Source organism: Phocoena phocoena, chromosome 20 (assembly GCF_963924675.1).
Source record: "Phocoena phocoena chromosome 20, mPhoPho1.1, whole genome shotgun sequence".
Lineage (NCBI taxonomy): Eukaryota > Metazoa > Chordata > Mammalia > Artiodactyla > Phocoenidae > Phocoena > Phocoena phocoena.
The window spans coordinates 33,269,667-34,423,099 of NC_089238.1; the positions used below are offsets into that span (position 1 = coordinate 33,269,667).

A 1,153,433-nucleotide genomic window follows, 5' to 3' on the forward strand; every position below is an offset into this window, starting at 1 on the left:
TCCGTGGCATGTGGGATCTTCCTGGACCAGGGCTTGAACCCGTGTCCCCTGCATTGGCAGGCGGATTCTTAACCACTGCGCCACCAGGGAAGTCCCAAAATACCTTTTCTTTTAGCTTCTGGAAAGCTCTCTTTGGGCATGTTTTTAAAATATATCTCCCAGAAAAGCACAATATTATTTCTCATGTTGGAGTAGGCATATCTGTGGTTCTGCTCTCAGCACAGTCAAGAGAAGGTTGAGCTTAAATCACCGTGTGTGAGGAAGTGTTTGAGAAACAGTGTGATTGCATTCAGATCCAGCTCCCTCACCAGCCAGTTCTGGGAGACTTTAGGGACGGTACATGGCCTTCCTCAGATGGTGCTGGTGGCTGCCTAAAACAGATGTTTGGTATTAAATAGAATAATGTATGCAAAGTGTTTTTGCTCAGTGTTAATAAGCTCTCTATAAATGTTAGTTTAAATTTTTGATCAAAGATAGCAAGACAGAGTGAAAAGAGCACGACGGGAAACTGGGTCTAAAATTCATGTACAGGCAGACCTCGGAGAGACTGTGGGTTTGGTTCCAGACCACTGCAATAAAGCAAACATCACAGTAAAATGAGTCCCACGAATTTTTTGGTTTCCCAGTGCATATAAAAGCTGTGTTTACACTATACTGTAGTCCATGAAGTGTGCAATAGCATTATATCTTAAAAAACACAATGTACATACCTTATTTAAAAAATACTTTATGGTTAAAAAATGCTAACCATCATCTGAGCCTTCAGTGAATAGTGATATCTTTTTGTAATAGTGACATCAAAGATCACTGATCACAGATCACTGTAACAAATATAATAATAATGAAAGTTTGAAGTATTGTGAGAATTCCCAAAATGTGACACGGAGACACGAGGTGAGCAAATGATGTTGGAAAAATGGCGCCAATAGAGTTGCTAGAAGCAGGGTTGCCACAAACCTTCAATCTGTAAAAAACATAATCTCTGCAAAGCACAATAAAACAAGGTATGCCTGTAATTTCTTGTTAGTCCACAGTTTTCTTATCAATGCCAAGAAGAGTTTGAATTCATTGGTTTCTAAGAGCTGTTGCAATCATGGAACCTTAGGAGTCTATTAAAAGGACCTCAGACCTATTTTGAGAAGAGAGAGATGTGGAACTAGCTAGCTACCCTTCTCTCCCTTACCTTCATTTTTTTTACCCCCACTCCCCCTCTTTATACTCATGTTAAATGTCTCTGCTTATCTCCTTAACATATCACCCCAACATTTGCCATGTAGAGAGAAGGGTCAATTGAGAAAATGGACTTTCTTCCTAAGAGAACTTATTCAGCAGCCCCTTGTTACCAAGGCACATATCTCCATATTGTGCCTGGAACCCCTTCACTGACAGCCTTTAGGAAGGCGGCAGCCACATGGTTCTGTGAAGTCAAGTCTGGACATCCGGGTTTGCGTGAGGGCTGAATGATAAGGGAACGGTTGATTCGGTTTGGAAATTCAAGTGGGGTTCCAAGTCAGTTTTGGCTGCCTTGCAAAGGATAAACGTTAGATCTCCACCATCATGAGAACATGGACAAAACTTCTCTGTCATTCAATCGTATCTCAATATTAAGCTATTGACTGGAGTATCATGTCTGAGTGAGTGATTTGTAAACAAAATACATGAACAACCACAGATGGTTCGCTAAATCAACTACCAGATTTGTGGAACTATTAAAAAATAGGCAGTAGAAAGAAAATTAACTGGCTTTGAAAGATGATTATGTTGTATCACTTGATGGTAGCAAGTTAAATAGTATGTGCCACTTTGTCAGTAAGAATGTGTCTGAATGTGAGACTGCAAGCCGAAAAGTTATTAGGTGTTATCTCTAACTGTTGAGACTTTGAACAGATTCGTTGCTATTCTTTTAGTATATAAGCTTCTAACTTTAAAAAGATGTTAACAGTTTTGACAAAGACAAAATCAGAGGCTGTTAGTTTGCAACCTTGGGAGTTATTTGGGTGTCCCTAGACGAAGGGCAGGGAGAGACCAAAGAAAGAGGCAGGCCACTCCAGGTTGGTAGGTGGCAGGTTTGTTAAGAAGGGGAACCTACATACGGCTTGTCTTAGGCAGCTGCAGACAAGCAGATCTTTGCACCTGCCTGCTAAAATCTTAAAGTTTACATAGAGGCCTTAATGGGGATCCGTTACATATACCATACAGGGGGTCTCAATCCCACCTTACTATCTCAAGGCTGTGTCCTTGGGCAGCTTCCAGTGTGGGGAAGGCAAGCAGAGCTCTCAATCCAAGGACAGGGGAGGGGGTAAGAGCCTCTGATTGCCTGGGTCCAGCTTGTGGGTCAGCTGGCAGTCACGTCCTCTCAATGACCCCCTCCAACACTTTACCCCTCCTTATGGGCTCTTATAATCTCACGTGTCCCCCTCGTCTGCAATGTGCCCTGACCAGCAAGAGGTTTCACTAGCATGGAGGTGGCTTGTTTGGCAGCTGTCTGGCTGCATTGGAGGCAGATGTAGCAACAATATAGGCACATGTAAGAGAAAACACTGATTAAGACAAGGATTCCCAAAATCAGTGACGATTTTTTTTTGTTTTATCAAGAGCCCCATAATCCAAGTCACTGATTTATTAAGTCCCCTAGGCTGGGGGTTAGGTCACTCAGGGCATTTATTTGTGTTTTTATGTGATTTAATAAAGGTGGTATATATATTAGCAGACTCATCAGGTATGAGCACACAATATTCTGTTTGGATAATTGCATAGGTGCCCCCTTGTGAGGCAGTAATAATGTCTAAGGCCATCCTCTTTTGGAGGACAGCATTTCTCGTTAGAGACATTTCAGTGTTCAGTAAGGACAGGCTTTGTTGGCTATCGTTTAAGGCTTCCTGAGTGAATTTTGTAAGGGCTTCTGTGTGTGCTATAACATCCTCCAGGTCAATGGAGGGAATAAAGAGGGAAGCCAAATGATCATACCAGTGAAAAACAAAATGTGCCCCTCTGGCCTTGAGGAGAGGGAAGTTGGCAGTTTATGCTGTGGGTAGATTTTCTCCCGTGCCCGGGGAAAACCCTGGGTGCAGCAGCCCAACCACCCAGGTGGAAGCCACGGCCAAAGATGTGTGCTGCGTGACATTGAGTCCCATTCAGGGTTACCTGGTAAATACCTGGGAGGTGTGACCAGTCACTATCAGTCATTATCCTTTAATATGATGGAATGACTACACAGCTCCAGTGATACCCATCTCATATTCTTGGTACAATTGAGTTGGTTCTCTTTAGAGTGATTTCTCTGTTTCTAACATAGGGCTGCCTGGGTGTTCAAATGTCCATATCCTGTGGTAAACCCATAAATCCATTCCAAATCTGAGCATAGCCACCCATAGCTCTAATGGTGGTATTTCTGGGACCTTTCTGGTCAGTAGTCTGATGGGCTGCCTGTTGTAGTTTGATTGGCAGAAAAAGAGTACCGTGCCCCATGTTACTGATGATGTGTGCCACAGGCCAGGTTTCTGAATCAGTTGAATTAAGCGTCCTAGTTGTAGCTTGTTCTTCCTTAACGTACTGCTTTAGGGCTTTCCAGTCCCCTTCCTGGAGCGGTGATCCCTACCATGGCAATCCTGATGAGCTAGAGAGGGGAGGCTGCCCACATACCCAACAATTGGATTGATTTCTTTGCTGGGCATTCTTTGCAGGCCCACCGTAGAAAGGAAAGGTCCATCCTGTGACCGGACACCATAAGAAAAGCAGAAGTCTAAGGTCAAAAAAGACATTATTTAGTAGGAACTTGTATGGGGAGGTCTTCCCTTCTATGAGAATTACACTTGTGGCCTAATCCTTAGATGTTAATGTGGCTGCAGCTTTAGGAACCTGACCTGGTTGTGCAAACCATACATGTTGGCCGGCCTGGGAGGGAGGGGGGAGGCAGCACTGTCAGGTATGAAGAGGTGGAGTGGGGGCAGGGTATTCCAGACCAGGTCCTTTACTTTCTCTCCTCTTTAAATGGCATACATTCCATTCCAGGTAGAGTGTATTTCAGCAGGCTTATCTTGCAGCAGGACAATGGGATCCCACCGGGTGTGAAGTAACTCATTGGTTTTGTGGGATGTCCCATTGCAAATTCCAGTAGGTAACTCCTTTCCCAGATGTCAAAGGGCTTGGTATTCTCAGCAGCATAGCTCATTGATCCATGGTGAAAGTTGGGGCAATGGCTGTTTCCTGTGATTTCTGTACTTTTATGATATTGGGCGCCTTGGTAGGGGTCCCCACTCTGGCCTATGGGGCACTAGGCCCTACTGGTTGGTCATTCAAATGTATTAAAGCCTGGGACAGTACTTTAGCTCACCCGGCCAAGGTGGTTTTGCCTGTTAGTAATTTAATGTGCTGTTTTAATATTCCATTTTTCCTTTCTACCAAGCTTGCTGCTTGTGGGTTAGAGGGGCGATGGAACCTACATTCAATATCGTGTTCTTTGCCCAGTCTTGGACCTTTGAAATGTGACCCCAATCACTGTCTATTCAATGAGGGTGTCCATACATGGTACTCAGTTTCCCTAATTCCCTAATGGTGGCAGCCTGGTTTGCATGGGGAAAGGTTGGGTTAGGCCAGAGGCAGTGACCACATAAACCAAGGCATATTTAGAACCCTCACTTGCAGGGAGGGGGCCAATGTAATCAATTTGCCCATCCCTCACCTGTTGGGAACTCCAGTGGATGGCCCCAGATTCCTTCGGCAATTATTGAGAATGCACAGAACATGCTGTTACTGCATTAATCAAGTCACTGTATTCAAGGGCAATCTGGCATCCTTGGTAATACATCATTCCATCGAGGCACTGTGGTGGCCTCCTTTCTATGCACTTCTTCTGCTGTATCTACTGAAGGGTCAGTTGCTAGGGCTCATATCTGGGCTAAGGCATCAGCTTCCTGATTTCCAGGAGGTGTCAGTGCCTTATGAGCTGGGATGTGGAAGACAGTGAGGACTACCTCAGGCTCTTGCAGGTGAGCCCAAATGTCTTTCCATGAATCCTGACCCATAAGGGCTTATTCATGACCATCCAACCCCCAACCTCCCACTGTCCAAGCCACAGGGTTCATCCTTTAGAACAGCCCAACTGTCAATGCAAAGGATTGACAACCAGGGCTTATATGTGGTCATCAGCCAAACCACTATGAGCTCAGCACACTGGCTGTTGCTCTTTGTTGCTGTTTCCATCTAGATGCTGTCATTATTGGGCCGAATAGTGACTGAAGTCCATGTGGACAGATGCCTTGGCTAGATCCATGTATATACCAGGCATCAATGGGATTTCCCCCCATCTTCTCTTTGCAGGCTGCAGGGCCTGTCATAGGAGCAGAAGTGGAAACATCTGGAGGACGATGTATTCTACACGCCTAACAGCACCAGCATTTTTAGAGGCAGTAGGCTGGTGGACAGGGTGCTCCTCTTCTGCGGATAGCATATCATTTAATCACAGTGGGGTTTTGAGCCATGGCAGAAGTGGGTCGATGGATAGGAAGGGAAGTTCTTACCATGACATGCTGCTCCTTCATGAGAGGCTCTACCTGGAGGAGTGCTGTGTACCCTGTAGGAGCTGTTGTTCTATGGGGGTGTATCATGTTCCTGCCCCCTTCCAGAGCTGGGACCAAAACCCTAGGGGTACTCTCTCCTTTTTGTTTTCTGTGCCATAGTGCCCAATGCATATCTTCCGGAGTCACAGACACATCTAACTCAAATGGTATCCTTGCTTCGGAGATGCCCACAACTTTAATCTGCTTTACTAGTATTTTTGCCTCTCAAAGGTGGCTTGCTGCTCTGATCTCCAGGCTGTTATGCGCTTTTCTTTACCAGGTAGTATAAGGGATGGAGGCACTGTGCCAGGTGGGGAATAAAAGTCCTCCAAGACCTCAAAATCCCTACAAAGACTTGTATATCTTTCATGTTCCTAGGGATTGGATAGGCTTTCAACTTAGCAGTCACAGGTTCTGGGACAACACATGTCTTAATCTGACTAAACGATTCCCCAAAACTTCACTGCAGTGCTTGGGCCTTGAATTTTCTGTGGGTTCACTGCCCATCCTCTCCCTCACAGTTGTTCCAGAAAAGCCTGCAGTGTCCTACAGTAGAGGCAAGTGTTCATGTTTTAACATTGTATCATCAGTGTAAGTGCTCATTTTATTGAGTTGAGGAAGGAGAACAGGAGCAGTTCTCAAGTTACAGTCCCATGACATAAAAGGGGGCTGTGCAGGTAACCTTGGGGAAGCACTCGAAAGGTCCGTTCTTGTACTTCTCACATGAAGACAAATTGGTCTGTGACTCAGCAGCCAGGGATTTGCTGAAAAAAGCATTTGCTAAGCCCAGCACAGCATGGTACACTCCTAGGACCAAGGCCAAGGTGTCTAAGATGGTGACAGTGATGGGCACAGCCACATGGATGGGGGACAGTACCTTGTTGAACTCTCAGTGGCCCACTCTCACGATGGGCTGAGCCATCTGGCTTTTTTATTGGCCATACTGGGCCAATAGTTAACTTGGGATTTCCCCCACATATGCCTTTGGCCCAAAGCCCGTTTCTTCAGTTTTCTGGCCAGCTTGCCAATTACTAGTTTGCAGACTTAGGAGCTTCCTGGCTGTAATCTGAAACTGGCCCCCATACTTGGAGGGCAGGGAGAGATGGAAGAAAGAGGCAAACCACTTTAGATTGGTGGCAGGTTTAATAAGCAAGGGAACTTACATAGGAGGCTTGTTTTGGGCGGTGCAAGGCGTGTAGATCTCTGTACCTGCCTGACAGAATCTTAAACTTTATAAAGAGGCCTTAACGGGGCTCAACAATACATTACTATCTCAAGCTGTGTCCTAGCGCAGCTTCCAGCACGCGGAAGGCAAGTGGAGGACACATTCCAGGGGCAGGGGAGGGGTGAGGAGCCCAGGTCCAGCTTGCGGGTCCACTTGCCGTCACATCCTCTCAATAACCTCTGCTAACAGAGGCCCTGAACCTATACTAGTCAAGGAAATGATTCTGTGGACAAGTCTGCACCAGGTAAAAGGATGGAGAGGGTAGTTGTGTTTTTCAGCCAGAAGTTGCCCTGTGATTGAGCTGACTCTCTTTCCCAGTTCCTTTACCCTGGGCGCCTTGCTCAGCCGCCTGACCCCACTTTTATTCCACTTGGTTGTAACTGAGTTACCGAGTGGTCGACTCGGCTTTAAACTTTGAAAGTGAGTCAAGGAGAGAATTAAGTAGCAATTCTAAGAGATAAAAACATTAAGAAATATTGCCTCAGACTAAAAAATTGCCCCCAGATTTTTCTCAAGTGCAGCGGAAATGAAAGCAGAAAATTGCTGTGTGCCATTTCTGGGGCCTACTGCTATTAGAGACAGATGATAAACCTCACCAAATTGGCCCACCACGCAACGAGCTGGAGCAGATAGATGTAGCTTGCCCTTTTTAAACAGAGCTAACATGGCAACAAGCTGATTGCAGCTAAATCAAACCCTGTCACCGAGCTCTCTTTCTGGAGGCCACCAGTTGAAAGGAGTAAATATAAATATGTATGTGCATGCTGCTCATGAATGCCGCCTTTACTTAGATCCCTCCAAAAAGGGGCAAAAAAGAACTAAGCAGCTTAAACTTCCTCCCTCCTGCTTCATCGATTGGCATGTGGTCTCAAATTAACCCTGATTTTTAGACAGATTTGGGGTTTCAGAATCTCCCTGTAAGGTCCATTGTGCCCTCGGAATCAAACCTGAGTTTTAACCTTAGCTCCAGTGTTTATTAGCTGAGTAATCTGTTACCTTTCCCTGCTTCTTAGCTTGAGGGATAAGATTTATTATATTTTTTTGTGTTACTTCCCCTCCCATTCCTGCAAACGGAATGAGCTTTTTGCTTGTTTTATTTTGTTTTTGGCAGTTGGATCGCCATTGCTAAATGTGAGAAATAGATTGAGAGAGTGAGAACGAAGGAGACTTGAGAGAGAAAATGGGAGAGCATAATAAAAAGCCTAAGTAAAGTGGAATAATAAAGAGATGAAAGAAAAGGAGAAAGAGGAGAATTACAGGGACTGGTGAGTTTGGGAAAGTCCCATGAAGAGAGGCTGGAGTGGGCACAAAATCCCTGAGAATAGAAGATTGGTGGTGGGAATTTTGAGAGGTGACTGTAAATTAGGAATTTGATCCCTTTAAATATATTATTTAGAAGATGCATGTAAAGAATGGATTCCCTTTGTAATTCCCGAGTTTAGTTTTATGGCTAGATGGCACAGACGCTGGACCACAGAGACCATAGTTTATATTCAGCTTATACAAACACTAATTTATTTTGATTTCATAGTGTTAAAAAATAGGTCTAGGTATTTCAATTTTATATTTGATAACTCTGAGCGTTATATATAAATTATTAGATGAGATTATTAGGTAAGGGAATCAGGTTTCAAATCCAGGTCTGTCTAAATACCAGTCCCTACTCTCTTCCATATCATGCTTCCAAGCCACCTGAATTCCAAACCAAGGTATATGGCAGAAATAAATGACTGTTTTTGGTTTTTTTTGTGGTATGCGGGCCTCTCACTGTTGTGGCCTCTCCCGTTGCGAAGCACAGGCTCTGGACGCGCAGGCTCAGCGACCACGGCTCACGGGCCCAGCCGCTCCGCGGCATGTGGGATCTTCCCGGACCGGGGCACGAACCCGCATCCCCTGCATCGGCAGGCGGACTCTCAACCACTGCGCCACCAGGGAAGCCCCATAAATGACTGTTTTAAGTAACAGGAATTGTTTCATGAGGAAGCTTTTTGCCTTGTTAAGTAGTGGAGGGCAAATGTTCAGCTGTTGGCCATAACTGGGTCAGCTATTGATCACTACACACGTTCATTCAATCAGCAAATATTTGTTGTATGTGACACACACTGTAAGGAGCTGGGAAACAAATATAAATAAAAAAGAGATGTGATCTCTGTTCTCATGGAGCTTACGGCCCTAATGGGGAGACAGGCATTCATCTACTAATAAATTCATAAGTACATGTAGACCAAGTTATTTGAAAGAAAGGAATACGGTTTTCTGAGAGCCTGTACTGAAGTAACCTGAGATTGGGGGTCAGAGAAAGACATGAGGATGTGCATGCAAACTTTTTCAATCTGTAATGCTGCTGTGTCTCTTTTGTTCAAAATACCTATTGACTCTCTACTTTGTTTACTGTATTCAGTGCCTAGAATAATGCCTGGTAAAGTCTCTGCATTGTATAACTTGCATTCTGATAGAGGAGATGGACAATAAACAGAGAAAACCAATATATGATGTATTTTCAGCTGGTGATAAGGGAGATGAAGGAAAATAAGGTGGAGTGAGGAGGAAGAGTAACCAACACTGTTATTTTCAATAGGATGTGGGATAACACATCTGAAGGAGAGACATGAATGAAGGCTGGGACTGAACCATGCAACACAGGGGAGAACAACATTTCACATCAAAGGAACATAAAGGAAAGCACCCAAGACGGGTATATTCTTAGTGTGCACAAGTAACAAAGGAAGCAAGGAAGAAGGGGCAGTTTGAAAGAAAGCTATAGAAAACACAGCAGGAGAGATGATCAAGGGCCCTTTTGCAGACCTTGGTAAAGGTTTTGGATCTTAATATGATGGGAAATATTTGGATGCTTTTGAGCAAGGGAGTTACTTGGTCTAATACACATACATATATGTGTATGTGTCTATATATGTCTATACACACACATCTATATGCGTGTCTATATATATCAGTACATGCACATATCTTAGATGTATCTCCTAGGAATAAAGGTGACTGTTTCCATCACTGGGCACACTCCATCAATAGGCATAAATCAAAATGTCTTAGATCAAATTAGTACCCCTATGGCATAATGTAAATGATAAAGAGAAGGGATCTCATTTTGTCACTTTCCTTTCAAATATCAAGTTGTGTATCAAGTTGTGTTAAAAAAACATTTTTGTCAATCACAGGTGCAGATGGGAAGAGTGAGTGACTATATACCAATAAATATGTGAAAAAGATACTCAAAATTACCAATCATCAGGGAAATGCAAATCAAAACCACAACGAGGCATCACCTCACACCTGTCAGGATGACCACCATAAAAAGACCATAAATAACAAGTGTTGGTGAGGATATGGAGAAATTAGAACCCTGTGCACTGTTGGTGGGAATGCAAAATGGTGCAGCCACCATGTAAAACAGTATAGAGACCGTCCCCCAAAAATGAGTTTTTTAAGGAACCTCCACACTGTTCTCCACAGTGGCTGCATCAATCCACATTCCCACCAACAGTGTAAGAGTGTTCCCCCTCCTCCACACCCTCTCCAGCATTTATTGTTTCTAGATTTTTTGATGATGGCCATTCTGATGATGGCGTGAGATGACGTCTCATCGTAGCCCTGATCTGCATTTCCCTAACGATCAATGATCCTGAGCATTCCTTCATGTGTTTGTTGGCAATCTGTATATCTTCTTTGGAGAAATGTCTGTTTAGGTCTTCTGCCCATTTTTGGATTGGGTTGTTTGTTTTTTTGTTATTGAGCTTCATGAGCTGCTTGTAAATTTTGGAGATTAATCCTTTGTCAGTTGCTTCATTTGCAAATATTTTCTCCCATTCTGAGGGTTGTCTTTTGGTCTTGTTTATGGTTTCCTTTGCTGTGCAAAAGCTTTTAAGTTTCATTAGGTCCCATTTGTTTATTTTTGTTTTTATTTCCATTTCTCTAGGAGGCGGGTCAAAAAGGATCTTGCTGTGATTTATGTCATAGAGCGTTCTGCCTATGTTTTCCTCTAAGAGTTTGATAGTGTCTGGCCTTACATTTAGGTCTTTAATCCATTTTGAGTTTATTTTTGTGTATGGTGTTAGGGAGTGTTCTAATTTCATACTTTTATAGGTACCTGTCCATTTTTCCCAGCACCACTTATTGAAGAGGCTGTCTTTTCTCCACTGTATATTCTTGCCTCCTTTATCAAAGATAAGGTGACCATATGTGTGTGGGTTTATCTCTGGGCTTTCTATCCTGTTCCATTGATCTCTATTTCTGTTTTTGTGTCAGTACCATACTGTCTTGATTACTGTAGCTTTGTAGTATAGTCTGAAGTCAGGGAGCCTGATTCCTTCAGCTCCATTTTTTGTTCTCAAGATTGCTTTGAATATTACTCAGCCATAAAAAGAAACGAAATTGAGTTATTTGTAGTGAGGTGGATGGACCTAGAGTCTGTCATACAGAGTGAAGTAAGTCAGAAAGAGAAAGACAAATACCATATGCTAACACATATATATGGAATCTAAGAAAAAAAATGTCACGAAGAACCTAGGGGTAAGACAGCAATAAAGACACAGACATACTAGAGAATGGACTTGAGGATATGGGGAGGGGGAAGGGTAAGCTGTGACAAAGCCAGAGAGTGGCATGGATATATATACACTACCAAACATAAAATAGATAGCTAGTGGGAAGCAGCCGCATAGCACAGGGAGATCAACTCGGTGCTTTGTGACCACCTAGAGGGGTGGGATAGGGAGGGTGGGAGGGAGGGAGATGCAAGAGGGAAGAGATATGGGAACATATGTGTATGTATAACTGATTCACTTTGTTATAAAGCAGAAACTAACACACCATTGTAAAGCAATTATACTCCAATAAAGATGTTAAAAAAAAAAAAAGTCTCTTGCCTTTTCGGCAGGTCCAGACTTTTTCCCGGACTCCCTCCCGGCTAGCCGTGGTGCACTAACCCCTTCAGGCTGTGTTCACGCTGCCAACCCCAGTCCTCTCCCTGGGATCCGACTGAAGCCCAAGCCCGAGCCTCAGCTCCCAGCCCCCGCCCGCCCAGCAGGTGAGCAGACAAGCCTCTCGGGCTGGTGAGTGCTGGTTGGCACCGATCCTCTGTGCGGGAATCTCTCCGCTTTGCCCTCTGCACCCCTGTTGCTGCGCTCTCCTCCATGGCTCTGAGGCTTCCCCACTCCGCCACCCGCAGTCTCCGCCCACGATGGGGCTTCCTAGTGTGTGGAAACCTTTCGTCCTTCACAGCTCCCTCCCACTGGTGCAGGTCCCGTCCCTATCCTTTTGTCTGTTTTTTCTTTTTCTTTTGCCCTACCCATGTACGTGGGGAGTTTCTTGCCTTTTGGGAGGTCTGAGGTCTTCTGCCAGCGTTCAGTGGGTGTTCTGTAGGAGCAGTTCCACGTGTAGATGTATTTCTGATGTATCTGTGGGAAGGAAGGTGATCTCCGTGTCTTACTCTTCCACCATCTTCCTCAACTCCGAGCAGGTTGTATTAAGTTATCCTTCAAGATTCCTTCCACAGATTCTCTAGTTATCCCTATAGCTGTTCATCGTCTAGAATATACAATTGCCTAGAATCATAAAATCCTTATGGGCCAACCTACCTCTGGAAGTTCTCCAGCGCCAATATTTCAGATGTCTCTCCTTTATTTCTAACAACATTTTCCAGACTTTTCTGGTTGCATCCAGACCTTGTTTGAATTATTCTGCAATGCCTTGTCCTCCCCTTCCTCCCTCAGCCATGTCCACTTATATAGCGATGGGCTCAGAATCCAGACTGCAGCTCAGAGAATTGGGCTGTACTTGCTTTGGCATCACTTTGCATCACCTCACCTTGGAATCTGCTCTTGTGCCTGCTCAGGGCATTTTGTGAAAATTGCCAATAATATGGCTTCTGCGTCTGCTGGTGTCACTTACCCTTTAACATGATGTAATAAAAATGTTGGAAGTACTGGAGATGCTTGTTACTCTACATTTGGAGCTGTCTGTGGATGTGGCCCTTGACCTGCAGCTTCTCCGTAGAGATGCTTTCTGCTTCTGCTAAAAGTACCGGCTTTCTAAAGCAGTCTCACATCATTGCTAACTCCCCCCTCCTTCTTCAGGGTCAGACTTCCTTTGTCCACTGACAATGGGGACAGGGAAAGGAACTCACAATTATTGGACACTGTTTTGGTGTTTTATATCAGTTATCAAATTCTGAGCTCACACCCACTCCATCTGGGAATCTCTGTGATTCCCATTTTATAGAAGAGAAAGCTGAGTGTCCAAGGAGTTGAGTAAGTTGCCAAAGACACAGACATAGTCAACAGTGGAGATGAATGCATGAATTTTATGATTAAACTTACAAGAGTCAGTTTTGCTTGCCACTAAGAACCCCGATACAGGAATCAAGTCCTCTTTAAACCAAAGTTTATATCCAATCATCAGCTCAAATTCATCACCTGTCTTTGAGATGAACTGTAGTAGATGAGTTGGCCTGCTTAAAAAGTTCTGAAGAGAGATACCCTTGTTCCCTAGGGCTCTGGTGAGTTGTCATTTGTAGGGGAGGTGAAAGTGTGTGTGTGTATGTGTGTGCGCGTGTGTGTATGATTTCAAATCCAGTCTTCATTAACTGTTTGAGGCTCGGGGAAGTTAAGCAGCATGACCCAGGTCAGTTTTCTCATGTGAATGATGGATATAATATGCATCTCATCCAGATTATGAAATGAGCCATTTGTTTAAAGCACTTCTCACATAGTAGATGTTTAAAAATACGCATTAACATTCCTTTTTGTAACAGCCTTTAAGAACCTATTTTCCGGGAGTTCCCTGGAGGTCCAGTGGTTAGGACTTGGCACGTTCACTGCTGGCACCCAGGTCGGGGAGCTAAGATCCTGCAAGCCGCTTGGCACAGCCAAAAAAAGAAAAAAAAAGACAAAACACCTATGTTTTTCTGATGTAACATTACAAAGTCAACCAAACTAGGGAATCAAAGCCAACTGAAGTAGATACCTTTAGTTTCGTTGATCGAAAGTAGGTGGAAATCTTCAGCCGGTGGAAATCTGGCCACCCATTTGCAGAGTACGGGCAGGACTGACAGAAAGTTAAATCCCTCAGGCATGTTGGAGAGAGAGTTAAGCGCTGGCAACAGTTATGTCCCAAATCAGTGATTTTCAAAGTGCTCTGGAGAGCCTTAGTGTTCTCTGGAGAGCTTCAGGGGGTGTCAGTGAGAGGAGGCGACGGGGGTGCAAGCCTGACTCTTGCTCCATGTGAACTCTTCATTATCTTTTAAACTTTTGCTTGAGTCATGGCATCCAAACAACATGGTGGGAATTAGATCAATGGACTCACTGATCACAGTTGATTTCTTTTCCTCCTCATTTGTAGAAAACCAGGGCTTCTACTTTCCTAGGTGCTCATGTCTGTTGTGTGTCCCTTGCAAGGGACTGCGACTAGCCATTGGTGCCCCTCATGATGAGGCTCAGGCCTGTATGGATTTACTAAGTCATAGACAGACTGGCACCCTGTCCTTAGTTCTGGCCTTGGGTTCATTCACAAGGGCATCTGCTCCATTTTCCTGCTTTGATGTTGACTCCCCCTCTCCACAGACTTGGATGCTGGTGTCTCACTGGAGCTCAGCATGTGATTTTAAATTCAGATGGTCAGATAGCTAAGAAAGTGCTGATAGCTTATGCTGTGGTGAAATATGCTTTTTTTGTTTTTGTTTTCTGTACATAATTGCTTTTGTATTTTGAGCCCTTTATCCCCAGCTGACAATATTTTAATTAAAAGTTGAGGTGAGAGAACATGGGGAAGTTTGTGGAGAAACGTGCTTGCTTTTTGTTTAATCCTACCACTCCAAAAAATGCTTTAAGCCCTTTGGTAAGCAAATAGAGAATTGAAAAGTGAGAAAAAGCCAGACAATGTGTTTTTCAAAAATATCTTATTTTGTTTATTCTTGTCTTTTAAGAAAAGACTCAGAATTCAAATGCATTTGCTCTCCCAACTCTATATTATTGCTTCAAGAAATGATCAAGATCACTGAATCCTTTCATTCCTAAAGCATATAAAAATAGAAAAATCATATCTATGTATATATGTCTATTTATGATTTTTAAATGGCAAATTCAGCACAGGACCTAATCTAAATCAAATATGAATTCCAAGCCTGAATGTAATTGATTAAATTAAAATCAAGAATTGTTTCTAGGGCTTCCCTGGTGGCGCAGTGGTTGAGAGTCCGCCTGCCGATGCGGGGGACACCGGTTTGTGCCCCGGTCCGGGAAGATCCCACATGCCGCGGAACGGCTGGGCCCGTGAGCCATGGCCGCTGAGCCTGCGCGTCCGGAGACTGTGCTCTGCAACGGGAGAGGCCACAACAGTGGGAGGCCCGCGTACTGCAAAAAAAAAAAAAAAAAAAAAAAAAAAAGGTTTCTAAAAGGGATGCTCCTATATATTACTACTCATAAGGTTACAGTGGGAAGAGTGCATTATTTTATTTCTTCCATCAGATGGTTTTCTCTCTTCACTTCTGCAGAAAAATAGAAGTTGCAGGTAACAAGAAAATAAATTTATTTCTGTTCTCACTGTTATAGCCTTACTCAATTTTAGCTGCTCCCTCCCAGTTACATGTAGTCTCTCTCTAGTGTGATCTTTTTCCTGACATTTTTCCTGAGCCTCGTTTCCAAGGGAAGAAGCAAACATACTTGTAAGCTTCTCCTAGAAGCATAGTTGGTTGACTTTTGCCACCTTTTCTTTTTCATGATATAGTATCAGTAAAGCCGCCTTTAGCCTGGTTTATTTTCCCAGAGTTGGGCCAGTCCACAAATGGTCTTTGTAAACAAGCTGATAAGAGGTGCCAGGAAAAAAAAAAAGCTATTTTGAGGATTTCTCCTTTCTTTAGATACAGATATTGCTGAAGGCTTCACTGGGTTTTGCCGTCTTCTATTTTGGAGACCCTGTAATTTACACAGGAATAGTTCTTTTAGCATCAACCCTGCCAAAGACTGAATGTTTTTGTCTCCCCCAAATTCATATACTGAAACCTAATTCCCAGTGAAATGGAAGTTGGAGGTGGGGTCTTTGGGAGGTGATTAGATCATGAGAGCAGAACCCTCATAAATGGGATTAGTGTCCTTATACATCTCGGAGAATTCCCTTGCCCCTTCTACCATGTGAGGACACAGTGAGATGACAGCTGTCTATGAACCAGGAAGCAGGTCCTCACCACACACCAAATCCGATGGTGCCTTGATCTTGGATTTCCCAGCCTCTAGAATCTGGGGTGGGGAGTGGGGAGGTGGGGGAAACAGGTGAAGGTGGTCAAAGGGTGCAAACTTCCAGCTATAAGAGGGTTAAGTTCTAGAGATCTAATGTACAGCATGGTGACTATAGTTAACAATATTGTTTTATATACTTGAAAATTGTTAAGAGAGTAGATCTTAAATGTTCTCACCAAAAAAAAAAAAAAAAATAACTATGTAAGGTGATGGATGTGTTAACTAACTGTATTGTGTTAATCATTTCACAATATATACATATATCAAATCATCACAGTGTACACCTTAAACTTACATAATGTTATATGTCAGTTATATCTCAATAAAGCTGAAGAAGTTATTTTAAAAAGGGACCAAAAATATACATTTGTAAAAAATTTTACAGTTATGATTTCTGGACTTAGATGTAGGGGCTACATGTGACTTTTATAATAGTGCTTCTCATATTATATTGACATACTTGGTATAATAATAAATATTTGTTTTATTCATTTATCCATCCATCAATGCATTTGTCACAGGTCTGCATCAAAACAGATCCCAAGGCAAGGATTAATTCTGATGCAATCAGCCCGCATTCACTTGGTAGTTAAAAGGATAGGGAAAAAGAAAATTAGTTGAGGAGAGATGAGAGGCATTCAAAGAAAAGTGGCTACTGCTTTATAATAAGTCACAACAGACATAGCTGATTGCTCAGTAGATCCAATACTTAAGATCACAGGATGCTTTGGACAGAGAAGCTGTTCCTTGGAATGGTACCTTGGAGGGATAAAGGATAAGAGAATTTGTCTTCTGGTTCCTTCTTCTCTTCCATCTTCTGTCTCTCATTGGTTAATGTTTGTCTTATTGGGAGTTAATGCCTCCAAACTTCTGGGTTGCTTTTTAAATCTCTGTTGGCAAGCATTATAGAAGCCATTTGATGTGGCACTTTGGGTCCAAACTGATATGATAGGCAGAAGCTACTTTTATGATTAGCAATTTTGCATCCCATTTGCAATATTTTTACTTACTCCAAGGTCATGAAGATATTTTCTTATTTTTTTTTCTAGGAGCATACTGTTTTATTATTCATTTTTAGATCTACAGTTCATATAAAATTGATTTTTATGTATGGTGTGAGGTAGGAGGCCAAATTTTCAATTTGCATTTTCAATTGGCCCAGCATCAATTATTATAAAGGCTATCTTTTTCTCATTTTATTGCAATTTTACTTCTGGACTTAAAAAAAATTTATTTTTCATTGGTCTTTTAGTCTTTCCTTGTACCAATATCCAACAGTCTAAATTGTTATAATTTCGTAATTAACTTTTAATGTCTAGTAGTGTAAGTGCACAGCTTTGATCTTCAAAACAAAGTTTCGACTATTCTTTGCATTCCTGTAAAATGTTAGTATTGACATCAGTTTGCACGCACAAACATCCTTGAAATTTTTATTGGAATTGCATAAGATCTACAGATCAATTTAGGGAAAATTGATAACTTTAAATCATTGAGTTTTGCATCTTTAAACATGACTTTTCTTTCCATCTTTTTATCCATTTTTTCTTTTGTTCCATCTTTTTGTTCTTAAAATTTTCTTTTCTCAATAATAGTTTTTAATTTTCAGTACAAAAGTCTTACACATTATTCTTAGATATATTTCTGGGTAATAGATTTTTTTGGATGATATTTTGATAAATTTTTTTTTGAAAATGATTTTGTTTTTGTTTCTGGTGTTTATTAATACAATTGGTTTTTGTATATCAACCTTGTCATTAGGAATTCTTGCTAAATGCACTTATTATATCTAATATATTGTCCATAGAGTATTGAATTTTCTATGTACACAACCATGTATTAAATAGTTTGTAAATAATCACTCTTTTAGTTTTTCTTTTCAAAATTTATATATATATATTTTTAATCCTAAAGCCTTGACTAGGCACTTTTTCATTATTAAATGTTGAATGAAATTGGTAAGCAATGACATTGTTTTATCATTCCTGATCTTGGGGAAATCTTTTAATATTTCACCTTGAAGTTTTTTACATGAAAATGTATGAAGTACGATTTTTTTTTTTTTTTTGCGGTACACGGGCCTCTCACTGCCACAGCCTCTCCCGCCGCGGAGCACAGGCTCCGGACGCACAGGCCCAGCAGCCATGGCCCACGGAACCAGCCGCTCCGCGGCACGTAGGATCCTCCCGGACCGGGGCACGAACCTACATCCCCTGCATCGGCAGGCGGACCCCCAGCCACTGCGCCACCAGGGAAGCCTGAAGTATGATTTTTTAAAAGATGTGATTTATCAGATTAAGTTCCCTGCTATTTCTAATTTGCTGAGAGTTTCATTTTGAAATCATGAAAGAGTTTATTAAATGCCTTTCTTGCATCTGTAAATATGATGGTAGATTTTCCCAGTCATTTTATTTTCTTAATTGGTGCATTACATTGAATTTTCAATACTAAACCAATCTTGTTTAGAAGAAGCACAGGGCTTCCCTGGTGGTGCAGTGGTTGAGAGTCCGCCTGCCGATGCAGGGGACACGGGTTCGTGCCCCAGTCCGGGAAGATCCCACATGCCGCACAGTGGCTGGGCCCGTGAGCCATGGCCGCTAAGCCTGTGCGTTCGGAGCCTGTGCTCCGCAATGGGAGAGGCCACAACAGTGAGAGGCCCATGTATTGCAAAAAAAAAAAAGAACAAGAAGCACAAATTGGTTGTAATATATTTTCCTATATATTGGTGAGTATTATTCTGTTCAGGAATGTGTGTCTGTATTCATTAAAAAATAGGTCTGTCTCATCAGATTTTGATGTTAGCTTATTCTGGTATTATAAGATGAGTTGGGGTTTTTCTCCATTTTTTCTTCTGTGGAAGAGTTTAATATACTCTTGGGGTTCTTTCTTTCTTAAATATTTAGAAGAATATACTAGGCAAGTAATCTGATTTGAAATTTTATTTGTGGGAAAATTTAATAATGGATTTAATTTCTTTAAATTTGAGTATAAAACTATTCAGAATCCTTATTTTTTCCTGTATTCCTTTTAGTTTAAGTTGTATTTATCTAGAAAAATGTTCATTTCATCTAATTTTTAAATTTAGTAGCACAAAGATGTTGATAATCACATCTTATTATCTTGTTAACATCTGTAGAATCTGTAGAGTTGTCCCTTTGTTCTTGACTGAAATTGATGGTTTGTGCATTCTTTTTCTGTTTTTATGAATCATTTTTGTTAGGAAGCTGTTAATTTTATTATATTTTCAAAGAAACAGTTTTTGTATTTGTGGACTTATTATTTGATGTTTGTCTTCTATATTATTTTCTGCTCTTGTTTTTGTTACATCTTTCCCCCTGTTTTCCTGTGGTTTTATTTTCTATTCTTTATTTTTAAAGACTTTCTCTTTGAAATGGATTCTTATTCATTTTTCTTTTCTAACACATGTATTTAAGAGTAGTTTTAGCTGCATTCAAGTTTTGATAGGTACATTGCTCTGTTGTTGGATGTGCGTGTGTGTGCATGGGTGCATGTGCAGAGTTTCTAATCCATTTACGTTTACTCTTATATTAACTGGCTTAACAATTTGTTCTCTATTTATCACATTGGTCATATTCTTTTTTCTCTCACATTTCTTGTCTTTTATTGATTAATCATTAAAATGTTATTATTCCATTTACATCACTTATTAAATTGTTATTTTACTATTCCTTTTGTGGTTCCTCTAAGTATTAAGACATTCATCCTTAATTTATTCCAGTGCAATATAATTTAGTACTTTTACTACTTCAATAAAAATTCCAGGGCTGTAGAACACTTTATTTCTATTGATTTACCTCACGCCTGTGCTGTTATTATCCTACACTTTTCTACGTATATTAAGTACCATAATGTATTACTATTGTTTTATGTAATAAATATTTATGTAGATCCATCCACTTTTTTTTTTTAACACCTTTCTCTGCTCTTTATTTCATCTTTTATTCTCATGTTTCCATCTGGGATCATTTTCTTTTTGGCCAACCAACACACTTTAAAAGGATGCCTACTATATCTTTTGCTATTATTTCTGATTGTTTTTAGCAGATTGTTTTAGGATAACTAACCAAGTTCCAGAAATATAGAAATCAGTTGGTTCTTTTCAGTGGACTCACTTTTTCTGCTATAGAATTCTCAAATTAAACTGAATGAGCCTGCAGATCTTTTTTTAGTTTGTATCCTGATATTACTTTCAATAAAAATTTAGTAATTTAGTAAAATTAATTATTTTGAACTAATAAGCTCAATTAGACTTCATTTATTTTCTTTAGCTAGATTGGCATGTGGTGTTAATGCTTAAATATGCAGGGAATTAATTTCTTTTAAAATTGTTGAAAACACATGGTTGATTGAGGCTTGCTAAAACAGAAATATTCTGTATATATCTGTAATACTATTTTTATGTCTTTATCAAATATCACATCTACATTTTTCTATAGTTATGTAGTCCTTTCCTCCTTGTATCCTTATAACTGCTTTGGATTTTAACATACTGTGCTACTTCCTTTCATTATATTTACTTTTGTATTTGGTTAATTTTGTCCCCTGAGACATCATATGCTTTTGTGTCTGGCAACTTGGTAATAATAGTAGTAGTTGTTGTTATTATTATTCTCTGTTCTTTGAGGGGACAAAGGAGAGCCTGGTATATATTGCCTGATAAAACCCTGTTTTGAGTCTATGATAACATCTACCTTGTTTTTTTCCTGAGATAATACACATAACGTCATGGTATCAGAAATATCCTTGATGTTAAACATCTCTATTAGCGAAAATCTCTTCCGCAACCATAATATACTAACTTGGAAAATTGTTATGATGTTTCTCCCCCACAGACTTCCGGGATGTGAAATTTATAAACATTACCTTTGTCTCAGATGTAAATGTTAGAAAACTAAATGTCTTCAAAGAATCTGACAGACACACCAAAGCCAAATTTTATTTCCGTTACAAAGCAAGTATTGCCTCTTTGGATTTATTATATATATAATTAGGAGCTTACTAGAGTCTAATGAAGGCTATCTGTATATCACCACTGTTGCAAAAGTGTACCTTTGACAATTGATATTTTGCGTGTAGAATAGAATTTAACTTTGTGTGCTACACATATTTTGATATTCAGGGATTGTCAGACTTTTGGTTTAAGGAAGTTTGATGGGGTTACTGTGGACTTCATTGTTCAAATGAAAAGTTCAGAAAAGAGAGTATAATGGAATTTGGAATCTATTCTATCTGCTTTTGAATACAGTCCAGCTATTATATTAATACCAAGATGGATAGAACAGAGCTGGCCCTATGTGCAATTTTTCTTACTTTGAAGCAGCCTACATGAAGAATTTTTATGTTTTGTTTTTGAAAAGTAGGTAGATTATATTCTTTGTTCATCTTTGTTTTGCAGAGGTAAAATTAGAGGCCTCAGCCTCCTGCTGGCAGAACAAGCTCTCAATTTCTCACTGTCGAAATTCAATCTGATTTCTATCTTTCTCACTAAAAAGCTGTCAACAGCAAATAAGCATTCCCCATCAAAGAGCCACATTCATTTCTGAGGTATACAAATTCCTCTCATGGGAGAGGATTCAAGTAATTTAAATTGTTTCTGACTTTTAATTTCTTTTCTGGGAAACAGGAAATGATATTAGCATGGACTTTTAACTGCAGTCCAAAATGAAAGAAGAAAAGACATGCACGGACACTCTTCAGGGTGACATTCCCAGTGCCTTTATGTCTCAGAGTACAGCATGTTTACAGCACATAAAACAGTGTTTCCATCTGCATTCTTGTTTGCAGCTAGTCATCTAATCTGAGCTGTAGCTTCATGCTTTTAAGATGCATTAATACAAACTCATCTGTTTTAGAAGCAGACTTGCTGTTGGAATGTATATTGCCAGCATAAAAATAGGAAATGCCTCTGAAATAAAAATATTTTTCTTTCTTAGAATTTAGTTTGGGAAGTGGCCTTTTCTTTAGAAAGAGATGAAATTCTGGGTATTGTCCCCTTATTTTTACTTTTTTTGGGCTTATTTTATTTATTGAAGATGAGGGTTTGATAGAGTACATTGGTTTGTAGCTAAACATTTATGCTGAGCATATGCATTACTTTCTTTGCAGAACTTCGTTAAAGAGACTTGTAAAAATGCGAGCTTTTGGTTTTAAACCGTAAATTTCATTATCTGTCATTCTCCCCGGCCAGTTCATGCAAACATTCACAATCTCAAAATCTTATGATTGGGATAAAAGTGGTAGGCATGGTATACACATACAAATAAGTAAGCTACCTATCACAGTTAAAAGCAAAACTCCCTTTATGTGCAAATGCATTTGACAGTATTTAGAAAAGAAGAGGAATTTAATAAGTAGATTTAGAGTGAGCTAGAAATCTACCACAAAGGTTATCAGATGACTTCCAGGACTTTAAAAGTCCTCCCACTTTTCGTAGGAGTATTCTGATTAGTGAAGGTCTCCTTAAAATGAAGACACGTAGAATCAAACTCGATTGCAAACGGTGTCTCATTGGCACAGGATGAAAATGTAATCTAACTATATTTTCTGATCTAGCATCCATATATATGTGTCTGTGTATCTATATCTATATCTTTATCTATATCATCTATCTATCTAAATCCTGGGCTCATTCTTTTCTTTATTCAGTATAATTTTTTTTTAATTTAATTTTATTTATTTTTTTATACAGCAGGTTCTTATTAGTTATTCAGTATAATTTTTGAAGATCTACCTTGGAGGTTCCCAACAGTGAGCTAAGAACTATACAGTCTTGATGGAGGATGAATAAGGCTGAACCTTACAATATGGGGCTAGGGAAGATGCATGCTAATTACATTATTACATGTGTGACATATTTTAACGATGGAGAAGTAAAGGACATTAAAGCAGCACATAACAAGTATCCCTGGTCCCCAGCTGGGTTTAGAAGTTTGAACAGCCTGTTAATGTAGAGCACCCCCTGCCCCCAGATGGATAATTGTGAGAGCATTTGTTCAACAGGTACTTGCAGGAGAGGCTGAATAGAGAAACAGTGGTGGCAGTGCTGAGACTCTCCTTTCGTGTCTTGAGTGATTCAGCACTGGCCCTAAGTTCAGCATAATAGAAGCCCTGCTGTTAACCAAGCCCACCCTCGTACAAGGAAGTTTAGCTACTGCGGGTTTTAGTTGATCAGCCCCTCTGGATTTCACCCTCACCAACAGTTCCACATTATGCACTAGAGAGAACTTTGGTAGATTCAGTTTGACTTCATCTCATTTCATTTCGAGTGATGTTTCTGCACCCTTTATAGATTAGGACTCTGAAATGTTGGGTCTCCTGAAGTCTCCCTGAGAAATGGTGTTTAAGGGGCCTCCAAGGAGGAGGAAAAGCTATGCATATGAAGAGGGACTGGGAGAAGGAGTCTGAGAAAGAAGGAGCAGTATGTGCAGAAGCTCTGAGGAGAAAAGAGTGGCTGCTGAGAAGGCCGCTTAGCGGCTTTCTCTGAGGAGAAAAGAGCGGCTGCTGGGAAGGTCAGTGGAGGGGAGAGAGAGAGGGGCCAGTAGGTCAGGAGAGGGATACAGAAATAAGGGAGAGGTTGGCTTGAGACGAGGCTAGAAGGATGGGTGAACTTTATCCCTTTTATTCATTTGTAACCCCAATTCTATTCTTTTCCCTTTTTGCACTGTTCTGTGCTCTGCAAAGTTGACCCTTGCAGATTGCATCACCCAGACTCCCTGGCTTGCTAATTGTTGGATTTGACCAATGAGATTCAATGACAGTATACGGAAATGTGGAGGAGAGATAGGTCGAGGTATATCTCTTCCAACGTTCTTCCTGCTTTGGTTCCCTGTCTCAGGCAAGAACTGCATCCCTCCAGTTCCTCTGGAGACCTCTCCTCCATGGCTCCAGCTCTCATTGGATTCCTGGAGCATCCTAGCATTGGCTTTAGGGATATTAGTGTCTTCACATTATTTCTTACTGCCCTATCATCTTTGCCCCATCATAATTCCCTAAATTACGCCTGTACTCCTGTGAACAGTCCCTAAGTTAAAATATCTTCATCTGAATGATGTAGGATCAATTCTGTTTCCTGCAGGGAGCCTGACTCATTTAGGTGGGTTCTAAGGCTGTGCAAATATCTTGTAAATCCACTAAAAATACCACTTTTCTTACCTCACCCAACATGTTTGATTCCCACGTCCTGGAGACAATAAAAAGATGGAGCCTTGGTGAATCTTAGTAACTGCTATCATGCCCCTTTCTGGTATGAACCGTGTATGAGGCTGGTTGAAGTCATATCTGTAAGGTTGGAAGAGGGTTTTCCATGCCTCCTGATTCCCTCTTCTCCCTGCCTATTTGAAAGGCCATTTCTGACCTCTCACCTGATTGGTATTGTGTGCTAAGCTGAGGAATTAAAAAACAAAAAAGTCCTGAAAGCTACATGCATTTTCATACCCGCAGCTAACACGTAGGCTGTATAGACCCATGATAAAATGCATATGGTTTATGATGATTTAATAAGTTACTGCTTTCTCCAGGACAGGAATCCTGGTGATAACTTGGCCCAGAATATAGTATCTCAATATCTACCTCGCTTGTGAGGTGGGTCACAAGTAATTTGTTACCATTCATAATTAAGTACTGAAGTTTGCAAATAATTATCTATGGATTCATAGTTACCCTACAATAACAGAGTACTTTCTTGCATTCTGCTGTACTTCCTTGAGAAAAGAGAAAACAATTAAGATACAGCTAACATGCAGGGAATTGTATAGAAAACCCCGCCCCTTTGTCTATGTCATAGTCGTGAATGGAGTGGTGATGCTGGTATTTAACTAGCACCTTGGAATAAAAAGACCAAGAACCACTGCCTTCACATTTAACTATGACTAGAGGTATAATTTCTCATTTTGTGACCTGTGTATAAGGAGATTTTATTTTCTTTTTGTGGGAAGAGTACATGGCAAGGAATAATAATTGTTCGTAAGCCAAGAGTGTTTGCATTTAGGATGTCAGCTTCAGGACGGTGGAGCCTGTGTTTTTTCACTGCTTTGGCCCCAGTGAGTAGACTAATATCTTGCCTATAACAGATGCTCAACACATATTTGTGGAAAAAATGGAGAATTGGATAGTCTACTTTCTGGACACAGACAGGTACTTCCTTCTCAACCTCTCTGCCTGAGAAGCATTATATGTGGGTGGTAAGAGAACAGGTTTTAGATACCAGTTAAACTGCTTGCACTCAGAGCTGTCCTTTATTTGGTGTGCCATCTCGTGGGATTTAACTAATTTTGTGTTCTTCAATTTCTTCATCTATTCTTTTGTAAAGTAAGCTACCAGTATTTACTTCGCTGTGTTGTAAGAGTTCGTAACATAAAGTGTGTGGAAATACAGGGTAAGAAACCTTAAATACATAATTTATCATTATTAATCTTTCACCATATGATATTATTTATGAGCAAACTGTTTTTGTAATTTCTGTATCAGGAGAAACAGATAGATGTTTCCCAATGTTGATATAATCTTTGGGATGGAATATAACAAACTGTTGGGACTAACCACGATTTATGCCAAGACCAGGGCCTTACTCCACCTAAATTTTACTAAATATGGGTTAAAGTTGGCTCTGATGAAAGGAAACAGTCATTTTGCTCAGTTTGGTTCAAATTACTCTTCATGTCAGGGGAAGAACAGACAACTGGTTTTTGTGAGAAGAAGTACAATAGGCTGGCTAGAGCCCACAACACTAGGAAACTGAATCAGTTTTCTCATCTGTAAAATGGGCATGAAAATCCCTGCCTTTTCTCTATCACAGGGCTTCTGGGAGGACCATATCAGAGAATGGACTGGAAATGTCCTATGTTAACTTTGGGACCTGTACATATCTTGGAGGTTACAATCCCCCCCTGAATTTTATCTGTTAAATTAGTGAATCAGAATGGCCAATCTTGGTAAAGACTAAGGCATGATGGCAGGTGAGAGTGTGAAAGCTTGGTAAACACGCGACATACTGCTTTTTTGTCATATGGCCTTTCAGCTCATGAAGGGTGCTTCCTGTTGCAGATCTAAGAAACCAGGGAAACAAAGATCCCCAGTCCAAGGAAAAGAGGGATGCTACTTTCTTCCAGGAAAAATTCCTGAAGCTTTCAGGACCCCCTAGACTGAAAGCACAAGAGTTAAATACTGTTGCTGAGAGAGAAATCAATACGGATTTCAAGAATAAGATAGCTCTGTTCCAACTGGAGTGGGATGTGTGAAGCATACGATAGCCTATTTCGGGTCTAGCCTGGCCAGCAATTTTTAAGGAAGGAACTTGATAACCCCAGGTGACTGTGACAGTGTAACCCACTGGGGACTTGAAAATGAGAATGTCAGTGCATTGCTTCTATTTATCTATTTCTTAAAGACAGAAGTGGAAAAGGTTGAAACCAAATATTGTCTTGAAATGATGGAATATATTGAAACTCTTTTGCTGTTAAACTAGCCCAAGATCTGGGTCTGCCTTATACACAGTGGCTTCAAACACTTTTTGACTATGGGATCATTTGTTGTTCAGAGAAACCCAGTAAGTGATACAGGTAAAAATGGACCTGTTCCAGTTGAAGGGAAATGGGGCCTCTGGATGGGTCTCTGACTACATTATTTGCCCAGTGATCGTCATCCCTAAGATGGAATTCTCCTGGCTCTGACCACTCTGCTCAGGTTGTCCAGCCCATCTGTCAGGTCACTCAAATGATGCCTCTTCCTGCTGGGCCTCTCGGGTAGAATCATCAGGGACCACATGGATGCTTCAGACTAGGACTGTATCATCTCGTATCTCTACAGGGTATAGCGTAGTACCTGGCACCTAGGGAGGTCAGTGTGTGCTTGCTAAGTTTACCTGGATTTTCCATTTTGTCCCCCTTTCCATTACCACCTGTACCTGGGTTCTTCCCGCTTCTTCCATTCATCTCTGCAATGTGTCTGTTCTCTGAATTCTTGGCTTCTTCAGGTCTGGGCTATCCTACTAATATTGAGCCTTTCATTAAAACACTAAGATGTAATATTTGGGTGGAGACTTTGAATTCTTTGGAGATAGATGGGGGCCTTGAATGACAAGAGGAATGACTATGTATTAAGCAAGACCTCTTTCTACAACTTATCATTTACACATGAGTATATCTACTTAATGAACACTTAGTATGAGCACTTACTATGTGTCTGACACTGTTTCCGATGACAGAAATACAGCAAAGAATAACAAACAGAATCCCTGCCCTTAAGGAGCCTACTTTCTAGTGGAAGGAAACAAATATAAACAACATGAAAAAAGAAACAAAAAAATAATAGATACCACAATGATAATTAATATAGGATGATGTAACAGGGTGGCTGGGTGCTTTTGAATGTGTAGTCAGGAAAAGCCTCCCTGAGAAGGTAACAGGTTGGGAACTAATCCTGCAGAGATTAGAGGTAGAACATTTCAATAAAAGGAGACAATTAATGCCAAGGCCTTGTGGATCCTTTCAGAAGCCGGGTGGGAACATGGCAATAGAGGAGATGGTAGAGAGCAGAAGGGGCCAGGTTGGATAGGGCTCTGTAAGCCAGGACAGGTAATACAATGTTATTCTTTTTTTTTTTTTTTAACTTAACTTTAAAAAACTTTTTAAAACTTACCTTTGGCACTTCCCTGGTGGTCCAGTGGGTAAGACTCCATGCTCCCAATGCAGGGGGCCCGGGTTCGATCCCTGGTCGGGGAACTAGATCCCATGTGCATGCTGCAACTAAAGATCCTGCATGCCGCAATGAAGATCCCGCCTACCGCAACTAAGACCTGGTGTAGCCAAAATAAATAAATATTTTTTAAAAATTTAAAAAAATTAAAAGAAAAAACTTAAGACCTCTTTTAACATGTTTGCAGTTTGTTGACTTTCTCTGAAAAAATCAAGTTGTAAACTTTCATTGCAAATTAAAAATGAGCTTCTTAAAAATCTCAACTTGACCAGATATGAAACAATTTAAAAACCTTTAAAGGTGTATCGAGAATAACCAAGATTAAAAAAAAAAAACCACGTTTGTCATGACCCAAAAGAGGTATCTTTAGGTAAAAATTATAAAATCCCGGGCTTCCCTGGTGGCGCAGTGGTTGGGATTCCGCCTGCTGATGCAGGGGACACGGGTTCGTGCCCTGGTGCGGGAGGATCCCGCGTGTCGCAGAGCGGCTGGGCCCGTGGGCCATGGCCGCTGGGCCTGCGCATCTGGAGCCTGTGCTCTGCAGCGGGAGAGGCCACGGCAGTGAGAGGCCCGCGTACCACAAAAAAAAAAAAAAATTATAAAAACCCCATGCAGCATAAACAATGCAGATAGTTCTAGTCATCTGGTCAACAGGCAAAGAGCAAGCAGTTAAGGTCTTCAGCTCCAATCTTTGTTCATTTCTTATTGCAGTAATTTCATGTTCATTTCTTCTTGTTGGATGGCTAAACCGATGACTGCAGAGATGGTAAGCCAGGCATTTACTCGGCACCACCCTGCTCAGTCGTGGGAGTGGATGAATTCTCAGCAGGTGGATAGACTGCATCTGTCTCTTTGCCACCTTGTGGTTGAGGGTTTTCTGGGTGTCTGCATCAGTAGTTGAAGTTGCAGCGGTACCCATGTTCAGGTGGCTATTGACCTCTAGGTCTCCTCTCCTAGATTTTCCTTATCTTCTTCATTGCCTTCCTCTCTAGGCTGTCTGGCTAGGAGGGCCCCTGCGGAATCGTGGTCTCTAACCTGATGCATATTCTGTCTCATGGGTCTACCTTGCTCTGCACCCTGGTTGTAAGCACCCTCCATCCCCGCTCTGTGCACAGGAGGGTTGGAATACTGTGGTTCACTCCCGAAGGGTCTCCGCATGTGCAATGGTGGGCCCCGGTAGCGCTCTCCCACCCCACATTCTCCTCCTACCCTCACTATTTTGGTAATTATGCTGCTAACAGCATGGAGGACCCTGCAATGTGGAGCGTATCTATCACACAATCTGCAGCAATATTGACCATCACCAGGGCCTGTAACACATGCTGCCTCTGCCTTCTCTTCTCTTTTCAACAATGTCAAACTCCACCCTTTCTCCATCTCCTACACTGCAAAGGTACTTCCGGGGTTATTCTTATGGCAGTCTGGTGTACAAATACATCTTCCTTGGTGTCATTCCTGTTGATGAAACCACATATGTTTCTTTCTTTCATTTTTTAAAATTTTTTGGCTGTGCCACATGGCATGTGGGATCTTAGTTCCCTGACCAGGGATCGAACCCCTGCCCCCTGCAGTGCAAGTGCGGAGTCTTAACCACTGGACCGCCAGGGAAGTCCCAACACATCTGTTTCTTAGGTTGAACCATTTGGCTATTCGCAAGCCCTTGGGTGCAATGATCTTCTCATCCCTGAAGGCAGGCGGGGGCTGCTCACTGTTGCAGTGATGGTGACTGGGACCCACTGTGGCAGCTGAGGCTCCTCCCAAGGTGTGATGGTAACTAGGCCAGGATGGTGATGGGGCTGCTCAGGGCTCTCTGGGGTCAGGTCTCCATTCCCACTACTGATCTGCAATGTTATTCTTAATAGGATGGGAAAGCATCGAGTGGTTTTTAGAAAAATCGAACGTTTTACTTTGAGATAGTTGTAAATTCACATGTAGTGGTAAGAAATGGTGCCAGAGATCCTGAGTGCGCTATACTCAGTTTCCCCCAAGGTTAACGTCTTGCAACATTGTAATGCAATATCACAGCCAGCATATTGACACTGATATAATCCACTGATTTTATTGAGATCGCCACAGTTTTATTTGTACTCCTTTGTGTGTTTTATCATACACTGCGTAGTTCCATTCAGTTTTATCACTTGTGTAGAGTCATGTATCCATCTCCCCAGTCAAGATACAGAACAGTTCCATCACCACAAGGAGGCTTTGTGTTGCCCTTTTATGGTCACATCCATGTCCCTCCTACCTCCATCCCCAGCCCTAATCCCTGGCACTCACTAATCTGTTCTCCATTTCTATAATTCTGTCATTTCAAAAATGTTATATGTATGAAATTTACAGTATATCACCTTTCGGGATTGACTTTTTTTCAACATCAATCTGTGTCAATATGCATGTATCAGTAGGTTGTTTCTTCTCATTGCTGAGTAATATGACATGTTTTGGATATACCACAGTTTATTTAAGTATCACCCACTGAGTTGGTTCTGGTTTTTGGCTGTTATGAATAAAGCTGCTATGAGGACTTGCATACAGGTGTGAACATTAGTTCTCATTTCTCTTGGATAAATGCCTAAGAGCGTGATTGCTGGGTCATATAGTAGTTGCATATTTAGTTTTTTAAGAAACTGCCAACATATATTCCAGAGCCACTGGGTAATTTTAAGTAGGGGATGATCTGATTTATTATTTTGTTTTTGTTTTTGTTAAGACCATCCTAGATACTATTTGGGACATAGATTTTTCAGGTTGCCAGACACCAGCTCCAAGGTCAAGAGGACAAAGATGATGGCTTGGTCTAGGAAGGCACTGATGGAGAAGGAGAGCAGTGGATTTGACCTCAGGCAAAGGACAGAAATTAGGAGTTATCATTTTTGAGTTTGGCTTCTATTTTAATATGCGTAGGTTCCTCACTGCCCTCCCTCCCTTCCTTCCTTCCTTCCCACTTTATGCTTCCTGAATTGTTCGGGATTTCCTTGTTTGTTTGTTTTCGGACTAAATTCTAAAAAACAGACCAAATCTATGCCTCCATTAACAGATGTGTGCCTTTATAAAGCTCTCCAGAGAATGAGACTAGACACAGGATTTCTTTTTTTCCATCTTACTGTGCTTCCAACTGCCTGAGCTATGTCTCTGCTGCAGAAACCCACCCTCACCCCATTTAAAAAACACGCTGATGAAAGGATTCTGGGTTTTATGGAGAACTAAACAATAACTGCAGTGGGTTGGAAATAGTGATCTGGTTAGTCACGCTGCAGTGCAACTCAAGTGAATGAAAAACTGAACCTGGAACTTGGTATGTGAGCTGATAGCCTCAAGGGCACAATCAGTGAGAACTTGTCCAATTCCCTCTCATCTCTGGATTTCTAGGAGATAATCAGGAATGTAGGACGAAGTGTATAGAGTGCATACAATGTGCTACACTCTTAACATATTTCATTTTATTTAATTCTCTATGTCACTCCACGTGGTAGTTAGCTGTCTCTCCATTTTACCTGTGCAAAGACAAGGCTCGGAAAGATCAAGTAATTTGCTTGACACTAGTTAGAACACTAGTAGTAGAGTCAAGATTTAAATGAATTCTGTGTGTAACTTTTGTTCTTTCTTTTTCCATGCACAGGCTGAAAGACATGCAGTGGCAGAGCTGACGTATTTGAACTTCTTTCCTGCTTTCTGTAATCGTGTTAATCAGGATTCTTTTAGTCTCAGTGATAGAAACCCAGCTCTAAACTGGCTTTGAATAAAAAGGGAAATTTGTAGGCTGACAATTTTAACTATAGCTTCAGGTATAGCTAGATCCAGGTGCTCAAACAATATCATTAGGAGTGAGTTCTCTACATCTCTAGATTCTGCAGTTCCACTTTGTTTCCCATTTTCAGGCAGGCTCTCAAGTCAGGATGGTTCCGAGACAGTGCTGACTCACTTTTTCACTTTCCAAGTCTGTGGAGAAAGCCCCTTGTCCAGTTGCTTTGGAAAAGTCCTGAAAGTTGCTTTGGATTGATGTGGGCCTATTTCAATTCTGAAATAATCACTGTGTCCAAAAAATGGAACTAAATGAATTGGTGAGAACTGTGATATGGTTCCACCTCTAGAACTAGGGGATGTGTCAAGCCACATAAACACAAAGTGGAAAAAAGATAGCTCCTTGAGAAAAATATTGGGCTGCTATTATAAAAAAAAATGGCAGAAAGACATTAGGTAAGACTAAATAATGAAAGGGCACTGTGATACTCTATTAATACCATCTTATCAAAGCTTTTCCTTTTTCCCTCCCTCCCTCTCTTTCTCCCTTCCTCCTTCTTTCCTTCCCCTTTCCTTTATTTCTATAATGCTTATTAAGTACATTTATATGCATTATTTTCTTAGATACTTTGGACATTACAAGATACATAATAAGGATCTATTATTATTATTCTCATTTTATTGAGTAGAACATTGAGACCCAGAGGTTGAAATGACCCTCTTTTCTCTATAAGAATTTGGAGAAAAATTCTTATTTTTCGTGGAGAAAAAATAGTCCAAGCTGGCAAGGTTCAGTGATATTTATATGTCTAAACATGAGAGGGATAATCATCTGTGCCCATGAAGAATCAAACCTGGGACCTTGCCCTCATTAGCACTGAGCTACTAGCTCTTTGGAAATATAAGGCAGTGAATGGTATGAGAGAATTAATGCACATCACAAATGTCTAATGTGTTACTAGCCTGAGAAGGCCCAGGGGCAAATACAGCTCATTCTATGACTACAGTATGAGCTATATGTCATTGGGAGCCCTGGGAGAGGATTTATAAAGAAACACATTTTATGTACTTAGAAGCAAACCCACTTTTTAATTCATTGTTGACTGTTTTTTTAACATTGAGGGAATTGATGCTTAGTCTAAAGAAGCTATAAATGTGTTCAAGACACAGTAGAATGGGATCTGTGGTTCTTCTGGAAGGGTGATAAATCATAGGCACCATTAGCCTGGCTCTCCTTGATTAAAAGGTGTGTCAAGGTGAGCTTAGGAAATGAACCACCATTGCCTACTGTGATTATGAATCTGAGGTTTAACCGGCTTTCCTGAATCATCTACAGCTTTAAGAGATATCTCTGTCTGAGGCCTGTGCTATCAAAAAATGTCAAAAAGTGAATTGCATAAAAATATCAGGAATATTAACTAATCTTTCTCCACTTTCTACTGGAGTTAATCTGGCAAAAGGAGGCAGCACACTCCTGTGAACAATTATTCATTTAAGACATATTTCATAAATATTTATTGTGTACCTTGTGTCAGTCAAGCACTTGGGTTAAATGGACACATGTGGTCCTTTTCCTCAAAACTCTTACAATCTGTATTGGAGTGGGTAACATAATAAATAGTACAAGAAGACAGGCAGACATTAGGTTGAATCCTCTCTTCTGCAAATGTTAAAGTTTACACTCTTAGTTTCCTTATCTTTAAATAGGTAAATATTACCTCCTATAGAAATAAAGTTAAAGAGACCATGTCTCTAGGGTGCCTATCATGTGGCAAAAATTAAGATGTCAGGAATTTTAGCACTTTTCCTGTTTTCTACCATTTTTTCTTGACAAATTACCCTTCTCTTCTTTCTCCCTCCTAACTGATCAAGAACTGAAGGCAAAACTTACTTTATTAGGGGAGAGTCCACCCTGCCTAGATTCTCCTGTATTCTCCCCGTACTAGGACTCATTGACTGAGGCGGGATGCTGGGATTGAGCATAGACTCGTCCATCTTGGAGGAAATAAACATTTTTCCCTCAAAGGAAAAGAATCACCTTAAATCTAGGGAACATTAATGCATATGCTTTTTATTTATTTATTTCCTATTACGGTTGATTACAGGATGTTGAATACAGTTCCCTGTGCTATACAATAGGACCTTGCTGTTTATGCATTCTATATATATTAGTCTCCATCTGCTAGTCCCAAACTCCCAATCCAACCCTCCCCCGGCCCCCTCCCCCTTGGCAACCACAAATCTATTCTCTCTATGTCTGTGAGTCTGTTTCTCTTTCATAGATAAGTTCAACTGTGTCATATTTTAGATTCCACATATAAGTGATATCATATGGAATTTGTCTCTTTCTGGCTTAACTTCACTTGGTATGATAATCTCTAGGTCCATCCATGTAGCTGCAAATGGCATTATTTCATTCTTCTTTATGGCAGAGTAATATTCCACTGTGTGTGTGTGTATGTGTGTGTGTGTGTGTGTGTGTGTGTGTGTGTGTATGTGTGTATCTTCTTTACCCATTCATCTGTTGATGTACATTTAGGTTGTCTCCGTGTCTTGGCTATTGTAAATAGTGCTGCTATGAACATAGGGGTGCATGTATCTTTTCGAATTATAGTTTTGTCTGGATATAATGCATACGCTTTTTAAATCCAGGAGAAAATATTTACCATTATCTAGCCCAGGTGTGCATCAGAATCACCTTGAGGACCTGGTGAAAATATGTGTAAAAACTCTGATGCAGTAAATCTTAGTTGGGCTTTTCTGTTTAAAAATGTTCACCATTGTGAACAGTGGATTCAGTGCTAAAAACAAATAGGATATCAAGCCATGAAAAGATATGGAGGGACCTTAAGTGCATATTACTAAGTGAAAGAAGCCAATCTGAAAAGGCTACAAACTATGTGGTTCAACTGTATGACATTATGGAAAAGGCAAAACAATGGAGACAGTAAAAAGATCACATGTTGACAGGATTGAGTGAGGGGAGAGGGATGAACAGGCAGAGCACAGAGGATTTTTAGGGCACCGAAACTATTCTATATGATACTCTAATGGTGGACGCATGTCATTATGTTATGTGTGATATATACATACTAAGGTTGCATATATTATATTATAAGGTTGCAGATAGAGTAGGTGACAGAGCTCAGACTTGAACCCAGATCTTTCTGACTCCAAAGCCCATGGTCTTTTCTCTGAACCAGGTTTTTGCAAAAGGGGTTATAAACACAGCAGATCTCACTACTGCTGTTTGCTGTTGGGCTCTGGGAGATACATCCTCCGGAAGAGGAAAGCTGACCTTTTCTCAGTATACCTAAAAGGACTACACTGTGGTCCACAGGAGGTACTTTATACTTCTCAAAATTCATAATGAGAACAAGAAGTTAGCCTGGAGTCCATTTGGTAATTTATTTCAGGATGTCTGGCCCTGGCAGCTCGTGGGATGCATATCAAACAGGAAGTGAGGCCCTTGGACTGAGTAAACAGCTGAAGGTAAAGTGGTAGATCAGTGTCAGACAGGGCAGCAGTGACTTGGCATCAAACCAGCCACACAGCTCCTTTCATTCCTGTTCATTTGGATGATTATTAAATGTATTGCATTTTCATTTTGATTTTTTTCCTTTTGGCACACAAGAAGGATATTTATCTCATGATAAGATTTTGAAGCCGAGTCAGGTTTTGGGTCTCTAAATGCCACTCCAGCATTAACATCACAAAACACATTATCTTTCAATGTATGCGCAAGAAAAGCAAAGCATACCAGCGACCCAGAGTTGTGAATAAAGTGGTTGGGGGCTTCCCTGGTGGCGCAGTGGTTGAGAGTCCGCCTGCCGATGCAGAGGACGCGGGTTCGTGCCCCGGTCCAGGAAGATCCCCCATGCCGCGGAGCGGCTGGGCCCGTGAGCCATGGCCGCTGAGCCTGCACGTCCAGAGCCTGTGCTCTGCAATGGGAGAGGCCACAACAGTGAGAGGCCCGCATACCGCAAAAAAGAAAATAAATAAAAAATAATAAATAAATAAAGTGGTTGGGAGCTATTTGCTTTCTAGTGTGATTCCCTAGTGCACTTCATGCCTATGGTGGACCAGAGTGACATTGAGCAAGGGCAGAAATATCTAGGGGATGGAGGACATTGTGGAGAGATGATTCATATTGCACCATCAAAGCACAATTTGTAAATTAGGATCTGTTAAAAATGGAGTTTGGAGTCAGAATGACCAATGTCTAAATCCCAGCTCTTCCATCTACCAGCTTTGTTACTTTAAGGAACTTCAGTTTCCCCAGCTGTAAAATTGGAACATAATGAGGATTCAGCGGGATAAGTCCTGTCAAGTATTTAAGTGCCAGGCACTTAGATGGTGCTCAAAAAATGTAGGTTCCCTTTCTTTCCAGTTCCACTGTTCAGAGCTGATGTACATGGTGGAGGAGGACGAGGAGGAGGCTGTTCCGTGTTTATATTTCCTTTTAGGTCTCTTGATCGGCAGAGATATGTATGGGATACATAACCGAGGAGAGGAATAGATGAAATTTGTAGTCAGGTAGAGTGATCAAGGCAGAGAAAGGAGAAACTGAATGGTTTAGGTACCTATTATGGGGGATGTGGAAATATAAATGGAGAGTTGAGGAGATGAGAGGGTAAAGGGAAGTGTGAGGCAGGTAAGGATAAAATGCAGGCTATCTATTGGGGCAATCTTTTATAGGCTTTTGTATAATTTTCTTGGACAGGAATCATAAAAAATTAATAAACAGAAACCTCAATTAGAGTTGGGAGACGAGTAGGGGGAGCGCTCACCCTGAGAGGTGAGCCAAGCCCAGTAGGAAGGAGAACAACTCCTTTTCTTTCCTGTCAAGGACTCAGCTAATGAAAAGCCATGGACTCTGTTTACTACAGGCCCCCCAACTTCCTTTTCCCCTCTATAAAAATGTTATCCTCTTGCTGTGGGGGGACTTGCATGAGGCTCCCATGATTGCAGACCCCGAATTGCAATCCTCTGCTGACACAAATAAACTCATCCTTGGAGAAGTATCAGGCAGTCTGTTTATTTCAGGTCAACAAAATCAAAAAGTCACACTCAGGATGAGAAGAAAAGGAGCTGGCCTTATCTACCACAGTTTGTGTTGTAATATTATTTTCAGATATTTTACCATCATCCCTGAAGAGGGTACTTTATATATTTATTTAAAATTTAATTTTTATTTTATATTGGGATGTAGTTAATTTACAATGTTGTCTTAGTTTCAGGTGTACAACAAAGTAGTTCACTTACACGTATACATATATCTATTCTTTTTCAGATTCTTTGCCCAATATAAGCTATTACAGAATATTGAGTAGAGTTCTCTGTGCTATACAGTAGGTCCTTGTTGATTATCTATTTTATATGTAGTGGTGTATATATGTTAATCCCAACCTCTTAATTTAACCCTCCCCCCAACGTTTCCCCTTTGGTAACCGTAAGTTTTTTTTTAAATACCTTTTCTTTTTTCTTTGTACGGGTCAACAAACTTTATTTTTAGTATTTCTGCCTCTCCTTTCAGATTCCTTCTCAAATCCTTGCTCCTCAACAATTACCCCAAGTCTTCTTTTTTTTTTTTTAACATCTTTATCGGAGTGTAATTGCTTTACAGTGTTGTGTTAGTTCCTACTGTACAAAGAAGTGAATCAGCTATATGCATACATATACCCCTATATCTCCTCCCTCTTGAGCCTCCCTCCCACCCTCCCTATCCCACCCCTCTACGATGTCACAAAGCACCGAGCTGATCTCTCTGTACTATGCAAAAGCTTCCCACTAGCTATCTATTTTACATTTGGTTCTGTATATATGTCAGTGCTATTCTTTCACTGTGTCCCAGCCTCCCCTTCCCACCCTGTGTCCTCAACCCCGTTCTCAACATCTGCATCTTTATTCCTGCCCTACCACTAGGTTCATCAGTATTATTTTTCAAGATCCCATATATATGCGTTAGCAGACGATATTTGTTTTTCTCTTTCTGACTTACTTCACTCTGTATGACAGACTCTAGGTCCATCCACCTCACTACAAATAACTCAATTTCGTTTCTTTTTATGGCTGAATAATATTCCATTGTATATACGTGCCACATCTTCTTTATCCATTCATCTGTCGATAGACACTTAGGTTGTTTCCATCTCTGGGCTATTGTAAATAGAGCTGCAATGAACATTGTGGTACATGACTCTTTTTGAATTATGGTTTTCTCAGGGTATATGCCCAGTAGTGGGATTGCTGGGTCATACGGTAGTTCTGTTTTTAGTCTTTTAAGGAAGCTCCATACTGTTCTCCATAGTGGCTGTATCAATTTACATTCCCACCAACAGTGCAGGAGGGTTCCCTTTTCTCCACACCCTCTCCAGCATTTATTTTTTGTAGATTTTTTGATGATGGCCATTCTGACCGGTGTGAGGTGATACCTCATTGTGGTTTTGATTTGCATTTTTCTAATGATTAGTGATGTTAAGCAACTTTTCATGTTTCTTGGCCATCTGTATGTCTTCTTTGGAGAAATGTCTGTTTAGGTCTTTTGCCCATTTTTTGATTGGGTTGTTTGTTTTTTTGATATTGAGCTGCATGAGCTTTTTTTTTTTTTTTTTTTTTTTTTTTGTGGTACGCAGGCCTCTCACTGTTGTGGCCTCTCCAATTGCGGAGCACAGGCTCTGGACGCACAGGTCCAGTGGCCATGGCTCACAGGCCCAGCTGCTCCGTGGCATGTGGGATCTTCCCGGACCAGGGCACGAACCCGTGTCCCCTGCATCGGCAGGCAGACTCTCAACCACTGCACCACCAGGGAAGCCCTGTATGAGCTTTTTGTATGTTTTGGAGATTAATCCTTTGTCAGTTGCTTTGTTTGTGGATATTTTCTGCCATTCTGATGGTTGTCTTTTCGTCTTGTTTATGGTTTCCTTTGCTGTGCAAAAGCTTTTAAGTTTCATTAGATCCCATTTGTTTATTTTTGTTTTTATTTCCATTTCTGTAGGAGGTGGGTCAAAAAGGATCTTGCTGTGATTTATGTCATAGAGTGTTCTGCCTATGTTTTCCTCTAAGAGTTTGATAGTGTCTGGCCTTACATTTAGGTCTTTAATCCATTTTGAGTTTATTTTTGTGTATGGTGTTAGGGAGTATTCTAATTTCCTTCTTTTACATGTAGTTGTCCAGTTTTCCCAGCACCACTTATTGAAGGCACTGTCTTTTCTCCACTGTATATTCTTGCCTCCTTATCAAAGATAAGGTGACCAGGGCCAACCCTAGTGGCACAGTGGTTGAGAGTCCGCTTGCCGATGCAGGGGACATAGGTTCGTGTCCCGGTCCAGGAAGATCCCACATGCCGTGGAGCGGCTAGGCCCGTGAGCCATGGCTGCTAAGCCTGTGCGTCTGGAGCCTGTGCTCCGTAACAGGAGAGGCCACAACAGTGAGGTGCCCGCGTACCACAAAAAAAAAAAAAGATAAGGTAACCATATATGCGTGGGTTTATGTCTGGGCTTTCTATACTGTTCCGTTGATCTATATTTCTGGTTTTGTGCCATTATCATACTGTCTTGATTACTGTAGCTTTGTAGTATAGTCTGAAGTCTGGGAGCCTGATTCCTCCAGCTCTGTTTTTCTTTCTCAGGATTGCTTTGGCTATTTGGGGTCTTTTGTATTTCCATACAAATTGTAAAATTCTTTGTTCTAGTTCTGTGAAAAATGCCATTGGTAGTTTGATAGGGCGTGCATTGACTCTGTAGATTGTTTTGGGGAGTAGAGTCATTTTCACAATGCTGATTCTTCCAATCCAAGAACATGGTATATCTCACCACCTGTTTGTATCGTCTTTGATTTGTTTCATCAGTGTCTTATAGTTTTCTGAGTACAGGTCTTTTGCCTCCTTAGGTAGGTTTATTCTTAGGTGTTTTATTCTTCTTGTTGCAGTGGTAAATGGGAGTATTTCTTTAATTTCTCTTTCTGATTTTTTGTTGTTAGTGTATAGGAATGCCAGAGATTTCTGTGCATTAATTTTGTATTCTGCAACTTTACCAAATTCATTGATTAGCTTTAGTAGTTTTCTGGTAGCATCTTTAGGATTTTCTATGTATAGTGTCATGTCATCTTGCAAACAGCAACAGTTTTACTTCTTCTTTTCCAATTTGGATTCCTTTTATTTCTTTTTCCTCTCTGTTTGCCATGGCTAAAACTTTCAAAACTATGTTGAATAATAGTGGTGAGAGTGAGCAACCTTGTCTTGTTTTTGATCTTAGATGAAATACTTTTCAGTTTTTCACCATTGAGAATGAGGTTGGCTGTGGGTTTGTCATTTATGGCCTTTATTACGTTGAGGTACGTTCCCTCTATGCCCAGTTTCTGGAGAGTTTTTAATTATAAATGGGTGTTGAATTTTGTTGAAAGTTTTTTCTGCATCTATTGAGATTATCATATGGTTTTTATCCTTAAATTTGTTAATATGGTGTATCACATTGATTGATTTGCGTATGTTGAAGAATCCTTGCATTCCTGGGATAAACCTCACTTGATCATGGTATATGATCCTTTTAATGTGCTGTTGGATTCTGTTTGCTAGTATTTTGTTGAGGATTTTTGCATCTATGTTCATCCATAAGTTTGTTTTTGAAGTGTGTGGGTTTGTTTCTGTTTCATAGATAAGTTCATTTGTGTCATGTTTTAGATTCCACATATAAGTGATATCATACGATTTTTGTCTTTCTCTGTCTGACTTCACTTAGTATAGTAATCTCTAGGTCTGTCCATGTTGCTGCAAATGGCATTATTTCATCCTTTTTTATGGCTGAGTAATATTCCATTGTATATATGTACCACATCGTCTTTAGCCATTCATCTGTCAGTGGACACTTAGGTTGCTTCCATGTCTTGGTTATTGTAAATAGTGTTGCTATGAATATAGGGGTGCATGTATCTTTTTGAATTATGTTTTTCTCCAGATATATGCCCAGAAGTGGGATCAGATATTTGACCATCATCTCCGAAGTGGGTACTTTAAATACTCCTGCCCCTTGCTCACAGTTTATGGCCTAAACCCTCTCCATTTGTTTTTATGTTTACCAAATTCCAGAGTATTGGTTCCCTTTCTTTTCTCATTCTAATGCATTTCCATGAATAAGGCAACTGCTTTCTCTTCTCTGGCCATTGTTCTCTTTCCTGGATTTGACCTGACACCTACCCTTTGATCCCACATGCTGTGGCTGCTGCCCTAGGTAACCCCTCAATTGAAGGAGCCCTGTGTTCTGGAACCAACCAAGTCTTGGTTCACTTGACTGAGATCCCTTGCTGAAATTAACTCAGCTCCCTGTAAGGGGGAATCTGAAAGTCTTTGTCTTCACCAGCCAAAGAATTTTGATATGGTCATTGAACTTTACAATCAAAACAAATTTTAAGGGCCTGAGCTTGCTTCCAGTGGTAATATGTTTGAAAAGGCATATTGAATTACAAATTTGGGGGCTTCCCTGGTGGCGCAGTGGTTGAGGGTCCGCCTGCCGATGCAGGGGACGCGGGTTCGTGCCCCCGTCCGGGAGGATCCCACATGCTGCGGAGCAGCTGGGCCCGTGAGCCATGGCCGCTGGGCCTGCACGTCCGGAGCCTGTGCTCCACGGCGGGAGAGACCACAGCAGTGAGAGGCCCGCATACCGCAAAAAAAAAAAAATTACAAATTTGTTTTCATCTCTTTATCCAAGTATCAATGCAGAAGAGAAACAACCTAATGTAGAGAAATAAAATGAAATAATTAAAAAGTTGCAGAATGTGATCTGCCTAAGATAAAACAAAGCAGGCCTATTGGAGATAATGGTTATCTGTTTGCAGTAAACATGAAGTGAGAACAATTCATGACTTGTGATAACATTCAACTGAAAGGAAGTAAATTAGATGTAGACAAGGCCAGGAGAGGATTACAAACACATGCAGGGCCAAGGCATACAAAAGGAAGATGGGGGCATGGGGCAGAAATTTTATCTTTATCAGGTAATTGAAATAATGCTTTATATTAACAGTATGAGTTTAAAGCGGTATGAGTCAGGAGGACTGGAAAAAAAAGAAAAAAGAAGGAGAAGGAGAGAGAGAATGCAAAGACCACTAGAAACTATTTGAGTTGAGAAACTAAAGAATAACTGAAGGCCTACTGTGGGCCAAATGCTTGTACATATATAATTTCATTTAAGCCTTGTGACAGCCCTGTAAAGTGTGATTAGCAGTCCCATTTTTGATGGTGATGGGGAGTGAGGCTCAAGTATAATAACTTGCCCAAGTCTTTTTAGCAAGTAAGTAATAGAGTTGAGATAAAAGCTGAGGTGTGCCCGACTTGAAAGCTTTGTTCTCTCCTATACACCACACTATCTCATAACTGCTGAGTGATATTGTACCATTGAGACCCGAAAGACTGTTACAAGTACTAGATATGGCTGGGCCAGTAATGGACATGAGCTACTCTGTTTCTGTGTTACTCATGTACGCACAGACACACACACACACACACAACCTTAGCCCCACATAGAGCTCCTAGCTTTACATAACCCTTTGAATAACCCACAAACAGGTCAGATTCAACTTATCTAGAAATCACTAATGCATCCTGCTCTGATTGTCATATTTTGCCTGCTCTGCCCATTTGCTTAAGTCAGAAATTTGAGGTTTCCCTTGATCCCTTCCTTTCTGTTAACCTCATGTTCAATGAATCTCCAAGTCTTATTAATTCTACCTCCAAAATGTCTCTGTTTTCTTTTTTTTTTTTCATTCACTCTATCCCAACTTTGGTTCAGGCTAACATCCTCTCCTGCCAAGAATACTAGAGCAGCCTCTTGACTGGTCCTCCTAGCTTTTGTTCCCCTCCCCTGAGTCCACTTTCCTTGTTGCAGACACAGAGATATTTATGAAATACAAATGTGCACAGATCTTCCATGCCTCTCCATTTCTTTAATATAAATTTCAAAGTCTGCATATAATAAGTCATTTTAATAGTCTTTGCATGGGATATTGCCTCTCCCCTACCTCCGATTCTGTAAGTAGGTGAAAAAAATTGCATTCTCTACACTGTCATCATGCTTTCATTATCATTCATCTTGTTGAACATGCTATTCTTTCTACATGGTTCTACATGGTCTACCTTTCTGCCTTTCTTTTGTTTTTTCCTGGACTAATTAGTTCCTACTTGTCCTCCAGAAGCCAGTACAGATATCTCTTCCTCCATAAATCCCTTCTTAACTGTCCAGAGATTCAGTTTGGAATAACTCATGGCCCTCCTAAATGTTTACCCATGATAGCTCTTATTATGCTGCATTTTAATGGAGGCATTTCTGCCCCCTAAACTGTAAGCTTCCTGTGAGCAAAGACCATATTGTATTTACCAGTGCTGATTCTAGTACCCAAAACATGATAGATGCCTTGTAAATATGTTTAATTAGCTGTTGTCGCAGATAGAAATTAATGTGCAGGAGATTTATCAGGGAGCCCTCTTGGGATGGGGATTGGGCAGAAGGAGAAGTTTAGCCTTGAAACAGCCACATGGAAGCTTCAACTGTCCTATGGGAAGCTCTGAAGCTGGGACAATCCTTCAGAGTGGTCTCAAATTGAGGTGAGATGACCAGATCTTTATACATCTGTGTTGTTCAGTAATTGGGTGAAGGGGCTGTCTTCCACTACGGCAGTCAGTCTGCAAGGGGGGTTGATAGCTGAGGGCTGCCTGTCAACAGCATGTCCAGTGTTGGGAAATTTATCCTTCACTTCTGAAGGAGAATTTGAGTGGCATTGTCCACCATGGGTGTCAATCAACAAACACACACTCAGCATACTAGCTCAAGAAATAAAAAATGTTCTTGTGGAAGCTACAGTAATACCGCCTCAGGGAGCTCATGCTTATGTTTCTTCTGGACATGAAATTATTGAGAAAATGGTCTCAACTTATAAAATTGGTTGTCTTCTTCATACTCTCTGTAACTCCTAGTAGGGGATATTCTTAACTAGACACTCAAACTCACAAGACCTGAGCATGTAACACCTGGCACTGGTTTAATCAGATGGATATTGGTCCAGAAACATAGACAGCATCCCACGTGGGCTGTGTTAGGCATTTCTTTCAGAGGGAATAACCCTCATAGCAATCCAGTCTTTGACTGTTCCTCTCCTGCATCTCCCCTTCTCTCCCTCCACCATGAGAGTTTAGGTGTGAGAGAACAAGATTCACATTCAACAGGTACAATAGCTGCCTTGGCATAGAAGCCTCATGCCCCATAGAGACCAGTATGTCCTGTAATAGGCTTAGGTATAGCTTTCAGGTCCCCAGAAAGGATATGCCCACTTGTGAGTCTCTGTATTCAAGGAATCATAAAGCTGTGCTTCCACCAGGTATTTTTGGTTTATTCATGCTTTTCCAGGCCAGGTTTATCTATCATGGGCCATCTTTACCATAAATAATGTTGCCTGGTAATACAAATGAGAGTCCACCTGTATCAGGCTTTCAGGAGAAAGAGCAAGAAAGTTAACTAAGATCAGATTTGTCTTCAGAGAGTGAGAAAAAGGTTTGATCACCCTTCTTCACAAGATCCCTATCTGAATGAAGGCCCCTATCTCATTTTCATCACACCACAGCATATAGTCATAACACCAGTTAACATGCATGTCAGGGTAGATAATCCTTCTAGCAAGTTGTTCTCTACCTAGTTCACCTCTTCTCTTCATGGCTCTGAATATGAGAGCGATTTTGTTCATCTTTCTGATTTGGGAGATAGTACGGTGCCTGGAACATAATAGATACTTGCTGTGATCTGAATGTTTGTGTTTCTCAGGTGATTTTCCTAATCCTTGATGTGATGGCTTTACCAGGTGGGGCCTTAGGTCATGAGGATGGAGCCCTCTTGAATGGGATTAATGTTTTTATAAAAGAGACCCCCCAGAAATCCGTCACCCCTTCCACCATGTGAGGGCAAAATGAGAAGGTGCCAGCTATGAACCATGAAGAAAGCCCTCACCTTGAGAAATAAACGTTTTTGTTTATAAACTACTTAGTTTATAGTATCTTGTTATTACCCCCTCAAAGGACCAAGATAATACTCAAAAGAAAAATGTATTTAGTTAACAAAAAAGAAAAAAATAAATTGAGAAAAATCAGAAGACATGCTCCCATATTTCCATCTACTAAACATAACAATTTAAAATATTTTAGTATATTTCATTCTAGTCTTTCTATAGGCACAGGCTTAACGATTGTTATACTAACCCTCTACTGTGTTTCTTACCTTTTTCATAGACAGACATTTTTAAAAATAAGGGGATTATTACATTACTAGGAAGTCGATTCTACCTCAACCGATCAACCTAAAAATAAATACTCTGTTTGGAGAAGTTCGGATGATGAGATATTCAACATTTATTTTATGTACACCACCTGCCAGACCATGTGTTAGGCACGTGAAGAGGGAAAGAAAAATAAAACTTAGTTTTGCCCTCAAAGCACTTACATGCCCTTCATGGGGAAGGAAGCTTCACATTCATATTTTATTTCCTGTGAGGTGACTGTCTAATGTTGGCTTAAGCTTGTTCTGTTTAGTTGAAATTATGCTTTTAAAGGACAAGAAATAAAAGTTAGGCCCAGTGAAGAAGTTTCACCAAGGAGCCAGTTTCTCAAAAATAAACAAATAATCCCTGCAGATTAGCCACCCTCTGTAAAATAATTTTAACACAATATCCAGCTGATCATTTGGAAGGCAAGCAAGTCAGCTGGTGGGGTGTGGATGTTAGTGACTTGGTTGTCATGGAAACTTTTCTTCCAGACCAGGAAAAAGGCAGTCATGGGGAAACACGGGATGTGGAAAAATAGCCTATTCCTCCATCATCTTTTCTCTCTGTTGATCACAAGTCAACATCCTACTGGGGCTGGGAGTGGAGAGAAAGGCAGGCATCCTAGGCATACAGAGGAGAGAAGCAGTCCCCTTTGTGCAGAGAAACCCAAAGGACATGGTTCAAACAAGAAGTGTGCAGATAAAAGTTGGAAAGCCAAGGTCATACATTTATTTTACTTTTATTCTCTAATTGCTTTTACTGATTTTCTTTTAATAAATGATTCCGCACAAGTTGTTAAAAGGCTTTTTATCCTCAGTCGTCCTCAGCTGCTGGGAGAGGACTGTTGATATGAAAGTTTGACTAGCATTTGCAGTGCCGACCAAGACACATCCCAGTCTTGCTCAGAAATGAAGTCTTGGGGCTTCCCTGGTGGCGCAGTGGTTGAGAGTCTGCCTGCCGATGCAGGGGACACGAGTTCGTGCCCCGGTCTGGGAAGATCCCACATGCCACGGAGCGGCTGGGCCCGTGAGCCATGGCCACCGAGCCTGCGCGTCCGGAGCCTGTGCTCCGCAACGGGAGAGGCCACAGCTGTGAGAGGCCCGCGTACCGCAAAAAAAAAAAAAAAAATGAAGTCTGGGTCGCCTGTTTAGCCCCATTAGGAAAAGCCAGAGTTAAGCTGTGATGCGTAAGACTGTCAGTCTTTAAACAGTCTTTAAACTGTACATAGGTGGAAAAATTACTTTTAAAACTTGGTCTAACCTTGGTTATGATATTGTTTATAAATTCTTATGATTCTTGCCAGTATCTCTCCACCTTTGCCCCAGTTAATCTGAATTTACATAATCATAATAAATAAAATAATTTTTAAAAAGGTAGAGTTATATACCCCTAGCTACATGTCCAGCTTTAAAATGCATTATAGCTATTTGTTCACATTTACAACTCTTTCTTCTAAATTGTGAGCTCTTCAATGCTTTGGATGGTGCCTTGTTCATCTTTGTAAACTTACTATTAGCATAATACTCAGTTCTTAAGTGTTTGATTCATGGAGCAACTTCTACATACTAGTCTCTGGGATATGTTGGTAAACAATGCTTGTCTAATGAATAATTAGAGGATGGATTTAATAATTTAATAATTCTGGATTTTCTTGGTTTTCTATGTTTTGAAAAGCTAAACAATTATTTCATAGGGACAAAATCCATCACACAATTATTTTCCTGGTGGCAGCTGCAGAAAATAATTAAGATAGAACCTCTGTGGGAATAACTTGATAAATCATCATAGGCTGGTAAAGTCTTACTTTTGTTTCCTATTACTATTTAGAAGTCTTCTCTTAATAGGTTAAATAAGATCTACTCATTACATACCAAGAGTCTGTAGGATGTTTTTTCAGTATACATTTCTATTTGTATACAAAGGCTAATCTACTCATTACACAAAGAGTTTATTTCTCTTGCTCACAGTTATGTGACAATAATTCGAAATATCTTCATTGTCAGAGTTTGTTTTCTCTGACCACAATATTGCCCAGTTTTTCCCATGTTCTTACTTGTATACTGAACATGCTTATAGTCTCAGACCATGATTTTTGCCTTTACATCATTTATCTACCTTTTCACATAACCTAAACAGTTTCATCTCAATACTTTCTCATCCCTTTGTTTATCCATAATTCCTGCTCTGCCAAAACCTTAGGCCTTATATGATTTATTCAGCTCTTTTCCCAAGTTGAAAAAATTTCTTCATTAATTCTCTTAATACTTTAAAATAGATCCTATGTACCAGGAATTGTGCATTGGAGATAGAGTTTAACGTTATTTGAGCACTTCTTTCAAGATGCTCAGAGTCAAATGCAGAGATCCTTAATCTAAGTTAAATGGACTTCCTAAAGGATATGCAAGATATTGCCCTGCCCTTTTTGTACTGGGCACAAGGTCCCTACATTTTGTAGAGTTCTCTAATGAATGGTATAGACAAGGAAATATATAAATTTTAGTGTAATAAGTGCCATTTATGATCAGGATAAGAATAGGAAGCAGTGAAGGATGCTTTGGTAGGATCAGAGAAGACACGTTCTTAGACTTTAGCTGATTGAATTCACCAGAATTCACCTGCAAACTAGTCTCAGCTGGGACCTCAGTGACTCTCCGCAATCCTTCTATTATATTTTCCTGCTGACCCTTGGTCACGGTCCTACATTCCTGCTATCCTCTCAAATCATTGTTTCTTTTCACTTCTTACTTTACTCATCTTCTTGAAAGGGTTATGGCCAAGTCCAGATATTTCGTTGAAAAATTAAAGGGACCTGCACTGCAGAATCTGAAATGTTCTTATAATGGTAACTGCTTAGAACTAACATTGCCTGCAAGGCATATTAGGTAAGGATATCTAATTCTAAAGGTGAAAAAGCCTCCAAAGCAAACAAGTAAACTTCTGGGAAAAAGGAGGAAACATCATTTACAGAAAAATATTTGTATGCTTCAATTTCTGCTTCATTGAATTTCTACTTTATTATCTCTAGGGAGTCTACAACCTGCTAAAAATGGCTGTGAGTTGGAAAGGGGAGTCTGGGAATCTGGAGGCTAACAACAGTAAAACCTTATTTACTCTTCACACTTTTTAAAAGGTGCCTCGATTATGAACCTTGCCTGAAGTCATGCAGATAACCAATTATAAACTAAAGTTGAAATCCACTTCTGCATGGTGTGGCTTATGTTCTTCTGTCTACCTCAAGCTGCCTTCTTTTTATTCCCACCCCCCCAGCTTTACTGAGGTATAATTGACAATTAAAATTTGTATATATTTACAGTGTAAAATTTGAAAATTTGATATATGCCTACACTGTGAAGGAACCATCAAAATCAAGCTAATTAACATATCCATTCTCTCACATAGTTACCACCTTCTTTTTTTGTGTGTGTGGTAAGAACACTGAAGATCTACCCTTGTAGTAAGCTTCAAGTATACATTACATGTCCAGAACTTACTCATCTTGTAACTGAAAGTTTGTACCCTTTGGCCAACATTTCCCGATTTTTCCACCCAGAGTCCCTGGTAACCATCATTCCATTCTCTGCTGCTATGAGTTTGACTTTTTGAGATTCCACATACAAGTAAAATTATGTAATATTGTCATTCTGAATCTAGTTTATTTCACTTAGCATAATGTCCTCCAGGTTGAGCCATGTTGTCACAAATGACAGATTTCCCTCTCTTTTAAGGTTGACTAATATTCCATTGTATGTATATACCACATTTTCTTTATCCATTCATCCATTAATAGACAGGTTGTTGCCATTTTTTGGTTATTGTGAAAAATGCTGCAATGAACATGAGGGTGCAGTTATCTTTTTAATATCCTGATTTCAATACCTTTGGATAAATACCCAGAAGTAGAATTGCTAGACCTCATATTAGTTCTGTTTTTAATTTTTTGAGGAACTTCCATACTGTTTGCCATAATGGCTCTACTAATTTACATTTTCATCCACCATGTACACGGGTTCCCTTGTCTACATATCCTTACCGGCACTTACTTTTTTTTTTTAATAATAGCCATTCCAACAGGTGTGAGGTGATACCTCATTGTGGTTTTGATTTCATTCCCCTGATGATTAGTGATGTTGAATACCTTTTCATGTATGTGTTGGCCATTTGTATGTCTTCTTTGGAAAAATGTCTGTTCAGTTCCTATGACCATTTTTAAATTGGATTGTTTATTCTTTTCCTATCGAGTGGCATGAATGGATAAAGATGTGGTGTGTGTGTATGTGTACATGTATATGTGTGTGTGTATATATATACCCATATATATATAATAATACCCATATATATAGGTATTATTCAGCCATGAGAAATATATATATATATATATATATATATATATATACCTATACCCATATATATATATTTATGGGTATCACTCAACCATAAGAAAGAAGGACATCCTGCCATTAGCAATAACATGGATGGAACTTGAGAACTTAGTGCTAAGTGAAATAAGTCAGACAGGGAAAGGCAAATACTGAATGATATAACTTACATGTGGAATCTAAAAAAGCTAGACTGGTAGAAACAGAGATTAGAATGCTGGTTATTTAAACAATTATTTTGAATCCTTTCCAGCAATTCATAGATCTCCATGTCTTTGGGTCGGATACTGGAAAACTATTATGTTCCTTTGATAGCATCATGTTTCCTTGATTTTTTTATGTTCCTTGTAGCCTTGTGTTGATGTCTGTGGACTGGCTTTGGTGGGGAAAGCCCTTCACCTATGGGTGGGTACAAGGATACCAGCTAGGTGGAGTGTTGCAGCTCTGTCTCTGGGGAAGTGTAGTGGTGGCTCTGGCTCTGGCAGGTGGTTGGGGGGAGAATGCAGCAGGGTAGACTCCAGACAGCTCTCAGCTGATGTCAGCATCAGCAAAGACTGGGTTCCTCAGTGGCAAGGCTGCAAGTGACCACCAAAGTGGTCAGGGCTGCTTGGATCCTCAATGGCGAAGGCTGCTGGGATCTCTTGCCCTCTTTTTCTTCCATAGGAGGAAGAGTTATGCTGGGCTAGGGAGTGGGGTGACATAGGTAAAATGCTCTCTATACTTTTTCCTATGCCGTCCTCAGTTTTTGTCCTCCACTTGTTGCAGCTTCTTCATAGCACTCTGGAACTCTCCTAGAGCTATTTTCATTGGTACATAGTTGTTTCATAATTGTTCTTGTGGGGGGACAAACATTAAGACCTTCTAGTCTGCCATCTTGCTGACATTACTCCTTATAAGCTGCCTTCTAAGACAACAGAGAAGCTATCCTTCCCCTAAATCAGAGCCAAAATCCAAGGCTTATTTGCAGGCTGTTAGTTTGGGGATGTGATTCTAGGGAGCAAGTGTGAAGGATTGGGGTGGTGGATCAGGGAAAGAAGGACCATTAATAGAAGGATGTGAAACCAACTTGGCCAAGGATACAGGATGGCTGGTTCTTTGGGACCTTTTGAAAATCGTAATGAGTGTCTCAAAAATCAGAACTGTCTGAGGTAGCAGGGAGTGGAAAGATGCGTTTCAGGTATCTCCTGCATAAGTGTCAAGCACAGAATCAGAGTTTTCTGAGTACACGTCTTTTACTTCCTTGGTTAGATTTATTCCTATATATTTTATTCTTTTTGATGCAATTGTATATGGGATTATTTTCTTAATTTCTCTTTCTGATAGTTCATTATTAGTGTCTAGATACACAACAGATTTCTGTATGTTAATTTTGTATTCTGCAACTTTACTGAATTCATTTTTAGTTCTAATAGGTTTTTGTTTTTTTTTTTGGTTGTATCTTTAGGATTTTCTATGTCTACTATCATGTCATCTGCAACAATGGTAGTTTTTCTTCTTCCTTTCCAATTTGCATTACCTTTATCCATTTTTCTTGTTTAATTGCTATGACTAGGACTTCCAGTACTATGTTGAATAAAAGTGGTGAGAGTGGGCATTGTTCATTTTTACTCCCCTCTACCCCATTTAATGTTTTTGACTTCATATTTTACAACTTTTCGTTTTGTGTATCCCTTAGCTACTTGTTGTGGATATAGATGATTTTACTACTTTTGTTTTTTAACCTTTCTACTAGCTTTATAAATGGTTGATCTACTACCTATACCATATATTTGTCTTTACCAATGAGATTTTTTGTTTCATGATTTTCATATTTCTATTTGTGGTCTCTTACACTTAGAGAAATCCCTTTAACATTTCTTGTAAAACCAGTTTAATGGTACTGAATTCTCTTATCTTTTGCTTGTCTTTAAAACTGTTTATCTCTCCTTCAAATCTGAATGATAGCCTTGCCCAGTAGAGTATTCTTGGTTGTAGGTTTTTTCACCACTTTGAATATATCATGCCACTCTCTCTGGTTTGCAAAGTTTCTGCTGAAAAGTCAGCTGATGGTCTTATGGGAGTTCCCTTATACATAACCAGTTGCTTTTCCCTTGCTGCTTTTAAGATTCTCTTTTTATCTTTAATTTTTTGCCGTTTTAATTACAGTGTGTCTTGGTGTGGATCTCTTTGGGTTCATCTTGTTTGGGACTCTCTGTGCTTCATGGCCCTGGATGTCTGTTTCCTTTCCCAAGTTAGGGGAGTCTTCAACTTTTATCTCTTCAAATAAGTTCTCTGCTATTTTCTCTCTCTCATCTCCTTCTGGGGTGCCTATAATGTCAATTTTAGTATGCTTGATGTTGTTTCAGACATCTCTTAAGCTATCATTATTAAGAAAATTTTTTTCTGTTCAGCTTGGATGATTTCCACAACTCTGTCTTTCAGTTCACTGATCATCTAATCTCCTGTTCTCTGTATCATCTAATTTACTGTTAATTCCTTCTTGTGTATTTTTTATTTCAGTTATTGTATTCTTCAGCTCTGTTTGGTTCTTCTTTATAGCCTCTAACTCTTTGTTAAACTTCTCACTGTGTTCATCCATTCTTCTCCCAAGTTTGTTGAGCTTCTTTATGATCATTACTTGGAACTCTTTAAAAATTTTCTTTAATTAAAAAAATTTTAATTGAACTATAGTTGCTTTACAATATTATATATGTTACAGGTGTACAACATAGTGATTCACAATTTTTAAAGATTATACTCTATTTATAGTTATTCTAAAATATTGGCTGTATTCCCCATGCTGTACAGTATATCCTCATAGCTTATTTTATACCTAATAGTTTGTACCTCTTAATCCCATACCCTTGTATTGCCCCTCCCCGCTTCCCTCTCCCCACTGGTGACCTTCCCTCTCCTCACTGGTTCTCTATATCTGTGAGTCTGCTTCTTTTTTGTTATATTCACTAGTTTTTTAAAAATATTTTTTAGATTCCACATATAAGTGATATCATGCAGTATTTGTCTTTCTCTGTCTGACTTATTTCACTTAGCATAATGCTCTCTGAGTCCATCCATGTTGCTGCAAATGGCATAATTTCATTCTTTTTTATGGCCAAGTAGTATTCCATTGTGTGTGTGTGTGTGTGTGTGTGTGTGTGTGTGTGTGTGTATACCACATTTAAAAAAAAATAAATTTATTTATTTTATTTTTATTTATTTTAGGTTACTTTGGGTCTTTGTTGCTGCACATGGTCTTCCTCTAGTTGAGGCAAGCTGGAGCTACTCTTCGTTGTGGTGTGTGGGCTTCTCATTGCAGTGGCTTCTCTTGTTGGAGAGCATGGCTCTAGGCATGTGTGCTTCAGTAGTTGTGATGCGCAGACTTAGGTGCTCCGCGGCATGTGGGGTTTTGTGGACCAGGGCTAGAACCTGTGTCCCCCTGCATTGGCAGGTAGATTCCCAACCACTGTGCCACCAGGGAAGCCCTATACCGCATCTTTATCCAGTCATCTGTTGATGGACACTTAGGTTGCTTCCATACCTTGGCAATTGTAGATAATGAACATTGGGGTGCATGTAACTTTTCAAATTAGCGCTTTTGTATTTTTCAGATATATACCCAGGAATGGAATTGCTGGGTCATATGGTAGTTCTGTTTTTAGTTTTTTGAGAAACCTCCATACTGTTTTCCACAGTAGCTGCACCAATGGTGTAAGAGGGTTCTCTTTTCTCCACATCCTTGCCAACATTTGTTATTTGAGTTCTTTTTGATGATGGCCATTCTGACAGGTGTGAGGTGATATCTCATTGTGGTTTTGATTTGCATTTCCCTCATGATAAGTGATGTTGTGCGTCTTTTCATATACCTTGAACTCCTTATTGGATAGATTGCTTATCTCCACTTCACTTAGTTTTTCTGGGGTCTTCTTCCTTTGGTTGGAACATGTTTGGAACATATTTCTCTGTTGCCTCATTTTGCCTTATTCTCTGATTTTATTTCTAGGTATTAGGTAGGTCAGTCCTGTTTCATGATCTTGGAGAAGTGGCCTTTGTAGGAGGTGTCCTATGGGGCCCAGCAGCACACTTCCCTCTGATCACTAGAGCTATATGGTCTAGGGGTACCCCCTGAGTGGGCCGTGTGAACCCTTCTGTTGTGGTGGGGCTGACTACTGTGGGTATGTTGGTAGGTGGGACTGGCCTCTGGCCTGGTTGGCTGCCAGTTCCTGCCTCATGCAGCCTCTACTGGCTGGTTGGTGGCAAGGTCAAGTCCCAGGGGATCCCAGGGGGTCCTGATGCTGGTGTTGGCCTGCTGGTGAGTGGGGCTATGTCCCCACATGGTTGGCTGCTTGGCCTGGGGGATTCCAGAACTGGTGCCAACTGGCTCGTGGGCAGGTAAGCCCCTGGCGCTAATAGGCTAGGGAGAGGACTCCAAAATTGCACTTGCCAGCACTCGTGTCCTCACGGTAGATCAAGCTCCCCATAATGGCTGCCGCCAGTGTCTCTGTCATTAGGGGAAGTCCCAGTTGCCTCCTGCCTCTCTGGGAGGCTCTCCAAGATCCGCAAGTGAGTCTATCTCAGGCTCCATTCAAATTACTGTCTCTGTGCGGGATCTTGGAGCATGTGAGATTTTGCACTCACCTTTTAAGAGCAGAGTCTATGTTTCCTGCAGCCCTCTGGCTCTCCCATATGCAAGCCCCACTGGCCTTCAAAGCCAGCATTCTGGGGGCTTATCTTCCCAGTGCAGGACCGCTGGGCTCGGGAGCCTGATATGGGGCCCAGAACTCTCGCTTCTTGGGGAGAACCTCTGTAGTTGTGATTATCCTCTTGTTTGTGGGATGCCTACCAGGGGGTGTGGGTCTCGACTCTACTGTGTTGCCATCCCTCCTACCTGTCTCATTATGGTTCCTTCCTTATATCTTTCGATGCAGAAAATCTTTTCTGCTAGTCTTCAGGTCACTCTCATCTATAGTAGTCTGTAAATAGTTGTAATTCTGGTGTGCCCATGGGAGGAGGTGAGCTCAGGGTCTTCCTGCTCCATCTTGGCCACACCTCTGTCTAGAAGTTCTTAGAGTCTGTGCAAGCACAGGGCTATATCCTCTAAGAAACCCTGCAATTCAGAAAGCAGTGATACTCTGTGGTCTTTGTGACAGCTGCTTCTTTGGAGGTTCATTACTAAAGCTTTGTCATTGGGATCTTTTCTTTTCCCCTGTGTATGTCCTGTGCTTCTTCCCTCTTATGGAACCTAACTGGCAAATGAAATCTTATGCAGAACCATAATATGTTGGATGCCAAATAAAGTCCCCCTGCTTGAATTAGATAGTTTCTTAGAGAACTGAATGCTAGAAAATGGAGAAGAAAGGGTATGCGGACCCTCATCTGATCTCTTTTGGATGCCCCTGAGGTATTTAAAAAATCCACTAAGAATCAAAAGAGCAGTTAGAAAATGATTGCCTTGGGGCATGAATTAAAGATTCTGAACATTGGAGCTTTTACCACATTTAAAGCCAATCTCAAAATGTGAGCTACATGAAGGCAATGACATTGTTGTATTCAATTGTGTATTTCCAGAACTTCTAAGCATGCTTGGCACATGCTAGGTCTCAGTGTTTGTTGAATAAGTGAGTGACTGCTGTGTTCAATGTGCTGTGCTACTATTTGTTTTTCAGTAAGTTGGGAAAAGCTAGTTTTGGTTCAATACTGATTTTTTTAGTCCTTCATCACTATCACCATTTGTGAGATGAATGGCCACGATTAGAACATAAGTCTGTTGGCCTCAAAATACAGCAGTACTAACTGACTTTGAAGAGTCAAATCCATGACATCAGTCTACTGAGAAATATCCTCTCATTGAGAGTTGGTCAAACATAGAGGTCAAAATGGCCTGGGGAGGAATGGGGTCCATTAAACATGGAATCTGGAAAAGAACAGACGTGCAGGAGGACACAGTCATGAGATCTTATAGAGAAAAATTAAATGTATTTAGCATAGACATAATGCTGGGATTATTTTGACTCCTGTATAAAGAAAAATAAATAAGTAAAACCCTGTGGTAAGGGACTGGCAGTTCTAGAAAGTATATCTATCAGAAATCCTTGATTGGTCCTATGACACTGAAAGTATTCCTGTAGCCATCCAAAACAAATATTTTTCTTGTTTAAATGTTTAACTTGCACATTACATGTTGCCATATAGAAAATATGTTCTCTGTTGATGATGTTAGCAACAATAAAATTAAATATATCGACAATATTTGAGTTACCACCAAACTTCTGGCTACAGAGAATGATTTATTCAATGAGGGTGGCAAATGGCAATTCCTGGCGGCAATCCTAGCAATGGTGGGTTTACCGTAAATACCTTGGAATTTGCTTTTTATATCTGAAGAGGAAGATTACCTTTGTGTATTACAAAGGTTGTAAAGATCAGTTTGTCATTGGAAATCCTTGTCTCTGAACAACTTATATTGTACTATATTTTTTGGAAAAATTGTTTCTACAGTGGTGTGTTTTAACAACAGAATTGTTCATGTAGGATCTATCAATAGGGTATCACAATCCTGATAAAGTCTTGTGTGGAATCAAACAGTCTCTCATTTTACATTATACCTTTGTTGTTTTTAAATTATAATTTATTTTTCAATAATGGAGTAATACTTGCTCGTTGTAAAGAAGTAAGGGAAAAGCATAATCCTAAACACCTAGGGACAATCACTGCTTTCATATTTCTAACTTTTAATTTGTCTTGAGTATACAAGTTAAACATGTTTAGAGAAGAAATTTAGAAGATTCAGACATGCAAATATGAGAAAATGAAATCACTCACAATTTCACCACTAAGAAATGACACTTTCAACATGTTGGCCAAAGTCCTTATCTAGATTATATATTTGTATACCAGATATTTAAGATATGCATTTTATTTTGAACAAAAGAAACCACACTATTGGATGACAATTTTTTATTGTGATTTATTACTTCATTTTCATATTTCTAGGCTAATAAGACTCTTTTATAATACCACTCTTACTGAATCTATAGAATTCTATCACACTACGATTTATTTTAACAGTCTCCTATTATTGGCATTTTATATACAAACCTCTGAAATATTTCTTCATTAAAACTTTACACCTACTCTTCGTTATAATTTTTGGATAAATTCCTACAAGTAAAATTTTTGTGCAGGAAAGTGGAATAATTTTCATTCTCACTGAGAGTGTATGAATTGTTATGTATACTGTATATCATCATGCTTGGGGATTATGTATAATTATATAAATATATATTAATGTCCTGGACAAAAAGGGGAATCTGACTGTGTCCATGTCGTTTGGTTGGAAGGAACAGATTTCACTTACGTTGCTTCATGTAATGAGGATTTTGTGAGGAAGCTTGTGTTAATTGGGCCTCATAGGATCATAGAAAAGCCAAGCACCAAGGAGTCTGATGCTGAATGTGATAGAGGAAGGCTTTTCAAGATGAAGTACAACTCTAGCTATCAGATCTGGTCACCTTCTGCCCTTGGTAAGAGATTTAAAAAATATATTTTAGGGGCTTCTCTAGTGATGCAGTGCTTGAGAGTCTGCCTGCTGATGCAGGGGACACAGGTTCGAGCCCTGGTCTGGGAGGATCCCACATGCTGCGGAGCAACTGGGCCCGTGAGCCACAACTATTGAGCCTACGCATCTAGAGCCTGTGCTCCGCAACGAGAGGCCGCGATAGTGAGAGGCCCATGCACCACGATGAAGAGTGGACCCCGCTTGCTGCAACTGGAGAAAGCCCTCGCACAGAAACGAAGACACAACACAGCCAAAAATAAATAGATTAAAAAATATATTTATTTTAACTTTTTATTTCATCTAAATTTTTAAAAAACTCAGCTTTTATATATAGTAATGACATAGATAGTAGAAAAGACTAAGAGAGAGGAACTCAAACAGCTTAACAGCAGAAAAACAAATAACTCAATTGAAAAATGGGCTAAGGACCTGGATAGATATATATTAAAAAGAAGACATACAAATGGCAAATAGGTATATGAAAAGATGCTCACCATCACTAATCATCAGGGAAATTCAAATCAAAACCACAATAAGATATCACCTCACACTTGTTAGATACCTATTATTAAGAAGACAAGATAATGAGTGTTGGTGAGATGTGGAGAAAAGGAAACCCTTGTATACTGTTGGTGAGAATGTAAATTGATACAGCTGTTATGAAAAATAGTATAGAGGTTCTTCAAAAAATTAAAAATAAAACTACCATATGATCCAGCAATCCCACTTCTGGGTTTTTATCCAAAGAAATAAAATCATTATCTTGAAGAGATAGCTACACCCTCATGTTTACTGAAGCATTATTTATAGCATTTGAAACGTGGAAACAACCTGTGTACTTCAACAGAAGTGTGAATAAAAAGAATTACACACACACATACATAAATATACACACTGGAATATTATTAAGCCACAAACAAAGATGAAATCCTGCCGTTTGTGAGAACATGGGTGAACGTGGAGGACATTATGCTAAGTGAAATAAGCCAGATACAGAAAGAAAAATAGTATATGATCTCACTTACATGTAGAATCTAAAAACAAACTCTTAGAAGCAGACAGTAGAATGGTGGATACCAGGGGCTGAGCGTGGGGGAAATGGGTAGACATTGGTCAAAGGGTATATAAGTTATAAGATGAATAAGTTCTGGAGATCTAATGTACAGCATTGTGACTATAGTTAATAATGCTGTATTGTATACTCTAAATTTGCCAAGAGAGTTGATCTTAAGTAACAGAATTTTTACTAAACTTCAGCACCCTTCTGTTTTGGTTTCTTACATAATATTTCTTACTGCTTTCTGCTCTTATTATCAACTTTATATACTCTCTATTTCTCATATTTAAACTTCTAGATAAATAATATCATTGGGTCAGAGCATAATGAATGTACCTCCTGGGTCATGCTTTTGCTCCACACTGCTTCATAGGTCAACTGGATTTCCAAGTCCAATGGGCTATGACCTGAGAAGCAGGGCAGAGATACAGAGAATGGTAAACTGTGTAAGAACCCCATCCACAGAGGGGTATATTTCTGGCAGAAATTCGGAGCAAAATAGGCTTCCCTCCTCTTTTTTATTTTAAATTACATTTTACTGTATATAAACAGCAGTGGGGCTTCCCTGGTGGTGCAGTGGTTGAGAGTCCACCTGCCGATGCAGGGAACACGGGTTCGTGCCCTGGTCTGGGAAGATCCCACATGCCGCGGAGTGGCTGGGCCCGTGAGCCATGGCCGCTGAGCCTGCGCGTCTGGAGCCTGTGCTCCGCAACGGGAGAGGCCACAACAGTGAGAGGTCCGCATACCACAAAAAACAAACAAAAAACAAACAAAAAAACCCAGCAGTGAATAAATGTTATATAACCACTGGTCATTTGTATTTCTTGTTTTGAAAATTTAGTGTTAATATATTGTATTCTAAGATTAAAATAAATGGAAATGCAAACATTATTATTTAACAGGAAAATGTTTAGTTAATGAAGTTTTTATTTCCTGTTTGTTTGAATCAAGTACCTTTGAAGTTGGGAAAGTATTTTGGAAATCCTTAAATCACTTAAAATAATTTAGACCTGTTATTAATTTTACATCACAGTGAGTAGTTAATGCACAGTTAGCAAGTTCATCACTGCTTTTTAATTAACCATGAGTTGATTGTGAAGAGAGAATATTGAGCATTTGAGAGATATATCTAATGGTTCTATAATTAGATGAAAATTACATAAGCAAGGAATGCCCAATTTAGTTCTTGCTATATATTAGCTGTATAAAAAAAAGTCGATACTTCATTTACGTTGATCAAAATAGCCTACAGCAAGATAATTAGGGATCACTTTTGCAAATGGTGGTGCTTAATAGACATATTAATTGATATCAATCTTCCTTCAAATAGCCCATTAAGTGGAAAACTATTACACAGAAAATAGTTTATCAATAAAAATTAAAAATGCATTTCTTTTTTATGCAAAGCTAATTGACTGCACTCATATATTTTCATTTATTAAAGTTAAATAATGCTTTGTTGATGACTAGCCATAACTGTCAATGAATCTCAAATATTGATGGTAGTTAAAAATCACTTTATAAAAATAATAATGATATACCGCATAATCAGAAACAATAAAATGTAAAATTATTATATTGAAATAAGAAAACAATGAGACTGGGACTTCGCTGGTGGCACAGTGGTTAAGAATTCGCCTGCCAATGCAGGGGAGCTCTGGTCTGGGAAGATCCCACATGCCTCAGAGCAACTAAGCCCCTGAGCCACAACTACTGAGCCTGTGCTCTAGAGCCCACAAGCCACAACTACTGAGTCCATGTGCCACAACTACTGAAGCTTGTGCACCTAGAGCCTGTGCTCTGCAACAAGAGAAACCACCGCAATGAGAAGACCGCACACCGCAACGAAGAGTAGCCCCCGCTTGCCACAATGAGAGAAAGCCTGCACACAGCAACGAAGACCCAACGCAGCCAAAAATAAATAAATTTATTTAAAAATATATATATATATAACTGCATCTCTAACTTCTGATCAATGGAGCAGTTCTCAGAGCTTCTTAGAATCTGTTTCCTGTGTTATCGTCCTCAGTTTGGCTCGAATAAAAAATGCTCTTTAAAAAAAAAGAAAAGAATATGACTTAGTTTATTTATTTGTGCTTAAGATTAGGTAAACTTCTAATAATAATTTTCAAAGTAATCTCTTTTTGAGGAGATTTCAGTAAATTGGTGGAATATCATACCAGAACTTTTGTCTTCTGAAAGTGCTGGATGATTGAGGTCTGTCCTTAAAAAAATGAACATTTCCAATCAATCCACATTATATATCAGATACCAGTTTGTGATAAAATTCACAAAGCTGAAAAATTAAGTAAATAATAATAGCAAATTCTACAATAATAAATAAAATTTCAAGGTTTGGGAAAAATATAACTAACTTATAATTAGTCTTTGGATCTACTTGATTACTGTAAAATTTCAATCAAATAAAATCACAGCAAAAGCCAGGGAAAAGACTGCAATCTCAGAAGGAGGTCTTAGAATAAATGGATTCAATTAACATTACATAATTTTGTTTTTCTAATTGAAAGTCAAATCTATTAATCATAAAATTGATTTGAGTTACATAAGATTAATAATAAAATACAAAAAAATCAGCACCTATAATAACAGTAAATATATTGCCATTAGATTTTTTTTTTTTTTTTAGATTCCATATATATGTATTAGCATACGGCATTTGTTTTTCTCTTTCTGACTTACTTCACTCTGTATGACAGACTCTAGGTCCATCCACCTCACTACAAATAGCTCGCCATTAGATTTTGGTTTTAGTTATGTACTTGATGCGTGTGCGTGTGTGTGTTGTGCTGCATGGTGATGGTGATATAAACTATATTTCTATTGTAGGTCACAGCCTGTATTAGTAAGGATTCTTCAGAGAAACAGAACTAATAAGATCGATCTATCTATCTATCATCTATCTATCTATCTATCTATAGATATAGATATATCTATTAATATATAAATCAGCTCATGTGCTTCTGGAGGCTGAGCAGTTCCATGATCTGCAAGCTTGAGAATGAGAAAAGCTGGTGTAATTCAGTCTGAGTTCAAGGGCCTGATCGCTGGTTTGGAGTTCAAGGCTGATGGTATAAGTTCTGATCTGAGTCTGAAAGCCCAGGAACCAGGATTGTAGATGCCTAAGCCAGCAGATACATGTCTTAGTTCAAGTAGAGAGAGAGAGAGAGAGAGAGCGAGCGAGCAATTTCACCTCTCCTCCACCCTGTTTTTCTATTTAGCTATTCAACAGATTGGATTATTTCCATTGGTAAGGTTCATCTTTCTTTACTCAGTTCACCAATTCAAATGCTAGTGTCTTCCAGAAACACCCTCACAGGCACACCCAGAACTAATGTTTTGTTAGCTATCTGGGCATCCATTAGCCTATTCAAGTTGACACGTAAAATTAATCATCACACAGCCAAAGTTTGAAAAATATATAAATGTATTATCTCTTGTATAATGATTAAAATTTTTATAGTTTGTGATTATTATAATATGTTGTGATATACAGGTGTGGATATAAATTTGAATCAAACCATCCAGGTTTGAAATATGGCTTCAGCATTTAAAAGCTGGATGTTAAAGAGCAGTTTTCCTGAACTCTTTGTTTCCCCATTTATAACATACGTGTAGTAATAGTATTCAACTGACTGGGTTGTATATGTGTGTGTGTGTGTGTGTGTGTGTGTGTATGTGTGTGTGTGTTGGTGGCATCAAGACTTATTATAAAGCTATAATAATCAAGACAGTGAGTTATTGGCATAAAGATAGACAAACAGAACATTGGAACAGAATAGAGAGTCTGAAAACAGACCTGTACACGTACAGGTATACATGATCATAAAACAATGATTGAAAACGACTAGATTTTATGGTATGTGTGTGCTTTCTGAGCCTAGAAATGTAGGCAGGGGTCTTGAATATCGTTTTGGAAAGTTTGAGTGTATTATCCTGAATGTAATATATAGTCATTGAAGAATAAAAAGGGAGAGTGACAGGATAAGATTGACTTTAGACACATCAGAAAGAAGTGATATGGAAGATGGATTATAGAAGGGTAATGTTTGACTCTGGCAGTATAATTAGGAGGCAGTGAGATTGAGGAAAGAAGAGGGGGTAGATTTGAGATGTATTTAAGAGGATAGAACCAATGGTCGTGTCTGGCTGATGTAATGGGTGAAGGATAATGGAGTAAGAGGTATAAAGGACAGCTCATAGATTTCTGTCTTGGGGTTCTGAGCACAGACCCATGCCATTCACTGGGATAAGGGACAGGAGAAGAAGTAAGTTTTGGAGGGTACTTGATGATGCAATTTTGAATTTCTTGAGTTTGGGGTTCTTTGAGGACTGCTAAAGGGAGTTTCCCAGTACTCAGAAGGATATTTGGGACTAGAGGTGAGTGGAGAAGACTGGTATTATGCTAAGAATTTCGAAGTGTTCAGCATATGTGTGGAAATTGAAGCCATAGACTTGAAGCTTCACAGAAAGAGTCTATATAATAAAAAGAGAAAAGCATGGAAAAGGTCAAAGGTAAATCTAGAAAGTAACAGTATTTAAGGGATAAACAGAGGAAGAGAAGTCAGAGTGAATCAGAATTTATTTTTTGTAGGTGCCTAGGGGCATAAAACTGTCGACGAAAAAAATCAATAATATTAGAGACAAATATGAGGATTGTAACCTGGGGAAAAGCATCTCAGAAAGCTCCGAGAACTGTTCCGTTGGTTAGAAATCAAGGCACAGTTATATGCTTTTTTTTTGAGACAGAGGGCTGTACATCAAATAACGTATTACTGACAGTTTACATAATCCAGATCTATGCGTCATCGTGGTGGGTCGTGTGACCCCTCACAAGATGAAGAAGGAATGTTTTCTTTTAAAGAGTCATCTTGTTGATGCTAGGCGGATGTTGCTCTTTATGGTTGAGCAGGTATTCCTGCTGATGGAGGAGGTCTGGTCGATGCGTAATGTAGATACACAGTACACAGTGGGAAGAGAGGGGAGGCCAAAGGGCAGAGAATTTTTATGCTTAAATTTTTCGTGTCTTGCCATAAACATGAATTTTATTTCACAAAACTAATTTGGATTGTGTGTGTGTGTGTGTGTGTGTGTGTGTGTGTCTCAGTGACAGTAAGGGAACTTGTCTTGAAGCTGTGTTTCCATCAAAGCACATTGTTTTTACTCAGAGTGTATGTTAATGGGGGAGGGCTGTTGAAGATTAATGTTGTTACTTTTTCTTGACCACACTAAGACAGACTCTTTAAGGAGACTAAGCAGGTAGAGTCAGAGATAAGAAGAGAGTGGACATTGGCATCAAATGTTGGAGAGCAGGAAAGTAAGATAAGGACTGTAGTTTGTCAGATTGCCAGCAGGAAACAGATTGCACTCTCAACTTGGGTAATTTAGGAGAGCTTAATAAGAGATCGTTTACCAAGGTGTTGAGAAAGATGCAGGGAAACTCCAAGTGACAGTGCCTTTCAGCAGGGCTGGTAAAGGGTGATGCCATGACTGCTTCTCAGCCTAACAGGGCAGGAGGAAGGAGCACCTGTCGGAACCTGGCATGAGAGAGCTTTGTGGGAGACTGCCGCTGAAGGAGCTCTAAGTTGTGATGGAAGGGCTTTGCAGGGAGGTGCTGGAGTGTAGTTACCCTGACCCTCTCTTGACTCCTCCCCTTGCTGCTCTTGCCTGTGCTTTCTATCGTCCAACCCCAATCAGAAGCAAGGCAGTCAATGAACATAGTCCATATAGGTCAGCCTCTGGGGTAGAGCAGGTTGGAGGAGAGATGGGAGTGGATCTAAGAGGGGCAAACAAAATATACACAGCACAGACTGAGAAATATCTACTGGAATTCATCACAAGAGGTTTTGCCCCTTTATTGAGGTCAGGGCAGTATTGGGCCAGAAGGTAGATTGCGGAGAGTAAATCAAGGATGGAACAGAAGGGAAGAGGAGGAGTTACTGTTAAGGGAGAGCGTTTAGGGAATGACTGGAAATAAATTTTGGGTAATGGTTGGCAGATGTGAGTTAAGATGGCAGACCCTTATTCATATACAGAGTCACAGACTCAAAACAGTACCTTGCAAGATCTCCCTGTAATTTTCCAAAACCGTGACAACAATAAAGGCCAGATCAATAAAAGAGACATCTTAGGACCAATCTGTAAGGAGATGTGTGTATGTCCTGCTTACTGCATGTTCACTGAAACTTGTATATGCACATGAGCTCTGTAACATGCTGTCTCCCCCACTGGAGATTCTGCTTTAAATGTCATTACAGGTCTTCCTTGACTTACAGTGGGGTCATGTCCCGATAAACCCATCGTTAAGCCAAAAATGCATTTTATACACCTAACCTACCAAACATCATAGCTTAGCCTAACCTACCTTAAACGTGCTCAGAACACTTACATTAGCCCGAAACTGGGCAAAATTGTCTAACACAAATCCTATCTTACGAGAAAGTGCTGGATAGCTTGTATAATTTATTGAATACTGTTCTGCAAGTGAAAAACAGAATGGTTGTCTGGGTACATGATGGTTGTAAGTGTTACCGGTTGTTTACCCCCGTGATCACGTGGCTGACAAAGTAGGGAGCTGCGGCTCCTGCCACTGCCCAGCATCAGGAGAGTATTGTACTGCATATTGCTAGCCTGGGAAAAGGTCAAAATTCCAAGTATGGTTTCTACTGTATGTGTATTCCTTTCTCACCATTGTAAAGTTGCAAAATTTTAAGTGTAGCCATCATCTGTATAACCTCAGTGCCTAGTGAAGTGTTTGAAACATAGCAGGTGCTCAGTGAAAATGATTGAATACAGAAATGTTCAAATGTCCAAAACCCTAAAAACATCCCAAAGGCATAAACTGATGCATGAACACAATCAGTTACATTTAGAATAGCTAAAAAAGCTATTTGTCTCTTCAGTAGAGCCCCATCCCTCTTCAGTATATGCTATACACCTCACTTTCATCACTCCTTTTGTTCCTCCCATAAGTAGTTTTCCTTAAAAGAGTTTTGACTCCTCCTACCCAGAGAAAGTTTGATTCTTATTTGACAAGTCATATCAGCTTTGCACAAATGCTGGAACATCTCTCATGTGAATTTAAGTGTATTGCTAAACTCTTTCTCTCCATGAAGCTTCTTTGGAAGGCTTTTCTAGAAAGTAGTTTTTCTCCCATCTTAACTGGTTCCATTTCCAACGTGCTATTACAGTGTCTGAGTTCTAAGACTGACTGAGAAATATTTCCTGTCTAATTGGCTGAAGGGGGTAGAAAGTTGCTTTAAGTACTCTATGACTATTTTAGATATGGTTCTCTTGTTTAAGAGGTATTTTGACATATTTAAAAATTCTTAGTAATATTTTTGGAAAGAGAAGTATAGAAAGAATCTTGCTTCTTCTAACCCTTTAATTTTTTGACAATTTCCATTTCTCTGTTCTAAGTTACACAACTTGAAACCAAATTCTACTTTTTATTTCGTTTACAAACCATAATATCACAAAGTATGATAAAAGCAAACTAGCCTGAACAACAAAATATTAAAACATAACGAAACTTGGAAATTCTAAGTTCTAGAACAAAAGGTGAAATTAAAATCTCTATTATGAAAAGGAATCTGGCACATTTCAGTCTGGCCCCTGGGGCCTTAATACGACAGGCAGAAGTGTAATATATAAAAGATAGTAAATCAAGTTGAACTTGGTGTTTCTCAGATTTTAGTGGTTTGTTTTTAACCCTTAAGACTAAACTCTCCAAGTAGTTGTTTAAATTACCATAGTAGGATTAGTAGGCAGAGTTGTGTAGGAAAAGCAGAATTTTCTGCTTCTGAAATGTACATATTTCACAGGTCATGTACTTCCACATGCTAAGATACATTAAAATTTTACTTGTTTAGGAATAGCTCCATTTTTAAGCTTCCAAAAGAGATCAGCTGAAATGATACACATTTTGCACATAAATATTGGAAGGGCTGAGAGAGTCAACGTGATTCTTGCCTTGTGGAGACTAGACACAGTGGATTTCCATGTTGTACATAGTCCTGAGTCTTTGTGGTTCCAAAACACACCCACTTTACAGGATGTGTTATAAATACATTGCTCCTCAAAATAATCACTTAACATTTGATTGTTATTAAAATACTGAAAAATATCTACTTGACTATTTGGATTATTTCATTCTGAACATATTATTTTTTTGGTGTATATAATGCTACTTAAGTAATTGAGTGTTTTTTTCCCCAATTGTTTGAGTGCTGCAAATTCAATCTTATGTAATTAAAAATAAACCTTCGAAATGAACACAGCTGTTATTTTTCCATATACTTTATTGAAAGTGATAAAAATGGATCAAATATAACCATGAATTGTGCCTCACTCCTATGACATATCAAGCTCCCATTTCCTTAAGCTTGGGGAGGTGTTTTTTGAAATAATATGATACTGAAAGAAGGGAAATAAAATTCTTAGAAAGATTTAAAAAGATTTTTAATAGATGGGATTTGAATAAGACTGATCAAATGCTGGAATGGATGCTTTCTTTTCTTTCTTTCCTTTTTTTTTTTTTTGATTGCCCACATTGTCTGAAAACTGTTCAGCAGAACAAAGGGTTTTATGGATGAAAGACTAGTATGAAGAAACATGAATGTCATCTCAGGCTCTGAAAGACAGTCTGCTAATGAAATATTCTAAAAGTCATTTTCAAGGTGGTTGAAAGTTCTCACTGATGTGCACCAATGCTTTTGATAAAAAAATTATATATATCAAATAATTACACAAATGTTGGCTCTGGGGATAGAGAAAAAAGGTTAGCTTATATGCACCCAAATATTAATGAAAGATTTGTGTATCATTCTTTCCATGGGTAAAAATAATGAGACACCTGATAACATTAGTTTGGTAGTAAATTTTTTACTTTTTACATATGAATAATGTCTTTTTCTGCTATCTACGTAACGTTAACTAACTGTGATCTATGATTTACTACCTTAATGGTTAGCTCTTTATGTGCAAAGTGTAGATCATCTTTAAAAATTGAACTTTCTCAAAACATCCTTGAGTGAACTTTCCTGATAAATGCAAGTAATGACTTTTCCCCAAAGACCCACTGACCCACTCTATTAATATACATACCTGCCAATGACACCTACTTATGCTCTGTTCTACAGTATGCATTCTTTCTTTAGGATATATGTATCCTAAGTAGTTTTATATATATATATATATATATATATATATATATATAAAATCTCAGTAATATTTTTAGTGTATATATGTATATATATATCCCCATATATATATATATAAGTATACCTGTCATATATATATATATATATATATATGACATATACATTTGTGTGGGTTTATAATTTGATGGTGGTCCAGTGGTAAAGAATCCGCCTTGCAATGCAGGGGATGTGGGGTTGATCCCTGGTTAGGGAACTAAGATCCCACATGCTGCGGGACAGCTGAGCCCTGTGCCACAACTACTGAGCTCATGCACTTCAACTAGAGCCCACGTGCCATAAACTACAGAGCCCATGCACCCTGGAGGCTGCACACCACAACTAGAGAAGAGAAAACCCGCACACCACAACAAGGGAGAAGCTGGCGCACCACGATGAAAATCCCGCATGCCTCAACAAAGATCCCACGTGCCACAACTGAGACCTGACTCAGCCAAAAATAAGTAAAATAAATAAATGTAATTGGATGGAACTTTATATTCAGAGGTTCTTGGCATCTGTCTGCATCAGTTTTCTGTGACTTTGATTTTAATCATGCAAGGATGATGAGGACTCTCTTAAAGGAATGTCTATCATGGTGTCCCATACAGAGAGACCCTTACTTACGGTTACAATGGTTCTATGACATGATCAAATTAATGGAGACATGGTTCGTAGGTTTCTTTAAACACTCCATATCAGATTGACCGTGGGGCATCTACCTTCTGCTCCTGTCACAATCCCAGATGACTGGCTAAATCACGGTGGTCTAATAACAAAGTTAAGCTTTGTATACTTGGCTTTGTGTTGGGCTTGATTACAAAAGGCAACTAATCTGGGGGATGGACTCTATCTCCATTCCATTTTATACTTTCATGAATGAAATTTTAATTATATGCATTGATACAAACATAAACAAGAATTTTGCATGACATTTAATACGTTTGGGGACCAAACTGGTCCCAGTCTCTCAAAGCCATCTGCCTTTGTACATATGTTATTGCCAGTTTATAATGCACTTTTCTCTTACACTTTCTTTTCAACTTGAAACTCCTTCTCAGCAGTCTAGATCAAAATGTCTATTTAGGTCTTCTGCCCATTTTTGGATTGGGTTGTTTGTTTTTTTGATATTGAGCTGCATGAGCTGCTTGTATATTTTGAAGATTAATCCTCTGTCGGTTGCTTCGTTTGCAAACATTTTCTCCCATTCTGAGGGTTGCCTTTTCATCTTGTTTATGGTTTCCTTTGCTGTGCAAAGGCTTTTAAGTTTCATTAGGGTCCATTTGTTTATTTTTGTTTTTATTTCCATTTCTCTAGAAGGCGGGTGAAAAAGGATCTTGCTGTGATTTATGTCATACAGTGTTCTGCCTATGTTTTCCTCTAAGAGTTTGATAGTGTCTGGCCTTACATTTAGGTCTTTAATCCATTTTGAGTTTATTTTTGTGTATGGTGTTAGGGAGTGTTCTAATTTCATTCTTTTACATGTAGCTGTCCAAAGAAAATATGCAGATTGCCAACAAACACATGAAAGGATTCTCAACATCACTAATCATTAGAGAAATGCAAATCAAAACTACAATGAGGTATCACTTCACACCAGTCAGAGTGGCCATCATCAAAAAATCTACAAACAATAAATTCTGGAGAGGGTGTGGAGAAAAGGGAACCCTCCTGCACTGTTGGTGGGAATGTAAATTGATATAGCCACTATGGAGAACAGTATGGAGGTTTCTTAAAAAACTAAAAACAGAAATACCGTATGACCCAGCAATCCCACTACTGGGCATATACCCTGAGAAAACCATAATTCAAAAAGAGTCATGGGGCTTCCCTGGTGGCGCAGTGGTTGGGAGTCTGCCTGCTGATGCAGGGGACACGGGTTCGTGCTCCAGTCCGGGAGGATCTCACATGCCGCGGAGCGGCTGGGCCCTTGAGCCATGGCCGCTGAGCCTGCGCGTCCAGAGCCTGTGCTCCGCAACGGGAGAGGCCACAGCAGTGAGAGGCCCGCGTACCGCAAAAAAAAAAAAAAAAAAAAAAAAAAAAGAGTCATGTACCACAATGTTCATTGCAGCACTATTTACAATAGACAGGACATGGAAGCAACCTAAGTGTCTATCAACAGATGAATGGATAAAGAAGATGTGGCACATATATACAATGGAATATTACTCAGCCATAAAAAGAAACGAAATTGAGTTATTTGTAGTGAGGTAGATGGACCTAGAATCTGTCATACAGATTGAAGTAAGTCAGAAAGAGAAAAACAAATATCGTATGCTAACATATATATATGGAATCTAAAAATAAATGGTTCTGAAGAACCTAGGGGCAGGACAGGAATAAAGACCCAGATGTAGAGAATGGACTTGAGGACATAGGGAGGGGGAAGGGTAAGCTGGGATGAAGTGAGAGAGTAGCACTGACGTATATACACAACCAAATGTAAAATAGATAGCTAGTGGGAAGCAGCTGCATAGCACAGGGAGATCAGCTCGGTGCTTTGTGACCACCTAGAGGGGTGAGATAGGGAGGGTGGTAGGGAGATGCAAGAGGGAAGAGATATGGGAACATATGTATATGTATAGCTGATTTACTTTGTTATACAGCAGGAACTAACACACCATTGTAAAGCAATTATACTCCAATAAAGATGTTAGAAAAAAAACAACCCACAATGATGTATTCTCTTTGAAACGTCAACTGACATTGTTACAGTATTTTTTTACATATGTATATGAGACAATTTCATATCATATTGTAATTTTCACGTATTTTTATACATATTATACTAGTCAGAGAGGTTCTAGAGCTTAGGGGCTAGTGCTTACTCAATAAAAAAAAAAAATCCCCAAGACCAAGGTAGGCACTCAGTGAATATTAGTTTTAAAAAATTGTTCAAAGGTAAATATGAGTATGTAAATAGGATATTTACAATTTATAAGAAAGACTAAAAGAAAATGGAGACCAAGATGTGGTAACATTTAGAGATAGTTGAAAAAATGGAGTCACCTTGTAGAGAAACTGTGGTCCTTGTGCACTCTTTGTGGAAATATAAAATGGTGCAGCTGCCATGCAAAACAGTATAACAGTTCCCCCCAAATTAAGAATGTAATTACTATATGATTCAGCAATCCCACTTCTGTGTATATACCTAAAAGGATTGAAAGCAGGGTCTCAAAGAGGTGTTTGCACGACCATGTTCATAGCAGCATTATACATAATTGCCCCAAAGTTGGCACAATTTAGGTGTCCATCGATGGATGAATGGATAAACAAAATGTGGTGTGTACATACAATGGAGTATTATTCAGCCTTAAAAAGGAGGGGAATTCTAATGCATACTACAACATAGATGAACCTTAAGGACATTCTGCTAAGTGAAATAAGACCGATGCAAAAAGGCAAATGCTGTGTGATTCCATTTATATGAAGTACCTAGAGTAAAAAAATTCATAGAGAGAGAAAGGAGTTTAGTTGCCAGTGACTCAGGGTAAGGGGAAATGAATTGTTTAATGGGTGTAACATTTCAGTTTTGCAAGATGAAAAGAAATTTTGAGATTGCTTGTACCAAACTGTGAGTGTACTTAACACTACTGAACTGTATTAACCTCAAAATGGTTAAATGGTAAATTTTATCTTATGTATATTTCACCACAATTTAAAATAACTGATAAAGAGAAGACATCCTCATTATATATATATCACAATTATGTCAGACTAATTCATAACAAAGGTATTTTAATATCTATAACTTTGGTTATAAATTTTGGGGCAGCGAGTTTATTTTTTATTTTATTTTTTTTAACATCTTTATTGGAGTATAATTGCTTTACAATGGTGTGTTCGTTTCTGCTTTATAACAAAGTGAATCAGTTATACATATACATATATTCCCATATCTCCACCCTCTTTCATCTCCCTCCTACCCTCCCTATCCCACCCCTCTAGGTGGACACAAAGCACTGAGCTGACCTCTCTGTGCTATGTGGCTGCTTCCCACTAGCTATCTATTTTACATTTGGTAGTGTATATATGTCCATGCCACTCTCTCACTTCGTCCCAGCTTACTCTTCCCCCTCTCTGTGTCCTCAAGTCCATTCTCTACGTCTGTGTCTTTATTCCTGTCCTGCCCCTAGGTTCATCAGAACCTGTTTTTCCTTTTAGATTCCATATATATGTGTTAGCATATGGTATTTATTTTTCTCTTTCTGACTTACTTCACTCTGTATGACAGACTCTAGGTCCATCCACCTCACTACAAATAACTCAATTACGTTTCTTTTTATGGCTGAATAATATTCCATTGTATATATGTGCCACATCTTCTTTATCCATTCATCCGATGATGGACACTTAGGTTGTTTCCATCTCCTGGCTATTGTAAATAGAGCTGCATGAACATTTTGGTACATGCCTCTTTTTGAATTAGGGTTTTCTCAGGGTATATGCCCAGTAGTGGGATGGCTGGGTCATATGGTAGCTCTATTTTTAGTTTTTTAAGGAACCTCCATACTGTTCTCCATAGTGGCTATATCAATTTACATTCCCACCAACAGTGCAGGAGGATTCCCTTTTCTCCACACCCTCTCCAGCACTTACTGTTTGTAGATTTTTTGATGATGGCCACTCTGACTGGTGTGAGGTGATACCTCATTGTAGTTTTGATTTGCATTTCTCTAATGATTAGTGATGTTGAGCACTCTTTCATGTGTTTGTTGGCAGTCTGTATATCTTCTTTGGAGAAATGTCTACTTAGGTCTTCTGGCCATTTTGGATTGGGTTGTTTGTTTTTTTGATATTGAGCTGCATGAGCAGCTTGTAAATTTTGAAGACTAATCCTTTGTCAGTTGCTTCATTTGCAAATATTTTCTCCTATTCTGAGGGTTGTCTTTTAGTCTTTTTTATGGTTTCCTTTGCTGTGCAAAAGCGTTTAAGTTTCACTAGGTCCCATTTGTTTATTTTTGTTTTTATTTCCATTTCTCTAGGAGATGGGTCAAAAGGGATCTTACTGTGATTTATGTCATAGAGTGTTCTGCCTATGTTTTCCTCTAAGAGTTTTATAGTGTCTGGCATTACATTTAGGTCTTTAATCCATTTTGAGTTTATTTTTGTGTTTGGTGTTAGGGAGTGTTGTAATTTCATTCTTGTACATGTAGCTGTCCAGTTTTCCTAGCACCACTTATTTGAAGAGGCTGTCTTTTCTCCATTGTTTATTCTTCCCTCCTTTATCAAAAATAAGGTGACCATATGTGTCTGGCTTTATCTCTGGGCTTTCTATCCTGTTCCATTGATCTATCTTTCTGTTTTTGTGCCAGTACCATATTATCTTGATTACTGTAGCTTTGTAGTATAGTCTGAAGTCTGGGAGCCTGATTCCTCCAGCTCTGTTTTTCTTTCTCAAGATTGCTTTGGCTATTCGGGGTCTTTTGTGTTTTCATACAAATTGTGAAATTTTTTGTTCTAGTTCTGTGAAAAATGCCATTGGTAGTTTGATAGGGATTGCATTGAATCTGTAGATTGCTTTGGGTAGTAGAGTCATTTTCACAATATTGATTCTTCCAATCCAAGAACATGGTATATCTCTCCATCTATTTGTATCATCTTTAATTTCTTTCATCAGTGTCTTATAGTTTTCTGCATATAGGTCTTTTGCCTCCTTAGGAGGTTTATTCTTAGGTATTTTATTCTTTTTGTCGCCATGGTAAATGGGAGTGTTTCCTTATTTTCTCTTTCCAATTTTTCATCATTAGTGTATAGGAATGCAAGAGATTTCTGTGCATTAATTTTGTATCCTGCTATTTTACTGAATTCATTGATTAGCTCTAGTAGTTTTCTGGTAGCATCTTTAGGATTACCTATGTATAGTATCATCTGCCAACAGTGACAGTTTTACTTCTTCTTTTCCAATTTGGATTCCTTTTATTTCTTTTTCTTCTCTGATTGCAGTGGCTAGGACTTCCAAAACTCTTTTGAATAATAGTGGTGAGAGTGGGCAACCTTGTGTTGTTCCAGATCTGAGAGGAAATGTTTTCAGTTTTTCACCATTGAGAACAATGTTGGCTGTGGGTTTGTCATATATGGCCTTTATTATGTTGACGTAAGTTCCCTCTATGCCTACTTTCTGGAGGGTTTTTAATCATAAATGGGTGTATCCTTACATTCCTGGGATAAACCCCACTTGATCATGGTGTATTATCCTTTTAATGTGCTGTTGGATTCTGTTTGCTAGCCTTTTGTTGAAGATTTTTGCATCTATGTTCATCAGTGATATTGGCCTGTAGTTTTCTTTTTTTGTGACATCTTTGTCTGGTTTTGGTATCAAGGTGATGGTGGCCTCGTAGAATGAGTTTGGGAGTGTTCCTCCTTCTGGTATATTTTGGAAGTTTGATAAGGATAGGTGTTAGCTCTTCTCTAAATGTTTGATAGAATATTTTTAATTTTTTAAGTATAGTTGATACACCATGTTGTGCTAATTTCTGCTGTACAGTGAAGTGACTCAGTTATACACATATATACATTTTTTTTTTATATTATTTTCCATTGTCCTTTATCCCAGGAGATTGGATACAGTTCCCTGTGCTATACAGTAGGACCTTGTTGTTTATGCATTCTGAATGTAATAGTTTGCATCTACTAACCCCAAACTCCCAGTCCATCCCTCGCTCTCTCCCCCCACCTCCTTGGCAACCACAAGTGTGTTCTCTTTTACTGTGAGTCTGTTTATGTTTTGTAGATAGGTTCATTTTTGCCATATTTTACACTCCACATATAAGTGATATCACATGTTATTTGTCTTTCTTTTTCTGACTTGCTTCACTTAGCATGATAATTTCTAGTTGCATCCATGTTGCTGCAAATGGCATTATTTCCTTATTTTTTTATGGCTGAGTCTTATTCCATTGTATATATATGTACCACATCTTCTTTATCCATTCATCTGTAGATGGACACGTAGGTTGTTTCCATGTTTGGCTATTGGGAATAGTGCTGCTATAAACATAGGGGTGCATGCATCTTTTTTTTTTTTTTTTTTTTTTTGCGGTACGCAGGCCTCTCACTGTTGTGGCCTCTCCCATTGCGGAGCACAGGCTTCGGACGTGCAGGCTCGCCGGCCATGGCTCACGGGCCCAGCCGCTCCACGGCATGTGGGATCCTCCCAGACCAGGGCATAAACCCGTGTCCCCCGCATTGGCAGGCAGACTCTCAACCACTGCGCGACCAGGGAAGCCTGCATGTATCTTTTTGAATTATAGTTTTGTCCAGGTGTATGCCCAGGAGTGGGATTGCTGGATCATATGGTAGTTCTACTTTTAGTTTTCTGAGGACCCTCCATACTGTTTTCTGTAGTAGCTACACCAACATACATTCCCACCAACAGTGTAGGAGGGTTCTTGGGGCAGCTAGTTTAAATAGAGATTATCTGGTTGTTACAGAGATATCCACATGCAAAAGAGAATTTACTGTTTTATAATTTTAATACCAATCCATTAAGATGTATTTATTGCATATTCACGGTGTTTCATAGCCTTTAGTCATTGGGAGAAAGGATAAAAATGAATATCAAAAAGGTGACTACCTGACTGTATTCTAAGGGTTTTTATATAGCGAAGTCATAGCTCATAACACATTAAGGGAATTGACACAGCTGCTTTGTAAAGTCAGACATTCTGGAATTGTTCTAGAATAAATCTTAGCTGAAAATTAACTCAAGAAATTCAGAGCACTGACACCAGTAAGAAAGGACAATGAGCTTTCCAGCAACATTCTTGGTCAGTTGGATCTACTATAATTGTTCTTAAATGCTCACCTAGCAGTTGCTTTAGCAATATATCTCTCCAGGGGGAAAATGGCCAAACAGGAAAACCTGAGTGTCCTCAGCTATTTCTCAGCAGTGATGTAAGTCTTTTAAATCAGATCTGTCGAGTTTCACGTTCCTACCTCTGAAGCTGTTGCGGATGGCCTAGAGAAAGGCAAGTTGAAAGGCAGCTATCAAAAGTGGGTTCAGGGGTGTGGCCACCCATGTGCTGCCTGAGCCGGAGTGATTGGATGGTGCTGCCGTGGCAGGAGCAGCGCAGAGTGGGGTGGCTGCTGGAGATGCCTGACCTGTTCTGTTCTGTTCTGAGGCCAGTGGTGTGATGGAGCGGGCCAGGGACCATTTACACCTGAGGTGGACTGTTGAACAGCACGTACCAGAGGTAGAAGTCCAAGTCAAACACAGAAGGATAGCCTCACTGAGCAACCAGGAGTGTCACCTGTACCTGAGGCGATCTCAGCAGCAGCAGCAGCAAGTCCCTGTGGTGGATTTCCATGCAGAACTGAGACAGGCGTTCTTGGCTGAGATACCGAGAGGTTGTTAAAGCAGTATTGGAACACCCAGGTAGCTGATTTCAAGAGAACAAACAAAATAAAAATAGGCTCTATCTACTGTTTGAAGCTTCTGCCCCAGCTTGCATTGTTTGGTGGAGAACCTTCGACATACCTCAATCTGTAGCCTTCCCTTAGGTCTTAAGGATCCCGAAACTTTCCTGTGGGCATTGGATTTGGTGGAGCAGCAATCATGACTGTGGGGAAGAGCAGCACATTGACTATAGGGTGAGATGTGTCCTGCAAGATGATTGGATCTTCACTGGCACCTTTAAGGCTTTTGACGAGCATATGAACTTGATGCTCTGTGATTGTGATGAGTTCAGGAAGATCAAGCCAAAGCATTCGAAGCAGCCAGAGCGTGAAGAAAAGCGGGCTTTGGATCTGGTGTTGCTGTGCCAGGAGAACTTGGTTTCCATGACTGTGGAGGGACCACCCCCCAAAGATACTGGCATTGCTTGGATATCACTTGCTGGAGCTGGAGGAGGCCCTGCGGTTGGCAGAGCTGCTGGCAGAGGTGTTCCACCCGGTGTTCCAATTCCCCAAGCTCCCGCTAGATTAGCAGGCCCTGTCCGAGGGGTTGCGGGGGAGGCATCCCAACAGGTAATGACCCTACAGGGAAGAGGCATTGTAGCAGCTGCTGCAGGTGCTGCTACTGCCAGCACTGCTGGAGCCCCAACTCAGTATCCACCAGGACAGGGGACTGCCCCCACACCTGTTGGTTGAGCAACCCTACCTCCAGGAATTATGGCTCCTGCACCTGGTATGGGACCACCCATGGGCCCACCAATTAGGCTTCCCCTACTTGAGGGACTCCAATAGGCATGCCCCCTCCAGGAATGAGACCCCCTCCCCCAGGAGTAAGAGGTCCACCTCCACCATGAATGTGGCCACCAAGACCCTAGGATACTATTGATCCTTCTTAGTCACTGTTTTCCTGCAGTGCGTCTTGTGGAATGTATGTAGTGTTTGTGAGCTTTTGTCCCCTCTGCTGCATTAATATTAGCTAATAATGCATAGAGCAATAAAGAAAAGTGGGTTCAAAAGGAGGTAGATGAACTTCATCTAGAAATTTCAGAGATTGATTGGGGATTGAGACAACTATCAAGAGGAAAGGTGTGGACCCAAATAGAAAACCAATACTGGCAAAATTAAGGGGAAGTAGGTCAGAGGAGACAAATAATACTAGATAACAACTCACAAATAACATTTATGAACCATAGACTACATCCCAGGCACTCTTCTAATCACTTTACTTGTATTAACTCAGTGAATCCTTTCAACAACTGTATGTGATAGATACTTACATAATTCTCCAATGTCTTACCTCATATCATCCCAAAAGGATACCTGGGGACAAGGATTTGGATTCAATCCCAGGGCAATGATATCAGGTGCTCTGTCTTCTGTGAGAGAGTGGATAAGTCAGTCAAGGAAGGGAGGAAAACCAAATAAGTTCTGTTAATTAGTGGTGTCTGCCATGGGCAACCAGGGCTCCAAATGCCACTGGAAATGCTGTATAGAATATGCCTCAGCATTGTTTCACTGAAGGACAGGGAAGCATTAGATTTTATCCGTCAGCTCCTACCCTTCATTAATTGAGGATTGCTTCTGAGGCATTAATTCCTAGGCACTGTCATGTTATCATATTCCAAGACATCATCAGGAAGAGAAGCAGTCCTTGGTATATAAGGAGCTGCAGATGGTGTCAGAGCAATGACAGCATCTGCCTCACTGAGTTTGCGTATGAGGAACATGGGACACAAAATTAACATCATGCAGTTTGGATTTATTCTAGAAATAATGACCATTGACTGAAGCTAGGTTTCTATATTCTGCCTGTGTTTACATGGGTAACTCAGTACAGCTAAAGCTGATGAAACAGACAAGAATAGAAAGACATCTTACACATGAAATCCATAGCTAACAGTGAAACACAGTTCATTGGTTCATTCATTTATTCAATCGTTTGTACTTTCATCCAAAAATTTATTAAGTGCCAGTGTTGAGTTTAGTAGTGTTTTATGCACTGGGGATGGGGTGCGGAGAGGGATATAAGAACAATTATGACAAGATTTCTGTTGTCATGCAGCTGACATGTTGTTGGAGAGACAAAATAAATAATTTCAAATGATAATGAGTACGTTGAATAAAATAGACATCTACGTGACTAATTACAATGCTAATAGTTACTCAGAGCACCAGCAACTTGCCATAATTGCCAAAGAAAAAGGGAACATCCACTTCTTACCAGAATTAAACTTCTAAATATCATACTGAGGACTGTGTAGTTAGCAAGTGGATGGCGGTACAGCAAAGGAGAGGTGGATGAAGAAATTGGAAACACATTGCCAGCAGGGCTTGGTGCATACCTGCTCTGATTAGAATGATGAATTGTGATGTTTCAAAAGGAAGAAAATGGTTGTGTATATTATCCTATATTTAACTTTGCATAAAAGATTAAAAGCATATCATCACATATTCTGTATCATTCATTTTAGTAGGCTGAGTGTGTGCTCAAATATGTGATAACTCTAGATCAGGGATTAAGAACTTCAGGGCATGCTTTTTTTTTTTTTTGGCCACTGCTCGACTTGCGGGATCTTAGTTCCCCGACCGGCCCTTGGTAGTGAAAGTGTGGGGTCCTAACCACTGGACCGGCAGGAATTCCCAGGGCCTGCTTCTTTCTATGGAATGTAGTTCGAGTTACATGCTGTAGGTCACCCTTGGAGACTAGTCTGTCGTGGGATGTCTGTAATCAAAGTCTGCTCATGCATTCTCTCACTCTTTTAGTATTATCTTTATTCTCACATTTACTGAGTGCCCGTATGGGGCAGGTGCGGTTTGGGGCACTGAATTGAGCAGGAGAGACGTGGTGACTGGAGCTCACATTCTAGTGGGGGAACCTGACAACAAGTAAACAAGAAACTGATCAACAAAAATGTTAACAACCCTTTCAATTCGGCCCCAGCAGGGTCCTCCAGCCCAGTGTCGTTGGAGCCAAATAGAATGATATACTGAGTTCGGTTCAGAAGCAAAGGAAAGTTTTATTCGTTGATCAAAAAATGGAGAGGTGCGAGCTCGCACTCTCCCCATGGGCCGTGGGCAGGGCTGCTAGGGTTCTCCTAGCGGGGAGGGGGGCCGAGTTCTCGCGGGTCTGGCGCAGGCGTGTTGCTCACGCTCCAGGTCACGGTGTCACGCAGTGTCTCCGCCCGCGGGCTCGCCGCCTCCATCTTGAATCGCAGTGCTGTGCGCCGCCCCTGTGCACGGGGCCGTGGAGCTGAGGTGTATGGCGCAGCTGTGCGGCTCGAGGAGCTCTGGTTCAAAGGGCTGGGTACAGGGCCTCTGCGTGTAGCAGCCTATGGGCAGGTGAAACTGAATAAGCACAAAGGAAAAGAAAAAAAAAAAGGTAAGACACTATTACCCAGCTTTTATTTTTATTTCCTGGGAATTGTTAATGGGCTTTACCGGTGGCAAATCTCTCCTCTGGCATTTGTCCTGCTCTTCATTCTCGAGGGGCGCTGAAGGGCGCAGGTTCACTTTCTGTAACTACTGCCTCCTGATTTCGGGCGTCGTCATAACCCAGGGTAGAGGAGTAGAACTCCCCAGCTCCCTTTAGCTATGTATGTCACCAGGCTTTGGCCCTAACTGTTCATATCCCTGAGTGAGACAGTTTAACCTTTTGGAGACAGAGGATGTCACCGAATTAGACGTGAGGCCCCCCTCTTGGGGTCCTAGCTGAACCGAAGCCCCCCCGGCTCGGTCAGGGTGTTCTTTCCCCCTCAGGTTCGTGCTGCCAATAATGAAATTGAGTTTGGCGCAAGCAAGACCGGCTTTTATTCATTGGCTAGGGAATGGAGAAGGGTAGCTCATGCTCTAAAGGCACCTTCTTCCTGAAAGGAGGAAAGTGGGGGACTTTTAAGGGGTGAGAGGTAAGTGCGTCGTCAGAAACTGGGGAAAAGGACAGAGATTTCCAGGAACAGCCCGGGTATGCGCAGTCCCTCAGGCTCTCTTGCACACGCAAGGCCCTCTTGCACATGCACAAACTGTGTCTAGCAGAGTACAAATGCCCCTTTGGGTGGAGATCTTAGTGTGGTAATGAAGTAAAGGTAACTTGCAGACACCTCCAGGTTTCACCTGCGCAGGTGCGTTCCTGCGGTCAATTCAGAGCCGGTTTGGGGCGGTTGACCACTGTATATCTCTCAAAACATATACCTCTCAAAGTACAGCTGCAAAACATCTCTGCCAAACACCAGGTACTTTTGAAACAAACACAGAAATGAATCTGGGCAGGTGTTGTTCAGCTCTCAGGAGTTGGTATGGAAACAGAGATAAATGAGGGGAAGAAAAGTGGTGACCTTTAGTTTACTTTGCCTGCTACCTTGGATCTAGCCAGTTTGGTCTGGTTTTGTTGTGGGCCTTTGTGGCAACCTGTTGATAGAACACAACTAGCTTCTATAGTTAAAAGCAGTTTCTGCACCCAGGGCCTGGGCCGCATGGCGTGGGTGACAAGGACACCAGTTAAGTCAAGGTACATGGCCGACATATTAGCAAGAGCAGCATGTCTCAACTATCTGACTGATTATACTTTTCATGCCGGGAGTTACTGTGACCGCAACTAACCAATTATATAGGGCTTCCCTCCCATAGTGAGTTTCTTGATGAGCCTCCCTGATGGCTTGACAAGCTGCAGTTGGGGAAAGAAGTATGGCTTGTGTTCATTAACTAGCCACCCATGGCCTCCTAGATCTCTGATGAAGCCCTGTTTTGCACTTTGTCTGATTCTTCCTTTATGCAGATTGGGGAATAATTGGATGGATCTGGCCTTCGAGGTATGAGGGGTAGTTGCCAAGTTACTAGTTCTCTGGCCACCCTTTTGGCAAGCGCATCTGCCTTGTTGTTTCCCTCTGCATCCCCCTTTCGGCGACCCCTACGATGCGTTACTACCATCTTTTTTGGAAGCTGTACTACTTTTTTTTTTTTTTGCATAACAAGTTTATTTTTAGAAGGCATATAGACAATAAACAAAATAAACATCCCATCAAGATCTTAACTTATGCCAAATGTTATCTGTCCTAGAATTGCTCCATTGAGTCCCAGTGTCTAGACGTCTTAAATTCAATAATTGTCATCTTCATCAGAGTCCATTACTTTTCTTCTGTTGAATTTAACTGTTGTTTTCTTTTTGTTGGCTTACCTTTTCGAGGATTTCTATTAAACCTTGTTCTGATACCTTCCCACTTAGTTGTCCATACCGTGCCATCTGTATAAGGCAATTCTCTACTGCTTTAGTTTTCTCAGGCTTTACAAGTGCTAAGTTACTTAATCGGGCCTGGGCTGACTGATACAGAACTTGGGCTAAGGCACTGTTTCTCATTTCTGCTTCCCTTTGCTTTGCTTCCTGTTGCGCTACATGGCCAGGGTCCCCGTGCTTCGCCTGCAGCTTGGCCCGCCTGTGCTTCCTCAGCGCCTCAAGCTCCTCCTCCGCCATGGTGTGGCCGTCTGGAGTGAGCAGCCGCGGCCACGCTCCAGCCCACCCAGAGAGACCTCTGGGAAGCTGTACTACTTCTGAGAGCTTCAGTATGCTTAAGCCACGTTCCAGCTGTCGCAGTAAGCATACCTCTTTCCTTCCAAATAGCCCTATGTGCATGGAGGATGGCATATGCGTACTGGGAATCTGTGTAAACATTGAAGATCCTCCCAGTCCTGAACTCTAAGGCTTTTGGACAGAAGTCCCTGGAGGGTAGCCCTCTTGCTTCTGTGACTTGGGTCCAGGAGGTTACAGTGTATCCTGCCAGACTTCTTCCCCTCTCATAAAACTGCTCCTGTTTGTGAACCATTCCTTTTTGGCATTTGGAAGAGGCTCATTTCCTAGCTTGGGGCAACTGGAATAGATGGCGTCTGTGGTTTCTATACAGTCACGCTCCAGGGACCCCATTTCTGTGGGTATCAGGGTGGCAGGATTTAGTGTGTGACAGGTTATTATGATAGCCACTGGATTGTCTAAAAGCACAGTCTGGACTTGAATTGACCTTCCAGGGGATAGCCATTCTGTTCCCTTAGAACTTACTAAAACGTGAATCTGCTGTGGAGTCCATATAGTGAGTGGCTGACCAAACATTAACTTTTTAGCCTCCTTTATCAGGGCTGCAGTAGCTTCCTCAGCCTGAAGGCAAGGAGGCCATCCCTTTGTGCCTTGACCTAATTGTTTAGAGAAATAAGCAACCACCCGAGTAAGGGTCCCAGGTTTTGACCTAATACCCTGAGGAGATCCTCCTTCTCTCATGAATGTAAAGGTCAAAGGGTTTAACTAAATCTGGGGGGGAGGCTAGGTCAGGGGCCTGAAGTAATTGCTTTTTCAATTCTTGAAAGGCCCCTTTGCATTCTGAATTCCATTCAAAACGATCATCATCCTTTCCTTTGAACTTTTCATATAGAGGCCTAGCTAATGGACCATAGTTAGGGATCCAGATGTGGCAAAACCTGGCCATCCCCGGGAAACCCTTAAGTTGTCTTCTAGTTTTAGGAGGAGGTGAGGCTGCAAATGGCTTCTTTCCTTTCCTGGGGTAGGCTTCTCTGAACTTCTGTGAGAATGAAGCCTGAGTGGGTCACCCTAGTTTGTGCTATTTGAGGCTTTTTCTTGGACACCTCGTATCCTTTATTGGCTAGGTGGTTCAGAGCCTTCCTTAATAAGCCTGGTGATCAGAATGTTATCTACATAGTGGAGGAAGGTTCCCTCCTCCAGATGTTGATCTTTCAGGTCTTTAGCTAAAGTTTCTCCAAAGATGGTGGGGGAATTTTTGAACCTTTGGGGCAGGACTGTCCAGCAGTATTGTTTTTTTACGTGTTTGGGTCCTGCCACTGAAAAGCAAAACTTTCTTGTGAGTCTGGGGCTAATGGAATACAGAAGAAGTCATCTTTTAAATCGAATACAGAATACCAGGACTTGGGGAAAATACAGTGGCCAGCAGGGTGTAGGGCTTAGGGAGGACTGGATGTATATCCTTGGGGGCTTCATTGACTGCCCTGAGGTCCTGCACCATCTGATATTCCCCATTGGGTTTCCTTACAGGGAGAATGGGTGGTATGACAGGCTTATTAGCATAGTCTAATTAGGTTCTGGTCAGTTAGGCCCTGTATAACAGGGGCAATGCCCAGAAGGCCTCCTGATGGAGAGGGTACTGTTTTCTGTTGGGCCATGTGTGTCCTGGTTTTTGATGAACTATCATGGGACTGGCTCCTACAGCTTGTCCTACCCATCCCTAGGCTCATACCTTGGGATTTACTCCATGGAGGTCGACTTGCTCTGTGTGGGGAGGTTTGTCCTCAGCTGTTAACATTGTCATCTTGTACCCCCTTTCTAGGGGACACCAATCTCTAGTTTGTCTCCCATTAGGTGGATAGTATCCCCCAATTTATGTAAGATATCTCTTTTTAGCAGGGGTATAGCACATTCAAGAACATATAGGAAGGGATAGGTGAGTGTGTATTCATCCAATTTACATTCTAATGGCTCTTTGAATGCCTTTTCTTGGGCCTTCCCTGATACCCCCATAATTTTACAACTCTTATGACTGAGTTTGCCTAATCTGGTGTTCAGAACTGAGTAAGTGGCACAAGTGTTGATTAAGAATTCGACAGGCTTTTCCCCTATGTCCAGTGTCAGCTGGGACTCCTCGGGGGGCTCAATTGAAGTGCCAGCTTAGGAGCCCCCTGACCCCATTATTCTTCATTGGCTTGGACCATCTGCCTTTGAGGGTGGTGGCTGGGATCTGCCATTTCCTCCCCCCTTCCAGGGCAGCGAGGTCATTCTTCCTTCCAGTGTCCCTCTTGTTTACATATGGCACACTGATTGGGTCCTTGTTTCCTCGGTTTGCTATCCCTCGGTGGGGGTTGGGGGTCACTCACTGGAGTTAAGAGTCTCTGTGGGCAGTTAGTCCAAATTCCCGTGCCCCCCCCGTTGACATTGGAGGGCAACGGCCAGTGGGTGGGCTTGCCTCCGTGCCTTTTTATCCTCTTTTTCTCCTCTGTATCACTGTTATTAAACACCCAGTAGGCAACCTTGACCAGGTGAGAGGTAGGAATATCTGGTTCTATCTCTAATTTCTGAAGTTTAAGCCTAAGGTCAGGAACACTTTGGGAAATGAAATATGACCTCAGGATTGCATTCCCTTCCAATGACTCAGTCAGTGGTCATATAGATTCAGAGACATTCCCTGAGGTGCTCTAGGAATGCTGAAGGGTTTTCCATTGGCTCCTGGTTGATTTCCCTTATTCCAATTTGTCTCTTTCCTGCTGCCTGGATTCCCTTTAGGATCATATTTTTATAACGGGTCAGTCTCTGTCTTCCATCCGCTTCTCCATGGTCTCAGTGGTCCTAGTTGGGTTCATTATCTGGGACCACTTGCTTCCCTGGTCTGAAAATAGCATGACCTGCATGATTTCTGTTCTCTATGTTTGCTCCTCTCAGGCTTTTGAAGACTGTGGCCTTTTCTTCCCCCATTAAGAGTACATTGAGGAGGCTCTGAATGTCAGCCTAGGTGGCGTCATGGGTCTGAAACGTTCCCCTAATCAGATTCAGGAACCCCTCTGGATCTTCTTTCAACCCCTTACTATGACTTTTCCAGCTACACAGATCCAAAGTGGTAAATGGGATGTGTACCTGGATGAGATGAGAGCCCTCCTTCTCCAGCAAGGACCTGCCTCAAAGGGAGTACGTTTCCTGGTGGGGTGTTGGCCCCTGGCTGGTAATTAGTCCGGCATTGTGTAGCTCTGGTCTGGGTTCTGGAGGGAGGGGGCTGGTATGGAGGGGGCCCTTCAGGCCTGTGGCCCCAATGGGAACATATGAAGGAAGAGGGAAGGGAGGGAACAGTAGGAGGAGGGTTAGGGAAGAGATCAAGGAGGTCCTCAGAGGAGGGTCAAGGACGTATCAGCGGAGGAGAGCCCACATGCCTTTTGAAGGCCTTTGTTCTGATATAAGGCCATAAAAAAATAACCGGACATAGGGAGTTTCACCCCATTTCTTTTGTCTCTGGCATAGCAGGTCCAATTGTAAAATAGTGTAATTTAGAGATCTGTGGACGGGACAACTTTCCCCATCTCCCAGCTGGTATTGGGGCCAGGCTGTATTATATAGGAAGCTTAAATGTTTTGGGGTCAGGAGGTCATACCTGAAAAACTGCCAGTTCTGCAGGAGGCACCCTACTGGGCTGTCCTTCTCTATGGTAGATATTTGGTTCCCCGTACCTTAGGTGTTCTGACTTGAATTTGTTTCCAGCTACTGAGAAGGCAGTTAGAGTGATTTGTTGGCACAGAATTGTCACAAGGTTTGACCCAAACAAGATTTCTGAAATTTGGAACCAGCACCAAACTGTTAATGGATTCCTAAAAAGGCCCAAATAGGGGGCATCCAAATGTCATGGACTCTGATATAACTGGGGGTCCCCCTTGAACTTGTAACGGCCCATGCTTGAGATAGTCCTTCCTCAGTCAGGATATCCCACAGGAGGTTAGACAGGACATCCTCCGGGCCAGAGTAGCTTAGCCACATTAGTTCCTGACCAACTTGGTTCCTTAGGGTGTGGCATAGCTCTCTGAGGTGGGGGTCTTCTCTTTCCTCCTTTTGGCTGAAAAGGAGGAGTTTTCAGACTTCCCACTGGGTGAGAGTTAAAGGCCTGAGGGATCCCCGTAGGTTATTCACCAGATTGCTGGGGCAGCTGGGATTCTGTGCTGATACGGGGAGGAGAGCCTGTGGAACCTTGGTTGATAAAGAATCACTCAAGTGTCGCCTTGTCAGCCGAGGGAGAAGAGGTCGAGTGGTGGGTGTTTCTTGTTCTTGTCAGCAGCTCAAGAGCTTCCCAGTAATGGGGTTCCTGGTCTTGCGAGTGGCTCGCAGTGCTCCCTAGTCCACTTAGAGGAACGAGCACTGACTGGAAGAGAGATCAAGTCACCGGTTGCATACCTACCTTTCTCACTTGGGCGTCTGCAGTGCCTTTTCCTGAGCTCAGATTGCGTGACCTTGTTCCTTTTTGTCAGACTGTCCTCAATACCTGGACATCTTCCTGGTCTCGCCTCTTGGCCACTTTCCTTTACCAAACTGAAAGTGACTAGGGAGGATGGTACTGTTGACTCCTGAGGTTGGCAAGGATGGCAAAAAGTCCTGGTGTGGCCGCTACTGCCTTGTACTGGGATTAAGGGGACAGCACTACTGCTGAGGCCACAGGCAAGACTGCCTGGGCTTCCTCTCATCCCCACCATCCCCGGGCATCTGGTACCGCAGGAAGGCCAGCCAGAGGCAGCAGGCAGACATACGTGAATTTCAGTCTCTGATCACCACCGATGCCCCAGTGTGATTGCCTCAAGGGGGCGCCATCCAGATTACTCTAGGGGCTACCCTGTGTGTACACCACAACTGGGTATCAGGCTGCTGGGCAGAGTTGCTCTGAATTCGGCCTTAGGCTTCCCGCTGTTCTATCAAAGACCAAAGACCAGAGTCAGTCATCCTCACAGGAACCTCCCAGAGCCTCAGCTGTCGTCCCACTGGAGCTAGGGTGAGCCCAGAGCCTAGTGGAAAAGGCCACAGTGCATCCCACCTGGGTTGCCTAAATTTGTTACTGACCCTTTCTCCTGCCTGGTGTTATTGGAGCCAATACTAAGACTAAGTTTGGTTCAGAAGCAAAGGAAAGCTTTATTTTTTGATCAAAGAAGGGAGAGGTGCAAGCTTGTGTTTTTGAGTACACACTCTTCTGGGCAGGCCATTGGTGGCAGGACTGCATTACAGGGTTCTCTTCAGCGGGGAGGGGGTGGAGTTCTTATGAGTGGACTGCCTCTGTGCTGCTTGTGGCTCCAGATGGCAGTGCATCTCTGCACATGGCTCACTGTTGCCATGTTGAATTGAGATGTCGTCACAGCACTTCTGCTGAGCTGAGGTGATGGGCATGGCCATTTTGCACAGGGAACTCTGGTCTGAAGTGCCGGATGCTAGGCCTCTGCATGGGGCACCCTATGAGTACAAAGGAAAAAAATGGTTTGACTTTATTTTATTACCCAGCTTCTATTTTTATCTCCCGGGAATTGTTAATGGGCTTTGCCGGTGACAAAATCATCACACTAGTTGTAAGAATTATGAAGGAAATGAAGTAGGTTATGTGAAGGATAAATAACCAAGTACTGGGGAGGGGTGACACTTGATGTAAGGTGGTCAGTGTCTCTGAGAAGGGGACTTTGATGGTGGGGCCTTAAGGACCAGGGACTAGTCACATTGAAAAGCCAGGAGTGGATTGCTCAGAGCATGAACACAGAAGATAACCATTCCAAGGTCCTGAGACTGGAAAGGGCTTGGCTTATCTTAGTTTTAATAAGTCAATGAGTGAAGGGTGAGGAGTGTCCGAGAAAATGGAAAAGGTTGGCAGGAGTTAGACCAGGCCCTCCTGTTCACTTGGCCAGTTTAGTGTTTATGTGAGACAGTAAATTTAATTTTGGTTTTTTCCCCCACCAACCAGATGCAAAACAGACAACAGCAAAACCGTCTCTCTCTAAAACTAGAGGGAGAAGTATCACATTCCTGGAACTGTGTGCTCTGGTGTCTCCTCCCATCCACATGAACCATGCCAGTATATCATCTCTAGCTCCTAATTCAATGCCTGGCCTGTATTAGCATTCAACAATATGTACACAAATGATTTGTAATTGCTACGAGGTATTTTATGTTTCCTGTTCTATCAGGCATGCTTAGAACTGTGGGATTAGCACATAGGCTTAAAATGATTTTAAGATAAGAGACTTTTAAGACACTATACAGTTGATCCTTGAACAGCCTGAGTTTGAACTGCGTGGGTCCGCTTATCCATGGATTTTTTTTTAATAGTAAATACTACAATACTAAACAATCCCCGGCTGGTTGAATCTGCAGATGCAGAACCTGAGATACAGAGGTACCACGTATACTGATGGCCAACTATAAATTATAAGGGATTTTTGACTGTGTGAAGAGGGTTGGTGCCCTAAGCCCTTATTGTTCAAGGGTCAAATGTGCAGTCTTTAAGGGACCAGTGAGCCACTAGAAATCACAGAGAGCCTCCTGGGGCAGACGGTTGTTGATACGTTTTGACAACTTATTGATTATTTAAAATTAATTAATTATTATTTGGCTATTAGCTAGTCTTTATCTCACTTATAATATCACAGAAGTGTTTTTTTTTATTGGAGTATAGTTGATTTACAATGTTGTGTTAGTTTCAGGTATACAGCAAAGTGAATCAGTTATACATGTACATATATCCACTCTTTTAGATTCTTTTCCCATATAGGCCATTACAGAGGATGATGTTTTTGTTGATTCATTCATCTAAGGTACCTATAGAGCATCTCCCTCATGGTAGGCATTTATGCTGGATGCTGGGGAGACAAAGGCAAATGCTACATGGTCATCATTCTCACCCCTTAAGGAGTGAGTTGAATATAAAAAAAAAGGAAATGTTATACAACATCAGTCATGCAGTTACAGAATCTCTAGAATGTGCAGTGCTGTCATATACAATGGTGCAGTGAGGGTCTAGTCTGGTAGGGAACATATGCAAAATAGCTGTCATGCAAATCACGGCATGCTGACATTTATCACCAACAACTGTTAAATGATGTCAAATGATAGGCTTGTTTGTATGTATAAATGACAGAAACATACATAGCAGATTCTTGGGAGTGTACTAATTCTTAGAGATTCTTAATACTTCACTAAGTAATGAGATATAACATAGAGGGTTTTTAAAAGAACTATTTCAATAAAAAAATTTCCTTTCATAAGATATTGAGAAAATTCTGATTAAAAGATGAACATATTTTTGACCTTAAAAATATAATCCTGGGAATATTTTCTGAAGATATATGTGTAAAGATTCAGACACAAAAGTTTTTTGGGTTTTTTTTATGCTTTTCTCCTTTTTATTATATCAACATGCCAAGCATACTCCCTTTTCTACCTCTTGTTTTACTGTATCTGGAAGGCTTGTCGCCCAGATTTCCACTGGGCCGATGCCATACCGTCATTCAGATCCCTGTTCGAAGATCTTCCTATCATAGAGACCATCTACTACTTCTTGTCACTCTTTGTCTTCTTAACCTGCTTTATTATGATTATTACAGTTTTATTGTAGGACTTAATCACCAGCTGTTATATTTATTTGTGTGCATTGTTTTTCTTGTCTGTCTTTATCCCTCAGTCCCAGAAATGTAAGCTCTGTGAGAACAGACTTTGTATTCCCAATCTGGGACAAGGTAGATATGAGCAATGAACACATATTCCATAAATAATCCTTTAACAGATAAATAACATAAACAAAACAAGCTAAATGTCTATCAGTAGGTTATTCACCAGTGCATTAGGTAGCCATATAATGAAACTCTATGCAGCCTTTAAAATGGCATTTTTAGAAATATGTGTATGTATATATATATTTTAATGTGGTAAAATGTTCATAATAGAGTGTAAGAAAAGGTATAGTTTGCAAAGCAGGCTTTTCACTGTCCAGTATTATTCTCTCTCTTCCTCTCTCTCTCTCTGCATATACGTAGCATCTTTGTGTGTTTTTATGTGCATATGAAAAAAGAAACAAAATGTTAATGTTAATTATTTCTGAGTGGAGAAATCAGTTTAATTTGTTCTTCTTTGAATTTTCTATGCAGTTTTAAACTTTGTTCTTTCTGTTTCTATTTTTTAACAAGTTTTTGGGTATGTGTGTGTGTACAAAAACTCTAAAGTAATAAAGGCATTTTTAATCCTCAAATAAATTAAGCACTTGTGTTGAGCATTGCAGATTTTGGGGGTTTTGCTAGTTTGTCTCTCTGGAGTGACCCATATTGATTAATTTCAAACTTTTCATTAGATTGTTACCTGTTGCCTCTAATATCTTTATATAGGCAGCCAGTGATGTAATGCTTAATTCAAGAATTTGGTAGAGTTTCTATGTGCAAAGGTATACAGTAATATTACTGCAATATATGATATTTTAGCATCCTAAATACACACTTTTAAAATCGACCCCTAGTATATGTTTTTAAACAAATGATAGTTTAATGTAAATAGCAAACTTTGTCTTCTGTATTTAATGTGGCTTTTGAGTTTTGGTTGCTTACTTTCCTCTTTTCTCTGGCAAATTTAATGTTACTACTGTTACTAAAAGAACCTATTTATCCCTTCAGTCTTTTGATAAGCCTGAGATCTTTAGATATAGTATTTACAAGAAAGTTATGGTGCTACTGCTATGAGAGTCTAAAAGGGTAATTTTATGATAATGCTCCATATAAATGACAGTCCTTAGGCAATCTCTTAGTATTTCCCCCAATATGGATCAGCCCATGAATTTCTGAGGAAGATTAAAAATACATTTTAAACTTCTTTAAACTTTTAAAATCTTAAATTAAATGCTTAACTCTTTTAAATGTGTGATACCATCCATCACAATTTTATATTTAGACATATAATAATGTATAATCTCAGCTCGCTGTCCACTTGTAAAAATGGGAATAGACTTGGAGAAATAAGCAATTTCCCAACAGAAAATTGGAAGTTCTGCCAACCAGTTCCAGGTGACCTGCCATCAATCAGTGTTAAATTCTCTGGGGTTATTGTTGAAGGGTATTGCTATTAGTAAAGGGCTTCACTGGTGACTAATGATATATAACAAATACATTGAGGAACTATAGAAACCCCCCGAATGTGTAATTGTCTGGCAGCTTTCAGCGGAGACCTATACTAGCAATTGAGAAAGTGAGATTTTTATAACCTCCTTGTAGTTCTCTTATTAAAATATGTTTTTAGAGAAATAGGTGAAACGATTATGCCATGCAATTAAATTAACTGACAAAATATTTCTTTATGACTAAACTGTTTAATGTAGGCATTTGGAATGTGTGGTATCATTTAGAATAGGTGCGAATGTGACAATTATTCTGATTCTGAAGTTAAATAAGAAGTCTCAGTTTGCAATAAAATCTCCTTGTTTGGTATTATTAAGCAATTATGATTAATGTCTGAAATGTAATGTTCCATGGTTATAATTTCCTCATTTGCTTGAGTGAGTACATTAGGAATTCATTAAAAATATAAGCCTTTTAGATACTTGCAAACTACAAATTCAGTGAGGACTTTCTGGAGGTTAGGAAACATTTTTGAATAAGAAACCATGACTGGGGTGAACCAACAGCTGGCGGATAATTATGATGGATTTCTAGTCCTGCAGTGCAGGGATAGACAAATGAATTTGTTCATTGATGTCAAAAATCAAATCCATTCTGATGTAAAAATTTAATTGCAAGACATACCTTCCATTCCTCCAACTCTTAACTGTAAAGGCTGAAACACGTAAGGCCTCAAACTTACAAAAGTGGCTAATGCTGATGGATAAGCCATAGATATATGAAGGCAGCTAAGAATCTGATGTTCTCAAAAAGCAGTTTGTCTTAAAGTAGTGAAAATAGTAAAATCAATTGATTACTTGATCAATCAATCCAGCATTCCTGGAGTACCTGCCTCACCAGATGGTTGTGAAAAGTAGATGAAATGAAGTATGGAAAAAACCCCAATCTTGTGTTTGTTCTGTCTGGAAAGTGTCATTTAAGGTGTTGACCCAGAGTTAGTTGTGTGGTGGTCAGTCAATTGACCTTTGTCTGCTTAGGATAAAGGCAAGCAGTGAAGAACCTCTCCATCCTCTGGGGAGATTGTTGCCAATCAAAGAAGGCTGAGCTCTGGTGTCACTCCCTCTTTTTATAAGGACACAAATCCCATCATGAGGGCCCCATCCTCATGACTTCATCTAAATCTAATTATCTCTCAAAGGCCCTACCTTTTAAAATCATCATAATGGGAGTTAGGTCTTCAGCCTGTGAACAGTCAGTCTATAACAAGGGGTATGAGGGCATATCCTTAAAGCCTATAAATCATGACAGGTATACAAAGAGGAGCCAAGATGTCTCTTACTACCATTTTATAGCTTGAGAGAGTTACGTGGCATGTAACATGTACAATTTTACATGCACAATTTTCGGTACAAAAATTGATGGAAAAGGGACCATTATCACAGACAGCCGCTACACTGAAGAGAAAGGACAAGGAATCACATTTGCCTTATAGCCTTAACTCATCATTTGTTCTTGGACACATCTATTCAGTGCTCTACAGCTCAGTTTCCTTATCTGAAAAATGGAAATCATAAAAGTAAATTGTGTAATATATATAAAAGTGGTGTCAGCCAATGGGCAAATGGAAGGAATTATTGTCTGTATTAGTTTCCTATTGCTGCCTCAACAAATTATTACAAACTTATTAGCTTAAAACAATACAAATTTATTATCTTATGTTCTAGAGGTCAGAAGTCCAAAATGAGTCTTCAAGGCTAAAATTAAGATGTAGGCAAGGCTATGTTTCTTTTGGAGGCTCTAGGAGAGAATCCATTCCTTGCCCTTTGTAACTTAGAGAGGCTGCCCGTATTCCCTGGCTTCTAACCCCACATCACTCCAACCTCTGCCTCTGTTGTCACATTGCCTTCTCTTAACACTCCTGTCTCCCCACTCCCTTTCTTTTTATTATGTAAAAACCACACAACGTAAAATTTACCATCTTAACTATTTTTAAGTGTACAGAAGTGTTAACTGTATGTACATTTGTTTTGCAACAGAACTCTAGAACTTTTTCATCTTGGAACACTGAAACTCTATACCCATTGAATAACGACTCCTCTTTTCCCCCTCCCTCCTGCCTCAGTCTTATAATGATCCTGATGCTGCAAGTTTGGCCTCTGTGCAGTAGTGCCACTGAAATCTTGGAGACATTGGGTGAAGTAGAAAAGAATAGCTTTATTGCTTTGCCAGGCAAACGGGGACACAGTGGGCTCCAGCCCCAAAAAACTACTGAGCCCGTGTACCACAACTACTAAAGCCCGCACACCTAGAGCCCATGCTGCGCAACAAAGAGTAGCCCCCGCTTGCTGCAACTAGAGAAAGACCGCGCGCAGCAACAAAGAGCCAACCCAGTGAAAAATAAATCAATTAAATCAATTAAACAAAAAAAGATTCTAATTCCCAGGAAAGGAATATTGATTAGTTCAGCTTCGGTCATGTCTTTTCCCTTTGACCAAGGTAATGTGATAGGGAGAGGAGAGGGACAGGCATTTTATTTTATTTTATTTTTTTAACACCTTTATTGGAGTATAATTGCTTTACAATGGTGTGTTAGTTTCTGCTTTATAACAAAGTGAATCAGTTATACATATACATATGTTCCCATATCTCTTCCCTCTTGCGTCTCCCTCCCTCCCACCCTCCCTATCTCACCCCTCTAGGTGGTCACAAAGCACCGAGCTGATCTCCCTGTGCTATGCAGCTGCTTCCCACTCGCTATCTATTTTACGTTTTGTAGTGTATATATGTCCATGCCACTCTCTCATTTTATCCAAGCTTACCTTCCCCCTCCCCATGTCCTCAAGTCTATTCTCTATGTCTGTGTCTTTATTCCTGTCCTGCCCCTAGGTTCATCAGTACCTTTTTTTTTTTTTTTTTTAAGATTTCATATATATGTGTTAGCATATGGTATTTGTTTTTCTCGTTCTGACTGACTTAACTCTGTATGACAGACACTAGGTCCATCCACTTTGCTACAGATAACTCAATTTCGTTTCTTTTTATGGCTGAGTAATATTCCATTGTATATATGTGCCACATCTTCTTCATCCGTCGATGGACACTTTGGTTGCTTCCATGTCCTGGCTATTGTAAATAGAGCTGCAGTCAACATTGTGGTACATGACTTTTTGAATTATGGTTTTCTCAGGGTATATGCCCAGTAGTGGGATTGCTGGGTCATATGGTAATTCTATTTTTGGTTTTTTAAGGAACTTCCATACTGTTCTCCAGCAGCGTAAGAGGGTTCCTTTTTCTGCACACCCTCTCCAGCATTTGTTGTTTGTAGATTTTCTGATGATGCCCATTCTAACTGGTGTGAGGTGATACCTCACTGTAGTTTTGATTTGCATTTCTCTAATAATTAGTGATGTTGAGCAGCTTTTCATGTGCTTCTTGGCCATCTGTATGTCTTCTTTAGAGAAATGTCTGTTTAGGTCTTTTGCCCATTTTTTGATTGGGTTGTTTGTTGTTAGCACCTCTCTAAACGTTTGATAGAATTCTCCTGTGAATCCATCTGGTCCTGGGCTTTTGTTTGTTGGAAGATTTTTTTTTTGTTTGTTTTGTGGTACGCGGGCGTCTCACTGTTGTGGCCTCTCCCACCGCGGAGCACAGGCCCCGGACGCGCAGGCTCAGCAGCCATGGCTCACGGGCCTAGCCGCTCCACGGCATGTGGGATCCTCCCGGACCAGGGCACGAACCCGTGTCCCCTGCATCGGCAGGCAGACTCTCAACCACTGTGCCACCAGGGAAGCCCTGTTGGAAGACTTTTAATCACAGTTTCAATTTCAGTGCTTGTGATTGGTCTGTTCATATTTTCTATTTTTTCCTGGTTCAGTCTTAGAAGGTTGTGCTTTTCTAAGAATTTGTCCATCTCTTCCAAGTTGTCCATTTTATTGGCATATAGTTGCTTGTAGTAATCTCTCATGATCCTTTGTATTTCTACAGTGTCAGTTGTTACTTCTCCTTTTTCATTTCTAATTCTGTTGATTTGAGTCTTCTCCCCTTTTTTTCTTGATGAATCTGGCTAATGGTTTATCAATTTTGTTTATCTTCTCAAAGAACCAGCTTTTAGTTTTATTGGTCTTTGCTGTTGTTTCCTTCATTTCTTTTTCATTTATTTCTGATCTGATCATTACGATTTCTTTCCTTCTGCTAACTTTGGGGTTTTTTTGTTCTTCTTTATCTGAATGCTTTAGGTGTAAGGTTAGGTTGTTTATTTGAGATGTTTCTTATTTCTTGAGGTAGGATTGTATTGCTATAAACTTCCCTCTTCGAACTGCTTTTGCTGCATCCCATAGGTTTGGGTCATTGTGTTTTCATTGTCATTTGTTTCTAGGTATTTTTTGATTTCTTCTTTGATTTCTTCAGCCATCTCTTGGTTATTTAGTAGTGTATTATTTAGCCTCCATGTGTTTGTTTTTTTTACAGTATTTTTTCCTGAAATTGATATCTAGTCTCATAGCAACTCCAAAGCCAGAGCCTCAGCTCCCAGCCCCTAGCCCCCACCCACCCCAGCGGGTGAGCAGACAGGCCTCTCTGGCTGGTGAGTGCTGGTTGGCACCAGTCCTCTGTGTGGGAATCTCTCTGCTTTGCCCTCTGCACCCCTGTTGCTGCGCTCTCCTCCTTGGCTCCAAAGCTCCCCCCGCCCCGCCCACCCCCTGTCTCCACCAGTGAAGGGGCTTCTTAGTGTTTGGAAACTTTTCCTCCTTCACAGCTCCCTCCTCGAGGTGCAGGTTGCATCCCTATTCTTTTGTCTCTGTTTTTTCTTTTTTCTTTGCCCTACCCAGGTACGTGAGGAGTTTCTTGCCTTTTGGGAGGTCTGAGGTCTTCTGCCAGTGTTCAGTAGGTGTTCTGTAGGAGTTGTTCCACATGTAGATGTATTTTTGACGTATTTGTGGGGAAGAAGGTGATCTCCACGTCTTACTCCTCCGCCATCTTCTGCATGACTTTCTGAATCATGCCTGTTACTGTAAGATGAGTCTTTATGAAAACAGAAACTCTTCATTCAGTTTGAGTAAGTCATTATTTTACCTAATTTAGAGAAGGCACAGGTAAACATGTTGGCAGTTACAAACTAAACTTAATAAGATAGACTATTCTTTACCTTCTGGTTTTGGAGAGAGTCAAGTGATATGTTTATTTTGAAATGTGATACTACATATTAATAATATCAGTGTCTTGTGCTAGGCCCTTATGTGTTAGGTGCTGTGCTAGGTGCACTGGAGCAGAATTCAATTCTTAGAACCATCTGCTTCCATTATAGAAGGGGAGACAGGGTTAGAGAATTGAAGAGGCTTGCTGTCTGCCCCAGAGCCAGTACATGCCTCAGCTGGGGATCTAAACTTGGCTGCTGCTATTCTGAAAGCTATGCTTCTAACCATTCTGCAACCCTGCCAGATTTGGTCATCTGAAAAGTCTAAAATGCTTTAGTCATACATTTTGTTTATGATACGCACTTAAGTCAGAATCTCTGTAGCAACAGTAGGAAAAAAAAAAAAGCAAAAAACCTCTGTAACAAGTAGCCAGTAGAGGCAGGATCATCTGGAAGTAAAGCAAGATTCATATCATGTAGTTCCGTAAAAAGTAGTCATGTTAATTTAAGAAAATGACCAGTTGAGTGTGAGAGAAAGGACTGTATTAGATTTCCCATAGCCTAGGATTTCCTGGTTTCAATGCCATTTCTTACCACTCCCCGGGTTCACCATATTGCAATTGTGTTAATTTGCTTTCTGATCTTTGAATTTATCAGATATTTCTCTCCCTGGGCCCTCGTACCTATCTCTGCCCCCACTTTCTGGAACTCTCTTCTTTAAATGTTTGGATTACTTTAAATGTTTGGATTACTGTCATCCTTTGTGCCTGGAGTATAGTAGACAACCAGTAAATACTTTCTGAATAAAGGAAAGAAACAGAGGCACATGAGTTACTGGCCTATTTAGCATAATTTTTATAATTTTTATACTGATTTGCATCAAGGTCTCCCTCCCCTACTGTTCTTTGAGATATTAAGCATGTGCCTTTTTTCCATTACATCTCCAGAAGATGGAGAGGGAAAATGAACACATCATAATTATTTGGTTTATAACATTATATAACATTATATAAGCTTCATGTGTACATTATATTTTATATTTTGCTCACCACCAAAAGTTTAGCTTCCATTTCTGATGTACCAGGTTCTTACATATAATTGCCCCTTAAATCCTCAAAATATCTCTTCATAGCAGTTTACAGACATGAAATTTGAGGTCAGAGAAGTTAATGGTGTAGTCAAAAGTATTAAAACATAGAACCAGCATTGTAACCCAGGTCTATCTGATTCCAGAGGCTGTCTTCTTTTTATTGTACCAGAGTGACCTGTATTGATGAAATAATCAGAAACATTTCTTACGGAAGGGAAGAGGTGAAGGAATAGGGACTAACTTTAGGAGTGGTTAAGAAGGATGTTTGCATAAGGTGGAGGTCATGCGTTTCTTTCCTTTAGTGCATCTCATTCCTAGTCCTGGAATCATTGTATTAGCTCTGGGTATTGTGGACAAAATCTATTTTGATAGACTCTTGAGAGAACAAGAGGTTGAATGGTATTTTAGTAGTAAATAAGTTACCCTAGACAAAACAAAAGTATACTTTTCTCTTCCAGTAAAATAAGAGAAACAGGAATTAGGCTATAGAAGTAGGAACATACTACTTCTAGTAAATGAAAAAGGAAAACAAGAAACTGATTGTAGAGGACACTGAATGCAAAATTGTTCTGCTCTCAAATGCCATTTTGGGCTAGCACATGTAGAGAAACACCTCTGTCATTGTATTGAGCGCTGAACCCTATTATATCAAGTGTGTTATCTTTGACCCTCATAGCTGGTGGTAGTGTGGGAGGGACCAGAATCATGGGCTTTGGAGACAGGCAGACACAAACTGATTTCCTAGGCAGGTCTTCTAGTTACTAGCTGATTGACACTTAGGCCTTTAAACTCTCTTAGCCTCAGTTTTGATGCCGAAAACTCAGCCTCTGTGTATCAGTGCCAAATCAAATCTCAGTTTTGGGTGAAGTAGAAAAGAATAACTTTATTGCTTTGCCAGGCAAAGGGGGATACAGTGGGCTCGTGCCTCTCAAAACTGTGTGTCCCAACCCAGAGGGATTTGATGAAGAGTTTTATAACAATAGTTCAAGGGTGGGGTTGCTGATAAGGATCAAGGTGTGTGTAGGGCCTGCACTCCTTTAATCTGGCCTCAGGTGGCCTGATGAGTTTCTGTGGTTCCTTTAATTTGGCCTCAGGTTGTCTCTGGAAGAGCTTCTCTGGATCCTTTAATCTGGAATGAAGAATGCTAACATTCTCCATTTTTGGGGGGCTTTAGTTTTGTAAAGAGCTCAAAGATATTGTTATGTGTATCCCTTGAGGCAGAACCAGAACCTGTCCCACAGCTGCACTGTTGTTTCTTGACTGCTCCTCCCTTGTCTCTGCATCCCCTCCCTTCCCTGATTAGCAACTGTTTGAATTTGCCCTTTGGGACTCAGGGAAGGTTCATGGAGGCTGGAGTCTATTCTCTACAAACAAGAAATGGTGGACAGAAAGGCTTCCATGCCCAGGAGCCCCACAGGGTCCTGCTTGGTTTCAGTTTCTTCAATAAGAAATGAAGAATATCTAACTCTAGTGTTTTGTGGACTAACTTCAGTAATGCTGCAAAACGCTATGCACAGAAAAAGGTGTTTTATAAAATGAGCTATAGTTATAGTTAATAATAATATTACTGTAAGGTCGGATCTTAACAAACGGCCTCAGGAAACAGCGGAAAGCGTCAGGTGAGCTTTATTAGGGAGCGCTCCCGGGCAAGGGTTGGGCAAGATTTTATAGGGGAAGAAGGGAAAGGGGTGTGGTGAATCTGGGAGGGCGCAGGGTATTCCTTATTTGGTGGTCTTTCCGGGTATCCTGGGGGACCGTTGGTCCTGCCCCTCAAAAGGCGGGAAGGCTGGGCTGGGTTCAAAGTCTCCAGGTCAGTTCCTGGAACTGGGTGGTCCGGAATGTCTCCAGGACAGTTTCTGGAACTGGGTGGTCTGGAGAATTTCTGTCTGATGCAACCTGTGAATCTGATTGTGTTCCCCTGTCTCGGGCCAGTTGGCCTTACAGTTATTAATGTTAACAATAGTAATTTGTAATGATTAAAGATATTTCTAATATCTCTGTAATGATAAAGATGTTAGAAATAGTAGTGGTGCATTATTTTGTACATAACATATAATCATTAGATAGAATTACTTGTAATTTGCTTTTTATGAAGTGGTAAAGTGCATAATAAAGATGCTTCACTTGAATTGTATATCACTTATGTACTTTATCTTAAAATGAGATGTTATTCCTTTAATAGATATTTAGTACAGTTATGGATTATGCTGTCTTCCTTCATTTGTTTGAATAATTACTTTCTGACTGGGTCTTATAGAAACCTGATTAAAAATCACCAATAATACTGTTTCTTTACTGCTCTTCATGTTCTTTAGTAAGGTGTGAAAAATAATTATATCTGTTAACAAAAACTGACTACTTAAGCAGCCGAGCATCAGTATCTTTACCTTTACTTGGCCTGGATTTGCAAGATAATCAATGGCCATTTTTTTTTTTTTTTTTTTTGCGGTACACAGGCCTCTCACTGTTGTGGCCTCTCCCGTTGTGGAGCACAGGCTCCGGACGCGCAGGCTCAGCGGCCATGGCTCACGGGCCCAGCTGCTCCGTGGCATGTGGGATCTTCCCGGACCGGGGCACGAACCTGCGTCCTCTGCATCGGCAGGCGGACTCTCAACCACTGCGCCACCAGGGAAGCCCCCATTTTTTTAACAGTGAATAATTGAGCTCCCCTTTTGGAACCTGAAAATGGAAAAGTAGTGAAAAAAAAAAAGGCTTAAAAAATTCACAGAGTCATGCATACAGGTTCTGCATACTAATCTAAAACTCTGCCTGAGGACACGGCAATCCCCTCCCATTCTGAATTCAGTTCCCACCCCATGGCTCTCAGGAGAGCAGGAGTTCAGAATCAAACAAGCATCTATGCTAATAATACTTTTAAGGCATTTAAGGAAGGCATTTATCAGAATCAGGACGTTTCTAAAGTGGTGTTGTCAGCTGAGACGTTTCGATTTGTTCTAATGACAAAGAAGAATGAGGTTAAGTTAATCAAGCAATTGCCAACTTTTGCTTTGGTAAAGAAATTAAATATTCAATCTGGAAATCAGATTAAGGGTCCATGTAGAGCTGGGTCTATGTGGCCAATGAAAAAGCATTTCAGAAAGGAATATTGATGTATGGTCCCATAGAACGCTGAATCCCCTTAGAGGTTTCCCTCCTTTGTGGTAAAAGTATAAAAATTGGAGCGGGGTAGTGACTTTTTCTGAAAATGATTTTTGTTTTATTTAAAAGGCACACATTCTGAGATTATATCATTCTATATGTATCCATCTATCAACTATCAGTGAAAAAAATTGGTTGATCTAAGAAAGTTACGGAAACTTTTATTTGAGCCAACCTGAGGATTATAACCTGAGAGACAGTCTTTCAGAAAGCTCTGAGGCTTTTGGAGGCTCTGGGAGATGAAACACACCCACTTGGTGAGAAGGCACTCATTGTTTTGCCTCAAAGAATCAGTAATTTCTTTGTTCTGTTTTTAATTAAAGTATAGTTGATTTACAATGTTATATTAGTTTCAGGAGTATAATACAGTGATTCAATATTTTTATAAATTATACTCCATTTAAAGTTATTATAAAAATATTGGTTATATTCCCTGTTCTGTACATTACATCCTTCTATCTTATTTATTTTATACCTAGTAGTTTGTACCTCTTAATCCCTTTTCCCTATCTTGCCCCTTCCCCACCCTTCTCCCCATTGGTAACCACTGATTTGTTCTCTGTATCTATGAGTCTGTTTTTCTTTTGTTTTATTCATTTGTTTTATTTTTTAGATTCCACATAGAAGTGATAATATATAGTATCTGTATTTCTCTGACTGACTTATTTCACTAAGCATAATATCCTCTAGGTCCATCTATGTTACTGCAAATGGAAAAATTTCATTTTTTTTATGGCTGAGTAATATTCCATTATATTCCAACATTCCATTATATATATATACCACACCTTCTTTTTTAAAAAAATTTTATTGGAGTATAGTTGATACAGTGTTGTGTTAGTTTCAGGTATACACCATAGTGATTTAGTTATACATATACATATATTCATTCTTTTTCAGATTCATTTCCCATACAGGTTATTAGAGAATATTGAGTAGAGTTCCCTGTGCTATATAGTAGGTCCTTGTTGGTTTTCTATTTTATATATGGTAGTGTGTGTATGTTAATCCTGAGCTCCTAGTTTATCCCTCCCCCCCCATGTTTCCCCTTTTATACCACATCTTCTTTATCCATTCATCTGTTGATGGACACTTAGATTGTTTCCGTATCTGGGCTATTGTAAATAATGCTACTATGAACATTGGGGTGCATATATCTTTTCAAATTAGTAGTTTTGTTTTCTTTGGATATCTACCCAGTTGTGGAATCCTGGATAATATGTAGTTCTGTTTTTAATATTTTGAGGAACCTTCATACTGTTTTCCGTAGTGGTTGTACCAATTTACATCCCACCAACAGTGAACTAGTGTCCCTATGTAGTCTGCGTGTACCCAGTGGCTTTGGTGGGAGAGCTGGATCTGAAGTGAGCATGGACTGTGTCTTCCCTCAGGGAGTGCTGCATCCACTGTCTTGGTGGGAGATAGGGCTGGAGATGGAGGGGCCACAGCCAGAGCCAGGTGCAAGCTGGGGCTTCTCCTGTGTTCAGTGGCTGCCACCACCCTGTTGGGGTGGGGTTGGGGGCTGAGGGGCTGGAGCAGGAGCCCTGAGGGAGTTGGGTTTCTTCTGGGTATGTGGCAGAGCCTGAGGGCTTGGGGCTGCACTTCTGTGCTGGTTTCACTTTTTCCCCAGTGTGTGTGCCTTGGTTAGAGGCTGGGTCAGGGCTGGAGGGGTTGGTGCCACATCACTGAGCTGGCCATACGCCTTCCCAAGTGTGTATAGGGACAGGTTCTCCAGCAAAGGTGGTCTCTGCCCTGGAGCTAGCTTCAGGTTGTGTGCAGGGACATGTGAGCCGGCAGTGCTTGTCTCTGTCCTGGTCAGAGTCAGGGCTGGGGTTCGGGCTGTCTTTGTTTCCTCCAATTTTGCGCACTTTTGTTGGCAACGGAAATCTCCACCTTAGTGGGGAGCAGTGCTGGACCAAGAGGGGCTGGGGCAGGAGCCTGGAATGTGTCCTGGGGTGGTTCTGGCAAGCTGACCAGAGACCTAGGCAGTTTTCAATCTGCTGCCACCACACTGTGACTGTAAGTCAGTGCGTGTGCTCTTCAGGAGCACAGTCTTGGTATCTTACAGCCCTTTGGTAAGCCCCACTGGTTTTCAAACCAGATAAGGGGTCTCATCTTCCTGGTGTCAGACTCCAAGGCTGAGGTGCCCAATATGTGGCTCAAACCCCTCGCTTCCCAGGGAAGAGCTCCTATCCTGTGATATCCTCCTGCGCTTCTCTGTCTCCCAACCAGTTTCTTTCTCCTTGCTTCCTAGCAGAATCTGTGTGTATCTTTCTTTATAGCCTTGGTTGTAGAAGAGCTGTTTTGCCAGTTCCCAGGTCCATTTCAGTGAGAATCTCTCTGTGGGTAGTTTTAGTTTTGGTGTGTTCACGAGGGGAGGTGAGCCCAGTATCCTCCTACTCCACCATCTTGATCTCCAAAACCCTCCATAGTTCTTGCTGAGAAGAAAATACTTTGTGAAAGAGAGGTGGTAATATAGTAAAATGGGAGAGAATGCTGGTCCTGGATTTTTTTCTATTGGCTCCCAACTCTTACATAAGATCAACAGCCTTATTAACAGCCTTATTAACCTCCTAGGGCCTTGTAAATGATGATCATTAAAGGGTTTTGTTAAGATTAAATGGGGTAATGCATACAGAAAGCTTATCCCTGGTCCTAGCACATAGTGAGCACTAAATACGTATTACTTATTTTTGGAGATTAATATGAACTTTCTTGTAATGGGATGGAGGCCAGAAGAAGGAAAAATGTTTTGTGAACTTCATTCTCAGGAATAAAAGAACAAAAGTGCGTTGGGGCATATATCCACCCTATGACCCAGAAATTTTAGTTCTGGTCATTCACCAATGAGAAATACAAAATATGTCCAAAATGGGCAAGAATTTTCCTCACAGCTTTATTCATAAAAGCCTAAAACTTGAAACAACTCAAATGTCTACCAGCAGGTGAATGGACATACAAATTGTGATATTTTCATACAATAAGATATTAATCAGTAATAAAAAGGAATGAACTCCTGATGTGTACAACAACATGGATATATCTCAAAACATTATGTTGAGCAAAAGAAACCACACACAAAAGTTGCTTATTGTATAGTCTGTATAGTCTGTAAATGAATTTCTGGAACTGACAAAACTAAGCTAATGTAATAGAAATTGGAGCAGTAGTTGCCTTAGGGGGAGGGTTGACTAGAGAGGTGCACTGGGAACTTTGGGGTGATGGGAAATATTCTATATCTTGATTGGAATGGTAGTTACGAAAGTGTATACATTGTCAAAACACATCAAAGTATACACTTAAAAAATGAGCATTTAATTTTACGTAAATTAAAATTCAGTAAAAAATAACTCCCAAGAAAATGCACCAGGTCTCCTCCTTACTATCTCAGAAGTTCATGTGAGATCACAATCTATAAGAACTTTGTATAAGATTTCATAACCTTTAGGAATTCTTCATCGTTTCTTCCGATGTGTAATTCTCTGTGGTGAAGAGCAGTTCAACTCTGAAGTGAGAAATGATCAATGACATCATTGGGAGCAAAAAGAAGCTGGAGATACAGGGCTGTATCCAAACTCAGTTTACGAGAAAACTGCGCGTTAGCTGCAATTTATTATCTTCTAAATCCCACAGCGAAATTTTGTTTTGTTTTCAAATTCTCTTAGAAATATTTGGTTAAAATTAAGAGTGATTTGCCTTGGATCTATTCCTATTACTACCCACTATCTGTTGCCGCTAAGCCCAACATATTGAGTACTTTCATTCTGCAGCAGTCAGCAAGCATTCATTGAATGCCCACCGCCTACTCAGGAGGGTCTTTAAAGAGGTAAAAAAATAGGTGTTAACATGACATTTTAGAGCTGGGCAATCCATGTGGTTAAATAGCCTTTTATATCTGCGGAAATTGCAACACAGAGAGGGCAATTGGCTTAATCAAGGTCGCTTTTGCACTCCTGGGCTTAAATCTCCTGAATGCCAGTCAAAGAATCTCTTCATGGAATCCCATTGGTATAGTTCTTGCTTTTAGAGGATTTATGATCTATTTGCAGTACTCCTGCAAGCACAAGACAGAGATTAATTAGAGCATAAACAAGGAGACAGGAGAACAGGGAAGAGAGATTTAACATTTGAGCACCAACTAGGTACCAGATAATTTCCTGTGTTTTAATTCTCTGAACTATCCAAGAAATGCATGTTTTTATTGCCATATCATCGTTGAGAAATCTGAGGCTCAGTAGGTTCCCATGACTTATATAAGGTCATAATGGTAGAAAGTGGCAGAACCCAGGTATGTCAGGCTGAGTCTTTACATTAATGAAGCTGGAGCATTATAAAGCAATCTTTTAAGGAAGGGATTTCAGCGAGAAAAATACTCAACAGACCAGTTGAATGAATTGCCTTGTTTTCAGTAAGGAAAACAAAATTTCAAAGCCAGTTTGGGGTATCCAACGTAGAATGGGAATTTGCACGTTCCACAATGACGGAGAAGAGAAAGTCAGGTTGGGAAGATGGGATGTAAGAGAGGAGCATTCACCTGGCATTTTTTTTTTTTTTTTTTTTGCATTCACCATTAGCGACATAGAGCTTCTAATCAAGCATATAATACTTTCTTTTTGCCACTCAGTAAAAGGCTTTTTATTTCAGTTCGCCTCCTAGGTGTTCTATGTCAGGCAGTTACTGTACCTGAAGGTTTTCAAAGTCTAAGAAATTAAATGGGCGATTCTTAAAGCAACACTCTCTTGAAAGCATAGTTGCAGTTAAGCAATAACAACCTGAGCGCACAATATCGGGTTTTCTTCTCTCAGCACCTGGGTGGTGAGTTCCTGATGTATCAGAAGGAAAAGCAGAACCCTAGGCCCAGAGCAGAACCCTAGGCCCTTGTGATCCAGGAATGAGAGCATGCTGCCTTACTATATCATATTAGGTTTGCAGAAAATTGCTCCCGCCCTTTCTTGTTTGGTTATTTTCTTAGTTTCTTGCATTTTTATGGCTGGTAGTTAGATTATGGGAAGCTCCAGTGTGTCAGAAGGACTGAGATAGGGCCCTGGAGTGTTTAACAGGGAATTCTGGGGCTGACCTTGGTGTGATTGGCATTAATGCTGCTGGAACCCAGGATTCCCAAGGGCATTCAAATTCACCGACCTGACCAACCACAAGATAGACAGCACAGCTTTCATCATGCCAGAATCTGTTCATGCTGAGTTATTTTATAATGTTGTGGTAGGCAGAATTCTAAAGGTGTCTCCCAAGATTCCTGTCCTCTGGTTATTAATCAAACATGAATCTAGGTACTGCTGTGAAGGATTTTTTGCAGGTGCAGTTAAGATTACTAATCAGCTGACTTTAAAATAGGGAGATTATCATGGGGGTGTCAGGGTGGGTCCAGTGTAATCACATTAGCCCATAAAAGCCAGCAGAAGAGGAAGGGAGAAGAGCCAGTCAGAGAGATGCTGCAGGTGAATAGGAGACAGAAGAGACGGGCAGTGTGAGAAGGATTTGTCTTCCCACTGCTGGTTCTGACATGTAGGGGGCTATGTGCAAGGACTAGAGAAAGGCCTCTGGAAACTAAGGGTGGTCCCCTGCTGACGGCCACCAAGAAAACAGGAAAACTGTATGGAACTAAATTCAGCCAATAACTGAATGAACCTAGACCCAAGTCTCCCCTAGAGTCCCCAGAAAGGAACACAGCCCTGCTGACCCCTTGATTCCAGTCTTCCAAGACTTTAAGCAGAGCTGAGCCCATCAGGTTTCTGATCTACAGAACCATTATATAATAAATAGGTGTTGTTTTAAGCTACTACATTTGTGGTAATTTGTTTTGCGGCAGTAGAAAATTAATACAAATCTCTTGGCGATGGGGACTTCCTGTGACATTTTCAGCCTCACTTTTTCAGGTTTTAGGATGAGGCACTCTTTTTGGATCACTTTTCAGAGATTCCAATTAAGAGCCGCAATTATTTTGTTTGAGTGTGGAGGGAGTAATAAAATGCACATTGAGCCAAAGTTTTATTTGGATGGATTTTCCGTGACTGAGGTTCTTCTCTCCACCTTATTTTCCACTCAACGGGCTCTGAAAGGTTAGTTCTCAAAGTCGGGACAGTGGGTACTTCAGGAAGTCTCTAGAGAATTGTTATTTGATGGATCCAGTGCAAAATAAAAAGACTTTGTGTTAGTTTCCTAGGGCTTCTGTAACAAATTACCACAAACTGGGTGGTTAAAACAACAGAAATTTATTGTCTCAAAAATTTATGTCTTATTCTAGTTTTGGAGGCTAGAAGTTTGAAGTCAAGGTGTTAATAGGGACTTTGCTCTCTCTGAAGGGTTTAGGGGTGCTTCCTTCCTTGTCTCTTCCTAGCTCCTGGGGGTTGCTGGCAACCTTGTCATTCCTTGGTTTATAGACCTGTCATTCCATCTCTGTCCTCTTTGTCACATGGTGTGCTGCATGTCTTCACATGGCATTCTCCTTTCTCTATGTTTGTGTCCAGATTTCCTTCTTCTTGTAAGGACATCATCATTGGATTAGGGGTTACCCTACTACAGTATGACCTCACTTTAACTTGACAAAGTGAAGTCCCTATTTCCAAATAAGGTCACATTCTGAGGTTCTGGATGGGCGTGAATTTTGGGGGAACCCTATTCAACCCAGTACAGATGTGATGTTTGGTTCTTACTGTAGGTTTGGAAAGATAAGGCACCTAAGGAAACTTTAAAATATTATCCAAATTCACGGTGGTTTCCTCAGTTAAACACCTAATGTATGGTTTTTGTCTATGTGGTACTAAGCCAAAATGGATGAGATTTAACTCTCAAACCTTACTGAAATATTTCATAATATTTTAAGGCAATAGAACAAAAATTTTGGTTTTATTATGTTACCAAAGGAGGTAGTGACTAGTTTAGAGTTATAGAATGTTGGATTTGGAAGTTACTACTTACCTCCCTGCAATCACAAAAACTGTTCCAAGGCAGATATTCTCTGCTCTATAAAGACAAACAGAACAGGGCGCGTGTGTGTGCGCGCGTGCGCACACACACACACGTTGGTCTGACCAGTCTGCGTGGGAGGGTGTGATTGGAGGGAATTCATAATACCAAAGGGTTAATAAATGAAAAAAGTTTTTTATGCCAATAAGTTGTATTTAATATTTGGGCAATAGCCCTAAATTCAGTTCCCAGACAACTTCTATTGTGGAAAATCAGGCACACCTTAACAAATCACATGTGTCCATCCACATGCTGAATTTGCTTGGATTTTATTTTTTCCACTCTCCGATTAAGATGCAAGGTTCGAATATTTGGATATTTGGAACTGAAGCTTTCCTCAGCCTTGGCTATTCAGTACTTTGTATTCCTATGTGTTCCATGACAGACTAATCCGTAGTAGATTAACATATTTTCATCAGCTTTGATATTACATCCAAAGTGCAGTGTGTTTGTGTGTATGTGTGTATACTTTACTAAATGCTTCAAATTACCCTTTGGTAATGATGACAGGTGGTATTTTAAAAAATTGAATAGGCTCCCTCTTCATCCCTCTCTGTCCTCTTTGAAGGTTTCTGTGGCCTGGAGAAGTGCATATTGCCCTGAAAGAACAGCTAGTGCCTGTTGCCTTGTTTCACCAACTTCTCCCTTTTCTTCACCATCTTCATTGTTGGTCTTTCTCCCTTTCCATTCTGACTTTGCCTGATCTCTTCATGGGATGCACTAATCAGATCCCTCTGGGCTTCAGAATCTCTGCTTCATTTCCTTATTACTGATCTTATCTCTTGAGCCTTCTGTAGAGCTCTGCAGACAGATGTCAGGAGCCCCTCCTTACCTCTGAACCTGTGTATCTCTTATCTAGTCTCCCTACCTCTAGTCCTACCCTTCTCCAGTCTATTCCCCAAACAGCAACCAAAGAATCCCAAGAAGTTAGTCTGAGGCTCCAACTCCCATTGCATTCAATAGCCAAACTCATTAATATGGCTTAGGAGGTTCTTCATGATGTGTCTCCTGCTTACTCCTCTGATTTCATCCTTTGTGCCCCTTGTCTGTGACCCCTTCCTATACTGTAGACATAGTGGATTACTCCATTTAGCTTCCCAGTTGTTGTTATTATTATTATTTTTTGGCTGTGCTGTGTGGCTTGCAGGATCTTAGTTCCCTGACCAGGGTTTGAACCCGCGCCCTTGGCAGTGAAAGCATGAAGTCTTAACCACTGGACCCCCAGGGATTCCCCCCAGTTGTTTAATGTTCCCTCTTCCTTCTAGGCCTTTGTACATTCTGCCTCCCACCCCCCAATCTGGTACATTCTTTTCTTTCCTTTCTGTGTTCATCAAATAGTTGCTATTTGTCCACACTGACTTAAATGTCTTCTTCTCTAGGTAACATGCTCTGATCTCTCAGGATTTTATTAGGGAATCTTTTTTTGTACTTATATTACCCTAAGTTTTCCCTAGTTAGTGCATATAATTGAGCATCATAATGTCTGTTAGGTTATCCTATTCTCTCCAAGGTTAATTGTAAGCCTGGATGTGTTTTGTCACCAACATGGCATATAAAAACCATTCAAGGAATATTTACCATTCAAAGTAAGCTGGAAAGAGAAAAAGAAGAGAGAGAGAAAAAGAAACATTTACTATTCAAGAAACGAATGTAGGGGAACTTCCCTGGTGGTACAGTGGGTAAGACTCTGTGCTCCCAATGCAGGGGGCCAGGGTTCAATCCCCAGTTGGGGAAATAGACCCTGCATGCATGCCACAACTAAGAAACCCGCATGCCACAACTAAGAAGTCCGCATGCCGCAACTAAAGATCCCCGTGCCACAATGAAGATCCTGCGTGCTGCAACTAAGACCCAGTGAAGCCAGAATAAATCAGTAAATATTGAAAAAAAGAAACAAATGTAGGAATGTATGAGTAATACCTTTTCTATTCTATAAGCACTGGAATTTTTTCCAGAGTGCCTTTTCAGAGATACCTACAACATATGCATGGTTGAAGCTTATGAGCAAATCCGAGACATGTCCTGTATCACATAAGATAGATGTTTTGAGAAGTGAGGTATTAGTGTTAGTGAGTAAGAATGATGGTTGCTGGCACAAGCTTGACTCTGGGAAAAATAGGCCTGCTATTGTAAGGTCAGTTCAGAATTCAGAATACGGATGTTAACAGACCATCAGACCATGATCATCATGAATGTACAGCCTCTCATTTGCAGGGCTCTCCACATAGGAGAGATGTGCAAATGATTAATAGTTACGGTTTCCACAAGCCAGGTGTAAATTCACAAATTGTGCTCTTACTGATGAGCAGACTCATTTTGGATGCATTTGAATCAGGATGCTTGCTGGGCTTGTCTAATGCCTGCACGATTAACACATAATCATTTTGCAATTTGGGCTGCCAGTGCTCTGTTTGGACATAATAGACGAACAGGCAGAAGACTTTGCTGTGTTTCTCTGGATGATGGAAATATCTAGAATAAGGCTATTCAATCTTTCATGTGCATGGGATCACCTGGGGATCTTGTTAAAATGCAGATTCTGAGTGGGGCCCAAGAATCTATTTCTAGCAAGCTGCCAGTTAATTCCAAGAAACTCACCTTAATTAATTAAAATTTGCCAAATTTATTTATTTATTTAATTGAAGTATAGTTGATTTATAATATTATGTTAGTTGCAGGTGTACAGCATAGTGATTTAGTATTTTTGCAGATTATACTCCATTATAGGCTATTACAAGATAATGGGTATAATTCCCTGTGCTGTATAGTATATCCTTGTTGCTTATCTGTTTTATATATAGTAGCTTGTATCTGTTAACCCCATACCCCTAATTTGTCCTTCCCCCCTTCCCTCAAGTTTGTTTTCTATATCTGTGAGGCTGTTTCTATTTTGCATATACATTCATTTGTATTTTTTTTAGATTCCAAATATAAGTGATGTCATACCATATTTGTCTTTCTCTGTCTGGCTTATTTCACTAAGCATAATATTCTTTAGGTCCATCCACATTGCTGCAAATGGCATAATTTCATTCTTTTTTATGGCTGAGTAATATTCCATTGTGTGTGTGTGTGTGTGTGTGTGTGTGCGCGCGCGCGCGCGCACACGCACACATCCATGTCTTGGCTATTATAAATAGTGCTGCTTTGAACATTGGGGTGCATGTGTCTTTTTGAATTCGTGTTTTCATTTTTTCCAGATATATACCCAGGTGTGGAATTGCTGGATCATATGGTAGCTCTACTGTTAGTCTTTTGAGGAACCTCCATACTGTTTTCCATAGTGGCTGCACCAATTTACATTCCCAATGAACAATGTACAAGCAAGAACCCCACTTTATTTTTTATTTAAAAAATTTTTTAAGAACCCCACTTTAAATAAGAGGTGAGGTTTTTAATTTTTCTTTGTTTTTTTTTCTGTCAGTCACCTTTAAAATGAATATTATGAGGGGTTAAGCTAGAGAGACACAGATGGGAGGTTCAGAGAATGGATCTTTGGCTTTGGTGGCTGGGACAGACAAAGAGGTGAGGGAATTCAGAAGCCACTATGTAATGTCATCTAAAACAGAGCCATTGACAAATTTGTTGCCTCTGCCTCTGTTTCCATCTTGACTTCTGAAAATGTAGAATATTAAGAAAACAAAGGTTGTATATACTTTTTCCTCCCTTTTACCTATCATCTCCAAATAGTAAAAAGAGAAAATTCCACATCTATCAAGAGTGATTTCTCTAAACCTCTCTTCACCATACAGGCTTTTTTTTTTTAAAATAAATAAATTTATTTATTTATTTATTTTTGGCTGCATTGGGTCTTCGTTGCTGCATGTGGGCTTCCTCTAGTTGTGGTGAGTGGGGGCTACTCTTTGTTGTGTCACGTGGGCTTCTCATTGTGGTGGCTTACCTTGTTGTGGAGCATGGGCTCTAGGTGTGTGGATTTCAGTAGTTGTGGCACGTGGGCTCAGTAGTTGTGGCTCATGGGCTCTAGAGCACAGCCTCAGTAGTTGTGGCGCACGGGCTTAGTTGCTCTGAGGCATGTGGGATCTTCCCGGACCAGGGCTCAAACCCGTGTCCCCTGCATTGACAGGTGGATTCTTAATCACTGTGCCACTAGTGAAGTCCCAGTATACAGGCTTTTAAAATTTAGTTTTGCTCATGATAATTCCATGGCTTAGCTCTGGAAAACACATTGACATAGTTCCTTCAGGATCATTCTCCAAATGAGGAGCAGGGATGTAACTCAAAAAAAAAAAAAGGAACTTTTTTTTCCACTTCCTTTTGTTCTTCCAAGTTTGTACTGAAAGAAAAAAATCATCAACAATAATAACAAAAGCCTGTGCTTCCCTGGCAAACACTTCATTCAGATTTAGGGTCTAGATGGGCAAAAATTGCAGTGGTCGGACTTAATAACACTTTCTCCAAGAGTGTGTTAATTGACAGAGGCTCTTTTTACTTGAATATTTAACTCCTATTGTATTTATTTATGTATCTATGTATTTATTTATTTATTTATTTTGGCTGCACTGGGTCTCAGTTGTAGCATGTGAGATCTTCGTTGCAACATGCGGGATCTTTTAGTTGCAGCATGTGGGCTTCTTAGTTGTGGCATGCATGCGAGATCTAGTTCCCTGACCAGGGGATGAACCCAGGCCCTCTGCATTGGGAGCACAGAGTCTTACCCACTGGACCACCAGGGAAGTCCCCCTATTGTCCTATTTGACATTGAAAACAAGTAGTTTAGCTATGGATACCCAGAAGGAGGCCAAAAGATTCCTGATCTTCAGTTTTCTCCATGGTCATCGGCAAGCGTGACTAAGATCTCTCTTGACAGGTAGACTGGATGGGTCATGTTCTGCTCCATCACTTTCCTGCATATTTCCTCAGTTGGTTTCTCAAACCTTTGCTTTTATGTACTTTAAAAGAAATAAAACCAAGTCTTCACCTAACATTTGATTCAGTCAGCTTCAGCACCTCATCTGTGTATGAAAATGAATATATTGTATTGATGTATGTGATGCCCTTTATAGTTAATCGATGAATATAATCAGATTTTACCTTCTTGTATTGTTGAAGTTTTCAGTGTTTATCTCAGAGTGAAGTGGATCTGTTAACTCTAACGGTCTGATTAGGAAGATAATATTCAAAACTCTGACCATCACAGTAAGACCTTCCTTTTACAGAATACCCCATATGTGCCAGGGATTATGCTAAGTACCTTACATTTGTTATATAATTTAATAGTATAACAACAAAAACTGGATGAGATGGGTGTATTTATATCTCCTTACCGTCCAACCAACTAATACACAAATATTTTAGAAATAACAAGAAAAATAAAACCAAAGCAGCATTGAGAAAAAGTAAGCAAACTACTCAAGACCATACAACTAGCAATGTTAAAACTAAATCAGATCTAGGTTGGTTTGTTGCTGGTATTAATGCTTTAACCAGTAGACTCTACTTTCTGCTACTTCTCTGTCTATGCTATATTTTTTTCTGAAGGTGCATTTCTAAGGTATGGTCTTCATGATGTAATATCACTTTTAAAATGTAACATGGAAATAGCATAAAATTGAGGAATCTATAGTTCTGTCTCTGGTAGTGCAAGAAGATATATACTTTGGAAAGCAGTGAGCCATTTTACTTCTTGGGACTTCCTTTTGCTTATCTGTCATATAGAAATTGAACTAGATATTTAAACAACTTATTTACACCACTGTCATTCTAGTAATTTATAGATTATATGGTGGTTGAGGGTCTCGGATTTTGGCTGTGCACTTCTTTCTCTGGCTGAAGTGCCTCTTTTACATCTCCTACTCTTTCATCCCACCCTTCTGTGGAAGGTTAAGAATTTTCTCTCAAATCCTACATTTTCCATCTTTCTCCGCTCCCAAATTTCCTGTTTATAAGTCCATTGCAATCATTATATGCCAGGAAGTACAACGTGGATTCACTGCAATTTGAAAACATTTTTTGAAAATTGACCCAGCACGTGCACAATTTCCCTGGTCACCTGCCAAGTCTTGCTTTATCTTTGGTATGCTGTCAGGCTAACAGTTGTAAATTAGATAAAGTGACTGTCTTAACACTGGGAAGCTGAATTTAGAAGACATTTTATCAAAATAAATTATCTGAATTAAAAAATTTTGGCTGCTCTTTAACTCAATTGTAGGTAATAGGTTTAGGGGAAACTCAGCTGGTCCAGAGAAACCCAAAGTCTGTTGGGCTCTTGGTTTATACCAGTGAACCCTAGGACAACACCACCACTCACTTCACACTGCAGCATTGCAACACACAGAGATCTGTTTACAACAAAGACCATTTTGGTTTTACTCCTCAGAAGGCAGAATTAAAAGTTCATCACAGCTCCAAATTCTAACTTGGGATGTTGCTTCGTATTTGGATGCCATCATTGAGTTCATCTTTTGCTTGAATTTTGTGAAAATCTCTAGCCTTTGTAATGGTGATGGTTGAATAGATGAGGCCAAACTTTGAGAGCCAGTGAACTTTTTTTTTTTTTTTTTTTTTTTTTGCGGTATGCGGGCCTCTCATTGCGGTGGCCTCTCCCGTTGTGGAGCACAGTCTCCGGACGCGCAGGCTCAGTGGCCATGGCTCACGGGCCCAGCCGCTCCGCGGCATGTGGGATCTTCCCGGACCGGGGCACGAACCCGTGTCCCCTGCATCGGCAGGCAGACTCTCAACCACTGCGCCACCAGGGAAGCCCCAGTGAACTTTTAATTAATGAACAGACACACGCATCAGACCTTTAAAGAACTCATGACTATAGCTACACTTATAATGTACACTTACAATTTTCCAAGAACTATGCTAGACACATCAAATATATTTTCTCATTTAACCCTCAGAACAACTCTCAGTTTACAAATGGGAAAGTTGAAACGCAAGAGAAGTCATGCCATTTTCCACAAGGTAATGTAGTAAAAGCAAAGCTGGATTTTGACCTCATGCCTGTATATTTGCAAAGCTCATGCTCTTTGCCTCCGTGTCATGAGCCCATGACTGTTGTATGGGTTCAATTTGACTGAAAGAAGCAGGAAATGTCTTCTAGCAAGAGATTCTCTTATTAAGAGCTCAAGAGTTAAATATTACAAAAGACAAATTCTGCAGTGTGATTGTTTTTTCTCATCCAGGTTTTTATTTCTATAAGTTTGCACTTACATTGAAATTTTAAGAAATTCAGTTGTTTTTTTCCTGAGCATTTTGAACTTCTGTCACATATTCTGTCTTTATTAATGTATCAGATTTCTTAAAGTTTTATGTAAATGCTTGAGAGGAAAATACAACCAACCTAGGGTCTCCATAGACACGTTTCCTCTTTTTCGAGGCCGTCACTCTTCCATTAAGACCCATGCCTGGCTTAAAGCACCATGGAAGCTAACACTTGCTCATAGTTCACTATGCTGTTTCTGACCCACTTACTTTGCCCCATTCCCTTCACTGGTTTCTGACTTTTTCTCAAAGTTTCCTGATCATGTTATTAATTCTCACTTTTCTTGCTTCTTCTCACCCTCAGACTTGACACTGTTTCCCTGGATACTGACGTCCTTCCCTCTAAACTGTAGTTTGTGTTCACTCAGTGACACTTTCTCATACTTTCTTGGAAAAATAATCTTGGTGGCACACCAGTAGGTAACATTCCTACCAAGCTTTTGTCCTGGACCCTCAAAGAAAAGTCAGTCTGAAAAAAAGTAAAAAAAAAAAATTTTAAGCTTTAAGAAGGTAACTTCTTGTTATTATAACCTATAGTATAATAAGGAAAGAAAACAAACATCAAATTTGTATGTCAATTGGAATGTCAATAATAGAGCAGTTTAAAAAAATTATTCATTCATTCATTTATTTGGCTGTGCCACGTCTTAGTTGTGGCACGTGAGATCTTTAGCTATGGCATGCAGGATCTTTTTAGTTGCGGCATGAGGAATCTTTAGTTGCAGCATGCGAACTCTTAGTTGTGATATGTGGGATCTAGCTCCCTGACCAGGGATCAAACCTAGACCCCCTGTATTGGGAGTGTGGAGTCTTAGCCTACTGGACCACCAGGGAAGTCCCTAGAGCAGTTTTTTTTTTTTAATTAATTTTATTTTTGGCTGTGTTGGGTCTTCGTTGCTGCGCATGGGCTTTCTCTAGTTGCGGCCGGGTGGGGGGCTACTCTTCGTTGCGGTGCGCGGGCTTCTCATCGCCGGTGGCTTCTCTTGTTGTGGAGCATGGGCTCTAGGCTTGCGGGCTTCAGTAGTTGTGGCACACGGGCTCAGTAGTTGTGGCTTGCGGGCTCTAGAGCGCAAGCTCAGTAGTTGTGGCACACGGGCTTAGTTGCTCTGCGGCATGTGGGATCTTCCTGGACCAGGGCTTGAACCCGTGTTTCCTGTGTTGGTAGCAGATTCTTTTTTTTTTTTTTTTTTTTAAACATCTTTATTGGGGTATAATTGCTTTACAATGGTGTGTTAGTTTCTGCTTTATAACAAAGTGAATCAGCTATACATATACATATGTTCCCATATGTCTTCCCTCCCGTGTCTCCCTCCCTCCCACTCTCCCCATCCCACCCTTCCAGGCTGTCACAAAGCACCGAGCTAATATCCCTGTGCCTTGCGGCTGCCTCCCCCCAGCTATCTACCTTACTACGTTTGTTAGTGTGTATATGTCCATGACTCTCTCTCGCCCTGTCAAAACTCACCCTTCCCCATCCCCATACCCTCAAGTCCGTTCTCCAGTAGGTCTGTGTCTTTATTCCTATCTTACCCCTAGGTTCTTCATGACATTTTTTCCCCTTAAATTCCATATATATGTGTTAGCATACGGTATTTGTCTTTTTCTTTCTGACTTACTTCACTCTGTATGACAGACTCTAGGTCTATCCATCTCATTACAAATAGCTCAATTTCATTTCTTTTTAAGGCTGAGTAATATTCCATTGTGTATATGTGCCACATCTTCTTTATCCATTCATCCGATGATGGGCGCTTAGGTTGTTTCCATGTCCTGGCTATTGTAAATAGAGCTGCAATGAACATTTTGGTACATGACTCTTTTTGAATTTTGGTTTTCTCAGGGTATATGCCAAGTAGTGGGATTGCTGGGTCATATGGTAATTCTATTTGTAGTTTTTTAAGGAACCTCCATACTGTTCTCCACAGTGGCTGAACCAATTCACATTCCCACCAGCAGTGCAAGAGTGTCCCCTTTTCTCCACACCCTCTCCAGCATTTATTGTTTCTAGATTTTTTGATGATGGCCATTCTGACTGGTGTGAGATGATATCTCATTGTAGTTTTGATTTGCATTTCTCTAATGATTAATGATGTTGAGCATTCTTTCATGTGTTTGTTGGCATTCTGTATATCTTCTTTGGAGAAATGTCTATTTAGGTCTTCTGCCCATTTTTGGATGGAGTTGTTTGTTTTTTTGTTATTGAGCTGCATGAGCTGCTTGTAAATTTTGGAGATTAATCCTTTGTCAGTTGCTTCATTTGCAAATGTTTTCTCCCATTCTGAGGGTTGTCTTTTGGTCTTGGTTATGGTTTCCTTTGCTGTGCAAAAGCTTTGAAGTTTCATTAGGTCCCATTTGTTTATTTTTGTTTTTATTTCCATTACTCTAGGAGGTGGGTCAGAAAGGATCTTGCTGTGATTTATGTCATAGAGTGTTCTTCCTATGTTTTCTTCTAAGAGTTTGATAGTTTCTGGCCTTACATTTAGGTCTTTAATCCATTTTGAGCTTATTTTTGTGTATGGTGTTAGGGAGTGATCTAATCTCATACTTTTACATGTACCTGTCCAGTTTTCCCAGCACCATTTATTGAAGAGGCTGTCCTTTCTCCACTGTACATTCCTGCCTCCTTTATCAAAGATAAGGTGTCCATATGTGCGTGGGTTTATCTCTGGGCTTTCTATCCTGTTCCACTGATCTATCTTTCTGTTTTTGTGCCAGTACCATACTGTCTTGATTACTGTTGCTTTGTAATATAGTCTGAAGTCAGGGAGCCTTATTCCTCCAGCTCCTTTTTTCGTTCTCAAGATTGCTTTGGCTATTCGGGGTCTTTTGTGTTTCCATACAAATTGCGAAATTTTTTGTTCTAGTTCTGTGAAAAATGCCAGAGGTAGTTTGATAGGGATTGCATTGAATCTGTAGATTGCTTTGGGTAGTAGAGTCATTTTCACAATGTTGATTCTTCCCATCCAAGAACATGGTATATCTCTCCATCTATTTGTATCATCTTTAATTTCTTTCATCAGTGTCTTATAATTTTCTGCATACAGGTCTTTCGTATCCTTAGGTAGGTTTATTCCTAGATATTTTATTCTTTTTGTTGCAATGGTAAATGGGAGTGTTTTCTTGATTTCACTTTCAGATATTTCATCATTAGTGTATAGGAATGCCAGAGATTTCTGTGCATTAATTTTGTATCCTGCTACTTTACCAAATTCATTGATTAGCTCTAGTAGTTTTCTGGTAGCATCTTTAGGATTCTCTATGTATAGTATCATGTCATCGGTAGCAGATTCTTAACCACTGCGCCACCAAGGAAGCCCGAGCAGTTTTTTAAGAAGCCAATATTTTGATTTCTCTTCTTAACATATCCATCAAATGATTATTAAGTATATACCTATGTATTCCAGTTACAGAGAACTCAGCACTTCCTGAGGCAGCCCAGTCCATTTTTATTCCACTCTTTTGGAATGTTCTTCCTTCTATTAAACAAAATTATATTTCATTGGTTTAAATTCTAAGGCATGCACCCACACAGAGCAAATCTATCTCCTCTTATAAGACAATATTTCAACATTTATGGATAATTCTCACTATGCTAACTATCCCATTTATTTTTACGATTCCTTGTAGGAACTGGGTTGGGAACTGTCATGTGCTTGTCTCTTGTCTTGTTGGGGTAGAGGGACCCTACTTTTTCAATATTCATTTTAAATGAACTAACTTATTTTAATCCCAGTGTGGTCTGCTCAGAAGAGAGTGGGACTGTTACCACTTTTGTTATAGACACTAAATATGTTTGTTCATTAGTAAATATGTATTAGACCTCTTTTGGTTGCAAGTTGTAGAACAATCTAACTAAAAAACTAACTAAAAAAAAACCAAACAACCAAAAAAGAAGAATTTATGTTAGGAGTTTGCTGAGGTGTGAACAATTTGACTAGGCTTCAGGAAGATCTGGAGCCCAGTGCAAATGCCTAAATATCTTGAACCTAACCCTTTTAAATTTTGGCTGAAATAATGGAGTAAATAAGAGAGCAGAGCACAGTATATCCTGCTGACTCTTAAATATCTCTCCAAACTATCCCTAGCTCTTCATCTCCTGCTAACATACTTTTTGTGCTGACCTTTAGATTTCAAATGTGTTACAGCAGTAACCTCAGAGGGAGGCTGTGGCCACAGCAGTTCATGGTATTACTATTGTAGATGCAACCTGGTTTCATAGAAAGTAAGATTCTAAGCAAATTACGCCCCCCTCCAATCCCCGCAATATCAAAGAGGTTAGACTAATTATGGTGCATTCAATGATGAAACATAATGGGCCCTTCAAAGTCATGGTTGGAGAGTTTATAATGACATAGGAAAATGTTGATGATATAATTTCAGTAAAAATTGAAGGGCAAGAAACTATATAACCTGTGTTATTCCAATTACATTAAAAACTAAGACTTCCATGTGGAAAATGAATAGAAGCTTAATAGTGATAATATCTAGACTGTAGATTATGAATGATTTGTAGTTTCCTCTGAACATCTTTCCACAATTTCTATGAGGAACATTATTAATTTTATAAAAAATAATGTGTAAAAGCAAAAAATATAAAATTATTCAATGAAATAGGTATAAATTTTGATAATTGTGAAGATTGTGATAATTGTGAGAGTTAATACATATAAAAGGCTTAAAAGAGTGGCCAGTTTTAGGTGCTCAATAAGTTTCCTTTTCTGTTTATTTTCTATGTTCAGTGCTGAGCCCTTATATGAAAATAATTTGTCTGGATATTAAATACAAAGGCCACATTGACATTGAATAAAATTTAAGTCAACAGAATCAAAAGAAAGTGTGTTGGAGAGAGAAAATAAATAAGCTTTGTGGGTTGAAGTAGCCTCTGAGACAACGTTTAAACTCTAGGTTTTGTCTGATTCTATTATCTCCAGAATTGTCCAATTAAATGTAGCATAAGTTAGGGAGTATGCTGCACATATTCATAATAGTGTATGTGTTTACATGTTCTCAAGGCTAATTGCCATTTCTGAACAGCATTTAATGTGCCAGCACTCTTTAAAGAGGCCTTATAACTTCCCATGTGAACTTTTCCTGTTAGGACTGTTAGGACGAGACGAAATTATTAGAGTCTTCCTGATCTAAACTTATAGATGTAAATTTGAGAGTAAGGAAACAGTCCTCAATGTAAAGTAGAATTGAAACTAAGTTACATTGGAAATGCTTCCTCTTCAGTTTCCCTTTTTCCTGTTTTTTTTTAAGTTGGAAACTCCTTGCTACTTCATTGTTCTGTCAGAGGATTAAAAAGAATTATCCTTGGCTTTTGGTTAAAAAAGTCTTATGTTTGTGCTGAATCTTCCCCCACCTTTCCTCTGTACATCATTTTGCTTTCTTAGCTATGTGTTTGATGCCGTGAAAGCCTGCCTCAGTGTACCAATTATAAGCGTTTAAGATGAAACCAAGCCACAGATTATACAAATGAAAGGAGCAAAAATAACGTAAACAAGGGCAGAGAGACAATTTGTTCTAGTCAAAGATAAATAAAGTTAAGCTCTACCCGAATTACCACGTGTCAAGCTAATCAGAGAAAATGTTGTTTCTCCAATGCTGTTGTGCAAAAATAATTGAAATGACATTTCACAAAATCTAGCAGAGGTAAATTTTTAAAAAACAGGCTTGCAAGCTTCCAGATACTTCAGCTCACCCTAAGAGCTATTTGCTCTACTGAAATAATTGAAGAACATAGTTTCAAAATGTGTTCTTTCTGCTTGAGAGGATCAAGGCCATCTCTTGGGGTTCAAAGTAAACCCAGGTCTGTTAAAGGGACCTCCCAAATCCCCGAGGCTGTCCTTTGAGAATCACCCAGTGACACTTATTTTTTGTTCATTTCTATACCTTCATAGTATGTCAGTGTGCTCATTGTAAAATCCATTTACCCATCATCTGTTCTTGCATATTGTATATGAAATGTATTGGCAATGAATCAACTTTCTCAAAAGAAAATTGGTGAAAGTTTTATTCAGAAATTAATTTAGACTTTATTGGGGCAGTTAGCAAGTAGCAATATTAGACCAAAGAAGAATAATGTATTCATTCGTTTTGTCCCTCATTCTGTCTAGTCTTCTCTGAGGTCAGTATTGCTCAAGGTTATAAAATGAAAGCTCTACAAATCACAATCACGTAACTGTCAAGCACCTTATTAAATTTCATTCAGTTCTATACCAATTCTTAAGGGACCATCACTATCTTCCAATTTACACAAAGATTGAATAAAAACTGATCAAACATTTATGGGATTGAATGGTCATCCTAAATTTGATCTGCTATTACTGGAGAGAAGCCTAGGCCAAGAAGTTTATTTAGCCTCTTAGGCAGTGGGGCTCCATTGAAAGCTTGTGAACAGATGACTGACATGATTACATCTGGCAGTGACATACAAAATTGATTTCTTGATCATTGCTTATGTGCTTTTTTTCTTTCTTATAAAGGCATAAAAAGTATTGTAACAACCCAAAGCACACAGATTTGTTGGAAAGTTAAATCACTGTGGCAGACAGTACATCCAGTCCTCTGTATTTCCTTAGGCATCCTTGGAGTTATATAACTTGTTCTGGCCTACAGTCTCTGAGTGACAAAGCCACCTCTGCGCTAAGGTGGGAAAGATCTGGGATGCCTCCTGCATCCTCTCTCCGGGTCAGTGGCAGCGTTGGAGGCTATCAGCTGAGGTAGTGAGTCATGAGATGGGAGCTGCCTATAGCAACTATGAGGAGAGTTGCCCTTGAGCCTTGCCCAACATAAAAGGTAGAAGTTTGTTGAATTTTGCCACTGATGTTTCAGCATGGCCTAGCTTATCCTATTATAATGATAAACAAGTGTAAGAAAAGATACACAAGCTTATGATAATGGGAAAAAAGGCAAATTAAAACAATGAGATACTATTTCACCTATTATAGTTTCACTTATTATTGTTGAAAAAAAAAAGTCAGAAAATACCAAACTTTGATGAAGATGTGGACAAACACAAATCTTGCATTGCTGGCAGAGATACTAAAAGATGATAAAGTAATTTTGGAGAGCAGTTTGGAAGTTAGTAATGAAATTAAGAAGGACATGATCTATGGACTAGGAATCTACCCCATTGAAGATGTCACAAAGGTCTATAAAGGGTGTATGCCCAACATTGGCATACTGTCCCTTCTCCAAGTCCTGCTAACATGGTTTTTCTGTTGATCTTTTTTAGATTTTAATTGGGTTTCAGAGGACTTGTGACAGTGAAAAATCTGAGGTAACCTATATGTCTATTTCTGGTAAAATAAGTAAAATATCACAATCAGTGAATGGAATACATATAGTAAAACTTGGAGATAGATTTTAAATACATAGTTTTAAATTATAAATTAAGGAAATTAAGCATCCTTTACATAAGCTGAAAACACAAAGACACATCAAATAACATATGTTTTACAAAGTTACATATATAGCCAAGACTGTGGGTAGGGAGGAGAAAGAAAATGGGCACTGAAGATAAAAGGGAAAATAAAAATAAAGTAAAACAAGAGAAGGGCTTTGCATAGAACAGTTGAGGAGCATGTTTAATTCTGAGGCAATAAAGAACATTAAAAGAAAAAAATTACCTGTACAATTCAGAAACCACCTTGAGACATATCCATTTTAATATACTTGTATCTCCCATACTCCGCTTCCAAAAACCTTTAAGGATAGGTTCACCTTTGCATAGGCCTATATTACCCCCATTGTAGGGACATAGCTCTTATTATCAACATGACCTTGGTCAGGGATTCATAAAACATCAACTGAAAACTTCCCTAGACCACACCTGGTCCAAATAATAATCTCATTTACTTAACCTTGACTCAGAGCTGAACTCACTTTTTCGAACTAAAAGGAAAATTCAAGGGTCGGGGTCGGCACTGAACTTTGAAAGTTAGATCTCCCATTACCACTAATCAGCTCTTTTTCCATATCCGTGTTACACATAAGAGTGTGATGACTGCCTGAACGAGATCAAAATAAACATCAGTCTGAATATTAGTCGGACTAATTTATGTTACACCAATTACGCTTGCCACTTGAAGAAATATATTTTAAGATGATTTTTCAAGTACCCAGGCAACATTTGCAGAGAAAACTGTGATGGTATTAGAGACTGAGCTGTTGATTACAAACAGGGTGAATTTTTGGCTTTATGTGTTTTGTCTAAAGAGGCAGCAAAATGAATTGAAGTAGAAACACAGGGCACTAGGTGGGCCCTGTTCATCCTCATGGAATTTGATCCTTACACTCAAATAAAAGGGAGCTGTTTAGCTGTCATTCAGTTTTGTCATTACATTGGTTCAAGCATAAGAAATGTAAATTATTAAGAAACTTAAAACATGTCCAATTATAACTGCACTCAAAAAAGTTTTCTCCCTAAAAGGCACATCTACTGGGATTTTAATCAGAGATGACAGTCATTTTAATTCTAAACATTTTTTCATAGTTTTCAACTTCTGGAATATCTCCAAGGAAATTGACATACTGTATAGAGATGAGATAGATTGAAATTTGGGAGCATCACCGCCTGAAACTGCTATTCCCCCCAAATCTTCCATTGAAGGTCTATTCAATGATGGGCAGCATGTTAGTAGAAAGAATTGTAATGTGCACTTAGTAGGTCAATTAAACATGCATATGCTTTTTAAGGATATTTTAAAATTTAATTATATATATATTTATTTTTTTATACAGCGGGTTCTTATTAGTCGTCCACTTTATACACATCAGTGTATACATGTCAATCCCAATTGCCCAATTCATCACCGCCCCCACCGCTTTCCCCACTTGGTGTCCATAACATTTGTTCTCTACATCTGTGTCTCAATTTCTGCCCTGCAAGCCAGTTCATCTGTACCATTTTTCTAGGTTCCACATATATGCATTAATATACGATATTTGTTTTTCTCTTTCTGACTTACTTCACTCTGTATGACAGACTCTAGGTCCATCCACCTCACTACAAATAACTCAATTTCGTTTCTTTTTATGGCTGAGTAATATTCCATTGTATATATGTACCACATCTTCTTTATCCATTCGTTTGTTGATGGGCATTTAGGTTGCTTCCATGACCTGGCTATTGTAAATAGTGCTGCAGTGAACGTTGGGGTGCATGTGTCTTTTTTTTTTTTTTTGCAGAAAGCAGGCCTCTCACCGCTGTGGCCTCTCCCACTGCGGAACACAGGCTCCGGACGCACAGGCCCAGTGGCCATGGCCCACGGGCCCAGCCGCTCTGCGGCATGTGGGATCCTCCGAGGCCGGGGCACCAACCCGTGTCCCCTGCATCGGCAGGTGGACCCCCAACCACTGTGCCACCAGGGAAGCCCTGCATGTGTCTTTTTGAATTATGGTTTTCTCAGGGTATATGCCCAGTAGTGGGATTGCTCGGTCATATGGTAATTCTATTTTTAGTTTTTTAAGGAACCTCCATACTGTTTTCCATAGTGGCTGTATCAATTTACATTCCCACCAACAGTGCAAGAGGGTTCCCTTTTCTGCACACCCTCTTCAGCATTTGTTGTTTGTAGATTTTCTGATGATGCCCATTCTAAGTGGTGTGAGGTGATACCTCACTGTAGTTTTGATTTGCATTTCTCTAATAATTAGTGATGTTGAGCAGCTTTTCATGTGCTTCGTGGCCATCTGTATGTCTTCTTTGGAGAAATGTCTGTTTAGGTCTTCTGCCCATTTTCGGATTGGGTTGTTTGTTTCTTTAATATTGAGCTGCATGAGCTGTTTGTATATTTTGGAGATTAATCCTTTGTCCCTTGATTGGTTTGCAAATATTTTCCCCCATTCTCAGGGTTGTCTTTTCGTCTTGTTTATGGTTTCCTTTGCTGTGCAAAAGCTTTGAAGTTTCATTATGTCCCATTTGTTTATTTTTGTTTTTATTTCCATTACTCTAAGAGGTGGATCAAAAAAGATCTTGCTGTGATTTATGTCAGAGTGTTCTTCCTATGTTTTCCTCTAAGAGTTTTATAGTGTCTGGTCTTACATTTAGGTCTCTAATCCATTTTGAGTTTATTTTTGTGTGTGAATTTTTATTTTATATTGGAGTATAGTTGATTTACAATGTTGTGTTAGTTTCAGGTGTACAGCAAAGTGACTCAGCTGTACATATACATATATCCATTCTTTTTCAGATTCTTTTCCCGTATAGGTTATTACAGGATATTGAGTTCCCTGTGCTATACAGTGGGTCCTTGTTGATTATCTATTTTATATAATAGTAGTGTTAATTTGTTAATTTGTTGTTTGTTAATCCCAAACTCCTCATTTATCTCCCCCTACCCTCTGCTATCCCCTTTGGTAACCATAAGTTTGTTTTCGAGGTCTGTGAGCCTGTTTCTGTTTTGTAAATAAGTTCATTTGTATCATTTTATTTTTAGATTCCACATATAAGTGATATCTTAAGGATGTTATGTATGTGTAATCTCCATGTTTCCTATTTAACGTTGCAAATATGTATTATTTTGAATAACAATACAGCCCTTACCAACTCAAGTCAAAGAATGAAAGCAAAATAACAATAGATAATAAAACACATTATAACAATATTTTGACTTTATAATATTGTAGTCTACAGTATGTTTCTTAGCATAACCTTTGATCTAGACTTTTACAGTCATATAATACCACAGAAATTAACATTTGTGTATGAAATAAATCTGTTTTGCTAGGAAATCCAGGAATAGAACACAATCATTTAAAATCTTGTTGAATAAAATAACGTTTTTTTTTAAATGACAGTTTTTAAAGTTGGTATCAGAGTGGGAAATTGGCATTTTTTGCCAGCCTGTCAGTATAATTCTTATGCTGAATAATCTATGTGAATTGAAAAGGTAATTTTTTTAAAAACAATTTTATAGCTACCAGCTGTGTGACCTAGAACATACATCACTTAATCTTTTTAAGTCAGTTTAGTTTTACAATACCACCACGCCTAAGAGTTAACATTTTTTTTGTGCACTTATTATGGGGCTATCATTATACTGAGAGGTTTACATGTCATGCTACAACTGTATGAGGTAGGTAGGATTAGCCTCTTTGAGTTTAAGCTTCTTAATCTGTAGAATGGGGATAATTGTCTAGAATTTCATGACTAGTAAGTGGCCAAGTCAGGAATTGAATTCAAGTCTGTTGTGCCCTACAGTCTAGGGCACTTTTAACTGCATACAATACTTCCTCATGTTGATTTTCTCCCTTACCCTTCCATGGTGAGGACCTCCCAACCCTATGTATTCTGTGGACTGATACTTGGTGCATTCTTTCTTCTCCCTTCCCATATTTGTTTGAGAATCTTTCCCATATACTAATCTAGGTCAAGGACAACTAGATTTTCATACCACTTCTTCCCTTTCTTTTTGATTTTCTGGAAGGAATTGAAAAAAAAAAGTCTCTTCAAAACACATATCTTGGGGATTCCTTGGTAGCACAGTGGTTGAGAGTCCGCCTGCCGATGCAGGGGACACGGGTTTGTGCCCCGGTCCGGGAAGATCCCACATGCCGAGGAGCGGCTGGGCCCATGAGCTATGGCCACTGAGCCTGTGCGTCCGGGGCCTGTGCTCTGCAACGGGAGAGGCCACAGCAGTGAGAGGCCCGCGTACCGAAAACAAACAAACAAAAAAACACATATCTTATTGTGTTGTTTTCTGCTTAAAGTCATTTAGTGGTTTCTGATTGCTCTCAGAATAAAGTCTAAAATGACTTATTAAGGTTTTCAAACTGCATGATCAGACCCCTGCCACCTCCCTGCCCTCAAACTTGCTCTTGTTCCAGTGCTCCACACTTCTTCTTGTTATAGGTCCTATAAAGCAGCGGTTCCCTACCTTTTTGGCATTGGGGGCTGGTTTCGTGGAAGACAATTTTTCCATGGGCAGGTGCTGGGGGTGGGGATGGTTCAGGATGGAATGCGAGCGATGGTTCAGGCGGCATGTGAGTGATGGGGAGCAAGCAGCAGATGAAGCTTCGCTCACTTGACCACTGCTCACCTCCTATGTGTGACCCAGTTCCTAACAGGCTACAGACCTGTACCGCGGGGCTTGGGGACCCCTGCTATAAAGGGACACTTCTTTTACTTGGAGAAGTTTTCCACTACTTATCTATTAACTTTCTCAAGAAAGTGTTTCCTTCTCATACAGTCAACAGTTTCCTTGGTTAAATGCTCTAAGTGGTTCACTGTATTGCTTCATAGCATTTAACTCAGTTCATAATGTTTTCTGTACATTTTTTGACCATCACCCAAAGATTCACATTACCATTTAAGAGAAAAGGAGGGGTGACATCAGCAAGTTGGTGGAATTGGAATCCCTGGACCCTCCTTTCCCCCATGAACACATTGATTCAACAACAGTAAATGGACAAACCCCCTTATGAGAAATCCAGAAACAAATCGAGAGGCTCCTGCACCCTGGGTGAGTGCAAATCCAGCCACTTTGAAGCCAGTAGGAAAAGCTGAGAATCCTCTAACCATAATCCCTACCCCTGGCACAGCACCATACAATCAGAAGGAAACCCCTAGCACCCACTTCTTTGTGGAGAGAGAAAGAGTTGGACGATGTGTCCAACAATCCAGCTTTCTGGGGGGCTGCCCAAGGTACTGGCTTCTATCTCATCTGTGCTCTTGGAGCATTCATGGGACCTGGCATATTCTTGGTGCCCTGGGGGCCAGTGGGAACAAAAATGGTGGTTTGAAGTAGCAGCAAGCAGTCACCATAGCCCCTCCCTCAGGCTCCACACGGAGCAAGCAGCTAAAAACCCCAGATCCCAGCTTCTCCCTGGGGAAGGAATGAGTTGGACTGTGTATGGGTTTATAATATACATGTAAAAGTATAAAAATATGGTATCAATAGTGTAAAAGGGGAAGTGAAGAAATGAAAGTATACTATTGTAAGAATATTATACTATATAGAGAGTATAATATCACTTGCAGGTAAACTGTAATAAAGATGAATACCATAAACCTCAAAGCAATAAAAAAAAACCCACTAAAATAACAAAACAAAATTATGGCTAATAAAACAATAAAGGGGATAAAATAGATTAATAAAAATAATTTTTACAAAAGAAGGCAGAAAAAAAGGAACATAAAAGATAGGACTAATAGAAAACAAATAGTAAGACTGAAAATGAATCATATGAATAATAGCATTAGATGTAAATATCTCAAGCAACAAATAGGTTAAAAGTAAAAGAATGGAAACATATACCATTGTAACATTGATTAAAAGAAATCTGGAGTGACTATTTTAATATCAGACAAAGTAAATTTCAGAGAAAAGACTTTACCAGGGTAAGAGGTGATTTCATAATGATAAAGGGGTCAGTTTATTAAGAGGACAGAATAATTCTAAATGTTTATGCACCTAATAACATATTTTCAGAATACATGTCACTACAAACTGATAGAATTGCAACTAATAGACAAATCCACAATTTTAGTTATAGATTTAAAAAAAATAAATGTATTTTTTGCTGCTTTGGGTCTTCATTGCTGTGCACGGGCTTTCTCTAGTTGTGGCAAGCGGGGGCTGCTCTTCCTTGTGGTGCGCAGGCTTCTCATTGAAGTGGCTTCTCTTGTTGCAGAGCACAGGCTCTAGGTGCGCGGGCCTCAGTAGTTGTGGCACACGGGCTTAGTTGCTCTGTGGCATGTGGGATCTTCCTGGACCAGGGATAGAACCCGTGTCCCCTGCATTGGCAGGCGGATTCTTAACCACTGCACCACCAGGGAAGTCCCTTAGTTATAGATTTGAATACATCTCTCTTAATACTTGATAGGAGAATAGACAGAAATCTGGTAAAGAAGACTCAAAATTAAGATGTAAATTATCCCCAGTTTATCTAATAGATCCAATGCAGTCCCAGCCAAAACGCTCAGCAGTCTTTGTGTGTCAAAATAGACAAACTGATTCTAAAATTCACATGGAAATGCAAAGGACTTAGCATAGCCAAAACTTTTTTGAGAAAGAATAAAGTTGCAGGACTTATCCTACCTGATTTCAAGACTTAATATTAAGTTGCATAATCAAGACAGTGTGATGATGGTTTCCCAAGTGTATACATATGTTAAAACTAATCAAATTGTACACTTTTAAATATGTGCAATTTACCGTATGTCAATTATACCTCAGTAAAGCTGTTAAAAGTGATTACTGCAAAGAAATCATGAATTTTAAGTTATATCAATAATGCGAGAAAAAAGCAAACACTAGAAAATGATAGAGCCACATTCCTTCTGCCTCCAGTACAAGCCTGTTGGAGTACACAGTGAGGTCAAAAACAATAAGCTAATCAAGTCAAAGAAGAAGTAAACTGAAAAAAAAAGAAAGAAATTTTCTAGGAAACTACTTGGTATATGATTAACAGGTACGATTATTAATATACCACATTCTGTTTATTTTGCCTTGAGATATTGACTAAAGCTTGTATGAAATCATCCCCTTAGCAAGGTATTTAAAAATGATACATCCGAGACATGAAGTGAACCCTATGTGATTAGTAAATGGACATCATGACTTATTTAGCAAGCTGATGATGCATTTTCTTCCCCTTTTAGAATTCTCTGTGTTGTGAGAGATAGCTAGTTTAGTTATACTGGTGACTAAAACCCAGTGTTGAAATAAGTTCAGCTAAGAGCCAGACCTTTGAATCACAGTGATACATTTTTAGTGAGAATAACAAGGTTACTTGTTTTAAAAAACATGGCCGATTTCATCCTTATTTCATGTTTTAAAAATATCTTTTTTTCTGGTATTTAAAATGTATATTATATGAGTAGACTTGCATATACATAAAGTTTATAAGTAAGTATACATATATTGGAAAAATCCAAAGCAGGAACAAGCCTGTTGAGAATATTGAAGAAGTATGCAGACTGTCCAAGAGAATGCTACTGAATTCACAGAGAATTTATGAGTGTATTTTTTGCACTTCACCCTACAGGGCTAGTTCAAGTTTGAGTTTAATAACATTGGAACTTAATAGTCCTGAAAAATAACAGCATTTGGACATATTCTATTTCGTATTTTATAGACAAGTTGCTGAGCTGACCTACAACTATTTAAACCACCAAAGACTTCAGATTGCAGAGAAAATACTGGAAACTTTCTTTAGTCCTACTGAATGGTGAGGGGCATACAGAATGTGAAATTAAGATCATGCCTGTATCTTTTCAATACTTACTATTATATAAAAGAGCAGTCAAAGCTTTAAAGAGGTCAAAGAACAATAGACACACACCTAGGATTTACTAAAACCATCCAAAGTTAAACGAATTTATTGTAGAGTTTATACTGTGATTGAGAAAATACTTGACTCAGTTTTTTAAAAAATTGAGATTGAAATATAACATTATATTAGTTTCAGGTGTTCAACATAATAATTTGATATTTGTATGTATTGTGAAATGATCACCATAGGAAGTATAGTTAGCATCCATCACCACACATAATATTTGATATAGTGTTAGCTATAATAACCATGCTGTGCATTACATCCCCATGACTTTGATTCAATATTAAGAAAAAAATCCTAACACAAAACTGTATAGTGCTCATGATTTCAATCATCTGTTTAAATACATTTAGATATCTTTCTGGTTTTTTTTTTAAACAAAGAATAGTTGCTTTGGGGATATAGATTTATATATTATTATTTTTCTCCTTTTAAAATTTATATATTTTACATAAAATTGACATGACTTTGTGTTAATTATTTGAAAAAGTTCACTGATAAACATATTTAGGTAGCTTCATATATAATTTCTTATTCTTTACTTTTTATAAAATATATATTTCATGTGATTTTAATTTTATAATTCAAAAAATATTTTAATTTACAAAATCAGAAATTAGAAACTCTTTTACTAACCTATGAACAGGATCTTTAATTTTAAATAGAGAAATTTGTATCATAGGACAATGATATAGGGGGAGTATTTTGTATAAGATATTATTTGCATCTTTATAGGTAAGCTTTATTTTTCCTCATTAAAAAATATTTTTATATATAATATGGGGGAACTAACCTATACTTTCTTTTCTGTTCTTATTTGCTCTCTTTTAAAAATTGTCATGTTAGGGATGCAGGCTTTTTTTGGTAGTAGCTTTATTGAAGTATAAATAAATATAATAAACTACACATACCTAAGGTGCATAAGTTTTAATGTATGCTACACCCAGGAAATCGTCACCACAGTGAAGATCATGATCACATCCATTATCCCCCAAAAGTTTCCTCATGCCCCTTTGTAATCCCCATCTCCCAAGCTGGCACAAGCCTCCCCTTCCTTCCAGCCATGTCTTTAGGCCACCACTGATCTGCTTTCTATCGATATGGATTATTTTAATATTTTCTATAATTTTACATTCATTGTAGTACATAATAATTTCTATTTTGATCTGGCTTCTTTCATTCACCTTACTTATTTTGAGATTCATTGATGTTTGTAGTGTTTATTAATAATTTATTTCTTTCTGTTGCTGAGTAGTAGTCCTTTCTATGATACACCAATTTATTCATTCATTTACCCCATTGATGGACCTTTGGGTTGTTTCCAAGTTTTGACATTACAAATATTTCTGTTATGAATATTTGTGCACAACTCATTGTATGGACATATGCTTTCTTTCTCTTAGGTAAATAACTAGGAGAGGGGCTCCCCTGGTGGAGCAGTGGTTAAGAATCCGCCTGCCAATACAGGGGACATGGGTTCGAGCCCTGGTCTGGGAAGATCCCACATGCTGCGGAGCAGCTAAACCTATGCACCACAACTACTGAGCCTGCACTCTAGAGCCCGCGAGCCACAACTACTGAAGCCCGCATGCCTAGAGCCCGTGCTCCACAACAAGAGAAGCCCCCGCAATGAGAAACCCACACACCACAACGAAGAGTAGCCCCCACTCGCCGCAACTAGAGAAAGCCTGCGTGCAGCAACAAAGACCCAGTGCAGCCAAAAATAAATAAATAAATGTATTTAAAAAATAACTAGGAGAGGAATGGTTAGATCATATGGTAGGTTTAACTTTTTAAAGAAAATACCCAACATTTTCGAAAGCAATTCTACCATTTTACTTTCCCATTAGCAATGTTTGAAAGTTCTAGTTCCTCCACATCTTTGCCAATACTTGGTATGGTCATTAAAAAAAAAATTTTACCATTTAAATAGATTTGTTGTGGTTTTAATTTGCATTTTCCTAATGACTAATGTTGTTGAATATACTTATTTGCCATTCATACATCTTCTCTCTTGAACCGTATGTTCAAATCTTTTGCTCATTTTTGAAAACTGGATTGTTTGGTTTCTTATTGTTGAATTTTGAGAGTTCTTAATATATTCCGAATAAGAGTCCCTTACCAGGTATATGCTTTGCAAATGTTTTCTCTCAGTCTTTTTCTTGTCTTTTCATTGTCTTAAGAGCGTCTTTCAAGGAGGAGTAGTTTAAAATTTTGATGATGTCTGTGATAGTTAATTTGATGGGTCATCTTTACTAGACCATGGGGTGCCCAAATATTTGGACCCACATTATTAGGGGTGTGTCTGTGAGGATTTTTTCTTTTTTTTTTTTTCACCACACCGCATAGCGTGCGGGATCTTAGTTTCCCAACCAGGGATCGAACTGTGCCCGTTGCAGTGGAAACACAGTCTTAACCACTGTACCGCCAGGGAGGTCCTGTGTGAGGTTATTTTTAGATGAGATTAACATTTGAATCAGTAGATTAAGTAAAGCAGATTGCCCTCCCTAATTTGGATGGCCCTCATCCGATCAATTGAAAGCCTGAGTAGAACAAAAAAGCCCATCTCCTGCTCTAATAAGAGGAAACTCCTGCCTGACTGCTTTGAGCTGGGACTTCAGTCTTTTCTGGTGTTGGACTCAAACAGAAACGTTGGCTCTTCTTTACTCTCAAGCCTGTTGGCTTTTGGACTGGAACTTACACCATCAGCCCTCTTGGTTCTCAGGCCTTTGGACTTGGACTAGAAGTACACATCCTGTGTCTCCAGCTTGCTGACTGCAGATCTTGAGACTTCTTAGCCTCCATAATTGCATGAGCCAGTTCCTTACAGTAAGTTTCTTCTCTCTCTCTCTCTATACATCTTATTGGCTCTGTTTCTCTGGAGAATGCTGACTAGTACAAAGTCCAATATATCATTTTTTTTATGGACCATTATTTTGATGTCATATCTTAGAAATTTCTCCCTGATTCAAATTACAAAAGTTTTCTGCCATGATTTATTCTAGAAATTTATAATTTGCAGTTTTTACAATGGGTCTATGACCCACTTTGAGTTAATTTTTCTATGTGATATGAAGATATATCAGATAAGTTTTTTCTGCTTTTGCATATGGATATCCAGTTGTTGCACCACCATCTGTTTAAAAGATTATTCTTTCTCTGCTGAATTGTCTTTGTGCCTTTGTTGAAAACCAGTTGTTTATATATGTTTGAATCTGATTTCTGAATTCGTTATTCTGTTAGGTTGATCTATTTGTTAATTTTTTTTGGCAATAGCTCACTCTTGACTGCCGTAGCTTTTGTAATAATAATGCTAATCCTCCAACTTTTTCCTTCTTTTTCAAAGTTGTTTTGGATATCCTTGGTCCTTTGTATTTCCATATAAGTGTTAGAATCAGATTGTCAATTTCTACAAAAAAAGGTGTGTTTGGATTTTGATTGTGATTTTATGTGATTGGTTTGGGGAGAATTGATATTTTAATGATTTTGAGTCTTCTGAGTCATAATCACGGTTTATCACTTCATTTATTTAGGTCTTCAGTTTCTCTCAACAGTGTTTTGTAGTTTTCTGTGTTCACATCTTGCACATACTTTATCCAATTGGTCCCTAATAAATTCAATATTTTTGATGCTGTTGAAAATGATATATTAAAAAATTTCAACTTTCAATAGTTTGTTGCTGGTAAATTGAAATATAATTGATTTTTGTATGTTGATATTGTATCCGGCAACCTTTCTAAATCCACGTACCAGGTCTAGTTGCTTTATTGCACGTTCCATCGTGACGTCTATGTTTTTTACATAGACAACCGTGTCTTCTGTGAATAAAGACCGTTTTACTTCTTTTGTTCCAAACTGGATACTCTTTGTTTGTTTTCCTTGCCTTATTGCCCTGACCAGAGTCTCTAGTACAGTGCTGACTAGAACTGATGAGAATGGACATCCTTGTCTTGTTCCTGTTCTTAGGGGGAAGATATTCAGTCTCTTACCATTATTATTATTATTTACAAAATTTGTTTTTAAAAAATTTATTTATTTTAGGCTGCGTTGGGTCTTTGCTGCATGTGGGCTTTCTCTAGTTGCAGTGAATTGCAGTGCACGGGCTTCTCATTGTCGTGGCTTCTCTTGTTGCAGAGCACGGGTCTAGGCATGCAGGCTTCACTAGCTGTGGCACGCGGGGCTCTAGAGCGCAGGCTCAGTAGTTGTGGCTCTCCATGGCATGTGGGATCTTCCTGGACCAGGGCTCGAACCCGTGTCCCCTGCATTGGCAGGCGGATTCTCAACCCCTGCGCCACCAGGGAAGCCCTCTTACCATTATTTTTATTTATTTATTTATTTATTTGGTATGTGGGCCTCTCACTGCTGTGGCCTCTCCCGCCACGGAGCACAGGCTCCAGACGCACAGGCCCAGCGGCCATGGCTCACGGGCCCAGCCGCTCCGCGGCATGCGGGATCCCCCCAGACCGGGGCACGAACCCGCGTCCCGTGCATCGGCAGGCGGACTCCCAACCACTGCACCGCCAGGGAAGCCCTTACCATTATTTTTGATGGTAGCTGTACATTTTAGGTAGACTGCTTTTATTGCATTGAGAAAGTTCTCTTCTGTTTGTAGTTTGCTGAGAGTTTTGTTTTTTTTTAAATCAGGAATTAACGTTGAATTTTGTCAAATGTATTTTCTGTATCTACTGAGACGATCATATAGGTTTTTTTTTTAGTGTGTTAATGTGAATAACATAGATTTTTGAATGTTGAGCCAACTGTGCCTTTTTGGGATTAAACTCAAGTTGGTCATGATGTATTATCCTTGAAAATGTTGGAATTATTTTGCTAAAATTTTGCTTAGAATTTTTGTATTCATGATCATGGAAGTTACTGGCATATAGTTTTCTTGTAATATCTTTTATTTTTGTATTAGAATAATGCTAGTCTTGTGTAATGGTTTAGGAAGTATTTCTTCATTTTCAAATTTCTGCAAGAGTTGTGTAGAATTGGTATTATTTCTTTGTTAAATATTTGTCAGATTTCACCAGTGAAGCTATCTGGGCCTGGAATTTTTTTTTCTTTTTTTTTCTTTTGTGTGTGTGTGTGTGGAAAAGCTTTTAACTGCAGATACAATTTATTTAATAGATATGGACTATTCAGGTTATTTCTTCTCAAGTGAGTGGTATTTTGTGTCTTTCAAGAAAATTTTCCATTTCATCTAAGTTGTTAATTTATTGATATAAAATTATTCATAATATTTCATTATCTTTAGAATCTGTAGTGATTTTACTTCTCTCATTCCTGATATAGGTAATTTGTTCTCTCTTTTCGTGAAAAATCTTGGTAGAGGTTTATCAGTATTTTTGGTTTTCCCAAACAGCCCAGTTTTGGTTTTGTTGATGTTCTCTGTTGTTTTTCTATTTCACTTTTTTTTTTTAATAGTAATCTTTTAATTATTTATTTATTTTTATATTTATTTTTGGCTGTGTTGGGTCTTCGTTTCTGTGCGAGGGCTTTGTCTAGTTGCGGCAAGCGGGGGCCACTCTTCATCGCGGTGCATGGGCCTCTCACTATCGCGGCCTCTGTTGTTCCGGAGCACAGGCTCCAGACACGCAGGCTCAGTAGTTGTGGCTCACGGGTCTAGTTGCTCCGTGCCATGTGGGATCTTCCCAGACCAGGGCTTGAAATTGTGTCCCCTGCATTAGCAGGCAGATTCTCAACCACGGCACCACCAGGGAAGCCCCACTGGCTTCCACTTTAATCTTAATAATTTTGTCTCTTTTGCTGACTTTGGGTTTAATTTGATCTTTTTCTCATTTCTCAAGATGGATGCTAAGGTCATTTGAGACCTTTCTCCCCATCCTCCTCCTTGTTCTCTTCCTCCTCCTCCTTTTTAAAAAAACATAGGTGTTCAGTGCTATAAATTTCATCCCCACTGCTGCTTTGGAAGCATCCTTAAAATATGCTGTACTTTTATGTTTATTCAACTGAAAAACTTTCTAATTTTTCTGTGAATTTTTCTTTGATTTATGGGTTATTTGTAAGGCTGTTATTTCATTTCCAAATATTTTGGGATTTTGTAGAGATATTTCTGTTGATTTCTATTTTAATTTCATTATGTACAGAGACTATACTTCATATGTCCTGAATTATTTTACATTTACTGAGACTTAATTTATGGCCCAGATTATGTGCTGTCTTTGCAATATTCCATGTGCACTTGAAAAGACTGTATTCTGCTGCTACTGGGAGGAATATTCTATAAATGTCAATTAAGTCAAATTTGTTTGTGGTTTTCAAGACATATATATCTTTACTAATATTCTGTCTACTTGTTCTGTTAATTATATCTGATTGTAGTTGTGGATTTTTCTACTTTTACTTGAAGTTTTAACATTTATTTTTGCTTCATGTATTTTGAAGCTCTATTATTAGGTGTGTAAATGTTTATGAGTTTTAAATCTTTTGCTTGGCATGGACACCAGTTTTGCATGTGTCTTAGTAACAAAGTGTAACACAGCTTAAACTTCTTGGATAAATCTTCATTTCATAGGCCCAATAATGCATTTCTTTCTGTTTGGAAGGAAAATATGAAAATATGATTACATCTCTTGCTATGATTATTTGTTTCACTAACATCAGACATATACTCTGTTTCTGGTACTGTGTTTCTGTGACTGTGTATTCAATTCAATGCTAAATTATAACATAATTTTCAAAGATATTTTACATGGCAGTTAAACTTCACACATGTAGTTTCAGCAGTATACAAACTCTAATGAAGAAATAACAACATGAGCTGATATGACCAAGTTTGAGCATGTCCAGGCAATGCCAATTATATCTGATTGCAGTCTCAGTGACACTAAGTGTAACACACACCTTGATGTTAAAATGTGAAAAAAACCCAACTCTTAAAGTCTAAGAAATATGGTATATATTAGATAAGAAGCATAGGATTCTATTCAGTGATGGATGAAACAGCCAAGATTACTGCCTCCACTGACCTTACATTCTAGTATGTAAAGGCCGATACGAAACGAGTACAAAATAAGCAAGGTAATTCTTGCCCATGGTATATACTATGAAAAAAGAAAGAATGATGTATTGGCCTTTCTGAAGACGTCATGGGTGAGATGAGTGACATTGACAGCTGAATAGTGAGAAGAAACCGTTGGGGGATGACCCAGGGGAGGAGCATTTGAGTGAGAGCAAGTGGAAAGCCTTTTGGTCAGGAATGAACTTGATATTAGAGAAACATAATGAAAACCAATGTGGCTGGTGTTTAGTGGTTAAGGTAATCATGGTACCAAGTGAAGGTAGAGAGTGGTTGATGGGGGCTATTTTTGCATCAGTTTCTCTAAAGTTGAGCCAGATTAGGTATTCCTTTAGTACATTACAGTGAACACATTACAACTCATGGATCGGTTTCAGTTCAACCCTGTTTGGGGATTAAAAGCAGAAGAAAATAAGTTGAGCCTCCCAGGGTGCTTAGCATCTGTACTACATGTAATTTAGCACTTGGATATATGTTAACATGTGTTACTTGCAAATTGTATCATCTGTTTAAGCCTTTTCACTCTGAGGGGAAAGAGCCATGTTATATTGGTTTGATTAATACTACAAGGCTTCTCAAAACGATGGTTATAGTTGGGGGAAGCGGGGGGCAGGAGAGGGTTGATGCAAAATCCTCAGGTTTCCTGGCAATTATATTAAGCTGTTAGCACTTAGAAGGAGTATAATTGGAACATCTTTCTGGAGGGAAATCAGGAAGTATGTATCAACAAATCTAAGATTTTTGAAAGTTTTTCATCTAAGAAAGTATATGAAAGAAATGATCAGGGCACAGATGCTTTAACAAGGATGCTCACTGAACTTTTTTTTTATAACAGCAACAAAATTTGTCAGTAGGTTAATGTTGGAAAACAGTCACCATAAAATATTATATAGTATTATGAAATATTAAATAGAAATATTATGTAGTTGTGATATAGATTTATGCTTCTTGACCTGAAAAAAATGTCTAAAATATTTTAAGTGAAAAATTGGGGATAGAGTATAATCCCTGTGTTGGAAAATAACAAATTTGTTTATGTGTAAATAGAAAAAGAAAACAATGTCAGTCCATATACAAAATTGGAAACAGTGGTTATTTCTTTGTAGTGGGGTTATGGGTAGGTTCCCTTTTATCTTTACACATTTTTGTATTGTGTGAGTATTTTACAATGAGCATACATTATGTATATTAAATAATTAGGAAAAAACCCTGTTTCTTTTTTGGAAAAAAAATAAGGGTAGGTAAACTGCTAAAGGAGCTGACTTAAAGAGTAAAAAGAGGGCTTCCCTGGTGGTGCAGTGGTTGGGAGTCCACCTGCCGTTGCAGAGGACGCGGGTTCATGGTCTGGGAAGATCCCACATGTCGCGGAGCGGCTGGGCCTGTGGGCCGTGGCCGCTGAGCCTGCGCGTCCGGAGCCTGTGCTCCACGGCGGGAGGGGCCGCAGCAGTGAGAGGCCTGCGTACAGCAAAAGAAAAAAAGAGTAAAAAGAAGTAAAGCTAAGGCTAAACACTTTTTATGGTGCTGTTGCTCATGTTTCTGGTTCTGGGCCTGAGGCAGGGCAAGAAGTTCGGAAGGAAAGATGAATGAGAAACGGGTAAGGGGAATGATCAAGAACAAACAGGAATCTGCAAGTACAAGCAGAAACCCATGAGGATGGACTGAAATCCAAGCCTCCAACTCCAACACTGGGGGTGACCTGTCAGAGAACATGGTGCCTTTCATCAGAAAACCAAATACACACCTGACCCAAGAGTCAGATAAAGAAGAGGTCTATCGGACAAGATGAGCTGGAAGAGTTATTGACTTAGTTCCTTCACCAACCTACCAGGTTGAGCCAGCAGATAAATAGCAGCGTGTGTGAGCTGCCGTGATGCCTGGTGTTTAGCATCAGCCTTCTGAGTGTAAAAAAAACCACGGCTGATGCTTCATTTTTGCTTCCCAAATCTTGTATAAAATGTTTTTTGCCTTCCACACTTAACCTGTTCAGCAAAGTGATGAACATTCTTTTGGGGTCAAACCTAAAGGATTCTACCTGTGCATTATTTGTATGTACCTTCTTTTATATAAGGGTTAGACTCCTGAAAAGATTTTTAAAAATAAAACTTACATAAAAATTGAAAAAAAAAAGTGAAGCTAAGAACATATTTGGGTCTAGTTCAGAAGGAAGTGGTTTCTGGCATTGTGCCTGACACATAATAGATAATAAATAGTAAGCGGTCGTTATGAGGTGAATATTGTCCCATTGCCCCAAATTCATATGTTGAAGCCCCAACCCTCAGTACCTCAGAATGTACCTGTAGTTGGAGAGAAGGCCTTTAAAGAGGTGATTAATTTAAAATGAGGCCATTACGATGAGGCCCTAATCTGATATGATTGGTGTCCTTTTAAGAAGAGGAAGGGACAGCAGGGAGGCACAAACGCAAAGAAAAGATCATGTGAGGGCACGGTGAGAAGGTGCCATCTACATGCCAAGGAGAGAGGCCTCAGGAGGTACCAAACCTGCTGACACCCTGATCTTCGCCTTCTATCCTGCAGAACTGTGAGAAGAAACATTTCTGTTGTTTAAACTACCCAATTTGTGGTACTTCATTATGGCAGCCCTAACAAACTAATGCAGTGTTCAAAAATGATGGCTGATTATATTGATAAGAGTTATCAAATGTCAGGTACTACCCTAAGTACTTTACATGTAGTATCTTATTTAGTCATCAGAAAATCTTATGTTAGATGCTGCAATTCATGCACACTTTGCAAATTAAGCAGTGGAGGTTTAAGAATCTTAATTCATTGCATAGCTAGTAAAGTGGTAGAACAAGTTTTGTTTTAAATACATTTATTTATTTTTGGCTGCGTTGGATCTTCATTGCTGCACATGGGCTTTCTCTGGTTGTGCGAGCGGGGGCTACTCTTGTTGCAGTGTGTGGGCTTCTCATTGCAGTGGCTTTTCTTGTTACAGAGCGTGGGCTCTAGGCATGCAGGCTTCAATAGTTGTTGCGCACAGACTTAATTGCTCCGAGACATGTGGGATCTTCCCGGACCAGGGCTCGAACCCGTGTCCCCTGCATTGGCAGGCGGATTCTTAACCACTGCGCCACCAGGGAAGTCCCAGAAGTAGGTTTGGAATGTAGGCTGTCTGATGCTATAATCCCTGCTCTCAAGGGCTGCAGTAATATTAGTATAACTATATAGCAGTGTGCAAAGTTAGGGTCCAAGGAAGTTGACATGGCAAAACCAATAAATAATCTGGCACCTTAGTCCAACTACAGATAATACAATACAGCTATTTTCATATATTGTACACGATTTTTATATCCTTTGAATTAAAAATCCTCCTCTTGGGCTTCCTTGGTGGCGCAGTGGTTGAGAGTCCACCTGCCGATGTGGGGGGCACGGGTTCGTGCCCTGGTCCGGGAGGATCCCGCGTGTCCCGCGTGCTGCGGAGTGACTGGGCCCGTGGGCCATGGCCGCTGAGCCTGCGCGCCCGGGGCCTGTGCTCTGCGGCAGGAGAGGCCGCGGCGGTGGGAGGCCTGCGTACCGCAAAAAAAAAAAAAAAAAAAAAAAAATAATAATCCTCCTCTTTATTTTTATTTAAGTTTTTGCCTTAATTCTGCCGTTATTTGCCAGCTGTTGCGCCATTCAGGTTTCTAAACCAACAGACTTCTTTTCATATTTATGTTTTTATAGTTATGGAATATTTCAAATATAGACAAAATAAAAATATTTGACAGTCCTATACCCACAACCCAGCTTTACCAAATTTAACTTTTGCCACAATTATTTCAGTTAAAAAAAAAAAACCCAAACACAAACTCTCCTAAACTGTATTTTCCTCCCCTCTGTAACCTTCCCAGAGGTTCTATCTTGAATTTTGTTTAGATTATTTCCATAAATATTTATGTACTTTTATTCATAGCTTATAAAAAATCCTTCTCTTTATAATAAGGTAAAGATATTTCATGATATTTTGAATCTCTGGGGGTATAATCCCATACAGCTCAATGAAAATAATTAACTTCTCAAACTGTGTCCAGGTCTCTTGGAAACTAAACAGAGACCAAGAATAAAAAAGGAAGTTATCATTTGGAATCTGAAGCCCTTAATTAGCCAGTGCCCCTTGACAGGTCAGGTGGCCCTTTATTTTGGGTGTTCTTTCATGTACTCTTCAAATGAACCTTTTGAGGAAAGGCCTACTATTGGTGAAAAAAGTTTAAGTTCTGAGAGATTAAGCAACTTCTTTAAACTCAGAGGTCTGAGAAGTGCTCCGATATCTTCTCACTCCTGTGACATGATTGAAGAGGAGAGTCCTGCTCATCAGGGGAATTAACCCTTTCTCTGTAACCATTAATTTATATTTATTTCACGTTCACTCTATGGAAGACTTTGGGATTTGACTGTATAGAAGAAAATTCCTGACCTCAAGGAGTTTTGAACTTCAGATAATTAAGACTTGGAAAATTTAATTCCCCAAAATAACTTACTGGAGACTAACTGGGAAAAATATGGGAGGAAATCACTCTTGTAATCCAAGGGTTCCAAAACAATACTAACATTTAATCATTTAGTGAATGTTTACTATGTGCCATGCACCATGAAATATATTATCTTACTTAATCCTCAGGAATTGTTGTGAGACAAGCATTACTATTATGTTCAGTTTCTACACTAGGAAACTAATTCCTAGAGAGCAGGGAAAGTGTGCAAATAGAATGTGGTGAGTACCAGATTGTAGCCCAGGTGCTTTACAAACACCCTGTTTTGCCCTGGGACCTAAACTAGAAGAATTGGGATTTTGATTTCTTGTGTCCCCTTCCTGCCATCAATATGAGCCAATCATTTGTTGTCTCCTTTATATATTGGGAGGTAGTAGAAGCTGTAGTACAGCACAGACCCAGCCCCTGCTTTAGAATGAGGCATTCATTTCTCTAGATGATGGGAAGGTTGGCTGCTAACAAGAGTTCAGAGCTGAATCCCTCTGTGGGAATTTCCCTTAGCCAAGGGAGTGGTCCTTATCCGACACCAGTTGATGTAGCATTCAAGAAGAACAGGATAGCTCTGAGGAGCCATGCAGAGCTTCCTCTAGGGTTGGCTGAGGCTTCTTTGTGGTTTATCTGACCCAGTCTTGCTTCTCTCATCCTCTAACAAGTGTTGTTCCTGAGACTGCTTTCCCAAACACCTTGCACTCCAATCTCTGCCTCAAAGTCTAGTTCCTAGGGAAACTGATCTAAGTCAGATGCAAAGTAAAATTTTATTTCATTCATTCATTCATTCTCCAGATAGTATTAAACACCTGATATTTGCCAGGCAGTATTCAAGGTCTTGAGAATATATTGGGATTTGGGGGATTTCTGAAAGCAAAATCCCTGTGGAGCTCCTTACTGCTTTTACTTAAAAATAAAAGTGCTTTAGGCTAGGAGGAAGGCTTAGCACTTTATCATCATTAAGTGTTCTTTAGTTTTTTTTATGACTAAATTATAAAAGTTACCCCAGTCAGTATAAATCCTGATTTGGGTTACAGCATCTCCCACCTCAAATTATTAAAATAACTTCTTCCTAGGTTTTTCTAACTAAAATCCCTTGTCTCACCTTGTCCCTAGTTTTCTTCTTGAAAAGCAAATCTGATCATTTAAAGCGTCTGATATGATGTAACTTTCTTAGTGTGGCAAGCAGGCTCTTTACAAACTGGCTCCATGCAATTTTTTCAGCTTAAACTCCCATCACTACTCCCCTATAATTTAACTTCTTTCCATCAGGCCTCACTGATACTTCTTTTCCTTTACTATACAGAAATAATTGCTCTGGTCACATTATTTCATATTCTTGAGGCATCGTACATTATTCCCTCCTCTTGAAAGGCCACTTCATTTCCCAGGTCATCTGTAGCCCCCATCAACACTTCCATTTATTAATCTTCTGGCTTGAATGTAACCTCTTAAGTTTTCCTGTTTAATTATCTTCCCTCCCCCATGTAATATCAACCAAATACAGTAAGTTGATTCCTTCCTTTTTCTATCCTCGCATGACATTTTGTGTACCCATCCTTTGTCCACTTCACCAGTTTGCACTGCAATTTCTTATTTGTGTCCTTTGAAGAACTGTTACATCCTTGAAAGCAATGACTATCTTATCTTTATATCTCCAGAATTTTACAGTGTGTGTACAGCAGAAACTGGATGTATTGCAGTTGAAGGCATATCTTGTTTTTCTGCTTGACTGTCGGAGATACAGAATTAGCATTCCATTCCACTGGATTTGTTTTACACAATAAAAGTAATATTTTTGTATTAGTTTGTATTAGTTCCTCTGGGGTAAATTTCAACTGAGGAGAAGTGGATACATGGTGGCGCTGTTAAGGCCTTTTCTTTATTTAAATGACCTATTTCTTTGTTTTTGCTGCTATTTACCATTGTTTTTTTGCACTGACTTAGTTCATAATGCAGATCTCTTCAGTCAGTAGATACGCTTGGAATAGTTAGCATCTGTTACACTGTTTGAATACCTTTTCATCACCCAGCCTTCTGCCTAACAAGTACTGTAGAAGGGATTTGAGGGCTTCTGTTGGGAGGGAGGGGCTGCAAGGAGAAGGATGAGGTATTACAGAGAGCAGGAGAAGGAAAAGCAGGACATCTTTTTCAGTTTGGAAGAAGTCATCTTTACCATAAGTAGTAACAGTTTAATTTTTAAGGATTTTTTTTACCTGGACAGTAACTGTATATATGAAATAGGTGCCAGTATGCAGGAACAGGGATATTTTAGCTCTGTCCCTTCACTCCTGCTCTCCTTTTCACTTAAAATTGGGCAACTGGTGGATCATTAAACCCACTAGGATTCTCTCCCCACTTTGCATTACCTCTTCCTGTTCTCCCTGGCACATGCACCTAAAATACTCTCCTATTCAGTCCTCAAATGTTACCTCTTCTATTATGTTTTCTTGACTTCCCTTATATCAGCTGTTTATTTTTTCTTCTGTGATGTCAGGTTAGGTTGTTTGCATCCATACTGTTATTCTGGCAATGACATTTAATTATTTGCTTGTGTGTCTGCAAAAAAGAGGCTCCAGTGACTCCAAAAAGAGGACAAGTCTTACACACCTTGGCATTCTCAGAAGTTGCATGGTGAATGGGACAAAGTAATTAGGAAAAATATGTTCTGTATAAATGATTAAATGATTCAGAAGAAATACTTATTGAGGATTTTTTTTGCATATTACCTAACACAACTCTTCTAAAATGTTCACCCACTTCAACAATAACTTGGCTTCACTCAAGAATATGATAAAAAGACTAGTACATGGCAAAGAAAGATTAGAATTAGAAATACCAGCAATATACTTTTTGTTTGTCTTTCTCTCAGACATGAAAAGTTTTTATGATGTAAACCAGAAAATTTTACTCCTGAGTCTAAGCGACTGTTATTAGATGTGGCATGAGCCTTTAGTATGTTGAGTATTTAGGAAACCAGAGCTAGTGTGTGATTTTAAAATGTCAATAATGGAAACCTGATGGAATCTTACTCCTCATGGAAGTAATTGGTCCAAGTGTGCACAACAGTCAGATGTTAAGACTGGCTCAGGTGGATATATATTGATTATGTTTTGTGTACATTTAATGAGTTTTGTGATTGATCATTATTGTGCTACTATGTCCATTACTCCTGTAAAAATATTGGCTAAGAACTAGCCTAACCTGGTGTATACCTGCTCTTTCTAAAATTTATCTCTATATACTTTTCAGTATTATGGATTTGTTATTTTGAGGAGGGAAGAACATGTTGGTTAAACTTATAAATAATCCCTTTGCCTAAACCATTTACTAAATGCAAAAAAGGACACCAGTAGCACATATAAATGTTGGATGATGTGGGCAGATAAGCCTTCTTCCAAACAAAAGTTGAGTACTCACCAGTTATACTAATTAGAGTCCAGCTTCTATACTAGCTTCTTCTTAAGTGGAAAACCACTTAATATTTCTGTTAATCTCTTTCACTGAGTTAAAAAACAATCAAATAGAATTTCCTGAATATTTGAAATAGTACCTTTTAAAAACAGGTTTGAAACCTGAATGCCCTGGAACTAAGCAGAGTATAAGGCATTGAAGCTCGGAAAAGTGTAATTCTGACATGTGGTCCTACTTGAGGCATGCTGAACTCAAGAGGTGTTTAGGGAATTGTAAACCAAAATGTTCCATCTTTAGTACTCAGGCAGGGTTAATGGAAGAAAAGTGTCATAGTTGCAGCTACAGTGGCTGGTCCCTAAAGTCTGCTTTGGGTTACAATGTCATCCACTCTGGTCTCCTAGGAGGTTTGCAATTGACAAGGCGATAAGAATCAATCTGTGGGGAAGAAACAAGCTGTAGACTAAGAAACAGAAGGCACCAACAAGCTGCTTTGGCTCAAAGGAGGAATATTCTATCTTAAAAATATCACTATCATGACACTTATAACTGCTTTTTGGGGTGATTATTTACTTACAATTTTGTTTCTCCAGTAATAGTGAATTCCTAGAGGATCAACTTTGTATCTTCAGTGGCAAGGACCCTGTTTGGAACACAGACACACACACACACACACACACACACACACACACACACACACAGAGGGAGAGAGGGAGAGAGAGAGCTAGAGAGAGAGGAAAATAATCTGTATTCTTGAATCCTACATTGATTTGACAGGTAATTAATTATTGTAGAAGGGAGGCAAGGAGGGAGGAAGGAAAGAAACTTTGTTTTTAATCTAGACTTTCCCATTAATCTTGACTTAATCTTGATTTTTCCTTGGCAAAGTCAGCTCCTGCATTTCAGATTCTTCATCTGCAAAATGGTTAGAAAAGACTAGATATGTTTTCTAAACATTTTCCAGAATTAATATTTATGGTTAATTTGAAATGTTTGTACAAAGGAGAGGCTATTATAGAATGCACGTGCTGGGGAGGCATTTTGGGTAATCAAATGTCAAGGAAGTAAAGCTTACCCGTATTCACGGCTGTTTCCAGACTTACTTATTTTCAGCCTTCAGCGCCAACACAAGAGTTGCTGTCTTGCTCACTCATATTACTGGGCTTTCTGAGTGGAATGGAACAGAGGAGGGCAATTCAGAGAAAGGCCTTCCTTCAGTTTGTAAGAAAACTCGCAAGCAATGTCCAGCCAAGGTATCTGCATCTTCAACATTGCTACCACTTTTTAGGGGGTAAGGAATTATTTCATGGATGGGCTTTAGAATCACAAAGAAATTTGGCCCTATCATTTATAATCATGTGACACTGGGCAAGTCACTTGACATTTCTAAATCAAATGTGTAAAGTATTTGTAAACTTGAAGGAACTGTGCAAAACTTGAAAGTCTTGATGATGATGATTATGGACGTTAGTTATTATTATAATTACTTCATCTCTTAATTGGGCATGCTTAGTCCATTATCATTATTCTCTGGGCAGGAGGTCACAAAGGATTTTACTAATGCATTATCAGTATTTTTTTTAATCTTTTGATTAACCCAACCTCATGCAGGAAGAGAGGATGCTACAGTTGATAGTGCAGGAACTATACAGATCTGAAATAAATATCAACTCAGTCTATTAGTGTATATGAGATGTTGGCAAATCAATAAACATCCTAAACCTCAGTTTTCTCCATGCAAAATGGTGTTTATATTTCACTATCAGGGTAGTTTGTAGGATTGACTAAGAAAGCACATGGTCAGCTTCTTCTAGTAGAGGATTGGGAACAAAGCAGATATTCATTCATGCAACCAAAATTTATTGAAATACCTGTTATATTTTGACAATAAAATAATTAACAAAATATCATTTTTATTCTCACAAATGCTACTGTTTAGTTAGTTCCTTTAGTTCCCTGTTTCATAACTAAGAAAGAACACATACTCAAGCGAATGTATATTAGGATGGGTGAACATTGCCAAGGATCGCATGGATTTATGAGTCGAGAATAGTGGTCTCTGTCTTGGGTATGGACTGGGGCAAAAAAGAACCTGATGACAAAAGGGGCAGATATGGTTGAATAACAGCCTAATTCAATCTTCACATTGTGGTCCCAATAATAATATTTGAAAATAATAAAAATTAATTAAGTACAGTCTCTTAACTAAACTCAGTTATTTAAAGGTAGTGACATTCCCTAAATATCTTTTTAGCTTTTCCATGCCTTGCACAAGGCCTGAAGTGCAGGAGACACTCAACACTTGCTGAGCATCTTTAATAGGTATTTGCTCATTTAGTTCTCTCAACAGACTTATCTGTAAGCATTCCCACTGTGCAGATGGGGAAATTTGAGAAATTAAGCAATTTGCTCAGGGTCAAACATTTAAGTAGCTCATGTGGAATTGAACTCAGGTCTCTGGCTTAAAAAAAGTTATCCGACTGCACTTTGTCAAAAAATTACAACGAAGAAAAAATTAAAATGAATAAAGGAAGTATTCATTTCCTTTATTGTGGTGAAAAAGAGAACTTCCTTGTGCCCTGAAGATGATAATGTGCACAGTTTATCTTTTTGAATATTTCTATGAAACTATGAAGAACAGTTGCTTGTCAAGGGATAATGAACCCTTCACAAATCCAGAATTTTCTACCAGCTACTGAGTAAAATTATCAGTTGGTCACTGCTTAAGTTGTTAAATGTTTATTTACTTGAATCTATTTTCTGTCTAAATTATTTTCATAAGTTGGCATTCTGTTATTTGCCCAAATTGTTTCAGTCGGAGATCTTTGGTGTTTTTCTTAGTAATACCAACATTTTGCATAGAACCTGTGAATTCTGAGTAGGTGTCTCTGAATGCTTTGAAAACTGACTTGTGTGGCTAATTTAGCCACATGAACAAAGGATGAGAAAGTCTGTGAGTTATGATTGTATACGTGTGTTCTCTCAATTGTTTAAATAATCCTGTCATGACCATAATGACAGGAGCCTTGCTTAAAGTCCCTTATATCACTGTCAGGATATGAGATAAAATGTGCAGAAGGTAAAGAATGCAACTCAGGCCTGTTCCCTTCATTCAGAAAAGGAATTAAAGGAAAATGCTCTAGAAGTTTTCTTCATGGAGATAGGGAATTGTCTTGACATATACTCATAGAGAAGTAGAAACCCCTAGAAATATAGCTTCTAGAGATTTTTCCTTCCTTGTGAGTTTTGGTACAGGGAAGTTGTAGAAATATGTTATTACCATTTGGAAGTTTGGCTCAAACCACAAATTTTAACTCTTCTTGGAGGACTCCTTTTACCTAGACAAATTATATCTCTATGCCCTACTGCAGCAAAAACACATACTTTGCCTCGTATCATTCAGATATGAGCATGGCCACCTGAGCAAAGAAGGAGAAGCGTTCAAACGTGAAGGTAGCATGGTGTGGTGGCTCTGGCTTCATGCCCGGGTGGCTCTCAGTATTTCCTAGGCCCTTTTCTGTTAGCCGCATCTGTGAAGAGGCAGTATTCAATGCGTACGCTTGATCTTTTCACTTCTTTGAAATTCTCAGTCTCTCAATCTGTGACATGTTACACTATCCTGGAGTTTGGCCAATCCATATCAGCATCCTTACAAATGTAGGGAAGGAGAATGGAACCAAGAGGAGCCCAGAGCTTCATTTAGACTCTGACACAGCTCACCAGGATTTTGTTACAAACGTGTGGTAGGTGAACAAGTTCATATTAAACAGCCCACTGTGTGGCATTTGTGCAAGTACCTTATAAAATTGATTATTATAAAAAATTCTAGCCTGTTACTAGCCTAATTATAATTCTTTAAATTTGAGTTATAGGGAATTCTCTGGCGGTTCAGTGGTTAGGACTCAGTGCTTTCACTACTGTGGGCCTGCATTTGATCCCTGGTCTGGGAACTAAGATCCTGCAAGTCACGTGTCACGGCCAATAAATAAATAAACAAACAAATAAATAAATAAATTTGAGTTATATAATAGGGGCCTACCAGAGTAGATTAGCTAGCCAGGATTTTGATTAGTTTTGTGATCTAGCTATATTTTAGAGGGAAAAAAATTGGATATAATGTTATTATAATAAGATATTAAAATATGTAAATGAGAATATATGTTAGTATTCTTTGTCACATGAGAATGCCATTGTTGTCGATTACATACATCTTTTCATGTAAAAACCCATGGGAACCAACTCTCCCAGAACACTGCCTGAATTAGAACATCAGCTGCCTCACTTCCATTCCTCATGAAAGCTAGATCCAGGTTAAATGCAATGTTTCAGTCACTGGCTCCTATTTTCAAATCTATATGTCTATCTTCCTGTCTTTATATACCATCTCCCATGAAACTGTGTTGAGAATAAAGTCAATAATCAAAAGCTGTTTTGAATAAAATTTTCTCAATTAGTCGAGAATTTTAGCAACAGTGGAATTTTTTTCATTCATCCAAAAAATGCTCACATACTACCAAAACTATCTTTTAAATAAATTTTTTGAATGGTGAAGGATTAATTCTTTCAATTTTGGGTTATAATCAATTTAGGACTATTTATCCAATGAAAGAAATAAAAGTAAAAACTAAATCAGAGGGCTTCCCTGGTGGCTCAGTGGTTGAGAATCTGCCTGCCAATGCAGGGGACACGGGTTCAAGCCCTGGTCTGGGAAGATCCCACATGCCGTAGTGCAGCTAGGCCCGTGAGCCACAATTGCTGAGCCTGCGCGTCTGGAGCCTGTGCTCCGTAACAAGAGAGGCCGCAGTAGTGAGAGGCCTGAGCACCGCGATGAAGATGAAGAGGGGCCCCCGCTCCCCGCAACTAGAGAAAGCCCTCGCACAGAAACGAAGACCCAACACAGCTATAAATAAATAAATAAATAAATAAAAACAAAACACTAAATCAGAAATTATAGACTAGTATGTATTATTCATGCTGCACAAGCCATATCTTCAAAAAATATTCAAGTTGTGAGAGTAATTCTGTTTGTCTTCACAGTTACTTGATCCACATTTCACCAAGCATTAAATTATAAATATATTTAGTTTTTTCCGTACTGTCCTACTCTTGCTTCAAATTAGCGTGAGTTGTACTGAACTTGTATTATGTATTTTATCTGTAGAATCCTGCAACTTTCCTTTTTATTTACTCACACTTCACTGTTGGCATAAGAGAAGATTTGACCCCATCAATTTTCCTTTTATGACTTGATTTTGATAACTATATGCTTTCAAGAGTAAACACTAAGATTTTTTTTTTTACATCTTTATTGGAGTATAATTGGTTTACAGTGGTGTGTTAGTTTCTGCTTTATAACAAAGTGAATCAGTTATACATATGTTCCTATATCTCTTCCCTCTTGCGTCTCCCTCCCTCCCACCCTCCCTATCCCACCCCTCTAGGTGGTCACAAAGCACCGAGCTGATTTCCCTGTGCCATGCGGCTGCTTCCCACTAGCTATCTATTTTACGTTTGGTAGTGTATATATGTCCATGCCACTCTCTCACTTTGTCACAGCTTACCCTTCCCCCTCCCCATATCCTCAAGTCCATTCTCTAGTATGTCCTTGTCTTTATTCCTGTCTTACCCCTAGGTTCTTCATGACATTTTTTTTTCTTAAATTCCATACATATGTGTTAGCATACGGTATTTGTCTTTCTCTTTCTGACTTCACTCTGTATGACAGACTCTAGGTCCATCCACCTCCTTACAGATAGCTCAATTTCGTTTCTTTTTATGGCTGAATAATATTCCATTGTATATATGTGCCACATCTTCTTTATCCATTCATCCGATGATGGACACTTAGGTTGTTTCCATCTCCAGGCTATTGTAAATAGAGCTGCAATGAACATTTTGGTACATGACTCTTTTTGAATTATGGTTTTCTCAGGGTATATGCCTAGTAGTGGGATTGCTGGGTCATATGGTAGTTCTATTTGTAGTTTTTTAAGGAACCTCCGTACTGTTCTCCATAGTGGCTGTATCAGTTTACATTCCCACCAGCAGTGCAAGAGTGTTCCCTTTTCTTCACACCCTCTCCAGGATTTATTGTTTCTAGATTTTTTGATGATGGCCATTGTGACTGGTGTGAGGTGATATCTCATTGTAGTTTTGAATTGCATTTCTCTAATGATTAATGATGTTGAACATTCTTTCATATGTTTGTTGGCAGTCTGTATATCTTCTTTGGAGAAATGTCTATTTAGGTCTTCTGCCCATTTTTGGATTGGGTTGTTTGTTTTTTTTCTTATTGAGCTGCTTGTAAATTTTGGAGATTAATCCTTTGTCAGTTGCTTCATTTGCAAATATGTTCTCCCATTCTGAGGGTTGTCTTTTGGTCTTGTTTATGGTTTTCTTTGCTGTGCAAAAGCTTTTAAGCTTCATTAGGTCCCATTTGTTTATTTTTGTTTTTTTTTCCATTTCTCTAGGAGGTGGGTCAAAAAGGATCTTGCTGTGATTTATGTCATAGAGTGTTCTGCCTATGTTTTCCTCTAAGACTTTGATAGTTTCTGGCCTTACATTTAGGTCTTTAATCCATTTTGAGCTTATTTTTGTGTATGGTGTTAGGGAGTGATCTAATCTCATACTTTTACATGTACCTGTCCAGTTTTCCCAGCACCACTTATTGAAGAGGCTGTCCTTTCTCCACTGTACATTCCTGCCTCCTTTATCAAAGATAAGGTGACCATATGTGCGTGGGTTTATCTCTGGGCTTTCTATCCTGTTCTGTTGATCTATATTTCTGTTTTTGTGCCAGTACCATACTCTCTTGATTACTGTAGCTTTGTAGTATAGTCTAAAGTCAGGGAGCCTGATTCCTTGAGCTCCGTTTTTCTTTCTCAAGATTGCTTTGGCTATTCGTGGTCTTTTGTGTTTCCATACAAATTGTGAAATTTTTTGTTCTAGTTCTGTGAAAACTGCCAGTGGTAGTTTGATAGGGATTGCACTGAATCTGTAGATTGCTTTGGGTAGTAGAGTCATTTTCACAGTGTTGATTCTTCCAATCCAAGAACATGGTATATCTCTCCATCTATTTGTATCATCTTTAATTTCTTTCATCAAGAGTAAACACTAAGATTTTAAAGTTTCTCCTTCTGTTGCCTAAAAGCTGTCCTTCAGATGGGAGAAAAACACTGTGTTTTAAACAAATAAGAATGCTTAATGTGTAAATGATCGGTGTAGTGTGATGTGATGTGACAGCTATACCTTAATCAGAAATTTGATCCTACTCTGCATTGTTATTCTAAATGGGAAAAAATTTCCTTCATTCTGAGGGTAACCGTATGCAAAATGTTCATGGGAATATTGCAGGATCTTTGGGATTTGGTTGAAACCTTGACTCTCAATTTAACATACCTTCATGGATCAGTTATGATGGCAAGTGAATTGTCAAGTTCTAATGTGACAACCTCACCCTTAGCGTTAAAAAGAAATGATTCAGATGGTTTATCCTTTCGGAAATTGCAAGGCCAAAACCATGGGTGATTTTGTACTTGTTGGGGAGACATCTACTGTGTTCTAATGCTTCTCTCCATCAAAACTAAATGCTGTCAAGTCATCACAAGCATTTATTTATTAGTAGCTTCCTAAAAATGCACAGCTGCTAATTTTCTAATAATTGGAAATCAGAATATAAGAGGCCTTTTTCAAGGGTGAGATCCAGTGCCTTCAAGAACATCCCTCCAGGAAATCACACACATGTGCATGACTGTGGGCCCTCTTTGTCTCCTCATTTCTCTTACTTGGTTTTGTGAAGGATTTTCTAATAGCCTTCATATTCTTAACTTATTTGGTTTGGGTGTATCCCATTATGATCGTTGAGGCTGATTTTTCTTCTGATAAGTGCATTGGCTTTGACATCTGCCAGTATTCTTCGAAGATCAATCACCAGTCCACTTTTTATCGTATTACTCAAAAGTTGATGGTGACCACTTTAACAAGAAGTTAACATGCTTCTCATATATTGTGGAGAGTACGTGTCAATGGAAGTTTGAAGCCAACAAAATAGAGGAGGGAGAATGGATTCATATATTAAAATGTATTCATAGTAGAAGCAGCATTTACTGTGTCAGTGTTCTGAGTGCTTTTCCTCTTTTATTTCAGTTACACTTGAAAACAAGCACTAGTTAGGTAAGGAAAGTATCTCTATGGAGTGCTTACTGTTACTATCCCCATTTAACAGATGAGAAAACAGAGGCAGAGGAAAGTTATATAATTTGCTGGAGCTCATGAAGCTGATGAGTACATATCTGAACTGGGATTCAAACCCAGACTAACTGAGTTTAAGCTCTTAACTATGCTACACTCCTTTCTGGGGACAGGTGGTGTAGGTAGAAGGTAAGAATCGTGGGGGAATCATGTTGAATTAAAATAAAGACTCTAAATGATACTGAGAATCACTTCCTCTAGTACCAGTTACAGGTAGAGAACTATGCTAAATATTTTGCAAGCATTATCCAATTTAACCTTAAAAATCATGCTGGAAAGTAGATACCATTATATCCATTTTATAGATAAGCAAACTGAGCTGGGCTGGAATCTCAGTGTTGTGTTTTAGACACTATGATCTTAGATATATTTCATCTGTTGGGCTCCAGATGATTCCAAACTCCTGTTTGTTCTATTATGCTGTGCTAAGGAAAAAAACCAACCTAATTCTATTTGCTAGCTTTAAGAGTGGTAGTCAACTCTAGCATGATCAGTAAAAATTTATCTGATTGCACAATATTTACCTAACTCTGCCGAGGGAACCAGATTTCCTCTAGTGCTGTAACAAAGAATAGCTCCTACCTGTCCTCAGAAATTCCCAGGGAAAGGTGTGGGCTATATTCTCATAAATAGAGAGGCATATTTTTTTCTTTAGTCCTATTACTGACAGCTTCCAAATTTAATAACTCAGTGCTCACTTAACAATAAAAGGAATAAAAACTGAACTTGCCACAAGGGAAAAATGCTACGATGTACCAGACCCAGGAATAAGTGATATTCCTGGGAAGGCCACTGCCTGAGGCTGCTTGATAAACTCCAGGCCTTTCCGTACCCACTGTTTGATGTTTAAACTTTGGATGCTGAGACTGGTTATAATAAACTGTCCAACAGTTTCTCTCTTAGACGTCTGAAGAAGGTGACAAAATAAAATCAATGTAAGGCTGTCAAAAAAAAGGCTCATCACTGAATTATATTTTGCTCAAGTAACCCATCTGAAACCAAATGTGTCCTTTGTTCAACTCTTCTGAGAATTCAGTCAATGGAAACACCAAGGGGCTTTTTAATGACCATTTCCCACCCAGGTCCCTTTTAAAACAAATGCAGGCAAATTCCTGAGTTGACCTTGTTGTAATAAGTCTCCTTGAAGCAAGGTCATCATAATTCTCACCCACATTTTTCTGCTGTCTTGTCAGATAAATCCGTGAAATTCACAGATTAACCCAAGTCCCTCACTTAGACATTCTAAACGTGCCAAATGTTCAAGTGTAACAAAAAATTACACATCTGGTAATTCTGCATGTTATTTATAGCCTTTCTGATAGAGGCATAATTGATTCAGAAATGTAATTTACAGCTTGGCATCTCCATTTCAAAGCCTCAATTCTATGACATCCACCAAGAGAGTAATCTCACTTCCATGGGGAAGCAGATAATAATTGTAAAGAATTTTTGTATGATAGACTCATGCTTCTGCATAAAGTTTTTCTTACTCCTTGTTTTTCATTTGCAAAATGGGCAATATTCATGTCAGCTACACACTTTTAATGCCATGGTATGATTTATGGAGACATAAATGGAGCATAAAGTTGATCAACAAACCCTGGGGTGATGGCAAATGGCTAAAGCAAGTTTCTCTTGCCCTCTATTTTTAATTGCAGTCCTCATATGAAAACACTCTTTAAATTAACTAGGTAATTATTCTTTTCAAAGAGAACATTTATTATTTAGTTCCATTTTGAAAACTACTAAAGAATGCTGGAGCATTTCCTTTATCTCAGAATAGTCATAAAATTGCTTTTTCTTCTTCTGCCTCTGACTTCCCCACCCTTCTTCTTAAACATAAAATCATTGCTTTCATGTACTACTCTATCCCCTCTCTAGACCTTGTGCACATTTTGAGGAAGGTAGGTTATGTGGGGGAATTAATTACCACTAGCTAGTGGGGTTCAGTATAAGTTTTATTGAAATAAGTATAGATATCTTATGCCTACCTTCATGCCCCCAAATTATGATTACCCTAATTCTGACCATGCATGTCTAATCTATATAAGTCTACTTTAGCTCCTAATTAGCAACTCAGATTTTTCTCTGCTTCCAGAACTTGATCTGTTAGTCCCATCCCTTTGGCATTGCTGGCCCACCCGGATCTATGGGCTAGATTGTTATTGGTGCAATTCATGATACTAGGAGCTATTCTAGGAAATTTCAGCTGGTCCCTGGCCATTGAGCCCTGCTTTCTGGACTTGCTCTTGGCTCCCTGGTGTTCATTACTGCCTTTGATACTAGTGTCTGACCCCAATATTGCCACCCATCTAACTTTCAACATTAGCGCTGTCCTGAGAGTCCAGCTGTGATGTTCCACATCTGCAAATGTGACTGCTTTGGTTATAGATACTGGCCAAGACGAAGTCAATATTCACTGTGGCTCTTTTGCTTTTCTATTGTGTTTTTACTTGACTCATCACAGGAAATCAGAAATATACTTCCAGGCATAATAAGCAAACACATATTACCCATAAGCCAAATATAAAAGCTGTTATCATATTTGTATAATTTCCTTTCTTTCTTTCTTTCTTTCTTTTTTTCTTTCTTTCTTTCTTTCTTTCTCTCTCTCTCTCTTTCTCTCTCTCTCTCTTTCTTCCTTCCTTCCTTTCCTTCCTTTCTTCCTTCCTTCTTTCTATCATCTATTTCTCTACCTACCTACCTATCTTTATCTACCTATCATATTGATACCTTATTGTTAATGCAAATTTTATCTGTGATTTTCATTCAATATTCCATCAATTCTATGCTCCCATCTGTGAAAAAATTTCAAAAACTTTTTTTACTTTGAGAAGGAAAAATGCTATTTTCTACATTATAGATGCACCAAAATTTGTTTACTCATTTGCATAGTTAGGCTTAGTTATCAATTTTCTGGTCTTGTAATCAAACCTTGACAAATATCTTGGTGTTCATTAAAAATTCTTTATTGAGGACTTAACTATGTGCAAGGCCATAACACAGTTGCTGAATTTAAGAATCTTAAGAGGTCTAGAGAGGAATTAAAAAAAAAGGCAATTACATTATTCTGTGAAAAGTGCTGAGGACATATGATAAGTACTGGATATAATTGGAAGTCAGAAAACTTTAAGGAAGTTAACTAGACTCAAACCTGAAGGGTGAATAAGAGTTAACAAGATAAATGAAAATATTGGGGAAGGGTCACTTTTCTAAATGTAGTGAACAGCACGTACAAAGACCTATGGGTAAGAAAAAGCATGACAAGTTGGAAAAACTACAAGTAATTTAGTACATCTGGAAGATTGATTTCTTGAGAAGATAGGTTGGGGCTAGATCATGAAAGGACTTTTCCAAAAATGTAAGGAGTTTGTTCCTTATCCTGAAGGCAGTGAAAGTATTTAAAATGTTTTAATCAAGGGAGCAACATAATTAGAAATGCATTGTGAAAGATGACTGGTGGCTTTGTGGAGATTGCATTGGTAGAACAAAGTAGACAAGGAGGCTAGTTAAGAAACTACTCCCATGATGCAAAGTATAGATGATGATAGTTGGACTTAAGGTAGTAGGAGAGTGGGAATTAGGATGGAGAAAAAGATTTTTTAAAACTTAGTATGGAAGAGACATGATGATTTTATTAAGCATCTAAGGGAGAAGAAGCAGTCACAGATGGCGTTCATTGGAGTAATTGTGGTGCCATGTGCTTGGAGAGGCAACATAGAAGAAGCCAGCCTGTGGAGGAGTGTTGGTTTAAAAGTTGTGAGGTATTCCTGAAGAATAGGCAGTTTATTATGTGAAGTTTAAAAGAAATTTGAACGGAGGTAGAACAGAGATTTGAGAGTGAGAGGTATGTCAACGCTGATCATTTTATTAGAAGAGAATTCTAGAAGTGAAGTTATTCATCAAAGTTTATTGATGCATTTGACACAGTGATATCTAGAAAGGTCACAGATGTTGACCTATTGGCACAATAATTTGGACTTTGGACCAGCCCGTTACTGTAGTTTTAGAGACCTTTTGTACTCTGGGTTTATTGCGTGAGGCCAGAATATCTCTTTTCCTCCATTCTACTGTTGCAGCACCAGAATGGTGGTGGTCCTCTCTCTACAGGAGAACCACTTTACCTCCTGACTCATTTCTCTGGTTCCCATGGGACAGGGGGATATTAAATGCATGACATCTTTGAAGTGTTGTTTTAGCATTCTGAGCCACAGCTGGAATATTTCTACTAACAGTAAATAGCACAATGGAAGAGAGACCTTTTTCAATATTTGGCTTCCTTTCAAATTGCAGACTCAGCTGTGATCCCTAAATATTTCAATTAATGTCTCTCAAAGGGAGGTTTTACTAAAGCAAATGAGATGCACCTTGATACATATCCATTTATGTACCGAGGCTTATAAGCAGGGGGCTCTGACATTCCCTAAAGATCATACCTCTTATCTTGGAATAGATAATGCTTACCACTCTGATGATAGGTCTGCATTCCTTCTAGAAAAAAAGGAAAGGAATTCCAGAAGAAAAGGAAAGGAATAAATCCATTAATCAGATGGTGAGCCATTGAGTGCCGGAGAATTGGCGTTGCATTAAGATCCATTTGGAATTTTTGAAATGTATTCATATTGTTAGGTAGTTTATTAATTTCCTGAGAGGACAGGGTAACTGGGAAAAATATTATATATGAGTCCACTCTAAATCCATCATAAGAAGATTCAGTGCTTTCTACCTAGAAGAGTACACTTTGTTTTGCTTTAAGTTATAACTAGTCTTGCGTATTGGATATTTATTAGGCACCCAGGAGTTAGGTTGAACACTTCACATGTATGATCCCTTTTAAGTCTAACCACAAGTCTGTGGTATACAGACTATCAAGATCATCATGTTTTAGAAGAGGAAACTGACTTACAAGATGAAATATCTTGTTTAAGACCATACTGGGAGTGAGTAGTAGAACCCACATTCAAACTCAGGGAATCTAATTCTAGAACATGAATTGGAGATTATCCAAGACTCAGACTGAAATAGTTCAAGAGTGTCTAGGACAAGAAATCATCCTTTGTTCTTATTCTGGGACTCACAATAATAATCTCACAAAGGAAGGCATGTTTTAAAGAATAGTAACGGTGTCAGTACATACGGAAGACAAGACAAGAATTTCTAAATGTTTTGTAAAACACAATTCAGAAGATATAAACCTTCTTGTATGATTTCTGGCAAGGAATAAGCAGACTGACCTTCTGGTTCTACCTCCTCTTACCCTTAATTAGCAAATATTTGTCTTCTGTGAGCAGAAACTGAACAGTCATTGGGGTTTAAACGAGTCATAATCCACATGAAAAGAAAACAGTAATTTCTTTTTGGGAAGCAATGGGATTTCATTATTTGGTTTGGTTCTTAATGTCTCGACCTAGTCAGTGGATATCCACTGAATTCACAGTGGATCTCAGCTAAAGCAAAAGGCCAAACTCCCTTTCTTTGATTAGTAAAGAGGTACTTCAGGGAGAGTCAATATGAACTCTGTGGGTGTGACAGGACTGCTGAGAACAGCCACGGACAATTTTCTATGCCATTGAACTCAGCTTTCCATTTGCTTTCTATCCTTGATTGACCTTTGAAAAGTTAGTCATTTTCACATTCATATACATGTATATTTAAACATTCCCATTCAGCACTTTTAATAGGTGTTCTGTAGTGGTTGGTTCCATCTCCCATAGGATTAACCAGCATTAATCTCTTGATGTTTAATAATAATGATTAATTTTCCAGTAATATTTCAATATTCATCACTAATGAATTTTTATAAGGGCTGATCTTTGATTCTCTCTTCTCGCACCTAGGGTAAACTCGAGTTGACCTGGTAGTCTGTATACAGAGGGTGATATTTGACATTTAAGGATGTTGAAGGTCAAACAAAGGAGGTTACCAACTGTGTTGATATATGGTTGTACTACCAATAGGTGACATAGCACAGTAAGATCATTCACTATCCTAAGGGCCAAAAACCAGAGGGGCTAGAAAACTAGCTGACAAAAGGCAGTCCCCACATTACAATCAAGTGCTCATTTGTCAGTATTTATTGGGGAGTCATGTCTTGCTTTTATTTTCAGTTTATCAGTGGCTCTAGGTTTAGTGCACAATTACAGTTAAGCCAAGTTTGGGCTTCTGTAAATGCCAGTGCTAATAGTGATCTTTTTCCAGCCTGGCATGTCAAAGGCCAAGGAGCCCACTAGAGAATGAAGTTGGTTAGACTGGCATGCCTGTTTTCTTATAACTGGATTCTTTACTTGGAATCCTAATATTTTAAGCAGCCCTCAGGAAAATCATATGACGTTCACAGACAGTCACGTAGGAGTTTAAAAGCTGTGTGTGTGATTGCAGGGGAGGGTGTTATGTAATAATAAGAAAAGAAAAATAGTAAAAAGATCCTTTGAAATCAGAAGAACTGAGAATGGAAATTACATCACTGCCATTTGCTAGCTGGGCAATTTAGGCAAGTCATTTATCTCTATGTTAAATAATTCTGCTTGCCTACCCGATATCCAGTCCCATTTATTTATTCTTTCATTACTTAATTCCTTCATTTCTTCATGTATTAAACATATAGCACTTAACTATGTCAGATTTTATTCTAAGCACTTTACAAATATTAACTCATGACTAACTTTGATTTTAGTCAGGACTACACTGGAGTTTAGAATATTCTAAATACTCAATTCACTGGCTTCTCTTACAGGTATAGGTGGTTATGTAATGGAGTTCTGAGCAAGAAGATTAAGCTTTGGGTATGGCTTTCAGAAACTGTTGTCCTTTTGATAAAAAGGGGCAGGTTTGACTGGCGTGGTTCTTTTCTCTTCACCTTCTGCTCTTCCATATTCCTTCACCTTCCTACCTGGAATGTATTTATAATGCCCAGAGGTCCAGCAGCCATGTTGAAAGAATAAGGATAAAAGCCACATGCTGGGGATGGTGTACAGGCAGGCAGAAGGAGCCTGAGTCCCTGATGGCAGTGTCGACTCTGTGTACTAGCCTCTGCTGTCCACCCCAGACTTCCTATTTCATGAGAAACAAGGCTTTACTTGCCCAAGTCACTGTTAGTCAGGTTTTCTGTAGCTTGTAGGTACAATTTAACAATTGTAGAATTTAACAGTTCTACAATTAACAGAGGTAGAATTTAACAATTTTAAGTGTTAAACTCTCTTTGGGCTTCAGTTTACTCATCTGTAAAATGAGAACTGTATTCTCTGAATGAGGGGATTGTTAGGATTCAACAAGATAGAGCGTCTACAGCACGAAGTACATAATATTGTTCAATAAACTCTAGTTCTGCTTGCCATATGGACATATAATTTTCTCTATTTCAGCACACATGGGGGTAGGGATAAGGGTAGGATGTTAGATAATCTTGATTGCCACTAACATTTTATACTCATTTGGTTAGCTTTTAAACTATAATTATCTATTCTTTTCCGTTTTTTTTTTTTTTGTCTTCATTTCCCCTGCAGACATTGCTATGAGACACAGCAACTGCAACTGCCCACTCAATGAGAAGTCTTGCCAAATTTGCTTCTTAAAACTTCTTATATTCCCTTCAAGGGAAGAGGAATGGTAGTGTTCAGGTGAGACCAGAGAATGGGCCCTGCTGTGTTTTTGAAAATATATGCTTGGATGTTGGAATGATCTGTTTTTGAGTCCCATCTCTTCAGTGTATAAACTGTGTGACCATATTGGCAAGTTGCTTACCCTTTCTGAGCCTCAGTTCCCCACCTGAAGACAAAAAGGATAAAACCCACCTCTCAGGCTCCTTGTAAATGTTAAATAAGTTAATGCCCTTGGATGCCCAGTGTCTGGCCTTCAGAGGGGTTCTATAAGCATTCCTTTCTTTTAGCCTACTTTTCAGTTTTTTTCTCTCAGCCAATAGTTAGGCTCTTTTCGCTCCTGTCAATGTTTGTGGCACAATTCCAAGAATTTTCTTAGAGCACACTCTCTCAAGTGGCCAGAGAAAAGAAGGATGTCTCTGTGTTGGACATCTTCAGATGGAGCTCCATTATGATAAAGCTTAAATATTACTATAACGTCTCTCCAAAGGGATTCACGCTAAGTGATGTTTTGTACTGTGGGACGATGGATTTCATTTGTGGAACAGAAGATAAAAAGCTTTGAGCATCGAAATTTCTCTTAGATGCAGAATCCTAATAAACACTGCATTCTGGAGAGATTGAAGTTTAGGAAACAAAATGGAAATGCAGGCAGAAAAAAATGACAAGTCTGAACAACTCTCCTATGTCGTCCCTCGTTGGCTTAGGTGGAGAGTTGCTCTGTCCGAAATAACTATTGGCATCGCAACACTTGCAAGTAAGTAACCCAAACAGATATTGGAGAATAACACGTATCTTTAAGCTGTTTTCCTCATCTGTAGTGATGCATGGGGCATGGAGTGAAAAGTGACAGAAAAAAGTGGTTGAAATCACATCAAATGATGAAATTTCTAGAGGCTCAAAAGATAACAGGTTTCTGGTCACTTATTGAAATTCTGAGAGATAGCCAGATATCATCAGTGTTACTGAAATGGAGCAGGACCCTATGGTCCTTGTCCCCCCGCCCCCATCTCCTCAGCCTGCCTTTTGTCTGTGGAAAAAATTTAGCCAAAGAATAAGTTTAATCAGAGAAGTGAGAAAATGCAGAAACAGAGGAAAACAGTCAAAGGAGACCAAATAATAATAGTTTAGTCATTAAACATAGTCAAGGACCTTTAGTTCCTCCTTAAGGGCTATAGATAATATTCTGAGCTGTATCCTGTGAGCTGTCTTATATATACTGAAACCCCCACCAGGTGGGAGAAGTTGACTACATGATGACCAGGCTGTAGCCATGACATAAGCTGCCACAGTTTCAAGAATTGGCCTCAAAGAAATGGATACAAACCAATGCTGGAACTGAAGATTAACTGTACCTAAAACAGTCAAGATGATGCTGGTCAGACCACCCATGACCAATTTCAAGATGACTGACAGAGCTGATTGTATTGTTTCTGCTAGCCCCCTCCCTCTGTCTATAAAAGCTCTTGCCCCCTGATTGTTGGGGCGGGGGGGGGGGTGTGTGGTGGTGGCGGTAGTTGGTCTTTGGACAGGTGACCGCCCTCCCCCCCTCCCCTGCTCCCCGGTTGCCGGCCTCCGAAATAAAGCAGCTTTTCCTTTCCTACCAACACTTGTCTCTCGAAAATTGGCTTTTGAGTGGCGAGCAGCCAGACCTGGGTTCAGTAACATTACCTTAAGAGGCAGTGACCTCATGCAGTTACAAAAATACCCAGGGACAGAGAGAAATATTTAGAACTGTCTCCAGATGGAAAAGCTGCTTCTGAAAAAAGTGGGTTCTTTTGCATCAGATGAATTGTAGAGGGTATATTTGTCATATCAGTTTAAACTAGTGCTTTTGATTTTCGTAGCAGATGGAGGTCTGTTCAGTGGGCGCCTTCTCTAGGACTGAGACTCTTGACAGCCACTTTCTGCTAGGTAACCCTCCCGCATTGGGAAGAGATGACAGGACCAGAGTTAGACATCCAGTCCAAGCTGGATCAGTCATATTCTTTGTCAGATAATTTAAAATGTGAAAAGTAGAAACCAGAAAGTGGGCTCTGAGCCAAGGCAATGGCAGATTTCTGGATGGAAGTTTTAATGACCTCTAAACCCGAGGTCCTTGGAGGTTCTCACCCTTTCTGAGACACGTATAGGAGATCTGCTTGGAACATTCTCTACCCTTGTGCCACACAGATCTACTTTTCCACACAGGTTTGGGAAACAACTCTTCCATGGTTTCTGCAGCCTTTATTCTTGAGGGGAATTTCAAAAAGAAGGAGGTCACTGAGATGAACTGTAACTCCCATCACTGCAGCTGATCTTGGGGCTGCCACTGATACTCACTTTCTCCTCCTTTATTATCCATTCTTAAATTCTCTTTACTCTCAGCTGTCACTTTGGCAAGTCTGTGTGGCTTACCTGGTGCTGTGACCAAACCTTCATTCTTTTTTAAAAAAAATTTATTTATTTTTGGCTGCTTTGGGTCTTCATTGCTGCGCACGGGCTTTTCTCTAGTTGTGGCGAGCGGGGGCTACTCTTGGTTGCGGTGCATGGGCTTCTTATTGCAGTGGCTTCTCTTGTTGTGGAGCACGGGCTCTAGGCACGTAGGCTTCAGTAGTTGTGGCATGTGGGCTCAGTAGTTGTGGCACACGGGCTCAGTAGTTGTGGCTCACGGGCTCTAGAGCACAGTCTCAGTAGTTGTGGTGCACGGGCTTTGTTGCTCCATGGCATGTGGGATCTTCCTGGACCAGGGCTCGAACCCGTGTCCCCTGCATTGGCAGGCGGATTCTTAACCACTGCGCCACCAGGGAAGTCCCAAACCTTCATTCTTGAATGATCTGAACACTTGATAATCATACCCTTCCCAGTTTAGGGTTGTTAAATGTGTGCGCTCACAGTTATTCTGAGGCAAGAGAGTACCCGGAGACACCCAGTGGATTACCTAGGTTCAACATATATTTCTCCCAAGCCCTATCTTCTCCTGCTGATGAGGGTAAACTACTCCTTCCAGTATGGTGACTCTTCTTTTCATCTACTGGCCTCTGGACACAAGGAGTCCAGATGGCCCTGGAGGAGTCTGTATTTTGTAGTTCAGTAGAATGAACCTGGTGATGTCTGCTTATAAGAGTTTGCCCCCTCTTGGGACCAATATCTCCAACCTTGCATTGCCCAGAATTAAAGGGGCAGAAAGCACAAGGTCCCCCTGTGGGTCATTGGGAGAGAGGGTCATTGGGAGAAAGGGTAAGACTCTTTCATTCCCAAACCCATATATTCCTTCTACTGGGGAGACAGTATCATATAGTGATCTCTAACTTAGTAAGTTTACTGTATCTTGAAGGATGACACCCCATCCTTTTAGAGTGTTTCTTCCAAGCTGGCACTTTATTTGTGCCTTTAGAAGCTGTTCTAGTGTTCTGTGAAGCTAACTGACTACTTTTCGATGGTGTAGTATGTGATATGACTAGTAAATCCCATAGTCATGGGTCCACTCCTACACCTCTTTTGCTGTAAGCGGGTCCCATCTTTGTATGCTATGCGATATGGAATTTCATGCTTGTGGACTAGAAATTCCGTAAATCCCCAGATAGCAGTGCTGGAATAGGCTCTCTGTGAATGAAAGACACATTCATACCAGAAATAACTGTTCCTTTAGGTCTGTGAGGCACATCCTTATGTTTGCCACAACTTCTTAACTTGGACTTTGAAGCTCCTAAACCTCATTTTTTGAAGCCCAATTTTCCCACTACTGTATTTCATGAAGCCTGTATTCTGGTTAGGTTATGGACTTTCCTGCTTTGTGCCTCAACACAAGTTTGAGATAAGAGAAAGGGAAGAAATATAACTCACATTTATACTATGCCTCATGAATCAGGATTTAGCTTTACCATCCTTTTTGTTTATTTGCTCACTTACTTGTACATTTGTTTTACCGATAAGGAAACTGAACTTAGAAAGAAATTCTACTGTGTTACAGACTTGCATGTCAGGAAGCTATGTAGAGTTATTCAGGGTGAGACAAGTAGTAAATGCTTTCCGATAACTCTCATAATCTTGGCTTTCTGTTTTACAAGGTTATCCCCAAAGGAAGCTTGAAGATTTCTCTTTTCTTCTTCTCCTAGAGAAAATAGCTCTTTTCCTAGATCAGAACTTTGAAAAATTTTGATTTTCTTTTTGCATGCAGAGTTTTGGAAAACTGGTCAACCAAGGTGAGACTGAAAAATCCCTATGATTCATGGAAAATATTAGCATAGTCCTATATGGAAATAAATGTACATTTTCTCCAGAGTTCAAAGGACTGACTTACCATATGGTTTGATCTGCTGAACTATATTGGAAGAATATCCCCTCTTCTTTCACGCCTTTTTTTCCTCCATGCTTTTGCTATATGAAATCAAGCCCTGAGTTTTGTTTTGATTTAACTCTAATTGGAGCCATGCTTTTACTGAATCTAATTTCAGTTGGAACTAATTACAGGGGAAAAGGTCATAGCTGTACTGAGAGTATTACTCTGCTCACAATATATTGGCACCATATAACACTAACTCAACTTTTATAGAGATACAAATGAAGATAAGAATAAACGACCAAAACGTTCTGCATCTTCCTTTTCTTTAAATCAGTAGGGAAAAATCCATACATAGTTATTGACAAGAAAGCCTGTCTTGGGTATGAATAAATACAAGCTTTTTAGTTGATTTGTGTCTGTTTCCTGACAACAGTCTGGGAATTGCCAAGTAAGAGATGTATTTTGTGCCTATTGAGCTTGAAATGATGATACAATTGTGTTTCAATTGCTGTACCATACTCACTTATATAAAATGCTCGTTTATAATAATCTGGCAGTTCCTAGGGAGAAAAGAAAAAGACAAATACCATTCATTTTTCTGGGGGAAAAAAGAGGGTGAGATAGGGAGGGTGGGAGGGAGATGCAAGAGGGAGGGGATATGGGGATATGGGTTTACGTATGGCTGATTCACTTTGTTATACAGCAGAAGCTAATGCACCATTGTAGAGCAGTTACACTCCAATAAAGATGTTGAAAAGAAAAAAAAGACATTTAAGTGCACACGTGAGAGAAACATTTATCCAAACTGAGAGTAAGTCTTTGACTTCTAAATAGTTATGTGATATCTTGGCTAGTGCTGTTACCTTTCAGAACAGGTAAGATTCATTTTCCTTACCAGGCTCACACTGGATTCTTATTAATATGCATCTATTAGAGCATTCCTTATCTCTGTTTGCTCACCAATGGTTATTGTTCTTCTCTGCTGTTTCATACAAGTCAGTGTAAGTTAGTAATACGATTTTGGTGTCAGGGTAAGAGTGTTATGGAATACAAAGCAGCATCAGAATATACTATGGTTTCTGCAGAAATTTGTTTTCATTTATTATCTAGCTCTAAGTGGTCATATAGATAATTTCCCTGGGAAAATTTGAAATGTACATGTGTAATGATCTGCCTTAGTTCTCCAGTGTGATAGGGAACTGACCCAGTATGAGAAAACCCAGATCAGATTAAGCATGTTTCCTAACCTTCTTCTCCATATGACCCTCTATGCAAATTGCTATCCTGATCTTTTTTGGTGGTGTTGAGAGCACTATTTACTTGTCAAAAAGGAATGAGAGGTTGGTATCCTTGACTCTCAACTACCAAATGCAAGTAAATTAAAGAAGAATATCAGTGACTTTCAGCAATGTATCAGGGTTGGGGATCATTTGTCCTGGATGTAATATATACTTTTAAGGAAGTATATTAATATTAGAGGCTGCGTGAAGGCCCTGGGATAGCCATTTAAAAAATCATTTCTGGGCTTCCCTGGTGGCACAGTGGTTGAGAGTCCGCCTGCCGATGCAGGGGACACAGGTTCATGCCCCGGTCCGGGAAGATCCCACATGCCGCGGAGTGGCTGGGCCCGTGAGCCATGGCCGCTGAGCCTGCGCGTCTGGAGCCTGTGCTCTGCAATGGGAGAGGCCACAACAGTGAGAGGCCCGCGTACTGCAAAAAAAAAAAAAAAAAAAATCATTTCTTAAATCTAAATATAAGCGATAAAATATTTTCCTTTAAACTAAGACTTCACTGCTTTGAAAATATGTATGCCATCCAGATGTTAGGTCTGTTCACACTTCCGAGTACCCAGATAGTAAAGACTAAAATATATGCAGTGGTGGAAGGAATGGAAGACCCATCAGAGTCAAATATTGCTATGCATTCTTATGAAATTACTAGCTAAAAGGCCCATTGCCTTTGTAAATTTATTTATATATTTATTTGTTTAAATTTGTCTGCCCACTGCTCCACACTGCATGTCTTAAAAAAAAGAGCATAACATATGAGTGATTAATGGATCTAGAGCCACCACCCAGGCTCACTACTTGAACAGGAGCAATCAGTTAGTGGAACAATTCTCTCTGCGGATCTGATGTTGCCTTGGTCCTGTGCAGAGCATGTTTAACTCCAAGCAGTCAAATATAGATCCCAAGGAACGATCACACCCTGCTATAGTGCAATAATTTACAGATTATCCCGTGAGGTCCCTCTCTGAGTCTTCTGGTCCATATAAAACTGTGAGTTATAGTTGTATGTATTAATTCAAATGAGCTAATTGCTATCTCCTGGTAATAATGAAGCCATTAATCAGGATAACTAAACATAGTTCTAGTAATTTCATGAGAGAGGGGAAACTTACAAAAGAGTCATACTGCACCAGGGTCCTATAACCCCATCTTCTGCCACTCAACACACTGACATTTTGTAATGCTAACATGAGTAAAGAATAATCATAATACTTAGCATTTATATAGCTCTTAACAAACATAAGTTAATTAATCCTCATGCCACCTCTGAAAGGCAAGCACTGTGTCTATTGTTATCCATACCCTGCAAAGCCTGGAACTGGAAAAATGTTAAGAGATTCTCAGAAAGGTTAAGAGACTTGCCAAAGGTCACAAAATAAGATAGTAATAGAAGTTAAATTCCAGCTGAGACATCATGCCATGCAGACATGTGGCCTCTTACAGGTTTGAGGACCCATTAGTAATATGAGGCCAGCCTGGACTATGAAACACTCAGTGGTGTTGTGGAGAAAATACAGTTCAGTAGCCTGAAACAGGTGACTTGTACCCATCAGTATGTGATCAGAGGAAAGAAGCAATGCGATCTCGATTTCTCCATCTCCCTTGGCAGGAGAGAATGTGTCCTGCATAGCAGCTTCTTTCTCTTTTCTGCTCTTCGGAAATTACAGAATGAAATGTGCAAAGCTCTTAAAAACTGCCCGAAAGTTTAGAGGCTCTCAAAATTTCACTGCTCTTCTCTGGGCTAGTGTCAGCCTAGTAGAAACCCCCACTGAGGTATAATATAAGAGGGGTACCAAGTTTCACATTTGTAGGCCCACAGAACCTCAAGAGGAATGATAATTATCTGGCTCATATATCCTACTTGCAAAAATACACACACGCACAAAAAACAAAAGCAACAATGAAAAAACCAAAGACAACTAAACAAAAAAATCCCTTAAAGTTTCAAATGTGGGAAATTGTCTTGATTTAAATAAGGAATATGCTTTTTAATGGTCACCAATTCACATGAGCTAGTAATGTATGATAAATACATTCTAAACTAAAAACTACCTTTCAGAGGTAAAAAGGTTGAGATAAAGCAAGGGCTGAGCTCATGGGAGGAACGAGAAAATGTTTGTTAAATTAATACAAAGTCAGAGTTACAATTAACATAAAATCATCTATGGGTCTGCTAAATCAAATACAAAAACTCAGACTCTACTTTCTCAAAAATAATTTTTTTCTACAGTTCTTTACCATTACAAATTAACAGTCCTAGAATAAAAATGTTCAGTTTGATGTTCTGAAAAGGAAAACTTGCCTCCCTTAACAATACTAATACCTGGAACATAGATAGAAAAAATAAAACCTTCAGACTGGGAAGGTCAGATGGAAAAGGTAGCTCTAACTCTCTCTCTTGAGATATGAGATGTTGTCAGCATACAAATTTCCGGAGAATACCACCTGCTACCCTGGCCCATGCCCTTAAAATACTTAGTGGTGATGTGTGAAAACCCCTTGTTTTGAAGAGCAAAAATGAGGTGATCTGAGTCTTTTAAAAAAGGCTTTATAAAAGAGAAAGGGAAAGCAGAGACAGATTAAACCATGAAACTACAGGAAGCAAGAAAATCCACCTACTACTCAAGCTACAACGACATTAAGAAAAATCCACTAGTTTACAAAGCCTAAGTGATCTATCACTGTTTTGCAGCTCTAAATAGCTGGCACTTCTTTCCAGGCATTTTGCCTGCATTGCATCTCAAGATCACATACTTCAGATGAGGTAGGTCTGGAACTACTTTTGAAAGCTATCTTGGTTGGTTAATACTCCACATTATCATCTATTCATTAAAATAGAGATATATATTCTTAGCAGAATCTAATATAACTGAAGCATTCAAATGTTTATTTTAATCTATTGGTCACTCGTATATAGAAGAAATATTTAGAATTGAAAATAATGAAATTTTCATTAAAATGCCACTTTTTTTGGTTTGCTGGAGATTGATAAGGCATCTTAGAAAAAGGACTGGATCTGGCAACAACAGTCCACTAAGCATGGTGAGTAGTATTAGAAGCCAAGCATATCCATGGGCTAAACTACTGCCCTTGCTTTGTAGTGTGAGAATATACTACGTAAGAACAAGCATACTAGCTGTCAGGAGAGAAACATACAGGAAGAAGCTCACTGTGAATCCACACTTTGATGGCAATCTTGAATTGTTCATGGTAAACTTTTAAATTATTTTTCTGTATTCAAACATGGGCTGCAACTTAGAATGACTTTAAACGAGACAGTTGTGATTTTGTGTGAAATCGTCATAAATCAATGCAGTTCCTCTTAGGCATCAACACACATTCTTAATCATCTTGTAATAAATCATTCAGAGTTGAAGGGAAAGGTGGCACTTTATAATCAAATAATAAAACATTGCTTCATCTCCCCACATGTTTTGTATTAACCAGCATCCAACTTCCCTGCATGTAAGTGCTTTATGGTACTTTCATCTGATAGGACAGAAATGTATATGAATCATTAGCATTCTTGGGCTGAAGGCAACAGGGTACTCACTTTCAATTCTGAAAAGGCTCTCTCTCAAAGGTGACATACATTCATTATGCTCTGATGCCTTGCCTATGTAAATTAGTAATCAAATATTCTAAATGGGTAATGGAAAATAATTTTACCTACTACTAGCATCCTAAATCATAGTCATAAGGTTTAAAAAGTCTGATTGGGGAGTTTTGTTAAAATACCTTCCTAAGTGTTATTTTGGTACATTTTCCAAGTTATTAAATCTTCCATAAGCATATGAAAAAATATATGTCTCAATTGGATACAAAATTCTTTATGCTCAATTTAGTCAGTTTCTTCCTGAGATGAGCTTGTAGAATGAATGAACTTTAATAAACTGATTGGCTCCTTGGTCACATGATTGCTGTGTTAATCATTTTAATATGTTGTCTTCTATGGGTATTTTTTTTTAACATCTTTATTTTACAATGTTGTGTTAGTTTCTGCTGTATAACAAGGTGAATCAGGTATACCTATACATATATCCCCATATCCTCTCCCTCTTGTGTCTCCCTCCCACCCTCTCTATCCCACCCCTCTAGGTGGACACAAAGCACCAAGCTGATCTCCCTGTGCTATGTGGCTGATTCCCACTAGCTATCTATTTTATATTTGATAGTGTGTATATGCCAGTGCTACTCTCTCACTTCATCCCAGCTTACCCTTCCCCCTCCCTGTGTTCTCAGGTCCATTCTCCACATCTGTGTCTTTGAGTCCTGCCCCTACATTCATCAGTACCATTTTTTTTTTTTTTAGATTCCATATATATTTGTTAGGATACTATATTTGTTTTTCTCTTTCTGACTTAATCTCTGTATGACAGACTATAGGTCCATCCACCTCACTACAAATAACTCGATTTCGTTTCTTTTTATGGCTGAGTAATATTCCATTGTATATATGTGCCACATCTTCTTTATCCATTCATCTGTTGATGGACACTTAGGTTGCTTCCATGTCCTGGCTGTTGTAAATAGAGCTGCAATGAACATTGTGGTACATGACACTTTCTGAATTATGGTTTTCTAAGGGTATATGCCCAGTAGTGGGATTGCTGGGTCATATGGTAATTCTATTTTTAGTTTTTTAAAGAAGCTCCATATTGTTCTCCCTAGTGGCTGTATCAATTTACATTCCCACCAACAGTGCAAGAGGGTTCCCTTTTCTCCACACCCTCTTCAACATTCATTGTTTGTAGTTTTTTTTTTTGTGTGTGGTACACGGGCCTCTCACTGTTGTGGCCTCTCCTGGCTCCGGACGCGCAGGTTCAGCAGCCATGGCTCACGGGCCCAGCCGCTCCGTGGCATGTGGGATCTTCCAGACCGGGGCATGAACCCGTGTCCCCTGCATCAGCAGGCGGACTCTGAACCACTGCGCCACAGGGAAGCCCTGTTTGTAGATTTTTTGATGATGGCCATTCTGACTGGTGTGAGATGATACCTCATTGTAGTTTTTTTTTTTTTTTTTTGCGGTATGTGGGCCTCTCACTCTTGTGGCCTCTCCTGTTGCAGAGCACAGGCTCCAGACGCACAGGCTCAGCGGCCGTGGTTCACGGGCCCAGCCGCTCCGCAGCATGTGGGATCTTCCTGGACTGGGGCACGAACCCGTGTCCCCTGCATCGGCAGGTGGACTCTCAACCACTGCGCCACCAGGGAAGCCCCCAACCACTTTATTCACAACTCTGGGTCTCTGGTATGCTTTGCTTTTCTTGTGCATACATTGAAAGATAATGTATTTTGTCTTTTTGTATTGTCTTTTTTAATGTATTTTGTCTCATTGTAGTTTTGATTTGCATTTCTCTAATGATTAATGATGTTGAGCACTCTTTCATGTGTTTTTTCGCAATCTGTATATCTTCTTTGGAGAAATGTCTATTTATGTCTTCTGCCCATTTTTGGATTGGGTTGTTTGTTTTTTTGTTACTGAGCTGCATGAGCTGCTTGTAAATTTTGGAGATTAATCCTTTGTCAGTTGCTTCATTTGCAAATATTTTCTCCCATTCTGAGGGTTGTCTTTTCGTCTTGTTTATGGTTTTCTTTGCTGTGCAAAAGCTTTAAAGTTTCATTAGGTCCCATTTGTTTATTTTATTTTATTATTTTTTTTGCGTTACACGGGCCTCTCACTGCTGTGGCCTCTCCCATTGCGGAGCACAGGCTCCCTATCACTTGCATAACTGCCTGAGCTCTGCCTCCTGTCAGATCAGCGGCAGCATTAGATTCTCATAGGAGCGCAAACCCTACTGTGAACTGTACATGGGAGGGATCTAGGTTGCACGCTCCTTATGAGAATCTGATGCCTGATGATCTGAGGTGGCGCTGAGACAGTGATGCTAGCTCTGGGGAGTGGCTGCAAATACAGATTATCATTAGCAGAGAGGTTTGACTGCACAGAGACCATAATAACTCAATTGCTTTGTATAATTATTTCATTATATATTACAATGTAATAATAATAGAAATAAAGTATGCAAGAAATGTAATGCACATGAATCAGCCTGAAACCATCCCCCTCCCAGGCAGTGGAAGAATTGTCTTCTACGATACCAGTTCCTGGTGCCAAAAACGTTGGGGACTGCTGGTATATAATAATGTGAAATGATCACCACAATAAGTCTTGTTAACATCCATCACCACTTGTTGTAACAAATTTGTTTTTTCTTGTGATGAGAACTTTTAAGATCTACTCTCTTAACAACTTTCAAATATACAATACAGTATTATTAACTAGAGTCACCATGCTGTACATGACATCCTTAGGACTTATTTATTCTTTAACTGGAAGTTTGTACCTTTTGACCACCGTCACCCATTTCTCACACTCCCCGTCTCCTGCTTCTGGCAACCACCAATCTGTTCTCTGTATTATGAGTTCATCTTTTTTCTTTTTAGATTCCACATAAAAGTGAGATCATATGGAATTTGTCTTTCTGTCTGACTTATTTCACTTAGCATATGCTCTCAAGGTCCATGCATGTTGCAGTTGGCAAAATTTCCTTTTTTATGGCTGAATAATATTATATCTATATCTATCTATCTGTCTGTCTATCTCACATGTTCTTTGTCTATTCATCCATCAGCAGACACTTAGGTTATTTTCATGTCTTGGCTTTTGTTAATAATGTTGCAATGAACATGAAGGGGCAGATATCCCTTTGAGTGAGTGTTCTCATTTCCTTCAGATAAATACCTAGAAGTGGAATTGCTGAATCCTATGATAGTTCTATTTTAAATTTTTTGAAAAGCCTTCATACTGTTTTCCATAGAGGCTGCACCAATTTACATTCCCACTAGCAGTGCACTAGGTTACCTTTTCTCCACATCCTTTCTGATACTTGTTATTTCTTGTCTTTTTGATAATAGCCATTATAACAAGTATGAGGTGACTATATTTTTAATTTGCATTTTCATAATGGCTGATAATGTTGGGCATCATACATGTACTTATTTACCATTTTTATATCTTGTTTGGTGAAGTGTGTGTTCAAATCTTCTGCAATTAAAAAAATGTGTTGCTTGCTTTCTTGAGTTTTGAGATTTTAAAAAATATTCTGGACATATATTCTGGATGCAAGTCCTTTGTCAGATGTGTTTTCTGCAAATATTTTATCTCAGAATGTGGTTTGCCTTTTCGTTCTGTTAATTGTGTCTTTTACAGAGGAGTTTATAATTTTGATTTATCCTATTTAACAATTCATTAGTTTTTTTTAATGGATCGTGATTTTGGTGTTGTAGCTAAGAATATTTGCCTAACCCAAGTCATAAATACTTTCTCCTATTTTTATTTTAGAAATTTTATAGGTTTAGGGTTTACATTTAGATAACTAATACATTTTGTGTTTACCACAGTTTGTTTATTCATTGAACTATTGAAAGACATCTTGGTTACTGCCAACTTTTTGGAATTATGAATAAAGCTATGGTAAACTTGTGTCCAAGTTTATAAAAGTGGATGTAACTTTTCAACTCCTTTGGGTAAATACCAAGGAGCATGATTGCTGGATCATATGGTAAGACTATGATTAGCTTTGTAAGAAACTGCCACACTACCTCCCAATAGGCTGTACTGTTTTGCCTTCATAACAGCAATGAGTTGGAGTTTCTGTTACTCCACATCCTCGCTAGTATTTGGTGTTGTCAGTGTTTTGGAGTTTAGTCATTCTAATATACGTGTAGTGGTATCTCATTGCTGTTTTATTTTCCTTCACTCTTAAAGGATATTGTCCCCTTAGTACAGAGTCCTGAGTTGAGGATTTTCTTTTTCTTTCAGCACCTTAAAAATTGTCACTTTGTTCCCTTCTGGCTTATATGGCTTCTGATGAGAAGTTCTTCTATAATTAATATCTTTGTTCCTTTTAATGTAATACGTCTTCCTCTGACTGCCTTCAAGATTTTCTCATGTTTGGTTTCCAGCAGTTTGAATGTGATATTTCATTTATTTACTTGAAAGATCCTGTTTGGTGTTCTTGGAACTTCTTGGATCTTTGATTTCACATCTTCCATTATTTTTGGAAAATATTTGCCATTATCTTTTCAAATGTTTCTTCTGCCCTGTTCTTTCTCTTTTCCACTGAGGAGTCTAATTATATGTATTGGACCTTTTGTTATTGTCTTGAAGCTCTTGCATACTCTGTTCTTTTTTTTTTTTTTTTTTTTTTTTAATGACTCTTTCTCTGCATTTCAGTTTGGATAATTTCTATGACCTAACTTCAAATTCACTGATTCTTTCCTCAGTTGCCTAGAGTACTGATGAACCCACCAAAAGCATTATTAATTTCTTTTACCATTTTTCCCTAAAATTCCATTTGATTCTTTCTTCTAGTTTTCATCTCTCTGTTAAAATTCTCCATTTGTTCATTTATATTTTTCACCTTTACCACCGGAGTTAAAGCAAGTTACTTTTCATTCCTTGTCTTAAGGACTTTCTTAAGGAATTTAAAATTCTTTGTCTGATATTTTGAACTATCATGAGTCTAATTCCATTGATTATTTTGTCTCTTGACAATGGTTTTTTGTTTTTTGTTTTTTCTTTCTGATCTTGAGTCTCATCACTTTTGGCTGAATGGGAGATATTCTCTGTAGAACAGTAGAGACTAAGGCGTATGCCAGGAAAGAGACGTAGCTCTTTTTCTGCTAGGCTGTTAGTGTGTGGAGTTCAATTAATTTACCCAGGAGGTGTGCTGGGTTTGTGTTTTGTTGTTACAGTGGCTCCTCTCAGTAAATCACTGGCTTCAAATTCCTTTGATTACTTTCTGCTTAGGTTGGGGTTGGGTATTGGAGGGCTTCTCTCAGTTCTTCTGTTCTACTCTAGATTTAGACTTCTCTTATCAGTATGAACATCAAGAGAGCCTTTCCCTAAGTTTTGTACCTTTCCCCTGAATTAGACTGCTGTTATGTGTGACTTACTCGTTGCTACCTGGTGGTGTGTGTCAGGGGGGTGGGATTCTGTCTCATCGTAGCCTCAGTCTTAGACACACCCATTGTTACTTGGTCTTGAAGATGAGGATTTTTCAGTGATTCTGCCCTTACCTAGTGGGTAGCATTAGGGTGTTTCTAATGGTAGGTCCAGGATGGAGTCTTGCCCCTTCTTGAGGCAGAGGATTATTATTAATTATTGTTTCCTTCCAGTTGCTTCAGTGGGTCTTCACCTGTGCTGTGTGGGCCACAGGGTTTCCTGCTTACGACTTTTGTTCTTTAGGGGAGATAGGAGAGAAGGATCCGTATGGGGCTTTGTGCCTTTCCTGCAGTGAACTGCTGCTCCTTTCTGCCAGGCCAGCACCAGTCAGGGAAGCTATCTCTGGTTTCCCACTCTACTCCCATTTTTCTCACGAGCATGGCATTAGTTTGTTAGGCTTGCCACAACAAAGGACCTCAAACTGGGTCACTTAAATAGCAGAAATTTATTGTCCTGTGGGCTAGAAGTCTAGAAATCTATCATCAAGGTGTTGGCAGGTTTGGTTCCTTCTAAGGTCTGTGAGGGAAGGATCTGTTCCACACCTTTACCTGACTTGTAGGTGGCCACCTTCTTCTCATGTCTCTTCGTATCGTCTTCCCTCTATGTGTATCTCTGTCCAGATTTCCCCTTTTTATGAAAACACTGGTCATATTGGATTAGTGCCCACTGTAATGACCTCGTTTTAACTTGATTATCTCTATAAAGACCCTGTCTCCAAATAAGGCCACATTCTGAGTTACTGGGGATTATGACTTCAACATATAAAATTTCAAACCATGACAAGCACCCATTAGGTTCTATGGGGAAGAATCTAGAAGTAGACTACAGACACTCACTGTGTCTGTAGCTCCTAGGGGTTCTATCCTTCAGCAGTTTGGTAACAATTTTAACGGAAATATTTTTACCTGCTTCTATGGTGGCTTTGTCTTTGTCAAGTGCTGTGTCTTAGGTAAAGCAGTGCTGTGTTTTCATCTCTCCTCGGAGATATCTGTCTTTCCTTAGGCTACTTGGTTGCTGTGACCACAGCTCTCCAAAAGATTTGACAGAAGTTATAGTTTTGTTGATTATCCGGCTTTTCCTTATTGTTAGGTGGGAGTGATACTCTTTCCAGACTTACACATACTAAGGGAGAGAAGGTGACACTTTAAAAATCTGTTTACAATTTTTCATTACTATATGAATAAATACAGTTGATTTTTATGTTGATCTTTTTAAAAAATTTAATATATTTATTTTTGGCTGCATTGGGTCTTCGTTGCTGCACGCGGGCTTTCTCTAGTTGCGGTGAGTGTGAGCTGCTCTTCGTTGTGGTGTGCAGGCTTCTCGTTGCAGTGGCTTCTCTTGTGGAGCATGGGCTCTAGGTGCACGAGCTTCAGTAGTTGCAGCACGTGGGCTCAGTAGTTGTGGCTTGTGGCTCTAGAGCACAGGGTCAGTAGTTGTGGTGCACGGGCTTAGTTGCTCCATGGCATGTGGGATCTTCCTGGACCAGAGCTTGAACCCATGTCCCCTGCATTGGCAGGCGGATTCTTAACCACTGCGCCACCAGGGAAGTCCCTATGTTGACCTTTTGGGTAGACTTCCTTGGGTTTTCTATGAAGACAATCTTATAATTTGAAAATAGGGATAGTTTTATTTCTTCTTTTTCAATATATATATTATTATTTATATTTATACATTTATCTGTTTATCTGTCTATCTACCTATCTTGACTAGTTGCACTGGCTAGGACCTTCAGTATAATGTGGAATAGAAGTGGGGAGGGTGAATATCCTTGTCTTGTCCACTCTGCAGAAAAGTATTCAGCCTTCACCATGACGTATGATGTTAGCTGACCCGGGTTTTCCCTAAATGCCCTTTATTAGCTTAAAGAAAGTTTTCTTCTATTCCTAGTTTGTCGAGGGTTATTTACCATGAATGGATGTTGACTTTTGTCAAATGCTTTTTGACAAGGCATTTTCAACCTGGTTGATTCTTCTTACTTCTTGAGAAGAAATACTTGTACAAAAATTATAGAGTGACTTGAGTAAAACATTTCAGTAATGGCTATAACCCCAGGTTACCAGGAGTTTAAAATGACTGTTACTTCAGTCTCACCTTGTGATTTATAAACAATTATTTAGTATCAGTCAGGTTAGTAGGGTTTTCTAGTCAAGTGAGAGCTTTAGCTATAGAATTACCAAAGGGCTGCATTATAAATAAATGTCACCTCCAAAGTAGTCCCGGATGTGTTATCACAAAAAGCATTTTAGTAACTCTGTTTTTATTTTCTGCTATGTTTTGGGCATTGTGCTTGGTGTCTGGCATCCAGTATCTCATTGAGTCTTAAGGAAAACTCTGAAAAATTGGTATTGACATCTTCAGGATATTACAAGGTTTAAGAGTATGAACACTGAAGACCAACTGCCAGGGTTCATATTTCAGCTCTACCACTTGCTGAATGAGCACAAGCAAGTCACTTAACCTCACTTAATTCATTGCTTCACGTGTAGAATAGCAATATGAGTAGTTGTTAAGAGATTTAAATGAAGCTATTCAATATTACACCTTAACATATTTTCTGGTGCATTGTAAACACTACATCAAAGTTAGATATACATCCTGCTATCTTACAGATGAGGAAATGGAGAGATATGGAAACAAATTCATATAACTAATGTAAGTCAGAGTTTAGATTCAAATCTAAGCCTAGCTGCTTCCAAAGCACACCCTCCCTCCCCCCATCATGCTGCTGTTTTCTTATGTTCTGATTAGGAAGAGAATATTTTGCTAATATATAGTGTCATTATATATCCTAGTTTATGCCTGTTGTCTCAGTGCAATTATTAATTGTGCCCCCTTTAACTCTCATGATTGTCCATTTTAGATAATAATTTATATGATCACTCTACTAATAACCCACATTCTAATTTATGTTTCAGTGGCAAATTATTATTTTTATTTCTAAATTTTCCTGTGGTCCAGACTCTCCAACACACACACACACACACACACACACACACACACACACACACAGAATCTAGCCTACAGTGGATTTTGTAAGGAAGTTGCAGATACTATGTGTGTTTTGCATCTAAGACATTAATCACAATTTAGCAACTTCATGGCTTTATGCACAGTAAACATACACCCTTTCAAAAATTTTATCTTTTAAAAAAAATTTATTTATTTGGTCACACCAGGTCTCAGTTGTGGCAGGCTGGCTCCTTATTTGCAGTTTGTGGCTCCTTATACTGACACAATTGCAAATCTATTCCTCATGTTGGGAGCGCCATACCAATTCCACATGAATGGATACACATTGAAGTTGACTACTGTTGAAATGAATTTGGGCTATTAATAAAATGCTGTTGGTTGTCCAAACCAGAAAAATATGGTCTCGTAGACAATTAGAGTCTATGAATGGTTTCTAGGTGTGATTCTTTTGGGGACTTGTTTCAGAGAGAGGAAGATAAAGGCTATGAGGTATTTCCAACATAAGGTTTTGCCCCTTAATGGGAATTTAGCTCATATCTGATGACTTTTCTTAGTATTTTCTTAGTAGTTCTATAGATCAATATTATTAGTCCTTTAAATAAACATTCTTATTGTGAGGAAAAGTATCTTCCTTTGTTGCTTTCACTTTTAAACATACAGTATAACTGAAGTGTCTGTGCATATGTCATAACTGAAATGTTTGCGTTAGTGAGGCTCAAAGTGAGAGCCAAGAATTTTTTTTTTTTTTTTTTTTTTGCGGTACACGGGCCTCTCACTGCTGTGGACTCTCCTGTTGTGGAGCACAGGCTCTGGATGCGCAGGCTCAGTGGCCATGGCTCATGGGCCTATCCGCTCCGCAGCATGTGGGATCCTCCTGGACCGGGGCACGAACCCGTGTCCCCTGCATTGGCAGGCGGACTCCCAACCACTGTGCCACCGGGGAAGCCCGAGAGCCAAGAATTTTATTTTCCATAGACACTAAATCTTTATAGAGACCCAAATTCAAACAATTTTATTTTTATTCCTTTGAGGCTTGGTGCTATTCACACCTTTATATTCCTTATAGCCAGTATTTTATTTTACAGTGTATATTTCAGTCTCAAGATAGTTAAATTAATTCCTTTTATACTACATTTTATGAACACCTGTTTTCAATTGTCATTGGAGGCCTACCATAAGCCATGTGTTTAGCCTTTTGCTCACCCAGTCATATTCAGTAAAAAAAATAGACTTTCAACTGAAGAAATCCCCTGTGGAGTAGGAAACACAGCTGTTTTATCGTACTAGACAGCCTGCAGAGAGATACTATTTTCCTTGGGGGAAAGGACACTCAAGTTTTGAGAATCTAGGTACTGCACCATTGGGGAAAAAGATGAAAAGAAAATAGACCATCCTTTTCAATTCTATTGTGCAGAATATAAAGAAACTCTTTGTTCAGATTTCATGTCCTCCTCCTCCTTTCTCAATCTTTAAGTCTTTTAAAATTCTACCCTTAACTAAATGGGTAAGCTGCAAAAAAAATTAAGCTTAAAAATATACCAGGAATACAGAATGAAGAGAGGTGATTGATCTTTGAGTAGGTATCCAACAGTGCAATGAAATTCTCAACAGGTTCCTTTTTATTTCAAAATGGGTTTGATTCAGAGAGATTTTATAGCTGCTAAATCATGCGGTTGGCAGAGATTGTGCGTGCTTCTTACAGTTACTTTGAAAGATGTCAGATTTGGCAAAGGCAGTAAAAATACTGGGATTTACTGAGTTTGCTTTTTTTTTTTTCTCTTCTAGAGAATGCTCTAAAATTCAGTGTGCTCAGAAGTAATACAGTACAATTCTGCAAAGTGTGCAGAATTGCAGATTTCACAGAAAGAGTGTGGCTTTCTCAGCCAGTGTGTTGCAACTACATCTTTGGCAAAAGCCTATGTTAGTTACAAGAGGCTCCTCTTTACCACCAGTGTACTTTCAGTGTCATTGCCATTGGCATCTGAAAGCTGCTCATTTCCAGCATGATAGATAGTTCCTGAACAGCCTTACTTTGTTCATCCAGAGAGGAGGTCTGAAGCAGCACTTCTGGCCAGGTAGGCATACCTACACGAGACCACTACCCTCTATTGGTGCAGTATTGATGCATCATGAGCATGGCTCTGGTTTGATGAATGCCTTGGTTTGATTATCAGTTCCACTGGTGTCTTTCATAACCTTTCCAAGCCCCAGCTTTACTAAGTGTAAATGGAGGCAACAGACGATTTTATTAGGCTGCTAGGAGATTAAATGAGATACCAAGTACTTAAGACAGATACATAAGTGTCAATAAATGCCATTATAACTATTGTCATTATGATGTTCAATGAATGATATTTATTATTATTAGATTATCTCCAGTCCAAGAGAATAGATTATTATTCATAAAGTTCACATTTGTTTTCATGACACAAATGATGCAATTGTTACTACTAAACTTATAATTACAATACCTCACTTCTGTCTTGTCTGGAAGAAAGTGATACCCACTGTCTGTGAGTCCCTAAATGCTGTTCTGCTACCAATCAGATTCAGATTGCTATCTCTATTTGTACATTAAAAAAATTAGCTTTTTAAAGCTAATTTTGTTCCTAAAGCCAGACTCATGGCCCCTTTGATAGATAAAATGTGTATTAATATACAACAATATATACAGTATAATTGAAGGATGCACCCAACTGGTGTGATCTAGGTAATCTGCTAAGAAATTGCTCATTCCTAGCAGATCATATATAAATCCATTCCTAAAATCCATTGGCATCTGCAGCTCAAAGAAGCCTTGATTATAGGACAGGAAATCAGAGTAGTGCTATAATTCTAAGCACTTCACTTTCTGATATCCAGAGCTCTATAACTGTGGCTTTTTAAAATGTATCTGCTATGTGCTAGTCAATGTGATAATTAAAAATTTTTTATCCTTAAAACAATCTTATTGTCCCCATTTCCAGATGAAGACACTTTCTTGTTTTAGAGGAAAATTTTGTTAATTAATATGACCTTTGACCTTAACACTTTGAGATGCATTTATTCAGTCATTTATTCTCTTTCACATAGGAATAGCCTGTCTTATCAATTACTATAACCCTAGTGGCCAACAAGTGCCTGAAACATAGTACACGTTCCATAAATATTTTAAGTGTGTGCATAAATGCTAATATAGAGATTCTGAAGAACTATAATGTCTTCATTTTCTATATCTCTTTTAAAACCTATCCCTAACTATAATAAAGTATACAAGCCCCTGGTTCCTTGAATGAATGGTAAGGATGGATTATGGTGCAAACCAAGACTGTTGAAGCTTCAGGGATTACTCCAAACTGTGACTAAGCCTCTATTGTAGGACTAATGGGATTAGGCAGAAATTAAACCATCAGGGCAAGTAATATGATGGAAGCATTTAACTAAATCTCCCAACTGTGCCAACTGGAATAAATATAAACGAGCAGGTCCGCTGTTATAGACGGTTGATAGATAATTGAGGGGCAGATATTGTAGGCTACTTTCTTATTCTGTTTTCTTCATAAAAGTCCAAGGAATATGTTATAAAATGTAAATTGGTTTGTCCCACATTCTCACTTAAAATGCACTCGTGTCTTGTGGCATTTTTAATGTAACATAAGCGCTACCATGACCTACCACATCCTATATGATCTAGACTTTTTGCCGCCAAACTGTCCTCTCAATCGTATACTCCAATCACACTGCTCTTTGCATCTCAAAATCTTTTTCTTATTGTTCCCTTACCTGGAGTTTTTCACAGCTCTTTTCATTTCTGATCTTCAATTTCAGCTCAAATGTCACCCTCAGACCTTCCCAGGCTATTGCATCTAAATTGCCCTCCATCTTCAGACTCTATCACAGTGCCTTGATGATTTCAGCTTGTGATAGATGCAATGAAAGGAGTCATTTCTGACTAGGGGTCCTCCAAAATAATGAAGTCAACAAATAAGTTTTATGTGAGTGGGGGGGCTTCTTTTTTCCCCCATATTTAAGACTGATAAAAGCCTAGAATTTGGTATGTTCTTAACAAATATTTGTGGTACATATTACTGTCTGAAGAATGCAATGCTGGGTGCTATGGGCTGGCCTAAAATATGATAGATTTATGATTTTGATGATCTGATTGTTCTTGAAATGACTAGGGACATTATGCTGCTTGACAGTTAGGGATTGGTATCACAGCGCAGAAAGCTGTGTGCCAAAACCTGTACGGAGGGGACCGGCAGCAAATGAAAACCTATGTTGGGGTTGAGGGCATTCAGGTAATATAACCTGCCTGGACGACAGCCCTAAGAGAGGATTGTGATGGTTAATTTTGTTTTACTTGGCTGGGCCGTGGTATTCAGATATTTGGTCAAACGTTATTCTGGATTTTTCTGTGACGGTGTTTTTAGATGAGGTTAACATTTACATTGGTGAACTTTAAGTAAAGCAGATGGCCCTCCTAAATGTGGGTGGGCCCCATCCAATAACTGAAGGTGTGAATAGAACAAAAGACTGACCTCCCCCCAGTAAAAGGGAATTCTGCCAGCAGACAGCCTTTGGGCTTGAACTGAAACATTGGGCTCTTCCCTGAGTCTCCAGCCTACTGGCCTACCCTGCAGATTTTGGACTTGCTAGACTCCATAATCATGTGAGCCAATTCCTTAAAATAAATCTCTATACACATTCTATTTGTTCTTTTTCTCTGGAGAACCCTGAAAAATACAAGGATACTGGGGTGAAGGATCCAAAAGGCTCTGAGAGGTTAGAGATAATTGCAATAATCATAGCAGAAGGCTTATCACAGTTGGTGAGACATTGGCTGGGGTGTTTCCATCTTGAAGTCCAGTAGGATAGTGGTCATACCTGGGAATCTGTCCAAATAAAGTAGTATTTCCCTTAGTGGCTTGGAAGTGTGCCAAAAAAGCTACAATTTAGAGAATGGTCAGAAACAGTAAGGAGCAAGCCATCAGATGGAGTTGATAGGACGCCACAGATACACTGTGCAACTTTTCTGAGGAAAGATGAAACGGGAATCTGTAGTAGCAAAGATAAGGCTATCATCAGGGGCTATCTCACATGCTTTATATGCATTATCTTACTTAATGCCCTCAAGCAAGCCTTCAGGGTAGATGAGAATATTCCTATATTACAAATGAGAAAACTGAGCCTCAGAAGAGTGAAATTACTTTGCCAAATTCACATAGCTGGTAGGTGCTGGTGACAGGACTCACACCCAAGCATGCTGTTTCTAGCATCTGTCTTGGCTTGCTGTGGTGTTTCCTTTAGCGCGTTGGCTCTGAAAGACACTTGAGGGTAGGCGTTGGTAGAACTGCAGAACTTAGAAGGTCGTATGGAAGCACTGGATCCTTGGATTAAAACAAAACTATGTTTCATATTTTTAGTGCCTTCATTTTTGAAATGATTAGTATTATCAAGTGCACACAACATCGAGAATGATTTTTCACAGTTGAAACCTCTGACTGCATGAAATTTCATGTACTGTATTTCAGAGTGGTATATCCATTCCGTTCCACTGCCCTCTAGAAGATTGTGAGAAGTGTGCACATGAAGGGAAAAACGATACACACTATATCTCTTTAGGTATTAAAAGTACTTGAGTATAAGAAAGTGTCTTCTTTTAAGAGGCCATGCATTCATATGAATCACTTCTCTCCATCTACTCTAATTAAATGTTCTACTGTATTTCTTTATTGTGAAGAAGTTCAGGAAAAATATGGACAGATATGTGCAGACTCAAATTTATTTTAAAAGGAAAAGCTGTCTCTCTCTCTCAATTTTTAGTACCTTTATTTCCATCCTGTGTGGCCTGTACCTTTGTCGCTTTGTCACCAGCATGATTAGTGAGAAGTACAAGGAATATCGTTCAACTTTGTATTTGTCTCAGCTAGATTATAAGCAGAAACACAAAATAATATAGGTAGAAAAGTATTTTTAAATCTTGTGTTTCAGAAATAATACCTGTCTCAATAATAGCCATCTGAATGCATACCCACCATAAACTAGGCAGTGTTCTGGCAGAATTAAATATGTTGTCACACCTAATTCTCACAACAATCATGTTTCCTCATTGACTTATTTATAATTGAGATTTGGAGAAGTTAATATGTTACCAACGTCACAGACTCGGATAGGAATCTAACCAGGATTCAAACTCAAGCTTGTCTGTTCCTCAAGCTCATGTTTTTTCGCTGTGAATATACCTCTAACTTGCTGAAATCTCTACAAAGACTTGTGCTGCCCAGCGATCCATGAGACAAGGGGAAAACTCCACGCTATTTCTTAGAACAGCGAATCCTTAAGTAACATGCAGTGAAAGAATTTGGGTATCAGAAATTCCAGCTGGGAGTGTGGCCAACCAGATGAGCTGAAGCCTCAGGGAGGCTGCATGAGAATTTGGACATTTTCTCATATTTTAACAAGAAACAGCAAATTTTCACACACAAAGAAATACCATTTGACACATGCAAGAAGCCTGTTGTTGGGTCAAAAATTCTTCCCTGGGCTCTTCAGGCATCTGTTTCCCAGCAACTCCTCGGGATCAAAGACCATTTTCCCTTCTGGTTCCTAAATCTACAAGACCATCTCAACGCTGTATCTAGCCAACGCCTCTTTGCAATTGGAACAGTAAACATATTTTCTCTCTTGTTGTCTCCTCATGCAGTCAGCTTCCTTCTGTTGCTAGCTTGAGGGGTTATCTCTTTTTAGCCACAGCACAGGGCAATGTTTTTGTAGCCTTATTATGGAATTGTGTTCCATGTTTTCTCTTTCATCCAACAATTCTGTCTAATAGAATTATAATACACAAACCAGTCTTGCCATCTGATGCTGTATTTCATGGTACATGAGACTGCATGATGACTAGAATATCCTCCTGACCCGAAGATGTGATGGTTCTGTGACTAGGTTTGATTTGTGTAGAAAAAACACTGGAATAACTACTTGATTCCTCTTCTTCCTGTCTTTCTCTCTCAAGATTTCTCAACAGTGGCACTATTGACATTTTGGGCTGCAAAATTCCTTGTTGTGAAGGGCTGCCCTGTGCCTTGTAGGGTGTTTAGCAGCATCCCTGGGCTATGATCCCAGTAGCAACCTCCCCTCCCCCGCCCGCCTCAGTTGTGACAGCCAGAAATATCTCCACATATTGTCAAGTGTTTCCTGGAAGGTAAAATAGTCCCTGGTTGAAATCATGGTTCCCTCTTTTTTCTCTCTCTTCTCTCTCTCTCTCTCTCTCTCACACACACACTCACACGCACGCATGCATGCACACACACGCTAGGACTTTGAAGGGACAGGTTTCATACTAAAATTACCAGTTGTATGTGTGGTACTTACGTGGTTTTGTGCATTTGACTATGGAAGAAATTCTTCTACATCCAAAAATACGTGACTAGCTGTTTCTTTAAAGATAAAACTTGAGGTTGTGTAAATCCTTAGGCCTGTGCAAAACTTTGAAACCATCTGGAGTTGAACCAGCCCCAAAGCCTAACTCATCTGCCCTGGAACTTGCAGATGGAAAGCTTGGGGGGAGGAGGGACTGGACGTGGGAATCATCTCAACTTTATAAACATGAAAGCTTAGGAATAAATTGCTTTTAGCTCCCAAACAATTCTGGCTTCTAGATTTCAATTCAAGGCAGTAATAAATGCTGCTTTCAGGTGCTCTCCACCCCACATAATGGCACAGGGTCAGAATACCAGCAGGGAGGTCCAGGGTGCAGAAAGGCAGTTTACAGGTTAGTTGTACTGATGCCAGACAGGAAGAAGGGTCCGGCTTCCCTTGGAGTCTGGTGTGAATGGCAACCCTCTTCCTTCTCTGGGTGGGATTTTTTTTTACACTTTAATGCAAACTATCTATTTCAGAATGTGTGACTTTCCCAGAAGTTAACAGAATTTCAGGTCCATCGTGTGTACTCACTTACTGAACTCCACGTAGCGGTCCTCAAGGCTTGAGTATGAAAAAAGCTCTGATTCGTGAATTCAAGTGGCTTGCACACCATTTTAGAAGACAAAAACCTGATGTATTATATCCTCTGAAGATTTTATTTTCGCTAACTCAGTTTCTCCTTCCTTGAGGTAATTCTGTACTGAATAACAGTTCTATTTTGCACTGTTCCCACTCTACTGTCACATATTTGTTTACCTATGTCTCTGTGAAGGCTAGAGTGATGATGTATTCAGATTTATATTCTCATTGTCTTGGAAGGGTCTTGGCATGGGGTTAGCGGCACTCTCTGCTCCATTTAATGACAGAGAGCAGTAAAAGCTTTCTGAAACTCTTTACTCCTTGGAGCCAGTGTCGCTCCTGCTTTCCTCTCTGGCCTTACTTTCATTTTTTCTTTGTTTCCTGGGTCATTCCTACCCTATAAGACTCTTAGATACTGGACCTATAGAGATTTATCTTTGATTCTCCATTCTACTTACTTACTTTGAATAATTTCCCTAAATGATCTAATCTGTTTTCATTGGTCTAACTGTAGAGACTGTTGATTCTCAAATCTACTACCATCTGTCCTAACTTCCTTCCCAAGCTTTAGGCTTGTGAGCGCTTTGCTGGGTATATCCACCTAGCGTTCCAAAGAAATTTCAATTTAACACATTCAAAACTTGGTGGATATTATCTTTTCGTCAACTGTAGTTAACTGCTTTAGTATTAAATCTCAACTGATAGCCCTATCAGCTTCCTAGCCATTCAATCCAGAAACATGTGGGTCACCATTAATTCTTCCTTCTCCCTCTTCCTGAATTCTGTATTGGATTTTCTGCCAAATTCTGCTGCTTTTAACTTCTAAATTTTGTTTTGTTTTGGTTTTGTTTTTTTGTCAAGGCTATCCTCCCTTCTCTGTTTGTATCATTACTGTCCTAGTAAATGCCTTCCTCATCTTTCAATAGTCTCTTACCATCTCCCTGACTCCGGTCTTGCCTGTCTTAAATTTAACCTTCTCACTGCAGCCACAATGAGTTATCTAAAAAGTAAGTCCAACTCTGATGCATTCCTTCCCACTCTAAAAACGGATTGTCTATGGAATAAAGCCCAACGCTCTTCACATGGCACGACGTGGCCCCATTCTACTTCTCCAGCCTCGCTTGTTATGACTTGTTCCAGTTACTGTTGCTGTGTAACAAGGTACCCTATAGTTTAACAGCTTAAAATAGCCCTCTTATTATGCTTACAGATTCTGTGGGTCAGGAATTCACATAGGACCCAACAGGGATTGCTTTTCTCTGATCCACATTCTGGAGATTCAGTTGGGAAGACTCACTGGCTAAGTTGACGAGAAGGCTGGTGGCTAGAAACTTCTAAAGACTCATATCTGTTAGAATGACTCAAATCAGAGTGCCTACGTGTGGTTTGACTGGTTTATGGCATGGAGGCCTCGTGGAGTTAGGTTTCTTAGAGAATGGTTCAGGGCTCTGAGTATGAATGGTCCATTGAACAAGGTGGAAGCTGCATGGCCTTTTATGACGCAGCTTTGTGCATCACACAGAATCACTTTAGCAGTTCTCTCTTTGTGAAAGCAATCACAAGGTCTGGTATAATAAAGAATATATCTGGTCTTTGTCCCTGGTTCCTGGCACAGAGTTTCAAGAATCCTTGGAATTTTCTGAGGGATTAGAGTGTCTTTTGTTATTCATAATGACCCCTCTTCAACCATATCTGAATTTATGCAGTGAGGTAACTCATAGTGGGGCCTCTAGATAGCTTTAGCATGGGGGCTGATTGACAGCAAAACCAACCATGTGATGAGAGGGTTGGAAATTTCGGTCCCATCCCCTGACCTCTCTAGTCCCTCTTAGAGGGTAGAGGGACTAGAGAGCTTCTTGGTTGGTGAGCATATTGATATACTGGGAGGGTGACATACTCTGATTTCATGGAACCAGAAGCTCCAGTGCTTGGGAACCTTTGCCCCATGTACCTGTTCAACTGGCTGTTCATTTATATCCTTTATAAAAAAATGGTAATTTAAATACAGCACTTCCTTGAGTTTTGTGAGTTGTTCTAGCAGATTATTGAAACTGTAAGGGATCAGGGGAACCCCTGAATTTGTAGCCAAGCCTATTGGTCGTAAGTATAGTAGTCTCTAGCACCTGTAGCTGGGGCCCAAAGTAGGGGCCGTCTCATAGCACTGAGCCTTTTAGCCTGTGGGGTCTGTGCTATATCTGGGTAGTTAGTATCAGAATTTATTTGAATTGTAGGACACCTCGTTGGTTTTAGAAAATTGATGTTGGAAAGCGCAACCCCATCCAGATTCACAGTAGGGGACATAGACTCCCACCTTTTTGATAAAACAAGTATGAATACTCCTCATATGTTTTTCCAGCTTTATTGACAAATTATATTACAATTTATAAAGTATACAATGTGATAATTTGATATACATATATATTGCAAAAGAATTCCTACCATCACATTAATTAACACATCTATCACCTCACATATTTACTTTTTTTTTCTTTTGGTGAGAACACTTAAGTTCGGCTCTCTTAGCAAATTTCAGTTATACAATACTGTATTATCAGCTCTAATCACAATGTTATACATTAGGTTCTCAGATCTTATTCATTTTATATCTGAAAGTTTGTACCCTTTTACCACCTCTCCCTCTTTCTCCTATTCCCCATCTCCTGGCAACCACCATTCTACTCTCTGTTTCTATGAGTTCAGCTTTTTTTTTTTCCAGGTTCTACACATAAGTGATACCACACACTGTTCATTTTTCTGTTGTGGGTTATTTCACTTAGCATAATGACCTTCAGGTTCATAAAAATGGCAGGATTCCCTTCTTTTTCAAGGCTGAAGAGTATTCCTCTGTGTGTGTGTGTGTGTGTGTGTGTGTGTATCATATTTTCTATATCCACTGATCTGCTGACAAACTTATGTTGTTTCCATACCTTGGCTATTGTGAGTAATGCTGCAATGAACATTGGAGTACAACTCTCTCTTCAAGATAGTAATTTTGTTTCCTTTGGATATATATCTGGGAGTGGGATTGCTGGATCATGTGGTAGTTTTATTTTTAATTTGAGGAACCTCTGTACTGTTTTCCATAATGGCTATACCAGTTTACATTTCCATCAACAGTGTAGAAGCATTCCGTTTTCTCCACATTCTCACCATGATTTCTCTGTTGTGTTTTTGATGATAGCCATCCTAACAGGTATGAGGTGATACCATTTGTGGCTTTGATTTGCATTTCCCTGATATTAGTGATGTTGAGCACCTTTTTGTAGCTGTTGGTCATTTTCATGTCTTCCTTGGAAAAATGTCTATTCAGGTCCTTTGCCCATTTTTAAATTAGGTTTTTCGTTTTTTCTTGCTATTGAGTTGTATGGGTTCCAGGTATATTTTGGATATTAACTGCTTATCAGATACGTGGTTTGCAATTTTTTATCCCACCTCATAGGTTGCTTTTTCATTTTGTTGATAATTTCCTTTGCTGTGTAGAAGCTTTTTAGTTTGTTGTAGTCTCACTTGTTTATTTTTGCTTTTGTTGCCTTTGCTTTTAATGTCAAATCAAAATCTTTGCTAAGACCAGTGAGCTTACCCATGTGTTTTCTTCTAGTAGTTTTATGGTTTCATGTCTTATGTTCAAGTCTAATTCATTTTGAGTTGATTTCTGTATATGGTGTAAGGTAGTAGTCCAGTTTCATTCTTTTGTATGTGGCTATCTAGTTTTCTCAACACTGTTTATTGTAGAAACTATCCTTTCCCCGTTGTATATTCTTGGCTCCTTTGTTGTAGATTAACTGACCATATGTGCATGGTTTATTTCTGGGCTCTCTATTCTGTTCTGTTGATCTATGTGTCTGTTTTTATGCCAATACCATACTGTTTTGATTACTGTTGCTCTGTAATATAGTTTGAAATCACAAAGCATGATAACCCCAGCTTTGTTCTTCTTTCTCAAGGTTGCTTTGGCTATTTGGAGTCTTTTGTGGTTCCATACAAATTTTAGGAATGTTAGCTCTATTTCTGTGAAAAATGCCATTAAGAATTTGTTAGGGATTTCATTGCATCTGTAGATTGCTTTGGGTAGTATGGACATTTTAACAATATTAATTCTTCCAGTCCATGAGCATGGGATATCTTTCTACTTATTTGTGTCTTCTTCAATTTCTTTCTTCAGTGTCTTATAGTTTCCAGTGTACAGATCTTTTACCTCCTTGGTTAAATTTATTCCTAGGTCCTTTATTTATTTATTTATTTGATTGTAAATGTCATTTATTTCTGTAGAATATCTTTTCTATCCTTATTTACCTGGCTAATGGAGGACAAGGACCATGTCATTCCTCTTTATACTCCCAATAAAATTTAATAAAAGGCAAAAGTCAGTCATAATTTAGTTTTTTTGTAGTTGGATATTTAGGACTTTGTGGTTCAAATGGTGCAAATATCTCTAAGACATGTTAGCTGAGAGATCATAACTATATGGTATGCAAGTAACTACTGTCCCCTCCTCTGTCTGTGTAGATATTGTTAACCAATCAGAACACTACCCACTTAGGTCCTAACTTCACCTCAGAATATTTTCCAACACACATTTCCAAAAGATTTTCCCAACTTCTTTCCTCTTTTTAATCAGAAAATAATTTAAATTTTCTTAATGATTTGACTTCTATATCAATTGATGTACTGCTCTTAAATGTGGTATTGGAGGAAATAGAATTGGTAGGCAAAACAAAGAAGGAAACCACAATTGATTGGATATGTATTACATGCTACACCATTTACCTGCATCATCTTAAATTCTATCAACGGGTTTTTAATGTAAGTTTTGTCCCCATTATACAAATGAGATGACTGGAATTCAGAGGGTTAGAATCATTTGCCCAAAGTCATACAGCTGGCAAATATGATACAGGATTTAAACACGAGCAATTCTGTTTCAAGAGTTCCTCCATTTGTCTTTCTTTGGAACACCACCCTACTCAATCACTGTGCCTCTGAATAAAACAGCTGTCTCCCCTGCTTCTCACGTGACTGCTGGGCACTGGTGCCTTCCTCAGGGTGCTTTAGTGACAGTGAGGTCATTAAGAAGCATGTGGTTCCTTTTCTACCCGTCTAACTTCCTCCTCTGACTCAGTCCAAGTAAGGATTAATTTTCTAATTTTCACAGAGGCAAAAGTAGAAGTAAGTGGAGGTAAGCTTTAATGCCATCTCCTATCCTTTTCCTCTTTAGATCTCAATAAGTTAAGAGACGTAGGAATTTAATGGTTACTTTCTCATCCCTTCAGGTAGTGGCTAGCAAGGAACCGTCCTATCAGTAGCAGCATGGACCAAGTTCAGGCTCTGTTGCTTTAGGATTCTCCGAAGAGCGAGAAGGTCATTGGTCTTTTGCTTCATGAAGTTCCCTGGATGTTACCCTGACTCTTGTTGGAAGGGCCATGAAGCAATGACTAGGCTTCCTTACTATATTAAATGTAATTAGAGATTGAGGAGCTGCCCCACTCAGGCACAAATCGTTTAAAAAATATGTATTTAAATAAATATATGTTTATATATTTTATATTGGCTAAGCTAACCCTCCCATTTCAAAAACAGTATTGTCACCTCAGCTCACATTGCTCTATTATGATCAGTGGCACTGAGCAGCTTTATATTCAAGGCTCACGAGTTTCAATTACTTCAGGAGACAATCTGGTAACTGAAGATAGAAAGTCTCACTTCAGAGTGGCATTCGCTAAGAATTTCATTCCATGGGGCATAGTCCAGAGGAATCTTACCAATATACTTTCCTTCTCCAAAATATGGGGTGCACCTATAGTCAGTGTGTGTGCTTGTGTGTCTGTGTGTGTGTTTAGTGACTAAACATTAAAAAGTGCAGGCATTGTACATTTAGACACTCCCTGATGTGATCATAGAGCATCTTATACAAATATCTGTCAGAGCACTTAACTGACTGAATTGTTACTCCCTATGTATCTACTCATTTTCTAGATCCTAAGCTTTTAGAGCATTTTCGAAGTAGTAGTATTAGTATTAGTAATAACAAGAACAACTTATTGAGAATGGATCATGTGCCAGATACTACCCCATCTATACCTATTCACATATTTTATCCTTACAACTGACCCTTTGATGTAGGTACTATAAGAACCCAGCCATTGAGGAAATTATGAGGATAGTGGTAATTCTAATGGACAGAAACTGGGATGGGCATAGAGGAGTATGCCTATGGGAGATTGACTACCCTCCAGTTAAAAACACTCAGACCTAATTAGCTGTATATATAAGCCAAGGACTCAGGTGGCCAAGTCTAGAGCCGAGGTGTAAATAAAGAAGTAGCATGTATATCTGAAAGAGTGTGATCATTCGGGTCAGGCAAATCTGGTTTTAAGTTTTCTTTTGAAGGCTAGGAATAAAACCAATGTGTAAAAGAAGCAAATATTAGAAGCAACTTGTAGAATTGTTGCAAGAATTAGGATGCCTGCCGTTTCTAGTTGATGCCAATTATTAGCGGAATAAGAATTTTTTAAAGTTGTTTCTAGGAATGAAGGTGTAAGGGAACATGGGGCCAAGGACTCAGTTGTGTTATGGGGCTCTCCATGCGTGGAATAGTGGGAAGAAGAAGAGATGCCGATGGGGACAAAAGAGTAAAGAGGCAGAAAGAAAAGCAGAACAGGAATTTGTTCTGGGAATCTAATTCTTTGGTCAGGATTATCAAGATTGAGGAATATGCAAACCAAGGTCATTGTGAAGAATGAAGTCACCTCTGAGAGGGAGGACCATTCTGATATAATTGGGACCACAAATACAAACTCAGAAATATTATTCTGATTTTCCCACAGACCCAATAAAATAAAGACCAGGATTCGTAGAAACCAGGGCTCAGCAAAGTTAACTGAAATATGAAGTTACATAGGGAGAAAATGGCAAAGACAGAGCTTGAGCCTAGGTTTGGATTCACATCCATAAGAATGGGGACTTACAAAGCAGAAACCCACTAGTGAGAGATGTGAAAATGATGATTTTTTCCCCTTTTCTTTAGAAGTCATGCCCAGTCATTGAAGTCAGCAGCTATTACGGAACTAACATTTTGGCAAACCCCTAGTTAGATTCTTCTGCATCTTTAAAAAGCCATAGATTAAACGAGGAAGAGATGCTATAGATCAGTAAATTTACACGTTTTATTTTTCCTGGGTCCTGCTCAGCTGCAGTGTTCAGTGAATGCAAGTGCAGTAAATACGTGGTCACAGATCCCATTTACATAACTATAGCCTGACTACAGGGAGTAAGAAAGTATCATTTTCTGTACCCTTTAGAATTACATGGAAATGAACAAGCTTTTTCTTTGTTTTTTTAAATAAATTTGTTTATTTATTTATTTTATTTTTGGCTACGTTGGGTCTTCATTGCTGTGCGTGGACTCTCTAGTTGCATTGAGCTGGGGCTTCTCTTGTTGCAGAGCATGGGCTGAAGGCACGTGGGTTTCGGTAGTTGTAGCACGTGGGCTCAGTAGTTGTGGCTTGTGGGTTGTAGAGCACAGGCTCAGCAGTTGTGGCGCATAGGCTTAGTTGCTCCACGGCATGTGGGATCTTCCCAGATGAGGGCTTGAACCCGTGTCCCCTGCATTGGCAGGCGGACTCCTAACCACTGCGCCACGAGGGAAGTCCCAACAAGCTTTTCTTTTTTCCTCAACAGTGGTTATGTAAAATAAATATTTGTGATAGTTTTTAAAAGCTTGTTTCAGTGCAAAAATAAAGCAGTTTATAAGACAAAGGAGACAAATAGCTAAATTAAGACAGTTGAATGATTACAACGTACACACACGAGATCAAAAAGTGTGGTTAAACTGCACACTGAAATCACTAAAAGAGGAGAATTTTATTGCCAAATAATTAAATCTCTGTTTAAGTGTGATTTTTTTTTTCTATACAAGCAAATTTAAAATCTTAGTGAATCTTTTTTTTTCCCTTGGAAAATATATTTGCCAGATTAAGTCTTTATCCTCAGCATGCAGAGTTTTCATAATTGTTTGCTATTTTTGCTTATAAAAATGTCCAGTAGAGGCCATGATGCCTGATTTTGCAGATCTATTATTTATATGCTGTGGGCAGGCAGATAAAAGAGTGAAGTCATGAACTTCTGTCGCTCACTGAATAATAGTCATAGTTAACATTTACTGAGCATGTACTAAGTGTCAGGGACTCTGTGAATGCTTTAAGTGGATTGTCTACTTCAGTTAACTTAATGAATTAAATATGAGAGAACTGAAATGTAGAGAGATTAATCTAATTTCCCAGAATCAAATAATAAGGAAGTGGGTAGGCTGAGATTCAAAGCAGCTATAGAGTCTGTACTCCTAATCAAGGGGTTACATTCTTCATTTTCTTATCAAATTGAAGGCAAATTGTCAGTCCAGGCCTTCACACCCACTGGTTGCTAGACTAATGTAAACTTAACGTTGAAAAAAATCTGGTAGCTCTTAAATTTACATCTATGACATTTCTCCCTGATACATTTGGTTTTTCTAACAGTGGAAGATATTTGTTAATGAGCTTATATTGTCAGTAACTGACAGCTTTGTAACAAGATTTTTATTATTATTAACCATCAGGGCAACAACAACATTAAAGAACAAGATAGTAACACCTAATATGTGCTGAGCATTTACATATGCCAAGAGTGATATTTAAAGGACATATGTGGTTTCTGCTTTTTCTTTGGGCATTTGCTACTCCAACCAGCCCATATTTAAAATGCCGGGAGGAGCTTCAAGTGGCGGAAGAGTAAGACGCGGAGATCACCTTCCTCCCCACATATAACATCAGAAATACATCTACATGTGGAACAACAGCTACAGAACACCTACTGAACGCTGGCAGAAGACCTCAGACCTCCCAGAAGGCAAGAAACTTGCCACATACCTGGGTAGGGCAAAAGAAAAAAGAAAAAACAGAGTCAGAAGAATAGGGACGGGACTTGCACCAGTGGGAGGGAGCCGTGAAGGAGGAAAGGTTTCCACACACTAGGAAGCCACTTCACAGGCCTAGACTGCGGGTGGCGGGGGGGAAAACTTCGGAGCCACGGAGGAGAGCGCAGCAACAGGGCTGCGGAGGGCAAAGTGGAGAGATTTCCGCACAGAGGATCGGTGCCGACCAGCACTCACCAGCCCGAGAGGCTTGTCTGCTCACCCGCCGGGGCGGGCGGGGGCATTGGAGCTGAGGCTCGGGCTTCGGTCGGATCCCAGGGAGAGTACTGGGGCTGGCTGCGTGAACACAGCCTGAAGGGGGCTAGTGCACCACAGCTAGCTGGGAGAGAGTCCGGCAAGAGACTTTTTCTTGCCTCTTTGATTCCTGGTGCGCGAGGAGAGGGGATTAACAGTGCCGCTTAAAGGAGCTCCAGAGATTGGTGCGCGCCGCAGCTATCAGCGCAGACCCCAGAGACAGGCATGGGACACTAAGGCTGCTACTGCAGCCACCAAGAAGCCTGTGTGCAAGCACAGGTCACCATCCATACCTCCCCTCCCGGGAGCCTGTGCAGCCCGCCACTGCCAGGGTCCCGTGATCCACGGACAACTTCCCCAGGAGAACACACGGTGCCTCAGGCTGGTGCAACGTCATGCTGGCCTCTGCCAACGCAGGCTCGCCCCGCATCCATACCCCTCCCTCCCCCCGGGCTGAGTGAGCCAGAGCCCCCGAATCAGCTGCTCCTTTAACCCCGTCCTGTCTGAGCGGGGGAACAGACGCCCTCCAGCGACCTACACACAGAGGCGGGGCCAAATCCAAAGCTGAACACCAGGAGCTGTGCAAACAAAGAAGAGGAAGGGAAATCTCTCCCAGCAGCCTCAGAAGCAGCGGATTAAATCTCCACAATCAACTTGATGTTCCCTGCATCTGTGGAATACATGAATAGACAACGAATCATCCCAAATTGAGGAGGTGGACTTTGGGAGCAAAGATATATATATATATTTTTCCCTTTTTCTCTTTTTGTGACTGTGTATGTGGATGCTTCTGTGTGTTTTGTCTGTATAGCTTTGCTTTTACCATTTGTCCTAGGGTTCTGTCTGTCTTTTTATTTTTAATTACTTAAAAATTTTTTTTCTTAGTATTTTTTATTTTAATAACTTTTAATTTATTTTACTTCATTTTTATTTTATTTTATCTTCTTTCTTTCCTTCTTTCTTTTTCTTCTTCCTTTTATTCTGAGCCGTGTGGATGAAAAGCTCTTGGTACTCCAGCCAGGCATCAGGGCTGTGCTTCTGAGGTGGGAGAGCCAAGTTCAGGACACTGGTCCACAAGAGACCTCCCAGCTCCACATAATATCAAACAGCGAAAATCCCCCAGACATCTCCCTCTCAACACCAAGACCCAGCTTTACTCAACGACCAGCAAGCTACAGTGCTGGACACCCAATGCCAAACAACTAGAAACAGGAAAACAACCCATCCATTAGCAGAGAGGCTGCCTAAAATCATAAGTCCACAGACACCCCAAAACACACCATCAGACGTGGACCTGCCCACCAGAAAGACAAGATCCAGCCTCATCCACCAGAACACAGGCACTAGTCCCCTCCACCAGGAAGCCTACACAACCCACTGAACCAACCTTAGTCACTGGGGACAGACAGCAAAAACAAAGGGAACTACGAACCTGCAGCCTGCAAAGGGGGAACAACAAATACAGTAATTAAGCAAAATGAGAAGAAAGAAAAAAACAGCCGATGAAGGAGCAAGGCAAAAACCTACCAGACCTAAAAAATGAAGAGGAAATAGACAGTCTACCTGAAAAAGAATTCAGAATAACGATAGTAAAGGTGATCCAAAATCTTGGAAATAGAATAGAGAAAATACAGGAAACGTTTAACAAGGACCTAAAAGAACTAAAGAGCAAACAAACAGTGATGAACAACACAATAAATGAAATAAAAAATTCTCTAGAAGGGATCAATAGCAGAATAACTAAGGCAGAAGAACGGATAAGTGATCTGGAAGATAAAATAGTGGAAATTACTGTTGCAGAGCAGAATAAAGAAAAAAGAATGAAAAGAATTGAGGACAGTCTCAGAGACCTCTGGGACAACATTAAATGCACCAACGTTCGAATTATATGGGTCCCAGAAGAAGAAGAGAAAAAGAAAGGGACCAAGAAAATATTTGAAGGCATTATAGTTGAAAACTTCCCTAATATGGGAAAAGAAATAGTCAAGCCCAGGAAGCACAGAGAGTTCCATACAGGATAAATCCAAGGACAAACACACCAAGTCACATATTAATCAAACTATCAAAAATTAAATACAAAGAAAACATATTAAAAGCAGCAAGGGAAAAACAACAAATAACACACAAGGGAAACCCTATAAGGTTAACAGCTGATCTTTCAGCAGAAACTCTGCAAGCCAGAAGGGACTGGCAGGAAATATATAAAGTGATGAAGGGGAGAAACCTACAACCTAGATTACTCTGCCCAGCAAGGATCTCATTCAGATTTGATGGAGAAATTAAAACCTTTACAGACAAGTAAAAGCTAAGAGAATTCAACACCACCAAACCAGCTTTACAACAAATGCTAAAGTTACTTCTCTAGGCAGGACACAAGAGAAGGAAAAGACCTACAATAAGAAACCCAAAACAATTAAGAAAATGGTAATAGGAACATACATATTGATAACTACCTTAAATGTAAATGGATTAAATGCTCCAACCAAAAGACATAGACTGGCTGAATGGATACAAAAACAAGACCCATATATATGCTGTCTACAAGAGACCCACTTCAGACCTAGGGACACATACAGACTGAAAGTGAGGGGATGGAAAAAGATATTCCATGCAAATGGAAATCAAAAGAAAGCTGGAGTAGCAATTCTCATATCAGACAAAATAGACTTTAAAATAAAGACTATTACAAGAGACAAAGAAGGACACTATATAATGATCAGCGGATCAGTCCGAGAAGATATAACAATTGTAAATATTTATGCACCCAGCATAGCAGCACCTCAATGCGTAAGGCAAATACTAACACCAATAAAAGGGGAATACGACTTTAACACAATCATAGTAGGGGACTTTAACACCCCACTTTCACCAATAGACAGATCATCCAAAATGAAAATAAATAAGGAAACACAAGCTTTAAATGATACATTAAACAAGGTGGACTTGATGTGTATAGCGCATTCCATCCAAAAACAACAGAATTCACAGTCTTCTCAAGTGCTTATGGAACATTCTCCAGTATAGATCATATCTTGGGTCACAAATCAAGCCTTGGTAAATTTAAGAAAATTGAAATTGTATCAAGTATCTTCTGTGACCACAAAGCTAGGAGACAAGATACCAATTACAGGAAAAAATCTGTAAGAAATACACATGGAGGCTAAACAATACACTAATAACCAAGAGATCACTGAAGAAATCAAAGAGGAAATCAAAAAATACCTGGAAACAAATGACAATGAAAACACGGCGACCCAAAACCTATGGGATGCAGCAAAAGCAGTTCTAAGAGGGAAGTTTATAGCAATACAATCCTACCTTAAGAAAGAAGAAACTACTCTGATAAACAACCTAAACTTGCACCTAAAGCAATTAGAGAAAGAAGAACAAAAAAACCCTAAAGTTAGCAGAAAGAAAGAAATCATAAAGATAAGATCGGAAATTAATGAAAAAGAAATGAAGGAAACGATAGCAAAGATAAATAAAACTAAAAGCTGGTTCTTTGAGAAAATAAACAAAATTGATAAACCATTAGCCAGACTCATGAAGAAAAAAGGGAGAAGCCTCAAATCAATAGAATTAGAAATGAAAAAGGAGAAGTAACAACTGACATTGCAGAAATAGAAAGGATCATGAGAGACTACTACAATCAACTCTATGCCAATAAAATGGACAACCTGGAAGAAATGGACAAATTCTTAGAAAGGCACAACCTTCTGAGACTGAACCAGGAAGAAACAGAAAGTAAGAACAGACGAATCACAAACACTGAAATTGAAACTGTGATTAAAAAATCTTCCAACAAACAAAATCCCAGGATCAGATGGCTTCACAGGCGAATTCTATCAAACATTTAGAGAAGTGCTAACACCTATTCTTCTCAAACTCTTTTCCAAAATATAGCAGAGGGAGGAACACTCCCAAACTCATTTTGCGAGGCCACCATCACCCTGATACCAAAACCAGACAAAGAAGTCACAAAGAAAGAAAATATAGGTCAATAACAGTGATGAACATCGATGCGAAAATCCTCAACAAAATACTAGCAAACAGAATCCAGCAGCATATTAAAAGGATCATTCACCATGATCAAGTGGGGTTTATCCCAGGAATGCAAGGATTCTTCAATATACGCAAATCAACGTGATACACCATATTAACAAATTGAAGGAGAAAAACCATATGATTGTCTCAATAGATGCAGAGAAAGCTTTCGACAAAATTCAACACCCATTTATGATTAAAACCCTCCAGAAAGTAGGCATAGAGGGAACTTTCCTCAACATAATAAAGACCATATATGAGAAACCTGCAGCCAACATCATCCTCAATGGCGAAAAACTGAAACCATTTCCACTAAGATCAGGAAAAAGACAAGGTTGCCCACTCTCAACACTATTATTCAACATAGTTTTGGAAGTCCTAGCCACAGCAATCAGAGAAAAAAAATGAATAAAAGGAATCCAAGTCGGAAAAGAAGTAGTAAAACTGTCACTGTTTGCAAATGACATGATACTGTACATAGAGAATCGTAAAGATGCTACCAGAAAACTACCAGAGCTAATCAATGAATTTGGTAAAGTAGCAGGATACAAAATTAGTGCACAGAAATCTCTAGCATTCCTATACACTAATGATGAAAAATCTGAAAGTGAAATTAAGAAAACACTCCCATTTACCATTGCAAGAAATAGAATAAAATATCTAGGAATAAAACTACTTAAGGAGACAGAAGACCTGTATGCAGAAAATTATAAGATACTGAGGAAAGTAATTAAAGATGATACAAATAGATGGAGAAATATACCATGTTCTTGGATTGGAAGAATCAACATTGTGAAAATGACTCTACTACCCAAAGCAATCTACAGATTCAATGCAATCCCTTTCAAACTACCACTGGCATTTTTCAAAGAACTAGAACAAAAAGTTTCACAATTTGTATGGAAACACAGAAGACCCCGAATAGCCAAAGCAATCTTGAGAAAGAAAGACGGAGCTCGAGGAATCAGGCTCCCTGACTCCAGACTATACTACAAAGCTACAGTAATCAAGAGAGTATGGTAGTGTCACAAAAACAGAAGTGAAGATCAATGGAACAGGATAGAAAGCCCAGAGATAAACCCACACACATATGGTCACCTTATCTTTGATAAAGGAGGCAAGAATATTCAGTGGAGAAAAGACAGCCTCTTCAATAAGTGGTTCTGGGAAAACTGGACAGGTACATATAAAAGTATGAAATTAGAACACTCCCTAACACCATACACAAAAATAAACTCAAGATGGATTAAAGAGCTAAATGTAAGGCCACACACTAAACTCTTAGAGGAAAACATAGGCAGAACACTCTATGACATAAATTACAGCAAGATCCTTTTTCACCCACCTCCTAGAAAAATGGAAATAAAAACAAAAGTAAACAAATGAGACCTAATGAAACTTAGAAGCTTTTGCACAGCAAAGAAACCATAAACAAGACGAAAAGACAACCCTCCAAATCGGAGAAAATATTTGCAAATGAAGCAACTGACGAAGGATTAATCTTCAAAATTTACAAGCAGCTCATGTAGCTCAGTATGAAAAAAACAAACAACCCAGTCCAAAAAAGGGCAGAAGACATTAATAGACATTTCTCCAAAGATATACATGTTGCCAACAAACAAATGAAAGAATGCTCAACATTGTTAATCATTAGAGAAATGCAAATCTAAACTGCCATGAGATATCATCTCACACCAGTCAGAATGGCCATCATCAAAAAATCTAGAAACAATAAATGCTGGAGAGGGTGTGGAGAAAAGGGAACCCTCTTGCACTGTTGTTGGGAAGGTAAATTGATGCAGCTACTATGGAGAACAGTATGGAGCTTCCTTAAAAAACTAAACATAGAGCTACCATACGACCCAGCAATCCCACTAATGGGAATATACCCTGAGAAAACCATAATTCAAAAAGAATTATGTACCAAAATGTTCATTGCAGCTCTATTTACAATAGCCAGGACATGAAAGTGACAGAAGTGTCCATCAACAGATGAATGGATAACAAGATGTGGCGCAGATATACAATGGAATATTACTCAGCCATAAAAAGAAACGAAATTGAGTTATTTGTAGTGAGGTGGATGGACCTAGTCTGTCATACAGAGTGAAGTAAGTCAGAGAGAGAAAAACAAATACCGTATGCTAACACATATATATGGAATCTAAAAAAAAAAAAAAAAAAAATCGTTCTGAAGAACCTAGGGGCAAGATGGGAACAAAGACACAGACCTACTAGAGAATGGACTTGAGGATATGGGGAACGGGAAGGGTAAGCTGTGACAAAGTGAGATTGTGGCATGGACATATATACACTACAAAACGTAAAATAGATAGCGAGTGGGAAGCAGCTGCATAGCACAGGGAGATCAGCTCGGTGCTTTGTGACCACCTAGAGGGGTGAGATAGGGAGGGTGGGAGGGAGGGAGACGCAAGAGGGAAGAGATATGGGAACATATGTATATGTATAACCGATTCACTTTGTTATAAAGCAGAAACTAACACACCATTGTAAAGCAATTATACTCCAATAAAGGTGTTAAAAAAATAAAATAAAATAAAATGCCTGTCCCTCTCCTCTCCCTATCACATTACCTTGGTCAAAGGGAAAAGACATGACCGAAGCTGAACTAATCAATATTCCTTTCCTAGGAATTAGAATCTTTTTTTGTTTAATTGATTTAATTGATTTATTTTTCACTGGGTTGGCTCTTTGTTGCTGCGCGCGGTCTTTCTCTAGTTGCAGCAAGCGGGGGCTACTCTTTGTTGCGCAGCATGGGCTCTAGGTGTGCGGGCTTTAGTAGTTGTGGTACACGGGCTCAGTAGTTATGGCTCGCGGGCTCTAGAGCGCAGGCTCAGTAGTTGTGGCGCATGGGCTTAGTTGCTCCACAGCATGTGGGATCTTCCCGGACCAGGGCTCAAATCTGTGTCCCCTGCATTGGCAGGCGGATTCTTAACCACTGCGCCACCAGGAAGCCCTAGGAATTAGAATCTTGAACTTCAAGGTAGAAGGTAATTGGAGTTATATAATTCAAAATAACCCTAGAGATGGTGGCCTGTGAATTCCCATGTCTGAGACAGCACCCAGAAGTATTCCATTTCTGACTTTCGTGTGAGCAGTAAGCTTGTGGTTGTTTTCTTTTGTATTGTTTTGTTGTTAGCACAATGTGGTATTTAGACTTATTTGATTGCAAATGAAGAAATGTAATTCTGGCTCAGCACTTGTGGTTGTGGTTATGATCTTAGCATTCAAAAGACAAAAGCTGAAGCTCAAAAAAGGTTAAATGGAAAAATAGACCTAGATTCTAATGCCAAAATTATTACCAAATGTCCAGAACAGTGAAAAGGTTGTGATTTTACTCTACTTACTGGCTAACAAGTTAGTCTGCTTCAGTATCACAGACTGACTGTAGACATGAGACTCCTGGTTCAGAGAAAAGAATGTTTTTCCTCACAACAAAAGCAGAAACCAGAGCTTTATTATCCTTTGTTTTGGTTCCCCCTCCTTCTCCCTTCACCAAGTCTAAGGGAGTGCATTACAGGAGAGAAACTCTGGATTATAGGATTCACCACTGTCATAGTGAGTGGAAGCAGTTTTTGCTAGGGGACTGGAGCGGGTAGAGACATTATCTCATTCCTCAAGGTTGCTTTCTGCTAATGGAGTCCTGAGAACTGGTCCAGGTAAAGAAAGCTCAAGATCTTGCATTCTTGGCATACCCGGCAAGTATGTGCTGGGATGCTCAAGGTCTATGGCAGATGGTGCCTCTCAACACTTCTGTGCTCTATTGTTTCAGACTTTGAGGTGGCCATATTAGTCTTCCAATAAATTATAAAATAAATTTCCCACTCCTTCTATTTGTGCCCCACTCCTGTTTTTTAGAAGCAAATTGAGTTAGAGAATAAAGTGAAAGGCTCAATTAGTAAAGGCACCAGCTCTGCTTAGAAATATTTCAGGACCTTTTCAGGCTGGTTAATAGGCATAGATTTAGTGAATAGTGCAGGGAGCACAAGAGGGAGACTATGTAATCATATTTGGTTTAATATGCTTGTGTCTTGATGCCTTAGACGGAAACAACACAGGAACCTAAATCAAAGAGATATATGTGCACACATAGCTGTATACACACTGAAAAATAAAAGCATAATCAGTATCAATGGGTATTTCATTATCAGGTGTTTATTGAGTGAGTGCTTTAGTCCAGGTACCTCAATGGATGCTATGAATGTAGGGGTGAACTAAATAAATTTGGCTCCTGTGCTCAGGGAACTTGTCATCTTAGTGATATTTATGGAGGAAAACTCCTATTTATTAGAGACTTAACTAATGTTTGTGGAGCTCTTAAGTCCTTTCATGTCCACTTTTTCATGTAATCCTAAACATAGTCTAGAGATGTCAGTATTACAAATAATAGTAGCCGACAAATAAGGAAACTAAGGCTTAGACAAATAATTCATTTGCCAAAGAATGTACCTCTAGCAAGTAACTGAATCAACACTCACAGAATACTTCTTAGAAATGTCATTTATTCATTCGACAAATACTTATTGACCTCTATATGCTAGGCACTGTGCTATGTACTGAGTACACAAAGGACATGGTTTTTTGGGCCTCCTATGTTCCATAATAACATAAGATACTTTTTTTGTGTTGTTCAGTCCATATGGAATGCTTTTCTTTCCTTCACCTGGTAGTTCTTCTGTCTTCCAGATTCAAGTTGATGGTCCTCAGCACAGCCTTCCCAACCCTCAAATGGCCTCCACAAACTTCTGCTTTGTTGTAAGTAGCACGATTAATCATACATTTATGTGTTTATTTCTTAAGTATACAGATTTCTAATTAGACTGGCTGCTTCCCTGAGGGCAAGCACTGTATCCACTTTTGTTGACCAAGTTTTATTCAACAAGTAGCAGAGTTTCTGTCACAAATTATGCACTCAGTTAATTGTTTGAATGAATAAACGGATGACTTAAGTACCCTAAATATCGTCTATAGTAGTTATCATTTAGTTTGCAGATTGTGATAGGTATTATAAAGTCCATTTTTCAGAAGGGAAAAACTGGATTTAGAGCACTTAATGGGATCCCCTGAGGTGGCACAGCTAATACAGACAGAGCTGGGACTGGACCCCAGGTCAACATGGTATCCAAGCTATTTTTTCTCACAGCCTCAACAGAGATTTTATTTGTGTTCTCAAGGAAGTAATTTTTCTCTGAGAGACTTTTATTCCCCTCATTTGTATCCTGCAAGCAACTTGCATGGACCTGTAGATTGTCTTTCTCACAGATCCATAGCTCCATCCTCTGCTTTCTACGTCCTTTCCTCCTATTTCTAGCTAAATGTCCAAGCAGCACACAGCAGAAGGTGATCCGGAAGGAAAGGCTGGCAAGGGAAGAATCTGTAATTAAGCCAACGAGCAATAACATACAGTATCCATGGGCAATACCACCTGGATTGACCTTCTAGCCAATGCAGATGTGACCTTCTAGAGGCCTGGGTGTGGGGGGTTAGAGGCTTTAGCTGCTGCAGCAGAAATCACTTGGGCAAGAGGTAGGAAGACTGGAGAGAGATGACTTTGTTACGTGGGCCATTGTTCCCTGGGCAGAGACTGCAGGCCTGGTCTTCAAAGACCTGCTGCTGTTTCGTGTGTTCAGAAGCAATTTGGAAAATGCCATCATGTCAACTTTATTTCCCTGCTCTCTAGGGGTACTCTGTGGTTGCCCATAAATAATCCTATCTGAGGCTGAAAATTACTGTGAAGTGTTCACTGCACTGGGCCTAACTTCAAACGTACAGGAGCCAGAATTTTTAATGAACTTTATAAAGCTTACTGATTTTTTTCTAATAATAAAAGAAACGCACACTTGTAGAAAAACATGAAATTATAAAGTATCAAGCAAATGAAAAACGCCCCTCTAATCCACGTTTTATTGTATATTCACTAAACGATTTACTCCAAATGTCTCAAAAAATATGCTTGTCTGTCTCTTATGTTTACTAAAATGTAGTGGGTTTTTTTGTTTTTTGGAGAGTTGGCATTTGAAGCATAAGGTATCTTATGAGGTATTAGTACCCTAAAACTCAGTGTTGCATTATGTCTTCTTCTAACTGCAATACGCAAAGTAAAATCTTGGTGACTGTAAGTGCTGTGACTACTTTTTCCGGAATTCATGAGTTCCAAGTCAGGAGTCAGATTTATTCAATTTTTCATTCTTTCCTAGACTTTCCTTTCTAGGACTTAGTGCATAATTACACCCTCTAAATAACTAGAACCAGGTCTACATGAGAATGTTATTTACTATAGGGCAAGATTTGCTGAACCTCCAAATGGTCAGGAAAAAGTGACTAAAGGAAAGAAAGAGTTGAATGAATGAATGGGTGTGTGAATGGTTGTATGAATTCTTTCGGGTCCTTAGTAGGTGTACCTTAACTTTAACTTTTTTCCTGTAGTTTACTAATCAGGTGTGGAATGTTTTCACAGTGGTTCTCAACCTGGGGGTGATTTTGCAATATGGCATTTGGCGTTTCTTTTGTCACGTCGGGGTGGGTGGGGTGTGCTACTGACATCTAGTGGGTAAAAAGCCAGGGATGCTGCTAAACATCCTACACTGCACAGGCCATCCCCCCTCCCCGCTCCCCAACAAAGAATTATCAAATTATTCATCACTCAAATGTCAGTAGTGCTGGGAGGCTGAGAAACCTTGGTTTAACATAAAGGTGGGTGTGTTTCATTGGCTTCATAGGGGAGATACCTATAGGTCAAACATGGAGGATTCTTGTGTGCAGATAAGCAAGGTTATAAAAGTGATAATAAAACATGCCATGTTTTCTAATAAGAAAAAAAATCATCTTCTTTTCTTGGTACAGATGGTCTTATGCCTGTAAATCTGCCATTCTTTCAGTAATCACATAAAGAAAACGGATGATTTAAAGCAGTTATAAGGTTTATCTTGCAGAAGGAAAGTGTGGGTGTCTAAAGAAGAGTAAACATAAATTCTGTTTTACATCTGAGAAGCAAAGTCATTTAAAGTATAACACAGTTTCCATCTGAACTGTGGCTGAAAGAGAGGTGTAAGATATGATCAGTGATTTTAAGTGATTTACGAGTATTTTTGTAAAAGAAATACATAGGCCTGGGTAGAGCCAGCCTTTTCTGATGTGCCATAATAGAAATTTTACTGTTTTCCTCGCACTCAAATAAAGTTCAGAAGTATAGATAGATTGTTACCTTGTATTAGTACTTTCTAGGCTGCCTGTCAGAATGCTTTATTCAAAGAGACAGATTTATATTTCACAAGGTAATGATTTCTAAAGCTCTCCCATTAATAATTTTTCATTGAGAGAAAAACCAGATTCAGTCATTCCACCCATAGATTGGGAGATTAGCCCAGATGAGCTCTTAACATGAAATACTTTTTTTGATATTTAAATAGGGAATAGTATTTTAATGCTGTGAAAGAGAACATAGAAAAATGACTGGTCTCTTTACAGAAAATTCTACTTGTGATTTCCTTTGGTTTTCCATGGCCAAGAAATCAGCTGATGAAGAATATCCCTAACAATTATTGTTGCCCGAATACATAGTTGCTAATGCAATGAACTTATGTGCGGGGTGCCCCAAAAATGTATCTAAGGGGAAAGACTCATAAGTAGGAAAAAATAACATACTGTTTGCTTGGAACAACCTTCTTCCTTCTTCTCATTCTTTTACTTCTTCAATAAACCGTTATAGAGCACCTACCATATTCCTAGTACTGTTCTAGGATCAGGGAACACGACTGTGAAAGGCAAAGCAAATGAACAAAAATGGTTCTGTTTCCCACGTACCAAGCACTGTCCAGGGTCCTGAATGGATGGAGTTGTCCAGTTCATGTGTAAAGAGAATTTGTATGTCGAGAATGGCATATTAGAAAAGGACAGGATCACAAATTGGGACCCTGGCTCTTATCCAGTATTATGGCTCATCAGCTCTGTGACCTTGACTAAAACGCTTAACCTTTCCTACAAAATTATTTTCAGATGTAAAGTCAAAATCCTATGTAAGTGAGATTCCTTATTTAATGGAAGGGTGGCCTTCAACAAACATTTAACTCAATTCAATACAATCAACATTCATGGTAACTATACCTAACTAGTACGTATCAAATGGTAGTGAGGACTGAGATACAAAAAGGAATTCAGTCCTTGCCATCAAGGTGTTAACAATAAGAAAAATAAATATATGAACTCATTATTTGACTGTTAAGCTAAAGGAAACCTGTTGTCACATTTGATGAAACAGAATAAAACTTTATGCCTAATTCACTAGTGAACATATGTGTATTTATATGTTTCTGTACATACATACAGAGGCTAACCTACTTAAATATACCCTCAGTGGAACATTTTCTGCTTGCCTCTCCAGATCCACTTTCTACTTTTTTCCTTCTTGTCTTGTGCCATGAGAGGGTGACCTGTATAGACTATATACATGGAAAGAGGGAGGGTGGAGAGTGAGCTTGGGGGGTTTAATCCCCCAGATCCTCACTGTGGCTCGCTGTAGGCTTGTTCTCCCTTTTAACTGAAAGTTCTCAGCTGCCTAGAATGGCTCTCAGCACACAACCTTGTCCATTTTGAGCAAAACTGCCCCTTTTTACCCACTCTATTTTAACCCTAAGGTACTGTAATATCTTCCATGGGTTCTATATCATTTTTCTCACGTTTTAAAATAGCGTATTTATTAAACTCTCCTCAAAGTAACCTAGTTTCAAAGTGCCACATGTTTTCAGCTGGAACCCCACTTGAGAGACTCCATACCATCTTGTATTATTATGTTACCTTGAGGAACAATTTATTTCACTTTTACTTTGTCAGCCAGTACAAGTATTTTGCAGATTTCCCCTTTTAATATTCTGTTAAGAAATAATAATTTCATCATTAGAATCTATCTAACTTTACTAAGGTCTGCAGAGTTTATGATATTTCCACCAATTTTTGCTCATAGTTGAAATGTCACATTATAGGACTATGGAGAATTCTGGGGCAATGGAAAGTGAGATTTTGGAAGGTAGGCAGGGGCCTAATTATGATAAAGGTGATGATGATGATGATGACAGTACTGATGGTGGTGATGTGACAGAGGTTAAAAAACTTTAAAATTTATAGAGCATGTGTTGACGTAAGTGCTGTGTGGCTTATCTCATTTAATTTTCACAGTGAACCTATGATATAGGTAGTATTGATATTCTAATTTTTCATATGCAGTTCCACAGACTCCTTCCTATACTTTTGTTCTTGTTATCCTCTCCCACCCCTTTTCCCTATTCCACTTGACTCCTGATCTTATCAATATCAATTTAATTTCTGTCTGTCTCTCCTGGAAACTTTCCTTTCAGTCCTTGGATATTGCCTTCCTCAGCCTTCAGTGGGAACACTAGGAAGATCTTCTCAATACGTAGATTGGCCAGGAAACAAATTGAAACACCTTGTGAGGGAGTGGTGGTGGTATTTAAATTAATTAAAAATTGAATAAGATTATATAAATACCATTGCACATATTTATAGAGGTAGCTTTAAAAATTGAGATATAATTGACATACAACATTGTATTAGTTTTAAGTGTACAACATAATGATTTGATATATAGTTAGCATTTGTTCAAAAGCTGTCACTGTAAAAAAGGTCCTTTTAGTACTGCTAGATATGATTGGAAAGACAAAAAAAAAACAAAACAAAACAGTAAACCATTGTACTTTGCAGAATGCAGCTCCACACTTGATGTTTGAATAAAGCCATCCTTCCCACAAATATCCTTACATATTTAGACTACAGAGGACATGACTGAATACAAAAAGGAATTCAGTCCTTGCCGTCTTAAAGTGGATAAAGTTACATTCAGTAACTTTACCTCCTAAGTCCTACCTGCCAAGACTGCTGAGAAGATGAAACAAGGTATTGTATTAAAACATTTAGCAAATAACAAGAGCTCAAAAATAGTGCTGATTTCTGTTTCCAGTATTAATTTATTGTATAATCATGCAGAGGTAATAATTAAATAGCTTTGGAAATGAACTCAGAAAACACTCTAGGTTTCCCTCAGTCTCTGAGTGAACTTCTCATGACTGGATTGCTTTGAATGGTATAGACACATGCATAACATGAGGCAGGGCAGGGCAGAGATTAAGTCACTACTTTAAAATGAGGCTTCTTGGGTAATCTTGGGCAGATCACTTAACTCCTCTGTGCCTCATTTTTCTAATATATAAAATAAATATTATAATGGAGCTATGACATAGAGTTGCAGTGAAAATTAAAATAAAAAATTACATCAGTCAATGCATGTAAATAGCTTAGAACACTGTTTTATTAGCCAGATCTAATAAAAGCTCAATTAATTATTATTATTATTATTGTTTGCCCCTTTTTTTCCCCACAGCTAATAGAATGAGAAAAGCTATGTTAAATAAAACAAGAATGCTTGCCTAAAGACTGAGGAAAAAAATATAATACTACATATAAATATCAATAAGACTGTCGGTGGGAAACGCGGAGAATGTGTGTTTAAGATTTAAAAATATTTTTAATGAGTCAATGAGGAAACTGATCGTTGACTTTCCCAAGTTAATAATAAAATGATTACTTCATCACCTGTTGACCTTGTGGTCAAGAGAAAATCCTTTAAACTTTCAAAATGTGAGTTATTTCGTCAGTAAATTGAAATGATATATACCTGAGTGTTAAGTTCGACAATGTATAAGTCCAAAATATTTTTCTGTATATCTCTATCCTAGTTAATTAATTCCTTTTATTATTTAGTTCTTAGCTATTATTTTCTCCCAGTGCCTTTCCATAGCAGAGGATACCTGTAGGAGACTGTGGGGCAGACGTGGAATTGTGGAAAGTACTAAATGCCTATAGATGACCCAAAATAAGAGTGGAACAGGAGTCAGTGGATAGCTTTTCCTTTCATTCCTCCAGGGAATAATTCTACACACTCTTGAAAGGGTCCAGTGGTATCATCAGAGCCAACTGGATAATGCATTTTTTTTCTTGGTTTTCCTTTCTCCTTTATTTCATTCTTTCTAGTCCTGATGCCTGCTTCCCATGATCACTTCCAAAATAAGCCACTTGTACACAACAAGCTCCTTTCCCAGAGTCTACTGTTGAAGCTAAGAAAGAAGTCCTTAGATTCATTCAAAATACTAGATAGAGTGGACTTGCCCAGTAAATCTAGACCTTATATCATGGGTTTTTTTGTTTGTTTGTTTTGCAAGATGTAACTCTGGCTATCTGAAGCCCAGAGGGAATTTATAGAAAAGAGGGTGCCACAATGCTACAATTTTCATCTCAGGAAGGAGAGCAGCCTGAAGAATTCTTGGCACATCAGCAGAAATTTATGGCACATCACTTTAAAGTATCATAGTGAGATGCCTCAGGGGCAACTATTTGTGTCTCTGAGCCCTCAATAAAGAGTCATACTCCAGAAGGGGAGACTGATCTACCTGCACATCTCTGTGTCTAGCAGTAGGGTGTCTCGTTTTAGCTCCCAAAGAATCCTAGAATTGGGGAAAGGCAGAACCCAAATGTCAGGATTATGGGCAGATGGGATGCCTAACTCAGTTGTAAATCCAGCATTTCTCTTTTATTGTTTCCTGACCTTCAGCAAGTCACTCTCCTGTTCCAGTGACCTCTGGAAGAGGGGTGAACGCAACCAGATTAACTTCACGTTATCTACAAGCTCTGACTTACTTTTAAAATGTGACCTGTAATTTTGCTCTTGCTGGATCACAGGTTATTCTAGTTCTAACATCTTTCTTTCTGCTTCAATAGTGATTTATGCTTGAAATCTTCTGATGTCATTTTATTTGACTACTGGAAACATAACTGAAATGGCCATAATGACTGTAGTTTAAAAATAAAAATTTAACACTGCCATATGCACAAGTGGTGAGGTGACAGCTAGATGACAGTCATGACTAAGCATGGATACAGAGTAGAGAAATACTTTCCATTAATTAATAAGTGAATGAACGAGCCATGGTATGTGGCAGTATTGTCTTAAGGAAAAAAATATTCTGTTGTTTATAAGGGAGTTGATATTTGAGAAAGTCAATATTGTTATTTCTTTATCAATTGCTTCCGCTTTTTCCAAACTCGATCCTAAAAGTTGGACCATCAGAATACAAATTATAATGTTCCTTTCGTCTTCAGCATTTATTGAGTTAATGTGATAGTGAATTGAATAACGTGAAAATGCCTTCTGTAAAATGGCGGTTAAGTATATTATTACTTGGTTAGTTTAGTGTCTTCAAAAGGAAGTTCAAGTCAATCATCGTGTTAAGTAAAGACGATAACATGTGAAAGTACTCACTTTCATTTGCTTTCAGCATTTGCTAAACAATTACTATTTGCCAAAACTTGTTCCATGAGAGCGACTTCAGTGTATTCATTATCGCCTTCCTTAAACCAACCACAGTGCAGGTCATACCCATGAAAGGCGCATTCCTTTAGAGCCTTCCCTTGTGGTATCTTTCTCCTTTTCTTTGCCTCCCTTCTTCTTGGCTCCTATGACACCCCACATCTCCATCACATTCATTTCTTCTTTAGATGGATTATATTATCCTTCCTATTTAAAACCAGGGGGATGGGTGGAGATTTATTATGTGGATTCTATATGTATATATACATATATACATCTTTAAAAATTAGCAATTAGGAAATATGGAGGACTCGATTTTTTACCCAAAGCAGTACCTACATTAATTCTGGTTCTGAATGTGCTCATTCCTTCTGCTCTTTTTGATTAAACTTATGATGGGTTTAGGTCTCACTTTACCTGTGCATTCATTTGCAGACAGTCTCATGCCCCTATGAAGCCAGATGGGGCATAAATCTTAAATAAATAAATAAGTAAGTAAAAAGTATGATAAAAGATCACTACCCTGGTTAGCTTATACCATAAAAATGAATCCAGTAAGCAAATAAATATATGTGAATTCTGAAATAAAATACCATCTGCTTTTGTAGGAAAGAAACACATTAATTTTATATTACATGTTGTCCTGTGGAAATTCAATTCAGTGATGTAAATAAGGTACTTAAAGTAAATATGTGGAATACTCAAATTATCTTCCTGTTCCTGCCAAATTAAAAAAAAAAAAACTTTCTTTTTTTGGCAATAATGTGCACTTAACTGAGTTAGATTTTAAAACGTCTGGAACTGGCAGATTTCCCCAGAGTTGCATCAGACATCAGAATCAAGGGTTATTAACATTACAAAGAGCACCACTGTCCTACAGTGTCCCCTTTATCATTTTGAGCAGCTGCCTCAAGGCAACGTATTTAACCTTGGGAAATGTGATAGAAATTCTGGGTAGTCAAAACCTGCCAGCAGATTTCCTCAACTGGGATCTACTGTAAAGCTTTATTTAGCTGTAACACAGGAGAAAGATGAAACTCTTATTATCATTTGACGTTTATCATTTCCATTCATCCCTTCTAAGTCCCCTGAATACTGTTACTTTTACTTATAAATAGCAATATTCCATTTGCTGGCAGGACACTGTTTTCCCCACTGAGAATGTCATTAAAAATAAAGGCCTCTGAGAAAGGAGTGCTAAATATTAAAAAATAGATGCCCTGATTATTTCCTTCCAGGTGTTTTAGAGCAAGATGCTAACTTTGACTTTTTTCTTTTCGGTAGACCTTTATTTTCTATTTTGGCTGAAAAAGGCTGTTGTTTGTACAATTACTTGCTTAAAATTAGAAATCAGTTAGGAACAGTGCTGGTGACTGAATAGTGAATGGGCATGCTCAAAAATGACTGCTGGAATAACCATTGACATAAACCTTTAAAAAAGTGTACTTGGCAAGATTTCATAATAGACTCAAAGCCTTTTATAGCTTTGATCCAGTAATTTCAGTTCTGGAAATCCATTATGGCAATATTATTATTTATCAAGAGAATGGGTTATTATTTTATGCCTGGCGCTGTCATCTCTTTTTAATTCTTAAAACAGAATGAATTCAGTCTTACAAATGAGGAAACTGAGGTGTGGAGTGTTTTAGCTGCTTTCTAAGATCTCACAGGTAGGAAACGGTAGAGTCAGGTCTTCAACCCAGGGGATCTAACATCAGTGCTTGAACACAAAATCACTAAAACCTCAACGCTCTGTGTAATGTCGGTCTCCTAAAATACTTGTTGCCTTTGTATTTATGATGATCCCAAAGTTAAAAACAATATAAGGAGAATGGCTAGGTAAATTATATTACATAAAAATGATATAAACAATTTATATTGACAGCTTTTAAAAAAATCCTAAATCTAAATGTATGATAAAAACACATTTGTTTCAGCTACAAGTAGCAAAAAACAAACAAACAAAAACCCCCCCAAAATCCCCAAACATCAAAATGTCCCTAGGGATTGTATTTAAGTTGTACAAATATGTTTGAATGTTTAATCCTAATTCTACCTTTTTTCTATATTTTCTTTCTCTGTAATGAGTGTATTATTGTAGAAATAATAATTGTATTTATTTTAAACACATTTAAAGATGTCTGTCAAGGACATTGGAAACATTTTTATTTTTTTAAGTTAAAAATCCACTACTTTATAAGTCAGTCCATAGTCACAGAAAGAGTGAAATACTGACTTTCATCCTCATTTTTAGTTGGTATATCAAGAATCATAGGACTTTCTGATGTGATGGTCAATGTACTAATCTATCTGAAAGGTTAGAGAAAAAATTTTTCTTCATATCACACAGGTTTAGATTTACAAGAATTTCAGGTTATGTACACTTAGTGACATCTGGTGTCACATTTCATGCTAAATCTAGGGTATAAAAAACATTTTATCATTTCCACTTTAAGGTCATGGCTATTTGTATCTGTGAACCATCTGCCTACTGAAATTAAGACAGTTAAGAGAAAATGTATTATTCAGCAGTTAGTTCACAATAAAATTTGCAATCTCTAGTATTTGCTTTAAGAAATGAAGATAATAGAGCAACCTGATTGATTAGCCAATTTATAGTATATTTTATTTCAGTTCCATTTAAAGAAAAACTACATTTTTTAGGCAGATGAAAATCCCTCACCTTGAGTGGCATATCTCTGATCCCCAAGTTTGAGATTAAACTTTGACTCTATATGTCACCTGGGCCCCATATTACAGATCACATTTCCTCACTTTCCAGCTCTAACCTTACTTCTTTCTAGTATAGAAAGATTATCCATTAAAGGCATGATATGTTTCCTCTCAGCTGGTTTTCTGACTGTTTTGTCCTTAAGACCCTGTAGATGCAATATTCACTACCCTTTCCCATCAGAAATTTATTTTCTCCTTTTGTTTTTCACTTCTGAATTCTATATTTCTTCCGGTATGCATTGTGTTTCTCATTATTTTGCTTGCCAAATTAAGGCTTAAAAATATAAGTGCTATTCAATAGAACCTTCTGTGATGGTGGAAATAGTCTATATTCACGCTGCCTATTATGGTAGCCATTAGCCACATGTGACTGTTGTGCACTTGAAATGTGGTTTGTGCAACTGAGGAACTGAATTTTAAATTTTGCTTAATTTTAGTTAATTTAAATTGAAGTAAGCACATGTAGCTGGCGGCTACCATATTAAACAGTACAGATGAACATATCGTTACAGAGTAATGAAATCTTAATCTATTGTTTTGTTTAGAGGGAAAGTGGAGCACGCTGGAGCGTTCATTTATTTTCTCATCCATTGATAGTCTCCTCTTTCTTCTATAACCTTTCCATCATTTCTCCTTTTTTCTCCTCCATCGTTCTTTCCTCCTTCCCTTTCAGCAAGGATCTTTGATACATGGTTAGCAGTGTGGAGATAGGAAATCTTGAGAGCACATGGGAGAAATGGTGATTGTTTACTTTCAAACATTGAATGGAAGGAATTGATGATGGAGAAAGCTCAAGACTTTCCTTCTCTTTTAATCAACTTCACCGTCTAAGAGGAGAAATTCCATCTAAGGAGAAAATAATGTAAATTTGACAGGAGTGTCCACTAGCGTATCTAATATTCATGAATCCAGACCAGCTAATAAATTCTCTTTACTGTATAAGCTAGTTTGAAATTGGTTTCTGTCAACTAAAAAGTTCTCCCTAATTCAGAAGGTTAGCATGAAGATCATTTGAATGACATATGTGGAGTAGCATGGCATTGCGATTACCTAAAAAGTATTACTTTCTTTTTTCCCCGGAACTTCATCTGATACCATGCATAGTGATATGCTTTTTTACTGGGTCCATTTACCTAGCACATTCATGGAAATCCTGTCATTCTCATGTTTTGGAGAAAAGAAATATAGAGGCCATGGTGCTTCCAAATGCCCTGCCCTCTGTTTCTCTTAAATACTCTGATACGTGTGAGTTGTTTTGGGATCTTATTGATATCTTCCTTTGGCTTGATGCCACGTGATAGGCTATAAAGTTTTCTGCATTTTGGCAGTTTCCATGCTGGGCACAGCTGTCAGTATCTCTTTGCTTCATTTCAGAGAATTTGATGGTACTGGCAAGACATCAGAAGGCAAGCCAGAGAATAACTGGGGTTTCTCTTTAGCAAAGGAGAAATGGAAAGATCATCTTCCAGACCTTTCCTCTACCCCAGCTGTTTTCTGGGCAGTGCCTCCATTTCAGTGATGAAAAAATCAGATTTTTTTCTTTATTTTTCCTATTCACATGCCCCAGTGCACAGAGGAGAAGCTGAATTGTCCCATTTTTATTACATTACTTGCTGTTTTAGCACAATACTGTGCTTGAAGTTATAGAACAAAGAGACGGCTTTTACACAGAAGGCATATGCCCTGCCTGCTGGGAACAGACTCTTCAGGTTCGTCCCTGAGCCATGGACTGTGAATCAACTTATTAGTCTTTACTAACAGGCAAATGGAAGTGGAAGGACTGTCCTCTTCAGTTATTCAGTTGACTAATATTTGGCTCGTTAATATCATTTGGAATTGCAGTGCAACCACCAAGTAGCTGAAATCAGTCTACTTAAAGGCAGAGGGTGGGACATTGGAAGGTCACAAAAAGGGAGAAGGAATGATGCTATACAAGAGGGAGAGGGGATAAATGTAAAAGTCCTTTAAGTAAGTAAAAAGTGAATGATTAGGATGGGGGAGATAACATTTTTAGGTGGTCAGAAAAGCCATTGGAATGCTTGTTGAATGCTCAATATAATAAATATTAATATAAAAGCCAAACAATCTGATATGTCCTTGGACCATGTTCATAGCTTAGTAAGGTCTGTAATGTTGATAGTAGCAAAGTGGTGTTCACTTTCTTGTTGGTGATGCCCAAGGTTTAGTTTGAACTCTGTGGAAGTGATTTGCTAACATAATCTTAATTAATGATCATGATAATTTTGGGAAATAGATAATACTAATCCCATTTTACATATGAGTCAACTGAGACTAAGAGTAGATAAAAACTTGACCATACTCCTAAAAAATTGGATTCAAACCCAGGGTGCCGGAACCCAAGCTTATCACCTTAACCTACACCTTGACCTCACTCTGGAATGGCAGCCTGTGTATCCACAATGACTAACAATGCTGCACAACTGGTTTTCTTTAGCCAACAAGCTCCAAACTCTTAGCCTCATAATCTCCAACACATTTCCTATCCCTTACCTTGTCTCTCTTTTCTCTATGAGCTTCATCTTTTCTTTGCCAGGGAAGGAGCACTTGGGTACTCAGTGTAAGGGGAGGACATTGCAAAGTACTTTAAAGGGTCGAAACACTGTGGATGGATGGATGGAGGTAGAGTTAGAAAAACTTGGCAAGAACTCGATTTACTTAGTAGTAGTGGGAAGACCAACTATTTGCAGTGAGTAAATAATGATAATTTTTTAAAAAAGTATTTTAAGTAACGAATTCCTTTCCTTGGTTTATTTGCTGTAAATAAATATTGGCTGTTTTCTGGGCCTTAATAATTACTCAGAAATTTAAAATAATATTGTGCCATCTAAAATTAGTCTCCTTAAAGTATTTTTCAAGATTTTATTTTGAAAATGAAGACATGCCACATGTTAGGGCAGTTCTGCTGGAAGCAATTTGGGAAAAAGTAGCCCAGGGTTTTTTTCTTTATTGTAATTGTTTTATCGGAAGAGGTTGACCTCTTATTTTAGAAGCAAACTGTTCAGTTTTCTCTTCTTCCATTTCTTGATCTCTATAAGAGTAAATGTTGGCAACTTTCAGAGTGGTTTGATTTCAGATGAATATCCTGAGGCTTTGGAATTGAAGTTAAGAAGACCTTCTGTGGGCCAAAGAGCCTGTTATTAGTATTTTTGTGTTTTTTAAAAATTGAGGTAAAATTCACATAACATAAAATTCACCATATTAACCATTTTAAAGTGTACAGTTTATTGGCTCTTAGCACATTTAAAATGTTGTTCAACCATCATCACCACTTAATCCCAGAACATTTTCCTCAACCGAGAAAGAAACCCCGTACCCATTCCCCATTTCCCCCTCTGCCACAGCCCCTGGAAACCACCCGTTTGCTTTCTGTCTCTATGAATTTGCCTATTCTAGACTATTCATATAAATGGAATCATATAATATGTGGCCTTTTGTGTCTGGTTTCTTTTACTTAGCATAATGTTTTCAAGGTTCATCCCTGTTGTAGCATGTAGTTTTGTGTTTTAGTAGGGTTGAAAGAGTCAAGCTTTTCAACATAGATCAAGAGCTAATGGCATTAATTTTCATGTAGTCTTGGATATACTTAAGGAATTTTCTTATTTCTTTCATAACACTTGTGCCCATCCAAGAACAATATTTATTATATTTTTAATAAAATAGAGGGATATGCTAATCTTAAGCAAACTACAAATACATTTTTTTCTCCGTAGGGTAATTGGGAGTGAAGAGATAAGTAGCTAAAGTGGACAGTGGAGAAGAAAAGAAAATTATAATAGAAATTCAGTTTAAACATATTTATTGCAGCTGAGGCTAAGATGGATAATTATAGTTGAGCTTCCTGGAAGACAATGTGAAAAGGGAATCAGTGGATGCATACCTCTGAAATGTGTCAGAGTTCATGTTGCCAGGCCTAAACTCTAATAGGAGTACACTGTGTAAATGCTCATATAAGGAATGCTGAATCACTTTAGGGAAAATGTCCTCAAAAGCCACAAACATTTTCTTACCTCAGCTGCCGTAGGTATAATTTGCCTTGATCCATCTGTCTGGTTTTGCAGTGCCCACATAAGCTTTTCCAAAGGTTGAGGGTTTTCATGATTGCTTTTCTTTGCTAGGGTGCTGTCTCAATCCCAAACCGTATCCTACATCTTCTTGGGTTGATGGTTCTACTTTCTAGAGTTCTCTGAACTTGTAATAAGGAAGTTTTGTTTCATTCAGTTGTGTTTTGTATGTTTACTGTGTCAGCTGTGCCACACGACTGAGGAAGGTGAGAAGGTGATACTACAGTTAATAAAGACATGTTCCTTGCCCACGAAGTGGTGATATTTAGTGAGAGATAGGAACATTTAAATATGCTGCAGTGATGTATCATAGTAAGGGACTACAGTATGGGCAGGGTTAGGAGTCATGAATAGAGAGTGTGCTCTGTGTAGAGGGAGGTCTAGCATCATATGGGTTCCTGTCATCCTTTCATAGATACCAAGTCAGAGGGAAGAGGAAAAAGCCAGAGGCAGGTCACAAGATTCATTCAGGGTCACCTTTCTGTTTGTTCTCAGACCTATAACTGACTGCTTTCTTCCTTTCTCTCCAGTCGCTGGCTTTATAATCTAGCTTTTGTGGAAATTTCTCAATATTCATCATTCTGTTTAGAATAGACATCCCTTTATATTAGTTACTAAAGTGCTCACTTTCTCCTTTAATTGTCCCGTTGCAAATCTGTCCTTTTTACCTTGGAACGCTTCCTCCACCACATTTTCCTCTGCAGAGTACTCAAAATAGAGCCTGAGATATTTTAGACTCCCCACACATTGCTTGTTGAATAAATATAATAGCACATAGTGAAACAGTTAAAAACTTGTGGTCTGAAGTCTGAAATCTTTGGATTCCATACCAGACTCTACCACTTGTTAGCTTTGTAACCTTGGGCAAGTTAGTTAGCCTTTATGAGCTTCAAAATCCTCATCTGTAAAATCAGGATAAAAATCAACTTACTTGGGACTTCCCTGGTGGTCCAGTGGTTAAGAGTCCGCCTTCCAATGCAGGGGACGCTGGTTTGATTCTGGGTCAGGGAACTAAGATCCCACATGCCACGGGGCAGCTAAGCCTGCAGGCTACAGCTGCTAAGCCTGCGGACCTCAATTAGAGAGCCCTTGTGCCGCAAACTACAGAGCCCACGCACTTTGGAGCCCGCGCACCACAACTAGAGAGGAGGCTGTGCGCCACAATGAAAGATCCCTCATGCTGCAATGAAGATCCCACCTGCCGAAACCCGACACAGCCAAAAATAAAATAAAATAAATACATTTAAAAAAATACTAAAAAATATCAACTTACCCCATAAGGACATGCTAATATTCAATAAGGTATTGCATATCAAGTGCTTAGTTTATAGTAAATGCTTAATAAATATTTACTACAGCTGCATGTATTACTGCAACTCACCCTGAAATTCTCTGGGCTATTAGAGCCACTTCACTGGTAAGATTCATTAAGTCTGAGTCTAGTTTTTCAATCAGCGGCAGAATTTGTTTTCTCTTCAGTTAAATTTTTATATTTTTCTGGAATAAAAGAATCCTAGAAGAGTCTCCCTTGCTATTATGAAAATAGGAAAATGAAATTATATACTTATTCAGCGATTATGTATTGAACATCTGTTATGTGGTAGGTACTATTTAGTTACTGAAGATGCAACAGTGAACAATACAGATAAAAATTCCTGCTAACATGTGTAAAGAACTTATTCTGTGCCAGGAATTTCCCAAAGCACTGTATAAATATTACCCTATTTAATCATTTGAATGACCCTATGAGAGATTATAATTATCACTATTTTTATAAGTAAGGAAACTGAAACACAGAGACTACGCACTGTGTCCATAGAGCTATTGAGATGAAATAAGCAACACAGCTGAGAAGTTAACTCAGGCAGTTTGGTTCCAGAGCCATGCTTTTATGCCGTTTTTCTATATAAATGACTTTCAGGTAGTGAAATTTGCTGAAAAGGCAATTGTGGGAAAATAGGACAGATTTTTGCTTAACTAATGTTGACCATCAATTAGATACCAAAGGGTAAACTAGAATGGAGAATTGAAAAGAAAAAAAAAACACCTTACAATCAACACAGCTAGAGAGTATTTGCCTTAAAAAGTAAGTTAAAAGCCACAAACATCTAGGACCTTTCTTCCATGCTTCTGAAAGATAGTTAAAATAAAGTTCCAATGTTATTTTTAGAAGGGAAGAAAACCTTTCCAGAAAGCACTAAGTGCTCTGTGGGAGTGGAGGGGGCCATTAAGGTAACTGCCCCAGATATCAATTTGCATCTGAGAGAATATCTTCAATACACAACTGTCTTTTCAAGACTTCTCTGCTGGGTTTACATCATCTGTCTTGCGTTGGGAAAAGCCTCCAAGCTGCAAAGATAGGATTAAACCTGCCATGAAATTAAGCCCACAGTGGAGTCTCCATCTTTTAGTTAGGATTTCTGTGCAAACCCTATTAATTATCAATGTGAATAACATACAAGTACACAGCAAAATGCTTGTGGCAAAATGGGTACCTGATATGTTTATCTTTTATTTTAAATTTTAGGAAAAACAACACTTTACTGAAAGACAAAATGATCAAATGTTGGGATATTTGTATCCTCAACCCCTCTCTGAAATTATATTTTTCCCACCTTTCCTGCTGATCTGTCATTCCATCATGAAAAAAAAAATTACTAGAAACAAATATAACATGTTATATGACTTAATTATCTTCCCCCAGCAGCCCACACCTAGGTACTTTCCCTTACACCAGCCTCTCCATATTTATTGCATATTTTTCACTCCACCATTTTTAATGTCACGCTCAAGCCCTGCTTAGTCACAAAAACCATCCCTGACAAGTTCAGGTGCAGGCACAGTTTTCTCTTTAAACTCTTAGTATGATTGTCTAGATTTCTTAACAATCAAATGAGTACTTCTAATGAGGAGGTGGGGCGTAGGGAACAGTTGTGAAGCATAGATGAATGCGAATATGAAGTAGACTGTTCAGGCTTAGCTCTTATCAAGGGACTAAGACAAATTCATAAAAGAAGTTTTAAAAAATGCACTTAACTTGGTTATACATATGTGGCTTGGAGGCACATTAGAGGCCAAAAAGGTAACATGTTTAAAGATGCTCTCAGGTATTAGCAGGGTAAGCAGGAATTCTAGCTTAACTCAAGGGCAGGATAAAAAACAAAAGGATACAGAAAATCAAGTGATGCAGGGAACACGGAGACGGATGAACGCTGATGCACTCCTCTTTATTGGTTGTTATTAATTCTTTTTAATTCTGCATTTCAAGAGCAGACCTGAGCCCAGTGCTCAGTGTCCACTACTCTTTGTCCGTCTTCACCTTCATTGCACAGTGAATAGAAAGTGTGATTCTAAATTGATAGGCTGCAAAAAAACCTCAGCTCTGTCGGGTGACTTTGAGCAAATCACCTAACCTGTTTAATCCTGCCTTTTTATTTGCAAGTGAGAAAAAGAAAGACTTTATCTTACAGTTTTGTGTAAATACAATGTCTGCTTTGGACCTTCAAATGTTGTATTATTTCTCTCATACCAGAATTCTTCTCTCCTTGTTTTCATGTCCTTTGGTCCTTTGGGGAAAGTACATGTTTTTAAGCAAAAAGTGAGTAAATTGTGTCATCACTTCACATCTGCTTGTCTTATCCCTAGAGAGCTTGCCAGAGCTCTCTGGGGATAGAAATTATGTTCTGTTCCTTTTTTTCTTTTTCTTCCTCAGGATTCTTTGTACACTGTGGATACTCAGTATATCTTGTTTGATGATGATTGACAAGAACAGATTCAATTGCTCTGCTTCACCTTTATGAAAGATGCTTGCCTCCACTAGAATTCTGCATCCATTAACTGTCCCCTCCCGTCTGTGAGCTGTGTTGAAGCTAAAATCTAAATAGCTGTCTATTTTTCAATTACTTGCCACATTTGATTTCTGGAAGATGTAGCAGAGGATATTTTGAGGGAGTGGGGAGAATGTAAGGACCTTTATTCTGGTACATTTTCCCCTCCTAACTAACCATTAAGTCATAAGAACTGAGTTAGATTCCAGTGCCTTAAAGATCGCTTTTATACTTCTGGTTCAGCTTAACGGTTTAGTAAATGTCATGTCTCAGCATTCTACCTCGTATTTTCTTTTACCTTTGCTGAATGTTAGTATTCATTGGACCTACCTATCTGACCACTCAGTAAACTAAAGGAAAGGTGATTTCAAAGCTATATGTTCTCTCCACTGAAATCCCACATCCAGAATGTGAAAAATAATGAGAATTATATACCCCAGGGAATATATAATTGGGAAAAATAATACCCCTGGATCAGACGCAACGAGCTCCAAATCCTAGCTTTATGATTTACTAGCTGTGCTTCTCAGTTATTATTGCCCAAAAACCTTAGTGCTTTAAAATAAACTATTTTATTTTGCCCATGATTTTGTGGGTTAGAAATTTAAGTTGGGCCTGGTTGAGAAGTTCTCACTTAAGGTCTCTCATGCAGTTGCAGTTAGATGGTGACTGGAGTTCCAGTCATCTGAAGGCTCAACTGGGCTGGATGTCCAAGACGGCACACTTACATGACTGCCAAGTGATGTTGGCTATTGCCCGGAAGCTCAGCTAAGGCTATGGCACCTACATGTGACCAGTTCAATGTGGTAGTCTCAGGGTAGTTGGAATTCTTATGTGGTACCTAGCTTTCATCCAGAGAGAATGAGGCAGGAGCTGCATGGTCTTTTGTAACCTAGCCTTGGAAGTCATATAGCATCACTTCTGCCATACTCTGTTGGTTAGAGCGGATGCGAGATTTCCCAGAAAAATGGAGAGAGAGTATAGACTTCATCTCAAGGCTGCATTGTAGAAGAGCATGTGGAGGTATTGGTGTGACTGTCTTTGGAAAATACCATCTGCTGTATCCTGTGACTTTTATTAAGTTACTGACACATTTGGAGCCTCAATTCCCTCATCCCTAAAACTTGTGATAACTCGTAGGGAATTTAATGAGAATCAGATAGATAGGTACATGTTTGCTAAACATTTTACTCGTATATGTTTGACATCTTATATAGTTATTTGGCACCCCCAAATCTAGTCTATCTGCATATATTTTAGACCTTTTGACATGTCTATAAATGCATGTCTCTGCAAAGATAATTCTGAGATTATATCTGCATTTTCATACTGAAAGGGCCTTCAAATCAATTGACTTGAGTATATTACAGTGACTATAATATATCCAAATACTTCAGTTCTCTAATGGAACATTCCCTAAGAGACTATCATATCTAGTGTAGTTAACCATCCAAATTTAATTATTATTCAAGCAGTAAAACCTAATATTCATTTTCTTGCAAAGAACTTGGCTTTGGTACCTATTGATATGTGCCAGGCAATAGATTATTATTGAAATGGGAAAGGAGTCCTGACTCCCATCCTGGGTCCAAGATGGAGCATTTATGGTTTAGGATCATGATTGCTGGATTCATTTTGAGTGTTGAAATTCAAGTTGACCAAGCCCAGGGATTGTGCTTTCAGAAATGAGCTCCCCATTCCCATTTCCACCTCAATTAGCAACACACAGGGCCAACTCTCTTCTTCAGTTACTATTAAGAGGAAGGCAAAACAGTACTAATTTGCAATGGTCTTTTATGTCATATTTAATTTATTATGAATTATTAAACGGCTTACCATCCAAATTTAGTTAACATGCCTGCTAATTTGAAGGTGGGGAGGACCCAAACCTTCACATTTATTTGTTTAATGGACATGCCTAACTGAAAATAGAAGGTTCTTCATATAAAGATTCTTTACTATTATCAACAGTGGGTAGCAGGAAGGGATCACTGTTTATTGTATTATATTATTAGAATACTCATCATTGTCAAGCTGTAATGACTCTAAAGGGAGGAGGCCTGTGACTTCCTTGGTGGTCCAGTGGGTAAGACTCCGCACTCCCAATGCAGGGGGCCTGGGTTGGATCTCTGGTCAGGGAACTAGATCCCACATGCATGCAGCAGCTAAGAGTTTGTATGCCGCAACTAGGAACGCTGCATACCACAACTAAGAAGTCTGCATGACTCAACGAAGATCCTGTGACTGCAACTAAGACCCAGTACAGCCTAAATAAATGAATAAATAACAACAGCAAAACTAACAAACAAAGAACACCTAAAACTTTAAAAAAAAAGGGGGGAGGAAACCTGAATAAAAGAAAAGTGTGTTTTTGTAAAATAACAGTGTGGGTCAATTTTTAAAGAAACCATGCAAATACGGAGATATTCAGGAAACTTTTCCCATTGAGCTATCAACATACTGAAACTTTTTCCACAGCTTATCAAGTAACTAAATTTTAGGACCTCACTTTATAAAACTGGCAGGATTCATCTGAATAAAGTGGGAAGGGGGAGCTAAAGTTTTAACCTATAGTTCTGACTGAGTTGGTCCCTTTGTAACTGATGTATGTATATAGAAATTAGAATTTAGAGATGCCATCACACTGTGCCCAATTTTCTGTTAAGTTTTACAAGTAGTGAAACCATGTGTGTAAAGATCAAAATAAAGATGAATATGTTCTACTCTAAAAAAAAATAAAAAAAGAAAGAAAGGTTCTTTGCACATATCACTAACTTACCAATGAGTTGCCTTGGTAGAAACTTGGAAAATTAAAATGAAATGAAAGGTGTCTTAAATAAAAGTGCCAGCTGTAATCTTGTGCCTGTTCGTTCGTTTGTGTGTATGTGTACAAATTGCGTTATTGTGGCATAGATCTAAGATGTCGTGGTCTTTTGGACATTTAATATAGGGTAGAAGAGATCTCTTATCTACGTTGCATTACATGCCTTCTGGGAATTCAGATCCCAAATGGAAAGTTTAGGGATGCTTTCTGGAAAGAATGAACCTGGATCATTTCTACAAATTGGGCTGTGTGCCATGGGATATATCCTACCCTGATAAGATATTTTATTTTATTCTCCCTAAAACAAAAATCTTAAATTTAAATCACTGAGGATGAGAGAGGTTGGTTGGGAATATTTTCCAGCTGTTTAGTTTCAAGACAGAAAGGAAATGCAGTTTATGGGCAAAAAGGTGAAGAAGGCATTTAAAATTCTGTTTCCTTATGAATGATGTCTCTGGGTCTTAAATGAATAAGAATAGGTTACATATTTAATGTCTGTGATGTATAATATCAGGATAAAATAGTATATGTCAATCCAAATTATCTTGTACCATGATATAGAAAGAATGGTAATGTAATTTCATATTTTCCTTTTCTTAAGACGTTGTCATACTTATTTGAATGCCTTTTCTGCCAACTCTTGTGCTGGGTGGTTTAATTGCGTTATCTCATTTCATCTTTGCATTACTATAAATAAGCAGTTTTTATAGCTGGCAATTTAGTAGGCTAAATTCTAAAACATAAACTCCAAAGTAATAATTTCAGATTCACTTTTCTTCCTAGATTAGTGACACATTACACTTAATTAAATTGTTAAGTCTATCTTAAAATTATATTTCCTTTCCATGGAAACCATTTCACTTAGAGAAACAGGCACCTCCATTTTACCTCATGAGTTGTCCATGCAAAGTTTTAGTTGTTGACTTGATGGAAATTGTAAGCATATGAATGCCTTGGCTAAAACTGGTCCTATGTGAATTGAGAGAAACATGGAATGCAAAGCTTTCCAAAGAAGCATAATCAATTTCAGAGGCAATTAATACAATTGGACTAGAAATTAGCCTGGGAAGATTGAGCAATACCAAAACAAAAATTACAACTCTGAGCACTTGCAATGTGCTAGCAACATTAAATATATTTTTGAGAATTTTCATAAAGCTCCTGAAAATTAGGTATTGTTATTCTCATCATATAGATAATAAATGACCTAGAGGGATCAAGAATTTTGTTCAGGGTCACACAATTGGTAATAAATTTAGCTAGCAGTATGTAGCTTCAAGGATCCTTTACGTTATTGGTTATTAATGGGAACATCTATTTTAAAAATAGAGATAATATAGTCTTAATACTTGACATAACATATTTCAAAAACACTGAGATAGACTGAGGATGAGAGAATCAATTCAACTGATCAAAACTCTGTTGAATGTGAAAATGGTAAAATAAAAATCCAATGAGATTACAACTAAGAGAGGTAAAGATTCAGGAGAGATTAAAGTGGTAATTTGGCATTTGTAGCATCAACACAGAAGAAATTCGGTCTCCACGTAACTTTATGCCTTGCATTATTTGATTTGCCATCTATTTTGATTAAATTATACCAAATAATTGCCAAATCTCCTCTTCAGTGTATGCTTCACAGACAGCTCATGGGATAAGATTGGACAAGTAAAGCATTGAAAATAAATGATTGGATTTGTTTTTTTCCCCTGTCCATGAAGCAATCTGATTAACTGTGTAGAACATTTCTGCTTTTGTGATCACTGGGTTAGTCACAGAGCAGGTGCTATAAATACAATACAGACACCTACAGGAGATGTGTGGTTAACATACATGCTTGAAACATGTTGGTGTAATGAAAAGGTGTTATGCTGTAGGTACTGGGAATGAGCATCACAGCTGCTTATTTGCATTGCATTTTAAAACATGGTGTGGCAAAGAATGCCATGTACCTTTTTTTTTTTTTTTTTTAACGTCCTGAGGACTGTTGCCAAACAATGTGTCTTAATTTGGGTTACCCTAGAAGCAGACCTAAGACAAGACGAAGCACCTGGAAGGTGATTCCAGTAGGCACCAGCAGGGAAGTGCAAAAGTGAGGCACGGAAGAGAAGGGAGAAAATATAGGGTGCATAAGTCAGATCATTACTGCTGTGAGCCCTGGGATTAATCTCACCAAGAAACTCTGGGTGACGTTGCTGAGTATCCCTCAAAGCTGTCCCCCACAAGATCTGAGAATACTAAGTTATTTTCCGCCAAATCCTGCTGTCGTTCATCTAGGGCTGTTTCTAGTGATATTAAATACATAGCACTAGTGGGTTGCCTGTGTGGACTAAGAATGTTTGTGTGATGAGAAAAATCTTTAGGCAGAGAGTTTCATGTGTTTGCTGTAAAATGCCATTGGTAAGTAAGAAGCTGAGAAGTGAGAGTCAAGGGCTTAGGAATGGGGCACCAACTACATCTGAAAGTTAGGTATTGTTACTCTCCTTACACAGAGATAATGTCTAGTAAGGCTTTTATTTGTTACACTTCAAAATTTACTAAGCACCTACCCACCTCCTGTGCCCAGTGAGCTGAGTTAGTAGGTGCTGGGAGATGTAAAAACAAAGAAGAAACATTCCCTATCTATAAAGAATCACCATCTTCAGTAGTTCAAAGCTCACCTAGAATGGTCACTCATGTTTCCTTAAGTGCTTCTATCACATGATCTGAATTACTCTGAACCAAATAATTGGTAGGGTCGAGTTTTAGGCAGTGTCAGTATGACACATCACCAACATACCTTCTTCAATCAAGGGTAAAGACCTACTGCTATTGATACTTTCCCATTAAACACTGCATTACATTCTATCTTTCTCTTAAAAAAAAAAAAACATTCAGGAAAACATGTTTTTCCCTGACTTTAAACTCCTCTGCAATTATTGCGCCCTTGTTGACATTTCACTGTTACAGCCACATACCCAAAAGAATAATTACAAAAATATAATGTGAAAAAAGAGAAGCATCATTGTTTTAATTGGTGGGGATTAATCAAGTCATAAATCCACTACATATTAACCACAATGAACTGTTTCAGGCTCTCACCTCCAAAGTTGATATAAAGGTAACCTGAGCTCTCCTGTGTGGCCTATCCATATCCATTAATTTTTACAATACAAGGTACACTGGCTCTCAGCTGGTTGTCATTTCTTCTGTATTTGAAATGTGCTTCTCAGCAGAGATCGGAGGACACCATTGGGACTCATCTGAGTCTGACTTTCACATTAATTTTGCTGTGTTGTGAAGAACAAAGGCAAAATCAATGTCCATCAGTGATTATTCAAGGTAAAGTATCTAGTGATATTGAATACCAATGGCAGTACCAGGCATAAAATTTACTTAAGGTTTGTTGAGTTGACAGCCATTTATTCCAGTCCTGCTTCATTTTCCATGTTGCACATATTTTTTAGGAAAATAAAACAATCACAAGGAAAGAAATAAATTCTACTTACTGACTCAATTTGCCAGAAACCAGATCTATTTCAGAATGGTAGAGAAGAATTAAAGTTGTAAGATTTTTATAAACCTAACTGAGGATAATATCTTTCCAACTGGTAGAAGCAAAATATTTTGCAGTGCATATTGACACAAAACCACGTGGCTTGATTAAATTTTCATAACGAAGGTTCTTTGTAACTGAACTTGAAAAAAAGTTCAGTTACAAAGTGACTGAACTTGAAAAAAAGTAGAGCCTAGAGCTATTTCTTGGTTCCTGAATAAATATTCTTAAGCTGAACACGTGCTCATGGCAAAAGAGTAATAATATATCTGGGTTTAAAAGTTTGTTTCAACTGTTAGGCTGAAATTCAGATATGTTCTCAACACTATGTTATGCTTTTGAAAAAATTACAAACAAAAAACAATAGCAGGAAAATATTAAAACCTTCTTTATTTTATCATGCCTGAGGTGCCAATGTAACTTTTTGGTTAAATAATGGTAGAAGAGTGATGGGAGGAGGGTCTCCAATCAGTGTTTGGGGCACTAGCAACTTGGTAGATACTCTTTTCCATCACATTGAGTTGATGATGCTGGATCGACACATGCATCATTTCCATCTGAACTATTATTTACACATTCAACATTGTTGAACAGAAAAACAAAGGATAAAATTTCAGGCTTTTCTTTGTCTTTCTGGCAACAAATAGTCAGTTTGAGTTTATTTTTCAGTGGCTATTTTGTTATAGTGTATGGAATACTTGGTATCTTATATGAGCATTACCTTCTGAGATGTTATCTTCCAAGATACAGCTTCCAAGAACGATCTTCCATTTTTACTCCTGTATTTTGTAACTTCACATGAGAACTTCCAAATTTAGCCCTGAGGGATATTTGCTTCCCTGTTTATTCAGGTGACTGGTTCCAGGAGGCCAAGGGCAAAGTGCTGAATCAGATAAAGTTTTATTCTTCCCACATTATCTCCCTCTTTCAAGAGCCTGAGGTTTGACCTGATACCTAGGTCGATGAGGTAGGGATGATGATGAACTAGAATGGGTGATTCTGAGGTCATGGAGAAAAACTGAAGTTTGGGGACTCTGGTCTAATTCAAGATCAATGTACACATGTCTTATGTTAGGTCTAAGCCTTCATTGGGGCCGTTATTCCTTCAGAACATACGATATATAGGACTGTAGAACCTATATATTAGACAGTTCCACATGTGCTCAAGTAAGAATATAGCAGTGGATGATGGAAAGGGTCCAGATTACCAGGCAGAGGGTAGTGTTCAGGCAATAGGCACTTGGGGATGTATGTTCAGTCGATACTGAGATGAATGAAATATTACTCTGCCTTCAAGGAGTTCACAACATCGTGTGGGAAATAAGTAGATGCTAAAACAACCATAGCTTGGGATAACAAGCTAATGACAACTATAGCTTTCATAAAGAGAGAAGAAATGAATTCTTAGATTTCCCAAAGTAGGGGAGACTTTACTTTTTGGATTGGAGGAGGGATTTGGAAATGTGGCAGAAAACGGCAGCCTCCTTTCACATGGCTGCATTTAAGGACAGACCTTCAGCCTCTGTATCCTTCTTAGAAAAAGTTATGACCCAAGGACTGAAGTTGTTGCTAAGTATATTCCTGAGTAGCGTTAAAGTGAGCCCTTAAAGGTGTGAGACGTGTAACCTATACCTTATTAAGAAGTTTTATTCTACACACTGTGAATCCAGTACATTTGGTTTGCAATAAATATATACTTGCCCTCTATGCTTTATTGTCAATTAGGGCATAGGACAAGTTTACTTTTATCATTTGATTTTCATGCCTAGCACAGCACCTGGAACAAAGAGTAGGCTCTATAAACATGTGCTGACTGAATAAATAAGAGCCAAGAGGAGACAGCCTATGCCTGGGAATTCGTATCTCAGTTTTGTTGCTAATTATTCTTGTAACTTTGCCAATCTGTTTCAGCAGCTTCAGTTTTCATTATGTGTAGAGTTAGGGGTGCAGCTATTTGTGTCCCAAGTAGGATCACTATTCAATAATTTATTGCATTCATTTTGCCTGTTCTTAGCGTTCCATATAAATAGAATCATACAGTATGTACTCCTTTGTCTCCTTTTTTCTCAGAATGAAATTTTGAAATTCATCTGCATTGCTGATGTATCAATAGTTTGCTACTTTTTAAAATTGCAAAATAGTGTTCCATTGTATTAATAAACCACAATATATCAAATTGTGTGAATATACCATTCATACAATGTAAATCAATGTATGAATCAATCAGTAATTCATACAATGTATATACATGTGTGAATATGCCATTCTCCTGTCAATGAACATTTGGGTTGCTTCTGCTTCTTAGCTATTATATGTAAAGCTGTTCTGAATATTTATTTTTGGCAAGTCTCTAAATGCCTCCTCAACTTACTTTGGTCTGGCTCCTAAGAATTCAGTCTGTTTGATATTGGAGATATTTACCCTCCAACACCCATTGCTGTACAAACACAGACAATGTCTATTCCCTTTTATAGGTTTTTCCAGATAAAATTTGAATACATGGACTGTCCATCAATTAAACACGTGCACATGATTAATTTTCACTCAAGGCATATTTTACAGGAGAGGCACGGCATGTGTTCAGCAAAGATGAGCTCCTTCTTGTGACAGGTTTCATCAGGTTATCATCATATAGCTCTGTCTTGTTGTCACTGTTGTCAGTTATTGATGGTTCAGCATCCAACCTTCTTGAAAGAGCCAAAAGTAGGCTCAGTGGCTGGTGTGTGATAGTTACATGAAAATTGATGTCAAAGTTTCTGACATTGGACACTCCAGTGGTTTCTTTGTTAGAGTCTTATTACAGAATAGAAAAACCGTGTCACCAAAAATGGCCCCTGGCTGTGGTCTCATAGATCAGAACAGGCATGAAGTGGAATTGTTCCTCCAATAACTCTCAAGAAAAGAGGGGGTGAAAAAGTAGACTATTGGCTAGAATTCAAATGACTGGTAAGCTTTGAGGTAGGCTGCTGTCTGAACTACTGATGGGTATAACAAGAGGGTGGATCATTGGGATTTCAGATAATGTTATCATCTGCCAGAATAAACCACTGTAGGTTAATACTATTCCCTTGTCTTGATTTTTTTCCTTAAGATAATTCTCTCATATACTCTACATTAGGAACTCATTACTATTTTTTGTTGAAAAGAATTTTTTGGGGAGAAAGAGTAGGGTGGATATACCATCTAAACTCTACACAAGTAAATGTTTAGCACATATATATCCCCCACACCACACATGGATATACATACATAAGCTTAACATTTGCCAACTGTCTGTAACTTGTTTCTGAACTACCACAATGAAGTGGGCACCAGGGTTGCTGAGGTCTATTTCAAGTCTAAAGTTCAGTTTAATTTTAATCCTTTTTTTTTCCTCTTTGTTTCCTCAGATATCTATTCATTACATGGTGCAAAGTGAAAAACATCACAAGGAAAACCCACGTAATTGACTTTTATTAGTGTGTCCAGACAGAGGTCTGTCTTCTTACCAAAATATGGGTTTGCATAAAGTAGAAACTTGGGCATAGTACGGTCTAAAGTAATAGTCTCCTCATGGTGTTTATCTCTCTATTATTCTTTTTTTCTTAACATCTTCATTGGAATATAATTGCTTTACAATGTTGTGTTAGTTTCTGCTGTATAACAAAGTGACTCAGCTATACGTATACGTATATCCCCATATCCCATCCCTCTTGCGTCTCCCTCCCACCCTCCCTATCCCACCCCTCTAGGTGGTCACAGAGCACCGAGCTGATCTCTCTGTGCTATATGGCTGTTTCCCACTAGCTACCTATTTTTATTCGGTAGTGTATATATGTCCGTGCCACTCTCTCACTTCATCCCAGCTTACCCTTCCCCCTCTCCATGTCCTCAAGTCCATTCTCTACATCTGGATTTTGATTCCTGTCCTGCCCCTAGGTTCTTCAGAACCTTTTTTTTTTAAGATTCCATATATATGTGTTAGCATACGGTATTTGTTTTTCTCTTTCTGATTTACTTCACTCTGTATGACAGTCTCTAGGTCCATCCACCTCTCTACAAATAACTCAGTTTCGTTTTATTTTATGGCTGAGTAATATTCCCTTGTATATATGTGCCACATCTTCTTTATCCATTCATTCGATGATGGACACTTAGGTTGTTTCCATCTCTGGGCTACTGTAAATAGAGCTGCAATGAACATTTTGGTACATGCCTCTTTTTGAATTATGGCTTTCTCAGGGTATATGCCCAGTAGTGGGATTGCAGGGACATATGGTAGTTCTATTTTTAGTTTTTTGAGTAACCTCCATACTGTGCTCCATAGTGGCTGCATCAATTTACATTCCCACCAACAGTGCAAGAGGGTTCCCTTTTCTCCACACCCTCTCCAGCATTTATTGTTTGTAGATTTTTTTGATGATGGCCATTCTGATGGGTGTGAGATGATATCTCATTCTGGTTTTGATTTGCATTTCTCTAATGATTAATGATGTTGAGCATTCTTTCATGTGTTTGTTGGCAATCTGTATATCTTCTTTGGAGAAATGTCTATTTAGGGCTTCTGCCCATTTTTGGATTAAGTTGTTTGTTTTTTCATATTGAGCTGCATGAGCTGCTTGTAAATTTTGGAGATTAATCCTTTGTCAGTTGCTTCATTTGCAAATATTTTCTCCAATTCTGAGGGCTGTCTTTTTGTCTTGTTTATGGTTTTCTTTGCTGTGCAAAAGCTTTTAAGTTTCATTAGGTCCCATTTGTTTAGTTTTGTTTTTATTTCCATTTCTCTCAGAGGTGGGTCAAATAGGATCTTGCTGTGATTTATGTCATAGAGTGTTCTGCCTATTACATTTAGGTCTTTAATCCCTTTTGAGTTTATTTTTGTGTATGGTGTTAGGGAGTGTTTTAATTTCATTCTTTTACATGTAGCTGTCTAGTTTCCCCAGCACCACTTATTGAAGAGGCTGTCTTTTCTCCACTGTATATTCTTGCCTCCTTTATCAAAGATAAGGTGACCATAGGTGCATGGGTTTATCTCTGGGCTTCCTGTCCTGTTCCATTGATCTATATTTCTGTTTTTGTGCCAGTACCATACTCTCTTGATTACTGTAGCTTTGTAGGATAGTCTGAAGTCAGGGAGCCTGATTCCTCCAGCTCCGTTTTTCTTTCTCAAGATTGCTTTGGCTATTCGTGGTCTTCTGTGTTTCCATACAAATTGTGAAATTTTTTGTTCTAGTTCTGTGAAAAATGCCAGTGGTAGTTTGATAAGGATTGCACTGAATCTGTAGATTGCTTTGGGTAGTAGAGTCATTTTCACAATGTTGATTCTTCCAATCCAGGAGCATGGTATATATCTCCATGTATTTATATCACCTTAAATTTCTTTCATCAGTGTCTTATAATTTTCTGCATAGAGGTCTTTTGTCTCCTTAGGTAGGTTGATAGCTAGATATTTTATTCCTTTTCTTGCAGTGGTAAATGGGAGTGTTTTCTTAATTTTACTTTCAGATTTTTCATCATTAGTGTATAGAAATGCAAGAGATTTCCGTGCATTAATTTTGTATCCTGCTACTTTACCAAATTCATTGATTAGCTCTTGTAGTTTTCTGGTAGCATCTTTAGTATTCTCTATTTATAATATCATGTCACTGCAAACAGTGAGAGCTTTACTTCTCTTCTCCGATTTGGATTCCTTTTATTTATTTTTCTTCTCTGATTGCTGTGGCTAAAACTTCCAAAACTCTGTTGAATAATAGTGGTGAGAGAGGGCAACCTTGTCTTGTTCCTGATCTTAGTGGAAATGGTTTCATTTTTTTCACCATTGAGGACGATGTTGGCTGTAGGTTTGTCATATGTGGCCTTTATTATGTTGAGGAAAGTTCCCTCTGTGCCTACTTTCTGGAGGATTTTTATCATAAATGGGTGTTGAATTTTGTCAAAAGCTTTCTCTGCATCTATTGAGATGATCATATGATATTTCTCCTTCAATTTGTTAATATGGTGTATCACATTGATTAATTTGTATATATTGAAGAATCCTTGCATTCCTGGAATAAACCCCACTTGATAATGGTGTATGATCCTTTGAATGTGCTGTTGGATTCTGTTTGCTAGTATTTTGTTGAGGATTTTTGCATCTATGTTCATCAGTGATATTGACCTGTAGTTTTCTTTCTTCGTGATATCCTTGTCTGGTTTTGGTGTCAGGGTGATGGTGGCCTCGTAGAATGAGTTTGGGAGTGTTCCTCCCTCTGCTACATTGTGGAAGAGTTTGAGAAGGATAGGTGTTAGCTCTTCTCTAAATGTTTGATAGAATTTGCCTGTGAAGCCATCTGGTCCTGGGCTTTTGTTTGTTGGAAGATTTTTAATCACAGATTCGATTTCAGTGCTTGTGATTGGTCTGTTCATATTTTCTGTTCCTTCCTGGTTCAGTCTTGGAAGGTTGTGCCTTTCTAAGAATTTGTGCATTTCTTCCATGTTGTCCATTTTATTGGCATAGAGTTGCTTGTAGTAATCTCTCATGATCCTTTGTATTTCTGCAGTGTCAGTTGTTACTTCTCCTTTTTCATTTCTAATTTTAGTGGTTTGAGTCTTCTCCTTTTTTTTCTTGATGAGTCTGGTAATGGTTTATCAATTTTGTTTATCTTCTCAGAGAACCAGCTTATAGTTTTATTGATATTTACTATCGTTTTGTTCATTTCTTTTTCATTTATTTCTACTCTGGTCTTTATGATTTCTTTCCTTCTGCTAACGTTGGGGTTTTTTTGTTCTTCTTTCTCTAATTGCTTTAGGTGTAAGGTTAGGTTGTTTATTTGAGATGTTTCCTGTTTCTTGAGGTAGGATTGTATTACTATGAACTTCCCTCTTAGAATTGCTTTTGCAGCATTTCGTAGGTTTTGGGTCATCGTGTTTTCATTGTCATTTGTTTCTAGGTATTTTTTGATTTCCTCTTTGATTTCTTCAGTGATCTCTTGGTTATTAAGTAGTGCATTGTTTAGCCTCCATGTGTTTGTATTTTTAACAGATTATTTCCTGTAACTGATATCAAGTCTCATAGCGTTGTGGTCGGAAAAGATACTTGATACAATTTCAATTTTCTTAAATTTACCAAGGCTTGATTCGTGACCCAAGGTATGATCTATCCTGGAGAATGTTCCATGAGCACTTGAGAAGAATGTGTATTCTGTTGTTTTTCCATGGAATGTCCTATAAGTATCAATTACGTCCATCTTGTTTAATGTATCATTTGAAGCTTGTGTTTCCTTTTTTATTTTCATTTTGGATGATCTGTCCGTTGGTGAAAGTGGAGTGCTAAAGTCCCCTACTATGATTATGTTACTTTCAATTTCCTCTTTTATGGCTGTTAGTATTTGCCCTATCTATTGAAGTGCTCCTATCTTGGGTGCATATATATTTACAATTGTTATATCTTCCTCTTGGATTGATCCCTTGATCATTATGTAGTGTCCTTCTTTGTCTCTTGTAATAGTCTTTGTTTTAACATCTATTTTGTCTGATATGGGAATTGCTACCCCAGCTTTCTTTTATTTCCATTTGCGTGGAATATCTTTTTCCATCTCCTCACTTTCAGTCTGTATGTGTCCCTAGGTCTGAAGTGGGTCTCTTCTAGACAGCATATATACGGTCTTGTTTTTGTATCCATTCAGCCAGTCTTTGTCTTTTGGTTGGAGTATTTAATCCATTTACATTTAAGGTAATTATTGATATGTATGTTCCTATTACCATTTTCCTAATGGTTTTGGGTTTGTTATTGTAGGCCTTTTCCTTCTCTTGTGTTTCCTGCTTAGAGAAGTGCCTTTAGCATTTGTTGTAAAGCTGGTTTAGTTTTGCTGAATTCTCTTAGCTTTTGCTTGTCTGTAAAGGTTTTAATTTCTCCATCAAATCTGAATGGTATCCTTGCTGGGAAGAGTAATCTTGGTTGTAGTTTTTTCCCCTTCATCACTTTAAATATGTCCTGCCACTCCCTTATGGCTTGCAGAGTTTCTGCTGAAAATTCAGCTGTTAACCTTATGGGGATTCCATTGTGTGTTATTTGTTGTTTTTCCCTTGCTGCTTTTAATACTTTTTCTTTGTATTTAATTTTTGATAGTTTGGTTAATATGTGTTTTGGCGTGTTTCTCCTTGGATTTATCCTGTATGGGACTCTCTCTGCTTCCTGGACTTGCTTAACTATTTCCTTTCCCATATTAAGGAAGTTTTCAACTATAATCTCTTCAAATATTTTCTCAGTCCCTTTCTTTTTCTCTTCTTCTTCTGGAACCCCTATAATTCGAATGTTAGTGTGTTTAATGTTGTCCCAGAGGTCTCTGAGACTGTCCTCAATTCTTTTCATTCTTTGTTCTTTATTCTGCTCTGCAGTAGTTATTTCCACTATTTTATCTTCCAGGTCACTTATCCGTTCTTCTGCCTCAGTTATTCTGCTATTGATCCCTACTAGAGTATTTTTCATTTCATTTATTGTGTTGTTCATCACTGTGTGTTTGCTCTTTATTTCTTCTAGGTCGTTTTTAAAGATTCCTTATACTTTCTCCATTCTATTTCCAAGATTTTGGATCATCTTTACTGTCATTATTCTGAATTCTTTTTCAGGAAGACTGCCTATTTCCTCTTCATTTGTTTGGTCTGGTGGGTTTTTACATTGCTTCTTCATCTGCTGTTTGTTTCTCTGTCTTCTCATTTTGCTTAAATTACTGTGTTCGGGGTCTCCTTTTCACAGGCTGTGGGCTTGTAATTCCTGTTGCTTTTGGTATCTGTCCCAGTGGCTAAGGTTGGCTTAGTGGGTTGTGTAGGCTTCCTGGTGGAGGGGACTAATGCCTGTGTTCTGGTGGATGATGCTGGACCTTGTCTTTCTGGTGGGCAGGTCCACGTCTGGTGTTGTGTTTTGGGGTGTCTGTGGCCTTATTTTTATTTTAGGCAGCCTCTCTGCTAATGTGTGGGGTTGTGTTCCTGTCTTGCTAGTTGTTTGGCATGGTGTGTCCAGCACTGTAGCTTGCGGGTCGTTGAATGGAGGTGTCTTGCCGTTGAGATGGAAATGTCTGGGAGATTTTCGCTGTTTGATATTATGTTGAGCTGGGAGGTCTCTTGTTGACCAGTGTCCTGAACTTGGCTTTCCCACCTCAGAGCCACAGCCCTGATGAGTGGCTGGAGCACCAAGAGCCTGTCATCCACACGGAAAAAGAGAAAAAGGGTAAAAAGTGTATATATCGTTGCTCCCAAAGTCCATCTCCTTAACTTAGGATGATGTGTTGTCTATTCAGGTATTCCACAGATGCAGGAACGTCAAGTTGATTGTGCAGATTTATCCGCTGCACCTGAGGCTGCTGGGAGAGATTTCCCTTCCTCTTCTTCGTTTGCACAGCTCCCAGTTTTCAGCTTTGGATTTGGACCCGCTTGTGTGTGTAGGTCGCTTGAGGGCATCTGTTCTTCGCTCAGACAGGATGGGGTTAAAGGAGCACCTGATTCGGGGGCTCTGGTTCACTCAAGCCGGTGGGGTGGGGAGTGGTTTGGAGTGCGGGGCGAGCCTGTGGCGGCAGAGGCAGATGTGACGTTGCACCAGCCAGCGGTGTGCCGTCTGTTCTCCTGGGGAAGTTGTCGCTGAATCACGGGCTCCTGGCAGTCTTGGGCTGCACAGGCTCCCGGGACGGGAGTGTGGATAGTGACCTGTGCTTGCACACAGGCTTCTTGGTGGCTGCAGCAGCAGCCTTAGCATCTCATGCCCGTCTCCGGGGTCCGTGCTGATAGCTGCAGCTTGCGCCCGCCTCTGGAGCTCCTTAAAGCAGTGCTCTGAATGCCCTCTCCTCCCGCACCGTGAAACAATGGTCTCTTGCTTCTTAGACAGCTCCAGACTTTTCCCCGGACTCCCTCCCAGCTAGCTGTGGTGCACTAGCCCCCTTCAGGCTGTGTTCACGCCGCCAACCCCAGTCCTCTCCCTGGGGTCTGACCTCCGAAGCCCGAGCCTCAGCTCCCAGCCCCGCCCGCCCCAGTGGGTGAGCAGACAAGCCTCTCGGGCTGGTGAGTGCTGGTTGACACCGATCCTCTGTGCGGGAATCTCTCCCCTTTGCCCTCCGCACCCCTGTTGCTGTGCTCTCCTCTGTGCCTCTGAAGCTCCCGCCCTCCGCCACCCACAGTCTCCACCAGCGAATGGGCTTCCTGTTGTGTGGAAACCTTTCCTCCTTCACGGCTCCCTCCCACTGGTGCAGGTCCTGTCCCTATTCTTTTGTCTCTGGTTTTTCTTTTTTTCTTTTGCCCTATCCAGGTACGTGGGGGAGTTTCTTGCCTTTTGGGAGGTCTGAGGTCTTCTGCCAGCATTCAGTAGGTGTTCTGTAGGAGTTGTTCCACGTGTAGATGTATTTCTGATGTATCTGTGGGGAGGAAGGTGATCTCCGCGTCTTACTCTTTTGCCATCTTGAAGCTCCTCTGCTGTGTTTGTTCTTGTAGGTCTTTTCCTTCTCTTGTGTTTCCTGCCTAGAGAAGTTCCTTTAGCATTTGTTGTAAAGCTGGTTTGGTGGTGCTGAATTCTGTCAGCTTTTGCTTGTCTGTAAAGGTTTTAATTTCTCCGTCAAATCTGAATGAGATCGTTGCTGAGTCAAGTAATCTTGGTTGTAGGTTTTTTTCCTTTCATCACTTTAAATATGTCCTGCCATTCTCTTCTGGCTTGCAGAGTTTCTGCTGAAAGGTCAGCTGTTAACCTTATGGGGATTCCCTTGTATGTTATTTGTTTCTTTTCCGTTGCTGCTTTTAATATTTTTTCTTTGTTTTTACTTTTTGATAGTTTCATTAATATGTGTCTTGGCGTGTTTGGGACTCTCTGTGCTTCCTGGACTTGATTTAACTATTTCCTTCCGCACATTAGGGAAGTTTTCAACTATTAATCTCTTCAAATATTTTCTCAGTCCCTTTCTTTTTCTCTTCTTCCTCTGGGTCCCCTATAATTTGAATTTAGGTATGCTTAATATTGTCCCAGATGTCTCTGAGACTGTCCTCAATTCTTTTCATTCTTTTTTCTTTATTCTGCTCTGTTATTTCCACTATTTTATCTTCCAGATCAGTTATCCATTTTTCTGCCTCAGTTATTCTGCTGTTGATTTCTTTAGAGAATTTTAAATGTCATTTATTGTGTTGTTCCTCATTGTTTGTTTGCTCTTTAGTTCTTCTTGTTCCCTGTTAAATGTTTCTTATATTTTCTCCATTCTATTTCCAAGATTTTGGATTATATTTACTATCATTACTCTGAATTCTTTTCCAGGTGGACTGCATATTTCCTCTTCATTTGTTTTTTCTCGTGGGTTTTTACCTTGCTTCTTCATCTACTGCATATTTCTCTGTGTTCTTATTTTTGTTAACTTACTGTGTTTGGGATCTCTTCTTCTCAGGCTGCAGGTTTGTAGTTGTTTTTGGTGTCTGCACCCTGCGGGTAAGGTTGGTCCAATGGGTTGTGTAGGTTTCCTGGTGGCGGGGACTGGTGCCTGTCTTCTGGTGGATGAGGCTGTAATTTGTCTTCTGGTGGTCAGGATCGCATCCGGTGGTGTGTTTTGGGGTGTCTGTGAACTTACTATGATTTTAGGCAGCCTCTCTGCTAATGAGTGGGGCTGTGTTCATGTCTTGCTAGTTGTTTGGCATGGGGTGTCCAGCACTGGAGCTTGCTGGTCATTGAGTGGAGCTGGGTCTTAGCGTTGAGATGGAGATCTCTGGGAGAGCTCTTGCTGATCGCTATCATGTGCAGCTGGGATGTCTCTGGTAGTCCAGTGTCCTGAACTTGGCTCTCCCACCTCAGAGGCTCAGGCCTGACACCCAGCTGGAGCACCAAGACCCTGTCAGCCACACGGCTTTTGGGAAGTCTGAGGTGTTCTTTCAGCATTCAGTAGGTGTTCTGTAGGAGTTGTTCCACATGTAGTTGTATTTTTGAGGTATTTGTTGGGAGGAAGGTGATCTCCACGTCTCACTCTTCCCCTGTCTTGAAGGTCTTCCTCATGATATTTTAGACATGCCCATCTTTTGGGGCCACCAACATAGGTGAAAGTAAAGGTGGAGCCTGAGTATCTGAAATTAACCAGGGCACGGTCATGGTGGGGCCAGGGGTTCCCAAGTTGTGGGGGAGCCTGACGAAGCAGCCTTTGCCTTCTGTATTATTATCCTTATTCTCCCCATCATCTTCCATGACCTCTCCCCACATTTTTCCAAAGCTGTGGAATTGGAGCAGTCACCATCTGTGAAAACTATAAGCTCCAAGCAGAGGCTGGTAATGCCAAGACAAGTTTCCCAGTCCTCACTTAGAAAAACAGAAAATGACATTTTTAATTGGGGAGTAGATATCTGGAGAGTTGTGCCAATATTCCCTTATCTAACTGGCCTTTCAAAATTGAATGCACTCACTGGAACTGCTGGATCAGATACTGTCACTCTTCACATTCTGGGGGAGATGATTTCAGGACTTTTCAGTCAGTCTCTGTTCAGCTCAGATTATATCAGATTTAAAAGAAGGTGAAACCAACCACGTTAGTTTCATTCCACTTCATCGGCAGATATGTGAACCCCATTATGACAATCTAATTTATTTTTCATCTAGAAATTTTCATCAGACTCAGTGCAGAGTTATTCAGTTCCTAGACAAAGCAGTTAGTTACTGCAAGACTGTAAGATGAAAGGTGCTATAAAAATGTATAATGATAATAATTAGAATCATAATATTAATGATAGTGGAATTAGCACTTAGAACTTCATCTTCTTCTACAGGTAAAAACATCAAAATCTGATCATCATTCCTGAGGGTAGAGCTGAAAAAGGCTTTTCTGTACCTTGTCCTTCTCAAAAGCAATTAATTTTCACATAAGATAGTATTATTAGAATTCACAGTAGTTTTAAAATATAATATTAATTTTTAAGGATATTCTGGCCAATGATTCTAAATAACTCTTGAAACTTACTAATGACATCATCTTACTGTTCTGTAGAGACAGGTGGTAAATGGTAGGTGCTTCATTTGAGCTTTTGATAAATAAATGAACAAACAATAAGTATTGAGTACTTACTACATAGTGGTATTAAAGTGCCTAAAATGTTTGCTCTTAGCATACTCATTGTGGCAAATTTGGAAGATAAATATTAAAATATATTACAAAAGAAAAATAATCGTAACCTAATTTGCTATTCAGAAGAAACCATTTGTGCCATGACATGATGGATCATTTCCTTCTAGTCTTTTTTTCCAAGCATATTAAAAGTAGTAATAATAACAATAACTGTGATTATACTCAGTACAATTTTGTATACTACTTATTCTAGTTAACCAGTTTTCAGTTGCTAACTTAGTTCTTTGGATCCTAAGGACAAGAAATGAATTCAGTTCACTTAAAGGAAACAAGCCAACCAACAGAAAACAACAGAGGAGGTTGTGCATTCTTGAATGGCAGCTCTGACTTGGATTTGGAACTGAGAGCTGTTAGAGGTCGAGGAGACACTAGTCAGTTTTTCTCTCTCCCTCTTGACTTTGTTCTATGCCCTCTCTCCTTCTTCTGTGAATCTTCTCTTTTGCCTTCATCACCTGGCTCATCCTCGTGATGGTCTCTAGAAAAAGCTTCAGAAGAAGCCAGATCTGGTTGGCATACTTATTTACCATTGCCCTCAAAGAGTAAGAAAGAGAGAGACCACGTGTGTGTCGAACCCAAGCTATTCATCCACCACCCCAGCCCCCTGCCTCCTTGGATCAAGCTCCATCTCTAGTTCAAATAGACTGATGTGGTTTCATTAAGTGAGTGAGTATTTTTGGCCAAGGCACTTTCTACTGAAAGGACAAGTTGAATGGATATGTACAATATATAGCATTTATCAGATAAATGCAAACTCTTTATTAGCATTCATTCATTCAGCAGATATTTATTGAGTGTCTGCCATGTGTCAACATTGCTGAAGGTGCTGAGGATACATCAATAAATAAAATAGACAAGAATCTTTCTTTTTATGGGTCTGAGATTCTATTGGGCAGAGACCAACAGTAAACAGAATGAATGAATAAATGAATAAATTAATTAAAAAATAAATAACATACTGTGTTAGATTTTGGTGAGTGCTAAGGAGAAAAATAAAGTAGGGAAAGGCATTATGGAGAAGAAAAATGAGAGGGAGAGAGAGAGCTTACGCTGGTGGGGGTGGGACAGTTGTTTGCAATTTTAGGTTGGTCAGCAAAATGCTCTAGGAGATGAAATTTGACTCAAGATTTGAAGAAGGTAAAGAAGGAGTAAGCCATATAATTTAAATTATATTTTTATTGCTTTTGTTAAATAATCTTTGTACCAATTATTAAAATTCATTAAACACTTATGTTCCAGGGACAGTTCTAAGCATACTGTGCCTATTTCTCAATCCTCAGACCACCTATTTGAGTTAGGTACTGTTACTGCTATTTCACAGATGAAGAATTGAAGCAGAAACAGGATTGGCTACTTGCCTCTGGTCTTTAAGTCAGTAGATGAAAGAGCTTGAATTTAACAGATTCTGGTGCCCTGCTCTTAAATGTTACTGCTGCTCTTCCAGTGACATACTAATTTAAAAAAATCAAATAAACCCACAATCATACAAAGAAGAAAGATACATTCAACACAAATTTTCCATCTAGGGCATGCAAAAAAATTGTGCATTTTGATTAATATCCTGCTCAGATACCTTTCTGTGTCTTCTTATGCACATCACTGATTGTGTATATTTCACCTAAGCGAAGCAGTACTGTTTATGCTGTGCTGTAAACTGCCTTTCCACTCAAAATCATGTCGTGGGCATGTTTCCTAGTCAGTAAATGTAGATCTATACCATTATTTTTATTGAATTTCAAATATTTCATCTTATGGATACATTGCTCTTTAGTCAGTCAGTATTTTTCCATTATTGAATATTTAAGTTATGGAAACCAGTCTGTGTTCATACCTACTCTTACTCTTTCGCTAGCCATTCCTAACAGCTGATGTGAATTACTAGAAGATCAATATAGCCCTTCAGCAATTAGTACCCATGGTGAAGGCGACTAGAATGAAGAGACACAGCTATTATAGGTTCCCATAGGAATAGATGCTTCTTACGACTCCCATAACCAATGTTTTGGGATTTTTTTTTTTTTTTTTTTTTTGCGGTATGCGGGCCTCTCACTGTTGTGGCCTCTCCTGTTGCGGAGCACAGGCTCTGGATGTGCAGGCTCAGCGGCCATGGCTCACGGGCCCAGCCACTCGGCGGCATGTGGGATCCTCCCGGACCGGGGCACGAACCCATGTCCCCTGCATCGGCAGGTGGACTCTCAACCGCTGCGCCACCAGGGAAGCCCCGGCAGGCGGATTCTTAACTACTGCACCACCAGGGAAGCCTGGAAATTTTTTCATTCTGGACATAGAAGTTGACTTTTCCACTTATAGAATATGTTGATTCCAGTTATGGGGTTTGGGCAAGTCAGTTTATGGTAGGATATTAAAATGGAATGGAGCATCACGTCCTTTGGAAAGCATTCCAGGCCATCCCCATTAAGGTGGGTGGCTCATCTCTGTTTTCCTATAACTCTCTATCCTTACCACTCCCTATTCCCACACTTACCATACTTTAGTTTTGTTTCTCTTCTCTGTTCTCTCCACTAGATGATGAGGTCATTAAATGAAAAACATGTTCCCTTAATTTCTGTGTCTTCAGTACAAAACTCACTACTTCTGGCATCTAATATGTAATGAAAAATGTTTTAGAAGAAGAGAAAGGAAGACTTCAAGGGGAGATGAAGAGCAGCTTAGCTTAGTTACCAGAGATGGGCAACGGGTTGAAAATGAAGGATGGAAGAAAGAGCAAAAATTACGGAGAGGAGAGAAGAAAAGCTGGAAGGCAAAATATGTGACCAAAAATATTGATATTGTCAAATGAACAGTATTGTTCCAGTTAAGTGCATTTAATATAATTTGAGAAGAATAAAAAATTTATGCCAGAGACAATGTATCCTTTTACCGAATTGCCAACAGTATTTAAAAAAAACTACTCTGTGTATTTTACTAGAATCCATAAAAAGGCTGTTGTCTCTGGCTTTAAAAGCTATATATTCAATTTCATGCTACTGTGGTTATATATGACTCATTTAAAGTATTTATTGAAGGTCTACTCTGTACATAGTGATATATTAGGTAATGGGACATTTAGATGTGAATACTTCAAGCCCTTCTCCCAAGGAGCACACAATGGAATAGGGTATTCAGAGTATGGTGTGATAAGTATAATTATGGAAACATGTTTATTATACAGATCTGTGTATTGTACAAGAATCTCTGGGGAGGGACTTCTTCAGAAGTGCTCAGAAGCTCTTGACAGAGTTGTAATAGGAGTATGTGGAGAGCAGGGAGAGAAAAGCAAATGAGCCTGAAGAGAGAGGCAGATGCCAGACCATGGAAGATTTCATGGACCAACTTTGGGCTTTACCCTGCAGATGATAAGAAGTCAGAGAAAGGATGACTCTAAACTGCCTGGAGTCTTATAGCCTGACTAGACAATTAGTACATTAGAGGAGAAACAAAGAAAAATTTGACAGAGCAGCTACTTCTTCTTTATGCCAAATGATGAGCCTTTGGGGCAAGGGAATCTTAACGTAAAAAGAACAGAGGTGCCCAACCCTTGAATTTCCCTCACCAGTACAGGTAGACATTTTTGGGATTCTACAAATTAAAAGTTCTACAAATGTTATCTCTGAAGCAAACTGGTTAAGTGAGACAGGCTGGACCTTGGGGCAAATTTTATAAAATCACTCACTTTCAGGGTTGGAGGGGCTTTAGACTGCCCAGTCCAACTCCTCTACAAGTCTCCACCCTAGAATAGGCCAGGGAGTGGCCTGTTCTTACCCAGGCATCTCAGCTGCTTCTAAGAGAGGGCATCTCAATATAAGATCTTTTTAGAATTTAGAAAGTTCTGCAAATTGAGCCAAAGTCCTGTACAATCTAATATCATACTCACTGGCTTTACTTCTTTTCCTCCAGAAACCCACAGATCATAATGCATTTTACTTTCCAGGATAAATATATCTCTTGGTCCTTTAGTTACCATGGTGTTCCATGGTTTTACATTCTCCTTCTACCTTTGTTTCTATAACCTTACCTATGACTTTCCTCTGGTTTTGTCATATTTTGGTCATGTGCCTTTTAAATGGTGAGATCCAGAACTGGAGTTCAAGATGAAAATACTTACCATTGTTGGACACCTACTCCCAGGTGGGCTTTTGGTCCCTGGTCCCTTGATAATAACCCTAAAAAACCTCAGCCTCAAAAATGTGATCTCTTGGAGACCAAGTATCCAGAAATCTGGGTAGCAACAGGGACTCCCTTTCAGAAAGCCCTAGGCAGAGAGGGGACCATTTATCTTGACCCATTTTGGTGAAAATTGTCATTCTTTATATTGCCATGAAATAACAAGCTGAAGCTGGGATAAGGCACACAACTTCCTCTGCCCAGTTGTCCCCAATGGCAGCGCTGCAGAAACCAATTATGCTAATAATATTTTCATACTAAAAAGAAAATGTGTGATTGCTGGTTATTTTGTTTTGAGCAGATGCCATTTTTTCCACTGGGAAAAATTTAAATGCAATTTTGTTGTTTCCCTTTCCTTAAAAATGGATCTCAAATGGCTTTAAGCCCCAGGTGCAGAACTCTTCTGGTGAATTTTGAAGACTATAGTGTAGGTAACAGCTTTTGCGTTAAGCTGCTTTCAGCCTGTAGCAAGTTAGCCTAAGTGCCAGGAATTCAGCTGCCTATCTCATCCTGCCCTGACCTCATCCAGCTCCTTAGTCATTTGTAGTCTGTATCCAGACTTACAACCCAGATGCTGGTCTTCTGTGGCTCAGCATCGCATCCCACAGACGAACTTGCTGTGGGATTATCCAAGCTGAGTGGTTCTGTCTCTTGCATCACTAGGGAGGAAGCTTTCTCCCCTGTCCAGGTCACACCACTGTCAAATCAAAACAAGCCCACCCAAGCCCACCCCACAACAATCTCCATGCTCTCTCCACTTTGAGTCCACTCCCACCCCTGCAGTAGTGACGCCCTTCCTTCTTCAGAGTGATTTCCAGTAACCTCCAGAGCCGTTTTTCTAATTTAAAAAATATCTCATCTCGTGTGGAGAGAAGGGAATCCTCTTGCACTGTGGGTGGGAATGTAAACTGGTACAGCCATTATGGAGAACAGTATGGAGGTTCCTTATAAAACTAAAAATAGAGCTACCATATGACCCTGCAATCCCACTCCTCGGCATATATCTGGAGAAAAACATGGTCCGAAAGGATACATGCACCCCAGTGTTCATTGCAGCACTGTTTACAATAGCCAAGACATGGAAGCAACCTAAATGTCCATCAACAGAGGAATGGATAAAGAAAATGTGGTACATATATACAATGGAATGTTACTCAGCCATAAAAAAGAATGAAATAATGCCATTTGCAGCAACATGGATGGACCTAGAGATTGTCATACTGAGTGAGGTAAGTCAGACAGAGAAAGAGAAATATTGTATGATCTCGCTTATATGCGAAGTCTAATAAGAAATGATACAAATGAACATATTTACAAAACAGAAACTGACTCACAGACTGAGAGTATGATCTTATGGTGACCAGGGAGGGGAGGGATAGTTAGGGAATTGGGGATTGACATGTACACACTGCTGTATTTAAAAGGATAACCAACAGTGACCTACTATATAGCACAGGGAACTCTGCTCAATATTATGTGGCAGCCTGGATGGGAGGGGAGTCTGGGGGAGAATGCATACATGTACATGTATGGCTGAGTCCCTTTGCTGTGCACCTGAAACTATCACAACATTGTTAATCGGCTCTACTCCAATATAAAATAAAAAGTTAAAAAAAAAAAGAATGATATTGGGAGGAAAATGGTCAAAAAACAAAACTCATCTCGTCTAGCTTCTTGGCCAGCATTTGGAACCCCCTACAGATGAGTCTGAAGGACTAACAGCAAGTCCTCCTTGACCTCGTTCTGGCAGGTAGGTGGCATGTGTCTGAAAAGTGCTCAGACCAGGTTTGCCTCCTCCCGGTTCTCACGGGTAGAACACCCAGCAAATTCATTTTAAAGTGCTGCCCCTCACAACCCATAGAATCGCAAAGGGGACCAAACACAAATGATAAGAATTTCATACGTGGAATACATTCCCACCTCCCAATAAATGAAAAAGCCTCATCCTGAGGGGCCACACAGTGGCCAAAGCCGGCAGCTTTCCTCCTTGCTGGACAGAGAAACGATGAATTCGTGAGGGGTTGACAGGACAAAGAAATGTAAGCTTGGGTGTTTAGCTAGTGAAGAATCTAAAAAGAGTTTGTGCTGGGATCGTAAATTAAAGAAGTAACAAGGTTTGTTTGTATAGGCTTCTTGGCCTGAATTCCCTCTTGCTGGCGATAAGGGTGTCCTTCTTCCTCCAGATGTAGGGAGGGTAGCTTTCACATAGGAGATTTATTTCCTGCTTTCAGGGAGACAGAGGGGAGGGACAAACTATCCCTCCTGCATTGGCCATTTCTTAAGTAACTAATTCAAAATGATCAGTATGCTACTTTTGCATATTGGGGGGCAGACTGCTCTGAGCCCCAGCAAGTGGAACTTGAGTTTCTAGACCATGTATCATTCCTCTAGAGAGTCAGTATACTTTGACGACAGAACTCCTTGAATTCCCCAGGTGATACAGGTGGCAGATTGCTGATAACTAGTTAATGATTAGAGGAAAATGGCTCATAGAAATTGAGGGGACTAGCCAAAGGTAACATGGGGAAACAATTCAGATCAAGAGTCCAGGTCTCCTGATTCTTGCTTATGTGTCACCATATTCTATGAGCATACTGGTTTTATTTTTCTTCATTCCTAGGGTGACCAGATGCCTACTTTTGCTTAGGACAGTCTTACTTTACACCTGTTGTTCCAGAATAATTATAAAAAGTGCCCCATTTTACATTCAAAAGAGGAGAGGTCTGGAAAATTGAAATTGCATGATGACTCACCATCTGACATATATTGTTTGTTCATTATTCATCTCACCCATTAGAATGTCATAGGCATGACAGCAGGGACTTTGGATATTTTGTTCAGTGGTCTATTGTCAGTACCTTAACTGGTGCTGACTCATAGTATATGTTCAATAAATGTTTGCTGGTTTAATTAAAAAAATCATCATCATTGTTGGTGTGAAAGCGAGACATCTACATCCCTCAGGGGTTAAGAAGGAAAAATAAGATGCTGCTACATTTGCATGTTGGATATAGATCTAAGGAGAGAGGAACTTTTCAGAGGTAATTTTCTGTGCAATGTTAGCATTTATTCATTTCTGACCTTTGAGCTGTGGGCAATGAGAGGCAGCTTTTTTAAAGTGTCCATTCGCTAATGCTGATTTTCTAGGCATGAAGGTGCCAGCAGGAGCTGGTAAATAACAACCAAGCTTTTCTCCTATTCCCTTCACTCTCCCTGACATCTCGTGAAGCACTCTCTTGTTTGATCAATTTTTTCCCACCTAGTAAGGAAGAAACCTACAGAGCCTGCCTCAGCAGGACTTCCCAGAGGCTCCAAATGAATATTAAATGGCTCCCTACAAACTCACTGGTCTGGTAAAATGTAACGTGAGTCAAAAAGTTCTGAGATGCTTGATAACAAGAGAAAGAGAAGGATCTTATCAAGGCTTTGGGGCAGATTTTCATTGGGGCCACATTTTTTTTTTTTTTTTTTGTGGTACGTGGGCCTCTCACTGTTGTGGCCTCTCCCATTGCGGAGCACAGGCTCCAGACACGCAGGCTCAGCGGCCATGGCTCACGGGCCCAGCCGCTCCACGGCATGTGGGATCTTCCCGGACCAGGGCACGAACCCGTGTCCCCTGCATTGGCAGGCGGACTCTCAACCACTGCGCCACCAGGGAAGCCCAGGGCCACATTTTTAAATTGCATTCTGGTGGGACAAACTCACCAAATTTCCAGAACATGTCACAGAAGGCAATATTTGCACTTATTCATTTGCTGCTGTTGTTTTTAAAATCATTCAGTTTTTGTTTTTAGGTCCTTCTCGAGTCATTAGATATGTTTATTTCTTGAGCAGCTATTATGTGCCAGAAGCCACGCCAGATGCTTAGAATATAAACATGAATAGGAAAGCCATAGTTCCTACTCTGATGAAAGTTACATTATGCGCACGCGCGCGCGCACACACACACACACACACACACACACACACACAATATGAGAGAGGCCGAGAGCAAGTGAGACAAGTGAGAGAGCTTGAATAGGTATTGATTGTGCTTACTACTTTGAAGGAAGAGAAAGGTGCAGACGTAAGAATATTCAGAGGTCCTCCCCCCCTTCCTCCCTTCCTTCTTTCCTCTTGCAAAGCAATAAAACTGTATTAGAAATTGATGTGATTGCTTATGTAGAAAAGCCCATGGTATTGGGTTGGCCAAAAGGTTCATTCGGTTTTTTCCATAAGATGGTTCTAGTAGCACTTAGTTGTCTTTAACTTCATTCAAAACAATTTTGTTAGATTGTATGTGACAGCTGTCATATCAGTGTGCATTTTAAAAAAGACATCAAAATTGGTGAATTTTTGTGTAGCCATTTTAATATTGAAGATGGAAGAAAAAAAGCAACATTTTGGCATATTATGCTTTATTATTTCAAGAAAGGTAAAAATGCAACTGAAACACAAAGAAAGATTTGTGCAGCATATGGAGAAGGTGCTTTGTCTGGTCGAACATGTCAAAAGCCATTTGCAAAGTTTCGTGCTGGAGATTTCTTTCTGGACGACACTCCATGGTTGGGTAGACCAGTTGAAGTTGATAGCGATCAAATCGAGACATTAATTGAGAACAATCAACGTTATACCACAAAGGAGATAGCTGACATACTCAAAATATCCAAATCAAGCATTGAAAATCATTTGCACCAGCTTGGTTATGTGAATCACTTTGATGTTTGGGTTCCACATAAGTTAAGCGAAAAAAACCTTCTTGACCATGTTTCCACATACGATTCTCTACTTAAAAGTAATGGAAACATTCCGGTTTTAAAATAAATTGTGGCGTGCTATGAAAAGTGTGTACTGTACAATAATATGGAACAGAAGAGATTGTGGGGCAAGCGAAATGAGCCATCACCAACCACACCAAAGGCCGGTCTTCATCCAGAGAAGGTGATGTTGTGTATATGGTGGGATTGGAAGGGAGTCCTGTATTATGAGCTCCTCTGGAAAACCAAACGATTAATTCCAGCAAGTACTGCTCCCAATTAGACCAGCTGAAAGCATCACTCGATGAAAAGCGTCTGGAATTAGTCAACAGAAAACGCATAATTTTCCACCAGAATAACGCAAGACCTCATGTTTCTTTGACGACCAGGCAAAAACTGTTACAGCTTGGCTGGGAAGTTCTGATTCATCCTCCCTATTCACCAGACATTGGATTTCCGCTTATTTCGGTCTTTACAAAATTCTCTTAAGGAAAAAATTTCAGTTTCCTGGAAGACTGTAAAAGGCACCTGGAACAGTTCTTTGCTCAAAAAGGTAAAAAGTTTTGGGAAGATAGAATTATGAAGTTGCCTGAAAAATGGCAGAAAACAGTGGAACACAAGGGTGAATACGTTGTTCAGTAAAGTTCTTGGTAACAGTGAAAAATGTGTCTTTTATTTTTACTTAAAAACCAAAGGCACTTTTTGGCCAACCCAATATTTACAAAAGAAACTTTAGATAAGTGAATTTAGCATAGTTCTAGTATATGTGATAAAGACACAAAAATCATGATCCTATTTTTGTAGAGAAAAATGTATATCATTGAAAAGAAGACCAGAAGATTGTGGTTCTCTATGGGTGATAGATTCCTAAATTTTCTTTTCTTTCTTCCTTTCTTATTTTTGTTTTTTGCCTACCTGTATTTTTTTAATGGGTCATTCCTTATTCACCATTTTTGACACTCAGTGGGGCTTTTCGATTAGAATATTCTGAAATTTTTAAAAACTGAGGTACAAGTGACACGTAATATGTTGGTTTCAGGTATACAATATAATGATTCAATATTTGTGTACAGTTGACCTTTGAACAACATGGGTTTGAACTGCATGGGTTAGTTTATATGCAGATTTTAAAAAATAAATACAGTATTGCATGATCTGAGGTTGGTTGAATCCATGGATATGGAACTGAGGATGCAGAAGACCAACTGTGAAGTTATATGTGGAGTTTTCTACTGTGAGGGGGGTTTGGTGCCTCTAACCGCCAAGTTGTTGAAGGGTCAGCTGTATAGTGCAAAATGATCTAGTTAATATCAATCATCATACATAGTTTAAAAAAATTTTTTTTCTTGTGATGAGGACTTCGAAGATCTACTCTCTTAGCAACTTACAAATATGCAATACAGTATTATTAACTATAGCCACCATGCTGTACATTACATCCTCTTGAGAGGTTCTTTTTGGTGGGGAGGAGATTAGTGTTTATTTATTTAAAAAAATTTTTATTGGAGTATAGTTGATTTACAATGTTGTGGTAGCTCCTGCTGTATAGCAAAGTAAATCAGTTGTACATATATTCACTCTTGTTTTAGATTCTTTTCCCATATAGGCCATTGCAGAGTACTGAGTAGAGTTCCCTGTGCTATACAGTAGGTCCTTATTAGTTATCTATTTTGTATATAGTAGTGTGTCTATGTCAAAGAGGTACTTTAGTTAGGATGTCGGAGGATGCCAAGCTGAGCCTGAAGGATAAAAAGAAGACAGCTGTACAGAGGTCAGTATGTTCATCAGCTAGGACTGCTGTAACAAAGTACCACAAACTGGGTGGCTTAGAACAATAGAAACTTATTGTTTCACAATCCTGAATTCCAGAAGTCTAAAATCAAGATGTCGGACCTCTGAAGGCATTGGGGAAGGATTTGTTTCAGGCTTCCTAGCTTCCTCAGGCATTCCTTGGCTTGTAAAGTGCCGTCTTCTCTCTATCTCTTCACATCATTCTTCTTTCTGTGTGTGTCTCTCTGTGTCCAAATTTCCTTTTTTTATAAGGACATTAGTCATATTGGATTAGGGCCCACCGAATGACCTGATTTTCACTTGATTGCCTCTGTAAAGATCCTATTTCCAAATAAGGTCATATTCTGAGATATTGATGTTTGGACTTCACCATACTTTTTTGGGGGGTGGGGTGGGCACAATTTAACTCATAACAAGTTGCACCAATAGTGTTCCAGGCAGAAGACCACATGTTCAAGTCCCTGAGCTAGAATGGAGGTTGGGGAGTTGGAGAGTCAGAATACTGGTGGTCTGAATAGAACAGGCAGAGCGGCAGGAGGAGACCAAGAGGGGGACTGCACTGGCAACTACAAAACCTTCAATATGGATGATTCGTTCATTTTTGCTACTAACGCCTGCTGCAATAACTTTTAGGGGATATACAGAGAGATTGCAAAGATAGTTCTGTCTTTTCCTCTTTGTAGTTCATGGAATACAGCTAAGGAAGGGAGCTTCCCAACTGGTCATGGTCATTGCCAACTTAGAAAAATTAATTTTTCGTGCAAGTCAAATTGCTGCACTTGTGTCCCCTGCCTGTACCAGGAACAACGGGAGCCACGCTGTGAATCATCTTCAAATAAAACTGTGAAAGACAGCAGGACATGGACTTTGCACCATGTCAGATTCAGAGGCCAAGTGGCTTCCTCCAGGGGTCATACCACTCTTCTGGCCGCTAGGTTTGCATCAAGAAGGCTGGGTATTTAGTGGAGGGGGAGAGGACACAGAAGAGGAGAAAATGAACATTGTGGAATTATGATCTCACTTCAACCAAATTGCTGTGGGCTTAGTGTATTTAAGAAATTGGACTTTAGGCCATCTATATCTTTAGTTTGACCACCCTTATCCCCAGGGCCTTTCATATGAAAAATACATTTTCATGAATCTGTGTGTATCTTCTAGATGATATTTCTTTTTTTTTTTTTTAAGTGTTCTACTACATGCCTTTATTCATTTCTTTATTCACTCAACAAACCTGGCCTTGGGGCCTTGCTTAAAATTTTGGTTTTGATCTCCAGGAAGTGGAGGTTTTGGAAAAGGAATGTGATGTGGTTGGAATGGTCTTTTTGGAAGGTCAAGAACTGAGAGAGTGGCTTAATGAAGTCAGGGCCTGGCACCTGGTAAATCAATTAGGAAGTCAGGGAAATGTCCCAGGAAGATCACCTGCTCATGGAGTTCTATTATATGTCAAATGTATGTTGTTCTCTCTCACTGTGAACAAAAAGGAAAAATCAATGAAGAAAGAAACACAAAATATAGCACCAAATTTTGGAATAAGGCCCGTTTCAATTTAGGCATCATCATATAGACCTGGTGGCCCAGTGCTGCTATAGAGTTTTGCTCTCTCATTACTGGTGAGAATGAGCTTTATATGATTTCTCCCCTTGATTCAGATGGAGAAATGGAAGCAAATGTGATACATTAGTTAACCTATAACAATTTTACCACAAATTTAGCAGCTTAGAACGGCAAAGTTTATTATCACACAGTTTTTGTGGGTCAGGAGTTAGAGTTGCCTAAGCTGGTCTTCTACTTGTGGGTCTCACAAGGCTGTAATCAAGGTGTTGGCCAGGGCCGTGGTCTCATCCGAGGTTTGATTGGGGGAAGAATCTGCTTCCGAACTCACATGGTTGTTGGTAACATTCAGTTCCTTGTGGTTGTAGGCCTGAAGGCTTCTTGTTGGCTATTGGCGGAGGCGACCTCCAGCTCCTAGAAGCTACCCTTAACTCCTTGACACATGGGCCTCCCAACATGACCTCTTACTTCTTTACTGCAAAGGAGAGAGTTGCCTTAAAATATGGGTATTATAATCTTATGTAATCAAGTATACATACATAACCATGCACATCCTGTCACTTTGCCATATTCTATAAAGCTAGAAGTAAATTACTAGGCCAGCAGATACTCAAGGTCAGGGGATCACTAAAGGGTATGAACACAAGGAAGCAGAGGTCATGGGGGCCACCCTAGTAGGGTGTCTGCCATATGTGATGTACAGTGACTTGGTGGAGGTGATGGAATGGATAAGAGGGTGAAAAAGACCAGAGCCTATAGGCTCCCAGAAAACGTTGCCATCACAAAACCACCCTGTTTTCCTCTTACTCCATGTAGTCTTGGGAAATTGATCCAGAATCCCCACTGAATCCTTCAGGCTGATTATTTTAACCCCACTACAAGGATAAGGCAAAAGCTGTTCTGTTATCTGTGTTCTGGAATCCTGGTGGCAGCAGCAGTTGGTGTTGGTTTTATTTTCCTATTCCTTTTTTGTTGTGTTTCATTCCATTAAATATTATCTTCTTTGCCTGAAAGATTTTGCTCCTTTTTTTTTTTTAAATAGATCTCTATTGGAGTATAATTGCTTCACAATGTTGTGTTAGTTTCTGTGGTCACCAAAGTGAATCAGCCATATGCATACATATGTCCCTATATCCCCTCCCTTTTTTTTTTTTTATTCAAACATAAAGTCACAAAAATTATAATCATCCTCATCAGTTCACTCAGTCCCATGTAATTAATTTGTTTTCATCTTGATCTTTTGTTAGCACTTTTATGAATTCATGAGTTTTCCATTAGAGTTCTGAAAATGCTTATTCATTCAGTTCAGCAGGATAGTCAGTTACCAGAAACCTGTACTTGTCAGAGCCTTTTCCATGAATTCCTTGAGGGTGAAACCCTTTTATAGGAACATTTTTGCAAAAGCATCAGAGTACACCCAGAACTGTCTGTAAATGACAAAAGACTTAAAAATGACCACGGTTAAAGATTTGATGAAAGTTCATGATAATGTAATTGACACGGAAATTTAGTTATTTCTGAGATATACATTTTAAAGTAATAACTAGAATTATGACGTATAACATTATACCAGAACATATAAGATTTTTAGGAATTTCATGTAATGTCTGAAACATTTATGTTAACATATTTCCATAGAAATAACTCAAAGAAAGTTTAGTATTAGTTTTTTTATTTGATTTTTGAATTTAATTTAATTTATTTTTTTATACAGCAGGTTCTTATTAGTCATCAATTTTATACACATCAGTGTATACGTGTCATTCCCAATCTCCTAAGTCAGCACACCACCTAGATGATATTTCTATTTCTTTTACCCTGCCTTAATCTACTGTCAAGTATGGAAACTTATATTTCTTATTTTATCTCACAAACTTAAGCCCTGGGTCAGCCCCTTCTTACTGTAGTGATTAAATGGAACTTATTTTTTTTATTTTTTTCTAATTTCAAGTATGCATTGCTGTTTTAATCCTTAAACAACCTTGCAAGGTAGGTAGCCTAATTGCATTTTAAAGATGAGGAAGCTGAAGCGTAGAGAATTTAAGTGGTAGCGACGCACCTAGTGTTAACAGTATGAAACTAGGAGCTGCCTGCCTGGGTTCAAATCCCAATGCTGCTGTTAATTGGCTTGTACTGATATGACCATAAACTGGTTATTAAACCTCTTTGAGTCTCAGTCTCCTTATCTATAAAATGGAGGTGGTAATAATACTTGACTCACAGAGATGATATAAGTATTAAATAAGTAAATATGTATAAAGGACTTAGCCCGGTGTCTGGCGCATAGCATTTACTAACTAGTTGTCGTTAAACACTAGGTATTAATCTCAGTTGCAAAAACTGCTGGCGCTGTGCACTTGGGCAAGTTCTTTCACCTTCTTAAATCCTCATCTCTAGTATTCCCTCCAACAGCTACTCTGTTGAAGCATTGCAGTGATGATTAAAGAAGATGTTCCTTGTTGGGTATTTAGCACCATTTCTGGCCTAATGAGTGCTGTATGAGTTAAAGTCAGAAAGAGAAATGCTGTGCATGGTTTTGTAAATCAGAGTACAGAGTTTGTATTTTATTTCATATGCATTAGAGAAGGCGTGAAGGGTTTTAACTAGAGAAGTATTGGTATGTTTTAGGTTTTTAAAAGATAACGTTGGCAGTAGTGAGTTAACGGAAAGATTGGGATTGAGAGGTGCAATGGAACAGCCAGAGGAGGCTATTTCAGGCATCCACTCAATAAATGGGGTGGCCAGGACTACGTAAAAATGGAGGTGGAGAGAAGTGACCCAGTTTAGGATCTATTTTTGAAGTAATATCAGACGCATTTGCTGATGGATTGGATGTGGAAAGTGAAGAAAAGGTGAGAAGTTGGTGCTAATGCCTGGAGGATGATGGTGCCATTTCCTGGGAAAGGCAAGGAGGAGGGAGGTTTGAAGGGGTGACAGCAAGAGTTCTGTTGGGGCATTTTAAGGTATTATGGTTGCTAGGGGATGCTGCTTGATGATTACATTAATAAGTGTTTTATATACCCTGTGGGACTTATTTAGACCACAGTCCCTGCCCCCCAAAAAGTTGAGGAGGTTTTCATTGATATTAACCTTGACAAGGCATCTATTGAACTAGTAATAAAAGATTAACATCCATTGAAGGAGGCAGAAAGTAAGCACCCTAACAATAAAGATTAATAGAGCTGTGATGGAATATGTGATTTATATTTTAGCCACTTAGAAAGAAATTTGTGACCATTCACATTTGAGCATCTGAAAGTCAGAAGCTCACAAACCATTTGCATCAGGAAGAATGTGATTTTTGAAATGAGTGGCATAATGAGCAATGTCTGCATCAGGAATTTTAAAGTAACTCAGAAGCACATGTTGCATGGCCACCCATTTTAACCATGTTATCATAAATCAGGGGTGATAATATGAAAGAACAGCCTCTTAATGTACATGAGAGGGATCATGGTGGTGTCCCTTCCATCTTTGAATCACTGATAGCACAGCTGCTGGCAAAAAGTTTGTGCTTAAGAAAATAGGTAAAGAGTGGAAGAGGGAAGGAGGAGAGTAAGGGGCAAATGCTAAACCATAAGCAACACTCCTCTCCCTGTGACACCCACCTTGAAGATACAATCAAATCTACCAAAATTCATGGAAAACTTGGCATTGTTAGAGTTCACATGGGAACCAAAGAAAGCAGTTAACATCATACCCAGGGTGATGCCAGTGTGAGTGTGATAGCAAAAGCCATAGTGTTAGCCCAATGTTTAATATTTGTAAAATCATACTTACTTAGACTTAGGAAATTCCTCAGTGTTTATGTGTCGAATTGTGCTCCCCCACCCCCAAATTAATATGTTGAAGTCCTATACCTCCAGTATTTTAGAATGTGACTGTATTTGGAGATAGGGTGTTTTTAAAATTATTTATTTATTTATTTTTGGCTGTGTTGGGTCTTCGTTGCTGTGCACAGGCTTTCTCTAGTTGTGGCAAGTGGGGGCTACACTTTGTTGCAGTGTGAAGGCTTCTCATTGTGGTGGCTTCTCTTGTTGTGGAGTACAGGCTCTAGGTGCGTGGGCTTCAGTAGTTACAGCACGCAGGCTCAGTAGTTGTGTCTTGCAGGCTCTAGAGCGCAGGCTCAGCAGCTGTGGCTAATGGGCTTAGTTGCTCCATGGTATGTGGGATCTTCCCGGATCAGGGCTCCAACCCGTGTCTTCTGCACTGGCAGGTGGACTCTTAACCACTGCACCACCAGGGGAGCCCTGGAGATAGGGTCTTTACAGAGATAATCAAGTAAAAATGAGGTCATTGGGGTGGATGGGTCCTAATACAATATGACTGGTGTTCTTATGGAAAGGAGAAATTTGGATAGTGATGTACATAGAAGGAAGATGATTTAAAGAAACACAGGGAGAAGATAGTCATCTATATGTCAAGGAGAGGGGCCTGGAATAGATCCTTCTCTCACAGTCCTCAGAAGGAATCAACCCTGCCGACACCCTGATCTTGGACTCCCAGCCTCCAGAACTGTGAGACAAATTTCTGGGTTGTTTAAGCCACCCAGTCTGGGGTATTTTGTTATGGCAGCCCCTGCAAACTAATTCACCCAAGCCATGGACTCCAGGTTCCAACAATTCTATTTTAATCTCAGGGGCCACATAGCCTTCCCACTGACATTTGAGCTACATACAGTTTACCACTAACTATAGGCTTCTCAAACCCTATATGATTCACCCAGAGATCCAGAATTCTGGATACCTGCCATGGGAGATTCTAGTTCAGTTGGTCTGGGGTGGTGCGTAAGAATTTGCATTTCTAGCAAGTCTTAGGTACTGCTGTTACTGCCAGTCTACAGCGCACACTTTTAGGAGCCTTGAGTCTAGTACAATGCCTAGGACATGGTAGGTGCTCAGTGAAAATCAAATGAATTAATTTTAGGAATTCTGCTTTAGGTTAAGAATCAAATAGACACATGGCCACTCATCTCATTCAGTGATTCTTAATGGGGGAGATGCATGGGATTTACAGAATTAACATTTCTGGGGTGTGTGTTCAGAATATGTGGTTTTTTTTTTTTTTTTTTTTTTTTTGCGGTACACGGGCCTTTCACTGTTGTGGCCTCTCCCGTTGCGGAGCACAGGCTCTGGACGCGCAGGCTCAGCGGCCATGGCTCACGGGCCCAGCCACTCCGTGGCATGTGGGATCTTCCCAGACCGGGACACGCACCCATGTCCCCTGCATCGGCAGGCGGACTGTCAACCACTGCGCCACCAGGGAAGCACCAGAATATGTGTATTTTGATATAGACTTGGTATCAGAGTGCTGCTCCAAGCAAGGCACCATTTAAAGCAGAGTGCTTTAACAAACTTATTCTGATGTTGTTGAGGAGGAAGAGGTTTCAAAGGATAGAAGTAATTGCTGCAGCCAGAAGTCTACAGGTGCAAGTGATTGAAAATGGTGACCGGGTCAGAGAATGCTAATCATCCATGAAGTGGGCTCGCTGCGACTCTGACACCGTGTCTCCTGGTGCACTCTGTGGTAGGTGCATCTTTGCTGAATAAATACAAAGTGAACTTGACGGGAAAGGAGACCTCAGCAGTCCTACAAAGGCAATTTTGCAAGCTGTCTGGCGTGGAATTACTGGAATGTTTGCTCAGGAAGAAACAGCTGACATCATCTTTGCTCTCTTTGTATCTCAAGGGCAGAGTTATCCATGCCTCTGGTCTGCACCGACACCCACAGAGGGAAGAATGGCTTCCAGAGGGAAAGGTTAAAGAACAGGTCAGCTGGGCATCCACGCTTCCTTTCCCTCCCTCCCCCCGTTTGTCATTTTTCTGGCAAGGTGAATTCAATGTCCAGTAATTCCTTCTGGCTTTCTAAGAGCTATGAGACACAAAAGTGTGAGAAAAGTCATCCCGGCACTAACAGGATTAGCTCAGCTTCATAAACTAATCACTCTGGCCAGAGAGAATAAAGAGGAAAGCAATGGGCATGGGCAAGCAACATAAAGATAATGGAAGTTTCCATTAAATATCAAGGAGTGAGTGTGTGTGTGTGTGTGTGTGTGTGTGTGTGTGTGTGTTGTCTAACTCACAAAGACTGTCCTCTTTTCCATTTCAGGGGGCTTGTTCAATATGAAATGGGAACGTGTCTTATCTCAGCTTTCCCTAAAAGCGATCCCAATGCCTGGCACATAAGCTGCTATAAAAGCTTTGTTGAATTATTAAATCAAGGCCATTCTGATAATCATAGAAGCAGCAATTAATTAAGAGAGGCAGAGTAGTGTGGCAGCATAAGGACTAGATTTGTGAACAGACACTAGGATCTACTTATTTCTTGGCATCACTTGCTGGAGAGACTTGAGGAAATCACTTGATTGCTCAGGAACCTTATTTCCATCTGTGTAAAACAAAGAGATTAGACTAATTTTTCTCCAGTGTTCTGTTGGATACCCACCAATAAGGGTATAATGCGTCAACTTTTAGCTGTGTGTGCTTTTACATTGATTAATAAGGTATACCTCTAAGGTTAGAGTCCACCTGTGTCTTGGTGTGCAATTTTAGGCAATATAAGTGTCTTGCATGAGTAATTCAGAAAATAAATGGAAAAATACATAATGGTTAGAGCACGCATTATGGAATTTAGATACAGCTGGTGTTTGAATCTTGTCTTTGTGATTCACTAACTGTGTGATACTAGGTAAGTTGCTTAAATTCTCTGGTCTTCAGCCTTTTTTTTTGCCTGAAAATGGAGAAATCGATAATATATGGCCATTACTTTAGGCATCATAATTCTTCATTTTCCTTGAAGGAGGTGATGGGAGGGTAAAGTTTTTAGGTGGGACGGCCTAGGAAAGTCCTATGCTGGGCACATTTTCCTCATTCATTTAACGATCATGAATGGACTAACTGATGTGATTTGATGCCAAGATAGTACAGCAGGAACTAACACAACATTATAAATCGACTATACTCCACTAAAATTTTTTAAAAAAATAAATGAGATCATTAAAGAAAAAGACATAACCCCTGTATTCAAGGAGTTTAAGGTCTAATAGAGGAAAATAAGTTTTCATACTTACTTTCTCTGAACTAAAAGACAGATCTTTGAGAATTTCATGTGTAGAAAAATCACCTACTCTCTCTACATTTTAATATTACCATATGCAGAGGTAGGGGTGATATAATTTACCTCATAGACTGGACACACATTGCAAGTCACGAGGAATCACACATCACACAAGTGTTTTGCTTTTCTCTTTGGTGCTTCTCCTTCTTTTGGTTCATAGTCCATGTCTCCTCATCTTGATACAGGCTTGAGAAGCAGTGTGAAGGAAGGTTGAATTTACTGAGTAAACAAAGACAAATGTATTGCGTGTCTGAGAAGGAAATGATGTCAGAAACGGTTTTTTACCAGATAGTGAGCAAAAGATGTGTGGGGATGGATGCTCTGTAACTAAGGTGGGTAAAGTCGAGCTTTTCTAGAGGAGCACATTGTGCATGTATATGTGTGACAGATAAGTGTGGAAGATGCTTCCTGTTAATACTAATGAACTTACCTAGGTCACACATTGTTAAAGAAATGGAAAAATAGAAAATAGGTTTTGAGCATGAGGAGAACTTGAGGTTTGCCTGTGAAATTAAAGAGATTGACTAGTAATTGATAGCAGAAATGATTGAGGTTCACTTGAGGATAATTTTTTTTTACTGGATTCTTATGATAGCATTTACTCATTTAGTCATCAAAGTTTTATTTAATGCCATTTCTGTGTTAGGTTTGGGTCTTGGATAAGAAGTAGAAAGAAATATGTCAGAGTTTATTTAGGAATACATGACAGTAAGACATGACAATAGGGAATTCCCTGGTGATCCAGTAGTTAGTACTCTTGAGTTTCCACTGCAGGAGGCCTGGGTTTGACCCCCGGTCAGGGAACTAAGATTCTACAAGCTGCGTGGTGCTGCAAAAAAAAAAAAAAAAAAAAAGACATGACAGTAAATAAGATTCAATGCTAATTACTATATTGGAGGCATGTATTGCAGGAAGATGTAATGGATGAATTGAGTAGTAAGAGCAGATTTCTCAAAAGATGTAACATTTGAATGTAAGACATACCTCTCTAAATGGATTATTAGTTATCCTGGAATCCTTATCTTAAAAGGTAAGATAGTACTTTGTGGGGTTTCCTCTAATCAAGCACAGCTTATTAAGGAATCCACATGTTCAAAAACTTGATTTTATATGGGGGGTTCTGAGTAAAAAGTAGAGTAAGAATCAAGCTTTAATTACTAGGAGTCTAGATTGTGTGTTGGGGGTATGTGTGTGTATCTGTTCCTTCCTCCCACCATCCCTTCCTTCCTCTCTCCAACTGAGATCTGAGAGTTCTTTTCCAGGAACACTTTTGCAGAATTCAGATCACATACATTTCATCAAAATAGCATCTTTAGGATAATCTCCTCCAAATCTATTTTTGCAGGAGATGAGAGGAGGATAATATGCAGCTTTTAGAATGACTGTGAATGAATCATGGATTCTGACTTTTGCTTACTTTGTTTTGTTATGAACATTTTGTGACTATTAAAAAAAACAACAAAAAAGGCAACATCATACTGTTGGAAGGCATAATGAAAGAATATGTAATTTTAGCAAAGCCCAAACTAAAACATTGCAAGCTTATATCTAAGTTTTTCATTACTAAGAAATGTAAACTCTTTTTAATTTTTCTTTCCAAATGGAAGATAGCAGATGTTCATCTGTTACCATGAAAGTCTATTTTAATTGGCAGTTGTGGTCTCAGAGTAATTTTAAATTGCTACCAGGCTGTCACTTTTGCTTTTGCTGACTTGCAAGGAGGTTTAATGCCTCCCCCACTGAGCTAAACTTTATCCTTCTAGTTGGAACTGTTGGATCACCTCAATTTACGACAAACATAGAAGAGATTTAAATAGTCCACAGAAATGCAATGAAAATGCCTTGGATTTAAATAGTCCACAGAAATGCAGTGAAAATACCTCGGAGTAGAAGTGTGAGGTTTTAAAAGCACTCTGAGATCCAGAGATGTAACTTGTTACGAGAAAACATGTGCAACAGATAGAGGCATCCAGGGTAAGGAAGAATAAGGCCCTTTGGTCAGATTGAATTGTTTTAATATACTCATAACAACTACTGGTTAACAAGCAATCACCTCCATATATAGTCTATCAAATTTGATCTTTAGAGTGGCTTATGGAATTAAAATACTACACTAGTTTTCTGTAAGTTTGCTTGCTTTGTCCATCCTGACATGGAGAAACTTCTATGATAATTCTATCTGACTAGGTACTAATCAAGGTTTGTATGTTGGAAGAACTGAGATTGGAAGATTGTATAGGGCAAAAGCAAATATATGGAGCTGGAAACCAGAAGATCTGGAACTTAACCTAGGCTCTTCTGCTAGTTGGCCGTGTGGTTGATGATGTTTGTTTTGTGAAGGGAGTCGGGGTAGGGGGCAATGTGATTCTAGAGATTTTCTCCAGTAAAAAGAATTTATACTTTTTATTCTCACTTCATACGCTGCATTTTTCTTGCTTTACCTCTTCTTACTCTGGGCCTTTTTGTTTTCTCCAGATCTGTACCCAGATGTCTCGTGTGTTCTTCAGTAAATAATCTTGTGCATAATACAGAGACATCACGGCAGGATGGATATTAGACTTCGGGAAATTTGTTTTACCTTCTCTGAACCCCCTTTATCCTCGCCTGTAAAATGGTTATATATGCCTCATAGGATTACTGTGAGGATAGACTGAGAACAGATGTAAAACGTTTAGGAGAGTGGAATTGCCGAGTGATAGAGTATATATTCAGCATTAGTGTTGCCTGCCTTTTTTTCATTTGTGCCAGTCTGGTATAGTATAGTTTCATCCTTTTTGATTTTAATTTTAATTTTCCTGAAGACAAAAGAAGTTGAGCATCTTTTCATGTATCTACTGGTCACTTATGTACCATGTTACATGGATTTCTTTTTTTTTTTTTAACATCTTTATTGGAGTATAATTGCTGTACAATGGTGTGTTAGTTTCTGCTTTATAACAAAGTGAATCAGCTATACATATACATATATCCCCATATCGCCTCCCTCTTGTGTCTCCCTCCTACCCTGTGGATTTCTTTTTCAAGTATTTTGCCAATGTTTCCATTGGTTGTTTGTCTCTTAATGATACAGCTAAAAGAACATGTACTTTGGATGCAAGTCCTTTGCAAACTGTGTGTTGTATTAGTCTCCTGGTAACAAATCACACAAACTTGGTGGCTTAAAACAACAGAATTTTATTCTCTTGGAGTTGTAAGTCCAGACATCTGTAATCAAAGTATCAGCAGGGCTGAGCTCCCTCTGGAGGCTCTAGGGGAGGTTCCTTCCTTGCCTCATCCAGTTTCTGGTGGCTAGAGGCATTCCTTGACTTGGGGCTACATGAAACCATTCTCTGCCTCCATCTTCTTATGAATCTTAACCTGGCTTTTCCCCTTGTTTCTCTTTGTCTCACATCTCCCTCTCCTTTCTCTCATATGGACATTGGTCACTAGATCCAGTATGGGATTTTGGATCTAGATCCTATATCCAGGATGATCTTATCTCAAGATTCTTAATTACCACTTTAAAAGCCCTTTTTCCAAATAAGATCATATTCACAGAGTTAGGACTTGGACATATATTTTGGGGAGACACTCCTTCTCTTTGCCCAACTCAAGCTTCAGAGCTCTCTGAGATTCTCCTGTGTCTCTCACATCTCACATCAGTTGCATTGGTTCTGTTATGTTTCCTTCTTTCTGCTTCCATTTCATCACTGCCTTCGATCAGTGCCTTCTCTTGCCTTTCAATAACCTCCTAAGAGATTCTGATATCTATAGTCTCTCTCTCTCTAGTGATTCCTCCTTTGGCATGGTTTGGCTATTTCAGTTCCCTCAAAAACCATAAAGAGCTTCTCCTTGAAGAAAGAATGAGAAGATGGCAGAGTAGAAAGACGTGCACTCACGCCCTCTTGTGAGAGCACTGGAACCACAACTAACTGCAGAACAATCATTGACAGGAAGACACTGGAGCTCACCAAAAAACATACCCCACATCCAAAGACAAAGGTGAAGCCACAGTGAGATGGTAGGAGGGGCACAATCACAATATCATCAAATCCCATAACTGCTGGGTGGGTGACTCACAGACTGGAGAACACTTATACCACAGAAGTGTACCCACTGGGGTGAAGGTTCTGAGCTCCATGTCAGGCTTCCCAACCTGGGGGTCCGGCAACGGGAGGAGGAATTCCCAGAGAATCAGACTTTGAAGCCTAGTGATATTTGATAACAGAACTTGGACAGGACTGGGGGAAACAGAGACTCCACTCTTGGAGGGCACACACAAAGTAGTGTGTGCATCAGGACCCAGGGGGAAGGTGCATTGACCCCATAGGAGACTGAACCAGACCTACCTGCTAGTGTTGGAGGGTCTCCTGCAGAGGTAGGGGGATGGCTGCGGCTCACCATGAGGACAAGGACACTGGCAGCAGAAGTTCTGGGAAGTACTCCTTGGCATGAGCCCTCCTGGAGTCTGCCATTAGCCCCAACAAAGAGACTGTAGGCTCCAGTGCTGGGTCAGCTCAGGCCAAACAACCAACAGGGAGGGAACTCAGCCCCACCCATCAGCAGACAAGGACATTATAGTTTTACTGAGCTCTGCCCACCAGAGTAGCACCCAGCTCTACCCACCACCAGCCCCTCCCATCAGGAAGCTTACACATGCCTCTTAGATAGCCTCATCCACCGGAGGGCAGACAGCAGAAGCAAGAAGAACTACAATTCTGCAGCCTGTGGAACGAAAGCCACATACACAGAAAGATAGACAGAATGAAAAGGCAGAAGACTATGTACAAGATGAAGGAACAAGATAAAATCCCAGAAAAATAATTAAATGAAGTGGAAATAGGCAACCTTCCAGAAAAAGAATTCAGAATAATGAGAGTGAAGATAATCCAGGACCTCGGAAAAAGAATGGAGGCAAAGATTGAGAAGATGCAAGAAATGTTTAACAAAGACCTAGAAGAATTAAAGAACAAACAAACAGGAACAATACGATAAGTGAAATGAAAACTATACTAGAAGGAATCAATAGCAGAATAACTGAGGCAGAAGAATGGATAAGTGACTGGGAAGACAGAATGGTGGAATTCACTGCCACAGAACAGAATAAAGAAAGAAGAATGAAAAGAAATGAAGACAGCCTAAGAGACCTCTGGGACAACATTAAACACACCAACGTTCACATTATAGGGGTCCCAGAAGGAGAAGAGAGAGAGAAAGGACCCAAGAAAATATTTGAAGAGATTATAGTCGAAAACTTCCCTAACATGGGAAAGGAAATAGCCACCCAAGTCCAGGAAGCACAGAGAGTCCCAGGAAGGATAAACCCATGGAGAAACATGCTGAGAAACATAGTAATCAAATTGACAAAAATTAAAGCCAAAAATTATTAAAGCAACAAGGGAAAAATGACATAACATACAAGGGAACTCCCATAAGGTTAACAGCTGATTTCTCAGCAGAAACTCTACAAGCCAGAAGGGAGTGGCATGATATATTTACAGTGATGAAAGGGAAGAACCTACAACCAAGATTACTCTACCCTGCAAGGATCTCATTCAGATTCGACAGAGAAATCAAAAGCTTTACAGACAAGCAAAAGCTAAGAGAATTCAGCACCACCAAACCAGCTCTACAACAAACGCTAAAGGAACTTCTCTAAGTAGGAAACACAAGAGAAGAAAAGGACCTACAAAAACAAACCAAAACATTTAAGAAAATGGTAATAGGAACATACATATCAATAATTACCTTAAGCGTGAATGGATCAAATGCTCCAACCAAAAGACAGAGGCTTGCTGAACGGATACAAAAACAAGACCCATATATATGCTGTCTACGAGAGACCCACTTCAGACCTAGGGTCACATACAGACTGAAAGTGAGGGGATGGAAAAAGATATTCTATGCAAGTGGAAATCAAAAGAAAGCTGGAGTAGCAGTACTCATATCAGATAAAAAAGACTTTAAAATAAAGAATGTAATGAGACAAGGAAGGACACTACATAATGATCAAGGAATCAATCCAAGAAGAGGATATAACCATTAGAAATACATATGCACCCAACATAGGAGCACCACAATGCATAAGGCAAATGCTAACAGCTATAAAAAAGGAAACCAACAGTAACACAATAATAGTGGGGGACTTTAACACCTCACTTACACCAACGGACAGATCATCCAGACAGAAAGTTAATAAGGAAACACAAGGTTTAAATGATAAAATAGGCCAGATAGATTTAATTGATATTTATGGGACATTCCATCCAAAAACAGAAGAATGCACTTTCTTCTCAAGCGCACATGGAACATTCTCCAGGATAGATCACATCTTGGGTCACCAATCAAGCCTCGGTAAATATAAGAAAATTGGAATCATATCAAACACCATTTCCGACCACAACGCTATGAGATTAGAAATCAATTGCAGGGGAAAAAACTTAAAAAACTCGAAAATATGGAGGCTAAACAATATGTTACTAAATAATCGAGAGATCATTGAAGTAATCAAAAAATACCTGGAGACAAATGACAAAAAAAACATGATGATACAAAACCTATCGGATGCAGCAAAAGCGGTTATAAGAGGGAAGTTTATAGCAATACAGTCCTACCTCAAGAAACAAGAAAAATCTTGAATAAACTATCTAACCTTACACCTAAAGGAACTAGAGGAAGAAGAGCAAACCAAACCCAAAGTTAGTAGAAGGAAAGAAATCATAAAGATCAGAGCAGAAATAAATGAAATAGAAACAAAGAAAACAGTAGTGAAGATCAATAAAACTAAAAGCTGGTTCTTTGAGAAGATAAACGAAATTGATAAACCATTAGCCAGACTCATCAAGAAAAAGAGGGAGAGGACTCAAATCAATAGAATTAGAAATGAAAAAGGAGATGTTACAACGGACAGCGCAGAAATACAAAACATCATAAGAGACTACTACAAGAAATTCTATGCCAATAAAATAAACAACCTGGAAGAAAAGGACAAATTCTTAGAATGGAATAACCTCTCAAGACTGAACCAGGAAGAAATAGAAAATATGAACAGACCAATCACAGGTTAATGAAATTGAAACTGTGATTAAAAATCTTCCAACAAACAAAAAGTCCAGAAACAGATGGTTTCACAGGTGAATTCTATCAAAAATTTAGAGAAGAGCTAACACCCATCCTTCTCAAACTCTTCTAAAAAATTGCAGAGGAAGGAACACTCCCAAACTCATTCTACAAGGCCACCATTACCCTGATACCAAAACCAGACAAAGATACTACAAAAAAAGAAAATTACAGACCAATATCACTGATGAATATAGATGCAAAAATCCTCAACAGAATACAACAGATTCAACAGAATCTGTTGGATTCAAACAGAATCCAACAACACATTAGAAGTATGTGATCAAGTGGGATTTATCTCAGGGATGCAAGGATTCTTCAATATACGCAAATCAATCAATGTGATACACCATATTAACAAATTAAAGAATAAGAGCTATATGATCATCTCAATAGATGCAGAAAAAGCTTTTGAAAAAATTCAACACCAATTTATGATAAAAACTCTGCAGAAAGTGAGCATAAAGGGAACCTACCTCAACTAATAAAGGCCATATACGACAAACCCACAGCAAACATCATTCTCAGTGGTGAAAAACTGAAAGCATTTCCTATAAGATCAGGAACATGACAAGGATGTCCACTCTCGCCACTGTTATTCAACATAGTTTTGGAAGTCCTAGCCATGACAATCAGAGAAGAAAAAAAATAAAAGGAATATAAATTGCAAAAGAAGAAGCAAAACTGTCACTGTTGGCAGATGACATGATACTATATATAGAGAATCCTAAAGATGCCACCAGAAAACTATTAGAGCTAATTGATGAATTTTGTAAAGTTGCAGGATACAAAATTAATGCACAGAAATCTCTTGCATTCCTATACACTAACAACGGTCAGAAAGAGAAATTAAGGAAACACTCCCATTTACCATTGCAACAAAAAGAATAAAATACCTAGGAATAAACCTACCTAAGTAGGTAAAAGACCTGTACTCAGAAAACTATAAGACACTGGTGAAAGAAATCAAAGATAACACGAACAGATGGAGAGATATACCATGTTCTTGGATTGGAAGCATCAATATCATGAAAATGACTATACTACCAAAAGCAATGTACAGATTCAGTGCAATCCCTATCAAACTACCAATGGCATTTTTCACAGAACTAGAGCAAAAAATTTCACAATTGTATGGAAACACGCAAGACCCTAAATAGCCAAAGCAATGTTGAGAAAGAAAAATGGAGCTGGAGGAATCAGGCTCCCTGACTTCAGACTATCCTATAGTGCTGCAGTAATCAAGACAGTATGGTACTGGCACAAAAACAGAAACATAGTTCAGTGGAACAAGATAGAAAGTCTAGTGATAAACCTACGCACCTATGGTCAAATAATCTATGACAAAGAAGGCCAAGGATATACAATGGAGAAAAGACAGCCTCTTCAATAAGTGGTGCTGGGAAAACTGGACAGCTACATGTAAAAGAATGAAATTAGAACACTCCCTAACACCATACAGAAAAATAAACTCAAAATAGATTAGAGACCTAAATATAAGACTGGACACTATAAAACTCTTCGAGGAAAACATAGGAAGAACACTCTTTGACATAAATCACAGTAAGATCTTTTTTGATCCACCTCCTAGAGTAATGAAAATAAAAACAAAAATAAACAAATGGGACCTAATGAACCTTAAAAGCTTTTTCACAGCAAAGGAGACCATAAACAATACAAAAAGACAACCCTCAGAATGGGAGAAAATATTTACAAACGAATCAACAGACAAAGGATTAATCTCCAAAATATATAAGCAGCTTATGCAGCTCAGTATTAGAAAAACAAGCCAATCCAAAAATGGGCAGAAGACTTAAACAGACATTTTTCCATAGAAGACATACAGGTGGCCAAGAAGCACATGAAAAGCTGCTCAACATCACTAATTATTAGAGAAATGCAAATCAAAACTACAATGAGGTATCACCTCACACCAGCTAGAATGGGCATCATCAGAAAATCTACAGACAACAAATGCTGGAGAGGATGTGGAGAAAAGGGAACCCTCTTGCACTGTTGGTGGGAATGTAAATTGATACAGTCACTATAGAGAGCAGTATGGAGGTTCCTTAAAAAACTAAAAATAGGGGCTTCCCTGGTGGCGCAGTGGTTGAGAGTCCGCCTGCCGATGCAGGGGACACGGGTTCGTGCCCCGGTCCGGGAGGATCCCACATGCCGCGGAGCGGCTGGGCCCGTGAGCCATGGCCGCTGAGCCTGCGCGTCCGGAGCCTGTGCTCCACAACGGGAGGGGCCACAACAGTGAGAGGCCCGCGTACCGCAAAAAAAAAAAAAAAAAAAACTAAAAATAGAATTACCATATGACCCAGCAATCTTACTACTGGACATATACCCAGAGAAAACCATAATTCAAAAAGACACATGCACCCCACTGTTCATTGCAGCACTGTTTTCAATAGCCAGGCCATGGAAGCAACCTAAATGCCCATCGACAGACGGATGGGTAAAGAAGATATGATACATATATACAATGGAATATTACTCAGCTATATAAAGGAACAAAATTGGGTAATTTGTAGAGACGTGGATTGACCTAGAGACTGTCAGAAAGAGTGAAGTAAGTCAGAAAAAGAAAAAAAAATTGTATATTAACACATATATGTGGAATGTAGAAAAATGGTGCAGATGAACCGGTTTGCAAGGCAGAAATCGAGACACAGATGTAGAGAACAAACGTATGGACACCAAGGGGGAAAGCAGGCGTGGGGTGGTGGTGGGATGAATTGGAAGATTGGGATTGACATATATACACTAATATGTATAAAATAGATAACTAATAAGAGCCTGCTGTATAAAAATAAATAAAATTAAATTAAAAAACAAAAGAAAGAATGAAAGGAATATTCCTAACATGACATTCCTGGCCATTCAAGATGTGAAGAAACAGTAAGGCATGGTGATCAAAACATGGATTCAGTAGCATATTGCCTTGGTTTGAATTCTGACTATCTGCTTACCTGTTGAGTAATCTTGGGTATATTGTTTCACCTCTCTCTACCTTGGTTTCCTCATCTGACATAGTAATTGCATCTATCTTGCATGGTTGTATGTAGATTAAATAATTTAACATATATAAAGCACTCTTAACCTCATAAGCTTTATAAAAGCTTAATATTGTTAGTGTGTTGTTAAAGCTTTTCTTTCCAATAATAATAATATTGCAAGAAATTATAACCAATATTTACTAAGCACTTAATATGAACCAAGAACACTGTGAACACTTTCCTTGCTGTATCTAATTTACTCAACAATAGCTCTGTGTTGTGAGTCTCATTATGCTGTAGGACTAAGCAATGGTAAATGATGTATTTTCTGACCCTTCCCACCTAAACACTTCCCAAACATACTTTTGACTCTCCTCACAACTTTTCTCACAGTTTCCCTATCCCTCTGAGACCATTGTGCTTTATTATCTCGGGATAATCCTACCCATCCTTTGGAGCTCTGTGCAAACTTCTATTCCAAGGTGGAATAAAATGGAACAAAGGATTAGATTCAGCGTTACTAAGCACATTTACTGTAAAATAAAAGTGTTAATTCCTTTCTCCTGCAGGATCAAAAGACAGCCTTACATTAGTGAGTTAGACTTTCCTGGCCCCTTCATTAGCCAGGTTGATTCTTTACAAACTGACTACACTGACCCTCTGGCTCTTTTTGCAGTTTCAAGACAGCTTCAGCTTGGTTCTTCCAAGTGGCTCATCAGACTGAGCTGAGTTAGTACAGAGCTTCCAGCCAAGTAAGGCCTCTCAGCACGAAGTGTCAAACATAAGACAGCTAATGCTGGGAGCCAGAGGAAGAAGGCTCTTCTTGACCCTGCTCTGAGACTAGTGCATTCACAGAGAAGTGGCTGGCAGGCTCCCTTTTGATGCAGTGAACAATGAACAGCAGGGATTAAGTCTTACCATATCCACCTCATGCCTCTGTGTGTGTGTGTGTGTGTGTGTGTGTGTGTGTGTGTGTGTGTGTCACATGCACACTCTTCATCCTTAGCAAAAGACAGTGTGGAAAGTCTATGACTTATTATTTGAAAATAACCCACCCAGGATCACAACTGAGGAGAGAGATCCCATAAGCTCGGCATACTTAGCATCTATTTTATATATGAGGAAATTAAGGGCAACTGAATGGTCATAGTTTTGCTTTTGTTTGTTTTTGATCCGTTTTCTCAGCTTTCTGTAGTGTGGACATCTGGGTACAAGGTTCACACACCACAGTTGCATTTTAAGTCATCATTAGGTGGTTCTTGAATGAAATAATAATGGTGCTCATTCAAACCTAGGTGGTCGATATGAACATAACCCTCCCCTTCACAGTTTCTATAATTCAGAGTTCTTCTCGGACAGAGTTCCTCATTCTAGCGATTTCTAGACTGGGAGTCACATGTTAGAAATATAGACTTGTTTGTCAGCACAGTGTTAAAGACAAAAAAAAAAACAACCTTAAAAGTTCAAAAATTTTAAAGTAGGGCATACACTTTCAGGTGTCTGCAGAATAGCATTACCTGTATAATCTCTAACCAGTTTTTTTTTTTTTTCCGCCAAGTTTATTGGTCCTGCCTGGCCCCTGATGAAATATGAATTTGTCATTGCTGCTCTAGACATATTTTACTACTTATCTTGGCCTTAGAATCACAGAATCTGAAGAGGACTTAGATGCTAAAACTTAGACTCAAGTGGCTACTCGTTAGAAGTTGAATATTTTCTTTAAAGATAATCTTGAATGGAAATCCAATACATTAGACTGATCAAAGTGCAGCTGTTCCATTTGGAGGTGTGTTCTGGGGGTGGATGGACAGGAATGGGAGGGCTCAGAGTATTACAGCAGTTGGTTTCCTTCTGGGCCCCTGAGAGCCCTCTGTAGAAAGTAGTGCTCTGAGGTGCCCAGTTTGAAAACCTCTGGTAGAATATACTTCTTCACTTTACCAAAGACTGGGGCCTGAAGCTTGCTTGGATGTAATTCCCAGGCAGTGTTCTCTTTCTCATTGGTGTGTCCAAAATCTTGCCTAGTCTAACCTTTATAAGTAGCTTTATAAGCCCCCAAAGCCATGGGGTTTTAATTATCAGGATCAATTAAACAATTTTCATCATAATAATTCATAGATATATAATTTATAAATTGTTTTAATAATTTAATTTTATATTTTATTTGTACATTTAATTTATTTCCCAAATTTGATTTGTAAAGTTTTAAGGAGTTTAAAGTTTTTTAGAAAAGGAAGAGCATGAGGATTATGGGCAAGAAGACCAGTTTGAAATCAGACCAGTTTTTAAATCAGAGTCTTCTATCTATGTGTGACCTTTGGAAAGCATTTTTTTTTTTTCTTTGGCCGTGTTGCCCGGCTTGCAGGATCTTTGTTCCCGGACCAGGGATTGAACCCATGCCCCCTGCAGTGGAAGCACTGAGTCATAACCACTGAACTATCAGGGAAGTCCCTGGAAAGCTATTTAATCTTATCAAGTCTCACTTACCTCTTTTTAAGAATAACAATCTTAGTGCCTACTTTATGTTTTTTAAAAAATATTAAATTATATAATGTCAGAGGTTCATTCAGTGTTTGGAATATAGAAGGCAGGCAGTAAAAATCATTTCTACTGTACCTATACCATGATTTTAAGGGTTGATTCCTCTCTGCCACCTCCTTTGTAGTCCCTTTGCATATGTTAGGTACTCAGGAAATGTTTGTGAATGATGTATCAGTATTACTGAAACGTGAAGAATGTGGCATGTCTTCAGACTCAAGCAGTATGTATAGCTAACAATTTTCCTGTGTTCAGAATAATGGAGGGTGGTGGAGAGTGAATATGTGAATTTCTGCCTGCCATATAATAGGCATATTACAGACCAAAGGAGGCTATCTCAGAGGAAGGAAACTTTCCTAAATAGAAAAAGAAAGAAAAAAAAAAAAGATGAAAGATCTTTCAACAAAGAACTGCTAGTACTTAACTTGTCAGGACAGGATTTTGAAAAACAGCATTCCCAAGTATACCTTTGTAAAAAGTCTTAAAAAGAAGCAGTACAAACCTGGTCCCCACTAGCCTTTTACTATTTCTCATTGATAATGGCTTGCAAGAGCCTCATTTTAGAAAACTCAACACACTACTGTGAACATGAAAAGCAAAGCTACTTTCATAAAGCTGATGTTCCATTGGGTAAATGAGGGGTCAGCGATAGCATGGCCAATTATAGATTCTAGCTGTGTTTACACTGTACCCAAACAAGGGAGGGAAACAAAAAATTCAACCCAAACATGAACATTTTTTGAAAAAGAAAGAATAAACTCTTGCTTATATTGAATGCAATCACAAAGCACACATAGCTGAAACTCTTCTTCCTGTACATATGACATTTTTTATGAGAAAGGGAAACACACTTGATCAGAATTCTACAGTCTTTGAATTGTAATCACTGACATTCCCAAATGTGAACTGATAAGATTCTTCAGTAGCTTGTAGATCATCAAAAATATTTATGTAGTCTGAAAATTGATGGTTCATCAACTTATTCTTCAACTACTCATTAAATATTCAGATGCCAGGCACTGCTCAATTTGCTGGTGATACAGAAGTGAACAGAACAAAATCCCTCCTTTGGAGCTTATATTATATTAAGAGTAATTGAAGGTATTTTGGAAAGAGTACTAAATTAGGTAATGGAAGACCTTCATTATAATCCCAGGCCTTATTACATAGTAGGTACTTGCTTAATATTTGTTAACAGAATTAGTTTTGCTGATACCTGGTTCTGTGATCTTGTGCAAATCAATTAAGTACCAATTCTCCACCATCATAGAGTATGGAAATTTGTACTAAAAAGTCTGTAAGGAAGTTCTCAACTTGAAATTCCACAATAATGTAGATATGATGACTTCATTTTCTAGAACCTTTAATTTTGTTCTAAAAACATGCATTAAACAAATTACACGTGACAGAGCTCTACGTTCTATGGGAAATACACAAATAAAGAAGTCATGATTATCTTAATTAATAATCTATTGAAGATTAATCTATAGTAGTTATTAGGATGATTGGAGGAGAAGAATGCAGGCTGGGATAACAATGGGAAAGCCTTAGAATGCGATGAAATATCTCATTCCCAATTAAACCTTGTACTTGCATGTGTATGTGTGTATGTATGTGTGTGTAATTTATTTATACTATTATATATATAACTTAAGTGAACAGAATTCAACTAGTAAAGAGAATACTATATGTATAATATACATGCAGAAAACCTTTCCCCTCCCCTTTTCCTGATCTGTTTTGTTTATCTTCTGCTACTATAAACTTTCTTCCTCCCAGTGAACTTGCTGATTCTCATCCAGTTTCTCCCGAGGCAGAGGTAGGGCCTGCAAACTGAGACTAGACCACGGAAGACTGGCAGAGAGCTATACTGTAATGAGATACCAGAAGACACATGCATTTAGACATGCTTTCACCCAGCAGAATTCTAAAGAACCACAGTGCAGTCACAATCTTGGCTGTGTGTAATCAGGAGTCTGAGGATGGCTGGCCCTATTGTTTGATGACTGAAGGGTTCTTTTCTGTTGGTGTCAGGTTCAGTGCCTGAGTCAATGGTTACTAGTGAGTTGGAGACTCAGGGGAAATTCCTTAGGAAATCCTGGTCTCTGAATCCTGGCAACAAATTCTCTACTTGCTGTTGTAGAGCATTCTCTACATATGATACTATATGTTAACTATTCTTGCATTGCTAACTTGAATGGTGTACAGGAAAATTTTATTTTGAAGGCAGAGTTTTCCTCCTAATTTAACAATGTTCTGTGTATATTTATTGGGTTGGCCAAAAGGTTCATTCGTTTTTTTCTGTAAGATGCCTCTAGTAGCACTTAGTTGTCTTTAACTTCATTTGAAACAGTTTCGTTAGATTGTATGTGGCAGCTGTCCTATCAGTGTGCATTTAAAAAAAAAGACATCAAAATTGGTGAATTTTGTGTAGCCATTTTTGAAGATGGAAGGAAAAAAGCAACATTTTGGCTTATTATGCTTTATTATTTCAAGAAAGGTAAAACCGCAACTGAAATGCACAAAAAGATTTGTGCAATGTATGGAGAAGCTGCTGTGACTGATCAAACATGTCAAAAGTGGTTTGCAGAGTTTCATGCTGGAGATTTCTTGCTGGACAGGTACCCCATGGTCAGGTAGACCAGTTTGAAGTTGATAGCGATCAAATCGAAACAATAATTGAGAACCATGAACATTATACTACACGGGAGATAGCTGACATACTCAAAATATCCAAATCAAGTGTTGAAAATCATTTGCACCAGCTTGGTTATGTTCATTGTTTTGATGTTTGGGTTCCACATAAGTTAAGTGAAAGAAATCTCAACCGTGTTTCTACATGTGATTCTCTACTGAAACGAAAAAAAAAGTTCCGTTTTTAAAACAAATTGTGACAGGCTATGAAAAGTGGACACTGTACAACAATGTGGAATAGAAGAGATCATGGGGCAAGTGAAATGGACCACCACCAACCACACCAAAGTCCGGTCTTCATGCAAAGAAAGTGATGTTGTGTATTTGGTGGGATTGGAAGGGAGTCCTCTATTATGAACTCCTTCTGGAAAACCAAATGATTAATTCCAACAAGTACTGCTTCCAATTAGACCAACTGAAAGCAGCATTCCTTGAAGAGCACCTGGAATTAGTCAACAGAAATTGTACAATATTCCATCAGGATAACATAAGACCGCATGTTTCTTTGATGACCAGGCAAAAGCTGTTACAATTTGGCAGGGAAGTTCCACCATATTCGCCAGACATTGCACCTTCAGATTACCATTTATTTCAGTCTTTACAAAATTCTCTTAATGGAAGAAATTTCAATTCCCTGGAAGAGTGTAAAAGGCACATGGAACAATTCTTTGCTCAAAAAGATAAAAAGTTTTGGAAATATGGAATTATGAAATTGCCTGAAATATGGCAGAAGGTAGTGGAACAAAAGGGTGAATACATTGTTCAATAAAATTCTTGGTGAAAATGAAAAATGTGTCTTTTATTTTTATTTAAATACTGAAGGCTCTTTTTGGCCCACCCAATAGATGGGTTGCTAATTTTTTGAAAATCAACTTATCTTCAAATGAGTGGTAATGATAGTTGTCTCTTAGGATTAGTTTTGTGGATTCAGTGAGATAGGAGATACCAGATGCCTAGCATAGGTTCTGGCACATAATTGGTGCTTCATCATGAATCTGGAATGTTAGAACCTTTCCCTTTCCACTGAAATCTTTGTCAAAAAGCTTAAATTAACTTATTGTGAGCATTGATTCAGTTATTTTCATAGAATTCTCTTTGCAAATAATCAAAATCACACTTATACATCTTTTAAAAACTTTCTATAACTTGATTGCCATTGACAGTTGTCTAATTTTATCTCTTTTAAACTTTGTTCATTATAAGATGCAACTGGTCTTAATGGAAACCCCCATATGGCTATTGGTCGGGAACTTGAGCTCTGGTAGATCCTAGGAGATCTGGGTTGACAGATGGGTAGCTTGTTTATGCGCTCTGGTTTAGATTGTTCTCAGTCCTGAATGTATCATTTCAATATCACAATGTATTTTTGCTTAGCCTGTCTTATCTTAATACTTTGTGGGTCTGACAGAACCTAGCTCATGATGGACATTCTGATTGTGCAGACAACGTTACACCATCATCAAGCATTTTTTCTCTCTACCAGAGCCTAGAAGCATGCCAGAGTTTTTTCCTTCATAAAGTTATGCAATTCTTTTCTTCAGTTGGCACGGCCCTACTCCAGAAACTTAGGGGTCTTCATTGTGATTTTTCACTTGGGGGCTTGTCATAAACCTCCACAGCATCTTTTTCACCAGTGCCTCTAAAACCATATATCCTCCTGGCTTAAATATCCCAAGGGGCAGAGCTTTTTACACTGCATCCTCAGCTTCCTGCACAGTCCTTTCACGCTCTGGTCCCTATTCAAAGATGACAGCCTTTTGCGACACTTGGTATATGGATAAGAGTAGTAGTCCCAAATAATGAACATGTTGTCTCTAGAACCCAAAGAAGCCCACTAGGTGTTCTGTTTCCTTTTTTATGGAGTGAGGTACCAGGTGTAATATTTAATCCTTTGGAGGGGATATCCCAGAATGCTCCTGACCACTGGATTCCTAACATTTTACTCAGGTGGCAAGGCCTTGAAACTTTGTATGGCTTTTCTTCCCCCTCTAGAGCACATAAGACTTGCCAAGGCTTCCAGCTTGATAGACACTCTTATTCAGCTCTTTTTACTAGCATGATAATAATTTATGTAGTGGAGCAAGACCCAAAAGTATGAGACTGTTTCCAAGTAATTTATCTATGTATCAGAACAAAGCTTTAATATGTTTATAGGAATACAAAAACTATTCAGCACAAACAAGGTAAAATTCACAATGTTTGGCATCCAATTAAAATTTACCAGGCATGCAAAAAAATTCTACCTATAATTAGTGGCAGACAAAGACATTAAAACAGCATAACTGAATTCCAAATGTTCAAGAAACTAGAGGAAAGGTTGAGCATATTAGTAAAGATGTGGAAAATACAAAACTTGAAATAAAAATTACTGTGTCTGAAATAAATGGATGGGAGCAATAGCAGGTTAGAAATTGTGGAAGAAAATATTAGTGTACTCAAAGATATAGTAATGCAAACTATGTAAAATGAAACATAGAAGAAAAGGCTAAAAAAAGAAACAATGCCTCAGTAAGCTCTGGGAAAATTTCAAGGAGATATATATGTGTGTGTGTGTGTATACATATGTATACAAAAAATTCTATATTTAGAATTTCTATCAAACTAGAAAGAAAACTGTTCCCACTGTTTCTTCAAATAATTTTCTATACCTCCTCACTTTCTGGGACTCCAAATGTATATAACTTCTAAATATATAATACATGATATATACAAATTCTAAAGCCATAATACCAAGAAGCTCAATGAACCCCAAACACAAGAAACATGAAGAATATTATACCAACGCACATGATAATCAAGTTGCTTAAAACCTGTGATAAAGGGAAGAACCTTAAAAGAAAAATTATATATATAGAAATGAACGTAAGGGTGGAAGTGGATTTCTTATTGAGAACAAGGCAAGCAAAATCACCAAAGATGAGAATAAGAGAATAGTATCACTACAGATATTACTACAAATGTTGAATGGATAATAAGGGAGTATTATGACCACCTTTATCACTATAAATTTGACAACGTAAATGAAATGAGTAAATCCCTTAAAAGACACAACCTACCAAAGTTAATTCAAGAAGAAATAAATAACATGAATAAGCCTATATATGTAAAAGAAATTGAATTTGTAGAAGAAAGTTTTTTACAAAGATCACACTTCAAGGCCCAGATGGCTTCACTAGGGAGGAAGAATTAATAATGATTCTACACAAGCTCTTCCAGAAATTTGAAGAAGAAGGAAAATGTTCCAACACATTCTATGAAGTCAACATTACCCTCATAACAAACCCAGAAAAACCCATTGTAAGAGAAGAAAGCTACAAAGCAATCTACTTCATGAATATAGAATTAAAAATTCTTTAAAATTTAGCAAATTGAATCCAACAGTGTATAAAAGTATAATACATTATGACCAAAGTGGAGTTTATTCTAGGAGTGCATGCTTACATTAATATTTAAAAATCAATGTAAGTTACCTTTTTAACAAATGAAAAAAGAAAAGAACATGATCATCTCAATACATGCAAAAAATATTTGAAGTAAGCCAACATCCATTCCTGATAAAAACTCTAAGTAAACTTGAAATCAGTTGGAACATCCTTAACTTGATAAAGGGCCTCTACCAAAACCCTGCAGTTCTATAATACTTAATGGTGAAAGATCGAATACTTTCCCCTTTAATCAGGAACAAAGCAAGAATATTTGCTCTCACCACTTCCATTCAATGTTACATATTTGGAGGATCTAGCCAGTGCAACAAGGCAAGAAATTTGAAAAGCCATCCGTATTGGAAAAGAAGAGGTAAAACTGTCTTTTGTTTTAGAAGATGTTGTAATCTATGTAGAAAATGGAATGGAAAATGTAAAAAACCTACAGTACTAACAATTGAATTTAACAAAGATGCAGGATAGAGGATCAATGTACGAAAATCAGTTGTACTTTTATGTATTAGCAATGAATCAGAAACTGAGATAAAAAACCAAAACCACTTACAATAGTATCAGAAATATTAAATACTTAGAGTAAGTCTGACAAGAGATATTAAAGATCTATACACTGAAAACTACAAAACATTGCTGAGATAAACTAAAGATGAACGAAATAAATGGATTGGAAACTCAATATAGTTATGACAATTTTCCCAAACTGATATACCTTCATTGCAATCTTAATAAAAATCCCAGAAGTCTTTTTTTGGTAGAAATTGATATACATATTCTAAAATTTAAATGAAAATGTTGAAAATTCTTTGAAGGAATTTTGAAGAAAAACAATGTTGGGAGACTTTTTGCTTCCTGGGTTTAACATTTATTATAAAGATATAATAATGAAGACAGCGTGGCACTGCCATTATAATAGACAAATAGATCAACTGAGTAGAATAGAGTCCAGAAGTAGACCCTTACACATATGGTCAATTTATTTTTGACAACGGTCCATACACATTGCACCAAATACAAAAGTTTAACAAATGGATCATAGATTTAAGTGAAAAATTGAAAACTATAGAACTTCTAGAAAAAAAACGATAGGAGGAAATCTTGTGACCTTGGGTCAGGAAAAGATTTACTAGATGCAATACCAAAATTATGATCCATAAAATTTTTAAAAAATGATAATTTAGACTTTATTAAATTAAAAACTTTTGGTTTGAAAGACACTATTATTAGGAGAATGAAAAGGTAATCCAGACAGAGGGGAAATACTAAAAAATCTCATATCTGAAAAAAGGACTTGTATCCAGAATATATAAGAACTCTCAAAAACCCAGTAATATCAAAACAAACAACCCAATAAAAGTGAGAAAAATTGAACAGATTCCTCACCAAGGGAGGTATACATATATCAAATAATTACATGAAAACATGCTCAATATTAATTATTAGGGAACAACAATCACAATGAGATGCTACTGCACAAATGTTGGGATGAAGGTGGGCAACTGGATTTCTTCTAGACTGTAGTGGGAATGTCAAGTTAAAGTGGTACAACCACATTGGAAAACAGTTTGACAGCTTTTAAAATTATTAAACATGTACCTTCCACAGGACTCAGACATTTCGTTCCTAGATATTTACTCAGGAGAAATGAAAGCATGTATCCATTCAAAGACTTATTCTCAAATGTTCATAGCAGTTTTACCTGTAATAGTCAAAGTGTTAAAAACGGAACAGACCAAAATCCCATTCAGGTGAATGGATGAAAAATGTGGTCCATAAAATGAGAAACTACGCAGCAATGAAAAGAAACAAACTAATGATGCATGCAGCAACATGGGTGAATCTAAAAATAATTATGTTGTGAAAGAAGCCAAACAAAGACTACATACCATATGATTTCAATCACTTCAAATTCTAAAAATATAAGCATACCTTGTTTTATTGTGCTTTGCTCTATTGTGTTTTGCAGGTAGTGCATTTTTTATAAATTGAAGATTTGTAGCAACCCTCTGCTGTCAGATAATAGTTAGCATTTTGGGGCAATTTTTAAATTAAGGTATGTACATTTTTTAGACATAATGCTATCGCACACTTAATAGACTACAGTGTAGTGTAAACATAACTTTTATATGCACTGGGAAACCCTCAAAATTTCATGTGACTTGCTTTATTGAGATATTCGCGTTATTGCAGTGATGTGGAACTGAACCTGCAGTTCCCCCAAGGTATGCCTGTACAGACCCATCTACAGTGATAGAAAGTATATTGGTGGTTGACTGAGAATGTGGTGGGGTGGGGTGAGGGCTTGGAGATGTGATTACAAAAGGGATAAGGAAATTTTTGTTGTGATTGATATATTTATCTTGATTGTGGTAATGGCTTCAGAGATGTGTACTTATCCAAATGTACATTTTAAATATGTGCAGAGCTAATTGTCAATTATACCTCAATAATGCTGCTGAAAAAACTGAAGTTGAACACCATAATTGGTGAAACTTATCATATGTAAATTTTACCATAACGAAACTGATTTTAAAAATTTAAAAGTTACACACATGGTAAAAAAAAAAAACCAGAAAGAACTCCTGTTTCCTCCAATAAATCAGAATTTTTCCATCTGTAGGGAAAAATCACTCGTATTTCCATAATATGGCTGATAATGTATGAAGAAAGAGGCAAGGTTAGTTGTCATTTGCGGATGTTCTCCTATTTTATTGAAAAGAGTATTGCAAAATCTTTCATACACACAAGTTTTGCCACACCAGGGCTAACACCTCATCTCCATCTATCTGTAACAAAAACATCATTTATAAAATCATTTAAAAATTAGAATATTAGCTAATTTGTCCCAGTTTATATTTCATATACCATATTAGAATGTGAAATGTATAACTAATGGGTTCTCACATTTTAAGAAACAATGATTTTTAGAATTTCTTGTAACTGCTATGCTAGCCACAAGTGCCCATATGTGGAGAACATTAAGACAAAGGCCTAACTGGGCTACTTTAATTTGCTTCCACTCTGCAATATAATAATAAATACAGATGTCTTTCCAGCATTAATTCCTATCTACACAGCAGAATTTCATTAAGGACGACCAGCCCCATTTTAATTAAGTGCCCATACTTTGGTTGTGCACTGTCTGTGCTTTTGGCCCATCACAACAAGCACTTAGTCAATTAACTATTTTACTAACCAATTGATTTTTGCTGTAGGTCCCTACAGTTAGAAATGATCATGAAAGGTAAATAAACTGGTTCCTTTCATCTCTAAAAACAATGATAAATAGTGAAACGTTTCAAACAAGGTTTCTGTGAGGAACCTAAATATAAATAAAAAATACCTGCCATTTATTCTGGAATGTAAAAACTGACTGCTTGCATTTGCATTATATTTGAATAAATCATATTGTCACAGTGACTGTATTTATTTATTTAATTTTATTTAAAATTTTTTTAAAACATCTTTATTGGAGTATAATTGCTTTACAATGGTGTGTTAGTTTCCGCTTTGTAACAAAGTGAATCAGTTATACATATACATATGTTTCCATATCTCTTCCCTCTTGCATCTCCCTCCCTCCCACCCTCCTATCCCACCCCTCCAGGTGGTCACAAAGCACCGAGCTGATCTCCCTGTGCTATGCGGCTGCTTCCCACTAGCTATCTATTTTACGTTTGGGAGTGTGTATATGTCCATGCCACTCTCTCACTTTGTCACAGCTTACCCTTCCCCCTCCCCGTATCCTCAAGTCCATTCTCTAGTAGGTCTGTGTCTTTATTCCCGTCTTACCCCTAGGTTCTTCATGACTTTTTTTTCTTAGATTCCATATATATGTGTTAGCATACGGTATTTGTTTTTCTCTTTCTGACTTACTTCACTCGGTTTGACAGACTCTAGGTCCATCCACCTCACTACAAATAACTCAGTTTCATTTCTTTTTATGGCTGAGTAATATTCCATTGTATATATGTGCCACATCTTCTTCATCTATTCATCTGTTGATGGACACTTAGGTTGCTTCCATGTCTGGCTATTATAAATAGAGCTGCAATTAACATATTGGTACATGACTGTTTTTGAATTATGGTTTGCTCAGGGTATACGCCCAGTAGTGGGATTGCTGGGTCATATGGTAGTTCTATTTGTACTTTTTTTTTTTTTTTTTGCGGTACGTGGGCCTCTCACTGTTGTGGCCTCTCCCATTGCGGAGCACAGGCTCCGGACGCGCAGGCTCAGCGGCCATGGTTCACGGGCCCAGCTGCTCCGCGGCATGTCGGATCTTCCTGGACCGGGGCATGAACGTGTGTCCCCTGCATTGGCAGGCGGACTGTCAACCACTGCGCCACCAGGGAAGCCCTATTTGTAGTTTTTTAAGGAACTTTCATACTGTTCTCCATAGTGGCTGTATCAGTTTATATTCCCACCAACAGTGCAAGAGTGTTCCCTTTTCTCCACACCCTCTCCAGCATTTATTGTTTCTAGGTTTTTTGATGATGGCCATTCTGACTGGTGTGAGATGATATCTCATTGTAGTTTTGATTTGAATTTCTCTAATGATTAATGATGTTGAGCATTCTTTCATGTGTTTGTTGGCAATCTGTATATCTTCTTTGGAGAAGTGTCTATTTAGGTCTTCTGCCCATTTTTCAGTGACCTTTATTGATATACTGTTTCCCAACTTAAAGCATCAGTCCTGCTGCTTAAAAGATCTTTAGTTGTGCAAGACCTGCAGATCCATCAGGTAACAAAATAATGATTTGATATCCATGGACTTTGTAAATCAAAAATTTAACAAGATCCTCAGTAGCTTCCTCCCAACCCCTCACTCCACCCTGTTGCCTATGTTTGCAATTTCAGTTATTCAATTTACTGATATCATTAGAGACCAAAAAATGTTATTTAACTGAGGGAAAATGCAGCATGTGGCACTTGCCTTCTCAAGATAGCATGTATTTCTAAGATATACTATGTGGCTTAATTTGGCCCAGCACTCTGTGGTGAGCAGAGGGTGTCATTTGATATAGATAATTTTTTCTAAACAAATAAAATTTCTCCCTGATGAATCAAAGGGCTTAAACTCAGTGCTCTCCCCCTTCCCCGAATTTGTGTGTGTGTGTGTGTGCGTGTGTATGTGTGTTGGTGTGCTTTATACAGATATAGTAACTTATTTGTCTAACATCATTGTTGGGTTAAATGGTGTAGTAATACATGGAAATTGGACCTGTTTTGGGATATGTAGTATGGTTGTTTACCCTAATAACATAAAAAAATACACATTCAGAAATGAAAGGTGGATGAAAAACTATTTGTGTCCTCGTTTTCTTGTAACAACTGCTCTTACTGTCAATATTCTAAAGGGAAAGGGCATTTAAGATATTGATTTTCTAAGGACTCAGAACTAGGACATGAAAGTCCTATATCGGAATTCTGATACTTTTACTAACCATTTGTGTTATCTGAGACAAGTACTGCTACCCTATAGAAACCAGTTTCTTTTCATTTATTTTTGAATATTTTATATATTCCTTGAGTTTAGAGTTAATTCTGAGGATCTGACAATACTAGTAATAATAATGGTTATTCTTTATTTAGCACTTAATACATTAAGGGTACCTTACAGACATTATTTATAACCTTCACAATGACCCTTAAGGTCAGCATCATTGTCATCCTCTTTCCAGCCAAGGAGCCATAGGGACGTTAGGCAGTTTGCTTAGGGTTACCTAGGCTTACACAGCAGAGTTGGAATTGAAATCAATGTCTGCCATACACTGTCTCATGCTTCTTCCACTCTGACACACTGCTTCTCCATGATGTAATGTCTAAAAATGCAGTGTAAAAGCCAAAGCACAAGACAGAGGCACAGTGGTATTACAGCCATTATAATGATTAATAGGCATCATGAAATGTAGGACCTGACACCCAGAGGTGATGTTGCCCTTTCCTTGAATGGGAGTTACACTATGCCATTAGACAGATAATTATAGTGAGATTTTTCAAAGGCAAATTTTTGCCACAGTCTTCATGCATGGCCTTGCTAGCTCTCCAGGAGAAGCAAAAAATAACAACGCTGATTGATTTCCGTTTGCCACTTGCTTCAAGTGGTTCCTATTTTAACGCCTTCCCAATTGTGACTTCATTGTCATTCGAAGCTGCTGATATTTCAGCCTCCACACAGGCTAAACAGTTGGGCTCCTCAGCAAGTTCAAAAGTCTGCACAACAGGGGAAAAATATACTATCTTTTCTAAAAGCTGTTTTGGTGATTCTGTTAGAAAGCATGGCTCTTTTGCCTTTATAGTCTGGCAGGCAATAATCTGCCCATTCGTTCTACCACCTCCCTCCGTAAAAGAAAGACTTCTAATTGATGGAGATGCTCAAAGCTTTCTGTGACCAAACCCAAATATCACAATAACACAGAGTCCAGCTGACTTGAATCATTATATTCTTTATCATAGTCTAGCCATGAATTCCAAATCCTACATGAAAAAAAAATCCATTTTGTAAAATACACGCATGCTATGCCAAGACGAAATAGAAGGATTTCATAGAAGTTCCACAAAATGGCTTATCGAGTACAATGTGGTTACATAAGGCTGGGAAATTATCCAACCCTGGTGTGCATCCCCCAAATCTCCATAAAATTTCCTGTGTACTTTTGTTTTTTTTTTTTTTTTTTTGCGGTTCGCAGGCCTCTCACTGTTGTGGCCTGTCCTGTTGCGGAGCACAGGCTCCGGACGCGCAGGCTCAGCGGCCATGGCTCACGGGCCCAGCCGCTCCGCGGCATGTGGGATCTTCCCGGACCGGGGCACGAACCCGTGTCCCCCGCATTGGCAGGTGGACTCTCAACCACTGCGCCACCAGGGAAGCCCTCCTGTGTACTTTTAATGAGGGCAGCCTGGGATCCCAAGGGCAGTAAGAATATTTGTTTCTCTAACAGTGGGGGCTGCCTCTCCTGAAGATCTTAGATGATTCTAGATACTTTAGACATTTTTCTTTCTACTTTACTTTTTCCTCTGGTGAAGTCAATAAAACACACTGAACCTTTATTAAGTATGGGGCTTCCCTGGTGGCACAGTGGTTAAGAATCCATCTGCCAATGCAGGGGACACGGGTTCAAGCCCTGGTCTGGGAAGATCCCACATGCCGCAGAGCAACTAAGCCTGTGTGCCACAGCTACTGAGCCTGCGCTCTAGAGCCCATGAGCCACAACTACTGAGCCCGTGTGCCACAACTACTGGAGCCTGTGCACCACAACTATTGAAGCCCACGTGCCTAGAGCCCGTGCTCCACAACGAGAGAAGACACTGCAATGAGAAGCCTGTGCACTACAATGAAGAGTAGCCCCTGCTTGCCGCAACTAGAGAAAGCCCACACACGGCAATGAAGACCCAACTCAGCCCCCCCCCCAAAAAAAAGTATACACTATGATCTAGGCATTAGATATCAAAAGATCACCAAGTGGAGCTCCCTCTTTGTATCCACATTACTTACCATGTAATGTACTCGATTAATGTTTATTAAACTGAGTTGGTTTAATATCCAACATCTCACTACCCAGGCCAAAAGAAGGATCACATACTACATGAAGCTAAAAGGCACATTTAGGTTAAAATATGAAACCTCACTGGGGAAGTGGACAGAAGTATATTGTAGTTCCCATCTGTCCTCCTCTAACAAGTAAAACTATAAGCAGTTCAATTTATAAATGAGTTGGGTTTTTAAAACGTTCTTTATAATAGGAGGAACAAAGACTTCACACTTTATTAACTACTAAGAAATAAAGCAAAAATGCATAAAGGCAAAAAGAAAAAGTACAAGTTGAGGAGGAGAAAAAGGTAAGTGGTCTGTTTTTTCCTGAATCAAATCTGAAATATTTTGTAGTAGATGAAAATTAAACTATCTGTCAGAGCTCCCAAAGTTTAGTACCCTTGCTCAATTTCCTGTGATCTTCTATTCCAGTGCTCAGAAATATGGGTTCATTGTTGACTGTTGTACCATCGCTTAAATACTCCACTGTGTTTTACCTAGACTTCTAAGTGCTCAATGGCACCAAATAATTATTGCCTAACCCCAACTGATTTTTTAATTCTAACATTAGAGCAGATACGAGTTAAAGTTTAACAGAGCAATTTTTATTAAATTAATTCATACCAATATATAAATGATTAATATCCACTTAATAGTCCAGCAATAGTTTCAGTTTAAAGATGAATGCCCATTATCACAGAGGATTTCCCAGAGATGTCCAATTAATGAGGCCTGAGATAAAACAGCAGGAGGTATTATATGACAGGAGGACAATATCAGTTGAGGTCATTACAACCTGGGAATCTCATCCAAACATTTGTCAATAACTCATTTATTTATTCAACCAGAGTTTGCTAGGCATGAGACAGTGAGTTAGAAACAGAGTATACAGAAGAAATATCACCTGCTTGTAACTTTGACTTAAACAATTTCACCTTCCAGTAGAGGAAATAGATCTTAAAGTAATAAGTGATAAGTACAACTATAGAGATATCAGAAGACACTTGGCATGTTATTTCAAAGATTTTTCCTTCCAGGTAACCTTTGCGATTTCTCAGGTTAAGATGAGTGTCAGAGGGTGGATGTTAGAAGGCCATATAAAGGCACTGTAAAGGTCAGGGTCTCAGCAGGCAGCACACTGAGTAGGGGTGATCAAAGAGATTTTAATGAAGGAATTATTTATGAACCTAAATAAAGGGTTAAGGAAAATCAATAAGGAATGATGAAGCATACTCAGGTCAAGTAAAGCTGGAAGCTATTACCACTCTTATGTTTGAAAGGACAAGAGGAAGGAGCAATTACCTAAACTGAGCAAGATTCCAAAGAGAAATATTGCCCTTTATTAGAGAAACACAGCCATTGCCAAACCGTGGCCTGGTTGGGAAGAAGCCAAGGAAGTAAATACCCTGACTTCCCTCTCCTCCAGCTCTCTGATGTTCTGGAATTCCCAGTAGGAAAAAGTCCAGCAAAAAGCCAAAGGGTACTGGAACCCAGTTCTTCTGAAGCAAGAGAAGGGTGAAGAATGAAACTGGAGGGACCAAAATAAAATAACCAGCACAGCCATGAAGGTGGAAAACATCACTGTGCATTTTCTGTTGCCGGAGTGTAAAGTGTGAGGCACAGAGTGGTGAGAATAAAAGATAACTGTGATCTTACGACTGTTATGCTTGAAACCTTCCCATAGATTTCATCACCTTCTCAAAAACACTTGTGTCATGGAAACCCAGTAGCTTCTAGCTCCCTCTGCTTCTCCAGACTTACAGATGGTTTTAGAAACCCTGATGAGGAAAAAGAGGAGCTTGCCTGGAGATAGAACAATTTGTGGTTTAGGGGAGAAATGATGACTAACCTGAAATAAGGCAATGGAAATTAAGATGGTAAAGAAGACAAAACTTTGAGAAATATGATGGAAATAAAATCAAGACTTATTAGCTGAAGTATGGGAAAGTAATAGCCAGGCAGCAAGGGGGAACTACTGGATTTCTGGTTTCATTCACAAGAGGGATGGAGCTGACAAAAATTACAGGAAAGTGTAGGAAAAATGGGAGGTTTTGCAAATGTCTGTTTGCATATCTGTAGCAAATACTCGAGCAGAGTAAGTGTGGCAAGTTGGTAGAAGTCTGAGTTGGGATATAGATTTCAGAGGCCCTCACCAGAGGCTCTGTTCAGTGTGTATATTCCTAGGACTTCAGTGATTTGGAGATGGTGGAACAGAAGAGACTGTGAAAAACAGAAAGGAAAAATAGTCTCCCAATATAAGAAGGATGAGAAGGGTGAGAATAGTAAAAACTCTGTTGGGCATTTCAGTTAGAAAGCCATTGGTGACCTTTGGAAAAAGTGCTTCATTAGAACAATGAAATACATGATAATGGAGGTTTGAGGGATGCAGGAAGGCTTAGGACATGTGGACAGTGAGTGTAGACAATTCTTCTGGGAAGTTTGGACAAGTGAGAGAGGAGAGAAAGTATGTGATGGTAAAGGTAGAATCAGAATCAAGGAAGAAGACTGAGAGATGAGAGAAGGAGACCTGCGTAATCACTGATGGGAAGGAACAGCAATGGAAAGTGGATCTGAAGTTACAGGAAAGAGAATCCTGAATAGATGAAGAATTGAATTAAGGCTTGACTTACCAAAGTTACGATTAATTTAAAATTGCAATGGAAATTGAGATTTCTGTGTTGTTTTTGGCAAGTTGAATTTGGGGATTGCACTACAAATCACTCCTGAATGATGAGATTTTTTCCATATTCTTTCTCTAGGAGTATAGGTCCAAAAACATTGTGGAAAGCAATTAGGGGCATATTTCTAGAACAAGCAATTTATTATTACTATTATTATTGTTATTATTATTATTACTAGTAGGCAGCCAGAGTAAAGAAGTGACTTCCAAGATACACACATAGAGGCAGGCAAGGTCTAGAGCTGACACTACCGTTTCTGATGTGCTCCCCGTAATGCCTCCCATCCTTAATCTTTATTTCAAAATCAGCTAAGGTTTTACTAATCAAATCACTTCTCTCCCTCTTTCTAGTATTAGGGTTTTACTCTTCTTGTAAATGGACTTTTAAATTTTCTTTTATTTCTTTTTACAAATTGCTCATTAGGAATATGAAGCCATTCTACTCTGGCCACTAAATTCACGAACAGTGTCTAACTGCCTATTATTGGGATCAAGTCATGATTCAGGAAACAGGCTCTAAAGTCATGCTGTATCTCAGGCCCTTAATGACTATATAACTTTGGGCAGTACTTACCTGCTCTGTGCTTCAGTTTCATCATATGAATAGTAGGATTAGCATATTACATCATCATAACCATAAGGGGATTAAAGACTAAGTGTATGTGATAAACACAGTATAATGCACCTGACCAAAAAAAAATCATTTGATATTCATTATTGCTTCCCATAGTAGTAACATCGAGGGTGCACCAGTCATAATGCTATTACTGTCTCAAGTAATAGTTTACTCAAGTAAATAATCCATTCTTATTAAATAAACAATCCCCTGCCATACCACATAGTTCATATTCTAAGCAGACAAACCCTTCCAAATTGAGTGAACATCCAGCCAGCCATAGTTGTAAGATGCAGTAACAAAGACATAGAGATCTAGGCAAACAAAACTGAGTTTCTATTATTGTTATAGTAGAAAAATCTTTCTCTGGAATTGAGTAATGATATTTATCACCTTCTGTACCCTGCCTCAACCAGGGAGGAGGAATCCATAGGCCTAGGTGAGTGACTCAGGGCTCACCACAAAGTACATACCTCTCTAAATATGAAGCTCTGTGTTCATAGGGGCTTAAAATTTGTTGACTTGATGTGGCTCTTATTCATGCTGGTTAGTACTAACTGGTTGGTTATCCTCTTAGTACCCTTTTTGAATAGAAATGCCTGTGTTGAGGTGTAAATTCTATGTTCATGCTTTCATAAGCCCTTATCATTCACTTGTGTCAGTGAAGGTGAAATGTAAGTGGAGATGGGTATTAAACCATTTGAATGTGTTTACAGAATTAATCTCCATATCTTTTCACGATGACTTATCTGCTCTGACCTAGATGAGTTTTGACTGGTACTATATCTGCCTACATCTTGTAGGTATGTGGAGGTGGGGTTTCTGCTGGAGAAACTGTCAACTGAAAATGGGAAGGATGACAGTAAGTTTTCTTCCTTGGTACTGGAGTTTGAACATTATGTACCCTGTTCGTCTGAAAAGGATACACTATGCTTTATGTCTGATTTTTCAAAGGTTTCACAGATTATGGCTGAGCCAAAAGTGACTTATATTCTGTTATTTAAAATATTTGATAAAACAGAATAAGTGCATAAAATTGCCTTAAAAATAGCTAGAAAAATTAGGGACAGAGAGCTCTAGAGGATTGCATTCAGAACAAAATATAAACTCTTTAGAAGAGAAAATACAATACAGTCTTTCGCAAAATGTATTCTTCAAAGCGCTAATTCCTTCACAGTATGGGCACAGGGAAATCTGTGGTCAAATCAGTTTGGGACACATAGTACAGTATATATTCCTCTTAAATGCTCATATAACACAAAAAGATGAACTATGTTTACTATTTCTGTTTTCAATAATTACCCAAAAACCCTTATCTAAGATTTAAAAAAAATTAACATTGATTGATATGCCATGGATCAGTCTAGAGTTCTGTTGAACACGTTTTGTCAGTTGCTTAGATTGACAAAGTCTTCAGTTTGTGGGATGTGGAAGGTAGGAAGCCACTGCCTCAGATTTTCAAAACACCCTTCAATAGAATGTTCTAGGAAACCTTTCATTGATAAAGTTCCTACATTGATTTCTATTTGGTTTAGTATCAAATATGAATCCTTCATCAGCAAGAAATCTCGAAAAGAAGATTAAGATGGGGCACAGACGCTGTTTGAACTAAAGGTTATTAAAATTTAGTTAAGGATTAATTTACATTATATATTTGAAGCTGATGTTATTACAGTTCGTTTTAAATGTGCTCTAACATTGCAACTCTGAGACAGCCTTTTGACTAAGGGAGAAAGGTGTAGAATTACAGCAAAATTTACTGGTGATGATGGGAGTTTTTCTTGCCAAGTGTATCTTGGCAGGAGAAATGGATTTAGAATCACTGAGATGGTGGGTGGCTCTCTTGAGATGGTAGGCAAATTTTTTAGGTAGCAGAGAGTAGAGGAGAGAGTAGAGGATTTAGTCAGACTCAGTCATCTCTGTTGGTTTTGAATGGTAAGCCTATAGGCATATTATTGCATTACTTGGAATATCAGTTTCTCCATCGGCAAAGCAGGGACATTATGCTTATCTTAGAGTGTTGTTGGGAAGAGTAGGACTATAAAATGTAGATGGAGTACTTGGCACATACTTATGCTCATCAGACATTGGTTCCCTATTTTTTCCCTCCACAGCAGTGATTCTTAATCAGGTGCAATTTTTGCTTCTCCGGGGTGGGCTCGGGGGCACTTGGTAATATCTGGAGAGTTTTTGGATATTACAACTGGGGGGAATGCTATTGGTGTTTAGTGGAGAGATGCCAAGGATGCTGCTAAACATCCTACATAGGACAGTCCCCACAACAAATAATTTTCCAGTACCAAATGTCAACAGTGCTGAGATTGAGAAGCCCCGCTCTACAGCATAGTAATGAAGCACTGCCTGCTTTCCCTACTCCTATATTTAGTTGTTTCAGCACCAGATCAGAGCAAGCAGAGGCACGTCTTAAGGAAAAAAAATAACACTTTGGAGATGAGAAGCATTCAAAACCTTGAAAGTTTAAATTATGAATACTGTGTTCACTGTAATCATATAAAGTTAGCAGCAATGAATATATGGTATTTATTCACAAACCACAGTCGGTGACTAAAAACAAAAGAAAAGAAAAAGAAAAAAGAGATCAGGAAATGTTCTGGCAGGTATAGAAAGCCCAAAGATACTCAGAGATGAAATGAAAAACACATGTAGGTGTTGGAAGGCAAGTAAGAAGATAGCAGGATTCAGCAAACCCATCCTTCCTTGGTTCCTGATTAGATGAAGGCAAATAGAAAGGCCATCTGTTGGAGTCCCCCAGACCTGGAATCCAGGTAGCCTCAATACAGGCATTGGTGGCATTCTCCGCCTCTAGCAGGAAAGACTTGTTCTGTTTGTTTGGAATCCAGTGTCTTTATCAACCAGGTTTCCTTTTGGTCTTTCCCTTGCTTGTTAGAGCTGAGATTCCAATAAATAGAAATTTATTCACTTGAGGCCTGGATGTAGTGACTTTTCAGTTTATTCTAATATTAGGTCTTCATTGTTCTAGATAGGGGAATTTGGAAAAATCACTTACCCTTTCAAGGTGTCATTTTCTTCACCTGTAAAATGGGATAATAATGATGGCAGTCCCATGGGATAGTTTATGGGAATTAGATGTGAGGCTCTGAGTACAGTATCTGGCATATGTAAATTGATGTAGTTGTTATTGTTAATATCTTTAGTGTCATTATTTATGACTTAAAATTACTCCTGTATATGGGACAGTCAGTGTCATTCATTCACCAAACATTTGTTCTTATATGATGATATTCCACGAAATTTCCTAGGCACTGAAATTAGAGAGCTGATAAAACAATCTGTCTTCAAGGAGCTTGCATCTAGGGATGGAGGCGTGATAACATTATCATGCCCAAACCATATGGCTGTCAGGCTAGTAGCAAAAGCGGGTATCAAGGAAGGCTTCCTGCAGGAGGCCTACCTGAACCAGGTCATGCCGTACAAATAGAAATCAGTCAGAAGTGGGTTAGGTAGGGTGTAATATGGTGGCGGAGGGAACAGCATGAAGAAAAGCTGACGTTGTCTACAGGAGTCTTAAATTGCCATCAGTTGATGTATGTCAGCTTCAGTTAATTGTGAACAAGCACAATAAGTGTCCTTGCCTTTTACATGCCAGGTACAGCATCCTAACTTGACAGGCACGACTGCTTTCAATCTGCATCGCCCCTAAAATTATGTGTTACTATTATTATCATAATTTTACAGATGTGGAAACTGAGGTACAGAAAAAGCAAACTATTTGCCTGTGGGTTTAGACCTATTAGGCGGCAGAGTCAGGGTTTGAACGTACCCAGTCTCTTTCCACAGTCTGTTTGTAACCTACTTAAACAATATAAAACACTGGAATCAAGTAACTGGTCCATGGCTTTTAACTGCGGCTACAGAAATCAAACCCAGTTCTTTCTGGCATCAGCAAGTTGGAAGTTTGGTGCAGTAAGCAGGCCATCTGCTGTGGGACTATCCGACCAGGCTTTTTCTCCATCCTGCTGAAGCTCTTTATTGTACCATCTGGACCTTTTCAAAGACTGCAAAAAATGTCAGAGGACTTCTGGTCTTGATAAGCATAGACTTTACTATCACACCTTGTGATGTCCCTTGGATGCTCTGTTGCTGTGAATGATCTGCACAGATGATCAGAACAGCACACAGTTAAGCAGACATCACAATTAGCTAGGGATGCATTCTTTCAGAATTTCCCAGATTTAGCAAATACAAATACAAGACACCCAGTTAAACCTGAATTTCAGATGAACAGTGGTTTATCTGACTATAAACCAGGCGACATTGGGATATACTAAGAGTATCCATTGATGGATAAATGAATAAAGAAGTTGTGGTATAATATACAATGGAATATTATTCAGCCATAAAAAATGAGGAAATTCTACCAATTGCGATGACATGAATGAACCTTGAAGACATTATGCTAATTGAAATGTCAGGCAGAGAAAGACAAATACTATATGATCTCACTTATGTATAGAATCTAAAAAAAAAGATATCAAAAAGAAAAGATACAAAAAGATATCAGACTTGTGGTTACGAGAGGCAGAGGGGAGGGAGGAATTAGAGGAAGGTGTTTAAAAAGTACAAACTTGCAGTTATAAGATAAACCAGTACTAGGGATGTCCTGTCCAACATGATGACTATAGGTAACACTGATGTGTGCTATACAGGAAAGTTGTTAAGAGAGTAAACCCCTGAGAGTTCTCATCACAAGGAGAAAATATTTTTTAGTTTTTCTTTTCTTCTTTCTTTTTATTGTATCCATATGAGAAGGTAGATGTTAGCTGAACCTATTGTGGGCATCGTTTCAAAATATATGTAATTTAAATCATCATGCTGTACACCTTAAACATATACAATGATGAATATCACTTATTTCCTAATAAAACTGGAAAAAAGACTTAGTACGTCTTTCTAAACGAACTAGGGAGCCATCCTTTGAAGCATCTGCTCAAAGACAGAGTGTTATCTGTTGAACGGTGGAAGGAAACGGTAATGCAACAATTTAAAAAATTAAGGTCCAAGGGAAATAAAATGTAGCAATAGTAGAAAGACTTTGGACAGTTAAGAAATACAGACAATATGGGTAGATTTTGCCTGTAGACTAAATAAAATCAAGAACAATAAGTACAACACGGGTGAACAATACTGTGTGCCCTGGCATTGTGCTGTCTTATTCTGTAACTATTTTGTTTGTATTTGCTTACTTTCTACTCTGTCTAAATAAAATGACCTTCCAAGTTTCTTCTAAATAATAGTTTGTGGAGAAAGGAAAGACTTGAATTATCTGTATATTCAACCTCCTGTTTGTAAAAATACATTATATAGCCTACATGAATTTACTTTTTAGTTCATTCACTCAGTTAAAAAGATATTCAGAGAGTCCTTATTATGAGTTAGAGACAAAAGATGTAGAAAGTCATTAACATCAGACCAGCTTGTAGGTAATGCATAATCTTAGGTCCCATTCCAGACCTACTGAATCAGAATCTGAATTGTGACACAATCCTCCGGTGAATCATATATACTTTAAAGTTTGAGAAGCACTGAAAAAAAATATTCCAGTTGACTCAGGTGTTTTAAAGTATTATTGTTTGCAGTCTGTTGGCAATCAAAAACAAAAAATTCATCTCAGAAATACATAACTCCTTAGAAGTATCAGATCAGTTGGAAAACAGCTGAAAGTGCTAAAAGCCCTCAAAAGTTGTTTTATTGTTTTTTTGTTTGTTTGTTTGTTTTTTTTTTTTGCGGTACGCGGGCCTCTCACTGTTGTGGCCTCTCCCGTTGCGGAGCACAGGCTCTGGACGCGCAGGCTCAGCAGCCATGGCTCACGGGCTCAGCCGCTCCATGGCATGTGGGATCTTCCCGGACTGGGGCACGAACCTGTGTCCCCTTCATCGGCAGGTGGACTCTCAACCACTGCGCCACCAGGGAAGCCCCCTTAAAAGTTTTGACCGTGAAATATGGATAATGCAGGTAGCAGAGCAAACTGTGTGGTTCTTTAATTATTGGTCCCATTGAGAAAAGAATTTGTTTATTTTTAATTTTCCTTTTCAAGTTGGCCAGTCTTAATTATTTTCTGATGTATACACCATCAGCAATCAGTTGCAAGAAAAGAAAGACTATTTTTCTCCTTAAGAGTGCTTTCTTTCATCACCAAATTAGCATGGTAACCCTAGAGCTTGGTGGTCACATTGTTATGACTTCTAAGTGGAGAGCTGTCACAATCAAATTTCTGCCCTCCTAAAAGCTTTGCTGTTAGGCATAAGTGTCTTGTTTGGCAATACGTGGATGGTATGCCTGCTGTTGTTTAGTTCTTTAATTATAAGCAATTTCCCTTTGTGGGAATAACGAATTGGACCAATGCTTAAATTAATCTGTGTGCCATTTTTGATAAAAATTTTCTAGCTATAATAAGCAAGACAGTGTGGTATTGGTACAAGGATTAAAAAAATAGAAAAACAGAAAAAATTAGAGTCTTGAAGCAGCCTTATTTGCATATGGTGCAGCTGATTTATGAAAAAGGTTCTACTGCATGTGATAAACAGAGCTGAATCAGTTAGATACATAGATCCATTAAACCAGTTAGATCTTGGATACCAGTCAGTTAGATCAACTAGTTAGAGATCAAATACATGGAGAAGAGTAGTCACTGGGTTCAAGGAAAATGTTTTAGAGACTCTGGAAAACATGCTTCTTTTATAATGTTTTGTTTACCCTAAAGAAGGGCTGAAATGGGCCAAGATTCTTCAAAACTTAACAAAATATTGGAGTTTAGTCCTGAATGTGCCATTCTTCCTATTTTCACCTTGCATGTTTCATTTATTGTTCCCCCATTGCTAAATCAAGCCATGCGGGTCTACCTCTGCCCTGTCTTAACCCATCTTTTAAGTTTTGCTGTCCGATTATCCACTCTGGGTCTTCCCCATTTTGCTTGAAGATGACTTCAAAAGTGCATCTTTTCCCCCCATGTTTTATTTTTTTGTTTTTTTTGTTTTGTTTTTGCGGTACGCGGGCCTCTCACTGTCGCGGCCTCTCCCGTTGCAGAGCACAGGCTCCGGACGCGCAGGCCCAGCGGCCATGGCCCACGGGCCCAGCCGCTCCGTGGCACGTGGGATCTTCCCAGACAGCGGCACGAGCCCGTGTCCCCTGTATCGGCAGGCGGACTCTCAACCACTGCGCCACCGGGGAAGCCCTGCCCCATGTTTTAATGCTACTGCACATCACCCTATCCAGTCTGGAAGGTTTGCCCAACATTCTGACTAATCTTTCACATAGATGACCTTAATGTTAGGTCTCTTGGGATGGAGAGATACTCTGCATAGAAAGTTCAGTTGGAGCTTGAAACTATGAGAGTAAATGATTGTAGTGGAAATCTGTTGTTTTCCTGTTGGAAATCTCCTTGGGGAATGAAGCTTTGCGTACTCTTTAACTAAGTAAGTGGTAGATTGTATTGTAGTTCCTTTCTGTGGGAGAGCTGTTCCATTCTTAGGCTCTGCTGTGTATCTTGCTTCAGCCAATAAAATGTGAGCAGAAGTAACATATGCCAGTGCCAAGTAGAAACTTAAAAGAATCATTTACAAGCACGAAATGTCTTTCCCTTTATCTTCTACCTTGGACTGGCATGTCCTAAATAGTAGTTGCTCCTTCAGCCTACATCCTGGAATGGAGAAGACACATGGGTGGAAATAGCCACCGTCTACCCATAGCTGATAACCAATGTGAAAGAGAAATAAATCTTTGTTGCTGCTGCTTGCCACCCTAAATGTCTCTCTGGCATGTGGATTTTTTCAAGCTGAAAACACTCAAGGTGCAGCAGACTCAGGAAGAAACTTTGAACTTCCTCCTAACTGTCTAAAAGAATTTACATAGAGGGTTTCTGGAATAGCGCTATCACCAGAGATATCTGAAAGAATATGGGCTAGGGGTGGTGGAGGAAACTCTAGGCAGGGCCTAGAGATCAGGGTACACTCTGTGTCGCATTGTCTCTGCAGGGCCCAGCAGTTATTTACCAAACATTTGCTTCTCCATTTCCATGTGAATTACTTTCCTCCCCTGTGACGCCCCAAACCACTACCCTCAGCATCCTTTTGTGTCTTTAGCTGAAGATGGTACTTAAGGTGGGGTCTTTGGCTATTTTGGTGAGTTACTCAGTTTTCCATGGTCTCTCCCATGAATATATGTTATTAAGGTTTTGTTTGATTTTATCCTATTAATCTGTTTCATGTCATTTTAATATTTAGACCAGCCAGAAGAACCTGGAAAGGTAGAGGAAAATTTCTTCCTCCCTCAGTCAAGTCATGGTTTTAAAGTCTTTGTTACTGCAGGATAATCAGGCCAGTCTGACTAACACAGAAGGTTTTGAGTGAAATTCATTGCAATGTCAGGTCTAGGAGTGAACATATAACCCAGTCCAGGTCAGACATGTCTTACATCTTTCTGGACACTAGTGATTGGTTGGGTAATAGAAATTGGAAACTAAATCAGGTCAGTAGGATTTAATATTGGAACTCCTGTTGGTGCTATTTAAATTAGGCACCTGTTTTTACTCAGGGGTTACTGAAACAAAATTTTGTAAACCTAGAGTTTCCAGAACCCACCATGAAGTAGCAGCCTGTCTGACTGTGAAACTAGCACAGTAGAATGTAGAGTCAAGAGACGGTAAGTGAGAAAGACAATTCTAGGTGAGACTATGATTCGAAACTCTGACCTAAAATCTGTCCCTGAACTTTTCACAACAATTAAGAGTACTGACCAATAATAGAATGTGTGTGTGTGTGTGTGTGTGTGTGTGTGTGTAATAAAATTTGGTTACATGAGGTACAAACTGGCAAATCATAACTACCAGGCATGTGTATAATCTTTTTTTTTCTTTAAACTAAGTTTAGCTTTAATTAAACCGTAATTTGGGGGACTTAAAAGAAACTAACCAGGATAAAGAGTTTGTGTAGATTATTTCAAATTCTAGTGATCATAATCTGATTGCTGAAGTTTATTTTTTCTGTTTAAAAATAATATACTACAAATGATATATAATAAAAGTAGGACAGGGAAATGAAAGTACATACATCTTATTCATTGGATTAGATTTATGCTTAAATTTCTCCAGTTGCATGAAGATAAATAATTTAGAGGTGGAATATGGCATAGAAAGATTTTGTGTCCAAAGTTGACCAATGTACCTTTACGCCAAGACACTGGGGATGAAGTATGGTCAATATTAAAGCTTTTTTTTTTTTTTACTAGTATATGTTTGATGCTAATAGTTCTATTAAATATATAGTGAGATCTTACAAAATTTCAAAACCTTGTTTTATTAACATTTCAAAACAAATACCATAAGCTGTATTGGCACATGGCCTTAAACTACTTCTATGGATGATTAGACAAAAGTATTTTTTTCAGTAATAGTTAGGTTTAAAGTACAGTATATGAGGAGGGATGAAAAATACTAAAAATTCAAGCAGCTTTCCAAGTTGCCTTAATTTCCTCTTCTGATTCAATTAATTCTGGCCAAAATACTGCAATTTTATTCTCCAGGCATGCACCTTCCCACAACTAGAAAGAGTTTGGTCTCAATTAATGTAAAATCGCAACCCACTTTGACTGGAATATCAAGATATTGGAGGGGAAAGCTTTCTAAACTTTAATAATCTAGATAATTGCTTTAACTCTCCACTTTGCTGGGGAATCTAGTCATAATTAACCAACTAAATCACATCAGCAGTTCACTTTTTCCCTAAGCATAGAATTTGGAAGGATAAAAGAGAAAGAGGGAGAGAGACCAGAGAATCTATCCAAACATAAATGTCATTCCATTATAGAACCTTATTAAATACATTTAAATGTTTTAATTTCTAGCACTCTGTTGTTCATAATGAACTCTGCAGGGATTGAAAATGAATTTTTATTTGAGATTTTTGTCCCTTTTGAATTGCAAAGAGCATTCCTCTTGAATTTCCACTAGATATAATGAAATATATTTTAATATCACATCAAGCTAGACCCCTGAGGAGACAACTGTCAAAAATTCATGGTATCTTTAAATCACTTTAATAATTACATTTTGCTCAATGCAAAGTAACATGTAAGAAACTGTTTAACTTTATTGATGCCATAGGATTTTCCATACAGTTGTGTTACACACTTACCAAGCAAGATTGAGTAGTTCAATTAGCCTGGGGTTCAGGATGAATGTAGATATATAGTAAGAGATGGATATGAAAAGAAAGGTTCAGAACAGAATATAAAGGCACATAAAGACCATGTATAAAGTTTTAACATTCAGGGACTAATATGATACCTAATAACAAAATAACTAAAATTAATTTAACTCTTACTAGTGTCACATTATGTGTTTTGCATTTATATACATTATTCCAATTAATCTTCCCAACAGATGTTTCAGGCAGGTACTATTATTATAAACATCATCTCATAGATATGGAGACTGAGGCTTAGAGGGTTTAAGGTCACACAACAGGTAATAAGTCAAATTCATAGCGTCATACATCAGTATGTACTTCATTTATTTATTTAAATATAAATGTATGCATACTTAAATGAAAGAGTAATACATTCAAAGATTAATACAGTAAATTCATTCATTCATTCAATAAACATTAGTTGAATACTTGTCCCATGCCAGGCACTGGGCTCAGTACAGGGGATACAACACGAATATATGGACTTTCCAACAAGAGCCTAAGATACATTTCAGTGAATTAGGGATCTGACATGGTGGCTCAGGGTGCTGCAGGAGCACACAGGAGTGGTATCTGACCCAGACTTGGTGAGAAGTGAGAGGGACAACTCATTCCTTTAGGAAATGAAGGCTAATATGAGGTCCAGCGAAAGTTATCCAGCAAAAGAAAGAAATGTATGCCTGCGGGTGTGACAGTGAAAAAGTTCTTGGTGATTTTATTTATTTATTTATTTACACAGCAGGTTCTTATTAGTCATCAGTTTTATACACATCAGTGTATACATGTCAATCCCATTCTCGCAGTTCGTCACACTACCACCCTGATGCCCCTGCCACTTTCCCCACTTGGTGTCCATAGGTTTGTTCTCTACATCTGTGTCTCAATTTCTGCCCTGCAGACTGGTTCATCTGTACCATTTTTCTAGGTTTCACATAGATGCGTAAATATACGATATTTGTTTTTCTCTTTCTGACTTACTTCACACTGTATGACAGTCTCTAGATCCTTCCACGTCTCAACAGATGACCCAATTTCATTCCTTTTTATGGCTGGGTAATATTCCATTGTATATATGTACCACAACTTCTTTATTGATTCGTCTGTCGATGGGCATTTAGGTTGCTTCCGTGGCCTGGCTATTGTAAATAGTGCTGCAGTGAACATTGGGGTGCATGTGTCTTTTTGAATTACGGTTTTCTCTGAATTACGGTTTTCTCTGGGTATATGCCCAGTAGTGGGATTGCTGGATCATATGGTAATTCTATTTTTAGTTTTTTAAGGAGCCTCCATACTGTTCTCTACAGTGGCTGTATCAATTTATATTCCCACCAACAGCGCAAGAGGGTTCCCTTTTTTCCACACTCTCTCCAGCATTTGTTGTGTGTAGATTTTCTGATGATGCCCATTCTAACTGGTGTGAGGTGATACCTCATTGTAGTTTTGATTTGCATTTCTCTAATGAGTGATGTTGAGCAGCTTTTCATGTGCTTCTTGGCCATCTGTATGTCTTCTTTGGAGAAATGTCTATTTAGGTCTTCTGCCCATTTTTGGATAGGGTTGTTTGTTTTTCTAATATTGAGCTGCATGAAATGTTTATATATCTTGTAGATTAACCCTTTGTCCGTTGCTTCATTTGCAAATATTTTCTCCCATTCTGAGGGTTGTCTTTTGGTCTTGTTTATGGTTTCCTTTGCTGTGCAAAAGCTTTAAGGATTCATTAGGTCCCATTTGTTTATTTTTGTTTTTATTTCCATTACTCTAGGAGGTGGATCAAAAAAGAACTTGCAGTGTTTTATGTCAAAGAGTGTTCTTCCTATGTTTTCCACTAAGAGTTTTATAGTGTCCGGTCTTACATTTAGCTCTTGAATCCATTTTGAGGGTTCTTTTGTGTATGGTGTTAGGGAGTGTTCTAATTTCATTCTCCTACATGTAGCTGTTCCGTTTTCCCAGCACCACTTATTGAAGAGACTGTCTTTTCTCCATTGTATATCCTTGCCTCCTTTTTCATAGAATAGTTGACCATATGTGCATTGGTTTACCTCTGGGCTTTCTATCTTGTTTTATAGATCTATGTTTCTGTTTTTGTGCCAGTACCATATTGTCTTGATTACTGTAGCTTTGTAGTATAGCCTGATGTCAGGGAGTCTGATTCCTCCCACTCCATTTTTTTCCCTCATGACTGCTTTGGCTATTCAGGGTCTTTTCTGTCTCCATACAAATTTTAAGATTTTTTGTTCTAGTTCCGTAAAAAATGCCATTGGTAATTTGATAGGGATTGCATTGAATCTGTAGATTGCTTTGGGTAGTAGAGTCATTTTCACAATATTGATTCTTCCAATCTAAGAACATGGTGTATTTCTCTCCATCTGTTGGTATCATCTTTAATTTCTTTCATCAGTGTCTTATAGTTTTCTGCATACAGGTCTTTTGTCTCGCTAGGTAGGTTTATTCCTAGGTATTTTATTTTTTTTGTTGCAGTGATAAATGGGAGTGTTTCCTTAATTTGTCTTTCAGATTTTTCATCGTTAGTGTATAGGAATGCAAGAGATTTCTGTGCATTAATTTTGTATCCCGCAGCTTTACTAAATTCATTGATTAGCTCTAGTAGTTTTCTGGTGGCATTTTTAGGATTCTCTATGTATAGTGTCATGTCATCTGCAAACAGTGACAGTTTTACTTCTTCTTTTCCAATTTGTATTCCGTTTATTTCTTTTTCTTATCTGATTGCCCTGGCTAGGATTTCTGAAACTATGTTGAATAATAGTGGTGAGAGTGGACATCCTTGTCTTGTTGCTGATCTTAGAGGAAATGCTTTCAGTTTTTCACCATTGAGAGTGATGTTTGCTGTGGGTTTGTCATATATGGCCTTTATTATGTTGAGGTAGGTTCCCTCTATTCCCACTTTCTGGAGAGTTATTATCATAGATGGTTGTTGAATTTTGTCAAAAGCTTTTTCTGCATCTATTGAGATGATCATGTGGTTTTTCTTTTTCAGTTTGTTAATATGCTATATTATGTTGATTGATTTGCATGAATTGAAGAATCCTTGCATCCCTGGGTTAAATCCCACTTGATCATGGTGTATGATCCTTCTAATGTGTTGTTGGATTCTGTTTGTTAGTCTTCTGTTGAGGATTTTTCCATCTATATTCATCAGTGATACTGGTCTGTAATTTTCTTTTTTTGTAGTATCTCTGTCGGGTTTTGGTATCAGGGTGATGGTGGCCTCATAGAATGAGTTTGGGAGTGTTCCTTCTGCAATTTTTTGGAAGAGTTTGAGAATGATGGGTGTTAGCTCTTCTCTAAATGTTTGATAGACTTCACTTATGAAGCCATCTGTTCCTGAACTTTTGTTTGTTGGAAGATTTTTAATCACAGTTTCAATTTCATTACTTGTGATTGGTCTGTTCATATTTTATGTTTCTTCCTTGTTCAATCTTGTAAGGTTATACCATTCTAAGAATTTGTTCATTTCTTCCAGGTTGTCCATTTTATTGGCATAGAGTTGCTTGTAGTAGTCTCTTAGGATGCTTTGCATTTCTGCGGTGTCTGTTGTAACTTCCCCTTTTTCATTTCTAATTTTATTGATTTGAGTCCTCTCCCTCTTTTTCTTGATGAGTCTGGCTAATGGATTATCAATTTTGTTTATCTTCCTAGAGAACCAGCTTTTAGTTTTATTGATCTTTGCTGTTGTTTTCTTTGTTTCTATTTCATCTATTTCTGCTCTGTTCTCTGCTAACTTTGGGTTTTGTTTGTTCTTCTTTCTCTAGTGTCTTTAGGTGTAATATTAGATTAATCACTTGAGATTTTTTTTGTGTCTTGAGGTAGGCTTGTGTAGCTATAAACTTCCCTCTTAGTACTACTTTTGCTGCATCCCATAGTTTTTGGATTGTCGTGTTTTCATTGTCATTTGTCTCTAGGTATTTTTTGATTTCCTCTTTGGTTTTTTCAGTGATCTCTTGGTTATTTAGTAACGTATTGTTTAGCCTTCATGTGTTTTTCACGTTTTTTTTTCCCCCTGTAATTCATTGGTTGTAGCTTCTTCCCTTTCATCACTTTAAGTATATCATGCCACTCCCTTCTGGCTTGTAGAGTTTCTGCTGAGAAATCAGCTGTTAACCTTACGGGAGTTCCCTTGTATGTTACTTGTCATTTTTCCCTTGTTTTTAATAATTTTTCTTTGTCTTTAATTTTTGTCAATTTGATTACTATGTGTCTCAGCGTGTTTCTCCTTGGGTTTATTCTGTATGGGCCTTGCTGCACTTCCTGGACTTTGGTGGCTGTTTCCTTTCCCATGTTAGGGAAGTTTGCGTATATAATCTCTTCAAATATTTTCTCTGGTCCTTTCTCTCTCTCTTCTCTTTCTGGGACCCCTATAATGTGAATGTTGTTGCATTTAATGTTGTCCCAGAGGTCTGTTAGGCTGTTTTCCTTTCTCTTCATTTCTTTTTGTTTACTCTTTTCTGCAGCAGTGAATTCCACCATTATGTCTTCAGGTCACTTATCCGTTCTTCTGCCTCCGTTATTCTGCTATTGATTCCTTCTAGTGCAGTTTTCATTTCAGTTATTGTATTGTTCATCTCTGTTTGTTTGTTCTTTAATTCTTCTAGGTCTTTGTTAAACATTTCTTGTATCTTCTTGATCTTTGCCTCCATTCTTTTTCCGAGGTCCTGGATCATCTTCACTATCATTATTCTGAATTCCTTTTCTGGAAGGTTGCCTATCTCCCTTTCATTTAGTTGTTTTTCTGGGGTTTTATCTTGTTCCTTCATCTGGTACATAGCCCTCTACCTTTTCATCTTGTCTGTTTTTCTGTGAATGTGGTTTTTGTTCCCCAGGCTGCAGGAGTGTAGTTCTTCTTGCTTCTGCTGTCTGCTCTCTGGTGGATGAGGCTATCTACATACATTTAAAGTATGTTCTTTAAATACTTCGTAAATGAGAAAGCTTGAATTGGTACTAAGACATTCTACAGTGTATGCCTACTGAAGAAAAGGAGTCACAAGAGACTGTCTGCAGTCTGTACTTGGTGGTGGCAGTTAACAAAACAAACAAACAACAACAAAAAGGAATGGTAACTATGTGAGGTGATGGATGTCTTAACTTGACTGTGGTCATCATTTCACATTACATACATGTGTAGTAAGTCATCACCTTGTTCACCCTAAATGTGTACCACTTTTATTTGTCCATTATACCTCAGTAAAGCTGGACGAAAAGAAAATAACAGTGTAGCAGTCACAGAAGTAGAAATGGGGAGAAAAGGATAATACCAATACTTGAGAGTCTGGGATTCTGGCTTAGCCTCACCTGAGACCAGTTCTGGAATGGATTTGTGAGTAGGGAGCTGTGAAGACTTGTGAAATGAGGAAGGACTTCCACGACTAGGCTTAATGGATCCGCATCTCCCATCACTGTGGCATCCAGGAATGGTAGTAACCCAGCCAGCCTTCTCCCATTCTGAGGTAGACCTCGCCTCTGCCTTTCAAAACTGCACGTTGTCACTGTATATAAGGACATTTTCCACTTCACCCCTTTTAGGTCCAGTTTGTCAATCTGCCATTCAATGTGATATCTTCTATCCACTTTATCATCTCAGAAACTCATAGTTAACGTTCCCCAGAAATCTTGTCAAATGTCTTTCCTGCATTTATTGAGATGATCATGTGACTTTTGTCCATCATTCTATTAATATGGTATAACACGTTAAGTAAAATTTGGATATCAAGTCAACCTTATATTTCTGGGGTAAGTCTCAGTCATAGTATATCAGCATTTTTATATGTTGTTGAATACAGTTTGGGACTATTAAGGATTTTTGTGTTTACATTCATAAAGAATACTGATTTTCTTTTGATGTATTTGTTTGGCTTTAATGAAAGCTAACACTAGTTCCAGAGAATGAGTTAGAAGTGCTTTCTTCTTTTCTATTTGCTGAAAGAATTTGTGTTATTTTCTTTAAATATTTGATAGAATTTGCCAGTGAAACTTGCTGTGCTTTTCTTTGTGGGAAGGTTTTTAAATGATTAATTCAATTTATTTATACATTATTGTCTTATTCAAATTGTATATTTTTTCTTGAGTCAGTTTTGGTAATTTTAAGCTTTCTAGGAACTTGTTTATTTTGTCTGAGTTGTCTAAGTTGTTGAAATAAAGTTGTTGATAATATTTCCTTATTACCTTTTAATTTCTATAGGCTCATTAATGATATTCTTTCATTCATTCCTAATTTGGTAACTTGAATCTTCTCCCTTATTTTCTTGGTCAGTTTGTGTAAGTCAAGTGATCTTTTAAAAAACAGTTTTTGGTTTCATTCACTTTCTCTATTGTTTTTATGCATTTTATTTTATTGATTTCTACTGTGATCTATTATTTTCTTTCTTCTACTTGCTTTGGATTTAATTTGCTTTTGTTTTTATAGTTTCTTAAAAAATTTGATAACTTTATTCTCTTCTTACATATGTATTTAGATCTATAAATTTTGCTCTGTGATGAGTCATTTTCTTTTAATGCTTTCAAGATTTTCTCTGTGTGATTATGATATGTCTGGATAAGGATCTTTTTATGTTTATCTTATCACTGAACTTCTTGGATCTGTAGGTTAATGTTATTGAGTTTTCAACTCCAGAATTTCCATTTTTAACTGATTTTAACTCTTTTTATTGAGATTCTTTATTTACTGAGTTATTGTCATACTTTCCTTTAATTATTTAAGTATGGTTTCATGTAGTTTGAACATATTTAACAACTTCTTTGACATCTTTGCTAAACCCAGTATCTTACACTTACTGACAATTTCTATTGACTGCTTTGTTTTTTTTTATGAGTCACACTTATGTCTTTGCATGTTTCATAATCTTTTGCTGAATACTGAACATTTTAGATAATATATTGTAAAAACTCTGGGTTCCTTTTTCCCTTTGAGAATTGTTGTTCTTTGCTTAGTAACTTGCCTAAATGAAAGCTGTGAAGTCTTTCCTGTAATGTGTGGCCACTGATGCCTCTGCTTAGTTTTCTATTTTTCTTTTATTTTTGTTTGATTCCTAGGGGGTGCCCCTATGTCTGCATAGCTTGGTGAGCCGTCAAAAATTGGCCAGAGGTTGTGCTCAAACATTTGAACTAGCAAAGCTTTTATTCTCTGGCAGTGGACTTGTGGGTGGGCTCAGGAGTACATTGAAACATTAGGCCATATTTAAGTCTGGTCTGCCTTATACTTTCTACTGGGCTTTATTGCATCTCCTTTGTTTGTGCAGCCAGATTCCATTTGCCAGGGATGTGTGTAGGTTAGACCCTCTCCAATCTCTGTTATATGTGTACACGTCAACCTGGGCTATGTGACAAGCTTCTCAAGCCCCTGATGGCTGCCTCCCCTTTTAATTCCTTCCCTCCCTTCCTTCCTTTCTCTTTCTTTCTTTCTTTTTCCTTCTTTCTTTCTTTCCTTCCTTGCTTCCTTTCTTTCTTTCTTTCTTTCTTTTCTTTTCTTTTCTTTCTCCTCCCTCCCTACCTGCCTTCTTTCCTTTTTCTTTCTTTTATGAAATAATGCTTCCAAATCAAGGTCTTCTTCTCTTCCAAGATAAGTGTTGAATAAGCATTTATGAATTTTATGATATAGGTGGATATTCTGTGATGAGTACCTGGCTTCCATGGGCAAGATCAGGGTGTTGTCTTGTTTGGATCACTTGTTGGTTTTGTGATCTTGGCTAAGTCACTCAACATTTGAGAAAATGAGAGTAAATTTTATGGTGGGAAAGAGAAGAATTGAAAATAAAGGTGAGCATGGCTGCCTTACATATATTTAGCTAGGATTCTTACTGTGGTTCCTGTGTACTGTCAGGTTCATGTTAGAGCCAGAACTTAAACCTTGGTCTTTCATATCAGTCCAGTTGTCCTCTCATTATATTAGTCTTCGTTATAAATATGGACCCTTTGTACAGTAAAATTTTCACAGCCGATATAATTTAGGGAGTTTAAATATGCCTAATGTTTGCATGGCTTCCCTCAGGGAGGAAGGAAGGGGTAAAGGTGTGGGTTGTTGGTCTCTTTAACTCAGAAATCAACCAGATCCATGTCTTCACTTTACATGTTTTATGTATTCAATTTACCCTTAAAATCATGTTTAATCAAACGTTGTCACAACTAATCTGGGCACCACTCTCTTTGAACCAACCTGGCTTTGCAGGGCCTCTGGTAGCCCAGGGGCACTACATAGTTCCTTGGAGAGATTGGTAGTCAGCTGCTTTCTGTCCATGATTTGGCATAAAGCATAATATGACTAAAGTCCTAAGCCAGGGAATAGTGGATACCATTGTTTCCAAAGGACAACCTGGAAACAAGCAGATTGGTGATTGCCTGACCTGGTACCACCTTTCTCATTGGCCTCAGCTTCAACTCATCCTTCTGCTCAGTGTTGTCAGAAAATCTCAAGTGACTATGTTTCAGTGTAAGCGCATTTTGCCTGGGAAGCCTAAATGGTACCCAGGAATAAATGCCTACCATGACAACTCCCCACGAACTGGGCATTTCTTCTTTTTAGTGATGTCCGGCCATGTCATTTTATTGTACTGTTTTTACAATAGTTTTTATTGCTCTGCTTTTGGCTTGAAAACTGGTCTGACTATCCAAAGGGGAGAAAAATTTTTCCTTGTAATTCATTCAACAAGCATCTTTGTTCCATTAGCTGAGCACTTACCCACCAGGGGAGGAGAACTAAGAATACAGTGGAAGTGTAATGTAGGGCTGGAAATATGTATCCATAGATGCTTCAACAGTATAGACCTAGGAACTGCAGGCTTTCCTCTAGCGTGCATTTATTCTTCATACACTGTTTAAATTTCACAGCTTTTCTGTTTCTTCTTTGTACCAGGCAAGGAGGATAGCAATATGTTTATCCAACCCATGTCAGTTCAAATAAAGAATTCAGAGGCATCTGGGAAATATATATATAAACTAGTATTTTACTTGAAATCTCTTATTCTCCTTCCACTAAAATGCCTTTTCCAAATATCCATCCAATTTATTCCTCAATTTCCATGGCTCCCTCTCCTGTTTGATCCTAAGGCCACTGGTACTGAGAGAACACTAAAATCAAGCAAATAACAGGCACCCAACCTTTCTCTCCATCACTTAGCTGGTTAAATGACTGGATATTTCTATCTCTCTCGTCCTAGGATGTAATTAAATAAACATTTTAAGCTGGCAGTTTCATAGGACAAAAGCCTAAATCAGGTTTGGCTTTGTAGAGGGGAAAAAAAAATCGAATGCACGAGAATAACATTTACAGGTTTTCAGAAACAAGGCTTGTCAGCTTGATGAAGTTGCTAATACGAGCCATTTTGGGTTGAATGGTTTTTATCTGTTTATAATAACTTGGATTTGTCTCCTGTTAAAATGTCACATGGATAAAGGAATAAATTCTAACAGCTGTGACAGGATTATCATTGCTAAGAGACTCCGATACGGTGGATTCAAGTGTCAGAGACATCTACTTCACTGTCTTTCATTCGGAATAATCCAGATGTTCTCTTCCACACTCAGGAAGACTAACCATGAGACACAGATAAAAGCCCATGATTCTGACATCTTATCTCCTAAGTTTGTTGTTAGATGAGATAGTGCACCAAGTCTCTAATATTTGCCTGAGGAAGTTAGTGGAGGGACTCAGGATGAGACCACTATTCTTCTCTCAATGCAGCTATTTCACAATTGGCTGGAATTAATGACAAACCTTAGCAGGAATATACTAACGATTGTGATTTTTTTTTTTGTATTGCAAACTTTGATATCTCTCTTTTTTAAATCTTTTTAAAATTGAAGTATAGTTAATTTACAGTGTTGCATTAGTTTCACGTATACAGTGAAGTGATTCATATTTTTTTCAGATTCTTTTCCCTTATAGGTTATTACAAGATATTGAATATAATTCCCTGTGCTATACAGTAGATCCTTGTTGTTTATTTACTTTATATATAATCCTGTGTAACAATTGTGATATTTTACAATGTAACATAGACAAATAGAAAAACGATGAGTGTTGGGTAGTCCACAGCAGTCAACACGTGGGGAATAAATGAGAAAATAACCCAAGGCATCCTGTCAAATTAATAGGAGACAACATTCAGCTGGGAACCTAGTCATTGCTGATAAATGTTATAGGGAATTGTATCCAACCCAACCTTATAAATGTCATTCATTTATTCATCTGTCCATTCATTTGTTCATTTAATAAATATATGCTAGGCACTGGAATTAACACTGGCCATAAAAAGATAAATAAGCCATGGGCCCTACCTTCAAGTAGACCACATTTTAGTGTACGGTATTTGTGCAACTAACACATTATGGGAAGTGCCGTAGTGGAGATGGGTTTAAGAAACACCAGTGGTCAAAAAAGGAAGACGTGAACAGTGTGTGGGAAGCTCTGAGAATAAATCATGAGTGACATTTTGAAAAATGAGCAGGAATTTACCAAGTGGATGAAGCAGAGATAGATGGTCTTCCAGGCAGATGAAATAGCCTAAGAAAAGCCTTGGAGGCTTGTGAATTCCACAAAAACATCAGGGATGAAATCTGATTGGTCTAGATTGGTTCATATGACCTTCCCTGAGCCAGTCAGCATCTCTTCTTGACTGTTTTCTCTAAAACCAGCCTACCTACCAACATGTAAGGTAAAGTTACAGTGATGGCTTTAGTATTTCTTCATAGAGATGCAGCTGTGAAGATTAAATAAGCTAATCTATAGAAGGCAATTGTACAGTGACTGGCAAAACTGACAAGTTTGTTTTTATTGTTATTATTATTAGTTAGTACTAATATTTTAATAAAAAAGCCAAACATGTGGACATCTAGCAGCACTGCAGACCCTCACTGGGTTTCTTTTATGGAATTTAATAGGAACGTAGTAAAAGGAAATCCGCTGTTGCACACTGGGCAGCACAGCCTTCAGGAAACCTTTCCAAGATTTGCTTTCCCTAGTCCTGACTGGGTTGGCTCCTTTGTACTCCATAGATAGCTCCATCTGATCCTATCCCATTGTAATAGAAAAATCTGTCCCATTAAACTGTGAGTTCCTCAAAGGAAGAAGTGTATCTTATTCATCATTTTATCTCAAACACTTGGGATAATGTAGGTACTAAGTATGTCTGTTCAAATAACTTCTAGTCTTTCTCAAGGACAATTCTACTCTTCCCTCTGTGTTTTGGTTATATGAGCAAATAAATGTTTCTTTTGCTTCAGCACATTTGAGCTAACTGTCCTGTCACTAGCAATTGAAAGTACCTGGTAGTATTATTTAAAGATTATGAATAGGCAGATCAGAGAGAACACTTTATGATGGGGATGGTATTTGAGCTGGGTCCCAGAGGATGGGGAGGACTTTTGAAATGCAGAAATGGGAGAAATCACATGAAGAAGGAGCTGCTCAAAATAAGTTTGGAGGTGGAGAAGGGTCCAGGTCCTTGAAGATGTCAGTTAACTAGATGCAACTGAAGTAAACAGTGAGTGAAGCGGGTGTAGGGGTGAAAAGGTAGACTGTAGGGCAGGTTGAAAAGGACCTTGGATGCTGTGCTAATGAGATTAAATTTTGTAATCTGTGAAATAGAATGACTGAGACGTTTTCATCCGGGGACTGATATGGCCAGGATGCTTCACACACACACACACACACACACACACACACACGCACGCACACACACACACACACACACTGCAGGCATTTATTTAGACTTTACTTAGAAAATAAAAAATGAGTTACATAGGTTAAAAAGCAAAATTCTCTGTTCCTAGGTTATTTACATGGACCTCTTCTAAATAAATAGTAACATTGGTATCAAATTTTGTTTTTAAAAAACAGGTTCATTCCTTTATTTTAGTGGAACAGGAGCTCTAAAAACACCACTAGGGTTGAGAAACAGAAAGAGACAGATTGTCCTGATGAGAATGTAGTAATTATGAATAAAGGGATGGACTTCCGAATTCTAAAATTTATAGGATTTTGAGTCCTAGGTTCTAGTCTTTCTCAAGGACAATTCTACTCTTCCCTCTGTGTTTTGGTTATATGAGCAAATAAATGTTTCTTTTGCTTCAGCACATTTGAGCTAACTGTCCTATCACTATCAATTGAAAGTACCTGGTAGTATTATTTAAATTATCGTTTTATAGCTGTGAAAATCGAGGCACACAGAGCTTAAGGAACTTGCCCAAAATCATTGAACTAGTAAAAAATTGGACCAACATTGAAATTAAGATCTAATTTCAGAATGCAGATCTTTATAAGGGGTGCAAATGCACTATCAATATTTCCATTCTAAAGGAAAATCACTGACGTAATGACTGTGCCTTAATCATGCTTTTATCTCACACAACCACTAATACATTCCGTAATACATACATGTTTAATGCAGTTGCGATTCTTGAAGTGTAAAGCTATAAAAATTCCAGATGTACTGTCTTTTTGTGGCTAAGAAATAAATAATACTCCCATCACTCATGTTGTAAATATTTCTTCTTATTTATTCTTAAACCAAAATGTTGTTTATGTCTAGATGTATGTTATAATTGATTGGTGTGGAGAAAAGCATTTTGTTGTCAACTCTTAAAGTAAACAGTGTACTTTTTTGTACTTTTCTGCCTTTTTGTCCTTCCACCATTTTTCTCTTTTATCAGCAAAATCTTTTTATAGACCTGCCTAGAGCTGTAAAATATACATATACCTTTAATAGTGACAGAGGTATCTTTGCCACATCCTCTGGAGTGAAATATACTTCAAAAATTTATATTTAACAGGGAAACATAATATTGTTGAAGAACATAGAATTATAAATTCATGGACATTTGGGTACTGGGGATACTTTATAAGTCACACATCCATACTTCTAACTGTAGCTTTTATGACTATGTAGTTCAAATTACCCAAGATGGATAAAGCCAGCACTTTAATTATTAACTATATTTGAGGGGTTTTTAATAACTGCTCCATGAAAGTTCTTTATAACTTGAAACTCATACAGGAAGTTGCAGGCCAAATGTGCTTTCTCCTTTAGGGTATGAATTTGTCACCTCTTGATGTAAATTCTCCCAAGTTTGATTGGTCTTAGAAGTATTCATTTTGCACAACATTCAAAATGTCTCCTGCTTTAAAAATGAAAAATTGCAAGTGATTACTTTACAGCCCATTTAATTGCATTTGGAGATTTTCTGCCTCTTAAAGTCTCCTGGATAACCATGTTAATGCTCTCCCCAAACACACTTTTGAACAGAGTTTTATTATGGGTAGCACCTGACCTTTCAGCATAATTGCATGTGGTCCAAATTAATTGTTCTGTTCTATTGTGCCTTGAATAATAGGTATTTGAAATGAGACTAATTATGCAGATACCTGATGGAGAAGAGAATCTTAGGGTGAACTCTTTTGGGTGCCTGGAATTTAGAATGTAAGGTATAAAATGACACTTAATTAACTAATAAACCAACTGACAAGACTGACTCCATAGGAGACTTCTAGTCAACACAATTCAGAAAATGAGGAGATTCTTCCTTAGCTGAAATATAATAAGATGAAGCTTACACACCAGACTAAATATTGCCATAAATTAACATGCTGGTGGGAGAGGCGCTTAGTATAGATTTTTTTAGAAAAACATAAAAAACCTTTTGCTTAACTATTTCTACTGCTTGTTTAATACATACTTCATTTATCTCTTGATGCCTTTTTGGAATATTTTCATGGATGTCATTGTGGTATTGAATAACAAGCACGAAAGTGTATGTTCTAAACCTAAATTTGATGCCAATTTGCTGTGTAATTAACTGATTTAAGAACCTCAGTAACTGTGTAAGTAAATCAGGCTCTTCAGATTGTTTATTTTTCTCCTCATCTGAAATTGCTTGTTAGATACTCTCTCTACTTGTTTGTTAGAAGTATCTGATATGGAAACAAGAGTAGAAAAGATGGTGCATAAAATGCAGTGCCATGAAGTTGTGGGATATGGGGAGAAGGTGGAGCTGCTGCCCATCACTCATCCCACCTTCGTTGGTGTTATCCTGATCCAGATGGCCAGAAAAGTTAGTTTGACTGAACTTTAGACAGTCTTCTTCCTAACTCTAGGCCCTGACCTCCCTTTTCTTAGAGCATTTACTTTGGAAAACTTGTAAGTTCTTTCTCCGCCTCTTTGAGCTACATGTAAATCTTTTTAAAAGCCTCTTGCCAGTTTTACAACCCAAGGATGTCTTTCTCAAGGACCAGCGAACCATCTCTTTGAAATGTAAGCATCAACGGATATAATATCCCTATCTGACAGGTTCTGTAGTGGGTGGGAGCCTAACTTCAATGGATGCCTTACTCCAAGTTGTAAAACTACTCCCTGTCACAAAGATGAGAATATCTACTTTTCTTTTGGGTAAAGCCAGTTATCAAACGCAGATGGCCCAGGTTCTCCCTCTCACCTAGCACTTAAAAATCCTCCCACTCTGTTTCAGTGGAGTTGAGCTCCAGTTGAGCTTTGGTTTCTCTCTCTTATTATAATAGCCTTAAAGTCTTCCTTGCCTGTTCAACTGTGGTGCAATTTTTGCCTACTGTCAACACGATGCTCTGTGACATACAACCATTTCCAGTCACTTCAACCCTTTTATAGTCGGCCAGTAGCTGTGTTGAACATACATATAACCTAGTGTGCAAAGGTGCTATTGAACTGAAATATTTGGTTGTGTTTTTACCATGTGGAGCACATATACTTGTTATGCCACATGTCCTAGTTAGTTTGCTAACTACAGTCTTGATACTAATAGCCTAAGTCTTTATGTAAAGGGATTAACATTTGTGAAGCTCCAAAGATGTACCACATGAACTGATTTGTGATCCACACACTGCATGGAATTTAATCCTGTCAATATCCCTGTAAAGTGACTAATATTGTCTTGATAAATTTGAAAACTGGCAGGTTGCTTACTTGCCCAAACCCAAGGACTTGAAAGTGTTAAAGACTAAGGTAGGTTGAGTTCAAGCATGGGAGTAGAACCTACTATCCTAGATTTGAATCCTGTCTCTCTCACTTAGTACTACCTAATCAGCTAACTTACTAGTTAGCTCCCATTTTATATATGAAAAAACTAAGGTTTGCAGTTTTAAGTTACTGTCCCAAAGAGGCACACTACTGATAATTATCTTGTATGGATTTTGTGAGCGCGAAGTGAGACAATGTGTATAAACTGCTTAGGGAGAAGATCCAGATTCGATAAGAACCCAGTAAATGTTAAATATTATGATTTGTGGTACACTTTGCCTCCTGTTCTTCTGGGAGTAAAGGCAACACTTGGTATATAGCACACTGATAATGACTTAGGATCCATGAGTGTCAGTTTGATTTGTAGATTTTTTGGGAAAGATTGTGGATTAAAACCATCCTTTATGCAGGAATGCCCCAGGACAAAGAGCAAATACTTGCACTGAGTGGGTAAAAACCTTTTGTAAGAGCCAATGATGATGAAAGTGTGTCTTGAGAGAATCAAGAAGGCTTCTAGAAACAAAGAAAATCAGTGTTCGTTGAATTGAAAGTTTCCAGTTTGGTTTTGAACCCAGTTCTGTTGAGCTAAAGTCTAGGGCTATGCCACTTACAACAAGATTTTAAATACTTTTAAATGCATTGACAGTATTGTTTTTCACTTTTGGAGGGGGATCAGAAATATTCAGTAACACTTATTTTAATATATAGTTAATAGAAATGACTCCCATGTTAATTTAATTCATTTCGATATTTAAATAACTTTTAATGATTAACTTTTTGGATATTTTTTGGGAATAACAGCCTAAAATTAGCTTAATTTCAACAATTACCTAATGACAACATGGTGATTTAAAAGGCATTCAAAGAATCTAGAATATGTCAGTGTATGACGTAAATTTTTCCCTGTATAACACTTTCTTATGAGTTAGTTAATTCCTTTCACATAATAAACAAATTATGTATGTGTTGTGGTATCTTAAGAAATGGACTCAATTCATTTAATTGTTCATAATTACCTCAGTTTTCTTTGGTTTTGCAACTATGTAGTTTCTTCTTGTTAGGGGAAAGAATAAAATATTAGAAAAGAAAAATTGGGAATTTTAAGTATCAATTGAGCCTATCTGAAAATTTTGCTATGATAGTTTTATATATTTTTACAGTTGGTTAAGTTTGCTTAGTAATTGCCTGTTGTAAGATAATCATGCAACACCTAAGAGAACAAAAGAATGGGAATTGCTCCTTACTTCCAGCACAAAATACCTTTTGTAATTCATAACGACAGAAAAGTCCATCATTAACTCTCATCGTATTGGAAAACAATAATGTCATGAGAGATTGAACGTGGAGATTGAAAATTTTGGCTTTTGGAAAGTTACTAAAATGTACATTTTAAAACTTTAACTCTGGTGTTTAAATTGTGTGAATATGTCTGCCTAGGAAATTTGATTGAGCTGAAGTGCTGTGAAATGCATGCATTTATGCAAAGGTCAATTATGATATAGGTCATCTATTTTAGGGTAAGCTTCCTTGCACCTTTGGAAATGATTCCTTTTTTAGCTAAATGAGAATCTCTTAAGGAATACAAAAATTAAAGAAAAAAGTCAAGCACTACAGTCTCTGTATTTTTTCTTCTAAGTCTCCCCAGTAGAGGCCATCATCTGCATTTATTCAGCAAAGGCAGCAGTTTACAGAGCCTGCGGTGCATTTAGCAATCTCAGATGGGTGTGTCCTTCTGAAAAGAAAGATCGGGAGCAAAGGGATATAAAGCTGAAATACAGTGATGAGGGGGATGTTGATATAGCATTAATTAAAAAAAAAAAGCAGGCTGGAAAACAGTATAATTCCAATTTTATTTTAAAAGATGTTTACACACCTATATATGCATTGCATTAAAAAAAAACACTGAGAAGAAATGCATCATATTTAATGATCTTTATCTCATCATAGGAAGGATGGTGATTTGTACTTTGTATTTCTTGAATTTTTTTCTGTATTTTACTAATGATAATATGTACCTTTATCATTAAAAAAAGCAACGGTGTTACACATTTTAAAAGAAAGAGTAATAGAAACCTGATCTCTTTGAAAAAAAGGCTCTAGTCACCATTTCAAGGACCATGAATAAACAGATTACCTGGAAAAGACATGTTTATTTCTATTTTTGATTTTAATACTTATTAGCTCCTCATATGTGTCGAGCAAACAGTATACAAGATGAACATTGACCCTATAGATTTCATTCATGTAGAAGATCTATATATTAACACATACAAATATGTCGATTTTCATTATTGAAAATTCCATATTTGTGAATTCATTTACTCATTAAAATATATTTGTAATCCCCAAATCAACACTTGAGGTGCTTTATCTGTCATTTGTGGACATACACATGCTCTAAGTAGCAACAGAACCTTGAGTCACCCAGTGTGCACATTCCCAGCCGAGGCTGAACAAGGCAACAACTCTGCCTTCTTGTTTCAGCTTTCCTACTGTAAACAAGTCCTTTCTGTGGTCTGTTTAGTGCCACATTTTCCACATTTTTGTGCCTTTTGTTGGTGATTTCACTGTGTAAGATTGCCCCAAGGTTAGTGCTGAAGTGCTGTCTAGTGTTCCCAAAGGCAAGAAGTTTGGGATCTGCCTTTCAGAGAAAATGCATGTATTAGATATGCTTTATTCAGGCTTGAGTTATAGAGCTGTTGGCTGTGTGTTCAATGTTAATCAATCAACAATGTATATTAAATAAGGTATCTTTAAACAGAAATGCACATCCAACAAGTTATGTATTAATCAGTTAATGAAAACGTTGTGACAAGAGGCTCGCAGGAACCTAAAAAAACAGCAAATAGCAAGAATAAACTGTATAAATATGTATAAAACTATATGTATACGTAATTTTTGTCCAGTTTTTGCATTAACAGAGTTCATGTACATTCATATTCATGTTATGAATATACACAGGCACATATACAACATCACATGTGTTGCCATGTGGTCATTTCTTCTTCCTCCTCCATCTCCCTCTCCAGTTTCCTGGTTCATATACAATACAGTGACTTATATGTGGTTCCCCAATAACTGAATATTGAAATATGAATACATAGCAAAGTCTTTGTCTTGGCTTTTTTCATCTGCAGAAACTACAGAAGACTGTCCTATCCAAAAATTTGAACCCACTTAAGAAACAACAAAACTAATGATGACAATAACCATACTAATTTTGAAACTTCTAACATTTTTGTGTATTGTAACTAGGGAGTGACCATCAAGGGATAGATGACTCCAGTGAAAATTCCCGAGGCGCCTCAGGGTGTAATCGGAAAGCTAACATTTAAAAAAAGGAAATTAGCCCTCTACATAGTAATGTAAAATACTATCTCAACTGATAACCAGGAAGGTAGTACAGATTATGTTGTGGCAGGACCATATTTCTACTTCTGAATATGAATTTTTTGACTCTTTTTTCAGAGGCCTAGTGCTTATTCTTAATAAACGTGTCTGGGCCTTGTGTATGTGTGTGTATTTCATCCAATTGATATATATCCAAAGGATGGCTATGAAGAAAAGAGAGGAAGTATATCTGCAGCCACACATAAGGACAGATGTCTGTGTGCAGTATTCCGTTCGGAACCTGAAGTACTTAAACAAGTTTTGAAAGATAAAGGTGAATATTCCAGGCAGAAGAATGAGAAGTGCAAAACCACGGATAAATGAGAGAGAGAGGGAAGTTCTTGGAATTGCAAACCTTCCACCCAGTGCATCTGTCATATTGATTCTGAGTCCATGGAGAAGCTGTGAAAGAAAAGATTGGAGAATTTGCAACCTGACAAAGAAGGTTCATCCTGATGTTTCTGCCACAAGGCTTGTTCTTTATTCAGAAAGCTTTGTGGAGGCTCTGCAGAGCCCTAACCAAGCAAACTTGGTAAGATTTCTGTTTCAGAAAGATCTCTCTGTAGTCATGTGGAGGAAGTTGAGACAAAGAGACCACTTAAAGAGTCTATTTCAGGGTCAGGCAGGAGCTAATAGAGGCTCTAATTATCCCAGTGCCTGTAGACTTTGAACTCCCTCGTGTGGCCACGCTACCTCTCTCAAGGCAGGGGGCTCTTCTCTCTGTCCCTGTGGGTCCCTGCCCATCCCATTCCTCCCAGTTCCTGAGTTTCCTGCAAGCCAAGAAGTCCACTGGGGGCTAAGCAGAAATATCCAAAGTTTGTATTTGATGAATTCAGGGCCAAATTATTATTGGATCTTTCTGTAGATAAAGCATCAAATGCCAGTGGAATATAGAAATATTATGCGCTTTATTAATTTAGTCAACAGATATTTTTTAAGTGCCAGTATGTACCAAATAGCAGATTAGGCAGCTAATGAATGAGCAGTGACGCAGTGTAGAGAAATCTCACTCTTGAGTTTTTATTCTAGTAGGGATAAGAAAAAACAAATAACATAATTACATATTGTTATTACAATATTGTTATGGAGGAAATATACATGATGGAAGCTTGATTATGAATTAAAGAGGGAAGTTTTTTCTAAACGGGGTGTCAGGGATGTTCTCTCTGAGAAAGTGCTATTCAAGCAAGACTTGAAGGGTAAGGAAAAAGCAGACATATGAAAAATTAGGAGAAAAGAGTTCCTGAGAGGGAGACATAAAATGCAAAATTTTGTGTGTGTGTGTGTTTTCAGGTTAGAATGTACTTGCAATTCTACTTTTTTTCTTTATAATTTGCACCTTTTAGAATTTCTTTCTCTATCATTATTGTCCTCACAAAAGAGTTAGTGTATTCTTTTAAATTCTAATTTGAAAAATATAGTGTATTATTTTAAGTTCTAATTTGAAAAATATAAAAATAGCCTGAGTTTTAAATTCTGTGATTTATTCACAGTAGAAAATTAGTGTTCTGATTTTATATGTACATGTATTATATATTGGTATTGAAAAATGGTTCTTTGAATTTACAATGTTTCTTCACTGTGTGAGGACTTCTCTGGAAAAAGTAATAATAGCAATAGATGAAATTAATTGAGTGTGTATTAATTCCAGAAACTATTGTATATACACTATTAGCTCATTTAATCCTCTCCAGGTTAGTATTATAATTATCTCCATTTTACAACTGAAGCCCAGAGAGGTTATATAACTTGTCAAGGTCACACAGCTATTAAATGTCAGTTCTATGATTAGATTCCAGGCAGTTTCTCTCTATAACTCACTCTCTCCATCAAACAGCATTAACTTCCCACACTGGTAACACATATGAAATATAGCAGCAATGCCATTCTGCCATTAAACAAAAGAAAACATTTCCAAAATTTCAGGACAATTAATACAGTAAATGAAATTTCCTCACTTGTATTTTTCCTCTTTTATTTGTTAAAATATTGGTATGTACAGTGAGTGTCTTGTCCATGTCAGTAAATGGTCAATAGATATCAATAGCCAGGCACTGTGCTAGACATTTTCCATGACTTAAATTATTAAATCTTACAAATAATTTTTGACATAGTAGCTATTAGTATTGACTGAGCTTGAATTTTGGCTTTGCCACTTCATAACTGTGTAACCTTGGGCAAGGAGCTTATTTTATCTGTGTTTCAGTTTCCCCATTTGTGAAATGCAGTCTGATTTCAGAACTTGTGACCTTAACCACATGTGTACCACCTCCCACTAATATAGGATAGTATCTGATTAAAAAGGAATAATGTTTTAAATTATTTTTAAGTTTAACATTTTATAATTTATGATGTTCTGCAGATCATCAGAATTTCCAATAGTTCTATCAACAGAAAGATTAGAGAATCACTGACTAGTATCTTTTTGGAAATGGCTTCCTCTAATCCAGGACTTGGGTCACTGAGAAGCAGTGAACCTTTAACTAAGTTATTCTTACTGTTAAAGCCTTGTAATTAGTATCCTGAATTTACTGTGCATAAGCTGGACCACACAAAATAACATATTTTCATTTTTCAGCATTTTAAATTGAATGGCAGTTATGTTCATTTGTTGGCAATACCAATCTCAAACCTACAGCAAAACAATCAGAATGTAAAATGCCAAATCCAATTATATAATCCAGAATGCAATTTTATTTCATTTTTTTAGTTGAGCTATATCTGTGCGATTTAAATAACCAGACCATGGTACTTTACTGGGTGATTTGGCTTACCAATGGCCAAGTCAATGAACTGCAAAAAAACGGACTCTATTATGGCTCATGAAACCAAGTCAACCCTGAATATAAATAGACAATTTCTCTTTAGGAGCTAGAGTAAAAAGCAAACATTCTTCATATATGGGGAAACTGATTCAACAAATAAGATTGAATCTAATTTTTAAAATTATTTCTTTATACATACAAAAATAAATAACATTCTGGTTGCTCTGCCCATTATGTATGTTTTAGTAATTTATTTGATGCATCTGAATAAACTAATGAAAGAATGGTAACTAACATTTATTTAAGTCCTATTATGCTCCAGGTATCAATACTATGTGAAGTGATTCCAACTGTACCAGTTGTAACAAAAATTAATCTTCACAACCATTTTCTGAATTATGGGTTATTATTCTCTTTTATAGAGAAGGCAACTGAGCCTCAAGAGGACCATTTAACTTCTATAAGCTGTCACATGCATTAAATCCAGGCATCAAATTAGATCCCAGCATTCTGCATCGTTTTTAACCCCTTTCCCCCACAAAAGAGATTTTTTTTTTCAAGACTAGCATCACTAATTAGACCAATGCGCAAATTGAGCTGGAATATTTATCTTTAGATTTGATGTCTAGAGAATCTTTTCTGTAGGGAACATCATTAAAAAAAAAAGTGATTTTTCTGAATAACTGAAGTTGGCTGCCTCATGTATGGTTGCTCAAGTATCTGCAGTTAGCTATCTTCTCATCCCAATCTGCAGACACTCTGATTTTTCTTGACTACTGATTTTGGTCATTTCTTAGTCATTATTTCCTGCTCAGATCTCTGTAATGAGTTTTGTATGTGTACCTCCAGCTGCCCACTGGATATGGAGCTTCCTGGATGCACAAAGGACCTCAAACAAAACATGTCAATTACTGAGCACATTAATTGTCCTAGAAAATAGCTCTTCTTCCAGCCATGCTGGATGCAGTGGATGGTCTGGTCATCTTCCATTTGCACAGTCAACAAACTTGGACTTCATTCTTTATTTCTTTTTATCATTTTTAAACATCTTTATTAGAGTATAATTGCCTTACAATGGTATGTTAATTTCTGCTGTATAACAAAGTGAATCAGCTATACGTATACATATATTGTCATATCCCCTCCCTCTTGTGTCTCCATTCCACCCTCCAAATCCCTCCCTTCTAGGTGGTCGCAAAGCACAGAGCTGATTGCCCTGTGCAATGTGGCTGCTTCCAACTAGCTATCTATTTTACATTTGGTAGTGTATATATGTCCATGCTACTCTCTCACTTCATCCCAGATTATACTTCCCCCTCCCTGTGTCCTTAAGTCCATTCTCTCTCTTTTTTTTTTTGGATGACCACAACAAAAGCAACAATGATTGCAATTACCAAACATGAAACACACTCATACTATGTCATAATATTGACATTCAGTCCAGTAATCTTCCACTGTAACAGCTCCTTTATTTTGCAGTGAAAATTGATTTGTATATATTTTGCCTCTGAGTCCTTGTGGGATTTTTTATTTTTTTTATTCAAACAGAAAGTCACAAAAATTATAATCATCCTCATCAGTTCACTCAGTCCCATGTAATTAATTTTTTTTCATCTTGATCTTTTGTTAGCACTTTTATGAATTCATGAGTTTTCCATTAGAGTTCTGAAAATGCTTTTTCATTCAGTTCAGCAGTATAGTCAGTTACCAGAAACCTGTACTTGTCAGAGGCTTTTCCATGAATTCCTTGAAGATGAAACCCTTTTATAGGAACATTTTTGCAAAAGCATCAGAGTATACCCAGAACTGTCTGTAAATGACAAAAGACTTAAAAATGACCACGGTTAAAGATTTGATGAAAGTTCATAATAATGCAATTGACAAAGAAATTTAGTTATTTCTGAGATATACATTTTAAAGTAATAACTAGAATTATGACTTATAACATTATACCACAACATATAAGATTTTTAGAAATTTCATGTAATGTCAGAAACATTTATATTAACATATTTCCATATGAATAACCCAAAGAAAGTTTAGTATTAGTTGTTTTGTTTGTTTGTTTATACTGCAGGTTATTAGTCATCAGTTTTATACACATCAGTGTATACATGTCAATCCCTATCGCCCAATTCAGCACACCACCATCCCCACCGCACCGCGGTTTTCCCCCCTTGGTGTCCATACGTTTGTTCTCTACATCTGTGTCTCAACTTCTGCTCCGCAAACCAGTTCATCTGTACCATTATTCTAGGTTCCACATACATGCGTTAATATACGATATTTTTCTCTTTCTGACTTACTTCACTCTGTATGACAGTCTCTAGGTCCATCCACGTCTCAACAAATGACTCAATTTCGTTCCTTTTTATGGCTGAGTAATATTCCATTGTATATATGTAACAAAACTTCTTTATCCATTCATCTGTCGATGGGCATTTAGGTTGCTTCCATGACCTGGCTATTGTAAATAGTGCTGCAGTGAACATTGGGGTGCGTGCGTCTTTTTGAATTATGGTTTGCTCAGGGTATATGCCCAGTAGTGGGATTGCTGGATCATATGGTAATTCTATTTTTAGTTTTTTTTTTTTTTTTTTTTTTTTGCGGTACGTGGGCCTCTCACTGTTGTGGCCTCTCCCGTTGCGGAGCGCTCCGGACACGCAGGCTCAGCGGCCATGGCCCACGGGCCCAGCCACTCCGCGGCACGTGGGATCTTCCCAGACCAGGGAACGAACCCATGTCCCCTGCAACGGCAGGCAGACTCCCAACCACTGCGCCACCAGGGAAGCCCATATTTTTAGTTTTTTAAGGAACCTGCATACTGTTCTCCACAGTGGCTGTATCAATTTACATTCCCACCAACAGTGCAAGAGGGTTCCCTTTTCTCCACACCCTCTCCAGCATTTGTTGTTTGTAGATTTTCTGAAGATGCCCATGCTAACCGGTGTGAGGCGATACTGCATGATAGTTCTGATTTGCATTTCTCTAATAATGAGTGATGTTGAGCAGCTTTTCATGTGCTTCTTGGCCATCTGTATGTCTTCTTTGGAGAAATGTCTATTTAGGTCTTCTGCCCATTTTTGGATTGAGTTATTTGTTTCTTTAATATTGAACTGCATGAGCTGTTTATATATTTTGGAGATTAATCCTTTGTCTGTTGACTCGTTTGCAAATATTTTCTCCCATTCTGAGGGTTGTCTTTTCATCTTGTTTATGGTTTCCTTTGCTGTGCAAAAGCTTTGAAGTTTCATTAGATCCCATTTGTTTATTTTTGTTTTTATTTCCATTACTCTAGGAGGTGGATCAGAAAAGAACTTGCAGTGATTTATGTCAAAGAGTGTTCTTCCTATGTTTTCCTCAAAGAGTTTTCTTTGTTTTTTTTTTCTTGGGCCTCTCACTGTTGTGGCCTCTCCCATTGCGGAGCACAGGCTCCGGACGCGCAGGCTCAGCGGCCATGGCTCACGGGCCCAGCCACTCCGTGGCATGTGGAATCTTCCCAGACCAGACCCAGACCCGTGTCCCCTGCATTGGCAGGCAGACTGTCAACAACTGCGCCACCAGGGAAGCCCTCCTCTAAGAGTTTTAAGGTGTCCAGTCTTACATTTAGGTCTCAAATCCATTTTGAATTTAATTTTGTGTATGGTGTTAGGGAGTGTTCTAATTTCATTCTCTTACATGTAGCTGTTCCGTTTTCCCAGCACCACTTATTGAAGAGACTGTCTTTTCTCCATTGTATATCCTTGCCTCCTTTTTCATAGAATAGTTGACCATAGGTGCGTGGGTTTACCTCTGGACTTTTTATCTTGTTCTGTAGATCTATGTTTCTGTTTTTGTGCCAGTACCATATTGTCTTGATTACTGTAGCTTTGTAGTATAGCCTGATGTCAGGGAGTCTGATTCCTCCCACTCCGTATTTTTCCCTCATGACTGCTTTGGCTATTCAGGGTCTTTTCTGTCTCCATACAAATTTTAAGATTTTTTGTTCTAGTTCCGTAAAAAATGCCATTGGTAATTTGATAGGGATTGCATTGAATCTGTAGATTGCTTTGGGTAGTAGAGTCATTTTCACAATATTGATTCTTCCAATTTAAGAACATGGTGTATTTCTCTCCATCTGTTGGTATCATCTTTAATTTCTTTCATCAGTGTCTTATAGTTTTCTGCATACAGGTCTTTTGTCTCCTAAGGTAGGTTTATTCCTAAGTATTTATTCTTTTTGTTGCAATGGTAAATGGGAGTGTTTCCATAATTTCTCTTTCAAATTTTTCATCATTAGTATATAGGAATGCAGGAGATTTCTGTGCATTAAATTTTGTATCCTGCAACTTTACTAAATTCATTGATTAGCTCTAGTAGTTTTCTGGTGGCATTTTTAGGATTCTCTATATATACTATTATGTCATCTGCAAACAGTGACAGTTTTACTTCTTTTCCAATTTGTATTCCTTTTATTTCTTTTTCTTGTCTTATTGCCCTGGCTAGGACTTCCAAAACTATTTTGAGTAATGGTGAGAGTGGACATCCTTGTCTTGTTGCTGATCTTAGAGGAAATGCTTTCAGTTTTTCAACATTGAGAGTGATGTTGGGTGTGCGTTTGTCATATACGGCCTTTATTATGTTGAGGTAGGTTTCCTCTATGCCCACTTTCTGGGGAGTTTTTATCATAAATGGTTGTTGAACTTTGTCAGAAGTTTTTTTCTGCATCTATTGAGATGATCATATGGTTTTTCTTCATCAGTTTGTTAATATGGTGTATCACATTGATTGATTTGCATATATTGAAGAATCCTTGAATCCCTGGGATAAATCCCACTTGATCATGTTTTATGATCCTTTTAATGTGTTGTTGGATTCTGTTTGCTAGTATTTTGTTGAGTGTTTTTGCATTTATATTCATCAGTGATATTGATCTGTAATTTTCTTTTTTTGTAGTATCTTTGTCTGGTTTTGGTGTCAGGGTGATGGTGGCCTCATAGAATGAGTTTGGGAGTGTTCCTTCCTCTGCAATTTTTTGGAAGAGTTTGAGAAGGATGGATGTTAGCTCTTCTCTAACTGTTTGATAGAATTCACCTGTGAAGCCATCTGGTCCTGGACTTTTGTTTTTTGGAAGATTTTTAATCACAGTTTCAATTTCATTACTTGTGATTGGTCTGTTCATATTTTCTGTTTCTTCCTGGTTCAGTCTTGGAAGGTTATACCTTTCTAAGAATTTGTCCATTTTTTTCCTGGTTGTCCATTTTATTGGCATAAAGTTGCTTGTAGTAGTCTCTTAGGATGCTTTGTATTTCTGCGCTGTCTGTTGTAACTTCTCCTTTTTCATTTCTAAATTTATTGATTTGAGTCCTCTCCCTCTTTTTCTTGATGAGTCTGGCTAATGGTTTATCAATTTTGTTTATCTTCTCAAAGAAGCAGCTTTTAGTTTTATTGGTCTCTGCTGTTGTTTTCTTTGTTTCTATTTCATTTATTTCTGCTCTGATCTTTATGATTTCTTTCCTTCTGCTAAGTTTGGGTTTTGTTTGTTCCTTTCTCTAGTTCCTTTAGGTGTAAGGTTAGATTGTATATTTGAGATTTTTCTTGTTTCTGAGGTAACCTTGTATAGCTATAAACTTCCTTCTTCAGACTGCTCTTGCTCCATCCCATAGGTTTTGGATCATTGTGTTTTCATTGTCATTTGTGTCTAGGTATTTTTTGATTTCCTCTTTGATATCTTCAGTGATCTCTTGGTTGTTTAGTAACGTATTGTTTAGCCTCCATGTGTTTGTGTTTTTTACGTTTTTTTCCCTGTAATTCATTTCTAATCTCATAGCATTGTGGTCAGAAAAGACCCTTGATATGATTTCAGTTTTCTTATGTTTACTGAGGCCTGATTTGTGACCCAAGATGTGATCTATCCTGGAGAATGTTCCATGCACACTTGAGAAGAAAGTGTAATCTGCTCTTTTTGGATGGAATGTCCTATAAATATCAATTAAATCTATCTGGTCTATTGTGTCATTTAAAGCTTCTGTTTCTGTTTTTATTTTCAATTTGGATGATCTGTCCATTGGTGGAAGTGAAGTGTTAAAGTCCCCCACTATTATTGTGTTACTGTCGATTTCCTCTTTTATAGCTGTTAGCAGTTGCCTTATGTATTGAGGTGCTTCTATGTTGGGTGCGTATATATTTATAATTGTTATATCTTCTTCTTGGATTAATCCCTTGATCATTATGTAGTGTCCTTCCTTGTCTCTTGTAACATTCTTTATTTTAAAGTCTATTTTATCTGATATGAGTATTGCTACTTCAGCTTTCTTTTGATTTCATTTGCATAGAATATATTTTTCCATCTCCTCACTTTCAGTCTGTATGTGTCCCTAGGTCTGAAGTGGGTCTCTTGTAGACAGCATATATATGGGTCTTGTTTTTGTATCCATTCATCAAACCTGTGTCTTTTGGTTGGAGCATTTAATCCATTCACGTTTAAGGTAATTATCAATATGTATGTTCCTATGACCATTTTCTTAATTGTTTTCCGTTTGTTTTTGTAGGTCCTTTTCTTCTCTTGTGTTTCCCACTTAGAGAAGTTCCTTTAGCATTTGTTGTAGAGCTGGTGGTGGTGCTGAATTCTCTTAGCTTTTGCTTGTATGCAAAGCTTTTGATTTCTCCATTGAATCTGAGTGAGATCCTTGTTGGGTAGAGTAATCTTGGTTGTAGCTTCTTCCCTTTCATCACTTTAAGTATATCATGCCACTCCCTTCTGGCTTGTAGAGTTTCTGCTGAGAAATCAGCTGTTAACCTTATGGTTGTTCCCTTGTATGTTATTTTTTTTGTTTTTCACTTGCTGCTTTCAATAATTTTTCTTTGTCTTTAATTTTTGCCAATTTGGTTACTATGTGTCTCAGCGTGTTTCTCCTTGGGTTTATCCTGTATGGGACTCAGTGTGCTTCCTGGACTTGGGTGGCTATTTCCTTTCCCTTGTTAGGGAATTTTTTGACTATAATCTCTTCAAGTATTTTCTCTGGTCCTTTCTCTCTCTCTTCTCCTTCTGGGACCCCTATAATGCAAATGTAGTTGTGTTTAATGTCCCAGAGGTCTGTTAGGCTGTCTTCATTTCTTTTCATTATTTTTTCTTTATTCTGTTCCACAGCAGTGAAGTCTGCCATTGTGTCTTCCAGGTCACTTATCCGTTCTTCTGCCTCGGTTATTCTGCTATTGATTCCCTCTAGTGTAGTTTTCATTTCAGTTATTGTGTTCATCTCTGCTTGTTTGTTCTTTAATTCTTCTAGGTCTTTGTTAAACATTTCTTGCATATTCTCAATCTTTGCCTCCATTCTTTTTCCAAGGTCCTGGATCATCTTCACTATCATTATTCTGAATTCCTTTTCTGGAAGGTTGCCTATCTCCACTTAATTTAGTTGTTTTTCTGGGGTTTTATCTTGTTCCTTCATGTGGTACATAGCCCTCTACCGTTTCATCTTGTCTATCTTTCTGTGAATGTGGTTTTTGTTCCACAGGCTGCAGGATTGTAGTTCTTCTTTCTTCTTCTGTCTTCCCTCTGGTGGATGAGGCTATCGAAGAGGCTTGTGTAAGTTTCCTGATGGGAGGGACTGGTGGTGGGTAGAGCTGACTGTTGCTCTGGTGGGCAGAGCTCAGTAAAACTTTAATCTGAATGACTGTTGATGGGTGGAGCTGAGTTCCCTCTCTGTTGGTTGTTTTGCCTGAGGCAACCCAACATTGGAGCCTACCTGGGCTCTTTGGTGGGGCTAATGACAGACTCTGGGAGGGCTCACACCAAGGAGTACTTCCCGGAACTTCTGCTGCCAGTGTCCTTGTCCCCACGGTGAGCCACAGCTCCCCCCACCCCCTGCCACCTCTGCAGGAGACCGTCTAACACTAGCAGGTAGGTTTGGTCATTCTCCCCTGGGTTCACTGCTGCTAACCCTGGGTCCTGATACGCACACTACTTTGTGTGTGCCCTCCGAGAGTGGAGTCTCTGTTTCCCCCAGTCCTGTCGAAGTCCTGCAATCAGTTCCCACTAGGCTTCAAAGTCTGATTCTCTAGGAATTCCTCCTCCCGTTGCCGGACCCCCAGGTTGGGAAGCCTGACATGGGGCTCAGAACCTTCACTCCGGTGGGTGGACTTTTGTGGTATAAGTGTTCTCCAGTCTGTGAGTCACCCACCCAGCAGTTATGGGATTTGATTTTACTGTGATTGCGCCCCTCCTACCGTCTCATTGTGGCTTCTCCTTTGTCTTTGGATGTGGGGTATCTTTTTGGTGAGTTCCAGTGTCTTCCTGTCGATGATTGTCTAGCAGCTAGTTGTGATCTGGTGTTCTCGCAAGAGAGAGTAAGAGCACGTCCTTCTACTCTGCCATCTTGGACTTCATTCTTAACATCTTACCACAAACGTCGTTGAGTTCTGTCCATTCTATTTCCCTATATATTTTCAAATCCTTTTTCGAATATCCACAGTGACATGATTCTTCTAGACCACCATCAGAAGAATGCCTGTATGTCTTTGCCAGCCTTCAGATTCATCTTTGTATATTTTAAGACTTGCCTTCCACCTCTAGTTTCCTGTAATGCACTCTTTGCATTTCAACAAGGAAATTCTTCAGAAAGTGAAATATGGTAATGCCTTGCTGTACTCTAATCTTTGAATGGCCCACCATTACTTTCAGAATAATGTCCAAGCTATTGAATATGGTTTGCTGGTCTCATAATCTAATGCTTTCTTTCTTTTCTGATCTTATCTCTTGCCTTTCTTGCCTTCACTCTCTGATTCATCCACAATACCATGCTTTATCAAAGATGCATTATGCATGGTTGTTCCCTGACTTTTGCATGTGTGCGAAACACTCTTCCCTCCTTTTCCCCTTTCTGGTTAACTCCAACTCATCCTTTCAGTTTGAGTTTAGATATACGTTCCTCTTCAGATCTATTTGTGATCACACTGTCTGTTGAGATATGTCCATGTGCTCTTGTATCACCCTGAAGTCCCCATCAGAGCACTTTGTACACAGCATTGTAATTCATATGTTCTTGTTTTATCTTCTAATAGATTGTAAGCTTCTTCAAAGGCAGTGACTCATTGCCTGGCATATAAAAGTTTCTCTCTCTGTCTTCTCTCTCTCTCTCTCCATATCTACTGAATCACAAATGTATATTAAATAATTCCTACAATGTGCACAACTACTTTACCTTCCTTACTGAACTATTTTCCCTGTGATAACACTCACTCTGCAATAAAAGGAAAGCGTGGAATTCTAGAGTTGGGAAGGACTTTCAATTGAAATTTTCTTTATCTGAGTTCTGGGCCAGTTTTATCACTTGTTTTTTACATAAACTTAGACACATCCATTGCTGTCCCTGGGATTTAGGGGCCATCTGTTTAAATCCTTCTAGATTAGGTTCCCTTACTGTTTCTTTTTTTTTTTTTTTGTCTCCATTTAAAAAAAAATTGAAGTATAGTTGATTTACAGTGTTTCAGGTGTACAGCAAACTGATTCAGTTATCTATATATACATATATATGTATATATATATGTGTGTGTGTGTATATATATTCCTTACTGTTTCTGAATATAGGTCACTTTAGAAATGACCTCAAATTATTCACATGCTTTTAGCTTATGTCAAGGCAAAATAAAACAAACCAACCTTAGGACTTTGTGTGCCCAGAGTATTCACTCTAGCTTCATTATGTTAACCTTGTTTCTGATAATTTTGTTAATCATTTTTAGCAAAACCTGAAATAAAATCTCATTAACTTTTATTTCAAGCACTGAAGCATGTTCTAATGTTGCTATGTGTTTGAATGTAGCCACTTGGATGCACAGAAGACCTCAAAGCATGTCAATTACATAGCACACTAACTGTCCTCAGAACGTAACAGACAACAGATAAGACATGGCATGGTTAATAAGTGGGGTTTACTGAATACATGGTCAAAATGGTTGTGCATACTCAGAGAGCTATATTTGAAGGTATTAATACTTTAAAGAATTAGCTTTGTTATGAAAGCATCTGTTTTCTCTTTGTGGAATGGGCAACAGTATTTCTATCCAGTTTTAACCTTTAATATATCAAGAGTCATCACAAAGATGTCTTTTCCAATTCTCAGTGGTAAGAGATGAATGAGAATTGCTATTTGGCCAGCACTTTGTACTAAATAGAGTCCAGGGATAATTGACCATTGAAATTTTCTCCTAAATCAAACCAATCCTTCAAATATAAAATTAATCATTTTATCAATATCAGCCTTCAATCTGTACTCCATTAAATCCTTAAATTCATGCTAGGGATGGCATAGGAGGCAAATTAAAACAGGATTCTTGTAAAATGAGAAAGATAAAATCATGCCTTCTGAAGAAGCAATTTAATCTTAATAAATTATTTTTAATATTCTTTTTTCAATGAAGCATCACAGTGACCATAAAATGAAGTGTAAAAGGGCACTGGTTGAGGAAACTGAGTTACAAAGAGACCACTGCACCCTTGAACAGTTATGCCTGCAATAATTTTCTTCATAAATTTTTATGCTGCATTTTACATTTTTTAAGAAAGCGAATATTCCCAGCAGTGTCATAATTAGAATTGTGACAGTGTGAGAGCAACTGAAGGAAATTATATTTGATCTCTGGAGTATTTAGCTGAATAGTTTTAAATAGGAATCTGTTGCTTTGTTAAAGATAGATTAGAGTCAGCACAGAATACATTACTTGAATGGAAGGCCCATGCTCTCAGATGGTCCACAGTCATAAACACAGCTTCATAGAAGAGCTAAGTGTCAATTAAGAAGATCCAGGAAATGGAGATGATTTGCCGGGGAGATTTATGGAGTATTTACTGAAAGAAAGGGTCTTAGTCTTTAAATGTCAAATATTAATATTGTATGCTAACCCCTTCTTCTAGAAATTTTATTTTTCAGTGTTTTTCTCTGTAGTTTGAGAGTCCAAAGGCCTCGCTAAGAAATATCCCTTCAAGACACATTCTACATTTAACAAGCCCATTTTCCCCTTTTCTGTGAAGAATTACTCTACTGTCTATACCATGAGGATATTTTCCTGAAAGATAGAATGGAGCTGCCTTGGGCTTCCCTGGTGGTGCAGTGGTTAAGAATCTGCCTGCCTGGTCTGAGAAGATGCCACATGCCACGGAGCAACTAAGCCCGTGCGCCACAGCTACTGAGCCTATGCTCTACAGCCTGTGAGCCACACAACTACTGAGCCTGCGCGCCACAACTACTGAAACCCATGTGCCTAGAGCCCATGCTCTGCAACAAGAGAAGCCACCACAATGAGAAGCCCGTGCACCACAATGAAGAGTAGCCCCCGCTTGCCGCAAGTAGAGAAAACCCGCGTGCAGCAGCGAAGACCCAATGCAGCCAAAAATAAATAAATTAAAATAAATATATATATGAAAAAGAATGGAGCTGCCTTAATTGTTAAGATTCAGGTAGTTTTTGGAAAGAGTGTGCCCCCTTCTTAATCTAGGCAGCTTCTACTTCTTAAGCACAAGCATCTCTTGGAAGCCTTTTATCATCAACTCCAGACTATTGAGGACAGTGCCCGGAGCAAGAGAGCTGCTCACTAAAAGAGAGTCTTTGTTCCTCTAGTTATTCAATATATGTATTGTATGATGAGGGAGCTGGGCTACAAGGGAGCAGCAGGGGTGAATGTTCTCTTCAGGCTCATACCTGGGAAACTACAGTCTTCCTTAGCCAGCAAGTCCATTGGCAGAAATAGTAGTAGAATAAACAAATAGCTAGTTGTACAGAACTCTCCTCTGTTCAGAGGGGAAATAGCATCTGATCTATGTTAGTGGTGTAAGTGTATACTGTTTTCCTGTTAGGGGTAGGTCTACTGTCTCTTCATGATAAAAATAGCAATATAAGGGGTCCTTGTCATGGCATTACAGTTGAATCTGGAATTTTTCTGAATTAATCATGGTTGTTACTCTCTGTGACCCTAGATACAAAGCTGTGAAACAGTCTTACTGACTTTTGGGAGATACGCGGTTGAAACGCTACCCTCTCTTCTCTGAACTTGACAGTGAGCTGTTGTTTTCTGTTAATAAGGATAGCCCCAACAAAGATAATTGTCAAGGAAAAAGAGAAACATCAGGAGAACACGGGATACGTAGACTGGATCACCTGGAACAGCTCATGCACCTGGAGGTCCTGGAGGAGGGCAGTTTTGACTCATTGTGAAGCTAATGTGATCATTTCTTTGGGAATGAGTCACCCTGGTGCCACTGGGCTTGGAGAGAAATAAGTAGAGAATGTCAGAGCACATCGAAGTTCTTTAGTTTTTTGAAGTCCCAACTTGCATTAGCCTTTGACAAGCTTAGCTTTGGGGAAAAGGAATCATCTTGCAGGCTTGTTCAGAGACCTCTTTTATGGCAGTGGGAAAATATTTCTCAGGCCAAGGGGGACTAAGGGAAATCATGCAGCCATGAGAAGCAAACTGTAGTGAACTAACCATATCCTTTACTCTGCATGTGGGACTGTAACTGATCTCCTTTGGCCTAAGTTCTCAAATTTTTTAGAGGATTCAAAAAATAGAGTAGGCTCAAGAGGTAGGATGTGGACCTCTTGCTAATAAGGCTCATGAAAGTTAGAACAATTAATTAGAAAAATTATTAAAGGAACGGATTTTTGGAACAAGTTATAACTTGTTATACTAAAATATCTGCAGAATATCTTTTTTTGGATGTCCCAAGGCACATCGAAGTGAAGTCCAATGTGGAATTCAACATCTTTCCCAATAACCAGCCATTTGCTATTTCTTCTCCATTCTTTACCTCCATCTTTTCTCTACATCATCTTCCCAGGCACCTGAAACAGAAAGCTTACAGGCATTCTAAATGTGTTTTTCTGTTTTATATCTCACATCAATCAACCATGAATTCTAGCTGTGTTTAACCTCAAAAGCATCTCAAATCCATTGTGTTTCCTGCATCCCTGTGGCTACTGCTGCAGTGCAGTCCTCATGAGGTTTTGGTCAGGCCACGGCAACAATCTCCTAAGGGGATTCCATATGTCTAGTCTGGCCCACTCCATTCTGTTTTTCATTTTGTACCAGATAATTACATGATTTTAAAAAATGGCCTTTTGGGTGCTTAACTAACATTTCTTCCAGGATGAAGTCCCACATCCTTAGCAGAGTACACAAGTCCTTCAATGAACTGCACTTTGCCTGCTTCTATTACTAGGCTAAGATTTCTGCAGAAGACTATATTTATTTATTTATTTTAAAAGTCCCCAGGACCTAGTAGGATGCTTTATATATAGGAAACCCTCAAATGTTTATTAAAATTGAATTACTTTGTTTGTATGGAAAATAATACTTGAAATGCTGAATTTTTATAGTGTTTAGGTCCACTGTGTAATAATTGTCTTTGGTGCCGTTTCTGGCCTGTGATGTCGTTTTGCTTACCGTGGAGAAATTCTCCTCATGCCTCCTCTCTCTCTTTTGGTGAAGATTATACCTGCTGCTACTTTATTCCAGAAATTGGATAACCTTCTGCCTTGTTTTTGTGCTGAGTGACCCTTTCGACAGACTCTGTGACTCTGACCCTTTAAACAGTAGAAGTATACTGGTGTTTTTACTCGGCAGTGGATCGTGATATTTAGAAATCCCTTCGCCGAGCACCTTTGATTCTCCAGGGATGCCCATAATAAATATTTGCATTATTAAAAGAGTTATAAACACAGTATAAAAAATGAGTGCATGAGGAAGTCACCACTTGGCTTTTGATGATGTCTACCCAAATGAAGAATGAATGTGCAATTAATAATAAATGCCCTTGTGTTCATATTTTAATTTTAACTCATCACAGGATGTTAAAATGAAAGTGGAGCCAGCAGTTGCTTTATTGTTTCATTAAAGGCAGAATGTGGCCCTCATGTAGCCGATTCCTGCAACTTTGTAAAGCGTAGCATTCTAGTATCTGTATTGCCACGTATTAGCTGTTAACTTTATGCATATTATTCTCTACTAGCTTCAGATTCCTCATTTATGAAGAGAATAATAATAATGTGTCTATCATAGATCTCTTGATGGTATTAAAAGAAATTGTTCACCTGATATGTAGCCACCAAGTATGTATTAGGATGACAGTTTTTTTGAGCCTCACTCATTGTTGGGGTAAGCAGTCTAGTATTTTTTTTCTCATTTTAGAGATGAAGCAATGTTTTTATTGAAAGTAATCTGCCAAAGAGCCCTAGCTCCTCTAAATCCAACTATAGTATATATATATTTTAGTTGGGAAGAATGTGTCAAGGAAAATCTCTTTCTATACTCTGTAGCCTTCAGAGAAGAGGGAAATATTATGTTTGTGGCTAATGACTGATACAGGAGAGGAACCCCTCCACCCCTCCACCCCACCACCCCACCACCCCTCCACCCCTCCCTCTCTGGCTTTTCTTTCATCCCTTGCCTGTCATGACTACAACTTTATTTTATCAGAAACATTTTTCTAGACCTGTCTGAACTTCCATGTATCAGCAGGTTGGTGACTGGCTCTAGCTAAGCCAATGTTAGAGCTTGATGTCCTTCAGTCCACGGTGATCCTTGGAAATGTGATCTCTTTTCTAAAATATTATGCCAAAGTCATCAGGATCCGGAACTCTCTGTCTTTCCTTCTGTCAAGACCTTATAAGGGTATAAATATGTTCCCATGGAACTGACCCAGGTGGGAGAGAAGTTGTCATCAGTTTGGATAAATATTTAAGATGGATTAATCTAAGTAAATGTCTCATGTGGTTCCCAGGGGATGAAGTATGATAACAGGGGTACAGGCACTTCCTGCTTAAAATTTATGATTGTCCGTAAAAGAACTTATCTCCCAAATCAGAAGGAGCTACTCTTAGCAGGACCGTTAAGATGATCTAACTGCACTTGATGGCATTTTCTTTTCTCCTCTGACCTTAGTTTCCAGGCTGTAGTTTGCAGGACTGTGCAACTTTTGAGGGCAAGGCAGTATCTTCTTCATCTCTTTATCTTTAGCATTTAGTGGTACCTGGTCCGCAGATGATGCTTTGATGATTGGTGAGTGGATGGACACTGTAGACTCTCTTGTTGCTTTAAAGATCGTCTTACTTTACTCTACCTTTCCATACACTATTTCACATGGGAACTTGGGAAAAAGGAATCAGTGTCAGAAGGATGCTACTCTTACCTCTCATGAATCCTCATTTATGTTCAAGAGTTATACCTGCTCTTTGAGACTCTAATTCTGCCTCCACATTCTAAAAGCCACTAAATGGGTAGAAGAATGGAATCCCCACTCCCACCCCAATCATGGAGCACTGGAGGGCCATTAAGGTGTGAAAATATGATCATTCTAGTAATTATATTTATGGGAGGAGAACATGGTCCAGATGGTTGAAGCTATGCTTGTTGTCACATGGAGTTTCAATGCTGTGATTTAGTCTGTGTCTCATTAGCAGGAATGAGGGGTTGAAATGCTCTGGATAGAATGGATGGATACCATCCCATAATGAAAAAAAGTATTGCTGTGGCAGTTAATATTTCTAAAAGCAAAACATCGTATGCTGGGAGGGATTTCTTACTTTATGAACATGGGAGCTAGTAAAAGTCTCCATTTGTGGAAGGAAAGCATGTATTCTGTTGGAAAAGTTCTGGATTTTTTTGGTCCCCTTTTCCCATACTCTTAAACATCAGGAGGCAAGAGCATAGTGAGTTTTCCATGGTGTAATATATTATTTATTTATTTTTGTGAGTTTTTATAGTTGCTTTACAGTGTTGTGTTAGTTTCTGCTGTGCAGCAAAGTGCATCAGTTATACATCTACATACGTCCCCTCTTATTTAGATTTCCTTCCCATTTAGGTCACCACAGAGCATTGAGTAGAATTCCCTATGCTATACAGTAGGATCTCATTGGTTATCTATTTTTTTAAAAAATAAATTTATTTAGTTATGGCTGCGTTGGGTCTTTGCTGCTGTGTGCGGGCTTCTCATTGTGGTGGCTTCTCTTGTTGTGGGCTTCTCCAGGTGTGAGGGCTTCAGTAGTTGTGGCACACAGGCTCAGTAGTTATGGCTTGGGGGCTCTAGAGCACAGGCACAGTAGTTGTGGCGCATGGGCTTAGTTTCTCTGCAGCAGTGTGGGATCTTCCCGGACCAGGGCTCAAACCCGTGTCCCCTGCATTGGCAGGCAGATTCTTAACCACTGCACCACCAGGGAAGTCCTAGTTATCTATTTTATACATAGTTGTGTATATAGGTCAATCCCAATCTCCTGATTCTTCCTACTCCCCACCCCTTCCCGCCTTGTTAACCGTAAGTTTGTTCTCTAAATCTGTGAGTCTGTTTCTGCTTTGCAAATAAGTTCATCTGTACCATTTCTCTAGGTTCCACATATAAGTGATATTATTCAATATTTGTTTTTCTCTTTCTGACTTAACTTCACTCTGTATGATAATCTCTAGGTCCATTTCTTATTTATTATTTTAAATGTATAGTCTGTAAACCAGTTTGCTAACAGCTCTCTGCTGGAGGATGGTGCTAATGTCAAGGTCCAGGGTGGGTAGTAGAGCCTGAGGGCAATTTTCATGAGGGCAATGTCTTACCCAGCTGCAAAGGAGGCATATCACCCCGAAAAGGAAAGCTACTTCCAGTGGCTTTCGTGATAACACAATTTCAGGAGGAATCCATTAAAGTTTTTCCCTGCATAGGAAATCTCTTACCTTCTTCTAGAAGCTAGTTGGCCATTTCTTAGATGAAAATTAAAATATTACAGATATTGTTTTAAGAAGGCCATAAGGCCAGAATCTTCAAGCAGGTAAATCCCAGCATTAGGGTTGGGTGGCCAGAGTCTGAAAATGAAAAATGAATTACATGCTTTTGACCCCAGCAAAGAAGAACTGGTACCCCCAAAGACAGGAAGGACTGAAAGAAGGAAAGGAGGAGGGAAGAAAGTAGGAAAAAAAAACACAAGGGGGAGAAAGAAAGAAAAGGAAAAAAGGAAAGAAGGCAAGAAGGGAGGGAGGGAGGGAAGAAAGAGGAAGAACGAAAAAGAGAAAGAAAGAAAGGAAGAAATGGGCTACAAACTAGAGGAGTTTTTGTAGAGAAAAACACCAGAAAAAGTAATGCTAGCTTGCCTCTAACTAGTGTGAAAAAAAATTGATGAAGTGGACATTTATTTCCCTGTTTGAACAAAGAAGGCAATACTGTTTGAAATTGGAACTGTTTACAAGACAAACTAAACTACACGTGAACAACACTATCAGCGTTCCACCCCCCAGTCTTGCACCATATTGTGTATCCACTTAAGAAAAACTGGCTCCAGTTAGGGATCTCCTGTTGAGCATCTTATTTATCAGCTTCCAGAACAGCTGTGAACCATTCAGGATGCCACCAGTTTTTCCTCATTACACTCTCCTTAGAATTACAGATGTGCCTGGCTCATCCCCAGGGAGCCACATTCTAGTAAACACGTCCTTCTATGTTTCAGGGGCTTCTCTGAAATAAGCTTGTGAATGTAGGCTAACATGGTCAGTTGAAGTTAGCTTAAGAGACTTAAGGCTGTAAATGCCCCCTGTAATTTCTTGGGAAAGGAAAGCTAGATAATGAAAGGGATTTAGGATGTGTGGAGAAAGGGAGGAAGCCAGTTAAAATAACACACTTTTCTTTTTAATCAGCTTTACCAAACAAGTTGTATGGGGAATTTGTGACCGAGAAGCCGCTGCTGGAAGTGCTCACTTTATTGTCACAAGCTTATGTAATCAGGGGTTAAGGAAAGAGGCTGAGGCAAGTAGCATACATATTTTCTCTTTGATAGCTCAAACAACTCTATTTTAAAATCTTGCAAAGTGAGTTCTCTCTGCTCCTGGAGAATGGCTTAGTAGGAGATGCATAATATATTTAGCAAGCAGCCTCAAAATCTTATTTCCTCTCCTCTTCTCCACCACTGCTTCTTTCAAGAGTAAATCATTGTATTAATGAGCACAGTCATAGTTGTATTTATTACTTGATAAAGTAAAAAAGGTTCTCATGTTAGCAGACATGGGGGTATCTGTAACAATCAGTTACAGGATTTATTGAGAAACAAAAATGTAGTGAGGCTGCAGTGCTGGCACCTAATTTGTTCACATCTCATTGTTGCCACATCCTTGGGTAATCCTACATGGATTTTTCTGGGTCATGTGCCCCGTTGTGGGCAATGGGATGTCTCTGGTGCAAACGGAGACTAGGTGAGAACTTGTCCATCAAGGTCTTCCTTCCTCTGCTGCTCTTGGAAACCGTGTAACTAACTACCTAGGGAGGAATCCCAGACTAACCTGAGATAACTGCTCACCTCTTAGGGATTCCAGTAGGGATTAGCGGAGCCAGCCTAGACCAGAGTGATCACCAGTAGATCCACAGAAGCCTGAACTAAGTGAATAGTTGTTTTAAACCGCTAGATCTTGAGGGTGTTATTCTAAACAGCAAGATCTATTGAATACAGAAAGCCAGATAATGAAGTGGACTAGGATGTGTGTTGGAGTCATTTGAATTGCTACATTCAAAGTCTGTCACTTTGCACAGACACTGTGCAGAATATTGGAGAACAAGACAGTTTTTATTCCTTCAGTTTGTTCTGGAAAATGAAATTACCAGCAATTACACTAGAGGGTTATAAATATTATGAAAAGAGGAGACTAGCGTACGGAGATAGGACACCCAACCCAGGCCTGGGAGCTGAGCTGGGGAATGTACAGTAAAGCCTCGAAGGTAGAACCCTGATGATGTGCGGATGCCATTCAGGTGAAGGTGGGTAGAGGAAAGGGGTGCAGAGGTGGGGGTTGCTTGGGGCTCCAGACATAGTGAGTAGCACATGTGAAAGCCTGGAGTTGACAGTGAGGATTATCTGCTGGAGGAAATAAAAGTGGTCCAGAGCTAGATCTAGCACTAGCTTTCTCCTGTCACACCTTCTATGACCTTTCGCTGAGACACACTCCAGGACCATTCTGCTCCATTTATCAAGGTCTGGAAAGCTTGCTTAAAATCTCCTCATGGTCTATGAAGGTAATGCCAGAGAGATTGTTAGTGACATGCAGCCAAGTGAATGCAACTCACTGGGCTGGGAGATTTGTAACATCGCTTTAAGTAAGTAGTAAGCCCTAGGGTATTACAGACCTGTGTTTGAGTGTCCTTGCCCAGCCAGTGGCAATTTCAGGGGAAGTATAGTACAGAAGGACATAAATGTCAGATGTATGCCCCTGATGTATGTCTATCACGAATAAGCACCGAAATGCTGGCAACTGAATTGCCCTGAGTACTTCACAGAATTGTTTTAAGAATAAAGAAATACCATAAGGGCATAAAGCACTGATTTAAAGTCTTAAAATGCAAGGTGATATTATAACTATAGTTTAATTGGATCTGATGGGTCCTTATTATAATAGCACTAACTTGATGGGCCGAGCACATTATGTTAATACATTTCTAGAGCAGAAACGAGGTAATGATGGAGGTGTCCTATAATGGTGTTTAGTTTTAGAAACCTCAGCCTCCCACCACCACTACACCACCATCTGTTAACTAGTGTGATTTGTGTATCTTTCGATTTCCAGGTCCCTGTTGTACATTTTCCCACATTCCCATTTGTTTGCACAAAGTACCACTAAGGAAATTTTGTTTATTTTGGACATTTGACCTGCACATTTCTTGAAACAAAACATGTGGATTTATCCAGAACAATGACTGGCCCTCACTGAAAATTATTTTCTCATCCAAGTTCCTAATTCTGTATATGCAGTCAAATTGAAGTTCTGCATATTTTCCTAACTTTAGAGGCAGAAATGCCTCTATCATAGAGTAAAAATGATACTGTCGTTCATAATACTTCCTGATATGTCTTTAGTGCTTTGAAGTGTGCCAGGAAGGGTTCCATGCATATGCTTGTGTACAACTCATAGCACCCCTGTGTGGTGGGCAGTACATCATTAATGTGCATATTTTTCATATGAGGAGATGGCAATGGAGAAGACAGCCTTCTGTGGTTAAATAGTTTGGATAAGAACCAGAATTCAAATCTAGCTGTGGAATCTTGGACAAGTAACCTTATCTGCCTGTGACGCAGGAACTGCGTTTTATAGGTGATTAATACTCAAGGAGGAGAGCATAGTTGTTCATGCACTTGTGGCCTCTAACCCCACATCCTCATGCCCCACTGCCCTATGGGAATATCTTTGGTGTACAACAGAAGACCTTACAACATCATTTGGGCTTTCTGGAGTAAAACAGTGAGCTCATATGAAGAAGAAAATTAGATCCACAAAGGCTGGTTTCTGCCTATTGAGGACTGCCTTATTTTCAAAATCATCAAGGAGACGGAATGTAATGCCTTTATTTTATCTTTAACTAAGAGATCAGAAATATATAATCATTAGTAACTGTTCTTTATTATAGTTTAGGGTCAACCTTTAAGGACTTTTCAATTTCATTCATATATGGGTACTTTAAGGTACTGATTCTCAACTGGGGGTCACTTTGCCCCACACACTGGGCATGTGGTGAATTTTGGCATCATTTCTGGATGTCACAAACGTGTGTGTGTGTGTGTATGTGTGTGTGTGTGTGTGTTGAGGTGTGGGTGGGACAGTGTTCTATTGACCTGTACTGAGCAGAGGCCAGAAATGCTGCTAAACACAGTGCACAGGCTGTCCCTCAGCATAAGGAATTATCCAGTCCCCAATGTCAGTAGTGATGAGGTTTAGTAAACTTTTTCTAGGGGTAATTTTTTTTAAAGTAGCACTTATTATACTATCTAATTACAAAGATATACATATTCATTATAGAACATTTGATGAGAAACAAAGTAAGAGCACAAAGCAGGAAATGAAAATCACTCATAATTCTAAACCCAGAGATAACCTCTTAATATTATTTCTATTTTACTAACCCTTACTAAGTCTAACTATACTTTTTAAAAAGGGGATTGTTGCATGCATATTTGCTAATTTTGTAGTTTGCTGCCTTACTATACCTTAAATGCCACTCGGTATCGCTAAGTAGTTACTGCAAAAATAGTTTGGAGTATGGTGTTCTGATTTATGTTCAGATTATTTACCGCATCCACCATATGGTTTGACTTTTGGTTAAATCTGTTTTAATCTCCTGTTTTCCACCCCTTTGCCAACCTGGATAAGGTAGTCTATCTTAAAATGAAAATCATTATTCTTGAAATTTAACTTTTGCCTGTCAAATAGCAATGCATAATCACAGAATATGCTTAGAAGCCTTCCTGCACGGGCCGAGATTATTAGTTATTTCAAAGGTAAGCATCCCTTGGTCCCTAGAGGACCTCCCTTAAAGAAATTATTGATTTATATCATCAAAAACCAAATATTCAAGAAGCAGTCTGAGATCCTGGCTAAAAGCAAAGTATGTGGGTTTCCCAGGAGTTCCATCGGTGAAAGGATCATTGATTTTTGACCTTTGGGGATGCCTCATCTCTCCCTCTCTCTCCTTTTTAAAAATTCTCCTCATGTTTTATTATGTGCTTGGATAACAGGAGGAGAAAAAGAGTAAAACTGAAGGAGAAATGACACAATTTCTCTGACTTTTCATTGGTACATGCCAAGGACCTCTTAGGCATGTTAAGTTGCATAGAAATTTTAAAAAAACAAAAATTACTGTGTCCAGGAAGATATCCTTTTCTAATAATCAGTACAGGCACTCTGTCTGTTTCTTCTTGATTTTATTAAAACGTTCCAAATGAGCAAGAAAAAGCTTCCTAGAGGCAGTTAATTAAGACAGCACCCATGTTCACATAAAGATCTTCATCTCCGAAGTGTTAGACATAGTTCCCAAATTGGAATCAAATTTATTTATAAAATTTTAATGATCCAGGTCTAGATTTCCAAAAGTTTCTTAAAATCTTCCCTCCTAAATTTGCTTTGACAACTTGGGGATGCTGGATAACTATCTGTTTTGCACATGCTGAATTTCATCTTATGCCTCTCAGGCAGCATCAGTAAGATCTCATATTGATATTAACTAAAGGCTGTGAAAATGCCACTTTCTAAACAAAAAAAGAGAACCAGTCCCGTCTATTCATTTGAAAATATTTTTTTTCTTATATTGATACATAAGATATTCATAACCTTTTGATGTGTAACCACCAACCTCAAGATCTCGGTGGCTTATAGCACGAACTTATATTTTATTGTTCAAGAATCTGCATATACCCCCTGATACTCTGCTGGGTTTGGCTAGGCTGTGGCTCGGTTCAGACCTATTCCACCTATTTGTTCATTCACCTTGGATCTGCAGGACAGATGGCATAAGTGTGAGAGGCCAAGGCAAGCACACAGCTCATTTAAAGCCTCTGCTCATTTTATGTCTCCTAACAGTACTTTACCCAAAGCAGGTCAGGTGACCAAGACTAACATCAGTGAAAAATATCCTTTGCCTATATAGGCAAGTTTTAATTACTTTAATTACTGATATACCCTCATATATACTCTGAGGGTATATCAGAGGCACGGCAAGTTTTAATTACTTGCCCAAGGTCACACAGAAGTAAATGCCAGACCCAGAATTCACACCTAGCACCACATTATGCTGTCTTGATTTAACTTAAAGTGGTTTCTATTTAAAAAAAACACAGAGGTATGTTCACGGGCCTGTTCTTGTGTCACTATTAAATAGTGAAATTCTTAAGGAAGAAACTTTATTTTATTCTTTGAGCCCACCTCAAGCATAGCATTTATAGTGGAAGTCTGTGAACCAGGTGCTAATGAAATAATAGTTTAATAAATGTATTTAATAAGGGCTTCCCTGGTGGCACAGTGGTTAAGAATCCGCCTGCCAATGCAGAGGACACGGGTTCAAGCCCTGGTCCGGGAAGATCCCACATGCTGTAGAGCAACTAAGCCCGTGTGCTGCAACTACTGAACCCCACGTGCCACAACTACTGAAGCCCACATGCCTAGAGCCCGTGCTCTGCAACAAGAGAGGCCACCACAATGAGAAGCCCGCACACTGCAGCAAAGAGTAGCTGCCGCTTGCTGCAACTAGAGAAAGCCTGTGCACAGCAATGAAGACCCAGTGCAACCAAAAAAAAAAAAAAAGAAATGTATTTAATAAATTCATTCTAGTAACACAGTGAAAACCCAGTCAAATGGGTGAGCAGAGACAGTTTTTAGATGTCTTACCCTAAGAATGTTTTCCAAAATGAAGGATTTAAAATGGCTATGCTTACGATTCTATAGTTACAGTCATTTCAATGAGTTCATTTTAATCTGTTGTCAAAATGTAATGAAAACACACAAAAGTGATTTTTATTACCACAGTTTCCTAAATTATTTTAATCTCTCTTATCCTGAGTCTCACCTCTGTGGTGTTTATATACAACCAGTTTACAAGAGAAACTGCTGCTAAAAAGAGGGGGAGGCTATTGAGTAAAATGAACAGTTGACAACTCCAGGAACTCTCATTGTAGCCTTTCTTTGGGGACATGAGCTACAGTCTCGTGGTTATTAATTCCTCATGATTTTCAGGTTCTTGGTCACAAGAATGACTCATTTGTTACTAGGACCACCTTTCTAACATATAACTCCAAATGCAAGAGGAAAAGGGAAGATGGTTCTGCTTTTCTCTGTTTGTTTTAAGGTTTCAGTAACAATATTTGGAACAGAAAGACCTATGTTGTATTATTACACCTTAAGACTGAAATATGCAATGAACACCAAACAAAAATATGGAGACACACACAACTACCTGTGCTTCTCTAATGTGATAACACGAATAGAAGTTTTCTGCGAAGAAATACAAAAAGGGCAAATGGATGATAAATCTTTCTCTGTCTCCCAAGATGTCCTCATGCATGTCAAAATTTGGGTAAACGTCTCTGCTATGTCAGACTTAAATCACCAAATACCAGCGAAACCATTCAGCCTTGTGAATATCAGAGACAGGTGCAAGGATCCAAGACAGTCTATACTTACGTATCATAAAAATTATGGCTTCTGGATGCAGACTTGGGCTTGAATCCTAACTCCACCATACCCTGTACATTTACAAAGATCACAAAGTTAGACTCTCTGAGCCTTAGTTTTTTTATCTTTAAAATGACCACAAAGGGCTATTGTAAGGATTTACAAAGACACCTAGTTTGATGTGACAGCAAGTCATGTGCTAGATAAACTGTGTTTCCCAAAATGGCCCCATTTAAAATTGAAATTTAAATATCAATCAAATTGCATTTGTAGTTTTAGCATTAAAGTGAAGGTTGAAGTAGCACACAGGACCATCTAGGTCTGGACATATTTACTGCTAATAAACAACCATATTAGTGATCCAGGGCTCATCATTTAGCATACCATTGTAAAGAGATCATGAAAACCAGAATAAATATTCTTGTCCATGTTGTGTAGCACAAAATCCCAGGTTTTGAATCAGAAATTCATTATTTACTAAGTGTGTACCCAAGATAAATTACTTAACTTTTCCAAACATTGATTTCCTAACTGGTAATTATTGTACAATTAATGAAAAATACTATGTTCCAGGGACTATATTAAACTTGTCAACATATTAATTCATTATTTCTTTTATTTATCAAGCATCTACAAAATGCTGGCCACTGTGGGAAATTCTGGGTATAGAGGAATAAATGAATAATATTGACACCAACCCTACTTTCATCCAGGTAGAGAAGATGTGATATTCCCCTTTGTGGTACTTTCTCCCTGTAAAATTACACCTCGATGTAAGTAGGCAAAAAGGATGCTGGGAGAGAAAAAAAGTAAAGTGAGACAGATACTTAAATAGGGTTAAAAGATTAATCCTTTCAGGGACTGTTTCCTTAAGTTGAGACTTGATGAATGAGATGCAACTAAGCAAAGAACATTCTGAACATAGACGACAGCATGTTTGAAGGCTATAAGAAAGCTCTAATATTCCTTAAAGTAAACTTTAAAATGTAGGTGATACTTAAACATGAAAAAAACATTTTAGTCCTTGTGATTCCATGTAAAGCTCTTGGATCCCTAGGCTTTGGCATATAGAATCCAAGTTCTATTTCTTTCTTTTAGCATCTGGTTCTCACTGTCCAATCTGTCCAAGTTGAAATAGAATATGATAATTTATAAGCAAGAGAGGTAATGAAAACTAAGTCACTGATAATTACTCATTCCGTTTAGTGCACATAATCACTCAGAAGTGTTAGATACTTTGTATAGCTTTAAATTTTGCTCATGTTTATCATAAGAGAATAAAAAGAGGTCTAGTAGTCTACTTGTGGGTAAGATTAACTAGATGCACGTCAGTCTTATTTATTTTCCTTGGCATAGAGGATGACTGCATTTCTAAGCCTCACTTGCAGTTAGATTGGGCTCATATGATTAGGTTCTGATCAATAAAATGGGGGCAGACGTACTGCATTCCACTAAAAAACTTGGCCATAAACTCATCCGTATGCTCCCCCATGCCTTTTCTTTCCATTCAGTGGCACCTGCGGAGGCCATGTGGAATGGATAGTGCACAGGAAGAGCCTGGGTCCCTGAGTCACCACTGGAGAAGAGCCATGAGGAGAGCTACTCCCTCTCATATGGGCAAGAAAAAAATTTGAACCACTGAAGTTTGGGGATTGTTTATTGTAAGAGCTAGCATCCCATATCCTGCCTAACACACTAATCCTATGCATGTCAGAGGCTATCATGGCCAAAAATACTTTGACTAAATATTTGATTTTTAAGGAAATCATCAACCCCCCTTTCAATCCTTTTTAACAAAGGTACATTACAATCTATCTTCTTTTCCTAATTAAAAATCCATTTTTGAGATTATCTTAAAATGAATCAGATGGGATGGATTTGAGAGACAAAAGCACTCCTAATCCATTAGGTTGGATTTAACCACAAAATGATGATTAAAACCCAAAGATATTCCCTTCTGTATTCTTTACAGATAAAGGGAAATGGCCAATGCCCCCATAACTCTGAACAAAAGGAGTCCATCTTGAAGGCAAAGCAAGCTCCAGTACATTAGATGTATTTTTTCAAAAGAATTAAAACACACATACATACAGAGAGAAACACATATTGCCAGCCTTCTAAAGTGCGTGACATTTCCATTGACCTTAGAGCCAGCCTTTGCTTGGGAACATATATTTATTGAAAGCCCGATTTCAGGGTAAATATTTATTTTTCATGCAAGCTGAACACTCTTATTGAAAACCGTCGGTGTAGGCTCACATAGTGGATGACTACCCACACAGGGAGTGTGGACACAGCAAAGGGTGTGAGATCAGAAATTAACTTTGCCTATTGCTATCTGCATCACTTAGGTAAAGCATCTGTTTCTCACGTGCAAAGAGGAAATAATAATGCTTTCCTTCAGTTTTGAGCACTAAGTAACCAGTCTGACATCTCTCTGCCTTTTCAGTTCTTACACATTGACTGCTGTGCTTTGAGAAAGAATTACACACCTTTGCAGATTTACCTTCTTTCTCCTCAGATGCACCCTAAGGGCTATTCAACAATTCTTCATATATCTCTGGTCAGCTACCTCTCATATGTCCAAAGCATCCATTCCAAATTTTAATCATTCCCTTCCAACTGGCTATTCTAGTACTGTAGAATTCCTGGCTTCTTTCTTCTCAGAAGTGGAGGCTGTACAGCAGGGACCCTCCTGTTGCCACATCATGGACTCTTCTATTTCTGTAGTATTACTCTCCACCCTCTGAGAAAAAGCCCTGTGTCTCTGCACAGAGGCTAATCTGCCCTCCTGTGCTCTTGAACTCATCCGTTGTATCTCATACGTGAGCTTGTTTGGTTGATGATTCATCCTCTCTTGCCCTTTAAATTTTCTCTCTCATCTGCCTCTCCTCCGGTCTATCAATGTGCTGAAGTCCATTTCTCTTCCTGTGAGGGGAAAAATAAGATCAGAGAGAGTATTCTCCATCTTTTTTTCTCCCCAACCTCTCTCCTTTCTGTCATTAGCAAGCTTCTCCTACAAAGAGTATTCTCAATGAAATTGCCTATTTTTCTCTTAAATCAGTGCAGTGTCTTTCTCCCTCAGCCACTACACTAGAACTGCTCTGGAAAATGATCTGTTTGCCAGTTTCAAGTGACTCCATTCATTCTCTTTCCTTTGACTTCTCTGTAGCACTAGATGCTGAAGTCCCTTCTTCAAAATGTCACTTCCTTTGGCATCTCTGATATTGGTTCACTTGTTCATTCTCTTACGTCTCTGAATTTTTCCTACTTTAAGTGGTGTATGAGATATTCTTCTGTCAGTATTTTCAGTGTTGGCGTCTGCCAGTACTCTGTTGTCGGTCATCTTCTCATAATCTCCTCATTCTCCTTTTTAGATTTCAACCATTTCCCTTCCATTACAACCTACGTGAAATATTCTAATTCCAGGCCCAATCGTCTACTCAGCATCTGTAACTGGATGCCCAGTAGTCATCTCCAGCCTCATGTGTTCAAACCTCTATCTCCACGTCTGTTCCTCTTGAAGTTACTTTTCTTTCAGCTTAGGCTCATATCATGACTCTGACTTTTCAGTTTTGTGCTTTATTTAAAGTTAGCTAAGATTCCTAAATTTCAGTTTCTTCATTTATAAAATGAGAATAATGCTAAATAATCAATACAGTTTTTATGAGAATGATCTAACAGTGACAAGAAAATCTACTATTTATTGCATATTAGCTATGTTCTGTGTGTCAAACACAGTCCTGATGGTTTACATGAATTGTTATTTATGAAAGGAGAGTATGTAAGTGGTTATTGCTACTATAACCAGAAGCCTGGGATTTGAAGCTCACTTCCTTTTTAATTTTATTCTCACTGAAGCTTAGAGCAGTGAGTATGCCAGTCACTGCTTTCCTGGGAGAGAGAAAAAACTATCCTTCCGAGTCTATATTCTTGGAATACTAGGCAATTTCATTTTTACTTTATCCCAAGCAAATCCTTAAGCCTACGGGAGAATGTTGCATGCCAAATCTGCAGTTCATAGTTGAGACATTTGGATTGTTAATTTTCATAATTAACATTTAAATAATTATCCCCAATTCAAAAGTGTGTATAGTAATTGCTATTCAGTTCTCCAGTCATAACCAGTTACCTGATGAAATCAAAGAAGAAAAATACGTAATTTTGCTTTGGAATTATGACATTAAACACTTGCAGCTTACCATGTAGTTACAATAGGGAACTTTTATGAACATAGGAAAGACTTACTTGTTTATAGATAAAAATTAATACCATTGGTGTTTGTCTTTCAGTATGAATTCTGCTAGAGATTTGCAAATCAATCTCATATGATTTATGAAATAATTGGATTCCTTAATGTTTTTCAGGACTTCATCACTAATACCCAGTGGGCAGAGTAGCAGTAGGCTCAGTGGGTTCATAATTTAGTGGTACTGAACCTCTTTGTTTATTTTTATGTTCACTTGTCTTTTTAATTTTGTAATATGTGCCAAATTCCTGACAGAATATTCCCAGGAAAATTCATAAATGCAGCCACACAAACTCATGTAAATTCTCAGATATTAATTGAAGGAATAATAGGCCATCAGAAGCCCATCTATCAACGCTCTATGGATCTACAGACCCCAGGTTAAAATTCCTCTATATTAGAGGATCTTTGAGGGTCTTGGGATCCAAGCTTTTCAAAATACAGGAAGCAACTGGAATCATTAACTGCATATCCATTTGTGTAATAAAAAAGTCATTTATTCCAATTAATTTTCTCAGTATAACTTGCTTCCTCAAGCGTTCTTAAAGTCTAACAGATATTTAAAAGTGTTTCTGCTTGGAATTAAAGTGCTCTTCCAGGAGGCAATGAATGAAGCACTTATCTTACATGTCTGTTGGAGGAGATTGTATCTTTATCCTTTCAAGAGAGAGTCTTTGGACCTGAAGAATTAAAACTAACCAGAAAGAAGCAGCACGGTAACAGAAGAACAGACACGTGCAATACTGTAATAATCTATATGTTGGAGAAAAGTAAAAAATGTTTTCTTTTATTTCATAGCCTGGTGGTTTCCAGAGCATGTTTTTGTCTTGTCTATATAGATAATAGCATGCATGGCACATTTCACATATTTAGTTTTCCAGTCGTAATTTAGCTTCAAAGTCAATCAGGTACATTCAGTGAAGTATCTACGTTTATGGAGAAACAGCTTAAGTTTTCACAAACTGCTACTGGTGGCATAAACCAAATCCAATGAAAAAAATAACCTGAAAATGATGCATAGAATAATATTCTTTAATGAAATTGTTCTCATTTTCTGATTTGCATTTTCTTTAACAATTTCTAATAATATTGGGCCAGGCTTCAGAGACGTGGTCTCATATAAAAGATAACAAAGTGGGGCTTCCCTGGTGGCGCAGTGGTTGAGAGTCTGCCTGCCAATGCAGGGGACACGGGTTCGTGGCCCGGTCCAGGAGGATCCCACATGCCGCGGAGCGGCTGGGCCTGTGAGCCATGGCCGCTGAGCCTGCGCATCCGGAGCCTGTGCTCCGCAACAGGAGAGGCCACAGCAGTGAGAGAGGCCCGCGTACCGCAAAAAAAAAAAAAAAAAGATAACAAAGTGAAAATAAGACATTCCAGGCAGAAGTGGACAGGGCAGGTGAAGTCGTAGGGATGTGGAATGCCACCAAATTTTATAACACTTTCTCTTAATCCAAACATAATTACTTCATTACAAAAATTGGGATCGCAACATCATTTAAGAAAATTAGGATTGCAACATTGTAGGTATATTTCTTGTTATGTCTTATGTTTTGAGTTCACTATTGGTTTTGGTCATGAATGTATCATATCCCAATGATAAGAAATCACAAATGCTACACTGAACATCTTTTCATCTTCTCTTTCAGTACACAACCACTAACAAACCCATCCTACCTTACTCAACAATGCTGCTATCCAACATTTAATAAGTCCCTAGCATGTTCATGCATGATGTTTGATTGCATATATTTCAATAAACTTTCTCAGTTACTCTACATAGTAATGAGACTAAAACATACTTGTTTTATTCAAGAGAGGTAATTAAGCTCAGAAAGGTCATATGAAAAGCCCAAGACCAAACTACTAGAGGCTGAGCCAGGATTCGAATCCAGCCATTATGGCTTCAGAGAAATCATTCTTTTTTTTTAAAATTTTTATTTATTTATTTTTATTTTTGGCTGTGTTGGGTCTTTGTTTCTGTGCGAGGGCTTTCTCTAGTTGCAGCAAGCAGGGGCCACTCTTCATTGCCACGCGCGGGCCTTTCACTGTCGCCGTTTCTCTTGTTGCGGGGCACAGGCTCCAGACACGCAGGCTCGGTAGTTGTGGCTCACGGGCCTAGTTGCTCCGCGGCATGTGGGATCTTCCCAGACCAGGGTTCGAACCCGTGTCCCCTGCATTGGCAGGCAGATTCTCAACCACTGCGCCACCAGGGAAGCCCGGGAAATCATTCCTACTAACTGTACCATTGTTTGTGATAAATCAACAACTTTGAACACAAAATATGACAAATCTATAACCTTTTCTCCCCATTTGGACTTGAGTCATCTTCTTTTTCCTTTATCTTGTACCTTTATTTCCTTAGCCCCCTATTCACACGACCCCCATGCCATTAGGGACCCATTTTTTTTTTTTTGGTAGATTAGAGACAGATGTTCCAAAATACAGCAGGATAAATGTTTGTTTGTTTGACTTCTTCTGATGGGACTACTGACCTATATTTTCCTTTTCCATAGGGCTCTTTCTGAAATTCTGATGTTTATACAAAGGGGAAATTCTCCTGTTTTGTTTGTGAATAATTGTTCCTCTGATTTCTCTGTTCAGATTTTTTGAGTGGTCTAGTATATAGAAACTCTCTTTCCCATTGCAGTTTGGTACCAATTGAATTATAAAATGAAGGAATAACATGGATAGGGACAGAAATATAGTCTTTACTATAAATACAAGCTGATATTAAATAATATAGCTCATACCTCTAGGAAGAATGTCTTTCAAATAGTGAAACTTAAAATTAAGCTGACATCACCCCGTGCCACACAACCATGGTCTGGGACAAACCCCAAACCCACAGAGGCACAGTGCAAAATATGATTTCTGTGGGGAGCTTGAGTTCAGAAGGAAGAGAGGAAAGAGCAAGGGGATGACATACACACCCAGTTTATCTCTCCAAACTCCCAAATCAACTGTGTCCTCCTTTTCCACAAGAGAAGGACCCAGTTGGGGGTAGGAGGAGAGAAGCCAGAGGAACTCCTGACACATGGAACAAAATTTCTGAAGTGGGGAAGAACCACCCCTCCACCCAATGCTCAGATATTTGTACAATAAGCTAAATATTAAACCGTGAGATTAGTCAAATAAAAGATGTGGATAACATCAATAAAAGACAGTGTAAAACTAGACTGAAGGCAAGTGCCATATATAAAACAGCTTTTTAAAAAAACATCTTTATTAGAGTATAATTGCTTTGCAATGGTGTGTTAGTTTCTACTGTATAACAAAGTGAATCAGCTATACATACACATATATCCTCATATCTCCTCCTTCTTGCGTCTCCCTCCCACCCTCCCTATCCCACCCCTCTAGGTGGTCACAGAGCACCGAGCTGATCTCCCTGTGCTATGCAGCTGCTTCCCACTAGCTATCTGTTTTACATTTGGTAGTGTATATATGTCCATGCCACTCTCTCACTTTGTCCCAGCTTATCCTTCCCCTTCCCCGTGTCCTTAAGTCCATTCTCTACGTCTGCATCTTTATTCTTGTTCTGCCCCTAGGTCCTTCAGAAGCATTTTTATTTGTTAGATTCCATATATATGTGTTAACATATGGTATTTGTTTTTCTCTTTCTGACTTACTTCACTCTGTATGACAGACTCTGGGTGCATCCACCTCACTACAAATAACTCTATTTTATTCCTTTTTATGGCTGAGTAATATTCCATTGTATATAGGTGCCACATCTTCTTTATCCATTCATCTGTCGATGGACACTCAGGTTGCTTCCACATCCTGGCTATTGTGAATAGGGCTGCAGTGAACATTGTGGTACATGACTCTTTTTGAATTATGGTTTTCTCAGGGTACATTAGTGGGATGGCTGGGTCATATCGTAGTTCTATGTTTAGTTTTTTTAAGGAACCTCCATACTGTTCTCCATAGTGGTTGTATCAATTTACATTCCCACCAATAGTGCAAGAGGGTTCCCTTTTCTCCACACTCCCTCCAGCATTTATTGTTTGTAGATTTTTTGATGATGGCCATTCTGACCAGTGTGAGGTGATACCTCATTGTAGTTTTGATTTGCATTTCTCTGATGATTAGTGATGTTGAGCATCCTTTCATGTGTTTGTTGGCAATCTGTGTATCTTCTTTGAAGAAATATCTATTTAGGTCTTCTGCCCATTTTTGAATTGTTTGTTTCTTTGATTTTGAGCTGCATGAGCTGCTTGTAAAAATTTGGAGATTAATCCTTTGTCAGTTGATTCGTTTGCAAATATTTTCTCCTATTCTAAGGGTTGTCTTTTCGTCTTGTTTATGGTTTCCATTGCTGTGCAAAAGCTTTTAAGTTTCATTAGGTCCCATTTGTTTATTTTTGTTTTTTATTTCCATTTCTCTAGGAGGTGGGTCAAAAAGGATCTTGCTGTGATTTGTGTCATAGAGTGTTCTGCCTGTGTTTTCAGTTTTATAGTGTCTAAAACAGACAATTTTTAAAGTAGAAAATGAAGGACTTTTAAAAAATCTAGAGTCCTTTCCCTTGAGATAGGTAAAAGTGGTCAGTAAATTTGCTCTTTTTTTTACTCTCTGGTCATAATTTTTGTAAGTGTTTTCTGAAATTGTATAATCTAGCCAAAACATCTCAGGTCAGGAAGGCACTGAAAATAATTCCTTGGGTGCTTTGATTAAATATTTGAGAGATGATAGTATTACAGTTTGTTCTAAACTGCTCAGCAGAGCACACATTTTTAAGAGGAGCGCACATTATAGAAAATATGTCGCTTTCTTTTTTCAGTTGCTTACGATCCCAAAAAAGAGCTGTTGGAAATTGCAGAATAAGAGAACAGACCTCTCTTTTGTTGCAGGAGAAAGTTTAAAAAAAATGTTAAGAGGAGAATAATAGCTGAAAGTTGAGATTTGGCAGACAGTATGATATGATCTGATTTTCAATCAATCTTGAAACGGAGAATTTAAACACCTGCATCTGACATCAAATAGAAATGACCTATCGGTCACGCGGTCAGTGTTCCTGAGCTCAGGATGCCTTGCAGTAAAAGATTTTCTGCTTTATTTTACTCTTTCTCCCTCCTCTACCAAATCCCCAAATTCTCTTCCTTGCTTTTAGTCCAAACCAATAGCTTGATGAGACAGAGTTGTGTATTGAAAAGAGTGTTGGGATAGAATGTCTTTGAATATTAACATCAACGTTTTTTGTCTTATAATTATGAAAAATCACCCTGAGGTTCAGATTTGTGTGTAAGTTGATAATAATACTATCTTGCAGCTTTTTCTTTGAGGTTTCTTAATCTATAATGTGTACATACCATCAGGGCAGGCACGTGCCTCTTGTCATTCAGTATGTTTTGAACAAATAGCACCATGCCTTGCACATAATAAAAGCTCAATTGATTGAATTATATTGAACTATGAGGATTAAATATGAAAAAACATAGAACCTAGGTCATAGAATTGTTTCCTAAGTGTTACAAGAAAACGGCATGAGATGTTTAAGTGAACAGAGATGGGTATAATACTTTATTTTTGCATTCATAAATCTTAGACCAGGGAATCTGCAGAAGTAATCATTTTCCTTTATTTAAGAAGATCCAACACTGCTTAGGAAATATAGGAATTTACATCATTCACCAAACGCTTTCATTATTTTGTACCAATAGATATGTGATAACAATAATCCCTTCCACTTATGGAGTTCTTTTTAATAAAAGAAATACTTTTTTCTTCACACAAATCCTTGTTGCATTGAAAGTTCCGTTTTCTCTTTTATTTGGTAAGCCACGGAAGCATATTATGGTAAATAAAGCTCAGATTTTGGAGTTCTTGGAGCTGAAGTTTAAATCTAAGTAGTCTAACCTCCTGTGTGACCTTGGGGAAATTATTTAACATCTCTGAGCCTCATTAGCCCCATTTTATAGATCAGGAAACAATCATGTTTACCCCATATGGTTGTCGTGAAGATGAGATGGGACAATGCATGTAAAGTGCTCCTGGCAGTGGTAAAAAGAAAGTGTTAATCAATTTTGGCTTTTATTTTCGTAAGTAACACCTATTCTGTCCCAGGCATTATACTAGGCAGATGATATCACCTGTTACCATAATTAAAGATTGAAGGTAAGAAAACATGACTTGTTCTAGATCACAATACTGGTGAGCGTGCAACAAGGATCTATGTTCCAGATATCTTGGTTTCAACTTCCACCTGCAGTCTTCAAGATAGATACAATGCAATGTTTTGCCCGATAGTATAGCAGTTTGAGACTATAATTATGGACTATGCTAATAGTGATCAATGGGATATGGGACTCTATATCCTTACCTGCTCCTCCATGTTTAAACTTTGAAGAGTTTACAATTGTGTATCTTGTTGCAGGCCTAATAGTGACACTGGCCACGTGGAAGCAGGTCAGGTGGGAGAACTTCACAAGGCCTCCCTTCCTTATGGGGTCCATGTGAATGGAATGGAGCCAGAGAGTACCAGATAGGAAGTCTGATTGCCCAGAATTTAGTTTTATTCAGTGCATCAAGTCTGCAAGGTAGAAATTTACAACCCCACTTTAAAGATGAGTAAACTAAGCCACACTCTGTGTGACTAACTTGCTTAAGACCACAAAGCTAGTAAGCACCAGAGGTGGTATCAGTGCTGGACAGAGTCAATCAATATAATTATTCTTTTATTTATTTTTTTAACATCTTTACTGAAGTATAATTGCTTCATAATGGTGTATTAGTTTCTGCTGTATAACAAAGTGTATCAGGTATACATGAACATATATCCCCATATCTCCTCCCTCGTGCATCTCCCTCCCACCCTCCCTATCCCACCCCTCTAGGTGGTCACAAAGCACCCAGTTGATCTCCCTGTGCTATGTGGCTGCTTCCCACTAGCTATCTATTTTACGTTTGGTAGTGTATATATGTCCATGCCACTCTCTGACTTCGTCCCAGCTTCCCTTTGCCCTTCCCTGTGTCCTCAAGTCCATTCTCTATGTCTGCATCTTTATTCCTGTCCTGCCCCTAGGGTCTTCAGAACCATTTTTATTTTTAGATTCCATATATGTGTGTTAGCATATGGTATTTGTTTTTCTCTTTCTGACTTACTTCACTCTGTATGACAGACTCTAGGTCTATCCACCTCACTACAAATAACTCAATTTCATTTCTTTTTATGGCCGAGTAATATTCCATTGTATATATGTGTCACATCTTCTTTATCCATTCATCTGTTCATGGACACAGGTTACTTCCACGTCCTGGCTATTGTAAATAGTGCTGCAATAAACATTGTGGTACATGACTCTTTTTGAATTATGGTTTTCTCAGGGTATATGCCCAGTAGTGGGATTGCTGGGTCATATGGTAGTTCTATTTTTAGTTTTTTAAGGAACCTCCATACTGTTCTCCATAGTGGCTGTATCAATTTACATTCCTAACAATAATGCAAGAGGGTTCCCTTTTCTCCACACCCTCTACAGCACTTAAGGTTTGTGGGTTTTTTTTTCACATTTGTAAAACAATTGTATTCCAACTTTTTTGTGGAATTTTTAAAGCAATTTTAAAATTAAAAAAATTGTGACATTCATCTAGCAGTTTTACAGCATAAGAACATGGTTTTCATACTTCTTTTAAATATTCCCATGGTGTATTTATTTATTTATTTTTGAATTCTTGAATTTTATTTTATTTATTTTTTTATACAGCAGGTTCTTATTAGTTACCCATTTTATACATATTAGTGTATATATATGTCAATCCCAATCTCCCAATTCATTACACCACCACCTCCACCCCCCGCCCCTTTCCCCCTTGGTGTCCATACATATGTTCTCTACATGTGTGTCTCAATTTCTTCCTTGAAAACCTGTTCATCTGTACCATTTTTCTAGGATCCACATATATCCATCAATGTACGATATTTGTTTTTCTCTTTCTGACTTATGTCACTCTGTATGACAGTCTCTAAATTCATCCATGTCTCTAAAAATGACCCAATTTTGTTCCTTTTTATGGCTGAGTATTATCCATTGTATATGTATACCACATCTCCTTTATCCATTTGTCTGTCGATGGGCACTTAGGTTGCTTCCATGAACTGGCTATTGTAAATAATAGTGCTGCAATGAACATTAGGGTGCATGTGTCTTTTTGAATTATGGTTTTCTCTGTGTATATGCCCAGTAGTGGGGTGGCTGAGTCATATGGTAATTCTACTTTTAGTTTTTTAAGGAACCTCCGTACTGTTCTCCATAGTGGCTGTATCAATTTACATTCCCACCAACAGTGTAAGAGGGTTCCCTTTTCTCCACACCCTCTCCAGCATTTACTGTTTGTAGATTTTTTGATGATGGCCATTCTGAACAGTGTGAGGTGATACCTCATTGTAGGTTTGATTTGCATTTCTGTAATGATTAATGATGTTGAGCATCTTCTCATGTGCTTGTTGGCAATCTGTATATCTTTTTCAGAGAAATGTCTATTTAGGCCTTCTGACCATTTTTGGATTAGGTTGTTTGGTTTTTTGATATTGAGCTGCATGAGCTGCTTGTATATTTTGGAGATTAATCCATTGTCAGTTGATTCGTTTGCAAATATTTTCTCCTATTCTAAGGGTTGTCTTTTTGTCTTGTTTATGGTTTCCATTGCTGTGTGAAAGCTTTTAAGTTTCATTAGGTCCCATTTATTTATTTTTGTTTTTTTTTCCATTTCTCTAGAAGGTGGGTCAAAAAGGATCTTGCTGTGATTTATCTCATAGACTGTTCTGCCTATGTTTTCCTCTAAGCGTTTTATGGTGTCCAGTCTTACATTTAGATCTTTAATCCATTTTGAGTTTATTTTTATGTATGGTGTTAGGGAGTGTTCTAATTTCATTCTTCTACATGTAGCTGTCCAGTTTTCCCAGCACCACTTATTGAAGAGGCTGTCTTTTCTCCATTTTATATTCTTGCCTCCTTTATCAAATATAAGGTGATCATATGCGTGTTGGTTTATCTCTGGGATTTCTATCCTGTTCCATTGATCTATATTTCTGTTTTTATACAAGTACCATACTGTCCTGATTACTGTAGCTTTGTAGTATAGTCTGAAGTCTGGGAGCCTGATTCCTCCAGCTCCGTTTTTCTTTCTCAAGATTGCATTGGCTTTGCGGGGTCTTTTGTGTTTCCATACAAATTGTGAAAGTTTTTGTTCTAGTTCTGTGAAAAATGCCATTGGTAGTTTGATAGGGATTGCACTGAATCTGTAGAATGCTTTGGGTAGTAGAGTCATTTTCACAATGTTGATTCTTCCAATCCAAGAACATGGTATATCTCTCCATCTATTTGTATCATCTTTAATTTCTTTCATCAGTGTCTTAAAATTTTCTGCATACAGGTCTTCTGTCTCCTTAGGTAGGTTTATTCCTAGGTATTTTATTCTTTTCATTGCAGTGGTAAATGGGAGTGTTTCCTTAATTTGTCTTGCAGATTTTTCATCATTAGTGTACAGGAATGCAAGAGATTTCTGTGCATTAATTTTGTATCCTGCTACTTTATCAAATTCATCGATTAGTTCTTGTAGTTTTCTGGTAGCATCTTTTGGATTATGTATAGCATCATGTCCCCGGCAAACAGTGACAATTTTATATTTTCTTTTCTGATTTCAGTAACTTTTATTTCTTTTTATCCTCTCATTGCTATTGCTAAAACTTCCAAAACTATGTTGAATAATAGTGGTGAGAGTGGGAAACCTTGTCTTTTTCCTGATCTTATTGGAAATGGTTTAAGTTTTTCACCATTGAGAACGATGTTGGCTGTGGGTTTGTCATCTATGGCCTTTATTATATTGGGGTAAGTTCCCTCTATTCCTACTTTCTGTAGGGTTTTTATCATACGTGGCTGTTGAATTTTGTCAAAAGCTTTATCTGCATCTATTGAGGTGATTATATGGTTTTTCTCCTTTAATTTGTTAATATGGTTTATCACATTGATTGATTTGCATATATCAAAGAATCCTTGCATTCCTGGGATAAACCCCAGTTCATCATGGTATATGATCCTTTTAATGTGTTGTTGGATTCTGTTTGCTAGTGTTTTGCTGAGGACTTTTGCATCTATGTTCATCAGTGATTTTGGCCTGTAGTTTTCTTTTTTTGTGACATCTTTGTCTGGTTTTGGTATCAGGTGATGGTGGCCTCGTAGAATGAGTTTGAGAGTGTTCCTCCCTCTGCTATATTTTGGAAGAGTTTGAGAAGGATAGGTGTTATCTCTTCTCTAAATGTTTCATAGAATTCGCCTGTGAGGCCACCTGGGCCTGGGCTTTTGTTTGTTGAAAGACTTTTAATCACAGTTTCAGTTTCGGTGTTTGTGATTGGTCTGTTTATTTTTTCTATTTCTTCCTGGTTCAGACTCAGAAGGTTGTGCTTTTCTAAGAATTTGTGCATTTCTTCCAGGTTGTCCATTTTATTGGTATATAGTTGCTTGTAGTACTCTCTCATGATCCTTTGTATTTCTGCAGTGTCAGCTGTTACTTCTCCTTTTTCATTTCTAATTCTATTGATTTGAGTCTTCTCCCTTTTTATCTTGATGAGTGTGGCTAGTGGCTTATCAATTTCGTTTATTTTCTCAAAGAACCAGGTTTTAGTCTTATTGATCTTTGCTATCGTTTCCTTCATTTCTTTTTCATTTACTTCTGATCTGATCTTTATGATTTCTTTCCTTCTGCTATCTTTGGGTTTTTTTTGTTCTTCTTTCTCTGAGTGTTTTAAGTGTAAGGTTAGGTTGTTTATTTGAGATGTTTCTTGTTTCTTGAGGTAGGATTATATTGCTATAAACTTCCCTCTTAGAACTGCTTTTGCTGCATCCCATAGGTTTTGGGTCATCATGTTTTCATTGTCTTTTGTTTCTAGGTGTTTTTTAATTTCGTCTTTGATTTCTTCAGTGATCTCTTGATTATTTAGTAGTGTATTGTTAGCCTCCATGTGTTTGTATTTTACAGATTTTTTCCTGTAGCTGTTATCTAGTCTCCTAGCATTGTAGTCAGAAAAGATGCTTGATACGATTTCAATTTTCTTAAATTTACCAGGGCTTGATTTGTGACCCAAGATATGCTCTATCTGGGAGAATGTTCCATGAACACTTGAGAAGAAAGTGTGTTCTGTTGTTTTTGGATGGAATGTCCTATAAATATCAATTAAGTCCGTCCTGTTTAATGTATCATTTAAAGCTTGTGTTTCCTTATTTATTATCATTTTGGATGAACTGTCCGTTGGTGTAAGTGAGGTGTTAAATTCCCCTACTATGATTGTGTTCCTGTCGATTTCCCCTTTTATGGCTGTTAACATTTGCCTTATGTATTGAGGTGCTCATATGTTGGGTGTATAAATATTTACAATTGTTATATCTTCTTGGTTTGATCCCTTGATCATTATTTAGTTTTCTTTTTTGTCTCTTGTAGTAGTCTTTATTTTAAAGTCTATTTTTTCTGATTTGAGAATTGCTACTCCAGCTTTCTTTTGGTTTCCATTAGCCTGGAATATCTTTTTCCATCCCCTCACTTTCAGTCTGTATGTGTCCGTAGGTCTGAAGTGGGTCTCTTTTAGACAACATTTATATGGGTCCTGTTTTTGTATCCATTCAGCCAGTCTTTGTCTTTTGTTTGGAGCATTTAATCCATTTACATTTAAGGTAGTTATCAATATGTATGGTCCTATTACCATTTTCTTAATTGTTTTGAGTTTGTTCTTGTAGGTCTTTTCTTTCTCTTGTGTTTTGTGGCTAGAGAAGTTACTTTAGCATTTGTTGTAAAGCTGGATTGGTGGTGCTGAACGCTCTCAGCTTTTGCTTGTTTGTAAAGGTTTTTATTTCTCCGTTGAATATGATTGAGATCCTTGCTGGGCAGAGTAATCTTGGTTGTAGGTTTTTCCCTTTTATCACTTTAAATATGTCCTGCCACTCCCTTCTGGCTTGCAGAGTTTCTGCTCAAAGATCAGCTGTTAACCTTATGGAGATTCCCTTTTATGTTATTTGTTGTTTTTCCCTTGCTGCTTTTAATATATTTTCTTTTTATTCAAGTTTTGGTAGTTTGATTAATATGTGTCTTGTGTGTGTCTCTTTGGATTTATCCTGTATGGGACTCTCTGCTCTTAGTGGACTTTATTGACTATTTCCTTTCCCATATATTTTCTCAGTCCCTTTCTTTTTCTCTTCTTCTTCTGGGACCCCTATAATTCGAATATTGGTGCATTTAATGTTGTCCCAGAGGTCTCTGAGACTGTCCTCAATTCTTTTCATTCTTTTTTCTTTATTCTGCTCTGCAGTAGGTATTTCCAGTATTTTATCTTCCCAGTCACTTATCCCTTCTTTTACATCAGTTATTCTGCTATTGATTCCTTCTAGAGAATTTTTAATTTCATATATTGTGTTGTTCATCATTGTTTGTTTGCTCTTTAGGTCTTCTAGGTCCTTGTTAAACGTTTCTTGTATTTTCTCCATTGTATTTCCAAGTTTTTGGATCATCTTTACTATCAGTATTCCGAATTCTTTTTCAGGTAGACTGCCTATTTCCTCTGCATTTGTTTGGTCTGGTGGCTTTTAACCTTGTTCCTTCATCTGCTTTGTATTTCTCTGTCTTCTCATTTTGCTTACCTTGCTGTGTTTGGGGTCTCCTTTCTGCAGGCTGCAGTTTTGTAGTTCCCATTGTTTTTGGTGTCTGCCCCACAGTGGGTAAGGTTGGTTCAGTGGGTTGTGTAGGCTTCCAGGTGGAGGGGACTGGTGCCTGTGTGCTGGTGGATGAGGCTGGATCTTGTCTTTCTGGTGGGCAGGACCACATCTGGTGGTGTTTTTTTGGGTGTCTGTGAACTTACCATGATTTTCAGCAGCCTCTCTGCTAATATGTGGTGTTGTGTTCCTGTCTTGCTAGTTGTTTGATATAGGGTGTCCAGCACTGTAGCTTCCTGGTCGTTGAGTGGAGCTGGGTCTTAGCACTGAGATGGAGGTCTCAGAGTAGCTTTAACCATTTGATATTACGTGGGGCCAGGAGGTGTCTGGTGGATGAATGTCATGATCTCGGCTTTCCCACCTCAGAGGCTCAGGCTTGACACCTGGCTGGAGACTCTTTTGGGAAGTCTGAGGTCTTCTGCCAGTGTTCAGTACGTGTTCTATAGGAGGTGTTCCTCATGTAAATATATTTTTGATGTATTTGTGGGGAGGAAGTTGATCTCCACGTCTTACTCCTCTGCCATCTTGAAGCTATCCCCAATATAATTATTCTTAAGTTGTGTATTATATTCCTAATGTATATTTGTATGATTATACTTTTATGGAGATATTTAGAATTACAAAGTTAGTTAAGATGGGATGTGGATGTGTCAGAACAATGCTACCTGGTAAATTCTTAAATTTTCCCAAGGATACCTAGCAAATCTTCAAATATTTTTGGGTGTTAGGCCTCTCAGCTGTGAAATGGCATGGTATAGTAGACATTTTAAGACTTGATAAGTTCTGCATTATTCTAGATACTCTAAATCAGTGTCTATTTAGTTAGACAAGTATTAGAATATCTTGACTTAAATGAGTGATTAATTACCTATCATCAATCTGAGAGTATTATATTATACCAATAGTTAATCTGTAGTTTTCAGGCCTCAAGTATATTAAGTAATATATTTTTGGTGGCTGGTAACATCCATCACACTGCTTCTTTTTGCTAGATATTTTAAAGCCAATAATCGTAATATTTTTACTGCATTAGTTTTAGTAATAATCTTTTATTGAATATTCAGGAAATCGATTATTTACAAAGTGTATGTTACATAGTCTGATCCTGTCTCCAGTAACCTCACAATATACTTGAGCACTAATAACCAAAAAAGAAGACTCCCACACATCTGTAACTAACCAGAAAGCCTGAGTTTTATCCCACTGATGGGTAGGCTGGAAGCCAAGCTTGACAGAGCCTTCTTACCTTTATGTACTTTGTTTTCTCTATCATATAAATGGAGAGAATGTCAGATCTATGTCAGAGGGTTTCCCTCTTAAATGCCTCTGAATATCTGTTATAAGGGCTTCTTATATTTCAGTTCAATCCATTCTCTAGATCACACAGGAAAAAACTGTAAAGATGAGAATGGTAAATCAACAGGAAAAGTGCTCAGAAACCATGAGCCCAAGTCTACCTTAGAAACACTTTGGTCTTTTAGGCAGGACACAGTTTTGAAGTTCAAGGGCAGAGTCCTTGTGTTAAAAGGTGAATATTTTCAGAGTTAAAAGCAATACTCTTTCATGCTCTTTTTTTAATGTTTCAGCAAAGCTCCAAAGGCCCAGAAAAGAAAATAAAGGGAGTACTTTACTTTTCCTCATTTTATTTTTCTTTGTTCATGAGGAGGTGGAGCTTCTGCTGAGGAGCTGAGGTTAGGGCTGCTGTAAACTCTCCGCAGTGCCCCATCAGAGCACAGCCCCCACTGTCAGGGAGCAGTTGTGCTGACATGAGGACAAGCAGCAATTTCAAGGCATCACCTGAACTGGCCGGCTCAGGAGTGAAGACAGCTTTTTTGCTCCATCTTCAGAAAAGGGAAGGTGGAAATATGGCCAGGGCAAAGGTGGAGAGTCAAGAGGGGATACAGATTTGCTCTTCTGACAAATTCTACTGCTCTGGAAGTCATATGAGGTGCTTGTGAGAGATGACATTATGATTTCTCGCCCCAAGAGTATAATTGAAGCAAAAAATCTAGGAACGGAAGTTGAACTTCAGATAACAGTTTTAAAAAAGAAAACTCTAAGGACGTAGCAAAGATGACTATTTGATATTTTCTCTCTCTTTGGCATAATTACCCTTAAGGTAATGATTACTTGATTGTTCGGCCAAAAGAGGAAACAGAAGGCTAATACAAAGGAAAAACTAGTACAGACAGAAGTGTCAGGTTGAGTGAGAGGAGAGGTTTGGGGGATGGAGATAAGAAATAAAATCTAGCTGAAATGCTGTATAACTGAATTAAGTAAAGCATTTGTAATATATTCTTGATTGTAAAAAGTATATAGATGTTCTTTTTTGCACATGTATGTACACATATATATAGACATTCACGCACATGTACATGTACAGGCACATGTATATATCACCTTCCTTTTTAATAGAAATTTTATTGAAGTATAGTTGACTTACAATATTGTATGAATTTCTGCTGTATAGCAAAGTGATTTAGTTATGTGTGTATATATATTTTCATATTCTTTTCCATTATTGTTTATCACAAGATATTAAATATAGTTCCCTGTGCTATACAGTAGGACCTTGCTCTTTATACATCCTCTATGTACTAGTTTGCGTCTGCTAATCCCAAATTCCCAATCCTTCCCTTCCCGCACCTCCTCCCCCTTCACAACCACAAGTCTGTTCTCTATGTCTGTGAATCTGTTTCTGTTTCCTAGCATATCAGCTTCCTTTAACGACTACAACTGGGGAGTAAGAATAGGAGTCAAGGAGAAAACTTTCCCTTTTTTACTTAGCCTGGCATGTATAGAATCTCAAAATATTTTTGTTGAATGAATGGCATGAGAAATGAACAAATGAATGGAAATAACTGACCCTTCAGATCACTCCTCTTTTAGGGTTACACTGTATTCTTTGGGGACCCTAATTCAGCAGGGAGTAAAGATGAGAGCTGTCCTAGAGCAGGAGCAGAGTCAGCTTTCTGCCCATTGATAACCTTTTGATTGAATGTCCAGTAGTTGGAGGTAGAGAGAAAAGCTGGGAGGCTTTTGTGAGTACTCAGTATTGGGCTCTGGTGAGCAAAATAGATCCCATTAGCTTGTATCAATTTCATTTATAAATCAGATATGTCACAGATATTATCAAAATAGATCCCATACATACCTGGAATTTAGAAAAGGAGAAGGTATAGAATATGATATCTTTAATACTGTACAAGTTATGATTACTTAATAGAAACATTTGAGCATTAAGTGAAGAAATGAGAGTAATTCCTCTAAGAAAAAGTGGAGCTAATTTGTATTAAGTGCATACTAGATGCCAGCCTGTTTTTTGGTACTTAATGTGAAGTAATTAGGTACTTTACATAAAGTAATTTGGCATTAGTATTTTTTTTAATACAGACAAGGAATTTGAGGGCAAAGTAAACACATCACAGGACAATAAAGTGAAATATTTTTGTCTGCATCTCTAGCTGTGATGAGGACAAGGAAAGTAGCCTCTTGTATGGAGGGGAGGAGAGCATAGGATGAAGAATGGAATTTCGACTATTTCTTGAGGCCTAGGGTGGGGCTTTTATAAAGACAGAAACTGTCAAAGTTTTCTTCAATCCGCCATAGCATTTATGTGTGAGAACCTGGATCTCCATCTTAGCATTCCTGTCTCCTTGTCATGTGTGTGTACGTGTGTGTGTGTGTGTGTGTGAAATATTTATAGGTTGGGTTCTTTAGGAAACAGGACAAGACAGAGCAAGTAGTACAAAATGTATATTGGGGAGTAACCTTGGGGAGCTCCAGAACAGAGATTAGAAGTGGTTAGGCATTATACTACCAGTTTGCTTAGGCTTTGGCCAGAGGATGCTCCCAGAAGAGTAGGACCTTGACTCTAAAGTTGATAGGACCCTGATGAAACTAGGAGCTGGAGGCTGCCTCCTAATCAGACTGCTTGCACCCAGGCAATGAGTTTTTTCTTGAAGTGGGATTTGAGCAGTTTATCGCCAATTCTCATTTCCGTCTAGTATATTTGGATCTTCTAGTATATTTGTTGATCAGTTCTTGAAAACATATGGAAATATATGAATGTTTTTCTCATCTTTACACAACAGGCTTAAATGATAAATGATATATCCAAGTTTTGAAGGGTATTCTAAAATAAAGCCAATGTTTCCTCTGGAAGAGTGATTTTACTGTTTTCACTCATCTTTGGTTATTCTGTGAATTTTCACATTTCTGAATCATCAGACTGCAAATACTAACTTTTCTCCCCCTGGTTCCAAAGCTAATTTAATCAATTGCAGTACTGGCTCATTCTCTGCTCCAATGTAGGTCTTTCAGCCTTGCCTGCTTTATTTTAATTTTACTTAATTTTTATTATATAAGTTTCAAGTGTACGGCATTATAATTCAACATTTGTATGCAGTAAAAAATGATAACCATCACAAGTCTAATTACTATCCATCACCATACAGTTGACCCCTTTCCCTCTGGTGACCACTAATCTGATCTCTGTATCTATGAGTTTATTTTTGTTTTATTTCATTGGTTAATTTGTTTTTTGTTTTAGATTCCCCATATGAGTGAAATCATTTAGTATTTGTTTTCTTTGTCCAACTTATTTCACTTGCATAATACCCTCAAGGTTCATCCATGTTGTTAAATGGCAGGATTTCATTCTTTTTTTATGGCTGAGTGGTATTCCATTGTGTATATGTAGCACATCTTCCTAATCCATTCATCCATCAATGGATACTTAGATTGTTTCAATATCTTGACTAATTGTAAATAATGCTGCAGTGAATTTAGCGTTTCATATACCTTTTCGAATTAGTGTTTTTGTGTTCTTTGGATGAATACATAGAAGTAGAATAGCTGGGTATGTAATAGCCCTATTCTTAATTTTTGGAGTAATCTCCATACTATCTTTCCATAGTGGCTGCACCAATTTACACTCGCACCAACAGTGTATTTACACTCCCACCAACAGGGCTCCCTTTTTTTATACGTCTTCTCCAACAGTTCTTATTTTTTGTCTTTTTAATTATGGCCGTTCTAACAGGTGTGAGGTGATAGCTTAATGTGGTTTTGATTTGCATTTCCCTGGTAGTTAGTGATGTTGAACATCTTTTTGTGTGTCTGTTGGCCATCTTTATGTCTTCTTTGGAAAATGCCTATTCATATCCACTGCTCATTTTTAAATTGGGTTGTTTATATTTTTGTTGTTGTGTTGCATGAATTCTTCATATATTTTGGCTATTAACTCTTTATCAGATGTATGATTTGCAAATATCTTCTCCAATGCAATAGATTGCCTTTACATTTTGATGATTATTTCCTTTACTGTGCAGAAGCTTTTTAGTTTGATATAGTCCCATTTGATGTTGCCTTTGAAGTCATTCACAGAAACATTGCTAACACAGATGTTATTGAGGTTACCACCTATGTTTTCTTCTAGGAATTTTATGGTTTCAAGTCTTACATGCAAGTCTTTAATCCCCTTGAGTTAATTTTTATGTATAGTGTAAGATGGTGGTCTAGTTTCAGTCTTTTGCATTTGGCTGTCCAGCTTTCCCAGCACCATCTACTGAAGAGACTATCCTTTCTCCATTGTATTTCTTTGCTCCTCTGTTGTAAATTATTCATGTATATGTCAGTTGTTTTCTGGGCTCTCAATTCTGTTCCATTGATCTTTGTGTCTGTTTTTGTGCCAGTACCATACTGTTTTGGTTACTGTAGCTTTGTAGTATAATTTGAAATCAGTGAGTGTGATACATCTAGCTTTCTTCTTTTTCAACATTGTTTTGGATATTTGGGATCTTTTGTGGTTCCATATAAATTTTAGAATTATTTGTTTATTAGTTCTGTGAAAAATGTCTTGGAATTTTGAGAGGGATTGTATTGAATTTGTAGATTGCTTTGGGTAGTATGGACATTTTAACCATATTAATTCTTCCAATCCATGAACACAGAATATCTTTCCATTTATTTGTGTCTTCTTCAATTTCTTTCATCAGTATCTTATAGTTTTCAGTATATAGGTCTTTTACTTCCTTGGTTAGATTTATCCTGAGGTATCTTATTCTTTTTGATACAGTTGTAAATGAGATTGTATCTTAATTGCTCTTTCTGATAGTTCATTATTAGTGTATAGAAATGCTATAGTTTTTATATATTTATCTTGCAACTCTACTGAATTCATTTATTAGCTCTAACAGTTTTTTGGTGGTGTCTTTTGGGTACTGTATATGTAATATCGTGTCATCTGCAAATAGTGACAGTTTTACATCTTTCTTTTTCTTTCTTTCTTCCTTCCTTCCTTCCTTTCTTCTTTCTTTCTTTCTTTCTATTTGGATGCCTTTTATTACTTTTTATTGTTTTACTTTTTTGGCTAGGACTTCCAATACTATATTGAATAAAAGTGGAGAGAGTGGGTGTCCTTGTCTCATTTCCGATCTTAGAGGAAATGCTCTCAGCTTTTCGCCATTTCATATGATGTTAGCTGCAGGTTTGTCATATATGGCCTTTATTGAGCCATGTTCCCTCTATACTTATTTTGTTGGGAGTTTTTATCAAAATGGATGTTGAAATTTTTCAAATGCTTTTTCTGTGTCTATTCAGATGATCATGTGATTTTTATTCTTTGTTTTGTTAATGTGATGTATTGCATTGATTAATTTGCAGATCTTGAATCATCCTTGTATCCCTGGAATAAATCCCACTTGATCATGGTGAATGATCATTTTAATGTATTGTTCGATTCAGTTTGCTAATATTTTGTTAAGGATTTTTGCATCTATGTTCATCAAAGATTTTGGCCTTCAATTTTCTTTTTCTGGGGTGTTCTTGTCTCATTTTTGTATCAGAGTAATTCTAGCTTTGTAAAATGTGTTTGGAAGGTTTTCCTTCTCTTCAGTTTTTTGGAAGAGTTTGAGAAGATAGGTCTTAAATTTGCTTTGAATATTTTGTAGAATTTGCCAATGAAGCCATCTTGTCCTGGGCTTTTGTTTGTTGAGTGATTTTTGATTACTGTTTCAATCTCCCTTCTAGTAATCAGTTTATTGAGATTTTCTGTTTCTCCATGATTTAGTCTTAGAAGATTGTATGTTTCTAGGAGTTTATCCATTTCTTGTAGGTTGTCCAGTTTGTTGGCGTATAATTATTTGTAATAGTCTTTTATGATGCCTTGTATTTCTGTGGTATCAATTTAACTTCTCCTCTTTCATTTCTGATTTTATTTATGTGAGTCCTCTCTCTTTTTTTTTTTTTTTTTTTTGGTTAGTCTAGCTAAAGGTTTGTCAATTTTGTTTATCTTTTCAAGAATAAGCTCTTAGTTTTACTGATCTTTCTATTGTTTTTTTAGTCTCTATTTCATTTACTTCCTCTCTGATCTCTATTATTTCCTTCCTTCTACTAGTTTTAGGCTTTTTTGTTATTGTTGTTGTTCTTTTTCTAGTTCCTTTTAGGTGTAAGTTAGATTGTTTGTTTGGGATATTTTCTTCATGTAAACCTCTCCTTTTGATTTCTTCAATGACCTATTGGTTATTCAGTGAAATACTAACTCTTAGAATACAACTTTTAGCTGTAAACTCCTCATAAATTTGAATTTAAGTAATATGGTTGGAATATCTATTTAATATTTTTAATTATGTTATTAAACATAAAAATTTAATTTCTATACCTATATATATTTATTCAGATCATAGGCATTATGTCTGTGATTTAACTCATGCTTTGAGAAGTGGAGGAGTATAATTATTTAACTCATGCTTTGAGATGTGGTGGAGTGTAATTTGATTAATTAGTTTATTTATTTATTTATTCTTTAGAAAGGACTCATGGTTTTGAGATGAGTCCTGAACTATCTCAAGTTGAGATAAAACCTGAACTAAATGTTGAAAAAGGAGTAAGAGAGGATCACCAAATGAATGAAGAAAGAACAAGGGGAACTCCAGGAGGGATTTATTACATTGAATTAGCAAAGGGTAAAATGTGTGACCTCCTTGAAAGGAGAGAGGTTTGCACAAGGAGTTGCTTGAAAGCTAAGTGGATCCAGACTGTGTAGAGTCCCATATCCAGGGCAGTATTTAGCAGCAGTTAAGAGTATGACCTGTAGTGTCATAGATACCTGGACTCAAACTCATGTTCTGTCTTTTTCCAACTAACAAAGATGATTTTGGACAATTCCTCTTTCTTTAGTTTCCTCATCTGTATAATGGGAGTGATGGTACCACTTTAAATATCAAATGATATAATGAATGCAAAGTACTATTCCCAGTGCCTGGTACATAGTAAATACTCATCATTAGATAATGTAAAATAATCAGGACATGCATATCATTAATATTATAATTATTTTATATTTCAGTAATTTTCAAATCACATAACAGTATATGTAAGCACTCATTTACATCACATTCTTTAAATACTAAAGCCGTATCCCCTTTATATAAAACCTTCTCCCATATGATGGGGTTTTCATGGCAGTCTACATACAGTCTGAACAGTGGGAGAGAGCTTCAGATATTTGCCTTTAGTACTACTGAAATCTGATTGTGTGGTGCTGATTAGATAATGCAGATGTGTGCATATCAAATGTCTCCAGAACACTCATTGTTTAGATTATTTTCACAGTACCCCCTAGATGAGTCGTCTTTACCTGTCTGTTTATTGTGTTTACTTTCCTATAAGTTGGTGAAGAACCTGTGGCTGTAATCTTTAGGTAGTTAAAAGAAATGAACAATTCAAATGAGGTGTTTGGTTTATGTTTGTTTTTCTCTGTTTCTGATAATTAGGGATGAATCATGCCTTAGATTTATTCTCAAATGGGAAGCATTCATGAAACTAGCAAGACATGAACCTCCAATTAGTAGGGCAATAGATGGCAAGTTTCTTCCAATCACGCCTTACTCTTCTCTCACCCTACCCTACCCACCCCCTCCCACTCCCACTTAATTGAGAAAATGTTGTTATTTATCTGTCATTTCATGAGTGTTGATTAATAAAAATTGCAAGATGTTAGTGAATAAGGCCAAGTGTAGAATAGCAGGGCTTCCTAGTGTGCGGTTCCCTACTTTCAGTCTGTTGTTCCTCTAGTCCATCCCCAATGCTGTTTCCCTTGTGACTCTTAAAAATGTAAATCTGATCATGTAAGCCACCTGCCTCAACCCTTCAGGGGCTCACTCCACTCTTGCTTTCTAGATAAATTATATTCAAATACCTTAGCGTGGTGTTCAGGGCGCCTTCAGATTTGATCCTCAACTGTTGCCAGTCTCAGCTGACATCCTTTTGTACTGCATTCTTCATCGGGATGGAGTGAGCTGCCAGAGGCAGCATGAGCTTTCATGAGTCTCAGTGCCTTTGCATCACACCTGAGCCCCTCTTTTGTTTCCTCTCTAGTGCTCACTCATATTTCACAGCTAACTCAAAGGTTGTTGCTCTTTTCTAAATGCCTTCCTTGACACCCCATCTGACATGACTAAATTTGATTTCTTTTTCTGTTTCCATAGATACCTGAATGAATCTTCTTAATGGTAATTATGACGGTGTTTTAGAATATAGTGGCATTCATAATTTGAGACAGAGAGGGAAGAGAAGATTAAAGTAGAACTGATACCCCTGCAACAGCCTTGATAAGAAAGGAAAAATTAAAGATAACATCATAATTATTTATGAATATTTTGAAGATCCAGTGGGAATGATGGAAGAATATTCTCTTGAACACACCTGCTCAACCCTGCCTCATTCAAATATTATGAAACATGTAAAAACAAGCAGAGGGGCTATGCTATGCATGCATAGGTAACATAATACTGAAATGAATAATTGGTCACATTTATTGAGTGGCCTTTTCATAGACATTGCTTTTGAGCCTGTGATGAGAAGTAAAATATACCCCGCTTTAGGCAGTTGCGGAAACTGATTCGTAAGTGCCAACTGTGCCATATCTCAATGTTAGTTAAGTGGCAGAGCTGGGGGTAAAACCCTTTCTACTTGATCCTGAGGCCTATGGTGATGACAGGGATAACAATGAAGGTACCTTAGTGCATCAACAAAGATGAGGTCGGCTGAAATGAAACCTCCAGTGTGCTTTGACAAACCTGTATCGTTTAGCGTAACCTGCTCTACTGTCTAGGGCAAACCTAAGGGGTGACTAGGCTGACCTGATATATCTTTAAGTGTCCTAACTGTTATGTAATTCTAATGACCATTGGGAGATTAAAAAAAATTATTGGAGTATAGTTGATTTACAGTGTTGTATTAGTTTCAGGTGTACAGCAGAGTGAATCAGTTATATATATACATATATCCACTCTTTTTTAGATTCTTTTCCCATATAGGCCACTACAGAGTATTGAGTAGAGTTCCCCGTGCTATACAGTAGGTCTTTATTAGTTATTTATTTTATATATAGTAGTGTGTTATATGTCGATCCCAACCTTCCATTTATCCCGCCCTGCCCTTTCCTTCCTGGTAACCATAAGATTGTTTTCTACACCTGTAACTCTGTTTCTGTTTTGTAAATAAGTGCATTTGTACCATTTTTTTAGATTCCACATATAAGCGATACCCATTAGGAGATTATATCTCATTGGAGGGAATGGTGGTGGGATCTTTGTACCAAGAGAATATATTTCAGTTGTCTTTTCAATTGTAGTTTTCCTATCAACTGTGATCAGTTTCATGCAGAGGTCCTTTCTCTTTAATTCTTGATTCCATCATGTCAAATTTAGTAGGTACCGTGTGGAAGACAATCAATGTTTCTTAAATGGTATTGAATGAATGTAGTTTATCTGTCTTTTAGATAGAGCCCAATGCTGAAAGAAGAGTTTAGAATGCTCTTGACAGTAGATTTGTCGATTTGTAGAGTTGGAAGGAGATGCAGTGGTTGGGTAATCCAACACCTCCATGAGTTAGTGACCAGTTCATGCTTGGAAGCCATGCTTCTTGTTTGCCCACTATCATACCTTCTCTCTCCTTTGGAGTTCAGAACTGAATGGCTCTTAGATTCATAACATTAAAGATTGATGAAGGATCTTGGTGTTCAAATAGTCCACCCTCTCACCCAATAGAGAGGCACTTTTTACAGATCTCTGCTCATTTTGGAGGCTGGACACTAAGCAATGTGACTAGGGAGGTGTCTTCTACTCGTGCCCAGAATCATGGCAGCAAGACAGTATATGGAGCCTGTTGTTCAGGAATCCAGCTGAGGGCCAGAACAATGGGTCTTTTCTGAAAATGTTTCCTGAGCTTTGGGTTGCTGCGTTTCAAACCAAAATATTGAAATGTGGCATATGGCCAATATTTATAGGCCATTTTGCCAAGGAACCTTCACAGAGCTTATTACCAGGAGGATTTTCATGATTACTACCATCACAATAAAAAAGGAATTCATTTGAGAAATAAACCCCTGGGCTCAGTGAACAAAACACAAGCATATCCAGAATCCTGGGTTACCTTTGCCAAATTCTCTCCCATCATCAGGCAATTGCCCAAAGAAACCCTGACTTCCAGCCAACTTGGGTTTCACAGAGAAATAGTCAGACCTCTTCCATTTTAACTTCATTCTTCCGTTCATGACTATAAACATTGTTTTAAATTCTTCATTTCATGACTATAAAGATTAAAAAAAATCTTTATAGAAGGAGTTCTATAGATTTAGTATTCCTAAATCCATTATCATCTTAAATAGGACTCCTAGATTTGGAATATGAAGACATATGATCAAATTTTTAATGAAATACTCTGATTAAGTCAAACTGCCAATACGTCTTCACTTTGCCAAATCTCAGAGCTACTCAGAGATGGGGATAATTTTCCTGGGTGTAATCATGACTCTTTGAACTGGGGTCAGCTAAAAGTGCTTCAAAGCCTGTCTAGTTCTCTTCCCTTAACCACTTTTCCTTCATTGCAACATGTCCTTCAATATGGGGACAACTGGATCTTTTCAATTTCATATACAGCATTTAAATTCATAACAGGGGTTGCCTAAGTTGAAATTTATCAAACAGTGGTGTGTTGGAGCTGGCTCATGAGAGCTAACTGTAAACTTCTCAGGAATGTTGAGAGCTGGTTGGTGGCCATGGTTGGGGTATTTATAACATGGAAATTGCCAAACGCAACAGATCAGGGCTTTTATTATTTGTTTAAGAGCATACCACTGCAACGTGTTCACATACTAATTTATTCCTTCAAGGCTTTGTTAAAATGCCACTCCCTGTTTGAAGCTCTCTGTGATCCAGTGAAATCCCTTTCCCAATAGTACTTCATTTTGAAGCTTTTTATGAGATAAATAATTTTTACCCATGAAGTATGGACATTTATCCACATCCACATGTCTTATTTTTTCTGGAATCTTAGTTTATTGAGTGCTGGATTGCTATATGATTTTAAAAAGTCCTTTAGAATGTCTAGTGTAATCCTTGCAGGTTTAGCGCTCAGAAAATATTTTGTAAATTGCCAATAAAATATTAGCCCACTAGTGACCTAAGATTCTACTTATTCTCAGTTATGCCACTGCCTCCATTAAAACCTCAGTTGAGATTCTCCCAGTGGAAACCATAGCAGTATCAGGGTATTGACATGATATATCATCCAAAGAAGGTAAGAGTGAGCATGGAGTAGAGGGGGACAGCCTCTGTATTTAGCTTTGGCTGAGATAATAACACTCCTTAACTTTTAAAGACTGGTAATTTGATCCACTTCTTTGGTTATATAATTGCTCCCACTAGGGAAGGGGGTAGGAAGGGATATGCCATCTTGTGCTTTGAAACTGATAAATTTATTTCAGAGGGTACAGCATGCAAAAACATTACAATTTGTTCTCAAGGTAGCACAGCTATGAGCATGCTTAGAGAAAGGAGGAGGATTTAAAGGAGAGCAAATCATTAAAATTTCATTTGGTTATTTCTTCACTTATTCACTCAATAAACATGTATTTGTTGAATAGTATATTCTAGACTTTGTTTTAGGCACTGAGGATATAAAGAAAATAAGAATTTATGCATCCCTGTGGAAATTGCAATCTATTAGAATTTGAAGGTGGAAGAAATGAATTTAGAAAGAGATTTCTTCAAAATTATGGGAAATTTAAGAGTCAAATAGAATGGCAAATTGAAAGGACCAATCGAAAACAGTTTTAGAAAGTGAAATGTGCTATGTCTAGTGGTGAAATATACAAAGACTCTTTTTTCTTTGATATGATTGGAGTTGAGTTCAGAGGGAGAAAGAGAGAGAGTAAAAGAGAGATAAGAATGTGGGTTTGAACAGATTCCTCCTTCCTCCAGCCCAGATTTATACGTCCAAAGATATATATAGATGCTATTTATACCCAGTGGAGCCATTAGTGCTGAAGAGTTTAGCTACATGGCTAGTAATTAGGAAGAGGCAATGAGAAAACCTATTTCCCCGAGGTCTTCTCCCTGCTTCACTCCCACAACTTCTGTCTGCCCACTTGTGCAATGGACATAGCTACAGCGATTCTGTTCTCACAGTAGCAAGATAAATCACTAAAGCCGTTTTGCACTTGCCCAGGGACTTTCAAGTGAGGATCTCAAAGTGAATCCAGGCTGCTGTGTACCACAAAGAGGACCAACATTTCTCTTTGGCTTTAAAAGATGTCCCATTGTGAGAATGAACTTTGGGTTTTATCTCTCCCTTTGAAGTAGATACATCAAAGTGAGACATCTGAAGGCAAAGACACAATGATCCTCAATCCAAAGCCAAGTTCAAAAACAGAGATGAGTTGTGTTATTATGATATTGTATTTGCTGGATGAGATGGAGGACAAAGAAAGATTAACTTGCAAACATAAAACAGGCTTTGAAATTTCTATTAGTCTTGGGCCCCAGGGCACATACTTTTTCAGCAGGACACTTAGGTTTTAGAAGTAGGGTAGCAATGGCACATGTAACACATGAAACCTCATTTTTCTCTCAGTCTGAGATGTACAGTTATTCAAGTGAAATTTATTAATGATTAGATGATGAATGAGGAAAATGAGTATTGGAAAGTTGTTATTGAGAAGTGCTTCCTTTTTGGGGGGACCCAAGCTCATGCTTTTGAGGGCTGCATTCAGGGTTAGGCATTTTAAGTACAGCAGTGGCTTTCTGTATGCCAGCTTTCTAAAGCATAATTCCAAGTCAGGTATACCTACCTAATTGTAACTGTGTAACTGTGCTTGAAACTATAAATTATAATTAAATTATTAAATTATATATGTATCAATCATATTAAAGGATAAAATCTTCTAGCCCAGCTCTGAATATCAGTATAGAGAAAAGCATTTCAAATCTATTCATTTTTAATTCCCTTTCCTTGATTACTACACCTACTTTTTTGCTCAAGTGATACTGGAATAGTTTATTTATTCATTCCACATTCAACACACCAGGAAGGTAAATTTTTAATTTCAGGATCCTGCCGCCTTCTGTTGTCTTAATTGGGGTTCCCCAGAACCAGACCCTAATAAGGATTCAAAAGAAAAGAGTTGGCTTGGGAAATGAAGGAAACAGGTAGAGAAGTGCATAGTGATGCAGAAAAGAGAAAACAGTCAATAAAAGGTACCGATCACCCTGCCTAACTAGAGTTACGATTTCCATTTGCATTGGCCAGACTCCTCTTCCTCATTGATAACTCAGTTCATATCTTGCAGGGTTGTTTTGCAGTCAAATGCTCTATCCCTGAGCTATACCCCCATGGGTTGTTTTGAAGATTAAAGTATGCAAAGCCAATTACCGGGGACCTGGCCTGTAATGATCATCTATCATTATTATTGCAGCTAAATAATGAGAGAATAAATAACATTCTCACAGAGCTTCTGGAGACAGACATTGTCTTGAAGGCAGAATTATTGTGACATATCAGGGAAATGGAAAGAAAATCGATGTTTTATGTCTTTTCCTTGAGTCTGTAGCGCAAAGATCTGAGGAGCTTCAATTTTGTACTTACTAATTGCTTTCATTTGAACCCATTAAACATTTCACTGGAGCTGTTTGAGATTTTACAGCTCTTTCTCATCTCATGTTGAAGGTGAAAAGGTATGCTTTTCAGAGATGAATTGAGTCTACCTAAGCATGAATGAGAGGATCAGAGGAAGTTCCCTTCTGGCATCATTTCAGAGATTAGTAATTTGTGAAACTCTGATGATGCAAGGAACAGCATAGAAAGCCATTTCGTTCCCTTTTGTCCAGTCTAAATGCAAATTTGAACTTTCATGGCAGTTTGTTTGCATGTTAATGTCTGTGCTCTGTCACCCTGGAGTGCTTTAGACTTCCTAAATTAGGTTGGTCAGGTGATTTAAAGAAGGGGTCATTCCATTACATAGGCTCCATTTCAGAGGCACAATGCACAGAACTGGAAATTCACAGGAGCTTCATTTTATCCCAGGGATGGTGGCCTGGAGAAGGAGTGTCAAGGGCCAGCAGCTGGCCAGAAGTAGCCTCCGGCATGTCTCCTCAAATATGGAAAAGTGCAGCAAAAGAAGAAAGGGTAAGAGTACACAGTGGTCTAATTAGCATTTGCTTCTTGTAGCCCTGGAAGTGTCAGTCACCAGTTGGTAACAAAATAAAGATGTAATGTCAGTGATAATGAATTAAATCGTGGCCATTTGCATTGGAATGCCATGATAATGGTCTGAAATTACGATTGTATATATTCCCCTTGACAGTTCAGAATTGGACTCCAAGCTAATAGTATTTTGGATGAACTTTAAACCAGTGGAATTGCTTTGAGTACACTCCTTTTGGCAAGCCATGTGGATTTGAGAAAGTTAATTTGCCTCTGCTTTGTTCAAGCTGTTTGGTAATTGATGAACATACCATAAAAGTTTTAATGAATAAACCACAGGGACCATTTAACTTATTTACTAGGTAAAAGTGAAATGTACTTGATTACCTTCCCTAATCTGGCTCTCCAAATGAAGCCAACCCAGAATAAATACTGTCTTTCCGTGTGTGCATGCAGTCTCTGATGCACAAAACATCGCAGGCAAATATTTTCAGAAAATCTGAATGGAGGAGTTGCATTTTCTCCCATTAGCTTCGATTTATAGTTCTGCTGCAAGCATTAGACGTTGCTTAGGGAGGACTTATGTCTCTGTGCATGAGGACTAGAGGCTCTGTTGCAGTGGGGTTAGGCAGCAACCCACAGAATCAGCACATTATCTTCAGAGCATCTGTTGTGTGAATAACTCTCTGACAACACTCCACTATTGTGAAGCAGTTAAGATAAGAGCCACTTTTTTCCCCCTGGCCTCCTGGTGTCTAATTACACTATAGCATCCTTTCATAAGTAGAATGTTATTATGAGATAATTGCCCACATGTATCTTAGTTTCCATTAAACTGTATTCCTTGATACACCTTTGCAGAATGTTTTTTAACACTGCAAACAAAGAAGGTTGTGTTGAAGTAGTAGCAAAGTCAAGAGATGTGCTCTATCCCATTCACTCCACCTTAGTGGGAGCCTCTCACAGAAGTGGGTTAGATTTCCAGCCTTATCTCTTACTAACTATGCCTTTTGAGGAACCCATTCAGCAGCCCATGCCTCAGTTTCCTCATCTGGAATTATGAGCTGACATTAAAAGTTGGCTGTGGGGATTAAATGAGATAACTCCTGTGACACATATGATATGGTGCCTAGATCAGGGCTTCTTACCTGGAAGGCCTTCTTAAACACGGATCCTGGACCCCATTCCCAGAGATTCTGATCCAGTGGGCCTGGGGTGGGGCTCAAGAATTTGCATTTCTAGTAAGATCTCAGGTGGTACTAGTCCAGGGACCACACTTTGACAATCACTAGTCTAGAAGGTAAACAATCCTTGAGAATTTTGGTTTTCTTCTTCTGTGGCTGGAATAAATTGCTACATCAGTAGAAGCCTCTAGAGGACCCCAATCAAGTTTTATTCACCAGTAATATCACCTATCCCAGAAACTTACATAATTGGTATTGAGGACTGAATTAAATTGAGCTGTGGATTTTAGAAGGTCTAGAAACTACATAGTCTGTGACATAGTTGGTCAGAGAACGGAAACTGAAGCCAGAGCACCTGCAGTATGATCCCAGTTCTGCCACTTATTGTTTATATGTCCTTGGGCAAGTCTTAAGCTCCTTAAGCGTCTGTTTTCTCATCTATGAAATGGGTATAGTAATAGTACACACATCATCTGTTGTTTATAATATTTATATTCCTTAATCCCACAAAGTACTATCAGTCCTACAAAGTACAGTATCAGGCACAGAAAGCATCCGAACATTTCTGGCTGTCCTTATTATTAGTAGTTACTTCTCTCCTCTACAATGTCACCTCTCCCTCTATCAGGGAGAAATCAATTCTTACCATGGTTCTGTTTCTGAAAGCTGTCATGTCACATTAGAGGCATTTCTGTGTTTTGATATTTGCTTCAAAAAGTAACTCTCTGGGGAATTCCCTGGCAGTCCAGTGGTTAGGACCCTGTACTTTCACTGCCGAGGGTGCAGGTTCGATCCCAGGTTGGGGAACTAAGGTCTGCCACGCCACGCAGTGCAGCCAAAAAAAAAGAAAAAGTAACTATCCCTGTGAATGATGACAGATTAGGTATTAAACTAATTTGCGTTAAGAAATAGTTATACCAGATAACCTAGCCCCATTACATATGGAAGCAGATGTCCTCAAGAAATAGGTTTTATGGATATAACTGGATGTACTAGGTTAAACTAAGTTATCAGTTTCTGATGGGAGCTTACTTGCGGGAGGTGGTGGCCAACATAAATAGTGGAGACTGACCCATAGGTATGAACAGGGCACTAAAGATCCATTTCTCCCTTTCCATTGTTGTATCTTGATCTGACTGTATTTGCAAGTGGTGAGGGTTCTGAAATCAAGATGGACCTGGAATGGGGGTGGCTGGAGCTGCTCCCAACTTCGGAAAAAAAATTACATACCAAGAAATTGCAATTGTTAAAATAATGGGGCTTCCCTGGTGGCGCAGTGGTTGAGAGTCCGCCTGACGATGCAGGGGACACGGGTTCGTGCCCCGGTCTGGGAAGATCCCACATGCCGCGGAGCAGCTGGACCCGTGAGCCATGGCCACCGGGCCTGCGCGTCCGGAGCCTGTGCTCCGCAACGGGAGAGGCCACAACAGTGAGAGGCCTGCGCATCGCAAAAAAAAAAAAAAAAAATAATGTGAGTTGAGGAAAATAAAGAAAAGGTATAAGGAGAGTGTGAAAATCATCTTTATTTATTTAAAAAATTAATTTATTTTGTTTTATTTAGTTTTGGCTGTGTTGTGTCTTCGTCGCTGCACGCAAGCTTTCTCTAGTTGCGGTGAGCAGGGGCTACTTTTCATTGTGGTGCGCAGGCTTCTCATTGCGGTGGCTTCTCTTGTTGCAGAGCATGGGCTCTAGGCACGTGGGCTTCAGTAGTTGTGGCTTGCAGGCTCAGTAGTTGTGGCACATGGGTTTAGTTGCTCCATGGCATGTGGGATCTTCCTGGACCAGGGCTCGAACGTGTGTGCCCTGCATTGGCAGGGGGATTCTTAACCACTGTGCCACCAGGGAAGCCTGAAAATCATCTTTATTTTTATCCTTCATAGTTAACCACGTTAGTGTTTATGCCTACCAGATTTTTCTATGTAGACACACACACAGACACACAATTTATGTATTTATTAAATCAAAATTATTATTTTTATCCATGCTGTTTTTAATGTGCTCTTTATCAATAATATATCATGGACAGATTTCCATATTAAAAAGTAGCTCAAGACATTATTTTAGTGTCTGCATAGAATTCCATTGCATGGATATATCATAATTGACTTATTGAATCTCTGTACTGCAGTGTGATGAGTACTTTGTACATATGTCTTTGTAGCTTTTTCATGAATTCTTCATGATAATTTATGAAGAGTTGAGTGAATCATCAAATATTATGCAAATTTTAGGGGTTTTGAGCAGTATGTTAGTTACACAGAGTAAAGGGCAACCTTATTTTAGTGTAATATTTTTGCTAGCTAGTGATCACTCATTCATTTAGTCATTAATTATGAGTGAATTCCTGATATATGCCAGACCTTTGATTACAGCAATAAATAAGTATAGATTAAATTTGTTCAAGATGGTAAAAAGGCCAATGCATTTTCTCTCATTGTGGGTGCAATGTGTGTTTACTCTTGGGCGGGAAAATTATTGTGTCCAGATCTACTTATGTCACCTTGGCTGCATATTAGAATCACCCAGGAAGCTTTTAAAAAATACTGATGCTTAGCCTCCTCTGCAGCTCTTCTGCAGTCTGTGTTTGGTTCTGAGCATCGGATAGTTTTGAAAATTTCCCAGTTGATTCTAGTGAGCAGCCAGGTTTGAGAATTACTAAGCTAAGACACTCACCCCTCTCTCATCTGGACTTTAACAAGACCCTACCCTCAAACTGCCAGTCCAGCTGAGCTTCAGTCTGTCTTTGTGTCCAGGTCTCAACCCACGTGAGAAATATGAGGAGTATTTTGTAACTCTGAGGGGAGAATGAATAGCCTTACTTTCATTTTTGCCAAGTTGGAGAGGGTCCCTCTTGCATTTGAGATGAGACTGATGATATCAGTGTTTCCTTTCCTGCTGAAACCTCCTCAAATTTGGGGTATGTGGATTGGGTCTGACCTTTCTCCAGTTTCTGGCTGAGATTCAACACACACACGTGCACGCACACACACACACCACACATAACGTTGACTTTTATGTGGTTGGGTTATGTCAACCACATAAAAGTTATCACTGGGGGATACCAGTGTCAAATTCACAGTTCTGAATGACTGAGAGTCTATTTTACAATGTGGCTTAAATACTTGCTTTATTAAAACCAAAATATGCTTCAAAAATACAATCTGGAAGAGCAAATTGCTTGGTTGGGAGAGAGCGATTTTATAAATCCCAGTAACAGTGAACCACTCAAACCTCCCTCTCGAGTTCCACGGCCAGGCAGCAGGGTCCTATCTGTGCCATCTACTGCAGAGTGCTCAGCGTCCCCGATGTGTGGATGAGCCTAATGCCCCACATGTGCTCTAGAGTAATTCAGTTTGTCTTCCCTGGATGGAGACATTAGGTTTTGAAAAATAGTAAAATGTGCTTGCCTTGAGCACTGTTTGAGAAAAATACGAATTTCCTTCTTACTGTCTATTAAGTCTCTCAGGAAGCTTTAAAAAAGGTTCTGGTTAAAGAGGTTTGCATGAGTTTACTAGATTATAAACACATGTGATATTCAGAAAAATAATCAGCAACAATACAATTTGCATCTCAAGGTTGTTGCCCCCCCCCAATAAACCTCACTGCCACTTAATTTCTTCATTATTAAGAGAAGAGATTGTTTTTCTAGTCTTCAAATATAAAAGGAGAGTCCTTCCCTCTTTATAATATTGTTGAAGTGAATCTGAATTCAGTTCTTTTTATGTGCCAGGCACTGTACCCATGGCTTAGGTGTTGTATCTCATTTAATCCTACATTTGTGTACAGACCAAGTGCTTGTGAATGGCAGCCATTTATGTTCATAACTCATTGACTAGTCCTGTGCACTGAGATAGGAGATAAACTGCATATGTTTAGGGTTATATGGTAGAAGAAACTGATGGTTTAAATAACCAAGTTTACTTTATGCAAGAGAAGAACTGCTTTCTTCCAAAACGTGGTACTATTCCGTGACCCAGTGACAATTCCTGGGCTTGCCCTCTCCCATCTCCTTTGAGTGTAAATGGCTCAAACACTTACGTGTCCACTAATGACATGTAAGATCCCAGGTGTTTGTCTCAGGCTTGTATAGGTGGGATATACAACCGCTATATACTGCCCACCCAGCTATTTCTCATTCTCTCAACCTTTTTTGGTTCTCTGGTTCCGTATTTGATTCTGTATGTTAGATCCAGGGCTCTTTGTCTCCAGGGCTGTGTGTCTGACAACTTATCTTAGAACCTCCTGAGACTTGGTCTTCATGTCTTTTCAGCTCAATGATTTAGTATATATTTGTTTAACACCCCCTACTTTCAAGTACCCTGCTAAGCCCTGTAGATACAAGTGTGGAAAACAAATACCTTTGAACACAATGTTGACGTGGTACTGTAATTGCTTTTCCTTCCTTTCTTGTGGAGTTTTGTATATGGGAAACAAATAGTTTAAGGCTACTCCAACCTGTTTCTTGATTCCAGTGGTTCACTTGTTAGTGGTATAAATTTGATGTATTTGATTGATCTCAACCTCGATTTTCTTCTCTGTACAATGGAGATCGTAAAGTAAAATCTACCTCTAGGTTTATTGTAGAAGTACAGAAATGCAAGAGGGAGTAAAAAATGATAATTTAAGTATTTAACACTGGAGAGTTAAAAAAAGAAACTGTGCACTATTCATGTGATGGAATACCATAAAGCAACATGAATCAATGTGCTGATTTGTCATGTATTCCCATGATTGTACCTGTAAAAACAAGATTCAATAAAAACTTAAGATCTAAGTAGTGGTATACAGGATGATACTATTAATGAAGAGTGAAAGGATAACTCGCCCAACGATATTATTTCCTGTTGCTTATGGACATATGCATATTAATAAAAATGTATGAACCCAAATGGAGATAATCACACCAACTTTCTAATGATGTTGATGGGGAGAAAAAGAGGGAAATGCATTTGGGCAGGGGTGAAGAGTTTTCATCCTACCTGTAACATCTGATTTCCTCCAAAAAGGATTTCATCAGATATGACAAAATGCTAATTCTGCAATTTTAGGATGAACGTGTCATTTTTCTCATTCTTTTTAGAATTTAAATACTTCTTAATCATAAAATGTAAAAGGAGAAGGAGAGGGAGATAGAGGGAAGCAAGAGGAAGAGGAAGCTTGAGTGAGATACTGCCTCCTTTCTGGGTTTGCCTTTCTTAGAGGGGAGTGAGGGGGAGAGACGTTGAAAGCAGAGTTAACAAACAGCTCCACACCACGTTGTGCCCGAGGCACCCAGTACCCAGAGAGGCATTCAGATAGGCTGCTGGTGAGGCGCTGATAGTTTGGGATGCTTCTGCTCTCATGTGAATGAAGCAGCAAAGGTTTTAAGAGCTTCACACCCCAGCTCTGATCTGAAATGAAGTTAGGTGTTTGAGAAACAGCTGCTGGAAACAGCTCTGCTCCCTCTGGAGCCTCTGTTCATCTTCAAAGCAGCTGCTGGAAGGAAGGGAGGGAGGCAAGCAAACTATCTTGGGCATGTGTGTGTGTTAATAAAAACAAAAGGGCTTTCCCTGAATAAAACATGGATGGTTTTCCCAGGATGAAGAATTCAATTGTAAGTCCACATTTCTGCCTCTTTTGAAGTTTTGAGCAAAGAACTTAGAGCCTCGTCTTACCTTACCCTTGGGGCCTTTGGATTCAAACAGCCCTGGACTCCTCTCCCAGGCCCAGCGTAGCCATTTCCAGCTGTGGGATCTAGGGCAAAGTGATTAACCTCTCTGAGCCTCAGTTTTCTCCTGTCAGTTAGCTTAGACCCTTGTTGTGATGATGTATATAGAGAACTGGGAAAATGATAGACCTCAGTGTAAGTGAATACCTTCTGCTAACCTTCTTCAGTAATATATTCCTTTTTATTAGACTCTCTTTTGATTGCCTTTTTCACTAATAGGGTGATCAGCTTGTCTTGATTTGCCCAGGCTTTCCTTGTTTTAGCACTGACAGTTCTGTGTCCTGGGAAACCCCTCGGCTCTGGGCAAAACAGAATGGTTGGTCACTCTGCAGTATATTCTGGCATATGACAGACAGAGTTCCTTGTCCTCAGGAAGTTTATAATCTAGTGTTACTTCTTAATCCCCTCATCATCCTTGATGTATGAATTGTAATTATTGTTTATTTTATTATTGTTATTACTCTACAGCCTCCCGTGCTAGACTATACATTCAGAGAAAGCAAGGAATACATTATTTTTTAATTTTTTACATTATTTCCCCTATTATCAAACTCATATTTACCGGGGATTCAATAAATATGTACCATACACATTAATTAATACACGAGATCAATGGAGTTGTTTTCCTCCCAGTTTTTATGGTCTTAATCGTAACACTGAGTTATTTTAGTCTTTAAATTTCTATGTGAATTATACACACATATATACAGAAACATTGAATTTGATTATCTCAGTCACTGGTGCATGAACATTAGTATGTTGAAGAATCACCTGGAGGTATTGTTAAAATTCAGAATTTGGAGCCCTGTACCTGAGATTCTGCTACAGCAACTAAGCGATAGGGCCAAAGAATCTGCAGACGCTCAGAATGAGTCTCATGTCACAGTAACAATGGGAAAAACACAGGTGTATCCTCTTGCCCTATGAATAGGGTACATTCTGGTCCAGGTTTACATGTGTCGATTCAGTGAAATTATCAATAGCACCCCTTTTACCTTCGAGTATACCTGATCTGATGGATACGTATGTAGTCACCTCACTTATGAGTCTATGCATTGCAATACTTAAGACAGCCTAGAGAGCTCTTCTGTTGGCTACCTCTCTAGGGATCTTGGTTTTCTTTCATAACTTCCAGCCGTGCCTGCTTCAGCAGCACATATACTAAAATTGGAACGATACAGAGAAGATTAGCATGGTCCCTGCACAAGGATGGCATGCAAATTCGTGAAGCGTTCCATATTTCTTTTTAAGTTTAAATGGTGTCATACTCTACCTATTACTTTTTCACTCAGCATTTTGTTGTTGAGATTTATACATGAATATTTAATTCTTTTATTTTAACCTCTACATTCCACTGTACAAAAAAGACCAAACTTTATTTATTCTTACCACTGCAATTAGATTATTTTAATTTTTTGCCAACAGTGCTACAATAAATAACTTTACACATGAAAAAAAAATAACTTACAGCCTGTCTTACTCATCCATTTGGTAAAGTAGGCTTTCTTTCTCACTTTTAAAAATTGTGCATCATCTCAAAACTTACAAACCCAAGGGACTGTTTTAACCTGTGTTACTTTCTCAGTGGAATAGGAAAACCAGCTCACTTCATTCCCTTAATATGATGCTCATACTTCCACAATGGAGATAGTCTAGCCTAGAGCTTTAATGTAAATGTGATTATTATGAAAAAATCCTACCTTTGTGCATAGGAATATCTTTCCTGTGCAAATAACCCCAGGAGGCCAGTCCAGAAATCTTGGTGGATAATTCTATTAGAAGCTCTCATCAGAAGCTTTATATTCAGTTCTCACCTGAGCGCAGTCACAACTTCAACTCAATCCTAAAGGTACCTGCTTCTTAAAGATGTGTTAGGGAAGTCGGTTTAGCTGTGAGTTTCATACTTGGAAAATGTAAATGAGTCTCTTGGATGAGAGGTTGTGTAAATTAGGTAATGAGGTTGTAAGACTTCACATTCTAGGATCATCCGGCTTGGGTCTGAAGTCCTGTTCTACCATTTACTGGCTGTGTGAAGTTGGGCAAATTATATTCTCCCGGTCTTACTATCCTCATCAGTAAATGGGGATGATAACAGTATAATAGGGCGTTGTCAGGATTAAAGAAAACAAGTCTTATCACAGACTGTCCTGTTGCCGTTGCAGCCTCTCTTTGGCTCGCCTCTGATTCCAGCCAAAGCTTTGATGGATGATTTTGATTCATACTGATCACATCCCACGTCAAGTGTTGCTTACCTTCCTGTGTTTTGCCCCAAGGCCTTCTCCAAACCTTGGGAGTCCCCTCAGTTCAAGTGCAAGGGCAGCCCAGAAGTGCAGAGGAGATAATCTTTAACCAGTGGGAGCTGGAAGGCAGTGGATAAATGCCCGAGCCTCCTGTTGTTCGGAAGGACAATTATGGAAGTAATTTTGCATGCTTCCTAGAAGTCTTGGCAAGGTCAAGACCTTGTTGCTAAAATCAGAGATCTATATAGTAGATTCTTACTAGGTTTTGCTCCTTCCTCATCTCATTTCCCTCATTTGCTCACTCCTCTTTCCAAGGATTGACCCCCACTCCAAAAAAAATCTTCTCCCCCCCTTCCCCCTCCCCCAATCCTAGTCTTAAACTCCAGGAAAATCAAAATAAGTTATATAAAGCACTGAGCATAGTTTTGGCACATAATAAGCTCCCAATGAAAGTTAGCTACTACTACTAATCATAATAAAAATGACAATATCTTTTGCCCTGCAGGGTGAGCTAGAGATCTGTATAATATAAAGGAATCTTTCTGATGCTTTTTTGAAATAGAATTGAGATAAAAATTTTTTTCTACCCAAAAAGCTCATACACTCTGTAGTCTTCATTTTACCAAGATAAATATCTATTGTTTTCTACTTTCTACCTCACAGTAATGTTCTAAGAATCTAGAATCCTAGAATGAGTGCTTTTACTTAGTTTTTTCATCCCCCAGGCAGAGGAAAGGAAACCACTTAAATTCAGGGGAGTAGTCTGTATTGAACACCTGTTAATCTTTTTATATTTTACTGCTGTTGCCACAGCATGAAAGAGAGTGTTTTCATTACCGCCCCCAGCAAATGTTATTTGTTGAACATCCACTTGTCCTTGTATCTAGAGATGTAGGCCATCATTGACTTTTTTTGTCTAATCACTTTGCAGAAATTCTTGTGGGTATTCTGAAGCTGAGACCATCTTTTCAGCTCATCCTAAACATATAGATTTCATTCTGTGTCACAAGAGATTACAAGAGGAGTTTAGACATACTTCCTAACCAGTTCTTCAGGTAAAGAAGATTCTGGAAATGTATGGCGCTCAGAAGTGTGCATTATTTATTTATTTATTTTAAAACAAATTTATTTATTTATTTTTGGCTGTGTTAAGTCTTCATTTCTGTGTGAGGGCTTTCTCCAGTTGTGGTGAGCGGGGGCCACTGTTCATCGCAGTGCGCGGGCCTCTCACTGTCGCGGCCTCTTCTGTTGCGGAGCACAGGCTCCAGACGCGCAGGCTCAATATTTGTGGCTCACGGGCCCAATTGCTCCGCGGCATGTGGGATTTTCCCAGACCAGGGCTCGAACCCATGTCCCCTGCATTGACAGGCAGATTCTTAACCACTGTGCCACCAGGGAAGCCCCAGAAGTGTGCATTATTATTGTGGAAAGACTATTTCTAACACTCTATTCCTCTCCAAATTTTCAGTCTCCTAAACTTTTTCCTGGTTGAAGATAACAAGTTCTGATTGGTCTTTGATGGAGTTAAAGATAGACTGTCTCAACTTTGTTTACCAAACCATTTCTTTTTTTAAATGTTTCTTTTCTTCAAAATAATAAGGAAAATGTGTCTGTTTTGTCGGCTTTTATTATTAAAAGTTGTTTGTACGAATCCCAGTCAGTCAGTGCTGCTCACAACTAGGTTAGATGTCTCTGTCTGGTATAATACTTTGTATTTATTCAGTCACAGTCAAGAAGATTGCCTCTGTTGTCTTTCTTCCTGAATTGCAAGCTCCTTGAAGAGAAATCTTTTCTTAGTAACTAGTTCCTGACACATAAAGGAGCTTCTTGAGTCTTTGGTTTCATTTCCATATTATATTTACTTCAGTTCCACAAATTCCATTATACAGCTTCTCACTGTGACGCAAGTACAAGAATTAAATAGAAAATTCTATAATCTGGTTACTTATGCCCATTGTAGAAATCATGTCATTTGGAGAAGACATATTTTCCATTTAGTATAAATGATAGAAATGCATATTATGAAAAAGAGGATTATCCAATTTATAACCGGTTGGTAATAACTATTGTTTGTATGATACTTTAAGCATCACAAGTAATCTAAAAGGTGAGAATAGGTAACATCTAGTGGCAGCCCTGTTCTGGGCATTGTGCTAAGAAACACTTTGCATACATTCTTTCGTTTGTCATTCAGTGATTCTATGAACTAGGTGCTACGTTGAGGTTAAGTATTGACTTGCCAAAGTTAACATCGCCTGTAAAAGATGGATCTGGGATTCCAACCAAGGTTTGTCTGACTCCAGGATCTATAGATTAACTTTGACATAATCTGTCTTACTTCCTGTCTATTATCTCATCTCATTCTTACTGCCCAGAAGCTATTAGTTTCCCTCTTTTAGGGTCAGGGTAACTGAGATTCAGGAAAGTTCAGGGTTTAGCCTTAGGCTTCCATACTGGAAAGGGCAGAATAGTAGTCAATTTGTCTCGTTTTTCTTTCCTATCCTATCACCTCCCTACACCCTTTGATATATATCCTATTTAAAACCTTAAGGGTTCAGCTGCTACCCATTTGAACTACACATGCTTTTTCTATCAAAATAAAATTCTGTTGGGGATTGTCTTAGAACGGTTTCCCTAGAAAGCAGAGCCTGGGGCACAAGCTATGTGCTAATATTTTATCGAGGAGAACAGTTGTTAGGAAGCAGGAGTGAGATGAAAAAGGAAATTCAGTGGGAAAGGAGAAAAGGCCAATATAAAGGGATCCATCGCCTAGCTGGTTACGGCTTTGTGAAGGTGGGGCTGACTGCTTATTCTCGTGAGATGTCTTCCAAATGTCTATATATACGTTTTTTTCTGTTTAAATAGTCAGGGGGGAGAAAGGAAAAAGAATGTATTCATGGATTCTTATCTCCCATTTCCAAAGTTTTCCCCATTGTGTGTCAACTGGGTTATTCTCAGCCCTTCTGCAGCAGCTCTCCTAGGGAGTTACCAGGAAAGCTGAATTCTGACACAACGGAAGTATCCATGTAGCAAGCCAGAATATATGAGGTAATCCATGCCCCATCTCTACCTGGTCACCTGCAGTTTAAAAGTCAGTGGACCCCTAAGGGATCAGCCAGGGCACCTGCACAGGCACTAAGCTAGTTCTCACGAGCAACAAGGAAACCTATAGTTTGTGTGTTAAGATGCGAAAGGCATGGTGCTATGACATCGTGCTTGCACAGCACATCATCACAATTCCAAAACATACTGCACTGTGTGCCAGGAAAAAGTGCCAGCAGGTAGAAAAGAATCCAGAATTCTAGAAAAACTAGGGGTCTCCTCAAGAGAAAGATTTCTCTTCTCTTCCCGGGAATAAATTATAGTTTTCCTGAATATCTGAAAGCAGTGTTGGGGGTTACCCTTGAAAGCCCAGGCTGGGTTTGGTCAAATAAGTTCATGGGCACATTTACAAATTAAATCCAAGTTGTTTTGAACTTTTATCTAGTAACAGTCCAGTGTACACAGGTACTCAGCATTCTTGTCATATAATAGTATCTCCACATACCTACGTTCTCAGATGTCCAATAGGAGACAGGCTTCTCCACCCCTGGTAGACCTCACTGCACATGCCCATGAGTTCATGAAGACACAGCCCCTGCCAGAGGATGGCTACTGAATTTAACAACCCTCCCTGCACAGAAGATGAAAACCTCCCCCCGCCCACCCAGCACTTATTAGAATGCAGTTGTTGCCAGGCAGTCTTCCTTAGAAGGTCATCCAAAGCATCAAGCAGAAAACTGTGGCTGATAGAATCCAGGGAGGTGTTTAGACTCCATTGGCTAAAGCACAGGTTCCAACTTACCCCATTGTCATGCTGGGAAATACCTAAACCTGAATCAGTTTGGAGGACCTTTGAGTTAGAATATGGGAGAACCTCCTGATACTATGTGATGGTCTTAGGTACTTCATGGGGGTGAGTCCATACTGAGGAAGAGAATGAGATGGAAATTTGGTCCCATGGCAAAGCATCATTCAGCAGAAGGAGGAGGGATTTGCTCCATCTCTGTCCTCTTGGACTGTGTGAGTCCTAGATGAACTGGCTGGTAAACAAAGTGAACACTAAATCAGCTATCTGCGTCTACTTTTCATTGGGTGCTGTCAAAACTTGCATGGGTCACAAGGGTCAGGAAGTGGTACATGTAGCATCCCAATGGCAATATTCATTGTGTGATGAGCAAGAACAGAAATTCTGGCAGCAACTGTGGAGCATGATTAGTGGAGTTATCTGCCATGTTCCCAACATGTGATAATTGGCATCACTGACCCAGACATTAGCGTCCTTGGTCTCCAGTATCAGCAGCCTGGGTCCAGGAGTTAGCAGCCTTAGTAACATCAGCAGCTACAGTGAAGCCTCAGCAGGAGTGAACAGCTGGAGGTGTACTTTTGTTAAGGGAAGTAAGGGTTCTAGAGGCAGGCAGCCATAGTATAGGCTTGCGAGTGTGCTTTTCTATGTTCTTGAAGGACAGGTGAACTGGCTATGGGGGAGTGTTGACTGTGCCTAACACACACTTTAATGGTGATGGTGCTGGGGCCATTTCAGAACCGCTCAGTTGCCTAAGAAAATTTGCTCTACACCCTCTAGGAGGCAGGGGATGGACTAGTCCAGCGGTCTGCACACGTTTTCTATAAGGGGCCAGATAGTAAATATTGTAGGCTTGGCAAGCCTTACCATCTCTGTTACAGCTGTTCACTTCTGCCATTGTAGCACAAATGCAGTCATAGAAAATACATAAAAAGATGAGCATGACTGTGTTCCAATAAAACTTTATTTACAAAAACAGGTCATGGGCCTGTTTAGGCCCCGGGGTTGTAGTTTGCTGATCCCTAGACTAGTTAAAGAAAACATCAGCACAGTTAGACCAAAGTTGAAGCTTCTTTTTATCCCTTATTAACAGACCAGAAAACAAACACCGCTTCTAATATCTTGCCATTTCTTTCTCTGCCATTAACATTTTATTTTAACTTTATAACTCTTTAACTGCATGAAACATTAATGTAAGACAGTAAAGTATAGTGATGTATTCATTATTTTTTACTACCTGGAGGATGAACGAAAACGCAGTGTACTCACCAGCTGCCATAGTCAACTGATAAAATTATATGTTCTCTATTCATTGATCAGTATATAAAATGGTATAAGAAATATATATTCCATTATGTTATAAGCATAAAGTGTGAAACTCATAATTGTTTATAACACTAAATCCCAATTCATTCTGCAAGAGATATAAGGCAAGTGAATAACTGAAAAATCATGTCCTGGGCGTAATATAATCTTCAGAATTATGTCCAATATGCACATTAAGTAAAGTGAATACAAGCCACGAAATGTAACATCAAGGGAATAGTCTTGCACAAGTTGACTTGAATAATTAAATATACCCCCCTTCCTATAATAGGTAGGGTGGGTATTCATCTGTAGAGGAATATGGGATGCTTCAGGTATCACTAGAACAGGGTTTCAGAGATATACGTTTGCAATGCATCAGTGTATACATATTTATACACACATACATCACATGCGTACTGTGTACATACATACATGTACATGCACATCTAAACAGATATACACATACGCATTTTTCAAGCTCTGTTGATTTAATCTTATTTTGTTTAGGCTCAGGTAGTCTACAAAAAGAAGAGAGCTTAGACATCAGCATCCACTTTATTTTCACTTGATAGCTCTGCCGATCCAAGGGACCCTGTAACTGAGAATGGTTTATTCAAGACACTAACGCCAAATCTAAAGAAAAAAAATGATACAAATGAATTTATTTACAAAACAGAAACAGACTCACAGACTTAGAGAAGGATCTTATGGTTACCGGGGGGAAGAGTGGGAGGCAGGGATAGATTGGGAGTTTGGGATTGACATGTACACACTGCTATATTTAAAATGGATTACCAAAAAGGATGTACTCTATAGCACAGAGAACTCTGCTCAATACTCTGTAATAACCTTAATGGGAAAATAATTTGAAAAAGAATAGATACATATATATGTATAACCGAATCACTTTGCTTATACCTGAAACTAACTCAACACTGTTAATCAACTATACTCCAATAAAAAAAAGACACTAACTAATGCCAATTGAGTTGGGACTCAAAACACCCTCTTCTCCATTCCTGCTACCACACTCTGCCTTCATGCCTTGAGCGCTCCTCATCTCCACCTCTAGTCAATAACTCTTTTCCCTGCAGGAAATCTCTTTTTAGTTTACTGCTCTTTTCATTATATGGAGACTTTCTTCATTATTTTTTTATTTCAGGCTTGTGTGGGCTTCATATCTTATTTGTCATTAGGAATGCAGTAATGCAATCAGTTTTAAAAGATTTATAGTTTTTCAGCACTGAAACACATTTCCTGCTATTCTGCTGTTATGCCCTTTAGATATTTATAAGGATTCTGAGATAGCAGATGAGCTCTTAATAAATATCACCATTTACAAATACTTAATTAGGTGATTCAAGGTCTGCTGAATATTGTAAAACAAAAAAAATTGTGGAAATAAATTAGCCGAGGCTGATAGTTCTCATGCTTGATTCCTGATTTCAAGTGATGTTATTCATTGAAATGATCTCATTATTTTCATGGATTGACTTTGTAATGTTATATCAATACTTTTAAATTTATAAAATAAATATGCATTAATAAAATATAACTTTTATCAGCTTCCCCAAATGTGTTTACCATAAAATTTTTATTTTAAAAAGTTTCTTGTAGGGCTTCCCTGGTGGCACAGTGGTTGAGAGTCTGCCTGCCGATGCAGGAGACACGGGTTTGTGCCCTGGTCCGGGAAGATCCCACATGCCATGGAGCGTCTGGGCCCGTGAGCCATGGCCGCTGAGCCTGCGGGTCCGGAGCCTGTGCTCCGCAACGGGAGAGGCCACAACAGTGAGAGGCACGCGTACCGCACAGGAAAAAAAAAAAAAAAAAGTTTCTTGCTACTTAAACCCAAAGTGAAAATCAGTGAAACAGTAAGATAAATATAATGTTAGAATTGGGGTGTTGATAGGTGATTGTGCCATATGCTGAGATATTTGAGCAAACTAGGTGCAAGAAAAGAACTTGAGAAATAAATAGTTCTAAGACTAGTTTTCTGAAACAGAGAAAGAGCCTCTGGAAACTCCCATAGAAGCTCATCCATGGGTCCCTGTTATATAAAATAGCAAAAAACAGACCCTCTCTGTCAGAGCTGGAGATGAAGCCGTTGCTTTCCCATAAATTTAGTCATCTAACAAAATTCTAATGTGTGCCAGGCACTTTTCTAGGTACTGGGTTAAATAAAATAGGTGACTCTTGCCCTTAAGGAGATTACATTCCAGTGGGAGAAAGCATATAAAAGAAGCATAATATATACAGTATTATTATAAAGATAATATTAATAGCATAATATTATTATAAGATGGAAAAAACAAAGCAGGGTCATCTCTCCAAGAGTGCTAGGCTGAGGAGGGGTGTTTTGGACAGGTTATTTTGAGTAAGTCTCATGGAGAGGGTGGCTGGGAGTTGATGAGGGAATGAGCCACGTGAACGTAAGGAAGAAGATTGTTATGAGCAGCAGTAGCAGCCAGTTCACAGGTGCTGAGGGAGCAGAAGGTAGCCAGTGTGCTGTAGTGGAAAGATTACGGGTGAACATAATAGGCCATGGTTACTTATCTCCCACTGCTGTCACACTACCTGCAATAACTTTCAGACCCATGGTTTTCAAACTACTGCTATAGTCTTAACTACCATTCAATGGATGAAGACACTGAGTCATAGAAGGTAAGCTACTGGCTCAAGGTCACTATTTTGTAGGTATACCTATTTTGTGGGTGTTTTGTAGGAAGCCTTTATAGCAATGCCTTGCTGTTTGGATCTTAAAGTCCTTATTTTGCCCATAAGAAAACATCAAAGAACATAACTCCCTGATGACTGCACAACTAATGAATGTTAGAGATGGGATTAAAATCCAGGTCTCTGTTTTTAAGACTGATGCTCAGGGCACCTGTACACAGGGAGAGGGACTTCTGTGAAATTGCCCAATAACACGTAACAAATGTAACTACAAATGGGCAATGTGAGGTTTATTAAATTTCCTAGAGAGGAGAATAGTATTATGAAGGCACAGTTTGTCATGCTAAAGGATCTGTTTTTAATGGGGTTCAAATGGGAGAAAGGATAATTTTACAATTTGCGGTATGACTTCAGTTAAAGAGAAGAGGATGCAAACTCTTGTCTAAAGTTTCAAGTGCCGGCTGGGTTCCTTAGGCCAGTGATTGTCAACTGGAGGATATTTTGTCCTCCAGGGAAAATTGGAAAAGTCTGGAGACATTTTTGAATGTCATGACTTGGGGTTGGGATGCCACTGGCATCTTGTGGGTAGAACCCAGAGAGGCAGCTAAACATCCTATAATGCACAGGACAACCCAAAGGTATTATTTAGCCCAAGATAACAGCAGTGCCAAGGTTGAGAAACCTTCTTTTAGTACACCTGGGAGAAAAGACGTAATTTGGGAACTAGAGTGTCTGAATTCAGACAGTCTGCTATTAGTATTATACTTTTAATCAGGAAGACTGATCTAGTTGATTTGCAAAAATAGAATATTATATAGATTTCTCAGCAGGAAGGATTGTGATCGACTGAAGAAGAATGAAAATCTCAAAGCATATAGACATGAGATAAAATTCTGGAGCTGCTACGTGTTTTAGCTGCTGTGTGATTACTTCTGAAATTCTCAGTTTCTTCATCTATAAGATGAGAACTCTAAAAAGATGGACTTTTCATTGTTTGGAGATTTAAAAAAAAACACACATTTTTCACCCGAGTTTGAAACTATTAACAAATATTAGTTATATTTACTGAACACCTGTTCAAACTGAGCAGATAATACTATTTAATTATGAGAAATGCAGTACAAATCAGTCTCCCAGTTTCCATGAGAAACTGAGAAATATTCTGGGTTAGATGCAGGTTTTATCTGGGTGAAACCAGACTCAATTTTGATATATAGGTGTCACCTGTTTGATGTATGTTCTACTAAATTTCCGGCCCTCCCAAATCTGGTGAGGAAAGAAAAGTATCTCACACAGAGAATGCAGGCAGTATTTCAAGGATAAAAATCATTTAAAATATTTTTAAGGGCTGGCTGCTAAAAGTTTAAACTTTGTTATTTGTTTTTCTTTTCTAAAAAGGGAATTGTAAATTGAAGGGAATTTGCTAAATATGTTACAGCACAACAAATCAAAATCATCTTCATGTCAGAGATCAACATGTAGCAAAAATCAGTATTAATATTTTGGGTTACAGCTGACTTAGTAGGTGGCTATTTAAGACTTTCTTTGCAAATTGCTCTATGTTAGGTAGGTTGATTTCTCCCTGTTTTTCATTGCTTAAAGCAGAAGTAACAATTCCGACTCCCTGTCACTTAAAGAGGTGGCGCTTTATTACATTTAGCTGAAAGGGCACTGTTGGAGCATGGACAATGTAAGTTAACTGTAATCAAGGTGCTCCAGATGGGCTGTTGTGGCCTCCCAGGTTGTTCCTTATCTGCCTAAGCTGCTCCTTGGGACTGCCTGTCCACAGAAATGCTGCTGGAGAAAAGACTCTGGAGTGATCAGCTTTTCACTGGTTGTATGTCACAGTCTGGGTGATTACTGATTTTCTTTTTATGTGTCCTGTTTTATACATCCAGCAGAATCATGGGCTGTACTCCTCCACTGTTGGGTTAGAGCACTTTCAGTAATTGTTCCTCCAACAACTTGTAAGAAAGAATTACATATAGAGAAGTTAGTTTTTGGTTGGAATTCAAACACAGCCAAGAGATGCTAAAAGATACAATTTCAGTTTAGCCAAGGAATAGGGTCTTAGTGTCAACCTAAGTCCTTGTTTCTTATTTTTGGCTACAAAGAGATATTTAGTTTTCAGTATGAGATACAGGGCCATGGGTTACAGGGCTCCAATTCCATGGGCAAAGAGCTCTATGAAGACGTCACGGACATACTCTGCCACAGGGTCTGCCTTTTTTCCTAACACTTCAGAGATTGTATGATTTAAGGGGCCCTTTTAGTCTTTGTTTTGTTTTGTTTTCAAGATTGTCTCATGGATAGATGTTACAGATATACCTATATTTTATTTATTTTTATTATTATTTTTACATCTTTATTGGAGTATAATTGCTTTACAATGGTGTGTTAGTTTCTGCTTTATAACAAAGTGAATCAGTTATACATATGTTCCCATATCTCTTCCTTCTTGCATCTCCCTCCCTCCCACCCTCCCTATCCCACCCCTCTAGGTGGTCACAAAGCACCGAGCTATCTCCCTGTGCTATGCGGCTGCTTCCCACTAGCTATCTATTTTACGTTTGGTAGTGTATATATGTCCATGCCACTCTCTCACTTTGTCACAGCTTACCCTTCCCCCTCCCCATATCCTCAAGTCCATTCTCTAGTAGGTCTGTGTCTTTATTCCCGTCTTACCCCTAGGTTCTTCATGATCTTTTTTTTTTTCCTTAGACTCCATATATATGTGTTAGCATATGGTATTTGTCTTTCTCTTTCTGACTTACTTCCCTCTGTATGACAGACTCTAGGTCTATCCACCTCACTACAAATAACTCAATTTCGTTTCTTTTTATGGCTGAGTAATATTCCCTTGTATATATGTGCCACACCTTCTTTATCCATTCATCCGATGATGGACACTTAAGTTGTTTCCATCTCCTGGCTATTGTAAATAGAGCTGCAATGAACATTTTGGTACATGACTCTTTTTGAATTAGGGTTTTCTCAGGGTATATGCCCTGTAGTGGGATGGCTGGGTCATACAGTAGTTCTATTATTAGTTTTTAAGAAACCTCCATACTGTTCTCCATAGTGGCTGTACCAATTCACATTTCCACCAGCAGTGCAAGAGTGTTCCCTTTTCTCCACACCCTCTCCAGCACTGTTTCTAGATTTTTTGATGATGGCCATTCTGACCGGTGTGAGATGGTATCTCATTGTAGTTTTGATTTGCATTTCTCTAATGATTAATGATGTTGAGCATTATTTCATGTGTTTGTTGGCAATCTATATATCTTATTTAGAGAAATGTCTATTTAGGTCTTCTGCCCATTTTTGGATAACTGGGATCACGCAGTTTGGTAACAACTATTCCAGTTTTAGGCTACAACATATTTAATATCTATGTAAGAAATCCTCCAACATTCTTAACCAAGAGCTAACTTCCAAGTGTAATAATGGGAAACTTTATATTTAATTAAAATATATACTTTCTGGCTAAGGAATAAAGTTCTTTTTCTTTTTTTATATGTTCTAAGATAATATAGATATCACATAATTTCCCCTGTATTCAGTCCATTGTAACTTAACAAAGAGAAACTTTGCCTTTGAATTTGAAGAATACATTTCATCTAGAGATAAACTTTCATAATATTTGCTTCGAACCTAAGAGTTTAATTTATAATTCCCCGTTATGTTCAGCAATTGTCAGAGTGGAAGGCAATAGCAGATGAAAGAGTAAGGGGAGGAGTGTGAAAAACTGACATTGGTATTAGACTTTTAAAATTTTATACAGGTATTTTTGCACAATTGATATTAGAATGTGGCATAGGTGGCATTTCAGGTTTCCTTGGAGGCTATACCTTTTAGTGGTGGTAGTGTAAAGAAATTAGTGTAAAATCTGTCTTGACTGAATGATTATAAAGCCTGCACATCCTATTTTTCAGAGCAGGTTTTAACATAAGAGCTCTTACCCCATTGTTTGTTTTTCTATGTCAGTTACTGAATTATAATATAAATATAAAAAAGACATAAATCATAATTTTATAGCTTGAAGAAAATCAATTTCACTCAGTTCAAGGAAGAGAATATTACCAGTACTCTAGAAACACTCATCATGGCACCTTAGTCACTAACCCCTTCTCCTCAGAGAACTTCCTTTCTGATTTCTAATACCAGAGATTGGTTTTGTCTATTTTTGAATTTTATATAAATAAAATTTATATAAATAACATTTATATAAATAAAATCTATATAAATAACATTTATATAAATAACATTTAATAAATAAAATCATGAGTTATAAACTCATTTGTGTCTGCTTTTCTTTTTGTCTCAACATTTTGTTCATGAGATTCATCCATAGCATTAGTTCATTTATTTTAATTGGTGTATGCTGCATGTAAAAAAATGCTGTAATTGACTTTTTAATTATTTTGTTGTTGTTGACGGATATTCAAGTTGCTTGCAATTTTTGGCTATTATGAACAGTTTTGTTTTCTTTCAGCACTTTACAACCACCAGTATTTCTCTAGAGAAATAGAGCTATTTGTCTTTATTTTACTCTGGTGGGAGAGGTTTTTTTTTCTTATTGCTTGTAAGAATTTATTTTTCCTTTCTATAAATTTTACCAAGATGTATTAATTGTGTGTGTGTGTGTGTGTGTGTGTGTATGTGTATTTGCCCTGCTTGAAGTTTATAGTGCCTGATATCTGTTGCTTGGTAACATTCATCAGCTTTGGAAAACTCATTATTTATTTAAAATCTGCACATTTTATTTCTTTCCCTTTTGGGTCTTTAATTACACATGTGTTAGTCCTTTTCATGTTTCTTTACTCTATTTTATGTATGTTTCATTCCTTTTCACTTTGTGGTTCAGACTGAATAGTCTGACTTATCTTCCAAATCTCCAATCCTCTCTTCACCTTTGTCTAATCTGCTGTTAAACCCATTCTATTGCGTTCTCAAGATCAATAATTATATGTTTGCATCTAGAATTTCTATTTTATTCTTTAATAGATTCCAGTTCTCTGATCATGTTCTTCATTTTGTTATCTCTTTAAGATATCAGTTATTTTAAGTCTGATAACTACAATATCTGATCACTTATGAATCTCTTACGCTGGCTATTTTTTTTCCTCTTACTCCTATCTCTTGGAATTTCTATTAACTTTTCACTGAATGCTGGTTATTGGCCATGAAAAATTGAAGAAGTTCTTCATTTACCTACTGGTGAGAATATAAGCAGATCACCATAGTTCAACAAAGGTTGAGCTGTTTCCAGGCTGTATTTGAGTCTCTGGAGGGCCTGATCTTTTGAGAATTTACCCTTACTTCTGGGGTGTAGTCCTCTGGGGTTCCAAACTGAATGCCTGAGGTATTTGTTAGTGCCTTTCTTTTGTTGGGACCTATATGCCAGCTTTATATCCCAATCACAGTTGCTCTGTCAACTCTTCCACCTCTTGGCTTCTGATTTCTGCTAAGCTTTTCTTGACCTGTGCACATACAAATAAGTGGAAACCTCCAGGGAGGAAAATGTGTAGAATTTTGACTCACCTCCGTGAATTTTTTTTCTCTATAGTATCTAATCCCTTAAGGCTTGGTGCCTTGATAGTTCTCATGCCTTCAAGAAGATATTAAGTGAGTTCTATCTGCTACAATTAGTCCACCATTACTGGAATTGGACATTCCAGATATCCTTTTGTATCTCATGTCACCACAAACTTCTCTTTCAGTATTAATCAGAATTGCAATTTTACATTTATTTTTATGAAACTTTATAATAGTACATCTCTCTCTCAGTAGACTGTAAACTCCAAGAGGGAAGTGTCCAGGTGTGTTTTTATGCACCATTGCATCCCAAGTAACTAGTAGAATGCCTGATGCAGAGTATGGAATCAAATATTACATGAATGAATGAATGATTAGGGAACTTTTGAGTATGTAGAAAGAAAAGAATAAAACATTAAGCTAAAGTAGCAAGGCAAAAGTAAAATCTTGATCCAGAACAAAAGAACTGAAAAGGTTATCAGGAACATATGAAGTTATTTCATGAGACGGATCTTGGAAAGATGGCTACAGACAGTGGTGGAAAGTGAGAACAATATTTTATTCAAGCCTTTGTGAGAACTTGTAGGCAGAGAGGGAGTCACTAAAGGCTCTGACAACTTAAGTATCTGGACCTTAGAATATTTATGAGGAATAAACAAGACATTGCTTTGAAAGTGCCCATCACAATGCCTAGAAAATATAATAGGTATTCAACTCCAGTGGTTAACGTAGTCCCATTCACAAATAGTGAAAACTAATTTTATAAATTCTATGTGTTTAGGATTCTCATACTCTATATTTTCAAAGGAGAAAATTAGAGTTGTTGATTATAGAATCTCCTGGAATCTCATATTTGAAAGGGACTTTAGATATTACTGATATAAGGTAAAATACTCTGGGAGTATGTTGGTTCCTTGAGGGTTCTAATTAAAAATACGTAAGTGCGAAGGCCTATTTGGCTTGTCAGGTTTTAGGATTACTTTGGAGATAGAGAAAAAAATGCATTTGATAACTTTGTTTAAATGAATCAGGAGTGTGCATAATGTTCAGTACAGGATAATTCAAGTTAAATATTATGTACACGAATTATATTTCATATACTAATTACCATTGAACTCCTGCAAGTTAAATCAGAGGTTGGAAAATTATCTCAGTAGCTAAGGAGCATAGTATGTTGTTTTAGGATTGGGCACAAGAATCTTCTTTCTTAATCTGGGAAGGAGAAGATTTATTTGTTTATTCATTCAGTACATGTGCATTGAGTGAGTACTATATACCTGGCTGTGTCTTAAGCACAGGGAATGCAGTTAGGTTGGTGGGGAACTGTGTTTCACCTGAAGCGTTAGCAGGCACACAGATATGTAAGTTGAGTGTGTATACCTGCATGTGGGGGAGATTAGACAACCAGAAATGAAAGTTTGAATGTATTATTTGAATGAAAGGTCCAACAGAACACATTTAATGCCAGGAGCAGCAAGTGTGGCATATATAGATTCTTGCCTGGATTTCTGCAGGGCCTGAGAATATCATTGTTTTCCAACAATGTAATTTTTAATGCACATCTCCATAGAATGCTGCAAGGCTGGATGGCTAGATTTAAGAACAAATTTCTAATGTCACAGTCAGCAACTGATATAGATACCTCTTCCATGAGGCAGTGTAGCTTAAACATTAAGAGAAGGTAGGCAACCTGGTGTCAAATCCTGATTTCATCACTTGTTAACTGGATGACCCCAGACAAGATACTTAACTTCTGCATCTTCGTCTGTAAAATGACAGTAAGATAATGATCGCACCTATTGCACAGGGTAGTTGTTAGGCTTGAATGAGATAATGCATGTTAATGCTTTAACAAATAGAAGCTGCTGGTTTTTCTTAGATGTGACTTTATGTCTGATTTATTGGGAACGGAAAACAAAGATAAAAGAAGATGCATGTAAGACAACCTCGCCCTTCCTCATTACCCCAAAAGGCACATTAACAAAACATCACCTTTTCCAGTTCCTAGAACTGTCACTTTTTTTTCTGCATTTCAGTTTAGAAGAGGTGTTACTGTTAGAACATCCTTGCCGAGATGTTAGTGATCCTTAACAAGCACCATTAGTTGAAATCCCAGCAAGCACAGTGTGTTCAGCAGGGGTCCACGGTAACTCATCAGCTTGCATTGTTTTCAACAGATCTCCAGAGCCAAACAATCTGTGCAGTGGGTCCGTCCTACCCACACACCATTTACAGAAGTGATCTGAGATATTTACAGTAATTACCAGGGGAAAATGTAGACACCTGACAGATCACATGAAGTTGCTATTATTTTCCATTATAGGTTTTTTTTTTTGTTTTTTTTTTCAGTTCACGGGCCTCTCACTGTTGTGGCCTCTCCCGTTGCGGAGCACAGGCTCCGGACACACAGGCTCAGCGGCCATGGCTCACGGGCCCAGCCACTCCGCGGCATGTGGGATCTTCCCGGACCGGGGCACAAACCCGTGTCCCCTGCATCGGCTGGCGGATTCTCAACCACTGCACTACCAGGGAAGCCCTGTTTTTTTTAATAAGGTGGCTGGAGAGGATCTTATTGAAAGTGAATAGTCAGAAAATCCAATAAGTTTTTTCTCTTGTTTCTGAAATATTCTCTTGTTATAACCAACAGTCATATCAGTTCCTCTGTGACCAAAAGGGAGAACATAGCTGTTATTTTACAAAGACAGAAAAAAATAATGAACTTTATTTTCCCCTGAGTATAACCTGTTACACAGAAAGAATTAATTTTATCTTATTAAGGAGCCATTATGTCTGCTTACCTGATCTGTTTACTCTGTTTATATAATAAGAGATTCCAGCCCACTTGATTATAGAGTTGCTACCATGTGCTGGGAGAGCTACTAGGTGTTGGGGGGATACAGAAATGAATGAGAAGTCCTTTTCCTTGAGGAGCTAAAAGTGTAGTAGCAGATACATAATACGTGGACAGAAAAGCAAGTGTCAAACAACATGGTAAGTGCAAGTGATGGAGGAGTGTGTCTATAAGGAGAAAGAAGAGAGGTCATTTGAATACCAAGACCAGATTTGGCATAGATCATACTCATGGATATTGAAATCCCCAGGGAATATAAAAAGAGGTAGCTCACGGGTGTTGATTGGGATCCTAAGGCAGTGGCCTTAAACAAATTGTAAGGAATGAGGTGCAGTTGCTAAGAGATGGTAGGATGAGCTTCAGTCAGAGAAGAAGAATTATGATCCACTAGTTGGAAGACAGAAGTGTATCCTCCCATTCCAACCAAAGGGCTGGGGGAATGTGGTTGGTCTACACGGGAGAAGACTTGAGTGAGGACCACATTTCTGTTAAGATAGGAAAGAGAGAAAGCAATTTGTGGAATTTGAGGATGAGAAGGAATTCAGAAGGCAAGAATGAGAGTTCCAGAAGGAGCAGATCAGAAAAGCAGAGCCATAGAAGAAAAGAATTTACTGCGAAGGTTACCCTGTTTGATGACTAAGGGTTATGGTGATAAGAGAGATCATAGGAAATGAGTAGCTTTCAACATCCTGAAGTATTTTGCTGTCACACTGACTGTGACCTGGGTTTAGCATCCTGGGCAGTGTTTGGCTTGGTCTCAGAGATCTAGGTAACAAAGTCTGCAACAGGCTAATGAGCTTCGTATTCTTTTTTTTTTTTTTTTTGAGTTTCCTATTCTTAATAGTGATTATCTTTTAGCCTAAAAAGCAACATCACTGGCCCTGGTTAGGAAGTTCTGGACAGTGACCTGTTCTGAACAAGTCTTTTGCTGTTTGCAGCAATTCCATAGAATCTGCCCAGTCCCCAGAGTTATTTGAAACAGTGTAGTGGCTTTTTGACATACAACAGCATAAAGATGCAAGAAAAAAAAAAGGAGATGGTGAGAATCACCAAAATTATCTTACTCTTGGGATAGATAAACACACCTTTGGGAACTGAGACATAGGCGATTCACATAGTTAAGATCTTATCAAATAGATTTGCCGATATTTTATTATCAAGTTGAAGATAGGTAAATGAAGGGTTACAGGTCAGCTGCTTCTTTGCTCTCAGATTCATTGCCTGCCCTTCCTTTGCTCTGTTTTTGTCACAGGCAAGTGTGTTTTCTTTGCCTTCTGGCCTCTGGTTGGGTGTGCACAATGGTAGACACTGGCAGAATACTGGAGGGCACGAGGAGGGGACAACTGGGACATTCTTCCTTCCTCTCTGTTTCTGGTGTTATCTCCAGCAGTGACTGAGTCTCCTCTTTGGTTCCAGCTCCCACAGGAAGCCCTTCCCTCCATGTAGCACCCTTCCCTCCATGTAGCACTTTATTACAGTTCTCATTCCCAGGATGGACCTGGCTTCTAAGGCTCTAAGTCACCAGCTTCTGTCATTAGCAGCTTCCTGCTCTCGATAAACCCTGAGTCACTTCCCCATCGTCCTTGGCTCATTATTTCTTCCAGTACTTAGATAATCAATTTCCTTGAATGAAGTTCCTCTATTTGAAAGACCTAGAAAGGTTTCTTATATAATTTCTTGTTTCCCTGCCATATCCTCACTGTTACAGAGGGCAAAGATTCAATAAAAATTTGACGGAGAAAAAAGGATTAAGAGGAGGAGAAAAATTTAAATGAACAAAGCCGCAAAACAACAACAGCAAAAAACAAGATTATTGAAATCCAGTGACTTGATTGCAGTTGTCCATGGTGAGGTATATGGCCAATGGGGGGGATGTAGGGTCAAGGCCTTTTCCTGAAATGACCTTCATGACCTGTACATTTCCAGATACATCAGCCTCTTAGAATAATCATCTTTTCCTTAAATGAAAAAGTAATTAGACCTTTAAGGCCTCATGTAATTGTAGTCAGTTTAGTTAGTTTAGGTACCTGAAATCTTTTACTCAGCCTTTGCCAATTTATTTAAGCCTTGAAGCTTTGTTTTTTCCCCGGTGGGGAGTAGAGACTGCCTGGAAACTGGACGCGCCCCTGTCTGGGTCTAGAAGTCTTTCATTATTTCAGGTTTCTTAATCTCAGCGTCTGTTCATAACCTTTAAAAGTGAGCCTTTTCTGATGAGTGCTCTAGGAAAACAAGGAAATTAACAATGCAGTTGAAAATAATGACTTGATGTCACAGAATAGAAGGACAATGACAATTGCCCAGGACACACAGAACAGCTTTTTACCACTCTCTAATATATGTGTTCTGAGTGTCCTGAGCAGTTGTCTTCCATTCTGTGCCATTAGCCTTCTGCCTTAAGTGGTGGCGGTGGATATTTTATAGGAAGAGAGACACCCTGACAGGAATAAGCAAACACCCGATTATCATGCAGACCTGAGATACTGATGCCATGATACTCTACAACACCATTAAACATCATCTCTGGCTGCTACAACTCAGACTAGATCAACCGTTTCTGCATCTAATATCAGTAGGTGACAAAAGCACCATGGAATATATGGACCCTGAACACAGAGCACAGAGGTTATTTAACAAACATTTATTTAGTACCTCATATTATAGGCCTTCAGGGATAAAGGAGAAATAAACACAATGTGTGATGACGTAACACTAACAAAAATTGTCACCAATAGGCCTACCATTAAAAAAAGAAACGGCTGAAGGACATTCTCAAAGCAGAAATCTGATAAAAGAAAGAACTGTAGATTCACATGCAATGTAAGAAATAATATAGAGTGATCCTGTGGACGCTTTACCCAGTTTCTTCCAGTAATAACATGGCTTTTTGTTTTATAAATTTATTTATTATTTTTGGCTGCGTTGGGCCTTTGTTACTGTGTGCAGGCTTTCTCTAGTTGCGGTGAGTGGGGGCTACACTTTGTTGTGGTGCACGGGCTCCTTCTTATTGCGTTGGCTTCTCTGTTGCAGAGCACCGGCTCTAGGCATGCAAGCGGGCTCAGTAGTTCTGGCTCACAGGCTCTAGAGTGCAGGGTCAGTATTTGTGACGCACAGGCTTAGTTGCTTTGCAGCATGTGGGATCTTCCCGGACCAGGGCTCGAACCTGTGTCCCCTGCCTTGGCAGGTGGATTCTTAACTACTACACCACCAGGGAAACCCAATAATAACATCTTGCAAAACTATAGTACAATATCTCAATCCAGGATACTGATATTGATACAATCAAGACACAGAACATTTCCATCATCACAAAAAGTCATTACGTTTCACTTTTATAGCCAGACCCATTGCCTTCCCAACCTACCCCTTCTTTAATCACCAGCAACCACTAAATTGTTCTCTGTTTCTATAATTCTGTCATTTCAAAAATGTTCTATAAATACAGTATGTAACCTTTTGGGAATGGTTCTTTTTCACTGGGCATAGTTCTCTGGATATTCACTCAAGTTGTTACATATGTCAATAGTTCATTCCTTTTTATTACTGAATATTATTCCATGATATGGGTATACTATAGTTTGTTTAGCCATTCACCTATTAAAGGATATTGAATTGTTACCAAGTTTTGGCTACTATGAATTAAGCACCCATAAACATCTCTCAACAGATTTTTGTGTCAACATAAGTCTTCATTTCTCTGGGATAAATGCCTAGGATCACAAATACTGGATTGTGTGTAATTGTGTGGTTTTTTTTTTTTACAACTTTATTGGAGTATAATTGCTTTACAATGGTGTGTTAGTTTCTGCTTTATAACAAAGTGAATCAGTTATACATATACATATGTTCCCATATCTCTTCCCTCCTGCGTCTCCCTCCCTCCCACCTTCCCTATCCCACCCCTCTAGGTGGTCACAAAGCACCGGGCTATCTCCCTGTGCTATGCGGCTGCTTCCCACTAGCTATCTGTTTTACGTTTGGTAGTGTATATATGTCCATGCCACTCTCTCACTTTGTCACAGCTTGCCCTTCCCCCTCCCCATATCCTCAAGTCCATTCTCTAGTAGGTCTGTGTCTTTATTCCCGTCTTACCCCTAGGTTCTTCATGACCTTTTTTTTTATTTTAGATTCCATATATATGTTAGCATGCGGTATTTGTCTTTCTCTTCCTGACTTACTTCACTCTGTATGACAGACTGTAGGTCCATCCACCTCACTACAAAAAACTCAATTTTGTTTCTTTTTATGTCTGAGTAATATCCCATTGTATATATGTGCCACATCTTCTATATCCATTCATCCGATGATGGACACTTAGGTTGCTTCCATGTCCTGGCTATTGTAAATAGAGCTGCAATGAACATTTCGGTACATAAGTCTTTTTGAATTATGGTTTTCTCAGGGTATATGCCCAGTAGTGGGATTGCTGGGTCACATAGTAGTTCTATTTGTAGTTTTTTTTTTAATTAATTAATTTTATTTTTTGGCTGTGTTGGGTCTTCGTTTCTGTCCAAGGGCTTTCTCTAGTTGTGGCAAGCGGGGGCCACTCCTCATCGTGGTGCGCGGGCCTCTCACCATCGTGACCTCTCTTGTTGCGGAGCACAGGCTCCAGACGCGCAGGCTCAGTAGTTGTGGCTCACGGGCCCAGTTGCCCCGTGGCATGTGGGATCTTCCCAGACCAGGGCTCGAACCCGTGTCCCCTGCATTAGCAGGCAGACTCTCAACCACTGCGCCACCAGGGAAGCCCTATTTGTAGTTTTTTAAGGAACCTCCATACTGTTCTCCATAGTGGCTGTACCAATTCACATTCCCACCAGCAGTGCAAGAGTGTTCCCTTTTCTCCATATACTCTCCAGCATTTACTGTTTCTAGATTTTTTGATGATGGCCATTCTGACTGGTGAGAGATGATATCTCATTGTAGTTTTGGTTTGCATTTCTCTAATGATTAATGATGTTGAGCATTCTTTCATGTGTTTGTTGGCAGTCTGTATATCTTCTTTGGAGAAATGTCTATTTAGGTTTTCTGCCCATTTTTGGATTGGGTTGTTTGTTTTTTCGTTACTGAGCTGCATGAGCTGCTTGTAAATTTTGGAGGTTAATCCTTTGTCAGTTGCTTCATTTGCAAATATTTCCTCCCATTCTGAGGGTTGTCTTTTGGTCTTGATTATGGTTTCCTTTGCTGTGCAAAAGCTTTGAAGTTTCATTAGGTCCCATTTGTTTATTTTTGTTTTTATTTCCATTTCTCTAGGAGGTGGATCAAAAAGGATCTTGCTGTTCTTTATGTCATAGAGTGTTCTGCCTATGTTTTCCTCTAAGAGTTTGATAGTGTGTGGCCTTACATTTAGGTCTTTAATCCATTTTGAGTTTATTTTTGTGTATGGTGTTAGGGAGTGTTCTAATCTCATACTTTTACATGTAGCTGTCCAGTTTTCCCAGCACCACTTATTGAAGAAGCTGGCCTTTCTCCACTGTACATTCCTGCCTCCTTTATCAAAGATAAGGTGACCATATGTGCGTGGGTGTATCTCTGGGCTTTCTATCCTGTTCCATTGATCTATATTTCTGTTTCTGTGCCAGTACCATACTCTCTTGATTACTGTAGCTTTGCAGTATAGTCTGAAGTCAGGGAGCCTGATTCCTCCAGCTCCATTTTTCTTTCTCAAGCTTGCTTTGGCTATTCAGGGTTTTTTGTGTTTCCATACAGATTGTGAAATTTATGTTCTAGTTCTGTGAAAAATGCCAGTGGTAGTTTGATAGGGATTGCATTGAATCTGTAGATTGCTTTGGGTAGTAGAGTTATTTTCACAATGTTGATTCTTCCAGTTGAAGAACATGGATTTGTATCATTTTTAATTTCTTTCCTCAGTGTCTTATAATGTTCTGCATACAGGTCTTTTGTCTCCTCAGGTAGGTTTATTCCTAGATATTTTATTCTTTTTGTTGCAGTAGTAAATGGGAGTGTTTTCTTGATTTCACTTTCAGATTTTTCATCATTAGTGTATAGGAATGCCAGAGATTTCTGTGGATTAGTTTTGTATCCTGCTACTTTACCAAATTCATTGATTAGCTCTAGTAGTTTTCTGGTAGCATCTTTAGGATTCTCTATGTATAGTATCATGTCATCTGCAAACAGTGACAGCTTTACTTCTTCTTTTCCGATTTGGATTCTTTTTATTTCCTTTTCTTCTCTGATTACTGTGGCTAAAACTTCCCAAACTATGATGAATAAGAGTGGTGAGAGTGGGCAACCTTGTCTTGTTCCTGATCTTAGTGGAAATGCTTTCAGTTTTTTACCATGGAGGACAATGTTGGCTGTGGGTTTGTCACATATGGCCTTTATTATGTTCAGGAAAGTTTCTGCTATGCCTACTTTCTGGAGGGTTTTTATCATAAATGGGTGTTGAATTTTGTCGAAAGCTTTCTCTGCATCTATTGAGATGACCATATGGTTTTTCTCCTTTAATTTGTTAATATGGTGTATCATGTTGATTGATTTGCGTATATTGAAGAATCCTTGCATTCCTGGAATAAACCCCTGTTGATCAAGGTGTATGATCCTTTGAATGTGTTGTTGGATTCTGTTTGCTAGTATTTTGTTGAGGATTTTTGCATCTATGTTCATCAGTGATATTGGCCTGTGGTTTTCTTTCTTTGTGACATCCTTGTCTGGTTTTGGTATCAGGTGATGGTGGCCTTGTAGAATGAGTTTGGGAGTGTTCCTCCCTCTGCTACATTGTGGAAGAGTTTGAGAAGGATAGGTGTTAGCTCTTCTCTAAATGTTTGAAAGAATTCGCCTGTGAAGCCATCTGGTCCTGGGCTTTTGTTTGTTGGAAGATTTTTAATTACAATTTCAATTTCAGTCCTTGTGATTGTTCTGTTCATATTTTCTATTTCTTCCTGGTTCAGTCTTGGAAGGTTGTGCCTTTCTAAGAATTTGTCCATTTCTTCCAGGTTGTCCATTTTATTGGCATAGAGTTGCTTGTAGTAATCTCTCATGATCTTTTGTATTTCTGCAGTGTCAGTTGTTACTTCTCCTTATTAATTTCTATTTCTATTGATTTGAGTCTTCTCCCTTTTTTTCTTGATGAGTCTGGCTAATGGTTTATCCATTTTGTTTATCTTCTCAAAGAACCAGCTTGTAGTTTTATTGATCTTTGCTATCGTTTCCTTCATTTCTTTTTCATTTATTTCTGATCTGATCTTTATGATTTCTTTCCTTCTGCTAACTTTGGGGTTTTTCTCTTCTTCTTTCTCTAATTGCTTTCAGTGCAAGGTTAGGTTGTTTATTCGAGGTGTTTCCTGTTTCTTAAGGTAGGATTGCATTGCTATAAACTTCCCTCTTAGAACTGCTTTTGCTGCATCTCATAGGTTTTGGGTCGTCGTGTCTCCGTTGTCATTTGTTTCTAGTATTTTTTTATTTCCTCTTTGATTTCTTTCGTGATCACTTCGTTATTAAGTAGTGTATTGTTCAGCCTCCATGTGTTCGTAGATTTTACTTTTCCTGTAATTGGTATCTAGTCTCATAGTGTTGTGGTCAGAAAAGATACTTGATGCAATTTCAATTCTCTTAAATTTACCAAGGCTTGATTTGTGACCCAAGATATGATCTATCCTGAAGAATGTTCCATGAGCACTAGAGAAAAATGTGTATTCTGTTGTTTTTGGATGGAATGTCCTATAAATATCAATTAAGTCCATCCTGTTTAATGTAACATTTAAAGGTTGTGTTTCCTTATTTATTTTCATTTTGGATGATTTGTCCATTGGTGAAAGTGGGGTGTTAAAGTCCCTTACTATCAATGTGGTACTGTTGATTTCCCCTTCTAAGGTTGTTAGTATTTGCCTTATGTATTGAGGTGCTCCTATGTTGGGTGAATAAATATTTACAATTGTTATATCTTCTTCTTCGATCCACCCCTTGATCATTATGTAGTGTCCTTCTTTGTCTCTTGTAATAGTCTTTATTTTAAAGTCTATTTTGTCTGATATGAGAATTGCTACTCCAGCTTTCTTTTTGTTTCCATTTGCCTGGAATATTTTTTTTTCATCCCCTCACTTTCAGTCTGTATGTGTCCCTAGGTCTGAAGTGGGTTTCTTGTAGACAGCATATATATGGGTCTTGTTTTTGTATCCATTCAGCCAGTCTGTGTCTTTTCGTGGGAGCATTTAATCCATTTACATTTAAGGTAATTATCGATATGTATTTTCCTATTCCCATTTTCTTAATTGTTTTGGGTTTGTTATTATAGGTCTATTCCTTCTCTTGTGTTTCTTGCCTAGATAAGATCCTTTAGCATTTGTTGTAAAGCTGGTTTGGTGGTGCTGAACTCTCTCAGCTTTTGCTTGTCTGTAAAGGTTTTAATTTCTCCATCAAATCTGAATGAGATCCTTGCTGGGTAGAGTGATCTTGGTTGTAGGTTTTTCTCCTTCATCACTTTAAATATGTCCCTTCTGGCTTGCAGAGTTTCTGCTGAAAGATCAGCTGTTAACCTTATGGGGGATTCCCTTGTATGTTATTTGTTGTTTTTCCCTTGCTGCTTTTAATATTTTTTCTTTGTATTTAATTTTTGATAGTTCGATTAATATGTGACTTGGCGTGTTTGTCCTTGGATTTATCCTGTATGTGACTCTCTGTCGTTCCTGGACTTGGTTAACTATTTCCTTTCCCATATTAGGGTAGTTTTCAACTATAATCTCTTCAAATATTTTCTCAGTCACAGTCTTTTTCTCTTCTTCTTCTGGAGCCCCTATAATTTGAATGTTGGTGCGTTTAATGTTGTCCCAGAGGTCTCTGAGACTGATCTCAATTCTTTTCATTCTTTTTTCTTTATTCTGCTCTGAAGTGGTTATTTCCACTATTTTATCTTCCAGGTCACTTATCCGTTCTTCTGCCTCATTTGTTCTGCTATTGATCCCTTCTAGAGTATTTTTAATTTCATTTATTGTGTTGTTCATCATTGCTTGCTTCATCTTTAGTTCTTCTAGGTCATTGTTAAATGTTTCTTGTATTTTCTCCATTCTATTCCCAAGTTTTTGGATTATCTTCATTATCATTACTCTGAATTGTTTTTCAGGTAGACTGCGTATTTCCTCTTCATTTGTTTGGTATGGTGGGTTTTTACCTTGCTCCTTCATCTGCTGTGTATTTCTCTGTCTTCTCATTTTGCTTAACTTACTGTGTTCAGGTCTCCTTTTTGCAGGCTGCAGGTTCGTAGTTCCCATTGTTTTTGGTGTCTGCCCCCAGTGGCTAAGGTTGGTTCAGTGGGTTGTGTAGGCTTCCTGGTGGAGGGGACTGGTGCCTGTGTTCTGGTGGATGAGGCTGGATCTTGTCTTTCTGGTGGGCAGGTCCACGTCTGGTGGTGTGTTTTGGGGTGTCCTTGGCCTTATTATGATTTTAGGCAGCCTTTCTGCTGATGTGTGGGGTTATGTTCCTGTCTTGCTAGTTGTTTGGCATAGGGTGTTCAGTACTGTAGCTTGGTGGTCATTGAGTGGAGCTGGGTCTTATTGTTGAGATGGAGATCTCTGGGAGATTTTTGCCATTTGATATTATGTGGAGCTGGGATGTCTCTTGTGGACCAGTGTCCTGAACTTGGCTTTCCCACCTCAGAGGCACAGCCTTGATGCCTGGCTGGAGCACCAGGAGCCTGTCATCCACACAGAGTTCTGGAGAGGAGAGGGTCCCACACTGTGCAGGGCTGCACGGGGAAAGGGTGAGGGTGGTCTCCGGGCACAGAGAAAGAGGCAACTTACAACTGAAGCCTTTGCATTTGATTTTTAAAGTAATGCTTTTGCTGGTTGATCACACTGGGGACTCATCTCTTCACATTCCAGTCTTCTCACGGGGAATGAATCACTTCATTTTTCACTGGTAAATGAAACCTTCTTCACTTTTGAATTCCTTCTGAAAAGTTTTCCTCCAATCTCCAGAACGCTACACTCCAGAGGCCCTCCTTTGGACATGCTCAATTGTGTGGTTTTTAAAGAGGCTGATAAAATGTTTCTCAGAGTGGCTGTACCATTTTGCATTCCATCAGCAGTGTATGATAATGCAGTTTCTTTGCCTCCTTGCCAACAATTGGTTTTGTCATTTTTTATTTTAGTCATTTTGATAGTTGTGTAGTGATATCTTATTGTTGTTTTAGTTTTCATTTTCTTAGTGGCTTATAATGTTGACCATCTTTTCATGTGCATAATTGCCGTCTGTATGTCTTCCTCAATGAAATGTCCCTTCCTATCTTTTGCCCATTCTCTTATTGGACTCTTTCTTTTTTTACTGTTGCATTTTGAAAGTTCTTCAAATATTTTAGATACTAGTTTTTTGTTTGATTATGTAGTTTGCAGTTGTTTCTCCCACTGTGTAACCTGTTTGTTCATCCTCTTAACAGGGTCTTTTATAGAAACAAAGTTTTTTAATTTTGATGAAGTCCAATTTATTAATTTTTCTTTTTATGGATTGTGCTTTTGGTGTCAAGCCTAAGAACTCTTCACCTGTCCTAAGATCCTGAAGATTTTCTCCTAGTCCTTTTTATCTGAAAAACTTTTATAGTTTTATATATAGTTATGTCTATGATTTAATTTTTGTATGACACTTTGTCCAAGATTCCTTTTTTTTTTTTCCCTTGGGTGGAGGGATGTTTGGAAGTCAATTGCTCCAGCATTCATTTGTTGAAAAGCCTATCTTTCCTCCATTAAATTGCTTTTGTACCTTTGTAAAGGTTCTTTCTTTTATCAGATTTCTTTCTGTTTTGAGAATGTTCTTTAGCCATTTTTTTTTAATGGTAGGCCTATTGGTGACAGTTCCTGTTAGTTTTCCTTCAACATACATTGTTTTTATTTCTCCTTTATTTCTGAAGGATACTTTTTGCTAGGTTTAGGATTCTTGGTTGACAGTTCTTTTCTCTCAGGACTTGAAAATATTTTGCCATTTCTGTCTGGTGTCTGTGGTTTCTGACAAGAAATCCATTGTCATTTAAATTGTTGTACCATCCTTTTCTGGCTGCTTTCAAGATTTTTTTCTTTGACTTCAGTTTTCAGAAGTTAATTATGTTGTGTGTTGGAGTGGATTCGTTTGGGTTTATCTTGTTTGGGCTTTATTCAGCTTCACAAATCTCTTCAGGGCTATGTCCAGCTATTATTTCTTTGAGTAGTTTCTCAGTTCCACCCACTTTTATCAGTCCTTCTGGGATTCTAATACAAATATTAAATATTTTATTATATTCTCATAGGCCCCTGAGACTCTGTTTATTTTCTTCATCTATTTTCCCCTCTATTCAGCTTGGGCTAATTTCTTTTGTTCTGTCTTCCAGTTCATTGATTTTTTTCTTCCCTCTGTCCGCTCTATTCTGCTGTTGAGGCTAGTCCCTGAGCCTTTTACTTTGGTTATTGTATTTTTTATTTCTATATTTCCAACTGGATCTGCTTTATGGCTTCAGTTTCTCTTCTGAAACTTTTTTTTTAAACATCTTTATTGGAGTATAATTGCTTTACAATGTTGTGTTAGTTTCTGCCGTTTAACAAAGTGAATCAGGTATATGTATACATATATCCCCAAATACCCTCCCTCTTGCCTCTCCCTCCCACCCTCCCTATCCCATCCCTCTAGGTGGTCACAAAGCTTGGAGCTGATCTCCCTGTGCTATGCGTCTGCTTCCCCCAGCTATCTATTTTACATTTGGTTGTGTATATATGTCAATGCCACTCTCTCACTTCATCCCATCTTACCCTTCCCCCACCCCATGTCCTCTAGTCCATTCTCTGTGTCTGTGTCTTTATCTCTGTCCTGCCCCTACATTCTTCAGAACCTTTTTTTTTTTTAGGTTCCATATATATGTGTTAGCATACAGTATTTGTTTTTCTCTTTCTCACTTATTTCACTCTGTATGACAGACTCTAGGTCCATCCAACTCACTACAAAAAACTCTGTTTCACTTCTTTTTATGGCTAATATACCATTGTATATATCATGTGCCACATCTTCTTTATCCATTTGTCTGTCAGTGGACACTTAGGTTGCTTCCATGTCCTGGCTATTGTAAATAGTGGTACATGACTCTTTTTGAATTATGGTTTTCTCAGAGTATATGCCCAGTAGTGGGATTGCTGGGTCATATGGTAGCTCTATTTTTAGTGTTTTAAGGAACCTCCATACTGTTCTCCATAGTGGCTGTATCAATTTACATTCCCACCAACATTGCAAGAGGGTTCCTTTTTCTCCACACCCTGTACAGCATTTGTTGTTTGTAGATTTTTTTGATGATGACCACTCTGACTGGTGTGAGGTGATACCTCATTGTAGTTTTGATTTGCATTTCTCTGATGATTAGTGATGTTGAGCATCCTTTCATGAGTTTGTTGGCAATCTGTATATCTTCTTTGGAGAAATGTCTATTTAGTTCTTCTGCCCATTTTTGAATTGGGTTGTTTGTTTTTTTGATATTGAGCTGCATGAGCTGCTTGTATATTTTGGAGATTAATCCACTGTCAGTTGCTTCATTTGCAAATATTTTCTCCCATTCCAAGGTTGTCTTTTTGTCTTGTTTATGGTGTCCTTTGCTGTGTAAAAGCTTTTAAGTTTCATTAGGTCCCATTTGTTTATTTTTGTTTTTATTTCCATTTCTCTAGGAGGTGGGTCAAAAAGGATCTTGCTGTGATTTATGTCGTAGAGTGTTCTGCCTGTGTTTTCCTCTAAGAGTTTGATAGTGTGTGGCCTTACATTTAGGTCTATAATCCATTTTGAGTTTATTTTTTTGTATGTTGTTAGGGAGTGTTTTAACTTCATTCTTTTACATGTAGCTGTCCAGTTTTCCCAGCACCACTTATTGAAGAGGCTGTCTTTTCTCCATTGTATATTCTTGCCTCCTTTATCAAAGATAAGGTGACCATATCTGCGTGAGTTTATCTCTGGGTGCTCTATCCTGTTCCATTGATCTATACTTCTGTTTTTGTGCCAGTACCATACTGTCCTGATTACTGTAGCTTTGTAGTATAGTCTGAAGTCAGGGAGCCTGATTCCTCCAGCTCCGTTTTTCATTCTCAAGATTGCTTTGGGTATTCGGTGTATTTTGTGTTTCCATACAAATTGTGCAATTTTTTGTTCTAGTTCTGTGAAAAGTGCCATTGGTAGTTTGGTAGGGATTGCATTGACTCTGTAGATTGCTTTGGGTAGTATAGTCATTTTCACAATGTTGATTCTTCCAATCCGAGAACATGGTATATCTCTCCATCTGTTTGTATCATCTGTAATTTCTTTCATCAGTGTCTTACAGCTTTCTGCATACAGGTCTTTTGTCTCCTTATATAAGTTTATTCCTTGGTATTTTATTCTTTTTGTTACAGTGGTAAATGGGAGTGTTTTTTTTTTTTTTCTCTGTCAAATCTGAATGAGATCCTTGCTAGGTAGAGTAATCTTGGTTGTAGGTTTTTCCCTTTCATCACTTTAAATATGTCCTACCACTCCCTTCTGGCTTGCAGAGTTTCTGCTGAAAGATCAGGTGTTAACCTTATGGGAATTCCCTTGTATATTATTTGTTGCTTTTCCCTTGCTGCTTTTAATATTGTTTCTTTGTATTTAATTTTTGATAGTTTGATTAATATTTGTCTTGGCATATTTCTCCTTGGATTTATCCTGTATGGGACTCTCTGCCCTTCTTGTACTTATTGACTATTTCCTTTCCCCTATTAGGGAAGCTTTCAACTCTAATGTCTTCAAATATTTTCTCAGTCCCTTTCTTTTTGTCTTCTTCCTCTGGGACCACTATAATTCGAATGTTGGTGCATTTAATGTTGTCCCAGTGGTCTCTGAGACTGTTCTGAATTCTTTTCATTCTATTTTCTCTGTTCTTCTCTGTGGTAGTTATTTCCACTATTTTATCTTCCAGGTCCCGTATCCATCCTTCTGCCTCAGTTATTCTGCTATTGATTCCTTGTAGAGAATTTTTAATTTCATTTATTGTGTTGTTCATCATTGTTTGTTTGCTCTTTAGTTCTTCTAGGTCCTTGTTAAACATTTCTTGTATTTTCTCCATTCTATTTCCAAGATTTTGGATCATCTTTACTATCATTACTCTGAATTCTTTTTCAGGTAGACTGCTTATTTCCTCTTCATTTGTTTGGTCTGGTGGGTTTTTACTTTCCTCCTTCATCTTTTGTGTGTTTTTCTGTCTTCTCATTTTGCTTAACTTACTGTGTTTGGGGTCTCCTTTTCACAGGCTGCAGGTTCCTAATTCCTGTTGTTTTTGGTGTCTGCCCCCAGTGGGTAAGGTTGTTTCAGTGAGTTGTGTAGGCTTCCTGTTGGAGGGGACTGGTGCCTGTGTTCTGGAGGATGAGGCTGGATCTTGTCTTTCTGGTGGCCAGGACTGCATCCAGTGGAGTGTTTTGGGGGTGTCTGTGAACTTAGTATGATTTTAGACAGCCTCTCTGCTAATGGGTGAGGTTGTTTTCCTGTCTTACTAGTTGTTTGGCATGGGGTGTCCAGCACTGTAGCTTGCTTGTCGTTGAGTGGAGCTGGGTCTTAGCGTTGAGATGGAGCTCTCTGGGAGGACTCTTTCTTGCCGATTGATACTACGTGGGCCTGCGAGTTCTCTGGTGGTCCAGTGTCCTGAACTCAGCTCTTCCAGCTCAGAGGCTCAGGGCAGACATCTGGCTGGAGCACCAAGACCCTGTCAGCCACATGGCTCATAAGAAAAGGGAGAAGATAAAGAAAGAAATAATAAAATGAAATAAAATAAAGTTATTGATATAAAAACTAAAGAATTTATTAAAATACGATTTAAAAATTTTAAAAGTAATAAAAAAAGGAGAGAAACCAAACCAATAAACAAATCCACCAGTGATAACAAGTGTTAAAAACTATACTGAGATAAACGTAAAAATCAGCAACTAGTCAGTCGCATACAGTAAACCCCAAGTCCACAGTTGCTCCTAAAGTCCACCACCTGAATTTTAGGATGATCTGTTGTCTATTCAGGTATTCCACAAATGCAGGGTACATCAAGTTGATTGTGGAGATTTAATCCTCTGCTCCTGAGGCTGCTGGGAGAAATTTCCCTTTCTCTCCTTTTTTTGCACAGCTCCTGTGGTTCAGCTTTGGAATTGGCCCCGATTGTGCATGTAGGTTGGCCTCTGGTGTCTGTTCTTCACCCAGACAGGAGGGGATTAAAGCAGTGGCTGATTAGGGGGCTCTTGCTCACTCAGGCCAGGGGGAGGGAAGGGTATGGAATGTGGGCGAGCCTGCTGCAGTAGACTCTGGCATGCCGTGTGTTCTCCCAGGGACGTTGTCCTTGGGTCACCGGATCCTGGCAGTGGCGGGCTGCACAGGCTCCTGGGAGGGGAGGTATGGATAGTGACCTGTGCTTGCACACAGGCTTCTTGGTCTCTTGACTCTTAGGCAGGTCCAAACTTTCCCCGGACTACCTCCCTGTTAGCTGTGGTGCACTAGCCCCTTCAGGCTGTGTTCACACAGCCAACCCCAGTCCTCTCCCTGGGATCTGACCTCTGAAGCCTGAGCCTCAGCTCCCAGACCCCGCTCGCTCTGGCGGTGAGCAGACAAGCTTCTTGGGCTGGTGAGTGCTGGTCGGCACCGCTTTGCACTCTGCACCCCTGTTGCTGTGCTCTCCTCCACAGCTCCGAAGCTTCCCCCTCCGCCTCCCGCAGTCTCCGCCCCCGAAGGGGCTTCCTATTGTGTGGAAACCTTTCCTCCTTCACAGTTCCCTCCCACTGGTGCAGGTCCCATCCCTACTCTTTTGTCTCTGTTTATTCTTTTTTCTTTTGTCCTACCCAGGTACGTGGGGGGTTTCTTGCCTTTTGGGAGGTCTGAGGTCTTCTGCCAGCATTCAGTAGGTGTTCTGTAGGAGTTGTTCCACATGTAGATGTATTTCTGATGTATCTGTGGGAAGGAAGGTGATCTCCGCGTCTTACTCTTCCGCCATCTTGAAGGTCCTCCTTCTTCTGAAACTTTTAATTCCTTTACTGAGACTCTATTTTAAAAAATGTTTAAAGTCATAATTGATCACTGGAGCATTTATCATGACTATAAAATTTATTGTCAGATAATTCTCACATCTCTATCATTTTGGTGTTGGCACTACTGGTTGTCTTTTTCCTTTTAGTTTGAAATCTTCTTTGTTCCTAATATTGTGAGCAATTTTCCTTTCTAGTATTATCCTGTGAGACTGGATCTTATTTAAACCTTCTGTTTTAGTTGGCTTTCTGTTATGCCCCTCCAACATTAAAAGTGCAAGGATGCTGCTTTATGTTACAGCAGGTGAAGGTTGAAATTTGGGTTCAGCTCCAAACCTGGGATACATGAGCCCACCACCACCCCACCTCCCACCCCCAGTGAATTCACTACTGTGTTGTTCTTAAGTTCCATGGTCCCTAGTCAGTCTGACTTCTTCTCTCCACCTTTCAGAGTCTTTTGGAGTTTGTTTTATACGTATTGTCAAGAGATTTTAGTTGTAATTCATTGGGGAAAAAGGAGGAAAAAAGCCTCTACCCCATCTTTCCAGCAGTGAGAAGTCCTAATTCTATTTTTTTCCCATCACTTTTGTTCTTTAAATGGCTACTTGACCTCCTCAAAGTCTTGGCAGTTGTCATTAGGAGAGAAACTCTGTTCCCATAAGTGATAACACATTAACATCTTTTTTGCAATCATTCAAAAATTTACAGCTGTTGACATTATATTTAAGGAATTGAACTGCTTTTCCTTATCTTTCATAGCTAAATGTAATGTTGAAACAAGTTATGAAAATGGGGATGGGTTTAGAATTTAAACTCTTTCATGTCAAATACTTAAAAACAACGACAAGGCTTTAATTCCTGGAGTATATCTCTGTTATTAAAACAGTCATCTGGAAGTTAGCTTATGTGCTGAAACAATAGCAACAAAAGAAAACACGTGGGCTGCAAATGGATAGAAATAGCAGAAATATGAGAAGATAGTGTTTGGCCTACTGTCTGGAGCTGCTCCTTACAAAGGCCCCTGCCTGGCCTCTGCACCTTTTCTTCATCATCAACACACCACACCTTGGGCCACCTACCATGGTCTTTGGACACCTTGGACCATGTTTTGTTCAGCTGCTCTTCACACAGTTTCCAGATGTCCAGTAACACATGTGTATCTGACTGTTGACATGATTGCGCAGGTGGTAGAGGAGCTCCTTGGCCACATTCAGCCTGCCATGTTGGACAGCGCTAGATGATACACATTGGATCTTCTAACTCAGTGGGCTGGAGGAAGAGGACAGTCAGACACCACTGCTAAGGCCAGCCTCCCAAGATCCCTAGAAAAGTTTGCTTATGGAGAAGGTGACTGGCGAGAAAGCCTGTCGACTTCTGGCCATACCTGTCTCTGTGAAGGCTAAGGCGATGCTTATCTGGGCACACATGTAATCCATTTGCTGCACATTAGCTGGGAAGCTCTGCCTTAAGTGTAGAGATTATGGTTTCTCTATCTTATTCTTCTCTCCAGCTCCTACTGCAATGTCAGGAATGTGGTAGAACTTAGTGCTTAATTATTGGTCATCGAATAAAGTTATAAAAGAATGGACGTAATCATTGCTAGATTTTCCATGCCCTGGATGGACTGGTAATTTTAACCTTTCATTATTTAAAAAAATCTCCCTGTAAAAAGAAGTGGTTATGATTGAAACAGATTTTTTAAAGGTAAATAACTGTCTTCCTATTTGTCAAGTTTTAGAATATCCATAAGCAGGGAAAAATGGAAACAGTACCACAACGAAATTGCCAGACCAATATGCTTTAGCTCTGCTAATACAGAGAGCATAGGTTCCATCTTAATACTGAAAGTGAGAGGCACTTGGAAATTTCTGCAGTTAGAAACATCAAACACCGGGCTGACAGCTAACATCACAGACATTTGAACACAAACAAAAGGCGGATGCGATTTGATTATTTATTTTTCAAAGTTCTAAGAACAATGCCTGCACATTTCATTTGGCTAACAGAAAATAAGAGGCCCTGTGCACACACCGTTTCTTATCTCAAATGGGCACGTTTTCTACTGTACTTGTTTCGTTTTGTGACTGCTCCACATTTCCTTGAAATATATCCGCAGTCTGTTCTTCTAAAACTGGTATTTCTTAAAAAGCGTAGCTTCAAAAATGTCAAACATAATGAAAAATGAAAATCACAAAGGAGAAAGTTGTTCACAGCCCCTCCCCTGGGGTTCCCTCATGTTTCTGGGTCACCATGCTGACTCTCCCTGTGTTAGAAATAACATCCATAGTATACTTAGCAAGAAACCCCTTGTGATCAGGGTCACAGTGGTCTCCAGATAAACAAAACCAATCCTTTCCTTGAAGACAATGCAGCATCTGTTCAGAAACACTCCACACCTTCCACCAAAGCAGTTCCAAAAAGAAGTTCTCCTTTCAAAGTATAAGGGAAAAAAGCTCCTTTGGAAAAATTATAAAGGGCACTTTATTTTCATCATTTGGGGCTTGAGCACATGAAGGGCATGGAGGCAGAGACCTGCCAGTGAGTGAAGGGGATTTGGCTGAATCTGATGAAGACCATCTGAGGAGGCGGTGGATAAGCACTGAAGTTCTGATGAAGTGAGGACCTGTAAACTTGAATCAACATAGAGGAGAAACAAATGGCACAGAATCTCAGAAGATGAAAACCAGAAATGACCTTTACAGGTTATAAAATCCATTCCTATCTCTTACAGATGGGGCACCTGAAGTCGAGAGAGAAGTAGCCTACACTAGTTTTATCCTATATATGTTTCCATGCTTATATTATTATTATAAATATCACTGATTATCTTAGCTACAGTTTTTGAGCATGTATCAAATCCTGTGAAGAAGTGCTTACAATCTTAGATTCTGGAATTGAAGAGGACCAAATTTGAATACCAAGTATGCCACTTCCTAGCTATGTGACCTTAGTCAGATCACATAATTTACATCTCTCAGATGCATTTTCTTTATTTGGAAACTGTTTGAAATAATATTAGCTTTCTCATTGGTTGTGGTTGCAATTAAGTAGAGAATGTAGGTAAAAAACTTAGCAAAATACCAGGCATGTGGTAGATGATCCGTTAATATTTTTATTTATATCAACTATAGTGAATTATTATTCTATTTATGTATTATTTGATATTTTATATTAACTGTTAGTATTTATTATTGCATATTGACTTATATCAACTTATGTTTTTATATCTGTATATAAATATTCAATATTATATATTTATTGCAATATTTATATTTATATGAATATTCATTTTATTTGCTACATGCTCCACAAACTGAAAAGGAAGACAATCATATACTTAACTTAAAATTCTCATAAGCAAACAACCCAGTCATAAAAGGGGCAGAAGACCTAAATAGACATTTCTCCAAAGAAGGCATACAGATGGCCAACAGGCACATGAAAAGCTGCTCAACATTGCTAATTATTAGAGAAATGCAAATCAGAACTACAATGAAGAATCACCTCACATGGGTCAGAATGGCCATCATCAAAAAAGTCTACAAATAATAAACGCTGGAGAGGATGTGGAGAAAAGAGAACCCTCCTACACTGTTGGTGGGAATGTAAACTGATGCAGCCACTATGGAGACAGTATGGAAGTTCCTCAAAAAGCTAAAAATAGAGTTACCATACAATCCAGCAATCCCACTCCTGGGCATATATCTGGAAAAGATGAAAACTTTAATTCAAAAAGGTACATGAACCCCAATGTTCATAGCATCACTATTTACAATAGCCAAAACATGGAAGCAACCTAAGTGTCCATCGACAGATGAATGGGTAAAGATGTGGTGTATATATATATACACACACACACACACACACACACAATGGATTATTACTTAGCCATAAAAAAGAATGAAATAATGCCATTTGCAGCAACATGGATGGACCTAGAGATTATCATACTAAGTGAAGTAAGTCAGACAGAGAAAGACAAATGTTATATGATATCACTTATATGTGGAACCTAAAAAAAAATACAAATGAACTTATTTACAAAACAGAAACAGATTCATAGACATAGAAAACAAGCTTATGGTTACCAAAGGGGAAGGAAGGAGAAGGGATAAATTAGGAGTTTGAGATTAACAGACACACACTACTATATATATAAAATGGATAAACAACAAGGATTTATTGTATAGCACAGGGAACTATATTCAATATCTTGTAATAACCTATAATGGAAAAGAATATATATATAACTGAATCTCTTTGCTGTACACGTAAAAGTAACACAATATTGTAAATCAACTATACTTCAAAAAAAATTAAAAAAGAAAATTCTTGTTTTAGTCCCAAGGGAATTTCATTTTAGCAAACCATCAACAGTTTTTATGGAATCAATACAAAATCTGTATTTTCAATTACCTCACTAATAAAAACTCTAAATGATAGCAGTTTTTACAAGGTTATTGTGAAGAATAAGTAAGATATTGTATATATGATATATGACACTTTGTATAATTTCATATGATATATGAAAGTACACATGTAAAGTACTGTTATCTCTTAAAAATTCTCATAAGCAACAGCAACATTTGTGCAGAGCTATAGGTATAGATAATAATATTTGACATTGAATTCAATTAATATAATGCTTTAAATATTGAATATAGTAAATATTAATATAGTATATGTTCTATATATGCATTCACTGTAACTTTTCCTAGCTTTCGTGAATATTGTACTTTCTGCTCCTGTCTTGATATTTGTAACAGACCCTAGAGTATCTGCATTTCTTCTAATTCTCAAAAGCACACTGTGCAGTGATTTTATAAAGAACTCACACAGAGAAGAAACACCAGGCAATCCAGTTAAACCCAAACTCTCACTGCTTCCAATGAGTAGCCTAAACGGCCAAATGCCCTTCACAGCTTGTGAGAGCACCATTCTGTCTGCCAGCTTTGTTCCAAGTTGTTTCATATGGAAACATCCATGGCACATCAGTGAGCTGTTGGCATTCCTGCATGTGTACCTGACAAAGGCATGGGTCCTTCCTTGGCTGCTAGCTTGGTTTGGAATATCCTAGGGGAAAATGAGCACCGATTTCTAACTGGATTATATGTTCAAATTCAGAAACTGCTTCATTAGGCAATTCTGGTTATGAGTATTATTTCGGTATGACCTATGTGAACAGGAAGTGGGGTATGTCAGGAACTGGGGAGGGTCTGAGAGTTTACCGTCCATGTAAGCCAACAAGTTCGTTTGTCACAGTTTGATAGATGTTGGCAGAAGACACAAGACTCCTCAGAGACAAAAGACTTGGTCACAGCATGGCAGGCAACATGACCTTCGTGTTCATACTGGTTTCCCTTGTACCCAGAAGCCATGGGGCAATGCAGAGGGGTATGCTCACACACAAATAGGTCTGTTTCTCAGTCAAGAAATCCTAGCTGAGGAAAACATGCAATCTTATAAAGGGAGGTGTTAGCAAACCTGCCCAACTTTTGCCTCCGGAAGCTGTCTGCTCAGGAAATAAATCCATCCTCTGCCCCAGAGAGATGCTATCTTTATTTCCCAGGCTGTTTGCTATACAAGTGTCTTTGCAAAGATAGTCCAGAGTATAAGATGCCAATGCCTTTGTTCGGAAGATGGGAGAAACACAAGAAACCCATGGATAATTGTCTCTCAACAAAGTATAATACAGTGAGGTTGTGATAGCCCCTTAGTTGTGCCACCACGGGCAGGCTGGGGTGGAGATCCAAGAAGGGTGACTTTCATTTCACATTTATATTGGTTTCTACTTAAGCTTTCATATAAAGGAAGATTTCTATGGTTAACACCAAACTAACCTGGCAAATAAGAAAATCTCAAAACAGAGCATATGTAAAATAACATTACTATGGAGAAAGGCAATGAGCTATAGTTAAAAAGACTGTGTACTAGACTCTCACATTAACTAATGAGTGGCAGTGAATCAATTGCTTAAACGCTAAGAGTCTCAAATTTATTTGTAAGATGGTGATGATAATGTCTGTCATACAAGGTAATTGGGATGTATTGGATTCTGACACATAGCCCTCAAAAATAGTGCTTCCTGGGACTTCCCTGGCAGACCAGAGGTTAAGACCCCACGCTTCCACTGCGGGGGGCCCGGGTGTGATCCTGGTGGGGGAACGAAGACCCCATATGCCACATGGCGCGACCAAAATAAAACAAAAATAGTGCTTCCCTTCTATAGCAGGTACTGTCGGCACACTGCTCAGATATTCCGAGGTCCCTTTTATCCATTGGATGTGTCCATCTGCCAGCTGCTGTAGGAGCTGCCGCTAATGGCTCATTGCCACAGCTTTCTTTGGAGGACTGCTCTTGGGTCATTAGAGGTAACATTAGAGGTACTCGTTCCTAGAGGTATGTGGGAGTTATGTCCCCTCTCCCATGGCCCATGGTGACTGCTGCAGATCAAGATGGGACAGACCCTGCAGTGGAATTTATATTCTAGAACTCCCAGGGGTATGAGGCTGATGTTAGACCAACCTAAAACCACATCTTTACTTAGCTTCTTCCCCATTCCCTTTCTGCTTCCTTCCCTTCCTTACATGTCTCTCCTTGAGAGGACTTCCTTAATAAATCACTTGAACGTGAATCCCCATCTCGTGTTCTGCTTCCAGGGAATTGGCTCTAAGATGCTATCCAAACGTTGGTCCTTATATTGGACAAATTGAAAAGGGTTCAACTTTACCAGAGATATTGATATTTTTATTTCCCTTGGTATATATCTCTAATCTCTCTTTAACAGTTTCAAAGTACTGCAGACGACAGGCATATCCCCTTTTCTGTCATCATTTAAAACAAGAAAGATTTCCCTAATATAAACAAATTGAAAGAGGACAGAACATTTTAGCAGAGAAATCAGGTGGCATATTGTTTTCTTATTTTGTTGACTCAGATCTGCAATTAGCACTTTATTTTATATTACACACACACACGCGTGCGCACACATGTGCGCACACACACACACAGAGTCAGTTCTGCTAAAAACACCTGTTTTGAAAATGTGAATTTGTTCCAACATGATTGATATATTAGGGAACATTTTGAGCATGGCGTGAATTTCCCATTTATTTATGTGCTATTTCATTTGTGAGAAACACTAGGTGAATGCAAAAAAACGACACTGAGCTGACCTGAGCCGTGCGGGGATACAAAAAATGTGCGCACACACACACACACACACACACACATACCCCTATCTCAAACATCTACCAGCTACCTTGGTTTACTGCCTATGACAGCCTACAATGTTGTGTTTTGTGGGGATACAAAATATATGCACACACATACACACCTACCTCAAACATCTACCAGCTATCTTGGTTTACTGCCTATGACAGCCTACAGTGTTGTGTTTTGCTCTTCTTTTGTATTTGTGAACTTTTCTCCATTAAAATCAAAACACTCATTCAACATCCCAAAGGTGTTTTAGTGTCCTGGGTCAAAATCACTAAGCTGTGTGTGCAAAAGGAATGCTTTAAGAAATGAGAGAACATGTGAAAACTTCTGAGCAACAGGCATAAAGGAATCCACATTGGGGACTATCAGAGATAATGCCATGAAAATAAAAGAAAGGTCTGTGACTTCAAGTCCTGTGAAGTCAATAAGAACATGGCCTAAAGGGATTAAAAGAAATGGACAGACTGTTAAGCATATGGATGTCCGACCAAAGACAGAACAAAAAAAAATCCAGAACAACTTTTCTCACAGTCAAAGAGAAAGCACTGCCTACATATGAAAACCTTAAATGAAGTCATCTAATCCTGTGGAAGTGGGTCCTTTTAGGGTTAGTCGTGACTGGTTTGGTGACTTCAAACATTGCAAAAATTTCCAAAGCCTTCAGCTATTGGGTTAAGGTGTGAGTGCAGATGACAAAGCCCCCAAAAGAATTTCCTCAATTAACTGAAGTTAATTGAAGAAGGTATTCATTGGATTGAATTATCAATTTTGAAGAAATAGATATGTATTCCAAGTGCATGCCTCAAAAGACATAAATCTTTTATTTATTTGTTTATTTATTTATTTAGATTATAATTGACATACAATATTCGTTTCAGGTACACAACATAGTAATCTGATATTTTTATACATTATGAAATGATCACCATGATAAGTCTGTTTACCATCTGTCACCATATACAATTTTTACAATATTGAGTGTATTTCCTATGCTGTACATTACAGCTCCATTATTTATTCATTTTATAGATGGAAGCTTGTACCTCTTAATCCCCTTCTCCAATTTTGCCCCGTCTCCCCCCCGCCCCCCGCCACTCCCCTCCAAGAACATATTTCTTAAAGGCAGAATCACATGCTCCAGGATTTAAATCTGCAAAAGACTGCAACTTTTGATAAACTTCCACTGCTTGGAATAAGTCACCAGCTTCAATCTTTCTCATGGCCACTTTCACAAATGGTTTATGTATTTTAAACCATTTAACATGTATAGAACCATGCTACCACTGTTACTAGGTTCCTGTAATTGTTGTGTGCCACTCGTGTATTTTTTGAGGGTTTTGTCCTTAATTCTGTTTTTTCCCATAAACCCTGCAGTTTTTATTGTGCATTTTTGCAAAGCATGGTGAGTTTTAGGAATGCATATGCCACATTATAGAAATATGTGCACGTGTGTATCCTCCCATGCTATTCCCTTCGCCTGGAAGGTCCTCCCCCCACTCTTGTATTATTTGACCCCTACTCTTCCTTCAGGTTGATCTCTGTTTCTTTAGAAAAGATTACAGTGTTTGGCTCATTCTCCATAGAGCAGGCTCAGAAACAAAGATTTGGAGTGCAAGTAGTTTAATTGGGAGGTGATTCTAGGAAGAACTAGGAGAGGGTACAAGGCTCACCATGAAGGGAAGGAGCATTAATGAGCAGGTTACACGGATGGGCAACTGAGGCTCAAGCCTGCTAGGCCCTCCTGGGAGATGGTGTGGGACGCATTTCAGAGTTGTCCCACCTGAGGACAATGAAGCTGTAATGTTTACCCTCCTGCTCTTACCTGTCATGGTCTGAAGGCTGCTCTCAAGAGCATTAAGTCCCTGGCACTTCTTGTGTGCCCCATGTTTGGGCTGAGAGAAATCCCTTAGATGGACAGTCGCAGGTGTTCGCAGTAGCGTGCTATTAGCATATAAGGAAGCGGTGAATGCCCATGGGACAGGATGTGTTTAGGGGTTGGGAAGGAGGTGGGAACGAACAGTAGCATTTGCTACTCCTCCACTGACTTCCCTGTCAAGGAAAAATACTCTTATTATATGCTTCCTTGAACTAATATTCGAGCAGTGTTTTCTTCGTAACCCTTCTACAGTGGTCCATTTTATTTATGGAATTATTGGATGTATATTTGGCTTGCACTGGCTCACAGAGCTACTTGTTCTGCAGACCCATAGATATCATGTTGGTAGCTTGAAATAGGCTGGTAGAAGTATACTATACTCCATAAAAATTAATTTTAAAAGAAGTTTATACAACACAGAAATTGGCAAACACCACAAAATCTTTTCTTCCTTTCAACTTCCCCACTTTATCTCCCCACTTCCTTCTGGAGAGCTGGTTGTTAAACATTAACATGCATGGTCACTGTGTGTGTCTGTTTGGTGTCACGAATATATGAACACCATCCTTTTTCTCTAAGCCGCGCAGTAGACTGGGGCCCTCCTATGACTGCACCGATTCACTGGCTGGATGAGGCAACTAAGAATGCCTGCTCAGGTTGTGAAGAATGTCTACCCAAAACCGCAATATTAATCTTGGCAGAGTGGATATTGACCTCTACTTGGCAGTAATTAGGACACAGGAACTGTTGAAACTTGAGGCCATGATTGTCATCAGGGAAGAGGACGGTTTTTGTCATCCTAATTGCTCTGCTGAGAGGGCATTCATCCAGTCCATCTTTTTTTTTTTTTTTTTTTTTTAACATCTTTATTGGGGTATAATTCCTTTACAATGGTGTGTTAGTTTCTGCTTTATAACAAAGTGAATTAGTTATACATATACATATGTTCCCATATCTCTTCCCTCTTGCGTCTCCCTCCCTCCCACCCTCCCTGTCCCACCCCTCCAGGCGGTCACAAAGCACCGAGCTGATATACCTGTGCTTTGCGGCTGCTTCCCACTAGCTATCTACCTTACGTTTGGTAGTGTATATATGTCCATGCCTCTCTCTCGCTTTGTCACAGCTCACCCTTCCCCCTCCCCATATCCTCAAGTCCATTCTCCAGTAGGTGTGTGTCTTTATTCCTGTCTTACCCCTAGGTTCTTCATGACGTTTTTTTCCCCTTAAATTCCATATATATGTGTTAGCATACAGTATTTGTCTTTCTCTTTCTGACTTACTTCACTCTGTATGACAGACTCTAGGTCTATCCACCTCATTACAAATAGCTCAATTTCATTTCTTTTTATGGCTGAGTAATATTCCATTGTATATACGTGCCACATCTTCTTTATCCATTCATCCGATGATGGGCACTTAGGTTGCTTCCATGTCCGGGCTATTGTAAATAGAGCTGCAATGAACATTTTGGTACATGACTCTTTGAATTATGGTTTTCTCAGGGTATATGCCCAGTAGTGGGATGCTAAATATTATTTAACTTCAGAGAAGAAGGGGGAGGGTTATGAATTCTTGACACAGTACTTTAAGCTCTAAAGAACATGCTTACTCTTGTTTTTAAACTGTGATTGCAGAGACTTTGCAAAACCAAACCAGTGTGTAGAGAGGTTGAACTTCATAATCAATAAAGTTCCTTATGATTCTAAATATCTGTGGTATTCTGCCGATAAATTCCATTGTTTTAAAAAATTCTAATGTTAAGATACATCACTTGGGATGAAACATCAACAGCAATAACAAGAACCACCAAAACATGTGCTACAGTTATGTCAGTGAATGAATGGAAAGAAATTATTTTGGAAAATAAAATAGCCTCTGGGGAAAAATGATATGAGGTATATGGATTCAAGCTGATTTGCCATAATTTGATATACTTGTATACTTCCCGAAACAAGTTTTATTGTGTCAAATTGACTTTCCAAGGGTCTGATACTCACAGTCATACTTTAGAGATAAATGCGACTTGCTGTAGCAGGCAAGTTTCTAACTCCCAGTGACCATCCAAAGAGCAATTATTTTTGACATGGAATATACTGTTCCCTGTGTTTCAGTCTGTGTAATATTGACAGAGATCTATAGTTATCAGTGTGACAGGAGAGTGCACAGATTTTTAAATTTTAAGGTCTATGAGAGTGTGTCTGTCTACATGTGTGTATCCAAGGGCAAGAGTGTATGTAAAGCTTAAATTATTTTTTTCTATGACTCTAAAGTAAAATCCTTGCTTTGACTCCATATATAACCCAGCAACTTTACATCAATCCCTGAAATCATTGAATAACATCTCTACCTGGGATGTTGCGGGCATGAAGATGTCAGCTATTTGGTTTTGGTCACAACCATGAAAGTTCACATCTGGGTATTAAAAATGTTATCTGATTCAAATAACCATTAGTGGTCCCCCTGTCTGCAGTTCAGTGAACCAAAAACTCCCAATTGCTGCATCTAATTATAAAGGTTCCACCAGTATGGAAAGCATCAGGTTGAACAAAATAAGGCATTCCCATTTCTACCTCTGAATCAAGACCATAACAGAAGATAATCTGTGCATGTTTACTTTTAATTTATTTTTAATCAGCTTAATTTTAATCAGAAAATTGTATCTATAAAAAGCTCATTGAATGATATCTAAAGAAATGATATGAACACTTAATATTGTATTGACATACTTTTTAGTGTACCATTTCAGCATGGATTTATGCTAGACCAATGAGATTTTTTTAAGGAGAAGATTAAATATTTAAAGTGCAAAAAAATAAGGAACTTTCCTAACCCCATGATGCAAAGAATTAGCTTCAGGACTTACATTTTTGTAATGTTCTGACACTTTGTGATCTCATTTTCCTATGCAGATAATGCACAGCAGCTACAAAAGCAAGGAATTTTGAAAATTTGATAATGTAACAGTTATTTTTTCAGGCATGATTTTAAATGACTTTTTAGCATTCTTTTTCAATTTATATAGCTTTTGTGAGTTTCATTTGTTTATCCATGAATCCATTGTCTGACAAACAGTGATTGGTCAGCTAGTATGAATAACCATATGCCAACTAAACATTCAAACTTCTCAGAGAATATATAAGAGATTTCCTACACAGGTCAACTTCTTTTTGCATTGAATTCATTATCTGTATTATGCACAATAAATTTCATGATCTTGAACTGGATATCACATGATACACTAAAAAGTATGCATTGAGACATTATATTATAGCAGCAAAATCATGGACAGTGGGACTGGACATTTGGGGCTTAAATGTCAGCTCTGCTTCTTACTAGCTCCATAATCCGTGCGTCAGTTTTCATGCTTATAAAATGGGGATGTTGATAACAGTTCCTATAACGAAGATTAAATGCAATTACTGTGTGTATTTATATTATTTAGAATAGTTCCTAACATACAGTAATTGTAGCATATTATTATTAATAGGTAACAAATGTACAGAGCTTACTATGTTCCACACACTGGTTTGCATTACTAAGTAGGAAGACATGCCCATCCATAAATAGCTGTTGCACAAAACATTATATAAGATAACAGATGAACATGTTTTATTGGCAGGAGTTAGAGGAAGGAGCAAAATTTGAGTTGAAATCCAAAATAGGACTCATAGTTCTCCAAGGAGAGAAGAATGATGTGTGTTACAAGCAGAGGGAACACGTTCTACTTCAAGGAGGCATCCAAGTACATGACAGAACTGTGTGTTTTACAAAAATTAAAACACATTCACAATGTTATGTTTTTTGTGTAGGTGGTATCTTTATATTTAATTTAAGATGATTGCTTCAGTGATAGGATAAAATGTTTTGTAATATTATAGATAGAACACTGGCTTGCAGATGTAAAGACCGGATTTTCTTTGCATTAGTTAACTGTGAGACTTGGGGCAAATTTCCCAAAGGGCTAGATGACCTCTAATGCCCTTCTGTGTCTCTAGTTTTGCTTTTACAAAAAAAACCCCAAAACAACTTTTGAGTTAAGTTTGCAGATCAGTGCAAACACTTGAAAACTTCTATACAAAATGAGTTTTCAGATCTATAAATACAATCTAGTGTGGATGCTAGGGAGAAAGATAAAAAAGGATTTTGATGCTTGTTTGTTAATTCACTAGGGTTTTTACATGACAGAGCAATGATAAAAAAGAAAATCTCTAGTTTGAATATTTACTGATAAATTGATAATTTATATTGGTTAAAGGGTAGTTTTTCCTCCCAAAGTATAACTTTATTTTATTGTTACTGAATTGGATTATTAAATTGATAAGATATTCCTTCTACTGTGACCAGGGTTTCTCTTGTTAGACACATGCCATAGAGGGAACTGTATGGATGGTAAGCTCTTTGAGACAAGGCATTGCAGCAGCTCCAACCTGTCCTATACATTTAGCAAGCTCTGAGGAGTAATATCTTCTCTTCCCTAAATGTTTTAGCATAGGTCCCAGAATTGAGTCTCATTGGCTCTGAGTGGCTTGCCACATGTCAAGTGTATATCCTGAATTATCTGTGGCTAGGGGATGTGAGGCTCTGATTATGTTGGCTTTAAAAAAAAATTTTTTTTTATTGGAGTATAATTGCTTTACAATGTTGTGTTAGTTTCTGCCGTACAATGAAGTCAGTCAGCTATATGTGTACGTATATCCCCTCCCTCTTGGACCTCCCTCCCACCGTCCACCCCCATCCCACCCATCTAGGTCGTCACAGAGCACCGAGCTGAGCTGTCTGTGCTTTATAGCATGTTCCCACTGGCTATCTGTTTTATGCAAGGTAGTGTATATATGTCATTCCTAATCTCCCAATTCGTCCCACCTTCTCCCACCCCCCACCCTGTGACCACATGTCTGTTCTCTTCGTCTGCATCTCTGTTCCTGTTTATTCAAGGTTACCTCTTAGGCTGAGGATGTATCAGCTTCACTGAGCCCTGTGCATTAATATGAAAAAGGATGGTTTCCAAGTAAAATCTGGGTAGGTTTCCTGAAGACGTGGAAGAAGATGCTGTTCAGTAAAAGCTAGACATATAGTTCCACAAAGGGACCACCTTCCTTCTGGGTGTCGTAAAATAGCAATGGAATCCATATATAACTTGACATTTTCTTTTCATTCAGTTGTCTCACTTTAGAGCTCTCTTTCAGTAGGAAGCTGAAGAGTTATTGTGCCCATTAGTATCTAAAATGATGTAATGGCACTCTATCTGTCAAATTGCTTAAAATTATTTGTATTAAGAGCACAGAATGTGTCCCTAGCCTTTGCTCAGATAACATTTGCCTTCTTATTTAAAGATAATATATCCTCTAAACAGAGGATAAGTGGAGAGTAAAATAACATCCAGAGGCACATTCCTCTGCAGGCCAGAGGAATTAGAAACTGTAGAAATTAGGTTTAGAAATTCATCATTGTAGACAGCTATTTTAGATTAATTCAGCTAAAATATTTACTATTCAGGTATATGGCTTTTAGTCATTGTTGTTGCTCAAATACTATGTTTAATAAAAAGAAATAATTATCTCCAGGAACCAAATGCATCCTGCTAAAATATACATAGAGTTTGGGCTAGAACAGATGCTACTCTTATTGCAAAGGATGAAAAATATTCATTTTACTTTGTATTCATATTTTGAATGTTTTATTTTAAAGTATTGCAGAGCAGATACATTTTGGCTCTGGAATCCAAAAGATCTTGGTATGTATCCTCCTTCTGCAACTTATGGGCTGTGTGACTTTGGGCAATTCATTTTAATCTCTTTAAGCCTCTGTCTTCTAATGAATAAAATGAGGGTGGAAAAAGTGCCTACCTAAATGAGTTATTGTAAGGATTAAATGAGATAGGCTATTTAAGGCATGGAGCTTACTACCATGTTCAACTATTGTTACTTTTATTTCTGTCTTAGCTATTATATAGGCATACTATTGTTTATGCAATCGTTCTGTTGTGGCTAAAAATGTCTATGTATGTGTATTCACAGGCATTTCTAAATAACCCTGTAATTACCATTTTTGTACATAAATCTTTTTCTTGGTTATTTAGCTTATTTCCTTGCAATATAATCCTAAAAAGGTGCTCCTAGGTCAAGCATTTCTAGAGTTACAGCAATATTTTGGAATTCCATTCTGGTGCCCCTGACTGAAAGTAACTGGCTTTACTCCTGGACCACAGCTTCTTGTTGCATTGCAAATAGCCATAGGGACATGGCTTGTTTTCTGTGGAGTGACCCACACCTAGTGGTCTACTTTCTTGGTTGCTGGCCTTTAAAAAGGCTAACTAACAAGCTGTTAGACTGCTGCCCTTTGAAAGGGCAAATCCCAGACTGCATTCCCAGACCAGAATTGCTTATTTGTTCTAGCCTGATATTTTTGTTCTGCACATGCTAGAAGGTTTTCAGGTTGGTCTTGGTGTTTGTCCCTGAAAGCAATGAGGGTTGCAACTAACAGGAAAATAATAAAAACATGGCGTAAATGTGTCTAAGTTATAATATTGCTCTCCCCCAATTAGCTCATTGGTTTTGCCTCTAGATTTGTGCCAGTGTTTGTTTTCCTTAAGGAAATAATCTTAAAGAGAGTGAGAGAGAAAGATATATCAATATATAAACAGATAATAGATAGAAAGGTTTGAATTATTTTTATAATAAGCCAGTTTAAAATAATTAAGAGCAGTGTTTTTCATATACTGAATCAGAATAGGTCAGTATTAAAAAACTGAGCTACAGTGACCAACTGTTCCAGTTTGCCTGGGACTGAGGGATTTTCTGGGATGCGGGAATTTCAGCGCCCAAACTGGGGGCATCCCAGGAAAAGGCGCGGTTGATTACCTTTGGGGAGATTTTGAATCAGATTAAAACCATGTCATCGGTCACTTTCCTTTTAATAAAAGCCCCTTTTTTGCTTAGTTTGTTTTCCACTGGATTTCTGCCTCTTGGAAGGAGAATTATGATCAGTACGTCTTGCTTCCTTGTATACCCTCTCAACAATGCCTGGGACACATCTGCCTGTAGGTTGCAGGAGGGGCTGCTACTTCTCCTTACGCAGCATCTTCTTGAAAGCCCTGCTTCAGTCCAGATTGACTACTTTCCTTGGACATAGTGGGCTGTGCTTGCTTTACTCTCTGCCTTCCTAGGAGCCGCTTACCAAGCTAAAGTTGTTTTGAGCTTTCCTTCCACGTCACACACAAAAAAGACATGAGATTTTGTAGGAAGAGTCTGGTTAGAGTGGTAGAGGTAGGGACGTGTCATCTTTTCATTGCTTATTTTTCTTGTTCCTTACCTTTACTTTCAACACCAGTCTCAGTTCAAGACAGCTGTGTTTCCCAGTTGCCTCTAAGACACATCACTGTTTTACTTCTTCCCCTTTCTCTTCCTCTTCTTCCTCTTTCTTCTTCTCCTCACCTTTTTTTAATCACCACCTTCCTTTTTTATCATTAGCAATAACCACTATTTACTAAGAAAGCATTGGATGAGGCACTTTATATATTATCTCAGGAATTTCACCACAAATTCCATGAGTTGGGTAGGATTGTCCTCATCTCACAAATGGGAGAGAAAAGGCTCAAGAGTTTAGATACTAAGTAGCGGGCAACAGCATTTCATAGTGAGAAGCACAGAGGTTTGGAAGTCAGGCAAACCTAGATCCATGTCCTGACCACTCTTCCCTGCCAAGGGTCATGTAGCTGTTAAGGGTGAAATGTTGCTCTCTAAAGAAGATTCTTCTCAGGAGCCCCTACAAATGTCACATGAAGCTGTGTTTCTTAAGCTTCAATGTATATCATATCACATGGGGATCTTGTGAAAATGCAGATTCTGACTTAGTCGGTTTTATGATGGCCTGAAATCTGCATTTCTAACAGGCCTCCTGGCGATGCGGATGCTGCAGTTGTGCAGTTAAGACTTAGACCAGCAAGGGTGGGAGCATAAACACCTAAAGCCACAAAGCCCAGAAATCAGTGTTGGAGGTGCTCAGTGCAGTTAGAATGTTTCTCTTTGTGCACAGGGTCGGTACAATTCCCTTGACCAATAACAATGTTGTCATATCTAATGAAGCTCTTTGAAACTTACAGCCAGAAAGACCAAAGGCTTCCTTCTTCAGACAACTGCCAGGCTTTGCATTAGAATGTAGGAGGCCTCTGCTTGCCTCAGAAATTAGATTTCCCTTCAATGATACTAACTTTCCTGTAAAAGGAAGAAATTACCTTACACGCAGATAAGAGATGGAGGAAAGGGCAGTTGGTTTCTCCCCGAGTATCAGTACTTGGGATTCAGCTCTGGCCCATCGATGCCAAAGAACTTTTTCTGCTCCTGCCCTTCTCGTTGATTAGTGTATTAATTGATTAACAAATTCTCTGTCACACGGCACATTGCCTGGAACATTGTGAGCGTTTAGTGATTGAAGGCTTGTTGAATTTATTATGTCCACATATCCTTTAAGGATCCATAAAACACCCTACTACTTAAGATGTGTCATAAAACGAAAGGAATCTATTTCACGTAAGTTTTGGAAACTGTATAGCATATCCCACTCCTGGAGATTCACAGTACGTTGTGTGTAAAATTCTCTGAGAAACACTACAGTAATAAATCCATTGCACAGATTGCTTTTTTCAATAATCTGGCCAAATTTTAGGGACCTCAAGAGTTTAGAGTTTGGATTTTATGGAAGAGGTGTGTTATAGTCACATTGGCCTTTGCCCCACCAATGGACACGAAGCTTCGGCACTGACTACACCCGTGTACGTTTTCAGGTAGAACCTGAAATATCAAGTGGGTTTGACGATCTTCAGCCTCCTGCTTTTTGCTGCCTGTCTCTTGTCATATACTCCGCTTTATAAACTCTCTGCCTTGGTGCTAAGGAAGCCAGCTCTTAGGCTGTCCGGGGTTAAGGGTACAGCCTGTGACATGAATTAAATATCTCAATTTGTATTGAGCCTGTCTCTGAGCATATGCCTGGTTTTCTGTCTGTGAATGTGTAGGACTCAAAATGCATCTGACCTTTATGGCTGGGAAAAATATCTGTTCTCTTGATGAGTGAATAGCAGTTTTCTTTTAAAATACCTTTAAATGAAATAATACACATATAGGTTTTAGTGCTCTGTTTTACTATTACTGTTAGCATTATTATTCCTAAGTAGAGGACAGCGCTTGTTTATTAAAACACATTATTATTTAAATCATATTGATTAATTGTAATTAATACTGATTAGCAGCCAGTAAGATGAGCTTCTCAGTATTAGCCATTCATTCATCCCTTCAGCCTTCTGTTTACTGTAGTTAACATTTTTTTCCTGTTTATATCACTTTTTATGGCCATCTTTTAAAATTATTACAATACTTCAAGAGAAGTTGACATTCTCAGGGATGAATCCCATGAAATTCCTTCAGTATAAGTTAATGAACTTCATGGTGAAGGGCTCATATTGCAAAATAAGCACCTATATAAAGATGATCTTTCTGTTCAGTGGAAAGAGGATTGGACTGATAATAAGAGAAGTTGGGTCATATTTCTAGCTGTGTTCCTTTAAACATGTATGCCTTTGGACACGTTGCCGTACTTCTCTGAGTTTTCCCTCTTTGTCTGTAAAATGAGGGGATTCCAAGAGCTTCCTTTAAGAAGTGGTGGGAATAATGCTGGAGGGCCATCTCCATGATTCAAAGTTACCATCTTGGTGTGTAAATTTAATAAAGAATCTCAGAATCTCAGTTTGCCTATTTGTAAAAAGACTGCATTGCAATTGGCTAGATGATTGTATCATCTTTCCAGATGTGTTAGACCCAGAGCCCTTAGCCTTAAGATCAGAAACCTTTGTCCCCCTTTTCAGTTTGGAGGCACAAGCAGATCTAATTTGAGCTGAGTGCTTGGATCCTAGAAAACAATTTTATTATTAAGAAAAAGAGAGGTGACTAATAATTTTCAGGAAGTTGTTATTTAATCAAGTGTGAGATATTTATGTGGAAATATAATTCCTACCAAACTAGTACGTAAGCTCCAAGAAAATAGGGATTTTGTTTGCTTTAATTTCAGCTTTCAGCACCTAGAACAGCACCCTAAAATTGTTGTTGAAGGAATGAATGAATGATGTTATACTGGGAACATCTGAAAGAGTGGGAGAAACTAGTTTCTTGTGTAGCCTTGACCTTATATGCTAGCAGCTTGTGGTCATTATAGTTACAGTGACAAAGGCTGCTCAAAAGAGTTAGTGCTAATGTCTGGAGGCGTGAAAACAACCAACATCATAGATTCCAAGAGGGGCTAAGTCTGCATGACGATTCTGAACTGGGGATTGTTTCCCCCTGCCTAACACTGTCAGTGTTGAGAGCGCAAGAAATCACGGGGGATGACAACGTCTTTTTCACTTGGGTAAGGGTTGTTAAATCACCATGGTGACTACTAAAATTATGACACAGCCTCATGAGGCATGTGAGCACAGATTTCAGAATTGTCAGTCATGAGTGTTCATACACATACAGAGTCCATAGTAAAACCAAGGGTTATTCTAAGTACTATTTCATTCATGAGACTTACTAGAAAGAGTAATTTCTTTTAAAAAGCAAACTACTGTGTTTAAATGAACTCTTAATTTTTTGATCAATAATCATTATGTTTCACAACGGTAACTCTTGAAGGTGCTTAAATGCTCTTCAGTGGTTTCCTACTGCTTTTAAAATGGCATTCAGAGTTCCCAGAATTGTGTTTGAATTACTTGCCATGTTCTGTAGGCTTTGTTTATTTATCCCGTCTTATGCATTCTCTCCCTTGCTCACTCTGCTCAGGCCACGTGACTTTCTGACAGTTTCCTGAGCGTAGAGAATCTTGTCTCTGAACTGTTCTTGCTAGTCCTTATTCTGGAACAATTTCCCTGTGTGGTTTTCCTGCCTGCCTTCTTCTCAGTCCTCAGGGTCCAATCTGAATGCCAACTCCCTGAAGAAGCCTTTCCCAACTATTGTATCCAAAGGAGGCCCACGCCCTATAATCATCTAGCACCGCACCTTGTTGTTTCCTTTAGATCAAAGTTTATCCTAAATTTTTTGAATTATTTGCTCTCTTGTTACTTGCCTGTCATCTCTCCCTGCCCCCTCACTAAAATGTAACTTCCATTAGAGAAGGGACCAAAAATTGCTTATTTACATTTTACCATATGCCAGGCACTCTGCTAGGCCCTAGATATAGAGAGCTGAATTAAATATCTGTTGAATAAACAGAAAACCTAAATAGAGTAAGAGAAAGGAAGCCAAGTCCAGTAATTATTGATTTCTTTAGGCATAGGAACTAAACCATGCAGGATATGGCACATAAAGTTCTAAAGTCTTTGCTCTGGAGCCCTGATATTTTGCTTGAAATATTTCCTCAGCTCAAGTTTTTTAGAACTCCGTAAGACTTAGGCGCTGTGAAGTTTGTGTTTTTAAATGTGAAATGTCAAATATAAAAGAGACTACTGGTCTTTCAGCAAGAGGCTCCACTGGACCGGTGAGAGCTGAATCTTCCTTCAAAGCCCAGATCACATGTTTCCTTGAAGTGTAGCCTGATCTGAGGTTGGGTTTGTAGCCCCTTTCTCTGTGCCTTGTAGATTTTTTGACATCTTTCTCTACTACCAGCACAAACACGTTGGACAATGGCTATTTATCTGCCTCTCTTGTTCTCCTGCCATATTGTGCGCTGAGCCTTCTTCACCATTGTATTTTTAAGGACTAACTCAGTGCCTGGAAGGGGAGGCACCACATGAATATCAGTTAGATGAATATAGTGAAAAATGAATAAGTAAAAAATCTTCCCTTTATTTATCTGCGGTTACTATCCTATTTCTTATATGCTGGACTCTGCCAGCCCCAACCAAACAGACGTTTCTCAAGCAGGCCAAGTGCTTTCAGACCTTCTTGGTATTCTTCCTACATGATTGAATCTCACTGCCTTGTTTTTGTAGAAACTTTCTATTACAAGGAACTTGCTTGCGCATCGTGACCTTTTCTGTGAAGACCTGCTCAACATCCAAAAACTGAAATGCTCATTCCCACATGTCCTCCCCTAACGCTTTGTTCCTTTCTCTGTTCTGGCAGGAACTACTTTTAGGGAGTTGTTAGCTTATTCTTCTGCCTGCTCATGAGGAGACGAAAACTCTTGGATGAATTGCTGTTACATAGTCGTCTGTTTAATGTGGATTCCAGGGAACACTAACCTTTATTGGAACACCGTACCCAAAGATACATCTTATTATTTAAAATTTTATTTTTAATCTTGCTTGGTGAATCACCATATCCTTTCAGGATTTGGGAAACAAAGAGTTAGCAGGAATGATTAGGTTGCAGAGTTCTCAGGATCTCACAAATGTCTTTCCTCATAACCTCCTATTTAGATAAACCTTTCCCTAGGAGACACTTACCCTCCTTTTTTTACAAAGTGTTCTCAAGTGTTCAGCTCACTTGACCTGCTGTTTTAATTTATGTTTAATCACTAGGATTCCTCATTTTGGACAACTGTTTACAATTTGTATGATAACATTCTTTTTATTAAGAGTATGATTTCCTGTGAATGAGACACAGACTGAAACTAAAGAAAGAAAGTACATTTTCTATCAGGTGCAAAAGATTTCAAAGAAGAGAAAGTTGTAATTAACTCTTAGGCATGGAGTCAACTATTAGTGTGGTCAATTGTGTATGAAATAAAGCATTTCAAAGAAATCTGTAGTAGAAATGAATTTTAAAAAGATTTCTTTAATCATGTTGTTCTGGAAACTGTCCCTCTCCCTTATCTCCATCTACTTATTTATTGTGGTTGCTAACATTAGTAGAATTTTTCTTTCATAGGAATTCGTTTTGAGGAAAGTATATTATAATATGAAATAGGAATTAGGGAGGTGTTTTTGGTGTTACACTGGATAATCTGAGGAGAAGAATTTTCAGAGAAGAATGAAGCAAGTGCAGGAGAGAGGTAGAAATAACCTAGAAAAAGATAGCACTTCCTAGTTTCCTCAAAGTCATTGTGTCCATCAGTAAAGCCCCTTTGTAGCCCAAGCAATTTAAATTTCAGCTTGTGTTATTGCAAATAAGAGTCCCAACTGAGAAAAAAATTTCAAAGTCACATTCCGGCATTTGAAGAAAATGAAGACTTTGTATGAATATATAAGGACATAATTTGACTAGAACATTATCTCACTTCTTTCCATTATGCATCCTTTCTGTGACTATGATAAGGAAGCTGGTCTTATATTTAAATAGAGACTTAGCTTTGGCCAAAAAATGTGTTAGTTCATTATTTGTAGAAAAATAAGTAAGCTACTACCAATGAATGCTTCAGGTCCCCGACATCTACCTCCAGGACTGTACCTTGAAATTAATAAATCTGTAGAATAAGATATAGCTACAGTGTGCCTCCACATGACGAGGAATAATTTTAGGAAGAAAGGATGAAATTGCATTACCAGATTTTGAATATTGATAGTCCACTCAAGTTGCTGATGGTTTTTGTCGGAAACATGGCATGATAATAGTATATGTAAGGTATTTGGTTTCATATGTTTCTCTAAAACTGCTCTGTGAAGTTTTCTGAATCTAACTAGAAACATATTCATAGTTTCACATTCTTCAGTCTCCTCTCTACTGTCTCTCATGTGTATCATGATTTTTACAGGATAAACTATTTTGAGGATATTTGTGTACTGGGAAGATAGTTTCCTACTTTGTTATATTCTCCATTATTTCCAAACTCTTGGTTTTTGGATTATGTAATTGAACAGTAATTGTGTTCACTTAGTCATATTTGTGTAACTGCACAGAAGCAATGTTGCTTAATAATAATATCTAACGTTTATTGAGGGATTACTATATTCCAGGTAGTCTTCCAAGAACTGCGGGTATATAATTTTGTTAAATTCTCACAGATCAGGAAGAGGTAGGTACTTCTACTGTCACCTCCATTTTACAAATTAGAAAAATGAGGCAAAGTGAGTTAATCAACTTGCCTGAGGTCACGTAGCTAGTCATTGTCAGCCAGGGTATAAACTAAGAGTCTGTGGGACCCTACACTCTACACCTGTTTTGGTAAAAAGGTCAGTGGATTAGAAGACTAGAGTCTGAGTCCCAATTCTACTACTCACATCATGGTATCTCTTAGCTAGCCTCCTGTCTGATGGATGTAGAAAGACCTATCTCATTGGGGTGTGGAGATTTAATAGGCAACACTGCTTACCTAGCTACATGAGAAGTGCGTAGGAATTGATCAGTATAGTTTTATTGGTTCTGTCATTTATATCAAAGGTTCTCAGTTTGAAGTTGCTGATACATTTGACTCAAATGTTATATGTATGTATATCTATGCAATATTTATGAATACATGGTCTGAGTTTGTATAGTATTATCTAAGGGATCCCCAGTACCAAAAGAAATATAGACTAGATAAACATCTAATTTATCTTCTAAACCAGCAGATCTTTAAGAACGAAAGGAGGTATTATTATTAATTATACTGAGACAGCAGGTCTAAGTCAGAAAGTATGGTCACTCTATAAATGATGAATAAAAATACACAAATCTGGATTTTAGTTTGCTGTTATATATAAATAGAGAGGTAAAATTAAATTATTCCCAAGGGCCCTTCTAGTTCTGAGGTTATATGGCTTTTTTTCAGTTAACCTTAAATCCAACTGGTTTAACATGTCAATCAGATCACTGAAGACTGCTTCTTGTCATCTGTCATTTGAGAAGATAAACCACATTTACCATTGCATTTAGCTAAAATATGATTAGGAAAGGAAATTTGCAGTGACAATAAAGAAAAAGATCAAAATGCAAATCCAAATATAAATAGAATTTTGATAATTCTGTTATGTATCATTTAGGATGCCACATTCATCCATTTGCATGAAGAGTTATGGGATGACTCCGTTTTCTTTAAAGTCCAGAACAGCAGAATCCTCAAACAGACTAGAGAGTAGAAATGTTCAGATGTTCAGTAAGATTCAGATTGTCAAGGCCACTTTTTGAACTCTGAGTGTGATGTGATTTGTCAATTCTACACCTGCTGTAAAACAATATTACCATAGCATCAACACACCAGTGGTCTTGCAGTGGTCAGATATCTTTAATGACGAAACAGACTAAGGATCCCAACATTTGTGGTGGATTATAAGATAGTATCATTACCATGTTGGTGATTGATGAGATTCTCTTGGTATCCATCTTTACTGGGGTCTGTGTCCTCTTTAAATATACCTTGGAACTCTTCCAGGCCTTAGGTAAGGATGGTAAGGATGAACACACAGACCAGTGACTGGAACCAAACAGTTATTCAAAAAATATTTGTTAGATTGAAGGAAGAAAAAAATAAGAAATTCCAAAGAAATAAAAAAAGAGGAAGAGTGCAACTACTTTCTTTGCTTGAGGTTTTATGCTAATATTTGTCTTTAAGTATAATAAAATATTATAGGCTGAGGTTTGATTCAGTAAGCCACGCTTTCTTTTTCTTTTTATTTTATTTTTTCGCTTTCTTCTTAAATTGTGGTAAAATGCCCCCAGACTAAAAAGTCACTCTCAATCCTCCCTTCTTCAAGCTCCTGGCAATTGCAAATCTACTCTCCTTCTCTAAACATTTGCGTGTTGGTATTTCTTATAAATAGAATAATGTAATATACGTCCTTTTCTGTCTGGCTTCTTTCACTTAGCATAATGTTTTCAAGGTTAATCTATGTTGTAGCATGTGTCAGCAGTTAATTCCTTTTTATGCCTGAATAATATTCCATATTGTGGGTGTGCCACATTTTGTTTATTCATTCATCCTTTGATGGATATTTGGGTTGTTTCCACACTTTAGCTGTTGTAAATAGTGCTACTCTTAACATTTTTACATAAGTTTTTGTTTGAACTTTTGTTTTCAAACTTTTGGGTATATACCTAGTAGTAGAATTGCTGGGTCATATGGTAATTCTGTTTAACTTGTTGAGAAACTGATAGTTGTTGCCTGTTTAATTAAAATTTGAATTATGTGTAATATTACAACTCCCCATTCATATTCCTTCTCTCATAATTTAGAGTTGCTGCAGAAATCAGCTGCCTAGCCAGGTGTTGTATTTCTGAGTTCACTGGCATTTAGGTGAGGACACACGACTAACTCTTGCCAGTAGAATCTGAGTAGGAGAGATGTGTGTAGGGCCAAGATTGTGAGAAAGTAGGTGTGCCTTCTTTAGTCTCCTTCTCCCTTTTTCTAGCTTGATGTAGATGAGTATAGCAACCTTGAAAGTCACGTGTGGACAGTATTGGAAGGGCCAGATGAGAGGGGGCTTGGTCCCAGAATCATCATTGATAATGATAAAGGTCTATATTGATGATAAAGTTACGTTTACATAACTGATCACAGACCTTAACATTCTTCATATATTTACATGTATTTAACAAAAATATTTTAGTGTGATAAACATACATATTGTGTCCCTTATTGGTTTAGAGGTAGGATACGATATTCTTTATTTAATAAATCTTTTTTGTTTGTTTGTTTTTGTTTTTGCGGTATGTGGACCTCTCACTGTTGTGGCCTCTCCCGTTGCGGAGCACAGGCTCCGGACGCGCAGGCTCAGCGGCCATGGCTCATGGGCCTAGCCGCTCTGCGGCATGTGGGATCCTCCTGGACCGGGGCACAAACCCGTGTCCCCTGCATTGGCAGGCAGATTCTCAACCACTGCGCCACCAGGGAAGCCCTAAATAGGCTTCCACCAGGGAAGCCATTAATAAATCTTTTAAACTTTATTCCCAATGGCCATGTTTACCAACTCTTATCATAATGGTTTAACTTTTTCTCAGTTATTAAAGTTCCAGTTGCCCTTGAACAATAATACCATTTTAAAATTTTACATGAGTAACAAACTTTTATCTTCTATGAGCTGTGGCATACAGTAAGGTTTAATTCGGTAAATAACACAAACTTTAAGTTGAAGAAGATAAGACAATCAAAGATGATAAAAGAATCCTCTACAGCTTCTATCCATCCTCCGCTTATCCTTTTTGCCTTTAATTGTTAAAGTTTTGTTGAGAAACTGGGAGAAGAAGGTTAAGAAACACATCGAAATAGGGTCTTCAGGGGCACACAGACTATTGTCAGGCACAGCCTGTGGAGAAATCAATTTCAAGTGTGTTATCACAGCATGTGCATCAATACAAAGCCTCTTGATCTTTTTTTGTGAAACTAGAAGTAGTGGAATGTTGCTGGAGCTTGGATGGAGATTGATTTAGGATGAGAGGACTGGGTGGAGGGGAGGCTTGAGAGTGCACAGGGGTCAGATTATGGAAGGTTCTAGATACCACAATGTAAAGTTGGTACTTTTCCCCATAAGTGATGGGGAAACTTCGTGTTCTAACTTGGTCCTATGTATAGTTTTGATTAAATTTCAGAAGTGTTAACCATTTTGATGCCCAAGAAGGATCTCTCCTGTGACAATAGCATTTTTGTGGGTTGGTCCTGGAGTATCATAAAGGAAGGTGGAGGCCACAGGTGAGCAGAACCGCATAATCTGTTATTGGCACAAGGCAATGACCTGATCCAAGCTCAGTTTTGCTTGAAAGGCTTTTACAAAGGATGCATGGACAGGGCTCATCTCACCAGTTCTCTGGTAAGCAGTGAAACCAAGCACAGGAGAGAGTGGAGAGCACATTTTCTGGGGAGATTGGAAAAATTAATCTGGAACCTTTCTTTTGTCCTGGGATGTTTGTTTCTATCAATGTGTTGGATTGGAGAGATTTTGGCTATCTTATTGCATGTTGCTCCAGATAGGCCTCAGTGAGGCTTTGTGGCATCATAGGCTAAATATCAAACATCATACATTACCTGCTTGTGTCCCTGACTCTATGCCAACATGTCTCTAGTCCTGAACTAGGTTAGTCTCACTTGCCAAGCAGAAGGTGCCGATGTGAAGCTCCTTTTTCATCCAAAGCTACTGTGAATTCAGTGTCATCTCTTAGAGAATGAATCAGGTTTGCCTGAGATCTTAATCCTTTACACAACTGAAAACAGACCTTAATATTCTTGATATATTTACATGTATTTAATAAAATTATTGTAGTCTGATAAACATACATATTATATTCTTTATTGGTTTAGGGGTAGGATATGATATTCTTTATTTAATAAACCTTTTAAACTTTTCTTCCCAACGGCCATGTTTACCAACTCTTATCCTAATGGTTTAACTTTTTCTCAATTATTAAACTTCCAGTTGGGCTTTATTAAGGCTTTACTTGCTCTGCTTAATGAGACAACACGCAGTTTCCTTTTTCCTCCCTTTTTAAAATGCATCCTTAAAAACACTTTATTTTTCCTTAGAAATCATTTGTCCTTTATTTTTCCAACAGAAATATTTGGGGTTTAATTAAAACAATCAGAAATGCTATTAAAATATCATTAGTAAAAACACCTGCTGCTATTATTACAGAGCACTGTTTTCTCTAGAGCCCAAAGGAACTTTCAGTTTGTGGAAACATGTATATCATGTGCTTTATGGAATCATGGTGCTGGACTTTTGCTGAGGTTTGGAAATTTTCATCCACTCATCTCAGAAATTCCTACGGTGGACAGTTGAGAAGTGCCACACCCAAGTGAGCCAAGTACCTTTACACATTCTGTATAAACATGAGATCTAGATTCAGGCTCTATTAGAATTTCACCTTCAATTTTAAATCAGAAGCTGGGTAAAGTACGGGGATCAACTTTACTCACCACTGCATTCCTGCCACATCAAAATGATTCCAGATCTCTGCTGTCTGCAGCACATTTGTGATTTACCACTGGAAGGAGCTAGAGTAAAGATATTGAAAGAACACACTGTAACTGCGTAGCAGTGTGGTTAAAACGGCATGGAGGAAAATGATAAGGGGAAAAAAATAAAAGAAAAAGAAAGAATGGCCTTACCTTCTGAAAGGCAGAGGCTCAGGTTTGAAATTCTATGGCACTGAGATATGTAAGATCATTTAAAAAATGTGAAGAGTGGGACTTGTGTTAAAGTAGTAAGACAATAGCTTGAAAGCCTGTCATTTCCTTTTATTTTGCTTACGTCAAAGATTTGAAAAGGAAGCCATAAAGAGATAGAGAAGGAATTGGAGACCGTTACTCTCTCAGAGAACCCTTAAATCTTTACAAAGAAGAGATCTCAGAAAAAAGATCTGCTACAGATATTTAACTCTTTATTGCCCAAACTTCACAGTCTTTCCATCTCAGAGATGAAATTTATTTGGTTTAACTGAAAACCTTTTTCTGAGCCAAAACATTTGAGATTACTTATAATTCAGTTAAGTGTGAGAGTACTGGTAAAAGTTAAAACTGAAGTCTAAGACTGATTATAAAAATATTATCATCCACTCTTTTATTTTCCTAGAAGAGAAAAAAAAAACTAATGAGAGATACTCAGTAATAAATCCTAGAGACTCTGTCTATAGTCAAAAATTCTTCCCAGTTTCTAAGTTAATACAGCTATTTTTGTTCTGTTCTCATTGATAAGAGGTAAAATAAGTAAAGTGCAAAAGCATTACTTTTGACAGCCCATGCTTATTATCTCTGGGCAAAGGTTTTGTTTAAAGCATTAAGAGAAGTAGAAAATGGATAATTTCTTAGTCACATTGACAAGTATATAGCTCAAATTATCAATAGTATCCAAAACATTCAGATAAGTATTTTTGTTCCTGGTTACTGGCATGACAGAAAATTGACCAGGAAAATTCTAGACTAGCTATTACTATGAGGCCCGAGGTGTCTCCATGATGAAGTAGACAGAGAATAGTAGTCAAGGATGTTCTGTCTTTCAGACACCATTCTATCTAGGCATATCGTTCATTTCAATAATAATTTTAAAAATCAAGTCATTTCCTATATATCCAAGTCATATAGCCATTTCTTCTGGTAAATGGTTAACTTTTTGGTGGAACCTACATTTCCAAAAATTAATCTTGATCTACAAGTGTGATGTTTAATCTTATGCATCAATTTGACTGGACTATGGGATGCCCAAATAGTTGTTAAATCATTATTTCTGGGTGTGTCTGTGTGGATGTTTCCAGAAGAGATTACCGCTAGATTCATGAACTGAGTAAAACAGATGGCCCTTGCCAATGTGGGTGGGCACCATCCAATTTGTTGAGGGTCTGAATAAAACAAAAAAGCAGAGGAAAGGCAAATTCATTCTCTCTGCTTGAGCTAAAACATTCATTTTCTCCTGCCCTTAGACATTTATGCTCCTGGCTCTCAGGCTTTTGAACTCATACCTGATGGTGTATCAGTCCCCCATTCTCAGGCCTTTTGACTCAGATTGAATTGTACCACTGGATTTCCTGGTTCTGTAGCTTGCAGATGGCAGATCATGAACTTCTCCGCCTCCATAGCCACCTCAGTCAATTCCTGTTAATAAATCTCCTTTTATATATAATCTCTATATATCCTATTAGTTCTGTTTCTTTGGAGAACCCTGACTAGTACAACAAGGGAGGGAAGGAGAGAAAGAGAGAGATTGATTTCATTTGAGGGAATTGATTCAGATTTGCCCTCTGAGAGTCATGGTTTTTCTTTAGTATATGAACACTCATAGAATTTCTGCAGTTAATGTTGTTTAACTCATTCATTTCCAAAGTTATTTGCTCTCAGGAACATTAAAAATGTTTTAATATATAGCATACTTTGAAAAATGTTTTATTACACAAAGTAACTCCTGAGATTTACCTTCTATGGGCTAATGAAGTATGGCCATTAAAAAATATATATGTATACATGCACATACACACATTGGTCGTTTTATATAATTTGGCTGATAGTTGCATGCTTTATTGTGGCTTAAAAACGGTGTCTTTCTTGAGGAGGAGAGGGGTGTCTATTTTGTTTTTCAATGCTTGTTCTCTACTGTAGATTCCACAATTTCTATAGAGCGTTATTTTGAGTAGAAGGAACAACATAATAAAAATTAATTATTTATGCTGCCACATTTCTGAAAGAATTGATGAAGATGTTGACAGTTAAGCAGTAAAGCAAGGGGGGTAGTCTTTATTTATTTATTTATTTTCTTACACAATAATTTGGAGCATAGTTGTCTAGAAATCACACCATTATAGCTTTCTAATCTCTCAGTTGGAAGAGTCACTCCTACCTCCTCTTCACAGTCACTTTTGGAATTTTTTTAGTCCTGATTTTTATGATTGAAATAGATAAAAGTCACAGTAAGCAAAATCTAGTATTATTCTTTCATTTCATCTTTATTAAAGTCATATTCATCTTTATTAACACAAATGATTTATTACCTTACAAGAGCCACAATTCTGATATCCTGTTTGAATTTATTAATCCATTGATAGAACATTTGTATAAAGTACTGATTACTTTGCATCTGTCATCACGTTGATCTTCAGGATTTATTTACCTACCCTTCTGGCTTGTTGAATGAGCATTACCTATGAAGATCCTTGAGCAAACCACAAACTGGGTCAAAGGTAAAGACTTTTCCAAATAAAGGTTAATTATTCTTCAGTGAAAGGTTTGTGGGCTGTGCCATCCCTCTACCAGAACTGAAATATGTAACTGAATGTATGAGGGAAAATATGAAAATGTCTATCCTGAAAACTAAAGTGAATCATGAAAAATGGGCAAAGATCTATTCATTAAGTGCTAGTGATCTAATGTAGCAGCTATAAGACCATGTATCAAAATTTAGTTTTGGGGCTTCCCTGGTGGCGCAGTGGTTGGGAGTCTGCCTGCCGATGCAGGGGACATGGGTTCGTGCCCTGGTCCGGGAGGATCCCACATGCCGCGGAGCGGCTGGGCCCGTGGGCCATGGCCGCTGAACCTGCTCGTCCGGAGCCTGTGCTCTGCAACGGGAGAGGCCACAGCAGTGAGAGGCCCGCGTACCACAAAAAAAAAAAAAAAAAAAATTTAGTTTTGACTTTTGCTTCAGGAGAAAGATCTTTTTGAGCATTACTTTTCCATTATGCTCTTTTATGGTTCCATGCAATATTTATGGTCATGAAATTTTTTTTCCTGTTTCAAAGCACTTGGAAATAATTTCTAGTGCTGCTTTTCCAAAAGAATAACCCCTTTTGAGTATGCTTAAATGTTTGCATTGTTTCTCATTTAGCTCTGAAATGGATGCAGTACAATTTGCCAATCCAAATATCAGAACGGAAGGTTTGGGATTAGCAGATGCAAACTATTATATACAGGATGGATAAACAATAAGGTCCTACTATATAGCACAGGGAACTATAATCAATATCCTGTGGTAAACCATAATGGAAAAAATATGAAAAAGAATATATATATATATATGTGTATAACAGAATCACTTTGCTGTACAGCGGAAATTAACACAACATTGTAAATCAACTATACTTCAATAAAATTAGAAAAAAAACAAAAGGACCCTTTGGACATGGCAAATCATAACAAAACTTCAAAATACTGATTCAGAGAAAGAATATTTCCATGAAATCATTGTAACCTGGTATCATCAAAGTCAGCCCAGCAGATACACCCCTTCTAAGGGAGTCATCATTCCAATGAGTATATTATCTTTTGAGAAGAATGTGAATTTCTACATTTTGGAAGTCAGATTCTAGGGTATACCAAAGACAGAAAGATAAGAATAAACCTATATATTGACACCAAGAGTCTCTGGAAATATAAATGCCTATGTGTTCTATGAAAATAATTCTGGAATGGTACCAAGAGCCCTGGATTCTGTTCCCAGCTCTGCCCCTGAGTAGCTGTAGGAGCTTTTACAAATCCCTTCACATTTTTGTGTTTCAGGGTTCAAATAGAAAAAAAAAAAAAAGAGTCAGATGGTCTGTAAGTAGCAAATTTTTTATAGATCCCCTATAATATATGTCTACTTAGTGGGCCTTTATTTGTGGTCGTAGCAATGAGGCATAGGAGGGGAATGGCATTTTCTGTGAGATTATAATCAAGCCCCAAATCTCTTGGAATTTCTTCTACATGCTCACATACTCTGGGAGCCTACGAGACTGTTTATTTAGGAGGCATCCTAAAATTAACCTCTCCAGATTCTGAATCATCTCTAGTGTGTTGCTATGCATACATTTGTTAATGTATCTCCCCAAATGTCTTCAGTTCTTTCTTACAGACTAGTCTCAGCACCAAGGCAGCCACATAACGTGCCTCAATGGAGTCAGTCACAGGCAGCTTGTAAGTCATATATATTGAAACTTCTCCAGGGATATAGCATATTTTCTACATGCTGGACAGTGACACTAAAGAAATAAAGGGCTTAGAATACTTGCTCCTTTTTTAAGAGTAATTTTGAAAGGATGAGCAAGCAGTGGGTGTAGTTGACTACATATCTTGATTAATCAGTGTGGCCAAATTTACTTCTTAAAAATGCTCAACAAGTAAGTGGCCATGACTTTTTTAAATTGAAGACTTACTGTTTTCCGGAGCACTTTTAGGTTCACAGCAAAACTGAGAGGAAGGTACAGAGATTTCCCACATGCTTCCTGCCCCCAGACATGCACAGCTTTCCCCTTATCAACATCTCCCACCAGGGTGACACATTTGTTACAAATGATGAGTCTACCTTGATATGTCATTATGGCTCGAAGTCCATATTTTACATTAGGGTTTATTCTTGGTGTTGTACATTCTGTGGGTTTGAACAAATGTATAATGACATATATCCATTATTAAAGTATCATGCACAGTATTTTTACTGCCCTAAAAATCCTCAGTGTACACCTATTCATCCTTCTCTCTACTTCCAACCCCTGGCAACCATTGATCTTTTTATTGTTTCCAAAGTTTTGTCTTTTCCAGAATGTTATGTAGTTGGAATCATACAGTATGTAGCCTTTTTAGATTGGCTTATTTCACTTAGTAGTATGCATTTAACATTTCTGCATATTTTTTCATAGCTTGATAGCCCATTTCTTTTTTGTGCTGAGTAATATTCCATTGGATGTACCACAGTTTACCTATCTATTCATCTACTGAAGGACATCTTGGTTGCTTCCAAGTTTTAGCAATTATAGTAAATAAAGCATCTATAAATATCCATGTGCAGGTTTTTGTGTGGATCTAAGATTTCAACTTCTTTGGGTGAATAGGAAGGAGCATGATTGCTGGATTGTATGGTAAGAGTATGTTTAGTTTTGTCAGAAACGGCCAGTGTTCCAGATTTGGCCATTCCAGTAGCTGTGCAGTGGTATCTTACTGTTATTTTGATTTGCATTTCCCTGGTGACGTGTGATTGGAAAATCTTTTCATATGCTAATTTTTCATCTGTATATCTTCTTAGGTAAGGTGTCTATAAGGTCTTGGACCCAATTTTTTACTTGGGTTGTTTGTTTTCTTGCTGTTTAAAGAGTTTTGGGTGTATTTTGGATAACACTCCTTTATGAGATATGTCTTCTGCTGGCCATGACTTTTTACTTTGCTTCAATATATTTCACTCTATTATTGTACACCCCTGTTTTCTTTATCTCAATTACACCTAGCCTAGTTCAAACAATAGTATCTGCCCTAGAACTTTGAAGTGTCTCCTTAACTGGACTTTCTCCTGAATTCATCCATCAAAGCACCATTTTGAACACATTGCTTCCTGATTTTAAGACATTCAATGTCTTGACATGGTTTCTAAATAATGGCTAAAATCCATAGTTTGGAAAGTAAAGTTCTCCATTTTCTGTCCCTGAGCTTTATCTTCTACTCTAACCTCTAATACTCTGTAGTCCTATTCACATAGGTTAAGTAGACCCCTCTGCAGTATTCACTGTCACGTATTGGCTTACTCTTGTTTCTTTTGCCTCAGTGCATTTCCTCTCCCTTCCCATAAAATTCCAGTTGTCTTTTGAAACTAAGCACAGATACCAACTTTCCTCATGACGGTCACTCCTTGGTCTTTAAAACTCTGCCTTTTAACATAGAGAATTATGTTCATTATTAGTCATATTTTATTTCTGCAGCCTGTGTACATGTCTTCCTCAAAAGATAACATTTTTCCTTGAGGGCAAATTCTATTCCACACCTATTCATCTTTTGGCTCTCAACAGCACTCACCAGAGTTCTTTACGTGAACTTTTTACAATTTCAATAAACCAACTGAATAAGTTGCTACCGCATTTTGACCACTCAGAACCATTTTTTATGAGTTTTTTGGTTCTGTACTTATTCATTAAATTTCTAATTTATCCTTTTAGGTATACTCTGAAGACATTTATTTGAAAATGATGACACTAAGTAATGAGTTTAATCCTAAATGAATGAGAATAACTACGGTTGGGGGTGATGTTTGCTTTAGGAGTCTCCAGATTTGTCTTATGTTATTAGATACACAGGCATACCTTGGAGATACTGTGGTGTTTGTACTAGACCACCACAATAAAGCGAATGTCACAATAAAGTGAAACGCATGAATCTTTTGATTTCCCAGTGCATATGAAAGTTATGTTTACACTATATTGGGGTCTATTGGTGTGCAATAGTATATGTCTAAAAAAACAATATACATGCCTTAATTAAAAATAATGCTATTGGAAAAATGGTGCTGACAGACTTGCTCAATGAAGGGTTGCCACAAACCTTCAATTTGTAAAATATGTAATATCTGTGGAGTGTAATAAAGCAAAGCACAGTGAAACGAGAGAGAGAGTTAAAAGTGAAATAACTCAAGGTATCAAATTGAAGCTTTGGCACTGTTCACATTATGTAATTATTATTATTATTAGAGATTTCAGAAATGCTAAATGCTAGTTTGCCCTGTTAAATATAGCATACCATTGGGAATTCCCTGGCTTTCCGGTGGTTAAAACTCGGCACTTTCACTGCTGAGGGCCCACGTTACATTCCTGGTCAGGGAACTAAGAACCCACAAGCCTCGTGGCATGGTGCATATATATATATATATATATACATATATGTATATATATATATAGAGAGAGAGAGAGAGAGGGAGACAGAAAGAGAGAGAGAGAGTGAAAGAGAGAGAGAGCATACCATTTACATGCTTTTAAACAATTCTTGACTGAATAATCTCAAGTATTACACAGTTAGATCTTAGACTCTATTTTAACATAAGAGAAGAAAGCTATTTATAAGTGGAAGGATGCTATGCATGTGAGAGAGAGAGCGCCAAAGGCAGTCAATATTCAAGCAGTAGAAATGGAAAAGAAAATTGGTTAAAGGGAATATGTCATTTGCCAGGTAGGCAGAAGGTAATGTATAAGTGACTGACAATCCAATTAGAGAATTCTTTATAGGCAAAAAAGTGTGGCAGAGCAGAAAGTTATGAACTACATAACACACCATGACATGAATTCCCAGGACAACCAGTACCATTCCATTTTCAAATATATGTATGAGGAAACCAATGAATAATGGATTTCATATAACATCCTTGCTATGTAGTATTTAAAATATTTGTGATGACAACGTGATCATATACATTTTTTTTCATTACAGTTTTTTGTTAGGGTTAATATTTTCTGCTTATGATATTAGTATAGGTACATGATATTGGACATGTTATTTAAAAGCCTACAACAGATTATCAGAATTTAGATGGCATTGTAAGCATTTGGAAAAAATCCACTGCAACACATTTTTTTGGTAAACTATTCAGTATTTGTATACTGTAATTTCTCCAGAAAGAATGATGTAAAAATAAAAAGGACAGGTGTATGCTAAATTGTGGGTTGTTTAATTTTCTGATTTAGTATCATGGTTATTTAGCATTTCACATCTCAGCAACATCTTAGGAAAAGGCTCTTTTTACCCACCTCACCTATCTCCAGCATGGCAGAAGTTATCCCAGGTAAAATAGAGTTAGACTGAAAATAACTTGATTATCTGCAAATATCAACTCTCCAGCCAAAACACTACATTTACCCTATATCTCAGTAGGAAAACATCTTAATACCAGAATGTCAATTTTGGAAGCTACCTCAGAATTTATCAAGACTGAATTCATTTTCTTACAGAAGAGGATACTGATGCATATTGGAAATTAAGCTAAGGAACTATCATGTTGTTGTTTTTCAGCACAAATATGTTACATTTGCTCAACGATATTTACAATGCCCATGATGTTCTAGGCTTTGTGCTATTATGTGTATAGAGTAATAACAGGAGACAGATGTTATCAAGGCAGTAGATCAGTGTCAGGGATCATTTCTTCGTGGGCTTACTGGAACTAGATTAATTAATAATCAAATATATATATATATAAACATGTATTATATATAATCATATGTGTTAATATATCATATGTTATATATGTTATATGCTGTATAATGTTTTGTGTTCTATATTTATATATTATATAATATGTATAATATATTTAACTCTAGATTAATATTAACATATATATTAACATATTTATAAAATATATATTTTGTTACATTATATATAACAGTAAGATTAACAGTTAAATCTTGAAGTATAAATACTATTTCAGTGTCAGACTGAAGTTCTAAATCTATACAGGAGAGTGAGTGCTTATAAATGTTCTGGTTGTTGAAAGAGACTGATGATTCAATATAGTGGTTTCTCAGCAGTTGCTTTTGTTATGTGAAACATACTTTATATTAGACAAATCACAATTTTTAGCATACATACCCAGATTTAAAACTTGTGCATAGAACAGGACTGCGTCTCTTTAATTCATAGCTATTATCTACAGCATCCAGAACAGTGCTCAAACATAGTAGATGCTCATTGAAATTTGTTGAATAAATAAGTTAGTGTGTGTGTGTGTGTTTGTGTGTGATTATTATTTTCCCTATTTTAAAACATGGTTGAAACTCAGGTTCAAGAGAAATTAGAGTAATACATAATAATTTTAATGGACTATACATAATATATGCATAATAATTTTAATGGCAAAACTATGTACCGTTTTTGAGATTTTAAGTAAAAGCCAGGTCCTGGGCTCTTTTCCATAATTTATCTCATTTAACTTTCACATGCCATGTGGATAGATAATTATTCTCATCTTAGAAGTGGGGATAGCGAAGCTCAGAGAGTTTGAGTAATTTTGCACAATATCCTAATGTGTGCCAACAGCAGAGCTGGAATTCAAAACAAGTTTTCTCTGACCCCAAAAGTCCCACTTTTTAATGTTGTGCATTTCTAGTAGTTCAGATGCCAGCATGCCATGCCCTGTGGACATAATTGAGTATAATAAAAAATGCATAATGCAAATTTTGTTAGAAACTGAATCATTATTAATATTAACATTAGTAGAACCCTGAAAGCCTGCCTAAAACTATTCAAAATGAGGGAGCTAATATTTGGCTAAGCTTCCTCTCTTGGTTGCAAATTTCTTTGGTCTAAGGGTTTTGGTTTTGTCTTCATGAAGTAGAAATATATATCTACCCAACTATCAAGCTAGTATTCAGATGCTTTATCTAAACTAAGTCAAGAAAGAGTGATTATTTTTTAATTTAAAAAATGTTTTTAAGTATAATATACATACAAAAATGCACATATTATAAATATACAGCTCACTGAAGTTGCACAAACAGAACACACCTATGTATTTAGCCCCAGGATAAAAAACCAGCCCTCCATGAACACTGCTCGCCATTGTGGTCTCTTAGAGTCACTAATCCTTCCCCCTCTCCGAGCATAAACACTATCTTGACTATCCTGACTTCTAACAGCATAGATTAGATTAGTCTCTTTTTATACTTTGTATAGATGGTGTTATCATCCTTAATTTTTTTTTTTTTTTTTTGCATGTGGTTGTTGATGTTTGATTCTCTTTGCTGTAGGTCATTTCATTGTACAAACACAGTACAGTTTATTAGCCCTTCTGTTAATGAACATTTGGGTTTTTCTAGTTTTTGCGTAGCCTTCCTATGAACATGTACTAGGGTATTTTTGGTGAGCATATTTGTACTTTTTTTTTTTTAGTTTATACTTAGGAGTAGAATTACTGGGTCATAAGTTATATATATATTCAACATAGCAGTTACTGCTAAGTATTTTTCCAAATTTATGTTACCACCAGCATTATATAAAAGTTCTGATTGCTCTACATCCTTGACAATACTTTATATTTTTTATCTTAAAATTTTTTTAAAAATTTAGTTCTCATGGTGAGTGTGAAGCAGTATTTCATTGTGAGTTTAATTTGCATTTGCTCCTGACAAAATGATACTGAGTACCTTTTCATATGTTTATTGGTATATCTTTTTTTTTTTTTTTTTTTGCGGTATGCGGGCCTCTCCCGTTGCGGAGCACAGGCTCCGGATGCGCAGGCTCAGTGGCCATGGCTCACGGGCCCAGCCGCTCCACGGCATGTGGGATCTTCCCGGACCGGGGCACGAACCCTCGTCCCCTGCATCGGCAGGCGGACTCTCAACCACTGTGCCATCAGGGAATATCTTTTCCACAAATATCTTTTATGAAGTATATATTCTTTTATGAAGTATATATTCAAGTTTTTTCTTTTGGGTTACCTGTCTTTTGGTATTAATTAGCAAGGATTAATTATATATTTTGGATATAAGTCCTTTGTTGAAAATATATTTTCAAAGAACTTCTAACTTTGTGAAATGAAAGATTTTATGTAGACAAAGATAGTTTAAATTTATATATATTGTCTAAAATTATATATTTATGTATGTATATATATACACACATGTATATATATGAGAGAGACACCAAATTTTTTCAACATTACATTACAAATGCTTGAGTTCTTATGACTATTGCTCCATATTTTTCCTCATCACAGGGGCCCCTAACACAGTACTCGTACAGAGATATTGGAAAATTTTTTTCCTGACTTCCTGGTGATGTGCAAACTAAGATAAGGGTTCTTTGAGATTAAGAAACTTACCGTTCTTCTTCAAGACCAAGAATGAAAAAAGGCCATCTGGAAATTATTTTCTAGGAGAACCCTAAGCAATCTAGTTGGAAAATTGAGATAGTAATAAAAGTTTGGTTTGAAACAGGACTGGGTTAAATTGATTCCAAACACTTTCTACTCTTAAGCAAAACCAAAAATCAAATGAGAGCAACTTTTACAAGTTTGGGTTGAGTTTTGATGTTCAAACATCAAGCAGTATTAAATCTTAATTTCTGAGGGTTAGAAACAGCAAGGTGCCGCTTGCTCCTTTTATGGCAAGACTCTCAACGTTCTTTTTTTTTTTTATTTTTTTATTTATTTTTTTAAACATCTTTATTGGGGTATAATTGCTTTACAATGGTGTGTTAGTTTCTGCTTTATAACAAAGTGAATCAGTTATACATATACATATGTTCCCATATGTCTTCCCTCTTGCGTCTCCCTCCCTCCCACTCTCCCTATCCCACCCCTCCAGGCTGTCACAAAGCACCGAGCTGATATCCCTGTGCCTTGCGGCTGCTTCCCCCTAGCTATCTACCTTACTACGTTTGTTAGTGTGTATATGTCCATGACTCTCTCTCACCCTGTCAAAGCTCACCCTTCCCCCTCCCCATATCCTCAAGTCCGTTCTCCAGTAGGTCTGCGTCTTTATTCCTGTCTTACCCCTAGGTTCTTCATGACATTTTTTTTCCCTTAAATTCCATATATATGTGTTAGCATATGGTATTTGTCTTTTTCTTTCTGACTTAACTTCACTCTGAATGACAGACTCTAGGTCTATCCATCTCATTACAAATAGCTCAATTTCGTTTCTTTTTAAGGCTGAGTAATATTCCATTGTATATATGTGCCACATCTTCTTTATCCATTCATCTGATGATGGGCGCTTACGTTGTTTCCATCTCCGGGCTATTGTAAATAGAGCTGCAATGAACATTTTGGTACATGACTCTTTTTGAATTTTGGTTTTCTCAGGGTATATGCCCAGTAGTGGGATTGCTGGGTCATATGGTAATTCTATTTGTAGTTTTTTAAGGAACCTCCATACTGTTCTCCATAGTGGCTGTACCAATTCACATTCCCACCAGCAGTGCAAGAGTGTTCCCTTCTCTCCACACCCTCTCCAGCATTTATTGTTTATAGATTTTTTGATGATGGCCATTCTGACTGGTGTGAGATGATATCTCATTGTAGTTTTGATTTGCATTTCTCTAATGATTAATGATGTTGAGCATTCTCTCATGTGTTTGTTGGCATTCTGTATATCTTCTTTGGAGAAATGTCTATTTAGGTCTTCTGCCCATTTTTGGATTGGGTTGTTTGTTTTTTTGTTATTGAGCTGCATGAGCTGCTTGTAAATTTTGGAGATTAATCCTTTGTCAGGTGCTTCATCTGCAAATATTTTCTCCCATTCTGAGGGTTGTCTTTTGGTCTTGATTATGGTTTCCTTTGCTGTGCAAAAGCTTTGAAGTTTCATTAGGTCCCATTTGTTTATTTTTGTTTTTATTTCCATTACTCTAGGAGGTGGGTCAGAAAGGATCTTGCTGTGATTTATGTCATAGAGTGTTCTGCCTATGTTTTCCTCTAAGAGTTTGATAGTTTCTGGCCTTACATTTAGGTCTTTAATCCATTTTGAGCTTATTTTTGTGTATGGTGTTAGGGAGTGATCTAATCTCATACTTTTACATGTACCTGTCCAGTTTTCCCAGCACCATTTATTGAAGAGTCTGTCCTTTCTCCACTGTACATTCCTGCCACCTTTATCAAAGATAAGGTGTCCATATGTGTGTGAGTTTATCTCTGGGCTTTCTATCCTGTTCCATTGATCTATCTTTCTGTTTTTGTGCCAGTACCATACTGTCTTGATTACTGTTGCTTTTTAGTATAGTCTGAAGTCAGGGAGCCTGATTCCTCCAGCTCCATTTTTCTTTCTCAAGATTGCTTTGGCTATTCGGGGTCTTTTGTGTTGCCATACAAATTGTGAAATTTTTTGTTCTAGTTCTGTGAAAAATGCCAGTGGTAGTTTGATAGGGATTGCATTGAATCTGTAGATTGCTTTGGGTAGTAGAGTCATTTTCACAATGTTGATTCTTCCCATCCAAGAACATGGTATATCTCTCCATCTATTTGTATCATCTTTAATTTCTTTCATCAGTGTCTTATAATTTTCTGCATACAGGTCTTTCGTCTCCTTAGGTAGGTTTATTCCTAGATATTTTATTCTTTATGTTGCAATGGTAAATGGGAGTGTTTTCTTGATTTCACTTTCAGATTTTTCATCATTAGTATATAGGAATGCCAGAGATTTCTGTGCATTAATTTTGTATCCTGCTACTTTACCAAATTCATTGATTAGCTCTAGTAGCTTTCTGGTAGCATCTTTAGGATTCTCTATGTATAGTATCATGTCATCTGCAAACAGTGACAGCTTTACTTCTTCTTTTCCGATTTGGATTCCTTTTATTTCCTTTTCTTCTCTGATTGCTGTGGCTAAAACTTCCAAAACTATGTTGAATAAGAGTGGTGAGAGTGGGCAACCTTGTCTTGTTCCTGATCTTAGTGGAAATGCTTTCAGTTTTTCACCATTGAGGATGATGTTTGCTGTGGGCTTGTCATATATGGCTTTTATTATGTTTAGGAAAGTTCCCTCTATGCCTACTTTCTGGAGGGTTTTTATCATAAATGGGTGTTGAATTTTGTCGAAAGCTTTCTCTGCATCTATTGAGATGATCATATGGTTTTTCTCCTTCAATTTGTTAATATGGTTTATCACATTGATAGATTTGCGTATATTGAAGAATCCTTGCATTCCTGGAATAAACCCCACTTGATCATGGTGTATGATCCTTTTAATGTGCTGTTGGATCTGTTTGCTAGTATTTTGTTGAGGATTTTTGCATCTATGTTCATCAGTGATATTGGCCTGTGGTTTTCTTTCTTTGTGACATCCTTGTCTGGTTTTGGTATCAAGGTGATGGTGGCCTCGTAGAAGGAATTTGGGAGTGTTCCTCCCTTCTCAACATTCTTTATAGAACTTGTCGTGGTTTGTGTCCCAACTGCTGTCAAACAGGCTGCTATATATCTTGCTAAATGTAAGTTTGAATTAAAAATCTTCAGGCATTTGTAGGAAAGTAGTGTTGATATAGCTGAGGGGACTCTGAGAAAGATAAATGACTTCACATTCTTCCTATTAAGAACTGACCAGAACAAGCACAGTGACTGTGTTCTCTTTCTAGAGTGACAAAAGAAGAGTGATAGTTTAATTAATTTAAAATAAGGTTATAAGTGACAAGTCCTGTGCTCTAGCTAGCTAGTATATGTCATTATGTATTTTCAGACAAACTCCCTCCACCTCTGAGGAAGGAAAAGTATCTTTATTCACAGATATAAAAGTTCTTTTTAGAACTTGTTTGGCACAGATTCCTTAATCATTCCATTCTTAAGTAAGCTTGCTAATTTCATAAACTATGCTAGAAAGCAGGAAGCCTACATTTTCCATTTTCATTAACTGACTCACTTATGCATTCCTCGCAAAGGGGGGGAATATTTGTGGAAAAGAATGACTAGCAATGTACTATTTTTTCTCCTCCATGAAATGGGGACCTGAGGTTTGTGAGGCAAATAGGTATATGCTGTTGAATCTGAAAGTCCATCCCCCTCCCTCTAGACCATGATACTTTTATTAGGATAGTCTTATTCCTTTTTCATCTTTGTAAAAAAAAAAATCACATCCTGTCTGTATTCATGTTGGACAATATTCAGAATCCTGTCTAAATCCCCTATTGTATAAGCTGTTTTCATGGTTCATGTTCATTTGAAAGAGTAGTTCTCAAATAGTAAAAAAAAAAATATTTACGACACAGACCACAGAATTTTCAGGACGCTTTTCATGAGGTTGTCAGATGTTTTCAAGTGCATCCATATATCCCCAAATAAGAAACTTTGGCATAAAAGTACTTGAACATGGAACTTATTTGAAGGAAAAAGGGTTAAGACATGTATTAAAGCCATGGTTTTCCATCTAACATATTTGCCATGCCATTCATGCCATATCTATGTCACATATTGGGAGTTTAGAAGGAGATGGCTTCTATCTTTTGTATCATTCTAAGGAGAGACAATAAAATTCCCTAAATACCCAGTGACTTTTTCCTTTCTTATGAGCAGTAATATATACTGGCATTTTTTTCATGTAAGAAATAAAACAAAAGAAAAAATCATCTTTCTATTCAGATAATCATTTTACCTTTGAATTTTTAACTCCACCTACCTACCTGCTTATCTATCAAAGTAACAAAATAAAAACTAAAGGCATCCCCAAATTCCCCCAGTTACTTCTAGAAGTTAAAATGTTTATTCTGGCACATTTACACCTTTTAAGAGTTTGTTCTCCTAAAGGCAAATTTGCATTTCATTTCTACATCTTGCTTTAGTTCTGGCTGAGGAAGGGAGCTGTCCAGGGCGTGTTGAGTGGAACTGTATCTACCTTAGTCCTTTTAAAGTTTTCGTGGTCTCTGATGACATTTTGTTATTTTGTAGCCATTATTCTGCATTGAGTTTCTAATAATTCCTATGAGGCAGTGATACCTCTGACACCAAACTGCATCTGTCCCTAAATCAAGGACAAAGACAGGTGGCTTGGTGAGATTTGCTTGAGATTCCAGAACAGTGAGCATTACCATATGTTCTATTCATTTGTTAATTAGTAGGGTGACTGTATAATTTATCATCTAAGCAGAGGCACTTTTGAGAGAGAAAAGGGTGCTAATAATAATAATAACACCTGATGTTAGGTGTAAACTGGGACTGACCATGGCAAACTGGGGTATATGGCTAGTCTCAAGGATATGAGATACCTCCCTTTTTTCCTATTCTGTCCTAGTATCAGTGGAATCTCCCACATCCAATCATCTCCCACAATTCTGTCAAAGTTCTATTCAATAGACACACAGCTGATGGCCCTCCCCTCAATTTTTTGAAATAATAGTCTTTTAGGAATTTTTTAAAAATATCTACTTCTTTTAAGATTTTATATTTTAGAGCTTTGCTCACACATGTTTTCTCTGACTAGAATATTTTTTAATCCCTTTTAAACTATTTAAAAATTCCTATTCATTCTCCAGTTCAACTATCTCCCCGCCCCCCTCCACCATGTGGAAATTCTCAACCTCTTCTTCCTCCTTACTAGCTGTGAAAGCTCTGGGGTTTCGAAAGCATTTAACCTAAGATTCTTTGTCTTCGTGAGTAAAACAGGAGTAATTCCAGGAGATTGTTTAGTGGATGAAATAAGAAAATCTTATGTCACAGTGTCTAGAAATCACAGAAAACAAAGATAACACCCAAAACCTTTGAATCGTATTGAAGTTTCAAGAAACTATCAAAACTATCTTATTTATAAGCTGCTTCAGCTGGAAGATGAAACAATTAATTTCCCATCTTAAATACCAGGGGTTTCACAAAGGATTTTATAAATGGGAATATAATAGATTCGAAGTATGGAATTTAATAAGCTTATCATGGATTGATTTCATTACCTAACACATTTGTGAGTGATCATTAATTTTCATACTAGCCATTGATTTGTCACTTTAGGTAGTTATCCAAACAAACCTTAAAACCAACTCAAATATAAGGATTCCTAATAGGTATTTCAAAACTTGAAGTCTAGCGAAGGATGGTACTTATATTCTTTTCCCTGAGATTCAAGAATAAGAAAGGACTGCTTATAGCAAACATTCAATCTGATTTTAAATATTTTTAAGAATTCTAGCTGGAAGAGGAAATCTACTGATTAAAAGCTAGTTTCTATTGTAAGAAGGTGTTTTATATTTCTGAGTTCATATTTTCATTTTAAGAAAAGTAGTTATTGCCACCCCATCTTCACAGCATATTAAATGTTCACTTAAACGTTGGCCGGTTCCAAAGCAATTCTCTTTCACAAAGAACTTAGCTACTGAACTTGAGAGACAGAAACAGTCTGCTTCTCCATGTTTTTCTACCCTTACAAGACATGCTCATAATGCTCCATTTTTATGTCTATCTTCCCTATTTATGTAAACATCCTTCAGGACAGGAACTGTGCTCCTTTTTCTGTTCTTAGCTCTAAGTATCCACGTACTCACTAAATGTTTGTATGAATGGATCAGTAGTTTTCTCTTGAACCTTTCTTGTGGATGCCGGTCACTTTAGAGATACCTCAATTTATTCATTCTTTATTTACTTTTTCATGAGACTTAGAATGATGAGAATAAACCCATAGTGATATAGAAATCTTATCTAATTACAGATAAGTACAGTATATTATAAAAGCTCTGTCTCTGTAGATCCTCTTTTTCTACATAGCTGTCTTTTGGAGACTTAAAGATGTAATAGATAATGGAAACATCTTATAAATTTAATGGGAGAAAATTTTCACTAACAGTATGGATTTGGTTCGTTCTCTTTGTAAAGGTCAAGATTCTTTGCAATTTCTCTTTAAATGTTTGTTGGAAAATTCTGAATGTTATCATAAGATCATGTTATTTGACAGAAACTTCTATAGAATAAGGTTTTTAAAGAGCCACTTAGATTATTTTTGAGAAGTGAGAGTTGTTTTAAAGGAAAATCTAGCCTACCAGGAGAGCCGACTTCCGTGAGGTAGTTTTTAGACAAGGCCCTGGGATTGAAGATGCTACATACTAGCTGTCTGCAGCTATCTAGTTATCTATATCCTGGTATGGGAAACATATGTTTGTATGTTGAGCTTTTCTACAAATTCATGTGGAGCTGTCCATTGTGAGAAGTGAAGTGAAATGATGGAAGAGACTGCTGCTGTCCTCCTGGGTGGGTGTGCTATCCACAGGTAGCAGAGTAACATTTGACAAAAGAACATATTCTCCGTCCTTGTTGCCTTGGGAGAAGAAGTAATCCTATGACTTGAAGGCAACTCGCCAGGGCATTTTTTTTTTTTTTTAAATTGTTACCTGCCATTCTGAAAAAGGCTTTTAGATGGCTGGGTTTAAAATTCTGCTATCCTAATAAGGCAGTGAAATGGAATGGAAATGATACATATTTTGTTGTCATATACTTAATACTTATGGTCAAATACGTAAACTCTCTAACTTTGTTTCCTAATCTGTAAAGTAGAGATAATAACAACACCTACTTCAGAAAGTGTTAGAGATAATTCAGTGAAATGGTTCTGTGCCTACATACAGGAAGTAATAAACATATGTCAGCAATTACAATCATTTGTTATTAGTACCATTTAGTCATTTGTCCTTTGGGCAGGTATTGATGATTGATACTTCCTACACTCAAGGCTCTGACTGTATTTAAAAAGACAAGGGACATACATAAAAAGCCATTCTCTTAACAAATGAATCCATGATTGCCCTAAAAGGGGACTTTGGTAGTTCTGATTTAGATGAGATAATTTTCACTTTGGGGTGCGAAGTGAGTGCAGTGGCTGGACTTGCTGGTTTGGGAAACATTCTCTTAAAGCTAGATCTGGAGGAATAAATACTAGTTAGAGCCTTTAGATAAGAAAGCACTCTATCCCAGAGGGAATACCATCGACATAGGAAAACATTTGGTGGAAATGGAGGGTGGTAAGGAATGGAATTTGGATGGAAAGTTTGGAAGTGTAATTTGGTACCTGACTGTTGTCAGCTTTGAATGATAGCCTAGGCCTGTGGAATTTGTTTTGTAGACACATGAAAGACACTAAGTGTTTTTGACAGGGAAAAGATCAAAACATAATTTGGATAAGAAAAAAAAAACAAAAGGCTGAGATCCAGACAGAAGACCCTTCTTGCTAAACTAGACTACTTTACACTGGATAGGAAGGACTCACGGGTAATCAAGTGGGAAAAGATCATGAAGGTAAAAGTGATAGGAGTTGAAGATAGATTGACTCCTACATGCAAAGGGAACGTTACAATTTTGAACTTGAATCACCAAGAATTTCCCATTGTTGGAGGAGGATGTCAGGGAGTTTCTAAATTACTTAAGAAAAGATGATCTTTTTAGTTTTGTACAATGAGACACCTTGGTGATGCTATCCAGCAGTCATCTGAAATGTGGTGTAGACGTCAGAATGTGGATTTTAAGAAATATACTGGAAACTAGAAGTAACTAGCCAGTGGAATTAAGCATAACTCAGGTCTGAATTTTAATCCTTAACAAGATAACAGACATTCCCTTCAATGTGATCAAGCCTCTTGGAAACAGCTGACAAATGGTACAATTTAATTAGAATTCAACTTCCTGGTTTTAAACAAAATGCCTGTGGGACACTTAAACCTCATATAAAGGGAAACTTTCTGCTTTATAGGCATGTTTAGACAAGGAGACAATATGGGGCTCTGATATTGGTATTCTATTTATACATCAACTTGTCATGGTTGGATAAATTCTCAGAAGGCTGGAAATTAAATCTTTTGATTCGGTCATTTTAGAAGAAGATTGAAATTCCTTAAGAAAATTTGCTACTGTTCCCTAGATGATTATTATCAAGTGGAAGAAGTAAATGGTGGCATAGATAGCCCCCACTTACTCCCTCACAAATACTCAATTTCAGATGGACAAAATGGTAAATGCATTTCTTGTGCTTTCTATGCATTTAATGAGTGTCAGAAATTGGAGTCAGGAGACCTAATATCTTGTCCTAATTCTGGCCCAGCCCACTGTGAGAGAATATGTAAATCATTTAAAACCTTTGTCCTTGGTTTCCTTATAATGTAAGACATGGCAGGATAGGGCGACATCTTTGGTTAACTGATCTCATTAGTGTAAAGCTCACCTTATATGGTAATAGTGTGTATTTCTGAAGACATTGATTCAGTCCTAGAAGGCAACAAGGGTGTCTGCATTTGAGCTTTAAGAGGTGATTTTAGGATGAAGTGTGAAAGTAATGCCTAGCACAGTAACTGAAACATGTGAAGCACGTTATAAATATAGACTATCAGGGTGAATGCAATTCAGCAGACATATGGAGAAAGACAGGCAGAAGAAACAGTCAAGGCATGGTAGTGTAAGTGTAGGACTTTCAAAATCAACTAAAATCTTGGAAGTTTAATTGGGTTTCCTCAGTGCCTACATCTTCTGGAAATGGGAAGTTAAGGCTTGAAGAGAGAATCATCATCCCAATGTGAAAAATTTAATTTTACACATATATGTCCCAGACTGAGCTAGGACTTTCTTACATATTAATAATAAACTTTCAAGGCAACCATACTTGCTGTCTGTTATTTCCCCCTTTTCCGGAGGTGACATCCAGAGGCTAATTGACTTGCAAAGAGTTGTCCATAGAAGCACTGGCTTTTTTTAGTAAGTACTAAAATACCAATAGCTGCAGAGTAATGGAGATCCCTTGGCTACCTAGAAATATAGTACTTATAGCAACTTGCTCACTTATTCAAAGTAGTAGTTTAGCAAAGCCAGAAAGTTCTTTCCAATTCCAAATGACTTTCTTCCAAGCTTTGAGTCTATGGGCAGTTGCCAATGCACAGAACTGGGAAATGTGATATAATGGTGCCTGCAGGCTAGGAATCTGGTCTGTGGGACATATTGTTATTTACAGAGTTGCCATGAAACTTGGCTGGAGACTCAGCCCTCTATATGGGAGCCAGAGTCTGAGTGTCTTTGGCTAATCAGTATGCTTCCAGGGAGAAAAAAATAATTGCTGGTAAGCAAAGGCTCTGTTAATCATTAACTGCGTGGCATCTGCTTCCACAATTACATTTCTAGGAGATCGGGATAATAACATTCTTTTGAAAATGGTCTAATTAATGCATTTTTTGTTATTATTATATTTTGAGCACTGGTAGTACCAAGCTAATCATTAAAGGCTTCCAATTTTCCAGTGTGCAAAGATACCTTATTGATTGATAGGAATATCCAAAGAAAGTGGCATGAATCGGCAAAGGCTATGATGACTTTAGCCCTTATCAAACCCAAGGAAGTAAACTGAATGTTTTGTGCATTTTCTACTCTCACAACTTACTCTGGGTACAATCAAGAACAGGTCCAAAATTATATATATCTTCCCAGCACACATACATAAAGAATAAAAAATATTGCCACCATGTAAAATTGGGTTTGAATCTCAGTCCTGACACTAACCATCTGTATGGCAGTAAACATAAACATTCTCATCATCAGTTGCCTCTTCTATACAATATGGGCTATAATTTGTGCCTTTAAGTATTCTTATGAAGAGTAAATGAGATGACACATGTAAAATGTACTTGCACAATAAATTATAGTCAATAATTCTTTCAGTTCTCAATAAGTTATCATTTCCCTTCTCCATAATATTAGGCTATCAGTATGATGTCCCTATTTTTATGTTTTATGACCTGGCAAGTTGGAGTGTACACATATGGACAGTAGAACAAAATATTGCAATTTGTTCTGTCCAGGATGTGTGGTTCCCAAAGCTATTAGACATTTCATGAGAAAACTGAAAGCTGCCTTGCCTGGAGCAGTTTTGAGTAGCAGAGCATTATGGCATCAATGATAACTGCTGAAAGCCTTGGATGTCAGACTTAGCATTAACCATCACCAAGACTCTGGACTCTCCCAGTGGGGGTACCTAATAATACAAGCCACCAGTCATCTGCTACATTCCCTTCAACTATGAATAAGGTAGAAATATAGAGTTGATAAACTGAAAATGAAGTCATCTTACCAGCTCTAATCCACATTTGAAAGAAATGTGTAAATTATATATGTCTAAGATTCAGGTAATTTTCCCTATAGAAAACAATTTCCAAAATTAATGCTAATGGTAATAACTGCTAACTTTTACTGTCAGTTTACTCTGTGACAGTAACTATGCCCACTTTATGCTTTACTCTCACCATAAACATGTCAAATGGTTGCTATAGTTTTGATTTTTATAGATAAAGAAACCCAAATGTAAAGTAATTCATCATACAACAGTGCTTGAAAGTAATAGAGTTGAGATTTGAATCCAGAACCTGTGCCTATTAAGAACTTGAAAAAAAAAAAGAGTCATGATTTTTTAAATCTGAAAAAAAGTATCTCCAGAGCCATGGAGTTTTTGATCTTAGGAAATCTCCAATTCCAGCTAATTTTATTTGGTTTTAATAGTTGCCTGGACTTTGAAGAACCACTAAGGCATCTTGGCTCTCTTATATTACAGACAATTCAAAGTAGGTCAAGTGCAGAGAGTATGTCACTTGGGGAGAGTCAGAGGCCATCAGAAATATTCTTTGTAACCCTGTTCCTCTTAGATGGGAATCAGAGATGCTCTGGAAGCATATGTCAACGTTACAAATAAAATAGCTAGTTATTTCACCAGCAAAATGCATTTATTCAGGAATAGCCAGAGAAATTGCAATTCAAGAAATGCAAGCTATGGAGGACTATGGGCAAATAATGAGAACAAAGGATGCTTTTATAGAGAAAAGAGGGACGTTCGGAGGAGCTGTCCTAAATGAAAGTTCATTGGAAGAAAGTAAGAGTTCAGGTGGCAATTTCTTTTCATTGGCTGAACCACTGCACCTCTCCTTGGCTGGGCTGTTGCTGAAAATCTTCCTTCTTCTTACTGGAGTATTAAAGTAGAATTGTAAAGTAAACTACAACAGACCTTGTGTGCATGAAGGCTCCCTGTTCAAGGCTTCCTGACTCCATTTTAAATGTGATTTCTCTTTATTAATTTTTGCACATATAATGGAACATCACAATTACTCAGTATCTTGATACCTTCTAAAAAAAAAATAGTAAGGTTTCTCATTTTGTCAGTATTTCAAACCTTATTTCCCAGATGACAAGCATTGTTTCACCTTTCTGTACTTACAGCCTGAGCCAGTTAGGATTCATCTGCCTTCTGACATTCCCTGGCTCCTGGGCTTAGACAAATTCATGCAGTTAGGGTTTACTGAGCAGAAATTAGGGTATTTGGTGCCCTTTTTTTGTACATGGAACTTTTTAGTTTTAAATTATTGTGAAAATAAAACATGCACAAGGTAATAAATAAATAGGTAGAACAAAAAGGCTACAAAATGAAAGGCTTTCTTCTACACTCTGAACCGAGTTCCTCTCCTTATTCAGTAATTATACAGGTTTTACTATGCTTCCAAAGAAAAATTATATATACTGTAAATATATATATATACTGTATTCTTATAAATATACACTTAAAAACATTATTTTTATTTTTACATAGTAGTGTGTGCATTTTAGATATTTTAGCACTTTGTTTTTTTCATGAAATATATCTCGGAGATTTCCAGGTAAAATAGAAAAGTGAAAAACCAAATGTCTCAATCTCTCCCCTAATACCTAATCAAACAAACAAGAGTTTGAAAACAGAAAGAGTCACCACTACTGAACACTAAAGTGTTGGAGAAAAGTATATTTTCATACTCTTTGAAATACGGAAGCAAAGCCAAGAAATATAAGATTCAGATGTGGTACCCCAACCATTTGACCCATATCTCAGAAACTATAATAAGGACAGGATAAGGACCAAATTCTGATATTTCCCATTATTTTGAATAAAAATGTACAAAGTTGTCAAATCATCTTGGCAAAAAGAAAGTATGGCCCAAAATTTTACAGATTTAGAGATAGACATAAATTTACAGATTCAAGTAGCTCAGTGTACATCAAGTGAGCAAATGATGAAGAAAACCACACCTAGACAAATCATAGACAAACTGCTGAAAATCAAAGGTAAACTGAAAAGCTTTGAAAGCAGCCAAGGAAAAATGAAACATTTCATAATGTTTGAATAGTAATTTGAATAATTCATCAGAAATTATGAACACTGTGGAACTACATTCTCAGGTACCGAAAGAAACAAAAATACATAATTTTTTATCCAGTGCAAATCTCCTTCAATATATGAAATAAAGACATTTTTAGATAAAACTAAGAAAATTTGGGGCTTCCCTGGTGGCACAGTGGTTAAGAATCTGCCTGCTAATGCAGGGGGCATGGGTTCGAGCCCTGGTATAGGAAGATTCCACATGCCACGGAGCAACTAAGCCCGTTGCAACAACTACTGAGCCTGCGCTCTAGAGCCTGAGAGCCACAACTACTGAAGCCCGCGTGCCACAACTACTGAAGCCCGTGTGCCTAGAGCCTGTGCTCCACAACAAGAGAAGCCACTGCAATGAGAAGCCTGTGCACCGCAATGAAGAGTAACCCCCGCTCACCGCAACTAGAGAAAAGCCCGCGTGCAGCAATGAAGACCCAATGCAGCCAAAAATAAATAAATAAATAATTAAAAACAAAACAAAACTAATGTTGCCAGCAAACTTCTACTCAAATAAATGCTGAAGGATGTTTCTTAGACTGAAGGGAAATTATATCAGATGAAATTCAGATCTTCAGGAAATTTTATAGAGGAACCATTAAAAATGTAACAAGACATACTTAAACATCCATTAGATAAATGAAAATGGAATTCTAATATTAATTAAACAATGGGGAAAAGTTAGGAAAGGGTAAAAAGGACTAAAAAAAGGGACAAAGAAAGAAACAAAATAATAAAAATAAAAATATAGATCTTAATCCAACTATATCAGTAATTACAATAAATGTAAGGGACAAAGCGTTCCAAGTAATAGTAGACATTTTAAGAATGAATAAAAATTCAAGGCCCAACTTTATTCTGCCTATAAGATAAAAATAGTTTACATATAAAGACACAGATATATTAAAAGGAATGGATGGGAAAAATATACACATGTAAGTAGCTTAAGAATACTGGAATGACTATAGGAATATCAGCCCAAATAGGATTCAAGGTAAAGAGCATCACCAGTGATAAATAAGGACATTTTATACAGTTAGAAAGATCAGCTTTCAAGTCATCAGAAGGACTAACAATAATAAATGCATATGCATCTAAGAACAGAGCTTCATGTATGGGATGCAAGACTTGACAGAATTAAGGGATAAATAGATTCAACCCCATACTGCCTTCAAGATAAACAGTTTAAATACAAAGACTTTGCATGAGATTTTAGAACGGGCAGAACAACTTAACTGTAGAAAATAACACAGTAGTTGACTCTGGGAGAAAGGAATAGGGATTGACTTGGAAGGTGCATGAAAGAACATTTTGGGGTGATGGTAATGCTCTTTATCTTGATAGGGGTTTGGGTACTATCTATGTATGTATCAGTCTACAGTGTTAAATTTGTGAATTTAATTATGTGTATAGTGTTTCCCCAGAATTCATGTTCATCTGGAACCTGTGAATGTAATCGTATTTGGAAATAATCTTTGCAGCTGTAATCAAGTTAAAATGAAGTTTTACTGGATTAGGGTGGGCTTTAACCCAATGATAGTGTCCTTGTAAGAAGAGGGCAGTGTGGACACAGACACAGGGGTGAATGCCATGTGAAGATGGAGGCAGATATAGGAGTAATATGTCTATAAATCAAGGAATGCTAAGAATTGTCAGCAACCACCAAGAGCTAGGAGAGAGGCATGGAACAGATTTTCCTTCAGTACGTCCGGAAGGAACCTGACATGGCTCCTAAATAGAAGAGCATGTATGGAAATTTGTTAATAAATGGAGTATTGTTCTCAGTCTGTCTCACAGTGAGGCTGCTGGATTCATTTGTTTTGTTCATAGATGTATAATTTAAAAAAAAAAACATAATTAGGGATAGGTCAGTCTCTTATATTGTTTCTATGATCTGTGGAATCAAAGTTACTATAATGATAAAAGCCATAACACATTATAATCAAGTTATTAAAAGTCAAAGACAAAGAGAAGATTTTGAAAGTAGCAAGAGAAAAATGACTCATCACATACAAGGGCTCTCCCATAGGCAATAGGCGGATTTCCCAGCAGAAACCTTGCAGGCCACATGAGAGTGGCATGACATATTCAAAGTGCTGAAAGAAAAACACTTCCAACCAAGAATACACAACAAAACTGTAATTCAGAAATGAAGGAGAGATAAAGACATTCCCAGACAAACAAAAGCTGGAATTCATCACCACTAGACCTGCCTTACAAGAAATTCTACGGGGATTTCTTCAAGTTGAAACAAAAGGACACTAAGTAACAACATAGAAACATGTGAAAGTGTAAAACTTATTGTTAAAGGTAAATAAGTATTCACATTTAGAATATTCTAATCATGTAATAGTGGTGCATAAATCACTTTTATCTCTAGTTTAAAAGTTAAAGACAATACTATTAAAAATAACTGTAGCTACAATAATTTCTTAATGGATTCTAGTGTGACATCAATAGCATAAAATGTGGCGAGAGAAGAAGAGTGTGTGATATCAATAGCATGAAATAATGAGGAGAGAAGAAATGAGTGTAGTTTTTATATGCAATCAAACTTAAGTTATTAGTTTAAAATAGACTTATAACTATAAGAAGTTTTATATAAGCTTTATGATAAGCACAAATAAAAAAACCTATAGTAGATAAACAAAAGATTAAGATAAAGAAATCAAAGCGTACTACCACAGAAATTTATCAAATTACATAGGAAGACAGCAAGAGAGGAAGAAAGGAGCAAAGGAACTACAGAATAGAAAAAAACAACTGACAGAATGGCAATAGTAAGTCCTTACCTATCAATAACTACTTTGAACGCAAATGGGTTAAATCCTCCAACAGTATGGACGGCCATTAAAAAACTAAAAATAGAACTACCATATGACCCAGCAATCCCACTACTGGGCATATACCCTGAGAAATCCATAATTCAAAAAGACACATGTAACCCAATGTTCATTGCAGCACTATTCACAATAGCCAGGATGTGGAAGCAACCTAAATGTCCATCGACAGATGGATGGAAAAAGAAGATGTGGTACATATACACAATGGAATATTACTCAGCCATAAAAAGGAGAGATATGGATGGACCTAGAGTCTGTCATACAGAGTGAAGTAAGTCAGAAAGAGAAAAACAAATATTGTATATTAACGCATACATGTGGAATTTAGAAAAATGGTACAGATGAACCTATTTGCAGGGCGGAAATAGAGACACAGACGTAGAGAACAGAAGTGTGGACATGGGGGAAGGGGAGGGTGGGAAGACTTAGGAGATTAGGATTGACATATATACACTACCATGTGTAAAATAGATAGCTAGTGGGAACCTGCTTTATAGTACAGGGAGCTCAACTCAGTACTCTGTGATAACCTAGATGAGTGGGATGGGGGGTGGGTGGGAGGGAGGTCCAAAAGGGAGGGCATATATGTATACATACAGCTGATTCACTTCGTTTTACAGCAGAAACTAACACAGCATTGTAAAACAACTGTACTCCAATTAAAAAAAAAGAGATAAAGAATAGCTGAATGGATTACAAACAAGATCCAAATTTGCTGTCTATAAGATATCCACTTCAGCTTTAAGGACACACATATGTTGAAAGTAAAGGGATGAAAAAAGATATTACATGCAAATGGTAACCAAAAGAGAGCAGGAGTGGCTATACTTATATCAGGTGAAATAGGCTTTCAGTTAAAATCATTCACAAGAGACAAAGATGGTCACTATATAGTGATGATGGGGTAAATAACAGAGGAAATAACAATTGTAACTATATTTGCATGTGACATTGAAGCACCTATTTAAATCAGATATTAAAAGAAATGAAGGGAGAATAAGACAGTATTTTTTGTAATACATCAGTAGTAGGAGAATTCATACCCCACTTTCAACAATGAATAGTTCAGCCAAACAGAAAATTGATGAGGAAATAGAGAATATTTGAATAACACTATAGGCCAAATGACCTCAGAGACTTATATAGGACAGTCCATTCAATAGCACCAGAATACAAATTCTTCTCAAGGGCATATGGACGTTCTCCAGGGTAGATCATATTTTGGGCCACAACTTAAGAAGACTGAAATCATATCAAGCATCTTTTTTTTTTTTTTTTTTTATAAACATCTTTATTGGGGTATAATTGCTTTACAATGGTGTGTTAGTTTCTGCTTTATAACAAAGTGAATCAGCTATACATATACATATGTTCCCATATGTCTTCCCTCTTGCGTTTCCCTCCCTCCCACTCTCCCCATCCCACCCTTCCAGGCTGTCACAAAGCACCGAGCTAATATCCCTGTGCCTTGCGGCTGCTTCCCCCCAGCTATCTACCTTACTACGTTTGTTAGTGTGTATATGTCCATGACTCTCTCTCGCCCTGTCAAAACTCACCCCTCCCCCTCCCCATACCCTCAAATCCGTTCTCCAGTAGGTCTGCGTCTTTATTCCTATCTTACCCCTAGGTTCTTCATGACATTTTTTTCCCTTAAATTCCATATATATGTGTTAGCATACGGTATTTGTCTTTTTCTTTCTGACTTACTTCACTCTGTATGACAGACTCTAGGTCTATCCATCTCATTACAAATAGCTCAATTTCATTTCTTTTTAAGGCTGAGTAATATTCCATTGTGTATATGTGCCACATCTTCTTTATCCATTCATCCGATGATGGGCGCTTAGGTTGTTTCCATGTCCTGGCTATTGTAAATAGAGCTGCAATGAACATTTTGGTACATGACTCTTTTTGAATTTTGGTTTTCTCAGGGTATATGCCAAGTAGTGGGATTGCTGGGTCATATGGTAATTCTATTTGTAGTTTTTTAAGGAACCTCCATACTGTTCTCCACAGTGGCTGAACCAATTCACATTCCCACCAGCAGTGCAAGAGTGTCCCCTTTTCTCCACACCCTCTCCAGCATTATTGTTTCTAGATTTTTTGATGATGGCCATTCTGACTGGTGTGAGATGATATCTCATTGTAGTTTTGATTTGCATTTCTCTGATGATTAATGATGTTGAGCATTCTTTCATGTGTTTGTTGGCATTCTGTATATCTTCTTTGGAGAAATGTCTATTTAGGTCTTCTGCCCATTTTTGGATGGGGTTGTTTGTTTTTTTGTTATTGAGCTGCATGAGCTGCTTATAAATTTTGGAGATTAATCCTTTGTCAGTTGCTTCATTTGCAAATGTTTTCTCCCATTCTGAGGGTTGTCTTTTGGTCTTGTTTATGGTTTCCTTTGCTGTGCAAAAGCTTTGAAGTTTCATTAGGTCCCATTTGTTTATTTTTGTTTTTATTTCCATTACTCTAGGAGGTGGGTCAGAAAGGATCTTGCTGTGATTTATGTCATAGAGTGTTCTGCCTATGTTTTCTTCTAAGAGTTTGATAGTTTCTGGCCTTACATTTAGGTCTTTAATCCATTTTGAGCTTATTTTTGTGTATGGTGTTAGGGAGTGATCTAATCTCATACTTTTACATGTACCTGTCCAGTTTTCCCAGCACCATTTATTGAAGAGGCTGTCCTTTCTCCACTGTACATTCCTGCCTCCTTTATCAAAGATAAGGTGTCCATATGTGCGTGGGTTTATCTCTGGGCTTTCTATCCTGTTCCACTGATCTGTCTTTCTGTTTTTGTGCCAGTACCATACTGTCTTGATTACTGTTGCTTTGTAATATAGTCTGAAGTCAGGGAGCCGTATTCCTCCAGCTCCTTTTTTCGTTCTCAAGATTGCTTTGGCTATTCGGGGTCTTTTGTGTTTCCATACAAATTGCGAACTTTTTTGTTCTAGTTCTGTGAAAAATGCCAGTGGTAGTTTGATAGGGATTGCATTGAATCTGTAGATTGCTTTGGGTAGTAGAGTCATTTTCACAATGTTGATTCTTCCCATCCAAGAACATAGTATATCTCTCCATCTATTTGTATCATCTTTAATTTCTTTCATCAGTGTCTTATAATTTTCTGCATACAGGTCTTTCGTCTCCTTAGGTAGGTTTATTCCTAGATATTTTATTCTTTTTGTTGCAATGGTAAATGGGAGTGTTTTCTTGATTTCACTTTCAGATTTTTCATCATTAGTATATAGGAATGCCAGAGATTTCTGTGCATTAATTTTGTATCCTGCTACTTTACCAAATTCATTGATTAGCTCTAGTAGTTTTCTGGTAGCATCTTTAGGATTCTCTATGTATAGTATCATGTCATCTGCAAACAGTGACAGCTTTACTTCTTCTTTTCCGATTTGGATTCCTTTTATTTCCTTTTCTTCTCTGATTGCTGTGGCTAAAACTTCCAAAACTATGTTGAATAAGAGTGGTGAGAGTGGGCAACCTTGTCTTGTTCCTGATCTTAGTGGAAATGCTTTCAGTTTTTCACCATTGAGGATGATGTTTGCTGTGGGCTTGTCATATATGGCTTTTATTATGTTTAGGAAAGTTCCCTCTATGCCTACTTTCTGGAGGGTTTTTATCATAAATGGGTGTTGAATTTTGTCGAAAGCTTTCTCTGCATCTATTGAGATGATCATATGGTTTTTCTCCTTCAATTTGTTAATATGGTTTATCACATTGATAGATTTGCGTATATTGAAGAATCCTTGCATTCCTGGAATAAACCCCACTTGATCATGGTGTATGATCCTTTTAATGTGCTGTTGGATTCTGTTTGCTAGTATTTTGTTGAGGATTTTTGCATCTATGTTCATCAGTGATATTGGCCTGTAGTTTTCTTTCTTTGTGACATCCTTGTCTGGTTTTGGTATCAAGGTGATGGTGGCTTTGTAGAAGGAATTTGGGAGTGTTCCTCCCTCTGCTATATTTTGGAAGAGTTTGAAAAGGATAGGTGTTAGCTCTTCTCTAAACGTTTGATAGAATTCACCTGTGAAGCCATCTGGTCCTGGGCTTTTGTTTGTTGGAAGGTTTTTAATCACAGTTTCAATTTCAGTGCTTGTGATTGGTCTGTTCATATTTTCTATTTCTTCCTGATTCAGTCTTGGCAGGTTGTGCATTTCTAAGAATTTGTCCATTTCTTCCAGATTGTCCATTTTATTGGCATAGAGTTGCTTGTAGTAATCTCTCATGATTTTTTTTATTTCTGCAGTGTCAGTTGTTACTTCTCCTTTTTCATTTCTAATTCTATTGATTTGAGTCTTCTCCCTTTTTTTCTTGATGAGTCTGGCTAGTGGTTTATCTATTTTGTTTATCTTCTCAAAGAACCAGCTTTTAGTTTTATTGATCTTTGCTATTGTTTCCTTCATTTCTTTTTCATTTATTTCTGATCTGATTTTTATGATTTCTTTCCTTCTGCTAGCTTTGGGGTTTTTTTGTTCTTCTTTCTCTAATTGCTTGAGGTGCAAGGTTAGGTTGTTTATTCGAGATGTTTCCTGCTTCTTAAGGTGGGCTTGTATTGCTATAAACTTCCCCCTTAGAACTGCTTTTGCTGTATCCCATAGGTTTTGGGTCGTTGTGTCTCCATTGTCATTTGTTTCTAGGTATTTTTTTATTTCCTCTTTGATTTCTTCAGTGATCACTTCATTATTAAGTAGTGTATTGTTTAGCCTCCATGTGTTTGTATTTTTTAAAGATCTTTTCCTGTAATTGATATCTAGTCTCATGGCGTTGTGGTCGGAAAAGATACTTGATACAATTTCAGTTTTCTTAAATTTACCAAGGCTTGATTTGTGACCCAAGATATGATCTATCCTGGAGAATGTTCCATGAGCACTTGAGAAAAATGTGTATTCTGTTGTTTTTGGATGGAGTGTCCTATAAATATCAATTAAGTCCATCTTGTTTAATGTATCATTTAAAGCTTGTGTTTCCTTATTTATTTTCATTTTGGATGATCTGTCCATGGGTGAAAGTGGGGTGTTAAAGTCCCCTACTATGAATGTGTTACTGTTGATCTCCCCTTTTATGGTTGTTAGTATTTGCCTTATGTATTGAGGTGCTCCTATGTTGGGTGCATAAATATTTACAATTGTTATATCTTCTTCTTGGATCGATCCCTTGATCATTATGTAGTGTCCTTCTTTGTCCCTTTTAATAGTCCTTATTTTAAAGTCTATTTTGTCTGATATGAGAATTGCTACTCCAGCTTTCTTTTGGTTTCCATTTGCATGGAATATCTTTTTCCATCCCCTTACTTTCAGTCTGTATGTGTCTCTAGTTCTGAAGTGGGTCTCTTGTAGACAGCATATATAAGGGTCTTGTTTTTGTATCCATTCAGCCAATCTGTGTCTTTTGGTGGGAGCATTTAGTCCATTTACATTTAAGGTAATTATCGATATGTATGTTCCTATTTCCATTTTATATATTGTTTTGGGTTCGCTACTATAGGTCATTTCCTTCTCTTGTGTTTCGTGTCTAGAGAAGTTCCTTTAGCATTTGTTGTAAAGCTGGTTTGGTGGTGCTGAACTCTCTCAGCTTTTGCTTGTCTGTAAAGGTTTTAATTTCTCCATCAAATGTGAATGAGATCCTTGCTGGGTAGAGTAGTCTTGGTTGCAAGCTATTCTCCTTCATCACTTTCAGTATGTCCTGCCACTCCCTTCTGGCTTGTAGGGTTTCTGCTGAGAGATCAGCTGTTAACCTTATGGGGATTCCCTTGTGTGTTATTTGTTGTTTTTCCCTTGCTGCTTTTAATATGCTTTCTTTGTATTTAATTTTTGACAGTTTGATTAATATGTGTCTTGGCGTGTTTCTCCTTGTATTTATCCTGTATGGGACCCTCTGTGCTTCCTGGACTTGATTAACTATTTCCTTTCCCATATTAGGGAAGTTTTCAACTATAATCTCTTCAAATATTTTCTCAGTCCCTTTCTTTCTTTCTTCTTCTTCTGGAACCCCTATAATTCGAATGTTGGTGCGTTTCATGTTGTCCCAGAGGTCTCTGAGACTGTCCTCAGTTCTTTTCATTCTTTTTTCTTTATTCTGCTCTGCAGTAGTTATTTCCACTACTTTATCTTCCAGGTCACTTATCCATTCTTCTGCCTCAGTTATTCTGCTATTGATCCTATCTAGAGTGATTTTAATTTCATTTATTGCATTGTTCATCGTTGCTTGTTTCGTCTTTAGTTCTTGTAGGTCCTTGTTAACTGTTTCTTGCATTTTGTCCATTCTACTTCCAAGATTTCGGATCATCCTTACTATCATTATTCTGAATTCTTTTTCAGATAGATTGCCTATTTCCTCTTCATTTGTTAGGTCTGGTGGGTTTTTATCTTGCTCCTTCATCTGCTGTGTGTTTTTCTGTCTTCTCATTTTGCTTATCTTACTGTGTTTGGGGTCTCCTTTTTGCAGGCTGCACTTTCGTAGTTCCCGTTGTTTTTGATGTCTGTCTCCAGTGGCTAAGGTTGTTTCAGTGGGTTGTGTAGGCTTCCTGGTGGAGGGGACTAGTGCCTGTGTTGTGCTGGATGAGGCTGGATCTTGTCTCTCTAGTGGGCAGGTTCACGTCTGGTGGTGTGTTTTGGGGTGTCTGTGGCCTTATTATGATTTTAGGCAGCCTCTCTGCTAATGGGTGGGGTTGTGTTCCTGTTTTGCTAGTTGTTTGGCATAGGTTGTCCAGCACTGTGGCTTGCTGGTCGTTGAGTGAAGCTGGGTGCTGGTGTTAAGATGGAGGTCTCTGGGATATTTCCACCGTTTAATATTATGTGGAGCTGGGAGGTCTCTTGTTGACCAGTGTCCTGAAGTTGGCTCTCCTACCTCAGAGGCAGAGCCCTGACTCCTGGCTGGAGCACCAAGAGCCTTTCATCCACACAGCTCAGAATAAAAGGGAGAAAAAGTAGGGAGAATTAGTAGAAGTATGAGTAAAGAAAGAAGGAAAGGAGGAAAGGAAGGAAGGAAGAAAGAAGCAAAGAAGGAAAGAAAGGAGGGAGGGAGGGAGGGAGGGAGGAAGGAAGGAAGGAGGGAAAGAAGGAAAAAAGAAAGAAAGATGATACAGTAAAAATAAAATAAAGTATAATATAGTTATTGAATTAAAAAATATTTAGAAAAAAAAAAAAGGGACGGATAGAACCTTAGGACAAATGTTGGAAGCAAAGCTATATAGAGAAAATCTTAGAAGCATACACATACACCTTCACAAAAAGAGGTAAAGGGGGAAAAATCATAAATCCTGCTCCCTGAGACCACCTCCTCAATTTGGGGTGATTCGTTGTCTAAAGGAGGGAAGGAAGGAAGGAAAGAAAGAACGAAGGTAAAGTATAATAAAGTTATTACAATTAAACTTAATTATTAAGAAAAAGAATTTTTAAAAAAAAGTCATGGACGGATAGAGCCCTAGGACAAATGGTGGAAGCAAGAGTATACAGACAGGATCTCACACAGAAGCATACACGTACACATTCACAAAAAGAGGAAAAGGGAAAAAAATCATAGATCTCGCTCCTAAATTCCACCTCTTCAATTTGGGATCATTCCTTGTCTATTCAGGTATTCCACAGATGCAGGGTATATCAAGTTGATTGTGGAGCTTTAGTCCGCTGCTTCTGTGGCTGCTGGGAGAGATTTCCCTTTCTCTTCTTTGTTCTCACAGCTCACAGGAGCTCAGCTTTGGATTTGGCCCTGCCTCTGCGTGTAGGTCGCTGGAGGGCGTCTGTTTTTTCGCTCATACAGGACGGGGTTAAAGGAGCCGCTGATTCGGGGGCTCCGGCTCACTCAGCCTGGGGGTTGGGGGATGGGGGAAGGAGGGGCACTGCGTGCGGGGCGGGCCTGCGGCTGCAGAGGCAGCGTGACGTTGCGGCAGAGGCCGGCGTGATGTTGCACCAGCCTGAGACCCGCCGTGCGTACTCCCGGGGAAGTTGTCCCTGGATCCCGGGAACCTGGCAGTGGCGGGCTGCACAGGCTCCGCGGAAGAGGGGTGTGGAGAGTGACCTGTGCTCACACACAGGCCCCTTGGTGGCGGCAGCAGCAGCCTTAGCGTCTCCCGCCCGTCTCTGGGGTCCGCGGTTTTAGCCGCGGCTCGCGCCTGTCTCTGGGGTTTGCGCTTTCAGCCGCGGCTCGCGCCCGTCTCGGGGGCTCGCGCCCTCAGCTACGGCTCGCGCCCGTCTCTGGGGTTCGCGCTTTTAGCCGCGGCTCGCGCCCGTCTCTGGAGTTCCTTTAAGCAGCGCTCTTAAACCCCACTCCTCGCGCACCAGGAGACAAAGAGGGAAGAAAAAGTCTCTTGCCTCTTCGGCCGGTGCAGGCTTTTCCCCGAACTCCCTCCCGGCTAGTCGTGGTGCACTAACCCCTTCAGGCTATGTTCAAGCCGCCAACCCCAGTCCTCTCCCTGAGCTCCGTCCAAAACCAAAACCCGAGCCTCAGCTCGCAGCCCCGCCCGCCCCGGCGGGTGAGCAGCAAGCCTCTCGGGTTGGTGAGTGCTGGTCGGCACCGATCGTCTGTGCAGGAATCTCCCCGCTTTGCCCTCCGCACCCGTCGCTGTGCACTACTCCGCGGTCCCGAAGCTCCCCCCTCTGCCTCCCGCAGTCTCCGCCCGCGGAGGGGCTTCCTAGTGTGTGGAAACTTTTCCTCCTTCACAGCTCCCTCCCACTGGTGCAGGTGCCGTCCTTATTCTTTTGTCTCTGTTTTTTCTTTTGCCCTACCCAGTTACGTGGGAAGTTTCTTGCCTTTTGGGAGGTCTGAGGTCTTCTGCCAGCCTTAAGTAGGAGTTCTGTAGGAGTTGTTCCACGTGTGGATGTATTTCTGGTGTATCCGTGGGGAGGAAGGCGATCTCCGCGTCTTACTCTTCCGCCATCTTCCTGGGTTCCAAGCATCTTTTCCAATAACAAAGGTATGAAGCTAGAGATTAATAACAGGAAAAAAGCTGAAATATTTTAAACATTCATGGAAATTAACATACTCCTGACACCAATAGGTCAAGGAAGAAATCAAAAGAGAAATAAAAAATATCTTGAGACAAATGAAAATGGAAACAAAATATACACAAATCTATGAGATGTAAAAGCAATTCTGAGAGGGAAGTTTACAGTGATAATTGCTTACTTTAAGAAAAACAGAAGATCCCAAATAAACAATGTAATGTTATACCTTAAGGAGCTAGAAAAAATAATAAAGTAATCCCAAAGTTAGAAGTGGGGAAGTAATAATCAAGATCAGAACATAAATAAATGAAATAGAGACAAGAAAAACTAGAAAAGATCAACAGAACTAAGGGCTAGCTTTTTGAAAAGATAAACAAAATTGACAAACCTTTTGACTCACCAAGGAAGAAAGAGAACAAATAAAAGTATAAATGAAAGAGAAGACATTACAACTGATACCACAGAAATACAAAGGATCATAAGAGACTGCTATGAACAATTATCCCCCAACAAAATGGATAAACTAGAGGAAATGGATAAATTCCTAGAAACCTTCAACCTACCAAGACATGAAGAAATAGAAAATCTGAACAAATTATTAGTGAAGAGATTGAATCAGTAATCAAAAACCTCCTCAAACAGAAAAGCCTAGAACCAAATCACTTTATGGATGAATTATACCAAATGTTTAAAAAGAATTAATGCCAGTTCTTCTCAAACTCTTCCAGTATTTGAAGAGGAAGAAAAACTTCCAAACTCATTTTACAAGGCCAGCATTACCCTCATACCAAAGTCAGACAAGGACGCTACAAGAAAAGAAAATTGCAGGCCAATATCCATGATGAACATAGATGCCAGAATTCTCAACAGAATACTAGCAAACCAAATTCAACAGCATAAAAAGGGTCATTCACCATGTTCAAGTGGGATTTATCCCTGGGATGCAAGGATGGTTCAACATATGAAAATCAACAAACGTGATACACCACATTAATAGAATGAAGGATAAAATAACATATGATCATCTTAATATATGCAGAAAAAGCATTTGTTTTCTGCAAATGGTAGGCTCCAGGCACCTGTGTGCAGAGGATGATCTGTGAGTCCTTGATTTGTACAGGCAGGCCATGACAACCTTGGTGGTAGAAGCAAAAGGCATAGACTTAGCCCTGTCATCCTGGTGTGAATACTAACTCTATGTTTATGGTAGTATAGTCTCTGTTTTAAAGACACAATAATTCCTTTCTGGATGGTCTAAACAACAAACCAACACAGAGTTAGGGACTTTTGTTTAATTTTGTTTTTATTTTTAAAAGCTTGATTTTATTTTTATTTTTCAATTGTTTAGCCATCTATATGGTTTTCAAAGTCAAATCGACAAAGGAAACTTTATTCAGAAAAATTTAATTTTCTTTAAATGTGTTTTATTATTTTTTCAGTGAACCCTTCACTCCTGTTCTCCAGAGTTTTCTGATGTATTCATTTACATTTTTGTTAGTTATCTATGTTTTATAGAAATTACAGTTAGAACTGTTATCTTTTAAAATTCCTTACTTTATTATTTATTTTACATTTTAAAAACATAGGCAAATTATTAGTATTTTTCTTTATGGCCTCTAGACTTTGTGTCTTGGTTGGAAAGCCTTTCCTGCTCAGGAATTGTTTTCAGTGGCATGTTTTCTCCTAGTAATAATGTTTTGTTACTTTAAATTTTAATAAACTTTAAAACTTATTTCGGGGTGCAAGAAATAGAAATACAGAACATTAGCCCTAACATGTCATCCAGTTATCTCCTCAATATTTATTGAAAGATTCATCTGTACCCTATTGCCTGAAGTGTCATCTTTATCATATGATGAATTCCGTGGGTATTCAACTACATTTGAAGAATCTCTTATCTTCCACTCCTCAGTTATTTTTGGTGCCAAAGTCAACATATTCTAAAGCTCATGTCTTTCTAAATACAGTTTGACATCTGATAAGGCAAGTCCTCCTCCATTACTCCCCCCTTTTAGAATCTTTCTGGCTCTTCTTCGATGTCTAATTTTCCATATCTACTATCGATTTGGCTGATTAAATTTCCTTATCAATTTTTTTTCTGATACTTTTGGGTAGGGATCTGATCGAGTTGGTTATTTGTATTAGGATGAATTTTCTAGTGGTAGTTTTAAAAATGTGTTTCCAGTGATTTGTTAACAATATGGTAATAAACATTTAACAACATCTCTAGTTGTTTCCTCAGAATAGAACCCTAGGAATTGCATCATAGACTGTGTTAAGTGTATAGAGATTTGTGTATCTATTATAAATTTGCTTTCCTTAAAGGTCAGAACAAGTGCATGAATGTGCCTGTTTTTCCCTATCTTCTTTCCAGGACTGAATATATTATGTCCAAGTATTTTAGAAATTTTCTCCACCAAAATATCTATGAAATATGTTGGGAGTGAGACTCACTGGTATGATTTAGAGGTTATGTCTTATTTCCTTTATTGTATTGATGGGAAAATCAAGACAGAGAAATGGTTAAGACCTGGTCAGAATCATTACAGACATTGGCATTAAAGAAGTGATCAATGGCCAGTGCTCTTGGCTTATAAACTAGGGTAGGAATGTATGTGCAAACATACACATGCACGATTTCAGCCTCAGATATATTCCCTAGTTAGAATTCAGTCTGGCCCTCATAAATCTGTTGGAATATCATTTATGAGCCTCAAAGTAATAAGCAAAGAGTTTTTTAAAAAATCAATTTATTTATTTTTATTTATTTTTGACTGTGTTGGGTCTTCGTTGTTGCGCATGGGCTTTCTCTAGTTGTGGCGAGCAGGGGCTACTCTTCATTGCAGTGTGCAGGCTTCTCATTGAAGTGGCTTCTCGTTGCGGAGCACAGGCTCTAGGTGCGTGGGCTTCAGTGGTTGTGGCACGTGGGCTCAGTAATTGTGGCTCATGGGCTCTAGAGCACAGGCTCAGGAGTTGTGGAGCACAGGCTCAGTTGCTCTGCAGCATGTGGGATCTTCCCGGACCAGGGCTTGAACCCATGTCCCCTGCATTGGCAGGTGAGTTCTTAACCACTGTGCCACCCGGGAAGTCCCAGCAAAGAGTTTTGATAATAGCACAATTCTAAAATTTTAGGTAGCGACTGAATGTAAAATAAGATCACAGCATTTCTTCCAAATTGCTTCTTTCTTAAACTTAGAAGAAGAAACGACAGTGACTAGAAGTTTCTTTTTAACTTTGCGTCACTTATTTGTAAATCCCTCTTTAATGAAGAACAAGAATGATATCCAAAACATTTTTCGAACATGATAAGCACTAAAAACAATGACAATAAAAAGACTAAGGAACAGTTTCATATAAATTTCATAGTTCTTTTCTGAGTTATGGGCCACATACCTTTGTGATTTTTACAAGGGGTATATTTCTTTCGTATAAATATTTCCAGTGTGATGATATCTATAAGACTAAAAATTCCAGGACCAGCCATGTATTATAACTATATAATTATTTCTGACATAATTGATTTTTGTTAGGCACACTAAACTAATTTGTAATGATTGCTTTAGAACTGATAGTGGTAAAATATTGATAAAGCCTTGAAAAATGGTGAAATTGCTCCATAGTTTTTGGACATTAACTGTTTCGAGGATAGCGCCAGATACTCAAAATGGCATGGAATGTGAGCAAACAGACAAAATATGGGCAATTTCCACACAGGAAAATTGAAAATAAAAGAGACAGGCATTTGCAGATGACTTGTCGTCAGTCTGTGTTAACTTCCCATCAAATACAGGGGGGAACAAAAATGCCCTTTTGGTACTCTGCTTGACAAAGAAGCATCACTCTCTGACTTATGGGAAAGAGTAAGTGCTTCTAAGAGCTACTCCAGCCAGAGCTGGTTCTGAAGAGTTGTAAGTCCATAAAAAATATTTTCTTTAAGTGGCCTTCACAACCCCAGATTTCAGAACATCTTATTAGCTTTTGCTTTCAAGTGTCCTTAACTGATAGACTACATTTTCTTTAGAAACTACATCCAAATATCTTTTAAAAATGTTTTAATAAGTGATTATATTAACAACTAGAGGATGCCAATAATTTAAGGAGATGCTTTTTTTTTATATATATATAAATTTATTTATTTATTTTTGACTGTGTTGGGTCTTCGTTGCTGCACGCGGGCTGTCTCTAGTTGTGGTGAGCGGGGGCTACTTTTCGTTGTGGTGTGCAGGCTTCTCATTGCGATGGCTTCTCTTTGTTGCGGAGCACGGGCTGCAGGCGCATGTGGTTGTTGTGGCACATGGGCTCAGTAGTTGTGGCTCGTGGGCTCTAGAGCGCAGGCTCAGTAGTTGTGGCACACAGGCTTAGTTGCTCCGTGGCATGTGGGATCTTCCCAGACCAGGGCTTGAACCCATGTCCCCTGCATTGGCAGGCGGATTCTTAACCACTGCACCACTAGGAAAGTCCATGAGATGCTTGTTAATATTTTGTTTCATGATTTTTGCCTACTTAGAACTAAAAAAAGTTGAACACAGCACATAAAATTCTTGCTCTCAAGGCCTCTTCAATCTGGATGAGCTTCCGTGCGTGTATGTATATATGTGTATGTGTATGTGTATGTGTATGTGTGTGTGTGACTATCTCAAGATCACTCTGATTTTTGAATGACAATTCAAGAGTCTATATGCTGCTGCATAAGCAACTTTTAATCAGATGTCTTTTTTTGTTTTTTTTAACCAGCTGTCTTTTTCTTCTCTAGCTAGGAGTTCCTTTTATTACCCTTGCTAAGATAGATACTTTTCTAAAATCTGAAGTTCTTTGTTGTCAGTCTGGGGAAGTTCTTAACCACTGTTTATTTGCATATTGCTTCTCATATTATCTTTACTTCCAACTTTAGAACTTGGAATGGGCATTTATGTTAGAACTTCTCAGTCTGTCTTACCTGTCTCACAGTTTCTTTCACATCTCTGTTTGTCTCTCTGTGTTTTATTCTGGATATTTTCCATAATTCTGTCTTTCAGTTAATAGATTTTCCATATGTGTCTTTTATGCCATTTAGAATTTCTATTCTAAATCTGTGTGTATCATATATAATCTTTTTATTTTTATTTCTTCAACTTGAATGATCATTTTTGATTGTCTCTTTTTCTTATCTCATATGTCCAGTTTCCAGTTTCAGCTCCTTAAATATATTCTGCATGTAACTGTTACATATGGACCCTTGTATCTAGTATTTGTTTTATCATTTTAATTATGAGTGTCTTTTTCTTGGAAATTTACATGTAGGTGCTTCCTGAGTCCTAGATTATTAGTGTATACTTCCAGAGATCATTTGAATTTCCTTTTTCTAGATACCTGGGAGCATTGTCAACCTGAATCCTTTAAATTGAATCCTTTGCTTGAATTTAGGTCTAAAGGCAAATGATGGCCAGTGAATGATTATGCACTCTCGTAGGAGATTTTGTTTTCATTCTTTGCTTGAAGTTAGATTCTGGATCATTTTCCTACCAGTTCCCCTTGTTGGGTGATATTTTTTCACAGTTTACAGTTTCACAGAAGATTGGGAAACATGGAGACTCAGCACAATGTGGGAGATTCATGATCTTCTCTTTGTTTGATGTGGATTTGGGGCCTTGCCTCTTGTGTTCGTGATGTGGGTATTAAAACCTTGTCTTACCCCTATGGATTACAACTCATGTTCTATTTTTAGATGCTGAGGATTTCCCTTTACTTAAGGCAAAAGCAGTTTAGAAACATGTTATTCAGCACCTTTAGCTATCATACAGTGGGGTGGTTTCTCAACATATCTAATGTGCTATGTTGCCAGAAATAAAAGTCCCAAATTAGTTTTTAATGTTTATTTTGAATTCTTTGCAAAATGCATCAACTTAATTATCATCTTTCGGCAATTACCAAAGTGTCTGGGAGGTCACAGAGGAAGAACTATATTCTTGCTGATTATTTCCTTCCTTTTCCACACTATGAGTCCTTTATTTATAACTTCCCTCTTGATCTGAATTTATAAATGAACACTGATGAGTCAGTACTGATTAACTCTGAATCTCCAGGGGGGCAGGATAGTGGAGAGGAAGGTGAATGCCTGTAACTCAGCAAATTTTCCAGTGCTCATGGAGAACTAAGACTGCATTTGATACTTCCTGTGCTCCCTTTGTCCTATCAGCTTTACTGACGAGTGCTTAGAAGTGCTTTTCAGATAACTCACAGTACAGCTAAGAAGTGCAGCTAGAAATGTGTCATTTAGAAATTCAAGCTACTAATGCCAATATGGTGTTCTGTTTTTGTTCCCTTGATTGTCCACACTGATTCTCTAATTTTCGGTTTTCGTATTTTACAGTGCTAGCTTTGATATTTTCTTTTCTGACTTGGCTGTATTCCCCTCTTAGAAGTGTTTCTCTTGAGAAGGAAAGTGACCCTGGACTTTGCCCTCAGGCTCACCTCCCCACTCAGTTAAGACTTGATAATATGTAGCTTTCGTTTCTCAACTAATCATTTTAATTATACTCCCACTGGCCCTCCCTTATAACAGCCTCAGTTCTAGCATTAACAGTTGCCACAGAATAAATAAATATTGGGGAGGCTAACATTGTGTTTTCCAGTTTTGATAAGGCCTGTTGCATTGCTTTGCATTAGTTTTCAGAGCAATGATAGAAAAGAAAACATCCATAGCAACTTTCAAATTGAATCAATGTGTTTATACTGCTGATATTCTGGAAACCCTTTCACCCATCTTATTAATTTATACTAAGGGAGCAGGCAATTTTCCGATTTTATTTTGAGATGATGAAGTGTAATGCATCTAAACATGTGAAGATACATATTTAATGCACTTTAATGCCTTTATGATCTCACTGGTAAAATGTAAAGCCCTAAATAATTCTGCATTGGAATGCTTACACTGTCACTGCAACATTCCCTACAGAGCTATGAATATGGACTAGTGGGGGCTCTGCCATTCCAACTTGTAGAAATATTTCTATCTCTGACTTCTGCTTGGTACTGGGATTCCAGTGGCCAGTGAGTCTGATGTGCTGCTGTGCACTGTAAATTCACAGACGGAGACCAGGCTTGATTCTACTTTCCACAGAGGATTTAAGGCTAGTATTTTACGGAAAATAACTCAGGAAACTGATGTAATTATTGCTGTGGATATTGCATGTCTATTCTTGTTATTAATGTTGAGTTTTGTCTCTCACCACAGAATTCACCTTTTCATTTTTTTTTAAAAGTTTATTTATTTTTGGCTGCATGGGTCTTCGTTGCTGCGCGCAGGCTTTCTCTAGTTGCGAGCGGGGGCTACTCGTCGTTGCACTGCACGGGCTTCTCATTGCAGTGGCTTCTCTTGTTGCAGAGCACGGACTCTAGGCGTGCGGGCTCAGTAGTTATGGCACACAGGGTTAGCTGCTCCACGGCTTGTGGGATCTTCCCAGACCAGGGCTCAAACCCGTGTCCCCTGCATCGGCAGGCGGATCCTTAACCACTGCGCTACCAGGGAAGTTCCAGAAATCAACCTTTAATTGTACAAAATCTATGCCATAGGTACTGCTATTTACATTTTATATTTGAAGGATATGAATAGATAAGCTATTTTGAATAATAATTGGCTAATATTTATTGAGAAATTATTAGTGAAAAGCCATATGGTGGTATTTTTATTGCCTTATCTCTTTTATGCTTTAATGTAGATATTTTTAAACTCTTTTTTTGTACATGAGAAAACTGAGTCCTAGAGACTTCTTCTCAAAGTCGTATACTCAGTGAATGTTGAAACTTATATTGCAACTTTGAACTTTCTCCACTAGAAATGAGCGTTGGCTTTGGAGTGCTGGTTTAAGAAGAAAAGAACAAGGAGAATATGAGCTAGTCATCTGGATGCTTGAGATCTAGTTGAGCTTTTAATGCTGACAATGACCGTAACCTTTAGCAAATACCCTAGCATACTTTACCAATAGTAAAACCATAGTTTAAAGAAGAGAGATGATTTATTTCAAATACAGGCTGGTTTTTTTAAACTTTTATTTCACATTTATTGGTCATTTTATCCACAACAGGAGGTAAATTGCTTAAGGGTAGACATTGTGACTGTCTCACCAGAGCACACAGTGGAGTCTTGAGAATGTCTTTCTGTAATATATTAAGTGAATAGAAATTACTTTTATAACAATTTGACCCACCTTTTACATACTATGTATATAACCTACCCATTTGTGTAACAATAATCAATGAGATAATTTATGTATAAATGCTTTAAATATAGGAAGGTTGCATTTCCTTTGAAGCATAAGCCTCCAGATATATTCTTGATGACCAAGATGGTCATTCTGACTTTTGTCTCTGTGTTTAAAATAATGATGATGAATGTTAGCTGATATAATCATCATTATTGTTAATGAGTTCTTAGAAAGTCCTTGGCATGGCCCCAAGTGCATTTATAATTATTATCTCAATCCAAAACCCAACCCTATGGAGGAGGTGATATTATTCTACCAGTTTTATAAATGAAGGAGTGAAAGCTTAGAAAAATTAGGTAATTTACCCAAACAAGTGAGTAGCAGAATTGGAATTTTGAACCCTCCTTCCCCTTGTATCACAGTTCTTTCTTCATTTTGGTGTCTTTATTATTGACTTAATAGAATTTGTGACAATGTGCAAATTATTTACTTTTTCTTTCCTTTCTTTTCCACCAAATGCAAGTTTCATGGCAACACAGACTAATTCATGATTTCTGTATTATATTTCCAGTGTGTAGCATAGTGCCTGTTACACAAGACACTTTTCATGTCAGTAGTATTTGCGGAAAGAGTGAATGGATATCTGATTCCAAAGTCACATCTGGGGCCACAATACACACGAGAGAAAGTTTCTGCTGAACAGACTTACCTGTTATAAGGGGGGGGGGGGGAATCCAGGTTTTAATGTAGGTAATGATTTAGTTGGCTAAAATTAGAAATGAGGTAATTTCATAAAAATTTTATGTTACAATTTAGTATCCTGAATTATTGAGTCTTGAGAACGCAATGTAGAAATGTGACTTAATTACTGCCATCATATATTTGAGGGAAATTGTAATGAGAGGGGTGACCAGCTGTTTCCCATCTGTACTGAGTACAGAACAGGAGGAAAAGGGCTTATATCAAAAGTGCAGAAATTAAGCCCATCTCAGAAAGGGCTGGAAGATATTAGGGTAAGTTTCTGAGACGTTATCAGGAATCAGTTTTTCCATATATTTTAAGTTTATTTTTGTCTTTGTGCTGTCAGATGATGTACCTATTAATCTGACTGTCTTCTTTCTGGTTTCCAAAGTTCTGGTCTTAACTAGAAACATCAAAGGCCAAGTTACCAAGAACAAATTCCGCAGGCCATGGTCATCACTGTGAGTGACACCACTCATATAATTAATTCTGTATGCTCTTGTACCAGCCAGTGAGATGAGACATAATTGATTCTATAAGCCAGGCAATTTGCAGTTTGTGACAAAGCAAGGGACTTGCTTGAATATCATTTAGACTCTATAACTTTGCTGGATTTAATTTTCTCAATGCATTTGTACTTCTCATGTTTGATAATATCACTAAGAAATAGATGTCATCTTCCAAAACGATGATCAACTCTGAAATGAACAATTAGTTGAATCAAATATCCAAATCTGCAATTGATTACATAAGGAAGAAGTTTAATCTTCTCTGGCATTCTCACAGATATTAAACTGAAAGAAAATTGGGTGGGCTTGCTTTTCACTGTTGTAGGGTGGCATTTTTTGTTTTATTTGGTTTTGAGTAGAGCCCATCAGCCAGGGCATGGCTTAAACTTCTTGTTGCCCTTCATTCTACCCAGGATTGTTTCTCATGCACTGTAAGGTTTTAATTCAATAAATATTTTGGGGTGCCCACTATATTTCAGGTTACTTCAGGTGGTGATACTGTTGACCAGTTATGAAGGCAAAATACAGGCAAGGGTTAAAGGGGAAGTTAAGTCCCAGCTCTGGTTACTCACAGATGCCAAGCACTAGAAGACATCATGTGCGTGTAACATATTTTTCAATACATTTCACAAGTGAAAGAAATAAAGTGCTGTCTGCACACTCCAGGGAGGAGAAGCCCTAGCAGAGTGTTTAAGAACATAGCTCTGAAGCCAGTTCAATACTGCCTCCTCCATTCATTTGCTACAGGATTGAACAAATTGCTTAATATCCTTGTAACACAATTTCCTCATCTTCCGATTGGGGATAATAATGGTGCTACTTTATAGAGTTGCTGTGAGGAATACAGGCTGTGTATGTATGTGTGTGTGTTTCTGTGTGTGTGTGTGTGTATGTGTGGAATACAGGCTGTGTGTGTGTGAGGAATACAGGCTGTGTATGTGTGTGTATGTACGCCTGTACTTACAAAAAGTGTTGACAAATTAGTCTGTGGGCCAAATTTGGCCTGTTGCCTGTTTTTGTATGGCCCAGGAACTAAGAATAGTTTTTACATATTTTAAAGATCGAAAAAAAATTGAAAAGGAATAGGATATGTTTTGATACGTGAAAATTACATGAAATTCAGTGTCCATAACTAATCCAGTCATGCTCATTTGCTTATGTTTTGTCTATAGCTGCTTTCACTCCACAAAGGCGGAGTTGAGTGGTTGTGACTGGGGCTATATATGGCTTTCAAAGCCTAATATATTTATTATCTGGCCATTTACAGGAAAAAAATTGTCAAACTCTGGCTTGTAACATTGTCTGATATAAAGCAAATGCTATAAATTGTTACCTGTTATTATCGTTGATCCATTTTCCAAGTTAGAATAATAGTTTGGCTTGAACGTTAACATGAACATCTATTCATCTAAGCAGCTAAATGTAATGAATTGAAGAGGTTCACGCGGTTTTAAAGTGCAAGCATATGTCTGATTCAGATGTCTGTCTCCTTTTCGTATCTTAGAATTTCATTAAGAGTGAATATATCACAAACCTCTTGTCTAGGCAAGTGGACTTTTAATGCTTCGTGGAGCAAAATGTGTGGTAACTGGTCTCACTGGCGTGATTATCATATCATAGAATATAGTTGTAAAATGTTAACTGAAGCTCATGGGTTTTATCCACTCCATTCCTCCCCCGCCAGCACCACCCGTGGGAAATTACCTTTGAGAATAACAAAGTACTGTGAACAAAGAGGAATTAGAATTATATCCCCAAAGCATTACCTTGTAGGAGTCCAACTGCTGAATGATAGGTCAGCATGCACTTCTCTGGTGCAAAAGTGCCCCTCCAAGGTCTTTCTAGTTGGAAACTCATTTTGGTTCCATGATCACTCAACACATTTGAAGAACTACATTCACTATACCATTATTTCAGTGCCTGCTATGAAGTATTTCTTTAGCGAGGTGACTCCTTTGTTCTGCTATTATTTATTCATGTGTAGACTTCTTATAAAAATTGCTTCACTTACTGCTTTTGGGCTCCCAGTTCTGACTCTCTCTTTTGAAAATCAATAACACCTATCTTCTGAGGGAAACTCTCAGCAAAGCCAGCTGTGATGACTTTTGTTATACTTCATGGCATTAATTATTCATGGTTATTTATTGAATAATTCAACATGTTATATGATAATTTAAAAATTCTGTACCTTGTTACTGAGAAGTAAGGACTTTTTGGTCCACCAATTGATTCATGCCAAATGAAGCTATTATCAGTGAGCTGCATACTGTATGTGAGAAGGTGACATTCAGTTTTTAGGTCTTCATTAAATGAAAGAAAGATGATTTGAATATATTCCATGGTGCTTAAGGAGAACAGGGAGGCTATTCCTACCCAACCTGTATTGTAAGCAAAGGGGAGTTACCAGTATACTTACAGAGAAAAGGAACACCTCCTTGTATGATAAAGTACCAACGAAATAATGAAGTAAAACATCTTCCCTCTATATATAATTAAATGGCATAAACTTTTCCCAGAAGGTAGTCTCTTCTTTCTCTCCTTGTTTTCCTCTCCATTTACTTCTTTGAATTTAATTGGCAAAAAGCAAGAGATTTTTTTAAGTGTTTGTTTTTATAATTTTTAATTATTTTAATTATTTCTCAGTTTTTATCACTGTTTCATTCCATTACTTATTCCTTTATTCTGGACTTGATTCTACATGAACTGTGTATCAGATGCTTATGGTTCCTTTGTAAATGCATAACCCCACAATCTAAACAAACCACTAATAATCCACAATGTCACATAAACATTTGGTATAAAAAGCAGCAAAATCAGGATTTCTAACTTTCTCTCAGATCCTTCTCTGGATTTCCAGTATTCCTACACTAAATAATTCTCTTTCTGGCCGGGCCTCTAAACAGTTTTTTATCTGTACTGAAATATCTTTAAGTGACATATAATTTCAAAATTCTGTAGCTGCATTGAACCAATGGCTTATTTTAATTCTCTACCATCAGATGACACATTGATTCACACTGGGTTGGGGCTGGGCCAGAGAAGCTGAATATGAACTGTAGTATTTTACAAGCATAGTGGCACATGGATAAAATGTACCAGATAGGTAGCACAGAGAAGCTGTACCACATATATGTAAAGGGATACAAACTTAGAACTTCTATATCTTAGATATCGCTCTACAGAGATATCTTTAGAGTTCCTGTGAGGCAGATTTTGAAATCAGAAGGTTTCCTTGTGATTATGGAGTCAGATCAAAATAAAGAGGAATAGATAAAATATTTATTTATTAATTGATTTATGTCTCATCTTCTGAGGACTTAAAGCCATTTAAAAACTAATGAGGGAAAGGAACCAAGATGGTGGAGTAGAAGGACGTGCTCTCATCCCCTCTTGCAAGAACACCACAGTCACAGCTAGCTGCTGGACAGTCATCGACAGGAAGACACTAGAACTCACCTAAAAGATACCCCACATCCAAAGACAAAGGAGAAACCACAATGAGACGGTAGGAGGGGCGCAATCACAGTAAAATCAAATCCCATAACTGCTGGGTGGGTGACTCACAGAATGGAGAACACTTATACCACAGAAGTCCACCCACTGGAGTGAAGGTTCTGAGCCCCACGTCAGGCTTGCGAACCTGGGGGGTCCAGCAACGGGAGGAGGAATTCCTAGAGAATCAGACTTTGAAGGCTAGCAGGATTTGATTGCAGGACTTCGACAGGACTCGGGGAAACAGAGCCTCCGCTCTTGGAGGGCACACACAAAGTAGTGTGTGCATTGGGACCCAGGGGAAGGAGCCATTAGTGACCCCATGGGAGACTGAACCAGACCTACCTGCTAGTGTTGGAGGGTTTCCTGAAGAGGCAGGGGTTGGCTGTGGCTCACCGTGAGGACAAGGAAACTGGCAGCAGAGGTTCTGGGAAGTACTCCTTGGCGTGAGACCTCCCAAAGTCTACCATTAGCCCTACCAAAGAGCCCAGGTAGTCTCCAGTGTTGGGTTGCCTCAGGCTAAACAACCAAGTGGGAGGGAACGCAGGCCCAACCATCAGCAGTCAAGCAGATTAAAGTTTAATGAGCTCTGCCCACCAGAGCAGCAGCCAGCTCTACCCACCACCAGTCCCTCCCATCAGGAAACCTGCAAAAGCCTCTCAGGTAGCCTCATCCACCAGAGGGCAGACAGCAGAAACAAGAAGAACTACAATCCTACAGCCTGTGGAACAAAAACCACATTCACAGAAAGATAGACAAGATGAAAAGGTAGAGGGCTATGTACCAGATGAAGGAACAAGATAAAACCCCAGAAAAATAACCAGATGAAGAGGAGATAGGCAACCTTCCAGAAAAAGAATTCAGAATAATGATAGTGAAGATGATCCAGGACCTCAAAAAAAGAATGGAGGCAAAGATTGAGAAGATGCAAGAAATGTTTAACAAAGACCTAGAAGAAGTAAAGAACAAACAAACAGAGATGAACAATACAATAAGTGAAATGAAAACTACACTAGAAGGAATCAATAGCAGAATAACTGAAGCAGAAGAATGGATAAGTAACCTGGAAGACAGAATGGTGGAATTCACTGCTGCAGAACAGAATAAAGAAAAAGAATGAAAAGAAATGAAGACAGCCAAGAGACCTCTGGGACAACATTAAACACAACAACATTCGCATTATAAGTGTCCCAGAAGGAGAAGAGAGAGACAAAGGACCGGAGAAAATATCTGAAGAGATTATAGTCGAAAACTTCCCTAACATGGGAAAGGAAATAGCCACCCAAGTCCAGGAAGCTCAGTGAGTCCCATACAGGATAAACACAAGGAGAAACACTCCGAGACACATAGTAATCAAATTGGCAAAAGTTAAAGACAAAGAAAGATTATTGAAAGCAACAAGGGAAAAATGACAAATAACATACAAGGGAACTCCCATAAGGTTAACAGCTGATTTCTCAGCAGAAACTCTACAAGCCATAAGGCAGTGGCACGATATACTTAAAGTGTTGAAAGGGAAGAACCTACAACCAAGATTACACTAACCAGCAAGGATCTCATTCAGATTCGATGGAGAAATCAAAAGCTATACAGACAAGCAAAAGCTGAGAGAATTCCAGACCACCAAACCAGCTCTACAACAAACACTAAAAGAACTTCTCTAAGTGGGAAAACAAGAGAAGAAAAGCACCTACAAAAACAAACCCAAAACAATTAAGAAAATGGTAATAGGAACATACATATCAATAATTAATTATAATTAATTTGAAGAGAATAAATGCTCCAGCCAAAAGACACAGGCTCGCTGAATGGATACAAAAATAAGACCCATATATATGCTATCTACAAGAGATCCACTTCATACCTAGGGACACATACAGACTGAAAGTAAGGGGATGGAAAAAGACATTCCATGCAAATGGAAATCAAAAGAAAGCTGCATTAGCAATACTCATATCGGTTAAAATAGACTTTAAAGTAAAGAATGTTACAAGAGACAAGGAAGGACACTGCATAATGATCAACAGATCAATTCAAGAAGAAGATGTAGCAATTATAAATATATATGCACCCAACATAGGAACACCTCAATACATAAGGCAACTGCTAACAACTATAAAAGAGGAAATTGACAGTAACACAATAATAGTGGGGGATGGTTACAAAAACAAGACCCATATATATGCTGTCTACAAGAGACCCACTTCAGACCTAGACACACATACAGACTGAAAGTGAGGGGATGGAAAAACATATTCCATGCAAATGGAAACCAAAAGAAAGCTGGAGTAGCAATTCTCATATCAGACAAAATAGACTTTAAAATAAAGACTATTACAAGAGACAAAGAAGGACACTACATAATGATCAAGGGATCGATCCAAGAAGAAGATATAAAAATTGTAAATATTTGTGCACCCAACATAGGAGCACCTCAATACATAAGGCAAATACTAACAGCCATAAAAGGGGAAATCAACAGTAATACATTCATAGTATGGGACTTTAACACCCCACTTTCACCAATGGACAGACAATCCATAATGAAAATAAATAAGGAAACACAAGCTTTAAATGATACATTAAACAAGATGGACTTAATTGATATTTATAGGACATTTCATCCAAAAACAACAGAATACACATTTTTCTCAAGTGTTCATGGAACATTCTCCAGGATAGATAATATGTTGGGTCACAAATCAAGCCTTGGTAAATTGAAGAAAATTGAAGTTGTATCAAGTATCTTTTCCGACCACAGCGCTATGAGACTAGATATCAATTACAGGAAAAGATCTGTAAAATATACAAACACATGGAGGCTAAACAATACACTACTTAATAACGAAGTCATCACTGAAGAAATCAAAGAGGAAATCAGAAAATACCTAGAAACAGATGACAATGAAAACACGATGACCCAAAATGTATGGGATGCAGCAAAAGCAGTTCTAAGAGGGAAGTTTATAGCAATACAATCCTACCTTAAGAAACAGGAAACATCTCGAATAAACAACCTAACCTTGCACTGAAAGCAATTAGAGAAAGAAGAAGAGAAAAACCCCAAAGTTAGCAGAAGGAAAGAAATCATAAAGATCAGATCAGAAATAAATGAAAAAGAAATGAAGGTAACGATAACAAAGATCAATAGAACTAAAAGCTGCTTCTTTGAGAAGATAAACAAAATTGATAAACCATTAGCCAGACTCATCAAGAAAAAAAGGTAGAAGACTGAAAACAATAGAATTAGAAATGAAAAAGGAGAAGTGACAACTGACACTGGAGAAATACAAAAGATCATGAGAGATTACTATAAGCAACTCTATGCCAGTAAAATGGACAACCTGGAAGAAATGGACAAATTCTTAGAAATGCACAACCTGCCAAGACTGAATCAGGAAGAAATAGAAAATACAAACAGACCAATCAAAAGCACTGAAATTGAAACTGTAATTAAAAATCTTCCAACAAACAAAAGCCCAGGACCAGATGGCATCACAGGCGAATTTTATCAAACATTTAGAGAAGTGCTAACACCTGTCCTTCTCAAACTCTTTCAAAATATAGCAGAGAGAGGAATGCTCCCAAACTCATTCTACAAGGCCACCATCACCCTGATACCAAAACCAGACAAGGATGTCACAAAGAAAGAAAACCACAGGCCAATATCACTGATGAACATAGATGCAAAAATCCTCCACAAAATACTAGCAAACAGAATCCAGCAGCACATTAAAAGGATCATACACCATGATCAAGTGGGGTTTGTTCCAGGAATGCAAGGATTCTTCAATATATGCAAATCAATCAACGTGATACACCATATTAATAAATTGAAGGAGAAAAACCATATGATCATCTCAATAGATGCAGAGAAAGCTTTCGACAAAATTCAACACCCATTTATGGTAAAAACCGTGTAGAAAGTAGGCATAGAGAGAACTTTCCTCAACATAATAAAGGCCATATATGACAAACCCACAGCCAACATCATCCTCCATGGTGAAAAACTGAAAGCATTTCCACTAAGATCAGGAACAAGACAAGGTTGCCCACTCTCACCACTATTATTCAACATAGTTTTGGAAGTTTTAGCCACAGCAATCAGAGAAGAAAAGGAAATAAAAGGAATCCAAATCAGAAAAAGAAGAAGTAAAGCTGTCACTGTTTGCAGATGACATGATACTATACATAGAGAATCCTAAAGATGCTACCAGAAAACTACTAGAGCTAATCAATGAATTTGGTAAAGTAGCAGGATAATGCAAAGAATGCACAGAAATCTCTGGCATTCCTATACACTAATGATGAAAAATCTGGAAGTGAAATTAAGAAAACACTCCCATTTACCATTGCAACAAAAAGAATAAAGTGTCTAGGAATAAACCTACCTAAGCAGACAAAAGACCTGTATGCAGAAAATTATAAGACACTGTTGAAGGAAATTAAAGATGATACCTACAGATGGAGAGATATACCACAATCTTGCATTGGAAGAATGAATATTGTGAAAATGACTCTACTACCCAAAGCAATCTACAGATTCATTGCAATCCCTTTCAAATTACCAATAGCATTTTTTACGGAACTAGAAGAAACAATCTTAAAATCTGTATTGAGACACAAAAGACCCCAAATAGCCAAAGCTGTATTGAGGGAAAAAAACGGAGCGGGAGGAATCAGGCTCCCTGACTTCAGACTATACTACAAATCTACAGTAATCAAGACAATATGGTACTGGCACAAAAACAGAAACATAGATCAATGGAACAAGGTAGGAAGCCCAGAGATAAACCCACACACATATAGTCACCTTATCTTTGATAAAGGAGGCAGGAATGTATAGTGGAGAAAGGACAGCCTCTTCCATATGTGGTTCTGGGAAAACTGGACAGGTACATGTAAAAGTATGAGATTAGATCACTCCCTAACACCATACAGAAAAATAAACTCAAAATGGATTCGAGCCCTAAATGTGAGGCCAGAAACTATCAAACTCTTAGAGGAAAACATAGGAAGAACACTCTATGACATAAATCACAGCAAGATCCTTTTTGACTGACCTCCTAGAGAAATGGAAATAAAAACCAAAATAAACAAATGGGACCTAATGAAACTTAAAAGCTTTTGCACAGCAAAGGAAACCATAAACAAGACCAAAAGACAACCCTCAGAATGGGAGAAAATATTTGCAAACGAATCAACGGACAAAGGATTAATCTCCAAAATATATAAACAGCTCATGCAACTCAATATTAAAGAAACAAACAACCCAATCCAAAAATGGGCAGATAACCTAAATAAACATTTCTCCAAAGAAGACATACAGATGACCAAGAATCACATAAAAAGCTGCTCAACATCACTATTTATTAGTGAAATGCAAATCCAACCTACAATGAGGTATCACCTCACAACAGTTAGAATGGGCATCATCAGAAAATTTACAAAGAACATAATGCTGGAGAGGCTGTGGAGAAAAGGGAACCCTCTTGCACTGCTGTGGGAATGTAAATTGATACAGCCACTATGGAGAACAGTATGGATATTCCTTAGAAAACTGAAAATAGAATTACCATATGGCCCAGCAATCCCACTACTGGGCATATACCCAGAGAAAACCATAATTTAAAAAGACACATGTACCCTAATATTCATTCCAGCGCTATTTACAATAGCCAGGTCATGGAAGCAACCTAAATTCCCATCGACAGATGAGTGCATAAAGAAGATGTGGTACGTATATACAATGGAATATTACTCAGCCATAAAAAGGAACGAAATTGGGTCATTTGTTGAGACATGGATGGATCTAGAGACTGTCATACAGAGTGAAGTATGTCAGAAAGAGTAAAACAAATATCATATATTAGCGCATCTATGTGGAACCTAGAAAAATGGTACAGATGAATCAGTTTGCAGGGCAGAAATTGAGACACAGATGTAGAGAACAGATGTATGGACACCAAGTGGGGAAAGCTGCAGGGGTTGGTGGTGGTGGTGGGATGAATTGGGGGATTGGGATTGACATGTATACACTGATGTGGATAAAATTGATGACTAATAAGAACCTGTTGTATAAAAAAATAAAATAAAATAAAATTCAAAAAAAACTAATGAGGAAATAAATGCTAATGAGAAATGGAGTTAAGATCATGTGGAGTTAGATGACAAAAGTTCTATATTCTGGTTTCTGCATCAGAAGGTAAACTGGCTCACTGTGTACAGAAGTTGTTTTTAAATTAATATTTAAGAAAAAGCATGAAATTTCAGACTGCTAATTTTACCGTAATTACCATACATGTTATCATAAATGGCCTTATATTTTTAACCTGTTTAATTTATTATTTTTGTAAAAAATCTTTGAGTAAATTTGTTGATCCAGAAATATGTGCAGTTAACAGCAAAGGCTATAGTGAAGGACTCTTAGCTCCATCCATAGGGTGTGGACAATGTATCAATAGCATACTCTGTTTCGTTCTTTCAACAGCTATATAAATACACCAGTGAGATACAGACCACCACTTCCAGGGTTGTGTTCAGAAGCATATCTGTTCTTGGCAATAATAATGGGTAGTGTGAGAACCACATTTCCATTGTTAGCTTGAGGAACACTATATAAGCAATTTTCTTGTTTTCTAAAACATATATTATACACAAGCATATTGTATCCTTTAAGTTGCTAATTAATGTGGACACAAGTGCATGGAAAGGCATTATCTCTGTATCTCCAATAATTTTCATTTCAATAAAAATGCAAACTATGGATAGACACTTTCCAGTCTTTTTTTCAGTTAAGTTTTGATCAGCTTTCTGGGTTTCTGCTTTTTTTGCTGTCTTTTAAGGTAACATCTGGAAACAACTAAGTTATTACTTACATATTGAATGTAGTTCTAAGAGACTGATCAAATTCCCAGAGCCTTGCTTTATAGAAATTCTAGAATCAGGCATTCTCAATTCTTCATAGTTGGTAATAGCAAATGTTACATGGAAAATATTTCCTTGAAAAACACAAATAGCATTTATATTGTTTTGAAATATACCGTTAGAATGGAAAACATTGCCATGTTCAATTCTATATCACAAACAACTATATACAGCATTAATTTCTAATTTAAAGATATATATCAAGGTGCTATTTAGTAATGTATTAAAAATCACTCTTCTTTATCACATACTGGATAAACTGATGCTTGCTTGAAAGCCATGACAAAATAATTTTATAGTCCTGGAGAAAAGTGGAACTACACAATTTCCTAATAAATATATATGTCAGCTAGTAATAAATATAAAATTATAGCGATACTCTAAATTGCTAAATAATTTCCACCATTCAAAGACAGAGAAGACATTTTTTACTGACAAAGAGTGGCACAAATTTTGTGTTCATTTCACTGCTTTACGTTTTGGGATTTCAGGTCAATTTTGTGCTTTATATCACTAATAATTCTAATATTCATAAGCATAAAATGAAGAATCTGGTTATTTGCCTCATTACAAAGCTCATAACAGGTATCACATGATAATCTATTGAGATATGAATTGGTTTTTGGTTTTAGATGCTGTAAGATGCTTAAGATAATGAGAGGAGATTTTTCTTTCTCCTGTTTTAGAGAACGAAGTTTTTGATTTCTGGAGGTGTGAAGTTACACTTGTCCCCAGTGAGAATTAACATACCTTTAAAATATTAAAACCCTGCAATTTAATGGCTGATGATATTGGATAATCCTAGAAGGGATGGTCCAAGGGTAAGAGAGACAGAAGTATCCCATCTCGGAGAAGGAAGTCTTTAAAGAGTAAAGAAGGTAGAAGGTATGAGCAGCTGTTTTGGCAAGGAGGTATGGTAGAGGTAGTTCAAGAATGGTGTATATCCCTGCACTATTTATTCACATGCTCTTGTTGAAAACTGGCTGTTGGTTCCTTATAGAAGCTGAACTCTAGGTGGTATTTCCTAGGAGGCTTGATGAGAAATTGTGAGACTGAGCTTATTGGTAGTATGAAAGGCCTCTTTTAGAGGCATATGTGGCAGTCATTGTTGCTCCAGGAAGCATTCCAGAGGATGCTTAAAATCAGGCTTGTATGGCATCTGTGTTGGTTCTGGTACATCTGTTCCTTCTACCACATAAGGCCATAGGTCTCAAGTGAGTGCAAGGTGGACATGGGGTGGAGCATAATTTATTTTGGAAATCTGTTTTGCTCTTTTCAAGAATTAACTTAGTGCCAACAAACACTGGTGTTTCTGTTACCTATATATTATGGAACAAATTTATGCTTATCAGAGAAGTAAACATGCAAAATATTTTAATTTGAACTAAATATTACATTATGGATCAGACAATTACAAATTTTCTGGAGTAAAAGATTTTGGTGTAGCTTAAATTTGTACAACTTGTCCAGGGTAAAGACTTCCTTAAGATCTATAGTTATAATGGGAAAGATGTTTTGCTTTTACTTATCGTAACATGTATCTCTTATTCTCCATTCATTTATGCAGTTTCACTCCATAATATTTATTGCTTAATATGGTAAACAAACAAAACTGGAGATTTTCTCTGACCTTGATTCAATTACAGTGTAGGGAGTGATTGAAGAAGCAATATGGTTAATATAAAATTTGCTATTAAAATTTTACGTTGCTGCATTGAGAAAAATGCTTTCCAATTCCCTTTTGGAGATAGGAGACCTGAAAGATGACCTTAAGAGTCTCGGTATTTCCAGTGTAGAGAATCGATGTCAAATACATGGCTGTCAGGAAAGTCAAAGCCACTTGCTATGCAGATATTTTTAGATGAACACAAAAGTTAGCAAGTCTCTCTGATTTTTATGTCTTACGTTTTATTTGCTTTAAGGACAGGTCTGACCAAAAGAAATACATCCTTCTTGGCTGTCAAAAAAGTCATGAAAGTGTCTTTTCAAAATAGTGTCTTAATAAATAAATTAGTTAAGTTTGGTCATTCCGTACGTTTATCCAACCAACTTTTCTTTAAGAATCTGCTAGGTCCCACATAGTGTAGTTATTATGGTTATGACTACACACTGAAGGAGCTTATGTTTAATCAAAGAAGATATAATTGTTTGTTAAATGTAAAAAGCATGATGAATATTGCAAAGACATGTTAGATGAGATTTCAGTCTAGCCTAGGCTTCCCAAACAGGGGAAATTTTGCTCCCCTGTGGACATGTGGCCATGTGGCCATGTCTGGAGACATTTTTATTATCACAACTGGGGAGGGTAGAGCTACTGGAATCTAGTGGGTAGAGACCAGGGATGCTGTTAAACATCTTACAGTGGCACCTGACAGCCCTCACAACAAGGATTTCTTTGCTCTTAAAAGTTCACAACACTGTTGAGAAACCCTGGTCTAGAGTGATGGGAGGGATAGACAGGGCATGGAGGTTTGAGAATCACTGTGGCAGCCATATAGCTGAGCAACTGCTTTCTGGGTGGTGATACCTTTTAAATATTCCACTCATTAGACATATAATTCAATAATCCCATTGTGTTTTATATCTAGATAAAACTTCGTAAAGGTTGATTGAATAAATAAATTATAAAATGGCAAATGTTAATGTGAGACAGATAGTACCCAACCTTCATTCTACTTTCCTACCCCTTTATTGTTTGACAGAATAATCAATGTTCCTCGGATTTGTCTTGGCTCTGGTTACTGGCTGCATGACCTACAATTGTTACTGAAACTGTAAGGTGGAGATAATGATAGCTTCCTCTACAACTGTTGTGAGAATTAAATGAGAATGTTCAATAAATATAAAGTATCCTGCACAGTCTCTGAATAAATGGCAGCTATTAATCAGAGAAGATCACATTATGCTCCAAATGATATAAGTCATAGAGCTTCTGTGGCCCCATAAATTATAGAATTATTATATCTTACATGAAGACCAAAATGGAAATGATTACCTCTTTTGATAGAGAGCTGTGTTGTGAATTACTTTCTTAAACCTTCAGTTGGATGAGTTATATGTGAAAAGCCCTGGAATGCTAAGTGTTTTTACAAGATTTGTTACTGGCAAGAAACGGGCAGGCATAAATGAGATCAATTCAAAAAAATTACCCTGCAAACTTGCTGAGGGGCTGTCTGCTAAAGCAGATCATAAAACTACTGAGAAAGGCAGAGGTATAGGGCATTGGAAATATAAAAGGCACTGTCTCTGGATCTTTACAAATGCAACTTTTTTCAGGATTTATACTGCTACACTGCTATGCTTAATATCATAGTCCCTTTTTATGTGTAGTACAGGAAATTGACCTGAGTTCAGACGAAGGTAAAAGTTATCAGCGATGACTATGGCACTGTTGCTGTGCCAGTACCATGTAGTTATGAATCAGGAGTTTAAGTCAGCTGTAGTGTCCCAACTTTGCTCTGTTACAGCATTGTGACCTTGAGCAAGTTAAGTGTATCAGATAAATTTTCTCTTCTGTACAATGGGGATATTGATGATACCTGCTTCTTCAGTTGTGTTGATTAAATTGAGTAATTCATGAGAAGCACTTTGTATAGTGTCTGGGATTACAATCATCATCATTTATCATTTTTTACTGTTATCTCTTAAAAGTTTTCTATTCTTGGGCTTCCCTGGTGGCGCAGTGGTTGAAAGTCCGCCTGCCGATGCAGGGGCCACGGATTCGTGCCCCGGTCCGGGAAGATCCCACATGCCGCGGAGTGGCTGGGCCCGTGAGCCATGGCCGCTGAGCCTGCGCGTCCGGAGCCTGTGCTCCCCAACGGGAAAAGCCACAACAGTGAGAGGCCCGCGTACCGCCAAAAAAAAAAAAAAAAAAGCTTTCTATTCTTAAAATCATTTGTACCACTTAACTTTTTAGCTTTGTTAAAAGGAATAGCTCTTAAAGTGATTCTTCTGTATGTTTTTAAGTAGGATTAAGTTTCTGGATTAATATATATCTATTTTTATATATTTTCTGATTATGAGTTTTCTCATTGTGTGGAAAGAACAGAGGATCTGTCTGTGTGTGGGTTTTTCCATTTGATAATTCTTGAATCTGATAGTCAATATCTATAGAATCTCTTCTCATTAAGTAATCTGATTGTTCTTCATTTTCTTATATGCCACTATCCACTTGTTTTATTTCTTCAATTATATGTTCAAACAGTATTGGTGTTTGCATTTGGCTTTGGAATAACTTCTTTAGTGCTCAAAATTTGGACTTGTGTTGACTGAGGTGCTTCCTGGTTGTGTCTGACTTTTTAAAAAGTGGGAGATGGGATAGATGATTGCAGAAATCAGGCCACAGAAGGCATAAGCTGACCATGTATAGAGGGCATCTGGGGAAACCTTCATGCATTATATATTTTGATACCTCAGCTCTTTAGGTAGAAGTAGCCTGCAGCAAGCCATTCCCCTCTCTCCTAACCTTGGCAGGCATCCCTGGTTGATTGTAACATTCATTTTCACTGGCCTCAGAATATTTTCCAATTCACAGTCAAAGCAGCCATTATCCATTGATTACTGTCAGCATGCTTAATGAAATCTCTTCCTCATCTCTACTTGTATAGGGATCCAAAAATGCTAGTATGGACTCTTAGATAAGCAGCAGGAGAAAGTCAAAATATTTAGATTGGATCTAAATACTACCTGCAAAAATTCAAGATGAAAGAGATAACACAATAGGAACTTTTATAAGGAAGGCATTAGTTTATTGTGTTATATAAATAGATAAGTACAAACACTTGTGTCATGGGATGCTAGAGAACTAGGGAATCTATTAGCCAGTGATCAGCTGAGGGAATCTGAAGACACAGTTTTGAAGAACTTGTCACAAATATGATAAAATCCACTTTTATGACATCTGAATATAGTAGAATTGAAGATAATATTAATAATCAAGAAAGTCTAATGACCTTTATTTTATTTCTTAGATATTCTACCCACTCATTTGTTCCCATGCACCTGTTGTCTAAAGGGAAAGCTGGGTAGGAAACAAGCCACAATTATTTTTATTTGTATGAAAAGGAAAACGAAGTCAGAGTTTTCAAAGTATGTAAAATTGTTTAAAGTAAAGAGAGAAAGTGTGGAGAGGAGTGTGTGATGCTCCGGCATTTTTTTGTAGTTACTGTTCTTGTTTCTGTTGTTTCGTTTTGTTGATTTGGTTGTGGGGTCCTTATTTTCCAGAGTGAAAAGCAAGCAGTGGATTTAGTTTCCACTATTAATCCTGTCAGAACAGCAATACCCAGGCCTGATTTTTCTCCTTTGATCAGGAATTTATAGGGAGATATCAAGACTTGAGATCCTGTGTGTAGCTGTTTCATCACCGAGTCTACAATTTTATAGCTCATTAATTTCTTTTCATTGGCTAATCCTAAAAACAAACACTTATTGACTGTCTATAGATGTCAGGCAACTGCACTGATTATTTTTCACCCTATATTTTCTCATTTAATCCTCAAAACAATCCTGTGAAAAATTAATGCTTTCGAGCCCCAGTTTCCTAACTTATAAAATATAGATTGAAATGAAACTCTTATTATAGTCATATTTCTATATGTCATATTTCTATAGTCATATTTCTAACATGTGACAAGAAACACTAGAGAATACATGAAAAAAATCTCCACTACCAACTGTCTTTATGACTAGGAGCACATCAGTACCTGCTCTATTCCTTTTCCTCAATTTTAAAATAAAAAATGATGAATTTAAAGGAATTACATATTATTCCAAAGTATTCTTTTCAGATGGAACTGAAGAATATTTGAGAGTTCAGGTAACTTCTATAGCTTCAGGTTTATTCTAAATTAAAAGAGTAAAGGCATATACCAAAGCAAGTATTTTTTTTTTTAAAGCAAATTTGATGTCAAAAGTGTTTAAATGTAAATCAATATTTAAAGAGATACTAATGGGAATTTATTCTTAAAGCTCAACTTGGGAAATAGTTTTATTCTTTCCATCAAATGACATGAGATAGATTTTGGTAAGTTACATATTAATACACATATATCACATATATGTACACACATACACGCACACCAGCTGTTAGTCCAGTGAGCTTGACAATGAGGGGATAGTTGGCTCCAATTAATGGGTGAGGAAATGGGTTCAGAGAAGTTATGTACTTTGGGCAAGCCTCTCAGTCATCCATCTTTTTGTTTATTCATGCATTCTTTCCCTCAACAACATTGTCTAATATAATAATGAAGAAGTAGAGGAGAAGGAACAAGTGATCCTAATACACGTAGAATACTATTTATTTAAATAGTCATATTGACCAGAAAAATCACTTATAAAACTCTGGCTTTCAATCTTGGCTTGTTTTTTACTAGCTGTGTGATTTTTGGTGCAACTAGTTAAACTGCTTAAAGCCCCAGTTTCTTTTATCTGTAAAATGGGGTTAACGAGACTCCTCAATCATCCCACAGCACTTACTTTCATGTACCCTGTGTCATCAACCATCATCTTTATATTCTTCAGGCATGGCACAAAGACACCATACAGGGCTTCGAGAGCTCAGTATGAGGACAAATAAATACTGTAAATATATAATTTCAACACAGTATGGTGAGCTTCACCTATGGCAGCAGAGAGGAGATAATTCTTTCTGCCTGAGAGAATTGTCACATTAGACTCATACCAGATTCAAACACACATTTTCAAAGAGGTACTAGAAGACTGGTGTTGTTTTTCTACTACAACTAATATCTTGTCTATATATACCATTATATCTAGATCAGTAATCTATCTATCTTGCTACCTAGCTGTTTAGCTAGATAGCTCTCTCCTCTCTGTATATATATGTTCATTGTGCTATTTATCTAGCTTCTGATCATAATACTCTCAACCTATTGTGGAAGATTCCCCCCGAACCTATAAATTTTACAAATGTTCATTAGTTTTAGTGCTAGCATATTTTAAAAATAGTCTTCAACTTATATGTAAACAATTAATCACACTGTAGATAAAACACTGTTACTTATGAATGCTTGAATATGTAACTTTCTTATAACATCATTTTCTACCAAGTCCTGTTTTGTGAAAGGAACCCATATACATGAAGAAGCAATTGTAAAAAGTGAGATGCAGGATGAGACACACATGTCCAATGACAACTGAGAGGCTTTGTTTTTGTGAATAAGTGAGAATGCATGAAGAAACAATCCATGCATGACGCCTTATGTAGAGAAGGCACACAGCAAGTTTGAGTTCTCTAAAGGATGTGAATGGTGACATTTTATTTTCATTAATTTCTCCTGAGCAAACGTGTAGAATGTATATACAGAAAGGAAACAATAACAAATAACACTGAACACTAATGCATCATTAAGAACTGATGCAGAATTTAAAGGGAAAATATCCAACAAAGGATGTATGTCATGGAAACACCTTCTGGGAATGGTGGCAGACTCTGCTGCTCTAAGCCATTTAAAACAACCTGTAAAAACCCACCAGGATAATTATATGATAGAAAACAATCCTTACTAAGAAGCTGCCTTATTAGCTTGTAAGTGGCCTTCATCTCCCTTTTTTCTAGCATTTCATGGTACTTTTCAGCTGAAGAAACTTTTAAATACTGTTGACAAATTGATGGAAGAACTTTATGCAAAGGTTGAGTCTCCCTTCAACAAGCATTTGTAATATTGATTAAAAACAAATGCCATTTCAATGTGTCCCTTAGAAATAGTCAACAATCATATCAAGTCCTTTACTAAGCTCTACTGCATAAAAAATACAAGTACAAATGCAAAAAGAGCAAAAACAGTGCTCTTTAGAAAAGGGGTTCTGTAAAATTAAATCATTATTTATCCCAGAGGAGCTTCAAGATGGCAGAAGAGTAAGAGGCAGAGATCACCCTCCTCCCCACAAATACATCAGAAATACATCTACACGTGGAACAACTCCTACAGAACACCTACTGAATGCTGGCAGAAGACCTCAGACTTCCCAAAAGGCAAGAGACTCCCCACGTACCTGGGTAGGGCAAAAGAAAAAAGAAAAAACAGAAAAATAGGGATGGGACCTACACCAGTGGGAGGGAGCTGTGAAGGAGGAAAGGTTTCCACACACTAGGAAGCCCCTTCATGGGCGGAGGCTGTGGGTGGCGGAGGGGGGAAAGCTTCAGAGCCACGGAGGAGAGCGCAGCCACAGGGGTGCGGAGGGCAAAGCGGAGAGATTCCCGCACAGAGGATCGGTGCTGACCAGCACTCACCAGCCTGAGAGGCTTGTCTGCTCACCCCCGGGGGTGGGCGGGGCTGCGAGCTGAGGTTCGGGCTTCGGAGGTCAGACGCCAGGGAGAGGACTGGGGTTGGCTGCATGAACACAGCCTGAAGGAGTTAGTGTGCCATGGATAGCCGGGAGGGAGTCCAGGAAAAAGTCTGGAGCTGCCGAAGAGGCAAGAGACTTTTTCTTGCCTCTTTGTTTCCTGGTGCGCCAGGAGAGGGGATTCAGAGCGCCGCTGGGCGTGAGCTGTTGCTATCAGTGCGGACCCCAGAGACGGGCATGGGACGCTAAGGCTGCTGCTGCCGCCACCAAGAAGCCTGTGTGCAAGCACAGGTCGCTGTCCACACTGCCCCTCCCAGGAGGCTGTGCAGCCCGCCACTGCCAGGGTCCCGTGATCCAGGGGCAACTTCCCCGGGGGAATGCATGGCGTGCCTCAGGCTGGTGCAATGTCACTCTGGCCTCTGCCGCCGCAGGCTCGCCCCGCATCCATACCCCTCCCTTCCGCTGGCCTAAGTGAGCCACAGCCCCTGATTCAGCTGCTCCTTTAACCCCATCCTGTCTGAGCAAAGAACAGATGCCCTCCTGCGACCTACACACAGAGGCGGGTCCAAATCCAAAGGTGAACCCCGGGAGCTGTGCGAACAAAGAAGAGAAAGGGAAATCTCTCCCAGCAGCCTCAGGAGCAGCAGATTAAATCTCCACAAACAACTTGATGAACTCTGCATCTGTGGAATACCTGGATAGACAATGAATCATCCCAAATTGAGGAGGTGGACTTTGGGAGCAACGATATATGTATTTTTTTCCCTTTTTCCTTTTTTGTGAATGTGTATGTGTATGCTTCTGTGTGTGATTTTCTCTGTATAGCTTTGCTTTTACCATTTGTCCTAGGGTTCTGTCTGTCCGTTTTTGTTTTTTTGATACTACTTAAAAATTTTTTTCTTAATAATTATTTTTTATTTTAATTACTTTATTTTATTTTACTTTATTTTATTTTATCTTCTTCTTTTTTTCCTCCCTTTTATTCTGAGCCATGTGGAGGACAGGCTGTTGGTGCTCCAGCCAGGCGTCAGGCTGTGCCACTGAGGTGGGAAAGCCAAGTTCAGGACCCTGGTCCACAACAGACCTCCCAGCTCCATGTAATATCAAACGGTGAAAATCTCCCAGAGATCTCCATCTCAACGCCAAGACCCTGCTCCACTCAACGACCAGCAAGCTACAGTGCTGGACACCCCATGCCAAACAACTAGAAAGAGAGGAAAACAACCCCATCCATTAGCAGAGAGACTGCCTAAAATCATAATAAGTCCACAGACACCCCAAAACACACCACCAGATGTGGACCTGCCCACCAGAAAGACAATATCCAGCCTTATCCGCCAGAACAAAGGCACAGGTCCTCTCCACCAGGAAGCCTACACAACCCACTGAACCAGCCTTAGCCACTTGGGACAGACACCAAAAACAACAGGAACTACAAACCCGCAGCCTACGAAAAGGAGACCCCACACACAGTAAGTTAAGCAAAATGAGAAGACAGAAAAGCACACAGCAGATGAAGGAGAAAGGCAAAAACCCACCAGACCTATAACAACTGAAGAGGAAATAGGCAGTCTACCTGAAAAAGAATTCAGAATAATGATAGTAAAGATGATCCAAAATCTTGGACATAGATTGGAGAAAATACAAGAAATGTTTAACAAGGACTTAGAAGAACTAAAGAGCAAACAAACAGTGATGAACAACACAATAAATGAAATTAAAAATTCTCTATAAGGGATCAATAGCACAATAACAGAGGCAGAAGAACGGATACATGACCTGGAAGATAAAATAGTGGAAATAACTATTGCAGAGCAGAATAAAGAAAAAAGAATGAAAAGAATTGAGGACAGTCTTAGAGACCTCTGGGACAACATTAAACACACCAATATTCGAATTATAGGGGTCCCAGAAGAAGAAGAGAAAAGGACTGGGACTGAGAAAATATTTGAAGAGATTATAGTTGAAAACTTCCCTAATATGGGAAAGGAAATGTTAACAAAGTCCAGGAAACACAGAGAATCCCATATAGGATAAATCCAAGGAGAAACACGCCTAGGCCCATATTAATCAAACTACCAGAAATTACATACAAAGAACAAATATTAAAAGCAGCAAGGGAAAAGCAACAAATAACACATTAGGGAATCCCCATAAGGTTAACAGCTGATCTTTCAGCAGAAACTCTGCAAGCCAGAAGGGAGTGGCAGGACATATTTAAAGTGATGAAGGAGAAAAACCTACAACCAAGATTACTCTACCCAGCAAGGATCTTATTCAGATTTGATGGAGAAATTAAAACCTATACAGGCAAGTAAAAGCGAAGAGAATTCAGCACCACCAAACCAACTCTACAACAAATGCTAAAGGAACTTCTCTAGGTAGGGAACACAAGAGAAAGAAAAGACCTACAATAATAAACCCAAAACAATTAAGAAAATGGTAATAGGAACATACATATCGACAATTACCTTAAATGTAAATGGATTAAATGCTCCAACCAAAAGACATAGACTGGCTGAATGGATACAAAAACAAGACCCATATATATGCTGTCTACAAGAGACCCACTTCAGACCTAGGGACACATACAGACTTTAAGTGACGGGATGGAAAAAGATATTCCATGCACATGGAAATCAAAAGAAAGCTGGAGTAGCAATTCTCATATCTGAGAAAATAGACTGTAAAACAAAGACTTTTACAAGAGACAAAGAAGAACACTACATAATGATCAAGGGTTCAATCCAAGAAGAAGATATAACAATTGTAAATATTTATGCACCCAACATAGGAGCACCTCAATACATAAGGCAAATACTAACAGCCATAAAAGGGAAAATCAACAGTAACAGTATCATAGTAGGGGACTTTAACACCCCACTTTCACCAATGGACAGATCATCCAAAATGAAAATAAATAAGGAAACACAAGCTTTAAATGATACATTAAACAGGATGGACTTAATTGATATTTATAGGTCATTCCATGCAAAAACAACAGAATACACATTCTTCTCAAGTGCTCATGGAACATTCTCCAGGATAGATCATATCTTGGGTCACGAATCAAGCCATAGTAAATTTAAGAAAATTGAAATCGTATCAAGCATCTTTTCCGACCACTATGAGACTTGATATCAGTTACAGGAAATAATCTGTTAAAAATGCACATGGAGGCTAAACAATGCACTACTTAATAACCAAGAGATCACTGAAGAAATCAAGGAGGATTCAAAGAATACCTAGAAACAGATGACAATGAAAACACGATGACCCAAAATGTATGGGATGCAGCAAAAGCAGTTCTAAGAGGGAAGTTTATAGCAATACAATCCTACCTTAAGAAACAGGAAACATCTCGAATAAAGAACCTAACCTTACACCTAAAGCAATTAGAGAAAGAAGAAAAAAAAAAACCCCAAAGTTAGCAAAAGGAAAGAAATCATAAAGATCAGATCAGAAATAAATGAAAAAGAAATGAAGGAAACGATAGCAAAGATCAATAAAACTAAAAGCTGGTTCTTTGAGAAGATAAACAAAAATGGATAAACCATTAGCCAGACTTATCAAGAAAAAAAGGTAGAAGACTCAAATCAATAGAATTAGAAATGAAAAGGAGGTAAAAACTGACATTGCAGAAATACAAAGGATCATGAGAGATTACTACAAGCAACTATATGCCAATAAAATGGACCCCTGGAAGAAATGGACAAATTCTTAGAAAAGCACAACCTTCCAAGACTGAACAGGAAGAAATAGAAAATATAAACAGACCAATCGCAAGCACTGAAATTGAAACTGTGATTAAAAAGCTTCCAACCAACGAAAGCGCAGGACCAGATGGCTTCACAGGTGAATTCTATCAAACATTTAGAGAAGAGCTAAGACCTATCCTTCTCAAACTCTTCCAAAATATAGCAGAGGGAGGAACACTCCCAAACTCATTCTACGAGGCCACCATCACCCTGATCCCAAAACCAGACAAGGATGTCACAAAGAAAGAAAACCACAGGCCAATATCACTGATGAACATAGATGCAAAAATCCTCAACAAAATACTAGCAAACAGAATCCAACAGCACATTAAAAGGATCATACACCATGATCAACTGGAGTTTATTCCAGAAATGAAAGTATTCTTCAATATACACATATCAATCAACATGATAGACCATATTAACAAATTAAAGGAGAAAAACCATATGGTCATCTCAATAGATGCAGAGAAAGCTTTCGACAAAATTCAACACCCATTTATGATAAAAACCCTCCGGAAAGTAGACAGAGAGGGAACTTTCCTGAACATAATAAAGGCCATATATGACAAACCCACAGCCAACATCATTCTTAAATATGAAAAACTGAAAACATTTCCACTATGATCAGGAACAAGACAAGGTTGCCCACTCTCACCACTCTTATTCAACATAGTTTTGGAAGTTTTAGCCACAGCAATCAGAGAAGAAAAAGAAATAAAAGGAATCCAAATCAGAAAAGAAGAAGTAAAGCTGTCACTGTTTTCAGATGACATGATACTGTACATAGAGAATCCTAAAGATGCTACTAGAAAACTACTAGAGCTAATCAATGAATTTGGTAAAGTAGCAGGATACAAAATTAATGCACAGAAATCTCTGGCATTCCTATATACTAATGATGAAAAATCTGAAAGTGAAATTAAGAAAGCACTCTCATTTACCATAGCAACAAAAAGAATAAAATATCTAGGAATAAACCTACCTAAGGAGACAAAAGACCTGTATGCAGAAAATTATAAGACACTGATGAAAGAAATTAAAGATGATACAGATAGATGGTGAAATATACCATGTTCTTGGATTGGAAGAATCAACATTGTGAAAATGACTCTACTACCCAAAGCAATCTACAGAGTCAATGCAATCCCTATCAAACTACCACTGGCATTTTTCACAGAACTAGAACAAAAAATTTCACAATTTGTATGGAAACACAAAAGACCCCGAATAGCCAAAGCAATCTTGAGAAAGAAAAACGGAGCTGGAGGAATCAGGCTCCCTGACTTTAGGCTATACTAGAAAGCTACAGTAATCAAGACAGTATGGTACTGACACAGAAACAGAAATATAGATCAGTGGAAGAGGATAGAAAGACCAGAGATAAACCCACACATATATGGTCCCCTTTGTTAAAGGAGGCAGGAATATACAGTGGAGAAACGATAGCCCCTTCAATAAGCGGTGCTGGGAAAACTCGACAGCTACATGTAAAAGAATGAAATTAGAACACTCCCTAACACCATACAGAAAAATAAACTAAAAATGGGTTTAAGACCTAAATGTAAGGCCAGACACCATACAACTCTTAGAGGAAAACATAGGCAGAACACTCTATGACATACATCACAGCAAGATCCTTTCTGACCCACATCCTAGAGAAATGGAAATAAAAACAAAGATAAACAAATGGGACCTAATGAAACTTAAAAGCTTTTGCACAGCAAAGGAAACCATAGACAAGACAAAAAGACAGCCCTCAGAATGGGAGAAAATATTTGCAAATGAAGCAACTGACAAAGGATTAATCTCCAAAATTTATAAGCAGCTCATGCAGCTGAATATTAAAAAAAATACAACCCAATCAAAAAATGGGCAGAAGACCTAAATAGACATTTCTCCAAAGAAGATATACAGATTGCCAACAGACACATGAAAGAATGCTCAACAGCATTAATCATTAGAGAAATGCAAATCAAAACTACAATAAGATGTCAAATCACACCGGTTAGAATGGCCATTATCAAAAAATCTAGAAACAATAAATGCTGGAGAGAGTGTGGAGAAAAGGGAACCCTCTTGCACTGTTGGTGGGAATGTAAATTGATACAGCCACTATGGAGAATAGTATGGAGGTTCCTTAAAAAACTAAAAATGGAACTACCATACGATGCAGTAATCCCACTACTGGGCATATATCCTGAGAAAACCATAATTCAAAAAGAGTCATGCACCAAAATATTCATTGCAGCTCTATTGCCAATAGCCAGGAGATGGAAGCAACCGAAGTGTCCATCAACAGATGAATGGATAAAGAACATGTGGCACATATATACAATGGAATATTACTCAGCCATAAAATGGAATGAAACTGCGTTATTTGTATTGAGGTGGATGGACCTAGAGTGTGTCATACAGAGTGAAGTAAGTCGGGAAGAGTAAAACAAATACCGTATGCTAACACATATATTTGGAGTCTAAAAAAAAAAAATGGTCATGAAGAACCTAGGGGCAAGATGGGAATAAAGATGCATACTTACTAGAGAATGGACTTGAGGATATGGGGAGGGGGAAGGGTAAGCTGGGACAAAGTGAGAGAGTAGCATGGACGATATACACTACCAAATATAAAACAGATAGCTATTGGGTAGTAGCCACATAGCACATGGAGATCAGCTCGGTGCTTTGTGACCACCTAGAGGGGTGGGATAGGGAGGGTGGGAAGGAGGGAGATGCAAGAGGGAAGATATATGGGGACATATGTATATGTATAACTGATTCACTTTGTCATAAAGCAGAAACTAACAGACTATTGTAAAGCACTTACACTCCAATAAAGATGTTAAAAAAGTCAAAGAAAAAAATCATTATTTATCCCAAAACTATATGATTATATTCACATATAGTGTCGATATTTTAAGTTTAGTTTAGTTTTTTTTTTTTTTTTTTTGCGGTATGTGGTCCTCTCACTGTTGTGGCCTCTCCTGTACGCGCAGGCTCAGTGGCCATGGCTCACGGGACCAGCCGCTCCGCGGAATGTGGGATCTTCCCAGACCGGGGCACGAACCCGTGTCTCCTGCATCGGCAGGCGGACTCTCAACCACTGCGCCACCAGGGAAGACCTTAACATTAGTTTTATACTATTGTTTGTATATATTTAATTTGAGAAGTACAGGAAGCATAAATGTTCTTCAGGTTTTTTTGTGTACAAATTTGAAATTTGTAGGAAGAAAAACTACTTTTAATATTTAGGGTTTCAGCATAAAATAGAATTCTTCCCAGTTGGTTCAAATGTAGAGATACTAAGGGAACAAAGAATGTTGAGGAATTCAGAAACTAATAACACTAGGACAGTCAAAGGTCTGGAAGGAGATAAGGGAGAAAATGATGACACCTGAGCCCGGTGAGAGCTGGAATAGTGGTGGCCACAGGGCTGCTTAGCAGAGGGGTAGTTGTGGAGCATCTCAGCTGCTGCCAGAGATGCAGCACTGATGCAGGGAGGGAATGAGGAACAGATTAGTTGTTCTCTCTTCTCCTTCTTTTGACTGTCCTGGAGGATGCCTCATATTGGCTGATTCAGTACAGAAGCCAGGAGGTGAGGAAACCCCAGTGATGCAGTCCTCAGCAATATGGATCCTTAGGCACAGAGTAGGGACGGATGGAGAATGGATAGAAGGAGAGACAGTAGCCCCAGTGAGGATACTTTCACAATATGTATCAACTCCAGGACTCAGTGTTTTCATGGACGTGGGAAGAGAGCTGGTGTGATGTTACCCAAGGCTTGCCCATAAATTTCTATTTCTGAGAGATACTCTGCTAAACACAAGGTAGAAGGGTTTGTGGTCGAATAGACTAGTGAATTTCAGAGTGGGAAATAGTAGCCTATTAACAGGCTGCTTTACTTCAAAATTTCTCAAAGCCTTTAGATTTTGAAAATATCAAGCTTAACAAAGTTAATTTGAGAGAAATTTCAATAAATATTCCACAGAAACAGTGCCCATATAAAATATGTTGGAGAATACTGAAATTATTGGATTGAAATAGAAGTCTGAGAAAGAGACATCTTTGGAGAGTTGAGAAATAAACTCTACTCCACTTATGACATTGTCATTCCTTTCTTTCTTCACAAAACAAAACTATATAGCACTTAAGTCAGAAGAAATGGAAAGTTAAAGGGAAAATTGTCTTCTTCTTCTATTAATACTTCAACTGTGGGCATTCCTGCAAATTCACATGTCAGTGATCTGAAATTTCTTTCTATATATTCTCTTAAGGAACGCCCTCTTGCCCCTGTTTTCAGTTCTAACCTCCATTCTCATTATAATGCAATCGAGAACTGCCTTCCTATGTTCTAGTTCAGAATACCAAGTACAGATTTTTCAAATGGATATTTGCCTTAAGCAAGCATCTCAGATTTATCATCAGGTTATCTACTTATTTGGTCCTGGCTAAGTTGCTTAACCTGTCTTCAACTGAATTTCCTTATTTATGATATGATGGAGTTGGGCTAAACACAATTTGAGTAAAAATGTTGCTTCATGTATGGTTATTTTAATTCTCCCACATTTCTATGAGTCACTTAAAACCTCCTGGAGGGAATTTTCCATTCGTCTAAATCCATGAGTTCCACAGAATGAAGAACAGGTACAGGAAGTTGTTATTTGCGGTTCAGAAATGGGACAGGATTTGAAAAGTAGAATCCAGAGTTGCTTATTTGGTCCAAAGTTACCTCTTTGGAAGAGACTGTGTTCAAATCCATGGACTATGAGGTTTCCTGGAGGAGCAGCCCAACAAACCATAGACAATCACAGTAATATATCAAGAGGGATGGCTTTGCTTCCTGTGCATCGGGCACCTGGAGGTGGGGCCTGTCCAGTCCTGCCGACAGTGGCGGTCCTGAAGGACTGCCCTGGTAGTCTGAAGTCCTGTAGTTCCATGCCTCTAAAAGAGGATATCACTCCCCAGCTAGCAGCTGGAGAACACTGATAAGATTAACACTCCACAGGTCTTCACAGAAGGGTCCCAGTTTTTCATCTGTTGTAAAACCCTGAAAACTGAAATAAAAATCCCGAACTGAAAACTGTTGAAAAGCTTTTCCCAGTTGAAAAACTATCAGAACAACAAGAAGCAAACTACAGTACTATTTCCACTTCCTTAAAATTTCCCCTTCTCAGACATTAAAACGTGACTGACTGTGCAGACATTTCAGGCACCCAAACCAATGTACAGGTAAAGAAAATCTCAGTCCCCTTAATTAAAGATTCTCAGTAGCTTGAGAGGGAAATCAAGGTCCAGCACCTTTATAAAGGATGATTATTAAGACAGAGCTAATGGAAAAGACTCAAATGCATTTGTCAGATTTGATTAATGTGTTTTTATTTTAACATTCCCATGGTTAATTAAGTCTATTATAAAAATTAAAATAAAAAACATCCCCCTCCCTATCTGTCATCCATCTATCCACCTTCCAACAATAGGTAACCGCTGTTTTGTTTCTTTTGAATTCTTCCAAAGGATTTCTGTGCAAATATGCTAATACGGATATTTTCTTTTCCCCAACCTATATTCAAAAATGGTAGAACTTGACAAAATATATATTATATGTCTTTCTAATTCAATGAATTAGAATGCTTTCAATTTTTAGAAATAACTGTGTGGTATTGCATTATATTAGTGTGTCTCAATGAGAGGGAGCAATTTTGTCCCACTTGGCACATTTGGCAATGTATGGAGACATTTTTGGTTGTTGTAACTGGGGGTGGGGTGTGCTATGGCATCTAGTGGGTATGATCTAGGGATGCTGTTAAACATGTTACAATGCTCAGGACAGCCCCTCCCCTTCCAAAGAATTATTTGGTCCAAAATGTCAATAATGCTAAGATTGAAAAATCCTGTGTTATATGGGTGTACCCCAATTTACCTATGCCCTATTGATGGACAATTGAGTTATTTCCAAAATTTTGTTATTACAGCAATGCCAGAATGAATAATTCGTATGCTTTATTTCACATACGAGAGACTATTTGCAAGAAGTAGAATTGATTGTTAAAAGTTAAAGAATTTTTCATTTCAGAATGAAAAAACTTCATGCATTGGGAGTTTTGTCAAGTTACCGTCCTTTCAGAAACTTGTTAAGGTTTATTTCCAACTACATTGCCAACATTGTGTGTTAACAAGCATTAAGACATTTATCAATCTGAAAATGTGTTATTTGAGTCTGTTTTAAAGTTTTCTTTCTCTTATTATGCTAGGTTGAGCATCCATTCATAATTAAGGGCCCATTCAATGTTCTATCTTTCGTGCATCGTTGTTTATAGTTTTTTCCCCAGTTTTAAGAAATGTTTGTTTTTATTTTTATTGGTTTCTAGGGGCTCTTTTTTTCTGTTTAGTGATTTGCAAGTAATACCCCTGGTGTGTCACTTGTATTCTGACAGTGTTTTTAAAATTTTATTTTACATATTTCAACCATGAAAGTTAAAATATACAATTTTATATATTATATATAATGTAAATATAATAATATATAAAATATAACAGTATGATATTATATATTATACAAATATAATTATAACTATAAAATACAATTTTAGGTGTTTCATTCTTTCATGGTTTCTGTGTTATGAGCTACTTTTAGAAAAAGTCTTTCTGATAATTTGAAATCCAAAGTTTTCTTTTATTGTTTTTCTGATTTTATTTTTACAATGAAACCTTTGATATTTGGTAATTTATGTTGGTATTTGATGTTATATGCCAATTCAATTTTAACTAGCCCCCAGCTAGTTAAGTAGCTGTCTTAAACATAGTTTTTGAATACTCCATATTTTCCCACGGATTTATTATACCCCTTAAAACATTTATACCATCCTTATTGGTGTTTGACTTGGCTCTGTATATTGTGCTCCATTTGTCTGTCCTTGTTCATGAGTGGTACCACAGTCTCATGTTTTTTTTTCATTATTGGACTGAGTTCATATTTATTGCTTTTCATTTTTAGAGTTTTTTCCCCTGGCCATTTTTGCTTGTTCATTTTTATAAGAATTTTTAACAGCTTTATTAAAATGTAATTCTTATACTATTCACCCATTTAAAGTATATGGTTCAATAGTTTTCAGTATAATCGCTGATATGTGTGACCATCATCAGAGTCAGTTTTAGAATATCTTCATCACCTTATAAAGAAACATTGTACCTTTTAACTGTCACCTCCCTATCTACACATCCCTCTACAGTCCTAAGCAATGACCAATCTACTCTTTGTTTCTATAGATTTTCCTATTCTGGACATTTCATACAAATGGAATCATACTATATATGGTCTGTGTGACTGGCTTTTTTCACTTAGCAGGCACTTTCAGGGTTCATCCAAATTGTAACATGTATCAGTATTCCATTCCTTTTTAAGGCTGAATAATATCCCATTGTATGGATATACCACAGTTTATCCATTCATCACTTGGTGGACATTTAGGTTGTTTCCTCCTTTGGGCTACTTTGAGTAATGCTTTTATAAATATTCATGTGCAGTTATTTTTTGTGGGTATATGTTTTCATTTCATTTCATTTAGCTAGGAGATGAATTGGTGGGTCATGTGGTATTCTATGTTAAATTATTTGAGGAAGTTCCAGATAGTTTTCCAGGGTGGATATAGCATTTTCTTTTCCTATTAGGAGTGTATAAAGGTTCTGATTTCTCCATATCTTCAACAATACAATCATTTTCTGACTTTTTGTTCGAACAATCCTGGTGGGTGTGAAGTGATATCTCATTGTGGTTTTGATCCATGAGAATTTTAATTCCTTTTGTTAACATAAAGATAAAAGATTACTGTTTTATTGCAGTCAATTTAGAGAGAATTGAAATCATTATGTATTTTCAATAAATATAATTATCATATGTGCTAGTTTTTTCACCATATAATTCATAGAGACATTTCTTATTAAATATATCCTCACAGGTGTTATATTTAGTTTGTAAATTTAGATATTCAGTTTAAGTTTTTTAGCTGGTTGTGTGTACAGACATTTCTTATCATATATATACTCACAGGTTTTATATTTATTTTGTAAATTTGGATATTTAGTTTAAGTTTTTTAGCTGTTTGTGTTTGCTTGTAGAAAATCTACTATCTGAAATATTAACTTTGTACATTGCTACACTACCAAGTTTTGTTCCTAACAGTGGTTTTCATTTTTTTATTATTATTATTACTTTTACATCTTTATTGGAGTATAATTGCTTTACAATGGTGTGTTAGTTTCTGCTGTATAACAAAGTGAATCAGCTATACATATACATATATCCCCATATCTCCTCCCTCTTGCGTCTCCCTCCCTCCCACCCTCCCTGTCCCACCCCTCTAGGTGGTCACAAAGCACCGAGCTGATCTCCCTGTGCTATGCAGCTGCTTCCCACTAGCTATCTGTTTTACATTTGGTAGTGTATATATGTCCATGCCACTCTCTCACTTTGTCCCAGCTTACCCTTCCCCCTCCCCGTGTCCTCAAGTCCGTTCTCTACGTCTGCGTATTTATTCCTCTCACAGTGGCTTTTAGTTGATTCTTTTGAGTTTTTCAGTTATAAACCATAAGACAGTTACTTCCTCTTTTCCAACTTAAGACTTCATAGTCTTATTCTTTTTTTCTTGTTAAGTTTCATGTTATCTTTTGGGTTAATATGTTTTATCACAATAATATTAATATTTGAAAGTTTTTAAAAGTAAAAAATAGACGTTTAGCTGTATCAAATACTTTTTCATTGTATAAGAAGATAAGTAACACTTGGTCATGATGTATTATTCTTTTGATGTGCTACTGAATTCCAATTGCTAATATTTTATTTAAGATGTTTGCTTTGATTATCAGAGATGAGATTTGTTTGTAATCATCTTTTGCGGGCTAACACTGCCAAGTTAAGTATCAATGTTGTTTTGCTTGATTAAAAGAAATAATTAAGTTTCAGTTCTTTTTATTCCCTGAAACAGTTCAGAAAGCATTAGAATTATTTGCTCTTTAAGATTTTGGTAGAGTTCTCTTGCAAAAGAGTTTAGGTTTTGTGGTAGGCGGAATAATGCCCCTGCCCCCGCCAACAATATCCATGTTCTAATCCCTGGAAACTATGAATATATTAGGTTACATGCTGGCAAGGGAAAATAATTAATATTAAAGTAAGAAGTTTATCAAGGTGGGCTCAATATAATCACAGTGTCCTTTAAAGTGGAAGATGGAGGCAGATGAGGTAGGAGCCAGAGAGAGATGTGACTATGCTGTGCTACTAGTTTTGATGTTGGCGGAAGGGGCATACACCAAGGAATGCAGGTAGCTTCTAAAGCTGGAAAAAGGAAGGAAACACATTCTCCCCTAGGACCTCCAGAAAGAATGCATCCCCGTTGACACATTGATTTTAGCCCAGTAAGACCCATTTTGATCTTTTGACTTCCAGAACTCTAAGAATAAGTTTGTGTAGTTTTACATTGCTAAGCCTGTTATAATTTGTTACAACTGCTATATATATATATATATTTACATATATATACAACAACATTTATATAAGTATATATTTATATATATTCATATATTTACATATGTATAGTTATTATGTAATATCAGTGTGAACTCATATTTATATGTGAATATATATATATCAGTATTCATTAATTCAATCTTAGTATAGTTGGCCCTCCATATCTACAGGTTTTGTACCTGTGGATTCAACCAACAGTGAATAAGAATGTTTAGAAGAAAAATTCCAGAAAATTCCTAAAAGCAAAATTTGAATTCGATGTGCATAGTAAACTGTTTACATAGCATTTACATTGTATTAGGTGTTATAAGTAATCTAGAGATAATTTAAAATACGTGGGAGGAGGTTATATGCAGTACTAAGCTATTTTATATAAGGAACTTGAGCAGCTGAGGATCTTGGTATCTGTGGGAGGTTCTGAACCAATACCCTGTAGATACTGAGGGATGACTGTATATATATACATAAAGTAGTTTCAGAATTACTAATCCATACCTCTGTGAGAAACAAAACTACAGTACAATATTTATGTACAGTTATTTTTTAATCTTTAGCCTTACGGTAGCCATTCAAAACATCATTCTTATAAAATTACTTACTAGCTCCCTTTTCCTCCCTAATTGATGTAAAGAAAAAGGTCTTTGCTAACATTGACATATAAATTTAAGACTACAAATTTTCCTCTGAGCATCTCTTTAGCTGTATCTCATGGCTTGTTATTAACTACTATATTTAATATTATAATCTGTTTTACTGTCTTTCATTTATATTCTTACTAACTTAGTTTTGTAATATGCTTCTCTTTTTGCCAGGTGGTAGGGATGATTTATTCTGGCTTTCTTATTGTCTTAGTTCTATTGCATCCAATTAGAGAATACTGTTTTATTTACACATTTCTGAACATTATTGACAATTTGGGGCATAATATATATGATCAATTTTGTGACTATTCCATGGGCATATGAAAATAAAGTACATTCTTTATTTTCAGGGAGGAAAATTTAATGTATATTTGTTAAATTTAAAAAATTTTTAAGTGTTCTTTTATTAAATTAATTTTATGCACTCGATATTTCATAGTCCAATATCTGTGAATTAAAGCTTCCTGCTTGTTGCATATTTCTATGTAGTTTTGTAGTTTTGTTTCTCACAGAGGTATGGATTAGTAATTCTGAAACTACTTTATGTATATATATATACAGTCATCCCTCAGTATCTACAGGGTATTGGTTCAGGACCTCCCACAGATACCAAGATCCTCAGCTGCTCAGGTTCCTTATATAAAATAGCTTAGTACTGCATATAACCTCCTCCCACGTATTTTAAATTATCTCTAGTTTTTGCTTTATCACCACTGCTGCTGCATCATTTAGCTTATGCATATTCATAGCTGTTATATGTTTATGCAGGTTGTACTCTCACCATTATAAATTGTCTTCCTTAGTCTAGTTTATTTACTTGTTTTTGGCCTGAATTCTACTTTGTCAAGTGCCCTACTTTCTTTTTGTTTGCTTTTATTCCCCTAAGTTTTTCTGGTTTTGGTTTTCCATAGTGTCCAATCTGAAAGTTTTCATAGATATTCTCACCGTTTTAATATTAATTGACATGACAGATATATCTGGTTTATGTCCAGTTTTTAGTTTTTAATGTTCTTTTAGTTTGTTTATTTAGTAAGTGTTGTTTTCTTTGCTTTCTCTGGGTTTCCTTTGTCTAATAGTTGACCTTTATAATTATTTTTTTAAATATGTGTAGCCCTCTACTTGTTAAAATATGTAAATGGCTTCTTCATATGAAGTACCTTCCCAAGGTCATCAGTGATGGAGCCATAATTTAAATCACATAATATTTGTTCTGTGCAGTTTTTTTTGGTTTTGTTTTGCTTTGAGTCAGTATAGGCTCTAGGGACAGTTAGTCTGGAGATGTACTTCAGTGATCTTTTAAGCTTTCTCTAATTCCCAACCCTCCTTCTGGATCACAAGTTTGTATAATTTATTTGAACATATATTTAATGCACAAACCAGATGAATAAATGAGTGGCCTTAATAAATGATTGATAAAGATGGAGAATTTTTAGGTAATTGGTTTAACATTATAAGATAAAATGGAATATTACTGATGCAGATTTTCTTTTTGTTGTTGCTGTTTTGTGTTTTTTCAGTCTTCTCTTCAAAAATATTTATGGCAGGAATATGTTAAATTTTTTTGTGCCTCTGATGAACTTGCTACCTTTTGAAAGATTTTATACCACCCTAGTTGCAGAAAACTGGGCTGTTGTTTTGTTTCTTCTACTTGCCTTCTCTCAGATCCTCTGCCTATATGTGTAGAAAGTTGAAAATTAGTGATAAATCATCCATTTAAAACAAATGCTTTTCTAGAGATATAATAGTTACAAATGACAGACCAGAGTGTACTTGTATCATGTGTTGTGTAGGGGAAGAAAAAAGATGCAAAGCTTACCTGACAGACACTTTAAAAATGTCTTTGAATGAATCGGTGCGGAATAAAATCTGAGCTAGATTTAATCACACGAGGAAAGTTTTCTGGGCTTAACATTTTATTTCATAAAATGACCATTTCATCCCATTTCAGAATCTTAAAACATGTGTCATTTTGCTCAAATGCAATTTACACAAAACAAGGCCACAGGCCTCTCAAGTTAGAAAGTACTTGAGTGAGACCCAGTTGTTTTAGAATCAGAGCTCTATCCATTGATGGAATATTTCTTAACCTCTCTGACACTTGGTTTTCTCGTCTATAGAATAGATGAGAATAATACCTATCTTCCAGAGGGAAGACGCCTTAAATAAGACAGTGTATTACAATTGGTGGTGTAAGTGGATAGAAATAAGAATTCCCTTTCTACAATCCTTGTCCAACGGAAGCCTGTTGAGGACTTCACAGACAGTCCAGAGTAGCCCAATTCATTTAATGCCAATCAGGAAACTACTCAACAAGCTGACCTTTGTACAGCTGTCATGAATGCTCTGTATCAAAGGAGAAATGAGTCCTATAGGAATACGACACTCTCAAACTGTGGGCTTTGGTTTATTTTCTGAGGAACTGTTTTATTCTCCTCCTGACCAGGCTGATAGTGATTTAGCATTATCATAGCTTTCCTAACCAAGTTGCGTGATAAATGTTCATATTGGTGAATTTGCTTGCTAATACGTGTAATGCTAATAATAGAGTCAGCAATGAAATTAAGTTTGCTTTATTAATTTTTCAATATTAAATTTCACTAACAGATGCATTAAAGATTAATTGTCGTCTTTATTATGCCAACTCTAATGAAAAGACATCCATCATTAGTGATATGCTTACAATATAAAGTGTGTAAGAACATTTATGAGGGAAAAAATCAATAACCTCATTAAACGTGTTTATATTTGTTCCTCCAATGTCAATTATTCCTGTAGTTATTAGCATATTCACATTATGACATAAAACCAATGAATAGCGTTTTCCCGTATAGTAACCTGATCTTGTCTAATTTTAACTAACTTGTGTTTCAGAATATTTTATGTTTTATACGTAAAATCTTAATATTAAAAAAATGTTTGTGATTGAGATCGAACGAGATTTACCCTACATTTGAATGCACATTTCTAAAGAGTCAAAATAAGCCCAAATCCACCATTTAGATTAAAATTATATGTGTATAAATGAGCCAACATTTTAATTCTACCTATAGACAAAATGAGTTTAAATTCTGTAAACTGTCTATATCTGGAAAGTATCTCATTCAAATTTGGATCTGGAGACTAAATGACATCTTATTTTGTCCCCCAAGATTTGAAAACCTAAAAGATCACTGTATCTCCTGCTTTATACTACTTTAAACATATTTTAAAATGAAATATAGTATTCAAATCTCTGGTTGTAAAACAGAAGAAGCAACATCCTTGGTGTTCTATTAAAATTTTCAAAGCTTGTTATTTGATATACTTAATAATTAAATCTGTATGTTTTATGTATGTATATGTATATGTGTGTGCACTTGTGTGTATATGTGTGTTTTATTTAATAGCTTATTATTACCACTGTTTTGAATTGAACTGCATTGCCATTTGTAGAAAGTATGTCACAATATTATAATTGTGTTTAGTAAATGCTAAATGGTCCTACTCAATCTAAATGTTTGAAAGACTACTTAGTGTAACAATAGTGCAAGAAGTTTGAAAAACCTTATCCAGGTGAATGATAAATAAATCTACTTGCATATCTAACAAATACTATATGAATGTGTCAGCCTTTGAGATAAAAGGGCATAGGATAAGATTAAAAGAGGGCAAGAAATTAAAGAAAACATTAGAGTAAAAAGAAAATGTACAGAAAATTTAATTGATGACCCCACTAAACTGAACAAAGAATTCTAAAGACCTAATATTTATTATAATCATTGTAAAGCAGTTGGAAGTTAGGCTAAGGCGCTCCAAACCTTGTGATTTAATTCTGTGGTTATAAATAATCCAACTGGAAACTTACCCACAGAAATGGCCCTTGGAAATTGTTGTGGAATGGAATTATGAGCCTGTACTTGGCCTCCTGAGCCACAATAAATGTGTTGTAAGAACGTAAAATACATGTGATACCTTTCGTGAGAGATCATTTTAGTGGCATAAACTGAAACTTTAAAAGACCTGTGTGGAGATACAGTTCCATAATTCTCATAAGAAGAGAAGGGTGTGAAATTGACAGGCAAAATTTCACAACCTCTCATTTCTCCCAAGTATATTACCATAGCAAGGCTATGTACTCTGTATTTTGGATGCTAAATACTTGCATTAAATATTTTTGCTTTACCTATACTTTTCTAAGCTTCGCCCCCGCCCCCCATCAAAGAATATTAGAATAGAATGAGGGGTTTACTAAAGAAAGAACACAAAATTTTAAGTAGTTAAAATTTCCCCCGAGATATTTAAAAAAATGTTTAAGGTAGATTAAACCTAAACCAAAAATTAAATCAAATTATATTCTGTGTGCTCAGTTTTCTGTAGGGAACCAAAAGTCACTGGAGTATAAAATTCTAATTAATTATGTGGAATGCTAATGGATTTTAAATTAAAAATATGTGCTGTTTAACACCACCTCACTCCACACAGTTTTGCAAGTGGATATTACAATGAAACTGTCCTATAAAATCTGGAATGCATGAAAGGTATAATTATCACTTTTCCAATTTAATCTGAGGAAAAGAGCTGCACTCTTCATCAAGAGAGGCTTCCTGCAGATTTGTACTTTGACAGTTCAACCTGAAGGAAGGTTTATTATTTTACTCCACATACAGTAATGGATTCACTGGTGACATTATTTTAGCAACCGAAGTATTGTTACAGCTTTTCTAATTTTATAGTAGTTTTTAAGCCTAACTTCTTTTGCAGATATGGAAACTGAGTTTGACACCAACAAGGTTTCCCATTTCATGTTGGGCATTTAATTAATCACAGCAAGCCCAAATGGAAAGGACCAACTATGAATCCATGTCATTTTAAAACATCAAATATAGAAACTCTTTACTCTCTATCAGTTTGCTACCAATGTTCTCCCTAATACTGACCCTTTGATATTGGAATGCTTTAAGAAAAAGCATGATACCATCTAGGGTTGGCATAGTTTCCCTCATTCATTGGCTTGTTTGTTCAGTGAGCATCTACATTATACCAAGAATTGTTTTATGTAGAGAAGACTCAGCAGTGACTAAAACAGACAAAGTCCCTTTTCTTATGGAGTATAGAGCCTGGTGTAGGAAGATAATTTTGTTAAAAAAGGGAAAGAAACATGTATCAGAGTGTAATATAATAATAATTGAAAGGAAAAGGCTAAAGTATGGTAGGCGTGATTAGGTAAATGGTGGTTGCTGTTTTATCTTGCGTGGTCAGGAAACATTCACTGACAAAACAATGTCTTAGCTGACACCAACACGGCATGAGAGAGCAAACTATATGAATGTCAGGTGGAAGAGAGCTCCACGCAGAGGAAACTACAAAAGCAAAAGCCCTGAGGTGAAGATACCCTTTTATGAGACACACAAGTAGTCCAGGTCTTGGGACAAAAGGAGGGTTGGGGGGCTGGTGACCATATGGGCAGAAGTAAACAGGGACCAAACAAAATGGCCATTGAACAGAACAAGGCAGAATATAGTCTGTTTCTGTGGCATCATCATGACTAAAGATAATATGGTGAGTGTGGGCCACAGAAAGGTGAGGCTGACTCTGTTGTCTTAGAAGTGAGGATTACTAGGGGGAGGAGGAAAGATGCAGAATCCAAGAGAACTATGAAAAATCCCTTGTCAACTCATATCTCCAATGCATGCTTTTGTTTGTTTGTTTGGAAGAAGCAGTCCTTTTTAGAGAAATCTAGTCAAAAGTATTTCATGAGCAGTCTTGTGCTAGGACTTTGGAAACAAGAGCAAAACACGTATCCATAGTACTTATAAGTGAGGTGTCAAGTAAAACAAAGTCTTAGAACAGACACTCTCCCATCTTCTAATCTTAGCAAATGCTATCTTTTGACTTCCTTTATTTCTATTCCCCTTCCATACCTAACTTTTCTTTGTTTTAAAGAACAAGTTTATGTCATCCAGGAATTTCTCCTCTTGCTTCCTCCCTGCAACATCTTCCCACTCAGGTCAGATTGGTGCTTATCCTCATTGTGTTCTGCCTGCTGTCCCCAGTCAACCTACAATGAAAGCACCATGAGAACAGAAATGTTGCGTGTTTCTCTCAGTATTATATCCCCAAAACTTAGATGAGACCTGAAAATAGTAGGTACTCGACAAATGATTAATGAATGATTAAGGAATGAGCGAAAAGCACTTAAACAACTAAATGGACAATAGGCATGTAATATCTTTCCCCACTGGGCGATGTTTCTTTTTCACTGAAATTCTGGCACAGAACTTAAAAAACACAGTAGGTGCTTCATAACTGGATTGGTGGATGAGTGCATTAACAGAAATTTAGGCTTATTCTCTGGGGTTTGCACCCGTGAAGAACACAGGTTTACTTCTCCCAAGGTGCTATTTTCCTTGGTCCCAGATAAACCATACATTGATATGATTGCCCAGAGGCCTAGGTAGTTAGATAAAATTTAATTTTATAAAACTGTATCATTCCAAAGACAGTGGTTTAAAAAAATCTGGTTATGTTTACAAGTTGACTATTTTTTTTTAGGTTAACACTAATTCTGTAGGATCTTAATATGTGTGATTTGATTTATGAAAACTGTATCCAACACACATAAACATACTTTCTTTAGCCTATTAAAGATTTGGTAGCAGCATTAACATTTGTTGTGAAAAGCAGGGGATTAATATACAACTCTTTTCTTTCTCTTGAAACAATTCCCAGGACTAGTTTTGCGTGAATAAACTCTGGTAAATACTTCCTTAACATTGTGATAGAGTGAGAATTCAAGGAAGTCATGTTTAATTTAGTTAAAGTTTAGAATAGGAAAAAAAAGTTGATAGTTGTTGAAGTTGGTTGATGGGTATGTGGAGGTCCATAATATATTATTTATACTCATAAAATTTTATGAGATTTCTAAATCTTATAAAGATCTGATTTTTTTATAATAAAAAGCTAAAATTTAAAAAATGCACAGGGTTGTCATCTCATTTGTTCTCTTATTGAGCATCGGTACTTTGGTCATTTTAGTTATTTTGGCCCAAAACTCAATTTAGGTATTTTGTTAGTAGCTGAGTGACCATATCCTATATCATCTAAACCAGGACCCTGCTGGGAATGAATGGAGGCGCTTTTAATGAGTTAGGACCGCAAGCACAAAACAGGGCTGTTCAAAACAAACTGACTCAGGTGGTCTACCACTTGGTAGGTAGGAATTCTACTGAATATCTTTAAAAATTGAATACTCTGAAAGTCAACAAATAAATGAGTCAATGTAATAAGCAAGTAAACCTCAGGAGCAATGCCAGTTTTTCCGGTTTCAGCGTGTTCTGAGGTGCTGAATCTGTGAATGAGGCAGTTCTTCATGAAGGGAGTGCTCTGCCTGCTTCTTTGGGAGAATGCCTTTCCAAATGTAGGCTTCCTGGCAGTAAGCTCTGCATGGCTAACCCTCTGAGAGTTAAGGAGTTCCCTGGTGCCAGTTGGCTGTTGAAGATTACTTTGCTCCCTGCCAACTCACTGCTCCTATGGCAGTCATGAAAACCTTTTCCTTATTCATCCATGCGACCACCCAGCTGGCAAGGGGGTGATCACTAGTCTGTGAGCGGGTTGCTGGCGATGAATGCCACACGTGCCTCAGGAGTCTCAGATGAAGGCTTGATATGGTAGGCACACAGTTTTCTCAAACAGAATTATTTAGGTCTGATACCTAACGTGAACATGGTTGGTATATTTATATAAAATATTAAACTTGACTAATTTATATTTGTGGTAACAAACCATTTCACATTTTCAAAATTAATTCTATTTACTAAAATTGTTTCAGTTTTTTTTTTTGACCCAGCAATATGAATCTTAAATCCAAGTCAGCTTGAGAGTAACAATACAATGATGAAAAGTACTACTCAAAAAGTTCAAAAAAGTGCAGAAAGGTACTGCTCAAAAAATACAAGTGTTTTATTGGATTTATTATGTTTTAATAAAACTTTTACACACAGTTAATTTTTGACCTTATATTCTGATAGATTTGAAGAGAAATAGTTGTCTCTCAATAAACACCCATCATTCAAATAATTTAAATCCATATCAACTGCTATAAAAATTATATTCCTTCTTCATCAAGAGCTCTAAAAACGTCAGGACACTTTTATACAAGAATCCAACTTTGAGGAATTCAGTAATGAGAGAAATGGTCAGAAATATTATGTGTCACAGCTTTATTTATAACTGTGACTAACAATAATTTAAATAAATAATAATTGAGAAAATAATGAAACATTTTGATAAATTCAATACTTGAAATGTAGACATGCTTTAAAAAATATTTAAGGGTATTTAATGACTTTTAAAATATTCACATAACTGATTTATTTTTGAAAGCCTCCTTTTCATCTAGCTATAGATATTCAGTACTGTAAATATATATAGAGAGAATAATATTGGAAGAAAATATTCCAAAATATTAATTGTTATCTGTATTTTGGAGTTGATGGATAATAATGATTTCTATAGATTTTTTTTTGTTTTATGAGTTTTCTGAAATGTTCATTAATTACTGTTGTTACTAATTTAACTATTTTAAATTAGGTCTATATAAATTATATTTGTATATGTAATACATATGTACATATGTGTGTGTATATACATGTATACTTATGTATATATGGCAAGATTTATGCCCACTAACCCCAAAGCAGTTTGGACAAATTTACCTTGTTTCCAGATTCTGTCACTTGAAGGTTGTCATATTGAGGAAGGTCTAAACTCCATCAGTAATGTCAATCTTAAACCCATAGTAGTTACCACTAATTTATTTAATACTATTGGTTTTAGAAAATTTATATCATGTGCTTATAGTAAATAAATTTCTTCATGTTTCTTCTGTTACTAATAAAAATATGTTATAAAACATGTCTCGGCTAACTGACTGAGGCAGAGTCAGATATTTCTATGTATCTGTAAAAAATGTCTCTAGATTATTAATATTGTCTATAAATAGTTCATTATTTTCATGTACATCCTGTTTTCCTGAACTCTGTGTATAACTGCCCAAGTATGGATAGACACATTTATATTTAATTTATGGAAGACACCAACTTTAAACTTGACCTCTGTGTATGAGTTTGAGATCTTTGAAGATCAAAATAATAGTGTAGATATCCCTTATGTATTATATACATCTGTGCATACTATAAAAAAGTATATAAAATAATATAGTGCAGGCTAAAAATATACATGTTAAATATTACCTATCCAAGTTATGCTGTCTAACTTTTTAATAGGCTCAAACAAAATATTTTAGTTTATTTGTTTTATTTAATTTAGAGGGAATGCAATGTTAGCTTCTTAGGATGCTAAATCTAAATTGTGCTTTGATTTGTATTTCTTATTTTGTATACCTATATAACAAATGCTTCAAAGAAACGGCCCTTTTTATATAAGGGCCTAAGATTAACATTTTGGGAATGGTATTGAAGAGAGAGGAAGATGTCAGCAGCATCCTAAATACTACTTAGTTAGCAACTTAGTTAACAATTTGAATAGCCTAGATCATTTTCCCACAAATTTTGATTTATTTTTCTCAGTTTTTTTACCTTTGCCTGCCGTGTCTTCTGTAACCTGAGCCAGTGAAATTCTACTGATACATTTAAGCTCATTTCAAAAGCCATCTCCTCCATCAAACCTTCTTTCATCCTTCGACCAAAAAACCCCCATAATTTCCCATGCTGATACAATCTCTTCATAGCTCTTCTGGGACACACTGCTATATACAGCATTTTGTGTGTGTGTGTGTGTGTGTGTGTGTGTGTGTGTGTGTGTGTGCGCAAGTTTTCATGTATACTCAATTTCAGTTTGGAGAAAAAGTATGAGCCTTGGGCTCAAATGGGTTTTGACTCACAGGTACATGAGTACCTATGAGTCAAGGTACATGTCCTCCTAGGTACCTATCCTTGGCCCCAAGACATCAGTTATTGCTGTCTGTATTGACACTAAAATAGACAATCCAGCAGTTAGTGTGAGATGAAGTAAGGAGATGTTAAAAATGGTTTAACTTTACTGAAGCATAGCAGCAGTTCAACTATGGTCAGTTTATTATTCTTATTAATATTTTTTGTATCCTCTAATGTGTCAATCACAGTGTTTATATTAGGAGCTTGAAAACATTTAAAATTTTTATTTGACATATTTTAATACATAAAGGCCTTTTTTATGTTGGGAGCTGATTTAGCGAGATTCCTTATTTTAAATAAATGTCAAACAATTTAGCAAATGATAAATGCATTATGTCTTAATTTGTTTAGCTTTCTCAGCTTCTTATTAACTTTAACCTTTTAATTTGTATACACATAACATTAGGTAAATAACTACTTATAGCTACTCCACTATGCTTTGTGCTAACTGTTTTTTAATAATCTATTATAAGCCTCCATTTTAATGAAGCAGCATTTAGGGAATTTCAGTATTAAACATTTGATATTTTATTAATAATATACTTGAGTAGGTTAAGAATAAAGGCTAATCATAATTGTTCTTTTTTTAAAAAAATAATTTGCAGCAACTACAGATCCTCAAAGAAATATTTGTAATTCTTAAGATCAAATACTGATTTTTGAGTTTCCTGTATTACTGTTTATCCTGTGAAAATATAGACTTTGATTATTTTTTATGGTGTCCATTTCTAACGTGGTGCTCTTTGTGAAAACTCATTTTCTTGGTCGTGATGCTGTCTCAGAATTGTAGTGCCTGAGGGAGCAAGGCATTTTATATGATTTTTAAGATGCAACAGGCTTCCTTAAAAAAGAAGCAGAGGGCACTATTTACAATAGCCAGGACATGGAAGCAGCCTAAGTGTCCATCATCAGATGAATGGATAAAGAAGATGTGGCACACATATACAATGGAATATTACTCAGCCATAAAAAGAAATGAAATTGAGTTATTTATAGTGAGGTAGATGGACCTAGAGTCTGATACAGAGTGAAGTAAGTCAGAAAGAGAAAAACAAACACTGTATGCTAACACATATATATGGAATCTAAAAAAAACAATGTTTCTGAAGAACCTAGGGGCAGGACAGGAATAAAGATGCAGACATAGAGAATGGACTTGAGGACATGGGGAGGGGGAAGGGTATGCTGGGACAAAGTGAGAGAATGGCATGGACATATATATACTACCAAATGTAAAACAGATAGCTAGTGGGAAGCAGCCACATAGCACAAGGAGATCAGCTTGGTGCTTTGTGACCACCTAGAGGGGTGGGATAGGGAAGGTGGGAGGGAGACACAAGAGGGAGGAGATATGGGGATATATGTATATGTATAGCTGATTCACTTTGTTATACAGCAGAAACTAACACAACGCTGTAAAGCAATTATACTCCAATAAAGATGTTTAAAAAAAAGGAAGAAAAATATAATAAAATGTCTTGTGAATTAAAATAAATAAATAAATAAAATTTAAAAAAAGAAGCAGAGGAAGGCACATTTTAGAAAATCTAGGTTTTAGATCTGTTTCCACTTAACATCCATTTTTATTTGTTAATTCTTTTATTTATCTTCCCAACTGCTGTTTATAAAACCTGTACTATGTGTCAGAGACTGGACTGAATAAACATTGCAGACATAGCAGGGAGTAAGGGATTATGATAAAACTTGTCCTGTGTTCTGTTTTTAATCACTCTAATTATATTTTCAAGTACAAGGATGCTGTGCTCCATTTTACAAATGTACATTTATGTTTTGACTTCAAAATAACACATCCCATAATTGTTGGGCTCTATCATTATAGTAATCAGAAGACCCCACAACTGACTGATAAGATAACCAAGAGATTTAGGATTAAGCCTTTATCAAACTCTTTGAAATTTATAATTCATAAAAATTAATTGTTTAGGAAGTACAAGACATCTCACAATCTTTGAATTTCCTGAAGTATCACAATGTATATCCTTTACAATATATAGGAAGCTTGGAAAGTAAAGTATGTTCACTTTTATCCCCAGCCTTTTATCTTTTACTCAGGAATAAAACCCTCCATAAAATAAACCCCACAGTAAGTGCTGTGTCTACCACCATGTTTCATTAGACTGTGCAATAAGGTAAGCATCAAAATGTTGGAAAATAAACAAAGCTGACTTTTATTTCTATTATCCTTCAATATGGATAAAATAAACATGTTTTCTGTGGAAAGAAAGCATTCTTTGTCAGAGTCAAATGAGAATCCTTACCTAAAAATATCGTGGATTTTTCTTTGAGCGTCAGACAGTCTCTGAATGCACTAGGTAGTCAATAAGATTAATTTCATGAATTGTTCAAGCATAATGAGAAGCCAGTATATTTGAAACTAGTTGTTAACTGGTAGCAAAGTTAAGCAACATTTAGCCTAATTAATTAACCAAGTAAACTATCCAGTTTTTCCCACATAGCTGTCTTCTCTTAAATATTTGTAACACATCACATCTTTTAAAAAAATACACAGCTATGTACCGTGAATTATAAATTAAATACTTTGCCTATGCTCTGTTCAACTTGACTGCCTTTATTCTGGTTTCATCCTTGTAAAATATGTAATATTTTTATGTACTGATTGTACTCCTCTATAGCCAATTGATTACTCAACAAATATATTCTAATGTCAGACACTGTTTGTAGAAACCTTATAGTGAAAACCATGTAGTTTAAATGGATGTTAACCTGATGTCTATATTTGAAAAAACTAATTTTCCATCATTACTGATTGCATATCAGTTCAGCCTTGAAATTCTCTTCCTTTAATGATGTTTGTTCTTAAAAGGCAGATTTAGTATCATTTCAGCTTTTCCCACTTTGGTGATGCGTTCTTCAGTTAAGCAGTTTCCTCATTTCATTTGTTACAAGGAACCAAAGATGCAAGTCTGCATTCCCCTGTACATGAAATGAGGGAAAACCATGCTGTGATAGTCACCTCAGCCATCACACATTCAGTTTAAACATACAGTAATAGACTCATACTCCAGGAAGGCTTGCTGTGTTTGTTTGCAAACTGGTATGCCATACGTACAAGTCTGTGGTTTTATTGACGTATCCCTTTCCATTCCTGTGGTTTTTAATTGAAACCCCCACTGCTTTGCCCAGCTTCAGGAACGCAGAATATCGGAGTTTTACATTTACTTTCCAACTCAGACAAGAGGAACACAGAGGCTCCAGTCTGTGTAGCAAACTCCTATACATTTTAGTGTTACCTTTGGTCTTTAATGAAACAATGAGCCTTTGCATATATAAATTGGGAATTAGTGGCTGAATGAAATCTGAATTTAGGAGAAATTTGTTTCAACTTCTCAACATATACAATTATTATTACCTGTAGAATTGGGACTGGATCTGTGTCCTCAACAGATTTTTAGAAACCTTTCCTATTTGTAACACTCTCTAGTAAATGCTAAGAGTCAAACGTGAAGGAAACAATTTTTTCTCTTAACATGAGTTGCTAACGCTGGACAATTATTACCTGGCCTCAAGGAGCCATGTTACTTAAAACCATGTAATTTAAAGAGATATTAACCTGATGTCTATATTTGATAAAAACCTAATATTTTACTAGATTGCAATGGAATTGGTGCTTATATTTCTCTCTTTTCCCTTCTGTCTCCTATGATCATGTTGTAGTAACACAGAGCTGAATATTCAGTTGGTATTGAATCTTATAACACATGACTGAGTGGTTCCTAAGGATTAACCTCGGTCAGACTTTTCTTTCCTTCTTCCTCTCCTCTGCTCATCTGTAGATCCTAGTTTGACCAAGTTTTAAACCATTGTATAAGGGGAATCTTTTTTTTTCAAACATTTTTATATAAATTTAAAAATTCTGAATATATTGAGCTATTTTTTTTCAGTACCTGCGAGGTAGAAAAAGTATCACCTTCCTCCTGTACTTCCTCTGTCTAGGTCCCAGAGTCACCTTCACATGGTCTGCAAAGAGGACAGAGTCAAGAACTGTTAGGTTTGCATTGCAATTTCACCAAGGAATGTGGACCATGAGACTGCCAAGGAAATCCAGCATTTTTCCCGATTTTCCTGGCCAGAAGTTAAGGTGAGTAAAGAAAACTATACTGTTACCCAGTTTCCTACAAAGCCTAATTTAAGTTCTTATGTAATATACATTATATGTTGATTTTCTGGAATATGTTGAAAAGTCACTTCTTTTCACAGATGAAAATAACAAGATAGGGTTTGTAAGTACTAAATTTTTTCTATTTTTATGAAAGAAATGGAAATGAAGAACTTTATTCTGTAATTATGGTGATTGATTAGTAACAATAGGTTGAGATTCATAGTGTAACATAGATAAATCCCACCAATCCAATTAGTAAAATGAAGTATTTCTTTTCGACGAAGCATTAGAGATTTTAGGAAGTTTGTTTAAAATGCTTTGAAGGTATCATTCATTTAGCATAGCATTATATTCATTATTAGTAAGATACAAATGCTTAATAGAACTGCCCTCCCATTGTGTATGGTTGATAATACATTGTAAGCAGAGTCCTTCACTTAATCCTGTACTAATGCAAGATTTGTATAATGAGAATTGGTGAGATTTGAGGTGACTACAGTGAATCTCTAATTCTACTTCCACCCCATCTCTCTTTTTTTTTAAAGTGATTGAGCAATATATGTATATCTGCAGAGATATTGACAAAATGAAGAATATCTAATGCCAGTGGAGCAATAGGAATAATACTAAAAAGTGGTGTAAATAATGAAAAATAAATATCTAAAGCAAAACATTACTGGGTTTCTAGCAGATCTTTAAGATTTTTCTCCATTTTGATAACTTTTAGTTAGATAGTTTAAAAATCTATAGACATAGGAAGATTTCAGATTGATAAGTGATCTGCTCATCTGAAGAACAGTATCATAGGTGAGATAACACAGGCTTGAAATTCTCATGGGCCAGTGTTCATAATCTGACCCTCTTACTTGGGCATTTGATTTAATCATTCTGAGATGAATTACCACAAAAGAATATAAATTTTGCAGAATTTTTGTAAGTATTACAAATAATTGAGATCTTAAGCCAGCCTTTTAAAAGATGTTTTTCCAAGTGCATATCCTATTGTTGTATGGTACTTTTCTTAGTGTGTGCATTTTTATTGATCACTGATCATTGATGATATAGGCCTTATGTTAAACTGATTTGGTATAAATTCTTAAATTTGAAATTAAGCTCTTATATACTAACAAGGCTATATTTATAAACTTTATTAGGATAGTGGTTATATTTTCTTATCAAATCAAACAAAAATACTACTTAATAGCAACTTAATAACTTGAACAATGATCTCATCATATTCCGTGAACATTGCTTTCTCTTTAGCTAATGTTACTAAACATGATGGTCTGCATTATATAGTATTTGTATTACTTTGTAAGGGGAGAGATAACGATAAAGACCATTATCACGATTACCACTGGAAAGGCTGATCTAAAAATAAGGAAAAAATATTCCCATTACTGAGAATGTAAAAGGGACATAATAAAATTATAATAAGAGACAATAATGAATAATTTGATACCAGCATAGTCTTAAATTTAGGAAATAAATGAATTCTTTGAAAACCATCACTTGATGCCAAAACTGACAAAAAAAATTGAAAAACATCTCAAGAATTGAATATGAAATTAAAAACTTTACCACAAGGTAAGTACAAATCCAGTTGGTAGTATATCCACACAGAAACAGAAAAACATTATAATGGAAAAACAAAGAGGACCTAAATTAAATGGAAGGCTATACCATATTTATGGATCTGAAATTCAGGATTTTTAAGATATCAGTTTTCTCCAAATTGCTCTATAAATCAGTGCAATCTCAGTCAAAATTCCAGTAGGATTCTTCGTTATTGTTGAAATCAAATTTTCATATAAATTTTATTATCAGATTTTCAAAATGGTAAAAAAAACAAAAAAACTATCATAGAAGAAGCTTGAAGATTTACACTACCACATATTAAGACTTACTGTAACATTACAGTTATTAAGAAAGTGCAATATTGGTGAAAAGATAGATGAAGAGAATATTGAAGTATAATAAAGGGTCGGGAAATAGAGTCACATATGGTCATCTCATTTAGAATAAAGTTGCCTTTGCAGTCCAGAATGATACGATTATTTATAAATGGTACTTGGTTAATTAGAAAGCCATATAACATAATATTTGGTAGGTACTTGGTTTCCAAATTACCACAAATTTGTGGCTTAAAACAATATAAACTTATTATCTTATGGTTCTGGATATCAGAAGTCTGAAATAAATGAGAAATTATCACCTAAAAAATCATATCTTTGAAATTAGAAGTTGGAATTCTTAGAAATAAAAGAATGAGGAGATTGGTTCAAGATGGAGGAGCAGAAGGATGTGCACTCACTCCCTCTTGCTAGAGCACCAGAATCACAACTAACTGCTGAACAGTCATTGACAGGAAGACACTGGAACTCACCAAAAATATACCCTGCATCCAAAGACAAAGGAGAAGCTGCAGTGAGATGGTAGGAGGGGCGTAATCACAATAAAATCAAATCCCATAACCTCTAGGTGGGTGACTCACAAACTGGAGAACACTTATACCACAGAAGTCCACCCACTGCAGTGAAGGTTCTGAGCCCCACGTCAGGCTTCCCAACCTGGGGGTCTGGAAACAGGAGGAAGAATTCCTAGACAATCAGACTTTGAAGGCTAGTGGGATTTGATTGCAGGACTTTGACAGGACTGGGGGAAACAGAGACTCCACTCTTGGAGGGACACACAAAGTAGTGTGTGCATCGGGACCCAGGGGGAAGGAGCAGTGACCCCATAGGAGACTGAACCACACCTACCTGCTAGTGTTGGAGGGTCTCCTGCAGAGGCGGGGTGTGGCTGTGGGTCATCACAGGGACAAGGACACTGGCAGCAGAAGTTCTGGGAAGTACTCCTTGGCATAACCACTTCCAGAGTCCGCCATTAGCCCCACCAAAGAGCCTGTAGCCTCCAGTGCTGGGTCGCCTCAGGCCAAACAACCAACAGAAAGGAAACTCAGCCCAACCCATCAGCAGACAAGCGGATTAAAGTTTTACTGAGCTCTGTCCACCAGAGCAACAGTCAGCTCTACCTACCACCAGTGCCCCCCATCAGGAAGCTTGCACAAGCCTCTTAGATAGTCTCATGCACCAAAGGGCAGACAGCAGAAACAAGAAGAGCTACAATCCTGCAGCCTGTGGAACAAAAACCACATTCACAGAAAGACAGGTAAAATGAAAAGGCAGAGGACAATGTACCAGATGAAGGAACAAGATAAAATCCCAGAAAAACAATTAAATTAAGTGGAGATAGGCAACCTTCCAGAAAAAGAATTCAGAGTAATGATAGTGAAGATGATCCAAGACCTCAAAAAAAGAATGGAGGCAAAGATTTAGAAGATGCAAGAAACGTTTAACAAAGATCTGGAAGAATTAAAGAACAAACAAACAGAGATGAACAATACAATAACTGAAATGAAAACTACACTAGAAGGAATCAATAGCAGAATAACTGAGGCAGAAGAATGGATAAGTGACCTGGAAGACAGAATGGCGGAATTCACTGCCGTGGAACAGATAAAGAAAACAGAAAGAAAAGAAATGAATACTGCCTAAGAGACCTCTGGGACATCATTAAATGCACCAACATTCGCATTATAGGGGTCCCAGAAGGAGAAGAGAGACAGAAAGGACCCAAGAAAATATTTGAAGAGATTATAGTTGAAAACTTCCCTAACATGGGAAAGGAAATAGCCACCCAAGTTCAGGAAGAGCAGAGAGTCCCACGCAGAATAAACCCAAGGAGAAACATGCTGAGACACATAGTAATCAAGCTGACAAAAATTAAAGACAAAGAAAAATTATTAAAAGCAGCAAGGGAAAAACGACAACATACAAGGGAACTCCCATAAGGTTAACAGCTGATTTCTCAGCAGAAACTCTACAAGCCAGAAGGGAGTGGCATGATAAAGTGATGAAAGGGAAGAACCTACAACCAAGATTACTCTACCTGGCAAGAATCTCATTCAGATTCAATGGAGAAATCAGAAGCTTTACAGACAAGCAAAAGCTAAGAGAATTCAGGACCGCCAAACCAGCTTTACAACAAATGCTAAAGGAACTTCTCTAAGTGGGAAACACAAGAGAAGAAAAGGACCTACAAAAACAAACCCAAACAAGAAAAGAGTAATAGGAACATACATATCAATAATTACCTTAAATGTGAATAGATTAAATGCTCCAAAAAAAAGACACAGGCTCTCTGAATGGATATGAAAACAAGACCCATATATACGCTGTCTACAAGAGACCCACTTCAGACATAGGGAGACATACAGACTGAAAGTGAGAGGATGGAAAAAGATATTCCATGCAAATGGAAATCAAAAGAAAGCCGAAGTAGCAATACTCATATTGATTAAAATGGACTTTAAAATAAAGAATGTTACAAGAGACAAGGAAAGACACTGCATAATGATCAACAGATCAATCCAAGAAGATATAGCAATTATAAATATATATGCACCCAACATAGGAGCACCTCAATACGTAAGGCAACAGCTAACAGCTATAAAAGAGGAAATTGACAGTAACACAGTAATAGTGGGGGACTTTAACACCTCACTTACACCAATGGACAGATCATCCAGACAGAAAATTAATAAGGAAATGCAAGCTTTAAATGACATAAGGCCAGATAGATTTAATTGCTATTTCTAGGACATTCCATCCGAAAACAGCAGATTACACTTTCTGCTCACGTGCGCACGGAACATTCTCTAGGATAGATCACACCTTAGGTCACAAATCAAGCCTCGGTAAATTTAAGAAAATTGAAATCATATCAAGCATCTTTTCCGACCACAGTGCTATGAGATTAAGAAATCAATTACAGGGAAAAAAAACGTAAAGAACACAAACACGTGGAGGATAAACAATACATTACTAAATAACCAAGAGATCACTGAAGAAATCAAAGAGGAAATTAAAAAATACCTAGAGACAAATGACAATGAAAACACGAGAATCAAAAACCTATGGGAGGGCTTCCCTGGTGGCGCAGTGGTTGAGAGTCCGCCTGCCGATGCAGGGAACATGGGTTCATGCCCTGGTCCGGGAGGATCCCACATGTCGTGGAGCGGCTGCGCCCGTGAGCCATGGCTGCTGGGCCTGCACGTATGGAGCCTGTGCTCTGCGACTGGAGAGGCCACAACAGTGAGAGGCCCGCGTACCACAAAAAAACAAACAAACAAACAAAACAAGACAACAACAAAAACTATGAGATGCAGCAAAAGCAGTTTTAGCTATACAAGCCTATGTCAAAAAACAAGAAAAATCTCAAATAAACAATCTAACTACACCTAAAGGGACTAGAGAGAGAAGAACAAACAAAACCGAAGGTTAGAAATAAATCGTAAAGGTCAGAGCAGAAATAAATGAAATAGAAACAAAGAAAACAGTAGCAAAGATCAATAAAACTAAAAGCTGCTTCTTTGAGAAGATAAACAAAATTGATAAATCTTTAGCTATGCTTATCAAGAAAAAGAGGGAGAGGACTCAAATCAGTAAAATTAAAAGTGAAAAAGGAGACATTACAATGGACACTGCAGAAATACAAAGCATCATAAGAGACTACTACAAGCAACTCTATGCCAGTAAAATGGACAACCTGGAAGAAATGGACAAATTCTTAGAAACGTATAACCTTCCAAGACTGAACCAGGAAGAAATAGAAAATATGAACAGATGAATCACAAGTAATGAAATTGAAATTGTGATTAAAACTCTTCCAACAAACAAAACTCCAGGACCAGATGGCTTCACAGGTGAATTCTATCAAACATTTAGAGAACAGCTAACACCCATCCTTCTCAAACTCTTCTGAACAATTGCAGAGGAAAGAACATTCCCAAACTCATTTTAGGAGGCCACCATCACCCTGATACCAAAACCAGACAGAGATACTACAAAAAAAGAAAATTACAGACCAATATCACTGATGAATATAGATGCAAAAATCCTCAACAAAATACTAGCAAACAGATTCCAACAACACATTAAAAAGATCATACATCATGATCAAGTGGGATTTATCCCAGGGATGCAAGGATTCTTCAATGTACGCAAATCAATCAATGTGATACACCATATTAAGAAATTGAAGGATAAAAACCATATGATCATCTCAATAGATGCAGAAAAAGCTTTTGAGAAAATTCAACACCCATTTATGATAAAAACTCTCCAGAAAGTGGGCATAGAGGGAACCTACCTCAACATAATAAAGGCCATATACGAGAAACCCACAGCAAACATCATTCTCTATGGTGAAAAACTGAAAGCATTTCCTCTAAGATCAGGAACAAGACAAGGATGTCCCCTCTGCCACTATTATTCAACATAGTATTGGAAAGCCTAGCCGTGGAAATTAGAGAAGAAAAAGAAACAAAAGGAATACAAATTGGAAAAGAAGAAGTAAAACCGTCACTCTTTGCAGATGACATGATACTATACATAGACGATCCTAAAGATACCACCAGAAAACTACTAGAGTTAATCAGTGAATTTGGTAATATAGCATGATACAAAATTAATGCATAGAAATCTTGCATTCCTATGCACTAACAATGAAAGATCAGAAAGAGAAATTAAAGAAACAATCCCATTCACCATTGCAACAAAAAGAATAAAATAAACCTACCTAAGGAGGAAGAAGACCTGTACTCAGAAAACTGTAAGACACTAATGAAAGAAATCAAAGATAACACAAACAGCCTGGATTGGAAGAATCAGTATCATGAAAATGACTATACTACCTAAAGCGAGTCAGTGCAATCCCTATCAAATTACCAATGGCATTTTTTACAGAACTAGGAAAAAAAAAACTTAAAATTTTTATGGAGACACCAAAGACCCTGGATAGCCATAGCAATCTTGAGGGAAAAAAATGGAGCTGGAGGAATCAGACTCCTTGACTTCAGACTATATTACAGAACACAGTAATCAAGACAATATGGGACTGGCACAAAAACAGAAATATAGATTAATGGAACAGGATGGAAAACCTATAATAAACCCACACACCTATGGTCAACTGATCTATGACAAAGGAGGCAAGGATATACAATGGAGAAAAGACAGTCTTCAATAAGTGGTGCTTGGAAAACTGGACAGCTACATGTAAAAAAAATGCAATTAGAACACTCCCTAACACCATACACAAAAATAAAACGATTAAAGACCTAAATGTAAGAGTGGACACTATAAAACTCTTAGAGGAAAGCATAGGAAGAACACTCTTTGACATAAATCACAGCAAGATCTTTTTTGACCCACCTCCTAGAATAACGGAAATAAAAACAAAACTAAACAAGTGGGACCTAATGAAACTCAAAAGCTTTTGCACAGCAAAGGAAACTATAAACAAGACAAAAAGACAACCTTCAGAATGGGAGAAAATATTTGCAAACATATCAACAGACAAAGGATTAATCTCCAAAATATATAAGTAGCTCATGCAGCTCAATATTAAAAAAACAAACAACCCAATCAAAAAATGGGCAGAAGACCTAAATAGACATATCTCCAAAGAAGACACATAGATGACCAAGAGGCACATAAAAAGCTGTTCATCATCACTAATTATTAGAGAAAGGCAAATCAAAACTGCAGTGAGGTGTCACTTCACACTGGTTAGAATGGGGATCATCAGAAAATTTATAAACAACAAATGCTGGAGAGGGTGTGGAGAAAAGGGAACCCTCTTGCCCTGTGGTGGGAATGTAAATTGATACAGCCACTATGGAGAACAGTATGGAGGTTCCTTAGAAAATTAAAAATAGAATTACCGTATGACCCCACAATCCCACTACTGGGCATATACCCACAGGAAACCATAATTGAAAAAGGCACATGCACCCCAATGTTCATTGCAGCAGTATTTACAATAGCCAGGTCATGGAAGCAACCTAAATGCCCATCGACAGATGAATGGATAAAGAAGATGTGGCACATATATACAATGGAATATTACTCCGCAATAAAAAGGAATGAAATTGGGTCATTTGTAGAGACGTGAATGGACCTAGAGACTGTCATACAGAGTGAAGTAAGTCAGAAAGAGAAAAACAGATATCGTATATTAACGCATGTATGTGGAACCTAGAAAAATGGTGCAGATGAACCAGTTTGCAGGGCGGAAATAGCCACAGAAGTAGAGAACAAACATATGGATACCAAATGGGGGAAAGTGGAGGAGTGGTGGTGGTGGTGGTAAGAATTGGGAGATTGGGATTGACGTATATACACTAATATATATAAAATAGATAACTAATAAGAACATGGTGTGTAAAAAATTAAATTATATTAAAAATAAAAAACAAGATCTAGCCACAAGTCTCATAACTATTCCAAGTCTAAAGCAGCAAGAGAGTAAATGATGTTGGGAGATATCTACAACTACCATAGTATGAAATGGAAATATCTGTGATTTCTATACTCAGTATTATGTAATAACCTGTGAGGGAAAATAATCTGAAAAAGAATATATATATGTATAACGGAGTCACTGTGCTGTACACCTGAAACCTACATGATATTGTCAATCAACTATACTTCAATAAAATTTTTTTTGAGAAAGAAAAATATAGATTGTGATTTGTTGCCTGATATTTCTTTGGTTCCTCCTTGTGGAGTGAGTGCAGAGGAGATGTTTATCTCCTCAGTATTTCCATCTTTGCTTAGAAAGAGAACATGTAGGATTTTCTTATGCATAAATGTAGTTTCATATGGATGAAAACTAAATGGAGGATTTTTACATGGAGCTGAAAATTTCAGATTCCTTCAGTGCAGAGATTCAAGTATAAAATAATACTTGTATGATAGAAAAAACATAGAGGGAATTGCAACGTTCTTGTTACTTATTAATTAGAATAGTTAACCATTTAGAACCATTACCAAGTTGCAAGACATAAATTCATGTTGTATGCATCAGAATATAATAGGTGACTCTGAACGTTTTAGAATATTTTGTGAATGAATCCATGAACTAGAAATTAGAGAATGCTGTGTCTTTTTGTAATTTGAATTAGTCTCCTTATAGACTTTCTATAGACTATATCTCATATAGAATATAGGAAAATGACTGAGATACTTAATATAGTAAATATAGTACATATATTAATTCTATTATGAAATCTCATTGAATAGCTACAGCAATAAAGTAGTAAATCAAAGCCATCATATTGAAATCATGCATAAGCTACTTTTTTCCCCCATAGAGAAAAGTGTTTGCTGTTAGTACAGCATATTTAGAATTATAAACTTGGAACTTTGGAAGCCTACACTCCTGGGACTTTCTGAGTAATGAGTGATCATAAATAATCTAAAAAATGCATGAAAAGATTTACTGATCTCATCATCTGGCATTTATCTCTTTTTTATAAACAAGGGAAACATCCCTCCAGGTATGTGGAGACCTAAGGAGTATGGTCATAATATAGCAAAGGCCTTGAAATAGGCAGAATGAGATGTCTACTTCTAACTACTGAAGACAACTCATGGTGAAGCAGGCAGGCTCTGGGGAAAGGTAGCTTATTTTGTAGGATACCTCAGCTGGTAATAAAATGCTTTCTAGATGTGAATACACAACAACTAATGGTGAGCATAAGATCCATTAAAAATTAGACTCACCCTTAATAACTGCCTACTGAATACATTGAAATATGTAATATTATATTGAGTAGCCCTTGCATGAAAGACATGAAAAAGACAACTGCATGTTCATCGGAATATCTGAAATCTATGTTTTTATATATATATAGAGACATATATATATGCACACACACATTATGTATATATGTCTATGTATGTGTGTATATATATGTGTGTATATGTATACATGTATATACATCTTGGTGTGAGTGCAAAGTTTTGATGTGAGTGCAAGGAAGGATATCTGAAAATTAGTTATGTTTTGTGTTTATGGCTCAGTTTGCTTTGTGTTTGGAGTGAAAACTGAAAAAAAAAAAAAAAAGGTGTTGGCATTTAGCATGTTGTGCTGGGTACACCTTTCTATGCTAGCTGTAATTTTTACCCAGTATTGGTAAGATCATGCTACCTGTGGTTCAATTTATAAGAATTCTCTGAGTTGGAGTATGGATACAATGCCTCAGATATTAATAAAAATATTAATTTGCTTCTACATTTCTTATTCTTTGTTATATAGGAAGAAAGAAAACATAGTGTTTAAGAATCTAGGCTTTGAAATTAGCATTTTGGGGTTGAAATCTGGCTCTACTAATTATGCAGGTGAGCTACTTAACCGAATGTGGAAGATTAAAGATGGCTGCAAGTTCTCTCCCCCTCCCCTTGAACCTGAGGAGTAACTCCTTTGACCAGTAGAGCACAGCAGGAGTGACTCAGTGCCACTTTCTAGATCCAGGCCTTAAGGATCTGGCAGCTTATACTTCCTTTCCCTGGAATCCTCTCTCTGTGAGCTCTGAGTTACCATTAAGATGTCAGACTATTATATGAGCCCACCACACTGGAAAGGCCAGGTGAAGGCGCTCTGGTTGATCATTCCAAATGAGCCCAGCCTTCTAGCCACTCTTCCCACTGTGCCAGATGAGCGAGTGAAACCACTGTGGACCCTCTAGACCAGCCCATATTTCAACTGAATACAGCCAGTGACTTCTATCAACGTTATGAGAAACAAGAGAATTATTTGATCTAGACCTGCCTGAATTCTTAACTCAAAAAATCATGAGATATAATAAACTAGCTGTTGTTATAAGCAAGGAATTTTGGGGGGCGTTATAGTAGGGTCTATATTGTTGAGTTTTTTTTCAGACACAAATGTGGTCATATGTGTAAAGCACTTAAAAATGTCTGATATGTAATAAGCCCTCAACTATTAGGTATCTTAATATGTAATATTTTTCTATACATCTCATTCAGAGACTGAGTGAGGGAGGAATGGGTGTGATCTAATACACTTAGAAATTCCTGGAGCTTCCACTAATCCTAATGCCACGATTTAGTGTCCTGATCTCAGTCCTATGTCAGACTGCATTGATTTCCCTCAAACAGACTTAATGTAGTTTGGATTTCCCTAGAAACAGAGGCTGAGTTAAAATATAAATGCATAGAATTTATCTGAGAAGTGAAATAAACACCGGTAAGGGAATTGGGAAATGAAGGAGAGAAGGTGAGGCAATAAAGGGTCCATTATCAAGCCACTTTGCACAGGTAACTAGAACTTCATTCCAATAGGAAACTCTGGGTCTCGGTGCAAAACATATGCTTCCAAATGATCTCACTCAAGGGGTAAGCAAGGTAGCCGGGTCATTAATATACCAACTCTAATAATTGATTGAGGGCTGCTGCGATGGGGAGGATTAAATCCCAAACCTTGTCACTTGATCTGCCAGGTAGACAGCAAAATGGTCTTTGTTGGAAAAAAAGAGAAATCTCAGGAAATGAAATGCTGGTGCTGTCGGTTGGCTGGTAGTCTCTGAGGGGTAAGAACGAGGAGTTACGTGGGGGCACAACAGCATCTGCTACAGTCAGTGAGACGAGAGCTGCCTGGCTATTCACGTCACTCCCTCTGTGAGATTTCCCATTCAGTGTAGGACAGATCATTTCTATTCATTTAGGTATTGGAATGTCTATTCATTAAAATTGTTCAAGACAAGGATCTTACTCTGGAAAATTAAATCTCTGTCTCCCATATTTTTAGTGATATCTAATGAGACTTGTAATTATTCTGAGCTTCAATTCTTTGAGAGGGTTACAAGTCCCGAGATTTTGTTAACAAATCCCAAAGTGCTGGCACTTCAGAGAATCCCCAAAGCTTGGAGAAACCACTCAGAGTGCTGATGGCCCTGCCATCCTCTGACATTCAAAGTAATTTACTTTTAAAGGTGGCATTGTGTGAAATCATTGATTTAACTGTCCACTGCAAAGGGACTTGTCTTTTTTCTTTGGAAATGTTTCCTTTAAAAGGAGTTGGCTTCCTCAGTGATAAGCAGGAAATCTCTCACATGTCAGAACCTGGGTTATTAAATGACACTTGAACAATTTTAGTCTCCTCTTTGTAAAAAATGTGGGGGGAGGGGCAAAAGTATCGCATACATTTACATTTTAAATTGTGTAATCATGTTGTTATCTGAAACTAATACCATGCAGTTACATTTTAGATAAAGTGTCCTGTAATGCATACAAAATGTTCATTTGTTGAAGGCCATTAAGTTAATTTCCTGGCAACAAGATTAAATGCAAGGCATTTACATAATCATTAGTCGTGAGGTGTAGAAAAGATAATTAAATATTCCACCACATTAATTTATATTTAATTAACAGTGTTTTAGCGATCCTTCTGTCTGAATATTAATATTGTGTAAATAAACAATTAGAATGCATACTGATTTTATTAAAGCTTTATTCTTAAAATTAAGTAAAAGATGCTGTTATTAATTTAATTATATCTAATTTTAAATCCTAATCATGTTAATAAAGTTTGAAAAGGTTATCGTTGGCCTCAGTGATGACAGCTTCACATTTTATATTTCCAACTGCAATGTACCTTATAGATTTAAAATATATTTATTTAGGTTATGCCAATAGTTATTTGCTTTCATGATACTCTACGCTATGGTTCTTTTAAATCAGAAGTGACACGGTACTTTAAAAATGAAACTTAATTATTATTTTACAGTAAACCTCATTTAGCCATGGCCATATTCACTTGCAACATGTGATATTTCTTGAAAACAACTGTATCATATTAAAGGAAGCAACAATTAAGCAATCCCAAATAAGATCAAATTGGTAGAAGCTAACGCTAAGGTTTATAGCCAATGAAGAGTCTACAAGGAGATAAAATTTCTGAGGCTTTTAGAGATTTTTTTTTTCCCCTGTAGTATTAGGGAAGTTCTTGCAAAGATAATCAGACAGTGGTAGGAGTGAGAACCTAAGTGTTTTCTAGTCTAGGATGCCAGACATTTGTGGAGGGCATAAATTGTAGCAAAGTGAAATCCTGACAATACGTGCACTATTGTCATTAAGAGTTCTTGCTTTTATTTGCCTGGACAGTTTGGAAGCCAGTAAATAAATAGTCTAGGTTTTCATTAAGGATCCTCAATGAGACAAGCAACAAAATATAATGTGGAAAAAAAAAGAGATTTTTTTTTTCTGAATCATGAGAATGTGTTCTTAACTAAAATAAAAAGTTACATTAAAATATCACTAAGCAACAGTCACATTATCCTATCAGGAGAAGTTATTGAATATTTCCTATTAAATTGTAATATCCCAAGCAAAAATGTTTGTGTTTTCAATATGAAATATTTATCTTGGCAAACAACTAAATACCAATTTTAACTGTCTAAATGGAGTTTTCAGGGAGAGGGATGCATTTCAATAGTGCATATTTCCTAGTGGAAACATTCATTTCTAGAATTATAGAAGCAGGAATAATAAGGTTGCTTTTGTTTCTCTTCAAAGCTGTTGGGACTTTTATATTTGACATGGTTAGTGTTCCCTTGGGCTGACCAAAATATATTCTCTCTTGGTTTGTGACAATAACTGTTCTAAAGGTTGGAAATCATTCTGCTTCTGTGGTAAACTCATGCTTCCGTACTTTTCAACCCAAAGTAGTCAAACATCATGTACAGGGGATGCTACAGTGCTCACTTTCACAGGCTAAGTTCTGAAACACCTAGTACAGCCCACATCTCATAAATCCCAATGGTGATTTTCCAGCCACTATTTCTAAATTTTGTTTTTGCTCCCTTCTCCAACCCTGTTCATGTTAGAATCACATTGCTGTCCTCCCTTATGTAGCTTTAGTATTGTTAGAGGTGTTTGGATAGCTAGCTTATCCAGGTAAATATGACGTTTGCTCATTCATTCAACAAATATTTTTGAATACCAACTTTTCTAGTTTCAGACACTACCAAGATAAATAAGACAGGATTCTGTGTGTGTGTGTGTGTGTGTGTGTGTGTGTGTGTGTGTGTGTGGTACGTGGGCCTCTCACTGTTGTGGCCTCTCCCGTTGTGGAGCACAGACTCCGGATGCGCAGGCTCAGCGGCCATGGATCACGGGCCCAGCCGCTCCGTGGCATGTGGGATCTTCCCGGACCGGGGCACGAACCCGTGTCCCCTGTGTCGGCAGGCAGACTCTCAACCACTGCGCCACCAAGGAAGCCCAATAAATAAGACAAGATTCTTAACTTTAGCAACCATATGTCGATTCTGGTGGAAGAGATATATAATAAGTGGGTATACAAATAAATACATATTTATGGACTCGTCTTCTCAGTTACTAAGAAGAGTCCCCAGCCTTGAGGGCTGGATGAAAATGTTTAGGCTGATAATATGTTGAGTAGAAATTTCTGAGGATACATTTCTCTTTGTAAGAGTCAGTTTGCTTTTTCTAAGCCTCCACTTCATTGAAGGATAAAACCTATACTGCTAAAGCAAAACTGTGAACCAGAAATTATAGGAAATGGCATTTGATCCTGAGTCTCGGAACATTTTATTGTTAAGTTTAGTGAATCATTGTCCACAGCTCTTGGGGCAGGTGTTCCCATATTTTCTTGGCAATGCTCTGAATCCCCTCATGGGATGCACAAATCATGAAATATAAATAATTCAAAAACAAGTCTCAGTAAACACTTCCCCTTTCTTCTGTTTGGAATGTTAATGTCTTTTTTGAAGTTTTTTCTGTTTGATAGCAGGACGCAGTTTTGCTTGTTTCATTGCCGAAGACAGACTGGGAGAACTCAGTGAATGCCATATATACTACAAAGATTGGAATTTCCAAATTAAAAAATACCCCGCAAAACTGTATCCAGTGTAGACGAGTTCTTCAACCTTTTTTATCTTTTAAAAATTACATTTTTTGATAAGATCTAAATTCAGCTTCTTTGCAAATAAAATTATATTTTTTCTAGGAAAATCATATCTCAAAACTCTCAGATAGGTAATTACCATAATTGTATTATACCTCTTTTATTACATAGTCTTATACATTTACATTATTAATCTACATATACATGTTTATTGTATTTTTATTTTATTTTTCTATTCATAAAATGTTTTAAATTAAAAAGTGGAGGAGTTCTGTAAACATTAAAAGCCAGAGAGAAAACAAAAAAAATCTCAAACTGCAAATTTCTATAGAGCTAATGCAGAAAACTTCCTAGCAGAATGTAGATCTTAGAACAATTCTGCAGTTCTGATAAGTATAAGAAACGCAACTTTTTATTTAATCACTAATTTAGGTAATTTACCTAAGAGCTACCAATGGTTGTATTATATTCTAAAACTTCTAGAAACCTGATAATCTAATCTTTTCCTTAAAGATCTTTACAATTTGTTACAATTTGTACAAGTATGATTGGCACTGACAAATGAGAGAACGATGTCAAAATACCTTTCGTAGCTTTGCAACTTTCTAAACCTGCTTTGTGGCAGTATTTTGATTACTTTCATTATCCTGACTCTTTGACAGTGAACTGAAACATGAGTTAGCAATTTCACCTTTGTGCCTTAGTTTCCATAGTGATAAAATGAGTAAATTGAGCTATTTTAACAATGTTATATCTGGTAAGCTAATTTGTTTGATTTCCTCACTTTGGTTTGATTATCACATTAAGATACTGATGCTGTATTCATGTGTAAGTGCATATTGAGGTGTGGGCACATGTTGCCATCATGATAGTGGAACAATTTTTGAATATTTTCAGGATTATAGATAACTGAGTTCATTGTTTTGTCATTCAAAGTTCTACCAAAATTTCTCTCACACAGTTGGGAAGTGGATGGTGTTGCTGAGGTTATGCTTTTCCCATACATAACTAGGAGGAAAATAAAGGGAGAGGGCAATTTTCCAAATGACTTCAATTTGAATAGGGAATAGAAGTCTGAATAAATGGCTGTCCCTTCCACATGGAATAGCCTAATTTAAACAATATTCTGGCACTCATTTCAATGTGCTGTCCATTCGATTTGCTTGTCCTCAAATGATTTCAAATAAGTAAGGAAATCAAGGAAATAGAAAACATAATTAATTTTGAATTGGAAGGCATGTGTATGGAAGGCATCATCTAAGACTAGGATTGAACAATGAATGGGCATTCGAGTCTGTGACAATTCTGTAAGCCTTGCGTATAGTGCAGGCTCCTTAGACTAGCGTGCCTCTTAGACCCCTTTGAAAGCTCCTTGGTAATGATTTTTTTTTTCTCAATTTTTACATGGTTTAGGATGACTATTTCCAGAAAGGAAACCTCAGATAAGACCATATCTTAATGTTATTATTCAACTACTTTATGATACTACAGTGAGATTATCCTCTAAGAAGATTATTCTCTGTCCCAGTTTTTCTGTGCCAAGTTATCTATGGAGATGATGGTTACATTAGACAGAGATGTGGAAAGACAAACAAATAAACATGAACAACAATTAAAAACCTACTTGCTAGATGACCACTGAGCCACAAAAAAGAAGAGGGATTTCCTGATAAGTGGTTTAAAGATTCTGAAAATTTGCTATTTTTAAAAATGTATGTAGATTCCATATCCCAGCATGGCTATTAATGAGGGTAAGATAAATTTCATAAACTTTGCTTCCCCTGGGAAGAAACTAAGGCCAAGTTTCTTCTATTAGGAAGACGCTAATTTGGATGAAGCTAAACTTTAACATAGTTTTCCACAGAGGTTTGTGGAAACTAATTGAGGGCAAAATGTATTGAAAATATTGAGTGATTATATATTTAGAGTAACACATTCACTCAAGTACAATAAAAATAAAACGGAACAAATGACAGAATGGAGAATAGTGCCTAGCGAGGTCTCCTGGCTCCCAGTATAATGCTCACAAAATATTTCATGGGCATTTTTTTTTTTGTAAATAGCAAGAAAACTGCCATTTACATCTCCCAACACAACAGAAATCTTTACTTTGTGTCCTGACTTAAAAGAAGATGTTTCTGATATATTTTATTTCTGATTTTAATCTTGGGCTGTTTAGTGTTCATTTGCTGTGGTAAGGAGACGACAGGGTAGTGGGATGCGGTGGCACGGTATAATTAATCTTCTTTGTTCCTCGAAAGCAGAGGTTACTTGAAAATTGATGTATACATAATTTTTAATTGATGGAGGTGGTAATGGAAATAGATCTAAAATAACTGCTTTAAAAAAGAAGCATGATAACAATTGTGTCAATTTAGTATTCGACTGCACTGCTCTCTTCCATACTGTCTCCCTTTGAATATATTTTAACTGCATGTTTTCTATGGCTGGTAAGTTTGAAGCACATTCTCACTTAGCTCTGAGTAATTCAGAAAAGGAAGTTGCTTAGCATGGATAATGGAGAGGCATTTAGGATGGCAGAAAGGCCTTGGCTTGGATCCAAGTGGAATCAGTCTTCATCTGAAGCTATGTGGTCTTCACCTTCACGCCATGGCTCAAGTTAGTTGATTCACATCCTTTTTCCCCCCTTGCTCCTTTCTCCTTCTTCCCACTTCCCTTTTTAATTCCTTCCTCCCTCCCCTCATCGCTCCTTCCTTCTTTCCTTCATACCTCCCTCCTTTACTTTCTTCATTTTTCTTTCTCTATGAATCTTTCTCTTTTTCCTCCTTTTAAAAACTTACTTTCACCTGTGACACTCCATTCTGTCGCTGAGCATTTGGTGCAAAAGTAGCTCAACTGGCCAAGGCCAGCTGGCAGGCAGGGATGAATGGCTTTCAGGAAGTAGAGACAGTCATTCCAGTGCAGAAAATCCAGGCAGATGCAGGGGAGACGTTGTACTCCATTTTCATTGTTTTCTTGTACTTCCACAAAGGTCTCCACATATGAAATATGGTGATAGAGATGATAGGAGAGTAGGTAGAGCCAGAGCCCAAAGGAAATTACATACCATTTTTCTAGTTTTTCTTGAAAAAGTTATGAAACCATTGTAGACATTTGCAGTTTAAAATACTTTTAACAGAATATGTGTAATTCCAAAAAGTTAGTTCCAATTAAACCCTGATGTTATGTCATCATGTGTGCTAGATTCCAGATGCTAACTGAAAGTTGGTATACTACCACCACAATAATAACGATAAACAGTACCAATATTAATTTTTACCACACTACCTTTTATAGATGCATCCTCATGTGTATAATGAAGATGTTAACAGTATCTTCCATGGAGTGATGGTGTGAAGGATTTGCCCAGCATCTCACAGACTCTGTCAGAGGTAGTGTCTAAATCTAAGGCTGCCTTTATCCAGCTATTCAGCCCTTAGTTGGGTAGCTGCACTCTCTTTCTCTAGCAGATAGTAAAATGCAATTGTCCTGCACCATTACTCAATTACACAATTTAATTTTTTTCCCAAAAATATTTTATCATCTCACTTTCATACATTCTTCGTTTTTTAACACATGTGAATCCTGGAGCCGATTAACTGATAGTAAGCCACAAGAATGCTAAAACTGTGGCCTGAGTTAATCACAACCATTGGGCTGCAATTTGTTTGGTTACATAAACACAAAGTTTTTACTTGCTTCTCTTCTGAAAATCATTGATTTTCTACTAGGCAGTTAAGATAGTCAAATAAATCTCAGATTATCTGATGCCTGAGAAAAATTTTTTCCCTCCAAGGTACATTCAGAATATATTGACTGTTGGGCTTCTGTGTTAAGAAAAAGTGAATTACCTTCTTGTTTCTTCAATAGTTATCACCTTCTTTCATCTCGGTGTTTGCATTTCTGTGTGTTTCCTAAAGCAGGTTAGCAAGCAAACAAAAAAAATTTTACTTGTGTACAGTAATTACAGATTGTGATTGATAAAAATAAATGCTGCTTTTAGGTTCAGCCTGTTCTCTTCTTGCAGGTGAAATTAGGCACAGGGTTTAAGCGCAGAAAGTTTTGCACATTAATTTAAAAGAATACCTTTACTATACCCGAGTATGTGTTAGACTTTTCACTAGCAGCTTCTAACAGTAAGAAAGACATTCTTATTCCCAGTTCAATCATCCAATCTTTTCTTACATTTAGCAACAAGTATTTTACAAATGTAACTTAACTCTATAAGAATTTTCAGAAAAGTGTAACCAAGCCTAGGCTTACCTCTCTACTTTCCTTACAATCTACTTAAAATGAGTCTACACTCATTGTGGACTCTTCTTGGTATAGTTTAGTGCATACATTTCAGACTTTATCTCAGCTTACCTCCCTGTGGTCTTTGACATTGATTTTTCTCAGTGACTTATAAAATTTTCTGATCTATGCTTCTTTAACACACCATTCTGTTCTCTTGCGACTATGTATTTTGAGACTTATCCATAAGTCTCAAAAGGTGGAGATTCCTCTTCCACCTACTCACCTAGTAGGAAATCTCCATCTTTTTCCCCATGTCAGGCTCCTCTTCTCCCTTTACATATTCTTTGCAGGAGTCAATTCCATCTAATCAAACTGCCTGTTGATAGTGAAACACAACAAAAATGCTTTATCTCATATTTCCAAAGCAGACTTCTCTTCTGCAGTCCAACTCCATGTTATTTGTGTCAACCTACTTGCAATCTTAACCAGAGTAGCCATGGTTACCTCTAACTCAAACTTGCAAATGTATGTGTGTATGTATGTGTAAATGTGTTTGTATCTCCTAACAAAAGTGGATCTTCCCAGATGAGTTTATGGCATCTTTCAGGAAACAAAAACAGCAGTGATAAAGTTTTCCTTTATCCTTAATGTCATGAGTACTAAGAACTGTCATTTTTTTTTTTTTTGGATCCAATAATAGCTGTAGATTTGAGGGGTTTTTTTTTAAGTTTTAATGATTTCATTTCTGGATCAAGAATTATATCTAACTTGTCTCTTATCTTTGGTGATGTTACTTTCAAATTCACCTCCACATAACTAAAAGAATTTTAAAAAATTGACATTTCATATTGTCACACAGATTTCAACCATTCAGTAGTAATGCCATGCTGATGAGATAGACTCCTAGTTTTGTTGTATGCTACACAAGGCTCTTCATGATCAGGCACTTGAATGAGTCTCTTATCACACTTTTATCATATTCTAGATTCAAGAAAAGTGGATGATTTGCAGCTCTTTGGATGTACTGATTTTTCCCCTTTGCTCATCTGTGTCTGTTCTCATAACAGACAGAAAGGAGAAGCATTTATCAATTGTCTCCCAGCTTCCATTAGTCAAGTATGGCCCACGTGCATTACTTACGGTCCTTTTGAGTGGCTCGTGTGGGAGTGCCATGCAGATTTATGGCAGCAACACACTTGAGGGAGTCAGAGAAGGTGCTGGGGTTGCTGATAAACAAAGGGCAGGAAAAAAAATTTTGTAGCGGAGACCTGAGCAAGGTGCTCTCCGATTTTACCTGGGATAGGCTTGTCACCCAGCAGGGGCTGGAAAAAGAGAGCATATAAAGTTTTATACAAGAGGTGTTCAATACACCCATATTCACATTTCAAGACTCAACTCACTGTATCCCTATAATTATCTTTCCTGTGTCTTGTCCTCATGCTCTCATGTGCTACCACCACACATCCGACATACTTCTATGACTGTTGCCATACTGTAGCCATAAACTTAATTTTCTGTTTCCTATACTATGATCTGCTTGAGTGAAATGAGGTCTCTTCACTTCTACTGATACCTCTAGTGCATGCTGATATTTGGTAATAGATCAGATCTATTGATTTTATTTAACTGATGCAAATATTCTATCATACGGATATGTTACATTTATCCATTTCCAGTTAATATACATTTCAACTATTGCTATGTTTCATTGTTTCAGAGAATGCTACAGTGAATACACAATGATTATTTTCTAAGCTCTAGTTTTCTTTTTCCGTATGTAAGCATATGGAAATTAAGAATACTTTTTAAATTACTGGGACTTGTATTTCTTTTGAAAAAATTATGAAACAAATGCATTTTCTAGCTGTTAACAGAATATAAATTCTCCTATTTAGAGAAGCCTTTTCAGTACTTATGGTTAGCTAGACGTTTTCTAGATCTTATTCTGGCTCTGTTTATTTACATGTTAACTTGCTACCCTTCCTTCTTAGTGTATATAACATTTAAGTTACTGATCACATTGCTCTATTTATAATTTTAATCTGCTTAAATATTTCTTGGTCCTTTGCCCATTTTGAAAAGGACTGTAGCCAAAACCATCATAAAAAAACATATCCCTCTTTGTTCAAAGACCAGCTTATGTCTCTGCATTAATTTTCTTTCTTCTCTTTCACAGATAATTAATAGAAATACTGGGAAATGCTTAACTTTACTTCAACCTATTAGAAGTTTATTACCCTTGTGACTCATACATCACAACCACCAAAAATTGTAAAGTTGACCAGAGTAAATCTTCCCTTCAAGGACTGCGACTCCCAAATCTCCTAAGAGTATGTTTTCAGACTGCCCTCGCTAATAACTGTTTCCCACAGAGCAAAAAGCTTTTATATATTACAAATGCTGCACTGTTTTTCTTAGAGGCTAGATTCTCAAACTTTCAATTCTGACATGCTTCAGGTTGCTGCACTCTGATAGACTCATTCAGTGCTCTCACTTCATGCCATTAATATGAAATGTTCTGTTTTGACATTCAGTCATTTCAGAAAATGGGCATTTGCTTCACGGGATAAAAATCTGTATCTCTAGAGATCTGCATTAAAAAAATATGTCAGGATGTACTAGAGTACTGCTTATTTAGCAAACTTCCTAATTTCAGTGCGTTGTTGAATAGATTTTCTAATGGTAAGAATAGGCACCGTTCTCATTTTTCTTATGCTCCATTTCTAGTTTGGTTTCTTCTCATCTCCCAATTGTGCTGTTGCACATATTTTCTGGACAATGTCTTGCTTCTAATCAATCTCTTCACATTTTTTTTTTGCTTTCCTACATCTGAAGCTAACCCGTGACATCTTCATCCTTTGCTGCAACAGGGACAGTGGTGCTCAGCGAACATTCCATTTGCTGCCCCACATTTGAAATGCAAAATTGTAAATAGAGCTATGTGATCAGAAACTTAAACGTTATATACACTAAGAAGGAAGCGGGGCAAGTTAACATGTATATAAACAGACCTATATTGCGTGTAGGTAGGTCCTCATGACTAGTTCTGGCTAATGGGCTACCCATGAAAGTAACAGAGGGTACTTCAATGGAAGCACGGAAGAGGCCAGCTCCTTACCCTACATTTGTCCCTTTTCTTTCTTTCTCTCTCTCTTTTTCTTTTTGGCTGTGTATTGTTCCAAATATTAAAAAAAAATTATTTTATATTGGAGTATAGTTGATTTAGAATGTTGTGTTAGTTTCAGGCGTACAGCAAAGTGATTCAGTTATACATATATCCTTTTTCAGATTATTTTTCTATTTAGGTTATTACAGAATATTGAGTAGAGTTCCCTGTGCTATACAGTAGGTCCTTGTTGATTATCTGTTTTATATATAGTAGTGTGTATCTGTTAATACCAAACTCCTAATGTATCCCCACACACACACTTTTCCCCTTTGGTAACCATAAGTTTGTTTCCGAAGTCTGTGAGTCTGTTTCTGTTTTGTAAATAGGTTCATTTGTATCTTTTTTTTTTTTTTTTTTAGATTCCACATATAAGCGATATTATATGATATTCATCTTTCTCTGTCTGGCTTACTTCACTAAGTATGATAATCTCTAGGTCCATCCATGTTGCTGCAAATGGCATTATTTTATTCTTTTTATGGCTGAGTAGTATTCCATTGTATATATGTACCACATCTTTATCCATTCCTCTGCCAGTGGATATCTAGGTTGCTTCCATGTCTTGGCTATTGTAAATAGTGCTGCGTTGAACTATGTATCTTTTCAAATTATGGTTTTCTCCAGATATATGCTCAGGAGTGGGATTGCTGGGTCATATGGTAGCTCTATTTTTAGTATTTTAAACCTCCATACTGTTCTCCATAGCGGCTGTACCAGTTTATATTCCCACAGTGTAGGAGGGTTCCCTTTTCTCCACACCCTCTCCAGCATTTTTTGTTTGTAGACTTTCTGATGATGGCCATACCGGTGTGAGGTGATACCTCATTGTAGTTTTGATTTGCATTTCTCTGATAATTAGCGATTTTGAGTATCTTTCCCTGTGCTTTTTGGCCATCTGTATATCTTCTTTAGAGAAGTGACTTTTTAGGTCTTCTGCCCATTTTTTAATTGGTCTGTTTGTTTTTTTGATGCTGAGCTGCATGAGCTGTATATATATTTTGGAGATTAACCCCTTGTCGGTAGTATCATTTGCAAATATTTTCTCCCATTATATGGGTTATCTTTTTGTTTTGTTTATGGTTTCCTTTGCTGTGCAAAAGCTTTTGAGTTTATTTAGGTGCCATTTGTTTATTTTTGTTTTTATTTTCATTACTCTAAGAGGTGGATTCAAAAAGATATTGCTGCGATTTATGTCAAAGAGTGTTCTATGTTTTCGTCTAAGAGTTTTATAGTACCTGGTCTTACATTTAGGTCTTTAATACATTTTGAGTTTATTTTTGTGTATGGTGTTAGAGAATGTTCTAATTTCATTCTTTTACATGTAGCTGTCCAGGTTTCCCAGAACCAATTGTAGACACAAAAATTCTCAACAAACCAAATCCAAAAATACATTAAAAGGATCATACACCACAATCAAGTGGGATTTATCCCAGGGATGCAAGGATTTTTCAGTATCAAAAATCCTTGTGATATACTACATTAACAAATTGAAGAATAAAAAGCATATGATCCTTTCAATAGATGCAGAAAAAGCTTTTGGCAAAATTAAACACCCATTTATGACAAAAACTCTCCAGAAAGTGGGCATAGAGGGAACCTACCTCAACATAATAAAGGCCATATATGACAGACCCACAGCCAACATCATCTGTCCCTTTTCTAGATGATACCTGTTCAAGATGGGGAGCCTGGTTCCCTGAATGACCTTGCCCAGTACACGACAGCACATAATAAAGTAGAAATAAAAACCATCTTCTTTGTTAAGTGCCTCACATATAGGGAATACACTAGTCTGTCTTGGCTAATGAGCAATCACAGCTCTCTAGAGTCTTTGGTAAGAGATTGAAATGTTGTTTAACTTGTCTCTCAAAGTCTTTCAAAATCAAAGTCCACTTTACTGATTTCATAGAACTCCAGATAATCTCTACTCTAGATAATTTAATCTATTCAAATTCTTCTATATTTTACTACATCTAATATTATTATTATTTTGTTTTATTTTTACTGTGCTATTCTTTTGATCACAGTCTTTCAATGATTCACTATTGTTTCTACCATAAACTTCTTTATAGGGCATAAGAAATCCTTTATGTTCTGGCTTTCTTCAGACACATCTTTTGCCAGTTTTCTCTTTATGTTTTTTTTTTTTTCCAGGCTGGAACAACTGACACAGTTTCCCACCTTTATTTTGCAAACTCCTTATCTGTAGGTCTCCACCAAACAGGTAGTTACTCATGGAAGATTGTTCTTATCTCCAGGTTGAGACTCTTCCCATATACTCATAGGGGATACTGGACTTCCTCCTCTGTAACTCTCATTACACTGTATTTACATTGCCTAGTTGCTTCTTTACACACCCCACTAAGCTGTAAGCACTGACTCAGTCTGTCTCATTCCTGTGTGTTCTTACTGGCAATCACAAGCTCTGACACACAAAGGGAACACAGCAGGGTGTTGAATCAAAATATGTTCCTCATGATGTGGAAGTCTGTTCCTCTTTCTCTAAATACTTTCTCATCCCAGTACATATCCCATCGCTTCCATGAAGCCTTCTGTATGATTATAACCCACACGATTCTGTCATTTTGAGTTGTTCTCTTAGAGTACACCCCCCATTTGACCACCACCCATTTTTAGCACCCTTTTCTTCCTCTTGTTTTATTGCCTAAGTATTTCTTTTCCAAGTATAATCTTTGAAAACAGGGACGATTTTGAGTAAATTATTTATGGTATTCAGCAGAAGCTTTACCTTGAGCCAGGCACTATGTTTAGATAAGTATGAATAATGAAAAGGTCTGATCTCAGGGCGTTCAGAATCTAAAAGACAGGACAAAATGTAAACAGACAAATAGATGGCAATAGTTTTATTTTTATATTTGCCTGAGCAACTATCTGTGTGCTAAGAGAATATAACTGCTGAAAATGCTTTAATATATGAAAAGGCATAGAAAATGTCTTTCCAGCAATAAAGTGAAATTATGGAAAATATAATTATCCACATTGATTGTCAGTCCTAATCGAGTGTGGTAAAACTCCAAAGAATAATTATGTTCATAATTCCTCACTTCTGTTTCCATAATTTATAAGAAAGAAAGGAAGGAAGTCCCATTACTTCTTACTCATCTCCTTTTCTTTAATTATTTCTCCTCTACTGTACTATTCTTACTTTTCTTCCTTCCTAATTTGCCATTTCAAACCTGTGCAGATTCTACTCTTTCTCTCTCTCTCTCTCTTTCTCTCTCTCACACATACACACACACACGCACACACACACACACACACACACAGAGTCTGATTAGCTCGCTGAAGTATTTACCTAGTTAAATTCTTCTCTGTTATTTTTCTACATCTCACATGATCTTAGTCCAATCAAAATTATGTGGACCTCAAAAATAGTGACATTCTTACTATTTTAACTTGTTATCCAAGATTGTGCTGAATTTCTCAGTAGATGAATTTGTGATATTTTAGATGATTTAATTTTCAGGGATATGTTGATTCTAAGCAGACAGAGATAGATATCTACTATTTAATCAACACTGGGACAGTTACAAGAGAAAGATGTAAAGTAAGGGCCTCACTGAACTAATGAGGAAAGAGAGGTGGCAGCTAAGCCAACAGAAAAATAAAAAGCCCAATTTATTTGACATAGACTCTATTTAAAGAAAACCTAATTTTATGTTATGAATATTCACCCTGCCATCGTATTCTGCACATGTGAAGTTGCTCATAGTTTTAGTTATTTATTCCTCGCTTTGTTCTAAAAAGCATTTAGGAGAGCTTATGAGGATATTTAAAATATATCAAAGCAACATAATTAGAAATAGGTGAGAAAGTAGAAAAATAACAAGACTAGCAACCTAAAGTCAAACCAGAAATAGAACAAAATATAATACAAGTATCATTTAGTGAAAGTTTTACACATTTACTATTGTTTCTAAGATTTTAAGCAACCCATGTTGAAGGAATTTGGTAGGTTATTACACTGACAATATTTAGGCTGTAAAAAAATGAACTGTTCAAGAAGAGATGGTCAAAAGAGGTGGGATATTCTCTTGAGAGGTCTCAGGAAATGCATTGCCAGCCATGTTCTCAACCAACTTGAGGTAACAACCATGGTGAGTTCCTTAAAGCAGTTCTTTGTAGCATTCTTCTGTAAAAGCTGATGGTATCATATTAAATTAGATTTCAGTGTAAGGCACTATTTTGCCACTCTGTAAGAGTGGGTAGGGATGGAGGAGCAATAAGATGTAGTCAAATATGTAACTTTATACTGATTTGGCTGAATAATTTGTACAGATTATAAAATATTGAGTGCCATAACTTGGTATCATGTTCTTCATTTAATCCTCAGTAAAATTATTTCAAAGTTACTGCTACCCATTGTCTATGTAAAAATTTGGCTAAGATTTCTTGGCCAAAGAAATCAAGACCCACCTGATCTAACAGATATTCCAATTACTAAGTCTGGAAAGAATAGGTAACTACCTAAAAGACTCTCACACCTACCTTGCCTCTGGTTGTGGGAAATACATACAAAGGCTACCAACACTTAGTAATGACTTTTAACAATCCAACAAATAGAAACAGGGGAACAAATGTGTCTGAGGGTAATAATATGAGTAGAACTACAAAGAAAGGTGATTTATACTTAGGAACACAAATGTAAAATAATACATCTTTTTTTTCAAAAATTTCACAGGTAAGAAAAGTGCCCTTTCAGGGTTTTCTTTGGGGGGGGTTATTGCCATATTTTTATTTATATTAATATCCAGATGTTGTGAAAGCTGGAGGTTTTGGCAGGGAATCACCAAATTTAGAAATGTGGGAACTGAGTTTTACTTCTAGCCTTGCAGTTAGTTCACTTAATTATGTTGTATCTATCTCCATGATACACCATGTAATGATCATTCCAGGGTTTCCTCACTCCAAAAATTTTATGTCTGTATTGTCAAGTTGATCGAGTTATTGGTGTTACAAAAGATTCCCACCTGATTACTATGTTTTATTGTGCATAGTCAAACTAAAGAATTAAAGTACAGTATAAAGAACACTTTTAAAAAGAATTAATCGTCTTACTAAGTTGCCTATTGATAGTCCACAGTTAATAAGTATGAAGGGGCAGAGACATTCTCTTTTACGTGACAATCAGCGTTCTGTGCTGAAACAAGCCTTGCCATTCTTTGTGTAGTCTCTGCCTGAAAAGTAACCCTTTCTCTAGTGGTTCTCAGTCCTGAAGGATGATTTGAAAGGTGTAGCTCAGTGAGGAATGGGAGCCCCAAAACAGTGATTGTGGTGTCTGTTTCCTAATGCTCATTTGGCCACTCACTCATTTCATGACATTAAACAATTTCCTCTTGCCTTTGTGAAAACCAGGTCCTCTATGGAAAATCACAGATTGAACTGAATGTTTGTTTTATGATGTGATAAACTGTGTGTTATTAACTATAAAGCTCATTATAGGAAAAGTGCTTGGAGAACACACTCATTTAATTAGATATTTATTTTGCCTCGGGCATGTTAATAATCATGTCATCCAAACTTAGCAGTAACCATTGAATAAAGTAGAAATGCAGCCATTTTATAAATTAGACAATGAGAAACGTATTTAATATCTCCAAGCATCAAAGTTATGTAGCTAGTGAGTGGGTGAGCCAAGACTTCAACTTAGGTATCGTGTTCTAAGCTCCCTACACTTACCTTAAGATATGTTGCCATTCACTGACATTTTTTTCTATTATAACCCAAAGCTCTTTACTTCTAAAGCACCAGAATATCCTCATATTTCATCACATTTCTAATTGTAGATATTTGTTTGCTTAGAAAATGATGTTAACTATTAAAATTCTAATGATAAAGAAATGATAGTTATTAGATTGGGAACTATAATGTCACTCTAAATTGTGTTTGATATTCTGATAATAGATAATGAATTATAATCTCACTTGGAAAGAATTCAGTGCAACTCCTCATTTAATGAAATGGCTACTTCTCTGTGTGACATTTCATTACAACACCAGAATCAAAGACTTGAGAATTTCTTTTTCCTCCTATTATTCAAGAAATATTACATAAATGCAGTTTCAGTATCATTAGGGGGGGTCCTCAATGGTGGAAAAACTGAAACCATTTCCACTAAGGTCAGGAAAAAGACAAGGTTGCCCACTCTCACCACTCTTATTCAACATAGTTTTGGAAGTTTTAGCCACAACAATCAGAGAAGAAAAAGAAATAAAAGGAATCCAAATCTAAAAAGAAGAAGTAAAGCTGTCACTGTTTGCAGATGACATGATACTATACATAGAGAATCCTAAAGATGCTACCAGAAAACTACTAGAGCTAATCAATGAATTTGGTAAAGTTGCAAGATACAAAATGCACAGAAATCTCTGGCATTCCTATACACTAATGCTGAAAAATCTGAAAATGAAATTAAGAAAACACTCCCATTTACCATTGCAATGAAAAGAATAAAATATCTAAGAATAAACCTACCTAAGGAGACAAAAGACCTGTATGCAGAAAATTATAAGACATTGAGCAAAGAAATTAAAGATGATACAAATAGATGGAGAGATATACCATGTTCTTGGATTGGAAGACTCAACATTGTGAAAATGACTCTACTACCCAAAGCAATCTACAGATTCAGTGCAATCCCTATCAAACTACCACTGACATTTTTCACAGAACTAGAACAAAAAATTTCACAATTTGTATGGAAACACAAAAGACCCTGAATAGCCAAAGCAATCTTGAGAACGAAAAATGGAGCTGGAGGAATCAGGCTCCCTGACTTCAGGCTATACTATAAAGCTACAGTAATCAAAACAGTATGGCACTGGCACAAAAACAGAAATATAGATCAATGGAACAGGATAGAAAGCCCAGAGATAAACCCACGCATGTATGTTCACCCTATCTTTGATAAAGGAGGCAAGAGTATACAGTGGAGAAAAGATAGCCTCTTCGATAAGTGGTGCTCAGGAAACTGGACAGGTACATGTAAAAGTATGAGATTAGAACAATCCCTAACACCATACAAAAAATAAGCTCACAATGGATTAAAGATCTAAATGTAAGGCCAGAAACTGTCAAACTCTTAGAGGAAAATGTAGGCAGAACACTCTGTGACATAAATCACAGCAAGATCCTTTTTGATCCACTTCCTAGAGAAATGGAAATAAAAACAAAAGTAAACAAATGGGACCTAATGAAACTTAAAAGCTTTTGCACAGCAAAGGAAACCATAAACAAGACGAAAAGACAACCCTCAGAATGGGAGAAAATATTTGCAAATGAAGCAACTGACAAAGGATTAATCTCCAAAATTTACAAGCAGCTCAATAACAAAAAACGAACAACCCAATCCAAAAATGGACAGAAGACCTAAATAGACATTTCTCCAAAGAAGATATACAGATTGCCAACAAACACATAAAACAATGCTTAACATCACTAATCATTAGAGAAATGCAAATCAAAACTACAATGAGATATCATCTCACACCAGTCAGAATGTCCATCATCAAAAAATCTAGAAACAATAAATGCTGGAGAGGGTGTGGAGAAAAGGGAACAGTCTTGCACTGCTGGCGGGAATGTAAATTGATACAGCCACTATGGAGAACAGTATGGAGGTTCCTTAAAAAACTACAAATAGAACTACCATATGACCCAGCAATCCCACTACTGGGCATATACCCTGAGAAAACCAAAATTCAAAAAGAGTCATGTACCAAAATGTTCATTGCAGCTCTATTTACAATAGCCAGGAGATGGAAGCAACTGAAGTGTCCATCAACAGATGAATGGATAAAGAAGATGTGGCACATATATACAATGGAATATTACTCAGCCATAAAAAGGAACGAAGCTGAGTTGTTTGTATTGAGGTGAATGGCCCTAGAGTGTGTCATACAGAGTGAAGTAAGTCAGAAAGAGAAAGACAAATACCGTATGCTAACACATATATATGGAATTTAAGGGAAAAAAATGTCATGAAGAACCTAGGGGTAAGACAGGAATAAAGACACAGACCTACTGGGGAACGGACTTGAGGATATGGGGAGGGGGAAGTGTGAGCTGTGACAGGGCGAGAGAGAGGCATGGACATATATACACTACCAAAAGTAAAATAGATAGCTAGTGGGAAGCAGCCGCATAGCACAGGGAGATCGGCTTGGTGCTTTGTGACCACCTAGAGGGGTGGGATAGGGAGGGTGGGAGGGAGGGAGTCGCAAGAGGGAAGAGATATGGTAACATATGTATATGTACAGCTGATTCACTTTGTTATACAGCAGAAACTAACACACCATTGTAAAGCAATTATACTCCAATAAAGATGTTAGAAAAAATAAAAATAAACTAGAGATAAACAGCGAAAGAAAAAAAATATATATCATTAGGGTGTACTTAAACTACCGGGTGTTACAAGATCTTATCTCTGGGATAATGTCTGCATTAAAGAATCTATGTCAGGCTTCCCTGGTGGCGCAGTGGTTGGGAGTCCGCCTGCTGATGCGGTGGACGTGGGTTCGTGTCCCAGTCCGGGAAGATCCCACATGCTGCAGAGCGGCTGGGCCCGTGAGCCATGGCCGCTGGACCTGCGCGTCCGGAGGCCGTGCTCTGAAGCGGGAGAGGCCACAACAGTGAGAGGCCCGCGTACCGCAAAAAAAAGAAAAAGAGTCTATGTCAGCTCAGCCCTTCCTCTTCTCGGAGAATAACAACAGAAAGCATAACTAAATGATCTTTAAGGTGGCAATAAAAACTTTTCTTGCTTCACAATTTCTCATTGTTGGTTTCTTTTTCGATGAGCTCTCAGAATTCCTAAACTAAAACTTTAAGAAATGAGAGAAACACTTCCCCTCACTTGTTAAATCGTATTCCAATGTGTTTCTTTCCTTCTCAATACTTGTACACAAGAGAGTGAACTTAAAAGAGGTCTGCATTTAAATCTCTGTATTTCTAGCCAAAATATGGGGGACGTCTCTATTTACAAATATCCTTAATTGAAGGATTAGGAGATGTGAAATCCTTGGCAGAGAATATTTTATGAAAAGCCGTGTTTGTGAAGGTTATGACTGTCTTTCTTGAGCAGAAATTTAATGGTGAGGAGCTCGTTTGAAGGTTAAAGTCCTTGTTGGATTAATTTATTTTCCCTATCTTTGAAGTAGTACTATTTGCTTGGGGGCAGAGGAGAAGAGGGCTCCACACATGCAGAGTCTTGATAATTACTGGCATATTTAAACATCTATGTTTAGATGCAAAAACATTCCTGAAATATTCATGCAGGCGTGGCACCATTCACTTCTCATGACTAATCTGCTTGAGAGCCAAGATAGGCAAGTCAGCCCTAATGTACCAACTTGCGCTAAGCCTCTTTTCTATCATATTTTACTTACTTTTGGACTTGTCAAGTATTTATTACAGCATGGGAGTATTGCAACAGGTCTTCATTTCACTCTCCATAATGAGAAATCCCTAAGGGAAATGTTCATTGTCTTTTATGGCTGGAGAGCAGTTCATCTTTCACTTTTTGCAAAGTATCATTATAAAGTCCTAAATGCAGTGAAATTTTAAAAAAAAGAAAAGAAATGTAGTCCAAAATACTAAATATAAAAAGCATATGTATAAAGAAACATCAAAAGGCCTGAATGTTTTATTCAGGGACAGCTGTGTCAACTTACTATATACTGTCTACACAAACATCCTCACAAGAACCTGGTTAAACATGGTTTATTGCTGTCGGAACACAGCCAGACCAGAGTGAGATCACATCTCTGGAAAAATAACAATCTTCATTTCTTCAGCAGATGTTTACTGAGCTTCTACTGTGGCCAGGCACCCTGTAATGGTTGGTGAGAATTACAGAGATATTTTTGAACTGGATTCTGCTTTTATATAACTTACAGCCAAGAAGGACGGATCTACCATTTTAAGGTAGAAAGTGATGCATGACTCAGGTGAGGCACTAGAGAGAGAAGTGCTGTCTATATTTAGGAGAGGGATTGGGAAAAAGTTAATGAAAGAGACAATACAACATATTTTTTAAAAGACCCAATAGAGAAGGAAGCTTACATAATTCCCTTATCAAGTAATATAATTTTAAAATGAACTGGCAGGAAGCTATATGTGCATTTAAGCAAGATGTGCACTGGACTTTTAGGTCATTGTAAGAGCGACACGATTCCAAATCACTGTGTGCAATTTGGTTGTGTGATTTGATCCAAACTTTGTGGATTATGATGATAATAATAACAACCTGCCATGAAGAGTGCAGTTAGCTGATAGCTTCTGGGATCCACTGTAGCACTCTAGCCCAGGCCACACCCATCCCAGCAGCTCCCAGCCAGTAATGGCACATAGTCAGGTAGTAGAGCATGGTCATTTCTGCTCAGTGCAGGACTGCTCTTGGGCTGTCCTTGTGCCAGGGTTCCCTGAGGGGCTGACGAAACATTCTCAGAGCTGCACCACCCTCTGAGTCTCTTCCCATCTTTTCCCCGTCCCTCATTCCTTTCATGTTGTAGTCCGAAAGCTCTCCTAGCCCATTCCAGCTCCTTCTCTCTTTTACCTTACAGGGGCATCAACTCCCCTCCCCCCAAATTTCTCGGCATCTGCTTTCTGGAATATCCAAACTGACTATGGTTGTTACATAAGTAGTCTTCAAAAACATGTATTAAATAGTGGGGATTATTCTCAATCACATTTTGTTCTGGCAATGTAGCCAGAAAAGGCTCACATCTCAAGTGGATCATTTACTAGCTGAGGAGCAGCATATGAATTACTTGAGGCTCCAACCCTGTGGGTTCAACTCAGCAGGTCTGTGGTATGAATACTATTTTTATTTCAACAGGCAGTCCAAGTGATTCCTTATTTAGAGGACCGTAACTTTGAGGAACTCTCAAAACAAATCCCTTAACTTCTTAGTCTATCATCTGTTTTCCCTGGTAGACCTGTCGGAACACAGCCAGACCAGAGTGAGATCACACCTCTGGAAAAATAACAATCAAAAATAACACAGAAGAAAAGGAAGGTTAGTTGTTTTGCCTATTTTCATAAAGCTGGCAATGGTGAACATGGGATTTAAGTTCCTTTCTGAATAGAGTATCTATGTCCTTAAAAATAATTTAGTGTTCAGAAGGAAGCTATTGTGGTTCATTTTGTAGTGAAATATCATTTTGAACTGCCGTAATCACTTTGGACATACTTCTTTTATTTATTTATTTTTTGGTAAACTTAGATTTGCACTTGTTCGGTTCAAAAGGGCTTGTTATAGAAATATATTTTTGTGCTCGATTTGGATTTTTTTCAACAGAAGCGTCAGCATGTATCTTCCTGGCAGAACTGCCATTATCTTCATTCCATATGCTCTAGTTTTACCTGCATCCTGATCCCCAGGTTAAAAGAAAAACCCACGGGCGTGATACAGCATAGGCTCTTGTTGCTGTGATGATTTCCATTGTTAAATGTAGTTCTTGCTTTTCCTTGGAAGGTTCTTCAATCAGAGTGGTACACTGATTCCTTAGCCTGATATTGAAGGCCGTGTTTCCCACAATGCTCAACTCTATGTCTAACCTGTGTGACTACAACAACAGACTTTTGGTTATTCTTCAAAACGTTTTCTACCGTTAAGCTTTTTCACAGAGTCTTTTGGCTTGAATATACTATTTCCTGTCTCTCAAAACTTTTTCATTAACAGCACTTTCTCCTTCTAGACATTTTAAACTAGGTGAATAGGGCATGGAGGGTAGTGGAAGAAAGCCCTACACATGCCTCAAGCTTCTGTTAGATATATTTTCTACCAGAAGCCTTCAATGACTCATTGATACTGCTGTGGTGTCCCTACTATTAGCTCCATAGCCCAGAAAGAGAGACCCTTAAGGGCAAAGGTGTGTCTATTATAGCACCTCTCACATGGTATAAAGGCATTCAATAATTTTTATTGTAAAATAAATATCAAATGATTTTTATTGTAAAAATGTCTATTTGCATCTCTAACTTTGAGTCTCCGGAAAATTAGAATTCGGTCATTTCATCTTTGAGTCTCCCTCCTCCAGCAGAGTCTTTCACATGGTGGCTGCTCAATAAATTCAATTCAATTTAATTAGGAAGAGTAATATATATGCTAAATGTTATTATCAGCTGTAGACAGTGAAGTATAATGGGAAGAAAATATTACATGGAAATTTCATTATTATCTATATCCATGAATTAAAATAGCCACAAAACTATTAAGCATTATTGCCATTTTGTGTTAAAGAATTTCATTTTGTTAAAGATTCCTATCCTTCTATGTGAAAAGTGCCATAAACTAAACCTTGTCATGAATTGCGGTTCTTCTTCCGTCATTAGATATTAATAGTTACCCAAAGGTTTTTATAGCCATGCCATTAATTGGAATTGAGCAGGGGAAATCACCCAGAATAGCATTAACCTCTCGGACCTCTTTTAGTATCTCCACCCTTAGGGGTAAATGAATTCCCTGGAGTAGTCATTTGCAACTGGTCAAATTCACCAAGAATTGTAAATTCTCTGGATGACATCTCTAGAGTAAACTTTTCTCTAAATAATACCTGTGTAGCCCAGCAACAAGCTAGACATATTTGTGTGGCATTTCCACCTTCATGTATACATAGCATGCCCAGTCTTTGAAAAAGTGTTTGGTAAAATACAAATTTATTGGAAAAAAAAATTAAAATGTCACTCATCACTAGTTTTAAAAGAGAAATATTTATAATAGCTGGAAGTCATAATTAGGATTATAACATTTGGGGGTATAGTGTGTTTGTAGGCAGATGTGAAATCAACGTACAGTGGTGGAAGACAAAGAATGTTTCTCCTCTAGGCATTTCTACAAAAGAAGAAAACAACACTATATAGTCTTAATGTCAACAGGCAGTTAACATAAGATGAAGATTTAAAAAGAACATGAGAGAGAACAACGTTTCATGATTCAGTGATGTTTCTTGGGGGACTCAGGCTGCAGAAACAGAATATGAACTTCATTTGAGGCTTGCTATGTCTGACCATGACTTCTCTTTTGCCTCTACACATTAACTTGTAGCAAGTTGCACCATAAACGCAATGACTTACAAGAAGCAAAGTGACACATTCTTTTTATAAAAGAAAGAAACTCTGTAAAGCTAGAGCTGGGAATATAAAACCAAAGTACTCAGCAGATAAACTACAAGTCATTTATCACTACTCTAGGATTTTGTACAAGGAGAGGCTCCAGAGCTCATAAATGTGGCTAGACAATTCCAGTGATCTATGGGGCCTGACCAACACCTTTCTGAACTCTGAGGATCATAAGTTAGAAGACCAAACAGAGTGGAAGCTCTAGGTCTGACCTTAGAAAAAAAGCAGACATAAAACAAAATTAAAACGGCAATGGACATGGTGGTAAAATATTGTTCATCAGAGGTTTGTAGAATTAAATGAGACTGTCATTGGAGTGGAAAGATTCAAGTTTAAGTGCTTTTCATATTTGAAGAGGCATGAAGTTGACATCCTTGAGTCCCTTTGAATTCTCTCTGATTTTATTTAATGACATTCCAGGCTTCCATAATCTTCCCTCTGTGTAATCATTAGGATTGGCAAGGATTGAGGACCAGGACACCCCAAATCCAGCAAATGCCAAATTAAATATTGATAGTAGGTAGAAATAAACAATCCCAAACTGACTAGCTTGGAGGAGGACTTTGATTCATTTTTTAAGGCCATAGGTCACGACAAAGAATATCCATTAGGCGTTTCTCAGAATACATGAGTTGTAGTTTATCTTCCTTGCCTTGCAATTCCATGCATCTAGAAAGAAAGGGCCAGTGGGCTTTATAAGTCATCTGTTCAAAAAAACTGTTTACTTCACTGATGGAGATATTGGGGCCCAGAGAGCATAAGTGAATTATATGCTGAAAGTTGGAGTAGACTTAAGCCAGGAATAGATGGCAGGTGTCCACACGTCACTATCAGAAAGAACTATCCAAGTTTTATTTGTTAGTTTTACTCATTTTCCCAAAGAGAAGTTGATATGAATTCTAGGATTCCTGGCTATTTCACAGAATAGGATCTTTTTTTATTCACTTATCATTTTTGAATGAATGAAGGGATCCCTTAGCTTTTAAAATATTACTGATGCCATAGAGGAAATATATTAGTGCTAGGCACTGGGTAGATAGAGATGTATATGTCAAGAATATTAACCAAGAACTGGACTTTATTCCAATGCCACCTATTAATGGGTTTAATTTCTTCCATTTCTAATAGCTTATTAGCTGCTGTACGGATTCAATGGGATGTCTTGAAGTTATCAGCTTCCTGCCAATGGCCAAAATGGTCTCAGGAGCATCAGTGGATGTCTAAATGAAGGTTGACATGTGTTTGTTTACAAAAGCTGACACAGCTTTGGAGGAAAGGGTTTTGGTACTGATTTGCCTCTTATAAACTATGTGATCTTGGGTACATTACATCTTCTCCCTGAACCTTGGTTTTGTCAGACAATGTTCTCCAGGTACTTTCACATCAAAAGAACAGTTGATAACTCCTTGAATTTATCATTAACAGTTGACTGAATGATAAGAATTATAACTAAAGATGTTGAGCAGATGACATTTATAAGTTTAATTATTTTCATTGTGAATATAATTATAGTTGCAGGTCCTTGAAATACAAGAACATTTCACTGAGTAATTGCTTATTATAACATGGTGTTAATGGGCACCAGGACCAGGGCTTTTCCTTTTATTGGCCACAGAGGCGATGTTTCTCTGTTATTCCCTTGCATTGCTATATTGAAGGACATGGGACAGTGTTATTACTACAATAAGAGCAAATTATGTACACTATGAAGTGATCCCTAGACTGAAAATACAGACAGCTGAATTCTAGTATGAGTTCCAGTGTTCATGAGAGCTTGAGTAAATTACTCGAAATCACTGGACCCCAATTCCCACAGTAGTAAATGAGGTTCTTGTGCCAGATTACTTCATGGCTAGAGAACTTCAGTTTACTTCCATCACTAGGGTATTCCTTACCCTGGCCAGCCAGGTAGGCTGTGAAGTGGGAGTAAAATGTGAGTTTCCTTTCCTTACGACTTGTTTTTGACATCCTCTGGTATACTGTGTGGAGGGGTATTGTGAGAGTTCACCCCAGTACAGGACACTATCATCTGTTTGTGAGGCCAGTAAGGGTGGAATTACATGCCACGTATTAACCTTTCTTGAAGATCATGCTAACTGCTAGACTTTTTCTAGGTGCCAGGTGTCTTGGCATAATGATGAGAATGGTTGCTCCTCTATAATGTGTTGGGGGGGGTGGTTAGGATGTGGGAGGAGTCTAGGGTGAATACCTGGGTTCTGTCTTGAGATTCATCATATAAATCATTTATTAGGCATCTACTGTCTTCCAAACACTCTGCTATATATACTATTGTCTTTGTAAATAATATACCTATTAAACAGTAATGGGATATTAGTTCAGTTATATCGGTGAGAAAACAGTAGTTAAGAGAAAATAAATAGCTGATGTTCAAAGAAGTTTTTTAATTTGCATAAGATCATTTATGAACAAATCAACAGCTCCAGAATTTGAACCTGCCTCTTACTGTTTCAAAGCCTATCTTTGAATATACAGAGGACAATATGCCATAATAACATTAAAATCAATAAAGTCTATTTCAGGTAGTATTTTGTGAAACACCTTAATTTTACCAATGAAGTCACTCAGTTCCAAAGAAAGAGAAAGGTTTATTTTCCCAAGGTCAGCAAACATCAGCCCTAGAAATAGACAATCAGAATATCTAGCTACCAAACTAATACTCTTCTCACTAGAGAGAGATTTTTTTCTCAGCATTATATTATAGTTTTCCTTTTTTCCCCAGTATGGAGGGTGCTTATTCTATGAGTTTGCAGATGATGACGTCAAGAGAAATAGGGGGGAGTGTTTACATTGATTGAGAATATATTTTGTGTGTTTTTAGATGAGTCAATTCTGCCTTTTAATCGTCCCCAAATCATGATGTGGCAGAGGCAGACAGGGATGCTGGGGTCAGAGGTTACTTGACTTCCCAAGAGTGAGAGCAGAACCATATTGGTTTGAATAAAAGGCTCTTTAGATAAAATACTTTGGAAAGTTTAAGTTTAAATTTTTAGTTAAATTTGAAATGTTAAACAGTTGAACTAGAGGATATATTATGTCACTCATTATTTGTTACATTTTATAATGCCCATCAAGTTCTTTCATCCTCATTTTCCTCCCAGAAGGCAAGAATAATTTCTTTGAACTAATACTGCTACAGTTTTGTTGTGAGTCATTCTGGGTGTGTAAATTCTGCATGTTTGAATAGTTTTTAAGCTGCTGCAATCTGTACTGATGATTCTGTCCTGTCATAGCTCTAAAACCATGAGAATAGCAGGAAATGCAATTCCTTTGACTTTCTCTAATGCCTAAATAAGAAATGACCATTCACAAAATTGTGAAATTTAATTGTTGCTTGAAAATAATGATATGCGCTTCTTGATGTCACCATAAAGATATACTTATAGTATCTTTATTGTTTTGGTTTTAATATAATGCAGTACATACCTGGAAATGAGTTTAATGGATTCAGGCAGAGAAGCTTAAATTATTCTTATTCAGACTAGAACCAAACAAGGAAGGAAGGGGGTTTAGATAGATTAAATAGATGGTAAACTGTTAGAGAGTTCTACTAACTTTTTTTTTGAGGGGGGGTTGAAATTTTATTTATTTTTAAATTTAAAAATTTTTATCAGAGTATAGTTGATTTACAATGTGCTAGTTTCAGTTGTGTTAGCACAGTGAATCAGTTATACATATACATATACACTCTTTTTTTAGATTCTGTTCCCATGTAGGCTATTACAGAGTATTTATTGAATAGAGTTTCCTGTGCTGTACAGCAGGTTCTTATTATCTATTTTATGTATAGTAGTGTGTATGTGTCAATCCCAGTCTTCCAGTTTATCCCTCCCTCACCTTATCCCCTGGTAACCATAAGTTTGTTTTCTATAGCCAGAGTTCTACTAACTCGTAGCAAGGATTTAGGCAGTCAACTATAACCTACCAGGCAGAGAGAGAAAAGTTGCTTCCCTAATTTAGAGAAGGAAATAGATGGATGTAATTCAGTATCTTGGATAGTTTTCTGAAAGTCAAAACAAAGAAAAAACACAGCAGGAAAGAGAAGCTCTACTGAAGGTTTTCATATTCAGATCTCACTCTGAATGCTCAATCTATTGATTCCCTTAGGACCAGTTTTTTTCTTGAGAGCAAAAGCTATAGGCATTTGGCTCTTTGGGGATTGTGTGGCATTTTTTCACGTGAACAGTTGTTCTTAAGAAAAACACGCTCTAAACTCAGTTCTTTTTGCTCTGGTTATAGTAAAGCTGCATATCATAAAGACTATGTATAAATATTTTACAATAAAAAGTATATAATATAACTTGTTTTGCTTAATATTTAAAGAACTCAGAATAATATGGTTTAATGAAAAAGCAATGTATAGAGGAGGTAACCTAGAGCAGAGGGGTCAGCAAACTACATTTCCCAGGCCAAACTGGACTGCCTGGAAGTAAAGAATACTTCTAACATTTTTTAGGGTTAAAAAAAATAATATATGTATATGGCCTACAAAACCTAAAATATTTATTTTTTGACCCTTTGCAGAGAAAAGCTCCCTAACTCTTGATTTAGAATAATGTTTTAAAAAATATTTAAACTTTACAGCTTACCTCATTTATATTCTTATTAAAATTTTGTATCCATGAATTATTTTACTCAAGATCACCTTTTGGTGTAAGTAAATTATTACTAGCCCATTTTATAGATGAAGAAATTGAAGTTAAGTTACTAAGTCCTTGAGTACTTAGCCTTTTAATGTTGTGGATAATATGAACCTCTAAATTGCATCTACTACTAAAGTATAAAGGCATTTATAATCAATAATTATGTATAGCAGTATTTAGCCTGTATGTGAATAAGATGCCATCAAGATGAATAAACCTTCCATTTATATCATATAATACAATTTACTCAAATAAAATGTAGATAAAACTTTGATTTGACAGAATCTGTGTAGTAGCGCCTACACAGATTTTTTATTTTAGACATGAGCCAATTATAAACTAAGCATATACTGTTACTGTTAAAAAATTTTCTAGCATAAAGATATTCATAGTCCCTTGGAAATCTGTATTGGGGGTGATTTGGTCCTGCCATAGCTCCAAACTATGTAAGTCACTGCAAATTCAAGGGGCATTCAATAACACACACCTGTATAGTGAATGTGTTGGAATTCATTCACATAAGGGAAAGTTAATATGAAACAAACTAAGGGAAAGTTAATATGAAACAAACTTATTTAGTATGGAAACAAGAATGTATTCAGGAGATATGAAATTTAGTAAAAGGAAGACTTTTCACTGTATTCTCTGGAACAGTAATTGCAGTTATTCAAAAATATGTGATGAATTCTGAAAACTGATGAATACTGAAACACTTCCTAAGCGACACACACCAAGCAAGTAACAGACACTTTGTCTTCATTACAATATAATCAATAATGTGGAGGATGGTTTAGGAAGCCTTGTCATTAAATTTGTAAGTTACACAAAGTTGGGAGAGGAATGTTTCATTCAGTGGTAGCGGGTTGTTTTAGTCTATGCCAATGTATTTTAATCTTTTGTACATTTTGCCTGGAAATATTGTAATATACGTTTCAGTCAGCCAGGAACCATGAAATTTCAAAATATCAGTTGCAGCAACAGCTGTTTTAGACATTTTGCCTGACAGGGTTGTTATCTCAGGTGACGCTTCTAAATGTCCAGATTAATGAAAGCACAGTCTCAGTTTACTTAGCACCAGTCATTAAATTTATAATTCAATAAATTTCACAAAATGATAATTTATATAAAGCATGGACACAGATGCCCACACTTTGCCAGTAAGCATGTGGAGTCAAACGGGGTCACTAAGAACCAAACACAGTAGTACAGATGATAAACGTTAGTCAGTTTAAGGGGTCGGGTATCACCTGGCACATGGGGGCAGATCAAAAAGGCAGAGACTAATATGGCTATAAATCTCAACATTGATCATTTGATCCTTCTATTTTAAGTTCTAGATGAAAACAACCTAAAATACTACTTTTTGGCTATTTCCAATATGCCCTGAACTTTTTCATGTAGCTCTTGCCATTCTAATGGTTAAAACGGGAAGAGAACACCCATGTGGTTAAAAGAATTTATTGTTGTCAACTACAGTAAAGCTTGCTTAGGTCACATACTACTAACATTCTCTTTATTCTGATGCTCTTTAATCCTTTTTACAAGGGTCACTGTGGGTCCAGGAACTCCTTGAACAGGATATGTCTCTGACCTAGACTTACTTTATGAGCCCTATTGGAGATGTGGCAGTTGTCCACTGTGTTTCCTGGAACAGTGAAAAAAAAAAAGAGAGAGAGAGAAAGAGATTCAGTAAAGGTGATTCTGAGAAAAAAATATGTAGCCTTAAATATTCAGCCCACTGATTTTCAAACTTTCTTCTTTTCTAATATATCCAACTCAAGAAATTATAATAGCAGCTACAAAGTAAATTAAAGATGTAGAAGAAAAGAAAAATTAAAGTTAAGAGCATAACTGTATAGTGAAAAATAATCAAACCAATAGACAGCATCATCAGAAAAAGTTGCTTCTTTGAAAAGACTAACAAAATATACCATTCATTGGCCAGACTGTTGAAGAAACTTAAAGAATATTTTAAAATATTAGGCAAAACAGAGAACTTCACTACAGCTATATGTAAAAATTATGCAATAAATCTGTGTATCTATAACATCAGATTTAAAAATTTTTAAAACATAAATACTATACATAATTTGATGACAAGCTGATAAGAATAGGATAAGAGAGGGAAATTTTTTTTACAGATGCTTGACTTTGGGACCAAATTTTATTGATTTGGCAGCTATGTTAGTACACCTTTTTAATTTTTAAAAACAATTTATTGTGGCAAGAACACTTAATATGAGATCGAGCCTCATAATAAATTTTTAAATGTATAATATTTTGTTAACTATAGGTATGATGTTGTACAGCAGATCTCTAGAGCCTATTCATCTTGCTTGACTTGCTTTTTTTAATATTTATTTATTTTATTTTATTTTATTTTTTGGCTGTGTCATGTCTTAGTTGTGGCACACGGGATCCTCGTTGCGGCATGTGGGATCTTTCATTGTGGTGCGTGGACTCAGCACATGGGCTCTTCATTGCGGCACACCGGCTTCTCTCTAGTTGTGGTGTGCGGGTTTTCTCTCTCTAGTTGAGGCGTGTGGGCTTAGTTGCCCCGCGGCATGTGGGATCTTAGTTCCTCGACCAGGGATCGAACCCGAGTTTCCAGCATTGGAAGGCAGATTCTTAACCACTGGACCACCAGGGAAGTCCCTTGACTGCAACTTTTTGCCCTTTGTTTAGTAACCTTCCATTTCCCATTCTCCCCAGCCACTGGCAAGGACCATTCCATTTTTTGATTCCATGAATTTGACTTTGGATACCTCAAGTAACTGGAATCATGCAGTGTTTGTTTTTCTGTGAATGGCTCATTTCACTTAGAAGGGAACTGTTTAAAATATTGAGATAGAAGCTATTCTGTTAGGTACTCTTTTTTAAATAAGCGTTTGTAGGTTTTAATTTGATGAAGCAACAGTTTACAAAAATACTTTTCTAAAGAAATCAGTTTATCTTTTTTCCTAATAAATGGAGTACATTTCTTTGGTAGATGGATTATTTTCCCCTAGGATTTATATGAAGGAAATGCTTTTCTAGCAAGCTTGCTTTCTTGCATTTCCCTCTTATCCTAATACCACAAATAGTAGACTGTTTATGACTTTTGTCTATAATAAATTAATTTGGTGTTACTATTTAATGCATTTTATTTATGAGCTGTATAGAATGGTCCATGCTTTTCCAACACTCACTGGTATAAATAATCAACAATACCATAAAGAAATAGTATTAATTTACTTAGTAATGAATATAATGTAGGCATACCAGTTTTGTATTTATATTATCTCATTTAATACACATGACAGCCTCTTGGTAAATATGATTCACCATTTCACAGATGCTCAAACTGAGGCAAAGGGAATTTTGATAAACTTTCCAAACTCTGAGCTATTAAGTGCTTAAGTTAGTGGTAAACCAAACTAGGTATTCCAGAGCCTTTATTTTGGATGCTTTTATTTTTCATACGGTATATCCTAGTAACACTCAGATCTTTTTTTTGTTATTTAGTCAACCAAAGATAAATGAATTTGGGGTGAAGGTAGAACAGAATTGAGCCACCAACAAAATGAGAGAGATAATGCATTATTCTGTATCAAGAAGTGAGAAGAAGGATGTTTCCATGCCTTAGGAAACGTCCTTTTGCTTTGCATGGGTACTCATAATGAAATCTCAGCACACTTAGTATCAGCATGCCACCTACCATGCAGGAGAGCTCAGCATAACCTGTATGGGGAATCAGTCCATGGCATTCAGATCCAGTGGGTTCTGCTTACCAACTACTATCATTCTGTTTTTAATCAGCTTAAGGACAAAGTGTTAGGGAAACTGAGTCAGATGAGGAGCCACGTATGTAGCTGAGAAGAAGCAACTTATGTTCACCTTTCGGAGTTTGGCGCCTTTGTGAGATCCTGCTTTCCTCTATATTGACTCTGCTGTCCATGTCTGGCACATGTTCTGACTAGATGAAGAAAATACAATAAACAATAACTTAAAGTAGCTGATATCTCTGGAAGCAAGGCTCTTGTCCTGCCTCATCTTGTCATGTGTACCTACAAAAAGGTCACAAGGGTTTCCCTGGTGGCACAGTGGTTGAGAATCTGCCTGCTAATGCAGGGGACATGGGTTCGAGCCCTGGTCTGGGAGGATCCCACATGCCGCGGAGCAACTGGGCCTGTGAGCCACAGCTACTGAGCCTGCGCGTCTGGAGCCTGTGCTCCGCAACAAGAGAGGCCCGCGCACCGCGATGAAGAGTGGCCCCCGCTTGCCACAACTAGAGAAAGCCCTCGCACAGAAACGAAGACCAAACACAGCAAAAATAAATAAATAAATTACTAAACTCCTAACCCCCAACATCTTAGGAAAAAAAAGGGGGTCACAATATTCCTGAACTAAAATTGCTCAGCTAACAGTAAGATGAAAATTTTCAATTCATCAGATCAAAATCTATAGCTAAGAACATTTGCAGTGCAAATTTGCAAATTTGTACTCTGATTAGGGAAGGATAAGTCATCTCAAATATTTACATTGTTTCCCTCATAGCTAACTCTCAATATTTTTATTACCTCGTCATTTAACAAAAGGTGTTGATTAGTTTTTCTTTACCAGCATACATACATTTCTGTTTCAAAGTGAATTTTTAAGAAAAGAAGGCTACGATGCAATAATCTTCGGAAATTATCACTATAATTTTTTTTTTTTTAAATAGAATCTACCAGACTATTTATTTATTTATTTTTATATATTTAATTTTTGGCTGTGTTGGGTCTTCGTTTCTGTGCGAGGGCTTTCTCTAGTTGTGGAGAGCGGGGTCATTCTTCATCGCGGTGCGCATGCCTCTTCACTATCGCGGCCTCTCTTGTTGCGGAGCACGGGCTCCAGACGCGCAGGCTCAGTAGCTGTGGTGCACGGGCCTAGTAGCTCCACGGCATGTGGGATCTTCCCAGACCAGGGCTCGAACCCGTGTCCCCTACATTAGCAGGCAGATTCTCAACCACTGCGCCACCAGGGAAGCCCTATCACTATAATTTTTATGCTTGGCTGAAGGTGTTCATGGAAACAATTAAAATGAATTCACCTTCCGACGTAATAAAAATAGATGGTGTTCACCGAGCACTTATTATGGGTTAGGTATTGTGCGAAGCATTTATCGTGCATTAGCTCATTCAGTGCTCTCCCTACCCTATGTGTAAGGTAGTCTTATTATTTTTGCTTTACAGAGGAACTAATAGAAACTCAGAGAAATTGATTTGCCCAAGTTCATATATTTAGTGAATGGAAAAAAAATAATTCTAATTCAAGTAGTTGGTTTTACATCCCATGTTAACAACTATGCTATAATGCCTATAAAAATGAATAACGGTAAAATAGTAAAACAAAAACTAAAAAAATACACCCTCGATCAGCCCTGTTTCTTGATTTCAATTCTTCATTTTTTCTCATCATTTTCCCGTATATAGGAAAGATTTATGCATATTTGAAATAGTATCACATGTGTCATTGTATAGTTTCTTTTCATGTGTCTATGAAAACACAGTGTCTGTGATATAAATATTATTTTAGAAATCATAATTTTAATGTTTGCTTAAAATTTTATCATATGGAAGAATAATATAATTAATTCCCTTATCCTTGAACTTTGAAGTTATTGCTAACTTGATATTGTTATAGCTAAAGCTTTATTTTGTATTATTTCCTTAGAAAAAGCTACCAAGAAAGTGATTCTTGGGTCATATTCTTTTGTGTGTGTGTGTAGGTACTCAAACTGTACTTATAGAGGAGTTACAGATAGCCTTTCTGAATTTTTTTGCATCGTTGGGGAACACTGATGATTTGCTTTAAGAGCATCCTTTTGTGGCATCTGATTAACATTGATTGAAGGGTTTATCTGGTTGATGGTCAGTGGGAAGGTTCTCTTCTCCCTCACTACTCTTTGTAAGTTTCCCTTGACCGTCGTGCCCTATTGAACCTGTCTCATAGAGGCAGACTTGTTCTTTCCCAAGGTGTAGAAGTAACCATGTTTAACTACAAGGAGATCTTTAATAATTATCATCTGTCATTTTGAAGAATATGCTAATTAACAGCATAAGGAAATGCTTGTAAAGCATGATTCAGTTCTTTAATAAAAATTGATAAAAGTTTATCTTCACAACAACCCACACATACAAGGTAAGTAAAATAACCAACTGATATTAGTGTTTAAATCTCAGAAACAGATATAATAGGCCTAAATTCACATAGCTAGTAATAGCAATAGACTAGAGGGATCTTTGAAAATGATCTCATGCTCCACCTTTCACGACCTTGGCCCAGCTTTTTTACAGACGTTGTTGTAGCAAACAGCTACACATGGTAATTCTGTTGAGTATCCAAACCCGGAAATATGAGGGAATTAACTCTGCATGAGATAACTCCTGACTAGTTACTAGTATATAAATACTCTCTTCTTTACACTGAGGGGAGTTCCGAGGTGCATTCTCCATAGCTCTTTTTAGTGTGTGTGTCCTAGTTGCTCACATTGGTAACCAGATCCATATCACACTTACGAATTTGTTTTTCCTCCTTCCTGTTTTCCTCTTTCAATTCCCTAAATCCTGTTCCTTGGGGTAATTTCCAAAATTAAACTACCCATATGAAAACGTTGCTTTTTGGTGGAACCTAAGCTTAAACATGGATAATTTGTGTATTAAATTCAAATGGATAGAAAATTTTAAAAGAAGAGTTTAGGATAAAAATTCTGAAACACAACATAAATAACAGAAGTCTCCAATATAAGGTTGCTTTTAGTTCTCTGTTTCCAATATAGGCTCATTGTAAAACATTAAGATTAAAAACTATGGATTTCTTTAAAAAGAAACTTACTAATATTTTCAATTCCCAGCAGCAACAGCTATTAATGTGTTGATATATATCATCCAGTATTTTCATGCATATTAATATATTTTCTTTGGAAAGCTGCATGAAATATATGATTTTATTTTTGTACATGAGATTTGTACATTTCCTTATATAAACTTTAAAGATAGGCTTTATATTTGAAGCATTATATTACACTGTATGGATTTACTTGACTTTTTTTTATTCTTCCCTAATTTTTAGACATTATCCATACATTTGCAAAGATTATCATTGAATAAAATATTTACAGAAATACCAAAATAAAATAATGACAAAAGAGCCACCTTTCTGCTGGGAATTTTGTATTACTTTATATTTCAGCCATTGGTGCCTGAGAGTTCTCCCTTTGCTACACTTTGTTATTCTGTGTGCACATGTGTGTAGTCTGAAGGAAAAAATGGTGTCTGTATTTATTCATAGGTATTTACATGTTTGTTAGTAAGGTTGAGAATTACTTTAATTCTTTCATATCTTATTGGCTATTTGTACTTTTTACTTTTATGAATTAATTTGTTAAGTATTAAAATAGCAATTAAAAGAAAAAGAAAAGTTTCATCAAGGATTCGTAAAGCAGAGGAGAGCTAATTATGAAAAGGATAAGATTAGTGTTCTCAATAAAACTTATTTAAACCCCCCAGGTACACACACATGGAGAGATGGGTTTTCAAACCAAACTACACCTGTCAGATATAAATCTTCCCAATATTTTCATCTTAAAAGGACATAAGAATAGAAAATATTAAGAATCACCACAAAACACAAAGGGGAATTTTTAAAAAGGACTATCACTATATTTCATTTCTTAACTGAGCAGCATGTACATGTACACTAAACATATACACGGAAGCTTCTTTTCGTGCACAGATCTGGAGAATATGGGTGGAGATGGATAGTAAGGATGTAGGATAATAGTTAAGGAACAAAAAGTTGGATCAGGCTGAACTTACTGATATGGGTCCACTAAGCAGAAATTCAAGATTCGATGTAGCTCAAAGGGTGAGGAAGAATGCTAACATTTGTTTGGCTGAAACGTGGATCAAAAAGTGGCCAATACTAAATGAAGTTGAAATTCCAGAACTGCCCTGGTATACTGTGGTAGAAAGGATCCGAAGGCTTAGAGAGATTGGAATGTTAGAGTGGATTTATCATGTCAGACCTGCTCACCCACCCTGGGAGGGTCCAGAGGACACACCTTTCACCAGGACTCTGAGAAATAAATTTGTGAGGAGAGCCCAGCATCATTGCAGAGCTTTGTGGTCACTCTTCTCTGTAGGTCAGAAATTGCAGTGGGAACCACTGTCACTGAACTGGGATCCTTAAATGCAACAGGGATAATTGGATTCCAGGGTGGCAGGGGCCAAGAGGTAGCACTTAATCACCAAGGACAAGGTGTGTGTGGTTATCATAATGGACAGCAGAGTCCAAACAGTAATCACAATAGTCTGACTTGCAAAGACCTGTGGCATCAACTAGTTTATCATTGTGTCTCTAGAAAAGAAATAGATGGGTAGCCTACTAAATTTTTACTTGAACTGTCTAAAAAGAAGTATCCTAAGTCAAATGAACTAAATTCTAACTTGAATCATCAAAACAGTGTCACAGCCCCTCGATCAATTCCCAGACTCGAACCAGTTTATAAACCTAGAATCCCTTGAATGAAGGAGAGGCTGAATGCCCTGGAGGAAGGACCCTGTTACACCGCCAAAAGTGTATACTGTTAGTATTACTCCCAGCCTTCCCCAAGGGGACCTATATGGCTTTTTGTCAGGCATTGGGGAAAAGGAAATAATCAGATTCTTCAGGGATTAATGGGTGCTGGTTCTAAACTGACACCAATCCCAAGAGACCTAGAATATCACTTGGTCCATCCGTTGGAACTGGTGCTTGTGGAGGCCAAGTGATCAATGGAGTGTTAGCTTAGACCTATCTCATAGTGGGTTCAGTGGTTCTCTGAACCCATGATGACATTATTTCTCCAGTTCTGGAATGCATAATTGGAATAGACATACTCAGCAACTGGCAGAATTCCCATAACATAATGCTTCTGCTTAACTTATTTGTATTATGACTAGCTCACATAAAGATGAAAATGCATGCCTCTTCCCCGAACCAAAAGAACTCAAAGCCATGCTCAGTTATTGAATAGAGAATAAAGCCTTCAATTGCTGGACAATGCCCATGACTCCTCTTTCTTGTATCTCTTAGCATTATATCAACAGCTCTCTGATTTTGTAAAGTGATCATTGAAAAAAATAGTGCACACACAACTTTTTGTATAAAGCCTGTGTAGACACTACTACTTGCTAGCACTTTCTACCATCATAGTCTCCATTATTATTCAAAAGCTGCAGGGAGGGCTTCCCTGGTGGCACAGTGGTTGGGAGTCTGCCTGCCAATGCAGGGGGCGCGGGTTCGTGCCCTGGTCCGGGAAGATACCACATGCCGCGGAGCGGCTGGGCCCGTGAGCCATGGCTGCTGAGCGTGCACGTCCGGGGCCTGTGTTCCACAACGGGAGAGGCCACAACAGTGAGAAGCCCGCATACCGAAAAAAAAAAAAAAATAGCTGCAGGAAATTATACATAGGAAGGGATGAGATAAACTCTATTCACGGTAAACATTGCTTTCGTTTGTGCTTATTTTTACATTCTTGAAGACTAATGTTTATTATTTGCTGTAATAACAGCAGTTGCTGTATATTCTTACATTGAGAGAATAGTAAAATGTAATCTTCCTAAAGCTTGGCATTCAAGTTACTTTTCAACAAAAAAGATTCAAGTGGTTCAGTTACATTTCCCAACACCCCATTTGGTGCTGATGTTATTGAAAACCACACTTCTAAGATGTTTAAATTGTATTTTTGCCCAGTGAAGTGATAAGCTACCCTTTCGAAAATGGGCTGTGCTGTAATTTAGTCAATTGGCCAGTATATTTCAACCGTGTGCAGTTAGCATTGCTAGAAGCATCTTAAGCACATGATGGAAGTAATCTCTAGGAAATGAATAGGAAAACACTGAACTTGTTGCTAGATGTCCCCAAAGCATTTCTTTCTTTTTCTTTTTGAATTTTATTTAATTTATTTTTTTATACAGCAGGTTCTTATTAGTCATCCATTTTATACATATTAGTGTATACACGTCAATCCCAATCTCCCAATTCATCCCACCACCACCACCCCCACTTTCCCCCTTGGTGTCCATACGTTTGTTCTCTATATCTGTGCCTCTATTTCTGCCTTGAAAACCAGTTCATCTGTACCATTTTTCTAGATTCCACATATATGCATTAATATATGATACTTGTTTTTCTCTTTCTGACTTACTTCACTCTGTATGACAGTCTCTAGATCCATCCACGTGTCTACAAATGACCCAATTTCGTTCCTTTTTATGGCTGAGTAATATTCCACTGTATATATGTACCACAACTTCTTTATCCTTTTGTCTCTCAGTGAGCATTTAGGTTGCTTCCATGACCTGGCTACTGTAAATGGTGCTGCAATGAACATTGGGGTGCATGTGTTTTTTTGAATTATGGTTTTCTCTGGGTATATGCCCAGTAGTGGGATTGCTGGGTTATATGGTAATTCTATTTTTAATTTTCTAAGGAACATCCATACTGTTCTCCATAGTGGCTGTATCAATTTACATTCCCACCAACAGTGCAAGAGGGTTCCCTTTTCTCCACACCCTCTCCAGCATTTGTTGTTTGTAGATTTTCTGATGATGCCCATTCTAACTGGTGTGATGTGATACCTCATTGTAGTTTTGATATGCATTTCTCTAATAATTAGTGATGTTGAGCAGCTTTCAATGTTCCTCTTGGCCATCTGTATGTATTCTTTGGAGATATGTCTACTTAGGTCTTCTGCCCATTTTTTGATTGGGTTGTTTGTTTTTTTAATATTGAGTTGCATGAGCTGTTTATATATTTTGGAGATTAATCCTTTGTCCATTGATTCGTTTGCAAATATTTTCTCCATTCTGAGGGTTGGCTTTTCGTCTTGTTTATAGTTTCCTTTGCTGTGCAAAAGCTTTTGAGTTTCATTAGGTCCCATTTGTTTATTTTTGTTTTTATTTCCATTACTCTAGGAGGTGGGTCAAAAAAGATCTTTTGTGATTTACATCAAAGTGTTTTCCTCTAAAAGTTTTACAGTGTCCAGCCTTACATTTAGGTCTTTAATCCATTTTGAGTTTATTTTTGTGTATGGTGTTAGGGAGTGTTCTAATTTCATTCTTCTACATATGGCTGTCCAGTTTTCCCAGCACCACTTATTGAAGAGACTGTCTTTTCTCCATTGTATATCCTTGCCTCCTTTGTCATAGATTAGTTGACCATAGGTGTGTGGGTTTATCTCTAGGCTTTCTATCCTGTTCCATTGATCTGTGTTTCTGCTTTTGTGCCAGTACCATATTGTCTTGATTACTGTAGCTTTGTAGTGTAGTCTGAAGTCAGGAAGCCTGATTCCTCCAGCTCCGTTTTTCTTTCTTAAGATTGCATTGGCTATTTGGGGTCTTTTGTGTTTCCATACAAATTGTGAAATTTTTTGTTCTAGTGCTGTGAAAAATGCCATTGATAGTTTGATAGGGATTGCGTTGAATCTGTAGATTGCTTTGGGTATTATAGTCATTTTCACAATACTGATTCTTCCAATCCAAGAATATAGTATATCTATCCATCTGTTTGTGTCATCTTTGATTTCTTTCATCAGTGTCTTATACTTTTCTGAGTACAGGTCTTTTACCTCCTTAGGTAGGTTTGCTATTTTATTCTTTTTGTTGCATTGGTGAATGGGATTGTTTCCTTAATTTCTCTTTCAGATCTTTCATTGTTAGTATATAGGAATGCAGGAGATTTCTGTGCATTAATTTTGTATCCTGCAACTTTACGAAATTCATTGATTAGCTCTAGTAGTTTTCTGGTGGCGTCTTTAGGATTCTCTATGTATAGTATCATGTCATCTACAAACAGTGACAGTTTTACTTCTTCTTTTCCAATTTGTATTCCTTTTATTTCTTTTTCTTCTCTGATTGCCATGGTTAGGACTTCCAAGACTATGTTGAATAATAGTGGTGAGAGTGGACATCCTTGTCTTGCTCCTGATTTTAGAGGAAATGCTTTCAGTTTTTCACCATTGAGAATGATGTTTGCTATGGGTTTGTCATATATGGCCTTTATTAAGTTGGGGTAGGTTCCCTCTGTGCCCACTTTCTGGTGCGTTTTTATCATAAATCGGTGTTGAATTTTGTCAAAAGGTTTTTCTGCATCTATTGAGATGATCATATGTTTTTTATCCTTAAATTTTTAATATGGTGTATCACATTGATTGACTGGCATATATTGAAGAATCCTTGCATCCCTGGGGTAAATCCCACTTGATCATGGTGTATGATCCTTTTAATGTGTTGTTTGATTCTGTTTGCTAGTATTTTGTTGAGGATTTTTCCATCTATATTCATCAGTGATATTGATCTGTAATCTTCTTTTTTTTTGTAGTATCTCTGTCTGGTTTTAGTATCAGGGTAATGGTGGCCTTGTAGAATGAGTTTGGGAGTGTTCCTTCGTCTGCAATTTTTTGGAAGATATTTGAGAAGGATGGGTGTTAGCTTTTCTCTAAATGTCTGACAGAATTCACCTGTGAAGCCATCTGGTCCTGGGCGTTTGTTTGTTGGAAGATTTTTAATCACAGTTTCAATTTTATTACTTGTGATTGGTCTGTTCACACTTTCTATTTCTTCCTGTTTCAGTCTTCAAAGGTTATACCTTTCTAAGAATTTTTCCATTTCTTCCAGGTTTTCCAATTTATTGGCATAGAGTTGCTTGTAGTGGTCTCTTATGATGCTTTGAATTTCTGCAGTGTCCATTGTAACTTCTTTTTCATTTCTAATTTTATTGATTTGAGTCCTCTCCCTCTTTTTCTTGATGAGTCTGGCTAAAGGTTTATCAATTTTATCTTCTCAAAGAACCAGTTTTCAGTTTTATTGATCTTTGCTAGTGTTTTCTTTGTTTCTATTTCATTTATTTCTGCTCTGATCTTTATGATTTCTTTCCTTCTGCTAACTTTGGATTTTGTTTGTTCTTCTTTCTCTAGTTCCTTTAGGTGTAAGGTTAGACTATTTATTTGAGATTTTTCTTGTTTCTTGATGTAAGATTGTATTGCTATAAAATTCCCTCTTAGGACTGCTTTTGCTGCATCCCATAGGTTTTGGATCATCATGTTTTCATTGTCATTTGTCTCTAGGTAGTTTTTGATTTCCTCTTTGATTTCTTCAGTGATCTCGGTCATTTAGTAATGTATTGTTTAGCCTCCATGTGTTTCTGTTTTTTAGGTTTTTTCCCCTGTAACTGGTTTCTAATCTCATAGTGTTGTGGTCGGAAAAGATGCTTGATATGATTTCAATTTTCTTAAATTTACCGAGGCATGATTTGTGGCCTGAGATATGATCTATCCTGGAGAATGTTCCATGTGGACTTGAAAAGAAAGTGTAATATGCTGTTTTCAGATGGAATGTCCTATAAATATCAATTAAATCTATCTGGCCTTATGTCATTGAAAGCTTGTGTTTCCTTATTAATTTTCTATCTGCATGATCTGTCCATTGGTGTAAGTGAGGTGTTAAAGTCCCCCACTATTATTGTGTAACTGCCGATTTCCTCTTTTATAGCTGTTAGCATTTGCCTTATGTATTGAGGTTCTCCTATGTTGGGTGCATATATATTTATAATTGTTATATCTTCTTGTTGGATTGATCCCTTGATCATTATGTAGTGTCCTTCCTTGTCTCTTGTAACATTATTATTTTTTTCTTTTTTTTTGTGGTATGCAGGCCTCTCATTGCTGTGGCCTCTCCTGTTGCAGAGCACAGGCTCCGGACGCGCAGGCTCAGCAGCCATGGTTCAAGGGTCCAGCCGCTCTGCGGCATGTGGGATCCTCCCGGACCAGGGCACAAACCTGTGCCCTCTGCATTGGCAGGCGGACTCTCAACCACTGTGCCACTAGGGAAGCCCTTATTGTAACATTATTTTGAAGTCTATTTTATCTGATATGAGTATTGCTACTCCAGCTTTCTTTTGATTTACATTTGCATGGAATATCGTTTTCCATCCCCTCACTTTCAGTCTGTATGTGTCCCTAGGTCTGAAATGGGTCTCTTGTAGACAGCATATATATGGGTCTTGTTTTTGTATCCATTCAGCAAGCCTGTGTCTTTTGGTTGGAGCATTTAATCCATTCACGTTTAAGGTAATTATCAATGTGTATGTTCCTATGACCATTTTCTTAATTGTTTTCCGTTTGTTTTTGTAGGCCCTTTTCTTCTCTTGTGTTTCCCAATTAGAGAAGTTCCTTTAGCATTTGTTGTAGAGCTGGTTTGGTGGTCCTGAATTCTCTTAGCTTTGCTTGTCTGTAAAGCTTTTGATTTCTCTGTTGAATCTGAATGAGATCCTTTCCAGGTAGAGTAATCTTGGTTTTAGCTTATTCCTTTTCATCGCTTTAAATATATTCACCCACTCCCTTCTGGCTTGTAGAGTTTCTGCTGAGAAATCAGCTGTTAACCTTATGGGAGTTCCCTTATATGTTATTTCTCATTTTTCCCTTGTTGCTTTTAATAATTTTTCTTTGTCTTTAATTTTTGTCAGTTTGATTACTATGTGTCTCGGCGTGTTTCTCCTTGGGTTTATCCTGCCTGGGACTCTCTGCTGTTCCTGAACTTGGGTGGCTATTTCCTTTCCCATGTTAGGGAAGTTTTGACTTTAATCTCTTCAGATATTTTCTTGGGTCCTTTCTCTCTCTCTTCTCCTTCTGGGACCCCTATAATGCAAATGTTGGTGTGTTTAATGTTGTTCCAGATTCTCTGGGAATTCCTCCTCCCATTTTTGGATCCCAGGTTGGGAAGCTTGATGTGGGGCTCAGAACCTTCACTCCAGTGGGTGGACTTTTGTGGTATAATTTTCTCCAATTTGTGAGTCACGCACCCAGCGGTCATGGGATTTGACTTTACTGTGATTGTGCTCCTCCTATCATCACACCGTGGTTTCTCCTTTGTCTTTGCATGTGGGGTATCGTATTTGGTGAGTTCCAGTGTCTTCCTGTCGCTGATTGTTCAGCAGTTAGTTGTGATTCTGGTGCTCTCACAAGAGGGTGTGAGTGCACGTTCTTCTACTCTGCCATCTTGAACCAATCTTCCCAAAGCATTTCTTAAAGTTATTTTTCAGGCAAGAAAGGGCACAAGATTTCAATTGCATTATGGAAGCAAATGAAAATGAGGAAGATGGTGTCACTAATGATCACAAAGTGAAACATGCAAGGCAACACCGACCTCTTCCACCCACATTGCCTCAGGTAGATGTTGCAATAGGTCGATAATTCCAAACATGTGTACTTTGTGATTCGGCAGAGGAGAGATAAGGGAAAGTTAGAAAACTACAGAATAACTTCCCCAGGACTATGTTTTGACTGCTCCGAAGTGCATGCAGTGGCAGTCTTTCTTGTTTTATGTAAAAGTGTGTAGGGGTGGAAAAACAAGAATTATGGCCTCTAGAAGGCTTTAGCTATCAGGGGATATTCCTACTGCAAAGGCAGAGGAACTGAGTTGGGAAAACACACCATTTATTGGCCCCTAACTCATACTTTTCTCTTTGCAAAGCAACCTCAGTAGATAGAAGCTGCTTCATAGGAAAGAAAGAAAACAACAATTTTTTGTGTCTTTGTTTTAGGACTTTGGTTTTGTCTCTCCTCCTGTTTCTTTTTATTTTTCATTTTCAGAAAAAGAAACCAGACCGATACATCTTAATTTTTAGAATTCTGTGGTTTATGCAATTTTCTACTATTAAGAAAAAAAATGTATTCAGTGATCAATTTGATAGGATTAATGCATATGAGGTCAGGATACTGGCAGTCTTGTCACAAATGCCTGAAGAAATGCATATCCTTGCTTCCCTATACAACACGGATGGCTTTTGAGCTGCATTAGCTTTGGCCTCAATGCTACACGGTACAAATCAGCATTTATTTTTGTTTCTGAATTGGAAGCATCTTTGCTAAAAGTTCTGGATTCTTTGTGCTCATAGACATGTCTTCCATTGTATTAAAATTATGTAACAGTAACAGTAGCCATATATTCCAACATGCATCTGATGGCCCATTTTTGTTTTGTAGATTTAGCTTTATGAAAAGTCTTACAAATAGAAGAAATGTCTATCACCTTAAAGTTATTCATTTAATGAATAATATAGTATAAGATGAAATTTTTGTGGCAAAAATCTGGAACTTATTGCTACTATGGTTAAATTGTACTGCATTCAGACAGAATGACAAGAAAGAAGTAGATTTAAATAAACAGGTATTTTACTGGAACAGTTGAAAGATAAATCGCAACTACCCCGTCTCCATTACTGCTCTCCCAGTGAGAATCATCATGCCATATAAGGATAGTAATCAGTATTGACTCTCTGTAGACTTTGTATTGAAAGTGAGTAAGTGGGCTATTCTATAAGTTACTGTTTGTGCACACTATACTGGTTTTCCAAAATCGAGTTAGAAATATTATTCTCTCATACAAGATTATGGTAAAGGCATGTGAAACATGCTAAAAACAAGTATAGTTACTGAACGTCAAGACTTAGGAATTATGGATTTAGTAGTGGCTTAGGCCAGCCTGACTGAAGTAACAGACTAGTGTGGTTTGCATATGAAAACATTCTAATAATAGATAACATTTACTATGGAATAGAAAGAAAATGGAGAAATTGCAGTTCTACCCCTTATGGCTACTCGAATATCTACGTGAGTCCATTTTTCACACATAGAATATTCTGGAACTTTGGCTCTCACTGTACATTGGGATCCACCCTGATTGGTTATTTGCCTGATACATTTTCAGGAGAGAAACACTTTCTTCAAGGCAGGGTTTTAGATAATCAACAAAAGTTCTGTTGAAGAATGAATGAATTTACACTTTGAACTGAGGGATATGTTCATTTGATTATGTGGTTACTTAAATTTTAGCTCTGCATCGGGAAGTAGGGTCACAGCATCCTTTCTCTTTGGCTTTGGAACAGTCTCTCCATTCCTTTGACCAGCTTCTATTTCTCTATGACTCTTTTTGGGCCACCCAGAATCAAGAATGGATCTCTTTGCAAAAGAGCAAACAAATAAAATTTTAGTCTTTCCGTTTTTCTTGTTTCAGACAGACTATTTGTGAGCTAGACTTTTTCTTTGTTTTTACAGATAAATTTGTTTTGGGGCTTGGGGGCATAATCTCTTTATCATCATCATCTTGTCACCTGCTCTCCCTTCCCCCTCCCATAGCAATTAATTCTCTTCTCTTCTTAGTAGATTAGTAGTTGATGGTTGTCCAACAACACATGGGAGCAATATGCAATGAGTTTCATACTCTTCTAAATATAAACGAATAAACCTCAGCATGTATTCTTGACTAGTGAATAATACAGTTCCTTAAAGGTGCTTTTCTTGTTTTATCAAGTTATAGGCAATTGATTGAGTCATCTTACTGCTGAGGATATTGTTTGAACATCTATTTTATGTCAAAACATGTTCCAAGCATTGAGGAGAGAAAAGGACACCTATACTCAAGTATCACAGTCTTGTGTGGAAGCAAAGTGTGAATATGTTTACTGCGCTACTCAAATCAGAATATGTTTACTGTGCTCCTCAAATCAGAGATATCTCGATTCCAGAGAGATATTTCTGAATGGTCTTTCTGAAGGTCTGCAAACATCTTTCCAGAGGATGGGGGCAAATCAGGTGGAGGAGGAAGGGACTTCCAAGGTGGCAGAAGAGTGAAAGACTTACAGATGACCAAGTGAATTGACCAGAAGAGTAAGGCACAAACAGAAGAAAAGTGGAAGATGAGGCTGGAAAAGAGGTTGGTGTCTTATCATGGAGGCTCTTTGATATCTACTGAAGTGAGGAAAAAGTCTTAGGTAACGTGTGTAGGAATGGAGTTGTGAGGTCATGGAGGCAGGGCAGTTATTGCAGCAGGCCAGGCAAGAGGTGATGAAGTCTGGATCAATAATGTGTCAGCCTGAAAAAGCTTTCAATAACAATGTGAGCCTTTAAAACCATCTCCTGTGATTAGACTATACTCAGAATATTCAGAATTTAAATGACCTATCAAATTTTATGTAATTATCCTTATGTAATGCTATCCATATTAACCTATATCTACTGGGTCAATGGTCTATTTTTTATTAACTCTAGGCACTGTAGTCTGATAATCCAACACTATTTTTAACAAACTTCCATAGCACTGATAGAAAGCAGGATTCACTATCTATAACTTCAACGAACGGGAAATAATTTACATTCTTGCCAGAAATCCAATGTTAACAGATATCAACGCCTATCTGAAGAAGTATACTTGTTATTAAAGTACTAACAGTATATAAAACTCATAAATGACTGACAGAGAAAACAGATTTGATAGGAAACTAAACTTAAAATGCGAGAAAGGACACGATTATTATTGATGTCATTTGTTTAAACTTCCTGCACTACAAAAGCACTTTAATTACCATATGCTTATCATGTTGGTTGAATTCATTTATAGAGAGAATACAATCATTAATTGTCATAATTAAGACACCTGAATTCAAAATATATGGCATTCATTCTAACCTTAGTTGTAGCTATGTTTTATCTCTGACAGTTGTGTTTCCAATCAAATGTTATCTGATTTTTCCCCCTTAATCATTAAGAAATGCTTTACTAATTAGCGCATGAAATTCATGCCACATCAGACTGAATTGAATTGAGGCCTATTATCTGGAGCAGTGAGACACTTTGAAATTCTCAGTAATAGGGCATGAATATGTTATACGGTTCATACACATTTCATGAACCTCTGCATTAGCACTATTTTTTTTTTTTCCAAGACAGTGCCATTAGTTATGCCATTTCCAGGACCTTTAATTCGATCATGCTGTTTAACAGCCTGTTAGATTGTGGTGCTACAAAGTCATACATTAGTTTATCTTTGGTTACACTTCAGCAGATGATTGTATTTGGTTACAAATATCCTGGATGGAATGAAAAAATGTGGGCTAACTGAAAGGTACAGAGCACTCTTGAGATAAACTCTGGCTTTAATACTTTATGGATAGTAATTTAGGATTTGTGCCAAACATCCTCTCTTGGCCTGCATATCCTCTCTACATGAGGATTCTCTTACGCACTTTGCTGTCTGCCCAGCGGGCTGACCTGTATGACCACATCAATGGGCCCCCTCCATCTCTGGCTTGTCTTTGGGCTTGGCTAATGGGGAGTTCTGGCTGGAGGTCCAGGGGATGGAGGGAGAGAGGGCAGTGATGTCAGGGTTATTATTCTACTCACTCCTTCCCTGTGATGTTTCCTGAGAGTGACTGTCCCTCAGTTGAAGGTACCTGTTTTGGTCAAAACAAGTCTTTAGGATTCTGTGCTTCCATATCTAGTAAACATCCTCTTTCTCATCCCCTCCCATGCTTCTGGTGTTACTAGTCTTACATTATTGAACACAAAATAGTGGCCATCAGGGTGTTAAAAATAACAGCAAAGACAAAAGTTACCAACATAGTTGGTGGTCAACACTGAGAAACTACCAAAAATTCTGGATTTCTTGTCAATGATTTGTCAGTGCAGAACCCACATTTCCACTTGGCAACAGGCCATGGAAGCTACGTGGGTCTGTACCATTTGGACACCAGGAAGGTGAGCTTTCCAGTCGGCCACACTCCTCATCAATTCTATGGCCTCTCTTTTGCTTTATGGCTCGCTTCAATCTTCGGCATTCCTTGCAGTGCTTTCCATTTTTTGTTGACATTTAAGTTTGTTCTTTCTGCATTAAAGGGCCTTATAATGAATGGATGGTTTACCTGTGCAGCTCAAACGTTCTTCTGGAATTAATACGGTGTTTCCACAAGAATTGGATAATGGTTGGGTGATGAGCCTGCTGCATTTGGCTGGTTCACATCTTTGATTAGATCATTGGTCCAAGCAATTTTCAGTTGAGCATCTCCTGCATTTTATGGAGAAGAAACAGAAGAAAACTTGAGTTGTTTAAGCCCCACAAATAATGAGTAGTAGTACTAAAATTAAAACAGAAGTATGTAAAAAAAAAGAATAGGGGAAAAAATCATTTTTTAATATTTATGCAGGGAAAATTTATAATGCTTATGAAAAATAAAATCTTCCCATCGTTCTAGAACCTGAGATAGCTGTTAATATTAAAGAATTTTAGTTTGTCACATAGTGTTTCATTTTATTATATATTATTTATTGTATATAATATATTAATTAAATAAATTTTGTTAAATGCAATAAATATAATATTTATATGATAAAACAACCAAATATTTTACTATACATAAAACATTAATGTATTTATCTTACCAAATTATGTCATATTTCTAGAAATAAATTTAAATCAGTGTCAGGTAATAATTATACAATTTCTAGTCTACGTTTTCCTTTACTTAACTATTATGTATATTATTACCCTTTTAAGAATGCATCATATAGATGCCCCATGATTACCATAATCAACCCAATTTTTAACAACCTGTATCAAATATTTTGCTATTATTAATCCTTGGGTTGATCATTCTTACCTATGTATCTTTTGCGTATTTTTCAATTATTTCCTTCAAATGTTCATAATATAATCTCAGATGGAAATAAAAACTTAGGCCTTTTAGAAAAATATTTTGACAAGTTTTCTTTGTTCAAATAAATAGATTAATTAAAAGTTCAGTTTTGCTATGTATCAGGTACTGAGCAGACTGCACTGTTTTGTTATGTATTAGCTTACCTCTTCCACTCAAATAATTATTATCATGAAATCATAAAATTCTAAAGAAATTCTATGTAAATATTTATATATCATCTACTATGTGCAAGGCAAAGCTGTAAGCTCTAATAAGACATAAGCTTGGATTTGCCCAACTTCCTTCACCTTATGGACCCAATATAGGTGAGTTTTGAGTTTCCATTGTTGTTGAGTTAATGATTCCCTATGCTCCATCATGCCAGATAACATAAACATGTACAATAACATACTAACATAATAACTCACATGAGTATTTTTTTGTTTAATGTTTTTCCGCTACAGTATTATTTCAGCAGCCAAAGAAAGTCTGGATGTTGTAAAACCACGCCTGGAATTAAGTATTGAGCAAAGATATTATTTTGTGATTATGACAAAGCTTTGATTTAATTGTGTGTGTTTTGTGTCTGTGTGTGTTTGCAGGCAGAGCAAGAACTCCTAGAGATGATTAGGTTACGCTCCACGATACTGGAGGCCACAAGTCCTTTGGTTTTCATCTAGCCTATCTGTTCTTTACACAAGTGAGAAAACTGAAAATCAGCACAATACATTAACTTACCTAATGTCATATAGCTAATTAGTGGTAGGACTGTTTTTTATAATTTACTGATCCAGATGCTGCAGTCCAGATGATGTTTCAGAACATACTGGGGTTTTGTAGTTGACTTCGTTTTCCTTCTTTCATAGAAAGCCCTGAGATTTGCAGTCACACTGTGTGGGGTCCTTCACATTGTCCTGGTAGACCGAATAAAAGACAGCAAATTACATGCAATGTTATTTCAATATCATAAGATATTTTAAAAACAGATGGCAGTGTACGTGAGAGATCACAGGAGATAGCAGTTCACTGCAGTAATTAAAAGGATCCTGTTCAATAGAAAGGCTTTTAAACGAAGCAGTAAACTTTACATAATTAGGCATTCTTTTTGTCATTGTTCCTGTTTGGCACTGGTTTTAGACAGGAAGTATTTTTTTCTGTCAACAGTATCTTTTCCCCTATATTATACGCAGAGAAGGCATTTGAACATTGTTCCCAGTCAGAAATTGGAAGAGGAGAGTGAAGTAAGTTCCAACTGAATCACTGAAATTCAATAGTTTAGGAGTTTTCCTAAGGCCCAATAGTGAACCCATTCCATCATCTGAAAAACACAACAATAATATCTACTACAAAGATAGAATTGCTTTGTGGAAGAAACGTCATGGGAATTCTTTGAAAAATTAAACATGGCCATACCATGGCATTAGAATATGTTTCACCAATTTGTAGCTCTGAAAATGTGCTTTGTTTCTAAAACAAAGCAGAAACCAAAACAGTAAAAAGGATCTGATACAAATTTCATGGATTGATTTACTATTGCACAAATAAAACCATAGATACTAAGAAATGGTCAGGATTTTCAAAGTCAACTAGTCCAAGATTTTCAGTCTTATTTTAACACTTTCTGAGCAAATACTGTGGGCCAATCACTGAGTGAAGTACTGTTGATGGCAAAGACCAGGTCAGGTACCTAAGACACTTATCTCCTAGGCTTAGCTCTGTGTATATACTTTAATAGAGTGTGGTATATGAACCCAAATCACCTTTTATGGATTAAAAGAATCCAGTGTTTACGATGGGGGAAGATAGACATTTTGTGGTAGAATACAAAATATTTAGAAATCCTTCTGTGGAAACTAATTTTGTCCCTATGTAATAGGGACACCTATGTGTTATGTATGGCCCTTATGCCATACATGGAATTTTGTAAAACCTCCTCTGATGTAATCCTGTACTAACCTCCAGATTCTTGCTTGCACACTCGTCTGGTCTTGATTTTTGTCATGCCAGAGGCTTGCTAAATTGTGATCTTCCAGCTCCTTTATTATTTGAGACTGACTGCTTTACTCTTTATTCTCTCCTTGACTTTATTGAATGGCAAGTCTTTCAGGTGCGAGAAATGAGATTGGTATTATGTCAGGAGACTAAAGGACAATGGGATTTCTACAGATGGTGAGCTGCTGTCCATTGTCAAACTTTCCAAAAAGAAAAAGGCAGTTTCACTTTTCCCACTAGTTTACCAAAGCCAGATTTCAGGACTGTATGAGATACAGGTGACATTCTTTGCTTGTTTATTCATGTATTCTAAAATTTTTCACCCTTTGGTAATGGAGCTGGGTGGATTACCCAGATTTCTTTCCTTTTGAGAATTTTCCCTCTCCATCCCATGCAGCTGTGTTGGGCCTGTCCAGTAGCTCCATGTCCTTTGCCTGGGCTAATCAGGGTCCTTTCAGGCAATGTAGTAACATCTGGACAATAGGAGAGAGAGTGCATTTGCTGGGGTCACAGGCTGTGAGCATGGAGTTTCCAATGGTCATCTTCCCTGACTGCATGGACGAAGCACTTGACATAATTGAACTCACACACTGAGGAAGTCGAGGGGAAAAATGAAGACTACAGAACTCTGATGGCTTCACTAGGGCACCTGATATAGCCCACCTAGATGATGGATGTTCTTGTTTATTTATGTAAATTTTTTTTCTCACTTAAGAACTTGCTGAAGGGAAAATTCTGACAAAGGAGATAATGAGTATAACCAGAGTTGCAAGTATCGGGCCTTTTATATGTTTCTCTGAGTTTTAACAGACATACAAAGTATCAGAGTACCAATGGCTTCTCTACTAAATTGAAACGTAAGTGCTAAATTGTGGTCCTGTTCCCCAGTTAGCTATCTCTGAGGAGGGTCTGCCTATCCTGCTGAGGACTGGGGTGCAATTCAATAGGTGTTTCTCAGTGAAGGTCGTGCTTAACCAAGTGAAGTAAGATTTGTTCTGGAATGGAGGGGTAGAATGTATTTTGTGTGGAACTAGAATGAAAAACCTGAGTCAAAAAGGAAGGCACATTTTCATTTGATTAAAGAATTACAATCTAACGATTTCATCTTTGGAAATAGCCTAACAGATTGTCTCCTGCGAGGAAAAGAATGCTCCCCCATTACAGATGGTGGTCAAGCAGAAGGCTGCATGACCTTTGGTTGGAGAATTAGCAGAGGAAATTCAGGCATTGGGTAGGAAATTGTAGCTTCAAATTCTGTGTAAGAACCCATGATTTAAAAAAAAAAAATGCAGATAAGTCATAATGGAAGACAATTATAGCAAGGATTATATTTGTTCCTGTTTAAACAGAAGGTCTCATTCCCTGAGCACATGGGTCCTTTGTAGAAGCCATGACACTTCAAAATAAGTCTCTCTGGCAAGAAAGAAGTAAGTCTATTTCAATTTGTAGGAATAATACATCTATCAGAGAACATGATCCAGCACAGCTTAGACATAGGCTACTTGTCAAGCAGACAGTGCAGGACACCCAGAAATCCAGCTAAATCAGACCAAATCCTGAGACTGGATTTGAAAGTACTATCAGATCTATAATCATAGCTATTACTGATATCATGCAATTTACATCCCAAACAGAGATAAATTAGTGCAGAAATTCTAAAGTTGCTGAAAGCTAAAAAGGCAAGAGGGTAATTATCATGAAAAACCTTGCCAGCTAGAAGCAAGCAGGGAACAAGCTAGAGATCACTGATCATCCTGGAGACGGAACTTCAGGAAATAATTTAAGTAATACTAATGGTTCACATTAGACAAGAGTTTGGCTGCTGATTTTTTGATCATTTCAATGCATTAGCAAAACACAAGAAGAGAAAGAAAAAAACCCAGTGTTTTCTTTGTGAGACAGATGTTTATCTCTTCTTTATATTCTATATGAAGAAGAAATATTTAACATCGCAGGACAAACAGACCCACAAATATATGTATACATACATGCACACATATATAGATGTACATGTAATATGTATATATGTATGTACATATACATGAACACATTTATGCATGCACAAATGCACACGCTTCTGCATTCTAATGTAAGACAGAGTCTTTTATTTGTTACTGGAGGTCAATAAATATTTGCTAAATAAATTAATGAATGCTCACTATTCCAGAGGTTGAGATTACGGTGGAGCATCAAACACACAATTCCTCAGTAAATTCTTTCAGTTGTTCACGGACTGGGGTCAACATTGTTATGAATTCTAATTCCGTCATTTGGAACACCTGTTGGGTTTATAGCTCAGTAGGGTGGATTTGCTTCTATTCTCAGGGAGCACAGCATGCTGGATATTTCTAGTTTCCTGGTGCTCTTAGTTGCCATTATTCACAGCTGGCCCAAAGAATGTTTGAGATGCGTCATAAGCTTCTGCATGAATGCATCAAAGTCCATCTGCATGGGACTTGAGACAACTATTTTCACTGTCCATAGTTTTATTTTTTTACTTCTTGTGGGTCCATAGGTTTGAGACTGCTAGACAAATAATATTTGGATAAGGAAGTAAATAAAATATGGTAAAACCACTTTAGTTGAAAGAAGAAAGTTGATATTTGGTAAGGAAAGTGAGAAAAAGTGGTCTACTTTGACCTGGAATGATTTTACAGGCATTACTGCCCCTTTGTGAAAAAAGTACAAACTGTAGACTTGGAAATTTTCATGAGGAAATCAGAGAGCAAAATAGTTAAGTAGGGAAACAAACTAAGATACGTATTTCATTGCTTAAGGATGCTGCTTTTTTTTAAGATCCAGTGTTCACTTTAGCTTTGTACGTACAAATGTATTATCCTCCTTACAGGTGGCTAATTAATATACAATCCAACTGTCATACTTTATATACAATGGGCTATTTTATGAAGACAGTCTTTAAGAGAGTTATTCTGCCAGTTATATTGAATTTGTGGTTTTATCTATTAATCATATACATTAATCTAAAACATATAAAAATATATATGCATATAAATACACATATGAATATACGTGCACACACACAAACACATATACACACATATATAGCAGTGCATCCTTGGGCCAGAGTCTTCATTCTTCTGTTAACCTGATATCTGAGGTTATTGAATTGAGGATAATATAGGACAGAAAATATTTCCAAATATAAAATCTCTTGGAAGGCCTTAAAACTGAAAAATTTAAGGCATCCTTTGGCACATTACAAGTTGAAGACCTGACAAAAATTACATTTTAAGTCATAGCTTAACTCATATATAGAAAAAAAACTTTTTAGAAGATTATAGTACACCTGGTACAAAATTAAATTTCTTTATTATACCTGACCTTGAAGATCTTGCCATGGCCTAATGTTATTTAGATTTCACATGGAAGACTTCATGCATCCTTTTGTTCACCATGGTCTATTCTCTGTACCTTCTCATTTAGTCACTTTGTTTTGGCTCATGAAGGATATATAAAGCTGTTTGAATATGCATAGGAGGGCTTGCATTCAATCTAATGTCCTCTGTTGGCATTTGCAATTCTCTGAATATTTAAAATGAATAATATATCAAACAGATGGCAAAATTCTTTCTGCTGAAACTCACCTGAAGTAGTCCTTGACCTCAAAGTGAGTTTGGTTGACTTGGATGTGCAGAATGTGTTCCCACAGGAATTCTGCGTACAGGAGTATGAATGGAATTCGTGGCTAATTTTTTTCCTTCTCTCCAATGGCACCAAATTAATCCCTGAGGTTGATAAATTTAGGCTTTAGTCTATCAGATAATTTGAATAAAATCTCACAAATAAACATGAAGCAAAGTAACATGGTTGGTTGCACCTAAGTTTCCAAATGTCTTCAGTGGTTAAATGGTACTCAGACTATTTGTGATTTTCTAGGATTCTTAAGAAACTTTACCTTTTATTGTAATTCTTAAATGTATCAGGATAAATCAGATGTTTAAATATCAAAGAGACTTTAAAGAACTGATATACCACCACTTTCAGTGGAGAAAATAGGAAATGAAAACCTCAATGCTTTGTATCCTAGAATTCTGCTAATATGACTACTCTCTTGCTCTTGCAGAGGTTAATAGTGGTGTTCTTGGTGGAAGTAGATGCTAGAACTCCTCACACCAGAAATATATAAATATACACTGGAAACATGCCCTACAGTGGCACATAGTGTGCCACAGTTCCCTGCATAGAATAGAACTTCCCCTAAGATTGAGCACCTGTTGACACGTGTGTGTGGACAGGTGTGTGGGTATGTATGTGCGTGTGAATAAGGAGAGCAAAAGAAGGGCTCTTGAGCGATGAAATGATAGAATGTAGTTCTACTTTTTGAGGAAGAAAAGATTATACCCTACCCACAATTTTTTCTCCAGTTACCTTGATTTGGGTATATACATTTTGGATATTTTCATTTGAGTAGTCATTGGTTATTTCATGAGTTCATTTTTCAATCATTCATGAATAAATATTTGTTGAATTTATTGATTTTTTTTGGAAGAGAAGTCCAAAGAAGATGATGAGCAGGTAGTAGCATCATAGTTCTACAGATAAAATGGATCTTATAATGCAAAAACTGTTCCAAAGCAGAATCCTGGTGAGAATGAACTCTTTATCTAACCAAGTTTGAATGTGACAAACCTTGATCTGGTATAGATGCCATCATCAGAATCCTTTCCTGCAGACAAACATGTTCAGCTCTGGAGACGGGTAGAGTTGTGAGGAACACTGGTTTAATTGAAAAAAATTTTTTTCCTTGTGATATATCTAAGTATAATGTGGGGCTAAAGATAGAAGTTTTTGAATTAAAATACTTGAATTTGAATTCTGGCTCGACCACTTACGAGATGTGTGACCCTGGGCAGTTTACATAAATTAAGGATAATAATATCTACATAAAGTTTTTGTAATTATTAAATTAAATCAAATGGGCACCATGCTTGGCACTTAGTAATCACTCGACAAATGTTAGCATAATAGTTATTATAACTTTTTCTAGTTGAAGCTAAAGGTTTATATATCAGTCATAATTCTTTGATGCATTTGTGCTGTATACCTTAAATCCAAATTATTTAAAGGTTTGCTTTCATGGCCTTCAAAAAATGTCTGCTTTTTATAGGTATGTGTATTTGTGAGCTACTCATTGTTTAAGGCTAACGTACTTCCAGGCACCTTCTACCTCATTAAAAGTGACTTTTTTATTTTTGGTATTAAAGGAAATGCATTGTAACCTGATTCTCTTGATATTAATTACATTCGTTAGAGAATTATTAAACATACATACATACAGAAGTATAATTCCTGACATTTAATATCCTAGTCAAAAGTGAAAGTTGAATTAAATCTAGGAAAAATGTCATTTATTTTTTAAAGGAGAACATAAGGTGATAAAAATAGTCTTTCAATTAATGCTCGTGCTCTCAGAGTCATACTTTGGAACTAATATAAATTAGTCCCCAGAAATCTATTTCAACAGGTCATTTGAGGAGAGAGAAAAATAATATAATCATATCTCCTGAGAAATAAATAACTTTTCTTCAAGATGAACTTGAGCTTCTGGACCAAAAGTGACTGGATCAAGAAACGGGCTGAAACAGAAGTAGGAAAAAAAAAAAAAAAAGTGTTATTCTTAAGCAGGATGGTCCACTTTTGATGAGATTTGCATAAATCCCAAAGTCCAACAGAGAAAAGTGGACAAGAAAAAAAATGAGATTAAAAATAATAGAATTCGGGCTTCCCTGGTGGCGCACTGGTTGAGAGTCTGCCTGCTGATGCAGGGGACGTGGGTTCATGACCCGGTCCGGGAAGATCCCACATGCTGTGGAGCGGCTGGGCCCGTGAGCCATGGCCGCTGGGCCTGCGCGTCCGGAGCCTGTGCTCCGCAACAGGGAGAGGCCACAACAGTGAGAGGCCCGCGTACAGAAAAAAAAAAAAATAGAATTCACAAGTCTTCGGGGATTAACAAAGAAACAGAAGACTGCAAAGCCATTTCTGAATCCTTAAAGAGGAAATCATTCAAAGCTATTCTGAAATCAAAGAAAACAAAAGTCACTTCTCAAATCTGTCCCTAGGATAAAAGGAAATTAAATTTCAGCCCAATTTGTATTGAACTTTGCTTCTAAGAATAAATTGGCTTAAAAGAATATATAAATTCACTTTGGCAGGAAGATACCAGATTATGAGAAAATTTACCATTATTCATAAGTCTTTTGTCAGTTCTTTCAAAAAATATTATCTAAGATTCCATCCACTTGATAATTTCACTTTTCTATAAATTGCCAAGTCTCTAAATTGGTATCCTCAGAGTCTAGTTACATGGTGATTGTCTATTTAAAAAAAAAATAACACATCTGAGGTCGTCCAAAATTGCAAGTTTGTTGTTGACTTAAAGGTAGGATAAGACAGAATTCCTGTCTCTTTACTGGATATACATTTGTTTTTGCCTCAAGCCTAAAACTGAAAGCATTCCCTTCTAAGGATTTTATTTTGTTATGTTTTACAGTTCATGTTTGTCTAGAAGTTTTATTTTTTCCTGATATTTTTTCAGCCAGTGGGACATTTCCAGAATCCAAACTGTATTACTTTGAAGAGACTTACATAGGAAAGCAGTGTCATTAAGAATCTTGCTACAAGTTGTTTCCTTAATGCTTATCCACATATAACAGGAGGAATACTTTTAAGTGAAAAGTACGGGTTTCTGATCTTGATTGGGTCTGAGATCAGCATCAGGTGTGTCTGCTAGTGGGGGTGATCCCTAAATACAGTGAATAGAATCAAAGACCTACTATGTCTAAGGGGTGAGAGCAAGTTTAGGAAGCTACAGACCAAGGCATCAATTCAAAGGGAGCTGATAATACATTCTCCTCTTCACTGAGACTTCATGCAGCGATAAAGACAAGAGTTAACAATTAGGGAGCTGAAGAATGCAGAGAAAGTTCTTGAAGCTATACAACAGTTCTTCTTAAGCTTGAGTATATATGAGAATCACCTTGGAATCTTGTTAAACATGGTAATCTTCCACCTTGGAGACCCTAATTCAGGAGGCCTGAGTTAGAGCCTGAGGATTACATGTCTAAAGAGACTCCCAGGTAAATCTAAGATGGGGGTATTTGGCAAACTCTGTTTTGAGGCATAGAAATGAAGGTGATGAGGCACAAAGACTTCTTCTCTTTTGTTTGTGTTACCTGTTGTGTGGTCAGGCCGTTCAACGTGGCTGTTCTCTTGCTCTCTGTACGTCCCCTGCTCGACCAGGCCCTGCTTCACTCACATGACTATCCAATCCTCTTAATTATAGGGCCTAGTTAATCCGTGGTAACTGAGCGCATCTGATACCAATTCCCCCTATAAATGGTAGCCTCCTTGCCCCGGCCCCTCCCTTGAGTAAGGAAGAGGGACGCCATGTTCTGCCCGCAGTCTGCCTCACACGGTGGGGCGTAGCTCCAGCACCTTCCTTCAGGTATGTAAGAGCCCCCCTACTCCATAAACCGTTTATGTCTCTGTCACTGTCTAGGGGCTCTTTGTTCAGTCTCGGGGTTGGGCAACTACAAGGCTTGCAGGCCTGCGGGCTGCAGCCGAACACGTATTAATTGTATTTTCTTTTTCTTCCTCCCTCGAGTATGAGTTGCTTGCAGCTAAAAGTTCTTTGTTGTACCTCCTCTTTGTACCTTTTTTTTTTTTTTTTTTTTTTTTTTTTCGGTACGCGGGCCTCTCACTGTTGTGGCCTCTCCCGTTGCGGAGCACAGGCTCCGGACGCGCAGGCTCAGCGGCCATGGCTCACGGGCCCAGCCGCTCCGCGGCATGTGGGATCTTCCCGAACCGGGGCACAAACCCGTGTCCCCTGCCTCGGCAGGCGAACGCTCAACCACTGCGCCACCAGGGAAGCCCCTCTTTGTACCTTTATAGTTTTCTTTTTTTTCTTTCCCTCTTAATTTTGCTTTACCAGGATCTTATAAGGGTTTCCCTTCATAAATCAGACACCTTAGTGCAGGAATCAGAAACTACAGCCAGCCCCCAGGTGAAGTCTGACTATATCCATTCATTTATGTATAGTGTCTGTGGCTGCTTCTGTGCTCTAATGAAGAGCTGAGCAGTTGCAACAGAGACCAACTGTTTATTATCTGGAAAGGCTAAATATATGTTGATATTATCTGGCTCTTTACAGATAAAGTTTGCCAAACGTCACTAAACTCATGATAGAGGGCATCATTGGGCCTCCTGAGGAGAATATACTAAGTCTGAAAGGGATGTACAGATGATGGCCTGATAGAGTCAAGAGGTTAAGACGATTTCTTCTAAGTCCATGCATTGGACGGGGCAAAGGATTGTCTAGCAGTGTTGGGACAACTGATCCAGTTTCAGAAGTGGAACATTATGTACCAGAAACTCAGGATAGAAAGCTTTAGTCAGACCAATTCTTGCCCTAACCACTGCTGAGTGGGCAGCTAGCCATCAATTGTTCATTTAAGTCTAAAATTCTTTTGTATCATCTTGAGTCTCATAACAAGTCCCCTGGTCTATGGCAGCCAGTGCTTACATAGATAAAAATCAAGTTGATAAGGCATTAGAAAGGGATTATGAAAGTTCGCTTAATTAAAGAAACTTCAGTGGGATCATAAATAATCCGTGCAAGTTATTAACTTTCCACAGCTGCTCATCCGTACTGAGTTCAAATGACTTCTGACCTATAAAGACCTTAATCTAATTCTGAGTGACTACAGGTCATAAGGGAAAATATGCTTTATAATGCATTGACTATAATCAACAATTCTTTGAAGCAGAAACTTCCCCAAATACACCTAAACATACCCTGCGTTTTCTTATATTCTTACCTCTGGTCCCATCTTTTTTTTTTTTAACTTAGAAGATTCACTGGTCACACTTCAGTCTGTTTTATAAAAAACTAATTGAATGTCACTTTCTCTATAAACTGTATTTTAGAACTCATTGGAATTACTTATTTTTTCCTCTTTATTCACTCAGTATACTTTAATATTTGCAATAATAGTAGTAATCTGATTTGGCAATTTGAGTTGTGTAAAGTCGTGTAAAGTCTTATATTACTCAGTAGATCATAAGCTCCAGGTGGTCACAGGCCATAGTTTATTTTGCTTTGAATCCCTCAGTACACATGTGCCTTGCATGAAATAATCAACATACTAATTGAACTAATCTCAGTTTGCTCTCCTGTCTTTCATAGTTTCTTTTTGATATGTCATTCATATGTAGGTATCTAAGAAAATTTTTCTCAGTAGGAGGAATATATTTTTCTTTCCTCTTATACCTATTTGTGAATTGGGCATCTTTTCTAATTTTGTTAGGTTTTGCTTATTTTTAAAACACATTATCAGAAACTGAACAAAATTAAGAGTGTTGTTTTGGCAAGAATTACCAAATTAGTAATTTGTTACCTATTCTATGTTCTGCATGTTTTTCAATATTATTGTAAGTTTTTACCCAATTTGCCTATATAAAATGGATCACTACATTTGTTTTTTAAAGTAGAAATGTAGAATCTGGAGGGGTAGTTTAGAACTTGCTAATGAGATGATTTCAGGAGCATTCAGTGACCCACTAGAGATTTCCAACACTATCTTAATAGCAGTTCTAAAGGTATAGTCTAGAATAGATTTTCCAAATGGTGCTTCAAAGGATGTTGGTAGTGGCAGATAATGGTTTGGGTAATTATATGTAATTAGACATACTGTTGTTTTAATCTACAAAATTTATACTCACCACTTCTAGATTAGTTATGGAAAGAGTGTTCAGGTAAGAATGTCGATGTGAAAAGGATAAAGTACGAAGTGACTTGTATTTATCAGAATGTAAAATATTTGCACCATAAAACTTATTTACTTCTACTACATCTTCCTAAGATAATAGCAAACACCAGTGTCTGTGCACACACACCTTATGCTTAAGTTTCTAGCTGAGATGTTTCCCCAAGAGAGAACTAAAAAGCATGAATGTACTACAAATGAACTGTCACAGGATGTAAAGAAAATGGCTGGGGAGATCCCACTTGTGGCACCAATAGAGGGGCAGCACCGATTCTTTTTTAGATTCCTCTGCTATACCCAGGAAAGTAGAGATGGGGAAAGGAACACACTAAATGGCATTTAGAGAAGTTAAGTGACTTAGTCCTGGAGCAAACTCAAGCCTAAAGAGGAAAGCCATTTAGGAAACAATAACAAAGGCAAATAAACCTTAATTAAGATTTTGAAATTCAAACCCAACATAGCACGTCCTTAGTTCAATAACCGTGGTTATTCCAATAGCTTTAGTAATGGTTGGTTAAAGGATATTAAACAGGTTTTGTCTGTTTGTTTTTAGAGGTTTTCAAAGAGTGGTCTGGGGAAGGTTGGGGTTCCCTGAGACCTTTTCAGGAGGTCAGTGGGGTCCCTCTCTTTTCAACTACCTATCTCTGTGAGGTCAAATGTTCTTCATTTACTTCAACCAGAATGACTTACACAATGGACTGAATGCAGAAACAGATATGACAATCCAGTCGTCTTCTATTAAATGAGACATTAAAGAGATTTGAGAAAATGTAGAACAATACCACATCTCTCACTCTTCTTTTTAAATAAAGGTTGTTATTTAAGTTAACATGTAATGGGTTTATTATTTTTAAATGAATCAACAAATTAATTTTTTTAATCTCTATTTTATTTATTTTTAATACATTAAATATTAGCAGATATAACCCCCATAAACAAAATCTCATTAGAGTCCTCATTTATTTTTAAGAATGTAGAATTTTCATGAGACCAAAAAAAAAAAAAAAAATTGAAAACCACAATCCCAGAGGGAAGTCTGGTGTGATGGGTTTTCCAAAATTATTTAAATGATAGCAACCACACTTTTGTGTGAACCAATAGTTCCAAAATAATGTCATCACCTTGACAGGGCAGAGGTCATGGAATAATGAGAGTAAATAATTGCAGGGTTTTATTCACCCATCTTTTTTTTCTTCGCTGACTGGATAATTTCAAATGACTTATCTTTGAATTAACAGACTCTTAAGCTTGCTGCTGCTGCTCTCTACTCCACTTTTTATTTCATTGTATTCTTTAGTTCCAGAATTTATTTGGTTCTTTTTTATGATTTCTACTGAAGGGGCAGTCACCTTCTCTATTCTTTGACGACTGGCTTCGGGAGAAAAATAATTTCACCAGTCTGGCTAAAGATTCTGAGGCTCTCGATGGAATCACCCACTCTACATCTGTTGTTCCCTCTTGGGAGTGAATTACTGAGATTGTGTGCCTTCTCTGAATTCTAGAAAGCCAGGCCAGATGCTTGAGAGCCTCCCATTTGTTTTCCCTGGGGGTGGTGCCCTAACTGTGCCTTCTTCCAGTCCTGCAGTCAGGTTGACTCTATGCACGTCCTCACAAGCCATCTGCAAAAACTTGCATTCATAATCCACCAGCGCATGCTTAGGGAGCCAGCCGTGTGGGTGGTGGGGAAGAGGATTCGGGTGAGTGAGGCAGACAGAGCTTCAAGGGCATCCATGGGCCAGCTGGGGGGGACCTGTAAGCAAGGTGTCCCAAGTGGCTTATGGGGCATCTTCCTGATGGAGTTTGTCATAGGACTCAAAGTCCTTTGAGTTCTGTGTCTTGGTTACTGTGCTCCTAGCTTCTTTCAGTCCCTTGGTGGTGCCGATCACCTTAGTGTTCTGGTTTGGGTGAGAAAGAAGGGTGCCTCTTGGGCAGTATCTCACATAGCCAGGGAAGCAAGGCACTCACTACACTGTTACTTTCCCATGTAGGAGAAATTGCTGGCGGCCAAGAAATTGCTCTTGGCACTGAGATGTGCCCCCTTAGGGGAGGACTGATATGGGTAAATTGAAACTGCTCTCACTTTCTTCGATGCATTTATTTTCAGGGTTTTTTTTTGCTCCGGTGGTGTGCTGAAACTTCTCCGCTGGACTCCTTGACTTCTACAAAGGTAGGGGTGGATGTTAAAATCAACGTTCTATTTGAGGATGGTTTTTTTAAAAAAACAATTCCTGTCATCTTGTGGATGTCAATCCTTGGGATTTATATTTTGAATAAGCATTCTCAGTTGCTGGTTAGGACAAAGCAAGTTGGAGAAACTTGTAGATGGAAAGAATGTTCTGGATAATTTCTCAAATCGGTCCTAGAACCTATAGAGACTTTTCACACAGTGAACAAATTGGATTGAGTGGAAGGGTCAGGTTTCTTATAGGGCTTAGTGGATCAGATGGAGTTGAGAAAGCAGAGATTTTATGGATATTTGCTTGAAAATGTGGAAAGTGTGTGGAAGACCCAAAAAGGCATGAGTAAAAAAAAAAAAAAAAAGGTTCAAATGAATTTCAACTAATACATGCTTGTTTATAAATGGATGTTGTACAGAAGTATCACTGGCATGAAAATGTCCATGAAATTGAAGTGGGATTGTAAATGGAGATTGGGAAGATCTGTAAGTCCTGGCATATCAAAAGTGCACCTGTTCTGTAGATGGGCAGCATCACTGAAAGTCATTACTCCTTTCCCTTTGATAGATGAATGAAAGTGTTTGCTTTTTTGCGTTATGATGTGTACTGTTATGAAGATGAGAGTGTAGCTATGGAGAGGAGAAACCAGAGGGCACTAGCTGTAGTGGTGGTACGGTTTGGACAGCAGAGAGAGGATGGTTATTGCAAAGTGGAGAAGGGCAGATGGATGAAAGTTTAAAAGTTTTGCAGAGCCTTACTTCCTGTGAGGCAGGTCTGAGATACTGCTTTTAGCCCTTCTCTCTCCAAGCTGCTGGCATATATTGGGCCATCAAATGTCCACTGAGTTGCTGTAAATTGACCCTATCTGTCCTTAGCTCATCATTGGGATGGCCTTAGGGAAAATGTGCCACTAGAGGGTATAGGAGAGCATGTGTCATCACAGAATTAAGTTCTATATATCACATTAGTACAAGGGCAGATCTATAAGAACGCCAACTTTATGCAAAGGCAGCATGAGTATTGAAACATCTTGTTTTTAAAACAGTGTGACTTTTTCTGTCAGTGAACAAGGCTAAATGATACACAGCTCACAGACTGTTCCTCTTTCTTTGTGATGAAAAGGACTGCAAAATAAGATTTTAAGTATTTACAGTCATCTAATAAAATGCTTCATGAGTATTTATGAGGTACTTCCTTAACTAGATAAATTAGAATATTAATCAAAATCAAGACTACTCCTTGGAGTTCTTCCAATAACCCAGATCATAGACAAAGCTTTTCAGGTATTTCTTAATTCATTAATTCTCAGCTAAGTTGTTTATCTCACTCTTTCTACATGTACAAGAATGCTGCTGTTTGACAGGAAGTCAAACAATTCCAATATGAATTGCTGTTTGCTGGTTTAGTAGCTAAATCATGACGACTTAAGATATTGTTAATATTAAATACAATTCCTTCTAAGTGAATATGCATGAATGCAATTGTATTATGTTATGATTTCCTCTCTGTTCTGTGATTGAGACCCTGTAGGAAGCAAATTCATACATCACAGTTAATTCTTTGCACATCCTCTTTTCTCGTCCTCTTCCTGTTTACCAACTGTCCCTTTCTCAGTAGGGTAGGGGTTGAGGCATAGTGTTCTGTGGAACGGAGACGGACCATGGTGGAATTTAATGGGTCAGGGACTTAGGAACATAAAGGCATCTTTATCTTAGAATCATCTGTATTAGACCCTGGAAGAATCTCAGTAATGATCTAGGTTGTTTTAACGTTTTGAAGCCCAGTCTGATAACATGTATAACAATATTCCACAAGTGTTTTGAGACAGAGCACAGTAATCACTACATGAAGGAATTTTTCTTTTGTTTTGTGTTAACCCTAAGTTATTTGTTTCAGCAAAGTTGGTTTTGAGTCTAATGGAATCTCAAACAATATTTATAATTGACACTCAAATTTTATATTGTCCCACTCCAAAAGCACTGTTAAAGCTCACAAGGGTAGAGAAAAAAGTAAAAAAAAAAAAAAAAAAAAAAAGTTAAACAATATGACCTGCCATGATAAGAATTCTGTTCTAAAAAGGCTAGTGACATCATGGAACTTTACCTGAGCCCTGTTCTCCTGGAAAACAGGAACAGTCGAGAAATCTCCCCCATCCTTTTTGTGTTTCTGGAAATTGTTTATTTCAGAGATCCACTCTTACCCGTATGATTTAAGCAAGAAGTTATCTTCAGATTTTATGTATCTATAACAAGGCTAGTTATAGACCCTTTAAATTCCCATACTTTGTCTCATAAATGATTAGTTGAAGTTAAATGGTCCCCGCTTAAATGGTCCTTGATCAACTGTCCAGTCATGCAACACCCTGATCACTCCCTCGCATCCAATTCTTTCTAGCCTTCTTGTCTTAAAAGAGTGCCCAGCAATTGCTTTAATCAAGTATGGTGAGACACACAGACATGTAACTTACTGTCATTGCAAGAAGTTTTTTATACTTACAGCTCCTTAGAAACAGGAAACAAAAAGCATGATATGCCATGCAGGGCCATGCAGAGAAGCCCCAGGGTCAATCAGGAGGCAGAGAGAGTGAGTGAACAAGAGACTTTATCGTGATTTCTGCAAGAAGGAATGGGTGGAGTAGGTAAACAGGTTTAGAGTTGGCTAGTATGAATAATTTCGGCATGCTCTGGGGCATGGAGGCTGTTCTTAGTTGTCTGGTACTTGGCCCTGGGGTAAGTGGCCCAGAGTATAAGTCCTATGAGGGGAGCCTGATAAAGGAGGTGGTTGGGACACGGGTTTATTGACCTACAGCAAATAAACTGCCAGATATTTCTCCAGCAAAGATGGGTTTATTGGGGATTAACAGAGAATTGCTATTTGTGTCTGCAACCATGGTGAGCCATGTGCAAGTCCCTGCATGGCAAGGGAAGGATAGCTCTTTTACAGAGGGAAAAAGAAAGTTGGGAGGGTTATAGTAAAGAAAGAGTCCATGTTTTTTTAATTGGCTGAGTCCTTGCTGGGAAGGAAGAGGGATCTTTCTTCTTCTCCTTGGGGTCTGCTATTGTTGCAGGGCATGAGATCTCCCCCTTCTGGTCCCCTGACTATATTTGGTTGAGGTTTCTGTTTATTAATTTTTTTTTTTTTTTACATTTACCCCTTTTGATCAAGACCTTTCCCTGAAAGCACTGTTGATCAAGAGTCAGGTTTTCTAGTTTCAGCAGCTTCTGTCCCTCAGTGCCAGGAAGGACCTTTCCTAAGTTTAGTGTCTCACATCAGAGAGAAAGTACACAGACTGTAAACCTGTTGAGGTCACATTTGAGTAAAAGGGGGGGTAGGAGGGAGAACTCTTGAGCACTTTTAATCTGAAGTCCATATGTTATCAAGGTTATAGGCATTAGAGGTTATCTAAAGTGTTATGTCATCATCAAAGGTTTGGCAATAAACTTCCAACATGCCTGGTCTGGATATCTTGGGAAAGCTGTCTCATCAGATATCATCTGCTTCAATTCCAGGAAATCTTTATTTTCAGGCCACTAGGTGATTTGCAGGTCCAGTCAGGGTTCTATGCTTTCTTCAGGTGTGTCACATGAATCCAAGGGTCTATTCTTTGAAGTTTGGTGGGATAAGGATTGGTTAGCAGTACCTGATAGGGACCTCTCCAGTAAGCCTGAGGAGGGTTCTTCTGGAGGTGTCCTTTCCACCAGACAAAATCTCCAGGTTTACAAGGTATGATGCTTAAGGTCTTTGTCCCCCAAGAGCATGCTGTGAAAAGATTGCTCCACCAAAACATGGTTATTTTTAATAGAAGCAATTAGGCCTTTGCAGTACTGGAGTATCTCTCCTTTCATCAGTTGTGGGTGAAAAGAAGCAGGAGTGAAATGCATTAGGTGTCCTGTGATGATCTCGAAGGGTGAGAGGAGAGTTGGATTTCCACAAGGAATGGATCTGAGATTTAGAAGGAACAACAGAAATGCTTTTGGCCAAGGTACTTGGAAGACCTCTACAAATCTTGCCAATTGAGTCTTAATAATGCTGTTCGTGCGTTCTAAACCAGAGGATTGAGGGAGGGCGTAAACACAGTATAAGTGTTGTAAAACTGGCCAAACAGCACAAACTTGTTGAAACACCTGGCCAGTAAAATGGGTTCCTCAATAACTGAAGTTTGAGAGGAGTTCCCCAGGTGGGGATAATCTTTTCCAAAAGGACATTAGCCACAAAAGAGGCAGTAGCCTATCTGCAAAGAAAGGTTCTTGAGCCCAATGTGAAAACATATGAACTGTGACTATAACATATTTATCCATTAGATGGAGGAGGAAGCTGTATGACATTCACTTATCAGAACTCAAACGGTCAGTTAGGCAGTTTGAAATATTTGGGAGCATATGAAGAGGCTTCCCTGGGTTGTACTTCAGACAAGTGGGACAAGTGAGGTAGGCACTTTTTGTAGGTTTGCTGATTTTTCCCCACGAATATTAACTCATGAATGAGTTAGTAGACCATGGCTTCATGCATGTACAGTGGCGAGGACTGGGAATTTTAGAGTCTCCAGTAAGACTGAGTTATTTGGTCCAAACGAGAGCTTTCTCTTTTTATCAAACCAACAGTTGTTGAATTTCCAATCTTGTTTTTCCTTTTCTGAAGCCAATTGTTGGGCTTCTCTAGCCAGTTTTTCTAAATTATCATTTGGGGAAATATCCCTTTGGACCATGACAGAGGTTTGGCTGCTGTTGGCCCCTTGAAGGGCAGCATTCCTTGTGGAAATACCAGCGACACGATCTCTCTAAACTTCCAGAGAGTCAAGGTGAGAATGCCCCGTAATCTTAATAATAGCTCGAGTGGCAGGTAAAAGTATTGCACACTATAATTGCTAAACATAGGGGCCGTTTAAAATTTTATTTCTGCTGAAAGTAAGAAAACCATGTTGCTCCCACAACATCCCCAAATCACGAGCTACTTCAAAAGCACGTATACTAACAATATAAATATTGGCAGTTTAGCATACCCAGCACAATATTTGCCATTGCCACGTTTTAAATAGGAACCATCAGAGAACCATGAGAAGTCAGTGTTACCCAGAGGACTTTCTTGTAGATACCAGGTGGAGTCAGGATGTGGTCTGTCAGTGTTAAGTAGTCGTGAGGGACTTTGTTGATGATGGAGGAAAGAGTAGTAGGGTTAAGGTTACTATGGTGTAAAAGAGTTATGTGAGGACCAGGTAACCAAGGGACTGCATAGTAGGTGAGGCAGCTGGAGAAATGTTGAGTGTGTTGAGAATTCAGAAGATCTTCTACTGTATGAGGGACACAGCTGGTTAAAAGGGATCCCATGATCACTTTCTTGGTGGCCTTAAGCAAAAGGGCAGTGGTTAAGGGCATGGTATCCCCATGCCACAGGGTCCAGTTGCTGGCTATGAGTTGATGGTGGTTTCTGTGTTTGGGGTGAATACCCCAAAAGCATGCCCTTCCTTTTTGTATATAAACGGGGAAGAATGGATCTGATCATTGGACTGCCCAATGACAGGTGGGTTCATCAAACTCTCCTTTGAGGCCTTAAAAGCTATGTCATTCAGTTCTTCCCATAAAATTGGGTTGGGATTGTTATTGATGATAAAACATACAGAGGTTTGGCTGTAAGAGAAATTTGGGATCCAGTTTTCAGTAATGACCAATTAGCCCAAGAAAACCTCACAGTTGGTGCTTAGTTTGGGGTTTGGGGAAACTTAGGACACCATGAAGCTTATCTGGATCTAGGAGTAGGCCTTGTTCTGGTTTCAGATATGCTAAATATTGAATCTGGGTTTGGGCAAACTTCAGTTTTTCTTTGGCAAGCTTTATGTCCCTCCCTCTAAGGCTAAAAGCTTTAGCAAGTGGATACTGTCTTCCTGTGAGAAGGCTTGAGAAGGAGAGCAAAGAAGCAAATCATCCACATATTGCAGCAAAATAGAACCTCTAGGGAACTTTATATCATCCAGATCAGCCTTTAGGATTTACAAGAAATAAGAAGGACTCTCAGTAAAACCCTGAAGCTTTACTATCCAGGTGAATTATTTTACTTCCCAAGTGAAAGCAAAAACATATTGGGTAGCTTCATCAACTGAAATACTAAAGAATGTACTGCATAAATCAATTACAGTAAAGAATTTACTTTTGGTGAGAATGAATGTTAGTAACTTGTGAGGGTTAGGAACAACAGTGTGTCACGGGATAACAATGTTGTTTATTGCTCAGAGGTCCTGGACAAACCTCCATCCTTTGCCCTTAGATTTTGTCACTGGTAAAATACGAATGTTACAGGGACTTGTATAAAGGATGGTGAGGCCTTGAGTCTTGTAATCTATTATGGGTTTTATGCCATAAAGAGCTTCTTTACTTATAGGGTATTGATTAATTGTGGGAAGAGGTGAGGGGTCTATTTGAATCTTGATGGGAGACGTGCTGTGAATTTTGCCAATATCGGTTGTAGATTTTGCTCATAAGGAAGGTGATAGCTGATTCAGTAGGCACACATGATAGCTTTTCAAGAATCAGCTCTAGTACTGTCAGAGATGAAACAAATGAAAGGTATCAAAGGGACATTTATTCACCTGGCTGGTTACTTTGACTATTATCAAATTCTCCAATTATTTTCACCTTTCATAATTCTCTAAGTCTCAGCCTAATCAATGGGTAGGAGCATAGGAACTAAGGAGAAAAGGGTGTGTATCTATCAAAGGGTCTAGAAAGAAGGGAAAACATTCAGAGGCAGGAACCTCTTGAGGTCCATTAGAGAGCCCCACTGTTTGAGCTGTTTTGGTACTCTGAGGCAGGGGCTGCTTTATAGTAGTGGGGTCAGGCACCGAAAGCATGACTCCAGGTCCATTAGGACTGGAAGAGATTCATCCCCTCTCTGGAGAAATGTTCCTCCGAGCTGATTAAGAGGGAGGATTGGGAAGAGCCCCATCATTGAGAATTGGGAGGATGTTGGGAAAGCTAGTTAGAGGGCTGGAGGTACCTGAAGCACTTGAATTTGTAACAATCTCTTTTCTAATTTCCTGGGTCTTTGCAATAATAGCAGAAACTAGGAGGGTTTTACTTTCATTTAGGAGCCATTAGTCACTGGAGTTGAAGTATAAGATGAAGAATTTTAGCCATCTTCCTTTGAGGTGATTCATCAAGAGTGTAAGAAAGCTGGTTTGCTACATTAACTCTGCAGTGGACAGTTTCCCGTTCCATCCTGGTCCTTTTTTTTTTTTTTTTTGCTAGAAGGGAAAGTTCTCGTTTCAGTCCATTCATAAACATAGAGTTAAAAGCTGCCTGGATAATATGAACATCTGAAGGAAGACCAGAATTTACTTTACAAACTGAGGTCAGTTGTCATACTCATGAACAGGTTTATCAGATTTGTGTGTGCAAGCCTGAATTTTTTTTCCAGTCAACAGGCTTTGGAAAAGCCCTAGGAATTGATCAGTGAAGTCGTCTGGTGATGGGTGAAGCCTGATCATATGAGTTAGTGGGCTGGTCCTCTGGTTGTAATTCTAGGGACCTTTCAGTATTTACCCAATTAATGGTTTTCATTCAATTGCTGGCCCTGTCCTTCACGGACAAGCATACGAACTAGCTGAGAAACAAGCTTGATACGTTTGAATGATTATATTATTAAATTCCTCAGCAAATCTTTGAGGACCTTTTGTTACTTTGGGAAAACCTTTGGCTCACAGTTCAGCTTTATCCAGAGAATATAAGAAATGAAAGGAATTAGCTTTTGGATCCTCAGAAAGCTAATTGTAAAGGTACAGTTTCTGATAAATTCAGAGGAAAAAGGAGTGGGGAGAGTTTGAGAGAACAGGGGGAGTTTAGCAAGAGAATTAGCGTGGGGGGAATTGAGGGTACAGTGGAGGCATGCAGCATAGAAGGGAAGAAGGAAGATGGCCCTGGAGGCAGAGTCTGAGACAAGGCGAGGAGGAAGAGGCTGAGCCTTCAGGAGCCATTGGATCTTTAATTATTTGTTTGCCTCAGTTCATCTTAACATCTTATTTTGCGGAGAGGCAATTTTGGCCCCTGACAACATTTGGAAGCCTCGAAACACCAATCAAAGTAAGCATTCCACTCAGTGCTGGAAATTTTTGAGCAATTGTAGTCCAGTTTGAGTTTAAGAACATTAAGTTGGAAGATTTCAAAAGTTCTCCATAATGACCATTGATATTTTAAATTGCCTTTGGACAGGTCAGGTCGGTCCATTTAGTTAGAAATGTGCGTGAGGAAGGACTGCAGTTCTTAAACATAAAATCAGCCAGAGTCCCTGTGTGTACGTGTTGGGGGGGGGGGCTCTTAAAATACTTAGATAGCTGGGATCATATTTTTCAGCGGTTTTTCTCCAGCATCAAAGAATAATTTTCAAATAGCTTATAGCTCAAGCAGTTCAATTCAAACAGCTTTCAACTCAAGCAGCCCACAAGCTAACACCAGCCAGTTCTTAGGAAATAGGTTGGTCTGAGAGGAACCAGGCTAAAGGCTTCTCAGCCAGTGTCTGGAGAAGAGCCCCTATTCCAAAGGAATGGACATAAGGGTGAAAAACGAGCACAGTTTCAGTGAAACAGCCCTTGTTCCTGAAGAAATGGCTGATGGCTTCTCAGCCAACTTTGGTTAAAACGCTGATCTCAAAAGCGAGACCAACGTGTCAAATGAGTACTTGGTTACAGAGCAAAGCCCTAACCAGCAAGAACAAAACCTTAAAATAGAGCCCAAATAAAGGGGAGAGCTTCAAATGCAAAGAGGGCATGAGCTCAGATCAAGGAAGAAAACATACCTTCAAATTCCATGACTGATGAGAAAAGCAGTGAGCACAGTAGGCTCAGTTGTGGGTACCACACTTGTTTGCTCACCAGCCCCAGAGCCTTCGAGGGTCTTCTCTGCTCTACGTTGGTTGGTTTGCATATGAAAGGCATTCACTCTCTAGCAGGCAAATGGTTTACTATCTCTAGGAACTGACTAGCCCTAGTTGGGCCAGTCTCTGCAAGATCAGCAAGTCCTCAAGATAACAAAGCATCAAAAATGCAGAATAGGAAGATATCAATAAAATTGTTTACTCCTCCCTATAAAATAAAAACCCTTTTCTGTCTGACCTTTGAGATCCTTGCAGATGTTATGGCCAGAGCATTCTCCCTATTGCTATAATCCTCCTTCCCTTATTAGAATACTTTTTGTGAATAAAATCTCTCCTTACCTGTGTCCAGATGTTCTTATTTGATACCAGGAAGACTAACCATTGGGTTTGGCTTCGTCACTTTTCAGCAAGTTGGGAGGGTGATGGTGGTTTGTAGAAGATAGGCTGAATGCAGGCCTGTAAGGGACTGAGCCTGTTGCATTGTGCTTTGTCCTAGGAAAAAGATCTTTCGTTTTAAACAGTTTTATCAGAGTCAGTGTCTGAGTGTCCTATTGCTGCTGTAATAAATTACCACAAACTCTCATTTTTTAACAAAATAAATTTATTATCATACAATTACGAAAGTCAGAAGTCCAAAGTTAGTCTCACTGGGCCGAAGTCAAGGTACCAGCAGGGCTGGTTCCTCCTGGATGCTCTAGGGAGACTCTGTTTCTTAACATTTTCCAGTTTCTAGAGGCTGCTTTCATTCCTTGGCTTGTAGCCACCTTCCCTCTTCAAAGCCAGCAACAGCCAGTTGTGTGTTTCTTGTAATATATCACTTTCACTCTGTGTCTTCTGCCTCTCTTGCACTTTTAACGGACCCTTGTGATTAGATGAGGCTCATCCAGATAATCCAGGATAATCTTTCTATTTAAGTGTCAGCTAAGTAGCAACCTTAACTCCATCTGCTGCCATGATTCCCCTTTTCCATGTAGTGTAACATATTCACAGGATCCAGAGATTAGGTTCCTTGGGCATCTTTGGGAGGCCATTATTCTGCTTGCCACAGTCAGGTAAAAGTGTCCCTTGAATAATAGTCTATTCAGCCCCATCAAGGCCAACCTAACTGCTTCTCAGGGGACTGAAAAGTAATCTGAGATGGTCTCTCAAAATGAGTTTAGCATAAAGCAAGTCTGAAAGTGTTGATAATATACGTACTTTAAATAAATTAACAAGAGTATCATTACGTGGACCAGAACCTAGGAGGTCTCCGGCCTCGGGTTTAGTATGCATTCCTATGTAATTACTGTAGGCACTTAACTACAGTTGACAGGCCAAGGGTTTCAGCATTGAAGCAGAAAGCAGCAGAGCTGGAATTTGATCAGAGGTCTAGCTGTGAGACCTTGAGACAATTATTTAAAACTTTTAAGCCTCATTTGCCCCTTCTGCAAAACGGGGGTATAATTATCTACCATGAAATACTTGGTGGTACTCATGAAGATAAATTTACACATATCACATAGAAGCTATAAGATATATTCTTAATAATGAATTTTATACGTAACAAGAATTTTTACCTCAAGCTCCTTATTTCTCTCACCTGGACTATTATAATATTCTAGTATTTCACTCCTACCATCATCACCCCACTTCAAGTGAATTTAAAATACAGCATAATTACAACATAAATCAAATCATGTTGTCCTTGATTTAAATTGCTCAGTGACTTGACATTGCACGTTACATTATCCAAAAGGATGCGTTCATTCATTTCTTTGTTCATTCAGTTAACATTTATTGAGTATCTCAGGCTTTTAAAAAATGTTAGTGGGCTTCCCTGCTGGCGCAGTGGTTGAGAGTCCACCTGCCGATGCAGGGGACACGGGTTCGTGCCCCAGTCCGGGAAGATCCCACATGCCGCGGAGCGGCTGGGCCCGTGAGCCATGGCCGCTGAGCCTGCACTTTCGGAGCCTGTGCTCTGCAACGGGAGAGGCCACCAACAGTGAGAGGCCTGCGTACCGTGCAAAAAATGTTAGCGAGCAAACCACAATTCTAGACCAGAGGGATTTCCGATAATTTGTCTATATTCCCCACTAATGAGTCAATTATAATCTAAGATAATGGGACTGGAAAAAAGGAAGAAAAAATTAGTATAAAGAGTGTTTGCATGAACACATTTAGATTGGTATGTGTGTGAGAGAGACTGGTCTAACAAATTACATAACCTGTAAAAAAAAAAAAAAAACATGGGAAAGGCCACAGGAAAGTAAAAGACATGATCAATTTCATCTTCACAGTTAACAGTGCACTTCAAACAGCCATAATTCTCCATAACAGGGCTGTAGACACTGCTTTTAGTTGCAGTGTCTGGGGATTCCATGATTGTAAATTTTCCTTTTAGTAAGGGATCATCTGAACAGCTTTCTCAAAACAGTCAGACTTCCCTGTAATGTGATTTGTTTTAGGAGCTGTTGCGGTATTTGGTCAGAAGCTCCAGGCAAAATCACCACAGCTATAACTGAAAGAAAAGATGACACATCAGATTAAAGCAGGCGGCTGGCCACTTTTTACTAAAATGTTTGTTGATTCCACATTATCTTCCTCAAAGGAACCCTAAAAAATAATTTCACAGCAACATAAGACCACATGGTGTAGGAGAAGGAAGACGGACTTTGAAAAGAAATGATGTGGTTTACATTCTAGCTCTTGAACTAACAAGCTGCATGGCATTTGACAATTAACTTACCCTTTCTGAATCTTCATTTCCTTATTTAGAGATAGATAATATTTGCACTAAATGCTTTGTTTTTTTAGAAGGTTTCAATATGTCCTATATACTACTTAAGGAATATCCAATTAATTCTCTTTGATTTCTGTTCCTTGCTTGAATTATTTTAATAAGTTGGCCCTTATTCGGGACAGAAGGGAATCTGGAGTTCTAACAGAAATTCTTAGAAGGTTAGGAATTTCTGGGTAATATACTATAAGAAGAGAAAGTGGCCTTAAATCATATTTCAAAATATTTTTATTTCACCTATTTCCAGCAGCTGGAACTCAGCTCTAAATTTAAAAATGTTTGCAGTTAGGAACTATGTATCAGACCTATTTCCTTTTTTAAAAAATTCTCAGAACCTAAGTCAGAGCCTGCCACATGGAAGGCATGCAATAAATATGTTGATAAATTAGTAAAATCACATTATAAACAAGACCAATATTTACTTGTAAATAAACAAATAGAAATAAAGATTAAAGCTTATTTAACATATGTCTAGTAATCAGTATTATACTAAGAACTGTCATTATTATTGATATGTTTTATATTATTATTTTACAAACCATTTAGTACAAGTTAATGACTATAATGGTAATTTGGTTTTTTCTTTAAACTTTTGTTTTGGGAAAGTAAAAAATTTAGTTTCAGTAGTTCTCCTTATTCTTTGAAATGACAGACATTTATCTGAAGAAGAAATTGGAAAAGAACTTAAGATATCCCCTCAAAGGGGACCATTTTGGGAATTCCCATGTGGTCCAGTGGTTAAGACTTGGCATTTTCACAGCCTGGGCCTGGGTTTGATCCCTGGTCAGGGAACTAAGATCCCACAAGCTGCACGTGTGGCCAAAAAAAAAGAAAAAGGAAGGAAAAATTCTACACAAAGGGGACCATGTTGTCACTGACATTGGTTTTGTGAACAATGCCAGTATATTGGTCAAAGCCTTTTTATATCAACAGTAATCAAGAATATATATTTGTGTATAGTGGCCAAGGCCAAGATTATTAAAACAATGTAAAAGCATGCTTAGGGGGAACTTGTATAACATAACTCAGGCCGAATAATTTTTTGAAGCTCTAATGTGGTATAAAAATTTGGAGCTGTGAGAAACTAGAAGATTGAATAATCCTCATTCCCTCAAACTGAGGAATGCCACAGCTAATTTTGTATTAACAGAGACTTCCAAGTCACCTTGCATTGCATCATCCAACCTGCGTTAAAACTGCTCAGGGGATGCTTATAGTGTCCACGCTTCCTGCTTGTGTACTGTGTCCTTTAAGATAGTGCTGATATCACAAGGCTTCCTTGCAGCTGAGTTCATTCTCTGCCTCGCTGTTTACATAACAGCAAATAATTTCAAATTCAGCTCTTAAATTGGTCAAATCTTTCAAATATGTGAAGAATTGCCTACATGTAGGATTAATAGGTCAAATATTGAAGTTGTCAGAGCTCCTGAATGTGTCTACACTGGATTCCTTCTTTTCGTTACATCCAGTTTTCATCTTAGCTCATTTTAACAGGCTGACCTTTCTGTACAGTGACCTACATCAGTGCCCATTAGAAAATCTCAAAGTGTCTTTTACTCATCCTATGTGAAATCAAATTCAGTGTTCCCATTAAACAAAACCAAACAAAAGCACACTTTCCACATCTGTTTTATTCCCTTCTGTTCCACCCTCCCTGTACTGCTAGAAAGATTTTTCTCTTAATCATAGGAGCAATGGGAATCTACTGTAGAGTTTTAAGCATATATATACAATTCGTATTTTTGGGACCAAAGTACTTACCATGGGCGGCAAGGCCCTTTATGTTTTCTCCTTCTGGCATCACGTTATTCTTGGCTTTCTGCTCAAAAGTGACTTTCCTTTTCCATGCCTAGGTCTTTACATGCACTAAATCCTCTATGTGGAAATATCCTCCTTCATACTCGTCCTTACCTCACAGTGGCTTAGAAACTTTTCCCCAGATATCAGCTCAAAACAGTAGGAACATCATTTTGAACTGCCTTACCAGGTCTAGTTCTTCTATTATTTGCCCTTAAAAGTCAGTATTTATTTCCTCCATGACATATACCAGAATTTTATTTGTACGTTTAAAAAAAATTATTCCACTGCCTATCATCTGCAGTAGACTGTGACATCTATTAAGGCTGGAATATTTGCTGTCTTCGTCACTGTTTGTGTCCCCAGAGTCTCACTAGCTGGGACAAAGCAGGCACTCAATAAGTACCTGTTGAATAAAAATAAATGCTACTCAAAAATCACTAAACAACTTTAAAGTGATTGCATAAAATTTTAAAGTATTTATAAGAAGGTTATATCATGACTCCTATACAAATACGTAAAATGAAAACCTGTCAAAGATGTATGTAACATTAATGGGGAACCAGGAAGGTGCTAAAACTGGGTTCACAGGTGAATTTGGAAGACAGAGATATAATCAGGCAAACAGGAATGCAGAAATGAATTTAATAAGTGCAAAACTGGCTAAAAGGCTATTGGGTGATAAAATGTAATGTTTGGAGTCATCTTTTCTACAGATTGGAGAATCGATTTTATCTTTACTAGACAACATTCATTTTTATTGCTGTGGACAATGATTATTTGCATGACATTCAGTTTTCTACAACTCCTACCACTATAGAGGAGTATAAACAAGCCAACTGAAAGACAATCAAAGGTGCTTATCCTATGGAATCAGATAATCCCCAGAGGGTCCCCACTCCTCTGAAAGGATACCCAATAATCTTTCTTGCCCTTTTCTAAATATTCAATGCTTTTTCCCAAAGAAAATATCTTCACTTCTGCAAAGTTTTCTAATTCTGTTCTCATCCCCATTCCAGAAGCCTAGAGTACTATTTGGACAAATATGTTAATCCTGTTAAGGTTTAATCTGTAGATCATAAATCTAAGACTCTATCTCTTAATCCAGCTGCCAAAAAGTATTTTGAATCCTTTTGCTTCAGTTAAGAATTCACAGTATCCAGATAAATAATTTTATTAGGAAGAAAATGTCATGTAATTTACCCACACTTATCACTTGTCTCTTTCTGGGGAATGAGGCTGACAGTATTGAAAGACAGCCAACTCTACATTTCTCACTTTCATAGATGTTTCACTGAGTCTTTTCAACTGATCAAACAGGATATGGTTATATAAATTATTGTAAAAATATTCTTATAAAAACGAAGGTAAGGGCCAGAGGGGTCATGTTTCTAAAGCATATTGGTACAAGGGGGAAGAAAATGTCATTCAAACCAGAACTGACACAGCTCAGTTTCTTCAGTTGATGATTGTGTGATCTGAGCAAATGACTTATCTTTTCTGCACCATAAGACAGGAAAAGATACTCTCATTGTTGAAGCCCCTAGATGTCTCACATTCCTGATCCTTTGGACTCCTAAGCCACACTCTTGGCGGACTCTGAAGCCTTGTGTTTAAGATCTGACTAGCTAAGGCTTGCAGGCAGACTTCCACTCTGAAATCTTGCAGTTTCCTTGAGGCGCTTGTCAGGAAGCAGGGACCACTTCCCCCACTGTCAGGGAGCTGAAGGAACCTACAGCACTGTCTTTTTTCTCAGTGGGCTGTTATCTCCCCCTTCTTTCTGTCTTCCTGTGGTAGATTATCTTCTGTTTGCCTTCCAAATCCACTTTCTACACCTGTCTACCCTGCTCTGTATCCTAGAAGCCTGATGTATATGGCCAGCATCTGCTGTCAATGGATGTTCTGGCAGGAGATTAGAGAATGGGATGGAAGGGAAGTGAGATTAAGGTATTTATTCCCCCAGTTCTGCCTTTGCTGAATTACTGTGGGTTGGCTACATCACTCTACTGAAGGCCACAGCTCCTCTTGGGAAGATCTTCCATGAAGCTACCTACTCTGTGTTTTGTTCGGCTATTTGAAAGCCTAAGAATGGTAATAGTTCCACACTTTTGCTAGCCTTGGTGCATTGCACTAATCATGGTTGTTTTCTCTAAATTCTGCCTGGATGTTAACAAGCAGTCTTCATTAAGTGCTTCTCAATGGACCAGTTTGAGTGTACTATCATACTGCTGCAGGGACCCTGCCTGCTACGTTGAAGTATACAGCTCGGTCTCAAGGGCCATTGACTTCAGATTGCTTCTTCTTTACCCTTCCAACATCTGGGACTTGAAAAAAGGGCTGGTTAACTAAAAGAGATGAAAACAGGGAGGAAAAAATAGAAGGCACCAATTTAAACAAATCATTCTGCCCTACCATGTTAATGAATTAGGTTCCTCACTCTCCTGGCCATCTATATCATATGTATCTTAAAAACAGAACAAAACAAAACAACTTTCCCTGTCTCTCATCTCAGCTCCCTTTACTGGAAGAGAGGCAATACACTAACACATCTAGAACAGTAACAGAATGTTTAAAGTATACATCTGCCACGTGTTAGATTACTTGTCAAGATTACTTGTCAGATACTCTTACCATCTCTTCAGTTACACTTGGCCTTCCAGATTTTTGACCCTCTCCTAGTCAGCTCAGGCTGCCATGACAAAATACCAGAGACTGGGTGGCTTAAACAACAGAATTTTATTTTCTTGCCATTCTGGAGGCTAAAAGTCTGAGGGTGCCAGCATGGTCCCTCTTCCTGGCTTGCAAACTGTCACCTTCCAGCTGAGAGAGGGAGCTCTGGTTTCTCTTCTTCTTATAAAGACACTAATCCCGTCATGAAGCCTCACCCTCATGACCTCATCTAAACCTAATTACCTCCCAAAGGCTTCATCTCCAAATACTATCATTGGGGATAGGGCTTCAACATATGCATTTTAGGGGAACACAGTCAGTCTATAACAGATCCTAATTTATCAGCTGTATTACCTTTATTTTTTTCTTTAAACTTTCTTTCCAGTTCTTATAAGACAGAAGTAGTCTCTGTATTCTTTTTCCTATAGCAGGTGGTCCTTTCCTTTCCTATTTCACTTAATCTCCCATGCCCTTTGGTGGTCTCTGTCAGATTTATCCATTTTTTCCTCTGTGCCCCCATTGCTATATGCCTCACTTTATTGGGTAGTTGCAAGTCTGTTTGCTTTTAGGCTATTAACATGTCTCACAGTTAACAATAGCAATAAGAAGAGCTTTACCATTTATTCAGTGTTTACTTTGGTTCTACATCAGCAGCTTCATACGGTTTTCTTTAATTTTCATAACAATCCATTGAGGGAGGTATACATTGAATCACCATTTTCAGATAGGTAAGCTGAGGGGTAGTAACTTGCTGAAGGTTATACTTTTAAGAGGTAATAAAATTTGAAACTGTGTGCTTGACTTGGTGCCCAAGCTCTTAACCACTTTAATAACAAAAGGAGCACAGGAAGGCAGCATGATGTCACGGCGAAGTAAATAGACTTTGGAGAGAGAACACGTGTTCAAATCCTGGTTGTTCTCTGATCTAGCAGGGTGACTTAGGGACTTATATAAGCAGTCTGTGTCTCAGGTTCCCCATCTTTAAAATGGCACAGATGATGCTTTTTAACTCTCTCTCAAGGTTGTGGTGAGGGCTAAGTGCATGAACACATGAGGGACCCTCAGAGTAGCCATTTAATAAATATTAGTGTTACACTTACTAATAATAGTATTCTAGGAATGAGCCAGAGTCTTCCATAGTAGGAAAGACCAGGAGCTTCAAAATCCTCACAAATACTGTAAAAACGTTCTTCACATGGCATTAAGTTAGTGATAATAGCCAAAGGAGAGTTTCAGATGTCTCTCAAACATAAGTGAAAAACAAGCAAAAAAAAAAAAAATCACCTCTCCCTATGAAGCTGCACCTAGCTCCTTCCTCTTACTGCTTCTACATTTCTGAAGTGGAAACATTATCAGATCTTATTAAGATGTCCCACAGACTTGGATCTCCTTGAGCAGAGCCCTTTGTTTTATAATCTTTTTCATCTTAGACTTGAGGACAGCAGTTCCAACAGTGGTTGATGATTGCAGGAATAAATGAATGAATCTACAAAGTGCATGTTCAAAACCTGTGTATTGTCTAGGAGCCTAGCAAATGGATATAATCACCACCTCATCCCTTAGACCAGTGGATTAAAATTTGCTATCTAACTACCTTGGATTTTCATAGCTTAATTTTATTATTTTACTTTTTTCAGGCATAAATTTTGAACTGGAAGCTTTGCTTGGTTGCTTGTTTTCTAAAAGCAGAATGCAGATTTATTAATCTACTCTGCCACACTAAGATAGTCGGTATATTCTAAATCTTTATGGTGAGCAAATGCCTTTAGCATATGAGAAGAAAAATTTAATCAGAGGGTGAGAGCAATTGGAGTAAAGAGAAATAAATGAATTAGACTAATTAAGTGCTTTAATTATTTTAACAAATATAAGCCTTTTAGTAGGTCACGGACCTCCCCAGACCTCAGCATCCTCATCTTAAAAGAGAATTGGGGGGCTTCCCTGGTGGCGCAGTGGTTGAGAGTCCGCCTGCCGATGCAGGGGACACGGGTTCGTGCCCCGGTCTGGGAAGATCCCACATGCCGCGGAGCGGCTGGGCCCGTGAGCCATGGCCGCTGAGCCTGCGCGTCAGAAGCCTGTGTTCCGCAGCGCGAGAGGCCACAACAGTGAGGGCCGCGTACCAACAAAAACAAACAAAAAGAATTGAATTACACATTACCTCGAGTTCTTTGAAGTTAAAATTTATTATTTTGTGAAATATATAACCTTTCCAATGATTTTCCACACACAAGTACACCCACCTCCTCTTTCCTAGTCTTAATGCTTAGGATGGGAGGTCCACCCTACGTTTGTGATCTGAGGACATTCTATGGGAATATCTCAGCAGATAAGAAAACAAGTATCTCTTGTTGCACTTGAGCTTTTTTTTTCTTGATAATATTAACCGGTTTGCCCATTTGTAAATCCAAACAAGACTGTAAATGGCAGATGCCAATCCCACCCGATAGCTAACCTTCCCTTGCTTTTCTTTCCAGCATCAGTAGAAAGATAATTCAATCATATGAGTGAGCTAAATAATAATTTGAACTAAATATCAAAATAGGGATAGGCAAGTAGCTAATAATTTGCTAAAGCCACCAGAAGCTAAGCCCATCTCTGCTCACATGTATGAGATTCTTGCACATAAAAGTACCTTTTTCAGTTCAGAGAAATATATATCCCCTTGTTTGGTGGGTGGTTGTTATTGTTCCTTTGGCTTTTTACAAATTTATAAAAGCAGAAACAACCCACATGGTCTTCTGGAGAGGTAATTTGTCAAATACTAAGATTTATATCAAGGCATTTAGCTGCCTAAATAATACACAAATATAAAAGCTAGATTTTAGACAATTATTTCACTTGATGCTGAAATCTTTCACAGTATTTAAACGTGGTGCATGTAGCTACCTCTTTCCAGACAGTTTTCTTTGATTAAACTGGTGGCGCCTTGTGTTTCTGCTATTACAAAGTCAAATGATTTGCTATTGATTTTGCTTTGAACCTGTAGTAATGATACGGTGTTGGCAGAGACTACAATGAATGTGGATCCTAGTGTTGCCCCAGGGTTTATTCTCAGACTAAGCCTTTTTCCCATGTAGCCAATGTGGGTTATTTTTAAAAATTAAATAGATTTGAAAGGATTCATGTTATCTTCTTGTTCCCAGTAAGCCCAGAATTTTCAAGGTGCTATCTTAAGATGAGAAAAAACCCTCACACGTAAGTAATCCTACTGGAAAGATTATATGGGATTTGGTCTAATCCTTATTTTTTTCTACATTTTTATCTTTGGCTTTCATCAAACTAAATCAATGAATATGACTAGTATTGGGGAATCTTCTTATCTTAATGGACTTTTTAAAACATCAGCTAAAGCTTGTTATATTTCTAATTTAGAATCCTAACTCTCCTTAATGAAATGTATTCCTAAATTCTCATCTAATATTTACTTGGAAAGGACTTCTGTAGCTTCAGAAATTTCTTGAGCTAAAAATGTTTGTCTAATTTCTTTGATTGAAATCTCCTTTAAACTATTTATTTACCTTGTAATTCTCCTCCTTTGATATATTATAATTATTTTTTTATGTTTTGTAAATTCACCTGTAGCCTCTCTGGGTTTAAAGTCCGATTTAGACCGGAAAAGAATGACAACAGCTCTGCCAAGTTACATCGAGTGTTTACTGTGCACCAGGCTCTTGGTTAAGTAGTTCACGTATACATGTGCTCAATTTTTGTGACTCCTCCAGGATGTGGGTCTTCTTACCTCATTTCAAAGTGAGGAAACTGAGGCTTTGGGATCTTAAGCTCCCCAAGTTTACGATTCTTAGAGAAGAGGCGATTTGAACAGCTTTGTCTAAACCAGTGTATCAGCCAGGAAACTTGCAAGAAAGAAATAGCACCATCTAACTGAGTAGTTTCACGGAGAGTTTAATCAAGTTACCATTTACAAAGAAGGGACAGCGTGCAGGGAAATCACTAGGTATAGAGGAGCTCTCTGGGAATAGTAAGAACAGGGCGTCTTTTTCATCCAGAGATCTGAAGGTACAGCAGAAACACGTGATCCCTGGAAATCGGAAAGAATGAGCTGGGACCCCTGACAGGAGCTGTCCTTTGGTCCAGCCCGAAGTGACCCACGAGAGGGAGTCCATGACCTCCGGCTGGTGCTTCCAGTCACGTGAACCCAAAGAGGCATCGATATAGTCCATATTCACCTTCCAAGAACACAGAGCAGGGTGAAGAGGGTAGGGGGAGTAAACCTGCTTAGGTGAATTACAGATATCCAACAAACTATTCAGTCCTTCGGTGGTGAGATCTTAGGACTAGCTGTGTCAGAATTCTGAGTGTGTGCAAAAAATCGATTGCTGAGTCTAAGGGACAGTGCCTAAGAATATGCATTTTAAAACAGCGGCCATGGGAGAATTTCTGTGATTCTGTGTGACTTCTTAGAGAAGCAATAATAACTACCTTGAGATTTCAAAAGAATTATTATGTAGAAGAGGTATCAGACTTTAATGTGGGTAAGAGAAACCAAGGACTGATAAGTGAAACTTAGAGGATGGCAGGTATCTATTCAATACAAGGAAGAATTATCAGCCTAAGGGCTGATCTATGAATGAGACTGTCTTCTTGTTCTTATTATTGGAGGTATTCAAGCAGTAAATATTTGATGAGATAATAAATGTAAAATAGTTTGAAAATGTAAATTTAGGCGATGATAACGATGGCAGCAGTGTTGAGGAAGAGAGCCACAATGACTTACTTGCATTGAGAGGCTGAACTGTAAAATGTTAAAGATGTTAATAGTGAAGAAAAGGAACAATTATAATTATACTGTCGGACACAGTGCATCAGGGTGCCATTCTAAGTGCTTTATTTTACCTTAACCTAATGTAACCTGCAGCGACCCTGGCACAAAAATGTAAGTGTCCTCATTTACAAATGAGGAAAGGCCAGCTTAGAAAAATTATGAAGAAAGTAGTAAGAACCTAGGCATTTTGGTTCCTAAAGTCCTATCTCCAAATGCTGTATTGCCTTTGTATCGGGCACATTGAATTACTGAATCTCTCACATAGGACAACCAGAGTATGGTGCCTGTTACTACCTATTCCAGTTCCGAGGCAGACATAGTTTACTGAATACAGAACAAGTAGCCATTAGGTGATACCACTGGTTCACCCCCGGAATGAAAACTAATCATCACCCTTGTTCAGAGTCAATAAATGTCGTTAAGCTAAATAACTCTTCCACAGGCTGTGGTAGGATGTAGAAGTCTCGGGAAGGCTCTGGATCATTGTTTGATACTGTAAAATTCCAAAGTGTTGAGTGGAATGTTCAAAAATCTTCCCCTGAGACTTCGGAAGCTTTGAGGGCCATTCCTGTTCTTAAATTTAATTGCCAAACATGTCTTAGTACTGATGTTCGGGCTTCCTTATTTCCCTGCAAGGAGTCAAGTCAGCAGTCCCTAGGATGAATTCAGGTCTCTGTAGAAATTGGGAGCTGGGGATTTTTTGCTTTACTCATTTCAGCGATCCCTGGAGAGTGATTCATTTATATATAAAAAGCAACTTGAGAGGGAGATGGTCACAGCGATTTTAAAGAGCAAGCTCATTTTTGCCTCTGCTAGACTATGTCAGAAGTGAAGTGCTTTTAACTTGTGACAACTGCCTGCCTTCTGCAGTAGCAGTCCTCACCATTATCAGCTTCCAGCAAGACTTGGGATACAAACTGAAAGGCAATTGTGAGGTATTGACTTGGATATTGAAGATTCAGTTAGACACATGACTCTGACTTTGTTTGCATAGCTGTTGAATATGTGCTCAGTGAAGGGATTTCAGGTGTTAATGTTAGAATGAGAGGGGAAAAAAAAATCCATGTGATACTTGATGATTCTTCACACTCAAAGCTTTATCACCCAGCCTGTTTCTTTGAAGGGAAGAGTCCTTTTGCATATACATAATCATCTTGATTTTTATGACTTCAGTGAACAGATTTGGCTTCTTAGAGTTTTCTCTTGATTGTCTGTTATTGGACTCAGATTACCTACAACTTTGGAGCATCTATCTGTCTATATCACCTTGGTATGTGATTCATGTTTGCCTTTATTTTTATAAATATCTTATCTCCTTTATTCAGAAGTAAAGTCTAGAAGGGTAGGAACTGGCAATATCATTTATGTATTTTGACATTTCCCAGCATAAGGCTAAGCCTAGAGTAACAACTCAAAACTTGTCCTTGACATGTTGGTATCGGCTAAAGGAGCTAAGAACTTTGTCTAGACTCACAATAGAAACACAGAGCTGTGGTTGGAAAGCTGGATCCTGGAGCTTGTTTGCACTCTTCCTATTTATCTCCTTCCATGAAGGTCATGACCAGAGCAGAGCTTACTAGGGGAGCATGGCAATGTTGAGGGAGAACATGGGTCATCTGGAATAGACTTTGCTCTTTTCTAAGGAGGAGAGTGAAGAGTTTGTCCATGTACCATTTGATCTTCCTGGAATTGAAACTCTGAAACCTGGATCCAACCTCAGCTAAATCATAACATCTAATACTCGTTAGTGCCATTAAAACAAAACTATCTTTTTCCTACAGCTTCATATATTCTGATTCCCCCAGTTTTACCCACTATTAAAACATGGCTTGAATATAACCTCTAAAGAATAACTTCTGTAGCCTTTAGAGAAGACAAAATCAGCATTAGCTAAATCCTTTATTCCCTTCATATAATTATCATCACTTCCCAAATTATTTACATTCTTCTTTGGGAGAGGAAACAGTTTTGAATGAGTATTCCTCTCTTAGAATCCTCTTAAGACCTAGCAGGGTGGTAGACATATGGTACACTCAAAAAATACTCTTCTTTGACGTGATTCTTACATATTAGAGGGGACTGTCTACTAGGTTTTTCCAGGAAGAGAGCAAACAGTCTTTCTCTTCACGTTTTCAGTTCTCTTGGTGGTATTTCTCACTAAGGGAAGAACATTCTAGGAAGACTAGCACTAGGCCTAAAAGTGAGCAACTTCCCTAAAGTTTAGCATTCATATTATTGGGTGATGGTTTAGAATTGGGAAAGAATGCCAAGCTGAGGGAAGCAAAACAGCGTTTACTGGATCAAGCTGACAAAGGTTGAATGACAGGATCACAGATCATTCTCTTCAGGGTTTTGGAAATGAGATGTTTGGTCTTTGTGCTCTCTCAGACTTGTGGCTGCTCAGAAAATATTTGTTAAATGAATGAATGTATGAATATACTAGGTACTGAGAACATAAGGTACTTAGGAAGGTTGATATAATTATTGCCCTTAGGCTATTTAGAAAGAGACAGTCCTTTAACCTCTGGGTTATATGTAAATTTTCTTTCACAAACAAAATTTCTAGCCCTCAGAGTTCTTGTCAACCTCCTCTACATGGTCCCTAGACATCTCTGGAGGCTTATATTGTTACTGTCAGTTCTGCCTTCTAATAAACTGTATATATAGAAAACACTAGAGTCTGGTAAAATTATAGCCTCTTTCCAAAGAATTCCATAGTGACCTGAGATATACACAGAATGATTTATACAACTGAGTCTCCGTGGAAAAACGTTCCATCTCATATGGTATTTTTAAAAATTTTAAGGGAGAGGTATAAGTTGTGAATCCCAAAGCAGCAACATATAGTAATTGTAAGACAATGCTATGGGTTTGCAGCCACTGTAAATTGTTTCAGGAATCCCTGTGGAGCAAGTAGAAAATGAAGAGGAAAAGTTAGTGTTAAAAATAAGGGGAAAATAAAATAAAAAGGCAGATGTGATGCGCCCACTTTCAGGTTTGGCACACTGAAAATGGACAAAATTATTGTGGGTGTAAAAAAGGTAAAAAATGTTTTGTCAAATTATTGTGGGTATAAAAAAGGTAAAAGCTTTGTCAAATGCTAACTGAAAGCTTGCAACAAAATAAATTCAGAAATAGACATTTGAGATATGACTGTGAAAGGAATCAAACTTTGGATGGCTTCCTAATAGGAAAAAAGTAACTAGCCTCATTTAGGGGGCCAAAGTAATTCCAGATGGACAATTGTTTCATGGAGACTACAGTCTTTGGAGATTATATTCTGAGATAAGTAAAGGAAATTTATGATAATGTAGTTGATTTTGGAATATTAATGATGTATAAACAGTCAATGTGCATTTATTGTGTTCCTGAGGTTGCATAATTGATTGAGGCAAATGCAAATAAGAGTGCTATTACTTTCCTTCCAATATGTAAAGTTTTCTTTTCTGCATTGTATCAACTTCATGGCTGTTTTCCTTTGAAGAATAAAAAATGACCAAAAGGAGCCAACATATTCAAGTAGTTAGAGTTGGGGACTGGAACTTTTGTTATGTAAGTTTAATAATATAGTCTTCATCTTATTGCTGGCTCATGAAGGAACCCAGTGTCTCATTTGGTAAGCTTAATTATCCCCTCTGGTGTTTTTCGATATTCTATGCTAAATATTAAGCCATGATGTTATATCATTGAGTTGGAACTGCTAGGCCATTAAAAAAAAATACTGTAAGCCTTTCAGAATTGCAATTTCCAAAGGAAAAAAGACTTTAATAATAAAAGCATCTAACTGAAGACACTTGGTATTAGACTGGGGGCAAGAAATGGAAGGGTGGTTCCATGAACCTTAAATTTCCCATCATGATATACACAACATCACTGTGCCTAAGAAACCCTTCTTTCACTAGTCATTTTATTGGTTAAGGAAAGATTATTATCTGCAATGAGCATGTTGAGACATTAGTTTCTGTCCCTAGCTTTGTAATTTCAGTTTGGAGTAACTACTTTAAAAATGTGTAAGGTTATAGAACTTTTGCATCCATAACCAGATCTATAAATAATTATGTATTCAGATATGTAATGAAATAAATATTAAGGGTATATGGATGATGGGGTGCCACTAAATCAAACACTTCAAAAATATTAAGGAGAGTGAATTTGAGTAATTTATTTCAACAACAGAAAAGTTCACTGCTACAAATCTATTCCCCTGATTTTCAATAACAATAAGGAAGAAAGGAAAGCTTCCCATTTTTGACCCAGCCATAACTGGAGTAGGCAGTGGGTATGAATTAATCACCATCATAGTCATAGAGAAGAGAAGCAAGGCAGAGGAAAGAGAAAGCAGATGGAGAGTATTTGGGAAAGTTGAGGTGTCACAGGGTATCTTAAAGATTTGACTAATGATACTGAGATGGATTCCATGACCTTTCACGTATCCACATATTCTCAATTGAAACCAGGGAAGGGGTGGATTAGCTTGAAGATTCAAACCAGAGATAGCGCTCATTTTATGTCCATTGTGTACATCGATAGATTCAACATGGAAACCTGAAAGAAGAGGATCTGGAACCATCATTGCAAGTTTGATCTTTCCATCTGGACGGTGACAGGGTCAGGACTAGGATAAGGCAAAGAGGCACTGAGGGTGAGCATCTAAGGAGGCACTCATTTTCAGGGTTACGCAAGTGCAGTGTCGGCATCTGCATCCACCTGAAAGTGAATGCCTCCTTAAATCCTGGTTGTCTCAACTTGCCTCATCCTAGCCTTCACCTGTATGGTGAAGTCAGACTATGATTTTGCCTATTAACTTTCTGACTTTGGGCAAGTTACATAAATAGGTGGTAGACTGAGAAGGATAGCATCTTGGGCTCTTGCGGCAGGAGAGCTGAGTGACACATTTTCATGGTTGTCATATTGATTATTGTAAGCCATTTTAGGCATTTTTATTAACTTGCACAGGTTGAATGCCTCTCAAAGCCAAAATTCTTTTTGTTCTTAGCTGATCTCTCATTTAGGATCAAAATCCTAAAGGAAAAGAGTCAGAGTCTTGGGTTTAGGGTGCCACCAAAAGGCTTAGGAAGCCCTTCTGTGTCCTCTGGGAAGGTGATGATGTAGGAGATGAGCCCTACAGGTGCAGGGCAAAGGCAATGTCATTTGGGGTTAAGAGCACTAGTTAATGGAGTTAGTCTGTTTCATTTCAGATCCCACTTGTATTAGTTGGACAAATAATTTAACCTTTAAGCCTTAGTTCCCTTGACTACAAAATAGTGGCAATAACCTTCACAACAACATATTAACAGAGGATGTTTTAAAAGTGTGTTTAGAATTGTACCTTGATACAGTGGAAGTACACCAGAGCAGTGGGGCGTCTGCCTGCTATATGACAAATTTTGTGCTACAGGTAAATAGGAAACACATAATTTAATCAAGGATCTTACAGCCCAGGAGGAGACAAACTGGGCAGTGGGTATAAAAATATAGAAATGGAATTGAAAAAAATTTTGGAGGTAAAACCTACGGAATTTAATGATTGGATATTTGAGTTGCAGGAGGAAAAAGTGTCAAGCTTAGCTCTTGGCTTCTGCCACGAGCAACTGGATAAATGGTGGGAACACTTAATGAAATAGAGAATGCTGAGAAGGGTAGATCTGGCAGGGAGTATAATGAGTCCTGTTTGAGGCATTTGCCACTCTGAAAGAAATTAGAACTGTGCTTTTCGTGGGACACAGGAGCCAATTAACTGCCATTGCCTGCTCATCTCCGTCTTCTCTTTGTACGAATGCTCTCCTCATGCCACACAGTACAAACATTGTCCTCCAGTTAGATCTTTGATTTTCCTTTTTTTCCCTCATTTTTGGTCCATCCATCAGGAGTGCTTCCTGATTCTTCCTATTTACCTGCATACTAACTATTCTTCATGACCATCCTGGCTTATAAGAGGACATCTCTTATTATTGAGCTGCTGTGTGCTTGTCTATAGGATGTAGCAAGATTAGCATGGGCTCAAATTTAGGGTTTGCTACTTACAGGGTTGTATCAGCTTGGAAAAGTTAAACTTCTAGAACTTGTTTTTATTCATAAAGTTACCAAGGTTACCACAAAGGATAACTGTAAAAATGAGATGAAAAATTTTACACAAAGTGACTAATCATGATGCTGACACTTGGTCAATGCCCAACGCTTTATAAAATAATTATATATTTTATAATTTAAAATAGTTTTCCAGTAGATATGTGTAGTTCAGTTAAATTCATAAAATGAAACATATATGTGCTCACTCATTCAGCATGTATTTATGAAAATTATGTTCCAAATGTGGTGCCAAAGAAAGTAATTTCTCTTGAGTCTTCAAGTTACTCTGAATTGATTGCTCATAAAATGATTGCCTTCTGAACCTTTGTATTGGCTGGAACATCACAGGCCTTTTTAGTACAATCATGACCCATTGTGCTAACCTCCCTTATAGCAACCACGATTGCTGTTGATCTGGACTTTGCTTAAATATTTTTATTTTTTTTAAGAAATTTATTTATTTTTGGCTGCGTTGGGTCTTCGTTGCCGCACACGGGCTTTCTCTAGTTGAGCCGGGCAGGGGCTACTCTTTATTGTGGCGTATGGGCTTCTCACTGCGGTGGCTTCTCGTTGTGGAGCACGGCCTCTAGGTGCTCAGGAGCACAGTTGTAGTTATGGCTCTCGGGCTCTAGAGCACAGGCTCAGTAGTTGTGGCACACGGGCTTAGTTGCTCCGCATCATGTGGGATCTTTCCGGACCAGGGCTCGAACCGGTGTTCACTGCATTGGCAGGCGGATTCTTAACCACTGCGCCACCAGGGAAGTCCCAAATATTATTATTATTTTTTTTTTTTTGCGGTACGCGGGCCTCTCACTGTTGTGGCCTCTCCCGTCGCGGAGCACAGGCTCCGGACGCGCAGGCTCAGCGGCCATGGCTCACGGGCCCAGCCGCTCCGCGGCATGTGGGATCTTCCCGGACCGGGGCACGAACCCGTGTCCCCTGCATCAGCAGGCGGACTCTCAACCACTGTGCCACCAGGGAAGCCCCCAAATATTTTTTAATTAAGTTTTTTATTTTGAAATAATTGTGGAATCACCTGCAGTTGTAAGAAATAAAGCAGAGGAGCTCATGTATCCTTTACCTAGTCTCCCTCGATGGTAAACTGTTGTAAAATCATAGTACAATACTACAACCAGGATATTAACACAGAGTCCAAGATACATAGCATTTCCATCAACACGAGGATCTCTCAGTTGCTCTTTTATAGAACACCTACTTGTCCTCATCCCGTCTCTCAACTTGTTAAACCACGAATCTTCTCTTTACTTATAACTTTGTCAATTCAAGAATGTCATATCAATGTAGGTAGGTAACCTTTTGGGGTTGCCTTTTTCTCAGTCAACATCATTCTGTGGAATTTCATCCAGCCTTTTATGTGCATCAATAGTTTATTCCTTTTTATTGCTGGATTATCCTGTGGTCTAGATGCGCTACAGTTTGTTTAGCCACTCACCTGTTGAAGGATATCTGGGTTGTTTGCAGTTTTAGGCTGTTAAAATAAAGCTGCTGTAAACAGTTGTGTGCAGGTATTTGTGTGAATAGAAGTTCTCATTTCTCTGGGGTAAATGCCCAAGAATGCATTTATGGTAGTTATGGTAGTTGCAGATTTGCTTTTTTAAAAGAAATTGTCAAGCTGTTTTCCAGAGTGGCTGTACCATTTAAAATTCCTACCAGCAAAGTGTGAGTGATCCACTTTCTTCACATGCTTGTCATCATTTGGGATTGTCATTAGTTTTTATTTTAGCCATTTTGATCAGTGTGCAATGATCTCATTGTGGTTTTAATTTGCATTTCATAATGGCTAATTATGTTGAACATCTTCATGTACTTATTTGACGTATCTTTTTTTGGTGAAATGTTCCTTCATGTCTTTCATCCAGGTTCTAATGGGCTGTTTGCTTTTTACTGTTGAGTTGTGAGTGTTCTTTATATTTTCTAGATACTAGTCCTTAGTCAGATATACGGTTTGCAAACATTTTCTCCCACTTGGGTAGCTTGTCATTTTATCCACTCAGCAGGGTATTTCACAGGTTTTTAATGTAAATGAACTCTATCAAAATTTCCTTTCATGGATTGTGCTTTTAGTGGGAAATCTAAGAACTCTTTGCTTAGCCCTAAATCCTGAAGATTTTCTTCTTTTTTTTTCCCCAAAATTTTCATAGGTTTACAGTTTACATTTAACTCCATGGCTTATTTTCAGTTAATTTTTAAGATGTAAGACTGAAGTTGAAATTGCCCCTTCTTCTTGGCCTATGGATGTCCAGTTACTCCAGTATCATTTGTTGAAAAGGCTAATTTTCCTCTGTTGAAATATTTTTGTACCTTGTCAAATATCAGTTGGGTATATTTATGTGGGTCTATTTCTGGGTTCTGCATTCTGTTTCATTGACCAATGTGTCAGTCTTTCAGCTAATACCACATAGTGTTTTTTTAAATTGAAGTATAGTTGATTTACAATGTTGTATTAATTTCTACTGTACAGCAAAGTGTTTCAGTTATACATATACATAGATTCTTTTTTATATTCTTTTCCATTATGGTTTGTCACAGGATATTGAATATAGTTCCCTGTGCTCTACAGTAGGACCTTGTTTACCCATTCTATATGTACTAGTTTGCATCTGCTAACCCCAAACTGCCACTCCATTCCTTCCCCACCCTCTCCCCCTTGGCAACCACAAGTCTGTTCTCTATGTTGGTGAGTCTGTTTCATAGATAAGTTCATTTGTGTCATATTTTAGATTCTACATATAAGTGATATCATATGGTATTTCTTTCTCTTTCTGACTTCACTTAGTATGATAATCCCTAGGTCTACCCATATTGCTGCAAATGGCATTATTTCATTCTTTTATGGCTGAGTAGTATTCCATTGTGTATATATATATACCACATCTTTATCCGTTCATCTGTCGATGGACGTTTAGGTTGTTTTCTCATCTTGGTTACTGTGAATTGTGCTTCTGTGAACATAGGGGTGCATGGTATCTTTTTGAATTATAGTTTTGTTCAGATATATGTCCAGGAGTGGGATTGCTTGATCATATGGTAACTCTATTTTTAGTTTTCTGAGGAACCTCCATACTGTTTTTCATAGTGGCTGTACCAGGTTACATTCCCAGCAAGAGTGTAGGAGGGTTCCCTTTTCTCCACACCCTCTCCAGCATTTATGTGCAGACTTTTTAATGATGGCCATTCTGACTGGTGTGAGGTGGCACAACATAGTCTTAACTACTGTAGCTATATAACAGTTGAAATCAGGTAGAACAGTTCCTCCCAATTTATTCTTCTCTTTCAAAATTGTTGTGGCTGTTCTAATTTTTTGCCATTACGTATAAATTTTGGAATAATCTTATCTGTATCTATGAAAATTATGCTGAAATTTGGTAGAAGTTACATCAAACCTGTGTGTAAATTTGGGAGACTTGACATCTTCTCTATGTTGACACTTTCAGTTTAGAACGTGGCATGTCCCTCCATTTATGTAGATCTTTAATTTCATCAGGTTGGGTAATCTTCTGCATAAAAGTCTTGGATATGTTTTTATTTGTACCTAAGCAGTTCATGTTTTGGGCAGTTGGAAGTGGTATTGTTTTTAATGTTGTATCCTTATGTACATTGTTAGTATATAGAAATGTACTTTCTTTTCTTTTCATTTTTCTTTGCTTTTTTTTTTTTCCACCTGTTGAACTGGCCAGAATTTCCATCTCTGTTGATTGTAGTAAGAGGGAACATGCTTGCCTTTTCTTGATGTTAGAGGGAAAGCATTCAGTCTTTCCCACTGAGTATAGTACTAGCTATAGGTTATGTGCCCTTTACTGAGTTGAGGAAGTAACTCACTATGTAGTTGGAGGGCTTCTGCCATGAATGGCTATTGACTTATATCACGTTTTTCTGTATTGATATGATCATATATATATATTTTTACTTAGTCTGAAAATCACGTGGATTGCACTCCTTGGTTTTCAAATATTAAACGAGCCTTTCTTCCTGTGATTAACCCCTACTTGGTTATGGTGTATAATTTTTTGTGTGTGTTATTGAATTCTGTTTGCTAATGCTCATGAGGAATATTGGTCTGTAGTTTGCTTTTTTTGTACTGTCTCTGGTTTTGGTATTAGGGTAATACTAACTTTATAAAATGAATTTGGAAGTGTTCCCTCCTCTGTTTTTTTGGAAGAGATTATTTAGAATTGGTGTCACTGCTTTCTTTCTTTCTTTATTTTTGGCTGCGTTGGGTCTTCATTGCTGTGCATGGCTTTCTCTAGTTGCAGCGAGTGGGGTCTACTCTTCATTGCGGTATGCGGGCTCATTGCGGGGGCTTCTCATTGCAGTGGCTTCTCCTGTTGCGGAGCACAGGCTCTAGGCGTGCAGGCTTCAGTAGTTGTGGCATGCAGGCTCAGTAATTGTGGCACGCAGGCTCTAGAGCGCAGGCTCAGTAGTTGTGGCACATGAGCTTATTTGCTCCATGGCATGTGGGATCTTCCTGGACCAGGGCTTGAACCCATATCCCCTGCACTGGCAGGCAGATTCTTAACCACTACGCCACCAGAGAAGCCCACTGCTTTTTTAAATATAGTATTTGGCAGAATTGTCCCATGAGACCATCCGAGCTTGGAGATTTCTATTTTAGGAGCCTTTTAGTTATGAATTCTATTTTATTAGTATTTATAGGGCTTTTCTAATGATCTGTTTCATATTGAATGAGTTGTGGTTGTTTGTGTTTTTTGAGAGACTGGTTTATGTCTTCTAAATTGTCAAATTTATATGTAGAATTCTTAGTATTCCCTATTATTTTAATGTTGGCACTGTTTATAGTGATATGCCCATTTCATTCTCAGTGTTGGTAATTTTTGTTTTTGTTTCGCTAGGGGTATTTCAGTCTTTAAAACTCTTCTCAAAGAACCAGCTGTGTTACTGAGTTTGCCTGTTGTTTTTCTAGTTTCAATTCATTGACTTCTGCCCTTACCTTTATTTATTTTTCCTGCTTTCTTTGGGCTCATCTTGCTCTGCTTTTTTCTAGGTTCTTGAAGTAGAAACTTAGATTACTAATTGGAGATGTTTTCCTCTTTTCTAATGTATACATTTACTACTATAAAGGTTCACTGCAGCACTGCTTTAGAGATGTCCCACAACTTTGATATGGTCTATTTTCATTTGTATTCAGTTGCATTTTTGTTAAGTTCAGTGTTTTTTTTAATTTCCCTTGACTTCCTCTTTGACCCATGGATTATTGAGAAGTGCGTTTAGTTTCCAATTGTTGGGCAATTTTTCTGTTGTCTTTCTGTTATTGATTTCTATTTTCATTCCAGTTTTGTCAAAGGACATACTGTATGGTTTCAATTGCTTTAAAATTTTTGTGGTTTGTTTGTGGTCCAGAATATAATCTAACATGTTACATGCTCTGTGTACTCCAAAAGAATATATATTTTGTTGTTGGGTAGACTGTTCTGAATATATTAATTAGATCCTATAGGTTGATGTTATTGCTGAATTGGTGATTTCCTGTGTGGTTCTTCTATCAATTGTTTAGAGAAGGGCATTCATATCTATAATTATAACTATAGAGTTGTCTATTCCTCCTTTCAGTTCTATCAATTTTTGCTTCCCCTATTTTGCAGCTCTTTTGCTTGGTGCATACACATTTTGGATTACTATGTCTTCTTGGTGAACTGACCCTTTTATCCTTTTTAGTGTTCCTTTCTGTTTCTAGTAATCTTTTCTCTGAAATCTATTTTATCTGATATTAGTACAGCCACTCCTTTCCACTGGTAAATGTTTCATGATATATCTTTTTCCATCTTCTAAATTTTCATGTGCCTATACAGTTATATTTTTATATGCCTATATAGTTATATTTGGAGTGAATTTTTTGTAGACTGTATGGAGTTGGGCTATATTAAAAAAACCCTGCTCTTCCAACATTTTATTGGTGTTTTTTGACCATTTATATTTAATGTAATTATTGATAAGTTAGGGCTTACATCTGTCATTTGAGGCTTTTTGTTATTGTTGTTAGAACTCATTGATGTTTTCTGCTTGCTGATTTCTTAAGCCCCAAATTCTGGATATGTGAGGCAAAAACAAAACCCAGGGAACTCACCACTATGTTGTTCCTTGAGTTCTGAGGTCCCTAACTGGTCTTTTTCTTTCCACATGTCAGAGTCTTATGTTTTTTTATCTGTAATGCTCAGGTTTTCAGTTATATCTAGCAGGAGTAACAGAGAAAGGTACATCTGTTCCATCTTCTTGGATGGTAATATTTTAAAAGAGGAAATTCTGTGCTTCACCAAATATTTCATTTTCAGTGTTTCAATTTCCAGGTTAGTATTCTTTACATTAGATTGAAATGCTTCATCTACCTGCCAAGTCAATGTGTTAGTTCTGTCTCCTTCCTTTCCAGTGATGCCAAATTTCCCCAAACACAGATACACACACAAACACACATACTCATGCACACAAGTCCTTTCTCTCATTATTTAAAATAGATGACAGTGTTCATACACTAGGATAAGATTCACATTTGTTTTTTGTTTTTTTTTATTTTTGGCCACGTGGCTTGCGGGATCTTAGTTCCCTGACCAGGGATTGAACCTGGGCTCTCAGCAGTGAAAGTGCAGAGTCCTAACCACTGGACTGCCACAGAATTCCCAAGATTCACATTTAAAATAATTAATTCCTTCTTAGTCTTAAACTATTTTATATTGGTTTTGTTTTTGCTCCATTCCTAAAGAATATAGGCTAATATTTCTGGAACCACACTACATTATTTTGTTTGATTTTGTTGAGCACCTACTATGTACCAGTCCTTGGAATCCTTAACAACTCATCTGGAAGGTAGTTATTCATCCATTTCACAAATAGATACCTATTAGACGTTCATGTAGAGATATCAAGTAGGCAGTTGGGTCTACAAATATAGAGTTCAAGTTAGAGGTCAGGGAAAGAGAGAAATTTTAAAGTTTTCAGAGATAACACAGTATTTTTTTTAACTATGGCCTAATATGAAATTACTTAGGAACAGGGTGTATAGAACAGTTGCAAGAACCCAGAGTAATTAATTTTATTTACTAAGCAATAGGGAAACAGGAATAACAGGGACACAGTCTCTGTTCTGATATTACTTACACTATGAAAGTAAGGAGAAGAATAGATCTCATTTCTCCTGCTTAAGAAGTTTCCATGTTGTAAAACTCTAAATTTAAATATTGTTTTGCATGGCACAAATGGTGAATTCTGCTCTAAGCTACTGTGAGATGAGACTGCACACATCCCTATTTTTGTGTCCTCTTTGATTATTCTATTCTCATTACCTGTAATATCCTCCCCTTCCTTCTTTCTTCCTAGCTAACCCCTACTCATTTATAACTAAGCTCTAACATTGCCTTCCCTGAAATATCTTCACAATTACCACTAGTGCCCCCTTTCTAACATCCGTTATTTTAAAATTATAACAAAAATTATAACTTAATATAGATTGAACGATACTATATTCCTTGTCTACCGTCCATTCTAGACTTCCCTCCCCCTTGGCTAGCACTTGTACTGGTCTAGGTCGGTGACTGGCCTGATGAGTAGACCAAGCCCATGAGAAATGTGAGCCCCTGGTGACACTTACCAGTCTGCGGGATGATTTACATCTCTTATCTCATTTAGTAGACGCACAAACTGAGCAATAGACAGTATTTTAATTGTCCAACAACAGAAAGGTATTGAGACTAAGATTAGAATTCTTATTAAAGGGGTTTATTAAAAGAGTGCTCTTAAGAGAATAGAGGAAAGGGAAAAAGCATATGGCAGGTAAGAAAAGCAGGATATGACAGGGGAAGAAGCTAAGCAAAGATATAGACGTGGCTGGGAAGAATTTAAACCTTGTGTCTTGGGGAGGTCTGGACCATTATTTGTACCGCAGAGATAGTCCCACCTTGAGGCAAGAGGTGTTAGCATTTTTTCCCCTTTTTAGTCAGTTGTTGGTAGCTGACTGGTCCCTATAAGGAGTGTGATGTCTTGGGAAAGGAAGCTCCATTCATCCAAGGAAAACTCTCTGCAGGTAGGGGGCATTTTGTGACAGTCATACATAACACCTAAAGGGTGAGTGCACTGGCGCAGTGAAGGGTATCTGGGCAAGTACCAAAAGCATCTAATACAGTTCACCCCCTTGAATTAATCAGATCTACTTGCTTTTCACATTAAATTCAATCCATCCATGCCCAGCTTCCCTTTTCTGGGAAAATGTGAAGGGGAAGATTATTGATACAAACTTGATCCCTCAGTACTAACTCTACCACATGGGATCTGTCAGGTTGTATGGATCAAGCTATAGGGCTTTCTTACTATAGACTAGACTAATACAGAGCTACTTCTTGTTCTTAGACTAACTCAAAATTAACATCCTTCCATGTCATCCGGTAAACTCATTAGAATAATATTCCCTGTATAGAAGTGTGAAAGAGGCCTGACGACTGTTGTACATGTCTCTTAGAGACAGGTGGTGCCAAGTGCAGTAATGCACCCTTTACTTTGGAGGGGGTATGTTAGCATGCTTCAGGACTCTGGACTCCTAAGAACTTCACCAATGTAACAGGCTCCTAAACCCTTGTAGGCTCTCCCAAATTCTAGAGATTATGTGTTCTACCGAGGCATCCAGAATACTTGCCACTTGTTGCTCCTCAGCTACAGTAAGCATGGTGTCACCAGACAGTTGGCCAATGTCCTATTCTGTGGGTTGTCTTGATCAGCGTTGTTCAATAGAAATGCACAGCACACATATCATTTAAAAATGCCTAGTTAACCATATTACAGAAAAACAAAACAAGTGAATTTAATTATAATAATATATTTTACTTAACACCATCTGCCCACATGTAACATTTTAACATGCTGTCAGTACAAAAAGTTATAACAGAGGGCATAACTGATGCTTCTTCTTCCCTTGCCCTGGGTCTGAAAAGTGATCCTTGGATGAGGTCGGACAGCCTTCCTCTATCACTTACTCTTGTACAGGGAAGTCAAAATAGAATGTGTAAGTATATGGCCAGTTACACTCTCTCAAGGAGAGAAGCTGATAGAGGGAAAAGACCTGAAAACAGTAATAGGTTTCCTATACTATGTTCAAGGGCTAAAACATGAAGTAAGTAACATGAACATCCTAGATTCTCCAACGGTTCCCATGGCTACAAAGGCTACACAGGTTGCTACTTATAATTTTACCAGTTTCTTTTCATCTTAAGAAAGCATAGCCAAAAGCAGGAGAGCAAGCATGACATCATTACAGGAATCATCTAGAACAGGTTTAACTAATAAAGAAGAAAACTGCCAACTTTAATATTTTATTGCATGCTATGACGTGTTATTCCCTCCTAAGACCTAAATTTATGGCTACAGTCATTTACAGTAGAGCTGTAAATGACATTGGATATGATCAATTCTGATAATCTCATTTTTCTGATGCCCTCCCAGGTAAGCTTTGTAAATTTCTGGATTGGCAACTCTTTTTTATGTTTCGTGTTCACTAGTTGCCTCTGTTTGCTCAGCATTTATTTTTATGTTTAACAAAAGGAAGTGGATTATATTATAATAGAAAGCCACCAGCATAGGCAACCTAAATCCAATTCCTCTTCATTTCAGTCAAAGTTCACATTTCATTATGATAGAATTAATTTGATGGCCAAATCTGGAATGTTACTGCTTTCCAGCTAGATTTGCTTCCAATTTAACATCCTAACTATGCTTGTAAAATAGACAATAAAACAATCTTTTCTGATTTGGGAAATACTCTTTATTCTTCATTTCTCTTAGCTCCACTGATAACGTTGTAGCTGAGTTTTATGGAACAATCACTTTCCTCATCTAATTGCTGCAATTCTCCGGTAGACGGCCTCCCTTGCCCTGCAATAGATAAATTATCATATATACACAATTCCACCGCCAGCATCTCATCTCGCACATGCGTCAGTGAGCAGAGCTACGTTTTCCCTCTCTAAATTGTGTTCTCGCTAAATTGACAGTTTTCATGTGAACCAATCATGACTTTCTTTGACATTCCAGCAAATTTCTGAGAAAGTTAATCTTGCCTCATAGGTACTCTTCAGTTCAGATTCTAATGCTTAGCCAGGCATTATTTGTCCTGTCCTTCAAAATGCTCTTCAAAATGCAGGTGAGGAACCATTGGCTCTAGCCAGACTGGCTGCTTTTTTTTCACAGAAATGTGTCCCCAACTTTATGAGAGGAGTACAAACGATTTTCACTTATATTTCCAGTCTAATTTTCTGCCATTTCCAGTATGAATGTTGTGTTTCCATTTTATTGAAGTCTCCTAGTTCCCTGAATACATATGCTATTTTCATGCACCTGTGCTGCTAGGACTGTCTTCCCTCTGCTGAAATGCCATTCCCTTTACTTCTGTTTAACTTACATTCATCTTAATGTCAGCTCAATAAACTTGATTTATAAAGCCTACCCTGCCTTAACCTCTCACACATTGATTATGGCACTTTTCATATTGCATCATAATTACTGGGTCATATAGCTTACCTTCTCCACTAAATCAGTCATTTAGGCTTTGGAGTAAGAAATGTAGGTTCAGACCCCAACTTTACATCTTATTCATTTTCCATTGTTGAGAAATCACCTAAACAGAGGTTAAGAGCTTGAGATGTGACATCAAACAAAATTCAGGACTGACTCTTGGCTACATCACTAAAATGCTGTGTAACTTATGGTCAGTTTCTTAAATTCTGTTAAGTCCTAGTTTGCTCCTCAGTACAGTAAGTAAGAAAAGTACTGACCTTAGAGGATTGTTATGAGGAATAAACGAGATGACACACAACTCTGAGTCATACAATGAATGTAAGGAAAATTAGCTATGTGACTAAAATGTCCCAATTTCTCATCTGTGAAATGGGGATAATAATCTATTCATAAGACTATTGTAAGGAAAGTACCAACGTGATACTTGATGCTTAGTTGGCACTCAGTAAGCTTTATTGAATGCATAAGTATTGGTATATTTAGAGGGTCTTTTGGAATGTGGCCACAACGTTTTGCTTTGTTCCAGCAAGAGGTTATTGTGGGAAAAGCTAAAGTTACGGGCTTGGAGTATTAATATTCCTTAAACATGAAGGAATTTCCTTCACTCATACCTCGTAAGGTTCCAAATATAGAATGCTAAGCAGTGTTCCGCACATGTTTTGAAATATGAGGCATCTAGTATACTCCACATTTTAAAAATCATTGATATATCAGAAAGCAACATATTTATTAATTTTATTATTCCCAGAATTGCAACATTTTTTTATTTCCTTGGATAAAATCTACTTTCGGTATATTATGGGTTACATATACTTTAGCTTGCCAGATAAAAAGTCAAGTCATGGAGAACACTGTTTTGAGTCTCAAATGACTGCTTGGGGATAAACTTTTACAACCTAACCTATTGGTACTGGTTATATTTTTCTTCTATAGAAAACACACACATGATAAGAGGGAATTAAAAAACTTGATGGGTTTTTCTAAGAGCATACTTTGCAATGAATTATTTGAAGTTTTCTTTATGATTATGTTTGTATTAAAAGCGAGAAAAAACCCTTTTATTAAAAAAAGGGTAATGTTTTCTGTAGAACACGTGCCCATCTGCACCAAAAACATTTTATTTCCCAGCTGCTATTAGTTTATACTGAATGTTTATTCAGATGGGCTTCCACAGACTTTGAGTCATCTCTTTTTTTCTTCAGTGCACATTGAGCTGTGTTTGAAACAGGAGTAGTTTTCAGCTTAAATGAATACTGCATCTTGATAAATTCAAGTGAATAGCTAATTCATGTATATTCAAACTGCATTATTTACAAAGCTGGAGTGAGTCTTCTGGATCCTTTTATATTGGTTTTCTTTCTTTTTGTTTTTTAATAGACAACCTATGTGGTGAATAAAAAAATTTTGATAGGGCTGAAAAGGTTGATTTCGAGGTATTGCACCTCAACTGAAATTGCTTTCATTTAGCTTTTATACTTGAACGTTTTCTATATTACTAGAAATAATTTATAAATTAGTGGTAACCTATATGATCTTGGTGAAGTAGGCATGATGACCCCATGCTTTAAATTAGGGTCTTCAGAAAATGTATTGTGGCGAGAGAAATAAATACGAGTAACGTATATTGATATTTACAACTTCTCCTCCTCCTCAGGACTATTTTATCTTTTGTGTTTGGAGGAGACTTAGACTTATCAAGAGAATGGATGAGAGAAAAAAATGAGAGAAACCAGGGCAGGTGTTATTGACTTTTAAAAATTGGAATATAAATAGAATCAATATAGAGCAGAAAGAAGGGAGACCTAAAATGAGAAGAGGGATAAAAAAGGCAAGTAAAACAAGGCTAGGTGGTATGGAGGGAGTTTTCAAAGATTTCTGAGGGAGGGAGGGAGGATGAATATTAATGAGAATGAGAAAGAACGCATTCGTTTGTGTTTGGAGGCAATCACCACTCTAACCTTGTAAAGATCATTGCACCTCGTGTGAATTTCCTATTGCTGTTGTAACAAAGTGCCCCAAACTTGTTGGCTAAAGATGACATAAATTTATCCCATTGCAGTTCTGGAAGTCACAAGTCTAAAATCAGTCTCAGCGGGTTAACATCAAGGTCCTCAGTGGGCCTGCATTCCTTCAGGAGGCTCTAGGAGAGAACCTATCTCCTTACCTTTTCCAGCTTCTTCCAGAGGTTGCCTGTGTTCCTTGGCTCCTGGCTCGCTTCCATCTTCAAAGCCAGCAGTGGCTGGTTGAGTCCCATGTTACATCACTCTGACACTGGCCCTTCTGCCTGCCTCATCCACATTTGAGGACCCTTGTGATTACACCGGGCCCACCCAGATAATCCAGGATAATAATATTTTAAGGTTAGCAGCCTCAATTTTACTTGAAATAATAGCAATCAATTTTATTTGAAACCTTAATTCCCCTTTGCTATGTAACATAACATTCACAGGTCCTGGGGATTAGCATGTGGGCATCTTTGGGGGTCGTTATCCTGTCTACCATACAGCAAACCTATAACCTTAATTTTGCACAGGAAAAAAACTATGCTTGAAAAATAAAATCCCCACCACCCCAAGTCAAAGTACTGTAGTAAGTACTATTGCAGAAACATTCAGCCACCATGACTCATTAAAAAAAAAAATCAAGAATCTCTTGAACTTCAATTATTCTGATGGCTTTGTTTTGCCCATAATGGATAGTAAATAATTTTATATTCAGTGATGAGTGTTTATGTTTCTCATTTTTTTTATTATAAATGTCTTTGATCTCTGTGTTCTTTGGTGGAATGTTTTCCTATTAGAGTTATGGTGAGAAACAACCGATTTACTATGGCTCACGATCATATATATGGCAAACTAGGAGCTGTGCCATGACCTCTGCCCAGCATCATGAGAGAGTATCGTACAGCGTATCACTAACCCAGGGAAAGATCAAAATTCAAAGTGTGGTTCCCACTGAACGTGTATCACTTTCGTACCATCGTAAAGTCAAAAAACTTTAAGTTGAACTGTTAAGTTAGGGACCATCTGTACATCCTTCCCACTCCAGGGCCTTGGCCTAAGCCCATTTAATTCTGAGTCCTGGCACAGATAGAAACTGGGTTAACGAAAGTTGGACCTGGTATGAGGCTTGAGGCAAAGGAAGAAAAAGCTGATCTCAGTACAACGGTATATTGGAGTAGTGTTAACACGTAGCCTGTCTTAATGTATCAAAGACTTGATTTTCTTGGATGTTCATTTCACATATAGGATGTTTCTCCCCATTTTCCACTTAATACCTGTATCTTCATACACATGTTCAAATGCATACACTCGTGACTTTGAAACAAACACACACAGACACACACATGCCATAGAGTAAAACAAGTGGGAAATGAATAGTTATCCTTTTTAGCAGACAGGAAGAAACACGAGGTCAAATTTGCATGGGTGGAGTGAACATATAAAGTGGTCTCAAGGACTAGGCCTGTGGATATATAGCTGTCTCGTTGCTCTGTCCTTCCAAACTCGTTATCTCCTACACACTCTTTATCTATTGGCAATTACAGCTTGAACCTGAAAAACTGTTTTCTGACATTTCTTTCCCTAGAATTTCTGTGAGCTTGTCTAACTAGCAGTGTTTAATAATGGCTCCTGTTGCCTGTCCTTTTCATTATCTGGGGGAAAATGCTGAGTTCACACTTGATTTTTTTTTTGAAAGCAGATTGATCCAATTATCCATACTTTAGTTACCAAAATAAGCCATTTGAGCAAAGGTCTTCTTTTGCAGATGACTATTCCCTCCACTTTTGTGTATATTTATTTTACTTTTGTTATTGTTTTCATTTTTCCTCAATGCAGTGTTAACAAGAGGGACCTATCGGCTTAATTGTAAGAAAAGTCAGATGTGTCCTTTTACTGGCATTAACAGCAATTGGACCTGTCACCTGTCATAACCCTATTCTTCTTGCTCAGGACTGATAGAGCCCGGTTTATCAGACCAGGCATCCAGGCACCTTCCCACATGTACAAGAAATCAAGGGCTCACAGGGGCCCTGATCATTATGAAGATATTCCCCTGTGGGTTTTAAGCTGGAAGGACTGGTTATGCCTACATTGGTGTCCTCTGACATTCTGGCCACAGGGTCAGAATTAACAATGCCCAGGATTGCCACTCTCTGTATGTCCCAAGTGGCTTATTTCCCTGATTATAAATATCCCATTGTTCTCTTCTGTGTGCAGAGACCTTTGGAACTAAGATTCAGGGTGTGCAGTGGGCTTGAGCTGGAAAATGAGAAATAATGACAAACTGAAAATGTATTCATTATTATCTTAACAAAATATCCTCTGGTTTCTTCCAGTGGAGTCTGAACTTCAGTCTTTCAATTCTAAAACTGAAACTGCTCTAATCATTACAGTTTATGCTTACAAAACTTGTAAGTGCCATACTCATTACAGCATCTGTGCTTTCACTGATGTCCTTTGCTTGGTGTTGTCTCACCCATCTTGGAAGGTCCAACTCCTGTGTGAAGCCTTCCACCTTCTCCAGTCCATCCAGTCAAGGAAAGATAGTTTCCTGTGCTATGAAGTTGCCCTGTGTTCCTTATTCCTATTCTTTAACCTCATCCCATTCTAGCAGGTATCATTCAAGCTAGTTATGTATGCCTCTGACTTTACTAGAAGTTGAGCACCTCAAGATTGGGGACTCTGACTTGTTTACCTGTGGACAGGTAGTACATTCCAGGTTTTTTCCCCACCTTTGTTCCACCCATCCTTGTTCCTGATGGAGAGAGGTATTTTATAACAGTGGCCATTTAAGATTTCTACATAGAATGATTTTTATTAGCAAGGTAGAGGTTTCAAGATGCTCCTCACGAAAGATGAGCTATTGCCATCCTAGGATGGGGCCAGGATGAGTCCTAACAATCTCAGTGGTAAATAATAGCTTCAGAGTTAAGTTAGGATCTTTAAGGGAGTGAAGCAGATCAGAAACTGAAAAGAGAAAATGGGACAAGGAACAAGGGGCATTAGTCTATGGCTAATGCTTTAAGGACTGAATATAAACCCAGTGGAACTGATAAATAATATCAACACCCTCATTTGGAATCCTGTTCCAAACCTCTGAGTGAAGTTATAGCCTATCTGGTTATAGGTTATATCTGTAAGCCCTTTGAAAATAGTGTGGGACAAATGAGCAGGGTTTTCTAGATAGACATGGATGGACAGAGAGACTGACAGATGCTAGTTGCCCAATATAAATATTTGAAAAATTCTATTGCAATGGCCTACAATTCCTGAAAAAACATTACAAACATCATTTCATCCTGAGTTCATTCTCAGTCAAGCGAGCGTTACAGAGAGTGGCTTAGTGTAATCCTCTGCTCCACATCAGTAGCGTCATTAGCTCAGACATGTGGAAAAGGGTAAATACACGAGATGCTGGAGTGGAGGAAAAGCACACTTCTGCTGTTCCTGTGCCGTGGACCCTGGCACAATGACTCTGTTCAGAGCCCAGACTTGTGTTTCAGCGGTGGCTTATCACAGCCCAGCTATGACATGATCACCCTTGCCTAGGACAAAGGAAGCAGAGGCACTGGATTTGGATGGGCAGAACATGACAAATAGAAATTTCTTTGGGATAAACATCATAGAGGGCACATGAATACAGGATATTTATAGTCACACATTGCTGTGAGAATGCATTTGAATGGCTACAAATATTTTAGATAATAGTTTGGTCATTTTAACAAATGTTACCAATGCATAACTCTTCAGCTAGCAGTTCACTTCTTTTAGAGAACCCATCCTACAGAATCAGTAGAACCAATGCAGTGGTGTACATACAAATCTACAGGATTTTTTTTATAGCACTCCCCACTTCCAAATAAAACATTTTGGAACTTCTTCCTCAAGGAGAATAATGGGGAAAATTTCAAGTCATTGCTAAGACGTATCATGTAGCTATTAGAAAGAATAAGGTAGATATTTATATATAGATCTGAATGTATGTTACACTGAGTATAAAATGTATACTGCAAAGATACAGAAACACAAATGCTCCTATAGATATAGGCACACACATAGGAATTTTTATTATCAAAAACTGCCATAATATATACATATTCCTGTGTGTTTTTATAAGCATGAAGGAAAGTAGGGAAGGAACTTTCTAAAACCAGGTTGGTTAATCAGTTGTATGTGCTATGGCATTTATAAACAGGTAGTTTGCTCCAGTCTTGGAGAAAAAGAAACTGAGTCTTGAAGTTAAGTACATTTTCCACAGTAATAAAACTAGAAAGAAGTAGAGCTGGTATAGGTCTTTAGATATAGGTCTACCAGAACTATGCTTTCTCCTACAAGTTATGCTATTATTGCAACGTATGGGTATGTCTGTGTGTGTTCTGTAACTACTTGTGAAATAATAAAAGATGTCACTTTATAGTTTGTAGAAAAAAGGTTGTCTGTAGAGTCAGAAAATGTGGACTTTCATCCTTCTGCCCTCAACGACATGTCTTTGATCTTAGCTATTCATTTAAAACCTCTGAGCTATTGTTTACTCATTTCGGAAAAAGGAATAATTCAAGCCCATATGTCCTTACAAGATTGTTCTGAGGTTGAATAAATAACCTGGATAACACGAAAGTAGACTAGATTACATCCTCCATGAAAGCAGAGGCTTCATGTTTCTTTTATCATTGTATACCCACCACATAACACAGTGCTGGGAGCATAATCACTGCTTCACAGTCCTTTTACAATATCACCTTTATCGAGGTATAATTTCCTTAGAATAAAATTCATAAAATTACTCTAAATGTAAAGTATATGATTCTTGCCAAATGTATACATTTGATAACTGCCACCCGATGAAGACAGAGAACATGACCATTACCACAGAAAGGTTCCTTATGCCTACCTGCCCCGGTAACCACTGATCTGACATATCTCTAAAGAATAGTTTTTCCAATTGTAGGATTTTATTTTATCATTTGAAGAACAGAAGGCTTTAATTTTAACAAAGTTGAATTTGCATATTTATTTGTGCTTTAAAAATAATAATTTGTGCTATTTTGTCCTAAGAAATCTTTGCTTACCACTTTTCTTCTAAAAGTTTTATAGTTTTAGCCTTTGCATTTAGGTCTGTGTTCCATTTCAAGTTAAAATTTTCTGCAGGTGTGACATAAGGGTCGTGTGTGTGTGTGTGTGTGTGTGTGTGTGTGTGTGTCTATGAATAAACAGTTATCTCAGTACAATTTTTTGAAAAGCCTATCATTTAGCCATTTGATTACTTATGTCAAAAATCAATTGATCAAACATTGGGGAAATGAAAATCAAAACCGTAATGAGATGCCACTTCATACCTCTATGGTGACTAAAATTGAAAAGGTAATAGGGCTTCCCTGGTGGCGCAGTGGTTGAGAGTCCGCCTGCCGATGCAGGGGACACGGGTTCGTGCCCCGGTCCGGGAAGATCCCACATACCACGGAGCGGCTGGGCCCGTGAGCCTTGGCCGCTGGGCCTGTGCGTCTGGAGCCTGTGCTCCGCAACGGGAGAGGCCACAACAGTGAGAGGCCTGCGTACCGCGGGAAAAAAAAAAAAAGGTAATAAGATTTGGTGAGGATGTAGGTAACTTGGAGCCTTCATGCTGGTAGGACCGTAAATGATCCAGCTACTTTGGACAACAGTCAGGCAGTTCTTCAAAAAGTTACACATAGAGTTAAAAAATGATCAAACAGTTGTACTATAGTAGGTAGATACCCAAGAGAAATGAAAAATATGTCCACATAACTTACACAGGATTGTTCATAACATTCATTATACATAATACCCCCAATTGGAAACCATCCAACTGATAAAAGAATAAGGAAAACATGATATATACTTAAAATGGCATATTACTTGGAATGAAGTACTGATACATGCTACTATATGGACAGATTTTGAAAATGTGCTACATTAAAAAAGCTGATCACCATATATTGTATTATTTATGTGAAATGTCCAGAACAGGCAACTCTATTGAGACAGAAAATAGATTAGTTATTGCCTAGGGCTTGGGGAGGGATATGGGGTCAAAGGGGGAATGAATGCTAATTGTATGGGGTTTCTTTTTGGGAAGATGAAAATGTTCTAAAATTAATTGTTGATGGTTGTATAACTCTGTGTATATAGTGAAACTCATTTAATTTTACACTTTAAATAGATGAATTGTGTGATTTGAACTGTTATGTCAAAGAGTTTGTTAAAAATCAATTGATTATGTATGGATGGGTCTATTCTGTTCCATTTATCTAAATATATCTATCCTGTGCTGATACCATGTTGTATTGATTACTGAAGTTTTACAATGACTAGTGAAATTAGGGAGGGGTAAGCCCTCCAATCTCATTTTTTTTCCAAAGTATTTCTGATTATTCTAAGTCCTTTGTTCCATATAAAATATTTAGACCCAGTCTGGCAATTTCTGGCAAAATTGCTCGCTGGGGTGTTCAATTGGATTTCATTCAAGCTATAGATCAGTGGACATCTTAATAGTATTGAACCTTTGAATCCATACACGTGGGATAGCTCTTAATTTATTTCAACTTAAAAAAATTTCAGCAATACTTTTTCCCCCTATTTCCCTTTTAGTTTTTAGCATAAAGTGTTTTTTAAACTTTTTGGTAAATTAATTTCTAGTTTTTGTACTTTACTGTAGATATTAATTTTTCATTTTTCAATTGTTTGCTAGTATATAGAAACAGAAATGATTTGTATATCGATTTTGTATACTGCAATCTTTATAGATTTATTAAGTCTATCACTTTTTTGGTATATGTTTTATGTTGATAATTATGTTTTTCTTTCTATTTTCCAATCTTTAAGCCTATCATTCCTTTTTCTTATATTACTGCACTGGCTAGTACAATATTGAATAGAAGTTATAAGAGTGAACATTCTTTTCTTATTTCCAATTTTAGAGGGTAAGCATTTGGTCTTTAACTATTAGTATAATTTTTGTCAGTAGATTTTTCATAGATGGTCTTTATTAAGTTGATAAAATTTCAGTATATTTCCAGTGTACCAAGAGGTTTTATTTTTAAAGGATTAGTTATTGAATTTCATCAACTGGTGTAATATGATGACACAACTTTTCTTTTATTCTGTTAGTCTGGTGACTTATAATAATTGGTTTTTGAATACTGAAACAAACTTGCCTTTCTTGGATAAACCCTAATTGGTGGTGATATACGATGCTTTTTATATATACATTTTTAACATTCTTTTAAAGACTTTTGCATCTATTTATATGAGAGACTGGTGCTCAGACAGATGGAAATAGTGGGGACAAAAATATATAAGTGAAAAAGTCATTATCTTAATAAAGGAGAAAAATCCAATTGCTTTTTTTCTAAAATTTTCTCTTTTCTTGATGGGATTTCCTGTCTCTTTATTCTTTAAAATCACACTTTGTTTTAGTGCTTTGAATAGATTCATAATAATTGCTATATATTCTGTCTTCTCATACCAACATCCATACCATTGGGTTCCACTTCAGTTGATTTGTTTTCTTGGTTATGGATCCCATTTTTCTTGCTTTGTATATCTAAAGATATATAATATTTTGGTTAATACATTGCAGAGACTTTGGAGTTTGAAATTTTCCTCTGAAGAATGTTAACTCTCCTTAGTAGTCAGTTCAATTACTGCCTGATAAACTTATACAGGCTTTTGGTCTCATGCTTTGTCAGTGACAGTTCGTGACATGTGTTTCTCAAATCACTCATACTTGTTGAAACTCAGTCTTCAAGTTCCTGTCTCCCAGATGATTATGGTAGGACTTGTTTTTATGGTTTGAGGGAGTGAGTGTAGCCTAGGTTTTACTCCTAAGCGTGGTCCATATTCCAAAGTCATGACTTTTCTGTTATCTTAGCTGAGTACCAGGTATTTTAACAGTGTGTTACCAAGATCTCTCCATTCTGGCAGGGCCTAAACTCCAAATTCATCCAGCACTGCCCCTCAGGCTGCATGCTTTAGCCCCTAGTATCTCTAGATGTTCTGTCAACATCCATAGCAGCTGAAATTGAGTTAGCTTTAGGATTTTGTCCTACCAGGGAGTTGCATAAAAACTTCGTGTAGATTTCCAGACCTTGCTCTGCAGAAATCTCCACTTTCCCAGTGTCTCTGTATTTTGTATGCATCATCTCATTTAATCCTCACAATAAGCCTATGTGATAGGTACTATTCTTCAGGAGGCACAGAGTTTAAGCAAATTTTCAAGTTCACATTTTCAGAGCTAAGACTTAACCTCAGGCATCAGAATACCCCAGTCTGGCAACAGAACTCATGCATGAGCTATCACACATGCAGGGTCCCTTACCTAACAAGGGAATTGCTCTCATAAGCATTTGCAAATGATCAGGCTCAATGATAGGCAGTTGATCCGTGAGTTGTGCTTCATGTTTGTGTCAGGACCACATCTTTAGTGCAGTGCCAGGAGTCTTTATACCCATTGCTTGAGTGGCAGTTTGGGTGACAATTCTAATTTTAAGCATTCTAAAATCAGAGCCTCTGACTGTGAGGCTTCAGGTACCCAGAGGTAGTGTACCCTGGAAGTTGTTGCAGTAAAATCACATGCTCATCCATGGATTCCAAGGTCTAGTTGTTTCTCCTTTGAAAAAAAATTCATTACTCATGCCTCTAATTTTAGTAAATACCATGTAACAAAGAAAATAGTAGTAGGATGCTGAATCAAAGTAAGTGTTCTTTTTGTTTGTCTGTTTTTTTAATTCATCCATTTATCTGGCCGGTCCATTCCTCATTTATTTTGTTAAGGGCTAAATGAGGACATAATTGGTACTAGGAATTGAAGGATTAATAAGATATGTTTTACAGGGATATAATGGAAATAATACAGTAGAGTAAGGTAAGCATATTTGTCTATTAAATGACAAATGTTCTATTATAGAATATTTTATAAAGACATTTACTTCATCTATATGATGCATCGACTAAATGCTAGTATCTAACTTCATGAAATTGATTTAGATGTCATTGTATTTTCCCACTTCATAGAAGAAACTGAGACCCAGGAAAGTGAAGTGAATTATATTTTTCATTTCTCCTTGGGTCAGCCTCATAGCAGTAGAGTGGAGGTTGGGAATTATGGACTATTTAACTCTGTGGTTTGAGCATATGACTTACTTGCCTTCTGTGTTCAGTATGAATCTCAGTTTTGCAAACATTGGCTGCTATACTGCATGTCTGTGTTTTGCAAAATATAAAGTGTTATACAAATGTATGACTTAATAGTGAGTATTGCCTATATTGGCTTGTCTGCCTTAACTTTAAGGAAATCTTAGTTTCTGTCTGGATTTGAATGGGTTAGGTATTCTTAAAGGGAGCATTGTGGTTTGGGACTATCCAGTGTTTTTCTTTTGCTTATAGATCCATAATCTTCCTTTGGAAAATGTCTACTTATTTCCTCATGTCATGTTTCCGTGGTAGGACGGTCAATCCAGGGCTACAGATATTTGCTTTAAGGCTGGGCAGATGTCCTAAACCTGACTAATAAGAGCCCTCTGGCTTAACCTCACCCCTGAAGCCTCACACAGGAGTTTGACCAGACCTATTGCAAGAGTGGTTGTCTTCCAAAGATGGGCTTTGGAGTTCTAAGTTATGTAAACCAAGATATTTCCTCTTCATGAATAAGTTAGTTTGATTCCTTTTGTCTTCCTGGCACATGGCTGTCTTCTCCCTGGGGAGTAGAATCCTGGCAAGAATATCAACACTTTATTCATATTTACTGTTCCAGCACAGTGCAAAGTCCTTGGGATACAGTGGACTCTCAGTAAATGCCTGCAAATCTGCAGGAGTTTATTGCAATACTTACAGATACTGACTTCTTCAGGGCAGAGAACAAGTTGTTCTAAATGACCCAGGCCTTGATGGGTGGGCACTCCCAACACTGCCTTCTCACATGTCACCCCCAGCACGTCCAACCAAAGCCATGCCCAGCGCAGCACGTGATCCACTTGTTCTGATATTAAACAGCTCCTCTCGCCAATGGCTACTGAGCATTAAAATATGCACTTAATTCTCAGAGAAAATGGTTACAATTTTTTTTTCTTAATATAATTATGTTGCACAGTCTGGCATCAAGGGGGGAAAACTGAACTAAAATGGGTGCTAAGTAATGGCCAGGTGTGTCCTTTGTGTTTCTAATGCTTTCTTGCCTCGGGGAGGGAGGGAGAAAAGGAGGCATAACCAAGCCACTGAATATTTTAAGGCTGATGAACAAATGACTTCATTATGAGGAAGATTGCTGCTCCTCTTGTGTAATGTGATAACTTTATGACATAGTTATATGGTATATATATATTGGTATAATTATATTGGTATATATATTGGTATAATTATATTGGTATATGTATATATATTGGTATATATATTGGTTATATATTGGTATAATTCAACTTTTTTTTTTTTTTTTGCGGTACGCGGGCCTCTCACTGCTGTGGCCTCTCCTCTTGCGGAGCGCAGGCTCCGGACGCGCAGGCTCAGCAGCCATGGCTCATGGGCCCAGGCGCTCCGCGGCATGTGGGATCTTCCCAGACCAGGGCACGAACCCGTGTCCCCTGCGTTGGCAGGTGGACTCTCAACCACTGTGCCGCTAGGGAAGCCCTAGAATTCAGCTTTTAAAGACTGTGGGGAAGGCAGAATCTCAGAACAAACTTCCATTAATATTTAACATATACACACCAAAATATATTAGCCCTTTAAGCTTTTATGAAGTCTTTATGGGGGAAAAAAGACAAAACTTTAAGTGAAGTCACACTTGGAAATAAAAAGCAGCAATCTTAACTACAGCAGCTGTGAGGAGAAATAAGAAACAAATTCCAACCTTGAGTTGTTTGCAATAGACAACTATTTAGGTCCTTAGGAAATGACGCAATTTTTTCCTTTTTACTCATTATTTATTTGGTTTCTTTGGTGCAGTTACAGAATTCTAAACTAATGATGTAACATCTGTCATTGTCACTAAATACAACCTAGCGCTAACTATTTCTTATGGTAAATCACTCCCTATTTCTTTTTAGAATTATTGTGCTGGGCAAGTGGCACTGTAGAATAAGTTCTCCTTCCCTTCCCACCCCTCAACCCAACTGGGAATGTGGGGAATGATCTTGAGCTGTAAATCCAGGGCACAGCTGGCATTTCCTTGCCCTCTGCTTATCAAGACTCCCAGCGTCTTTGCACACAGTGCTTGATCATGCCAGCCCGGGGACACTGGTGGTAGCTCCATGGGGATGGGGAGGTGCACTTCCATAGCCGGCGTGTGCTTGGGTGGAACCATTACACTATCTCCATATAAACTGGTGTTTACCAGAAAAGGCAAAGTTGAATTGAAACACCAAAGGTCAAACTGCAGACTGCTCTGGGAGGATTTTTGCCCCGAGTCCTACTACTTGAGGGGCAAAGGGCAGAATCAGAAGGGAGAGAAGGAAGAGCTCTGAAAATGCTGAAGGTGCTCATCACCACTAAACTCTTGGAGCACAAGGTAGAGACAGACGGAAAAAAAGAAGCAGCAGGTTTTAGTAGCTGAATCATAGCAGCAGGTGTCAAACCTAGATTCAGATTTGATTTTCAGCATGTTTCTTTTTATTATTTTTTAACCTTGTGAAGTTTTAATGAACCTTCATAGTTGATTGGCAAATGCCACTCAACTTATTACAGCTTCTTGATTTTTGGCATGTACTAGATAATAACATTGATTCTTTGATATTAAAAATAGTCATCTGTATATGCTACTTTTTGATCTTTTTGTAGACACAGGGATTCCTGTTGTCTACATGTTGAATTCTTTCTCATTCATCAATATCAATTATTTCCCTTTGGTAGGTAATAGTAGAAGTAATGATTATTAAAACAAAATAAGTTTGTCATTCATTGACTGCTCAATACCTCTCAGGTGCTCTGCTACGCACTTTAAGTTATATTACTCAATCTCTAACAACCCTATGAATTATATACTGGATTTTCTCATCTATAAAATAAGGCTACTTAGAAAAATCAAGAATTTAACCAAAGTTAACACAGTGTTGAGAGTTCAGCTAAGTTACTCCATAGTATTGCCACCTTGGTTTGCATTTTGTTTGGCCAAATGGCCTGCAGGGACCTTACACTGACATTAACCCCCTCATGCAAGCCTGTGCCCTAGATATCAGCCAGAGTCACAGCAAATATGTTTCTGATATGACTTCCCCAGCAGCCCTTGTGATCAGCAGTCTTCCCTGACTGCCAGTGCCTGTATGCCTTACGGACCCCTTAGATAAGACCGCTGTGCCAAACCCCACTCTTTTAGTTTGAATTGATCAGTATTGTCCCTAGCCTGGGAATCCCAAAGCACTCCACTCATGGATCCTAATAAAGGCGTCTGCCCCGCGTCCTGTCTGTCTGCACTCTGCCTTGACCTCTCTGTTTGGGCCCTTGAGGTGTGCCCTGCATGTACTTCCTCCAGGATCTGTGAGCTATACCCTTGTCTATTTCAGTTTCTCTAGTGGTCTGTTTCTAAATCGATGCTCACCATCCAGCTCCTTGTGTTCCACGTAACAAATGTTAATTTAACAAATCCGTAACACAATTGTGTCAGTGCCAGTAGTAACACACAGGTTCACCCATGTAACTCAGAAGCTGAGTCCTAACTATTATGCCCTGTATCAGAGCTGATGACTCCCACCCCATCCTCCCTCTGCTGTATCAAATGCACGCCTCCATGACTGCATTTATCACGTTGTATCAGTTATTAGTGTTAGTATTCTTTTAGTGTTTTAGGCATGGTGCAGGTCGCTGAGGATGCAGGCATAAGACCTGGCCCATTTTCTTAAAGATGTCGCACCCAAGCCTGTTCCCACTGCTTTCACTCTAAGACTTCTTTCCGCTTTGCAACCAGAACGATAGTTGCAAAATTCAAACCTCATATGCCAGTTGCCTGGTTAAAAACCAACCCATGGCCTCCATTGCTCTTGGGATCAAAATGGAAATCTTTAACACAGCCTGTAATACAATCATGGTCTGGCCCCTATGCAGCTTGGTAGCCTCCTCTCAGACCTCTCACCCTGTTCTCTGCTTCAGTCACCCAGACCTTCTTGCAGCCCCTCCCCTGTGTCATGCTTCCTCAGACTACGTTGCCCGGAAACATTTACTGCTCTTTACACACATGCTTTCCTCTGCCTGATATATACCTGTCTCGTAGAGTTTGCTCTTAGTCAAGCTCCTGTCTTAACTTCCTTAGGGAAGCCTACCTTGACCTTGAATTATGGAAAATCTCTCCTTAATACATACAACCCCGTGCAGCTCTTTTCTGATAATAATTTCATACTTTGTGGTGTGATTGAGTCACAAATGTAAATGTCTCTAAGATTCTAAGCCTCAGGAAGGCAGGAACTGTTTCGTTTTTGCTTGCCATGATCTAGCATCCTAGGTACTCAATTCAGTTGTTGAAAACCACATGGTTGGTTGCATTCTAATGGAGGGGTGTACAGGTATCGTGCACAAGAGTACACAGGCGAAGTATGTACCATGATTAGCAAGTGCAAGGCAGTTACTGGTACAAAAATCACATGACAAAGAAACAGAATTTCATTGGTACTGAGCAACTGATCAAGAGTACATGCCCAGTTCTAAGAGAAGGCAGAGATTAACCCACGGACAGTTTTCCCTGTAGGATGTTTTGATTAAGTGTGTGTTAATACTTTTGGCCCTGCTGCTTGCTAACACTACAGACTTGGACCATCTACATCTCTGCTCTGTTCTTAGTTGCAAAATACGTGTAAGTGGCAATAATGTATATATATCACAGCTATAAATGTTAACTTAATAACAACTTACGAGCATTATTATCATTAATAATAGTTACTATTAATGATAATGTAGTTTTCTTTTAAGCCCTGGGGCTTCCCCATGGTTGTCTCAGTCAATATTTGAGATACTAGAATAATAAATTTATATTGTATCTTTTTCTTAAACCTGTGTGCTTCAGAGAACTGAGAGGACCTATTGGTTAAAAGCTCAGCCTCTCTGGTCCCACAGAGTAGGTTCAATTCTTTCATTCCCAGCTCTGCAATTATTAGCGGACAGACCCATATCAAATCGCATAGCTCCCATAAACCTCAGTGTACTACTTATCTGTAAAATGGAAATAATATTTATCCCATAGACTTATTTCTCGTGCTAAGTGAAATATATAAAATAATTACCCCTTTTTGAACTCTTTCTAAATGCTGGGCTGATTGTTACAGGTGAAGTAATTAATAATAACCATAATGATCATTACTGTAAGACACCACTCCCCATGAGGCAAGCCAAATATATATGAAGTAATTTAGCAATCTATTTTTCACATTTTAAGGAGCATTTTTCAATTTAGCATTTACTGTTGTCTACGGTTGTCTACTGTCTACGGTTGTTTGTACAAAATGGGCATGAATCTACACCAGTGACACACAAAAAATCAAATTTAGGTTGCTGGTAACACAGTTTCCAATGTCACTGAATGTTTCAGTTCTGGAGAAGAATGAACAGATTGGGTTTCTTTCACCAGGCAGAGGAGGTGACTTGAGGCTTTGGTTAAATGGACACAAAAGAATAGCTCCTGACATCAGTGTAGTTGGAACCTCATCGCTATTCATGGCTCTTGCTGTCCCTTTGTACTCTGCACTTTCTAAGGCTCCAGGCATTTCTTTTTGGGTTTCGTTTTCATTTCATTAATTTTCTGATTTTTTTCCTCCTCAGCCTGGAGACTTGAATAAAATTTTTGCCTTGTTCATTCAAAAGCAAGGGGCAATTTCTTTCTCTCCAATAAGATGGTGGGAATGTCCTTGCTTATTTGCCTTTTTAAACCTGACTACTTCCAAAGAGGTTTTTAGGCAACTTGTAGTAAGAATTGAAGATATTCATAAGCTGTTTGTACAGGTACAGGTCAAAATCAGGTTAAGAAAGAGTCAGAAGAAAAGGGAAAACTACATTAGGAAAAGCAAGCCAAGAAAAGTGGCAGCTTCTAATACGTAAAACTTCGTATTCTGTATTTCTCTTCTTCACAGGATTGGGGGAACCACTTTCTCTGCATTTTTTGTTTGTTTTTGGTTTATGTGTGCCATGCCCTTGAGCATTATTTAAGTTCAAATTAAGAAATACAGTTGACCTTGGGCTTCCCTGGTGGCGCAGTGGTTGAGAGTCCGCCTGCCGATGCAGGGGACACGAGTTCATGCACTGGTCCGGGAAGATCCCACATGCTGCGGAGCGGCTGGGCCCGTGAGCCATGGCCATTGAGCCTGCGCGTCCGGAGCCTGTGCTCCGCAGCAGGAGAGGCCACAGTGGTGAGAGGCCCGCGTACCGCAAAAAAAAAAAAAAAAAAAAAAAAAAGAATCCGCCTGCCAATGCAGGGGAGCCGGGTTCGGGCCCTGGTCTGGGAAGATCCCACATGCTGTGGAGCAACTAAGCCCATGTGCCACAACTTCTGAGCCTGAGCTCTAGAGCCCACGTGCCACAACAACTGATGCCCACGCGCCTAGAGCCTGTGCTCCACAACAAGAGAAGCCACCTCAATGAGAAGCCTGCGCACTGCAACTAGAGAGCCCGCTTACAGCAACGAAGACCCAACGCGACCAAAAATAAATAAATAAATAAAATAAAATTTATATATAAAAAAAAAGACAGTTGAGTTTTAACCCACATGGGGGTTGGGGCAATAACCATCCCTGCAGTCAAAAATCCACGTATAACTTACAGTTCACACTCTGTATTTGCAGATCCTCTGTATCCACGGTTCTGCATCCATGGGTTTAACTAACCACACATGGTATAGTACTGTAGTATTTACTATAGAAAAAGACCCATGTATAAGTACACCTACCCAGTACAAACCTGTCTTTCAAGAGTCGACTGTAGTTATAGGGATGTTCACATTTTTGAGGCATAGCCTTCATTATATCTTTGTGTCCCCTCTAAAGTCCCACTTACGAGATGCCCTTGAATTCAATTGTAGAGAATCCTTGAGGAAATAGGTTTTTTCTCTATTTTGATAAGGATAAGTAATATGAAAATCATATTCCCCTTTTTCCCTTGACTGCCAGGAAGCTCAGAATCCAATGTTCAATGATAGCCACTGTAATCTCTATAGCTGGCATGTTGCCCTTTTTCTGTGGACTTGGTTTTCTTATTCTATTTTTGTATTTTTCATTTACATATCTTTTGTCTTTACTATTTGTTATAGAGTGAATATTTGTGTCCCCTCAAAAGTCATAGGTTGAAGCCCTAATCCCCAGTGTAACTGTGCTTGGAGATAGGGACTGTGAGGAGATGATAAAGGTTAAGTGAGGCCGTAAGAGTGGGGCCCTAATCCAATAGGTCTGGTGCCATTATAAGAAGAGGAAGAGATACCAGAGCGCTCTCTCTGTTCACCACATGAGGACGCACTGAGAGGGCAGCCGTCTGCAAGCCAGGAAGAGAGCTCTCAGCAGGAACTGAATCAGCTGGCACTTTGATCTCAGACTTCCCAACCTCCAGAACTATGCAAAATAAATTTCTGTGTGTAAACCACCCAGTCTGTGGTATTTTATCGTGGCAGCCTGAGCAGACTATTACATAATCTCTTTCTAAAAGATTTTAATAGTGTATTATAACTAATTTATCTGCCTGCTAAGAATATGGTACATAATTAAAAACTCAATCTCTTAGGTAGCTTTCACTTTGAAATACCACTACAACTTCTATTACTGTTACTGCTGTTAATATTAATAAATACTACTTAGTCATAAGGATAGAGACAATATTGTTTTTATTTTTTTAACCCTGTATTCCTACAGGAATTTGCATCTGTGTTTATGCATAAATTACTGAGCAATATTTTTTTTAAAAGTTCATGTTTTGGAGAACAGGTTTGCAAAATATCTGAAGAGATGCATCTACCCTCACTGAGAGGGTCCATAAAGTTGATACAGAGCTCTTTACCTGCAATTTTAATGGAGGTATATGAGGAGGCAGTATAGTCTAGTTCTTACATGTAGCTTTATAATTGATAGACTATATAGTTTTGGAACCAGAAACTCTTGGAGTGAATAGTTAATAGGTTTTATTGGCTTATCTGATATATATCTATATATGGGAGGTATGTGTGTGTGTATATATATACACACACACACACGTATATGTTCACCTTCTGATTTTATAAGGAAGAAAAGATAAACACTTGAATTTTCTCTTTGATCAGTTTTCAGAATGGTGCTGCTTCTCTATCATCCTCCAAAAATAAGAGTTTTACTTGTGTTTTAGAATTACTATGAATTAAAGAATTGAGATACCTGTGTTTCAATGCATTGAATGTATTAACTTACTGGTGCTTAAATTGTCCTATGTTTGGCTAGTGGTACCATATGCAAGTTGATTCCACATGAACCTATTTTCCTTGGCAGCTTCCCTGCTCTGATCCATGGTCATCTTGGTATTTCTTACCCTAGAGCTGGAGTGAGCTGCTGCTTTATGGAAGGCTTGTTCCTTGTAATAGGAAGTGATTTTTAGAGACCACACTAAGTCTTTAGAGGTGCTTACGGTTACTAGGTTTTTTCAGTAGGCAGTGTTAGAATATAAATTTTATTTTGTTTTTAAGATAAAATATGTCATTTGTTTATACTGATATTTTCTGTTAAATTTCAGGACCATAAAGGTTTTTTTTTTTTTTATCTACGTTGATCTCATATTTTTTATCTCCTTTCTTCCAATTTGAAAACTTGGTTTTCAGTGACATCAACATATATACCCATTTTCTTGGTCCTATAATTCTCACCTACAGAACAATATTAAAATGACAATATGTGCAGTACCACCCATAATATGATTATTAAAAAAGCACTTTGGGATTTTGTTTGTAGTCATTTTGCATTAAGGTATACCCCACTAGGAACCTGTTGTAAAAGTCCTGTTGTTTTTTTTTTTTAGTTTTATTTATTTATTTATGGCTGTGTTGGGTCTTCGTTTCTGTGCGAGGGCTTTCTCTAGTTGCGGAAGTGGGGGCCACTCTTCATCGCGGTGCACGGGCCTCTCACTATTGGGGCCTCTCTCGTTGTGGAGCACAGGCTCCAGACGCGCAGGCTCAGTAATTGTGGCTCACAGGGCTAGTCGCTCCGCGGCATGTGGGATCTTCCCGGACTGGGGCACAAACCCGTGTCCCCTGCATTGGCAGGCAGACTCTCAACCACTGCGCCACCAGGGAACCCCCAGTCCTGTGTTTTATAAGCCCTTGGAAGAATTCCTCTCTTTTGCTGAAAATGTGATACATAGTTATGTGTTCACTTGTTTAATTCTATTCCTGTGTTTTTTCAAGACTTTTAAATTGTGTTTTGTAATAATGTAAAATACTTACATTGTTTTACAGTCAGATCAAAACACGGTATTCAGTGTAGTATAGACTAGTGTATCCCTGACCCTTTCTATTCAGTTCCTGTCCACTCCGTACATAATCTATATTGCATTATATGATTTATGCTTCCATTTAAAAGAAGAGGTCAGTGTGTGTGTTTGCATGTATGTGTGTGTGAATACTCTTATCAGTAAATAGTATCATTATAGTCCTCTCTTTATTGCTCCTTTTTTCATTTTGCAGTATTTTCTGGAGATCATTTCATAGTTATTTATAGAGTTATTCTGTATTACAGTATATAGTTCCATAATATTCTGATGTGTAATTACACAGCAGTTTACAGAAGTTGTCTTCTATTGATGTATATTTGTGTTTTTTCCCCCAGTATTTTGCTGTCACGAAAGTGCTGAGGTAAATAGTCTTGTGCATATCTTTTTAATATTTTTGCCTACCTATTTTTCAGTAAGTTCCTAGAAATCGGATTTCTAGATCAGAGTAAATGCATGTCATTTGCATTCCCTTACCACTGCATGAGACTTTAGCTTGGCTTTTGCCCATGGTTACTTGGTAACTAATTTAAAGCTCAAATCTTCAGTGAAAATCTGAAGGGTACATGGACTATGTATTGCTTGAAAGAAATCACATGTCGTGTGTGGACTGCAAGGATGCAGATCCTTCAGGGCTTCCATTCAAATTGCATCATCTCCTAGATTTAATATTTAGGATAGATAGCCTCTTTCCTTCATCTGCATTCTTGGTCTGGATAGATGATTGTTTTTTTACACTTCAATAATAATCTGTGCTTAGCTCTACCGTAGCACTTGTATTACTGTGCCATAACTATGTGTCCTACTTTAGACCATGAACAGTTTGGTGGCATGGATCATGACATGCCCATCTTTACAACATCAGTGCCTAATACTGTGTCTTGTACTTCGCAGGAAGTTAATATATGATTGACCAAGGGTTTACATTGGTCTTTTGAACTTTGCTTTAGGTTTTTAATGTCATATTTGTACATCTCTTTCAAATGCATATAAAAGAAGTTAGGATATCTTTACACTTAGGGGATGCTGCAGTGAGTTTGAATCTGGGAAACTTCATACCTCCATGTCTTCACCTGATAGACTGAAAAATGTTAACACCATTTATTGGTCAGTAGCAGGATTCTTTTTTATTGTTAATGTCTCATAAATGAATTGAAATGAACTATGTACAATCCTCAGCAGACCTAATTCCAACACAGTCTTTCTATATGTTTCACCTTCAGTAAAGGTACAGCCTAGTTACTCAAGCCAGGGGCATCACAGTCATTATCTACTGATGTCTCAAGGCACCATGGATTTATTGTAACAGATGGTCCACACACTAGACCCTTCTTAAAATTATATGAGTTGGTATATGCATGGGAGTCATTAAGTGTCTCAACTGCTGAATCATGGAACAATTACAGCGAATGGATAACACTGCTCCTGCCCTATTCCTTAACAGAAATACGCTAGCATAACACGTGTGTCTGCTGCAGATGGAGTTGAAGAGAAAGTTACAGTGGCTGCCATCTGCTGATTTCAGACGTGGAAGTCTTAATGTGGTTCAGCAGTGTCCTCCTTTCTCATATTATCTGATTTTATAGTGATCAACTAAACTGAGCAAACCTTGTACTTTGAGGTATTTCTGTTTTCTTTAAAACCAAAATAATATGAGAAGTTTCATTTTTACTGCCTAAGATTATATTATTCTTGGAATATAAGCATTCGTAAAATAAGACATGCGTATATGAGAAGCAAAAAGATAAAAAAAAAAAAATTAACTACTGTAAAAGCTAAGACCTGCCTTGCAGCATGGGGCAATAGAACAGCTCAGACTTTGGTCTGAGTCTTGGTTTGTAGTTGTTGTGTGAACATGGACAGGTTAATTAATTTCTATGTGTATCAGTTTCCTTATTTTTGAAAGTAATGACGTTAATTCATAATAAAGGGTCATGATAAAAATTAAATGCAATTAAATATATAAAGAAAAAATTATATTTGATCTTATCAACAGCTCCCATTTATTTTGTCTACTATCAGTTATACAGTAAGACATTTAATATTTGAAAACTTTTTTTGTGATAGCACTTTTTATTCCTTTGGGGTACACACTAACTTATTATCATCTGACCTTGGAAAAATTCCACTAAACATCAGGCTAAAAATTTAATTATACATATATACATGAAATATGCATATGGCACATGTTATCTTACATGGAGAGAGAGAGAAGGAGAGAGAGACAGAGAACATTAATCCCATCATAAAGGTCCCACCCTCATGACCTCATCTAAACCTCACTAATTCCCAAAGACCCCATCTCCAAATACCATCGCATTGGGGGTTTGGATTTTGAAGGGGACATAACTCAGTTCAGAGCAACCCCCTTGAGTTTCAACATATCACTTACTCTGGCCAATGAACTGTGTGTAGAAGCTTTTAATTCCCAGTACTTGACTCTCCAGCTGACTCTTCCCCTGCTTAACTGGTCGTGGAATAATAAGATAGAAGCAGCCTGAACTTCCCATGCAGCATGTAGATGGTACTTCCTAGAGGGTTGGTCAGGACCCTGTGATCTTTGCATGGCCAAAAAGTGAACTTTGTTGTGTTAAGCCACTGAAGTTTTGGGGTTATTTGTTGCCATAGAATAACCTATCCTGTTTCTGCTTAATAAAATACCCAATACACAAGTGTCTTTCCCCTAATACAATAATTTAGAAATCTGGAATCTACCAAACTACTTTTAAGTTTGTACTATTCTTGCAAAAAAAAAATAATGTTCATGAAAATAATGCATAACTTAAAGAAGACCACAGTGGACTTTAAATGACTTCATCAATCCAGTTCCAGTCACTCTGAATATCTTAAAACTGAATTTTAAGAATATTTAAAATTATTGTTTGTACTGATTTATGCTTTTTTTTTCAGATGATAAAGTAGGGTGCTGTCTTGAACATTACTGGGATGGGTGCAAAAACTATGGCTCAGAAAAGCATGGAAGGACCTGAATTTTTATTCCACTCTTATGAATTGGCTGGGAGATTTTAAAAAACATTTCATTACTTGATGAGATTTATTTTTCTCATCTTTCAAAAGGAAATATGAGTGATAGCCCATTCTACATCCCGGGCCTTTTGTCAGGGCCAGATGAGGTCAAAGATATTTTAAAACTTTGTATGTTCTTCTTAAATGTCTCAGTCAGTAGACTTATTTTTTATTATTTGTGCTCTCACAATTAGGGGTGTTTAATTTCCTTTATATGACAAAATACAATCTTAGTCGTGTTGTTCCCTGCTCCCTATTGCTTCAGAATGAGGAAGTTGTATATTCACTATTCACCAAGCTAATATATGGAAATTTCAATTTTGTCAAAAAATTTTAAACTCTTGTTGATAACAATAATTAAAGTCCAGTCAAGGAAAAATGGTTCATCATGGCACACCTGTGAATAATGGCACTTAACTGAAGACTAAATGTGTTAATATTTGGGAAGTGAATTAACAAAATTTAGTTTTCATGATTAAAAAATTGCCTTTACTTAGTTGATTGTTTTATATAGATTCCATAGTGCTCAAAACTTCGGAGCTTAATTTCAACAAGGTGGTGGTTGTCCACGTACTTTATAAAAGCTCTTTTATTTTTTTTAAAGACAGGCAAGAACACTGTTTCCATTCCACTCCACTGTTTTTCCTTCTGACACACACTCATTTTGTCTTAGATTTAAAATAAATAATAGAACAGTCACACAAATGTGTGAATAATCCTTTACCATTTGTAATAATTTTTCCACATACTTCATTATTTGCCCATCTCAACTGTCTTGTGAGATTAGTCATGTTATTTTACATGAAATGAACGAGGAAACTGAGATGTGATAAATTTGGGAATAGACTCTCAAATTCAGGTTTCCAAATATAGTGCTATTTTTCCTGCTTCCCAAATACCAGTGTCTCATAAGCATAAGAGAATTTTATGTTTAAATCCTTTACTGCCCACCTTGCATCTATACATTTTTTCTTCCAGGTTTGTAGCTCAGCTTGGTTTAAAAAAAGGAAAGCATTTTCTTATTATTCTCACAAAAATTGTATTTCTTGGAAAACAGAAAGCCTGTCCTATTGCATTTATGTCTGTCCAGAATCCTCACTGTCATTTATAAATGATCAGAGACCTGAGATTTTTCCTGGTCATACTTCAGTGACCACTGTTTCATAGCGTATCTGCCTAACACTTTGAAAATCTGTTTATGTGCAAAAACATCAAATATAGTTGCCTTCTGAATGAATTACACTTTTGACTTTGTTTTGGTCAGTTTGAAAATGCCTTTCTTAGAACTATAATATTCTCTGTGTAATTTATGTCTGAAAAGATTATATCTTATTTTGCATGCTAGGATTTCTTTAAAATTATTTATTATTCATGTTACATTTTAAACTGGTGCTGGTCTATGCAGACTTTAAATGTGTTTGTCATATATCATTAGTCACTATGTGAAATCTCTCAGTAATTGTTAGCCCTTGAATTTTCTGCTGCTAAGGAGAATTTAACACTGATTGATGGCAGATCATTTAGCTGCTTGGCAGACTTTTCAATTTACGGTGGGGAAATTGCTCTTTTCTTTTTGCTCATTCCTTCTGCTGCTTGTGCCGAAGAGTAAGACGTATGTGCCAGACTGCATGCAAGAAGCAGCTCTGGATTGGCAATATGGAATGTCTCTTTTACAATTATGATTTTATCAGTTTCCCAAACTGTACAGGGAATGTCAAATATCTGCAATGACATTCTTCCATTATTGTAGGCAGAGGCAGTTTGTTTATGTGTCGCTTGTATTCCAGCTCCTCATATGCACTGCATAAGCTACCATCTCATGCATGATAAAGTGGCCCTAAGCCCAGAAGAAAGAGAAGTTTGTATTTTGCTCAGAATTCCCAGGTATTTTGCTCTGGGCTGCAGACCAGCTCTGCTCACTTTTACCTTTTCCTCCTCTACACATGCTCAGGAAAGAGTTCTCCATTAGGCTGTGTTAGATATATTAGTTAGATATTGGCTGCAAGTAACAAAAAATTCAACCTAGCATAGCTTAAACCATCAATGCATTCTTTTTCTCACAGAGCAAGAAATCCCAGAGTGCATGGTTTCTGTCACTGGTTGGGCGGCTCACAGATGTGTTCAGTGATACCAGCTTTTCTTGTCGTTTTATGCCACCATGTTTAAACATAGGCCATCACTTTCAGATGACTGAGGTCTCTGTTCGGGCAAGATTTTCATCACTGTTCATTTTTAAATGCAAGTAACATGTGGACATTGTGTGAGTGGGATTCAGTTAGCTGCCCTTTACCAATAGAGGTCGCTCTAATTTGACTTAGTGTTGCAGTTAAGAGGCCTGTGAAATGTACTTTCTATTGAACATTCGTTCACGTAACAAATATTTTATGAGCACTAAGTATGTGTCTAGCACTTGGTACCAGGGCTAAACCACTGAATTAATTAAACATACAAAAATCAGTGTCCTTGTGGATCATATATTCTCCATCCAACTTAATTGTCTTGAAATAATTGCTTCACAATAAACAAATAAGTGCTACTTCCTCTATAAAATTGTCTTACTACTTTGCCTATAATGCCTCATTTAGTGGTGTGCTAGCACTTAGCACTGACTCATACCAACTTGCAGGAGTCGATTGTAAAATTTTCAGGAATTTTGCAAGCCAATTGTTAAACATGAACATGACTTAAAAATAACTATATAAACTCATGATTAATTAAGTTATACTAGAAACCAAAGTACTAGATGCTGAAAATCATTACTTCCTAATTATTTAACTGTAATCTATACTCTGAGTTTTATTTATGAGTATTATCTAAGAATGGTAGAAATACTATACAGTGGTGTGTACTGCTTCCCAGCTTCATGTACAGGGACAAAGCATAAAAATCAGATGTAGTGGGAGATTTACACCATGAAAATCAGCTAATATTATAAATCTACGATACTTTGGTTTCCTGGGGAGACAGTTATAAAACATTTACCATCATACCACAGGCCCCATCCAACTGTAAACCTTTTCTTTCATTAACTTTTACAGCATCTATGTTTTGTATAACATATTGATTAATTCTTTCAGCCAACATTTGCTCAGCATGTATTGAATGTTAGGTACTGGATAAGAAGCTGAGGATTCAGAAATGAGGACAGAATTTTCTTTGTTTTCAAGTCATATAGAATCTAAGAAGAGTCAGACAAACGAGCAAATAATAGACATTAATAATAGGTGTACTAGACAAGAGGAGATAAAACAATGGCAGTAACTAATATTGGGTGAGTCAGAGACCTTGGGACTTGAATAAAAAAGATGTTTGCCAGGCAGAAAAGGCAAGAAGAACATTTTGTGGAGAAGAAAATGTTTACAAATATATGGGGTTTAGAAGAGCTGGGTGAGTCTGCAAATTGGAATTGCTCAGTTTGGCTGAAGGCATATTTAGGAGAAGAGTGGCAAGCCAAGGAAGGAGAGGTACTCAAAGACCAGATCACAGAAGACTATGTTTTTATTATCTTTGCATTCCCCAACAGCTATCACAATGCTTGAAGCATAAAAGTTACTCAATATATATTTGCTGAATAAGTGCTAATAAATTTGGAGTTGCCTTTCACAACAGTGGGGAGCTACTAACTATTGTGCTTGGTATTTTAAGTATTTGTCTTACGTAGCTATTGTATCTCTACAAACAGGGATGTATTTCTTGATGGCAGGGCTCACGTATTAATTTTTTTTTTTACTAAGCACAGTTTCTTAAACGTATCTGGTATTCAGAGAATTTTAACTTTCATCCAACCTTGCTTTTCATGAAGTTATTTTTTAACAGCTTTGTTGAGGTGTAATTGATATAAAAATGCACATATTTAATATATCCAGTTTGATGAGTTTGGATGTATGCATACACCCATGAAGCCAACACCACAATCAAGGTAATAAAGGTATCCCTCATCTCCAAATTACTTTAAACCCTTTTCTTATGGTGATAACACTTAACATGTGATCTACCCTCTTAACAAATTTAAGTGCACAATACATTGTTAGTTTTAGAAACTATGCTGAACAGCGGATCCTCTGGAAGTAATTAATCTTGCATAACTAAAACTTCATACCCACTTAACAACAACTATCCATATCCCCCTCCCACTAGCCACTGTCAATCTCAATTTTACTCTTTGCTTCTATGAGTTTGACTATTTTAAATACCTCATATAAGTGGAATAATGCAGTATTGGTCCTGTGACTCGCTTACTTCACTTAACAGGTCATTTGTCCCAAATGGCAGAATTTCCTTCTTATTTGAGGTGGAATAGTAATCCACTGTGTGTAACATTTTCTTTATCCATTCATTTGTTGATGGATTTCCTTATCTTTGCTATTGTGAATAAGACTGCCAGGAACATGGGAGTACAGATAATCTCTTTCAGATCATAATTTCAATTCTTTTGGATATATACCCACTAATGGAATTGATGGATCACATGGTAGTTCTATTTTAAAGTTTTTGAGGAGGCTTCATACGGTTTTTCGTAGTGGCTACACCATTATGCATCCAGCAAAAGTATACCAGTGTTTTGATTTCTCCATATCCTCTCCAACACTTTTTTTTTTTTGATAACACTACCCTAACAGGTGTGAAATGACATCTCATTGTTATCTATTTACTTATTTATATTGAGATGTAATTGACATATAACATTAAATACTGGTTGCAGGTATACAACATAACGTTTTGATATACGTATATATTGTGAAATGATCACCCTAATAAGTCTAGTTAATATCCATCACCACACATAGTTACAAATTTTTTTGTCATGAGAAATTTTAAGATTCTCTCTTAGCAACTTTCAGCTATACAATACAATATAATTAACTATAGTCACCATGCTGTACATTACATCACTAGGACATATTTATTTTATAACTGGTAGTTTGTGCCTTTTGACCACCTTCACCCATTTTTTCCAACCCCCGATCCCATACCTCTGGCAACCACCAATCTGTTTTCTGTATCTACAAATCTGGTTTTTGTTTTGTTTTCTAGATTCCATAAGTAAGTGAGGTCATATGATATTTTTCTTTCTCTCTCTCATTTCACTTATCATAATGCTCTCAAGGTCCATCCGTGTTGTTGCAAATGGCAGAATTTCCTTCCTTTTCATGGCTGAATAATATGCCATTGTGTATATATACCACATTTTCTCTATCCCTTCATCTTTTGATGGAAATTTAGGTTGCTGCTGTGTCTTGGCTATTGTGAATAATGCTTCAATGAACATAGGGGTGCATATATCATTCTGAGTTAGTGTTTTTGCTTTTTTGGATAAATACCCAGAAGTGGAATTGCTGGATCATATGGTAGTTCTATTTTTAATTTTTTGAGGAACCTCTGTATTGTTTTCCATAGTGGTAGCACCAAATTACATTCCCATCAACCGTGCACAAGAGTTGCTTTTTCTCCACATTCTTGCCAACATTTATTATGTCTTGTCTTTTTGGCATAGCCATTTAGTAGGTATGAAGTGATAGTCCATTGTGGTTTTGATTTGCATATCCCTGATGATAGTGATGTTGAGCACTTTTTCATGTACCTGTTGGCCATCTCTATGTCTTCTTGGGAAAAAATGTTTATTCAGATCCTCTGCCTGTTTTTGATATTTTTGTTTGTTTTGTTTTTTGTTGCTATTGAGTTGTATGAGTTATTATATATTTTGGATATTAAACCCTTATCAAATATATGATTTGCAAATATTTTCTCCCATCTGATATGTTGCCTTTTCATTTTGTTGGTGATCTCCTTTCCACTGTAGAAGCTTTTTAGTTTGATATAGTCCCAATTGTTTGTTTTTTTGCTTTTGGTGTCAAATTTAAAAAAGTAATTGCCAAGACCTATCAAGGAGCTTACCACCTGTGTTTTCGTCTAGGAATTTTATGGTTTCAGTCTTATGTTTCAGTCTTTAATCCATTTACATTTTATTTCTGTGTGTGATATAAGAAAATAGTCCCGTTTCATTCTATTGTATGTTGCTGTGCAGTTTTCCTAAGACTATTGAAGAGACTGTCGTTTTCACATTGTATATTCTTGGCTCCTTTGTTGTAAATTAATTGATTGTTTATGAATGGGCTTATTTCTGAGCTCTTTGTTCCACTGATTTGTGTGTCTGTTTTTATGGTAATACCATGCTGTTTTAATTACTATAGCTTTGTAATGTAGTTTGAAATCAGGATGTGTGATGCCTCCAGCTTTATTCTTCTTTCTCAAGATTGCTTTGGCTATTCAAGGTCGTTTGTGGTTCCATACAAATTTTAAGATTATTCTATTTCTGTAAAGAATGACATTAGAATCTTGATAGGGATTGCATTGAATCTGTAGTTTGCTTTGGGTAGTATGGATTTGAGCAACATTAATTCTTCCAATCCATGAGCATGGATATTTTTTCATTTATTTGTGTCTTCAGTTTTTTTCAATTTCTGTTCCTTAGACTTGATAATTTCCATTTTTCTATCTTCAGGTTTGCTAATTCTTTCTTTTTTCTGTTTAATCTCTTGGTGGGTCTCTTTAGTAAATTTTTCATTTCAATTGTACTTTTCAGCTTCAGAATTTTCTTTTGCTTTTTTTTCCTGCGGTACATGGGCCTCTCACCGCCGCGGCCTCTCCCATTGCGGAGCACAGGCTCTGGACGTGCAGGCCCAGCGGCCATCGCTCACAGGCCTAGCCGCTCCACGGCATGTGGGATCCTCCCAGACCAGGGCATGAACCCGTGTCCCCTGCATCAGCAGGCGGACTCTCAACAACTGCACCACCAGGGAAGCTCTTTTGCTTTTTTTAAAGTTTCTATCTCATTACTGATATTTCCGTTTTGTTCATACATCATTTTCTTAATTTTGTCTACCTTTCCTTTAGTTATTTTAGCATGTTTTGGAAATTTCTTTAAAGTCTTTGGTAAATTTGCCATCAGGTGTTTTCTGGGGCAGTTTCTGTTGGTTTTCTTTTGAAAAGGCCATTTTTTCCTGTTTCTATGTATGGTTTGTGATTTTTATTGAATTCTGGACACTTGAATACAATATAAATCTGGAAGAAGATTCTCCTACTTTTCCAGTGTTTGGTATTTTTGTTATTGTTTTTGTTTATTGTTTTTGTGTTCTGTGTGCCAAGGATCAGCTTGATGAGTAAACCTAAAGTTTTTTCTGGTCTTTTCTGAGCTTGCTCCTTTCCCTGGGTATAACAAAGTAACTTTATAGCTTTTCCCATGTATTCAATTGGTTTTCAATGTACCAGTTTTTAATGTCTGACTCCTAAAAAAGAAAAAAAAAAAAGAAAGTGAAGAGGGTATGGGAAGGTGCTGGCTCTTTAAGGCTTTTGGAAGTCACTTCAGTCAGAGGGGGTGTGGCTTGCAACCAGGGGAGGTACAACAACGATGGCTGCTGGCCTCTTAGCACCTCTAAGATAAAAGTAGCAATCATAGCACAGAGCCTCAATATTTGGAGGACAGGGTCCTTTTTTGCCCACCCTGACTCCTGTACTCTGTGTATAGTACCCCAGGACATGTGCAAAGCTGTCTGCCATAGGGCAGGTCCAAGCCTTCCCCTGGGAGTTGAAGGCCTCCAGTTGACTCCAGAATTCCAAAATAGTTACATGAGACAGATTCTGCTAGTGCAATTGTTGTCTCAGTGGGGACTCAGATTCCTAATGCTTCCTACTCTACTATCTTCCCAGAGTTCTTTCTCAATCATGTGATTTTTACCCTTTATTATGTTAATGTGGTATGTAACATTAATTGATTTGTGTATATTGAACTGTCTTTGCATCCTAAGGGTAAATCCAAGTTAGTCATTGTATGATACTTTAAATGTGCTGTTGAATTTGATTTGTTCATATTTTGTTAAGGGTTTTTGTATTTATGTTCATCAGGAACATTAGCCTATAGTTTTCTTGTAGTATCTTTGTCGGCTTGGCTGTCAGGGTAATGCTGGTCTCATAAAATGTTTTTGGAAGTGTTTGCTGCTCTCCAATTTTTTTTTTTTTTGCGGTACGTGGGCCTCTCACTCTTGTGGGCTCTCCCATTGCGGAGCACAGGCTCCGGACGCGCAGGCTCAGCGGCCATGGCTTACAGGCCCAGCCGCTCCACGGCGTGTGGGATCTTGCCAGACCGGGGCACGAACCCGTGTCCTCTGCGTCGGCAGGCGGACTCTCAACCGCTGCGCCCCCAGGGAAGCCCTCCAATTTTTAAAAGAGTTTGGTAATGATTGGTATTAATTCTTTTGTAAATATTTGGTAGAATTCACCAGTGAGGGCATTTGGTCCTTGGATTTCTTTTAGGATATCTTTGATTATGGATTCAGTCTCTGTACTCATTGCCTGTAAAGGTTTTCTGTTTCTTCGTGTTTCATTCTTGGTAGGTTGTATGTCTGAAGGACTTTATTCACTGCTCCCTTGTTACTTGTTTGTTGATATATAATTGTTTTCTTATTTAGTAATTTCTTATAATATTTTTTATTTCTGTGGCCTCAGTTGTAATGTCTCCTTTTTTTTTTAATTTTTAAAGTTTTAGTCTTCTCATTTTTTCTTAGTTTAGCTAAAGGTTTGTCAATTTTGTTTAAAAAAGAACAACATAGTTTTATTGATATTTCCTATTGTTTCTCTTGTCTATTTTGTTTATTTCTGCTCTAATCTTTATTATTTTCATCTTTTTGCTAATTTTCAGCTAAATTTTTTCTTTTTCTAGTTCCTTGAGGTGCAAAGTTAGGTTGTTATTTAGAAACTCTTTTTTTCTTAATGTAGGCATTCATCCCTATAAGCTTCCCTCTTAGAACTACTTGTGCTGTGTTCCATAAGTTTTAGTATGTTGTGTTTCCATTTTCATTTGTCTCAAGATACCTTTTGATTTTGTTTTTGATTTTTGTCTTTGACCCATTGTTATTCAGGAGTGTGTTGTTTAATTTACACATATTTATGAATTTTCTGACTTTCCTCTCTTATTGATTGCTAGTTTTATCCCATTGTGGTCAGAAAAGACACTCAATATTGTTTAAATTTTCTTAAATTTGTAGAGACTTATTTTGTGGCCTAACATATGATCTATCCTGGAGAATATTCCTTGTGCACTTGAGATGAGTATTCTGCTGCTGTTGGGTGGAATGTTCTATATGTGTCTGTTAGGTCTATTTGTTCTGTAGTGTTGAAGTCCTTTGTTTCCTTATTCATTTTCTGTTTGGACGTTCTGTCCGTTAGTGAAAATGTAGTATTGAAGTCTCTACTATTGTATTGCTGTCTATTTTACTTTTCAGTTATGTCAGTGTTAGCTCTAGATATTTAGATTCTCTGATTTTGGGCTGACATATTTATAATTGTCATCTTTCTCATGAATTGTTTCTTTTATCACTATATAATGTCCTTCTTTGTCTCTTGTGTCAGTTTTTTACTTAAAGTTCACGTTGTCTGATATAAGTATAGTCACCCCTGCTCTCTTTTTGTTATAATTTGTACAGAATCTTTTTTTATACCCCTTGCTTTCGGCCTGTTTCCTTAAATCTAAAGTGAGTCTGTTATAGACAGCATATTGTTGGGTGTTTTTATTTTTATTCATTTAGCCAGTCTGTATCGTTTGATTGGGGTGTTTAATCTATTGTGTTTAAAGTAATTATTGATAGGGAAGGACTTATTATTGCCACTTCTGTTAATTGCTTTCTGTCTGTCATAGTTCTTTTGCTCCTGTTTTCCTCCCTTGCTGTCTTTCTGTGTTTCATTGATTTTTTTCATAGTGCTATGCTTTAATTCCTTTATATTTTTTTTGTTTATTCTCTATAAGTAATTTTTATGGTTGTCATGAGGCTTACATAAAACATCTTAGAGTAATAATATTCTATTTTAAGCTGATTAAAAACTTAACTTCAATAACACAAAACTGTACATTTTGGGCTTCCCTGGTGGCGCAGTGGTTGAGAGTCCACCTGCCAATGCAGGGGACGCAGGTTCGTGCCCTGGTCCGGGAGGATCCCACATGCCGTGGAGCGGCTGGGCCCGTGAGCCACAGCTGCTGAGCCTGCGCGTCTGTAGGCTGTGCTCCACAGCGGGAGAGGCCACAGCAGTGAGAGGCCCGTGTATGGCAAAAAAAAAAAAAAAAAAAAAAAAAAACCTCTACATTTTTACTTCTCCCCCTACCTTATGTTATTGATGTCATAATTCACACTTTTTATATTATGTATCCATTAATAATTTTAAAAATTGACCATAATTACATCTAATCATGTAGTGAACAAAATGTGTAGATCCCATCACATTGACATAGCTTTTGGAAACTGAAAAGTACCCTCTGAGTAAATGTGCATGTTTACCTCTACCTAAAAGCCTGTTATTGATAGTTTTACATCATTATTACTCTAATCAATTATTTAAAAAAAGTTATAATTATAGTAATTCTTAAGACTTCTGCATTTTAACATTTGTATTAAAATTAAGTGATTTTCACACCATCATTACAGTATTATAGTATTCTGTATTTGTCCATATATTCACCTTTCTAGCAAGTTTTGTACTTTTATGTTTTACTGTGGCTGTTTAGCATCTTTTGCTTCAACTTGAAGAACCCCCTTTAGCACTTCTTGTAAGTGGTAAAGGGTATAGTGTTGATACAGTCCCTTAGTTTCTCTTTGTTCTTTACCTCTCCTTCATTTTGAAGGATGGTTTTGCTGGACATATCATTCTTGATTAATAGTTAGAATAGAATATATCATTCCCCTTCCCTCTTGCCTTCAAGGTTTCTTTTTCCAAATCTGAGAATCTTATGAGGGCTTCTTTGTATTTGATGAGTCTTTTTTATCTTGGTGCTTTCAAAATTCTTTTTGTCTTTGACTTTTGACATTTTGATGATGCATGGTCACTGAATATTTCTTTGAATTTTTCCTATTTGGGATTCTTTATGTTTCATGAATCTGGATGTCTATTTCTCTCCTAGCTTTTGGGACGTTTTCAGCCATTACTTCTGTAAGTAATTTTTGCACACATCTCTCTTTTTGGCACTCTGTAATATGCACATATTCTTTTCATGCTGTCCCATCAGTCCCTCAGGCTCTCTTCACTCTTTTTTGCTATGTTGTTGTTGTCATTGTTCCTCTGACCGGACAATTGTATATGACCTGTCTTCAAGTTTGATTCTTTTCTGCCTGATCAAATCTGCTTTGGAGCACTCTACTGATTTTTATCTGTTCAGTTACTGTATACTTCAGCGCTCTCTTTTATGGTTTTTAATCTCTTTGCTGATATTTTTAGTTTGTTCATATACCACTTCCTGATTTAATTCATCTGCGTTCTCTTGTGCTTTGCTGAACAATTGTAAGGTGATTATTTTGAATTCTTGGGCAGTTGACCGGTTTCTTTAGGGTCAGCTACTGTAGATTTATTTTGTTCCCTTGCTTGTGTCTTATTTTCCTGATTATTCATGTCCTTTGTTAGTGTTACACTAATGCCTGTCCATTGAAAGGAGCTTCTACCTGTCCCATTCTTTACAAGCTGGCTTTAGTAGGGAACGGTCTTCACCAGTCATCCTGGCTTGAGATTCCAGGTGCTTCTCAAAGGTTTTGTGTGGTCGTATACATTCCACTCTTTTCTCTCCACCGTGAGGAAGAAGTCTCAAAGTTGTGTTCCTTCTCCTAATCTTGCAAATCCATGTTGGCCACAGTAAGTCACCTATCCCATTTCCTTCGTGCAGTGCACTGAAGCACCTGGATGTTGGATGCACACTTCATCCTGCCCCATTCTTCCTAGGGGGAGAAGTCTCAGTGTTGCACACTTTTTCTCCGTCTCACAGAGCCATGCCAACTATTGTAAACTCCCCTTCCTTTCCCTTCGTTCTTAGCTTCCTTCAGATGTTCGAACTGTGTGCATTCCCTCAGCATTCAAAATGAGGTGAGACAGAAGCAGGTCTCTTAGGTAGCTCCTCTAAAGTCCTGGTGTGTTGGAGGCACACTCCACTCTCTCCCTGGGGAAGAAGTCACAGGCTGAGGCAATCTCTCTCAGCACTGAGCTGTGGGGACTTGAGGGGAGGGGCTGATGCGGGCATAGTGAATTTGTTCTTCCTTCCTGGTTCATTGTGGCTGTTCTTAGCTTTTTGCTCTTCTGTGATACTATAACTTCTTAACTGAATTCTGAACTTCGGTCCATGCATCGTTGCTGAATCAGTGTTTCAGTGGGGCGGGGTGCTGGGATGTCCTACTCCATCATCTTGCTGACATCACTCCCTATGACAGTGTTTTTAAACAAATATTTCAACACAGCTGGTCATTTCAAGGAAGGATCCTCCTACAAGGCAGTAGACAAGGGAGGGGATGTTTTACAGACTTTTTTCTGCCCTATTTAGTGAATATTAGTCATTTGCATTAACAGGACTTCATGAGAATCGTGGCCTCAAGATAAGTTATTTCCTGTCTATATGAGGATTTTTTAACATAATTTATTTTTTTTAACAAGGTTTGCTATATACTTTCATTTGGAAAAAAGGGAACTAAGAAAGCCTTCTGAAAAAGGGCTCCTCAATCAGCACAGAATTCATTAAATCAGGAATATGTCAGTCTCCTTTAAAAGGCTCTGTGGCTGTTGGTCCTCAGAGAGACTTGACAGAAAGTGTGAACGTATCTGGGAAAGGCATAGGGAAGTTCCAGAGTGATGTGGACAGCAGTGAGGTCTCGAGAAAAGATGAGCAAGTAGAAAACCAGTTAGTATTGTTAAATACTATCTGGTCAAGACCCAGCAAAGGTAGAGGGAAAATTAACTCTTGGTTTTAAAAAATGAATTGCAACTGTCAGGGCTGTCCATGTTGTATAACTACATGAATCAGTCTATCCAAGTTTTCCAATGGAAAACTCTTTGCTCTGAGACGTGTTCACAATTATTGTTCTGATTATTATGTGGCTAATCACATAGTACATCCTTCAACAAGGACATCCAGCTCAACCAGAATTTAATTAAACTCCTACTAAGTGTCAGGTATTTTGTAGGAAATAATTACTTTACCCTCTGTGTTTAAAAACATTCTATTGCAATGGACAATTAATTTTCTCATTGTGCAGGAATAAATTGTCCTAATTTTATTCATTGACCACATACATTTGATGACTGAGCTGCTATCCCACCACCTCCGGTCTCTCAACACACACACACACACACACACACACACACACACACACACAGGGAGGGAGGGAGAGAGAGAGAAAGAGAGAGAGGAGAGAGAGAGGGAGAGAGAGAGAACTGCTTTCTGAATTGACAAAAGCATTGCTGAGTTTGCAAGACCCGATCAGATACTGAGCTGTGGTAATGAATGCAGTCCCAGCTAAGGCAGCCAGCTGGCCTTTTCTGGTGACCCCCTCTGCATTAAGATCACCTTTCCAGTGGAAGGCTTAGCATTTTCATGAATTAGGGATTGGACAAAACAGGATGGTAAATTAAATTGAGGATTTGCTGCATTCAGAACAGTCCACGGCAGTTTCAAAATACATCTATAATGTCTGGTGTTTAATTTGATTCCTCCTTTCTATTTGCCTACTTTTTTTCAAAGTAGGTTCTGAAAATAAAATCAATAAATGAGCAGTACAGTAAGATTCCATCCTATCAGTCACCTTTGTAGCTTCTTTTTACAACATTTTTCTCCCCAGTGTTCACCTCATTGATTCTCTCAAACTATTCTTACTTCTGTTGAAAAGTTTTTCTCCTCAGGGGAGCCATCCCTCTCTATTCTTTCTGACATGGCACCTTTCTTCAAACTTTATCCCTTGACCCTGTTTTATTTTTCTTAATAGTATTTATACACTCTAATGCCAGGTATTGATATTTATCTGTTTTCTGTTTCTTTCCTCAAAATTTAAGCTCCCTTAGGACAGGGCCATTGTCTACTTTCTTTCTTGTCTTCAATCCCACTGCATGCATTCATTTTTTTGGAACTACTTCTTTTGCTTAAATCTATTTTGGTTCACGTTACCCAAAACAAATTTCCAACTTACCTATTTTCATAAACGCTTTCATCCAAATTCATGTATATTAATTATATTTTCCTCTCAGAAAGGCATTCACTGTGATACAAAAGTCAGAATGTTTTTTTTTTTGGTGAAAACATTTTCTACTCTCTTAACACTGTATTGTATAAATGAAATTTGTTAACAACTACAGTTACCATGTTATGTCCTAGGTCCTCAGACATTATTTATCTTAAAGCTGAACCTTTGTACGCTTTTATCAACCACTCCCTATTTACCTCACCTGCCTCTTTTCTACTCTCCGTTTCTATGAATGTGTTAAATAGCTTGATGAGGAGGAACCCTTTCACGATGTGTAAATATATTAAATCACATTGGGGCTTCCCTGGTGGCGAAGTGGTTGAGAGTACGCCTGCCGATGCAGGGGACACGGGTTCGTGCCGCGGTCCGGGAAGATCCCACATGCCGCAGAGCGGCTGGGCCCGTGAGCCATGGCCGCTGAGCCTGCGGTCTGGAGCCTGTGCTCCGCAATGGGAGAGGCCACAACAGTGAGAGGCCCGTGTGCCGCAAAAAACAAACAAACAAACAAAAACCCCATCATATTGTACACTTTAAATACCTTACAGTTTGTCAGTTGTACCTTAATAAAGCTGAAAAATGTTCACAGCACAGAAGAGACAATAAAAATAAGTATACGAAAATATTTTCAGCGTCACTTGTAATTAAAAATGCTCATTTTTTTTTCACATGAAAAGAAAAATGAAGTTACGATGTAAGGTAGAGTATTTGAGTTCATCTTGACCCCATTGACAATATACCTACATAAGTCTGGGTGTGCCATTTTTTTCCAACTGGAATTTCTAGTTTTCTCCTTTATGAAAGGGAATAATACTCCCCCCACCCGCTTTCCCAAGTTCACTGTGAAAATAAAGTGAGGTAGACTATATAAAACACTGAAAAAATTTTAATGCAATGTTACTGGGCTATTACTATTCCTGACCTAAGCTGAGTCAAATACTTTCTCTTGACAGCTAAGACATGTCCTTATAGAAAAAATATATAACATGTTTTATATGTATGTAATCTTTATCTCAATCATATCTCTCTAGGTTTTTGTGGTTATTCAGTAGGCTTTTTTTTGCCTGTGTATGCCTACTGTACTCTATTCAAACCTGAGAAATACATATGAAGTCATGACAAGTACGTGAAGTTAGCTGACAATAAGTTTTAAATGTTTTTCCCTTATGTGAAATAGCATCTTCACCTCCGTAAGTGGAGAATTATTTCCCAGCTTCAGATTTCCAGCCAGGTGTTTATTAAGGCTCCATGTTACTTCCAAACTCTGCAATAAGAGATGCAAATTGAAGTCTTTACGTCATTGGTTTTTGGGGCAGCCCACAGAGAAATAAAAATGTGTTTGTAAACTCTGAACATAGGTGGGCATTTTTGAAAGCCTCTAGATCTGACAATGATTTCCGACTAAGAGTGCGGTATTGTTTATTTCAACTTGGAGTGGCAGTCTAATGTATTAAATCAGTTCAGAAGATTGTAAAATGCATTAGCATTAGCAATTTAATACCTTCAACAAATTTAACTGTCACTCAGGAGCATATCTGTCCTTGTAGTTAAAAAAAAAGCCAAAATGAAACTCCTTTCCTGATGGACAATTATGTTCAAGGAGAGAAAAGCTTTTCCATGTACATAGCCAGACACAGAAAGGGTACACTGCATTTAGCAAAATTAAGTGGCACAAAATTAATATAAGCATTTGGCTATGACTGGACAACTTGAAGCCTTAAAAAAAGTTTGACAAAATGATGAACTGAGCACCACCTACCACCCAGGAATTCTTGCTCATGAAAACGCATGGGAGATGTCTCTCCATCAGATAATTGTCCTCTTGCTTCCATCGCCACCTGTCAACATGGTACTTTTTCCAGTAAGAAGGACATTTATGAAGTGTTCTTGATAGCATGGTAAATGTTACTGCTCTGTTTATTGAAAAAAGCAGAATAAAACTCCTTATGAAATATAATAACAATATTAGTAAATTTTTATTGAAAGCCCATAAAGGAGAATCACCATCACTGAGCACTATTTGTCAGACACTGAAATGAGCACTTAACTATTTTATACTAACTCATCGAAGCCTTTCACACAATTTTATGAGGAGTTATTTTACAGGTGGAGAAACTGAGGCCCAGAGGGTGAAAGTAACTTGCTTCGTTAGAAGCCCCCAGCTCCTAAATGACAGAGCCAGGCTTTGACCTGAGGTCCATTAATTGTGTTAATTATAAACACTTTGCTAGGTTATCAGGGACATGCCTTCATGACAGGACTTCATGGCAGGAATCTTGCATGCATTAGAGATATTAATCGTCACAATCACACTACAGCCAATTGTTATTTTTCCCCTTGTACAGATGAGTTATCTATGACCTAATGAAAATAAGTAACAAGCCAAATTCTCATAGAGCCACAGTACTCCCTAATCATATCACTGTTTATCGATGATATGACTAGCAAAAGGAACAATGTTAACAGTGAATATCATTTGGAGGTAAGATTATTTTAGCATTTAAAAATTTTAAATGAGTGTGTGTGTGTGTGTGTGTGTGTGTGTGTGTGTGCATGTGTAGATATAGCAGACAGGTAAATATTACCTGCTCAATAACTTGTCAATCATGTATACTCAGAACAATCTAGTTATTCAATGGCTGAATGGTGAGTAGGAAAAACCAATCCTTACTGCCCCATGTCCATCAACTTTTGATTGGAATGTTCTGTTTCCTTTTGTGCTCCTTCTACCCCAGCCCATATCCTGGATCATGTGGAAGTTAGTATTTCATTTTCACTTCCCACTGTTTTCCAAGAACATGGCAGTTCCAATATCTTTTTTTACAATTTTTATTGGAGTATAGTTGATTTACAATGTTGTGTTAGCTTCAGGTGTACAGCAAAGTGAATCAGTTATACATATACGTATATCCACTCTTTTTTAGATTCTTTTCCCATATAGGCCATTACAGAGTACTGAGTAGAGTCCCCTGTGCTATACAGTAGGTCATTTTTAGTTATCTATTTTATATAGTAGCTTGTATGTCAATCCCAATCTCGCAATTTATCCCTACCCCTCCTTAGCCCCTGGTAACCATAAGTTTGTTTTCTACATTGGTGACTCTATTTCTGTTTTCTCAACAAGTTCATTTGTACCCTTTTTTTAGATTCCACATATAAGTGATACCATATGATATTTGTCTTTGTCTGACTGACTTCACTCAGTATGACAATCTCTAGGTCCATCTGTGTTGCTGCAAATGGCATTATTTTGTTCATTTTCATGACTGAGTGATACTCCATTGTGTATATGTACCACATCTTCTTTATCCATTCCTCTGTTGGACAGTTATGTATCAGAAATGTATATACCTGAGTCAGCTTATTTGACATTGAAAAATAGCCACAGTGTTTTTAATTCAATCATCTTATTTCTTACTAACACAGTTTATTTTATGATCTTAATATAAATAAAGCTTAATATAACATTGAAATAATACCTACTTTGAGTTTATGCAAATTTCCAAACACGGTTTCTGGAATGTGATAAGCAATGAATAAATCGTAGTTGCCTTTCTTACTTGGTTCCCAAAAGTACTTACTCATCAAAATCATGGAAATCTTATAAGGATTTCTATTTATCTGTAAGAAAGTGGACAAAAGCCCAATCCCTCATTTGTTTTTAAAGATATTTATAACAAAGTATTTTGAATATGTACACAATTAGAGAGTCTAATAAATGTGATGTACTTGACACCCATCTTGTTTCATGCATATTTTATCTACTACAGTATCCTCCACCCCTTATTTTGAAGCAAATAATTTCTTATATTTTTGTATCATTCTCTAAAAGAAAACTCTTAAGAAAAAATAATTGCACTATTCCTATCAGACCTTGAAAATAAGATATTTAATATTTATATTTAATATCTAATTTATATTAAATATAAATATTAAATTTTAACTGAATTGAAATAATATTTAACTCCTTAATATAATCATTATTCAATCAAATTTCACATTTCCTGATTTTTAAAGATGTATTCATTTGAACATTAACTAGTAAGGTCTATTTATTGTAATTGTTTGATGTCTTCTCTTTCATTCTCTTTTGTTCTATAGGCGTCCCTAATTGTTGTTCTTGCATATTTTTGATACAGAAATTAGGTTACTAGTCCTATAGATTTTTGCACAGTTCATGTTTTACTGCGTACATTTCTGTAGTGTTACTTGATATGATTCTCTATCCCTTACAGTAGCCCCAATCATATGAAATTGTCAATATTTATCTGGTTTTGTTGTGCAACATGGCACTTTTATGTGATTCACCCTAATATTCCGCTAGAATGGTAGTTAGATCTAGACAAGAATCTAGCTAGCCTTTGGTAGCTTGCCTGCTTTCATGTAAGACAAAATGTTCCAGGCTCACATTTTCTATTTCCTGCTCTAGACCAGTAATCAGAATTTCTTAAAATCCTGATTTCTTTTAGTAGGAAAGGGTATTTAGAAATCAGTCTACAGGAACAGGGTTCAAGATGGCGGATTAGAAGGACGTGCACTCACTCCCACTTGCGAGAGCACCAGAATCACAACTAACTACCTGTGCTCCGCAACAAGAGAAGTCATCACAATGAGAAGCTCAAGCACTGCAACGAAGGTGAGCCCCTGCTCGCTGGAACTAGAGAAAGCCCATGCACAGCAACAAAGACCCAGCACAGCCAAAAATAAAAGTAATAAATTTAAAAAAAACCTCACAACTAAAAATAGAACTACCATATGACCCAGCAATCCCATTACTGGGCATATACCCAGAGAAAACCATAATTCAGAAAGACACATGCACCCCAATGTTCATTGCGGCACTGTTTACAATAGCCAGGTCATGGAAACAACCTAAATGCCCATCAACAGACTAATGGATAAAGAAGATGTGGTACATATAATCAATGGAGTATTACTCAGCCATAAAAAGGAACAAAATTGGGTCATTTGCAGAGACGTGGATGGACCTAGAGACCATCATACAGAATGAAGTAAGTCAAAAAGAGAAAAATATCGGGCTTTCCTGGTGACGCAGTGGTTGAGAGTCCACCTGCCGATGCAGAGGACACGGGTTCGTGCCCCAGTCTGGGAAGATCCCACATGCTGCGGAGCGGCTGGGCCCGTGAGCCATGACCACTGAGCCTGTGCGTCTGGAGCCTGTGCTCCGCAACAGGAGAGGCCACAACAGTGAGAGGCCCGCGTACCGCAAAAAAAGAGAAAAATATCGTATATTAACACATATATGTGGAATCTAGAAAAAATGGTACAGATGAACTGGTGCAAGGCAGAAATAGAGACACAGATGTAGAGAACAAACGTATGGACACCAAGGGGGAAAGTGGCGGGGGTGGTGGTGGTGGTGGTGGTGATGTGATGAATTGGGAGATTGAGGTTGACATGTATACATTAATATGTATAAAATATATAACTAAAAATATATAACTAATAACCTGCCATATAAAAAAATAAAATTAAATTCAAAGAAAAAAATCCATCTACACACCATGGGTGCTTATTGGTGTTTGGTTTTGTCTTCATTTCTGGGATCTTCAGTGTACAAGCATAGTGTATTTTTTAATTTTAATGTAAATTACGAGTTCACAGTGATACTTCCAAATCAAGTTTTCACTTATTCTCATCCACCTTGTATCACATTGCTGTTTAATCATGGTGAAAATTCCAATTAACAATGAAGTTACTCATTTTCTTTATGTCATATCATATATAAAAATATCAACATAATTGCTAAAAATATGATTACTGGAATGAGTTTGTTTGATTTATTTATTTATGTGTGTGCAGTTCTTTTCTCCAGAGGCGTATATTCTACTAGGGTGTGTAGAAAAATTAAACAATTTCTCCCTATGTGCTTATGCTGACAGCTGGATCCATGCCACTTTTAATTTTTAGAAGCTGTTTTTACTTTTTGTAGAATAATTATGTAAAATGTGCACATAGTTCCAAAGTCAAGTCTACTAAACAAGATATATATATTATAAAGGTCTGGCTTCTATTTCTGTTTCCTCCATTTTTCTCCTTCCCTTTCCTAAAACATAACTTTTATTTTACAGTTCATTTTTCCAATTGCTTTCTTCAGATAAAAGATAATAGATGTATGCATATGGAGCATACTACACGTATTCCTCTATTTTGATTCCTTTCACTTCACAATACATCCTAAAGAATACTCAGTTGTTTTCAACCGTATTCCTCATTTTCTTCTCAGGTATATAGTATATTGATAGGTCAGTATCCCATTTATATGTTTGCTGTGATTAATAGCCTGGTTTGTATATCTTTTTAGTATTTTAGCCATTTTACCTTTGGGATGGATTCCTAGAAGTGTAATAGTTTCATCAAATAGTAAATGAATATGTGATTTTTGTAGGTATTGCCAAATTTCTTTCCTCAACAGTTTTAGCATTTTGTATTCCCATCAGCAAAGTATGAGAAGTCTATTTCCCACAGCTTTGCAACAGGGTATGTTGTCAGGCTTTTGGAATTTTGCCAATCTGATAGGTGAGAAAGGCTATCCTAGCAAAGTATTAATTTGCATTAATCTTTTTCGTGGGTAAAGTTGAACATATTTTCAGATGGTTGAGAGATGTTTGTGTTTCTCTTCATTTGAACCATCCAGAGTTTCTGAGGCATTTTTGGCACTTTTCTTCTCTATTCTTATTCTTTCTTCTTTATTTTCTTATATATCTGGGATATCCATCCTTTGTGGTGATATAAGTGGCAAATAATTTTTCCCACCTTGTTATTTGTTTTATTTTGCTTATCTTATTAAATTTTAATTTATCAGTTGTCTTCCTTAAAGAAAAAAATAAAACCTTGTTTCTTTTGTTGGCTTTAATGAAAACTATTTTTCTTGTCTCTTGGGACTTTTATGGTTTGGCTTCAACCTCTTCCAGCATATCACTATAAATGGGGATTCTGGTTGTTTCATGTCTGTATTCAGTGAGAATGGGCTGAGTGTTTTCCACTTGAGTCACTTTGTCTTTCCACAGACTTAATTTTTTTAAAAAATTATGATATCTTCTCTGGCTTTCCCATAACACATACAAAGTGATATGATGGGCATCTGACAGCTTAAGGGTTTGGTTCTAATTATGCAGTCTTCCCAAAGAATGTGCTGTTGCTTTGCAGCTACAAGCAAGAATTTTGCTATAAAGAGATTTGACCAGTTTTCATTTGCATGGGCTACATCTCAGAAATTATTCAAGTTTATACTCCAACTAAATAGATAAGTTAGGAATTAACTGAAGGACTCTTTAGATCCAAGTTCTGTGACTTAACTACAGCACAAATCCCATTACCTTACTTTGAATCAATTAGTCCATTTTCCCATTTATAGTCAGAATGAAATGTTTTTAAATTTTAATGGATTTGTGAAAATATTCTGCCGTAGATTATCACCACATATCCAAAGTCATTGAAAAAGTCAGTCTGTTGATAATAAGTGTGGTTCTGAACAGAATAAATTAAGGCTTCCAGAGTGTAGCATGTATTTTGTCAGAGCGAACTCTATTGTAATTAATTTTCAATGAATAGAACTATGAGGGCGAGTTCATTAGCATATTTAAAGAAAGTAGCCGGACTCCAAGTCTCAGAAAGCTCTACTGTGAAAGTGGGATTTCTATAACGAAACTACATACTAGGATTTGAATTTAATTCAGCATTTCAATATCTTGTTTTGTGGCAATCAAAATTCCGCAGGAATTTGTGTGAATTTCACTAATATAAGAGTGAAAACTTTGGGAGAGTTAACATTTAAGCTTTGTTCATTGTTCTGTCTGCCCAGTTTTGCACAAGGGCTGCCTTGTTATAAGAGCTTAGTTGAATCCAAATAAGTAATTAATTTATTATTAATCATCTTTCTTGACTCTGATGCAAGATCTACCTGGCTTCTGATCATTTTGACCTAGTCTTTCATTACTCATGCTATGCCCATTCTCTGGGCTATATAGATGTTCTTGTCAGATTCCTTCTCCTCTGATCCTCCCAATTTCCTAGGACAAAATTTTCAATTAATCCTTTCAGGTTTCCTATTCCTAAACTTTGGATTACCATTTCTACCCCTGGAAATACCACCCTAATGTTAGCACCATGACTAGAAGCCCTGCTAGTTTCGCCCCTACATCATGTCAGAGGATGTCAGAAATATTTTGTTAGCTAGGAAGAATTATATAAGGAATGTGTATCCTCAAACCAAAAAAAATCATTGCTGGTCTTGGTTGTTTTGTCGTGTGTGTGTGTTTTTCCCTTAACTCATGAAGGCCTTATTTAATAGAGGTAAATGACACTACTTAACTTATAGTGAAATGTATTGATTTTCTCTGCTTTCTCAAAGGTGACCTCCAGGCAATTGCAGACTCTAAATTATTGCAAGGCAAACAGATAATATAGATTTAACTTAGCAGTTTGAAATCAGCTAGTTAATTCACACCCTCCTTTACAGTACATTAAATACTCTACTTTTAATTGCAGTTATGATATTTATTTTCTCACTCTCACCTGTTTGGCTATGCTGAATTTCTTTGGTAATTTCTCTAGAGATTTGTACTTGGATTAAATGGAAAAAGACTTCATAACTTTCGGGTAAGCATGCGAGGTCCTTCCTGTTTAGCACATGAAGTAGATACATCAAATATGGAAGAGAAGGATAATATTGCAGACTATCTGATTGTAAGAGTCAGCTCACGTAATTGAAGTATTAGAATTTATTCTCACTATTAAAATTACATTTATTTCGTTTTGATAGAGAAAAGGAGTGATAACAATATTTGTAAAATAAAGTACATACTCATTCTCAATGATAGGTCTAGTAATTAATTTCTGATTCTTTGATAAATAAAGTAAGAAATTTTAAGCTTGGAGTGTTTATGACTATAAAGGAAAAATACTTTTAGGTTGTTTTTTGTTACAATAATACAAAAATGTTTATTTTGATTTAATCTAGTTCCTAAACTGAGTCATGTGATGTGTTGTAATCTCGTTTAAAAAAAGATTTATTTATTTATTGGCTGCATCGGGTGTTAGCTGCAGCAGGCTGGATCGTCACTGAAGCATGCGGGATCTTTAGTTGTGGCGTGTGGGCGTCTCTCTAGTTGTGACTGTGGGTTTTCTGTTCTCTAGTTGTGATGTGCGGGCTCCAGGGCATCTGGGGCTCTGTAGTTGTGGTGTGCAGGTTCCAGCGCACATGGGCTCTGTAGTTTGTGGCACACAGTCTCTCTAGTTAAGACATGTGAGCTCAGTAGCTGTGGCACGCGGGCGTAGTTGCCCCGTGGCATGTGGGATCTCAGTTCTTGACCAGGGATTGAACCTGCATCCCCTGCATTGTAAGGCAGATTCTTTACCACTGGACCACCAGAGAAGTCCCGATGTGTTGTAATCTTGAATGATACTTAGTGTTAGTCATATTACTTATTTATTCAATAAGCCTTCTTTCAATCTCTGCTATGAGCCTGGCTCTTGTTCTTCAGCACTAGAGATTCATTGTGGAGGAAGATAAACATAGTCCTTACACTCAGAGTTCAGAGCCTTGGCAACCTGTTCATCAGTAAACTGGTGATATCATTATTATCTTTTAGTCTTTCATGTGATTTGCATATCTTATTAGTCCCTGACATTCAGATGCCTTGCACATGGGCCAGGTATGGTTACGGTTGATTTTGAATAGAAATAATGGAAATATAAATGGACAAAAAAGGAATAAATAAATAAATGATTGGCCAAAACAGTTCCTTCTGGTAATTTAGAAGTAGTGAGTAGATCTCTTGGGTTTTTCCTACTTTCATATTTCTGGAGAGCTCCAAATAAAAAATTTTAGTCCATATTGATGCTGTCTATTTTTCATCTATATAATTGAGCTTACTGCTGTAACTTTCTTATGTTAGATATTTTAAATACTATACTCTCTGGAGTTACTTATGCAAACATGGCAGTTTGCTTAGAAATTGCCTGTTTCTCCTTTTTACTGACATCATCTGACTTTCATTTTTGACAGAATTCATAGAAAAGAGATACTGAGACATTGAAAATGTATGATGAATAAGGGAAGCAGTTAATATTTAGCTTTATATATATAATTTATCATTTTCACACAATTTCTTTAAAATTACAATATATAGCATGTTAACTATATTTTAGTATTAATTAGGGCCATTTAAATCAAACAGCACTTACGTGTCTGTTTAGCAGCTTGTATCTGAATGTTTAATACACATATTTGAAAAACTTGAATGAGGACAACAGAAGTCTGGTGAGCAAGTACGCAAAGTGAGGCTCCTTGGGAATAATTAATTTTTTTAAAAGACCATCAAATATGTCAATTCTAAGTAAATTCCAGCTATGGTATAATGATAGATATGTTGGCATTAAAATAAGTATATTTTGAAATATTTCTAACTGAAAATAAATATTAGAGATAACTTTTTAACATCAGCACGGTTGTAGTGCAGTCTAAGAAATGGAGTAGATCAGGAGACCTGGTCTGTAGGGCTGATTTAGCCATTGACTGTATGCAAGTCATGCAAGCTCGTCAGGCATCAATTTTCATCTGAAAAGAAAGATTTAGTAAATATATTTCCTATCCAGCTCTCTAAGTGCATGATTTGAGATTTCCATATGAAATGTTAAGTAGCATTTATGGTTGTAAATTCTCAAACTACCTATTTTGAGAAAAATATATGAAATAATAGACATGCTGTCTTGAAAAATAGTAAAACTGTTGTGGTAAACTATAGAAATAACCATACATTCTTCCTCTTCCCGTACTTGTGCCCTTCCGATGTGACTCCCCAGATCCTGTTTGAAAAGGTTGAGTCTGTTTTCCAGTCCCCTTCATCTGGGCTGTGATTTGTTTTAGCCAAGAGAATGAAGCAGAAGCAGTGTTGTACCAATTTGGAGTTAAGGCCCCTGGAGGTCTTGAAAACTTCTGTTCTCTTCACTGTTACCCTGAGAACTAATCTAAGATAGGCTGCTGTGTGGATGAATGACCACGTGGGTCAGGTAGTCATCATCCCAGTCATGTGAGAGCCCAGTCAGAACTGGCAGAACTGCCTAGAAAGCTAACTGCAGGTACTTGAGTGAGCCCAGCAAGGACCAGAAGAATGAACTACCTAGGTTAACCAAGCCCCAAATACCAGCCCCCCATATAATCTGAATAATTTTTTTATAAACCATTATTTTGGGAGATGCTTTAAGCAGTAGAAGCAAACTGATGTAACTATAAAGCCCTAAGTTCTCCAAGATAAAATAACAGTTACTGTAGAATAGATACAAATATGAATTGGAGACAGTCTCTGCCCTCAGAATTTTATAATCTGATCATTGTTTTAGGAAATGAACTCAAGGAACTACTTCATAGAGTAATAAAGTAGTAAAGTTCTATAGGAAAGGAACAAGATAAGAGCAGAAAGTTGGAGTAAAACTGAAGGAAAGGGATGGAGAATTTTTTTAAATGGTAAAAATTATGGTACCAATGCAAGCATAATGTAATACATAATGCAGAACAGTGTCTGTCATATATTAGCAAGTAAAATATTGATGTGCAAAAATGATTGCCTTTTCTTCATTATTTCTGAAATAATCTCTAATATGGTCATAGGCATTTCTCATATGAAATAATGAAATTTTGTATACATGGTTTTATTTCACAAAAAAGAAGCAAACTTCAAGTAGCATTATCTCACATCCCACTGACACTGTTGCGTACTTTGCCACTTCAGTGGTGAATTGCATTGGGTGAAATTTGGTAAAAGTCAAACTCGCTGGTTACCTTTGAGTCTGTCAATGTGATACTCTGTTTTGGCTTAATTGAAAGTACCTAGAGGTGTTCTTATCAAAGTCGCTTGATACTGTCAGTTATTTGCACTATATAAAATTCTGATGAAATAGAAATTGGCTCCTACTATTAATAAACAGCCAGATTACTTTCGTTTCTGTTGATAGAAAATAGAGGAAATATCCAATTGATGGGTAAAACATAAGAAAACCTCAGGCTTCGCTCTGATTTTAGTCTTTCTGAAGTTCAAGTTATTTCCAATAATCCTCTAGGATGATTTACTACAAAATTTTGTGTGGATGCATATCTTTTATGACAAATATGTTTTTTTGAGTTTTGGTTCCTTTTATAATTAGTTAGGAAGAGAATGTATATCTTTTAGTATAATTCAGTTTCATGGACCTGACTTGACAGATACTATCTTTCTTATGCAACAAAACTAAATAAGAAACTGCCTAAAATTATGTTAAAATCTTTTACTTTTTATATCAGTGAAACCATTCCATGAGCCAAGCAGAAAATATGTATTTTAATGTAGAAAATACGTAATACAAATTTTCTGAAGCTATTCCATTTCTAATAACTGTCCTGTTATACTCAGTATACTTTTGTCCGACAAGGACATGCATTGTTTTTGTTTGGAAAGATACAATGATTCTACACAGACTGTTAGATAACATTACAATGAATATATGTGTATCAAAGAAAATATTTTTTAAAATGAAGATGTTGGGCTTCCCTGGTGACGCAGTGGTTGAGAGTCCGCCTGCCGATGCAGGGGACACAGGTTCATGCCCCGGTCCGGGAAGATCCCACATGCCGCAGAGCGTCTGGGCCCGTGAGCCATGACTGCTAAGCCTGCGCGTCTGGAGCCTGTGCTCCGCGGCGCGAGAGGCCACAACAATGAGAGGCCCGCGTACCGCAAAAAAAAAAAAAAAAAAAAAAAAAAAAAAAAAAAAAAAGAGAGAGAGAGAGAGCAGCCAGGCCCTGGAATCCCATTTTGCTGATAGTTCTCCCTGCTCACTAAGTTATATGTACGGTTGCAGGGGATCTAAAGGACCTTCTAATTGTGACCCCAGCACATTATGTAATCCCATTAAGAAAATAATAACACCAAGAAGAGTACACAGGCGTTAGTCCTTTCTGCCTACATATCCTAAAAGAATTTCCTTTAAAATTTCTTTTTCAAATTTTTCATTTTATCCTCTCTAAAAAAAAAAAAAAAATTGCCTTTCTTAGGTGACACATGTGTTTTAAAAATATTCTAAATCTAATCCAAAGTACTTCTTGTGTGTTATTGAATACTTTCAGATTGTGGCTATGACAAATCATTATCTTAAAGGTTTTTATCATCAAAAGTAGAGTGAAGCTAAGGTTAAAAAAAAGGAAAAATATACAATACAAAAATCAAGTGTCCTTTTGATACTAAGGATCAAAGACTGTGTTTTGAGACTAGAAAATATGAATTGTTACAACTCATCCTTTTATAGTTGATTTTTTTGTTCTACAAGATACCTGCTGTTCCTGGGCATAATACAAACATTTGTACATTATGAGTAAAAGTGACCCATTTGGCCTGAAAACATATTGTTTTGATCTTCCCCCCTCCTCCCCCACATTTTGAAAAATCTGTGAGTTCAGTTGTTGGTTTTAAATGATCTCCTCTACATTGATATCTTTTTTTTCAAGATATGAATGAATTTATTAACTTCCAGCAAAACTTCAGGTTGTACAGTTAAAAAACTGGAAACCATTTAAAAATGAAAATAAACAATGGAAGCAACAGTGGCTATAAAATATGATGGGATGACTTTAAAGTAAGGGTTCAAGCACTGTTTGGAAAGTTATTCGGACCCTAGTCGTTGAGAAGTCTGCATTTCCCATCTTTGCACAGTAAAACAAACAAACAAACAAAAAAACATAAACAAAGCCACACGCATACCACTTGGTAAAACCCCACAGCTCTACGTGATTCATGTTTTATAACATGCACCTATGTGTACTGCTCATTTATCTAATAGGAGTAGCTCCGATTCGATGGGATCATGCAGTATGCTGGGGTGAGCGCTGAAGTCAGTGCACATCTTGTCATCCAGGTGTTGTTAATTAATGCAGCAAAAGTAAGCCGGTGAAATGGAAACTTGTCATCACTTAACACTAACTCTGCTGATACCTTTAACAGTGAGTCACATTCTCAAATTATTTGCTTTTTATATATTTCAACATTGAAACTGAGGTTATAATTAAAAAAAGTTATGATAACCAAATTTTAAAGTATTGATAATGGAGCATTCTCAAATGGACAGTTAATATCCCTGACCATGGGGCAGCTTTTGGGTGAGGTAAGAAGTAGGAGATGAAGAAAGAGACTCTTCAAGGGTAGTGGCTCTGAGAATAAGAATATACAAATATTTAAGTTTTCACTGAGCAAAATGTTTTTACATATATTCCATGCATTGAACTGTATTCCCTAGAATCACAGAATGTTACCACTAAAAGGTACCTTAAAGAAAATTTATCTCCTTTAGCAGATGAGGAAACTAATGTCCAAGAAGGTAAATGTCTTTCTCAAGATCATAAATCCAGGGTAGGATGACTGTAGATAGTTACTGATTTACAAGGAACAATGGCCCCAGTGTCAGCAGGTAGGGTGAAAGTTACCCTTGAAAAGACTTTAAATCATTCATACTGTACAAAATAGACACACAGTGTTCCCACATGAGTCCAGCAGAATGTTTTCCTCTAATAAGGAAACACATTGCTTTTTCTTCTGTCGAATCCCATATGAAGCAGTTGGCTGTTTCTAAGGGACCAAGTTGCGCGAAAAAAAAAAACAAAACATAATACCTGAGGAGTAAGATCAACTGAGGAAGTAGCCCTCTTATGTTCTTTGGGTGAAAAAGTGGCTTGAATAGCCCATCTTTCTTTTATATTTCTACTTGTCCCCTAATTGTATGCTTTTTAAAAAGAAAATTGCTTTACTGAGTGTACAGAGAGGAACTTATATTTTATTCAGTAATGTTTCATTCTTTAAAGCGACTTAGAAGGTTTAAGTGTTTGGGTTTCAGATGACAGATTTCCACTTTAATGTATTAATATCAAATATGGGTTGCATAGTCCTTGTTGAGCTTGATGATTTTTGTTATTATCTGTGCTGCCATTTATTCTGCTGATTATGTTATCAGTAAGTCTTGACCTTGACCAGAAGCAGCCACCAGTAAAGCCAGCGAAAACATACGCTCCACAACCTAGGCTCTATGTCTGGGGATTTTTGCAAGACTAGTCACAAAGTATTGAAGGTACTGTTAACCAAACCTAAAATTTGGATGCCCATTTACACATAACTCTTTAATATTGTATCCCCAGAGTATTGTATTTGTTCCAAGGTAGCTCAAAACTCTTTGAAAGTCCCCCTGAGGAAGTGTGGGACAAACAAGCAGTCACATTTTAACAAGAATATATACAGATGTGAACTAAGAAAATAAGTTCTGCAGAACTGTTACAGTCCTATCCTCATGTAGTTTAAAATTAAAGTCCATGCATACAGAAAATATTTGCAAGGTATTGTAATATTAGAATAAGGTCAAGAATAGTCAGCACAAGGAATCCTTTAGATTCAGAGTCATGATTTACTTTTCAAATGAAATTGACTCAACTAGTGGCAGTTTTGCTTTTAGAGTAACGTGGCCTTGAGATAGTCACTTCACTTCCTTGTATGGATTCATCTGTTATCTCCTGTAGATTCTATGTGATGTTCATACATCTCTTCTCACCTTCATTATTTCATTGGTGATGATGGCAATTTAGGTATACACCTTAGCACCTAAAACTCTGAACTAAAAAGTCCTAAATGAAACTTTTTTTTTTTAATGACTGTTTTTATGCAAAGTTACCCAGGGTCTCAAAAGTCAGTGAAAAGTTACCCAGGAATCCTAAGGCAGAGGTAATACTTGAATCTTTAGACACAAATGCTATAAAATGTGTCCATAATTAGTAAGTTGCATCCTTTGTAATTATTCCATTTTTGTTTTTATATTTCAAAGCAAAATACTTTGCTTAGTTTTTGTGCATACTAATTAGATAATTTTTCAGTTATTGTTCATTTTTTGGAACACAGAACTAATTAACAACTAACCCTGTTAATGGGCTAAAATGAGGGTACTGTTTTCTTAATACATGATTGTATTTGTGAATTTAAGTAGGGATATTTTGAGATGTTTGGTCACATATTAAATAAAATAGTTTGTGATTTTTAAAAGATTCCTGATAATACTACTTGACTCTTTCCCATGAGCCCTGAATATACTTCTGATTTTATTTTTCAAAACGATTGTTGTCTCCCTTTATTGGAAAATGTCACTTCATCAATCCTTTAGCAATAAACTCCTGCTGTGGCTTGACCTCCCTCTGTACTTTAGTGACTTTACAATTCATCCTTTAAGTGGAACTGTCATTTTGGTATGATCCTTGGTTTAATCCTGTTAAACTCCTGCAAGCATTCCATTTTATATATATTGAACACTTAGTTGAAATGTAAGACACTTTTACAATCCAGTTTTCATTTCCGAAGCTGCTGCTATAGAGTAGATTCCCCATTCACTTTTTCTGAAACTGTGGGCCTTCCTAGCAGATTGACATGCCTAAAGTGGTATCATCATTCCTCTTATTCATAGTACCTGTCATTTCTTTCTGTTCCCATTCCTCATGATCCTAAGTGTGTCTTGAAATTCACCTATGTTTCTTATAGGGTAAAAAAGTTCACCTCAAATTCGAAGGGGTGTGAGATCTTCCTCTACATTGAAGGCAAATAGAGCATTATATCTGAAATTCATAAACCTGGTTTTCATTCTGGCTTCATCATGTACCAGCTGTATGACATGAGAAAATCACAATTCCCTTTATTAATAACTAATACTATCTACTTTAAATAACTGTCAGTGACTCAGCAAGCCCAATGAGAGAAATGCACAAAGGCATAGCCACCATCTATTTTACTATACAAAGTTTATTTGATGGAGTTTTAGAGAACTAAAATGTATTCAGCACCTAATACATGCCAGGGACCGAACTTCATGTATAACATTTATTCAAAAACGTTGCCCTCAAAGTTGCTTCAAAGAAAAATTTTATGTTAGCCTTTGCTTATGTGTTGTGTAGATCCATCATTCAATATTTCAATCTCTATAGGTTTCAGTGTCCATATATGAAATTGGAGATAATAGTGTAACTTCATGGTAGGATTACTTTAAGGACTAATGAAACCATGTAAAAGTTTTAGCAAAATAGCTCACAGATAATGTGTTTAATAGAAGTTAATTAGCAGTAGCTCTTAGAGTGGTAGTGGTGGTGGAGGTAATGGACAGAAAATTTCCAGCTCATTAATACGTGTACCCCCAATGTTTCTAGTATTTCTAATGTTGTATGCATATAAAAGGTACATTGCATCTTCACCTCTTTTGAAAAGGTGCTATTGTGAGTTCAAGAAGGCTCACAAACCTCACTTAACTTCTTAGTGCTGGACTACTTTGTTCATAGGACTATATAGTTCTCTTCTCCTGAAGTATCATCTCTGCACATTTATGGCTCTACCATTTAGGGTTTCAAATCTCCCCAAAGAAACCAAAATCAACCAAGTTTTACAATGTGTCTTAAAGAATAAAAATATTTTATAGTAGTGCTCCAAAGTGATGATAACATAAAGCTATTGAGATGTAGACATTATAATTATTGAGTGTTTCTAGCATACCTTGTTGTCCCACAAACAAGGGTCCCACATCAATCTTTGAATCACTTCTCTTAGGCTGCAATTGGAAAGTAAGGATTCCGTTTATTTTTCAAATGTCACTGGAAATATAGGTTACTTATTTGTCAACCACAGTTCCATTGCCTGAATTTTTAAGTATTTTATTTGGGTTTTGTTTGATTGTTTTCAGTTTCTCATTACGGTCTTTATTTCAGGACATATATTTTCCCAATAAGTTTGCCTTCAACACATGATAATAGATTTGTTTATATTGAATCCTACTGAAATATTTGGTTAATTACCAATAACCTTTTTCATTTCACATGAATTGTCTAGAATATCGGAAACTGACTTTAAAATCAGATTTTTCTTCAACTTAGAATTTTGTCCAACTTTTGTTCCAGAAATCTTAGTATTTTGCATATATATAAGTAGATGCAGAAGAGAGAGAATTTCTATTAGTTAATTCACTGTTTCTCAAAATGGTCTCCCCATGATACCTTGTGTAGTATGAGATGATTTTAGGTAGTACACAAATTTTCTTTAAAATATGTATTTTAACTTAATGTGTATTAGCAAATGCAATTGATCTCAAATCCATTATGTCACAAATATCATTGCTTAGTTGACTGCAAAAAGTTATTAGATTTAAACTAGACTTAGAGAAAACATTAAATTAATATATAGATGGTAAGGGCTTTGGAAACTCGGAGAAAGCAATACAGAGTTTCTTTTTTTTTCCTTATTGGGAAACCTCTTTTTTTTAAACATCTTTATTGGAGTATAATTGCTTTACAATGGTGCGTTAGTTTCTGTTGTATAACAAAGTGAATCAGCTATACGTATACATATTTCTCCACATCTCCTCCCTCTTGCGTCTCCCTCCCACATTCCCTATCCCACCCCTCTATGTGGACACAAAGCACTGAGCTGATCTCCCTGTGCTACGCGGCTGCTACCCACTAGCTATCTACATTTGGTAGTGTATATATGTCCATGCCACTCTCTCACGTCATCTCAGCTTACCGTTCCCCCTCCCTGTGTCCTCAAGTCCATTTTCTACATCAGTGTATTCATTCTTGTCCTGCCCCTAGGTTCTTCAGAATCTCTTTTTTTTTTTTTTGAATATATATTTGTTAGCATGCGGTATTTGTTTTTCTCTTTCTGACTTACTTCACTCTGTATGATAGACTCTAGGTCCATCCACCTCACTACAAATAACTCAGTTTCATTTCTTTTTATGGGTGAGTAATATTCCATTGTATATATGTGCCACATCTTCTTTATCCATTCATCTGTTGATGGACACTTAGGTTGCTTCCGTATCCTGGCTATTGTAAATAAAGCTGCAATGAACATTGTGGTACATGACTCTTTTTGAATTATGGTTTTCTCAGGGTATATGCCCAGTAGTGGGATTGCTGGGTTGTATGGTAGTTCTATTTTTAGTTTTTTAAGGAACCTCCATACTGTTCTCCATAGTGGCTGTATCAATTTACATTCCCACCAACCGTGCAAGAGGGTTCCCTTATCCCACACCCTCTCCAGCATTTACTGTTTGTAGATTTTTGATGATGGCCATTCTGACTTGTGTGAGGTGATACCTCTAGTAGTTTTGATTTGCATTTCTCTAATGATTAGTGATATTGAGCATCCTTTCATGTGTTTGTTGGCAATCTGTATATCTTCTTTGGAGAAATGTGTTTAGTTCTTCTGCCCATTTTGGGATTGGGTTGTTTGTTTTTATGATATTGAGCTGCTTGTGTATTTTGGAGATTAATCCTTTGTCAGTTGCATCATTTGAAAATATTTTCTCCCATTCTGAGGATTGTCTTCTTGTCTTGTTTATGGTTTCCTTTGCTGTGCTAAAGCTTTTAAGTTTCGTTAGGTCCCATTTGTTTATTTTTGTTTTTATTTCCATTTCTCTAGGAGGTGGGTGAAAAAGGATCTGGCTGTGATGTATGTCATAGAGTGTTCTGTCTATGTTTTCCTCTAAGAGTTTGATAGTGTATGGCCTTACATTTAGGTCTTTAATCCATTTTAAGGTTATTTTTGTGTATGATGTTAGGGAGTGTTCTAATTTCATTCTTTGACATGTAGCTGTCCAGTTTTCCCAGCACCACTTATTGAAGAGGCTGTCTTTTCTCCATTGTATATTCTTGCTTCCTTTATCAAAAATGAGGTGACCATATGTGTGTGGGTTTATCTCTGGGCTTTCTATCCTGTTCCATTGATCTCTATTTCTGTTTTTGTACCAGTACTATACTGTCTTGATTACTGTAGCTTTGTAATATAGTCTGAAGTCAGGGAGCCTGATTACTCCAGCTCCGTTTTTCTTTCTCAAGATTGCTTTGGCTATTCAGGGTCTTTTGTGTTTCCATAAAAATTGTGAAATTTTTGGTTCTAGTTCTGTGAAAACTGCCAGTGGTAGTTTGATAGGGATTGCACTGAATCTGTAGATTGCTTTGGGTAGTATACTCATTTTCACAATGTCGATTCTTCCAGTCCAAGAACATGGTATATCTCTTCATCTGTTTGTATCATCTTTAATTTCTTTCATCAGTGTCTTATAGTTTCCTGCATACAGGTCTCCTTAGGTAGGTTTATTCTTACATATTTTGTTCTTTTTGTTGCAGTGGTAAATGGGAGTGTTTCCTAAATTTCTCTTTCTGATTTTTTGTCATTACTGTATAGGAATGCAAGAGATTTCTGTGCATTAACCTTGTACCTTGCTACTTCACCAAATTCATTGATTAGCTCTCATAGTTTTCTGGTAGCATCTTTAGGATTCTCTATGTATAGTATCATGTTATCTGCAAACAGTAACAGTGTTACTTCTCTTTTCCAGTTTGGATTCCTCTTATTTCCTTTTCTTCTCTGATTGCTGTGATTAAAACTTCCAAAAGTATGTTGAATTATAGCGGTGAGAGTGGACAACCTTGTCTTGTTCCTGATCTTAGTGGAAATGTTTTCAGTTTTTCACCATTGGGAATGATGTTGGCTGTAAGTTTGTCATACATGGCTTTTATTATGTTTAGGTAGGTTAACTCTATGCCTACTTTCTGCAGAGTTTTTATCATAAATGAGGGTTGAATTTTGTCATAAGCTTTTTCTGCATCTATTGAGATGATCATATGGTTTTTCTCGTTCAGTTTGTTAATATGGTGCCTCACATTGATTTGCATATATGGAAGAATCCTTGCATTCCTGGGATAAACCCCACTTGATCATGGTGTATGATCCTTTTAGTGTGCTGTTGGATTCTGTTTGCTAATATTTTGTTGAGGATTTTTGCAGCTCATCAGTGATATTGGCCTGTAGTTTTCTTTTTTTGTGACATCTTTGTCTGGTTTTGGTATCAGGGTGATTGTGGCCTCATAGAGTGAGTTTGGAGTGTTCCTCCCTCTGCTATATTTTGGAAGAGTTTGAGAAGGATAGGTGTTAGCTCTTCTTTAAATGTTTGATAGAATTCGCCTGTGAAGCCATGTAGCCATCTGGTTCTGGCCTTTGTTAGAAGATTTTTTATCACGGTTTCAATTTCAGTGCTTGCGATGGCTCTGTTTGTATCTTCTATTTCTTCCTGGTTCAGTCTTGGAAGGTTGTGCTTTTCTAAGAATTTGTCCATTTCTTCCAGGTGTCAATTTTATTGGTATAGAGTTGCTTGTAGTAATCTCTCATGATCCTTTGTATTTCTGCAGTGTCAGTTGTTACTTCTCCTTTTTAATTTCTAATTCTATTGATTTGTGTCTCCTCCCTTTTTTTCTTGATGAGTCTGGCTAATGGTTTATCAATTTTGTTTATCTTCTCAAAGAACCAGCTTTTAGTTTTATTGATCTTTGCTATCGTTTTCTTCCTTTCTTTTTCATTTATTTCTGATCTGATCTTTATGATTTCTTTCCTTCTGCTAACTTTGGGTTATTTTTTTCTTCTTTCTCTTATTGCTTTAGGTGTAATGTTAGATTGTTTATTTGAGATGTTTCTTGTTTCTTGAGGTAGGATTGTATTGCTATAAACTTGCCTCTTAGAACCCAGCAGAGCACCAAGACGCTGTCAGCCACACTGCTCAGAAGGGAGAAAAACAAAGAAAGAAAGTAAAATAAAAAAAAATAGTTATTAACATAAAAATAAAAAAATTAAAAAGTAATAAAAAAGGACCAACCAAACCAATAAACAAATTCACCAATGATAACAAGTGCTAAAAACTATACTAAAAAAAAAAAAAACCAGACAGAACCCTAGGTTAAATGGTAAGAGCAAGCTATAAAGAGAAAATCACACAAAGATGCATAAACATACACACTCACTAAAAGAGAAGAAGTTAAAAAAAAAAAAATATATATATATATATATATAAAGGAAGAGTGCATCAAATCAATAAACAAATCTGCTAGTGATAATAAGCTCTAAATACTAAACTAAGATAAACATAAAACCAGAAACAAATTAGATGCAGAAAGCAAACCGCAAGGCTACAGTAGCTCCCAAATTCCACCACCTAAATTTTGGGATGATTTGTTGTCTATTCAGGTATTCCATAGATGCAGGGTACATCAAGTTGATTGTGGAGGTTTAATCCGCTGCTCCTGAGGCTGCTGGGAGAGATTTCCCTTTCTCTTCTTTGTTCGCACAGCTCCCGGGGCTCAGCTTTGGATTTGGACCCACCTCTGCATGTAGGTCACCTGAGGGTGTCTGTTCCTGCCCAGACAGGATGGGGTTAAAGGAGCAGCTGATTAGGGGGCTCTGGCTCACTCAGGCTGGGGGAGGGAGGGGTACAGAATGTGGGGCGAGCCTGCGGCGGCAGAGGCCAGCATGACGTTGCAGCAGCCTGAGGCGCGGTGCGTTCTCCTGGGGAAGTTGTCCCTGGATCACGGGACCCTGGCAGTGGCGGGCTGCACAGGCTCCCGGGAGAGGAGGTGTGGAGAGTGACTTTTGCTTGCACACAGGCTTCTTGGTGGCTGCAGCAGCCGTAGCATTTCATGCCTGTCTTTGGTGTCCACCCTGATAGCCGTGGCTCATGCCCGTCTCTGGAGCTCGTTTAGGTGGTGCTCTGAAACCCCTCTCCTCATGCACCCTGAAACAGTCATCTCTTGGCTCTTAGGCAGTTCCAGCGTTTTTCCCAGACTCCCTTCCAGCTAGCTGTGGTACACTAGCCTCCTTCAGGCTGTGTTCACACAGCCAACCCCAGTCCTCTCCGTGGGATGTAGCAATACAGAATTTTGCAAGCTGTTGGTAAAATCAAAGTTTATTGGGGAAGGATGTTTTCAAACTCCCAATCGAGGTTGTGCTTGTTGTGTTAAAAAGTTTGTCATAAAACCCTCTGGGAGGACTTCCCTGTTGGCACAGTGGTTAAGAATCTGCCTACCAATGCAGGGGACACAGGTTCTAGCCCTGGCCTGGGAGGATCCCACATGCCGTGGAGCAGCTAAGCCCATGTGCCACAACTACTGAGCCTGCATTCTAGAGCCTGGAAGCAACAACTACTGAGCCCACATGCCACAACTCCTGAAGCCTGTGCAACCAGAGCCTGTGCTCCGCAGCAAGAGAAGCTGCGACAATGAGAAGCCCGCACACTGCAACAAAGAGTAGCCCCTGCTCACTGCAACTAGAGAAAGCCCGCGCACAACAACGAAGACCCAACACAGCCAAAAATTTAAAAATAAATAAATCAATTAATTAAAAAAAAAACTCTCTGGGAAAATGTGGGATTGAGAGTCCAGTTGTGTAAGTGGCTGGAAGGAGATGAAAAAAATACAAGCTGGAGGATGTACATTAGTGGAAATTGGCATGAGAGACAAATAATGAGGAATGTTATTAATGTGATGTTAATATATAAGAGGCACACAAAGAAGCAATAACAATGGATTTCATGACCAAATAAACTAAGTTAAACAAGTTTCTTTGCTTTAGGTTTTCTTGTCACTGTTATAATGCCAATTGAATTGTGAGTCAACAAGAGTGGGCTAAAATATAAGCAGTTTCCTAAATGTATTTGACCATAAATACTTCCTCTTCAAAAATTCCCATTAATATTTCAGAGAGGTAGAGTATTTGGGGAAATATTTGCAGACTGTCAAAGAATAATTTTTGAGAAAAACACATTGAATAGATTATCCTCTTGAGATTTTCAATGACAAGAATTAATTTTTATCCATCTCTACATTCCTCGTGCCTGGACGTAGCAACTGTATGAATGCGTAAGACCAATAATTCATTAGATTTAAGGTACTAGGAAGAACAGGATGAGGGACCATCTCAATATTTAATTAAATTGAGTTATTCAGAAGAATATAAAGCAAATATTGGAATTTGGGAGACTTTTGATCTCATTGTGACTTCACTTTTATTAATGTTTTCTGATTTCTGCTCTGAATTTAGAACCAACTAACTACATTTAAATGACCCGTCTCCTCAAATTTAAGTTCAAGATAAAACTATCCTCCTCAAACTTGTTTCTCGTCTTGCATTACCTATACCAGTGAATGACTCCTCCATTCGCAAGCTTTATGAGGCTTGAAACGTTCATTAGTTTGTACTTATTTTTTCTTCATGCAATGCCATTATCTTTTTCTGCACTCTCTTCTTCTACTCTTAGTATGCTTGGAATATTATATTGCATGTTGCCAAAGTTCTCAATATATCATTATAGGGTAAATAAATAATTAGCTAATTCCTAATTATCCTGTATGGTTTAGCTTAGACTTTCCTTTGTCCAGAAAAATCTTTCCTCAACCCTTGATGTTGGTTTAGGAGCCCTTACATGTATGTATTTGCATAGCTTCTCCACTTATTTGTTTATAGGATTTGTGATAAATTATAGTAATTATCATGTAAATTATTCTTTCTATCAAAATTCTTTGAGTTACTCGTGCTGAATTTGTCCCAGGCACATTGACTGGCACATAGGAGTCCAACAGATGTTTGATGAATGAATAATTGAGATTTTATCAGTCATTATTATTAAAAGAAACCCATCCAACCTAGACAGAATTTCCTGTCCAATGTAGTCCCCTGAAGTATAACAGTCTAGGAACATGATTTTTCCTACGTATGTAAGCCATAGTAACATGAGGGTTATAATAGTGTGAAATAATTATTGGTGCCCACTAAAGCCAGGCTTTTAATGGTATGAAGGCAAGTTGCTGTTCATTATCTGTATATGACTTCTCTCTACACATCTTCTTCACCTCACAGTATCTGACATCTTTCTACACATTACACATGCCTTGCATTTAATCCTCTGCAGAGCTGGAGGTGGAGATGGTGGGAGAGGGGAAAGTGCTCATGAAAGAACAGCCAGGGAAAGTGCAGGTGACATTAGAGATTTATGTGGTGTCAACAAGTGACACAAGAATATCTTAACGCAGTGACAGAATACATCTGGGATGCCCACCAAGAACGTGAAACCATCTGTTTCCAGATGGATGCTGGAGGCAGCGATGTGGGAAGATTTTACATGCTTCTCCAAGGTCCCATGTTTACAGGAGAAACCATGTCAGCATGGCCTGCACTGGGGAAAGCTGATTGCATGTTGTCTGGCTGAGTATCCAAGGTGGAGCAGTATGTGGTGCATGCATTCTTTCGTGTTCCTCTGCAACTTGATGTATGCTAAAAATTTTAGTTAGTGAAATAATGAATATTTTAGGAAATCAGACTGTCAGAGCTGATTGAAAATAACTCCCCACTATATATTCCCAGAAATATATTTCATCCATTTATCAAATAATTACTTTGCATCAATTATACGTCAGGAACCAGGTCCTTTGATACCAATGTGAACACAATGATACTTGTTAATACCTTCTAAAACTAACAATTATGTCGTTTAAAAAAGAAGACGAAATATTTAAATTCTTTAGTTAATATCTGTCGTTTCTGGTAGCTCAAAGTTCTAGAGAATCGGAATTTTCTGATTTGTTCGCCACTCAATACACAGTACCTGGCGTATCGTAGGTGTTCTATAAATGCTTATTAAAATTTGGAAAGATGGGCAGATATGTGTTTCAACATACTCAAATGTTACAGAGTTCTAGATATAAGATTTTCATGCTGATAAATTCCACCCAATGTATAGCGAGGTAGTAGCAAAGTAGAAAAATGTCTAGCACTTCACATTATCTACTGGCTGTGTTTCCCACTTTTTCAGAGGTAATTGTTGAGTACAGGAAAACGGTCATTGGGATCAACACTGAGACATCTTAATTTCAGATATACTGATAAAATTCAGCCATTTAAAAAAACCCCAAATAGGTCATATACATGAGATCTGAACTTCCTCTAAATATTCACAAAGCACTTTTTCTGTGTTATGGCAAGTCACACTCCGAAGAAGTTGAAGCCTAAATTTTTGAGTCATTTTGAAATTCTAAAGGTGTTGTCCATAGCACTAGAAGTGTTTTGGGGGTCTAAGTTTGGGCAGAAAAATCAGCAAATGCTGGTGGTAGCTGCACTCACAAAAGGTCAGATGAAATTTGAAATAACTTTCTCAGACTTGTATGTGGATTCTAGAATATCCCAGTAGTCTTCCTGTATTTTTTGGTTGGTGGGAAGATGATGGTTTGTTTTTTTTTTTTTACAAAAGCAAATCTGACATTGCTGGGCAGATATTGGGCCAGGTATGTTGGGCTTTTTTATCGAGCTAAATCCATTATGGTTAGGATGGTTTAACAACTGTTGTCAATTTTGTCATTGCTCCTGTATTCATATTTTACAAATTCTGGAATCAGTCCTCCACCCCTCACTTCCACCCTAGCAAATCAATACATCTTGTGTTGCAAGATAAATGATCCAAGTATGAAGTTGAGTCACTTTTACTGCTGCCTGTGTTTGTCTGTGTATCCTTAAGAGCTTATAAAGGGCAAAAGCATATGCTTAGCAGCCTTTGGTCCCCAAGGCTGATGGATCACCTCTGTCAAGGGAGGAAACTAAAGGAACTCGTTGAAATGATTAATGCTCAGATATGGAGGAACCCTTTCGGGATTCTTACACAGGGCTCCCAAACCATCTTCTTTAAAATCACTTTCATAGGGTTATCTAGTCTATGAGTGAGTTTCTTATAGCACAACACTTACTACTTCTGAGAAAGCCCATCCAAATACTGGGCAGAAATAATTATTTGAAGTTTTCTTACTAGGGCAATGTGTGGCCTGCCTTTTTGTAGCTTTTAACTTACCTGTCCTGTTGAAATTATTTGCATCTTCAACTGACAAGTTAAATATTCTTACATGTCTATATTTAAGTATCTTGCTTTATCACCCTTATTACTAATGCCATTATTAGCACTACAACTATAATAACCAACATTGATTGGATAATTAATATATGCTAGATAATTGTTCTGTGGGACATATGTACATTGTCTCGTTAAGTACTCAACAGTCTGATATAGGTAAAGCTGAATTCCTTTTTTAAATTTAATTTTTAATTACCTTTTAAAATCAAAATTAAATAGGAAAGTATAGATTGAGAAGACCCACCCACCACTATCTTTTTTTAAAAAATTTTATTAGAGTATAGTTGATTTACAATGTTGTTAGTTTCAGGTGTACAGCAAAGTGATTGTTATACGTATACATATACTCATTCTTTTTCAGATTTTTTTCCCATATAGGTTATCACAGGATATTGAGTAGAGTTCCCTGTGCTATACAGTAGGTCCTCTTTGCTTATCTCTTATATATAGTAGTGTGTGTATGTTAATCCGAAGCTCCCAGTTTATCCCTCTCCCCAGCGTTTCCCCTTTGATAACCATAGATTTGTTTTTGTTCCTTTTATGGGACCTAATCAAATCAAGTTATTTAATTGAAAGCTGAGCATCAGTTAAAAGATACATAACCTAGACATTTTAACTTATCAATAATATATAAATAAATACTGCTTCCATTTGCCAAGGTCTCCAGGTAGGGTCATATGGTCTTTTCTTTCAGTATGTTTCCATTGATTGGAACCCATGTAGTCTTTCTTATTACAAGACATTCTCACAGCGAATTGTCTGTAATTTCTGATTTCAGGAGAAAAAGTACTTCAAAGGGAACTAGAAGGGAATTTGGGTTCAGACCCTTTTCACAGATATCTCTTACAGCTAATTCATCAGAGTTTTTCTCCTTTGTCGCTCAAAGATATATGTTTTTTCTAGCACACTCAACATGGAAGGAAAAAAGCTTTTTTCTGCCGATAGTTGCATTTCAATGATTTATGGATTATTTAATTAAATTTCATAATTTGCACTCGTACAAACTTGACTCTCTAGCATTTGCCCTTGTGTTATTTCCCTATTGTGAAAATTTACTTCTGTAATATGTGCAAATGAATCAAACTGATTCATATTTCAGTATTTGGGGGTTAATCATAACTTATATCTGAGCTATTCTTAAAAAAAAAAACCTGAATAAAGATAATGATACCTACTTAATAGAGTGTCTGCAAAGGTAAACAGAATATAATACACACACACACACACACACACACCTGACACAGTGTCTGGAACATAATAGAAGAAAAACACATGCACAGGGTTTTAGCATCATCACTGAGGATTATATATATTGTTGACTGACAGTCTTATAGAGTTTTTTTCCTCCAAGTCACTTCCAGCTTTTGCTGTCTGGCTACTCAGTGGTTATGACTCAGTTCTTTAAACCAGCGTGGGTTCTGATATTAGCTACTATATTATGAGCTTATGCACGTTCATGCCTTTTCAGTAAGCACTGTAATCACAGTAGCTAAAACATGGAAGCAACCAAAGTGCCCATTGACCAATGAATAGATAGGCAAAGGTGTTATATACGTACGATGGAACATTATTTAGCCTTAAAAAGGAAGGAAACTCTGACACACACTGCAACATGGTTGAACCTTGAGGACATTATTCTAAGTGAGATAAACCAGGCACAATAAGACAAATGTTTTATGATTCCCCTTATATGAGGTGCTTAAAGTAGTCAAAATCACAGAGGCAAAAGGTAGAATAGTGGTTACCTGAGGCTGAGTGGAAAGGGAAATGAGGGATTATTGTTTAATGACATAGAGTTTTACTTTTATAAGATGAAAACTTAGGTAAATGGATGGTGGTGATGGTTGCACATTATGAATGTATTTTCTACCACTGAACTATATACTTAAAAATGGTTAAGATTATGTTATGTGCATTTTACCACAATCAAGTTAAAAAGAGAAATAGAGGGATGCTTCTTAAGGCGTGATATTTCTATACTTAAGTAATATAATGGTATAATAGATTTATACCTGATCATGTTTGCTCCATTCTACCTTAAATTAATTTCTATAAGACCTTATGCTCCCCCCAAATTTCCTGGATGATGGGGAATTTGCAAATGTGAACTTAATTCTCAACTTTGGTTAGCGGATTATGTCTTAATGCATCTGCCATTTCCAATAATACAACATATATTCACATAAGACACAAGTTTTTCTTGAAGCTGAGGAGAGTGGTTTTGTTTAGAATTAACTGGTATTAGAAGTCTGTCCCTTTTGGTGTCAACATAGTAAGATTTATCTATTGATCAAGTAGCTTTCCGGAGGGGAAAGTTGTTTCTAGAGGACACTCTGTTATACTGTCTTTCTCTTGCTTTCCTGGAGCCAGGAGTAACCCAGCTGCTAATTAAACTGGGATGAATTAAGGTAAATTGAATTTGCCTGCACATCTGCTTCAGGTCTGCAAACAGAGCCATGAAGCAGAACAGACACAGTTCACTTGACAATAACCTTCTACTTCCAAAACAGTCCCAGAGAATCTCAGCAGTTAGTTTATGGAATCCTGAGGCAAGAAAGGGGGAGAGAGAAAAATAATATTCATCTTGTGCCTGTCTTGACACTAAAGGGAGGTGTGCAGAACAACAATTTCGTATTTATAGAATGTCCGGATGTCTCTCAAAGTTACGCCCTTCTGAGAAACAGGCTATGCACACCTATAAACTTAAATGGTTAGGTTAGGATTGAACCAGCAATCCCCTGATGACTCTTTGAAACAGAGCTTGAAAGAGTGTTCTGTAATATATATTTTTTAGTTTTAGCTCCTTAATTAAAAGTTGATTATTTTAATGCTATTCAGAATTGAATAGATTCTTTCATTTGATAATATTTCTGATATCTCCCAAGAGCATGTGAAGTTCAAACTGTTAAAGTTTTATTTTTTTAAACTGAAGTATAGTTGACTTACAGTATTATATTAGTTTCAGCTGTACAACATAGTGATTCAATGTTTTTATAGAGTATACTCCATTTTAAAATTATTACAAAATAATGACTATATTTCCCTGTGCTGTACAATATATCCTTGTAGCTCATATATTTTATACATAGTAGTTTGTGTCTCTTAATCCCATACTTCTATCTCTTCCCTCCCCCCAACCTCTCTCCACTGGTAACGACTTAGTTTGTTTTCTGTATTTGTGAGTCTTTTTCTGTTTTGTTACATACATTTGTTCGTTTTATTTTTTAGATTCCACATGGAAATGATAACATAGAGTATTTGTCTTTCTCTGTCTCATTTCACTAAGGGTAATACTCCCTAAGTCCATCCATGTTGTTGGAAATGGTGGAATTTCATTCTTTTTTATGACTAATATTCCATTGTGTGTTTATATATAATATGTTTTATTGTGTGTGTATGTGTATATCTTGTGTCTTCTTTATACATTCATCACTTAGGTTGCTTCCATTATCTTGGCTGTTGTAATAATGCTGCTATGAACATTTGTCTGCATGTATCTTTTTGAATTAATGTTTTTGTTTTCTTTGGATGTATACCCTGAAGTGGAATTGCTGCATCATATGGTGCTTTTATTTTTAGTATTATGAGGAGCTTCCATACTGTTTTCCATAGTGGCTGCACCAATCTACAATCCCATCAGCCATTTATTAGGTTTCCCTTTTCTCCGCATCCTCACCAATATTAATTATTTGTAGACTTTTTGATGGTAGCCGTTTTGAAACGTGGGAGGTGATACCTCATTGTGGTTTTGATTTGCATTTTTCTGATGATGAGTGATGTTGAACATTTTTTCATGTGCCTGTTGGCCATCTGTATATCTTCTTTGGAAAAATATCTATTCAGGTCTTCTGCCCATTTTAAAATTCAGTTCTTTGCTTTTTGATATTGAGTTGTACAAGCTCTTTATACATTTTGGATATTAGCCAAATATCTATTCAGGTCTTCTGCCCATTTTAAAATTCAGTTCTTTGCTTTTTGATATTGAGTTGTACAAGCTCTTTATACATTTTGGATATTAGCCCTTTATGATTCATATCATTTGCAAATATTTTCTCCCATTCAGCAGGTTCTCTTTTCCTTTTGTCTGTAACATTATTTTTATGACTATCTAAACTATCCATAGAATGTAATACTATCATGTATGTAACAAATGCTCTATTGTTGGACAACACTGTGGTCTCCATTTTCCCCCTATTACAAGTAAAGCAACAAGTATTTTCCATATGTATAGAAATATTTGCACACTTGTTTTTATTTCCTTGAATTAAATTTGTAGAACTGTAATTTTGGGCATCAAATTTTATGTTGTTTTCCATTTGTGTATATATCACTAAGTTGCCAGGAATCTATTTATTTTATCTATTGTGTGATGTTCACAAGTGTGTCCCTCTCTTTTCCTTTTTCTCCTCGGCTTTCTCTCTCTCTTATTTTTCTATTATTATTACATACTATAATTTTCCTTAGTGGGTTCACACCAGTGAAATTTGAAATATGGAAATGTAATAGACATAATAAATTTACACTGATAATCTCTAATTTTGGAGAAAAATGCTAATAGAATCTCATAGGAAAGCTTGTGCATTTTCAGACAAAAGAATGCTTATTCTGACTTAGCCAATGATAAAAATTTTTCCTCAAAATGAAATGATCTTGATTATGTTGTCTAGAAAATTAGATACTCATGTAATGAGAAAGAAGAAATATGAGGAATAAGAGTAATCTTTAGCTTGACTTTATCTATATCAGTTGATTCAATTATTTATTCTAGTAATCAAGTACTAATGGCTTTGCTAGGCTATGGGTTTGATATGAAAAGACATTAAGATAGTCTCTACATCAAAATGGTTTGTTTACTTGTCAGTGTTCCCTCTGGAATGGAGGCAGAGGACATTAAAAACATTCTGTCTTCAAGGAATAGGCATTAGTTTATGTGGTCAAAGCATGGAAATTGCTATGAGGAGTGAGAGGAAATGTGAATGGAGTGGTAAATTATACCAGATAGTGGACAGTCTTGAAGTCCAAGCTAAGAAATTCCCAACCTAAAATTCACAGAACACCTAGTAGCCATCTCAAAAATGTCATTCATCAATATACATAAAATTAGAAGATTTTTGATGTATATCTTCCTCTTGGGAGATTGAAACACACATTTACCACTAAGAAGATCCGAGAATTCTTTCAGTCAGAAATCTGCTTACCTTGATTTAACCCAGCATTTCCTATATGTATTTGACCAAGAAAACTTTTTCTATGTAAGTCCTGAAGATGCCCCCCAGAATGGTTTTGGGAAGTACTCTTCTAGGCAATAAGGATCCCCAGTAGGTTTTTAACAAGGATGTGATATTATCCTGTCTCAAATACAAAGACATTGAACAGAGAAGCAAGAGAGATATCTAAGTTCAGTTTTTCAAAGAAAAGTACATCAGAGAAATACATCAGAAGTAAAGTGAACTCCTGGAAATGTGGGATTCCCAAACTGTATTGGGAGACTGTTCTAGGTGATCAGATTCTCTGCCTGGAGTGGGAAGGATAGAGCTGGTGTGCATCTGGACATTACCTCACTTTTGGACAATACTCAGAACAGACAGCTTTCCTCTCCTTTTCAACCCCTTTCCACTTGGTACTAGCCATTGAATGTAGTGCAGAAATCAATTGTTAGGTGCTTCCAATCTTACACAAAGAGAGACAAAAACGTCAAGATTAAGGTTGATCTTGATTCCAAAAATTATCTTGATCCACATTCCTAAAAATTAGGAAAATTTTCAAATGCCAGGTAAGTTTTTAGAGTGATGCCATCTTGAATAGAAATCATAAACTCCAAAGATTGGGCTTCAACTTGTGGTTGAAAGGTGGAAAAATTATGTGCATTCAAAAACTAGTTAAATGGTCACTTCTTTTAAATATCCAAGAGAAATATTTGCTGTTCCTCAGATTCTAACAAAGTATTAAACAGAATTGACAGAGATGAGAATAATTATTTATTACTGAATCTTATTTATTAATAATGCTATTAATATTAAATACATATTAGCCAATGCTTTTACTTATTGATTCAATAATAATTATTGAAAAATTATTATTGCAACTTATGTTTTCTTTTTTCTTCATGGCACAGTGAATCATGGAGAGGCCATAGGTATGAGGATAAAGGTACAAAAGTACACTTCTATTAATCCTCGCCATCCCTCATCACATTTCCAAAACTCCTTTACCAGTTGTCTTGAACACTTTTTCATCTCTTGTAGTCAAAGAATCCTCAGGATATGTTATAGTTGAAAAGTTTAGGATACTAACCCCACCATCACATTCTCAAAAGTAGTATATTTGAGGTTTTCATTATGTATTATCTAAAATAACTGCAATAACATTATTTTTTCCCATTGTTTTCAGACGCCGTGCTAAGCACTTCCTAGCATTACATTGCATTATCTCACTTGACCCCTACAGGAAATGAGTGTAATTCAATATCATCTCTGTTTAAGGCAAGAGAAAAATAAGGCTCAGAGGTTGAGTGACTTGTGAAGATTTCAGAGCTAGGCAGTAGCAGAGACAGGACCCAGATCATGAGTCTGGGCTACTTTTAATTCTCTCCAAGCTTCTTTGACTCAGAAGACCATTTATGATCTGACAGCCTCTCACTCCCTATCATTTCTCTAATTTAATCTTTGTTTCCTTGCTAGAGCATTCCTCTCTCGAGGTTTCCTTGCTGTTCCTCCAATATATCAAGCATGCTTGTGCCTCAGGGACTCTACTTGTTTTGTCTGAAATGCCTTCTCCCCAAAAATTTGTATCATTTTCATTTCTCACCTCCATTTGCTTATTTGATTGACTGATCAAATGTCATGCCATCCCTACTATTTTCTCCAGAAGTCCCTCTCCTCTTTCACCTACTGAATGTCTGCCAAAGTACATATAACTAATATACTTGAATTTTACTTGCTTATTTTCTCCACTTTCTCTCCAAGTGTGTGTAAGCTCCCTGAAGGCAGGGACTTTACGTATTTTATTCACTATTGCATTCTCAGCACTTGGAACAGTGTTTGGCAAATAGTAAATATTCAGTAAGTATTTGTTGAGTGAATGAATGCATTTCTCTTACCTTTACACTCTTCTATTTCATTTTCTTTCTCTATTTTCATAATTTTTAAAGTTTATTTTTCATCTCTATAGCCTCATTATAGTAAGAACACCAGTCTTTAAGTACTTTACTTAATAATCATATATGACAAATAATCAGATATGATTATATTAGGTATAAAATGAGACATGTAAGGAGTATAAGATATGGCAGATGTGTTTCAGTGGTTAGGCGATCACATGTAGTCCTACAAAGCATGTAATAAAGAGCCTGCTTCAGTTCCCTGCCTTCCCCACCACACCTCCTTTAGGCTAATAATTATAAAATTGATTGGAACTGAGGTGGGAAAATGCAGAAATTTTATATTAACTAAGCTATTTTGAAAAATGATGATTTTAAGTGAAATTGAATTGTATTAAAGAATGTGGGTAGATGGGAAATGTACTAATACATTTCCAAGGGTTTTGTCTAGAAGTAAATGTGAAAGGAACACAAAAGCCCAGTGCACATGTACCGTAGAGGCTCAAGGAAAGTTAAATAGAAAGGAATCTCTAATGCACTCTGCCTTGTATCAGCAGTGACTGGATTTCTTTACACACACATACACACACACACACTTCTTTGTTATTAAAATATACAGAATGTATCTGAAAATCATATTCTTATCACCATGTGTTTCCTCTACTGTGACATACCAGGTGCTTCATGATTTTCCTCACTTTCTTTGGTTGAATCACTTCCTTTTCCCCTAAAAAAAAAAAACAAAAATAACCAAATTAGTTGTACATTCCCATTTTCTATATCCTCATGAATACTTATTTGGGTTTTGTCATCCTTGATCCAGAATATTAAAAAAAATCTATTATTTTTCCTATCATCTGTTTCTTGACTTCCAATCTGTCCTCTGAATACCATCAGAAATGTCCTTGTAAAGCTCAGTATCTTTAAGGATCTACCTTATCTATGGAAACTCCCAAGCAGGATATTAAAAAATCTTAATGACCTAGCTTTATCTGACTTCTCACGTTTCCCCGCAGATTAAATAGTCTGATAATTCTGTACTCAGTGTCCTTCCTAAAAAGAGGCTATGAAGTTAGTTCACATGATTCCTTTTTTTGGAACATTATTGTACTTCTGCTTCTCTCAAAGTATTACTCATTTTTCATTTTTACGAACTAACTTGAAAGAAACTTCCTTCTTTGGTGGATTCGTTCTAGAATCAGAAATAATAGCGTATGTGTCTTTTTCTTTGTAGATGTGTATTCAGGGACCACAGTGACTTTCAGCTTTGTTTTCTTTGCAATGTTGAGAATTGTGCCTTACATACTTTTATAGCTCAGCTGTTGGTTTCCATTATTTTGCTGCATATCAAAGCACACTAAAATTTACTAGCTTAAAATAACTCATTTATTATGCCCAAAGAATTCTGAGGTCAGGAATTCAGGCAGCAGACAAGGTAGAACCCATCTGTGTTTAAAATGTTTAGGTCCTCTGCTGGGAAAATGACAGGGCTGGAGAGTTACATTCAATCACATGTCTGGATTCTGGGCTGGGGTGACTCAAAGACAAGGACTTTCCACCAAAGCATCCCTATTGGCGTGGCTTCCTCACAACATGGTGGCTCCAGGGAAGTCCAACTTCTCATTGCCATTCAGGGCTCTAAGTGTAAGTGTTTCAGCAAACACGTGGGAAATTCAGATGCCTTTTATGGCCCTTCTCAGAAATCCTTTTTGTCACTTCTGCCATCCTCTATGGCTTGAAATAGTCACAACCTCATCCAGGTTCAAGGAGAGGACACACAGACCCTGCCTCTGATGGGAGATGTGTCAAAGAACATGATAATCCATACTACTGTTCTACATTTAGCTACTTTCTGTGTATAAAAATGAGTTTCTGTGAAATGGTCATGGTAAAGTTTCTATATTCAGTGAATCCAGCCATGAGATTTTTTGCTCTAAATTGCTGTTACCTCAGCAGTGCCGTAAAAGTAGAACAGCATGAATTTTGGTGTAGGATAGGCCTGGATTCAAATCCTGCCTGTGTGGTTTGTCAGTATGTGGAATTGGGCAAATTAATCAACCTATCTAAGCTTCTGATTCCGCAGTTATGCAGTGAATATAATAATGTCTCAAAGACTTGAGGTGAGGATTAAGTAAGATAAAGCACACAAAGTAAAATGTCTGAAACATAGTCGGCTCTCCATAAATATTAGTTCCCTTTGGCCTTTCTTCCTCCAAATGAAGCCTGCGCTTATCTTGACACATACATATCTAGCATTAACATTTTCCAATAAGGAGCAGATATTTGAATTTACTAGAATCAATGCAGAGTTCACGGGGTGCTAGGCAAAGATACCACCTGGGGTCTGACAGTGTCATTTGGGTGAAGAGACTCAGGGCAGTGAGGGAGAAGCGATGAGTTCAGAGACGTAAGCGTGGGTAGGATTTAAATTTTCTGTTGTCCTTTTATTTTCTAATTTTCCTATAATTATCCCAACACACGATGATTTCAACAGTGTGTAATGGAAATCTTTATAGTCCTTCCTAGAAATAATATGGCATGGGAGTTTCTTAGTAGCCACGACACCAAATAGTTGAATTTTCTCTTTGTTCTTCTATTAGATCCTCCCTATCAGAACTCTGTGGAAAAGAGTGACTGCAGGGTGCACTGAATATTAATCTCAGATCAGCAAGCCGATCAGGGAAGGAATATACTATCTAGAGACACTCAGGAGGAAAATGACTCCAATTAATGTGACAGCTTATGATTATTTATGTTATTATTTTTGTTTTTTATTTCTTTTAAAGGGATTGATGACTTCATTTGAAAATGGAAGCAAATAATTTGACCTGTAAGGGGAGAATTGAATAATGATTTTAGAAGATGTATTTCAAGGGGTGCTAGGAGGGCTTTTAATTATTCAGGGTTGGAGTTATCATGGAGCACCCAGTGAGGCCCTGCTTAACTCACCACAGGAGGGGGATTGCCTGTTAATGGGAACAGTCAACATCATCACCAAAATCACATTGTCTACTCATTATGCTACATGCGTGTAATAATTATACTATACCTGTATAGTATTCAGCAACATATATGGATGAATCCTTATGTGTGTGTGTATATATATATTTACATATATATGTGGGTAATGTGTGTATAATATAGGTTGATAGAATATGTGTGAAGATAATGCTGGTGCTGATATAGTCCTTATTCTTTGCTAGGCTCTATATGTACCTATATTAACACATTTAATCCTCAGAATAGCTCTAAGAGGCAGGTACAATTGTCATCCCTTTTTAAGGAAAAAAATAAGGAAACTGAGGCACAGAGAGATTAAGTAACTTGCTCATGGTCACCCAGATCATAAGTGGCAGAACTGAGATTCAAGCACAAGCAGTCTGGTTCCAAAACATGTGGGCTTCTCTGTATACTAATTCTGTATTTAATAATTAATAACTAATAAACGGACACATGCACACAAACATGCATAAATATGTGTATTTTTATATACGTATGTATGTATATATATATATACGTACGTTTATATATATATGTACATTTGTGTATGTGTGCATGTGAGTTGGTTTGTTGCATGAATAATAATTATGTTCCAAGGTAGATAAATAGATATGCAGATGAAGTTAGATTTACAAATACAGGTGTGACTATTAGGATACATTCCTTTTGCTTCCATGACCTTAGTGTACTGTAGTGACTTACAATTGACCTTTGAAACAGATCACTAGACCAGAAGATTTTTAATGATATTTGTCGTATACATTTAATGTGTTCCTTGAGTCAAGCAATGAATTAGTTAAAGCTTGAAGTACAGACAAAATAAAGAAAATATTTTACAAAGATTTGATAGTCTCTGGAATGGAAATAAATTTCCATCTTTTTACTCTAGTTGCCCCTCCTTTCATCCTATCAACCATTTAAAAAAAATACAAGAGAAGATCCTGAGGCTACCTTCTTTGATTTTTCAAGATTTACACCACCGCCAGTGAGTTCGGCGCTATGATTTTTTTTTTTTTAGATGTTGGGGGTAGGAGTTTATTAATTAATTAATTTATTTTTGTTGTGTTGGGTCTTTGTTTCTGTGCGAGGGCTTTCTCTAGTTGCAGCGAGCGGGGATCACTCTTCATCGCAGTGCGCGGGCCTCTCACTATTGCGGCCTCTCTTGTTGCAGAGCACAGGCTCCAGACGCGCAGGCTCAGTAGTTGTGGCTCACGGGCCTAGTTGCTCCACGGCATGTGGGATCCTCCCAGACCAGGGCTCGAACCCGTGTCCCCTGCATTAGCAGGCAGACTCTCAACCACTGCGCCACCAGGGAAGCCCTCAGTGCTATGATTTATAGAGGAAAGTGTCCTAATATTTATACATTCTTGACGTTTATTCCTCTCATAGGGTCATAAAATGCCATGGTTAGTTAACTGGCATGTCCACATACTCTGCATGAAGGTAGTGATGCCAGACAGTCACAGAGGGAGGGCATGGGGAGAGAGTAAACATAAAAACTGTTCCATTTGATTTATTCACCTTCTTTGGGACCCATTTCTTTAAGGTTATTGACACTCTAGTACAACAAACATTGTCGTTAAAAAACAATTCCTTAGCATTGTTCCACTTAAAAGGAGATGAATCTGGAATATTTGTGCTTCAACTCTCTATTGGTTGAGGGGTATTCTCTGGGGATATCAGATTCTACAATCCTGGTGTCACTGTCACTAGCCAAGCAGGCCAGAGAAATTCCTCCAGTGCTTAGGAAGCTACAGTGAGTATGGGATTGGTGAGTCCCGACGAGACATGGGTGAGGTACTAATAGTATCTGCTACAGGCCTTCTGCCAAATACTCTCCCCATTTCTGCACAAGGCTCAGTCATCACACAGACTGTTTCAAGTAAACATCAGTCCTCATTTTGGAGAATTATCTCATTAATATTAATATCTTACATGGGCAACATGCTTTTCCATGCATTAGCTCACATAATTCTTACAGCAATGATATTCCTATTCTCATTTTAGACATGGGACCTAAATGGTTTAACTGTGTTTCCAATGACAGATAGCCAATTAAGTATTAGAAAGAAGGGTACCCAAATGGAGGGTGCCCGCGCAACACTTCTTCTCTGCCAGTTAAGTCGTTTTCTTCAGGTTAAATTGGACAAAGGCTTTATCGCCTCAACCAGTATGAAAAGGTGGCAGTCATTCTTGTAGAGTCTAGAAATGTCAGAGCCTTAATCTAAGGCTGTCTTCAGAGATTATAGGGTTACTTGGTGGAGAACATTCTCAGAAACAACAGCAAAAGCTTTCTCAAGGAAGTTCCGTGGAAAGAAGGATCTAATAGAATGGTGGAAGTGAATTAAGGAACTCTGGTATAAAGGCAGTGAGGTGGGATGGAAATTACATTGGGTGGAGGAGGTAGAGACCTTTTTCTGATGTAATTTCTGCCATCAACCAGCTGTGGATTAAATCACTTGTCCTCATGGAGCCTCAGGTTCCCCACCTGTAAATGGAGCTCTCTGTAACTTAAAGTGTATTTTGAGATTCTGAGGAGGGAGGTGGCTTTACATTTAAGTAGTAAATTGCTTTACAAATGTGGGCGGTTATATGTATTTTGAGAGAACCCAGCACTTCGGAGTATTAATATAGAAAGCCTTGGGTAGTCAGCCTTTCCTATGTCATTAAATACCACTTTCCTTATTTCTCTGTGTTTCTGTCTCTCTTCCCCACTCTATCCTTCCTTCTCTCCCTAGGTCATGCCCCTTCTCTCATGCCCCTTCTCTCCCTAGCTGAATTTCCCTGTCTTCTGGTTCTTTACCAGTGAGAACCACAATATTGCCTTCTCACCCACCTTTGGTCAACCTAATGGATTTTTTTTTTCAAGTAAAATGATTACTCACCCAATTAAAGTGAACACTTGGAGGAAATAATAGTTGAAATGCTCAGTAATTTTAGGTTGTGCTGGGGAATAAAATGATTTGAGTCTTTTCTTCAGGTCATTGTGTTTGAAAGGAATAATGCTTAATGGGTTCACTCAAAGTCAGCCTGGCAATTTGCTTACAATCTATTGTCAGACAGTAAATTACAGAAGTAGTTGATCATCACATGGACTCATCAGCTCACCACTGCAGAGAAACCAATGACAATTTAGAGGGAAAGTAACCAAAATATATATCACATTTATTCTATTCAGAACCAAATTGTTTTTTAACATTTTATCCTTTTTCCCTAGTTAAGTTTCAGTTTATCTGAGAGTCTGTCAGGATGACAGAAACTAATTTACAATCCATGAAGACAGCTGACAGAGAGTGCATTAAAAATTAGATTTTTGAATTCAAAGAATGAAAGCTTTTAAATCACTACAGTCAAGTCAGTGGGACAAGATTGATACCATATGCAATTTTGTTCATGTTATTAAGGAAGTATTCCAGCCTTGAAGAGACCTTGTCACTACATAGCTTCCATCTATGTAAATAAGAATGAAGTGAATATATCTGTTGTCAATGATAAAAAACCATCCAGTGCCTCAAAGCAACAAGCTGGATCATGTAAGAAGGACACCAAAAGTTGGAAGATCCCTTAGAGGTTATACATACCTTATTTCCTCATTGTATATATGGAAGAACTGAACCCCCTGGGAGAAGGTTAGCAGCTATATTATAGATGCATAGACTCTAATTTAAATCAAGTAGTCTTTGTCAGGGCTCAGCTATGACCTAGATAGACAGCTTTGGGAAAGACAGTGGGACACTCTAGCCATCACTGAAGGAGACATTCATTTCCTGTGTGTTTTTAGTCTGGCTAGTATCCATTCTACTTTCCTTTAGCCTCTCCCTTCATTTCTGGGAACTTCTCTTTCCCATTGCGTATGTTCTTAATGGGACTTTTCATTCAGTTATTCTGCCCTCATGAGGAGCAAGGTGTAAATTCTTCACACAAATTAAGTCAACCAGCCTCTCCCTATACGGAAATGAACTCCTGAGCAAAGTGATGCAAATATAGAAAAGATTTAGAACTGCTTCATTCTGGTAGAATCTTCCTGAAGGCGTTATCTATTTGTCCTGGTTGCCCAAAACTCACCTGGATTTTCTCCTTCCAATGTCATATTTTATTTTCTCCTTCACTTTTATGAGCTGCCTGATAACTTTTCACTAACTTCCATTTTTAATTTAATTGCAGTGGTCTCTGTTGCTTGTACAAATATATCCAAAAAACGGATATATTTGTACATATAAATTGGGAACAATTATACTTTACTCACAAAGGTGATATCGATTTTTAATAAAATAATATATATTAAAACTACTGGGGCTTCCCTGGTGGCACGGTGGTTGAGAGTCTGCCTGCCGATGCAGGGGACATGGGTTAGTGCCCCGGTCCGGGAAGATCCCACTAGCCGCGGAACGGCTGGGCCCATGAGCCATGGCCGCTGAGCCTGCGCATCCAGAGCCTGTGTTCCGCAATGGGAGAGGCCACAACAGTGAGAGGCCCGCGTACCGCAAAGAAAAACAAAAAATAAAAAACTACTGGCTTGGAGAATAAAACTTAAAAGGAACCCGATGAATATTGTTTGTTTGGTTTTTAGATCTTTTCTATATAATTTCATCTTTATTCTTGGCTTCTGTTGAGATACTGAGGGCATCCATGAGTCATAGGCTTAATCTCTTCAAAGAACCCTCTGTGTGAGGTGATGTTCTCACCTTTTGATCCTTTTGAGGCATTAGCTAGTGGTTGCCCAACCATACCCATGGCTTTCTCTTCAGAGCACACTTTCCTAACAGTGAATTTCCTAGTTTTAACATCTTTTGCAATCTGGATAGTCTGAGAATTTCCTGAATCATTAAGACCTGCTTTCTTTTTGTTTGCCCTGTCTTTCTCAATTTATCTCTTTCCTCATATATTTTATTTTCATCAAAAAGAAATCCAGCCACACCTTCAACACATTGCTTGGAATTCTTAGGTAAATACTCAAGTTAATTGCTTACGAGGTCTGCTTTCCTCATAGTTGAAGGGCAGAATTCAGCTGGGCTGGGCTTTCTGTCACTATATAACAAGGATGCCCTTTTCTCCAGTTCCCAAAATCATGTTCCTCATTTCCTTCTGAGTTCTCAGGCAGCAGTGCTTTTATCGTTCATATTTCTACCAATATTCTGTTTATGACAGTATAAGTGTTCTCTAAGATAATATATTCTTTCTTTCTCATGCTCTTCTTTCTGACCCCTCACCAACAGAGCCTTTAATGCCCATATTCCTACCAACAGTTTGTTTAAGGTGGTAAGCTTTTTCCATCCTGTACCTCAAACTTCTTTCAGCCTCTACTCATTATTTGATTCCAAAGCCACTTCCAACTTTTTAGGTATTTGTTACAGCAGTGCCCCATTCTCAGGTACTGAAATCTGTATTAGTTTCCTGCAGCTGCTGTAACAAATTTCCATAAAGTTGTTGGCTTAAAACAACAGAAATGTATTCCAGAATAGTTCTAGAGGCCGGAAGTCTGAAATCCAGTGTAAGTGGGCTGAAATCCGGGTGCCGGTAGGGTTGCACTCTGTTTGGAAGCTCTACGACAGGATCTGTTTCTTGCCTTACCAGCTTCCAGTGACAGCTGGCCCTCTTTGGCTTGTGGCCACCTACTTTAGATCTTTGACTCTGTGGCCACATTTTCCTTTTCTTCTGTGTCACATCTCCTCCTGACTTTCTCTTATAAGGGTACATGTAAATGCATTTAAGTGCCACCTGAATTATCCAAGATCATCTCCCCATTTCAGGATCTTTGACTTACTTACATTTGCAAGGTCCTTTTTTGTCATAGAAGGTAACATTCACAGATTCCAGACATTAGAACATGGGCATCTTTTAGGGGGCCGTTATTCAGCTTACCACATGCTTACCCTAACCTTTGTGGTTCTGCCTGCTCCAGTTCTGTACCAAGTTATTTCCATAACTGGCCCCAGTGTGACACTTTGCAGCCTCTAAAATTTAGTTGACTGAAAGAATTTCATATAGGAGAATACATGACATTTAAATTCTAAATTTTGTTAAGGTGTTTTTGTTTACTCAGAGTAACTCTTGTTAATATGGAACCAGATGGTGATTCCGCACACACACACAAACATACACACGTACCTGCCTAAATTGGCACACTGTAAATCTTCCTCACTCTTAAAGTTTTAGATTTTGCAAAAATAAATTAAGAACATACTTTAATCTATAGTAAATCTTGCAGAAGTTCTTCAGTGCAAGCTTTTATGTGAAGATGACAATATTTTATTTAACTGGAGATTGATTTAACCAATCTGTGCCAGGGAGATTCTATAAAATTTTTACCATTCCATACAATTGAACATTATCATATTCAAATACAATAAAGGATAAAGGAGTGAATTCTAATATCTGTCTAATTTCTTTCTAGATAATTGATGTAAATTCTTAAACTATTCCAGCTATTAAATTATTTTTCTACTTTAATCTGAGGTTCTCTTTGTTTTCTTTCCATATGCAATCTGAACATCTGAGTTTCTTGTCCCACAATTTTTAGCACAAGGTGGATTAATTTCTTATTGCTGTTGTATCACATCACCACAAACATGGTGGCATTAAACAACACATCTTTCTTATCTTATAGTTCTGGAGGTCAGAAATCTATGGATTAACAAGTCTGTACTCCTCGAGGCTCAAGGGGAGAATCCGTTTCTTTGTCTCTTCTAGTTTATAGAGGCTCCTGCATTCCTTGGCTTATGGTCCCATCCTTCTCCCCACAGCACACTATCCTCCAATCTCTCTCTCTTTCTCTTTGCCCCTGTCATCCTAACTCTGCACTATTCAGCAGCTGTATTATTTTGAGTAGGTTATTTACTCTCTCTCTCTGTGCCTAGAATAGTTGTGAATTTTAAATTATATTTACAGCACTTAAAGTAATACCTGCCCCAAACTAGTGTATGCTCTTAGAAATCAGAATAACAGTTATTTTAGGGGATAGGAGTAGGAAAGGAACAAAAAGGAGTTTCTGTTATTCTGGTAATGTTCTGTTTCTTGGTGTGGGTGCTGGTTACAAGGGTATGTTTCCTATGTAGAAATTCATCAAGTTGTATATTATATTTTTGCTTTTCTGAATGCATTTTTTTCAATAGAAATGTTGTAAAATACAGCCTCTATCATGGTATACTCAAAACAAATATTAATTATGCTCAAATCACAAAGCATAGAAACTCAAAGATAGAGAGCGGTCCCTTCTGGCTGGGGCAGTAGGCAATGATTTCAGGGAGTAGAACATTTGAACTAGATCCTCAAGATTGGTTGCCTTACAGTCATGTATAAATAAGTCAAGAACTTTCATTAGAAAAACAGTATACCATGTATTCAGGAAGGCCTAACGACTCAGGGTGTGGACTGATCTCAGTTTGAATATCAGCTCCACGGTTTAATATGTTTATTTTTATGAAGACTCTTTGAAGCAGTTTCCTCACCTATAAAAGTCCCTTCTTCACAGGATCATTGTGAAGGCTAAATGAAATGGCAATGCTCTTGTCTTAGAGATAAGTGCATTAGAAAACTCAAGAAAAGTTGTTGTGATGGTGACATCTGCCTAAGCTGATAAATGTAGAGTTTGCATAGGGTAGCACCAAATGTCAGTTTGTCCTAAAGGGACTTAACTCAAGTAGTTTATAGTTCTCATTTCTTCAGTTGACTTTAAAGACACTGGATTATCTATCAGAACCAATGCACTTTGTAGGTATTGCAATGGAAAAATATTGATTATATGTTCTTTTTTTCAAATTTTTATTTTGTTTCTAATAATTATTAACATTTTAGGCTTTATTTTGTAAACTTCTGAAGTTCATTTTAATTAAGTAAAGGTGATAGTAATTACAAAGGCTACTTATTCTCCAATTCCTTTGAAATTTAAGATACTACCAGAAAAATCATATACAAATCTTGGTATAAAGTTTTACTCAATATCTCCATCCCAGGGTGAATTATTTATTTCAAACAATGAAAAAAAGGCTATAAAAAATGGCAATCCAGTCAGTGAGGTCGAATTATCAAGACATAATTCACAAGGGAGTATATATCAGAATTGTATTATGATGATCAGGAATACCAGACGTGTCATTCTTCTTTTTTTTTTAGATTATTTTTGATGTGGACCATTTTTAGAGTCTTCGTTGAATGTTTTACAATATTGCTTCTGTTTTTTTTTTATGTTTTGGTTATTTTTGGCCGTGAGGTATGTGGGATCTTACCTCCCTGACCAGGGATCAAACCTATACCCCCTGTGTTGGAAGGTGAAGTCTTAACCACTGGACCACCAGGGAAGTCCCCAGACCTGTCATTCTTGATTTATGTAGAAATCAACATAAGGGAAATGTTAGTTAATCCTTTCGGTCATTCATTCAACAATACTGTTCAGTGAATAGCTGCCCGTATTTGTGGCTCTTCAAGAAATAAAGAGGAAATATGGTATCGGTTATGGATACTTTTCCAGATTCCTCCAGGCAATACCTGCTCCCTGGAGGCACTCTGATCATACCATCCCAGATCTTCTCACGTCTTTGTGCAGTTATCTTCACTTGGAATGACTTTGCTATCTTTCCATTGAGTCTCCTCCCTGAGGGTCTCCCTTCCCTGCTACTTAAACACACTCAGACACACACATTCTTCCATGTTTTTCCAAAGTGAGTGTGCATTCATCTTCTTCTGCCTTTGCCCAGCCATCACTCCAGGTACCCAGATCCATTGTTCACCCTTTTCTTTCCTGCCCAATGACCAGGGGCCTGACTCCAAGTGCTCTCCCACTTTCACCACTATTACCTTTGAGCGCCTCTTTGGGCTAAGTCTATGGGACGTACCCAGAGGAAATCCTGCAAGATGGGAGAACAAAGGAGTCAGTGGGAAAAGGGGACTTTTTTCCTGATCTCTACATGTTTTAAGCTTTGTTCCTTAAACATAGGTGTGTCCAACCATGACCCCTTTCCATTGTCAGTTTTTCCTCCATGACTGTAGTTCACACTGTTTTACAGAGCTCTATTTCCTCTTTTTGCTCTTTTTCATCTTAGGGATGATTTCATCTTAGGGATGTATTCCTATTGTTGCTAGTCTGTGGATACCTCAACACCCCTTAACCCTGCTCACATGTGTATGTAGTCTATATATAGTTTCTTAGATTGGGCTCAGTTTCCTGCTGAGGGCCTGAATCATGCAGTATGTGTAGTATGTAGCATTATAATAACGTTTCAAATCAAATTATAATGGTCTGTTTAAATTTTTTTTCTAGACAAAGATCTTCTGAAAGTCATGGCTTTGTACTCTTCTTTGTACAGAATAGTGCCTAGCATGTAATGAGGTTAAATAATTTTTTTCTAAAAATACATAAATAAATTCTCCGTGTGTGTGTGTGTATCTACATGTTTTTCAACAAATCTTATATAACACATCCAGAGCTTAAAGTCTACTACATGATATAAAGTATTATAGGATAAACAGTGAGTGATGAGTTGATGTTAGCGATATAACACTGTACGTATTGAGTCGTCATGAGACATTTTCAGAGATCTCTTAGAAGCGTTGATAGTGAATCTTGAAGGATAGTTTTAGGTGTTATTGTTGACTTAGAGATTTGAGAGGTTGATGTTTGTTGCTTTAGCCTGTCCGGCATCCTTTACCCCTTTTTGCAATAATAGCACACTTGATCTTATAAATCCACATTTTTTACATGTGAGCAGACACCCACCCATCTCTGGCTTCAGGGATAGACATGTGACCAAAGGCTTCCCAGTCAAAACTCCATAGCCCTCAGCTAGAGCAACTGGTTCAGAAATAGGCACATAACCCGAGTTGGACCATTAAGAGCCTGTTTGGATATATAAACAGTGTGTTCCCCAGATTCCCTTAACCACATTCTTCTCTTTTGTCTCTTTTTAGATTGAAAACACTCATAATGCAGGTTGTCACTCCACTGTGAGATTTGGGTAAATACCATAGTGTGAGACAGAGGATCTGACTTTGTGAGAGCAACATCAAATAATAGAAAATGGGAGATAGGCAGATTCCACTTTCTTTTTCTTGTTATGAGTCACAGGTAAGGGTTCTCCGTTCAGTCGTTGGGAAGTCTCACGTGCCCAGTGAATATGCCAACTGGGACTACTGCAGCTGTCGCTCTGCAGCACGTTCTGAAGAATAAGTGGTGTGTTAAAGCCTTGTATTGCGATGTAGCACATCATTATTTATCTCACTTGTGTTTTTCCCTTACCTTCATTGCCTTAGCTTGAACCTCTAAAAAAAAAATCGTGTTAGAACTTTAATCCTTGCTTCAATCTCTGCTTTCTGGGAAATTGAGTCTAAATCGCAGCCATATTTGATACATTTGTTGGAGCATTTCAGAAAGTACTCTTTCTACTAGTTCGCAATATCTGTAGAATGCAAACCTGGTGCTATCTTGAAAAGAAAGTTTGAGAAGAAAGTCAACAGAAACACATAGAGACAAAGGATTGTGACAAATACCTGAAGATATTTTTCAAGGATCTGGATATAGCTTTGATTAATGCAAGCTTTATTACTGGATTTTTCGGTTACATAAACCAAGAAATGCCCTTTCAAAATGTTTTGTTTGAGGTATTTTTCTCTCGTACAATAATAACAAAATCCTGTGTATGCATTTAATTTTAAGAGTAAAAGATCAGTGTAGTTCGGATGAAACTCTAATGTTTATAGTGTTATTTAGAAACACTGAGAGATCAGATAAGAAAGTTTGGCTGAAACCAAGAGTTGGATTGTGCTGGATGTTAAGTTAAAATTTGGCTTGCTTTCTTTAAAGTGTAAGGATACAAGGGAAGTATGTGAAGAAAAGGAGGGTGGATTCAAAAGAGATATCTTTGGGAAAAAGCATAAACAGAAATCTATATTAGTTTTCTGTTGCTGACATAACAAATCACAAACTCAGTGGCTTAAAATAACAAGACATTATTATCCTACAGTTGCGGAGGTCAGAAGCTCAAAAATCTCTTACATATTATTTTTATTAGAATGATTGGATCCTTTGTCTACAAATACCAGGGATATACCAAGAATGTTAGCAACCTGGGTCATAGGTCAAGTTTTGGTTCTCCCCATATGAAAACTTAGTGGAGCTAATATTCGCTCAACATTTTCCTAGGATAGAGCTAAGCAAAAGCAAAATACACAACAAATTAAAACAAAGAACAGCAACAAAGTGATAGGTATGGATTATTTTAATTATCCCCACTTTATAGACAAGGCAGTTAGATGAAGGTAGGGGTTAGACGAGTTGCCTGTGTTGATTTCCATAGTAAGCAGTACATCAGGAATTGGAGATTAAATTTGATTTGAAACCTAGTGAAGGTTAAAGAGTACCACATAATTTCCACTCCCACCATTTTAGAATAATGAGTTATATATGGTCATCAGAGCTCAAGCAATATCTAAATTAGAGAATAGCTTTTTTTCATGATAGTTTTAATATATTCAAGTTCAGTATCTGTTTATAGTAAGATTTGTAATATAAGTCATAAGGTTACAAGTCAAATAGATATGCGTTATATGAGTGCATTTCAGGGATTTTTGCATTTATGAGGCAAACACCGATCTACTCAGATATTAGAATATTTAATAGTAGTTTTACTATTTTGAGCCTCCTGCTTGAAATATCTAAAAATTAAAGTCTCCTTTTCTGTGGGTAAAAACAAATATTACAAATTTATCAAAAATTATTATATTAGAAGATTTTAGAACCCTTGGTAAGTCTTGATAGGGATTTGAAAATTGGCATTTTGTTCTACCTCTATTAAATACAGACAGGTTTATACTTTGGATGTAGCAAACATAGACTTCATTCAACGCAAAAGACTGAGAACTGCTTCAAAGATAGCACACAATATATCACATTTTCCCCCCGAGGATAGTCTTTTTTAAAAAATCTATCTTGTAATCACTATTTACCATGATCAGTCAATACTCAGTCTTTGAAAAAAGAATATTAGGTTGTTGAGCCATAATTCAAAATAAGTCACAATTTAATCTTATTTTTAAAACACGCAGTTAATTGTAATGTTTGACAGTTTGAAAGATATCTGTTATACTAACTTAATGGTGTTATTGCACATGAAATGCAGTGACTCAGCAGAATTGAATTATGGGTATTTTGTAAATAAAAGGAGAAAATCTTGAATAAAAATATATAGTTCTTTCCACTATTTGCTAAATAAATAGGATTTTTTTCCTGTTGATATAATAATTAATGAGACATATATGTTTCTTTAGAAGAGAATATACTTCCCACTGTTTGGTTATAAACTTGGTCATTCTGGAGACAGTTTGGTTCTATATTTTACAGTTTGAAAGTCAATGACATACTTTATAATTTCATGTGTTTACTCATTGTGTCAGCTGTGAGGTCATTTAGGCTCTTAGCTTATTCCATGCTATTGCCCAAAATATTTTCGATAAACAAATGAATGAAGCAAACTCTTAACAAAAACATTTTGCCACATAGTTCATTCCTTAAATCTGTGGTTCTAAACCTAGGGGACGTTTGATAATGTCTGGAAATATTTTTGGTTGTCACAACTGGAAAGGAGGGGATGCCAGAAGCCAGGGATACTGCTAAACATTCTATAGGAAAATCCCCTTACCATCTAAATCCAAAATGTCAATAGTGCTGAGGTTGAGAAACCCATTCTTAAATCAGTAATAAAAATCAAAAAGCAGATTTAAAAATATCAATATATTGGCACAGTAGGGAGCAACTGACACAAGAAATGTGCAGAGGCAAACTTTATAAATGCAAACCAATTTGTTTGAGTCTCCTGTCAGTTCAGTCTATAGATTTGTGATTATGAAAAGTTGTTTTTGAATGGAGCTTTGTGACTCACATTCTAAAGCAAAGGAATGTAGGAGTGACTGATTTTGTAAAGGATTTTTTTCACTGTGTGTGTGTTTTGTCCTCCTTCGAAAAAGAAAAAGCTGAAAAAAAGTCACTAATTTAGTGTATTAGAAAAATAAAAGGGTAATAGTAGGAGGATAATTTTATACTGAGACAATGTTAATACACACAGATGTACACTTGGTAGAATTGGGCAGAATTTTTAAATTTAAACTTCCTGTTGGGAAATGCAAAGAGGGAAGCTTGCTGAGTTATAAGATTTTCAGGGTCCATAAATTTAATGTTATTTATAGCTGCTCCTACATTCCCTAAGCATTATTTAATACAATGCCTGGAATATAGAAGTTACTTAATAACTATTTGCTGAATTATTTGGTTTCTTTGGCTGTGAATAAAATGACGGTGTGAAAATTCTTTGTAAACTACAAATCGCTATTCAGATGCATAGCCAAATATGCCAGTTCTGTATTCATGCTTCTGTCTTTCCAGATATTTCTTTTCCTACCTTCTGTGCTTGGCTGCCTTCAGCTCACATACATGGATGCATATGCACGTATATAATACAGAATCAGATAGATAAACATAACAAATCAAACTCTAAACTTGGTATCTGATGTTAATAGCTAATAGTTACTATATACTAGGTGCTATTTCGCATCTGTTGATTTGTTTAATTCTTACAGTAATTCTACGATACAAGTGCTACATATCATCCTCAGTTAAGATGTGAAAACTAAGAAACAGAACCGTACCATGCTCCTACAGTTAATACCGTGAATGGGATTTTAACCTCTGGTATAAAATGCTCCATCTTTTTAATAATGCCCACAAATAGCCTCCAACATTGATAACTGTGGGATGGTTCTTTCACTTGTTTGGAATACTCTATAAACATCAGGTTTTTAATTTCAGATTCTCCTTCAAGGATCAGATCAAAGGATCAGATACCTATACAGAAAAAAAAAATTCCTATTCTCTTGGATATAGGAGTTCTTTTCCTGTCTCTTCTTAATTAAAATTTGTGGGAAAGATGTTGTAAGTATCAGATAACTTTTCTTGTATAACTATCAACCCCCAAACTTAACTGTTTAAAACAGCCACTAAATATTAGCTTTGGGTTTTGTGGTTTAGCAATCTGAGCCGCACTCAGCTAGATGGTCGTATGATCTTGGCTGGGTTTACTCATGCATCTGTGGCTCTGTTTTGGCTGGCTGTTGGTTGGGGTGATAGGGGCAACTGGGCTGTGTGTCTCTCATCATCCAGCAGGCTAGCCAATTAATTAATGGCGACAAAGCCAGTTTCCAAGAGTGAGCTGGTGTACCAGCTCAGAACTGGCACAACTTCATTTCTGTCTCATTCTGTTTCTCAAAACAAGACACAGGGACAATGCAGATTCAAGGTGGTAAGAAATAAACTCTACCTCTTCATGGGGGGAGTCACAGTGTTACACTTTGAAGAGTCCTGTACGAAGTAAAAGAATAATTGTAGCAAAAATTGCAATCCGTCTACCCAGCCCACAGATGTAATGTGGGCTTGAAGTCAAGCACATCATTTTGTACACAGGGTCTGACATGTAGCAAAGGTTTGATGTGAGCTTTGAATCTGTGAGTTGTTACTTTCAATTGTAGAGTTATCTTTTATTCTTGGCTAGAATGATTTAAAAAAAGGAATCGGGGTCATGGCCCATTCCCTGGCCTAATTACAATTACTTTGGATCTTAAATCAATTTTAATCTGTTCCTAGGAATTAGTAGGATGATTTGTCAAAAGGAACATACTTCAAAGATGAGTACCTCAATAACACCTCACACGGGTCAGAATGGCCATCATCAAAAAATCTACAAACAAATGCTGGGAAGGGTGTGGAGAAAAGGGAACCCTCTTGCACTGTTGGTGGGAATGTAAATTGATACAGCCACTATGCAGAACAGTATGGAGGTTCCTTAAAAAACTAAAAATAGAACTACCATACGACCCAGCAATCCCACTACTGGGCATATACCCTGAGAAAACCATAACTCAAAAAAGAGTCATGTACCACAATGTTCATTGCAGCACTATTTACAATAGCCAGGACATGGAAGCAACCTAAGTGTCCATCGACAGATGAATAGATGTGGCACATATAAACAATGGAATATTACTCGGCCATAAAAAGAAATGAAATTGAGTTCTTTGTAGTGAGGTAGATGGACCTAGAGTCTATCATACAGAGTGAAGTGAGTCAGAAAGAGAAAAACAAATACTGTATGGTAACACGTATATATTCTTAAAAAAAAAGGTTCTGATGAACCTAGGGGCAGGACAGGAATAAAGACTCAGATATAGAGAATGGACTTGACACAGGGAGGGTGAAACTGGGATGAAGTGAGAGGGTGGCATTGACATATGCACTACCAAATGTAAAATACCTAATAGGAAGCAGCTGCATAGCACAGGGAGCTCAGCTCAGTGCTTTATGACCACCTAGAGGGGGGGATAAGGGAGGGTGAGAGGGAGATGTAGAGGGAGGGGATGTGGGGATATATGTATACGTATAGCTGATTCACTTTGTTATACAGAAGAAACTAACACACCATTGTAAAGCAAGTTGTTAAAAGAAAAAGATGAGTACCTCAACAATGCAAGATGCACTTTAAATTACTTTTCTTTTTAAAAGTTTGTTTAAATCTTCTTGGAGGACTAACTGGCAATACATATCAAAGAGTAGATTAAAATGCACATACCCTTTTATCCATTCTAATTCTAGTAACTAATTCAAAGTTAACAAAAATAAGTTTATAAGGATGTTCACGGCATCATTATTTATAATATATTTCCCTTTAGTTTGTGCTCTCTTGGAATTTCTCAAATCCATACATAGGTGGAATTTCACATAGAATGTATTTTTTTCAAAGGGGTAAAGAAAACAGTTACAGAAGCAGATGTGATAAAGAGAAAAGATCACTAGACTTGAAACCAGAAAACCTGAATTTTATTTTCAGATATGTTATTTATTATTTGTGTAACTTTAAATATTTAGTAAATATGAACCTCAACTTCAATACATGACATGTGTCACTTATCTTTATAATAATAATAGTAAATGGGATAGTGCATTAAAAGTACCTGTCACTAAGTACACAGTGCATTGCACCTAAAAGTTAATTAAGAGTTGCAATGCAATATTTTGAGCATTAATATTTTAAGATCACTTTAAATTTATAAGTATTAAAATAGATAATTTTTAGTAAACACATACAAACAACATAAAGAGAATAAAATACATCACAATTATAACCCTTCAGTCAAATTCAGGATAATCTTTCAAACAACAATAATGTATTATTTCCTTAGAGAATGATGATCCTTAAGGATTTGCTCTTTCAGGGTCCCTCACATTAAAATTCTCCGGAATAATTTTTGTGTTAATCTGTTACTTCTTTTCAAGTCACTTAAAATTTCTTAGCATCTTTTAATGTGCCTATATCTAGTAACTAACATTTTAAATTTGCTGAAAGTATTTTATAAACTAAGAAATCTAACAGCAGTATTATAATTGTGGCAAAAGCAGGGACACAGTTCTAAGTGACTATCCAAGAGACACCCCATTAGGAAAGTGTGAGAGAATAGAAAATACTCATACTGGCCTCTGCCCCCAGTTCCTGGCGCAAGCTTCTGAAACCCTTGTAAATTCCTTTTTATAAAAAAAATGTTTATTTTATGTTATAGTTGATTAACAATGTTGTGTTAGTTTCAGGTGTACAGCAAAGTGATTCAGTTATACATATACATGTATCTATTCTTTTTCAAATTATTTTCCCACTTAGGTTATTACAGATTACGGAGCAGAGTTCTCTGTGCTCTACAGTAGGTCCTTGTTAGTTACCTATTTTAAATATAGCAGTGTGTACATGTCAATCCCAAACTCCCAGTCTATCCCTCCCCACCACGCTTCTCCCCTGGTAACCATAAGTTAGTTCTCTGAGTCTGTTTCTGTTTTGTAAATAAGGTCATTTGTATCAGTTTTTTTTTTTTTTTAGAGTCCACGTATAAGCAATATCATATATTTGTCTTTCTCTGTTTGACTTATTTCACTTAGTATGATAATCTTCAGGTCCATCCATGTTGCTGCAAATGGCATTATTTCATTCTTTTTTTAATGGCTGAGTAATATTCCATTCTATATATGTACCGCATCTTCATTATTCATTCATCTGTCAGTGGACATTTAGGTTGCTTCCATGTGTCGGCTATTGCAAACAACACTGCAGTGAGCATTGCGGTGCATGTATCCTTTTGAATTATGTTTTTCTTCGTATATATGCCCAGGGGTGGGGTTGCTGGATCTATGATAGCTCTGTTTTTAGTTATTAAGGAACCTAAAGAAACTAAACATACTCTTCTCCATAGTGGTTGTACCGATTTACATTTCCACCAACAATGTAGGAGGGTTCCCTTTTCTGCACACCCTCTCCAGCATTTATTATTTGTAGACTTTTTGATGATGGCCATTCTGACCTGTGTGAGGTGATGTCTCGTTGTGGTTTTGATTTGCATTCCTCTAATAATGAGTGATGTGGAGCATCTTTTCATGTGCCTCTTAGCCATCTGTATGTTTTCTCTGGAGAAGTGTCTAGGTCTTCTGCCCATTTTTTGATTGGATTGTGTTGTTGTCGTTGTCGTTTTGATATTGAGGCACATGAGCTATTGTTGGTCACATCGTTTTGCAAATATTTTCTCCCATCCTGTGGGAGTTTTGTTTTGTTTTTGGTTTCCTTTGCTGTGCAAAAGCTTTTGAGTTTAATTAGGTCCCATTTGTTTATTTTTGTTTTTATTTCCATTACTCTAGGAGACAGATCCAAAACGATACTGCTGCGATTTATGTCAGAGTGTTCTGCCTATGCTTTCCTCTAAGCATTTTATAGTATCTGTTCCTACATTTAGTTCTTTAATCCATTTTGAATTTATTTTTGTGCATGGTGTTAAAGAATGTTCTAATTTCATTTTTTACATGTAACTGTCCAGTTTTTCCAGCACCATTTATTGAAGAGACTGTCTTTTCTCCATTGTATAGTCTTTCCTCCTTTGTTGTAGATTGATTGACCATAGGTGTGTGGGTTTATTTCTGGGCTTTCTATCTGATACTTAGTCTTTCACCCCAGTTCCTGACACAGTGCTCCTGAAATCCTTGTAATTTCCTGGGTGATAGTGGTTTTTGTTGTAATGAGGCAACTCTGGGTGGGCTCCTAGACCAAGCCATGATTAGATGCTTGGAACTTTCAGCCCTACAACCCTGCACTTGTCTAAAGAGGGGGGAGAAGCTGGAAATGAAGCTAGTATTTGATCATGCCTTTGTGAGCGAGCCTCCATAATAATCCCAGTAGTTTGGATTTCAGAGAGCTTCCAGGTCAGTGAGGGCATCTGTGTACTGGGAGGGTGACACATTCCAACTCCATGGGGACAGAAGCACCTCTCTTGAGACTCTCCAAAACTTCACTCTATGGCCCTCTTCATCTGGCTCTTCATCTGTATCCTTTTCATAGCCTTTAGTAAAGCAGTAAACATAGGAAGTATTTTCCCTGAGTTCTGTGACCCACTATAGCAAATTAAACCCGAGGAGGGGGACAGGTGACAACCTGGACTTGTGATTGGGATCTGAAGTGGGGTGGAAGCAGTCATGTCCAAGCCCTTAACCTGTGGGATCTGACACTATCTCAGGGTAGATAGTGTCAGAATTGAGTTAAATTGTAAGAAACCCAGCTGTGGTTGAAGATAATTTCTTGGTAAGAGAAAACCCTCACACAACTTGGGCCAGGAGTGTTGTGAATGTGATAGTAGTGTGAGAGTTAAAACAAACAGCAACAACGTGGGTGGAAAACTGATTTTCTAATGTAGAAAGGATAATCAACTTCAGTGTCTGCCCACTGCAACATGGATTTTAGAAATCCTGGTCTCTTTTTGCCTTCTCCCTGATGCTCAGTTGTGGGCAGAGGAAATTAACATACTTTTAAGCAAGAAGTTATCCAGTGAGAGAATTTTTAACAGAAGTAACAGAAATGTTCCTTTTCATGAGGCACTTCGGAGTCTTGCCCTTTGTAACTTTGAAAAGCAGAGGAGAAAGAACATGAGAGAACTTAGGAGATTTTAACATTGCCAAAGCAGTTTTCTTTTATGAAGGATATTCTTCCTGTCTTAATATGCTGGAAAAATGGGTCTCATTGATCATGTTCCATGCATGGTATAGATGTTAAACATAGTAGTGTTAATATTTCCCTGGCTAAATAAGAATTTATTTGTTTATAAAAGCTGTTACGGTGAGAAAGTTAAAAGACACTTTCTCACCCTTGTCTATAGGTAAAGAAAATAAATTGTTCCCTTAACACTTTATCCCAAAATTCAGTGCACTTAAGATTTAATATTTAGAGATCACAGTGAAACCAGAATGAAAGAATAAAGATATCTTCAGGAAAGAAATTTTTAACCAATGTTGATCTTCATGGGGCACTTAAGACTCTTGATATTTATAACTTTGAAGAGCGTAGAGGATCCAAGAATTACTATGAACTGGCCAGAATTATCCTAAACTGCAGATACAGGAGCAAAGTTTATTACCAAATAATATTCATATTTTCACATTATTTTTCTTGGAAATACAATTCTAGTATTTTAGAGAGGATGGTTTGCTCTGGATTTGAGACCCTTGGGAAGGAGGAATAATAAAAATTACCTAATACTTTTTACTTCTTCTCACTTGATTACACTTCCCAAGTGGCCATGCCATTGCATAACAGCTATATTTTTAAGGTGTTGTAATTTACGGAAAGGATTGCATATTTTTAAAATAAACTTATTTATTTATTTTTGGCTGTGTTGGGCCTTTGTTGCTGCGTGCGGGCTTTCTCTAGTTGCGGCGAGCGGGGGGCTACTCTTCGTTGCAGTGCGCGGGCTTCTCATTGTGGTGGCTTCTCTTGTTGTGGAGCACGGGCTCTAGGCGCGCCAGCTTCAGTAGCTGTGGCACGTGGGCTCAGTAGTTGTGGCACGTGGGCTCAGAAGTTGTGGCTTGGAGTCTCTAGAGTGCAGGCTCAGTAGTTGTGGTGCACAGGCTTCGTTGCTTCGTGGCATGTGGGATTTTCCGGGACCAGGGCTCAAACCCGGGACCCCTGCGTTGGTAGGTGGATTGTTAACCGCTGCGCCACCAGGGAAGCCCTGCACATTTTTATTTAAACTTGCATGTCAGATCTTGTGGAGTTTGTAAAGAGCCTCATGCTGAGAAGAAATGTTAGGGGAGAATGGAGTCAGTGGGAAACAGCATCTTAGAATAGAGATTTGGGAATAAAATGGCAGCAGGATTGCATGTATACAATATACTTGACTCATGGTTGTTAGATCCTTTATGTCCCAGAAGCCTGTCTTTGGATATAACGAATATAAAAGTGACTATGAGCTTCTATGTACTATACAAACGTAAGGAATAATCATACTTGCTATTACTGTTTCTACTATACTCTTCTTATATGTGGAAAATAATCGTGATGCCTTTGTGTTAAATCTGTAAGGCCAAGTATCTGGTCCTGGTAGGAGGAAGCAATTAAAGAAAAGTACATCTTACTCAAGCATCGGTTTCTCTAAGAATCTTTCATACTAGCTCCTTATTTATACTTCTGTTATACTACTTAATATGACATAATACTTTTTTTGGAGTAACTCTCAGACTATTCCAAAGGAAAATGAGCTCCTTAAGGAAGAAATTCTATCTTGTTGACTTCTGGATGTCACTTTTATGTGCAATACATTTTCAAAAAAATGAATGAAATTATTACAAGGAAAATGAAAAGAAGGACTAAAGAAAAAGAAGGAAGAGAGAGATGGGAAGGAAGAAGGAAGAGAGTAGAGAATGAAGAAAGAGGCAAATTTCTGTTAGAAAAGCTGGAAGCAAGTAATGAACAGCTGCATTTTCTGTGTTTGTGAAGCCACGTGTCTTGTAGCATTAATATTGCCTTTCTACCATCGGTAGGAGATGAGGTCTGGGGTCAGAGGTGCAGAAATGGATTAAAAACAATGTGCTGCAGGTCACGTTGCATATGGTAATCTCATATGCTTCACTGCTTATCTGCTTATTCACTTCTACACCTGTCCTTAGAGACCAAATCAGGGAGACATTTGATGTTATGCTTTTGTGTGATCATCATTGTTTATTTGGAAGCAACGTTTGCTTTCTCTTTGGTTAAGCTGATAGGACATACTACAGAGAACAGCTTATTAAGCAGCATCTTAAATAGAGTGGATGTGGATGAACACTGATAGTGGATAAGCATACAAGCTGGGATCTTGTGAAGAAGGTGGGAATGTGGAATGATGGTGTTTAAGGTCTCAAAAGATTGCTGATGTTGTCGGAAGCGTGGGTTGGCAAACTTTTTCTGTAAAAGTCCATATTATAAATATTTTGCAGGCCATACTCTGTCACCACTACTCAACTCGGCCATTGTAGTATGAAAACAGCCATAGAAGATACATTTAAAATGCGTTCCCATAAAACTATTTACAGAAACAAGTGGCCAGCCCAGAGGCCATTGTAGACAACAATATAACATCTGTAGGTTGCTAGAATTATACTACAAAATCACTGTTAGTTAATCATCCAGTCTTTCTTTGAATTCTTTGACTATCTCACTACCACTTAGTTCAAACTTTTCTAAATAGAATTAGCGGCGTGTGTGTGTGCGCACGTGCGTGTGTTTATGTGTGATGTTACTGTTTCTGTTGTTGTGATTCTTCTTTGCTTTGAGTCAACATTTGGACTGTGAACACATGCTAAGTTAAATCCATTGTGGGAGACTGCAGTGATGAAGCCAAGAGCTTTCATCTGAGATCTCTCCAATATATTAAGATGGCTGCCATATTCTTTTATTTCTAAACAAACTTCTAAATTTAGAACAGTTTTAGGTTTACAGAATTATTGTAAAGATAGTACAGAGACTTCCCATACACTTCAAGTTCAGTTCTGTAATTATTCAAATTCAGTTTCTCCATCTTACTTTAGTGTAGTACATTTGTCACAATTAATGAACCAAACTTGATACATTATTATTAACATAAGTCCATATATTATTCAGCTTTCCTCACTTTTTTCAAAAGTCCCTTTTCTGTTCTGAGCTAACATTCAGGATACCAAATTACATGTACTTGTCATATTTTCTTAGGCTTCTCTTTGATGTGATAGTTTCTCAGACATTCTGTGTTATGATGACCTTGATAGTTTTGGGGATTGCTGGTCAGGCATTTTGTCGAATATCCTTTAATGGGGATTTGATGATATCCTTTTCATAATTAGACTGAGGTTATGGATTTTTGAAGGAAGACCAGAGAGGTAAAATCTCATTCTCATTACATCATATCAAGAGTACTGTGCTGTTTAATTTTATGTGTCAACTTGACTGGGCCAGGGGATGCCTAGATAGCTGTTAGAACATTAAATTTCTGGGTGTATCTGTGAGGTTATTTCCAGAAGAGTAGCAAGTGAATCAGTAAATTGAGTAAAGGATGTCGCCCTCACCAATGCAGGTAAGCATCCAATCCACTGAGGGCCTGAGTAGAACCAAAAGGCCAAGGAAGAATGGGTTTAATGGGACATCCATTTTCTCCTGCCCTTGCACATCAGCACTCCTGGTTCTTGGGCCTTCAACATGGACTGGGACTTATACTATCAGTTCCCCTCCTTCTCAGGTCTTCAAACTCAGACTAAATTATACCACTGGCTTTTCTGGTTCTCCAGCTTGCAGATGGCATATTGTAGGACATCCTGGCCTCTGTAATTGCATGAGCCAATTTCTATAATTATATCTATCTATCTATCTATCTCAACTTCTATTGGTTCTGTTTCTCTGGAGAACCCTGATTAATACAGGTACATACTTTCAATGTGACTTTTTTTGGTTGATGTTAACATTGATCACCTGTGTGTTAGTGTTTGGCAGGTTCCTCCACTGAAAAGTTATTCTTTTTTTCTCCCTTTTCACATTGTAATTTTTGGAAGGCAGGTGTTATGTGCAGTCAGCACTTAATAAGTGACTTAAAGGTGAAAAGTCTACACAGATTGGAATTCTGTGTAAATGGGAGATTTGTCTATCTCTATCATTTATTCAGTTATTTATATCAGTATGGTCTCGTACTTAGACTTTGGGCTATAGCCCATTACTACTTTATTGTGTTGCTCAAATCGTTCCAGCTTTGGTCATTGGGAGTTCTTTCAGCTTGTTCCTATGTTCCTTTGACATACCTCAATTATTTTGTATGCGTGTGTATGTATTACTTTCTTACTTTTTGACACTATAAGATTCTCTAAGCTTCTCTTATATATTTCCTGCCCCAATCTTAGAATCAGCCTCCAAGGAATTATGCAAGGAACTCTCATTCTTTGTATTGGAGAATGGTATTAGAAACCGTGTTCTGAGTATTAGGTGAGCTCATTGCTATTGGGGTGCTGTTACTTCTAGGACCTCTCAGCTGACAAAGCAAAGAGTTATATGTGTGTATATTTATCCATGTGCATACACATATCTGTAAATATTTCTTTACCTATAATTATTCTTTAACTCCTCCTTCCAGAGCAATGTGGGGATTTTCCCCAGATCTTTACCATGAGAACCTAGTGAGGTTTCTGGGGGTAAAGCCTATGAAAGTGTGGGGACCTCCCTAAGACTAGTCTACCCTCAGCCTCCAGCAGTTTATCAAAATTACCATTTAAGTGTTACTACCCATCTATAAATCCACCGCCTTAAACCCCCTGTAAGCAGATCTTGAATTGCTTCTCTAGATTTGCCTATCTCTCCAGACTTCAGAGTAGTGGTCTGTCTTGAAAATTCCATTCACAAATGGCCTCAACTAAGGTCAATGATTTTCAGTTTGTACAATTTTTTCTTGTTGTAAAGATGGTATGATGACTTTTAAGCTCTTTACATGTTGGGGCTTAAACTAGAAGTCTGTCATATCCTTTTGAGGATTTGTTTTTCCTTTGTCAGGTTAAATGTCAGTTATTGCAAACATGTTTTATTATTCATGATTTTCAGGTCCTTTAAAAACATTTAAAGGTGGTCAAGAAACAGTCACTTTCTAAATTTGGGATTAACCCAAGTGGCATACAATATACCAGGTGTACATAAAATAATCATCTCCCTTATTAATATGGCTTGAAATAGTCTTTTCGGTGGCTTTATATATTGTCTTCATTTTCTTCAATGTTGAAAACAGTAGTGGAAATGTCGTGGAAACACAATAGATGCTGTTCCTGGCTGATTTTATAGAGCACCCTGTAAAAAAGAAAAAGAAAAGAAAAAAACTCTTACCTGTGTATAGAAAAATCATGAGCCCTTTCATTAGATCTTTTTGGGGTAGGATTAATGTAGATTAGGTAATTCTTTTGGATTTTGTAGTGAAATTAAATTTTTTCTAAGAATTTACAGAGCATTTTATATTATGCAGTTTAAAAGATTATATTAAATTCCTATCTGTAAAATAAATCTTCTATAAATTACAATGCAAATACGTCTTCAAACCTACCTTACAGGATGGTTTGCGAATTATTGTAGATTTAATTTCGAAAAGAGCCAGCAAAGTATCTTGTAAATGGTAAAACAAAACTCATTTCAATGGCAAGAATTCTTAAGTTCTGAGGAGCTATGGCCATTCCTAAAGTCATGCAATTAGTAAGGACTAAGCCACTTATTGGGTTAATGTCTCTTCTTACCAATCCATGAGGTACTTTATAAAGCATAATATCAATATTTTGGAAGAATAGTTTACCCTACTTTCCCCATTTGAAAAAAAGTAAAGAGCGAATATCAACAGTTCCAGGAATTTGATTCTGTTGGATACAGGCATGAATTTCTTTCAGAAAAAAATTATTTCAGAAATGTAAAGTAGTCCAGGTTTTCTAAAATTCAGACAGAGTCAGAACCTCTACATTCCCACAAGCCTGAGTATGCTCCCGGCAGGAAGGGACATTGAGCTTCAGCCACATGGCAGTATAGCCCTTAATTAAATGATGCAGCAACATATGGGAATTAGCAAAGAGATTAAGAGACTAATAGAGCAGAACACAGTAATGTTGATGTAAATGGAGAGGAGCTCCTTGTTACAAGGTGAAAAAAAAATCTAACCCATGATGAAGTATAGAATCATAGAAAAAGGATCTGAACATTGAATGGCAACAGGACCCTACATGTCACTTAGCCTGATCAGATTCTATGTTCTATTTGCCGAGGACTTTTAGTGGGGAGGTTGCACAGATTCTTTCCAAAGCTCAAGTGAATGGAAAGACAAACCATATGAGACAGCTTATCTTGTATCATTCATTTACTCAGTCAGCCAATTCTGCATTATTTTCATCAACAGAAATCTATTGAAACTTAACATGTGTCCCTGCTGTCCTAGGCTTAGTGTATATGGGGAAAAAAACAGACATGGGCCCTGACCCCATGGAAAACATGGTCTTGATTAAAAGAATTTCTTACATTAAATTACAATGAGTGCATCTAATTGTTCTTGATTTTTTTTTTTTTACCCTATAAGGCATTTTAATATCTTGCTTTGTGGAATTTTATCAAATAATTGAAGATAGATATTGTGTTCTAGAATATCCTCTACCTTCATGGCTGTGAAAGTTCCTGTTTTCCTAAATGTCAGATTATATTTTCTTTGGATTCCTAACAAAGGCCCTGGGTTACCCAGATAATGTCAGAAGGAGTGAAAGGGAAAGGATCCATCTTTATTGTATTTCTACCATGTGCCAGGCCCATGGATCATCCCATACATCTAGAATGTAAGGTCCATGAGGGTACAGACCTTATTTGTACTTCACTACTGTATCCCAGTGCCTCAAGAGCCATCAGGAGCATGGTATGCACTTAGAACGTACTTTGAAGAATAAAAACTCAATCGTTTGATTAGTACCGTAAAGCAGTATTATGACCCTTTTTCAGATGGGGAAACTCATCTGGTGTATGAACAGTATTCTTCTAATTGTAAGCTTACAGAACCTACTTAAATTAGTATAAGCAAAGTACTGCTGCTACTGGTTTTACTATTAGTGATAACTATTATTGTTTAATAGAGCTTAGAAATGAGAAGTGACATAGTTGGATATGTATTCAAAGCTCTTTTGTTTTCTATCTCGTAGCTCAGCTTGCCTTTCTGCTGGATTATTGCTTTGTTTCCTAAAACAGGACTTCTGCTAAGTAACAAAGGGGGCCTCACGCAGCCCTAGGCTTACTATATGCACCTGTTGTGAGTCACTGTTTCAGTACAGTATCTGATCTTTGAACAATTTTTTGAATTGAAGCATGCATGAAAAATATTACAGACTAATGTTTTTTTAGTTTTTATTATTTTTACTGGAGAGGTGACAAATTTCATGGGAGATGTAAGTCATTTGATTCTAGAAGAACTGTGGTATAATCAAAACATTCCAAAGACTTAAAACTCCATTTTATAGTGTTTAGAGAAAACTATAAAACAGGGATATTCTCTGATTGACTCCTCCTTTGCATAAAAAAGCAAGAAATTGAAGTCATCATTCCTTGAGTTGGATGAGGGCTGAGAGTCAGACAGAACTGGTGCCAGACAGGGCCAAGGACTCGGCAACATGGTCTTGAATTAGAGTGGTACAGAAGAACCATTATATTCCAGTTAAGATACTAATAATATAGAAAGTTTCACATATTTTTTTCTGTGTGATATATGTAATGTGGTGATAGAATGACAGAGAGCTAACATTTATTGAACACTTTGTACCTAGTACTGCGTTAAAATGTTTTGATGTATATATCTTTAGAATCTTTACACAAACCATGTGGAATTGATCATTTTCATTTTCATTTTTTTTCGTATGAGTAAAGGCACAGATAGGTTAAGAAACTCACCCACGATTCCACAACAAACATACAGTGAAGCCAAGGTTTGTAATCTGACAGTCTGACCTCTGAATCCATGTGTTTAAGCATTACCGTGTACAGTGTGAAAATACATCCCCGATGCAGAGTTAATATAGGGAGAACGTTGATTGGCTATGTAGCAGTTGGGCTTCTTTGAGTAGTTGGGTTTTGAAGGGTAAATGGAAGGTGGAAAGGTAGACAAAGAAATGAATATTTTAGACAAAACATGCACAAAGGCATGCCATGTTTGGGGGACTGTAGATAGTTTGGTATTCCTTACTGGTAACGAGCATGGAGGAAAATGATGGAAGAATAAGTTGGAGAACACAGCACGTGCACTTCACAGCATCCCTTTGTGCCATGCTAGTAAGGAAAACCAGATCTATCACCCCATTTCCATACTACTTCCAACCTCAAAGATACCAATGCCTGCCTCACTCCTACTCTACACCAATTTGAAACTTGGTCAAGGGGAAGGAGGATTAAAGAGCAACTCAAAAAGAAATGACTACAGTTCACTGTATCTCACCACAGCCCATTTACCATATATGATTTTATATGTTCCACAGAAGTGTTAACATTTCAGAGCATTTAAAGCAAATGAGACATTTATTAGTGTAACCTTTATTCTGTGAATGATTTAAGCCATTTCAAAAGTAACTAAAAGAGGAACACTATTTTCCTTACACTTGAGGCTTCCCTGTGCCCCCACCAGCCCACAAAACACTTCAGTAATTTTAATGCACGGTACATTTTCTGAAATACCTACATAAATAATCTATTCTAAAGGTCACAAAGGTAGAAGATCACTTTGAAATGTCAGGAAAGGAAATGAATTGGTAACGTAGTGTCATAAGTTTGGATATGTCCATTACCTCTCTATCCTTAGATACTGGTGCACTTTGGAGAACCTGAAGTAGGCAACCTGGGAAGCATGAAAGCCTTGGGGTAGTGGAAGGGACAGATAAATGGCTAAAAGTGTGTGGGCTCTGACATAGCCCAACCTTTCCTCCCTAGGACAAAAATCATCAAGTGTCTAGCAGACATGGCATTTTTGCTGGCCTTCCTTGCCTCTGTTCAAATTGGATGAAACCTCATTAAAATACCAGGTCTCAAAGACACAGTTCAGCTACAGATCTCTTTCAAGTTAAAGGCCACCTCGTTAACATGGCCCTAAGAGTTCTCTTGCAACTTTCAAACATCCTATAAATTTGCAGTTAACAGGAAGGTTGATAAATTCTCTCTTGCTTTAACTGCTGTTCAGAGCTGTCATCCTTCTTGATAGATGTCACTGCCTAAAGAAGGAATTTCTAGGCATCTTAATATCACCACAGGGTTGAGCATCCTAAATTATTTTTGCATGTTACCTGGGTAACTTAAAAAAAATTCTTATAGATGTGGAACGTTAGAATTCGACAGATTATAGAGACCTCAGAGATAGATAGGGACTCCAAGTCTTTCATTTTACAGTGGGGTGGGGGCAGGTAGAGATGAGACACATAATGAAGGACTCAAAACTGGGATTGGAACCACAGTGTCTTGCTGTAAATTCTGTGTTCTTTCCAAGATTACAGAGATGACAACTCTCCTGCCTTGCAAATTAACTACTTTCCCATGTAGGTTGGTGACTAGAAAGCTAAATGTTCCAAATTACATCCTATAGTTGTAAGTAAATAAATTTTTTAAAGTGAAAGATCCCTCACAACACCATCGGTCAAAAGTGAGGTATGTCCAGCTACAGAACTATAAGGATAATGTTTGATTGCTACCATAGAAAGCTCCATCTCCATCCGGTCCTGTAAGTTCACTGCTCATTTCTCAAGCTGGTACTAATCTTTCTGACTCAGACTTTGATCAAAATATTTTGTCAGACACTGGCCATATTAAACACACATTGCTCCAGGTGGTAAAAGTTAATCAAGGGTGATCACAGCATACTTGATCATTTTCCTTGGTCAGCCTTTATTATTCGCAATTCAAACAAATCTTTATAGTGACTCCTGATCAAACCATGCCTGCCACTCAGATGCAATGAAAAATAGCAGGTTTAGAATGAGAAGAAAAAGTTCTTTTTAAAAAAATTTTTATTGGAGTACAGTTGATTTACAATGTTGTTTTAGTTTCAGGTGTATAGCAAAGTGAATCCGTTATACATATATCCACTCTCTTTTAGTTTCTTTTCCCCTATAAGCCATTACAGAGTATTGAGTAGAGTTCCCTGAGCTATACAGTAGGTCCTTATTAGTTATCTATTTTATATATAGTAGTATGTATATGTAAATCCCAGTTTTCCAATTTATCCCTTCCCCCTTACCCCCTGGTAATCATAAGTTTGTTTTCTACATCTGTAACTCTATTTTGTTTTGTAGATAAGATCATTTGTACCCTTTTTTTTAGATTCCACATACAAGTAATATCATATACTTGTCTTTATGTGTCTGACTTGACTCAGTATGACAGTCTCTAGGTCCATCCATGATGCTTGCAAATGACATTATTTCATTCTTTTTTATGGCTGAGTAATATTCCATTGCATATATGTACCACATCTGCTTTATCCATTCCTCTGTTAATGGACATTTATGTTGCTTCCATGTCCTAGTTATTGTAAATGATGCTGCAAAGAACATAAGGGTGCATGTGTCTTTTCGAATTATGGTTTTCTCTGGATATTTGCCCAGGAGTGGGATTGCTAGATCATATGGTAGCTCTATTTTTAGTTTTTTAAGGAAACTCCATACTGTTCTCCATAGTGGCCATACCAGTTTACATTCCCACCAACAGTGTAGGAGGGTTCCTTTTTCTCCACACCCTCTCCAGCATTTATTGTTTGTAGATTTTTTGACGATGACCAATGTGAGGTGATAGAAAAAGTTCTGAAGCACCTACTATGTGTCATGCAGTGCGCTAGCTCAGTACAGTGGTATAGGTATTAATAGTCCCTTTACTCAGAGGAAAAAGGGAGGTTTGGTAATTTGTCCAAGATTACACAAGTAGTATGTGATAGACTCACATTTGAATCTATGACCATCTGACCCATGAATGGAAAGTTACAGCTTAGCTAAAAAAGAATCCCAATTTTAAGCAGCAGACCAAGCACTGCACTGCCTAAAAACAGAGCTAAGAACTTTTCTTCAGTTTAGCCTGCCTATTTATAAAATGTTCAGAAGAAAACTCTCCACAACAGAAGTAATGCATAAATCACCCTCTAAAGAGTTTAAATGTATATTTAGGTGAGAAACATAATAATGTGAAATTGTGAATTATTTTCAGTCTTAGAATAAGAGCCTTGTTTTTCATCTTCTAATGGGGAGTTAAACAGGATGAAAAAACATGTTACACTTGTGGTTCTTGCGGGGCAGTGTGCCCTCATTGCAAAGCTAAAATCATGGTCCTCCTTTGCTGAAAAAAGGATTCCCAAAGCAATAGAATGGAACCTGGGTCCTCATCAAGGCATGCATGGACTTATCCTCTTCTTCAAATTCATGTCTTCCCACTCTTACTCTCACAGGATCCTCACCAGCCCTACCAGGCTTGCTGCTCCCTCTTAAGGTACAAACATTTTCCTGCTTCAGCCTCATTGCCTGGAAAGTTCTTCCCAAGAAATCTCTATGGCTCACACCCTCATTTCCCTTGAGTTTATGCTTAAATAACACCTGCTCAGGGAGCAGTTTCTGGATGTCACCCTTGTCACTCTCTATTCCCTTACCCTTTTACATTTTTACTCCAAGCAACATGTGATGTTATGCTACATACCCATTTGTATTATTTCATACCAGCTGCCTCTCTTACTAAACTGCAAGCTTGATGAAAGAAAGGCTTGGAGTGTTTTTTTTTTGGTTTTTTCTTTGCGGTACACGGGCCCCTCACCGCTGCGGCCTCTCCCGCCGTGGAGCACAGGCTCCGGACACACAGGCTCAGTGGCCATGGCCCACAGGCCCAGCCACTCCGTGGCACGCGGGATCCTCCCGGACCGGGGCACGAACCCACTTCCCTCGCATCAGCAGGCAGACCCCCAACCACTGCGCCACCACGGAAGCCCCAACTTGGAGTGTTTTGTACACTGTTGTATCCTTGGCACGTGGGAGAGTGCCTGACACAAAGAAGGCTCTCAATAAATTTTTATTAATGTTCTGTTGTATAGAATTTAAGAGGATAGAAAATATATCAAGCATTTCCTGACTGCAATGCTATGAAACTAGAAGTCAGTTACAGAAGGAAAATGGGAAAAAGCAAACATGTTGAAAATAAACAATACACCATGAAAAAAAAAAAACAATGGGTGAATGAAGAAATTAAAGAGGAAATCAGAAAATACCTGGAGGACTTCTCTGGTGGCACAGTGGTTGGGAGTCCGCCTGCTGGTGCAGGGGACGCAGGTTCGTGCCCCAGTCCGGGAGGATCCCACGTGCCGCGGAGCGGCTGCGCCTGTGGGCCGTGGCCACTGGGCCTGCGTGTCCGGAGCCTGTGCTCTGCGGCAGGGGGGGCCACAGTGGTGAGAGGTCCACATACTGCAAAAAAAAAAAGAGGAAAAAGAAAAATACCTGGAGACAAATGAAAATGGAAACACCATACTCCAAAATCTGTAGAATGCAGCAAAAGCAGTTCTAAGAAGGAAGTTTATAGTGATGCAGGCCTTCCTCAAGAAACAAGAAAAATCCCTAATAAACAACCTAGCCTACCACCTAAAGGAATGAGTGAAGGAATGACAAAGCCCAAAGTCAGCAGAAGGAAGGAAATAATAAAGATCGGAGAGGAAATATATAAATAAAATAGAGACCAAAGAAACCATACACAAGATCAGTGAAACCAAGAGCTGTTGTTTTAAAATGTTAAAGAAATTGATAAACTTTTAGCCAGGTTCATCAAGAAGGAAAGAGAGAGGACCCAAATAAACAAAATAAGAAATGAAAGAGGAGAAATAACAACTGATAACACAGAGATACAGCAAATCATAAGCGAATACTAAGTATAGTTATATGCTAACAAATTGGACAACCTAGAAGAAATTGACCAATTTCTAAAAACATAACACCTGCCAAGACTGGATCAAGAAGAAACAGACAATTTGAGCAGACTGATCACTAGTAGTGAAATTGAATTTGTAATAAAAATACTCCCAGCAAACAAAAGTCCAGATTTGAATACAAATGCAAAACTCCTCAACAAAATATTTACAAACCAAATCCAACAATATATAAAAATAATCGTACACCATGATCAAGTTGGATTTATTCCAGAGAATCAAGGATGGTTCAGTATTCACAAATCAGTGTTATATACTACATCAACAAAAGGAAGGATAAAAGTCCCATGACCATCTCAAGGATGCAGAAAGAGCATTTCACAAAATTCAACATCCATTCATGATGAAAACTCTCATCAAAGTGGGTATAGAGAGAAAATATCTCAACATAAAGGCAAATTTTGACAAATCCACAGCTAACATCAACTCAACTGTAAAAAGCTGAAAGCCTTTCCTCTAAATTCTGGAACAAGACAAAGATGCCCACTCTCACCACTTCTATTCAGCACAGTACTGGAAGTCCTAGCCACAGGAGTCATACAAGAAAAAGATATAAAAGGCATCCAAACTGGAAGGGAAGAAGTAAAACTGTCACTATTTGCAGATGACATGATACTTTTTATAGAAAACCCTGAAGTCTCCACCAAAAAACTATTAGAACTAATAAATAAATTCAATAAAGCTGCAGGATACAAGATTGATATATAGAAATCTGTTGCTTTTCTATACACTCATAATGAACTATCAGAAAGAGAAAGTAAAATCACATCAGAAAGAATAAAATACCTAGGAATAAACTTAAAAACAGATGAAAGACCTGAACTCTAAAAACTATAAAACATCAATGAAGTCAACTGAAGATGATACAAAGAAATGGAAAGAGAGCCCATGCTCTTGGATTGGAAAATTATTGTTAAAATGGCCATACTACTCAAAGCCATGTACAGATTTAATGCAATCCCTATCAGAATACCCATGACATTTTTCACAGAAAGAACAAATAATCCTAAAATTTATATGGAATCACAAAAGACCCCAATTTGCCAAAGCAGTCTTGAGGAAAACAAAAACAGAAAAACAAAGGTGGAGGTATCACCTTCCCAGACTTCAGACTGTACTACAAAGCTACAATAATTAAAACAGCATGGTATTGGCACAAAATAGAACTACCATATGATCTAGATTCCATTCCAGAATTCCACTCCTTAGGTATATATCCAGGAAAAGTGAAAACACTATTTCAAAAAGATACATGTCACCCCAATGTTCACAACAGCATTATTTATTTACAGTTGCCAAGATATGGAAGCAACCTGTGTTGATCAAGAGATAAATGGATAAAGAAGGGGTGTGTGTGTGTGTGTGTGTGTGTGTGTGTGTGTAAAATGGAATACATACAATGGAATATTACTCAACCATAAAAAAGAATGAAATTCTGCCATTTGCAACAATGTGGATGGATCTAGAGAATATTATGTTTAGTGGAATAAGCCAGGCAAAGACAAATACTATATGGTATAACTTATATGTGGAATCTAAAAAAATAAATGAATATATATAGCAAAACAGAAACAGACTCAGAGATATAGAAAACAAACTAGTGGTTACCAGTGGCATGAGAGAAAGGGGGAGTAGCAAGATAGGAGTATGAGATTAATAGATACAAACTACTATGTATAAAATAGATAAGCAACAAAGATACATTGTACAGCACAGGGAATTATTATCTTATAATAACTTCTAATAGCGTATAAGCCATAAAAATACTGAATCAGTATGCTGTATACCTGAAACTAAAGTGATATTGTAGATTAACTATATTTCAGTCAAAAACTAAATAAAAATAAAAATTACAAAAGTGTAACAGTGTTGGAGGATTTACACTAACTTTAAGAACTATTATAGAGCTATAATAATCAAGACAGGCTGCTATTAGCATAAACATAAATATAAAGAGCAGTGAAATGAAACAATAAGCCCAGAAATATATTCAAATATATTTTTGTGCCTATTTCATAAAAATAGGTAACAGAGTAATTTCAGTGGGGAAAGGTAGCCTTTTCAAGAAATGGAGCTGAAACAACTAGGTATGTATGTTGAAAAAATCAATAGCAACCCTTCTCTAACATCATACAAAAAATAATTCAATATGATTCATAGACCTAAGTATAAACTGTGACGTTCTAGAAGAAAAACTTTACCATCTTGAGATAAGTGAAGATTTCACAGTCATGACAAATAGTGCTAACTCAATGATAAAAATAAGATAAAATAGAGATCATAAAATTTATCTGAAATGTACAGAATATGCAAATTCATAGAGACGGGGAGAAGATTAGTGGTTTCCCATAGCTGGGGGAAGTGAAAATGGAGAGGGACTGCTTAGTGGTTTTGGGTTTCTTTTGAGGGTGATGAGAATGTTCTGGAATTAGATACTAGTGACGGTTGCACAACACTGTCAACATACTAAAAGTCACTGAAGTGTACACATTACAATGGTTCATTTTATGTTATGGGAATTTTTCTTCAATAAAAAATTAAAGATCTTATCTTCAAAAAGCACCATTAAAAAATTGAAAAGTCAACCATAAGGTAGAAGAAAATATTTGCAATATAACTGAAAAGATTTCTATCCAAATAAGATACCTTATAGAGAATTAAATAAAAAGACAAATATACAATATGTAATGATAAAAAATAGACCTTAATTGACACCTCATATAGAATAAAGGAATGGCCAATGTACTTATAAAAGATGCTCAGACTCATCAGTCATCTCATTACCTGATACATCATTTCATACTTATTACAATTAATAATAATGACGAAAAGACTAATTGTTGGGAGGATGCCAGGGAAAGCAAAAGTTGCACACCCACAATGTAAAAATGTTTGAAAGTTTCTCATCCATTTAAACAGACACTTAACCCATGATGTAGCAGTTTCACTCCTAGATATTTACCTTAGGAAATGAAAACATATATCCACAAAATACAAGAATAGTCATAGAAGTTTTACTCAATAATGAGAAACAGAAAAGCCCAATACCCATCAGTAGATGAAGGCATAAACACATGTGGTGTGTTCATCCAATGGAATACTACTCAGCAATTAGGACTTATGTACTGATAGGCACAATAGAATAAATTAATCTAAAATATTATTTTTAGCAAAAAAGGCAGGAAGACACAAAAGAATACATACTGTATGATTTTCATTTCAATAACGTTCAAAAACATGAAAAACAAAGCTATTACAGTTGAACGATGGTTTCTTCTAAAGGGAAAGATTGAATACAAAGGGTCATAAAGGTGATTTTCTCTGTATACTCCAGTGAATGGCAACCTAGGGATGGAGATGAGTTAACTCCGACAGTTTTGGAGTTCTTACGAATGGGTAAAAAATTGAGTAGTCACCACTTCCCCGTCACTACTGTTGCAGAATCAGAGAATTACCGCATGCATTCATTCATCAATGCATTCATTCAGTCAGTTAGTTATTCATTCATCTATTTAATTTTTTAATGATGTAATGTGAAATAGAAGCATTACTGTAAACATTTTAAAAAGATTTTTAGTAATCCTAGGCAGGGGAGAGCTGTACATAGATTCCCTAATACTGCTTTGGCTGCAGTGAAGTAATATTGACTTTGTGGAAGGAATCCCCTGGAATGTCTCACAAACACACTGAAATTTTCAGAATGCCAATACTCAGGGTAAAAATAAAAGGCCTCCGGAGGTTCTGTTTCTTTGGACAGATCTTAAAGCAAGGGAACAGTATTGTCCCAAAGCTGGGAATATTACAATTATTATGTCAAGCCCATGGGTAATCACTCAGTTAATACTTCTTTCAAAAGTTCTGCCAGGGATCTTAGTGTCTGCAACAAACCTTGTTTGTTCTTAGGTTTGAAGTACTAACGAGGCTTCTTAACAATTAATTACACCCTGTTTTACAAGTGTGAATGTGTTGATTTGTGAACTTTGTGGAGAGCTTAGGGAAATTTATATTGCCCTCCAACAACTACCCAGTTCAGTGCCCTGTACTATGCAAATTTGATATTAAATGATCAAATATGAGGTCAAACCCCATGAGGTCATGGAATCTTTTGATTTGGGGCCAGGTGTATAGAGATACTCAATTACTAAATAATTAGTTTGGAAACAATAACTCGTGTAGTTAAATTCTCTCGCTGATTTCCTAATGTTTATTAATTTAAGCACCTGTGTCTTCCTGTAACACTTTCCTGCAGAATGCTTACCAGGATATGCATAGCATGTAAATGTACAATGAATATAATTACCTTTATTCAGCACACTCCAGGTGCCTAAGTGAGTAGAAATGAATTATTACTTTAATTGCCAGAAAGCTTTCAATATTCCGAATCTAATTACTTAAAAATTGTTTAAATGTCTAGCTAAGCAATAATGTGTTGGTATTAATTAAAACACCAAAATACGATATTTTTTAGGATAACCAAATGGTCCATTAAAGAAGATCAGAGGAATAATTATGTGGTGAAGAGAAGTCGTTGTCTTAGCGTGGATAATTTGTTCTCAGAATATTTCAAGGATGATTGAAGTTGTAGATGCATTTTCTAGCCTTCAGAAGAATCCCTAGCTCTTTTCTTTAACCTTCCCTGTTTTTCTTGGGAGTGAGAGAACATTAGTCTTTGCAGAAAAATATTTCATTGCTACTTTAAACTCATGTTCAAAATTGAACTCATTATCTTCATCTAAAACTATCTTGATTTTCCAACTGTATTCCTTATCTCAATAATAGTGTCACTATTCCCCATCTCACTCAATCAGTGTATGGAAATCATTCTAGATTTCTCAGTCTCTCCTCAGCCCCACTTTTATTAGTTACAAAATTCTGGTCATTTTTTTCCTTAGGTACCTCACCAACTCTCAGCATTATTGCATCAGACCCTCATCTTATCTGGCTTAATCTATCCCAGTAGTGTTCCCCTAATGAATAGTACTATCCTCTCTCCAGGACCCCTGCCTCCAGCTCCAGTCTGGTACCTTCAGGCCATCCTCTGCACATCAGAGTTATTTTCCTGAAGTGCAATTTAGAAGGAGAAAAAGAGGAAAGTGCGTGTCCCAAATATGGACGACCAGTGACCTCTACCTGATGAGAACGAGAGGAGACGATTTTAAAAGATTCTGTCCCAGAGATCAACTCTTTATGGAATCTAATTCACCAGAAAATTCAACCAGTCATTTCTTATGTCCACATGTACAAAATTAGTATATTTAATGGATACTAACAGTGATAACAAGGTAAAAAGTGAAACATCTTCCTAACATTGAAATACCCATACAGTTCCCCATGTAACACACATGCAATTTTACCCATATAAGTACCCATATAATTCTCAATTATATGCTCATACAGAGATGGTAAAGGACATACAGTCTTATGGCATAATTATGGGCAGGTCACCCTTGATCATTCTTTCACAATTTCATCCCAGGCCTTACAGTCAGATAGTGGATATATGTGTAGGCAGGTACATTTGTGAAAGCGCCCTGTTAGCACAAATTGATTTTATAAAGACTGACTGCATTTTGGCCAAACTAGAAAAATGTGTAAAATGATCTTTTAAAAATTCCATTACTTTGACGGGAGTTCATCACAGGTACCCTATTATGTGGTATAACATATAGCATTACTCCACGCATAAGAATGTGTGTTTAAATGGCAGGAAATAAACAGCAGGATTGAAATAAGAATGAGGTTGCCTGCATATAGCATTTCTTAGAAACATAATTACAGCACCATTGAAGCATGAAGGTAGCCACACATATTTGCAGCTGCTGTAATCACTGTAATTGGCCTGCCATTTCCTCTGCTCACCCTTCTTCAGTTAAGATATTAGGAGTGTTTCTGCTGGAATGATACAGTTAATGCCCATTTGTTCTCTTCATGCTGTTAAACCATGTTGTTCGTCTCCTCTCTCACCTTGCTACAATATCATAAAACATCGTTTTCGGAGTAGGTGTAACTGTGAGACTTACAGGTTTTCTATCAGAATAAATAGTCCATAAAACAAAGAAAGCACCCTAAGGATTGTTTTCATTGATGTTATTCTTTCTTGCAGCATTTCTGGGTTCACTTATAAATGCTCAAAAAATATGGTTGAATAAAACAATTTATAGATATAGAACAGTTCAAAACATTTTGCCATTACTTACTGTATCCTCCAAAAAGTTATAAATATGTCTACATAAGATTATGTGATAAGAAAAAAGGAAACTTCTTTTTTCTTAATGTTTACCACAGAACAGATATTGTTACACAAAATGTGGAATGTCTTTCTAAGAAAGAAAGGGCAATCGCAAATTAGGAAGTTCGTCCTCTTTCATCTTCCTTTTTTAACTATAATATTGAACATGATGAACAACCTGTTTGGGTTTATTGACTTAGTGATCATTGAATTTAACAAAAACAAGGCAAAAATTTCTCTTCCATGGCATGATTTTAAAAACATGCAAAACAATTTTGCCACAACTAAATTATGTGGATTATGAAAGTGTTTTTAATAAGTAAAGAAGTTCTGCTCTTGATCTTTTGTAAGGTGAAATCAGTACAACCTTTTAAATGTATCACAGAAAAAAAAGGAGTATTATATAGGATACAAAAAGCTTCATACTACAATTAATCTATTGGTCATAACGGTACATGATACTGGAAAATGTATATATTAAATTGTCTCAAAAGCTCTGGATTTGCTGCAGGCAATTCAAAGAGGATTTCCTCACTTCTTCCCTAGGGGAGATGGATGGCGGCTCTCTCATGCAGGCATGCCTCCTCACCATCCATCATTTCAAAGAGACATATATCGCCTCCAAAGTGCTTCAAGGCAGCTGCAAGCAAATGTCACTTTGAGTTAAATGCATTATTAAACTGTTGGGAAATTTCACATCATGGGTCATTTATCTATGCTAAATGGGTCAAAAGCCTCAGCACGTGCCTAGATAAATGAGAGAGAAGTGCAAAATTCTCCCGTGGGAAGTAGTACTTTGACAAGCTTTATGAGTAGCTTATTTCTTTATTCAGTAGCCATGGGGAAGGGAGGTTTTCGTGTGTGTGTGTGTGTGTGTGTGTGTGTGGTTATTTAAGAGGTAATCAAACACTGTATAGGAATCCTCTGAGAAATACTGTTACGTATTCACCACCTCTCTAGAATTAGACGTGCAAAACATAAATCATTAAATATTCATTCAATAAGCGTTTGAGTCTTTTCAGTGTCATGCATTGTATAAGAAGTAGAGAGTGCAAAAATGATTTTTTAGGCGTAATTCTAATGTGGAGGCCTTTCTAGCATGGTGGGAAAGACCTAATTATCTTAGTAAACTTACATAAAAAATGGAGAGGAGACACAGACTACAGAGGGGTTAGGTCTTTGAGAGTTTAAAGAAGGTAGCAAAGGGCAAGTGACCTGAATAGAATCAATGATGAGTAGTGATTTGCCGGATGGACAGAGTCCCAAAGTCCAGTTCCAGGATGAAGAAATAGCAGAAAGTCAGAAGAAAACAGGAGAGAAGTAGGTATGGGTATATGGTGATGATAAAATGTATCTTCCAAATTAGGACATTTTACAGGATGAAAAAAGGCACTATTAATAATTGAGCTGGAGAAACAGATATAAACAAAATCTGTCCCAGGAAAATTGAGATCCCTGGTTAACTTAGGTGTATTTCTGTCATTGCCGTACGTCAAATGCTGACGCTAAAGCCTTTGTGAAGGCAGTTCAGACACAACGATGTAAATGCACTTAGTGCCACTGAATTGTACACTTAAAAATGGTTGAAATGGTAAATTTCATGTTTGTATGTTTTTATCTATTTATTTTTCATGTTTGTATATTTTTTAAAAGGCAATCCAGAACCTTAGAAATGTGGACACATTTTTTTTAGGTAAACATTTACCACGGTGGTATGAAAATGCAGAAAGGAGACACAGTTGAATATAAATTATTCTGATTGAACAGAGTTATTGATTTTCTTTTATTAGATCTTTGATTTTTCCAGTAACTTGAGGGATTTTGTGATTTCACCTCTTGTTATTTATTTCATCAAACCTTATTGTTCATCACTTATGAATCTGATATCCAGGGAAAGAAAAGAGAAGCTAGAGCAGAGACCTATAGAGAGAATATTCCCAAGTGATGAAACCTTTCATATTTTACATAATAAGCATTTATTATTTATGGAGCACGTAATGAATATTTTTGCCATATTGTCAACAGTTATGTCACAAAATCCTGAAGTCTCATTCGAGTCTTTGCTCAATCCCTTGAACGAATTTAAAATTGTCAAATTTTATGGCTTTATTGTGATATAATTCACATAACATGCAGTTCATGCATTTAAAGTATAAAACTCAGTGGTTTTTGGAATATGCCCAGTGTTGTACAATCATTACCAAAATCTAATTTTAGAAAATTTTCATCACCCCAAAAGAGCCCTGTATCCATTAGCATTTACTCCCCTCCGCATCCCTATTGCAGCCCTAGGCAAACAATAATCTACTTTCTGACTGTAAAGATTTGCCTGTTCTGGACATTTCATATAAATATGATCATAAAAATATGGTCTTTTGTGACAGTCTTCATTCACTTGGCGTGCTTTCAAGATACATCTAAGTTGTAGTATGTATCAGTACTTGAAGTTTTGCTACACAAAACTTCACCAATTTTGATGTCTTTTTTTTAAACGCACGCTGATATGACAACTGTCACATACAATTTAACAAAAGTGTTTCGAGTGAAGTTAAAGACAACTAAGTGCTACTAGAGCCATCTTACGGAAAAAATCAAATGAACCTTTAGGCCAACCCAATAGTATCTCAGTGTGATTTGCATTTTCCTGATGGCTAATGATGTTGAGCATCTTCGTATATGCTTTGCATATCTTAGCTTGCACTGGCTTAAATAACAGACATTTATTTCTCACAGTGCCGGAGACTAGAAGTATAATACCTGGTGCCAACAGATTGGTCCTTGATGAGGGCCTTCTTCCTGGCTTAGACAATTGCCTTCTCACTGTGTCCTCATATGACCTTTCCTTAGTGCATACCTGTGGAGAGAGAGTGAGCATTCCTGTCTATTCCTCTTCTTATAAGGGCACTACTACCATTATAGGGGCCCCACCCTCATGAGCTAGTCTTAACCTAATTACCTCTTAAAGGCTCCATCTCCTAATAGCATCGCACTGGGGGTTAGGGTTTTCATGTATGCATTTTTGGGGGACACAAACATTCAGCCCATGACATTGGAGGAATGTCTGCTCAGTTCCTCTGCCCATTTTTTAATTAGATTATTTGTCTTTTGTATTTCTGAGTTGTGTTTTTTATATTTTCTGGATATAAGTCCCTTATCAGATATATGATTTGCAAGCATTTTCTCTCATTATATGGGTTATCTTTTTATTTTCTTTTTGTTATAATATCTAATTTAGTTCCATTGTAGTGGGAGAATATACTTTGCATGATTTCAATTCTTTTAAAAAAGTGCAGGCCTGTTTGAAGCCTGGCATATGGTCTATGCTGGAGAATGTTACACATACACTTGAGAAGAATGCATATTCTGCTGGTTTGGGTGGATTGTTCTATAAATGTTGGTTAGGTCTAGTTGGTTTACAGTGTTGTTCAAATCTGCTCTTTCCTTGTTGATCTCCCTAGTTGTTCTATGCATTATTGATAGTGGAGTATTTAGGTCTCCAGCTGCTGTAGTTTAATTCTGTCAGGCTCTGCTTCATGTATTTCGAGGCTCTTTTTTAGGTGCGTGTATACATGTTTACAACTATTATTAAGTAAAAGTAGTCTGAATTAACATTCCTTTCCTAAATCTTTTCTTTCCCCACATCATTCATACATTCATAAAATGACATTCTGTGGGTGTGGAATAGTGAAGAAGTCAATTTCTGAAAATTTAGCAAAAGGAAAGAAAAAACTCAGGTATTCTGAGCCTTTAATAGTCTTTTCTGTTTACTTAGAGCAGTTTCTCACACTTTGGAGATGTTGCTTAATCAATCATACTGAATCAAGTGAAGTATTTATAATAGATACTTATGAATTGGTTGTGTTATCTTAGTTGGGTTCCACCAGAAGCAGCCCTGAGAAAGAGCCAGGGAAGGAGTTTATCTGGGAAGAGATCTTGAGAAACACCAGTACCATCTTAAAAGCAAGATTGAGAAGGCAAGGGCCCAATGATGGCTATGTGATCAAGCTAGTGACCACTGTGGCTAATTGAAGCTTATTTCCCCAGGAAATAGAATAGAACTCACATCTCAGAGTATTCCAACCAGGATTTGAGGGACCTGGGACATTTTAATGTCAACTCCTGTCACCTCACTGGTTGAGGACTCGAATAGTTTGCCAGGGCTGCCATAACAAAGTGCCACAGACTGGGTGTCTGAAACAATAGAAATTTATTTTCTTACAGTTCTGGTGGCTGGAAGTCCAAGAACAAGGTGTTGGCAGGTTTGGTTTCTTCCAAGGCTGCTCTCCTTTGCTTGAAAGTGGCAGCTGTCTCACTGTGTCGTCACATGCTTTTTATTTGGTGTCTCTGTGTGTGTCCAAATTTCCTTTTTTTTTCAAAGGACAATAGATTGGATCAGGGGCCGCCCTAACTGCCCATTTTAACTTAATCATATGTTTAAAGCCATATCTCCAAATATAGTCACATTCAGATTTCAAATATTAGTTTGGGAAGAGACACAATTCATCCCGTTTACAAGGGCTGTGGTGGCAGTGGGGGGAGACATTTTCTTGTACCACCTCTAATGTGGGAAAAGCAGGCTCAAGCTGCCAGTGTGAGATCTATAGCAGAGAAATACAGATGTCCCCAGCCGGATATCAGGTCAGCTTGCAGCGAAACTGTGAGGGCGAGGGGCTATGGGTGGGGCAACAACGATATCTACTACATATGCAGGCGAAATTATAGGCATTCTGATGGGCCTTACCAATTCATATGAAGCATAAGACCCTTGTCAAAAAAAAGTAGCAAGCACACACATGTGCACACTTAAATAAATACATCTAGCTACATTCTATACTGGTGCTAGGATATAAAACAAAATAAGACATGCAAGGTGATCATAATCTCTTGGGGCATATGATAAACAATGTGAGGTAAGCGGTAGATTGATGGTATATGGTGCCGTGGAAGAGGTTGGGAAAACATCTAGGTGGACATATGAATCTTCACGTAGTGAAGGTTTTCATGAAGTGCTAACCCCTGAGATGAATTTTGGAAAATGGATAGAAATTCATCAATTTGACAAGACGACTGAAACAGAGAATGGAAAGAAATTTGGATACGGAGTAAGGCATGATGGCGGTAGAGAAATAAACAAATACGAAGATTAGGATGGTGTATTAGTGTACTTAAATGTCAGATTTCAGTGAACTGGCATCTCTCAGTAGAGATTCTGGTGGAGAAGGCAGCTCCAACCCCACCTTTTACATTATAAACCATAGACGTTATTTTTTCACAGCTGTTTTGTACTCAGCAATTAGAGGCTTTTTTTGCCCTTATTCTTTTTCCTCCTCATATAGTTACAGTAGAGCAAAGTGTCTGAAAAGGCAAACTAAGGCTTTCCCTGCAGTTAGGAGAAAGCAGTTAAAGGAAGTTTGGGTTTTTGGGTTTCTTTTCTTTTTCTTTTTTCCCTCTCTCTCTTTCTCTGGAGGAGCCAAAGCTGCTGGCAGATAAAACAAATCACACAGAAGGATTTCTGATGCCAAGCTGGCTTGAATCCTAGAGTCATGCGTATTTCTTCCAAAAGGGGTTTTGACTCCAGGCTAAGAAATCAGACTATATTAGAGGGAATATCCTCATCAAAGTCTGAGCATTTGCATTTAATTCACCATTTTGCTCCATCCCAAGATAGCTTTTTTAGTTATTACAAAATGTAAATCACTGTTCCCCTAAGAAAGAAAAAAAAGAATCAACCATTTGCCTTTTGAGACTTAAAATAATGTGATTCCTCAATTACCACAGGCTTGGTTGGAGCCAGCTCCCCGGATGATAAGCAGTTCTGTTTACTTGCACTGTGTACATGTATGGTATGCTTGTCTGCTCTAAAACGGAAACAAGCAATAAAAAACGCGAACGTTTAGAAGTACATGGACATGAACATTTGTAGGTTTTAAATTATAGCTAAGTTAGGAGTCCTAATTGTCCCAAAGAGTAGCATCTTCATTTGGAAAGGAAATTAGAAGAAAATGTAGAGGGTTTGGACAATTTATGTTCATCTCTACCAGTGATATCACCAGACCAAGCAGTATGTCACTGATCCCATAGTGCATGGCACATACTTATACTAAAAAGTATTGATTTTTTTCTGAAATTCAAGTTTAACTGGGTGTTTTGTATTTATATTTACTAAATATGGCAAACCTAAGTCACTCAGTGTAATTGAAAATACCAGAACTCAGGCCACACTACCTATTACAAAGCTTAAACTGAAGCACTACACAATATTCTCTCTATATATAGATATAGTACAGCATTACATGTATTATATATAATGTATGTAAAATGTTCTGAGTGCACTGAATGTATTGAAGCACATAATGAATTATTACTAAACCAAATACTGAATCAGTATTTTCTTCTTTTCTTTGCTCTGGGCAGTGCTGGTGAGCATTTGTTTGTATTGTATTTAAAAGTTCAGTGTTTAGAATTCCTAAGAGGTGGGTTGGAATTTGTGCTCTTCCACTTGTCAGCTAAACAACATAGGTCATGTTACTTTCTGAGCCTCAGTTTTCCAATCTGTAAAATGGAAATGATTTTGCCTCCACCAATACATAGGTAACATAAGTTGACCAGTTGTTTTGTGCCTGACGGGGCATAAAGAGTTAAACATTAATTATTTCAGCAAATCTTCATAAGAACCACTTGTAATAAAGAAACAGATTCCATTTTTGATGTTTGACTGCTAATAGGTTTTAAGCTGTGCCTCTTCCTCTTCGCCTTCTGCCCCGCATCTGAGCAAGCTGTAAAGGCTGGGTGCGCCCTCCTTTGGTGCCAGGAGGAAGTTCCAATGGGAGGAACCTGTATACTCCAGCCTTACTTCTTCACCACCACAAAAACTCCAAGCCAATCTCCTTTCCCTGATATCTCAAGCCATCTTAGGGCCAGCTTGGGGAACCTGTTCTGCTTTCCTGAGAAAGACTCATTCTTTGAGTAATAAACATTTTCATATATTCAGATCCTCTTGGTGTGTGTGGGGGGTGGGTATTCAGTCTCAATATCTGAAAAAAATTTTGGATGAGGGTCCATCCTATTTCTCTAGAGTGGTTACAAAACAATACTATTATTTATCCCAATTTAGAAATGAGAAAATTGTGATTTAAACAAGAGAATTAACCTACCCTAAATCACAGAAGCTAATCAGTGATAGATCCTGGTTAAACTGGGGCGCTCGAACTTTAAAACCCCAGCTTAACCTTTATACTATTGTGTCAGAAAGATGAAACAAGAAAATGTGTGTGAAATATTAAGTACAGTACCTGACATATTTAACGTCCCATAAATACATGCCACGTCTGGGCAGAACTGGCATGTGGACATCAATGTAGGTTGTTAACTCACAGTGTTTTGCCACCTCCACTGAGCTCAGAGTTTTCCTAGAAGTAAACGTTTACACATATAACAACCAGCCACCTGATGCAAACATGCCACACCTTTCTTTCAAAAGCACTGAAAATGCATAGCTTCTATCGGTTCAAGACCACAGGTTTAGTTTTTAGTCTCACATCTTTCATCCACTGCTTGTTTGCTGGAGGCTGCTGGCTGGCTGTCAGCAGGGATAGCCCCATCTGTCATCAGTGTATAGTGTGCCCAGGCACTGCCTGTCCCGGAGACTTGCAGGATATGCCTTCTAGTTGCCTGGGAGGTGGAAGCTCTGCTAAGGCACTTAGGAGTCCTGGTGTCCTCTGCCACGCTGTGTAAGGTACAGTTAAATCCACCCTAATCAGAGAGTGGCATCTCCTTGATACACTTGGAAATCATTGGATGGACAAACATGGCTCCACCGAGTGGGATGGCTGGGGAAAATCCTGGACTCTGTCTTAGAATAATCAGAATTGTGATTATAAATACTCCTGAGCTAAGAGTGTCCTTTTAACTCTGGTGGTTGGAGGATATTTGTTCTCTACAAAGAGCCCCTCAGGTTTTATTTTTCACAGCAGAAAAATATTAGATAGGTAACAGAATTACTAGTAGAGCTAAAAAGTATTTTAGTTGTAAATGAAATCTTATTAAGAAGATACCTGTGCTCACAATCCTGGAATAGTAAACTGTTCTTCACAGTAGCCATTGCTATTACCCCTCCGCTCTCCTGTTGCCACTGATGCAGCTACTATTGCTACGAGTAGTCAAAGGTAAGCATTACCAAAGCGTAGCTTGTTTATCCAGTGCACACTGTTCCAAGTGCTTTACATGCAGGATTCTAGTCTGTTACTATTCTGTAGAGCAGGTTTTATTATCACTTTCTTTGGGTGGGGGGAAGCTGTGCCCATGTCATTCAGCTATTTAATAGCTAATCAAGAATTTGAACCCAGGTCTTTATGACTCCACAGACTGCTGTGCCTCTTTGGCATGTAACTATATTTAAATATTACCTTGTCTGACATCTTCTAGTGAGCTGTGGTAATGTGTCCAAGGTTACAGGACAGAAATTCCAGAATCTAGGTTTTCCTGGCTACAGATACATCCTGACCCTCATTTTATTCCAGATAAGTAATGGTGAAGTGTTACATCTATATCATCAGCAGTGCCTTTTCATGCTTTGATGCTTAAAAAAAAAATTTGGAAATTTGGAAAGGGCACTTTGCATACTGTACTTGTGGAAAGCTGAAACTCTGAGAGAGAACGTGGGATGTGTCTGTGGAAACACTATACATTCTTTTCTATCTTCCCCTCTCCTCTAGAGTTTTCCCTAATATTACTTCCTCTGCTTTCCAAGCAGGAACAGCAATCCATTCATTTCTTGATGAGTCCGTTACACATTGTATGTGTCTCTTTTAGCATTTCTTATCTGGGTCTGGAATGATTTGTTCACCTGTTGGTGTTTCCTGTTAGACCGAAAGCAACGTGAGAGTGAGAAGTATATTATGTTTGTGTTGACATCTCAGGTTTCTCAGATAACAGGCACTTAAGGTATCCATAATAATTTAAAGATGGCTGACTGGTTAACTCACATCGAATTGCCACTCGTTGCAAATGCTTTTGTCTCTCTCGCTGGAAAGGGAGAAAAAGAGGTAAGAGGTGACATACCGTGGCCGAAGGGTCAGAGTGGCATGCAGGGAGTCATGATGGTGATATGTAGGTGTTATCATGCATTCTTAGCCCAGCAAAGTTTATATGAAGGGCGAACTAACATTAAGTAGAATATGTAATGCTGTTTATAAATAGGTTATTCAACTGCAGACATCTCTCCTGAATATAAGAGCATCATACTGATTCAGATGTCCCAGAGTACAGAATACTTGGTAGCGTTAAATCTTTGATGTTTTCTGGGAAGCAAAGAATGTGTTCAGTGAATGTTCTTTCATGCGTAGAATATGATCAGTGTTATTCACCAGGTTACCCTTAAAATGTTACAGAAAGACGTGGGGCTTCTGAGGGTGAAAAATTGCATCCAAAAATTTTCCTTTGATTTGCTTAAGACATTTTGCTGGGAAGCGTGCGGAATGAGGAATGAAGTGAAAAAAAAAGAAGGACACTAAAATAAGAAGCAACTTGAATACCTTCACTGTTGAACATCATAAGGTATTTTACTAAGCACCTTAAATGGAAAATATTTTTTAAAAAGGAAAAGGATGACAGGCATTATTGAGCTGAACTAGGGAAAGTGTTTTAGGTAAATCCTCAACGGTACTGTAGAAAGAAGCATTATCAACTCTTGGACTTATAATGTGGTATCCATATGTATTCAGGGCAAATTTTTCCTCACATGTCAACATATTACACTGCAAGTTCATATCTTATTTTCTGTCCTTATATCTAAGTCTCTTTAGGAAGTGCCGATTTTCAACCATAATCCCCCCTATCGCTGGGTCACACACTGAATATTTAGGGTGCTAAGAAATCAAAACCCAGAAGTTTTCCGTACTGAGGCACCTGCCTTATATACGTCCTGAATATGTGTGGGATTTGTGTAACAGAAAGAAAAGATGAATGTGGGACTCTAGCCACTGCTTGGCATGGAGGAGGAAACGATTGCAAACAGGAAGGACTATCATCAGTGTGTCTGTGGATATGCAAGGGAGGCTGTCCAGACCATTTCCTTTCTTGGGGAAGAAAAATATAAAGCCAACCAACAAAACTGTATCAGAATAAAGGAGGAGATGACATAATAGTAAACATCTTTTGCATCATTATAATATGCTAAGTGTGTGACAGAGTACGGCATAGTCCTCACAACCACATAGTGAAAAATATTACTTTGATAAATGAGCCAGCTAAGCTTTTTTTTGTTTTATGTTTTTTTTTTAATAGGCAGAGAAAGAGTATGGACACACCAGACTGCAAAAATCACAAAGTCTGGCCATACCACATTTTGCTGAAGATACATAGTTACAGAAAGTCTGATATTTACTGGTGTGAATGTGCGTTTGTAAAACAGCTGTCCCACTCACTAGCAGTGTGACCTTAGACTGGTGACCATTTCTCTGAACTTTTCTTTGTTATTAGAAGGAGAATAATAATACTTCTGTAGAACTGACTCTGCCAAGCATTTAATTTAAAATTAAGGTGAATAAATGACGGTGGTGATGGTGGTGGTGATGGTGATGGTGATAATGATGCCTAACATGGAAAGAGGGGAAGGGGACAAAATCGATTTTCCTTTTCCCTTTATAAATGCTGCCATCAGCCAAACGCACACTAAGGAGGCTTGTGTGTGGGTTAGGGACTCTGAAAAGGCAAAAGGGGTTGCGGTCAACTGAAAACAATCCCAGATTGGTGTGGGAAGTACACCAAAGGCACAGGAGATGAGCTAGGAAGATGCCCCTCAGCCATGGCGATTAGGTGACTTACATTTAAATCTTTGCTAATCTGACATTGAGAGAAAGAGCTTATCAGTTTTACCTGTTCAGTACTGGCAGTGTGAATTCTGCATTAGGTTGTGTCCATTAAACTTCATAACTGTGAGCTAAGGTATGAAATGTTGGGGACAAAAGAGTATAATCTGATTATAGTCCTGGTTGTGCCCTTTGTTGCCAGCGGATGTAGTAAAAGTAGCGAACTGGGAGAAAAAAAAGGATAGTTTTTTGAAGAGACTAGAGACTTTTGATTGGAGCTGAGTGGGACTGGTATCTGTAGGTGGTTCGGCACAGGCCCCGTGGGCAAAAAATATGTGGAAATTACAATATGAGGGTGGGTTTCAGGTTAGTCCAAGGGGTAGAACCACCTATTAATGATAATGATGATAATAGAAGCATTTAAAGGTTGCACAGGCCACTAAATGTGATCTACCCTTTCTTTAGAAGTATACTTAAGAAACTAGGTAACCACTGGAAAAAATGCTTTTTAGAAGGGAAGACCTGCCATGAGTACAATACTGAGCTATATTACTCTAGGATTACTTTCAGCCTAAAGATTTAAGAGCTTTGATTGAGTGAGCTCTTTATTTTACATGGTTGTATTTTCTTTTATTTTTTTTAAAGATTTATTTATTTTTGGCTGCATCAGGTCTTCGTTGCGGTGTGCGGGCTTCTCTCTAGTTGTGGCATGCAGGTTTTCTCTTCTCTAGTTGTGGTGCGGGCTCCAGAGTGCGTGGGCTCTCTAGTTTGCAGCACTTCGACTCTAGTTGAGGTGCACAAGCTCTGTAGTTGTGGCATGCGGGCTTAGTTGCCCTGTGACATGTGGGATCTTAGTTCCTTGACCAGAGATCGAACCTGCGTCCCCTGCGTTATAAGGCGGATTCTTTACCACTGGACCACCAGGGAAGGTGTTTGTATTTTCATTGTATTAACACCTCAGATAGATAGATGCTTATAACTGCTGGCAAAACACAGTGATGGGCAGAATGGCAACTATTACCATTATATATATATATATATATATATATATATATATATATATATATATATATATATATATACATTTTTTTTTTTACTAAGTATAGAAACTTAACTCCAGCATTTTTTCTTAAAGGAAATGGTAAATTCTCATCCCAATATGTATCTTGTGTTTTTCAGATATCTGTATTATTCTTTCCCTGCCTTAGTCTAATTAATTGCTGCTGGATATTACAAACAGGTCAGGTATACCCTTCAAGTATTGTATGCGTAATACAGGTTTAGGTGATTTTTTTTTTTTAATCCAGAGTAACAGAGGACCATTGCTTGACAGCTAACACTGAATTCTGTATGTTTATGCAAGTTTGAGAGTTGGAAAATCATGGTACAGAATAGGAAATTCTGAACCATCTAAACGTTCCCAGTCATCAGTGATAACATTTTTCATTCAGCAATGTTTTTTGAGTTCCTACCCAGTGGTAGGAATGTAGTGGGGGAAAAAATCTTCATGATTGCCAAGAGGAGAGTGAACTGAAAGTACAATCTCGCTGTCACCCAAAAGTGGGGAATTAGAATCTTCTAATGCTGTCTACAGGATGTATGAGAATGGGCATGTCTGTAGTGACGGGAGTATTATATGTGAATATTTGATTGGGGCCCCATCTTTGACATGGGACTAGAGCGTCCTGTGAGTTATATGTGTCCAAACACTGGACAGCACATGAATCTACATTTGCCCCATCTCTGCCTTTTTGACTGTGTCTGTTACTAGTCTTCTGGTGACTCACTGTCTTTGGGAAAATGAGGCAGTTCAGAAATGAACTCATTAGCCCTTTTATGCATCTAATAAGAGCTTTGATAACTACCAACTTCAATCTGTAGTTCCCAGTAGAATAATTCTCGTTTTTCTAGCCTGTCATCAATAACATTAATGTTACAGTGAAAAACAATTTTCTTTCCAAATCATCTTTCAGGTAGCTGAAAGTAAGAATTAGGCCACTTATTTGTCTGATTTTCTTAACCAGAGATAATAAGCTCGTAGGGAAAGTAAAATTTGGTAGTTACACATATCAAACGTCTAGCATGTTCTCTGGAAAGGTAAATTTATGTTGTTATGCAAGCATGCAATAGGCAGAATTTCTCAATTACTGTGTAATGAATATGCTGAGAACAAAGAAGAAGAATCTGAAATTGTAATTATGATATCTTAATATATGACATTTGGGTATCTTTAATTGAGCCCCTCAATAAGCTTAAAATCCTCTGCTGTCCCCAGTCCAACATGTATTATGTGACAGGTATTTCACAATTATGTCTATTTCATAGGAATTCTAGAAAACTCTGCATTCGAATGTTATGGCCATGCCTTCAGTGAATTATTACCAGTTATTCAGCGATTGCAAGGTAAAATTCACGACTACCAGTAAATCATATATAGTTAATACTGGGAACATATAAAATGTAGTTTTTGGCATTGAGAGAAATTTATCAAATGATGTCATAGGATGATCAAATCCTTACCTGATTTAAAAAGTTTTACTGAAGTCCAGGTGCTAAGTTGGAGCACTGTCCGCAAACAGAAACACTTTGGGTAATGAAAATTAAATTTTAAGCCTATGAATGATGATACCTACATAAACAGTGTGGATTTCTTAAGCCTTTCAGCAAGGATAAATCAAAGCACATTAGATGTTTAGGCTTTGAGATTCAGCTCAGCTTCAAGTTGGGCTTTGTGGTTGATTATCCTCTTCTAAACTGTTCAAAGACATCGTCAATCAGATTTGAGAGTCCTAGAATGAGTATTTAAGTCAGCACATGAATAGATCAGAGTCCAGCTATGAGAAGAGATATATATTTTGATTTATTTGATTAGGGTTGTTTGCTGAAGACATTACAGATCGCAGCACTGTTCTCTTGCATTAGCATGATGAAATCATTGTGCAGAAGTGGTGCTAATGCCCGTATTTAACGGAGAATGTTTGCAATGATAGATAGAGACCAAAACATGAATTCTGCAAATCAATGTTTCTGGCCATCTTGAAGTACTGCCCACATTTGCTAGAGGCAGAATCTGCTCTCAGCCAAGGTAAATATGTTAGCAAGAACATCCTGAGAATTAAATTACAAATGTCTGTTATAGATTTTCGATGTTTCACAATCATGATTTTGTGAATAGTTATTTCCATGGCTTTGGACCATTATGGATTACAGGTTGTTTTTCCCCCAGTAAGGCAACCAGCTATGAAATGGAAGGTAGTGACTGTGAGCACATTTTTCTTTTCTCCTTTCTCTGCTTTCTAAGTTGTTCTCGATGTCTTAATGCAAGCATGTCTTTTTATGGTTAATATCAGTGGATGTCATTTTATCAACTGCTAATGCTAGGGCTGAGTCTAAAATCTAGAAGAACGTGGAACAAGTAGTTTGATCATCCTGTGTAGTCTTATAAAGTTTATAGGCCTTTTGGAAAGTCTTGATCTGGTTCCCAAAGTTAATAGATCCTGTACATCTATTAAATTCTATTAAATTATGTTGCCCGAAGATGCAGGATATAATGCAAGGAGTATCATTGATTTTAGAATAAATAAATAATAGTCTAAAATTTAGACCAATGCTGATCATAATACTGCAACTGATAATATTTGGATTCTTACCATATGACATGCCAGGCTGAAATGCTTACTTGCCATGGATTATCTCATTTAATTTGCATATCTGGACAATAATATGAGGTAGGTTTTAGATATTGGAAAACTGAGGCTAAGGGAGGTGACCTAACTCTCCCAAAGTAGCATGCCTGGTAAGAGTCAGTATTATGATTCAGCTGTAAGCACCCACCTTCAGGAATTGTGTTCATAACTTCCCTTGTGCACAGGCCAGCTGTCTGAGGGTCTCTGTAGAGGCATCAGAGCCTGCAGAAATGCCGTATGATGTTTCATCAAGCATGTCTGGTCTTGCCCAAAGCACCTGGGACCAATCAGGCAGCATGGTGCCTGGTTGTATGGGTAAGATTGCAGTGGGGGAAAATAGGACAAAAACGTTCTTTTACTTCCATATTAATTAGATTACCAGGGATTCTGATATGTAGTGCAGATGTATGGTATTCAAACTAGAAATGTTTAAAATTATTCAAAAATCTTACAAAAATTGTGCAGAATATTTTTTCACTTCTTTGTAAGGGCCATTTGTTCTCACATTCTAGTTGTTAATTCACGAGAGTTGTTGGCATAAACAAAGGCAATTGATGTTATAGGCTAGTTTTAACACTATCTCATTCATAAGAATATTAAATTATTTTAGGCAAAGTGGTTGTATCAAACTGAATGGAAATAAAGGGAAAGTGGTAATTAGACTATGCTAAAATATAACCTCCAAGGATATAGAATATGTAAGAGCTCATCCATGAAAAATTAGACTGCAAGAGGTTATACCATGTGTTGGCTTATTTTGTAAGATATCAAATTACCTCTCATGAATAAATATGACTAATAATGGTAACTATAATTTAATGCTATAATATTAAAAATACTTTTTGATTCAAAAATCTGGTTATATATTTGATCTTTTCTCATTATCAAATCCTAACTATACAAGTAATTAAATTGATATTTTTTGACTTAAACAAATTTTGAGAGTTTATACTTTAAACTCTATTAACAAACGATTTTAATAAATGCTAGTTAAATGAATACTGAAATTTAAATTTCAAATGAGAAATAACATAAACGATTGTACCTCCTGATAATCATTTCCAGTGGCCTGGAAATGGGGTCTTCCTTACGCACCAGACATTTTGCTAGGTGCTGAGGTTATAATGGCGAATATGAAAAGAGAAAAATAATTGCAAATAACTAGTAATATTAAAAAATCTTACTACCCAATAAGCAAAATCATTGGTTATGATACCTTGTCACATTGACATGAATAACCCCAAGAGGGAAACAAGCTACAGTAAATATAAAACTCAGTAAATATACAGTAAATATAAATTGGCCAGAAATGGCTGTAATGGGAAAGTGCTGCCTGTTCGATTCAGTGTCTTATAACCTGGGTGTCAGTTTGCTTCAGAATTCTGTTTTCAGCTTTTGCTTAACCTCTTTCCTACCTTACTTTTGCCCCAAGGAACATCTGCTGTGGCATTTTAATTGTAATATTGTTTACAGAAAACTCTTGGTAGATAAAAGAATCTTTGAAAAGTTTCCAAGTAAAGGCTATGTGCCAAGTGCTGCTTGGAATCAGGGATGAAAAGATAAAAATACTAGCACTCTGCCTTTCCTTAACTTATTGAGGTCTATTGGGGAAATACTCATAAAAGCAAATAATTCAAATGCAGCATGGCCTCAACCCCAGTGTTTACAGAGCAAAATAAGAACCAAGAAGGAGAATGAACAAGAGTCAGTCAGGGGAAGTTTGGAATTTTGTCAGAGAAAGGGAAGCATTTAAACTGATGATTAAAAGTTGCACAGGCTCTTGATAAGAAGTCGAGTATAACTAAGCCATCATAGGAGAAGGCAAACAGCATGGGAAAAGTGAAGGGGGTACTGAGCAGCATAAAGTTTGGGGGAAATAAAATGTTTGTAGTATTTCTGGAGCATTAAGCTTCATGTCTGTTGGACTCAGCAGTGGAGAGAATTGAGTCTACAGAATTACACAGAATATTATCTCTTTATTCCTATGGAGAATGCTGTAAAAATCCAACTTTAGAACCCTGACCACTGTTCAAACTTGAATTTTTTTTTTTTTTTTTTTTTTTGCGGTACGCGGGCCTCTCACTGCTGTGGCCTCTCCCGTTGCGGAGCACAGGCTCCGGACGCGCAGGCTCAGTGGCCATGGCTCCCCGGCCCAGCCACTGCGCGGCATGTGGGATCTTCCCAGACCGGCGCACGAACCCGTGTCCCTTGCATCGGCAGGCGGACTCTCAACCACTGCACCACCAGGGAAGCCCCAGACTTGCATTTTTAATTGCCAAGTGGGCACAACTACCCCACATATCCACAGCATGATGTAAGACTTTCTCCCCAGTCTCCTTCTCACATGTTGGGAACGTTTCTATAAAACACATGCAGGGCCTCCTCAAGCTCATTCTAAAGTATATATGGAAAGGCAAAGGAACTGGAAGAGCCAGAACAAGCTTGAAAGCATAACAAAGCAGAAAGAGTCACACTAACTGATTTCAAGATGTATTTCTATAACTAGGTCACAGAAATCAAGACAGTGTGTTACTGGCAAAAGAATAAACATACAGATTCATGAAACAGAATATAGAATCCAGTAATTGACATGCACAAATATAGTTAATTGAATTTTAATTATAGAGATAGTTTTTTTCATACAAAAGAGCACATACGGCATGATTTTAATTATGTGAAGTTATGGAACAAATTTAATCTATAGTGCAAAACTCGTGGAGCCATGTAAGTGTTGTTTGACTTGTAAGGGGCATGAGGAATATTATGGGATGATAACGTTCTAATTTTTGATAAGGAGTGTGTTACATAGGTAGATTCATGTTTAAATTCAGTGAATATGTAATAAGAATTGTACATTTCATTGTACTTAAATCTTACAAAAATGAAAATAACGGTAAACTCAAAAAGCAACAGAACATTTTAAGCACCTGCCAAAATAGTCTACGTTGGGAATTTTCAAGAATAAAAAATTGTTAAATACACAAGCAAGTTTCAAAATAATTGCTTGGAAGAGATCTCTCCTTACTTAGGAGACATTACTGATAGCTAAGATTTTTTTTTTTTCTGGTTAAAGATTTTATATAGAGAATAGGATATGGAGAAATTGTAGCAGGTCCATAGAATATCAACAGAAAGATTAAAGGAATAGAAAATAGTACCGGTGAGGAAAGATAAAAGGAACTTGAGTTAGTTTGTGTAATTTCCAGAATAGAGGTTGAGAGATTGCTTAACAGCCATTTCCCTACTTATAAGAGAAATGTGTTGGGTTCATTGAGACCCCTGAAACTTTTGAGAATTTTTAGGTCATCGAATCCAGCCTTCTTTTTTTTTTAACAAGTGAAAACATTGATGCCCAGAGATCAGATGTGACTTGCTGAAGATCCTGCAACTCAGTAATGGTTGAGCCTGAGAATAGGACTCAGCCTGATTGCAACTCCAGACCTCAAGCTAAAAATATCAAGGCGTGTTAGTCCTGCAAATGAGAGAAGTCAGTGGCAGGGTCTTAGAAAACGTTGTCCTATTAATACAGAAATATGCAATCTATTTGAAGAATATAATTCACCTCTATTTCTAGTCCTCCGTCCCCTCCTAACTGTCCCTGGACAAAAGATTAGAAGTTACTCTAAACTTTAACCTCTACTTCTAGGACAAGGGCCATGATTGGAATAAGTGGGTTAATCATATTCTACTTGTGACAGTTTTTGGTTCAGTTAATCTATCTTAGCCAACTGCTACAATTGCTTCCCCTAGGTATATTGGCTGGTTTCAACTGTAGTTCAGCCGTGAGGAACATGAACACTTTTTCTCAGAATCTTGAACACGGTGAGCTCCTTTTGGACATTGTGGAACACAAACTTATGAAGTTTAGGGCTTCGATAGCCATTTTCAACCATCAAGGAAGCCGCTTTGAGTGTTTAGCTGAAAAATGGAAGTATGTCGAGCCAAGAGAATAGCAAGAAAACAAAACAAAAACAAAAATTCACAACCTTGATCAAATTATAACTAAACTGACTCTGAATATTTAAATTACACGATCCATGAAATTCTCTGTAATTTTAAACTATCCTTCATTGAGTTTTCTGGATATTTACAACTGAAGGCATTCAAAATAGAATATATATTTCTCTTGAAGGATAGATTACTGTTACTTATTTCGAACAACTTAATTACTGAAATAGATAACTCATATTTATTGTAAAGTGCTGTGTTCTTTGCATACATTATCATGTTTATTCCGGACAACAACCCTCTGAGGTAAGCCATACTATCTTTATTTGACAAATAAGAGAACCATGGCTGTAAAAATACTTGCTGTGGATTGTACTTAACTCCACACAACCAAAATGTGGCAGAGTTGAGATTGGCCCAGCTCAGTCTGATTCTAAGGCTATTGCTAAGCACTTCTGCTTCACAGGCTCATTGCATGGAAGGTGCGTATGGTATACAAAGCAGTCATTTAATGACTTACAGATACTTGAAGTTCCACATAAGTCTTGGAATCTACAAGTTTCTGGGGCACCTTCATTTCATACAAGAAGAAAAGGAGGCTGGAGAAGAAAGCAAAATAAAACTTTTTTTCTTTTGTGTTAAGGAGGTTTCCATCTCCTTTGGTAGAGAGAAAATGTTTTTCAGACTTTAGAAGTACTGGGGACACAACAAAGGCACATATTTTACTTACACGGACACTGTTCATGTCAGACCGCCCCGTACTCATGTCCAGCCTCATCTAGTGGCATCACCTTGTGGGTGGATGCATCCTCCCTTTGAGAAGCATGGAGAGCTTCAACTTCAAACAGCCGTTTGGAGAATGAAATGCCTGCTCTTCTTCCTGTGATGCCTTGCCAACAGATGGGACCCTGTGGGTGATTGATTACAGAATCCAAAGTTGTGACACCCAAGGAGACATCCACCCACTGGATGATTCACTTGATTCACAGCCACAGAAAGCGAGTAAGTCAGCTCACCTTACTTTCTGCAATTTCAACCATCCGAGCCTTTTATACTTTTAAGACTAAGACTTCGAAAGTTCATTATGGTGAAGCTCAGATATTTCAGGATTTTAATTACCATAACAAAGACATTTTTCTAAAAATAATTACTAGATGAATTGAAAAATACTTGTAAATTAATTCAAACAAGGTAGAATTAACATTATAGTATTGCATTTTATCTCCACATTCTTTTTTTAATATACCTCAGTAAGGATTCTAATACTTTTTTTTTTTCTTTGCCTTCAGCAAAGTTCTGTACATTTCTTTTTCATAGATTATTTATTTTTTTGGCTGTGTTGGGTCTTCACTGCTGAGCGCGGGCTTTCTCTAGTTGCGGCGAGCGGGGGCTACTTTCATTGCAGTGCGCGTGCTTCTCATTGTGGTGGCTTTTCTTGTTGCAGAGCACAGGCTCTAGGCGCGCGAGCTTCAGTAGTTGTGGCACGAGGGCTCAGTAGTTGTGGCTCATGGGCTCTAGAGCGCAGGCTCAGTAGTTGTGGCACACGGGCTTAGTTGCTCCACAGCATGTGGGATCTTCCTGGAACAGGGATCCAACCCATGTCCCCTGCATTGGCAGGCGAATTCTTAACCACTGCACCACCAAGGAAGTCCCTGTAAGTTTTTATTGATTCTGTACATTTATTTCATAACTGACCTCTTTAATGAACCCAGCTATTTGAATAGACTTTTAGTTCCTTCTCTGTGGTTTTCTTGGCAGATAGGCATATCATCTGTAAGGAATAATGATTTTGTATCCTTTCCAAGTTTTATCCTTTTTATTTTGGTTGGTTTTTGTTTTTGCTAAATGTATTGGATGTAATCTCAAGAACATTGTTTAATGGTAGAGCCATAAAAATCTTAGTCATGTTCCTGATTTTAATAAGACAGAATCTGTTACACTATAAAGGTAGTATTGGTTGTTGTTTTTCATTAAACAGCTACTTTTATGACTATTTTATTAAGGTTATTATGATTATTTTAATCAAGAAGGGAGTTGATTTTTCTGTTACTTTCTTTATAGGTTCTAGATGTTTCATCAAAACAATGAGAGGAAGAAGTTTTTTCAGTTTTCTGTTTGCTGTGGGCCCTGGAATTTGTGTGAGGGGATGGAGAGTTGAAGCATAAAATATTATATCCTTCTGCTTTTTATATCTGAGCAATCTTTGTTACCAAAACCATGATGTTCTCACCCGCATTCTATCTATTGATGCCATTTGAAAATTCAGCTTAGGATGTATTTATGTATTTGTCACTCAGTCTTTTGTTGTGATGTGATTTTTATTATTTTTCCATGTCTTCTTAAATATTTTTAAAAGAACACTGTGAAAGCCTGCTTCAAAACCTGGTAGAGACATGACATTTTAAGCTGCTAGCCTGGTTATCTCTCAGCCCTTTGTCACCTTTATAATATTCAACTCCATTTAGCAGGAAAAAAATCTGTATTGTCTTGGAGATTGGGTTTCCAAGTTGGCATGCCTGCTGATATTCTACTTATTAAGTGTCCAAAATACTTATTATCTGAGGAATTTAAGTGAAGAAACTTAACAAATAGCTTTGGGTTGGTGTACTAGTGTCTCTCTTCTCTCTCTCTCTTTCTCTGTCTCTGTCTCTGTCTCTGTGTGTGTGTATATATATGTACACACACCTACATACATACACATATATATTCTTCTTTCTAAGAGACAAACAATAAATTACAGAGATAACATATAAGTTACCCATTCCATACCTTGAGGCAATCATTTAGTCAATGAATATTTGGGGCACCAGCTGAGCACAAGGCATTCTGCTAGGCACCAAGGGTACAAGACTGAGCAAAGAGGACATAGTCACTGCCTTAATAGAGACCAGGCAGGAAACAAGTAGTAAATAAATGTTTTCTGCTCTAATCTGTAATTGTGAACAGTGGTAAGCACTTTAAAGGGAAAGAACTGTGTTCAGAGTGTATAACAGAAGCATGCATCAGTCAGGATGTTGGTAGGGAACAAATGGCACACTCCAATTGGGATCAGTAATAGAGAATTAGAAGAGGACCATTTTTTTTTAAAAAATTGGGGTATAGTTAATTTACAATGTTGTGTTTCTGGTGTACAGCAAAGCGATTCGGATATATATATATGTATATTCTTTTTCATATTCTTTTCCATTATGGTTTATTACAGGATATTGAATATAGTTTCCTGTACTATACAGTAGGACCTTGCTGTTTATCTGTCTTATATATGGTAGTTTGTATCTGCTAATCCCAAAGTCATTTATCCCTCTCCCGCCTTCCCCTTTGGTAACCATAAGTTTGTTTTCGAAGTCTATGAGTCTGTTTCTGATTTTATTTTATTTTTTTATTATTATTATTTTTTGCAGTACGCAGGCCTCTGACTGTTGTGGCCTCTCCCGTTGCGGAGCACAGGCTCCGGACGTGCAGGCTCAGTGGCCATGGCTCATGGGCCCAGCCGCTCCGCGGCATGTGGGATCTTCCCGGACCGGGGCACGAACCCGTGTCCCCTGCATCGGCAGGCGGACTCTCAACCATTGCACCACCAGGGAAGCCCTGTTTCTGTTTTTTAAATAAGTTCATTTTTATACCTTTTTTAAGATTCCACATATAAGTGATATCATATGATATTTGTCTTTCTCTTTCTGAGTTACTTCGCTTAGTATGATAAACTCTAGGTCCATCCGTGTTTCTGCAAGTGGCATTATTTCATGCTTCTTTGTGGTTAACATTCCACTGGAGATACGTACCACATCTTTTTTTTTAATATAAATTTCTTTAATTTATTTATTTTGGCTGTGCTGGGTCTCCGCTGCTGCGCACGGGCCCTCTCCAGCTGTGGCGAGCGGGAACCACTCTTGGTTGCAGTGTGCAGGCTTCTCACTGTGGTGGTTTCTCTTGTTGTGGAGCACAGGCTCTAGTCACACAGGCCTCAGGAGCTGTGGCATGTGGGCTCAGTAGTTGTGTACCACATCTTCTTTATCCATTCATCTGTCGATGGACATTTAGGTGGTTTCCATGCCTTTCCGTCGCTCTTGTGAGTAGTGCTGCTGTGAACATAGGGGCGCATGTATCTTTTCGAATCATAGTTTTGTCTGGGTATATGCCCAGGGATTGCTGGATTATATGGCAACTCTATTTTCAGTTTTCTGAAGAACCTTCATACTGTTTTCCTTAGTGGCTGCACCAATTTACATTCCCACCAACAGTGTAGGAGGGTTCCCTTTTCTCCACACTCTTAAAGAGAACCATTTTCAAAGGTGTGGGCTGGTGAAGGAAACCACAGAGGGCAGTACAGAACCTTGGAATTAGTACCTGTAGTTCTGGAGGAGTGAGGGGAAGGGGTAGTTTTCCAGATCTGGGGACAGAGAGTTCTGGGCAGAAGAAGTCACCGGACAGATCTCAGCTAGCCTGAAGCAGCTTGTGGAGGCAAGAAAATGAAAAGCCTGCCTTCTCTCTGCTCTTCCTCTCTGCTTTCTTTCTGGTGCTCCTGGTGGACTGGATTTAACAGCAAACACAGGAAACGGGGGGCTTTGGCTGAGTACGCCTAGGTCAGCTCATCTTGGAATAGGGTAGCATGTGGATGTGTGAGGAGTAGATATGGAGGAAGAAATGGAAGATACCAACCACGAGAAAGTGGGTTAATCTGAGGGCTAAGGGAGTTTGGAAAGTTGGCAAGTTCTGGATCAGAATGTAGACATTCAGTGACAGTGTAGCTTTGAGCCAATTACTCATTCTTCTCCAAACTCAATGTCATTATCAGAAAGTTATTTATAATAGTATCTACCTCTTGGGCTTACTGTGAGCATGAAAAGAAAGATAGATATGAAGCCCTTAGCGCTGAACTTGGCCCATATAAATGGCTACTTGTTAAATACTATCATTAGTATTAGCGTATTATATGTGATACTAATTTTTCTGCTCTTGTTGTTAGTACTAGTCGTCATGTCTCTGAGTTTCCCTGGATATAAAAGCAGTATAAGTCAAGGGGAAGTGAATCACCTAATTAACTGAATTAGGTTGAAAGAGGCTGATGTTCCTTCTAACAAGTAAATGTATCCTGTGCATTTTTATACATTACTGGTTCTGCCAGTTCCTGACCAGGATAGCTGTGAAGTTGTACAGAGATATTCAATTATTTTTAACTAAACAAATATAGCCACAACCTGAAAGCAGTTATAGGTTGTCCTGGAATGAAGGATTGCCTGAAGGGAACCAAAATGTTGAGTATTCACTATGATGAAAGATCTTAGGACACAAAATTTATTTAATTATTACAACACACAAGAATACCACAAAATATGTATTTATGTAAATGATTCTACATGTATATGTATATGCCTATGTCTGTATACACATGCAAAGACATATATAACTGAATACACAAAGCATAATCAATTTTTTCTGCCACTACCCACCCCCTCAATACTCCAGAGACCCAGTAGGGCAAAAGAGGAGGTTCTTTAGGCTAATAGGAGAGTTCATACATACCTACAGACTTGGTGAGGCTTGATGCTTTTAAGTCTAAACAGTATATAATTTATTTTTCCTCTAAAATTACTTTTGACTTTAAAGATGACTACTTGTACAAATTATTTTTTTTTTTTTTTTTTTTTTTTTTTTTTTTTGCGGTACGCGGGCCTCTCATTGCTGTGGCCTCTCCCATTGCGGAGCACAGGCTCCGGACGCACAGGCTCAGCGGCCATGGCTCACGGGACCAGCCGCTCCGCGGCATGTGGGATCTTCCCGGACCGGGGCACGAACCCGTGTCCCCTGCATCGGCAGGTGGACTCTCAACCGCTGCGCCACCAGGGAAGCCCTACAAATTATTTTTTAATGGAGAGGGTGGGAAGAGTGGATAGTGTAATTAATGCATCCTTCTTTTTATACCAATTTCCTATCTCAAAGTAAAATTTCATTTCCGTTCTTGAGGCCTTCATTGTTAATGAGTATTTATTCCTCTGTTTCTTATATAAAAAAAGAGCATTTTTAGCATGATTAAAATTTATGACAATTTCATTTACATAATTACAGTGTATAGCTTATAAAAATGTATACAAAATAATGTTTTCTCTGTGTGAGTGTGTGAGTGTGTGTGTGTGTGTGTGTGTGTGGTATGTGCATTTTTTTTCTACAAGGGAAAAAAAATGGAGATTTGTTTGAAAGAGACGTTCATTTCCCAATATCTTTCTATGGGATATCAGGCAGCGGTAGTTGTATTATATGGATACATTCAGTCCTATGACCCTCAGCGTCCTTGTCTGCTGTATGCAGTTGATCATACCTCCTCGACAAAGTTGCTGTGAGGATCAAATAAGATAATGACAGGAACAGAAATATTAGCAAGAGCGGAATTGCAATCATGTTCCACATGATGTTTATAAGTTTCAAAAAATGATGCAGTGGTTGAGAACTCAGGCACTGACACACAATGGGCTTGGGCTTGAATCTTGATTCCATTGACTTTGTGACTGAGTTTGCAAGTTGTGCAGACTCTGTAACTGTTGTTTCTCATCTGTAAAATGGGGTAACAATAGTCCCTACTTCGTAAGATTTCAGTAAGCCAGTGTCCTAAAATATTGAGCGCAGAGCCTGGACCTCCTAAGCTCTCCCAAATTCTATTATTATTGATGATATTGTTGAACAAAGCAATTGAAGTAAGCTTTGAACCTGTGTCTCAATTTTAGGAAACACTGAACCTCCATGCCTTTACCAAAGTACCTGAGTAATACAAAAGAGTCAGCTGGCTGGGTTAGCTCTTGCTCTACTGTTGTTTCCAGTGTCTGCAGTGACATGACAAAAAGGTTACTGAGCTTAACATTCCATATAAAACGTAACCCATTATTAAACATCTGGTTAAAGTATTTCACATGAATAATCTGATTTCACCATGGGCTTTACCAACATGTGCCAGATAGTCCCTCACTAACGTAAGTGTGAATAAAGTATTTCAGTCCCTCTTGGAAATTGTAGGTTTTCTGTCTTAATTTAGAATTTTATAAGCCAATGGTTATCTCTTCAGTCCTATTTCAATCCAACAAACATGGGGGAGAAACACAAAGCTCAGCATCAAGTGACACAGAGAGCATCTAAGCCCACACGTCTGATTCAAACAGCTGAGTCTTTTCCCTTTGATTTAAAATCCAAGTCTCCTGACTTCCAAGCCTGCATAGAGTAATGGCTATGACCTTGAACTTTGGTGTCATATAGCTGTGAGCTTGAGTTTCTTCTTTCCTGTCTACTGGCTGGGTGATCTTGAATTAGTTATTTAATCTGACTGTCTTCATCTGTAAGACTAGGATAATGGTTGTGATATCATAAACTGTTACAAGGATTCACTTGGATCATGGGTGTGTCAAGTCCTTTCCACCTGATAAATCACCAGTAAATGGTGAATTTTATCCTTTCTAAGCCTTAGTTATGCTAAGTTCAAATATGGTGTTGTGTGTGAATAAACTTTATTCTAAATTTCCCATCACTGACATTCTAAAAGTCAATAAAAAATTACCTAAAAATATGTATTATGCCAGCTTTATTATTTACCTTAAAGTGTGGGTCAACTTTGAGACATCTGGTGAGTAATTTGAATGGAATGATGTTGACTGCTTGTTGTTATAGTTTATCATTTCTTAAAAAAAAGTGATTCTTTAGATAAGCCTGGTAATTTATCTTTAAAAATTTGACAAACATTCCCTTGAGATAAATTCATCCGGTCTACACCAGCTAATTGGAAGAGTTTAAGAATTTGCTGTCATTTTTTCTTAATGAAAAATCAAAATGCAAACCATCAAAGTTACCAGGCCACCATGATTTTTATAAATGAATGGTTTTTAATTCCCTAATGTCCTGAAGGTGATTTTGTAATGTAGACATTGTTCTGGAACTTTTTGTTTACTTGTCTGTTGTGTTTAATTTTTCCAATCAAAATTATCACCTCCAATTGTATTAGTATGTATGAAGGGCTGGTGGCTGTTGATGTGGCATAAAAGCCTCAGTTCACTTATTTATGTGAAATCATGTCATCGAACACACATATCACACATGGGAGTCATTCTCTTGGCACAAATCTCTGTGTTAAAGTTTTAGTATAAACTCTTGGAAAGTTACGTTTTAGATAGCATACTATGTAGTACCTCTAATCATTTCAAAGTTATTTTTTTCACATTCACTTATATTTTTTAATCAAAATTTCTACACGATATTATCCCCATTTAAGCAAGGGAAGTTTGTAGCTGATACAAAGTCACATGGCTAATAAAGGGTAGAGTGTAATCTATAGCTCAGTTTTTTGGTGTTTTTGTTCAATACCATTTCTACCTAAGCATCCATCACAAATAATGCCTTCTAACATATATTCCTTTACCTTTGTGTTTCCATTCAGATGTAACACTGGACTCAATGCAAAAGGGCTTAAAGAAAAAATATCATATCTCATAACAAGAAGTCCTAACATAAATACATATTAATACTAGTTAATCAGAGGTTCCATGTCAGTAATATCTGTCTTTCCATCTTACTGACCTGTCATACTCTAGGAATGGCTTTGTTTCTTAGGCCAGTCCCTTTCAAGATCAAAAGATGGCCAGCAGATGTGTCAGGAAAGCCTGCTTCATCAGAAGGAACAGATGATCTTGAAAGCAAATCTCTCAGAGATTTCTGTAAACAGCATCACTACAATACAGTCAACACTGGAAGTTTAAATCCAGTCTTTACTGGGAGGATTTAATTAAGCGAAGTTCCTTCCACAGACAGATTTTTAAATGACATAACCTGATTTCTGAAACCAATAAAAATCTACAAAGCCAAAGACATTTTTTCCCATTTATTCACATCATAAAAGCAGATGCAATAAATGGTTGGGACCATCTGAAGATACTTTACAAGCTGTTCCATCTGCTTTGCTGGCATTCTACCCAAGCAGTGTGGGTGATTCTGAGTTCTGAGTCATCTCTAACACTTGCATAACTTGGCATGGGATGGAACAATTTTATTTTACTTATTTTTTAATGGCCTGGAGTGGATTGGAAGAGGGCACTTATTTTGTTTTGTTTTGACCTCTAAGTCAAGTGGGGGGAAAACAAAAGAGTTCTTTTTTAGGTACTTGTTCAGTGTGTCAGAATGCCTTGTCTGGTAATTTCCTCAATAGATGGTTTCAGCAGTTCCCCTGAGGGTAAGATGGAAGCTCTAATCTGTTGGTTGCTTGCCGGCATGAATCTTTTGGCTGGTTATGTCCATGTACTTATGTACACCTTCCACTTGGTCTTTGCCTGATATAGTAGAAGTAAAATATGTGCTGATACTTACCAACATGAGAAAACATGATGTCTCCTCTAATATTTACATCCTTCCTTTGCAAGGAAAATTTTGTACATCAAATTTCACCCAGATAACAACTTTTGACTCCATGTTATATGAGGACATGAGAAACAGGCATGGATTCAGGCTTAAGCAAAAGTAGGAGCTTATATGAGTCATCTTTAGGTAATCTTACAGTTTTTAAATCTTTGTGATTTCATTTTTCCCTGCATTAATGTGCTGGCAAGTAGGTTAGAGAAGATACTAACGTTTCTATATTTCATATGGAAATTTTGATTCCTGGAGATGTCAAGTTATTTGTCCAAAAATACAAATATTGCACATGCAAATATAATCTAATTTTTAATGTCTCTATACAAAACTAAGTATCAGTTAAACAGGCATGGTAAAGAATCTGACGAGATAGTCTAATGGTTATGTACAGATCTCCCTCCAGGAATGACACACTCATTCTCGCAACTACCTGGAGTGGTGTCAGCTGACAGCTGAATTTGTCTCTGGGAATTTGCCCTCAGCCCAAAAGATGGGCTTTCATGGTCATACCGCTTGCCCAAGGACACTCAAATATCCACTGATTGGTCATTATGGGAGTAAAAATGCCTGGTTTCTTTGCCTCAAGGTATGACAACTCTGAAAGCTCATCCCAACTCCAGAGCTCCCCATGGAATCAGGTGATACTTTTGCTATGAATACATTGCAGTTAAATTGCTGAAGCCTTCTGTCTGCTCATACTTACATCACTTTCCTGTAAACTTCCTGCATGCAAATCTTCTTAGACTCTGTCTCCCAGAACCTGACCTAAGACAGGTGGTGCCAAGAAGAAACAGGCTCTGACAAAGGATTTTGGAGCTGGACTAACCACCAAAGACCTGGCAATAATCAGCCCATTACTAGTTGTACATGGGGTATGGATAGTTCCTTTGGCATATAGCACCATGCTATATATTATATGCATATATGCTATAGAAATTTTCAGTTGTGGTAAAAATGGATAAGCCATTAGTGAAGGAATGTGTGCTAGCAAGGGCAGGGTCTCAGGTATTTGAAAAATTGGGGGTGACAAATTGGGGGATAGAGGTAGTAATTATAGGACAATGGAATTAGATGGATGAAGGATTAAGTTTGAATCCAGAAAACATTGTTAGCATGATGTTGAGAAACTCTCATCTCATGCAATCAAGGAGCAGAAAATAACTCAGGTCAAGACTAGGACTTAATTAAAAGAATAGCAGAATATTAGAGGAAGTTTATCTCCAGCTCCCAAAGTCTATTATGCCAGGATCAGCGTCTTGATTTGGAAGACCAGGATGCTCTAAAGATATAGGATGAGGACATATTGGTTAATGCATCCCAAAATCTTGACTCTTCAGATGCCTCACAGTGCTCTGGACTTACAGAAATATGTAGAAATGATCCATTGTGCCCTGTTAAGGAAAGAATTCTACTCTTTCTTGACAAAATTGCAGAGGACTTTGCCAGCAGGACCATGAAAATAATACATCTGAGGGTCTACTCTAACTTCCCTCTTGACCATCAGACCAGTATAAACTGGATCATGTCACAACATAATTTTCCCCTGGGCCTGCTAGGGGAAGAAAAGGAGTATACTCCAAAGGAGGTGCAAGATCTAGCCAGCATGGACCAGTAGAAAAAAGGAGAGTTTTTTGGGACTGGATCTTAAGGATGCTAGAATTGAGATCATACAGTTGTATAAGAGAGGCTTAATATCTCATGATACACATTTTAATATTTATTTTTATAGTTTCCTAATGTGGAAGCTTAGAGTATTGATTTGAGATCTGCTTTTCTAATGTATGCATGTGATGTTATAAATACCCTTCTTTTTCTTAACAGCTTTATTGTTGTGTAATTGATACACAAAATCTGTACATATGTGATGTATACAATTTGATGGGTTTAGATATGTGCAAACGCCCATTATACCATCAACGTAATCATGGTAGTAGACATATCCAACATGTCTGCTTGTATCTCTTTTTTTGTTTATTTAATGGTAAGAACACTTCATGTGAGATCTGTCCTCTTAACAAATTCTGATGGCACAATACCATATTGTTAGCTATAGCCACTATGTTGTACAGCAGATATCTAGCCCTTATTCATGTAGGGTAACTGAAACTTTATACCCATTGAACAACTTCTCATTTCCCCCACCCGCTAGCCCCTGGCAACCACTATTGTGTTCTCAGCTTCTGTGAATTTCTCTATTTTAGATACTTCATAGAAGTGGCATAATTCAGTATTTTGTCTTTCAGTGACTGGCTTATTTCACTTAGCATAATGTCCCCTAGGTTCATCCATATTGTTGCAAATGGCAGGATTTCCTTTTTCTTCATAGCTGAGTAATATTCCATTGTATGTATATATCCATTCATCTATTCATGAACACTTAGGCTGTTTCCATATCTTTGCTATTGTTAATAAGGCTGTAATGAGCATGGGAGTGCAGCTATCCCTTCGCAATCCTGAGTTCAGTTCTTTTGAGCATATATATATACAGCAGGGAGATTGCTGGGTCATATGGTAGTTCTGTTTTTAATTTTGTGGGGAGCAGGGACCTCTGTACTGTTTTTCCATAGCTGCTTCACCATTTTACATTCCCTCCAGTAGTTGACAAGGGTTCCAATTTCTTCAAATCCTCTCCAGTGCTTTTTTATTTTATTTTTTAAAATAATAGTCATCCTAAGAGATGTAAGGTGGTATCTCATTGTGTGTTTGATTTGCATTTCCCTGATAATGATTTTGAGTATTTTCATTATCCTGTTGGTCATTTGTATGTATTCTTTGAAGAAATGTTTGTTGAAGACCCAAATTAATAAAATCAGTTGAAAGAGGAGAAAATTACAACAAATGCCACAGAACTGAAAAGGATCAAAAAACCTCCCAACAGAGAAAAGCCCAGGACCAGATGGCTTCACTGGTGAATTTTATCAAACATGTAATGAATTAATTTCAGTCCTTCTCAAACCCTTTCAGAAAAATTGAAAAGCAGGGGATGCTTCCAGACTCATTTTATGAGGCCATTATTACCCCTACATCAAAGCAAGACAAAGATGGTATAAGAAAAGAAAATTACAGGCCAATACCCCTAACAGACGTGAATGCCGAATTCCTCAGCAAAATACTAGCAAACTGAATTCAACAGCAAATTCAAAGGACCATATACAATGATCAAGTGAAATTTATCCCTGGAATTAAAAAGATGGTTCGAAATAACACCAATCAATAAATATGAAACATTTACACTGACAGAATGAAGGATAAATTTCCTTCTAAGCACTGCTTTCTCTTGCACCCTGCAAATTTTTATTATTTTTATCTTATTTTCATTTATTCCAGAATATTTACAGATTTTTTCTTAGGACTTCTTTTGTCATCCATGTGTTATTTCAAAGTGTGCTGTTTCATCTCTAAGTATTTTGGTGTTTTGCAATTATCTTTCTGATTTGATTCCTAGTTAAAATACATAATTGCCTGAAAGCGCACTTCATACACTTTCTAGTCCTTTAAATGTATTCAAATATGTTGTATAGCCTATTGAATGTAGTCTATGCTGAATATTCTGTTAGAACTGAGAGAAATGTGGGTTCTGCTACTGCTGGATGAAGGACTCTATAGGTGTCAGTTAGATCAAGCTGTTTATTGGTGTCATTCAGCTCTCTTGTATCCTTTACTGATACTCTGTGCACTGAATCTGCCAAATAACGATAGAGGGGTATTTAAAGGTCCAACTGTAGTAGACGATTCATCTATTTTTCCTTGCAGTTCAATCAACTGCACGTTTGCCCCATGTGTTTTGATGCTCTGCTGTTGGGTGCATACCTATTAAGGATTGTTTTTTCTTCTTGGATAGTTGACCTCTTTATCATCATGTAATGTTCCTCAATCCTTGATAATCTTCAGTGCCCTGAAGTTCACTTTGTCTGACATTAACATAGATACTGCAGCTTGCCTTTGATTAATGTCAGAATGGTACGGATTCCTCCACCTCTTCATTTTAAATCTATTTGTGTCTTATATTTACAGTACGTTTCTTGTACATAACATACAATTTTATCTTCTTAAAATCTTTTTTAAATCCAGAGACAGAGGGTCTCTGTCTTTTAACTGGTACATTTAGACCATTGATATTTTAAGTGGTTTTTTAATATAACTTTTATTTATTTATTTTACTGTTTTCTATTCATTGCCCTTATTCTTTGTTCCTTTTTTTGTCCTCCACTTGTTTTCTGCCATCTTTGGCAGAAAGATGGTTACATCTTGTGTAACCTAATTTTTTCATCTCTCATCCCATCAATTATACTTATTGTTTTTATTTGCTTTTGTACTTGCCCTTGACATGTGCTTTACAACAAGTGCAAGTATTTTATAACAAAGTATTCTCAATTTCTGCCTCTTATAATTTTTTCATTTATTTCACTTATACATAAGGTATAATCACCAAATATTTTCTTGTTATTCTTTAAACAAATTGTCATCCATCAGATCAATTAAAAACAATAAAAATGAATTATTTTACCTTCATTTATTCCTCCTCTAGTGCTTTTCTTTTATGTAGATTCAGGTTTTTGACCTATATTATTTTCTTTATTTCTGAAGAACTTCTTTTAATATTTCTGGCAAGGTAGGTCTACTGGTGACAAATCCTCTCAATTTTTGTTTTCTGAAAAAGTATTTCTCCTTCACTTTTGAAGGATACTTTTACTGGATACAGAATTATGGGTTTTTTTTTTTCTTTCAGCAATTTAAATATTTAACTCCACTTTCTTCTTATTTCCATGGTTTCTGAAGAGAGGTCCAATGTAATTCTTATCTTTGTTTCTCTATAGGTAAGGTGTTATTTTGTTTGTTTTTCCTTTACCTTTTTCAAGATTTACACTTTGTCTTTGATTTACTGCAGTTTGAATATGATACACCTAGGTGTATAATAGTTATTTTGGTATTTATCCTTCTTGGTGTTCTGTGAGCCTCCTGGATTTGTGGTTTGATTTAACTTTTGGTAATTGTTCCCTAGTTCTTGTTTCTTTGATTCTGCCATTTATATATACAGTTTTTCTCTTTGCATTTCACTTTGGGAAATTTCCATTGATATTTCTTCAAGTTCACTGATTCTTTCCTGCGATGTGTCGAGTCTATTGATGAGCTCATCAAAGGCACTGTTCCTTTCTTTTACAGTGTTTTTATTTCTGGTGTTTCTTTTTGATTCTTTCTTAGCCTTTCCATCTTTCTGCTTACATTATCCATCATTTTTGCATGTTGTACACTTTCCACTATAGCCCTTCGCATATTAGTCAAAACATTTTAAAATTCTCAGTATGATCATTTCAGCATCTCTGCCATACCTCATCTGGTGCTGTTTCTTGTGCTGCTGTCTCTTCAACCTGTATTTTTTTGTTTTTTATTTTGCTTTTTAATTTTTTGTTGAAATTTCTGCATGATATACTGGGCAAAAGGATCTGAGGTAAATGAATTGCTAATGTGAGGTTTCATGCTTATTTGAGTAGGAGTTAGGCTGCTTTTACAGTTTGCTAAAGGATCAGAAGCTAAAACTTCCTCTGATGTTCTTGATTTTGTTTCTCCTATCGCACAGAAGCTTTATTGATGTGGTAGTAGTAGTAGTAGTGTGTGTGTGTGTGTGTGTGTGTAGAGGGGGACACATTCTACAGTCTTTTTATCAGGTGTCAGTCTTTTAGTGAACTTGTGCCGTTGGTTTGTGATCCTCATAAATGCTTCTTTCTTCCCCCTTTGATATGATAGGAAGGCTAGCAGAAGTTGGAGTTGGATGTTTCTCTTCCCCAAGGCTGGTTAGGCTCTGGTAAAATAAGTTCTATTTCAGAGTAATAACTTGTACCCTCATCCTTCAGATCTTCACTGTGAGAACCTGGTAAGGCTCCTGGAGTAGAACTCACAGAAGTATAGGAGCTCCTCCAAGACTGGGCCCCTGGTGTCCTTAATTCTCAAGCTTGGGCGCATTGAGCCTCTAACATCTGGCAGTTTATGGTGTCATTTTTCTCTACTCTGGTAATGGTTCCTGTGAAAGTTTATACTCTTGGGGTTTTATTCTAGTGAGTTGTGATTCTCTGCATTCACCAATCTCTCTCTCCAATCTGGGGGGCAGAAGTTTGCCTTGTGACATCAATTCTTTGCTGGACCTAAGAAGAGTTGTTGATTTTCAGTGTGTTCAACTTTTTTCTTGTTCGTAGGACACAAGTGATAACTTCCAAACTCCTTACACACCAGACTGAAAACTGCAAAATGTGTCTCACGTTTTTTTTTTTAATTTATTTATTTTCATAAATTTATTCATTTATTTTTGGCTGCGTTGGGTCTTCGTTGCTGTGCACGGGCCTTCTCTGGTTGTGGCGAGCGGGGGCTACTCTTCGCTGCAGTGCACGGGCTTCTCATTGCGGTGGCTTGTCTTGTTGTGGAGCGCGGGCTCTAGAGCACAGGCTCAGCAGTTGTGGTGCATGGGCTTACTTGCTCCATGGCATGTGGGGTCTTCCTGGACCAGGGATCAAACCCGTGTCCCTGCATTGGCAGACAGATTCTTAACCACTGAGCCACCAGGGAAGTCTGTCTTTCAGGTTTTAGAACTAAGAAATTCAGCACTTCCTTCACTAAACCTTTTGGTGTTTATTTTATAAACACTGAAGTACTTCTAGTTTAACTTTTTTTTGCCAGTAGATGCCCAGAGCCAAGTTTTTGTTGATTGAACAATTGAATCACACTTTATAATAAGCCTGTTGTATACTGACGTTATACCTGCTTTATTCAGTTTTACTTTATTACTGTATTTATATTTAATTTGTATTAATGTTTACACCTGTGCAAACTGCCTCAATTTTTATAATTAAATTAATAAATTTGCACTTTATCTCTTGTTAATAATTAATAGAAAGGGCTGAGTTTCCTGTAAATTAGAGAGAGAGAGCGAGAACACACAAAAGTGTGTCTGTCTGGAGCTTTGAAGAGCTCAGTGTCAATCCTGAGCTTGCTCATCTAACTGACATTAGAAAATTCAGTCACTTCCCCAGATAGCAGTTTCCTCACTGACAAAATGGGGAGTTAAATTGGAAGGGACTTTAGGAATCTAGCCTGTAGTTCTCTCACCTTCATTTGAATGAATGTTTCACAAACGATGAAGATATGAGGAAAACTCACCAAATTTGCATTATACGCGTGATTTCCACCACATTACAGCATTGCTTACAAGAATAATTGTGTCTGTTAACTCTTGGTCCAAGCCTGTATTCAAGAAATGCAATTTTTTTTTTTTTTTTTTTTTTTTGCAGTACGCGGCCTCTCACTGTTGTGGCCTCTCCCGTTGTGGAGCACGGGCTCCGGACGCGCAGGCCCAGTGGCCATGGCTCACGGGCCCAGCCGCTCCGCGGCATGTGGGATCTTCCCAGACCGGGACACGAACCTGTGTCCCCTGCATTGGCAGGCAGACTCTTAACCGCTGTGCCACCAGGGAAGCCCAAGAAATGCAATTTTTATTACAGAAACTCAGGTTATATACTTTCTACGTTTTCTTAAAATAAACCACTTATTCAACAGATCTTTTTGTGTTTTCCTATCACCCTAGACATCCTCTTAAGTTCTAAATAAAAATATCCAGTTGTGCACCCCAGAGTTTAAGGAAAGGATAAATACCATAGAATCATTAAACTAAAATTATTAAAGGTTGAAAATGAGACTCCCTTTTGAGTATGTATGTGTGGAGCTGGGGATTGTGGCTAGGAAAAATATATTCTACCTAATTATAGCACAAGTACCTTAAACTTTATAACATGAGTACATTTGATTAATACAAATCATATATGGAATAACCATTCTGAATGGTGTTCAGCATGGGAAGATTTGGAAGCAGCCTTCTGTTTTTGTTTTTCTATTTTTCCCTTTTCTCACCTAAGAAATTCCTGGGTCACTAAGAAAAAAGCACTTGGGTCTAATTCAATTTCCAGTTAAGCAATATCTGAAATGCCAAACTGCTGAACTTCAACTTAACTTATAACCATACCTTGAGGGCCTTCCCTGGTGGCGCAGTGGTTGAGAGTCCGCCTGCCGATGCAGGGGACACGGGTTTGTGCCCCGGTCCGGGAAGATCCCACGTGCCGCGGAGCGGCTGGGCCCGTGAGCCATGGCTGCTGAGCCTGTGCGTCCGGAGCCTGTGCTCTGCAACGGGAGAGGCCACAACAGTGAGAGGCCCGCGTACCTCAAACAAACAAACAAACAAACAAACAAAAAACCCACAAAAACCATGCCCTGAACACTGAGTAGGCTAATGGTCTGCTTCACTCTTTTCTCATTTGACACATGGATTGGATAACTCTTGATCAGACATTAACACAGACTTTTGGGGGCACATGTAAATACAAATAATGTTCTGCAAAGTTTTCTTAAAGTGGTGGGAAGTAGAAAAGGTATGAACAACCAAGGAGTGAAAAATGTTAAGCATTCAGTTTATTTTTAATACAGTGTGATCCAGATAAAAATATAATGTTCTTGCTACTGCCTTCAGATGTGTGAGGGGGACATTTAAATAATTTACACTTATCCACAGACCAATGTTTAGAGTTATGAGAAACTTGTAAAGCATTGTGGTGGATCACAGCACTTAGCCCAGGCCTGAGGAGTGACATGCTTCTTAGAGGAGATGAGCTCTGGGCTGGATGATGAAGAACAAGGAATACTAACTATTCAAGTGGAGAAGTGAGGAAGGGACATTATAGTGTGAGAATATGCAAAGAAACCATTAGAAATGGAACTAGTATGGTATTTGGAGTAGTACAAAAATAAAAAAAGATGGGATATGGAGGCTGGAATAAAAAATATGGGCCAAGTCCTAGAAACTTGGTGTATCACACTGAGATGCATAGATTTTATCCTGGAAAGGATGAGGTTTATACAGTTTGAAAGAAGTGAGTAGAATGATTGCTGATGAATTTCTGTATGTCCCAAAGCCTGTTGCCAAACTCTGGTCACTGATCCTCCTTCCAAAATAATAGAATTATAAGGAAGCTTGGGAATATATAAATATCCTCCTTATTCTTTACAGATGAAGCAAATGACACTCAGAGAAAGGGGGAAGTGATCTGTTCTAAGTCACACAGCAAAACAGTGGCTAAAGTTGAAACCTAAAATCACACCCTAGGATAGCTGGTATCCAAATGAGATCTTTCTCCTGATCTATTCAAATCTAATGTAAGTGTTATAGTCCATTCCAACTGAACGCCTGGTTACTGTCCTCTAATTTGAAATGAGATGAAATTTAGTAAATTAGCTAAACGCTTTGAAAGTGTTAATTCTTTGAAAGAAACGAGAAGCATGCATGTTACATTTCATTGCTTCAGAATGTAAAATATCTAGCAAGAAGCCATATTGAACATCAGGAGAGAGGAGTTTTGTTACGCCGGTAGCTAAATAAGAGATCTTAGGTAATGCGTTGCTTTCTGGTTTTCTAATCTATAAAGTAGAGTTATATGTAGACCATCAACACTATCTACCTTCATAGAGTTTATAAGGTGATATGTGAAAATAAATGTGAAACTATATTTAAAATGCAATGTTCCATGTCAGTGTTTCTCCACACGGTGCATTCCCTCCTGGGACTACATCAGATGATCTTAGACAATAAGGGAAAACATGTACAGAAGTTATTAAATCTCCTGTCAGCTCCAAATCTACCCTTCTTTGTCCTGATTTATTATCTCAGCTAGAACCTGTATTTCTCCTTTGCCAGGTGGTGCAGTGTTGGACTCCTTCCACAGAGGATGCTAGAGGGATACTGGAAAGCATAGCACAGAAAGGCTTTTCTTCTTTCTTTCTTTTTTTTTTTTTTAACATCCTTATGGGAGTATAATTGCTTTACAATGGTGTGTTAGTTTCTGCTTTATAACAAAGGGAATCAGCTATACATATACATATATCCCCATATCTCTTCCCTCTTGCATCTCCTTCCCACCCTCCCTATCACACCCCTCTAGGTGGTCACTTAGCACCGAGCTGATCTCACTGTGCTATGCGGCTCCTTCCCACTAGCTATCTATTTTACATTCGGTAGTGTATATATGTCCGTGCCACTCTCCCACTTTATCCCAGCTTACCCTTCCCCCTCCCCGTGTTTTCAAGTCCATTCTCTATGTCTGCATCTTTATTCCTGTCCTGCCTCTAGGTTCTTCAGAACCTTTTTTTTTTTTTTAGATTCCATATATATGTGTTAGCATATACCCTGAGAAAACCATAATTCAAAAAGTCATGTACTACAAGGCTTTTCTTCTTGATTCCTCTTTTTTCATTTTTTCTCTTGTGGCTGCCAGTGGTGTGCAGGACCCAGTGGCACTCGCTCTCCAGGAAGTTTGTTAGGCACCCAAGTGAACAGCTTCCGGTGGACTAATTCCAGTCCATGGATCACCTCATTTGCTGGCTTCCTGTGCACAAACTCTGCCCCAAATCTTACCAACAAACCTTTCCACCTTCCAGAAGGCTGCATCCAAGGAGATCAGTATCTCAGTCTTGGAGGCCAGGGCTCTGCCACTTGCTTAGCTCCTTCGTTGATTATTCTCCCTCAGCCCTAGAAGTGGGAGCTTTTCCCTATAGTTGCTGTTAGAGTACTTTTTTAAAATTAAAAGTCTCTTTTAGTAGTTAACTACTTTTATTAGTTAATATTTCTTTACATTACAGTTCTCCTGTTCAAGTTTCCGCTGTGGTTTCTGTCTTCTGACTGGACCTTGACTAATACAGAATGTATTTAATATTTTTATTACTATTTATGTTTATTACAAAATTGTGATTATGTGGAAATTCATAATTTCATGACAGAAATATAAAGTTTCTACCCTACAACAACTCACTTTTAAAATTTAAATAAATTGACTTATGTAATGTTTCATAAATAAGAGTGAATGTAACTCATGAATATGGCAAAATCATAACAGTTACACAGTGGCTAAAGTTAAGGAAAGTCTGAATTATTTAAAAAAACAAAATATCGAGGGTATTTAATGGTAGTCCTCTAATTTCTAAATCATGCGCAGATGATTATTAAACAATTATTGTTACATAGATTATAAGTGTTTATTTAAGCACGTGACTGCATTTTATCCTTGCAACAATGCTGGACAGTTATTTTATTCCCCATTTTTTATCTAAAATAAAATGGAATTCAGAAAGGTTAAGAAAATTACCCGAGATAAGATGGCCTAGTAAGTGACAGATATGGGACTCAAATCTTAATTTATTTAATTTCAGTGTTTGTACATTTCATTTGTAACAGCAAAATACTGAAAACAAGCTGCATGTTCCATTGACGTAGGGTACTAGTTACCTTTTAGTTCACCAAAATAATGGAATAACAATTAGTAAAAGAAAAATAATGAATTATTGATATTTACCCGCCTGAGAATATAACTGTGATATATCGTGAGCTGAAAAATAACAGAAACAGCAACTTGCTGAACTATATGAATAGAATGATTCCACTTTTGAAAAAATAAAAGAACAGATATGATGTATGTGTGTACATGTGTTTATGAAGACATGAGAAAAACAAGGAAGGCTGTGCATAAAATCATTGGAGCTGGGGGTTTTAAGTGGAAGGATAGAACTTCCTTTTATTAACATATATAATTGTAAATAGTAAAGTTATAAGTGACCTTTACTTTCTTTTTAGTTTTTCTTTCAGTAATTTTTAGTGCATTTTGAAATACCTTGTGTCCTTACAACTATGTCAATTGTCTATTTTCCATAATTCTCCAGTAATAAGAAATTCAGCAGATGCTTTCACTGGAGGCAGCAGTGATAGAGTAAGATCTGAGGAAGTTATTCTTTAAGAGTAATATTAGCAGAAAGCCCCAACTGGCATGTCACTCCTCTCCAAACTCCCCTTCCTATGTCCTCTGGACTTTTACTGCCAATCTGAATGAACAGGCTTCTCACCATATTGGCTAAGCAAGTCTGACCTATAGAATCTTTTTTCAAAATATGGGTATTCCCTATTAACTTCTTCTACCATGAAGATCCCAGCTAGATCCATAGAAGTTGCAGGTTCTGAACATAACAAGTGCAAAGGATGGCGTGGTGCTCTAATTGCCTTCTATTTACACCCTTGGTGAGGGAGGGATTCTTGCCGAAGCATTAGCAAGGTAGCTGGACAGGTGAGATGATTCGTTTATTAGTTGCACAGCCTGGGGAAGGAGGACACCTCATGCCATGCAGGGCCACATGAGGACTGCCCTTGGCAAAGGAGTGAACAACCAGGAGCTGTGTGAGGCAGACTTTGTCGCATCCAAAGGATGGAGTGCATTCTCTACATCTTTATACATAAAGCAATTATACTCCAAAAAAGATGTTAAAAAAAAAAAAAGGATGGAGTGCCCTCTAGTTCCTGTGGGGAGTATGTGATTGGTTTGGTTGAATAATTCCATGGGCTGCCAAAGGACTAAAGCCTGATATCAGGGGTTGCACTTGATTCTTCAATAAAAGAGGATTTTTTGTCTAAGGGGCCTTATTTCCTGGAGCAGAGTGGATAGGGAAACTTGTAGTCAAGCCATTTAAGAACTTCTCAATTTCACCAGATGTCAAGACACAGCACATAATATTGGACCTCAATTTTAGGTCTTTTGCCACATATGGTGAAAAGAGGAGTTGAACTCAAATAGATCACACTTGGAATACTAAACTTTAGTAGTTTCCTAAATACAGCAGTCCCTTTGTTTCAGGACTTGGGTAGTAGCATTTTTTTTATTTTAATTGAATTTGTTGACTTCTTAAAACAATCACATGTATTTTGGGAAAAACAATGTTTTATTTATCTTTGTTAGATTCCGTAAATTATCCCCAACCTCACAGCATGAAATTAATTTCTATCATTGAGTTAGAACTTGGGAATTTTAAATGAGATTTTTTCATAAAAAAAACAACAACTGTTTTTATGTCATCTAACATCTTTAATAACTGACTTAAAAATGATTTTAGAACAGCACCCATAAGAACATAAACATGGGCATTATAATTAATCTACAGCTGGGCCAAGAAATAAACAACTGCACAGGGAACTTATTGTGCAAATAAGTACATTCTGTTAAGAGGCCAGACAGTAACATGTGGGTTTAACTACAAGGCACTGTAGGAAAAGCATATTTATCAGTAATAAACAGAAAAAAAGTCATAAAAGTTTGTAACTACTGAAAACAACTCAGTTTGATGAATATAAATTAAATGAAGGACCAAGCATCCTATTTTTTAAAGGATGCTGTGTAAGGATTTGTTAAGAGGAATAGGACTTAGTCACTCAGGGACCAGAGTTATCTCTGAGGCAGGCCAGGATGCATCCTACCCCCTATCGGCTGTGTGACCGACCTCTCACTGGCTTAATCACTCTGAGACTCTATTGATTCATGTGGAAAATGGGAAGAATAATAAAGCTTTTCTCATAGCTTTTCTATGAAGAGTAAATGAACTTCTGCATAGCAGATGCCTTGCAGAACACTGGCTCAATGAATGTTAATGTCATTCTTTATACTGCACTAGCAATGATTTAAGGCTCTTAGAAAAGCAGGAAAATTATATGTGATCCAAATTCTTTCTGAATTATTCACATTGATTACCCATAAGTGGAACTCTAACTAAAGTCTACATAGGCATCACCTGGAAAATTATTGGAATGTGCTGCTTTTGACTCCAAAGTCTTGGATTTGAATCTGCATATGGGTTATGGGGCCATGACTCTACCATTTAAACAAGTACTTCAAGTAATTAAGTATACTTTGAGACATACTAGTGTTTTCAATCCAAATAAGCAAATGTTTCCCAAATGTTTTCTTTACATTTATCAAGTTATTTTAAAATAAGCACCAGTTATGTTCTAGTGACCAAGAAGAAAAAAAAAACGAACAACTAATATTTGTATTAGAGATAAATAATTCCTCTTAATGACCCACCACAATGTGAACTGAACTTTTATCAAAGAGATGTGTTATCTAGAAGGAAAAATTACTGAAAGGTTTTTGCAAGGGCAGCAGGATTCAAAAACAAAGTTTCCATTGTTCTTTTTGGGATACGCAGGATTATTCTCTGCTCTTTGCCAGAATCCTGCGGTGGAAGAACAGTCCTTCCCCAGTGGCCTCCAAGAATGGACTGGCTGGGTTCATCTAGGGCTCGACATCTGTTCAGATTTCAGTACTCCTAGGGAATATAAGACAAAAAAACATTCCTGAGTTTATTTTGATTGTGTAATCTCAGTGGATATAGAAGCCCTGCCAAATCTGGAGATGAGTGCCTTATGAAAAATGAGGCACAACTGGGATACTGAAGAATGTATAGAAAAATGGAAAGCTCAGAACAATGCAGCCTGCTACTGACTATTTGTGAGTAATGTAGGAGGCTTGGAGCATCTGTGGAAGCAAAGAGGAGTGACACAAAGGGAAAGCTCCATGGAGTGTGTGTGTGTGTGTGTGTGCAGGTAACTGTGCCACTTTGCCTCATGTCTGTCTTCTTTAGGGATGCAAGTATTCATACTACTCAGGGCTCTCATTTAATTCCCACAGTAATCCTAAGGTGCAGAAATTATTATCTCAATCTTAGAAGAAATTCAGAAAAGGAACCTGTTTAAAGTCATCTAGCTAGAAAGTCACAGAAATGGAATTAAAACCCTTGTCTGTGTAAGGACAGGGCTGTGCTATTTCAGACATGTTACCCTATCTTAGAATTACGAATAAACAATGCTATCATAAGAGTGTGGGTAGTGAGAGTGAGATGAAACAAAATGGACTTGGCCTGGAAGTGAGAGAGACCAGCTCTAACATTTTGTAATCTGAACTCATGGCAATAATAAGCAGTCTCCCTTTCTTTCATCCTCCCTCCATTCTTCCTTCATTCCTTCCTCAAAGCATCCAATCAGTATCCATTATGTATCAGTCTTCACTACAAAATGTGTATAGGCAGTTCTTTGTCTGCCCCTTGCTCTCCTGGACCCACTATATTCCAGACACATGAGCATTCTTACTATTCCTCAAATATGTCCATCAGTTTTCAAGCACTTTCCCATGTGCTAGACACTTTAATCTTATTTCATTCTCAGAGTAACCCTGTGATACTCAGGTGATTTCTCTCTGTATCACAAGGATACTCTTTGATATACCAAGAACTCTTGACTTTTGGGGGGATAATCCAAGCAAATATGGTGGGGACAAATGATGGGAATTGTGGCTGTAGACTTAGTAAGACAAAATTGGGGCCAAGTATGATTATTTGAAATCCTGTAACTCTTAAGTAGCAGTCCCGCAAGGCCCCTTTTAGCCTTCAGCACAAATAAGCGTTGACTCCAGCGGCGTGTGTTAAATTTATAATCATGGTTTACAAATATCTTCAGCCTGTAGAAAACTGCTGTGACTATTTCCTGTTTCTATCCCAAGGCAATATGTGATGAGTAAACACATACACAGCGCTATATATTATTTGTGAAATGATGTATATATTTTTTATCCCCAAAGCAATCTGCCGTCGGTAGTGGCATGCCATGCTGTATTCTGGAGGACTAAAATTATATAATACTAAACCCTCCAAATGATTTGATAAATCTGGCAGATACAGACCAAATAAATGGAAATTACTGTGTTATAAATACCCCGTTAGATTGAACCAGTAAGCACAGAGTTTTAAAAGACATAAATTAGAGAAATGAATTGGGCTTTTCTCATAGAGTAACTCCATGGTGTTGCCAATCAGGCATGAAACAGCCTGAACACTGCTATTCTTGGGGCTAATGGCCCAAAGACAAGTTAAGTATAAGTGCACATCTCTCAATTTAATGTTGTCATTTCTCTGAAGTTGTTAGAGGTGGCCTGTAAAAGGACAGATAGGGCAACCTCCCAGATACCAAGTCTTACTTTGCTTTGTTGTTTAATTACGCATGCATACGTGCCAAGTGGTCTATAGAGCATGGGCCTCTGACTTTTAACTGGGTGTTCTTGTGTTTCAGGATTCTCTGCTGGTCCCTCTCATGTCTCTAAGCTGCTCTTTTACTTGCTTATTTATAGGAGAGACAGTCCCAGGCCTCGCTGGGCTTTGCTCCCCTTTCCTGCAGCTAGTGTGCAATCATGTGAACATACAGGTCATCTTGTTGCCATGCACTTATTTTCAAAGGAACCTCTGATGACTCCTTGATGGAACGTGTCAGAATCTAAAATAAATCCCCTCTTACTTGGGCATGGTAAACATAAAACTTGAAGGAAAACAAAAAAACCGACCATGAAAAACATCAATAGATCCTTATATATTATTTTTATTAGGAACCTTGTCAGAGTAAAATAACAACTTTCTTTTTCTCTGGCACTGAACACACTATTCTGTGGGCAGAACAAAATGGCCTTTATTTTCACCTTTGGGGGCTGGAGGGTACATGGCTGCATAGAGGGGAGAAGTAATGTGCTATATATTTCCCTATGTCCGGGCAGCTGACTGATTCTCCCTTGCTTCAAGGCAGTCGTTGTCTCTGTGTTTTCAGTCCAGGGCTAAGATGAATAAGGACTATGTTCATTTCATGATGGCTACTGTCCTCCCACCAGATAAACTTCTCTGAAAACCGCCCTGAATGCCTGAATATTTGATGAGCACTTACTACATTCCAACCATCCTGCTAAGCACTTCATATGCGTCATCTTCATTGTATTTATCATCACCCCGTATTTTCCTATATTTATTATAGGATATTATATATTTTTGAGGCCCTGCCTCCTCTAAACAGACTGTAGGCTCCAATGGGGCAAGAGTTTTGTGTGTTTTGTTCACTGCTGTATCACCAGCCCATTGAGCAATATCTAGTCAGAGTAGGAACACAATAAATACTTCTTAAGTAAATGAATAATCTGTGTGAAAAGTCTATGGAATAAAACTTGTTCTTAGCCCCAATTTCCAGATATTAAGCAACAGCCCTGCAAAGACACATACCTTACTCCAGCTGGACAGGTAATGAAATGCAGGATCCGAACTTAAACTGTCTATCTGACTTCAGAATCCATGCCCCCTTTCACTTTCCAACTCTAACTGTGGTATTTACTGGCTTTATACATTCAGATACGAATGCCCCTTGGAATAGAACAATTGGAGATATTTCACTTCTCCTGTGCTCATAAATCACAGTTTTGAGCAGTGAGTTCTATTATTTCAGACAGCAGATCATCCCACTCTAGTGCCCGACTCGATCTTAGTTGGGTGTGTGTGGGAAAAGTGTTTGTGGATGCTGAGCGGGAAGAGAAAAGAGTGCGGGAGAGACAGGGAGATGGAAAGAGAAAGGAAAAGCAAAAGATGAAGGGGACAGAGAGGAAGAATACCACAGGAAAAAGGAAGCAGATTGTGTTTCTGAAGATTCATCTGTCATCTCTGTGTCATTCAGTCTCTATAACGGTTGAGTGGAGTGGATTGTTGTAAGTGCATTAGAGGTGATTTGCAGCAGACCAATTTAGAGGTCGCTTAGGCACGAAAACACTGAGCGAGAAATTGTATTCCTGATGAAACAATATCAGTAATAGCGTATTTAAATGAACAGCAGCAGTAATAGCGTATTCTAAATATGTCATTAAGTCTGAATTTGTTAGAATCAGAGTAGTGCTGTTTGATAGATTTTACCTTCTTTAACGAGCGTTTCCATATTGGTCACATTGTGTCTCTTTATTGAAGTTAGGAAGCTCTCAAAAGCTACACTGTTTCTATAATCATATGTGATAACATTTTACAGTAACATTGTATTTGGGCAGCTCTGTTTTAACTTTCTATTTGTACTTAACACAAAAGGAAGTTCATTAAAAAAAAAAGATATGTTCCTGTATCAAGAGAGTGCATAATAAAATTTTAGACATTTTCGTATTTAAAGTATATTTAAAATAAGGTGGTCAGCTCAGCCTAGTTTTACATTTCTAACAAAATGTTATGGAAAAAAGTAATGTTATCAACTAATAACAGATTTGCTTTCGTTTCAAGATTACCAAGTAACAGACCTTCAGAGAACATAAGAATACTTTTATATTCTTAAAACACTTTTTTTCATATTTTTATTGACTGCATTCAAGTTGTCTTTCTCAGTTGCTCTTGCGTTTATACAAAGAGTTGGGGAAACATTTGACAAGTTTTCAATCAAGTTACTTAGTGCTGAAAAGCACGTTAGGCTGTTCAGGCAAGGCTTTTTATGTATTCTTAGAAATAATTTCATCATGGCTCCATGCCTGTTTACACAAAGCCCTGTAATCTACCTCGTGCTCCCTGGGACAAACACTGACAAATGAGGCAAACAGTGTTTGATTCCTGTCATCAGCCTCCAACTGTGCCAGTTGCTTTCTTTTCTAGGCACTTAATCTCACTTAATGCTCACAAGATTACTGCAAGGAAGGCACACATTTCAGAGTGGAGAAACCTAGCCCAAAGAGGCACAAACTGCAGAAGTGGTAGAATTCAAACCCAGGTCACTGACTCCGTGGCTTATTTAGTTCTTTAGGATTTCACACTGCAAAAGCAAAGGCCTTCAAGGTGATTCCACCCAGCGCTCTATTTTTCCCTCTCTTGCTGCAGTAGACTTTTGGTTAAGCTAATCTGTGTTGGAACTTACCCAAGTAAGCCAGTGCGTTGAATTATTTCAGTGATTTTATTAAGAAGTGCTCCATATGCAAGGAAGTCTGATGTCCTGAATGTTGTGGACAACATTTTGCTGAATCAAGTGGTGATTTTTTTCTTCATGACAATATAATCAGTCGAAGTTTCCCAAAAATATGTCCAACTATTGTAAAACATCTCTATTACATCAGAACTCTTTAGTTTATAATTTGTATTCAAATGCAAAAGGTGAGTGGCTATGCTTAGAGGTAGTCAAATTCTGATTATATACTGAAGATAGAGTCAACGTAATTTGCTGACATATTGTATATAAAATATGAGAGAAGAAAAGGAGCCAACATAATGTCAATATTTTGACCTGGACAGACTATGAAGAGCAACAAAGAAGAATGGTGTTTGCCATCAGCCGTGATGAGGAAGGATGTAGGTGGAGCAGGTTTGGATGAAATTTAAGGAGTCCAGTACAGGGTAAATCAAATTCTCAATGTCTTTAGACATTCAAATGGTGATGGTAGGCCTTTGAGTAAGCCGTTGGATGCACAAATCTGGAGCTTAGGAGAGAGGTTTTTGCCCGAGCAGGTAGGAGAGTTATTGGATATATATTGAATTTTCAGAAAGTAGATGAGCTTATCCAGGAAATAAGTACAGGTAAAGATGAGAAGATAACCAAGGATTGATTCTCAAACACTTTACACTGTGAGGTTGGGGACAGAAATAGGGACGATTAGAGGAGACAGAGAAGGATCAGCAATGGGATGAGCAGAAAATGAAGAGTCTTCTGTGTTGTTCTAAAAGCCAAGTAATGAGAGTTCATCAAGGAGGAGGAAAAAGCTATGTCAAATGCCGCTGATGGGTAGGGAGAAAACTCAATCTTTTATTGGATTTAGTAATAAGGCATTTAGTAGTTATTTGTGTTGGAAGATTGAAAAATTGCAGAGTGGGGATGGAGAGAAAAAAATACAGATAAATCTATAGATATCCAAACATATTCAAAGTGTCGCTCCAAACATTCAAATACAACTCCAGACATTCAATTTGACTTCAAGCAGTAGTTCAACTTTGGATGAATTGCAGTGGACATGGAGCAAAAGCAATGAAAAGAGAGAAAAATAAAATATTTCTAAATATCACAGCCTGGGTTTGTTCAGTTTTGCTCTGCAAAAGTATTTTAATGTAAGAGTGGGTAGCATTTTAGAGTAAATTTTACAAAGATGGAATATCAACCCAATTTTTATTGTTATTTTCTTTACAATTATAAGAATATTTGATCCTATGATATTTGGATACATGTTTCAGGTTTCATTAAAACCCTTTTTTGGAAGGCAAATGCTTTTTTTTATTCTATTTGTTTATTTAGTGTAGAAAGCAGTTTTAAGTAATCTGCGAAGATTCAAGAAGAATCAAGGCAAAAGTTATACTTTTAGTTGAACTTGCTAAACCTTGAGAATTCAGTGATATCATTTACATGGGAGTGGACTTGGATTAGAAAGTGCTATTTCTAAAAGTCATCTAGCTTAATAAAGACAAGATTTATCAGTTTTGATGACTTTTTTGGGATCATTTTCTAACCAATATGCAGAAAATATTTACTTCTGGGTAGGTGAGGACTTTTTTCCAGTGGATAAAGATTTCTTTTGAAAATCTAGTGATATAAATTAGCCCTCCATTAGAAATGACCTGGGATCCATATTTAACTAAGACAAAGACAATAAAAAATACTGCACCATTAAGTGTATTTGCATATAAACAGTCATTATTTAGTATATTACAATGAAATGCATAATGTGTAAATCACAGAATGAGTATGAGCTCAAGAGGCATCCAAACAGGTCAAATACTCAACTAAAATAGTTTTATTACTATAATTACTGCCAAGTCTCTGTTAATACCTACTCTTAAATTTTAATTATAACTTAAACTAGTATAATTAAATATAATAAAAGTATGTAGTGAGTACATAAATAAAGTTGAAAACCCAGTGGAGTTTTAATTTAGACTCTTGGCAGAAAGCAAAACATACTTACGTGTCCTGACACTATAAGAGAAGAAAACTACAGGCCAATATCCCTGATGAATATAGAAGCAAGAATTCTCAACAAAATGGTAGCAAACCAAATTTAACACTACTTTAAGAGGCTCTATACCATGATCAAGCGGCATTTATCCCTGGGATACAAGGATGGTTCAACATGTACAATTCAATAAATGTGATATACCACATTAATAGAATGGTAGATTAAAATCATATAATCATCTCAATAGATGCAGAAAAAGCATTTGACAAAATTCAACATTCTTTTATGAGAAAAACTCTCAACAAATCAATTATAGAAGGAATGTAACTGAACATAATAAAGGCCATATTGTACAGGCCCACAGTTAATGTCATACTCAGTAGTGAAAGGTTGAAAGCTTTCTTGCTAAAATCAGAAACACGACAAGGTTTCTTGTCTTGTTTCATCCTCATCACTCCTATTCAACATGGTACTGAAAGTCCTAGCCAGAGCAATTTGGAAATTAGAAAAAAAAAAAGGAAGGAAGAAAAGGCATGAATGAAGTAAAATTGTCAGTGTTTGTATAGATGATATAATCTTCTATATGGAATGTGCTAATGACTCCACCAAAAAAACCTGTTAGAACTAATAAACAATTTCAGTAAAGTTGCAGGTAACAAAATCAACATACAAAAATCAGTTGCATTTCTATACACTAGCAACAAATTATCTGCAAAAGAAATAAAGAAAGCAATCCCATTTATAAAAACATCAAAAATTGTAAAATACCTAGGAATAGCTTTTGCCAAGGAGGTAAAAGCTCTGCACACTGAAAATTGGAAGACATTGATGAAAGAAATTAAAGAAGACACAAATAAATTGAAAGGTATCCCATGTCTATGACGAGAAGAATTAATATTGTTAAAATGTCCGTACTACCCAAAGTCATCTATGGATTCCATGCAATCCCTATCAAAATTCCAATGCCATTTTTCACAGAAATAGAAAAAAAAAAAACCAAACCCTAAAATTCATATAGAACCACAAAAGACCCCGAATAGCCAAAGCAGTCCTGGGAAAGAAGGACAAAGATGGAGGTAGCACACTTCCTGATTTCATACTTTATTACAAAGCTATAGTAATCAGAACAGTATGGTACTGGCATAAAAATAGACACATAGACCAACAGAACAGATTTGAGAGCCTAGAAATCATATATATACAGACAACTAATATTTGACAAAGGATATTGTCAATGCATAAAATATTCTCAGTGGGGAAAGGATGGTTTCTTCAATAAATGGTGCTGAGAAAACTGGATAACTACATACAGAATGAAATTGAGCCCCTGTTTTAACACAACTCAATAAAATTAACTCAAAATGAATTAAAGACTTAAACATAAGACCCAAAAACTGTTAAATCTACTAGAAGAAAACATAGGAGAAAAGCTCTTTGACACTTGTCTTGACAACATTTTTTTTGGATATGACACCAAAAGCACAAGCACCAAACATAAACAAAACAAAAAAATAGGTGGGACTACATGAAATGAAAAAGCTATTCAGCAAAAGAAGCAATCAGCAAAATGAAAAACAACCTATAGAATGAGAGAAAATATTTGCAAATAATATGTCTGATAAGGGGTTAATATCCTAAATACATAAGGAACTCATACAATTCAATTGCAACAAAATAAACAGTTTGACTAAAACATGGGCAGAGGACCTGAATAGACATTTTTCCAAAGAAGACATACAGGTGGGCAACATCTCTAATGAACAGGTGTTCAACATCACTAATTATCAGGGAGAAAATCAAAAGCACAATGAGATTTTTTTTTTAAGACTTTATTTATTTTTGCTGTGTTGCATCTTTGTTTCTGTGCAAGGGCTTTCTCTAGTTGTGGCAAGCGGGGGCCACTCTTCATCGGTGTGCGGGCCTCACTTTCGCGGCCTCTCTTGTTGCGGAGCACAGGCTCCAGATGCGCAGGCTCAGTAGTTGTGGCTCACGGGCCTAGTTGTTCTGCAGCATGTGGGATCCTCCCAGACCAGGGCTCAAACCCGTGTCCCCTGCATTAGCAGGCAGATTCTCAACCACTGTGCCAAGCCCTCAATGAGATATTATTATAACCTAACACCTGTTACAATGGCTATTATCAAATAGACTAGAGACAACAAGTGTTGATGAGGATGTGGAAAAGGGAACGCTTGTGTACTGTTGATGGGAATGTAACTTGGTACCACCACTGTAGAAAACAGTGAAAAGATCCCTCAAAAAATTAAAAATTGAACTACCATATGACCCAGCAGTCCCACTTCTGGGAATATATCCAAAGGAAGTGAAATCACTCTTTCAAAGATATATCTGCACCCCCATGTTCACTGCAGCATTATTCATAACCAAGGCATTGAAACAACCCAAACATCCATTGATGATTGAGTGGATAAAGAAAGTGTGATGTGTGTGTATATGTATCTGTGTGGTTGTGTGTGTGTGTATAATGGAATATTTAATTCAGCCATCAAAAAGAAGGAACTTCTGTCTTTTACAACAACATGGATACACCTTGAGGGAATATGCTAAGTGAAATGTCAGAGACAAATACTGTGTATTCTCACTTACTTTTAGAAACTGAAAGGCTAAACTCGAAGAAATAGAGGGTAGAATGGTGGTTGCCAGGTACTGGGGAGCGGGGGAAATGGGGAGATGTTGATTTAGGGATCTAGTATACAGCATAGTGACTCTAATTATCAATACTGGGACTTCGCTGGTGGCGCAATGGCTAAGAATCTGCCTGCCAGTGCAGGGGACACGGGTTTGATCCCTGGTCTGGGAAGATCCCACATGCCGCAGAGCAAATAAGCCTGTGCGCCACACTACTGAGCCTGCACTCTAGAGCCTGCGAGCCACAACTACTGAAGCCCACGCAGCTAGAGCCTGTGCTCCACAACAAGAGAAGCCACCACAATGAGAAGCCTGTGCACTGCAACGAAGAGTAGCCCCCACTCATCACAACTAGAGAAGGCCTATGCACAGCAACAAAGACCCAACACAGCCATAAATAAACAAACATAAATTTATATAAAAAAAACCGATACAGTATTACATACTTGAAAGTTAAGAGTGTAAATCTTAAATGTTATCAGCACACACAAAGAAATGGTGATTATGAATGGAGTTGGAGGTGTTGCCTAACCTTATTGTCATAATTATTTCACAATATATACATGTATCATATCACATTTTACACCTTAAACTTCCTTATGTTATGTGCCAATAATATTAAAGCTAGAAAAAATACATCTGATTTCGGCAAAAAACATACTTTATTATAAGAGGACAATAGTTTGAGTAGTATTTTAAGGCGGGGCTAAAGCTAGGTACCAGGAATAAGTTGAAATCATATTTCATATTGGTTTTATTTTTATTTCTTGCTGCAGACTGACACTTGCTCTTTCTTAGTTCCCATGTAGAGCATATATGGCTTTACATTTCTGATAATCTCCTTCATGAGGGTTTCATCCTTATAACCAGATTATATCCCAAAAGCCCCATCTACTAATACCATCATATTGAAAATTAGGGTTTAGGCATACGAATTTTGGAGGGCACAGATATTCAACCCATAATGGTCACGTACTATATTAACTCTTTGGGAAGCTGAGTGAAGGGTGTATAAGAACTCTTCATAAAATGTCTTCAATTCCTCTATGAATGTAAAATTATCTCAAAATAAACTACTTTTTTAAAGTTATGTATATGGGGATATGTTAAAAAAAACCTTGTATATGAATTTTGAGTATAGACAAGTCTAATCTATGGTGAGAGAAATCAGAACAGTGAGTTTTTTTGTTGTTTTTTTGTTTTTTATTTAGGAGAGGGTAATGACAAGGAAAAAGCACAAGGGGACTTTCTGGTATAATGAATGGTTAAATAGATTAAATGAGTGCATATTACATTTTCTAAAACCTATAGAACTACACACTTAAGAGCATGTGCACACACATATATATGTGACTTTCACTGTAGACAGTACATTTCTGAATTAGTTAGGATAACACCAGCTGCTAAAACAAGTAGCCTCAAAATACACAAAGATTTGACATAACAGAAGGTTATTTCTTCTATGTGTACAAGTCTGAGTCTTCCTTGTCTCTGGGAGGCTCTATTTTATGGAGTGGTACATAGACCCAGGCTCCTATTTTGTGTCTTCTCCACCTCCATCTTCCACAACATTGTAATTGTTTTCTTCCATCCAAGAAATGGGTTAAAAAAAAGTATAGAAGAAATACATCCTCTTCTTAAGAAATCTTGGCTGGAAGTGGCACAAATAAATTCTTCTAATGTCTTCACAATCAAATGCCTCATGGACTCATCTAGATGTAATAGAAGCTAGAAAACATAATAACTGGCACAGCAGTCACTTAGCAATGACAGCTCTTTCCTGTAGAAAGGGGAGCACGGAGTTTGGTGATTGTCTAAAGATCTCTAACACAGCATGGCATTGCTCCCAATTTTCCTCCTTAATACAGTTCTGTGTTTTCCTAGATAAAAAAAAATTTTGTTTTCAAAAGACATTATTTTTCAAAATTTCCACCCTGGTACTATGCCATAATTTATTTAAATTCCCCGCCCCCCCCTTTTTTTATACATTTCTGTTACTTCCTTTACATTTTAATTTTTCAAAGATTTGTTATACTATTATCATTAACATATTGAGAAATATTTCAACAAATCTAATTTTCCCTAAGAATCAAGGCTAGTAAATTTGGTGTTACTATGAGTTTTTTAAGGCTCTTGATAGACATTGACTTCCAGAGAGATCATGCTTATTACATCAGTGAATGATACTATCAAATAAACCTCATCTTTGTCATGTACCACAATGTTCATTGCAGCACTATTTACAATAGCCAGGACATGGAAGCAACCTAAATGTCCATCGACAGATTGATGGATAAAGAAGATGTGGCACATATACACAATGGAATATTACTCAGTCATAAAAAGAAAAGAAATAGAGTTATTTGTAGTGAGGTGGATGGACCTAGATACTGTCATACAGAGTGAAGTAAGTCAGAAAGAGAAAATCAAATACCGTATGCTAACACATATATATGGAATCTTAAAAAAAAAAAAAAAAGGTCCTGAAGAGCCTAGGGGCAGGACAGGAATAAAGACGCAGACATAGAGAATGGACTTGAGGCCATGGTGGGGCGGGGAGGGTAAGCTGGGATGAAGTGAGAGAGTGGCATTGACATATACATACTACCAAATGTAAAATAGATAGCTAGTGGGAAGCAGCTGCATAGCACAGGGAGATCAGCTCGGTGCTTTGTGTCTCCCTAGAGGGGTGGGATAGAGGGAGGGTGGGAGGGAGACGCAAGAGGGAGGGGATATGGGGATATATGTATACGTATAGCTGATTCACTTTGTTATACAGCAGAAACTAACACACCATTGTAAAGCAATTATACTCCAATAAAGATGTTAGAAAAAAAATAAATAAACCTCATCTTTGCCAGCACTTGGTATTACCACTGTAATGAAATGTCAGTTTGATATACAGAATGTAATTATATAGCACTGGTTTATATAAGCATCTGTAAACTTGTGGAGAGGTGAGTCAAGGCAGCTGCGTTTCTCCTTTCTCCACCTTCATCTTTCCTTCTAGTGTTTGCTTGAGGGTCAGTGAACACCTTGCAAAATAAGACACAAAGTGTTTTTTTTGGGGGGGGGCAGATAAAGTAACTTGTATGCATTTGTCTATAGGTGTATTTGATTTGTATTTGTCTTTTGAATTTAAAACTTATGTTAAAAGAAATGCAGTCAGGTTAGCCTTTGGCTTAAATACTGATCAAGACTTAAGCTTCAAAGTTTTACCCTTTAGATACAAGGACAATTTTGTGTCAGAAATTTGTTCATATGGCCAAGGACATTTTCCCTTTTTCATGAAAGCATCAATTTTTATGCACTAAAACCCACGAGGTAAAAAAATGGACACACCTCATGGCTGATCAACGTTTACCCTACTATAATTTATCTTCTAGGAGCCACAAGTAAGTTTTTGAAATTTCTCTTGCATTTATATCACAGCCATCCTTTAGAGGAAATAAAGGATTACTTTCCACTACAACACCTGCTCCCTTCATCCCCCAGTAACATTCTTGGGAAAGAATGTTCCTTATTCTTACATGGAAAGCACAGTTGTCGTTTTCCATGTGAACTTGAACTCCATAGCTCTACTAGCAAAGAAGGATGGGAAAAAGGGCCTTCCATTTTTCTCTTTAAACATACCAGGTTTATTCTCACTGTTGGATCTTTGCACTTTGTTTTCCCTCAGAAACTTCTTATCCCCCCCATACCCTCAATTTAGCTTAGCTGTCTCCTTCTTATCATTAGGTATTCAGTTAAAACCAACCTAAATTAACTCTATCCCTCCCCTTTCTGCACATTGCACTATCTGATTTTCTTCATAAGATTTATCACCAGCTGACACTATCTTAATAGTTATTTTAATAGTTTAAGCTCTACCAGGACAGAAATTTTTGTCTATTCCCTGCTGTAACTCTAATTCCTAGAGTACAACCTAATAATAAATGAATGCTGAGTGAATTGTTGGGATTTCTTAAATAAACTAATAGGTGAGTAAAGTCTGTAGGATGGATTACTTTGGTATGTTTCATTAAAATATATTCTACAATTTGTGTATTGTTTTGAAAATGACAAAACTCAATTCACATGCGTTGCTCATTAGGAAATAGAGAAGCATCAGGAATATTGAATGCAGATTTGAAGGAGTAGCTGTATGGGACTCAGTTTATATACCTTCTCCGATTCTCTTAGCTCCCTCTGCCCACCCCTCCCCACCCCGCCCTGGGTGTTCATGTGTGTCCACCCACATATAACACACATACATATTCACTACCTGAACATTAGGCACTTATCCCATTAGTCTCCTTGTTTATTGAGACCACCAGCTGTCTCAGCAGCCCCAGTAGAGGGGCCAGGTGTCGGTTGACCATCACTGGACCTTTCCAGAGTGGAAGCTGCGAGGGCTGTAACTCCTATATCTACTGCAACTGTAGCTATGAAGGCAATAGATACTACCTTCACTCTTGGTTTCAGATGAAGAACTAAACAATGGGGCTTGGAAAATGGATTCCCCAGAGGCAACCCTGGGGGGTCAGGTTGCCAAGCCCAAAAGTTTGGGAATGTTAATTCCCTTGGGGGGATACTGGGACAGACGAGTTGCAGAAGATGGGAAACAGCTGAAAGATACATTCTTCTTTTACTTTTCCCAGTAGACTGTGAGGTACAGTATGATTCCACACACAGCTGAAAAGTTATCCTGACATGGTTAAGTGAGTAACGGACTACTTTGCCTTGCTTTACCTCTTCCTCAACTGACTGCATTTCCCCCTTATTCTTGCCAGCCTGGGGTTATAATCCAGACCCTATTTTACCTGAAGCTTTGCCCCAGGCTCTTCCCCCCACCCCCAGGAAATCTAACCTAAGAAAGCTGGTCCTTGACTTCTCAAGTCACTTGAAACAGTATTTTTTTTTTTCTTTCCAATCCATGTTACAGTATGCTTTAATGAAAAGATCACATTGACTTAATTTTCTGTTGAATCAGAAGAGATAGAATATGGTAAAACAAAACTGAAGCCCAATTACTAGGTCTGTGTCTTCAACAATGCCCTAGCTACCCTGGAAGAGATTTTTTTTTGTTTTAATGAGCTGAAATGTGGAAAAATGTTGTGTTACCGTGTTGCATATGTCTCTAAAATATGCTCCTTTCCAAGAATATTTTCCATATGCTTAGGACTGAGTAAGTATTGACTAAGAACAGTCTTTGGGGTCAGGGAGACATGGTTTAAAATATCAGCAAGTCTGCTGTCTCATGATCTCATAGATAGGAAGTTACCAAACCTGTCCCATTCTCAGTGTTATCCACATTAAAAAAAAATATATTTATTCATTCACTCATTTGGCTACACCGGGTCTCTAGTTGCAGCATGCAGGATCTTCGGTTGTGGCATGCGGGATCCTTTAGCTATGGCATGCAGGCTCTTAGTTGTGGCATGCAGGATCTAGTTCCCTGACCAGGGATCGAACCTGGGCCCCCTGCCCCCACATTGGGAGTGTGGATCCTAACTGCTGGACCATGAGGGAAGTCCCTTATCCACATTTTAATGAAGAAGCCATAACTACCGAGCTTGACTGTTGTGAGGATTAAATTAGATGATATAAATAAAGCATTTAGCATGGTTTCTAGCTCTATACTAAGAGAAGGCTCATTTTACCCATGCGGAAAGTTTGGTTATCTTAAAATTGTTCTTCTCACAGGATCTGAAGTGGCACCTTTGTCCTGCCATCACTTAGAAAGCAACTGAGCATCTACACATTCATTCCTGATATGTCAGAAAAATTGGGAATTTGGAGAGTATTTACAAAGGGGTTAGAGATTGTGGAGCTGTTGATGTAGGAGATAAGAGAGAGAGTGTTCAAAGGAATGCAGATTATTTTTTTCTTTCCTGAACCTTTTATAGAATCTTGCTCATTAAGAAGCTGGTAGTGGTCACAGGGGAAAGAGCACGGGAGAATCTCCTGTATCAGCCTTTCCATTATTCCCTCTGGTTTCATCTTGGGGTGATAAAATCCTACCAAACAGGAAAAAAAAAATCAGGAAACCTACCAAAGCAATAGAGCTCTCTCCTCTTGATATTTATTAATAATAATATGAACCATTATTTTACTTATTATTTTGATTTTAAGTTTATTATGGTTCAAGGGAGTTCATGAAAGTCTAAAGGATTTTCAAGGTACCAATTCTTATCAACAAGGTAAAAAATGCTTTACTGTAGAAAATAAAACACTTATAGAAATTTATCACCTTTCATTGTACATGGGGATAAAGGTTATGCCTGTCTTACTTTGTGGAAATAAAGGAAGAAAACCCAAATGGAAACTCTTCAGAGCTTACTGTAGTGAGGGAGTCAATTGCCATTGCTTGAGTTTGGCAGAGACTGAGTCTACAAAAAAGAAAATGTTTCTGAAGAACCTAAGGCCAGGACAGGAATAAAGACGCAGACATAAAGAATGGACTTGAGGCCATGAGGAGGGGGAAGGGTAAACTGGGACGAAGTGAGAGAGTAGCATGGACATATATACACTACCAAATGTAAAATAGCTAGTGGAAAGCAGCCGCATAGCACAGGGAGATCAGCTGGGTGCTTTGTGACCACCTAGAAGGGTGGGGTAGGGAGGGTGGGAGGGAGATGAAAGAGTCAGGAGATATGGGAATATATGTATACGTATAGCTGATTCACTTTGTTATACAGCAGAAACTAATACACCATTGTAAAGCAATTATACTCCAATAAAGATGTTAAAATAAATATATAGAAAAAAAGAAAAAAAAAATCAGGCAGGGATGTGGGAGAGCTGTATAGTGAAAAACAGGGAATACTTTAGGTGTTCTTTGGAAGTTGTTGGCATGGGGAAGCTGAAGGTGGGCTAACTAGAAATGAGGCAAATTATGTGATTGATTTAGAAAGAATATTTGGCTTTCTCTGGTTGGTCCTGTGTTGAAAGAAGAGGCAAAAATAGGGAAGTTGGACCTTAATTTCTAGCCATTCTGGGTTGATTGTGAAGAGGTGGTGGTTTGGCCTTCGGGAATGATTGCTGTAGAGATTGTAGGTCAAAGTTCTATTGTCACATATGGTCTGGCCATTGTCTGCATACTCAGTTTCTCATTTTATTCAAAGGTACTAGAAAGAGCCTCTTTACATGAGGGAGGAGCTTGGGCCCATGCTGCTAATCATCTTTTACTTTCTGTGTTTATGTCCTTTTGTGATTTTGTAATTAAAGGAACCATTGAATAAAGCTGTTGCCTTACTTCTCTGGGAGAAGTTCCAGTCATTCCCCCCACCCCACCCCCACACCCTTGTCTGTTTTAAACGTTTATCATGCAAAGAAATAGAGATGAATGAGATTGTTAACCTTGGTAATAGCTCACCAGTCTATTATCTTTTCACAGTTTAAAGACTTTAAGAAAAAAAGTTTTATTGAGATGCAATTTTTAAAAAACTTTTATTGGAGTATAGTTGATTTACAACATTGTGTTAGTTTCAGGTGTACAACAAAGTGAATCAGTCATATATATATTATTCATATATCCACTCCTATTTAGTTTCTTTTCCCATATAGGTCATTATAGAGCACTGAGTAGAATTCCCGGTGCCATAAAGTAGTTCCTTATTAGTTATCTAGTTTGCTCCAATAGGGAGAAAGCCTAAAAATCTCTGGTTTTGGTGGGGGAGGGAGGGGCAGAAGGCAGTTTCCCTTGATCTTAAAAAATGGTTTCTTCCTTTCAAGAAGACAGCTAAACAAGGGGATAGTAACCATGGTCTGTGATGGTGATAAAAAATAAAACACACTTAAAAAAGAAGCAGTTCTAACCAACCATTGCAGTTGTACTCTTGTCCAGTCCTTCTCTTTCTCTGCAATGTAGACTGGATAATTATGTCTGTTCTTTGGGGTGGAAATGAACAAAGCCCAGCCTTTTGGTTTTCTTTATTCTGGTTTGCATAGGCCTTCCAAGCAGATTAAAAAATGATTTCTCTAATTGTTCCAGTCTATATCACAAGTGTTCTTCACAGGGCTGTGGGGACAGAATGTCAACCAGTAATAAAGTTTTACTCTGCCTTGCTTCATCCTTTGTGTATACATCTCCCTAGAAGAACTCAAGAGAGGGAATAATGATCAAATGCCATCTCAATTTCAACTCACTTTATTATTTCCTAAAGAGCAAACTAGGTAACATTTTAACTTCCAGTAAGGAAACTAATTTATGCATATTCAAAACAGAATGCAAATGACCTAAGGCCAAAAAATGAGAGAAAGGTTTTTAAAGGCATTTTTGAAACCTAGTTTTGAAAGTCCTTTTCTTCTATATATCTTCCTTTCCCACATCTATTTGGTTTTTTTGGGTTTTTTTTAAACATCTTTATTGGAGTATAATTGCTTTACAATGGTGTGTCAGTTTCTGCTTTATAACAAAGTGAATCAGTTATACATATACATATGTTCCCATATCTTTTTCCTCTTGCGTCTCCCTCCCTCCGACCCTCCCTATCCCACCCTTCTAGGTGGTCACAAAGCACTGAGCTGATCTCCCTGTGCTATGCGGCTGCTTCCCACTAGCTATATATTTTACATTTGGTAGTGTATATATGTCCATGCCACTCTCTCACTTGGTCACAGCTTACACTTCCCCCTGCCCGTCCTCAAGTCCATGCTCTATTAGGTCTGTGTCTTTATTCCCGTCTTACCCCTAGGTTCTTCATGACCTTTTTTTCCCCTTAGATTCCATACATATGTGTTAGCATACAGTATTTGTTTTTCTCTTTCTGACTTCCTTCACTCTGTATGACAGACTCTAGGTCCATCCACCTCACTACAGATAACTCAATTTTGTTTCTTTTTATGGCTGAGTAATATTCCATTGTATAGATGTGCCACATCTTCTTTATCCATTCATCTGTTGATGGACACTTAGGTTGTTTCCATGTCCTGCCTATTGTAAATAGAGCTGCAATGGTCATTTTGGTACATGACTCTTTTTGAATTACGGTTTTCTCAAGGTATATGCCCAGTAGTGGGATTGCTGGGTCGTATGGTAGTTCTATTTTTAGTTTTTCAAGGAACCTCCATACTGTTCTCCATAGTGGCTGTATCAATTTACATTCTCACCAACAGTACAAGAGTGTTCCCTTTTCTCCACACCCTCTCCAGCATTTATTGTTTCTAGATTTTTTGATGATGGCCATTCTGACTGATGTGAGATGATATCTCATTGTAGTGTTGATTTGCATTTCTCTAATGATTAACGATGTTGAGCATTCTTTCATTTGTTTGTTGGCAATCTGTATCCCACATCTACTTGTTAGTACCCACTATATCCTGGGCATGATTCTATGGGTAGCAGATACAGTAGAGGGCAAGACAGATCTAGTCTCTTGTTAGAGGATACTGAAAATTTAATTAACAATAATGTAATATAGTGATATGTTCTTAAAAGCAAATAAATCTGCAGAGTGGTTTAGAGGTAAGAAAGTTCTCTGAATCTAATCTTACTCTCCCTCTTCCATCCCCTATTGCCCACATGACAGTTATTCTCATGACATGGTGGTATGTAAGCAGGGATCTGAATATAGTACAAGGGACCACTTATGCCCTTGGGGAAGAACATTAAAAGCAGAGGGAAGAACAGAACTTTTGGGTTAGGATTAAGTTTGGCAAGCTCAGGAGGACCTTAAAGATAGCGGAGGAGGAAGACATGAAGATCACCTTCCTGCCCACAAATACATCAAAAATACATCTACATGTGGAACAACTCCTACAGAACACCTACTGAATGCTGGCAGGCAGAAGACCTCAGACTTCCCAAAAGGCAAGAAACTCCCCACGTACCTGGACCTGGCTGTGTGGCTCACAGGGTCTTGGTGCTCCGGCTGGGTGTCAAGCCTGAGCCTCTGAGGTGGGAGAGCCGAGTTCAGGACATTGGTCCACCAGAGACCTCCCGGCCCCACGTAATATCAATCGGTGAGAGCTCTCCCAGAGATCTCCATCTCAACGCTAAGATGCAGCTCCACCCAACGACCAGCAAGCTCCAGTGCTGAACACCCCATGCCAAACAAGTAGCAAGACAGGAACACAACCCCACCCATTAGCAGAGAGGCTGCCTAGAATCATAATAACTTCACAGACATCCCAAAATACACCACTGGACGTGGTCCTACCCACCAGAAAGACAAGATCCGGCCTCCACCACCAGAACACAGGCACCAGTTCCCTCCACCAGGAAGCCTGCATGACCCACTGAATCAACCTTACCCACTGGGGGCAGACACCGAGAACAACAGGAAATAAGAACCTGTAGCCTGCGAAAAGGAGACCCCAAACACAGTAAGTTAAGCAAAATGAGAAGACAGAGAAATACACAGCAGATGAAGGAGCAAAGTAAAAACCCACCAGACCAAACAAATAAAGAGGAAATAGGTAGTTTACCTGATAAAGAATTCAGAGGAATGATAGTAAAGATGATCCAAAATCTTGGAAATAGAATGGAGAAAATACAAGAAACATTTAACAAGGACCTAAAAGAACTAAAGAGCAAACAAACTGATGAACAACACAATAAATGAAATTAAAAATTCTCTAGAAGGAATCAATAGTAGAATAACTGAGGCAGAAGAATGGATAAGTGACCTGGAAGATAAAATAGTGGAAATAACTACTGCAGAGCAGAATATAGACAAAAGAATGAAAAGAATTGAGGACAGTCTTAAAGACCTCTAGGACAACATTAAATGCACATTAAATGCACCAACATTCGAATTATAGGGGTCCCAAAAGAAGAACAGAAAAAGAAAGGGACTGAGAAAATATTTGAAGAGATTATAGTTGAAAACTTCCCTAATATGGGAAAGGAAATAGTTAACCAAGTCCAGGTAACACAGAGAGTCCCATACAGGATAAATCCAAGGACAAACACGCCAAGTCACATATTAATCAAACTATCAAAAATTAAATATAAAGAAAAAATATTAAAAGCAAGGGAAAAGCAACAGATAACATACAAGGGAATCCCTATAAGGTTAACAGCTGATCTTTCAGCAGAAACTCTGCAAGCCAGAAGGGTGTGGCAGGACATATTTAAAGTGATGAAAGGGAAAAGCCTACAACCAAGATTACTCTACCCAACAAAGATCTCATTCAGATTTGGCGGAGAAATTATAACCTTTACAGAGAAGCAAAAGATAAAAGAATTCACCACGACCAAACCAGCTTTACTACAGGTGCTGAAGGAACTTTTGTAGGCGGGATACACAAGAGAAGGAAAAGACCTACAAAAACAAACCCAAAACAATTAAGAAAATGGGAATAGGAACACACATATTGATAATTACCTTAAATGTAAATGGATTAAATGCTCCAACCAAAAGACATACACTGGCTGAATGGATGCAAAAACAAGACCCGTATATATGCTGTCTACAAGAGACCCACTTCAGACCTAGGGACACATGCAGACTGAAAGTGAGGGGATGGAAAATGATATTCCATGTAAATGGAAATCAAAAGAAAGCTGGAGTAGCAATTCTCGTATCAGACAAAACATACTTTAAAATAAAGACTATTACAAGAGAGAAAGACGGACACTACATAATGATCAAGGGATCAATCCATGAAGAAGATATAGCAATTGTAAATACCTGTGCATCAAACATAGGAGCACCTCAATACATCAGACAAATGCTAACAGCCATAAAAGGGGAAATTGACAGTAACACAGTCATAGTAGGGTACTTGAACACTGCACTTTCACCAATGGACAGATTATCCAGAATGAAGATAAATAAGAAAACACAAGCTTTAAATGACACGTTAAACAACATGGACTTAATTGATATTTATAGGACATTCCATCCCAAAACAACAGAATACACTTTCTTCTCAAGTGCTCATGGAACATTCTCCAGGATAGATCATATCTTGGGTCACAAATCAAGCCTTGGTAAATTTAAGAAAATTGAATTTGTATTAAGTATCTTTTCTGACCATAATGCTATGAGACTAGATATCAGTTACAGGGAAAAAAAACTGTAAAAAATACAAACACCTGGAGGCTGAATAATATGTTACTAAATAACCAGGTGATCACTGAAGAAATTAAGGAGGAAGTAAAAAAATACCTAGAAACAAATGGCATGAAAACACGATGACCCAAAACCTATGGGATGCAGCAAAAGCAGTTCTAAGAGAGAAGTATATAGCAATACAATCCTACCTCAAGAAACAAGAAAAATCTCAAACAACCTAACCTTACACCTAAAGCAATTAGAGAAAGAAGAACAGAAAAAAGCCCAAAGTGAGCAGAAGGAAAGAAATCGTAAAGGTCAGATCAGAAATAAGTGAAAAAGAAATGAATGAAACAATAGCAAAGATCAATAAAACTAAAAGCTGGTTCTTTGAGAAGATAAACAAAATTGATAAACCATTAGCCAGGCTCATCAAGAAAAAAGGGAAAAGACTCAAATCAATAGAATAAGAGATGAAAAAGGAGAAGTAACAACTGACACTGTAGAAATATGAAGGATCATGAGAGATTACTCCAAGCAACTCTGTGGCAATAAAATGGACAGCCTGGAAGAAATGGACAAATTCTTAGAAAAGCACAAGCTTCCAAGACTGAACCAGGAAGATATAGAAAATACAAACAGACCAGTCACAAGCACTGAGATTGAAACTGTGATTAAAAATCTTCGAACAAACCAAAGCCCAGGACCAGATGGCTTCACAGGTGAATTCTATCAAACATTTAGAGAAGAGCTAACACCTATCCTTCTCAAACTCTTCCAAAGTATAGCAGAGGGAGGAACACTCCCAAACTCATTCTACAAGGCTACCATCACCGATACCGAAACTAGAAAAAGATGATACAAAGAAAGAAAACTACATGCCAATATCGCTGATAAACATAGATGCAAAAATCGTCAACAAAATGCTAGAATCAGAATCCAACAGCACTTTAAAAGGATCATACACCACGATCAAGTGAGGTTTATCCCAGGAATGCAAGGATTCTTCAATATACGCAAATCAATCAATGTGATACACCATATTAACAAATTGAAGGAGAAAAACCGTATGATCATCTCAATAGATGCAGAAAAAACTTTTGACAAAATTCAACACCATTTATGATAAAAGCCCTCCAGAAAGTAGGCATAGAGGGACCCTACCTCAATATAATAAAGGCCATATATGACAAACCCACAGCGAACATCGTTCTCAGTGTTGAAAAACTGAAACCATTTCCACTAAGATCAGGAAGAAGACAAGCTTGCCCACTCTCACTACTATTATTCAACATAGTTTCGGAAGTTGTGGCACACTAAGCCACAGTATGCCACAACTACTGAGCCTGCGCCCTGGAGCCCGCAAGCCACAACTACTGAGCCCACGTGCCGCAACTACTGAAGCCTGCCTGCCTAGAGCCCGTGCTCCGCAACAAGAGAAGCCACCGCAATTAGAAGCCCGCTTGCTGCAACTAGAGAAAGCCCGCACTCAGCAATGAAGACCCAACGCAGCCAAAAATAAATAAATACATTTATAAATTAAAAAAAAAGACATTTCAATATCCAATAATGAGGAAAACAAAACAAACGACAACAAAAGTAACAAATAGGGTAATAATTTTATTAAAGATTTCATCAAATAACAAACATGGATAGAAGATAAGCACATAAAAAGATGTTCAACATTATTAGTCATTAAAGAAATACAAATAAGAACCACAATGAAATATTACTACGTACCTATTAGAATGATTAAAATTAAAAATACTGATCATATCTAGTGGTAGCATATGGAGGAACTAGAGTGCTCATACAGTGCTTGTGGGGATGTAAAATGCTACAAAAATGTGGAACTTTCTTAAAAATTTTAATATATACCTCCCTTAACATAATCATTCCATTCATTTTATTTATATTTATAAATTATACAGGATAATATTTATAAATGATAATATTTATAAATAAATACAAATGTTACTTATATAATTTATTCATTAGTTACCTAAGGGAAGTAAAACTGTGTGTCCTATATAAAAAAAGGAAAGTGTATGTGAATGTTCATGCAGTTTTATTTGTAATACTCAAAAACTGGAAACAGCCCAAATGTCCATCAATAGGTGAATGGATTAAAACATTTAAAAAAGTGAGATAGAGATGTTGCCTTGGAGAACTTACAGAAACAGAGTTGGAGAAATAATCATCCTTTCCTCTCCCCTCCCTTGAATTTCCTTCCTGTGTTTTTCATTGACTGATCCTAATTGCAAGTCAGAAGTCAAGGAAGTCCAAACTGGTCAGCCACTTGGGGTAAAGAACAGGTAGAGAAAAGTGAAGAGTATTGGGCATGTGGTGGTGGTGGGGGGAGAAATAAGTTACATTACAGAACAGTTCCATTACCCATCCCTGCAAATTCTCTTAGACTTCATAATCATTGTAAAGGATATTTCTTTGCTGGGTAAACAATTTTAGATGGGCAGGTCTTCATCTTTTTTTTTTTCTTTTTTCAGCTGTTTAAAGATTCCATTCATGGTCACCAGGTTTGCATAGTTTTTGAAAAAAAGTCTTCAGTTGTTCACATAGTCATTCCTCTGTACATAATACATATTTTCCCCAGTCTGGTGGCTTTTGAGATTTTATTTGTGATTTTCAGTAATTTGATATATCTTGGCGTGTTTGTGTGTATGTTTATCCTGTTTAAGTTCATTGAGACTTTTAGATCTGTGGGCTTTTATGTTTTATCAAATTTGCAATTTGTTTAGTCACTGTATTTTTTATTTTTATTTTTTTATTTATTATTTTGGGGTTTTTTTGCAGTACGCAGGCCTCTGACTGTGTGGCCTCTCCCGTTGTGGAGCGCAGGCTCTGGACGTGCAGGCTCAGCGGCCATGGCTTATGGGCCCAGCCGCTCCGCGGCATGTGGGATCTTCCCGGACCGGGGCACGAACCCGTGTCCTCTGCATCGGCAGGCGGATTCTCAACCACTGTGCCACCAGGGAAGCCCTTTTGAATATTTTTGATGTCTTCCTAGACTCTCTGCTTCTTCTAGGAGATCAATCATATGTCTGTCAGACTATTTAATTTATTTCACAGGTCATAGAGGCTTTATAAATTCTTTCTTTTTTTTTCCTCCTTGTTTCATTTGGTTTGATTCTACTGCTGTGTTTTCAAGTTCACTGATATTTTTATTCTGCAACATCTAATCTGCTGTTAATCCCATCCAGTGATATCTTAATTTCGGATGTTGTTCTAATCTATGGAAGTCCATTTTTTAATATCTTTAATTTCTCTCTTGCTTGATGTTTTTAATGGAATACTTGCTCATAGTTATAATAGCTACTTAACATCCTTGTCAGTCATTTCTGTGTCTTTTTCTGTTGAATGATTTTATTCTTGGCTATAGTTAGTTACCTTTACTGCTTCTTGGTATGTATAAAATATTTTGATAGGAGGCTGGATCTTATGAATGCTATGCTGCTGTTTGGCAGTTAATTTTGACAATTAAATTATTCTGGATAAATTTTATGAACTTGATCCTGTTTTTAAGATTTCCTAGAGTGTTTCCAGGCATGTGTAAGCCCTATTTCTGAGATACGATTCTCCTGAGGTCTCCACCAAATGGCCTGGCTGATCACCAAGGACTCTACTCTCTGGATGGTTAGACTTTGAATAACTCCCTGCCTTATGTGAGCTTTTACAATTTTTTAACTTACAGCTTGCTGGTATTTTTGGCCAAGGCTTGTGGAATTTTACTTAATGTACATATAGCTAAGTTTTCAGCAGAGACTTAAGGAAAACTTTATGTAATAGATGTCTGGAGCTGTGTTTCTGCATAGGTCCTTTCCCGAGCTCTGCCCTGCTACTTACAGTCTCATAAGCCTCCCTAAACTCTGGTCTCCAGTGACTGAACTCGCTGAGACTGCCAGGCTCTTGTTTATGTTCTTCCCCATCTCTGTGAATACAGTCTAAGGCATCGCATCCAGGCAGCAAATTCGGACAATTTCAACTACCTTTCCTTTCTTTTGGGGATCACAGTTCTGTGCAACCTATTGTCCAGTGTGTGGAGCCAGGTTTTTCATATATAATAGACAGTTTTCTAGTTGTTTACAGTTGGAGATTAAGTTCAGCTTTTGTTACCTCTTTATGTCTAGAATCAGTTAATGCATCTCCTGTGTTTATAGTCTTCTAGTGGCTTACAATAGAAAACAACAACAATAACAAACATATACAGAAGTAAACCTCACCTTGGCCTGCAAGGGCCTACATGGTCTGGCCTTGGTTCTCTCCAATTGTATATTCCAGCATTCTCTTCCTCGCTCCATTAGCCATGACCAGAACACTGGCCTTTATTGTTCCTTGAACACAATAAACCTACTGTAGGCTCTGGGAACTTGATTTTGAGGCTTGCTCTACCTGGAATGCTGTTCTCTCGGATTTCTTCAGTGCTCACTCCCTCAATTTGCTTAGGTTCCTAGGTGATGTTATTTGATCAGAGAGACCTAACATGACTTTACTATTTAAAATAGCCAACTCTTTTCATGGCCTTTCTCTTACTTTGCTAATATTTTCTTCACAACATTTTTCACCATCGATAATGTATTATAACTCTATTTGTTTGTACTTTTCTGTCTCCCTCACTAGAATGTATGCTGGTTGAGGAAACAGAATTTGTTATATTTGTTCTTGTATTCCCCGTGGGTATGTAGTAGTCCCACAATCATTTTTTCTTTAGAGAAATAATAAAGTTTCTTGAATATATAGTACCTGATACTGTTTTTCCATCACTATTTTGGGGTAAGTGACCTAAAGTCTTAGAAGTGAATTGACCAAGATATCCTTCCAGATTATATAATTTAGAGCATAAAACTGCAAAACTAATTTACATAATTTATTTTCTTTTGAGATCATATATTTTTGATTTCCTTGAATCTTTATAAATATAACCATTGTTCTTTCTCCTTTTGATTATAAGGTACAGACTATAACTAATGTTGACTGATAAGACCGTGTTCTCTTTTGAAATTTGTTCTAGTTGGACACTGTTGGTGCTGTATCAAATCCCCTTAGGCTCCTTTTACCTGTACTAGTTTTTGAGCACTTACTCAGAAAATGACCCTTGGCGGCTTGCCCACATACAGAGGTGTAAGAAAAGTTTTATCAGTGATCAGTGAGTGTTCAATATGCAATTCAAGCTCCTTGACTCAATATGAAATTCAAGCTCCAAGCTCCCAACTCTGAGGTGTCACATTCCAGAATCCCCCTGAAAAACCGGGCTAACACTATGCTAAAATTGTACCTCCTTTTGGCTTTTTTTTCCTTATGTGTCCACTCCCTTACCAGTTTCTCTTGTCAGGAGTTCTTATAGAAAAACAGGTACAGATGAATCCTTATCTAGTCTGATAGGTGTATTTCTTTTTTTTTTTTTTTTAAAGATGCTGGGGGTAGGAGTTTATTAATTAATTTATTTTTGCTGTGTTGCGTCGTTTCTGTGCAAGGGCTTTCTCTAGTTGTGGCAAGCGGGGGCCACTCTTCATCGCAGTGCGCGTGCCTCTCACTATCGCGGCCTCTCTTGTTGCGGAGCACAGGCTCCAGACACGCAGGCTCAGTAGTTGTGGCTCACGGGCCCAGTTGCTCCGCGGCATGTGGGATCCCCCCAGACCAGGGCTCGAACCCGTGTCCCCTGCATTAGCAGGCAGTCTCAACCACTGCGCCACCAAGGAAGCCCCTGATAGGTGTATTTTTAAGGTTTGGCTTTGGGTTATGGAGCTTTGACAAATAATCCCTAAATCTCAATGGCTTAATATATGAGGTTTATTTCTGCTTGATGTTACATGTTTATCATAAGCCAGTTGGAGGAAAGAGGGGTGTTCTTTTCTACATAAACCTCTGGTCAGTAGTCTGATTCTGTAACTCAGGGGCCCAGCAAGAAGCGGATGGAATACTTAAATTAGTGTAATTCAAGGAATGTTTAATAAAGAGGCAGTTTGCTAAGGTGTTAGCAACATACAAGGGAATCACAAGAGATAGTGCCATACTGGCAGAGATTATGCCATCTTTCACCTGCCCTACCTGGAACAGGAGGCTGGGAAGAAAGACTAAGAAATTAACCATAGGCATCACAGTTCCTCCACCTGAAAATAATGTACATCAAATTTGCTCACACTTTATTGGCCAGAACTTACCATATGGACCCACCTGACAGTGAAGGGACTGGGAACAGACGTTTCCAACCCTCATGGTCTTATTTCTTTCAAATGCAATTTATATTGGCATATCTAGTATGCAGACTGCAAAGTGAATTTCCTTCCACTAAGTTGATATTTATTGCAGAAATTGTGCATTTTTCAAACATACTTATCAACTTTTTGAACTTTTATCAGTTTTAAAAGGTAGGTGCCTTCAGCTGTCAAGTTATCATAATCTCTATTTTTGATCAGTATAATTTAAAAATTTTTTTGATTGGTGTCATAACCAAGGATGGCAGACAGAATTCTGGGTAAAATTAAAAATTAAACATTTCAAATTAAAGGATTTCATAGAGTAACTTTCTTTTTTATGTGATCAAAGTGACAAGTTGTTGACAGATAATTGTTACATGCCCTGCAATCTAGTGAAATGATTTTTGAAGGAATAGAGCATATCACATCATTCATTGTTTAATTATATGCATTCAGTATTTTAACTTTATTTTTGTAACCTATTGCTCCAGAAAACATGAGCCATATATATCTTCTCCATTTTTTTAAGAAAAAATGATAATAATAAATGTATCAGTCAGCGTTAGATTATGCTGCTGTAACAAACAACTCTAAAAATCTTAGTGTATTAAAATGACAAAGGTTTGTTTCTTGCTCACTTACAATACATTAACAGCACAGAGTAGCTGATGGGCTCACCTCTACATCATCCTCATTCAGAGACACAGTGTGAATTTGATTCAGTGTCGGGGTGTGCCTTCATGATTGCAAAGGCAGAAAAATTAAATAGGAATAATTGCACATTAACTCCTAGAATTTCCACCTAGAGGTCATACACATTATTTCCACTCATAGCTTCATTGGCCAGTGCTGGTTACATGGCCCCATGAACTCCAAGAGGCAGGGAAATGCAGTCCTACTATTTGACTGGAAGGAGAACCAGAAGTATTTGGTGAATGATGCTTACAACTGCACACTAAGGAATGAAATTTATCTGAATATATTGAGATGTGCTCTGTCATTTCAGACCCCTGTAAAATTTATGTAAGCGCCAAATTTTCTATTTAAATGTGGTTTAAATATATATTTCTAAAAAAGAAATTGATTCATCCCCTGAATTGAGTATAAAAAATGCTATAGAGAATATTTAACCTTTTAAAATATATCTTGGGACCACATTTATTTATATCAATAATTTCATCCTAAAATAAGATAGCCCTGAAGACTAAATGGAAATGAAGTATGGATTGCTTTAGCAATTTTTGTGACTATGAAAAGTTATTATTTTGTTGAGGCAAAATCAACCAATAAAATGACATGGGAATTTAGAGAAGGAGAGTTTTACCTGTCTAGGGAAATCATGAGTTGTTCATAGAGGAATGGATTTTGCATTTAAGCAATCAGGATTACAGTGGTGATTTCCTGTGACTGTCACATTTTTGCTTTAACTTTTCATTTTTAAAACCACTTTATTGAGGTATGATTGGCATACAAAAAGTTCTACATATTTAATATATACACCTTGATGGGTTTGGAGAGAACTATACATCTTTGAAGCCATCACCACAATCTAAACCATCACCTCCAAGTGTTTCCTCCTGCCTTCTTTCTTTATTATTATTATTTTTGTGATAAGAATATTTAACATAAGATCTACCCTCTTAGCAAATTTTTAACTATGTATATGTATTGTTAATTACAGGCACTATGCTATGTAGTAGATCTCTAGGACTTATTTACCTTGCATAACAAAGTTAGTACCCTTTGACTAACACCTCCTTATTTCTCCCTCCCCCAACCTTCTGTAAATCACCATTCTACTCTCTGCTTCAATTAGTTTGACTATTTTTGATTTCTCTTGTTAAGTTGTATCATGTAGTATTTGTCCTTATTTGTCTAGCTTATTTCACCTAACATAGTGTCCTCTAGGTCTGTTCATATTCTCACAAAAGCAGGATTTATTTTTTTTAAGATGAATAATATTCCACTTTATGCACATATTACATTTCTTTATCCATTCATCCATCTGTGGACATTTAGATTGCTTCCATGTCTTGGCTATAGTGAATAGAGCACCAATGACCAGGAGAGTACAGATATCTCTTTGAGAACCTAATTTCAGTTCCTTTTGTATAGAGGTACCCCCCAATTTTTTAAGGTTTGTTTTATGCCAATTTGCTTTTATGAAAGACCGACATTAATACCAGTTTTTGCTAACCGAAAGACATCTGAAGAAGGTTTTCACTTTTATGAAAAACGGTGAAAAGCGAAAATCGCTTTCAGTGTTTGTTTTGCAGCGAGTTGTTACAGAGACAGTGCACACCTCAAGTGGGGAGAATGACACCACCAAGCTCCTTCCCCAGGAACCATACTTAGCATCTCAGTATCAAGCCACCATAGTTTTGAACTGTGTTAGCATGGGAAATTAATAAGCACTGTTATTAGTTGAGGCATCTCTAGGTGCTTTTGAGGTATAAGCATTTCTAGATAGTGTATGTGCTTAGATTATACCCAATATAGGACTATATATATATCTATTTATCTATACATCTGTATCTATATCTATCTGTATCTATCTGTCTAAAATGTGGCTTCCATTAGTCAAAGCATTGAGCAAATTTGTATTTGTATGTACCTTGCAAATTGACTCAAAGCATCCACTAGTGATATATTAAGTATATCATCAAATTTGATATTCTATTAGTCGTTCTAATTATATTTCATAGTATTTAAAGGATATCCAGAAATAGAACACTAGATTAAAATAGTGAATAATTTTGGGTACATTTCATTTAGAGTTATTCAGAACTGACTGCCTATACCACTTTACAGTTGTCCAAGATCTTTCAAAATATTGATTAGCTGTACTCTTGATAATATAAAATGCAGTTTTAAGATCAAATACAAGATGATAAAATGCAATGTGATTTCTTTGTTCTGTACCATCCAATTGTTTGTCAGCTCTTATTTGTTGCTATTTGTTTCACTTGTTTAATCAAAAAAATCCATGTCATCCACCAGAACCTGGAGTGCCTAGGATTCTACAGTGTTTATGCTGACATAGAAATGACTAACAATTTTTACCAAAAGGGGTAGCCTTATGAAAATTTGTTAAGGAGTCATTGAACTCAACTTGCATTTATCTCAGTTGATCAATTGCACTTACACCAGCAATTTTCACATTTGTTACAAAGCACACAGAAAAGAAAAATATCTAAGGGTATAAATTAGTTCATATTAGCTCTAACTACAAACATGAAAGGGAGTACATTAAAGCTAATCATCCTTCTATTACCTTGTCATTGCGACGTTTTTACTGTTACATGATGTGAAATAGAAAACAGAGCTTTGGGAGCATGGTAATAACGGAGTGCATGAGTGATCAGCATGTCTCTCCCGCTTGCTTCAGCATCCTGTCATTTGGGCTATTTAAATCTGGCTCTGAACTGTAAGATTTGGACCTTCTATAAGGAATAATAGCGCCTGGAATTTGAGAACTGATGAATAATGGGACATGTAAATGGTTAATATTTTTAAAGACTGTACTAATATTTTAAAGATCAGAAATTATTCATTCAAACTGCAGAAAACGTTAAGTATTTAAGGAATTGTATACTTATCTCAGAAATTAAAAATGAAATAGCTACATCTAATAAAATTATTAGCAGAATCTAGTTTAACTAAAAATATTTGTATTAGTGTCAACCATCTTGGAGACGTAATGTTTTTAGGAATATTTTTTGCCAGTGGGTGGAAGCAAGATGAGATTTGTAATAGATGAGGTCAAGTAAATAACCAGCAGCCGGACCTTAATAGGACATTGCAAATAGATGGACTTTCAAACTGAGTAAAATAGGGAGACTGGAGGATTCTGTACAGAGAAGCTGCGAGACCTGATAGCATTTGTCATGGGACACTTTGGATGCTGTTTTGAGAATGGAGTACAGATAGGGGAAGAGGTAGGAACTGGCAGATGAGTTAGAAGCTCTTGCTATTTAATTGTGGTGAGAGATGATAGTAACTCTGACAAGGGAGTAGCGGTAAAGCTGTGAGGATTAGTATCTAGACAACCAAATTTATAAACTACAAAATTTCGGGTGGATTTGGTCGTACAGTCAAATTCAGACTTTATAGGTACATGTCTTCATTCGGAACAGAAAGCTCAGGCAGTGACCACATATACCTCATTAAATCTTCCTGTGTACCTTTCAGCATTTTGGAAAGACTATCTATTACTATGAGTGTATTACTTTGCTGCCATTTGAAAAACAATAAGGTAAATATAAAAACAAATACAAAAAAGCTATGCAATTACATTTTAATAAGATAGTATTATTTTGTGAAAGCTTTGTGCCATAAACCTACTCTTTGTTAGATGAAGCAAGTTTTAGAATGGTGTTCAGGACATACCAGCACCAAACTGAGTCAGTGTATTCAAAAGGCGTGAAAGATGGATTAAAAGGAAAATGGCTTTCTCAATATGGGATTTATTTTATTTTATATTTTGCTATCTTACTACCTAAAATCATTTTAAGGGCCACCTGTGGGAAAAGATCTGGTCTGTGTGAATGACTGTCCACAGCATCAATGTATATGTAGCTACAGAGTTCTCTACATGTCCCCCTTTATGAATCTTGGAGAATTTATCAATGAATTGTGTGAGGATATCTTACAGTTCCTCCCCTGGCCTTCTTAGTAGTCCAGTTGTCCTTTTGTTTCAGCATTAGTCCTGCTATATTTGCAGTTTCCTCACAGGTCTCTAAATACTTCATGTATTATTTACCCCTATATTTTAACCATAGGAATGATTATAAAACTATTTTTATTCAATAAAAATCTTGATTATTTATGATAGAATATTATAATTTTATAAGAGATTGTAAATTTTTAGTAACTAGTAGTCAGATATAAAGTTATGCTTTTTCAGGACCTATCTCCTAATATATTTTTTACAACCTGAACTTCAAAAATGAGGTCAATCACGATTTCCAATGCACTCATTTAGTGAACACTGACAAATGAAGTTTGCAGGGTTTTTTTTTTTTTTTTGCAGGGTTTTAATTACCAAGATACTAGACACACTTGACAAAAAGTGTATGAAATGAAAATATGGATTTAATATGACATCTACTGATACAAACCTTTGTTACTTATTATATTTTAAATTAGGCAATTCAATATTTATTAAGTAACATTTCTCTTAAATTAAGTATTTTTGTGTGTATTAACATCAAAATCACTTCTTACTGACTTAAATCACTTTGTTATGTTCATCATTCCTTAGACTACCCATCATAGTAAAATGTGTTTCCATGCTGATATTTGAATCCAGAAATTAAAATAGATGACTGGACAGGTTAGAAAATAAGGACTGGAAATATGTCACAAAAATACCAGAATTTTTTTTTTAATTTGTGTTTTTTTCTCTAAAGTAAAAAATCCTTGAGGAGAAATAGTATGTATTTGTGTCTTACTACTGTAGGGATTAGATCTAGGAACCTAATGTATCCCTAATAATTCCTGCTTAAACCTTCCACCAAGTAAAATCCAAGTCAAAATGTATTCTCTGTGGTGAAGAGTGGTTCACTGATTGAGTGAATGAATAGTTAAATAATAGTTGGTGTGTTTTATACCAGATAACTTAAAGGAATATTTGAATATTTGTCTGCCTCCCAACCATATCCAGATTTCAATACTTTGGGGGAGGAAAAAAAAAATCACATAATGTTCATGGTGAGTTGAGTTTGCCAGAAAGACAGGTCTCTTTTTTTTAGCCATTTCTCCAGCCATGGGAAATTCCTTGCAATCTTCAGTTCTTTAGAGGTAAATTGTTCCAGTTATCTACTTCTGTGTATGAAACTATGACAAAACAATAACTATTTTATTGTATGTCATGATTTTAGGGTTAGAAATCTGAGCAGGGCTCAGTTAGGTGATTCTTCTATTCTACATGGTGTTGTAAGATATCTCGCAGTGGTATTATCATGGTAAATGGTCTGGAGGGCCCAAGACAGCTTCATTCACAGGTCTGGTTCCTCTGAAGGGATGGCTCATCTGTCAGTCTGGGCAATCTCCGACTCACGACTCACTGGACTTCCCATATGGGGGCTTGCTTCAAGAATGAGTTTGCCAACAAACAAGGCAGAAGCTGCATGGCCTTTATAATGTAACCTCAGAGGTCACCTTGTGTCACTTCTGCCATATTTTAATGGCCGAAGTGGTCACAAACCTGTCCAAATTCAAAGAGAGGGGCCTTACCACACCTCTCATTGAGAGGAGTGTTAAAGAATTTGTAGTGATGTTGTAAAACTAGTAGTTGATCTCTAACGTTATATAGACCTTCTGCAACATGACTATCACATTATATAATTGTAACTATCAAAATGTTACATATCTATCAACATAAAAATAAATCAACCAAATTTTGGGTCAAGCTATCAACTCCCTTTTGTCTTAAAAGTGTGAAATGTGCAGTTATACGATTCTGCGTTCTTCCCAGATTGCCTGAATTCACAGCAGAAGATACAGCTGAATACGAGTCTGCATCAAAGGGAGTGATGAGAGTCACATCGTGTTGCTGAGCTTTACGGGGCTGCTATGACTGGGGTGGTGAGCCACATAAATCCTGAAGCAATCTCAGAGGTTGTTTCAGGGATTATTCAAGAAAGCTTTGCTGCTCATCTCCTTGGGTTAAAAAAATAAATAAATAAGAAGCTTTACCTATTCATGGGTTTAGGTGGCTCACCCTAGAAACATTTATATGGTTTCTGTATTTCAGCTGAAGGCATGAGAATAATATGCTTTGAGTGAGTAGACCTAGTGACTCAACAGAGCAAACTGACCACTTTACAAGCCAAAGCATTGTGAATTGTGAGGGGAGAGGGAAGGAATACATTTGAAATGTTTGGGCAATATCACTGGGTTGAGACTAGAAGCATTTTTAATGTTTGTAGCTCTTAGGGTAATAATTTGACTCCAAGGGAGAAAAATAGAATAATTCTCTCATGTCTATTAATGGAGAGTTTAGTGTAGGATTAATGGTTTGGCCTCTGGAATCAGGGAAGCAGACAGTCTAATGTTCAACTAATGGGTCCTATTACTGTCACTGTCCTTGAGCAAGTTACATAACCCATCTGACTTTCATTTATCTCGTCGATAGAATGGAGATGGTAATAGCATAAAACTGATTGAATTATTGATGAAATGAGTGGCCTAGCATAGGTATTAAGAAAGAGAAAAGCAGTCCCTGACATCTGGAGCTAGCCCAAGACTATCAGCTAGGCTTTCGTGTTACTACATGCTGTTCCCGCACTCACTGCCAGGCACTGTTGAACATAAGCAATTACGTAGAATATCAACATCAGAATGCCGCTCTGTGGTCATGATGGATCAAAACAAAAGACCACTCCACAGTCACGTCTAAAAACTGACCAATTATGACTATTTGTCCAAGGCACAATATACCAAATAACCCTTTCTCCTAGGTGGTATGAATGGCTACTGCTGTTTTACCAAAAACAGCATTAGCTTTTCTTTAGTTCACCTGCCCTGCAAATAAGATTTAATGAGGTATACAATTATAGAATGATTCCTGCTTTCTGACATCACCCAAACCAGTATGTGTCCCCACTTCTTTGGACCCGCCCCAGCTCAACCAGAGCATAAATCCTATAATAAGTCCTTTTTAACATGCTTTCACTGAGCTATCCTATGGTTTCCCGTGCTGTGCATTCTCCTTTGCTATGAGTAATAAACTGACTTTTTCAGCCACAGGCACTGTTCCTGGTGGTTTGATTGGGGGTCACTGACAACATTACTGTATATAAAGTGCTTAATGGAATAAGTATCAATAAATGTTAGCTGCTATTATTACTAGCAGTAGACTTGATGTTCTTAATACTATATCTTTCTCTTTCCTTCCTTCTTTCCATGAAAATGTGTCACACACAGATTGTGTACCATGACCTGTAGTTGCAGGAAAGATATTTTTTAAGGATGTGATGCTTGAGCATGGTAGTACAAGTAACAGAGAACTTATTAGGACAGAAATGGTGAGGAATGAGGGTATGTGTCAGGCGTGGGATATGCACATAATGGGTAGTAGGACACAGTAAGTCTGCTCTAGATATTTTTTATGGAAACTTTTCAGCTGAAAGACTTCATCTGATATATTAAGAACACTAATTGTAGTCAATGAATTACAAATAACTACATAGACGAAATGATAGTCTCTGTTGCTTTTTCTAGAAACAAAATTCAAATGAAAAATTTATGGTAATTTATGTTTGGGGAATTTGAAAGCAGTTCAAAGTCAATGGCAATTTATCCTACTACATGATCAGTATCATTGATTATATAATCAGCATATTAGCAAATGCATTCAAAATTTTCTAATATTCATGCATAGTTAAATTACATTGAGAAGAATAGTATGTTCTTAATTGGGCCATTCCAGTGATTGTACTAGTTTGCATAGTTCGGTGATTTTCAAACAGTTTGCCTAGGTTAAACAATCTGAAACATGTTGAACACTAAGCCAGCACAACTTTAATGAAGAATAAAACATTTTAGAACGTGGCATATTTATAATAGCACATGGGTGTCATAGGGGTGGAGTTTTAATATGTATGATTTGAAAAGCTTCCCATTTGATTTACATCGAGACTGACCATGTATAAGTCCTTTAATACTAGATTTTTGGAAAAAACACTGGATTAAACTCAAACCTACTTGAATTTTTACCCCTGAATTTGAAGCCAGTTACTTATACTTCAGTAATTTTGTTAAACTCTCTGCACCTTAAATTTCATAACTGCAAAATCAAGATTGTAATATTTAACTAATGTGCATGATGATCATGCAAATTGAAAAAAAGAATGCTGTATTATCAAGATTTAGTGTTAATTAAAGACTAGCTGTCTTTCTCTAAAAATATAAGCATGTGAGATTCCAAGATTAAAACATCATCATTGCGTTTGATCTTCACCTCAGCCCAGAACCAGCAATATTCTTGACCTAAGTGGCTATCTGACATGTAACAGGGTCCTAAATAGGAAAGTCACTGCATCCTTGCAGGCTCAGAGGTCCAGAATCAGGGCATCTTATTACAAAGCTGTAAAGTCCTTTTCATGAGATAGTAAGCACAAAATCACCAATATTAGGTCCCTTTTGAATCATCTACTCTAATCACATTATTACTACCAGCTTGACTTTTTTTTTCATTTTTTAATTGAAGTATAGTTAATTTACAGTGTGTTAGTTTCAAGTGTACAGCAAAGTGATTCAGTTAATGTGTATATATACACACACGTGTGTGTGTGTGTATATATATATATATATTCTTTTCCAGATTCTTTTCCATTATAGGTTATTACAAGATATTGAGTATGGTTCCCTGCACAATATAGTAGGTCATTCCTGTTTATCTATTTCATATATTGTGTGTATATGTTAATCTCAAACTCCTAATTTATCCCCCACCCGCCATTATCCCCTTTGGTAACCATAAGTTTGTTTTCTATGTCTATGAATCTATTTCTGTTTTGTAAATAAGTACATTTAAAATCACCAGCATTAGGTCCCTTTTGAGTCATCTACTCTAATCACGTTACTGCTACCAGATTGACTTTCTTGATCTCTCTGAACTTCCACTTTCCAGTTAACTCATCTTTTTCTGACATCCTGGTAACATTTCCTCCCCCCTTCACTGACTAATAGGATAAATAGAGTTACAGGACATAGCATTACCTGCTAAAATGGGTCCATGGATCAAAGATTTGTGTAAAGTCCAGTGAAATCAATCCCTGAGCCATAAATTTCAATGCACAAGAGATGTTTTGCAGTCTTTTACAGAGTTGGAGGTGAGCTGTTTGAGGACCCATTTTCTTAGTAGCTGCTTCCTTGTTTAAAAAGCAAGTAATTTTTTAAAAAGGAACTTTGAAACTTCTTTATAAATGGTCCTTAGCAAAAATAGCAATTGCATTCCCTTGTCCCACTCAACAAACTCAAGTGGTCTAACATCGTTCAGTTTTGAAAGCCAATGGCTAACATGAATTTGCTTTCTGTTTCCTCCCCTAGACTAATTTTTGTTCTTGTGAAACATCTGCTTAGCTTTTAATATCCTGGACTAACAGGTCATTACTCATTTGTTTATGGGCGAAATGATTCACATCAGTGTAAATAAGTCGTATAATATTGTTCTCTCAGTTGAGTGACTCTTCAACAAAGCAATAATGAGTAGGATGTGTAACTTCCACTAATCTTGCTTATTGTTTTTGGACGATGTCAACAGTATCAGTTGATTAAGATTTCTGGCAGGAAAGCAAAACTTGCAGCCTTCCAACTGCAGGTAAGCTTACATTCTTAAGAATCTTGGTAGACATATTTAAATATAACCCTTCAAGCTGCAGAATTTCTGCATACTACTAGTAGTTCCTAAAGACTTTTTAATGCTTTTGGAAATTATACCTAAGTCATAACATTTGTCCATTGTCCTGTTGGATCCCAAAGGGTTGTACCCTGCCCAACAATCCTGGTTTTAAGTAAGACTCCCTAATGAAATAAGTTTTATATTTCCAGATATAATGCTAAATCCACTTTTTACCCAAAGATATTTAGAGGCTGTCTTATACTCTTCCATTCCTTCATTTTAAAAAGTATATTTATTCTATTTTCAAGACCAGTATTGATTTTTGTTGTTATTTAAAATTTTAAAATAGGTTAGTCAGAATGGCAATGGAGAAAAAATAATTTTGTGCACTCTAACATTTCTACCAAAAAAACGTGCAAACTGGGTCCACTGATTAATATCCATTGGATATAAAGCTCTAAATTGTTAATAAAGTGTTAAGAGAGTAATGTTAACATATCTTTTTCAATTTACCTGTCTGATACTCATGTATGACTTCATTTATATGAAGTATTAGAATAGAAGAGTGACTCCATCTTTCGGATATTTGGAGGGAAGACTTCCTGGGTTGATGGAAGTGTTCTATAATTTGGTCTGGCTGATAGTTACAAAGTTTTATATATTCATCATTTCCCCAAATGTACACTTTTTAAAATTTAATTTTTAACAAAAATAGTTATTTTTAAAACTGCAAAGAAAGAGTAACGTTCAAATCAAGCCTTTTCTATACAGATGTATAACATACAGAGAATAATCCTGATACTCAAATATTCCATATTTGTATATTGTCTTTAATTTTTAACAAAAGAAAAAATATTACTAAAAAGGCATTTAGTTCACAGTAGTTTTAGTGCCATTTGATTTTACACTGGCCAACTGAAAATCTTTCTGTCAAACAAAGTGTGGGGATTGCTAACTGTATGGGTTTAAGACTGAAGGGATCACCACCATGGTTAAGACATATCTCTGCTTGTAAACTGTATATTTTATAAGCTCAACTAGTTTCTAAAAATTTTGTTTATTTTTAGAAGCATCTAATACCAGTGGTTTGTCTGAGTGGAACAAAGTTCAGAGAAATAGGATATCATTTGGCTTGATAAAACAGAGTTTTTTCAGTAAATAAATAATTTAAATGTTTGTTGAGTGCCTCCTACGTGACAGGCACTATAGGGATTGGGGATAAACAACTAGTGAGCAAAATCAGACACAGTCACCATTCTGATGGAATTTAGTTTAGATAGAGCTACAGAGCTTAAGGAATGGAAACAGGACTCAGGATGCAGAGATTTAGAAAGAAGGACATCCTGAAAGGGGAAAATAATGCACCAGAATAATGAACATTCTTACTATGATATTAATGCCAATACTAAGCACATACCAGAAATTAAAGTATTAAAGAAAGGAACTAGGTCCTACTGTTTGCTGAACCCCTAATGCCTATGCCAGGGCCTGACATAGAAAGCTATTCATTATATATTTGTCAAATGAATCCATGACTGAATGAGAGAAAAACACCACTAGTCCTAAAATACTAAGGAATAATTAAGGGCATTTCAAATCAAAGCATCATTTGATCGACATCTTTAAAATAAATAACTCATATCATGCAGAATTAGCTTAAAATCATCTACTCATTCCATGTGTGTCTTAAAGTTTAGAAATTCTTTCAAGCAGTGATTCCAAAGCCTGACTGGGAGTGCTTAGTGTCAAAAACCTGCCTGAGCCCAGGCAGACATAGGAAAAATAAAGCGTGGGAGGATTGTTTCCAAGAACATTAGAATTAGGACTGTGTTTTCATGGTTTTAATCCATCATAGCCGGGGAGAAGGTAGTTCTTTGGAGCTTTAACAAATGTTAGATACTCTTTGCTTTGTGTATAAAGCACTTCAGACCTCTGCTCCCTTTAGAAGAGAATCTGATTAGATCCTAAAGTTCAGAAACCCATAGAGTAATATTAATGGTTTGCAAGTCTTTAGTGCAAGAATAAAAACAAAATGAAGGCAAAGCCAGGCCCTGAGGGAGCTGAGTGAGTTAACGAATGATGGCCTCCTTGCATCTTCTGATATTCAGCTAAGTCACAGCAGATGGGCAAGGGCTCCATGGGAAAAGTGAATTATGCACATCAGACTGTTGTTACGTTTCTCACAATGACACTTTCCTCACTTCACGTGTTGTACGTCTTGGGCTGATTAGTTATGCATCTCATCTCATATTGGCGGTCCTGGTTCAGAGATAATCTTTAATTGGTTTTTCCCTCCCATATGCGAATCTGTTAAAGATTTTTTTCTATTTCCCTCATTAGACAAAGCTTGTACACTGAATTATTTTGGAGAAGATGATGATGGGGGTTATAATATTAATTGAGGATCTTGGGTGGAATAATTTGTGATAAAGGTGTATTCTAAGTGGTATGCTGGGGGAAAGTTTATAGATACTAATATTCATCCTGTACCTTGGGAATGGAATATTTTATAAGACACTGTTTAAACAGAAACAACAGTTGGCAAAAGTTACTATATCAGGGTTAGATCAGGCATTAGATTAAGTTCTTGCTGAAAGGCACATTCACTTGCTTTTATTTCACATCTCCACAATTAAACTCATCATTTTACTCTCTAAAACTCTTCTTGTAACTCTAAGATCAGATAAGCATTTAATCATCAAGGGAAACAGGATTGTGTTGTGGAAAGACATTAATTTGGGGTTTTGGTCTGATTTGGATACTTATTTACTATAGAGATGTAGGCAAGATATTTCACCTTTCTCAATCTCAATTTCTGAATAATACTCCACCTTCAATGAGTTGATGGGAAGATAAAGCAAAACAGCGTAGGTAGAGTCCCTTTCGATACTTGCGGGGGGTTGGGGGTGGAAAGCAGGATCTGCTCAATAAAAGATTGATGAATTTGAAAGGATGTAGTGAATTGAACAAAATAAAAGTCAACCCTTACCTGGGCCTTTTCTGCAATATTAGGGTTTACAACTATATCAGTGCAACACCTTTTTTATGATATAGAATCAATACCTGTAAACAGGTAAATAGTTACAATGATCTTGTTGAAGCAAGGGTGAGAGTTTTTCACATCCCTACCCACCTGGCTCTCTCCCTGTCTGTCAGACACTGCAGTCTGACTGTTTGGCTAAGCAGTCTCCGAGATCCTTTTCATCTTTGGAATCCTATGAGAAAATAATAATGCATTAACGTTTAAAAACATGCTTCTGTAATGTAGAAAGCCATCATATTTACCAGAGTCCAACCAGAAAAACAGAAACCACTGAAAGTACGTAAGTCACAGGAAATAAAGTGCTGGGAATTTGTTATATGGGTGATAGCATTGCTAAGAAGCCAAAAGAAAACTCTGGTAGAATCCAGAGATTAGCAAAAGCAAAAGACCTCTGCCATCCTAGGCAGGATGAACCAAGGAAAAGGCACCGTTACCAGATCCGAAGGGCTAGAATCACCAAGGTAATTCTTATGCTACACAGACCCAGCCTGAGGCAGAGAAAGAGAAGGGAAATCGCTAGACCTTCTATCCTTCCTGCCCTCCAATCTCTCACCAACACCTCCTGTTGGCTAAACCCAGCCAAAAGTCACCTGACCTGGGAGTCTGCAGAAATCAGCTTCCCTGTCACCCAGAGAACAGCAGAAAAAGAGTAAGGAATAGATCTGAAGGCAAACAGTTCATGGGCTGGCACAAATCAACTGACCCATTAGAGGTAGAAAAATTATTCATTACTTTTAAAATTATTCCGACTTTAGTTAAATGAATGGGTTACCCCAGGGTCTCCCAAATTGACTCATGGTGGTTGCCTCATGCTCAGTTACTTATTCATTGCCATCCGGGTAAATTTGTGTAGATAATGCCACTGCATTTACTGCTCTTTGTTACTCTATTGTGGTTCTGGCATAACCTCATGCACTCATAAAATATTAGACATTCATGTTGTATTAAATACCAATATGGTGATTATCTCCCATAACTTATTTGTATTTATATTTATTCTTTTAGCCTACATTGCATAGCAATGGTTTTTAAAATAGTTTTGAGCAAGGTCGATAACAGGGCAAAAATAATATCTTGAGATCTCAGATACATCATTTCTTTTATTCTTTTTTATCCACACCCCCTCCTCCCCATTCATTGTCTAGGAATGCACATTATTATTTGAAGTGCTCTGTTAAGTCCTACAATTTAAAAAGTCTAATTTCATTTAACCTAGTGTCTTTCAATCGTATTCAATGACAGTTTTCTTTTTCTTTTTCAGAAGCACTGCTTAACGTAACCTGTATCTCCTCTTCCATGGCACACACCTTGTGAACGTAAGTCCAAAACATCTTTAGAAATCTTTTACTTAACAGTCTCTTGCTTGAAGTACTTACATGATAGAAACTCACTCTTGTGTAAGATACTGTGTTCCACTCTTGATGACATTTGGAAATTTTTGGAAGTAATGTCTTTTATCTTCCAATCACTGGTTTTCTCTTGTTGGATCAAGTTAAAGGACTAGTAAATAGAAAATAACTCTTTTCAAGTATCTCGTTAATGAAATCTATCATGTGCCACCTCACAGGTCTCATTCAGATCTAAACATCACTGCTTCCTCCTTCAAACCCTCAAATACTTGGTGTTTTCTTTATCATTCTGGTCATTTCCATGGAAATGTTACCATTTTTATATCCCTTCTAATATATGATTGTCACATGTGCATACCATGTCAGGTGGATTCTTACTAACAAAAAGCACATTTAAGCTATCATTATATTCTTCTTACTTAAAAAATTTTAATTTCATGAGGTAAGTTGGCATGAGAAATACATCATGGAGTTGCATATCAGTTTCATCAACAAAACTCTTCGAAGGAAACATAGATTAAAAAAATGTGACAATCCTATGTCTCCTATTCCATGTAAGTTGTCAGAGATGGATAAAATTCAGAAATCCTGATTCTTGGATTGTTTATCTAACTAATTTACAGGAAATTTATGTTTGTCAAGAATGGGCAGTAGGACAGAGATTCAACAGATATTTCCTGTCCTTCTGGTAGAGATTCTGATGTTTCCCCTTATTTGAGGATAACTGCTACAATGAGCCACTGTTTCTCATGAGAAGGTGTCGTGTCTACTGATTCTGTTGAGGAGGCTAAAAATTGAAAATTAACCCTTCTCTACATATTGTCCTTCTGCTCTCACCCCATCACCTATGATGACATGACACCTAAGCTCAATTGATTTCCATTTTATCCAGTGTGGTCATTTCACTTATTGCCCAGAGATGACTTTCTGGTTCAGACTAAGCAAAACTTTGGGAACATTATTGTTTTCTAGAGCTAAGAAATATTATTCCGGCTTTCAGGCTAAACTCAGAGACGCAGGGGAAAATCACAAATTTTAAGTTCTGAAAATTAGAACAAAACAGAAGTGTTAAAAAACATAGTGGCTGTGTTGAAGACAATGCTGATTTTGGTGGTTAAAACATGGCTATAAACAAAAATTTCTAGTATATGCCATTCTTGCTTTGAAAATATTACCTATATTGATAACTCCTAAGTATTTTCTGAAAGGTAGTTAGAATACAGTTGACCATTACTCTAAAAAGTGAGAGTAATGAGGAAATTAGCAAATAATTCATCTCAGTATTGAAGTGTATATATGTGAATGTGTGTGCGTGGGCACGTGTGTACATGATTTGTGAAAGATATATATCACATGGACCATTCTCCAGGATAGATCATCTTTTAAGCAACAAAGTACATGTTAGCAAATTAAAGAAATGTGAAATCATACCAAGTATTTTCTCTGAACACAATGATATAAAATTTGAAATCAATAACAGGATGAAAACTGGAAAGTTCACAGATAAGTGGAAATTAAATAACACACTCCAGGACAACCAATGGGTCAAGGAAGATAAAAGGGAAATAAAAGAGTATCTTGATAAAAATAAAAAAGGAAACACAACATAATAAAACTTACATGCACTTTTAAGAGAAAAGATTATAGTGATAAAAATCTACATTAAGGAAAAAGATATCAAGTAAACTACCTAATGTTACAACTCAAGGAACTAGAAAAAGAACAAAATAAGCCCAAAGTTAGCAAAGGGATATAAATAACAAAGATCAGAGTGATAATAAGTGAAATAGGAAACAGGAAACCGATAGAAAAGATCAGTGAAGCTAGAGTTGATTTTTTTTTTGAAGAGACAGAAAAAAATGACAAATCTTTAGGCTAATTCAGAAAAAAGAAGGGAGAATTTCAAAATAAAAATATAAACTAAAGGGGAGATATTACAACTGATACAACAGAAATACAAAGGATCATGAAGGATTATTATTAAATCTATATGCGAACAAATTGGATAAAGGAGAAGAAATGGATAAGTTCCTAAAAACATAGTATCTACCAAGACTAAATTATGAAGAAATAGAAAATCTAAACAGATTAGTATGAGTAAGGAGATTGAATTAATAATGAAAACCTCCCAACAAAGAAAAGCCCATTATCAGATAGCTTCATTGGTGAAGTTTGCCAAACATTTAAGGAAGAATTAATACCAGTCCTTCTTAAACAATTCCAAAAAATTGAAGAGGAAGGAGCACTGCCAAACTCATTCACAAGGCCAGCAATACTTTCATAACAAAGACAGAGAAGGACATAATGGGAAAAGAAAATTATAGGCCAGTATCTCAGATGAGCACTGATGCAAATATCTTTAACAAAATACTAGTAAAATGAATTCCACAGCACATTAAAGGGAGAGTACACCATGATCAAGTGGGATTTATCCCTGAGATGCAAAGATGGTTCAACATACACAAATCAATAAATGTGATACACTACATTAACAGAATGAAGAATACAATTCACATGATGGTTTCAATAGATGCAGAAAAATAATTTGATAAAACTCAAAATCATTTCGTGCTTAAACAAAAAAATTCTCAACAAATTAAGTATAGAAGAAATGTACTTCAAAATAATAGAGACCATATGTGATAAACCAGCAGCTAATATCATACTCGATGGTGAAATGTTGAAAACATTTCCTCTGAGATCAGGAAAAAAGATAGGGCCCCTACTCTCACCGTTTTTATTCAACATAGTACAGAAAGTTCTGGCCAGAACAATTAGAAAAAAAAAGAAAAGAAAAGGTATCCAAATTTAAAAGATATCCAAATTAGAAGTAAAATTGTCTTTGTTTCCAGATGACATGATCTTTCATATATAAAACCCTCAAGACGCTGCCAAAAAATTGTTAGAACTATATGAAAAAGAAATTAAGAAAACAACCACGCTTACAATAGCATCAAAACAGTAAAATATTTAGGAATAGTGTTAACCAAGGTGGTGAAAGATCTGTTTGCTGAAATCTATCAGTATAATAGACTGATAAAAGAAATTGAAGAAGACATGCATAAAAGGAAAGGTATCCCATATCCATGATTTAGAAGAATTAATATTGTTAAAATGCCCATACTACTCAAACCCTCTATAGATTCAATGCAATATCTATCAAAATTCCAATGACATTTTTTCAAAGAAATTGAAAAACAACCCTAATATTCATATGGAACCACAAAAATCCCCCATTAGCCAAAGCAATCCTGAACAAAAAGAACAAAGCTGGAGGTATCACACTTCCTGATTTCAAACTATATTACGAAGCTACAGTAGGTAAAACAGTACCATAGTGGCATGAAAAGAGACAAATAGACCAATGGAATAGAATCGAGAGCCCAGAAATAAACGCATGCATATACAGTCCACTCATCTTCAACAAGGGTGCCAAGAATACAAAATGGGGAAGGGTATTCTCTTCTGTAAATAATGTTGGGAAAGCTGGATATCCACATGTAGAATACACAAAATTTGACTCAAAATTGATTGAAGACTTAAATATAAGACCTGAAATCATAAAACTTCTACAGGAAAGTTCAGAAAAAAGCTCCTTAACATTGGTCTTGGCAGTGATTTTTTGGATATGATGCCAAAGCACAAAACTTTTTGGATACTACAGGCAACAGAAGCAAAAATAAACAGATAAGATTATATGCAGCAAAAATCTTTTGCACAGCAAAGGAAACAATTGGAATGAAAAGACAACCTATGCAATGGAAGAAAAATTTGCAAACCGTATATCTGATAAAAGATTAATATCCAAAATATATTAGAAAGTCCCACAACTCAATAGCAAGAAAACAAAACAAAACAAATAACTGTTAAAAAATGTGCAAAGGGGGCTTCCCTGGTGGCGCAGTGGTTGAGAGTCCGCCTGCCGATGCAGGGGACATGGGTTCGTGCCCCAGTCTGGGAAGATCCCACCTGCCGCGGAGTGGCTGGACCCGTGAGCCATGGCCACTGAGCCTGCACATCCAGAGCCTGTGCTCCGCGATGGGAGAGGCCACAACAGTGAGAGGCCTGCGTACTGCAAAAAAAAAAAAAAAATATGCAAAGGACCTCAACAGACATTGTTCCAAAGAAGACATGCAAATGACCAACAAGTATATGAAAAGTGCTCGGTCTCATTAATCATCAGGGAAATGTACATTGAAACCACAATGAGATACCACCTCACACCTGTTTTTAAAAGAGCAAATGTTGGTGAGGATGTAGAGAAAAGATTAACTTGGTACGCTCTCAGTGGGAATGTAAATTGGTACAGCCTTTATGGAAAACAGTATGAATATGCCTCAAAAAATAAAAAAATACAATTACCATGCAATCTGGCAACGCCACTTCTTGGTATTTATCTAAAGGAACTCAAATCAGGATCTCAAAAAGATGCCTACGCCCTCATGTTCAATGCAGCGTTATTCACAATTGCTAAGGTATGGAAACAATCTAAATGTCCATGGGTGCATGAATGAATAAAGAAGATATGGTATATACATACAGTTGAATATTATTCAGCCTTCAGAAAAGAAGGAAATTTTGCTATTTGTGACAACATTATTAACCTGGAGGACATTATGCTAAGTGAAATAAGCCAGATACGGAAGACAATTACAGTATGATGTCACTTACTTGTAGAATCTCATATAGTCAAACTCATAGGAGCAGAGAGTAGGATGGTCATTGCCAGGGGCTAAGGAGAGGGGTAAATGGGGAAGTGATAGTCAAAGGTACAAAGTGTCAGTTACGCAAGATGAATAAGTTCTGGAATTCTTTTATACCGCATAGTGCCTGTAGCTAACAGTACTATGTTGTATACTTAAAATTTGGTACGAGGTTAAATTTTATGTTAGATATTCTACTACTACTACTTCTATTAATAATAATTAATAAGGCAGGAGGAAACTTTGGGTAGCGATAGGTATCTCTATGGCCTTGATGGTGGTGATGTTTTCATGGGGGTATATTTATCCATGAACTCATGGAGTTTTAAGTATCAAATATGTATAGCTTTTTTACATGTCAGTCATGCCTAAAGAAAGTGATATAGAAATGCATACCTCATAGGGCTTTGTGGAAAATGAAATGAGGCCCTCCGTGTATCTGTGCAATGCACTTACACTGGCAACTTTCCACTGTTATCTTTACCAAACCCAACTCTGGGCACAGGAGACTGTTTCATCTATGACAATCAAACTTTTTCTTTTAACTGAGGAAACAGGCTCACTGAAATGTCAAATGATGGTGATATTTCTACCTAAGTAACTTTGAATGGAGATAACTCAGTAATAGAGCTAGAATCGATGACCGCGGTGTCAGTTAAAGCACAGGTGTGATAGCCAGCTGATATATTTTGCTGTTTACTGACGATTCTGCAAAGAACAGGTGCCTTGCATGGTGGAAATAAATAACTTCCTTGATTAGAGCTTATGCATGTTTGTTTCCTGGTACTACTTTGGGCAAAATAGCCCCTGCTAAGAACATAACTTTGTTGACAGATTAGTCAGATTAGATTAGTGGATTCTAAAATACCCTTTTCCAAAGGGTGGGTGGCCATGATTCATGGCTTGCCAATGCTTTGAGAGCATGAACTGAAGAAGTTTAGAGGCTTGCATAATAGGAGTCTTACATTGTTATTACTTAATAGAAGATATGTAGGAAAACAACTCTCCTCGGTTTGCCCAAGACTTTCCTGGTTTGGCGCTAAAAGTCCTACATCCCTCAGTCTCAGATAAACCGGGACAGATGGTTAGTTGATATAATCTAGGATGGGATATTTGGGTCATAACTGCATAATCTCATTAGAAGGAAGACTAAGTTTTCTCATTAGTATTTCAGTACTCACCCATCTTTATTCTTAATTAAATTTATAGGTTTGGAGTCTTGATAGCTTTATAATTGCATGCCATTCTCTGCCAAATCAAGGCTGATTCCGTTAGTTCCTTCAGGATTTAGTTGTTATTGTTCTTCTTTATTGCCTTCGTGTACTTAGAATACCAATTTGATATTAAAGGTTACGGTACTTCTGGATGAGTTCGCAAGGGCAGACTCTTGCCCAGGACCTCTGTGGAGGTCACAACAGTATGGAGAGTTTTATAAATTTAATTCTTTGTTATTCAGAAGCCAGTAGTGTTTATGTTGTGATAAAATGATCTTGCAAACAGATCAAATGACTGAACATTGAAAAGTGAATTTCATTCTTGACTTTTTAATCAACTTGTGTCTCTAGCTTCCTTTGAATAAAGTAGTTAGTTTGTGTGAGGATAATCAGGTCTGTTCTTATATGAAGAACAAAGCTGCTGGTTAGACATTGTTATTACTCTTTGTATTTTCTTAAATAACACTTTTCATATGTGTAATTAACTAATTGTGTGTTTGTAACACATGCCCACTCAGTTCCCTAAAAAAGGGACAAGGCTGTCTTGTTGACCAGTGTATTTCTAGTGCTTACAAGCCGGAAAATAAGTATACAGTACATATTGATTCAGTGGATATATTGATGAAGGATAGATGGATGGATGCATGAATGGATGGATGCATGGATGCTTGAATGGATGGATGAAACTTACAGCTAAAGCTAGCCCAATGCAATAATAAGACATACTCTTAATTCTGGCAGGCCCTGACAATTTGTATAGACCTTCACTTTTCTAAAATATGGATATAAAAGGACCTAGTGACTATTTTCCTTCTTTTCGTCTGGCTGGAAGCAGACATGTGTAAGTGGTACTATACCCATGCATGGAAGGACAGGGAAGAGGTCAGAGAATATATACCTTCCTTATATCATAAGCTCACTAATTCAGCCCCTCCTTCAAACTGAGAAGCTTGGAGTTGAGGCGAATCTTATGGATCAAGCAATTCAAACCACTTTTTTACAAATGGGGAAAAGGAAGAAAGAACAGATGTGTTCATTTACTTGCCAAAGTTTACATAGTACGTTATTAACAGAGTCAACAATAAAAGCCAGGTCTTCAGTGGCTAGCTCCTGGATACTGCTGAAATGTAGTGCACCTCTTCAATGCTTATTCATCGAGCCAGATTCTTTCAGTTAATCTCTGGTCTGCTTGATCCAGGTTAACAAAAATAACCAGCCTTTTTTCTTTGACAGGCCCTGTTTCTAAACCAGATTGCTCATCTTCAACCTCTTCTAGTCAAACTAAGTCTTATTCTCCATGCCCTGGGGGAAATATCAGAGAAATGTCTTGCAAACATATGACACTTGAAAAATAATAGCTCATCGAGGAAAACTTTCAAGGTGAGCAGCAAGTTAGTAATCCCTCCCATAAGGATCACCCTGAAAAGGATTTCGCATTCACTTTTAAAGTTATGCAGTTTATCCATACCTCACACGGTTAGAATTCTGGATTTATATGGAAGACTTCTTTTTTCTGTATTCCTTAGAAATTGTGAATTCTGTTCATGAGTTGAAGGTTATCCGCAGTAATAGAAATGCAGTCAGGTGGAAACTGTCTATAGCAGAACTATTACTGGGCCCATGGCATGACATCTCTGCATACAATATGCTTTGGGCATAAATGAGGGGAGGAAAAAAATGGCACTGAAGTAGGATTTCCCCTTTAACTAAACCCATTCTAACTAAGGAAGAAATTACTTCATTGGAAAGATGCCACTAGCTTCTATTCAATATTCATTTAAAAGAAGCATTTCTGATAGCTTCATTTCTGCACATTTTCAACAAATAACAATGCAGAGAATCAGAACTTGCCATATTCAGTTTTATGCAGGTCACTAAATGACCAGTAAGAGAAAAAGCACTTGTACTTTCTCATGCTTAGGTTACTCCAAAATGGGACAATTAACAACGGTATGCTCTAAGATTTAGACTCTCCTTCCAACATTTTGCCAAGATGCCAAATGAAAAATGCAAACACTTTGGTAATGCATTATATTTAAGAAAATAATAGGTATTTATTATAAAAGCTGATTTGATTGATAATTCCAAACAGGTGGCCTATGTCTCAATAAGAACTATTATTAGTTACTTTGCTAGAAAGTATTTTCTAATTTCCTCTAAAAGCTGGGCAAGCTGAGTGCTTGAACTTCACTTATCCTCGGTACCGTATGAGAAAATGTTCTTGTTGGCTACTTGACAGGGTAAATAAAATAAGCAACTACTGGGAGAAGAGAATATATTGCTCCCTGAAGGTACAAATGTTTCTTCGAGCTGAAAATTACACATTTATGAGAAAAGCCAAGTGCCTTCCAAGGGAGAGTTGGGTGTCTCAAATCAGCTGAAGTTTAAGTGAAATGCATACATTGAACAGATAACTAAATTCCACAAATAGAACTGAAGAAAATGCATTTCCCTTGTCAAAACATTTCACAGGTTCAAATAATCACGATTAAGCATCATTTCATGAAATCAATTCATTTTAAAAATAAGTTGGTTAAAAAAATCAAAATATTTTAATTTAAAATTTTCTGTTTTCTCCCTTTTCCTTTTTTTTTTTTTTTTGCCTCTTTTCCTTTCCAGAGATTTCTAAGAGACTTTGGTTTAATTATGCAGCAAAGGATTTTCTATCTGTTTTCACCCATGGTTGATATACCCCAGTTGCCCTTCTACTAATCTTCCCTTTTGCTGATATCAAATAATTTAGCTCTGCTCCATTTCTTATTATTGCCCCAAAATTAGTCATATTTAATACATCAATATTTTTGTAAAAATACAGACAAGCAAAATGATAAAGGTCTAGCCTTGTCATACACACTGATCGAATGCAGTAAACATTCACCTAGACTGTCTCTGCAACAAGAGATTGTCCCATTCTGATGGTAGCAATGATGGTGTCATTTTGGACGTTCTCTCTTTAAACTGGATTGCCTCTTGAAGTTATGTTACTTTCTTTGCTGCCTGTACGATCTCAGTCACTCTATACTTTCATCTATTATTTTTCTGCTGATATAAAACTGACATCCAGATTTTTTTTTAACTTTCCTTCTGAGAAGTGCCTAGAGATAACTCCACCTCAGTTTTCACTGATGCTTTACATTTATCATGTACAGAACAGCTCAGGACAACTATGGCTGTGGTCTGCGGCATGCTTCTCCTGTGTCCCGCCAGAGAGCTGCATTAGCTGGGAGGAAGGGGCACCTTTTCCTCTCTGTAAAGGCATGGACATGTGACCCAGCCATGTGCCTGTGGGACAGCATCTGCCCAGAAGGGGCCTCTTTTCCCAATTTGCAGTGATGCTGTACAGGCTAATAGGGTCTTTGAATGAATTCTTTATTTTCTTCCTCTTCTCTTTTCCTAAAGTTCCCATCTCTATGAATGGTGATTCAAATTTGGAGACTTTCATCACTTCCTTACCTCTACTCCTCACTTCTCTCCCTATCCAGTGAGTTTCTGTGTTCTGTTAAAAGGCACCTTCCACATGTTTTTGCTCTTCATCACAGGGGCCTTTGCTCCTGTGAAGGAAATGGGACACAGTAGTCTTAGAGCCAAATGTTGTACATGAAGAGATATGGAATAAGCCATTTTTCATCAGGAGCTCAGCAGCTGCCCCTTGGTCCCCTTCCACCAGACTGATTATTCTTCAAACTAACTCCTACTGTATCAGAGAGTTCCTTCTGAAGTACAAAATTTATCATGTCATATCTCTGTTTATAATTTGTGGTAAGCTGAATAATAGCTTCTCAAAAATAGTCATGTCCTAATTCCCCAAACCTGCGAGGATATTACAAGGTTAAAGGAGTTTTGTAAATATGATTAAGTTAAGGATGTTGATGGGGAGATTATCCTAGATTATGCAGGTGGGCCCGGTGCAGTCACCTCAGGAGTCCTTATAACAGTGAGGCAGGAGGATCAGACTTAGTAGGAGACGTGATGATGGAAGCAAGAGGTAGGGGTGATGTGAGGAAGGAACCATGAATCAATGAATGCAAACAGCCTTTAGGACACGAAAAAGGCATGAAAATGGATTCTCCTCTCAGAGGCTCCATAAGGAACCAGCCAAGATGACACTTTGACTTTAGGCCAATGAGACTGATTTCAGACTTTGGACCTCCAGAAATGTTAGATAATAAATTTGTGTAGATACTTTGCAAATCCACAAGGATTAGTATCCAGAATATATAAAGAATGTCATGCAAATCAATTGAAAAACAAATTCTGCTCAATATGCTATAATAATGTAAATGGGAAAAGAATTTGAAAAAGGATAGATATATGTATATGTATAATGGAATCCCTTTGTTGTACACCTGAAACTATCACAAGGTCGTTCATCAACTATACTCCAATATAAAATGAAAAATAAAACAAATTCTGTTACAAAATGGAAAAAAAATTAATTGTGTAGTTTAAAGCCACCAAATTTGTGGTAATTTATTACAGCAGAATTAGAACACTTATGCATCATCTTTCAATGGCTCTTTGTAATTTTCAGAATAAATTTCAGACTTTGTACTTTAACACAGAACTCCCTCCATGATGTATCACTGTACAACTCTCTGACCTTATTTCTATCCACTCATCAAAGATACTTTTTCCACCAGGTCTAAATTACTCTCCACTTCTGGAATTTCAAGTTAATAGGCCACTTCAAACTGCTTCTTGGTGTAGGAATTAGGAATGTCTTTCCCTCCCTCCCTCCCTCCCTCCCTCCCTCCCTCCCTCCCTTCCTTCCTTCCTTCCTTCCTTCCTTCCTTTTTTCCCTCATTAAAGCCTGCTTGTCATTTCCTTCAGGAATCCTTTTCTGATACCCCAGTCCACTGTGAAAAATGCACAAATGAAAGAAAAAGAAGTGAATACAAAATTCAATAAGCAGATCACTTGTTAATTCAACTATTTCCCACAGTCTTAAGATGTATTTTTTGTCACCATCTCTATATATGGGATGGGAATTTAGACCTCAGCCTCCATAAATCATTTTTACACTTAAGTACTTCTCTTTTATGGACTAATTTCCTATTTGGATGGATTATTTTTGAAGAGGTCATAAAGAAGCAATGCACAAACCATCATTGGAGAAGAACATTCCTTAGTTCTCTAGGGAGATAATTTTTATTTCAATGACCAGTGTTAAATCTCCAGCTTCTGCTGATCACTATAAAATGGTGTTAGATGTCTGACTCATTCAGAGTTATTCTTACCAGAGTTACAGTAACCAGAGCAAAGCCTCCATTGAGAGAAATACCTGTACTCTGTACACAATATTTACAGCAATTCCGTGTATTCTCTGGGGACATGCCATGGGATCTACATAAGAAAAAACACTTAAGTGAAACAAAATTCCTCAAAAGACAACATATCTAACAAGAGGGAAATTCCATCTACAATTAATAATACATCTAAATAGTAAGTGTGGTAACCACTAAAAGGAATCCTAAAATATTTAATAGGATCTAATTAAAATTAATAGGAAAAACAGTATGACAAAATTTAATAAGTACATCTTTCTCTTCCTTTATGGCGGTAAATGCCCAATTCTTAAAATAGACTGTTTTAATGCCCATATTCGTTATGCCCACATTTGTTTTCTTTACTAGCTTTCTTTCTCAGACAGTATAATTAATATTCAGTCAATAAACAATTCATGTGATGTTTTAAATAACTACAGTGTACTAGGATCTATGCTATGTGTTTTCATCTTCATTCTCTCACTTTTTACCTTGTCCTTCAACATTCACACAAATTATAAGTATAGGAGCCATTTTGTACAATACAAGCCAAGGAAATAAAGCTCACAATGAACAATGAAGTAGCAAGTAGAAGAGTCTTATTAGATTGACATCCCTTTCTCCTTCCCCCAGGTTTAGGGTTCCTTCCCCTGCTCCACTTGCCCTCCTTTAACAACATCACCACTGTAATTAACTTTTATTAGTTTAGTCAGAAGTTCCACTGTTCTTTTTGGAAAAATTAATGGAAGGATGTGTGTAGCCTGAATCCCAACTCAGTCGTGTATTGATTTTGACTTTAACATGAATCACATCTTCTCCACATTCCAGAGATGTGCCCAATTATCGCATCTGTATGAAGTAATACTTCATGGAGTAGAAAATTTTAAGTGATCAGTGAATCAATATTGGCTACTGCCATTTGGAATTGTTTTCACTTGGGTACATCATGTCTTCCTAACAAGACATCAGGAATCCTTTATAGGGCTTCCCTTGTGGCGCAGTGGTTGAGAATCTGCCTGCCAATGCAGGGGACACGGGTTCAATCCCTGGTCTGGGAAGATTCCATATGCCACAGAGCACCTAAGCCCCATGCGCTACATCTACTGAGTCTGTGCTCTAGAGCCCATGAGCCACAACTACTGAGCTCACGTGCTGCACCTACTGAAGCCCGCGTGCCTAGAGCCCATGCTGTGCATCAAGAGAACCACCACGATAAGAAGCCCGTGCACCACAACGAAGAGTAGCCCCCGTTTGCCGCAATTACAGAAAGCCCGTGCTTAGTAATGAAGACCTGACACAGACAAAAATAAATAAAATAAAATTTAAAAAGTCATTTATAGTAGCAAATTCCAATGTCAGACATCATAGGCTCTCCCAACCTAAGGTAGTCATCCTGGGTGGTAAATAATGTAGTATCTTTAGAGACATTGGACATGGTTTTGAATCTCTCTCTCTTTTTTTTTTTAATAGCTTCCTAATCTTGGTTTGGTTACATAGTCTAAGCTTCATTTTTCTACTTTAAAATGAGAGTAGCAATCTTCCCTTGCTAGGTACATAAGAACAAACATCTCCATCCTTCAGATAGAGACAGTTATGCTCCATATACAGGATTCATATGCAGGGTCATTTATAATTAACTTTTTCACAATCATGGTTTGTCATGGAAAAGTAGTTTCAGTGACTGGCAATTCTGGTTTTTCAGAATGAACAATTTTTGGTATGTTATCAGTGGTGTTTGGTGGGAAAGAAAAAATGGGGGGTTATTGGGAGTGAGAAAAGGGAAACAGCAGAGATAAGGCATGTAAGTTGCTTAAAAGAAACACACTCAATGAAAAAAAAAGGGCCTAAAAGCATACACAAGAGGTTATATAGTTGAGAGAATCTGCTCACTATCTGCAATCACTGGATCAAACTCCATCTCTGCAGTTTACTAGCTGTTCACATTCTGATGAGTTATTTATTTAATGCCTGTTTTCTTATGTGTTATATGAAGAATTTAATTTATACTTCATCTTTGAATTGCTGAGAAGTGTATATGAGATAAAGTATGATTTCAGTCAAGCAGAAAGTGTCAGGAAAAAATAATACTAATAGTTACCATGCGTAAATGCTCACCTGCTAATGGTGACCTCGGGAAACATATAAATACATGTTTAGTTTTACTTGTCACTTTTTGTGTTTTTCCCACAGGTGGATAGTTATTGCTATTTGTTTTCTCTTGTTTCATGCACCCATATTTCCTTCTGAGTTTAGTTTCCTTCACACTGAAATATATCCTTTAAGAGTTCATTCAGAGATACTTTTTTAGTGAAAATATTCTCAGTCTTTGAGGACAGAAATTGTCTTGATTCTGCTCTTAATCCTGAATGATTATTTGGCAGAATGTATTGTAGAATTCTAGGTTAACAGTGATATCACTTGGACAGTGTCATTCCATTATATTCTCATCTCTTTTGTTTCTATTAAGGAATCTGTTTTCAGTCTTAGAATTGTTTATTTGTATATAATCTATCTTTTTGCTTTATTAAAGACCTCACTTTGCTCTTGTTCTGCTGTCTTCAACAGTGAGTCTAGGAAGGGATTAATTTTATTTCTCTTGTTTGGGACTTGTGATTCTTCAATCTAAAGATTCCATATTTTGTTCATTTTGGAAAATTCTCAGCCATTATTTCTGTTCCAGATATCTATTGCTGCCTTAAAAAAAACTGCCTCAAGATGTAACAGCTCTAAATCATAAACATTTAACGATATCTCCTGATTTTGTGCTTCCTGATTTCCTACAGGGTTCAGCAGGGTGGTATTTCTGCTCCACATGCCATAGAGAGAGAACTCAGTGACAGTCAGCTGGTGAATGGTCCGATTTGGAGGGTGTAAGCAGGCTGGTGCTTGGCAGAGGTGATTTGAAGGCTGGCTTCTGCCAGGCCACTCACCTTCTCCATATGATCTCAAAGTCCCTTCATATGGTCTGTTCAGCGCAGTACGTAGACTTCTTATATGGCAGCTCAGGGCTCCCAGCCAGCAAAGGAAAGTGGCTAGTCATCTAAAGGCTAAGTACAAAACTGGCTTCACTATACTCCATTTCTCAAAGCAGTCACAGGGACTGTCCATTTCTCAAAGCAGGGACTCCACCTCATAATGGGACGAGTGTCAAAGCATTTGTGGACGTTCTGAACCCTACCTATTAAATTACTTTTTGGCACAGGCTCAGCGGCCATGGCTCACGGGCCCAGCCGCTCCGCGGCATGTTGGATCTTCCCGGACCGGGGCACGAACCCGTGTCCCCTGCATCGGCAGGCGGACTCTCAACCACTGCGCCACCAGGGAAGCCCCGATGTGGTGGCTTCTCTTGTTACAGAGCACGGGCTCTAGTTACGTGGACTTCAGTAGTTGTGGCATGTGGGCTCAGTAGTTGTGGCTCGTGGCTCTAGAGCGCAAGCTCAGTAGTTGTGGCACACGGGCTTGGTTGCTCCTCGGCATGTGGGATCTTCCTGGACCAGGGATTGAATCCATGTCCCCTGCATTGGCACGCAGAACTTAACCACTGCGGCACCAGGGAAGTCCTTCTATACGATTTTAAGACACACATACATTTATTTATGTAACCACCATCACAATCCAGATACAGTTCTATCACTACAAAGATCCCCCATGGTACACCTTTATATCCACTCCCATCCCCTTTACCTTCTCTTATCCTTAATCTCTGAAAACTACTAATCTGCCTATTTCTATAATTTTGTCCTTTCGCGAGTATTCTATGGAATCGTATAGTATGTAACTTTTTGGTGTTGGCCACCTTCACTCAGCATCACTCCCTTGTGATACATCCATGCTGTGTGTATTGAGAGTTTGTTCCTTTTTATTCCTGAATAGTAGTCCATGGAATGGATATGGCCCAGGTCATCAAGCTGTTCACCCATTGAAGGACCTGTGGGTTGTTTGCAGTGTTTGGCTATTATAGAAAAGCTGCCCTGAACATGGATGTGCATGTTTTTGTGTTGACAAAAGTATTTCTCTGGATAGATGCCCAGGAGTGCAATTGCTAGGCTGTAAGTTAAGTACATGTTTGTTCCTTTTTTTTAAATGTGAAACTTTTTCAGAATGGCTGTACCATTTTACATTTCCACCCACGATGTGTGAGAGATCCATTTTCTCTGCATCTTTTCTAGCATTTGGTATTGTCACTGATTTTTTATTTCAGCTGTCCTAATAAGTATGTAGTGCTGTCCCATCATGGGTTTACTTTGCATTTTCCTCATGGCTCCTGATACTGAACATATTTTTGTGTGCTTACTTGCCATGTGTATATCCTCCTTAGTGAAGTGTCCATTCATAAACATTTATATTTAAGAGACATACTTAAATATGTCTATAATGATGTGTTCACCATATTGTTAGCAATCTATATCTTCTCTTCATGGAAGAAACAAGGAAATTAAGGAAAAGCGAACTAATATTCCCAAGGGCACACTGCTGAGAAGTAGCAAAGCCAGTTCAAAGTTCTGATTTAACGCCAATCTTAGCCCTTTCGTATGTGCCACACTTTGATTTTTCCACTTCCTTGATTATTTTATTGAGCTGTCTACATTGTAGAGATGCCAGGCCAAAAATCTTGAAGAAAGCATGCATGTAGCATCTTTACTATGTACCTATAAATATCATTTCTCAAATACTTGACAAGTTTAAAAAAATTACCAATGACAAAATACATGGAATATGCATTTTACGAGCATTTTGACAGGTTCTGTAGTAATAAACCAAAATAAAACTTACTCTGAGGTTTAGTTTAGAACTCAAGATGTGAACTTAGAATAAAACTGTCTTTTTAAGAAAATGAAGAAAATAGGTCATTTATGCTTTAGTTGATTAAAAAGATAATCCCGCTGAGAACATGATAAGGAATGTGGGGTGAGGGTGGGAGGCTGAGTGAGTTTGAGGTGGAAGAAGGAACAACCAGGAGGCATGTTGACAACCTGGCTTCACCAATCACTCTGCACATCTTAACACAGTGGAGGATGAGAGTGTGGTAGGTACACATGTTGTTAATTACAGACAGGCAGACATTCTCTAGCTGAAATTAATTAATTACCTTCCTCTGGGTGGGAAAGGCTCAGTGTGGTGTTTGAGATGTAGGGTCAGGATTCCCTGTATCAATTTTGTATTTGATTATGTTAGTCCTGACAAGCTTTTTGCTAAGGACATTATATAGTTCAGTCAATAGTGATATTATCCTTCAGTTATTTCAGCACTAAATTCCTGGAGATTAATCTTTAATGTCCTTGGTGCTCTGTTTTTCTAAGATTCTAGTTCTCTTTCATTAAATACAGATATTTGTCATTTTTATGTGAATTTCTACTTACAATTATTGTCTGGTGATTGGCATATCTTATTTGAAGATGATGAAACCCTTTCCCATAGTATGTAATTTGGAGGAAAAAGGGGGGCTTATTTGAAATCTGAAAGATTACACATATTATCATGGTTAAGCTCAGTAATAAAGCAGTAGATGAACATATAAGCAAATATTGTCAGCTCATGTCTGGAATAATTCATCCATCCTTCCATTTGGTTGGGCATTTATAAGCCAAAGAAAAGTTAAACATCACTCTAGAATGGGTCTGCTACAGAGAAGAAAGCACAAAATGACTGTCCAACAAAGCCACATGGTGCTACCACCCCACAGCACGCTTGATACTGCAGTGCAGGAAGAACATAAATGTCAGTATCTTCTGTTCAGTCGCGGAGCCTTTTTTAGGTCTCACGCAACTTGGAAGTCATTCTTGTTCCAGTCAGAATCCAGTCAGAACAAGTCATTCTTGTTCCAGTCATTCTTGTTCCAGTCAGCAGCCACTTAAACGTCAGAGGGTTCTCAGAACACTGTGAACTCAAGCACAGGGCAACATCAATTGCAACAGGCATTTTCTAGACCAACGTGGGGAAGTCAGCTCAGCATAGCTATTTGTGGTAACCAGTTTGCAACAGGCTGAGTGAGTGCCATTGAAAACTTCGTAATATGTGGAATCTAAAAAAAATGATACAAATGAACTTATATACAAAACAGGAATAGACACACAGGCATAGAAAACAAATTTATGCTTACCAAAGGGGAAAGCGGTTGGGAAGTAAATTAGGAGGTTGAGATTAACATGTACTATACATAAAATAGATAACCAACAAGGACCTATTGTATAGCACAGAGAACTATACTCAATGTTTTGTAATAACCTTTAAGCAAAAATAATCTGAATATATATATATCTGAGTCACTTTGCTGTACACCTGAAACTAACACAACATTTTGAATCAACTATACTTCAATTAAAAAACTTCTCATTTAAATTTATAAACATTGAATGTCCGTAGTTGCAGAGATTGAAATATCCCTACAGTAAGTGTATAAGTTGTATATTGTAGAGAAAACAAATGACTTAGGCATAAAATGAAATGTGAAACAGGAACCAGAACTGTTCTAGAAATCATTGGTCAAAGATGTCATGTTGATAGATCCCATTGACTCAGCCACAACTTTCTAGTGTTTTCTTTAGCAAAGAGATCTTGAAAGTTAATATCAGAATGGTGCTGTGTGACATGTGTAATATATGTCTATATATATCTATAGAGAGAAAGGGGAATATTATGTATTTCTGTATATAAAAGAAAAAATTTTTTGGTCTATCCCAGTGTTTTATGTTATAAAGACAACAGGAGAATTAATTAAGTTTAAACTAAAGAAGTTAAGATTTTATTTTTATTACAAGTAGTCACCAATAGTTGATTTGATTTGGTGTGGAAAGGCAGGAATTCTCCCTCATGGCACAGAAATGATGCTAGCTGACCACACAGTTAAGCCCATCCCAGAAGACAAACTACCTTGATTGGTAGTCCATGATCCAAGCTCTGTTCTGCACCCCAAATTCAGCTTGACAAGGGCTTGGTCAGACAATTGAGAGTTCATCAGACTTAGGGAGGCTCACTCAAACTAACAGAACTTAGGGAACACTGATGTTTATAAACCTGAATTCTTATAATTCTTATTAATTTTCCTTAATAAATATTCCTTTCCCACAATAAAAAAATGTGCATTATACGTGGCAAATATATCGCATTATCAGAGTAGCTAGGAGGAATAATAACCAGATAGCTTTTTGTTATGTATGAAATTGTAACTGGTATAGTCTTGACTGTGGAAATCCACAGCAATTTAATAATCTTAAATTGGCAAAACATTGGGCAATATTTACTTACAATCTCAGTTTAGCTTAAACAGGTGACATCCATCTGGCTCGAGGAACTTCTCAACTCTGAGAAAGCAAGATTTAATGCTGTGTTAGTGTATGGTTCTCTGTCAGTCAACTCACATTCTCATAGACAATGGAGTTATAAAAGTAAGCTTGGATTTTTTCCTCACCTTAATCAGTCAGAGGTCTGGAAATTAATGTCTAAAGAAATAATAAGAACGTTCAGTGATAAATCCTAGGCCAGAATGTGGGAAAAGATGCTACTGTCACTAGAACCTAGCATGTTTTGAGGCTTCATCCTTAATCAAAAAAAAAAAGAAAAAGAAGCTATGGAAGCACTAAGCCTACCTTTGGCATACATTAAATATGACTCAAATATAATCACAGGAGAATATAGGAAGAGAGTGAGCATTCAGGAAAACAGGTAAATCAGGTTCAAAGGTAGTGAGACATAAGAAAATCTGAACTATCAAGAAATTGTAAATAAATTTACATGAAGGGATGGTAAGTGATATTTTATGCAAGTGGAATCCAAAAGAAATTGGGGTAGCTATAGTTATATCAGACAAAATAGACTTTAGGCCAAAATCAATAACAAGAGACAAAGAAGGTCATTATATAATGATAAAAAGAATCAATTCATCAAGTAGATATAACAATTGTAAATATAGAACTACCCGACATCAGAGCACCTAAATATGTTAAGCAAATTCTAATAGGTTCTGAAGGGAGAAATAGACAACAATGCAATAATAGTAGTGGACTTCAGTACCTCACTTTCAGCAATGGATAGACCATCCAAACAGAAAACCAACAGGAAACATTGTACTTGAACATACTTCAGACCAAATGGATCTAACAGACGTCATGGGACACTTAATCCAACAGCAGCAGCATACACATTCTTTACAAGCACACACAGGGGAAGCCTTGTACACTATGGGTGGGAATATAAATTTGTACAGCCACTGTGGGAAAAAGTATGGAGATTCCTCAGAAAATTAAAAATAGCACTACCATATGATCCAGCAATCCCACTTCTGTATATATTCAAAATAATTGAAGGCAGTGTGTCAGAGATATTTGCACACCCATGTTCTTAGCAGTATTATTCACAATAGCCAAAAATTGACAGCAACTGAGTTGTCCTTTGATGGATGGATGGGTAAACAGAATGTGATATATTCATACAATGTAGCATTAGCCTTAAAAAAAGAAGGAAATTCTGTCATATGACATAACATGGATGAACTTTAAGCACATTATGCTAAGTGAAATGTCAGTCACAAAAAGAAAAATACTGTATGACTCCACTAACATGAGAAAGTGGTAAATGATAAATCAAAGACACTGTCCAGGTTATGCAATAATCCACAAGTAAGTTGTAGAAACAGAAAGTAGAATGATGGTTACCAAGGGCTAGGGGGAGTGGGAAATGGGGAGTACTTGTTTGATAAATACAGGGTTTCCGTTTTGCAAGATGGAAATGCTCTGGAGATCTTTTGCACCCTGCTGTGAATGTATTTAATATACTGAATTGTAGACTTAAAGTGGTTAAGATGGTAAATTTTATGTTGCGTGTTTTTTACTAAAGTTAAAAATAAAAGTCAGGGAAAAGACCTGAATCCCTGAGTGCTATCAAGAGGTTGATTGATTCCAAATATGATGTGTGCACAGACATGCCTGTTTGTTTGTTGGTGGAGTGAAATGAAAGTGACAAAATACACTGTGTGCTGAAACTGATCCCTGTGAAACCAACATTTCAACACCTGAATTTCTTTGTTTCCTTTAAACCCACAGAGAAATGGGACTATATGTTTTGGCTCTATGTGTCGGGGAAGGGAGATGCTCTTTTTTTTTTTTTTTTTTTTCCTGTGCAATCTGAAGAACACTAAGTAGGGTCAGGGATCCCTTGAGAAATTCTTTACCAACTAATAGAGAGCTTAAGTGGAAACATCATCAGGAATATTCAAATATATTCCCAGTTGATTTTATTTCACTACATCAGTATTTCCCCGGGACTGTATGTCAAAGTGTCCCATAAATTATAGGAATCAGCTTCAAATGTTAACTATTGAAAATAATATTCTGTTAAAATTAGTGTTATATCACTTCAAGGGGATTTGGTTTAAATATAATCCGAGAGAGAGAAACAGCTCTTGTCTTGCTGTTTCAAGAGCATGTACTTAGCAGTCAGACAACCCACATTCAGTATTAGCTTGGTCATTTACTGTATATACTCCTTAAGCTTCTTGCATCTCCATTTTTAAAATCTGTTTATTGCAGGTATTAATTGATATCTAACTGGGTTGTTATAAGGATTATCTGTTTATTAGAGGATCTGGCAGATACATAATACTTAATAAATGATAATATTAATTGTTATAGTAATCACAAAAAGTAAATACTAACAGCGATTGTAATATGTTTTAATAGTAAAAAACTATAAAGAAATGTGTAGATGTAATAAATAGTACCTATAAATTATAATTATAAATAATATTAAATAGTAGTGACACATAGTGTTTTAACATTTATTATTCATCATTGTGATTTTTTTAAAGATAGAAAATGATTATAATGTAATAATGATAAATCAAAGACACTGTCCAGGTTATGCAATAATCCACAAGTAAATTGCTATATCCCTAAATCCTACGTGCATGGTCAGCATATCCTTGCGAATTACTGCATCAAAAAGCACCACCCTCACATCCCTGCAATCCTGTATCTTTTTATGAGATTGTAGCAATCTGTCTAGGCTATGATTCTGACCTTGGTGTGTTGGTGCTAAAAACTGTTAGTAAAATCTTCCCCTAGTTCTCTTTGCGAACAGTCAAGCCACACAATTTTTGGTCAATAAAGCCAGCAGGACAATATCACACTTAGGTTTACAGCATAATAAGAGTCTTTTGTTCTTGCATAATGCTTTAACCATTTATAAAAGTTTTACACATAGAATAATTTGTTTGTGCTTCACAATAACCCTGTATAATTGTCTCCATTCTGTGGGTAAGGAAATAAAGTTCACCAGGAAGTGAAACAACTTACCCAAAAGGAGGTAGCAGTGAAATGTTTGATTTGGGCTTTGATCCCTTCAAGTGCAGTTCTATTTCCATCATATCATTCCTCCTCGATAGCAGACTATCATCAGCACCAAGACTTTTAAATCACTTATTCTAAATATGTTCAAAGCACTAGAGGAAATCATATCTAAAGAAGTAAAAGAAAGTTTTAGAACAATGTATCAACAAATAGATCGATAAAAAGAAAGATACTATTTTAAAAAGGAACTGAAAAGAAATTATGGAGTTGATAAGTACAACTGTAATGAAAACTTCACCGGAGGAGCTCAGACTATTTGAGTAAGCAAAGAAAAAAAGAATCAGCAGACTTGAAAATCAGTCAGTTGAGATGTGTGAGATAATCCATTCAAGACTAGCAGAGCCTCTCAGCTGAACCTCACTTACATCAGCAAACTTCCAGCCAATCCCCAAATAGGTGTGCTAAATAAATGCATACCGTCCTGTGCTGCTGAGATTTGATGGTTGGATTTGTATGTTATGCAGCATTATTGTGACCATAATTAAGTGATACAGGCAATAAGCATCTTGAGGGCTACTGCGACATCTACACTGCTCACTGCTATATATCCGATGCCTGGAACATAAGAGTTATTACTCTATAAATATTTGTTAAAAATGATTTGTTTTTAATTGAGAAGTGTCCTCTGATTTTAGCTTTAGTCTTCTCATTCATAGAATAAGCATATTTTTTTTTATTCTCAAGACTTAAAATGTCAAATTATTTTTCAGTCTTCTGTGAAAACTACTTCTCAACCTCAGTTGTATTGTAGGAGATGAAAAAGTTACACATAAATGATGGAAAGATGTACCCCTAGTGACAGATATTGGAAGTGACTTAGAAACCATGTTGATAAGTGATTTTCCCTTGGTTGAAAAAAAAAAGGAAATGTATAAATGAGCTACACCTTATTAACCTTCTCGAGGCACGAAGTTTCCTAAATACACAGTGCTGTATTCTTTCTTAACCTTTCTCTACACATCCAGTATGCACTTACTCAAAGGAAAATGTCTTTGTCTCTATAGTTATATTTCAGTAGTAACATTTCAGCCCAACTTCTTATCAGAGTTTCCTCAAAAAAACTGTATAGTCTTTTAATGAAAAATCAAACTACGTTATTGACTATTAAACTGTTACTGGTTTGACTGTAAGTCTTTACTGTTCCAGCCCTTTAATGCAAAATTTAGGTGAGGTAGGACAATCCAAATACATACAGAATTAATGTATAAGAACAAAATTCCTTGAGATATTGTTTAAAGTGTAACATTTTGAAATCCAATTCAGTACTCAAAAATTATTATTTTGTCTGTTAAGTTATTCCCAGACATCACTGCTGATACACTTGATTTCTCTAAGTCACTTTCCGTAGTTTAAACTTAAGGAGATAATAGCCCATCTGCCTCTGGCATGGCCGCCTCCTAATCTCGGGGTTTTTTCTTAGTAACTGGCTTGCATCTCTGATTCTACTGTGGTTGAGGTGAGACCTGTGCACCTTGAAGCAAGGAAGTCTTGCATCTCATTCTCTCCCAAGATCCCTGTCCCTTTTGTTCCTTTCCCATCTTCCCAAATGGAAAAATCCCAAATATAATCTCAAGTAGATACTTAACCCCAAGAGATTTTTGAGGTTTAAGTAGAGTAACTTACGTGTGCTCAGTGCACTGCTTGACCTGCTTAACAACTGTTTTTATTGAACGTTTATTATTATTTTATTACTGTAATTATTTGTTGGGACAGAAAGGTAGGATTCAGAGTACTTTTTCTCTAGCTATGCCACTTCTCTTCTGGCTCAGCATTTTATGCTGGCACATTCTTCAGATGTGTTTGTGGCATGTTCTCTACTACAGCTCTAAAATTGACACAGTCTGATTTTACCTCAAGATATAATCTGATATGTTAATTTCAGTAACCCATTTAAATGTCATTTTTCCACAGTTTTCTTTTGAATAATATTTATTGCCTCAATGTCCGGGGGATATTTGGCTGCTCAACTTCAGCAAGAAACAAGAATTTGATGACAGTTCTTATTTCTTAATGAGATTCTTAGCTAACTTACCAGGGTTGTAGTTCCTCCTCTTCAATCCCTTTATTTAGTGAGTCATCAAATTCTGTTGACTATTGAACAGAAGTCCCTATTCATATTCTACCTGTGGAATAGCTTCACTGTTTGGGACTGTATTTGTACAATATCTTACTACGTGATCATTATAACGTCAGTCTTTCCCTAGTTAAGTCATTCTACTCTTCACTACCTGACACATCTTCAAATTCTATATTAAGACCACTCAGTGATCTATAAGAATGTCTATATCAGCTAGCTGTAGAGGGAGCAACCAGAAGTTTTCCTGGAACTGAGGAGGTTCCTAGGACATGGGCCTTCCAAATCTAAAAGCAGGAAAGTCCTAGGCAAATCAGGAGAGTTGTCCTAGGCAATCAGGTGACATACTCTATGTCACCAGACGTACTCTCAGTTGAGAATTCTCTCTGCTGACAAATGAAATCTCATTTTTTCCAGCTACACAAATACTGATATCTTCATTTAGAATTTCCATTTCAAAATTTGTCCCATTGCGCCTAACAGATAAGGATGTAGACAGAGATTTCAGGTCAAGGGAAAATGCAAATGAAAGCATAAAAGTTGGAGACTGAGGGAATATGTTCAGAAAAGTTGAGATAATACCATGGAGTATCTTGAAAATCAAGTAAGGAATCAGTGCTTTATTTTATTTCATTTAGAATATCTGAAAGTGATTCTCTACAGCTTTAGCCCAACGTAGAGAACCTTGATCACTTGGTGCCTTTTTACTTGTGATTTTAGAGATTGATCTGCAGTGATAGCCGTAATGAGCCAGAGACAAGTGGAGAGAAATAGCTAGGTCAATTAGGAGGCTATGTTATTAATCTAATAAAGAGGTAAAAGTAATACTGGGGTAGCCTATTTGTCAGATAGAATAAACAGGACTTGAAAGCTGATTTTTGAGTCTTAATCATTTTCCTACCAGATACAATCCTTAAGCAAGCATTTATTAAATGACTTTTAGGATATAAGCATTGTGCGGGGGGCAGGAAAACAAACGTAAATGTAAAACAATTTTTTCAAGAAGCATATTGTCCAGAGTAAACAAACAAACAAAAACAGACAAATTCACAATATTTACCATAGTTAGAAGTTTCCATGTTATGTCAAACATCAATGGTAGACACTCAGTTCATCTTGGGAGATTCAGAGAAGACTCTCTGGAAGAAGTGAGGCCTAAATGATTTTTACTGCAACAGCAGGAGTTAAGATGCAAAAAGTGGAAAAGTAAGGTAACAGATATATAGGGGATAGAGCTTCCAGGCAGAGTGAGCAGCCGGACGATTCTGGAGCTCTAACTTTTTTATATTTTTAGAGTAATATTGAAGTGGTAGGAGATAAAACTAGGGAGATGGATAGATAAGTAGAGACCAGACACTGGGGAAACATTGTAGACCCATGTTGCAGGACAGACTGTCTCCCATTGGGAATCACATAGCACTGAATCATATATTTAAAAAAAAAAAAAAACAAAAGGACATGGTTATAGTTGTTTTTCAGAAATTACAGGCTAGATGTCCTATAAGCAATGTTCATGTAACTAGGTCAAAGCTAGAGGCAAGTAGACTAGCCAGCAGGCAATTTTTGTGGACTAAGAGAAGAGAAAAACAAAGTTGATGAAGGCTATAGTAACATTCTATTTTTGAGGTATTATGTATTATTTTACATGCAAATGTCATGACATATGATGACTCAACCTCATAACAGATATTTTACTTAGAGTCTTCTTTTGTTTTACCTTAAGTAACCTAAATCTCCTCAGTAACAGATCTGCCTAAAGGAAGATCTGGTGATCCTGTATCTTAGGAAAGGCACCTGGCAATTGCACAAACCAAGAAATGACATACAATTTAAAATTTGGGCTATCTGCATGCAATATAAAATACAAATATGCCTCATAAAGATGGTTCTCAATGCTTCCAAACACTTTTCCTCTTCTTTGGAGTTGATGCACCTTTCCCAAAAGAGTGGTTAGGCACAGACTGTAAATTTCATTGTCATAAAGAGTGACTTAAGCAAGATGGAGGAATAGGAAGTCCCAGCCCTTGTTCTCCCACAGAAACACTGATGTAATAATGTAAGGAATAAAATACCCTACAAGCAGTCCATATTCCAGTTAAGAAGTTGTAGTATCCCAGATGAGCACAAGAACAAAATCAAGCTGTGCTGAAATGAGTAAGAAAGCAAATTATCATTACCTATGTCAGGCCCTCCTCCAAGCCATTAAAATTCAGCACCAAGAAAGAGCTCGACTACTCCCAAGGGAGGGTTAAGAGAGAGAATGGAGTGAATGTCCAGTGTCCTAGGGATTTCAGAGGACTCCCAGAGGGCAGGCTTCTGTCTCATTGCACACAGAGAACTGAAAGAACCACCATAGTTTGGTTGCCTGCAGCAGCTGGAGGAAGGGCACTTCCTCAGCTGACTTAGCTCTGTGAGTATTGGAGACAGTGCAGAACTGAGGCTTCTTATCCAAAAGGGAGGGAGGAGTGGAGTGTAGTTTCAGTAGCCCCAGACTTTCAGTTTGTTGCTTGAGGGGCTAGCAACACGCAGCTCTGAAGAAACTGACACAGTGAGACATCAGATGGGGCAGAAGTTTATGGGTTCCAGAAAACAAGAACAACAGACTGGACTCCCGGAGCAACTAGTAACAAAGGCCCAGAATCTACAGGCAGACTGACTGGTGAAGGTCTCTCAGTCAAAACCAATACCTAAAAAACTGGGAGAGGTGGCTCTTTCTTTAAATGTGTGGACATCAGTGTAAAGTTACAAGAAACATAAAGAATCAGGAAAACATGGTATAATCAAAAGAATGAAATCTCCAATAACTTAATCTAAATAGAGATCTATAAAATGACAAAGAAAATAAAAGTAATCATCTTGAAGGAGCTGAATGAGTTACAAGAGAATGCAGATAGACAACTAAATAAAATTAGGAAAACAATACATAAATAAATAAGTTAAACAAAAAGGTAAAAATAATAAGACTAAATAGAAAATGTGGAGCTGAATTACCCTGATACTGAAACCAAAGAAACTACAAGAAAACTATAAGCCAATATCTCTGATAAACATAGATACAAAAATCCTCAACAAAATATTAAGAAACTAAATTCAACAGCACATTAAAAGGATCCAACACCATGTCCAAGTGAGATGTGTCCTATGGCTGAAAGGCTGGTGCAATATATGCAGATCGATTAACGTGATACACCACATTTTTAACAGAGCAAAGAATAAAATTCACATGATCATCTTAGTAGATTCAGAAAAAGCATTTGACAATTTTCAACACAATGTTATTATAAAAACCCTCAATAAACTAGGTATAAAAGGAATTTAGGGCTTCCCTGGTGGTGCAGTGGTTGAGAGTCCGCCTGCCAATGCAGGGGACGCGGGCTCATGCCCCGGTCCGGGAGGATCCCACATGCCGTGGAGTGGCTAGGCCCATGAGCCATGGCCACTGAGCCTGCGCATCTGGAGCCTGTGCTCCGCAAGGGGAGAGGCCACAACAGTGAGGGGCCGACATACCGCAAAAAAAAAAGGAATTTATTTCAACATAATAAAGACCATATATAACAAGCTCACAGCTAATGTCATACTCAACAATGAAAAACTGAAAACTTTTCCTTTAAGATCAGGAACAAGACAAAGATGGCCAATATCATCATTTCGAGTCAACATAGTCCTGGGAATCCTAACCAGAGCAATTAGGCGAGAAAAAAGAAGCAAAAGTCACCCATATTGGGAAGATAGATGTAAAATTATCTCTCTTTGCAGATGATATGATCTTACATGAAGAAAATCCTAAAGACTCCACCAAAAAATCCTTATATCTAATAATCAAAGTTGCAGGATACAAAATCAACATACAGAAATCAGTTGTTCTTCTGTACAACACAAAGAAACTATCCAAAATGGAAATAAAACAATCCCATTTACAACAGCATCAAAAAGAATAAAACACTTAGGAATAAATTTAACCAAAGGGGTGAAGAACTTGCACACTAAAAATTACAACTAACTGATGAAGGACATTTAGAAGACATAGATAACTGGAAAGACATCCTATGTTCATGGATTGGAATATACAATAATATTGTTAAAATGTTCATACTACCAAAAGCAATGTACAGTTCCAGTGCAATATCTATTATGATACCAATGATATTTTTTACCAAAATAGAAAAAACAATCCTAAAATTCATGTGGAACGACAAAAGACTTCGAATAGCCAAACAAACCTTGAGGAAGAAGAACAAATCTATAGAACCATCATACTTCCTGGTTTCAAATTATATTTCAAAACTATTGCAAACAAAACAGCATGGTACTGGCATAAAAACAGACTTATAGACCAATGAAACAGATTGGAGAGCCCAGAAATAAACCTTCACATATACAGTCAACTGATTTTTGACAAGGATAACAAGATTATGACAACAAACGGTATTGGGAAAATTGGATATCAACAGGCAAAAGAATATAATTAGACACTTAACTTACACTATTCACAAAAAATCAACTAAAATTGATTAAAGACTTAAACATAAGGCCTGAAACTATAAAACTCTTTGAAGGAACAATAAGGGAAAACCTGGAAGACATTGGACTTGGCAATGATTTCTTGGACGTGACACCAAAAGCACCAGCAACAAAAGCAAAATTAGGCAAGTGGGACTACATTAAACTAAAAAGCATCTGCACAGTAAAGAAAACAATCCATAGAGCTAAAAGACAACCTACAGAATGAGAGAAAATATTCATATACCATATATCTGATAAGGGATTAATATTGAAAATATAAAGAGAACTCTTATAAGTTAATAGCAAAAAGTAAATAACCCAGTTACAAATGGGCAAAGGACTTGAATAGATATTTCTGCAAAGACATACAACAAATGGCCAATAGGTATATGAAAATAAGTGTTCCACATCACTAATCATCAGGAAAATGCAAAGCAAAACCACAATGAGATATCACCTCACATCTGTTAGAGTGATTCCTGTCAGAAAAACAAAAGATAAAAAGTGTTTGTGAGGAAGTGGGGAAATTTGAACCCTATACACTATTGGTAGGAAGGCAACTTGCTATAGCCACTATGGAAAACAGTGTGGAGCTTCCTCAAATAAATTAGGAAAAGAATTACCATGTGATCCATCCCACCTCTGATTATATACCCAAAAGAACTGAAATCTGGAATCTCAAAGAGGTATCTGCATTCCCATGTGCGTTGCAGAATTATTCACAATTGGCAAGATATGAAAACAACCTAAATGTGCGTGGATGGATGGATGAATAAAGAAAATGTGGTATATGTACAACAGAATTTTATTCAGCCTTTAAAAATAAGGAAATCTGTCATTTGTGACTACATGGCTGAACTTGGAGGACATGATGCTAAGTGAAGTAAGCCAATCACAGAAGGACGGATACTACATGATTCCACTTATGTTGCCAAACTCACAGAAGCTAAGAATAGAACAGTGGTTACTAGGGGCTGGAAGGAGGGGGAAATGGGGAGTCATTCAATTGGTATAAAGTTTCAGTTTTGCAAGATGAGTAACTTCTAGAGATGTGCTTTACAACACAGTGACTATAGTTAACAAAACTGTATTGTGCACGTAAACATTTGTTAAGAGAGCTGGTCTCATGTTAAGTATTCTTAGCACACACACACAAAAGGGGCACAGTGAAACTTTTGTTGGTGATGGATCTGCCCATTAAGTTGACTGTGGTGATAATTTCATGGGTGTATGCAGTGTATCCAAACTCATCAAATTGTGCAGGGTTTTTTAGTATATCAGTTAAGCCTAAATTAAGCTTAAAAAACAAACAAAGGGACATAGGGAAACTTGTGGGAGTATTGGATATATCTATTACCTTGGTTGTGGTGATGGTATCAGAGGTGTTTCATATGTCCAAACTCATCAAATTGTGCAAACTAAATATGTGTAGTTCTTTGTTTATCAATTATGTCTCAGTAAAGCTGTTAAAAAAGTTTCAATGTCATAGAGCAGGATTGAATTTGGAAGAAAAGTGTGCGATGAAAAATAATCTCAATGCAGCAAAATCTCTTTAGACAACTAGAGGGCCTGCGTTTCTTTTAAGAGCAGATACCTTTGCTTCTTACAAAGTGAAAAACACAGATTGAGAATAAAGGTTCTGGGCTTTCCTGGTGGCGCAGTGGTTGAGAGTCCACCTGCCGATGCAGGGGACACAGCTTCATGCCCCGGTCCGGGAAGGTCCCACATGCCGCGGAGCAGCTGGGCCCGTGAGCCATGGCCGCTGAGCCTGTGCGTCCGGAGCCTGTGCTCCGCAACGAGAGAGGCCACAACAGTGAGAGGCCCGTGTTTTTCAGCATTAAAATACTTTTATGAAAGTAAATATATTTGAAAAATGAGATAGTAAACTAAAAATGATAGGTTCATTTTTAGTTTTGAATATTCTATACCCAAATCTTACAATAAATGTTAAATTGAAAAAGGATACTAACCAATTGAAATTCAATTAAAGATTCTCGGGAGACAGTGTATTCATTTCAGGAAAGGGAAAACTTCCAGGTTAACCTCTTTTATAATGTTTGAACTATTCTACTGCAGAAGGTCAACTAATAACCATGCTAAATATTGAGAATCAAAAATCAGAGGATCTAAATAAAAGAAAATGAAAAATATAGTCCTTGGCCAAAGTACCAAAATAAAATTTAATAATAATTCTTTTTAGTTATTAAAGACCTACTAAGAGCCAGAGTGCTAATATTCATTTATTATCTCATTTAATCGTCTCTGCCAAATTCTGAGGTACTTTATAGGTTGCGACATAAATTAAGAGAGAAGATAAGGACTTTTTTTTGTTTTGTTTTGTTTTGCGGCACGCGAGTTCTGCAAGATTTTCTAACACTTGCAGAATCAGCCTCATCACCCCCTCTTCAGAGGCAAGAGAACCAAAAAATTGATACCTACCTGGATCCAAACCACATGCTACTTCCTCTGAGCTCACAGACATAGTACCATCTGGCCAGTGTCCTCGCTCAGAAGCCTGAGTCTCAGTTCCTCAGGACCCCAGTGTTAAGCTTCTAAGTTTTAATAATTCCAGCTTCCTCCATTGGATCCCTCATCCCTAGGGAAGGTAGCTGCTTCCTAAAGTGAAACCTTAGTGTTCTTTTCTTCCTTTTCAGTTTGTCAACAGATGGTTAACAATAGTTTATAGTAAAAAATAAATCTTTGTTAAAATAAATGATATAATCTCTGTTTCCTGACTGGTTCCTCCCTGATGCAGTGAAAATAATGTATTCCAGAGCTTTCAGTTCCCATCATACCACTTCAGTTACTCACACATCAAGCACTTCCAATGAATATTTACTTGTCAGTTATACCTGGAATATCCATGTATCTGGCACAATGCCAGAAATCTCATAATCTGATTCCATTGAACAAACATTCACCAGCTCAATATTCTTAAAAAGAAAATTCTGTAAGTTAGAAAAAAACCTCTAAAGTCACAGAACACATCTATTCAGTAAATCATATATTCTATTAATGACGCTGAGAACTGTTAAATTTGCCAGGTAATCATTGTCTGGAATACAAACTTATAAATAAAAATCACATCTCCCTATTTCTTAATAAAATTGAGGAAGAGTAATTCTCTTCAAAAACCAAAAAAAAAAAAAAATCACGTCTCCAGAATAGCCAACTCATTTACCTCCAAATCTTGGTTAGACTTTGTAGAAGTAGCTATTGAATTTGGATTTTCTTAACAGTATCATAAGCATTAAAGCCTTACGTATAATTAAAATAGTGTGAATGAAGTTATGGCTATCTTCCTCTGAATTAGAGAGCCTGCATAAATGTGTATGTGCTCCTCATCACAATCATGTTTTATGAACGATTAACCAACTTAGACCTGAAATATGACTGTGAATTTCCTTCAAAGGTCTATTTAAGAACCTATTGTAGGACTACTGTTGATTGAGTAGCTCCTTGCTATTCCCTGTGGTAAACGTTTTATAAACATCTAGCAAGATTACCATAAGAAATAATACAGGAATTCATTTTTAAAAAATTTTTTCTTCTTTTTTTTGCGGTACGCTCTCACTGTTGTGGCCTCTCCCATTGCGGAGCACAGGCTCTGGATGTGCAGGCTCAGCGGCCATGGTTCACGGGCCCAGCCACTCCGCGGCATGTGGGATCTTCCCGGACCAGGGCACGAACCTGTGTCCCCTGCATCGGCAGGCGGACTCTCAACCACTGCGCCACAGGGAAGCCCCAGGAATTCATTTTTAACTGTCCTATGAAACAGTACAAGGCCACATGGCTAGTAAATGACATATAGAGACCTGACAAATGCCCAGGTCTATTTGATGGATTGGAAAGAATATAGGTTTTTGGAACCAGCTATTGATACTATACTCTTACCTGTTTGTAACAATAAACATACTCCAAAAATATATTCAAGTGTAGTATGTATGCAACACCAGGCCAACATCACCATCATTCTGAAAGACATACTTATCTTTACTAATAGAATTAGAATAATGTAGCATTGTTATGAAGGCTTAAAATTAAGGCACAGAAGAACTTCATTACAATGGAGGTTGTTCAATGATTCTTCTCTGAAACTATCAATAGAATTCAAGAAATATATGATCAAAATGATAGAAAACACAGAAGGCTCTGTAAGTTTACTTTCGTGGGGGGGTTCGGAGAGGAGAGGGATACAAGATTAATTCTAAACACAAAAGTTTTCAAAGCCACAAATATTCCATTTGATAGGCTAAATTAAAAGTTACAACAATGATAATAATAAGCCACATGTGACATATAGATAGTTATAGAGATTTAGTTTTCATCCCAGCCAGGTTACTCCCGTCTTTCCTAAACATACACGTTTCTGCCTAAATTAATCAAAATAATATTATTTAATTTTCTATCTTTAATGAATGTTGCTTTTAAAAAACAATTAAAGAATACTTATTTCCTTTTTAATTTTAGAGAAATACTCCTCAAACCAGATGGCTGATCTTAATTAATTCTTATCACAAAGACATTTTTGTCATAAAGTATGTTTTGCACATGAACGGGATTATATAAGTGTCTTTGTTTACTGAATTACTAAAAGAATGACTTTTCATGAGGGAAGCAGTCACTATAATTTTATCTTTTATTTCTCCAACTTTCTTGGCACTTAAAAGCAACTATAACATTTAGGCTATTGCATCGTCACTGAAGCAAGAGACATATTTGTTTTAAATGCTTATGTTTTCAAAAAATAAATTTTTCAGGATTTTTATGTACTGTGATGTTTAGTTTCAAAATAAATATTGGAAAGATCACATTTGTCAGTAGGAGCTCCATCTGTACACTTAAAACTTGCACTTACTAGCAAGACATCTTGTGGGTGTTGGAAGTTTTCTTTATCTCTGTTTTCTCCTCTTTACTTCCCATCTTAGCCAGCAAGAAAACGAAGAGAAATCCATCCCCAGATATCTCTCTCTCTGTCTCTGTCACATGTGCACACACACACACACAAGCACACACAGATTCAAAATAGAATTGAATTTCCTAGAAGAAAAGTTTCCCACAGGGAAAACTTCAATATGGAAAAAACCGAGTTTAGTGCTGTCATGTATTAGTATCAATTTTCAGAACAGTCCTTGAAGGTAGGCTGAGCGCTGTCATATGGTTCGTAAGTGATAAAGTCAGGATTTGAACTCAGATTGTCTGACTCTAGATCCAAAGGTATTTGCATTATACCATGCCTCCTTTTCTCCCTGAATGAAAAATGTTTTTACAGTCTCTATTTTTATTTCTGAATTAACGAGATTTTTATATGGGTTCAATTAAAAAAGAGTAAATCCATCTCTATCTAAATATCTCATCAGAGAAATATATTCAAATTCATCAAATAACCTTGAATTAATGTGTATGAATGTGTGTGTGTGTGTGTGTGTGTGTGTGTGTATTTTTTCATATTTTATTCCCTTTATTTAAAGGGATTATTTTTCCTCCTTATTCGTTAGTCCGGTTTGACATGCTGATTCTGCCTCCTTTGATTCAGGTCTTCACTAGTATCTGCTTCATCAACTTTACGGATTTATTGACTTACAGTTATTCCATTTGGGGGATATAGTTCACTTACTGATGCCAGAGTTATTCATGTAATAGCCCCCGTACTAAAATATAAAAATAAAATTTTCTAAATAACCATCATTAAAAATGATTAGTTTCTTTCTTTTCCCCTTTTCTGCTCCAACTCCCCTCACGTCTCCCTAACCCATTAATAGAGAAAGGAAAGGAGAAGTTCAGGGGAAAAAGGGGAGATGGTAGAGAGAAGAAACTTTATAATTTTTCAGAATTGATCAGTTCATTCACTATTTATTTATTTATTTATGGCTGTATTAGGTCTTCGCTGCCGCGCACTGGCTTTCTCTAGCCGCAGCGAGTGCGGGCTACTCTTCACTGCGGTGCATGGGCCTCTCGTTGCGGTGGCTTCTCTTGTTGCGGAGAACGAGGTCCAGGCGCATGGGCTTCAGAAGTTGTGGCATATGGGCTCAGTAGTTGAGGCTCACAGGCTTTAGAGCACAGGCTCAGCAGTTGTGGCGCACAGGCTTAGTTGCTCTGTGGCATGTGAGATCTTCCCGGACAAGGGCTCAAACCCTTGCGTTGGCAGGCAGATTCTTAAACAACTGTGCCACCAGGGAGGTCCCTCTTCACTATTTTTTAAATTGTTTTTTATTGAAGTATAGTTGATTTACAGTGTTGTGTTAGTTTCTGGTGTACAGCAAAATGATTGTTTTATATGTGTATGTATATATATATAAAATACATATACATATATATAATATATAGACTTTTTCAGATTCTTTTCCATTATAGGTTATTGCAATACATTGAATATAGTTCCCTGTGCTATATAGTAGGACCTTGTTTTTTGTCTATTTTATATATAGTAGTTTGTATCTGTTAATCCCCAACTCCTAATTTGTACCCCACCTTTCCCTTTTGGTAACTGTAAGTTTGTTTTCTATGTCTGTGAGTCTGCTTCTGTTTGGTAAATAAGTTCATTTGTATCATTTTTAAATTTTTATTTATTTACTTATTTTTCACTAAAAGCATTTTATTTTATTTTTCTTAATTTTTAACATCTTTATTGGAGTATAATTGCTCTACAGTGGTGTGCTAGTTTCTGCTTCACAACAAACTAAATCAGTTATACATATACATACATCCCCATCTCTCTTCCCTCTTGTATCTCCCTACCTCCCACCCTCCCTATCCCACCCCTCTAGGTGGTCACAAAGCATCGAGCTGATCTCCCTGTGCTATGCAGCTGCTTCCCACTAGCTATCTATTTTACATTTGGTAGTGTATATGTGTCCATGCCACTCTTTCACTTTGTCCCAGCTTACCCTTCCCCCTCCCCGCATCCTCAAGTCCATTCTCTAGTAGTTCTGCATCTTAATTCCTGTCTTGGCCCTAGGTTCCTCATAACCATTTTTTGTGTGTGTGTTTTTAGATTCCATATATTTGTGTTAGCATACAGTATTTGTTTTTCTCTTTCTGACTTCAATCTGTATGACAGACTCTAGGTCCATCCACCTCACTACAAATAACTCAATTTCATTTCTTTTTATGGCGGAGTAATATTCCATTGTATATACGTGCCACATCTTCTTTATCCATTCATCTGCTGAATGACACTAAGTTTGCTTCCATGTCATGGCTATTGTAAATAGAGCTGCAGTGAACATTGTAGTACATGACTCCTTTTGAATTATGGTTTTCTCAGGGTATATGCCCAGTAGTGGGACTGCTGGGTCATATGGTAGTTCTATTTGTAGTTTTTTAAGGAACCTCCATACTGTTCTCCATAGTGTCTGTATCAATTTACATTCCCACCAACAGTGCAAGAGGGTTCCCTTTTCTCCACACCCTCTCCAGCATTTATTGTTTGTAGATTTTTTGATGATGGCCATTCTGACCACTGTGAGATGATACATCATTGTAGTTTTGATTTGCATTTCTCTAATGATTAATGATGTTGAGCATTCTTTCATGTGTTCGTTGGCAATCTGTATATCTTCTTTGGAGAAATGTCTATTTAGGTCTTCTGCCCATTTTTGGAATGGGTTGTTTGTTTTTTTGATATTGAGCTGCATGAGCTGCTTGTAAACTTGGGAGATTAATCCTTTGTCAGTTGCTTCATTTGCAAATATTTTCTCCAATTCTGACGGTTGTCTTTTGGTCTTGTTTATGGTTTCCTTTGCTGTGCAAAAGCTCTTAAGTTTCATTAGGTCCCATTTGTTTATTTTTGTTTTTATTTCCATTTCTCTAGGAGGTGGGTCAAAAAGGATCTTGCTGTGATTTATGTTGTTGAGTGATCTGCCTATGTTTTCCTTTAAGAGCTTGATAGTGTGTGGCCTTACATTTAGGTCTTGAATCCATTTTGAGTTTATTTTTGTGTATGGTGTTAGGGAGTGTTCAAATTTCATTCTTTTACATGTAGCTGTCCAGTTTTTCCAGCACCACTTATTGAAGAGGCTGTCTTTTCTCCATTGTATATTCTTGCCTCCTTTATCAAAGAAAAATTGACCGTATGTGTGTGGGTTTATCTCTGGGCTTTCTATCCAGTTCCATTGATCTATCTTTCTGTTTTTGTGCCAGTACCATACTGTCTTGATTACTGTAGCTTTTGTAGTATAGTCTGAAGTCAGGGAGCGTGATTCCTCCAGCTCTGCTTTTCTTCCTCAAGATTGCTTTGGCTATTCGGTGTCTTTTGTGTTTCCATACAAATTGTGCAATTTTTTGTTCTAGTTCTGTGAAAAGTGCCATTGGTAGTTTGATAGGGATTGCATTGACTCTGTAGATTGCTTTGGGTAGTAGAGTCATTTTCACAATGTTGATTCTTCCAATCCAAGAACATGGTATATCTCTCCATCTCTTTGTATCATCTTTAATTTCTCTCATCAGTGTCTTATAGTTTTCTGCATACAGGTCTCTTGTCTCCTTAGGTAGGTTTATTCCTAGATATTTTATTGTTTTTGTTGCAGTGGTAAGTGGGAGTGTTTTCTTAATTTCACTTTCAGATTTTTCATCATTAGTGTATAGGAATGCCAGAGATTTCTGTGCATTAATTTTGTATCCTACTACTTTAACAAATTCATTGATTAGCTCTAGTAGTTTCTGGTAGCAACTTTAGGATTCTCTTTATATAGTATCATGTCATCTGCAAACAGTGACAGCTTTACTTCTTCCTTTCCGATTTGGATTCCTTTTATTTCTTTTTCTTCTCTGATTGCTGTGGCTAAAACTTCCAAAACTCTGTTGAATAATAGTGGTGAGAGTGGACAAGCTTGTTTTTTTCCTAATCTAGTGGAAATGGTTTCAGTTTTCCACCATTGAGGATGATGTTGGCTGTGGGTTGGTCATATATGGCCTTTATTATGTTGAAGTAAGTTCCCTCTATGCCTACTTTCTGCAGGGTTTTTATCATAAACGGGTGTTGAATTTTGTCGAAAGCTTTCTCTGCATCTATTGAGATGATCCTATGGTTTTTCTCCTTCAATGTGTTAAAATGGTGTATCACATTGATTGATTTGCATCAATATGAAGAATCCTTGCATTCCTGGGATAAACCCCACTTGATCATGGTGTATGATCCTTTTAATGTGCTGTTGGATTCTGTTTGCTAGTATTTTGTTGAGAATTTTTCCATCTGTGTTCATCAGTGATATTGGCCTGCCATTTTCTTTCTTTCTGACATCTTTGTCTGGTTTTAGTATCAGGGTGATGGTGGCCTTGTAGAATGAGTTTGGGAGTGTTCATCCCTCTGCTATATTTTGGAAGAGTTTGAGAAGGATAGGTGTTAGCTCTTCTCTAAATGTTTATTAGAATTCGCCTGTGAAGCTATCTGGTCCTGGACTTTTGTTTGTTGGAAGATTTTTAATCACAGTTTCAATTTCAGTGCTTGTGTTTGGTCTGTTCATATTTTCTATTTCTTCCTGGTTCAGTCTGGGAAGGTTGTGCTTTTCTAAGAATTTCTCCATTTCTTCCAGGTTGTCCATTTTATTGGCATGGAGTTGCTTGTAGTAATGTCTCATGATCCTTTGTATTTCTGCAGTGTCAGTTGTTACTTCCCCTTTTTCAATTCTAATTCTGTTGATTTGAGTCTTCTCCCTTTTTTTCTTGATGAGTCTGGCTAATGGTTTATCCATTTTGTTTATCTTCTCAAAGAACCAGCTTTTAGTATTATTGATCTTTGCTATCATTTCCTTCATTTCTTTTTCATTTATTTCTGATCTGATCTTTATGATTTCTTTCCTTCTGCTAACTTTGGGGTTTTTTGTTCTTCTTTCTCTAATTACTTTATGTGTAAGGTTAGGTTGTTTATTTGAGATGTTTCTTGTTTCTTCAGATAGGATTGTATTGCTATAAACTTCCTTCTTAGAACTGCTTTTGCTGTATCCCGTAGGTTTTGGGTCGTCGTGTCACCATTGTCATTTGTTTCTAGGTATTTTCTGATTTCCTCTTTGATTTCTTCAGTGATGACTTCGTTATTAAGTAGTGTATTGTTTAGCCTCCATGTGTTTGTATATTTTACAGATCTTTTCCTGTAATTGATATCTAGTCTCATAGCATTGTGGTCAGAAAAGATACTTGATACAATTTCAATTTTCTTAAATTTACCAAGGCTTGATTTGTGACCCAAGATGTGATCTATGCTGGAGAATGTTCCATGAGCACTTGAGAAGAAAGTGTATTCTGTTGTTCTTGGATGGAATGTCCTATAAATGTCAGTTAAGTCTATCTTGTTTATTGTATCACTTAAAGTTTGTGTTTTCTTATTTATTTTCATGTTGGATGATCTGTCCATTGGTGAAAGTGGGGTGTTAAAGTCCCCTACTATGATTGTATTACTGTCAATTTCCCCTTTTATGGCTGTTAGCATTTGCCTTATGTATTGAGGTGCTCCTATGTTGCATGCATAAATATTTACATTTGTTATATCTTCTTCTTGTATTGATCCCTTGATCATTATGTAGTGTTCTCCTTTGTCTCTTGTAAAAGTCTTTGTTTTACAGTCTATTTTTTCAGATATGAGAACTGCTACTCCAGCTTTCTTTTGATTTCCATAGCTGTGTGTGGGCTTTCTCTAGTTGCGGTGTGCAGGCTTCTCATTTTGGTGGCTTCTCTTGTTGCAGAGCGTGGGCTCTAGGTGCTCGAGCTTCAGTAGTTGTGGCTCACTAGCTCTAGAGCGCAGGTTCAGTAGTTGTGGTGCACGGGCTTAGTTGTTCTGTGGCATGTGAGAAGCCTGGACCAGGGCTCAAACCTATGTCCCCTGTATTGGAGGCGGATTCTTAACCACTGTGCCACCAGGGAAGCCCATGCCTTAAGATTTTGATCAAAATAAAAATGTATTATTTTAAAATAGATTTTTAAACTAATAAGTACATATAGGAAGTATATTCTGTAGGGAAGTTTGCATGTGGTAATGTGTGTTTGGAAATGTTTGTTCTATCTTCCTGGTGGAAATATAAACAACTTAAAATCCATAAAGCAGATGAGTTTGTCTTAGTTGGCAAGAAGAACGGTCTTGGTCAGCAAGATACTTGGAGATCCAGGGATGAGGAAAGGAAGAAGTTATATAGATAGGATGTTCTTAGGGCAACAGGACAGAAAGAACTGTGTGAATTTTGTCGACAAAATTAGAACTGAGAGTGTGTCTGTATCAGTACAGGTTGCAAAAGAAAAATGATGGCATGCTCAAGAGGGATGATTCAAGAGAGATGCTGGAGATAATATATACAGTATAAGCAGGTTTTAAGGAAATCAACAAAGAATGATAACACACCCCGTTTCTAGCAACAGCAAGAAACTACTACTAGATCCTAACCTAAAATAGAAAGGTGGTGAGAGGGCACAGGGGATAAGGTAAGCCATCCCTGGAAGCTTATAAGACATAGTTGTAGAATGCTCTCTGGCGAGGTTTTAATCATCAAAAATAACAATAACAGTTAATATATTTATTCAATGTCTCTATAAAGCATATCAACTTCAGGATATGCACAAAGATTGTGTCTTTGGCTCTAGAATGCTGAGTTACACCAAGTTGATGCTAACGCATGGGCCATCTGGTCAAACAGTGGCCTTTCCTTACAGTTGCCTCCTATTTTGTGTTTTAAATGTCACCTTTTGAAAAATCAGCTGCATAAGATTACACTTAAAATATTTTGAATTCCAAAAAAATTGTGTATTACTGACGTGTATTAACCATTCAATGAATATTCACTATCAGTACGCTTTTTACACATGAGCCTTTATTGAACAAATTTATTAAGCATCTACTAAGTTTAACTTATTTATTCTCTGCAAAACTACATGAGTTAGGCAGTATTATTATTTCTACCTAATAAATGAAAACTGAAGCTTAGAAAATTTCTACTTGTGTAACATGGGGCAAGTTAGTAGTAGAGCTAAGATATGACACCAATTTATCTGATGCCAAAGACTGAATTCTTAATTACTATGTTATTTGTCAAATGCAGTACTATTTCAAATGTGGAATTGATTCAAAAATAAGTGTATAGGTCAATTAACTGAGTGAAAACTATTACTCTCAGGTAGATATACTCTGAGCAGACTTTAATATACATGATGCACAATGTTACTCGTGCAGTGTAGTGGGAACAGCATAGGAGGAAGACCCAGACTGCTCAGTCTGATGACTGCTCAGCCCTTGATGACCTTTGGTTTTGCCACAAAGCGTCTGTGTGCAAAATCATAGAATCTCACTGGGTGAGTTTCAGTTTCATTATTATTCATTGTAATAAAAACAACACTTAATGATTATACCGTGATTGCTAAGTAGAGGAATCTACCTACTCTATATATCTTGCAGTTTATAGTAATGAGTATTTAAGAATATACTTTATATGCTTCTTGCTCAGAAACTTCTAAGATGTGTGTCTGTAAAAGGTAATTTATTCGATCTTAGAGAACACAGCTAATTTTTATTTTACTTTATTGAAAACCTCAAGCCACAGACTTAAGTATTTTAACTATTTTAAATATAACTATTATTATTAACTACCTGAAACATGAACTGTTTTGAAAAGTATTATTAATGGGATAAAAATGTCACATCACTCGTTTCTTTGATGGAAATAAATAATTTGATGATCAGTTACAGTTTTCTTATGTGTTCCATAGGCAGATGAGACCTTGAATCTACCTGTAGATCAGTTATACTCATTATGTTCTAAGTATCCTGGCTGTAACACAGTACCTAGGAAAATTTCTGTTATGAAGTTGGAGCTAAATTTAGCTTTGGGGAAACATAAAAAAGCTAGTGAGACTTCCTCTTGTAGATGTAATGGAGTAGCTGAGACCAAACTTCCCTCTTAATGTAACACACAGAAAACAGGACAAAATATGTGAAACAACTACTGTCAGAAAGTGGAAGGCAGTAGGAAGTAGGACTGTGATACTAGAAGCACTTTGTAGACCTTGCTTCTGGGAAGGGAAAGCCAAAAAGAGTACAGTAGGTTTTCTGAGGCTGAGGCAGCTGAAATTTGTAGAGTATCGGAGAGAGTGGAGCTAGGCCGAGAGTGAGGTTTAGAAGTATGTCTTGGGGACTCCTTCACTCTCTTGCTGAATAATAAGCTGAGCATGTGTTGGAGAAATTTCCTCAACGATAGACAAAGAGCAACCAGGGATCTATAAGCTGGCTTCCAGGGTCTCCTATGGGGGGGTCAAACATTCATATTTGCTTCAGCCAGAGTGAAACAGGAATAAAATGTTACATTTTATAATGATAAAGGGGTTAATTCACCTAAATGTGTATGCACACAGTAATAGAGCTTCAAAATCCATGGTGTGCATACTGGTAGAAGAGGAAGGAGACATAGGCAACTCTACATTTATAGTGGATATTTCATATGTTTCTCTTGGAAATTGATATAAAAGCAGACAGAAAAAGAATAAAGATGTAGAAGATATGACTACTGTTAACTAATGTTAAATAATTTACATTTATAGGCTGTTGAAGACCTATGAATGTCATTAATTAACTTGACTAACTTGAAGTGTGATCTATAGAAATACCACAGAACAATAAAAAATGCACATCCTTTTCAAAAGCTCACATAAATTTACCAAGATAATGTACATTTTTGGTCACAAAATTTGTCCCAACAAAATTAAAATGATTGAAATAACACAGAATATCTTCATTTACCACAACATAATGAAAATAGAAATCAATAACAGGAAGATATTTGGAAAATCTTTATATATTTGGAAATTAAACAACAGTCTTCTAAATAACCCATGGGTCAAAGAAGAAATCAAGAGAGAAATTAGAAAATATTTTGAAACTGAGTGAAAATGAAAATGCAAAACATCAACATTTTGTGAGATGCAGCTAAACAGTACTTACAGATTTAAATGATTAAATATAAACAGAAAAGTAGCCAAAATCACTGATATAATCTTTGTTGTTAAGAAGCTAGAAAAAGAAGAGCAAGTGAACGTGAAAGTAAGTAAATGAAAGCAAATATGAAAGATAAGATTGATTTAAAGAAAGTGAACAGACAATAAGAATAATCAGTAAAAACACATTTGTTTTTTAAATAAATCCATAAAATTGATAAGCCTTTAGTTAGACTGATCAAGAAAATGAGAGGACACAAACTATCAGTACTAGAAGTAGAAGAAGAGCTATCACTCAACATCCTGAGATATAAAAGGAATAATTCAGGGATATTATCAACAACTTTATGTCAATATATTTGACAACCCAGATGAAATAACAAATTCCTTAAAAGACATGATTTTTCCAAAACTAATTCAGGAATCTAAAACTTGAATTGTGTTATATCTAAGACAAATATTTAATTCATAAATAAAAACATTTTCATAGGGAAAGTGTCAGGCTCAGATATCTCCACTAATGAGTTCTGCCTAACATTTTCAAAAGAATATTACCTTTCTTTTCATCAAAAAATAGATGAAAAGGGAATGCTTCCTAACTTATTTATGAGACCACCATAACTATGATACCAAAAGCAAAACTGTTACAACAAAGAAAAAACTATAGACGAATATCTATTATGAACACAGATGCAAAAAACTAATATAATAGTAAAAAGTTGAAATTCAGCATTATATAAAATGGATAATTCATCATTACCAAGTAAAGTTTATTCAAGGAATGCAAGTTTGATTCAACATTTAGAAATTGATTAAGGTATATAATCATGCTAACAAAATTAAGAAAAGAATCATATGATTATCTCAATAGAGGCAGAAAAAGCATTTAATAAGATTCAACACACATTCATGATAAAATTCTCAGCAAACTACAAATAGAAGGAATGTTTTCCACTTGATAAAGAACATATTAAAAAAAAATCCTAATGCCTAAAATCATACTTAACAGTGTTAAACTGATTGCTTTTGACCTAAGATCAAGAACAAGGTAAGAATATCCTCCCTTACCATTTCATTCAGCATCATACTGGAAGATCTAGCCAGTGCAGAAGCACAGGATAAAGAAATAAAAGGTATATAGATGGGAAGAAAAGAAACAAAATTGTCTTTATTGTCAGACAACTTGATTATATACTTGGAAAATTCTAATAAACTTACCAACAAGCTACTAAAAATAATTACTTTTGCAAAAGGTCACAGAGTACAAAGTCAGCATGGTATAACCAATAGTATATGTATATACTAGTAGTTAACACATAAGTAAACCAAATATGATACGTAGCAATAGATTTCTAAAAGTATGATCAAGACATGTATACCGTGCTGAGATTAATTAAAGAAACCATAAATAAATGGAGAGATATACCAGGTTGCTATACTGAGAGTTTAATATTGATAGGCTAATTGACAAAACTGGAAAACAAATACCAGGTTAGGTAAAAGTATTGTATCAACTCTACATTTACTGAAGTTGATTACTGTACTGTGGTTATTACATAAGAGGTTATCTCTAGTGTTAGGAAATGTATCCTGAAGTATTTGGGTTATTCAGTGCGTGGGCTTCTCACTGCGGTGGCTTCTCTTGCTGCGGAGCACAGGCTGTAGGTGCACAGGCTTCAGTAGTTGTGGCTCACGGGTTCTAGAGAACAGGCTCGGTAGTTGTGGTGCACGGGCTTAGTTGCCCCATGGCATGTGGGATCTTCGTAGATCAGGGCTCGAACCCATGTCCCCTGCATTGGCAGGTGGATTCTTAACCACTGTGCCACCAGGGAAGCCCTCTGCAGGATCTTTTTTATAAGAGCACTAATCCCAATCATGAGGGCTCCACCCTCATGACATAATCACCTCCCCAAGTCCCCACCTCCTAATACCATCAGCTTTGGGGGTTAGAATTTTAACATATTAATTTTGGGGGGACTAAACATTTAGACCATCACACTATCTAATGTTTCTTAAGTAAGTGTTGCTTAGTAAGTTTTTCTAGGCTTCACTGTTAGCAAACGTACACACATACCAGATAATACTGCTTCCTGTTAGAAGATGAGACTCATATAATTCAACAAATTTTTCTCTTAATGTTGGTTTCTAGGAAGTATAGAACTATATTTAATAATACTGAGTAATTAATCTAATAAATACTATATGCCTGGTTGCTAGACAATTACCCTTCTCTTATTTGGCTCAATTCCCTTTTTTAATATTATAAGTCAAGTTTAATCACTTTTTGGTAAAAAGAGAGCATGAGGTATTAATGGGGCCCAACAGAATTAATTGTGCTGTTCCAATGCAACTCACTGAGTCCATACACTAAGACAGGATAAAAGAATGAAGATAGGATGGCTGGCCTAAGATAAATAAAGAAATCAGTATCAACTTTAACATCTAGAAAATGTACATTTGTGGATCCCATTATTTTAATTTATAACCAAATAGAACATGTGCATTACTGACTGCCTTTAATCACAGGGGTGTCACATATTAAATGATTAAAAAAAAGTTGCCATGTCAATGCCTTCATAAAAGGAAGCACAGACAAGCATTGCATGTACCAAGTATTAATTTGTTTTGCTGTCTCAGAATTCTTTTAAAAATTGTGTTCTAAAGATAGACAGCGTGCTATCTTGCTTTTTTGCTGCATGCCAGCCAGAGTTAGTTCTCAAGTGATTGAGGTTGTAAGATCCCATTCAAGAGAGTATAATAAAATGGTCTGTATTCTTTCTTCTATGGCATGAATGATTTAAATGACATGACTGTTGCTAGAGAAGGGTATCTGGTGGCTTTGCCCCCACTTCTTTCATTTTAAATTAAGTAGCATCTATTTCTCCCTTCTGGATTCTTCTAAATTATTAGCATTCATATTCTCCATGATTTTCTTTCAACCCACCAAGAGAGATAAGGAGAAGAAATGTTCTCTTAAAGGGCATTTTCCCCACTAGACGCTAATCATGACAGGAGGTGGGGTAATCATTAAGTTGAGACATTTTCACTTTTTTTTAAATTGGAGTCTAGGTGACTTACAATATTATATTAGATTCAGGTGTACAACTTAGTAATTTGATATATACTCCATACAAAATTATTAGCTTCACTTGTTTTTAGTGGAAAGAAGAGAGATTTTGTGTGCTTTTTATTTTTTAATAAAAATCTACTCTAGTTAGTGTTGGAAAAAGTGAGAAAGAAAGATGAAAGAAGAAAAGAAAAGAAAGCTGCAAAATGTTAATTGGAAAAATTATGCATACAGTCCTTTAAAAGTCTACAATCTTTTTGTTCTAGTTATTATCAATAAAATAGGTTTACAGATATATTATTAGATATAGGAGCAAATATGTCCATATAAGGATATTGTTGCAGTATTATTTTAATACGAGTAATTTTAGTAAACCTAAAAATTCAGCTAAAGAAGAATGATTGAATTTAACTATGTTACATACATTATTTTAATGGCTACACATTCAACATTCAAGAAATTTTAAATTCATGATGTTGAATACTTTTTTCCATTCAATATAAATAAACAAAAATATAAATTTAAAAATCTAAATTTAAATGAATTTAAATTCATGATGTATACTTTTTCCATTCAATATAAACGAAAATATAAAAAAAGACATATATAGATAAACCCAGAAAAATTTGAATGCCATCTTCTAGAGGTGGAACTGAAGTTTCAACCTTTTTACCTGATACTCAAGAGGATATTAAGCAGTTCTCTGTTATGGTCTATATACATACGTGTGTGTATATATATATATATATATATATATATATATATATATACACACATATGTATATGTGTATATATATATATATATATGAAATTGGCTCACATGATTATGGAGGATGATAAGACCCAAAGATTGCAGTCAACAAGCTGAGATACAGGGGAGCTGATGGTGTAATTCCAGTCTGAAAGCTGGCAGGCTCAAGACCCAACAAGCTTATGTCTCTGTTAAAGTTCTAAGGCAGAAAAATGTCACAGCTTCAGGTAATCAGGCAAGAGGAAATTACGAAGGGTCAGTCTTTTGTTTCATTCATACCTTCAATTGATTGGATGAGGCCCACCTACATTAGAGAGAGCAATCTGCTTTACTTTGTCTATTGATTTAAATGTTAGTTATCTAAAAGCACCCTCACAGAAACACACAGAATAATATTTGATCAGATATTTGGCATTCTGTGATTCAATCCAGTCAAGTTGACACATAAAATTAACCATCATAGACTGCATTTGAAAAGTGAGTAGCTCCATATTAATAGATAAAGATCGTTAACATAAAGGTATGGGCCAATATGCTGAATCATAAGAAAGCATGCATTTTTGTCAGTACCTCTCCTGGAAACAAAGCAAGGTGACGTATGTTCTAAAATTGTGTTTCAATTTGTTTCTCTTTTGCTTTGAGATTCTGCTACTCCTTCCAGTGTTCATTGCCTTTCAGTTAAGGTTTACAGGGATGTGGTAACTATCCTTGTCCCAATTATTACTAACCTTTTATCTAGGTTATCCTTTTTAAGCTACCAGGGCAAACTGTCAAAGACTTGGAAATAGGCAAAAAGGATTATGGGGTGTCCTTTAGGAGGAGTGCTGGACATTACCTGGTGAACCCTCTAGGAGTTACTTGGTTCTGTAGAGGTGTCTTTAATTGTCTTTGATTGACTAGTCTATTTCACAACTATGTAGAGATAGAAGAAAACTGATAGTAATATTAGTGCTTTCTGTCCAGAGCAATGCAAATTATTCCTGTTCATAATAATGAAATAAATTTCATCTGATATAGAGTATAAATCTCTGTAAATTCACATTTGAACTAATTTCTAGTTCTCTCATTAGTTAACAATTATATAAAAACTTTGACATACGTTCATTTTATAATGTATAAAATATTTATACTTGCATTGTGCCTTGAACTTCTTTGTTAAATTCACTGTTCTTGTAATTACTTCCTCAAAAATCTGTTTTATCCAGTGGATTACAAGCTCAGTGAAGGCAAGGACCACATTTATCTTGTTTATTGCTGTATCCCCAGGGCTCACTGGTAGAAATTTAGTAGGGGCTCAGAAAATATCCTCATGGTTCCCTGAATTAGTAAATGCAAATGAATCAAAGATATTTCTGAGCAATTAAATGAGTCCTGGGGGAGAAAGTTTCAGTAGTATTAAGAAAGCATTGAATGGCCTCATTAAATCAGAGCATGCAAAGTGTTTACATGCAAAATTTATAATGAAAAAACCACTATTTAAAGAGCTCTTTGAACTTCATTGTTGGGAAACTGCAGTGTGGCAGGGCAGGAATAAAGACGTAGACATAGAGAATGGACTTGAGGACATGGGGTGGGGGTGGGGAGAGCGGGAAGCTGGGGCGAGGTGAGACTAGCATCAACATATCTACACTACCAAATGTAAAATAGACAGCTAGTGGGAAGCAGCAGCGTAGCAGAGGGAGATCAGCTCGGTGCTTTGTGACCACCTAGAGGGGTGGGATAGGGACAGTGGGAGGGGGCTCAAGAGGGAGGGGATATGGGCATATATGTATACATATGGCTGATTCACTTTGTTGTACAACAGAAACTAACACACTTTTGTGGAGTAATTATACTCCAATAAAGATGTATTTAAAAAAAAAAAAAGGCATTGACTACCCTACCACCACAACTGGGAGCAGAAACATTTTGAATAACAATTTGAGGTCATTTTTTATAATTCGTGTACTTAGGGATTTTTTAAAAATAAATTTATTTTATTTTTGGCTGTGTTGGGTCTTTGTTGCTGCATGCGGGCTTTCTCTAGTTGCAGCGAGCGGGTGCTACTTTTTGTTGTGGTGCGTGGGATTCTCACTGCGGCGGCTTTTCTTGTTGCGGAGCATGGGCTCTAGGTGCGCAGGCTTTAGTAGTTGTGGCACACAGGCTTCAGTATTTGTGGCTTGCGGGCTCTAGAGCACAGGCTCGGTAGTTGTGGCGCACGGGCTTAATTGCTTCACGGCATGTGGGATCTTCCCGGACCAGGGCTCAAACCCGTGTCCCCTGCATTGGCAAGCAGATTCTTAACCACTGCGCCACCAGAGAAGCCCTCGTGTACCTAGGGATTTTAAAGAACACATTTCTTATTCATTGTCCATATTTTAAAAATTTTTCATGTTTAAAGATGACTTTTGTTATCTCTTTTTCAATTAAAAATTTCTGGTTCCTGTAGAATATTTTGTAAGGAACTAAAGCCAAGCCCATGAAATATTTGAGCCTTTGTCACATCATCTAGTCAGACCTAGATCCCTTGCAAACTGATGGTTTGCTTAGTACTAAGTAGGTGATTTTATAAAGGCTGATGGAAACTGAAAATATATCTTTCCTGATAGACTCAGTACTCTTGTTAATATTAATATCTGAACTCTTGACACTGAAGTTCTTAATAAACATTGGGGAAAAAAAAGCTACCATTTCTTTGCTCTGTAACATCGCTAATAAAATTTATTACTCTGTGTCTATCTATGGTTGTAGAGGCAGAGAGACAAGAAAAAAACACTTATTATAGAAATAATATATTTCTTCCATAGAAGACAGCAAAAACAAGAAAAAAAGGCCTTTGAAAATCAATTTGTTATTCCAATTATGCATTAGGAAACTAACATTCACAGAGCATTAAAGTTACATTAAGGTGTTAAAATATCCAAAGATCTTTCTCGTGCTGTGTCCTCTTTACTAAGAATTCTAAACCACAAACATGATACCTGTTGGAAAGCTGTTTTGCCTTGCACCAGTATATTCAGTAACAGTGAGAGCCTCAGATGCCTTTTTTAGCATAACTCCTGAGTACTTCCTTTTAATTTTTTCCTTCCAATCCCAAAACATTTTTGATGAGTTAATTATCATTTCCAAGTGACAAATCTCACCTTCCAATAAATGATATTGGGTAAATTAAATCTCTGTGATTACCATCTAGATTTGTCTAATTAGTAACTAATATGTTTAAAATTTTAATACGATGGAAATGGTCAAAGAAAATGGAGATATCCTCATCTACTGCCACTGTTTCTCTTACCCGTTTATAAATTCATAACCTGCAGTAGTTTGCTGAAGCCTACCTTTTAAAATGGAAAATCATAAGGTACTCTTTGCAACAAAACAGGATGTGCTTACGGGTGGATTAAGATCTGAGTCTGAATTCTGAATGCACCACTTAAGTGAATAGCCCAAGGACATACGATGATTAACTTCTCTGACCTTCATTTTCCTGAGCTATAGGAATGGGATTGAGGATTGAATGGAGAAATGCATGTAAAGCACACTGCACAGTATTTGATCCATACCCTGCACTAAAATGTGGCAGAATCAACTGAATTTATTAATAACTCTTGATTACCAAAAGGAGTTGCTATGGCTATCTTCTTGACTGAAATAGTTGTTTCAGCAAAAACTCTTACACACATTTCTTTAGAAGCTTTTCATGAAATAGAAGAGATGTCCAGGAAGATCACCAGAGGGAGAAACAAGGGAAATCAAAACATAAAATGAAAACTTGACAAACAGAATAACAAATCCAGGCAAAATAAGGCAATGATGGAAGGAAAAAAATATATACCAAGTGATATTTTGTGTCTCGTTGAATTGGTCAGCTATTCATTTGTTACTTGATTTTTCAGTATGTATATGGCAATAAAATGGGTGGTTGAGGGAAGTGGATAGTTTCCATAACAACAGAACTGATAGCCTAGAAAATCGAGACAGTCTTACTATTTATGGGCTATGTGTCTTCAGGCAAGGCACTTGATTAATCTGGGTTACTTAGTTCATTTGAGGGTCTTGAAGGAAATGCATGCTTAGCTTCTTTTCAGCTTAAACATTTCTATAGTCTATGATTCTTTGAATTCTGTGTCCCCATTTTAATCTGCTGACCTTAATTTTACCTGAGTCATTGGTCAAATAACCAAAATTTTTACTCTTAAATCATTCTTTTCTCCTCAGTTCTGTAACATTTGTCCCATACCTGCTTTTACCCTGTTATTACAGGAAATACACTTGGTTGGTTTCTGAGGAAGAGACAAGTGCATACTTAGAGAGTATCTTCAAAATAAAATAGTGTTTAGTCATGAAATTCTTCTGTATCAACCTTACCAACTTGGATAAACTATGTTGTAATTGACCATACTTCATAATCCCATAGAAAATGAATGTCATAACTAATGCTGAAGGTCCATGAAATAATCATCTGTGTGGCGTCTTAACCATCTCTCCCTACGCCTCCCCACTGTTTTGTAGAAAACAGATTAAGAATCTTGTGCGTGTGAATCCCAGAGTTCCTATATGAAAAGAAAAATAGCAATCAGATTACATTTTGTGGATTTATTTATGTTTGTTAGGTAGGCCAAATAATGACACTCATAAGGTAGACAGGGCTGTCTAAACCTATCCTGCTCAAACTTTGACTTGCAGACAGATTACCTAAGGGACTGTTAAAATCATGCAGATTCTGATGCAGTAGGTCTGTGGTAGAAACCGAGATCCTGAATTTCTAAACAAGGTCCCAGACAATGCTGATGCACCCGGTCTGAGGATCAGGTTCAGAGTGATGAAGGTCTAGACCGAGTAGTCCTAGCCCCACCTGAAATCTCCATAAATGCATGGTTAAGGTGAAATAAATGCAGCTCCTCGAGATGGTTGTTTTCGAGGTGTGCCCACAAGAGTTTGTCTTTCAGTTTCCTTCTCTGAAAGAAAACAGAATTTTACCTGTTTTGACAAACAGTTAAAACATCCAGTGGAACAGTGACAGAAAATGTTTTCAAAAGTCTATAGTAGAAAGTTACTGAATTCCATAGATTCCAATAGTGTATTCCATCTTAAGGGTAGAAGAATCTTCTGAGAGTCTGGCCTGCTACAGATGGGTAAAAGAAAACAAGGCAAGAATTTTAAAAATCTTTGTAGGTGCTTTGAAGGGCTTCAGGAGGTGTGTATTTGTCTTGGGTTAAGCTATCCAACATCTACATAAGAATTGAGGCTCAAGAGATGTCATCAATAATCAATTATATCAAATACATGAGCAAACTCTTGATTAATTTTATTAGAATTTCAAATACCCGTGTTGTCTTCATCTTTCCCATTAAGAATAAAGACAAAAAATTGGTGATAGGAATGTAGAGAGTAATGAAATTTCCAGGCTTGGGGCTGACAGTCCTGAGCTGGAATCTTAGCTTTGTACACTACCAGTCATGTCACATGGCATCTCTGAAGTTTGATTTCCTCCATTATAGAGTAAGGAGTTGTGGTAATTAACAACACTGATATCGCAGGGCCACTGTGAGGATTAAATGATATTATGCATATAAAAGTTTTCATACTATGTTTTGTCATATGGGAAATGATAAAAAAAATAAAATCTTATACTGCAAAATGCACACATACACAAACTCAAACAGAAAACCAAAAAGTTAATACAAAACCGAACCTCCTAAAAGAGAAGTTGCCTTTTTTTATTAGTTTCCAAAAAGTTTAGGAACAACATATTTCAAGTGTTCTCAAGGCTGCCACTATTACATGCTGCTATATTTTCCCTTTTCTTGAAATCCGAAAGCTCAATCCCTGCTGTTCACTATGCTGGCCACAGGGATGCACTGTGCTTCTTTCACAGTGTCTTTGAAAACATCAATTTGGCTGATGGGACATTTGGACCAGAACTTAAACTGAGGAAGAATAGCCCAGAAAGAGAGTGGATTTAATTGAAAACACCTAGGACTTAAAGGCAGAGAGACCGGAATGAAAATCCTGGTTCTAGCAAGTCTTAAAACCTCAACAATCCTCATCTGTAAAATAGAGGTCACAGACCTCAGTTCAAAGTAAGTTATGAGGATGGAAAGAGGTGGTGGGTAAGAAATATAAAAAAGAAATGCCCATTAAATGTGTGTCCTGGTAGCAAATTACTTTGGAAAGATCCTCACTCTGCAGAGTCCAGTTTGATAAGCTTTTTCTCATCCTAATTTCTCAGAGAAATGTTGAATTCTGTGACCTAGAATTCTCAAAAGATTGTTGTAGTAAATAAAGGGGTTTTCTGTTCACTTCCAGGTAACCAAAATATCAACCATGTTCACAACCATTTGAATTAATTGATTTTTATAGTATGATCCATTCAAAACTGTGATTCACAATTGTAGCCCTAAGTTGGGGGGCGGGGGTGGGTAGGTGGGGAATAGGCACATCCTTTAATATTACTCCTGGGCTGGCATTAGGCAGAGAGCATAGAGTGCTTGGCAGCCTATCACCTGTTCCAATGTCCTTCCTAAGATCTGTGCTTTTGAATATTGGCTTCTCAGCCTGGTAGATTGAACTGGATCAGGGTGTAAGACTTTTCAACATAAAAAGGTAAAACCTGAGATTCAGAAATAGTCAAGATTAGGTCCTTAGAACATTACCTAAGCCTTGGAAAGAAATACATATACAGTAGCACAAGGCTGGTCAATATAAAGAGATTCAATAAAAGGACTGATCAAGACATATGATGAGGCACATTTTCTCCTCAAATCCGGGAAAAGTTTTGACATTTTCCTTTTTGCCATAATAGAATGCACTTCCAGTACTGTAGTGGAATCCTCTCAGGGTGAAGTCATTTATCATAAGGCTACGTGCATAAGCTGTCTTTCTTCATTATGATTCTCAGACTGGAACTTCTGGTGGACTCTGAAATGTATAGTTATAATTAAGGTATGTTTCTAACATTCTGATGGTAAACCTTCTCTCCATTTCTGACTCCAGGTTACCTATATCAATTCCATGAATTTCTACCCTAACCAACAGCAGTCTCATGGTATAGATGGCATCATTTTGCTGTATTAAAAAAAAAATTATATATATATGAAGTTTAAGATCACATGGTTTTTAATTGAAAAAATCTGATTTTGAGCCTATTAGCAATAAAAATAAGAACAGCTGCCACTTTTGAGTGAGTATGTGTGAGGCACTCTGCCAAATACCGCATACATAATTGCATTTATTCTTCACTAGACTCCTGCCAGGAAGATGCTTTTATCCTCATGTTATAGGTTAGGAAACTGACAGAGCTTAAAACCATCATCTACACCCAGGAATGCCTGGTGCAAATGTATATGGTTATTTCTGAAATTTTCCAGAGCCTAGTATAATTGGAAAAATTAGTAGTATAATTGGAAAAATTAGTAGTGTAATTTGAGTAGAAATACTTAAAACGAGAGGACTTCCACTTCTGGGAAGATGGAATAGATGTACTTTTCTCTATTTCATTTGCTACACACAACTAAAACCCCTGGCTATTATACATAAAAGAAACATAGGAAGACTCTGGAAGTTAGAAAAAAGGAAGACTGGCTAGGAATTTTGGGACACAAGGAATGACATGGTAGTGAATTCCTTGGGTTTTCTTTTTGTCTCATATTTCCCAGACTTGGAGCTGAAAAAGCCAGCAATCTGGAAATGCCAATGGGCATAAGAAAAAAAAAAAAGGGTTCAAACAAAAGCCTTTTATCTCTAGCTAAAAAACCAAAATGAAGGGGCAGCCCAACAAAACAGGAAAAAAAGTTAAACTGCCATACATTTATTTCAGCCAAATGTCTTTGAAAAAGCCATGGCCCCATTCCTACCCCCACTAGTAAAGACATAGTGGGGAGCCTGGCTGTAGTAAGGCACCTTAACCCCACTGATGAGGTGGTGTTAGAGAAGACTGATTTGGGAGCTGTAACTTTCATTCCTACAATGAATAATGAGACCACCCTTTTCTCCTTCGTAGAGAAACCACATGGGAAGCCTGGACTTATATTCCCACTCATCATTAATGGGGTGCTCTTCCTCCTACTCTCCATACGAGGGTGGTATCTCAAGGAGACCTATGAGATAATTAGGAATTTCACCATTGCCCAGCAACAACAAGGCCATTCCCCCAACGTTGGTGTGAATGGAAGCCACATGGGGAGAAGTAACAAGGCACATCTCCATCACCCATGCTAAGAGTTATCAGTGGAGGCCTAGTGAGGAAGTGGAAAGCCCATTCCTGTCCAGAAGTAAAGAGGAGTTCCCTCCCTTGGGTATCACTGGGGGCCAAGTGGGAAACCTGGATGTCTGTGTCTACCTTGTGGTAATGAGGCACTACCACTTCTTCCCATTCCATGGTAATGTCAGAAGAAGCCAGCTAAACAGAAATTTAATTAAGATCCACAGTTTTATAACATGATATTCACAATTTCTAGGTTTCAGTAAAGAAATAACTTGTATTACCAAGAATCAGAAAGATCCCAACCTGAATGAAAAAAGGCAGTTAGTAGGCACCGATGCTGAGATGACAGTTGTCATCTTTAACATCTGTCATAGATATTAAAATTATGTGACAAATATTTTAAAGCAGTCATATAAGAATGTTTCAATGAGTAATAATGAATGCACTTGAAACAAATTAAAAAATAGTCACAGCAAGAACTAGGTATTCTCAGCAAGAAGTAGATGATATAAAGAGCCAAATGGAAATTTATAACTGAAAACTTCAGTAAGTGAAATAAAATACTCAATAAATTGATTTAACAGCCAAATGGAGAAGACCAAAGAATTGATGATTAGAACAAAAGAAATTACACAATCTGAACAGCCTGAAGAAACTACACTTAAAAATAAGAAGAGCCTCAGAGATATATTCCCTGTGGGAATAAAACAAGATCTAATATCCATGGCATTGGAGTCCAAACTAAGGAAGAAAAAGAGGGTAGGGCTGAAAAAGTACTTGAAAAAGAAATGACCGAAAAATTCTCAAATTTCGCAGAAGACAAATTTATAGATTCAAGAATCTGAGAGAAATCCAAAAAGGATAATTCCAAATAAACCCATCCCAAGACACATTATGGTCAAACTTCTGAAAAATAAAGACAAGCAAATTTCGAAAACAGAAAGAAATTACACCTTATCTATGGGGGACAAATAATTCAAATTGCAGTGATTTTCTCATAAGAGATTAATAATGTAGTGTCACTTGCCGAAAGGACGTGACAGAACATTTTTCAAGTACTGTAAGAAAAGAACTGTCAATCTAGAATCCTATTTTCAGGCAAAATATCGTTTAGAAATGAAGGGGAAAAGAAAACATTCTCATAATGAAGGAAAATCAAAAGAATTTGTCTCCAGTAAATCTACCCTAGAAGAATGGCTAAAGGAATTTCTCTAAATGGAAAGGAGATGGTGAAAGAAAGAGTTTTGGAACATCAGAAAGGAAGAAAGAACAATGGAAAGAGTGAAAAATCAGTAAATATTTTCCTTCTCCTCTTGAATTTCCTATATTATGTTTGACTTTTGGAGCAAAAATTAAACACTGTTTGATGTGGTTCTAATGTTTATAGAGAAAATATTTAAAACAATCTTATCACTGAAGGGGTATGGTGATGGGATGAAAACAGTGTTGTGAGGAATATATATAGTACTAAATACATGTGTAGTAAAAGGGGAAAAGTCCTAAATGAATAATCTAAGCTCCAACCTCAAGAACTTAGAAAATAAAGAGTGAAATAACACCCATTCTACACAGTGTTATCTTGGAAATAAGAAAGAAGAAACACTTTCTACTTTATTTTATAAAGTTAGTATTACATGGGTAAAAAAATCAATGAAGTACAGTACAAAAAATATAAAACTCATTGTAAACCAGTATCCCTCATGAATGCAGATGCAAAAATCTTTAACAAAATATTAGCAAATAAGACGTAACAATATATAAAAGAATTATATACCATCATCAGTGATAAAAGACTAGTTTGATATTAGAAAATCAAACAATGTAGTCCACCATACTATAGGCTAAAGAAGAAATATCACCTGATGAAATCAATTAATGCAGTTAAAGTATTTGAAAAAACTCAACCAACATCCGTTTATGATATAAACTATTAAAAATAGGAATATTTTTATTCCTCATACATTTTTATTCCACATACTCATATCCCTCATACAAAACCTTCCTCATACTGATAAAGAACATATACAAAAATTCTACAGCTAACAGTATACTTAATGGTGAAGACAATTGTTTCTGATCTTAGGTGGTCACTAAGTAGGTGTTTCCCTCTAAGATCAGAAACAATTAAGACAAAAACAATTAAGTAGACCTTTCCCTCTAAGTTCTCTCTATAAAAGAACAACAGGAGGGATCCTTGTGGTGATGGAAATGTTCTGTATCTCGAATATCAATGTCAATATCCTGGTTGTGATGTTGTCCTACAGATTTTCAAGATACAGGCACACCTGTGTTATTGCTTTTTGTTTTATTGCGCTTCACAGACATCATGTTTGTTACAAATTAAAGGTTTTTGGCAACCCTGCGTCGAGCAAGTCTATGGGCGCCATTTTTCCAACAGCATTTGCTCACTTTGTGTTTCTGTGTCACATTTTGGTAATTCTCACAATATTTCAGACTTTTTCATTATTGTTATATTTGTTATGGTGATCACTTCCAGTGATCATTGATGTTACTATTTAATTGTTTTGGCATTTTTTTATCGATAAAGTATTTTTTAATTAAGGTATATACTTTTTTTAGACATAATGCTATTGCACACGTAACTGACTACCGTGTAGTTTAAACAGAACTTTTACATACACTGGGAAACGAAAAAATTGGTGTGACTTGCTTTATTGCAATATTTGCTTTATTATGGTAGTCTGGAACCAAACCCACAGTATCTCCAAGGTATGACTGTATTACTGTTGAGTGAAACTGGGTAAATGATACACAAGGTCTTTCTATTATTTTATAGAACTACATGCAAATGTAGAACTACAATTATCTCAAAACATACTTTAAAAAAAACCTGAGGAGCTTTGAAGAGAGTATGGCTTTTGTGAATCATTACTTATCAATACTGGTTTGTTGTGATATATGTACACATTAACATGAGGTGTTTACAATAGGCGAGACTGTGTATAGGGTGTATGGTGTTTACAATAGGCGAGACTGTGTATAGGGTATATGGGAACGCTCTCTGATATTCTGGCAAGTTTTCTAAAACTCTTTTAAAGCAAAGACTTCATTAAGTGCTAAATTAATAAATGGAGAAGCTAGGTATATTTATTTGTGCCACTTAACGAATGTTTAAAAAAGAACGTTATTTTCACTAGTTTATTATAGTAAAATTTTTTAAAACTGAAATAAATCATGTTTATCTGTACATTAGAAATTATGTGTTATGTATATATATTTAGAAGATTGAGATATATTTACTGAAATTTTTTAAAGTTTATGGTTTTGATAATGAAAAAAATCATTTTGTTTGTCATTGTGTGAAGCCTGGTATCACCTGATAATTTTCACAAGGGAAGTATATATGAACATGTATGGATGAATGGCTATGCTTTTAATAGATTGCATGTAAGGCTCATGATAAGGCCCCCGGGGACCTATAAAAACTCAGCTGTCATTATGATACTTAGTTTTCAGACCACTAAATCTACCAAATCATCTTTATTTTCCCCATCATCTTTAGCACATGTCTTCTACATAGTAGGTGCTTATGTGAGTTAAAGAGAAAGATCATTTTGTTTCCTTAGAGTACCTCTCTTCTTCCTGTGGTCTCACCACCTCACAGTTGAGACTGTAAAACTTGGCAATTTCCATTCACAGCTTTGAATGATTTAGAATTCTGTTTTGCATTTCAGTTTTGTCTGAACCCATATGGCAAAGTCAAAACTCCAAACAAATCTGATAAATTCTATCTTGTGCTAACCAGTCACTGTGGCTTGGTAAAGCACTGCAGGCTCCTCACTACTTAATTTTTTCTTCCATGACCATCTATATCTCCATCTTCAGACTCAGATGGGTCTCACGGTTGTCTCTGAAACACAGAATAAAAGAGCTCCAGAATGTTCATTTGTTAAGAGTGAGTCTCTAAGAGACCAAGACAGTAAATAAACCAACCTGAAAACACAGAGCTTATAGTAGTGGAGTACCATAGTACCTCACCACAGGTATGCTCACCTATACAAGATTACTCTCGAAGTCAGAGAGCCCACGATTAGAGTTCATAAATTGTCACTTCCTAGCTAACATAAATATTTTCCAAGCAATTAATATTTATCTAGTACTAACAACTTAACATATATTGTCATATTAAATTCTCCAAACAGTCCTTTGAAGTAAACACTAATATTGTCCCCATTTAATCTTTCAGCTTAGTTTCTTTGTCTATAGAAGTGCTGGGCACCCCAAAACCTAGTCATTATTTTCCACAAAGTGTAAATTGCATAGATGAAGATGCAGACTGAAATACGTAGATAGGCTTCAGAGAGGATTTTATATCTGAGCTGTGTCTTAAAGAATGAGTAGGATTTGAACAGAGGCAGAGCACGATGGGAAGGATATTTTGGGATAATAGACCAATCTGTACCAAAAAATCCAAAGGAACTTGTAACTGAATGATTTATTCAGACAGCAACATGGCAAAATGTGTGACTGGAGAATGTAAGAAGGTATATGATGACTAGAAAGTTGCTTTGGACTTCTTGTGGGTGGTCTTGAGTGACAGACAAACAATCTGGACTTTATTCTCTAGGTGATGAGGCACCGGAATGGGGAAGGCTGTGACCCGCAAGCAGCAGCGTGAATGATTCATTGAAGGCGAATCAGAGGGACCCGAGGTAGGTCTTCTCAGACTAATTGATTGAGGGTGAACATGAGCCTTGAGCTCATTAATATGCTTTGTTCTCTGTTAGACTTTATGTCCTGTGGCTCATTAATTCCCTGTTGATATAGCTTCAGGCTGTGTTTCCTCCTCACTGAGTTCATGGGGAAAAGCTTTTCCTCTCTCAAAACTATATCAATACACAACCTCTCTGGTCCGTGAAGTATTTGCCAATTCCTTTGTAAGTACCTCTGACCCATAAGTGAGTTCAGTTTCAAACTTTAACTTAAGAGCTGGGGGGAAAATAAATAATAATTAAATGTGATCAGATCTGGCTGAGACATGCACAACATCTATTTTCGAGACTTTCCACGTCCAAGACACAGTTTCTTTGTTATGTCATTGATCTTATTTCTCCAGAGGATGATTTTGGGGGTAATGTTACCGAGCAAAGGGTTTGCTGCCTGAAGCACATAGAAGCCAATATGTTGACAATAGTTTTTGAGATAACAAAGAATTTTATTGCAGGGTTGACCAGCAAATAGACAGGAGGCAGAGCTCAAATCTGTCTCCCGGACCTGGGGTTCCATCAAACTTTTATGAGTTAGGGGTGGGCGGGTTGGCTTGTGGAATTGCTGGCAGGGTTGGTTTCGATTGGAGGGCTTTGGAACTTGCCCGTTTATGGTGAGGTGTGGTAAAGGGGGCTTCAGTGCCAGATCTTCCTGGACAGCAGACCCTTCACTTCGGAAAAGGTTCCTGCCTTCAGGTTCTGGTCATGTCCGGTCCTTTGGTTCCACTGCAGGGAGAAACTTTGGTTCTGACTGTTACTTGAGGTCAACATTTTCTCCTCAGTTCTGGCTTCAGCTGCATGACTTGCTTTTTTGTCCAATTATCTCTGAAAAACAACCCAGCATTTTCTTACAAATAGAGTACTGGGTCAGTTTGGGCTGGTTCTGTGGTTACAGTAACTTTTATCATTCAGGAGATTTGTTTGATAAGAAGAGATGGAAGAGGCCAAGGCAGTCTTTGGTTATTTTGTAATAAGTTGAAAATGTGTTATGTTTATGCCACTTGCTTATACATAAACACATTAAAAAAAATACAAAAACCTGAAGTTAGTAGATGAAGAAGTTAGAACAAATGGAAAATGAGACTTCGAATGAGATGATAAAAATGAGAGTGACACTAGTACTCACAATGTTTGTCTTAAAAACCTCAACGCTTGGAAGTGGTGAGCCATAAGTTGGATTCCAGCCCTTCCTTAACCACCGCAGAGATCGTGAGCCTTTTCAGTGCCCATTGAGGGAAGAAGGGGAAAAACAAAGAACAAAAGCATGTATTCAGAAGCACGCTATTTGTGTTCCAATTTCTCCAATACCCGGTAGTACCCAGGGGAATATTATGGATTATAATGAAAGCAGTCCTTTAAAATTATGTTTGTAGTACAGCTGCCACTTCAGATAATCTTTCTCAATTTTACCTATTAGTAGAAGACTGAAACATTTCAGTAACATAAATGCTGTGAGGTTGGGTGGCAGAAAGAAGAATACAGTAAGGCTGTTGAAATGCATAGTTTTCTAATCGTCTTACATAAGAATATGTTTTAAAGCAGGTACTCTTTAACTCAGATGTTGGTCTCTAGAGAATCTTTCCTCTTATGTGGTTGGGGCCAATCCCAGATCTGTTAGAATGGTTAATCTTGGACCAGGTTTCTTTCTGGGGTACCATTAGGGTAAACTGGATGCAAAACATACAGCTAAGGAAGCTAATGAACTAATCTGTGATATGGTGATAATAAATACAGTAGTCCCTGGGTGTCTGTGGGGGATTAGTTCCAGGAACCCCTGCAGATATCAAATTCCATAGATGCTCAAGTCCCTTATATAGAATGGTGTACTACAGTTGGCCTTCCTGTATCCGTGTGTTCTGCAAGAAGGATTCGAGGTGTGTTGAATTTGGATGCAGAATCCACAAACATGGAGGGCGAATTGGATGTCGGTTTAATGCTGGGAGATTTTGCAAAATCTTTTAGATATTACAGTAATGAATTGTGAAATTTTTAATTTGTTAATTATGTTTTTTTGACTTAAGAAAATACTTAGTTGATTTGTTTTTGTGAAAATAAAACCTAAGCACAAGGTATTTCTCAGAATAGGAGACAACATGATAAAAGAAAATACGGTCCCTGAGGATCCTGAGTGTCTGATATTGGGAGCTGGGGAGGTGGCTGGGGAGAAGCAGAACACATTAGAGACAAACTTCTGCTTCACAGACTTACAAATGGCTGTTCCAACCAATGAAACATGTAAATTGGATACCATCCAATGGTAGGTTAAAAAACAAGAGAGAAAAGTTTTATTTCTTGCTTTCTCTGTTGAGCACTTTCAGCATCTTTGATGCACAACTTCACAAAATTATTTACCACAGATGTGCCAGTAATTATGATATATTATAAACATTTATGTTGCATGATGGTCCTCAGTGTCTTCCACCTGTGACCTGGTACCTGCATGCCAAGCAGTCATGCAAAGCAGGTAGAAATATAGGCTGCCAACTTAAGGTTATTTTCCCCTCTTTTCAGATCAAGGATGTTTATCTATGGATTTTTCCCCTTAGTTTTCTAAATTGTTATACTTCATTACATTCTTTTAAATCTTAAATATTAACCATTTTAAATAAAAACCTTTCCAAATAGCATGCATGCGTCATTGTCTTCTTAAACCAAGTGAAGATAAATTTACATTTATTTTCTAAATGACCCAGATCTTCATTTATCAACAAGTAGGCCATGATGAAATGAGTCTTAATTGGTGGGTATTAATAATGCAAAAGTAGGTTTGGCTTGTGCTAAGTGGTAGCATATGTCTGTGTCTTATGAAGTCTTGACTTTGTTTAATGACAATAATAATAATAATAAAACTTCTACATTATAGGTCAAATTGCTGTTCAGCAGTTTTGCTTGCTGATATCAATGTTTCTGCATCTGGTGTAATTCCCCGAAGTTTTCTTATAGCATGCCTACTATACTAGCAACAGCAGTGTTGATAATCACCACCCACAGAAATTGTCTAGCACCTAATGTATCCCAGGAACTCCATGGGAAACTTTATATCTAGTGCTTCATTTTCCTTTGCGGCTGCTTATGAGGTAGCTATTATTAACTCAGGTGAGGAATTATTTAAGATTAGAGAGCTGATTTGTTTGTGATTACTTGGAGTGGAAATTGTTAGTAAACACAAGCTCCTATCTGACTACTCTCAGAGGAGTAGGTCCTGAGGACCAACACTTTGGAGCAAAGTACGCTGGAGACTTTACCTCATGGCTCTCATAGTGACTGTGGGATTGATGATACTGGGGATGTGCCCTCCAGAGAAACAGGATTAAACGTGCTGAGATCCTCAGAAGAAGACGTTAGATTCTTTTTTTCTTCTTGAGAGATCATGAAGTTCCCAGAAAATTAGGAAAGAACACAAATTAACACAGTTCTAGAATCCAAACATTTCAGAAGAGATAATAATGTGATATTTACACAGAAGAGAGAAAGGAAAACAAACACAATGAAATACTGTTTGGAGGGAAATCCTGAGCATATCTTTCATACAGATAAATAGACTAAACCAAATATTTCTAAATAAACTCAGATCCCACACTCACAGGGTATTCTGTAGACGTATGAAATCTGCATCTCAAACAATGTAAATCATTGTGAATTTTGGATTGGGGGGAAACAGAATCCTTGTCTATAGCTCAGTTCTGTTTATGCTAACTGTTCCTGAAATTCAACTTAAGTGGTAGAGGAGGGCCAGGATGTGATAAGCTAGAAAGATGAAGGGGCCAAAACGTCATGATGAGAATGTTGTCATAAGTGCTAAAGATGCTATTAAAAAGCTTCAGGGGGCTTCCCCGGTGGCGCAGTGGTTGGGAGTCCGCCTGCCGACGCAGGGGACGCGGGTTCGTGCCCCGGTCCGGGAAGATCCCACATGCCACGGAGCGGCTGGGCCCGTGAGCTGTGGCCGCTGAGCCTGCGCATCTGGAGCCTGTGCTCCGCAACGGGAGAGGCCGCAACAGTGAGAGGCCCGCGTACTGCAAAAAAAAAAAAAAAAAAGCTTCAGGGATCAAGAAAAGGAGTTGGTTTGGAGACAGAGAAGTTCATTATTGGCACGTTAATTTTGAGGTGCCCGCAGTGCATCCAGAAGGCACTACTCAATAGACAGTTGGTTATCCTGTGCTTAAGATCGAAGGAAAAAACACATTTGGACCTGATAACTCAGAAGATACTTTCATATGAGCAGTCTGAGAAGGAGATTAGCCACTAGAAGGGAGAAGACAACCCAGGCTAATGCAGTATCACAGAAACCAAGGAGGAAAGGATTTCAAAAAGGATCGGCGGGGTGGTGAGGGTGGGGTCAGGACTGCCAAATTATTCTTTCAAAAAACACGTGACTTAATATCAGTGATTCTTTTATGTGAAAATGTGGGTGGAGCCCCACTGTACTAGATGACCAGGTTTGTGGGAAATTCTGGTCTCCCTTTGAGTTAGTCCTTCTTGACCACTCTTTGAGAACAGTGCATTGAACCTAATCTGTGCTGGGCCTAAACCTTCCGGTTTCTAACCTGAGTGCTTATCTTCTCCCCTTTTAACACCTGTTTCCCACCCTTTTCATTACCATTAGTGGCATCTGTCTCAATTTCCCCTTTAACTTCTCTCCCACAGTTTTTCCGGTTAGTTCTCACCTTGACCAGGCCGTCTCTCCAGCCTCATATGAGAATGTTTCCCAGTTAAAAATGAACCCTTCACCTGCCTGACCTGTGCTATCCTCAGGGACAAGTTTCCACAGGGCACAGGACACAAAAGAGTACATACAAGCAACTGGAAACCCCCAGATAATTATTTGTTTTGTTAATCTAACTTTTAATTGTCTAAGCCAAAAGGAAATATTTTTGCTGTTTTAAGTTTTTATATGTAAATTAAACTATTCTCCCCTTTTACAGCTTGTAAGATTTAGAAAACCTGTCATCATTGACCATCACATTCTTACCTTGTTCTGTAGATAAAAACCAAAATGCTTAGGGAAAAAAGACAAAGACAGCTTCTGGAAAGGGAAATTATGTGTTAACAAATTATACAGTATGCTCGCTGTCTTTGCTCAGGCTGCTCAATCAAAATACCATAGACGGGGGCTTCCCTGGTGGCGCAGTGGTTGAGAGTCCGCCTGCCGATGCAGGGGACACGGGTTCGTGCCCTGGTCCGGGAAGATCCCACATGCCGTGGAGCGGCTGGACCTGTGAGCCATGGCCGCTGAGCCTGCGCGTCCGGAGCCTGTGCTCCACAACGGGAGAGGCCGCAGCAGTGAGAGGCCCGTGTACCACAAAAAAAAACCCCAAAAAACATAGACTGTGGTTTAAACAACAGATGTTTATTTCTCACAGTCCTGGAGGCTGGGAAGTCCAAGATCAAAGTGCAAACAGATTTGTTATCTGGGGAGGGCCCCCTTTCTGGCTTGCAGGTGGCTGCCTTCTTGTTATGGCCTCACGTGGCCTTTTCTTAGGACTTGCCCTCAAGGGAGATCTCCCTCCCTCTCCTTCTCCGTCTCTTCCCCTCTCCCGCCTTGGAAAGGCACTTATCCCATCTTGTGAATCCTACCCTCCTGACCTCATCTAAACCTAATTATCTCCCCAAAGGTTCATTTCCAAATACCACCACACTGGGAGTTACAACTTCAACATATGAACTTGAGGGGGACATAAATACTTACTCAGTGAAATTCAGTGAGATGAAAATCTCCCACTTCTCATTTTCCTTCTTGTCTCCTCCTCCCTAGCTGACTTTGGTTTGTTTTGTTGTTGTTTTATAAGCTGTCACGGCACTTAATGCAGACTGAAGCTCCAGGCAATTGCAATTAAATCCGGAAAAAGATATGCATCCACCAAGGTTAACAGAAGCTGCAGCTTAATCAGGATGAAACAAACAGATAAACACATCCAGGACCTCAAAATAAATACAGCCATTTCAATCACATTCTCCTTAGTTTTTTCTCCCAGTAAACCTTGAAAACATGTACAATCAGAAGTTAAATAAATAAGTTCCCAAATCAATATATATGCCACTAAAATTTTCAAGCTACAAATGTAACATGTCATTGCAGTTTATGGGCTGTTGTTCTCAAGACAAGTTATGGTAGTATTAAAGGCAAATTTTGATACAATAGAACCGCCTTTTATATAAATTATAGATATATGTATAAACTTAATATTGGTCTAATTAACAGATAAATACCTTAATAGCTCAGTAGCCTCAATCTGTGTTTGAGTACATGTCTCCTTTCAAATTTGATTTTCAGATATAAATTTTAGTAAGTTCCCTTTGGTGCTTTCTCTATAAACTTATCAATCTTACATCTAAGTAGATGTGCCTGTTACAGATACATTGAGGATGGTCATTCAAGTATAATAGGGCGTATAAACTTCATATTGATAGATTCATTTGCCATGGCATTACATTTATTGTCATCCCTTGCCATTGTTATTTAAATAGCCTCGCGTTTCACTCGGATGCTTTCATATCTCTATAGGGAACTCTCCATATTATTTCCAGTTATTGTTCTTAAAAAAACTGATTATTAATTTTCTCAAAAAACGTTTTATGGGTCCCTATTTCCTACAGACTAAACTCAAAACTCTTTAGCCCAGTTGGTAGAACCATTCATATTCTGTCCCATGTCCATGTTTTTCCTGATTAAATACTTTCATAGGCATCTACTCCAACAAAGCCTAGACTACAAGACCTGATGATGTCATCTTTGACTAAGCCTCTACCACTTGGGACAGTATTTTCCCTGCCTCCATATCTATCAATTTCCTACTCTTTCTACAGGACTTAAGTCAGCTCCCATCCTGTTTGTGATGCCTTGCCTGATGCTCCCAGTTAGGCTCACTCCTTCCTTTATAACCTCCAGCAGCAGCACTTCACTTACGCTTTTCGAAATAGCGTGTGTTTTATTCCCCTAACTTAGTATTAGTCATTTACATGTGCATCTCTCAATCTAAATTTTTAGCATCTTAAGGTAAGGGACAATATCCCATTCATTTCTATATTCTACCTCTACATAATGTACAATACTACTGGTACCTGGTAGATTTACATTTATTAAGTCATCTTTTATACATCTATCCATTTATTAAATCATTTCTTCATCATCTCTCAAACACTAGGCTGTTGTATGTGATATCCAGTGATAATGAGGACACAGAGAATGAACATAACTAAGGTGGTAGTGCCTGCCTTGATTTCACTGACAGCCTAGTGCAGACAACAAACTTTAACAAAGCAGTTGCAATGAAATGAGCAATGAGTGTTGGGCATAGCTGGAACATTAGGAAAATGAGAATGACATAGCCTAGATGTCATAAAAGTCCTCCCTGAAAAAGTGATCTGTATTTTGAAGTTTGAAAGATTAGATAATACTCATCAGTTTAAGAAGTGGCAGGAAGCAGAACAAGAGTATTGAAATGAGCTTTCACTCTGAAGAATAAAAAGAATGTGGAAATCTGAGACGGTGGAAAGGTGTTTATGGTTATTTTCTGATAGGGTAAGTGGGAGGAAAAAAAGAGAAAGAAATAGACGAGAATAGAAGTTTTATGGAATAATCTCTCTTAAGGAGGTAGAAAAGCTATTTAAATTCAGAGTCCAAAAGAACGTGGAAATAAATAGTAGGATTTTAAAAATATTTTATTGTATTGTGACTAATCCACAAGAGGATTTAGAAAGGATGATAAATAGTAGTCAAGTGGTAAGAAAACAGAGAGAATAGGAAGTGCTTCTTTCTAAAACCTCTATGGTAAAAAGCCAAATATGTTTGTTATTACCAAACAACAGTATGACTGTGTGCTTAATTATTTATCTTCAGTAAACTCTGAAAATCTATTCACATTTAATTCTTCTTTTCAACTACAACACTTAGTTGGTGTCCCAAAAATACTTGTTGAGTAATAGTGAATATGTAAAGGTTTGCGTGTCTTCCGAAATATGTAGAAATTGGCCACATGTTATAGACCCATATGACAGCCCTCACTTTTACATTTCACATCTTTCTGTTGTTCGTTTCTGCTTTATTAGCTTCAAGCCTCATATTCAGACCACAAAATCAGCCCTAAGGACATTGTTTGGCTACAAACATCTCTCTGCTTCAAATGTTATTATCCCACTACTATACTATTACTTCCTGCATCTATTTATTTTCAAAGTTTTCTGAAATTAGGATTCTTGACTTCCTCCCATGTCATTTAGAGTTAATTTATTCTCTTAAAAATCACATTTGAAGGGCTTCCCTGGTGGCTCAGTGGTTAAGAACCCACCTGCCAATGCAGGGGACACGGGTTCGAGCCCTGGTCTGGGAGGATCCCACATGCCATGGAGCGAATAAGCCCATGTGCCACAACTACTCAGCCTGTGCTCTAGAGCCCGTGAGCCACAACTACTGAGCCTGCGGGCCACAACTACTGAAGCCTGTGTGCCTAGAGCCCGTGCTTTGCAGCAAGAGAAGCCACTGCAATGAGAAGCCTGCACACCACAACAAAGGGTAGCCCCTGCTCGCCTCAACTAGAGAAAACCCATGCGCAGCAACGAAGGCCCAACGCAGCCAAAAATAAATAAAATAAATAAATTTTTAAAAAATCACATTCAAGTCAAAATCAGTTATTACTAAATGTTATGTCCCCGCCCCTTTTTCTAATGATTTCTCCTTTGTTTTGTTCTCTTTTCTATGTTCTTGTTTTTATTTTTAGAAAGAGCCCCAAAGATCAGCTACCTCATCTTCCTCTCTCCGGCTTAAATCCCCTCTGTAGTAATGCCAACTAGTAATCATTTTGTTCATTTTAAACACGTTATGGAACAGATGGTTTCCAATCTCCTAATAATTTTGTACAGAGTAATTGTCAAAATAGTCTTCATTTTAATGAACTGATGTTGGCCAATATTTGACTTTTGTAAATATTGTTCTCCATTATGCTTTCTGGAGACATTAAGAGAAAAATTAAATAAAATGACTCTTGCCGGTATTATTGAATTCCAGTATTTAAAGGCAATTCTTACAGCATCATGTGTTCCTTCAAATACAATGTATCCAGATGACAGGTGAGGTTTCCTGATCCCTTGAGATTTTCATATGCTATGTCAACCACTATCCCTCGTTTTATAGAAGTTTACATCAGCCACCAGTATTTCTGGGATTTTATGGGTCATGGGCATTCTCAGGGGATACCTGTGCTTTTGCATTTGTTCTTCTGTATACAGTCATTCTGATCCAAACCTCATTAATCAAGATAGGGAATTAAGCACTTTCCTCAGTTCCTTGATTCCATTGAACCTAAATGCTTTGCTCAAGATTCGGTATTCTGTGACTATAGTGGCCTGTAAGAGAGGTTTACTCCCCTAAAATGCATCTACTTCAACTTGAACACTTAACTTTCCTCATATTGTCTTTTCACTACCCCAAGATATTTTTCACTCACTTTATTCCATGGCTTTTCAGCCTCTTTTTCTCCTCTGTTTCATTTTCTCACTCCACTCTATTCTCTCTTTTCCTTCCTTACTGCGATTGCGGGCAGTTTTCTCTTTCCCCCTCCTGCGCCTTCTCCTCCTTTCTCTGTCCTCTCCATCGTCTCTCTCTTCTCGCTATTAGTTCTAGTCTACAAAGTAGATATGAAACTCAGAGAAGTTAAGAGATTTGCACAATATCACCTGGCTAGCAAACAGTAGAAGCAAGATTCCTGCTCTGGTCTGTTGGCCGAGTTTAGAATAAGCATTACACTGTTTTCAACAGTTCTTCATATGGCATGGTTCAAGATAACCATGCCTTCTCTAGAGAACACCTACATACCATCAGTTTTTTTATCCATGCACGGTATAGCAGTAATATTAAGCACTTATGAAGCACTTATGTGCCAGGTATTTTTCTAAACCCGCTGTGTCTGCTAATATATTTAGTTCCCACACAACTCTAAGAATAACATATTTTTCTTTATTCCAAATTTTTAAATGAGGAAACAAACCCACTAAAAGATTAGATTACTAACACTATGCCCTCTAGCTATTAGGCAGTAGAGCTAGGATTCAACTTCAGGTACTTTAGATTGCCAACCCCATGCTCTTAACTGCCATGCTGGACTACAGGCTGAACCAGACATTCTTGGTGTCTTTTGTCTGGCTTATTCACCATGGGCCTGCTAGCATACAGACATTATGCCAAGATGCTTATGGACATTATGCGTAAGATGGCAGTAGCTTATTTGGCATGTATGACAAAGACCATGGTAGACAAATAATGAAAAATATTCCTTTTCTCTGTCCTTAGGTTTACAATCCAGTAAAGGAGTTATACACAAATACAGTCACTGAAGTTTGGCATGTGGATTTCTCATTAGATTCTATAGAGGTTCACATATATGATGGGGATGTTGTGGGTACTAGGGGTGAGAATGGTAACGCTAACTTATAGAATCTAATGAAATATCTTTGAAAAAAGAAAAGTTTGAGCCCAGCCTTGAAAGAAAATAGGTACTATCGGGACAACTGGAAGGGGAAGCTTGATGTGTGTGATGTCTAGGATATTCTGTAAACCTAAGCTGCATGATGTAAGGCCTGGAGGAATAAAATCAAGTAGAGGGCAACTCTTTTAAGCCACTTTGAAATGAATTCAGTCAAAATTCCCGTGATATATTTCCATCAGTAATTTTAACCTTGTATGTGTACATCTATTTTTATTTAATCTGACCTTCTTACAGTTAATTTAGTTAAATCTGACCCATGATGCCTGCCAGTTAAATAGTTAGATTAGTGGATTGAACAGTTTTATGTTATTTATAAATGCAGTCGATGTACCATAGATGCCCTTACCAATGAATAAAAGTCCTTTAATACTGAAGTGAACAAGGATAAGCTAAAAGCCATGTGCTATATCACTGTAGTCATTCTTGTTGAGTTAAATCTTTACTAATATGGATTTACATACGGATTGCCAGTAGAAAGTATTTTTAAATCAATTATTTTACTTTTGAATAACAGAACATGGAAATAAAACATTGTACCCATTATTGTTCCATTGTCTTTAATTTTGAAACTAAGTGATGTATTTATCTAGAAATAAAAGCTTGCTAACTCATCCATGTTTGTGTGCAGAATAGAGCTATGGTCAACATTATGGAGTACATACTAATGCATAGATATAGTTTACATGGTATCACGTTTTGTTTATAATTTTAAATTTTGATATAACTTCAAGCCTATAGGAAAGTTGTAAACCCTGTACCCAGATTCACCAGTTCCTTTTTTTGCTCTCTGTATGTGACTGTACATGTAAAATATATGTTATGCAAATAAAACTAAGCTACATTATCTAGTTTTACACACCCAAACACACACACACACAGAACTTCTAAAAGATATTTGGGAGGAAGTTATAGATATCATGCACCTTTTTGTCTAAGTACTTCATTGTATAATTTCTAAGAAAAAGGCATTCTCTTATAAATGTACAGCCCAGTGGTCAAAATTTGGAAAATTCACAACACAATACCATTACATAGTCCATATCTACATTTTGTGAATTTTCCCAGTAATGATTTGTATAGGTATTTCATTCCTAGTTCAGGGTCCAGTCTGGGATTACACATCATATTTAGTTTTCACACATCTTTAGTTTCTTTAATCTGGAAAAGCATTTCAGTTCTTCTTTGCACTTATTGACCTTGAGAATTTTGAAGAGAAGTGGATAATTATTTTAAACTATGTCCTAAATTTGGATTTGTCTGATTTCTCTTAATTATTAGATTCCCCCATTTGCCTTACTTGATGGAATAACACAGAAATAGTGTTGTATCCTTTCAGTGTATCATATCATAAAGCACATGATGCCAACTAGTCACAGTATTGGTGATGTTAACTTTGATTGCTTGGTGTGTCAGTGAGTTTTCTCTACTATAAAGTTACACTTTCCCCTTGTAATTAATAAGTCATTTGTGGGGAGATATTTTTAAACTATTTCCTCTCATCAAACTCTCACTCAGTAGTTTTAGCATCCATTGATGATTTTCCAAATATACCATTCCCTCTATATTTATTATTTGGCATTCATCTGTAAGGAAAAGTTTTCTTCTTCATCTGTTTATTCATTTATTTAACTTTATTATTATGAAATCATGGATTTTATTTATTACTCAGTGAGTAATAATCCATTCCTCTTTTTTTCTGATGCATAAGTTGTCTCAGGTTTGGCCAGTGGAGGTCTCTTCAGCTGTCTACTGTGTCATTTGGATGTGTGTTTATCTTTCTTTATACAATTCATTATTTTATGGCACATCAAGAGTACCAAGTTTATTGTTAATTTTCTTGACCCAACCCTAGATTCAACCTGGATTCTAATTCATTTGAGAGAAGAGCTGCATTTTAAAAACAGGATCTGAAAGCTATGTGTGCTCATTGCTAAGGATATGTCCTTATTTTTAATCCCTTTCAGTGGGGAAAAAAAAAAGGGAAAATGTGTGTGGGAGTGGTGTGTGTGGGTGTGTGTTTGGATATTCCTATATCTATGTATTTCCCACTGTTTCTTTATATATTTTTCTATCACATTCTCCCTCTTTCTATCACATTCTCTGTCTTCTTTGCAGCTGGATGGTTTGATATTATCCCACATATCACTGAGGAACTGTTCATTTATCTTCATCTTTCTCTTGTCTTTGTTAAATTGATAAATATCTCTTGATTTCTCTTCAAATTCATTGACCTTTTCCTCTATTACCTCAACTTTGCTATTAAGCTGTGCAAATGAACTATTCACTTCAAATTTTCAATTTTATCTTTTTATTGTTTCCATTTTACTGCTAAAATTGTTCATGTGTTCATTCATGACCATCTTTGCTAAAAGTCTATTAACATATTTATAATAGCTGCTTTAAAGTCCTTTTGTGCAGTTTGCAATATCTGTGCCATTTTGGAGTCAGCTTCTACTTACTGTTTTCTCTCTTGATTAAAGGCCACATAGTTCTTATTCTCTGCATATCTAGTATGTTTTTATTGCATACTGAACGCTGTGAATAAAACATTTTAGACGTATTGGATTGTGTTATCTTCCTCGGAAGAGAATTAATTGGTTTATTGACCAGTTAAATTGTCTGGAATCAAACCCCAAATTGTATGGTGGAAATGGGTAAAACTATTAAGTTATTTTTCAGCTTTTTAATTTATGCTTTTGCTTGAAATCTTTTCCTTGGTAGGCACAGTTGAAGAATCAGTCAGTAATCTTGATGCAATTTATTTTCATATGTTTGTGGTTCCCCCTCTTGTAGCTTCCTCATTTCCAGGATTACTGCACCCCATACCTCAATTTCAAGCTTGACTTTCCCAACAGTAACCTAGAATAAACTCTTTTATCTTTTAAACTTGAGTCAGCAATCTTCAACACAGGAAAATCCCCTTTGATTCTTTAAAAACAAATGGCATGTGGTTTAGGAGAAAAAGTCACAAAAGAAATCAACGAAAAACATTTCACAGATTCCTCTGGTAAAATTCTAGAGTCATGGACATGTATCTCTTCAAGAAAAAACAAAATTCAAAAATTATAGCTGGTGTTTAAAATATAACATTCTAATCAGTCTCTAAAATATCTTTGGTTGACAGCAAAAAGTATTGTTGAGACCCAGTCTAGTAAATGTGTGGGCTGGTACATTTCTGTAGATTTGGCCATAGTACCTGGCAGAGACAAATGAAATAATAAGAAAATGATGAGGTTTCTAGGAGATAGTATTAGAAAAAAAAAAGTTTAAAAATATTAAAATATTTAGTCTTTAATTTTAAATTATGCCTCTGCACATATGAACTTACTTAGGGAATATACCTAAAAATTTTGAGGTTCACTTCTCTTTTGCTCATTTCCTTTTGCCTAAAATAGATGCACGCCTCCATCTCATCTGTAAATAACTAAAATTTTGTTTTCTAAAAAGGCATTTCTTTGTAGAGCACCCTTAACATTTTTCACTTCATTGTGGTGTTACAGGATAAGGATGAAAAGTTCTACAAATTTCCTTTTAGTTCAGATATTCTCTGATGAAGTCACACACAATTATTTTCTAGGAAATCATAATAAACAGAGATCTAGTACAATCTGAGTTCTCCCGACTAGTACATGGCAATGTCTGGGCTGGAATTTAGCCAGTGGAGGTCTCTTCAGCTGTCTACTGTGTCATTTGGATGTGTGTTTATCTTTCTTTATATAATTCATTCATGGCAGCGTCTGGGCTGGAATTTGAGTGGTGTGCAGTTTTTATTGCAGCTGTCGCTCTTGCTTTTACTTCACTTCCTCCTTGGACTATAACTGATACAAATCCTTCCTCAAAAAAATGTTTCATGCAAGAACTTCAGGACAGAACATCAGCAGATCTTCTCTAGTTATATGTATATGACTTAATTTCCACTACATCATCAAGATTGAAAGGAAGAAAGCATTCAGGAGAGGACCCTGCATGCTGCTGGCTTGATGTGGATTTTTAATTCAGCATTTATTACTTGTTATAGCCTGGTGCTGTGCCGGGCACTGGAGAGAGAGTAAAAAATAAGATACAGGGCCTATTTTCATGCAACTCACAGATTGGTGAGGCTTGTGATAAATACTCTTCTAGAGACCTAAAATGATATAATGGAACAGTGATGGCGGGAGTAACTCTTGGCCTGCATTTTGAAAGATAACTAGGATTTGTCTCAGGTAGACAAGAGTATAGAATGGCTTTATAGGCTAATATAAACACTATTGTGCTCCACCCAGACTCCCCTTTAGAACCAAGACATTCATTCTTCCATCTGCTTAGAATGTTGGCTGTTGATAGTTCACAGCTGAGTCTCTTTCTTTGGCTCACTTTCAGCCACAGAAAGGCCTTGCTCATGGTTATACGCCTTCGCAGAATCACACTACATCCAATGACAGGTCAGTTTGAGGTACAGAGTCCTAGGCCCTTTCCCTTAATTTAGGAGAGTGTTGACTGAGATTAGCTAAGGCTTCTCCTTCGAAGACTGCAGCCTTTGAGTTCAGCTTCTTCCACTACCCAGTTCTACTTCTTTTACACCCTTCATTTTGTTCCAGAGAGCACTCCCTCGTAAGCTTCCTGCAGTACAATAAAGGTAAGGTATCATTGAAGACTGCTTTGTTTCTATCAAAGAAAAATAATTTTGTCTTCTTCAGTGATTTTTACCTGAGACTTGATGAGGAGAAATAGTTGACTATGATATGAAAGTCTTTCCATATGCTGTTTTCATGTACTATTTCCCTTCCTCCTACCTGGCTTTTGTGATCCAAGGTGCTGCTACAGAAAGATCTCTAGATGTGGGGTCACGAGCTCTGTATTCAGTTCTTTGTTTTTCCGCTTATATGTGTCTAATATGTAGAATGATTATCTTACTGCAAGTTTTACACTTTCATAAGTACACTTGCATAATCTGTCTCTTGGTTTTGTGAAGAATCCCCTAGCTTTCTGAGCTTCAGTTTTCATAAAAGAAAAGTGGGGAAAGTAATCCTTCATGGTGTACATCTGAGAATCAAAGGTGTTAGGAATACGACAGTCTTTTTACAAAGTGTGAAACATCATATGGTTGGGAATCAGAACAGTGAAGTCCTGGACAGATCAAGTAACTCATTTCACAAAGTATTGGATGGCTGAGTTTTAAAGCTTCAGGCTCTTAATATACTGTTCAACACCCTGAAAACATAAAGTTGAGACAGGGGAAAAAATAAGGAAAGGGCTACAGCCTCTTGGAATGGGACTTGAATGCCCATTAAAATGCTTCCAGCAGACGACATAAAACCAATGAGAAGGAGCAATTTGCTTTTACTGCTGGGGCAGGAGTCATGCAACTGCTTTTACTAACTACAGCTGTTCCCAAGTCTGTTGGAGTACCTAAAATATTTATGATAGCTGCGTCTGAGGGAGACACTGTCTGTTGCAAGCAGAAAAGCTCACCTGGGTTGGAATGTGTTTGTTATCATTTACTTGCCTGACAAGTAAAGCAGTGCAAACTCCTCATATAACACATCAAGAAAAGAAAAATGAGGAAGCTGTGGCACCATGCCAGGAGTAAGAGCTTTGCCAGTTTGGCACTTTGCCTACCTAGCCGTGGGGATTACCGTGTAGTATATTAAAGTATCAGATTTTTAATTTACCATATTATTTTCCAGATGTTTTTGGTAGAAAGGGACTTCCCAGCAAACACTTGAGTGCTTGTCAGAGAATTACACATTTAATATTACAATGCTCATTATTTTAATTAATGACAGGAAGAAGTTGCTTGAAGACAATTCTTAGTCACACAGAAAAGGATGTTAATATTTTATGAGGGGAGGAAATTATCTTTAACACTGATAAATTGGAATGTTCAGACATTATAATAGAAGGACTGTTACTGGAAAAAATGAGCTGGTTGTAGTACCGTTTAATGTTATACACCAATTCTGATAGAAGCATGATGTACTATCAAGAATAACATATATGAAATTGACATTCACCATGCATGAAAGCTCAATAAATAATAGTTCAGTTAGAATTTGGAAACAGATTGATTAATACTGATGGATGCGGGTGACATAAATTCTATCCTCTGGTCTGTTAGCGACTTTGTGTATGTACATTACAACTGTCATTTATTGAATACTCCCTATGTGTCAGACATTTTGTTAAGCTCTTTATTTACATGTTAGAACTTAAAGCAGCTGTTTGTTACCATTGAAGAAATGAGGCTCATGGAATTTAAATAATTTGCTCAAGTGCATTGAATAAATAAGTGACCAGTGTTTGAACTATGTTATAATTACCTTTCTGAGTCTCAGAAAAAAAAAATTAAAAAGCTTAGTTTCTCCAGGTTTTAAATGAATTGGCTGATGTAGGAATTCTAATAGGTCCTGTCCAGTTTTAAAATTCTGAGATTTCCAATGTATTTATTAGTTCCTGCTATGTGCCAGACCTTCTCCTAAGCACTGGGCATCATGATCAATTTCATCCCAATGTCCTTATTAAGTTCATCCTTTAGATACCTGCTCAGTGCTCTCCCTCTTGAACCCTTTAGTTTCTAGCTATGTAGACAGTTCCTTTCTACCAAAGATATTTGGGAAGAAAATATGGTAACATTTCTACGCACTGCACTGATCCAACCACAGTGCTCAGGATGAAACGTATATAACTTGAGACATAAACAATTCTTTTTATAGCTTAACTTTGCAAGATGTTAATTTGCCTGCTGAAGTCCCTCTGATTTTGCCATCACAACAGTCAGTTACTTGGATTCCTCTTTTGCTCCTTAGTAACCAGCCACCTCTTTGGTAGCTCTCCAAACAGGACCGTCTTTCTTGTAAAAGATTTACAACCTTTGTATTATTTATTAGTAAGGTGGACCTGAGAAGTGTGACGATTAGTGGTAGCAGTCCCAATGTTAGAAGATTATTTCTTTTTTAATAAACTAATACAAAAGCAAGTAAAACCTCTAAGTCACTCTCACTCATTTATTTTTTTAACAGCTTTATTTATCTTGAAGTTTTAATCCACACTGTATATTATTTTTGTTTTTATTTTATTTTGTTTATTATTGAAGTAGAATTTACAATGTTGTGTTAGTTTCAGGTGTAGAGCAGAGTGATTCAGAGATAGATATAGATATATTTTTCTTCAGAATCTTTTCCCTTATAGGTTATTACAGAGTATTGAGTATAGTTCCCTGTGCTATACAGCAGGTCCTTGTTGGTTATATATTTTATATATAACAGTATGTATATGTTAATCCCAACCTTCTAATTTATCCTTCCTCCCCACTTCTCCTTTGGTAACCATAAATTTGTTTTCTATGTCTATTTTCTATGTCTGTGTCTATTTTTGTTTTGTAAATAAATTCATTTGTATTTTTTTCTTTTTTTAGATTCCACATATAAGCGATATCATGGTATTTGTCTTTTTCTGTCTGGCTTACTTCTCTTAGTTTGATAGTCTCTAGGTCCATCCATGTTGCTGCACGTGGCATTATTTCATTCTTTTTTATGGCTGAGTAGTAATCCATTGTGTGTGTCTGTGTGTGTGTATACACACGCACCACATCCTCTTTATCCATTCATCTGTCGATGGACATTTAGGTAGGACCTCGAAGTCACTCTCACACATTTATATTGCTATAATACTTTCCTGAATAAGAGAGAAAAATGTTGGAGACATAGCTAATATGCACATTAGTGGATACATTAATGAAATTTGTTTTTCATAGATACAAATATCAACCATCTTTGTGTACCCTAGAAAAAGTTAAGAATGGGGGCTATACTTAAGTGTTAAGATCAATGTGATATCTTCCTCAGTCTTTTAATGTTGAACCACCCCCCCAGTAGTGACTGCTAGCACAAGCCTTCCTTAGAGTAGTATGATGGGCAAGATACTAATAATACCCCAGGCTCCACCCCATCTGAACCAACATTATTAGTATACATTGAGACTCACTCTGTGTTTTACTCCCACATTTACAGTCACAGCCTCAACCAGCCCTGAAGGGGTGCTTATATTCCTGGCTCTCCATTCCCCAACACACTTCATTTTGCCACCCAACCCCAAGGCTGGCTTGTATATCACTTTCTTTTCTTAATTACTTTGCCCTTTAGAATGAACGTTTATCCTTTTAAAAATAATTATTTCAGCATTTGGAAAGAACAGCACAGAGTATACTTTATGGTTTAAGGGATTTATAAGCAATAAAAGTTTACTTTTAAAACTAAGTGATAGAGGACTTCCGTGGTGGTACAGTGGTTAAGAATCCGCCTGCCAATGCAGGGGACACGGGTTTGATCTCTGGTCCGGGAAGATCCCACATGCCACGGAGCAACTAAGCCCGTGCACCACAACTACTGAGCCTGCGCTCTAGAGCCCGTGAACCACAGCTACTGAGCCTGTGTGCCTAGAGCCCGTGCTCCGCAACAAGAGAAGCCACCGCAATAAGAAGCCCGCGCACCGCAACAAAGAGTAATCCCCGCTCACGGCAACTAGAGAAAGCCCACGCACAGCAACAAAGACCCAACACAGCCAAAAGTAAATAAATAAAATAAATAAACTTATATAAAAAAAACACTAAATGAAAGAACTGTGTGAGCCCTTTAGTTGCCTCATTTCCTCAGCTGTGTAGAGAAAGCCCAAGATAAATGGCACTTTTATCATTTAATATGAATGCTCACATATGTTCTAACTAAACATCAGATGTCAGATATTAGTTACCTTTAAAAGGATAACTGACATTTAGTTTCAGGACATAAGATGCAATGTCTACCTGTCATAAAATCTTGACTTGTAATTCAAGGGTTATTAAAACCATTAGTTGTCAACATCTATGATAATAGAAGACAGACTCAAACACATTCCCAGGATAGTGTTTCATATTCAGTCAGAAACATATAGGGACCTGGATATAACAAAAGCCATTTATTGAGGTGTCTTTGTTTCAAAAGGGTCCTAAAGAACTTCTTTGTTATCTGCTTCATCAAACTTTTTCTGTTTGTGCACACCTAGAATATTGACTCTCCTATTGTTGTACCTGAGATGGGTTTGCCAAGAAGACAGAAAGTAAATATTTAAGAGTTCACATATTCACAGGTTTAATGTTTTAATATAACTCCCTCACCAATTTTCTTTGTATCAAAATTTCAACTTGGGGTTTACAAGTTATGGGTGTCTAATTTTCCAGTTCACATTAATGCTAAAGATTTCTGATAGTACTTTGGTACTGAATAAATCTAAGAACTTTTCAGATTCCAAACTTAATTTACGTATGTGTCACTGAGGAAATCTCAATGGGGATAATTAATAGAAAAATGATTCACTTAAGAACATTGTTTTCTTTCTTTCAGTGGAGGACATTTTTTTTCTGATTAATAATTCTCCCTGAACAAAAATATTTTCTAATATCATCATAGTTTTTTTTCTCTTATTTTTTTAACCCTAGACAACTAAGAGACAGTGATTATGTTGACTGGATTTCAGTGTTTGTTACAATTATATGCTTAACTGCTATGAATGAGTATATAAACCCTTTCTGTTTTAGTGTTGAGGAATTATTTTCGGTCCTGATAAAATATTGCTCATGTTACCATACCCGATACTTTACAATTTGTTAACTGTCACAGTCTTCATTTTTCTCCAGGTGTTGTGTTGCACAATAAGTATAGAGGTTCTCTTTGTTGCTTGCTTGAGTAAAATAATGGGAACACATACAGTGAAAAGAATATTCCAGTACAATTCACTCATTAGAAGAGCTTCCTTTTATGAGCATCATTCTTCTAGTAGCATCACAAAGAATATTAGTCTGTGTGTTCTCAGAGGTGATTTACAAAACTCATTAAAGATATGGAAATTATTTTAGAAACTATCTAAATCAAATTTACGAGTGGCAGTAAATCCTATGTATAATTTCAAACAGTACCCATGTCATGTGAAGTAAAGCTCTTTAGTAAACAGAGAAAAGTGAACCTGATTTTACAAGACAGACAACATTTTAACTGTTTTTCATGATGCTTTATAAATTTGGATTCAGAAAATATGATCATCTTACTTGGAAACGAGAATGTGGAAAAGCATATGAGGTTTTTAGCTAGTGAACTAGTTGTATGTATATAACTATGTACAGAGGAGAGTAAATTGTACATAGTAAAGTGTGTAGTAATGGTTCTCATCTCTGAAAAGATTTAAATTACACTCCCAACTTTACCAAGATGTTGCTAAAATAAATTAAAAATAAATTCTCTCTAAAAAGAGAACATATCAGTGTGATCGTTGTAGAATTATATCATGAATATGTACCTTAGCAGTGCAGGCTGCTTTAGGTGTGGTAGTCTTTGAACACATTAGAGAAGCACTGAAAAAAGATAAAGGGCTTCTGCTTACATCCCTGAAGTCCCATGCACTCTAGTTAATACATTATTGTTTTGAGTATGCACAATTCATAGTTTTGATCAATTCCTTGAAAACACTTACTGATAGATATTTGGTTATTTGTGTGAAGATTTTGTCCTTGATTCCAAAGGCACTCTTTTTCATTATAAGTTGAAAAAAAATGTTTTAGTTATGCAAGATGAATAAGTTCTAGAAATCCACTGTACAATATTTTTCCTATACTGAACATTACTGTATTGTATACTTAAACATTTGAGGGTAGATCTCATGTTAAGTGTTCTTAACACAACTTTAAAAATGTAAGTATATATATATATTTTTAATGGATTCATGCATTTTTATGTCAGATGAGTAGACCATAAGTAATTGCCTTGATCTGATTTACATGAAGCTTGGGCTTACATTTTCATTCATATATTTAAACTTAAATCACTTCTTCTTATTCTTCTTGAATATGTTAAAACATAAGCGTCGGGCTTCCCTGGTGGTGCGGTGGTTGAGAGTCCGCCTGCCAATGCAGGGGACACGGGTTCGTGCCCCGGTCTGGGAAGATCCCACGTGCCGTGGAGCGGCTGGGCCCGTGAGCCATGGCCGCTGAGCCTGCGCGTCCGGAGCCTGTGCTCCACAACGGGAGAGGCCACGGCAGTGAGAGGCCCGCGTACCACAAAAAAAAACAACAACAAAAAGAAAAACATAAGTATCCCAGAAAACACTAACATAGACGATTCCCCTGTAAGGGTGTTCCTCCAGAGCAGAATGAGTATCTTAATAACATTTATATTTCAAGCCACAAGCATAGTGCCCAGTTTGCTGTGGTATTAAAAAATATATATGCTGACATGATAGTGGAGTACTTTGAAAAGTTATTTTGTTATAAATGTGTTACAACAGATTAAGCTCTAAGTTGATATCTTGTTTCTGATGGTTCAGGCTTTTCCAAAGAAATCCTCATAGATTTTCCTTCACCTCTCAAATTATCATCCTTAGTCAGTATTGATTAAGTCTCTTTTTTTAGCTCTATTTCCTTGTATACACTGTGCAAAGCAAGTTCAATCAGTATAGCTTCATCTCTTAAAGCGCCTTACACCTAAGAACACACCAGTGGTCACCTCTTAATAGAGGTGTCTTCATCACCTCTTGGTGTCCCATTTTTTATCCCCGAGAAAGGATATTTGTGGTGCTCAAGAGGGAAGACGTCAGAAGATAGAATAGGGGCTTCCCACACTTTGGGTCTTTATAGAACTCTGACTGCTAAAGTAAATGTCTCTGCAAAAGAGCCAGAGAATATAGTATTGTTGTTTGCTTTGAAAAAAAACTTCACCTCTGTGTCAAGCTTGGAAATTTGTGATAACGCTTTGGAAATAGCTGAGCTCACAGAAAGCGTTAGCTGAAGATGTGATATCATTTTGAATCTTCATGGGCTAGTTTATGATTGTAATGTACTCAAAAAACTCTTTCCTCATGTCAGCTTCAGTTAAAACGTTTGTGTAGTGAGGAGTAAAACTTAGCTGTGGATAGAACAGATCAATTAAAATGCTTTTCATAGTATTTTTGTTAGAAATTCGACATCATAAAAGTCAGTGCAAATATTTTAAAGATAATAATGGAGATTATAATGATGTTGCTAGTGATAATATGATTCCGTGTTTTGAGCACACGCTTGGCTACATACTATCTGAAACGCTTTGTAACTATTACATAAATGTAATCTTCACAATAATTCCACAACATGGTTAAACGTCTTCAAGCCAGCCTGACTATAAAAACCCCTCTAGTGATTTTCTGTCTCTATATTTTCATTTCTGTATACCCTCAGTTAGGTAGGCAAAGAAGGTTTGGGATGGTGACAGATATGGTGATGTCCTGAATTTGTCTTTCTGGCCTACAGAAAATTTCTGTCTCCCTGTTGAAAGTTGGTTTTGTCGTTTGCTGATGACTTGATCTCAGAGGATAGAATGAAGTAAGAAACAGATATTTATCACAAATTTTATAGAATTACTACTCATGGTATTGAACCATGAAAATTCAATATTAATGCTTGAAGATTTTACAAACCAGCTTCAAGTAAAAAGTGACTGAAATACGGAAAGCAGTAATTAAGTTTTAAGCATTTATTTAAACAATTATTTCATGCTGCATTCCTTATATACGTTGGCTTCTTGTATCTTCACTTGTAGATTATTGGAACCTTGGGGTTAACATCATTTCTCATTTTTTTAAAGTTTGTTTAGTACTCCATAAACATTTGAAATAATAGTATACAACCATTTTTCATCTATTAATGTAATAGTACATTTTCTGTTTGAAAACAACCTCCCTCTAAAGGGCAAATTGACAGAAAATAAGGCAGCCTGCACAAGTAAAAGTAAAAGCTGCTAAATTATAAAATGTCAGGCTGTTATAGCCAGTGAGGATATTTACTGGTTAAAAATAAATACCAGAATTGTGCCACAGTGATATTTGTATGTTGTTCACAGAATTCATTCAAAAATACATGCTAGCCTCCAAAAAGTAATGAATATTATGCTAAACTGTAGGAAAAAAATACTACTATGTATTGAGTGATGGATATCAGATATTTTAATAGTTCTTTACATACATTTACATATTACAAATATTTACATACATATAGCTCTTTAGTGCTTTTATAAACCAGTTTTAAGCACGTTTTTTGCTTACATTAATTTTTCTAAATTCCTTGATATTAATCATAATCTTTTAAACTGTTCCTTTATGAGATTGCTATCAAGATTTGACTATAACATGCTTCTTTGCCTTATTAAAGGCAAATCAAAAGCACCTGGATGTTGATTGAGTTGAACAGATATGACATTCACTTTGCCTTATATGATGTATGAACATTTCAGACTTTACACCAAGGAAGATTTACTTGATATAGCATGTATATTATTATCATTTCTATTCTCAGATACAGCTCATTAAGATCCTAAGCATCTAATGCTAATGATAGTGCAGTTAAAAGTTGCTTTATGTGAATTTGAAATGGTGCCATCAAAATGTAAATTTATGGTGATGTGTTCAAATTCATACATGTTGTTTTCCACCTAACAGATATCCAATAATTAAATCCATCAGTGAAATTCAAAAACATGTTTTGTATAAATGAAATAATTTGATTGGACTGATTTCTCAAAAATTTAGTTGAAATTTTAAAGTGGGTAATAATTTTTAAAATTCATGCAAATATATTTGACTGGGTGCTCTTGAATTCAGCATACGTTGATTACAAAATTGGTTATAATTTCTTTGTCCTTTCCTTATATCTGTGGCTCATGGAATGTGACTTTGAATCGCCTCCCATGAACAGGTGGCATGTATTTTCCATCCCTTGATTCTGTACTAGCTTTGTGATTTTTTCTGGCCAACAGAATGTGTCAGATGCAATGTTTTGGTATGTGCTTCCTTTTACTCCCTGGGAACCTGACCACTGACATGTAAATAAGCTGAAGCTAGTCTGTAGGATGATGAAAGATAAGCAGCCCTGTCACCCCCTTGCCCTGGCTGACTGCCATCCAATCAACAGGCCTGTGAGTGAAGCCATTCTAGATGAGCCAGTTCCCAGCTGATCTGCCATTGAGTGCTGACACATGACTGAGCCTGGCCCAAATCAACCTTGATGACCCATGGACTCTTGAGCAATAATAAATACTTATTCTCTAAATCTACAGATTTTGGAGGTAGCCTTTTTTTTAAAGCAAGAGCACACTAATACAGAGTTTATGTGAGAAAAGACTTTTAACTCATTTAGAAGATAACAAAAACAGACTTACAAAGCAGTAGTATGGTAACTGAAAAAGTATAAACCTCCATATAAAGCCTGTGCCATTTCCAGTGGTTGCTTTTAACTGTCTTTCTAAAATTGTTGAAGAGATTAACATCGTTCTTATTACTCCATGAAGGGAAGAAATCACTGAATGGAAGCTCAGACTGAGTTCTTATTCATCTGAGACCTGTGAAACAGGCTAAAAAGGCGAGCATCCTGGTTAACCTGTGATTTTGCTCTTGGCTATAAAGGGGACAGAAAGTAAGAAACAGGTGTCTTGTTACCTAGTTCCATTGGATGAGGGCAAGCAGCTGCCTTGCTAAACTTTGGGCGCTCTCTCAGTGTTTATTGATTTAACTGGAAATATACTGAGACAGAGAAGTCTCTTTTTGAAAACTGCCCTAAACGTCTAGGTAATGTAGTGAATGCAGTAGGATGCCGTCATAGAACAATGGGCCTCCTGCTCGAGAAAAAGAGCATCAAGGTGAAGAAGCATCATTTATCAATATATGTGTGGAGGCAAAGATGGGAAGTTTCAAGGGAAAGTATTTATCATGAGATATTGTTCTATTAAGCTGGCTTTATTTTGGCTATGTCAAGTGATTGATGTGCAGTAGAGGTAATCAATTTGTCAAGAAGATGTTAGCCCAGCAAAGTGTCAACTGTTCACTGTACCATTATGAAACAGCTGCATTCTGACTGACTTCCGAACAAGAGATTTTCAAGCTTCTGTTAATCAGAAATAAGCAATCCAAAAGCAAAAGAAAAGTCAAAAGGCGTGACAAAAGCACTTGATAAACTTTTGAAGTGTCAGGAGAAAGAACCAAATTACATTAAATACAATTTATCATTAAAGAAAAGGCAAAAAAAAAATCACATAAGGTAATAATTGGAAAATCACACACTCTTTGCTTTGTAACCTTTTTTGATCATTGACTTTTATCATTATCTCTCTTGAGGAAGATGATTAACCTTGGGAAATTGTTGATGGCTTTAAAATTTCTTTGAGAAAACCAAATAATAGATTTCATCTTTTTTAAGAAGCTATTCTGACCTTGGACCTTATTCAAACTGACCTTATTTCCTTGAGTTGCTGACATTTAAAGAAAAAAAAAATACTCATTTGGTTGAATCTCCCATAGCAGGGACCAGACTTTGACAAATGTTTCTCTAACTTAAAAATATAATTAACACATAGCATATGAGCACAGACTGAATGCCAGGCACTGTTTTAGGCACTGAGGACAAGAAAGTGAATAAAATTGTTACCTTGTAGAATTTGAGTTTTTAATTTTGTTTCCTTTGGAAATGCATGATTGGACAATGGGAAGTATAGAAGTTTGTGAGATTCATTCCATGGTGTATAACCATAGAGAAAGGAGAGGAGTGGGCATTGAAAGATCTACCTCTGTGACTTTGGCTCATCCATTTCATGTCCTTTGGCTTTCATTCTCCACATTCTCTCCGTTTGATTCATTACGTTCATTAATGTAAAAAAGTCTATGGTTAACACAATATCATTTTTTTAAAGACAGGATCTGTATTATTTAATTTTCCTTTTGGCTCAAGTAATGTACCTACCAAATAGTGTACATAAGTTTACAGCTCAATGATTCTTTTTTTCCCACAGATCAATGGATTTTCACAAACTAACCACAGTCTCTGAAACCGGCACTCAGTTCAAGAAACAGACCATGACTAATGTCTCCAGAACCTCTTCATCTTTTCTTCCAGTCACTCTTCTCCTTTCCTCAAGGGTTATCAAAATCCTGCCTTTTAACACTATGAGTTAGCTTCACTTATTTTCGTGAATATAACACACTGTACTCACATTGTTACGGATGGGCATTTGAACAGTGTTTTGTAGCACCTTAAAAAAGAAAAAAGAAATAGGAGTTTAACAGCATGACAGCAAACAAACAAAACAAACTGAACCCAAACCAACAAAATCAAAACAACGGTTGTGAGCATTTGCTTCCTTTGTCCCCTTCTTTGGCAATAGCACTTCATTTATCGTTTGGGAAACTTGCATCCCACATTCTATATTGTGCCGGTGGAGATCTTCATAATAATGCTTTCCCTCCACCTCCCAACCAAGATGAGTTCATGACCCAAATTAAACAATCTCTGGAATAAATTCTCAGTATCGTGATAAACAGCAGATGCTACAAAGCATTTGTTAATGCTACAAAGAGATTGTGCGTGAGTACCTGCTAGTAATATCTTTCAGTACACCATTATTCTTCTAAAAATCCAGGTGTTCAGCTTTACATTTGATTCTGTGACCTCCCAAGTGTCCTTTCAATCAATTCCTTGAAAAGATTAGGCCAGCCCAATTATGTTTCTGTTGCTTGTGTCCAAAGAATCTTAACAGAGAGAGGGGAGTTAGAACATTTCACATGGAAAGAAAGAGACAGCTAATTTGAAAAAATAAAAAGGCAGAAAATGTAAAACTGTTACTTTATGTAGGAAGAGTTTTTAAAATCCCCTTAGTGTGTGCAACACTGTGAATTAAGTTATTTTTTAAGTCCAATGAGGATTTATGCTTTAAATGGACTTTAGTCACCATGGCTGACATCTTATCTCCGTAAGCTTTGGAAAGGAATGACCATGACTTGGAAATGTTTACCCAGATGTTTTATAACCTATTTGTAACCACATTTCCAGAAGCATCAGGAAGGTGGGAGCCTGACATTACCAATTCAGTGTGTAGGTCCTGCAACTCTCCTCTTCTCAGGGACTACAGTATCTGATAATGGAGGCAAGCCTTAGTGGGACTTTAAGAAGTTACAAGTCTGTCTGAAACATGATTGGGCATGACTTTAAGGAAGCACCAAGCAGCACAGAATACAGCCTGTCATACTCAATTTCTGGTTCCTGAAGGCTTGGAAACATTCTTGAGGCTTTAAAGAGACACACAATATCTCATCATAGATTGTTACAAAAGGAGTTATCTAGCCAGTGAGACTCAAAACCACTTGTCTCTGGGATACCTGGGAAAGGCACTGCAGTATTCTATTACTTTGAAAGGTAAATGTTCCTATAATTTTTTTCTGCCTTTATGTTTTTAAGCCTTTAGACAATTCATATAGCCATGATGGCTGAAATTTTTCCTATGGTATCCGATCTCCTGAGCAGTTGTCAACCACCAGAAAACATATAAAAATTGTCACTCTGAATCTAGTCCACTTCATCGTTGCTCTTTTTGTGTAGAGGAAAAACTTGATAGAAACTGTATGTGCCAGCATGGCATTTTGGAATAAATAGCTCTATATTCAAAGGCAGTTTTCTTGTAGTCAAATTTAGAATGAGCTTTACATGTAGAAGTGAAATAAATAGAATGCGGTGTCTGTTTTTCTCTACTTAAAACGGGTTGAATAATTTTGACGCATCTGTCAGCCTTCTTAAATAATTTCAAAGCTAGTCTTCACTTGTAAGGAAAGTGTAGGCTGCTGGCTGATTTCTAATACCATTACCTGATTTTCATACCACAAATGAATAATGAACAAAAGCTCCTTGGGATTTATTTTGGACTTTCTAGATGTAGAATAACTTGATTTATCTAGATGCTTAAATTTTATCTTTCATCAGACCAATTTTCAGGCCTAACTTCCCCAGGAAGCTTCCTGATTGTCTGTTAATAAACTTGGTATTTCAATTGAGTTTCACTGCAGTCTCCGTCAGAAATATGAGATCTGCATTCAAATATGAGTTCAGTAGCTGTGTGACCTTGGGCAAGTTACTCATTCTCACTAAGCATCTGTCTCCTTATTTGACATCAGGGGAAAGAACAGTTCCTACTTTAGGGAAGACGTGAGGATTAAATGAGGTAGTATATGTAAAGTGACTGGAAAATGTCTGAGGCTTTACATGCTCTTGTGCTGTGTTCCCTCGAGCTTCAAAACCTTTGCCTATACTGTTTCCACAATCTAGAATGTTCTCTGTCCCTCTCCATTTTTCACCTAGATAACTCCTATTTATTCTAGCTGCTTCTTAAATACCCTGAGCTTCCAGATTAAGTCTGGTTGTCATATCATGCGCTATCAGAACCTTCTTGACAGTATGTTTCTCATAGGCACTGATTAGGTCATAATATGTGATTTACTGCATTTAATCCTTGAGACTATAAACTCTGTGTTGATAGTGCCCAGGTCTGTTTTGTTTCTCATTAAGTCACAGAATAGAATTCAGCACTTGGCATATGGTAGAGGGAGAGCCTTTCTGTTTACAATCACTGCCCTCTCCCAAAGGCCAACATCCCCTCGACTAGCCCTACTTTTTCTGAATAGGATGGTAGCAGTGAGATTGGTAGCAAAGAATTTAGAACAACTGAATAACTGTTGAGTGGCAGTAGTGTGGCCAAACCATGGGTAAATCTACAAACTTAGACTCTTTGATCCTCTCCTTTAGGCTTTGGAATGTTCAGTGGAATTTTTCCTGTTGCTTTGGGGACTGTGGTGAAGTAATCCACAGTTCTTCTCACTGCAGTGATTTATTACTGTGATTAAAACAGCCATAAGTTTTTTGAGGTTTCTTTAGAACCTCATTGAGGAGGTCTCCAGCCTTATCAATGATTGCCATTCACAAACTAGATTTTTTACCTTCCACCTCATGATCAGCTATCTTGTGGGAGATACATATATATGTATATATATTCAGAAGGGAGAAAATTATCATCTATCAAATGACTATACAATCAATGCATGTATTCCTGTTTTCAAAGTGCTGAAAAATTCTTAAAGCATCTAAATAGACGGTTTCTAATATATGACTATATGAATAGCTACAGAATTACTACAGAGTTACTGGTCTCATGTTACCCCCTAGAGTGTGGATGAGCTACTAATCAATCAATACCAGCCCTAACTAATTCCAAAAGTGCCTCACTAGTTCCACAATATGCAACAAGGCTGGTTGAGTTTAGTTACTGTTACATTTTCCGTTTTGCTTGCAGCATGGAAAGGGCTACTAAGTGAGAGGAAGCTTCATATTTCCCAGTTCATGATTATAGGATTTTGCTGCTAGCACAGCACCTGCTAATTAACTGCTCAATCAGTATTAGAAATTGAATATCATTGCTGAATTTGGCCAGCAAAATATGCAAAGTTTCTGTTTTCCTGGAGTTTACTTTCTATTGGGGGGTCATACTTATATTTGTATCATTTTAATTACAATTTTTTTTTTTTAAAGTGTAGGAGTCCATAGAGGTACTTAAGCTGGTCTGAGATAGAATGAAAGATTTTCTTGGTGATGAGACATTTAAGATGAGGTTCAAGTGCCTAGTGGTAACTTCCTCTCTCTCTTCCTCTTTTCATAAATTACAGAGATCCAGTGTGGGAGGGAGTTTGGCCTATAGGAGATGACCAAGATTAGCTAATGCCAACAGAATGAAAGGGAAGAGTATCATAGGAGAAATAGTCACAGGTTAAATCATGCACTGCCTTTAAGCCTCAATTTTCTCATCTACGAAATGGAGCTAATGGTGATTGCCTGCATCTGGTAGAAGGTTGTCAGAAACCAGTGAAACAGTATAAAGGCATATGTGAATTTTAATGTCATATTTAAAATTCTAGGCACTCACGTTATATAATGGCACATACACATGCACAAGTCGTATAATGAGAGAAGAATGTGTGATACTATCATGCAAATGCAAAATGCATCCATGTGAAGCCCATGCTCCAGCTATATGCAACTGAACTTCAGTTCTTCACTGGGAGGGAGTCTGATTAGAAGGCTCTTAACATTTGTTCCACAACTCACAAGGTGATCCTATAACGAGACTTCAAACAGGGTTTATTTCAGACCCAATTTGAGCTATTCAGTACATACCAATAAGAATGCCAGGATTCATTACATTTGGAAAGACAGATGGTCTGGATGGAGACAACCAATTAATGTAAAATGTGTTCTTTGTTGGCACTTACCACAAAGGAAGATCTTTTTTTGAAGTACCTTGTTCTTAAAGTTTGTTCTATTTTCAGACTAATGTCATTTTATGTAGAAAATAAAAGCACTTAAGGCATCTATGGTTAAAAGTTTACCTATTTTATGACATTTATAGAAAGCTAATGCATATGAATTATTTATTTTAAAGAATATGAAATAAGATATTCTGTTGAGATATTCCATTAATCATATTTTTCATCTGGTAGAAAAGTATAAGGAAACCACTTTTCCAAAGGTTGCTCAATGAGGTCATTTCCTACCTTCTCAGAAGTCTTTTACTAAATTCTATAGCTGTCACTGGATTTAAGAATTACTCTGGGTTGTTTGCAGAAGAGAGAAAACACAAATAACCCCTTTATTTACAACACATATCTTTTTAGGTCCTGGCTGTTTGATCAAGCCATGGAAAACATTTTTACAGCAGAAAATATTCTAAGAGATCTCCGCCAAGTACCCTTTTATTCAAGGGTTATTGGTGCTTAGGGTCACAGAGGGAGTGTCCCCTTAGCCCCTGACCCATGTCAAAGCCCATGGAAAGGAAAACATGTTTATCTGGGATGATGAAAGATGGATAGGAGGTAGGACTAGGGCAATATCTTGGTATCATGTATTTCAATTTAGATCTTAAAAGCTAAAGTTCAGAAATTAAATAAATATGAACTTCCGAGCCGAAGTGAGGCGAAAAATGTAATTTATTGGCTTGTGGAAAGAAAATGTTAGAATTGATGTATTTATCATCTTTTAAAATATTTTATTTTCTTCATGTTTTATAATATATAGAATATTTTAATATAGAAGTCTATGTATATTATTTACAAATAAGTATATTTAAATTGGTGATAAATGTTTCCATATTTTACTGATGAGTACCTGATGAAAGAAGTTTAGAAATCACTGATCTGGGCAATGTTGAGTCAGTCAGGTAGGCTAAACCTGAGATATTGGTTTTAGGAAATACAGAAGAAAAGAGACAAGACAGAAGAAGGAAAGACAATATGAGAAGGAAGAAATAAAACACATACATATCACATATAAATACATGCACATAGTCTAATAACAATGTTGATCATGTATCTGGAAACATGTCTATATATGGATTTTCAGCACATGAATTTTATAGACTTGAACCAAGTTACTCTCTAAGACTAACTCAGCTTGATTTTACCCTTAGAGGTGACATAGGCACTTGAGAAAAGTCATCTAAGCATTGAGTGTCAAACTGTTTTGTGACACCCAATGCTTACTGTGTGTTGTACTTAGGTTAATTTTTGTAGTTATTAATTACAATAGTAGATATTATGTCTCGGAAGTACAATGGTAATGGGAATGTTGAAAGTACTAATAAGTGGCATTAAATTATTACAAAAATAAAGGTAAAGATGGTGGTAATAAATTATTCAAAATAGTAGGAATAATATCACCTGTGATTATGGAACAAATGCTCAACAGAAGGAATAATTGTGAAGGAGAAAGAGCAATTTGAGCAAAATACAAATACATCTAAGCCTAAGGCATAGGAAAAAATGTTTATGGGAGGTGAAGATTATTTTTCCCTGAATTGTCTGATTTCAGAAATCTTCCATGCACACATATATATGAATAACATAAAAGAGCTGGGTGCATTCAGGGCATATATTTCTCAAGAAAATATAAATGTAATGGACAGAACATGAAATTATAATTGAAATGAACTATTTGACTCAAAACCTGGCACTAACAAGCTGTTAGATGTAGAGAAGCTACTTAACCTCTCTGAGCTTAAGGTCCATCATCCATTAAGTGGGAATAATAAAACCCAGATGAGAGTATTTTAAATGATTCACGTGAAGTCCCTAGCTTGTGGGCATATGGGAAGTCTTCAATAAATGGACGATATTATTGGAAAATGTCTTCTAATCTCTAATCATAATAATCAATTACCATAATAAAAATATTCAGCAGGGGATATTTCACCATCCCTAGCAGTTAGGCATGCAATGAATATTAGTCTTTCTGCCTCCTTTTTACTTATTAATTCAAGTAAGAAATGCAGAAAAAACTGTTTCATAAGGAACTGAGGTTAATTATTAAGAATTTGCTTAATTTTACATAATGAATGACTCTTTTTATTCATTTCATCTGTTTTTTAAAATAGTCTGTTTCTGCTTCAGAAATGATAATGTTTTGCAGTGGCAGATTTGACTAGTAGGGAGAATTGATTGATGTGAACTCTTTCATTTTTATTATGATGGGTTACACAAAGATATATTAAAAACGTTTAAACAAAGACAAAAATATACACATAATGGGAATATATTCAAGCGACTACTTATGGCTCTTACAGGTGAGCAAGGATGACCAGGTGGGCAAGGAAAACACAGTGAATGGAAATAGACAATTCAGTCCTCACAAGACTTCATAAATGTACCTCAGCTAAAAAACAGGAAATACCAGGTACACTGTTAAAAGTGAGCAGACAAGGTACATTTGGGGGAGTCAAACATTCTGATGATAGTTAGATGAAGATTTAATGGGCAGGCTAGACTCATACTCTGTTGCAGTTCTGTCAGTAAACTAGAACTGGAATGAGGGAGGTCCATCAGCCAAATCTTTAAAATCCCTTGACTTATTTCATCTTTCATTCTATTGTGATACTGTTGTGAATTATCAGGAATGAAAATATTTGAGTTATTTCTTTTTACAATGAATAAATATTTGCTAAATAAGAAAATTAATAACTTTCCTGGCACTGACTCTATGTACCATATCTCGCAGTTTATGTGAGCTTGCATATGTGTGTTTCCCCTTCTTGAGAAGCAAATGGATATATCGAATGGTATGCAGGTCTTTCTAGGCATGCGGGACTAGTTGCAGCATACCTAGGAAGACCTACATACCATACATGACCACTACAGGGCAGAGTCACAAATATAAGGTTTTATAATAGATGCAAAGGTTGTCTGCAGTTAGTATGCCCTAACAAGGAGATAGTTGGCAGCGCCTTCACCCACATCGATAAACAGTCTTGTCTCCTATCGCCCTCACCCCTCCAATTTCCCTCTGTTCTTAACCTCCTTCCCCGCAAGACAAAACTGATCATCTGAGGGGACTGATCAAAACATTGAGGTGTCTGAATTCTTGTCATAAATTTTTCTAGTGAGAAGGATATAGCTGGTCCTGAAACCTCAGAACCGAGATTGAAGATGATGGATGAAAGTTACCTTCTTCAAACAAAGGAAGAAGAATTCTGAGCACATTATTTGTTGATAAGAAGGAATCAGAGGAACAAGAACAAAATCAGATTATTTCCAGGAAGAAGGAAGATTTAAAACAGCCCATAGACAAGACATAACATTTAAAATGTCATTCCTTTGAGGTTTTTTCATTCCATAGGTAGATGACAGAAGCCTTCCTGAAATGCTTGTCTATCATCAGTTAAAGCCATGCTTTAATTAGTTTCTGTGTATCTGACATGGAGTTTTATTGGTGAATCTAGTAACATCTTGTTCAGTAGTGTGATGACATGAGAGCTCAGTGACAAAATCGGAAATAAAATTTGTGAATGAGCTATAATAATTTAGGGATTTGCTACTCAAGGTGGAGTGTGCAGAGTCTACATAACCTGGGAGCTTGTCAGAAATGCAGAATATCAGGCCCTACCACAAGAATCAAAATCTGTACTTAAACATTTAACAAGATTCCTAGGCGATTCATATGCATATTAATTTGAAGAGCACCAGTTTAGAGAAATCCTTGATCCTTGTTTGAACAAGTTGTAAGGTTCTAGTAAGGCCTTAGGCGTGATGGCGGGCTACATCCTGAACCAGCCGTGTCCAGTCATACTTTTTGGATTCTGTCAGCTGAAAGGGTGACAAAAGTTTGCCGCTGGAGTCTTGGCATTTGCTTCATTCAAACCTTCTACTTCAAGTGATGATGATGATGACTGCATCACGAATGAAAGCTTAGAGACAGATCAAAGTTAGAGTAACTCAACAGCCAAGGCAGCCCTAGTTTATGACTGCTGCCCCAGCATAATAGTTAATAATGTCCTATTTTACCCTCAAACATATCTGGGTTTGAAAGATAAAGTATCGATACGTGGTCACACTAAGAATGGACCGTATATATTTTTTACTCTTATGTTTGCTTGCTAATAAATGGTTAGTTAATAAATGCATGTGTAGGGCTTCCCTGGTGGCGCAGTGGTTGAGAGTCCGCCTGCTGACGCAGGGGACACGGGTTCGTGCCCCGGTCCGGGAGGATCCCACATGCCGCAGAGCGGCTGGGCCCGTGAGCCATGGCCGCTGAGCCTGCATGTCCGGAGCCTGTGCTCTGCAGTGGGAGAGGCCACAACAGTGAGAGGCCCGCGTACCGCAAAAAATAATAATAATAAATAAATAAATGCATTTGTATTTATCACAAAGTAAAACAAACAAAAAAAGACTCAGGATATTTATGTACACCATGCACACACACACACATTTTTTTGGTAGCAACAGAAGACAAATGAGCTTGATAGAGTATAAGAGCTTCCCTCAGAGGAGCTGGCTGCCTTCACATTTGTGCCCCTAAAAGGGCAATTCAAACAGTTTTCCAGGAACAAATGACAGCCCACCCCAGAGGAGAATTCAAACTTCTGACTTTTTCAAGACAGATACATGCTTTTGATTTTGAAGTGTCATTTCCTTCCAGATTCCTCTCATTTAGACCACAAAGCATTTAAAGACTGTTGAATTAAGTTTTATTCTGAGTTCAAGTTGGAGGTGTTATATGTGCCCCGCCTTCCACATTCTCTGAGAGAAGAAAGATTTGCCAACTGTTTGGCCAAGAAGCTCAGTCTTTGGTAATATGGGGGATGTTTTATTTCTCACCGTCTTTCCTCCACATGGTAGAATCTTTGCAGTGACTCCTGTGATACAGTTTTATTTTTCAAAGGTGATCTAACCTGTTTGAAAAAAGCTCTACTTGCTTAAGAATGAACACTGTCACCTCTTTTATCCTACCATCTCATTGTTTTTAGGTTTAGCAAACCCTTTAGAAAAATCATTATTGTCCCCAACCCCTCACAACAAATATTTCAAAAAAAAAAAAAAACTATTCCAAACAAAAATGACAAGAGAAGAAAACTCCAGAATCAGCCATCCATAGTAAAACTCACAACAAAAGAGGATATTTTATATACCACAATAAACATTTCCAATTCAGTGGTCTTTGTGGTATTAAATGCTTATTTCACACAAACTTCAAAATATTGTCTAGAGAGGTAAACACATAGCCAAATGGTAGGCACAATTTTGTAATAAAAAAATTCTGTTTTCCCTCGACAGTGCCAGGAAAAATACTAACAAAGCTTTAACAGAGCAAACTGTGCTATTAAATTATTATTTAATCAATACAACTCATGTTGCTACTCTTGTATTTGCCCAAAAACACTGTTAGCAATGATTTCCAGCACAACTTAGCATGTTTCCATTGTTGGCACCACCCTCCTTCTATATTAGTTACCCAAGAGAATAAGATAAGAAGAATCACATCACCACCCTGCTGTATTTGTTGAATTTTCTTTGAAATTAATTATTTAACTCTCGTACCTGTTTCATGTTTGTTTAGAATTAACAATCTGCTTCTCTACAAGGTATTTGAAATGGATTATAATAAAATCACTTTCATGCCACTGTACATGGTATGCAGATATTCAGAGAAAAATAGAAAGACGGATATTGTGAAAAGTGATAATTGTGTTGAGAGGCAGAGCTGAGTCATACACTCAGTATATTACACCCTGTGCTTCCTGGCAGCCAGTGCAAAGAGGGAAAGAGTGAGAGTGAGGGAAGGAGGAACTGAGAGAAGGTGGGAAGGAGGGAGGAGATGAATTACACAGTCACTATTACATGACACAAGACAGCCCTGCAACTCTTCAGAAAGTACTATGCAAGCTCTGTTGTGTAAACTAGGTGGCAGTGCTGACTGCCTGATCCATGTCTCCACATAGCCTCAGCTTACTCTTTAACACTGAATACAGAAGTAAAATTTATGTTAGAGCATATGCATCACCAGAAATATTTCCCTGCCTTAAATATTTCACTTTATGGTTCATTACCCACATTTGCTGTTAAATACAATAGTTTTAACAGCTGTCTCTAGGTTCTATCAAAGTACCCTAAAAATCCTAGAATAATATTTTCCACCTCATTTCCCCCTTTCTTGATAAAGTACTATGTCCGATAAGGGAAAGTGACAGCCTTGTCAAACTCTGGAGCAAGTATTTGCATACTGTTACTTTTTTCAGATGATTAGAGCAGCCACCAGAAACTAAAGGAATCTAGTTTCCCTAAATAATACAGTTTCACTGATTATGGTGTTTTATCCTACAAACTGTCACTCACAAACTGCCTCTTTTTTAGATCTGTGTCTTTTTTTTTTTTTTAAATAACTTTATTTATTTATTTTTGGCTGTATTGAGTCTTGGTTGCCATGTGAGGGCTTTTCTCTTGTTGCGGAGCACGGGCTCTGGGTGCGCAGGCTTCCGTAGTTGTGGCCTGCGGTCTCTAGAGTGCAGGCTCAGTAGCTGTGGCACACCGGCTTAGTTGCTCCACGGCATGTGGGATCTTCCCAGACCAGGGCTCGAACCTGTGTCCCCTGCATTGGCAGGCGGATTCTTAACTACTGTGCCACCAGGGAAGTACTAGATCTGTTCTTTTTAAGTAGGAAAAAAAGGTTCCTTATTTTCTACTATAAAATATGTTGTTAAGGAAACAAAATCAACAGAGAACACTGGGCACCATCCTTATTTTGATGAAGGATTGGATAATAGTCATTAATGCTAATACGGTGATAAAACCACCAAATACTTTAGTGTCTCTAATCCCAGAAGATGAAAGTGCTTTATAAACCTTAAGCAAATATTGCAAAGGTCAGCAGTGCATTTTCAGAAGATTTTAATAGCTGCTTCAGAAAAACATCTTTCTTAAAAGTCTAAGAAATATTTTAACATCTTAAAATTTTGGGAGACTAAGTGATCGTCATTTTCGTATTGCTGCTTTTATTCATCATATTAGAATGTCAACAGAAATGCTTGCAAGACATGTTACTGAAATTATGCTGTGTATCAAAATGAAATTTACTGACATCTTAAAGCGTACCTAAAGGGGGGCGGGGAAAGGACTACCACATTTCTTTAAAACTGTCTTTCACAAAATATAAAATCTCTAATTTTATATAAAATATAAGCGCTTGCTTACACCTATGATAATTACGGCTTGTGTTTTTCTTGTGTGCATTGCATTTATGTTAAAAATAATAAATAACAAAGTGCAGATATTTTCCCCGTGCTTTTAGAGTTCAGTTGTGTTAAGGTAAATTTCAGAGGTATACTTGTTTCTCTAGAGACAAGACTTACTCCTAAACTTACAACTATTATTGTAACACATGTGCAGTTTTAGCTGATAGGAAATACACAAATATAAGCCTGACCTTAAAGTCAAACGTGTTTCCTTCCTAATCTCCAAGAATATTAAGAAAAATATATTAAGATTTACCAAAACTTCTCACTTTGTAACTTTTTTAAACAGCGAAATAATCAGTTAATCCTTCCAGATTTGGATGTAATATTGAGCGTCCGCTCTTCTGGATGAGCGTGTGTTATTTCTCTTTCCTGGGTATCCCCCTGACTATTTGTCTCAACATACCACGCTAACGACTTTTTCTCTTGCTCGCGGGCAAACAGCAATACAGTACATGTTGATCGTGGTGAATTCCTGTTTTTTTCATTATAAAATAATTTTCCAGTCATCAGAATCCCCAGAGAGTCTGCAGAATTGTCCTTTCACAAAGCAATGGCAAAGGATTGTTCTTCCCTGATACTTTAGTTAAGGCTAACTAGGATTAAGTCATTTGCAGAGATTACAATAGGAATGTAAACCAAGTATTGGTTACTTTCCAGGTTCACACGATTAAATAAGAATTCAGAAAGAATAGGCATGGTGAAGTACAAGCTGATTTCCAAATCCAAAAAGTTCTTCCAAATTTAAGGTCAGAGAGCAGAATTGAAATGAAACAGCTGAGAAGCAGAATATTAACAAATGACAAATCTAAGGTCTCTGATGGCGAGGTGTCGAAACCAGGTGATGGGATGGAAAAGGCCTGATGTTGGAGAACAAGCATGAGCTTTGAAGTCAGACATACTTAGGCGTGAATTCCAGCTCTACTCTTCCTTAGCTTTGACTTAAGCATATTAGTTAAGTTTTCTACGGTCCCTTCCTTCCTTCCTTCCTTCCTATTTATTTATTTATGTTAAAGAATATAATACCTACCTTCCAGCTTTTGAAGAATTAAACTAGAAAATATGGATAAACTGCTTTAGCACAGTCTCTAGCACATAGCGCAGTTAAAATACTTGTTCCTTTCCCCACTTCTCCTCTTAGAAAATAACAGGAATTCCTGCTTCCTGTTCTGTCTACTGTAACGCCTGGCTGGTACCACTTCGGGCATCTCTATGTTAGTTTTTAACATGAAACCTTTATCCTGTCTCAGACTTCCTTTCATTGTGTGCAGTACGATGTCCTCCTGCCATTCAGCTGTTCTACTTTCAGAGATTCCTGAAGTAGGGCTGTGGGGAAAACACAACAGTAAAATTTCTGTTTGCAAAGAAAACGTATGACAGAAAGGTTTCTTTGCAACTCCTCAATGTCATCCATCAAAAAGTCACTGGTATGTTTTCAAAGGAAATAGTCTTTTTCTTTTCCTTTGTAAAAATAAGCTATAAAAGTCTGTTTCTTGAAAACGGCCAGTGATGCGGAACTTTTCCCATTTATAAGATGTCCATAGAAATACTGGAGAGCTCTAATTGTTAAAAAACCAAAAATCTTTAGAGTGGGCTATGATTATTGCTTCAGAAAGTAGAATTATTAGCTCTTATAAAGAAGCACTAAGAATAAGACAAGTATTTGAAGAACTATCACTTTGCAGAGGCACTGAAAAAAAGACAGTTTCCCCATATTCGCTTTATTCAGAATGAATGAAGATTTTTATTTATTTCTAAATTGGCTGTAGCTTTGGGTGTCACATTTATGTTCCAATTCTGGCTTTACTAGTTGTAGGACTTCAGGAACCTGAACTCACTTTCTTGTTGATTTTGTTTCTGTTTATACCAAGTAAGATAAGCAAGTTGTATCTAAGCCATAGGAGATGCCCAATAAATAGTTATATACATATAGATGTATACTTGCAGAACTAAGGTCATTATCTTCTCCAATTTTGACAAAAGCTTAAAGCTTTGGGGGCTACTCTTCACTGCGGTGCGCGGGCTTCTCATTGAGGTGGCTTCTCGTTGCGGAGCACAGGCTCTAGGCACGTGGGCTTCAGTAGTCGTGGCGCGCAGGCTCAGTAGTTGTACCTCACAGGCTGTAGAGCACAGGCTCAGTAGCTGTAGCGCACGGGCTTTGTTGCTCCGCGGCGTGTGGGATCTTCCCGGACCAGGGCTCGAACTCTTGATTTTCTAGTTGGGAAATTAGAGAGCTTAAGTAATTCAAACAGGGTCACAGAGGTAGTCTAGCGGAGCCAGGATTTGGAATCGGGTCCATCACTTTCTTTCATATTTTGGAACTGTGAGTGAATTTCAGAGCTAAGAAGGTGACAGGCGCGTGTGTTCTCTGAATGCTATATTTGATTTGAAGTCCCTCCAAACCAAGTGTGAGTTCAGTGAATGTTCCAGACTTAACGCAAAGCAGTGGTGTAAAGGAAGTTTTCCCTGACGTTCATGTACAATGAGGAGGAGGGATACTAAACGTAAAAGCAAGACTTGCCCTTCATCTGTTAGATGCATTCCTGCTGCTTTTCATTCTTCACTATAGCTTGTTGAAATTATTTTGGAACTTGGCCCTATTGTTGATTTAAAATCAACATGCGTGTGGCTTCCATAATTTTATCTGAGCCTTTGATCAAGGCAGCCAAAGATGCCTCCAGAAGAGGGGTCCCATTGTGAAATCTATTACAAAGCCTGTGTAGAATATGGTTGTCAATGAGCTATAAGGTGTGGTATCCATACTTATAATTTGTTTTAAAGCCAGCTTCTTTATTGCCCACCAAGTTGTAATGTACATTTTTGCTGGTTGAAATAAGGCATGCTCCATCTGTGTCACTCACTTGTTTGAAATCTCTTTCAAAGAGAAAGACAACTGGTAACCAATATTCAGAAACAAAGAGGTCCAGAAGAACATCTGGTTTATTTGTCAATTTTACCCCTGGTGTCCAGCGTAGTATCTCACATACATAGTTGTTTAAAAGATATTAATTCAATAAATTATTTTTTATCAAGCCACAAAATTAGTTGTTATAGTTAGTACACAATGATTTGTTCCTTAAATTTTCAACTAAGTGTTTTCTATTTAGACTCTCATCAAATATACAGGGCCAAACAATATGAAATTAGGTCAATTATAACACATATTCCTAAAAACAATAATATTATGAATGAAGTCTAGTTTAGGACACAGTAGAGCTAGAACCTAGCACTTTGCTCTGCAATCATCTGTCTTTTGCTTCCATAAAACTATCTTGAGTTAGGAGTTCTGAGACTTTCTTGCAGAAGTAACCACCAGCATACCAGTTGCTTAACTACCTTCTGTCAATCAATCCTCTAGATTTTCCACTGAGGTAGGTATTATTTCTGACCTAGTTATGCAGATAAATAAAATTAAGCTCAAATACTTTGTTTCAATAAGGTCTCTTATTGCTAAGTGTTACATCCCATGATTTTGTCTTACTTCTAGACCTTGCAGTAGTTTTGAAGGCTGAAGATAACAAAGAAGTGGCTAAAAATAAATTTTTCATTAGGCAAGTTTTCCTAAGCTTGGAAATGTGTATACAGTGAGAATAAAGAGGGAGAATTTCAAGTAAAATAGAGATTTGGAAAAAAATATTTTGTTTATTAGTAAATCCAGCTCCCCTCTTCCAAAGAAAAAGGTTACCATGAAAAATAAAATGGAAATGCTTAGTAATTATTGTAATAATGCAGAAGAGAAACCTCTTCTTTGTATCAGTGTCCAGATAATCCAAATTTTAAAAGAAGAAATAAACAAATATGTAAATTTCTACAGTATCTCTTTTGCCTTTACAAAATGAAATTGATTTCTATAAATATATTTGTTTAATTTTCTTGTTATGAAAGTATGCTTTTATTAAACAAATTTTCCCAACAGTATGCATATTTACTATTTTGAAAGAGTCATGCTTTTGCACTGTTTCCACATCGTTCACTTTATAAGGACAATAACTTGAAATAGTATTTTGACTTTTATTGAAATAGTCATACTTTAGTAGTTTATAGGCATTATATTGATATGCATTTAAATTTATGAAAACATTTCAAAATGTTTTGATATGTGTACTTTTAAAAAATACTACCCCTAGAAGAATTGTCTTAAATGGGTGTTTAACACAGTGCTTGCTAAGTAGATATAGAGACACATCCTTTTTTTGTGGGGGGAAATCACACAGCCAAAGCTAGAAAAATACTAGCCAAGTGACAAGAAGTTTAGCATGCATGTCTCAGTTAAATGAGCACAAATGTGAAAAAGGGGTCACATACTGTTTAATTCGTTGAATGGAAGATCTGTCAAATCACTGATAGCTACTCTGAGTTCAGTGAAAGTTTCATTTGCAAACATTTTAAGTGCTACTAGTTAACTAGAATTGGCTGTATAACGTAAGTGATTCTTTCTGTTAGATAACATAAGAGTTTTACAATAAAATGATCACCACCTTTATTATCTGTGACATTTTGTGATGCAGATGTTGTATTCTTATGCAAAATGTAATAGATAATAGTTATAAAGTGCTATGCTAAAATTAGGCTGATTGTTCTATTTGATTTAAAATGTCACGTAGTAAAGGTTATTTTCACTCATTAAGATTAAATGCAAGTAGCCATATGTTAGAACAATCTTCTGAATTGAAAGTACACTCAGCTAAAAATCATCAACAAATTCAGAAATATCCAAAGAAAAATAGCTTTCTTTTTTATTTGCCAAAGCACCTTCTCTCAATTAAAATGTTATTATGTTACACTCATGGATGGCAGTTCATTATGACAGATCTGATCTTGAAAACGGTAAATCATTCTATGTATAAATTTGATGATGTTTTGATATTAAAATGTGTAAAATTTGTCAATACTCCAGAAATGGAACATCAGCAAAGAGGATTATCGGTCTACTCAATAATAATGTAACCATTAAGAGGATAACATTTTCCAATTGCAGTTAGATGCCCTAGTTTTAAAGGGGCTATCATTTTCAATAATTTGGCAGGTTTGGTCCATATTTCTTTCAGAAATTCATCTCTTCCTTATGCCTCAAAACAGTTTATGGTACGTTTATGTTGGTGAAGATAATTTGCTTATTTTATTGTGAATGAAAATCAGTAGTTACATGCAATCCCATTTTCTGCAGACATAGTTGATTCATGGTAGTAATTTTATATAGAATATTAGCTGTGTTGGGTATGATGAAAATGTAACTATAGTAAATGCCTCTGTTATAACTGAATTTCCTTGGACTTGATGGAAAAGAAATGTTGACTTAATGCTAACAATTCCATGAATGATTTTATGACAAGCCTGTGAATCACTTTGCCCTACTAGCGGTGTTAGGGAAATATTAGAACTGTGCTTGAATCCCAGCTTCTCTATTTCTATGCTATGTGACTTTGGGCAGGTAGCATGGCTTATCCAAGTCTTAATTTTATCACCTGTAATGTGGCAAAAATTATAATACCTATGTCATAGGATTGTTGATAGGGTCAATGAGAAGATATATGTATAATTTTAGTGGTTTTTTTTCCCTTTTTATGGACGTATCACCAGTGCTTTGAAAAGTGCCTGACAATTGGTGCATTAAAATATTTATCTCCACTCAGTTCTCTGACTACAAGATGCTTATATTGGAGGGAAGCATACGATAAAAATGATAAATACATACATAAGGAAGGAAGGAGAGGAGGAAGAGAAAAAGGGAAGAAGAGAAGAAAAGAGAGGGAAGAAAGGAAGGAAGGGAGAAAAGAAGAAAAAGGGAATGTTTAGAAGGCATAACTGAGGAACTATTTCATATGGTGCTTGAAAACTATTAATTAAGGAGTCAACATTAAGTACATTTTGTTATTAGCTACTCTCCACAAAATAGGAAAAAAAGATTTAAAAGTTCATAATACAAATTGACAAATTATAGGTGGAGCCATTTACAGAAAAATAACTTCAAAACATCTTAAATGTAGATACTCAAGCATTAAAGGGAAAAGTGGAAGTAATTAGTTTAGCTTTAGGTGACAAATTAAAACCGAAAATACATTTTGAAAACTAATTTCACAGGATACATTGAACAAGATAAATTATAACAATGCAATACTCTATTCTCTTCTATAGAGACCTTTTTTCCTTTTTTTTATTTAGCAAATTGTACAGTGAAAAAAATAATTAGTGCCAGTATATCTACTCTGAGATTGTTAGAAGGATTAAACAAATTGATTTATGTAAATTTCTTAAAACACACGAGGTATTCAAAAACTATAAATTTGCATTATGAAAATGTGATTTCCTTCTTTATCCTGAGTCATCAAGATTTTTCGGAGAACACCTATCTCTTAGGATAGTCTTAACTTACCTTAAACAACTCTGAGATATTAAAGAGGTCAATCCTTCTAGCCAATAACATATATGCAGATTCTACTTATTCATGGCTGAAAGAGTTTATTCTGCTCTTCTCTACTGTAGAAGTAGAGCGGATAGGGGCCTTGTTAACAAATTTATTGATGGGCACAAAAGTAGTTGTTAATTGATCAATAGATATTTTAATGTTCACATGTGTCTGTGTGTGTTCCATATACAGTGGACCCTTGAGCAAGCAGGGGTTAGGGGCACTGACCCCTGAGAAATCGGAAATCTGAGTATAACTTTACAGTAGGCCCTTCATATTCATGGTTCTGTATCCATGTATTCAGCCAATCCAGGATCATGTACACATTTATTGAAAAATATTCTTGTATAAGTAGACCCACACAGTTGAAACCCCTCTTGTTCGAGGGTCAACTCTATGTGGAATTTTGCTGGATATCTTCTTTTTTTACACTTATTTTATTGAAGTGTAGTTGATTTACAATGTTGTGTTAATTTCTGCTGGACTCAAAGTGATTCAGTTATACATATATACATATTCTTTTTCATATTCTTTTCCATTATGGTTTATCACAGGATATTGAATATAGTTCCCTGTGCTATACAGTAGAAACTTGTCGTTTATAAATTCTATATATAATAGTTTGCATCTGCTAATCCCAAATTCCCAATCCATCCCTCCCCCACCGCCCTCTGCCTTGGCAACCACAAGTCTGCTCTCTGTGTCTGTGAGCCTGTTTCTGTTTCCTAGATAAGTTCATTTGTGTCATATCTAAGTTTTACATATAAGTGATATATGGGATTTGTTTTTCTCTTTCTGACTTACTTCACTTACTATGATAATCTCTAGTTGCCTACATGTTGCTGCACATGGCATCATTTCGTTCTTTTTTATGGCTGAGTAGTATTCCATTGTATATATGTACCACCTCTTCTTTATCCACTCATCTGTCAGTGGACATTTAGGTTGTTTTCACATCTTGGCTGTTGTAAATAGCGGTGTTGTGAACATAGGGGTGCATGTATCTTTTTGAATTATAGTATTGTCTGGATATATGCCCAGGAGTGGGATTGCTGGATCATATGGTAACTCTATTTTTAGTTTTTTAAGGAACCCCCATAGTGTTCTCCATAGTGGCGGCACCAACTTACATTCCCACCAACAGTGTACGAGGGTTCATTGTCTCCTTTGCTAGAGAACTTCTATTTGTCCCAACTCCAGATCCTCCAGTCACTTTTTCCACCATATTGTCTGTCTTGGAAACCTGACCCATATGAACTACGTCATTCATTCTCATTGTGTTCCCCAGACCAGCAGCATCAACATCACCAGGATCTCCATAGAAATTCAAATTACTGAGCTCCACTCATATCTACTGAAACAGAAAATCTGAACTGAGGAAGAACAATATGTGGTTTAATGCTATTTTGAGTTCCTGGACCCAGTTCCACTGGAGAGCAGGGTCCCCACCCCCCTCCACTACCAAGCAATCGGCTAGACATAGCATTAGATCCCACAGATAACGGGTCAATCCTGTAAGACTACCCCCACCCCCAACTTCAGACACCGGTTGCAAGCCCGGGTTCCCAGGTTGCAATCGGTGCTTCTCACCAACCTGTTGTAGATTGGAGCCACTCTGGGTTTCAGATCCAGTCGCAAGTCCAAGGGTTACTTGTACTTCTGGCTGAAGGACTATAAATCACAGGGTCTGACAACCCTCTCCTCAGGTTTGATTGATTTGCTCAAGCAGCTCACAGAGCTCAGAAACATTTTGCTTACTAGATCACACATTTACTATACAAGGAAATAACTCAGGAATGGCCAGATGGAAGAGATGCATAGGGCAAGTTATGGGGAAAATGTTTGGAGCTTCCATGCCCCGTCTCAGGGCACAACTCTCCCCCAACCTCCACGTGTTCACCAACTTGGAAGCTCTCAGAACCCTGACCTTTTGGGGTTTTATGGAGGCTTCATTACACAGGCACAATTGATTAAATCATCGGCCACTGACAAGTGATTCAACCTCCAGACCCTCTCCCCTCCCCAGAGGTCAGAGGGCTGGGACTGAAATGTCAACCCTTTAATCACCTGGTTGTTTCTCTTGGCAACTAGCCCTGACCCTTAGGGGCTTTCCAAAAGTCACCTCAGAAACATGACAAAAGACACCTGTATAGCTCCGAGCACTTAGGAAATTCCGAGAGTTTTAGGAGCTTTCTGGAAAGCTCCTAGAGGAGGTCAAACATATATTTCTTATTATAAATCACAGTATCCCAAAGCTCTCCAAGTAACTGTGCTGCATGCTAATGTTTGAGAGACAGTGGAGTACGTCAACAAGGTCACTTGGTTTCTGGCTGAGTTCAGCCAGTGAGAAGAGCCTGCTGAAGATTAGAGGCAAGGAAGGGAGTGAAGTTGGGATGCCTCCATGCGGTGCCATTTCAGGCTGGCTGCATTCCTCCACAGATGGTGATGGCTCCTATCAGATGGCTTTTAAATGATCATTCTTCCTCAAGGTTTTGGTTTCACTTCCCCTCTTACCTTTCAGTTATATGAGTGTAAGAATACCCACTGTTCCTTGCTTTGAGGTGGTAGATTGCCTGTGGTTTTCCTATTACACTGCCTATACCTTTGTAAAATAACCCCTTTATAAAAATGGCCTGGCGTTACGCAAATTGAATGTCAGTTCTTTTTTTTTTTTCCTACTACCCTGACTGATACAGAAACTGATGAAGAAATGAGGCATTGAGTATTGAACTTGCACTCAGTCAGGGTCAGAACTGGGACCTGAACCTAGGGTGTCTCTGATTCCAATATATCATTAGAAAGAAAAATTCTAACACTCCCAGGATTTTTTTTTTTTTTTTTTTTTTTTTTTTGCGGTACACGGGCCTCTCACTGTTGTGGCCTCTCCCATTGCCGAGCACAGGCTCCGGACACGCAGGCTCAGCGGCCATGGCTCACGGGCCCAGCCGCTCCGCGGCATGTGGGATCTTCCCGGACTGGGGCACGAACCCGTGTCCCCTGCATCGGCAGGCGGACTCCCAACCACTGCACCACCAGGGAAGCCCCTAGCTCTATAAATTTTATGTTTAAGTATATGATCCATTTATAGTAACTTCTGTGTATTCTGTGAAATAGGAATTGAGGTTCGTTTCTTTCACACGTGGAAATATAGTTATTCCAGCATTATTTGTTGAATTTCTTTTCCCAGTTGAATTATTTTGGAACCAGTGTTGTAAGTCATTTAACATTATATGCATACTTGGAGATTTTCCAGATAACTTTCTGTTATTGATCTCCAATTTAGCATTGATGAGGTCAGAGGATATTCTCTAATTCCAGTCCTTTTATATTTATGGTGACATGGTTTTATGACCCATCCGGTCTACCTTAGTGAATGTTTCTTGTACATGTGAAAAGACTATATCTTTTGCAGATGTTAGGTCAAATAGTCAATAAGTGTCTGTCAAAGCTGGTTAATGGTATTGTTCAATTCTTCTATTTAATTTGTTATTTTTGGTCTTCTATTAATTAATGAGAAAGAATATCGAACTCTATAATTGTGAATTTCTTCTTTAAGTTCTGACAATTATTGCTTCATGTATTTTAAAGCTCTGTTATTAGGTTCATATACATACTGAAGTCTGCATTGTCTGATATTAAAATGGACACCTCAGCCTTTAATACCCTGTGTTTGCATAATATATTTTTTGGCATCCTATTCCTTTTACTTTGTGTGTCCCTATATATGCGAAGAAGCTTTCTTTTAAGCATATTGTTGGGTCTTTTCATTTTTTTTTAATTTTATTTTTACCCATTCTGAGAATTTCTGCTTTTTAATTTCCAGGTTTAGACTATTTATATTTAATATAATTATCAATGCGACAGGATTTAAATCCACTGTCTACCTAATTATTTTTTATTTGTTCCATTTGTTCTCTCTTCCCTCCCTCACACCCCCCTGCCCCCTTCCCCTGCCTCCTTTTGGATTAATCAGGTAACTTTAGGTTTTCATTTTATCTCCACTATTATCTTATTTACTTTGCATCTGATGTTTTTCTATATTGTAGAGGCTGTGCTAGGTTTTAATATATATGTCTTATTAAAGAGAAGTGGCAACTGAATGCAAGCATTACCTTGAATTTCCTTTTGCTATAAAGAAAATTATTGCAATAACTAATAAAATCTCAATTAAGTTTGTGGATTAGATACTATTAAAATTTTAGATATTATTAAAACATTCTGATTTTGGTATTTCTGTTATCATGTAGTATAAGTCCTTGATTTTGAGAAATACATATTGGAATGGAATATTTATATATGTAGGGGTATCATGTCTCTGTGTTGTATACATAGAGTTGTGTGTGTGGATGGATAGATATTCAAAGTGTACAGTTTGATGAATTTTAGTAATTACATGTAAACACTTTCACATTCAAGATGTAGGACAATTCCTTCATCCTAAATAGCTCTTTGTGCTCTTTTGCATTTGATAACTTTCCCTCACTCCAAGTAACGACTGATAAGTTTTGTTACTACATTTGTTCTTATAGTTTCATATCAATGGGACCATATAATGTATAGTGTTTGTGTTGTACTTTTTTGATATATAATAATATTTTAGAATCCATTTATGTTGTTGCATACAGTAATAGTTTGTTACTTTTTATGGCTGAGTAGTATTTCATTGTATGGATATACAACAATTTGTTATTTATTCAGGAGTTGATGGACATTTGGTTTATTGGCAGCTTTTATCTATTATGAATAATGCTGCAGTGATGACTCATGTACACAAATCTAAGTGGGTCTACATTTTCATTTCTCTTGGGAAAACATGTAGAAGTGGAAAATCTCAGTCATTTGATAAGTACACACAGACAGTCCTCACCTTACAAGATTCTGATATGCACACATTTTGTTACCATGTGCAGTGTACTGAAGTCTGTACCTGCCCCCTCCCCCCGAAACTGTTGTTGAAACCTTGTCCCAATATGATGCTATTTGGAGGTGGAGCCTTTGGGAGCTAATTAGGTCATGAAGATAGAGCCCTTGTGAGTGGCCATAATGCTCTTCTAAGAAGAGGCCAGGGAGTTAGTCAGCCTTCTTTCCACCATATTAGGACACAGAGAGAAAAAGGTTGTCTATGAACCAGGAAGCAGGCCCACACCAGACACTGAATCTACCAGTTCTTTGACCTTGAACTTCCAGATCTGTGAGAAACAAATATTTTTCAAGCCTCCCACTCTATGGTATTTTTGATATAGCCAACTGAATTAACAAAGACACCATGTTTTAGTTGATTTATAACATTCCCCCAACAACATAGTTCAAACTTCAGTTACAATTTTATATTAATTGTGGTAACTGTATAAAGCACAAACCTCACTGGTACCTCTTTTTTATTTTTATTTTTTGCCGTACGCGGGCCTCTCACTGTTGTGGCCTCTCCCGTTGCGGAGCACAGGCTCCGGACACGCAGGCTCAGCGGCCATGGCTCACAGGCCCAGCCTCTCCTTAGCATGTGGGGTCCTCCCGGACTGGGGCAAGAACCCGTGCCCCCTGAATCGGCAGGCAGACTCTCAACCACTGCGCCACCAGGGAAGCCCGAGACTTTTTAGTAATTTAAAGTTATCTAGTTAGCTTCTCCATTGCATTGTTCTGATGAAACTCAGCACCCATTCTTATGAATGATCCTGTTTATGTTTTTATCTTTCTCCATCTGGGTTTTTTTTAAATTTTCTTTCTCTTTGGTTTTCAGCAATTTAAGCTATAATGTGTTTAGATTTATCTTTTTTATTTATGTTCAGGATTTGATTTGCTTCCTAAATCTGTACATTAAGATATCTGTCAAATTTGAAGACTTTTTCTTTTCAGATCTTTCTTCACTTCCACTTTGGACTTTGATTATGTATATCTTTTCAGGTTATATTCATTTGTTCCTGTTAAGTCCTTGAACATACTTACATGGCTGCTTTAAATCACTACTCTGCTAGTTTCTACAAGAGTGTCATCTCTCAATCTGTTTCTATTGACTGTTTTCTCTGGGTATGTGTTACAAACTTTTTAATTGACCCAGGTGTATCAGAATCTGGATTTCATTTGTAAGAGCTTTCAGTTTTGTTCTGTCAGTCACCTAATTTACTGCATGATTACCTTAACTACACTGAAGCTAGTTTTAGGTTTTGTTAGGAATGTCCTGGAGTAACTCTTACTCTAAGATTACATCAGCTTTATTTATAAGGAAAGGCTTTTCTGGGATTTTAATTGAATGTCTGGGTTTTCAGTGATCTCTCTTTATATGATTGATGAGAACTCTAATTGTTCCCAGGACTGTTTGACTTCCATAAATTAAGCTGTTCCCTGCCAGGCTGCACAGAGTCTCATCCTGCAAATAGGAAGTTAATATTCAGTCAAAGACTCAAGGAGATCACTCTGCAGATATCTGTGTCTCTTCTTCTACCCCACACGTTTTTGCTTGTTTAACAACCACAAACTCTGATCTCTCTTTCTTCTGCACAATGAAACTATTTCTCTCTTATTTGGCCACTACTCCCCTGTAACAAAATTTTGAAATACCTCCATACAGATAGAAGCCGAGGTAGATATGAAGCTTACATGATGTATTTCCATTCTTTGTGTTGTCTGATGCCTACAAATAGCATAATTTATACTTCATGAATTTTATCCATTGATACCGTTGTTTGTGGTTGGAGTATATGTAGGCTATCCATAGCTCTTGTCTTCACCAGAACTGGAAATCCATTTTAATTTTATTTATTTCCCATTATATTTTGTTGAACCAATTCAACATCCCTAAAGTTGTAGCCTTCATTTCGGGAGCCTCCCTTTGTAGAAGCAGAAGAACTGGAGTATTTGGCCAACATGGATAAATTTTCTTATAAGCTTCAGTGACAGCAGGTCTTGAATATTTGTATGGCTTGAAAGTACAAAGGATCATTAGACTTCGCAAGGTGAGACTTCCTTGTATTGCTAAATGATTTGTCAAGGTTCACAGGACATGTTTAGTAGGTGAGAAACAGATCTGAGACAAAATGTTGGAGCTTCAAGACTCACTCTCAGAGCCTTAATCTTCTGGGCTAGATTTAGAGCTGAGGAATAATGGGAAATAGCATGAGGTGAAGTCATTAAAGAATGCCAGTGTCATCAGAGGATTTAATTTAAATATATCTCATTTCACACATTTTTTTCTTCTCTCTGAGATGGTTAAAAGAATTAGTTACACTATAACTCTCTGATCACCAGTGAAGAAAAGCTACTGAAGTTTTCCTAGACTCTTGCCCAACAGTGTGTTTTTATGGGATATTTTGTTGTCATTGATTTTGTTATTAAATGTACCCACCAACATACATATCAACAAAGATATTTGCAAATGCAGAATCATTCTCTTATTATCAGTGGGTGCAGTGGTAAAAGCAACAAGTTTCTCAGGACTTTTCATTCTTTTTTGATTCATGTATTTAATATTTTTTAAAAATAATAGTAATGAATTAATTATCAATTAAAATAAGAGCTTTTCTTCTAACAACAAAAAATCATCTGATATGACATGCTACAATTGTAGAATGTTTTCTTGTTCGCCTTGAGAAGTTCTGATTTACATAATGGTTTAGCTATCATACTTTTTTTTTCTTTTACATAGAAAATTCGCATGGAGCTCTGAGTGTGTAACATTAAAAGGCTTGTGATTCATTTCTTTCTCTTTTTTAAGTTGCTAACTGTGAAGATATAAGAAACAGACTGACACTAACCACTTCAGTGTTTTGCTTAGAAATGGAGCAATTGCTTGTGCACAATGCAGTTCATTCATGTTGGCAAAGGACTGAACTCCTCAGGGATCCAAAGTGGCAACATTTCCCTTTGTACAAGTTTTCACAAACCCTGGACCTGTATTAAAAAACGTTTTTGACACGGTTGCCCTTGAAAAATTCCCATGCCTATTAGCAGCCCAATTCTAGCTAGTTCTAATTATCTCATTTAACAGTTTGAGGAACTTTTTTTTCTTCATGAGAAACTGCCAAGTTAGAAGGGATGCTGGAGGGCATGGTGACTTGGTTGGCAGAAACCACTTTGGGAATCCTCTGGGTACCTAAAACCAGAATTAATGCTTTTGAGGGTTGAAAAGAACCCTACAGCCTTCTAGGGGGATGGTTGACCCTCCTTGCATGTTAACTATGGAGTTTTGCAAACAGTTTAGCTGAAAATTATTCCACTGTAAACAGACATTTAAATACTGGCAACTTATTTGACATAAATTAAAGCCTATTAGTAATTTCAAATTAGTAGAGAGTTTTCCAGAAGAGGAAAAGAGTGTTGTGTGTTCTTGAAAGGCTCAAGATACCTTGGGACATGGGAGAAAGTTATCTAACGTGGAACCAAAATAATGATAAAGAGTTTATATCCATTAATTCTGAGTCTCACAAAGAACTATTTCATTGAGTTATAATATCTCCATTCTATACATGAAACAAAGAGCTTCTTGTAGATTTCTGGTAATTTAACTTTTGTGTTAATTCAGGTTCACAGTGGTAGAGGGAGGTTACAGGTACAAATATTTTGAGATAGCATTTCAATGTGCATTGCTATTAATAAATTTAGAAACTCTCAGAGTATGAATTGTGAATTTCAACAGTTATTGACAAATTATATAAATTGGAAGAAAACTGTATTGTATATAAAATGAGGAATGTGGAAAATAGAATCAAATTAAAAAATTGTGAGATTAATACATGTAACTTTGACAATATAAGTAGACTCATAACCAAAGCAGAGACTGTATTTCAAAAGGGTTTAATTAATTTGCAAAAGTGTGACCTTATAGTCACTGAAATTGCTTTGAGTTCTTAAACCAAAGGCAGAAAAATATAGCGTTTAACTTTAAAAGAGATTTGATGGCATATGATGTGGCATGGGTGATGAATTGAAATCTTCTGTCTCTTTTTATTCATTCTTCATTTTCTGTGGGTAGACAAGGTTTGCTAACAGAACGAGCCCAGTAGACACACATAATAACAAGAGATGATTCTTATAGGAGCAGTTCAGATTAACTTGTAAATCAAAGGGAATTGTTACCACTAGCAAAATGAAATCAGATTTACTTAAGCAAAGTTTCTGGAGCTCTGTGTTTATGTCACTAAACAGGTAAAGGCCAACTTATACAATGAGAGAATGACAAAATTTAGAGGGAAAAATGTCTATCTGTCTTACCATGCCATGGAAGTGGAATTTCAAAAACAGAAAAAAAGGATAAAATTGAAAATATAGCTGATTTATTTGGCATTTTTTACATAAATTACATTGTTGCCTAAACATAGGCATTTAATTTTGATTTAGCCAGAATATTTTATCTATTTGCCCCATCTTTCTCCCATGTCCCAATATTTGCTGGGTAGAATTTTATGTTATCTGATTGCTTATGTTACAAAGCCACCTTTTAAAATGTTACTTTTAATGCCCTTCCTGAGATATATTTTGCATGCCATACAATTTGCTAGTTTAAATTGTACAAGTTGATGCCTTTCAGTATGTTCACAACTGTGTGACTGCCAGCAAAATCAGTTTTAGAACATTTCATTACCCCAAAAAGAAACCCTGTCATATCCAAGGCATCATATCTAAGATGGTGTCATATCTTAGCAGTAATTACCTAATATATAAGTCATAAAGATTTACTCCTATGGTTTTTTCTAAAAGTTTTATAATTTTCCTCTTATTTCCATGTACCGTTTAGCAGTTCACTTCCTATTTCCCTCTAACCCACCCAGCCCTAGGCAAATACTAATCTCCTGTCTGTCTCTGTAGAATTGCCTGTTCTGCATAGTTCACATAAGTGGAATCATATACTTTTGGTTCTTTTGTGACTGGATTCTTTTTACTTGGCATAATGTCTTCAAAGTCTATCCATGTTGTGGAATGTATCGGCATTCTGTTTGTTTTTATAGCAGAATAATATTCCATTGAATAGATAATAGTCAGAAAGAATAAACCACATTTTGTTTATCCATTCACCATTTGCTGGACTTTTATGTTGTTTCCACTTTTTGGCTATTATGAATAATGCTGCTAAGAATATTCAGGTACAAGTTTTTGTTGGACATAGGTTTTCATTTTGAGGGGTATATAATTAGAAGTGGAATTGCTGGGTCACATAGGAACTCTAGGTTTAACATTTTGAGGAACTGACAGACTGTTTTCCATAATAGCTATACTATTTTAGAATCTCAGCAAAAATGTTTCAGTGTTCCAATCTCTCCACATCCTCATCAACACATTGCTTTTTGGATTGTAGTCATCCTAGTAGGTGTGGAGTGGTATTTCATTGTGATGTTGATTTGCATTCCTGAATAACTACTTTGTCATGTGTATATCTCTTCCTTGGAGAAATGGCTATTCAGATTCTCTGCCCATTTTTTTTTTTTTTTTTTTTTTGCTGTACTCGTGCCTCTCACTGTTGTGGCCTCTTCCGTTGTGGAGCACAGGCTCCGGAAGCGCAGGCTCAGCAGCCATGGCTCACGGGCCCAGCCGCTCTGCGGCATGTGGGATCCTCCCGGACCGGGGCACGAACCCGTGTCCCCTGCATCGGCAGGTGGACTCTCAACCACTGCGCCACCAGGGAAGCCCATCTCTGCCCATTTTTAATTGGGTTATATGTCTTTTTATTTTCCATTTCTACCAGGTTTTGTGTTTTTTTAATTTAGATATATAATCTGGACACCATTCCCTCATCATTTATAAGATTTGCAGATATTTTCTTCCACACTGTATCTTGTCCATTCACTTTCTTCATTGTGTCCTTTACTGCACAGTTTCAAATTTTGATGAAACAATTTATTTTTTCCTTTGTCACTTGAGCTTTTGATATGTATGAAACTTTCCTAATCCAAGGACATGAAGAATTATGCTTATGTTTTCTTCTACAGTTTCATAGTTTTAGCTGTTACATTTAAGTCTCTGCTTGCTTTTGAGCTTTTTTTTTGTATCTGGTGTGCAGAAGGGGTCCAATTTCATTCCTTTGCATGTAGATATCCAGTTGTCCCAGCACCATTTGTTGAAAAGACAAACTTACTCCCATTGAATTGTCTGGGCACCCTTGTCAAAAATCAACTGACACCAAACGTGAGACAACTGGGGGCTCTCAATTATATTCTATGTACCTATATGTCTATTCTCCTGCCAGTACACACTGTAAGTACTGTAATAAGTTACTTTAGCTTTGTAATACTTTTTGAAATAGGGAAGTGTGTGTCACCCAACTTTGTTTCTCTGTCTTAAGATTGTTTTGACTATTCTGGGTCCCTTGTATTTCCACATGAATTTTAGAATCAGCTTTTCAGTTTCCTTTTTTTTAAATGCAGGTGCAATTTAGGTATGGATTAGTATGAATTGTAAATTAATATGAGGAGTATTGCCATCTTAACAGTATCAAATCTTCAAATCTGTAATCATGGGGCATCTTTCCATTTATTTAGATATTCTTTAATTTTTTTTGTCCCCAAACAGAAAATATTGTGTTTAATCTCTTCTCTCAGAGTTAACTACTACTAATATTTTGGTGTTTGTCCTAAGATAACATGTGAAAAAAATGCATATTTTCAAGTAAATGTAAACACACATACACACTTATGATAACATTTACCAATTTCCCTCAGGGATAACTTGGAATAAAAGAAAGCTGTATGTTATATACACTACTATGTATGAAATACATAACTAATGAGAACCTACTGTTTAGCACAGGGAACAATACTCAGTGCTCTGTGATGACCTAAATGGGAAGGAAATCTAAAAAAGAGTGGATATATGTATATGTATAACTGATTCACTTTGCGGCACAGAAGAAACTAGCACAACATTATAAAGCATCTATACTCCAATAAAAATTAATTTATTTTAAAAAAAGAAAGATATACGTGTTTAGATCACATATTGATAAAAAGGGTGACTGTTAAGGTAAAAAGAAAATAAATGTTATTTTCAAAAACACATTTTAAGGAAGAGAATATCTCTAAAATCAAAAAAAGGTAATAGTCAAAATAATATTCGATCAAATGATATTCACTGGATGAAAATTTTATTTTCTGACAAACTTTTTGACACACATACCATGCACCAAGGGAAAGAACATTCAGTGCTCTCGCTATACCTTATTAGCATTGACTTTTTACATAAGATCTTTTCTTAAAATTTTAGATCAGTTTTGAATTTTACTTTATTTTTTTATACCGCAGGTTCTAATTAGTTATCTGTTTTATACATATTAGTGTATGTATGTCAATCCCAAACTCCCAATTCATCCCACCACCACCACCACCCGCTAACCCCTGCTTTCCCCGGCTTGGTGTCCATACGTTTATTCTCTACATCTGTGTCTCTATTTCTGCCTTGCAAACTGGTTCATCGGTACCATTTTTCTAGATTCCACATATATGCGTTAAGATACAATATTTGTTTTTTTCTTTCTGACTTATTTCACTCTGCATGACAGTCTCTAGGTCCATTCACCTCTCTACAAATGACCCAATTTAGTTACTTTTTATGGCTGAGTAATATTCCATTGTATATGTGTGCCACATCTTTTTATCCATTCATCTGTTGATGGACACTTAGGTTGCTTCCATGTCCTGGCTATTGTAAATAGTGCTGCAATGAACATTGGGGTGCATGTGTCTTTTTGAATTATGGTTTTCTCTGGGTATATGCCCAGTAGTGGGATTGCTGGGTCATATGGTAGTTCTATTTGTAGTTTTTTAAGGAACTTCCATACTGTTCTCCATAGTGGCTGTATCAATTTACATTCCCACCAACAGTACAAGAGGGTTTCCTTTTCTCCACACCCTCTCCAACATTTATTGTTTGTAGATTTTTTGATGATGGCCATTCTGACCACTGTGAGGTGATACCTCATTGTAGTTTTGATTTGCATTTCTCTAATGATTAATGATGTTGAGCACTCTTTCATGTGTTTGTTGGCAGTCTGTATATCTTCTTTGGAGAAATGTCTATTTAAGTCTTCTGCCTGTTTTCGATTGGGTTGTTTGTTTTTTTGATATTGAGCTACATGAGCTGCTTGTAAATTTTGGAGATTAATCCTTTGTCAGTTGCTTCATTTGCAAATATTTTCTCCCATTCTGAGGGTTGTCTTTTCATCTTGTTTATGGTTTCCTTTGCTGTGCAAAAGCTTTTAAGTCTCATTAAGTCCCATTTATTTATTTTTGTTTTTATTTCCATTTCTCTATGAGGTGGGTCAAAAAGGATCTTGCTGTGATTTATGTCATAGAGTATTCTGCCTATGTTTTCCTCTAAGAGTTTTATAGTGTGTGGCCTTACATTTAGGTCTTTAATCCATTTTGAGTTTATTTTTGTGTTTGGTGTTAGGGAGTGTTCTGATTTCATTCTTTCACATGTAGCTGTCCAGTTTTCCCAGCACGACTTATTGAAGAGGCTGTCTTTTCTTCATTGTATATCCTTGCCTCCTTTGTCATAGATTAGTTGACCATAGGTGCATGGGTTTATCTTTGGGCTTTCCATTTGGTTCCACTGATCTATACTTCTGTTTTTGTGCCAGTACCATATCGTCTTGATTACTGTATCTTTGTAGAATAGTGTGAAGTCAGGGAGTCTGATTCCTCCAGCTCCATTTTTTTCCCCTCAACATTGCTTTGGGTTCTTTTGTGTCTCCATACAAATTTTAAGATTTTTTGTTATAGTTCTGTAAAAAATGCCATTGGTAATTTGATAGGGATTGCATTGAATCTGTAGATTGCTTTGGGTAGTACAGTCATTTTCACAATATTGATTCTTCCAATCCAAGAATATGGTATACTACTCCATCTGTTTGTGTCATCTTTGATTTCTTTCATCAGTGTCTTATAGTTTTCTGGGTACAGGTCTTTTACCTCCTTAGGTAGGTTTATTCATAGGTATTCTGTTCTTTTTGTTGCAATGGTGAATGGAATTGTTTTCTTAATATGTCTTTCTGATCTTTCGTTGTTAATGTATAGGAATGCAAGAGATTTCTGTGCATTAATTTTATATCCTGCAGCTTTACCAAATTCATTGATTAGCTCTAGTAGTTTTCTGGTGGCATCTTCAGAATTATCTATGTATAGTATCATGTCATCTGCAAACAGTGATAGTTTTACTTCTTCTTTTCCCATTGCTATTCCTTTTATTTCCTTTTCTTCTCTGATTGCTGTGGCTAAAACTTCCAAAACTGTTGAATAATAGTGGCGAGAGTGGACATCCCTGTCTTGTTTCTGATCTGAGAGGAAATGCTTTCAGTTTTCACCATTGAGAATTATATTTGCTGTGGGTTTTACATATATGGCCTTTATTATGTTGAGGTAGATTCCCTCTATGCCCATTTTCTCTAGAGATTTTATCATAAATTGGTGTTGAATTTTGTCAAAAGCTGTTTCTTCATCTATTGAGATGATCATATGGTTTTTATTTTTCAGTTTGTTAATATGGTGTATCACATTGATTGATTTACATATATTGAAGAATCCTTGCATCCCTGGGATAAATCACACTTGATCATGGTGTATGATACTTTTAATGTGTTGTTAGATTCTGTTTGCCAGTATTTTGTTGAGGATTTTTGCATCTATATTCATCAGTGATATTGGTCTGTAATTTTCTTTTTTTTAAGTATCTTTGTCTGGTTTTGGTAACAGGGTGATGGTGGCCTTGTAGAATGAGTTTAGGAATGTTCCTTCCTCTGCAATTTTTTGGAAGAGTTTGAGAAGGATCGGCGTTAGCTCTTCTCTAAATGTTTGATAGAATTCACCGGTGAAGCCATCTGGTCCTGGACTTTTGTTTGTTGGACGATTTTTAATCACAGTTTCCATTTCACTACTTGTGAGTGGTCTGTTCATATTTTCTATTTTGTCCTGGTTCAGTCTTGGAAGGTATACCTTTCTAAATATTTGTCCCTTTTTTCCAGGTTGTCCATTTTATTGAAACAGAGTTGCTTGTAGTAGTCTCATATGATGCTTTGTATTTCTGTGGTGTCCATTGTAACTTCTCCTTTTCCATTTCTAATTTTATTGATTTGAGTCCTCTCCCTCTTTTTCTTGATGAGTCTGGCTAAAGATTTATCAGTTTTATCTTTTCAAAGAACCAGCTTGCAGTTTTATTGATCTTTGCTCTTGTTTTCTTTGTTTCTATTTCATGTATTTCTGCTCTGATCTTTATGATTTCTTTCCGTCTGCTAACTTTGGGGTTTTTTGTTCTTCTTTCTCTAATTGCTTTAGATGTAAGGTTTGGTTGTTTATTTGAGATTTTTACTGTTTCTTGAGGTAGGATTGTATTGCTATAAACTTCCCTCTTAGAATGGCTTTTGCTGCATCCCATAGGTTTTAGATTGTCATCTTTTCATTGTGATTTGTCTCTAAGTATTTTTTGATTTTCTCTTTGATTTCTTCAGTGATCTCTTGGTTATTCAGTAATGTTTAGCCTCCATGTGTTTGTGATTTTTATGTTTTCTTCCCTGTTAATGGGTTTCTAATCTCATAGTGTTGTGCTCGGAAAAGATGCTTGATACCATTTCAATTTTCTTAAATTTACCAAGGCTTGATTTGTGACCCAAGATGTGATCTGTCCTGGAGAATGTTCCATGTACACTTGAGAAGAAAGTGTAATCTGCCTTTTTTTGATGGAATGTCCAATAAATATCAATTAAATTTATCTGTTCTATTGTGTCATTTAAAGTTTGTGTTTCCTTATTAATTTTCTGTCTCGATGATCTGTCCATTGGTGTGAGTTGTTAAAGTCCCCCACTATTATTGTGTTGCGGTTAATTTCCTCTTTTAGAGCTCTTGGCATTTGCCTTATGTATTGAGGTGCTCCTATGTTGGGTGCATATATATTTATAATTGTTATATCTTCTTCTTGGATTGATCCCTTGATCATTACGTAGTGTCCTTCCTTGTCTCTTGTAACATTCTTTATTTTAAAGTCTATTTCATCTGATATGAGTATTGCTACTCCAGCTTTCTTTTGATTTCCATTTGCATGGAATATCTTTTCCCATCCCCTCACTGTCAGTCTGTATGTGTCCCTAGGTCTGAAGTGGGTCTCTTGTACACAGCATATATATGGGTCTTGTTTTTGTATTCACTCAGCATGCCTGTGTCTTTTGGTTGGACCATTTAATCCATTCACATTTAAGGTAATTATCGATATGTATATTCCTATTACCATTTTCTTAATTGTTTTGCATTTGTTTTTGTAGGTCCTTTTCTTTTCTTGTGTTTCCCACTTAGAGAAGTTTCTTTAGCATTTGTTGTAGAGCTGGTTTGGTGGTGCTGAATTCTCTTAGCTTTTGCTTGTCTGTAAAGCTTTGATTTCTCTGTCAAATCTGAATGAGATCCTTGCCGGGTAGAGTAATCTTGTTGTAGATTCTTCCCTTTTTTCACTTTAAATATATCGTGCCACTCCCTTCTGGCTTGTAGAGTTTCTGCTGAGAAATCAGCTATGAACTTTGGGCGTTCCCTTTTATGTTATTTGTTGTTTTTCCCTTGTTGCTTTTAATAATTTTTCTTTGTCTTTAATTTTTGTTAGTTTGATTACTGTGTGTCTCAGCGTGTTTCTCCTTAGGTTTATCCTGCCCGGGACTCTCTCTGCTTCCTGGACTTGGGTCGCTATTTCCTTTCCCATGTTAGGGAAGTTTTCAACTATAATCTCTTCACATATTTTCTTGGGTCCGTTCTCTCTCTCTTCTCCTTCTGGGACCCCTATAATGTGAATATTGGTGTGTTTAGTGTTGTCCCAGATGTCTCTTAGGAAGGTTGTCTTCATCTCTTTTCATTCCTCTTTCTTTATTCTGTTCTGCAGCAGTGATTTCCAGGATTCTGTCTTCCAGGTCACTTATCCGTTCTTTGCCTGTTATTCTGCTATTGATTCCTTCTAGTGTATTTTTCATTTCAGTTATTGTATTGTTCATCTCTGTTTGTTCTTTAATTCTTCTAGATCTTTGTTAAACATTTCTTGCATCTTCTTGATGTTGGCCTCCATTCTTTTTCTGAGGTCTTGGATCATCTTCACTCTCATTGTTCTGAATTCTTTTCCTGGAAGGTTGCCTATCTCCACTTAATTTACTTGTTTTTCTGGATTTTTATCCTGTTCCTTCATCTGGTACATAGTCCTCTGCCTTTTCATTTTGTCTGTCTTTCTGTGAATGTGGTTTTCGTTCCACAGGCTGCAGGATTGTAATTCTTGCTTCTCCTGTCTGCCCTCTGGTGGATCAGGCTGTGTAAGAGGCTTGTACAAGCTTCCTGATGGGAGGGACTGGTGGTGGGTAGAGCTGGGTGTTGGTCTGGTGGGCAGAGCTCAGTAAAATTTTAATCTGCCTGTCTGATGATGGGTGGGGCTGAGTTCCCTTTCTGCTGGTTGTTTGGCCTGAGGTGATCTGGCACTGGAGCCTACATGCTCTTTGGTGGGGCTAATGGCAGACTCTGTGAAGGCTTATGCCAGGGAGTACTTCCCAAAACTTCTGCTGCCTGTGTCCTTGTCCCCGTGGTCAGCCACAGCCACCTCCTGCCTCTGCAGGAGACCCTCCAACACTAGCAGGTAGGTCTGGTTTAATCTCCTATGGGGTTACTGCTCCTTCCCCCTGGCTCCTGATATGCTTACTACTTTCTTTGTGTCCTCCAAGAGTGGAGTCTCTGTTTCCCCCGTCCTTTTGAAGTTTGAAGGCAATCAAACCCCGCTAGCCTTCAAAGTCTGATTCTCTGGGAATTCCTCCTCCCATTGCCGGACCCCCAGGTTGGGAAGCCTGACGTGGGACTCAGAACCTTCACTCCAGTGGGTGGACTTCTGTGGTATAATTGTTCTCCAGTTTGTGAGTCACCCACCTAGAGGTTATGGGATTTGATTTTATTGTGATTGTGTCCCTCCTAACATCTCATTGTTGCTTCTCCTTTGTCTTTGGATGTGGGGTATCTTTTTGGTGAGTTCGAGTGTCTTCCTGTTCATGGTTGTTCAGCAGATAGTTATCTCTTTTGTTTTGTTTTAAAGTTTAAGCTAAACTATCGTTGCAATTTTCCTGTGAATCTAAAACCATTCTAAATATGTTTACTTTAATAATATTTTTCAAAAATTCTCATTTTATGCATGATAAAACTAAGTGCAGGGTAGTGAACAGAATTGTTACATAGTTGGAGAGTTAATAGATGTCATGGAATACTTCCGATTTCTCCACATTACACTGCACATTTACCTCTAAGTTCAGCCAGACAAGGTGGTTTCCCTGGGTTTCCTTCAATTTTAATCTTTGGGGAGGAAAATTAACTCCTTGCTACTTAAGGAAATAATGACTGTTAAAAGTCTGTAAAAGCAACCAGAATAAGATCATTTTGCAGGATCCTAAAACAAGTAATCAGCTCAGTTTATGAGACAGTCTCTATTAAAAATAGGCACATCTGAATAAAAAATTCTAGTGCCATAATTGTTAAATATGTATTTATTCAACAAACAACAAGAATACCCAGCTTTGTGTGAGATGAAAAGGAGGTTAGGGCACTGTTCCTACCTTTGAAGAAATAACATTTGCACACAAAAAAGGAAGACTGTTTGTTGATGTGCATCAAATCAGTCTGAGAATGAGAAATTTTCTTGCTTCCTTAAAATTCATAGTCACCAGGTAGAGTTGAAGACCTTAGGTTAGTCAGGAGGTATTATGGAGAATAAGAATTGAATTTTTTTTTTCCCGAAAGAAATTCAGATAGAACTTGAAAATTGGGTAGATTACAGAAAAAAATAAGCCAAAAGAACTGTTACTTGGTTAAAGTTATACACATACAGCCAAATATGAATAACCTTTATATTTGATTGATGGAATACAATTGTGCATTTAAAATTTGCTCAGTTTTGATGTCTTGAAGGGAAAATATATTCGCATATAATAACATTTCAGCTATCACTATAAAATAAATATATTAAAATAATTCTAACACATTTTATTTGAAAAGCACGCATGTAAAATAGGCATATATTTAATGCATTGTAAAGGGTGTAAAATTTAATCTACATTTTTTTTTTTTTTACTGTCTCACCACTTTCCTTCACTTCATCCTGACTCTTCGACCCTTCTCTGGAGTTAATCTCTGTTTATACAGTCATCCCTTGGTATCGAGGGGGTTTGGTTCCAGGACTACCTGTGGATACTGAAATCCATGGATGCTCAAGTCCCTTATATAAAATAGCGTGCTATTTGCATATAACCTATTCTCATCCTTTCTTGTACTTTAAACCATCTGAAGATTATTTATCATAATCAATACAATGTAAATCCCATGTATATGGTTTAAATAAATGCTATGTAAAAACTGCCTGAGTGTGGCAACTTCAATTTTTGCTTTTGGAAACTTTTTGGAGATTTAAAAAAATATTTTCAATCTGTGGTTGGTTGAATCTCCAGATGTAGAACCCTTATATATGGAGGGCTGGCTATAGTTTTACTTTAGATTTTTTACAAGACTTTATTCTAAACTGTCTTCATTCTATATAACTGAATGCATATTGGTTTCCTTATATGAACCAACTTAAAAAAAGATAAATGAACACGATGTGTCTGAATTAGGACAAATCATCTTTAAATGTCAAGTACTATATCTGAACTAATTGATAATATATTTGCATTTACATCATGGCAACATATATTTCTGATTTCTTCTTCTGATGATTATAAGTCAATTAGCATCTTTTTTATTTTTTACATTGATACATGACGACACTGATATATCAGTTTTTAAAACCAGCTTATTATTTTTCAGAATTCCTTATAGAAAAAGATAATTATATGACCGGATTCCTTCACATAATTTGTTTTCCTGAACTTAGCTTACAGACTAGGAAGTACTTATTTATATTAGATATCAACCACCAAAATAGGGGAGAGACGGCCACACATTACTGTGAAACTGACTCAGAATTGAATTATTCGATGGGCTGTTGAAGTCTTGACAGGAGTTGATGTAGAATATAAGAATACTGTTTTCCACATTGGTCTATACAACATAAGGCCAGAATACTCTTGTCTAGTTTTTCCACATCTCTTTTAAATGCAGATATTTAGATAAACAAGAATGTTTAGAATTACTTGATTGTAAAATCAAAGATTATGGAAATAAAAACTATTCAATTACCAATAAGGAAGTGTTAAGCAAGTGCTTAGAATATTGTACTAGATCAGAAAAAAGTACTGTCATGTTTCAAATTGGGCCTACTGGTGAGTTTTATAACATCAAAATGGGTCCTAGGATCCTGACATTATTTTTCTTTTCTCTACTTTTGTTTCTCACAGTGGTAAAAAACCAGTGGGGAACCCCAAAACATTTTAAGTATCCCATATTTCAGGATTTCCATATCAAATTACTAAATACAGATAGTTCCCAGAAACCTTTACTAATGAATCTAACAACAAACTAAAAACAAGCTCTAAAGCATATCATTGCATACAGTTTTTCTTTAAAAAAATTCTAGGTTTTCTGTTTGGCTGAAGCCTTCCTTAAGACCTCATTAGAGCCTCGCTGATTTTAACCATGGGAAAGACTGACCCTGATACCAAAACCAGGCAAAGATGTCACAAAGAAAACTACAGGCTAATATCACTGTTGAACTTAGATGCAAAAGTCCTCAACAAAATATTATCAAACAGAATCCAACAGCACATTATAAGGATCATACACTATGATCAAGTGGGGTTTGTCCCAGGAATGCAGGGATTCTTCACTATATGCAAATCAATCAATGTGATACAACATATTAACAAATTGAAGGAGAGAAACCATATGATCATCTCAATAGATGCAGAAAAAGCTTGTGACAAAATTCAACACCCATTTATGATAAAAGCCCTCCAGAAAGTAGGCATAGAGGGAACTTACCTGAACATAATAAAGGCCATATATGACAAACCCACAGCCAACATCTTTGTCAGTGGTGAAAAACTGAAACCATTTCCTCTAAGATCAGGAACAAGACAAGGTTGTCCAATCTCACCACTATTATTCAACATAGTTTTGGAAGTTTTAGCCACAGCAGTCAGAGTAGGAAAAGAAATAAAAGGAATCCAAATCGGAAAAGAAGTAAAGCCGTCACTGTTTGCAGATGACGTGATATTATACATAGAGAATCCTAAAGATGCTACCAGAAAACTACTAGAGCTAATCAATGAATTTGGTAAAGTAGCAGGATACAAAATTAATGCACAGAGAGCTCTTGCATTCCTATACAATAATTATGAAAAATTATGAAAAATTTTGAAATAATTATTGAAATAATAATTGAAATAATAATTATTTCAATTATTATTAATAATTATGAAAAATCTGAAAGAGGAATTAAGGAATCACTCCCATTTACCATTGCAACAAAAAGAATAAAATACCTAGGAATAAACCTACCTAAGGAGACAAAAGACCTGCAGAAAACTATGACACTAATGAAAGAAATTAAAGATGGCACAAACAGATGGAGAGATATCCCATGTTCTTGGATTGGAAGCATCAACATTGTGAAAAAGACTAAACTGCCCAAAGCAATCTACAGATTCAGTGCAATCCCTATCAAACTACCAATGGCATTTTTCACAGAACTAGAGAGAAAAATTTCACAATTTGTATGGAAACACAAAAGACCTGAATAGCCAAAGCAATCTTGAGAAAGAAAAACGGAGCTGGAGGAATCAGGCTCCCGGACTTCAGACTATACTACAAAGCTACAGTAATCAAGACAGTATGGTACTGCCACAAAACCAGAAATATAGATCAATGGAACAGGATAGAAAGCCCAGAGATAAACCCACACACATATGGTCACCTTATCTTTGATAAAGGAGGCAAGAATATACAGTGGAGAAAAGACAGCCTCTTCAATAATTGGTGCTGGGAAACTGCACAGCTACATGTAAAAGAATGAAATTAGAACGCTCCCTAACACCATACACAAAAAGAAACTCAAAATGGATTAAAGACCTGAATGTAAGGCCAGACACTATCAAACTCTTAGAGGAAAACATAGGCAGAACACTCTGTGACGTAAATCAGAGCAAGATCCTTTTTGACCCACCTCTTAGAGAAATGGAAATAAAAACAGAAATAAATAAATGGGACCTAATGAAACTTAAAAGCTTTTGCACAGCAAAGGAAACCATAAACAAGATGAAGAGACAACCCTCAGAATGGGAGAAAATATTTGCAAATGAAGCAACTGACAAACGACTAATCTGCAAAATATACAAGCAGCTCATGCAGCTCAATATCAGAAAAACAAACAACCCAATCACAAAATGGGCAGAAGACCTAAATAGACATTTTTCCGAAGAAGATATATAGATTGCCAACAAGCCGATGAAGGTATGCTCAGTATCACTAATCAGTAGAGAAATGCAAATCAAAACTACAATGAGTTATAACCTCACACCAGTGAGAATGGCCATCATCAAAAAATCTACAAACAATAAATGTTGGAGAGGGTGTGGAGAAAAGGGGACCCTCTTGCACTGTGGGTGGTAATGTAAATTGATACAGCCACTATGGAGCACAGTGTGGAGGTTCCTTAAAAAACTAAAAATAGAACTACCATATGACCCAGCAATCCCACTGCTCAGCCTATACCCTGAGAAAACCATAATTCAAAAAGAGTCATGTACCACAGTGTTCATTGCAGCACTATTTACAATAGCCAGGACATGGAAGCAACTTAGTGTCCATCGACTGATGAATGGATAAAGAAGATATGGCACATATACACAGTGGAATATTACTCAGCCATAGAAAGAATGAAATTGAGTTATTTGTAGTGAGGTGGATGGACCTAGAGACTGTCATACACAGTGAAGTAAGTCAGAAAGAGAAAAACAAATACTGTATGCTAACACATATATATGGAATCTAAAAAAAAAAAAATTCTGAAGAACCTAGGGGCAGGACAGAAACAAAGACGCAGATGTAGAGAATGGACTTGAGGACATGGGGAGGGGGAATGGTAAGCTGGGACGAAGTGAGAGAGTTGCATAGACATATATACACTACCAAATATAAAATAAATAGCTAGTGGGAAGCAGCCGCATAGCACAGGGTGATCAGCTCAGTGCTTTGTGACCACCTAAAGGGGTGGAATAGGGAGGGTGGGAGGGAGATGCAGGAGAGAGGAGATATGGGGATATATGTATATGTATAGTTGATTCACTTTGTTGTAAAGCAGAAACTAACACACTATTGTAAAGCAATTATACTCCAATAAAAATTTTTTTTTAATTTTTTAAAAGGTAAAAAAAAAAAAATTCTATTCTGTGGAGGCTTGGAGAAACTTGGAGTTAGTGAAACCATTCTTGCACCTCTAAATCCCCATTATTCCAGAGTCATGCGTATGCAGATTCACGGTGAAATCATGAACAATATTTTCCATACCAGGCATTCTCCATTTTAAATGAAATTAACATATATTTTCTTCACAGAATTTGCATCCTGTGGGTACTCTTAAAACACTACCTCAGGAAATAACATTGTCATGATTAATTAGGCACATCTCAGTTTTTATATAAAAGTCAGTGGAAAGAATCAGGAACTTTATTAATACCATCTCTAGCACCCCTTGGTGATAGATACAGCTCTCAAAATAATTGCAACCTCTCCTGTAAATTTTCCTCACTATCTATAAATAAAACTTAGCATGCGCCTAGAAAGGACAAGGTAATAAGTCCTTTCACAGATGAAAGAAGACATGTGTCGATTTAAATCATGCAGTGTAGATGGCAAATATAGACAGGCGTAATCTGTAACGTAGGACAATTTACAGTATTTCTTCTGTTTACCCTTTAACAAATAATATACCATCTAGAGTATTTGAAATATCATCTTCTAAATAAAAATATCATTTTGTTCCCTGCTCTACGGTTGGTTATAGATTGCCCACTCATTGTCACATGTTAACTTCAGAATCTCTTTACTGTGTCGTGTTTCCTACTGCTTCCAATGAAGGCAGAGCATGTTTTCAGAGGTCTCCTCACACCATTATACAGCCAGAAACCTAAATTATGCTTAAATCATCTGTCTATGCAAGAGAGAGAAATGCCCAATGTAGTCTTTGAAATGTATGCTTATATAAACCTCCTGAAAATACAGATTTTTGTCTTTATCATTTTGACATCAACCTAACACTAAATGCAGTGCATATAAATATAGGAAGTCCAATTATTTGAGTTTCCTTTTGAGAAGAAAAATTACCTCTTCAAAGACTAAAGAAAAACAATGAATCTTTTCTGTGTAGAAGTATACATATAAGTAGTGCCATGAGATACTTCATCAGAAATGCCGACGATCTGTCAATAGAAAAATTGTTGAACGAAAAGAAGCTTGACATTTAACATTTGCTCTCTATACCTCACAAGTGTTATATTTTAATAAACCATAGTTTTAAAACTCTTGTAGGCATATTTATTTTCCAAACATGTCGAGCCAAACATATTTGTAAGCTAAATAAGGAAATGAGAAAAAAATAAGGTGATTTGGTACTGCTCATGCACATATTTTCAAATAGGCAATAATCACTGAAATGATGGAATTAAATGCAAGCCTCAATTAAAAAGTGTTTTATACTTGATTTGCTAAAACAATAAGAATAATCGTTCTTCAAGTACGTTAAAAAGGTCACTAGTCTCTGTAAAGGAGTGTTGCAGTTTCCTTTCAGTTGTTCTACCTTTCCTCGTTAATGCATATCATATACAATTGGGGTTGCAGGTTAAGCCATCAGTGGATTGTTTTCTTACCTGCTACCTTTTAAATGTCCTCAATCAATCTCCTGTTTCTTGGAGACCAAAAATATATATATATATTTGCAATAATAGGCTCCTTTGGACTTTGAAGTGGAAATCCTGTCAGAGGCAGCTTGAAAAAATAGCAATGGTAGCACTCCCATACCCGGCACAGGTCAGAGTTCTGCTGTATGGAAAGAGTAGTCCAAACCCAGATGCAAAAAGAAGTCCTAACCCTTTTAACAATGCACAAATTACCTTTCTTCCCTCGTTCCCCCCTCCTCTTTGAGAACTGAGTCTATCAACTCCTACTTGTGTGCATGGAGTACTGTGCACCAGGGACCCACAAATCACAGGAATTGTCTTAGTAAATATAGTTTATTTACGATGGTGGTGGGAAGACTCTTTTAGAGGCTATGTATTCATGTGTTAACAGTCTGGATCAACCTGTTTTAGATTATCTATGTTTTATTTGCTACTCTACTTGTGTTCTAAATACATATACACATGAAACTTGACACATGGCATTTTTTGGTTTGCTTTGGGAACATGAATGAATTTCTCAGGGTAACCATGGATTTGGAAAGGACTAAGAGTCCAAGTCATGGTCTGTTGTTATCTGGGCTTATCTACTAGAGAAAGCAAAGTGTGTGAAATGAGGACACCTACACACAATACCCTAGCCCTTAGAGTTCTTCATAAGCATTTAGTTCAAATTTGGTTGAAAAGTTTAAGATAGTGATCATTTAATTAAGAAGCGTCCAAGTCGGGTCTTTGGGGTAATAACTGGTAAAAGACACTGCTTTAAAAGCATAGTCAGTGGTTTTCACTGGTAATGAAATGGCCTAATACAACCACCTGAGGAGAAAATAGTGAGAATGTCTTTCTGGTAATGTAGTCAATAAAATTAGAGGTCTGAATAATATCTCAGGCATGAGCATAATGCCAGACAGACAGGATAGTCAAAATCTCCCCGATATCTTTAAGCAAACTTTGAGACAGTTTTTTCACAGCAGCGAACGCACAGGCTCTGGAATCAAGCTGTCTGGATTTTTATTCCAATATAAGATACTTCACCTCTTTGCTTTCACTTTCTTCTTTTATGTAATGGGCATTATAATTTACAAACATGAAATGGTCAACGTGAGGATTCATATTGTAATCCCATATAATTTTATATGTAACATATTGCCAGGACATAGGCAAGTGCTCAGTATATTCTACATGATAATGATAATAACCACGACCACAACAATTATAACGTCTATTATCTGAATTCAACATGCAGGAATCTAGGTTGAAAAGAAAACAAAGAGAAAAAAGAAAAAATGGCTGTGTCCTTCCTAAGTGTAAGGGTCATTATAAAGACAATAAAAATGGAAGGACATTTATGTGACAATTGGAATCTAATCTAATAAAGAATGCTTGAAATCATGACTATCTGGGATTTATCATCGTGAAATCTTTATCCTACCTGCTTAAAAAATGTTTTGCTTGTTTGTTTGATCTTTTCATTTGCATACAATTTGAAAATAAATATACCTGGACTAGCTAAAATTACTTGAAGACTTTCCCTTCTGTCCAAGATGGAATAACAGGGATCAGATTTATCCTCCCTCCTAAAACGAAGAAAAACATTGATCTTGAGAGTAGGAACAAAGAATGTGAGCCCCACCACTGCCACAGTTTACTGTCCTTAGAGAGTTTCCAAGCTGAAAAAACAAAAACAAAGATCTAAATAAATGAAGAGAAATGCCATGTTCATGGATTAGAAGACAACACAGTAAAGATGTCAGTTCCTTCAAGTCAATGTATATGTTTAACACAATTCCTATAAAAATATTAGGAATATTTTTGGTACATATTGACATGATTATTCTAAAATTTATGTTGGAAAAAATTAGCTAGAATATCAAAAATAATTTTGAAATAGGAAAATAGTGTGAAAATCAGTCTACCTGATTTCAAGACCTATTATAAAGCTACAGTAATCAAATGTGTGCTATTGGCACACAGTTATACGCATAGCTCAGTGGAACAGAGTAGTGAACCCAGAAATAGACTCACACAAATATGTCCAGCTGATTATTTACAAAGGTGCAAGAGCAATGCAATGAAGGAAAACTAGCCTTTCAATAAATGGATTTGGAGCAATTGGACATCCATGGGAGGAGAGGTGAGAACTTTGACCTAAGTCTCATATCTTATACAGAAATTAATTGAAATGGATATGAACTTAATGTAAATCATAAAATGATAAAACTTTGAGAAAAAAATTTTTTTTAATTTTGGATATAGGATCTGGCAAAGAGTTGTAGACTTGATACCAAATGGACAATCCATTAAAGGAAAAAACGATAATTTGGATTTATCAAAATTAAAAACTTTTGTTCTGCAAAAGATCATGTTTAAGAGGATGATAAAACAAGTTACAGAATGCAATAACATATTTGTAAACCACATATCCAACAAAGGACTAGCGTCCAGCATATGTAAAGAAGTCTCAAAACACAATGTTAATAAACAAATAATCCAATTAGAAAATGGGCAAAACTCAGAAAAGAAATTTTACCATTGAGGGTACACAGATGACAAGAATACTCATAACATAGAATAAAAAGATGTTGAACAGCGTTGCCATTAGAGAAATGCGAATTAAAACCAGAGTGAGATATTGCTACACATGATCACAATGGCTGAAATAAAAAGTAGTGACAACACTAAATACTGACAAGGATGTGGGGAAATGGAATCACTCATATTTCTGTTGGGATTGTGAAATTACATAGCTATTCTAAATAAAAAATGACAACTTTTTTATAAAACTAAACATATATTTGCCATGTCACCCAGGAATGTCACTCTTGGTCATTTATGTCCAAACATAAACATGTACACAAATGTGTATAGCGGCTTTGTTCTTGAAGTCCTAAACTGGAAACAAGCCAGCTACCCCTCAGCAGTTTATAAACAAATGGTGGTACATTCATGCCATGGAATACAACCAAAGCAATAAAAATGACAAACAATTGATACATACAGCAACCTGAATGAATCTCCAGAGAATAATGCTGAGTGGAAAAAAAAGCCAATTTCGGAAGGATGCACACGGCATAATTTTATTTATATAATATTTTGAAATGACAAAACTATAGAAATGGAGACCAGATTAGGGTCTGATAGTGGTAAAGGAGATCATGGGCACAGGACGGAAATATATGCAGGTATAAAAGGGCAATCCGAAGATCCTTCTTTTGTAAGATGTTACCATTAGGGAAAATTGGGCAAAAGTAGCTCAGAATTTCTATTATTTCTTATACTTACATGTGAATCTAAAATTATTTCAAAATAAAGAAATTTAATTGAAAAAGAAATAGCAATATGAATATTTTACAAATCTGCACAAATTTAAAAGTTTATTGAAATATTCTTAATATAGAAAAATGAATAAATAGTAAGAGATACTGTACTCAGTGAATGTATTTCATTCAAAATTTATTAATTGATCCTATACTGACAATGAATAAATTTCATCAGTTTAAAAATGCCAATAATGTTGTAAATTTTATAAGAAATATGAAGATAAATGTATACTTCAAACATTCAAAAGTTAGAATTACATAGAATAAAAAATGAACATTTTCTCTCTATCATCCCCATTATCCCTAACTCCCCTCCTTACATATAACTATTTAAAGGAAAAGTTTAGTATATATATATATTGGGGGGGGGGGCGATTAGGGAAGATTTTGCCATGGCATTGCTATATTTAGCTCTTTTCTCTATGATTTGTTTCTATTCAACATATATTTTAAAGGTCTTTTTATTCATCTTATATAAAGCTACTGTACTGTGTATACAATTCCATAATATGAATATATACTAGAATAAGGGTCCCCACCCCCAGGCCCGTTAGGAACCGGGCCGCACAGCAGGAGGTGAGTGGCGGGCCAGTGAGCGAAGCTTCATCCTCACTCCCCGTCGCTCCCCTTACCGCCTGAACCATCCCCGCCGCCACGCTGTCCGTGAAAAAATTGTCTTCCACAAAACCGGTCCCTGGTGCCAAAAATGTTGGGGAGTGCTGTACTAGAATTTAATCATGACCCTACTTTAAGACATATGTGTGGTTTTCTCTTATTTAATAATAATAAACCTAGAATAATTTGGCAATATCCATGCATGTATGGCCATCTAAGCACATGCATGAGATTCCAGAAAGAAATTTTTGGATCTAAACACATGCACTTTTTTTTTTTTTTGACATTGTTATTTACTGTATAGCTCTCCCAAAATGTTTCCCAGCTATGCCAGCTCAGGTGTTTCTCTCAGCTTCATATTCATTCTTTTATAGGCTATCCTCCCTACGGATGGGGTTAAACATCTTCAGATACATTAGGCTGACTGGAAAACAGGAGGAGGTGGAAATCTGGAACTTGTGGACTTCTGTCCAGGAGTTGCAGGAACTTCTTAATATTTTCATGAAACGTTCCCCTCTCCTTTCTTTGTTCCTCCAGGGATTCCCACTTTCTCACTTTTGCTCTTCTGGTCTTTCCAATTCCTTGGTAAGAAGTTGCTACTTTTGAAAATGTAGGTGAAATAAGTACTTTTTCACATATGCAAAAGCTGACAGTAGTGTTGCACTACAAGAAAAGTTAAAAACTTATTCTTTTAGGGGCTTCCCTGGTGGCGCAGTGGTTGAGAGTCCGCCTGCCGATGCAGGGGACACGGGTTTGTGCCCCGGTCCGGGAAGATCCCACATGCCGCGGAGCGGCTGGGCCCGTGAGCCATGGCCGCTGAGCCTGCGCGTCCGGAGCCTGTGCTCTGCAACGGGAGAGGCCACAGCAGTGAGAGGCCCGCGTACCGCAAACATACAAACAAAACTTATTCTTTTAAAAAATCAAAATTGTTTGGATGAAAATATACCTAAACTCATGTAGGGAGAGAAGGGATAGTATTTAGAAAGTGCCTGAAATATGATAGTGGCTTCAAAGAGAGCTAAGCTTCTAAGAAGCCAATGGGGAGAAATTGGGAGTGAGAACAGATTAAGGTATGACTTTAACATCAAGCTTGAGTCTTTTTCTGGAAAGAAAATAAGTGTTATATACTTTGCTCTCAAAATCAGTGTAATGCCACATGGGGTAAGGGTTTGTATGCTAATTAGGAAACACTGTTTTCTATCAAGGAGTGCAGCCCTCAGCCCAAGCATCTGTTGACCACCATCAGAAGAGGTGAGCTCAGTAAACACCTCTGCTACCATCAGAGTTGTTGTTGAAGGCTTTGGAGGTTATGTTAGGCATTTTATTAAGTATAAATCCTTTGTTTACTGTGACTTTTACTTTAAGTATGGAGCTTTCTCTCTAGGATAACAGTTTCCAATTTCAGGGGTCAAATTAAACAAAGATGCTTATTTGCGGGACATAAGGGCTGTGAAAGCCTTTTCTCTATGTGAAAACCACCAAGAGTATACCAACTTCAAGAGTGGGTCTGACTTCTTGAGGCTAATAGAGAAGCAAGACTTAAATTCTTCAGTTGAAAAAAAAAAAATTCTTCAGTTGAAAGCCAAGTTTCACTTTTATTTTACTGAACTAACCTGTCTGCTTTATCCTCAACCTTGTGGAAAGCAGAGCTGGGATTAGGAAGAAGGCTTTCTTAAAATAGCCCTATCTTAAAATGCAAAGATTATTATTTTCTCTGGGTTAAATCGAATGAGCATTTATGCCCCATCATGTATCTCCAAGTAGAGGCTGCCTCATTGGCTCTGTTTAATTCTATTTCCCTCTCACCTTTCTACTCGGCTTCTGAGTCTTGAAATGACATTAGAGCTTTTTATGTTTGGAGATCAAATTAACTATTTAGCCAGGTCATTAAAGTGGAGGATATAATGCTCAGAAGTAAGCATTTCATTTACAAAAATGCAAAATGCATGTTATCCAATGCAATAAATGGTGATAGTGTGTCTTTATGCCCTGGTTGTTCCAGTGTTTGGGGAAATAATAAAGACTTTTCCTCTTCTCCCTTAGATCGTAAGTGCTGTATTATTAGTGCTGTCTCAGCGTTAAACCAGACTGCAAGCTGCTTATTCTTCAAAATGAAGCTTTGTTTTTTAGTTTAATTGCTTTTTCAGGAGCATTATTAACTTTCAGAAGTGGAGAAAAAATTAAAGTAGCTGAAGCTGTGGTTGTATATTTGAAGCTAAAAAACACTTTTCAAAAACCAATGCAACAATTCTGTACCAGTTATCAAGAATAATATTAGGGAATATATATATATATAAACACACACACACATATGGTATAATAATGATAGAAAGTAAGATCTTGTAAATACCAGGTGTGAGAACCATCTATACTTTTCTGTTAGGTGTTTTAACATGCTGAATAAAGAATTATACTCTTATCCTGAGAGACCAGATAATGCCCAAACTCCCTGAACTTTTCAAAAATAAATCTCCATCAAACTTTATCTAGATTCAGCTTTCTGAATAGCTCTCAAATGCATCATCTTCTCATTTTCACAGACATCCAGCCTATGTCAAAACTGGGCCATTTGCCGCCGTGCTCACCCCCGCCCCCAAAACAGGTCTCCCCATCTTCCAATGCAATGCCAATTGCAGTATAATCAGAGCTATGTTGGTTCTGTGCTATTCCTCCAGCAGGTTCATCCATCTGTATAAATTCTTGTCATTAATAAACAAAAATGCCAGTGTCCCGAATTTCACAGGCTGATTTCACTATCTTTTTGCTGCTCCTGTTTCCAGTGGAAGGTTCAGCGACTCTCTGATATGTCTCCTTTGTCCATTTAAAGTAACCTAGTCACTATATGTCTCAAATGTATTAAGTACTACTGTGGGGCAAGTTTGGAAGATTGGATTTAGGAGGTCATGGGATGAGGCATATGGATAGGCCTAAAGGACATGATGCAAAGTGTAGGGATCTTATATCACATGTTAATGCCTACCAGAGAGGATCTACTACACACACAAAAAAGATAATAAATAAAGAGAATAGGAGAACTCAGATAGTTGATGTTAGCAAGACTCTGTCCTTGGCTGCCCTGGCGCTTGTGCAATGGGCTTATGAATGGAGTAGTCACAGAACTACCCTTGGCCAGCGAATGCCTGAGATAGGCCTCACGGCATGGGTTTCCTCTTATCAAATCTGACTTATCTCCTGCTACTTCGAAGTATTCAACCTGTCAGCAAAAGAGACCCACACTGTGCTGTCCTTCAAGGAGAACAGCCAGGCACTTGGGGGAAAGTTGATGACATTGGACATCTTCTATCCTAGGAAGAGCAATGACATCCTGACAGGTATTGACACATTTTTCATATGTGTGCCCCTCTCCCGCCCTCAATGCCTAAGCACTGTTTGAGGCCTTAAGAGTCTCTGACCTGCTGACATGAGATAATGGATAACTTTGCTTCGGACCAAGGAACCCAATTTAAGTCCGAAGAGGAACATCCCTGGGCACACAACTTTGAGATCCATCGTTACTACTGCAAACCACGCCATATAGGACTTGCTGCCCTGGAGAAGTGAGTAATGGAATTGCCTCTTAAAGGTGCAGTTGAACCACCAGCCTGGTGCTGTCACTCACTGACTATACTGCATCTTTCAGGATACAGTGTATACCTTGTATTGGGAGAGATAATATGATAGGTAAAAAAATTGCTGTGGGAAACAAGATTTGAGAGTATGTGTGGCCATTCTTACCATCACTCCCACTGATGACTTGAGGTATTAGGACTTCCTGCTCCTTCCCCAAATGTGGGCTCAGTGGGTCTTGGATATTCATGTTCCCCGAGGGAGACGGTTCCTACCAAAACACAGAGTCAGAGTCCACTGAGTTCAATGCCATATTCACCACCTGGTCACTGTGGTACAGAAGGGCAACAAAATAAGGAATTACAATACTTCAAGTAATTATGCTATTATATAATGCTGTCAGGGGGGGATCTGTTTGCACTCAGGTGATACACTAATGAATCTCTTGGTGTTCTTAACCCAAATTTACTTTAAATGGGCAAAAGCATAGCAACTGTAGCCTGATAAGGGCATAGTAACCTGGATCTCAGGCCCCTCAGGGATGAGCGTCTGGTATTCCACCTTGAAAGCCATCTAGACCAGTAGAAGTGCTAACCAAGGAGGGGGAAGAGAAAGTAGAAAGGTCATAGGAAAAAGGGATGATGTATCAGTTTATAGCTTTGGGAGCACTGCAGGAACAGAAGAGTATTTCCACCATCAGTCTTTTGTATATTTCTCCCAAAACTGTGAACAACCAGAACCATGCCTGGATGAAATACACTTAATGGAGAAGCAACGGGATCTAGTAGTGCAAGGATGCTCTCATAGAGACTCTTTGTGCCTGTCTAGAATCAATATGGGCGAGTGTACCCTTGCCCCAACTGCTCTGTGTAGTCACTGTTCATTGTTGACATCTCCAACTGCACCTTTTTAAAAAATAAATAAATAAATAAATAAATTTATTTATTTTTGTCTGCATTGGGTCTTCATTGCTGCATGCGGGCTCTCTCTAGTTGTGGCGAGTGGGGGCCACTCTTCATTGTGGTGTGCAGGCTTCTCACTGTGGTGGTTTCTCTTGTTGCAGAGCATGGGCTCTAGGCATGCAGGCTTCAGTAGTTGTGGCACGTCAGCTCGGTAGTCGTGGCTCGTGGGCTCTAGAGCACAGGCTCAGTAGTTGTGGCGCACGGGCTTAGTTGCTCAGTGGCATGTGGGATCTTCCCGGACCAGGGCTCGAACCCGTGTCCCCTGCATTGGCAGGTGAATCCTTAACCACTGCGCCACCAGGGAAGCCCCCCGCACCTTCTTTCAAGAATTCCTCTTGGGAAATCACTAGGAAATGTCTGAGAGTCTATGTCCTTCCCTGGAGTAGCTTGCATCCAATAATTGAGTGATACTGTACAAAACTCCAGGTAATTCAAAACTATGGAACCATTTAGACTTAAGAGCTTGCCGTGGAATCAGGCTGACACTAGACTCCAGATGATCCAACATATTTCCTTTAGCTTCTTCTTCTGGTCTACACTGCTTTTCTCACTTTCTTATAGATTTCTGCATAGAATAATCCCTCAATAAATGATTTTCATAAGAATTCCTGCCTTAGGCTCTACTTTCAAGGAAATTGGTCTAAGACACCTCATCTTTACAATACTGAGTATTTTAACTCATAATCATACTTTGTTGCTTAAGTCACCTCACTAAATTTTCCTTGCTCCTTAGTAGTCTACATTTTGAGTACTTAATATCGAAGCCCAATCTTACATGGCCCCTGAAGGGAATTCTGGCTGTCTTTGGCTCTCAACCCACAAGGTATAGATTCTAGTCCCCAGAGGAACAAGCTGACCGAGCCACCAGTGAAGAAACGAGTCTCCACGGCATTTCCCACAGCAGTCTGCCTTAGTGAAGATGCAGTGCACAACCCCATTTCACAAATATTTGACTACAAGTACAGCAGCCACAGTCAGAGTGGGATGGATATAATCAGATCCTGTGGCTCAGAAGGATCTTTCTGGGATTCCCCTCCTTTTATGTTGGATGCTCCCCCTTTATATTCAATTTTTCTTCAATCAGATGAATAAAATTAGTTTTCTAAATATCATTTTATTTTCCTTGGGGGTAGAGTGAGGTTACCTCCATGGTGCACCAGGAAATTGTGCATGGATCCAAGTTACTGCCTAGGTTTTTATTCAGATATTGTTTAATAACTCTAAAAGTGGTTGAAAATACAGCAAGTAGTTCTGGAACAACTAGACAACTACATGCAAAGAAATGAATCTAGACACAGACTTTTCCTCCTTTGCAAAAATTAGCTCAAAATGGATTATAAACCTAAATGTAAAATCTAAAACTATAAAACTCCTGGAAGAAAACATAGGAGAAAATCTAGATGATCTTGGGTATGGTGAAGACCAAAGGCACGATTCATGAAAGAAAAGCTGACAAGCTGGACTTCGTTAACATTTAAAACTTCTGCTCTGAAAAATACACTATCAAGAGAATAAGAAGGCAGGCTACAGATCAAGAGAATTTATTTGCAAAAGACATATCTGATCAAAGATTTTTATCCAAAGAACTCTTTAAAGCTCAACAGTAAGAAAGCAAATAACCCGATTAAAAAATGGGCAAAAGATCTGAATGGACACTTCACCAAAGAAGATTTACAGCTGACAAATAAGCAAATGAAAAGATGTTCCACATCATATGTCATTGGGGAACTGCACACTGGAACAATGAGATATCACTACACACCTATTAGAATGGCCAAAATCCAGACTACTGACAACACCAAATGCTGATGAGGATGTGGAGAAACAGGAACTCTCATTTGCTTCTGGTAGGAATGCAAAATGGTGCAGTCACTTTAGGAGACAATTTGGCGGCTTCTTATAAAACGAAACAAATTCTTAGTATGTGATCCAGCAATCACACTCCTTGGTATTTACCCAAAGGATTTGAAAACTTATATCCACACAAAACCTGCACATGGAATAAAGTGGTTTTATAGCCACTTTATCATAATTGCCAAAAGTTGGATGCAAACAAGAGGTCTTTCAGTAGCTGAATGGATAAATAAACTGTGGTACATCCAGACAAAGGAATGTTATATAGAGCTAAAAAGAAATAAGCTATCAAGCCAAGAAAAGACATGATGGAGACTTAAATGCATATTACTAAGCGAGAGAAGCCAATCTGAAAATGCATTATAGTGTATGACTCCAACCGTATGACATTCCGGAAAAGGCAAAACGATTGAGTCAGTAAAAAGATTAACGATTGTCATGGGTTAGGGGAGAGGAGGGGATGAATAGGCAGAGCACAGTGAGTTTTTAGGGCAGTGAAACTATTCTGTATGATACTGTAAATATGGATACATGTCATTATACATTTGTCAAAACCCATAGAATGTGCAATACCAAGAGTGAACCATAATGTAAACCATAGACCTGGAGTGATAATGACATATCAGCGTAGGTTCATCGATTGTAACAAATGTACCATTTGGGTACGGGATGCTGATAGTGGGAGAAGCCATATGTGTGGGGAGGGGATATATAGAAACTCTCTGTTTTCAGCTCAATTTTGCTGTGAAACTAAAAGTACTCTGAAAAATAAAGTCTATTAAATTGAATGAAACAGTTCCAAAAGATGGCATTAAAAAGCCATACATTCCTTAAATATTTCTCCTTGTCTCTTTTCTATGAAAGAAAGTAAGAAGCAGGAGTCAGTAAAAATCAAGATTTATATGTCAGCATAAAAATATCTTTATACTGCTATTTTAATTATAATCTTCCTTGACATAGTTATAAAACATCTCATGTATATTACATATTTATACAAACTCATTTTCAGTGCACACTTCATGGTAAAGGTGTTTTCACATACACTAGCTTTTAAAATATTTTCAACAAATTAATTGTGGTTTCCCAGTGTCACTTAGTTCTTATATGATAAAGGTGAGGCTCAAACTCGGGTTAACTGACCCATTTCTCATGAGGAACCATGTGAAATTCAGTTCAGACACAGAATCTGTCTCAGACTCTGGCAGATAATAGGTATGCAATAAAATTTCACTGTACTTGCTGAATACATTCAACTGTCTGTTTTGACTTTCTATATATGAGCCACAGGTGGACGTTTGCTGGTAGATGAACATAATTTGGACACCTAAACTATGTTAATACATACATATGCCTATTAAGTTGTTTAGCATTTCCAAATTTCATAAATGCTAATTTTAATTAAATAATACTCTGAAGGAAAATGAGTTCCCTTAGATAGCAAATGTTACAGTCAGCTATTTCTGAATATTATATAGAAGCTTTATAAAGACTGCTTGCTAAAATGTCATATTATTTCCCAAATTGCTGGTCTGATGCCAACTAGTATGACTTGCTGCCATTTGGTTCACAAGCCTAGGGAAAATGTCAGATTCTCTCTAAATTATGCAGTTTCAATTCTGTAACTGTCTCCTTTACCTTGATATCAATTTTCTGTGCCATTATGTTGAAATCATTAGAAAATGAAACGTGTTACTTAGTTTTGAAGTCTCCACTGATTTTTTAACTAAAGAAATTCCTTAATTAAAAATCTTCATTCTTTCATGCCTTCAAATGATATATTATGGGTTATTTGAAACATACATTATATGGTGGAATACATGAAAAATACCTCTACCTTGACAATCTAATAGAATTATTCAGAGATTAATGTCATGAACATTTATTGAATTCCTACTATGTGTTAAAGCACAAGTGTAGCATTAGGTCTCTACTAGGTAATTGAGGAAGCTTGGGTTTATAGCCAAAGGAATATTTAAATGTCTGAGTGTGGTTGTAGGAGACCACAGGGGATAGTGCAAAACCTTCAAATTTATAGAAACTATGATATTTCTACCCCTGGGCCAAAAGGGATGTGGCAAAATCGGAAATCAGAAAGAGACAGTCATATCATATCTTGCGAGTCAAAATATGGTTTATACAGTTGCAATATTGGTATCACCTTGAAGCTAAATGGAAAGGAAAATTCTCAGGTCCAACCCTAAACCTAAGAATTAGAACTGCATTTTCATAAACTCCCAAGGTAATTTGTAGGCATGTTAATGTTTGAAAACTACTGGTGTATAGGATGCCCCTTTGGAAGTAGTAATCCCAGGTGACCTGGGACACAACCAACTCAAGGTGATCTCATAGGGAAAATGCTGGGGAATAAATATCTGACCTCACTGTCCCACTGAAGTCCTTTGATCCCTGATGGGGGTCCTCACTGGCCAAATTTAATAGGAAACAAAGAGCAAGGAGAACTGTTGTTGTGATTTATGAAGATCAACTACCCAGGGCAGAGGATTGAAGGAGGTGAAGAAGCAAATGGACTTGGAGTGGGAGTTGGAAGAGGTCTGGCACAGCTAGGCTAAGCCCCACAGATATAAAGATGGGTGATGTGGTCCCCTGACCTCAAGTACCCCGACACAATTTTTGCAAAATCATTTTTTACATTACAATCACTCTTTTTTTAAAAAAATAAATAAATTTATTTATTTATTTATTGGCTGCGTTAGGTCTTTGTTGCTGCACGCGGGCTTTCTCTAGTTGCGGTGAGCGGGGACTACTCTTTGTTGCGGTGCGTGGGTTTCTCATTGCGGTGGCTTCTCTTGTTGTGAAGCACGGGCTCTAGGTGTGCGGGCTTCAGTAGTTGTGGCACGTGGGCTCAGTAGTGTGGCTCACAGGTTCTAGAGCACAGGATCAGTAGTTGTGGTGCAAGGGCTTAGTTGCTCCACGGCATGTGGGATCTTCCCGGACCAGGGCTCGAACCTGTGTCCCCTGCATGGGCAGGCAGATTCTTAACTACTGCGCCACCAGCGAAGCCCTATTACAGTCAGTCTTAATATTGAAATTGTGAACAAAGTTGATACTATTCTAATGTACTGTCCAACAGACTATTCATCTTGAAGACATTTTACATAATCCTTTGGTTCTAAGTAAAGATACTAAAAATTGTTCTGTCAGAACTAGCTGGCCTGGCTAGGATTCTCATATATATTTTTCTGTTCACCTTTACTATCAGAATCATAGCAGATTTTTCCCTTACCTTTCGGTAGTGAGTCCCTCATTACTATGTGATTTCTGATGTCCTGGATTTCCTGCTTTGTCTGAAGCCTATTATGTTAGATTAAAAATCTTACATAATTTTATCAAGTGAAATTGAAAGTCTGGTAATATGGTGGCATTTCCCACTGTTTGAGTTCAAGACTAATCAGTTTCTCAAAGACTGAATTTACTAAATGAGAGCTTTTGAAAGCACAAAACGCATCCCATAGTTACCTGTGCTAGTAAATTAGAGGTGGTGCTGCCCTGCTATGAAACCCTGGGGTCCCAGGCATACTGCTGCCCATAATAAAATGTGGCTTTTGTACAAACCATAAATGGTTTAGGCCAGAAACTGAGGATGAATGGGAATGAGATCCCAGTAAGGACTTATATAACAAGACCCTGAGCCCTCACAAGAATTGGAGCAGGTATCTGAACACCCTGTACTGCAGAAACGTAATGTTATAATAGGACATAAAAAATAACTACAGTATTATTGTGTGAGATTTATGTCAAGCACTGTGGAAAAAGCTTTATGTACATTACCTCTTATACTACTTAAAACAATCCTATGTTATAGGGACCGTCACGCAGTCAAAAGAATCCTAGAAGGACACCAGCAGCGTCTATGAGGGACCATTCTCACTTGGCTACGTTCACTTGCTTCTCACATTATGCTTATTCCATCCAGGCACAGCTTCTTGCAAATCAATCAATCAATCCACGTTTGTAACAAAAAATAAATTTTCCTTCTACAAGATGTAATCAAGTTGAATTTTTATATATTTGTTTTTAGTTTTTTGGGAGCATTCTTCATATAGCATCTTGTTTGAACCATAGTCTCCAATGAATATAGCCATGAAGACTAGAATCTTTATCTTACACGGTCCTTGAGTGATTAAGAAGACCCTCCAATCCTCAGCAAATTTTCCTGTAAAAAAATATGCATTATTTTCTTTTTCTTATGTCATTGTTATTCAAAAATGATTAATAGAAAGTAATATAATGTGTTAGCCACATTAAAATTTTTGAGGGCAATTCAGTACTCTTTTTCTCAGGGAGATGTTCAGGTAGAAAAAGTTTCCTTAAGATCGGTTAAACTCGTTTATAAGGTGAATGTATAGAGAACTAGTTAACTGATTAAAATATTCTATTTTACAGATAAAGCACAGAGATATTAAAGTGAGTTAACTTTCCTCATTTGGTAAATGAAAAATTTAGCTTTACTTTTGTATTAGAATATTTTGAAGTAATATTTACTTTAGAGGTTTAACAACGTACCTTCTGGAATTGTGATTATGGAATTATACTAATTCTTTCCTCCCTCTTCTTCTGTAAGAAAACTTTCTGGCAGACTGGTGGTGGTGGGATATGTATGAGAATGGTTACTGAGTTAGATGGTGAAAATCGTTATGTTTGGATTTTAGAGAGTTGTCAGTGTTACCCTAAACACAATATCCATCATCACTGTTTCCTTGTTTTCTAATCCATTGGAATTATCAGAAAATTGAGGACTACAAAGTAAATGCATCATGTACAAGGAGTAAGGACAGAAAGTTCAGTTCACGAGTTGTTTATCCCAGAGACTTATTGTTTTTTTTTTCATAAATAATAGACAAAGAACAAAGATCTAGACACGAGAGGGGAAAAACCCTGTATTTCCCACTAAAAACATAATAACAAAAATAGGATAGTGGTTAAGAGTCTGGTTTTAATGGCTTCTGATTGTAGCTTTGCCATTTCCTAGTGATAAAACCCTGGACGTTGCACTGAAATTGTCAATACTGCCGTTGTTTATAGTTGAGTCTCTTGAAAACATTTGATCTTCAAGTAGTTACTGGGCGCCTTCTTTGAAGCAAACGATAAGTATTAGTGGCGTGGCAGTGAGAAATCAAGTTCTCTGACTTATGGGAGCTACACATTTTAATGGAGGGAGATATTTTGATATTTTTAATTTTCATCTGTCAGGTGGTGATAAAGGCTACAATAAGCCTAGTCAAGAAAGACCTTTCTGATAAGGAGACATGTGAACACGTCCCTCAGCCCGTCTGGTGGCTGACAGCCTCCTCCATCTCAGGCAATGGACGCTCATCGAGTACCATGGATGTAAAGGAACAGCAAGAAGGTAAGTTTTGCTGAAGCTCAGTACAAGCTTTCTGTGTTTTTAATTGCTTAATCTGGCAACCTTACTTGGAGGCTTACCATGCAGTAAGGGCCTTGACCTCTACTCTGAGTGAGATAGGGAGCTATGAAAGTATTTTTAGCATCCTGTTTTGAAAAGATCACTGCGTGTCCTGTTGAAAGTAGTCTATAGGTGGTTAACAACAGAAGCAGGAAAGCATATTAGGAAACATGGAATGATGGCAAGTTTGATCAAGGTCTTGTCATATATTTTGCAAGGGGATGGGACAAGATTTAATGATGGTTTGGCTGTGAAGTTGTGGGAAAATAAGGTGTCAAGGACAGTGTCAATTATTTTGTTTGAACAATTGTGTCACACAGTTTTCCTCACCTAACCACTAAACACTCTGCAGCTTTATATGTCGTGCTAGACCTTTTGCTACCAGGCTGGAAGACCGTTCTTCTTTCTCTCAATTTCCTTCTCAAAGTTTTATGGTGTGAATCTTGGTATCTTCCTGTATAGGTTGCAAAAGTAGGGAGAAATTGGCCCAGCTATTACAAGATGATTAGTGGCCTGGAAAGGGTTAATGGTTGATTCTGTGGATACTCTCTCTGTGTATATATATGTACATATGCATATATAAATATCTATCTATATATAGATATAGTTATAATTCAGTCTCACTTTCTTTCAAAAGTGTTTTTCATATCTTCAGGAGGATGGTTGATTTTATCTAAAAATGAATATAAAAGTCTTAGCTAAATATTTTTATTTCACTTATATTAACCCTCAAAATTATAGTAAGTAATATGTTTGTTTAAATGCGATTGTTTTGTGTAAGTAGTAGCTGGAGTTGTTTAGAAGAGTCTTTGAAGTATACATATAAAAAATACAATAGACTCATTATAGAAATACATATTTATCTGAAGTACTTATGGATGATTATAAAATACCTATCATTGAAGTATCTTCCAAGTGGCATTTTATGTTTAAGTTAAAAGAAAACAGCATGGGTATTTGATAATTAACAACATACATGGATCTTCAGATTGGAAATAGGTTTAAATACAATTATTAGTATCACTGGCAGTCATTCAAAGGATGAATTCAGATGAAAAACAGTGATAAGCTATTGACTTCTCAGGAGAAAAGGAGAAAGAAGTTCCTGAGGAAGAGGGAGTATCTAAGGGTTGATGGGCTTGGGTTCTGAAGACCAGTAAGTCTCTGCAAGTCTCCCTTCAGTGAAGCTGAGTATTGTTTATAATTTTGGGGGAAAACTGAAGCCATGAGAATGCATCCTGCTCTCTGGGGGTTGGCTCAAGCTATCCCAGAGGGTGGGGGAACATTTCTAACATGGTTGATACGGGAGTGTGGAGAAACGGTCATGCTTCGCCTCCTTCAAGGCACATGGAAAGGGGAGAGAGAAGAAGAGAAGGGGAAAGAAATGAATAGCACAGCTTGGATTATGAAGAAATAGAGTTAGCAGGCAGAGTTTTAGAGGGAACTTTGTGCTGATTGGCCAAAATGCCCTGACCATTATCCAGTATTTAATTATATATATGTTCTTTTCTACTTATAAAACTAGTTATTACAAATTTTATTTGATGGGTTGGTGCGGGAGGAGGGTTGGCTGTATCTCTATTTATTTGCAATGTAAGTGGAATTTTTTTTCAAGGGCAAATCTCAAAAGAGACGATATTGGGTTTACTCATTTCTTTATGTACCTGTGTGTGTATACCTTCTTTTTACTGAAAACCGTATATGCCAGATTCAGGCATTGTGCATGCAGGATTCAGTTAATCTTCACAACAATCTTAATGTGGAAGTCAGAGCTGTCTTTTTTACATTTACTTATGAAGAAGCAGAACCCCAGAGAAGTTTAAAACTTTGTCAAGATTATGCCACCAGTAAGTGGCAGCTAAAATTAAACTCAGGACTGCATGACTCTAAGACCTAAGCAAATTCTAAAAGGCTGTACTGCCTTTTGAATGCTGTATACATTATTTGTGCTTTGTACAAAATGACCATATAATTTGTATTTCTATCTGAGATATTTTTGTCCGGGACAAATACTAAATAGGAGGACAACAGATGTGAACTAAGACCGTTCCAGACAAATTGGGATGTGCAGTCACCCTAACTGTATGTAATGAGCGTGTTACTGAGTAAGATAATATAATACACCTACTTGTAGGGTTCTTCTTGAACTATTACCTAATCTACATTTATAAAATGTAGTCTTGCATCCCATTTGCAGGAATTATTCATCACAAATGGTTGATTTCCTGCCTTTACTCAGATTTGTGTAAGTGACTCAATTATAATCAAGACACAGCAGAGCAGGCAGTGTAACTATGCAATCATCAGCATGGATCTCATGCTCTGATGGGACGCTTCTCTGATATTAAGTGAAAGCTGAAAAGAAGGCGGAGAGTAAATGAAGGATTTGCGCTTCACCATTTCTGAAAAACCAATAGTGCACGTTTTTCATTTCACTGGGTCAGTTCCCCATATTTGCTGTCTTGGCACATCTAGGTATTTTGGTGAAAAACATCAGTGTGGAAATAAGAAATAGGCCCTGGTAGTGAACATTGCAATTGTAATAACTTTAATGCATAGGAGAAATAAAGGCTCATCAGTAGTAGAAGTTGCTCATTGGCAAATAGATCTTTCTCTAGTCGTGTTTTGGTGGCATCTTACAGAAGAGCTGAGAAAGCTGTGGTGGCCTAGCATCAAGTCCCAGGTTGCTGCCTTCCTGTTGAGCCTTGGGAATATGACTTCCACTCTCTGGACTTTTATAAAATAAGGCATTCGTTCAGTAAGGAAGAGGGGTGCAATCTAGAAAACAGGCTGTCTGGACTGCTCTGATCCCAGGTGCCCTTATCCAGGGCACCATGTGAGATCAAGGGTTTCCCAGTGCATGTTTTCTTCCACATCAAGATACCCATCTGTTGAAACAGGCGCAGCGGTGTGGGTACAACTGCGCGATTCATTAGCTGTAATGACTGGCACAGAGCCAGCGGCACTGCTCAAGGAGTTGACAAATATGTAGGCTTGGATTTCTAAATTACACAACCTCCTCTAAAGGTTCTTACTCTGAATAGAGTAGAGGGAAGAAAGTCCTTCTTGCCAAATGCAATCTGCCTTGGGTACCACCAACAACTGTGCCAAAACCAGACTTGTAGTTACACCCTTTTGTACTAACCATGTCATACCAAAGTAGGAGATGGTCTGTAAGCAACTTTGTAACTATAGGCTTTCTTCAGTTGCAACTTTTAGTATCCTTAAGATCAGTTGTTACCAATTGGTTTTAAAATCATTCTAGTTTTCCTCTCTCTCTCTCTCTCTCTCTCTCTCTCTATATATATATATATATATACACACACACACACACACATATGTGTGTGTGTATATATATATACATATATATATATATTTAGCTTTTTGACATACTCCTGTTTTTCTTAGATTACTTTTTAAAAAACTTCTCATTCATTCTAAAACAACCTAGGACCTACTTTATATATATTTTATTTACTATTTGTGGGATGTTTACCTGAAAGAAGGAGATAGTTCCAAGATCCTTTCGGTCAGAGGATTAAAAACCCAGAGAGATTAATTACTTTGCCTGTAGGAACACAGTGATGGATGGCAGGTTTGGAATTGGATAAAATGTCAGGAGTCAGGATATTCCAGAAAGTCTGTGGGCTTCCTAACTTACCGTGACATCTCTAGGTGCTGAAAGTAAACCATTTCTTCTGATTCCTTTTTGGCTGTATTCTTAGGACTAGAAAAGACTGTAGCATATGTGAGTGCTCAATAAATATTTGTTAAAACTGGAACAGTTTCACAGTGTCAGTCGAAAGAGGAATGCAAATGCTCAGATCACAAATAAGAACGTATCGAAGCAAAATGTTAGGAAGCTAATGTAACCCCAAGAATATGTTCTTTTTTAATATTTGCCTTAAAGTTGAATGCATATTTTCTGGATACGTATTTGTACATTTTTGCATACATTTCATAAAACACACTAACTATGAAATTATTGTAATATCTGCAGCTTTCAAAAGGAATCCATCCTGTAATGGAACATAGAGGCAATTTACAATTTTACAGGTTTGTATTTGGGAGAAAAAAAATAAAAAGACCTGTTTCTTTCATTGGTACCATGTTTTATATATACGCTTATAAGCAGTTGGAGGGTAATGACAGAGACCAAAGAAGATAGTGTGACAGGAAATTTAGAAGGACTTGGGATGTATGGCTCTACCATGATCCCCAGAAAAGAAATTAGCCTTCACCTGATGAAACTATATGACCTGGGGGTTTAAGAAGAAACTTCCAAATAATAACCAGAAGAAATTGTTTAGAAAAACTTAAAATTGATTCCTTATGGGGAATAGATATATCTAGATGATTGATTGGGAAAGGGCAGAAAATTTCATATTCTATAATATGGTCTTCATTCTAGCTTTTATTTTTAGTATTTTAAATCATGTGTGTATATTGCAGTGATTACATATATTTATAAAGTGTTTAAAAGAAGACTACAGAGTAAGTAATTATTTCCACTGTCAATAAATGGTTCTTTTAGTTTAACTTAGTATTTTGTGAAATTGAGTAGTGTATAGCATAGATCTAAAGGCAGAATCACCTCTCATTAGTGACCAGTGAAAATGGAACTCTAAAACCTGAGAGAGCTAGTTCTGGACTTCTTAGACTCACCCATAGCCTGGTTATCCTATGATATTTTTTTCATGTGAAGTTGGTTCCATCCATATCCATACATTGGCTTACACTTAGAGAGAAATGATTCTTGAGCTCCAGGAAGTAGCTGAATCATAGTAGTGACCTGAAGAGGTTTTATTTGCAGCACTTTGAGAAAAGACAACTCTCTGTCTCTCACCACTTTTCTCAAGGAATCGCTAGAGTTGATGCTTATTCAGCTTTCCATACTCCAGCCTTTTCAAAGTATCTCTGTACCTTTATGATATTCTTTTGGGACCTGTGTGATGGGTTCTGTAGTAGGCTAGTTCAGTACCGTGAATCATACCCAAGTCTGCTGATTCCCATACTTGTGTTCTTATGTTCATAGCAGTAGTTCTCAAACTTAACCATGGGTCAGAATCACCTAGAAGCCTTTTTAATATGTGTATTTCTGACTCCCATCTCCAGAGTTTCTGATTCTGTTAAGTCTCAAGTGTGGCCAAAGGATTTGCATTTTTAATACGTTCCTAGGTGGTGCTGCCGCTGCTTCTCTGGGGGTTCCCACTTTGAGAACCACTGGTTTACAAGATGCTGCTGTTCCTCTTAATTTTAATCCTTAGTATACTTGTAAAGGGCTTGTTGTCTGCGGATGAGAGCTGCTATAATGGCTCTTTAGGGGACATGAGAGTATTATCATGATGCCTTGTGCCCACTTTCTCACCTGTGCCCGAGACATGGAAGCACTTCTCAGAGACATGCAGCATCTGCCTTAACCACTTCTGAGAAGAAGTTCAGTGAAAATAGTTCAGCTCTGTCCCTTTGGCAACAATGTTAACCACACACCCACCTCTGTCAGACTCAAACTCAGCAAGCAAAGAATTTCTGTTTGTCTCATCTGGTATTTTTAAACCTTTAGCACATATTGACTTCCCACTGTCAAGGACTTAAGAATTAAAAAGTCAATGGACAAACAGTGGGAAATCTATGTTCCAGAAATTGCCCAAGAAAAGCCATTCAAACAAGGTAGCCACGCCCTATAGAATAATGGGAATAAACAAATTATTTCCCGTAGGAGGAAAAACAGAGTTGGTTATTTATCTTAAGGGGAACAGAAACAGCCTTGCTCTTTCTTAGGTAAGGAATGCAAAACAAATGATTCTTTATATCTCATCCAAAAGGTACCTCTCGACTTTCTATTCTATATTATTTTTATATTGGATAAATTTTCCATTTTTAACAAATTTATTGAGATACACTTTACTTACCACAAAATTCACTAATTATAAGTATATATCAATGATTTTTAGCATGTTTACTGAGTCATTCAACATTCACCATAATCCAGTTCTAGATTTCAATCATGTCAGTTTATCATCACTAGTCTCTAAGCAACTACTAATTTACTTTCTGACTCTATAGATTTGCCTTTCCTGAACTAAATTTAATACAAATTAAATGTACAGTATATGTTCTTTCATGTCTGGTTTCTTTCACATAGCGTGTTTTTCATGTTCATCCACCTTGCAGCATGTATCAGTACTTCATTCGTTTTTATTTCTGTTTGATATTCCCAATGGTTATTTGAAATAAAATATTGTAATAGTAATATTTCCTTCTTCCAAAGAGCTTAATTTCTAGATTACTATTTCTCAGATTTTATTACCAAAAACAAGAGGTGAGGGAGGATAGGGGTAAGCATTTCACCCAAACTCCGTGCCATCTTTTTCAAGAGAATGTCCTAAAATGGCATTCCTATATTCTGCACTACAGGAGGCAACGGGGTATCTTTGTATGGATAAGGGATTCAGCCCAAAAGTTAGTGAGTGATAGAAAATGACTGAAAATATACTCAATATGGTCCTGAAGGGTTTAAGTAAGAGGAGGTTGAAGCTTGTTTATTAGGGCTTCGTATCTTTTTTTTTTTTTTTTGTGGTACGAGGGCCTCTCACCGTTGTGGCCTCTCCCCGTTGCGGAGCACAGGCTCCGGACGCGCAGGCTCAGCGGCCGTGGCTCACGGGCCCAGCCGCTCCACGGCATGTGGGATCTTCCCGGACCAGGGCACGAACCCGTGTCCCCTGCATCGGCAGGCGGACTCTCAACCACTGTGCCACCAGGGAAGCCCAGGGCTTCGTATCTTATGTTGGGCAGGTCTTCCTCTACACATAAAGAGATTTTTATTCTATGACGTTAGAAGCAGGAAGTTATACTGTGCTGCTCTTGAAGTCCCACCATGTTCCTCCCTCTGCATTTAATTCTCATCTTTGTTTAAAACCCACGATGACTCTCCATTGCATATTAGATATAGTCCCAAATCCTTTATATGGTTTACAGGACACTCCATGTGGTCTAAGTCTCCGGAATCATTAGTTTGTCTCTCTCCACTTTATTCTTTCTGCTCACACTATTAGGAACTCTTTCAATTTCTGAACTCTTCCTTTCTGCACTTGGAATTATTAGTTTAAAAACTGCAACCTGGTATCCATGCCAATAGTCTGGATGTGCTATCACATTACAGTTTTGCAAACTGTTACTGTTGGGAGAAACTGGGTAAAGTGTACACAGAATCTCTGTATTATTTCTTACAACTGTATGTGTATCTACAGTGTTCTCAATAAAAATTTCAGTTTAAAGAAGAAAAAAACCTGAAACCCTCACTGTGTAAACACCATGAGTCAGGGACTGCATGTCTCTTGCTCATTGTTATATCTTTACTGGTTGGCCCAGCACCTAGGAAAAGTTGTAACTCAAGTAATATTTGCAGAATTAAATACATAAATACTGGTGTCCAAGTGTACATAGCTAGTTGGTACCAAAGATGATTCAACTAGGCTCTGGTTCTAAAGAACTTGGTCTTCTGTTACAACTCTTTTTGTAGGCATAGATTTCTGATTTTTAAAACTCATTCATTTATTCAGAAGTATCTGCCAGATTCTCGGGTAGGTCTGAGATGTAATGGTGAAAAAGATAAATCCCTGCTATATGGACTTGCAGTCTGATTGCAGAGCCATATCCATCACGTATATGCCATAAAGAATATAGTACAGACTGAAATGAGTGCAGGGAGGAAATGGGACCAGAGTCAATGAAAGTAAATAGCGAAGGAAGTGACCTAGACTGAGTGGTGAGAAAGAAATTGCTGGAGAGTGAGACAGGTTAACTTAGATCTGAATATTGAGTAGAACGTAACCTTCCAGACAGAGGGAACTGCACGTGCAAGGACCTTCTGGCTGGAGGAAACAGAGAAATAGAAAGAAAGCCACTGGGGTTGCCACACAAGTGTGAAGAGGAGGGTAGCTGACAGGTTATCACAGGGCATCATGGTCCTGCCAACCAAGAACTTTGGTTTTATACTGAAAACTATAAATTAAAGACTGTTTGAAAACAAAGACGATGAGGAATGCTTGGCATGATCCATTTTCTATTTTAAGGTATTCACTGCGGCTTCTGTGGAGAAAATGCATTGAGGCGGGAAAGTGAGAGTGAACGCAGGGAATTTATTCGAATGCAGTTGCAGTGGTCCAGGTGAGAGATGGTGATGGCTTAGGTGGACCAGTGGTTCTCAACCGTGAAGTCTGGTTTATATTAAGACTTGCATGGTAGCTGAATGCTCTCTCAGAGTTACTCTAATGGGAGATGTGTTCTTGGCGTAGCAAATCTCAGAGGGGGACTTCTTCCAAGTCTTATCTTGTCCCCATTTTGCCTCCTGGATCTGCCACAGTAACATCAAATGCTACATATTGGGAAAGCACAGCTTTTGGAATCAGACAAACCTAAATTCAAATTACGTCTCCACCTCTTACTAGCTTTTTGACACGAGTCAGTTACTTTTCTGCACGTCAGAGTTCTTGGGGATAATAAGATCTAAGTCATAACTTTACTGTGATAATAAATTGAGATAAAGTAAAAATGTGTACAACACAGTGTCTATTATCTCATAGTCAGTTATCCTATGTTGGTTGAATTTCGAAATGAGAAAAATAGCTAGCAAATCAGGTATACTACATGACTCTAACTTTGCCTGTATTCTTCCCAAGATCTTTTGACATCAGAGTACCACTTAGAAAAGTTCTTGAAGATGAATAAATATTTATTAATGGTACAGAACAGAATTTTAAAACGAAGTATGCAGTTTCAACCAGAGAAACAGTGAAGTTCTAAGTGTCCATTTAATCCTCGTTAATAGGCTCATCATAGATATTTAAGGGAGAGGAAGTGTGGAAGAAAATCTTATTCTAGGTATATCCATCCTAACAGTTAGATTTGAGGATTCAATTTATGTCTCTGTTTATAAATGAATACCACACATTAAACAAAGAAGACTGTGGAGTTCACACTTTCTTAATTATGGTTTCATGGGGTTGCTAGATTTGACTATGCTAGATTCATTTTCATTACTGTGTGCTGACATTCTCCTGTAACCTCACCATGGGTAAGTTTTCTTCCTACTCGTGTACTTTTCTTCCTAGTCATGTTGCTAACCTAGACAGGTTAGGAACAATTCCAACTTCATGCTCCACTTTCTCTGCCTACTGAGGCAATTTGCTATCCCTGCACTTTATTTCCTCCGCTTTGTGGCTCCAACCTGTAAGGTGTTTTTTGATGGGAACTGCACTTCGAATACTAACACTTTAATTGCTCTCCTGGCTGAATACTATCTGTGCCACCTTAGGGGGAGGATGTTAATAGATAGGTCATCCTCTTAGATTAAATAGTTGGTCAAGACTGTGGGCTCAGTTGTTTTAAAATTGTATCTCATTGTACTTCCCGGGCTTTTGGCAGTTTACCATCATGATACTCTAGTTCCTCCGTGATCTGGCCTCTGCCCACCTCTTAAGGCTCATCTTCTGTCACTCCTTGATATTCATGATGGGGGATATTGAACTGTGTCATATACCCTAAGTTCACTATGCCATTTTGTACTTCTGTTCCCTCAGCAGAGGTCATTCTCTCTGCCTGTAATACTCAGCCCTCTCCCGATTCTCTTTTCTTGCCTAAACACCTGCTCTGCTTCCAAGATTCCTTTGGGTATCGCCTCCACTGGGTGGCCTTCATCCTACTTTCTACCTCTTCACTCTCAGTGGCAGTGGAATTCTCTTTATATTCCCAAAGTTCCCTGGGCATCCCTGTATCATAGAATCACTACGCTGTATTGAAGCTCTCCATTTCTAGATCTATTTCTACACCCGAACAATAAATTCTTGAGTCCATGTCTAATCCATACCTGCATATCTAGCACTTCTATGCTTGGAGCACAGGCAAGTTAGTACATGCTTATTGAAATGACTGATGCATTTAAAGAAAGCAAAGAAGGGAAGCGAGGAAAACAGTCAAACATTTATTCACCCTGTTGTAGGCACTTTGTCAGGTGCTAAGAAACGCAGAGTTCTTAGCATAAGCATAAGCCTTGCCTCTAGCTATTTAAAATCTAAAGGAAAAGAGAGATGGGAAAATTGGCCATCATAATTCTATGGTGAAGGTAACTGTGGAATCAGGGAAGGTGCCCTGGGCAAAAACGTATAAGCTTGGAATTGCTACTGTTATTATTATTAATTACACTTAAATAACATTCAATAATTGCTACACTGGACTGGCTTACTGAGTGCTTACTATGTACTACACTCATTCGATGCATTCTCTTATGTCTCACAGAAATCTTAGGGAATGAACACTATTATTGCTATTTTAAGGGGGGGAGGGGACACTGAGGCATAGAGAGGTTATGAATCTGTTCCCAGGTTACGCATCAGAAAAGTGATATATCTGGAAACAGAATATGGTCCTTTCAAATGCCAAAGGCACTTCTGCTCTAATTGGTCTGTTACAAAGTGGACCACCCCCCGCCCCACTATTGAAAAAACTGATCGGAGAAAGAAGAGAAAGAAACATACACCAAAAGTGAAAGAATCATCATGGAAGTGAAGGGCCATGCTCTATTTTGGGGAGCTGTAAGTAGCTCAGTGTTGCTGGGGAGTGCAGACACCATAGGAGGTGAAAGGAAAAAAAAAAAAAAGCCTCAGATACAATTCCAAGCTTGCTCAGTCCCTCTGTTCAAGGGGCAGCCCTTACATTCCCAGGGGGAGCAAAATGTAGTGGGCAGCACTGAAGAAAATAACTATTGGTTTTCTTGTTTAGAAAGTGCTACACTGTTCAGATGTGTTGGAAAATGACAAAGTACCTGGGCCCTTCATCTTCCTCCTTCACTGAAGCTAAAAGGGAGAGAATAAATAACAGCTGGGAGAAAAGATCAATGAAGGCCTTGCCTGCAATAACAGATAGAAGGTACCTGGCAAGGGGAAGCCGTAAATGCTATAGAACCCCATTCTTCATCTTTGAGCTAAAGGTCTCCTCTGACTAGAACATTACAGATCAACCGCAGCTGTTACCTTGAGCACAGGTGTTTGCTTTACTTATCTTAATGCCCAGCTATTCGGGGTGGCTTTGAAAACCTTTCTGCAAATACAGTGAAGGCTTTTCCTGATGGCTCATCTATAAACTTCATAAAAGTTACACTTATCTATCAAGACTCATGCTGTTGATATTATACACAATAGGACATTTACTCTCCCCTTCTTCCATTAGTAATAATCTCAAATATTATTGAGTTGGTGGAGACTGAAGTGCTCAGGACACCCATCCGGTCATTTTCCTGCCTTTCACTTGTGATGGATGGAAGTGATGGTGTGTTTCATTCTGAGCTGCCTGGTTCCTGTAGACTGTGCTGTGAGATGACGGGACTCTTGCCAAAGCAGTTTCTTGAGTATGATGGAGCGAGGTGGTTTCCAGCTGGGCCCAGGACCCTTTAGGAATTTGATGGAGCCCTGGGGTCCATCCTAGAGAAGGAGCTGAGCGACTGGGGGCAGGGCTCCAGAGGAGTCTCAGATTTTAGGTTTGTAATACCACATAGGCTTTTATATGAAGAATGATCTCTTCAAATAATAGACTTAAAATCTACCAGATTGTGAAGAGAAACACTGGCCTTGTAGACTGAGAACTTCTGTCAAAATATGCTCAGTCGCTAATAGAGCTGGTGCCAGATCTAAGGTGCTCTCTTCCTTTCAACTATATTAGTCCTATCTCTAAAATGGGCATAAGGACACATGTTCACAGGAGTCTTAGGAGGGTCAGCTGAGATCTTATACATACAAGCACATGTACGTCAAGTGTAGAATGCTGAGGAGCTGTTACCATTTTGGCGTACTCCTGTTTTTAATCTCTCTTAATTGACCCAGACATTCTATAAGATAGGTATTAGAGAACACAGTTACTTTACCTTGTCTTGGTTTTCTTATCTGAGTCGTCGTGGAGTGTGTGTATGGGGGATGGTGGGTAGAAAGATGCTCACTCTGGAGAAAGACAGTTGCCGTATCATATGGACAGTCAAGAACCTGTGGAGCAGCCCATGTGGGGAGAAACTGACACTACCTGCCCACAACCAGCACCAATTTGTCATCCATGCTAGTGAGCTATCTTGGAAGCCCAGTCAAGCATTCAGAGCACTGAAGCTCCAGCCCGCATCCTGACTCTAACCTCATGTGTGACTCTAAGCCAGAAGTACTCTCCTTTTTTAATAAATTTATTTATTTTATTTTATTTATTCTTGGCTGCGTTCGGTCTTTGTTGCTGCACCCGGGCCTTCTCCAGCTGTAGCGAGCAGGGGGCCACTCTTTGTTGCGGTGCACGGGCTTCTCATTGTGGTGTCTTCTCTTGTTGTAGAGCACGGGCTCCAGGCGCGTGGGCTTCAGTAGTTGTGGCACATGGGCCTAGTTGCTCCTTGGCAACTAGGAGCAATGTGGGAACCTCCTGAGCCAGGGATCAAACCCGTGTCCCCTGCATTGGCAGGCGGATTCTCCACCACTGCACCACCAGGGAGGTCCCTGGAAGTACTCTTTAAGCCACTTCCAAATTCCCAGCCCACAGAAACTATGAGATGATAGATGATTATTTGGTTTTCGGCTTCTCTGTTTTGGGATAATTTGTTACGTAGCATAGGTTACGAATAAACTTACTAATTAATGCCCTAAAAACATGGCCAGAGATGTAGACAAACATCTGGGGAAAACATGAAGTAGAATTTCAAATGTGTCCCTGTCACCAAATTTCTTGTCACCAGGCCACATTTGGCTCTGAGAGGACATTCCATCCTTGGTAAGGGTATGGAGTTAGAATAAAAAGGCTTGGATTCAATCCCTGCTTTTTCTCTTGCTAGCTTTGCCACTGAATACGTTTATTAACCTCTCTAATACTTGATCTTCACTTTTGTAAAATGAGAAAAATAATCAAATCCTCACAGTCACCCTATGAGTTAGATTCTATGAGATGATGAAATAATACTTTGCAAAATAATGCCTGATAAAGATTCACCATCACTTTTGTTTTATATTCTGAGTCTTCAGTGTGAATATGGGTCATTTCTACATATAAAATATGTAAGCATAACACCTACCACTCTCTGTTGTCATGGGGTTTGATTTCCAAATGCATAGTGGTGAGGAAGTGGTGATCTCCAATCTTTGCCATGCTGAGGAAGGCTATTCCATGCGACCCTAGATGAGCAAAGAGGGACAGGGGGTTATCTGGATCTAATCTAGAGTGAAAAGCGCAAGTCATCTATCTTCTTTGAGAAGTCTCACAAAAACGATGTAAGGTAGAATCCTCACCAAAACTTAATAAAGTATATCATGTTATACCTGTTTTATAGAAGTTGAACGTGAGGATCAGTTTAAGCAACTTATGGAAGGTCACACAGCTAGGAAATACTAGAACCAAGATTCCAATCTGTGCTGTGTATTTCAGACTACATAGCCTCTCACATTAGATGACTATGCCAGGATTAGTCTAAATCGGTATTTCAAGATCTCAGGAATTTAAAATAAATATTACAATTATTTTTCTAGTAACCATACAAACTCATGGTCAAGTGAATGAAAATGTCTCTACCTCAGAATCTATTTTGATTTGTTTATTTTTTTACCCTTAAAAAAATAATCTTTTGATAAAGATCTATCACCATACACTCAGCCATTTCCATTTTTGTTGCAATGGTTCTTTCTTTCTTTCTCTTCTTTTCTCTTTTTTATTCTTTTTTCTTTCTTTCTTTTTTTTTTTTTTTTGCCCTTCCCTACACAAACATTATTTGGTGAGTCTGCAAAGCCCCTGACGAATATAGAACTCCTAAAGGAACTTACACTCTAATTAACAAGGCAAACTAACTTGTAACTTCTAGTGAATGTAATAATACAATATATTAATAATAATAGTAGGCTCTGGGATCGGATTGATTTAGGTCTGAATCCTGCTACCTCCTCTCACTAATGTGTACGAGTGGTGTGACTTTGCTCAAATTATTTAAAGTTGAAAGTTGACAATACTCCTACTCATAGAGTTGGTGAGCAGATTAAATTACATAATCCATGCAAAAAGCATAGTAATGAGGTATGAAATGGCTGGCAAGAACTAACATTTATGAAGTCTTCCTAAATCGTATGATAGTTGTATACAGAGTCATTATCATTTCTTTCTCTTGGAGGAGTTCTAGAAACAATCAAAGAACTCATCCTGAATAATGAAACTAAGGACTAAAACTGGAGCAGCAAAACAGTGGGTTCATTACAATAACAGCATGGCTTTCCTGAAACTCTAGGCAGGGAACCCTAAATTGTGCTCAGTGCTAACTGCATATATTACTGGAATTACATTACAATTAGGTTGCTACTATAGCTAATGTCTCCGGTCACTGTGCTGGGTACTGAGTCAATTCCAGCTCTTGACTGATTTCCGAGGTGGCCTACGCTGGTTCAGTGGAATAGGAAAACCATACCTTAGGGAATTAGAAAATGTGTTTAATTTCTGCTGCTAGAAATTAAACTGCCAGTTGATTGCAACCCTTTTTAAAGATTTTTCACTGGGTTTTATTCAAGACTGCCTTTCAAGAAAATGTTGGATTTTTTTTTTTTTTTTTACAATATGCATTTGTATTTACACTATGCATTTATACTCTCATTTCATTGTGGGTTAAATAGAAACCACCCACTTACAATAGGAAGAAGGTTTGGGGTATGCATCCCTAAAAAGAGTATCTGCAGTAGGTCCAAGTTCTATTCTATTGAAATAAAGTACATTAATTAAATAAAATCTGAATTAATTCCCTGTGCCTTGCCACCCCCTCTCCCCCACTCATGGATTGATTGCAGGGCAGTTCAACACTCTGTTCTAAAGAGATTTTCTTGAAAAGACACCAGTTAGATAAAAAAGCCAAATGTTCAAGCTAAGGCTTTCCTTGATTTGATCCCAACCTAACAATCCAAGCTTCCCTCTCACTAAATCAACGTATGCATCCTATTCTTCCACCAAACTAACCAACTTGCCAATATGTTCTGAACTTAACTTTCTTGCAGCTTTGCCCGGTGGGTTTTTTTTTTTAATTTTTATCGGAGTATAGTCAATTTACAATGTCGTGTTAGTTTCAGGCGTACAGCAAAGTGAATCAGTATACATATATCTATTATTTTTTCAAATTCTTTGCCCATTTAGGTTATCAGAGAATATTGAACAGAGTTCCCTGTGCTATACAGTATGTCCTTGTTGATTATTTTATATATGGTAGTGTGTACGTGTCAATCCCAATCTCCCAATTTATCCCTCCCCCACCTTCCCCCCCCCGTAACCATAAGTTTGTTTTCTACATCTGTGACTCTCTTTCTGTTTTGTAAAAACAAATGGTACAGAGGAACTTGTTTGCCCTGTGTTTTTGCTGTTCCCTCTGCATCCAGTGTCTGCCATTCACCCCTAACCTATTCTAGAGTTGTATCTATCAGAAAGAATGCCAGCTTCCTTCAATCTCCTTTCCCAGAACCTCCTCTTTGCCTGACTCTTTGATGATGAGTTTCTCAGGGCCCAGTTTTAGCTCTTCAAATTTTATACTCCTTGCCTAGATGATTTCATTCATTCTCTCAGCTAAATTACCATCAGTATGCTGATGACTCAAAAATGTATGTGTCCAGATCAGACATTTATAGAGCTTTATATCCAACTACTGACTTAATACAATCATCTGAGTATGTCTTCCAGACCCGTAAAACTCAAAATTGTGACTCCTGGTGCATCTCACACCCCAGATCTGAATTTATGTCCACCTGTGGTCCTTAAGTCAGCAAAAGACACTTTCACTTAACTAGTAGCTCATCCTGGAAATGTGAAAGTTTTCTTTGATATCCCTTTTTCCTCACCCTTGTACTAAATCTAATTCTTAGAGAGGGAGTGTCCAACATATTTCTCAACCTCAGCCTCATTTCTGTATTCCATCAACATCACTCTAACCCAAGTTACTATCATATCTTATTTTAAACAGTTGAATATACTAATTATCTCCTTTGCAATCTATTTTGTCTCCACTTGATCTATTCTCCACAGGGCAGGGGATCTTTCTAAATACATCTCTGATCATGTCAACCTCTGAATAAAACCTTACGATGACTTCATATTGCCCTTAAAACATGGTCTAAAATCGAAGCCAGAATCTACAAAGTTCTACACAATCAGATCCTTCTCAGCTGGTCTGCATCCCCTGACACTCTTCCTTCACACCCTCATGCTGAATTCCTGCAATATGATACTCTCTCCAGCTTCCAGTCTTTTTTATATGCTTTTCCCTCTGCATGGAATGTTCTTTTCCCCCTCTTTGTGTGTCTAATATCATGTCATTTGGTCTTCTGGGGGCGTCTTAAATGTTACTTCTTCAGAGAAGCTATCTCTAAACCCTGGACCTAGAAAGAACGCCTTATTTTACTTCCTAGAGTATTCTGTGCTTTGCCTAAGAAGGGCTATACTTCTATAAACAGATCCCTTATAATAATTGTATTAAAATCTACCTTGCCCGCTAGACTGTAGCGTCTGTGAGACCCAGAGCTTTGCCTAATCTGCTGACCATTCCCCACCCAGCACAATGCCTGGCCGATGATCAGCACATAATACATTTTTTGTCCCTGTCTTTAGGGTTGAATTGTGTCCCTTCTAAACATATATTGAAGTTCTAACCTCCAGTACCTCAGAATGTGACCTTATTCAGAAATAGGGTCTTTGCAGATGTAACTAGTTAAGATAAGGTCATATCGGAGTAGGGTAGGCCCTTAATCCAATGTGCCTAGTGTCCTTAAAAGAAGACAAAGGAAAATAGAAGAGAGGCAGAGATTGAAATGCTACAGCTGCAAGCCAAGGAAAGCTAAAGACTGCTGGCCACCCCCAGAAGCTAGGAAGAGAACAGGAAGGCTTTTACTCAGGGTCTCACAGGGAGCAGGACCTTGCTGACACCTTGGTTTTGGACTTCCAGACTCTAGAACGACGACAGAACACCGTCTGCTGTTTTAAGCCACTCATTTTGTGGTACTTTGTTATGGCAGCCCTAGAAAATGAATACACTGCTTATATTCATGAACTCATGCATTTATTTAACGCATACTGCATTATTCATCTCTGGGTCCTCAGCCTGGCACTGCCTGGAACAGAATATGTATTTAGTGACAAAATGCTAATAGAGTAATTATGTGTAAACACAGTCGGAATCTACCCGTCTGCTTACCTGCGGATAAAAACAAGTAGTTAACAGCCAAAAGTTAAATTTGCACTTACAACATGACCCCAAAATCTCACTCCTAGGTCTTTATCCAAGACAAAGGTAAATTTATATATACATGTGTTTATAGCAGCACTGTTCATAATAGCAAAAAACTGGAATCAAGCAAAATGTCCTCTAACGTGTGAATTTATGAAGTGTGGTATATTACCCAGCAATAAAGAGGAATGAACTGTTGATACACAAACAACATAGATGAATCTCAGGTGCCTTCTGCTGAGTGAAAGAAGCCAGACTCATAAAGTTATACACTACATGAAAATAAAAATAAAGTTCTCTGGGGGAAAAAAAAATACACAGGAAATGGACTCAGTATGACTAACGGGGACCCTAAACGAAATAGAGCCAGGCAACCATGACAGGCCTGGGGTTCAGTCATGTACTCTGTGTTCTCAGAAAAGCCACAGACTAGAACTGTATGAACTTTTGACAAAGTTCCTGCCTAGAATGCCCCCCATGGACAACCCAGGCAATGACCAACCACCAGGAACTTGCACTCAAGTCATAAAGGTCACCCAAGCCCCATTCAGGTTTCCCAGATGTGGTTTTTACCTTTATAAGCATCACTGTAGCTTTCATCTCGTGGAACATAGCTTAGTTTTATGATTGGGTCTGTGTCTCCAGAGCTGCAGTCCTCATTTCGTTACTCAGAAGTTTTATAAGTTGACAACTGTATGAATTCATTTATGCAACGTTCCAGAAAAGGCAAAACTATAGTAACAGAGAACAGATGTGGCTAGCATTTGGGATGAGGAGAACGTTTGAATACAAAGATCTAGCACAGGGCTTCCCTGGTGGCGCAGTGGTTGAGAGTCCGCCTGCCGATGCAGGGGACTGCGGGTTGGTGCCCCGGTCCGGGAAGATCCCACATGCCGCAGAGCGGCTGGGCCCATGAGCCACGGCCGCTGAGCCTGCGCGTCCGGAGCGTGTGCTCCGCAACGGGAGAGGCCACAGCAGTCAGAGGCCTGCGTACCGCATTTAAAAAAAAAAAAAAAAAAAAGATTCAGCACAATGGAATTCTTTGGAGTGTTCCAGTTGTTCTGTATCCTGATTGTGGCAGTGGTTATATGAATCTAAGCAAATGTTAAAACTCTTAGAACTGCATATTAATTTAAAAGTTATAACAACAACAACAACATGGGGGCAATAAGGAAGCGACCAAATTAAATGTATGAATTGAATAATTCTTTGTACAGCTAAAAGCAATAGTGTTTGCTGTGAAGTGGTTATTCTTCATGAGAAAATGGCCTTACATCTTTCTTAGGTGAATGTCTGTAACTTGCCAAGATGTCAGTAAGAGCCATAGACATCTAAGATGAGAGCTTGGTGTAAACCATTTCTGCCTTCATGTATCATTATGTACTTAACTAAGGAGAACATTTTCCTGGGATTTGTAAAACTACTTAAGGCCTTTTTAGTTCCTCACCACTAATCCAAAGCTGGCCCTGAGCAGAAGCGGCTGGAAGCCATCACTTTATAACAGTAACTTTCTTTTCTGTAGATTCAGTAAAGTGAGTGGATGGTTCCAGTCCAGTTCCTAATGGACGGGCATCCACGTATCGCAGATTGTGCCAGTTGTCACCCTGCTGTCACATTTAGTGGATCCCTGAGAGAGAATGTGCCTCAGAGGCTAAAAGACTCTAAAAGTCAGTCTTGAATTTAACAGCAATTTAAAAGACTTGGTCTGCCAGCCCTTCTTGGTTGTCCACAGACCTTGTGTCACTAGCGCATCACTTTGCCATCCTTTGGCGAGGTCGAGGAGACATTAATGCTTTTTCCTGCACGCCTCCTATTCTGCCGGTAAATGGACCTCAGGACCGCTGAGCCAACACCTGTTATACAGAAAACACAGAGATAACAATTTTGGGATGACTTCCCTTGTTTAATGACCATAATAATGACCCCTGGAGCCTTGTGTGTGTGTGTGTGTGTGTGTGTGTGTGTGTGTCCCAAGACCCAGGATAGAAGCTACATCTTTAAAGGGCTGGTTTTACCCTCTTTTTGGAATGTGTGTCTCCCTGGTGCCTTTTGGTGGCTCCTGGGGCCCTGCCCGCTCTACACAACCTTACATGTTTCTCCTCCTCCCTCTATCCTGGAGATCCGGGACTTCCAGCCAGAAGCCTCTGCCCTCAGACTGCTAGGTTCCCCTGTCCATGTACCCTCACCCTCCCCACGCCACCAGCCTGACTTTGGGCTGTCCAAGGGAAAAAAAAAAACTAGTCTTTACTGACCATTTTTCAGGCCCAATTTTCTCTGTTAGATTACCTGCTCTTTATTTTTTCTTTGATTTCCTGAAGCTGACATTTCCCCTCACTTACTTCTAAATGGGCATTGGTATTTTTTTATACATGGTCCAGTGGTGGTGTCTTTTACATCATCTCTCCTTTCGATACAGTGTAATGGATGCAATCAGCTGTTTACCACGATCACTAGGGAAGGCAGACTGACTGTATATCAAGAAGATTTCTAGGGTGACATTATTTTATTTTGGTCACTCTGCCCCAAGATTTAGCCATCAGCTTGGCAAGAAGTAGAAGTCAATATTGTCACTGTCCCCAGATGGCTAGGATTCAAGAGGCAAATTTTACCCAACTACTTCATAAAAGATTTCAGCACAATCCAGAAAAAAAAAAAATCCATAAAAGCTTGTAAATATTCCATTAAAATTATCTTTTTGATTTGAATTCTGAGCTCCCTGGTATTTTCAACATTGCTCTTCCCTATGGTAAAAAGTATGTGGAAAAGCAGAGTATCTTCTGTGTTGCAAATGAAACATCCTGCCTCTAATTCAAAGGCTGTTTATAATGATCACTCAGTGAGAACATGACACATAGTCCTGATTGATGACAGATGTCTTTTTAAATAGTTGAATTGTATTGCCGATCTCTATAAAGAAGGCAGTTCTGTGCTAAGTGTACGTGCATTTTTCCAATTTGAATCACTGTCTTCTAATAAGTCTTTTCATATCACAGAAAAAGATCAACCCCTTGTGTATAAATATCAGAGCAATCCCCTCATGAGGGTATATATTCCCACTGCCAATTACCCAGGGGAGGGTAATACTCAGGCACAAAGAATCTGAGAGGCAGGGAGAAACTCCTTGCTAAGTGTGAACGTAGGTGTATTTGTTATTCCTTTCTTGACACTTGGAAACTTGGCCTCTGCTTTATGGCAATAGAGACATAAATAACACCAAGCAAAGCCTAAGTACATTGAATCTAATAAACCAGAAAATCCAGTGGAATATTTCTTTGCTTATTCCACTAACATCCTTTTCTTTCACTTATTAGAATATTTAGTAAGGTTTTACTTAAAGTTCTGTCCTTATCTGTGCAATGGAAAATGAAGAGAAAGGCTGCTGGGCTGGGCAGATGATCAAATGTGGTGCAGTCTCCCTGGGGCCATCATAGTTATGGCAGAATAATTATAGAAACATCTCCAAATGGGAGGTGAAGTGGGGAGATAATTTTCTGCTGTAATACTTCAAAACGTTAAGGTCTGGACAGGAGTTTCTTAAGCTTGATGGCAGAGTTTTCTTCATACCCTGATCTATCCATCTTAGCAATTCAGCACTTCAGCAGTCTAGGGTGGACAACTCCTACCAACATTCTGCTCTTGGGATTTTCCTTATTTGTATTTCATCAAGAGATGCTCCTCTTTCGTTCACGTTGTCTTTCTCTAGACAGCATTTAACGCAATTGTTGAGACACACCCTTGCTATACCCCAATCATCCTTGGATTTCTACTGCTGCTGTATTCTATCTGGATTAGGACTCTGGATCAAACTGAGCTCTCTGTGGTGAGGGACCTGTCCCATGCTGGGCAATTGGCACAATGATTCTCTCTAGACAGAAGTGGCCAGTTGTGTTCATTACTGGCATCCACAAAGACTTATCAAGACTTTTAAGACTGGCCGTAGATTTATTAGAGACAACTCCCAGAGTGGAAATTACACTGCCCTGGTGACAGATACTTACTGTGGTTTGGATTCTGGCTCTGCCACATGCATGCTCTTTTCTTGAACAAGATACCAAGATGCCATGATCCTCAATTACTTCATTTGAAAATATGGGTAATAATACTTCATAAGGCAGTTAGAAATAAAGTGAATAGCAGGCAAATAAAGTTCCTGATTCATTATTTTTCCTCAACAATTGCATCTCCCTCCCCTTTCATGTTGTAAAATCAGTAACTCTGTTCCTAAAAGAACACTGCATGTCTGGTCCAATAATAACATTTTTTCTATTGTTGTTATTTATAACTTGCTTTTTCTGTTTGCTTTGTTTTTTCTGTTTGCTCTGTTTTCATTTGCCTTTCTGTCCTTTCTCAGCAGTGATGTTAAATTTTCATTAGCTGAGATTACCTGAAAATAACAACAGAAGTTCCCCTTGTTTTTGTATTAAAAAAATCCAAAGTTTACTTTTTGCACATGTTTCTTTCATTTCCTGATTAGAAATATTCCTTCCACCACCTCTATTTCAAAAGATATTTAGAATTTTACCATATGTTAAATTGACCTGAGATGAAATTGAGACTGTTCTGTTTCATAAATCGGTAATTATTATGTACAGTATATATGTGTCCTATTATATTTGTATATTATATTTTTGTATATCATATTATTCCCATGTCTCACCTTGTTCCACACTGGATTTATGGTGACACACCATAAAGCAGAAAGAAATGAAAAAGGAAATGCTCGAAGATATACCCACAAAGGTATACACACATTCATACACCCGTACACCAAAAGGATAACACTGTAGTGAAGACAAATTAAATATAAAGGCATGAAACAAACGTAGATTCAAGGTCAAAATTCAAACCCTGTGCCTTAAGGCCCTCTACAGCAGCCAGAACTGGGCTGCCAATATTAAATATGAAATTCCAAGGATCCAGTAGGAACCAACAAGACCAGTTACAAAATTTAAATTCTACATGACACAAAAGAAAACAAGTTACTTAGAAAATCAATTCACTGATGTTCTTGTTATAAGTCTCTAGCAGCAGTGTTCCCAACCTTTTTTATATCGTGGAGCAAAAGGAAAATGTCATATTTTTAAGGTACACAGTGATAAATAGATGAGGTTGCTCTCAGCCAGAAGGGACCGGCCCTGGGGGCTTGCCATATGTCCCTGAAGACTGAATGAACTAATAATTTGGCACACCTCCCAGTTCACCAGCATGCCACAGACACTGGTTGAAAACTCTATTATGGAAGACATGTTGTTGACAAATTTTCTCAGGCTTCAATACAAGTAAGTGCTAAGTTTTCCTGAGTCTACTTTTATAAATGCGCTTTAATGCAAGACCGGAACAGCAAAGACCAATTCTGTAAGAGCAATTCCATCAGAGGGTAACATATTATGGCCCAGGTACCTGGCTTTATGGTTAGATCCAAAGAGAAATATTTACCACATCTGGAGAAATGGATGGATTGCTCATCTTTCAGGCAAGTTAAATCTCTTCTACTTGATAAACCCTTGAGTAATCAGGAAATGAAGGAGACTAATGGATTCCCCCTTGATGAAAGTTGAGACCCACATGCAAGTCTCAGGGAAAGTGAATTTCCCACACCAAACCTGCTTGGGTAATGTAAATCAGTCCTAGAAGGTGCCATTTGTATGCAAACAGACTTAAGTTAAGGACTTAGTGCAATTGCTTTCTGCCATCTGGATCACAAACAAGATGAACAGATTTAAAGGGAAAAGGCTTAACTATAAACCTGGTGGAAAATAGAGCTTGATCACTGTACAGAGAGCTGAAGAAACTCAAAGAGAAAAGCAAACATTTATTCCATAGTTGGGCAAGGGGAAGATGGAGGGAGGCTTATTCAGATACTTGGTATCCTTTCCATCCTGATACTATCAATATTTAACTCTGTTTCTACAGATGACTAATTTTTAAATTGTTCATAGTTGTTTGCTCACTTTTATACATAATCCAGGAGAGCAGTGCAGAAAGAATATCATAGGCATATACTCCAACGTTGTTTGGGACATTGTGGTTTAGTAATTTGTTAATGTAACACAGGAAAAATACATTCATTGGGCTGGTTATAAACTTTATGGTCAAAACTTCTCTGTCACATGTTATTTGTAAGGTGTCCTAATTTTATTATCCTACCCAGATTTAAAAGAATAGAGATGTAGCATAAGTGGAGACATTTCATCAATGTTGAATTTAACATTAGCCTCAGGATTAAAGCATTCTGCTTTGTGAGGACAAGTGAAAAGAAACTGGTACATAAGGTGGAGCATCTTGATGAGGAATCTAAGAACTGGTGGCAATTTTTGTGACCAGGAAGCAGACCAAGAAGAAAAGGATAGGCAATAGGAAATGTATCTTCTATTCCACGTATGAGATCAGGAGATGAAATTGTTGGGTTTTTTTTTTTTTTTTTGCCAGCGAAATAAAATCCAATCCAAAATAGACTAAGCCACATGGAGATTTGTTGGCTGTAGTAACTTACTAGACCAGGAATTATTATTCTTGCACCCTCCTTAGAAGTCCATATAGGAGTGATAATTGTAGATCTCCATTGTTAAAAGAGCCCCACTACTTAAAATACATATTAACAGTACTGGTCCAACACAATGCTTTGAAGTTTCAATGATCCTAGCACGTCTCTATTTATAGTAAGTATTATGAATGTTGTTTTTCCTATGATACTCCCAGACACTCTCTCTAACCCCATGTTCTCCCGAAATCCATAATTTAGAGTTTGTTTGACAACGTTGATTTAAATGACCAGTGAAACCATTACAAGGAGGAAAACAAGATTTGAAAGTCAATTATAATAGGTCAGCTCAAAGTGTTTTATTTATATATCGCTTGAAAAAATTATTCCTGCTCAATAACCTTCCCCTAATTCTCCACCCAATGAATAATCTTGAGTTCACTATTCAGAATTTGCTGCATAAGAATATGAAAGTAATCAACAGTCTTTTATAGTGGAAAAAGAGATAAACTCTACAGGGGTATATAAACTTTTATTTCAAAGCTAGCTTTAATTAAATGTTAAATAATACCAGAAAAAAATCTGCCAGAAAAATCACCGATTCTTAATTTATAATGAAAATGAACATGTCCATCATTATCCCCTTTTTCCTTCACTGAAGAGGCATTCCCTACACACTTACTAAATTTGTATCTTAAAAACATTTTTGACTTTGATCTTGGAGACAGAAGTGTTTGCCATTTTCCCCCATAGCAATGTGTACTTGAAGTTATGAATTTATATAAATCTCCTCCATCCCTTAATATTGATTTTGTAAAATTAAATCATAGAAATAACTTCACATTCAGTTAAATTTTAGAAAAGGTACTATATTAAACCATGTTATTTAAATTATTTAGTGATTCACTGCTAAACTGATCTGGTCTCAAAGCAATGACCTCATCTAAAAAATACATTTCCCTGGTTTTCAATGTGCACCCCTCTTCTTGATAACCATAATCCTGAAAAACAAGTAATGCCGTCACTTGAATCAGATTTCTTCCCCAGTTTAGGCGTTATACATTAGGAAGTCAAGAATCCAGTGCAATTACTTAATCTTAATTTACAAACTCTCAGACTGAACCTTAATGTACAATATACACACCTTCCGGGCACCATTGCATCAAGCAAACGTCAGTCGTCACTTGTTGGGGCCATTAACTAGACAAGTCCAAAATAAAACTCAGAACAGAGAGGACATATCATGCATTGTGTAAATTGTATGTTCTGAGACCCTATTAAAGCTGACAGGGAAGGGAGCCTGCGATTGGTGAGCACCTGATTACACCTTGTACTTTATTCCCTGTTGACTTTGCTTATGCCATACCTTTCCATTTCCTAGAGAAATAAATTAAAAGTCAGAAGTAATTTGCCTGACGGAGGGTGCAGGTGAAATTTGCTCAGAAGAGCCTTTGCATACTGTGAAATCCAATTTAACCCCTTGATGGGGGATAGCTTATTTTCTTTTGTTGACAGTTTTGTGGCAGCTAAACTAGGGACCTGATTAAATAGAGACAGCGAGAGATTGAGGTCTTGTTCTAACAGCAGGGGGATCAAGGCCTCTAATCTTATCTCCCAGAATGCAGAGATGAACTGAGGACAGAGGCAGAGAGATAAAGCCGGCTATTTTGTGCAGAGAGGGGAAAGTAGTAAGAGAACATGTGAAAGGAAATATGAACAGTTGTTAACAAAAAATCAGTAAACGAAAATAAGAAAATCTAAACTGTACACTGAAAGAGAAAAAGCAAAGAAATTCCTAAATTAAAAGTTTGTAAAGACTTGCTAGTTGTAATTTCATCCTCTGATATCCTAAAAAGTTGAGGGCTTTTCCCTAGTAAAATATAGTGAACTTTAAGTGTATTTCGGACACTACAATTTCATTTGGTTCTACTTGTGTGTTGCTTTGTCTAATAAAGTTATTGTTTGACAGATATATTTACCACAATTAAATGAAACCTCAATAAACCCATGGTGTCTGCTTTATAAGTTCAAACATATTGTGCAATCACCAAGTCCTATAGACAGTTTCCTTTCGGTATTAATATTGATTTTCCATCAATTATCTTGCCAATCTTACTCAGAAAGTAGAACATAAATTTTACAACTTGCTGATTGCTATGTGTTTTGAAATTTCAATAGGTCTGAGTCTAATTAAGTGCTTTCATTGAAGGTTTAAGTCTAGAGTTAGAAGAATCTTAACAATTGTCTCTCTCTCATAGAATATTGAAAATTCTATTTTCCAATTAGGTATATATGATTTCTTTCTACCTGGCTTTAGCTGTGCTGAAATTTTTGCCTCCATGTGCTTTCTGCAATATTTCCTTTATAAAGCACTTCCATCTACCATATCTGATTTTATCTGTTACTTGACGGGTAAGTGGTAGGATCAGGTCAGCATTGTTTACTGTAGGTTCTTCAGAACACCTGTAGGTTGTGAGCAAGTATTATGTAGATATGGATATAGATGCAGATGCATAACACACATACACACACAAGGAGCTCTCTGGCGCATCGGTTTGAGGACAACTTTGTTAAATATAAGCATTTCCATTTTAAAGGGTCTACGGAGTCCTGTGGGAATGTGAGTGCAACTCTTGAAAAAACAGGGTGGATGAAGTAGCATTTCCTTAACTAATTTTACCATGGAAATCTCTCTCAGATTTTAGCTCTAATATGTTGGAAACCATATTCTTCCTTATACTCAAAGGTCTTTCCACCTTGGTGATGTTCAGGTTCCAAAATGGCCTTCTCTGAGTCCAGCCTCTGTTTGTGTCCCCTAATCTACACTTATAAGTCCAGGCACACACAGGTATTGGCATGTAGTTGTTGCTCAGCTGAAGGATACTTTGTGATAAATTTGCACTCTTCTCTAGTATACTTCCTACTCTCCAAGTCCCTCGGGCAAATCTCCTCTTCTCACATGGACTTTCAAGTGTCTCCATTTTAGCTCTTGTTATTTTCAGCTTTGCTTTTCAACTATTAATATTTCCAAAACAAGTGAAACGATTTTATGGGAAATTTACCTTTCTGAAGATTCTCTTGTGGGAATTTGGAAGTATGCATACATTTCATTGGTTTTGTTCAGTGATTTTGCAAAAGGGCAGATTATGTACCAGATGTAAACTTAGCTTCATGCTATTGAGCCAGCAAGAGTGAAATACATGTCAGGGTATCACAGACAGTGTTTCCATAACTTCACCAGAATAAGTGGGCTAAGGTCCCAGAGTATCAAGTGGTCTGAGATGTCATAAAATGGAATAAGTAGGGATTTTGAAATTAGACAGTGTTTTGAACTTTGAGAGGTTGTGACACTTGCCCAACCCTCAGTTTTTTTCATTTCTCCAATGGGGGTAGTCCTTACCATCTCATGTGGATGTCACAAGCATTAAGTAAAGTGACTTAATGTAAAGTGTACATATTATAGGGGCTCAATACTCATTCGTTCTCTCTCTTTTTTCCATTATATTTGTCAGTCTGATTAAAATCCATTTTCTGTTTATACCAAAGAATTTCTATAATGTGAATATAACCTCTGAATATGTTTAAGGTTCCTGTGTTTTCTTCCCAGGCTTAATTACAGAAAAGGTTATACACACATATTTAATATCTTTTACTTGAGAAAGGTGGATACTAAAAATCAACTAGCTTAAATTACATTTTATCCCTCTCCAAGCATGTAGAGGTGGAAAAGTTAAAACCTACATTTCCCAGATTCCCTGGCAGACAAAGGTGCAACTGTGTTTAGGTTCTGCCAATCAAATAAACCTGACTTGGGTTTAGAACACGTCAGGTGGGTAGAGGCAGGACATGGTGTATTCATTCTTTTCTGTCACAGACCAGGTGAAGGTGTGTTTCTGGAGCCAGTGACCAAGTTAGCAACTTAACAGATAACTTTCTCATTTTGAAGCTTCCTGATTTTGTCTAGGGGTAGCAGCTCCTTTTGTAGCATGCAGGATTGTGATTTATATGAAAAATATACATGTGGTCATTCAGGTGACCAAAATATATTTCTCATAGAAGTTTGGTCTTTGTGTCCACGATTCCTGGCTCACAGTTCCCCAAACCCTTGGAATTTCCTAAGTGGTGTGGAGAGTGACAAAGGTGTCTTTTTTTGTTAGTGAGGGAACTTCTGGAAAGCAACTAAGATTGAGGGCTGGTTGTCAGTGGAGCCAGCCATGTGATTGAAGGGTTGGAATTTTTAGTTCCTCTCCCTGACCTCCAAGGAGGAGATAGAAGCTGGAGGTTGCATCAGTTGCCAGTGATTTAATCAGTCATTTCTCTGTAACGGTACCTCCTTCAGAACTCCCCAAAAATGGGACTTGGAGAACTTTTGGGTTGTGGACACATGGAAATTTGGGGAGAGTGGTAGACTTGGAGAGAGCATGCAAGCTCATCACTCTTTCCCTGTACCTCGCCTTATGTGTCTCTTCCATTTGGCTTTCCTGAGTTATATCCTTTGTAATAAACCTGTAATCTAGTAAGTAAAATGTTTCTCTGAGCTCTGTGAGCTATTCTAGCAAATTAATTAAACCCAAGGAGAGGGTTGTATGAACCTCCACCGTTTATTTTAATATATTTAGCAATAGTATGATTTGAATCTTTCTCTCTGGTGACATTTAGGGTTACATATCAGTGAATCTAGTTAAACAAGATACTCATGTAATAATAAATATAAATAATAAAAATTCTTAAACTCTATATGTCACTTATGTTGAATTAAATATTGGAGTTTGATCTTTGAAATTAAATTTGTTTAGAGGATTTCTCTTTGATTCATTTCATTTTCTAAAATAATATGGAAGAAAATAATATAAACGTGAGCAAAATTTTCGGCCAAATGTCACAAACACCCAAAGTCCACCCATGAATGTGTCAATACTTCTAGATTTTAAGTGTGATACACCTCAACTCTTAGTGTTCTTGTCTTTCATGACTTAGCATCTTGCAACAACACAGGGTAGACAATTCAGTCAGGAATATTCTAAAGATGAATTAATGGCAAAAGGATTGCTTACCTCAGATATATTTAATCAGTTTTCTGGCATGGGTGTAGCTACTTCCTTCATCTTGCAGAAATGGAATTCATTTTCAATAACTGGTACAGAAAGAAGAGTTGTAATCATATCAGTTCTGTGTCTCATTTAGACTAAGGATTTTAAAATGTATTTCCCAAAAAATTATAACTATTTAAATTTTTCATTTATTGTAAGATTTATTTAGAATGTAATTACCAAATGGCTTAATACCTTTTCTCATATGGATGTCTTTTTGGAAAGAGAAGGCATTTCTTTCTATGCTATAGAAACTCACTCAATCAAATGTTGATTGTTTTGTCCAATTTCATCTTGGAAAAAAAAATATGCATAAAACCTTATTAGTAGAAAGAAGATATTTAAAAGACAAAACAAGTTAATGTACTTCAGTGGTTGCAAAACGATGCCCACAGGCTGAATCTGACATACAGGCATATTCGTTTCACCAGTTTCTCAGGGCTGCTGTGACGAAGTACCATAGACACAGACTGGGTGGCTTATAAACAAAAATTTATTTCTCAAAATTCTGGAGACTGGAAGTCCAAGATCAGGGTGACACATGGTCCATTATGGTGAGAATCCTCTTCTAGTTTCTAGACTGCTGACTTCTCTTTGTATCCTCATGTGTTGGAGAAAGAGATAAATACTTCTCTGGACTTGCTTTTATAAGGTCACTAATCTCCTTTGTGAAGGCTCCATCCTCATGGCCGAATCACTTTCCAGAGGCCCCACCTCTTAATGTCATTACATTAGGGCTTAGGATTTCAACATGTATATTTAAGGAAGACAGAAATATTCAGTCCATGGCAACCAGGAAATGTTTTTTTTAAAAAATGAATTTTGTTGACATTTTAAAAATCTGGAGATTTCATGTAAAATATGGAGATTTCTGTTTCTCTGAAAATTTTAGAACATCTGGTAAAATTAGGTTTGATGTGCGTTTCTCCACAATGATAGTCTGTTGGGACTAAGTAGCAGTCTTTTCTCTTTAGGTAGGTGATTCTAGGCTGTGCATTGTAATCAGCTGCAGAGGTCTGAAAAATATAAATCCCTAGTTCTCACCCCCAAAGACTTCAGTTAATTAGTCTGGGACCTGGCCGTTTGAAAGGCTCCCAGGTGATTCTAATACACACTCAGGGCTAAGAATCTACTGTTTTAGATGGAAAATGATTTCTCCAGTTCTTTATTTTTCACTTGCCTCATTTACATTACTTACCAACTCCCTCTAAGTATGTGCATTTTCCAGACATGGTCTTTTAGCAAATGAAAAGTGGCATCTGTTACTTAAAATGTTGAAAAAAAATAGGTAGTTTTTAAGGAGGTAACTGGGAATGGCCAATCAGACGGAAAAAAAAAAGCACTAGGGAGCGAGTCTAAGGGGAAGTTATAGTAATTGGAGTTGGGCTGATGGGAATGTGATAAAAAAGGAAAGGTACCTCCATGCAGAGAAGTGGAAAGTGCCCTGGACTTGGAATCCGTTCACAAATCCATCACTACTTAGCTAAGTGACCTCAGGAGGTTTTCTATTCTTCTATAGGCCTTCATTTCCAAAATGCAAAATCCTGTGGCTGCTCTAACAAATTACCATAAACTTTGTGCTTAAAACAACCTAAGTTTATTCTATCACATTTTTTGCATGTTGAAGTGTAAAATCAGTATCGCTGAGCCAGAAAAGCGGCATCAGTAGGGCTGCACTTTTTCCAAAAGCTTTAGGGTAGGATCAGTCCCTGGCCCCAGCTGACTTGGCTTGTGGCTACCTCACTCTTACCTCTGCCACTAAGTTCACACTGACTCTCCTCTCTGTCTGTGTGGTCTCCCTCTGCCTCTATTCTATAAGGAAATGTTTGATAACATTTAGGGCCCACCTGATAATTCAGGTTAATTTTTTCATTTCAAGATCCTTATAGCTTAATCACATCTGCAAAAACTCTTTTCAACCGTATGGTGACAATTATAGGTTCCAGGGATTTGGACTTTTTTGAGGAGTGAGTATTTTTCAGCCTTTCACAAAAACGATTAAATTTAAAGGGATCAGAGATTTTCAGACTGTTTTCCTCAGAGACCTTCCAAGGATTGCTTTGGAAGTTGCTAGAAACAAGTGGGGGATCATCCGTCCATTGCCACTGCTTCAATAGCCCATTTGTGATAGTTTTTTATATGTCAACTTGCCTGGCCATGGGGTGTCCAAATTAAATGTTATTTCTGGGTGTGTCTGTGAGAGTGTTTTCAGATGGTATTTGCATTTGAATCAGTGGACTCAGTGAGGTAGATGGCCTCCCCAGTCTGTGTAGGCACATTGTCCAATCTACGGAGGGCATGAATAGAACAAAAGGACAAGGAGGCAGGAATTCACCCCATTTTCCCTGTTTTACTGCATAACCAGGAACATCTCATCTTCTTCTTCCCTTGGACTGAGATCGGTTCCTCTTTTTCTGAGCCCTTTAACTCAGACTGAATTATACCACTGGTTTCCCTGGCTCTTCCGACTGTGGAATTGCCCAACCTTCATAATTATGTCAGCTAATTCCTCATAATATTATATATATATATATGATATATATTCTTCTCTCTTTTAATTTAATAATGTGCTTACCTGAATATAAAAACCTTTTGAGACTCAGGGAGTTCACCAGAGATGCTCTAGCTCCACGATCATCAGTGTTAAGATGCAAACACACAGTTTTCTGATTCCCAAGCCATCAAAGCAAAGGTTGCTGTGAAATACACACAAGGATGTATAAAACTGAGCAGATTCAGGGATATTCTTTTATGGAAAATAAAGTCTCTCTCTGGGGAAGAGACTCACTGATTTTAAATGGTTGCAAAAAAAAAAAAAAAGGACCTCTTACAGTTATTAATCATAACAAGGTCACAAGAGCAGAGTTTAAAGTCCAATTCCAATTCCATATTGTAAACTTTACCGTGAGCAATAGCTTCTGTCATCAGTAATTTTTTTCTCACGTTGCCATTTTTTTCCTACTCAAAGGAGTATTTTCTACGTTTGTTCTTTAGGCCTTTTCAAAATTTGCTTCCAGGGCAAATTTTCCCCAAGGGGAGTGAGGATAATAACTACTCTTGTGGCCGCATGTTTTAAAAATAGAGAAACGTTTGCTTTGTGGGTTTTGTTTTTTAAAACATCTTTATTGGAGTATAATTGCTTTACAATGGTGTGTTAGTTTCTGCTGTAAAACAAAGTGAATCAGCTATACATATACATATATCCCCATATCTCCTCCCTCTTGCGTCTCCCTCCCACCCTCCCTATCCCACCCCTCTAGGTGGTCACAAAGCACTGAGCTGATCTCCCTGTGCTACGCGGCTGCTTCCCACTAGCTACCTATTTTACGTTTGGTAGTGTATATATGTCCATGCCACTCTCTCACTTCATCACAGCTTCCCCCTCCCCCTCCCTGTGTCCTTAAGCCATCCTCTAAGTCTGCATCCGCTTTGTGGTTTTGATAACCACACGTGCTACCTGTGCTGCCACTTATTCTGGCCTGTGGAGAAGGCAGGTCGTGTTTAACAAGAGGAAAAGCTAAAAACGACACTGTTTTACTACTCTTTCTCCAACATGTCAGGATGGGAAAGGAGAAGAGAGGAGGAATGGCTGTAAGAAAGCCACGGGACGCTATTCTGGAGGAAAAACAGTACATGCTCTATGATGTTTCATGTTAACATCCACTCAGCAGATTTGAGTGCTTTGCAGAGTTCCTGCCACAAGACTTTCTGGAAGATTTTGACAGTTTTGGTGGCCAGAGAAAAATTGCTTTCCTGCAGGAGCCCTTCTGAAAGGAGCTCTTCAAAATGAACCCATTTACCGCTTCTCTGTTAACCAGTCACTGAGTGCTAGATAGGTCCAAATGCTGATGAATCAGAAAACTCTAGCCTGAGAGATAAACAGCAGTCAGACTCCACGGAGCGCATTGGCAGCCGATATTCCTTAGGAACAGTCTACTTACACTTCATCGAGTAAATTACAGGGAAGCTCAGGACTTCCCTCACAGGGAAGCAAGGGCAAAGATGTTTCTCCTTAGATGTACCATCACTTTATGGTCTTGGTCCCTTGATTAATGGTCGATGTTAACAGCAGAGTAATACTGATGTTTATTAGTCATTATACTAAAATTTTATACAGATCTTTTTCCTTACTTTTTAAAATTATCTCAGGATGTAGATATTTTGATTCTCATTTTTATAGAAAAGAAATGAGAAAAAGAGAAGGTATGTAATTTATGCAAGGTTATAGCAAGTAATGGTGAAGAGGCAACAAAACCCAATTCTGTCTGACTCTTTTTCTGTAAGCTAAAGAACGTAAGAAAATAGCCTTTTAAGTCTCATGTGAAGTCATTAATAAGTTTCTACTCTATTTGTCTCTTTGTTGGTGGTGTTATTTGGTTTAGCTATAGTTTTAAATTGATTTCTTTATTTTTGACATATTTCCCTCCCCCTTTCACTCTGTACCCCTCCCAAAGGCTACAATATTTGACAGATTTGTGTGTATCCTTTCAAAAGTGTCCTAAGCATGTACATGCATATATGTCAGTAACATTTTTTACACAAATGGAAATATACTGTACATGTTTCTTAAATGATTTCCCAAAAGTCACACAGCTGAGGCTTGCAACCAGGAAAACGTAACACTCAAGTCTGTGTTTTTAGCTGCTATGTTAAACTATTATAAATAAAAATAGAAGGAAAGAGCATATTGTGTGTGACCCTTAGAATAACTGTGTTGAAGTAGCAATAATCACCTCCTCCCTTTTATGGATGAGGAACTTGAGATTCACAGGGGGAAATAAACTCCGCAGGTCATACTCTCAATACACGGTAGACCTGGAATATAGACACACTGCTATGTAAACTCAAATGCAACTGCATTGTGTGACATTCCACTCCTGATTGCCAAAAAAAAAAAAGTGTTTTCTTTTATGTTTGCCTTCCTCCATCAAACAAAAATAAAAAGAATAAAAACCTTCTCTCATTCTTTAAAGCCAACTTGGTTTGACTGAGGTTCTTAAAATTAGAAAACACATTGATATTCTTAGTTTTTCTAGTAAATCTTCATGTCTGTTGCTATAATATTTAGTAGCAAATTCTGTTCTTTTCCTTATTACATCCCTTATCGATGCTAAAGAGACAAGATGGGAATGACAAACCACTTCAGGTACCTCTCCAAGCAACATACATCTTGAAGATTATAGACTAAACTATACACAAAATCAATCTATTTTTTTCAGCATTACTCTGTGGATTTGTCTTTTCTAGTAGAGGTATTAATTGGGCCAGAGGGGCTCTGAGGAAATGGTTTAGTGGGACCTAAAGCCTATCCATGAATATTTATTGAGTGCCTACTTTATAACATGCTGCCTTGTGTACATCTTGCACAATTCTTCCTTTGTTAAATTCTTTCAATTTAATCTCTTCCCATCTATAATACATACGAATACATATATTATTCGTATGTATTACAGATGGGAAGAGATTAAACTGAGAAATTTACTTATTATTCTAACTACTGCATTCAGTGGATACAGAGCTCAGTATCAGTGACTTTAAGAGTGTGGCCCTGTAGCTTGGTGGAAGGACAGAAGAGAAGCAGTTCATAGAGAAAAGACAGTAGAAGCAATGTAAAAAAAAAGGGAGAAGAATAAAGTAATTTTCTCAAAATGAGGTTTTAGAAGACATTCGCTGTGTGCCTTCTACCATCTGTTTCCTTCATATAAAGCCCCACACTCTTCTATGTCCATCCCATGCTGGTTGGGTGGAGCTTCAGGCCTGGAGCACGTGACCAGGCCAGGCATAACAGAGACCCAAATACGGCTGGCCACAGAAATTGATTCAGTGATTGACTGACTGTAACAAAACTAGAATGAAACTCATAACGTTTGGAGAAACTAACAGAGAGAGGGTTTCCTTTATGAGATGTTCTTTTACCTGGGAGGATTTGAAGGTCATGCTTCTGCAGTCATCTAAACACAGTTTGCATCCAGAGAATAAAGTCAACATACAGAAAAGAGGGATAGTGAAGCATATATGGGTATAGAGCAGTTCCTAATACCGTCATCTGAGGTCCTGAATCTAGCCCTAATCCTGAACTTTTTAACCCCAGTGGCTAGTAAGTTTTTTGTTTTAATTTGTTTTTGTTTATTTTCGTTTAGGTTGATTTTCTGTCACTTGTAACTAACAGATTAGTAATGTATACAGGGAGAACAATGATTAGAATACAAATGCAGCGGGTCAGAGAGGGAACCTCCCTCCAGAAAACATTCTGGGCATGAAAGGTCAGCCTTAAGACATGAATCTGTAAGGAACAGGAAAGAAATAGACCCTCCGGTACTCCGCTGAGATCTTAAGCAAGGACCTAATTGGGACATACACTGAATGCTCTGTGTAGTAAGTTAGAAGTCCAGGGATTTACAAGTTATTGTTACACATATTTTCAAACCTGATGACACTGTGAAGTATAATATTGACTCTGTATTGCTTCCAGAAGAGGGGAATTATTGGGTTTTAGAGGCAGGGAATACTTGGATACTGCCTTTGGAATAAAAGGTAAGATCATGAAGGGGTTTCACACATACAGTTATCCAAGTGATGGTAAAACTGCATGCATGGACAAAAAATAGAGGGGCTTTGTTTTTGTTCCTAGAGTTGAAGGGGGAGAAAAAAAAAGCAAGAATGACTAAGAGGTTCTTTGAGGTTGGGTCCATCTGGGAAAGTGGCCGGTAGAAATTTGCTGGTGGGTTAATTTATATCCTCACTGGTTAATATTTAGCTCAGTCTTCTTGATTGTGCTTTGATAAAATTTCTTTCAGTTTTACCCCAAATCATAACTTAGTCTGCTTTGCTAACAAATGCTTTGTGGAGATGTCATTTCTCTTTATATTTGCCCCAAATTTATACTTAGTTCCTTCCTCACATAGAAGAAATTGAGAACACAGAAGCAGATGGGGACATGGTGATTCTAACGTACCACAAAGAGGTTTTTGGCAATCCTTATCCATGAAATAAGATTTAAGCTAGGGTGATATCATGTCCTAGTTTTCCTGGGACAATTCTGGTTTGATTCTGTAGTCCTAGAAACTTAATAACAATGTCCCTCTTCACTTTGGCATTTGTTGCAGTTTGTAAAATAAACAATATGGACACCTAGATTTAAGCCAATCTTATTAGATTTCAAGGGGCTGAGAGGGACCCCCTTAAAAATCTCATGTAGAAAATATTAAGCAGAATGCCTGGTACATAATAATTTTCTTGACAATAATCATTGCATGTGATATTTTATCACTCAAATTCTCTGAGGTTCAAACTCTTCATTTGTTAGATGGGGGTAATAATGCTACTGACCTTTTAGAATCAGGCAACAGCTTCAAGGACAGTTGCCCATTCAATTATAATATATACCGACTAGCATGTTCACTCGATCACTCACTGATAATCTCACTCTCTCATTCTCTTTCCAGCAATTCAAATAATTATCAAGAGGCTGCTCCATGCTTGGGAGAATCTTAGGGTCTAGGGATAAAAAGGTTAATCCAAAATAGTTCTTGCTTTCAAGCAATTCATGGTATAAAGGGAAGGTAGATGAGTGGAGAAGTAAATTGAAAGGTGCAGTGCAACAAATTTGCAGAACAGATGATAAAAGAAAGAACAGCATTGATTCCAAGAGAAATTAAATATATTTGGACAAAAGTCAATATCAATATCAAGAACAAGAACACATGTGTCACGGTTAATTTCTTTTTCTTTTGTAATTTAACTATAGCTTTCAATGAGTTTCTGTTTTCCAGTAAAGAGACATACTGGCAAGGCTCAATATTTTATTTCCAAAGAAGTAAAAGGTATAATTGTTTATTGTTTTCTGAATACTCAGAAATGAATATCACATGGTTATGTCAAAGATGGCATTATTTCTGATGCTGATATGAATCAGTATCCCCTGGAGTATATTTTAAGTCATAACAAAAGGCAGATTGTAGCAAAAATTATAGATGTTTCATCCCCCTTTCTCTGAATTGACCACTTATACACAGCGCGCACACACACACACACACACACACACACACACACACACAAGCACAATTAACCAAGGAGGTTCAAGGTTGAGATCATGGGTTGTGGCACATTTGGCTTTAATCAGTCGTCGGCCCATGGAAATTAGAAAAACACATTTTACATGGCACATGAAAGAGTCTTTAAATAATTCATCAAAATTGGTAGTACAGAGTGTTTACTTAATACATATTTAAATGAATGAATGAATGATGAAATCTTAGACATTTGACTTAAGTGGCTCGCTGCTCTGTAATGACACAAATTTTATCAAACCTCTGTGAGGCTACGTTTCATGATTTTTAAAGTGAGCATGTAAAGATATTGCTTGAAAGATCCTTGTGTGTGTTTGTGTGTGTGTGCTTGTGTACTGGACATGTACTGGATATGATTCCTGGGACAAAATATATCCTCAATAATTGGGAGCTGTTGTATAAGGTTAGCATTTTTACTTTTTTTTTTTTTTAATAGAGAATTTAGAGATTCCAAAGATAGTGTGACATGGACACAGGCCAAAGTCTAAACCTTCCTTTGGTCCTAGTGCTATATCAAGTTTGGTTTATCAAAGAAATCACTAAAGATTAATGTCGTGGTCTGAAGCATTTAACTTTCTGTTAAAAGGGCTAGGTAAGGAAATGATTATTAATTTGATATCCAGAAATCCAATGTTTTAAAGATTCTTGACTTGCTTCTGGCCTTGTCTTGTGCTCTACCCCGTCTGCCTGTCCAGTTGCGCTCTCTTCATAAATTGCTTCACACCTTTTCCCCTTGGTCCTTATAATTTCCTCTGGCTGGAATGACCTTTCTATTTTATTCATTGAGATAAACACAGAACTCCTATTTGTCCTGTAAGATGCTGTTCAAACATTATTGCTTCTACAAAACCTCCTGTAAATCTCTAAGAAGAGACAATCACTGTTTTGTGCCCAAAATGTCCCTTTAACTGCCCCTGCGCTAGTGTATGGTTTATAATCTCCTAGTTTCTTGCGTTTTCTGCTTAATGGTGAACTTTTGCAAGGTAGTGAACGTTTCTTGAAGTTGATTCAATCCTTTTTAATGAAATGTGTTTCAGATTTGTCACAGCAAAACTTTTAAACATTTATGTTCTGAATTCAGCACCGCAAATTCAAAATCTTGATTAATGAATGTAAGTGAATGAGTGGTCACCATTGTAAGAAAAGCATCTGTTGAAAGTGTAGTGATATCATTATAGCTACTATTTTTCACTAAACTCAAAATGCTATTAATTGTAGGAAGCACCATTATTTTATATGCCAATATAAATAAATACATTGCCAATTATACTCTAACCATGCTTTCTTATCACTTAGAATAATGTTAATAACTTACTATTGAAATCTCCTGTTGACTTTGTCAATTTTTTTATACCTATCATCTTTTTGGGTATGGGGGAGGCAGAATTAAGGTATTTATAAAGCATGCTAATATTCAGAGGCAGACCCTTTGAAGTTTTTTTGTTTGTTTGGTTTTGGTTTTTTTTGCGGTATGCGGGCCTCTCACTGTTGTGGCCTCTCCCGTTGCGGAGCACAGGCTCCGGACGCGCAGGCTCAGCGGCCGTGGCTCATGGGCCCAGCCGCTCCGCGGCATGTGGGATCTTCCCGGACCGGGGCACGAACCCGTGTGCCCTGCATCGGCAGGCGGACTCTAAACCACTGCGCCACCAGGGAAGCCCCCTTTGAAGTTTTTTTGAGAAGTTATTTAGAGTTGTTAATGTTCATTTTTTACCATTTGGTGTCATCTTTTGTGCAGTCGAAAGTGCTGATGATGTTGTATTTTCTAAAAGAGGGCACCTCTAGTAACTCTGAGATTTGCTTCCAAGCTGCTGACATTAACTTTGTATTTTTAAAAATTGAGATGAAATTCACATAACATAAAATTAACCGTTTTAAAATGTATATTCAGGGGCATTTAATATTCACAGGTGCTGTACCACCACCTCTGTCTAGTGCTAAAACATTTTTATCACCCAAAAGAAAACTCATATCCATTAAGCAGTAACTCCTCATAGTTCCATCTTACTTTCTGTTTCTATGGATTTATCTATTCTGGGTATTTCATATACAAGGAACCATAAAATGTGTAACTTTGTGTCTGCCTTCTTTTAATTAGAAAAGTGTTTTCAAGTTCATCTGTCCTGCGCGTCCGGAGCCTGTGCTCCGCAACAAGAGTAGGCCACAACAGTGAGAGGCCCGCGTACCGCCAAAAAAAAAAAAAAGCTCATCTGTATCATGGCATGTATTAGTACTCCATTCCTTTGTATGGCTGAATGATATTCCATTTAATGTACATATAATTTATCTATTCATTGGTTAATGAATATTTGCATCATTTTTACCTTTTGGCTATTTCACCTATCATGAATAGTGCTGCTATAAACATTTGTGGAGAAGTATCTAAATATCTGAATAATTGTTTCTATTTCTTTTAAGTAGAAATGGAATTTCTGGGTCATATGGTAATTTTATGTTTAATTTTTGGAGGAACTATGGTACTATTTTCATGTGTGACTGCACCATTTTAGATTCCACCAGCAATGTACAGGTGTTCAAATTTCTCCACATCCTTGCCAATACTTGTTATTTTTCTTTTTTTCAATTATAGCCATCCTAGTGAATATGAAGTGATATCTCATTGTGGTTTTGATTTACATTTCCCTAATAACTAATGATATTAAACATCTTTTCATGTACTCATTGAGCATTTTTATATCTTCTTTGGAGTAATCTCTATTCATGTCTTGTGCCCATTTTAAGATTCTATTGTTTGCTTTTTTGTTATTGAGTTGTGCTATATGTATATTCTGGATCATGCACTCTTATCAGATATACGATTTGCAACTATTTCTCCCATTCATAGATAGTCCTTTTAATTTCTTGATAATTTTCTTTGACACTCAAATATTTTTAATTTAATGAAATACAATTTATCCCTCTTTTTAAATTGTATTGCTCATTCTTTTGGTGTCATATCTAAGAAGAATTCATTGCCAAAATCCAAAGTTTACTGCTATGTTTTCTTCTAAGAATTTATGGTTTTATATTTATAATATTGATCCATTTTGAGTTAAGTTTTTTTAACATCTTTATTGAGTTAATTTTTGTATATAACGTGAGGTAGAGGTCCAACTTTATTCTTTTGGATGTGAATATCCAGTTACTCCAGCACCACTTGTTGAAAATACTATTCTTCTCCCATTAAATGGTCTTGGCATCCTTGTTGAAATCAGTTTTCCATAGATATATTGGTATATGGCTGGACTCTCAATTCTTTTCCATTGGTTTATATGTCCATCCTTATGCTAGTACAATGCTATTATGATTACTGTAGTTTTGTTGTAAGTTTTGAAATTGAGAATATGAGTCTCCACTTTGGCCTTCTTTTTCAATATTGCTTTGGCTATCAAGTACTCCCCTATAATTCCATATGGATTTGAGGATTGGCTTTAATATTTCTGCAAAAACAAACAAACAAACAAAAATCTTTTGATCACTTTAGGTAGTATTGCCATCTTAACACTAGTAAGTCTTTCAGCTCTTAAACATGTGGGGTTTTGTTTGTTTGTTTGTTTGTTAATTATATCTCCTTTATTTCTTTTAGCAGTGTTTTATAGGTTTTAGTATACAAGTCTTTCACCTCCTAGCTTAAATTTATTCCTCAACGTTTTATATTTTGGGGTGTTATTTTAAATGGAATTGTTTTCTTAATTTCCTTTTCAGTATAGAAGCACAACTGGCTTTTGCATAATGATTTTGTACCCTGAAAATTTGCTGAATTGATTTATTAGCTCTAACAGTTTGTGTGTGTGTGTGTGTGTGTGTGTTGTGTGTGTGCACCTGTAAGTGTGTATTATTTGAGATTTTCTATATATAGGATCATGCCAATTACAAATAAAAATAGTTTTACCTCTTCTTTTCTAACACGGATGCCTTTTATTTCTTTTTTTCACCTAATTGCTCTCACCTAAAGGCTGGGACTTTCAGTACAAGCTTGAGTAGTAGTAGTGAAAGTGGGACTCTCTGTTTTGTTCTTGATAATAGGGAAAGCTTTCAGATTTCACCATTAAATATGATATTAGCTTGAGATTTTTCATAAAAGCTCCTTATCAGTTTGAGGAAATCTGTTTTTATTCCTAGTTTGTGGAGAATTTTTCTTATGAAAAAGTGATGGATTTTGTCAAATGGCCTTTCTGTGTCAATCAAAGTGATGATAATGTGTGGGTTTTCTTGTTTTTTTGCCTTTTTTTTTTTTTTTTTTTTTCGGTACGCGGGCCTCTCGCTGTTGTGGCCTCTCCCGTTGCGGAGCACAGGCTCCCGACGCGCAGACTCAGCAGCCATGGCTCACGGGTCTAGCCGCTCCACGGCATGTGGGATCTTCCCGGACCGGGGCACGAACCCGTGTCCCCTGCATCGGCAGGCGGACTCTCAACCACTGTGCCACCAGGGAAGCCCGATACTGTGTGTTTTTTTCTTTGTTCTATTTATGCACTGTATTACACTGATTGAGATTTTTTTTTTAAGTTTGAAACACCATTGCATTGGGTGTGGGGAATAAATCCCACTTAGCCATGGTATAAAGTCCTTTTAATATACTGTTGGATTCAGTGTGCTAATATTTTTTGAGGATTTTTGCATCTGTAGAAGAGGTATTGGTCTGCTTTTCCCAGTTTTTGACATTTTATCTGGCTTTGCTGTAAGGGTGATGTTGGCTTCACAGAATGCATTAAGTAATGCTCTCTCTTATTCTGTTTTTATATTAGTTTTAGATGGATTGATGTTCCTGCTAAATATTTGTTGGAATTTATCTGTGAAGTCACCTGATCCTAGACTTGTCTTCATTGGCAGTTTTTGGATTACTGATTCAATCTCTTCACTTGTTACAGATCTATTTAAATTCTCTACTTCTTCTTGAGTCAGTTTTGGTAATTTGTGTGTTTTTAGGAATTTGTTCATTTAATCTAGTTTATCTCATTTTTTACATGTAGAATTATTCATAGCATTCTTTTGTGGTTCTTTTTTGTTTCTGTAAGGTCAGTAGTAATTTATCTGCTTTTAATTCAGATCTTTTCAACTTCTCTCTTTTTTCTTAGTCAGTCTGGTTAAAGGTTGGTAATTTTGTTGATATTTTTAAAGAATCAAACTTTGGTTAACTGTTTTTCTGTGTCATTTTCTCTGTTCTTTATTTAATTTATTTCTACACTAATCATTAATTTTTCCTTTCTTCTAGCTTTGGCTTTAACTTACTCTTCTTTTTCCTACTTCCTTAGGTTGTAAAGTTAGATTATTGATTTGAGATTTTTTTTTTATGTATTTACAGCTGTATATAGATTTCCATCTGTGCACTGAGTTCATTGCTTTTCATACATTTTGGTATCTTGTGGTTTTATTTTCATTCATCTCCAAGTATTTTCAAATTTCCATTTTTATTTTTTGACCCACTGTTTAAGACTACATTGTTTAATTTGCACATATTTGTGAATTTTCTAGTTTTCCTTCTGTTATTGATTTCTATATTTATCCCATTATGGTAAAAGAAGATATTTTGCATGATTTCAATTTTTACAAATTTATTGAGACTTCTTTGGTGGCCTGACATATGGTCTTAGTGACTATTCCATGTGTACCTGGACACTTCAGAAGAATGTGTCTTCTGTTTCTTGGGAGGTGGAGTGTTCTCTGTATGTTAGGTTTTGTTGGTTTATAGTGTGGTTCAAGTCCTCTACTTCCTTATTGACCTGCTGGGTAGATATTCTAATCATTACTGAAAGTGGATTACCGAAGTCTCCAACTATTACTGTAGACCACTTTCTCTCTTTAATTTTGTCACTGTTTTCTTTATATATATTTTGGGCTTTTTAATTTGTTTTAAATATGTTTATAATTGTTTTGTTTTATTGATGAATAGACCCTTTTATCGATATATAGTGACTCTTTGTCTCTTTAACCATTTTTTTTTTTACTATAATTCTATTTTGTTTATTAGTATAGCCATTCCACTTCTCTTCTGGTTACTATTTGTATAAAATATCCTATTTCATCCTTTCACTATCAACCTATTTGTGTCCTTGGATATGAGTCTCTCTTTTTTTTTTTTTTTAATGAGTCTCTTGAAGACAACATATTGTTGTATAGTATTTTTTTTATCCATTCTGTGTTGTGTAAATCGTAAGCCATTTGCATTTTCTTAATTAATTTATTTATTTTTGGCTGTGTTGGGTCTTTGTTTCTGTACGAGGGCTTTCTCTAGTTGTGGCAAGCGGGGGCCACTCTTCATCGCGGTGCGCGGGCCTATCGCTATCGCGGCCTCCCTTGTTGTGGAGCACGGGCTCCAGATGCGCAGGCTCAGTAGTCGTGGCTCACGGACCCAGTTGCTCCGCGGCATGTGGGATCTTCCCAGACCAGGGCTCGAACCCATATCCCCTGCATTGGCAGGAAGACTCTCTACCACTGTGCCACCAGGGAAGCCCCCATTTGCATTTTTTTAAACTGTTTTTGGCTGCATTGGGTCTTAGTTGCAGCATGCAGGCTCTTTGTCAAGGTGCATGGGCTTCTGTCTAGTTGCAGCACATGGGCTTCTCCCTAGTTGTGGCGCACGGGCTTCTCTCTAGTTGTGGCATGTGGGTTTTCCCTTCTTTAGTTGTGGCACATGGGCTCTAGAGCACGTGGGCTTTGTAATTTGTGGCACACAGGCCCTAGAGCACGTGGGCTTTGTAATTTGCGGCACACAGGCCCTAGAGCGTGTGGGCTCTGTAGTTTGTGGCACACGGGCTCTCTAGTTGAGGCGCGTGAGCTCTGTAATTGTGGCATGTGGGCTTAGTTGCCCTGTGGCATGTGGAATCTTAGTTCCCTAACCAGGGATCGAACCCATGCCCCCTGCATTGGAAGATGGATTCTTTACCACTGGACCACCAGGGAAGTCCCTCCATTTGCATTTATACTGGTTTCTAATGAAGAAGGAGTTTCTCCTGCCACTTTGCTCTTTGATTTCTATGTCTTATATCAGTTTTCATTCCTTAATTCAATATTGCTTTCTTTTTAAAACTCTTTCATAATATATTATTTTGATTCCCTCCTCATATCTTTTTCTGTCTCTTAGTTATTTTCTTTTTGTTACCATGGGATTAAAATAACATCCTGAATTTATAGCCGTTTAGTCTGAATTGATATCAATTTAGCTTCAATAGAATACAAAATCTCTCCTAAACAGCTGTGCTCCCACTTTATATTAGTATGTCACAAATTATATTTTTATACATTGTGTGTACATTAAAATATTTTATAGTTATTGTTTTGTGCATTTGGTTTTAAAGTCATACGAGAAACAAAAAGAAGAGTTAAAACCTCCCCACTTCCCCAAGTAATAGTGGCTTTTATATTTTCCTATATACTCACTTTTACTGGAGTTTTTTTATTTCTTCATGTGGCTTCTAGTCTAGTTACTGTCTGTTGGCCTTCCATTTTAGCCTGAAGGACACCTTTTAACATTACTTGTAGGGAAGGACTACTATTGAAGACCTATCTCAGGTTTTGTTTATCTGGTAATACCTTTACTTCCCCATTTTTGAAGGTCAGTTTTGTCAGTTACAGAATTTTTGCTTGATTATTTTTTCAGGACTTTAAATTTGTCTTCCCAAAGCCTTCTGGCTTCCAAGTTTTTTGATTAGAAATTGGCTATTAATCTTAATTAGGATCCATTTTATGTGAGGAGTTGGCTCTCTTTTGTTACTTTCAGGATTTTCTCTTTGTCTTTGGCTCTCAGGAGTTTGATTATAATGTGTCTTGGTGTAGCTCCTTTGAATGTATCCTACCTGTTGTCCATTGAGCTTCTCAAATGTGTAGATTCATGTATTTCATCAAATTGTGAAATTTTCACCCATTATTTCTTTAAATATTCTTTCTGTCCCTTTTTCTCTCTCTTCTTCTGGAACTCCCATAATGCATACATTGTTACACTTGATAGTGCCTGACAGTTACCCAAGTCTCTGTTCATTTTTCTACATTTTTTCTTTCTTCTTGCTTCTCAGACTGGATATTAATTGTTCTGTCTTCAAGTTTGCTGATTCGTTCTTCTGCTTTTGCTAAAATTGCTATTGAATCACCCTAGTGAATTTTTCATTTCAGCTTTTGACTTTTCATCTTCAGAATTTTTATTTTGTTCTTTTTTACAATACCTATCTCTTTTTAGTCTCTGTGTGTTTATATATTTTTCTCGTGGTTTCCTTTAGTTCTTTTCTCATGGTTTTCATTAGCTCTTTGAGCATATTTAAGACCTTTGATTTAACTGTTTCTCTAGTAAATCCAATGTCTGGGCTTCCTCAGAGTTAGTTTCTGTCCATTCTTTTCTTTTCCCCTGTGACTGGGCCATCCTTTCCTTTTTCGTTGTGTCCTTTATAATTTTGGTTGAAAACTGGAAATTTTAAATATTATTATGTGGTAAATCTGGAAATTGAATTCTCCTCCTGTCTTCCCCATATTTTTCTGTTGTTGTGGTTTTAGCCATCCATTTGTTCAGTAACTTCTCCAAACTTTTTATTTTTGCAAATGCTTTATTCCTTGTCATGTGAGACCACCAAAGTCTCTGTTCTATTATTTCAGCGGTCCCCAGTGACTTGACAGAGATTTCCTTAAACTGGGAGCCAAGAAAAAAAGAAAATGGTCTCTTGGTCCTTGCAGATTAGCTCTGAGCTGGGGCACTTGTGAAATGCTTATTCTAGATACCTATGACTGACTTAATATTTACCTCCTGCTTGCACGGACCTCAGAGATCCACCAGAAGTCAAGCTTAGGGTCCTCTCACCTCTTTTCTGAGCACATGCCTGGCTCTGACCATCCCATACTCAGTATCCATAAAAGGCCCCCTTTTTCCCAAGTATTTTCCTCCTCAGCCTTCTCCTTCCCAGGATTTTCAGTCTATCTGTTTCTTGCCTTCCATGCCACCCGCCCATATGTTTTTCTTTGCCCCAGGCAGTTATAAGTGATATGTGTCTTTAAACATTTTGATAGACATCAGTCTGAGAAGCTGCTTCCACCAAAGGAGGGCAAAGCAAAGGCAAGCTTCTATGCTGGTCCCTTAGGTAATCACCAGACAAGTCACAATACCTAGGCACAATATTTTGATAACACGGTTCGTATTTCACCTTCTGGCACCAGCAAACTGAATCAAGAATGCAATCCACTGTTTCTATGACCACTGTTGAGTTGGGGAATGGGGGATAAGAGGCAAGGAAGCAAAATAACCACATCACTTTTTAACCAAAATTTAGCAATCTCTTTCTTCATTAAACACACCCCTGGTTGCTCTAAGTTTTTTGCTTAGATTCCAGAGTTTCCAGAAACATTGATTCTATCAGTATTTGTCAATGTAATAGTTGCTTTGCTGAAAGGAGCAGGTCTTTAAGCTTATTACTCCAGTATTTTCTGTAACATCTATCTCAGCGTTTTTTTGCTGGCTCTTTCTTGATCTTACCAAAGAATAACAATGGAATGTTGTCAAACAACTCAGATTCATGTCCTTTTCTCAACTGGTTTGATATTTTTGGTTTGTTTATTGAAATATATAGGGGTTGCCATTATTCAGTTATGCCCTCGGGAGTTGCAACCAAGAAACTAAGGGTATGGTGGGGAAAAAAATTCTTAACCTTGGAATCAGACAGTTTTCACCCTGTTGAGAGTGACTGCATGGAGCCATCTAGTATATTACTCATTTTGATTTCAGAGATATTAAAATGTAAACTAAATGTTCAGTCTGAGTTGATGAAATACAGAAGATATCATGTCTGCAAATTAACATTATTTGTGTTTCCACTTATATTTGTTCAACTTCTAACATTCATTATTTCAAAACTACAAATTATAATGTATTTTTCCTTAAAACACCAGTGTTCCCTAAATAACTCTAGTTTCTCATCTTTTGTTATGGTATATCTATGTAAAGGGATCTTTTAATTTCCACATTTAGCCAGCCATTTTCCCCCTTGGGTAAATGTATAGAGTCACTGTTAGCTGTTTAATCTGAAAAATTTGCACTTTAATATTTTGTTTGGTTTTATAAGTGTATTTGCCTTATTCTTTGAAGAGATGCTTTTTTCCTCTACATCTGTTAAAATTGAGAAGGGTTTGTGGCTTCTACAGTAAGATGGGTTTACTTTGGAACTGAAAACAAAAACAAAACAAAAATCAGATTCTAATAATGGCTCTTCTTCTTAATCTAGCTAATACGTGATGTAATTTAAGACCCATGTTCCCTCCTGTAAAAGGAAATTGCTAATAGTACCTCTTCCCTAAGCTTGAAGTAATGTAAGTAAGATGCTAAGAAGTCAGTAAATGATAAGTTGCTTCTGCTTTTTCTCTTTCTCCCTTTCTCTCCTCCTCCTCCGGCATTGCTTCCTTATTCTAGACCAAGCTTCAGTCCCTAGACTGATGTTTCCAATCCTGCTGACCTGGTATAAAGGTATTGGTTAGCAACACACCGCTTGTCAACTAGTTCTGTACGTATAGATCTTGGATTTGGCCTGATGCTGGGATGGTGATCTCTCTCATCTGTAAGCTACTGGGCCATGAAAGTGAAACTATATTTATCCTTTCTGAACCTATGTGAATGTTAGATTGAATATATATAATTGTTAGTTAGCACTGATTAAATTTCCCCAATCTCCCATCTTATTTTAAAATGATAAGCATATTAAACATTACAAAGAGGCACCACACCATGCCCTGATGATTTGCTAGAAAGCCAGATGAACTTATCCATGTTTTATAGAAAAATGTAGAAAAGGGATATCCCTAAGTGTATATAAAACAACTAATGGCAAATAGATATCAAGAAAACCACCATCAGGATGCCTCAAGAGGAGTATAATAGTGTTGTTAATGTTGTAGTTAGTGTGTGCTGTCCATATTAAATGATTTTATGATCATATCAAAAATAATCTGTAAAGGCTTTTTTGTGGGATGCTTTACTCAAGCATATATTTTGCTATGCTGATTGTTTTATATAGATAAGGTCCTAAATTTCTTGATCATAAAGAACTCTACATGAGGTTTTTAAGGAACCTGACTCCCAGATTCGGAAGCACATTTTGTCTGTGACCAAGCCAGTGCAACCTGGATTTCTGTTTAATCGAATAGTTTATAACAATCTTGAGCGTGCATTAGAATCACCAGGGCAGTGAGTGATTCTGATGCAGGTGGTCTGTGGACATTTTGAGATGTGTGCACAACAAGAATAATGTCTTTAGTGGAATAATGAGATAGGCGAAAAGAAAAAGATGAATCTTCATAGCAGTGCATGATACAGATCTACTTACTGCCATTTTTTTTTTTTTTTTTGCGGTACGCGGGCCTCTCACTGTTGTGACCTCTCCCGTTGCGGAGCACAGGCTCTGGACGCGCAGGCTCAGCGGCCATGACCCACGGGCCCAGCTGCTCCGCGGCATGTGCGATCTTCCCGGACCGGGGCACGAATCCTCATCCCCTGCATCGGCAGGCGGACTCAACCACTGCGCCACCAGGGAAGCCCCCTTACTGCCATTTTATAAGCAAGGAAACTGCCTCTGAGATATGAAATATTAGAGAATCTTAGGTAAGAGTGTCAGTAAATGAAGAAGCCTTGAATCAAAGCCAGGTCTTCCCAAATCAAAGATTCTGTACTTTCTGCTAGGTATCTATGATACAAGCTATAATGAAGACACTGAGACAATGACTCAGGCTGTTCTTCTCAATCTTTAAAAAAAAAAATTCAGATGTGGAAATAAAGGTGCATTGCTGGTCCAGCAACAGTTTGCCATTGGTACTTTTCCCTGGGGTGTGTACAGCACTGAGTTCTAACTAATCAATTGTCTGTCAGCTCTTCGTGATCTCTCTCTGAATTAGCAGAAAATATGTCCCTGCTCTGTGGAGGCCAGAGCCTTTCGTGCTGGTCTCCTGGCTGGGGAGGGAGTGCTGTGATAAGGAGTTGAGAGAAGCAGATGTTCTTGGTGTGGAACTGAGACAGGCACTTCCAGAGTGTGGCAGAGCGACACCATCTGCCCTTCTGCAAGTTCCCAGCCCAGCTGCTCCTGAGGAGAAAGAAAAAGCAATTTAGAATGTTTTTGTGGGGCTTCCCTGGTGGCACAGTGGTTGAGAGTCCGCCTGCCGATGCAGGGGGTGCGGATTCGTGCCCCGGTCCGGGAGGATCCCACATGCCGCGGAGCGGCTGGACCCATGAGCCATGGCCGCTGAGCCTGCGCGTCCCGAGCCTGTGCTCCGCAACGGGAGAGGCCACATGAGTGAGAGGCCCGCGTACTGCAAAAAAAAAAAAGAATGTTTGTGTGGTGTCTTCCGCCTAGGCTGTTGCAAGTGTTTCCTATCAGCCTGGGCCCCACCAGACTCGTTTCATTAGTCAGATTCTTAGAAACACAATTGTGAGGTGTGCTGAAGCCATTCAGCAATGATGCAAACTAGAGAACTTTCTCTATCTATTATCATTAGAGATTTCCCCAAATCCTTGAATTGCACTAAAGCTATCACATTTTAGTCTTTCAACAAATATGACGTACCTACTCTTATTAGGAGCTGTGCTGGTTTGGGGAATGAAATAGAGAATAAAAGACGTGACAGTCACTGTCTTCCTGGAGAATTAGTCTATTGGGGGGAAGGGACAATAAGCCTAACAACCCCCAGAGAAATAATTGCTATTAAGAGATGTGCAATTATCTACCACACCCTGGTGGTACAGACTATATAACAGAACCCCTTATCCAGAGGGATATGTTTCAAGACCCCCAGTGAATACCTGAAACCATGGATAGTACCAAACTTTATGCAGGCAGACCTCGAAGATTGTGGTTTCAATTCCAGATCACCACAGTAAAGTAAATATCACAAAAAGGTGAGTCACATGAAGGTTTTGTGACTATAAAATTTATGTTTATGCTATACTGTGGTCTATTAAGTGTGCAATAACTTTATTTCTAAAAAAATAGTGGATATACCTTAATTTAAAAATACTTAATTGGTAAAAAATGTTAGCTGTAATCTGACAATGCAAGGTTGCCACAAACCTTCAATTTGTAGAAAATGCAAAGTCTGTGAGGTGCAACAAAGTGAAATGCAATAAAATGAGGTATTCCTATATACGTACTATATTTACTCCTGTACTAATGAGCGAGAAACGTATACAGTGAGAGCACTCTGGACAATACGTACTATATTTACTCCTGTACTAATGAGCAAGAAACATATACAGTGAGAGCACTCTGGACAAAGGGATGATTCATCTCCCAGGCAGGATAGAGTTGGACAGCATGCAATTTCATCATGTTACTCAGAAGGACAGTGCACAATTTAAAACATATTAATTGTTTATTTCTGGAATTTTCCACTTAATATTTTGGGGTCCTGGTTGACTGTAGGTAACTGAAACCATGGAAAGTGAAACTGCAGGTTAGGGAGGAATATTATAATGTCAGCCCTTCACACTGTTCTTATTCCCACCCAAACGAGACAACGGTAGGTTCCTTAGGTTTGTTTCATTCATTTTGTTTTGATTTAGGGGAAGAGACTGGTCATTGGCCAGAGTATGTGTTAAGTAAGATGGGTGGGATATATCAAGGCAAAGAGGAAAAATAATTGGGGACAGGAGAAACTTCTCAGTCCAAGTTACAAAACACCAAAGAGAGCTGTGTGCTTTTTTGTAACTCCAAGCTGCTCCTATGTCTGGAGGGTAGGTGAACTTTGGGAATAAGCACATGAGGCTGTTTCACGTGAGGTTTACCAGTAGCTTTCTATAAGATTTGTGGATGAAGATAAATGTCATTTAAAGGTAATGCCTTACATAAAAATTTATGAAGATAGTATCTTTCTCAATCTTTCTGTATATCTCTCTTCATTTCTCAGTCACGATATTTCTGTTAGTCTCTCTCACACACACAATGACTGCACAATTGCATGAATAATAAATATTTGGAATTGTAAAGGCTGGCATATCTTCCAAATTTTTATGTTTAAAACAGTGGTTTTAAGGTAGTTGTGAGAAACTGGGTGATGTTTCATTGCACCACAGGGACTGAGCAATCATAAAGCAGTCGAAAGGACATGAACCGTGGAGTAAAACTGTCTTGAATTTAAATCCTGGTTCTGCCATCTACCAAATGTCTGAGCTTAGAAAGTCACTTAGCACTTGTATCTTATGTTTTGTCATCTGTAAAATGAGGATAATAAAGCTGCTACCAGGCAAACCTTCTGCATGAATTATATGAGAAGACATGTGTCAGGAGTCCTAACTTCATTCCTATGGACCCTAGAATTTTATGCAAAATATTATATTTATATGCATTTGGGGGATATAAGTGTTCATAGAAGTTACCAGATTTGTCAGATTGTTTGAGTCATTAATCTCAAAGTACCCAGGGCTCAAAACAAGGGCTCCACAAAGATAACTTCCCTATTCCCTTACTTTGAAAATATTATATTATGATTTTTCAAATAGTATATATATATATATATATATATATATATATATATATATATATATATATATATATATATTAGTGGATATACAGTCAGGGTAAATTACTGATTGATTTCCCCAGGCAAGTGTTCAGAATTCTAGTGAGGAGGATTTATTCATCAGGCTTAGAGTGGTACATCATAATGTTTAATATCTTGTTCTCTAAAAGTCACGAAATCCAAGTTCAACACTCAGTTTATGCCCCTAAAGGCAGCTAGCATTTACGTAAATATTGTAGCTAGTAACCAATAAATCTTATTGTATTAAGCCACTGTCATTCTAAAGGTTGATTTCTTGCTTAAATAAAGTGTAATGGGTGGCTAAGGGAGTTTGTAGGTTGCACACTCTTTAGTCGGTTCAAGACCCAGGCTCTTACTCTTTTGTGGCTCCACCATTAGGGAATTTCAAACGGCCTTGGTGTGTTCTCGATTCAGCCCCGGATTCGGAAAGGCCCCATGTGGCAGACCACCACTTCTTAAACATGTTCACCTGGAAGCATGCTATTTCTGCTCATATTCTATTGGCCAGAAGTTAATTACATTGCCACGCTTAATTGAAGGAAAAGTTGGAAAGTGTGGGTTAGTACCCCATAAATGAAGAAAATGGATTTTGATGAACTCACAGTCCACTCAGTCACACTGCCTTTGTGGAACTGGGCAAGTCACTTCTTTTCTCTCTCTAGGCCTCACTTTTCCTATCTTTATGGTAAACAGCTTAATACTTTCTTCACGGGGTTGTGAGCATTAGATGTACTCGTCAACGTGAAGCTTTCACGCTGTTCCTTGTGTAATGTAAGTGTTTGCCGTCACTATGTCTATTATCATTTCTACAGCAGCCTTGACTGAGAGAAGTTAATGCTATCTGGGTGGATATAGGGTCCTCATTTACAAAGATTCAAAGGAATTCAGTGCCTTGAAAGGCTTCCATTAAAAAATAATAAAAACAAAAAGTCTCGACGTCTAATGCTTAAAGAGAGTTTGGTGATCTCTTGATCCAGTTCACGTATGAGCTTGTCTGGAGCTCCTGGGATGACATAGAATGGATCCAAATTGTACTCTTTGAAAAAGTGGTTGTCATCAGGCCTAATTGCTCTAGGCACAATTAAGTGTGAATTAAATTATCACCCAAATGCCTTTTCATTTAGCTTTGTAGTTTATGACTTTGCCACCAGCTTCAGGTATCTGACTGCCGAATGAAGAAAAAAAAAATATGGCACCTACTGGAAACCAGAACGTGTGTAACCACAGATCATTCTGATTTCAAAGGGTACTCTGGGTCCGTTAGAGGGATATAACATGCAGGCACATTTTCCCTGGCAACTTCAAGCAGAAGTGAATGTTTGCAAGACATATTTTAATCTGGCACAGCAGAGCAATCTTTGCTCTCAGAATGTTTCGTTTGTATAATCTGGCTCCTCTTTCTCTTCCTTTCGATATCCTTCCTTCCCACACAATCAATTATTAGGTCTTCAAATCATCCATAGAACATCTTAATCATCCTAAAACAGGAGAACAAAATTAGGGCCATTTAGCAAATATTAGATAAAAACAAAACCAAAGCAAGACTTTAAACTGATTGTAAGATATTAACATTTAGAATTAGAATCAAGTATTATAAAGCCAGAGCTCTACATGAGGAGCTGTTGCCTGTTTATTTTCTTTATGAGAAACAGGAGCTTGACTTCCATAGTAAGGTGGGGTCCATGCAGACTTGTATATATATCTATTGATTGATCAATTGATCAGTATACACACACACACATATATGTAGATATAAATCAATAGATATGTGTACATATATCTATATGTATATATACACACACGTACACATACATATCTATTGACTGATAATAGATATAGGTAGATAACTGGGGAGGTTATTAACAAAGTAAGAAAAATGAGAAAAAATATTTGATGAGAGTGGCTTAACCATCATTGTGTAATGAGAACTCCATATATTTTACTGTAATAATAACTGATATTGATTTAATTTCTACTTTGGATCAACCGCTTGGCTACAAACTTTGTGTGTACATTATCTTGAATACTCACAGTAATCCCATAGAATGTATTTTATTATTCTGCTTCATAGATGAAGAAACTAAGTCTTGGAAAATTTAGTTTGCCCAATTTCACCCAAGTATTAACTGGCAGAGCAAGCATTTGATTACAGATCCTTCACTCCTTTTACCATAAGCATTAAAAAAATTGTATATAGCATACTACTCACTGCTCTCTGATCTCACCTCACTTTTTATTTTCTCTGCACTTATAAACTCTAGAGAATTGTGTGTATGTATGTGTGCATGTTTCTTTCCAGCTCTAACATATCTTTTTTAAAAATAATTAATTAATTAATTTTTGGCTGCATTGGGTCTTCGTTGCTGCTTGTGCGCTTTTCTCTAGTTGCGGCGAGCGGGGGCTACTCTTTGTTGCTCTGCAGGGGCTTCTCACTGCAGTGGCTTCTCTTGTTGCAGAGCACAGCCTCGAGGTGCGCAGGCTTCAGTAGCTGTGGCACACATGCTCAGTAGTTGTGGCTTGCGGGCTCTAGAGAGCAGGCTCAGTAGTTATGGTGCACGGCCTTAGTTGCTCCGCGGCATGTGGGATCTTCCCCGACCAGGGCTCGAACCCATGCCCCCTGCATTGGCAGGCAGATTCTTTTTTTTTTTTTTTTTAACATCTTTATTGGAGTATAATTGCTTTACAATAGTGTGTTAGTTTCTGCTTTATAACAAAGTGAATCAGTTATACATATACATATGTTCCCATATCTCTTCCCTCTTGCGTCTCCCTCCCTCCCACCCTCCCTTTCCTACCCCTCTAGGTGGTCACAAAGCACCGAGCTCATCTTCCTGTGCTATGCGGCTGCTTCCCACTAGCTATCTGTTTTACTCTTGGTAGTGTATATATGTCCATGCCACTCTCTCACTTTGTCCCAGCTCACCCTTCCCCCTCCCCATATCCTCAAGTCCATTCTCTAGTAGGTCTGTGTCTTTATTCCCATCTTACCCCTAGGTTCTTCATGACCTTTTTTTTTTTCTTAGATTCCATATATATGTGTTAGCATACGGTATTTGTTTTTCTCTTTCTGGCTTACTTCACTCTGTATGATACGACCCTGCAATCCCACTACTGGGCATATACCCTGAGAAAACCATAATTCAAAAAGAGTCATGTACCAAAATGTTCATTGCAGCTCCATTTACAATAGCCAGGACATGGGAGCAACCTAAGTGTCCACCATCAGATGAATGGATGAAGAAGATGTGGCACATATACACAGTGGAATATTACTCAGCCAGAAAAAGAAACGAAATTGAGATATTTGTAGTGAGGTGGCAGGCAGATTCTTAACCACTGAGCCACCAGGGAAGTCCCTCCAGCTCTAAAATATCTTACTGATGAAAAGTGCCCTTCATTTATCTTCTGTCTCTAGCAATTATTGCTGTTCTGTTGGCCACGTAGTGTGATTGCAAAGAGAATCTATACTTCATGATGGTTTTGACCTCTATCTTCAGAAACTGAACGTTATCAGCTCCTTTGATGTCCCTCTATTTGCCCACTACAGAAGAGACCACCATCCTGTAAGCCTGTGAATCTCTTCCTCTCTCTCCCTGAAGACGTTAATAGTTGTTTTTAAGTTTTCTTCCCCTTCGATAGTTTATTTCCTCCAAGTAGCTCTTGTCATTTTTTACCCTCTGTCCTATCTATCTTTATTTGTTTTACTTGTTTTGACTTGTGATACTCCTGTTAGAAAATTTTCACAAGTCTGATGATTGTTGACTTTTTTCTCATATGAGGACTAGAGCAGTGAAAAGCTGATGGGAAGCTCTGGGAAGGGCTTGTTTAATGTGAGCCACACTGTAGGGTGATCTGGTTGATCCATTTCACTATGTAACTTCAGACACTAGTAGTTTTAGATTTTTCACTGGAGCTGGTTAGATTCCTCTGACGAGATATTTATAGTCTCCAATGTGGCAGAAGAAGTCTTTTTGCCAGGGTCCCAAGAGCTATTAGGGAAAGGCTGGGGAGAAGCTCTTAGAATTCAACATGTCATCTTTCACTTAATCACTCCCTCCCAACTAGTAAACCAGTTGCTTGCCTTTGGTTGTCGTTGTCCCTTTATTTATACTATACAAGTCTTTGAGGAAGAGAAACTTCGTGCATGTGTTGAGTTGACCAACTCTAAACAAAAACATCTTCATTATGATTTTAATTTGCATTTCCTTGATTACCAGTGAGAGACTATATACACTTATCTTTTATTTTTTAAATATTTATTTAGTTATTTATTTGGCTGCACCAGGTCCTAGTTGTGGCATGCAGGATCTTCGTTGCTGCATGTGGGATCTTCATTGCGGCTTGCAGGATTTTTAGTTGCGGCATGCACATGGGATCTAGTTCCCTGAGCAGGGATTGAACCCAGGCCCCCTGCGTTGGGAGCACGGAGTCTTAGCCAGGTTTCCAGGTTGTATATGGTAAGAAAACAGTCAAACCCAAATCTGTGTTCACAGGGCAGTGCAATAGCCTTTCAAAAATGCTTTCCATGGAGAAGAGACCAGAATCAAAAGCAGGATCTAAGATTGCAGGTGAAAGGGTAATTACTCACTAAAGAATGTACCGCAAACCATTTCTGAATAGGGGAAGGACTCCTAAGAACTCTGCTTTTGATCATCTTGACCTGTTGGATAGTGGCATATACTGTATTTAGAGAACGTAAGATATTGAGTTAGAATTCATTCATTTCCCAACTTTACTTCTTTATAGGTTTAATGATTTGGGGGAAAGTCAATAAATTTATGAGCCTTAAATTCTTCACCTGTAAAGTTAGGGGGGAAATCTCTGCCACATGTCATCCATTTTACAAAAAATTATACAATTACATGAATGAGCTTTGTAAGCAGTAAAACACTACACCAATTAGATTATCATTAGCACTTTGATTGGCTAATCTCTGTTGCTAATTATGATGCATCAAGTGAACTTTGCTCAAAGGTCTAAATACGTAACCACCTACATGACTCAATAATTCTGCATAGTGGATCAAAATCAGGGCATCTCTTATGAGTTAGGGAGGCGATGCTAGAGCGGAAATCAGAGTATGAGTTACACAAACTGTAGTTTCATTCCTTTGCCTGTTAGCTGTGTGTCCTTGGGCAAGATTCTGAACCTCTCTGACTTCTGAATTTTTTAATCTGTAAAATAAGGATACTCATTTCTACCTCTAAGTGTTACGATGAGTAAATAATATGATAAACACTATCCATGTAAAGAGTTCTTGGAATTTACTAGAATTTAAGTAACTCCTATGCTTCTCCTCAAACCCATTTTATTCTAAACATTGTTTGAAAGTTCAGAAAACATATCTGGGTGGTTCTCATGTTGGATGAAGAATTAAGTGCAGGCAGGCACCTGAACTTGGAGAGAAAGGTAGTCTGCTGACTCATTGAGAATGGCAAATCCTCTATCTAGATCTGATCATATTATATGAAAATGGTAAAGTCCAAATGCTAAATGGTGTGATATTTGTATTTGTTTTTTAAAGAATTGTGAGAACTTCAGCATCTCTGGTTATGAGCCCCACTGTATCTGGGTTCTTATTGTCTTTCATTAGTCAAGTATAATTGACTAACTTCTTTGCCCCAACCGTACTTGCCTCCCCAACGTTTTTCAGAGAAGATGGGACTGGTTTGTTGTAGGCCCTTAATAAATGTCAATGAATAAAGACATTCCTGTTCCTACAATTGACTGTTTGGGTATGTTCTCTTGTATATAGAGGCTGCTGCTGCTGCTGTCATTGATGATGATGATGATGAAATAATGTTAACAACAATAGCAACCCTCTGTTTAGATAATAAGATGTTCCATGCACTGTGCTAAGTTGTTTAACATGATTTTTTTCTTAGATCTTCAAAACAGTTCTCTGCACAGACTAACAAGTTAACCATGGAACAAGACAAGTAACTTCTTCAAATTTACATCCAGTATTTTATGGAGGGAGAGAGAGAGAGAGACAGAGAGAGGGAGAGAGAAGGAAAGAGACATACTATGTTCAGTTAACCAACTTGTATTAAAATATCAGGTTTACTCTATTCAGTATTCTCTAGATTAACCCTTTATCAGTCATATTATTTGCAAATATCTTCTCCCGTTCATTGGGTTGCCTTTTCGTTTTGTTGATGGTTTCCTTTGTTGCACAACAACTTTTTAAATTGATGTGGTCCCGTTTGCTTGATTTTGCTTTTGTTACCCTTGCCTGAGAGGTTAAACCTGTGTTAATCATTATCATCCTCTCATTATCACAATAATCAAATACTTAAATTAAGTGTATCATTTCTGAGAGCCATCTGTCAAAGTTGTGCTATGAGCGTATCCAAGCTATAGAATTGTGAGGCCTGATATTGTACATACTATGGGCTGCTTCGCCTCCGGTTCATTCCTGGGGCACCACAGGCCATTTTTCAATCAGGCAATAATCTACGTGACTAGATCTTTGATCAAAAGATTCTGTCAGGGCTTCCTTGGTGGCGCAGTGGTTGAGGGTCCGCCTGCCAATGCAGGGGACACGGGGTCATGTCCCGGTCCAGGAAGATCCCACATGCCGCGGAGCGGCTGGGTCTGCGGGCCATGGCCACTGAGCCTGCGTATCCGGAGCCTGTGCTCCGCAACAGGAGAGGCCACATCAGTGAGAGGCCAGTGAACCGCAAAAGACAGGATGACTATTGTAGGTAGCAGGGAATAACTAAAACGAACACAAACAGCTATTCTCCTTGGCCCGTTTAATCTTTCTTAAACTCAGACAAATCTTCATTGTAATCTATTTCTAAATCATGTCTACTATCTTGATATTAGGTAGTGTGGAAGGATGAAACAACAGATGCATTTAGGGAAATGTGAAAAGCCAGGAGTAGTGAAGGAAGTGAAGGGCACCTGAGGTAGAGTAGAGAGAGATGAGTTTGAAAAGGTCATCAGAAGAGATGCAATGAGGATCTTGTGTGATAAATTAGGGGAGGTACTCACTTCAGAATTTGCCAGAAAGTGACACGATTGGTTGTGCATTTTTAAAAGGTTAGTCTAATAGTTTTCTCCATTCAGGGTACTGTTGATCAGAGGGAGTGTTTGGAAGCATGTGTGGGGATAGGGGACATTTTAAAAATAAACCTTTTTATTTTGGAGTAATTTTAGATGTACAGAATACTTGTAGGGTTAATACAGAGAGTTCCATATACCTCTCATTTAATTTCCTATTTTGTCAGTATCTTATCACAGTACGTTTGTCAAAGCAAACATTAGTTAATACAAACATGTATTAACTACATTCCCAACTTCATTTGGCTGTTACCAAATTTTCCATTTATGTCCTTTTGTGTGTGCGTTCCAGGATTTAAATTAGTGTATTACTTGCCTTAAATGGTCATGTCTCTTTAGTGTCCTCTGGTCTCTGAAATTATTCATCTTTTCTTTGTTATTTGTGATCTTGACAGTTTTAGGAGTACTGCCCAATCTGACATTTTATAGGATGCTCACTGATTTGTATTTGTCTAATATTTTCCTCATGATTAGATCACAGTTATGCCTTTTATAAAAGAATATCACAAAGTGCACTTACATCATATCAGGGGTACATGATATCTACATGACATCACTGGGGATGGTAAACTTTATCACATGTTAACATGGTGTATGCCAGGTTCCTCCTCTATAAAGTTGCTATTATTTTTCTTTCCCTACTCAGTTCATTGGAAGCCAATCATAAATCTAGTCCAAGGTCAGCAAAGGAGGGGTAAAGCTCTGCTTCCTGGATGAGGAGTATCTACATACACTATTGGGAATTCTTCTAGAAGGACATTATCTCTTCTCTTGGGAAGCAGTTTTTGTTACCCCAGTTACTAGAGATATCACTGATATTTGTTGGGCAGGATCCAAGTAAGCTAAGGGTTCTGCAATTTGGGGGTCATTTCTGTATAACAAAGAATTACATGTCCCTAAACACCAATAGCTCTTCCTTTGTGAAGCTCTGTGGTAGGTGCATTCTCAGTGGGGGTGATGTCACCTCTACAGGTGTGAAAATTGATTCTTTGGGGCAGAAAACAATCTTCCTTTTGTTATGTATAAAGCACAAATACACAGTGAAAGAACAGATATATAGTATATATAAATACCTGTGGTATTAAAATTTCATGGAGAACAATCAGGAAAAATATGTCTAAAAATATTCCTGGGGATTGATAATAAAAAAAAAAGGGTGAGAAATATCAGTTTAGCTGAAAACTGGCAAATGAGTTGAAGTGCCTAAGAGGAGGGTTTGAGCAAGGAACAGAAAGGAAAGGAAAAGGTATCAATCCAGAAATTACTTCAGTCGACCTCCAGATTAAGCATATTATGGACGTTAATGAGAACACTGTTTCTTTTTGTTTAGGATTGATTTCTATGTGATTTTTTGGATTACTGTCTTTAAAAAAATCAGTCACTTAAGATAAGCCATAAAATTATTTAAAATATTTCAGGGAAAAATGACAAATTATATGATTCTTTTGCACACCCAACACAATTTTGGAACGTATCGCTTACATATAACAGCATTCCCCATACTTCTACATGTTTTGATTATACCTTCCTTCTAGCTTCACAGACATTTTCTGGATAGTTGAAGTTACTGGATCACTGACCCTGGAAAATAATGTAGTGACCGTCATACATTGTATGACTTTATCTGGGTTAACTCTGATAGGAATCCTTGAGATACGGCTTCAAGACCCGTGCATTTTTTGAAGAAAAATCTGAATGTAAGCAATAACATTAAACTTTTTTGATGGGAGAGGTGAAGAAGAGTGCCACTCAGACAGATGATGTTTATGTTCTTTTGATTTAATCTCAAGGCAATATGTGCTTAGAAAGTCTGGAAAATAAAGGAGAGTATAAAGAATAAAATATATAATGCATGCAATTTTATTGCAGTTTTAGTACTTTACTAACCAATATTTTCCACGACTTAAATATATTTTCCTCCTTTATAATGTTGACTTTTTAATAACTCTATAATATCCCAATATTTAAGGTATACATATATACTTTTTCAATCAAACTTCCTGTCTCTTCCTATTCATTGTTTGATTTCTTTACACTCAGATAACCTCAACTTCATATCACTTGCCTTCTTTTATGAGCAACTCTACCATTCTTCCTTTTCCAACTTCATGACCTTTAGCTATGTGAATTATCTAAGGCTGCCCTTTAAACAGCATTCTTCCATGGACAAAGCCCAGAGAGCAGTTTAAAAAAAAAGAAAATTCAGTGAGTCTTATTGAGTAGAGTGCAAAACTCTGAATGATTATGGAAATGAGCAGTTATATTTAATGCATCTCACAGTCAGATGTGTGTATACATTATGACACCAAAATAGAGGTCTTAAATGAGTTTAAGGATCCCGGTTAGGATTTATGGCTTCCCAGGGTACTGAAGTAAGTAGGAAATTAGATTGACAAACTACTGATCTTTGAAGAAGAATAGTGAGTGGGAGACAAGGCAGGAAAGTGATATACTAGTTTTCAAAAAGACAAGGAAGTTATACTCCTTAAACGATGAGCTGTTAGCATGACTTAAATACCCAATGAAGTTGACATTTTTGTTCTGTTTGACTAGTTAATCTTCATTCCTACTTCCTAAGGCGATTACAGGTTTTCTTTCAAGTCTCTTTTCTTTCTGAATCTCAGGTCATATGATTTGGTGGTTGCAGTTTGTGTTAGGAGTTAACCCTACCACTGCTCCTGTAGATGAGTTCTGAGGGACTTAAGACAATCAGCACATTTTATCAGTACTTCCCGGATCCTAGTGATTTGTTGATGTGGGGTGGGGGGGAGGCATGTGACACACTTGGATCAATGAGAGATAGAGCTAGAACTTGTTTTATTCACTGAGAGAAAGTAGCTCCTCTCTGCACTAGAGCTTTTGGACCGGAGAGAACATGAGATCTGTAGGTGCTGAAGGTTTAATTGGGCCTACAGAAGAGATCAAGGTGGATAACAAAGCCAGTGAAGATGATGGAATAGGCAAAGGTGGTGAATCCTGTCTTGATGCCAGCATGGGAGTCTTGTAATCTGACCGGGGATACAGACAGACCACCTCTTCAAATGTTAATTTATGTAATTTGAAATGCTTCAGTTGCTCCTTTTAGTTGCTACTGATTACTTTCTGTTCTCTGCTTGCTTTGGAGGATTTTTCTTTAGGATCTTTTTTTTTTAATTCTTTAAAAAAAAATTAAATCTTACTCTACTCTTCTTGAGTAATATTACCAATCTCAGTGACCATCTTTGTGCTGATGGCTCCCAAATATTTATTTCCACTTCCCTAATTGACAGATACCTATTTGATTTCATCTACTTGAGAATGCTTCAGTATGTTTTATCTACTCCCAATGCTGACATGTCTCCTCTAATCTCAATTTCAGTTAATAGAATCACCATCCACCTATTTTCTCCAAGTACTGCTTGAAATAACCTTGATACATCCCAATCCTATCTTTCATCACATTAGACCAATTATCCTCAAAATTAGCACACACTAGACCTACCTGAGACACCTGTAGATTCCAGGCTGGGAATGGTCTGGGTTGGGATCCAGAAATGTGTGTTTTTATCAAGCTCCTCAGGTGATTCTCATGTAGGTTGTCTGTGGACCATATTGTGAGAAAAGCGACATTTAGATCATAAAATTATTTAGGACAGAGGTCATGATTCATTACATTTGTATCCCCAGCATTTAGGAAAATACTTGATACATAGTAACTGATTAAAATATTGGAAAAATGGATGGATCCTGAAGACAACAAACTTAGACATGTCAATAATTTGGCCATTTCCATCACTAACTCTGCCACTGCTTTAGTCGACTAAGAATTAATCTATGACATTAAACTTAGTAGAATTTCTGAGTGAGGTATAAACATCTGTGTTGTTGAATATCAGCCCATATTATTTTTATGAGACAAAGAAAACGTTTAAAAAATGAGTAGTTTCAATGGAATATTACCCAGCCATCAAAAGAAATGGAATTGAGTCATTTGTAATGAGGTGGATGGACTTAGAGTCTGTCATACAGACTGAAGTAAGTCAGAAAGAGAAAAACAAATACCATATGCTGACGCACACATGTGGAATCTAAAAAAATGGTACTGATGAACCTAGTGGCAGGGCAGGAAAAGAGACGCAGATATAGAGAATGGACTTGAGGGCACAGTGGGGGAAGGAGAAGCTGGGATGAAGTGAGAGAGTAGCAATGACGTATATACACTACCAAATGTGAAGTGGATGGCTAGTGGGAAGCTGCTGCATAGCACAGGGAGATCAGCTCGGTGCTTTGTGACCACCTAGAGGGGTGGGATAGGGAGGGTGGGAGGGAGGGGATATGGGGATATATGTATACTTATAGCTGATTCACTTTGTTGTACAACAGGAACTAACACAACATTGTAAAGCAATTATACTCCGATAAAGATGTTTTTTAAAAAAAGTAGTTTACTACCTTCTTATCTTTCAGTTTTACTCTCAAAAACATATCCCTTATCAGCAGTTTCTCTTTACTACAATAAGTTCCCATATTTCCACAGGAGCTACCTTTGGAAAACATAAATCTATTGATATATATGTCATTCCTTTTTACAAAAATTCATGTAGGATCCTCATTTGCTAGCGGGTAACAACCCTAGATGCTGATCTCTTTTATGACTCGATGCCTTTGTGTGTGATGCTTCTTTGGAATAGCTTACTCTCCCTACTTTGAAAAAAGAGTAGATGATGGATAGATAGATAGATAGATAGGATCCCTCCGTCAAGATCCAGATAAATGGTATCTCATCAGTAAGGCTGTGACTCCCCTCAGGCAGAACTATTTGCTTCTTTCTATACAGCTCTGAGAAAAGTTGTCTTTATCTCTCATTGTAAAGTTGTATTCTTTTGTTTCCACGTGTATACCATTTGTTTGCAAACCTGACAGTTATACTTCCCAAAGTTACTAAACATCTTGGTAGGAGTCAAATAGTTGAATCAAACTCACGTATCTAATACTTGGAGGCTTCCACTGGCAGGTGGCCAAGGGATCACAAAATGTGTGTCTAAAATTCTCATGGTTCATGGCTGGTGGTATTACCAACATTCCATGAGATGGATGAAGAAGGGTTTTTTTATAAGAAATGCTGCTAACGTTGCAAAAATAAAGATATCTTCTACACAGTACAGGACTTTCACAATAAACACCAAGCCCTATAGAGTTACTTACAAGGGTTTTCATTATCTAGTCTCTGCCTCTATCTCCACATTCATCTTGTCCTTTTTTTTTTCCCCTCATATTCCATACTCCAGCCACAATGGTCTGCTTCCATGCTCTAAATCTCTTTCCTCTCTGCTTTTATATAACATGTTTATTATGATTAGAAACACCCACCCTCCCAAAACTTTCTGAGGTTCACTTCAAGTTTTATTTCCTCAGGTACAACCCCTGTGTATGGCCTTCTTACTCCTTGGTCTGTTGCGAGTAACCATCCTCTGTGCTTCTAAATGACTGCATGCCATTTCAGTCTTCGCATGGATGTTTATTTTTCTATGCTAGACTCTGAGCTTCACCACCCCTGCATACTTCGTATCTACTGCAAAACTTAATAAATTAATTAATGATGAATTGGTTAAATAAGTAACTGATGACTAATAATAGTTAATATAACAATTCTTAATATGTTAATAAATAAACTAATTAATATAATATGTCATTTCAGGCAAAGATAGAATGAGGCTTTATTAGCGTTGCCTTCTCCTCACCATTCCTTGCACACACATACACATACACACACCAGCTGGCACTTCTGTACATACAACAGCCTAATACCACTTGTTTAAACAAATATATTTAATACTAGTTCTTGGACCCATGAAATTTGCTGATTTACAAAGCTGAAAGAGAAAATCAGGGTATTATACCCAACTTAATTTACATTAGAGTCTCTCTGAGCTAAGTTTTAGTTTATTTATAGTTTTCTTCTTCAAATGTTTTTATAACTTGTAGAAAGACTGCTGTTTTTGAAAAAGCATTATTCAGGCTTTGAAAAAGCATTATTCAGGCTTTGATTTGGACAATAGGTTGTACCTCAAAGAGGAAAGAGGTAAGACCCTTAAAAATCATTATGCATCTAGACAAGAGTAATTAAAATCTAAAACGTTTACAGGGAGAGCTCCGGTTCAAGGTAGCATTAGAACAACTGTGTAACAGCAAAGTCTACCTTCATAGCTTTTACTAGAGAGATGCTTGAAATTCATCAGTAAAATTAGAGCCCCATAACCTTTGTATCCTCTTCATTTCCAAGTTAAATTGGTACATGCAGACAAGAGATAAATTAGATAGTCTACATCATTAAGTCTCTTACTCAAAGTGGGAAACAAGGTTCTGTAAAACCATCAAGAGATAAGTTAAAGGATTTTGATTTTTCTCTCTCCCTGTTCTGCTCCTTCTCTATCTTCCCTTCCTCCTTTACCTGCATCCTGGTCTAAGATGGCAGTTGAGACACCTCTATTTATTTATTTTTGGCTGCACTGGGTCTTTGTTGCTGCGCGCAGGCTTTCTCTAGTTGCACTGAGCAGGGGCTACTCTTGGTTGCAGTGCGCGGGCTTCTCATTTTGGTGACTTTTCTTGTGGAGCATGGACTCTAGCACACAAGCTTCAGTAGTTGTGGCACGTGGGCTCAGTAGTTGTGGTGTGCGGGCTCTAGAGTGCAGGCTCAGGAGTTGGAGCGCACGGGCTTAGTTGCTCCGCAGCATGTGGGATCTTCCCGGATCAGGGTTTGAACCCGTGACCCCTGCATTGGCAGGCGGATTCTTAACCACTGCGCCACCAGGGAAGCCCGAGACACCTCTATTTAAATGGTAAGATAGAAAAACGTGGGTGATCTTAAATCATAATTTTTGTCTTCCTTTTTTTTTCCATCAGATGTTTCCGGGACTGTATTTTTAACCACACAAATTTATATTTGGGGAAAAAGCAATGGTGTTTGCAACCCCAAGAAATAGGGGAGCACCATATGTATGGAACCAGAGGAGACATTTAGTGTATCTAGAATTGTACTGTCTACATCTGGCTGTTTAAATTAATTGCATTTGAATACACTTAAAAACCTAATTCTTCCATCACCTAGGCTATATTTCAAGTACTCAGTAGCCACATGTAGCTAATGGCTACCATGTTGTACAGAACAATGAAGCCCAGAACTCGATTTTTATTTTACTTCCTTAGGTAAACTGAATCTGACCTGTTCCTCCCCTTCTTCTTTCCCAGTGAGTCACATCTCTTTGTTCTTTACTCTTATGAGAGTCCTCTTCCTTTCTTTCCAGTTTGTCCCACCATTTGCAAATAGACATTAATATGTATTAGTAACCCCATCTTCACTGTGCTAGGATCTGTTAGGGAAAGTACTGGCAGAGCAGATCGATTTGATAAATTCTTTTGAATAAATGAGTGGATGGGATGGTAAATGATATGACTTGGGAAACGCCAGCAAAATATCAGAAGGGATGCGGAGGTTATAGAAGAACTTAAACAGGGATACGACCTCACAATTTTATTTTTAAGTGAAGCAGTTTATACTCCTAATCAAGTGGGTGCTGCAAGGGAGGAATTGTTTTTCCTGCTACTGTTCTGGGTTCTCTGGCTGAGGTCTTGTAAATTGGATTGACAAAAGACGATTCACAAGAGAAAAACCAACAGAAGTTTATTTATTTATTTTTTTATGCTTAATAAAAATTTTATTTCCATTTTTTCTTTGTTCAAAGGTATCCAAACACTGGCAAACTTCTTAAATTGAAAGGAGTCATCTAACTTATTCAGCTCATTCAACCATCAATATTGAATATTTGTCTTTTTTCTTACACATATTTCTTGTATTCCAGTCGTGACATTCCAGAGCACAGTGAGCACATTTATAACTTATTACTGCATTACTACCTTGGCTATATGGGAACATACGTATATGTATAACTGATTCACTTTGTTATACAGCAGAAACTAACACACCATTGTAAAGCAATTATACTCCAATAAAGATGTTAAAAAAAAAAAAAACTCCAGTAGGTTAATTAGGCTGTCAGTTGTATGAAGTAAATTTTGGTCAAGGAATAGCCAAGGTACTAATGCAATAGAAGTTTGTTGGCATGTGTATCACGCTTACACTTGGGAGCACTCACAGATGCGTAACACAAAGGGCTGGTTAGAACTTGGGTTTATATAGTATATTAACAGAGGCACAGTACTTCTTTAGAGAAGTGACAAGACAAAGGAAAAGGATTTTAAGTTTCTTGGGCAGCAAATTGTGAGAAGGCAAATATATGGAAACTAATGATAGATAAAGACTAGTTCATAAAGTTTATTATGTGGATTGCTCTGGTGCTGTCTCCCAGCTGATAAAGTTCTAAAATTGTCTTGAATGATTAACTTATTTCCTTCCTGGTACAGAGGAGAGGGGGTATACCTTTCAAAATTTATGTCCTGCTTTTAGGCAAATAGGGGGAAGGCAGAGAGCTTTTCTTGAACCTTCTTCCCAATTGCCTTCAGCTCAAAATAATGCTTATGCCAAAGTGGCACATTTTGGGGTGGCGTATTCTGCCACCTGAGATGCTTAATGCTCTCTACCCTTTACTCAGCCATTGTGGCGTGTTCATTCTAGAATCGTGCCATTATGGCATCATACTTGACAGTTTTCATGAAAAGGATTTCTGTGTATATGTGTCACTACCTTCTTCTCTATGTAGACATGCAGTTTCTTTCAATAGTGTTAAAAAAAATGATGTGAAAATCTTGTTAGGAATTCGTAGTGAGATTAGAGATGATACTTCAAAGGACAGACTTGAAGATGCTTATCTAATATACCCTAAAGATAATCATATAAAAATCCCACCTAGGATTCAAACTACACTTATTGTATTCCTTAGTAAAGCAATAATTTTCCTTTTGTCCCAAATACTACAGAATGTTATTTTTAACTTTCCTTTATGACATGATTATATGACTTACGAAGTTACAAAGTTGCAACTAACTCCTCAAGAATGCTTTATTTCAGTCCTAGAAAGAGAGCAAGAAAAAAAACAAAAAAAAAACCCTTCAGGTTGGACACAGTATTTCCCAGTTGGTAAGCAGCAAAACTGCCAGTTCTTTATTTGGTGAAATATGATGGATGGGAAATATTTATCTATGGGTAGAAAAATATTAATGTGGAAAACAATCATTTGTCCAAGGCTTAAGGAATATGTTACTCTTTTTTTAAATTAAATACAACTTATGCTAACCATCCTTTTCTACTTAACAAAATTAAGCATTCTTTATAAACAATATTCTATAAGAATATATAAAGAAGATAAGCATTATTTAGCAAATTAGCCTAAAGCTCACTTCTTGGATCTATCACTTATGGTTCCTGGCTCATCCAAAGTGATTTGTTGCAGCTGTTTTCGTATAATCTTATGTTTGTCATATAAATTTTGTGTTCCCCAGTTTCCCTAACATTAAGCAGTATGACAAACAGAATACATCAAATTATTCAGGGCCTGAGTGTTAAGTAACGAGCTGGTTGTCAGATAGATGACATTTTACTAAGGCCAGCCAATGCACATTTTTCTTGGCATTCACAGTGTACAGTATGATTAAGATAGCTAAGAGGATAAATGCCAGGTAAAGATGTTGTTCTAGCAAGATATTAAAGGAAGAAAAGGTTAACATTTTTCTTACTGGTGGCTATAAAACCATCATAAAGGTTTCTCCTCCTTTCTTGTCATCTTTTTTTGGTGTATCTTAGGATAAAACACTTGAAAACAAATTGGTTATAAATTAGATGTGTATTTTACCCTTCTCAGTGTTAGATGCTTATAAGAATCTGATCCTTTAAGAAACAATCTACATAATGATCCTTTAAGAAACAATCTACATAATCTCTTTGTTCTGTAAAATAGTAGATGAATTGTAATTTTGATGGCCCTGGAAAAAATAATGGTTAATTGTAACTGCATTTTTATTTTCTTAAGCAAAATGATGACCCTATGTCTTTGAACCTGAACTCTTTTTCTCAATTTAAGGCTTATAAAAAGCTACTCTTTTCATTGGAAGTTAAAGCATGAAAATCACAAGAAAAAAATAAACGTGAAGGTACTTTCACTTTTAAATAAATTATCATCCATGAAGGTCTGTTTTTTTTAGGAAAAGAGAGGCTATTTAAGTGGCAAATATAAAATAAACAAATTTAAACTATGACTTCAAGACTTGGTAAGAACAGAGAGTTTGGGACTTCCCTGGTGGCGCAGTGGTTGAGAATCTGCCTGCCAATGCAGGGAACACGGGTTCGAGCCCTGGTCCGGGAAGATCCCACATGCCGCGGAGCAACTAAGCCCATGTGCCCCAACTACTGAGCCTGCGCTCTAGAGCCCTTAAGGCACAACTACTGAAGCCCGTGAGCGCCTAGAGCCCATGCTCTGCAACAAGAGAAGCCACCATAATGAGAAGCCCGTGCACCACAACGAAGAGTAGCTCCCACTCGCCACAACTAGAGAAAGCCTGCACGCAGCAACTAAGACCCAAAAATGAAGACCCAGTGCAGCCAAAAATAAATAAATAAATTTATTTAAAAAAAAAAGAACAGAGAGTTTTAGATAAAATAATTCAGCTGCATTTTTACTATTTTTCCTCATGGTTCAGACAAGCCATAAAAATCCTACTTCAGTATTTCAGTGGTGATAGGGGCTATTGAGTAAAGGAAACTGCTGGGCATCCCCATGTATAATGAAGTGCAGGATACATCCCATGATCTTACCACTGTGACAGACAGATAAAGAGTTTAAAAAACATTCTAGTAAGGAAAAAAACAGAACGATTCAGAAGAGAGAGAGTAACTCAGATGAGAATATGGTTTATTCAGTCTGGGGTGTCAGTTTCCCCGAAGGAGGTAATTAGCATTATGGGTTTTAAAGGAAGGAGTAATATGCTGATTTTCACATGCAGGTATTCCATGACACTGAGTGCTTTTCTTTGTTTTATTTTATTAAGACCTAAAATAAAGGTGGCTGTAAACACGCAGTCTTAGCTTAGTAAACAGTCAGATGCCAGATACGTAATTCCTTCTGAATAGTCTGCAGACTTCTGTGCTCAATAAAAATAAATGTAAAATGCACAGAGACAAAGGGGAGGGTCTTTTGTCCTTGTTGTTGCTAACAGCGTGTCACTTATTGTGTGTGGAAGGTTGAATTGTCACTGAAACCCCTTGGTTTCCATAAGTAGCAAATCTTCAGAGAAGTAATAAAGTAGAGTTGTTTGGCTATAATCAGGAATTACAGCTATAATGTACCTATAAGGACTATTTAATTAATTCAGTCAACAGCTGCCTTATCACCAGTGAAAATTAAGCTGCGTTTGACTAAGAGCTCAAAACATAATTCAGTTAGTAAACTATTGAAAACCAATGGGGGGAAAAGTACCTTCTATGTACTTGTTTTAAAATATTCATGCTATCGAACCATTCCCACTAAATGCATAAATGACAACATAATATTCAACTATAACAGTTGGTGGAAGCCATTTTAAGTAGCAGTTTAACAAACAGAGATGAATTTTAATTTGCCATGCCAGTTGAGCTGTAATAAAAACTAATATTCCAGCTGTGGAAAAAAAAAATTCACAAATCCACACAGCTTGGTTTAGAGTTATTTACAGGTTTCTTGGGTTTTCTTTTTCTGTTTTTTACTTTACAGTACGATGAAACCATCTTGTTTCTATCCATGCCAAAAGTTTGTTAAATCCCAAAACATGTCTTAGGAAATGAGAAAGGCATGTCTTTAGGGAAATAAAAATATCTTTGCTGTATTAGATTACAGTGTTCAACTTAGTACGAGTTAACTTAGCAGCTGAACGTGTTAAGGTTTTTATACTATTTCCGAAATTGACAGGATTATTTTAGAGCAAATGGAAAATTTGGGCTGTTACTTTTTTTAAACTAGGCTCCCTCCCTCCATCCCTCTTTTTTTTTTAATTAATTAATTAAATTTATTTATTTTTGGCTGCATTGGGTCTTCGTTGCTGCGCGTGGGCTTTCTCTAGTTGTGGTGAGGGCTACTCTCCCTTGCGGTGTGCAGGTTCCTCATTGCTGTGGCTTCTCTTGTTGAAGAGCATGGGCTCTAGGCGCACAGGCTTCAGTAGTTGTGGCACAGAGGCTCTAGAGGGCAGGCTCGGTAGTTGTGGCACACGGGCTTAGTTGCTCTGTGGCACGTGGGATCTTCCTGGACCAGGGCTCGAACCTGTGTCCTCTGCATTCGCAGGCGGATTCTTAACCACTGCGCCACCAGGGAAGCCCCTGGGCTGTTACTTTGGAAGTAAATGGAAAACAGATATTTTCAAATATTGGAGTTCACAAAAATGTCTTTTTGCAATCAATGCTCCCTTCCTGGGTTGATACTTTATTAAGAAAAGTTTCAACTTGCCATTTATCAGGAAAACATTGTAGGGAAATCCATCTGCATTCTTGATTGCAAACACTAAATCCTGATGATGCAGAAATTTTTGTAGACCCCCTATCATATTCCCAAAATGGTATTCTCACTATTAAATAATAACTAAATCTGCATAAGTGGGCACCATAGGTTTCCAACTTAGTATTCCATTTTACTAAGTGTTTTAAAATTATGCAGCCATCTTTAAAAAAAAGTTACTCCTGGGATTCTGTTGAAATCCTGTGGATTTACCAATATAATTTTTTTTTAAAATGAAGGTAATGAAAGGAACTATGACAAGAAAAAAAAATAATTAGAAAAAAGAACAGTTTTCACCATCAGGAAAATTCCTTCTCTGTCTTCTGAGGATCTTGGAATGTGCTTTGGACAAAACGTGCTTTGTCATGCCGAGTGGGGAGACTCTCTGGGACCAAGGAGGCTAAGTAGAGGAGCAGAATGAGGAACACACTGCTTTTAATGAAAAAGAGGCTTTCCATGACCCAGTGGCAGAGCTCCAGAAAGGAGGGATGAGGTGGGAGAAGAGAAGGCAGGAAAAAAGGGGAATGGAGAGGGTATGGGTAGAGGGGGTGGAAAGCAAGAGAGAGAGAGAACAGACAGAGAAAAAGAGAGAAATACAAAATTAATAAACAGAAACCTCAATTAAATATAGTTGGGATACCAGAAAGGGGAGCGCTCACATCCTTCAAAGATAACTGCCCAACGGGGATAAGGGCTCCTTCTTTCCTTGGCAACAGTCAGCCAATGAAAAACCATGGACACTTTGTTTTCTATAGCCAACCTAGCTTCCTTTTTCCCTCTATAGAAGAGTTCTCTTCCCCTTGCCATGTGGACACTTATACCCTGGATTGCAATTCTTTGCTAATCCTGACTAAACCCCACTGTCCCCCCCCTTTTTTTTTCTTTTTCTTTTTTTTGCTGGAGAAATAACTGACAGTCTATTTGTTTTAGATCAACAGACAGAAAGACACAGATTGACAGAGAGACAGAAGTGGAGACAGAGAAAGCATGAGTGAGAGTCCAAAGGATAGCTATTCAGATGAGGAAATGAAAGGAAAAAGACAGGATAAAAATGGAATATTTATGTAGTTTTGCTTGATGAATGACATATAATATCACTTCTCTATTTACTTAGGAAAACTTTACTACATTTTATGTAAATCAGCCCTACTTTTGCAATTGAATCTGTGGTCCTTGGACACGAAAATACTCTGAAACTTCTCCTAAGGAACGCACAAGAAAGAGCTGGGATCCAGTTACTAAAATTCTCTCTTAAGTTATGTGCTGCTCCTGAGACATAAACATTTACCTTTCTTCATGTAGAAGAATATATATACTTCTGATATTCAGATCAGCCAAATAGCCCCAAATTTCTCTTCACCATTATGTATCTGATGAGTAAAGATACGTAACAAAAGAAGGAATGAATGCACAAATGGGTTTTTTCAAAACATGTAGTTTTTGCTCTTGTTTAATATTATTATTATCATTGTTATTATTTTAATAAACTGCCTTTGGACCTTTTGGCATACTCAGGATTCCAAACATGATCTTTCAGTTTCATTTGGCTTTAAAATCCGACATGACATCGTAATGGGTGCTACTACTGCTGCACTTGAGATCACTTAATTTCTCGGAATAAATTCAGTGAAAAGTCTCTGTGGAGAGCACATCAATGCAACAGAAACTGTAACATCCTGTAATGAAACCTAATGAAAAGTCTCTAGGCTAGATTAGATGGTGATCTGATGTGAGGCCAAACGAAAGAGAACACTTAAGAGAAGTCCGTGGAGTTGAAATTATACTTTGTGGAACAACAGGCAGGTCATGTGGGGCGGTGAAGGCGGGCTACCAGGACGCCAGCAGTGCTCTCTGCATTTTTATTTTAACCTCTCTAGAGACTGGCTGTGAAAGCTGACTGCTCTTAGAGAGATGTCAGTGTGAGCTGCTAGAGATCTATTTTGTTCATCCAACATCAGGATATGTAGTCTGACAGGTGTGAGTGTATTTGTATGGACAGTAGCTCTGAGTTTGAAATAGGAACTGTCATGTATATAGTGTTACCTTACAATTCTTGAGGATCAAAAGGTAAACTCTGAAAGGAATGAGTAGGAAAAGGTGAGTAAGTTCTGGGGAGAGAGAAACACTAAGTACTGAGGGAAAATACAGAGAGGTTTTGGAATAGATCAAGAAAAGAAATGAACGAGACTAGTGACTTTCATATCAGGTCTCTGGAAATCTCACACCATCCAAATTCTCAGGAAACTGAACTGGATATGAAAGTAAAATAAATTTACAAAGCAAAGCATTTAACCAAGACAACTAAGTATGTTTCAGACACTCAGAACAGCTCATTCCCAATATCAAAATAACAGGAAAACAAATTAATCCTCAGAATATGGATTGGTAAATCAATGCTCAAGGCAAAGAAACCGAAATGATTTCCTGGATCATTTCATTCATTTAATCAGAATTGATTTATTTTATAATACAAAGATGAGACTGTGGTAGGGCTTATTGGTTATACCCAAGAAGTGGAAACGCAGCTGTTTTCCAATATCTGCATAGCTTTATTTTTGAGACCAGTGAAGCACTAGTAACAAAATCAGCAAGGCAGCCCAGGGTTTGTAGCAACATGGGCAAATCTGGCTTCCCCGATCCCAGCTGCATCCGGCTTTCTACCCAGGTGATAGCGGACAAGACACTAAACTTCTCTTTACCTCACCCTCTCATGTATGTGACAGGGATGCTAAAAGGTTTCCAAAGAAGTGCTGGGAGAAAACATTTCCTACAGTTCCTGGTGGATATTAATGACTGAGAGATTTTTTTTTTTTTAAAGTCACCTTTGCTTGCTGATAAAGTAACAATCTGTGCACGTAGGAAATAATTTAGCATAGGCTTAGATCAAGGAACAAATTAAGTGTTTTAATAAAATAGTAATTTGGCCAACTTAGAAAAATATACTTTACAGTAGGAAGTAATATTAAGAAAGTAAAAGGAACAGCAAACAGAGTTGTGTGTTTATTTAGTGTTCCAGTACGCACACTCCAGAATCAGGCAGCCTGGCTTTGAATCCTGGCTGCTCGTCCCCAGCTGTAAAATGGGATAATAACAGTACCAACCTCATAAATCTGTAGCGATAATAGATGTAATGTGTTTAGAGCTGTGCCTGGTACATAGTGAGCACTCGATAATAGCTAGCATTGATTAATAGTCATATTCTGACAGCTTTAAGCAGTTTCTTGCCTTGTAGTTTCCTCAGGGAAGTCTCTTGCCCTCGGACTAGGTCAGATTTCCCTGTCAATTGGTCTCACAGCCACCTGTGTTTGTCTTTCCCTGTATTCATTATAATTCAAAAATTTAAAAATTATTGGTGTACATATGAATTTAATGATTGGCTCCTTCAAATCCAGTAAATCCCTGAGGGCAGGTCCCCTGTTCCCGATCATCAGAAGTATTTCTCCAGTGAGGACCGCAGCCTCCAGCACTTGGTAAGGCACTAGCATATGCATTGAATAGTGGAACAAATGGAATGAAAAAGTTAAATGGCTATCTCCAAGGCTACTTTTTAATGTGTAATATTGCTTTAATTTTTCCATTTCACCACAAGCATTTTCCTATTCAAAATGTGTATGTGACACGGTTTGCCCAGCGGTGCAGAATATTTCATTAGCAGGCTGAGAAGAAGGAGAAAAGGAGACCATTTGCGTGTAAATGTATGTTTAACTCAGCCCCTGATCGAGAATACCCAAAGGGTACTGCCGGCGTCCTTAGATAGTAACTGGAAGCCTAATTCAGATCCGTTAATTGTAGGGTAGTGGCCATGCGTGCTGGGCTGTGCACAATAGCGGAGGAGAGACTGATAATCTGGCTCCACTGGCTCCAGAATAAAATAATCCTGCAACATCCACTTCCTTTGGCTTTAGCGTGTCACTAGTTAAGGGAAACTTGGAAGAAATGGAAATATTTCTCAAGATATAGAAAAATAAACCTTCCGCTGACCCACACAGTTACTTTCCTAAGAACAACTTGGGCTGTCTCATTGGTCCTAATTGAAATTCTTGAACTTCAGGAGAATATCTGGGACAAGGACTAGGTCTTTTTTTTCTCCCTGTTCATGCTAATGTCTATGCAAGAGAGCGTGTTTCCCATACCAAGACTTAGGATACTACAGTAACACTAAGTAACAGTGTGATTTGGGGCACACTTCTTAACCACTCTAAACTTCAATTTACACTTCTGTAAATCAGGGATAAAAATAGAATCTAGGGACTTCCCTGGTGGTCCAGTGGTGAAGAATCCGCCTTCCAATGCAGGGAATGCAGGTTCGATCCCTAGTGGGGGAACTAAGGTCCCACATTGCCACGGGACAACTAAGCTGTCAGGCCACAAACTACAGAACCCAGGCACTCTGGAGCCAGCGTGCTACAACTAGAGAGAAGCCTGTGCGCCGCAATGAAAGATGCCGCATGCCGCAGTGAAGATCCTGAGTGCCGCAACTAAGACCTGAAGAGGCCAAGAATAAAATGAATAAATAAACAAATAAATAAATAAGATAGAATCTAACTCACAATGTTAAAAGATTAGGTAAAGCACGTAGCCTAGTGTCTGGTCCTTAGTACACAGAAAATGTTAGCTCCCTTTTCTTCAAACTGATTGGAAGTCTCTCATTAAGTTAAGCATACATCTACCCTATGAGCCAGCACTTACACTCTTAGGATTTTACCCAAAAGAAATGAAAATGCATGTCCACAGAATACTTATACTTAAGTACATAAGAACTAATGAGTAGAAAGGAGAGAGCATTTGCAACTATCTAGAATGGAGAAGGAAAACCATGACTTGAATTCCAAAAAAAAACCCAACGGCAACAAAGAATTTGTCTTATTGAATATTTTTCCAAAGGGCTATATTCAAGTTAAAACTTTTTATAGTAAAGACCACCTCTGGCTTCAACATTGAAATATGAGATACTTAATACCCTACCTTCCTCTGTCCCACCATTACCAGCTGCATTAAGACTGTCAGCAGTAGGTAGCCCTTCCTCAAAAAGAATAAAAGGTAGAGCAGCAAAACTATTTTTGTCACTTCAGGAAATGCTATTATACATCATTACACATTTTAATTTGAAGGAGTGTTACATCATGAAAGGGTCGTGGATTTTGGAATTGAAAAGATTTTGCTAGATGTCTAGCCATACAATAAGAGAGGCATGGTTATCCCTATTTTCCAAAGAATCAGAGAACCGTCTAAGGTCCACAGATAAAGGGTGGAATAAGGATTCAAACCTAAATGTTTCTGATTTCAAGGCTGAGGAATCACTTAAAATCCAGCCGCTCTTTTTACTCTTTTTTTTAAGAGCGTATAATTTTAATTAAGATTGAACTTTAGAACAGTTTTAGATTTACAGGAAAATTGAGCAGATACATGTACCCCCTCCCACATAGTTTCCTCTGTTATTAACGTCTTGTATTCATGTGATGCATCTGTCACTATTAATGAATCAATATTGATAAATTATTATTAACTAAATCCCATAGTTTTCATTAAGGTCCACTCCGTGTTGTACAGTTCTGTGGATTTTAACAAACGTATAATGCCACCTAGCCACCATTATGGTATCATAAAGAATAGTTTTAACATCCTAAAAATCCTCTGTACTTTCCTGTTCATCTCTCCCCTTCCCCCAATTCCCTAAAACTCACAGATCTGTTTACTGTCTCCATAGTTTTGCTGTTTCCCAAATGCCATACCGTTGGAGGAATAAAGAAGAGTTATTTTATTTTGTTTTTTGTTTTTTGTTTTTTTTGCGGTACACGGGCCTCTCACTGTTGTGACCTCTTCCGCTGCGAAGCGCAGGCTCAGCAGCCACGGCCCACCGGCCCAGCCGCTCCGCGGCATGTGGGATCCCCCCGGACCGGGGCACGAACCCGTGTCCCCTGCATCGGCAGGCGGACTCTCAACCACTGCGCCACCAGGGAAGCCCAAGAGTTATTTTTTGAGGTGTGTTAATAATACATTGTTTCCCCTTGTCTGTATATTTAAGTGAATCTATAAGTAGACATTTGCAGTCAAATTACACACAGTATGCTTTAAGGGTCTCTGATGAAACGGCTAAACAAGTTTAATTATGGAAAGGCTCTGTATGAGATTCCAAAAGGAATAGTCAGAGACAGTGCATGTTATAAACGTGAGTGGGGTCTGGCGAGGATGATTACAGAATGAGGCATTCTATCAATTAATTGCCACAAAAGACTAGATCAGACCAGCTGCTACAACCTTGCTGTTGAAGTCTACAGCTGAATAAAAATTTAGCAATTTTTTTTTCTATGAAGATTTCTTCTTTTCAACATCGCCTAATCCTAACAGTTATATGAAACCATCATTTCATATTAAGTAAACTTATTTCCATTCTTTCTGGGAAGAAAAATAATAAAATCTCAGCCACATTAATGCTAACAGCTTATCTAGCACATTTAGAATAAACACAAAACTGTTATGGTATTCTTTTTGTAATTTCATGGCAATATAATAAGGATTAGTATGTGAACACTAGCCTATACTAAAGAGGAGAATTAAAATCACTCTCATATTTGCAGCAGACAAACCTTTGAAAATAGGTTAAAGTGCTCCCTTAGATATTATAATAATTGGAATGTGTGAATACTTTTCCCCTTGAAATCCTACTTATCAGCATGTGACAGAAGGTGAAAAGTATGTTTTCGGGTATAGGGAGATTGAAGACATCAAAGTTAAGGAATGGAAAAAAGACTCATATCCTTTATATTATAAAATATAATAATAAAAAAAAAAAGACTTCATTACCAGCAGTCTTCTGAGAAGACCTGCCACTCACCAGTAAGAACATAAAGGAAAAAATACCAAGGTGTGTAGAGTTTCAAGGTCTCGCAGCGTTTGCTTGAACTCTTAACACTGTTCAGTGGAGAACGTCAGATCCTGCCCTTCTGCTAATCATATTTGCTAATTCTACATACTCTTCTTGATATTTCTGGCCAGTACCCCTAGAATGTTGGGGTTTTTTTTTTTTTACAATCTTTTAGTTCAAGGGTGGCCATACTCCTGAGATAGAAACTCATGGACTAATCCCAAACCCAACTCCCACTTCCTTCTCCATTAGGGTGACCAACAGTTCACATCTCCCTGAGACTGTCCAGATTTTAGCACTGAAAGTCCCACTTCCAAGGAAATCCCTCATACCCAGAAAAACTGGAACAGTTGGTTACCTGAGCATTTTCTAGTATCCTATATTCGTATATCCTATATCTATTGGGTAAGGCAAGGAGGGTTTCTCTCAATTCAAAATTTTTTCTAAAAAGGAATACTTAGTTACTCTGCTATATATTATACCACAATGATAGTTTTAGTCTTCTTACCATGTTAGTGATCAATAAAATGATTATGATAAACTGTGTTTTTCTTCCATTTAAAAACTATTTTAATAGTTCTTTCTATTTGAAAAATAAGAAAACTCTCAAATTAAACCAAAATGTCAAAGGCAAATGATTGGCTTTCCATTCATTATGTATGTGATTTATCAAGTAATTTGGATATGTAAAGAATGTTTAGAGTCTGTCCTTATAACAAAGACCAGTAAAGAAAAATATCCTGGAGAATGTGAATGTCTGATGATCAGGGGTACAGACAAAAAACTTCAAGTAATTCCTCTGAAATTTAACTGTTTTCCTTATTTTGAAAGCAGTTTATTATTTTTTTCCATTTTTATTTGATGTTTTAGAAACAGTAGCTTGCTTTTATTTGTTGCAAAAGAAACACATAGCTATCTATCTGGCACCTAGGAACAAAACTTGTAACTTGTGAAGAACCTTGAGACATCCATTCATTTAAAGTTACATCCAGAGATCACTCTTTCCAGTCGTAAGACGCATTCAAGGATAGGAAAAGAGAAAATCCTGAACTGTAGTTTTTCATAAAATAGAACTGGCATTCAAACAGGCATTCCATATCCTGAAGAATTCCTCCATTAAACAAAAAGCAGATTGATAGCTGAAAAGATCGGAATATATGATAATGATTAAATTACTTACTGTAAAAAGAAAACCTCAAGACCTATTAGCATTTATTGGACTCTACCAAGTCTATTTTTCTTCTGCATAGTGCATAAATGAAAAGAAAGCCAAAGAAAGTTACAGGGAAGGGACTTCAGGGATTTTAGTTGTCAAATTAGCATTATTTTAATGAAAACATTGGTTTACCAGACAAAATAAATCATCAAACTCAGGTATGTGTTCTGTATGGCAGGGTCTTCCTCAGGTACACATCTTTTAAAGTAAAAGCACAATTTTAGATTCCATAAGGAGTAATTCCAATAGAATCCTCATGTTCTATATGTACTCAATTGTAACTATGTTACCAGAATTATTCTCTGGTAGACATGGTGTCAAATGTTTTTAAAAAGGCACATGTAATACATGAGTGAGTAGTAAACTTTAATTTTATGCTCATATTAAGTAAAAATATTTTTCAGTTTTAGAACCAGGAAAAGAGCTATCGATGGTGTCTATTCAGACAACAAAGCCATGGAGAATGATAAATAGGTTTTGCTAAATCTTTTGCAATTGAAAGCAAATGTAAATACATATATGTATGTATATATCTATATGTATAGGCATATATGTATGTATGTACGTATGTGCACACACAAATACTCATAATAGACATTGACAGAAACCCTTATAAAGATGAAAATTATGAACATTCATGATCCCACAGATAAGCTTTCTAGATATTTTGTTTATTTTGATGAGCAGTTTTGATATTTGTAGTCATTTGAATAATTTTGAGAAAATTGGGATACTCAGGAATGCTGCTTAAAATCTTTTAAAAAATAACAAATCATTAATAGTTCCCATGAAATTGTTCTTTATTATAGAACATTCATTATTTATAGCTTATCACAATTATAAACAGTTCTGTGATGAACATCCTATTGGATAAATCTTTGGACACTTCCATATTCTACAGTTATGTCATTAGAATAAATTTCTGTAATTAGCACTGATGCAAAAGGAATGCTTCTTTAACTTTTTTTATAAATCCATGGTTCTTAAACTTTAGTGTCACTGGTTAGAATGGGCATCATCAGAAAATCTACAAACAACAAATGCTGGAGAGGGTGAGGAGAAAAGGGAACCCTCTTGCACTGTTGGTGGGAATGTAAATTGATACAGCCACTATGAAGAACAGTTTGGAGATTCCTTAAAAAACTAAAACTAGAATTACTATTTGACCCAGCAATCCCATCACTGGGCATATACCCAGAGAAAACCATAATTCAAAAAGACACATGCACCCCAATGTTCATTGCAGCACTATTTACAATAGCCAGGTCATGGAAGCAACCTAAATGCCCATCGACAGACGAATGGATAAAGAAGTTGTGGTACATATATACAATGGAATATTACTCAGCCATAAAAAGGAACAAAATTGGGTCATCTGTAGAGATGTGGATGGATCTAGAGACTGTCATACAGAGTGAAGTAAGTCAGAAAGAGAAAAACAAATATTGTATATTAACGCATATATGTGGAATCTAGAAAAATGGACAGATACACCAGTTTTCAGGGCAGGAATAGAGACACAGATGTAGAGAACAAACGTATGGACGCCAAAGGGGGAGAGCCGTGGGGGGGGTGTGTGTGATGAGTTGGGAGATTGGGATTGACATGTATACACTGACATGGATAAAATTGATGACTAATAAGAACATGCTGCATAAAAAATAAATAGATAAAATAAAATTCAAAATAAATAAATTAAAAAAAAAAACAACTTTAGTGTGCATCAGAATGTACTGGTGGCCTTGTGCAAACACAGGTGCCTGGCCCCATGCACAGAGTTTCTGATCCGGTAGATCTGAAGTGATATGTGAGATTTTACATATCTAAGTGGCCAGGGGATGCTGATGCTGCTGATCTAGGGTTCACATTTTGAGAAACACTGTGACACGTGTAGTCAAATGCTAAAAACTTTGAACCATTTAAAAGGTTAGTCATTATAATGTTAGCACGTGTTGTTTGAGAAAATATGTACGTGCGTATGAACTGTGAATCTACTCCAGTAACACTGAGGTCCCTAGGGGTAGGGATGAGGTTCTTATATCATCGGTCATTGATCTTCTGCCAACTGATTTCAAAATAAAGCAAGTGCTCCTTCATACTCTTCTCTTGCCTTTTGCACATGGAATTTGTTTGCTGTTGAATGAATATTTTGAGTTAGCTATGATGGTGATGACTGAGGGACACCGTTAATTTTCAGCTTTGTTACCAACTGTGATTGCTAGAAAAATACATCTATATGTATAAAACAAAATGTGTGCAAGCATGCATATATGCCATTTCTGTAGACTTTGGACAGGAAAATAGAAGACAGGGCAGATGCTAGGAATAAGAAATAGAGGTCTATAAAAAAATGTACTGGAGACAAATGTGGAAATAATTAGGAGTGTCAGAAGAGAATATTTAGCCTGATTAGATACACAGTGACTTACAGTGGTGGACTCTTCGAGCAACTGTGAAAGGGAACATAAAGCACATGCATATGTTACAAACACATCAAAGAGTGTTAGGGATTTGGCTTTTGTTTTCATGTACAAAGCTTTCTCAGCAGAAAACCCTAGAGGACATAAAGCGGTGAGTTTCATGAGTTAAACGCCTAGCCCGAAAAGTAAAATTATTCCTCGTAATGGTTGGGCCACCACCTCTTGTATATGCCATCTCACCTTCCTCAGCTCTCTTCTTCAGGTATAGAGCTTCTCTGATAAAAATGAATTAGAGACCAGACTTAGGTCTGGAAGGGGACAGGACTTCCAACTCTCAACCCTTTAAATTTTCAGATGCCTGTGCAGGCTCTGTCTGATGTATTAATCTAATCGTTGTGAAGGAATTAGAAACTTGGAGTGGTGGCTGCTGGACTTGTGAAGACAGACTCAGCCAGGTTAGGTTACCAAATCGTTGGCAGAAGCTTAAAAAAGCCTTTGCTGTGTAGGTGCTCAAGAAAGGGAAGAACGAGGAAAGCCTTATCTGCTCCCTTTTTATAATGCATTAATCCCTCCCATTAGTTGTTTTGATCAGTTGTATGTAGCCAATCAGATTAGCAATTCCTCATACCTAGGCAAATGGGAAGAGTCCAGGGGGTGGCAGAGCACCAACTATTGGACCAAATTATCCTGTTCCTCGCTGGCCTTCGAAGAAATACTCAGGGAGCAGAAATTATCAGCACCCAGTCCCCTGCCCTGACCCCGCATACACACAAGTGCACAATTATGTCTAGAAAGCAAGGAACAATTAGGAGCTTTATAATATTTTAGCTCTCTCGTCTAACCAAGTTGACTCAGCATCTTTATATTAAACAAAATCAAGCTTGTCTGTTCTTACACATTTGTACAGAAGCAGTCCTGGAAAAGAAACAATGTGCAGACCATTTGTTTTTTTCTTTTTAAATTGAAATATAGTTGATTTACAGTACTGTATTAGTTTCAAGTGTATACCATAGTAACTCAACATTTTTATACATTATACTCCACTTAAAGTTATTACAAAATAATGGCTCTATTTCCTTGTGCTGTACAATATATACCTTGCTGCTTATTCATTTCTTACATAGTAGTTTATAACTCTGAATTCCATACCCCTGTCTTGCAGTTGTCCGTATTACCCTTCTTCAATGTTTTGTTACCTTGCTGCTGCTTATTCAGATTTCACTTAGATATTCCTTCCTCAAAGATGGTTTTCCTGACCATACAATCTGTATTATCTGATGAGTAATTTGCTTTAAATTACCCAGTTTTAATCAACTACATAATATTAATAGTTTTATCTTGTGCATTTATTTGTTTATTATCTATTTCTTTTTACTAAGACAGAAGCTCCAAGGAAATGGTATTCTACTCTGTCCTGTTTGTTCTAGAACAGAGCCTGACACATAATAAGAAGAAATATTAAGTCATTATTCGTTGCTATTATTACATTTTTGGTATTAGTTTTGCTTTTATTATTTGATCTCCTAGAATAGTATATCTTCTACAACACATTAGTGAATAACTTTGTTTTGGGGGAGTGTATTAGTTTTCTGTTGTGGCTATAACAAATTACACAAACTTAGTGGCTTGAAAAAACACAAAAATAGTATTATAGAGGTTTTTAGGTCTAAAGTCCAGTGGGCTCATCTGATTCCTCGGCTCTGAGTCTCCCAAGACTGAAATCAAGGGATTGGCCGGTTTACTTCCTAGCCTGGAGGCTCTCAGGAAGAATCTGCTTCAATACTCTTTCAGGTTGTTGGCAGAACTCAGATCCCTATGACTGTAGGACTGAGGTCCCCCTTTCCTTGCTGACTGTCAGCCAGGAATTGTTCTCAGCTTGTAGAGGTCACCTGCATTCCCTGACTCAAAGCTAGCTTGGCAGGTCAAGTCTTTTTCATCTTCAAATCTGTCTGCCTTATCTCTCTTCTGTCTTCCTCTTCCACTGCATCTCTCTGACTGACCCCAGCCAGAGGAACTTAACTTTGCTTTTAAGGGCTAAAGTGATTAGATTGCTGCCACCAGTAGAATCTCCCTATTTTAAAATCTATAACTAATTTTAATTGCAAAGTCTCTTTTGAAATGTCAAGTAATATATATATTCACATTTGTAAGAACATAAGTTGAAGTTCATGGATGCCAAAATTCTGCCTTACCACAGGGAGTCTCCATTTCAGAACTGGATCATCCCTAGCTTTACTGATAAAGTCAGGCTTCTAGCATTGTCATGTAAGGGCTGGGCCATTGCCTCACGGTCACAAGATGGCTGCTGCAGCTCTCAACATCAGGTCTACTTTTAAAGGCAGGAAGGTATGTGGACTGGAAAAGCTGATGATGAAAAAAGGCCCTCTTCCTGGAATGAGTCTCTCCTTTTATGCCCTACCCCAGCAGACTTCATATATTTTAATAGCTCAATCTGTTCATGGCTCCTTACAGTTTAAGAGAGGCCACAGAAGTAAGTAAATGGCATTTCCTAATTTCCATGGTAAAAGACTAGCAAGGGAGAAGGAAATGGGTGATAGCAATTGGACTATCTCTGTCTGCAACAGATAGACTAAGCAAGAGAAGTTTAAAAAGAAAAGTATTATTACATCAGTTAGGAAAAAAATCATCTAACATTTCCCCAATTCTACTTTCTATGCAGAATTTTTTTATTGATGGTATTCTGGGTTGTGTTACTAGATGTCTAATATTTTTATCTATTAAGAAGAAGAGCAACTTTTTTCTATGCTATTACAGATGAGACAAGTCCCTTGGAAACTGAGAAGGCATGGGATGATTGACACCCAGCCTGCATTCTTATTTTATTGAGATGTTAGTATGCCACTCATTGGGAAACAGACCACTAAATGACATTCACATTTACCAGATGGGCTGTCACGGTGTATTCAGTATCATCCCCTCTCCAGAATATAACAGCGCCTGATGCCATTTTGTCAGGAGCTTCAGATTTGATGTTCCAGAATAAGTTGGCTCACATCACATAAACTCCCTGTGTATTTTTTTGCTTGGGGTAAGCATGGTGCATCTCTAATTTCTCGTCTGAAAATCTACACAATGCCAAGAAAAATCATCTTCAGTCTGCTCCATTTAACTGTATCTTCTCAACATTATCAGAATATTTTTTTCTGATATTACATGTTTGACTTGCTGGAACACAGTAAATAGAGAAATCCAGTTAGAAGACATATATGAAGGCTTAACTCAAGGGATTTTATTTATAGACCTCTGTGTTCTCAAATCCTTGAGCATTTGAAAAACACAAAGCCAACGGTCACATCTCCTCTGCAAGAGAAAAATAAGAGCCCTTTGAAATATCCCGGTTCTGAGACTGTCTTCCTTTTTAAACTGATACATATTTCAAAGACAGAAATTAACTTAAATCTATTAGTAAAGAAAAACAACAAAAACAACCATATTCTGTCTTTTATTTCATATTAAGTACTGTTCTCTTATCTTACATAATTCTTGCAATAATACCACAGGGTAAAAATACACTATTGCTATCCTGATTTTACAGATGCGGAATCTGAGGTACTGTCTTAGTCAGCTCACGCTGCCATAACAAAATACCATAAACTAGGTGGCTTAAACAACAGAAAATTATTTTCTCACAGTTCTGGAGGCTAGAAGTCTGAGATCAGGGTGCCAGCAAGGTTGGTTTCTTATGAGAGCTCTCCCCTCGGGTTGCAGATAGCAGCCTTCTCAATGTGTGCTCCCATGATCCTTTTGTGTAAGCCTACAGAGAGAAAGTGAGCAAGCCTCTAGGTCTCTTTTAAGGGTGTAGATCCCATCATTAGGGTCCCACTGTCATGTCTTCATCTAACCCTAATTACCTCCCAAGGCCCCATCTCCAAATACCATCACACCGTGGGTTAAAGCTTCAATATGTAAATTGGTGCGGGGCGGGATAGAAATGTTCAGTTTATATTGAGTACAGAGATGCCAAATATCTTGATCATGGCCACACAGCTAATAATAAAGGAAACTAACATGCAAACCCACAGAGTCAGACTCCAAAATCCTTATTCTTAGTAAATGTTTAGTGCAGCCTCTTTGATGTTCCACAGCCATGGGAATTAGTAAGTGGGATAGGAGGACACGGATACAATGGATCAAAGTTTGTATGGAGTTATAATCTCAGAATTATCTTCTTTTGACATGTCCTATCTGTTAACAGGAATATATTTATTGTCTCAGTATATTGACTACAGTCTTTTAGTAAGCCTTTCTAAACATAACATTTCTGAACTTCAAGCATTCATAAAATTATAATTAAGACTCATTACTTTAAAAAACTTTTTCAGAAGATCTAGCCAAATTTGTTAACAATTCTCTGAGGCCTTAAGTCTTTGAGTTGAGTTTAAGTCGTATTAATTCGGTGCAGTGACACTAACTATCAAATCTTGCTAATAGGCTCTGACTGGCTTTTGTTAAAATCAAAGAAATTTCATGGAGGTAATTGAATCTGGTCAGTCTGTGTGCTAACAGGCAATATACTACCACCAGAGATATAACCATGATGCAACTAAAAATAGAGGATAATGCTGAAGGGTTTATATGATAAATGAGTGTTATTCTTAGATTGTGGATCTGAGTGTGTCTTAATATAACATGGCATTATGAATTCACAACTACTTTAGAGCATGGAGTGTTATTTTTGCTTTCCATTTTGCAGTTAAGGGTCAGTTTTATATGATAAATTTTAATAGGTCAAGTGTAGATATTCATTGGTGCAATAATTCTACTTTTGGGCTCTAATCTAAATCTTAGGTTCAGGAGCTAAACCTACGAGTGGAATCAAAACAAGCTAAAGAATGGTTTCCTACAGGACACGTCAAAAGCAGTATAGGTGCCTGGGGGTTAACTCGGGCTTTAAGGTCAGAAAGTTCTGATTTCCAGTCCTCTAGGTCATTTTACCAGCTTTACGGTCTTTCGTTCAACATGTCTGACATTTGGGGATTAGCCCTGAACAAAACAGATGCTTTCTCTGCCTTCAGGAAGCTTACAGTGTAGGGAAGAATTGTACAATCTATTTCTTAAAGTTCTGTTTGTGTAACCTAACTGTGGGCATTACAGGCTCTGTATGTAAATCTTCCTTTGGAGATGGTTGAAAATGGGTTCCAAAGAAATGCTTTGGTAGTGAGCATTTGGGAGACCAAAATGCATCATATATCAAAGACAGTTTTGCATTGCCAACAGGACATACATGAGCGGATTGTTTTTAAGAGGCACAACGTAATGATTTAATGTATGTATACATTGTGAAATGATTACCACAGTCTAGTTAATTAACACGTCTATCACCTCACATAGTTATTTTTTTTTATAATCTAACAACATACAATTTTTATTGTCAATCATACCTCACTAAGGCTGGGGAAAAAAATTGTGTTCTGATGATCTTGTTGTATTAGCTTGTCTCCCTCCTCCAGGAAAGTGGAGATAACTTACTTTAGAAAGTGACAGTTGGTGTGTGTAGGGAAGAGTGGAATACTGAAGCGAGTGAAGCAGGCATTGAGGGAAAACCACCAGGAGGGTGAGTTCTTGAGTTGGTCCTGGGGCTTTTTCTTGCTGGGGACTCCTAAGAGTTCAGGTAAAATGTGCCTCACAATTGCTCACCCGAAGAATGGGTAAGAGGAACATTTATTCCTCTCTCATTCACGATCTGTAAGATTTTCTCCATGGGTTATGTGATGGTTAGTTTTATGTGTCAAATTGACTGGGCCCCAGGGTGCCCAGATATTTGGTTAAAAATTATTTACGGTATTTCCCTGAGGGTGTTTTTAGATGAAATGAGCATTTAAATGGGTAGAATGAATACAGCAGATTGCCCTCCATAATGTGAGTGGGCCTCATCCAATAAGTTGAAGGCCTGAATAGAACAAAAGAGTGACCCTCCCCTAAGTAAAAGGTAAATCTCCTGCCTTCAGGACTTTGAATAGGGACATTAGTTCTTTCTGGTTCTGCAGCAGCTACTGGCCTTAACACTCAAACTGGGACAGCAGCTTTGCAGGTTTTTGGACTTATCAACCTCCATAATCATGTGAGCCAATTCCTTATAATAAATCTCTCTATCTGTCTATCTCCAAAACAGGGTGTCATCTTTCTCCTAGGCTGGGGTTTTTCTGAGTCCTTGGCAGATATATGCAGCTGTTTTTCAGAAAAGACCTAGGGAAGAAATGGAGAATTAAGTGACGTAGCTCACGTAAAAGTGCCACCAAGTTATGTTTGTGGGAAGTTGGTTTGTTATAGCAGTATCCATTTTAGAAGGTAGCTGGAGAGGATGTGAAAAGGAGCCCTAGAGGCATCTGGTGAATTTACTTACAAAGAGAAGTTATATAGAGATAGTTTCTAAGGTTATGGTTAAGCAAATCACATAAGCTCTTTTATCTTCCTATGCAAAATTGAAAAACTGAGAATTCCCTTGCTTCTTTCAGTATTGTTTTTTCTTCTCCAAAAAATCTGATTCTCAATTTCACTGAAATTTTGAGCATAAGTATCATTCTGGACATCATAATTGTTTAGGCAGAAAGGAATCAATGGTGTGAAAGAAAGAAAAAAAAAGAAGCAAACATAATATGATGTGTCTTTGTCTTTAGTGACAGTATATTTATGCAATGTATGATTTTTTTTAATAAATTTATTTATTTTGGGCTGCATTGGGTCTTTGTTGCTGCACTTTCTTTAGTTGTGGTGAGTGGGGTCTACTGTTCATTGTGGTGTGTGGGCTTCTCATTGCAGTGGCTTCTCTTGTGGAGCACAGGCTCTAGGCACGCGGGCTTCATTAGTTGTGTCATGCAGACTCAGTAGTTGTGGCACGCGGGCTCTCGAGCGCACGCTCAGTGGTTGTAGCTCACGGGCTAGTTGCTCCATGGCATGTGGGATCTTCCCAGACCAGGGCTCGAACCCGTGTCCCCTGCATTGGCAGGCGGATTCTTAACCACTGCGCCACTGGGAAAGCCCTGCAATGTATGATTTATTAAAGGAATTTGAGCTATTAAATTAGGGCAGGGGAGAATGAAAATTCATATCCTGTTTTTAATGAGGCTTTGAAAACGATGCCAATACGTTAAACAGTCACTTGATATTTATTAAAAACCTACTATTAATATATTCCAGGAATTGTGCTATATCGGAAACATTAGTAAATTAGACATATATACTTGCTTCCCTTTTGGAGTTTACTATCTAGCGTGGGGTACACAGAACTTACCATGTGAATAGTTTGCTGGGAGACAAGAAGGTTAAAGAAAGTTCTCTTTAAAGAATATAACATGACCTTTGCTCTTAATGAATACAGGGTTTCAATGATATTTACTCACATACAAAATGCCAAGAGCCAGAGACACACTCTTTTATTTGTTTATTATTATTTTATTTATTTATTTAGCTGTACTTTTAATTTAATTTAATTTAATTAATTTATTTAATTATTATTATTATTATTTTTTGGTATGCGGGCCTCTCACTGTTGTGGCGTCTCCCGTTGCGGAGCACAGGCTCCGGACACGCAGGCCCAGCGGCCATGGCTCACGGGCCCAGCCGCTCCGCGGCATGTGGGATCTTCCCAGACCGGGGCACGAACCCGTGTCCTCCGCATCGGCAGGCGAACTCTCAACCACTGAGCCACCAGGGAAGCCCTTAATTTTATTTTTTACATTTTCTTCCAAATACAAAATACTCCTTATAAGTTTTATATGTACAAATTGTGGCAGTCAGGTTAAATAATGTATATTTATTACTACAAAAGTAATATGCCACAATAACTAATGATTGTGAAAGCTGTGAACTACACAAAAACAATTGTTAAGAATTTATAAATAACTAAGTTTAATGCACAAGGAAATAGGTGGACTATTGATACAAAGACTGAGAGACAGTGTTAATTGGGTAACCTTAGAAAGACCTTATAGCCTTTTTTTTTCTCTCATATCACTTTTTTTCACACACACACACACACACACACACACACACACTGTATTTTATTTTTACAAGAGATAAACTGACACCAAGCATTGTAAATGGATGACCACAACAAAAGCAACAATGATTGCAGTTACCAAACACGAAACACACTCATACTATGTCATAATATTGACATTCAGTCCAGGAATCCTCCACTGTAACAGCTCCTTTATTTTGCAGTGACAATTGATTTGTATATTTTTTGCCTCTGAGTCCTTGTGGGATTTCTTTTTTTTTTTTATTCAAGCAGAAAGTCACAAAAATTATAATCATCCTCATCAGTTCACTCAGTCCCATGTAATTAATTTTTTTTTCATCTTGATCTTTTGTTAGCACTTTTATGAATTCATCGGTTTTCCATTAGAGTTCTGAAAATGCTTTTTCATTCAGTTCAGCAGGATAGTCAGTTACCAGAAACCTGTACTTGTCAGAGGCTTTTCCATGAATTCCTTGAAGATGAAACCCTTTTATAGGAACTTTTTTGCAGAAGCATCAGAGCACACCCAGAACTGTCTGTAAATGACAAAAGACTTAAAAATGACCACGGTTAAAGATTTGATGAAAGTTCATGATAATGCAATTGACACGGAAATTTAGTTATTTCTGAGATATACATTTTAAAGTAATAACTAGAATTATGACTTATAACATTATACCAGAACATATAAGATTTTTAGGAATTTCATGTAATGTCTGAAACATTTATATTAATATATTTCCATATGAATAACCCAAAGAAAGTTTAGTATTAGTTTTTTTGTTTGTTTTTTTATACTGCAGGTTCTTATTAGTCATCAATTTTATACACATCAGTGTATATATGTCAATCCCAGTCGCCTGATTCAGCACACCACCATCCCCACCGCACCGCGGTTTTACCCCCTTGGGAGACACACTCTTTTAGCTTAGATGATGGGAATTTAATGTTAACAGGATCACAGGGATTAAAAAAAGAAGAAAGGAAGGAAACAGCCCTTTGATAGCCACAGTCAGTTCTCACTAAGAATTAGAATCTCTTTCCAAGAGTTAGAGTTTCTCTTCTGATTATTTACACACAGTTAAGGGTTTAGTCATCTGGTATCCTAGCAGCACCTACTCTAGTGTTTTACCATGAAGGTAGCTTAGTCACTGTCTCTTTTGCTTCTATACTTTGCTGACTTCAACTAATTGCTTCTCCGCATAACTCTTACTGTGAGAAGACAATTGGGCTGCAAACCATCCTTTTGAGGAACCCTATTATGCCAAGTCCCTTACAGGCTTCTGTGCAGTTTGTCAAGAGGCAGTGTGTGTTGTGGATGGAAGGCGCTGGTGTCTAATGCAATAGCCTGTAGCTACTTCCTCCAGAAGGGAAGGCATTTATAAAACAAGTGATCGCTACATTGCAGAGACAAGATAGGTAAACACATTCTTTTATTCCTTCTTTCAGTCCGCTAAAAAAACAAGAGAAGATCTGTTTTGCACCATTCGGTATTCGAAGGACTAGAAAAACCAAGGATATCCTTCTTATTTCAGTTTTTCTTTCTTCTCCAAAAATATAATTTCCAATTCCATTGAGTTGGTTAATAAAATATGGCCCATTACCTCATGGAGCCATGCAGGAGAAAGGGACATTGAAACGGAATCTCACCAATAAATATGCACCTAAGAAAACAATGGGAATCTCTATACTCCTCAGATCTGGTTACACAAATCTTCAGCTCTATTCCCACAGTTGTAGGATTCCCTGTATCTCCCACAAATTTCTGAGTTCCTGGGATATGCCACCTTATTCTTCCCTCTACCTCTGTACTTCTATATTATCTTATCTGACTTGCTTCTGTACTATGAAAAAATAGTTGTTGCATTGATTTCCTTAGCTCTTTGATTTTACTGATGATTTTAGAAGTCATGAGGTAAAGTCACGTGTTCTGCGAAATTGCTCATCTACAGTAATTCCCTCTCCCATGTCCACTATCTGCTTCTTCCTCAGTAAGAGTATCCCAGTTTTATTCAGAGTAGCAGTGTCCTCTATTTCCCAGTTTCTCTTTAAGGTGTTTGTGGCAGGCAACCTCAAAAATGGTCCACTGTGAACCCCATTTCTTGGTGTTCATACCCTATGTAATCTCCTGCCCTTGAGTGTGGGCTGGGGTTATTGACTTACTTGTAACTAACAGAATATGGCAGAAGTGATGAGCTGTCATTTCTGAGATTAGGTTATAAATAACGACAGCTTCTGTATTGGGTGTTCTCCCACATTCTCTCATGGATTGCTTGCTCTGGGGAAGCCAACTCCCAGGTTGTATGGCAGCCGCATGGTGAGGTCCATATGCATGAACTTGGGAGGGGCCCTTGACAGGCCTGACAGCACCACATGAATGAACTTGGTTGTCAGTCCCCCCCAAGTTGAGCCTTGAGATGACTACAGCCCCAGCCAACACTTTGATTGCAGCCTTATGGGAGATCCTGAGCCAGACCCACCAGCCAAGCCATTCTCAAGTCCCTAACCTACAGAAATTTTGCAATAATAAATGTTTATTGTTTCAAGCTATTAATTTTGGGCGTAATTTGTTATGCAGCAGTGGATAATAATACAATGTTCAATTCAGTTGATTAAATATTGGTTGAACATGTATAAGGAGTATGCTTCAAGTACTATTATTCAGTACATTGAGGGTAGAAAGAAGAATTGGAAATCGTCTGTGCCCTCAAAGAGCCTCTGATCTATGGAGTATAAATCGGGACTTTTGCATAAACATTTCCGTGTCAATTGCATTATTATGAACTTTCTACTGAAAGAAGAAATCTAGTCAGCGGAATAGCCCACCCTTTTTTTCTCTCGTCTCTCTTTATACTGTTTCATTTTGATTCCTATCAGTTTTATTAATGTGCTTAAACCAAATAGTGAGTTTTATACGAAAACCTAAGGGCATTCTCTGTATGTATTGTCAGCTAAGCAAGTATCTGGATTTCAGCACCGTTGTAGTAAATAACTGGGACTAGAGTATCTTAATTTTTCCTGCTGGAATCAAGCTTACATTTGACAAGGTTGTTTTGTGCTAAACATAAGAAGCTTAGCCAGCAGAAGAAAATCTCAAGACAGCAGTAGGTTTCAAGTCTTAACTCAGCGTTATAAGGTGCACCTTGTTTTCCTTTGTTTTATTGTTTACTATTAAATGCATTAGATTTGAGATTAAACTGTTTCGCCAAAAAGCACACAGGCCTGGACACAACCTTGCTAAAAAGCTGAACTCCACAGCCTCATTTTTCATTCTCCCCTGAGACTCAGTGTTCCAGCCAGAGGAGAGCCCTTGTGTAAGTCCTAGTACTCCAAGATTTCTCCTGACCTCCAGGCCTTAGAACACATGGTTTCATCTGGCTGGGATTCTCTTCTCCATTTACTTGTGCAAGGCCTACTCATTCTTTAGCATTTAGATATCACTTCTTCCAGGATGACACTTATAAGTGAATTCAGAGAGTTCAACACTTTCCTTTTTCCCATAGAACCTTTTACATGATATTCAGTTGTTTGCTTAAATATTAAGACCAGAGATTGGACACCAGAGAGCCCATAGGCTATATAGACTAAATCTGGTCCCCAGACATATTTTTGTAACAAAACAAAACAGAAACAAAAAACAGAACTGCTATTGAGTATTTTAGGAGCTTGGGATCACGAATGCTTCTAATCTGCCACTTTTCTTATTGTCTTATGAACGACCAGCTTCCCTCGTGTGCATGACTTGCCCTCGTCTGTAGAATTTATAACTGAGACTTGTGACCCTTTGAAAACAGGAATATGTTTTGTTCATTTTCACGCGTCCATAGCATGTCCTAGTACTTAGCATATTGTATGCACTCTGCAAACAATTGTTGAATGAATGAATGCTGAATTTAATTATTAATCGGTAAACAGTTACACTCTAAACGCTTTGATTAGGGGAATGTCCTTTCTCTAGCTTTGGTCTCTTCAAACAGTTTGCCAGCTTTGTTCTCCATAGGGAAAGCCCACACGCGGCAACGAAGACCCAGCGCAGCCAAAGATAAATTAAATGAATAAAAATTTTTAAAGTTACATAACTTGTAAATAACTTAATGCCATGTATTTAGCACAATAGATGACTGCCAGAAAAACAAAAAGCTTTGCATTCTGCTTAAATATCAACTTGTTAAGCATTTGATTTCCTCTGAAAGTCAGTCCCATTTTATTTCTATTTAAAAATAGAAATGGATTCTTTGTACTTCCTTGTGTGTGTGTGTGTGCACGCATGTGTGCACACAGTAGTTAATTTATAGACACAGGTGGCTCTCAAGTTGTGGTGGCCTATGTAATAAACCAAAATTTAAACCTGTGAATGCCTCAAGCTTACAAAATAAAAACACTAAGGACAACCAATCACAAATAGCCAACCAGGTTTTACACTGTAGCCAAACAAATAGTTCCCTTTCTTTGCTTCCAGACTTTCTCTGTATAAGTCTTTCCCCTGGCTCCTGTCTGAGGAGCACAGCTTGCCATTCCAGTTTGGCACTGCCCGATTCAAATTGTTTTTGCTCAGATAAACTCACCATGTTTAATATGCCTCAGTTTGTCTTTTAACTTGATTCTTCTGAGGAGATGCTGTTTTGAGGCTGCTGCCCAAGCAAGTCCTGTTTTAATCCTTGGAGAAACAAGTTTGGAAGTATTAGATTGCAGTGGCAGTTTTCAGCCACTTTGTGAGGAAGTCTGCCGTTAATTACCATTAAGAAAGTTTTGAGGCTTAATGACACACTTTTTACAAAGTATAGCCAAACAAATGTTTTATTAATTAAACAATGATACATTCATATATATTTATTGAGTACCTTCAATGTGAATGGGGAGTTTTAGCCAGGGTGTTGATAATTTTACATTTGTCAAAATCTTTGGGAAGGTAGGCACATGTAATCTTTATTCATTATTGATTTGGTTCTAATTAAAGGTGAAAACTGCTGAATCGAAGAGCAAAGAGCGGTGCTGTCTTTGCAAAGCTGATTCATAAACCCCAAATATGGATTCCTAGTACTCCTGCATTTGTGATTTAACCAATTCTTCTTAAAATGTATTTCATTTTTAATAGTGTTAATTATTCTTCGTCTGCTTTGGTAAAAAAAAAAAAAACAGATTTGGGACTGATTGGATCATTGACCTTGAGCACTGATATCAGAGAAATAGATTTTAAACATCATTTTTTATATTTCTCCTGTATTTATGCTCATCTGGACACTTTTCTGATAAGAATCACAGGATTTAGAATGACATTTAAAGTCAGAAAGACATTCTTGATGTTTATGAACCCTGTAACCTTGAGCAAGTAAATAATCCTCAAAAAGCCTTATTTATGGACAGGGATCATCATATCTACCTCACAGGGGTGTAATGAGGATAAATGAGAAAATACTCAAAAAAGCATAAAAATAGCTGTCACACATCGAGGTCTTACCATTACCAAAAAAGTACCACAATCTCTAGTCTAAACTCTTGGTGTCAAACGTTTCAAAATTCAGAACTTAGAGTTTAGAGAGATAATATTGAGTACATATTCCATATTATATAGCACGGAAATATGAATAATTCCAATAATTTTTGTATATTAAGACAGATTTTAAAAATCCTACAATTGACTTACATCCTTTCAGATCATGTCCTGCCACACGACGAGTGTAGGTCAGATCAGATTTTGCATTACCAAGTTACAATAATGTATTATAAAAGACTGAGGATTTTAAAATGGAAGTTTATCATATATATTATAGGGAGTAGTATATTTTAAATGCCTAGCAAACAGCTGGCTATCTCCAGGTGCATATTAAATACTCATCCCTTCCTAACCTTTGCCCTTTTCCTTCCCCTAATATGTAGCCCATTTCTAGCTTCCCCAGTGACATGATGGGCCTCCATCCCTCAACCCTCAGTCTCCCTGTAGCAAAGCTGTATGTTTCAGCACAAGTTCACACAGGGCATTGGGCTTCCAAACAGCATTTACTCTATGAGATTTTTCCCTTTTCCTAAATATTCTCATCTTTCCCCCCCTCATCTCCCATTTCCCTTTTCTATGAATTTTCTACTTCCTGACATGTTGTTATTTAAAGTGTCTCTGGCAGTTATGTCAGTGCATTGAGTCTAATTCACTAGGAATATTCTCTAACAAAAAGTTTTTCCAAATGCTGCCATCGTTTTTATCCCTTTTCTGAGTTAATAATGATTGCGGAATCAGGTGAAGGTAGTTTTGGTGCAAATAACACACACACGTGTGTATATTCATAAGTATGCATACATACAAATATATGTGTCCGTATATTGATACACACACATATGTATATACTATATATATAGTATAGAGACATGTATATGTACATACACACATGCCCATATTTCTGCACTCAGGGATATAGACCAAAGGCAAGACTGAGATGTGTCTTTCTGACCTGTATTCACTGGAAAGCCATGGATGTCTCAATGATTAGCCTGCAATTAGACTGTGATTCAGGCAGGAGAAAAGCTACCTCTCAGGCCTTTAGAATCTCCTTCCTTGAAGGGCAACTCATAAAAAGCACTCAGTGGATATTTAAAGCAGTTTAGGCATCACAACAGGCTCTATTCTGGGTCGCTTTGCACACACAAATTGTTTTTTGAGACTGTTAACAATGTCTTGCTGAGCAGTTTAATAAACACAATCAGTGGTAAAGCCTGTTACTTTTGTTTTACTGGTTTGAAAAATCATTCTTGTATATATCTACTCATGGTTATAAGCCTGCTTACTTAACTAGGGAATCTTGAAGAATAACTTCTGCATGTATGATAAGGATCCTTTACTCACGGGTGACAGAGCCTGTTTTGCAGTTTGTATTCACACCCAAATTATTCTTCAGGAACAATTCAGGCATCATTTATGTGGGCCTCCCACACCCAGAATAGGTTAATAGCCAATGTCACCTTCACTGGGCTATTCTTTGGATAGAGACCATCAAGGGAAATAGCTGTTTCAGTGAGTGGCATATTAAAGTTCTAGCCCAGAGCTCTGTGTGCTCCTGGTTCCAATATATGTCATCGTGGCTCAGTGAGGAGGCTGCGTTGGTACCATCTCGAGGATGTATATACAAGGAATCTAGCCATAAAGCTGACGCGTGAGAAAAGTGGGGCCTGGGATGATCCAAAAGAAGCTGAAAGAGAACGCTGCCTCTTCACTTAAACTCCCTCTTCTCGGAGCACCTCTATTCACCAGACACCTGTTTCCTGCTGGTTCTCCCATCTTAGGATCCACCCGCCTTTGTACTTCCCATTAGCTCTTTGGTCACTCTTATAAGCTTATTAGTTCAAGCCTGGAGTCTTGCCTCTGACCTAATTTTTCTGCCCTCCTTTTATTATTTCTCAGTATCTGTGCTCATGAAATGTTATTTTAGAGTTAAGTGTTAAGGAAAGCTGTGTTTCTCCCCAAGGAGCTGGTATTTTGAGGATAAGAATGATAAAACAAGCCATGTTTCCCTTTAAATTTTGGCTGCCTGGAAGCTCAGAACCAAAGTTCAGGTTAATTAAGAGTCTGAAAACTTGCTTTAAGTAAGTTTTCTGTTTTTTTTTAATTCATCACTCAGCCCAAGAGTAGAGCTCACATTTTTACGATATACTTTTCCTGGCCTTAATATCTTACTTTAGCTCTTTTGCCCTGCCCCCATTTTTGACTCCAGTTGAACAGAACGGGTTTAATCATATTTTTTGTTCATATTGTTCTTACCTTTTCTCTCTTTTCTTTTTTTTATTGCAAGTGATCCTGTAGTACAACAAATCCTTTGTGGAATGAGGCAAGGTATAAATAAATTATGAGTAAGTAAGCAGTACCTTTGCAGCAGGAAGCAAAATGAGTATAGAAGCAGGACCAAGAGGAAGGAGATCTAGATGACTCTGCATGACAAGCTAGGCTGGGGATGAGGTGGCACTTCCTGGGAAGCAGGGAAATAAAAAGATGTGAGGAGATGGAAAAGCTAGAAAAAAATACAGTTACCAGGGATAAATTCTCTGTGTGGGCAATGTCCATCGGTCTGTGGGAACAGTGAAATCTTACATTCAGTGTAAGAGTTGTCTGCTTAAAGAATTCCCCTCTGCCACAGCAAACCTTTAGTTAATTCTACTACCACAATAGCCTGGGATTAATAGTACATGGAGGAAAGATGGTTTCCACAGTGTGACTTGACAGGCAATTGAGATAGCATGGCAGGACCAGAAAGGAAGTTAGGATTGTTACAAAACGATAAAGCAGGTGGTGATGGGGACTCATAAGGGAATAGTTAAGTCTCCCAGTATATGAGATAAGGTTTGAGGTATTTTTCTCTTCCCTTTCTCTGTTCTTTCCTATTTCTTTGCCTCACACTTTGCTTTCGCCTCTCTTCTTTTCCTCTTATCCTTCCTTCCCTTCTTCCCTCTCTTACTACCTCCCTTCCTCTTGGAAAGTGTTTGACTTTCTTCTAGGTGTCAGAGAGTCTGCTAGGTATTCGACAATACAGGAGTAAGGAAGAGGTGAATGGCTCTGACGTCCTGGAGCTTACACGTTAGTAAAGACCATAAAATAAAACTTAAATTAAAAATAAAATGAGTAGAGTTTAGGATGAAGCTATAATGAACATAATCAAGGTATATACGAAGAGTATAGAAGAGGGGTGGGGTGGAGTTGGAGTTATTTTTGTTAGGGAACATATTTCTTAAACCATATGAATTGGTAACTGAAGCCTTGAAAAGCTCCCTCAAAAGCTGGAGGAATTGGGGGCATCGAATCTCATTTCAGTATTTATTCTCATTATATGGTGTTAAAGTTGTGTATAGGAAGGAAAGCAAATGCATTTCTGATCGTGTATTTTCTTCTTGGGGCTTCATTCCTTTATATTCCTATTTGACTATTCAAAATTTGATGCCTATTTGAATTTTCACAAAAATATTTTTTAAGTCTTCAGAGCAGCCAATTGCCCATGTTTCAAATAAATCAATACTGTTCTCCTCATGCCACGTTAAGAAGTTTACAGGGCTTCCCTGATGGCGCAGTGGTTGGGAGTCCGCCTGCCGATGCAGGGGACGCGGGTTCATGCCCCAGTCAGGGAAGATCCCACATGCCGCGGAGCGTGAGCCATGGCCGCTGAGCCTGCGCGTCCGGAGCCTGTGCTCCGCAACGGGAGAGGCCACAACAGTGGGAGGCCCGTGTACCGCAAGAAAAAAAAGAAGTTTACAGAAATGCAGTAATCATGTTATGGATTGCATTTATGGATTTTAGGTCTCTGGACTATCACTTTCCTTTAACCACGCTTTTTCTTCAGCATATAAATCTAGGGTGTTTTCAAGAAAATTTATTTCCACGAAATATTTTAATTTTTCCAAATTAGGGGTCTGAGCCTAATTTCTAATTTTATGTTAGAAAACATTACATTAGTCCTGCCATGAGTAAGGCAAGTTTTGAAGACAGTTTCTGGTCATTTTGGTGAACTAGCTAGCCTGTAAGTAACTTTCATTTCTCCAGTTACCTTCTTGACTTTCACACTCGTGTTTATCGTTACCAGAGAGACAAAAAGGAAAAGGCTGGAATTCAAGGTTTAGTTTTAGACCACGCACCAGAGCATTACCATTTAGGACTGTTTTTTTTTTTAAATGATATAATCATAATAATTATAGTAATAACTCCTATTTTCATATCATTCAGGCATAAATTTATGTTATCCAAAGAACTTTGAAAGATTAGGATTATTGCCCCTCTTTATATGAAATGAGGAAACTGAGACTTAAGCAAAATGAAGTAAAAAAAAAATATTACAGCTAGCTTGTGTCAGTTAGAGGGAGGTTAATTAGAGATCAAAAAGAGGGAAGTTGAATTAGGTTGACTTTTTGACTCTAACTTCAAAATTTATTCTCTTAACTGCTATGCTGTGGTACTGCTCTCTAGTCAAAGACAATGATAGACTAATACACAAATAACTGAGATTCTTATGGGGGCTTCTGCAAGGTAGGTGCACAGAAAGTACTGAGTAAGGGAAAATGGCTATCCCATAGTAATCTAATAGCAAATAGGAAGATACATGTAAAAGCATCTAGTAGATATACTAGGTGTTTAGTCCAAGTTATCGTACCATTGAATCGTCATGGCACCTTCTTGAAAGTAGCTGTTATTATCTTATTTTGTGGATTAGAAAATAAGGTTTAGAGAAGTTATGTGGCTTGACACTTAGCTGAGTGAGTGACCTTGCGTAGAGACTGGGTCTGTTCTATCCTTCCAAACTAGAGGAAAAACAACAGCAACAACAAAACAACCTCTTATGGAGTTACTGTTACCTTCTGTGAGGATCAGAGTTAACTCGTGTGAAATGACTGTTAGAATAACTAGGGAACAGAAGGCGCTTACAGTTGTTGTTATTTATTATTATCATCACCATCACCTACAGTTTTCCTCCTTCCTCTTCATCATCTAAAGGCCTCCTAACAATGTGGCCCTTGTTTCTCTCCAACAGTGAATTGTCACCCACTGCTGAATAAAACTTCTCTTTAAAGGACAGAAAACGTTACTACAACTGGTGAAGAATATTAGAAGACAAACTACAGATATATGAGAAAAGTGGCATTCAGTAGGTTAGGAAAATGTGGTGGCCATAAAAATGTCCTTCTCTGATCTCCAACTGCAGGGAGCCGACTTGACTAATGGCCTCAACGGCTGCTCTCTACACTCCTTCACAGCCTTTGCATGCAGGAGCTGTGCTTCCCATGGGCTGCTCCAGGCCAGTGCCTGAGCCTGGCAGAGATTCTAAGGCAGGTTGGCTACTGGGAGACACGGGACTCCTCTGATTGGCAGCCTTGGCTCCAGGACTCATTACTGGATTTAGGAAAACTGTCTGAGAACACCACTGCAGTCTAAGTCTTTTCTCGCAATTCTTCCCTTCCCTTTTTATTCCATTGCTTTGGGGTCTGATGGTGTACCCAGTCTCCCCCTCCCTCTTTTTCTCTCACAGGACTTTTTCCTCATAAATCTCGTGTGATCGAATCCTCTGCTGGCACCTGCTTCTAACAAAAACAAACAAAACAGAAAACAAAAGCCTGGGCTTTTTAGAAATTTCTCAACATCTGGATCTCCAGCTCCAGTTAATACATCTTTGAACAATTCACTTATTCTTAGGTCTCTATTTCTTCACCAGACTGGAAAAAGACAGGGTTGCAATAGATGATTCTCTTAATTGCTTTCATTTTATGATTCTAGAGCTATCAAATGCTGTCTAAAATATGGATTAACACAATTGTTTCTTATATTTTGGTACTAGATCATAGTGGTGTTAAATGGTTGCTCCATGTGTAAATTATTCTTTGATCTAAGAAAAAATATTGTTTTATCAAAGAGTAAATATTGCTTTGATTTTTGGCTCATGGTTACCAACATACTGCAACATGACAACAGCAAAAAGTATCTTTGAAGATTTGCCATCATTAACACTTCTGATCCAGAACTACTTATGTAATTTTAAAGCATGAAATGTCTTCCTAATTGGCTTTTTTCCCCAAATTAAAACTACTTTAATTAAACAGAATTACATATCCATTATCACCATCAAAAACTGACTTAAAATTTAGCTATTCTCTTCTTTCAGTTTTGAACTAGTGGCAATAGTGGCAAAGTTTTAAATCGAATCATGATTTAAAAAAAAACAAACCCACAGAGCTTCCCTGGTGGCGCAGTGGTTGAGGGTCCGCCTGCAAGTGTAGGAGGCGTGGGTTCGTGACCCGGTCCGGGAGGGTCCCGCGTGCCGCGGAGCGGCTGGGCCCGTGAGCCACGGCCGCTGAGCCTGTGCGTCCGGAGCCTGTGCTCCGTGGCGGGAGAGGCCACAGCAGTGAGAGGCCCGCGTATCGCAAAAAAAAAAAAAAAAAACCCACAATCCTACTCCAAGGGAGATTGCTCCTTCCTAAGTCAGTACTTGATTCTTTAAAGGCACAATAGTTGTATTATTCACCTAAATGACAAATAGATCAAATACAGGATTTTTAATATGGAAAGGAAAGGTTATGGTATTTGTGCTACAACTAACAAAGCAATAGTTATTGCTTTTCCTTAATTAAAAGGTGAACACTGATAATCCATCTTTATCAATGGAATGGAACATGAGCCTGAGAACCTGCTAGATTTAATGCAAAATAGAGTGTTGAGATTTTCCAAAATCTCTTACACATTACCTCAGTATAGGACTATTTTTTTATAATCTTGTTCTAAGGCTATGATCAATGAGAACTTTAAGAAGGATTTAATGGTGATGATAGGATTTTATTCTCTTGAAAGATGCCACACTGGGGAAAACGCATTAATGGAAAAGAATTTTTGAGTTATTTGATAAAATTTTACAGTGCATGTTTAAGACCTTTATTTTCAAATGGCTTTAAAAGCCAATTTTCAGGGTAATAGTCTTGATGCAATGGCATGTTCAACCTTGGTATACAAGAACTGAAGCAATGATCATTCCAGATGCTGAGGTGTTCCAAATTAAAATGCAGTGAAATTGTGTTTAGGCAAAGTTCGTTAATAACATTTATTTAATTCCATCTTAGCTGTGAGATTTACATTCACGTTTTATTAAAATAATTTACCTTTTAAACATTTTCATCACATTTGTGGAGTCGGACAAATTTGAGTTCTATTGAAATGAACCTAAGGAGAAAACAGATGTATCATTAGTGTTCACAGAAATCAGGTCCAGGAGCGAAGCCATGCCCGCTGTGTGGTAGGAGTAACCTGCCTAAACTCAATGTGATCAGATTAACCGTCACTTCAGTTAGAAAGAAACCAATTGCAAAAATATTAGCCATCTTTCCCTAGGAACGTCAAATCATGAAACAGGGACATGGTGCCAACATTATTTCAGGGAATTCATACAATTCCTCAGCTGCAGGGTGAAAGCTGAGATATTTAGTCCTGTTGTACCAGCTCAGTCTCGTTTGGCAGGTTGCACTCAGATTTCAGCCATTATGGTGAATGTTTAAAAATTTAATAAAGCATAATGGGGTTGGCCAAGATTCTGTCATTTTCATTTTTAAATCCGTTTGTAAAGTACACTAAACATTCTGCTCCTCAGTGGGTAGAAGAGCTAGACTTACAAAGTGACTATGAGAAGGGTTTCCTTTCAACCAGAATGTTCTTCTTTGCTTATGTACTTTGCTTATGTATAAGCAATTATACTCCAAAAAATACGTTAAAAAAAACCTTAATAAGTCTTAATATCTCAAAGCACTTGAACTGTGTTTCCAGTGGAAGTCTTAAATCCATCATCACTTCTCCTTCTTCACTGCTACTGATCTGGTTCAGTTCCTTGATTCTCCTTTCTTTTCCATTTTATTTTATTTCATTTCATTTTATCTTAAAAAAATTAATGCATGCATGTGAGGAAAAATTGAAAAGTAACAAAAGATATCTAATAAAAATCAGATCCCTTCCACCCTAGAGCCCTAATTCCTATCTCAGAGTCAAAGTTAGCTTTCTGTGTGTCCTCCTGCTATGTTCTGTACATATATGAGTACAACGTGAGCGTGTGCGTGCGTGTGTGCACATTCTTTTCATCTTTTCTTTCACACAGTCTGAGAATCCTAAAAAAAAAACCCCAAAAAACTAGGTATCATTCAATGTTGTTCTATTACTTAAAGTCAGAATCAGAACACTTAATAGAGAAAATACACATTAAGCCTGTCCTGAGCTGATAATTTCCTTCAGACCTGTTTCCCACCACTTCTTTTAAAATCTCTTATGTTCTGTGCTCCTCAGTTTTTCTATCTATAAGATGGAAGGGAGAGATGAAATAATAATGCTGTATCATAGATATTTTATGATGATTAACAGGGTAATGTCTGTAAAATATTAAGCATAAATAGGTATTCCTTGGTAGCTTGGGAACAGTGGTGGGAGGAGTGGTGGCTGTATGTAAAGTTTGAGAGCCATTGTACAACTGAGGCATTACCAAAAAGGATGTGGGACTTCATGGCATTTTCAAGTTTAAAATTATTTTAAGTATATAATTCCATTTAATCCTCATTTCTACATTCACCAACTATTTATTCAAATATTTATTCACAGTAACTGGGACATAGTAAGAATGCAAATGTTAGACAATATTAATAGGGTCATCGATTTCAAGGAACTTATATTCTAGAATAGGAAATTGTTGGTATATCAACAGTACATAAAGTTAGTGATTGCATATTATGGAGAGGGATCTGCAGGTAATAAAGAAGGTGATACGGTACAGGTTCAAGAGTGGTTTGCTACTGAATTTAGATAGCTAGGCTGCTGCAGCTGTACTCCAAGCGAGTACCATTATCCTAAAATATAAAATGGTGGCTCTGGGCTTGGGCAACCAGGGTGGCCCTGTTTAACCTTAAGGGCCTTAGGAATATTTGTAGAACATACTTTAGCCTGAACCCAGGGAAAACGATCATCAGAATCCTTACAGAATTCATTTATTTCCCTTAAGACTTGAGGAGCTTAGTAAATAAAAGATAGCCTTGCACCACAGAATGTTGGTGAAAAGATAAAATGTAACAATAGAACAAAACAACAGGAAAAGGACCTCGGGCTGACTTCTTGGTTAAGTGCAACAGTACAAATGGAAAAAGCAGCTTGTCCAACGCTTTATTCAGTATTTCTTAACAGAATTTTGGGGACAGAAAGAGAGAAGATGCAACCACAGGCTGAGAGGTGGGTTCATCCACCTTTGATGAGATATATATTTGAGGAACAAGTATGTCGTCAAATGCTTGTCAGAACTTATTAGGAAGAAAATGAGAGTTGTGTAATCAATTTTAGTCACCTTTTTTCCATAGACAAAGAGAAGTTATTGTATCATTTGGCCCACCTTCTAATGACCCAAAGCATTAACTAAAGTGAGAAATACTTACTGGGCAGCTCTCATATTATAAGCATTGCCTAAATTATAGGTACTTTATATACCTTATTTTGTTAATCCACATAACAAACACAGGAAGTAAACATTAAAATACCCCTGATGCCAGTGAATTTAAGGTTCTTTCTTTGTCATGAAAGAATTCAGAAACAAAGTGATAGGTAAGGAGTGGATTTACTTAGAGAGAAACACACTCCATAGGCAGAGCTTGGGCCATCTCAGAAGGTGAGAGGCCTTGGGAGAAACACACTCCACAGGGCATCTCAGAAGGTGAGAGAGAGCTTGGGAGAAACATACTCCACAGACAGAGTGTGGGCCATCTCGGAAGACAACGGGCAAGAGGCCTCGAAATATGGCATGTTTAGTTTTTATGGGCTGGATGATTTCATAGGCTGAGTGGGAGGATTAGTCCAACGATTTTGGAGAAGGGGCGGAGATTTCCAGGAATAGGGCCACCGCCCACTTTTTGAACTTTTATGGTTGGCCTCAAAACTGTCATGGCACTGGTGGGTGTGTCATTTAGCATATGCTAATGTATTACAATGAGCGTATAATGAGGCTCAAGGTCTGCCGGAGTTGAATCTTCCGCCATCTTGGACCTAGTTGGTTCTCACTAGTTTCCATCATGTTCCATGGCTATATCATTCTTTTAAAGGTTGTGCCCTGCCCCCTTCCCTCCTGTTTCACCTCAACTTTACAGATGGAGAAATGCCAGCTAAGACTCTGAGAGAAATAGGAAATAAATTTAGGGGAACCTGTATTTCAGACAAGATGTATATGTTTTTCCACACACCGTACACTGATGGAAATTAATATGTTTACCTATAAAATCAGTACCAGGAAAGCTGGCTCTGTTCTTTGCCTATATAACCTAATTTATAAGATTTTCATCAAGCACCTTTTTTTTTTTTTTTTCAGTACGCGGGCCCCTCACTGTTGTGGCCTCTCCCGTTGCGGAGCACAGGCTCCGGACGCACAGGCTCAGCGGCCATGGCTCACGGGCCCAGCCGCTCCGCGGCATGTGGGATCTTCCCGGACCGGGGCACGAACCCGTGTCCCCTGCACCGGCAGGCGGGCTCTCAACCACTGCGCCACCAGGGAAGCCCCCTATGTGTTTTTTTTTTTCTTTAATTTCAGTCTGAAATACTTTGCTGTTTCCCTTGCCTGGTAACGCCTTTAAATTCAACTTCTTCCCTGAAGCCTTCCTTGATCCCACTTATAATCCTTTCTTCTTCGTGCGTTCCTCTCTTGGTGTGCTTACCATACCATGCTGAATGTTATTTATTCATCTGCTTGTCTTTCTTGACTCTAAAGGTACTTCAGGGCAAGGTCACTGCCTTATTAATCTCTCTGTCCCCTGTACCAATCTCTATAGGTATAGCATGAACACTATTTGACTTGAAATGAATTAAGCAAATGGTAAACGAATATTTGCAATTTTACCCTATGAAGGCAAAATGGGGTTAATTAGCTGAAGATTCTAGAGACACACTGGTTGAAAAATCAACTTCCATTTTCCCTCCCAAATTCAGTTTTTCTCTCTTCCTCTGAATTCCTGGTTTGTAACGAAAGATGTAAAGCTGTTGGCGTTTTATGAATCTTGCCACTAGCCTACACAACCTTTCAAATATGATTCAATTTCATGCAGAGACTCAGAGCAACTTGGCAGTTAACAGCTAATGGCTTTTAAGGGTTTAAGTCAGCCCTAAACATTATTCCAATAAGTTTTTGTGGTTTAATAACCTTAAAACATTAAGTAGTCAAAGAGCCCATCAATACAGATACATTTAGAGATATCAAATGTGCACTGTTCACAAATACCACTTTGAAGGTGTCTAACACAGCCTCTTATTTTGCCAAAAAAGCATGTAGAAAAATAGGTTAAGTTTACCTATTTGAGCCTAATGATGTGTGGCCACCATTAAACTGGGAGAAATGTGAATTCAAAATGATTCTCTAAACAGCAAGGAAGACCTTTACAAAGCAAGGGGCAGAGTAATTTCTGCCCTACGCTGTTCTCCCCCATACTATGTCAACTTTAAGAGGTGGCCTTAGTGGTTAAGATCCCTGGCTCTGGATTCCAATAGCTCTGCGTTCAAATCTCACCTCTGCAATTTGTAGGGAGGTTAAGTAACAGGATGATAAGTCTCAGGGAGAATAATAATAATTATTCAGTTTAGTTTCTGTGACGATTTCATGAAATGATACATGTAGAATTTTTTTTAAATAAATTTATTTTATTTATTTTTGGCTGTGTTGGGTCTTCGTTGCTGCGCAGAGGCTTTCTCTAGTTGTGGTGAGTGGGGTCTACTGTTCATTGCAGTGTGTGGACTTCTCATTTCTCCTTGCGGTGGCTTCTCTTGTTGCGGAGCACGGGCTCTAAGCCCTACTGGCACGCGGGCTCAGTAGTTGTGGCTCACGGGCTCTAGAGCGCAGGCTCAGTAGTTGTGGGACATGGGTTTAGTTGCTCTGAGGCATGTGGGATCTTCCTGGACCAGGGCTCGAACCTGTGTCTCCTGCACTGGTAGGCGGATTCTTAGCCACTGCACCACCAGGGGAGCCCTAGAAATGTTAATAATAACAGCTAATATGTGTTAGGCATTCTTTTATTTTAAAAAAAAGGCTATTCTTGTGATTTTGGAGAAGAGAAATAAAATGAGCTTGCAGGGTCAGTATCCTCTTTAAAGACTATAAAAATGGGCCTTAATATCTCCATTGTGATTTTCCTTATTTGTACTGCAATTAAGCAAACCAAAGTTTGTCACTTATTTTACGCACTGTTTCAGATTTTTTTTTTCTTTCTGTAAAACTCATTTTTATCCTTGGGCTCACTGTAACTTCATTACTCTTTTCAAGTCAAATCACATCCCGACCTCAACAATTCAAATTGGCGTAGGATCCCTCACTAACAAAATGTTAATATTTATGAGTAACTCATTTTGCCTTCAGAGCTAGGGAGAGAAACCTTCAGGGAGACAGAAATGAGTTATTGACCCTCTATAGAATGTATCATTTGGAAAGAGCTGCTTTGTAGGGAGAGATGATTCAAATGCACAGTTTCAAGGGGCAATGCAATCTAGTTTACTAATCTCTCATTATACGAAGGTGAGGCCTTAGTGAATGCTCACTGCTTATTAGCATCTTCAACCCACAGAAGAATCCAGATAATGGGTGCCAGTTTTATTCTCATAATTGAGCATTCAAATATTTGCATTCCTTTCATTAAGCCATCATTTAAAAAATTAAGAGCAGCAAAAATGATAAAGGCAATTATTTAACCTGTGATCATGGACACCATATGTTAGTTAATACTTATTTTTAACTTGAAAGTCTCTAAGTAGTTTAAGTGAGCATGTCATGACCTCTGAAATCACTAATCCCCCTTCCTGAGTCACATCTCCCTAGGCCACCTCTGAGCACATTTCTTCCTTTTTCATGTTCCATTTTGCTCCCATGCCAGGCAAGCTGGTGTCTCCCCTCTGAGAGAACTCAGTTTTGAGACTGCATCTAAAATCTGTTGGTCAGTTTTTTTGTTTTTTTAAAAATTTTTGAACTTTATTTTATTTCTTTTTTAAACGGCAAGTTCTTATTAGTCATCAGGTTTTTTTGTTGTTGTTGTTGTTGTTTTGTGGTACACGGGCCCCTCAGTGCTGTGGCCTCTCCCGTTGCGGAGCACAGGCTCCGGATGCACAGGCTCAGCATGACTCACGGGCCCAGCCGCTCCGCGGCATGTGGGACCCTCCCGGACCGGGGCACAAACCCGCGTCCCCTGCATCGGCAGGCGGACTCTCAACCACTGCACCACCAGGGAAGCCCAGTCATCAGTTTTATACACATCAGTGTATACATGTCAATCCCAATCGCCCAGTTCATCACACCACCATCCCCACCCCGCCATGGCTTTCCCCCCTTGCTGTCCATACATTTGTTCTCTACATCTGTGTCTCAACTCCGGCCCTGCAAACTGACTCATCTGTACCATTTTTCTAGGTTCCACATACATGTGTTAATATACGATATTTGTTTTTCTCTTTCTGACTTACTTCACTCTGTATGACAGTCTCTAGATCCATCCACATCTCAACAAATGACCCAATTTCGTTCCTTTTTACGGCTGAGTAATATTACATTGTATATATGTACCACATCTTCTTTATCCATTTGTCTGTCGATGGGCATTTAGGTTACTTCCATGACCTGGCTAAGGTAAATAGTGCTGCATTGAACATTGGGGTGCATGTGTCTTTTTGAATTATGGTTTTCTCTGGGTATATGCCCAGTGATGGGATTGCTGGGTCATATGGTAATTCTATTTTTAGTTTTTTTAAGGAATCTCCATACTGTTCTCCATAGTGGCTGTATCAATTTACATTCCCACCAACAGTGCAAGAGGGTTCCCTTTTCTCCACACCCTCTCCAGCATTTGTTGTTTGTAGATTGTCTGATGATGCCCATTCTAACTGGTGTGAGGTGATACCTCATTGTAGTTTTGATTTGCATTTCTCTAATAATTAGGGATGTTGAGCAGCTTTTCATGTGCTTCTTGGCCATCTGTATGTGTTCTTTGGAGAAATGTTTATTTAGGTCTTCTGCCCATTTTTGGATTGGGTTGTTTGTTTCTTTAATATTGAGCTACATGAGCCGTTGATATATTTTGGAGATTAATCCTTTGTCCATTGATTCATTTGCAAATATTTTCTCCCATTCTGAGGGTTGTCTTTTCGTCTTGTTTATGGTTTCCTTTGCTGTGCAAAAGCTTTGAAGTTTCATTAGGTTCCATTTGTTTATTTTTGTTTTTATTTCCATTACTCTAGGAGGTGGATCAAAAAAGATCTTGCTGTGATTTATGTCAAAGAGTGTTCTTCCTATGTTTTCCTCTAAGAGTTTTATAGTGTCCGATCTTACATTTAGCTCTCTAATCCATTTTGAGTTTACTTTTGTGTATGGTGTTTCATTCTTAGTCAGTTTTTTTATTTTTTTGCGGTACACGGGCCTCTCACTGTTGTGGCCTCTCCCGTTGCAGAGCACAGGCTCCAGACATGCAGGCTCAGTGGCCATGGCATGTGGAATCTTCCTGGACCGGGGCATGAACCCCTGTCCCCTGCATCGGCAGGCGGTCTCTCAACCACTGCGCCACCAGGAAAGCCCTCTTGGTCAGTTTTGATCTAAGGCATGTGAAAGTGTTTCTGCCCATTAGCTGGCTATAAGAAAAGGTCGCTTTTTTTGTGTTGGTCTGTTTTTTACATTAAGGAGATAACAGGGAATTTGGAATGGCTAGTAGAAGGCTATATCTTAACATCTGTTAGTTGAATCTGGGCAAGCCAATTGCCTCAAATTGGCATATAACGCCCTTGAGGGGGGGAAACACACACTAGCTCAGAAGTTTCAATTAGATTATCACAGGGGATGTTAACTGATACTAAGCTGTGGGAAAGGATAACTTAACAAAGAAAAGAATGCATATAAACTTTTCTGCTTAAAAAACTTTTCTGCTTTTTTATCTTAGCCCTAGTTAGGTCAACTGTGGTATTGTTCCCATCAACCAATGCCCTGAAACAAGAAAAATAATCATAAATACAAACAACTTCAGTTTCTAGTACCCAAATGTATCTAGATGGTCTTATAAGTTTGGGGGAAGGGAAAGCTGCATGTGAGAAACGCAAGATTGCTATGAGGACTGGAGGAGAGGGAAACTTTTCCTTTCTTCTCTCCGAGGTTCTTTGACTGGTCTAATAATTAAGTTGACATAAGGCAGATAAACAGGAGCAAAACAAATGCAATTTCCTGCGTACGGGAACTCATGCAAATAATGAGACTTAAAGTAGTGACCAAAGCAGGCAGCTTTTAGACAAATAAATAATAAAAATTCAGGAAGAACTGACTTGGGCTTGGGGGAGCTACTTAGTGAAGACGTCACAAGGTTTGTTTTTCTAGGCTTCTTGGCCCCTGAATTTCCTGTCTCTGGTGGTAAGGATGCCTCTCTACCTCCTGGAACATGGAGGGCACCTTTCACAAGGGAGATCTTTAAAAATCATTTATTTTACATTTTTTTCCTACAATTTTTAAAGGTTACACACCATTTACAATTATTACACAATATTGGCTATATTCCCTGTGTTGTGCAATGCGTGGGAGATTTATGTCTTGCTTTCGGGGGACAAAGAAGGGTCAGAGTATCCTTGCGCCTGCTGTTTCTTAAGTAACTTTGATTCACAATAATCTGTGTGCTGATGGGGCATCTTCTGGGGTGAAGTATTGTGCTCCCCTTCAGGACCAATGAAGTAAATCACATAAAATGCACGTGTACATCTAAGGTGCCGTTAGACGAACAGAATAATGATTAACTGTGAATCACCGAAGTATATATTAGCTTTTAATTGCCCTAATAATAATGATAGTAGAAAGTACTAGGCTAATTATAAACCCGTCTGGATTGTGGTGTAGTTGGATAAGCCCAGGTTTGGAGTCAGACAGGCCTAAATGAACTCCAGGCTTTTGTTTTCATAGCTTCATGACATTGGACAATGCATTTTGCCTCTATGAAAGGTGGATGATAATTTCCATTTCCAGGTTTGTTTAATGGGTTAGAGATAATGTATCTAAAGCATCTAGCGTTGGGCCTGACATAGATGTTTGGTATTCAGCAGCACCGGTGGCAGCAGTAACTGTTGTTATTATAGTCCTTGCTCCAAGAAATTCCCATCATAAAAAGAGAGAGTGAGTTCCTTTAGAAGCAAAACAGTCAGTGCACCCTCCGAAGGGGCCCGAAGCAAGGGTGGCAGTGAAGCAGAGGTAGTAGATGGACTTAGGTCTGGGTCCTGGCTGGAGAAGTGAGGTCAGGCATATGCTTCTGATGAGACCTGCAGACAGACACTTGTTCTCCAGGGTCATTGGGGTTCTCTTTTTTATAGAACACCCAGAAAAGGCATTTCCACCCAGAGGCACCTTGTTTCATGCAAACACACCGTTAAACTCGCTTTAAAGCTGATATTCTTCACCTGCATCACTGGCTTCTACTACTAGAGGAATAGGAATCAAGTTTTCCCTTTTGGTTTTATCAGAGAAGAAAACCACTGAGCAATTCCTTAAACTCCTGGCCTAAGGTCGTCATTGAGCTTGCTCTAAGTTTTTAGAGGTAAATTGCTCTGTTGCTCTAAGTATCAGTTCCCTCATCAGTAAAGCAGTGCAAATAATAAAATCTGATATACAGGAGTACTCTGTGACATTTCATCCTATCCTCACAACAGGTACCGAACACAGGTCCTTTTAGATGAGGTATTTCTGCTTGTATTCTAATCCCTGCTAGGACGATCTCATCCATGACCAGGTAAAACTAAGATGGTGCCCCTGGTGTTATCATCTTGTTTATCTTGCCTCCATTTTCACTATGTTCTGTACCACGGCCATCAAGTAAAGACAAGCCCTCTTCCCTCCCCCTTAATACTAAATAATAGGCTGGTCACGGATACCACTGTCAGTAGGTATTGTCAATAACCATGCTCTAGACTCATTAAGAAGGGGTTAAATCATTTCATCCAAAATGAAATCACATACCTCCTTCTTTTCCTTCTCTTTCTCCTTCTTCTTCATCATCGTCATCATCACTATTCATCACGTTTTCTGTATGGCCATTGCTAAGGTCTGAATGTCTGCGTCCCCTCAAAACTCGTATGTTGAAATCCTAATCTCCAAGCTGATGATATTTGGAGGTGGGGCCTTTGAGAGGTAATTGGGTTTTGAAGGTGGGAACCCTCATGACTGGGATTAGTGCTCTTATAAAAGAGGTCCCACAGAGTTCTCTATCCCCATCCATCATGTGAGGGAACAAATGCAAGTTGGCAGTCTACCACCCAGAAGAGGGCCTTGTCAGAACCTGACCATGGTGGCACCCTGATCTCAGACTTACAGCCTCCAAAACAGTGAGAAGTAAATTTCTGTTGTTTATAAACCGCTCGGTCTATAGTATTTTGTTACAGCAGCCCTAGCAGACCAAGACAGCCATCACTGGGCTTTGCTACATACATTATCTCATTTAATCCCTCAAACAACTTTACAAAGTAAGTTTTATTATTATCCCCATTTTATAGATGAAGTAGCTGAAGGCCTATTTTGGTGAATAATCTGCCCCACGTTTTAGAGGTAATACAGGAGAGGCTGGAGTTTGAACCACATTTTCTGGTTGCAATGTCCATTTACAGTTCTTTGTACATTATTTTCATCTAAGATCATGTGACTGAAGCTAAGTGGCTTAGAATCATTAGGACATTTGTATACCACATACCTTAGTTATTGGTTGGTCATCATTCCAGCATGGCGATGATGAGGCTTTTTGTTCATTTTTTCCCATGAAAGGTCTTTATCTTGGAGAAGATTCCCTATTCTATTCTTATTAGAATCAACAGTGTAGCAACTGTAAACACATCTTCTTTTGTCTGTAGATAATATGTTCCTGAATTGTTTTAATTTATAGTAGGACTGGAGGAATATTGTGCACATCAGTCTTATAAATAATGTGACACAAATAACAGCTACATTTAGCGGCAAACAATTATTTTCTTCCAAAGTAAAATCATTCATTTTTTTAGAGTGAATTGGAAATTGGCATGCAGCATTGTCTCCTTACATAATTTGGGTGAGGTTCCTTTACTCAATTGTCTGAATTTTTACTACCTGAAAATAATTAGTTTTTCTTTGAGAATTTTCAAGATCTACTGACACTTTTTATTTTTGCCTGGGATAAGGAGCAAAATTGTGTTTATGGTAATGGTGACATTAGTACCTATTTTGACGTTATTATTATTAGGGTTGCTACAGAGTTGACAGAATAAATCTCAAGTGCCTGGTACAGTTCATTCATATATTAATTCATTTTATTTGGAGAAGACCTATGTGCTGGACCTGTGATACATCTTGGGTGTGCAATGGTGGATACAGGATCAGACCTAAACACTGATCTAAAAAAGATTTTTGTCTAGAGTAAGATGCAGACAATAAAAAGGAAAAATATATTTTCTAAATTTCAGTAAGTCATAAAAATAGAGACCTATGAAAGAGAATAGTTGAATAATCAGAGACACTGAGGAATTAATTTTAAGCAGAGCTCAAAAGTTATAGAGTAAACCTAGGTCAGCAAAAGACAAAGGTATGTTCTCGGAAGAGGGAAGAGAATGTGTGATTCTTTGGAGCTGGAAACAGATGTTTTTGAGGAACCGAAAGAAGACCAGTGTAGTTTGGACTTAGTAAACAAAGGCGAGTTATAGCTCATGGAGAGGTCACAGATGCCGATGGAAAACAATGAGATTTCACAAAGTTAAGGAGCTGATTTCTCTGGGCCACCTAGCTAATTAGTGATAATTTGAACCCAGGTTTTTATTACTGTAAATGTCAGCTTATTTCTCATTAAGTCCCTAGAATGAGAACATTCAATAAAATAATGATGATAATTAGTAATAATAGTAATAATAAGAATAGCTAAACTGAGTTAGTGCTTCTATGTGTCAAGCTCTCTTGTAATCACTTTTCAAGCACTGAAGAACTTAATCGACACATGAAATCTATGAATTACTTTAATCTTTGCGTGAAACTTAATATTATACTCATAAATGTGTGGAGGTTAAATCACTCGCCCATATCACACAGCTACTGAAGGATGGACTTGAATTTGAGCCCAGGGTTATAGGACACTTTAGAGACTGGACATTTATTTAGTCCTCATCTTCATGGCAGATTAAATTTTTTTGCAGCTGTTTGCAACTTACCAAGAAGTTGTAAGAACAACATTATGTCTTTATCTTGAACTGTTGGAGAGTAATTTGTTGACATGATACACTACTATCCCTAAAAACTTTATTGTATAATATTTACAACCAAGGCTTTAATCTTATAACCATCAAAATCATAAAATTGAAATTGATACCTTTTTTCTAATGTAAGACTCTATTCAAGTATAATTTATTATACTAATAATGTCCTTCCGGCAAAAGGTCCAGTCCAGGATCAGACATTGCATATAACTGTCATGTTTACTTAGTCTTCTTCAACCTGCAGAATTCCCCATTCTTTGCTTGGTGTTCATGACCTTGTGGCTTTTGAAGGTATTACGTCCTTTGTCTTAAGGAATCTCCCTCAATTTGGGTTTGTGAGATATTTCCTCATGATTAGACTTATGTTATAGGGTGTTTAGGGTAGGAAGATGGCAGAAATGCTGCTGTGTTCTTGTCATTGTCTACCATCAGGTGATATACAATTTCAGTTTGTCCCAACTTTGAAGATGATAATATTGACCACCTGGGTAAAGTGTTTTAGAGTCTACTCCATTCTGTTTGAGCTTCAACATCCTGTGCTGGGCTTCTGCTGCCACTCACCACACTCCTGCACAAATCCCTCCTCTACCCACCTGAGCTCTGACTTCCTGTGTCAGACCACCATGGCCATTCCTTCTCCCGCACCACCAGTACCATGCTTGTTCCCTACTCACCTCCCACCCACTCAGGTTCTGACCCTCCTAAGCCTACCTCACTCATTCTCACCTAATGGCTACTACATAGGATTTTAAAGGAAGGAAGAAAAAAGGAAGGGAGACAGGAAAGAAGGTCAAAGGATAACTTTTAGTTTAAAATAAAAGACATGTAGAAATGTATTGCTTTCATTTGAGAAAAGTGCTCAAAGTGATGCCAGATGAAATAACAAACACGTTGTTCTTTCTCATTATACTCCACAGGAACTACTGCACACGTGTGCGTGTGTAATGTCTTTTCTGCTGCTACGATCTCGTAGTCTGCCTTGTCTGATCTGCTATTCAGTTATCTACTCACTGCTCTCAGGAAAGTAGGTATTTTCCTAGTGGGAAAAGTCTATCCTTAATCATTGCATATTCAAGTTCTTTTTTCTCTCTATTCTGGACAATATAAATACAAAACTGGAGAACACAGTTGTGCTTTCCCTCAGTTTTATACCACGGTGCTGTTAATACCTGCCTTAAAGTCCTTTGTCCATAAAGGCAACAGTATACTCATATGGGGACTAGTTTGGAGGTCAAGTCCAAGACTACTACTTATACCTTGACTTTCGCCATGTGACTTACCTGTTTGAGCTTCCGACTCTTTACCTCTAAAATTAGTATAATTTTATAAGGGCAATTATTGTTGTCAGGACTAAATGAAATGATTTAGGTAAAGTGTTAGCATGGTTTACAAACTACAAAACATAGCCTTAAATTTACCAAATGCTTCTCACGCCTGACAGTACTCTGCTTTGTGCTCAATAGTACTTTGTTAATTTCTCTCTCATAACAAAAGTTGTATTCTATTTGTGAATCACGTGGAGTTCATCTCCATTGGGCTGGGATCTTCTTAAGGGCAGGAATTGTTTTTCATTGCTATATCCTCAGCACTTAGCAAAGTTACTTGTAATATAAAAGGTGCTCAATGTATATATGGATTGAAGGATGGAGGGTGGTGGAATTGTGGGATGGTTAGATGAATGGATAAAAGGATGAAAGAATCAATTCATGAAAGGATAAATGGACAAAAGAATAAACAATTATAACAAGGTTAGAGTAAGGGACTCAATATTTATTGAATGTTCATTACGCACCAAATAATTAACCGGCTATTTTACATATGTTATTAAGACCTCATCAAGTTATTATGTTAAAGAAGAGAGAAACAAAACTTAAGTAAAAAACAAAAACGAATCAAGTCCATACTTTTGACTTTACCAAAAGAGTGCTACAAATGTTCTTTCTGCTTTGACATAGTAAATTGTATTTATTCAACATAAAAGAAATATTTGCTGTTAACCCAGGAGATAGGATTCTATAATTATTAAGAAAACTGAACTTAGTCTAGATTGTTAAGGTTAGAAAAATTTCACTATCAATTAGAGAAAAGTGAGAGGTTTGGTGAGCATTTCCAAACTCAAATAAACCTGTGGTCTTCTCAAGACACACTTTTCTTTATTTTTAATTCTAGATGCAATTCAGTAATGTCAAAGATAAAGAATTAAACCTATATACTGTTTTTGAAGGATAACTCTGAGAGGTTGTGTAGGCCAAGTATTGATAGGCTCATACAGATCACCACTACCACATCATTTCTAATTTCTTGGCAAAAGTTCATGCCTATGAATTGGGTGATATAAACTAAAATGTGAGAACATGGAGCTTATAAATAGAGGAGTGTTTACAAGGAAAATCACATATACAGGAGCCCATTCATATAGCAATGTTTTGTGGAATATAACTGCATTCTAGAATCTAGAATCCTCATCTAAAATGTAGTACTAGGTGTTTGGGAGGAAAAACCAGTGATACATGTTGCCTGCCCTCCAGTGTCTCCTAGTCAGTAGAGTCCAAGTTTCTGAAAAAAATAAATCAGATGTTTCAGAGATGTGGTGAATGTGTAGCAGAGAGAAAGAGATTCTAGTGGAAGATTGAGAATATGGCCCTTAACAGGCTGAAGGAGTTAGGGATGGTTCTCTAAAATAAGTGGCATTTTCTTTTGTTCATGAAAGGCGAGTGGACATCTGTCAGATGGATAAGGTGAGGCATATTGTGAGAGAGGAAACCACAGTGAGATGCACAGATATACACTTGAGACTGCAAATGTTCCTTATGACTAATGATTCCATATGGCTCCAAAGCTCACGTGCAAAGGTTCATGTTTAGAGTGACAGTTGAGGCTAAGAAAGCAGAGGTAGGCTGGGCTCAGTGGACCATGAACCATAAAGGGAACGCATAGAAGCACATCTTCGTCTCTTTGGGCTGTCATTTTGGAGTCTCTTCAAATTATATATGCATATTATATAAATATAAATTATATATATATAAATATATATATTATATAGTATTTTGTCAACTCCTGAAAATCTCTATCTGAAGGCCTGTTGTGCCAGTTTTTCCCAGAGCACAGAGTGCCTCATTCCTGATCTCTGCCCTGAATTCCTTTCAGGTTGTGTTGAAGGTCAGTGGCTGCAGTGGCTAGTGACCTGATCCTTGTAGAGGCAGATGGCAAGTGCCAAGTTTTAGCTGGCAATTTGGAGATATTTTCCAAATATATATACATTATATATGCATATTTGTACACAGTGCATACATAGATGTATTTATTTTGGGAGTACAAGTTACAGGCTATACTTTTATCAATCCGTACGTACTTGCAAAAGAGTGAGCTTAATAGTTGTTTCCTCCTTCTGTTTTACATCTTTTGTTGTTTTTCTCTCACATGAATAGTCACATTTTGGTTCCTTCTGACTGGTCTTCTTTCTTATTTCATTTTGAACAGTACTCAAAACTTGAACAATTGATAAAAAGAGTTTCTTCTACCTTTCCTTATTGTTTTGAGTCCTGATGAAGTGTGACTTGAATAGGATTAGAAAATCACACAACATCCCTGTGACTGTCCTGATAGAGAACACGGCCCAGTTTTTGCCCTTGTCATCTCCATGCTTCTTGAAATCATTTGTGTTCTCAGGCTTAATTAGTCCCCAGGAGAATACCTTCCTAAGGATGTAGAGGTGCCGTTCAGCTTTTGTGCGGAATGTGCTATCAGAGTGTCCTTTTGGCCCATAATTTCCCAGCCCACATCATCATTCCTAGAAAAAGCACTCCAGATATACTTTGTCAGTGATTTCTAAAATGCCTATTGATATCTGAATTTTGTCAGAGCCAAAATAAACAAATAAATAAATATAGCTATGTATAGCAAAAAGATATGAATTGTCCCAATCCGTTTATTTACTATTGGATGAGAATGGGCATGTCAAACAACATTTTACTCACCAGAGAGCTAACTAAATTTCAATTACCATTCCTCTTCCCTATTAGACCATATTTTGTGCCACTCATTTTCTGTATTTGAAAGATATCTTTAGTTTTCTTAGGCAGGTTATTAGGTTTTCAAAAATAAGATAACACAGTTTGAGTTTTTGAAAAGCAAAGAGCCCCTTCAAGAAAGACTCTCCCTTCCATTTCCTTTGAAGGTAATCATACATTGGAAACAGTAAGCGCAGAACAAAAGAATCACAGTGGCATGACTATAGCCTAGAGAATTTGCTCAGAAAAGTTCCCAAAATGCAGGTCTTTGGGAGCCAGTAATTTAAACCTGTGACACACTGTTTTATTGGCCCCAAACGCACAGGGTCATCTGATTATGCCTATGCATAAATGGCCAAATGAATCTCCATCTCTTTACAAGTTATTACTCCTGGAGAACTCAAGAAGATGTGGTTAGTTTACTGTCATTCCTGAAAGGTTCTATTTCTCTGGTAGTAACTGATAAAGAAGGGGATTTCTCAAAGTCAATCACTCAAAATAAAGAACTTAAATCCACTTTAATATACCTCTGGGAAGCAGATCTGCATTAACCTAGTCTATGACTTCTCTGGCAATAATAAAGTTTAAGAGAGTACACAGCCACTGGTGATTTCTGCAAGTGATACAGTGAGGGGACAGAGACAATGAGACAGACACAAAATGGGACCTGGGATTAAGGGATCTTCCACTCAGCCAAGTGTGGAACATCGAAAATTAATGCGGTATTGTTTAGCGAGCAGCTGTCAAGTTGTCGTAATTTGCAAAATGTTTTTTTTCTTCTTCTTCTCCATCACCAAAAGACATATGAGAAATGGCTTCATTTCTGAGGGATGACAAAGTTAATCCTATTTGGAGTTTCAGTTGAAGAAAATGATGCTTAAAACTTGTCTTGCATTTATCAAATGAGCCAATGAGTTCACCATTTACTGAGTACTTCTGAATGGAGACACAATATTAGATTATAAAGGTTATAATATTGTATTATAAAGTATTAGGTTATAAAGTTGACTTGAGAGCAATCACTTCCATCAAGATACTTGATATCTAGTGAGAGTTACAAATGGAACAGAGCTCTCTAATTTCCTGTTTTTACAACATACAGGTAGAAGTAAGCAAAGGGTGGGAGGGGCGGGCACAGGTGGACCTAATGGGTTGCCCCAAAGTTAAAGAGCCATGGGTGACATGGGGACAGAGATAAGACAGACCTGAGGAAGTAGCCTGGTACTCAAGAAGGGTCCTGGGTCAGGCATGGTCTTTTGTTTTGTTTTACAATTTTTAAAAAATTGAAGTACAGTTGACTTGCAATATTATATTAGTGGGCATGGGTCTTTGAGGCCTCTATTTAATACATCCAGAGACAGTCTGTGTTTTCATAGAAATATCTCTTTGTATTATAATTACACTATAATGTATATTAAACACAATTTAATTAAATGCACATGAAGAAGAGTGCTGTGTTTCATCTTCCAGCATCTAGCAGTGTGTGGTATCTTGTATGTACAAAGTAAATGTTTATATAAATAGATCCAAAAATGACATAAATTTAGTCATGCCTAAAGAAAGCTTTTGAGAACAGTATTAGTGGCACGATATCAAAGTTCAAAGGAAATACAAACACGGGACTCTTATTGTGATACAAAAGAGCAGTTCAGAAGCTAGGACAATAATAAACACTTCAGGAAATGGGGGTTCTAAGATGGGCAAGGAGAAATCCTCTGGGATACTGGCTATAATAAGGGTAAGAATAATTTATTGGAGGTGGCAAATTTTGAGGGTGTAGGGCCAGTTGATAAGTTTAATAGTATAGAAGTTGTTCAGATAAGCTGCAGAAATACATACATACATACATATATACCTTCATCTCTTTGCATCCCCTTTATGCCAAGGCAGGCCAGAATGACAATTGCTTTAAATTTCCACAATCCCTTCCCTACATTGCTCTGCTGATATAAGCTTTCCAATCATAAGAACTGCACTGCACCCCCAAATAGAAATGCCATAAAGTTTATTTTGATATATTGAACTCATTCTATATCTGGGAGGTCTATCAGGGATGGAGCACGTATCAGCTGATTACCTGACTCTCCACTTGCCAGAGACTTTCTACTTGCCAGTTGGTCAGAAGCTGGTCAGCTGCTGCAGGCTCACTGTGGTCCACTACATTTTATTTTTTCTGTAGCCAAAGTTGACATCCTAACAAAAGTATAATCACTTGATAATGGATATGCTCGTATTATCCAAGCCACCCATCCAGCAGTAGAATATTCATCAGTCTCTCTGATTAAAGAGAAGAAGGTGCTTTAGAGTTTCTATCATTTCCATGAATTTTCAAGGTGGGTTTGTTCCCGTCTGGCATCTTTTTTGTTTGTAATTTTCTCAGTTTAGTTGAATAAAGAGAATTCGAAGATACCGTTCTGAGGCATCAGGGCAGGAACCTGGATTATAAAGTTAGATCTACCACTTTTTAGATGATCTTAGGTTAATTAGTCAATTTCTCTAGGCTTCAGGCTTATTTATCTGTAAAAATTTTCCATCATTCATACCTGCATTCATTCATTTGACAAGTATATACTGAGCATCTAATATACACCAATCTGGGTACTAGGAATACAGCATGAGAAGAAAATCCATTATTATCAATGACTCATGAAGCTAATATGCATTGTATTTACTCAAAAGGATCTTGTAATACAGATATGTATAATAGGGACTTTCACCTAGTCAGAAAGATGCTTATGACAAAAATGATGCCTGAACTGAGATCTAAGGTTTAAAGATAAGTTAACTAGGTGAAGAGGAATAGAAAAGAGTTTTCAATGCAGGGAGAACAGTATTTGCAAAGGCCCTGTGGTTGGAAAGGTTGTAGAATTTTGAAAAAAGCCAGTGACAGTGTAACACAGGGAGCAGGGAAACAGTGCAGCGATATCAGTGCTTCTCAATTGTTCCCTGCATATAAAACACCTGGGGATTTTCTTTTAAACGTGGGTTCTGGTTTCGTAGGTTTGAAGTGGAGCCTGAAAGCGGAAGCTCTTCTAGAGAGACCTTGGAAGTGATGTCAGTGTTCCAGGTCCACAGACCACACTGAGTAATAAAGTGCCAGATGGAGTTTGGTTTCTGCCGTTATGACCAAAAAGGGGGATTTTCTTGTTTATTTTAGTATCACCTAGGAAAGAGCAGGGATGGTACCTCAGGCATACCAAAGCTACAGCTTTGTCATTTTCTGATTTCTCTCTTCTTTTACTGCTCTCCTAGTTTTTACCTCCAGTCTCTCTCCATAGCATATGAAGACAGAGAAACATTTTTACTCAAGTACAAATAGACTTTTTCTACCCAGGGAGAACAGGACATAATTGGCCTGGCTAGAGTTTCACGCCAATAGTTTGAAGCAACCTCTGTAGGTAGCGGGGAGTTATTGGTCCATCTTGGGTCAAAAGTCTACCCTGGTCAGGTATAACATAATTTACCTAAATATATAGTTATCAAAATACCAATACTGGAAGGGGAATAATTGTGGGTTTATCAGTAATCCCAATTTATGTCTCACAATAATATCAAAACAAAAGATTAAATGTAAAGCCATGGTTCAGGATTTCTTAGTGCTTAGACAAGAAACAGAAAGATATGTCATTTTACTGTTTACTAACGTAAGTGATCACTATTTAGGAAGGAAAGCAAGAAAATTACAAATCAAGTGCTGCTACTAATCCCCCAAAATGTATGTTGGAACTAAATGAATAGAATTCTATTTTGAGCTGCTCTAATTCTATAGACAATTCCTGTGGATGTTCAGAACAGAGAGAGTAAAGGTCAGTAACATTACATGTGATCCAGGACCTTATCTCAAACTCCTCCAGCATGTGGAGAATTATTATGAGACCAGGGACTCTTTCTTCTCATAACAGTAGGTCCCTTTTAGTGGAGAGAAAACGTTAGTTGAAAAGTGAGAAGTCAATGTAAGAATTTGGTATCAAGGTCATTCTGATACAGTTATTAAAACAAAACTAAAAAGATGCAAGCTTGAGTTACACTTCTATGACCTTGGTATACCGTTGGTTTATTTATACTACACATTAAGTACGCATCATCATATGCCCTTGATTTCAAGAAGCTTGGTCTAGGGCATTCCACGGAGGTCCAGTGGTTAAGACTCGGTTGGTGCTTTCACTGCCGTGGGCTGGGGTTTGATTCCTGGTCAAGGTACTAAGATCCCGCAAGACGCTTGGAGCAGCTAAAAAAAAAAAACTAAAGTGCTCTGGAAGCTTAGTCCATTGGGCAGGACAATCATGGTTACAGACAATTCCTGTAAGAAGAGGAATTTGAATAATAGGCAGAATTATAATAAGGAGGAATATTCCTGGGAGATGGAGAACCAAAACTTGCCGAAGTGAGTTAGAGAGAGAGAGATCTTCCTAGAAGTGGAGGCATTTCCGGCATTTCAGCGGATGCATGAAGAATTTATCAGTGGGAGATTTTGAAGTGGCAGGAAGTAAGACAGAGCAAAGAGCCATTTACAATGTCCTCTTATGTTCCAAGAGACCCTATGAGTAGGTCAGAAGGCAGGTGGATACAGTCTACGGGTATGCGTGTGTGTGAGTGTGTGCGTGAGTTGGGGTAGGAGACAGAATTGGGGGTAAATGATGATGAAAGGAGATTTGCCTGGAAAGGTAGGCGGGAGATACCACAAATGTAATTTCTTTGCACTTCAGTTTTTCCACCTTTTATATCAGTAGGATCATGTAGATATCTTTCCTTATTTAATGGCCTGAACAACCTCAGGATGTAAAGGGTCTGACACATTGTTAGCACTTAATTTATACTGGTTGAATGAGAATCCTATTGATACTGAAAAGTAGAGTGTGTGTGTGTGTGTGTGTGTGTGTATTTTGGTGGTTGGAGAACTGAACATAATTTACATTGCTGAGTAGCAGAAACCATAATCCATATGATTGTAGTGACAGCCTTCTATAAACCTAATACCATTCTATCTTCTTAAACTCACATCCCATGCTCTATAAATCACGGGTAGAAGGAAGACCCATGAGATGACAATGAACTCTTTGCTGCGTTTTTTAATCCATCCATCTCATTAGAAGAATGTTTGTAATCTACATATTTTTGTTTAAAATTATATTGTGATTTTGACATCTAACTGCTAAACTATGTAAACCTTCTCCTCTTAAATGTTGTATCTTCCTGAAAAACAAAACACAACCAAATAAAAAGAGGCATACACACATGCAAAGAACCCCACAAAACAAGGACAGGAACCAATTCAAATGGCAAAGACAGGAGGAAACACAGACAATCAGATGGAGGGAGAGGTATTTCTGCAGTTTCTCAAGATATGTGTTTGTCTTTTGATCTGGAAACAGAAACACACACACACATAGAGCCAAGTGGAGAAATAAGGGCTTATGGGGAATATCTTTTTTTTTTATTGAAATATAGTTTATTTACAATGTTGTGTTAGTTTCTGGTGTACCGCAAAATGATTTTGAGATAGATAGATAGATTCTTTTTTCACTTTCTTTTCCATCGTGGTTTATTATAGGATACTGAATATAGTTCCCTGTGCTATACAGTAGGACCTTGCTGTTTATTTTATAAATGGTGGTTTGTATCTGCTAATTCCGAACAGCTAATTTATCCCTCCCTGCCCATTTGGTAACCATAAATTTGTTTCCTATGTCTATGAGTCCCTTTCAGTTTTGTAAATAAGTTCATTTGTATCATATTTTAGATTCCACATATAAGTGATATTATATGATATACGTCTTTCTCTGTCTGACTTAATTCACTTAGTATGATAATCTTTAGGTCCATCCATGTTGCTGCAAATGGCATTATTTTATTCTTTTTATGGCTGAGTAGTATTCCATTGTGTGTGTGTGTGTGTGTGTGTGTGTGTGTATTTCACCTTCTTCATACGTTTATGTGTCAATGGACACTTACTTAGGTTGCTTCCATGTCTTGGCTATTGTAAATAGTGCTGCTATGAACATTGGAGTGCATGCATCTTTTCAAATTAGAGTTTCTCTGGGTGTATGCCCAGGAGTGGGATTGCTAGATCATATGGTAACTCTGTTTTTAGTTTTTTAAGGAACCTTCACACTGTTCCTCATAGTGGCTGCACCAATTTGCATTCTCACCAACAGTGGTGGAGGGTTCCCTTTCCTCTACACCCTCTCCAGCATTTATTATTTGTAGACTTTCTGATGACGGTCATTCTGACTGGTGTGAGGTGATACCTCATTGTAGTTTAGTTTTGCATTTCTCTGATAATTAATGATGTTGAGCATCTTTTCATGTGCCTGTTGGCCATCTGTATGTCTTCTTTGGAAGAATGTGTACTTAGGTCTTCTGCCCTTTTTTTGACTGAGTTGCTTGTTTTTCTGTTATTGAGTTGTATGAGCTGTTTATATATTTTGGAAATTAAGCCCTTGTCAGTTGTGTTGTTTGCAAATATTTTCTCCTGGTCTGTAGGTTGTCTTTTCATTTTGTTTATAGTTTCCTTTGCTGTGCAAAAGCTTATAAGTTTGATTAGGTCCCAATTGTTTATTTTTGCTTTCATTTCTGTTGCTTTGGGAGACTGAACTAAGAAAATATTGCTACAATTTATGTCAGAGAATGTTTGCCTATGTTCTCTTCTAGGAGTTTTATGATGTCATGTCTTATATTTAAGTCTTTAAGCCATTTTGAGTTTATTTTTGTGTATGGTGTGAGGGTGTATTCTAACTTCATTGATTTACATGTGGCTGGCCAGCTTTCTTATGGGGCATATCTTTTTTTTTTTTTGTGGTACGCGGGCCTCTCACTGCTGTGACCTCTGCCGTCACGGAGCACAGGCTCCGGACACGCAGGTTCAGCGGCCATGGCTCATGGACCTAGCCGCTCCGCGGCATGTGGGATCTTCCCGGACCAGGGCACGAACCCGTGTCCCTTGCGTCAGCAGGCAGACTTTCAACCACTGTGCCACCAGGGAAGCCCTTATGGGGCATATCTTGACTTCCTTAAAGTTACTAGTACCTCTTCTGAACTTTGATCATACACCGTGTTATTTCTGTAATTGTGCAATGAATTTACAGTGTATTAGGAAAATAAAACAAGGCTCAGGTACTCATCCATGTCAATGTGATATATGCTTCATGCGGACTATGGCACTTAGAGAGGACCTGCCACATAGATACACAGGAAACATTTATTGAATGCTTAACTAAGGTTACTTAATTATCAGAGAGAAAATGGTGGTAGCTTTTTTTGTGTGCAGATTTTGTATAGGTAATGATTTTGTATCTTTTCTTTTGTCTTTCTTTCCTTCTTTTTCTTTTGTATCCCCCTCTTTGTTAAAGCATCCCATCAACTTTTATCCTTTAATTCCAAACAATTCTGTTCAGCTCCCAAGGGAAATGTCAGAAGAGGTTCAAGTCTGTGTGTGTATAAGTGTGTGTCTTCATGTCCATGAGTTTGTCTGTATATATGTCTGCATCTGTGAGTGTATGCACATGTCCCTGTGTGTTTGTATACATATGAGTTTATGTGTATGAGCTGTGTACATGCATATGGATGTGGATGTGTGTGCATATGCATCTGTATGTGTGGGCTTGGGTCTGTATATAGACATACATGTGTCTGCCTGTATGTGTGTATATGTTTGCATCAATGTGTGTGTACCTGCCAATATGTGTGTATCTGTTAATCCATATGTATTTATGTGCCTGTGTAGATATCTGTGTGTCTCTATGTACATATATGCCTTTGTGTATGTGTGTCTGTATGTGTGATCAGTGTGCGTAGGTGACTACCTGTATGTGTGTCTACTTGTGTAAGGTTGTGTGTCTGTACACATGCACCATTAAACATAGTTCCTACTTCTTAAATAAATGAATGTGTTGCTTGCAGAAAAAATAAGCTACTTAGAAGCTAATGTTCTGGAAAAATTCATATTAAAAGACATCTGCTTATACCAAATTCTTTTTTGTCTACATTTAGCCACAGGTGTTTAAAAAATGATAAGCACTTGGAAAGTAGACAAACCAAAAATTGTAAGAGTATTTATGTTCATCTGAGCTTTCACAGTGAGTCAAAGTATAAACAATGAGGAACAGTCAGTCCAAGATTTTCATAAGTGAGTTCTGTTTGGTGTAAACAGGACTCATTTCTCATAGACATGTGCTGACACTAGGCACATTCTGAAAAGCTCGTAGTGCGGTAAATCTGCTTATCTGATATTAATTTAGTTTTTATAGCTTTTTAAATATAGTACTGAGTAAATTAGCATTTGGATTAATGACCTTTTAAATTCAGAGAGATTGAAGCAGTAGTCTCTTTTTAAAATTTTATTTAATTTATTTATTTTTGGCTGCGTTGGGTCTTCATTGCTGCACGCGGGATTTCTGTAGTTGTGGCGAGCGGGGGCTACTCTTTGTTGCGGTGCGTGGACTTCTCATTGAGGTGGCTTCTCTTGTTGCGGAGCACGGGCTCTAGGTGCGCGGGCTTCAGTAGTTGTGGCACGTGGGCTCAGTAGTTGTGGCTCGTGAGCTCTAGAGTGCAGGCTCAGTAGTTGTGACACACAGGCTTTGTTGCTTCACGACATGTGGGATCTTCCCAGACCAGGGCTCAAACCCGTGTCCCCTGCATTGGCAGGTGGATTCTTAACCACTGCACCACCAGGGAGGCCCAGCAGTAGTCTCTTAATACAGAATGATAACTGAAAGATAAAAATGTTTAAAAATCAGTTTTCTAAATATTTTATACCTATCTGCTGCATATATCATTATATAGTCATGGTATATATTTATACTAATTTACAGTATATAAATGTATGAACATAAATATGTAGATACTCAGGTATTATACAGATATATACACACATGTATAGCATAAATAAAATTAAATTAATATAAATTATCTCAAAAAGCATTTTTGAATACCTGAGAAATGCCAGATACTATGGTAGAAACAGAAGAGCCAAATGAAAAAGCCTGGGCTGCATTCTTAAGGAAGTCAGTTTCAGGTAGGAACAGGACTGGCTACAAAATTTGAAAGATGAAAATATGGGATCCTTTGTTCAAAACGTAGGAACAAACGCAATTAAAGGTACACAGAAACATTTTCCTTGTTTTCCACGGTCTCTCCCTCTCAACTCGTCTTTTTTTTTTTGCTAGCAAATGCCTTTCTAAGTGAAGAAATATTAAAACCTTAAATTATGAGCATTAATTTTCCAATTCATTTTTATATTGTGCAGTGACAGTTTTAAATGCATATCAGAGCATGTAACCCTTCTGCAGAATCACAAAAATTACATACTTTTATTACATGGCTCATCCCTGAAGGGTACCTTGAACTTGCCAGAAAAGACAAAAGCAAACCAGATTCCCAAAGCTTGGAAGGAGGAAGGGAATGGCTCCCTGGACAGGAGGGAGAGCTCCATTCCGTAGCAGGAGGGTGCTCTGGAGCAAGTGAGGACCGTCACGGATAGGTTCTCTAGACCTATCCCAATGTCCGAGCCAGGGATAGGGTCTGGGAAATTGAGGTAAGTATCTCCCCTTTCTCATGAGCCCATCACCCAATGCATGGCAGATGGGCAAGCTCCCCAAGGATCTTTAAACCTGTGTGCCAGCAATGCTAGGTACCCGGATACAGGTAACAGAGGCTCACTTCCACCAAGAAGCAGCTTTTTTTTTTTTTCTGGCCTGTCACCTGCCAGATACTCTGGGGTGCTGTCAGCTCAGTGTCGGGTGGTTGCCTCCATGCCTTCCCAATAGGCTCTGGGGTACGTGCACCCAACCTTTTCCACCCTTGCAGGGAGTAGAGGGAGGCAGCAGCGGACGGCAGAGTTAGGGAGTGAAGCTGGCCAGGCTGGGGTCCCAGGGGTTGAGGGAATGGACAGCTGAGAATCTATTCCCGGGAGGCTGTGGAAGGTGGGACCACTTGCAAACCAAAGCTCCAAGCCCCAGGCACAAGCTCCATGGACCATTTTACAAAGAACAAATTAAAAGGAAAAAATTGAAATATTTGAAAATGGCAACTATAGAGTATTATTTCCCCACGCATAAACCCTTCTGGAGGTGGTGATGAGTGACTGGTCATACCACCATGAAGCCAGCCCTGAGTAGACAAGACAGAACCATAGTTTAACAGAACAACAGGAGTGTGTATTTAGTATAGAACTAACATAGAGGAGGCTGTTATTAATCCTGTAAATCCAGTGCAGAGAAGGGATGGTTACTATAGGAGTGACAATCTAAGCTAGGTTTTGAATCTAAATCTGAATTCTCTGAGCCAGTAAAGGATGGGAAATGGCATTACAGCCGTGGGAAATGGCATTACAGGCACAGGAAATGTCATGTCCAAAGTCTCGGAAATGTGGAAGGTCGCATCGTATTTAGAAAGCTGCAAACGATGGCATAGTAGCCATGTGTTCTTGTACGCATGCTCATGTGTGTGTCTAGGGTAAAAAAAAGATGCAGGAGAAGTTATAAGCATTTAGGGTTTGGGCTGCATCGTGATAGAACTTGTGTTCCTCCATAAGGAATGTGGGCTCTGTAGATACTTGAAATGAATTAAGACTTATGCATACTCAAGCTCAAAAGTGTGATCTTCAATTTCTAAATAGCAAAAGATAACGGGATAAATTATACTCTACAGTTTTAAAATGTCAGAAATTCTTCATTGATATGCAGCAGCATAGACTTTCAAAGGTCTTAAGTTAAACTGGAGGAAAAGAGCACACATGGTATCAGATTACTTACTATTTAAGATTTCTCTGGTTTTCCTCCATTAAGGTATGCCATTCATGTTATTGGATAACTATAGTTGAATTGAACTTGGTGATGAGTGTTTAGGCCACTGTCACTTTAAGGTATATACCTGGATGACACTCCAGATAGAATTTTCTTACTAAGTATGAAAATCATTTTTTAAAATATCCCCATTTCATTGTGTTTGACTTTTTTTTTAGGAAGAGAACTATATAGACTTACAGTGTCCAAACGAGAGAATTAAACATTCTTTTTTCCTTTCCTCCACCTTGTTTATGAAGTTGGGATGATAAACCTGCAGTAGAGATTAAAAACAAAATCATAAATATTTGCATGGCATGGTCTTTGCCCTTAACTCATGACAAAAGAAGGAACTTTCAGTGGTTACTGTGAAATCTGCTTTCCAAATAACAAAATTCTTAGGGGGTCCCTAACTCTTCATCTCGTCACTTCCTAAAGGGCCCTGCTTTCTGACATTCTCAAAGTGCATATGTTCTTTCTGACTTATACACTCCTGAAATGCTGTGTTAATTTACCACAGTGATGGTGCGTATATTTAATTATGTGTGTTTGCTAAAATATTCTTAATACAGTATCCCCTTCTAGGTTGGTTGCTCAAAAAGAGCAGGGGCTATGTTTTTTTATTCCCTCTGGCATATACAGGCCACTAGCATTGATTTTGGCTTATAGACAGCTCTTAATATTTGTTGTATTAAACTGAAATCAGTTAAGTTGAATTAGTCATGGTAATTAACTCTGACTTTAAAAATCATAAAGTGGAGAAATGGTCCTGAATTTCTTTTGTCAAAACCTCCATTTAACGTGTTTTTAACAAAAATTTTTATAAGGTATATTAGGTTACAGATTCACAACCTGAGTTGTAGACCCCTTTGTCAGGGATAGAAAGGGTGCGAGTAGCATGTGCAGAGGTGGATGTAGAATTATAAAAGGGATCCAGCAGTCCATAAACATGTTAACACTTCTCAGTCAGTGAATGCTAAGTTTTAACAAATATTATGTGGGTGTTCATGAAATTGGAACTTGTTAGAAAGGTGTCTGTATTTCCAACAGAGTGAGGAATCTATGGTCTGTTAGATACTAAAACATAGTTTATAAGTATGTTTATGTATGTGTATGTGTGTGTTTGGGGTGAGAAGATAGTCAGTTGAGATGGGGGGTGCATTCTTTTGTCTTAGAAGAGAGTGTGTTACTGTGAACTGTATAATTCGGCTGTTTTTGTCACCATCCTCATTTTTCACTTTTTTACCCTAAAAACATTTTAAATAGACTATTTTATTGAGTACTTACTGAGTTGTCCCTCTGTGTCAATGAGGGATTGGTTTCGGGAGCCCCCATGGATACCAAGATCCACGGATGTTCAGGTCCCTCGTATCCGATGGTGTAGTACAGTGAAGACAGTCAGCCCTCCCTATCCGCAGATGCTAAACCATGGATACGGAGAGCCAACTGTATAGGCACAACACAAAGTGATAAAGATACATTAACTTCCATCTTCTAAACAACCCTGCCAGGTAAATGTTCTAATATCTGTTTTTAAATGAAGAAATTGGGACTGCCAGGGATTAAGAGACTTTCTCGAGTTCTGGAGTCCTTGATGGCAGAACCCAGGGTTCAAACCCAAGTCATTTTGACTACAAGGCCATTATTCTTTTCTCCATGTAAGTTTCTCAAACTGTAGTCCATGGATCAGCTGTAGCAGACTCACCTGTGGATGTAGATTCCTAGGGAGGAATTCATTTGCATATACTCAGGGAGTGTCATTCATGTAATATCTCTGCCTGGGGGCCCCATCTCCAGAGCTATAGAAACTCTGAGACGGGACCCAGGAATCTGCATTTGAACAACTAGCATTTGAGAACCACTACACCATAGCATACTATTATAGAAGAAAATTGTAATTGGTGGAATTTTCAATTTACATATAAAATCAGGATTGGTAGAGGTAATGGGACTTCCCTGGTGGCGCAGTGGTTAAGAATCCACCTGCCAACTGGGGGGACATGAGTTCGATCCCTGGTTGGGGAAGATCTCACATGCCACGGACCAACTAAGCCCGTGCGCCACATGCGCCACAGCTACTGAGCCCACGTGCCACAACTACTGAAGCCCGTGCTCCTAGAGCCCGTGCTTCGCAACAGGAGAAGCCACGGCAATGAGAAGCCTGCGCACCACAACAAAGAGTAGCCCCTGCTCGCCGCAACTAGAGAAAGCCCGCGCAACAACGAACACCCAACACAGCCAAAAATAAAGTAATTAATTAAAAAAAAAAAAAAAGATTGGGAGAGGTAAGAAATGGCCAAACAGGATCTGATGATTGCTATAGCAAGAAGTCACCTCCTTATATCTACTGTAAGTAACTCTCGGGCCCTTATTGTTGACTATCTACCAGCTGTGAACATTTCCAAGGACTTCTGGCTGATAGATTCGGGCAATAAATTTTATAATTGGGCAGCACTTGCTGTGGCTATGAATCGGACATGGGAGCTCCTGCATGTATAATCAATTCTGCATTATGATGTCAAAGGTCTATTTTCAGACTTTTAAGCTGATTGGGATTTTCTTAGTCTTTGTTTATTTTGGGAAGTAGTTTAATCTTTTTATATTCTAAGAAAATGTCAATTTTAGCTTCAGTCCGAATACTGTACAGTCACAGCACTCTGATGTAAACTCCAGAGATGAACTTGAGCAAACTTAATACATTCCATTTTGTAATGTAATAAACAAGTTTAATCCGACTGCACTAGGAAACGACCAAGTGTGTAAGGGCAATTTGAAGCCTAATGATCATATTTGCTACTGTTGATGGAGATGACAATACCCATCCCCTAAAATGACTCTAGCCAAGGAAAGCAAACAATTGATTCTGAGATTCTAAATTTAAAAAAAAAAAAAAGGCTCCCCTGGTGGCGCAGTGGTTGAGAGTCCGCCTGCCGATGCAGGGGACATGGGTTCGTGCCCCGGTCCGGGAAGATCCCACATGCCGCGGAGCGGCTGGGCCCGTGAGCCATGGCCGCTGAGTCTGCGCGTCTGGAGCCTGTGCTCCGCAACGGGAGAGGCCACAGCAGTGAGAGGCCCGCGTACCGCAAAAAAAAAAAAAGAAAGGAAAAAGAGAGAAAAAGAAGAAATTGTTTCCGTCTGAAAATGTTCTACTGCTTTCTCAAAATGCAAAAGATTAATTTTCAACAGATATACTTCTGTCTTCACTCGCCTAGATCAAAATCAAGAAAGAGAAAGTTTATAACTCCTCACCTGTGGCACATCTACTCTGCGTATTCAATAAATATTTCTTATTTTTACCTTTTTGGCTACTGGCTTGCTGCCAGAAGCAGCATAAGCTTAGGGGTTAAGCGCATGTGTGTTACAGACAGACCGGTATGAATCAGGACCCTGCTTTTCATATTGTGTAAGTAAACCTGACCTTGTCACTCATGGCTTTTACTCCATTACCTAAAAAGAGAGATGGTAAGAGTGCCTACCTCGGAGGGGTGGTTTTTAATATTAAAGAAGATAATATATGCAAAATGGTTAGCCTGGAGGTTACCACACATTAAGTTCTCATAAACGTTAATTATTATTATTAATAAACCATTATAGATTTTAGAACAAAAAGCTGGTGAAGGCATTTCTAAGGATGGTTGATGTAGAGCTCTAGTGGAAGGGGGTTGGTCAATGGGCGAGGAGAATAGAGCAGAGGTGTTGATGGTGTCACAGCTTAACAAGTGGAGAGTTTACTTGAGTGTGACACCAATGTAGTTTCATCCAAAGAAGAAGAAAAGGGGCCAATTAATTGATTGCAAGGAGCAAGCACTGTGCTCTGTCCCACATTTATTAATTCATGCATCTAGGTTTGAAACTTTGAGAATTAACCAGAAAACAACAGCCAGGAAAAAATGGAATGGAGAATTTTATTTTGCAGGAGGTCAATGGTTATAGTAGAAATGGAGTCCCTGACATTGACTTGCTCTAAAAGCCTGCACAGGTCATTTCACCTCCGTGGGCTTCCACTTTTGCATCTGTAAAATGTGGACAGTACTGCTTGCTATGGCCCAACAGGATGGGGGTACAATCCTCAGATGATGAGAGACTATTTGTGTAATAATAGAATTTATAAAGTAATTTATCAGACATTGTAATACAATCATTTAGTCTTATTTTTTCTGTTTCTTTTTCTTCAAATTTCCTTTCTTATAAAACAGGGAATTTCATCTGCTTAATCTGTAGAGTTGCTACAACTCATCCACACCAATACCCACCCTCATTTTCGTGTATTTTTTTTAACCTACTAATTTCACTTCGCAGAGAATCCCTCTTCTACTTCTGTTGGATGAGCTGTTGTTATTAAGACACATCAAAATGTCCTCTCTTCTCTGAACACTTACTCATTCCCTCTACCTACTTCTCCCACATGTGGCCATTCCTCTTCTATGCGCACATAGCAATTTCCAGGTACCTGTTAGTACTCACATCATATAATCTTCCAATTGTCTGCATGCCTGTCTATATCTCCAGACAGCAAGCTTCTTGAAAGGCTTATTCATTTTTATATTCATAGCACTTGGCATGGCATCTGGCAAAGAGTTGGTACTCAATACACGCTTGTTAAATGTAATAGTTTTAGCCCACTAATATTAGTTCTATTAACATGAGAGAGACACTCGTATTTCAGTGTTGGACACATTGCCATTAGGGAGAAAATCAGACATCAAAAAAGAAATTTTACGTCGTGCTCCATGTGAAGCATGAAAAAGAATCCTAGCATACCTATTATATACCAGAAATAACGATACAGTTTAAATGTAATGCAGCATATAACCTTTCACGGCATGTATTATGTGAATCATAGCCCTTCTTCAAAATGTATTCTAGACATTTCTGGCTCTGAATTGTTAAAAGGGTCTTGTGGCTTCTTCTTGCATTCAGTGCCTCCCTTTGCCCCTCTCCCCAAATACTCACCTCCTAAATTCAAACACTTCCTGATCTAGACCTTCCCTTTTTTCTCAGCAGCTGTTCATTTTGCCATTAACTACAGTAGTCCCAGTAGAACTTTGATCTCATTATTCTTTCGTTACATCCATTTTACATTATCCTGCGTTATACCTAGGATTGAGGAGCTGCCATCTTTTGGGCATGCTGGCACCAGGTAGAGGGGCAGTCCACTGTTTCAACAGACTCCTAGTAATGTTGATTAGTTCTGGGCAGCTGAGCATATGTTTAAAACCCTTGGCCAACAGCACTTGGCTTTCCTCATGGTCCCATTTCTATCTATAGCTAAGTGGACATGAAATCAATACGCACTCGTGGAAAGCTGACCCCTGTGAGATACATTCTAAATAATGCAGCATGTCGTAACAGTCAGATGGTGTATAATTCCCTCCATCTAAAACAAAATTGATTTTTGTCTTCTAATTGTTATCTTTGCTGTGCAGAGGGATCTATTTTCATTGAAAGTCTCAAAACATTCCACCCATGCACCATAAACAAACGCTAAAAGATTCCATAATATTCTCGAGATTGTCCTCTCTCAGCAGCAAAGAAGTGCCACTAAGAATGTTAAAGGCTAAGACGTAATAAATCATCAAAAGCTCCATTGCAAATGCTCTGAAAAATCCCTTTCCTTCCACGGCTCAGCAGGACACAGTTCTGTTTACACTTTCAGGCCATGATCCATAAAGTTGCCTTTGGCCTTGTCTGACCCCTTTTCTCCATGTCAGAAAGGGAGAGAAGAGACATACACAAGATGGAATAAAAAATCTGAGTGGCTTGCTTCTGGTTGCTGCCAACCCAGTGTCTGCTACAAAAAGAAAAAGAAAGAAAAAGGGGAAAAAAGTTACCGACAGTGTAAACAAGTGCTTCTTGTTAATATGCATATGAATCTCCTGGAGATCTTGATAAATTGCTGTTTCAGAAGCTCTGGGGTGAAGCCTGAAATTCTGTATTTCTAACAAGTTCCCAGCTGATGCTGATGCCGCTGGTCTGAGGACCACATTTTGAGTAGTGTTTTAGGCAGAATTCTAAAGATGTCCCTCTCCGTCCAAGATCCTTGGACCCTGGTTAGTCAATCAAACACCAACCTAGGTACTGCTGGGAAGGGAGTTTGCAGCTGTAATCAAAGCCTGAAGTCAGTTAACCTTAAGACACGGAGGTTATCCAGTTGAGCCTGATCTAATCTCATGAGACCTTTTAAAAGGCAGACTAGGGAGGCAAAAGAAGAGTCAAGGGAATTTGAAGCCTAAGAGGGGTTTGAGATGCTCTTTGAATGCGGATGGGGCATGTGAAAAGGGCTGTGTCAGCCACAAGGAGATGAGGGTGGCCCCCACCTTACAGCCAGGAAGGAAGTGGAATCCTCCAACTCAACTTACACCTTCTTCAAAGAACTGGATTCCAACAATCTGACTGAGCTTGAGGGAAGTTCATGTTCAGAGCCTCCAGAATGCAGCCCTGGTCTCTGCCTCACGAGCCTCAGCTTGGCCAGGCTGTACCCAGACTCCTGACCCACAGGACTTGTGAGATAATAAATGGCCATTGTTTCAAGCTGCTAAATTAGTGGTAATTATTATGGGGCAACGGGAAGCTAATACAAGTAGGAAGGTTCTAATTCAACACAACCAACCAATTTCTTGTCATTCATATATGGGTAAGAAACACGTTCTCATCATTGTTCCTCAAGATCTAAGGATAGTCTTTCTAATGCAGAGAGCGAAAAATTTATGGTCGGCAATATGCATATGATAGTCTCATCATAAGTCCTTCTCTTATTACTTCTTTGACTTGACTTTGAAGAAATCTTTAAACTTCTCTGGCCTCAGTGTCCTCAACTGAAAAAAGAAAAGATGAATAGCAGCTGTTCTAACCTACTGCTAGAGATAGGTTAAGAATAACACACAAAGTAAGTGAAAAAGTCTTGTAAACTGTGAAAATGCTAGACGCATATACAGGATTGGATACAGTGTACATTTAAATTATGCCTCATTGGGCTTCCCTGGTGGCGCAGTGGTTGAGAGTCCGCCTGCCGATGCAGGGGACACGGGTTTGTGCCCCGGTCCGGGAAGATCCCACATGCCGCGGAGCGGCTGGGCCCGTGAGCCATGGCCACTGAGCCTGCGCATCTGGAGCCTGTGCTCCGCAACGGGAGAGGCCTGCGTACAGCAAAAAAAGAAATAAATAAATAAAAATAAATTACACCTCATTGAACTTTTCTCTGGTCATAAAGAAAGTTCTTGGGATCTTAAAATACTGTAACTTATTGTTCAGAAAATCTCATGATTCCAAGTGAGAGAAGATGAAAGTGAACATAAACACTTTGAAAATACCTTGTTGTCATCTGCTCTTTTTATCGGAGATAGTAATTTAATGGCAGGGTCTCAGATACAAATGTATATCATGTCTTCTTTAAGAGCTGTAAAGTAAAAGCTGTATTTTATGGGATTAATTGGAGAAACTAGTCCATTCCAACTTTCTTTCTCCTTTGCTGTCATACTCACTTAGGTAGATTGTAAATTATTCTGGTACTATTTGCAAACACGATTGTTCTCAGATGAACAGAAATGGAAACTGCGGAGTGAGAGGATATGGGTGAGTTGTGAGTTAGGAAAGAGCAGTGCAGAATGTGCTCAGGGTTAACAGAAGAGTTATCTAATGTTTAATATCTTCCCCATGCAAGGTGCCAAATCGTTATTTTATGGCAACCTTTCCTCTGCTTTTAGTGTGTGTTCACTTTCTGCAGTGAACAGATGTGGCCACACACGTTCTGTTTGGCAGAAGGCAGATGCCACCCCCCGAAATTGTGCCTGGTTCCAAGGGCTACATCTGGATCCCTGGCTTGGCTGTGTTCCTGTCTGTGCTTGTGGCTATACAATGCCCCCTGGAGACATTTTATGATTAGTCTGCGACAGAGTTGGCATGAGTGTCCTGTCTCCCTGGCAACCATTTTCCTTTTGATTCTTATACATCTGCTCAGTAATACACAGTATTTGGGAAACTGCTCCCCACCTCATTTCCAGTTACAAAGCAGATGACAGGGAACTTTTGTTGAATGGTATATCATTCTCTCCGGTGTCAAAAGCTTCTGTTTTCCAGGGTACCCACGACTGCATCAAATTGCAGACTGAGCCCTCTGCAAGGCCAGTAGGTTTAAGACAAAGTGTTAGACTCCAGTGAAAACTCACTAGCACCTCTTGAACCTGTGAGTTTTCAGAAGCCACGAGGGAGCCAGGTGTTTGGAGTATCTTGCCCAGTCTTCTTTCTTGGATGATAAGGACCTGGTTGGATGAACCTGTATTCTTCATTTTTAGTGTCTCTCTCTCTCTCTCTCTCTGTCTCTCTCTTTCTCTATCTTAAGGACCTACTGCCAGGTCCTTAAGGCAGTAAGAACGCAAACTCCTCATCAAAAAGAGCATTAGGCTGTACCTTTATTAACTCGCTCCCAGAAAAAGGCTATTAGTAACCAGGTGTTATCCCTCAGGCTGCTCTTTTGTCTGTAGAGAAACAGGGACATGATTCAGGCATTTGGCAAAACTGAATCAGTTATTAGCTGTTCCCCAGTTGAAACTGGAGAAAAGACTGGATTGTAAAGATTAAACTCTTCTTCCCAGGCCATCCTTGCGTATTTCCGTAAATAAGGTTTTGAATTATGTGCAGAAGGAAAAGAGTTAAAATTTCACAAGATTCTACCAGGGCCAGGACGTTAGTAATTAAAATAATTACAGCTGCCCTTTAGGATAGGAGGGTGTATTCCCATTTTATAGATGAGTTTGAGGCTCTGAGAAATGTAACAATTTGAGAATGAGATAGGGAAAAATAGGATTCAGCACTTTAATTGCAAAGACTTGAGAACAGTCCAAGCTATACAAAGCAAGGATGATTAACCTAACAGGGTGGCCACAGAGGGAGTGACCAAGGATGATAGCCTTCAAGAATGTGCTTAACTCCACTTTAGGAAGAGTTGGAATTATTAGGATGAGATTAATGATGCTTCCAATAGGAAGGAATATCTAAAGGTTGGACCCAGAGGCAGGAATAAGAAGGCATGTTATGCATAGGAGCTGCTTAAAAAAAATTCACTCACCTCTACTAATTCATAGAAACACGTCTCAAATACTATATCCCATTGGAAATCCCTGTAAATTATCACCCTAACATTTCCCCCACTCCTTCCTCCGTCAAAGGAAAAACAAAAGTAACAGCTGCTTGGCTTGGAAGCTAAACAGAAAAAAAAAAAAAAAAGTTCATTTAGGACTGATGTCAGCCTGAGAATGTGTGAGTCCATGGGTTTCTGTTTTATCAGAGCAATGTGCTCTTACTGCCAACATTCTACCCAACGGCAGCTTTGGGGTATCAAGGGACCCCTTGCATTACAGGACTCGGCAGGGGATCTAGTAAAATAAATTGGTGTTTTCCTACCTTTTGAACACATCATTTCTTTTTTCTTCTTGGATATTGTCAGCATCCTGTCCTACTTTCTTTCCTGTTATAAAAATTACGGAAATGATAGCTACATGGACATTTTCAAAGTACAGTCTTGAATGGATCCAGATTAATTCTCCCCCGACAGTTCATTGGCATAAAAAACAATAGATGAATAAGTGAATCGTGAATGAAAATATAATTTCAAATTCTAAAGAGTGCCTACCATAGGTAGAGAAAGGTCCAAAAGCTAACTAATAGTGGAAGTTCCTGCTCCCATGTTATATGTATGGTCTTCAGTTACTCAGCCATATGGACTGAGTAACTTTCAGCTTCATCATTTCTCTATTACATCAGAAAATTGGGAGAATTAAATGAAATAATTTATGGAAAATGCCCGGGAAGAGCAAAATAGTAATTACAAGCATTTTGGCTGGTTGGTTAACAGGAAAGTGACTATGAGACAGAGATGAACACGAAGGAAGTGATCTTGGGGTCCACACCCGAGGAAACTGGATTGGGCAGCGTGAGAAGTTGGGCTGTAAAGCAGTCGCAAGGTCTCTGTCAACCCCAGAGGGAGCTCTGGATCTCAGAGGACCCCTTTGAATTGTCCTAAATTGGGGTGAGGGTCTGCCCTTTTGGGGAGACAGCTCTCTTTAGCAGAAAGCAGTTTCCGGAGAGGGCCAGTCAAAGCAGCTGTGATAGTTACAAGTCCTTCAGTTACACGGTCAGATCTTTAAAGCACAATAGAGCACTACGAAAGCATTATGATCCTTTCGGTTCCTTTGTTCATCTTGAACTATTTTACTCCATCCTTTTGTTCCCTACACAAAATATATCATTTGTAGAGGCCAGTGCAAAGGTACAAATGGAGGGTCACATGCTGCACGTCTGAATATATAAAAGGTATAAGGTTGGCTACCAGAAAACTAAATGCATATGTATGCTGTATCTTATGAAAGATACACCTTTATAATGACCTGAAAGGCTAAGGACAAATTTACAGATTTTGGACCCCTTGGAGTGCTGTACTGTATACTGTGGTGTGGGGGAAGCCAGTCCCCAGGCAGCAGGCCATGATCTGTTCCCTTGCGCATCCCGACTCTGGCTTCATTTTGCACCACAAGGAGCTCACATCAACGTATGTGAAACTCCAGCCTGTATTTCCAACCACTGTCCTTAACTTCCACAAATAACTGCGCTTTGCTGTCCGTCAGGGTAAGGGATGCATACACTGGTGATATAATCCATCCTCAGAAGAGCAGACTTAGGAAGAGGCATAAGGAGATGTCAAAGCAAGCTTAGGACCTTTAGGGAAAGGAATTGGGGGGAGGGTACATACCTAGAAAAAGGTCTAGAAGGGGGGGCATTCAGGTGGACCTGTCCCCTTGTCCTTGGAGACACCATATTATGTTGAGAGTGGTACAGCTGGAGAGGGACCAGAGTGGTAACCTTCTAAAGCTCAGATAGGATGACCTAATGTTCCGGTTAGTCCAGGACTATGGGGTTCCTCAGATGTGGGAAATTCAAGGCTTAAACCAGGAGACGCCCAAGGCAGGATCCCTCTTACTGAGATTTAAGGTCAGTGCTATGCTTACATATCCTTATTTCTTCTGCCCAGGAAATGTGCACATGCCATCCCTTCTCTGGAAGGCTGGAGCCTCTTTCCGTCCTACATGCCTAGTTAACTCTTTTTGACCCTTCAGATCTCAGCCCAGTAGTCTCTTGCTGAGGGAAGACTGGCCACATCTCTTTAATAGGGCGATTTAACCTAGTCTGACGCTCCCAAAGGAACGTGTGCCCCCTAATCATAGCTCTTATCATGACTGCAAATGTACATGTGTGTCTCACAGAAGGCAATCATTTGTCTCCCCGTAGCATCCTGAGTGTCTTACTGCACACGCTACTTTACTAAACACAGTGGCTCATTCTCAAGTGCTCCGCAGCGTGGAGAGATTCTCATCGTTTTAGGGCAGAGTCTTAGGATGTAAAATAGGCTATCCTGGAAAGGGCAGTCATTTCCTCTGTGGGCTCTGACTGGATTGCTTATTAAATGCTTGGATAAAGTAAAAGTCTTCCAGAAAAGCTCTCCTTTCACTGTGTGACTGAATAGAGTTTGAACAAATTCCTGAGGGGTACAATGTATTCTCTCCTTTGGATTCTGTGATAAAATCCCCTCAACATGTGGGGTGTCAACCCCAATTAATTGATGAATTAACAAACATTGATTGACATGTAGAGTGCCTGCCTCCCCAAATATTATAGATACCATCATTTAAGTTCACAGTTAGAGCTGTAATGAAAGTAAAACAGGGTAATGATGCAAATCCCCCTCTATTTTGAATAGTGCATTCAAGGAAGGCGTCCCCAAGGACGCTACATTGTATCTGACCCCTGGGTACAGAAGAAATGAGTCAATCAGGTATCGAGGGGAAGAGTACCTCAAGCAGAAGGCACAGCAATGGGAAAGGCTGTGAGGTACGAATGATCTTGCAGATGTGCCTCAGAGAAAGAAAGGTTCTGCAGCTGGAATCCACGCACAGAGGAAAGAGTGGGGTCGGGGAGAGGTTGTTGGAGAACTACACGGAGACGAGAAGTACTAGATTTCTGCTGCCGTGGTGAGGAGCTGGTAAAGCGTGAATGGCTGCCATCACCCTACCACATCTGCAGACTTAGTGTGTGGGATCCTCGTGGAACATCTGGGACTTGACATTGACATGATGACAGGGAACCCAACCCAAGGGTCCAGGTAAGGAGACCAGATGAGGGAGGGGACTCTGAAGTAAGGAAGGACACAAAACGAGGAGAGGCGAGAAACCAGGAAGTAGTAAATGCTCAAAAAATGCTAGCTGTTATTATTATTTTTTATTTTATTTTATTCTTTTGCGGTACGCAGGCCTCTCACTGTTGTGGCCTCTCCCACTGCGGAGCACAGGCTCCGGACGCGCAGGCTCAGCGGCCACGGCTCACGGGCCCGGCCGCTCCGCGGCATGTGGGATCTTCCCGGACCGCGGCACGAACCCGTGTCCCCTGCATCGGCAGGCGGTCTCTCAACCACTGCACCACCAGGGAAGCCCTAGCTGTTATTATTTAAAAAAAAAAAAAAAAAAAAGCCAGGCAATCTACTAAACTTTTAAAATAACAAATGCCACAACCATTTTCCTTATTTGTGTAATGGGGGTAATCATGTTTTCTAATAGAGTAGTTAGATTACACATATTAAAACAGTTTCCCCAAGTTTATACAATCATAGATGTCTGAGGCAGGATAGGAAATCAAGTAGAGACTCTGGAGTCCAGACTCATAACTGTTATACCTCACAACCCCCCATCAGCTAGGGAAGGCTGATGGATGCCTACAGCACACCACATTTTAAAATATAATATTAACTATCATAAGAAATATTTCTTCAAAATTACAAAGTAACCATTTAAAACAAATTATTAGAGGCAAAGTTATATAAAATCCAAACGCTTGATTAAGCCCTGTGAACACTGGCTATTATCATGCATCATCCTTCTCTGATCTATTACCATATATTTAAAATAGAATATCTAAGTTGTACTATACTCCTCTACTTACGTGCTCCCATGGCATTAAATACGCTTTACAATTATTACTTTCTTGTCTTTATGATACCTTACCATAGATACCATAGTTTATTTTACCCATTTCCTTTTGTAATCATTTAATTTGTTTCAAATTTATTTTTACTGTAACCAGTGCTGCAGTGAATGGTCATATAAGTTTATTTCACAATATATACAAATATTGAATCATTACATTCTACACCTAAAACTAATATAATGCTGTGTGTCAGTTGTATCTCAGAAAAAGAAAACAAAAGGGCAGTCTTCATAAAGTAGATAACAGTGATGCTTGACTAACATTGTAAATGTATTTAATGCCACTGAACAGTACGCTTAAAATTTGTTAAAATGGTAAATCTTACATTATGTATATTTTGCCACAATAAAAAAGTATACAGAAACTTACAGCAAAATGAAATTTTTAAAAACAATCATTAAAAATAATAAGATTCATTTATTTTCTCTCTATAGTTTGATAGAATTGACTATATGTATATATTTACATGTATTATATAAACAACGTATCATTTATCTTCTTTTTTTTTTTTCTTTTTATTGTCTCTTCTGCACTGTTTATCTTTCATGCCTAGATCAGTGCCTGGCTTGCAGTAAGGGCTTAATAATTATTTGTTTGAATGCAATTCCTGGTCAAAGGATATGAGCAAGTTTAAGAGAAAACCTGTTTTAAAGGGATCAGAACAGTGCAGACATTAGGACTTCTGGAAGGTACAAACTAATCCCACTTTAGCCTTTATGCTTTGGGGAGGAAGGAGGCCGTGTGTACACACATTGTAAAACAGAAGATACCCCTAATTGCCCTGTATTCAGACAGTCCTGGAGTGCACTCATTTCCTGATATTCAACAGAACACCAGTCTTCACTTAACACAGTTAAAGATATAATTTTTATTTTTAAAAGGGAGTGCTCATGTTCCCACCAGCTTCGGAAGATGTTTCAAATCTGGTTGTGGAGTCATTCTATTTCCAATTAAGCAGTGGGGAGATTCAATTACAAGCTGTGGGAAGCGAAGAGTTTGTGTCAATAAACCAGCAGTGGTATTAAGGGTGTTTGTCTGGTTTGCAAACATTACCAGCTTGAAACCTAAAGGCGTATGCTTTTGAAATTATCTAACTCTTGCTTCTCATATAGACAGGATTAAGAATATCTGAAACCCAGCCCGGGGTTTCCCTAAGAAGCATTGTCTCTCCTGGAACTCACAGCAAATTTGGACATTAAGGTAGTATATGAAAGGGCTCACTGGGAGTTTGTTAATGAGGTTAAAGCCATTTAAAAAAAAGAATGTGTCAGGAAACTATCCAGGAGAAGACGAAAAGAATTGGTTTCAGGTCTGGTTAGGGAGGGAAAAGAGAAGAGTCACTTAAAATAGAAAATTCTTAGATATGATAGGGCCTTTGGAAATATATACTATCAACAAAACAGGAAACGGGGGCCTCCAAGGGTGAAGGCAATAACCAAGACCTTTAAAATCTGTTAACTGGTAAAATAAAATAAAATGGAGCCCAGACTTGAGAAATACCTGGACCAGACAAAACCATTTAAACCCCGTAAGCAAAACTAAGTCTAGCTTATTTCATGAGTGTAAGTGAACTTCAGGTTACCTTGTAAATTCTTCTGATAATCATGGATAAAACTTAAGTCATCTTCCTTGAATGGTGTAAGATAATCATTTTTAACCAGCGCCCTGCCATCTGGAAACCCCCTTGTTAAAACACTGTAAAGGTTAAACAAGTTTCACATTTTTACTTCTTAAGCCGTCCTGTAACATCCTGCCCCTGAACTTCATACCAGTTTAGGTTTGAAGTTTCTGAACTGTTTGTTTCTGACTCAGTAAAATATTCATATCAAATAGAGCTCTCTGAATATTCTTTTGACATAATTGACAGGTATAAAGTGCCTACTATGTGTTCAGTCCTCTGCCATTAGTCAGATACACAAAGAGAATAAGCCTCGGTATCTCCCCTTAAGGAATTTATAGCCCAGCTAGGATCTATTAGTCAATCTGAAATTCTTTTTCTTTAGTTCTCTTGACTAACCTGAAACATGCAGATCCCTTTGCCAAACCAGTTAATCTTTCCAATATTTCCGTACTCTGTCACCTTTTCAGATGCCTTCTTTCACTGTCTTCCTACTTGGTAATACAACAATTTTCAATTGTTTCATTATAGTTGGCTTTGAAAGACATTTTTGCGAATAGGACTTGATTGAGAGAATTTAGACTTCACGTCATCCCTTTTGGAAAGAAAATTTCCCTGTTAGAATGGGATATTTTTTTTCCCAATCTGAATTGTTTCCAAAGTGAGGGCTATATTCATTTAATTCTCCATGAAGCTGAAAGTAATTTCAACTTCTCCCAAATTACCACTCACTGTTGCCTGGGGAAAGAGATTACATAATTCATCTGACTGGTGACTTCAGAAGAGGGAACCAGGCATACCCGACACAGCCCCTTTTTTCTCCTGCTCTGCTCATATTCAAGATAAGCTGGACATACAGTCAGAGTCAGCTGCTGTGGTTTGGCTTTCAGCTTTAATTCAGGAGTGAAGTGGTAGCGTGCCCATTTGGTCTCAGATTTTAAATAAACCACATTTTTCTAATCGCTCTTTTGGAAACAAAGGTTAGGTTTTGACTTCCACCTGTCTATTGGTCTCTCAATTGGTTCTAGACTTGAGGAAGAGAAAAAGAGGATTTTACTGGGCAGGGGAGAGGAATCTTGAACCACAATACATACGTTGGGCTGAAGAGGAATTATATAGTAGCCATATTTTACTACTGAATAAACTCTTTTTCAAAGTTAAGAGAATCATCTCCACTAAATGACCTCAGGAGGCAGTACTTTCCTGGGTAGAAGGTAAGAGATAGAAAAAACAAATTTGCTCTTGGCTTTTCTAGCTTCTTTCAAAAGACATGGGATTAGAAGGGAAAGGGGAAGGAAGTGGGCAATACACAAATTAGGGCTTCAAAACGTTAATCCTATAAACTAAAAGAGACTTGTTCTGGGGAGTTTCAGATAGCTACATGTGGTAGGGTGGAATTTTACTTTCACTTTTTTCTCCCTTTTTTTTTCCGGTTCTTTTATCATTTCGAAGGTGTGTGTAAGAGAGGAGGGGTAATTGCTGATGTATTGAAACACTATCAGTGTCTTTTTTTTCCCCTCCAAGTATGTCTGTGCTACCTTTTAGTTCAAGAGAAGCTCAAGTCTTTAAAATAGACTGTCACTTTTCCAGGATGGAATTGGGAATTTTGTGAGTGTGTGTATGTGAATATGAATATGAGTGTGTGTGTGTGTGTGTGTGTGTGTGTGTGTGTACAAGTACAAGCACATATAGGCTTAGGTATGTGACAACGAGAGGAGGAGTTGAGAAAAGGGGTAAGAAAGAACTGAGAACATTGTTTTCCCACCTTCCTCTCTGTCCCACCCAAGGAAAGAGTTGATAATCTGAAATGGATTCTAAATGAAATTGAAGTGGGCTGAATAATGGCTCCCCTAAGATGTCCACATCCTACTCCCTGAAAGCTCTCAATATAGACTTGCAGATGTGAATAAATTAAGGATTTTGAGATGAGGAGATTATCCTGGATTATCTGGGTGGGCCCAGTGAAATCATGGGTCCTTATAAGAAACAGACAGGGGCTTCCCTGGTGGCACCGTGGTTGAGAGTCCGCCTGCCGATGCAGGGAACACGGGTTCGTGCCCCGGTCTGGGAAGATCCCACATGCTGCAGAGCGGCTGGGCCCGTGAGCCATGGCCCCTGAGCCTGCGAGTCCGGAGCCTGTGCTCCGCAACGGGAGAGGCCACAACAGTGAGAGGCCCGCGTATCGCAAAAAAAAAAAAAAAAAAAGAAAAGAAAAGAAACAGACAAGAGGGTCAGAACCAAGGAAGGAGATGGGATGATGGAAGCAGAGATTTGAGTGATATGAGGATGTGATCCAAGGATTGTGGGCAGCCTTTAGAAACAGGAAAAGACACGGAAACTGATTCTTCTCTAAAGCTTCCATAAGGAATGAGCCCTGCCAAGCCATTTTAGACATCTGAACTTCAGAACTGTGAAGAGAATAAATTTGTGTTCCTTTTAGCCACTAAATTTCTGGGAAATTGTTATAGCAGCAATAGGAAGCGAATGCAGGGATGATGGCTAAGTGGTAAATTAATCAATTTCATTCTGGAAATTATTCTGATTTCCAAATATTAGTGAGGGAGTAAATATACACCTTCTTTTTGTACACGAAGGACCTTTCTAAAGGTGAGAGCATTAAAAATATATGAGCTTTGTTGCCACTACTTTATTCCCACTGGGAGATTTTCAGGTATATTCCAAGCCTTTGAAGTTTCTGGAAGGCTGACTGCCAGGGGACAGCCAATGCAGGCTTCCTTAGGGAGAATCTATGAGAAATTGGGAAAGAGAATTAACTCCTTTAATCTCCTCTATAACTATTTAGTGAACCATTATTATGAACAAGCTCTTAAACACAAAGAATCAGACTTATAGCCTCCACCTAGGTTTAGGCAGAATGGAAGGCAGGTTTAATGTGAGCAGTTCTGAGAGCCTGGCAGGTTGCAAGTGTTGGGATTTATTAATAGACTAAAAGCCTATTAAATACTGTAGAGCCATTCTTCTCTAAGCCGTTCAGTTCACATCTTACATAAGGAAGTAAGTTTAATAGCTTATTCAGGAAATAATTGGATTTTTAAAGCCCTGAAATTAATTATAATATAAAATTATTGCATTTTTCCTTAAACAAAATTAGTAAAATTTTGAATGTCTTAACTAAACCTATCTTTCTTTTTCCATATAAACTTCCATTTCAAAGAAATTCAGATTTCAATAGTTTTTAAAAGTCTCTTTTTAAGAAACTCTAAACTTTGCTATTATAGTTAAAATTGGATTGTAAAATCAATCTAATATAAATTGAATCATTAATTAAGTCCATTTTAAAAGAAATAATTCAATTTCATTAAGGAATTGTTACACTGATATTACAAAGTGAACCGATTCCTGTAATTAAAAAACACTGAATTCCATATGACCATTTATCTTTCGCCCTCTTTTAACCATTTTGGTGAATTTCTAAAATAGGATTTAATTAAATGCTGAAACAAAGACATAATTCAAAATTAAAATTCTACAGAACTCACTGGCAAATCATCAACGCAGTTCCCCTCCCTCTCCCAAATATTTTGAGGAACCACAACAACGTGAAGTACCGTGTATGTAAATTATGAGAATGGATGCAATAGAATCACAGTTATGCAGGTTTAATTCATTATCCACGTGATCTCCCACCAAGTAAAGGGATCCTTCTCTAAATGTCTTAGGCCAACATGTACTAGGAGATTGACATTTTCTGAGAGTGTAGATCCCAATTCAAACTATGTTTTCCAGTGTTAGATTTGGTATTATTCTAATCTTACATGAAAGAAATCACACATTTGGAAGATCATAATTTGGGGGGAAGTCTTTTTTTGAAAAAAATACTTATTTATTTATATGACTGTGCTGGGTCTTAGTTGCAGCATGCATGTGGGATCTAGTTCCCTTACCAGGGATCGAACCCGGGCCCCCTGCATTGGGAGTGTGGAGTCTTAGGCACTGGACCACCAGGGAAGTCCCATAATTTTGAGGAAAGTCTTTGAGGTCAGAGAGATTTCAGCTTGCCCTTTATCAGTGGTATTGAGCTTTGTCTAACCATTAATTTTACTGAGGCTCGGTTTCTTCGTCTGTAAAAAAAAAAAGTCTCTCACGCGGAGTTGTTATGAAGATTACATGTAATATCACTTGTCACCTGTCCACAGAAGGCCCTGGGACATAGGAGATGATCAATAAATGTTAGTTTTCCTCCCCCTTTTGCCTTATATAATTGTGGAATTGTAGCAAGAGAGGGAACATTTGACCTCAGTTACTTGGTATATGCAAGTGGGAGAGACTTTTTTCTATCATTACTTCAAAATTGTACACCACAATTTCTGCTAGCTAGATTAGGTGGATATCTTATAGGTACAATAAGCCTATAATAAAATGGCTTTGATATCAGATTTGTAAACTATAAAAAATGTATACACATATGCATGCGAAATAATACTGTTTTTAGCTGACTGTTCTAGAAATAAGTTTTAGCTTATGCTATATTCCCATTTTTTTCCTTTGGCTTCATGGATTTATTAATTTGAATGACTTTCATCAGTGATTTCATGCACGGACCTGCATCTTTAAAGGGGCAATGACTAGGCTTCCTGTTTTGCCTCTCTCCAATAATTGGGACCACAGCAGCTAATTGCAGTGTCTAATTGTATCCTCAATTGGCTGATTGCACCCACAATTAACTAAATATAAGTACCAAACGTCTTGGTACATTCAGTTTTATGCCTCAAAGGGAGCCTGTGTGAGAGAGTAGTTGGCAGTTGGCTATCATCAGGAAAACAGCTTCTCAGACTTGGAATTGTAGGTCTAATTTTAAAGCTTCCAAAGATCTTCTTGCTGGCACAGTCCGTAAAGCTGGTGACTATCTTAGTACACGTTTAAGGACATAAAATCCAGATGAGTTGCAGACAGGCCACAGTTTAAAACAGATACCAGTAGAGGCATGGGGTTACATATCATTGGATCTTTCCTTATAATATGCTTGAACAGCTCATGGAATGGTTGTCCTGACTAGTCTGTGTGCAGATGAGAATAGAAGAACTGGGGCTTTCATTTATTTTAATCCCACAGAAGGTTGGATTCCCCTTCTTCAGCAACTTGAAAGGCCTTTGAAGAGTTAGTTTCAGTGATGCATTTTAAATGCAGGTGCTCCTACAAAGCAAGTGCCTTAAAAACTGACTGGGAGCCAACATAAATCCCACTCTGGAAATTGGGCTGGAAACACCATCAGGATAGAAGCTGATCACAGCCTGGTCTTGAACTTCCAAATTAGCTCAAGACTTTGTTAGATGTACTGGAGACATTATTGCCACTGCTTAAGGGAGAAATTAAAAGCTCAGAGTTTTGCAAAGGTTGTTAACTACCATTAGAATGCTGTTTTGAAGGTGAATCAAGAATCTGTAGAAGTCTTTCTCTCTAGAATAATTAATTAGCAACAAAACAAAACAAAAGTTTCTCTTAAGAGTACTTAGAAATAAACAGATTGGATGGTCAGAGAAAAAGAAGAAGAGAGATGTATATGGAGGAAATTTCCAGCCTTTGTTTTCATCTCATAATTTTAGCCTGAACAGCCCTCAATCTGCCTCCACTATAACCAGCATAGTCCTTGCTTAATGGTTTCAGCAGCAGCCTTTAGTACCTTATAGGATGTGGAATACCTAACTCAGAGATGAGTTAATCCCAGGATAAGGACAGGACTGTGACTTCTAATTTCCAACGTGGAGATTAGCATTTCCTCCACATAAGCAATGATTACACAATTTTATGAGTTTGAGCTGGGCAAACAGACCCTAGAATTTATCCAGCTATACAAACCATACACTAAGTTGGTTATTTCAGCTATTTATTCTTCTAATGCATTGAACTCTCACCACCACCTTGTAATAGACTGATCTTTATGTATGTCTTTCAACTCTCTTGGTAGATGAGATTTTTTTTTAAAATTTTTCTTACCAGCTGTGAGGTATCAGTCTTTGTGTGATAAAATAAAATAGCTTGATAACTGTGTTCAGGGTTGATTTACAGGTAAGCTTATTATAAGAACGTGGAGACTAAAAAAAAAAATGTGAATGAGATATAGAAATAAATGTGTTATTTTCAAGTGTGGATGTTGGGAGTAGAGCGGACAGAGGAAAAGAGAGGAGAAAATGAAAGGGACCAGAGGAGTATGTAAGGAAACCCATGACTGGGATAGTGGCAAGGCTGTTTTAAGACAGGTATGTCTAAGATGGGATTTTAATTCATTTTGGGTATGCAAAGCACAATGGTACTTCGGTAAGGTCTACTTTCTTCACGGAAAAATAGGTAAGTGAATTGCATGTGTGTTGAAACCAGTGTATTAGGTCAGGGTCTGTATAACATGTTCAGAGGTATGAACTCAGAAGCAAGGAGGGCTATGGAAATATAAGTTCCAAGGAACGTCCCTCAAGGTAGGGGAGGCCTTAGACTTCCCCACATCATGGACATGGTGTTCCAGATAACCGTACATAAAAACCAAGGAGCCAGAGAGATCCCAGCTAAGATCTGAGCTACACTCTACTGAGGAATAATCTAGCTTCCACTAAAAACACAGAAATGCTTCTGAAAATAAGTTATTCCCATGAAATACCTCCATCCTAGTAAGGGAGACCATTGTGGCCAAACACTAACATTGCAACATGATCCATGCACTGTCAGGAATGTGCACAATTTGCCATGGCAATGAAGAGAAAGTTCAAACTGGGGACTAGTTCCTAGGATGCCCAAAGGCTCCCTGATACAGGTGAATTGTACAGCATGAGCTCAGAGAACAGAGCCTGCTCTGTCCTGCGAGCCATAACATCTGGGACACATTACACCAGAATTAGATGCCTTAGAGTTTCTGGAGACCATGAAAATTCAACCATTTCCTAGCCCGTCTGGGATCCTTTTGAACAGTTGTCTTTTGATGCCCGTTTCCTATCCTGTTGGACCTTCACATCGGAGCTTTTCTAGATATGCGCTGAGAAATTTGAAGTAAAATCTTGTTATTTTTAAGAATGTGGAGTTTTAGAGAGTTTAGAAAGTTCAAATGAGGTTTGCATGGCAATTTACAATTCTGAGTGCTTTATCAGAAATGACGTGAGGATCTCAAATCCATCACTAAAGGAACAGCCTAAATGGCCCTCCTTTTTTTTTTATCTTACAAGTGCTTTTCTTTTTCCATCTATGGGAGAAAATATTCTGCCTTTACCAGTAAGCAGGTAGCTGTCATTTATTTTTTGGCATAATTTAAAGCCCTCTAAATACTTACTTTTAATAATTTTGGAGGTGTTCGCTTGTGCATTAAAATTCAGGAAGCTGGCATGGCCCTCGGCTTACCTTCAGGGCAAAACTGTGTGCAAGACATGCTTCTGTGAGATAATTTGTTTCCTAATTGGCATCCGTTTGCCGAAATACAATTAAAGATACCGCTTTAATATTAACATCAACATCTTGATTGCTCTATAAAATATGAATATTTATAAATTTTTTCTTCCATGGCAGATATCTCTTAGGCACTTTATTTTTTGGTATTGGCAGTTTCTTATTTACGGAGACATTTCTTACAGAATAGTAATAACATAAGGAGGGTAACATTGTAGGGTTAGACCACTTCGACTCCAGAGATGAGAGAGGTGACATTCCTAAGGAACTGTGTTTGGGTTCTGGAGCCCAATTGTCTTGAAAACCTGAGAACTGAATCATCTCCTCTACCTGCTTTGCACCATTATGGTGAGAACCACATGAGCTAGATGGTTTAGCTCCCCTTTACAGTAAAAACAATACCATGTATTTGCACAGGCCTTTAAGATTTACAGTAGACATTGCATCCCTCTCAAGAGTGACTGATTTAGAAGACATGATATTTCACTACTAAGTCTTAGAAGCACCGCTTGCAGATTTTCTTATCTCTCTTTCTTTCTCTTTTTCTTTATTTGAGAGTGAACTGAAACATTCATAGTAGCTTAAAAGCAAGAAGGGAAGGATATACCTCTGTATTCAGAATTAATTGATTACTGTTTATCAATGAAAATATTTAGATTACATGTATTCACCCATCAAACTCTTTTCATATATCTTCTAAATTGAAAAATATAAGATATCATCCATATTAAACATATCAAATCATAAGAAAGGCTAAATACTAAAAACTAAAAGCACCCTTTCATCTTTGAAAACTCAATCCCCCTCTTTAGAGGCAACTACAATGAAGACTTCTTTAGTTCTCCATCTTCCTTTTCTTTCTGGGATGATTATCTAAAATTGTTAGATGGGGCCAAACAAGACAGACATCCTATGGCAGTAAGAGGTTTTTCAGCAGTACAGTGCCTTTATCAGAGCCACAGAAAAATCAAGAGGCCATCGGTGCCAGGGATAAGGAGGCTACTTGATGTGGGTGTAAGAGTCCAGGAAGGCGAGTAGTAGGGTTCGTACATAGGGCAGTGGGGAGGGAGAGCAGGACCCAGGATGTGGTGATGAACAGGGTCTCTGCCAAACACATGAGTGATGGGGAGACCTGAAAATAAATTGTTTACTTGTTGAGTACTGATAAGTAATATGTTAATTATTATGGGAACCTGGATTCTCAATGTCAAATAAGGGTTTTTTAAATGCAAATAGGGAAGAAACTGTGATGAACCCTAGTGTTGAATTGGAAGATGAGGTATTGATATGAACTTACGATTTAGATAGATAGGAAGAAGAAAATGGAGATTAGATATAAATGTGAGATTTGTGGACATGTGTCTATGTGTAAATAAATGTATTTCTAGCTCTATCCACTGAAAGAGCCTGTGAGCTCTGACAACCAATAGCAAAGAGCATACCTAGTGCCCAGATCATGGTTTCTAAATATCACTTTCTACTACATGGAATCAGAGCTCCTTGGAGAAAAGGCTAATCCCAAGGCTAGAAAATGAAAGCCAGAAAGTGTGCCAGAATGTAAGAATGATGAGGGCATACGAAAATAACACAGACACCAGCTTAAAGGGGCTTCCACTGGCCAAAACTGGATGAATTTCAGCATCACATTAAATAATGAAATGAATGAATTAAACTCATGGAATAAATATGATTTATAAGATCATAGTGACATAAACATATGAATAGATTATTGAAATTTTGATGAGGAATGAGATTTGCATACTCTCATAATGTCTCCACCCTCAATACTTATTATTTATAATGGGAAAATGACTTTATAGTGGAGAAGCCTGGAAACACCTCCTTCATCAAGTGATCAAAATTAGCATCACCAGTAATGGAATATATTGAAATTCAATGCCACCTGAGAAGATGCAATGAAAACACAGCATTGTTCCTGTGGTATTAGTGCCAAAGATGCATCACCTGAGTCTAATAATGAGGAAACAGACAAACCTAAATTGAGGGAAACTCTTCAATGTAACTGGCCCGTAATCTTCAAAAGAACCATGGTCATAAAAGTTTAAAAAAAGACTGAGGAACTGTTCTAGATCAGAGGAGACTAATGAGGGGATGACAAATAAATGCAATGTAAGACTCTGGTTTGGAAATTTTGCTATGAAGGGTATTTGTTGGGACAACTGGCAATAGTTTAACAGGGCATTGGTGAAACTTGGCATGTCTAAATATTAAATGGTAATAAGATAGCAAAGTTAATATCCTAACTTTTATGGTTCTATCATGTTATATAGGAGAATGTCCTTGTTAGAAAATAATTATTTTGGGGTTTGGGGCAATTTACTCTCAAGTGAGTCAGGGAAAGCTCATTTGTATTGTTTTGCAACTTTTCTCTGGGTTTCAAAATAAAAAGTAAAAGAAAAACATTTAAATGTGTTTCTAGAAGCACCATCTCCATATCAAATTAGTTGTGAGTATATAAGTGCTTGTTTATATTTTCTCATACAGATAAGAGAATGTACATGTTATTCTTCAGTTGGCATTTTTCTCCTAGGGGTGATCTCGGCAATCACTATATATTAACAGAGGTACCAGGCATTCAGAAGAATGTATTCATTTTTTAAAATGGGAAATTAACCATCTGTTTCCTTTGAATCAAAATTCTGAACAAAATTCTGTGGTCATATTCTGATCTCCATAGAGTAATTGTACTCCTTGTAGTTTGCATATCTTTCTTGGGCTTAGATATACATTAGCTCCATATGTGTAACTATTTGACTTGATTTAATGGAACTAATTTCAAATCCCTTTTTTTCTCAGGTAAATTTAGGTAATGTGTGTGTGTATGAGAGAGAGAGAGAGAGAGAAGGGAAATATACCAAAATAGTAATCATTATTTTCTTTGACCTTTAATGTGTACTATCACAAAGGTTTAAAATATCTCTTTTATTTTTAATTTTATTATTATTATTTTATTTATTTATTTATTTTTTTTTTTGTGGTACGCAGGCCTCTCACTGTTGTGGCCTCTCCCGTTGCGGAGCACAGGCTCCGGACGCGCAGGCTCAGCGGCCACGGCTCACGGGCCCCGCCGCTCCGCGGCATGTGGGATCTTCCCGGACCGGGGCACGCACCCACGTCCCCTGCATCGGCAGGCGAACTCTCAAACACTGTGCCACCAGGGAAGCCCGATATCTTTATTTTTAATCTCTAATTTAACACATTGTTTTAGAAGAAAAATAAAGAACATTGGAAAATTTTTTAAATATGGTGTTGAGGACAAGGTACTCTTTGAAGGCTGTGACTGTTTGATTCGTTATGTTGAGCATCTGTCCTCAGTACACCAATTCCTGGTGCCTGTTTTGTCATAAAACTCTAAATGTGGCTTGATAAACCAAGAGTACAGAGTGACCACAATGAGGAAATCCGTAGTTCTAGGAGAGGTAGGTTAATATTTGCTACTATTTGGGTGAATGGGGTACATTCTGGAAGTTAGAATTTAGGACTTCCACAGAAAAGATATGGAAGCAGATATGGAAGACTTGTCAGTACCTAGCCCATATCCATCAGACTTCACTGTATATACCTCCCACTTGCCAGAATCTGCCTATCAGGGCTTGAGCCTTCTTTCAGTACCATGGAGAGCTGCTTAGCTCCAGCCGACACCTGGCCCTAAGTGTCAGGGAATTAATGTCATGCTGGAACAACCCACACCCTCTGACCTACAGTACAGGTATATAAATACTTCTGTTCTTTTACTCACATGGAGTGCCTGAAGCCTGAGTTTTACACTGCCACCCAGACATTCCCTTCTGAGGTGAGTCTCCAGTTTCCCACAGGTAGCTAGCTAAGTAACGTGGGGTTTTTTTGGCTACCTTCTTTCCCTGTGTCACTTCGTCAGTGTTCCTTGAACTTGCCAAGTAAACTACTTGCACTCAGATCCTAGTCTCAGGGTCTTCTTCTGGAGGATTGCTGGCTGGAATGTTGTTAGCAGTAAGTACTGGTACATAGGTAAGGAAGAAAGAAAGAAAGACGTCATTTAGGAGAAATTATCTCATTTAGGCATTTGAATTTAGCTCATAAGGACATAAGTTAGCTTAGAAATATAGAATGATGGAATTTCAAAACCAGGTGTACCAAGGTCGTCTAGTGACCTCCAAAACCCTCTGACCTTTGAATTTCCAATAACATGTCCATTTCAATACCTTCAATGACTATTAATTCAGACCTTCTTGAGTTACAGATTTCTACTTGTTAGGAAACTCTCCTTATTTGGAAGAAGAATTCGATTATTAAATTCTCCAATCTTCCCTTGAGGACACCAAATAATTGCAATTTCTTTTCCAGTCTCAAACCTTCCAATATTTGAAGACAATCATCGCATCTTCTCAAAGAGTTCTCTTCTCCAGACTAATTTTCAGTTCCTTCAATTTATCCTTATGCAATATTGTGTGAAGTCACTTCTTGATATCTCAATATCTCTCTGCTGGACATGGCATCAATGGGCCAATGTTGCTCTGTGGTCCCTAGAGTATATGTGATAAATAGTCCAGGGAGGATACCGATTGCTGAAAAGTAAAGCAGGACTCTCACCTCTCTTCTGTACATTGTACAACCAAAAGTGAAGCCAAAGATAATATTAGTTTTTTCTGCCACTGTTTGATCTGGAGACAATTTGACTAAGCCCTGGCCTAACCCCATTGATCTTACTGTTCAAGTGACCACCCAAATACCAGCCCATGGCTATGCCTCTAGCATTGGCATCCTCTGCAGGTAGGCAAGTGATACTAATATAGCCAAGAAATCTCACGTTAGCCCTAGCAAGAACCAATAAAATGGAATTTTCCTTGTCTAACAGGCTTTGGAGACCTGTGCTTTTTCTAATCAGTTGGTTACAACAAAGACAAGGGAGCATGAGGGACCATATAGCAGTGTACACTATGCAAGTCAGTTCAGTCCTGTCCAACCAGAGAGAGCAACCAGTGAAATGAAGCCTCACCCAAGGCAGCAAAGAAAGCTGCAGGATTCTTTTCCTAAGTAAAGTATCAGGATGACAACATCTGCGTAGGCCCATGAGTATCTGTGGACAGGAATACAATAATATTTTATTTAAATTAAGTAACAATCCTTGCAAAAACCTCGGACATCAGTAACACTTTCTAGTGAGGATGACATTTGAGAGATGCAAGGGCAGGAAGCAGCAAAGTATTAGACAGGTGAGGAGAGGTTAGTGGGGTAGGTACCAATGGGATGCGTCCTACTGAGCCTATGTGGTTTCATGAGGTTTTAAGGAAAGGAAATAACAGACAGGTGACGTTTCATATTGTGAGTTTCATTCCTGTAAGGGAGAGAAAGACAACAAAAGCCCTGCTTATACTCATCTTTAGAATACATGAAATTATTTGCCTCTTAAAAATGTTCCCTGAAGCCGTTTGAGTCTTAGATGAAAGTTCTCCTTCATTCTGCATTTACAGCCACAGTATACAGAAGAAAACAACCACAGTAAACTACTCTGGATCCGTTTATGCAGGGTTGTCATCAACCTGTCATCACTGTCTCTTTCTTCTACTACATCTCTTTTGCATATAGGGATATCAAGGTCTCCTGTAGAGTATCACGTTCGGTTCTGGACACAGTATTTGAACAATATCATTGGCAAATAGGGCAAAGTTAAGCAGAGAGATACCACAGTCACGGCATGACTCCACACAGGATCCAATGAAGAAAACTGAAAGGGATTCTCTTTTTTTAAAATACGTGTTTTTCACATATCTGTAAAATATGATACAAAATGTTTTAATAATTAATTGATTACCTCTCTCTCTCTCTCATGTCTACAGCATTCTTAGGTGTGGGTTGGTTACTTGCTATCCCCAGCAAAGAGACTCTACTTTCCTTACAAATGTAAGGGGCTTGGTAAATGTTGATTAAAATCTTCTTCAGTTGTACATAAAGTGGAAATTCCAGTGAGAGTTACTAAACTACTTCCATTGGCATTTTTTAAAACCATCCATCATAGTATTCATTTCACTGCTTTGGGCTTCTTTTTATCTTGTTGATCTCCCCTACTAGACCATGAGATTCCTTGAGGGTCACATGTCATCTCTGAATTACTAATAACAGGTACATAGTAGCCCTTCAATAAAGATTGAATGAATGAATGAAGGCCTTCTAACATTTGACTGGAGCCATCAAATAAATACATTTGGATGGTTTGTTTTCAATTTCTCTTGAGTGTATTTTAAAATTTTAGATAGTGCTTTTAGGCTAGCAGACAGAGACCACTTCATGCCTTGCTATTTATGATTAATATTTTTCTTCTAGCGAGGAGAAAGTTTGTATGAGAGACATGGCAGACTCACATACTATAGATGAAGAGGCTTCTGGACCCGATCCATCCCAGCTGGGCCCTAGACTTTGAGAATGGCAGGTATATGAATAAATGGCATCTTCACTATTTCATTTCCCCATTGTCCCCTTCAGCTGAACCGTTTTCTCTTCTCCTAGCGTCAAACTCTCTGAAATACCTTCCTTGAGAATTAAGACCTTACTTTCTCAATGTAATTATATTTGTCAGACTCACCCGCCAGTTTGTCCAAAGAATGCATCAGTGATCTCATTGTTAATGGCTGAAATAGTGCCCAGAAGTATGTGGCGTGGCAACTGTGGAATCCTGTTTGGAAGAGTTGCTAATTATACTGCTTATTTTTTTAGTAGCCTCCAACTGCATTTTAATTCCAGGACTGTTAACATTTGCATTTGCCTACATTTGTGACAATTAAGTTCAGAGATACGTCACTGTCACTGTGTCGAATCCAAATCCCATAAGTACAACTGTCCTGCATCAATGGTAGAGTTCTTCTTTGACCTGGAGTGCAGTGGTCACTCAGTAGCTATAAGACATGGCAGTTGAATTATCTGGCCCACTCTTCATGCTTTATCTCCTTTTATTACGTACCCATCATGTTCTAGAAATTTTAACACATAGCTTTAGAAAGGTTAAAGAATTCTGTCAGAATCAAAAATCTGGTAATCTGGCAGAACCATATTTTAAATTAAGATTTGTATAATGCCAAAGCGTGCATTTATTCCACCAAACCATGCCGACTTTGCATATGTGTGTATATTGATGTTTAAGCAGATATTTTATTGTCATGAATTGACACACTCGTGGCTATATATGCTAAAACTTTAGGGAATATATGAAATACAATACTGCATAAACACGTGACAGTTGTATAGATAACTGGTTTTCAAGTTTTTAAAAATTAAATATGTACGTATTACATTCATCCTGACAAACTCAGAGATGCTTCTTGCATTGTATTCGGTTCCTAACATTCTTTATGATATTACTTCCTTGGATTAGAACAAACAAGTTTAAAAGGCGAAGGCAGTCCCAAATGATCAAATGATCTCTTAGATGTTTGTCCTCAGTATGTGCCTCCATCTTAAGCTGCAAAGAAGAAAAATTGTGGAAATCATTTCACGGTGCATACACGTATATCAAAGCATCGTGTTGTACATTTTAAATATATTACAATTTATTTGTCTATTAAAGCTCATTGAAGCTGGTGAGAAAAAAAAAAAGTTCTAGACGTTTGCTTGAAGCTCTTTCAGGATTTTTTTTTCCTATTCTAACCAGGTTTTACCAAGATTTCAGTAAAGGTGAATGAATTACTGAGAAATCCAGACTTTGGTTCTGTTTTTACAGTATCACCACCCACATATACCAGTCATGTTGTTTACAATTTAGTTTAACTTAAGCTTAAAAATGATAGCCAGTGCTTGCAAAGATAGAGTGAAATAATCACTCTTTCATAAAGCTATATTTTTGTAATTCATTTAGTAAGCAATTTGACTATATAAGCCAGAGCTTTAAAAAATTTACAAAGTTTGACCTAATAAATATGCTTCTGTGAATATAAACCAAGAGAAATATTCTGAATACAGAAAGAGTGTGAGGAAAGAAGAAACACTGAAATGCAAAGAAGTTCAGGGTAGCATGTTTTTACTAGAGTATAAAATAGGGGAGAAAATATGAATGTCTCTGGGAATTAGTTAAGCGGTACATCCACTTTATAAAATATTATGCAGCCATTAGAATTATAATTTGAGGATTTTATGTTACCATAGAAAATGTTTTGGGTATCATATTAAGTAAATTTACTTTAACTGCACGTGTATGTGTAATCCCTTTATACCAAATTTGCCACGCTTTTGTACCTGAGAGATAGTTTGCAGGATTTGAACTCATAATTCTAGTCCCATGGCTCCCTCCACAACATGTCTTCATTAAAATCTAACAGCCTCTGAAGCTCCTGGGAGAGAAGAGCATCTAAGTAGGGATGTAAAATTGATGCAGGAGGAATGAGGAGCCTGCAGACGAGCAATACAATAGTTTCAGTCTCAGATGAATTTCTGTATCTTATTTTTTTCTCCTTTGCTTCCTGAAGATCCTTTAAAATCTTATTTCTCAGTAAGCAATTTTGTCTTTACGGTACAAAAGGTAATTCCCATACCTAATATTGTTTCTAAGCACATGTGAATACCCTGCTGAGTTATATATGAGTTTTTTCATGAATATGACACGAAGTGAAAATTCCATTTCTCAAATTGAAAAAAAAATGTAAATTGACTTTCATGCTCAAGTGAGCTGTTTCAGGGATGGGAGGAGGGGAATAGATTCAGCGCATCATCTACTCTGTATTCATGTGTCATTGATGTGACTTCTAGCGATTGTTCTACATTTACAAACTTCATATTCAAAGAGGAAAGTAACAGACATTGTTGATTCTAAACAGATCTTAGGTTGCCCTCATCAAAAGTTGTCTACTCGTGGGTAAAGGCATCAGCAGCCTCTTTAAAAACACTGTAAGGTGAGCACCGTAAGTTTTAGTTCTTTTGTTATTCAAGTTAGATTCCTGGATATTCTGCATCATGCCTATTATGTAGTAAGAAACGGGCAACTGGCATTCTAGCTGTCATCATTCATATTTTCTTCAATCTTTAAGCAACTGTTATAAAGCTCCCTAGATGGAGAAGCAACGCTTTGGTCTGACGTGAGGAACTGTTTTTAGTGACCCTAGTGGCTCAATAACAAGGATGTCTTTCCTGCCAGAGCAAACAAAGTTGTGAGTAGACACACATTAGTGCTGAAATGTGAGAAGTTTCTAATGTTGTGCAAGGAGTTTCACAGAGAAAAGATGGTAAAAAGAATGCATACATATATTGGTGCTGTTAAAGATAGTTTGGTCAAATCATCAGTATAAAGCATGAAGTTCACATGTTACATAAAGGAATTTCCACAGGCAAAGTGACACTGGTTAGCCATCCTCATAGTCTACGTGTCAGATTAGGTTCCAAAGTGGATTACTAAGCAAATGACATTTAGCTATTCAGGATGGAGTTATGGGATCCAAACGCAGGCCATATGACAGAAAAGTCTTCCACTGTGTCATTAGTACACAGCAGGCATGCACCCTTGGGGGAAAACTGTACACACATATTCAGGTGAGCATTCACGCACATGCACGCACACACAAAATGTCTCTTTAATAAACAATATCAATTGTTTGCCTTATCTCTCGTATATTCCTTAAAGAAAAGTATTGCATCATGCTCACTGGTATATCTGTAAAGCTTATTACTGTGCCAGGCATATAATCAGTTCTCAGTTAATATCTTTTAAATCCGTGACTGAATGTGTATGTGATCATGTATTTATAGTGAGAATATGATAAATCTTTAGGTGTGTTCTAGAAAAATGCTTTTTATATTTTTCAACTCAAATAATCCTTATACTTAAATAAATAACATTTTTTGCCCAATCAGTAGTAAAAGGTAATATCCACATATTTCAACAGAGGAAAGTTTAAGAAGTACAGCTGGAAAGCGTAATTGATATCCCTTGTGGAAATATAAAGTTCTCACTTTTTGATGGCTCTGTTTTTAACAAGAGTGCTGTGCTGGCAGAGTGGCGAGGAGAGCGATTGTTCTGGATTAATTATTATTACTCTATTATGCAGGAACCATAAATATAAATATGTGAAGGAATTCCGAGTACAGGCTAATTTTTTGAGTGTCTTTAAAGGCAGCCTTCTGAGGTCATTGACCATTACTTGTAATATTATCCACCCTTCCAGAAAGGAAATGTAGCATTTGTAGGAAAGAACACAGACTTCCATGTGAAAATTAAAAAATGTGTTTAACTGATGATATAGATAAGAAGTATTCCAGCAAGCACTATTATGATAATTAAAACTTTAGGGTGATTCCGATTTCAATACACTGTTCACTGTCACAATTAAGTACATTATGAGCCACAGTTTAGAACTTTAAAAGTGTTAGTGTTAGAAAACAGTGGACGGTATCTAGCCGACCTCCTTGTTTTAAGGATGGTCACAAAAGTGTCTTGAACTCTTCTACTGTAAAATCTCTCTCAGTAACACCAGGAGACACAAAATGTTACACTTTGAATGAAGGATACTGTGTAGAAATCTAACCACATAACTTCACTGTAGATACTCAATTTACATGATAGAATAACTCAGTAACAGAGCTTGTTCCCAGGGAAATCTTGAGCCTCTAGCCCTAGACAAATTGAAAACTTAGCTGCTCTTCTGTGTTTCTCACTTGGCCCTGCAACTGGTGTCTTTATTTGTCTGTTTGTTTGGTTTTTGCATTTGAACTGACTAATTCCATGAAGTTAAACTTACACTATTAGTAGCATTAGTATCACTGTTGCGATTTTTATTTAATACAGCATATTTCTAACTGAAAAGTTAATAGCCGAATTGACATTTGTGAAAATATCCTTAAGAGGAGACAGCCTTTCATGAGGGAGAGAGACTGGCTCTGTTTATGTCACAGTAATAAAAATTCCTTGAGAATGTAATGCGATACTTTATTTTCTATGACATTCTTAACAGTCTTTCTTGCTGAGACATTTTCAAGGTAAAGGATATAGAGAGAAGATTAAGGTGAAGTTTAGGCATTAGGGAAATCACCCAGTGAGCATGAACTAGAGAAAAGACAGAATCACGAGTAGTACCAACCGTGAATGATCAGGATTATTGAATATGAAGTTGCCGAATGAGTCTGGTTCATTGATCAGAAAAGCAGTTTCGTCTTTGCATCCTTGTGAATATCACAAATGGGGTTTTATTTATTTATTTTTAAGATTTTTTTTTTTTTGACGTGGACCATTTTTTTAGAGCCTTTATTGAATTTGTTACAATATCGCTTCCGTTTTACGGCTCGGTTTCTTGGCCACAAGGCATGTGGGATCCTAGCTCCCCCACCAGGGACTGAACCGGCACCCTCTGCATTGGAAGGCGAAGTCTTAACCACTGGGCCGCCAGGGAAGTCCCACAAATGGGGTTTGAAAAGTGATTGGTATTTGTATTATGTGGTCCACCTCAAGATACATTTAATGTAAATTTCCTGAGAATCCTCTAACTTCCAAGAACAGCACTAAATGCTGAGCGGACAAAGATCAGTAAGATAGAAGCCAGGTTAATGAGCAACTCCATTTGGTAAAGTCACCACCATATATAAGCATCTGAAAGATACACATACATTGTAAAAAGCGACCAAGCTAAAAGCATGATTATTTCCCTATGGAAATCAAGGAGGAAAAAAGAGCTAATGGTTGAATAATTTTTTAGGAGGAGGTAGAGTTCCACGTAGATAAGCAAGATGGGAGAGAATGTTTTTGACATCATGGGCATTACATAGCAAGATGGTCCTTCAGGTATCCAGACAATTATTAAAGATGAAGAGAGGTTGTCAAAATGAATATGGTGGTCCACCTGTGGCAGAGGTAGACCCCTGCTTCTTGACCTTAGTTTCTGAACTTGGGTCCTCCATTACCCGCCTCTTCTTTATCTTGAATGTACAGGTTATAAACCATCTTTTCAAGCTTACATTTTCCATGCTGATTGTAAGTGCATGGGTTTGAGCATAGAATCTTCCAAATTGCCCAGCAGAGCTGTCAGATACTGGGTGCCACATCTCACATTGTACGTATTACAGATGTGTGTGTTTGATATAAGAGTTTTCTGAATGTGGT

The 1,153,433-nt window shown here is 37.8% G+C and overlaps 1 protein-coding gene, 1 non-coding gene and 3 pseudogenes across 2 annotated transcripts; 3 read left to right on the forward strand and 2 right to left on the reverse strand.

Annotated features, from left to right (window-relative positions):
- Nucleotides 1-28,519: 28,519 nt before the first annotated feature.
- Nucleotides 28,520-33,476, reverse strand: LOC136140297 (Y-box-binding protein 1-like; annotated as a pseudogene).
- A 41,621-nt stretch (nucleotides 33,477-75,097) lies between these two features.
- LOC136140298 (SNRPN upstream reading frame protein-like) lies at nucleotides 75,098-75,319 on the forward strand. Its single transcript, XM_065898370.1, has one exon. It carries the CDS (start codon nucleotides 75,098-75,100, stop codon nucleotides 75,317-75,319), a length of 222 nt encoding a protein of 73 aa, XP_065754442.1.
- A 424-nt stretch (nucleotides 75,320-75,743) lies between these two features.
- Nucleotides 75,744-76,231, forward strand: LOC136140681 (small nuclear ribonucleoprotein-associated protein N pseudogene; annotated as a pseudogene).
- Nucleotides 76,232-80,493: 4,262 nt separating this feature from the next.
- On the reverse strand, nucleotides 80,494-80,817 carry LOC136141333 (programmed cell death protein 5 pseudogene; annotated as a pseudogene).
- A 304,748-nt stretch (nucleotides 80,818-385,565) lies between these two features.
- LOC136141584 (U6 spliceosomal RNA) lies at nucleotides 385,566-385,672 on the forward strand. The gene has a single exon (XR_010657757.1). It is a non-coding gene; the product is annotated as a U6 spliceosomal RNA (small nuclear RNA).
- Nucleotides 385,673-1,153,433: the final 767,761 nt, after the last annotated feature.

Bases quoted from the DNA above. Each gene is read 5' to 3' on its own strand.
- LOC136140298 (XM_065898370.1), top strand. From the start codon at position 75,098: ATGGAGCGGGCCAGGGACCATTTACACCTGAGGTGGACTGTTGAACAG.